This window comes from Balearica regulorum, chromosome 1 (genome assembly GCF_011004875.1).
Source record: "Balearica regulorum gibbericeps isolate bBalReg1 chromosome 1, bBalReg1.pri, whole genome shotgun sequence".
NCBI classification, from domain to species: Eukaryota; Metazoa; Chordata; class Aves; order Gruiformes; family Gruidae; genus Balearica; species Balearica regulorum.
The window spans coordinates 204397726-205460950 of NC_046184.1; the positions used below are offsets into that span (position 1 = coordinate 204397726).

Consider the following 1063225-nt stretch of genomic DNA (forward strand, 5'->3'; position numbering starts at 1 on the left):
GTGAATTATTACACTTTGTTAGTATTTCAGTTGTGCAATGGATCTTGATACTGTCATCTAAATATTTCAAGCTGTTTCACATAAGAGTAATCACAAAAAGGTGCTTGAGCTTCATTGAAAAATCACAGCACAACTGACAGAGTAGAGGATACTTATTAAGCAGGCCAAACCCACTGATATACTAGGTCTTTTGTAGAAGTATCGGGCCTTTCCTGTCCAAAACACTTACCTTTTCCTAAGCTTTGAAAGCTGTCTTAAAAAAAACAGAGGTTACCTAATCCACCATATTACACAATAGCATTTGATGTCTTTTTTTGCTGTAAGATGCTACTTCATGTTAGAATAATAAAAGAAAAAATCATTATGTTTATAAAGCAGGCAAGGAGGGAAATGAAATCTCTCTGAACAGCTGAATGCTGGTGAAAGTCCTTAAATTGGTGCCTGCATCTTTCAGCTTCTTCCAATTCCTTCTTGGTACAAGGAAAACCTTTGAGTCTACTTCTCATCAGCTAAAATGTGCCCCAAATACCACTGTGACTCAGCTTACTCATTTATAAAGAATAAGAGGCCATACATGCTGTCCTGCATACTGTCTCAGTATGCCGTGCTTTCAAGGTACGTTTTCATTGTCAATTCCACCATTCTGTAACTTTATAAATATTGAGGGCCTGCTTGAATGCTGTCAGGAAAGTGGTCTTTCTACTCCTGGAGAGCAAATACTCACATTGTCCTATTATTTTCTGAATCTTCACAAGTTTTCAGACAATATAACTCCACTTCTTAACTGCTTGCCCAACTTCATTATGTTCCCAGGTCTCATGCCAGAGGTCCATTACTCTACTTGCTAATGTGCAATATCAAGGGTTTATTCATTTTGGAATGCTTCCTTGTTTGCACTGTTAGCTGCCTTAGGTCTCCTCATTGTATGTCTCTCAAAAAAATCTGCAGATAAGATCTTCTAGTGTATTTTCTTGCTGTTATGGTCCTGAGTTGAATTAGTTCTACTTTGGTTAGGTCATAGACTCATGTCATTAATTTGGGGGGGGGAAAAAGCTATCATAATTGCATGTTACCCGGGATAAAGTGTCTCTGATAATTCAAGGACGCTGTCTTGTAGCACTGAGATTTCACAAAATATGCAATAACCATGTTGTAAACCATACATGCTAGGGAATACATAGTTCTTGCTGGGAGTGTGTAATATGAACAGAGAGGCATATATATTTTCCTTTATAATATAATAGGGAGAGTTTCAAAGTTTTTATTTTGCCTCTGGTCAGCAGGATTATTTTTTCTGATGATGTAGCTGCTGAGAGTAGCCTGCTTTTGGTCTGCTCAGTGTTTGAACACTGGACAGTCCTCATTTTTGACAAGCACTGGAAAATAGCGATCTAAACAACATGTCCAGTCCTTTTCTCAGTGAAAGCTGTCTGTATACATTGCTGAATGGCCTATCATACCATCATAACAATGGGAGTTTTGCCGTTCAAGGGACCGAATATCCTTAAGTTTGAATTTCACATCTCGATTACAAAACTTGGTTTAAATGCTTAAATCTTTTTGTTTCAAAAGTTATCACAAGAATTTTTCCTCATGTTCTGTCTCAGTGTCAATGTCCTCTTTTGCTCCACCCTATCATACTATTCCCTACACTTCCTTGTCTCCTCAAATGTCCTTCCAGCACATAAACTTTTCCTCATGCCACTGACATTCCTGAGCTTCCTGGGTTATCAAAATGAAGAGAAAAATGAAGGAGCAACTTACCTGTACCCTCTGTACGGAGTGAATGCCATTTAATTTTGTAAAGCTGTCTCTGCAATTACTGACTGGTACCATCAGCTATCCAGGTTATATAGGGTAGCGGTATGCTTCTAAGACAATGAAGATGTGCGCTCTGGGTCCTCTTTCTTCTGCCATCTGTGCCTGAAGTGTTGAGTGGTATTTTGTTGCTGGAAACAGAACAACCTGCAGGGAAGAAACATGCAAATCTACACGTCAAGTTTATATGACAGGAACAGTTTCTAAATGCTTAAGATTTTTTTTTTTTTTTGTCTCCTGTTAGAATTTTTATAGTAGCCCATTGGTCTACCATATACCTCATAAAGACTGTATTTTTATTCTGATGAAAAAATAAGAATTGGCAAACTTATACTAAGAAGTCCTTCCGTGTGGAAGGACTGATAGGTAATATTTGTGGTTTTGACAGAAAGATAGTGAATTCAGTTCTCTTCTAAATAATAATTAAAGAAAACTCCTACAGCCAGTCTGAATAAAGAATGTACTTTTGAGCTTGATGTCTGAGATTTAGAAAACATCCAATATTGTGATACTTGCATTAAAATCACTGTGGCTGCCACGAGATCTTTTGTTCATCTTTAAAAAGTCTGAATAGAAATGCAAACCCTTTGCTTGGCTGCTTGTCCCTACTTGTCACCAGGTCTAATATCATCATTTTCCTGACTAGGTGAAAGACTTGGAAATTTTTGTACCTTGTGTGGTGAGTTGGCCCTAGCTGGACACCAGGTGCCCACCAAGCCACTCTATCACTGCCGTACTTAACAGGATAGGGGGAGAATAAGAGATAGAAAAGCTTATGGGTCAGTATAAAGATAGGGAGATTGCTCACCAATTACATCACAGGCAAAACATGCTCAGTGTGGGGAAAATTAGATTCATTTATTGTCAATTAAAAATAAAGTAGGATAGTGAGAAGCAAAGGCAAAACTAAAACCACCTTCCCCTCACCCTTCTCTTCTTCCCAGCTTCAACTTCACTCCATTTCCGATTCTTCCGCACCCTCCCCCCTGTGTGACACAGGGGGATGGGGAATGGGGGTTGCAGTCAGTTCATAACACTTCATCTCTGGTGCTCCTTCCTTCTCACACTCTTCTCCTGCTCCAGCGTGGGGTCCGTTACATGGAATATAGTTCTTCATGAACTTCTCCAACATGGATCCTTCTCATGGGCTGCAGTTCCTCAAGAACTGCTCCAGCATGGGACCTTTCTATAGGGTGCAGTCCTTCAGGAACAGACTGCTCCAGCGTGGGTCCCCCACAGGCCACAGGTCCTGCCAGAAAACCTGCTCCAGCGTGGGCTTCTCTCCATAGGCTGCAGCTCTTGCCAGGAGCCTGCTGCGGTATGGACTCTCCATGGGCTGCACCTTCCTTCAGGGCACCTACACCTGCCCTGGCATGGGGTCCTTGATGGCCTGCAGGGTGAGTATCTGCTCCTCTATGGCCCTCCATGGGCTGCAGGGGGACAGCCTGCCTCACCATGGTCTTCTCCATGAGCTGCAGGGGAATCTCTACTCCAGTGCCTGGAGCACCTCCTCCCCCTCCTTCTTCACTGACCTTGGGGTCTGCAGCATTGTTCCTCTCACATGTTCTCACTCCTCTCTCTCAGAGCTGCTGCACAGCGTTTTTTACCCTTTCTTAAATATGTTATTACAGAGGTGCCACCAGCATCACTGATGGGCTCAGCTTTGGCCAGTGGTGGGTCCGTCTTTGAGTCTGCTGGAACTGGCTCTGTCTGACATGGGGGCAGCCCCTGGTGTCTTCTAACAGAGGCCACCCCTGCAGCCCCACCCCTGCCACTAAAACCTTGCCATAAATCCAGTACATCTTGTATCTTCTTGAAAGGAAGTGAAATACTGAAATTCCTTCTAAATGTTTATAAAGAGCCGTATCATCATTCTTCTTCAATGTCTGTTATTTTCTAAAGTGCTACTATTTTAGCCTCTAAAGGACTATTTCTAATGAAGATAGTATTTCCTGTTCTCACTGACAGAAGCATATGCATCACATAAATAATGATAAGACTGGGAATGCTTGTTTTTCTAGCTGAAAAGAATTGATTTTACCACTTTGTCTCCGACATTAATTGTGGTAAAATTACTTTTTCATATCTCTTCTCATATATGTATTTTTTCCAAGTCGAGTGAAATTTCTGTTTTCACTTGTGATGGTAAATGTTTTGGAACCTACCATAACTAAGACTCTGGATATCTTGGAGTAGAGGTCAATGATGTATCTGAGTTTTTATTAATAGTTTTTTATGTATTTCTCTCTGTGAATAATGCTTGTTTTGCCATTTAGGTAGAAGGTGTTTAGAAACCATAGAAAATGGAGTACAAAGTCTTTCTCCTGTTACTACATTTCTGGTTTTAATGCACAAAAAATGACTGATAGGTTAATAATGTTTTGGAAGATTTGCTGTTTTTTGCATAGCTGTAAGTCAGCAATATGTGTGGAAATATGGAAAATTAGGAAAATGTACAGCAGACGATGTATGCTGATCTTCATTCTATGAAATATTTCCTCCAATTTATCTACTTTAATGTATGCAAAATAAGAAAATACTCAATGTAGCATGACACCATTTCTCTTAGGGAAGGATATTTTGCAACAGTGATTCCAATAATGAACCTGATGGAAACATGTCCTATATATTACATACCACTGTTCTTTTGTTTCTTAGTTGCTAATGCTTTGCTGAGGGAGCTTAAGCTGAAATGCATGCTGTCATTGTTATACAGTTTATTTAATAGCACAAATAGCTTCTTTGCTTCTGTCACAAGGCAAGAAGCAAAGAATCTGATTTCCGTCACCTCTGACTTTTTAAAATTAATAAGGACTGTCCTTTGTGACAACAAATCTGACATGACTACCTTTATCATAGCACCACATAACTACAGACTGTCGTAGAACACCACCAAGAACAGTCTGGATCTGCCGCCTTTACTCTCCTCCAATCAGTGTTTATGCACACTGATAAGATCCCCCTGAGCCTTCTCTTCTCCAGGCTGAACAGTCCCAGCTCCCTCAGCCTGTCCTCCTATGACAGATGTGCCAAGGCCTTCATCAACTTGGTGGCCCTTTGCTGGACTCACTCCAATATGTCCATGTCTATCTTGTACTGGGAAGCCCAGCACTGTGCACAGCACTCCAGATGTGTCTTTACTGCTCAGCAAAGGAGAAGGATCAGCTCTCTCAACCTGCTGCAATGCTGCAATGCTCTTCCTAATGCAGCCCAGGAAGCTGTTGGTGCCTTTGCCATGAGGGCACAGTGCTGGCTTATGGTTAACTTGGTGTCCAGCAGGACTCCCAGGTCTCTTTCTTCCAAGCTGCTTTCCAGCTGGTCAGCCCTGGTGCCTGAGGTTATTCCTCCCCAGGGCAGGACTTGCCGTTTCCCCATGCTGGATTTCAGTGAGATTCCTTTCAGCACATTTCTACTGCTTTTTGTGGTCCCTCTGAATGGCAGCACATCCATCTGATCTATCAGTCAATCCTCCCAGTTTTTTATCATCTGCAAATGTGCTGAGGCTGCATTCTGTCTCGTCATCCAGGTCACTGATGAAGATGTTAGACAGTATTGGCTGCAGTATTGACCCCTGGGCCACACCAGTAGTGACTGGCCTCCAGCTGGACTTCATCCTGCTGATCACAGCTCTGTGAGCCCAGCAGTTCAGCCAGTTTTCAGTACCCTCACTGTCTACTTCATCAGTTGTCCAATTTATCTTAGATCATGCCAGATGTGGAGTAACAACGTCTAGGAAGTTGGTGTTACTTTCATAGTGTGGTTTCTAAGTTTTCTCAATGATATGGTCATTGGCTGGGGACTCCTTATTTCTGAAATATAACTTAAAGCAGAAGAATCTCATATTGCTTTTCTCTTTTTTGTATTTATTCAAGACTGTTCACAGCCTAAGTTCATCAAATAAATTCTATTTTTGGTAACTTGCATTTTAATAAAGGTGAATAGGGAGCCTGTTCTAGAAGACTGATGTCCTGCAGGAGTAGATGTGCTGTAGGGAATAGCAGGAGATTCTCCCTTCATCCTCATTACCATGATTTTCTGCAGCTTGCCCAGTCCAGGTAAACTGACAGAGGAACTACTCTGTGCTTGTATACCCTTTCTCCCTATTTAGATGACTTTGGGACCTCTTCTGTATTTCACTAACAGATTTTGCTAAAATACTGCCCTGTTGGTATGGCATCAGGAGGTATTTTACTGTGAAGACATGCCTTAGTCTGATGTAAAAAATCCCTGTGATGGCAACAGTCTCTTGTGCAGTACAGGAGAAGTTCCAGCCCATAGCTGTTGTCCTTTTTAACTTGCTTTATGTGGGCTGTCTTTAAGTGAAAGCTGTCGTATTAGTGTCTGCCACATGGACTCGGTTTGTGAATTCGTGACCTTTTTAAAAAAGATCTGTTAATATTTTCAACAACTTTCTTGCATATTTGAACTTTAAAAACCAAGGACTGTAAAGTTAGGAAATCCTCCTTATTTTTTTTAGAAGTAGTGTTTGTCTCTGGAAAGGCAACTCCACTTTTTTTCCTTGAATGGATTTCATCTATTGCTGGCAACTGATTTCTTTTTGAATTATTTTCCTTTTTTTATTATTTTTTTAAATGTAATCTACATACTTTTGCTTTATACATTGGAATCCTGCCTCATCCTTAAGTGGCACATTTAATAGAAGTTTGTGGTAGTGTTTTGTTTTATTTCATCAGAATTAGTTCTCTTCCCTTGGATATACATTCTCCAGTGGAGGTCTAAAAGCAATCGATAGTTCTTCCATTACATCTGTCTTTTGCAAGTTTGGAGAACTAGACATCTAATTTTCAACTTGATTTATAAGCTGTGCAGCTGGTAGTGAATTTATGGACATTGTCTCTTTTAGACAATGTATTCTTGGATTCATCTTGCAAAGTTCTCATTTTCAGAAGTAGTGCTTTTTTTCAAGACTCTTCATGTTGCAAAGAAAGTTAGCACTTTCCTCCCAAAGCAAGATGTTTATGGAGAAATTCATCCTGTCCTTTCAGTGAAAGTACAAGCGATCAATACTTTAATATGTTGGTTTGCCTTTTGTTTGTTTCTGCACTTTTCCTCTGAATTCTTATGCCTTACGTTTGAAAGTTCTCTGACCTTTTTTTGTTTTTTCCCAGTTCTATTATCAGTACTGAGTTTTTCTTCTTCTAAATTAATTTTTTTCTTTTTTCTTTTTTTGGGTGTGATGAAGCCAAGATTTTGTTTGTTTTCTTGATTTATGGCCTCACTTTTATTTATCAACTTGCTGAGAAAAGGCTGAGCTTAATGCTGGCCTAAAGTTCCCTCTACTTCCAGTCTCTTCCTCAGTGTTTTGGCAGATGAGTGTTGATGTTTTCCTCTCTTTGATGCAATAATATCTGTCATAAATCTGTTGGTAAATTGGTAAATTAGTGGATATTTCCCTGTCAGTTAGAGAAGAGCTTTTTTTTTTTTTTTTTTTTTTCAGAAACAACAAGTTATTGCTTCCAAAAACTTCAGAACATAAAATAAATCAGTGAAATAAGATTTTTTTTTTCTATTTAAAAACTTCAGATAAATCCCAGTAGAACTGGAGCAAATGATGGGATTAACTATTAGGGATTAGCTGTTTGCTAATTAGCTGTTAATAAGTTATAAATTTTCTCTGCTAGCATATATATTATCTGCTTTGATAGTTTATGGACCATGCTCGAACAAGTTGTTCAACCTGAATGATGTCATTGCTGAATAGTACTTGTATTGCAGCTAAGCTAGTTGAAGATTTTCAGGTGTAATTTTTTTCTTTTAACAATGTACCTGGGTCTTACAAATATTAAAATTATTAGTCAGAAGTGAAAATTTTGAAATATATTGTAAAAAAAAAAAAGGAAAGTCCAGTAAGAACCTTAAGGCACAAGAATATTTTGGCTTTCCATTTGAAATTATTGTGAATAATATATACAAAGTTGCAATCGATAAAATGTTTTTATTTTCCTGCTAGAAAATGATTTGACCAAACTAAAGTCAGGAAGCTTTTATGGAGAACTATAATTGCTATGATTTTATTATTTTATTTTTTTCTTCTTCTCGTTGAAATACACCTGTTGCATAACATGTTGCATTGATGATCTCTGCAGCTCAGTCTTTGAAATAGTTAAGAATGTATATCAGATCTCTCTCCTGTATAATTGAAAGAACTGGTAGGAAAGTTGCTATTATAGTGATGAAGAATTATGAAAACACACACCAAGAACAAGCTTGCTTCTCAAATTGAAATCGAATTTGTGCATTTCAAACAGATTTGGGAGCATTTTCAATGCACTGAGACTGAAACAGCTTAGACAAAGAATGGATTGGAATCCAGCTGTTAAGCAGTGCTCGGTATTGTGGGAGAGGAGGGATAGAAGTGGAAGTTAGTTGCTTACTCAACCGAAGGTACAGGGCAAATTATCTTTTAAAAGAAGTAAATTGAAAGCTATGGTATGCTTTTATCCACCTCCTCTAAGTATGCAGAATTAATAATTTCAAATAATTTTGCCTAAGTTCAAATGGTAAGTATTGTAGGGACTGTCAATACAGTAGACTGTATCACTTATGGAAGAACTTGAATGAAACTAAGTACCACGGTCTGTTTTTTAAAAGTATGGACCAGTTCAGGGAGAAATGTAAGCACACACACACTGACTTAACTCCTAGTTCACCCATCTTTCTGCAATCTCTGGTTCTTCCTGTACATGAGGAAAGCAAAGAAGGCGGTTTCACCGGTGAACTCTGTGTACACCATGGACATGGTGATGAATGCAGCTAATAATCAGATAGCCGATAAACCTATTTTATCACTACTGACACTAAGTTCCTAGTCCAAGGTTCACATTTTTCCCTTCTCATATGAGTTTTGGCAGAAATTTTTCCATCTAACAGCATATAAGTTTATAAATTGAAAATTCCTCAGTCCTAGCCTGCTGTTTTGCTCTGAGCAACAGGGCACTCAAATAAACAAGCAAAGCACTGGAAAGCTGACAGACATGAGATTCATAAGGGCAAGTTTAAGTGCTCCTCTAAAATCAGTTTGAAAGCATCATTAATCATGCTGGGCGCTGAGCCAGGATAAGCAACTAGTTACAATTGTATTCCTCATTTTAACAGAAAAAGATTAACTTTACTCTGCTTTCCTCGGCATGGTTCTTTGCTCTGAAAGCACACCCAGCCTCAGCTACAAGTCTTCCTTAGTAGATTAGAAAAGGGAGACAGCAGGAGGTTTTAAAATGATAAAATGAACATATTTCAGTTGTTCCACCTTCCCCTTCGTAATCGCTGGCTTACAAGGTATCCTTTCCTTAGAAATATATCCCTTACTTTGATTGTAAAACTAATGGCAAGTCTTTCTTCTGCTAAGGGGTACTCTACACACTATGGAAACAGGCAAAAGAAAAAACAAAGTAGATCTCCAGATTATCCGTTCCTCTACAGCAGATTACTAACAGGACACAGTACCTCTACCAAAATTAAATGTAGAAGAATTTCTGTGCACCACTTACATTGTCCCCTAATGTTAGTTTACAACACCTCAAAGATCTCACCAACGAAAATTACACTGAACACTTTCAAAATAAAATTGCCAATAGACACTTTTTGTGTGGTCTGATTGCTCTTCCCTTGCTCATTGTAAAACTAGGCAGCAATAGTTTTTTCCCCCTATAATTTTCTGCAGTGATCTGGGGACTAATGTATGCTAATCAAGTCCTTTGAAGATGAAAAATGCAATTTCAAATGTAGATTTCAACTTGGTGGATCTAGGTTTAGAGGCCTTCGCTTCTCAAGGACTTGCACATCACAAAATTCAGGAAGAATATGCTTTGTGCTTTACCTAAACACCTGTTTTATGGTATTTTCTTTCAAAGTAAAGATTCATTTTGAAGACTTGTATTTTGAGCATAAATTTAAATAAACTTGGCATTAAACCTGGAATTCTAGGAGGACCACATGTCATCCTTATTTCTATTGGTTCTGAGTCTTGCTATTGCATGCTTCTTTATTTAGTTCTTCAAGTACAGACAAGAAAAAAAGTGATCTTTTAATAAATATGATTCTCCTCAATTTAATGGCATTTTCATTTTGTTTAAGGTGAAATTTCACAATGGACATTTAATTAGATAATGAGGCATCTATATTAATTTTTAACCTTTGAATCAGCAAAATATGTTTCGTGGAAATGAGGAAGTATATCTTCAGATAAATGATGGAAAATGCCTTATTTTGTACCTGGAGGTGCTTGCTCGTGCATTATGATCCCAGTAAGAAAGGCACTTGGGCTCTGTAAGGTATCATTAAAAAAGCTATTTATTAGTGTTAATGCTACAAGAAGAGAATAGTGTAGGTAATCTTGTGTCCCTTTGGATGTTTGAAAACCCAAGTGGTACAGCATCAAACGGACGTCCAACCCCCGTGCAGCACGCCATGCAGACCCCATCCGTAGAAGAGATTCTCCCCTTTTGGTCCTTTGAGCTACTCCTTGTTTTCTTACAAGGAAACAACTCTATTCATCATTTCTACTGTTAAACAGCAGGGATGTCCTCATGAGACCTTCTTGCTGCACTGTTAGATAAAAGTAAGGCCAGTGTCATGGGTCGAAACCAGGACAGCCAGGCAGGTGGTGGAATCGCTGGTACCGAGCAGGAACTGCCTGTTAAAGTCAGCCGGCTGTGTTTGTCCTGCAGCCAAAGCTTGTCCAGCACAGCACCCGTCTGACGTGCATGGTCGTGCCACGTACAATGGTTGAGCAGTCGGAACCACTACACCACTCCGTAATAATATGTTACTAAGTAAGTTACATTTTAAAAATTACTAAGATTGTGTTGATGTCTCTGAACCTTAACTTCAAGAGGCTTTTTTATTTTTCTCCGTTGCAGGGATAATAGGATAAATCAGGTTCCAAATGGGAAACGCCAGAGAAGCTGCTTGAATTCCTTGTTAAGTCCACAAGCAATTTGTTAGGATAATAAACCGTAAGTGTTCTTAAATCATTTATTCAAATTCAAGGTGATTTGTAAAGTTAGACTGCTGATAAATTGGTATCATAGAGCTGGTAAAACACATCATATATGGCTAACTTTGGTATAACTCCCGTGACAGGAATGCAATTACTTTGTTTTACATTTCAAAAACAAAAGAGAAAGAACCAGGCAAAGAAAAAAACTAAAATGAAGTGAACTGATTATTGCATTTTCCTTTTTTCCTGGCTCTTAAAATTGCAGCAATGGGGACTCCTTCTTTGCCCTCCAATAAGAAAACATCAGAAGTAAAATTATAGTAATTCATGAAAAACAGTGCGTATGAACATATAATGGAGAGTTAATGGAATATTTAGGAAATAAAGAGTAGAATGCAAAAGTAGTAGTGCGATGAGCACGTCCCAGTTCAGAAAGAGTGTGGGCTGAATACTGTGAAGATTCACTTTAATTATGCAAAGTACATTCCATTAGTTTTTTCTTCTCTAATAAAAATGCATGCCAGTGTATATATCTATCTGTCTAAAATCACAGTTTATCTTACAAGAACAGACTCTCTCACCAGGCCTTCTAGTACTGTGAGGTTCCCCCTTAATTCTGTTCTGTGAACTCTCATCTAAAATTTGTTTTAAGCACAAGAAGTTGTTCTTTATTGTACAGAAATAATTCATATCATGTTCTCTCTCTCTATCATTTCACTCATGCAGAAGCAAGAGTTGTGTGTGGGGCATTAATGCATTGTTGTTTTCCACACTACTCACTGCAGGTAAATTACATTAACTTGTTATGTATTCTGCATAGATTTCTGTATTGTACTCCATAAACCCAATGATAATAAGACCACCGATAACTAGTTTGAATACTTCTCTTTATGAGCTGGACATAGTGAACATTTCTTTCTTTTCTCTTCCCTTTATTCTGTATATAGCTCATAAGCAAATAATTGTTTTTCCTTTTAATTTCTGTAGTGCTATTAATAATATATTTATGCTCTGGTCAATAGAAGATAATATTCCTAAAAGCTCTATATACTGAAAAGAGGACTGGATAGTTCTTTATTTTTTTCCCATAGCAAATTGCTAAACAGTATTGTAATGAGGCTACACTACAGTGTGAGAAAACATACCAAAATGAAACTGTGCATGCCTTAAAGAGCTTTTTCCTGGGTAGAAGACAGGAATAATAAACCTTTCATGAGTGATACTAGTGATTTTTCTGAATACTTTCTAGCATACGTGAGGCAAAAATGTGGTTGAAAACAGACTAAACACCTACAAAGAACAGAATATATTAGAATAAAGTAGTCTTCTATGCTCATACTTGGCTTTATGGGAAAAGGAATTAATAACATATTCAAGATCAAATACGAAATAAAGGAATGAAAAAAGCATAAGCTCACAATATATTTAGACTTTAAATATGTCCAATCTGAAGTATTTTTTTTCACACTTACATTTAGGAAAAAAATTGTTTGTCTTCAGTTGGACTTGATCCGAATTTCTATATTTGTGTTGAGAGACAGCATCAAAACCCCATTAATCCAGCAAGTTCTAATCATAATATTTAGAAGGCTTCAGTGCTAGCGCTGGAGAGATTCACCTCAGGCAGCTTTAAATATGTGAAAGACGATGTTTAAATCTGAGCTTTTCACCCTAGTTGCCTTTGCAGTCAGTGGAAACCAACGGGCACCTCTAGAGAACGTCTCATCTGGTCTATCAAGACCAGAGAGAGGTGTAATATTATGTTGTGAATCACCTTCTGGAAGTGCCTGTTTCTTTCTGTGGCCATCAGAAGAAGCCTGCAGACTAGTTGAGATGTAAACCTCCAAGTCAGAGTGAATGGATCTCTTTCCACATTACCTATCTAACACTGCAGAAGTATGATGTTGAAGCTTTCTGTGGAGTTCACAAGCTATTTAGAAATCAAAAAGCTATTGACACAATGACAGAGCTTGGGTTTTTAATAGATACAGAAGGAGAAGGAGATAAACAGAGCCTTCTGCCATCTATGTCCACTCTTCCTTCCCAGTTGTACAGTACTGAAGCATATTAGTCACAGAGATTCCCTCCTGAACATATTATCTCCCTTATTTCAGTGGCCAAGGAGGAGATAAAAAGGGAAGTTTTGGTCTTCTGTACCCTGTAAGCTGCTGACAGCCTCAGGAGGCACTTTTTGTCTCCAACATGATATTTTCTAACGTTTGATGTGGGTATTACATACTGCCTACAATATGAAGCAGTGAGAATTTTTTTATATGTATATGTAATATAGATACACATATTACATTAAAAACCTATTTTAAACTTTAACATTAACATCTTGGTATCTGGAATTTTAAATCATTTTATGCAGAACTAGACACGCTGTATTTCTGTCACAAGTATCACAAACAAAACTAGATCTGTGAGAAATTTCATGAGGAAAATCTCCAAATACAGTTTTGCCTGGCTAATTTGGTATTTTGGAATTGTTTGTTAGGTTGTATAATTACTGTGGCAAGTCGTTATTAACACACTTCAAGTGTGTATGTAGGAAATAATAGTTTAACATTTCTGACCTTGTTTACTATTTGTGTGATAAAAACTAGAAGTAGGAATAGTAGTTATTTGATTCCATTTCCAAGGGTAAAATGATTTGGAGTATATTCTGGGTTTAAGATTCAATCTATAAATAACATATAAAACCCCAATATATATATAATGATTGGTTTAATTCATAATACTATGATGTTGGTGAGGCCATCCATTTAATAGTTCCCTTTAAACCTCCAAATATCTTCTCTCAGTGTCATACCTGTCCATAAAATTGTGTTGCCCATGACTAGTAACCCTTCTGAAACATTTTCAAATGGACCTCTATGTACAGCCTCCTTGCTAACAACAGAATACCAGTGTAACAAACTCATGCTAACTAATAAATAAATTGCATCAGATTAAGTTCTGGTTTAGCAAAACTGAAAAGGTTAAAGTCATGGGGAACTTAATGAACTACAAGTAGAAAAATTTGTGTATTCAATCAACTACTTTCAGAACAACACGCAAACAATTCTTCCTAGAATTAAATGGTATGTTATTCATTACTGAGTCAAACTTTCTTTCTTCATAATTTATTGAAAAATATGTTTTTTAAGGGGAGTTTTGTGAGGGATAACAGCCTTGGACTTCAGGAGAGCTAATTTTGGCCTCTTCAAAGACCTGCTTGGGAGAATCCCATGGGTTGGGGCTCTAGAAGGTAAGGGGCTCCAAGACAGCTGGTCAATATTCGAACACCACTTCCTTCTAGCTCAAAATTGATGCATCACAAAGAGTAGGAAATCAAACAAAGGAGGAAGGAGATCTGCATGGATGAGCAAGAAGCTCCTGGAAAAACTCAAAGGGAAGAAGGAAGTTTACTGAATGTGGAAAAAGGGAGTGGCCACTTGAGAGGAATATAGAGATGTAGTCAGAGAATGTAGGGATGCAACAAGGACGGCTAAGGCCCACTTGGAATTAAAACTGGCAAGAGATGTCAAAGACAGGAAGAAAGGTTTTGTCAAGTACATTAGCAGCGAAAGGAAGACAAGGGAAAATGTGGGCCCGCTGCTGAATGAGGTGGGTGCCTTGGTGACAGAGGATACAGAGAAGGCAGAGTTACAGAATGCTGCCTTTGCTTCAGTCTTTGCTGATAAGGCCAGCTATTAGGAAACCCAGACCCTGGAGGTAGGAGAGAAAGTCTGGAGAAAGGAAGACCTTCCCTTGGTTGAGGAGGATCGGGTTAGAGAACATCTAGGCAAACTCAACACCCACAAATCCATGGGCCCTGATGGGATGCACCCACGAGTGCTCAGGGGCCTGACAGATGTTATTGCTAGGCCGCTTTCCATCATCTTTGAAAGGTCATGGAAAACAGAAGAGGTGCCTGAAGACTGGAGGAAAGCCAATGTCACTCCGGTCTTCAAGAAGGGCAAGAAAGAGGACCCAGATAACTACAGACCAGTCAGCCTCACCTCCATCCCTGGAAAGGTGATGGAACAGCTCATTCTGGGGGTTATGAATAAGCATGTGGAGGAAAAGAAGGTTATCAGGAGTGGTCAACATGGATTCACCAAGGGGAAATCATGCCTGACCAATCTGACAGCCTTCTATGATAGCATGACTGGCTGGGTGGATGAAGGGAGAGCAGTGGATGTTGTCTACCTTGACTTCAGCAAGGCTTTTGACGCTGTGTCTCATAACATCCTCGTTAGCAAGCTTAGGAAGTCTGGGTTGGATGAGTGGTCAGTGAGGTGGATTGAGAACTGGCTGAATGGCAGAGCCCAGCAGGTTGCGATAAACGGCACAGAGCCTAGTTGAAGGCCTGTAGCTAGTGGTGTGCCCCGGGGGTCTACACTGGGTCTGGTCTTATTCAATGTATTCATCAATGACCTGGACGAAGGGACAGAGTGTACCCTCAGCAAATTTGCTGATGATACAAAACTGGGAGGAGTGGCCGACGCACCAGAAGGCTGCGCTGCCATTCAGTGAGACCTGGACAGGCTAGAGAGTTGGGCGGAGAGGAACCTAATGAAATTCAGTAAGGGTAAGCATAGGGTCCTGCCCCTCAGGAAGAATAACCAGAAGCACCAGTAAAGATTAGGGGTTGACCTTCTGTGAAGCAGCTCTGCAGAGAAGGACCTGGGAGTCCTGGTGGACAAGAAGTTAAGCATGAGCCAGCAATGTGCTCTTGTGGCCAAGAAGGCCAATGGTATCTTGGGGTGCATTAAAAAGAGCGTGGCCAGCAAGTCAAGGGAGATCTGCCCTGGTGAGGCCACATCTGGAGTACTGTGTCTAGTTCTGGGCTCCCCAGTTGAAGAAAGACAGGGAACTACTGGAGAGAGTCCCGCGGAGGGCTACAAGGATGATGAGGGGACCGGAGCATCTTTGCTATGAGGAAAGGCTGAGAGAGCTGGGTCTGTTTAGCCTGGAGAAGAGAAGACTGGGAGGGGATCTCATCAACACTTATAAATATCTAAAAGGTGGATGTCAAGAGGAAGGGGCCAGACTCTTCTCAATGGTGGCCAGCAACAGGACAAGGGGCAATGGGCACAAACTGAAACCGAAAGTTCCATCTCAATATGAGGAAAAAATTCTTCACTGTGAGGGTGACCGAGCACTGGAAGATGCTGCCTGGAGTGGCTGTGGAGTCTCCTTCTCTGGAGATATTCAAAACCCGCCTGGACACCATCCTGTGCAACCTGCTGTAGGTGATCCTGCTTTAGCAGGGGGGTTGGACTAGATGATCTCCAGATGCCTGTTCCAACCCCTACCGTTCTGTGCTTCTGTGATTCTGTGATATTTATATGTGCAGTGACTATGTTTTCATCAGCAAATATCCTTTGTGTTAGGTTTGCAGTTATGCTGTCACTTTTTATCGTGCTGAGTATTCTAGTGTCATGTTTGTGCAATTCATTTATGATTTTAAGCTTTTCTTGTGATTGTGGTCTTTCCAAGTCTTGTTAAGAGTTCTTCAGTTGCTACTCTCTTTATTCGAAGCAAGCTTTTCAAGCTTTTGGTGAAAAGAGTTTTTGAGCCGTGACTTAAACTTGTTTATTGATGAATCCTTATACCACATTGATTTTAAAGCTTTTTCATTTCCCTATTATTTCTCAAAATTAAGTTAAAAAGAAAAAAAAAAGATGCTTGACAAGTTTCTGTCTTCTCTTATTTATGCAAGTTTTAGATCTTCTTGTTGGGAACACTATTACAATTGTTGTGATCTATGATAATATGGTGCAGAAAATTATCCATATCATGTTAATGGTGATTTCTTTGAACCTAAATGCTGTAGCTCTCTGAATTCTGCTTCAGTTTCTTTGAAAATTGCTTTTGCTTTATATCAGCTTTCTATTATAGTGTAAAATTTATTTTTCTTGAGTTAGATTTTTAATCATATTGCATATAAATTAACATCACCTGCAGATGTTCTAAGGGGCAGATTTAAGTTTTCTTCAAGTGTCTAGAGCATTACTGCTTTTCTTGAGACTCCTGATTATTTTGAGGTGAATGTGTGGGAAGAATGCTGTTCCATCTCTAAGCCTGATGTTTAGCCACAATTTCATTAGTGCTCTACTATTTCGATTTTGAAAAGGTGTGTCCATTTTCCTTCTCTTTACATTTATCAATACTGACAAAAGTTCCTCTTTGCTAGCCTTAATGTTCTTGGGAATTTTGTCAGTCCAAATTTGTAGGCAATTGTAGAATTAACCTTTGATCTCAACTTTGTGTCATCTCTTACTGTATAACATTGTATAATTACTGTTTTCATGTAGTGTGTTTAAAACCTGGCTCAGAGCAATTGCTATTAATTGACGTTTGGTCTATCAGCAGTTTTTTCTGCTTTAGAAGTCATAATTAATGCTACTTGCTTTGAGTGCTAATCCTCTGGCCTCCTTGAATATTTTATGACTGTTTTTCTTCTTAAATTGCTTTTTGTCTGCTCCTGGCCGTTGACATGTGCTTATTGCAGTGATTTAAAAGTACATGCATCCAATTCTTTTAGCAGCAGCATTGTATTGTTGCACTTACGCTTGCTGTTCCAGAAATCTGCTTTCACAGTTTGTTACACCTTAATAAAGAGCTTTTTGGAGCCCTGGCATTGCAATGCTTGCCAAGAAGAGTACGTTGCTTGTTATGCATTATTTTTAAGACGTACCTTGTTATATTTCTATTTTTGTAACTTTTTGTTTTTTAAATATATGGCATGTAGCACAATTCTAATTTGGATGGCCAATGCATTTTAACTTTACCTTAATATCTGTTCAGCTCTATCATGAGATACAACTCCTACAAGCAAAACTTAAATTGTCATTACGATTCCCACCAGAGTACGTGCAGAGAAGAAATACACTATTATATTTTGAATTATTTTTGAAAGATCATGATTTTTTTTTCTTTTCTTATTTTTCTACTCTTTACTGTCTTGTGACTTTATCTATGTTTTGTCTTAAACTCCTAAACTGATCTTCAAAATCAGTGCCCGGTGAAGCTGCATTGCCTTTTCAGCTCCCCAGCACTGCTGCCAGCTAGGTATCTGTTTGTTACCTAGCTCAACTGCTCTACCTTTTGTGCTGTTATCCACTGAGTAGTGAGGTCATGACTTCTTTGCTTCAGACTTGTGCCATACATTTGCAGAATTCCCTATTTCTGGAATTCCTCCTACACTGAGAAAAAAATATGCAAAAATAAGTAATGGTTCTGGTTTTCTACTGTATTACAAAGCAGTTGGGGAGATTGAATGCCAGTCTATAACTGATAGCTGTCATATGTGACTAATTACATGATGAACATTATAAGTCCACTATTTTTTGTAATATAGAAATGTGTCTGACCATGGTCATTGAATCACCTGAACCAACACACCGACTCAGGCATTTCTCTTACCAGTGTCATCTGAGGTGATTATCTCATTTCACAAGGAAAGGCTGGAAAGGCAAGAATTGATAGAAAACTTCAGACATTCTGTACAAGTAAGTACTTTAGATGATAACATATGTCTTGTATTTTCTGGTTTTGGAAAACTAAAATAGCTGTGTTGTTACTTAGTAGTTTGTTTATAGTGAATGTTTTAAAGTTACCTACTATTCCATACTAATTTTCATACTGAAGGCCTGGAAAATTGTTAAACAAATTCTTCCCAAACTGTGCCGCAAAGAGGGTCTATCTTCTGACACAGTTTTATAATAAAATGGATGTTAATAATTCTACAATACTTTTTCACTGTTGACTAAGCTGAATATTTGGATGCTCTTTCTAATTAATATTTCTCAACCAGTGTATTTAAGAAGGATTAAAAGAACAAATAACTTGTCAAATACAGTGAGTTCTAAAGACTTTAACTTCCATTCTGATATAAATTGTGCCTCTTCTGGTCCCTAATGATGTCCATATATGCATTTCTTGAGAAGCTCTGTGAGAAAAAAAAAAAAAGATGGCTATGTTCAAATGAAATGCAGATGAAGGAAGATCAAAAGAAAGGTTTTGAGTAATCAAAAAGAAACAGAATATATAACATTTTGTCCTTTTTGTACAAAGGCAAGAGAGTTTAAACAATGTGATTTTTCTTTCTTTTTTTTTTTTTTTTTGCTTATTTTTCAAGGGAGAATGATGAAGAGATGTTGTCCCACTTTAATGTTCGATTTTACCTGCTGGATCTGTATGCTGAACACAGTAACCTGGGACAGGGCTCTCTTTAACGTACAAGTTATTCAGATTCGTATAATGAGACGCATGTGTCTGCAAGCGCATGTATCTATCATCTGGTCTAGCACAGAGGTAACGATCCTTCCCTTAACAATCCTGCTTCTCTAACACCACACATTGCATTGGGAACCTCAGACAGGTCCTGGATTGAGCTCCAGGAAAAAGGGACCTAAAATGGAAGTTTACATCTTAAATTCATTAATATCATTGGATTTACCACTTTTTTATGTTTGAATGTGAGCAAAGTCATACCCTGACAGTTTGAAAATAACATAAAATGGGAGTTCAAGAAAGGCTTTTTCCTCTTGGCCACCAGCATTTATAGAAACCCTGTTTCTCAAGTATTTTCCATTTTGCTTGTTCATGTCTCAGATTAGACAACCCCAATGGTGAAACAGAAATAAAAATGTCAACTTTTTAAATGCCTGAGTCCTTATGAGATACATAGGTTTATATTTTGTGGTGCTAAAATGTTCAGACCAGCCAGGTAGTTTTATTGCTCTCTTCTTGGGGACAAATAAATCAATAAGGAGAGCACTTATAAAAGCACTTCAAAGTAGGTAAGATCATAAAAAAGTGGATAGCTGGTTTTAGCATTTTATTTATTTTACGATAAACTTTTAATGGTTTCTGTTGGTTTAAGTTATTTTGAAAAATACCCATTTCACTCATGTCCCTGTTTGTTGTTTTTATTTGTTATTTATACTTGTTATTAGTGACCTGATCGTATGAAGAATGGAAATAAGAACTACCAATTTAACAATTTTTAAGAGGAAATATGACTCAAAAAGACTAAGCACGTCGCATTTGCATGTGCACACCAACAAAGAAAAATAGAAGAGAACCTTGTGGGGAAGAGCGTCCTCCATCTATTTTATAGTAAATTATGTCTTTCCTGAAAAACTTTGCAATCTGAAGCAATTAGATGGGTTAATCACTTGTGATCTAGGGGCATCTACTGACATGATTAATGTGACTGTGTTTTAGCAGTCCTAGAAAATGCATCATGAAGAAAGTATATACATTCTGTGTGGTGTTGACTTAGGCTGTTTACCATTTTAATCCATTAGTAGTTGGTTTTCCTAATTATCTTGTGCATAATATTAAATACTCTAATTACTTGCTGAAATAGCTAGCTGAACATTACTCCATAAAATCTAACATATGCAGCGTCTAATGTGTGTAACTATCTTGAAGACTTAATTGTATATATCTACAGAAGTGGGTATTTTATTTAAATATGGAAAGACTAATAATAATCTGTGTGCGTTCCAAACAAATGTTCTTGCTTATGAAAAAGTAGGACAGTTGTGGTATGAGGAACCGAAACTTGATGTGTTGCAAACCTGCTTCTTCTAGGTAGGGTCCTCAAATCTACCCACGCTGTTAGAGTTGTGAAAAGATTATGTGTGCTGTGTCTTGTCCTTCTAATTGTTTTGTGTTGGATGTCAAGATGACAAATCTGATGTTACAGTAGAAATTTTCATGACAAGGCAAACTAAAAAGACAGCTCTCAATGGAGATTCTTGTAGATACCCAAGGTCTTCATCAGTTTACAGGCTTTGAAAGCTTTGTTTAAAAGTAGTGACTGACCTGAATTCTTTTCTTTGTTCAGCAGACTCTGATACCCTCAAAGAAACAAATTTTAACAACTAAATTGTCAAGACATAGGACAGTAGTCTAACAGATTTCTTGCACGGTATTCCAATTGTCATTAACAAAAATATAGATTCAGTTTGCATAATTTTTTTTAAGACTAAAAGAAGATATTCATTGCAGGTGAAACAAGAATAGTTCATACAAAAGACCACAATTAACTAATACTTGTAATTAAAGAACTTTGGTATTCACTGCCAACAAGTGAACAAGCCTGTTTGATCTGCAGAACCTAGGCCTTCAGAAGCTTTTTCCTTTCAAAAATGTGTGGTTTTTCTCAAAGGTAGATAAGCCTCAAGATATCTGTGAGCATAGCCTACAGTTCCTAAAATGTGGCTTGCCATGAACTTAGTGGTTTCTGTATGGTTGAAGAAACAAATAGGTCTCATTTAGCAACAGAATATTCAAAGACAAGACTGAGGACCATCAAGATTCGCTGAGGACTCATTTGGTCCTGGTTAGTGTAAATATCCTGAGATGGAGTAAATCAGCAATTTGAAATTGAAATAATTGTTCAGGATCTGATCTTCCTCCTTTTAGCTTTGCCATTATGCTGTGACCTAACTATTTATGGTTTGTGTGCTAGTGGATAGGATGACTTCATGGTACCTTGCTTCGACATAATGTTAGTCATACAGAAGTCCAGATTCCTCCCAGTTATTTTGATTAAGTTAGCAAAAACTATGAAGAGCAAATCATTGTTCTCAATCTGCAGTCATGTTCCATTAACGGTTAAGGGAATCAGAACACATAGAATGATTACTACCAAGATATTTACTCTCACGATGAAAATACCTGCAGTGCATAGAGCCACAACAAACCAGAAATAAAAGTGACCTTTTTATTAGTGTTGCTGAGGATAACATTTCAAAACACTCACAGCAGGAACCTAAATGATCACATATTGCATTATTGGGGAATTCAAATATTATGGTCCAGCTCCCTACACCATGAAGATAGTCTTTATCGAATGAATCAGTTTCCTGTTTCTTTTTTTAAACTCTCTCTTTCCTTTTGCCTAGCAGCCTGACAAGTTCTGAACACTGAAAATTGCTATATCTTTTGCTGAAAATCTTTTTTCCTGCCTTTCCAATACTAACCAAAATTAATAGCTTACCCTAAGTCAGCCTTAGTTAGTCTTATTTTCCTATGTTTAATTAGATAACAATCACTGTTTCTTTCAATATTACAGTCTTCAAACCTGCTTTAAACTCTGGTTTAGAAATTCCTTCAGGATGAGTTCTGATGGCATAAAAATCAGATTGTCCAAATATCTTTGCCATGTACTTTGATTTGCGTGTCCCAGGAGAATTGTCAATCTGTGCCAGAGCTGTTTGCCAGTATGTATTGCCTTGTCTTTGAACTAAACGTGTTTTTTGACTGGCTTATAAACAACTATTTTCAACAATATGAATATACTCATTATACAAGATTATACAAGGTTTGTATCTATTGTCTTGCTTCTTGCATGTATAGAATGATGATAAAGAAACATGAAGAAACTGTAAAAGTCAATCTGACTGCCTTCTGGATAGGACTGATCTTTTGAACCTCTCTTTCCTCAATTCAACAACAGAGTATGAATAGTTAAGGAAAAACAGTACAGGCAGTGCTCCCAGAAATGTTGCAACTGTTCCCATCTGCTTTACATCCCTCCCTTTTTTTAGACTGAGTCGAATGGGATCACAACTGGTATTTTTTAAAACAAAATTGTGATCAAGGTTTTGATTAACAAAAGAGAAGGTCTGTAGTGACAAGGTAACAAAGAGTTCTGTTTCTGAGGGTTTTTTTCCCTCATAGACCTTTTCTGGAGAACAGATGTGGGGCCTATAGATGTGACCCAGGTAAAAAAAAAAAAAAAAAGGATGTGTGAATAGCTGCCTCAAGATCATGCCTGTGTTGTCTGTAGAGGTGCAAGCCAGCTCTCCTTCTGTCCCTAAATCTGGTCTTCCCAGTTTTGGAAGCCTGTTGCCACATTCTGAGACAGAACTGAAGTTATATTATGGATAAATGGCTCTGGCGAGATTTGTTTGGGCTTGAGAACTGAGATCCCTTGTGAGCAGCAATCAATTGTAAATAGAAGTATGAGTGCATGCCCTTATCATTATCATTCCAGTGATCTTTGTGTTTCCTAGTTATGTAGTTGGGAGTGATTTATTTAAAAATAATTGCTGAAAATGTTGTATAGAATTTGGATAAACACAATCAATCTTGTGCTCTAGCAAAAAAATCCTCCATTCCCTTTCAATTTAGCATTTCAAATAGTTTTTGAAATGTGAGGTTTTGATATATATATAATTCATGTTTCAATAAAATTGTGTTTACCATACTGTAAATATTCTGCTAATTTTTTAAAGATAGCATATAATAAGTCAAATACTTTCTAAATGTCTATTAAGTTCTATAAAACTACATTTATGAACCAACCTTGTAATTGCACCTAAGGATGAAATCCCTTTTGCTTGACAAGTTCTTTCTTCCATAAAATCATGCTGACTGGCATTAGAGATATCTTTGTCCTTCAGCTGGATTCTAAATCCGATCAAGTTGCTAGGCTTGGCAGAATAACTGCTCCTTTGCTACTTAGGCCATCCTGTTCACCTTCTTCTATTAGTAGTTTCTTCATTAACGTTAGAGATTATATTTTTTTTTGGGGGGGGGGGGGTTGGGGGGGTAGTGGGTTTTTTGTGTTGTTTTTTTTTTTCCCCAAGAATTCATTGGTTTAATAAAACAAATTATTTTTGGCAGTTAACACTCACTGTCCAGACATCTCCTTGAACAATTATGAAGGATATTAAGGCAAATAACACAAAACAGCTGATTAAAAAGTAGCTACTCCTAATGTATGTGTTTAACAATCTTCTTGGTTAATATCTGTTGAATCTGAATATTCTTTATATGTTATTATTTATTATTTTATTATCTCCATGGAGAATCATAGAATCATACAATGGTTTGGGTTGGAAGGGACCTTCAAAGATCCTCTAGTCCAACACCCCAGCCATGGGCAGGGACATCTTTCACTGGAACAGGTTGCTTAAATTTCTGTCCAACCTGACCTTTAACATTTCCAACAATGGGACATCCACAACTTCTCTGGGAAACCTGCTCCAGTGTCTCACCACCCTCATTGTAAAAAAAATTCTTCCTTATGCCCAATCCAAATCTATCTTCTTTCAGTTTAAAACTGTTGTTGCTTGTCTTGTCACTACAGGCTTCAGTAAAAAATCTCTTTCCATCTTTTTGATAAGTCCCCTTTATATATTGAAAGGCCACAATAAGATCTGCTTGGAGCCTTCTGTTCTCCAGGTTGAATATCTCCTCCATCATCTTCAAGACCCTCCTCTGGACTCTCTCCAACAGCTCCATGTCTTTCTTGTACTGGGGCCGCCAGAGCTGGACACGGTACTCCAGGTGGGGTCTCATGAGAGCAGAGCAGAGAGGAAGAATCACCTCCCTCAACCTGCTGGTCACACTTCTTTTGATGCAGCCCAGGACATGATTGGCTTTCTGGGCTGCAAGCGTGCATTGCCGGGTCATGTCCAGCTTTTCATCCACCAACACCCCCAAGTCCTTTTCAGCAGGGCTGCTCTCAATTAGTTCATCCCCCAGTTTGTATTGTTATTGGGGATTGCTCTGACCCACGTACAGGACCTTGCACTTGGCCTTCTTGAACTTCATGAGGTTCACCTGGGCCCATTCCTCAAGCCTGTCAAGATCCCTCTGGATGGCATCCCTTCCATCAAGTGTGTCATCACTGCGCCACTCAGCTTGGTGTGATCTGCAGGGGTGGTGAGGGTGCACTCAAATGGATATATTCTACAGTTAGAATTTCTCATTATCAATGTACTTTAAAAATCTTTATTTTCCCTCAAACCTTATCTTTAAATTCCTTTTTTCTATATTTTATTTTTCTGCAATTCATGTTTTCTTATTTGGGCATACTTTGTGAAGTATCTTCAGAAAAACAACAGTTGTCTGAATATTTTTCTCAAAGCATTGTGGACTGTTAATTTAAATCTGTTCAATTTCTTGAGTTTAATCCATTTGTCAAGCATATTACAATAGTCAACATTCTTTCCTTATCAGACTTTTTGCACATCAAGTCCAAAGTATAAAATTGAAGTTGCATGAAACCTTGATTGTATTTCCTATCAATCACTCAAGCTGATTACAGATTCATTATTATATATAAGGCCACTCATTTTCTAGTCTAGAGTAAAAATATGAGTATTTTATATGTAAATTCAAGCTTGAATGAATGGTATTCTTCATTAGAAAGTCAGTAGTGGTGAAGTGTAAACCTTCATTATCTGTTTTGATTTTACATAGCTTGAAAACATGCCACCTCCTCTTCCCCTTAAGACTGAGTAATTTGTGCCGGCATTATGTGATGGCATTATTCAGCAGAGCGAATTTAACACCAAATTGTTAATGAAATACAAAAAACGCCTTAAAATACTAGAATAAAAAGGTAAGTTTTATCTTGGATTGATTTTTGCCTTATCTAAGTGATTTTATTTTACTTTATAATGAGCTTTAATCTCACCTGATGTTTCAAATAAATAGTAGAATAGCATAAAGTAGCTGTTATCATGATAGAAATACAAAGTTGAGAGCGTGATAAGAAATGTGTGATAATTATTATGCTACAGTAACATAAGCTTGAATTTTAGGATTCATTCTTTTTTTAGGTTCTTAGGTGATACAGCAAGTGTTAATGAAATGGCTCCATTGATTTAATAAATATGAAGTAAGGCCTGTACTAAGTAGACATCTTTCATACTTAGCTGACGTTTTGTGTTAGGGAATGAAAGAAGGAACTTTTAAAAATCTCCATAGATAAATGGCAGAGAAAGAGAATGAGAAACTGTAATAATTTCCTTTGCTTCACTCTTAATGTGACAAGTAACACGTTCTGGCAGCTTCCTCAAGGATGTACTTGAAGCAAGAAAAGTTTACGTTGCATCAGGTCCTGTGCATGAAAAAAAGTTGACCAAATTCCTTTTAGCTTTATAGCTATACTTTTTTCCTTGTAAAGAAAACAAACCAATTTTAACTGCGTGCATTAGCGTGTTTCTATTCTTACTATATTTTCTATTTCTAATGGATTGTCATATTTATCACTTCATTAAAAGGTCGAGATCATCACTTAAAATAGAAAGGGAACCTGAATGGTTGATTCAGGCATCCAGCGCTGAACAGGCTGCTGCTAGATAGAGATTTTACAGTGTTTGCTTAAATCTGCTGTGCTGGTTTTGGCTGGGATGGACTTAATTTTCCTCATAGTAGCTGGTATGGGGCTGTGTTTTGGATTTGTGCTGAAAACAGTGTTGATGACACAGGGATGTTTTTGTCATTGCTGAGCAGTGCTTACACAGAGCCAAGGCCTTTTCTGCTTCTCATCCCACTCCACCAGTGAGTAGGCTGGGGGTGCACAAGGAGGTGGGAGAGGACACAGCCAGGACAGCTGACCCCAACTGACCAAAGGGATATTCCATACCATATGATGTTATGCTCAGCTTATAAAGCTGGAGGAAGAAGAAGGAAGAGGGATGGGCGTTTGGAGTGATGGCGTTTGTCTTCTCAAGTCACTGTTATGCGTGATGGAGCCCTGCTTTGCTGGAGATGGCTGAACACCTGCCTGCCCATGGGAAGTGGGGAATGAATTCCTTGCTTTGCTTTGCTTGCGTGTGCAGCTTTTCCTTTACCTTTTAAGCTGTCTTTATCTCATCCCACAAGTTTCTCACTTTTACTCTTCCGATTCTCTCCCCCATCCCACGGGGGGCGGGGGGGGGGGCAGGGCAGGGGAGTGAGCAACTGGCTGTGTGGGGCTTGGTTGCTGGCTGGATTTAAACCATGACATCTGTCTATGGTAGCTGAGATGGAACATGCCCAGTGAACACTGGCTGGCCTTTACCAAATCAGAAGAGAATTAATACATATTCTTCAGTTTTCCTGATACTCTTCCTTTCCTTGGGCATCAGCTGCAGCAGGTATTTATGACGGAAACCCTTTGGAAAGAATGGGATTGCATTTTATAAATTGCAAAGTGAGGATGCAGTGGGGACGTTCTGTATTTTCTCAGAGACTGTGGCTGGTCTTTGGGAGAGACCTTGGATCGATGATATAAGAAGCCCAGTGTCCTGCACAGACCTTAGGCCCGTGGTACAGGCATTCTCTCTGCAGCCCTGTTTGTCATGGACCTTGGACTTGTGTCACAGCCTTGTCTCTAGGTCTCTCTCTGGCCCAGTCTGCTGCTTTTTCTGACTGGACTTTCTGGATGAACCCTGGACCACATTTCGTGCTTGATCATGTCTGAAGTGCACTGCATTGGTGAAGAAACCTCTGATTATCATGGCCCTGGTCAGGTCTTGCGGAACTGTGTCCTGGTCAGTGAGAGCACAGCTCTGACCCTCACCTCCTGTGTCGCTTTCCTTCATGGGGTAGCCCTGCTCTTGCTTCCCCATGCCACCACCATCCACCAAATCCATATCTGGGGGACAGGCAACTGATATCACAGCAACTGCTTAAGCAATATAAAGCATTTTTAACTGAGCTCTGTTAGACTACAGCATTAGTGCACAGAGTAGCATTAGAAGATATGAAAAGAAAATGGATATTCCATGGAAAGGTAGTGTCCTTCATAGTTGAGATTCAAATCAGAAAAGAAAATGAGTGGATATATTTGATATTTGATTATTGATATATTTGATTTCTACAGTTAAGTGTGGTTGTCCATGCCACTGTGTTGACTGGTAACTGTTATGTTCTCTCCCTCCATACAAAAGAAACAGATGTTGGTGTAATTATCATTATTTTCTTATTTCTAGCACAGCAGTCATGTCTAAAATCCCTCACTGGGGTCATGAACATGAAGCTCTGGGCACAGACGCAGAAATGCTCCATGTATCAAAGAGTTTATCATCTGTATGTAGAAGGTACAGAAGTGTCCAATGTGTAAAGAATGAAAGCAACTTCCTCAAGGTCACCTCAGATTAAAGTCAGATGAAAAGTTCTGCTTTATCGACTGGGCCCCATTGCTTTCCTTGGAAATGCATTGGAAGTATAGTACAACAATAGTGTGGGAAACAAGAAAATGAAGTTATTCAGCGGGTGGATACTTTAAAAGCATTTGAAATACATTAGTGACAGAATTGAGTTTAAAAGCATCAGTTTCTGTTTTACCTGCAGCATTTGCACAATCAGTGCTTGTCTTCCTGGATTATTAAAGAAGTGTTAATGGTACCAATTAAGAAGTGAGAATGTGATTTATTGCTCTTTGTTACTTTCCAGGTCAGAGGAGATGCAACAGGAAAATACATATCCAGCAATCTAAAGACACTTTAAACTGAAATAGTTCTTTGCAATTTAGGCATTTAATTAAAAGCTTTAAAGTTTAATTAAAAAGTTAAATCATTTGTCTATTTCTGTGAAAAAACCCACTGCTTTTGTGTTTGGATCAATTATATAACATAAAGCACAGTGAGATAAGTATACTGTTTTCTGGTCTGAAGCTATAGCATTTTTCATGCATAACAGCACAACACATAAAAATGTATTCAGGGTAGTAAAAGCAAATAGATATATTGTTCTATTAAGCGTAATGTGGGAGTAAGTTTTAATCTAAAAGGATATTTTTTCTTTATTTTTGGGATGGTTCAAAGACAAAAAGACTTTTTTTAACATAGTGAAAATAATGAAGAGGAAAAACTAAGTCTTTTCTATTATACTTTAAACTTTGAAAATAACAACCGTTTGCATTTATATAGTGGCAATAATCATTCAGCCAAACATCAGAGAAGACTACTAAAGAATGAGATGTCAGTGGGAATTGTTTAATTAGCAGTGTTTCTGAGATCATATTTTACACAATTTTAAGTAGTAGGATTTAAAGTTCAGAAATATGTGATTTCATCTCATAACTTAGACTTACCCTTTCAAAAGGCCTGGCAAATAGAGTAACAGGCTTGGGAATATCTCAGAAATTCAAAAATGCTCAGAACAAATGCAATTGGGAGTAGAAGTAAATAAACTGCGGCTAGAAGTAAATAAATGACTACTCAACACTGCTCTTTGAAAATAACAGGACCTGCTAGATATTAAAAATAATTCTGTTCTTTAGGCATATAAATAAGGACGAAGTTCTTATAAACTTTGTATTTATCCTATGTCAATGAGGAACTGTTCATTTTGATAAATACCCTCCCTGATGCCACCTGGTCATGGAGATTGGACTCTTAACCTAAGCAGTGTATTTAAAACATCAGACAGAGTGCCTAGTCGTTGAAATAGTGTGTGCTAGGGAACACTCCTGATAGGCAGCATGGACATGACTGATCCAGATTTAGTTCCTTCTACTCTGTGTAATCCTCCAGTACTATCCCATCAGACTCTGTGCTCCTAGACTGTCTTGCTGCCTCCTGCTGTACTCCATCGCCTCACTTCCATCTTATGGAATCATTAATTTGATCAGTTGTCACACAACCTTCACATAGTGTCACACATTTTGAACTGACACCTTCCCATCCACCCCCCACCAACAAAAATTATGTCTTCTGGTCACAGGGATTCCAAAAGGGTTCAGAGGAGACCTAGACTCTAATGTGATGTAGCCAGGCTGTGCCACTGGCAGGGTCAGAGGTCAGTCCCTGACCCTCTTTTGTTTGTGAGGATACACATCATCACTGGTGAGGTTCTGGAATGCTGTCCTAAAGATTTCATCTGATTCCTGCTGTTTCCAGTGTCTTTTATGTATGATATTAGAAGTTGCTTCATCCGCTTCTTTCTGTACTTGAATTCTTTATTTTCTGGCTGCCTAGCTACAGTACTTGAGGACTATTTGAAAAAACTGTCCTACCTGAAAAGAGACAGCTGTTCCTTGAGCATCTTAAACTCAGTCTAATGTGGTTCCCAAAGTAGAGGCTTCTGCATTTGTCTGTTCCCAATTTCTCCATTTATAAAATAGGATAATTTCCTCTTACCCTCTTTAAATGACATTATGAAAATGTAGTTTTACTAATAAAGAACTCTGTGTAGTATCATTAAGAACTGTGTAAGCATTTGACAGTAAATAATTTTTGTTTTCAGAGCAAGGCTTGAATCATCTACAGTAATATGGCAAGGCAGTATATATACACAAATTATTCAAGAACAATTAATTAAGTAATCACTGATAAAGGTTGGGAGAAAAAAAAAGTGCTGTATGGAAGTCTGTGCCAAAATAATGCATGCACATTAATTGATTGAATTAGGACTGCAAACAACATCATTAATTGTGGCATATCCTAATTTTTAAATAAAGGTTGTTAGCTATTATAACATTTCCAAATGTAATTTTGAGAACGTAAAATATATGTCTCCTACTTTTGTTGGAGAGTAGCACAGCTATTTTTCCATGGTATTTTTAATTTTTGTATTGCTCAGGCTCAGTGTAGAAGAAACATCATATAAATTGCATTGAGTGTGCATACCTCAACTTGTAGAATATAATTATTAGGCTGCACTTCAAAAGAATGATAGTCTTATACTAGTGGAAATAAAGGGTAATCAATGCCAATGATGACTTTTATATGCAAAAGAACAGAATCTACTCAGATATTGTTGACTATGAAATACCACGAATAGACTGTAAAATGTATATTGTATGTGCTGTGACAATAGTTCTCTTATCTGAAGGTAGTTGTAAAAATTCGAAACGAGTCTTACTATGTGTAAACTATAAGAACGAGATTGGTTTATATAGCAGTTCAAGAGTGCGTACATTTTATTGATGTTGTAATAGAAACATGTATGAGGTAAAATGAATCACCTGTTTAATTTTATCTACTGTCAACATCAAGATTAAAGTGTTGTTTTAAAATATTCATCTTCCCTGTAAAATCTGTGACTAAATGACTGGATTTATGTTTTATGTATGCCTAATCCTAATTTTTCTGCTTTTTTTCCAAGCAGGTTAATTATATTCATGGACCTTTGTCACATTATTCACTTGGAAGGCCTTGATTATGCATTACACATCAGCATTTCATAACTCAACATCCAAGATAAGCACTGTACTCAAATGTGAGATGACATTATTAAGTCTTAAAGCTCTAAAAATATATGTGAATCATAATATGAATGTTTACTTAGTTAGAAATAACTTATCCAGCATCAAGGTAGACTTTGATTGTGTTCTATTGCATAGTTCAAAAATTGTTTTGCATAAAGAGCTGATAATGAAAACAATACTGGGGATATCAATATACAGATTATTTTCCAAGGAGTTAAATTTAAGAGAACCTTTCTCAGTTTATCACCGAACAATAACCCAAGCTAAATGTGTTTGGACAGAATCATGTAAAGCATTCTGTAGGTTAAACACTTTGTCTGCATGGCATTCCAGAGACTTTGATATAGACAAATTTAGTCCAGGGAAGTCAAGAGTTCCTTTCTGTTAGATAATAGCTAGATAAAAAATAACCGTGCCTGGATCTCTGTGTAGAAAACAGGCTGCCAGTTTTCCCGTTCCATATAACAGTTTACAGACTTCTCAGGCTATATGCTAAGTGCTGGAGGGAAAAAAAGCTGGTATGCAATAAGCAACTCGCTGAACTTCTAGCTACCAGATTGACCACAGTAATTTCTTTACTGTCATCTTCTGTGTGAAATTTTGCTGGTGTTTCATCATCGCTGCTGATCTCATGTCTCTATGTTCAGAAAGTAGTATGGAGATATTTCTCCAGTTTCTCCTTTAAAGAGCAGAAGCCTTGTACTCTGCTGCTGCACTGAAAGAAGTCAGAAATGTGATGTGCGCATATTGGCACTTTAACCTATTTATTCCAGGCTCGGCCCTGGAATAGTTTGCCTTCTATTCAATATTATATTGATTGCTCCACAGTTAAAATGTGCTCATTTAGCTTTAACCATGGAATTCAAGATTAGCTTTGTAATGGGCGTTCCTTTACTGGATGTAAATGGCAAGTAGTTAATATAAGACTGTTGTGCTGTCATATTGTGGGGCTACTTGCTTACTAGCCCAGACTAAAACACTCCAAATCCAAGACATACCTAGTCTGTCTGTTTAGCTTTTTTCTCTTGGTTATTATCTGCTGCCACATCTTTCTCGCTTGCTTTTAAGGGCTGATTGCTTTACTCATATGCTCAGTACCTTCAAATTCCAACATTACCTGTATTTTCAATTAATGTCATATCTTCTGATGAACCTGTAACTCTATATTTCCATGTCTGCAATGCTGCAGGTGTCTTCTGTGGACAGTTCTTTGATGGCAAAAGAAGTCCTGCTCAGTGGCCTGTTGTTTGTCTGCTGATCAAGTTACTCAGGTACATCGTTTCCACTGCACGGTCGCAATAGGCTGCTTTTCTAGCAGGAATGCTACTGTGGTTGTCTTCAGCGAGGACTCAGGCTTTTCACTGATGAAAGCAGTAGATGCTAAACTTGGTCTAGAAGTAGATGCCATATAGTAAGAAACACCAAAGTCAGGCAGACTGGATTACCTCCTACTGGTTTTCAGAAGAATCTTTAGCTTCTGTGCATTATCACTGAAGCTATTTTCAGTAGACTACATTGCCCGCTGGGGGAAAGCTATTAAAAATTTCATTTTAAAAACTACCTAAGTTAGAATGAAAGCCATATAAATGCTCTTTTTCTCACCAAATCCAATATATAAAATCATTATTAGCATATAGTAGAGTAGCATATCTTCCTATTAAAACAGAAATAAGAAATAACTTCCTTTTGGAAAGATAAGCTCCAGGGTTTACGTGCATCTTGTGAATTGCTTTTTGTTGTTGTTGGTATTTGCTTTTTTTCTTGCATTGTGACTCACAGTTAGAATAAATACATGTTTTGCATGCTGTGTTCTTGATTGTGCACTCAGCTTCCTAATAATAGATGGTATACCGGGATAATAATGGTAATGTACCAACACTCTAACACATTCTGTGTAGGTGCAATTAACCATCTACGCAGATGGGCTATCAAATTTCTGTTCTGCATGACTGTTGTATAATCAGATATCTTATAGGCTAACATAGCCTTAGCTCAGGTTAAAAGTGACAAAGCAATCTTCTTAGCCATTGGGTCTCATAACAATGATGGGGCATGTGGAGCACACAGTAAAATGGGTTGTGTTATTAAGGGCTGGAACAGCATGAAAGGAAGAATATAGTGGGTTTCAGGGAATTGTAGAACAAATTATGGGAAGTTCTTTTGTGCATCCAACACTTAGGATGCCTCCAGGAGGTGACAAGATAGACAAAGGATGGTAGGATGGAAAAGAGCAGAGAAGGGAAATATGCTTTTGTCCTTGCTGATATTAGTGTTCCCATTAACTGGCCTATCATCTCCTTTGTATTTCATAGGAGGAAATAGATGATTAAATTGCATAAAATTTCTCCTATCTTGGGTTCAAACAGACAGTCAAATAAAGAAATTGTGCCATTTGTATATGGTTCTTGCCTTTGTGTTGCTGGTTGTGCAAGTTTCTTTGCTATATTTTTGATGGCCTTTTTGAAAGTTGATGCATGTAGTCATGATCAGTCTGTTAAACTGTATTTTGAAATAAATAGAATAAATCATGAAGGGAACAAGTTTGAAAGACCTTTTTTCTTTTTGAATTTTGAATTTACAACTTTTCCCTCATAACATTTTGGCAGCAGGGAAATGAAGGTAAGATTTAAGAATTTATTGGCAAACATAAATAAGAACGGCAAAAAGTCTGCTAACAAACTGAGTAGAGCATTCAGTGCTACGCTTAACTGGTAAATTAGTGGCAGTAGCAGCAGAAAGTCACTGCTCCGTGCCACAATGAACTGAAGAATTAGTTACCCTTCATATGCATACTCCTTCTTAAGTACACCTGGTGTGAACAAAGTAAGTTCTGTAATGGATAGCTCTCTCAAGAGTTCAGTAATTGCTTAATAAAGAAATTTTTTTTACAGATTTTCCTGTGAAATTACCAATACTGTTATGTGCTGAAGTTAGAATACCAGATTAGATGGAGCATTTCTTTAACTCATCATACTAATGCTTCTGCCCTTTGAGAAAGTCTACACATCTTTGTTACATCAGTAAATCAAGAATATGCATGAAGTTTTTATATCAAGTTCAACCTCAAACACTCTATACAGATGTTACATAGTTCAAGCTGAAATGTGTTTTCATATCCCTGAGGGATAAAGTGAAAGAGGCAGAATCTGCAGTTCTCTTTCTTGCCAAGAGAGAACTTACCACCACCACCTTCCTGGACATTGCATCCATGAATAAGGTCAATTGAAGCTGGAATGTTAGCAGAATGCATTTAACAGGAAGTGTCCTGATAGATTTCATCAACTTTTTGTATTCAAAAGTTGTGACTCAGTAAGCTTCTTGTGACTGTGTTTATAGTAGCTATTTTATCTTCAGTTTTTCCTTTTTAATTAATATAATGAAACAGAATTGTAAATTATATTTTAAATAAAAGTTTTAAAATGTATATACATATATATTATAATACTTTACTAATAATTCTAATCAAGAATACATAGGGATTTCAATCCAATGGAAATATGTATCACCCTTCAGTATTACTTCTCTGTTTTCTGTAATACCAGATAAAAAATAACAGCATCCTTTGTTAGACAGGAGAGTATAGGAATGCAGTATTGTATCCTGACCACAAAATAGACCTTAATATTGCTTTAATATTAATGAAAGCAAATAGCATTGTGAATACTTTTGCTTAGGTATTCCTAGAAAACCCCCATAAGGCTTAACGTGTTTTAACCCTAGTAGGCAGTTAACACCCACACAGACACTTGCTCACACTCCCCCAGTGGGACGGGGGAGAGAATCAGAAGAGTGAAAGCAAGAAACTTGTGGGATGAGATAAGGACAGCTTAAAAGGTAAAGGAAAAGCTGCACACGCAAGCAAAGCAAACCAAGGAATTCATTCCCCACTTCCCATGGGCAGGCAGGTGTTCAGCCATCTCCAGCAAAGCAGGGCTCCATCACGTGTAACAGTGACTTGAGAAGACAAATGCCATCACTCTGAATGTCCCCCCCTTCCTTCTTCCCCCAGCTTTATATGCTGAGCATGACATCATATGGTATGGAATATCCCTTTGGTCAGTTGGGGTCAGCTGTCCCGGCTGTGTCCCCTCCCACCTCCTTGTGCACCCCCAGCCTACTCGCTGGTGGGGTGGGGTGAGAAAAAAAGGCTTTGACTCTGTGTGAGCACAGCTCAGAATAACGAAAACATCTCTGTGCTATCAACACTGTTTTCAGCACAAATCCAAAACACAGCCCCATACTAGCTACTATGATGAAAATTGACTCCATCCAAGCCGAATCCAGTACAATTCTGTATATGAAAAATAGCAAAATAACTTTTCCTCATCTCAGGCCATAACTTGCTGTCTGTTTTTCCTGATGCTCTTCTTTGTAACACGCAGATGATGGATGCCTTCTGCTCTAACGCCACTAAAAGGTCAGGTGGCATCTCATGATGTCCTTGAGGGGCCTGATCAGTCTTTGCTAAGAGCAGATAAAATGCTTATGCCTGTAGGATATACTATGCTTTGTACTTTCTGTGTTCTTCTGGGGAGGAAGCTGTGTTCACCCGGAGTGTGTGTACAACTCTCGGAATAAGCAGCCATATTACTGTTAAGTTTCTTAACTACGGTAGAGGTTGTAATCACTACATATAAATTGGCCTCAAAATTTTGCTCTTCCTGAAAAAAACATAGTCTGTGCCCTGTTCTGGAATGACTTCTTCCTTCTCTTTTCTGATTTCCCTGAAAATATTAAGGTTTCCCTTTCAAATTACCTGGAGGGGAAACAAAAAAGAAAAGAGAATTGTCTATTATGACAGGTAACAGCCTAGTTCCCAGGGAAACCTGTGATTGTGTATCGGACAGGGGCTGAGTTTCTCTTTCCATGTTTATAATGCAATGACTGGTGTGGAGAATTGTGTTCTTAATGGTTGATTCACTGTTTATACTTTTTTTACAAAATTCAGCAGTCATTCTAGGAAAGCATCATTGTTAAAAAATTGTTTAAGCGTCTGATTAACATTAAATTATACCTTTGCCTTTTTAAGTTGTTGAAGGAAAAGTTAAAATGTGTCTTGATAGCCTATAAATAAATAGGTGGGGGAAAAAAAAAGGTTTCTGTCAGTGGTAGTCTCCTTAATCTGTAAACCAGAAGTGTAACAAAATCCCACAGCTGGAAGCTAGGTACAGACAAATCCTGACTTGAAATGAGTAAGGATGATTAATGATTGAAACACCTAGGGATGAGGGAGTACTCTGTCACTTGTAATCTTCCGATCAATATCGGATATCTTTCGAAAAGAAAAGCTTGAGTTTAGCTGAAAACTCTGGGCTTGATGCAAGAAATCCAGTAGTCATCGGGCTATTTTGTATTTTCCTTTTTTCCTTAATTTTATGAATTTAAAGGGTGTAATCAAAGCTAAATGGGTGCTTCAGTATCTTTTTGGGGGATATAGAAGGAATTAAGCATAAATGTTTGAGTAGTTCTTCTGAATAAAGTCTTGTCCCTCTGGTATGGATAGATAATTGTCTTTATGCTGTTGTACAACACTCAACAAAACCTTTTGAATCATGTATTGATGCTGACACTACTGTCACCACTACTCTAATGAATTTTCCTTTTGACTTTATTAACTGTGCTGTTTTGCTTCTTAGACATAGGACCTGTAGCTGTAGCTAGTTTTATTACAAAAGAACCAAGCTCAGGCATGATTTCAGTAAAGCTTAGCAGCATAGTCCTTCCACCTTTTACTAAGTTGTTTACTCCTTTCAATATCTTAGGATTTGTTTTTAAATTATGAAGTGAACACAATTTATAAAGAACTGTCAGGCAGCTAGAAACTCATGCTGGCTACTTCCCATTATTTATTTTTTTTTAAATTTCTCAGTACTCCATACCTTTGAGCAACTGTTTTGTTTTTCTCCTCCTTTCAACACGGGATTTTTCTGTGGATAGCATAACATAATGTGTCCACATTGGAATTCTCTGATATGCTTTGCAAGCTGTTAATAGGATCTGCAAAGTTTGGGTGTTCTTATCTTTTGTGCCAGTGACACTCATTTCAAAGTCAGTAATATTTGCTCTTCATTTATTTCAAACGCAGACTTTTTTTTTATAAGCCAGGTTTGAAGGGGGGAATACAGCTACACTGCGGTGGTCTTATGGTCAAATTGAATGGTGGGGGAGGAAAGAAGTAACTGAAGTTACTAAGAAATAGTCATAGAAAAGAGAGAGACAGGAATCTGGGAAAAGAAATGAGACACTGACAGCAAAACTGGATGGTAAACGAGACACCTGGAAATGGAAAAGACCTGTCAATACCATAACATTTAATTGCTCTTCAATACAATTTGAAACATAAAATTAATCTTCCATCTTTTACTGAAGATATTTGTACATTATGCCCTAAACATATGAGTCATTTTTGCCATCTAATGACCTTCATGATGTTTATAAAACATTTCGTAACAGGATTAATGTTAGGAGGAGCGTTTCTTGCTTGCCTTTTCTCTGGGCAACCTGTTCCCAAAGGCAAAATGAAACGCTATCTGTGAAAGCCGGTCTAAACTGGGTACGGTCCGGTAAGCTACTTGTTTGGAATTGAATTCTACTTTTGTATATGTCTGCCTGTTCCTCCTCTGTAAAATGAGGTAACAGTATTGTCCAAGCTCATAAAGTGAACATTGATACATGAAAGACTGTTACATGCTCAGATATAGCAATAAAGAGAGCCAGATAAACGGGCAGGCTCTGATTGTATGAGCGTGTGCGCTTGGATAGAGTCAGAGGATGTTAGGGACTTTAATGGGATGCGCCTGAGTGCACGGCTGCCTTTGGCCATCAGTTCTGAACCCATCACAGTGACGGTTCAATGACAGGAGTCAGGCACTGGAATACTCCAAGGAAGAAACAAGCTGCTTTGGATGATCTCTGTAGGTAGTCAGCTTTTGCAGGGCTTTTTCCTTTTTTAGCTATTTGCATTTACAGTGAAAGTTACTGAATATATTAAAAATTTGAATTTGAGAGTTTTAAAAAATTATAACTTCTCTATCCTTCTAATATCAGTTTGTTGCAAACTTGAATTATGAATTCATTAACAATTTAATTTTATATAAGCTTCTAAACATCTGAGTGTTGATGCTTGAGATATGGCCCTTTGTGATATCCATAAAGTTGCAGTCCTCCTGCAGAAAGTCACACTTTTACTGCTAAACAATGTTAAAGTATAATTTTAAAGGACATTTTAGAAATACAGAGGAAAAAATTAAACAAAAAAATTGCTTACAGAGTGAATTGTTCTAACTCTACTTGAAAGAAAGTTCTTTGTGGGGAAAGAAAAGCCGGTACTTTGATCATACTGATGATTTAATGTTTACTGTCTCCTATCCTACTTTTCTAGTCCTAAAACTGATGAGAAGATAGCTTTAGTTTAACTTATAGCAGCCAGTTCCATTCTAAGAGTATTTGTGTGTTGCTACCCTGAACATCACTATATGAAGGACAGAACAGACTTTCCCTTGACGTAAAAAGCGATTTCCTTTTGCTGAAAGGCATGTTTGAGTAGTCCTACATCACATTCCAACACTGCTTGTAACATTATGTATTATTCTATAATAAGTTTGGTGGAAGATTCATGGCAAACATTCACAAGTCACTTAAAATTATTTGAGAATCTGAAGTTTTGTTATTTTGATTTACCTATGAGCAGTGAAAAGCATTTCTTGAAACTGGTAATACTCAAGTTCAGTGTTAGGAATTCATCTATCATACATGACCCAAGGAACCAGCCTAATTTTAAGGGAGTGAGCATGGCTCATTTATTTCAGCTGTAGTAACTCTTAAACTAAGGGCAAAGATCTACTAACATGGATTAGCTTCCATTAGGAAGCTACACTATACATTACTGATGCTCTGATTTTATCTGAATGTCAAACGTCAGATCTGCACCTCCTTTTCACCTTTAACAACTTCTTTTGCTATTTAATCACAAATCAGTCATTCATTTCCTTGAAGAGGAAATCTATTATCTTTCACTTGAGTTATAATTTTAGCAAATGGTTAGTGAAGTCTGAAACCAAGGTACTGTTTTTGGAGGAAGAGTTACAGGGTGGGGTTCATATCACTAAGCCCAACACAACCATGTAGACATCTAAAGTCTAAACATCTGTATCTGACTTAGTTGTCCAGGCACTCTTCATATTCAAAAGAAAGAAATAAGCACCTTTAAAGAAACCTGGCTAATTGTATTTATCTACTGTAGCAGGAGATCATATCCTCCTTTATTTTTTCTCCATTGACTATAAAGGAAGTCTAGAAAATGATCTCTATAGCTTTCAGTGTCTACAATATGGAAATACAAAGTTTGGTGTGTCTGAGAAATGCAACTTTCAGATGCATAAACTTTTTTACAGAAAGGGTATTAAAATTACATCTTTATAGATGATAATATTTTTGATACTGTTTTGCAACCAAAGAAAACTATGAATATTATTCAATTGCTTGCTATGCTATTAAAGAAATATTGTTGTATTTTGGGTTAAATAGCATCTCCTTAGCTAAATATTGTTCTAGCTTTTAGTTATGCCTTTGCCAATTTTTCTAAGTAATGAGAATTGAGAGCTTAGGAGGGCAAAGTAGGAAAATGCATAAACCTTATTTTGAAGAATAAACAGAAAGAAGAGGGCATAGTATCTCAGCAGGCAGTTTACTAAGCCAGTGAAAGTGATTTAACTATTTGCTAAACACTTCTATATGGATTCAGGATTTTAAGCTGAGGCACAGGAAATGTTCGCTTACACTGTTCAGCTAAGATGCTTATTTAAGAAAGCAGCAAAACACTGCATGGTGGTATGAAGGGTGCGAAAAAATGAGAGAGAAGCATCCGTGCAGACACCCAGGTCAGTGCAGGAGGGCAGGAGGTGCTCCAGGCACCGGAGCAGAGATTCCCTTGCAGCCCGTGGAGAAGACCATGGTGAGGCAGGTCAAGAGTGCAGGGGGGGACGGGGAGTCAGGAGTGGAGTGAAGTTGAGCCTGCGAAAAAGGGGTGGGAGAAGGTATTGTTTTAATTTCATCTTTGTTTCTCACTATCCAAATCTCTATTAATTGGCAATAAATTACATTATTTTTCCCTAAGTTGAGTTTGTTTTTCTCTGGTAAGCAATCTCCCTGGCTTTATCTTGACCTCTGAGCTTTTTCATCCCATTTTGTTCCCCCGTCCTTTGAGGAGGAGGAGTGAGCAGCTGGGTGGGCATTTGGCTCTTAGTCAAGCGTAACCCAACAGAGGGAAGATATGACTATCTCTTTGAATATGATATAAAAATTAAACAGGACATTTTTGTCAATAAACCAAAGGAAGCAATCTGTTTGATGCAAGGCAGGGTTAAGGTTCATGTTTTATTCTGGATGTTGGAGGCACAGTACCTGTGTTAAGGTTTGAATGTGTTCAAAATTCTGCAAGAGGAAAGAATATTGATTGTGACAAAACAGAAGATTACTTCTATTGTTGTGTCAGGGATGTGATACTGGATAGGAAGATGTTGCTGAGAAAAAAGGAAGAAAAGATAAACCCAAAGTATAAAATTGCACTGGATTTAACAGAAAAGAACAGACTGATGAAAATAATGTCATGCTGTAAATGAGATTGTTTGCATAAACCAGGTGAAACAACTTATTTGTATTATGGGATTTGTGGAGCACGAGCTGCAGTTCTGACCAGTCCTGGCTGTCTTCTAAACTATTGATACTACCTTATTTTTGTCAGTCTGTCACAGAAGGTTCATTTCAGATTGTTTCCCCATCTTTCACAATGTCTTTTTCCTCCATTGATTTAAGATCAATTTGGCACTTGGTCTGCTGATTCCTACAAGGCCAAATCTATGGCAAAAAACACTTTAATTATCTCTTTCTAATCAGTGAACTGGCAGGAGGTTGTTCAACTTGTCTTCTCATTTCTGTTAGTCATCCATCTTTACTTTCCAAAGGACTGGTGTAAGTCTCTTGAGACACCTAGTCTCAAATCAGTCAATATGCTGCATCATTGCTTTCTTAAATCTACCGTACACCCTGTACCTTTCAACAAGATTGATAGGGCGTGAGCATGGTGGGTTTGGACTTTGGCTGTTCTTGAGGGCTATAAATCAAGGAAACAACAACCTATTACATTCACCTCTTCTGTGTGTAAATACAAAGAAGCCGAAAAAGACAAATGTCCACAATGCATATGCATATATTTCTGTGGGTGGGTGGAAAGCTGACTATGCAGCTGACTTAATTTGTGAGACCTAGAGATTTACCTTGTGGGCTGCAGCAGGCTAGATTGTCTTATCATTAAAGATCAGCACTTGAAAACATGGGTTTATTCTTTGCCCTACTGTGAAGTTTCTAGATGACCTTAGTTAAGTCACTTTTGGTCCAAATTCTGGGGTATAGAGAGCTAAATAAAAGGCTGACTTTGAGATGTGTTTGCTGCTCCAAAATTCAGCTACTTAAATGATGCCTGGGTAGGCATATGTGTGTCAGTTTAACATTATTACATCTCTGTGCTTCACTTTTGTTTGCTGAAAAATGACATCATAATAGTACTTATAACACAAAATAAACATGAAGTTTGTTTTCAGTAAGACTTCCAAACTACTTTGAATCACATAGAACAAACATGTAAAAGTAGATAAACAGAAAGCCACATCCTACGAATTGTACCGATCCCTTACCCTGCTACTGGTTACTGCCCTGGTCCTGGTCCCACTCCCCTGGTCCTGGTTACCTCACCTACTTAGTCATGGTTACCTTTTCTAGAACAGCCTGTTGAGCAAAATAATGGAGTAGCACTGGAGTAGGCCTGAACAACTTTACTGCTCTGAAACATAGCTGGCTATCATTCTAAGAGCAATCTTGAATTTTGTAATTCTGGGATATTAATCAGTTCACCTCCATTAAAACTCATAAGAGGACTCTGACCAATGAAATGACCTAAAATGTGTAATATATCCATAAGGTAAATCTGATCATGTATAGAACTGTTCCAGTCACTTAAGTGGAATCGTAATATGCATCCATATGACCTTCTGATGAAAAGCATAATTTAAAGTTTTTATTTAAACAAAATATCCTCTGCAGTTCTTCAGACTAAATGGCAGTATTATTTTTGTAAGCTACTCTCTGGTAACTGGCCTTGTTCACTTAAAAGACAGTTCACAGCCTCATCACTACTTGAATTTTAATGACATTCTTAGTCTATAGGTGATTTCCCAGGAAAAAATAAGTAATTATTTTACTACTCCGTACTATTCCTTCTGCACTATGGTAACAGGCTTCCTCTTTCTCCTTGGTGTATGGACTTGTATGTTCCATATTATGCAGTCCAATAAGTAAGGAGCAATGGAGAGATTTGATTGTGAAAATAAGATCCAGATCTCTCCCCAGGATCATCAAGTTTTCAGATTATCATCTTTACAACTCACTGTGTTCCCATATGTTCCCACACAGTTGCCATTCAACTATGGCAACTCAAGTGTTCCCACTCACGTACTCTTTAAAATGGCCTCTGGTCTTTGCCTCCTTGCTCAACAGTATCTATTCGCTGCTTTGCAGCCTCTTTTGTAGGTCTCCTATCCAGCAGGAATTGTCCATCAGACTTTCCTTCAGATCTCCTATTTCCTTGCAAGTCAGAGCTCTTTTAGCATTCTGCAGCAGGCAGAGTAAGAGGTCGGGCAGACCTCCTCAGAGGTCCAAAGGGTATGTTGTTTCTAATCCTTTACCCTGATCCATGCCCTTCTCTGTTCTCAGGAGGAAAAGAGGTCTGTCAAAAAGTCTTCAGTTCCCAGACTAAGCAGTTGTTTTTTGTTACTGCAATACACCTGTATAAAAGAGAAAACGATGCTTTCTCATGCATCCAATTGATATAAAAACAGAGCTATGAAAGAAAGAGCTGCTGCCTCAATGCAAAAACAGGGAATAACTTATTAAGACGTAGTCTTAAGGCTGAGTAAACTCACAGATATTTCTTGTATGAACATTGTGACAACTGTGTCTCAGAAACATTTTATCAAGGCAGTACTGCAATCTCTGATAATTGATCTTGAACAGATATAGGTGTGGTGATCTAAGATGTTATCGCTACAGTTGTCCATCTTGCTTTTCTGCCAAGAAGACTACACAGCAGGGCAGCAAACTGAATGGATTCAGCTCTTCAGTTCATGGTCTCAGCATCCAAACACGAAACAGCTTCACCTGCAGAAGTCTGCTAGAGCTTGCCAGTCAGAGCATGAGATCCTTGCCTCAAATGCAGTGAGAAAATCAACATCAGTTTGGCTTTGTGGAAAAGTAAAAGTGACACGGTCAGTGACCACGAACCATTAAGACCTAATTTATCTGTGAAGCAGTCCTGTAGGAGTCCTGGCAGGAAGCCATCTCATACACTGACTTCAGTGGAGATGTAGCAGGCATAAATTTGGTACTCCAGGAGGAGTTTTGTGTTTGGGATGCTAAAATATTAACGTTTCCAGTATGAGTACTTAAGGTCTACTAAGCACTGTAATTGAACCATCCCAGTTTGACAATTAGGCTTACAGTAAAACAATTATTTATAGGATAGTGAAAAAACTAATGATATCTTAGATTTCCTGCAGTAATAAAGCTATGCTTACACTGAACTTTAAAAACATTGCAAATAATGAGCTACTACACCCTCTTATTTCTGGGCAATGAAACCCAGATAAATATATTAATTTTCTTTTCCTAGTCTTCAGTGCCTCCAAAATCAAGCATAGACAAATTACCTTTGAATCTCTCTCCAAGTAGATTCTGGATACTCTAATTTTTTTTTTTTTTTTTTTTTTTTTACAGTATGATTGATCCATAACTGTCAATCATTAAAATATAAAATGAACTGGGTTTCTGAAAGAGTTGTCTGACAAGCCAAACTGCAGCAGATTATGGGCTAGCGGATGTGGGCTCATAGGCAGGTCTACATCAAAGTTAGAATATGCTTGCTTCTGTGTCCTTGTTTGAAGCTAGATTCACAGGGAGACAGCTGATGTCATCCCTGATTTTCAGGCTGATTTACTTGGAACAAGAAGATAGTTCAGAAAGATGATTAGCCACATGACAGGAGTCATACAAAAAGCCCTCTTGCTATACAGAGAGATTTCTCTGAACTATCAGAATATGTGATCAAATTGTGAAATTTGCTTGTTTTGATGGTACAGCGGATGTTTGTATGACCTGCGGATCAACTTTCTTCACTGATTTTCTCTCATATATTGAAAAAATCTGTGAAAGCCTGCATTGACCTATTGGCTATATCTCATAGCATCAAACCTGTTGGGTGGGGTTCAGTTCCTTCAACAAGGCTCTGGATTAAGAAAATGAACTTCTGTTGAAAGCACAAAGTTAGCTTCAAAGCCATGCCTAACACAGGAACAGATCTGAGGAGCTGCTGATAGACTTAAGCATGTCATATGTAGTACTACACTGTGATAGACATGATGTAATCCTACTGCCTGAAAGCTATATATTTTTCATAGCTTTCTCACAACATAATTTCTCACACCATGCCATCATTTTTTAATGTAAAGGAAGTGTTATCACATATTTCACATGTACAGCCAGCAAGTTAACAATACAAAAACTTGTCATTCAGCAGCAACATGGGTCTTTGCTAAACCATTATAAGACAAAATTAATTCTGGGGTCTCTTTATCCATATGGTCTGTGCTATATCATACCTGTGATTTTCCAGGTCTCTAATACTCATTTGCTGTGGTTAACTGTCAAATAAGAATTAAGAAGGCTTAATTTTCAGTACATTTGTGAACAAAACAAAAATTCACAAATAGCAACTTCTATGTCTCATTCTTGCATTTATGTGACTTAACATTTCTTTTTAACTCTAGTAGACAAAGAGGAAATAAAAAAAATATTTTGCCATTTATTCTTTATTTCTTGCCATAAAACTTCAGATTTTTATAGTAGAAGAATATTTCTGGATATTGTTAGGTTGTTCAAATTTGAGGTCTATGATTACTTTTTTTATGGAAGTATAGATTGTGTTCCAGGACATGCAATAGTATAAATTAATTTGAGTTTGTATTCAATATGTATTAAAGCTTTCATTCAATATGTCTTAAAGTTTTGACTGCTTTGCTATTGGAAGTCACACGTTTAGCTTACAATCCAATTATTGCTAAGGAATTTCTTCCTTAAGTAACAAGTTTTAATTGCAATAAACTTATGTGGTGATATTTCTATTTTAATAGAAAGCTATTTTGGAAATACCACATTAATATGGTTTTCCTATTCGGGGATGCTTTCTATCATGTGGCAGATGACTCAGTGTGGTTTGTGGAGTCTTACAAGATATACCCAAATATTTAGACTTCAGGAATGCAGTGAACTGACCTAGTAGTAACTGGAATCCTGGTAAACCCAGATGGTTTGCAAATGTTAAACTAATGTGAACCCTGACCACATTTTCATATCATGCTTTCATTTCATCTGGAAAAGCCTGTGAGTGATGTGTTCAGTTTGAAGGTTGTTCTCTGGTATACAAAGATTTTATCATAGTCAGGAAGAGAAAATATTATTACTTTCTCACTTTTTAATTCTAACAGCAGGAGAATTTTGTACAAGAGGTACAGTGTGCGTAGCTGCAAGGCATACTTCATTATTCCTTCTATACTTACATTTCTCCCTCTACCCCTATAAAAAATGCAGGGCCTGCCTTTGTGAGCACCTGTGCCTTTCAGAGCATCACCGAAGAGACTCTGCACTCCCTAGAACTATAACAGAAAACAACTAGCTCTCTGCCGAGAACTACCACCTTGCCTCATCGTTTCAATATATCCTGACGCAACAGGGAAAGAATCAAAATGGTCCTCTTGAGTTTTGACTTTTGCAAAACTAGGTAGCTGGGTAATGCTCACACAGATGGGGATATTTCCTTGCAAGCTGCAGTCTGCGTATCTGTGAGGATATCAGAGTTATGAGAGCTGAGTATTGCTTTTTATTTGGAAATCTGCAGGCTGATTCCCCCTATGTTTGTCAGTGCGGCTCTTCGAAAATAGCTTCTTCTGGAAGACGGTGCTTTTCTGGCAGTGATTTTTCTTCTGCAAAAGTTGTTTTGCAGTTGATTCAAATATATATCAATGTATATCACTGAGACTGAGATGCCTGCCTGGATGTATATCTGGATGCGGCACATGAGAGGTTTTATTTGTACTTGCATATTTTTGTGAAGTGGAGAATATGGATGGAGGTCTCATGGAAAAACCTGTTACAATCTTCACACTCTGTTCAGTGGGGCTGAGAGGATGTTCCTTTTATGTGTCGGGAGGCAGAGGAGCTTGGAGGCACCAGTGCCTGTGGAGAATACCAGAAATCAGTTTTTCCTCTTTTCCAAACAATTTTGAAGAAAAAGCAAGCTTCCCTGAAATGCAATCTCTTCCAGCCCCGGCGGCAATAGAGGTTTGCTGCACCTTCATACAGGTTGCTGTCTAAAAATGATGGTGTTATTTTAAACACGAAGAAGCTGATGTTTGTTTGTTTAGTTTTCAAAACACTGAAACAAATTCACCTTAGTATTAACAGACTAAAGTAGGCAGAGCTCCAAGCGGTTTCGTCAAGGCTGAATTTAGCTTCATGGGAAATTCTCAAAATATGTTCAGAGGAACACAGCGGGTGTGAAGTGCTAATCTCTTGCTGGTTTTCTCTGGTGTTACTCAGAAAGTCTTCTTTCTTGTCTGAAAGTAGCCCTGAGAAATCTTCATACAGTCTGAGTGTGGTGTATTGTGAACGTGGTGTATTTCTTTCTGTTTTCTAAATCCCATCAGCTGTTTTGGGCCATAAAGTGTAACTCTTGTTAGAACTACTTTAAAATGAATGGCAATTATTTTTCATCAAACATGGAAAAAATACTAAGACATACATACCAGTGTGGAGGTAAGACAGAGGAAAGGTTGATTAGTAAAGTATTCTAAGTTGACTAGACATGACCGCGACCTCACAAATGGAAGCGGGTGAGTATTAGCAAAGCTACAATGCTACAAAATGTGGTTGGAATTAGGGCATCAGTCTCACTGACAACTTTCCAGGATTTACATTTCAAAGGACGTCAGCTTTTCAGTTCTCCTTTCAGAGGCATGCAACTATCAGCAGACAGCACTTATTTATAATGTGTAAATGGGCTTTCCATAGAAAATAGGAAAAATGAGGTTTAAAGTCAGGTGCAGAAGAGATGAAGGGAACTACTTTAAATCAGTGTAATAGGTGGGATGGAGCCTAATCTAACCAAACTTAATAAAAAGAAAGCTGAGGGCGAGGGTATGACAACCCCTTCCCTATTCTGGTTTTAAGCACCTCCTGCAGTGCTGTCATCAGTCATTCCCACCTACTGTGGGAAGTGACTCTTACTAGCCACAACGCTAGTAGTCTGGGGGAAAATGATGAAAAATCTGATCTTCATCAGTGAATTTGCTGCACTTAATGGAAAAAAAAATATCCTTTCTACCTCCCTGGCAATATTCTCATCCTGAAGCTGCAGAACTCTGCTCCCCTGTGCGGTTCTGCCCGGGATGTAATGAGTCTTTGCCTCTTCTGCAGAGCTGAGTCACTCCAATAATGCAGATGGGTTCACGGCATCTATGTGTTTAGCCGTATATATTTAACTTTGGAACATAATCTTTCTGTAAAGGCTCCTCTAGAGATTGTTCAGAATAAGAATCTGTTTCTGTGTTCTGATCAAGCACATGTAAGAAAATTGAGCGAAAACACTCAACCTCAGTGATACTAAGGTGCTTTGGAATGTGTGCCTTGTTAGCAGAGTTTTAGAACTTGTAAAACTCTGGAGTCTGTAATCACAGAATGTTTATGTCAAAAACTGAGCTATATCAAACTTTAAATGTTGGACTTTCAATGAAAAACACATATTTTTTTTTTTCACTTGCACCAGTTTTGTACTGGTATAACAGCACTGTGGTGGGATGGTCTTGGCTGGCTGTTAGGTAGGTGCCCATCAAGCCGCCCTATCACTCCCCTTTCTCAACAGGACGGGGGAGAAAATATGATTCAAAAGCTCGGGGTTTGAGATAAAGACAGGGAGATCACTTTCCAATTACAGTCATAGGCAAAACACACTTGACTTTGTGGAAATTATTGTCAATCAAATCAGAGTAGGATAATGAGAAATAAAAGTAAAAGCACCTTTCCCCCACCCTCCTTGTTCTTCCCAGGCTCAACTTCTCTCCTGACTCTTCTACCTCCTCCCCTTGAGCAGCACAGGGGGACGAGGAATTGGGGTTGTGGTCAGTTCATCACATGGTGTCTCTGCTGCTCCTTCCTCCTCACACTCTGCCCCTGCTCCAGCGTTGGGTCCCTCCCATGGGAGACAGTCCTCCACCAACTTCTCCAACACAACTCCTTCCCACGGGCTGCAGTTCTTCACCAACTGCTCCAACGTGGGTCTCTCCCATGGGGTGCAGACCTTCAGGAGCAGACTGCTCCAGGGTGGGTCCCCCATGGGGTCACAAGTCCTGCCAGCAAACCTGCTCCAGCGTGGGCTCCTCTCTCCATGGGGCCACAGGTCCTGCCAGGAGCCTGCTAAAGTGCTGGCTTCCCATGGGGTCACAGCCTCCTTTGGGCATCTACCTGCTCCGGCGTGGGGTCCTTTACAGGCTGCAGGTGGATATCTGCTCCACCATGGACCTCCATGGGCTGCAGGGGGACAGTCTGCTTCACCATGGTCTTCTCCATGGGCTGCAGGGGAATCTCTGCTCCTGCACCTGGAGCACCTCCTGCCCCTCCTTCTGCCCTGACTTTGGTGTCTGCAGAGTTGTTCCTCTCACATTTTCTCACTCCTCTCTTCTGACTATACTTCACATCGTTTTTTACCCTTTCTTAAACATGTTATCGCAGAGGCACCACCACCATCACTGATGGGCTCAGCTTTGGGCAGTGGCAGGTCTGTCTTGGAGCTGGCTGGAACTGGCTCTGTCTGACACGGGGGCAGCCCCTGGTGTCTTCTCACAGAGGCCACCCCTGCAGCCCCACTGCTACCCAAACCTGGCCGCATACACCCCATACACAGCACTTTCATACAATTTCATCAGGTGAGAAACTAAGATACCAAAGATGATAATCAAGTCATAAATATTTTTATGATAAAGCTCCCAATTTTAAACCTCCATTAAACCTTTGACATTTTATTTTGTGAAATTGTTTTATGATTGCTAATGTCTTTAATGGCTATTTGCCATTTTCCTGGAGTCTGACTTGTCCAAATATATTTCTCTGTCCATAACTTTAACTGCTAGTTACTTAGTGCAAACGCTGTGAAATATAGAAGGTGATTTTATAGATCCGCTGTTCAGTTTGTGAAAATGATTGGCTTGGTTCTGAGTGAGAAGTAAGAAATTGCTCTCCTGATGTAAATGTCCATTTACAAGTTGTGGGAATATACATTTTTATTTAATTTTCTAACGATAGTCATGAGTGATCAGGGGAAATCTTGATTCATTTCAGAAGTGCTCAGATGTTAAGTAAGTGGGGGAGAAATATTCAGCAAATGCATTTAAGGTACATATATACATTATTAAAAAAGGATTAAAATTATATTGGGGTGATATCATCACTATACAGTGATACAGAACTGTGACAAGTGGCATTCCCCAGGGGTCAGTAGTGGGACCGGCACTGTTTAACATCTTTGTCGGCAGCATGGACAGTGGGATCGAGTGCACCCTCAGCAAGTTTGCTGATGACACCAAGCTGTGTGGTGTGGTCAACACGCTGGAGGGAAGGGATGCCATCCAGAGGGACCTGGACAGGCTGCAGAGGTAGGCCCATGCAAACGGCATGAAGTCCAACAAGACCAAGTGCAAGGTCGTGCACGTGGGTCGGTGCAATCCCAAGCACAACTATAGGCTGGGCGAGGAATGGATTGAGAGCAGCCCTGAGGAGAAGGACTTGGGGGTATTGATTGATGAGAAGCTCAACATGAGCTGGCAGTGTGTGCTTGCAGCCCAGAAGGCCAACCGTGTCCTGGGCTGCACCAAAAGAGGCGTGACCAGCAGGTCGAGGGAGGTGATCCTGCTCCTCTACTCCGCTCTTGTGAGACCCCACCTGGAGTACTGCGTCCAGCTCTGGGGGCCCCAGTACAAGAGAGACATGGAGCTGTTGGAGCGAGTCCAGAGGAGGCCACGAACATGATCGGAGGGATGGAGCACCTCTGCTATGAGGACAGGCTGAGAGAGTTGGGGTTGTTCAGCCTGGAGAAGAGAAGGCTCCGGGGAGATCTAATTGCGGCTTACCAGTTTCTGAAGGGGCCTACAGGAAAGCTGGTGAGGGACTGTTTATCAGGGAGTGTAGTGACAGGACAAGGGGTAATGGGTTTAAGTTGAAGGAGGGTCGATTTAGATTAGAGGTTAGAAAGAAATTCTTTACTGTTATAAAGTGGTGAGGCACTGGAACAGGTTGCCCAGAGAGGTTCTGGATGTCCCATCCCTGGAAGTGTTCAAGGCCAGGTTGGATGGGGCTTTGGGCAACCTGGTCTAGTGGAGGGTGTCCCTGCCCGCAGCAGGGGAGTTGGAACTAGATGATCTTTAAGGTCCCTTCCAACCCAAACCATTCTATGATTTTATGATTCTATGATTTGTTGCTGGGCTTTACTTAGTGGGTGATTTATTTCTCCTATATTGTAGTTCCTATATGCTTATGGATGGGGAAAACAGGGAAAGAAGAGGTACTCAGATGAATGAGTTAGAGGTACTGTATTCGTCTTCACTGGTGATTGAAATCAATCTGGGAATGCCTATTTGAGATAAATGCTCATGTCACATTATTATGGGCTTTCTAACCTGCCAGGTGTGTGCATTTTGTTCTGGCACTAATAATTAAAATAAACTGCAATCTCTGAAATTCTGGCTACAGAAACAAGCTACTGTAAGATGACCTATTGAGTAGATAGAGCTATTAGATGTTGAGTCCTATTGTGCATGGTTTTATCTCTTAGCACTGTATGACCTATGGTAACATAAGTCCCTTTTATTTATGCACAAGCTATCTGGCAGCTAATATTAGGCAACAGAGCTCATGTGAGTAATTCTCACTCAGTGGCTAATGTTGTGTAAGTTTCCAGCTTAGCTGATGTCATGGTAATGTCCTTATACAACCACAGTAATTTCTTTGTATAACCAAATCAATGTTTCTTCTCCAGTCTCCTTTAGGTTCAATTACCTCTTTCCCTCTTCACAGTGACATTGTCGTGTCCTCCATTTGTGTCTTCCATTTATGTCCCACAGCTATACATGTACATGCCCCCTCTCTCTCTTTCTAAAAAAAAAAAAGAATTTCATTATTGCATCATTAATCGTGTCTGGTAGTAGTTTATATTGTTCTAGGAGGTTGAGCATACAATGCTTTCCAAAGAGAATGCAGAACAATATAATAAGAAACTCAAATCTGAAAGAAGCAGGAAAATAGTTAATCTTAACTAGCTGGTTTTGGGGTTACTCTCCAGTGAACTCCACCCTGCCTGTAACACTCACCCAGGCTGTAGTAGCCATTCATTAGAGAATCTGTCACACTGGGTCCTCATTAAGATTTTTTTTTAAGGATTTTCTCTGGAACAGGGTTGCTAAGTATCGCACTTGCAGTATAGTGTTATGCTTGCTGCCCTTCAGTTTGCCATGATGATATGACCAGAAATCAGGCTTTTGTCTGATGTTAAAAGTAAACAAGTTGATTTTTTTGATCTAAATTACAGAGACAGGGAAAGGATAAAATCCCTGGTAGACTTCTCTGACAGCTTGAGTGTCCAGGGCAGACAGCACATGCTGGGGTTACCGTTAGCAGATGAACCCAAACATAGACTGATGAGTTTACTCATCTTTTCCAGGTGTTTGAAAAAATTAGAAAAAAAAATATTGTGTATGTGATCACCTTATCTGCCACAATTACCGAAGGTCTCCTGAGCAAGAGCAGATTGGAGTTCTATGCTCACACAGCACGGGGAGTTGAGCATAAATGTGATGGGTCTGAAGTTTCTCTGTGTTGCATCTCTTTCCAGACTCCAGCAGGAGCTATGACAATATGCTGCAGTTATGCATAGAATCATATACAAGTGTAAAATCATTTAATCTCTGCTCAAGTCTATATTTTGCCCCTACCAGAGATAACGACAGATAGGAGTTCATGTGTACTTAAATCCTGTGTAGTACAATATGCCATATAAACCAGCATATTTCTTAAATGTTTCCTCATATTTGCTTGTTCTGGGCCTGAGATTTACATGACATTTTGGTTATGGTGTGATTGACTGGTAATTCTTAATTTCTGCTTTAAGCATAATTACACTAGGTACTCCATTAAAAGTGTGAGAGACTTTTATTCTGATTTCCACCTCTCCTATCCTTGCCCTTTTCTTTTTCTTTCCTTCCCCCCCCCCCCCCCCCTCCATGTGTGTGGTGGTGTGTGTTGGAGAATGGGTAATGATTGTGTAAAAGCTGTGCTAAAAAATCTCATGAAAAAACATCACTGCAAATGCCTTTGGCATTTGAACAACAACCGGTTAAATCTATGATGTAGAACTAAGTTAAAGATTCAATTATTTTACCCATGAATAGCTAAAGCATTTATGCGATAGTTATTAATTAGAACTGAAGCTAGACCTTCAGTTCAAAAATGAAAAGTTCAAATATTAGAATAAAAAAATCCAATTTACCTGTAAGATGGTGGTAACCCATGGGATCGCACTTTCAAAGGACACACATCAGGACTTCACAAACATCAACATGTTATAAGGTCATCCTGGCTTTAAATATGAAACAGCAGCTGTTTGCTCTTTTGTGTGTGTGTGTGTGTGTGTGTGAGTCTCTTTTCACTGTCACACATTTATCTTTGTCTGGCTGATCTGTTTCAATTCTTCAGTGTTTGAGCTGTACAAGGCTGTACCCTGTATGCATGTCTACATGGCAGATGCTTTTTTTGATACTTTCTTCCAGACCCTGCTAAGTCAATGTCTTTCATGTCACACTCCTATGTGCTAGCTAGTCCCTCTGGATGCTTCCGTGTGCCCTTTTGACTTTATTTTAGGACTTAGAATTTCAGCTCTTGTTTCATCTTTTTCCGCTCCCCAGAGACGCTTGGTTTCTGTTCTCTCTGTCTCGGTATCTTTGTACTCATCAGTCCCAGTCCCTGTGGCATTTGCTACATCTGATAAGGCGTTATTTCCATGGAGCTATTAGAATGGATTTGGAAATGTATCATCACAAAGCACAATAATGAAGCTGAATGCTTAATAGTCTTTACACTGACAGCAGTTGACTTCATGTTGTTTTCTATGAAATTAAAAAACAAAATATTATCATAGAAAACAGGAAAATACAGCAGAGGTTTATCAGTATAACACAGAACCAGCTGAATTTTACTTCTGTATTCCTGGTTTTGGAAACATTAATTGAAAGTTGATTATAGATAATTGCATATGTTGTTCATATGTGTGGGAATTAGACCTTCTGTCTTTAATTATAAGTACAATAACAGCCCAGTGACATATCTGTTTTCCCTGTTTCCCCTTACATATCAACTGAAAATCTCTTCGAACCAGCAGCTAGTACCTATACAGCATGGACCAACTATTACTCCTACAGCCTTTGCGAACAAAACGTGCTACACTTCATCGTATTTCTGTAATGACTGTTTTCCAGGTCATTGTACTGTGGACCAGCTCTAGTCCTTCCTCTTAAATTGTGAGAACAATGTCTCCCTGAAACCCCCCAAAACCTGAAGAGTTTTCAGGTTGTAGTAGGATACCAATGGACACTGATCATGTTTGCTTGGAAAAGGGAAGGGCTTGGGTTCATCCTGAATAGAGAAGAACCTGACTAATTCAATGGGATGTAGTAAATCAGAGTTCTTTGTGCCTCTTGAACTAGCCCTATAACCAGGAGTGAGCGTCCTGGAAGCCTGATGAAGAAGCAGGCAAAGGGGGAGTTGATTCTGCTGGATGAGCTCACAGGGCAAAGATTAGTCTGTAGAAAATTAGGTTACACATTTTTAATTTTGGACTAGCTCTAGTCTGGCCACATGGCCTGTACACATGTTAGCGGAGGGAGCATATTTGGGTCAGTCCTGGGGTACAAATTCTGATTTAGTTCTATCTGAAGGGAGTTTAATCTGTGAGCTTTGAGACTGCTCCAGGGTGAGAACTGAAGAGCATTAAATTAGCATGATCAAGAGATTAACTTCAGAAGTGGACTCCCAATCCAGATTAAAATGCTAATGTAGATATACCCTTAGGCTCCTAAATATGGTGCTCTGGGTTGTCACGCTGGTGGCTAATTTCCGTGAGTTATAGTGCACATATTATGCATGAGATACGGAGAGTCTGGATCTGAAGATATGTCTTTATCTCTGCTTTGATACTATGAAGCAGAATAAAACTCTAATCCCACAGGAAGCCTCAGAGCAAGTGAAATGTCAATTCTAAATAATAACAGTAAAACTATTTTGATATGAATTATTTAAATTACAGTGTTGTAAATAGAATCCAGAGTGTGAAAAATAGGACTGTAACTGGGTCTAGCCAAGCAGCCATCAAGATGCGATGCTTATTCATCTGCCTGAAGAATTGGAATTGATGGGTTTAGTCTTATTAATAGTGGACAAAAATCCAGCTCTCACAGAACATCAATACAAATGGAGCAAGACGGCAGTCATGACAGAGAGCTTAACACAGAAGTTAATTTGAATAGTAAGGAAATCTTCATGTTCTACATTAACACTGGAAATGATACAAAACTTCAATTTTAATTCTATTTTAATGCCACTCATTTGCTCAGTTCATATTTTTCAAGTAGCAGGGAATTAACTTTACGAATGACATTTTTGAATCATCATTTTGTGTTCGTATGGATGAAAAGAGGAATATTGGGAACCCACATATAAGAGTGGCTCTCAACAGCTTTTCTGTATTGTAAATTGTTGTAAATCATATTTTCATATTTTCAGAATATTTTACATTTTTAAACAGTTCTGTCCTGAAAACTCTGGCTTAAGCAAAACTATATGAATTTGAACAATTTAAATGGAACTAGAAGGCCAATGGATTTATTTGTGCAGTGCAAATATTTATACAAGAACAACACATAATGCAGCAAAGCATGTGGATGCTACTAACTTGTCTTTTTACAGAAGTACTGTCCAGGGACTGCATCTCATTGACATCAGCAACATCAACACTGCAAAATGCAAGTGCATCATGCTTTTTTATGACCATATTTGACATAATAAGTGCTTAGTTCTGGCTTCTATGAGAAAAGGTTAGTCTACATTTGTAATTATTTTTTTTTCTCTCTTCCTAGTTTGTTCTCTCTGTACTACTGCAGGGGACATATTTGTCTTGTACGGGTGATTGAAGATGATTGTCTTCTTGGACAGTAGACCTAATTAATTTCTGACACCAAGGCCATTTACAGTGTATAGAAAAAGTTAAACACAAATAGACCACAGGTTATTGTTGAGGACAACAACAATATATTTCCTGAGCCAGGACTTAATGCTGTGAAACAGAGTTATAGTATATTAGCATTTTCCAATTCTTCCCTTGAATTTTTATTCTACAGACTCACCTTTCTTGCCTGAACTCCCTACAGGCAGCCACAGCTGGGGTGTCCGTTGAGCAAAACATAAGGTTGCAGACTTTTAGTTTGAGTTGAGTAATAACACTGGACTGTAGCTTAAACAGAAATGATAATGTCATGTAGAAGTGGAATCAGACAAAGCAATGGAAAACTCTCAGTTACAATATTACTACAGAATTTTGTCTGATGCATGGTGACACAGAGAACTATTTTATTACAGCTAGCCACAGATAAAGAAACTTTAAGCAAAATGATACCTCACCATTATTTAAAAATATATTACTATCTTCAAGATGGAATCTCCTTAATTTAGCTTTATATAAATTTTAAATTATTTTTCTAGGGCACAGATCACTTGGTCAATAATTGCTTCGTGACATTTCTAACCTTAACTCTAGGGACTTTTTTGTTGCTATCATTTTGTAAGGAAATGGATTTTCTGTGATGAAGGGCGAAATGCATGAATTCAAATACATAGACAGATTTTGTCACTAATCGTTCTTGAATAAACTCTTTGCTAGAAATTTTCACATTTAAAAATAGAAGCAGTAATGCTTCCATAATAGGGACATTTCAATGATTGTTTAAGATTATAAACTATTTAAGATTTTAAATTATCAATAATTAAACATTTCATACCTCTTTTTTAGCATTTCTGCAATATTTTCATATTTTAAAATTATAATTTATATATATATTTGTAGTCTGTGTGTAGAAGCAATATGTCTAATGTCTTATCCTCTGTAAGGAGCATAGACTTGTATTAGGTTTGCATGGCAAGGTTTTGGTAGCGGGGGGGCTACAGTGGTGGCTTCTGTGAGAAGCTGCTAGAAGCTTCTCCCATGTCTGACAGAGCCAATGCCAGCCGGCTCCAAGACAGACCCACCGCTGGCCAAGGCCGAGCCCACCAATGACGGTGGTAGTGCCTCTGGGGTAACAGAGTAAGGAGGGGAAAAAAAACCTGCGCAACTGCAGTCAGAAGAGAGGAGTGTGAGAAGAACAACTCTGCAGAGACCAAGGTCAGGGCAGAAGGAGGGGCAGGAGGTGCTCCAGGTGCCGGAGCAGAGATTCCCCTGCAGCCCATGGAGAAGACCATGGTGAAGCAGGCTGTCCCCCTGCAGCCCATGGAGGTCCATGGTGGAGCAGATACCCACCTGCAGGCTGTGGAGGACCCTACACCGGAGCTGGTGGATGCACCCGAAAGAGGCTGTGACCCCATGGGAAGCCAGCACTTTAGCAGGCTCCTGGCAGGACCTGTGGCCCCATGGAGAGAGGAGCCCACGCTGGAGCAGGTTTGCTGGCAGGACTTGTGACCCCATGGGGGACCCACCCTGGAGCAGTTTGCTCCTGAAGGTCTGCACCCCATGGGAGAGACCCACACTGGAGCAGTTGGTGAAGAACTGCAGCCCGTGGGAAGGAGTTGTGTTGGAGAAGTTGGTGGAGGACTGTCTCCCATGGGAGGGAGCCCAGGCTGGAGCAGGGACAGAGTGTGAGGAGTCCTCCCCCTGAGGAGGAAGGAGCGGCAGAGCCAATGTGTGATGAACTGGCCACAACCCCCATTCCCCGTCCCCCTGTGCCGCTGGGGGGGAGGGAGAGAAATGGGGAGTGAAGCTGGGCCTAGGAAGAAGGGAGGGGTGGGGGGACATGTTTTTACTTTTATTTGGTTTTATTTCTCATTATACTCTGATTTGATTGACAATAAATTAAATTAATTTTTCCTCAAGTTGAGTCTGTTTTGCCCGTGACAGTAACAGGTGAGTGATCTCTCCCTGTCCTTATCTCAACCCAGGAGCCTTTCGTTATATTTTCTCTCCCCTGCCCAGCTGAGGAGGGCAGTGACAGAGCGGCTTTGGGGGCACCTGGCCTCCAGCCTGGGTCACCCCACCACAACACTAGAGGAAGAATTGCATTTTTATGCGTATGTACGAAAAAATATGTCAACAGGTAGCAGTTTAGAGTATGCCGTGTCACTAACAGGGTTCATAGGATTCATTAAAAATGTAATGCCTTGGTAGTGGCTCCTGGTATGTGATTTCAATTCAACTAAAATTAAAGCCTCTGGCATGATATTCTGCAGCTGTTTAACAATATTCAGTAAGACTATAAAGTTTAAGATTGGAAGAAAAAGAGGATGTTATGCCAATAACTGATTTTTATATTTGTTGGCTGAATAAAAAAATATTTTGGGTCCTGTGCAGAATTTATTTTTGATGTCCCTTAATGAAATGAGAGATTCAAGTGCTTTTTTTGATGAAAAATAATTAAATTTAATCTTCCTCCAACTCCATAAATATAAACTTTAAAATTTATTTTCAAAATCTTGTAATGAAAAAGTGAATTATTATATTTAGAAGTACTGAAATTAGTCATCTTCATTCATTGTTGTATATGTCTGTTTTGCTGAATCTGTGAAGTTTTTGTAGGTGTTGTGGTTTAACACCAGCAGACAGCTCAGCCCCACAAACTGCTCACTCACTGTCCCCCAGTGGGATGGGGTAGAGAATCAGAAAGGCAAAAATTAGAAACTCATGGGTTGAGATAAAGTTTAATAGGTAAAGCAAAAGCTGCGCACGCAAGTAAAGCAAACCAAGGAATTCCATCACTACTTCCCCTTGGCATACAGGTGTTCAGCCATGACCAGGAAAGTAGGGCTCCATCATGTGGAATGGTGACTTGGGAAGACAAACGTCATCACGCTGAACATCCCCCCCCCCCCCCCCTCGTCTTCCCCACCTTTATGTGCTGAGCATGATGCCATACGGTATGGACTATCCCTTTGGTCAGTTGGGGTCAGCTGTCCTGGCTCTGTCCCCTCCCAAGATCTTGCCAACCCCCAGCCTACTGGGGTGTGGGGGCAAGTGTTGGAGAGACAGCCTTGATACTGTGCAGCACTGCTCAGCAGCAGCCAAAACACCGGTGTGTTACCAACACCTTGCTGGCTACCGATGCACAGCACTGTGGGGCTGCTGTGGGGGAAATTAACTCCATCCCAGCCAGCACCTAAAATAATTTTGTATCACTGGCTCTGTGGCTCTGCCACTGTGTTCCTAGAAGCTTCAGCAATAGAAGTGACTGATAGAATAGAACAAAATGCAATTCTTTCCCACTGTTGCATTAGAAGGCCTTGGGTTGGCCAGCTTTAACTTAAAGACAATGTGCATGGTGTAATGGGGCAGGTGCCTGTTGGGCAACCCCTCCCAGCTCTCTTCCTGGTGCAGTTCAGGTGTACAGCATCTTCTGTGCCTGTGACGCTCTAGAATTTATCTAGCAAACTGTGTGCTATCGCATTCCTTGTCAGTGATAATAAAACCTGTCTTGCATATAGAGGATTTCCTAATGAAGCATGGAAGGCGATACAAGCAAAGCCTCTGTGCGTTGGTGATCATTCAATAAATCACAATCATAAAAGGCGAGGAGGGAGCTCAATTTAAACACAGAGAATTCAAGACTTTCATTCTGCTGTCACTAATGCAGTAATTCCATGTGCACACAGAGGTCCCATGATGCTTCACATTGTTAATTTAATGCTACCATTTAATGAATAATGTAATAGTATTGTACAAAACAGTGTAAATTGCCACAATGTCAGGTAAATTGCCTCAGGCTGATCTGGTTTACACATGCCAGACTTCATGATTTTTTTTTTTTTTCCTCATCCTTAAACTTGATACATTTATGCATGGATAGATTATTCCTCATATTGTGCTTTTTGTGAATATTTTAGTGAGAGTTTTTTGTGTTGTTTCCTTCACTCCAACCTACTTCATAGAAATATCTCAAAACAAACTGTAAATATGAAGGTACCCGCATAATGCTCCTCCTGACGTCTTATGCATGGAGGCGGAGGTCCTATAATTCCTGGCAGGATTTATAAAATGGAAGCAAACCGGTTTCAATACATCAGCTGAGGACTAGCTACGGCATCCTTATCTTTCAGTGAAATGGGAAGTATTTTCTGATGGAGTATTCTATGCAGTGCAAGTAAAGCACAGCGTAGGGATGCTGCAAACAATCATTTGCCCTTCTCCATAGCTGTTTTTTTTCTTTAGACTTTCATGCCCATTAAAAATGAAGGGGAAGGATTACTAATTGCACTTAAATACAATGGAAAGACTTTAAGAACAGCAATGTCATTTTGTTTTTAAAAGAAAAAAAAATTGAAGTCCCAAATGAGTAGAACAAGATTGGTCCTGACGGGTGATTGTTTCTGGAGAGTACTTCATTCAAGTGCGCTTTGGATCCCAAAACTTCCATCCTTACATTTTTCCAGAAAGGCAAATAATAATGGGGGGTTTTTGTATATGCTGTGTATTTTCCATTGTTACGCAAAGTATTATTCCAGGAAACCTGTACAGGACTCTGATATAGTGTTAGCAGAATGGCGAACTTGCACAGTGTGAGTAAAGATCTCAGGATCTGGCCCATGGTCTGAAGGAACCCTTATGGCTTTGTGTACTTCAGCTGAAGGAAATCTTTCCAAGAACACAGCTTACCTTTGCGCATATCAACACCATTTAGCTATTAGGTTATTTTGGGCCTGCTGCAAAATTGTTCTTTAGAGAGCTTAGGAAAGGATTTAGAGAGCAAATGGTAGTACAGGCTGCTTTCTATCAGCTTCAGTGCATTTTTATATGCCTTACGCTGTGGGAAAAGAGCCATGGACGTCATCTTCACTTGTGACAACTCTTTCCTGAAATAAAATGACTAGAAGACACCAGTGCACTGTGGACACTCACTCTGTCGGGTTTACTTTATCCACATGGTTTGTCCAGGCTCTTGTTCTCCCTGGCAGATGCAGGCAGACTTTCAAGAGTGAAATTCTCCTCTACAGTGATTTCTGTGAGCCATTGGGAACCATACTTTCACCAAGTTTACTCATCAGAACAAGTGTTTATGGGAGCTACTGCGAGGGGTAATCCTCGCTGCCAGCTGGGATGCCTAGTCCCAAGGAAAAGATGTAAAAGATCCAGAGAAAAAGATTTCAATTCTTCTAATTTATTTCAAGACTTCCAGCCTGCTAGGAGCGGAAAGAAAAGGACATTGTCTGAATATTCTTTAAATTCTTTAAAATGTGTTTTCTATCTTGAAGCATAACTTTTCTGCTTAGCAACAGTGGGACATGGAGGAGGTTTGATTCTCTTTCCCACTGATACATGGCTGGCAAGCTCATCCTTCAAAAGCTTAGTTTTCATGTTAGTCTGGGCTGCCTTTTGACTGTGTGCCACATCATCATCACCTGCTGATTCGCAAAACTTGCCTAGTTGAAATGCTTTCCCTAACCAAAAGGAACCTGTATTCCCTAGCAATGGCCTAACATGTGACAGTGTTTGCAGTTGACATTTATAGAAAAGGTTGACAACTCTTTGAGAATATTCTCATCCATTGTCTGTAAGAGACAGATGAGAAAATTTGGTACTTAGACCAAACTCAAGCTGTTTAAACTCATTTGAGCTAACGCCACCTACCCCTCACCCCGAGCTTGTGTATGCTCACACATTCATACAGGTTTTGCTCATTTCTTTAGATCTAATGTTACTTTTTTGCAGACTTATCTCTTGCAGAGCAGTATTCTAGTTCTGATAACACTTGAAATAAATGAAGGCTGTTCCCTTAGCAACTGCCAGCTGAATAACCATAAAATGCCATGGGAATAAATAGAGTAACTAATATTTGTTGAATGTCTGGGGTTTGTGAAATAGTCCTTTTCATAAATCTAGTAAATAGGCTTCTGCTGAATAAAGGGTGGGTTTTAAAATGATGTGTTATTAGTTTGATGTGCAGTGTAATTTGTTTACTTGGATTGGGATGTCCTGCCACTTTGCAGCTGAGTACACTGTGAAAAATTCTGAAAGCCAATTTAATTTTTCCCCCATTTATTTGTGATTTATGTTTGTTTTTCAAACAGCTCCTTATACCTGAAGCCATTCACTTTAGAGATAACTGCTTCTATTACACTTATACGCTAGCTTCATTCTCTTTCCTCACTTTCTATTAATTTATGTGAAAATGGTATTTACATTATCTGGAGGCCACGTGTAGAAGAAAATATCTCTATCTTTTGAAGCATGGTAATTGGGACTGCGAACTCTTACTTGATTTCCAAACTCTTTGGGCGTGTAGCAAATCTTACTCTATTGTTTGCAATAGAGACCTTGCAAAATGAAACCTTGATTTTGGTTGTTCTTTGACACTTGCTTAGTAAAAATAAATAATTATGAAACCGTTTGATTTAGGGGAGAGGTTTCCTCTGATTCCCAGACTGCTGGTCAGCTGGATGTTGCTTGGCTTTCTGCCTCTTGGAAGGGCAACACAAAGTCTTTCTGTTGTTGTGGTCTAGTTAAATGTGGCCAAGGCAACGGTTGGCATGTTTATTCCTCTGTCAAAAAATCCTAGTAAATTCTGACTGGTGGGAAAAAATGATCAAAACATCATGATCCAATACAATAACTGCCATGAATTAATTTTTAATATTAAACAATTTTTACAAAATAGGTGCAAGCTACAAAATGCTTGAAAAACCTTATAGATGGAACTTATTGGGGAATCTTTCTTGGATGACTGAAAGACTGCTGAAAGAACAAGGGCAGTACTACTGTGCTATAAAACTAATGCCAGTAGTTATTATGCATCAGTATGTTGGATTCCCTGAGAACAGAATAAGAGAAAAAATATGATAAAAGCTGATGCTTTAGAGTGATAAAAGTTGATATATACCAAGCTGCTCAGAGTTTACTTTTGTGAAAGCATGTAAGAAATGTGCAATTAGAACAGAGATAATGAGGCTACCTGTGCTCTAGTTCTTATAGAATTTCAATCCTGTTTCAGAAAATTCTCTCAGAGGATGTCTGTCATGAGCAACGAGCTCTGCTTTTATGGTAGAAAGTTTTTTAGGGGGTTGTGGGGTTTTTTTCCTCCTGAGAAATACAGTTTTTCACTACTATTTTTCCACAGAAGTGTTGGATGACTTTTTAAATAAAAATATATACATGTACACAGTGGACCCAGGTGATCAATCACCTTGAAAATAAAGACCAAAAGCACTAAAGAGAACCCGAGATTCTAGGGAAACCTAGTATAGTAGCGTTAGAACAGTTCAGATGTGTTCTCCAAAGGGTTGAGGGTTTCATGCCTATGTGTATTGCTTTGTTGCAGTCTAGGTGGAATATTACACAGCCAGGACATGAATGAGGTAGTGGCTGCCAGCCAGCTTAGAATGGAAATTGCTGTGTGAGAGGCTATGTCCTGGCAAAGAAAGCTGATACTCTGATGGGTCCAGATTTCCTTAAGTGATATTAAATTGGGAGTTTCACAGCGATAAGTACTAGCATTATGTTGCTAGTGGGTCTGAGTTACATGGCACAAATGTAAGCAAAAGCTGGTTTATAGAAACAGACACAAGAGTTCATTTATTGTACTCGGAAAAAGCTTTATCTTAATTAGGCTGCAAAACTCACTCTCAGTTAGAATAATTTTCAGTTATTAAATGAAAAAGCAGAAAACATTCATCTATTTGAATGACAAAATTTAAAAGCAGAGTAATACTCTCTTTAGTAAAGTGTTGCTGCTGAATACCAACAGCTGTACTAACTGTGTCCGTAACAATCATCTGCACTACTGATCATTAACTTCACAATGAGTAACAGTGCTGATTTATTTAATGAATCTGCAGGTAATTGCTGTTTCCTTTACTAATTACATCAGGGAAATGAGACCTGTTAGCACTGAAATGGCTTGAAATGCTTAAATAAACCTTCTGAAGGGTAAAATGCCTGACTGTTTTTTTCTTACTTTCTGCCCCGAGATAAATTTTTTGTTATTCCCCTGCTGTTCTAATTAGTGAAAAACTTCTTTTTCATCCCTTAAATAGTGAACCTTGGACATATCATATGCTTTAGTATTCTGGGAAATTCTCCCACATAATTAGAACATACTGCTTATAAAACCTAGAACACTTCTACTGTGTTTACAAGGTAATGTTGTGTAGGAAAACATTTAAATTCAGTCTTAAATGCTGAAATTGTTGAAGCTGTGTTTTCAGAAGCTCAGCCTAGTCCAGTACAGCTCTGCGGTTCCTGCTGGTGAGGCAGGTCTGTGGTGAGACCTCCTGGGCTTCTGTGACCTGCTTCACCTTCCAGCAGGTGAGACCTGCTGGAATACCATGGCCACTTAATCTTAACTTTCTGAGAACAGATCATAACATCTGATCCAGGATTTCCTGTGCAGAAACCTTAACTTCTGAGTACTTACCTGAGTACGTACCTGAGTACTTACTGGTAGGCTTCTAAGGAAGCTTCTTCTCTCTTGTGGAGAGTCCAAGAGACAGCAGTTGTTCTAGTGTTTATTCTTGCTGTTAGAAATTTATATCCTGCTCATGATCTGATTTTGGTTAACTTCAGTTTCCCACCACTGAATCTTTTTATGTTCTTGCTTGTTTTATCTAACATCACAAATTGCATTTCCTCTCAGGTCCCCTTGTACTTAACCTACTAATACAACCAATTTTTACCTCATCCTTGTTCAGGCATAACTCGCTATGATGACAGGCTCTTCTGTTACAGTGACTATACCAAAAATTCTGTAGGTCAAAGAGTGGTCACCTAATTGCCAGGGAGCAGGAATGACTGTGAGTTGAAATGCTTGGATTATCTGGGGTATCAGTTTCAGTTCCTGCTATTGCAAATACTTGATTTAATTAATTTTTTACTCTTTGCAGGGCCTAACATCAGAACTTTATTCTTCCTGTCTGAGTGATTAGTGTTGAGAGTCATGCAACAATAGCTTGTAAAACACATGTCATGGATAGTACGCTTTATGCAGGGGGGATTTTCCAGCAAAAGCCAGCCTGTTCTGCCTCGATGATCAGAAAGGAAAAAAGTCCTTGCAAAATTAGATCTCCTCATGATACGAATTTGTTAACTTCCCAAAGATAAGGAAGTTCATAAGAAAAGGGTGGAAACACAAGAATTGGAACATGTGTTTGAGGGGAGGGAAAATCAATAGAATAAATTTCCAAAAGGTCTGTAAGTTCAGTTGCCATCCATATCAGGACAAATGGCAGGATACTACTTTCTGGGGAAGCATCTCATGATAAAGTCTATATTCCCTGATATCACTGTGCCATAGCTCCAAAGTCAAACCATAAAAAAAAGTCCAAGCACGTGTTTTACAACTGTGAAATACCTGATAGCAGAGAGGGTAGTAGAAGTCATCTTCCCCAGGCAGAGTTTAATTATGCAGGAAGCTATTCTACCACATAATGAGGGCCACCTCGTGGAAAAAGAGCACTGACCACAAAGGTCTTAGCAATCTGCTACTGGTATTATAATTGAAACAGAGCGAGCTTCTTTACCACGTTAGTGATAACTTTGATGTGAAAGGACAGAATGATCTTAAGGTTCTCTCACAATTTATAAAAAATTTAAGTTGAATGAACAGGTCATCTGTTAATCTTTTCATTTGTCCCCTGTTGTCTTTCCATGCTCTGAAAAAACAATCATTTTAATTGAGTTGTTGGCGCTCTCAGCTCCTTCTGCTAACCCAAGCAAACACTCAGTCACTATTCTCACCTTGCCTAAAACTGCTACATTTTGCCCATGATTTTCTTAAGGATTATAATACATCTTTTCATTTCATTATATCTGGCGGAATGCAATTTAACTTTAAAATAGGATCATTATTTGAATCTCGTTTACTTTGAGCTGTGAACTGACTTCACTGTAAGTTTTACAGAGTTATGTTTTCGAAAAAACCCTTGTCTTTGTACTAAATTGAACTAAAATGTTTTTAACTTGAAAAGTAATTGCAGCAGCAATGAAATAAAAGATCTGAATAAGCATAAAGCTATGGAATTAAAAAATTGAAAAAATGTCTGACTGCACATCTAAATTAAACAGCATGAGATTGGCGTGACTCATTTCAAGGCATCTAAGATCTAATGAGCATCAGGTTCTGAGATGAATATTAACAACTCAGCAATACTTCTGGGAATGAATAAATGTACATTATACTTTTAATCTAAAACTCTCAAACTGCATTACAAATAAATACTTCCTCTTTTGCAAGAAAGATACACAGAAAAGTATGTATATTTTTGAGTAGACCATTATTTAATCAATCAATATTGTCTCTGGGATTCCTAAGAATAGATCATGATCCTGATATCTTAGAGTCTTACAAGATAAAATACCTATCTTTTACACAGAGTATGCTATAATCACATTTAGCCAGTTCCAGGATAAGATGCTATTTTTCCCCCATTTTCACAACAGAATTCTGGAGGAGTGGTTTTACATTCTGCTGTCACTGCCTGGAAATATTTCCTTCCCCCACCCTCTTCCCTTGTGTATGTTTTTGTGGGGAATATTACAGTAACTGTTTTGCCTTCTTATAAGGTAAGCTCATCTGAGTCTCAACATGGAGGTGGTCCCTTCATGCATGTTCTTCCTGTGATACTCGTTTAGAAATAGAGACCTGTACCAACCAAGGACATCCCAGCATGAATTTCTCATAATCTTTCATAAATTTACAATATCTCATTTGCTTTATACAGTAAATATAATTCCTACACTCCATACCTTCTCTGTGTGCCACCAGAATTTGATGTTACAGAAAGCTACATGTTTAAAGGACAGGTGGAAGGGTACAAAAAGGCCAGGAAATACATCCCTGTACATTGAATTTCCAGGCTTATGTCTTAAGCAGAAATTTTTTTTTTTTTTCTCTTCATCACAGGTAACTCCCCTCTCTTAAACCTCCCAGCAATAAAACAAAGCGGTAGAGCTTGAATGATGAGGAAAGAAGAGCAATCTTTTTCTTTCTGTTTTTAAATGCAAATGAACTTTATCCTGATATGTAAAACCAGAAAATTTCCTCTTGAACTGATTTTGTATGTTAGAAACCTCTTTACTGTTACCTGTGCATCAGAACTCTTTGCACCCAATTATAAGATATATACTTAGGATCTTTGCAAGATGTCCTGGTTTTGGCCGGGATAGAGTTAATTTTCTTCCTAGTAGCTGGTGTAGTGCTGTGTTTTGGATTTAGGATGAGAATAATGTTGATAACACACTGATGTTTTAGTTGTTGCTAAGTAATGCTTATACTAAGTCAAGAACTTTTCAGCTTCCCATGCTCTGCCAGTGAGGAGGTGCATAAAAAGCTGGGAGGGAGCACAGCCAGGACAGTTGACCCAAACCGGCCAAAGGGATATTCCATATCATATGACATCATGCTCGGTATATAAACTGGGTGAGTTAGCTGGGGGGTGGTGATTGTTGCTTTGGAATGGGCTGGGCATATCAATCAGTGAGTGGTAAGCAATTGCATTGTGCATCACTTTTGTACATCATCATCATCATCATCATTATTATTATTATTATTACTAATACTACATTTTTTTACCCTTCTTCCTTCGCTGTGCTATTAAACCATTTTTATCTCAAGCCACAAATTTTCCTCTTTTTTGCTGATTCTCTCCCCCATTGCACAGGCGGGGGGAGAGAGTGAGCAAGTGGCTGCATAGTGTTTGGCTGCCTGCCGGGTTAAACCACGACCCAAGGTCAGGATGAAAGATGCTCTAAGTTTAAGACAGATAATTTAAATTTTTCTTCTGTGTGAAAAATCATCTCTGCCTAAAATGGATTCATTGTTACTTAGAATTGGGCCTTACTTGAAAACTTTACAGAGCTCACTGACATTTCCTTTGAAGTAGAACTATTTTTCAAGTTAATAACACAATGCAGTGATACACAAATCACAGCTTATTTTACATATCTTTCTGAATATTTCACTTTTTGCCAGTAGAATTGTCTCTCTATACCTGCATTGCACTTATAATAGGTATTCTTATAAATGATACTGAGTATATTGCCTTATAAATTTTGTCACATGCAGCAAAAGCATTAATATTTTACAAGGATTATACCATTAAAAACATACTTTCATGGAATGAAAAGGTTATGAAAATGAAATGTCACACACTATGATTTTGCCTTAAAGATCCTAGCCGTTTACACAACACTCTAGAACGGTAGTATAAAAGAGAACAGTCTTGCTTTTTGATAGGTTTCATTCAAGAGCCGGAGTTTCACATTTCATGCAGAATGTTATGTATGGAAATCACTTGGAAAAGGTCACCATCTATCCTAGTCACTTCTTGCTTAATTAGGCACTGTAATATCATGCATTAAGCAATGCTGTTTTAAAGAATTCAAGGAGAGATAAGAAACCCTAATGACATTGTCAACTGATATATATTTAGGTACATCAGGCACGTGCACACGCCTGCATGTGTGCTTGACAACGAATGTGAATTGTATATACAACCACTACATCACAGAAAAAGAAGTTTTAAAATCCTGCTTCTTTGCTGCTGTAATATATGGGGGGGGCCTTGGACTGGAATACAGACACTACAAAACTGAATGGAAAACTCCTTTTAGCTAGAATATGTCCAGATCTTAACTGAAAAATACAATGGCAAATATTCCCAGTTTGAACTTGAGTACCAGAGAGAGGCATTAGCCTGAAGGTGTGAGACATGACGACATTGTTACTGAGTATTGGAGCAAAGAAACTATTTCAGCTTAATGTTTCAGTCGATGAGTGCCATAAAAGCTCCAGGTTCATACAAGCTAAGGACAAAAGAGGCCACAAGTATTTTAGACTCTGTTCTGTAACTTCACTTTGGAAATTTTGTTTGACCTGAAACATGCCAAATTATTCTGAAAACTGCATAGAATACTTTTGGAAAGCCTGAAGAGAAGCGGTCTTCTGTTTTTGCGGAGGAAAATTACATTTTTTTGAACTTTGGACATTAAGATTTTTTATTCTTTGTTTTGCTTTTATTCTCTTTTCAATCTATTGGGTTTTATACATATCTGTATGGGCATCAGACTGTCAGCTTTATGTGATGTTGCAATACAGTTTATTTATTTATTTAACATAATTTCAAATGTTTACTGATATGAGAAGGCCACTTTGGAAGACCAATTTATGACTAATTGATTTAATGGTCAGTATGAGTGTTCTGGTATGTAGTGTTTTCATGGCTTTGTCCTTAGTATACTGACTTTTCCCTTTAAGGTAACTATCTCACTGGTGGATTCTATAGGTATGTTAATGATAAAAGGAGGACGAGGGAAAATGTGGGTGCCCTCTGGAATGAAACAGGTGACCTGGTTACCCAGGATATGGAGAAGGCTGAGGTACTCAATGACTTCTTTGCCTCAGTCTTCACTGGCAAATCCTTGAGCCACACTGCCCAGGTCACAGAAGGCAGGGACTGGGAGAATGCAGAACCGCCCACTGTAGGAGAAGATCAGGTTTGAGAATATCTAAGGAACATGAAGGTGCACAAGTCCATGGGACCTGATGAGTTGCATCCACGGGTCTTGAGGGAACTGGCGGATAAAGTGGCCAGGCCACTCGCCATCATATTTGAGAAGTCCTGGCAGTCCGGCAAAGTTCCCGCCAATTGGAAGAGGGGGAACATAACCCCATTTTTAAAAAGGGTAAAAAGGCAGACCCACGGAACTACAGGCCGGTCAGTCTCACCTCTGTGCCAGGCAAGATTATGGAGCAGACCCTCCTGGAGACTATGCTCAGGCACATGGAAAGCAAGGAGGTGATTGGTGACAGCCAACATGGCTTCACTAAGGGCAAATCATGCCTGACAAACTTGGTGGCCTTCTGTGATGGGGTTACAGCATCGGTGGATAAGGGAAGGGCAACTGACGTCATCTACCTGGACTTGTGTGAGGCATTTGACACTGTCCCGCATGACATCCTTGTTTCTAAATTGGAGAGACATGGATTTGATGGATGGACCACGCAGTGGATAAGGAATTGGCTGGATGGTCGCACTCAAAGAGTTGTCGTCAACGTCCAAGTGGAGAACGGTGACGAGTGGTGTTCCCCAGGGGTCAGTACTGGGACCGGCACTGTTTAACATCTTTGTCGGAGACATGGACAGTGGGATTGAGTGCACCCTCAGCAAATTTGCTGACGACACCAAGCTGTATGGTGTGGTCGACACGCTGGAGGGAAGGGATGCCATCCAGAGGGACCTTGACAGGCTGGAGAGGTGGGCCCGTGCAAACGGCATGAAGTCCAACAAGACCAAGTACAAGGTCGTGCACGTGGGTCGGTGCAATCCCAAGCACAACTATAGGCTGGGCGAGGAATGGATTGAGAGCAGCCCCGAGGAGAAGGACTTGGAGGTATTGATTGATGAGAAGCTCAACATGAGCCGGCAGTGTGCGCTTGCAGCCCAGAAGGCCAACTGTGTCCTGGGCTGCATGAAAAAAAGTGTGACCAGCAGGTCGAGGGAGGTGAGTCTGCCCCTCTACTCAGCTCTTGTGAGACCCCACCTGGAGTACTGCATCCAGCTCTGGGGGACCCTGAACATAGGAAGGACATGGAGCTGTTGGAGAGAGTCCAGAGGAGGCCACGAAGCTGATCAGAGGGCTGGAGCACCTCTCCTCTGAGGACAGGCTGAGAGAGTTGGGATTGTTCAGCCTGGAGGAAAGGCGGCTCCGGGGAGATCTAATTGCAGTTTACCAGTTCCTGAAGGGGCCTACAGGAAAGCTGGTGAGGGACTGTTTATCAGGAAGTGCAGTGACAGGACAAGGGGTAATGGGATTAAGCTGAAGGAGGGTCCATTTAGATTAGAGGTTAGAAATTCTTTACTGTTATAAAGTGGTGAGGTACTGGAACAGGTTGCCCAGAGGGTTCAAGGCCAGGTTGGAGGGGTCTTTAGGCAACATGGTCTAGTGGAGGGTGTCCCTGCCCGCAGCAGAGGAGTTGGAACTAGATGATCTTTGAGGTCCCTTCCAACCCTAACCATTCTATGATTCTATGATTCTTTCACTCTCCAAGTATAATTAACTCTTTTACATCTCTGTTTCTGCTGAGGTCCTTAAAAGCATTCAAGTGAAAAAGTATAATTTAGGAAAGTGAGTAAAATTGTAGAATCAATTTTAAACTTAAACCTAGACCAAATTTTTTGTAGTTTCAGAACTTTAAAATATACTAACATCTCAAATGTAATGAATGCCTTTGTGCATATAGAGAGGTTTTTTTTATTCAGTGGTGGCTTTTCACTGTTTTGGACTGAATTGCGTTTGTGTGGCAAGGTTTTCATAGAATCATAGAATTGTTTTGGTTGGAAAAGACCTTTAATATCATCAAGTCCAACTGTTAACTACTGCCAAGTCCACCACTAAACCATGTCCCTAAATGCCACACCCATGCTTCTTTTAAATACCTTCAGGGATGGTGACTCAACCACTTCTGTGGGCAGCCTGTTCCAATGCTTGACAACTCTTTCAGTGAAGAATTTTTTTCCTAATATCCAGTCTAATGTCCCCTGGCACAACGTGAGGCCGTTTCCTCTTTTCCTATTGCTTGTTACTTGGGAGAAGAGACCAACACCCACCTGGCTATGACCTCCTTTCAGGTAGTTGTAGAGAGCAATCAGGTCTCTCCTCAGCCTCCTTTTCTCCAGGCTAAACAACCCCAGTTCCCTCATAACACTTGTTCTCCAGACCCTTCACCAGCTTCGTTGCCCTTCTCTGGACACGCTCCAGCACCTCAATGTCCTTCTTGTAGTGAGGAGCCCACAACTGAACCCAGTACTCGAGGTGCGGCTTCAACAGTGCCGAGCACAGGGGGACAATCACTGCCCTGGTCTTGCTGGCCACACTATTCCTGATCAAGTCAGGATGCTGTTGGCCCCCTTGGCCACTGGGGCACACTCTGGCTCATATTCAGCTGGCTGTCAACCAACACCACCAGGTCCTTTTCTGCGGGGCAGCTTTCCAGACACTCTTCCCCAAGCCTGTAGCATTGTCTGGGGTTGTTGTGACCCAAGTGCAGGACCTGGCCTTGTTGAACCTCGTATAGTTGGCCTTGGACCATCAATGGGGTCCCCTGTCCAGATCTTTCTGTACACCCTCTCTATCCTCAAGCAGATCAACACTCTGGCACAATTTGGTGTCTTCTGCAAAATTACTGAGGTAAGTTTTGGTAGCAGGGGGGCTACAGGAGTGGCTTTAATGAGGAGCTGCTAGAAGCTTCTCCCATGTCTGACAGAGCCGGCTCCAAGACAGACCCACCACTGGTCAAGGCCAAGGCCATCAGTGATGGTGGTAGTGCCTCTGGGGTAACAGAGTTGGGCGCGGGAAGCAATTGCAGCTGGAGAGAAGAGTGAGAATATGTGAGAGGAACAACTCTGCAAACACCAAGGTCAGTGAAGAAGGAGAGGGTGGAGGTGCTCCAGGTGCCAGAGCAGAGATTGCCCTGCAGTCCATGGAGAAGATCATGGTGAGACAGGCTGTCCCCCTGCAGCCCATAGAGGATGATGGTGGAGCAGATATCCACGTGCAGCCTGTAGAGGACCCCATGCTGGAGCAGGTGGAGGCACCTGAAGGAGGCTGTGACCCTGTGGGAAGCCCACGCTGGAGCAGGCTCCTGGCAGCACCTGGGACCCCGTGGGGGACCCACACTGGAGCAGTCTGTTCCTGAAGGAGTGCACCCTGTGGAAGGGACCCACGCTGGAGCAGTTGGTGAAGAACTGCAGCCTGTGGGAAGGACTCATGTTGGAGAAGTTCATGGAGGACTGTCTTCACACTGGAGCAGAGGTAGAGTGTGAGGAGTCCTCCCCCTGAGGAGGAAGGAGCGGCAGAGACATCATGTGATGAACTGACCACAACCCTCATTCACCGTCCCCCTGTGCCACTGAGGGGGGAGGAGGGAGAGAAATGGGGAGTGAAGTTGGGCCTGGGAAGAAGGGAGGGGTGGGGGGGAAGGTGTTTTAAGATTTGGGTTATTTCTCATTGCTCGACTGTGATTTGATTGGTAATAAATTTAATTCAATTTCCCTGAGTCGAGTCTGTTTTGCCCGTGACAGTAACAGGTGAGTGATCTCTCCTTGTCCTTATCTCAACCCAGGAGCCTTTCGTTATATTTTCTCTCCCCTGCCCAGCTGAGGAGGGCAGTGACAGAGCGGCTTTGGGGGCACCTGGCCTCCAGCCTGGGTCAGCCCACCACAGGGCATGGACACATGGCTATTTCTCTCCCTTTTGGTTTTCACTTTTCACTGTGCCTTTCTGAAAGCTGTACCTCCGTCAAATTTATAGGGTAAGTTGAATATTCGAGTTGCTTGTTTTTTCTAATCAGTTAATTCAAGATTTTTCTATTAACTCTCAGAATTTAAATGGAATTTATTTACATCTCAACTCTTTCAGGCTGAAGTGGACCCATACAGATGCAAGATGGAAGAAACCCTTGATGCAGCTCTGTTGATCCAGTCTGAGATGGTGACCTAAGATCCTGCAGTCCAGCAGGAGCTTTGCCCACAGTTCAGTCAGTTCTGTGAAAGGCACAGCAGCCTCCTGCGGAGCCTCCCAGATTTATCTTGTATCTGAAGGAGATTTTGTCAGATATTGAAGAAGCTAATATGTTAAAAATATGGACCAATATATTAAAACACAGTCCTAATTGGAAGTGAAGCTAAGGAACTAAAAAGAATAGCTGAATTTTCCATTTTTCAAAAGTAGATATTCTGTGCTCTGCTAGTAGCATTTTGGATTACCTCAGCTGTATTCAAAATATTATCCATTTTTTTTTTAATCCAGGGGATCATCTGATGTATTTAATTTCTGGATGTTTCTACAACTCAGTTAGTTGAAGTATACAGTGACTCTAAAAAATTCCAGAGTAGAGCACACAGCCTCTGAAGTCATGAGGTTGCTTAACTGTGAGTCAGCAACAGCTTTACTGAGGCTAGTTTAGCTCAGCTATAATTCTTGGAGCATCTGGGACCACTAAAAATAAATTTATTTTTTTTTAATGGAATGAGCCAAACATACGCTTTATGTGAAAACACCCGCAACAGTTTGAAAAATATGATTCATTTTCTTATAAACAGAAATGTAAAAGTTTAAAATGAAAATGTCAGTCATCAGATCTAGAAAGATGTCTTCCTATTTAAATAAGCTGCAAGTCCAATGCAAAGCGCACCAAGACTTGTATCAATCCTTAAAAAGTGCTAGTGAGATCTGAATGCCAAATAGCTTCCCAGGAGGCATGTTATGCTAATCACTATGGCAATCAGTTATTTATCATTCTTGCAGACATGTATTTTCCATTTACGCTAACAGGGTGGTTGATTGGATTTTGTTCATTAAATGGGCAGAGTCAAAACTGGTTTTATAAACTGCTGTTCAAGTTAATTAGTGAGTATGTGTGTACTCAGAAGCAGAAAACTAAGTTTTAAAATTATAACCTACATCAATCAGACATCTTTTCTACTTTATATCAAAATCATTCCACTTAGTATATTCAGCATAAAAGAGAAAGTAAAAATGCTGCATTTTCATTTCCCCCATTCTCTGATGGTCTAGCAGTAAATGTGATGTTGTTACTCATAAAAGAGTAAGAATAGATATTTGCTTTTGCTCTGCTGTCTTACCTAAAACTCTCCCAGGCTCTGTGTCTAGCTGAAGAGACAGTGCAGGCATGGAAAGAGTCTTAGCAGAGTTCATTCTTTTACAATCTTTAGTTGATAAGTTATTAGCAGGTAACAAAGATGGCCTGCAAGCACTACCACAAGGTTAAAACCTAAACAGTAATAATTAAAACAGTGACAGCAAGGATTTAAAGGCAATCAGTGGTGGAAATCCTGGACTTTGATTCCAGACATCCGGTTTGAGCTCCTACATTTTATGTCCATGTGGGAGGGGTGGGGGGTTTCATTATCCTGGGCACATTCACAAGTTTCCCACACATATTTGTGAGTGTGCCTTTGTAAAACAGAGGCAGACGTGTTTTTTCTTTTCTCTACCAGAAATGATTTAAAGATCCAGCTGAGGATTTCACAGATCTCAAATGCCTTTTCTCTCTGACTTGTATCATGTGTCTGGGAGTAGATTTGATTGCTCTGGTCCTGGGAGTAGGCGGTATTATGAAATAGCATCTTTTCAGTATTGGAGCTTTTTGTGTGAATAGTTCAATATTCATTGGACAGAAAAAGTAGGATCTTTAACTTTCACAGACCTTTGAAGCGCTTTGTCCATTGCACATGACAGAACAATGGGAGAGAAAGTTGGGGTGTGATATCCATTGCCCATTTGTCTCCAAACTGAGTAGTCCTGGTCTTTTTAGCCTCTCCCCAGGAGGCAGATGTTCTAGATGGTACCCTTGAACAATTTAGTTGTCTTTCTCTTTAGTATCTCTGTTATGTCCTATGTGGAGACCTCAAGTGCACACAGTACCAAGGACTGTGATAAACCCAAAGTTTCATCTTGCAGAAAAATGTTTTTACATCTTGCTCTCAATAACGTGCCTGATGATTCCCAAATTTTACTGCATTTTAGCAACTTCTATATGGTGAGCCATAAGTTTCTGACTCCCTCTGAGAGAACTCCCAAGCCCCCTTTCCTCAGTTTCACCTCTCAGTTCCACACTCAGCATGAAGTAACCACAGTTTAGATTTTTTTTCACGTCACATTCATTGGATTGAAACATACTTGCTGCCTTTTTCCTCCCTCCCTCGGTTTTGTGCAGGACTTCTGGAGGGCTTCAACATTATCTGCCATTGAGTTACCTGAAAGGTCTTAGTATCATTGTGATTTTGAGAATTAGGTGTCCAAAGAAGATATAAGGTGGCCAGCTCTGTAAAATTGGCAGCATCAACCACAAAGCAGACAGAAAGCTTGTTGCTCCCTTTCCCTGGCTGGAGTTCCTTCTCTATAGCATCTTGCCAAAAGCCTTGTGAAAAGTTGTTGTGGCACTACAGCTCCTACTGTACTGAAATTCAACAAATTAAGGTGGGAGTGCAGAGGGATGGACGTTCCACCTCCCCACATAATCTGGACACAGAAGGTTATGAGTCACATAGTTTCATTTTGGGTTTGGCTTGTTTGCTGGTCTATACAAGAAGCCATACTGGCTTTTGGGGCTTTTTTGTCCTGTATTTTTCTTGCCTTTTTTAGATGTTTACAGTATCTTCACAGCTCTACTCTTTGACTAGAAGTAAGAAAGAGTTCAGCAGCCATTTAAGAATAGAAATTCCTCACCACTTTGCTGTAGTTCATGAAGGTAAATATTTTCTTGGTGGACAGAAGGGTTGTGGGAGTAGCTATGCTTTGAGCAAATGGAGTATGTTTGGCAAGATGCTGTCACGCTAAGGTTTAAGGTGCTGCAGATCTCTTCTGCTGAAGGACTTTCAGTGTCATAGCTCTTAGTAAATCAGAAACTTTCAAAGTAATGTTTGAGTCTAATAGAAAATGATCCAAAAGGACAGACTCTAGCATTCTGCAAACTGAACTTGCAGAGATCCAGCTATATTCAAGCCATTTATGATCTAGAAACCTGATGAAATTGTTGCCACTGCAAGCCTGTTTCTCATGCTGCAATAATGCATTCAGTCAGCCGCATGCCAGCTTTATCTGCTGCGTTTAATGGCCAGAGCTTTTGTGAAGAGCATTAAAACCTGATATTTTCTTTTGTGGGTACTCTGGGTACCCAAATGGTTTTTTTAAGAAAAATTTGTAATGATGAAATTCCTTTCACTTCCCATTCAAAACCTGTGGGATTAGCTTCTATTCCCCTGAGAAAGTCAGAAAGTCTTGACAGATAGTAACCCAACACAGTGGAAACTTAGCTTAGTTTTTTGGATAATCTAATGCAATCATTCTCAGATGGGGAAAAACGCTTTCTCTCCTGCATGTTTGGAGGGGAAGAGGCTTACCCTTTCAGATGGCTTGTTGGAAGGCAAACACTGCTAAGTCAAGATGCTGGGTGAACTCCAGGCCATCCTCCTGGGCAGCTGTGCCCATGGATTTCCTCCTCCTCTTGTCTCTCCTCCCCGCCCCATCCCATACACACACGTACACTTTTGCACTTTGTTGCAGGGCAGGGCAGGGGGAGGAAGAAGAGGCTGCCCAGGGACTTGTAGGGCAGGGTGAAGTGCTGCTTTTCATCTCTGTAGCAAGAGCGGGAAATACACTCAGTGTATCCTGGATTATTTCTTTTTTCCTAAGAGAACTTAAAATAAATGTACTATAACCAGAAAACACCAAAAATTTGCTTTTGAGTTTTCTCCATGTTAGAAAAGAACTAATACCAGGCTTATGCGTTACCTCCACTGATCATCTGATAGCCCATGTATTATAAATTAATGGTCACGGCAAAGTGGGTATTCATTTTTTGCACGTAAAACCCATGTGAAACTTCGTAATTTAAACATACATATAAAATGTTGTCATCACCTAAAATGACTCTCTCCAAAATAATGATAGATTTGGATCCCCTCAAAAATAAGGGATTGAGTTATACAAAACTAAGCAATTGAATTGAGGCTTCTTTTCTAAGTCAGCCAGTCGCTCCACATGCTGAAGGAGTGTTTAAAGGAGTATCAGGACTACCTTGTTTTATTATCCTGCCTTAAGAAATCTCTTTTGTAGAAGATAAGAGGTGATATCATTATGAAATGGAAATGCTTGCTCAACCAGGCATCATAGCAATACAGCTTAGAATAAAATTGTACTTGCTAAAGCTTTGACCCAGATATGTTTCAGATACTTGCAGTATCTTTTTATTCACGTTTTATGTTACTGAAAGGAAATTGATGCATTTTCCCATCTTATTTTCTGTACAAAAATCAAAATATGCTGAATACCTTTATTTGTGATTAACACATATAGTGTCTGCCTTCGCTATTCATCTTGATAACTCTATCTTGCAGGAAGACTGTTATGTTTTTATTCTACGTTTTTTTAGAATTGATGAATTTGAGGTTAAAAATGAAAAAAAACAAAACCAACCCACAACCCAACACCAAATCAATATATCAAAAAGAAGGTATGTTTCTCTAGCCAGACATATCTATTTCATCATAGTAAAAGATGAAGCAAGACACATCACAGATTTCTTTATCAGTTTCTTCTGATGAGTAGGTAGGTTTCTTATGCAAGCTGGGCTGCTTAGTTAATAGTCTGACAGTGGAAAAGGAGCACAGGAAGGAAGAATGGCTGCGCATCTAAACATCTGTGTCAGTTTGCTAAAGCAGCTGACCCCTCTAATGAGTAATGTGAATTTTGAAATAGCTAGTATACAATTTTCCATAGATTTTTCTTGTAGGCTTGTGAGTCTTTATTATATGTACACTATCATTATCTTGTTTAAAGCATTAAAAGAGGTACCACAATAAAGGCAAAGTCAGCGCTCAGGTCTGTCTTTACTGGAATTGAGAGAAAAGTCTTAGAACAAGCTCAGGGACTGTATTTTTGGAAGCAGCCTGTACGTAGGCTTGCTTAGAGAGGCTGTTTGTAATAGCCTAAAGCCAACTAACCTATTGTAATAAAATGCTGTTCATTTTCTCTCATCCCTGACATTGTTTTGCTCAAAAGCATAGTAAGTAATTAAGAAGGAAAATGTCTTTCATCTTCAGAGGACCTGGGATGATGGCCATAAAAGGGCAAGAGTGGGTTGCAGTTTGGTAAAAGTTCTGATAGGATATGGATTTTCAATATGCACAGTTCTCCATGTCAGCAAAACCAGGTCATTACAGTTTTCTGTGACATTCATAACTAATTTAATGGAAGTCCTGATATAATATGCTATTTAAGCCATACCCATTTTGTAATTGAAGTCTCAGTTCAAATGGTGACTGTGGCAATCATTATTTCCAAAATGGGCTTTTTGACTTCGCACTGTGTTGCAAAAAGTCATTTATCCCTATAAATATGCATTTCATAAAGAAGTAATTGTGGATTATTAAAAACTCAAATAAAACTATGAAAAAAAGAAAAATATTTGCTATAATTGGGTCATCCATTATTACATTTTTTCCTCCAAAAGTGTATATATATTTTTGAAAAGCTTTTTTGTTGTGATTTATCACACAAAGTACTTCAAGTATAAGGCAAAACAACTAAACTTTTCAATTGAACATGAAATGGCCATGCTGTTCTTTTGTGCCTGCATGGCCATGGGGTATCGGTGACACCTGAAAGAACATTATGCATGCCCGAGCAGTCCCAGAAACTATGTAATACTTTAGTATATAGAAGATTGCCCTTGGTGGCTCCCTTATAAAGCACTTCTTTTCATGATTCTTTTTTTTTTTTTTAAATGCAGAGAGCTTTTATCTCTGATGCTAATTTGCAGACTTATTTTGCAATTTTTGTTAGATACAGTTTCATTTTGAGGGTTCCAACCTTCTTGCACCTTCCAGTTATTTCATTACAGACATTAGATCTACCCAGGAAACCAACACGTATGAAGTTAGAAAGATGCCAAAAATTATTTGAACTTAATGGCTGCATTGTCCACATTCAGTATTGCAGATTCATTGTTTTCTGCTTGAAAGTCATGTAATTAAAAAGTTGTTGCCGTTGGAATCCAAAATGTTTATGTCACCTTGTCCTCTATGAATACAATTCAGGAGCTGACAGGAGATAAGATAAAAGTCAATAAAAAGAGAATTATTTATTAAAAAGATCTAATGTTACAAGAACAGTACACAGGAACTATTATATTACTGTGTCTTCCACATCGTATATACCATTATATATAGCATATATACAGATTGTATACAATATATCTAACATTTTGATATGGGCCATGACCGTATCTTTTGGTCTGCAAAACAAAGTTTCCTTCTAATTTTTTTTTTTTTTTTTTTTTTCAAACAGGTCTTGTGGCATTATAAAAAATACAGTCTCCTCAGTGACGCTGGACTGCACTGTTACAATCTTTTACATGAAAAAGGAAAGAGCTCTCCATTGCAACTAAAAAACAGTATGTCATGATAAGGAAACATCTTCTACAAAATAACAAATAGGTAATACATAGGTACTTAAACATTTTAAACATGTTCATTAATATATTTAAGATGCAAAATACATATTCTGTTCATGTTGAATATAAAACATACCCCTTTTTGTCCCTGCAATACAACTACATTACCTGATGGTATGTTCAGTATTTCTATCTGTATCTTGACACTAGAGATCGAGATATAACTCTATATCCTTATCAGACTTTCATTCTTCTTGTAAAGCATAGCCATTTATTGTATTCAGAAAGTTGTTTGACCAAAATGCCACCAGCAGTGTCTGTAGCCTTTTTGAATACTCTGAAATAAACTGCATTGGCAAGCAACTGTATAAAAAAATAGAGGAAATGATGCTTAATTAATTTATAAAATAGCCATTTTGCTTTTTAGTTCATCACTTTATTCTTCTTTATTTTAACCTTTTGAAAAACGGTGGTTTGCTAATGCAAGTTCTCTGCACAGTAGCAATGCTGCTGTTTTACAGATGACAGCAGGTAGCTATTTTCTGTGAGTTTGCTCTATCAGCAAGGTACATTCCACCTTCCTTTCTTTGATCTCCAAGGCTTTTCCAGAAGCAGAGATATAGAACGTGTCCTTCTGTTGGTATCTATCCTTGGCCAGCTATCTTGCCTTTGTTTTCCTAGCAACATGGTGACTTAGTAAATTTAAAACCTATTTATTAGAAAATTATTTAAAATATTAGTGGGTAATAAAGATTCTAGTTGAACCATCTCTGAAAACCTTTACTGATAAAATATTCAAAAGAAATAAAAATTTAGTGATCAGTCAGCTTTTTAACTACCAAGCACTTGATCTGTGTTGTGCTTTCTTGGCTACTATTTTAAAGCTGTTAGGAAGGGGCATAGTTAGAGAGTACTAGCTAAATGCCAAGTATTATTTTGCTAGTTAGCTGGCAAAATAATAGCATTTTAGACCCAGAACCCATCAACCAAAATAGATTTGCATCAACACTTTTCGAGGGATGGACATCTAGAAAAACTATGCTATTAGGACTTGTCTGTTAAAGCCTTTTGACTTCATTTTTCCCAATCAAGGGAATGTTCATCCTAAGCGTGATCCCTAGACACATGGTAGTAGAACACCCTCCCTTATAACACCGTGCACAGCATAATTGTACAAACACACACACCATATACACTGAGGATCATTTTGATTCAGGTGCCAATATGCGGAAAGGCCTTCCAATGTAGAAAAATTGTCCAAATTGTCTGTTGAGTCAAAAATTGTTTGGTACAGAAAAAAGCAGGGATTAAAACTGATAGCACACAGGCCCTACAAGAATAATCTCTAGTGAGCTATAGAAATAGAGTCAATTAGCTAAGTAACTGGAATGATGCTCAGTAGCACTTATCCAAGCATTTTTTTTTTTTCAGACACAGCATTTTCCAAAATATATCCTACTGGAGTCTGTATATATGTGAATGATTACATTCCAAAAAATGTTAATATTCTCTCCATAATATGCTTTCATATATACTTCAACTTGATTACCAAATATATAAAGCACAGAATGTTACTAAAAAATGGACTCAGAGGAAAAAAAAATTACAACTGATAAGTGGTTGGAAAAAGTGGGTTTATCTCCTTCCATTGCTCTATTTGTCCACTTAGCAGCCTAATATATATCATGTTTAAGTGCCCACTGGAGTTTTCATTGTCATATGCATTATGAATTGATTTTTTATTTGCTATTGAAAATAAATATTAATTCATTTGACATTAAATCATGTAATATTTAAGGAAAACCAAATTTGTTTCCTTTTAAGTTTGTGTTTAATCATTTCCATTTACCTTGCAATAAAATAAATGGCTTCTTTTCTGCTCCATTTTGCCACTTTTTAGTGTGCTGTTTAGTATTGTGTTGACAATACTTTTTATTAATCAAATACATATTCATACATTTTCAGAACAAATTCTCTATACTTTTGCAGTGGGCTGTGTACTAAACTATAGTTTTCTCTCATATCAGTTAAAACTGCCAGCCATAGTGGATGCAAGAAAAGTATTCAACAAAGCGGTATCAAACTTTGTTTTATATTTAAAAAAAGAATTTTTTTTCCCAACCAAACAGATGTACTGTACTAGACACCACTATTTAAACACCTAATGATACATAACTGGGGTCACCAAAACAGAACATATTAAAAAAGTAAGGTACATTTGACAGAAATTATATTTCCTTACAAAAGTTTATTACATACAATCTGCATATTTTTGGGCCAAGAAGTGTCCTCTCCCCAGAGGACTTTTACAAAAAATGAAGAGAAAAAAACCTGATGAATTATTGACCGTGTCTCCAGCACTCCTCTAAGCGCACCACAGGCATTTCTATGGGTCTTTAAGCATTAGCTTGGGTTTCCAGTTTCTCCATGGACATAAAACTCCATCCCTGGGTGTCATCAAGCTAAAGCAAACAAATAACAACAACAACGAAGTCTGCAGTCTTCACCATGAGGTTGAAGGAACCATCAGTGCCAAAAGCAATGTTACAGAGGACGAGGAAGTGGACAACACATGTAAGGTGGATTGAGCACTTGTTACTTTCCCTCCTGAAATGAAAAGCAAAGTAATCAAGGAACAAATGATGCAGACAGTTCTCAGCACATTTAGGTACTAGATTTTGGCCAAAACCTGCATTCTATTATGCTCAGCAAAAGCCTAACTTTTAGACTATGGATTACCTTGTTAGAACTGCAATTACAAAATATGCTTCCTATGCAGGCATGAAGAAATTGGGGATTTTATAATGATATCTACAGAAACTCACACGCTGAATCCTCACATTCAGTCTGCAAATGAACAGGAAATTCCAAAAGGGTATGTGGTTTTGTGCCTTAATCCTCAGAAAGAATTAGGCTGCAGAAGATGCCCTGAGTCACAATCACAAATGTTGCTCCTGAAACAAGGAATGAAAGCTAGCCCTTGATCTTGATGTTTGTCCAGAAGAAAAAAGTGGTCTTTTGCCCAGTAGCCCAGAGATGTTTTTAGATCCCAGCAGTCCCTTAAAAGGCTGTGCTAGGGGGAAATAAGCTATGGGCTGGCAGCAGCAACAGATGACAGGACAGGAAGGGTTTCTTTGGACCAGACTGAGTTTCTTTGGACCACAGTTGTCCTATGTGGAACTGATCTGTTGTGTATAGTCTAACCAAAAATGCCAGATTAGAGGGAATAAAAGATTTTGTGGCCTAGAGTTATTGCTCAAAAGGTACATGAAACAAATATTCCATGGAGTAGGGGTTGGTGTCTTCTGCATTCTGATGATAGCACTGTAGTTTGTAACTAGATTAGGGCTGAAATTTTAGGTCTGGATTGAAGTTTCAGGCTCACACATTTTGGATAGTACTCTTTAAGGACTAAAAAGCAATGTTTAGTAGAATTTTAAAGTGTTAGCAGAAAGTTAGAATTAACATGCCTCATTGTGTTTAGACAAAAGACAATGTTATTTTTCTGCCACTAATCCTTCTATCCCTTTCTCACCTGTGTAATATTGATACCTTAAATTCTTTCAACTTATTGCAATAACTGAGGAGAAAGATGCTAGATATCATAACTTACTTCATGATAAAACATTAATAGTGTAATACGTTAATAATTTAATAAAGTAATATCTACTCAAGGGAGTCAATGGAACCCAAAGAGAAATTCAGCTTATTCTAAAGTACGCACATACAGAGGATTCAGCTACCTAAATACATGCCATTTTAGCTGGTTAGATAGAACACCTCTGTCTGGTGGTCCATAATGGTGATCGTATCCTTTAAGTCCCGTGTCATATCTGCCGGTTCTGTGCCAATGTTTAGGATACCTTAGGACATCTCAGATGTCCTTATGTGCCTGTGTCTGAAGATTTAAATTCAGATCAGCTGAATTGCTGTCTAGGCTCCACTGTTGGTCTGTATGGATTACATCTCAGCTGACTATAATGTTATTTGAGACATGTAGTGCATGTGTAGATGTAGACATCTACAGCTCAGTTAGGTTTCCAGATGTTATCCTAGAAAGGGAAAGGTTTCCTGTAAATCCTCTGTTTTGTTCACCAGCCCCACATGGATGACTCAGATACTCTTGAGCATCTCAAATGGCACTAGAAACCTTTGTTTCAGCATAGAACTGAAGACTCTGATTAATGATTTTATCTAATATCTAGAGAATTGTGAGAACTATTTTTTTTTTTTTTTTTTTAAGTAGAGAATAACAGAGTTAATGAGGACTGCTATAATTAACACTCTTCCAAACATAAGTGTAACCTTACCTGAAAAAGATGGAACTCTGATCTGGGGACTTGCAGTCCCATCCCCTCCTTCACTGACGGCACAGACCTCAATGATGTAGACACCAACATCAGGAAGAAGTACCACTGCAGACGTTTTCTGTGTTTCTATAACTTGACTGTTGCTCTGGCCTTCTTGCCTAAATAATACCTATGGTCAAGAAAGTAGATAGTGGTCATAGTGGTCATGCAAGTTATTTTGTGTAGATAACGCAGTCACTGAAATGTTAACTGATTCATGCTTTCATTAAGTATTTCTTGATGTTACATTTACAGTCATCTGCTTTTACTTTCCCCTCTCCCCAATGGCTTCAAAACATTAATAGCAAAGTATATTAGCAATTAATGAATGTGAAAGGACATTGATTATGATCCAGAGAGAAAAATACAGCATTTGCCTGCTCCAGTATTAGGTCTTACACAATTTTTTTCTCCAAACTTTCGTCTAAATTAATTTGGGGTTCCACTTGATTCAAATTCTTATCCCCAAATTAATGTAGATATTCACATTTTTGGCTCAAGAACTCAACTTCAAATGTAAAGAAAATGCCCTAAATAATGTCCTTAGTGTGTTAACCTTAGTTGGCTAAATCAACTGAGAATAGTTCAGATCTGTCCCTGCATCTCCCATGAAACTCAGTACAAGCTTATGGCACGTGGGAGGAAAGCAAGTGAGTACATAGCTGTCTTTTTGGTACTTCTGCGTAAGTTTCTCTTCCCAGACAAAATTGAAAAGGTCAGAGAGGTGTAAAAAAGCAAAGCAGTCAGCTGAACTTTTTCATAATCTCAGCTATTCTGATAAAGGTTAGAGAAGTTTCTGGTTTATTTGAAACATTTTACACTTTCTTGGTGATATTTCCTGGTATATCAGAGGGAATATCAGACTGTAGTCTATAGAAATGATCGTATATACACCTCAAAAAACCCAACAACCACACCTCTGTAAAAACATTGAAATAATTCTGTTTTGATTTAAAAGATTGTTTTTTACGACTTGTTATATAAGAGTTAATCTGGATTTTACTCTTTAAAACTTCAGAGCTTTAAATGCCAGATGTTGCCGTCACTGATTGTTGAACATCACCAACATGATCACAAAACAAACCAAAGTGTTTGTATTTCTGCTCCATAAAAATATTAATTTTAATGTCATTTTAAGTTGCCTCATTCTTCTGCATTTCTCTAAATCCTAATGCAAACACAGTTAAATTGAAGTGTTAGTAGGAATTTCATTGCAGGATGGTCTTAATAATAGCCACTTCTGAGTCACATATGATGAACTGATCCCCTCAGATAGAGCTTACTCAGTTTATTATCAGTAGTTCAACACAGAAAAGTTGGAGAGGGACTTTTTACGAGGGCATGTAGTGATATGACAAGGGGTAATGGGTTTAAGCTGAAAGAGGGTAGATTTAGGTTAGATATTAGCAAGAAATTCTTCCCTGTGAGGGTGGTGAGGCACTGGCACAGGTGGCCCAGAGAAGCTGTGGATGCCCCCTCCCTGGAAGGGTTTAAGGCCAGGTTGGATGGGGCTTTGGGCAATGTGGTCTAGTGGAGGGTGTCCCTGCCCATGGCAGGGGGGTTGGAACTAGATGATCTTTGAGGTCCCTTCCAGCCCAAAGCATTCTATGATTCTATGAAAATGTTAGGACATTTTGGTCTTTTCAATTTTATTTATTGCTTTTCATGGTGAAAACTAATTGCAGTCAGTCTGTATAGCATACTTCACTTACACAGGAAAACAAGAAAGGGGAAAAGCCAACAGGAAAGAGGAGTAGTCATTTGGAAGTGAAAGGTGAACAAGGAAGGGTAAGCACTGACCTTGTATCCCATTACATCAGATTCATTAGCTAGAGGTCTGACTGGCTCCCACCCAAGAGACACATGAGAACCGTCCTGTATCCACATAATATTGCTTGGTGCTTGGCTGGGAGCTGAGGAGAAAAAAAACCAACATGTACGTAAATATAGTTTATAGGAAGTTTACTTAAAGTCAAAAGAAAACTTTTTCAATCTTTTATTATCTTTACAAATAGTTGTGTTAGCAGGCTCCCAACTCTAGCTGGAATTCTAAAAGATTTTTTTTTTTTTTTTTTCACTATGGTTGTCATTTAATAGACTGTGGTGTATTTACTCAGCCCACACCATAAAGTCCACAGAGATTATGAACTTAAATTCTTTTCTGTACCTTCTTTGTCCAAAATACCTTGTTTTCTAGGAAGATAACCTTTGTTATGAATGCAAAGTCATATGAATTCGTGTGTCAATATCAAAGCAAAGCCATGAATCAAAACTATACATGATTCCTGATTATTATACACTCTTATTAAAGGAAAACCCAAGATGGCAGAGGTTGCTCCCTGACTTCTCCCTTTGAGACTTACTGCATGGTACTGAGATCACTTACGTGATTTCTTGGTTACTGCACGCACAGCAGTGCTAGGTGGTCCATACCCTGCAGCGTTGTACGCCCTCACTGTTAGGTGATATAATGTATTTCCTTCTAATCCTGTCAGGAGGATGGATGATTCATTTCCCTCAGTTTTGACCTTTTCTGCTGCTTCTTCCTGCTCCATGTCCTTCCAATAACCAACCTGCCAACAAACGACCAAATGAAGGATTAATATAGGCATCTGGGAAGATCATGCTTCCAGATGTTCACACCTGTTATCCTGTGGAGGGCCTTTTTGCCCTTTCTGCCTTTTGTCTGATCATCAAGCCCTTTTAAACACGTGGGATTAGCGGCCTAACCTCGGAGCCAAGCAATGCTCCCTTGTCCAAAATGGCGAGACTCAGAATATCACGGTAATACCTGAAGCATGGTGAATTGCTGTGTACTGGCATGAGAAGATGTACCTACAAGACCGAAGAACAGAGGATGAGCATTGGCAGGAAGTCAAAAGTATTTCAGAGAATTCAAGGAGAGCTCATCCTCTGGTAGGTCACCAGAATATCTACTTTCACCCAGGAAAGCTCTGACTGCATGTTGTGAGCAATAAATATTCCCCTTCTGGCCCTATGCAACTCCGAGCCATGAGATTTCTTATCAGTGTAATGAATAGGAAATGACAGAACACCAAAGGAAGTATTTCATTCATCTGAAAAATCTTATCTGAAGAAAAAGAAGGAAGTGGATTCAGTTTTAGTTCTTGGATATAAACATGTTTCTAGTAAATGCAATTTTGATAGTATGTTTATGCCCTTCCTTGTCAGACATAAACCCCCTAAATGATCTTTGGTGGTTCTTAATCCATATTTCTGGTATTTGCACTGAGTTTATCATAATCTCAAAGAGGTTATAGAGCTAAGCTAGGACCAAATATTTGCAGGGCATAACTAGAAAAAAAAGCAGTACTATCCCTTTTTACTGTATCTAGGTGACATACACAAGTAAGGTAATTCTAATGGCGCCCTATTTTCCCTAACAGGAGATGTCACTAATGTGCCATTCAAAAACTTATATTCAGCTTGCCATTATTCATGTTGAGATCTACTTGCATTTATTCCACATTTTGACCTTTTCAGTGAAGTTGGTTACTTCATAATAAGTTATTCACATTATATCTGGATAACTTTTCCTCTGAGAAAAAGGTCACAGACAATACAATACTCTTGTGCAGATGCCCCAGAAAATGGCGGACCAAAAAACTCAAGAAACTCATAGGAAAATAAGACCAATGAGTACAATGCTGACCTTTTATAATTGCGCTAAGACTGCCATTTAAAAAAAAAAAAAATCTAGAAAGACCTGGCTGCAAAAATGTACATTTGAGGTCATATCTTCACTTGAGTAAAGTGGCTGTGTTAACTTTGATCAAGAGTATATCAGTTTGTGCCAACTCAAAGTCTACTCTTTCAATTGTAGAATTCATGTAAATATCTTTTTTGTGTCCCTGCATTATGTCATGTTAAAATGCTGTTGTTTTAATTCTTAGGTTAATTACAGCTCAGAAAGCAAATCTAGCTGTAGTCACCACTTATTGTTGAAGTAAGTGTGAATCACTGAGGTGTTTTGCTAGCTGAATGCTTGACCAACCCTGTTGCTATCTGAAGTACCTAGTCACATTTTTCTTGGAAAGCAAAAAGAATCAACAACCATTTATTCACACATTAAGATTGAACCTCCAGTGCTTATTATCTATTGGGCAGTCTCATTCCTTTTACTTGCAATGCCTCTTTACAAACTTGACACTACAGTGATGGGAGCCACAAAGCATTAAGCATTGTACGAACAGGTAGTGAGAGGCAGCACATGTCCTGGAGACCCCATCACCCAGTTAGTGAACTCTGCTGAGGATCCAGCCAGGAAATGGTCAGAAAGGAAAAGTAACTTGCCCAAGGTTACACAGGTGGATAGTAGCCAGGGTGGAAATGCAACTCAATTAGTGAAATCCCAGTTCTAGAAAATCAGGACCAAAATTATAAGTAGCTCAATGGGTCTCATTGTGGTAGTGTACTCACAGGGAACACCACATCTCATGTGAATGCAGCGTAGAGTAGATAGCCCCCAGCTTTTGCACCGAAGCTTTTTTTTTATTATAAAGAACTTATGAAAACCTGATTTCCCAAATATTCATGTTAGGACTACATAGATATAAAAACCTGATGAATGTGGAGGAAAGCTAAGAGCATATCTCATCCCTTTTGATATTTTTCATGTGTTTGGAAATGCTCTCCACCACTGGCATTATCAGTTTGGATACTAATTATAAGTTGCCCATGTTAAGTCTACAAAAATAACTATGGCATGTTCCCTACCGGTTCTGCCGCAGCACATGACAAAGGAGTTCTCCCTTGGCAAAGTGGTATTCATGAGGGAATTCATATACTGTATTAAGCAGCAAAAGCATGAAATGCAATTTGGCAGTGCTTCTATTTCAATTTCTCCTGTACTTCAAAGCCCTTAAGTGTTTGGTCTGTGCTTTTAAAATTCCCCTTAAAGTTTTGCCAGGTGAGTTTGGACTTTGATCTCAAAATCTGCTTTGCTCTTTCTTTCTTAATGCAGGCATCCATTTGTTGATGGCCAAATGAACTAAAGGAGAAAGTGGTTATAAAAAAACCCACCCTCCAATGATTGTTGACTGAGGTCAATTTGAACCGAAATGAAGATGCTGCTGATGTTTAAAAGTGCTGGACATATTTCTTAAAACAGAGGCTGTGTTTATTTACACCTCTATGTGGTTCGTTTGTTTTTTCTTAATCTTGCTATTTTCTGTAACCTTAATTTATACTGCTAAGAAGGGATTTACCACACTTAGAGTAGGTTTTCATTAATGATAACTTTGAATAATGATATAGGATGAAGCATAAATCACAAAAGAGTAGCCTATATTTTAAAAATGAATGAAAAAGGAGGAAGGGGGAAGCATTTGGTCTGTTTAATGTATTATTGTCTGTGATATTTTAGATTTTTGCTGGGCTTTCTCGTTGTTTTTTTTCTGATTCCCAGAAACCCATCTCTGAGCTGGAGAGAAAACAATAGCAATATTTAAACAACTGAATAGAGGAGATGCAGGAACATACAAGCTGCTTTGTCCTAACAGTAAGTTAAGCAATTGTTAAAAGTAAACCATCACATTGAAAACATATTTCCATCTAAAATTTTTCTATCTCTAATACTTACAGACTAGTTCCTTGAAGTTTCATGTTAAAAGGTATCTTGAATAATATTACACTTTTTCCCAAATTGGTTTCTAGTGTATGCATAATAGCACTTTGGTATAAATTCATGTGATCTAGTTGTAGAACCTCTTCTCTAAATTCAGTAGAGTCAGAGTTATTGTCTGGATACTCTTTCTGTTGACCATAGAGGATTAAAGCTACAAATTAGGCATTTCAAGTAAAAGCCTAATTTAGGTAGGATGAATCAAAGTGGACAAACATACACTTTCCTGCACTCTCTAATTGAGGCTTTACCAACATCAACAGTACTTACATAACTGAACATGAACTTGAAGAGATATCTGAGTACAGAAAGTGCTAGGGGAGAAAGAGCTGGGAGCTGAAAGAACTGCTGTTAGCCCTAAAAAAAAATAATTCAGATTTCATAAAAAACTATTTTAATTATCATTATCAGAAAACCTATCAGCTCCTTGAACACACTGCAGCCATGCAAATGTTAGTGCTGGCACAACTGCAACAGTAGGACCAAGCACTTAGGAGAAAAGGTACTTTCTGTATCATCTCATGATGTTGGTGTGAGTGTCCTTTGGAACAAGAAGAGAGGTTTCTGCAAAAAGCTCAATCCACGTCAATTCCTTCCCTCCCACCAAAACAACTGCTGACTGAAAAGAAGAAAGAAAACACTGTTCAGGACTCCTAGGTTCTGGGGTGTTCTCTGGAGTAGCTTACATCCTCCTGCTCTTTTCTCAGGTACTCTCTTCTCCCACATAGTACTGCATGCACATGGGCTGAAGACTGGTATTGTACCTCAACCTTGAGGTCATAATTTCTTATGAAAAATCGATAATTATCTAGGTTTCTGATTTTAAGTAATAGAAAGCTAGTAGTCTTGTAACAAACTATTAATGATGTAGACATTGAAAAGGGTATGGTTCTCCTGAGGCCCTCATGAGAGATCTAGAGTGTGATCCATACCTTAAGGACTTGAAAAGCAGTAGTACTGCTGTGCTGTAAAATCCTGCTTATAGTCTTCAGGATTTTAGAGGGGTTTGAATTTGCATATGATGAACTTTGTAGACAGTGCTTTTGGCTGGGATAGAGTTAATTTTCTTCATAGTAGCTAGTATGGGGCTGTGTTTTGGATTTGTGCTGAGGACAGTGTTGAAGACACAGAGAGCTTTTACTTATTGCTGAGCAGTGCTTACACAGAGCCAAGGGCTTTTCTGCTTCTCACCCCACCCCACCAGCGGGATGGCTTGGGGTGCACAAGGAGTTGGGAGGGGACACAGCCGGGACAGCTGACCCCAACTGGCCAAAGGGCTATTCCATACCATATGACATCATGTGCAGCACATAAAGCTGGGGCAAGAAGGAAGGGGGACGACATTTGGAGTGATGGTGTTTGTCTTCCCAAGTCACTGTTACATGTGATGGAGCCCTGCCTTCCTGGAGATGGCTGAACACCTGCCTGCCCATGGGAAGTGGGGAATGAATTCCTTGGTTTGCTTTGCTTGTGTGTGTGCTTTTTTTTTTTTTTTTACTTATTAAACTGTCTTTATCTCAACCCACGAGTTTTCTAACTTTTTACTTTTCTGATTCGCTTCCCTATCCTGCAGGGGGGCAGGGAGTGAGTGGCTGTGTGGGGCTGAGCTGCCGGCTGGGGTTAAACCACTACATAGGCAAAATTGACTCATATACAAAAACTATCCAATTGCTAATTTTGTGTTTGGAAAAATTCATTCATTCCAAAAGTGAAGTCTGCTAAAATTGGTATTCAGGCTGGTGAAACACCAATTCCTCTTTCTTCTGTCTTGGTTTACCATCCTCTGGTATAAACATCCATATATTCTTTTAAATTACTTCAAGGTATACTTCACTAAATTAAAAATCCACATTCCAGTACCTTGTAGACTTAATTTTCTCTTTCACATTAAAAACAGATAAAATACATCCAAGATACAGCAAAAACTCTTGAATATTTCTTTTTGAAAAGATAGAATTTAACATAAACAAGTTATTATGTCAAGTAATCCTCCTTCAAAATGACATTCAAGATTTTCTATTTTTTATACTTCTTTTTTTTTTTGTTGTAAGTTGATCTTTTGATTAGGTTAGTCAAGCTCCTATCCCTTGGGGGAATTCCAATAAAAAAGACGTGAGCTTTGTGATCTGTACTTAAGTATTAGCTTTGGTTTTCTGAAAACGAAATAAGAAAAAGAAAAAAAATTTGTTCTTCCATCAAGTACTTCTTTCCCTTCCCTACCAGTAGTGAGTGACCAAGAAAATACTGCCTCGGGCTGAAATAGATTTTATAACCTTCAGGTTATGTATTCTAAACAATAACTATGTACCACACACTATATTTTTCTACTGTTCTGACAAAGTTTTCAAGCTACTACTACTTTATCAGAGGGTAGCTGACATATATTTAGTAAGGTTGGGTGGACAGCTGACAAATCTGTACTGAAGTCAGGAATAATATGTGCTTTGGAAGATGCAAACGAGTACAGCAAACCTTGCATAAAACTCATGTGACACAACAGTTAACACCGCCTTTCAGGGATGACAATGTGAAATTGGACAAGTTACTTTGCCTTTCATTACTCCTTAGTACGAAGTGCAAACAGGGCCAGAGTGACACTGGGTCACTGCAACCTTCCCATATGTAGTAAATATTCTGTCACTTTTGTTGATTAGAGCCCAAACATAGAAAAAATAGCCAGCCCCCCCCCCCCCCATTTTATCATGCTGTTGCTAAAAGGCCAGGAAGTGTGAAGACCATGTAGGTGGTTGTCACTGCTGCAGTCACCACAGGCAGAATACAAATTGAGACATGAAAACAGAGTGGCTAGTCAGATTATTTTGCATTCAATTTGAATTGAAGACAACATTTTGCTTGTAGTCCACAATAATTCTACATTAGGAAAAAACTGTTAAAAAAGATAAATCATTCATCTTTTTATCAAAATTACTGGATTTCTGTACAATATCTATCTGCTATTTGTGGATTGAGGGAGTACTACAGGCTATGTTCTGCACCATACTATGTATGATAAAACTTTAAAAATCAGTTTTTAAATTAAAATAGTGTTCACAGAAGCTGAAGAAAGTGAATCATATTGAAAGCATAAAGCTGCTCCATACTTTCATTTTTTTTGGGGGGTGTGGATTTTAGCACCGATGTCTTGCTATACAGAATCCTTTCTTTTTGCACTGATGGGATGCTTTAAAGAGAAACTGTCAGTAAGTTAGCAAAATTTGGCTGATAGTGTGGACTTAGTGTTCCTAAGTGAATACTTTAGTGGACTGATCGTATAAGTCATTACCTCCTTTTTGATGAAATCCTTCCCAAAAATGGAACTAAAAAGATCTAGCAATACCGTCCTCGGATTGTGTTTTGTCCTGCTGAATCATGCGGGAGAGCAGCATTTACTCTTCTGTTTATTGAGTAAGGGCTGCTCTGATCATAATTCTTCCTGGGAATGAGGACAGAAGAGAGTAAACTAGTCCCTGAAATTTTCATCTGTTAGAAAGCAGACAGAGAAATTCTGGCTAAATGAACTAAGAGGGAAAAGGGGAGGGGGGGAGAAAAAAAAGCACCCTCCTCTCCCCAGACAAAAGTAGTACCTCAGAAGACTCTTCTAATTCCCCCATGGGATGAGGTAGAAAGGACGAGTGAGGTATTTTTATTTTTATATTTCATTTTTTTTTTCTGTCAACTGCATATCCCTGGACTGAAATATTTACCCTATAATCTTCAAACTAGATTCCTAATCCTACAGCACAGTGAGGAGCCAAATTATTAGTAAGATTCAATGTTAATAACCCCTGCTGTATCAATAACGATTTCCATGAGACAAGTAGAGCAGGTGAGTGTTACATTTGGGGTCAGAGTACGCTGAACTCCAAGTTTCTAAACACTTTCCAAGATGGGAAAACCATCTCTGATAGGAAGAGAACCCACTGTCCTACCTATAACAGCCACCTATCACTGGGACAAATCTGCAGAGCTAAGGGAAGTGTTATGTGACAAGCAGGTAAATGTAAAATGCATTCAAGTTATGAAATAATAAGTTTCTAAAGAAATAATTTTCAGTTTTAGAAAGAAAATCTATTTTTTATTTTAAAAATATGTAAAGCAGCATTAATCGAATATTTTGAGAATCAATGTGATCAATGGAATGAGGATAAGAGTAAAAATAGTAGGTGTAATTTAAAAGATGTCAAGATATCTGACAGGGTGTAACAAAACAGCCACCTTTCTGAAGAGGAAAAGACAGGTTGCAGTGAGTAAGTTATTTCAAAGGATAAAAGACTGGCCTGGAAATTGAAGACAAAGGTTAGTAGCAAGTGGAACACTTCAATGTGGAGAGGCATAGCATTTGCAAGGTGAATATCATCTCTATCAGGTACAGTTTTGTTCTCTTTATATATAGGAGTTCTAAAGGTAAAATGGTCAGGTATCACTTTCGCTGCGTGAAGCAAGCCATGCGCAAAGAGGTAAAAACATGTATAAAGTGAGGAGGAAGTGGGGATAAAATACAAGGGAGTTTGCAGAGTTCAACATGGAGACGTATATGGGAAAGAGGCATGGACGAATGAGAGACCTGAGGGGACACATCATGGTCACAGCCTGCTTGAATTGCACTGGAGAGCAAAATGGGAGTATCTAAATATCAAGAAGCTACAGCAAACTCAGGTAAAAACCCCAACTAACTGTGTGTCTAAGCTGTGGGGTAAACATGCTGTCCTGCTCAATCCCATCCAGCCTGGGCCTGTGCTGGAGAGTGTGGTGGCTCTGGTGCTGCCTGGGCACCTACCTTTCCTTCCTAAGGCCATCAGTGATGGTCATCAGTCCCCATTGTCAGGACATGCTGCCAGGGAGACACTCTTTACTAGTAGGTTGCAAGGTGTCTTTAGACATCCATATCATTAATATCTGTCTCAGATCTACATGTTTACCCCCTTTTCATTGTTACTGTGGAGAAATCAGGAAAGAGTTAGCACTCTCTAAAGGACTAAACCAGTCAAGTAACCTGCACTCCAAAATGAGTAAATTGAGTCTAGTTGAGCTATTTCATGAGGAGCAGATAGCCTGAACCACAAGGTCAGGATGGGTTGTGGTGGCCCCAAAGGATAGGTTTAGTCCCAGATCTGATCTGTTCCTGGAGGTTTGGATTGCAAACTGGATCCAAAGTTACAACTGGATCCAAAAGTATTAGAAGGTCCATTGCCAGGGCCAGTTCTCTTTCCCAAGTCAGGAAGGGCTGTCTCTCCACAGAGCTGTATTTGTGGATGGTGTGGCTGCTGCTTCCCCTCCTGACATCCGACCTTTGATGATCTGCCCAGCAGATGTCCCCCGGCCACTGTGCGATGAGAGCACAGGGATGGCAGAGGCACTTTCCTTTCGCTGTGTTGATTGCTCTCAGTAAATAACAAGTTTGAACTGGTCACTTAGAGCTGGAAACAGTCAATACCTAATCTTCCCCAGCCTGTGAAAGAGGCATGCTGGGTCACTTGCAGTTCTTTCAGCTCTTTTTGAAGTGTCAAAGACATGTTATAAGAACTGGTGTTGAACAGTTTTCAAGCACAAATAAATAAAAGATGTTCTGGTGCTACAGCTGTGACCGTTGTTCTACAGCTAGGCATATGTATGCTAAAGCGAGCATAATTTCTATTGAAGTTTCACTACTGCACATGTTAACAGAATGCAACACTAGCAAAAGCAACAAGACTTCTCATTATGATATTCCGTGTTCATACCTCAAATCCCTGTGGTCTTCCTAGACTTTCTTTAATATGTTTCCATGCAACAAGAATCTCTGATACAGACAAACTCGTAGCTTTGACATCGATGGGAGCAGCAGTGGGTTCTGTATTAAGAAAAATTGAAACAATAAACCTCCACTGTAACAGCTTGTATTTATCAAAAACACTCCATCTGAAACTGTCATTTACTTCCTTTATTCTACCTTAATACTCACAAGAAGGTATGACAATTACGGGGAACATGAAAAACTGAACAAGATGAAGAGATTATTATTGTTGTATTTCTTTATTTGTGTCATGCTACATCAATATCTCATCACTGATGACAGGCGCAGAAAACTGTGACAGACTCTCTTGTCTATGATTTTAAAAAAACCCCAACCTTTAATATTTGTAAATTCCTCCCCCTCCACACACCCTTTTCATAGCCCTTGATCAGCCTAACTTCAGCAGCAAATGGAGCATTCATTCTCTTCCTGACTTTTTAGTGCCATTCTGTCAGCTGCGGATGAGTGATACCTTGCTAGGGTGCTCAGTCAGTCCTGCTCTGGGGTTATATCGACTAAGAAGTGATACCCAGAGCTGTAGTGAAACGCTACATAGAAGAAATTTTTAGGACTATGTTATTATGTCCTTGAGGTCACAGGCACCAGTGTTTGGGGCATGCCATCATCTCTGCTGTGAAGCATTTACTGTTTTAAGCCTGGGATGCACAGTTTTCTAAAGAAGGCATTAAGACCTCGGATTTGTCCCTCTGATTACCTGTGCTGTTACCATTGGTCCCATGTCTGTGTTTCTAGCTCTATGCTATCCATAGGACACTCTGCAGCCCTGACCTCCTGGTTATCTGCAGCAGAGGACTCTCCCTGCCAGAGGAACCGGGGCAGGTGTCCTTCAGTGCTGCTGGGCTATGGGCAGGGTGCACACTGGAGGCTTAGGGCTGCAGGGTGCTTTACAGATCACACCTGCCCAACAGTGTTGCCACAGGCATGTTCTACTTTGCACTTTTGTGTCATTGAACACTTTACAGAGGTCCAACTTGTTTTGGTGATTGGAAAGTAATCTGGGTAAACATACATGGAAATTTGCCATGACAGGCCATTGAGCATACCACCAGTTTGTATCACCAGTTAGTGCACTGGGAGTGAAGAGTGTCCAAAAATTGTCACTTATCAAACTGAGACATGAGTTAAGGAATGTTTTACATCTTTTGGGTTTTTTTACCTAAATATTACTGAAAATTTGCTTAAGACAAGCCGTGGAGACAAGCCTTGAACACAGACAGCAAAGCACACGGCAGTGGCATTTCTCCACCATTCTGGTGAAGTTCACTTGCTCAGCAAAGAGGTGAATTCACATTCCCCTGCAGTCGCAGAATCTGCGATATCTTCCTTGGCCAAATGTTCCTCATTACATTTCTAATGTGTTGATCTGCTCTTGAAGGGCAGGCAGAGGTCCTGGCTTGTATGTTACAGGGAGGTACATCAAAGAGCTTTCGGAAAAATGTTTTTTTTGGGCCCATTTAACAGGGTTACAGAAAAAGAGTTTCCTTATGGAACAGCCTGTGTTAAAATGATGTATTTTTCTCAGTGATCAAACTGCTTTAGTAAGATGCCTAATATCAGTCTTGACTCATTAGCTACCCTCCTTTCTCTGATCATATTGCAAGCATTGTTCTGGCACTGCTGCCCTAAACTTTTTCTCTGCCATGGATTGTATGAATGTTTCATCCTTTTTGATGTCAGATTTTTAATGTTTGCAGCTCTTTTTGATCTTTTTTATTTACTTCTTAAGAAAAGAAGCATTTCTGATGTGATGCAAAATGGTGTTCACCAACAAGTATTACTAATAAGTATAAAATATATATGGAACTTTCCAGTTAACAAAGAAAAAAAAATAATTCTCCAGTAATAAGTCAAATGATCTTCAGAATTCAATACTGAAAGAATTGTGCTATGAAGAAATATATTCCTCATAATATGATTTTCTGTTCAATAGTTACACCCTGCTTTCTATTTTATGTACTACTAACATTTGTGTGGCAGAAGCTATTTTCTAGTTTTTGTATTATTGAAGCAATTACCTTGTTGTCAGAAAAGATTGCAGTGGGATAAATAATTTGAGATGTACACAAAATGTTGGTTGGCAGCCTTTACACTTTCTATACATGTAGAAATCATTTCCTCTTCATAACATTCACTAGGGGTGGTTTATGTATTGCTCAGAATAGAAACACAGAATATTTTCTGATAATTTTAAAAACTGATTTCAACAAATGGAGTAGAAATAGTTTGGAATTTTTTATGTGAAGAAAATGCATTTCTTACATAGCCAGAAAGTATTCACTGCACTTTCACTGATATCAGACACTGAGAATGTAAGTGTTCAGCAAAAGAACAGAAATTATATATTTAGGAATAAGGTATATTATGACTGAAAGTTTATGGAGACTAAATAGCATTTTTTATTGATTCAGATAAGATGAGGACCATATAATTTCTGGTGATATAATACAGTCTGTGGTTCACTCCAATGTCATGCTTTATTCTGTGTGTCTAAAACTAATAATAAGTTTGACAGGTTCATTAGGTTTTTCTATAATGGTCACTTATGTCATAATCATATTCTTTTCTTAATATCTTGCCATTATGCTAAGCCTATTGGTATCTGCCCGAGGTCATACTGATTGAAAAAAAAAAAAAAAAAAGAGGGTCAGCATCTTTAATGGGCCCTTTAATATTCCCTGATTGAATTAAAGATGCAGCATGGGAAGTTGTCCAAAGGCTGTATGCAATGTCCACGAAACATTGTCTTTCCATCTGCTGCAATTACACTTTAAGGAAACATGTTTAATCTGTAGGTGTTTGGGATGGCTATAATAAAGCAGGACAAGGAATTGCACTAACTGCATTGACCTGACCTTCCAAGAGGGAATCCTAAGTTTTGATACTGGCAAGTAAGAGAAAGAAGCACTAGTTACTAGCCCTCATTGTGTTCTCCCTATTTATAACCGTAAAGCGATCTGTTTTTCTGCAATACTAATACTGAAAGACTTCCACATGGTCTAACTTAAAAACCAAAATCAAGGACCTGTTCATATTTATGTTATTTAAGGTGTCCTGTGGAACAGAGCCTCAGTCAGGACTCCTCATCCAATCGCTTGCTATCCATTCACTTCTCATTTTGACTGCAGAAAGGATTTTTACACATTTCCCCAGTTCAAAATCTGAGCTCTCATTTGAAGCTAAAAGAACCTCAGCCTGGACGATTGCATTATGACTCCAGGCAGTTCCACAAAGTTGAGATTTTGGGACTTCAGCCAGAATCCATGACTGTGATACAGTGTAAAAATCAGCAAAAGAGATCTATCAGAAGGAAAATCATGAGGAGCCTTTCCTCTTGTGTCAACCTGTAGGTAAAGACAGTTGTAGCATTTGCTCTCTTGCTGGAAATAGCCACAGGGAGTATTTTCCAAATCAGGGGACCTCTAGCAAACTGTTTCCATTCCTGAGAAAGGCCAAGGGACATTATGCTTGGGTCTACCTCTCAGCCTGTTTGATGTGCATCCCTGGTTTGGGAACTCCACCAGATCTGTGGTGGCATGGCTGCCTGCAGGATAAGACTTTCTCCAGAACCTTGTACTAGAAAGGGAACAGATGTCTGATTTCCAAAACACCAAAAATGAGATGATTGTTTCCTGGACAGGCCTTCAGACTCCAAGAGGAGAACGGTGACGAGTGGTGCTCCTCAGGGATCGGTACTGGGACCGGCACTGTTTAACATCTTTGTTGGCAACATGGACAATGGGATCGAGTGCACCCTCAGCAAGTTTGCTGATGACACCAAGCTGTGTGGTGTGGTCGACGCGCTGGAGGGAAGGGATGCCATCCAGAGGGACCTTGACAGAGAGGTGGGCCCATGCAAACCGCATGAAGTTCAACAAGGCCAAGTACAAGGTCCTGCACAAGGGTTGGCGCAATCCCAAGCATGACTATAGGCTGGGCGAAGAATGGATTGAGAGCAGCCCCAAGGAGAAGGACTTGGAGGTATTGATTGATGAAAAGCTCAGCATGAGCCGGCAGTGTGCACTTGCAGCCCAGAAAGCCAACCGAGTCATGGGGCTGCATCAAAAGAGGCATGACCAGCAGGTCGAGGGAGGTGATCCTGCCCCTCTACTCGGCTCTTGTGAGACCCCACCTGGAGTACTGCGTCCAGCTCTGGGGGCCCCAGTACAGGAGAGACATGGAGCTGCTGGAGCAAGTCCAGAGGAGGCCACGAAGCTGGTCAGAGGGCTGGAGCACCTCTCCTATGAGGACAGGCTGAGAGAGTTGGGGTTGTTCAGCCTGGAGAAAAGAAGGCTCCGGGGAGACCTTATACCAGCCTTCCAGTACCTGAAGGGGCCTACAGGAAAGCTGGTGAGGGACTGTTTATGAGGGAGTGTAGTGACAGGACAAGGGGTAATGGGTTTAAGTTGAAGGAGGGTCGATTTAGATTAGAGGTTAGAAAGAAATTCTCTACTGTGAGGGTGATGAGACAATAGAACAGGTTTCCCAGAGAAGCTGTGGAGGCCCCATCCCTGGAAGTGTTGAAGACCGGGTTGGATGGGGCTTTGGGCAACCTGGTCTAGTGGAGGGTGTCCCTGCCCGCAGCAAGGGGGATGACCTTTAAGGTCCCTTCCAACCCAAACCATTCTATGATTCTAGGATTCTATGATTCTTCAAGTCCGTACTATTTTCAGTTTCTTTCTGACTAGTGTCTTTGCAGAGGACTTTAAAACAGAGACAAATTAGAAAGGTGAGGAAATGAGATATCAGTGAAGCAGTGATCAGGCCTGCAGTACTGACCTCTGCCCTGGACCTCTTTTATTTAGTGGTGAAACACCCTTACTTGTCAGGTATTGCTTCTGAACCCTACTCCTGTAATACTGCTCTGCTGCACACTTGCTCACGAAATACGCCCTGCTGTGGCTCATCCTTCTCCATGGAATAAGTCGGATTTATTGCACAGTGGAGTGTCACATGGGAATATGGACCGGCTTTATTCCTCAAAGGCTTTACCTACATGTTACCTACACACGGCTTGCTCATCTTCGCACGGGAGTAGAAATTGGGCAAGCTGACCGATAAAGTTCAGGCTTTGTTAGATTAAAAGTTAGGAGGAGCGTTGCCATCTTCGTGAATACAAATGGTTCATTTCCACCAAGTGACGTGGCAGACAGAGCTATCCTCAGCACGTGAGGAGGGGATATGCCTATTATATTGATTGCACATCTGACTTCCCATGCGGGCTAATGGCATTAAGCAAAGGAATGCTTAATAAATTCTTACATGTCAGGATTGTGATTTCATTCTTTAAAAAACCAGTGAAGGCAGCTCTAGCAGAACTTTTACAGGATCTAATCCAGATGGATCAGCTGGCAGAAACAAGAAGTAATCCACTGAAGTTTGCAGCTAATATGATGATTTATTAATTTTCAGGTTCACCTAAATGCCAAGGAGCTCAGCTATGAAATGATCACAGGACTTCACTTCTTGAATGCAAGATTTTAATTAAAGACATAGAGGCTGTATTTAAAAATGTATAATTGCATATTCTTTCCTCTAAATGAAAAGGAAAAGGTAATTTATTTGCTTGTTTAAATAAGGGCTCAGGGTGAAAAGGGAGGGGAGATGGGCCTAGACAGAACAATCCTTCACCCTGCAGTGTCTTGTTTAATATCATATCATCTGCTAGCTGTCCTGATGCAAAACTTCTCAAAGTTATGAAGGAACAAAATTGCAAAGGCTGTTATATGCCCCTTTGCCTTTCAGATAACTGAGAGCTTTGGTTCTCCGTTGGCTCAGTGAATTAGTACAAATCCATACAAAGCAAGAACAAAAGCTCTGTGCAGTATGACTACATCTTGTATGTATTACAGAAGTGTGCTTGGGTTCCCTCAGGAGCTTTTAAACAGCAAGACTGAGAGTCTTCAGGTTTTACCTTGTACTGCTCAGGGCTCTCTTTTTCATATCTGGAAGTTTTTAGTAGTATTCACTACACTGTTTATCAAAATTATAGAACTTTCAAGTTTTGTGAAGATAATTTCATCAGGTGCCTGAGGGAGAGGATAGATACTGAATATAACAGAACCAATTCTGTATCTTCCATTGTGGTAATCATTTAAAAAAACCCTCTTTATAAAAGACCTAACTCATCTTGAAACCAGTTGGGTTCCCTCTTTCTCCTAGAAGCTTATTTCTATTTCCTTTTATATTCTCACCTATTTCTATACTATATGCATTCTAATTAGTATTTATTCTTGTGCTATGTCATGGTTTCGGCTAGGATAGAGTTAATTTTCTTCCTAGTAGCTGGTATAGTGCTGTGTTTGGATTTAGGATGAGAATAATGTTGATAACACACTGATGTTTTAGTTGTTGCTAAGTAGCACACTAAGTCAATGACTTTTCAGCTTTTCATGCCCTGCCAGCAAGAAGGCTGGAGGTGCACAAGAAGCTGGGACAGGGCACAGTCAGGACAGCTGACCTAAAATGGCCAAAGGGATATTTCATCCCATGTGACATCATGCTCAGCATATAAACTGGGGGGGGAAGTTGGCTGGGGGATGGTGATAGCTGCTTGGAGACTGGTTGGGCATCAGTTGGCAGGTGGTGAGCAATTGTTTTTTATTTTCATAATTTGTTTTTCTTCTATTTCTCTCTCTTTTTGTTATTTTCCTTTTCATGACAATATTTATTTTATTTTATTTTATTTTATTTTATTTTATTTTATTTTATTTTATTTTATTTTATTATTTTATTTTATTTATTTCCATTATTAAAGTGTTCTTATCTCAACCCATGAGTTTTCTCACTTTTAACCTTCCGATTGTCTCCTCCATCCCACCAGGGGAGGAGTGAGCAAGCAGCTGTGTTGTGCTTAGTCGTTGGCTGGAGTTAAACCATGCCATGCTGATAGGCTGTGTCTAGACTTGTAAACTAAACAGGAAGAGGGAGACAAGACACCAGCCTGAGCATGGATGTACAGTTGTCCATAGCATGAAATATTTAGCATGATCTGTGGCGAAATATTTACTCTGGCAAATTAGTGCTGCGGCAAAATATAACCAGGCAGAAGCTGGTGCCTGGCCAGGGATGGTTCCCAGGAGGTATGTGGATGCAGCCACAGTCTGGAGAGTGACAGTGTTCAAGTGTGCTTATGTGAACTCTTTTTGGCCAGTTGGCTTCAAGGGTAAAGAATGGCTGGCCTGTTTCACTTGGTAAAAAAAAAAAAAAAAAAAAAAAGAGAGAGAGAGAGAAAAAGATTTAGCATCATTGCCCTTTACCTATAAAAGCGTTTCACCATCCCTAACAACTTCCCTGATTTTCAGGCAGCATCTTAACGAAACCCAGCCTGTTTTTACTAGGTAAAAAGAAACAAGCTGTCCTAGTTTCTACTCATTTCCTTATGATCCTGTTAGTCCTTTGAACCTGTACCATCTTGAGTTCTTTGTTGAGCATGAGCAACCAGAACTGTAGATAAGATTTTAGCAAAGCTTTGTGATAATTTTATCAGATTGATGTCCTGATAAAAATTAAAAAAATTGAGTCTTTCTTGTGTGTAGGTTCTAGCTTTTAGATTCCCATTTTGTAAAGGACTGGCTTGTTACAACTCCTTATGGACTTGACCTAGCGCTTGTATGTCATTCATGTTCTTTTTTCTCTAGACCTCTAATTCACATTTTTTCTATGTATTTTTCAGATCCTTCCATGTATTGCCAGTTCATCTTGAAGTTGTTATAACAGCAATATCATAACCAGCTATTCTATTAGTATTATGAATATTAAATATATATAATCTAAGACTGATCTTTAAGAAATTCTGCCAGTAGCCTACCAAGTCTTTCACAAGTCTGGTGGTAAAGGTATTATTTTTTTTTCTTGATAGCTTAACTAAAATTTATTTTTGCCAACTGTTATTTGTTTTCATTATTTTGAGATGGAAAAGATCTTGCCCCAGGGGACTAGCTCTCACCATCCATGGCAGTCATGAGTAGAAAAACAGATTAAATTTAATTTATGGTACATTTGAACAGCAAATTCTGTATTGCTTAAATTGGAATGGGTTGAAATTCTGACCACTTGATAATACTAGAAGTTTACACTACAAATGTAAAAATTTGCAGACTTTCAGATTCTTATTAGCTATCCTGTCTATGTCATCTTATTTATTCAAAATAAATGATAAAGTATTTAATTAATGTTGGTCCATTTCATGATTATCTTTAATACCAATACTTATTTACCTCAGATTTTTTCATGCTTTATATACTTTCTCAACTTTAAAAAAATCTTTTTATTTTCACCTTAGTTTTTGCTAATATTTGTGTTATTCGTATCCCTTTCATTATTTGGATTTTATTATGTATGCTTTTTTCTTATTCTGAATATCTTTTAGTGGGTATATCTTTAGATCCTCAGATGTAATGTACTGCCTTAGAAATGTACCATTTCTTGTAGTATAAACTTTTACACCTTTGGCTCAGAGACATTCCAAACCACTTTAATTTCTAGTCTCAACTGTTAATTCCAGCTTCTTAAATAATTTCCTACTATTTAATGTTTACTGATTCCACTGTTATTTGTTATGATCAGCTTTTCTATATTGTCTTAATTATTCATCAAAACAGGACCATAGTACCTTTATTTCTTCTCTGTTGTTCAGTACTGGATAAAAAAATCTTTTAATTATCACAGCCGGATAATTATCACACAAGGTCATTTACTATCCAAACTACTCTGAGCAGCTAAATTATCTCATAAATAGCAATGTCCTATAATATTTACCTAAAATTAGAAAGGTCTTTCTCATCATCCAAATTTATCAGGGCCATCAGCAACTGACCTCTAGTTTGACTTACAGTTAATTGCCCTTTTCCCCAACTGGCGTGGAACCCAAGGATACTCTGTTTTATCCAAACACTGATTTTGTATTTCCAGATATGTTATAACATCATCGGCGTGTTACGACATCCAACCATTTTTACTTTTGTTTTTCCTATGTAGCTCATAGTTTGTCTAGTCATGATTGTGAAAGCAAGCCTACCTGGCCATTGCTCTTTTCCATCTTCTTGCAATCATACTTTTATTCTTTTATATTTCCTTCTACATTGCTATATTTCTGATTTTCCAAATTTTCCTCTTGCAGTGACTTAACACCACACATAGAGATTGCATATGATTTCCCTGATACTGAAAGCTCATATTAGTACTCTTGGCATTCTTAACCCCTCAGTCTTTGAGTGGAAGGTAGTAATCAAGAGAAATCTCCAAAGAATATATAAACGTTAAAACCCCCAGTGTTTAACACTGCTTTTGTTCATTGTTTTATTTTCAGTATCTTGTGCCTTTACATAGAGTATTGTTATTCTCTATGGATCAAAATCATCTGTGCCTGCACTGAAGTTCAGTGCTTTGTTCCAGTATGTTCTAGCATGAATCTGATACCATTATTTTCCTGCAGACAGTAGCCAGAAGATTTCTCCCTGCTCTGCTCATGCTCCTTTTCAGCCTCAGGCCCGCACATTGTAACTTTCCTCTGGCAGACAGCCTAACTGCTGTGCTCTCCATATGTTCTGGTGTCTCTTTCTCTTATTAAAGGGTTCCTTTATGAAGGCTAGTCTTTCCCTGATGCTGAAACATGTCTATTGTGTCCTTCTGTTCTGGCTTCTTACTGAAGATAGTTGTGCATCTTTTTCTTTTTTATCCTGCATCTTCTGTGTATCATCCTTATTTCCTCTTCAGAACTCGTCCCTGGCTGCCATCATCTCTTTTACTTCATTAAAATATCTGCCCTCCCTTTTTTTTTATTCTCTCCTTGATTGATTGCTTTCTTCCTTTCCTAAGGTCTCCAGGAAAGACCTCCTTCAAACTTTTATACTGCATTAAGCTGTCTTTTCCAGAGGGTCACATTTGCTTTTTTCCTCCTGGGTTATTCAGCTGGCTTTGTACAAGCTTTTTTTCTGCTTCTCCAGTCTGTTTTCTATTCCTCCGTTACATTCATCTGCATCTTTAGCTCCTGGATAGTCTCTCCCATTAGCTGTATCCTGATGATGTTTCCTATGAACTTAAAAGGCCAAAGAAGGAGAAGAAATGTCTTAAAACATCTATAACCAGTCAGGCTTTTCCCCCCTTCAACTTTAGGTTATCAGCATCATTAATCCCTCAGTAACCATTGGTATCATATTATCTTCTAAATATTTGACTTAGAGACAAAAGGAATAGCCCCTCTACTTATGAAAAAGCGCTCAGTGTTTTGTTCATGTTTTCTGAGATTCTTTACTCACTGGAAGGTCATTTTTTAAGCTTTTTGCCTGAGTCGGAGAGACTTTATGTAATCAGAAGGCAGTCAGTTGTGTTCACAGAGGAGAACATCTTAATGCCACCTGCCAAGCTGCCTGCCTAGGCACAACTCAGAGCCACCACAGATGCGCTTTGAGCGTAGATCAGAGAGCATACAGTATGCAGTCACAGTCATACAGAAGAGAGAGATGCATTCATTCTTAATAAATGAGAAATTTCTTCCTTGTCCAGAACCTGGCCTATGCAAACTCTTGTTTTTTTCCTGTGTGCTTAGCAAAGGCAACAGGTTTTAGACTTAGACAAATTGTAGAACCATCTGTACATGTGGGGAACCTTTCAATATGTAACATAAAGTTTCCTTAACTTTTAATACTTTTATCCTAAGCCTTTATTCTAGACATTTGCAGAGCAGTGAATTGAGTGTGTGATGAAAAGCAAGTAAGCTAAGGGTTTGCTGGATCAGCCCTAGGACCATAATATATTGTACTGTCAATCTTTATTTAATATCTCCTCTTCAACAGAAATCCTTGAGAAAATGTGCCTTCAGTTGTTTAGCTCCTTAAGTGGGAAATTCCGTGACTCTTTCAAAACCAGTTCTCCCTTTTTTCACAGCAAGTGAAATGTCTATTGTCCTCAGTCTCCATATTGCCCGGAACATAGCTGTAATAAACTGTTTTGTTGTTCCTCTAATTTTTCAGTATATCACCTGGCGTTATTCTGGAGAAAAGCTTTTTCACTTGTTCTTCTGAACTATTCCTATAATTCATATTGAATATTTAGACGTTAACATAAATACAGAACTTTTATACTAATGAACTAAAAAAGAGAAAAAATAATAGAAAAAATTAATAAAAATAGGAACAAAATTGCATTCTATGCACTTTTAGTATCCATTAACCAGGAAATTAACAATCATAAGTGGATTTATTTAGTCTTGACCTGCTGTCTGATTAAGCCATTAAAAAAAGTATTATGAACCTTAGAAACATTAGAAAATATCAGCCTTTCTTTGCTCATTGTTAGAGCATCCCAGTTTAAAGTTAAGACTACAGATTTTGTATTAGGGATGAACCTTCATTAAAAGAGACTTTTTTTTTGTTTAGGACTGATGTGGCTTGAAGTCTATTCCTATATTCCTAAAATTTGCACTTGCTTTCTGGGTAGCTTTGGCAAGTTAGTTCACCTCCTACCCTGCAAAACGTGTTTAATGTTACTTAGTACTTCTGCAAAGAATTTTGAAATTTAAGATTGAAAAAGCATGGTATAATAGGACACATATGAAAAATAGCTTAATAGAGTTAATAATATGCAAGTTAACTTCTTGTTGAACTGACCTCCTTCAGCTGAGCAGATGACCACAATAGGGCTGAAGGGACCATCTCCTTTGTTGTTGTAAACACCGACTTTCACCTCAAAAGGAGTCAGAGGTGGCACACTTTCATCTCGGTAGATGAACTTTGAGGCATCTGAAGAGGTCACCATTTTTTCCTTCCAGCCACGTGTTCCATTGGGTCTGAAGGCTACAATATAACCAAATCCTTCTCCATTCTGAAACTCTTCTGACACTGGCTAAAAAATGAAGTTCAGGTAACGATCAGAAATGGTTTTACTAATTTAGAAAACAGTCATTCAGTGGCTGACCATTATCTAGCTGCTTGTGTGAGGGTGATCCCTTACAGTTGCATTACAGGATTTTACTTATCATGCCTGGGAACACATAGGGACAATTGCTTCTGAAGAGGAACCTTGTAAGAGACCTTCTTCACCTAATCATCTGTGATCAGCAGGTCGAAGGAGGTGATTCTCCCCCTCGACTCAGCTCTTGTGAGACCCCACCTGGAGTACTGTGTCCAGCTCTGGGGACCCCAACGTAAGAAGGACATGGACCTGTTGGAGCAAGTCTGGAGGAAGGCCATGAAGATGATCAGAGGGCTGGAGCACCTCTTCTACAAGGACAGGCTGAGAGAGTTGGGATTGTTCAGCCTGGAGAAGAGAAGGCTCCAGGGAGACCTTATAGCAGCCTTCCAGTTTCTGAAGGGGCCTACAGGAAAGCTGGTGAGGGACTGTTTATGAGGGAGTGTAGTGACAGGACAAGGGGTAATGGGTTTAAGCTGAAGGAGGGTCGATTTAGATTAGATGTTAGAAATAAACTCTTGACTGTTAGAGTGGTGAGGCACTGGAACAGGTTGCCCAGAGAGGTTGTGGATACCCCCTCCCTGGAAGTGTTCAAGGCCAGGGTGGATGGGGCTTTGGGCAACGTGGTCTAGTGGAGGGTGTCCCTGCCCATGGCAGGGGGCTTGGAACTAGGTGATCTTTAAGGTCCCTTCCAACCCAAACCATTCTATGATTCTGTGATTCTATGAATCTATGATCACCATAGGTAGGTCACTGTCCTAGGACTGAATAAGCTCTTGTGCTCAGAAAGATTTTATCTTCTATATCTCCCACTTGGTGGTTAATAATTTAACCAGTGGTCTATCAGTAGAACAGGCCCTTCCAGTGATCTTACTAAAAATATAGAGCAACATATTGTTAAGGGCTCCTCAAATATGATGTGAGTGACACTGCAGTGGGAGTCTCTTGAGTTTTAGGTGCCAGCCTCATTTCTATATCCAAATGGGGTGTCAAGTCTTAGGCATGTAAGTATAGGGTTCAATTTGAGTCTTAGGATATAATGTAATAAATCTAGTTGTCCTAACTTTCAAACTCAGTCTTGGTGAAAAAAAAATCTCATTTGCTTTTCTCTTCTCACAGGATCTGTGAAATTAGCTACTTAAATTGGGACACATCTGCCATAAGCAGGCAGTCAGCAAAGGGATTTATCTGTTGAGAGGCTGAGCACTGCGAAAGCTAAATCTTACACGTCCAGCTCAAGGAATGGAATTTTTCATGCTAATTTACTGCCTGCATTTCTTATAAAGTCAATGGACTAGTTTAGGAATTAGGTTATGTTTAACAGTTGTCAGTGTATTAGGCCTATAGGAAATGCCAAAAAAGGGATGTCTAAGCTCCCTTCCTTGCAGTGCCCATCCTAGATCTGCAGCTGATGAACATGTGAATCAAAGCAGGGGCACAGGGGACACTGAATCCTCTCCCTTCCACATTGCATGTGAATGTCTCATCACCATGCACCCCTCTTGCAGACATTTTCTACCCATCCTTCTGAAGCTGTGTACTGTGCATTGAAGAAAAAAAAAAAAAAAAGGTCTCCAAAGGCAGACAAGGCAAAAACAAGACAGACTTTGTCATCTAGTGATTTGAGATTTGAGAAAGGAGGAGTCTTGCATTACTTAAAGAGTTGGCAGTAGACAGTTACTATAAAAAAAGCCAGAAGTAGAGAAGAGAAAGAAGTAGCAGAACCCTTGCAAATGTCAAATATACAGTTTGTGAACTAAAGTTGTGTGAATAAAATTTTGTTTGAACCTGCTGAGTATATTTCAGGAGCCTAGGTAGGTTAATCTTTTCCTGAATTCCCAGAGACCCATATACCATGTCAATATCTCTTCAGACTTCACAGAACTTTGTTGAATTCCTATTGCCTGATTCCAATAAGACTTTTTTGGATCATGCCAAAAGCACAAACTGACTATGCTGGAGCTATGCTAACTTACACTATGGTTGTGCCTTATTGCAGTGGCTAGTCCAGACAGCACAGTAGTCTCTAGTGAGTTGTTGGAGTGTTATCCAATGCGCTAGGATTAGTTCTTTAGCAGAAATTTCAGCACTTACTCTTAATTGCATGTTTTTGTGTGGTTTTTTACCATTTCTTGAAGAGACAGTGACTATAATTAGAAATGGTAGCAATATTTCAAACAATTAAGAAATGTAAATATGCCCACTTCACAATTTATATTCGACACAGATGAAATGCCATGATGTTTTTGTAAGCTTAATTTGATTAATGACTTTATGCAGTTTAAGAGTTATGTGAAAAAATAATGTGCTGAAAATATTAACACGAGAAAGAAAAGCACTAGGTATTGATGGAAATAAGGAGTTAACCAGAAACAAGGGGGAAGGATTGACACCTTCTGCCTTATTGGCAGTTTGCACTCCTTAGCTATAAGTGAAGAAGCATCAGCTGGCTTCTGTGGAAAAAAAGCCAATATGTACTCAAAGTTATGTTATGGGAATTGCTAATTCTTAACTGTCGTATCTGTATTGTAGGATGGGACATCCATGGGTGGTTTCTTTTGGAAGAAAAAGAGGTAGACTTGGTAGTGCTAGCTTAATGGTTGGACTTGATTATCTTTAAGGTCTTTTCCAACCAAAATGATTCTATGAATCTATGAAAACTTTAACCCTTGACAGAGAGGGAGATATAACACAGTCCAATAGTCCCCCACTCCAGTCACCTGGGGGACACTATAAACACACTTAATATGAATACTATATACTAATATACCATATTAGGTACTGGGATTAGGCCAGTTTACATCAGATACAGTTCTGGCCACCTGATGTATTTGTTTGGAATTCAGCAAATTCTCTCCCAATAGAAGAGATGCTGCTCTTTATAGTTATAGTCTATAAAGCAAACCGAAATCAGCTCTGTCTCAGCTGTCTCAGGTAGCTGATGTCAGAGAAGGCAGATGTGCCGACAGAAGACAGTCTCTTCAGATGTCCTAAAATCTGCCATTTTAAGCAGTTAGTCAGAATTCTGTGTGTTTCATCATCTGAAGCTCTCCTCAACTTGGCTGGGCTAAAACTTTTTTCATTAAAACCCCATGTCTTTATCTTATGGATTTTTTCTTGGTGTTATATATATATCATACATATATATAACATATACATATGTATGTATGTTTTCTGAATCTGAAACTCTTCATTATGAATCTAGAAGTTTTGAAAACTCCTCAAGAAAAGTCTCTGTTCTACTGAGTTATTTAAGATTAGCAGAGAAAGCAACACCCACTCCTCCAATTGCCCACTGGCATAGTCATACATCTGTGTTGCATCTTGCATCACAAATATCTTCTCAAAATAAAGGTCTATTTCAGGTCTTTAGTTTTATATTTTTATGAAAGACTTAAAAACTTCTTTCTTAATTTAAGTTTTAAAAAAATTACAAGGCTTTCATTCTCTTCCCTTAGCTATTATTTCATCTGGTGTGGCATTTACATAAGATCCAGAAAAGTCTAATCAACCTAAGGAGTAGATCTGGAAGAAAAGACTGATGAATTAGCACAGCTTTGGAGATTCTGCTAGATGGGTTGGATTCACCATAATGCCCTCTACTCAAACCACATGAAAATGCACATTACTTTGAAACTATAGAACATATTTAAAGAACAGTATTTTGTGTTCATGTCTTGCCAAGATTTGCTGTAAGAAAACCACAGTACACTACTCTTTACTTTGCCCTCAAAGAAGCAAACATGAAACAAAACCTTTAATCATAAAAGTCCCTTACCTCCCATGCTATTACTAATTCATGTCGCCTTCCACTTCTGCCACTTACATTAGCTGGAGGTGTCTTTGGAACTGTGAGCAAGAAGGAAGAAAAAAAAAACAAAAACAAAACAAACCAGAATGTCCAAGTTATTGAAGTTTTCCCCATAGTAATAAGTTGCTACAGAAGACACGAGACTGTTAAATCAGAGCAGAAATAACAAACATAGCGCTTTGTGGTAAAGAAAACTTGCTCAAGTTTTATTTCAGAGAATTCCACAGTCAAGCTGGTAAACTCAAACAAAGCATAAGCTGAGAAGAAAAATAATATTGGAATAAAAAGCTGCTTAGGCACTACGTCTTCTCAAATTAGTCAAAATTTCAATGAACAGATCATCTAAGCGATAAAACAGGAATTATCTTGTTAACACTCACATTTTTTGAACAGACAACTCAAATTCAAGTGCCAGGGAACCTGACATATTTTATACTTCAGGTAAAATCTTAGGACATAAATAATATATCTCTACTATTTCCCAGGTCATTAGAGATTTAGAATGTTTTAGTTCTTGTAAATCTATTCTTGTATGCTTTACCAGGGTGCCAATTTTCAGAAATTTTAAAATGATCATCCTTAAACACCCCTTATAATTTCTTGCAAAATGCTGGAAGCAGTACTACCTACAGTTCTTTAAAAATTGAGACCACCATTATGGCTTTAAAATCACATATAAGGAGTTGCTGAAATTTTTAAAAAGAAATAATAATAAATAATAAAGAAATAATACTAAAGTTCAGAGTTACAGAATGCTGCCTTTGCTTCAGTCTTTGCTGATAAGGCCAGCTATTAGGAAACCCAGACCCTGGAGGTAGGAGAGAAAGTCTGGAGAAAGGAAGACCTTCCCTTGGTTGAGGAGGATCGGGTTAGAGAACATCTAGGCAAACTCAACACCCACAAATCCATGGGCCCTGATGGGATGCACCCACGAGTGCTCAGGGGCCTGACAGATGTTATTGCTAGGCCACTTTCCATCATCTTTGAAAGGTCATGGAAAACAGAAGAGGTGCCTGAAGACTGGAGGAAAGCCAATGTCACTCCGGTCTTCAAGAAGGGCAAGAAAGAGGACCCAGAAAACTACAGACCAGTCAGCCTCACCTCCATCCCTGGAAAGGTGATGGAACAGCTCATTCTGGGGGTTATGAGTAAGCATGTGGAGGAAAAGAAGGTTATCAGGAGTGGTCAACATGGATTCACCAAGGGGAAATCATGCCTGACCAATCTGACAGCCTTCTATGATAGCATGACTGGCTGGGTGGATGAAGGGAGAGCAGTGGATGTTGTCTACCTTGACTTCAGCAAGGCTTTTGACGCTGTGTCTCATAACATCCTCGTTAGCAAGCTTAGGAAGTCTGGGTTGGATGAGTGGTCAGTGAGGTGGATTGAGAACTGGCTGAATGGCAGAGCCCAGCAGGTTGCGATAAACGGCACAGAGCCTAGTTGAAGGCCTGTAGCTAGTGGTGTGCCCCGGGGGTCTACACTGGGTCTGGTCTTATTCAATGTATTCATCAATGACCTGGACGAAGGGACAGAGTGTACCCTCAGCAAATTTGCTGATGATACAAAACTGGGAGGAGTGGCCGACGCACCAGAAGGCTGCGCTGCCATTCAGTGAGACCTGGACAGGCTAGAGAGTTGGGCGGAGAGGAACCTAATGAAATTCAGTAAGGGTAAGCATAGGGTCCTGCCCCTCAGGAAGAATAACCAGAAGCACCAGTAAAGATTAGGGGTTGACCTTCTGTGAAGCAGCTCTGCAGAGAAGGACCTGGGAGTCCTGGTGGACAAGAAGTTAAGCATGAGCCAGCAATGTGCTCTTGTGGTCAAGAAGGCCAATGGTATCTTGGGGTGCATTAAAAAAAGCGTGGCCAGCAAGTCAAGGGATGTTATCCTCCCCCTCTGCTCTGCCCTGGTGAGGCCACATCTGGAGTTCTGTGTCCAGTTCTGCGCTCACCAGTTCAAGAGAGTCCAGCGGAGGGCTACAAAGATGATGAGGGGACTGGAGCAGCTCTTGTATGAGGAAAGGCTGAGAGAGCTGGGTCTGTTTAGTCTAGAGAAGAGAAGACTGGGAGGGGATCTCATCAATGCTTATAAATATCTAAAGGTTAGATGTACAGAGGACAGAGACAGACTCTTTTCAGTGGTGTCCAGTGACGGAACAAGGGGCAGTGGTCACAAAGTGGAACACAGCAAGTTGCATCTGAATGTGACGAAAAACTTCTGTACTTCGAGGATGACTGAGCACTGGGACAGGCTGCCCAGAGAGTCTCCTTCTCTGGAGATATTCAAAACCCGCCTGGACACCATCCTGTGCAACCTGCTGTAGGTGATCCTGCTTTAGTAGGGGGGTTGGACTAGATGATCTCTAGAGGTCCTTTCCAACCCCTACCCATCTGTGATTCTGTGAATCTGTGAATCTGTGTAAATTATAACTGTCATCGTTAGTGTGAAATGGGTTATATTTTGTAAAACTTCAGAAATCTTAATTGTTCCATTGGAATTGTATAATTTCTTTTATCGTACTTAGTGCCTCTAATGAAGCTCCTAAAATGACTAATGTCTTGAGTTTATTTACTGTGAGCAGGTAACGCTCGCATTCTTTATTTAATTAAATATGTCCAAAGATATAAACTTTCTTTTTTATTCCTTACAGCAATACATAAGTCATTGGTAGAAATGCACTATGAGGCTTTAACTGTTAAGGTCTTATTGCATGCTGTTTAGCTTATTTATTTGGTAGCACTGTGCCTTTGAACTATACAAAGAAAAATACATTTAAATAAATGTACACGGTCCTATCTGTTTCCCATGTTGATCATTAACAGCTTAAGTTCAATGAAAGTGCAGTTTTTACTAGATCCTGCAAGTTCACATAAAATTTCAGAATTCATTTGTGTTTTGTCTTTTTGAACTCTGAACTCCCCTTTAAAGAACATAAGCCAAATTCTGTTTTTTTCTCATAAATGATGCAGATTGACAAAGCTTATGAATTGCTTGAGTTACACTGTTGCAAATGAGATAAAAGCCCTTTTATCTGTGGTTCTTAGCAGTCTGATAGGGGAGATTTCTAATGTGTCAAACATCTCTCTCCAATAAAACTGGGTTCATCTGGCAAATGATGCCTTCAACTTCCTTCCTTCCTTCCTTCCTTCCTTCCTTCCTTCCTGCCTGCCTGCCTGCCTGCCTGCCTGCCTTCCTCTTCTATATATTGAGATGATCGAATGGCTTTGCAGTTTAACTTTAACTATTGGGAAACCAGGTATCCAGGCTGAGCTTGTAGTCTGGGCTCCTTGTCCAGTGAATGCAGAGCTTTTGGGTGGTTTATCCCATCCAAAGATAACTGTCTAAAAAATGGGACGGGATTGTTTAGACTTTACTGACTGGAAACCTGAACTAGTTTAAACTAAGACCTAATATTTACATAGCAAAAGCCTAATCAAATTTTCCTTTCAGAAACAGAATTATATAATACTGAATGGTGAGTAATTGCTCTCTGGTGTTAAAAAAACAAACAACAAAACCCCCAAAAAATCCAAAAACCAGAGCAATCAGTGTAACACTGGGAGGAATGTTCTACAGCAAAAAGATGCAGATGAAGAATCATCTCCCAGTTAATCACCATGTAAAAATTATAATTCCATCTCTAATGGAGCATATTTAAACCTTGTTTAGCACCCATTTTTCTCTTGCGTTTCTAAAACACTTTTTGGTTAAGTTATAAAGATAAATTAAGTTTTTATGTAGGTGCGAAGTTAGTGATGAGAGAGTATGTTGCACTCCTTTGAAGCATCCAATGTGATGGACTTATTTAACCAGCAGTGTCCTCTTTCTAGATTTTTCTTGTTAACCGCGTTGAAGAATGAAGGCCTATTTAAATGAATAAATGTTAAAAGAATAAAACTGTCAAAACGATGAATTTCTTTTGCACCAAACTAAAATGTACATTCACACAGCAAAACTCTCTCAAATGAATAACCATTAAAAGAATAAATGTGTCAAAGGAATAAATTTCCTTTCCGCTGCACCAAAGCAGAACATACACAGTTAGAGGGGGACATTTTGAAATGAGTAACAGTTAAGTGAAGAAAGCTATTAAGAGAAAACCCTTTTTTGCCAGGCACCAAGGTTATCTATTAGCAACCCTTTCAGCAGCATCACCTATATCAACTTTATATCTGAATTTACTCACTCATAGCCTAAGTTTATTGCCTTGCAATTAGTGACTTCCCAATCTTTAAGTTGTTAATTCTCGGCAGTGACACTCATGGAGATGCACCAAATACACAAGTATGATGGCTAGACTTGGCTCATGGACGCAGGATCTGTGTGCCTGGGGGACAAGGACATTAGGACCTCGGTTCTTTAGTGTTTGTCAAAACTGAGAAATTCAGTATTGTTTCTTCTGAATAAAAACACCCCAACTAGTAGTGAAGAGCTCTTTGTCATGTTAATATGCCTCATTTAATAAGAAGATTAAAGACTGTTCCCTACTGGAAAATGAATCACTCCTTGGCTTAACATTGGTCCTTAGGATCATAAAATGTGACTATGCTTAGCTTGATCATAAGTCTCTAATTTTAATCAAAGCCCTCTCATTAGCCCCTTTGCCAACTACCTGTTCTCACTTCTCTCCCAGTTTATTCTTAGACTATAAGTTCTTTGGGATCAGGTCAACTTTTCTTTTCTTTTGTTTCATCAGCCACTGGTAAGGTTGGGAGTTAAAAGCCAGATCTCTCCATCATTCCAGTAATGCAAACGACAAATAGCACTAAAAAAAGTGTTCTGAAAGACATGGTGACTAGATGTGGGTCACAGTAAATAACGGGTGTATGCTGGCACACATTGATGTTGAAGACTCCACTTAAGGCAAATAAATAGAGATCTTGAAAATACTTTGCCAGGAATTTCATTTGAACAGAAAGAGCAGATTTGTTTCTTATCGTTTTCCATTTTCATGGAAGTACTGTGATACGCTGGAAATGAAAGTGAAATTAAACACTATTAAAACTTATCTCCCCTAAAGCAAACAAAAATAACTTGAACATTTTCTCTAAGAGCAGGGACAAAGAATGTAGCCCTCAGCAGCCCTATGAAGCATTTGAAAATATGCTTAAACTATAAAGAAAAGGTCATATGGAAAGGTAAAGCCTATACATGAAGACACAGCCAATTGTTTAATAATTCGTGTGTATCTTGTCATTACAAGCTAAATATGCATGAAAAGCAGTGGTCATTGTTTAGGAGAGCAGTGTTGTATGGGAGCAGTGATTATAAAGGGCTGAAAAGTGCTAACAATACCACCTATATATTTTAAATCTCTATTTAAATGTAAAGTTTGATGAAGCTTTTGGAAGTGGTAGGTAATATCATAGACATGAAACCATGAACACTTTGGGCAGATGTTAGCTGTCCTTCCGGAGTTCCGCTGTGTCCAACATTTTAAAAACTGCTCTGTACTTTAGGATGCTTAAATAAGGTTTTTGGTTCAGAGTTTAAAAAATTCCTTTCTCTTCACTCTTGTCGTGGTTTAGCCCCAGCTGGCAGCTGAGCACCACGCAGCCGCTCATTCATCCCTCCTTCCCCTGGTGGCATGGGGAGGAGAATCGGAAGAACAAGTTGAAACTCGTGGGTTTGGGATAAGGACAGTTTACTGGGACAGCGAAGGGAGAGGGAAATAACAACAACAGTACTTAGAGTATACAAAGCAGGTGATACACAATGCTATTCGCTCACCCAACTGGACGCCCAGCCAGTCCCAGAGCCGCGTCCCTCCCCGGCCAGCCCCTTTTATATGCTGAACATGATGTCATATGATATGGAATATCTCTTTCGGCAGTTGAGGTCAGCTGTCCTGGCTATGTCCCCTCCCAGCTTCTTGTGAAAATTAACTGTATCTGAGCCAAAACCCAGGACAACTCTTGTCCCTGCCCCCCCCCCCCAAAAAACTCTGGATTCTGGTAGAGTGTAAAGATGAGCCTATTCAGAGATTTTTGGGTACTCACTTTTGGGCAAAATAATGAAAATTGTTAAATATTTCATTTTGACATTATAACAAATAAAATATAGCCATTTGTGTATTAAAAAGAGGTATAATTTGAATTTTACTTCAGTTTTATTTAAAAATAGAAAAATTAAAACTGGAAAGAAAAATGAGAATATTTTGGTTTGAGTTGACCAAGATTTTTAATTTTATCCAAAATTAATATTTTACTTCTGATTTGCTAAAGAAAATTAAAAAAACTGACGTGTTGTTTAAAAATCAGTTTTATTATCCCCATTTTTACTTCAGTGAGTGAACTGAAAAAAAATCTTTTAAACTGCTTTAGCCCTAGATTCCTTTCCTTACAGAAAGGAAAATAAAATGTCACACTTAACCTGGAAAAAACTGAAAGTACTTGAAAAACAGTTCATCTGTTTTTAACATTCCAGTCTTGAAAAGAAATGAAAAAAAAAATATTGAATGAATAATTAATCATTTAAAAGTGTTTCTGTTTTGTCTTTTTTTCCCAAGGAAATGTCGAGTGGCTTTTTTCATTCTGTGTGTTTTGTTTATTACGAAGAGAAATGACAGATTCTTAATTTTGTAGTGTGTCTTAATTTTTGTGCAGAACAAAAGTATTTAGCAGTCAGGATTATAATTGATTATAGTATTTCTGTAGAAACATGTAGCTAGATTTAGTCCCTGTCTAATTTTGCAATCTGAATAGGTGAGAGAGAGGGAAAACAAAGATAAGTAAGAGAGTTAGTAGTCTCTTGTTTTTAGAGTAAGAAATGCCAACATGAGCTGCCCAAATTTACAGAGTTTTCTGATAAGCAATTGAGTCCAGATTTCCCAAGTCCCAATTCTATAGTTTAATTACACGGTCTTTCTTATTCTGCTGGAATCCTGTATTTATGAAGATATTTTCTCCACGGATATTTTTTGTATACATTCTGCAATATCTTGTCAAATAAAGCAAAATGAAACAAAATGTTGCTATTGCTCCACTTTTGGGCAAGATGAATTATTAAACTTGGCTTGAGCGCTTAAGAAAATGTTTGCTCAAGGTACAGTTACAGTTATTTATTTCTTTTACAGCTTTTTATATCTTTTAAGATACAGATGTCATTTGAAACCCAACTCTTCTTAGCTGTGAAAAGGTAAGGGTGGGGGGAAAAGGGCTTGTCGCCAGCTGGACAGAATTTCCTAACATGAGGACCAAACCAACAACATATTCAGTAATTTTTTCTTCTCAGTTGTTTTCCTCTGTCTCCCTCCCTCCCTCCCTCCCTCTCCCCTGCAGTACACATCTGGGGACTGGAGGGATGTTAAGTGAAAACCCTTTCAGTGCGTGAAAGGCCAGCCCTCAAGTTCTCGCCCTCCCAGGAAAACATTTCACATCTCGCCTGTTCAGGAATGAAATGTAAACCGTGCCAGCATCTCAGAAGCGGTTGACACTCTGCATTCAACTATTGGAATAGAAGGATGATCCAACTGCTCTCAGGATCTGCATTTCTGTTGTTCTCATTTCCTCTGTATTTTTAATATTTGTAATTCAGTACGAGGTAGAATTCAGTTCTGTTCACTGATAATAGTGTCGTACGTGGCTGCGGGCGCTCAGTCTGAATAGCCTCCAAATCACCACATATAGGACTGAAATCTCAAATGCTGTGGCGTATATGCCAGAGTACCAATTCCTTAGCTTTCCTGTTATGTCTTTTAGTAACACACACATTTGGGTTCTTTGTCGATATATCCTGCATACTAGTTTGATCCTGCAATATTATGTGTTAGTAGCCTATTTGTTCTAAATATACCCATGCAGTCAATGATTACCGTCTACTTTGTCTTGTCCTTTGGTTTTCCCTTGTGGAAAAGCACATTTTCTACAAAGGCTTAGTAGCCCAGGTAATAGTCTCCAAATGTCACAGATACAGCAAGTTATTCTTTTTTTCCAGAGCAAAAATAGTTATGAAAATGGGAAAAGATGAAACTTCTTTTATACAGGTCACAAACAAATAAAACACCACCACCAACAACAACAACAAAAAGCTACAAAAACAAAGCCAATCTGAAACAGGTAACCTTTTTCCTGGGACAGAGGCATTTCTTGTTATGCTATGAAGAAATTCTAGCTGAGAATAAGGGCAACTTAATGGAAAATGAGGAGTTATTAAAAATAAAGCCTGTGTTCAATCTGCTACTAATAGAGTGCATTACATTGTTACCTCATAAAATCAAGTTTGCATGCATGATTAGCAGGTTAAACTTTGATTCTACTCAATTTCTCTCTCCCCATGTTTCCCCATGAATAGATAATGTAATTGATGCTTTGCCCCCAGGCTTCAAATGCCCGACTGCCTTAGTGGAATGCCAGACATGTTTAAATTCATGTTATTGGCTCTTTTCACCTTGTGGACCTGTAAAATATGTATCAAGGCTGGAACTGACAGAAATGCAGCAGCTGGCTATAAGTTAGATGTGCCAGAAAATTGCGGTATTATCCATTCCGATAAAAGTAGCTATGAAAAGTAATCATGTTAACTAAATATGAACTAAGTAACAAGATTAGGGTTTAATTAGAAAATTAAAGCAAGTGGAAACCTGTTTGTTATTCTGTTGATTTCCTTACACCATCCCAAGTATTGCTTCCATGGGTATTTTTAGATAATGGACTATTATAAAATGTTGTTACTATCTTGGGGAAGAAGTGATAAAATAAGTGAGGTGTGGGGAGAGAAAAAGACTTTAGTCTCCAGTCAAATTAGCTTGTACCATTAAATTACAGATGCCGATTTCCATTTAAGTATAAAATAATGGAAGCAGAATCACACATTTGCTGCCTCTGCGGGTTGTCTACATGGCTATCATTCAGCCTTGTGGACCTCAACTCTCAGCTGAGCATGACCCACGGTCACCTTCTCTGCTGGGAGACTGCTATTTCTGGAGTTTTACCCATTGCAGGGGCAGCCTGCCTGTTGTCACCCGTGGGGCACATCTAATGTCACTGCAGACAGCCAGGTTTCTCTGCCTGGGTCATGAGTAGAGAGGTTGATGCCATGTTCTTTCTGAAATATAATGACCTTTCACATAGATGTCTTTTAAGAATTGAGATCTATGATTTTAGAACGAACCCATGTTAACAGAGATTTTCCCTTGAAGCTTTCAGATAAAAAAATTAGTAATAGAGAGATTCTGAAAAATAATAGATCACTGAGTAATACCCTAAGATAGCTGTTAATGTGCTGATTTGGAAAACCATATATGAAACCCAGTGAAAACTGTTACTAGCTTTCCCATCTCTTTGACTTTGGCATATGAAAACTATACCAAGGGTGATCATTTGCACAACCACTGAAAGAGCTGTGTCAGAGGACAGGGCTAAACAGGCTCTGGGCTTCAGGAATATCTGGAGACCAGGAAAAAGTGGCTGCCTGAGTGAGCCAGATCAGGAAGCCTCTGGTATTTCAGAGAGTGCCACAGAAATTATAAGCAGCATGCTATTTTGCAAAGAACTATATGTGTAACTTTTTTTTTCTTTTTGTTTAAAGCAGAGTCCATTGTGTTATTGTTCTGACTTTACAACTCTTTGCAGGTTCTAAAAAATTGGGAATTTATATCTTATTGTAACTCCTGTCTTCTCACTCCCTCTATAGAATAAAAAAAAAATGAGACCCCCATCTATCTCATTAAAACAACCAACAAACACAAACCCCAAAATCATTCACGACTGAAACAGAAACCAAACCTTTTCTTAAAGAAAAGTCTTTTGAAACTGAGGTGAGGACCATAGACTTCTACTGCACCATGCCGTGTTAAGCAGGCACACCAAATAAATTCAGCTTCAATTTCTCTGAAGGCTGTTAAGTTGTTTTACTGGCACCTGTCTGTATTTCAATGTCACGCTACAAAACATTCCCTTTTAACATGACATTTGTGCAGCTGTAACTCTGGTAGCAAAAAGGGATTCCCAACTGGGAAGCTGAAAGTTAACATCTAGTGTGGCCTTTTTCCTATTTGAACTAATATGTTACTGATTTATTATTCAAGAAGATCTGCATTATTGTCAGCTAGAGCGCTGTTTATCAGGAGGAGCCCCATGTACTGGAGTATAGATTTTCATTTACTGATCATTATTATGATTTATCAATTCATTTTTACAGAGTTAAAGTTGCAATGATTGTCCAAAGGAATACTGAAATGAATGTGCATGAAGAACACTTTCACTAGAGTTGTAGGAATATGTTTTAGGAAATACAGCCTTTGTTTGGTAAATGCTGGGAAAGAAGAAGAAGAAGAAACCAATAAAACATGACAACTAAATGAAATCTAACATTTTAAAACTTCAGATTGTGAGAAAAACATTCCCTCACAGCTTAAATGCATCTGGTTGATTAAAATCCTGAACCATCCTTTCAAAAACAGGGAACATATTCATAAATCTGAAAGAACGTAATCCCAGGGGTGCAACCTATTACAGGATAAACCTTTTTTGAGAATATTTGTGTCCTCTCTGATATGTACCACCTGAATAAATAGAGAACAAACATTTGGATCCAGCAGAATTTTCAGTGCCCGTGAAAAATGGTACAAAATCAAGGAACGAATAATGGTGATGAAATAATTTTATTTTTTTTTAAATCACTTGAGATGAAAATAGCTCATGTTTTTTATTTCATTTTCCTTTCCTCCTTTTCTTAATGGAACAAAGTATGTAGCCCCTGAAACTTCTGCTATAAAGTTGTCGAATTTCACACTGTGGGAAGCTTGCAGAAGTTGAGGGGGAGAGTTGGAAAGGACGCATCCTTCCGCATGCATGAAAGGGAATCAAATCACTTCAGTGCAGTTCTGTGATTGCACAGTGAAATTGAATATCAGCTAGCAACTACATGGTTATTTAAAGCAGAAAAAAAAAAATATGTCTTATTACAACTAAAGATAGGTTTGTTAGACTTCATCTGAAACAGCGCATCCAATTTTGGGTGCCACAATGAGAAAGACATTGATCAACTAGAGCGAGTTCAAGGGAGGCCGCTGGGATCATGGTAACTGGAGCACTTGCCTTGTAAGCAGAGTCTGGGGGAGCTGGGCTTGCTCAGCCTGGAGCAGAGCTGGCTTTGGGGGACCTAACAGCAGCCTCTGGTGCCTGTGGGGACGTCATTGAGGAGACAGAGATGGGCTCTTCATAGTGGTGTAGGGTGGGAGGGCAAGAGACAGTGGTCTTTAGCTGAAACAGGGGAAGTTCTGGCTAGATATATTGAAAGAAATTTCACAATGAGATTAGTTAACCTCTGGCACAGGTTGCCCAGAGAGGATATGCAATGTCCCTCCTTGGAGGTTTTGAGGACTCAATGGGACAAAGCCCTGAGAAACATGCTCTGAAGTCAGTTTACGCAGCTTTGAGCGGGAAGGCTGGACTGCAGATCTCCCAAGATCCCCTTCAGCCCCAATTATTCAGTATTCTGTGGTTCTGTCTAAGAAAATAAACAACATTCTGCTGTGAATGTTTAGGGGTGGCATATACACAGACCAGTGCTGAACTATGGAGCTGAGGCAGAAGATTAACATATCTTAAAAGATAAGAATTTTATTTCAGAATGAGAGAGGAGGACACATTTTGGCATTGCCACTTGCAATTCTTGTAATCTCCTTTAATGAGAAGACAGAGTAAAACACAACTGTTGTATTCATCCAGAATATCTACAACTACAAAATCAGTTATACTTTTAAATTCAAGTGGAATCTTTGAATTTGGTACTCTTCTATTCTGTATGATTAATAAACTACTTACAAATTATTCAGCTGAAGAAACATCAAAACAAAATCAAAACTCTCTAGGCCTCCTAAATAACAAAGAAAAATGAAGAATAATCTGAAAGTGTACTGAGATGCAGTTCTCTTCTGAGGCTTCATTGAAACCCTATCTATCTCTATGTCTTTCTGCCTCTTAAAATGTGTCTCTCTAGCTGCCTAGGGATTTTTTTCAGGTTTCCAATCCTTTATCTCACTTCATTCTGCCCAAGTTACTGTCAATGATTCCAAACTTTGCAAGACTACTGTAATTTTTGACACCCACATAGGATATAAAACATTTCTCCTGGGCTCCCACAGTACCATCCCAGTCAGAAATATAATGAAATGTCTTTAAATGTTAAATATGTTTAAATGTTTAAATTTTAAACAGTTCATGGTGGAATGTGCATGACAAAGAAACACTTAGAGCACAAGGTATTTCAAATTAACAGCTTCCCATGGCTTCCCTATCTTGCTGAAAAAAATTCTGTACACCATCAAGGAAAGAAGTTATGAGGAATAAGGGAGGAGAGGCTGCTTGGAAGCAGTTGTCTGAAGAGACTGAGAAGCAGCCTACAATTAAAGAGTAGTGGAAGCTTGCCAGAGGGCAGGCAGCAATGGCTTAAGTGTAAGATGAAGAGTAAGGCAGCGCGGATGGAGAAAGACAGCAGGGAATGGGTTTATTTGAAATTTCTGTAAATTAAACAATATTCCTGTAATTAAAACATACTGGCTCCTCATTACAAAGAATATCACCCTGAAACAGTGATGACTGAACACACAGATGTGTACCAGGAATAAGACGATAGTTCCATTACTATATTACAATAGTTGTTGTTTCTGGTAGTCTTGGAAAATTAACTTTTTTATCCTCTTCTTACCTGCTTCATTGGTTCTGATCACTCGAGATGGTGCACTTGGGTCTCCGGTCCCAATTTTGTTAGTTGCTACAACTCTGAACTCATATTCTACCCAAGGGTTCAGTTCGACAGCCATAGCAGACTCCATGTCACCACTTATCACATCTGGAACTGCAGACAGTAAAGAAATGTGTAGGTTACTCAGAAATCTGAAGCTCACACGCAGTATCTCAATGGCAAGTGCACTTTGTGATACAATATGGCCATTAGAAATGATAGACATCAAGGATCTAATATGTCAGAAATCACAGATAGGTTTTTGGCACTGCGGTGCTCCCAAAAAGATACAGATTGAAGGATAGAGGGGAGAGCTTTCTGCTTATTCACAGGCAGGTGTCTTTGTGTTGTCCTTTCAGAGCTGTTGCTAAGTAACGTGAAAGGAATGAAAAAAGAAAAAAAAAAATCAGTGCTTTTAATTTAACATTGTTCTCTTAAGAGTATCTGCTCCTGCAGTTGCCAGTGGTTATTACTGTGATGAGCAGGAGTTTTGAACAGTCTACTTGTGCTGTTTGAAAGTTTTTCTCACCTGTTTTTACGGTCTGCCAGCCAAGAGAAAATGGACTGCGTGCTTGCAGGTTGTAGAGGGAGATAGGGCTGTGATTGTCTGCCCCAGGACTCCAGGAGAGTGTTGCTGTGGTGTCTGTAATTTCCTCCACTATTACAACCCCTGGGGGACCAGGAGGACCTAGAAATAAAGTGGAATATTCAAAAAGACCACACCATTATTGTGGATGAGCAGCAATAATACAGGAGATGCATTCTGTAGGGACCAGCTGGAGTTCAATATCCATGAAATACAAGGGTTAAAATGCACACTACTACATCACGGAGATACCTCATTTCCATGATTTCTGCTGGTAAATTGTGATTGTTCCTACTCTTTAAATGATGCGTGGGTGAGTATCAATTAACTTGTCAGAGTGACAACAGAACTAGAAATAGAAACAGATTAAAAAAAAAATTCTCCATTATAATTGTTCTGAACCTAAAATTAAAGGAAAAAGGAGCAATGTTAAGAAGCATCCAGGCTAGACTGAACAGTCACAATCACATCTTATCTTTGTGTGAGACTTGTCAGCAGGAAAGACAAATAGCGATCAAAATGAAGCACAGGTGGATGTGCTTCTTGAAGAACAATAATATTAATACTAACTGAATCAAGAATACAGCATTCATCCTTTTTCTCAAATTCACTCATTCAGGGAAACTGCCTGGATTACCAACCTGCTGGAAGTCCATTAACTCTTTGATTGAAAGCTATTAAAACCAAAACAAAACCCGAACCTAAATATTTTGAAGGCTGGTAATTACTACGGTTCCACTAAAAACAAATAAAAACCCCCACAACAATTTCTCACGTGAGAAACGAAAGAATTATTTATTCCACTTAGCTGCACCAAATGAGAATATGCTAATCACCATTTGTATAGACCATGTGACTGATCCAATCAGTGAGGTCTCTGGTAGCAAACATGACTTTGCAAAGAAAAACGTGGCTATAAGGTCCCACTCCCACCCCAATGCTCTTCTTTAATTTTTCCTGATATTGATATTACTGGTGTTTGAAAACATCGTCCATTTGCACTTGCCAAACTAAATTGGAGGCAAGGTTCTCCTGGTTCAGGATCCTCTTGCACAGTTGTTGTAACCAAATGTTTAGGGGAAAATGTGCATCTCTGTCATGGGTAAATGCAGAATAAACATCTCTCTTGTGGTTTCTTATACTTGAAGGCTTATATAGGTCCTGGAGGACAGGACTTAATACTTCTGTAAAATATTATTAATAGCTATAATTATTTATGACAACTTTCGATTTTCTTGGCATCCAAAACCCCTCTGATTCTTTTCCATCCTCCTGTTGTTGAAGGCTGAAGTTTTGCTTCTGCTCCTACACAGACCGAGGACTGTGAAATCAGAAATGCACTACTGGACACCTTCGCCCAAAATGAAACTGCAGGAAGGGTGATGCTGCTAAACTTGCAGGACCCCAATGCTGTTTGGATGTATCATAAGCTGTAGTGGAGCAGGTCCTTCAGATACCTCCATTCCATGAGCTGTGGTGAGTGGTGCGGTCCCACTTGCTGAACTGTCAGAGCTCAGCACCTGCGGATCAGGGTGGCAAACACTTGGGTCTGGTGCTCCATTTGAAGTGGCAGCTGTAGCCAGGATTTCTGTGTTACTGAGCTCAGCAATATTACTTTTTGGTGCTATTTCATTCAAATAAATCTTTTGCTGGCTAGAATCCTTAGTCCATGAGTAGAAACAAATTTATCTGAATATCAAAGGCTAAAAAACCCCATTTTGAAATATTTTTAGTTTCTGGGATTTCTTCTCACTTGCAGCTGCAAACAGCTTTATATTTCTTCTCATAGGCCTTCAACAAAAGCATGTTTACATGAACTATGACAATAGTATGATCAGAGTTTTGTAATAGTTGGGCTCAATAGTTTCAGAGTGAAAGAGACATTGAATCCTTTAAATGAGAAATTTACACTATTCACTTGCCTGTGTTTACTTGGCAGTGATCTACAACCAACTAATTGACATTAAAATGTTGGAAATATATGGCATCAAGAAATAATAGCAACAAAAAAAGACAAATGGATGTTTGAAATTCAAGGGATTCAATTCTTTCCCTTCCAGGAATGGAAGGAATTCAGTAAAGTTTAGTATTATGGATGCATGATGGAAGAAGACTGTCTCCACAACACACTGCAATCCTCTTCACAGGAGCCCAGGGTACAGCTCTGGGCTGCAGGAAGAACAAGATTTTCCAGCTCCATGGGTGGTGAGCAGCTTCAGCGCTGGGAATGTCTCCTCCTTCCTTGCTCTGCCTGCTCAGCAGGCTTGACTTCGCTGCTGTCAGTGCCTTTCATTGAGGCACAAGCAGTACTGGGATAAGATGGTGCCCCCCTTTAGACACCTTGTGACTCGGCCTTCTGGAGTCCCATCTTCATTTGCAGTTAAATGGCCTTGCTTTTCTTCCTGGGAGAAAGCACAGCAGAAAGATGTGTCTTCTGCACTCCTGCCTTCCTGCCGAGTGTTTGCTGTTCTTTGATGGGAAGCACCAGGTCAGGCCTTCATCTCAGAATAGCAAGTCCTGGGGCTAATTTAATAATAGGGTGATCTTCAATCTCCATCATCTATTGTTTCAGGCTATCTGTTGATGTAGGAAAATACTAGTGAAATTTTTATTTGTAGCCATGAGGGAAAGTTTAAAGGAAAGCTAGGATCTTGATAAAAATCATATGCTTTTACTGGGTTGCAGCCTTAGGCCCAGAATTATATCATGGTCTCAAGCACAAACAAAATTAAAGGGAAATATTTTAGTATTTTTCCTCTATGACAATATTTCTCCCATGCGCACTAAAGGTTGTTAAAGAATTTCTAGCCACTACATTATAGGCAAAAGAACAAGCGTCTTGCTTATATAAAAATATGTAAAATATATTCATGCAGATGTCTCCTTCTAAATTCTCAATATATTTTGTTGTTGGAGTTCTCTCATGTTTTTTAAACCTTTTAAATGCATTCCTAGTCATGAAAATGTGTCATTATGCTTTCTGAGATGTGTGCTCTTACAGAGTCTGCAGGATGACTGCTAAAAAGCATTTCCATTTCCAACAGCAGGCATTCTTGAAAGCGGATTAATAAAGGACAAAAGCCTCAGTGATGACAAATGTATGACAGTTAGCCAGGACCTGAGTGCTATGCAGATGTCACTCATTTTTGTAGAAATCTCATTAAATTTTATGCTTGGATGTAATCATTCATGGTGTCAGCCGAATGGCTAATGCAGAGAAGCTTTTCTCCCAAGGGCTGTGTTATTGTTCAGGATCTCTAAAACAATTTTTTAGTTGAGAATAGCCAATTGAGGAAAAAATGGCTGGTCTGCTCAAAAGCTTCTCTGGAAACTACACAGAAAATGACTGGTCATAAATGCACGACAGTGCAGTCGACCTACATAGAGAAGACATTTGGGGCTGCGATAGGCTCTTATGTGGCTCTAGGAGCACTGGAAACCCAGCGTCAAGGATATTAGTCAGTTATCTTCTTTCAGAGCAATTCCATAGATTGATACTTCATTTCAGGACATGCGTGACTGCATTTTGGCAAACTTGTTTTATGTGTCTTTTTATTGTTGGAATGATCATCCTGAGAGGTCCTTTAGATTACTTGCCATGGCACAATGTTAATGTGAGAGTTCTTGAAAGACTATTACCAATAATAGCTGTAGTCATTCAGTGAGGCAGTGCCCTTTCCCTGTATCCCAGAGTGTGCGCTGATTTACTCCACTGCAGCCTGACCAGGATAATTCTTAGTTTTACCAAACAGCTAAGAAGTCTGATATGTAGCAGTTCATGAACACGGATTTCTTGACCTGAAGATTTTGCTTTCTGAATGACATGGTGTACTGACTTGTCATCAAGAAGATGAGAGGTCAAGAAAGAGGAAAAGAAAGAGGTAGCATCTACAGAATGATGGAAAAGGTGCTTGAGAAAACAGGAGCTTGGCTGTTTCTTGTAGTTTAAGTCCCTTTTACTGTGCCCACCTACAGCAGATGAAGTGTTTGCACATGGTGGGGAACGAGAGGATGGAGAGAAAGCTTGACCTATAGTGAGTGCAATAAGTACCATGGCTTCAGTGGATACATCCATATTGCCATTCCCTCCACGTCTGGTGTACCCAAGTGATTTCTGTAAGGCAGCTACATAAGGGCCTTGGGCAGATAGAGAGGTTATACGCTAACCAGTGGCAGGACAAATAGGGAGGTTAGACTCAGGGACGGAAGGTAAGAAAGAGAAGACATTGATGTTCCAGCCTGAAATAGTCTTAACTCATTCCATTGATGAGGGTCAGGAGAAATCCCTGGTGTCCTGCCTGAGAAGGCCTTTGGTGGTATGTATGTAATTTTGTGCTCCTTTGCCCTGATGACTTCTCTGCTTTCTACAAACCTAAAAATAGGGAATTTGGGCAAGACAGCCTTGAAAGCTACAGAGCTTTGTGAGTTCAGATGCCAGACTGCAGTCCAGAACCTCTGAGCTGGATCTTTGTGCAGTGGCAGTTGTGACTTCACACAAAATATATGGACAGTACAAGGAACATGAACTGAAATATCACCTTAGGAAGAAAAGCACCAGTAGCCTATGAATCACATTGTGAATGTACTAGAAAGTCCCAAATAGAAGAAGAAACTGAGTTTTAGATGTGCCTCTTTCATTGGCTTGTCCTACTGACTGCCTTTAGCACTGCAGGGCATCACTTGCCAGCTGTCCCTATTCTGGTCCACACTGCCTCCTTCACCCTCTGCACAGTGTGGGCACCAGCACTCCCTGAACTGCATGGGTTTCTTTCAGGCACTGAGTCTGTGAACATCACCACATCTGATTAGTATTTTTGTACTTGTTTCTAGCACTTTTTTTGACTGAAGCTATAGATAGGAGCTGAGTTGACATTTGTAAAAGGGTTTCTTATACAGAACAAAGGGCCTTTTTAAACTCTTAAAAAAAGTTTTTAAAGATATGAATCTCTTTCCCTTTCACTGAAGATATTATAACAAAGGTCCTGTTAGAAGATCAGATTGCTGGAAGTGTTTTGGTCTAGAATATGTGGGTTAAAGGGCTGATGCTCCATCTACAGCAGTGTATGATCTAATATTGTAAATGTTTCAGCTACACTGACATACTGAAAAGGGCCAAAGCACAGGTCTGAGCTGTAGGACTGGTCCTATGTGTTATTATGTTGTCAGCCAGTCCCTATCGCAATTTCAGCCCCGTGCAATTATGACTTTCCCAGCCAATGCCTTGGCACAATTAATGGATTGCCATAGGCTGGGGCAGATCCCCACAGGCAGTTTGTCATGTCCATCCTGTTTTAAAATGGGAGAGGGACCAGGAATGTAGCTGTGCGGATGGGAACTCTGCTGTACCCGTTGGCCTCAGGGAGCAGTTTACTATTATGGACATATTCTGCGAGTCCAATTAATGGGGTCTGTGCTTAGGGCATCTTCCTGGCCTTTGCTACAGCTCAAATGTAATTTCAAGGACCAGCAAGAATCTGCCGAGCTTGTTTACGTTCCATTTAATAATGTTGTGTCTGATGGCCTTTAAACCCAAGTGCTTGTCTTTAAGTTTTATTGGCAATATCACAACTGAAAGGAGCAGTGTGGTCAACCTAACCAGCAGTTCCTGTGTTATATTTGCTCCAGGTCAGTGGAGTTCAGAGGAAACATTACTTCTCCAAAAATATATCATAAGGTAGGATTTCTTGCTTAGATGATTGGTAGTTTTGCCAGCCTACAAGATGAATAGCTTTAACCTTTTTTTATTTTTAGACCACAAAATGTGTACTCTTAAACCACAGTTTGTAGTCACAAAAGCTTTCGTCCCTTCACATCACAGGATTGCTCTTTACTCCCTCTCAAGATCTTACAGATTCCAGGTAGCTGTTTGATCTTAAAGCTTATTTTACTTACAGTAGGCATGCACAGTGCATTGGGTTAGCTTTCCGTGCACAGTTTTACAATACATGTTATACATTGTAGAAGAAAGCCGATTTTCATCTTGTTTTTAAGGAATCTTCTGCTGTGAATGTTATACTACTATTTGTATAGTTCAAAGGATTTTAATTAGTTTTGTATATGCTAATAATTTTCCAAGGGTGCACAGCATTGACGCAGAGAATTAAGACTGGACATTATTTTTTTCTTCCTCTAGAAAAGCACAATGTCTACTGACATCCATAACAATAGAAAACACATTTTGAGTAGTAAGAATAAAAAGGATCATAAAAGCAAACAACAGTGAACAAACTATTACTAAAATACCCAGAAATATCTGGCTTCTAAATCTACTAAAATTCTCAAGTATAGACTGACGAGATAGTACTGGAAACAAAGTAATTTGGATTAATGCTTAGAGAGCAAAAGCCTATTCGTAACAGAACTGAGATCTATAACTTATTTATCTTTGAGTTTCTCCTAAAACATATTTTATAACGTATGTGTAATGTATAAAATATTTTTATATAAATAAATAAAATATTTAAAGTACTGGATGTACTGAAACAATCTTTTACATAATCATTGATGAATGCAAGGAAACATGCAGAAATAATTTCTCTGCTTTTTATTTATTATTTGACCTCTTTTTGTTGCAGAAGATGGCACTTTTTGTTAGTTAGCACTTCAAATTAAAAAATTGAGCACACTTGCCTGGCTACTGGATTACTGTAGTTCCCCTGCAAAGAGCTAATGATCTTTTTCTTTGCTGTGGTCTCCCAGACTTAGTTACCTTGTAGTGCCAACTTTGCTACCGGTTACAGTTTACACTGTTTACACTGCACAAAGTCAAACATTGAATAAGTTATTTTGGGACTAGTACCCTTTGTTCCTTTGCAAAAGCAGAGATCAGGCTGCACTGTAGCTAGAACAAATGGAGCAATCTGAAATAAAGTTTTGTAATTTGGAGATGAGCTGGCTGCTCCACAGGCTGTTGTAAGACAGAGTCATAGAATCATAGAATCATAGAACGGTTTGGGTTGGAAGGGACCTTAAAGATCATCTAGTTCCAACCCCCCTGCCACAGGCAGGGACACCCTCCACTAGACCAGGTTGCCCAAAGCCCCATCCAACCTGGTCTTGAACACTTCCAGGGAGGGGGTATCCACAACCTCTCTGGGCAACCTGTTCCAGTGCCTCACCACTTTGTAACAGTAAAGAATTTCTAACATCTAATCTAAATCGACCCTCCTTCAGCTTAAACCCATTACCCCTTGTCCTGTCACTACACTCCCTCATAAACAGTCCCTCACCAGCTTTTCTGTAGGCCCCTTCAGGTACTGGAAGGCCACAATTAGATCTCCCCGGAGCCTTCTTTTCTCCAGGCTGAACAATCCCAACTGTCTCAGCCTGTCCTCATAGGAGAGGTGCTCCAGCCCTCTGATCAGCTTCGTGGCCTCCTCTGGACTCTCTCCAACAGCTCCATGTCTCTCCTGTACTGGGGCCCCCAGAGCTGGATGCAGTACTCCAGGTGGGGTCTCACAAGAGCTGAGTAGAGGGGCAGCATCACCTCCCTCGACCTGCTGGTCACACCTCTTTTGATGCAGCCCAGGACACGGTGTAATGCAGTGTGTAATGCAGCATCTAGCATCTGTCTGAGTAGTTTGCAATCAATGCTACTTACTCTTTTGGGTATAACCAGCTTTGCAAGACCAATTTACAAATAGGACTTAAGTGATGGAATTTATTTGACAACTTAAAGTTACTGAACCCAGTAATTTATTATGATAAAAAGCTTTCATTTATGAAATAAATACTAAAATATTGGAGACTTGGTACCATTGATTAGGCATGGAAGCTTTCACAAATGTAAAAACCCCCTTTAACTTCACAACCTTGTATTCCTGACTCAGTCAATGATGATCTTAAAAGAAATGTGATACCAGAAAGGATAACTGTGAAAAATAACCTACATTGGTGCTTGTGGTGTCACTATCTTCACTAACAATATAGAGGTTTATATAGGAAATATCACTCAGTTCTAAATGTTTGAACCACTGTTCCCATCCACATCAGATAATATCATGGTAAATTTTGCAGCCATCCTCTAGTCTTCGAGAAACTCCCCGGTGTTGTTGGAAACTGTTGCTGCACCAGGGGCATCACTCACCTCACTGCAGGTGAGAGGGATCTCTACTCTTAACAGACAATAGGAAAACTCATGCTGATCTTTGTGAAAGCATGTAAGACTCCTGTGTGATGTTCCCAGCTCTCACTATTTTTCTTTGCTGAGCTGTTCAGATGCTTTTCTAAGCCAGCCCTCCAAACTTGCAGAAGAAAGAGCAAGGAGTATACAGTATCTGGTTTTGGTGGGAGATTTTTTACTCCAGCTTTTCTTTATTGGAGTCTATGGCAAAGCAACACCTTAAATGACTTCTTTAGAAACTGGTTCAAGGCCAAAGGGATACTTTGCCAATAGGGAACCTGAGAAGTAGCCTTCTGCACTTAGCTATAAGTTCTGCTGGTGTTCTTCGAAACCTCTCTGTCTATGAGTAACAGGTTTTGTAGTGATGGATTAAATAAACTCAAAGTGAAAAACACTGTTGTCTTTCTTAAATGTAGTTGATTGGACCAAAGTAAGGTAATAAAGATTAGCCCCTTCACAGTGTCAACCTTTTTTATGACAGAAGTATTTGGTGGTTTAAATGTCTCTACAGTGAAACATGGTGGAAGCACAGGATCATGAAGATATCATTGTAATGAAAATATTAATGCACAGATTGCTTCAAATTTCTACAGCATAATGGGGAAATAAGAATATAATAAGCCCTCTCTGGAACACCAGCTTTAAAAAACAAATTAACTTACCAAGCAGGCATTGTCTTGAGGAAAGCTGACACATAGCTGGCTACAAGATCACCTGAGACATCTGTGAGATGCAAGTCTCCTTGCTGGTACTTGGGTGTTTGGTAACCATGTTTGTGATCATATCATTAGCATCAGAACATGACATGCATATTTATCCTGTATTAGAGCCTTCTGCTTTGGTAATCACTTCTTTGTGAAAAATCAGTATAGACACCTTGACTACTGGAGTGCCAATGATAGATGGAAAACCAGCCAAGCTGAAACATTTTGCTATTCTGCTTCTCTACTACTTAATATTCACTGAAAACTGAAGATCTGAGTGGATAAATAAAGGCTGGTAGCCAGACAAAGCACGTGACATGGGAAAACTATTCTTGGACTGATGTCAAGAATGGGACTGACATTCATAAAAATCATAAATCACTTCTGCTTCTTAAATGGCTGATGACTTCATGTGCTAGGGCAAACATTTGTTGACTGTGTAGTGAATATCTATATTCTCCTGTAAACATCCTTGTTTGCATGGCAAACAGCTGTTCTGCACATATTTTCCTTGGGTGAGCAAACAACAGAAGGCATAAATGAAGTGAAATCAGGCAATGACTTGGGTGTCAGGAATGTAAGTCCATAGCTGTGATTTTTGTTGTATTCATTCACTTCGCTAACACTATTTCTTTGACCATCAGACATACATAACTCCTGTTATGGGATTCCTCTGAAGTAGCTCGTTTGTGCGGGCCTGGTGCCAGAATAGTTACCACCCTATGTGAAAAGCTGTTTTCTCTTCTGGATGTCCTTGAGCTGTACCAGCCTGCCCTACATGTCTTCTGCTGCTGCTACAGGCTCTGATGACTGTCTTCCAGAAGATCTTGCAGCAGTATTTAAGACTTCACCCCTATCTGCCTCATTGCCTTGCTGGAGGGCAAATCCGGTGCAGAAGGCACGTGGCTGTTATTTAGCTTTCCCCTTTCCCAATACACACTTCAGTGTATTGGCTTAAGCTGTTGACAATGGTTCCCCTGAGCACTATGCTAATTTTTTTGGCACTAGTCAACTCAATGAAAGAAGCAAATATTTGGGTTTGCTGGACATACCCTAAAATGTCCCCTATATAGTCAGGCTCTCATTTGTTTATCTCCTGACTTCTGTGCTCTTGGCTACTCTGCCTCAGAAAGGGGGTTGAACACATCTTGATCCCACCTAATCTACCGCCTTTAGTTACAGAATGCTCTTGAGGAGAGACAAGTATGATTTTGAGGCTGGGTCTGAGACAGCTAAAAAGAGATATCCTACCTTGTATATGAGCATTGCAGTTACTGAGCTAAGCTGTAAGTGGTTGGCATTGCCTCTTCTGCTTTAAATCAATCCTGGCTTTTGAGTTGAATCCTCTCTCCATCCTCCCCATATTCAGAGAGTAAAGGATGTCTCTGGGGAGTTCCACAGAGCAAAGGTCTATCTAGAGGGGATGGTGGATCTCAGATAGATGAATAAAAGATCATGACATTTTTTTTTAGGTACCTAATAATAAGAACAACTTGTACTGCTGAATTGCAAAGAATTTTGTAGAACTATATTTTCAAGAGGAAATGATTTTATCCTGTAGTAGCCTACATGAATATGAACGGGTGATGTCAGGTATGTTAGGACAGCAGACCTCTGAAGGTCACTGTTGACTAGGATAAAACTACTGAAATACATGTCATTCACAACCCATTTCAAGATTAATATGCAAGACACTTAAGTTGGAAAGCTAAAGTACTGCTTGACAGGTCCAGCTGCCAACAGAACGTCTCTTCCTGATGAAATCCGCATTACTGGTAACATTAGAAAAATGAAACAGAAAGGAAAAATAATTAACTTGGGCTGGAAAAACAGCATTTAAAGAGCAGAGAAATTACTTGGGATCATTAAAAAGTTGTTTCTTACTTTAATATACATAATTTAATCACATTTTTGAAGCACTTAGAAAAGTAATTAGGTTTTGTTTTGAGTAGTAGGTGCTGATGGGACTTGAATCTTGGTTTTGTCCAAACATGATCTGGAATATCTTTTGATATGTAGTTTTGAAGTGTTCCTGAAAGAGATTCACTACATAAAAATCATTATGGAAATAAAATCAGACGTTATTTCACTGCAACTTAGATAAAATCAAGAACTGTGAGGTAGTGAATTTGAAAATGGCTTGAAAATGGTTTTTAAAAAATCTATATCCCATTGTAGAAACTTGCAGAATAGAAACTTGCTGCTGTCTTAATTTCTTTTGTTGTTCACACACATACACACACATACATACATAAGTATTAAATTCAGAAATCTTCTTGCACCGTTAATTACTTTCTTGTAAGTAATTAGACTGAAAAGAATTGAAATTTACTTGGCACTATTCATTCTCTATTCTTCAGGTTGTCTTTTACTGGTGACATTATTGGAATTTAACTTCTACTGTATAACACAGAGCAAAGAAGAAGAAGAGCAAAAATAGTGACACAGTTAGTTCCCCGGCGTATATTCAAGGAATCTTCTAATAGAGCAGCTAGCAAGAACAGTTTCAGAAGAGAAAAATATGGTTTAAGGATATTCCATGTTTTCTCGAAAATAAATGATACTGAGACATTGCAATTGCTTGAAAATGCAGTGATGAATGTCTGTCTGCTGAAGATCAGCATGTTTGTTATGAGCAATAGGAGTCTGCAACGAGGTTGTTTCTCTTTCCTCCATCTGAAGAGGCTGCAGCAAGGTATAGCTCTCGTCCAAGCCACTTATAATAAAGTTCTAGAAAACTGTCCTTTGACTTAAAAATAATGCACCAGTTGAACACATAATTCAGTATAAATTTAGTCAGTTTGCTAATAGTCAATAATTCTGATATTCATGAATATCTAAAGGAGGGAAAATTAGATTTTCTTAATTTCATTTATTGTGTATGTCCAATTTATTTCCTGTAGAAATGGTGTAAGCAGAACAATTCTTTGAGTAAAAATTAAAATGATATGTTAAAAAACCCAGATGAACCTTACAATATAACTAGTGATTGAAATGCTGTTGTATGCTGGTATGATATTATCAGTATTCAAGACTGGCATTTTCTGCAGAGGCAAAAGGAGAGAGAATAAGGTCAGAACAAGGATGTGCTGGAACTTCGCTTATATCGGTACTTCTAAGAGTTCATAACAAAGCGTCTGCTATCTCAGTTTGGCCATGGGCTGTAACATTTAAAACACAAAGAAATTTTGTAATATGCATAAAATTAAATTATTTTTCCTAGAAACTATAGTGGAAATAAAGAATAATATAACTTTGGATTTCAGACTTTACTGCATAGCGGCGATGGGTTTTCTCCATAAATGACGACTTCCTCTGTCAGATGGAATTCTTCAGAGTTTACTGAAATATTTATTAAACCATCTGCTGCTGGTGGTCTCTTCTCCTAAGCAATGTCCGGTGTCTCCAAAAGCTAAACCTAAAGAAGTTTGAAAGGTGCTGCAATTTGGGATCATCAGACAGCATCAAATTGCAGACCACTGAGTGCAGTCTATAAACTGAGATAGGAGGAGAAAAAAGAATTAGAGAAAATGAAATGAAAATGAAAAGCCTGTAACAGTATAAGGAGAGATAGATTAGATTCTCCTAAATATTTTTGATTTTTGAAATGCTGAAGGCTATAAAGTGTAATCATTAGCAACTTTGCACTGAATGTACTTTAAACATTTTCTGCAATACAAAACAAAAACATCCTACATTTTTTGGTGAAAGTCTCCTGGTTATTGGCTAGGATAGAGTTAATTTTTATAAGAATCTGGGAGGGGACACAGCCAGGATAGCTGACCCAAACTAGCCAAAAGAGTATTCCATACTGTATTCCATATCATATGACATCATGTTCAGCATATAAAAGGGGCTGGCCGGGGACGGATGCAGCTCGGGGACGGGCTGGGCGTCCAGTTGGGTGAGCGAATAGCATTGTGTATCACCTGCTTTGTACACTCTAAGTACTGTTGTTGTTATTTCCCTCTCCCTTCGCTGTCCCAGTAAACTGTCCTTATCCCAAACCCATAAGTTTCACCTTTTTCTTCTGATTCTCCTCCCCATGCCACCAGGGGAAGGAGGGATGAATGAGCGGCAGCGTGGTGCTCAGCTGCTGGCTGGGGCTAAACCACGACAGAAAACAATAATGACACCATGGGATCTTACTATCCTCATTTGCATAAGTTTTACATATATCTTAAGGAAATTAACTACTTCAGCAAACCAACCATATCCTATAATTTCATGAGAACTGAATTTTGCATTGGGACAAAAGCAGTCACACAGTATAAAGCATTTTGTGAAAGCGATGCCAACATTTCTTACTGTATCCTATAATTATCCAATCACAGAAACAAAAAAAGGAGAACATTGTAAGCAAAATATATTTGAATTTAAATTCCATTATAAAGCAGTCATAATTTTAATTTCATCAGCAAGGTGGCATGGTAATGAGACACCCACATACATACGTTATGATACTGCTTACAATGCCCTTTTTTTCATCTCAAACCTCTTCCTCAGAAGCATTTTTCTACATCAAATTCAATAAACTCATTTACATAACTGGTATTCTTAAAAAAATAATTTTGTAGCCAGTCTGATAGGTCCTAGATACTATTAAGCGAAGAGATTTTTGTCACTTAATAAATTGAATGGCATTAAAGTTGAGATTGCCTTGCCTATCTATAGAGCCTCCAGCTCCTCTCCGAGAGAGGTAAAGGTAACACATGAGGTCTTGCGTAACCCACGAGGATGTCTCAGATTTCATAAGGCAGCTAAAATGGCATTATATGTCTGTGTTGAGGCAACTGAAATACCACCATCTCAATAGTGCCATAGCTCACAGAAATCTGATGGTCCTCAAAGTGATTTTATGGAAATATTTAACAGCTACTTTCATCAAAATGTGAAGAGCCCTGCATTCAGCCAGAAACATTCTTTATCATTTAAAGTATATATTCGTCTTAAGAGTGATGGATATGAACATTTCAAATGTAAAGAAGTGGTAGAATGTGGTAGAGTAAGTATTTTTGAAAGATTATAATCTCTAAAGAGCTTTGTGGGTTTTTTTGTTTGTTTGTTTTTGTGGGGCTTTTAAGTGTTGGGTTCTTTTAATCTGGAGTTTTAAAAATACTAATAAAATATCTACCTTGATTTATTCTTTCAAAAATTTTATAATTCACAGTGAGGCTACCCAGCTGTGCTACCTAGCAGGGATCCATCTATTTTGACATAGCAGCACTGACTAATTGTAGTGCCAGTAAGTGTACTCTAAGTCCTCAACTCCCATCAGTCGCTGAACACATGTGTGCGTGCACACACTCAGAAGTAGTGCAGAATGCAGAAATACTCTGCTTCGGGAAATGCACGTATGTTGCTAACCCCCTGCTTCACCGTAAGCTAATTGGTGTCCTAGACGGGATCTGGGATCCTGCAGGACAATGACTCTGCATAATCAGGAACGTGTAATGGCAGGTAAAGCAACTCAACAGGTTACAGGACTGGGCCTAAAGATGCAGTAAAAATTTGGTGATCACAATTCCATGCAAGTATAACAAATCCCTGTCATATTAGCGGGGTTTTGGTTCATTTTCATATCTCCCATTTTACAAAATGCTGCACGGTCCCTCCTCACAGGAAGGGAATGAATATTTCTAAGCCATTACACCTGAGAGAATGGCTTGGCCATAAGATAAAATGTAAAGCATCATATAAAAAAGCACAGAACCCATCATACCTACCATACACAGGCCTGTGAATGCTAATTGTCTACATTTGAACTAATCTGGAACACCTTTTGGGCTATTATCTCTTTTAAGACTGTACGCCCATTAACCAACTGTCTTCATTGCCATGTCTGCAGATCAGTTTATGGTGAAATTGCTTTCAAAGACAAGTAGGTTAATCACAAATGTTTTCAGTAGTATAAAATCTGAAGAATAATGCATAGGCCAGATGTCCCTAAAGCCCACATATTTAAATTCTCTGGTACAATAGTTTCTGGTGATTGTGTTTTCAGGTGGCACCGCCAGCGTACTCACCCCTAACAAGCAGCTCCGTCTCATCTGACACGGTGTCTGCTGCGGTCTGAACCCTGCAGCCATATCTCCCGGCGTGCATCAGGAGGATGTTCCTGATCATTAAATCTGCAGAGGACGCTTGCTGAAACAGGGATGAAGTGCATGTTTAAAATTCAGTAAATCTGTGTTCAAGGTAGTTCATGAGGGTGTTTTGTACAGTGTGAGAAACTCGTGGTTGCAGCTTTCATCTTACAACATATATGTGCCTTAATACCCTCTTTTGGGGATTACCAGAACACTGCCTTTATACAATTATTAGTAGGGATTAAAGAAGAGGATTTCAGGGTTTTAATAGCTTTGACTTTGCTTAAAGCACACTGTGCATATTTGCATGCTCAAAGAAAATGATTCCAAACTAGCACAAAGAAATTCATTAAGGAGATGAATGGAAATATTTTGGATGCAATCCTTGGTATTAAAAAAAGTCCCTTAGAAATGAAGGAATCTTTCTTCCTCTTTCTCTTCCCTACCATGCATGGACATTTGGAGTATGTTTCTCCATTGTAATGAAATTGAGATAACTTAAAAGAGAATGTAGATTGATTTTTATGACATAAGGGAAATTAATACTAAATACGATTGAAGAAGTTGGAACAGGTTCTCATTTTTCACTGTTGAAAACTTTAAATGTTTAAATCTGAAACATGCAATCCCTGGATAAGTGTACACAGAGAATCAGTTCAGATTTTTATTTTTTAGTATTCCAGCCAACAGTACTTACAATGTCCCAAAATTATAATCAGAAAAGAAAAAATCTGAAAAAAAGAACAGCGTTTTGGAGGATAAATGGCTTTTGCTAAGAATCTCTGTATTATTTCATAAATGCAAGCAATAGTATTAGATTTTGCATGTACAAAATCATTCTTGTATCTAAAACTTACTGGAGTCAATAAATGTTTCTCTATCAGATTTAGTCAGCCCAACTCCGTAGATATTGTTGATTTAATACAGTCACTACTCACGGAAAGAACAGGTAAGTGACCACATGGTGTAACATTTGCAGTTTACTTTCTCAATTCTGTTTTCTAAAAATGCTTGCAACTTTTTGATTTAAGCACCAAAATTTTAGCAAATTGCCATAAATATTTTTGTCTCTTTCAAAGTATTTTTTTGTCTTAAGTCAAATGGAAATAATTTTAACATATCATCTCAAGATAGAAAAAACATCCTGCAAATATGTCTAAACATCCTTTTCATTTCTGTTTTGTGCAATATGTGAACCTAGCATGTTACATTTTTTTAACATTAATACAGAGTTTAACATTATATTATAGATTATATATAATTATTATTTTGCATGTAATTTGTGAAATATAATTATTACACATACATAATATATAATCTATAATGCATATTTTTAATAATTACATGAGCATTAATATATAATTTATATTATATACCGCTATTATTCCAGTATTCACTATTACATTATCTGAGTTGATATAATACTATATCTATATAAACTATATTATATCATGTATAGTATATTTTATACAATAATATAATATGATATGAGATAATGTAATAAATACAATATGGTATATAGCATATGATATACTTGTTATATTAAATTATATTTACCATCTATCATATATTATATATTATGTATTGCATATTATTCATAATTGATTGTGATATAGATAACATGATATGATATGATATGATATGTTATACTGTATATTATATGCATCTCCTCGGTGTTTCACTTTAAGAACATTTATTGAGTATAGGCATTTCCTTTCTCAGAGTTTATTTGCATTGCTAACCAAGCAAAGATTTATAGTCTTTCCTTGAATGACGTTTCCTGTGTCAATTTTCCTGTGCAGTAGTTCTGAGTCATTTTGATCCTGAATGACTAGAATTGTACCCTGCATTCAAAATAAAGTCTTACTTGGAGTGTACATGCTGATACTTCTCTAGCTGGGCTGGAAATACGTCACTGACTCTAGATACATATTTGCCTGGTTTTTTTGGCACATGCTTATTCTGTGCTCAGGTAGTTGTACTCAGATCTTTGTCTTTCTCAATCATCTGCAAGTTATGAGCTCCCAGTTTATAACCAGTAGTCTGTATGTGCATGACCTTGTGCTTTGAAGTATTACAGTTCTTGTCTGTTCCCATGTGTTATTTTCATCATCTGCTGTATTGGTAATATGTCCAATTTTGTACCATACAATTGTCATTTGCATACTTCTAGCTCTTATGCCAAGGTCATTAAAGGCAAGATGAAATAGGATTGGTTCCAAGATCCAGTCTTCTATAATTTAGTTTTTACTTTCTAGGCAGAAGAATTCCTTTTCAGCACATCTTGGCACACCTTCTTCAGTCAATCTTCTCTTCATTTGCATTTTTGGAACTGAACTTTTCATAGTATTCCATGTAGCACCAAAGCAAAATGTTTACCAAAGCATATTCACATGCAAAGAAGGAAAAGAGAGGTGGGACATCAAGGTTGCCACTGAGACCAAAGTGAATGTGGGCATGATCTATAGCTTAATAACTCTGTAAATCTAAGAGTGTGAATACAATGGTAGTGTTTTGCCCTTTCAAGTGGCCTTGTTAATGATGTTGCTGGAGAGAAGATACTCAAACCAGTTACACCATTATGCAATTCATATATGCTTGCTCTGGCATATCAGAAATCACAGCAGTGAAAAAGAATATCTGAGTACTCTGCACCTCTAAATGCAAAAGAAGAGCACACTCCTACCAGGAGTCAACTTCAGGATAAATTTTTTTCAGTTGTCTAGCACAGCAGCATTTACTACCACCAAAACATGGGTTGCTCAAGATGATTAGTGATTCTGGTACAAAGCCTTAGCTATTAGAAGGATAAAACCAGAATCAGTCCACATTTGTCCTCTCTTGAGGGCAATTTACATTTAATGTGTATTTTGTTGTTAAGTGGGAGGAAAAGCATAATGGATAGCAACTGTCTGGTTTCATTGCTCAGGAGCAGTTAAAAATCTTGGCTGTCACTCTAACTTCCAGAGGGTTCATGACTGTGTGAATCCTAATATTCTTATCAGGAAAAATATATGTATTTCATCTGCACACCTGTGTAACTGGGCAGACAAGCAGCAATTGGAAGAATCATTGCTCTAAGCGGAGAGCAGTGCAGTACAATAGATCCCCGTGAAACACTTACATTTATTACAGCGTAACAGGATGTGCAGCCAGCATTGCTCAGGATGTGTGAGTGGAAAGAAATTAAACTCACTGTGTTTAATATATATGGATATATACTCAGACATTAGAGTCTTGATCATGGGAAATAATGAGACATTTTAGCTGCCATTTGGTTAAGTAGGAGCTATGTTTGACCGGCACCTCCAAAAAATACCACACTATTTGCTGTTCGGTGGTATTTATAAAGTGGTCTTTATGAATTTTACAGAGTCTTCCAAGTCTTGGCTGACAGATTATTTCATTGATCAGTTTATCCTGTAATGAGAGGTTCAAGGCCACAACAGGGCCTGGGGAGGAGGGGGTGAAACTGATGTGCTGGGCTTCCAAATCTTAAGAAAATTTCCGCACCATGTCATTGCAGCTGCTGTTTAAATTTGAGCGATTACAATCCAGTTTAAAAAAACCGCTAAGCAGGAATGCAGCAGAGACACCATTAAGAAAAGTACCTAAGGTCAGAAGTTGTGTCTTCTGGTTTTAGTCTTCTCTCAGTGGAAAAAGACATAATGCTTCAGCAAAAGCAGAGACATACCCTCCCCGTTGGGGAATCCAAAAATTGGGTGACATGGATGCAACCAGGGGTGGAAAGATTTCTCATCTGGACTAACATGAGTTAGAACAGCCTGGTGTATCAGCAACCACGTGGTCCCAATATTGCTCAAAGCTGAAATTAGTTGTGTTTAAATTTCTTTGTCTACATCTAAATTTCAACTTTATTAAGTGTACATTTTTAAAAGCTGCTTTTTATTCCACTACTTTTATGCTCTTCTTTGACAGGGCATATCTTGCAGTAAGTGCACTATTTCAAAGAAGCATTTTATTAGAAACCTCTATATGCCTTGGTATATCATATATACCCATGTAGCCAAGTAGCAAAAGTATATATATTTGTTCAATATAAACTTCTACTGTGTGGAATATATCTTGTACTTTACCAAAGCTAAAGCTTAAAAAACCCAACCTAAACCAAACCAAATAGGTTTAACAGCCAACTTCTAATGATTTTAAGGAAAGCTAAATGTAACCTTCAAGGCCAATATCATCTGTGGATCTACTGTAACACTAAACACATTTCTGGTCTTCATTAAGCAGCAAACAAATAATAATACAGCTATTAATGCTATCTGTCATGACTAATGGTTCTCTCTAGGACAACAGTTTATTGTATAATTTATAGTACCCCATTCATCAGGTTCTGGGTGGCTCCAGTGCTGAGTACTGTGCCAATTTGCTGTTTTCTCTGCTCCAGTGTGGCATGCTATCTGAGGTCATATTGTGTGTGCAATGTATCTAATTAGCTTTACCTGTAAGGTATTGCTTGAAGTAATTTTTCACAAGAATTGGTGCCACCTATACATAGCATTTGCTTTTGATGTTGAGATACTTCCGTAGACTCAAAAAGGTCCCACGGAGCCTGTAATACGCATGCTTTGCTCCATGAGAATCACCCTGCTGGATTTGTCTTTGGCACCTCTTGTTCTAATGTCGGTGATTTGCAGAGGGAAAAAAAAAAGCCAACTTGCAGAGAACTTATTGTTGGTGAATTAACACTTCTTCAGCCAGGATTTTTTTCCTTTTCCATTTCATAAATCCTAAGAGGTTGTGAGTTGCTTTGCAGTAAAGTAACTTTTACATATGGTTCTTCAAGTGAGGAGAATTACACTTATTCTTCCTGCGAGAGTGAGTTCATTATCTTGAGCCAGTTGCTAGGAAACCTCCCGGTTAATCTGCCCATTCATTTGCTGAATTTTTATCTCTAAACCAAGGTGCTTCATTCAGTATCCAACCTTTTCTTTTGAAGGCTTTGCACAAGTGCAATCTATAATCTGCCTGCATTTGAAATGGAGCTCAGAGTTACTCTGTGGAGCCCTTTTTTTAACATCTAGTAAGTGCATTGTTTACTTCCCCCTAACACTTCTGTGGAAGAATTAAACATCGGTTTGATTATTACAGAGTTCATCACATATATTTAACCTACTGAATCATATGTAGAAAATATATATGAGACTTAGGAACCTTCAATCATTCTCTTGTCATTATATCAGTCCTAGCTTTCGTTTCTAATGCTGCTCGTTTTCCACATCGATCGTCGTACTTCACTTCTACACTCCCAACTGCAGTTCTGTGAATGTAGCTCTGCTTTATCTTGGAAAGAGGGACAAAAAGGCAAGGAAGTTCAAAATACTGGGTAGTCAGTAGAGACGATGTGGCAACTGGCAGCTCTCAGCGTCTGCACTGAAAGGCCTGGGGTCTACAAAGGCTGCCTGTTACTTGTATGGAGGATTTGCGTTGGGAATTCAATCATCTGGACAACATGCAGTGAAAATTGTCTCTCTCCTTGGGAAGAACATGTCTAAAAAAGGTAGTGAGACTATTATAACCGATCATGATTCAACAAAAGCTTAAATCAACGGTAAAAAAGAGTGGGCAAACACTGACTGCCATTGCAGGAAAACTTTTATGATGAAAGCCTAAGGGGTGTTTGAGTCATTTCTTTTATATGACTACAGGGGTTTACCGAGGTTTGCCGGCTGTCATCTAAATCTCTTGACAGTGAGAGGTGAAGATACTTTCCTACAAAGTGGTTCCTATACAGAAGAGGATGATTGGGAGGTACAAAAAGTTTGAAAAGTACCTAAACATTTTATAAGGTCGTATTCTGTATAAACCAAGAACAGTAAAACAACAGTCTGTAATTAAATGGGACTGAGATTTTGTCCTAAACAAGAATGACCTGGGTTATTAATGCTATCTTGTTCAGCTTAAATGATTATTTAAAATATACAGGTCTTTTTACAGATAACACACTGTTAGGTGAATTCCTGTCTCATACATTATTTGATTTAGAAAATTAGCTTTTATTAATGAAATTCAGTCAGATTAAATTGAAAAATTATTTCACAGTTGAATCTTGATTGTTTGGCATATTTGATTTGCAATGGAGTTTATTTTTGGTGAATTTATTTGAAGAAAACTAATGATCGTACAGAATAACCTCATGGCAATAAGGTTGTTTCTACCATCAACAGTAAGTGAAAAATAGCAATACAATATAGTTCTTTTAAATTATGCTGACAATTTATATGTGCAATATGATGGATTGTTGGCTTCAAGCCAACTTATGTTCCTAATACATTTAGAACAATTTAAGTGCCATTTCATGCAAATTCTCAAGTTTGAACACATCAACCACTTGCCTGTTTACTGCTCATGATGTTTACAAATTGCAAGTATTTTATTCTGTTAAAAAGCAGCCAATTTCTCTGTTGATATAGTGATAATAGAAAATTATATTCTGAGTTCTGCCTTTTAATCATATAAGCACATTTAGAACAAAGAAGATGAAATTATTGTTATTGGTTTTGTTGTGATCAATGGTATATGGTAGTATAATAATGGTAGTATAGTAGTATCCAGGGTTGATGCAGGTTGGCTGAAGGATACCTGAAAATACACAAGTTGCTTTTCCCCCATCTATAAGAAGTAAAAAAGATGATTTTCAAGATTTTCAGGTTTGTGGATCCATAAGAATTATCCAGGGGAGGTGTGGACCCTTCCGGTGGCAGTATTTTTGAGGAGTTTGCATAAAGAAAGCAAGAATAATGAAAACTGGTGGTTGGGAGTAGATGCCAGTGAGTGTTGGTGTGCTGGAAGTAGATAGGAAGGATGTTAAAGTGCAGTTTGAATTGTTGCAAATGAGTTTCATTCATTTTACTGAGAAGCAGAGGAAGAGGTGGAGTTAAATGAGTATCAGATGTTGGACAGTATGTCATGTACTGGGGTAGTTTTGTGAAGTCTAGGGACTAAAGAAAACATAGAAAAAGTATTGAAAATGGGAAGGAAAGAAAAAAAAGATGCACCATGAAATAGCAGGCTTCAGGACAGAGACACTCACTACACTCATGTTGCTAAATTAATGTTCTGTATCTCAGTTATTACCAGGAGAAAGAAGGAAGAAACGGTGGAATAATTTGGGGTACCTGTGCTCCCATTTAAAGATACAAAAAGAGGCAAAAAGAGGGCATGGAGCTACACATATGATTTCAGTGAAACGGTGATAATGATGGATGAAGATGACAGAAATGAAAGCAAAAATGAGATGGGACAAGTGTGCCATTTTGAGAAGACACCAAATCAGGAAGCATGAAGAGCAGACACGTAATTGGGATTTCATTGGTGTGCTGCAAAAAGAATGTTGCAACAGCCTTACATGAACAGAGATTTTATTAGCAGGGTCCATAGATGATGGCACATATGAACACTATCAAAGAAATCTACCCCGATGCAAAATAAAAAAGAGAACGAGGAGAGGGAAAGAAGGAAAAAGGAAAATGGAACACTCTTCTTGGTGGGCAGCCACAAAGAGTATTCTCCTCTTGAGGGTCTCTCCAGTGTAGTAGGTGGCAATGAGGAAGATGATGATTATTTTTTGCTTTCTTTTTTCTTCTCTATTGTTGTAACCTTTTCTTTGGGACCTACTCAAACTTCCTAGATTTTAATGTTGATTAAATTATGTTAATTGAGAGCTGTTGTTGCACAGTGATTGATTGTTAAGCTTCTGAGCATGTATATTGTTGGATAATATTTATTAAATATTTAAACGACCATTTTCTCCTTTTGCTGCATGCTGTGGTTTGGTTTAAAAAACAAGAGACAAAGAAAGGAGGTGGGAGGGAAGGGTGAGTTTCAGCCTGGTGGGAGCTGCTTCCCATGAGACCCCACCATAACACCATGATTGGGGTTTGCAGGTGCAAGGCCGTAACAACACAGCCAAAGACGATCATTGGTGTAAGGACTGCAAGGGAGAAATACTGCCAGGGAGTCTCTGGAAAACACTGCCACAACAGCTCAGGAGAAAGGCTGCAGAGCTGCAAGTGAAAAACAGGCAACAGAGCTGCAAATGCGTCAGGAGGGCTGAGGCAGTATCGATCGGGGGTTCCAACACTTGTGCTGTTGTAACCCAGACCAACACCGTGCCAAGCAGTTAAATGATCCATTAGCTCCAAGTAACAAGGGGAAAGAATGGACTGTCATGAAATATCTTTTATTTACCCCAAGTTTTTTCTCTTTAGAATATGTTTCTTGTAAACAAAGGAAGGTACAAAATACCTTAATAGAATAAGCCAGTGTAAAAATTATCAGATTGTGTTTCATGTCTTTTTTATGACAATTTTGTTTTTCTATAGTAATTGGTATTCAGGAATGTTAAGAGACTTGTATTTTCCAAAATGCTCGGTTATGTCCCTCCTCCAAAGTAAAAATCAATAGAGGAGATGTTACTTATCTTCTCTCTCCCTTACTCTCTTTTCATAGCCAAAGGCACAAGCACTCGGCACACCAGTTTATGTACTTATTTGATTCTAGGAACTGTTTGGAGTGTCCCATCCTAACACAGCATGCAGGCTTGTCTACAAATGCAATCAGTTCACTGGGACTGCTTGCATCCTGGAAGCAACACATGACAAAGGGCATTATTAGACCACGGTCTTCATTGTGTTCAGGTTTTGGTTTGTAGTTACCAGTCATAAACCACACATTTCAAAGTGTTTCACCAGCAATCCTTACTGTTTACAAGAAATTTGTGTTACCAAAAGACAAGATATTTTTTTTATTTTGAAACTGCTTCAGATCACTCAAGTATTTAATTGCTGTAGCGTGACAAATGGACAAAACCTGGTAATGAGCACAGGGCTGAAATATCTGGAGGTTTGGGTTGACAGTAGTGTCTGTGTTCAGCCTCTTCCATCGGCAGGAAAGTATTGCAACAAACAGTGAAACAAATTGATAGCAATGAAGTTGATATAGCAGCATTACCCTGAACAGAAATTCTCTGTGCATACAGCATGTATCTTCTACAAGAATTTTGACAACTTTTGCTGTTTTCCTCAGTATGGGGAGGAGGGATGGTGTTAAATAAAACCCCTATTTAATTAGCCTTGTTTGGTTTTATGTCCAATAAAGAGGAAAGACATTATTATTAACAGCCTGCTGTTTTAATTGATTTCATGTAGTGTAGAACTTAGTGCTGCCGATTGAGAAAATGCTTAGGAAATTTTAATCTTAAATTCTAAAATATGATTAAAGTACTACAACAAGCTAAGGAGAGACTTGAAAATGTAAGGAAAGGTATAAAGTTATACTCTCTCACAGGTTCTGAGTTATCAGATTGAAGTATCCAGTGCTAGACCAGTTAATGTTTTGTCCGGTCTGTATCTACTGGCCTTTTCTAAGTGACACAGTAGATTTTAATCCACTTCATGTGAACAAATGACCACTGTAAAATATAACACAACAAGTAGTGCGTATTGCTTCCCATGGTGGCAGTTTCAGTTAAGATCAAAGCCCAAGATGATATTGAGACTAAATCACTTTCCTGAGCCCGAAAGGTACTCATGCAGGTCAAGGTGAGGGACACTAAGAGCAGTGTTGCTGCTTACTGGTCTGTGGATAACCACAATAAATCATTTTGCTTGGCTGTCTTAAAAACAGCATCGCCTTTCAGACACAGAGTTGGAATGATGATAGCTGGATGAAAATCTACACACAAAGTCAGATATCTTTAGCTAGAAAGGGGATACCTCCAGAACAAAACTAAAGTCAGTGGAGATCTTAGAAAAGAAAATTCTGACTTTTGAACAGGACTTCTGGATTTGGCACAAAGGACAGAAATTCAAAGTTACCCTAATAGAAGCAAGCAGATCTATTTTCCGTGCTTAAGTGCTCACCAGTGTTGCTAGAAGGAAATCTTGGAAGCTCAGATTTCCATGCAAAATTGTTTCTATTAATTACACAGGTTACCCCTCACACACCCTAAAATGTTATCGAGTCTTTTGGTAGACCAAGTAAGACTTTTCTAATGGCAACGGATTCTGGGTCTATGTATCCCTTCGCATTATTCTGCTACCAAGTGTACTGGGGAGTTATGCATACACAAGATTTGGGGTGTTTTACCTTTCTAGAGTGCAGCCTGCAGCTGTCACTCCAGTGGAGTTCAGTCTCTTTTCGTTAATATTCCCTTCATGCACAGCTTTGTTCAACTTGACATCCTTACCACACTTTCCCTCTTGCCGGGCAAGTCCCTGAAGTACCTAAATTGCTATAGGTACTAAAGCCTTGATAGCTCAGTAAATAACAGCAAAACCACTTTCTGTTTGTATAAAAATTAGTTCTCAGTATGAAAAATGATAACATTTGTTTGGTACAAAAGCTAAAGATATCATTTAAAAACAAGCAAAGTAATATGTATTATTAAGAGAAGCTTTTCCTTTTCCTTTTAATTGCAATTACTAAGGAGCATGCAATTTTAGCAAGTGAAAATTTATCTACAGCCCAAATAAATGTTACTTTTGTGATAGCTTTTATAACACTGCATTAAGCATCAGAGTGTTTATCATATTTAACACCTGGGTCTGCCGCAATGAAAATATGAGCAACGCAACTGGTGGTGAGAGGTTGACAATGGTTTTGTTATTAACAAACCCCATTCAAATAATGTTCAGTTTGTCAGGCTTTCAAACAAATAAATGAAACCCACACAAACCTGAGCATTTTTTTATCTGACAAAGTATCAGTGTGTGCAGAACAAAATGGGTCTATAATTCTCTAACTTCATGCATACAAAGGATATTATTTTTCTTAAATGTACTGCATTAAAAAGCATTTTGTTCAGGATCAACTCATCCAATTTAAAAAATGTTTCATTCAGAAATGCAAAATAAGGGATATAGATGGAATTCTATCAGATTTCAAGCTTTCTTCAAGTTCCTTTTTCTCCTGCATTCTTAAATATGTGTCTATCACAATGTGTATTACTCCTTTGAATAGGTTAAAGGAGATCATGTGATAGGAAAAACAGAAGAGTTTTATTTTGTCTTGATTTCCCCTAGTACCTGGTCATGCTTTAGGTTTTTACGAAGGAAAGAAATATATTTTCATCCTTGTGATTAATTTCACCTGCTTATGTGGTTAACAGAAATGACAATGAGATACAACTAACAACATTCCACAAAGGAGTAGGTATGGGAAATACTGAGTTTTTCTGTGAAAACACAAAAAATTTGCTGTATTATCACAATCACTACTTTCCAGTTTTGCATCTTTCAACTTCATTTCATCTTCATTTTGGGACAATGTAAAAATCAAGATATGTCTTTTGTTGAATAGAGATCTACATATATTTTAACTACTGCTTTCAGAGAGGGAGAAGGATGTGTCATATTACGTTTCCAACAGCATTCAGAAATTTCAGCGAGGGTTGTCCTAACAGGGTCATGTTTCGGTATCTCTGTTCTGAAAGGAACCTTCTCTCCTCCATCCTGCCTGTAATGTGTTAAAAGGTATTTTCAGCCCTCTTGTGGCTGATCCAAGCCTACCCCTCCATTCTCTCTTTAGAGTGAAAAAACAGAAAATAAATGTCTTGACATTTAAATGAGTTAGGAATGCAAGTAAATGAAGCATGGCCTGACCATCTCTTGTGTGAGCAATCTTGTAAAGGCAAATGAAGCTAGTGCAGTCTAAAAATATCAGGGTCTGATGCTTCATTTTGGTATTTCTTTAGAGTTGCATAGAATTTTACTATTTCAACACTGGTTTAACAGTGACAAGGTAGGATTTAATTTTTTAATATTTTGCACAATATGCAATGCCTTCTTTTCAGCCCGATTTTATTTTCTGATCAGCTGAAGTTTGCTGTTTCTAAAAAAGTATATTTTAGGGGGGAAAAAAAAAAAAAAGAAGCTTGTGTGCCTCTGAAAAGAAAGATGTCAGATTTTTACTTAATAAACCCAATTTTTTTTAATCCACTTAGTCATTTTGACATTGAGTGTTGACTCCATTATGAGTGATTAATATTATTTTCACTTAGCAAAGTAGCAGTGATTCTTTAGTAACACAGTGAAAGTCATGAACTCATACTAAAATAGCTGGTTAAATCTACGAGGTATGTCATCTACCAAGTCCTGACTTTGAATGAGCCTTACTTCTATCAATTTGAGGGCTTTCCGTAGTAGAAATGAAATTAATGAAGAGTTACTGTTGAAAGATCTACAAAATCCTGTTTTCATAAAACAAATGAAATGACATTAAATTAGCTTTACTTTGATAGGAGAAGTGTCTTTGGAAATTTCCTAGCCTGAGGATTTTTCCCAGTGATTAAAAATTCCTTTCAACACAAAGGATGCTGAAGTGCACTGAAGGAATCACATAACACATTTAGATTTCAAATTTTTGGAAATGACTTGAAGTTAAATTGTAATTATAGGATGTTTTCTTGAATCAAAGAATATTTTAACCTTGAAGTTAAAAAAAAAAAAAGAATGATAGTTTTCCTTCCTGTATTGGACTTCCTCAGATAAAGATAAGTATGCTAAGAATCTTCACACTAAAGTATACTTTGCTAATGTTTTTCAATTAAAAACTTATTGAAGTAAAATCAAATTTAAAAAAAATATCCACACCACAAAGTGAATACAGCATGACTTCCATAAAGGCAAGCAGAAGAATAAATTGATTGCAGCTGACAAGATTTTTAATGCAAAGTTAACTTCACTACATTGTACTCAAATTAGATACATTAACTTTTAAAATTTCCTGACCTTTGTGAGCTTCATTTTTCTCTGTTAACATAGCATGGACACTTGATTTACATTTCATTAGTGGGAAGATTGAGTTAAATGACTGTAAATTCTATTTCCAAACTCATTCGTATTAAGAGATTTCTTTCTACTAAGAAAAGCTCGAACCATTTTACATGGGACAGGTTTACAGATTCACAGAATCACAGATTGGTAGGTGTTGGAAGGGACTTCTAGAGATCTAGTCCAACCCTCCTGCTAGAGCAAGATCACCTAGAGCATGTTGCACAGGATTGAGTCCAGGCAGGTTTGAATTACTATATCATACTATTTGATCATATTAAATTGTTTTTGAATCCAGGGGTAATATTTGAAATTGGTATGCTTATTTTTCCATATGATTCTTATTGACTTAAATAATGGTTGCAGAGATAGAACCTACCTCATGCAGGGGAGTTGGAAAATAAAGTATACTCCTTGCTATTTAGATATTAAAATATATCCTTGAGAGGTGAGGACATTGCAACAGCCATGTTATCTGTGAGGAAGACATCAGTGCTTATAGAAGCATCCTTTCTATATTAAAATCAGTAGAAGAATGTAAGGACAGTTTGATTCAAACTGCTTTCTGCTCCCTCACAAAGATCATCAGATGCTTCACTAATATTAATAGGATGTAGTTTATATTTAATATGTTCTTGATTAAAAGTGCTTGAATTAATTCTAATGATGAGCTACAGTTTGCACCTCCTCTAGCTAACATCTCTTCCCAATATTAGTGAAATCAGTTATCTTTCAATTTGGTCAGAATTTGGTAAATGTAAGACATGTAAAAACATGCACATTTTATCAGTTTGCAGCACACATATGACAAATGCAATGGTGACTTACTGCCTTGATGCTTTCAAAATGTCCACCTTCTTTTTCAAAGTCAATTGGCTGCCCATTGAGTGTCCAATAGAAAGTGACATCTAGTGTGCTGTCATGAAGGGCTTTGCAGCTGAGGACAATGCTTTCACCAACCGTTAACTCTATCTTCTTGGGAGTCAGCTCTATTCTTGTAGGTTCTTGAAATACAGAAGGATTAGGAACATTTAGAGGGAATGCCAAAATAATGACTGAGTTCTGCTTAGTTTGCTCAGAACCTGCATTTACTGTTTGCTTCAAATATGTAGTGTCAAATACTGAAATATATTTATAACGCACACAAAGACATAACTAGTGAACAGTGGGTACAGTTGGTTTCATGGAAACAATTAGGCAAGATCCTAAACAATAATCTATAGGACTTCTGGGATAGACTAATTAATAAATTTATTAACCTAAGAAAAAGCTATTAATTTTTTCTAGGGATGCAGCACCTGAAATCTTGTGATTGAGTGAAAATTCTGTCACTTAAAATAAAAGAGGAAGTTTCCAGGCATACTAAATATAGGAAGAAGTTTGAAAAATAAAATCAAAAGGCACCTAAAACCAAAAGCCACCATCAGATAAGAGTGCAGCTGAAAAGTGGCAAAAATGTTGTTTGGAAATTAACTGCAACTCAGTGATTTGATTATTATTACTGTTCTAAGAAACTAAGTTATCTTTCCTTAGAATTTATATTGATAAAATTATTACTTTAATCTAAACTTCATTCCCCTGAAGAAAGGTGTAGGGCTAAGCAAGTTCCCAGAGCTAATATATGTTAAAGGGGATATTGATTTTTAATTTTTCTATATTTCTCCCACTTTCTTTTATTTATAGAATTATTAATGATCTGAGTGATTTAATATATATAATAATTCTTCTGACATACATTTATGATATAAGAGCTGGAGTATGCAACCTGTTGCAGGAACACAATGTTCGACCAGATGACAGTTAGCCTCTGAGCTTGTTGGAAAACCTTTCTTATTCTGCCTGTACAATGCTGTTGTATGCTTGGCTGGGGATTCTAAGCAATAATGAAATATTAGGAATTTGAAATCATTGTTATCATCAAAGTAATTTTCATACCTTTAACAGATACTGATGCAATGATTTCTGCAGATCCAAATACATTTACACCTTGGCATAAATAACGTCCTTCATCAGACTTGGAAGCATTCAGGATTCGCAGGCTCCCATGTGGAAGAATAGTTATCCTGAAAAGGATAAATACATAAATATATAAATACATCTCCAGCTCTAGCAGCTAAATTCCGTGATGATATCTTTTAGAGCTAATAAATAGGATTAAGGACTGCTGCCTCTGTAGCAAGGGATGATGAAGATGATAATGGAATTTTCTTCTGTTTCAAAAGGGTTGTAATAAACCCATTTTACTCCCTCTCCTTCCTTAATGCAAAAAGTCTCAGGGTGGCATCAGTGGATTAGTATCCTTTGACACTTATCAATGGTGAATTTTAATGAACTTTTTGTATAAAGTAAAAAAAAGGTGATTCTTCATAATTTGTCTTTAAAGTTTCACTGCTATATTATTGTCAAATCTCATTTCAATATCAAGCATGGGCTATTCCATTTAGAAAAAAAAATGACCTTAAAAATGAAACCTGAGAAGAATGGGAAGTAAAATGTAAAAGAAGACTAGAAAAACCATAAAATTAATTGTATCTGGTCAAAATATGATTTATGGCATTAATACACAGTGTAGCATAGGGACTTAAATAATCTCTGCTTTGTAGTAGCTCAGCTTTAATTTTTTTCCTTGAGTCTTGTATGATTGCAGCTCCACTACATCCCTAGGTAAGTAACTCCATTGAAGCATACTCATGAGAAATATTGTTCAACCATTTACATATAGGAGTTTCAAATTTTGGCTTTGCTTACACAGTATTAATCATAAAATCCTTGAAGCTACACAGAGGTGAAAAATTAACACATTTTTGCTCTTCTAAAATGACATAGCCTCTGGATTTATTATATGTTAAAGCTGCAGCCCTGGAAGAGCAGTAAATAATCATTTTTCCTTTTCTGACAGAGAAGAACTACAAGCCTAAATGGGACATGGCAACTTTTACATGGCATTTAAGCCAAGCCCTGCTTGCAGATGATGTATATCCTTTCCTGATTTGGGTGGTGGTTAGGGGTCTCTCAAAGGAAAGGGGAGATGTGTGTTGGAAGCCCCCCGGCAGGCATGGACACCAAAAGCAGATAATCCTCAGCAAGTGCTTTCAGCTATCACACTGAAGTGGAGGAGGAGATAGGAGTGGTTTCTCTGTCTGTGTTAGAGAAAGTGTCCAACTAGGTATGTGGGTGGGTGGGTCTTCCACAGCGATGGTTGCATTTTTATATAAACCTCTCTGGAGAGGGCTTTCTAGCTGTTAATGTAGTGACTAGCACACCTTTGGCTGGGAGTCCCCTGTTGAGGCCATGATCAGAAATCATGGAGGGTACAATGTTGTGGCTTGCTCTTGAGAAGTATTTACCAGCAGTAAGATGTTTTGATCATCCTGATTAACGAGTCTGGGTTGGGGTTTTCAGCAGCCAAAAAAGGGAAGGAATTTCCTTTCTAGGCTGGCCATGTTAACATGCAAAGCTGAGTTACCTTTGATGTAAATGTGATTTACTAAAGGCTTAAGATTCAATAATGTCTTCAAACTAAATCACTAATATGAGACTACTTTTTTTTTAATTTTTTTTTTTAATGGAAAAAGAATAATGTCCCCCATTCTCTGACTCATATGTGAAAAATGGTGTTTTATTATCTGAGGTTTATAAACATCGTGGTGGAGAAAACAGAATTTAATTGCAGTGAAAAATGTACTCCCATTCACTTCAGATGTGAAACTACTCACTGCGATCTGCAGAGAGACAGAAGAAAATAGCTTCAAAAGCGAATGGGGCAGATGAAGGACATGTCAACTCCCAAATTCCCCAGTGAAATCTGATGATGTATCTCCCAGATTGCTCTAAACAAATGTATATCAGTATTTAAGGAGGTGATTGGTGACAGCCAACACGGCTTCACTAAGGGCAAATCGTGCCTGACAAACTTGGTGGCCTTCTGTGATGGGGTTACAGTGTTGGTGGACAAGGGAAGAGCAACTGACATCATCTACCTGGACTTGTGCAAGGCATTTGACACTGTCCTGCACGACATCCTTGTCTCTAAATTGGAGAGACATGGATTCGATGGATGGACCATTTGGTGGATAAGGAATTGGCTGGATGGTCAAACTCAGAGAGTTGTGGTCAATGGCTCAATGTCCAGGTGGAGAACAGTGACAAGTGGTGTCCCTCAGGGGTTGGTACTAGGCCCGGCACTGTTTAACATCTTTGTCGGAGACATGGACAATAGGATCGAGTGCACCTTCAGCAAGGTTTCTGATGACACCAAGCTGTGTGGTGTGGTCGACATGCTGGAGGGAAGGGATGCCATCCAGAGGGACCTTAAGAGGCTGGAGAGGTGGGCCCGTGCGAACGGCATGAAGTTCCACATGGCCAAGTGCAAGGTCCTGCACGTGGGTTGGCGCAATCCCAAGCACAGATACAGGCTGGGCAGGGAATGGATTGAGAGCAGCCCTGAGGAGAAAGACTTGAGGGTATTGGTTGATGGGAAGCTCTACATGAGCCAGCAGTGTGTGCTTGCAGGCCAGAAAACCAACTGTGTCCTGGGCTGCATCAAGAGAAGTATGACCAGCAGGTTGAGGGAGGTGATCCTGCCCCTCTACTCGGCTCTTGTGAGACCCCACCTGGAGCACTGCATCCAGCTCTGGGGGCCCCAGTACAGAAGAGACATCGAGCTGTTGGAGCGAGTCCAGAGGAGGACTGGATCACCTCTCCTATGAGGACAGGCTGAGACAGTTGGGATTGTTCAGCCTGGAGAAGAGAAGGCTCTGGGGAGATCTAATTGTGGCCTTCCAGTACCTGAAGGGGCCTACAGAAAAGCTGGTGAGGGACTGTTTATGAGGGAGTGTAGTGACAGGACAAGGGGTAATGGCCTTAAGCTGAAGGAGGGTCGATTTAGACTAGATGTTACAAAGAAATTCTTTACTGTTACAAAGTGGTGAGGCACTGGAACAGGTTGCCCAGAGAGGTTGTGGATACCCCCTCCCTGGAAGTGTTCAAGACCAGGTTGGATGGGGCTTTGGGCAATGTGGTCTAGTGGAGGGTGTCCCTGCCACTGGGGGGCTGGAACTAGATGATCTTTGAGGTCCCTTCCAACCCAAACCATTCCATGATTCTATGATTCTATGATTCTATTTCAGTCCATTATTTGTCTAAAGGTAATTTTATAGTAAATATAATTATATATATAATAAAATATAATAAAATATAATTAAATATAATTATATTAAGTGAATACCACTGTATCGGATTTTTGAGGTTTTGGGGTTTTTCCTAACAAATTAGAAGGCCTGAAATTTTGTTATAATATGTCACACCTTCGAAGAAACAATCTGCTTTAGCAACTGACAGGGATGTAAGCTTCCTTCCTTTCCTCATGGTGTAAGTTTTGTTTTCCTATCAAGATGCTCTATGATCAATGCTCTGAGGACATCACACCATTAGTATGACAATACCCTTTGAAGAACAGTAATAGTTTTCATCATATACTGTCAGCACCAGACAAATGAAAGGACACTCCTACAGTGTTTACAAATTATAAAAGCTTATACGCAGTGTAAGTCCTGATATAAAGCTGTTTTTCATTCTGAGCTCAGAGGAAAGTTAGATGCATATGGAAGATTATCTAATGAATCTTATACATATTATCAGCTACATTTCTATTTAGCTAAAAGCTCTTGCTATCCATGAGGAAAAGAATAATCGCTCAATCAAAGGAATTGCAAACACATTTGCTGGTGAATTATTTGGCTCAGAAATTGATACTTTCCTTAAAATGTCTAGCATTCATCTGTTTTCCCTTGGTTTTTTTTTTTTTTTGTTTGGGAAAAAAGCCAGAGGCTGGTTATGACGGAAACTGAAATGCTTTATTTATTCACATAACACTTGCTGCACACAGCAGGAACATAGACTTCTCCTCCCTCCCTGCCAATATCTCTCAGTCATGGAGAGACCACCTGCATAGTATGTCTATATATTTTAATAGGAAAATACCATAGAAAAACTTTTTTAGCTTCATAAATAAAAGGGCAGTAAAGAGAGAAGAAATGGGGTTGGGTAGAGATAAGGATAATTCAGGAAAAAAAAACCCCAAATTATTAACTTACTTGAAACTGAGGGAATGATTATGATGACAGGTGAATGGATACAGGGAGGACAGATGAGAGATCAAGGTAATAGCTTGGAAATTATTGTATGTAAGTTAAAGAAAACCTCATTGTAATTCCATAAAGGAGATAGATGTTGTCTATTCAGGGACTCTGAAAAAAATGGCACATGATCTTATTGTATATGTAGAAAAGAGTTTTCAGCTGTCTAATAACGTAGAAAAAGAGATGAGCATTGATGTCTTGGAGTCAATAAGTATGTTGGCTTAAAACCAATAGCAACAAAGATTTTTAGCAGGAATTAGTAGGAAAAAATAATCAGGATACAACAGCAAATGGACACGAGGTAAATTTCAACATGATTTAACTCAATGAGACTAAATTGTCATAATATTTAACAAGAAGAAACATTTTCTAGAGAAAATAAATGCAAATTTGATCTTCCACGGGTTTCAAGCATGATTTTCATGCTGAAATTCACATGACTGGTTAAACATGTTTAATACGGAAATTTAAGAAGGTTAAGAATATGGTTGAACAGAAGAGAAAAATTAATATTTTGAAAGACAAATGAGTTTTTGAACTATTATCTCAATTTTCATAATGATCAGGACACAAAAAGATGGATGCTAGAAATGTTATGAAATAAACAGTTCATTGACACAGAGATGAACATATCAAACAGGAGGGCTTTGATGAGTCTGAGCACCAGACTCATAGGAAAGTGCCTCTGAATGTGGCTCTGAACTAACAGTACTGTGCAGCAAAGGCAAATGCAACCCTGGAATATATCAGACACCAGCCTGCAGCCTGTTATAGAAGTATTAATACATAAGGTGCTGAGGAAACGCAACATGGAATATAGGACAATTTTGATCATCAGTATTCAGAAAGATTAATTCTAATCAAGCTGGCACTCAGGAGGATCATCAGAATAACCAGGGAGGAAAGAAAACCTTTCATTCTGGAGGCTGTTTGTAAAATGAATGCTGAGGTATCTGCACATGAAGTGAGTTTCTATTTTACCTGTTAATTCATGTATCTTGTCGGTAGAGTCAGTGGAGCCTGTATTAATAGTGAAAATATTCAGATGTCTAAGTCACATTTGTAGATATCTACACTTGGATACCTCAACCTGGAAATGAATCTCACCCTCAAATCTTGATTTAGTTCCCCAGATGTTAAGTGTCTGTTATGACCTGACATCATTTGAGGGACAAAATCCCAGCTGCTCTTCACATAAAGAACATGACTTGGAAATTAATTTCCCCATTGTCTCCACTTGCTGTGGCTTTGGTTTGTAAAATGAAGCAGTCTGAGCACATGAACTTCAGCTGAAACTAAACTGGGAGGGATACTTGAGGAGTGCGTTGCTTTTCAGCTACGAATACGCATCCAGTCTGTGGAATGGGACTAGAACATTTCCAAAGAGAAACTCAGAATTAGGCAGTGTGGACAGCATTAACTTTTTGCTGCTCCTATCGATCCATACTACTTGCTTATATAGAAATTGCCATAAGGTATCCAAGGCACCTGCACAGGGCTGACAAATGTGACACAAGACCTATGAGAGGACATAACTACTTACAGCACAGACACAGAGGTTTACAGTGTCTGTGTAAGTGTGCTTTTTTGAAGTCTAGCTTTAAGCCAGGATGACTCTCAAAGGGCAGCAGGAGTTTGTGTGGGGGTAGCTTACTCAAGACCATAGCGTAATGTTAGAGACAGTCTAAAGAATTAAGGGATATAAAGTCTGCTAATGATGGTGGTGGTGAGCATCAGGTGTGATGCTGGTCCTTGAACTTGAACACCCGCTCTCTCAGAAATCAATTAATCACAAGCTTCACTGCATACTGTGTGCCCATGAAGCTAAAAAAACCCTAAACCCAAAAATAATAATGAAAAGAGTTAAATTGAAATGGAATGTGCATTTCAAAGTGTATCTGATATTTATGCATATTATATTTTTCCACTATGATTTTATCTGAAATAGTGCAGCTGTTGGATGTCCAGCTTGCAATGCCTGTGGTTTTCTTGTCAAGTTTGGAAATACATATTAGTAGCATTTCTGCAATGTCAATTTTGCTAATGATAGCATAACCCAGTAAGCTAGGTTGAGAATTGTTACAAAACCATAAAAGCACTAATGAGAGTATAAATTTTCTTCTTTAAGGCTTCAGAACTGGACTTAGATTGACATTGGATGGCTGCAAAATACTCAGTAATTATAGTTTTCAGACAATATTTCCAAGTGATTATTTTCACTGTAAAAATATTTGCAATCTATTCAAAGCTATTGTTTAGCAGTAACACTTAAGATTGGAAACATTCTTAGTACATTTGTTTAAACAAATCTCACACACATCAGCCATTTCATCAATTTTGTTCTTCTTTTACCAATAAAGTATATACCAGGGAGAGTACGATCCTTGATAAAGAATGTGATGTTTTATCTGGAAGGATGAAATGTTTGTATATGGGATGTTGACATAAACGGAAAGGTGTTCTCTAAGACTAAGTGTCTGCTGAGAAGCTGATAGACAGAAATTAAGGCTCATGGGAAATGCTGGATCTTCGCGTATAGATGGCGTTTGGAAGTCCTTTATTTGGCAGTCAGAAATGCTTTCTCTTAATCAGTGCTGACTGACAGAGAGGGAAGGGAAAGTGCTGAGGGAGATGAACAGGGTGGAAGGTCCCCACAAATGTGAATGACAAAATTCAAGTTCCTTTAGGCTTCATGTGATTTAGAGGAGTGAGCTGAGTAGAATATGATATTTAAGAGTTGCTTATATGGGGAGTACGGCAGGATTTTAAAGAACTATCCTTTATTTTACCATATTTTAATTAAAAAGTAGCAAGCTTTTTCCTTCCTGCTGTTTAATGCACAGAAAACTTGTCAGAATGACTGTGATCTTTGGCCTTATTTTGAGGGGATGAATAAAGAAGTAGGAAATACAGCATTCAATGTTTTGGTATAAAAAAGGGAGGTCTATTCTGCCTGCCATCTTGCTGTGATTATTTTCCCTTTGACTAATTCTTAAAGATAAATGAAATCTATTAGTAGTCCAGATACTTTTACTGGTCCACTGTCTTGCAGACAAAATATTAATTAATATCTGCTACCACCCACTATGGAAGTTCTCAGATATTATTTACAGCCAGTAGAGGACATACGGGTTTAGACGGTGGAAATCCTCAGCTCTCCTTGTCACCAGGGACAGTTTTACCTTGACCCACCAGGGCCAGGTTGTGCATTTGCTCTTCCTATCACATGTAAAATCAGTGAGCAGAGACTCCCATCAAGACTAAGATAATGAGAAGGGGAAACTAATTTTCATTCTGTTGCATCATTCATAGCAGATTCTTACAAACAGAAGTCTTGATGCTGTGGCTAGAAATTGTTTAAAAATTCTGCAGTGGACCCTGGAGTCTGGATGCTGAAGGAGCTGAGCAGTTGAGGCACAAAAGTTACAATTGTCACACAACCTTCAGGATTTTACTGAGGACTTGTAGCAGAGACAGTGACACAGTGTCTGGATCTTAATAGAGACGAATGCCAGACAACTTACACTTAGAGCTTTATATTCTTTAAATAACAGTTACAGAGTAAGAAAAAATAGAAACCAATTGTGTGGCCATTTTTGGTGGGGAGGAAGAATTAGCAATGAGTAGTTTGATTAGGCTATACACACTTCTCTTTGGTTTTCTTTTCTTTTTTTTTTTTTTTAATTGTATTTTGACTTTATCTTTCATACTAAAGTCAATTTTGATAGGATTTTATAAAAATAATCACAGCAATCAGGGAAGCATTACAGTTAGTTAAAAACTTTGTGAACTTTAACATCTAGTAACTGGGTAAAAGAAAAGTGTAAGTTATTGAAGTGCTTAGAAATTTTTCCCTTATATTTCTCATTGGGGTCTAAAACCAGGAGTATGAAATTGTTTTGTGTGCATGTTGGAAATAAGAACTTTAAAGATGCAAATGGAGAGAAGCTGCACTGACTCATTTAGCCTGTGGCCCCTCACAGTGTTCTGATCTGAGCAATCTGTCATTTCACATTAGCTTGGGTATGGGATCTGTCAGCATCCTTTAATGTAGATTACAAGGAATCAGGACAACTATTTGTAAATAGTTGAAACCTTTATTTCTCCTTGAACAGCTGTGGGTTCTCTCATTTCCCCTTGCTTTCTCTTCCTCCTTCATAATAGATGTACAAGCCTCTAACTATCACAGAAAATGGATATGAGTTATTGCTATAGTAAAACCACTTAACTAAGCAGAATGCCACATACTTTATATACATTTTTTATATTATCACCCTAGATAGAGTATTTTTATTTAAATATTGTTGACCTAATTATAAACAAGACTATGTTTGGCTCAGTCCCTTGGCAAAACACAAAATTATTTGGATTTTCCTCACTTTGGATTTTCAAACATTTATAATGGTGCAATTCCTGTGTGTGATATCTTAGGTCATTGGAATATACTAAGACTTAATGTACTGCAAACTACTTCCAGCTCTATTTAAGCTAATCTATGCAAACTGTCACAGGGCAGTTCTTTTCAAAGGAGCCACAACCGGGCTTCTCATTTTGTCCTTGCTGTTTGCTTCGCAGTAACATTTGTGCATGAAAATACACAGCTCTTACCCATGCAAATGGTGTCCACATATGTAAATATAATTTCAAGCACCTGACACTAAAAGTCAGTTTTTGCTAACAAATGTAGCTTCTGTTCTAAGCACGGGGAATAAGAAAGACTTCTGCAGTGTTGCTGAGCAGTAGTGGCTGGAAACGACTGATATGTCAGAATTAACATGGTTTCTTGGAGTGCTTTTTCCTTTGTACGAATTGCGCTTCATATTAATGACTTTATTCAGACAAGTACTTAAGCACATAGCTTGCTTTAAAGACTCTGTTAATAACAGTAATGTCAATGATGATATAAAGGTCCTAAAATTTAAACATCTACTAAGGTATTAAACTGCATCAGAGCCTAATTATAAATGGAACAGAGGTTCAAATCAGTAATTTATTACCTATAGAAATTAAACAAACAAGAAGACTTTTTAATTATTCTATATTTTCACTGGTACATTCAAAGAAGAGAGAAGAGTTGGTACATTTTGAGAATTTAGCATTACTTTGCTAATTGGCACCTTGCCATTCTGCTCAAATATTTTGTCCCAAAATGTGTTTGGTCTAGTGTAAGGAAGAAAAACTGGAAGAATTCCTCAGAAGCTATCTTGGAGTAAGGTGTCCCAGAGGGTAGGAAAGCCTGTTTAAGGTCTTTTCTGCTCTGCATTGTAGTCCAAAGTTCTTTTAAAAGCTTTTATAAAATATCTTGAATTTAGGAAAATATATCTCTAAACATGCTGAAATTACTCTAAAATGATGAAAATACTGGTTTATATTTTTTACAATCCATATTGTACTCTTGATCCATTTAAAATTGAAATATATTTTAATATTTTAATATGTTAATAATTAAACTTATTTCTGCTATTTACACACTATTTTAATGTTAAAAATATTCTGCTACTTTGAAAAGGTTCCTGTTTTTCAAGGAATATACTTTTATCACAATAATTTTTTTCCATGTTCCTCAGTGACAGCAATGAATTATTAACTAATTTTCTTTTCCTTAGAAGCTTTAGAAATAATAAAGTGCTTGTAGAACTTCATAATTCCCTCAAGAAAAGAAAAAAAAAAAAAAAAAAAACCATGGGAAAACTTTAGTTACTTTAAGATATTTCCATGTTTCACTTGTTACCTAGAAAAGCAACATTAGTACTTGAAGGCAGACTTGGTATGCAAAAGGTAAAATTCAAACAGACCAGGTGCTCAAGGGGGCAGATCCTTAGCTGGTGTAAAATGACATAATTTCATTCAACTATCTATTTTGATTTATACTGGATGAAGACACAGCTCAGAACAGCCAAACTATGCTATGCTTGAAGTGTTAACATTAACTTCAGCAATATAATGTGAACAGCAGAAACTTTAATTTCATTGAAATGAGATTCTTGTAAATTTAAGACTGTTAATTAGATGTTTACATGTGAAGATTTCATATGCTCAGGGCAGCAGTCATCTAGCTAAAGCATTATTATTGTAAGCTCCGTAATAACGTCCAGTCAGATGGAACCTGCTTTCCAACGTTGATTCATGTTCTATGGCAACACTACTAGAATATTAAGTGCAAGTAGTATTTCCATGTAACAAAGCAATGAAATTTAATCTTTCCCACTTCATTGAAAAATTATCTTGTTAGAGATGCTGTTATTGCTTTCATGTGAATAGAAGAGTTGAGTAGATGAGAACAATTGACCACTTTTGCGTTAGACCCCTGCTCTCAGGAAAAAATGAAAAAAAAAAAACAAAACCAAAAACCCCAATGTAGTTTGTAACAAATTAATATGCATTGCTTAAGACCATCCTAACGGAGCTTCTTCTACTTTTAGTGCTCTCTTCCTTGCATACATAGTGAGTTATTTAAGTGTCTCTGGGAGCTGAATGCCATAATTCCAGGCAAGATGGCAAGGTACCAGCAGCCAGCGTGGCTGTTGACTGTTTGAAAGGAAGGCTGACAGTTGAGAATCAAATCAACAACAGGGCTGTGAATCCATCCAAATTAGCCAACATGGAGATCTGAAAATGATTACATACATGCTTTCTACGTCCAATTGATATAACGCATCAAAAAAAACCCCAAAATATGCAACTTCTTGCCTGTCACTTCTAGAAATAGACACTAGAATGAGATGAATCTGCTCACAGTATGTGAGGGCTGAGATCATTTTAATGATCTACTGATACATGCTGTTTGTGTGTCATTCAGCTAATTCCTTACTTAATGCCTTTGAATTTGAATGCATTTTGCAAAATTGTGGTTTCCACCATCTCATATGTGTAATCACAGTGTAGTTCAAAGACAGGACAGATGAAGATGGTAATGGCTGCCACATCCTCAGATCAAACTGACTGTTGTCGACTGGAGAAGCTCTAATTATATTTCTATCATATGGTTGGTACTACTAGATCCTGAAAGAATGAAGATTGATTGCTTTCATCAGTCCTCTGACCCTGGAAGAGTGTGCAAACTTACTGCATATTTGCCCAGGTAGAAACTCTTTGGGGGAGACTCCATTAGCATGATGAACATTTTGCTTGGATCAATAGCTACAAGTTCTGTACTAGTGGTTTAGAAATTTCTTTATAAGAGGCAATGCTCCACAGAACTGCTGGCCTTCTAACCATTTCTGTTGTGGAATGGCCCCTTTTTCCCCCCTTTTAATAACTATAAAGTCTCAGTTGGAGTGCAGCCTAGTTTAACACAGTTTTCCTAAAAGATACAGATCTACAGTGGATAGAGTAAAGCGATAGAGTAAAAGAGTTCTTTAGTACAAAAATGACTTCTGACAATGAGAAAGGAATAATTTGATCATGTTAGGCTTAGACTATTTTAGCTCTTGAAATAAATTTCCTGAGATGTTTGTGGAATTGTCAACATTGAGAAGCTTGGTACACTGTAACAAAAATAGCATAGATTAGTATAGTGATAGAATGATAGAATAGTATAATTGGTCCTGCTTTGTAGGTCCCCTCCAGCTCTCTGGTTATTCGAATCAGAGATCACCATGCTGTGAGCAATAAGCTGCAGTCCTTACTTACTTGCTCAGTTCTGCAATAATTCTGAGTTTACCCTGGGAAATTCCAGCACTTCTTTCTTCTATCGTCTTCTTTGACGGTTAGATCTAGCAGGAAAGATCTAAATAATCTGTCACTAGATCCAGAAAGAAAGCAAAGGAGAGATGCAAAAAGCTGTCTCATGACTCCATTTTCACTCCAGACTACTTCACACCTTGAGCCAGGAGCTTCTAACATTAGCTATAGATTTCCACACCGTTTGCATCCAACACACTTCCTGACCACATCCTCGACGAGTGGTGTGCTGAAAAGTCAGTATCTCTTGTGAACATCCTGTAGTTTATTAAGATATTGGTGCAAGCTGAGGATTCAGAAACCTCCGTTATGAATAGCAGTGCAGACTAAGGGCTGTTCTGTTTCTGCAGCGCGCACAAAAGTATTACAGGAACGTTTGACCTGGAAGATGGGTTTTCTAGAATACCACCTTGTTTCTTATCATTGACAATTCTCTCTAATGATATTTCTCTTTTGATAGTAAACCTATGGGTTAATGACCATACCGACAGGGTCTTGCAATGTTTAAACTTTAATGAGGGGTTGGAAATATATATGTAACTGTATATAAACTGTAAAGCTGACTGAGCTACATTAGCTTTCTTACATTTTTTGAAAGAACCAGCCTGACTGGTGGATGCAGACATCTTACAGAAAGGAGAGACAATCAGTTCAGTGGAGACGCAGTTTAAAAGCATTGGTTTAGCACAAAATACTTCTATACGGTTGGAATTGTAAATAGGATTTTGACCACAATGGACTAGAATCTTATTCACACCAATTTGAGGTCAGTTGAGTTCATTTTGCATTCTGGAAGAGAATCTGGTACTATGGCTGCAAAATTAGGTAAAACAAGATGTATTTTTTTCTAGTGTCACTGGGTGAAATACAGTATTTTAACTGGGAAAATGCAATTAAAAAGACAGGTGTGTTCCCTCCAAAGAACTGTATTGCCACTCATACTAAGGGTGAAAAGGGTACAAAGTTCTTACTGACAAACAATCCATTGATTAGGGTTGTTTGAACCTTAAAAGCTTTACTTTACTTTGGAATACCTTGCACATTAGCTACGACTCAAAAGATTTTGATTACAAGTTGTAATAATAGTCAGTAGGAAATGCTTCTCTTTAAAACTGACATAACTATCTACAGCTATATCACTGTGCATGAAAGAGAACAGATGGAATTACCCTGGTGACATAAGTTATGTGCAACAGAGCATAAGAGACAATAATAATGATACAAGGAAAAAAAAACCTCAGTAACTGTATCTGTGCTACTCTGCCAGGCTGCTCCCAAAAATTGGTTCTTATTTTAAACTGGGGTTCCCCATCATGCACAATGAGATAGTCATAGACATTTTTGGGAAAAACACTCTATGTCAAAAATAGGGTGCCCTCAGGCTCAGCCCATTTTGCTTTATGCACAAACCATCCATGCAAAGCCTCTACCTCCTGTCTCTCAATGTCTGTACTGCTTTTGTAACGGTGGCAAGTTGTGATAGTCACATGCTCTGAAGAGGACTAGGGAGGCAGCGAGAACCAGTGAGAAGCACTTAGGGAGAAGATGCAATTGCTAATGTTGTATTGGGTTTGCATGACAAGGTTTTGGTAGCGGGGGCACTACAGGGGCAGCTTCTGTGAGAAGCTGTTAGAAGCTTCCCGCATGTCTGACAGACCCAATGCCAGCCGGCTCCAAGATGGACCCGCTGCTGGCCAAAGCTGAGCCCATCAGCAATGGTGGTAGTGCCTCTGGGGTAACAGAGTTAAGGAGGGGAAAAAAGCACCACGAGCAATTGCAGCTAGAGGGGAGAGTGAAAATATGTGGGAGGAACAACTCTGCAGACACCAAGGTCAGTGCAGAAGGAGGGGCAGGAGGTGCTCCAGGCGCCGGAGCAGAGATTCCCCTGCACCCCATGGAGAAGACCATGGTGAGGCAGGCTGTCCCCCTGCAGCCCATGGAGGATGATGGTGGAGCAGAGATTCCACTCGCAGCCCATGAAGGATCCCATGCCGGAGCAGGTGGATGCACCCGAAGGAGGCTGTGACCTCTTGGGAAGCCTATGCTGCAGCAAGCTCCTGGCAGAACCTGTGGCCCCGTGGGGGACCCATGCTGGAGCAGTCTGTTCCTGAAGGAGTGCACACCATGGAAGGGACCCCATGCTGGAGCAGAGGAAGCGTATGAGGAGTCCTCTCCCTGAGGAGAAAGGAGCAGCAGAGACAACGTGTGATCAACTGACCACAACCTCCATTCCCCATCTCCCTGTGTTGCTAGGGAGGGAGGAGGTAGACAAATTGGGAGCAGACTTGAGCCCGGGAAGAAGGGAGGGGTGGGGGGAGGTGTTTTTAAGATTTGGATTTATTTCTCATTACTTGACTCTGATTTGATTGGTAATAAATTAAATCAATTTCCCTGAGTCGAGTCTGTTTTGCCCGTGACAGTAACAGGTGAGTGATCTCTCCCTGTCCTTATCTCGACCCAGGAGCCTTTCGTTATATTTTCTCTCCCCTGCCCAGCTGAGGAGGGCAGTGACAGAGCAGCTTTGGGGGGCACCTGTTGTTTAGCCAAGGTCAACTCACCACAGCTGTGATGCTGGATGCCTACATCATTTTAAGGATTGCTTGTGCATTGGTCTTGCTGCTTCCAGCCCCAAGTTCTCTGATGGATGGGATGCAGTGCCCTTGAGCTCATATTTACTTATCACGGTAAGTCTGAGTACGCATCATTACATCCCACGGATGAGACCTCATACTCCCAGATGATACAGATGATCAGTTGCGGATTGCTAATTTCAAGATATAGACTGTCATGTTTGCAGTGCCACATCACCAATTGACAGCAGGCATTGGAGAGCATCCTATATTGGTCTAGAGGCAGCAGTGAATTGTTGTGTGGTATCAGCTATGTCATACCTACAGACTGGTGACACAGCAGCTGTGCAATCATTGTGAGATCTCTGCTGTTGTTATTGTAATGGAGAACTCTAATGCCAAAACCTGGCTTTTGTGTGGTATTTGAGAGAGTCAAAGCAGCATTGGGGCATTCATGTGGCACACAACTTGAAGACTTCCTGGTTTTCTTCAACCAACAGCCTCAATACATATGCATCTCTCACCAGCACTGAAACAAGAACATGATACTTCTTCACTGACATAATCTTCCCTGTTTTCCTAAATTCTATTTGCTTTCTTCAACCTTTTTTTCTCCTCAGTCTTTCTTCCCTGAATCTCTTTTCCTGCACAAAACAGCATGCTATTGCTTTAACTGTTGCCCCACCTCTCCTTTCCTCACACTACCTACAAAGTGCATTATCAATGACATTGGCATGGAACTAGGAACATAGATGATAGAAAATAGGATGAAAAAGTTATTGTGTCACTGGGGATAACCCACTGCCAGACATGCAGTTATGTCATATAATTATAGAGACAGACTAATCAGAAAAAAAGTTTATATAACTGTAGCAAGTTCCTTTCTCAGGATGGCAGAGAGGAGTACTGAATCAACAGAGACGTCTCTGTTTGCTATATAACCACATCTCACTTTTTCACACAGAATTATTTTCTATAGCCATTCAAAAGTACTTTGATCTATTTTAATGACTCTACTCGTATACCCTGAATCTATCAGACCACGTGAGTACCTCCCTGGCACCTGGCAAGGCTAAGCTAAGTATCTAAAGCCAGTAGTGTGAATGTGTCCTTAAAGCAGATAGTGACAGATGGTGTCAGGTTTTTTCTGTCATTTTGTAGTTCACTATGTTGGTATCTCTCTTTCCCGCTTGTCTGGTTTCGGCTGAGAGAGAGTTAATGTTCTTTTTAGTACCTGGTATAGTGCTGTGGTTTGGATTTAGTATGAGAATAATGACAATAACACACTGATGTGTTCAGTTGTTGCTAGGTAGTGTGTACTTTGTCTACAAAAAGTCAAGGAGTCTTCAGCTTCTCACGCCCTGCCAGGTGCACAAGAAGCTGGGAGAGCACAGCCAGGACAGCTGGCCCAGACTGGCCAAAAAATATTCCCCACCATACAACGTCATGCTCTGGATATAACTGGGGAAGTGAGCCAGGAGGCGGGATTGCTGCTTAGAAACAGACTGGGCATCTGATTGTTTGTTGTTTTTTTCCCCCCACATGTGGCAATCAATTGCATTTGTGCATCACTTGTTTTATATATCATCATCATCATCATCACCATCATTATTATCATTATCATTATCTTCCTTTATTATCCTATTAAACTGTCTTTATCTCAACCCAGGAGTTTTTTTCCATTCTCCTCCCCATCCCCTTGAGGGGGGAGTGGGGAACGAGCCGCTGCCTGGTGCTCAGTAACTGGCTGGGGTTAAACCACAGCACAGCTCTTCTAAGGTCTGGGAATGGACACAGTCAGGGACCAGAGGCGATGAAAAGAAAGATATTTTTCCTAGCAATACAGAGAGGACTACATACAGAGTTTCTTGAAACCGGATGAAACGTTGCTGAACTAAGAGCAAACCTGAAGGGAAGGATGAGCCTTCCAAGGACACAGTGGTTGGGGATAATCTGTTTATAACTTCACTTTTCTGTCGCCAAGTTTGCTTCATTTAAAAAATGTTCCTTGATTTTATTTCACTTCTAAGAAAACATAGCTCCTGTGGTTCAAAGATTTTTTGTGCTTTAGGGGTGCTCACTTTGATGAAAAGTTGCAGTCAAATCCTCAAAACTCTGGTTGATTCATGCTCCTGTCACACTTATGTGCATTCCTGCTGAACTGAGATTACACTTGTAACCTCATCCATCATTTTTTCCCTAATTTTTGAGTATTTGAACTTGGAACCTTTGCAGTGCTCTTCACATAGTTGCTTAGATATGATCATAGCATTATTTATGAACTGCACAAAGTTGAAGGATGTAAAGAGCAAATGACCTTTCTTTTAATTCAGGATTTCATAGCTTCTTCCAGGGACAATCAGCAAAAGCAAAGACCTTTTTTATAAGATGATTTTATTTACTGCTTTTATTGAAAGTGGAAACCTAAGCTGCCATTTAGCAGCAGGGCTGTGAAAGGGAACACAGTAAGATGGAGTCTTTGCTACAAAGATCAGGTAAAAATGGCCTTTCAATATTTAAAGAGGGCTCGTAAGAAAGATGAGGACAGACTTTTTGGTAGGGTCTATAGCGATAGGACAAGGGGTATTGGTTTTAAAGTAAAAGAATGTAGATTCAGACTAGATATAAGGAAGAAATATTTACAATGAGGGTGGTGAAACACTGGAACAGGTTGCCCGGAGAGGTGATAGATCCCCCATCCCTGGAAACACTCAAGGTCAGGTTGGACGAGGCTCTGAGCAACCTGATGTAGCTGAAGATAGAATCATAGAATCATTTAGGCTGGATGATGTCTCTGCTCATTGCAGAAGGGTTGGACTAGATGACCTTTAAAGGTCCCTTCCAACCCAAATCATTCTATGATTCTGTAATTCTATGAAAATAGGAAGAGTTAGTGGAAAAGAAGAAAACAGACTTAATGACTATGTAAAGGGCCATGGGTTTTGTCTCATACAACAGGAGATGCAATGAATGCAGAATCAATGCTCAGCAATTTGAGTGTAGCTACTTTTGTAATCCAAGCAGGGAAGACATGTTCTATGCCTGTAGTCTGTAGCAGAACAAATAGACAGCCTGCCTCTTCAGTTGTTCAGCAGTGACACAAGCAGTAGATAAATCAGTTTGTTAATCAGTTGGTCCTACTGCCAAACATGAAATAAGTATGGATTTGCAATAACTATCCTTGCAATGGGGACATTAGTGATCGCTATACCTGTGTGAAGAGATTGGGACCTCTGAGTCATTTATGAATCATGGCCCATTGACTGCTCTTTCACAGACTACTGTTTCTACCTAATTGGGATTTGCATCTAAATGCTTTTCTTGGTCAGGCTGGAATTAGTTGTATTTATAATTTGTCTCTCCACATTTGGTATTTATTTAATCAACAAAGTAATGATTGTCTAAATTACTAAGCATGTCTTACCTCAAGGCTTGATGACTGTTAAACAAAGGAATTCATTAAGAGGGAGATTATTTCCAGCCTTACAAAGATATGCAAATAACAGTGAAGGTACAAGAAAACTTCCTTATTACTTTCTAAGCAGTTTCTTCCAAGGACGAGGCATTTTCATGAGTTTTGCATAGGGAGGACAGCAGATATTAGAAAAGAGTGGGGAAGGACAATTTGGGATGGAGAAGGTGACAGAGGTTCTTTTCCAGCCTGTGCTTCCTCAGGAGTAATTCCAGCTCTTTTCTGAACTACTCTAAAATTTGGACACTGTGATTCAGAAGTCACAATCAGGTTGTAAACTAAGAAGAGTATCAATGGCTAAGTAGTAGATAGTAGAAACTTAAAGAATAAAGTACTACACACTGGAGCCCTTAGGCAATGCTATCATAAGAAATAAGAACCAAAGGGTGAGATGAAAGATTCGTGTTCACTTTGACTATAAAGAAACCTTATAGCTGCAAGCTAATATGACATCTACAATTATTTTCATCTCAAAATGAGAATGTTTATGTTGTTGATATTATACATCATTATAAACTCAAAGCCCAAAGTTCACCAGAAAGCAAGGGGTTTTGAATCAAGACGTAAGTTTAATCCCATTAGACAGTTTTCTGATCTGACAGTTTGAAGATACAGTGAGATCTTGGTCAGGACAGCTATGCTTTAATTCTTACAATTATGTGATCACTTAAATTTTTTATTTTATTGTCTTTTTTAGGTTGGCTTTAATTCAATTATATTTTTTCCCTTTAAAGATGAAATCATGTAACTCTAAGAATACTTACAGAACGTTAGTCTTTCCTGGAACACACATTAATGACAAAAATTTTGCTTCTGTTTTGCTTCTGCTTTGACTATAGAAGTCTAACCAGGCTGTAGGCAGCACCCAAGTCTGACAGACCACTGTGGACATGCATTTCCATGTTCACCTTTTGGGATAGGTACATTATGAAGGAAAGTTTTGGCTGATGCTCTACCTGGATTTCAAACTCAATCAGAATTTGGTAGCCCAGTACTTGCTGGTTCATTTTCACAATAAAAATGTAGACCAACAAGAAATTCTTGGATGTAACACTGGCCTTGCACCATATCCTCAGCTGTGATGGTACAAATGTATGTTTAAAATATAAATTATACTGGTTTTGTTCCCATCGGTTTGACAATTTGCATTACAGAAAAAGAGACAATATTTTAGGATAATATTCTAGTATTAGAGAATTAAGATTTAGATGATATTTATGTATTCTAGAGATAATATTCTGATAGCTAACTCCATAGGATTAGCCATGGTTGTGAAGGTTCAAATTTGCTAAAGACTGTTTTGGGGTTTCTTCCCCCCACCCCCATTTTCCAGAATTCCATGGATTTGAAATAATTTTGAGCATATTTTGAACTGAATAAGTAAAAAAAAATGGTTTTAATATTTAAATTTCTACATCAACAGATATATAAAAATATGAAATATCTATGTTCTGGAACACTCTAAGACCTAAACTACAGTTTGGGCATTCAGTCAAAGTACTCAATATGAGAATGGCATGAATGGAAAACAATAAAGTTTATGATCAAAGATAGTTACTTTAAACATTAATTTGATAGATTTTATCTGACCAAGCTTTGCAGCAAGTCACAGAATCGACTTCCAGATAAATAATGCCAAGCCTTACCTCCTGCCCTTTATAACTTATTTTACAGATCAATATTCCTATGTATGGAAATTTATTTAAATAATTCATAGCTGCTTGACCATAAATGCTGAAGTGCTATTGGAGTATTATTTTCATGTGCAAAAGGTCACCTGTTAGGCAAAACCCACCATCTGCATCATAAAATACAAAATATTACAAATTTAAAAGGATTCCATTTAGATTAAGCCTGTGTTCATTGAGATTTACAGATTGAGTCTTGTTTCATTCAAGGCGATATGCCTCTCTCTAATTACTTTATTATAGAATTACCATTTTCATCTTTGTAAATGCCAAATGAATTAATCACCATGTCTAAACAATGAATATCTTGCTATTAAATAATGACTTGCATTTCACTGTATGTTGTTACACTAGTTCTTAGTCTTCATGTTGGGACACTAGCCATAAGATTTCATTTAATTTGATTTAATTACTAGGAAACTGTAAAAATGAAATTCACAAATGCAGAAATTTAAATTAAAGGTTCATACGCCTGATTGGAGACAGCTAAGACATAGATAACTGCACTTGAAAACAGATCTGCTTAAAACGGAAACAGGGTGGATTGCTAAAAATATCTCACAAAACAGGAGTATTTTTCCTCCAAATTTACTATTTTCAGCTCTGGAACTTATGGAGGAACTGTGTAATTTTTTTTTAACAGATGAAACAACTGTTTCTAATTCCTTGTGTCACTGGATCTTATTCTGTCATTCCACAATCACTCTGGATCATTTTCCCCCATAAATTTGAGCCAGATGAAGAATGGATATTTCCATCCAATAAGCCCAAACTCAATAGTAAGAGTTTATGACAGCCTTATGTTTTTATTGGCTTTCCAATGGCATGGGAGGACAGACTACTTAATTCACACAAAGTTTACTGAGACTAATTTAATTATTTCTTTTAAACAGTTCTGAATCAGCAGATTGCTTTTGTGCTGGCTTCAGTGTTTTCTAACACAACTTCAGCATGTTTTGTCTTAGAACAAGCAATCTAACAGTGGATTTACTTTCTTGTGAGTCACAGCCATAGGAAGAGCTTCTGCAAAGCAACAAAATTTGTGAGTGTAGGAGACAGTGCTTCCATAGGGTAGGCTCTATCACTTTCCTGGGCATTTGACAGACCTTCTAATCTTAACAGAATAGGTTTGAACTCAGTGCATGTAGGGAGTGAAATTACTCATGTATCACAGCACAGGAATTTGGATGTATACATATATTATTTAAAATCAATATGTTAACATAAAAGAAAAAATATTTAATTTTAAAATAATAATAGAACTTTCCCCTAATGTATGCTTTTCAGATTTGATGTAAGATTAAGAGGGGAAATCTTCTCAGTAATACCTGAAATATTTTAATTCATGAATGTAATAACTGCTTCCAATTTTTCTTTTATCTACTGTTCTTTGACACAGACACTCCCTCAGTTTCAAACTGGTAAAACACTGACAGTGAAACCACTGGCATAACATAGCTTTTTCATCATTACAAGTCCAATATTATAGTTCTGTTATAAAAGAGCTTGATATGCAAAACATCTGCAATACGCACAATGAAGACGCAGTCAGCATGAAGCACTGTGGTAACACATTTACCTGAGTGCTATAGACTGCTCTGTGGCTCTCTCTGTAACTGGACAATCACCCATTTTCATGAATATGAAAATCTAGTTCTGGGTTGTTGTCACAGACACTTGATGATTACTTTTGGTATTACAGAAAGCTCTGCTTCCAGCCTCCACAGTATTTCTTTTTTTTTAATTTATATCTAAGAGAATTCCTTAATGCTACTTTTAGGAGAAAATGTAAAATATTTCCCCTTTGACCTTGCCCATTCTGTTGAAAATGGTACTATTACATCTGTAGTTCAGCCAGACCACGTGCATGGCATCCTGCTTCTATTTAGTAGTCTTGATATTAGAGCAGGAGCTCAATGCATATGCCCTGGAAAAACTACTGATGGAAAAACATTATGATCTTCATGTTCTTTACTGTCTTTTTACCAAATACACAGTCTTTCTACTAAATAGAAAATCCTGTGAAGGTAGCTCAAATATTTTTTGTAATCCATCATGTGGTAACTATGGCAGTACTTGGTTCTATTTAATGATGGCTTCTGTAATAACTATGAATCTGAAACAATTCAACAGCTGATCAATGTACAGAGACTCATGAATTTGGAAGACAAAAAAGACAAAACTCTTGCAGTAGCTGGATGTATATTTAGAACATCTGAAGAAAATTATCCCAAATCGTTATTTCAGTTTCAATTGTATTGTCTAACAGAAGACAGCCTTTTTTCCTTTCCCTTGCCATATTTCTATCCTTAGACCTTCATTGTGCAGCAACTCCAGATTGAGAATTCAGTTATGCAATAACTAAGAATATCCCACAACACTTTTATAACTATTTGTTAAAAAGATACTGTTTTTTTTCTTAGTTTTCTTTTAATTAATGTGTTATAGGTAACACACAAAGCCATCCATTTTCTCATTTAAACAAACAAAATCCTATGCACTTTATTGTAAAAAAGAGAAGGAAGATAGAGATGGGGTTTATGTTCATTCCTAGTTTTAAATATTTGTGATTAATGCAGGTATATGGGGTGTGTCATCTAAATAGAAATACATTTCTACATTTATTAAGCATATATTTTATCTCTATAAGGCACTGAATCATTTTGATTCCAAAGAAGCTGTCAAGTTCAAGCTCAAAATAAGAGGAAAAGAAAATGTTATCTGCAGCATTCCAGTGTCTTCAATGCACAGATGAATAAGAGCTGTACTACTGCATACAAAATAAAAAAATGCCCCTGTAAGAAACTGATGAAGTGTATGCTCAAACATGAAAATAGAAGTGTCATCTTCATTTATTATTTTGAATAAAAAAGAAGTAATATACAAAGACTAAGCGACCTAATTCAAATTCCCAACAGTGGTGTATAGATGATTTTGCCAGATCCAGCTTAGTAAACTGAATACATCATCGGGTCTTGAGGCAACTAGCAGATGAGGTGGCCAGGCCACTCGCCATCATATTTGAGAAGTCCTGGCAGTCTGGCGAAGTTCCCACCGACTGGAAGAGGGGAAACATAACCCCATTTTTAAGAGGGGAAAAAAGGAAGACCCAGGGAACTACAGGCCGGTCAGTCTCACCTCCGTGCCTGGTAAGATTATGGAGCAGAGCCTCCTGGACACTATGCTCAGGCACATGGAAAACAAGGAGGTGATTGGTGACAGCCAACAAAGCTTCACTAAGGGCAAATCATGCCTGACAAACTTGGTGGCCTTCTATGATGGGGTTACAGCGTCCGTGGATAAGGGAAGAGTAACTGATGTCATCTACCTGGACTTGTGCAAAGCATTTGACACTGTCCTGCACGATATCCTTGTCTCTAAATTGGAGAGACATGGATTCAATGGATGGACCACTTGGTGGATAAGGAATTGGTTGGATGGTCGCACTCAAATTGTTGAGGTCAACAGCTCAATGTCCAGGTGGAGAACAGTGACGAGTGGCGTTCCTCAGGGGTTGGTACTAGGACCAGCACTGTTTAACATCTTTGTCGGAGACATGGACAATGGGATCGAGTGCACCTTCAGCAAGTTTGCCGACGACACCAAGCTGCATGGTGCAGATAACACACTGGAGGGAAGGGATGCCATCCAGAGGGACCTTGACAAGCTTGAGAGGTGGGCCCGTGCGAACGGCATGAAGTTCCACATGGCCAAGTGCAAGGTCCTGCACGTGGGTTGGCGCAATCCCAAGCACAACTACAGGCTGGGTGAGGAATGGATTGAGAGCAGCCCTGAGGAGAATGACTTGGGGTTATTGATTGATGTAAAACTCAACATGAGCCGGCAGTGTGCGCTTGCAGCCCAGAAAGCCAACCGTGTCCTGGGCTGCATGAAAAAGAGGCATGACCAGCAGGTCGAGTGAGGTGATCCTGCCCCTCTACTCGGCGCTCATGAGACCCCACCTGGAGTACTGCATCCAGCTCTGGGGGCCCCAGTAGAGGAGAGACATGGAGCTGTTGGAGCGAGTCCAGAGGAGGGCCACGAAGCTGATCAGAGGACTGGATCACCTCTCCTATGAGGACAGGCTGAGACAGTTGGGATTGTTCAGTCTGGAGAAGAGAAGGCTCCAGGGAGACCTTATAGCAGCCTTCCAGTACCTGAAGGGGCCTACAGGAAAGCTGGTGAGGGACTGTTTATCAGGGGGTGTAGTGACAGGACAAGGGGTAATGGGTTTAAGCTGAAGGAAGGTCGATTTAGATTAGATGTTAGAAAGAAATTCTTTACTGTTAGAGTGGTGAGGTACTGGAACAGGTTGCCCAGAGAGGTTGTGGATCTCCCATCCCTGGAAGTGTTCAAGGCCAGGTTGGATGGGGCTTTGGGCAACCTGGTTTAGTGGAGGGTGTCCCTGCCCATGGCAGGGGGGGGTTGGAACTAGATGGTCTTTAAGGTCCCTTCCAACCCAAGCCATTCTATGATTCTGTGATTCTATAAAATTACCTCAGTAACAGAGAATTCTGTGGGTACAGAACAGTGTATTTGTAACTGCACAGATAATGGTGACAAATAAATCACCTACTGAAATAAAATAAATCACGAGCAGTAATGAACAAAGGACTAAATCTTATAGCATGTTAAGGAATATATCCAGTAAAGTGGATGAGATGCCATTATGTTAGACATAATTGAACTAAACCCAAACAAATGACCATGAACCCAGAAGGTCGAAGCTAATAACGACAAGCTGTGAAAAGAACAGGTGAAGAAACACCAGGAGAAGGTACTTATCCCTTCTAGATTGGATCTTTACAAAATATTCATTTGCAAATGTAAGTTGTTCTCTTCCTCTTCCTCACTTTCTAAATCTAGGTATGTATTAAGTATCACAGAGCTCTTAAAAATAGAATATCTCTGAAAATTTGGCAGTTAATGAAAATTATATTATCATTCATTATCAATGACCAAGACTTAAAGTTGGGCATGCGATTATTTATTTATGTCTATAAAATACACAAGATCACCTATATTATTGTTTGTTCTGAAGTTGCAGATATTAAAACCTGTATGTTACAAATTTGTGTAGTAACTTAAATTTTTCCTGATATGTAAAGTTAAATCCCACGCTGCTGGAGTTGGTTAGATTTTTTCTAATACCCACATAAAGAAAAAGGGAAAAAAGTTAAAGAAAAAGAAAAAAGAAAAAGAAAAAAAAAAAAAAGAGAGTAATTTTCAAGTGCAGCTTTCCATACATTTATCACTGACAATAGACTGCCCTGGGTGTGGCTAGATTTAGACAAGACTCGGCAATGCCAGTGACAACCTTTCTTTGAGGTCCAAGGCTGCCTTTGGTCCTTTAACAGCTTTCAAGATCAGCTTTCAACAATTTATCTCCTCTTGAAATTTTGGGAACTGAGGTTCCCATCTCTGTAGTGCAGGTTGTCTATACTTTTTCCACACCACACAGGTGGTAAGGACACAGAGAAAGCATAAGAATATTATGCACAACCGCTGACAGCTTGCTTTTCCCTTGATGCCACGTGAATTCAATGGAATGTACCCCTGCCATGTGCTATCATGCAGAAAATCCCTTGAAAAGGCAAGTAATGGTTACTCAGGGAACAGCTAATATCATAATAATCCTATGATACTTCATTGTATTTTTTTTTATGTTAGTTCTATTAGTTTACCTTTTGCATTTTACTTGTCTCCATTAATAAAAAGTGATAGAAGAAATCTAAACCCTGAAGTCCAAGTGTGATTTGTTCTGTACTGAATGGGAGTGACCTATCAAAAGCTTGCACATCAGTGCAAACTAGTGATGATATACCGTTTGAAAACCACTCCCTTAAAACTAACACTAGTATTCTTAAACTTTAATATGAAAAAACAAAGTAAAGTACATTTTAGCCACATTTGAGTGCAGCTTTGTGTTTTGATGTCCTAACACAACAGCAGGACAGCTGGGACAGCAGTGGAGTATATCCTGAAGGTGAAGGAAGGAAGCCTCAGTTAAATTTGTGTTTTTCTCCTGACTGCTTTCTTGTTTGCCTCCTTCTTCCCCTTTTGAAACTTATTTCATGTTTGACTGCCAGGGCTGGGGTGCAACTCTTCCTCTGAATTCATGGGTATGAACGTAAAGAGTAGGTTGCAAAATATTTCAGAAGGGAAAGAAATGGACAGTTTGAAGTTCAGGAAGGAGTGGTGGGCTGAAATGAAGAATTTTGGAGCAAGCCAAAAACTGCTCACAGATAGCCAGACAGACAGATGGGCGGACTGGCATACATAATGTACTATAGGTACCTGTAAATATGAAGAAGGAAAAAAAAAAAAATTGGCGCCTCTATAAAAAGTTTGAGAACAACAGTCCAAACTTGGTATTTATTCATGCAACTAGTGTAACTGCCTCAGTGCTGGCATATCTTGAAACTTTACCTGACTTCTGATACTAAAAATGATAAAGAAAAAACACAGTTATTACGTCCCTGTGATGTTTGTATGAATGTTGCACTATGTAGGTGTGAATTCTCGTCTAAAAAAAAAAAAAAAAATTAAAAAAATTAAAAAAATAATGTGCTGTTCTAAAACCCTGGCTTGGACTTTCTGCCCCTCACCACCCCACAGAAAAGAAGAGATTGCATATAACACTGAATTCAGCTCTTTTTCTTTTCACAGTGTGCTTACACAGCAGTCCATAACTTTGCCAGAGCTATCATTATACAATGTTGCTAGAAACAGCACATGCTGTGCAAAAGCAGACTAGGAAGAACTTATTTTCTGAACTTGAGACTTTGGGAAATACCTTCTTTTGGTGAGTTCCACTGAGTTTATGGAGCCTTTTCCTAATGATAAATCAACAAAACATGAAAAAGAGCATAGCCTCAGGCTGCAGAGAATCATATTGGAGTCTCAGCCTGTAGAATTTTGAAGCTGGTTTTGAGCTGTACGCATAGAATATAACCTAATAACCTAACAGGTAAAAAAAAAAAAAAAAAAAGTTCCAGCCCACCTTGTCTGCAGTATCTTTAAAAAAGTACTATCTGTATTTGGGCTAGGATTAGATGTAGACAATATTTGTTTCAGGTAAGATTTTTGGGGAAAATAAAAGAGTCTTATGAAATAATTAAATGTTCCTCACAGAAAAACCTGAAAATCCATACAGTTTGGCACTATGAATAATAACAATGGGAGCGTGATACCCTTAGTTCTCATATACCTCTCAGTCCAATTGACAAGAGAAAAATTACTTCTAACATGTCTAAATCCTTGATGAACAAGAGATAATATCACAAGAAGTTCAATGCTGTTTGACTGTAAATAGTTCCTTGTTATTCCAGTCAGAAAGGTTGAAGGAGGAGAGCTCGGCACGTACAGGACAATGCTGCTGACTCTGTTGCTTTAAGAAGATAGAAACTGGTAGATGAGACGACAAGCCTGTCCAGAACGATAGTTCATCTCTAATGGTAATGTTTGATAAATGCTTTAGGAGTAAAGCAAAGAAATCGATCACAGTCTATTTCTAAAATCCACATTAGAGATTAAGCCCTAAAGCTCTTTTAAAAGTTAATAAATATAATATGTTCTTACAGTTCGAATTTAATTCCATTAAATGTCTAATCCTTCACTGAATCTTGTTAAAACCTTAGTTTCAGTGATAGTCTATTGTGATAAATTCTACAAAGAGATTATCTGGAATGGAACTACCATGATTTGCCACAGATGACAATGGGCATGGTTATGAACTGCTTTTTCATCACAAAAGATAACTATACCAGATTGCATTCTGAACACAGCTGAACAGCTTGAACTGGAACATTTTGACTCCACTTTTGTACATACGACCAGAATTAGAAAAATAATGTTGACTCTCTAGGAATCTCAAAAATTACATTGCCAGTAAATTAATTTATATCTGTTTTTCTAGAGACATTTGTATGCATGTGTATATTTTTTATAAAACTACCTTTTGAAGGAAAGAGAAATCAAATCATTCAGTGGTTTTGATGACAAATCAAAGACAAGGACATTAGCCAGGTGGTTATGCTTATAGTTCCTTTAATCCTTTCTTGAATTGTAGTTTAGTGCACATTCATTGTTGGTGAGACATTTCGTGCAGACAAAATCTACATCCCAACAGTAGTCAGCCAACTGAACAGCTGAAGTGAAAAATTAAAGACATTGAGCTAAATGTTTAATGACTTTATGAGTACCTACTTATTTAATTCAGCCAAGTAATCTTTGCCCAGCATCTTTTAAGTCAAAGCTATTGCAGAAGTCTGTCTGTGGTTTTAACTCTGCTAAAATATAGGTTTGTCCATGTGAGGAAAGTAAATAGATCATGTAGGATTTTAAGGAAGAAAGGTGAGAGCTAAAGTGCCTAAAGAGTTGCCTCCAATTAGATGCTGCAAATACATGCCCAACTACAATCCTGATTTTTTGAGATGACAGAGTTAGGCAGCTAGGCTTCCCGTACTACCATGTCAACAATATTTTAGCCAATATTTTATGTCAATCTGTTAAGAACCAAATAATACCTCACTTTATATCATAAAGGGTAGGAGAGGAAACGGGGAAAAAAAAAACCCACCACATCTAAACTATTTTACCTTAGTCTCTCAGACTGATGCGTTGGCTGATACAGTAAGAGATCCTACCTTATCAAATCAGTGGAGACAGTTTTGGTCAGCCATTGAAAGAGCCTACAAGAAGTACAGTGAGCCACAGATAGCCAATAAAAAATACTAGTCAGGGAATTTTATTAAAAAGCCTTGGCACCTAACTCAGGTCTATGTTTTCATATTCATCAAAATCCTGGAACTTCTAAAATCATGTGCAAGTTCAAGAGCCAAAGTATTAGGAACTTTTTTCTTTGAGGTTAGGTACGAAACTGGAAAGTGCTTTTTTAACAATTAGGTTCATAAACTCATCCAAAAAGCTAAGTTTTTGGTTCTAATCATGCTTGACCTTAATGGTACTCATATTTCTGACACCTCTAAATCCATGAGACTCTAGGAAAAAAAAAAAAAGAGTTGGTCAGCTCTGCAGTCTTCTGTCAAGAAACAGAAGAAATATCAACACTGTAGCCTCAATTTTGGCATTCTTACCTGGTGAAATTTTTCATATTCTGTACAAAAAGGTTGTTCAGAACTGTTGAATCAATATGTGAACAGCTGATGCGTTTAGTGTCAGATTCAACATTATGTTAAGCGCGGAAAGAGGACCTCTCAGCTTCTCTGAGGGTTCCAGAGCCTCTACTTCATGTTGAAGCTGGATTTCTAGATCTTCAGGGTGCGGCAGTTTAGAAACAGTACCTCCAAGTAAAATCTACCCACACTCAGAGGAGCCTAATGAGATTTCTCTAGCTCACACAATCTAGTCTTTTCGGATTGTTTCCTTGGGCTTGGTTGCTTAAATTCTTATAGTTAACTTATATTCGTATCAGTGAGGCACAAAACTGCCGGTATGATCTTCAGGACTATGGTAACTCAGCTCCACGGTTTTTGAAAGGTCTGGACTGCAGGCATTACACAGCTTCCTCTGTGTGTTATGTAAATGAACCCTTGCTTTTGGTTCTTTTGGCCTTGTGAAACACAGGACATGAATGTTTCAGGTCTTCTGAAACTCTCAGCTTGAGTGTGCTGGCTAGCATCTATTCTTTAGTCCTACACAACTCTTCTCTGGAGAGCCTTCTACTGAGCTTGGTTCCTTTGTAACTGTTTTTCCCCTTTATCACCAATGCTTTATTCTGGGATCATTTTTTATTTGCTTATCTAATTGCTCCCATTTCATTTAACTGTGGTTATGACTTAGGCTTTCAAATATAACCTATGGAATTCTATGAAATAAAACAAAATCTTTTATCATGCATTGTTCATTTTGACCCTACTGTATGCAGTACACTGGTTCATTTTTTAATCTCCAAGATTCTCATTCCTGTTAAGTGATGTAGCAAAAATCAGTGAAGAATACAGTAATTATCTTCATTTGAATGCGTACATTAATGACTGACAATTTATTCTCGTTCAGTAGTAGCAAATGAGTATAGCTGACATTAAAACACTGCATTATTGCATTATATCTGTGCTTTTTCACAGAAACTCATTATATTCCTGTGTATTCCACCTAGAAGGTTTAGATTTATTATTTATGAATTTGATTCCTCCGTCGACATAAAATATTAAGAGTAGTTCTATAAGCCACTGAGGGGAAGAATTAATTTTCATCCAAGATGTATACAATAATAAAAAAAAAAAAAAAAAAAAAAAAAAAAAAAGAAAAGTAAAATAAAACAGTGGCAAAATCTACTTTTTGCTTTGAGAGCTGAAAACATTCCTTATTTCTCAGCAAGAACTTAAAAAAGATACATATTTAGTTTTATCTAGCCACTAAATTATTAAATTGCTAAAATAGACTGACAGCTAAAAGCAGCATTTTTCAAGGTTTCTCTGTTTTCCCACTTCTGTTATCAAGGTCATGGAGTGGATTTTACTGCTGTTTGTCATGCTTCAGAAACACAGCGATTGCCTGATGAATAAAATCAGAAGAATGACAGGTGCATGGAGTCGGACCTTCGGAAAGGCCTATGATGTACTTCATTTAGTAAGGATATCAGCTACTCCCAAGGCCTAGAAGGCTGCAATGGAATTTGTCTTTGATCCAAAGTAAAGAATTGAGAGGACTTAAAAGCAGCATGCTTCAGTGCTGCCTTGCTGTCTGCAACTGTCACTTGCCTTCAGCTCTTCCACATTGTGATGGGTTGACCCTGGCTGGGGGCCAGGTGCCCACCAGAGCCGCTCCTATCACTCACCTCCTCAGCAAGGCAGGGAGGGGAGAAAGGAAGATGGAGAAAAACAACCCCAAACTCGTGGGTCGAGATAAAGGCAGTTTAATGTAGCTAAAGCAAAAAGCCGCGTGCGGAAGCAAAGCAAAAAACAAAGATTATTCTCTACTTCCCATCAGCAGGTGATGTCCGGCCACTTCCTGGGAAGTAGGGCTTCAGTAAGCGTGCCCCTTACTCCGGAAGACAAACATTGTAAAAAAAAAAACCAACGAATGCCCCTGCCCTGTTCCTCCCCCTATTCTCAGTTTCTTACTGCTGAGCATGACGTCATATGGTATGGAATATCCCTTTGGTCAGTTTGGGTCAGCTGTCCTAGCTGTGTCATCTCCCAAGATCTTGCCCACCCCCAGCCTGCTGCTGGGGAAAAAGAAATGTTGGAAAGACAGCCTTGATGTGTGCTGGCACTGCTCAGTAGTAGCCAAAACACTGGTGTGTTAACAGTTTGCTAGCTACCAATACACAGCACAGCACCATGAGGGCTGCTGTGGGGAGAATTAACTCCATCTCAGCCAGACCCAATACACACATTCATGCTAATTGACAAAGATCTTGCAGCATTGGACTAGTGTCTCCCTTCCAGTCTACAAAGAAGAGAATTTAACAGTGCTTTCAGTTAAAAACCTCCTGGTAAAGAGTAAGGCACATTATAGGGAAAGAAACCCTGACTCCTTTACAGCCCGTGCCATGTCTCTGGCAGCTCCATTTTTGCTTTATCAAAAGTAATTCATCTGCTCACAGGGGTACAAAGGGGCAAACTTTGTAAAAGGATTAACATATTCATAGTCAAATGGACTCAATTATACACTTTGGCATTTACAATCAAGTAAGTTCAAGGAAAACAAAAATGAACAGTTAAGACTGGAGAGAGCAGCACTAGGTAGCATCTTCCACTTCTGTCAGTCGGCGTATGTTAGCCTCACTGGCTGCATCAGCTTAGCAGGTAGTGAAGAACCAGTGAATGCTTTGAACCTCCAATTATTTCTTAGATTAATTATTTAACTAGTCTCAGTGCCAAACTGATGCCCATGGTGCCCATGCAGGCAGCCTGAGCTCAGTCGGCCCCGTGACATCGAGCTGTTCCACTATACAGCAAAATCAGTCACATACTGCACTGTCGGTGGGTTCTGCGTCAGTTGCTACAGTTCTGAAAATAAATAGCGCTAGTGCACATGCAAATGCTTTTGAAAGTAATTGTACATCTTTGGCTTTGCATGGAAGGGCTCAAAGTAGCAGAAGCTCAGGAGGCCCTGCCTGAGCTTGCCCTCCTTTTCACATACCTACAGTTCTGTGGATTGATAGGGTGCCACACCGACATCTCCTTATCTGTGCCGTGTCAGAGGGCTATTGATCTAAACAGTACTAGTTATGTCAAAAGTAATTATGCACTTTTGTAATTATGCAAGGAGAGATGCAAGAAAAGTGTTGCAATTAGAGATAGGCTTCTAATAAACTCAATATCTATAATTATAATAGATTTATTAATATATATCAGTATTATTAGTATACATTTTGCCATACAGTATTCAAGACTAACCCTCTCTGGTCACAGAAATCAGTGGCTTAATTACCCTTAATATACTTAGGGCCAGGATTTAACTTTTTATAACATATTTGATTGCTCATTGACTAAAATTTCCTTTCAGAAACACTTAAATAAAGGGTTTATAGGACTATAATTTCAATTATAGTCAAAAGATACTGAGATAAAATAGGCCTGAGAAAATATCTAGTGCCAAAATCTGTTATGAACTCTCTTCAGAAGAATAAATTAATAAGAATTTTTGTTTTCATTGTATGACCTCTCATAATGCATTTCAAAAAGACAGAAACAAGCTGTTCTGTCTAGAGCTCCTCAACTGCCATCAGGTAATTTTGAAAGTGATAAAATATGACATTAATGTGATTAATGCATGCATTTTGTAAACAAAACAATTAAAAATAAAGCTGAGTATTAGTTAAAATTCATGGTAATTGCAAGCCTTCATTAACACTGCACAGCTGAGGACATTAGATAAAAGTCTTAAGAACTGCTTGCTTTTCAATCAAGCTCCTGTTATTGAATGTTTTGTAAATAGTAATTTATTATCAACTCACAGAATAGTTCCTAACGTCCTTAAATCACTTAAAATTTTAATCTAGGCTGTTTTCCTTAGTTTGTTTTTCTGTTAAGTGTAAGAACAGCAAAGGTGTTCTGGCTGTGGAGAAGTGCTATATTTCAATGCGAAAGAGAAATCTGAAATGCTTATTATTCCTGAGAAAACTGATAACATCAAAACAGAAGCAATCTTGTTGCCACACTACTTTAGCATAATGAAAACTGGCAGAGCAGCATCTGTTGTGTTTTAGAGACTGAGTGAAGAGATTTCCCTGCTCCCTTTGACTGATGCCGGAGATCCATCACCCAGTACAGAGGCTGAGCATGGCTAATGTATTTCACTGGCATCTTATTCCATCCTTATGTGACAAGGGGTAAGATAAAACCAGTGACATATGAACACGATACAAAACTCGAATGTATGCTCTGTGGCTTTTAAGAGTTTGTGTTCATTTGTCTGTCTGTTTGTTGTTTGGGGTTTTTTTGTTTTGTTTTGTTTTGTTTTCCCTAAGAGGGTATGATTATTTAAGAAAAACAGAAAAATAAAATAGGACAATTAAATCATTTTGAATGGACAGTTTAGCCCTAATCTGTTAATAACACTCACCAGTGCATGCTGTTCTCTCCTACATCATATGACAAGGTACAGCTTCACATATCCCTCCATTCCCATTTGGACAGCAATCATCTGTGGCGCTATGTTACGACCCTTAAAGAGTAGCTAGGTGTTTGCTAGGGAAGTTGGAAGTACAGCATTTCCCAGTCTTGAGCAAAACAAGTCTGAATTTGGATTGTACTGCTGCTGCAGAATTCAGACCTCCTCCAAAATGATGGTTAATTCTTTACCTCTTTCTGAATTTCAATAACTCTTTTTGGACTAACAGGATATTTAGGTAGAGAAAGAAAAGAGTGGTGATTTTACTTTGACAGGTCACACTTATGAGAATGACACAGGACTACTGCATAAATTTTATGATGCTACATTTATATTGTAAAAAGACAAATTTTTTTTGAAATAATTCAGAAAAAGATATTTAAAGTGAATGAAGAGTTAGAGAATGTATTATATATTGAAAAACTTAGAGTTCTATCTGCTTGGTTATTTTAAAGGACTTATTTCATAAATCTTTTTAGGGCAAGCGAATGCTAGGTCCCAAAGGGCTTTATAACCTAAAAGGGAAAGGAATTAATAGTGCAAATAGCAGGAAGTTACAGACAAAGAAATTAAAATTAGAAGAATACATTTCAAACCGTGAGAGAGATTAGTTGCTGGAAGAAAATCCCAAAAACTACCAAGGGAAGGGCCATTTCTCCATCTTTTTATGTATTTGTACTAAATCAAGGTTCCTTTCTCAAAGAAGACATGCTGTAGTCAAACATGGTATTTGACAGGGAATTAGGAAAATCTGAGGTGTAAAGCAATTTAAATTAGATTATTTAGGTGCCCTTTCCATTTTTAATCTCTATAAAACTAAGAAATATTCAGTTATTGTGTTCTTTTTGGCTCTTCTCACTAGCATGGGTAAAGGAGCATATGTTTGGCTGCTGTTAGATGTTGCACTGCATCCAGCAACAGACTTCATGACAGAAGAAACTTAAGACCATTTACTGTTAAGGAGACATCATTCCGACTATGCAGCTTCTTGTTTGAAATGGATCATCCCCTGGAAGCGAAGTGAAGCATGTGAAAAGACAGGTTGCTTCTTTCACATTTCCATGAATGCAGAAGATCACTCTTATCTGTCTATTGCCACTGGAGTTATGATATAGAACACATCGAGCTATCGTAGAACCTGTCCTGATGTAGCTGAAATTATAATTCCTTGAATCTTATAGTTGCCATCTACATGTATAGAAAATAGCTCCTTTGATATATTACAAAGTAGAGCACAGTAAGATTTTTTTAGACATTTTGAATTACCAGAAGAGCAGATCTGGACTGAGCTGATAAAAGCTCTTTGTTCTACTTCTCTTTGCAGCAAATCACAGAACAATACTGAAACCAGTAACTATATTTTGGTGTCAGCATGTTTTGTCTTCTTTCATAAATGTATAGTATTCTAAAATTTGCTGAATATGCTAATTTGGTCTATCTAATATTTGACTATATAGAAAAAACAAATACATCTCATAAAAAAAAGAAAATTGTATTTGATAACTAACACAGCCATTTCACTACAACAACAAATCACCAACAAATCAGAAGGCTAAACTCAGCCTTACCCTAGTCTGGAGGGAGGTAACTGAAGACATTGGAGCTGTACTTATACCAGGCCTGGACATGGACGTTAATGTCTGATACTCCATGATAAAGCATTTGCAGGTTTTCTGACTGATAGAAGGATAATATAGTCGTACCTACTCCTGTTTCTTACAGACATTGTAGAAGGTTCTTAAATTTAGATGATGAGAACATGTACAACATTTAATAGAAAGACAAGATACATTCAGGTATTCGTGGAACATGTTTCATTCTCGTCTTAGTCGATTCAGTTATTTATCTTCTGATTGAAACAAAAAAGTGTATAGGCAGGAGATGTAGTAATAGAAAGCTATTTAACTGTACGTGGCCTTGTTACATATGTTTTCTTTGTCTTTCAAAGGAACTATAATGGTTTATGAGTAAAATGGATAAAAGACCCTAACCTTGTTGACAATCCAAGCCAACAAGAAGTTAATATATGCTATTGCAAGCTACTGACATTTTGGGAAAAAAAAAAAAAAAAAAAAAGCCTTTAAAAAGTACTGTATTTACTTGGCAAGAAGGATTCTATTGATAAAAAACAGTTGGCAGCATTTCTGTTTTGTTCAACACGGAACCTTAAGCTATTGAGAAACTGATAGTTTTCAGGATATACATGTCCTCTTTTCCAGTTATCTCTATTTATTATACATAGTTTGATCGCATCCATCGTCTGGTACTATCCATCATGTGCTATATATACTTTTTCTAAGAGTATATATCACTACTGTCTTTGGCACAAATCACCACTGACATGAGGAAAAGCAGAAAGTAAAAGCAGGAAAGGAAAGCTGGAATGTATAGCATATAGCGTATTCTAACTTGTTGTCTTGAAAATAACTTCAGAAGATGAGGAAGATACTAGCAACACTAAGAGGAAGAAGACACTAAGAATTTCTGCTGTTTTAAGGCAAAAAACTTATAACCAAAGTTAAACTACATTTGTACACAGAACTTTAGATAAAGTCTGATTTTTTAAGTAAAGTAAAATTAACCTATGTATTAAAATACTATTTTAATTTAATCGTAGTCAACATATAGATAGGAGAAAGTTAGTAGAAGACTGTGATATTATCTGTGTTGAGGTATGACTTCTGTCGGTGACAGCAGTACGACTGGTATTGGTATGACATGATTTTTTTTTGTGTGGAAATGACATAGAAACAATGAAAGTTCCCAACATTTAGGGTAGTTTCCATTTAGCATGCTGTTTATCAGAAAACCAGGTTGAATCACATTTCATCTATAACTGTGTTCAGATATATTTTATTTTGAAGTAGTTTGGGATCAGTGCTCCTTTAAAGCAGTTGGTGTGTAGGGTCACTTCTTTGCAAGCACTGAGAACTATTGAAGAATCTACTGCCTTTATGTGTATTTGCGTCCATGCCACTTGTGACAATGCAAGTACTTACTCACAAATGTAAAATTTTCTCTTGGTCATACATGATGGGCCGTGATGGGTTCAGATGACACTGAGCACTCCATCTACTCTGTCACTGAACTGTGACATTAAGGAGCAAGTGTTTTTCTTGACACTTGAAAGTATTTTCTTTGCAGAGATTATTAAGATATTTGTACACTAAAGAAAGGAAGAGGCAAGGTTCACAGACATATTTGGCTTCTCTCAGTATAAGCTGAAGTGAAGCATCAAATGCATGAAGATTAGTGCAGTTTTCAGTGTTTGTAAGAGTAAGAACTGCCCACAGGCTCGCCACACATGGGAAATGCCCCGTCAGTCAAAGGCACCAGAGGAGATAATGAACCTTGGGAAAACCATCTGGACAAAACTTAAGACTTCACTTGTTCACTTGCCCTGAGAAATATGCTGAAGGGGCACGAGCGTGCCGCCCTGGAACATGCTGTGCAGTGGCCTTTTACAAGTGGGTCAGAGGACAAACAAGAAATTTTGGTCATGTTATTTCCAGGCTAGGAAATACAGGAAAAGATAATCAGGAAAAACCCCCCATCGACTTGTAATCATAACAACATTGTACTTGGAACGCAGCACCAGTGGTTTGCCAACAATATAAGAAACAGAAAATGTAAGGATTATTGCCTCAGGAATGCTGCTACTTTGAATGTCCAATTTTGTTTTCTAGTAAGCTTGTTGCAATAATTCTTAACAGTTCAGGATCCACAAGCTACAGAAGGACATTGTGGCCATTTTTGAAGATAAATGAGTTGACAGATTTTGGGCTAATACAAGTTTATGTACTGCATTTACAGTTCCTTTTATAGCTTTGAACATAGATAAAATCAGGCAGGAACAATCCCAGCATATTAACTTACAAATTATGGCCAATGACACAATCAAGTGAGGTATCAGAACAAAGCCCTCCATTTCATTAGTATTGTACATGATTTCTAGATAGGCATTTTAAAAAATCTGCTCAGATATAATTTTATTTTCTGCAAGAGTTTAAAAAAATCATTAGAAACGAACTTGTCTTATAGTTCAGGAAAATAGGAATTTTCTTCCACATATCCTGGTATAAGGTTGCAATAGAAACACTTGAATCACTTGAAAATACTTTCAAGTTGAAAAGAAATACTTTTAAATCTTTTTTTTTAATTAATGAAAAATATAGTTTCAGTAGTTTTTATCAGGCTCAAAATACACCATAGAGTTTTTGATCATATGATGAAGATGATGATCCCTGCCCAGGGAGGTTGTGGCAGCCTGGATGTGTTCAAGGCCAGGTTGGATGGGGCTTTGGGCAACATGGTCTAGTGGAGGGTGTCCCTGCCCATGGCAGGGGGGTTGGAACTAGATGATCTTTAAAGTCCCTTCCAACCCAAACCATTCTATGATTCTGTGATATTTTGTCCAATAAAAAATAAAACTAATCTGTCCTGTGCTAGGTTGCTGTAAGTTCTTGTTTGCACTGCATATAGAGGCATTAGCAGAATTCTAAACATATGATCTCAAAACTAGTATTTATTTTGATGATGCTCTCTCCCAAACTCAGTTTATTTCACTGTGGCAATATGAAGCCATACTCCCCGCTCCCCCCTCCCCCCCCCCGCCCCAATGATTACTATTAATATTATTATTTATTGAAAAGTAATTTTCAAAAGTACATCAAACCCCTGTGACAGCCTGGTCTGATTCAGTATTTACTCCACTTTGATCACGAGAGAATAGGAATAGTGTGACCTTCCAAGGTCCCTTCCAACCTGAATGCTGCTGATTCTAAAAGTGATTAATCCTGAAAGCCTCTGCAGACTAAATTAGAAATATTATTCCCATTCCACTTGTCAAGATGAGGAGGTCAAAGAGTTAAGTAACTTCGGGCAGCAGCAGTTCTTGTCAAAGTCATCTTTTAGTCCCCAAAGTTTGTCTCTGTTGATTCAGAGAGGCAGCAGCACACACTGAAACTTAAGAATGTTTTATGTAAAAATCAAAGAAATTAAGGCTGTTTCAGATGACTACCCAGAAGTTTTGATCTCTACTGAACTGATACTTTGGAATATGATATGTACCGAACAAGAAGCAATGATAAAAGACTTTTGCAATGCCAAGGTTCCAAAAATAACTGAAAATAGTGAGAGACACATGGAAACACGGTGAGTTGACATCTGTCCTTTGCTGGAGTTCTGTTCCTAAATTTAGGTTGACTTTCTGTGGCAAAATCCCTGAAAGGAGTAGAAAGGAACACACCTGCTCCCCTCCTGTATGAGATTATCAAACAGTCTCAGGGATTCTTGCCACAGGAAGATGTTTTCTAACTGGCATACGGCATTTCAGCAACACCTAATGCAGTGCATACCTGTTCCATTAACCTCTTTTTTTTTTTTTTTTTTTTTTTTTCAGTTTAAGAGCTGTTCTCTATAATCAGTGTAAAATAAACTGTGAAGACAAGTAAAAGGGCATGAGATTGCCTGAAATAGTTAGGTAGTTATTCTATATCTGCTGTCTATTGCTCATTCAACTACACAGAAAGAAAAAAAAAAAAAGAAAAAAGAAATCTTGATGGTATCTACCAAAAATAGCACACGTGTCTCCTCTATTATTGTAGCAGGAAATAAAAGTCCATGATTAGATGCATGTAATAACTTATGTATATATAAAAATTAAAAATGTATAAATTAATATGTATATTTATTATACATAGTTATTATATAAATATGTTACAGTTTGTAAATATGTCGTATAGTGTTTATATATAGTACATATTTACATAATATGTACCCCATAATAAAACCCCCAGTATTTGCCCCAGGAAAACATTCCTGGTGATTAACATACTTTTGTTGCAGTTATTGCACAAGGTAATACACCTAGATCAGGATTTCTTATCTCTTAAGGTTTTTAATGCAAATTACTAGTTTGCTTCCTGTATTCCCGTATACACCATGTAAGAGGAGATTCTCTGTTGTTTAAGGGTTAAACTCCTTAGAAGACAGTTTTGTGGCACCTAACAAGTTCTACATTTTGTGGTCGTTCTCCTGAATGTGGTTGACAGAGGTACCAGATGATTTCTGCTATGTGCTCCTTCAGTAATTGTTGAAGTCAGTGATCTTACAGAGACCTTATCCTCGTTACTCCAAATGAGGGTCACATTACTGTTTTTCTACTGTACAGCTCAACATCCTCAAAATACTTCTATCCTATTCTATTTAGAAAATTGAGAAAATTAAACATATTGAGCCTGAATCTGGTAACATAGGAGGGAACGTGAAGATAACTGGAAGAAAGTAGCAGTGCCACTAGAATATTCTCATGTTAACAAATGCCAATTAAAATGAAAGATATTGTAAATTGAAACATATTTTTACTTTTAAGTCCAGCAGCCTATTATTCTTTGTTGATGAATTTGTCTGAGTACCTAGAAGAAAAGCAATCTCCAAATTAGAATAAAGGTATTCTGAACACTTAAATATACATATTTACACTCCCTTTTGATCAACAGATATTAAATTCCCACTTAACTATGATAATAGTTGTACAAATTTTTAGCACAATTTTATCTTGTCGTTATATGCAGTTCTTAGAATTAACAGAAGGAAGGGAATATAACAAAAAGAAGCTAAACCAAGAACAACAAACTGCATTAATTCCATACTAAGGCATATCCCCATATCCAAAGAGAAGTTGAATACGATTGAAAGCAGTGTAATAGCTGCATTGGAATCAGGAAATTTATATCAGTGCCAAATCAATTACAGGTTGCAGGTGTCCAGAATTAATTAAAATAAATGGCTATAAATCAGGCATTAGCTATCTGCTATGAGTGAGGAAAAGGAGAAAACAAAGTAAAAATAAAAAGTATTTTGGTGATAATGAAATGTGGAAAAGTATTGGACAATAAATGTCAGAAAGAAATTTGTACAATGTGTGGTAGAGTTTTCATTTTAAAATCTGTTTGAAGGTCTCTTCTCAAACTACATGAAAGTGCGATTCATTTTTAGAAAGGGATTTATACCAAATGACTTTGTTGTATCTGATGTTAAACTTTCTGTGTTTATGATTACAGATAATACAGCTACCAGACATTAAAATAACCTGAATTCTGTATTGCACAGCAGAAGCTTCAGGTAAGTGCAGGTAAGTCAAAACTGATTTATACTTGCAAGTCGATTCTATGATTCTATAAGTACATAGAAAAAAAAGATTCCATATGAACAAATATTTAAGGATCCTATATGCTAGAAACTATATATAAAATATTACCATGTAAATAAGTATGAACATTTTTCAGTATTCTTCTTCTTTGTCATTAAAAACTGTTAACGTGTGAAACCATATGAAACAGACAGTTCAAAGGTCAGAAAATTTGCTGTTCTCTAAAAATCCCTACAAAACCATAAAAGTCCAATAACAAAACCAATATGTGATACGTTTTCCTAAATCTTACAAAAAAGATTGGACAAAGTCAGTTTCTACATCCACAACATTCCAAGTTCAATGAAGTTACAACGCACATGACACAAGTCACAGCAATGCTGTTTTCACTGTAATGGGAGGCTTTCCAAAGTAAAAATATTGGTGAAATAAATCAGTTTCCAGGGGTTCAAAGATCTGTCTGAACATCCAATACATCAGAGCCTTGCTTCTTCCTTTTCTCTGAAGCTAAATTAAAACTTAAACTGTAACTAAAAAAAGATAAAAGAAGAGCAAATAAAATTCCAGGAAGACAGAAGAGAGAAAGAGATGAAAAGCAGACAAGTATACACACTCTGCTATAAATACAGCAGGATGAAGAACATCATAGTATTAGGGAGCGAATAAATCTGATTCTATAAGCTTACAGCCATGAAAGTGAAGGTCTATTTGAGTCATTGGGCAGGAAAGTCACTACAATTTGGAATGCTCTTCAAATAGAAATATCTTAGGTCTGTGCCCAAGACTCCATGTGGATTTATTCTCACAGAAAACTGTGTTTGGTGGTGAGGTCTTGAAGATGGGATTTGTCTTATCTCAGCTACTTAGAAGTGCTGGATCTTGTCTAAACTATGTGTCTGGTTCTCTCTCCCTGTAGGGAGCAGACAGAAATAAGCATATCAGGGGACAATTCACATCACTAGTTTTGGATGGGTATATCTGGGCTTAGTGCAGCATTCTGACCAGCTCTTGTTTCACTGCTTACCAAAATGCCAGATGACTGACTTAGAAAAAGAACCTGTCTTCTGGGCTGCTAAAGCCTGGTTTGACTCAAACTCAGTCTCTGCTGAGAAAAAGCTGTTTTGCCCAAAGTGGGGCGTGAGACAATGCAATAGTCAGACTTAGCAGTTCCTGTGCTGACAAAGTCACACCTGCGGGAGTTGTGGTGACCATTAAGCTCAGGAGGTTCCTGCTCAATATAGCTGTTCCTCCACAGACACTCTCCTGCAGTCTGGGCAGAGACTGAGGGGGATGCAATCAAGAAGCTGCTATTGAATACTTGCATAAATCACGTAAAGACACTCAAATCTATATGATAGGGCCACATAATATCTGAATGAAAAGCTGGGTAGACAGTGGATAACAGAATATATCCAACACACTTTCTGGTTTTCACAGAATTTTTGTTCTGATCCTTATTAATATTTAAATCAGGAAATGGAAAAAAAAAAGTATATTCATATATAATGTGCCTGGCATTTTTTATTAAAAGAATTGTTGTGCTGTATTTTAGTCTTGATTGTACATTACTTAGATGGGTATTCTATCACTAAAAGCTATTGGGTTTTTTTACATCCTGTGATATTTGGTGAAATGTGGTTTTTTTTAATTGATAGTGTTTATGAATGGAAAAGGGACATTTGGTCTGAGATAACTGAAATGGAGAAAAACAACAGAAGAATTTAATGGAGAGGAGGGAAATTTGTGTGCACAGGAGCAGAGGGTGAGAGAAAAAGACACTGAGGTATCTTTTGACACCTGAGAATGAGGTGGCACTAGCTACAACACTTCAACGCACACAAAAGCATCTCAAAACACAGTGTGGAAACTTGATGTGTTTCTGAATTGCATGCAGGGATCGTACAGGTCTGTAAACTCACTCTGGCTTTTCCTGTGTTATAGATTACACATGCAGACCCTTCTGCCTGACAGAAGTTCAATAAATTTAGTTACCTATGCTATCCTGAAGAGGAGAAGGGGGAGAAGATAGCATTGCAAAAAGAGAGCTATCAAAAGCTGTAAGTCTAGTCAAGAAGCTATTAGCAATGAACATCTTTAGTTACCTGTGCTACAAATCAAGGTCCCAGCTTTTGAACTGGCTTTTCAAGCAACTCAACTAAAACCACATACACTTGTAAAACAAGGGGATGACAGCTGAGAATGCGGCAAATCTGTAAAAGAGACAAGGAGGGGAAGACTAACAACTCAACGTTATGGAACGCCAGCTAGTAGACAGTCTCACTGAATCGGTTTAGTGGAGACACAAAATACCAGAAACCTCGTAATGGGGGACATGCTTCTGGCCTGTTTGGGGGTTTGTGTACTGTACAACATCTATGAGTTTCATTTGCCTCTAGGTTTCTGGTTTGAAAGAGGAAACGTTACATGACTCCATCGTGGGTACCACACCATCTGAGTTACAGCCTCATTTTTCTGCTAGCTTGTTTCACACAGCTCCCATTCACACACCATCTGTTTCCCAGGGTATAATTTGGCCCCAGATCTTGTCCACCAAATCAAAACTTCTTATTGTTTTTTAGCGGCAACACACAGAGAGGCAGATAGATAATAAACCTACATTGTAGTTACAACCTGCGCCAGAAGATTTTTAATAAAATGTTGCAGACTAAAATGGCTGTTCTCATATATCACAATTAATGTGGTAAATGGCTCCCATGACCCTTTGCCTCTCTATAAATCACAAACTATGAAGATATACCAGGGTGATCAGATCAGTCAGTGGATGTTTAATTAAGTGTGCAGTTTTTCAAGCTGCTATTTATAAACAAGCAGAAGTAATTTTTCTCCTGCAGTAGAAAATTAGAGTCTAGAAGGTCTACAAATTAGATTAAGATACACTTCTTCTGGATTATACATTTAACCAAGAAATGCACTTACTTACATTATCTCACTGAAAAAGCGTATATCAAATCCTACACTTTTTTATGGACAGTGTTTAGCATTTAAAGAGGATCTGACAGGACCTTCAGCATGTGCCAGAGAAAATATTTCTATTTTTTTCATGTGTCATATTGAATATCAATCTCAATAAAACCACTGATAATATTTCAAAGTCTTTTATTATGCTGTGTTTGTGTCTCGTGACGAGCAACGTGTCCTGGGACAAACTGCCAGTGCCCACTTTTCTACATGGAAAACATAAGCTTTTCATCTTGACTTCTGGAATTTAAATAATGAATTGCATTTCTTCCACAAAGAATGAAACCTGCTTACATAAGCATCATTCGTTGTACCAACTTGTGTCTTCATCTGGGAACTGTACGTGCTTGAGCAGTGCCTAGCACAACAGACGCTAAGACAACATTCATATCAAGCTAGTTATTTGCACATTTTTGGTAGCTGAATTGTTATAACAAAAAAAAAAATTCCTGGGAAATAGAACAAATGCTATTTTATTCGTTCCTTTCCTTTCCATTCAATTTTCTGCCTTTGTTTGGATTATGAAATAGCCTTTTATGATATTGTTGATCTCAATACAGATGTTAGTAGACAAAGTTAAAGGGCTATATATAGATCAGTCAGGTATGTTCCGATACCTTTTGGCTAAAAATGAGTGAACCCATGAAGTGACAAGCAAGGTGGCTGTTCAACATTTGCGATCCTCTAATTTTACTTGAATCAAATTTTTCACCTTCTTTGATCATTCTTTCATGACTTTGAATAATTTGCATTCATTGAAATAGAACATTTTTCTTCTATATAGACCTGGGATACAAATCCCCTGGGATGGTTTCAAATGCTAAAAATAATCAGCTTTGATAATATTCAGTCAGAAATTTCAGCTTCTTCCTCATATTTTGGGCTCAGTCTATGAATCTTTTAATGGCAAACTGATATTTCCTACAAAATGAAAAAGGTGCCTGCTTGCAGTGCTTTAACTGTTTCTCGTTTTGGCCTTCTCTGATGGCAGTTCTTTGCTCACGGTCAGTTTACCGCTAAGAATGTGACAAGAGCAGCAGCTTGCAATATGTCAAGACTCCTTGAGACTGCTTTTAGTTGCTTCAGTAAGTTTAATGCCTATCCACAGTTTCCCTTGTGTAACATCCTTCCTATTGATCAAAATCCTCCACTTGCTAAGTGCAAAATCCAACTTAACAGTACATGGGTAATAATGCCACAGAGCAATCTACCACAGAGCTCTGCGGAGTGCTGTTAAGAACCTGGGGCATTGATACTCATTTTTTTCAATCACCCTGCTACGAGAACGATAGCAGCCACGGAGAAATTTCTAAGCTTCCAGAATGTGCATGAAAAGCGTGGCAGGTGTTTCTTTTTTCTTAGCAAGGTTTCACCATTGTAATAAAGAGCATTAAGCCACAATCTAGAATAAGAAGTTCCTGTCCTCAACATTTAAGGAGAAAGGAAACTGGATGCTTCTGAAGCCCAGAATCAAGAGTTTTAAAGCAGCGTACATTTTCCTGCACTTTGTGTTCACTGAAGAACTATTTCTTTTGTTGGATGAGGTATTCTTGATCTATCTCAACATTCTTTTACCTTTTCCTCCATTTTTTGCTTGAAATGTGTATTGTGGAAATGTGAATGCAAACTTTGCTGTTTGCGGTATTACCAGTGAAATGCTTCAGTTGCTTCTGTAATTAAACTGTTAATTTTGTACCACAACGAAGGCTCAGGTAGTTCAACAGATCACAGCAATTTTTTCATCAAATATTTCCTTTTTTAGATGCTTTTAAGGCACCTTTGATGTTTTCCTCTACCTTAGGAAACTAACTGGTTTTCTATTGGCTTCCCCATAAAAGTTAAGCAGACTTTTAACCTAATTATGTCTGTCCAGAGTATCCTTCCCTTCAAATCCTTCTCCAGTCTACCCTCCAGGCGCTCTCCTGCCCAAGCACTTCCCAGAGGGGGCTGACAGGGCAGTATGTCTGTCTGCAGCCTCCTTGCTGTAATAAGGGCTGACTCTTCGTTACTGCCCTCATAACACAGTGCAGACCGGGTACTTCAAGATCTACTGGGAAGCCCTGAACAGAGAGAAGTTTAACTGTCAATGTTACATTCTGATAATCTTTACGTACTGAAAACATTAGTCGTGATATTTAAAAATAATAAACTTCTCAGAGCTCATTTCTTTCCGTTTGATCAATTAAGGAACTCTGTAAGTCTGAAACAGCTGCAGGAAGAATCAAATACGGTTTGGGCAGACATCTTCAAAATATTAGCAAACAAGCAAATGCCTCCTAAAAATCACATCACAGTGGGACACTAAAGTGTGGGTTGAATAATAAATAGTAATAGCAGTTAATACAGTTATTCCTGAACATGATAGACAGTGGATTCTCTTTTCAACAATTTTTTTCACTGTTCTGATCATTCTGTATACAGGACCTGGAAACAAAGGCAGAAGCTCAGTGATTTGATTAGAGATGAAACCTTGGAAAGCTACTTACTGGACAAAGGACCTGAACGTAGAGAAAATTGGGTTTTATTAAGTTACAGGTGCAAAACTTATAAGGAATTTGTATCTCAAGCAAAGGGAAAAACCTACTTGTGGGAAAGGACTTCAGAACTAAACTGGATAAACAAACAGTTTGAAAATTATTACAGAAGTTGGAAAAGAGGCTATGATGGAGGGAATAGGGAATATACTGAAAGATAAACTATGTTCTGCTACACACTGGAAACCAAATGATGTATTGCATAGGGAATTAAAGCAGGGAGGAAGAACAGCTGTTTGGGTCATTTGAAAGGGAGACAAAATTAAGTCTCTAAACTACAGTACTTTCTCACTTAATGTCCTTAAATTCATGTTGAATAGAATGAATCAAAGTATAAACCCGAGTGTTACTCTGCATAAAAGAGCCCTCAGGGTATAGGAGAGAATACCCAAAGTTATACTCTGGCTTTTCTCAGCTGACCTCACATCACTGAGAAGTTAACCACGTGTACTGCTACGGAACGTGCCTGAAGAGAAACATATTGCCCATGGAGAGAAAAGCAACTGAAGACTGGTCCTCTGGAAATGAAATGAGGTGATACATCGAGGCAAACAGAAACATCTTTGTGTATTTACAAAACTAATGAGCTGAAAAGGGGAATAGGAGTTCCTCTCTGCAGTAACCTGGAGAGGAGCTACCAGCAAGGCAGAGCTACCTGTTGCTAGGTCATTTGTGCAATTGGACATTTTGAGACCAAATGGATGACAGGGTGACAATGTGGTGCCACAAGTTCAAGACTTTTGAAGATAGGCAGTATGCTTGTGTATGTGTTCACAAAGCTGTGTGAATGGTAGTACAGTAAATGCCACACAGCTGTCATGAAAAAAGGGCCACAATAACTCCCATGTGTGAGTTTAATATCAATAACTCAGTAGAAGTCTTTTTTTTTTAAAAAAAATATGTCTTATTTCCTAAAATGATACTCCATTCCTGAAAGCAAATTATCTACATTGAAAAAAACCCACAAAAATCAACACACACAAGCAAAAAATAATAGACACATCAGGGTTAAATTAAAATGGCCTAATTACAGAATTATAAGTCTTAAAATTGAGGATATGATATACAAAAGAATGGTGTTTCCAGTTTTATTATCTGACCTATGTGCAGTCAGTTTTATTACACAGCTCTCTACACTCTGGGGTCCTGTTGGAAGTGTCTGCATTACTTCGCTTCAATAGTATGTTTATGCAGTGACAATTTTTTCATTACTATTATAGGGCAAATGACATTCAACAGAACAGGAAACCCCTTGGTAAGGAATAAATGAATTTTAATAAATAAGGATTCATTTACTGCTCTAGTTGCAAGTATTTCTTTTTATAGGAGTTTGTATTAGACACAAGGGATTCTCTTCGATACAAAATCTGGATTATAGTTTCTGGTATATGCTTTTATCTGAGCGTCACATGAAAATGCAGTTGAGCCATAATGCAGAAGTCAAACACTAGGCAGGAATTATGTTTTAAAGGAAAAAGGACATGTGCTTAAATTCAACAGTCTGAATCTCATGAGTCTTTTAAGCTGATGTGAGAGTTTAGAAATCGCTGTGTATTAATGGAATATCAAAGACAATGTACGATATCCCTGAGTGGGTATTCAGTGGATAACACAGAACTATTGCATGAGCCTTGATCCTGAAAAGGGGCATAGAATAAAAACCCCAAACAAAACACAACAACACAACTGCAATAATACTCTGTGCCTTGCATGCGAAAGTGAGGAAGTGTTGAAAAACTGATTCAAGACAAAATGAATCACCACTAAAGGGAATATGGTGATAAAAACTTCAACTGATATACTTTTCTGAATGCAGCAGTTAGCTCTTGATGTACTAGGAATTTTAAGTCCCCACAAATACTACTTTTCATCTGAAGGATATTCAGTGCAGAGAAAAAGTACATGTTGCTATTTGTTGCTAATTTCCATTAAAGCCAAGAACTCACAGTGATAAACAACATCTCTGTTGTCATATAACCCAGATAATGTAAACACAGAGGGTCTTTTGCTTCCCTTGTTTTTACCTAGAAAAAAAATGTGGTAAGTATCATAGTTTCCATTACAAGGTTGTCAGAGCGGAATTAGTGCATGGTGTGCTCCGAGATACGGATTGTTCAGAGCTTACTGACACATGAAATCAGAATGAGGAGAAATGCCAGAATAAGGAGATAGGCTGAGCAAGATTCATCTGAAGCTACAGAGATGCCAGTCATAAAGTCTGACTTTCTCCTGAATCCATTTAAGGTCTAAGGTAAATTAAAGGTACATTAATGTTAATACTTTTTTTAGTTTCATTTATTGGAACGTTTGCCTACAATATAAGCAATTTCAGTTTCTGAGTTGTAAAAGATTCTGTATCTATCTGTGTTAAATAGCATGCTATTTTCAATACATCTGTTAGCAGCTTACAAACGCATGGCCTTGGCATCTTGTTTTTCTTTTCTATGAAAATGTAGGCTGCCTTTCTTTTGTAAAGAAATTTAGAGTTACCCATTACAGATTCTAAAAGAATATTTTTAACATCTAAATTATGTTTATTATTTAGATTATTAGAATGACCATATTAGGGGATTTGCTGCAGAGAAAATGGTCATTCAAAGAAATACCCTGTTTTCTTTAGTTCAATGCCTTTAAAATCCCAAAATGCTATTCATCAAAACATAAAATTTATGGAGAAAGGAAAGTTTTGGAATGGAGAAGAACAACTGGATTCACACCTCAACCACAAGTGAGTCACTGGTTATTAAACCACGTATGAAGAAAGAAATCCAGGGTGATGCATATCACTGTTGTTGCAGTGCAGGGTTTTGAGTCTTCATGTTCTTCAATCTTGTTTGGTTCTTCCCACAGCCTGCTGCAGAGCAGCCACTACTCTGCAAAAAACTCAGTCCAAGTCCATATCCTGCCTAATGCAGATTCAAGCTTCAGGTCAAGCATTTACCAAAGGTGGTACAGCTATCACTCACTTTACTGTAAAGGAATTTATTTCCTCTCTTCCCTGATGAAAGTTGACAGTACATTCCCATCCTAGATGAAAAAAATACAAAAGGACAATAAAAATCAGCTATAGAACTAGCATGGTTCCCAAAGCACAGCAGCAGGAGCTAGCTGTTATTGCTACAATTCCCATCTTCTTTTGAGAGCTCTTTCCAGCAATTTCTGGTGACTTGTCATTGCTGGAGAAGATTGTCTTCTGGAGGCTTTTGCTTCTATCAGCTAACAGGAGGTTTCTGTTGGCTGTTTCCTGGTTAGAGGCAGTCTGTGCCTTCTGGCTGCAGCTGATTGCCGTCAAGAAGAGACCCAAGCACCTCTTCAGCTGGTGCTTGAGGGGCAGCCATGTAAGCGTCAGGCTGGAGTGCAGCTAACAGAGACCTGGCTGTTGTTAGTGCAGCAGTGCATGCAGACTGGGAGACATTAGGGAGGGCGGAGAGGAGATTGACAAGGTCAGTTGACCCTGAAGAGACAAAAACCCAAGCTATGTGAAACAAGAAATGAGGGTCAGCTAGAGACTACACTCAACGGAACAGTAGATGGAAACTCTCACGATGGGGGAGACTGGAAAAACATGACTTCAGGCAACAGCAGTCTTCCTAGGTCTTGACCTGTAGATCTGCACACCTGTAGGTCTGCAAATTCAGAACAGGAATAGTGCCCTGGAAGCAGCTGAGTAGGCGGAAGGCTTATCAGAGAAGGCATCAAAACCAGCTAAGCCTGGATCAAGCATTTCTGTAAAGAGGAAAAGGTGGGGGATCATCACTGGGGGGTGGCTGTGTGTGTGTGTTGCACTGTCAGTTTCAAAAGTAATCAGTGACATAAAATTCATCTGGTAGCTGGCTAGTCACCAACTTAGGGGCTGCAGCTGTTTGCCAGTCTTATAAATGACTTGTACAATGGCAAGGTGTGCACAGATGATACTACATTGAAAGGGTGGTAGATATGCTGTAGAGTGGGGTTGTTATTCAGGTGGACCTCAGCAGATGGAGAATGGGCTGAGACAAACCTCAGGAACTCAGTAAAGTTCTGAATCTTTTAAGAATAGCCCTGTGCACAAATACAGACTCGGCATGACTAGATAAAAGCAGGTCTGCAGTTCTTCCCCTCTGCTTGGGACTTTTTCTTTTGGGATTGTACCTGGAGCACTGAGTTCAAGAAGGACATTGACTTATTGGAGTTAGTCCAGAAGAGAGGCATGGGGATGGTCGTGGGGTGGAAGCACATCACATATGAGTAGAGGCTGAGAAATCTTCTTTTGTTTCAGCCTGGAGAAAAGGTGGCTAAGGGTAGATCTTTTTTTCTGTTTCTATCCACCTATTGGAAAGTATTGGAAAGATGTAGCTGGACTTGGAGATGCATAGAATAAGAGGTAACAGACACAAATTAGAATATCTGACTAAATATAAGGGGAAAAAAATACCATGAAAGAGTACAAATACTGGAACAAGTTGACCAGACAAGTTGTAGGAACTCCATCCACAGAGATGTTCAAGACTGGACTGGACAGGGTCCTGAGAAACATGGTGCAGTTAGTCCTGTTTTGAGAGGAGTGTGGACTAGATGGTTTCTAGAAATCCTATCTAATCTCAGTTATTCTCTTGTAGTCATACTTTCTAGGAGCACTGCAATGTAGCAGAACATTACAAAATAGAAGAAAGAAAAGGAAAATAAAGAAAAGATCAGTGAAAACTGAAAAGTGATATTTTGTTTAGAAGTCTTTACTAACTAGCTCCTCATTGATACACATTTTGCTTTGGACTGATGACTGAGACTTGGATTTGCCATTGTTAATGAGGGTTATATGGATCCATTCATAGTAAAGAGGTACCATAAATGTAGGAAGGGAACTTTAAATAATTGCTAATTAAAAAAAAAAAAAAAAAAAGAGTAGAAAAGCAAAGGTGTTTCAAAGTTGTGTGTTACTACATTAGGAAAATAGAAGTTGTCAATGAGTCAAAGAAATTTGTGGATGTTCATTTCTGTAGATAGAGGGATAAGGAATTATCAAGATAGGCTGAGATTATCTGTAGATTTGTTTGGACTTTTTCTAGTCTGGAACCTCTTTTTGCATTTTTTGGTGAAGGGAGAGCTATATTTTGATTTTACTGGACAAGAAGCTTTGAGGAAAGACTCAGTTTTTGGATTATTTGGATTTTCCAGCCAAGCTACAGAAAACCTTTTCAGTTCTAAACTCAAAAAACATGGAGAGTTAATGTTCTGTGGGTGAAAGGGTTTCTTTAAAAAAACAAATATATTTTGTCACTAAGTATATGTCACTTGTCCTAGCAGTGAGAAATGAACTACACCAGAGGATGTTCTTGGGCTTATGTAGCTGCTGTACATATTAGAACACTAAAGAAAATTTTGAAGAGGAAAGGGAAGATAATATGAAATTGCAAAAATACAATGATAAAAATATAAGATTAATAAACAGTCACTAAACAGTCAAAAGTCTAAAAGAGAGTGCTTTGAATAATGGTAGTTGTTCTTGCCGAAGAACTAATAAGGCATCGATCTGAGGATGGTGAAAGAGATTGTTCCTACAAAAATAACAAAAAGGGGAACTGAAATGTCTTTCTGCTCTATGGTTTGAGAACTTTGTAAAAATGAAAGGCTTATGGAAGCTACATCAAACACTTCACAGCTTCAGAAGGTGCATTTTCTGATTCTTACATAATCATATTTCTACCACACCATATCACCTTATTGTATTGGTACAATACCATATCATCACTTTCCAACAGTATTAGACTATGTAATAAGGGGATTTTATGCATTGTGACCTTAAGTCACACATATGAAAATAACACACTTTTCTCATAGTTATTCCCAAATTTTTAACTAGAAAATGTAAATTTTTAATCCTTTAAGGATGTTTCAGTGGCATTAGCACAGTTAATTTAATGACACTGTGGTAAAATTTAAATCATGTATTTCCCAGCTTTAGGCTGATTATGTCTGCTGTGAACATAGGCAAAGAGATAATAGCCAATGAGCATAATACAAAAAGCATATTAGTGACTGTGTACAGAGATGACAGGCTATGGCAGCAGGGGAAGGAAAAAAGCACAGTATTATATTAGGTCCAGTGAAGTGCTACAGATACTAACGTTGGTGCTAGTTTTACTAAATATTTTTAAATAATCTGATAAAAATGGCACATTAATTAACTTGGAAGCTATTACTTGTTAAAGTTTAAAACCAGAAACTACAGAAATAATTTTTAAAAAGGACTTAGCAAGAGCAAAGCAGAAGGGAAGGTCAAGGTTGAGGAATGCTCATTAAAGGTTTTCAATTGTTTGCTCTTACTAGAATTGTTTTCTCTTTTTGCAAGGCTAGTCTACTAAACAGAATTCTCGGTATATTTTTAACTTTCCTGTGTACGTTACACTCTTATAATTATTTTCCGTCTGACTTTTGTTTCATTTTGCAGTGAGTTGACCCAGGCTGGAGGCCAGGTGCCCCCAAAGCCGCTCTGTCACTGCCCTCCTCAGCTGGGCAGGGGAGAGAAAATATAACGAAAGGCTCCTGGGTCGAGATAAGGACAGGGAGAGATCACTCACCTGTTACTGTCACGGGTAAAACAGACTCGATTTGGGTAAAATTAATTTAATTTATTGTCAGTCAAATCAGAGTAGGATAATCAGAAATAAAACCAAATCTTAAACCACCTCCCCCAACTCCTCCCTTCTTCCCAGGCCCAACTTCACTCCCCGTTTCTCTCCCTCCTCCCCCCTCAGCGGCACAGGGGGACGGGGAATGGGGGTTGTGGTCAGTTCATCACAGGGTGTCTCTGCCGCTCCTTCCTCCTCAGGGGGAGGACTCCTCACACTCTGCCCCTGCTCCAGCGTGGGGTACCTCCCATGGGAGACAGTCCTCCATGGACTTCTCCAACATGAGTCTTTCCCACTGGTACCTCCTCCCCCTCCTTCTTCACTGACCTTGGTGTCTGCAGAGTCCTCTCTGTATGGCCCTCTCACGTATTCTCACTCCTCTCTCTGGCTGCAATTGCTCTTGGTTTTGTTGGTTTTTTTTTTTTTTCTCTCTCTTTTTTCTCCCTCCATAACTCTGTTACCCCAGAGGCACTACCACCATTGCTGATGGGCTTGGCCTTGGCCAGCGGTGGGTCCGTCTTGGAGCCGGCTGGCATTGGCTCTGTTGGACATGGGGGAAGCTTCTAGCAGCCACTGAGTGAAAATGAGAAATATAGGACTCTCTGAGGACCCCAACATAAAAAGGACATGGAGCTGTTGGAGCAAGTCCAGAGGAGGCCATGAAGATGATCAGAGGGCTGGAGCACCTCTCCTATGAAGACAGGCTGAGAGAGTTGGGATTGTTCAGCTTGGAGAAGAGAAGGCTCCAGGGAGACCTTACAGCAGCCTTCCAGTACCTGAAGGGGTCTACAGGAAAGCTGGAGAAGGACTGTTTACAAGGGCAAGTAGTGATAGGGCAAGGGGTAATGGGTTTAAAGGAAAAAGTCCCTTCCAACCCAAACTGTTCTATGATTCTATGTAGATAATCTACTTCCATGGAAGTCATTAACATCAGACTAATCTGTTTTTCACTGATAGTAGTAATTTGCCATGATAAAATTGATGTTATTTAAAAGACCAGATTATATTAGAAATAGTTTCTTTCATAGTGGTAAATGGGTTTACATTTTACAAGCAGTGATGGATCATTCATGTTGTTTTTCATAAATACTTTGAAATGTTTACTTCCTCTCTATCATTTATAAAGGAGAAACATTTCATTTAAAGTTCTTTTAAATTAACCCCTTGCCCAAAGGGGAACATGAGATTGATAGTGTTAAAGACAAGGAATGTAACTAGTAATCAGTAATAGTGTGATACTGATTTGTGATACTAATTACCATAAGGAATACCTTGACTTTCCTTAATAGATAAATTGGTATAAAATTTTAATGAGGAAATATGATGTCAATTATTTTACAGAGAAGCAAATCTGAACCTCGACAACCACCAGGACTGATGTTCTACAGTACTTGAAAATATGCAAAAGTGCAAACGTGACAGATACCCCTTGTTCTGACTAAAGTGTCTTTTTTGCTGGATAACTTGTAGTTTCGTTGCCACATATTGCTTAGAAATATGTCGTTGAGACTACTGATTACATAGTAAGTTTATAGTCATTTATGTATTGAAATCTATTTGTAGACAGTGGCCTCAAAATCATTGATCTTCAGAGAGTTGTTATTTTTTTATCATGACTATGTGGATTAATTGTAGCTTGTTGTTTTATAGACTGGTATCGTTCTTTTTTGTTACTTATCCCATTAGAAAGCCAGTTTCCACCATGCTTTTTTTTCTTGTTTAATCACTTGTTTAAATTTTTGTATACAACTTAATTTTCTGCAAAGCACATCTAACTTTTTTAAAATATGCATAGACTTATTCTTCTTCTCTGGGAGCAATTAGCATATAAATACTGACAGTCCATGGATTTTGAACATTGGCAGACTGGAGAATGTCAGAATATAATGTGAGAGAAGATGCCAAATGCATCAAAAATTCCCTTTAAATTTTGAAATTGATATACTTAACAATATATCTAAAGTCTTAACTTTACAGCAAAGATCACTAAATCGTGATGTAATAGGTGATAATGTGTTGAAAAGCCACCTTAATTTAGGTTTGTGACGGATAAGGAAGAATATTCCGTCAGAAGGTGGCTTTCTAGTGACAAATGAATTTTAGCAGCCCATGTGTACAAGATCTTTGTAGTCTCCACACAGATCATGGATGCTGACTACTAGATGTAACAAAATGTTGAATAGTATGGTGCTATAAATTAAAAGATACATTCAAAGTATATGCTTGTATTTTGGAGTCTGACAAGATTTCTCAATCCAGTCTAGGTTCATTTCATGCATTTCCCACAAAGCCTTGGGAATTTCTTCTTTAACATTCTGTTTCTTCCTAATTTAAAAATAGACTTTGTGCCTACAGACTTTAAACATTTTATTGCTATATGGTAACATGTCACTGAGTGACAGTAATTATTATTTATCTTGTCACTATTTCTGTGTAACTATTTCAGTGATCATGACCTGAGATTTTTGGCTGTGGTAAGACACTCGTGCTGCACAGCTTAAACAGTGGTTATTTCTCTATCAGAAAAATAAATAGGCATACTCTTTCCCTATATTGAACCCAACCATCACTATTTCCAGAACTATTTCCATCCTATTAAATGCTGTTAGCCTTTAAAACAGGGTGGCAGCATGTGGACAGCCCAGTAGGAATGGCTTTTGGCCTGCAGAAACACCTAAGATGCCTAAGGACGACTTGCGGAGAGCTACTTGATGCAGGCTAAATTCAAACCAGGGACTAACCGCTTAATAGCACAGCTGATTGCATCCTGATGCAATCTCAGGCAACATTACAAGGCAGCTTTTAATTTACCTATGTAGGTAAATCATCTGCCCTAACTGGTTTACAATATATTTAGGCAGGAAAATGTGTTGGTACACACTTGCTTTGTGTGCTGTACTGGACACTCCCCTGCTGTGGGCAGGGGTCCATGGTCTTGGTCTATGTCTTTGTCCATGGCCAGTTGCTGCCATCCTTCCTGGGCTGCTCTAGCACATGCATGTCTGCATCTGTGTGACCAGCTGGGGCTATATTTCACCTGAACAGACCTGACTGCACCCATAGGTACAGAAAAGCAAATCTTTTGCCTAAGGGCCATAAAGCAGGAAACCTTTCAGGCATGATGGGTACTGGACTGCTTCTTTAACCATGTTCTCTGTTAGAGCAGATGAGTAAAGAGTAAGACTTGTTTAGGAGCATGACCAATGTGTTGTCAAAACTCACATTGTGTAATAAATATGATCAATTAGTAAAACTGTGTTGCTTTTCAAAAAAGATCCTTTTTTCTGAAGGGATGATCTTGCCATTTGCTTTTGCTATTTAGTCAAGGTTATCATTGTTTCCCTTTTATACTTTATAACCAGATCTCTAATTCCCATTATGAGCCTGCCACAGCTAAATTAGACCATGATTTATGCAAAAATTGAAAAGAAGTGACTCGTAGAACTCTCTCAGAAAGATAAGAGTTTCTGTCATGAAGTTTCTCTTTCTCAATGTCCTCAGCATTTTCTCTCTTCACTACGTTTTGATCATTAAAGTGCCACTTGGGAATCTGGGGATCAGCTGATGGCATGAAGTTAAGTGTTTAAATTCCCAAGAATTTTAGATGAAGTTTCTATTAAGGACAAATTATGTTGAAAGTCATAGTCTGAAGAGCCTTAAGCAAAGAAAATCTTTAGGCAACCGATGTCTTGTCATATTCTGCCCGTGTGGTGCACAAACAGGCAGCCGGTTATAACAACAGCAGAGAAATGAATCATAGTTAGAATCACAATTCATGAGCTGTTTGCTTAACTGATAATTAATTAAGTTATATAAGCAGATATTCAAGGCATATACAAGATATCAAATATCTTGTGGTTATTAGCAACTTACTTAAAAATGTTGAGCTCTTCAGCTTTTTCTTTTAGGTAGGGCTATGGGAGATATATATATATGGGATACTTACATTTCAGTAACCGGGGGAAAAAAAAAATAAAGAAATGCAATTGTATAGAAATACCAAAAAGTAAGGTCATACAGGGTGGGACTCAGCTCCCTAAGTATTAGTGTTTAGTGTGTAGAGATGTGAAGAGGTCCAAAACATCAACGTGCTTGATGGATGCTAGAGTGGTTACGAGACTTGCACTCTCCTGACAAAGCAGCTGGAGGCCAGCAGGCTTGTTGAGGGGAACAGAATATCTGTTTTTACATAACTAAATCCTAGTTAAATTGGAAATTGGTAAGATATGGTGGAACACTTCTTCAAACATCAACCCAACAAGTGAAGAAGAGAATGTTTTTCTAAAATAATGTATACTTCAATGCACTGTTACCTGAACATACACTTCTGTATTAGAATCAAGCATTATTTCCCTAAAAAGAGTCAATGAGTGCCTAAATAGCTGTAATGCAGCTATTAAGGAGACTGTATTAAGGAGAAATAATAGAAAGTATTGTCCTGAATACCATTCCTGGAAGAAAGACTGGAACTTTTCAGTTTAGAGAAGTCATTTAGGATCTTATAGATAACAGTTTCCTTGAATATAACCACAGAATTCATTTGATACCCTGTGGCTATTTGTTAAACTAATTGAAACTCAGGAGTGGCCATTTTCTTTGGATAGTTAACTCAGGACACAAAGTAAAATCTTCAGACTACTTAAGAATCTGCTCCTATAGCTGGATGAATTCTGAAGAGCTTTCTTTATTACCAGGAAAAAAAAAAAAAAAGTGGGGGTTTCACCAAAAAGTGGAAGGGTAATAGCCTGAGCTACTGTGCTGTCTGTGTGGCTGAGCACACAGATGCAGAAAAGCTTGTGCCAGATACAAGTAGAGGCTGGTGCAACTTAGGAACCAATAGAGAAACTGAAAATTACAGTTCAGTGTAATTTTCCATCCATTTTACATCTGTACTTTCTTTTGCCTTCACAGTGCACAGTTTTCAGTTTAAACAAATGTTACATACCATAGTTAGATGGAACTGAAATTCTTTTGGAAAGCTACCACCATGACTATGAAGAAAGCATATAATATATAACTCTGTTACACGCAAATACATATTCCTATTTAAAAACATAACACAACATGTAGTAACCAAAGCACTTTATGAAATTGAATACAAATTTCACCTGCAAATTCAAATACTTCTTGTTTCTGCTCTGAAACACCCTTCTTTTTCTGTTGTCCTTTGATTTTTTTTTCATAGCAATTGAACTATAAAGCCATTAAAATAGGAACTTACAATGGAAACACTGACAGATCCTTAAATATAGTAGAGTGAAGAGTAAAACTGTAATAAGAACCTGTCAAAACTGAAAATGAAGGAGTCTGAGAGACCAGAATAATGTAAAACCATGTCCATTTCTAAGTTTTTGAATGATGATATTTTTAGATTTAAGTGCTCTATGTGTTTCGACTAATTGCATAGCAAAGTGTGACAGATGAAATATCTAGGCATTCAGGACAACTACTTCTGTGGTTCAAAGATTTCAGTATTAACCTGAAGGTAGGTAAAAGGCAATAGTTTCAGGCTTTCCTGTGTCTCTGTCTAGCAACACCATAGCAATCCTATATTAGTATTTGGAATTTAATGTCCCCATATGAGATCTTTCTTCTCTTTCTCTTCTCTAACTTCTTTCACAGCTGCTAAATGTTAGAGAAACATAACTGAAAAAACACAAAATGATGCAAACTTAGGTAAAGGCAAAATTTCAGCAGCCTCAGTTCACTCCCTCGTGTATTATGTTATACACAGCTTGAACACTTTGTCCCTTCCAGTGGATTTGTTCTTCATTTAGTACCTGTAGATGATTCTCAATGGGTACTGGTTAGTGTTTTCCTGTTCTTCATAGGCCAGCATGTGGCTTGAAATTTTATATCCATATGACTATGAAGGCAGAATTTCCTCATTAATATTCCTCCATGTTTTTAATGCCTGATAGCTTCACAAATATTCATGTCACCCTATTATCAGTATCCACTAATTTTATTTCTGATATTTAAAGACTGTCAGAGCACTTGCTGTTAATATCCAGTAATTTGTGGTTCAGTTTGCAGCTTCTGCAGGTTTCTCTATGGCTGCCAATCAGTCCCAATGACCTCAGGTGAAGCACGCAATAAATGAAGAACATGTAAAGCACAGTGGGCAAGTTTTGTATGAGTAAGTGGCATCTCCGTTTTATAAATTTTGCTGGTCAAGCAGGTTTGGGGCAGATCTGAATGGAGAATTTCATGTGTCGTGGAAGAAGCATTGACATTAATTCAGTATATGGCCATATTTATCATAGATCAGAGCCCCCCAGCTGATCAACACACTGATCAGCTGATACACACGCTGATGGGAGGGAGTAAGCAGACAGAGGCAGCCTCTTCTCAGTGGTGGCCAGTGACAGGACAAGAGGCCATGGGCGCAAACTGAAATACAGGCAACTCCATTTAGACATTAATTCCATTTAAACATAAGAATATCTTTTTTACTGCAGGGGTGAATAGCTGGAAGAGGAATATATGTCACAGAAAATCTGCAGTGTCTCCATCCTTCAAGATACTCAAAACCTGACTGGACATGACCTTGAGCAACCTGTTCTAGCTGACCCTGCTGTGATCGGGGGGTTGGAACAGGTGATATCAGAGGTGCCTGCCACTCTCAGCTGTTCTGTGAGTCCTTGGTATCATTCAGAGAAAATGGAATAAAAAGGTTTTACCCTCTTGCAAACAATAAAAATCCCCATGGTGTCTACTGTAGGAATAGGGATGTTGAAGTTTGTGTCCTGGCCAAACCCAGGTCAGGTTATTGCATCAAGCTATCTAAAATTCCCTCTGCTGCTTTATCTGCCAAAAGTTTTCTTCACCTTATCTCCAGAACTCCTGCAAATAGAAGTGGAATGCAGGAAACTAATTGCTCCATAGGAAAAGTGGCTGAATTGAAGTAATATTATAATTTATTTTCCTCACAGAAATGCTTACTATATTTGGGTCCTTAGGCAAAGTTAACCTTGGACCGAGGTGGATGAATATGAGCAATTATACAATTGCCACTGAGAGACTGGTACTGCTGTTCTGCTCATGGTGATCTATTGTGAATCTGACCTTCAGAGGCTGTTGATATTTTTCTGCAAAGCCTGTTCTGTCATGTGAAGGAGAAAAATTAGACTATGTCGTATGGAAAGAGAGGAGTCAATAAATGCAGAACTATATTACCAATGCATACATATAAGTTTAAACATCATTGTGCTTAGATATTTTAAGATTAAATATTAATCTGTGCAGAAATTGAGATACACAAGAAACTGATAAAATAAGCATTATTATTTAAGAAGCTTCAAAAGGAAAAGGAACAAAAGCAAAATACAACAACACAAAATTGGCACTATAAAAATCCTGCTTTCTCGGTTACCTATTTGTTGATTAAATTGCACTTTTTTTTATTTCTTAGTGGTCTGGAGAAGAAAAATTAGAGACTGAATAGAACTCTTTGCACTGCTAGAGTGCTTTTGAGTGATATTATTTTAACTATAATTAATGGACATGTAATGGAAATAATAAGCTAGAGTGAAAATTCAATATCATTTTAATAAGAAGAATATTTTCTTTGTAGGAGAAAGAACAAAAACAGATGAACAAAGACTTACAATGCTTTTTAATACCTATGACTCCTCAAGCATATCTGTTTAAACATCAGCTGTAGTCACTACTACAAGGCAATCTAGACAAGAAAGGTAGGTGACCTTAAGAATGTGATGAAACAGAAATTATAATTCATGGAGTAATGGCTCACGAAAATTTGTGCGGTAGTAAATCATTAGAAAATACCTGCAATTTACAGAAGCATCAACACAGGAACTGAAAGAATTTATAAAAAATGTATGTCCAGAATTTAATCATTGACTTTATTAGTATTACTCATGTTTTATATTGATGTAACTAACAGCAGATTCCAGTGTATTCTACTGTATTTTATAAAGTTTGTTCTCTACATAAAATAATGTTATAAAATACAATTTTTGTTGTCTTCTTTTAGCTTTATACATAAGTTTAAAAAAATGTTTAACTAGAAATGGTCCTGACTGGCTTTCTGATCTAAGAGTATGGGTCTAAGTCTTGTTTAGAAGCTGATGCTAAAATAGTAAATGAGGGTTTGATTACGTATTAGGAAGTATCTGATTGGAATGTTTCAGAAACTTAAAAAAAAAATTTGTTAATCACTGTATTGTTGCACAAGAACCCAATTCTTCCTATTTAGAACCTAAGTCAAAGTTCCAATCAGACTTTTTATTGCAAATCAAACAATAAACTTATTTTTTCAGACTTGGATCCCACATTTCCGTAAAACCAAAGCTATTTATGAACTAAAAGATTGAAAAGTTCTTTACAAAATTCTTATGGACTAAAAAGCTCAGTGTTCAAATCAAAAACCAGAGTACACATTATCACAGACTGCCATAAATGACACACAATCATCTATCAGCCTATGAGACCATAGCAGAGTCCTATGAGACTTGTTCAGAGACAAGTGGTTAGTTAAGATAGTGAACAATTTTAATTATTGTCAGGTGACTAATGAAAATATACAGCTTAAATATGTCTGTCTTCCTACACAACTCCCATTGCTGTTGTGCTCAGGTGTGTTCCAATTTCAAGAGAAGTGTAACAATAGCTTTTTTCCCCATCCTCTTAAATTTTAGATGAAAATGCTGATGAACTCATGTTTGAATGTATTAATAACTCACTGAGATAATGATATATGATATACATATTGGATTTTGTATGTAGTTGCTTTCAAATGCTGATGTGATACGTCCTATATCAGTAAGCTTCACAGACTATGCTTTGTTCTTTGGAAATTTTCATTTCTGCATAATAGATCCCCAATACCATATATTTTATTTCATTAAAATGTGGCTTTTGCAGCAGGTCTTGATCTTTACATCTGGTTAATAGAATGGTTTGTGAATACTTTGGATTCTTTGTTAAATAAGTGTGTTTCTATAGGAGTAATTTTATCAAGTTTAAAACATTTATGAGATTGTAAATCAGAATGATACTTTTTGTCAGTAAATAGTTGTGAATATCCTACTTTTTTTTGCTCAATCTTATAGACTGGCCACTCATCCATAACCCAATTCAAAAGAGCTGTTGTAATATAATATAATGGCTTTCCAAGTGGCATGAAATGATCTGAATGCTCAAAATAATGATTGCTCACCAAGGAGAGCAAACCTAGCATAGATAGACTGTGAATATGAAGACCTTGAGTTGGATAATTTGTTCAAAGGTAAAAACAGACCAAGAGATGGAGCTCATGAAAATCGTTTCCACAGTTATGTTGCCAAAGGCTTTAGTCTTTTGGATGAATGTGAAAACACCTGAGGCTTTCAGACTGCATTAAATTCCAGGAGCTAGAGTCAAGATCTGACTGCAGTGAGAACTGTACCCAGCCACAAGTCCCGCAGAAATACGCTCAGTCTTCTGCTCAGTTACAAACTGAAATGCCACTTGAGGTATTTCTGTCAACCATCTTTTGGCTGTATGGAGGAACACCTAAGGAGGCAACACAGCTAGGAAGAGGTGAACTAGATGATAGCAGACCCACTAGTCAAGTGGAATTTCTTCTTCATTGAGGGGAAGGTCTCTTTTGTATTCAGACTTTTTTAACAGATGTGGCTAAATGGAACGAATTCCTTTTCTGGGATGGCAGACTTGGTAAAAATGAAACACAACATGCACTTGGTACAAGCACTCTGTAGAAGAGAAATAAGCTGTGGCAGAAAAGAAAAAAATATATTCTGCTGTTTTATCCTTGCCCTTCCTTATTATTTAATCAGAGTGATTTTATGTTGTTTTTTTTTTTTTAAATCTTTGATAGTTTAACATTCTATACAAGCTCATCATATGACAGTTCCTAAGTGTTTTGGCTGGGATTTTTATCAGCAATCTATGAAGAAAGCCCATTTTTAAAGTATATAGATGTGCTCATCAAAGTATGTCAGATTATTCCTTTTTTAAAATGGTTTACACAGTTCCCTTCCAATGTTTCCTTCTCAGAGTGCCCAAAACATGGAAACACACTTACTACCTCCATTGATTTACACTTCCTTTCCCAAAATCATGATATCCTTCCTCATATCCCCTTCAAACAGACTCTATTATTGTTGTTTAAAGCATACTGCATATAGAGGCAGAACTGAGTTCCCTTGAAACCAATATTCCCCTCACCCCCACACACCTATAAAGAGCAGATGCAGGGGAACTGCTCTGAATGACACAAAATGTTCCGTGAACAGCTGACTGAAAATTAAGTTAAACACAACCCAAGTCCTTCAAAGATTTGAAATAGTTCAACCAGCTTTTTATCCTCCATGTTTCATCATTTCCTGTTTTAGCCTCTGTCAAAATAAGCAAGTATCAAAAGCTGCAAATACCAAAAATGTAGCTCCAGATCTTATTTTTATGAGATTTTAACCTCAAAGTTAGACTATGTTTGGACAGACATCAAGTAATTACCAAAATGCTTTACTGGTCTTGGATTAAAATGTGATTTACATGTGGTGATCACAGAAATCATAGTGAGTTTTGTGGAAATGAGAGGAAAAGGTCATGTAGTGAAAACAGTTGTGATTTAACTTGGCCAGCAGCTAAACACCACACAGTTGTTCGCTCATCCTCCCCTCTCAGTAGGATGGGGGAGAGAATTGGAAAAAAAAAGTAAAATTCATGGGTTGAGATAAAGACAGTTTAGTAGAAAAGAAGAGGAAGGGGAAAAAAAAAATCATCATCGTCTTCATCATGATAAAAGAATATACAAAAGAAGTGATGCACAATGCAATTGCTTGCCATCCGCCAACCGATGCCCAGCCAGCTCCTGAGCAGCGGCCCCCCCAGATGACTACCTCCTAGTTTATATACTGGGCATGACATCACGTGGTATGGAATATCCCTTTGGCCAGTTTGGGTCAGCTGTCCCAGCTGTGTCCCCTCCTGGCTTCTTGTGCACCCCCAGCCTTCTTGCTGGCAGTATGAGAATCATGGGATCATAGGATACCCTGAGTTGAAAGGGACCCATAAGGATCATCGAGTCCAACTCCTGGCTCCACACAGGACCAGCCGAATCAGAGCATATGACTGAGAGCGTTATCCAGACGCTTCTTGAACTCAGTCAAGCTCGGTGCTGTGACCACTTCCCTGGGGAGCCTGTTCCAGTGCCCGACCACCCTCTCAGTGAAGAGCCTTTTCCTAATATCCAACCTAAACCTCCCCTGTCGCAGCTTCATTCCGTTCCCTCGGGTTCTGTCACTGGTCACCAGAGGGAGGAGATCAGCGCCTGCCCCTTCGCTCCCCCTCGTGAGGAAGCTGTAGGCCGCGATGAGGTCTCCCCTCAGTCTCCTCTTCTCTAGGCTGAACAAACCAAGGGACTTCAGCCTCTCCTCATACGTCTTCCTCTCTAGACCCTTCACCATCTTTGTTGCCCTCCTTTGGACACTCTCCAATAGTTGTATGTCCTTTTTGCCCAAAACTGCATGCAGTACTCGAGGTGAGGCCACACCAGTGCGGTGTAGAGAGGGACAATCACTTCCCTAGACTGCTTAGCAATGCTGTGCTTGATGCACCCCGGGATACAGTTGGCAGCTGAAAAGTTGGAAGCTAAAAGCAGCTACGGTTGGAAGCTAAAAAATCCTTGACTTAGTGTAAGCACCGCTTAGCAACAACTAAAACGTCAGTGTGTTATCAACGTTATTCTCATCCTAAATCCAAAACACAGCACTATACCAGCTAGTAGGAAGAAAATTAACTTTATCCCAGATGAAACCAGAACAACAGCTAGAGGCATCAGTCTCAGAATATTTGATATTATCAGCATCTTTGTAATATTGTTCTGTCATATCTTGTCAGTATGTACTATACAACTCATACCGTTAGTAAAATGTGTATTCTTCACTCTGCCGCCCAAAAAGCCAATATGGCATGAAAAGTTACCCATTGTTCCTTCTCAGAACAAAACAAATGGCATGAGATGAAAATAAACCACACCTGAATGAAATGGCTTTTGCAGCTAACAAGGTGACATGCGCTCTACTGCTTTCATCAGTATTGCATAAATGAACACAAAGGTCTTGCTTTTTTCTTTTTTGACTAATGCCATACAAGCCCATTTAAGTGGTTCATTCACATACATTACCAGAAAGAAGATAAAATTGCTCTGTGTACTTAAAGACCATGTGCAGGGTGGCAAAACTATTCTAATGTACAGACACACAATCTTGTAAAGTGCAATTACAGCTGGTATTTAACCTGCAGTGCTTAAACTATGTTTAACATACAGAGCTGGACGGAACTTATTTAATCAAATGTATTCTGTTAAACAGATGTGCTGCTGAGTACAGAAATTACTTGTATAATTAAATCTTATAATGGAATTGTATTTTTCTTCTCTGAATCATTTTAAAACTATTCTTAGACAGACTTCCGTTGTGATCAAGCTGCAAATCTGCCTTATTAAAAATATTTCAAATGAATAAGCACATTTGATATTTTATGTGGTCCTGACTACTCCATCCTCAATGTTTTTAATGTCCTCATACACTAAATTTATAGTATGTCTACAGTGTAACTGAAACATTTTTGAAATGAGTAAAAGAAAATAGAGAAAAAACCCCAAAATAATAACTTCTTTTCATCTGCCTGCATCTCCAAAACATTTAAAGATTTTTCATTTCAATATTGTGGAAACAAAATAAAGTCACTACTGTCAGACAAATCAGCTTGACAAAATAATTATGCCATAACCATGCTAACATATACATGTTCTTGTCACTTGCTATATTTTCATATCATATCAGAGAATCAAACATGCAAACACAATATTTAGTTTACTAAACAGGTTTCTGACCTCTTACTCTCCCTTAATGCTTTGTCTCCTTTTTTCCAAGTGATAGTTGGCTTTGGAGAGGCTTGTGGCTTGCATTCAATGACAACTTCTTGGCCCTTGGTAACAATTATTGTTTTCCTCAGCTGATTTAGTGGGAAAGTAGGAGCTGAAGCTGTTAAAAAGAAGTACGTTAACTCTACAGAGAACATTCACAGTTTCCCATTTCATTACACTCTAATAGAGGATTAGAATAATAGATTTGGTTTTGGGGATAGAATCTCCATTTTTGGCTTCAAAATTATACATCAGATTAGATGGAATTTGACAAAATATTTGAAATCAGCAGCCAATACTAGATGGCAGGTCTATAACTTAATCCAGTTATGAATTAGTGAGTTGTCCTTCATGTCAACATACGAAGCTAAGATTGCTTGTGAAATCCAACAACTTTAGAAATTAAATACTACAGTTGATTTAGCTACACCATTTCAAAAATTTTCAGATTTCATAGATAACTTGTTAGAACCAGTTCAAAATGAAAAGACTTTTAAATTCCACAACTATCCAAAATGCATTATCTAGAGTTAATTCTTACAAAAACTATTACTGTTAGAGAAATTTAATTGCTTTCCCTTTTTATATTTTTGTGAATACTGGGAATTGAAAAGTAAGAACTTAACATAAGATATTTAACCATGTCTTGTGCTTACTATTTCATTTTTCAAGAAGTCCCATGGATTAAAATACATCAGCTAAGGTAATAAATGTATCACAAAATGACACTAATTGCTGTAATTTCACACCGAGAAAGGACAGTTGTTCTCAAGTAATCTCATTTGTTTGTGTTTTTCTTAAACTCGCTTTGCAAAAGCAAAGACACCCCACCCCCCCAACAGTCTCAGCTACACATATAGAAACATATTACACTCCATTGCCTCAAATACGGAGGAATTTCCTACCATTATTTTGGGTAATTTTCATACCAGAGATACTTATATGGACAATTTATTCTGTTCTTTTCCCTTTAATAATCCAGAAAATTAAACACAACTGCTTCTTTAATGCAACATTATGGTTAAAATTTAACAGGGGTACAATTTCACAAATGACAAAATGTAAGGCTGATTTTACTGTAGCAACATATAATGGCCATTTCCAATATTAGAGAACATCAAAGAAACTGTACAACTACCTGATATAGTACATATACCTATTTTATAATAGATAGAAAAAACAGAGCAAGAGAACATTTTCGCCAACAGGGACCTCTTTGCTGACTGAATCACAAATGACAAAGGAAAGTGATGGACAGAGAGTAACCACTGACTGTGGGTTTTAATTTATGGCTGGACAGAAACATTTTGAAGAGTTATCAGTGAAATTCTAATGTTGGACAGCTAGGAAATAGTAGAAATGTACTAGATAGGTTATTCTTCAGAAGAACCAAATCTTAGCTCAAATATACTATATCATTTCAGTAACTTTGGCTTTTCCCATTTCACTGGGAGTTTACAAAAATGATTCCCAGGTGCAGGTTTTGAAATTTGCAAGGCTTGAGCAGCGCAGAGACCTCTGATCTCTGATATGGCCATTACCTTGACAGACACCTGTCTTCCAGCTATACCATACTCTAACAAAGATCATAAGACTTTTTCAAGTCTGTCTCACTTAAGCCCATGGAGGTCCTCTTATTGCTATTGTCCCATTGTGTGGTACCACAGTTTACTTTAAGGAAAAGTAGACTATTGGAAAGACGTGCTTCAAGTTTTTCTTCATTAGCTCCCCACTTTTTAACTTTTGGATAATGACGTTTTTATTATATTTCCATGTACCACTATGTAGTGTATTTGCTTTACTACGGGATGATAGTAGTTCAGGTATGTAATTTCCAGTATTCAATCAGTTCTGGTGACTTCACAGGAAATTTTTACACCTTTAAAACTAAGATCATGCTTAATTAGCTTTGACTAATGGCCTTGGTAGAAATAATAATTTAATTTTAACAGAGACCAAAATATATTTACTTTCTCTAAGTTTCTTCTCCTGCATGTATTTGTAAAGGAGTAACAAGTATTTTTCCATGTATTTGAACTGAAATAGCCTTATATGAGAAATGTCACAAAATGTAACTGAGTCAGTAATTTATGAAAAAAAATATTCAGTTAACAGAAGGACCCATGCTCTATCGGGCAACAAAGGACCTACTTGCACATCAATAACAAGAAGAAAAAAGGAACCCACTTTTATCTACTCTGCTAAGTTTGGACTGGTAGAAGCTGTTCCTTATCATAACAGTCCAAGAACAAATGTAATTATCAAAGGGAAAAAAAGGAACAGTCTGTTCTTTTCTGATAATACTCACCTAAAATCTTCAGCTCAGCACTGGCATAAATGGTGCCATACTTATTTTCTGCTAAGCACTGATACATTCCAGCATCTGAGAGATTCACACTGTGGATCGTCAGAACACCATTAACCATCTCAATCCTGCTCTGTAATGGAATAATAAAAAAAAAATAAATCTATAAAAGGAAACAGGCATTGGAAATTTGCTGTATTATTTGCTTAAGGCAAAGGGACAAAAGACTTTATTAAGCTAAAATAAAACTGAGCAATAAATTTCCTTGGGCTTACATTTTTCTTATATAAGGAATGACGAGAGTAAAGGAGATGGGGGAGGGCAGAAAAAACTCCAAAAATATTTAAAGGTAAATATTTTTCAGTGCAAGTTCACTATCTCCAAGGCTTGCTTTTGTCTGTTTGCTTGTTTTTCTACTGTTACCCTTACATAATTTTAAAAAGTAGTTCATCCTGGGAACTTTAATGAGGCAAGAAGTCAGTTTTGGGTGTAACATATCTGATGATTTTTACATCTCTAGCAAATGTTTGGTTTCAGTCATGGTACTATTTTCATAAAAGTAGATATAAAAGATTGCTTGCATGAGTAAGAGTGAAAGGTCTAATCACCTTCATCATTAGTGCAAATTTCTTATTTGAAAGGTCCACTAGTAGAAAACAATTACCACAGCTGGAAGAGAAGGGGCATTAGTAGCTGTTTATGGAAATATGTACTTCATGGAGCTGTACAATGAACAATTTGAACTGCTATAAAACATCTCTAAGTTTCATTATTACAATTGTTGTTAGTTTAATTAAAAAAATTGATAAAGAACAGAACGTTTGGGAATGCAAAGGAGACTGTGAAAAAAGTTCTCTCTGTTGTAAGCCCCCAGTTTAAACTGAAGTTTAATTTGAAATTTCAGAGCCTGGTGCAACTAATGGTTTGGAAAATCAGAAAACAAAAAAGTGCAGATATTTAAATTGCTTCAATTTCAGGACTAATAGCTCCATCTAAAAAGGCAGAAATGGATAAAGTAAAGGCATATAACCTTATTTTCAATGCCTCACAGCTTCAAAAGTAAACTGTGTTTGTGTTTCCTTTCTCATAGTTTGCATAATTGGATGATGTTCATAGATAGAAGCGACATTCACTGAAAAGAAAGACATTACATCTTTTATATTCATAAAGCCATTCTGTGAATTCATTTATAAATGGAGACATTTTCTCCCTGAATTGAACAGCTTTATTTTAATCTGGAAAAGTGCATGAAATAAATTTACAAAACTTTTTTTTGCCCTAAATAATTTGAGACTATAAAAATTGAAAGATGCTAGGCAAACCCCACATGATGTGGGCTGACATGTTGATGATTCAGTGAGAGAAACAGAACAAAGCGAAATAAAAGGCAGGCCATGCCACAGGTGGTCTTTTAAACAGAAGAGAATTTTATCTAAATCTAATTCTAAAATATATTAGGCGATTGTAGTTAAGGACTTTACATTCAAGGAGTCTTACATGGAGCATTTTAATGGTCTTGATGGTGAGTTCTGTTACTTGCAGAGAATTAATGGAGTTGAAAACTGATGAAAATATAATTGTCATTGTGCCTCTTACATTAGTCTGCTAGTATTTGGAAGATTACGTACAAACAAAATGTGGTAAATAATGTAATAAATATGTAAATAACATAACATTGGGGGAATATGAAGGAATCTGATTCAGCAAATGCAGCACGTCTCTGAGTTGCTACCATATTTTTACAGAGAAAAAAAATAGATTCAAATGTCATAATACCACTATCTAAAAAAAAAAGAAAAATAAATTAAACATCCTGGAGAAAGCTTAGATGCATCACAGTACAATGGCAGATGCTGTTGCAGACACAGTTCAGAAGGTCCCATCTCCTAAATATTTTTGAACTACAGAGAATTACTGATGAATGTAATTTTATGTTGCTTGAGATGGTTCAGAGGGGACATGCATAGAAAACCTGTCTATATACTAACGCTTAACAAACTAATCCAGAAAACATTAATTTCTGAAGTTCTTTTCAGTACTTTCTTTGACTTTATCTGAACAAAAGGAGAAACATGCAACATACTGGTGACTCCTTGTCTAATGTACCTGTGCCCAGAGAGGAACTCCGTTTTTCAGCCAACGATATGTGGGCCTTGGCTTTCCAGTAGCTTTACATTCCCATCGGAGCTGATCTCCACTGTCTAACTGAGTATCATTAAGTTTCTCCACCCAATGTGGGTAGGCTGCAAGAAAAAAATATCATGTTATACACATGCTATATACAAAGCGTACAACTTGGTAAGTCTCTAGCTGATAGGCAAAGACCTAATCAATTAAAGAGCTTAAATTATGGCCTTTACAAAGCTTAGCTTACTCTCAGAAAGAAGCACATTCAAACAAACAACCAAAACAAAAAAAGAAAGTAATAAAATGAACAAAACCCCCATAACTTTAAAGGAAGTGCTGTAATGGCACCAGGCATTGAGCAGTATTGTGACCAGGAATAGAAAGTCTGCCTGATTTAAGAAAGTCCAATGGATTAAATTACAGTATTACATACTAATGCATTGATTATTACTGGATATAAGAGCATTTTCTTGGTAGTCACAATACAATATTTAGTAACTTTTCAACACCTAAGATAAGATATTTAAATTTTGTTAAGGAAGTCAATTGTCATAGACTCTGTTTCATGTAGTTTTCTCAGTTTACTTGGAAATCATGAGTTATTCAGCTAGGAATGACTGGGCATTTTGCAAGGTATTTGCACATATTTTTATTAAATTGTCTTGGGTTTAATTCATGTTTCAAGGGAGAAAATGCTTTTGATGTTTTTAAGTACAGAACCCAAGAGATTTCCAGCATTCATCAGGAAAATAAATTACACAGTAATTCGATGTTAAAACAATTTTTTTTTTAAAGGTAGACAGTTGTTACGCATATATGTGAACATTAGTACCTAAAATTCATGTAGTAATCTGTTTAAAAGTAGAGAATATTTTTTTGTAGAGAAGCAGATCTTTAATGCAGCAGTCAATCACATAGCTATATATAGGATCTTATAATTTGGAAAACTTTTTGTGACTCAGTGAGGAACTGAGAATTCATATGCAGAAATAAAAATGTATGTTTAAAAGCCAAATTTTGGATTTTCATACTGTAACCATACCAATTTGTATAGCAAAGAGGACGATAGATGAAATTAATTAACTTAATGATATTAAATGTTTGAGGGTCGTTTTTTTGGGGGTGGGTTTTTTTTTCTTTCTTCCCCCCCCCCCCCAAAAAAAAAAGTAGAGAATAAGTGGCTAAAAGGCCTTCATTGCTAAAGGAATGTAAAATTCTTCTGCTTGGTATGAATAGAAGTCCAGATCTGTCACAACAAAGTCTCCGCTTCAAATGTTGGATAATTGATAATGTACTTAAACATGGGGAACCGAGTTTAAAAATAAATCTTTGAATCTAGCTTGCATTTGACAGGTCACCAATCAAAGACGTGAGAAGATATGAAAAGGCATGGCAGGTGACTAACTGCTTCTAGCTTACATCTCGTGCATGGATGATAAAGTGAATGAGGCGTCTATCATTCCCAAGCAGAGAATAGTCTGGTTCAGAGCCCCTGACCAGACAGTTGTCAGGAGCTGGAAACATATCAGAAAAAGAATCACTTATTTCCCTTTTAGTAGAGGAAAACAGAGATAAGATTGACCCAACCTCACTCCCAAACCCAAGATGAAAACCATCTGCTCCCTTCTTCTTCTTACAGTCAAGGCAATGCATGACATGCTCCATATGTGCTTCTCTGCGCTGAATCACTTGTTATATCAAAGGATCCCTTGAAATCCTCAGAAGCGGTTTGCTGGTGTCCCTGCTCACTTGTTGTCTACTAATTGTCCTAAAAATATAATTCGATTGCATGAAATAGTTGGTGCTGTTGTTTTCTTCTTGAGTGTTTCGGTATGCACAAAGAAAGCCTGCTGAGAAGCAATTGTTTCCTTCGCAAGAAAATGAGTATGATAATACGATTTTGGAACATGTGACAGGTAAATATGTAACAAAATTCACAGAAGTTAGCCAGTGGTGTCATAAAATGATATAGTTTTAAAGAGGTGCTAAACTGCTCCTATTTATATTTCATTCTTTACCTTCTCTGAAAATTCTACTATATGACCCAAAGTGTATCTAATCTCCTTTTTCTATGTTGAATTTGATCTCATCATGAACCAGAGCGTTCAGAATTAGAGTGTGCACCTCTTTACACTGAAATGAAACTGTGTGCCCAAGCCTGGCTGCAGAGGTGTTCTCCTCAGCACACAGCTGCCATTCCCTACCCTCTGTGGCTGTCTTGATAGCCTAATCATGGCGTGGGTTTTCCTCTGTAACCACAAACTTGCAAATCACAGTAGTATGATTGATTTGTATTAACAAGCTTTTTTATTAGTTGGGGTATTTCTACCTTAAATTTTCTCCTCATAGCTTAAATGGCCTTTGGATTCATAATTTTCAAGCTGTTGAACTTGCCGTCAGCCAAGGCAATGACTCAGATTCCCACCCCTTTGACAACAAGGTAGCAAAGCAATAGGTGGATGTAGCAGGAATAGAGCTAAATGCATAACTGAGAGAAATATTTTCATCACTTTTTGGCTTCCTTTCCTCTCTCTAGGTACTCCTTCCTTTGCCACAGAGAGTTCCCTGTCTGCTCATTAGCAAGGGTCACTCTCCATAATAACAGAACACTTGTTCTTAAACCCAGTCAATAATTTAAAAAGTGAAACTTTTAACTGGATGTACATCTTCTGACTCAATATATTATTTTTTCCTTTTTTTTTTTTTTAATGAAAATGTGTTAACATCGTTCTGATATACATGTGGGCAAAGAAAACTTCATTCCATAATTGAGCTTAATTTTAATTAGAAAATACAAATTCTAAAAAGCATTTAAACAAATTTCAAAAGTAACAGGTTCTTTTTTCTTTTTATATATGCAACATTCATCTTGGGGAAAAATGGGTGTTTGCTTGTTTTTTATCTGCCCAGCGAAGAGGTTTTGGGTGATTGTAAGAATAGAAGGATGTGTTTTATTATTCAGTAGTCTTTATGACTATTGTGCCATAGCTTTATACAGTTCTCCTGAGATTTTAAAATCACTGTCCAATCCCTTTGCATTTCTGCACGTGTTTATTCAAGGATGTCAAAATGTTTTACAAACACAAATTGGCAATAAATCTGCAAGCTTACAGGCCAGTTTTTATGTCCTCTGTGCAAAATGAAATTCAGATGCAGAAAACTCAGCCTACTTTCTCAAATTATTAAGTAACTTTTTCACTGAAAGAAAATTAAGGAAAAAAATTGCATAGACAAATGATTTCAGATAGTGTCCTAAAATGTGAATGAGTACAGAGTTTGGGGTGAAAAAAATAATTTTCTGGACACAAGGCCAATTGGGAAGTATACAGTATGAGAAGAATAGGTAGCTATGATAGTGAGAAAGATAAGATAGCAAATTTCAGCCGAAGGTGCAATTCTGATGACAAAAATCTCTTCCTTGCTAGCCAGTTTCAATGCATGGGGCTATACTGTAGTGGCCCCAATGGATTTTCTTCCATATAGTTTTTATAAGGAAATTATTAAAATCATTTTTAAAATCAAGGTGATCCATTACACTGCATTACAGAATATTCCTGCCCTCCTGCTTGTGCCACTCTAGTGTTATGGCAAACGTCCCCTCCTGCTGTGGCAGCAGTGCTGCTCATGGGCACTGCTGCGAGCAGCGTCAGGGAACTGATCCAACCAAAAGAAAAATGGCCAAGAAAGTGTTTCTGTGGTCTGCTTCACATCACCACCCTCTGCTGAACAGACACTACTGAGTAGGTAACACAGAAGCAAACCCAAGGTTCAGAGTGAGACTAGGGCAGGAATTGCACAAACCAGCACTTATCATTGGGAAAATGCTGCTAGTCAGGATTTGTGGAGGAAGTGTTATTACAAAAGGTTAATGTCTGATTTCTCCACCCAAATTTTACTTTTTGTGCTCTCTTCTGTTAATTAATTTGAATACAATTTCATGGAAACTACAGGATGCGCAGATCACTTGGGGAAAAATCACACCTCTCAAAATAGGTTGCAGTGCATATGAGGATGTTTTGCATTATCAAAATTATGGTTTTAAAGCCTTTGTCACTTCCACAGCTGAATTTCCACTAAGTGTTGAAACTACATCAATCCGAAATTGTCAGTATTTGAAATACCACTTTCTGAACAACATCCGAAGTGTCAGTCGCATCAGGCAGTCATGGTATATCTGGATTGCAGCATCAGGTAAGAAATGAAAAATCACTAGTTTATGATTAAATGTGACTAGACAGGCAGACTGGGCATCCTGGGCTTTCTTCAGAATACTCTATGGTGACCCAGATCAGATGCAACTGACGAAATGAAGAAGATTCAACCAGACAGCGAGTCCATTCCTACAGAGATATGCAAATTGTGAGACCGCAGTATGACACATCTGGTCCTACAGCCTGCTCTGAAATTTTACAAGAAACCCCTGGTAAGGAATGATGGCCTACATCTGAATTTCTGAGCCAAAATAATCACTGTCTCCTGGAGGAATAAGATGTCAGTGAAAACAAAATGAGCTTAAAGGTAAATAATTCATGTTGACTGTTGTTATGAATAAGAGGTACAGCGGGAAATGCTGTTTCAGGTAATGCCCCCAAATCCTGCCATATCAACTGTCAGCAAAGAAAGCTAACAGTTTTGTAAAGTAACATTTGGCTAAATTTTGCTAAAAACCTTCTTACCCAAACCCCCTTATACCCCTGGAAAGGGTTGTCAAGTTTTGTAGGCCAATGAGACACTGATGATGGTGTCGTCAGGAGCACTGAAGGCTACGAGAGGCTCGCTGGGGAGTATTTCATCTCGAGGCCAAGAAAAGGCACTTGTAGGGGCTATTAACAGTTTGTGCTTCTTGTTCTGCTCTTCTGGAGGTTGCTGATGGTCTTCTCCACCTGGAAGACTTCTGTTACCTGCTCTGATCTCACTCCCTGCTAATGCAGATAGGAGAAACTCTGACTCAGATCTGGTTTTGAATTACCTGTGAGATAGTCTAAAATATAATAATAGATTTAACAGAAACATAATAATATCCTAGTTTCATGTAGCTATTAATCAGAGGAATGAGGCAATCTGTACTGGACCCTCTTTCTAGAACATTAAAGCAAATCGTTTTAATATTATTGCAAAAAAATGTTAATTAGCACAAACTGTGCTATGCATAAAGGCAGTGACTGTAAAAAATACAATTTTGACAATCGTACAATGGTGGAGAACTAAAAATTCTTATTTTGATCTGTACAGACTAGAACAAAACTGACACAGAAATTTTTTTCCATGGACTCCTATATTTTAGTACCATCTTTATTTCTGTTCCAAACAAAACCATGTCCTGGCTAATGAGAGAGGCAGAGCTGTGTAGAACACTACAGCATGTTTGCTGTGATTTGAGTTCTGTTTATTGCCCTACCACAGGCCTGCAGGGTGCTCTTGAGCAAGTAATTTCATTTTTCATCATCTTAGTTTCTCTCTTGCAGACCATCCTTTATATACCTTTAAAAGAGGGAGGTAGAGATAATTGTAACTCCTTTATAGGGGGCTTTGGCATCTAGTAGTTTCACAGCTCTAGAAAACAGCTAGTAAGTGTATGAGCTGGGGTACACCTTATAATTCAAATTATTCTTTTTTTTTTTTTTTTTTTTTTGGTGATTTCAGACATTTTAAGAAATGTTGTCAATATATACTATGCATGCTCCTAATGTCTCTGGCCCCCAGGTCCCTAGCAGGAGCCGTCATACTTTCGTGGAAGTAGCTGACAGTAAGAATTTGTAGTACTGGAGAAATATCACTGGGATATTGGGATAGTAGAAGGCGTGAAGTAGTTTCTGGGCTCTGACTGCTGTTTTCAGTAAAAGTCTTATAAAACTTTTTCTGCAAGCACAGTATGGGTCGCATGTCGAAAATGAAGGTACAAACTACCACCTTTGCCATCACATATATTTTTCCAGCACATACCAAAAAAATTTGAAGACAAAAACCTGCCCTTGGCTCTAGAAGGATGAGAATAAAAACCAAGGAGAGAGGCATCATCCAGCGATATGCTGATACTCACTAAAAACAAGGGAGCTAAGATAAAGACATTGGAAAGCAGGAGGAGACAGGAAAATTGATTACGGACCTGGAAATATTGACATATGTGGAAAATAAACTAAATATATGATGCCAGTCTACGGTTATTTGATGAAAGTGTGTAACAGAGAACTGTGTATGGTTCGTAATGGGGAGAAAGCACTTGGAGCCACGGGCTGATATCAAGAAAAGAAAAATAAGATCGATTAATAGGAGAGAATCCTTCTTAAAGGTACCTATTAGCCTGAGGACCTGTCTAAACTGCAGCAGTTGGAATTCCACTGCATGTGATGATATTTGAAGACAAAAATAAATTCAGAGTCTGAAAGATTTGTTACGATAGACCTTTCCTGCTAAGTTTGTAGGATTCATGGAATCATAGGAAGTGATGTAAGAAGTAGGCAGAACTGAAGCATACTTTCGATGCAAGGAAAAATTGACTTTTAAATGTTCAGTAAGTAGGATATGTCTTATATAAGCTTTAGTTTCTAGCCTCTAGGATGCAGCAACAATATTATATAAAATTAATGATTTTTACTAAATATTCTTAATTTCAGGTTGTGGGTTTTTTCTTTTCAATGTTATGCATGATTCACTGTTTTTGATGCTTGCTCAAAAAACTTTTAGAAAGACCAATCCTAGGTACTTTCCCAGCACTTTCTGAAAATCAGTACCTTCAGAAATTGCATGTCTGTATTGGGATTGAGATTTTTTTACAAAAAAACCCAGCACTTCTCCAGCTCTGATTCCTGTACAATGAATTTGACAAAACTCAGCACTCAGGCATGGCAGGAATGAAACATTTATAAAACTGTGATAAAAATCCTAAAATATTTATAATATTATTTTCGGACAGATATATCATGCTTAAGTTGCACATCATTGTTATATATCATATCAGGAGAAAACCCCCAGACTATTAAAATTATAGCGATACCCTTTAAAACTCCCCCCAAAACCCAGAAACGTAAAACATGAAATTGTGTTTATGCCAGTTCTTTGAGTGAGTCAACTTTATTTATGTTTCAGACTTTAATGCGTTACTAAGGAATAAAAATATATAGCTTATTTGAATACTAATTGTATTTCAGAAGAAAGATATTTTGTTTCTACTGGACCTTAGCATCCTTCATATGTAGTTAAAGCCTTAAGGGTGGACAAAGCATTGCTGGATAATACTGTGTGCAGTTACACTTACTGTACACTTGTAGTTGTCCTCTGAAGACATTTCTTCCACGAGAGTTTTCAGCTTTGCATTCGTACATCCCTGCATCCTCTAGCTGCACATTAGGTATTTCAAGCACAGCTTGGGATTTTCTCAGGCGGGCTTTACTTGGATTATGACCATTAACTTTCCTCCAAGAGATTGTTGGAACAGGGCTGAAATATTTAATAAAATTACTGTTAGCACTCTTCCACTATTGAGAATATAGATTCTGTTATCTGGTAGTTTAAACACTTAATAATCTAAGTAGCAATAAAATATAACTACAATTAAGGTTCATATAATGCTTGATATACCTCACTTCCTGTGGGGAATCCTTAATAAATGGTTTATTACATGGAATGTGTCTCTTTCATCCACAAGGGAGGCCAAGTTTTTATTGAGATCAAGTAAATCACTTGAAATACTCTCTCTAGAGCTTCTTTAGCACTCTGTGTTTTACTCCTGAACACTTTCACTCAATAGGTAAAAGAAAATAACGACTTCAAACCCTGGATGAATAAGACAATAACGACTTCAAACCCTGGATGAATAACAAGATAACCACTTCAAAACTTGGATGAATTTAGCAAATTCCAACACTTCCTGATTTTCCTGCAATGAAACTGCAGTTCAGGAGATCAGTAAGTGATACGTCCACCTCGGTGGAGGATTTCAGTACCACTGTATCTTGGGTAAATTAAGTTGACCAAAGTTTTGGAGATCTTTTCTGTTGCAATATTCTTTAAGTTGCAAAACTGGTTGTGTAAGAGGTATGTATTAATGGCACCACTGTTTCTGACTCACAGCATTACGTGCCTGCTCGGGGGGTAGAAGGACTTTTCACTGTATCTTGCTGTTTTGCACAGGTCTATGTGGAAACTGTGTCATTTGCATTCATTCTGAGGGAAGAAATGGATTAGATACTGTTTGCACTCATTCAATTTTCTTTTTAGCCCAAACACTCCTCAGTCATTGTGCACCTACTGGGCTTTTTGGTACGGACATACATTTGTCTGAATATGGCAGCGGATACTTATGGGGGAAGAAAAGGAAAAAAGAAAAAAAAAAGAATTGTTGTTATAAAATGTTTGATCGGGAGCTGAACACTAGACTGCTTCAGGTATTCAAAAAGAATCTTGGAGGACATCATAAAAGAAAATGTAACCGTTACGTACTGATAGTTTTTCAAAAAATATTTTGTATTTATTTAAACTGCTTTCAAGTCTAAGTTTATATCTAAACACAGTTGGATCTTGTGGGGGGAATGTACTTCACAGCATACATTCAAATTCAAAGCTTCTATTAATTTCTTCCGTCATTTGCTAACTTCCACTTGCTGTAACTATATGAAGTTGCATTAAAAAACCACCTTACCCTCAGTATTTCAGGGTGTCCAATTTGAGACACAACAAATACAGAGATGGCAACCACCCATGTGTAAAACTCTAGCCACTCTTCAGCCAATTAAAATCAGGCTGTGACTTACTGCAGTTGTACTCAAACTTCCAGACAAGATGCTCCAAATTCTAGTACTTTACAGAGATTCAGAAAATTCCCAGACTTGTAGTTGGAGGTCAGAAGTTTTCTCTAATCTTATCTCCTGAATATCACAAATCACTGAATTTCATTGAGCTTATTAACATAATTACCTTCACAGAGCCAACCTATAATCCCATATGGAATGGTATCCACTACTTATTTGAATATATCAGACAGAGGCAATCATTGTTTTCCTTATCAGTTTGCTGCACTGATTACTTAACCTGACAAAAGACACTTTATTTTCAGTGTGTGGACTCATCTCTGAAGAAAAGTCCATACAATACCTCTCTATTGTTGCAAAAAGGTCCTCTAACACTGTCCCCCATGGAAGAAATACATGTACGGAAATCAAATTGCCTTTTTTTCCCCTTGGTAAACATAACAGACTGATCTCTTTCTTCAGCACTCCAATCATTTATATATTTTATTTTTTTTTTTATATAGATGGTTGTGGATCATATGAGCTCTTTTTTTTTTTTTTCCCCTACTGTATCACCGTAGAAGCTTGATAGCTTGCTCATTATTAATCTTAAATTACTTTCTTGCTGACTGATTTGAAATTTTGATATCCTGTAAGTTTGGTTTGAGGACCCTTCTGTGCAGATTGTATGGGTCTAATTTATAATGTTTGCTTCCTGTTAGAAGTTATTTTACATACTTTTCAGTTAGAATATTAAAAGAACTTCCAATTCTTATCTGACACAAGTAATTCAACCTGTTAATTTCTAAATATGAAGAATAAATCGGGTATTTCTGTCTCTGATGCCCTAACACAACTTACTCTTTAGCCCTATGACTTATGATACTCCTTTCACACCCATAGGTACATATTTTGATTTGCTATACTTTGATACCTATTTGTATATATTAGAAGTAGTAAAAATAACAATATGAGTTTCTTTTTCCCCCATTTATTAGCTCGCTCTCTCTCTCTCTTTTTTTTTTTTTTTTTAATTTTTAATTGCACAATTTGATATTCAAATTTATGCTCTTTCTTGAGTGACTTTCTGGACATTTTGTAACTCTCTGGTTGTTTTGGGTTCAGCTTTAAGTCTAAACTCTTTATCTGCTTGTCCTCTTTCTACATGGAATATAATTATGCCATGATAGCTGGCTGAAAAACAGTTATCATGGCCAGGCAAGTGTTTCATTAATCATTATTGATCACAACACAGGTCCACAGTACCAATACTTTATGCTGCTACAGTGCAATACTGCTCAGGAACTGCTGCTTTAGGAGTGAGATAGGTGTGCAGGTACACTTTATTTGGCACCATAAGGGTGCCAAGCCTGTTGCCCATTATTGCTTATTTGCCCTTCAGCCTTACTTCCAGCAAAATCAAAAATTGTTTTGCTCTGTTGTCATGGAAGAAAACTGGTTCTGCTGAATAGAACTAAGTGGATTTTTTTTTTTTTTTATAGTATATACTTCTGAGAAAGAATAAAGACATTATAAACTGTGAAAGTTGTTTCATTTAGCTGCTATGAGATTATTCTGAAATTCATGTATTTAGAAAATTTCCTTTAAATTGCATTTAACTAATTTTTTTGAAATTTCCTTTTGTGTATTCTACAGAAAGTAAATGTGTATAGCATGGCAAATACAGAGGAAACTTGTTCTCTGGGTCATTAGCAAGCATATTTTATAAAAACTCACTTTTTTCTTCATCATTATGAGGTAGTAAGTGGAGTTTTTGAAGGAGATAAAATTACTTTAGCTGTGTAGATGTAATGATTTCAAAGGAAAGTACTCCCAAACTGCAAATCCCTATTTGCAGACAACTTGTAGTTCTGTATAATGAAGCTTCTTATTTTCCTTGCATAACTTACAAGCGAGATATGAATTTTACATCTTAAATAAAAATATATCTATACCTATTTCTCCTCTGTTACTTGTGTGAGAATGAAATGAAAGAATGAAATATATCTGATTAAGGATGTGAAAGAATAAAATTGTGTGATTGTTCTAGAAAACTCATAAAATCCACCATAAAAGCTAACTTATGCATATATTGTTCATCTTTTCAAATGATTCACAGCTTTTTAAAAAATAGATCAACAGCAGAAGTATCTCTAACATTAATATGAGTTTAATGTAATATGCATAATTGTTAAATCTTATAATCATTATAATTCATTTTTATTTTGGTCTCAGCAGACATCTATGGGAATACAGTTTCCTTGTTTATTATAATCCTGTTCACATTCAACTCCTATGAGTAATTTTATTCAAGTTTCAATTGAGTTAAAAAATAAGATTTCTCCTCTTTTTTTGAAATAATCTGTTGAATACTCCTGGTAAATCTTAGCACCACTGAGAAAAAAATCCTACTTGATTTCAGAAATACCATCATTAAACTTGTCATTCATCTGAGCTGAAATAAAAGTTCTAAGAGGTCAATGGGGACTGTGATAGTCATTACTGTGGGTTTGTTAACTTTGAATTTGAAGGAAATATGAGTTATAGTTTTACATTTACATCTAGAAGAGATTATAAGAGGCAATATTCAGCAGTATATTGTTTAGGACAAATACCATTGAATTTGTTGGGAATTCTTCACAAGTTTTCATTTTTAAAAAATATAATTTTTTAAAAAACTATTTGAAGCAATTTTATACTTTTTTTTTTTCAATTTAATCTGAAAAAGAATTTAATTAGATCTATAAAGCATATGCTTACTTCAGAAAAATGGGTGAGGTGGAAATAAGAGTAATGTCTGAATTTAAAAATATCTTTTCCATGGATCTGAGCTCCTAGTTTTTCAGCAATATCTTAATTAACAATGCATAGGTTACTTTTTGTATTTTTCATTGATACAAATTGATGTGCTATTCTGAAATTTTTTACCTTCTACTGTAATTTCAATTCCTCTCCACATTATTTCTCTTTACCATGCATCACTGTTCTGAGCTGTGCCTTCAAACCAACAGTTTCACATCATAACACATCTTGAAAACCTCTGCATGCCTGTGTATTCGAGACTAGAAAAGGACTTTCTCCTAATGGCCTCCTGCCTTGCAAGTGTGTTAAATATCTACTAATTATTACAGGATAATTATGTAGGATAAAAATGTCAAGGAGTATCATGAAATTTCTTCCATCAGATACTTTCCAGAAACACCCGTCAACCATTCACATGATTCTACATTTAGAACATCCCATATAAATTTGTTCTAGTCAGATGCAGAGATTTAGGAAGACAAGATAATAACTTTTCTTTTCTTTTGGTTATTAAAAGATAGTTAGTACTCGTGAAATATAACAACTGTGAATACTGGTGATTTAAGAACAGAAATAGAACAGAAGGGAATGGTGATGGGTTTGAAGCTTCTGTGCAGGAACAAGTCCAGGTCTGCAAGTCACGTCAACATACATGCACGACTGTATTAAAAAGGTCAGACGCATGTATCAGTGTCATGTACTAATGTGGATGTGCTTTCCCAGCACTGCTGTCTTGTTCTTTATGGCACAGAGCAAGGACAGCGTGCCTGCTTGGCTGCATGTCCAGCTCCATGTCATTTTCTTCACACTTTAAATTCTAACATGTTAAAGCATCTCTAACATCTAAAATAGTGCTATGTATAATGATTATTCATAGTGAATTATATGCCAGAGGCTTTTCTCTACCGATTGATCAGAGCCTAAACTGTTAGCTCAAACTTGATCCTTAACTGTTTGATAGCTAAAGTTAGATAGCATAACTGAAACGTCTAATGATTTCAAATATTTTTCCAAATTCTTAAACTCAGGTCAATCATGAACTCGAGTCATCCGATTAAGGTGTAATCAAATGAGAGAACAGAAGTTCCACAACTAGTGAGTAAAGGGGAAAAGCTATTCTGCAACCTTTTGTCTCTCCATTTAAAGTCAGATAATGGTATTTACTCTTAATGAAATCACAAAGCACTGCTAGATGATGGAAAATTTAATAGAAAAGAGCTGAACATCTCTTCCTGTGGATTCAGTGTTGGTTATATTGCAAAATTCCGTATTATAGCAAATGCTGTATTGTGGGATGGAGGAGGTGTTGAGCTACTGTAGCTGTTAAATAAGGACAGAAGTAAGCTGTGGGTTTTTCCATAGCCATCCATTGACCCTTTTTTTCTAGTCTATGTATCACACCCTACTTCAATTTGCTGACTGGGGGCACTCTGAAGTAAGTGGACATTCTTCTAAAAAGTATTAAAGACATAAGAACAGGTAAACTGTCACCAGCCTGTGACTAGATCAAAGCTGTGGAGAAGAGAATCTGAAGCAACTTGAAAAGCAAAAGACATATATGACATCTGCGGTGTTAGTATGGGGGACAATACATGAAGACCCCACAAATTTAAGTTAGAGGAGACAAATGCTTTGAAGCAGAAAATTTGCCTCAAAAGGTAACTTTTTTTGGCAGGTGTTCATCTGGATTCTCAGGGCCACCGTACTACAGTAACACTATGTTAACGTGCCCTGTGTAAAGCTATTTTATAACTGGACTTTCTCTCATGTAATTTTTCTGTTCCAAACTTTTTCCAGGCAGAATTTCTGCAGTTGGCACATTGATCTAGGGTTTCCTAACTCTTCTTTACAGAGATGGCCAGTGTATGCGTACAGATCGGTTCCAGAGGACTAGTTACAACGAACCCAGGACTTCCAGAAACAACAGGTCTACTGCCAGTCACGATGCAAATGAGCACCACATGTAAATCCAGCGTGTCTGGGGTGCGCAGGATGGCTTGGAACCTGCTGATCAGCCACAGAGTTTGAAGACAGTGAGCATGACGATTTTGGGAGTGCTGGATTTAAGGCTCTTGTACCACGCAGTATTACACGCATTTATTTCTTCATGGGAAATTCTGAAGAGACATACCACAGTGCTAACTCTGGGGACTTACTATTGACAATTGCCAGAATATGTTTCCTTCTAATCCTACCAACCTCTGATACAGAGAGAAAGCCTACATATGTGCTTCTGGATAGTAAGTTCGGAATGCAAAAAGAAATGCTCCTCCATCTTTAAACCTAAAGCAAAGCTGTGTAAATTACTGAACAAAGTTTTCAGTAGCATTTACAAGTTTTCTTTGATGGTTGTGAGAAAGAAAGGGACAGGATTGGTAATATTGCTTCTTCAAGAATGATGTTCTACTGACAGAGATTTGCAGTTTGGTGTTCCCCCCCCGCTCCCACTTTCTGTATGCCATACAGTAAAAGCAATTAACTCTAAATTTTTAGATGTAAGTATGACATATTTAGTCAGAGGGAGGCAGAATGAGCCCTGGGAGTGCTACTTGAGATTTACCAAAGAATCTTTATTGCATTACTATGAATGATCTCAATATTTGTAACAGCATTAAAAAGTCTATGCAAGAACAAGTCTACTTAAAGTCAGGCAGAAATCAATCCACCCTGAAAAATAGGAACAAAATCCAATCCTGGTCTAGCACCTTATGACATAAATTCTTATTCAGTATGAGCAAAAAATGAACTTTAGATTGATGAAAGTCTTAGAAAGATTTATTTGACATAAACAGTATGTGCTATCAAAGGGAAAAAAAATTCTGGATCTATTCCTGCCTTATATAAACAAACTCAGCTCGAAGATGCCATGTTCATGTTTAAAAACGTTCCTTCCTCTCATGACAAGTTTATCTCCAGGGGAAAGGACATCCCTACTTATAACGCTGACAAATGCTGTTCTACTGAGGGTGGTCATTTCCCTCTTGGGATTGTTTTGTTATCAGTAAGCTATAAGGGTAGCTTCCAGACCTTCCGGGTTTGGTATGTGATAGAATTAACAAAATCTCACCCAAGTGAGAAGTGGTGCAAAGGAGCATGGAGGAATGCGATGTTTTTGTCCTATGTGACTTAGAAATATATATTTCTATACCATTTTTTTGTCTCTATCCTGCAGTTTGATTTTGGGCAAATAATTTTATTTCAATACCCTATGCCATAGTTTCCCTGTTTTAAAAAGAGAAAACAGCCTTTTTATATCTCTGTGAGCTGTAGATGAAAAATAGACTATAATCATAATAATTGTTTTTGAGGGTGAAGTCAAATTATGCCTGTGGACATCTACACTGTGAATTTCTTAATACTCGACAATGCTAAGATGTTAGCATTCCTTGTTCCCCTAAATTCTCCTATATCTAGGAAAAACACTGAATATTTGAATCCCTAGTTCCAGCAAGGAATTCAATGTATAACATCTAGAATGTTTTGCTCCATTTAATGCAAGCCAGAAATCTTGGCATGTCATTAAATTGTGAGTACCATAATACATTTAAAAGACAAGTCAAAATTAGCTTCCTTTTTGCCTGCAAATTTTATATTAAAACTGGTTAGAATTCCTCAAACCTCCAACCTTCATTTACCAATGCAGTGATTTATCATGTCCTTTCATACTTTGTTTTGACCAGCAGTTCCCGTGTAGGGGATAACAATGTATGTGCTACTGTCACAGGGTTCAGTGGAAATGAAGGCTGTTAATGTGCTTTGAATGCCCTTAGTATACAGAATCAGGTTATCTGTAATATCCAAGGCTTTTCTGTGCGTCACCATTATTGTGGGAAGAGGCAAGAACTGTTCTTTATTCATGGAAAAGCAGAAGGAGGCTTAATCATTTCTGAAAGACAATACCTGAAAGGAGCAGCTGCTGGGGCTGAATGGCCATTCCATGAGCTATGTCGCTTGACTGCCACCACACTGTAAAGATCTTCTGACATAACCCAAAGAAATGGCTAAATGAACTGTCATACTTGGCCCTAAAGGGAGGGAAGCCTGTTATTTTTCACAGATGTAAGTATGATTTTATATTTGTGTTATATTCCCATTTTATACCCAATAATACTCAGCTGCTGCCTGCCACCTTGACCCCTCACTCATCTTTCTGCCTTCGGGATGCAGTGTAGTGCAGTTATCAGAGGTTAATTTTAAGTTTGTTTAAACTGTGGTCAGTGCAATAGGTCTGGAACTCTTTAGCACAATACCAGAGCTGGAGAGAGAGGTGGATTCATGGTTTTTAAGAAGGGAAAAAAGGAAGACCCAGGGAACTACAGGCTGGTCAGTCTCACCTCTGTGCCTGGCAAGATTATGGAGCAGACCCTCCCGGAGACTATGCTCAGGCACATGATAAATAAGGAGGTGATTGGTGACAGCCAACACGGCTTCACTAAGGGCAAATCGTGCCTGACAAACTTGGTGGCCTTCTGTGATGGGGTTACAGCATCAATGCATAAGGGAAAGGCAACTGACATCATCTACCTGGACTTGTGCAAGGCATTTGACACTGTCCCGCATGACATCCTTGTCTCTAAATTGGAGAGACATGGATATGATGGATGGACGACTCGGTGGATAAGGAATTGGCTGGATGGTCGCACTCAAAGAGTTGTGGTCAACAGCTCAATGTCCAAGTGGAGAATGGTGATGAGTGGTGTTCCTCAGGGGTCAGTACTGGGACTGGCACTGTTCAACATCTTTGTCAGCGACATGGATAATGGGATCGAGTGTACCCTCAGCAAGTTTGCTGACGACACCAAGCTGTATGGTGCGGTTGACACGCTGGAGGGAAGGGATGCCATCCAGAGGGACCTTAAGAGGCTGGAGAGGTGGGCCCGTGCGAACCGCATGAAGTTCCACATGGCCAAGTGCAAGGTCCTGCACGTGGATCGGTGCAATTCCAAGTACGACTATAGACTGGGCGAGGAATGGATTGAGAGCAGCCCTGAGGAGAAGGACTTGGGGGGATGGATTGATGAGAAGCTCAACGTGAGCCAGCAGTGTGCGCTTGCAGCCCAGAAAGCCAACCGTGTCCTGGGCTGCATCAAAAGAGGTGTGACCAGCAGGTGGAGAGAGGTGATCCTGCCCCTCTACTCGGCTCTTGTGAGACCCCACCTGGAGTACTGCGTCCAACTTTGGGGACCCCAGTACAGGAGAGACATGGAGCTGTTGGAGAGAGTCCAGAGGAGGGCCACGAACATGATCGGAGAGATGGAGCACCTCTCCTCTGAGGACAGGCTGAGACAGTTGGGATTGTTCAGCCTGGAGAAGAGAGGGCTCCAGGGAGACCTTGTAGCAGCATCGCAGTACCTGAAGGGACCTACAGGTAAGCTGGAGAAGGACTGTTTATCAGGGAGTGTAGTGACAGGACAAGGGGTAATGGGTTTAAGCTGAAGGAGGGTCAATTTAGATTAGAGGTTAGGAAGAAATTCTTCCCTATGAGGGTGGTGAGGCACTGGAACAGGTTGCCCAGAGAGGTTGTGGATGCCCCATCCCTGGAAGTGTTGAAGGCCAGGTTGGATGGGGCTTTGTGCAACCTGGTCTAGTGGAGCGTGTCCCTGCCCATGGCAGGGGGGTTGGAACTAGATGGTCTTTGAGGTCCCTTCCAACCCAAACCATTCTATGATTCCATGATTTGTATTAAGCAGATTTATGTCAGAAAAGAATTTGATCTCAGAGTAGAAATCCTCATGAGACTTTTTTTGACACTGAATTAGTAGGAAGGGGTCAAGTTATGGGAAGGTCTTGTTTGCTTATCTTGTTGCCAGTTTATAGGAGATGCTTCCTGCCAGGTCTGAAGCCAGGAAGAATCTTGCTGTCTATAGCCAACACACGAATATCAGTTCTGAAACATTCTGGACCAGTATAAAATAGGTAATACTGGATTTGCCAAGAGCAGCCAATAAAAGGATGAAAGGCAGGAAGAAAGATATGGAAGACCTGTGGCATATTTTTAACTGGTAGACTGAAAGGAAAAGCTGTATTTTACAAATTTGACGAGGAGAGAGGGTTAAGTTTTGTCCTTTGCAGTGAAGAAAAAATATGGTGGAATGCTGTAAACTTCTATTCACCTGTGCTGAGGGACCAGATGGATAACTGCATGCGTTAGAGAAGTGTGCAACCTGGATCTGTGACTCATTATAGGGTTATTGTTTGTGAATTTTGGGTTCCTGGCAAAAATCACGTGTAGCTAAAGCTCAGAGGAAGGTACCAGGTACTTTGACTAAAGATGCACTTCTTGGGTGCCTTTAACCTCCCTTCTTTTCTGAAATTACTCTCTCCCTCATTACATCATTTGCCAAACACTGACTAGACCTCACAGAAACTTTCTTTTAACATATATGCGGACTTGCAGTCTATTACACCTGCAAAAAGATTTGCAATATCTAGAAGCTTTCTTTATAGCCATTGTCCTATGCCATTGTCTTAATGAACGACACCAGCAAAAATAAATTCTTCAGATACTTCATGCAGTTCTCCATAGTTACAGTCAAATGCCCTTCACCAGATCATAAAAGTTTTTGTATCACCACCCTGATCTTTGCTTAGATATCATATTCACTTATACAAACACTTTTTGGTTTTATTTCTGCATATTGAAAAATCTTCAGTAAGCTCTCTCTACATGTACATAGTCTGCAATGAAAATAGTGATAGAGATATAAAATAAATAACAACATTTTTAATAAAAGCTTGTCTAATGAAAGAAGGGAGTGATAGAGCGGCTCTGGTGGTCACCTGGCCCTCAGCCAGGGTCAACCCACCACAAGAACAATTAGAAAAATCTGTTAAGAGGAAATCAGGTGAAGGAAATAAAATAAAATCCTATATTCCATGCATTTAAAACTTTAAGATATTTTTTAGTCAGAATTGATTCAGAGTTCATTGTTTCACGAGAGTATTTTAGAACATTTCCTAGATTACAAGTCACTACATTTCATTCACTTGTGTGACTTAATTATATGTAACTTCACCTTATTTTATTTCATTTAGAAAGCAAGATTTAAAAGGGGACCATCAGCTGAGTTCTTGCAAGCCATATTACAAATGGGATGAATGTTTCTGACTGATCTATAAATCTCTTCAAAACAAAATTTACAATAGAATTATTAAAGCAACATTAAATATAACAGCATGAACAATGCTTCTATCATAACATCCTCATCATAATTCAGTAATAAAAGGAAATCAATATCTCTATTTTATTTTTATCTTTAACTAGGAATATTTCACAATAAAAACATAGTCTTGACATTACTAAAGTGAAGTAAGCTAGCATTTAGAAAGAATATTGATATACTGTGTAGATGTTGCTATCATACAGAAATAGCACAAGCATAAAACAGTCTCTCAAAAATATAGAAAAACAAGCATATGTGTTGTAAGAAAAATTGTCAGCACTGTTCTCTATTGATTAAACTCTCTATGTGTTGATCTATATGGTTAAAAAATAACCATAGTGAAAAAAAGGATGCATAAACCTTAATTTTTTTTTAACCTTTTTTCTTAGCAAAACAATCCTTTTGGTAGTCTACATGGCCCAGGGATCCTATTTTAAAAGCAAAGATTGAAAACTTTGGTAACCTACAAGTACAGCAATAGCCCACATCCTCTAATTTGTTCTAATGAGAAATAAAATATGATTATTCACTCAAAATTGGCTGTTGGCACTACATAATACAAACTGTTTATTTTTATTTTTTTTTTTTCTGGCTGGAGCCAGAAAACCAATGAAGTCTGAGGTTTATATGGAGAACAAAATAGAAGCTGCTGTACGGTGTGATGCACAACCATAAATGCAGTGAGGAAAAGGCTGAAGTGTGAGGGTCAGGTAGGGTGTATGCATTATACACAATTTAACATTAAAAAAATCTGTGTGAAGGAGTGGGTGTAGAAGAATTATTTGAAAGAGAAAAAAGAAGTCAACCTAGAGCTATATGTCAGGAGAAGAAAAAAAAGAAAACCAAAAAAAAAAAAAAGAGCAATATATTTTTGGCACTTCCTTTTTCTTGCTTTCCTCTGAGGTGAAGGGTCTGTGCTCATTGAGGAGGGTTGTAACTTACAGCTTTTGATGCGAGCTTGGGCAAACCAGTCCTATATCATTGTTCAAACTATGAAAACTTGTTCATTTTGAGGCTTTTAAAAAACTCATATATTTCTATCTACACCTGCTTTTAAGTCCCATGTTAAAATAATAGCATTAAAATCATTTATGAGATAACTATACTCCAAATTCAGGAAGTGTTAAAGAACGCTGGGATGGCAGTCACTGACGTGCTTCATTGATGAATACGTCATGGGATGGGGACAGAACTGAAAGTCCTTTTACCTATCAGCACCATTACTTTCATATCTTTTCAATGGGGAGCCAAATGAAGACATCAGAATTCTTCCTTCTAAAAAAAATTACATGAAAAAAAGAAATGAAAGAATTAACCAGTTGCCTTCAGATGTTCTTGGAAGCAAAGTCAGTAATATTTGAGAGAAAATGCAAGCGGCAACCTGCTGTGACAGAAGGCAGTGCCCAAGAAATTGCATTTCTGGAGCAGGAAAAGCCAGGAATGCTGTGATCTGTGCAAGAGTGTCAGCTGGGAAAATGATGGCTTCTTCACCAGAACCTACCCAAAGAACAAGGTCATGATCTGTCTTCTTGATTTACATAATGAACTTAAGTTCTGAAATTGAAATGATGGACTTGTTAGAAAACCAGGATTATCTGGACTACAACCAACCCCCACCTCATTACCAATAAGTTCATTTATTTGTTTTACCAAAAAATTAGCTGGTCTTGTTAAATAACAGAAGACCCATTTGGTGAAAAATGTGTTACTCAAAAGTAAATATTAACATACTACTGGTTAGATTTATTTGTTAAATGTAGATATTTTGAATTCTTCCATTTGGTAAGTTTTAAAGGAGATTTTTTCTTTTTAAAATTATTATTTTATTATTTTAACAATGGTTAATGTAAATCTTAATCAAGATTTAACAATTATGTAAATTAAAAAAGATGTAGTTCTGTTCTTATGAAAAGTTCAGAAAAAAGATGTTAATACTTTGTATTGCCAGTGGATTTTTAAGTTGTTTTATTTTTTTTTTTTCTTAAATATGATTCTCTGTCTTGCTAGGAAAGAAACAAAAACTCAAGTGTTCCTAATAAAAAATGACATAATTAAATGGGTGGCAGAAAACATATCTGTATAAATGTCTGTATATATGAAACATAGATGTAATCAGAGTTCCTGTGCAGATGTGACAGTGACTATGGCTGTAAAAACTACCTTTCAACAAAAGTGGACCAGCAAAAATATCCAGCACAAATCACAGTACATCACTAATTGCAAAATGCACATTCTGGTATATGATACAGTAAATTTTATTTGACTCCTCTGTCTGTCATGTCTGCTGTTATACCTCAGCAGTAAATCACGGATATATGCAGTGATTTCTTAGCCAATGACTGATGCTCCTTAGAAGCAGCATTATCTAATACAAATAACATCATTTTGAGATATTTCACTCCTGTATTACTTTGAATTCAGTAGCAACAACAATGTCTATTATAAGTGGCATCAGTAACATAATATTTTCACTTGTAACTGGATCGGCTACCTATTGCTTGGGTCAGAATAAAATCCTTCTCAGAGAATTTCTGTCTATCAAGCAATTAAGACATTTGATTTTAGTTTGGAGACAATGGCTGCACAGCTCCAATTTATTTAATTCTTACAGCCATAGTGACTGGCAGTTCTAAATAAACACTATTAATAAATCATTAATCTGTAACTAAAGACTAGGGTCTTTCTGGAATATTTGCCAAATGCCTTCTTCAGGAAATCTCGCTGGAATGTCTGTCATTCTCACAATTACAGCAGAGAGAGGAGTGAGTGTTTCAGACAGCTAAATTAAAGCATGAGAAAAACAGCAGCACATTGTTTTTGAGACTGGAATAACTTCTGTGTTATTTACAATAAGAATTCAAAATGCCAAATCTCAAAATGCTAAATAAAGGAGGAACAAATTACTTGCTGATTCAGTTTGATAATGGGGACCCATGCCAGCGTAACAAGAAAAGATCCGTACAAGCCATCAGGAATAAGAGATGAGGACAAAAAAAAAAAGAATATCATGAAAATGAATAGGAAATCTGATGCATTTCTACCTCCCACCTCAGCCTCCAGGTTTCAAACAAGGCCTGAAATGTCATTCATGTAATTATTACCATATCAGGTTGAAAGCAATTTCAATTCAGCTGATTTGATTGTGCATTAATGGCTGTGAACAGAAGATAAGGAATGTGCCTGGTAAAAATAGCTGCCCATTACAATAGTAGCAAATGGGGTCAACTTATTAGACAACCTTAAATTGCTTGATGGTTCAGGTGGTTTTGGTTTTTTTGTTTATTAAAGGTTAATGCCAAATATGAATGTGGAAATAAGCTAATTGAAGCCTTTCCTGCCAACCTTCACCTTCCTCATGTGGCTGTTTGAATAGTGACTGACTCTTTGTGAGTTTACTAAATCTCAAGGGGCTGAAGATGGAAGGTATCGGTAGCTGCGTTTCTTGCCTGTCAGTGATGATTGCGAAGGACAACATGTGGCATACCTCCTGTTCACTGGAAAGGAATAGTTGACTTGTAATCTGTTGGCAGCTGCCACTTAATTCCAGTAAAATGAGGAGAACAGAAACTCACGTCAGTTACTGCTTCAACCATAGCCAAGAGTCTAAAAGGGCCTTGTTGCCAACTATTGACGCAGCAGGAAAGTGGTTAGTGTTGCTGAGCGGAGAGAGCCGGGAGTCACCAGCCTCTACGGAACAGCTCTTTTCCTCATATATTTCAGCATGTCAGAGAACCTCTCCATTTATTGCTTTTCTGTCCTCTCCGATGTACCTCTTTCTTTACCTTTACTATATAAAGCATAAGGCTTGTGTTTTAACCTACAGAAGTTCTCTCCTCACATTTGTTTTCTAAACTACTGCTTACATTTAGGTGGGGAATGAATTTGCCGAAGCTGCTGTCGCTGTCTAATGGTCCCTGTATGTGGGCTATGGTCGCCCACATTTTGTTTGGACTAGTTTGGCTGTGTCCTGCCTCTCCTTCAACTGCACTGGGCCTAAATAGATACAATTAAAATATATTGCCAGAATTCCTCTCTAAGTATTTATTAATACTTTCAGTTGACCTGCTTAATGATAGTATCTGGATGTTGATCAAACAGGAAAAACAAGCAAGTTTAAGACATTACCTCATCCAGCCAGTAAATAGGAACTGTTAAGACAAAAATCTGAAATCCAATGACCAGTGACACATGAAGGTCAAAATGACTATAAAAACATTTTAAAAGCGACAGGCTTTGAAAGGTTACTTTGGAAAAACCACACCTGCCAAGCAATCTGGAGTGGTGATCCTCAGGAAAAAAGACTATTGTCTTGAAACTCCTTTCCTCTTATGTTTTGTTCCTACTTAAGTAAATAAGTAAGAAGAATGGCATGGAAGACATGGTATTACGAGTGTGGTGAGACACTGGAACAGGTTGCCCAGAGAAGTTGTGGAGGCCCCATCCCTGGAAGTGTTGAACTTCCAGTTCAACAAGTGTTGGCCAGGTTGGATGGGGCTTTGGGCAACCTGGTCTAGTGGAAGATGTCCCTGCCCATGGCAGGGGGGTTGGAACTAGATGGTCTTTGAGGTCCCTTCCAACCCAAACCATTCTATGATTCTACGATTCTGTTCCTCAGACTAACTGATTTGTGAAGTTCCTCCGCAGGAGTTACAAAGACAAATCCTTCTACTATTTCTTAATCAAAGCCAGGCTGTAAGGAACCTGTATGTGCCTTGATAAGCTATGAACTAGAAAACGAAGCAGGATATATGATATTGACAAGCATGACCTGGTATGGGTGGAGGGGAAATATCTAAAAGGAACACCACTATCAAAAGGAACTGGAAAGAATTCAATACAGTGAGATTTATTTCAACACACATACCCCACATATTTTGATGGGGTATTTTCGAAAATCATCTACCCTTTATATTTGTTTATGTCTCCAGTGAATCATCACTGATGGAACACCTGTTTTTAGCTACGTACATGTTCAGAAGAAAGAATAATTTCTTTGAATCACTGGAATTACTTCTTAGTTCTGTCTGATTGTATACTACCCTTGCCACCCTTATTCTTGTCAACAATAATAATAGTAACTGCCACAACAAAATTGAAATGTTATCAATTTCATCCTATATTTTCTAATGTGAAGAGTGTATAGAAGTAATTTCACTTCTTATTTAATTTGTATGAAATAGCAAAGAGGTATTTCTAAAACCTGTATCTCCCTAAACTCATTTATCAATATATATAAAATATAAAAACACCCCTTGACATGAATACTAAACACCTGTTCTCTAATAGTGCTATTAGGTCAGGTAGAAACTCGAGAATTGGCACTGCCACAAAGTGTGTTAGGACATGTTTAAAACATTGTACTCTTAGCTTCATATATAAATACTATGCATTTTTGGGGAAAAAAGCTACGAATCTTTTTTATTCTCCAACTATGATATTTTGGCAGAAAAACCCTCTAATTTATTGATTTATAGTATCCCAGTGAATACATGGGTGAGTCTCATAAAATTTTCAATAAAAAAACTTTCCTCTTTTTGTTTACAAGAACGTTCTTTTTCATTTTGACAGTCTTTTAACTTGAATGAATTACTGTCCACAGAAATGGCTGGGCAGGGAATTCATAATTGGCTACTTAGTCAATTGGTTACTTTGAGTGTGCAGTAAGGACTATCTGTGAGAATGAAATCCAGCAAAATAATGAAACCACAAATTAGGCATGTCACATCTTAATAAACAATGATAGCTAATTATGAAAGAATCTCTACTTACTTGCCAAGTGCAAAACACTCCATCTTAACAGTAGTTCCCCTTGCAGCTGTAACAGTGTAAGGAAAATGGACTTCAATTTTTGGTTCATATTCCCCCATCACACCTGGAAAATAAGGAATGTTTAAAATATGAAACATCATCAGTTTTCCATTTACTGAGATTATCACAGAAAAACCCAGCAGCTTGCTTTTTGAACCTGCCCAGCAGTAAAGCTAGTAATTGATGGAGATAGCCTCATTCGATCTGATATGCTCTGCTCAGGTCCAGTACATATTGTAAAACGCTCTTCAGGTTTACCAGCAGCACAACAGTGAGCTTAAGAAAAAGGATTTATTTTCTCAAATAGGGGTTAATATTTACATTCTGAAAGATTAAAGCAGGCAATCAATTTTAGAAGGTTGAAAATTTTCATAGACCAAAGCTTTGTTTACCAGTGCAGTTGCAACTATGACAAATAAATCAACATATCACGCTGTGTTTGACTGAGGACCTCTGAGAAAAACTCAAATGATGTAAGAGCATTTGTGTTCACTGATACAGAGATATGCAGACACATAGAGTTTTCAGTTATTTCATTTTCAGTGACCCTTTTAATTTGGGAGATGAATAACTTTATCAGGACAACATGCTTAATACTGTAAGATACAACTAAAAAAAAAAAATCAGAAATTTGAAAACTATAAACATTGAAATCAATAGAGTTATCTGGAATTTGCTGTGGAGTGACTGACAGCTTTGGAGAATCACAAGAGTTTAGGAAATGAGAAATGAGCAGGAAAGGGAGACAGGTTTTATAAGGCGAGGTGAGAGGTTTGTATTTGATGAGACTTGGAGGAAATGCCATAATCGGAATGGTGGGAGAAGAATATGACTCTAACAGCTGTGTTCGGTTAGACGGAAGATGGGCTACTGGGGTAAGCGATACTTGGGAACTAAAAGCTATATTAAACTAAGTAAGAATTGTTCAGATTTTTAGATGAGGAAAACTGAATAAAAGTGGATTTGTGGACACAGTAGGAACAACACAAGTCTAGTCTAAATCTATAAAAAACATTTAAGTCTCCAGAGAATTCTAGAGGAAGAAAATAGGAACAAGAGATGAAAAGAAAAGAGAGAAAAGAGGTATCTTATGCAAGAAAGAGAAAAGAAAGGAGCATAGGGAGGATCATGGAAGTAGGGGAATATGAGATTTGCAACCGAGAGAAGACCAGTTGGCAGAGATAGACGGAAAAACAACCCACACCTATTAGAGCAAAAAATCCCCATTAGGCTGAAATGGTAAAACATATACTCTTGGCCCTTCAAATATTCCCCATGGGACTCAGGAGTTTCCAGTGAGGTGGTGCTCTCTTCCTCCTGTTGTCCCACAGGCTCCTGCAGCTTGGTTTTGGGAGGAAGTCTGATCATACATGCATTTCAACATGTCTTTGGGTGCTTAAGTTTAGTTAGAAAATCTAAATGCGTCTGATATGTGAATCAAGTAACAGAAGTAGAAAGCATAAAATGCTTTAATTCAAACAATGTAATTCCGTAAATAATGTGGCTTTATAAGTAGCAGTAGATTTCTTTTTAAAAAATATAATCATGCAAGTATGACATGTACTAGCAATAGTGACCCATTTTTCCTCAGAAACGTGACTAAATCAATGTTTTGACATTGCTTTATGAACTTGTGGAGAAATACTGCCCCTTGTACGAAAAGGCAAATTCTGAACCAGTTCTGTCATTAAAGATTAAAAGGTATTTTTTTGTAGAAAAAAGGAAATTAAACTTTGTGTCCTGGGTATTAAAATAAAATTAGGGCATCAACAAAATTGTAGTCAATTAAAATTTTCCCTAACCTAGACTGAAATCAATCTGTCATAAAAATACGTATTCCCACTGGTTCGTACTATGTCAATAAATTTCATAATCTAATTACACTCCTTGTGATTTCTTTTACTGTTTTCTGTTTTTGTTTTTTTTTTTTATTATGAACATCAGTTTCTGATTCATCTTCTCAGCTTAGTCATTCATGATTTTATAAGAAAGATATCTGTCATATCCTCTTTTAGCTGTGTCTTTTACAGGCTGAAAAATCCCAGACTATTAATCCTTGCTTACAGTGAATCTTTAATAAACTTGCAATCATTCCTAGTGCCTATGTTGCACTGTTTCAAATTCCATTATATCATTTTGAGGTGGGAAGAAAAAAAAACCAGCACAGCAATATTGAAGCTATAGATCTTTCTATCTTTTTTGTCTGATTGATTGTTTTTTGTTTGTTCCTTATTGCTTTCTTTATGATTCAGTTCCATTTGCCTTTTTGCACTTGAGCTGATGTTCAACCACAATGGCATCCTAATCTCTTTCCTGATAATGTCTAATAAAGGTATGATATTTTTAGGTTTAGGGATTATATAAATTTGTACTGGGTGACATTATTTAATCACCTATCCACTCTATTATCATGATATCCTTTTGCATCTCTTCACAGTCAGGTTTAATTTTAACTATCCTTAATAATTTTATATCAACAAGCTTTTCTACCTCCATGTTAATTTCCTTTCAAGATGGTTTATGTGTTGAATGGTGAAGTCCCAGAATAGTATTCTGTGGCTTCACCGACAATCTTCCAGTTCTCCAAACTGATCAGATACAAGGGGATTTTTTTTAATCGGTTGTTAATTCAAAATGGGGCTGTCCTTCAACCCCTCTGAGAATTTAATTTCTGAGAGCCTTTGATGAGTGATCCTGCCAAGAGCTTTTTCAAATGAAAGTACACAGTGTTACCTTGACCATTTCTATTCGTATTCTCTCAGACTCTTCAGGAAAGTTGTATATGGATCGAAGCACGACTTCCCTCTTTAAAAGCTGTGTTCATGGTATATGACTGTATGGTAAGATTACTGTATGGTAATGTGATAAATACAACCCTACTAAGCATAATTTTCTATGTATTTTCTATCAAAACACTTGACACAGAAGTCAAACTTACTGGTCTGTAGTTCCTCAGATGTTTCTAAGAGTCCCTTTTCTTTTTAAAAAAAAGCACCTTTTCTACCTACATTCCTTCTAGGCCTGAGGCCCAGCGAAGGAAAATGGTACATCCTGCTTCCTTCTGTATATGAGTTTGACCCTGAGGATTTGTCTTATTTGTAAAGTCAATATTTCTTCTCAAATTTCTTCTATTGAAACTTCAATTATAAGAACTTCAGTCTTGATAGGGTATCCTCCCTAAGTTTCCTTGTAGTGCACACTACTGAAAATAGTTCATTTAGGCTTTATGATGCAGCCTTGGACTCTTGAGGTGTTCCTTTTAAATCTCTGGCATCTGTTAACTGCGCATACCATCTGACAGGTTTTGTGATTCAATGAATTTTAAAGGTTTTTTTTGCTTTTGTGTAAGACTTTGATCCTGAAAATCATTGTGTTGAATTGTCATATACTATTAAACATTTGCCTTTTATAGCCCTGAAAAAAATGCAATTTAAAATAGGATTACATTATTCTTGCCTTTAAAATAATGCAGAACTTATGAACACATCTGAGGGACAATATTATCTTTCAGATCTTGTGTTTTTAACTACATTAACTCCCTTGAGTAGGTGCAATCTGTACAAGTATTGAATGCTCTTTGTGAGTCATGCCATCATTTCATATTCCCAATGAAATGTTGATCTACTAATGCTTTGTACTATGTCCTGTGCTTCTGGGTTATTGTTACACTAGCAACCAACATGCCTGCAGCAACTGGCAGAAAAACGTAGAAAAATTGCTGAGCGATTGCTTGGTGTCCCTATGAAAATTAGGAAACAAAAGTCTATTATTGCAAGGGATATTTTTTATTCTTATTATTTATGATCTTTGAGACCAAGGAGGCCATTACAGTTGCATCGACATCAAGGGAAATACCAAGGCCTTACATTCACACGTTACATTAATTGCTTTGCTATGGCTGTTGTACTTCCAGGCTCTTTATCTTTCCCAGTTTCTGTTTTGGTCACTATGAGTCAGTAATGGTAAAACAACCACCACCTGCATTTTCATCAAGATTTTTGTTCATTTGTATCAGGTGCTAAGAGGAATCTGAACTTTTAAAAAATATTGAGGCCTTGAGTTATGTGCATTAGAATCAATCTCTCCGAGACTTATATACATGACTCTCTCTCAGCGGTTTGGTTAAGGCCATAAAAATTCTCTTCATCATTTTTTATTTCCAGTTATCAAACATGAAATATAACAAAAAATAAAATTGATCAGCACAGAATAAGAACATAATATATGATTTTCAAGTGGCTAACAAATCACAGAGCGCACATGGTCTAAGCACTCTAGAGGAATGGTGAGCTGCTCTCAGCACTCCCATGTTCTGCCTTCCCATGAAAATACCTCCTTTTGGACAATCTTTTACCATCTCAGAGATGACCCTCATGACTCAGTCTTCCTTAGTTTAATTAGTTTCCTACACCACCTACTTCACACGTTGTTCCTTTCAGCTGAGTTCAAATCTGGGTATGAAAGTGCTGAATTTGTGATTGGTATGAAACACACCACTTCAAAATAAATCTAATTTACCAGATCTTTAAATTTAGTCTGGGATTAAGGGGTTCAAAGCCAAACTTTCCTGTTTGTTTAAGTAAATCTTACCCCTGGGCTTTATTCTGAAACAGGTCATCCCACCTTATATTTCCCAGTCTTTGGGTCTCTGCCCTTTCGGTGCATATGAGAAGAACAGCTCTCCACATTGCTGTCCAGCCAGTGTCTTCCCTGGTTGGGTGAAGTTGAACTGAGATGAAACCCTGGTAAACCTTCTGTTATACCTCTGATTACCAAAAAAATGTCGTGATTCAAATGACTGAACATATCCTAGGACTCAGCACAGCTTGACCTTGTTAGAATTAATTACTTGTTAGTCACATCATAGGCAGAAATGGAGCTCAATATTTATAGAAGAGATGGTTTCCCTATTCCCTCCTTCAGATATTTTTTTACAACAATGCAATTATTACAGAGCAATTATTACATATTCTCCAACTCAGACAAGGAAAAATCTTCATAAAATCAGGTCTAATTTTAATAAGTGGTTTAATTTAACAAGTTGTTCCTTTGACTTCGCTGCAAATCTGTGACTTGAGTTCAAATCTCCACTAACCGAAGTATCCTACGAACCCTTAGCTATACTGTTGTCTTCATTTAGGTTTCCATCAAAAAATAGAGATGACACAATTCACTAAATTACAGTAATGTGATAAACACTGATTGTGAGGTGCTAATATACCATAGGAATAGATTTAATAGAAGTTCAAACATTTACAGATATTACTACAGCTAAAACTGCTTACTTTGTTCCCTGTGGGCCATTTAATGGAAATGGAGAATGGAATAAAGTAGCCAGATCAGTTTCTGACTGTCAGTCCTTTCAGCTAAGCACAATTGAAAGGGCTACAGACACAATATCAATCTTTATCATTTTGAAGAGGACTGCTCTACCTCTTCATTTAGGCTGCCAGTCCATGACTTTTACAACCTCAAATGAAGTGTGTAGAAAAATTATGAGTCTATGGCTGTATCCACACAAGAAGACTTTTTGTCTTCATGGGGGGAAAAAAAAAATAATAAATCAGACTGCTGAGAAATCATGACACATTGTCTAACTCCAGCTGTGTAGAGGCTAATGCTTCTGTTCCATTAGTCTTCCAGGTATTATCTACCTTCTTGTATCTCCCAGAACATAAGTTTCCATGATGGGTCCTTATACCCTTTCAGCTAAAATGATTTGGGTTTGTTTCAAACTGTTTAAATAACATCTCTTTAACTTCAGAAACTAATTTTTAATGGAACAGGTTACAGGGAATACTTGAATAAGTGGCTGATAAGCTTTTAAGACAGTAGCTAGAAAATAATATAACATTCCTGGCCAAACATCATCAGAATGTTAGGGAGAAAATGAAAGCCAAAGATTTCCTATACTCAGGAGAAAGATTAGGCACAGATTTATACTTGCCATTACTTTGTTAGCAAAAGAGACAACCCCCATATTTCAGTGATTAAGAATGTTTGCCTGAGAGCTTTGGGTGAAGTCCCTGATCTTAATCAGATGATGTAGGAATGTTAATCTGGTTCTCTTACAGCCTGGATAGTGCTCTAATCACAAAATTATTGGGGATTCTTATTGGTTTGGATGTTCCTCTCAATTTCTGGGAAGCCTCCTGAGGACTGATGAACTTGTTGTGTTAGAAGAATTTTCTAATAATTTTACAGATCAGAAATTGAGTTTCCTACCACATTGTAATTATGATGTGTTGTGTGAATATGTATCCAAGCTCAACAAAATTTTGACTAAGAAAGTATGGCACAAATGTTCATGCATATTTCTTCTCCTGTCAATAGTCTGTGATGAATATTTAGCATTTTCTCTGCAGACCTACACAATTAAATGTCCCCAAATATTTATTTGGAAGAGAAAGCCCTGAATATACACATTTACAATGACAGTAAATTCACAGCACAAACCAAATTAATTGAAATATAATGATGATACCCACCATTACATCCTGACTGCAGCAGAAATTTTCAATGCATTGAGAAGAATTTATTGACTCACCTGCTATTAATCTTATTCTAAATGGAAGGACCAACACCTGCTGTAAGTCTCTAAAAATTTACTGTGAGAATAGTTGCTTTATAACTGTCCACAAAATTCCTTCCACTTAGAGATCTCTTAGCCCAGTTTTGAGCTATAAATTTATCCTTTGAGAAGCCCTAAAAATGCTCATGTGAAATTGCGTTCTGCAATGCACTGAACACTAAAATACCAACAATGTTCTCATATGTTAGAGAGCAAATTCTATCATTGGATGGAAAGGAGTCTACTAGAATCTATCCTAATATCAAAGAAAATTTTGTAATTAATTTTCTGGGAAAAAAATATTAATGAATACAGCACAAGAAGGGAATAAATTCTTTAGTTAACAACTAGGGGATAAGATGCTAATGTATTTCTAAATACGGAGGTATAAATGTAGAAGAAGTTCACATTTAACCAATACAAAATGTTTAACTAAAGCTTAAACAAAACTTTCTTCTTCCCACTCTAAAATGCCTCTTTATATTATACTTCATTTCACTAGTCCAGCAGATACTCTCTGAACTTTGTCTAGAAAGCCCTTTGTAGAAATTCCTATCCTGAAATATTTTAAAAATTAGGGATTTATAACTAATAAATGTTGTGTATATATCTCATATATACACGAGAGATTTCTGCCTCTCCTAAACAGTGAATACAACTAAAAGCACTTCATTTTCAACTGTAAGTGGGTGTGTTATTACTGAGGTAAAGGGAACTGGGACCAAACCCTAGGGACACAACAGCGATGAGTTAAGCTCAGAATAAGCAATGAGGGGACCAGTGGTATTTTCTCTAGTTCTTAAAGAAGAGGCCAAAATTTCTAGTCTGCAGTTTGGACTGCAGAGATCTCTGTCCACCTGTATTTGAAAACATGAAGCCATAACTATTAGCAAGATTTCTGTCTCTCTCTACATAGAAAAGTCTTTACTGAGTTATAATCTAGACTTCAATCCATCAAATTTCTCACATATATGTAATTTAGCATCTAAGCTCTTTTGCTAAACCCAGCACATCTGGCATTGGATGACACCAAACTTCACCCTTTGGACATTCAGAGATGAGTGAGGGCATCTGAATGGCTTGTATACAACATTTCAGTACAAAGATTTGTGCATATATAGTTTTATGGAAAACATGATAACCTGAACATTTTCACTGACTATGTGTCAGATAATTTTTCTGAGCAGCCATACACATCAAGAAAAATCAGGACTTTACTATGCAACATGCCGTCTTGCTTGAGAGGCCTAAGAATACGAGTCAACAAAAAGCCAAAAGAACTCTCATTGCTTTTTTTGTTCCCTTTTGTTTTTACAGGGGAGGAGATTGTGCTGAACTTGGCACAAGAAATCTGCAGCAGATTTCTTTTAGGCATTGCTGGCCAATGTTTATTGTTCCTCCTTTCCAATTGCCTGCTGTTCATCCAGGTCAGGCTCACAAAAGCTATTCAGAAACCTGGAAAATATTTTTAATCTAAATAATTAGGAGGAGGATCTAATTTTCATGGGGTTTCTAATTATCTTCCTGATGGCATGTTCATAGTTCTCAAAGAACCTAATTTATCCTATAGTAAATGACATAATTGTTTGTACTTCAAATATGACCTTAAGCTCCATTGTTCTTGCAACCTGCACTGTTCTTTTACAGGATGAAAACAAAATAACCCCTTTCCTGTTAGGTATCAAAAATGTCAAAATGGTTGTAGTGTCCAGAAAGGAATTTTTCATTTGGTTCTGATCAATTAAGACACAAAGTAGTGTTGCTTTAATAGTCATTGTTAGCTAATTAACTGGAAAGAGCTTTCTAAATAGGAAATGTTTTTTCAGTTGAGAACCCTCATATAATGGTGCAAATACAAGTACCTCAATTTCCTCAATAAGAAAGATCAAACTAACACTAACATTTCTTCTCCATTAGCAACAGCTATTAAAATACCCATTGTTTTAGACCCAACAGCAACAAATCATCCTTGTTATAAACTTACTGCAGTCCTAACCTCAAGCAAAATTTTTGCTGTTCCACAATGTTTTACTATGTTGATAAGAATACCAAACTGACAAGTCATTCTTATTTGAACATTATGCCACACCCCATGATTGCAAAGCAAGAAGTCACTTGTGAATTTGTATCTAAGATCCTGAGACAGTAAGATATATAATATTAGGTATGACCATGCTTAATAATCTGATATCATTCACAACTATAAAGGTTATTTTTGTTATCAATTTGTACAAATTTTAATTTAGTCACCGTTAATTAAAATATTACCAGCACACTTCTGTCTGAAATCTTAATAGCCACAGTTTGATGCAACATCATTCCTAATCCTAAGTTGAATTTAGAGGAACATTTTTTCTCCAGTTCGTTTATTTTATCCTTTGTACTCTGTATATGGATCAGTTAACTCTTTCCTTTGTGTAAGAGTTTCATAAATAATCAGGAGACGCAAAATGATTAAACATGAGTGCAGAAGTGCAAGATGATACATGTCTAGAATCTTAAATTACTTTAGCTAATTAAAAAAAGTAACAACTTCATTTCCAGAAGATAATGTTTCTATAAACTAGTGGGAAAACTTAGCAATTAAAACTCCTTGAAAGAGGTTATCTTAACAGAGCTCAAAGTAGACTAAACTCAAAGCAAACTGTTTCACAGTGTAAGAGATCTTGTTCTACACTGAAGGCTGGAACCTATTCTTTTCCAGACCTTTCCCAGTTTTTGTCCTGAAATACTCCCCTGGGTTTAGCCCTTTTATCTTGTCAAAAGAACATCCCAGGATGTTTTCTCTATACTTTTTTTAGGCTAAATGTTTTGAACTTTTGTGTAGTGTTTGATAGTGCCCTTGAGCCATGCTACAAGCCCTATAAAACACTCTCTACAGGGTTATTGTATAGAAGCCCTCCATAAAACTTCCCGCCTACCTGTAGATTTTTGCTGAGAATTTTAGGGAGAAGGCAAGCAAATGATACTTGAGGAGGTCCTTGCTACTGCATAGCTGGCAGTGGGTCATTATGAAATTGAAAATAAAAGACTTCCCACAATCTTTGCTTTTCTCTAATAAAAATACATTCTTCATGCGTAAAAATATCTCACTACAACTTCAGGGGAGAAACATGTTTACTACAGGAGTAATGGCTGTCCAGGGACATTGCCGTTTTATTAGCCTTTCCCTGGAGCAGACCTTGCATACTTTGATGTCTCTGTCAGTGCTATCAGTCTCGGTGTACTGCTAGAGGTCAAACTTGATTTTGCCCAGACAGTTTGGCTCTGCTTGAAGAAAGTCTTATTTCAGGTTTGAGTTCTGTCCTGGAGCATTAGGAGGAGTTCCCACAGTTTCCACTCAGTCTTGCATAGTATTTATGGACTTGCACAATTCAAATATCACTCTCGAATGCTTAAAAATGTAAGTTAATGATCTTGCAATATAATCCACATGAAAGAGGCAGCCTACAAGGTTGGAAACTCCAGAAAACCTGGCAGGATTAGGTCACAGCTGGGTAAGTATTTTCAACTCCCATTACAATCCAACTATGCTTTGTGTCTTCTAGAATTCAGCTCTATATGAATAAACAAACACGTTAGAAGACAAAACTAGTAATGCAAGTAGGGAAAAAAAATCTGTGTTTTTCTGTAAGGGGAAAACTGACAGATCATAAACATTAGGGTTAATCTTTAAGCAAATCTTTGTAATGCTAATTATCAGTTAATTAACTATCAGCATTCTTCAGGGATGGAAATATTCTATATCTGTGAAAGTGCTGATTTTGTTCTATATTTTTATGTATTATTTATTACTTTACTATCTTCTATTGCACCTTTTATTGCTTAATTTCCACCATTGGGGAAATTATTATGACTTCTTCCAAACTTTTTTTAATGATGGGAAAGAGATCTTTAGATAACCCAGCAACGTTCAAACAACATATCCCAGAGTCTGAGCTGAATAAGCACATGCAGAACACATTCCATCATGGAAATGTAGAAATTAACATCCTTTGTACCTTGATAACTATACTTTCTATCATTATGTGAGGCTATTAATCACTTAGAATTAATCAATAGAATTAGGACAGACAAGATTCAGTTCACATAACTATGATGACATGGAAAAACAAATTGAAGGTCAAGGCCTGCATTCAGTTCCATGCCAATATGTCTGCTCAGATACACTGACCTCTGCTGAGGTATAAACTAATTTGCTCTAATGGAATACAGTAGAAAGTATCCTCTGATGTCTGAAATTGTAGAGGTTCTCTATTTTGTCGGGAAATTTCACCATAGCAAAGCCACTAGACAGAATGTACACAGAGACAAAATTCAGAATTACAGTAATAATGTTAAAGTTAACATCTTTTCAAGAAAAATAAAAAAGATAAAAAAAAGGAAGAAAAACTGGAGTGAAAATGTGTGAACTTGAAATAACTGCCTTATGTTATCAAGCATCAAATGCTTTACACTCCCTAGGTTTCTGTTTCCTAGATTTGAAGAGGCTTTCTGTTGTGTTTATTAGTCAAGATAATTTACTGCTCCCAATCAGCATCCAAGCCTGCAAAGATCCATTTTAACAGCCCTGTTTATTTGTAAACAGTTATTAAATAATTCCTCAAAGTTTCTAATGCATTGTAAAAGCAGTTAATGAAATGATGCATATTTTTTTTTCTGCTAAAACTTTTTATCTCCTCAGATGATAGAATTTTAGAGTGTTTTTATAACCCAGCTTGAAGTGAAATTGAATTGTATGAAATGACTGATTGTCAAGGACATCTGAACAAATGAGGTATTCATTTTATTCAGAATCCATTGAAGGATTTCTTGATGTTTTTATTTAATTTGCTTCATATCAAGGAGCTAAGTTCCCCTTTGAGACACATCATGAAAGAAATAAAAGATTAATAAAAGCCCAGGAAGTTCCTACATTCTTGCAGAGTTTGACAGAAAGCCTTAATATTATTCTGTTTCTCCTTCAGTGATAAATAGAGACCAATGTTGTCATAGGAGTGGTTTTCATCACAAGCTGTCCAGTCCCCTGGTTATAGGTACTGTTTATACATCGAAATCCAAGAATGATGATAAATATATCAAGTAGACTGTTTTTGAGTTAATTATACATATGTCCAGAGAATACAGGCTATATAATTTGTTTAGGTTTTTCTATGTAGTGCCATTTGTAAAAGCTGTTTAAAACCACAAGCTGTTCCTGTAGTTTCTGACAAATGTGCTGACTGAGTAGGATAATGTCAGTTGTGATGTCAACCATTAGAATTCAGAAAGCTGTATGATTTTTAAACTTAAGGGAATATTTGAAAAGTTGGAAGTGATTCAATTCATTTTATAATCAAAAAGCTGAAAAAGCCATATTCAAAATCATATAACAGAACTCAGCAAGTGTCAAGTAAATTTTCAAGTACTTGGATGTTTGTTTTAATACCATTTCTAATTTCTCACTTCCTTAATCCTCAGCTGTTTCTTTCTCCACAAATGACTCTAATTTTCTTTAACTCTAATGAGCATCTCTTTTCAGAAGCTATATTATCCCATATTTTTTACTATAATGTGTATATATATTTTAAATTCTTTCATTGCCCTTTAATGTTTGTCAGTGGACAAGTCAATATATAAACTAAAGAAATTTCTATCAGAAAGTACAGTACCAGTAACGGAATACTTTAACTGTGATCCCAGATAGTTTTTAAAGGCCCATATTACTGCATTCTGTGGAGGAGGTAGAACAAGGCAGATGTCCTTAATAAATATGATTTAGAATTTTCCTGAATATTTTTTCAAGGTAGGTTTATGGAGACTGCAAGGTTAGGTAGAAAGTCTGGCTCTCTTCACTGAGGAACTTGGTCAGTCATACAGAAAAGCAAGCAATTTACTAAGAAATACTAAAGAAAGAACTCCATTACAATAAAGGGGCTTTTCAGAAATCCCAACAGATAGAAATTAAGGCATGGAAACCTGGTAGAAATTCATGCGTGTGAAAAAATTAATTGGGAAATTGTTGAGGAGCAGTTCATCTGTGTGCAAATGCCTGCCCGATACTCCAGCACAGTTCAGAAGGTTGGATTATGACAGTTGTATGACAGCCAGCCGTGAAACACAGATTTGCTTGAGGCTGGTATATACTACCCACTTGACATTTAAGAAAATCTGCGCAGTTTTCCTTCACAGATTTTGTTTCATAGCTCAGTGATGTAGACTGCTGCATTTATCCTTATTTACTCTCTCCATTTCTTGTACTGTATTGTGTGCCTATGTACTGTTAGTACGATATGGATAATTAATCTGTTGGATTTCTGCACAAAACTGGAACCCAATAAAAGCATGAAGAAATGTCATAAAGAAACAATAGAGAAAAATATGAATAATAAACATGACAATAAAAATCTATCTTTTTTGTCAGAGTTCAAACTGATTAAAAAGACAGTCAGTGTTTGGGGGTTTTATATTTCAAAGGCTGATATTGAAAAGATCAGGTCTGATATGTTAATTCCGGAAAACTAAGCACCTGAAACTCAATAATTAGCATAGGTACTAAACCAGCAAAAGAAAATAGGAATGGATACAATAAAACATGCAGCTTTTTGCTGCAGAGGCTGCTTGCTGTGCAGACATAAATTTCAACTTGTTACTATGAATAAACTAACAATTCCATTCTAATCTGTGAATACATTTTTTAACTTACTCTGTTAAACTAAGTCATTTGTGTTTAATTCCAGCTTTTGTAATGCTTCTACAGCACAGGACTAGTCTTAGTTCTGGAAAAAGCTATAAGCAAGACAAAAGCCTCAGAGTCTCTTTCTCTCTCTCTCTTTCTATCTCTCTGATTTATGTAAGTATGGATTCACATATGCTGAATTGCTGAAACGTATTTCTGAAGAACTAGAAAGCATCATTAAATATGGAAGATCTTGGAAAATATAGGCACTTATGGAATCATTACTTATTATCCTCAAAATAACATTATTTTGACAGAAAACAAAACCAAAACCCAATTATAATGTAATAAATATTAATCTTTTTGCTGCAAAAGAGCAAATAACACAGTTGCCTCTTTCGGCAAATATTCCAACAGAATCAGAGTTACATAACATTTATATTGAAATGTCATACTGCTCCATGAGAAATATTATTGTAAGGTGTTTTCTTTTGATTTTTGGGGAAAAGTCCTAAGCCACTTTTTGTTAATAAGATTTAGGTACTTATTTACAGAAAACATACTGCAGTCATATGCCTTGACAAAATTAAAAAATACCTGGTTTACTATTACTGTGATCAAAGCTATTGTAGTGCTCTTGGTGGTACTGAATCAGTGCATTGAACTGGAACCTGGAAGTGTAACAGTAGTACAGCAACAGGTAAAGTTTTAAGCAATACGATGTCTGTTGGGTTGTCTAGCCATGTGTGCCTTGTGTCACCGGAGCTGCAGGGATGTATCTCTCCTGGCACCCTGCCGCTGGTCTGTATGCCCTATGTGATATTTGCCCGTCCCCCGTGAACGTCTCCGATGCCTGAGGGTATCTCAGTGTGGCAGTGGCCACTTGCGTTGAGGCAACTGAACTGAGCCCTGAAGAAACAGACATTACCGAGATAGGAGATTTGCTTCTTTGTTGACAGAGCACCAGAATAGCAAGAAGGAGTAACTGTTCTAAACGAAATACATCAGGAGGTGTCAGATTGCACCTCAGCCTTCGGAGGTCTAAATATTCTCACAACTGTTAGATGTTTTAAAAGAAACTGTCTCCTTGAGCACCTTTCCTTTGCTGATTGCTGCAGTAAATGCATGCACGTATTGAAAAACAATAAAATCGTGGTTCTTAAATTAACTGGAGTATTTTTGGCTTAGTATTTTTGCTTCCATGTGGTACCCAGAAATAATGCATTTCTTACCATCGTTTCTCAGTGTCAGAGGTGTAGGAGGACTCAAAACTCTGGCATTTGTCACTGTGTTTTTTACCAGGCATATATAGCTGCCAACATCAGATGTTTGCACCTTGGATATGTAGAGATTGCCTGTCTCCTGAGAGATGAAGCGTCTGCTGTCTTCTGCCACAAATGATGGGAACTCATTAAATACCCAGCTATAGATGATCTCTGAAAAAAAAAAACAAAAACAAAAACAAAACAAAACAACCAAAAACTCAGAAAAAATAAGGGAAAGCAATTATGGAAACAATACTGTGTAATCTCAATGGTTACACTCAATAAATATTCATTACATTTATTTAAATAATCGATAAAAAGCTGAAGGCTTTTAAACTTTTTGTTCGTTTGTTTTAGAACTGAAGAGAATACATTTTTTTCTCTCCTTGAAATTTTGGGAACAACATAAGCAATGAGTCAAGAAAATTAAGTAAATTATTCAACAGATTCAGAAATCACCCATAAATATTAGATACTTCCCTTTTCTAATCTTTCAGGTCAAGTCAGAATTAATATATAAAGCATTCTTTTCTCTAGATCTTCAAAATTTCAGTGAACTATAGCAAGATTTGGTGTCCTTCTATGATGGGGTTACAGTGTTGATGGATAAAGGAAGAGCAACTGACGTCGTCTACATGGACTTACGTAAAGCATTTGACTCTGTCCCGCATGACATCCTTGTCTCCTTGTCATCCTTGGAGAGACATGGATTTGATGGATGGACCACTTGGTGGATAAGGAATTGGCTGGATGGTCGCACTCAAAGAGTTGTGGTCAACGGCTTGATTGTGGAGACCAGTGATGAGTGGCATTCATCAGGGGTCAGTACTGGGACTGGCGATGTTTAACATCTTTGTTGGTGACATGGACAGTGGGATCGAGTGCACCCTCAGCAAGTTTGCCCACGACACCAAGCTGCATGGTGCAGATGACACACTGGAGGGAAGGGATGCCATACAGAGGGACCTTAACAGGCTGGAGAGGTGGGCCCATGCGAACGGCATGAAGTTCAACAAGGCCAAGTGCAAGGTCCTGCACATGGGTCAGCACAATCCCAAGTACAACTATAGGCTGGGTGGAGAATGGATTGAGAGAAGCCCTGAGGAGAAGGACTTGGGGGTGTTGGTGGACGAGAAGCTCAACATGAGCCAGCAAAGTGCACTTGCAACTGTGTCCTGGGCTGCATCAAAAGAGGTGTGACCAGCAGGTGGAGAGAGGTGATCCTGCCCCTCTACTCAGCTCTTGTGAGACCACACCTGGAGTACTGCGTCCAGCTCTGGGGGCCCCAGTACAGAAGAGACATGGAGCTGTTGGAGTGAGTCCAGAGGAGGGTCACGAACATGATCAGAGGGATGGAGCACCTCTGCTATGAAGACAGGGTGAGAAAGCTGGGGTTGTTCAGCCTGGAGAAGAGAAGGCTCCGGGGAGACCTTATACCAGCCTTCCAGTACCTGAAGGGGCCTACAGGAAAGCTGGAGAGGGACTATTTATGAGGGAGTGTAGTGACAGGACAAGGAGTAATGGGTTTAAGCTGAAGGAGGGTAGATTTAGATTAGATGTTAAGAAGAAATTCTTTACTGTGAGGGTGACGAGGCACTGCAACAGGTTGCCCAGAGAGGCTGTGGATGCCCCATCCCTGGAAATGTTCAAGGCCAGGTTGGATGAGGCTTTGGGCAACGTGGTCTAGTGGAGGGTGTCCCTGCCCATGGCAGGGGGGTTGGAACTAGATGATCATTGGGGTGCCTTCCAACCCAAACCATTCTATGATTCTAAGATGCACCCTATAGAGCTACGGATGACTTTTTCCATGTGTGTGTATAAACAATTTTTAATTCTGAACATCTGTTTTTAAAATCAGCAGATTCTAATAACTCTTCAACCTACCCTGCAGGTAGTATTACCACACTACACTTCTATCTTATCTGCTTCACTGAAGAATCTCAGAAATCTTCCTATAGGCAGCTTAAATCCTTATGATCAATGAATAATTCCTTAAACCAAAGCAACTGCTTTTCCTCATAATCTGATGGATCAAAGACTAATCAAAGTGATTTTTTAAAAATTAAAGCCATTGCCTTGATTCTCATTTTTATCCTGCAAATCATTCTGTTCACCTGAAAAGTATATACTTTTCCCTTTAAAGTCATAATAATTGTTTGAGAATAAAGATTATTTCCTATTATTCTGTATGAGATTATATTGTGATTTATTAAAAACCTAGATGTATTAATGTCTCTGCATTAGAAGTATCAGTAAAGTTAATGAGATTCTCATTTAGCAGGGATTTTCTCGCAGGGAATTATTCGTGTAGAATTCCACCAAATGAGACTTTAAAGCCTTAATCTTATGTGTACTTTTTTATATGTTGTTCTCCTTTCAATCTTACCTTCCACTGTTTCATTTTGTCTTCACACTTTAAAAAATATATTCTTCACTACTTAAACTGGCACATTAGCTGTAAGGCAATTTCTTCTGTAATCTTCCCCCCACCCCATGATAGCCTTTAAAGAACTGACTCCAAAATCAGAAAAGCCAAACCTAGTTCAGGTATATAAAATCCTTGCTATTGCTCCAATATGCAGACTGCTCCGTTGGTATAGCAAGTTCCAAGTTTTTACACTCAAATTTCTTAGGTGACTACTCTCAGCTTCCACAGCGATATGAAGAGAGTAATCGCATGCATGTCAGTCTGGTTCTCTCATACTTTTATCCCCACTACAGTCAAAGTGTTTGCTTGATATCAAGTTAGTTGGAAAAGGAAAGGGTCAATGGGGTGAGAGGAAACACCTCAAAATTAAAATTTTTCTGTGTGCTTTTCTGCTAATGATAGGAGAGGAACTGGTATAGCTGTTCATAGTACAAGAAGTATGAAATACATTAACATCCTAGCTAAATATATGCCATAGCCAGGTGTGCAGTTTGATTTTATCAGTATAGAAAGCATTGGAAATTCCAACTGATCTGTCCTTTCTATCCCTGTGTTATACCATTCCCTGACACAGTGGCCAGAAAGGAATAGAAAAGAACAATAACTAGTTTTTTAACCAGGACAAGCCAACAGTGCAAGCAGTGATGTAGAGATGCAGGTTGTTCTGGATTAATTTTGAAGAAATTCAGTCCAGTTTTGAAGTCAGATGAAAATTTTCTCATGAAAAACTGACGGTATTAGTACAAAAGTGCTATATTAATGGACTAAACATATTTACCTGACAGTAGGGGAAGACTTCTCCAGAATGGGGAATTAAGCTGCACACATTGGCTTTTTGCTTAAAACCTTCTTCAGATCTAATTGTAATTCTGAGGGGTTACACAGGACCCTGAGGAATTCAGGGCTCACAGAGAACTCTCCGAGTGTTTAAAATTTCGTTCCTCTTCTGTTATGTTTCAGGCAAAATACTAATTAGCCCAAAATATTTCTCTCTGAAAATTTCATTGCCACATCATTTTGCCATGATGACTTATCTGGCAGAAATGATTCATGACAGCATAAAATTCTACAAGGTGATGATGAACATACAAGTTCAAGGAAAATGCATAGGCTTTAATTGAAGACACCTGTTACCAATTCAAATGGAAAGCAATCAGTCTCACTAATTGCTATGGCTTTAAAGTAGTTCAAACCAAATGTAAAGTAGTCATCATTGTGGGTTCATTGGTAGTTCATGTAGAATAGAATTTCCATTTGTAGCTTAAAAACACACTCAGTTAATTATTCATTTATTAATTAGAACTACTCCTAAGGAATGGATTTCAGGCAATAAATTTATGTGCCTCTAAGGAAACAGAATACTTAGTCTACTGCTGAATTGGGGGGGGGGGGGGGGGGGGGCGATACTCTCATTTTGCCACCTTCTAAATTATTTTTAGAAATAAAGAGAAAAAAGTAACAGAACTTCTGCCAAATCTAAACCTCAAATAATTTATGCTGTTAAGCTATGGTTAATGCTTCTATTTGTGCATATCTACAGCATCTGTATTCCAGCCAGGAGCCCAAACTCCAACGTAGAGATGAAAGTGCTAACAGTTTACTTCTTGATCATTGTCAACCCACTGACATTGCAGGAATTACTCCTATTTTTCATTTCTAAAAAGCAAAACCCTGGGAATACACTTTCAAATACCTGAAGTCTTTGCAGATCTGAATGCTCAGATCTGAAATTGATCTGGAATTCCAAACCTTCTTTGCAGGTGAAAAGCCCCTTACACACTTTGTGAAGTTTCTCTCCTATTTGACCTGGTTAATGACTTCAGCAGATTCTTAAATATAATTTTGAGGGTTATGACCACACAGTATGTATAGGCTTCAGTTGAAATATCTCAGGGAAACACTGCGATTTCCAATGCATGCTATGCAGAACAGTCAGAAAAAACCACAGCTGGCTTGGGATCTACGGACAGAATTAATTGGATGATCTTGCAGAAGTGATTTTACAAAAGAGTGTTAAAAGAATGTCTGCAATTATGGGAAAATGGGTGTACCTTGACATTGATCCATTGTACAAATGTCTCGCACTTCTAAATTTGCAGCCATGGTAGAGGATGAAACATGCATTGGTGTTCATATTCTGGGGCTCTGAATGTCCCAATTCATATGCCAGCAAAATTAAAATTTAGGGTTCTTAAATCACAGAATTGTTAATGAAGGCTGTTCAAGTACAAAACCTGGGGTTTTGTTTTATCATTTTTGTTTTTTTTCTTCTGAGAGTATCATGCATAAGAGAATACCCAGATGATTGCAGTGACATATAAAAAAAACTAATAAAGAGAGAATGATGGAGAATCAACATTTAAAACATTGCTGTCTATCTATAGACAAGTTTGTCATCCATAGTACATGCACAGTAAAATATTCTAAACCAATGGTGAATATAGTTACATGCCACAAGTCCCTCAGCAGTTTAGCACAGGAGCACACTACAAGAAGAGGAGCTTTCTTTTAAATATTATCTGAAATCCCACTTTTACAAAATGGTAAACTGCTGCTTGAACTTTTTGAATTTCAGAACAAGAAGCCTAAGACCAAACAGATGACACTATGCCTATGTGTACACAGCTCACTGCAGCTGTTTTAGTGAACTTCAAGCCTATATTTTCCTATAAAAGTTTAGGTTAAAAGATTTTCGAATCAGTGTCATCTGGCTAAGCACAAAACACAAGTGTCATCATTGTACTAACTTCTTCTAACTCCAGAGATGCATCTCAAGTCTGACAGGTAAATAATGATGAGCTTCAAGAGATTTCGAAGCTGAAAGTCAGTGCTACTAAAATCTAAATAACCTAAACTAGAATTGTAAAATGAGGAAGTAAATATCCTAGATATGAACCTGCTGAAGTCATCTCCTTTTGAGAAAAGACTGAGTAAATGTTTTGTCCATGTTCAATAGCGAGAAAAAGTGTGAGCGAAAATAGGAAACTGTGAATACTGCACTATAGAGAAGTTCAGAGTATTTTTACAGAATATATGTTGAGTTTATTTTTTATTTTTTATGCCCATCTTTTTTATTTTTAATGTGACACCTATGCCAAACCCACAAAGATGATGCAAAGCCCTTCCTGGAAATTACAGTTGACTGCCAACACAGAAGTAACTTTTATGCAGATACTATTCATCAATGCAAACAGAAACATAGAGTAAAAAGAGAGAAATTATGAATTATAGAGATAGTTGTAAATCGGTATTCTCCTGTGGCTTGGGCTGGAGGACTCTGCTGTTGGTAAATTCTGTTATATGCAAAGTCTTAGTCTGAAAATGCTTTAAGTTTTTTTGGTAACTGCAAAACTGGTATTTCATTTTATGACTGACCAGCCTTGTTTACCAAAAAAACTCTCCAAGTAGGTTTGTATCTCTTTCTGAAGGTCACTTGGAAAGCCTTTTAAATGTCCAATTTGTTTCTGTGTTTTATTAAGTACTTTTTAGTGGGCTATGTAGGTGAAAATCTGGTCACTGGGTGATAAAGAAGTGAGAAGAGAGCATCTATCTCCTGCCAAAAGGAATTTATGGTGTGAAATTTTGTTCACTATAATTTCTTAAATGATTTTTGTAGATCTATTTTCTCCATTTCACAACACTAATTCCTAAAATGTCATGATCTGTCGTACTTCCCATAATGGATGAAGCTGGAATACTGACATATCAGCATTTATGTTAGTGCTGTATTGTGCTTTTGGAGATATCATTCTGATGCAGAAAATATCAGTAGTATGGTAATGCAAAAGTCTTTCTGTCATTGTGGGTCAGTAAGAAATAACCCCTGAAGTATTGTAACGAGAGCTGTGCTGGAAGCATTCAGATAGCACCAAATATTCACTGCTGTGTTTGTTAGTGCCTGAATGTTTCCCAGATTTGCTTCAAGGCTTTTCTCCTGAGATATTGCTTCTTTCATCCTTTTAACATGAGTTTTCTGGACAGGCTTTTCATCAGTCCTACGAGCAAAGTGGTATTTTGGGTGGCAAGTGAAGATGTAACAAGAAAGTCGCCATGCTAACTCATGTAAGGCCACCTAAAACTTAAATGTACAGCCCATACAATGGTTAAATATTGCATCTTCACAGGCAAAACATGCAAATACACATCCCATAACTGCAATTCTGTGGAGTTATGGTGTTTATACAAGAAATAAGTCTAGGTTTTGTCTTCTTTTTATGATGCAGAGGGAGATATAGTATTCTGTCTACTCCAGTATCCTGTTGGGAAAATATATTTCTCTGTTTAGGATTTCCTCTGATTACTCCAGTTCCACAAGATGGCAGTACTTGATGAATAAATGGTACTGATGCCTGATGACAGCCAAAATCTGAGATAATCTGGGAGTTTTAGCAACTCTGAAGAAGTTGCCTTTTTTTTTTTTCTATTGATAAGAAAAGCAGCAAAAGTGCACTCCATATTACAGGTTGAATTTACTATACATAGCTATAAATCATGAAATTTGCATGATGGCTTTGCTTTACCATTCAGAAATATTCTGTTTAAACAAAATAAAGTATCAGGAAAAATATATGCCTGATTCTCCCCTGCCGAAAATACAAAACCTTATTTAATCTCAAGCCCAGTTTTCAACTTTATCATCACATTTTCTGTGTACCAGCAACAGAATAAGGGTGCAATATGTGGCACACTCTAATGATGGAGAACACTTCACATTCAGAGGGGAGGAAGGCTTCTTTTTAGCTAAGATGAATGATAACAATAGGTTGTTCCTCCAGCCTCCCACCACAACCAGATAAATAATTTTGGTGCATTTATTTGTGCTGCTGTGGCTTATTATCAGTGCTCATTAATCCTCCAAGAAAATATTTAATGAAGGTAATTTATTTGTTGCATTGTAATTCACCCACATAGAGCAAATAGATATTGTCGATTTATCAGCTAGCAATGAAATTGCTTCTTTTCTGCTCTGGGGGCTCTGTATCTACTGCTCACTTACCTGAAACACAATTCTACCAATCACATATTTGTCTTTGTTCAGATTTAATTACAGTGATAAATCTTCAAATATTTTCTTTCTTATAACCAGTCACACGGCCAATAACTAAAAATATGGTAGAAAAGGTAAGTGTACTGTCAGAACTGATCTTGTACTGGAGGATACAAATATTGTATTGTTATTACCAGTGTGCACAGCCTGGTATAATCTCATTTGTACATTTGACATATATGAAATTTAGCCAGTCATTGAAACATGTAACGACCAATGAAATCTTTTACTCATATATATATGCTTTTTAAAGAGACCACATAACATACAACAAAAATATGGCTTCTTGGAAAGGATGCTAGATCATTATGTGTATTTGATTGTCACTGGTATGATTTTCATATTTAAAAAAAAAAAAAAATCTGTTCCAGAAAGAATAAAAATATTGTGATCAAAAGGAACTCAAACCCAGATGTTCTTCAGGCCCTTTTTTTGCCCTCAGGCAAGATCAGACGTTCTCAGCCCAGTCTTTAAAAATATCCAGTGAGTTATACTCCTAAATTTAGATCTTCAGAATAACCTATTTCATGGCTCAGTTAATAATTAGACACTTTCCCTTAATATTTGTGTGTAATTCCTTTTTTTTTTATATCGTTTATTACTTATTCAACTTACCATATTGAAAGTATTGAAAACACTGTATTGATGACCTATACTTTTACAGTTACAAAGGAAGACCATAATCCTTGTGTGTATCAGGCTTCTGTTTCTTAGGCTAGATCAAACAAATCTCTTCAACTTTTTCTTAGAAGTCATGTTTTTGAATTCTCTACTTAGTTTTATTGTTGTCATCTCTACTGCTTTTCTACATCCTATAATGTAGGACCCAAAGCTGGACATGGCATTCTATTTGAGACATTAACCCTACTGATAACCGGAATAATAGTCTCATGTACTCTATAGGTAGCAATCGTCTTAGTATGTCCCAGAACTCAAGTATGTAATTTTCCATTCTACTAAGTATTCCATTTTCTGTAATAGCAGTACTTTTCTAAGGAAGAATGCTGTTTAATCACTTATTTTCCTTTATTCTATCTGTAAATTTGATCTTTGGTAAGGATAATCTGCATTCTGCTGAATTTTGTGTTACTTGTTGCAAGCAATTTCTCCAATGTACTGATCCTTCTGGATTCTCATTCTGTGCTCTGCAGTGATTGTAACCTCGTGCAGCTAGGAGTCATTCAGAAATGCTAAATATGCCTTTCTTTCCACTAGGCCACTCAAGCTTTCAAAGAAAAAAATTTAAATTTGATACGATTTATTCTTGATAAATCTGTATTGGCTGTTTCTTAACACCTCATTATCATCTTATTGCCTACAAATTCACTGTTTAATATTGTGTCACAGTAACTTTGTGGAACTCAAACTCAGCCTGACTATGGGCCCTCCTTTCTTTAAATAAATAAATAAATCGTAATTAAAAAATCTTGACATATTTTGAAATAATTTTTGAGATACCGTATTCTCAGTAATGTTTTCATGTAAAGGAATGTTTAGACATATTATATTTCAGAATTTAAGGCCATTTTATCACTATGCATTGTTGTCTTATGTAAGTAAAGAAAATATGAAAATGATGTAAATTTATGGAAAAAAAAAGCTGATGGTGGAAACAAATTTGTGGTTAGGACTGAAAAAAGATTTTCAAGGAAGAAAAACACTGGGAAGAGAAAACTCTGATTGCAAGTGAGGCAAACTACTTACAGGAAATTTTAAAAATCTTTTGAAAGTAAATAAAAAAATTCTAACAACAGCTTTTTTAATCGATATTCCTCTGTTATTAGGTAGGAATAGAAATCAATACTTATTTAGAAAAATCCTGAATGCTCCATATAAATTGATGTTCCATATTTTATAACATACTAGGTAATGCAGATGTCACTGTATAATGCTATTTTCTATGAAAAGCAGAAAAAAAGTGCATGGTAAAAGCAATTAATTTAAACAGTCTAAATAAGTAATATCAGAGAACTTAACTCAGAATTTAACCATTAGCATTGCACCTCTTTTAATCAATACCACTGACTTTGTAGAACTACTGAAACATCTATGGCCAGCAGGACTAGGGAAGTGCTTGTCCCCCTGTACTCAGCACTGGTGAGATCACACGAGTACTCTGTTCACTTTTGGGCTCCTCACTACAAGAGACCGAGGTGCTGGAGCATGTCCAAAGAAGGGCAACAAAGCTGGTGAAGTGTTTGGAGAACAAATGTTATGAGGAGGAGCTGAGGGAACTGGGGTCGTTTAGCCTGGAGAACAGGAGGCTGAGGGGAGACCTTATCGCTCTCTACAACTACCTGAAAGGAGGTTGTAGCCAGGTGGGTGTTGGCCTCTTCTCCCAAGTAACAAGCGATAGGACAAGAGGAAATGGCTTCAAGTTGTGCCAGGGAAGGTTTAGATTGAAAATTAGGAAAACTTTCTTCACTGAAAGGGTTGTCAATCATTGGATCAGGCTGCCCAGGGAAGTGGTTGAGTCACCATCCCTGGAGGTATTTAAAAGATGTGTAGATGTGGCGCTTAGGGACATGGTTTAGTGGTTTGACTTGGCAGTGCTAGGTTAATGGTTGGACTCGAAGATCTTAAGAGTTTTCCAACCTAAATGAGTCCATGATTCTATGATAGTAATTTCCAAAGACAAGAATTAGAGATAATTTTGTTCCAGCATTAGAAAGGGTAATCAGGAAGATTCACAGCATTATAAGTTCATCAGCTTCAATCTTAGATGAAATAATTCAATGACTGATATGAGACTTGATTAATATCCAATTTAAAAAGTGAAATATAATTAAAAATATTGGAAGAAAATAAATCTAGTCAAACTAACTCAGTATATTTTTATTGTTCTTTTTATTGACAAAGTTTCTGTAATGTACCTAGAATTCATGTTTTTTTAAAGAACATGCTGATTAAAAAGAATTTGAATAACCTCAAAACTAACTTATTGTGCATTGAAAGGATTAAAAACTGGCTGCAAAGTATGATCAAAAAGATCAGTTCTGGAATTCTTTGTCCTCTACTGCTGAGTAGTGTAACAGTTAAAAGCAAAACTATGCAGTTGTAATCACTGATGTACAGGAGATATAAAACTTGGCAATGACAAATGTGCAGGACGGGTCACTGGTAAACTCTGATTTGGATAGATGAGGATGATTATTGTTATTATAACCTTTTTATGATGGAAATGTGATGAACATACAGTAACACAAGTTGATTATTTCTTAATAATTTGAATGAACAAGAATTCTTTCATAATGACTGTCAAACTATTGCACTCATATGAAAAGTGTGGTATTAGAAAATAATGAGGATATTGTTTAATGCTCAGGAAAACACATCACTGTATAGAACATTCATATGTGGAAATTATTTTCTCTGGCAAAACATTCAACAGAATTTAAAGTAATTTTTTTTCTCCTTTTTTCTCTTTCACAGTTTATATCTCTTTTGTTCTCTGATCATGTTATGATACTTGTTTTTCTCTACATTTTAATGGCACTGGTGTGATAGTTACTCCAGCATGGTCTACTTCTCACCTAAATCTGCTGCAGGCATCAGCACAATGAAAGGTCATACTCCAGCATACTGTTACCTGCACTGAACCTTAGAATCCTGCACCCAAGTGGGCTGCTGCGTTACATGGAATTTTCATTTTATGACTATTGCAATGATACTAATAGTTTAATGCATTTCAAAGGTGTAACTAGGACATTAATCAAAACAAAAAACCCCAAACTAATGATAGGATGATGATCATCCAAATTTGTGCAATATCGCTCTGTCAAGTGCACGACTGACATTATCTCTTTTTCAGCTGAGATGCAAAATCTCTACGTCCCTAGCTTTCCTCTACTCATCATTTAGTAACAGAAGCTCTGTTAAGCAAATTCTCTAATTTGGCTGAAAATACTCACTAGATCTCCACTTACCAGAGAATCAGTCTCTCAAGAAGTACATATGTATGTTTCAGTTTGGCTTTTTGTACTTCCGAGAAAGAGAGCAACTTACATTTGTCACTTTATCCCTCATTCACCTTGATTCCTAATGCCAGGAAGGATTAATAGTAGAAGAAAGATTTATTCAACAAGATTTAATTTCAGGCTTCTGGGTGTAGAAATGAAAATAAAAGGCTACTGCAGTTCTAGTTAATGCTTCAGAACACAATCTTTTTTAACAGCCTTCACCACTCTTTACAAGTAGTTGTCATCATAGGAATTGTATTTGCAAAAAACTGAGTACTCAGAGTCCATAGAGTCACTTTTGTATGGCTGAACATATTGAACTTAAGATACACCCCACTGCCTCTCTGCTTTATATTCTCTTGGTGCTAGGTGTTTTAATATATATTTAAAGGCTTTTGCTGGGTCTATCTGCAGGTCAGTGTTTGGTGAATTCCACCGTGGCCACGGCACAATATGATTGATGGACCTTCCTTGGGCCTGATCCTTTGCTTCTGAAGTATTTATTATCCTAAGATCTCAAATCAAGGGCAGTACCATTATCATCACCCTTATATGGAAAATCCAAACAAGATGGAAGGAAATATCTTCCCAGCAGTCATGAAGCAGGCCATAGTCAAAGTGAAATCTCCACTAATACATATTTTTTTAAATTTCTAATATCCTTTCCTCTCCTCACCAGCTCTTTGTACATCTAGAAGAAATGCCAATGCACACACACAAAAAAGTTATAGTCAACAAATCCTTAGAAGCTGTGTAGATGAACATCGGAGATGGATTGCTATCCCCTCATCCTCTCTCTGAATTTGATTTTAAAAAAACAAAACAACTTAGTAGTAAAGACCACATAATCTCCCCAGATGCTCAAGGTCTACTGCTCAGCTCCTTCTTGTTATATTTTCTAGGCTTAAATGTACCAAGGAATGGATCCTCCATTTACATCTTTCTGAACACAATGGAACATGTGAACATAAGCTAAAGAGAATAACATAAAACCAAATTTATAGTCCCCAAAAGACAATTTTTAAGTATTAAGAATGACAATGACAGATTATTTTTTTCACCTTAATTAAAAAATAACTCAAAGTGAAGATGAAGATACGTCACATTAGGCAAACTGCCCTGAATGCTGATAATGTTGTTCAACCATGTTGTACAAATAAATCACTACAAATAACCTCAGCAACAATCAATCATTTAAAATTTAACAATGTAGAAACTGTAACTCTTACCTGTTTCTACATACAGACAATACACTGTTGAGTCCCTATGCACATTGTTCTGCACTATTGGAAACCCAGTGAACTGCTTCCATCCATCTTCTACTTGTCACATAATTGTTATTTAGAGATGATACATAGCCTTCTGTTTTCTTACTTTCAGCCTAGGGCAGCGTCCCATGATTATAACCTCTCCTCCTCAACCCCTTAGCAATAGCAGCCAAAGTGACACCTGATGTGTCACATCATATATACATATCACATGGAAAAAGAAGTTATTTGTCCAACTCTCCCTGATTATTTTTTTTTCCTAAAAGAATATCATTATTAAAGTAACACAAACAGGCAATTCTACTCCCTCCTGTGCTGAGTACATGCATAGTTTTCAGAAGACTGATTATGTTTTTCAAACACTTCTTTTAGGCATGAAGTATGATGTAAAGTCACAAGATCTGGACTGTAAATCAGTGCAATTTTAGTCTTTTATTGAAATTTTCTTTGTACAACATCCTCTGTTATCCTCTGTAAAATGGGTAGTGCTCCTTCCTTCTATCTTACATTTGGCAGAGCTGAAAATAGATTCTTCAGGATTGAAACTACATGGTAGTTTGCTAAACTCCTAAAGGACCTTGTGGTTCTGCAGGAAAAGCCAAACTGAGACAAATCCTTCATTAGTACCAGCCATACCCTTCTTTCATTTCCCACTTCCTCCTCCTGAATTTTTATCCCTGCAGTCTCCAATGGAAAACTTTCTTAATTATTAAAAGATGAAAATACCATGAAAATTAACGCTTCAATAAACCAATAAATGAAGTGAAATTTTCCGGTTACCGATTATCTGCTCTAGGGTAATAGCATCAACGCAACAGGAATTGTATTATCTGGCTAATGAAGTCATCAGCAATGATTTTAACAATATTGGAACTTAGCATGAGAACACAGGAGATAGAAGTGGGCAGTCAAATTATCAGAATTAAGTGTGGTATTAATTATTACATTGTTAAAAAGATGGCATTGTGATCAAAAAGAAGTCACTTTTCCACTGTTATTGCTCTGGAGAACATATTTTGTTGTCAGAAGATAAAGGATGCACATGGGCTGCTGCACAGGGGTTTGTCTTTGGCTGTAATAATTCAGATTTTTTTCCTGAACTCTATGATACTATGCTTATATCTATTCAGTCATTTTCTCTTTGAAAAATCCAAGCAACTGCCTTTAAAGTATTAATTGTAAAGTTATAACTACCTTCATAACAGTTACAATTGCATTGGGTAGGAAAAAAGAACATAAATATACCCCGATATGTATTTCTAAACAATTTCTAGTTTCCCCTTTGAAAAAGAAAAATGAAAACTAGATATAGCAACTAGAATTGTTTTCATAATGCTTCATTTATTTGGAACAATTTTGCTGAACTGATTAAATAAAGCTATATAGAAATCTATGTCTCATTAAGCATTGTATCACCTCAAATGGTTGTAAATTCCCTTTCATATTGTACTTACAAAATAAGGAACAACTGACTTCATTATATAGAGAAACTGTTAATGGCATCATATGGAACTCAGATCAGTTCAGTCCAAAGCTTTGTATTCTGAACCAAAACTTACCTCCTAACATTTTCAGTAGTCACCTCTACCAGAATTAATGTTGAATTCAGTTAATCATGCCAAGTCTGGGAAGAGTTGCATTTTTGGGAAACTCCAGTTTTCATCCTTTAAGATTTCCCCAGATGGAGTGAAAAAGCTAGACTCCAGACCTTTAGAAATTAATAATTTCTCATCTCTTCCTCCTTCTTATGTTTCCTCTTGATTCAGCTGTCTGATCAGCATTGCATTTCTGGCTGCTTCTCCTTAGTTACATTGATTAACATGTGCACTCTCACTCTATTCTTTTCTGTGGTATGAAGTGGAGAGGTAATTGGGATTAATTGGGAATTTTCTATCTTAAATAAAATGGGCTTTCTGACATTTAACTAACTAACAACTGACACGTTTGTTAAAATGGTATAGTTCTAGCCACCACCTTAGTAAAACATCAGAACTAAACAGCAAATGGATTCCAATAGGAAGGTTATTATGAGAGGGTCAATTTTGCTAGAGCCCTGTACCTCTGAGACTGTAACTGCTGTATGCTGCTCCAAACTTAAATCTATTAATGTTGGGTTCCTGCTATTGTAGAAGTTATGTAGCCTGTGCCACAGAAAAAGTTTTTGCAACACCATTTGCTACTTTAATTGGTACCTTTACAATACTAGTTGCAGAAATGTGGTTGTGATACCATGAATGTACATTTCTGTTAAACCCGGCAGGACAATGCTGTCTTGTTTAATCACTAGACCGAGGGGTTCCTGATAGTTATGTCTAATTTGTTAGGACATCTCAGTAACAGGCTAGTAACTTGTCTCTAGGGAAGAGGAGCTTACTCACTACGGAAACTTTTCATCATTATTGTCCCATTTGTCAAGCTGTAGACAAATAGCCACATATGGCTGGCGCCCTGAAAAAGCAATAGAGCATGAGCCTGAGGGCCAACATACTCAATGCATTTTTTAAAATAATTAATCTCCTGTGCTTCCTCCCTCTTCTCTTGGTATCTCCTTTCACTTTGATTCTCCTGAACTGGCAGCTGGGGTAATATTTGTTGACAATACTGTGGCTGTGAGACTAGAGCACATGTCTCTTAAGCAGAGCCCTGTCAGGGCTGCCCCTTCATCCAACGTTGTAGGCTGCCTTAATTGGCCAAGGTCAACCAGCTTTCTCTCAGTACATTTCCATAGTCTCTGAGGGGAAGCACAGCTCTAGTGAGTGATCCAGTGAGTCTACGGACATTAAACTTTCAGTTTCTACTGTAGCTTAGTGTATTTTCTAGAAAGAATTGTTAGCATTTTTAAGGGGGTGGGGATGACTTATCAACAGTGATAACACTTGGAAAAGTTTTTTTAAAAAAATACCAAATTACAAGTTCTTTGGGATAATTTACTACAGTTGGACCAGTAATGCATTTCTGTTCATTTATTACTTTTGAAATTATTTTAAAAAAATAAAAATAACAGAAAGTTTAAATAATTAACAATTATTTATCCATGTGCCTACTATACAGACATTGCCTAGAATTTGGGGCACATGCAGATCATTAAAATGTAATTAAAATCTAATAACAACACATTGCCAACAGACTGGGAGTAACTCCTCATTGGCAAACATAGCTTGTTACAATGCTACCCTACAGAAAATTCTGTCATTCCAAAACTCTCAAATTTCATATCCTCAGATGCATGCCTTCAACAAGATTGAGGAAGGAAACCCTGTAAAGTGCTCCAGGGAAGTCAGAAGCAAAATTACTGGTCATGTATTGAGTAATGAAAAGACCATAGAACTAAAAAAGAAAAAAAGGAGAAGTTAATTGTGTTTGTTCATTCCATAATGAAAACTACAGGCATAGCCATCAATCAGTTGCACAGATAAGAATACAGATGCCATATTGAGTCATGTCAGGGGCCATGGACATCCACTTTAATGATAATACACATGGGAATTAGCATTACTAGACAAGAAAGTTTCAAAAGCAGTCTAGTAAAAGTGATAAAGTAGGGGATGAAAGAGGGAAACATCTGTATGATTCTTCTGGGGAAAAATGTGGGTGATGAGACGTGATGACCCTATGGAATTAACTCAGAATTAAGACAGGAATATAGAGTTTAAAGGACTGTGAACTTGTCTTCTAACACTTTTTTTTTCCCTCTCATTATTGAAGAACAAAGTTCAAGCTTTGTTAGCATTCAGTTAAAGTCAAATGAACACAAAAATATAGCAAAGCATGAGAGGGAAGTGCAGGAACCCTTCAACTCGTAATAGCTAACTCATTCGGTTTATAGGTATGGCTCTCAAAACAGTGTTTTAAAAACATTTTATACGTACATTATGATCATTTATATGTTTCGGACATGTAAAGAAGTGATAGAGAAGTTGTGCCATCTTGTCTTCTATATATGAAACATTCAGGGTTTATTAAAGAAACTCCTCTGTCCTGTACAGTTAGCAATCATTTTCTAATACCCTTACTTAAGTGGCCTGTTTCTGTTACTCAGCATGATGCTCCCACAATGAATTAAAATGAGTGAAGAACAAACTATGGCACGCAATTGCTAGAGAAACAAAACAGAGTTGAGTTTCCTGTATATAGATCCCCTTACTACAGGTTACCTGTTTGTTAAGTCTAGGACATATATTTGGCTTCCATTTTAACATTAATATAAGTCTTAAGGAAAACAAAAAACCCGAAAACTTCAGTGGTCCCCTAAATCTCACTTTTGCTAGTAGAAGGAGAAGCCTCAGGGTATTGGACAGTCCTACCTTCCCAGCAAGCCTAGCAGTTTGCAGGAGATGATAGTTATGTCCCCAGAATGTGAAATGTTCTATTTGCCATCAGCAGTTTCATGCATATTCACCTCTACAAACTACTAATAGAAGGTACTGACTGATGAATAAGTTCTGCTTAGGTTAAGGGAGAGTCGTGGTTGGAGGCATGACCTGCCCAGCTGTTGTTTTGGGAATACTGAGAGTGGCCAGTGCTTTGACAGGAACCAGCAAAACAGTCCACCTTGTTCTCAAGATGAGAGGAGAAATGTGACTTTCACCTACACATTGGTCTTTCCTGGGAGCACATTATATAGCTTTCTATGCTAAAGTTGATTTCAAAAGTCAGATTTGAAAAAATATATCAGAAAAAACTGGATGTTACCTTACTGTTTAATACATACAGAACTATATCGATATCACAAATCATGGTCAGGAAGAAATCTCACCTGTTAGTGACAAGATAACATGATGAAGTAGCATTCAGTCATGTCTAGAGAGAGATGGACGTTCAGCGATCAAAGTTCATGCAGGCTTCCTACGATTTTGAAGAAACTGGTAATCCACATAAATAGGGAAGTTCTCCAATGTTGTGCACCAAAATGCCACTGTTAGGTGCCTGGATCCTGGGACTGAATCCACAGCCTTAAGATAACCTTGTGGCCTTTATATACATCTGTGAATTCCATTCACAAAAGCTAGCTTAGTAAATGGAGAGACAGAGGGTGTATGGATGCCTTCAAACCAGAATTTGCAGAGTCCTGCATGTAGATACCTGAGCCAATTGCCTGTAAACAAGCTAATGAGCATACTGAAGGCAGTCCAGCCCAAATATAACAATCTTGTTATCATAACTAATTTGCCTGGAGAAGTCTACTCCTAACAATTCTGTACCTGAATGAGATCATTTAGAGCCTGCCTTATTAGTTCTGTGTGTAATTTGTGCAGTATGGGCCTAACCAGGGGAGTTCTAACTAGAGAGCTACTGCACTTCAGTTGGACTTGGCTTCCGACTTTTAGTGGAGCTGCAGTTCAAAGCTGCAGTTTTAATGCAAATACACCTTTCAGATTCCTTTTGCAGACCCTGAGCAGTGAAAAGTGATGGGTTTTCGTTTACTTCCAAAGTGGTTTTCTGTATATATCCAAAGTACACACAAACGGGAGCTCAATTTAAAAAACCCCATTTGACACGACCTTCTCCATTTAATATGAGGACTAGGACAGCTGTGTAGGAAATAGAAGAACAGGACAAAACCTCCTGGACCTTGGTAGAAAGAGTTTTATTTCAGCAGCTTGCCAGTTTAGCAACACACTATGCAGACATCCAGAAGATGCATTGGAAGGACCGTGATCCCCATAGCACTGGCATTAACCATCTTTGGTGAAACATTTCTCATGAAAACTACAGTTTTATAACACTAAAGGGGAGGCATAAAGCATGCAGCTTGTAACACAGTTTCCAAACTGGGTAAGATCAGATTTGTCCTTTAGGAAGAGATAAATAATAATAAAAAAGTTATAGTTTAACATCTGTACAGATGTTAGATGCTGTGGAACGATTAAGTAGCAGTGTTCCCTCCAGACAGCAAGCATCCCTTTGAGGTGGGAGGGAGCAAGCATCTGCCTTCCCCTGCGCACATCAGCACTGTTCTCATTCTAACAATGGGAATCGTCATTCTCCATTAAGCTCATACTGAAAGCTCTGATAAAAGCCTTAAAAAGCTCAGCTGAAAGTATTAATTCTGAGGAAAACATGTAAATCTGGATGAAATCTTCCATTCATGTTTAATCTCGCTATGGTAAACCTTGTAATTAAGATGATTAAATGACTGAATAAAACCCTATATTTACATCCTTTAGAATACCACAATGAAAAGCCATAATCCTGTTTATGGAAAAAAGCAGTAAAGGCCTTTTAAAATGGAGACATCAAGCAAAGCTTGTTATTTAAGTCGTTGGCAATTAATAAACCTCTCACTTAGCAAGGGTACATAAGACTTAACTGTCTAGCAGATCCATCTTGGAGAAAAAAATAATGGGGGCTGAGGAAGAATCAAGTGTTATGTTTATAGAAGAAAAAAAAAAGATAAAATGTTATTTTTATGGATGATCAAGTTATCCCCAATTAATATATTTCACAAGGGACAGCTTAAGTATTTGCAACAAAAAAAGTATTAGTGGAAAATCTTCTAGAGTAGACACATTAAAATGATACAGGACTCCCAATGATGTCAGAGGCAGCATTGCCTAGGAGTGATGTTCCAGGAAAAGCAGGAGGTAGAATCTGCAGGTAGCTGTTTGTCGTAAGGAGTCTGCACAAAATCCTTTTCATTGAACGTATTTTCCTTCACCATTCTGAAAGAGGGGATAGTGTCTCTTCCAAAAAGTGTTCCTGCTCAGCTGTTTCTCAGCAAAGATGATAATAACCTAACAAGCTCATTTATTAAAACCAAGAAATAATTCTCCCATCTGAATCTGCACTGCAAATATTTTTCATATAATTCAGATGCACTTTTTGCTTTCTTGTTTCTCTGTAAAATATTTGGACAACAATCTAATGAAAACCTACATGAATTATCTGTATATATCACAAGTTTGTGTTTGTTTGTTCATTTATTGCATTACCTCTTGATAATATATCACAGCATTAATAAACAGAAATCAAGTCTGCATACATATGAAACTTGTTTTCTGATTAAATTCTTGTAAAAAAAAATGAGTGCAGTATTTTTTCAGTCAGTGGTGCTTTGTAAAGTCTCAGATTTTTCTAGAATTTTGTTCTGTAAGAATGGAACGTAGGTATTAATCAAAAGTATTTATTTTATCTTCTATTTGAAAAGATATTAATAAACCTCTCTCTTTTAATAGTATTCTTTCACTAAGTCATCTTTCTTTTCGCACAATGATATTGCCATTTTCTAAAAGCGCTCAATCCTAAAATTCTTAAGCAAGTTTATAAGTAGTTATTGACTTTAGGGATTGAGGAATGGTGTTCTGCTGAAGGAGGAATTGCTTACGAGGTTGTGGAGAATGATTAGGTTTGATATTGTATCATGGATTTATCTCCTGCGATAAGTAAGTGAAAATTATTTCTAAAGGTGCTGATCAATGTGAATAAATCAATATAGCGGAGCTTGTGGTGTTCATCCAGACAAAATCTCTATCATCAAAAACATCTCCATAACTCATGGTCTTGTTAATGTTAGATGTTCACACATTTCAAACATGCTTTAAATAGTCTTTAGCTTAGATATATCCACTACAATAGTTTAGTATTCACTTGAAAGTTTGTCTCCCAGGTGATTTTAAGGACTATTTAGAAGAAAATACCATCTTTGCAAATCAGACACAAAAGCTAAAATGGAGTATCCAGAAAATGAATGCTTTTAAAAAATAAATAAATAAAGTATTTTAGATGTCCATACACACAAATCCTTGAAGTTCCTCTGCTCTGCAAAAGAGTTCTGCAGCTGGAAGAGAAGTTTCATATTCACTGCTTAATTTCAGAATTGAATTCCCACCCTTACCCCTTAAAGTTCTGGTTTTGTCCAAAATTATTTTTCACAAATTGACTCTGTTCTGGCAGTCATCTTTTGTAATGTCTTGTACCTTATTGCCAGAGCTTTGTGGAATGAGTTATTATTGAAACATCACCAGCTGTGGATTTTTTGGAAAGCCATGGAGGTAGCTCTCCCCTTCCCAGGAGAGTCCAGCCACTGTACTAATGTCATTTGCAGTCCCAGTGCAGAACCACAAGGACCTACGGCCCCTCAGTATTTTGCAAGTAGGGAGCTGGAGGGAAATTGCATGTGATTCTGCATTACATGATGTATAAAAGAAAGGGAGGCCGAGTCCCCTTCCCATTCACATGGGGTTGTGTTTACATCTGCATATGAATGCAATTTTTCAGCTTTCAGTGATTATTCCTCTACACTGCAGACCTTTCTTGGCATAGCTATGGTGACAAAATTATGCCAACAGGGGCTCAAAATATTTTTCTAGAAGTAATTTTCCTGCTGGCATAGCGTACCAGTGCTCAAACAATATAAACTAAACGAACTGAATGCTGTCTGTGAGCACAGTAGTTTCCACAGCAGGGGTTTTGCTGGCCCACTGATGAAAATGAAAGATACCAGTTTTTCACCATCAAAGGCAGTGTGCATATTACAGTAGAACATTGCATTGGAGTCTGTCTAAATATAAGTTTAAAAGTATAGTTTTAGGGAAAAACTTATAAACAGTTTGATGACATATAAGGTGCATTTTGTGGAATGACAGCTGTTACAAGGCGTATGACTATTTCACTCTTGATGCCCATCTATCCTTACACTCTCAGTTTGTTTGGGGAAATCAAATTCAGCTGTGGTGTTGAAACCTTCCCTCACTTTTTCTGCCTACGTCTTCTCCCTCTCAGTTTACTTATCATAATCAAGCCTTAGCATCATGCACTCAATTCCATCACACAGAGACTGTAGTGTCAAACTCTGATTATAAAGGCAACCATAATAAGAGAATGTACTCAGAAGAGAGAAAAGCAGAGACATGGCCAGAAGATAACCAGTGTTGATTACACTGATAATTGTAATACAGTAATAACAAACATTCCAGAATAAATAGAAACTGAACACATTTCTCTAGCAGAAATTCAGAGGAGATTATTTCTCTAGCAGAAATTCAGAGGAGATTTTCTTTTCTGCAGCTCTTCCATCTGCAATGTGACTTTTTTCCACGGCTCAAATTTGGAAGAAGAAAAAATCCCCTCATTTCGCTAAGAGGAAAAGGATAGGCTATACTGCATCTATTGAAAAACAAGATATTCTGTCTAGCATCGTGTCTCCAGGTGCTATATGATATGCAAATATAAAGTCATACTTAGCTATCTGCAGACATTGCAGGAGTGCCAATTTGAAAATCAAAAAATGTAAGCTCTCTGGAATATCTACACTTTCATTTAGGAATCCACAGGCATTTAATGGGATTTATGATATTTCTGACTTCTAGCAATAATGCAGTTGTACTAGAAACTAAGCTATACAGCAAGAGGAAGCAAAAAAATCACAGCTGTACTAAAAACAAAAGAAAATTTGTATTCAACAACAGTATCTTGACACTGACATTTGGAACAATTTCTGAAGGCTTCTAAACTCTAAATCTTCTGTGACCTCAAGGCAGCATATTCACCACTGGTGGCACGGAGACTATTGTTATTACATTCAAGTTTAATACTGGGAATAAGACAACCTTGTCATAGAAATTCTGCTGCTATTCAGTGGCATTTGCAGTACATGAGCTTTAATTACTCCTTTGATACTCCAAAAACTGTCAGCAGAACAGTGGATATTTAATTTTGGAAGTTCTGTAATCAAATACACGTTGTATCTAAAATAGTGAGCATCCAATGATGAGCAAACTGTAAAGGACCAGCATGCACACGAGCTGCAGCCTACTGTACCTGGTGAATGAAGTGGAGGGGAGCACATCAGAACAACTCCTTGACCTTCACGTACAGAGACAGCACTTCTTGTTCGACCACTAAAATTCCCCAGATCTATCAAAAGAACAGACTATTTTAGTTACATAGCAAAGATTTTAAATTTTGTGGCTATTGTGACTTACATTTTATTTCCTCTTGTAAAACTAAAAGTTCCTTTTTTCATATCTTAATCTATAATAGGAGGGCCTTTAAAAATAAATCTATTTCCATTAAAAAAATTCCATGTTGCATCAGCACTTTATTATTCTTTTTAGTGCACTTGGATATATTATCAAAGGAAAAGCAGCAGACAATATATTTACAAAAGCATTTAATAGTGCATTTATTTCTTTTTGCCACATCCTGTTTCGTTTTTTCCACCTGTAAAAGTGATTCATGCACAGTGAAGAAAAGAAATAAAAGTGGAAAGAACACCTTGGCTAACATCCAGACTGATGATGTTGTTAACGTCATCGGGACAGTGCATGGCACATCGTGAAGAAGTGAAAATCAGCTGCATTGGTTCTAAAACCAAATCTGGTCTATAGTACATTTACTCCTTCCTTCTGATTTCTCTGGTGTTATAAACACAATTCAGGTGTGAGTAAATACATTTTCCCTCCAAAAGTTTCCCTCCAGCAGGGGAATAAGGAACATTTCTGTTTTCGTACAAAAATTTTTGAATGAGTCTGTAGGGCGCTGCTATGAACAGTTCATTGTGTTTATTTAAAGCCTCTCAACCGGAAGATCCTATTACTCCATTTACCACAGGATACTCTGGACCTGGATTCACATTTGAGGTGGATAGCTATGCTTTAGCATGCGTATCTGTAGCAGAACAGATGTGACGGCTCAGTTCTGACATCAAACTAGTGCCTTCATCCATTCCTCAGTGCCAGCGATACCATCTAAAACCTCTGTTCACTCAGGGTTTTCCTAGAGATATTTCTCTCTGATGTGGATCAAGAGGAAGAGAGCAGCAGTAAGGGTACCCAAAGATATGTTTGAAAAGGACACTGGAGCTCCAGCAGGCACTAAATGAAGATCTGAAATACGAACAGATGGGGCCAGTGGGAGCATCTCTCATTGACATTCAATGACTCATCGCCATATCTCTTCATTTCTGCACACAGACCAAAGCGCTGGTATGGGCCAGACAACACCAAACAGTTTGGATAGGTTGAGCAAAATTATTACTTTCTTAACTGCACTCAGTTGACAGTTCTCTGTCAGATGCTGAAACTCCACGTCTTGCTCCATGCCTAGTAGTGCATAAAACTGAAGTTCAATCATTTGCAAAAGTAATATGAGCTGGTCTTTAATGGATTTCATAATGGGCATTAGGTGCACTTTTTAAGTGGAAATAGACTTATCATTCCAAATGCTTTTTCACATTTCTAAAAGATGTCTTAGGCATATGCAGAAGCCTAAAATTTAAATGTATCTAAACTTGTGCTGGTTTTGGCCAAAATAAGTCAGTGTTCTGATTTGAACAATAGATAACATGTCTGAGTAGAGAAAAGGTGGATGGGCTTCAGTAGAATTTTAACAAATAATAGGGCAACATTCCCAAATTATGCAAATTTTTGCAAGGCAATAGTTAATGAAACATTATATTGAATTTTAAAATAAGTGGTCTATGGGTTATAATACAAGCTGGTGTGATTTCACTTAAAAGTGTCACCTTATTAATTTTACCTGATAGTATATTCTGCAGAAATGTAATCATTATTATTTTATGTCTAGAAAGTAGTGGGCTAGTATATCCCTGTATAAACAGTTATTTTGGATGGGATAACTACTTACAATGAAAATTTTTCTTGGTTAAGAATGACTGAATTTCACTTGCATGTGACTTGGGGTCAACAACTTTATGTATATTTGTGTTAAGTCCTGTATTTTTCTAAAAGGAAGCTGGTATATCAACCAAAATTGTCTGCAGCTTACTAAGAAACCAATGTTTAGCTTTCATTTTAATGCACAATTTAGGAACACAATCATCTTTATTAATGCATTACTGCTGAGTCCTTGTAAAAACAGTGTGTGTCCTTAAAGATTTTCTTCAAGGTCAATTTTTCAGGCAACAATGACAGTAAATTACCATAAAATTTTTCTTGTAGCCTTCCTTCTCAGGAAAATATGATGAATTTTCTCTGTATGGGAGTCCTAAAGCATGTAGTTTGATTTACTCCTCAAATGCCTTCAAAGCTCCAGACTGTGTGCACAAACAACCCTCAGTAAATTTAAACTGCAGACAGAACTTGAACTGATGTGCCATGGCTTCAACATGTTTTGAGAAGATGTTCTGAAACCAGAATAGCTACTCTGTGAGAAATACAAAGGCCATTGCTCTGTGTTTTGGAAAAGATATTATCATAGAAATATTTCCTTCCCCAGCATTTGGAGGGAAAAAATAATCTATGTTGTAGACATCAGAAAAAGAGCTTTAATCCTACTGACTACCTGAAACCCATACTGCAAGCCTGCTACATGCACTATAAAAGGATAATTGTATTTAAAAAACCCCAAACAAACAAACCCACATTTGGATCATGGAATCAAACAGCTGAATAAATGAAAATATTGCGAGTTCAATAGCAAAAGTTCATACCAGTGTAAGGAGATTCTCTGCAATTTAGAGAGAGAGAGGGACAAGGAAGCAATTTTTTACTACCTGTGATGGCACAACCTGGAAGCCTGTCAACACAAAAGAAGGGAAATTTGTGACATCTAAATTGTAACCTCTATAGGCAGAGGTAAAAGTTTTATAGTTTTTGCTATTTTTTTCCTCAGATGAATAAATGCTATTTTCAAATTAGCTATAGTAACCTCAGGATTTTTTTTCCCATTTCCTGTTTTGTATATGCACTGTGATAGACAAATATATTTTTTTTTCTCCAAATGAAAAACAAAGATCTTTTTTTATTTAAAAATAAAAGGACTATGTGTGACTCAAGTTTCTGTTTGTTTAAATCAATTAATTTCAAACTAAAGAAGGAAGGTAACAAAGAGCTTTGAATTTCAGCTCTTTTTGGCTGTTGGTTCTATATTGGATTTCTTTTTAGCATACAGTGAAAAAAAAAGGATTAACAGGTACAAAAGCAGGGATTTAGCTGTAAAACAAATAAATGTAAGAAATCTTAAAAGGAAGGAAAGGTGAAGGACCATGCTTGCAGTTCCCCCACATTAAAATAAGTCCATTATGGAAGAATAAAATGAAAGGGAAATCTAATTCATTCCCTGTAAATCTCATGCATTTCATATCTACCCATAGTGCAAAACGAAGAAAGACAGCTAATAAAAAAATATTCAAAACCCTATCATTTTACTTTAAAATCTCTAAAAATATATATATATATATATATATATATATAAAAGAAAGAGTGGACAGAATACAGCTTTAGAGTTGGGAACTGTAACCTCTCACACAGCAGTGCCGGCAATTGGATCAGTATTCTTGCTGCAGTATAAACCCATGTGTGACACGTCAGACAGCCCCAGCCAGAATGAGTCTATCCTTCATATTATTATGATGTATATGGTTGGTTGATAAGAAATTGCCGTTTTGTGCTCCATAGGTGTTCATCTTATGCTCCGAAAGATTAGATTTATTTACCCTTATCTCAGTGCTAGCAGCGAAGATGGTAACACCTATTGTACTATTTTCAAAGCAGTTCCTGGGGTTTTACCTCCATGACTTCCATAGTCTTTAACATGAGGCCCAGCCTTGACCACTTTGAAAATATATAGGTAAGTACCAGTCACCATTTCTAATGTAAAGATAGTATTAGCAATATATATGCAAAACACACAGAGAACATTTAGGATGTAATGTGTGTGGCAGGAGTAGCACAATTGTCTCTATTACTAAAAAAATATTCAATTCAACAAGTATTATATGGTGTCACTAGAGAACAACCTGTGACACAGCAGTGGTCTCCACTGCGAAAGGGAAACAGTAAATAAATTCCAGGCTAGTGAAGATGCAAGACATGAAGCCTAACGCGTTTGGTGCAATGCTTTCTGGATGTCCTACTTATACTTATGCAGAATTAGTTGAGTTTACTACTTGACCTTTGACAGAAGTTATAAGCCTGGGAAAAGTATTCAAATCTCTAATCCAAAGCAACTGCCAGGTAGCATGGCTGTCTCTGCAGTGGCTATCCTCATCCTTCTGCAACGAGATAAGTATGGGTGTCTTTCAGCAAACATATGTACGTACTGTTGTGTATTTTGGAAGAATGACACTCACCACCACAAGAGTACCAGTTTAAATAACACCCAACAGAAAACAAAACACTTGTGCAGAAAGAGGAAGGAGAAATGGAAAATAAATGAGAAAAATCTCAAGGCTGTCAAAGAACAGAAAAGCTTTGCAGAACTAGCAACAAAATAAAAAACTAAATAAAGGGGGAAATAGTCTGTCATTGACAGAAGGACTTGTACAAAAGTTGGAGCAATTTTTACCACTTAATAGCCTTCCAATTTGCCCTCACTGTAGTTTGCCTTTTAGGTATGCCTAGGAGGGATCGTTCATTCTCTATGTTCATCAGCTGGCTGCAGTTGATGGGGGCAACAGTGAATGAGCAGATTTTTGTGACCCTGACAACAGTCCACTGATGATTGCTATAAAATTAGTATCAAATTAAAAAATGATAAACAGATCTTGTTTTTATTTTAGGCAATTACTGCTTGGTAACCTAACACGGAAGCTGTGGAAAGCTCTGCAGTTCATTATCAGTGACTTAAACAGGTCAATTCACCTTTAAAATAGAAATTAGACTGGTGCAGATCAACATCTTCTGCCAGCTCCATTCTGTGAATTTAAACTATTTTATGTTTATTATGTTATTATGTTTATTATGTTCTTATGAAGTTTAAAATGGACATCATATGATATGTATTAATATGTTTAAAGACATATGCTGAAGATATCTAAAGATAAGTATAAAGCAGGTGATAGTCTTTCTAATAAGGTAAAAATAGCTCTACACAAGGTAAAACTCTTCTGTCAGGCCAAGGACAAACTTATTCATTGCATTGTCACTACAGAGAGGGTAGCCTTCCTCTCCTTGTATTTGAAAGACAGGACTAAGAAATAGACCTTGAGCTGGAATTGTAGCTCTTTAAAACAGGTAAGATTTACAGGGAAAAGAATTCTGTTAAAAATATGTTTTTCAAAATTCCATTATATTCTAAATCAAAAACATGGTTTGACTGTACACTCTAAACAATGGGAAATATAAATGTTGTGTTTAATAGCCCATAAACACAGGCTATAGAAGAATGAAAGGTAGGTAGAAAAAAGAAATGACATGTATGATTGTACAGGGAACTTGTAAATTGGATGAATTAAATACAATACTCACAGGATATCAAGAAGTCCAAAGAAATGAATAGATCATTGTCTATTGACATACATTTATTTTCTAGGAATGCCAGATTAAATAGGTGGAGCCATATTATTAGAGTCACTCATTGGACCTAAGAGTAACTTGTAGTACTGAAGACGTTAAACATTTCTGCCATGGCAGAAACATCATCTCACCATGGTTAATGGGAAAAGCATACATCTCGAACTTTTAAAAATCACATTACCGCAGGACTTTTAGGTGACAAAATAAGGGCAAGATTCAAGAACTTGAGAATGTATCATGTTTATTATCATTGCTGCTGTTATTATTTATTACCAGAAAGCTTTGAATCCTTCATGGATCATCAGTCTGACATGACCTGAAAAAGGTCATCATTTTTCTCAAAGACGTTACTGTGCAATTATATAATGAGACACAAGAGAAAGAGAGTACAGAGAAGCAACGATGCATTTTAAGCCTGTACGCTAGCCGCCCTGTGTCTCTGTACTTCTGCAGAGCCATTGAAAAGGTTTAAGGAAAGAAGGCAGTTATACAGATGTTTTCAAGGAGCGCTGCCAAAAGATGAGAGGGAGCACAGGAGAAAGCTTAAAGACTCCTGTCTGAAAATGTAAAAGATGAAGAAAGGAGGATGTAAGATACTGTATTTTCTTATATTTAGATCAACATCTTCCAGAATCTTTCTCAGATACTACAACAAAGGGTTTTTTCCTTAGAAAGAGAAAGAAGTCATTAAGGGATCTTTGAACAATGGTGGTCCTTGAGCATGTTTTTGTAAAACGAAAATAATTTTCTTTCTACCATGCTGTCAGCATGAACTACAATGTACACTATTGATTCGTTAGCCCTGAACTAAATTTTCACTAGGACTGCAGAGGAGTAGTTAACTAAAGGAACATTATTTTTTCTGTCTTTAATGACATATTTTTATATATATACATATATATAATTTTTATGTATTCTAACAATTCAAAAATACCTGGTCTACTGCAGTCAGCAGTATTACCCTGTTTATTGTATAGCTGTCTATGTCTAGCTATTTTATCTTGCAAGTAGACAACATCTTTTTGTACTTTCTACATGTCCTATCACAGAGAAGTCATGAATCCATAAATGTGGTTAATACATGTTATTATAACAGAATTTACTACAGTAATAATTAACTATTCTGGTCAAGATAAGAAATATATAGAACTATTTCCTAAAATGATTTATTGATTCTTGTATGAAAGATAGTATAATATTTTTTCCTTCTTAATTTCCTTCACAAATTAGATTATTTTTATAATTAATTCTATTTTATTAATTAGAATTTTTTATAAAAGGCAAAAAAATAGAATTTACCTTTATTTACTATGCTGTACTTATTAAAAGGGAATATTACTTTTCAATTAAAATTTGCACTATCTGTAATCCTACATAGGTTTTATATAAAATATAAATTGATATGCTTCTTCCACAGTTTTCACTTGACCAGCTGCTCATTTTTTATATAATCTAATTTTTCATGGAAGGATACTCCAGGAGTCTTATGCATATTAGGAGCTTTGAAGAATTTTTTATTTTGTTACATCTAGTTTCAATAGTATCACTGAATACCATCAGTATCATCAATAAAGCTTCATTCTTCCCAGACCCTTGAAGAAGAAAGGGAATTTGTAGTTACCAAAATCTCCATGAACTTCAATAGGATTTCTGTACTCATAAATCCTGAAGTACTGGATCAAAATGAATTAGAAGAAGAAATATTTACATGCAGAATAAAATAACAAGATTATGTTGAAAATTATAGAGCTGCTATATGATTCAACTTGCCATGTTAATTGCACGATATCTGCGATGTTTGTGGTTACAGCTGTTGATGGTTATGATTAATTAACTACAATCATTCTGTGTCTGTCAGGTTTCTTCTATTCTCACAAGAATTGTTTCAGCACACTTCTCAGCTGTCTTTCATATCTGCATACTGCAGTATCAAGACAAAACACAGAACCAAGTGGAAATATTACGGTGAAGACTTTTTCATCGTTTTGTTCCATTCATGATCTATCATTTAGAAGCAACAGCTAAAACCAACCAATGAACCTTAAGCAACAAATAAAAGGAAAGATTTTAAAACACAGTTGCCAAAATTTAATCACCAAAATAAAGTGGGTGGTATTATTTCCAGATCTTCTGAGCAAATAGGTTTTCCCAATATGCAATATATTTTTTTGTAAACAAATTTTTTTACATAATGTTTTCTGCATCTTGAGAAAGACACATTTCTATTTGCGTCCTTTTTAACACGCCTTCCTGGCACTGCATGGTATACTAACCTGTATACACTCTGTATATACGATATTGAAAATTCTACGTTCTTACTTGTTTCCTTTGTATTTATGAGCACTTCTTCCATTTTTCTTGTTTGTTCTTTTAGTCACTTTTTTCAATTAAATTAATTCTGAATATCCAAGGATAAATTGCAAACACCATTTCATTTGTTGTAACTTCCTTCAACTAGATGTGACATTTCCTTCCTTTAATTACTGACTAAAGATAGCAATGCAAGTTAGAATTTTGCATGATTAAAGATGGAATGACTAGCACAGCACAGTTTCATATCATATGATGTCATATAGTAGAATTGACAGACATAATCTCCTCCTTATAGTTTATTGGAAAATCACTATATATGAGTTGTGGCTCATAGGAGGCTGATCTGTATCAGTGTTAGTAATACAGAGAAAAAACCTTTTCTGACCACTCCATGTGAACAAGCCATTAAGGATAAGATATTCTGTATCTCATTGAGCCAATTCAAATTAGAGAGTAAAACATTGCTTATATATATTTAATACTTTTAGTTCATGAGTTCTGGTCCCAAAAATAACATAATGGCTTCACTTCCATACATACAGGACAATGCTGCAAACTTTTAGCCTCAAGGATCCTTTCCCTTACCTCTCTTAAGTTCCAAATCTGACTTTGCCAACGCTGCAATTTATCAGAAGACAGCATATAAACCAGTTAAGAAATGAAATGATTCTCATCAGAGAAAGGTGGCAAAGGAAGTAAGCTTTCCCAGGGTCAGAATGGCACTGAGCTCACCTAAATTAAAATCTTTACAACTTCCACAGCTTCTGCATTCAAGGCTATCTTGCTTCTTTTATACCACACTGACAGAATACCACTGTATTTCCATGACTCGTTTCATCTGACCTAGTTTAGATCTCTAATTTAAGAAGAGATTAATCCTACCCAAGAATCGATTATTTCTCTTTACTGACTACAAAGGGGACCTAGATTTACAAAGACTCTGCAGAACATAAAAGAAAAGTCAGGGTCTCTGTTATGAATATAACAATGTAGAGATGTTTGATAATGTCTTGGTTGTTATTCTTTTTTCGCTGACTAAATTACATTTTACTTAAATGGAGGTTTTGTTTCAGAATTGCAAGTTATATGTGTGTAAACTAGAACAAATATAATAACTAAGAATTGCTGTTCAGATCTAAGACTTGGAGAATGGAATGACTATCCAGTAACAGCTGGAGGCTTGCAGACACCATTTCCATGAGGTATGACATATCCAATTCTGACTCCACTCTAGACAAGTTATTTCACAGTCCTGACTTTTCACTAGACTAATGTGTATAAATGCCTCCATACTTCACTTCTGGTCTGTCATAAAGAAAAGAAGGAGGTCATAATCTCCCAGAAATTATTTATTTGCTCTTCTCTAAGAGTTGTGGTGCCCAATATGACCTACAAGTCAATTGTGACAAGATAACTAAGTGCTTGGACACATCCAATGAGTAAATCTGGAAGACCTTGGTCTTAGCTGAATAGCTCAGCTCGAAATAAAGGCCTTACAAACAGTGTTTCCTAGGTAGCAGCTGGTTGTTACATATGAAGCCAGGTAATATTTTTGATGAGGCAGTCTGTATTGAAGCATGTTACTCTGCTTAATATCAAGGTGATAGGAGTCACTGCAAATCACAATTTAGGATATGAGCATGTAATTGAACATGTAAGAGTCATCAAAGATAAATAAATTGTCACCAGTGAGCTGAGCTACTATAAATTACTGTCTACATTCTTTAACCTTTTCAATCTGTAAATTACAACACATAAATTAAAAGCCCTGTGAAGGTGGTTTGACTGTTCATTTAATGATCTAATGTGCAGCCAATGAATTGCCAATGAAAGCACACTATTTATTTATTTGTCATGCCAGTAAAGTCAAATCTTTGTAGAAGGTTTCATAATTTCATGAGATTTTGGCTAAAGCTGTTTCATATGCTTGCTAAAGGGCATTTACTTCTCCAACTTCTCTCTTTGTATTCTAATGTTTTTCTTCTATGCCACTTTTTTTTTAATTCTGCCATGTGCTACTGTCAGAAATCTTGTTTAGCATGCAGTATCTCCTCTCCTCTCCTCTCCTCTCCTCTCCTCTCCTCTCCTCTCCTCTCCTCTCCTCTCCTCTCCTCTCCTCTCCTCTCCTCTCCTCTCCTCTCCTCTCCTCTCCTCTCCTCTCCTCTCCTCTCCTCTCCTCTCCTCTCCTTGAGACTGTTATACTTCTTATCAAAGTGATATCCTACCTAAGATATCTATATAAGAAACTGAATGAAGACACAGATGCATCAGTAGTACTACACAGGCTGCTATGTAGTGACAAGGTTGCACAAAGAAGTAAACACAGTCTTTACTTTAGGAATGTACATCAGGCAGCAATCCCTCAGTAGTTCATCTGATCATTTAAACTCCTTTATCATTTGTCACAATTATATATTATTGCCTGTTGATCAATAGAAATACAAGTAAAATATGTTTCCTGAACTAAGTCAGTTAGATGCTCCACAATATGGATTGATTTCTTTAAGCAATCTAATAATTGCTTCTCTTTTTAACTGACCTTCCTAGGGCAAAGCAAATTACCACCAAGCATGTCCCAGATGGAACAGTGGCACAGACTTCTGATACTGAAACTATGCACAATCAAAGCTGTGAAAGCTTTTGGTTTGGAAATTATGGGTAATTGGGTAGTATTACCAACGCAGTGGGGAATAGCAGGACAGCTTCTCTTCTCATATGGACTGCTGACCATATAACATATGAGAGAGAATCAAATGTTAGACCACACTATCTAAGCTTGCAGCCATACCTAACCATAGTAATATCCAATTCTTTAAAAAAAAATAAAAATCCTGAAAGGCAGATATTTCCATCTAAGTCAACTGAACTTGGTCACAGGACAGGTGACCTACCAAAGAACCATGCTTCCTCCTATGTTACTGCTAGTGAATTACACACTACTTGTAACCCTTTAAGCTTACAATCACAGGCTTACATTTAGACAAAGATTTTCCACAAGAAAACACTGGACTCTGTGATACAGATATTAAGTAGTGTGGGCAAAATCAATCCCTGAGAGGTTAAAAAAAAAAAATCAGTCTGGAGAAGAGTTGAGCAATTTTGAAAAATGTTTAAAAATGTTAAAAAAAAGTCTAGCCATTTTAAACATATGGTGTACATTTGGTAGAGTAGACTAAATACATACTATGTTTTTACCAGCAAGGGGAGAATCCAGGCTTCTGTAGTGAATATGCTGTATGAAAGAATTGAAAATTCACTTCAAAAAAAAAAAAAAAAAGGTCAATGTGTTGAAAATAATGCCTGGATTTCATACTGAAGTGGACTAAATAATTAGAGACTGTGAAATGAAGACTATGAAAATGGCTGGTCAGATTTTAATATTATGAAATGATGTAAAGAATGATTTGGATATTAAGGAATATCAAAGGGAAAGTCAGAAAAAAAATTCCACAGATGAAGTACTTACAGAACATGGAATCATAGAATAGAATCATAGAATAGCATAGAACAACAGGTTCTGCAGCAATATTGCCAGATGATCACTTAATGGCTTAGAACGAGCAGATAGTAACCTCAGAGATGCTGAAAGGATTGTTCCTGAATATAAGGTATTAATTTACAAAGGACCTGACACAGCCAAAGAACCTTATTAACAAAAAATGTCAGAAATTCTGCATATGTGAGTCTGCAATATTTCAGGAGGAATATCTTATTCATACCTGTTGGGTTCTAGATGGCTAACATATGTTAGAAAACTCGTTTGTTTTCCCCCACTCCAATGTTTTTACCAAAAAGGTCTGAGTTTTTGTTGTCTGAAAAGCAGGTCCTTTGAAAATTTCTCTGTCACATAAATATGATATGTTGTTCTGATGCCACACTTGTAAAAAGAGGTTGACAAATCCAAAAGGCTTTAGAGAACAGTTACGAGATTAATTTGCATTACAGAAAACATCTTACAGTGATAAATGCCTAAACCTAAGAAAAAAATATTCTGATGAAGTTAAAGGTGAGAAAAGGAAAAAGACTTTTCCATCATTTCCCTTTCTTAAAAGAAAATATCTGAGTTTCTGAATCAATCTCCTAGTGAGTCTAGCTGATCCTACAAATAAGCATTATGTGATTGTTTAAGTTCACTCTTAGAACTGATCCCCTTCAACTTAGTGAGTATACTCAACTGATTTAATATGTGCATAAATGTTTGTATACATCGGAATATAATTTTTAACATAGATTTCATGTATAAATTGTTTACACAAAAAATAATAGCAAATGAAGAGATAATCCTAGAAAAGATAGAAGAAAAACATAGTGAAGGCTTTTCAGTGATGTGTGGGAAAGAATAGGAAAATGATATTAGTGCACAGTTATCACTTTAATAATGGTTGAAGAAATCTCATTTGAAGGACTGATGTTTAAGGAGATGGTACCTAAATACCTGAGGATAATTGCATCCATGCTATCAATGTAATTTAATATAAACTATTTTGTTTAATCATTGTAACCCATTTTACATGTTTCACACTCCAAGGAGATGAAATGGGATTTTTATTAGCTAACTGCAAATTATTGACAAGAACAACTACAGTGGTAGCATACATTCATTTTATGCAAGTCAATTACTACTAAATATTACATGTTTCCAATTAACAATAGAAGCATGGATTGTAGGCTAAAATTAATTGTGATTAACCTCATTCCAAGTAAAAACTCATGTTAGAATATTTACACTTACTGATTCAGATAAAGTCGTATCATAAATGTCTATGGCCTACCAAATATGCATCAAATATAAGCAAACCTAAAATGAATGGTACTGTGACTAAGTAATGGTAACTAGTCATTGAGAAAATTCATGTGTGATTATACTTTTTATGTAACAGTATAATGTTAATGCTAAGAAAGCCTTTTTTTAATTGATTTTTATGCAAATGATTTTGAATGAAATAAATAGAACATTTTAAATTGTTATCCCTATTATTTGGGAATTTTTTTTTTGCTTGTAATACAGATGAGTTCTTTCCTTCTAACACATCTCCACAAAAGCAATATTTGTGTGTGCTAAATTTTATTCTCAGTGTGAGGTTCAGTTGTCTGATAGCTACATCTGAGCCAGGCATCCTAATCTTCCTTTAAAGACAATGAAAAGAAATAGACACTTCAAAGGCCTGATTCATTTGACCTATTTTAGATGTCAACTTGACATGAATGAATTGCATCCTAGTAGTGCAATAGATTAAGTAGGGAATATAAACAATTAGATCAGTTGCAGCTGCCAATAGTGTAGATATCTGACATTGAAGGAAAATGAATAAAGTGCATTTAGAGACACTTTACTATTTCCTTGGTGTTCATATTATAGAATCATAGAATGGTTTGAGTTGGAAGGGACCTTAAAGATCATCTAGTTCCAACCCCCCTGCCATGGGCAGGGACACCCTCCACTAGACCAGATTGCCCAAAGCCCCATCCAACCTGAGCTTAGTTTGATATTACTTTTGTTTATGCCACCCTTGATTTAGGTCCATTGTTTTCTAGTTAACTTAATGGTTGTGTTCTTGGTCATTGGGATCACTGGGAAAATAAATGAATTTATTTTCTATACATTTTTTCTTAAGTGTCATTTTGTCTTATATTACTGCAGTGAAATTCTCCAGAAGACATGTGAACCTTTCCTGAAGCATTTTGTAGGCAAAGACAATGACTGGTCAGTCTTGTTAGATCTTATAGACAGTGCCTTTCAGTAGAGCTGGCATAGGTGCTCATGGCACAGTGTCTGTAGAGAAGGCATTTCCAATACATCAGCTGTGAAGGGGATGCAAATTCTGTTTGCCTCCAGCAGACTGCTCAATAACTGTAAAATAGCTGTTGTCCTGCCTTTTTCTTATATAATGTGAAATGTAATCTCCAGAATCATTAACTTCATGTTATCTTTGGGGAATAAGAGAAAAAAAAGAGAAAAAAAAAAAAAAAGAAGAAATTGTTTAAATGTTTAAATAGATTTCGGTTAAAGGCAAGTGTCTATTGCTCAGCTAGCCTCACCCTAAGTATCCACCTTAATGCGTCTCAGGTTTGAAAAGTCTCAGTGAAGGTTCACAGATCTAACCATGTCCTTTTTTATCTTCATGTGTAAATAAGAAAAAGCAAAAAAGTGATGTGTTTGAGGATATACATACATATGTGTTTGAGAATATATTCCAAGATTGCTTTGCTCTGAGAGTCTATGCTAGTCAATTATATCAACAAAGAGAAAATGTGTACAATTTTTGCAAGCATTCTAAGAAGAGCTTGCAGTGCATAAGTGGTCAGCACACATCTTTTTACTACGGAATGATGGCCTGTCATTCAGAAAGTATAGAACCAAACAACCTTTCAGGAGTTGTCATTCAGACCGACTCTGAAACTGGATTCTTTCTCATTTCGTTATGCAATATGAGCATTTTCATATGGCAGCTGATTCCAGCAAGCTTTCACAAGCTTCACTTAAAAATGTAAATTTTCTGCAGATGAATTCTAGCCCATATATGGCCTCAAATTGTTCAGCCAGATGCGGAAGGTCAAGCTTACTATGTCTTCAGATCTGAGAGAAAGGTTTCAAGTCTGACTCACAGCAGCAAAAACTGGTGGAACAATGTAGGACATTCGTCTTCTCTCCAGAAGGAAGAGCTCACAACCTTATGGTTAACATACAAATGCAAATTTGAAATGCAGTTTAACTACAAATGGACTAAAATTATTTCCATTTTCTCCATACTCTATCTTACAGTAAAGAAAGTAAAGATCTTATGATCCCAATGATATGTAGCAATGATGGTCAGGTGCTAAGCACAGGAGAACATGCTTCCCCTAGATGACAGACGTCAAGGTTTAGAGAGGCAAAATCAGGAAGAATCTGACTGCTTCATCACCTGCTTAGGTGTCCTTCAATATCTCCACTGGTAAGCAGAGCGTTTGTGCCAGATCCATGGACGGACTGGTGGAGCTGCTTTCATCTTTTGTCCCCCTACAAGGAATTGTGGCTGATGGAGCCAGAGTTTTGATTGCAATTTGACCTTCAAATGCCACAGTGCCACACAACCAGATGACGCAAGTCCCAGTTTGTAGCTGTTTCTTTCCTCTTGCATCATATCAGCTTATAAATCTGTCTTTCATTTTTTCGGGGCACATGTAAAACCACTATTTTAAAACTAAAGCTGATATTTCTTGAGGATACTTTATGTCTTCTACCCGTTAACTACACATTCAGCTAAATTCTGTGAACGTGAAGAGACAGCTTGTCATTTAGATACTCTGTCATATCAACAAACTCACAGTACTAGAGGAAAAATCCCTTATTGTTCTCATGTTTTATTTTGACTTTTCCCCCTAAACAAATATCAGTTGCTGAAATTCCTAAACTAACAGTAAAAGCCCCCTAAGTAATAAGTTCAAAAATCTAAAGCTAGATGTTTAACGTTCTATTTTATGTTCTTCCTATAGTGAAGGACTCAAGTCATCTTGAAATGAATTTTCTATATTTAAATCAATACAAAGAGGTATTTTTTTCTGCCAGTTTCTCAATATAATCAAATTGGTGTCAAAGGGCTTTCTGTCAGTCCCGTCTCTCAGAACATGGAAATACATGTCTTTGCTTGCCTTCTGTATAAATTGAAAATACTGCAATTCGCAGCCCTGCCTGCAGTAAATTTCACTTAAGTGCACCAATTTAGACATGTGGAGTTTATTGCAATACCAAACTCAAAGTTATTTAACAGATGGAAGGACATAGCTGGAAGTCAGATGATAGGAACAGAGGATAATTGAGAGTGGAGGGGACCTGCTACCTGTTTAAGCAAGGTCATCCAGAGGGTTAGACCAGGTTGCTTGGAGCTTCATCTAGTTGGGTCTTGAAAACCTCCGAGTATGGACACTGCACAACCTCTCTGGGGAACCTGTGCTACTGCCTAGCTGTCCTCATGGATAAAATGTTTCTCCTTATAACTCTTACTCCAGTTTGTGCCTGTTTTCTCTTTTATTCCTGGCAATCACTGCTTTGAAAAGTCTGGATCTATCTCCCTGTTAACCCCCCTATAGGCACTGGGGAGCTGCTGTTAGATCCCATGAAGCTGTCTCTGCTCTGAGACGAACAAACCTAGCTCTCCCAGCCTCTCCTCACAGGGCAAGTGCTTCAGCCCCCACCGCCTTGGTGAATCGCCCCTGAACTCTCTCTAGTTTGTCATTCTTTTTTCTCTACTGGTGGGTTGAAAGTAGACACAGTACCAATTAGTCATCTCATGGAATAAATGGATCTCATCAGCAGGGATTGTTTTCTGCTAAGAGTCTGAGCCCTTAATTTTCATTTCTTAAACATTAGGCTATTAAGTCTGTAATTACTTAAAGGAACTTTTACAATAATTTGAAATGATTATTAAAATAATTGAAATAGAAGTACTTCCTTGCCTCAGTATTTATAAAGAGGCTGCAATTTAGGTCCCGTGACAGTCAGTCAGAATCTCTTAGTGCTAAAAGCATGAGCCTCTACAACTTGAGTAAATGGGCACCCTTTAATGTTGACAAATATAAGGATCTCAGGGGACAGCTGTGACATTTAACACACTCTGGCAACAAGTTTCATTTCTATCAGACAAATTATCTAATATAGTCACTGTGTGGTCCCTGTTAGAGGCAGGAAGACACTATTTATCTTTGTAAGTTTAGATTTTTCTCTCATTTACATCAGTGAGGATTTTATCAGTATTATCTCCTCAGAAATCATGCTTTGAGTAGTCCATTTATTTTATTGTCATGTTTTTTGTCTAAATCCTTTCTGGGCATTCAACTCTTTCTACTGAATTAGTACCAAGAAATTAAAAATACCCAGGTACAGTAATATCAGAACGACATAGGCCCTCCACATGGACTTCCTTTCTGAAAAGGTTCTGACAGTTCAATAGGTAATTACATTAAGTCCTTTATGTACCAGGTCTCTATGAGCTGATTCTCTCGTTTACTTTGTGTCACTGAAATAAATGGTGTTATGTAAATATAACCCCACATGCAGATCAGTTTCCTTGTGCCTTTGCTATCTAAATAGACAAAGCCCAGAGGCACAGAAGGTTGACATGGGATATTTTCCAATAGCCTAATGCTGTGTAAAGCACAGTATATAAGAAGACAGACAAAAATGTGTTTAATCAAGAGTGCGGGTGATAAAGAAAATAAACTACAATTATTAATCTGTTGAAACTGTAGATGAAAGGGGTCAAATTAATCCCTTATATCGTTCCATTAACTTCACAGAGTATCACAAAGGGTAAATTTAACAATTGTATATTCAGCTGAGAATTAAATGATATCTTATTTATAATTTTGTGACTCTACTTTCATGTCAGAATCAGTATTAGTGAAGAGCAGCAAGAGAGTATAAAACACCCATTTGAGAATTATGCATATATATGCAATGTTTATAAAGGGAAAAGTATTTTCAGAGAATAATAATTCACAAAAAAATACTTTCTGGGCTTCAGATTCAAGTGCCAGCCAGACAAATTATTGTTAAGGGACGTAGCTGACCACCAGTATCTGAAGTTTGTCCAGAGACAGCCATTGTTCTTAAACCCACGTAAAGTGAACCTTGCTTTTTGCAGTATGCAATGTATGGAAACAAGTAGGCCTACAACATCCACAGGTTTTGTGCAGGGGGCTTAAAAGAGTTTCTATGAGCATCCTGGCTGAAGAGCAGTTCTGCATTTCCATTGGGTAGAAGTACACTGACAAGATGATCATTAGTCATTCTGTGAAATAGAGAGTGTATTCACTCTCTCACTAAAAACAGTGCTTAAAATATGTGGGTATGTAAAGGCGTGCAATCATCATCAGCGCCACAGAGGAAAACAGCTCAGGAGCTGTTGTTCTGCACAGTATGCACCTGTGAGATACAGCAGCTCCAGGTTTTGACCACGCTTGGAAGCTGGAAATACAGAAGAGCTTTACTTTGTACAAAGGCATGGCTCCAGCTTCTCTCTGCACATGGCAACACCTTTTGTATCTGCATACTCACAAAAATAACACACCACCAGCCAGTATCTTCCATCTACCTTGGAAAGAAGAATTATACCCACATTCTTCCCTGGCTTTGACCACTGTATGTGTATGTACAACTATCAGAGGGAGCTCAAGTAATTTCCATCTTTTATTGTTTCGTCCTCATAGAAGAGAAAAATGACAGCTTATGCTGCAGCCAGATCTTTTGCATTGTTTTTCTGTTTGGAGTACAGTAGGTGTGGACGGCCAACTTTGAGTCACAGGTATCCAGCCTACTGCTCACAGCAAATTAATTTGAATTCAGACATGGAACTGGAGTCTGACTTTGGCCAAGAAACTTTTCCTTTTTCCTCCATAAAACTGTCATAGAATAATTTAGGTTGGAAGGGACCTCTGGAGACCATTTACAACCCTCTATTAAAGGCAGGACTGGCTTTGATCATGCTGCCCTGTCTGATCAAGCTTTTAATCTCTCCAAGGAACCTTTCTGCCAGAAGAGTAGAGTTAGCAAACTGCCTCTCGAGGCCAGACAATTTAGGACTAAAATATAGGGAAAATAAAAATATATTACTAATAATTTTGGTTATATTAATGGCCACTTAATTCATGTCTACATGACTGAATTTGTTTTATATGGTTAGACTTGGCAAGGTTAGTACAATGATTGTCACATAGAAAAATCAGGTATATCTCATATATAGTTGACTTGAGAAGAGAAAATGTGCGAAAGTAAATTTCAGAGATCCCGTGAGTAAAAAGATGGGATGTCAAAGTCAAGCAGCTAATCAGACTACACACCCTAAGGTATACCAATAAATCAAGTTGTCATGAATGCTCCTAATGAAGGACCATTTGTGAAAGTTTTACCTTTACTGTCTTCAGTAGTATTCAGCAAGTGAATAATGGCTATGTTGCTCTGAAAATGCAAAATAGTCAAAAATATAGAATGCAATAGGTATATTAAGAAGTGATAAATACAGAAATGACCATTGCAATCATCTACTGTAACTCCTGTGTAACATGAACTATAGGATTTCTCTAAATTAACTGGCATTTAAAATAGACATCTCTTCCAGGTAAAAATAAATAAATAAATAAATAAATAAATAAATAAGGTGCACTACTTTCCTAGCCAAGTTCTTCCAGTGACTATTTTTTCTCCTTGTGAAGTTGCAATTTATTCCCCATTAAAAAACCCCAAACCTTTAAGTTTCAAATGCTGAATTTTGTTACTGCTTCACCTGTTACATTGCATTTTTATTGTCTATGTATCAGTGCATCAGTAACCTTCCTTTGTAGAACTAAAAAAAACAAATTTCATTTTTTCAAAACAAATTCTGGTCTTTATACTCAGTCCTCCAAATCCCCTTCCATTCATCAACACAGTTTTTAACTTCTAGGCCCCAGAAGTCACAGGGTAGAGAGGAAGATCATGAATCTTCATGCTGTCAGTATGGAAAGAATAACTTTGATTTTTGTTTAAGAGATCCAATAAAATGGAAGCTGGAATAACTCAAAACAGTAATTCCCTTAGATAAGAAGTTCCATGGCCAAGGAAAGACAGACTGGCACCAAGGGCTGATCCATAGGGTAATGTGAGCCAAGAAGGAGCAACAAAGATTATCACCACAGGAAACATTGTACCATATCCTAAAGCTAATGAGTGCCGATAATATAAGATCCCTTTCATCCTATTAGAAAAAGAGGCTCAAAAATCCTGACCCTGCTAAGTCTCAGATGGGAAATCTACAGCAAAACAGAGAAAAGAAAATAAACTGCTGATGAAAACTTAGAAATTTTTTTTTTTTTTTTTTTGTGCAAAATAAAATTATTTAAAAAAAAAATCTAAAGGAGCTCTATATGAGCAACTGAACTCCATGGGAAGATCTGTGTTCTGGTCACAGAGTATCTGTTGACTTCATGCAAGGTAGCAGAAGCTATGTGTCAGTCCAGATCCTTGGGAATTTTTATAATTTTCAAGTAGATTGAAGAAAAGCAGTTGTGATGACAGGCACAGAGTAAGCAGATTGCTGTAGCAGGAATAGGTGGATTATTCTTGATATTGCTTTCATAGAATCATAGAATGGCTTGGGTTGGAAGGGACCTCAAAGATCATCTAGTTCCAACTCCCCTGCCACAGGCAGGGACACCCTCCACTAGACCATGTTGCCCAAAGCCCCATCCAGCCTGGCCTTGAACACTTCCAGGGATGGGACACCCATAGCTTCTCTGGGCAACCTGTTCCAGTGCCTCACCACTTTAAAACAGTAAAGAATTTCTTTCTAACATCTAATCTAAATCGACCCTCCTTCAGCTTAAACCCATTACCCCTTGTCCTGTCACTACACTCCCTCACAAACAGTCCCTCACCAGCTTTCCTGTAGGCCCCTTCGGGTACTGGAAGGCTGCAATTAGATCTCCCTGGAGCTTTCTTTTCTTGAGGCTGAACAATCCCAACTGTCTCAGCCTGTCCTCATAGCAGAGGTGCTCCAGCCCTCTGATCAGCTTCGTGGCCTCCTCTGGACTCTCTCCAACAGCTCCATGTCTCTCCTGTACTGGGGCCCCCAGAGCTGGACGCAGTACTCCAGGTGGGGTCTCACAAGGGCAGGATCATCTCCCTCGACCTGCTGGTCACAAATAGGAATAGGAATTTCACAGGAATAGAAAGAAGACCTTGCATCCACTAACTCTTGGGACATTTTTAATATTATTCTAATGGAAATCTTTATAAGAATTGCAGCTTTTTAACTGATCTAGCAGGAGACAATCTATTAAACTCAACATTTTACACCTGTTCTTAAGTCTAGATTCTAAAATGATCAAGGATTCATTTTCTAGCAGTAAAGAAGTTTGTGGTCAAATTTCTGTAGTATAAACCAGTCCCCTGAAAAGTAAACTCAAGATTGAATGATAAACAATTTCCTCTGTGTTTCACCTGTGAATTTCTTGAGGGGAACAAAACATCTAAGAATTAAGTTCACAAAAGCAAATTTGGAGGCTAACAGTAGGCAGCAACTATTACAAGACTTTGCACATTCTGTGGGTCAAATCTCTGTCACATTACACGTTCTTCTACCAAAGGATCTTGATGTGCTTCTCAGCCTTGGAATCTGCCCCTATTATCTGGCTCAGCTGCTGTTTTGCAAAACCTTGGGCAAACATGGTCCAATGGACAGAGCAGAAGCAGCCAATAGCATAAAGAGATAGCAAATAAACCAGTCCCATATAAAGCAGCATTGAGTACAAAAGTCTGGGAATAATGATTGACTCAGAAGCTTAAAATCCATACATATATGTAGATATACATATGTGTGTGTGTATACATATTCATATTTATCAGCTAGATAAATATAAAGCATATGATTGTATTTTAAATACACATGTATGCATATATATGACTTTTGTGACATGTAATTAATTGACTAATAACAATTTTAACAGGCAGACTATTCACACTAGTCTGAGCTCACACTTTGAGATCCAGACCTATGTGCATAGAATATGATGAAGAAAGAAAGGCAGTAAACTGCCAATTTTGGGCTATCTGAAAAAGTGGTGTTACACCATTGCACACATATCTGTTACAGGTAGGCTGAAAAATGTCAGTTCAGACTCTGAGGAGCTGCTGGGAAGAGAATAAAATGATACATGTGCTGTGGTTACTACAGAGAGGTGAATTACCAGCTGCTCGCATTTTTTTAAGGAAGAATTTGTGAGATACGGAGCTCAAGATCAGGGGAAAAAAAATCCACTGTTATAAAACCAAGAAACATTAAGTTGTGCAAATGCACATTCATGCAAATGGAATGAGGGTTCACACTCCTTATTACTACCAGAGCTTGCTTTCTCATGATGGTTATGACAACACCACATAGCAGATAAGGATGAAAGGAAAACTATTGCAAAATGCATTACGAGACTGCCTAGTGTTACTTTAATGTTCCCAATACTACTATATTTATTTAATACTTGGGGAAGAGCATAGTATGAACTGCTTGAAAGAATGAACAGCTGTCAAGTATATGAGAATAGTGCTTTTATTGTTAATTGGGGTTATTAGAAACATTTTTGCTTCAAGCTTCCTTTAATATTTTCTGGTGCTTCTGAATATGAATGGAAAGAGTGATAGTAGAGGTGGGAAAGAATTATAATGTGGTGAAGAAATGATGCAACTTTTTTTTCTCTGGTGATATTGGTAAGGATGTGTGGAAGGAGAGTGTCTGCTCCTTTAAGGGTATCTGGTCAAAGACCTTTTCCAGTGCAAAAAACGATAATAGAAAAGGAGTAAGCCATAAACGAAACATACAAGGCACTGATAAGAACCAAACCTGGCCAGTTACAGTAACTGATGAGGGCAAGTGAGATTGTGAGAACAGTTATTCCAGCAAGGTTATCTGATGGGGGCCGGTCAACTGCGAAACTAAAGGAAAAGGGGGAAACCAGAAACAACATATACAGAGACACAGACCTGACCAAACAAATGTGGAGACAATGACAGGAAACAAACCTCACCAGTCACACTAATTGATGGGCTATCAAGAAAACACAGGCATCACCTCCGGGAAGATCAAACCGGACTTTGCAACTGATGAGACTGTAAACCACGGGGAGGGGACCGGAATGGATAAAGCTGTACAAACCCACGGGGAGCTTGCAGGGGAATGGGGAGCAGGGCAGAACAAAGGAGGGGGTAGACAGAAAAGGGTATAAAAGGGGTTGGTCACATAGCAAAGGGGCTGGTCAATACAATTGTCTGGCTGAGCTCTGTGCCTGATCACTGCAGTCTCTCCTCTCATAGCTTCTTGTTCTTTTTCTTAACTATCTCTCCACACAATATCACTCTATCTCATGTGTATGTGTGCTGCAAGGACTAAGTGCCAGCTACTGGTGAGACCTCTGTGTGTGTGAGTGAAAACTGGTGCCAGCTGCTGGAGCCAGTCCAGTCTTTAACCTCCAGCCACTGGGGCTGAAACGGTGTATGTTCCCAAAACCAGCTACTGGGGGGAACGGGGTTAGTGAGGTGAATGAGGGGCTCTGTGCCAGTGGCTGGAGTGGGACCGCAGGTGACGGTCCATGTCCCTGGTGCTGGCAAACACACCAAACCCGGTGAGCATGGGAGTTCATGTGTATTCACTAGAAAATTCAAGCTGGAATAGTCAGGTCTGGACCAGGGAATTAGGCGGGCGAGGATGAGTGAGTGCTGCATGTTTGCCAGCAAGCATCAAGCTGGACCAGCCAGGGAGTAGGGGACGCATGAAGTGGGTAAGGAGGCTTGGGATCCAGGCAGGAGTGGTGGGCAGTCAGAGGGGCCATGCTGGTGTTTAAGGGATCTGAAAATGTGCGTGTGCTTGTGAACCTGGAGAATGTTGTGTGTGTGCCTGCACTAGTGAACTTCTATCCACCAGTTGAAGAGGAGGAGGAGACTTGCCTGTGTTCATTTTATGCGTAGGTGCTGTTGAAGGCAGTAAATCTGTGTGACCAGCCGTGTCAGTGTCCCATGTGTGTCTGGGCACCAGGCTGGGCTCCAGTGGCCGGGCAGGAAAGTCCTGGGTGGAGTGGCTGAAGGAGGCGGCCACATTCTTAGCATTCCTTAAAAATATTTTTTTCTCTATTCCCACTTTTGATGCCAATAATAGGAATAGGATTGCACTTTTGCATAAAAATAAGATGTAAGCTTTTAACTCCTGGGAATGTGAGGTTAGGTAATAATTTGAATAAAAGTTATGTAGATTAAATGTTGGGACAGCACTAATAAGATCACAATACTCTTTTAAATGTGCCTTAGCTTTGCAAATAAAACTCGACCACTTAGAGTTCTCCTTGTGATAATTTTCAAAACCATTAGATGATTATCCAGTCCTGATGTAAAAAGATCCAGTTTTTTTTAGCAGTGAGTAGAATATCTCATGATAATAAGGAAGATATCGGTTTTTATAAGAAGCCAGAGTAATCAAGGAATAAATCACTTCTCTTACTCATGTTTGCTATGGCTACAAAGCAGAATGCTGGTATCATATCACTGTCAGGCTAGTTCAAACAGCTCAGAGTTCACACACATTGCAAATCATGTTCAAGACGATGGATAAATATTGGCCAGTACTCTCCACTGAGCTATTTGTTCCCTCAATACCATATCTACAGCATAGAAACACTTTGGATGTGGGATGCTGTGCACATACTCTGTGTATGTATGTTGAGGAATGTAACCACCTATTTAGAAGTCTCTGCTGACTGTGCAGATCTTGGCTGCTTGCTAGGTCAGCTCAATCATTTCTCTATGTTCTCTCATCCAATCTTTAAGCATCAGAAAAGCCCACAAAAATTCCACTCCCCATTACATTGCTCATCTTCACATTTTGGCTTAACGTCCATCTCTGTCGAGGTTCTGTAGAGTAATGCAGCACACAAGTATAAATTAGGAGAGGAGTGGCTGGAGACCAGCCCTGCAGAAAGGGATCTGGTGGTGCTGGTTGACAAAAGGCTCAGGATTAGTCAGCAGTGTGCTCTGCCAGCCAAGAGGGCAAACCAGTTCCTGGGGTGCATCAAACACAGTGTAACCAGTTGGCCAAAAGAGGTGATTATCCTGCTGTATTCAGTGTTGGTGTGACACTACCTTGAGTACTGTGTGCGGTTCTGGGCCCCACAATTTAAGAAGGATGTTCAGGTCGTTGAATACCTCCAGAGGAAGGCAGCAAATCTGGTGAAAGGGCTGGAAGGCATGTCTTGTGAGGAGTGGCTAAGGACTTTGGGTTTGTCTAGTTTGGAGAAAGAGAAGGCTGCAGGATGACCTTATTGCTCTCTACTGTTTCCTGAAGGAGGGGAAGTGGAGAGGGAGGTGCTGATCTCTTCTCCATGGTGACAGGATGTGTGGGAATGATTCAAAGCTGCACCAGGGAAGGTTTAGACCTTAGAACATTAGGAAGCATTTCTTTACCAAGAGGGTGCTCAAATACTGGAACAGGCTTCCTGGAGAGGTGGTCAATGCTCCAAGCCTGTCAGTGTTTAAGAGGCATTTGGACAATGCCCTTAATAATATGCTCTAACTTTTAGTCAGCCCTGAAGTGATCAGACAGTTGGACTAGATGATTGTGGTAGGTCCCTCCCAATTGAACTATCCTATCCTATCGTACCCTATCATACCACATCGTATCGTATCGTATCATATTGTATCGCATCGTATCATATTGTATCGTATCGTATCCTATCCTATCCTATCCTATCCTATCCTATCCTATCCTATCCACCTCTCCTGTGATGGGTGTGACTTCACTCCTCCAGTTCCTGCCTTGAGATTCAGGGACTCAACAAATGTGGGAAGAGCAACTGCCAGTGTAAAACCAAGGCAAAAAAGTTGTTGAGTACCTCAGCTTTCTCCATGTCGGTTGTCACCAGATCCCCTGTCTCATTTATCACGTTTATACAGTATCTCACACAATTAGCCCTCAGTTTGTTGTGTTTGGCCTCTTCATTATAACAGAAAAAGCAGTAGTATAAAATAATATTGTCCCCTCTCCTCCAAATCTAGAACATGCTAGAATTTGGGATCACTTGCATAAGTGGTAATCAGTTTTCCACTTATACTTCAGTTATAAATGCTACAGAACTTCGGTATCTAACTCAAAGTTCTCATAGGTAACAATCACTGGAAATCTAGATTACAGCTAAGAAGCTGTCCTAGGTAGTATGTTAGCACTATTTTGTATATAGACAAGATAGAAAAATCACTTAGCAAGAAGTTCAGTGTGAATATCCTTGAAGTGCCAGATCAGACTCAACACAGTTTCAAGGAGGAACTTTTTTTTTTTTGCCAGTCTGACATTCCTCCAGGCAACTAGCTTCTGCAGTTCATTGTAAAATGTTTCCACTAGTTTTCTTTAAATAAAATATATTGCAGTGCAATCTACTTATTGACTTTGAGATTACCACAGTTCTTCAATACCTTCAACCCCTTTTTGTCTTAATGTGCATTCTTGAGATGAGAACGATGAGGTAACATCCACAAGCGTTTCCATGAAAAAGGAAAGAAAAATATAATTTATGTAAACTAAGAGTGTTCTACTTTTACCAAGTAAACTATGCAAAGAACCTGCATAAAAGTAAATAGCAGTTTTATAAATCAAACCTTAAGTGCCTAAATGCATTCACATTTCAAGTAGTAATTTAAAGAGTTGAAGCTGAAACACCGTCTTTGCAGCCATTATAATTCAAACACTGAAACTTGTAAACTTTTTATTATAGCCCTTTTTCAAAATGCCTGTGCTTAATGTAAGAAAGGTATTTCTACTTCTGGCAATTTGTGCTGTCAGAGCGGTACAAACAGTGAATGTAAAGTTACTCCCTGTAGGTACTTTATTTGTAGGCTAAGTCTATAAAATATAGAAAAAATACCATTTTTGTAATTACTTACACTTAATTTCAGGTACGTTATCACATAAATCTTTCCCAGCCTGAGTGTTGATTCACAGACTGATGTGCACCTCAGATAACTTACATGAAGTCAGTGAATGAGACCCTTCTAAATGGCAAAACAACCCATGTATACAATTCCAGATTGCATGTCCCACAGATGTGATAACGCAGATCACATTGAGATATGATATGCTCACTAATGATTTAGTTTGTGAACCAAGTCTCAAAATGTTGCCTGTTGGTTCCATCTTGAAAATCAACGTCACTGGTTTCAGCTCTCTCCTTTGCACAGAGACAATAATTATTAACACTGAAGAGAGTGAAGCATCTTTAATATACAAATTACCTGTGTTTAAATCTCTGGCTCTTTATTTATTTTTACCAGAGGATTCCCAAGAATTTGTGTCAGAAAATTACTTAAATGAAAAAAAAAAAAAAATCCAATTAAGAGAATATGGATATACAGGTAACCATAGTGAGAAGATATTTGGAAAAGCTTTTTAAAAAGCCAATTTACTGATGGGGGGGGGGGGGGAAGTGATATCTTTTTTTCTCCTTTTTGAGTTCTACAGATTTTTTTTTATTTTTTTTTTTTTAGCTCAGGGTGAAAGTCTGGTACTACTATTTTACCCTCACTGATTTATGCGAATGTGCTTTCCAACTGCTTTGCAACATGGTTATAGCATTGGTCCATGTGTGTCAATATCATGGTGCTCACAATGAGCAGTATACCAAAATCTCACACAAGTTTGCAGCTCACAAACTGTTAGTTCCCCAAAAGGTGGCCCAATTTGTCAAACAAAATGACCGCCTGATTGAAATAACTCCAGTATAAATATTTCATCTTAGTATTAAGGTCGATTTAAGCAAAACCAGAAGCAGAATCCTCTGGAATCTAAAACATTTACAAAATGAAGACTTATATTCCAGCATATTGCAGCACTGACCCAGTTTGCGTGCATTTTCACAGCAACTACAGTCATATCATTAGTCTTGGCTTAAAAGATATCAATCATAATTACAATCTGGAAATAGTATCTGCTAAAGTGGGTGAAAGCATTTTAAGACCATTAATAGTGAAAGCATGGAGCTATGTCACAGACATCATTTACAGATTTTTTCAGCTGCTAAATCACAAACAGTATTTCTTGCTTTTAGAAAGGGTTGGGTTTGGGTTTTTTACATCAGCGATTGATTCACTTGCCTTGACTGATATTCATTAAGAGACATAAGAATAAACAAGAACATACACGCAATGTACTAGAAACCCCATCATATTTCAGGATACTCAGTAACATTAAAATAAAAAAAAAAAAAAAAAGAAATAAAACTTGGCAGCCCTGACTAACCAAAGTAGACTGCTGAACACTGCCTTCATTACAATACACTGTCACAGAGTGCTAGGCTCTAAATTAATAAAGTCTGAAGACAAGAATTCTTTGTAACTGATCTGGAAAGCTTGGCTATTTAAAAATAGAAAACATTATGTATTTTACTGATCTGCAAACATTTTTGTAGAAAGTGAAAGACTGCAATGCAAACTTATTAGATAGGGTTACGAACAATTTATTGGATGTGCAAAACAACTGATGTGAGGATTCGTTATTATTTTCAAGTAGAATGTCTCCTAAAAAAGATGAGACGAGCAATTTGAGGCACTGGTATGTCTCTAAATGTATCACCTAGAAAAACACAAGTACTCTCCAAAAAATAATCTGTCTGATAGGAATCTCTCCATCTTTCTCTGTATACCATGTAATTTCTTTACACAAACTCTATGTTACTTTAGAAGATAATATATGATTGCTTTGAAAATGAATGATAGGAGGCCTACAGGAAAGATGAGGAAGGATTCTTTATCAGGCAGTATAGTGATAGGATGAGGGGTAATGGCTTTAAACTGAAAGAGAGTAGATTTAGATTAGCTATTAGGAAGAATTTTTTTCTGTGACAGTGGTGAGACACTGGAACAGGTTGCCCAGAGAAGCTGTGGATGCCCCCTCCCTGGAAGTGTTCAAGGCCAGGTTGGATGGGGCTTTGGGCAACGTGGTCTAGTGGAGGGTGTCCCTGGCCATGGCAGGGGGGTTTGAACTAGATGAGCTTTAAGGTCCCTTTGAATCCAAACCATTCTATGATTCTATGATTTTTATGCATAAGACTGTTCTTACAAAATATTTCTGTACTGATAAATTTCCAAATTACAAAACACTTACAATACCATATTTCCTGTAGGCCCCCTTCAGGTACTGGAAGGCTACAATTAGATCTTTTTGTAGTCAATAGTCATTTAGGCTTTGTTTTGGCAAAACTGAGTCAAGTTTTACCACGCTTAAGTACATATTACATATATATATATATGAATTACATGTAGTATTTTTAGTATAATACAAAGCCAGACTTGAAGTACTTACAACGATGTGGTAAAAATGATTTTACTTCAATATAATAGGATTTTCTGAACAAAGGTACACAAAACTACTTGACATTGTTAAAACATCATATTTCATTGACTCAAAAATATATTGCTTTGGAATTTTGTTGTAAAAGAGATAATAAAATAGACCAAATTTATATTTAAAAAAAAAAAGCGAAGTGCTTAAATCTTCTGTGGAACTAGTATCCCAGTTTTTAACATCCTTTGTTCACATAGTACACAAGCCTGTACATTTCAGAGAACTTTGACCAAAATATGCAGCAAAGATCTTTATCCTGAATGCAATCCCGCTGACTTGGAGTGAACTGCTGGTGATTGTGTTTTGCAGGATAAAGTACTTAAAGGATTGGCTCCCCTGTTGAGATTACCAGAAGGCAATGTTCAATTGAGAATACTTAGCATCTTTTGTTCAGGTAGCTATGATTTTCTTACCAATATTCCAGTCCAACTTTTACATTCACTGACACATTTTGTCTATGATGCTTCCACTTTTTTTAACAGATCTGATTTTAATGAGATAACAACATTAAATAAAAATTAGGAGCTACATTAGTATACATTACCAGAGCTTTTATAACAAGCAATGAAACAAAGAAAGAAAACTTTTAAGAGTTCTTATCCATATTTCCAGTTTGTCATGGCTAGTGATGAACATAAATTAAGATTTTCTATATTTCTGATTCTCCAGTTTAGATCGAGCAGAAACCTTTCATTTGTAAACTGTAAAGGAACACAGTAAGCAAGGACAGGAAACAGAAAAGTCAGTAGTACAGTGAAATGGCAGTGGAATTCGAGGATATGGCTGAATAGAGGCTGTATTAAAATCTCAAGATCTTGCAGTCACCAACCAAAATACAGGTCACAGTTAATTGCTGTTATATTAATGAGGAGTGAGGGAGATGGTTGAGACCTCATAGTAAAGAAAGTGTTGCTAAATGGCAAGTATATAAGTAGAAATCCCTTTCCGGGAAGAAATTTATCCAAGGAACACTTGTTTCATTATAGTGTGTTCTGTAATAATAATTAAAATAATAATTTAAAAGAGAAAGTACCAGCTACTGAATGATCAGTACAACTTCCTACTCAACTTACTGTAGCAGTTTGCCATTCAAAGCCTTGACCCACTTTGCTTATGAGAGTTAATGGAGTATCAATTCAAGTTATTTAGCCTGAATATAGATATAATATTTCTAACAAAAAAAAAAAAAAATCCATTCTTCCAATGGATATTTGTCAAGAAATTCATCCAATATTACAAGGAGCAACGCGCAGCAACTACTGTGATTAAGGTGGCCAAACTTTCCATTAGAATATCCTGTTTCAGCTATTCTCAGTTTTAGTTAAAAAATAACTAAATATTCATTTACCCTCTTAAGGATGCAGAAGGTTATGGATGGAAAAAGCATGCTATAGAAGGTATCGAATAAGGACAGAGAAGGAAACTGAGATTAGGAGTCTGGAACTGGGAAATGTGAGATAGAAGAACTGCAGACAATAACAGAGCACACAGAGACTAAAAGAGAGCTAGAAAGATGTTACGATCCATTTTAGTCAGATGATAGATAGATGCTTTCGGTAAGTAAGAAATCCACAAATGTGGTCAGAGGCTGTATTGGGTTTGTGTAGTGGGGGGCTACAGGGGTGACTTCTGTGAGAAGCTGCTAGAAGCTTCCCCTGTGTCCGACAGAGCCAATGCCAGCCAGGTCCAAGATAAACCCACCGCTGGCCAAGGCCAAGGCCATCAGCAACAGTGGTAGTGCCTCTGGGGTAACAGAGTTAAGGAGGGGAAAAAACTGCTGTGCAACACAAAGAGCAATTACAGCTGGAGAGAAAGTAGTGAGAATATATGAGAGGAACAACTCTGCAGACACCAAGGTCAATGCAGAAGGAGGGGCAGGAGGTGCTCCAGGTGCTGGAGCAGAATTTCCCCTGCAGCCCATGGAGACCATGGTGAGGCAGGCTGTCCTCCTGCAGCCCATGGAGGTCCATGGTGGAGCAGATATCCACCTGTAGGCCATGGAGGACCCCACGCTGGAGCAGGTGGAGGCACCTGAAGGAGGCTGTGACCCCGTGGGAAGGCCACGTTGGAGCAGGCTCCCTGGCAGGACCAGTGGCCCCATGGAGAGAGGAGCCCACGCTGGAGCAGGTTTGCTGGCAGGACTTGTGACCCCATGGGGGACCCACGCTGGAGCAGTTTGCTCCTGAAGGTCTGCACCCCATGGGAGAGACCCACGTTGGAGCAGTTGGTGAAGAACTGCAGCCCGTGGGAAGGACTCATGTTGGAGAAGTTGGTGGAGGACTGTCTCCCATGGGAGGGAGCCCATGCTGGAGCAGGGGCAGAGTGTGAGGAGTCCTCCCCCTGAGGAGGAAGGAGCGGCAGAGACACCCTGTGATGAACTGACCACAACCCCCATTCCCCGTCCCCCTGTGCCGCTGGGAGGGAGGAGGGAGAGAAATGGGGAGTGAAGTTGGGCCTGGGAAGAAGGGAGGGGTAGGGGGAATGTCTTTTAAGATTTTGTTTTAGTTCTTATTACTCAACTCTGATTTGATTGGTAATAAATTAAATCAATTTCCCTGAGTCGAGTCTGTTTTGCCCGTGACAGTAACAGGTGAGTGATCTCTCCCTGTCCTTATCTCAACCCAGGAGCCTTTCGTTATATTTTCTCTCCTGTGCCCAGCTGAGGAGGGCAGTGACAGAGCAGCTTTGGGGGCACCTGGCCTCCAGCCTGGGTCAACTCACCACCACAGAGGCCTAATCGATAGCAGGAGAGAGATCAGAAACCAAGCTGAGAAAAATATTAGAAGTGATGAATAGGGAAATGATCCATTCTGGCTCTGCTAAGCACTTGGGAAAAGCAGCTCCTCATGAGCTCATGTACAGCTCCCCAAATTACTGGATATTTTACATTAATCACTCCTGTCATAGTTTTCCATTTATAAAAAAGAGATAGTAATAACTACTCACTTCACAGGGACATTGTAAAAATAAATGTATTAATGTTCATGAAGCACTTGGATGCTGTAATGATGAGCACCATAAAAAGCTTATGAGGAAATTAATTTTGTCTTCAGAGTAGGTTTTGAATAGCCTGAATTAATGAAGGTGGGGGGCTGTGCTCCAAACAATAGAAAATAGAAGTCTGTTCACTAAGTGAGCAGTAATTTTTTTGTGACCTGAAATTCTAGGGGGTCTACTGTAAAAAAAAAAAAAAAAGAAAGCAATCGTGTGACGAATCTATATTGTAGGACTCTTGCATACAAGGTGAAATTCAGATTGCATACACAATGATAAATCCCTCATGCTATAGCTTGGATGTTTGACCTTGCAACTCTAATAAAATTCAGTGTAATATATAATGTGTAGTTAGACACACAGTATATAAGTTTCTGACTTAATGCATTGTCTTTTAATTAGTGTGGTGTATGCAGTGGGTAGATGGGTGGGCTCAGGATTTACATATTTATAGAATCCTGAGGGCATTTTTATATATTTCCATGCTTGATGAGATATAAGGCTGAAACCTAAAGGGTTTGTTTTGGGTTTTTTATTGTTTAGCGCTGTGTGTATCTTTGTACATGAAGACAGGCTACAATATGTTTTATAGAGAGGATTTGCTCTTCTTTATATATGCACCATGTTCTATGAAGCCAGCTTCTTATGTAACGCATCTACCCAATCTCAGTGAATTTAAGAATATCACGTTTGAGGACTTGGCTATTATCATCACATGGTAGTCTTTTTATTACTTGACATTATCATCACATGGTGGTCACCAGGGGATGCTTTTGATGTCATCATTGTCACTGGTGAGAAATTATTCTTGGAGCTTGTTTTGATTTTGTAAAATTCCTTTATCAAAAAATGCTATACAAAATGACAGTGTGATATTACTGTGTTCATTACTCTGAGAGCAAAACATTACAAATAAAATGTATAATTATTACAGATGAGAATACAACTTCTGTGTTGACAATACTTCCCATTTTTGTGGCATTAGATAATTAAACTAATTTTATTGTGCTATGAACACAGCAAGAAGAACACATTAAGAAGAACAAAGGACAAACTGGCCCTAGAACTGCACACGGTTCTGAAGTTATATCACTGAAGTGCTAAACTTTATTAATAGAATTCATGGATGTTGTAGGAAGCTCAGTTTTTATCAACAAATATGTTTTAATTGTGGGTTTACTTTTACCATTCTTGTCTTCTCCCATCCCCAAATTGAATGCAGCATATCTTTCTGTTCCTGGTATCTCATGCTTTATATGGAATCAGCTGTGTAAGCTATTCTGTCCTTATGGAAAATCACACAAAGACAACCATTGAATTTGGGGTCATATGTAGATTAATTTTAATTCTATCCCATCATATATCATTCTATTCTTATTAATTTTTATTAACCTAGCTAAAACACTTATCTGTATTTCTTTTAATTTCCTTTGTCAGTATAACTCAGCTTGACTTCTGCTAATTTTCACTTTATCATATGTTTTCACAACCTTCCAGATGTTGTTTCTTTGATGATCAACCTCCTTCATTTCTTAAACTTAATACCTCCTCTGCAGTGTTGTTAAATCAGCTAGAACTCAACCCTTTCCTAGATTTCCCCCCTGAGTCCAAAAGTATTATCAAAGGTGACTCTGCTGCCTTTATATTCAGTGCTGGTCTGAGTAGGTCAGCTTAAATGCCCGGTCCACTTCTCTCAATCTTCCCTCCCAGCCTTGTGCTGCTCTCTCCCCTTGTGCTATCACAAGTACTTGTGCACCTGCTTTTGTGAACAGAAGAGTAACCTGTCAGACAAGTTTATTTCTCAACCAGATCAGGAGCCTGATCTGCTTCTCAGGAAAGCCACAATACAGCTGTGTCAGGATAATGGAGGGAGCATAGTGGGGGCAGAAATGTCATAGTAGCACTACAAATACCATCCGAGAAATTTCAAGTGCAACTGTGCCTTTAATGTGAAAGAAGGTAGAGTACTGATCACCGCAATCTGCAACACCTGGAAGGCTGTAAGTAGAGAGATGACATGATAATTGCCAAAAGTCAATCTGAGTTAAAACTTGCAAAGAAAATTCAGAAAGTGTTGTCTGGTCTTGGCACAGAATTTTCCTTCAGCCTTTAAAATTTTCTCCTATTTGGTAACGCTACTCTTAATTATTGTCATCTGTATTTAAATGCCAAGACTAATGGTTCATTAACATGATAGATTAGATTGTGAAAGATAGGTAAGTAGGTTATAGGCAGGTTAAATACCAGCCTTCCAGTCCTTCAGAGAAATGCACAATGCTGAAATGAGAAGTCAGTAGATGTACTATACATCTTTAAATGATTGCTGTAATTACCTTTCAAACTGTGTCTCCCTACATGACTGATTTCTATTAATGTTTCCACAGAACACAAAATATAAAATGTATTGTTTAAAGTACCTTTTCAGACTTAAAAGCTGAGCAGAACTTCAACCTCAGAATACTTTTTTTTGGCATCAAAACTTATGTAGCAATAAATGAACTTGAGAAGATTAATAAATCTCATTTCCATTTGAATACTTTGAAATAATAATAACTTTTTTGGTGTTTGATGGATACCAGGATCAATGAGGTTGAAGTTATGCCTATGTGCAATTCAAATGGAATGAGATAATAAATGTTGCTCAATGGAGTACATCCAGAATTGATACTCTTTTCTGAAGCTAGTAACCTATTATAATGAGAATCAAATTTGTACTGTATTGATGTATAATCCCTAATTAGCAATATGACCTCAACTTTTCAAGCTGCCTTCATTCTAATACTTTGAAAAATGCCCCTCTCAGGCTGAGGTAACGTGTGATTTCACCACACAAAAGTCAACTGGATGAAGTGAAGGAATGAGTTAGTTGTTTGTAAGGACACACGCAGAGTAACCAGCTTCTTTCAGGAGAACAAAGAATCATAGAACCATAGAATTATAGAATGGTTGAAGTTGGAAGGGACCTCAAAGATCATCTAGTTCCAATCCCCCTGCCATGGGCAGGGACACCCTCCACTAGACCACGTTGCCCAAAGCTTCATATTTTTGCCTTAGAGAATATTTCTGGAACACACTGCTGGTTAGTATGGTCTTCTCGTGTTCCTGAGTGTCACCCTACAGAAAGACTTCATGTGTAGCTGGCATTCTTCAGACTTAATCTCCTATCTTAAGATGTTTGTCCCAAGTATTTTATAAGTGAAACAACAAGATACAGACTAAGAATTAAGGAAGGATGGACACAGACTAGACCAAAATTTGAGTAGACTTGTTTAGTACATTTTTAGCATTCAAATTTTTCATATTTTTCTTCACATATTAAAAGTAATAAAATTGAATTATTTCATACAACTATGGCATGGCTGCTTCTTATTTTAAAGATGCAGTGTATACTTTTCCCCTCGTATGTTGAAGACTCTTGATTCAAGATACTCAGACTTTGTCTATAGTAGTATAGTGAAAAGTATCAAGAAATAGTCCCCTGCTCTGGACTTTCATCACGGACACTGTCATAGTGTTAGAACTGTCCATAGGATTCTTTGGTGGGAGCACAGGCAATTCTTGTCACATTTTGCGTGTTAGCAGGAGTGACTGTGGGCCATTCCCATAAGACACTTTAGAAGTACTCTGTGTCTTGAAATATGAAATCGTTTAGAAGTATGGATGTCGACTTTTTGATATGATTTGTTTTCAGTCTTAGGGCATGTTCAATTTACTAGCATGGACATGGAACCACTTTTGGAACTGACAAGATACTGATTCAAGGCAGCAGAGAGAAAATAAGAGAAATTTTCCCACTGTCCTCTTGTCTTCAAGGAAAGAAAGCATTTGCTTTTGTAGATGGGAAAGAATTGGTTTTCCTCTGCTCTTTAAAGTGATCTCATGCAGGGACAAGTCAGTTGGTTTTTTAATGCTGGCATAGCAATAGAAAAAATGGAAACTTACTGCAATCCTCAGACAGTTTCAAAAGCAGAATTAAAGGAACAGAAATACACATAGCAAGTCTACCAGAGTTCTTAGCTGGTCTTATGCTCTTATAGCCAAGTCACTGTAGATAGGAGACCATTTCTGAAGACATGCTGCGTGCTTTGTGTGGAAGAGGGGTTCCAGGAGGCAAGGTGTGTATTTTTTTTCTGAAGCTTTCAGTGGATATCACTCTTGAATACAGTTGAACTCCCATCAAGTTTACTGTCTGGCAATACTCATTAATGCTGTTGGGAAATTTGAGCAATGGATAAATATTAATTCATTTTGCTGTTCTTGTCAGAAAGACTGTATGCTGTTTTCACAGTTTTAGGTGACCTCTCAAGTGCTGATTTCATTTCTCTCTCCAGTCTTGCTTTCAGGCTTGAATGAAAGAAAGATTCACCTATGTAAAGCAAGGTCAAAGGCAGTTTTTCATCAAAGATTCACCATAGCCACAGTGATGAACCCAGATCTATCTTTCCCAACAGGACAGCTTCTATGAGAACTGCTGGATAAAAGGCGTTGTAATGAGTTCTGCTATTTTTAAGGCATGAAGTTCATTATTCTATGCTAGTTATTCACTTTAACAAAGAAAGGATCAAGAAATGAGTGGCAGAATGCTTAATTAAACCTATTATGTATCTGTCATGATGACACTACATGTTACTGATGGTAACAAATCCATAGGGACTGTTTCAACTCTTGCTTTAGAAATCCTTATCTTTAACAATAACAAAGAGTTTAAGCATTTGCTTAATTTTAAGCACATACATCTTCCCATCAACTTCAAAAAGATTATGCAAATACTTTAAGATGAAATACTTTTTTAGACTGGGGCCAAATTCCTTAGCATCTGGCACCATTGAACTTAGATGTATAAGCTGAATGTTTTATAAACAACAAAGTAAATATCCCTACAGCCAAAATTCAAATAACTTGTTTTTCCAAAGTTCAAATGAAACAAAAAGTTCTAAACTGACTCAAAGGTTCATTTTTTCACCATTCTGATATGAAAAAACCTACATATCTTTCACTTTAAATTTCCTTATGATTCTCTGAACAAAAGAAAGGGCTAGATTTGCAGAATTGTAAAGTAGGTATGTGCAAGTGGTTTGAACATTTCTGCGGAAAACTGTGGCCCAGGGCGTTGATCCGAGACCTACGGTCACTAAAGACCTTAGTCTTGAAATCCCATTTTGTACGAAAGATCTCACCACCTTTCCTTGTGAAATTGCCCTATCTTGCACAAATAAATAGTGGAAGAGATAGGAAACAGAGTCTCCACATCTGAACCAGAAGTCAGATCCGTTCCTTCGGTAAGATAACAACACAACATCCTCAGTCTTGATGAACCTGAAACCCTTTGTTGAGTGTGACACAAACTCATATTAATCTCAGGTTCATAGAATGATATTCTTCAATTAATAAACTATTGATAAATACAATGCAACCTGTCCTATCTACCATGAAATTTTCTGGTGTGTACACCTGGTTTGGAGGTGCATCTAAAGCATGTATTTCCTAAAAACAGCACTTGAAATTATGCAGAAAAAAATCCGAAGTTTTATAGTGCAAATCATTATTGTAGCTATAGCTGTTCTTAACCAACATAGTAACATTCTTCACATTGCTGTGATGCTTTCAGAGCAAAGCAATGCCCAACGTAGGCTGTATTACAGAATAGTCAGGGAGATTTTTAAAAATGAAAGTATGACTAGTTACATTCTGATTTCATTTCCTATTATTTCAACTTGTTCTCATCTTTCTTTCACAGTATTCAATACTGTTTAGCTTTTCATGGATTAGAAGAAAATGTTGATATTGTAATGTGATCAAACATTTTGTTGCATTGTATCTTCTCGAATTAACATGAGGTTTTTCTCCTGTATAGAGGGTTGTAATTAAATAAACTCTTTACAAATTAATATCAGGAAATTATGGAGTAAACGTAACAAGATGTCCGGGGAGCATGATGGCAAGAAAGAAAACATGGATCATTAAGCTCATTTCTTAGGAGGTGAACTCACTAACAGGCTGTGAGAAGTTTGCTGTGATGGAATGGGCTGTCTTCCCAGAAAACTATTGATTTATACGTCTGCATCATGGCTGACTTCTTATTCTGTACATCACTGGACAGTCATGCTAGCTCATCAATTGGAAAAGGACATTTAAATTGTCTCTAATCAATACAATTGTCTGTAGATTAAATGAGAAAATAGATTTAATAAAAAAAAAGGAAAATTATATAAAGAAGCTAATGACAATCAAATTAATAAAATTGCAGTGAGGAATTTCATAAATCATAGAATCATAGAATGGTTTGGAAGGGACCTTAAAGATCATCTAGTTCCAACTCCCCTGCCATGGGCAGGGACACCCTCCACTAGACCACGTTGCCCAAAGCCCCACCCAACTTGGCCTTCAACACTTCCAGGGATGGGGCCTCCACAACCTCTCTGGGCAACCTGTTCCAGTGCCTCACCACTTTATAACAGTAAAGAATTTCTTTCTAACATCTAATCTAAATCGACCCTCCTTCAGCTTAAACCCATTACCCCTTGTCCTGTCACTACACTCCCTCACAAACAGTCCCTCACCATCCTTCCTGTAGGCCCCTGTCAGATACTGGTAAGCCGCAATTAGATCTCCCCAGAGCCGCCTTTTCTCCAGGCTGAACAATCCCAACTGTCTCAGCCTGTCCTCATAGGAGAGGTGCTCCAGCCCTCCAATCAGCTTCATGGCCTCCTCTGGACGCACTCCAACAGCTCCATGTCTCTCCTGTGCTGGGACCCCCCAGAGCTGGATGCAGTACTCCAGGTGGGGTCTCACAAGAGCGGAGTAGAGGGGCAGAATCACCTCCCTCGACCTGCTGGTCATGCATCTTTTGATGCAGCCCAGGACACGGTTGGCTTTCTGGGCTGCAAGCACACACTGCCGGCTCATGTTGAGCTTCTCATCAATCAATACCCCCAAGTCCTTCTCCTTGGGGCTGCTCTCAATCCATTCTCCACCCAGCCTGTAGTTGTGCTTGGGATTGTGCCGACCCACCTGCAGGACCTTGCACTTGGCCTTGTTGAACTTCATGCGGTTCACACGGGCCCACCTCTCCAGCCTGTCAAGGTCCCTCTGGATGGCATCCCTTCCCTCCAGCGTGTCAACCACACCACACAGCTTGGTGTCGTCAGCAAACTTGCTGAGGGTACACTCGATCCCACTGTCCATGTCATAAATGACAGATGAGAAGTTATTTATTTCCCCCTACCAGTTTATTTTTTTTAGCCCAGTCTGTAAGTACCACAGAGATGGTAGGTATGTGAAAGGTTGCATAATCCACAGATAGAGAAAACTATTTTGGTTTGTGACCTAATGGAATACAGAGATTATATACATGGCAAAGGTAAGTACAAAATACATCCACTGTTGTAGCCAAAGTTGTAGCACACTGTTCCAAAGAAAGGCTGTGAAACCCAGCACAAAAATGTGCAGCTGTTCGCAGTAAGGCAGGTGGATTTAGTCAATTTGGAATCTCTGGATTTTTTTCAATTTCCCACCAGGTTCAAGTCACTTACTCTTTTTAGCTCATGTACAGATGCTGAAAGTAGCTAGCATTGAGAAATTAACATTAAAGTTTAATTTTTAAATCTTCCCTTTAGGTTACACAAATTTCTAACAACAGAAATGAGAGGAGATAAGAGACAAAACTATGTATATGTGCTTAGTGTGTAAGTTACTTCATAAAACTTTGACACTTTGTTATTAAGTCTCATATCCTCAAAACACTTTTGATGTTATGCATTTCTTTAAAATTACTAGGTGTTCAGCAAAGTTGGGTTTCTGCTTGCAGCAACTATAAGTTTGCTACGGTTGCTCTATTTGGCTGATGCTCTTGCCTTCATATATACACATTTTTTCTTAAAAAAAAGTAAAAACTTAAGCTAGAATAACTGTATTTCCCTTTTCTATTTCCATTGACTGCAGAATCTTTAAAGGTTTGAATAACTCTTCCATAGAGCTAGCCACACCCAGAACTACAAAATGCATTAACATTAAGATGGGCTAAAGGAATTCTGTAATTATCCTCTAATGCTTTTACATTTTAATGAGCTGATTAGAACCTTGTTAAGAAAACAATGAACTATTTCTTATGATTGTGAAGTATAAATGACATTTGAAGCTGTAGCAAACTGATATAGCTTTTTATGTTTTTAACAACCTGCTAAGAGCAAACTTCTGAAATGTGACTTTAAACATACAATTTTTGTGATCAAGAATTCTGATTTGCTTGACATTTTGTCAGTGTTGTCTTTGGGCTTTTTTCCCCTAATTTTTCTGCATAAAATTCTATTGAAGACAAAAGAATATATGGCAAAGATTTGCTTTTATTGAAAAATACATTTCTCCTTAATTTCTATTACAGTGTGGTTTTTTTCTCTTTTTTTTTCTCCTTACTTTCTAAAAATAGCATAAACCAGTATGACCTTGGGAGTAAGAGATCATAGGAAATGCAAAGAAGAGAAGAGAACTTTTTTCTGTTGAAATCTTCATAAATATTTGCTATGATATAGTTTAAAATTTCAAGCAGATATTTAACTGCTCATGACTAGTCTTTCCACTTTGCTTCATCAAAATAATCAGTGATACAGGAGGCTGTTTCAAATGTTATATCTCTAAAGATATATAAAATAATGTTCATTTTATATCTGTATCTCTTTCAAATCCAAAGACATCGTATAAGTATTTCAAAGTCCCATTTTAATTATGCACACATATGCAAATGATATAGTACATAAACATTTCTATTTGTAATGCATCACTAATGCTAAACTAAATGATAATAACCATAGCAACTGGGCTTCTGGCCATGCAATTGTGAGAAAAGTAAGAGCCAATGCAACACACATGCTCTCCTTTTTCAAGTTTTGTGATATTTTGCATAGGCACATTACAGCACATGCTTTTGCCTACAAAACAGTGTCAAAGGCCTTGTTTAATGGTCCCTGTTGTTTCCTTTTGAGCTGTATGCCATTTCTTTCTTTAATTAGAACAGCTCTTAAAACTGCAAAGACATAACTATTTTCCACAGCAGTACAAACCATGAATTCAAGCAAGTACATGAACTTAATTTTTTAATTTTTTTCTGTGAAAGTGGTAAGTTGCTAAGCTTCTGGAATCCACGGCTTTCAGTGAATGCCATTATGCGTAGCTCTGTATCTCATAATCAGAAATGCCTTGATTTATCCTTGGGATTATAAACTACCCTTCAAGCCACTAAAGCCAGTAAAATTGCAGGGCACCAATTACTTTAATTACTTTAAGGTTAGGACCTTTCCTTACAAAAGTCTCTATCAATGCTTTCTGTCTTACTGAAAATAACTGGAGACATGCAAGCCTGCTGTTAACAAGCGATACTATAAAATATCCTACTTCAACGACAATGAAATTTTATCTTACAGTATTTCCTCACAAGCATGACATTTTTAAAATTCTTATGTTTATTTCAGGGCTATGTAAGCTAATCTTTGTCTAGTCCATCTCTACCTACCTATATAATGCTTTAGAGCTCAATGTTAATCACTGAATGAACATATTCTAATCTAAAGACTATTTAATTGTATACTACTTCACCCAAGGTGGTTTTCAGGTAATTAATGAATTTAAATGCAAGAAAAAGAGTTATTAATAAATGAGATGTTATATATTACTTGGTTAAAATTTCTTGATGTGGAAAATTTCCTAATTTATTTCAGAAAGATTGCAATTACACTACAGAAGATTTTCTAGATATGAAGTAAGAGGTCTCCAAAATATTATTTTTTAGATCATAAAACCATCCTTCCTGATACAAAGTAAGATCTTCCTCTTAAGCATCTGAAAAGCACATTTCAGTTTCCTAAAGGAAATAAAGAGCATTGGCCCTTGGGAACCAGTGTAACCTTTTTATCACCCAAGACACCAGGATGAAAGTATTCCATTCTTTGCTTCAAGAAAAATTATCTGAACTTTCTGGTCAAATTCAAGACAGTTTCTTAGATATTTTAAAGCTGAAATCATAATGAAAATCTTTATTTTAAATTTCCTTTGGATCTGACTTAATAAAACATTTCTGTGATACAAGCTTCTGATAGTTTGCTGTAAGTTTACAGCATGGTAACACCAATTTATACTGTGAACTGCTGCATGATGTAAATATTGTTTCAATAGGAACACATCAGCCTTTTAAGATCAGGGATTTGAAGAAGCATTACATCAAGAGTGGAAGGGAGAGTATCATGCTACAAAGAAGTTGAACTACAAATACATATTGAACTTGAAATTGCTCTTGTGAAGGGGTTGCTCATGAACTTCTAAAAGAAATTCAACCAGTTATGACTCTCTATCCTTTTGAAAAAAATTCTGTGTTTTTATAACAGCCTCTTCTCTCTCACAAGTTTTGCAGCAGTGTTTGCTACACCTCAGCTCTTCCAGCCAGCATCCCTCCATTAACCTTACTTGAGAAACTTTCATTACAATTCCCAAATAAATACTTTAATGAACAGAAATCACATTCAGGCCATTGTAGTATAACAACCTTGATACCTGCAAAATCAGGTGTGCAAACTAATAATAATTTTAAAATCCAATAAAAATAAACTCACTAAACCCAACCTCTTCATTCTTATTCTTTTTTTTTTTTTTTTTCTTTTTCCAACCTTATATAAATTTGTTTTATTGGAGGAGGTAACTCGAAGTACATGGGGTCCTGAATGAACTGTGGATGTAGCTACTGAAACTCACAGGCCTTTTGTTCTTTGAGCTCCAGTTCTCACTTTCTCTGTAATTTTTTTTTTTTTTTTTTCAGCTGGAGATCAAATGGCCACCTGTTAGCTGTGCTCCTGAAATGGGAAGAGAAATCTGAGCTTCAGAGCCCTGGAACTATCTATATTTACCAGTTGTCAGATCCTCTAACCAAGTGATTTGTTTTATGACACTTTTCTTGTCTAGAGGATAAAATGTAGCAGAATTTTCCCAGAGCTATGTTTAAGACTGATGTCCAATAATACTGTAATAAGACCACTGTTGTGATGTTCAGAGTTTTAAACATACTGCCCTGGGATGAGGAAACTTTGACAAATGTCAGTATTGCTCCCAGCTCAGAAGGACATGGATCATGCCATGATCTTGCTAACAAATACCTTGACAAGATCTACAGCAGATAAGACTAAAACAAGAGATTTGAGAGGTCTGACTTTACCAGGGAGGGGTGGATTAAGGGAGAATCTCAGACCCCACACTACCTCTGCTGAGTTCTCCACACCACAGGATGCGTTAGTAGACATGCAGGTTGGCAACTTGTCCTTAACCCCACTGATTTCCAGTTGTGGCTATATGAAGATCTGCCTCATGTTTCATGGTAATGTCCTATTTTCAGCTGGATCTGAGAAATTAGGACGGAGGTGTTGACTGCCTTCCTGTAAACGTGCTGAAGGGAAGTCAGGATTGGAGGTAGAATATCCGCAATTGTATGCCTGTTTTTCCTGATAGTATGTTTGATAAAGAGCATGGTATAGATAGACTATAGCATTTACTCAGAATCATGGATTGCTGATAGCTGCTGGAAAGTAGATTGTAGTGAATTATATCAAAAGCTGTGACATTTTCAGTTTCCATTAACAACTACAAAATACCCCCTCAGTCTCATAATGTATGAATGTATGTATAATATATGTATGCATAAACATGGCCATAATCAACGTATATTTATATACATATATACACACAAAATTATGCTCACACACATAGTTATAGGTGCAGACTACCCTACAGATATAGATGCAGTTTATCCCATTCTGTTCCTTAGTTTACAGTTCTTTCTCTCCTGCTCAGATAGCGTGATAAAATCATATGTTTCAGGAAACTAGCAATGAGTGAAATATATCTTTGCGGAGTATTCAAGTACATCATTAAAGGATAGCATTTAGGATCATGTACTAGAGTTATTTTCCCTGATAGTTGGTTCTATTTTAAAAGTAAAAAGTCCATAGAAACCCACTCTTTCCCACTAGGCATTGTATTTCTAATTTTGAGATCCTAGCCCAACAAAGTCAGTGGACAGTGGAACTTGTATAACATACTCAAATTATAATTTAGAGCCTTATCAAGCAATGCAAAGATCTCATTTATCCATGTTAAAAAAAAAATAAAAAACTGTTACTCACATGCAAATTGAAGAACAGCCTCTCTGCTTAAAATACTGCCAAACATGTTGGTGGTTAAACACTGATACTGTCCAGAATCCTTCATTTCACTGGGATTGTTGATGATCAAACTTCCTTCTATTAAACTGAAGCGATAATCACTTTCGATGTCGATTTCAGTTCCATTTCGAAGCCATCTTAGGAAAAAAGAAAGAAACTACTTGAGCATTTTATGGCCAAAGGCATCAAGCTTAGTATATAGAACCTGAAGGCCCCAGTTTTTATAAGGAGGACTGCTACTCAAAGATAGCCTGTGCAGGAATCCATTACTTTGGCAAATCTTTGGATGGAGATGTTCCATAACACTTGCCCAGCAAAAGCTGTTTTTCTGAAAAACACAAGTAAAAACAGATCATCTTCAGCCTCTGAAGAGAAAGCATATTCTTTGTTTTGGATTCTTCTGAATCAAATTAGTAACCTCTTTTTTTATTTCTTCCCCCCGCCCCTGCCAAAGTATCGTTTACAGACTTCAGACTTGAAGCCTATATAGCCAATGCATCCTATATGTCAAAAACAGGACTTTTACCATGCTTATAATAATCAGTTTCAAATCATTAAAGTCTTAGACCCAGATGAGCTTCGAGTTAGCAGACCTGCGTCTGCACTGCACGAGAGCAAGGAACCTTTCTTTTCCATTCTTTCAGCACTTGATCTTCTAGGCCCAAGAAATAGAGAAGCCTGATTGAAACACAGAAAGCAGAAGAGCAAGGCCTGTGAAGAGCAGGGAGGTAGACTGATGTATGTACGCTGTTATGAAATAAAGGATGTTGGCAATGGACAAAGGCAAAATAATATTGGCTGGATCACTATACACAAAATTCAGAGAAGACTGGGACAGGAGAGACTGGAATAAGCTGGTGACTGGACAAGGGTAATGCCTGGCAGCTACCAGGTAAATGGAAGCTCAGATCAAACGAGGAATTGGCAGAGGGAATACTAAGTTTGGCAGCTGCTTGGGATTGAAATGAGAAGCTTGAACTGTAAAGACAGGGATAGGAGTCAAGATAAGGTGGGAAAAGCCAGGCTGTAGGAAGCATTAGAAAGTATCACACCTGAACCAAAGCATTGAATAATTCCCAAATGAACACTTATTTTTCTGAGGTTTCAGAAGTAACCTAAAAGTCTCATAAGTTTTCTGCAGTGTGAGTGGGTTTTGGGGTTGGTTTTTTTTCCCCCTGGATATTGTCTGTCAAAAAGCCTCACCCTTCTCATTCATCTCCAAAGACTGAAACAAAAAACCCTGAAATAGTCCACTGGCTGCAAGAGAAAAGATTTTGTGTGGTAGATTAATAGACTCTAGCACTCTGGAATAACCACTGGGGGCATGGTACAATATCTCAATTAAAGAATAATAATCCACATTAGAAGACTTTTTAGACTTGCTTTCGTGTCAAACTGTATAGAACATGAAATTGTTAAAAGAATGCAAAGAAGAGATAATCAGTGTCAACAGGTATGGCACAGCTATTATGATGCACAGATATTTCCTTCATTGCTAGTTTGCATTCCGCAGTTTCAGAGTTGCCTCAGGAAACTGCCAGGCACTTCCAGGCTTTGCCAGAGTACAGCAAAGACCTGAAGAACTTGGCAACATCTAGACTCCAGAGGCAACTTTAATGAAGCAAAATGATTATCAGTTCGCCCTGTCTTGTTAACATTCATGGTGAATGAGGTACAGACAGCAGAATTCAGCTGAAGCAGTTCTGATTTTTTAATCCAAAGGTCAGAATTGCATGAATTAAGATGAACTTATTTGCCCCTTTTTTTCATGATTGGAATTTTGATCGCAGAGGATCCTTGCTTCATTTAATGTAAGAAATGAAACCCTGTTGACAATATCTTTAAATTGCAAAGGAGATTAGGGATATGTCTGTAGGATTCACTACATTTTTAAAGAGATTAATATATAGCAGAGCTAAAAAGAAGAGGAAATTTTCATCTTGAACAATTTATTAATGATTTAAGATTTTGAATGAAATCATAATTAAAGTTAACTTTTACATATATATATTCACATAGATATATATGACATAAAAATGCAAAATCAATTGATCCAGAAATGATGGGAGATTTAGAGAAGGAAAAAGTCAAAATTACATGTTTTGGCATTTCCAAATGGGAACTGAAATAAAATTCAGTTTGCTTTAATTAGCTTTCTTCACTTAGTTTCATTTTCAGTTAAATTCAATGCCAAACTATGTTTTTTGTAGTGCTACCGCAAAACTTTGGATATTGGATTAAGGAGAAAGAAAGTAATTTTAATTCTTTTTTTGAACTGCCTTTTCTATCAGGAAATGATACTGATAAAAAAAATTCTAACCAACTTATATGTGTCCTAAGTCAAATAGAAAACACAATGTTTCATAAGCAGTGAAAGCAGTATAGTGAAGCTGCGTCTCAGGGAATTCTGCACCTGCCTTTAACTCAGTAACACTGGTGACCTGTGAGATCCCACAGGAAGCTTGTGAATGTCTGTATTCCTCATTGAAGGTGTCTCAGTTGTGTTCTTCAGTGTACGGGTCCTGACTTGTGATACCAAAGTATGATTTGCAGAAATGCTGAGGAAATGGAATCAATTTATCTCAGGGAGTTATTCCCTAAATCAATGCATCTAGATATCTTAATGAATGGAACTCAAGAAATTTAAAATTGTTATTTCAGGGTAGGGCTTGAACTAGGGGGAAAAAGCCCTTTGCAAGGAAGAAGAAAATCTGAATTGATGTGAGCATTCTCCAGTCGGTTAAAATGAAGTAATGTCCTAGCAAAAAAAGAAGAATTTGTAAACAGGTTATGAACATTGTCTCATAAGTTATACAGACTAAGGAAATGAATTAAACTGGCAGAGACAACTTAATTTTGGAACTTTTTAAGTGCTTTAAAGGTTCTTTTAATGTAGCTTTAAAAAAAAAAAAAGTTGTACTGTGGGGTATTTTTGGCTGAAAATAATTCATAGCAGCATGGGCCTCATAGATAATAAAGATCTCTATGGTCTGGTGCTTGTAGATAATAGGACAGGGTTTTTGGTGATATGGCAATATCCATTCTCCTCATTATTTCATATGCCAAAGTTTGGGCAGTGAAATACAACAAACATTTGCCTATCTATCTGTAGCTTTTTTTGAGACTATATTCCCTCTGCACCTGCCCTGGAAACAATATACCCCTCACAAAGTAATTTATATCTCTTTCCCCTTCCCCTGAATGGTAGTGTGTATTGCATATGCTGTTACAGACAAGTGGCAGGAACAAAAGGAGGGGAAGTTAAACTGTGCTGTTAGAACTAGGCTTTTTGGGTCAAAGCTTTCCTTGCATGGATAGCACTTAGGAAAGTTTGTTTATGAGGCTGCTGACACCAATTAATCTCTGGAGAACTGAAGGAATGGATATCACAGAATCATAAACCAGCCCAGGTTGGCAGGCACCTTGAAAGATCATATGGCCCAACCTTTCACGGGAGAAGGAGCCTAGATGAGATTATCTAGTTCCTTGCTCAACTGCATCTTGAAAACCTTTAGTCATGGGGACCGCCACATCCTTGAGGAGGTTGTTCCAGTGAATGATTGTTCTCATAGCAAAAAATTTCTTTCTTATATTGAGATGAAACTTCTTTCATATGAAACCTCTCTGTATCTGTTGCTCCTTGCCTTCTCCATGTGACTCCTTGTAAAGAGAGAGTCTCTGCCCTCTTTGTAGCCACTCTTTAAGATATGCTGAAAGTTTGTATTTGTTGATTGCATTCCACTGGGAAAATGCAAAAAAAAAGGTTGGACTGAGAAAGAAAGGAGATGACATATGTTCTCCAAAGAGAAAATCTCCACAAGAATAATGAGGTTGTCTGGGAGGCCTGAATATAGGGTTCCCCTCTTTTGGTGGGAATTTGTGCCTTTTCCACAAGGTCACATGCTATGTTTAATAGCACTTTAACAGTGTGTGGAACTAATATACATATATTTTTATCAACAAAGCAACAAATATGTAATAGAAATTACAAAAGGAATGTCAATAAGGAAGAACGTAAGATAGCTTTTGTCCCACACGATGAGGAGTTCATGCAATTCTAGTTCGAAGAATTTCTGGCCACTCATTCCTAATCCCGTGTTACATGTTTTAGTCATGCCTGTGTTGTTTAGGGAGGTTGTGCCATGCATTAGATCCATTCAATGGCTCACATCTGTTGCAAAGAGGCAGATTCAGTGCTTCTGTGATAGGTATATCTAAAGATAGTACTGCCTCTGAATTTCTTCTAGCCATAGAAATGCAGGTTTTGTGATTCAAATCTATCTAAGGAGAATTCATCCAGAATGCCAAAGAGTCCATAAATTAAATAGGTGTAATAGGTAAAAAATAAAATGTAGAATTTATGATTGTCACCTATGACAAAACACAGTGCAAAGAGTCCTTATGTTCCCTTTGTAAGTGAAGAATGACTCTATGAGAAAAGATAAAGGGTGGAGGGACAAAATAATCAACCATATGTTCCCTCAGTCCTCCGACATCACTTGTAATTTGTATAAAATATGAGCAGAGTCAGATACAGCAAATGGATAAGGTGGCTGCAACATATTGTTCCCACCTGTAAGTGGGAACCACTAATAAGCTGAAGTCTCAGACTCACAGGTGTGTCATAACAGATCTGTATAGTAGGTAACTGTGGCATAATAGCCTGTATGGGAAAACAGGCAACAGACAATGGTTGCAAAGGAATAAAATGGTGGACTTGTGAGCGAAAAGACACCAGATTTGGCTCAGACATGGTATCCTGTATTACATAGTCATGTATGTCATTTAATAAACCTGTTCTTTACTGCTTTCCCTATAAAATGGGATAGTATTTTGTAGCTTTATAGATGTTTAGGAAAAAAAAATCATTTAAAGTTTTTGATCTTATCAGCTATTACAGTCACAAGTCAAAAAACTGGACAAAAGGAATCCCTCCACATGGATAGATATGATGTGCAGAGAACATAATTTGAAACTTTGCATATCACTGCCTTTAGTCACGACCACTTATCCTTCTTATTCAGAATCAGAAAAAAAATTCAGTCAGGAAGGCCATTTGTGTCACAGAACTATTTCTGTTATGTTGTTCTCCAAAGCACACTGACTCTCAGAGTGGGATTGCAGTGGCTAATATTCTGAAAAGTAAAAAAATATTTCTGAAACAGGTACCTGTATGTGGGAGTAGGATTTCCATGAGCTTGACAATTCAGAGATACTTTCTTCTCCTCAGAATCAGTTGGAAAAATCACATCATCTGGCTCTTGTACAAACACCGGCCCATAATCAACACTTTCTGTGGAAATAGAAGTGCTATGGTTTAGGAAGTCTGAATAAATGTAAATGTATTACAGCTTTTACAAAGTGAGATTAAAGTAACGTAACGTTATGTTTATTTTTCAGAGGTTCATATCACATTACTTCAGATGCTATATTAAAAAGCAAGAGTTAAAAGAAAAAAAATATAAGGAAGAAATATTAATAAGTTAACAGTAAAATATATAGTATGATTTAAGTGTTCATCATTCCTTAATTATTTTTTTAATCAGATATATTTTGGCCTGCAGTCTAATGAGCAACTCCAGAGAATTACGCCAGTAATAGGAGTTAACTCTGCTTACAGAGAGAAAGGTAAACAAAAATTTTCTTGCTGCTTCGAGAAGCTTATCTCACAAACAACTGAGACACAGTTTTCCCCTTTATGTCAAGGAGCTGCTAAGAAAAAATCACTTATAAAATTAATGGCAGCAACTGATGGCTACTATTAAATAATATATAGCAAAATCTGACATTCCATTTTCCACCACTGTCTTCTCTAATTTTGGTATGTATCTATATCTTCATATGAATGTACATTTCTGAACAAGAAAAGCTGGATAGACCCCTAGAATACATCTAAGACTACAATTCGTTCCTATTGTGAAGTATAACCTTCAAAAAAGTAAAAGGTTTCTGACCATGTAGGAAAAAAACCCAACAACATTATGCTATTCAACCTTCCTTTTTAGTGACTATTCAGTTATTACACACTAGTTTCTTGTCTTTTTCACTACTATTCAAATGCAGATTTTGAAAATAACTTTATTTTCATGTATGTATGCTTCCACTGAAACAGATTCAAATTGTCAATTTGTACAGACAACAAATCAAAGCCGCAGCAATTAGTAATTTCTGTTTTCATCATTTTCAAGTTTATTAGTCCTTTTCTAGACTATGTAAAGGAATGTGGATTGCTGTTCTGCAAATTTACAATTACTTTCATGTTTAGATGCATTACTTCAGTTGGGTATATTGGCAGAAATATATTTTCTGGGACAGAATATTATTAAAAAAAAAACCCCCACAAATAAATGATTTCTGATAAATACTTATATATTGAAGTTTAAAATAGCTCCAGCACATAAGTTTTGCACACTACAGCTGAGACTGCCACAAGGGCAGTGGAATCAGCTGGCAAAACTTCTTTTAAGAAAGGAAATGTGGATACAAAAACGTTGTATGGATTGTTTCTTATAAATTGATTACCTACTTCTTACACTGCACAAGAAAATATACTAATGAATGTAGGCATAAAATAATCACAGCTCTCATCAACTAGAGTCTAACAAAACCAAGAAGTAATTAATGAATGCAAAACTAAATCATGGGTTTAGATTTAGGTATTATTCCATGCGGATTAGTATGTGTATGGATAGGAGTATATTCATGAAGATTAAAGATTTTATCTTTCCCTAGGACTTACTCTGTAGAATAAACTATAATGGTTACAGTCTAGGATTGCTGGAAAGAAAAGAAAAAGGTGCATAATGCTAAGTAGGTGCTGCTGTCACTAGTAGTACAGGTGATCTTTCTACCTGTAATATTTGCAATGGTAATACTGAAATACTGTGTATGCACTTTCCTTTTGTATAAATAACCTAAACACCTTAGGTGGGGCCTCGCATTCTTAATGGTAGTGGCCAAATGGATATTTGTGCTGTGTGGAATCAGAATAGGTTTTACTTCCACCTGCAGTGAAGAAAAAGGTAACAGAGAAAGTTCAGTGCATGCAAGTCATGCATTCCTGAAAGATGAAAAGATGTACTTAGCTGCTTATCTGCATTTCAGATGGAGTGTGGGAGTACTGGCAGAGATTATTTGGAGACTCAGAAGCAACATATAATGAATGAGAATGTTCATCACTTTGTGTAGCTAAATTGATCTAAATGAATGTTTAGATCATCTGGACTGCAACAGAATAATTGAAGAAAAAGGTCTATTCTGAAGAGAAGGACGTGCGATGTTGGTGGATGCAAAGCTCAACATGACCTGGCAATGCACGCTTGCAGCCCAGAAAACCAACCGTGTCCTGGGCTGCATCAAGAGAAGTGTGACCAGCAGGTCGAGGGAGGTGATCCTGCCCCTCTACTCCACTCTTGTGAAACCCCCCTGCAGTATTGTGTCCAGCTCTGGGGTCCCCAGGACAAGAGAGACACAGACCTATTGGAGTGAGTCCAGAGGAGGCCACAAAGATGATCAGAGGGCTGGGGCACCTCTCCGATGAAGACAGGCTTGAGGAAAGGTTGGGGTTGTTCAGCCTGGAGAAGAGAAGACTCTGGGGAGACCTTAGAGCAGCCTTCCAGTACCTGAAAGGCAGCTTACAGGAAATCTGGAGAGGGACTGTTTACAAGGGCATGTAGTGATAGGACAAGGGGTAATGGCTTTAAACTGAAGAATTTAGATTAGATACAAGGAAGACATTCTTTACTGTGAGGGTGGATACTATGACAGGTTGCCCAGAGAGGTTGTGGATTGCCCTGTTCCTGAAAGTGTTCAAGGCCAGGTTGGATGGGCTTTGGGCAACGTGGTCTAGTGGAGGAGTGTCCTGCCCATGACAGGGGGGTGGAACTAGATGATCTTTGAGGTCCCTTCGAACCCAAACCATTCTATGATTCTATTATGGTTCTATGATATTAAAAAAAAAAAAAAATTAAAACTGTTTTTTCAAATTAAAACACAGACTGGCTTATAATTAAAGAGAAAATTTTTTTCTTGTATATAATGCTAATAAAAGATCAGATAAAATGAAGCTTGTGAAGGCTTCAGTAGTTGTATCAATGATGGGCACATAGTTTGAGCTAGCACTTAACATCCTGTTAGAGGTAATGTAATTGGTCCTGTACTCTTCCAAAATTTGCCTGCATCACCACTGGAGACTTACTGCATTCTCTTTTCTATGTAGTGAGTTGAAAAAAATATCTGTGGGAATTGAGAACATCTCCCAGAAGCCAGGACACGCTCTGCTAATAGAGCTGTTTCATGTGGGATGACTCTCAGGGATGCAGACCTCATTTCCCTTCCCCTAATACAGATAATGGAGGTAAAAGCCAGGTTGCAAGGCATGCAGAGTCATAGTGTGAGGCTGCAGCTCTGCAAGACTAGTCAGTCATGGAGCCCAGGACTGAGGAGTGAATCGGAACTGAATGGTGACTCCACAGCCTGAAATCTCCGAAACTGAGCAATGTGCACAGTCACACTAAATTAATTAATCAATTTTCCTAGAACAATTAAAAAAAAAAAAGTGTATGTGCATGGCACTCATAATACAGAGATTTCTGACAATTGCAGGATAAAAGCCTGCACTTTCAGGAAAATGTTTAATAGAATTTTGGGATGTCTCTTACCAACTTCTCAGCTATTATTTCAAGTAACAATTACTTATTAGCAATTCTCAACATTTTCATATCAAAGAAGACACTTAAGGAACCATAATCTTAATTTATAATTGTCCTGGTTTCAGCTGAGATAGCATTAATTTCTTTCTAGTAGCCAGTATAGTGCTGTGTTTGGATTTAGTATGAGAATAATGTTAACAACACACTGATGAATTAGTTGTTGCTAGATAGTTGTAATGTCTACGCTCAGTCAAGGACTTCCCAGCTTCTCACACCCAGCCAGGTGCACAAGAAGCTGGGAGAGCACAGCCAGGACAGCTGGCCCAGACTGGCCAAGGGGATATTCCCCACCATATAATGTCATGCTCAGCATATAACTGAGGGAAGCTACCCAGAAGGTGGGATCGCTGCTCGGAAGCAGACTGGGCATCAGGTTTTGTTTTTTTCTGCATGTGGTGAGCAATTACATTTGTGCATCACTTGGTGTTATTGTTATTGTTGTTGGTTTTATTATTATTGTTATTCTCTTCATTTGTTATCCTATTAAACTGTTTTTATCTCAACCCACGAGTTTGTTCTCATTCTTCTCCACACCCCCTTGAGGAGGGAGCAAGCAGCTGCCTGGTGCTCAGTTACTGGCTGGGGTTAAACCATGACAATAATTAAAAACATTCAGTTCTGGGGTAAATGAATTGCTGATATTCAGCATTCAGATAAATGGCTTCAAATTTCTCCTGGAAATTCTGTAACCACAATACTGCTTCACAATTTTTAATTTATCAAAACTGTTTAAATTTGATTCATGAATAACAACATGTCTTCTTCACCCTTTATACTACCTGTATTGTTTCTTGGGCAGACATGCCCCTGAGACAATAACCTGCAGATTAAACCTGAAGTGCTTGGAGAAAACATGTATCTAATGATCAGTATGGGATTTAATCAGCCTTCTCAGGAATAGGTGAATCTCATGTATCACCATTTTTTAGGGACTGGATATTTTAAGTAGGTGGCAATGAAGTTCAACAGTTGAAAAGTAGATATGGGTTAAAAGTTCACTTTTCAATAACTTTGATGTTATTGCCAATCTTGGTGCATTATTTGATTCAGGATTTCCAACCTGTATCTACATTAGCAGCAGTGAATGCTTAGGAGGGCTTGACATCATTCTGCTTGAGGATTCCCAGTCTGAAGTGGGTGACCACGTGAATTTCACCTGATTACAACTGGGAATTTCTTAATTTCTCTTTTAGCAGTATTACATCACTTATTAAACATGTATTTAGTCAACATCAAGAACCTAGATACAATTTCTTCAGCATACAGCATAACTGCACAATGATTAATATTTATGGAGATTGTTCATGCATCCTTTTACGAACTAGACTGGAGGACTGCTCAATTATGCTCAAAAAAGCCAACATCAGGATTAATAAACTCTGGTTATTAGTCCTAAGTCTAATCCACTGCATCAGTGTGCTGTTTCTGATAAGAGTCTTCCTTGAAAAATTAATCTCTGGGTCTTACCACTGTTTGATCACTAGCAGTTACAGCAGTATGTTCTTTGATACCTTATGCTAGTTTCACAAGTAACCAAGGTGAGGGTTAGATTTTTACAGAAGACAGGATGATTGCCAAGGAAAAAGAAAAAAAGTGCCTTATTATAAAATCCACCCAACCAGCTTTACACATATGAACTATTCTATGTAAGAAAACAGGTTTATATATGTGTTCAAATTTTTACAGGATTAGAAACACTAACCATTTGAGAACCATACAGCAGAAGAATTCTTAAGCTAAAATGACCAGCATTGACCCCCATATCTACAGTACAAACACTCCAAACTGTGTTACTGCACAACATTACATACTGGGGCAGGTTAACCTTGGCCAGCTGCCAGGTGCCTGCCTGCTGCTCACTCACTCCCCCAGGGGAGAAAACAGGATGAAAAAGCTCCTGGGTTGAGATAAAGACAGGGAGATCCCTTACAAGTTACTGTCATGGGCAAAACGGGCTCAACTTGGGAAAACTTATTTCCAGTTAAAATAGACTTGGGTAGTGAGAAACAAAGGCAAAAAGGAAAGCAATGCGTGTCCAGTTCCTAACTGGTAACTACCCAGTGCCATTTGGGAGGTTGTGGGGTGTCTGAGACCCCCCAGGCAGAGCAGACCAGCAGGGTGCCACATTCACACCAGCCCTGCCCTGCCCTGCTGTAGCGGCTACAGACCATTGAGGTTCCTCACAGCACCTGAGTGACACTGTGGAGCCTGTTTCCAGACACCTGAACCTTGGGCAGCCAGGTGTGAGGTAACTGTCTGTGCACGGAGACAGCGGACTGCTAGGTGTTACAGTTGGGATTAAAATAAGCATTTAGTGCATTTTTCCCAGGTCTCATGTCCTATCTACCTAATATCCACAGGCTATTAGGCTGTAAGACAGCCCAAGTGGCACTAGGTCAGTATGTTAAACACCTGAATTGCTCCCCAGTGTTTAGACATGTTGTAGTTTAACCCCAGCTGGCAGCTCAGCACCACGCAGCTGCTTGCTCACTCCTCCCCAGTGTGATGAGGGAGAGAATGGGAAGGGTAAAAGTGAGAAAACTCGTGGGGTTGAGATAAAGACTGTTTAACAGGTTAAAGCAAAAGCCATGCACACAAGCAAAGCAAACCAAGGAATTCATTCCCCCACTTCCCAGGGGCAGGTAGGTGTTCAGCCATCTCCAGGAAGGCAGGGCTCCATCACACGTAATGGTGACTTGGGAAGACAAATGCCATCATTCCAAATGTCCCCTTCTTCCTCTTCTTCCTCCAGTTTCTTGCGCTCAGCATGATGTCATATGGTATGGAATATCCTTTGGTCAGTTGGGGTCAGCTGTCCCGGCTGTGTCCCCCTCCCAACCCCTTGTGCACCCCCAGCCTACTTGCTGGTGGGGTGGGGTGAGAAGCAGAAAAGGCCCTTGGCTCTGTGTAAACACTGCTCAGCAATAAGTAAGAGCTCTCTGTGTTATCAACACTATTCTCAGCACAAATCCAAAAACACAGCCCCATACTAGCTACTGTGAAGAAAACTAACTCTATCCCAGCCAAACCAGCATAGGACACCATATTTATTTTTCTGCACCACCATGCTGAGCTCCACCTCACTCTGCCCCAGCCCTGACAGCAAAGAGGAAACCCAGGGGAGGTGGGGCAGGGCCAGGACAGTGAGGGGCCATGAGGTGACCGCAGCCCTGGACAAAAGACTGTCCCCACACAAACAGGAGTGACAGTGGCTCTCCATGTTGGCTGTTTTCCCTAAGGGCCTGAGGTGTGGGCTTTGTCCATCCCACTGTGTTTAACGAGGCAGAAGAGCGACGGCCCTTTTTTTCCTGGGCAGCCAAGAGCTCGGCCTTCCACCAGCTCTGGAACACCCTGTGATGTGGCAGCCGTGTCACAGCGGGTGGAACGCTGGTGGTGGCCTTCTCACAGGGGCTGGGAACACGGCTGCCCAGAATGGCTGTGGAAAGGGCTGTGTGGTGAGCCAGCCCAGACTGGAGGCGAGCAGGTGGGCGAGCGAGGGCTGAGGCGAGTGGGCAGGGAGGAGGGCAGGGAGGGGAGGGCAGGGCTGCTGGGCCTGGGCAGGGGCTGCCCGTGGTGCGGCAGATGGCCGCTGCTCCTCCTTTGTCTTCCAGAGCTGGCGGCTCGCACAAGGACGGGACCAGACCATGGCACGCTCCTGTCCTCAGCCACACAGCCAGAGAGATTCGCTGTCTTCTTTAGGACACTCACACTAAGTTAAGGCATCAAGAGTCTGGGCAGAGCCCCTGGGCAGGGTTGCCCATGGTGAGCCAGGGTGGCTGCTCCCTTTGTTTTGTTATCTTGCCTTTTGCAGCCTCAGGACCAGACAGGGACAGGACCAGACCACGGTGCACTCCTGCGCAGCTTTCCACAAAGCCATTGTCCTAAGGACAAGGAAGCACGCACGGTCCCAGTCTGCACCGCGCCATGGTCCCACAGCCAGCCGGAGGCTCCCCACTGCCCTGGACAAGGGCAGCTCCGTTCCACCCACCCTCTCTGTCTGAAACTGACCTTGAAAGAAACTTTTCTGATCCATGAACCATTGGCTGGGTCTTCTGCTTGTGTGGTCTTTCGGGGCAAACCTCCTGGGCCATTTCCTTATTGTCCTTATCATATTTAATTTATATATCTTTGTATATGTGCATATATATGCTCTATATATATATACACAAACACACACACATTTTTATACACATGTATGTTTTCTAATCCTCAGATCCCTTCAGGGATCCGAAAGCATCAGGTTTTTTTTGCAGTAACAGTGACCCATGCTTTTAAAAAGGACAGTCCTGTGTGAGTATGCATTGGCGGATTTTAACTCCACACTTTATTTTTTCTTTCTAACTTAAGCAAGAGCATAAAAAGAGATGAATATTTAACATACATATTAAGCATGTGTATATTTCAATTTACTATTTTAATTTCTCAAGGGAAATATTTCTGTTCCTCAAACAGACTTTTATTAAAACAACCAGTTTTCCATATCTTATTGAAGTGCTATGAGACCAGTGATTTACTATAGATATGCACATATGTCTTGGGATTACAGGTATGCATTGCAACCAAGCAATGTAACAGCTAGTTTGTGGTTCCTTTACAAATTTTAAGTTGCCATTTTCAATCTAGGCAATTAAAAGCATTAAGCACTCTCATTAGGATTTACTATTTAAACTGGTATTCCCCAGAAAGGCAAGGATATAGAAAACATTTAAAATATTAGTAAAATTCCTCTTTTAAAATTCTTGAGTATTCTTGAGAACAGTACTCGAATATCCTTTTCTATTCCAAGATTGTCCTTGCAGCACATTTGCACTTAGAAAATACCGGAGTATGTGACTTTTTAGTAACAAGTATTTAAATCCTTGTGGGAATGGAAATCGGAATCTGTGTATCTTGTGCCTCAAACAGTACCCTAAATGTGTTTTCCCTCTTTTACATACAGAGACACTTTCATTCTCTCTTTCAATTACTGATGAAAAAAAATCAGATGTTCTTTAGTTCTTCTTGCTGAGCAATGCAAATACCATGAGAGCAAACCACATATGAGAATAAAGTTTCCTGTACTTTCAATTCTGTAGTAACTGAAATAGCGTCATTCCTCAACACTCAGCTTTCTTGCAGCCATCCTTGATATAATTCCAGGTCAATAAATACACCGTGAAAAAGAATGAATTCCTGGAACCCTGGGAACACAGAGGTGGGCAGGGAGGAAATATGACCCTGTTCAAAGACCTGCATTGAAGCTGCATTGGCAAGATTATTTTTAGCCTGTCATATTGCTGTATGCTGCACTTTTGAAGAGTAAAAGAAATAATATTTTAAATATTTTCTTAAATAATATTTTTAAAATATAATTGTCTGCAGAAGGTGTAGTGAATTATCTGGAGAAGGTGTAGTGAATTCTACATCGCACTGGTCACTTGCATCAAATATCATTAGTGTAGTTTGACCGCTGTTGGCAATGTTACAGTACCATTCAAGCTATATGACTGGCATAAATAATCTTCTTGGTGCCATCTTCTCAGTCTGAGGTACTGGCGGGAGGAAACACAGCTCTTTTCACTCTGCTGTTTTTCCCTCGCAGGCAAAGTATCTGAGGGGGTATGCTCCGGCAGCATGGGAATATGGGGGAAGGAGGTATTCCTTCAGGTCTTCTCCTCTTCATCTGCTCATGTCCTTTTAGGAGCACTTTTTTACTGCAGGTAATACTGGTGGATGGCTTCGCTAATCCCTCTGAAGGCGGACTAGAGACATCTTATGACAAACCAATTTTTTCCAGCTTTTTTTCTAACACAATGACAAAATTTGTCCAAATGACAGTTGGAAAAAGGGTGATGGCAGTTCTCCTTTGAAAGCAGAGTAACTCAGCGAAAATTAAAAACCACAAGTTTTTACAGGACTGGGAAAACAATATTTTCCTTTTTTTGCCCATTTTTCAAAGGCCTATTGAACTCATATGGTGATAGAAGAATTTTTTAAAGTATAGCTACAAGATACTTTAAAATGATAGTACTTCTAAAGCAGCCGAAAAGGAGGGGTCACTAACAGATCTTCCATCCAAAATTATGTATTGGACTCTGTACACAGACTTTACCCAGAAAAAAACCTACTTGATATATCATGGACCAAACCATATCCCAGTGACCAGTCAGTCCTGGGTATTAATATGTTTAGGGTACATTGAGAAAGTTGCAGGAGTTGCTGATAAGGCTATATATGTTGCTGAAATGTGTGTATCATCAGACTTTATTAAAATAAAACAAAACAGAGATGTTTCATTTAAAATTGGTCCTACAAAGTAAAAGATACTTTTTAGTAAGGGTGGATCAGGTTTTAGTGCTACTCATTGTCACGCTCTTTTTTTTAATTTCTTCCTTTCCTGGCTTGTTTTCAGTTTATGCTTGTTGTATGCACTTTAGGTGATGACTTTAAATGATCTTCTTAACCTTTGTCACCATGGGAAAAAACAGTTTAACCTGTTCAGTATATTCAGAAAATATTTTAGATGTATAAATAACAACAACCCTGTTTTCAAAGAAAACATTGCTTTTTTCAACTAAAACCTAGAAACCCTCTTTTTTTCAGCTTAAACACTGAAAAAATGTATTAACTTCAGTACTAATACTGATTTTACAAGTAGGTTCTATAATACCACCTGTCACTTAACACCTAAGAAATAAACCATGATTATCCATTTAAATATCCCTATAATCTGTCAAAATATAAAATTTCCTTTAATACAATGAAAAAGAAAAAGCCCACTAAAGCAAAAATATATTCCAATGAATAAATCTGTGTGTAACAGATTTTAACATCCTTACCAAAGGTGGCTGCAATTTACTATAATTATTTTGCATATACAAAAGCACATGCATATATATATGTATACATATATATGTGTGTGTATTTATACACACATGTATTTATAAAAGACATTTAATCTTAAAACTATATTTGAGTTAACTTAAAAGTCAAGAGACTTCGAGAAGGCTTTCCTTTTGACACATGCCCCAAGTTAGGTACATTGATTGTAGTGTGCTGCATGCTGGAACAGCGTACAGTACATGCATGACTGAGTTTACTGCAAAGGAGATAAAATTATTTTCTCCTATTTTCAGATTTATCTTTTCTGAAGTAGATATGTTTATTTGCTTATTAGGTAAGATATAGGACAGGTTTTTCCTGTTGCTGGGGAATTCTTTCTCTGTTCTGTGACCTGAAACAAACATATCTGTTCTAAAATTAAATAGTTTGTGCTGTCCAAACTGCATGCCACATTAATCAATATTGCTCAATATTTTTTAGTAATGAAAAAAAATGTCAGTAGTTTTTGACTTTAATTCATACTGGTAAATGCTGAATCTAGCTGATGGTGTGGAATCAGGAATTCTCATTCAACAAAAATTAGGTTCAGATCTTGCACATCTGGAGGTTCATTGTTTCAAACACTCACTTGTAAACTGGACCCTGCTCTTTATTTTCTTCTAAAAGATATCAAACCAAACATGCAAAGATAAAAAGAGTCTTTATTCAAGGTTTGGTTCAATTATCTTTACTGCAGCATTTCCAAAAGTTTTTGGAACAGTAAGAAAGTATATGAGTTTGCAGTTTTATGATTCTTCAAGAGTATTTCATGAATAATTCACACTTTATAGGCACATTCTTTAGTCGTGACTTTACACATTGATACATAGCTTGAAGAGAAGGACTGTATTGCCTTAACTGCATGTTTACGCTAAGTAATTCCATATACTTTAAATTCAGAAGTGAGCTGCAGCATAGTTCTTTTAATTTGGGATATCAGGAAACATATGCTAAATTGAGAGTGCAAATTAAATGGCATAAAGTCAGTATAAAAAGACCTTTATTAGAAGTAATGTCAGGCCTCTGAGCCAGTCTGCTGGGAAATCAGTTGAGAAGTCGCTTGAGAACCTGTATACTTAGGTGGCTAATAAAAGTATTTTGGTTTTTTTCTGATGAAAAACCAGGTTCCTGAGTGTACGCCATATATTAGATTTTTGAATTATGCAAGTTCTCAATTGAAATAGCATAACATATGTGTCCCCCCCTCTTATTAATGTCTTTCACTTCTATTTTTCTTTAAATATCCTCTAAACAACTTCCTCCCTCCCTCTCCTTCCTTCCTCCTTTTCTTTGTCTTTTTTTCCTTCTTTGAATGTAATTCAGATAAATATTATCGCTAAAGAAATAGTATCAGAAATGTGACTTCTTTAAATGTAATCAAATATGAGAAATAACATATTGTTACTATGAGTTATTGCATTTAAAGGTAAATACACACCATATCACGCTGGTATGTCTATCCATGCATGCATGTGTGCATGTAGAGTTGACTCTACAGAGTAGGTAATTTAGAGAAAAAGTAGTTTTATAAGATGTACTATTAATGTTTTATTTACATTACTATCATTCATGATTAAATTAGAAAAAATGCAAAGAGAAAAAATATATATAAAAGAGGGAGTGACATTTTATGACTTTGATTTTTGAATATACAGACATCAGCTGAGTAGGTGAAATTGTGCTGTAATGGAATTTCAAACCACTAGCTTGTACTTTCATGTAGCAAAAACTGTATTAAACTATTCTGCACAGGAATCTTTAAGAAATAATGTTTTAACTGGTGACTTTAAGGCTAATCTGAAGAATCTAAAGGAAAACACGCCCATTTCTACATTGTGACGCTTAAATAATTCAAAATTATGTCTGAGGCATACTGAAGTAAATGGATAAAAATCTGATGCTTTTGAAAAATGTTTCAAAGATTCAGAGAAGGAAACTAGACTTACCATCATGTTTGAAGGCCTCTGAAAAGTGGTAGAGGTTTGTTGGGGAGTGGTAATTTTGTGCAGCTCCTCTCCAGCCTGGTGAAGATACACTTCCTAATGACTGAGTGCTTAATCGTGGTCTGTTCCTTGAATTAAATGGGGCTAAAGATGAACTACCAGATTTGATTCTCAGGATAGCAGCATATGAAGTGGGGAGACCAGGCACAGCTTCTGAATATTCTGGAAAAAAACCAAGAAGTGAACACCGAATAAAGATAAAAACTATCACTTTTCAAAAGAATATTTAGTTATTCAGTAGAAAAGTAAAAAAGTTTTATCTATAAAAGGAGTGTCAGAGATGCCCCAGACTCATGAGACAAGGGACTCAGCTTCTAGACAGAACTGGGTAGCAGCATAGAGCCCTAAGACAGAAAATTCCCTTGCAGTTTCAACACAATATAAAAATCATGTGGTTATTAAATTTCTTACTTATGGTAATACGAATTTTCAATATTTTTAATTCTATTTCTATGACCCTAAGTCACAGTAGAAGTGTCTGCCAAGACACCTTCTTTCCTTCACAGCCTTTGCAGTGCAGAAACTAAATAGCTTGGTTGAAGCTAAATAAGCTCCTTAACACTATTCTGCAAATCAGGTGAGCTAGCTAAAAAGCCGAAGAGCCCATATATGCACAAACATCTCTCCCAACACCATGCACGTGCCAAAGACACCTCCTTTCCTGTCTCTGTGACTTCCCTTTTTACCTTTTCTGCCTGTACTTAAAATTTCAATGTCTACAAATAAAGAATAGTGCCCAAGTGTTTGGACTCTGTATAATACCAAAAGAAAAAGCAATTAAAAAGTATATTATTCTAATAGATTAAAAATATCACTCAGGAGCTTCAGGAACAAAGCAAGCACAACTATTGAAATCAATAGTCCTTAACATGCAGCAGTCTTAAGGAGGTGAGAAGAACATTTTAAAATACATTGATATAGATGAGCAAAGGGAATCTGACTGCATATCAAGTGCCTATGAAGGAAGTGATTTTTTTGGGGGACAGTGGAAGTGACAGAAAAAAAGATCACTGTTCTGTTATCTCCATTGACAATAAATATTTATAAATTGAACATTCTTCAGGTTAGCATAACATGAACAATGGAAAACTATGAGTGTTCAAAAGCTTTGAATAGCAGCACATTCAATTGAAATAAAATTTCTTTAAAACATTAGGTCATGGCCTTGCTGGAAAGCTTTTGGAAAATTATTCTAAGCATAAATATAGTTTGGACTATTTTATATTTCAATAGGTTTAAAATTAGATAAATATGCATTTTACTTTATGAAGATTGTGACAGTGAACGATTAGAGTCTTTCAGGTTTAGGAAAAGGTCATTTCATTAAACTGTTTATTGTCTCTGACCAGATGTTAAAAATCCCCCTCTTCTACCTTTTAGAAGAAACTGGAATTTGGAAAAAGCAGATGACCAGTATTTTAAAATTATAATTTTTATCTATGCAAAATCTAAACATAGAGATGATTTGATGATGCTGTATCTCATTTAAAATTTGGATTTAAATACAACTTTTGGCAACTAGATGGGAAAGGCACAAATAAGGAGAACTCTAAGTTTTTTTTCATCCTGATCTCACAAACCATCTACTTTATTATGTGCATCATGCTGCTTTGTATATCATGTTGTGGTGAGTTGACCCAGGCTGGAGGCCAGGTGCCCCCAAAGCCGCTCTGTCACTGCCCTCCTCAGCAGGGCAGGGGAGAGAAAATATAATGAAAGGCTCCTGGGTTGAGATAAGGACAGGGAGAGATCACTCACCTGTTACTGTCACGGGCAAAACAGACTCGACTCAGGAAAATTAATTAATTTATTGTCAATAAAATCACAGCAGGATAATGAGAAATAAAACCCAAATCTTAAAACACTTTCCCCCCACCCCTCCCTTCTTCCCAGGCCCAACTTCACTCCCCGTTTCTCTCCCTCCTCCCCCCTCAGTGGCACAGGGGGACGGGGAATGGGGGTTGTGGTCAGTTCATCACACGGTGTCTGTGCTGCTCCTTCCTCCTCAGGGGGAGGACTCCTCACACTCTACTCCTGCTCCAGCGTGGGGTCCCTCTCACAGGAGACAGTCCTCCATGAACTTCTCCAACGTGAGTCCTGCCCACAGGCTGCAGTTCTTCATGAACTGCTCTGGCAGGGGTTCCTCCACAGGCTTGCAGGTGGATATCTGCTCCACCATTAACCTCCATGGGCTGCAGGGGGACAGCCTGTCTCACCACGGTCTTCTCCATGGGGTGCACGGGAATCTCTGCTCCAGCGCCTGGAGCACCTTCTGCCTCTACTTCTGCACTGACCTTGGTGTCTGCAGAGCTGTTCCTCTCATGTATTCTCACTCCTCTCTCCAGCTGCAATTGCTCCTGATGTGGCTCTGTTTTGTGGGGGTTTTTCCCCTCCTTAACTCTGTTACCCCAGAGGCACTACCACCATTGCTGATGGGCTCAGCTTTGGCCAGCAGCGGGTCCACCTTGGAGCCGGCTGGCATTGGCTCTGTCGGACATGGGGGAAGCTTCTAGCAGCTTCTCACAGAAGCCACCTCTGTAGCCTCCCTGCTACCAAAACCTTGCCACGCAAACCTAATACACATAAACATAATATCATCTTTCCTGACCCACAAAGAGAGGGGAAATAGAACTTAATAATGGTAAATTAAAATGTTGTATGAAAAGGTATCTTATAGGACCTCTTGAAACATTGTCATTGGAATATAAGTGTGATTTCACAAAAAATACCTTTGACTGTATTTCAATACATTCCTTCAACATATTGCAATATAGATATATTTTAGTTCTTTTAAAGTAAAAATTTTTCATAGGCTAAAATAAAATCTTTCAATTTCCAGGGGAATATTGAAAAAATCTTTAAAATTTCATATTACAATCTATCTCCATTAAAATAATGTATTTTCATTCTGATTTCCCTGAGGTCAGAATCTCAAGATCATTGAGGTTCCTTGAAAATTTTTTGTATATTTTACTTATTTTGGTCTCACCAAATGCTAATTTATCTTATGAACAAAAATATTTTTGACCTTACAAATATAAATGATTTCAGATAAATGAGCTGCAGTAGAAATGTCCATATTTAAACTTATCACATTGAATGTTTCGTGCAGAATGGACATCTTTCTCGTGAGAAGAGAAGGAAGATGTTTCCTGGAGAAAAGGACAGAACACAGTGTACACAGAGGATGGAAACTGTGGTGAACGTAGCAGTTCTGCTGGCAGGATAGCTAATTAGTTGTACTCTACGTGGTCATTGGACACTGTGGAGCTCCTCAGATCCTCACAGCTCAGATCTTCTGATATCCCCAGGATTGCTGATAACCTCCCTGGAACTGCTGCAGGAAATCTGGAAATGGGCAGATTGGGATTCAGTCCTGTTTTTCTCACATGGATCTGGGATGTGGTCAGCTTGTAGCTGGTAACAAGGATGCACGGCACCATGCAAAGGACTCTTGCTTTGAAAAGACAGCACATCTCTTTCTCTCTTTTAAATGCACATCTATCCTTCTAACCCAAGGTGAACAAATGATCAGTAATCTATGTGAGATGGACAAGGAAGCAGAAAGAAAAATGCTAAATTAAAAAAGTATGATATCACAGAACTATTCCTGTGTATATCATAGAATCATAGAATCATAAAATCATAGAATGGTTTGGGTTGGAAGGGACCTCAAAGCTCATCTAGTTCCAACCCCCCTGCCATGGCCAGGGACACCCTCCACTAGACCAGGTTGCCCAAGAGCCCCATCCAACCTGGCCTTGAACACTTCCAGGGAGGGGGCATCCACAGCTTCGCTGGGCAACATATTCCAGTGTCTCACCACCTTCATCATAAAAAAATTATTACTTATATCTAATCTAAATCTACCTTCCTTCATTTTAAAACCATTGTCCCTCGTCCTGTCACTACATGGCCTTGTAAAATGTCCCTCTCCAGCTTTCTCTATATTTTTATACATAAGTAAAATATTACATAATTCTAAAAGTGATACATATTTGGTTTACAAGATCCATTTCTATAGCTTAAAAAAAAAAAAAAAAGTGGAACCAGTGGTGATTGCTGTTGGGAAGACTTTCCTCCAGTGTGCACATAGACATAGAAGAAATAATACACACTGGAAGAAATTCTACTTTATAATAAAAAAAATGCAGACATGCCTTTGGTCCAAACTTTACAACACAGCATAATAAGCCTTGATAAGATTTCCAAAGGAAACATGATTACAACCACATCGATAATGAATGTACTGTTCCTTGAGTATTTTCTGCAGATACAATCACTTTTCTATTTTCAGCATGGTATTTTAGCTCTGTGCTATTTGCCCTGTGGCAAAGGACATGGATTTGGGAAAATTTTATGTCAGTACTTTTTCAGCAAATGATACATACTTTATGTGACTGAAGTATGGTATTATTAGGCTGTTAAATGTGCTGTTTGCCATACATATATCAGGAGTAAAACTCTAATGTCTGAAGACCTTTTAAACAATGTAGTCCCTTTGTTGACCACAGAAGATAATTCCTTAGATGATGTTCCCAAGTATATCAGCTATTCCAGATTGAGAATATTCAAATAATTATTGTTATGTCATTTAATCGGGAAAATTATGAAACAGTCTTCCTTGATGTGTAGACAAAAGGGCTTCCTGTGCAAGCTAGAGTCTGGGCTGTATATTTCTTCTTTTGCAAAGGAATGGACATTAGCAATCAGAAATTAAATACTAACATTAATAATCTTGATTCTTAGGTAGACCATTTAATATAGCTTCTATGTTCCTATTGCCCTGTATTGTCAGCTTGGATAGTGGGTCAAGCAAGAGCACAACTCCGCATGTTTCTACATACACATACTATTTTGTTATTCTTCCTTTTGTTTTCAACAGTAAATTTTTCAGTTCAATGACATACTGAGAACAAAAGGCAGTCAGGCTCCTGCTCCTCTAAGCAAGCCTGCCACTTAGCTCTCCTCCTTGCTGTGTCTCTCATTCTCTGCCATCTCCACCTGCTTCCATAAAACTCTCTCAGATGACCTTGCTCACAGCAGAGGAACATCCTTCTACCAGGTTCTGCTATCACCCAGCAAAAAACTTAAGGCAAATAAGCAGCTTTCCTCCCTGCTGCCCGGGCACCCAAGAGAAGCAAAAAGCAGTATGCATGTATAAAGTTATAAACAAACACATCACAATTGTATCCTCCATTACACTTAATTCATTTACCACCAGGCCAAATTGCAGATTATACACACAAGGGAGACAAAAATAACCATTAATCCTTTCAAAATTATAGTATGAAATACTTTTTATTCTTTTTAATTTAAGAGCACGCTAACTTACTAGATGACGCATACTACAGGTCATAGTAAGTTTGAGCTAACGAGTACTCCTGACCTAATTAACTTGGGATCAGACTTTACATCATTAGGGTGAGTGCCTGGAACAGCTTCCAGGCAGAGGTATGCATCTGGAGGGGAAGGAGGTTTGAGGAGGTGCAGGAGCCACAAAAATGTGGAGGGCTAAGCAATAAGTGGGACTGGGAAAAGGAGAAAGTACAATAGCGAGACTCATTCCAGGCTGCCTAAATTTTGCCGACGCATCACATTGCTAGGGAAAAGTAAATAGAAGCCATACTGAAATCTCCGGTGGTATGCAGCCTCTCTTTCTGCACTTGAATCAAAGTGCAGTTTTTGCTAATGTAATATTTCTCCCTTTTAGGCTATAACTGTCCTGTTTCCTTGCATACATAACCCAAAAGCTACTCCAGTAAATAGGATTCAACAACCCTGAAATAGCTTTGACAACTTTTTTTTTCTGAAATACTACGTGTAGGCAGCTTGGGGAAATGAACTTGTTCTGTGCTGCTTCATCAAGTCAAGACGACTGTAATTCTTTTCCCACTTAAAAAGAAAAACCCCATATTTTAAGATTCTTTATTATCTAGTTGAATAGGGAACACTTGTTCACAGTGGTAAATCCAGGATTTGAAAGAACAAAAGAATCCACATGATCTCAGATGGCATGAATGTAAAGTACCATGGGAAGAAAGAGAAGGAAAGGATACAAAAGTCACTCTATGTGCTGAAAAGGTCCTGCAGTAACGGCAGTATTACACAAGCTGGTTTCTGACCTTTCATGGTGTAATTGCTTTATTTGGCTGGGATTAGGGATCAGTGTGAAACTTCACTCTGACTCTGGTTGCTTTGTCATGCTCCTGGGAATGCTGTATCTGAGTAAAGCTTCTTTCGTACGATGTAACTGGAAGTGGTTAATAAATTATACATAAGCAAATATTTCTTGTTTTGTTTACTGAAAGCCTGTAGCCTGTGATCATTACTGACAACTAGAGCAGAACTCACGCTTACCTGAAAACAAACCCCACTTCCTAATCCGAACATTTGCCTCCAGAGATTTAGACTTCTGAACTGCCTAGTTGCAGTGGCTTAATTAGAATATATTTTTATTGGAGTACTATTTACAATAAAATTATTCCTTTAATTTTGTTTGGATTAGACTTCTGAGACTTGGAAGAATAAATTTATTTTCCATTATTTAAGTACACAGTTAAACTGCTGGAGAGTAGTTGTTACTCTCTAATGTGTTTTTTAGCTTTACCAGTCTACCCTTAAAATCCTTGAGAAATTCCATCAAAGACCTATGGGTAGCTCTCAAAACTCTGATGCACATTTCACAATGAAATTATATTTTCTCTAACATCGTTCTTAGAATTAACTTAATTTGGGATGAAACATCCAAAGGTTTTTCAGCTGCAAGCAGACACAGATAAGGAATATATAGGCCCAAATACAAAAGATATTAAGCAACTAGAGACCAGACACAATAAAATCAGCAGCTTGGATTAGCCTTCATAGTTCTTTGCACTAGAACTACCAGATTTATAGTCATCTTAACAGCAGCATGACAGTTTTAAGATAGAATATATTGGTTTATTCCACGTGCATATTTTCTTAAATGTGATTTCCAACAGCAAACCCATGTTTTGAACTAGTTTTGGTAACTTTTTAATGAATCTGTGTCAACTCATTAAATTATTCCTGCATCTTTTATTATTTCCAGCACATGCTGCTGTTCAGCCTTTCTTTGGTCAGATTCAACACAACGAGGAAAACCAGCACCACGGGTAGTAGAGAAACTGTCTTCTACTGATTACTGAGGTGTTTTTTTCTTTTAGAAAAAGCAAAGATACGAATTTCAAGATCATTTGAAAGAAATTTAGTCCTATAATAGCTCTATCAGGTTCAATTTGACTTCATTTCATGTGTGCTGTGGGAGAACTAAGCTGACTCGGAGACAAAGGGGATCTTTTCCCACAGGATGCCATATGCTGATACACGTTCCTTAGGTACACTCCATGGGTACAAATATAAACCACAAATATTATCCTGTTATATTTTATCTGACAGGTTTATTTCAAAAGGCAAAACCTATGTCGACATAACAACAGTACTATGTAATTTGACCAAAATACATTCTTTCTTCGAATAGGGGGAGATGATAAGGCAAACTCACTGAATCCATCCCCAAAACTTTTCTGAAAACTGTCTTTGTAGGGTTTGAAATCTATGGAGAGTAAAGGATTCTGATTCTTGGGGTGATGTTTTGGTTTTCCTTCATTCCTTTTTTTTTCTTAAGTGACTCCTGGTCAGTTACTAACTCATTGACATTTCTCCACTATCTAATTAAAACATAGTCTATCAGCCTATCTTATAATACTTGCAAATGTGACCTTCATTTGTATATTTTTGCTAGCTAGCACGTTTAATCAAATGTCACTAAGAATGCTAACCCATTTTTTTCATTGCAACTTTTAATTACATTGTTTCAGTGGAAGCGTTCAGTCTTCTAAGCTTATGAATATATCTGCCTTCATTCTGCAAACTGGATTGTAGAATAGTCGCTCCTCAATTTTTTTAAACAGAAATATGTTTTCTGTCTTGTTTTCTGCATGCACATTGGTTTCCTTGTGAACCGCTGAATGGCATAGTTTGGCAATAACCTGAGAGAGAGATGCAAGAATAGTAGGAAACTCTGTTGATAAGGTGTCCATCCAGGGCATCTCCTTATGAGAAGTTGGATTACTACTAAAACACAGCAAAATGTCAATAAATTATGTTTTCCTGATGAAATGAGGTAACTGTAACAAAAAACCCCAAAACCAAACCAAAACCAAAACCAAAACCACCAAACAAAACATCCAGAACATAATAAAGGAAAAAGTGGAAGCCAGCAGATTTTCTTGAGAGCTGGTTAATGGATCTGATCCTCCTCTGCATACTCAGCACTGTGTGTGGTTTAGTTTATATGTCAGAGATTTCATTTTAAAGATGCCATTATATCCTAATGATTACTCAAAACAACAGACAATGCAATAACATATGCAGACAGTCATCAAAACCAAACCAAAACAATCAAAAAGACTGAAACCTTCACTGAAACCTCATTTTAAACATATGGAATCTGGACGTCTACATGTGAGCTAGTGAGGCTGGGCTCACTTCACAGGTAGTGAGGAGGAAGAGGAACATGGCATGTGATGTGACGAATACGCTCAGTAAATAGCTACTTTTTCTCATCATAGACTTTAAAAGGACAGTGAGTAGCTGAGAAGTCAACATTTCAACTTGTTCAGATGTCCGTTGTCTTAGTCCTCTCATCATAAATCAGTCAAGCTTTATTTGTGTCTTTTCTACTCAAAATTTCCCATTGTTCTGGGGAGAAGTGAAGATCAAGAGATTTGAATCGTTTTCAAAGCAGCAGTGGGGGATATTTTAGAAGCTGGAAGTTCTCAAGGAAAATATAGTGGTGGTCCTCATCAACCTTTTTCACCACAGATTTGGTAGTATGGGAAAGGGAGAAAATTAATCTCTTTAAGATGGTCTTTCATTGGGGAAAAGAAATATTTTTGCCAAGACTTTGGCCAAAATAAGTAAACCTTCAATCCAAAAATTGTTCTGTTGAACTTTTCAGTAGTCCAGTGTTCAAGGAAGATACAAAATAATTTAATCTGAAAATCCAAAATACACTTTATAGGAATTGCTTTTTTTCTTAGAAATCTGCTAGTACAAGGTAGTAAATTTGAGAACATAGAATACTATGGACAGATATAGAAAAAAATAAAAATAACTAGGGATATATTTTGTTTTCCTTTGAAGTAAAGTGAAAGTGCTTTGAAGACTTAAAGCACTGACTGAAAGTTAGTAAAGAATATTTCCAGTGACTATTAGCAAACGAATCAGCAAGTTTGGAATATTATACTGTTAGAGCTAATTTAAATGCGATGAATTTTTATGAGGAATTATTTTGAATAATATAAAGATGCTTTTGTAGAGTTAGTCATTGTTTCCCTTCGTACTGAAAAAACAATCTATTTTCCATCTTCCACTTCATACTCATAATGCAGCAAATAGATGACTCAATATACGCCCAGTTATTCCCACTTTGCATCCAAAATATAACATCCGCCAGATCAAACAAAAGATACTTTAAAATATAACACTTTCAGCTGCAGAAAGCTTACAACTGCAATAACAAAAATAATAAATGTAATAATATATTCCAGTTATGGAAGAATATTCGTCCAAAGTAAGGTAATTTTAATCTGAGAAAAGTGCTTTGAGATTATTGTCATATTTTTTTCTATCAAAATACGTAATATTTTCTATTTCGAAACCTGCTAATATAATATACAGATTATGACTAGTTAGGGTATGTTTCTGCCATAGCATAGACTTCAAACACGGTGATTATGTTCAGTAAGTGTTTTGCACCTTTTTCAAATTCACTGAAGTCATGTAATGAAAAGTGCTTTTCAGATGTAAAAAATATAAAACTCTTCTTTGAAAACTCTTCTCATGAACTTACTGAAGAAAAATTTAACTCCAAATAATAATAATAATAATAAAGCTATACAATTTATCATATTCCATCTAGCTCAGTATTTATTACTTCTATTTTTTGCACTCTTTAAGATGACAGATGTATCTGGCACTTCACCAATGCATGGAATTTTTCTGCCTGTTTGTCTAATAAAAGGCATTTTAGGCCAGTTTAGTATGAAAAATAACACTTAGAGCAAACAGTATAGATAGCTGAGGGCATCACTATTCTCCTGTCACCCAAGAAAGAGAATGTAGATATTAGCTTCTTCTGTATATCTTGTGATCTTTGGCCTGAAGGAGTAGTGTTACTTACTAGGTGTAATTTGTAGGTATACATGAAGAAGTGCCCCAAGACTCGTGTTTCTTTGCTTGTCAATTTTTTAGATGTACTTCATTGTCCTACTTTTCAGGTACTTTTCATACAATATTTTTCAGCTCAAACGTGACATGTATTCTCTAGCAGGAAAGTATGGAGCATTACTAATGTGAGATCCATAGATTAGCCTAGACTGCATGCTTTTAATTGAAATCTTAACTTATTTTCCCCATGGCTGATGATCATCAGAGTGAGCTGTCAATTCTGAATGTGAAGGGAGAACCAAGCACCAAAGGTCAACTATTTCAGTACAAATCAATTAAAGTAATTAGATGGATAGAAATCCTTATTTATAGCCCTTCCTTCCTACAGCAATATGCATATCAATGTTAGGTGGACAATAATAGATCAATCTACAGCAAAGGAGAAATTTGTAATTGACATCATTGTTAATATAAAACGCTTGATTAAATTATTAATACCATCATGAAAAATGAAGCAGTGAAAATCTTAATAATCAGTGTATGAAGAAAGCTACCTGCTGATTTTCTTGGCAATGGAAATGTTTACACTTGTAAAACAATGGGTTTTTTTAAGCGATCACAGAGCTACTTGGCCAGAAAAACATAATCTAGGATGTTTCTCATTTTTCAGAAAGGTTGTGAAACACATCCTGAACTAACTTGAAAATACCAGTTTGTCTGCTGTTGCTCAAACACAAACTCTGGTACTGCCTTCAAACTACCAGATGTTGCTTTCAAAAACCACATTTGTCTTTTCTCCTATGATGTCCTTTAAACAAGGAATTAGCTTCTCATAAACATCTTTACTGCTATCGTATTCCATTTCTCCAAAACTACACCAGAAAACTTGCTTTTTTGGTGATGCCAGTGCATCCAGGCCAGCTGGATAGCTGGTGTGAGAGTTGTTATCGCTTCATATTTTCTTGTGTGCAAAGACTTCTACTTTGGTCTGCTTTACACAGTAACCTTGGTAGCAAGGACTATGTCTCTTTGCTTGCAGTTTCACCTGTCAGTAAAACAGGATCCCCTGCAACCATGGATCAAATGCCAGCAGAGGCAGAGCTGACTCCAGACTGGTGTCAGTCTGGTGTCCCTGGCGCAGTGACTGGGCTAAAAAGGGGCCCTGGGACATGGGCAGGGTGGGGGGAAGCCCTAGAGAGGCTGAGAAGGATCGCTGAAGCCTAGCAGCTCCCTTCCCAGCAAGGTGTACCTCACACCTTGCAGAGACCTGGGCTCAGCAGGGACCTGTCATGGAGTGGTTTAGTTCCTGTGGGACAGCATAAGGCTATTTTAAGGGACGTAGAGCCAGGGCAGGGACAGGGACTGATACAGGGACATGACATGGGAGGGTGGGTCTGGGGGGGGCATTCAGGCTGCCTGTGAGGGAGACATGGCAGGCTGAGGGGGGGAGGATGGGAGAGCTGCGTTCAAGCCTGACCAATGACTCTTGTTTATGTGTTATAACCAGAACCACAATTCAGCCTATGATCTTAGAATCATAGAATCATTTAGGGTGGAAAAGGCTCTTAAGATCATCAAGTCCAACTGTTAAGGCAGCACTGCCAACTCCACCACTAAACCATGTCCCTAAGGACCACATCGATACCCCTTTTAAATACCTCCAGGGATGGTGACTCAACCACTTCCCTGGGCAGCCTGATCCAATGCTTGACAACCTTTTCGGTGAAGAAATTTTTCCTAATATCCAATCTAAACATCCCCTGGCACAACATGAGGCCATTTCCTCTTGTCCTATTGCTTGTTACTTGGGAGAAGAGACCAACACCCACCTCACTACAACCCCCCTTGCTGCAGAGAGTCATAAGGTCTTCCCTCAGCCTCCAGGCTAAACCAGTCCAGTTCCCTCAGCTGCTCCTCAAAAGACTTGTGTTCAGACCCTTCACCAGCTTTGTTGCCCTTCTTTGGACATGCTCCAGCACCTCAGTGTCCTTCTCGTAGTGAGGAGCCCACAACTGAAACTGGTACTTGAGGTGCGGCCTCACCAGTGCCAAGTACAGGAGGACAATCACTTTCCTAGACCTGCTGGCCGCACTAGTTCTGATACAAGCCAGAATGACATTGGCCTCCTTGGCCACATTCAGCCAACTATTGACCAGCACCCCCAGGTCCTTTTCTGCCGTGTAGCTTTCCAGCCACTCTTCTCCAAGCCTGTAGCCATTGCATGGGGTTGTTGTGACAAGATCTTTACCATTGAAATGCAGATTTACTAACAAAATACTGAAAACAAAAAAAGGTATTATAGTATATGAATGTGAATGAAGAATGTTTATTTGAAAAGAAAGAAGGCTACTGCTTCATCTCCCATCCCCAGGCAGAGCTTTCACCAAGGCATAAGCACACTTCACTATTCAAACAGCTTCCCTGTCTTCAAACTTATGTGGATGGAAGAAATTGAAAGTTAAGAGAATTTAGCCACCTATTTAAGAGAAACTACTGGAAATTATTTTTAAAACATATTATTACTTTTTATACATCATAATAAGTGTAGACATCTTTTCATGTTTGGATGAAAGAATCTGTGACATTTTTCATAAAAGTATGGAAGTACCATGAACAATAAAATCATAAGGGTTTCCTGAAGTAATGAAAGATTAATATAGCTTTCTGAGAAAAGATCATGTATTAATAAGACAGAAAAACTAGAATTTGACAGGTTTATGTAATCTACAAGTTAAGATTAGTTTGGAGAGGCAACAGCTGTACAGTATATGACTTGTTTAAAGAATTATGCAAAATTTTCTTTTATTATAAGGGAAAGTCCACAGTTTGGAAGCTGTGCAAGTAAACAGAGATCATATTAACATTCAATGCAATGAGTACAAGAGCAAGAAATTCTAACAGTGCTTAATTAAAATAATAAAATAATCCACTAAAAGTTTGCCAATTAACATTTAGTTTTTAAGAAGGATCAACTTTACTTTGACATAGAAATTTGTGGATAAGCTTTTGATTAGCAGAGACATTTATGATTCACAGCTAAAGTAAAGCTTTCTTTAAATTGCTAAGTTAATTAAAGGTTACCTAGGATAATGTAAGTTTTTCTGTTTCCTGTGATACACATTCTTACATATTATCCCAGTTCTGTGTGTTTATGTGTCCAGTGGAAGCAGAGAGTCTTTCATCCCCTTTAAAATATCTATCTCCTGGTTCAAAGCTTTTTTTTGTTTTTTGAGGCAGCTAATGTATTCTTCCCTCCCCTTGGGTCCTTCTCTAGTTCTCTGTGGTTTGCTTTAGTGTTCACTAAATATTTTACAGTGCACTCTCCACCTTGGCTTGCATCTTTGAGACTTTTATGTGGCTTTGTTTTCCCTTAGGAATCCTATGAATTAATCACTGGATGTGTTGTCAGTGTAAACAGCTATCGCCAGCGATTAAACAATCCTTACACACACAGAGTGAAATTCATTCTTGTGCTCTGGACAAATACACTGGCAAAGCACTTCTTAGGCATTTCTGAATATTTAAAGTAGCACATAAGTCTAGACTGTTAAGGGGGTAAGAATTTATGCTGCTTCTGAAGTGTTTTCAAAAATAATAAAGCAAATTAACCCCCCACACACCTTGTTATGATGGATGTTATTCCACTGTCCTGCATGGAAACAACAGTTCCATGAAAAGGTACATGCCGAAACTCGTCTCTTGTTTGATATGTACTGATAGAAGTGAATACACAAACCTTTCAAGACATGCAAAATTCTTCCGGTCTTTGCAATGAAATGAATTAGAGTGCACTGTGCAGGGATTTGTATTTGCATAGGGTAAAACCATAATGCAAACACATCTGCATGCTATTTTCCAAAATTGGAAATAACTTTGTTGTACTAAACCCTTAATACTCCATAATCGCTTTAGGTGATTCTTAGTTCTCCTCTGTGTTCATAGTGGTTGTTTTTAAGCACAGGACCCAGTGCCCACTTGTGTGCATTTCCAACTATAAGCCTATTCTGGTGGTAAGGCTGGCACCCTCAATGAAGCATTGCAAATTCAAAGGAAAGCCATCAAAAGACAGATTAGCAGCTCTTTGAAGGACACAGACTTGACTGGTCATACAGTTCTTTCTAATGGAAAAAAGAGAGACTGTACAGCTGATCTCTAAAAAGTGCAAATTATTTAAAAATAATAATAGGAGTACTAAAATAATTTCCTAAAAACACAACTGTTTTGTTATACAGACAAAGCAAAAAGTGCAGTTTAATAAGGAGCTACCTAGTGGTTTTCTAAACTTTAGAAATATGATAATTTTAATTTTCAAGTTCAGCAATAGATTTTATGGATTTGGGAAAAAAAAATAAATCAAATTATCAAAGTTTATCTCACTCAGAACTTTAGCAAAATAGTCCTAAATAGTGCTTCCATCAAATGTTTGTAGAACCAACAGTCTGAAAAGACCTAACTTTGGCAAAATAATGCCATATAAAGGTGAAAAAAAGGACCTTGTTATGACAACATGAAATATTAAGGCAATATTTATGGTTCTGTTTGCATGCAGAGAGATAACTTTCAAAGTCTGATTAATTACTACAGGTAAAAGTAGAAAATTGACTATAATCTCAAAACAATAAAGTATTTGATAATATTTTTAAAGGAATATAGATGTCCAGGTTTTAGTCTCATTTTCAAAGAATTATTTAAGCATACAGAGTCTCATCTGCAGTGCTGCTGTATGTTGTCGGTTTGGGGCCCAGGAGATTTCTCTGTCCCAGTCCCCTGGAGCCAGGCTGGTGTGATCCTGTGACACCGGGTCCAGGCACTAGCAAGACTGAGAATTTATCCCTAGTGCAGACAAACACACACAAGCAAACTACACAGTCAACGCTGGACACGAGTGGATGAACACAAACAGGGCAGTGCCTTTATGGGCAGCACCTACACACCAGCAGAACAGATGTTACCCTCACCTAGGAAAACAGGTCAGAATAGGGTTTAATAGGAAAGCAATGCAGAATGAGACGAGCAGGGGCAGGGCACGGCCAGATGAGTGTACTGACCAGCAGCTTGTCTGTACCCAGCTGCCCCTTTTATCACAGAATCACAGAATGGATGAGGTTGGAAGGGACCTCTGGAGGTCCAATCCCTCTGCTAAAGAAAGGCCAACTAGAGCTGGATGCTCAGGACCATGTCCAGATGGCTTGTCAGTGTCTCCACAGAGAGAGACTCCAGGGACTCTGTCTTTGGTCACCCTCACAGTGAAGAAGGGTGTTCCTGATGTTCAGAGGGAACCTCCTGTGTTTCAGTTTGTGCCCATTGCCTCTGGTCCTGGCACTGGGCACCACTGAAGACAGCCTGGCTCCATCGTCTTTTTACCTTCCTTTCAGGTATTTACAGACCTTACCTTCTCCAGGCTGAACAGTCCCAGCTCTCTCAGCCTTTACTCATAAGAGAGATACTCTAGTCCTTCATCATCTTCATGGCCCTTGGTTGGACTCTCTCCAACATGTCCATGTCTCTCTTATACCGGGGAGCCCAGAACTGGACACAGTCCTTCAGCTGTGGCCTCACCAGGGCTGAGCAGAGGGGAAGGATCACCTCCCTCCACCTGCTGGCAAGGCTTTGGCTAGTGCAGCCCAGGAGAGCATTGGCCTTCTTTGTGGTAAGGGCCCATTGCTGGCTCATGTTCAACTTGGTGTCCACCAGGACCCTCAGGTCCTTTTCCGCAAGGCTGCTTTCCAGTGGGCTGCCCCCCACCTTATGGGGTAATGGTACCTTCATTGAAAGTCAACGTTTCTCCAATCCTCTGAGAATTCAGTAAGAATGTTCAGATAGATATTAAAAGCCAATCCCAGAATAAACACATGTATACAGAATACTTTGCTCTCAAAGATCAAAAGCATCAGTGTTTTGTGTAATGGGATTTAACATAGGGCAGAAAGGAGTTTTTCACCATGGTAGTAATACTAATTACTATTAGAAGCTTAATTCGCTGCTCAATTAATATCAGATACTTTCCAGCTGAGTGGTCCCCAACATATACTGGTGCCTGGGATTGTTCCTGCCCAAGCGCAGAATTTTGCACTTCCCCTTGTTGAGGTTACTGCCAGCCCATTTCTCCAGCCTGTTGAGGTCCCTCGGGATGGCAGCAGGACCCTTTGGCATTATCAGCCACTCCTCCTAGTTTTGTGTTATCTGGAGATTTGCTGAGGGTACACTCTTCCCCACCATCCAGATCATTAAAGAAGATGTAAAACAGGACTGGAAGCAGTTTGACCCCTGGAGTACTCTGCTAATTACTGGCCTCCAACTAGACTTTGTACTGCTGATCACCCCTCGCTGGGCTCAGCCATTCAGCCAGTTATCAACCCATCCACTAACTGCTCATCCAGCCCATACATCAACAGCTTCCCTAGGAGGATCTTATGGGACACAAAGGCTTCCTGAAGTCCAGGTAGACAATAACCACTGCTGTCTCCTCTTCCACCAGCCATGATCCCCAGAATTATGTCCTGTCCTCTCTGTTACTGCAGGTTCGTTCCTCCCTAACCTACCTCAATCCCTTCCTTTCTCTGCATTTGGACCTTCTCAGAAACCTCTTGCAACAACTGTATCTCCAGTCCCCCTCAAACATCCCATAGGTTTGCTCATTCCCATGAGACCCATGATGATCTTGTTTTGCTCATCAGTTACAGTGTTCTGGCTGGGCCTCTCCATGGGTACATCTGAGAAGTTCTTTCAGTGGCTCATCAATCAGTGATTTGAGACCTTGGGTCTTCGACATTGTTATCTCCTCTTCATTCAGGTTTGTGTGTCTAGGTGTTTAATTTTATACTTTTCCTGCCTCTTGTCCTAGTGTTTTAAGGATAGACCAGATGATAGCCTTACATTCCACGTATTGTTACAGCTCATGTAAGTAAGTAAGTAAGTAAGTGCAGCGCATTTCCATGGAAAGCCTGTGAGAGTCCAACTAATGCTTTTCTGATTTCTTTTTTTGGACGGGTTTCTCTTCTTCATTCACTGTAGTGGGGCCCAGGAAGAATAGGTTTCCTAAATGTAGCCTTTGGGAATATTACTTTTATTCTCAGTGAAAGTCAATGACACCTATGTACCTCAATCAGATTTAGAAGCTGGACTTAGATCAGCCTCAGGCTATTTATAATCATTTAGCTTTCCAATTACTTTTGGAAAACTGAAGGATCCATTTTATAGCTGTCATAAATGTCAATAGCATATTGGTGCCATATATACTCATGGTAATTTGTCATTATTATTGTTATTAAATATATATATATTGACAGTATAAAGAGGTTAGCCTCTTTGAGCAAACTGGACAAGCTATTGTATGGATTTCCAGAGACTGAGAATAGTAGTTAACAGATGAGAAGGCAAATATTATCTAAGAAGTTACACAAAAAAAATGGCAGATTATAACTAAAATATCTCAGAGTTACAAATAGACCTCATGATTTGGTCCTGTAGGGTGTTTGGAGGAGGATGGAGGTCTGAAGTCTCAAATAAAGACAAAATGATTTGACAATATCATAATGCAGCCCACCAGAATGCCCTGTAACATCATCCCATCCAATAGTGGGCAGTAACACACCTCTTTGTAGACTAGTCAATGACTTATTACAGCCCCAGAGAAATTATCCTGAGTGCTTTCCTTAATCTTTTCATAAAGTAATCAGGAAGAATTCCTATTAGGAACTAACAAGAAGAAATACATGATATGATCATTATAAAACTAGAACCAAAGCATGTTTTTTTATTACTAACAGCAACAAAGAGAAAATTATACCAGCAAGCAATGCTATTATAAATTTGCACGCAGGATTCTAATAAAATGTATAAATGCATTAGAGCCATCTATGTGGGAAACAAATCATCTGCAAGCATTGGCACTGTAACAGATGTAATGGGATTACAGTTGGAACCAGCACTGAAACACCATGACAGACAAACTTAGTCCCCATATGTACATAGAGTGAATAAGCAATGAAAATGTAAAATACAGCAGAGAAAAATCAGCACAATTGATTTTAGAAGTCACCACAAAGGACTTTTCTAAGGCAATCAGAAACATCTATTACATTTCAAAGTAGCATTAGTTTGCCAGGCACTTAGGGGAGAGTACACATGGGCAACAATAAGAAAAGACTTGTCATGTGTTGAATTATTTTGGCTTTATTGCTGATTTCCATTTCAAAAAGTAGTTGCCATTTTATAGACATGGAGTACAGCAGGAGTTTTTAAGATTTTGGAATCAATCAAGGCTGTCTAAAATGTAGATACCTTTCCAGAAGAATTTATAATAGTTCTTTTTTGCTACAGTGTAATTTAGTGCTGTCATATAAGTAAATTTTTACGTATGAATAGCACAGAAGAGAAAGATTTATTCTAAGTCATCTAGTTGGTATATAGAACTTTACTGTAAATACAGTTAGCGTCACTCTCTTGAAGCCTGAGGTTATAGCTTTCATTTCAAAAACCTCTCTATAAAGAAAAGATAATGAATCAATAAGCCTTGTCATTTCATGGGAATTTGCATTCTGTGAGTTTTATGTTCCCATCTATGGTTTTGCATTACTAAATGACAATGAATGTCAATCATGATAGTAGAGAAATTATCTTTGCTTACCTGAAATTTCCCTTAATTTGAAATAATAAAGTCCATAGAACTGTTATTCTGGGAGGTTTCAGCCAGTGTTGCAGAGAGTCAGACAAGACCTATCAGTCACCAGTAGGAAGGTCGTGTTTTGGGATACACTTCCAGGCACATGGCTTCCAGAGAAAAAATATTTCTATGCAGTTTTCATGGAAAATAGCTTGAGGGGAAAAGGCTACAATGTCTACTAATGAAGCATATGGGAAATGCAACTTTGCAATAACATACAAACATCTTTTTATGACAGCGTCCATCTCTGACTCCAGAACAGGTTGGATTTGTGGACCTCATTAGTCAAAAAAGTCAGCTTCATGTAATTATATTTTATTTGCTTTCGGACTAGAGTCCATAGATCTGTGACGACAGAGCCTCCACCGTACTGCACACACTGGTCACCTAGGGTGCCATTCTGACACTTTGGCCTCCTAATTTCAGCAAGAAACAGTTATGTTTCTATTACATACTTTTGCATGTGTGTAATTTAGAATTGACATTGTCAAACAGACAGAGATTTCTGTTTTGAGACCTTTGAACATTTACACAGCCCTTTGATAAATTTCGAATTGTCACCATCACTCTGTGTGTTCAGATTTCTAAATTTTGCAAACTCTGCTAGAGCAAGGTTTTCACTCAAAGGTCAACCAATGTTTTAAATTTCTATGTTGGCTTGTGTCAGGCATACAGAGACTTCCTAGGCACAGTTTCAAAATTTTACTCTTCTCTGAAGGAATTTTACATTTTTGACAGTTACTATTTCAATATTTGATTCTTAACCTCTATTTGAGCTGTTGGTCCTCCTGTCCCATAGGGAAATAGCATAAAGGCACATCTGGAAGGATTAGAGCATATTATTGGCCTAGTTTCTTTTGTATTAATTTCACATCCCTTCTGTATAAATGAGCAAGGCTAGGTCCTGAGGATTATCTCCCTACAGCCTTCCATGAGGATTCCATGAGGAATTTCATTTTTCAATGAAATTGAAATTTTATTATTCATTTGCTTACATTTTTATAATCTCCTCCAGAGGGAGCGAACTTGAGCAGAGAAATGGCTCAAAATATTTTAGAGCATGCAGCCCTCCCATTGGTCCCAAGGCTGAAGTTTTTCATCTCACTTCTTCCAATTAACACCAACAGGCTCTCTCAAAAGAGGAAGGGCCTTCCCAAAAGCTCTGATCCTTATTGCTGTATGGGATCTGTGTGGATCCGATATTTCTATGCTTCTGCTTTTAGCTGCCAGTATGGAATACAAATTGAGTTTCTGAATTCTATAACAAGTGACAGCAGGGAAAGGCTGTTTCTTTCAAAAGTCTTTTGAGAATGACTGATGTTGAATTTCTCCATTCTCCATTCTTTGTTTTCTGGCAGTGAGCTTCTGGAACGTTAGTGAGAATAAACTTTGTGGGCTGATGTGGGCAGCAGAATCAAGGAGGCTCATCCATTTCATGTGCTTTTTAATGAGATTCACATTTACCCAAATTTCACAGTCTCCGTTACTTCTTCAAAGGAAAAAGCAAGAAGGCGCTCTGAAATTGAAATTTGAAAATTGTTCTTGACTTTTTAAAATGGAAGAGTTTCTTTCATTTATGCTCAGTATTAGCCAGTAGAAACAACTCTGAAGGCAAATCCTCTGCAGAAAGTGTGGAATTTTAAACTCCAGTATTACTTTCATTTTTTTTATGCACATACATTCCCCATAGATGACTGACACTGAACAGCATTGGAACCAGGAAAAGAAAGAGAATAAATAAACACAGGAGAGAAACTGTCAAATTTCAGGTTATGGAAGAAATATACGCTTAAGAAGAAAATTAAAGTGACTCAGTTGTGTCTCTTCCCTCTGCTCTTCATGATCACTTTATTCCTGCCAATGGGGTAGAGCAGAAGACAATATTGAAGGTGCAAAGAGAATCAGAAAGTCTGATATAGTGGAACCAGAGAAGTTAAAAGAATCACAGTATATTACTGATAGTAACAGTAAGGATTTAAATCTGTCTGGTTCAATTTGTAATTTTGCTATCATGGATAACAACAGAAACAGGAAAAAAAAATACAGTCACCAGCACAATATTCCCAGAGCTAGTAAAGGGTAATATGGACAAGATTGCACACACACAAAAAAGAGAGGTGAGATGAAGAATTCTAAAAAGGATCAAAATTCTGTACCAGCAGGTACAGTGCATGGTACTTGGCCAAAACACCTGTGTTTTGTAGAATCAGAACTGCCCATTATGTTATTGATGAGCCGTTACTAACGCAGCAAAACCAAATATCAGCTGCTGCTGCTACTTTAACCTCTAAAAAGAGATGGTTCAGACTGAAAAAATAGCAACAACTCTCTTGTGCTTAGTCATTTAAAACATTGCTTGACCTTTGAGTGAAAACCTTGCTCTAGGAGAGTTTGCAAAATTTTGAAATCTGAATACACAGAGCGATGGTGACAATTCTGAAATTTACCTATGGGCTGTGTAAATGTTCAAAGGTCTCAAAACAGAAATCTCTGTTTAGAAGACAGCACCAATTCTTCTGTATAGAGATTGCAGATGAAAAGAAAGCTCTCTTACTTATGTACTCTGCTATGTTTGTAGTAGGATTTTCCATCACTTTCTTAGGCAATTCTCTTTGCAAAGATTTCTGCACCAGGTTATTTATACAGTTACACTGAGATAGCTGTGATTATGGCTACCATGTGGCTTTTCAGTTGACTGAGAGCACAAGGGACCAATGATGACCTTTACTATCTCTGGGAACTTACTTCTGTAGAGCCTACAGAATAAAACTCTGTTCATCTCTTCCCTTCTTGCCCAGCTTTCTCATTTTTCCACACCTAATTACTATCTGCAAAACCTCATGGCACGAGGGTTGGAAGTAGATGATGTTTAAAGATCCTTCCCAACCCAATCCATTCTGTGATTCTAGAAGCAGAAGATGGTGAAGAAGGTTCAAGGATTTCTGATCAGATGAGCAGATCCCAAAGAAGAATCACACACGACACTGTGTTGGTTTTGCGTGGCAAGGTTTTGGTAGCGGGGGGGGCTACAGGGGTGGCTTCTGTGAGAAGCTGCTAGAAGCTTCCCCTGTGTCTGATAGAGCCAATGCCAGCCGGCTCCAAGACGGACCCACCGCTGGCCAAGGCCGAGCCCATCAGTGCCTCTGTGATAACATATTTAAGAAAGAGAAAAAAACAGTTAGAGAGCGCTTTTGCAACCGGAGAGAGGAGTGAGAAGATGTAAGAACATCGGCAGACACCAAGGTCAGTGCAGAAGGAGGGGCAGGAGGTGCTCCAGGCGCCGGAGCAGAGATTCCCCTGCAGCCTGTGGTGAAGACCATGGGGAAGCAGGCTGTCCCCCTGCAGCCCATGGAGGGAGGATGAGGGGGTGTAGAGATTCCACCTGCAGCCCGTGGAGGACCCCACACTGGAGCAGGTGGAGACACCTGAAGGAGGCTATGACCCCGTGGGAAGGCCACGCTGGAGCAAGCTCCTGGCAGGACCTGTGGATCCATGGAGAGAGGAGCCCACGCCAGAGCAGGTTTGCTGACAGGACTTGTGACCCCGTGGGGGACCCACGCTGGAGCAGTTTGCTCCTGAAGGTCTGCACCCCGTGGAGGAGACTCACGTTGGAGAAGGTCGTGAAGGACTGTCTCCCATGAGAGGGACCCCACGCTGGAGCAGGGGAACGATGAGAGGAGTCCTCCCCCTGAGGATGAAGGAGCGGCAGAAACACCGCGTGATGAACTGACCGTAACCCCCACTCCCCGTCCCCCTGTGCTGCTGGGGGGGGCGGAGGTTGAAGCCAGGAGTGAAGTTGAGCCCAGGAAGATGGGAGGGGTGGGGGGAGGTGTTTTAAGATTTGATTTTATTTCTCATTCCTCTACTCTGTTTTGCTTAGTAATAAATAAGATGAATTCCCTCTCTAAGTTCGGTCTGTTTTGCTCGTGATGATAATTAGAGAATGACCTCTCCCTGTCCTTATCTCGACCCATAAGTTTTTTTTTTTTAGTTATACCTTTTCTCCCCTGTCTAGAGAAGGAGGGGAGTGAGTGAGCGGCTCTGGTGGGCACCTGGCCCCCAGCCAGGGTCGACCCACTACAGACACTACTGCCAGTCTCAAACTTCCATAAGAACCAATAATCAATGCTAATTTTGATGGAGATTTTGGCATATATAGTAGTGTCTTCTAGAGACTACACTGATCCCAGTCAAAAACTGAGAGCTAGGATGACATGGAGGGAGTCTACAGAAATCCACCCAATATTTAACAGAAGTTATTTGAAGGCATCATTAATTGCTCTGAAATAACAAGCTTTTGAGTTCATTAATACCAATTGATAGCCCTTCAAGCTTGCATCGGGCATAGGAAAAACTTTCTACTAAAAGGACAGCATAACTAAAATCTTTACACTGCAGTTTATTCTAGCTTCATTTTCCATAGCTATTGGAAAAGAGATTTTTTTTATTATTATTATTGTTCGAATGCAATAAGAGATTCTCTTCTACAATTATGTTGTAGGTCTTCAGTTCTATGTGAAGTAATTCAGACTGCTCATGGTTTAGTAAGTTACGTGTTTGTCCATAGTACCAATGCTCATGAAGAGTAACAGCCTTATAGATCACAGGAAAGGGTTTTTCATTTCCTCTGGACTGTTCCTGCAAGTCAGGTTTTAGATGCTGTCAAGAGAATGTTAAGAACATGCTGTGGCAATAAAGGTTCAAGCTTGAAAAGATAAAATAAAAAAATATAGTTTGAAGTAAATAAAACTTTCCCTTTCAGGGTATGAATTGTAGCAGGCAGGACTGTTATCATGTAAGGAACTCTTCAAAAAAACCTGAGGTCAACTTTTTTGTAGAAAATGTTTGTAAGAAAGGATATAACAGATTCCATCTAAAAGAAAAAGATTTCCTTTTGTATCATACTGCTCAGATTTCCACTAAAAATTCATGTTTTTACTTTTTTATTTTCTTTAAAAATATTGTTCTATCAGAGACTATCTATTTATCAAAGTGAAAAAAAAATGCAAGAACATATCAATTTGGACAGATATTTCACTGAAATAACTTCTTAAATACTGATATAATCAGAGAGTGAAAATGATCCTAGAATACCTGGAAGCTTAGCTATATCTGGCATTCACATAAGATGTGGGAGATACATATTCATGCCCTGTTCTTTTCAATTTACAGATAAATATTTACTAAGCAAAAAAGAAAGACTGATTCTAGAAGTCAACAGTGAGAGCATTAACTTGCGTGTAAAAGTCACTGGTTAAAGGCCCTGCTCCAATTTGTATTTTGCTGTTTACAGAGGTGGAAGAGGTAATGGGAACATCAAGACTATTGAGAGTCCACTTACAAACTCATCTGTGTTTGGGAAGATCGAGGATGAGACTTTGGAAAAGCATAAACTGAATCTGAGTGACACATCCTCGATGTACACTTTAAACACTAAGTTACCAAATATTACTGTGGCGGACTTCCTGCTTGGTTTTGTTCTTAGATTGCTTTTCATAGACACAGTCAGGCAGTGCATGTCCTCATCTTAATATTACAATTTCTAAGAAATGCTTAATTCTATTCTTTTGAAAATTCTATTCTTTCTAAACCTCTGAAAGTGTTTATTCCACTCAGACACCTACTTTAAGATGAAAATAATCATATCTCAAATAACTACTCTACTTGCTAACACAGAAATCCTGTGGTGCAGGACTTTGTAGAGGGTAGTAGAGGATATTGAACCCACACCCAGTGAGTACCAACATAATGTGTACCCAAACTGTACTTTCCTTTTGGAGAAGAGACTTCCACCTTGTGGGGCTGATGCCTACATGCTGTGAACCTCTGAACCTCTTGAGAGCTTTCTGAATAAAGTAATTTTGTCATGCCTGCAGCTCATGTAATAGGCTGCAGGGTTATGGCACTGCGCTGGAAGGGGCTGATTCACATCAGGGTGTTTCTGACTCTCATGGGTTGATAAGGTTCTCTGCAGGGTAAAGAGGAATCTCCAGCCATCAAGGACCAAAAGCAGCCACCAAGGACCAGAAAAGATAAGCTGAAGGCATTTGAAACATGCTATCTTAAATGAATATTTTGAAAACTCTACTTAGGTATTAAAGATATTTTATTTAAGCTGCATAGATAAATGAAAATATAATGTAAATAAGCAAATATTAATCTCACATAAAGAATACTACTCACTATATCTTTCTGAATTTTGATCTTATACACATATGTAAATACATTAAATATTTGGTTTTATGAGATAATGACAACGTAAGAGCATGATACAACAGGGATAATAGCATCTAACTGCTAAACAAATAAAACCACCAAACCCTCCTTTTCCACTCCTCTAGTAACTGCAAATATCTATAGTTTATCTTTTTTTTTTTGCACTTTTTCTTGTTCAGTCCACTATATAAACCTGTCTTAAATGTCTCAGATAATGCTTATTTCCCAATTAAACACATCTTAGTTTAACATATGCCTACATAATATCATTTTCACATCACAGTTGCATTTCAGTCTCTAATGATTTTGAATGGGTTTGAAAATAACCAACAGTTACAACCAACTTCAAAACAACAGCAACAAAAAGGAAAATAAAGAGCACGTTTCTGTATTTTTGAGCACAAGATTTTTACAGCCCTTGGAAAAAACCAAAAGGAAGTAATTTACTTTTCTTAGCTGCCAAAATCAGAACCAGAGGCACCTTATGACTCATTCACTTCTGCAGTATAAAGTCAAACAAATAGTACTGAAGTCATTGCAGGCTATTTTAACCATCATAAGTGGACAAACTACACAGAAAGGACTTGCTGAGAGATTTATAGCAGGCCTGTTTCAGCAGTGCAATTATGAGAGCTTGATGTCACACACGGAATTAATAGAAGCTGTTTTTCTTTTTCTGGATGCGTAATAGTTTGTAGGTTTTAATGTGTCATTTGTTTGATAAAATATTAGATGCCATGATACTATTGAAACAATGAAATGCATCCACCTTTTCCAAATGGGGTTTGTTGCAGTAGGACAGAAACTGAGCTTTCCGTAGCCAGCAGTAATCCACACCTGTAAACTGAAAATAAGCTTTATAATTAGAAGGCCAAGTAATAGTGTTTGCTGATGTAAATGCAAATGCAAATCCTTTTTAAAGTCAGTGAAACAAAGCCTGGTTGTCCCTGAACCATCCCTGCTACAGCTCTTTGGGGCGAGCCTACCTTTGTTATGCAAGGGGACAGCAGTCTTCACTCAGCTTAGTGCCTTACGATCCTACAGCATCTTTGTGTCTGTTGCAGAGATCTTGCAGCCACAGGGTCCTTTTCTGCCTTCCGAGGGATCCTCCTACACTGAAACAGTCCTTCCAACATCAGCTGAATTAGCATTATAACAAATTTCTCCTCCTAACTCTAATCGTGTACTAGGCACTCCAGAGCCGATCCAGAATAAAATTTGGTAATATGCTTCATTTTAAAGAAACACCCAGATTTAAAGTTAAGTTCAACAGAAAAGAATATCCTAGACCAAGGCTGGAGGGCACATTATTTTATAGATACACATCATAAGGCACTACATTAAATAATAAATGGATGATGGGGTGAATTTTTTTTAACAATATAGACAGTAGTCCACTGTACTCAACAGCATTTATTTACATCAAGGGAAAACATATTTCTTCTAGCTTTTGTGACTTTCAATTATTTCATTTAGTAAACTTTTCCTGTGTTTTAGCAGTACTGTTAGTAATTTACATTAGAAAGACCTAAAATCTAAGTTTAGCTCCAGCCTAGACCATACACTCCAGTCTGTCTATATAAATACTCAATGAGGAAAATTCACTGAAACACCAGGTAAAAACCATGAATTACTTTTTTCCCTCCTTACAGAAGATCAGTAAAACTACTTGGAAATTAGTAGATGTCTATTTATAGACATCTAGACACATTGATGTCTATTTATAAGAAGTAGACATAAAGGAAAATATATGAAAGAGTGAATAGAAAATTGAGCTGACTGTTCAAACTCCAGTGTTTTATTTGTAAATGTTTTCTTCTGTGGGTACCACAGCACAAAGTACAATACAAATAGCCAGAGACAGAAGATGGATCCCGTATCTAGATTGACCCAGAAACTAGACCTGAGATAATAGCCCTTGTGGAAGTACAGTGGTTCTATGTATAATAATGTGTTCTTAAATATAATTAATTCTACTGGTAACTTTTACACTGCACATTTTGTGTTTGCAGCTGGACAGGCTGCTGAAGACCACACCTGTACTGCCTCCTGGTGAGTGCCTTATGAAAGATATTTGTGGCTGATTCCATATTCAAAATTTTGAAACTAATAACCAGGACTGAAGCTGTCAAAGAGATTTTTAAATGCTTGTAGGACATGGCATGCTACTGCTGTTTTTACACTTGCAGACCCCTCCCATCCCATACATCATCAAAATATCTGTGTATGATTTGGTATAGCACACATTTCATAAACGTTAAGACCAAGACAAATCTTGATCACTCTTTGGCCTGACTTCCAATATAATTTCCACCAAATGTCTCCATTGAACAAGTCCTACTTGAGTTCCTGAGCATCATACAAAACAAATCCAAAACATACTCAAAAGTTTTCATTGTTTTCATCTCAATGTTCAACTTTTACATATTTCTATATTTTCAGCTCCTAAGAAGTAATTCCCATTATGGATATATCTAGTAAACTAAAGTGACCATCCACTGCTGGAAAATGTTCCAATGCACCTGTATACACATAATATTTAAGCATTTTTTATCCTTTAGAACAAAGATTTTGTTTGGTTGTTGGTGGGGTTTTTTGTTTGTTTGTTTGTTTTTAAATTTATTATTCTCAAGAATGCTATGCAGACAAGAGATTTTTATAAACATTTCATTTGATAACACAAACTTCCTTTAAAGATTTTCTTCATGTTCACATTTCAAAAGCATTTTTAATTGAAAAAATATTGGAAGAATGCATAGTGTACTAAATTAAAGCTACTACATAGGTATATATAATTGTGAAAAAGCAGGACAGATCTTCAATGTCTCCCAATTTGGACTTTGCTATGAGTTTGTGATTGTGCCCAATGCAGAAAGACCCCCACACTAATTTATTTACTGTCAAAGAGCCCAAACCAGTCTTTTGTTGCACTTTTGCAATAACTGGTGAAATTAGAATTGCTGGAAGTGGATGTTTATTTGAGAATATACACTCCATGAATGCGGGGTCCTGAAGGGAGTGCTTCAGGCTAACTGAGAGGAGGTGTAGAGTTGCAGAGCTAGGTGCAAAAACTAAGCTGGAAAACCTTTGGAAGAAATATGGTGCAGCTGCTGCCTTAGTGAAGTAGCAGATGATAATAATGGTCTGAACAAGATTTTGAAGTAGAAAGATTGTTTGGATTGTTTTGTTGGGTGCTTTGTGTTTTTTTTTTAATATGTGTTCTTTGACTCAGTGAGGATATCAGAGTGTATTTACCGTGTTAACATAAGCGCAAGTCATTCCTATGTATGTTTTTTGTATAGAAGACAGTGCAGAATTAACTGAACACAATACTAGAGGCAAGAATCTGAAGGACTGGCTAATGTGGGGGTTTTTTTGTTGTTTAAGCACTAAGAGGTACTGCATCTGTGTTTTGTTTTGCTCTATGTAGAGAGACAACACTCAACAGCAGGGAATGGCATCCCCAGAGAGAATGATGAGAGGCAAACTAGAACAAGAAAAACATGCATTTCCCTTGCCTCCACCTTCCTCTTAGTTCCTTTCTGCACCTGTCATGACCAACTGGCCTAACGGTCATTCACAATCACTGGTGCAGGTAACAGGCTGCAGGCTCCCCAAACTCTCCAGAAATGCCTGAACTCTGATGATTTACACAGGCAAAGTTTTTATTAATTGTAATTTATTATTATTACTACTACTACTATTCCTATTATTGTTATTAATATTAATATTATGTTTTCATGTCGACTTACTCATTAAGCTAGGAACTTCATGACTCTTATGGATGTCAAATTTTTACATCAATGAATCAACAGAAAAAGGTAATCACAGAGTAAACCACTTTTAAAACATAGAAGCCTCATGTTTTGCCACTTTTTTTTCCCCGTCAGGTGACGGATCTCACACACGCAAACACACACCCCTCCTCTATATACTTCTCCCACACAGAGACTAACAGGCCACCATGAAAAAAAACCCTTCTTTCTGCAGGCTGGAAAGTCTATTATTGTTCTTTTTAATCTTGGCTATTTTGTAAGTGTCCACATAATGTGCATACAAAAGTTTCTGAAAGAACCTAGCATGCTTCAAAACCCTGATCTAATACAATCTAATATACCAGTATGGGTTGTCTGTTACTCATTCTGTTTCTGTGTCTCAGAAGTTGTGGTTTTTTCTGGACACAAAATAATACACTGCCCTCAGCCTGCACAGCCTAACGTCTCTGAGGAGGCAGTAGGATACTTCCAGCAATAATGGCTCTCATGTTGATTCACTGTCGTGATACCAACTTAGGGAAAGCCAAATGCAGTGAACCAGGCTGAATGCTAGTTCACCTGAATCAGCTCTTCTCTCCACACTGAAATGTGAATTTCTGTGTTATAATCCTCCCTGAAGGAGGGAGACAAGGAGGGAAGAGAACTCCTGTCTCTGTGTGGCAGCTCACAATATGGAGCAGTTATCTATAAGTGAGTTTATGTCATGCTTGGTTATCAGGTTGTGATTCAGGTGGTCTGTCTCCATGTTACAAATAATTTCTTTTTTATAACAGTATTCTTCATATTAGAAGTTCCTATAACATTTCTGACAAATGCAATGGAAAACCTTGTTTCAGGAATGCTGAATAGAGGTTGTCTCTGAAGTGGAATGTGAAGACAGCCGAGCAGCATAAACCAGGGCCAATGTCAAAATGTTAGGGCAGGAAGAAACAGATGTATTGGTTCTTTGCCTAAGCATAGTCTTCTGTATTGAAAACGCTGCACAGAGATGGGCAACCTTCCAGTGACTGGCTTTTCATCCCCAAAAGAAAATTCCTCATGTAAATTTGACAAAAGATTGGCATTACAGAGAAGAATCTTCCAATAAAAAAAATATCTTTTATAACTATTTTCAGAGCACTTGATTATGCCAAAAAGAATATTTTGTCTAGACAGGGAAGTAAAGAGATATGTAAGTTTAAAATATGGTGATTTTAAAATTATTACAGCTGTTCTTCAGGTGATAGTCAGTTTGCTCACTGACAGTTTAGAATTGATCAGTGATTATTTTAAAAAGAAAAATAAATCTCCTTGGAATCTGTCAAGAAAACATTTTCAGTGCCTGCATTTTGCTTACAAGTCTGTTTTATGTGAAAAATTTTTCATAAATTTTACAGGGAATAAAATGCAAAACTAGATAAATTCAGATATAGTGACTACTTGAAACCTACTCTCAAGTCTAACACTGATCTCTTTTTGTGACACTGGGTAAGTCCCTCTACGTATTTCTACCTCAATCTACAAAACACACAATGATTCTTACGATCTTTGCCTATGTGCTTACACTGAAAGTATAAAACCAGCTTTAGTCAGAAGAATAAGTAAATAATTCTTACTAATTTCCAAGGGCAACTGGCAATGACATGTCTCTGGACACCAATAAACACCCTCAATACTACTTCTGTTTAATAATGGCATACAAGCAGACTGGATGTTCAACACAGCAGAGCATTGTTTCCCTTTCAAGGCAAATTCTGATATTTTATGTTGACAAAGGTCCAAAAATATAATTTCCTTCAAAGAAAGATGTGTTATTCTTTAATAACTTCTGTAGACTAGTGTCGTCTTATTCTGTGGCTAGCTTGTGTTCAAACTCTTACTGTACTTTTTGACTTAGAATCTGTGAAATAAATATTCCATAAGCTTTAAATATTGCATATATTTGTGGGTTCTTCATGGGTCACTACTGCTGCACTAGGCTTACAAGATTTTCCGGCAGGTAAAACAGAGAAAGTTATATTGGTCTTCCTGAAATCTGTTTGCACTTGATGTCATATTTAACATCTAATATTATAGGTAGGTATAGAAATTTATCCTAGGTCATTACTAAACTTAATTTAGTGAAATCAGAGAATTTCCACTTGAAGATCAGATAACAGATATAGGACTTTACCAGCAGAAGAAACAAAATTTGAACCATTCAGGTCAATCCTAAAAGGCATGGGCTAAAGCAAAAAAGGTTTGAGATTTTTTTTTTGCCTGAACTCTGATGTGCTCTAAAGGGCATTAACAATCTGCCATACTGTATGCATTAAAAGCAGAAACTATGTTTTCATTCTTCAATTTTTTTATTATTTTATCTTCTGTTAGAATATATTTTTTTAAAACAAATTTTATAAACTTTTAAATCTTTTTCATACAAAGTTGCACTGAGGTCATTATGATAAGTATTTTACAATCAGACTTCACTGAAAACAATAGACCTGTTGGAAATTCCTGGTTATTAAAGGAAGAAGTGGCATACTGAACATCATCTGTAATTAGTGCTCAGCAAATAGTTTACTTGAACAACTCAACTTCTTTTTTGGGTTGGAAAACCTCTTCAAACAAATGTTGATTTCCTTATGTTTATTTTTCAGGTTTTGTATGCTATAGAAATGACTAAGAGAAGGCTATTTTTTACATTTGATCTTGGGGTTTGGAAAGTTCAGTGAGATACTTCAGCTGGGCCTGATCAGATGAGTCATGCATACATGTTTCTTTTCTCTGGCTAGATTCAGAAATATTGACAGTGCTGTATGCAGCTAGAACTCTGCTTTCTGGACTATTCCACATGTAGCATTCTGAATTTTCCTAGGGGCAAATTTCTAGGTTAGTAACAGTCAGACACTCAACTATTCACCAGATGGGCACAGCAAAAGACAATGTTACTGCAGCTTCTCCACCTTTTGGAAATTACACTGTTAGGTTTTCATCACACAAACTTCGTTTTCTCATTAAAACTATATTTAATAATAAGCCAATGGACAAACAGAAATTTATACAATTCCTTCTCATATACTAATTGTATTATCTGCCAAAAGTTATGACAAAAGCACAGAGGAGAAAATAAGTAGCTTTATGAGAAGAACTAATTACTTCTCATGTCTTATAGATTTGTATCTTATATTTGATTGGTTCTGATACATAAACTCTGAGTGCCTGTTTGTGCAGGAGCGTCCTCTACTCTCTCATAAGTATGACCTCAGATACCAACTCTTTTTTCCTGTCCATACATTTTTGCAGCCCTTCTTGAACTTCTGCCTGGACATCTACTGTCAGAGAACTAAGTGGTCTTTGAGACTTCTCTTTCTCTGTCCAACCAATCAGTTAATTTGTGAATGTGCTATTATGGAAAGAGATAAAATAATGATAAACTAAATCACCAAATAATAAAAAAATGAAATTGTGACCAAATGATTTCTTTGTTTTGTTCTTTAGGGAGCCATGCCCTAAATCTACACACCATTTTACTTCCAGCAGGAGCACACTGGATTTTCACAACACTTGACTCTAGAAGAGGTAACTATACTTTTGAAAAAGAAGGAAAATCTATGATTATAAACTTGCTAAAGCTGATGGCTTAGGATTTTTTTTTTTTTTAAATCTGCTTTTAAATTTGCCTAAAAGGGATTCTTTCTCCTGCTTACATCACCTACAGTTTTTTTTACTACTTTGTCATGACATGTATGAGGCGAGTGCAAAGCCTAGCATTAAGCAGTCTGAATAATCCAAGTACAAAACAATTTGCATAAATTGAACAATTTCAAAATTGACAGCAAGCAAATAAAATGAGAAATGATATATTCTTGTGAAGGTCATATGCTCAGTAATAACACACAGAAATTTAGGCATCTTTATTAAATTGCCTACTATAAATAATAGAAAGAAGACAGAATAAAGGTCAAAGAGAGGCCTCAAGAGACCTTATCATCCGATCATATGCTTGATATGTTTGCATTACCTACCACTTATGTAACACATGAGCTACAGTATAATATTGTTTTAAGGTAAAATAAGCAATTTGGAAGAAAAACCTTAACCTTACGGCTATTTAAATAAAACTATACAAACATAACATCTGTCTTGCTTTTCCACTCTCTTTATATAACAAGAGCTCCACTCTAAAATTATGCCAGAAATACAGCAAATTTTCAATGTAAATTTCTATAGTTCTCTAGTAGTCCTCCTGAAGAAGAGATGCCCCATGTATGTAACAAAGTGACATCCATTTCATCACACTGATATGCTAGTTCTTTTTTTCTTTTTTTTTTTTTTCAATTGGAAAGTTAATTAATTACATGTATTAAAGCATGATCCTTGTCTTGAAGGAACTTGTAATACAACGAAAGGTTCATACCTCAACATGGGATAATCTACGGAAATAAGTACAGAGTGGTGGAAAGGATTTCTGTGATGTTCTAGTGCTTGGACTTCAGAAAATTAAGATTACTGATACATCAGCAGGGGTAAAGATAGCTTCTAATATAACCCATGAGACCCCATAGAAATGAGTAAAAATGAGTACATTTCCCTTTAAGAAGGAGCAAATGTCCCTTGTGTGGGATATCTGAATGAAGACATCTTGTGGAAGACAAGAGAATTTCAAGGGAAGAGAAAGAAGACATCAATAGGACAGATGTCTCACCTGTGAAAACATGAAAATTGTCCCTACTAGTATTCACAAGCTCCTTGAACCTCCTTTGTTTGGGAAAATTTTCTCATGGACTTCAGTTTCAGGAGCAAAGGTGCAACGAATCTACTTTCCTTCAGTGATGGCAGTGTTAGATTGTGGTGGGCAGAAGAAAGGAGGAGGGCATTGTCATCTTCACTGCTCAAATGCAGACCTCAAGACTATATGAGTGTTTAAGCTGCACATTTTATACAGTGAAGAAGTAATAGTTTCAAGTTGAATAAATATTCTTTCCTGTGTGTTGAAATGAAAAGTGCAAGAAGAATGAGTTTTTCAAGACTACTTAAAGCAGAGTGTTCAAGGAATCCAGGATGACACTTCAAAATTTCATTTAGATAATAAGTTAAGGTTTTGCTAAGTTAAAGTATTACACATTGATTCTTGTCACATTTTAAAAAACAAAAGGGTTTTTTGAAGTAACCACAGAAGTCATTATCATTATATTTGCACTCAAAAGTTTGAGTAGTTCTTGTATTATGCATTATGCAAGCTAGGTACCCTGGGGCTGTGCAGATGCATTTATAAAATAGCAATTGTTTCATATTATTTTATTATGATTGGAACCTAGAGATCCATGATGGTTCTCAGGAATTCAGTGTTTTATAAGAAGCGCACTGCTTACTTTTACTTGTGAGTTATGTAATATTTAGGCAAAACCAGTCTCTGAAAGTCTAGAACATCTCATTAAATCTCTGACTGTGTAGAATAAGAATGTTTGCTGCTCTGAGGTGTGATTTGGTGATGAATAGTGTAGAAATTTCTGGAGGAATGCAGTTCAGAAAGTGCATCCCCCCCCGACTCTCGTGATCTTCAAAAGTTCTCTTTGTGAGTAACCAGCCTATCTGGTTTTTTAGTGCTAATAAAAGAAACTGGATAAGGGAAGTGAGAATGTCATTAAACTTGAGCTCATACAGTGTGTGAGATCCAACTTGATTACTTCATGCATTTTTTCAACTACTGCCAACTGCAAAACAAAAGCAGCAATTTTGTACTTTAAAGGGTAACAGCAGCAACTACATTTTCAAGTCATGTAATTTTTTTCAAGGTTTTTTGTTTGAAATCCATTTATTTTTTCAAAAGTAGATTTGCCATGAGAAAGCCTTTTTTTATCAGGCTAATGTCATCCTAATTATTTAAAATGTTACACTGACTACAACTATGATTAAATACTTATTCAGATGCCTATTACCAATATTTATGGGCATCAATAACCTACCATCTAAAATTTTATTCAGTCAACAAATATCCTTCTATATTTAAAGCTAGTAATTTTAAGTATGTGTGTATAGAAGGTGTTGATTCTTTGAAATTACCCTTATAGCTGGCCTTCAATTTTTCAATATCATTTTTTATTGAATAATGAAGTATTTTATTGAATAATTTAAGTATCTATGTCACATTAAATTAGCATCACTATGTGCTGCAGTCTCTTAACGTTATGCATGAAATAACATTTCTGATTTACAAAGACACAGTAACCTGGACTGGTTAATAAAAAAGAAAAGAGGCTTAACTCCAAACATACCGCTTTCTTACCAAATCATGCACCCCTTTTTCCTCAAATCCTAGACATTTGGCAAGATGGATAAACTTTACTGGACTAATTTTGGAGATGAAGCAGAATAAATGGTCTTCAAAATATTAATGCACTTCATATTCAATGATTTGAATATCCAGAGACCTCAAGGAGATCAGAGGCCACTGCTAGTGCCAAATATCCATACTTTTAGTGGCTATTGAGTGAAAAGCTTGAGAAAGGAGCAAAAACAATACCAATCCAACAAAAAAGCAAGAAATATCACAGATCTCCAGTAAGAAACAAAACTTGTTTCAAAGTTTCTAAGATTAGTCACAGTCCATTAAAGTCTTTCTTCTTTAGCTTTTCTTTTCTTGGTGGGAAAGATGCTACCTGAATATTACTAAACTATCAAGAAACAGCATAAAAGACTGTCACCTCACTTACTGGAGGAACTAAAAAGAAGAAAGTGCAGTAAGCTTCAGAGTGGTATTGCAGTTTTTCTTAAGAATTACCCACTGCTTCTATAAAAATATTGTTCTTTGTGTCCTAGCTTTGCCTTGTAGAAATTTTCATGGTTATTTTCCAATTTTCAGCACCAACAGTTTCTGAAGAAAAAAAGCATCTGTTTAAATGCAGTCTCTGATCAGCACTGAATACTGAAATAATGGCTAGGTTTTATGGCTAATTCTAGAGACAGGAAAATCCATTAGTCCTCTGCTTCAGCTTCATCATTTGTAATATTGGGATAATCTTCAAATTTTTCACAGGAAAATGTGTTAACCTCCATTAGCCTCCAAGGAAAAACAAATAAAATATGTCTTCCACATTGAGAGTAAATGTATGCTTAATCCTCGTACCAAATCTCACAAACAGACCACTGTCTAGCTTCGTCTGGTTTAAACTGAGACCAGTTTAAACACTGAGTGAAATACAGTCTTTTGATTTCAACCATAAACACAGCAGTTCTTAATATCTGTTTCTCCATTTTTAGCTTCACAAATCTTTATGGTAAACAGACAGACCGCACTAAATGAGGTGCTAAGGGTGTCATCTGTATCACAGGTGAGCTTTTTTTAATGTTGTTTTTGATATCAAAGTTACAGTGGGCTTTGTTGTGGAAATATGCTTACTTTCATTGCATCAGCTTTAAACACCTGATCAGTAAAATTATTACAAGCATTAGAATAACTTATGGCTATGGGAGGAGTCTGGCCTCATCCACAGTGGGATGTTTTCCTCTCACAAAGAAACTATAGAACTCTGCTCCAGTAAACTGTAGTCATGCACAACCATCTGTCCCTGTGGTGCTGAGTTTGGGGTCCAAATAGGAAAATTAAAATTAAAATCTTGGGAGTTCGGGGGATAATGATTCACACCCTTAGACCTCCTGAAGCAGGTGTGCAGCCTGCTGTTGAAGTTAATTACCAACCATTATCAGTGAAGCTGGCATATAGCCACTTTTCTAAAAGTAATTTTTTCTTCTGGTGTAGGCTGAAAGTATTCTTCCTTTTCATTTTAGTCTTCCTCCAAATTATGTAAGTATGTCCCAGATTTCGCCTTCAAATTAATCACTTTCAAATAACAATAAACTCTAGATAATTACCAGTTCAGAAAGCATTTAGAAACACCAAATGGGGCCAAAACCCCCAGTACCCTACAGCTTAGTTCATTTACTTTCACTAGTACTATAATGAACTGAATGGGTAACTAAAATATTCAGTTCAGGTATTGTTATTTGTAAAGTGTGCTGTTTTGCATACATATGTATAAATGAAAGGATAGCAATAATATTCAGAAATCAAAATATAGACTTATTTAGGTTTTTGTTCCAGGCTCTGTAACTGTGACAGTGTAACTAGCTGGCACACCACAGTTTGAACAGAAATATGATGTTTCTGTTTCAGAAATGTGTTATCATACAATGCACGGTGAGCAGATTTGGGTTTTCCTATGGCATTGTGGCAGATCTGGTACTGGTAAATCTTGTCCCACCCGTACAAATACTAGAGAAAGTTTTAAAATTCTTAAATTTCACCTTGAAAAGATTCCAAGGAGGAAGAAAAAAAAAAAATCAAAAAGTCACTGAAACATGGTTATGCCATATTTCTTACAGTCATGGTCAGAAACTAGATAGCTAAAATTAGCTGATCAACTGAAAAATCTAATAGATAATTGGCTATTTTAATTTTAAACCCATTAAAGAACTCTAAAAAGGGAAGTGACAAGCTGTTCTACATTACCATTTCTTTTGATCAAAATTTTACCCTCAAAAACATCTTCATATCTCTGTTTACTTTTGAGGGAACTGTAAATGCTACCTGCAATGTGGGAATTATAGATAAGTGTGGAATTCAGAAAACTGCATTTCATGATAAACAGTGCATCCCCTGTAATATTAAAAACACTTGAACTGACAACACATCACTCCTATAGTAAAAAAGTAATAGGATGGGATTCACACAACCAAATGCAGGTGCCTACATTATGCAAGTCATTCAAAGGCATTTTACAGTGAGTGAAGAAAAGTAAATATATCTCAGGTGAAGGGCATAATTAATCTCCCACCAAAGTGGACGAATTCTATTCTTAAAGTGCCTTTCTTTCCCAAGATTATGAGCAGAACTGAAGGTGACTAGCCCAGAAGGGGAAACCTAAAGAAGGGTAAAATAAATCCTGCATAATATATCTAGTTCTTAAATCAGAAGCAAAACATGAGTTGTGTCCTTTTTAAAAAAAAGAATTATGCTTAGAAATGGTATCTAAGCTAAGATTGTGTTGATCATATGATTTTAAAAAATATTTGGAGTACTTCATTCTTTATAAACTAGCATTAGATTATGTTTAATTCAATAAAGAGATTCTTGCCAATGACAGGTTTATGGAGTTCTGATTATACGCTTTTAGCCATGATAATAAAAGGAAACCAGTTCTGAAGTTGCCTCTCCATCAGATTCAAAAATGCATTAGTAGTATCCATCAGACCAGACCATTTTAGGGAAAAATATGTTCTCATTTTTTTTGATGTTTCCAGAGAATATAGCATTAGGATGGTAATATAAACCAGTAAGAACTGATATAATGCATATAACAATAGAGAAATTTAAAAATAGCATTGGAATAACTTGCTAAAATACTCTTCGTAAACTTTGTGTTCCTTTTAAAAACAAAAGGAGAGAATAGTGTGTAATGCGAATTTTATTAAAGCCAATGGAACAGCAAGACTAATATAATACTGCATCATTTTGACAGGTCCTGAAAGACCAAGAAAAATCTAAATAGAAAAATATTTAAAGATGGTCTTTGGGGGTTCAGAAATGTCTATAGTATAACACTTTCAAAATGTACTTCCTTGAAGTAATAAGAGCAGATCTTATTTCTTCATCAGTACTAAATATATAAGCCACGTTTCTTCATACTCTCTGATCAATGTATATGTAATATACATAAAACCAAATAATGTATTTAATGTTCACAGCAAAATACAGAATGTAAGGGTACACGAAAGTTGAGAACATCTGCTTCATTAAGGTCATCCAATCAAGGACCTTTGCAATGCAGAAGGGGATAATATGTAAATGAAGCAATGAACAAGAGTGGTTGGAGACAGCAACCTGATAGACACAGAACAACAGAGATGCCAAAGACCAAAGTTTCCACTTGGTAAATGATGATTAAGAAGCTCCAGGCACAGCTTTGGAGAGGGTCACCTAAACTTCATATCTGATAAGAAGGACTAAACAAGAGGAACGTGAGGACTTGTTTGCTAGCAAGCCCCAAGCTGGACTAGCAGGTGAGGAGGAGACTGACCCAGTGTGGCAGGTAAGAGGGCTCAGGGTACGGGAAGAGGTATTGGACAGACAAATGGGCCATGCCAGTACTTGGGGATCTGCAAATGTGTGTGTGCTTGTGAATCTACAGTGTCATGTGTGTGCTTTCACCAGCAAACTTCAATTCTGACCAGATGGTGAAAGGAGGAAAGGAAGGAGGAGGAGGAAAAAAGAGAAGGAAGGGTGCTTGTCGTCTTGTGCTTAGACCTCCCGTGTGTCCTGGTACTGTTGCACGAGGGTGCAGTTCAAGGCAGTGCCTTCTGCATGGCAGCCTGCGTGTCAGCACCCTCTGTGTGTCCTCTGTGAGGGTGTGCGCGTCTCTGTGATACACATTCAGCCTTGCTACTGGTGGGACCCACAAAGGGGGAAGCAGTAGCTGTACCCATTGGCCAGGGATGGAGACCCCCAGGTCCCCGGGTGCACCAGGCTGGGCTCCAGCAACCAGGCAGAGGAATGCCCTCAGGCTCTAGAGATGCCAGAGACCGCGACTACATGTAACATCCCTTAACATGGAGGATAACAGCACTGTATGATCAAAATTTTAGGAATCTCTCTGGAAAAAAAAAAAAGTACCTTAAAAAAATATGTCAGAAAAATAAGAGAATCTATTTTTAAAAAAATATAATGCTGTCAGTGAAGACAACAGCTCTCCTTTAGTTAAGTGAAACTGCAATCCCTCCTAAGTATAGCCTTTGACAAAACAGCTATTGTGCACTTAGACACAGAAGGTTTTAGCATCCTGAGAGGTTCTACTGAATCACAGGTCACTTGTATCCTATTGCTGCACATTTCTGGAGGGGCATATTTTTCAAATGTACAAAATTCAAAGACCAATTTAGAGAACAATATTATTCTGAGTGCTAATGGTAACACACAGAGAGAAAAGATGCTGACTTTGTTTCACTTAGCAGGAACGATAGAAGCCTGTGAAGCTGGAGTGCAGCAAGGATGACATAGGCTGGCATGGAAATGGATGACATCTCTGTGCATATAGTTCTATTAAAGCTTGCTGAATTTAATTTATTATTCCTGCATATCTGTCTAACACATTTAGGTCATATTGGGCTAAATACGCACATACTTTTACGTGCCTTAACAATCATGTATTAAATTGAGTCATGTAATTCTGTGTCTGCAGGCTCTCTTGTTCTGTTAGTGTGCATAATTGCAAGACTAACATTTAAGTTTAACAGTGCTAGAAGAATGATTTAAAGCTGCTTCGGAAACAGCAAGATCATGTATTTCTTTTATCACAATTGTTACAAAAAAGGATTGCATTTTTTTGCCTTTTTTATTAGGACTGTCCTATTAGTCTATCATTTGAACTTGTTTACCTTTACTTCTCCATAGTGAATACAAAAAATAGTCAGGTTTTGGGTTGGTGGTTTGTTTTTTTTTTTAATTCTCCACTGATATACTTTGGTTACTGTCATGGTTTAAGCCCAGCCGGCAGCTCAGCCCCACGCAGCCGCTCACTCACTGCCCCCACTGGGATGGGGGGAGAGAATGGGAAGAGTGAAAGTGAGAAAACTTGTGGATTGAGACAAAGACAGTTTAATAGGTAAAGCAAAAGCCATGCACACAAGCAAAGCAAACCAGGGAATTCATTCCCCACTTCCCATGGGCAGGTAGGTGTTCAGCCATCTCCAGGAAAGCAGGGCTCCATCACGCATAACAGTGACTTGGGAAGACAAACGCCATAGCCCCAAACTTGCCCCCCTTCCTTCTTCTTCCCCCAGCTTTATCTACTGAGTGTCATATGGTATGGAATATCCCTTTGGCCAGTTGGGGTCAGCTGTCCTGGCTCTGTCCCCTCCCAACCCCTTGTGCACCCCCAGCCTACTTGCTGGTGGGGTGGGGTGAGAAGCAGAAAAGCCCTTGGCTCTGTGTAAGCACTGCTCAGCAATAAGTAAAAGCTCTCTGTGTCTTCAACACTGTTCTCAGCATAAATCCAAAACACAGCCCCATACTAGCTACTCTGAAGAAAATTAACTCTATCCCAGCCCAAACCAGCACAGGTACAGAGGCTGCTGCTGCAGACCTACAGATTGGGGAGCAGCTCTGCAGTAAAAGCCCTTGGGTAACTATGAGCCCATACTGTGCCCTGGCAGTAAAGAGGCCAAAAGCACCATGGGCTGTAGGAAAAGGGGCAGGGCCAGGAGACCCAACGAAGTCGTTTTCCCCCTCTCCCTGTCACTTGTAAGAACTCATAGAATCATAGAATATCCTGAGTTGGAAGGGACCCATAAGGATCATCGAGTCCAACTCCTGGCTCCACACAGGACCAGCCGAATCAGACCATATGACTGAGAGCGTTGTCCAGATGCTTCTTGAACTCAGTCAAGCTCTGTGCTGTGACCACTTCCTTGGGGAGCCTGTTCCAGTGCCTGACCACCCTCTCAGTGAAGAACCTTTTCCTAATATCCAACCTCAACCTCTCCTGTCACAGCTTCATTCCGTTCCCTCGGGTTCTGTCACTGGTCACCAGAGGGAGGAGATCAGCGCCTGCCCCTTCGCTCCCCCTCGTGAGGAAGCTGCAGGCCGCGATGAGGTCTCCCCTCAGTCTCCTCTTCTCTAGGCTGAACAAATGAAGGGGCTTCAGCCTCTCCTCATACGTCTTCCCCTCTAGACCCTTCACTATCTTTGTTGCCCTCCTTTGGACACTCTCCAATAGTTTTATGTCCTTTTTGTACTGTGGCACCCAAAACTGCACGCGGTACTCGAGGTGAGGCTGCACCAGCGCAGTGTAGAGTGGGACAATCACTTCCCTAGACTGCCTAGCAATGCCGTGCTTGATGCACCCCGGGATACAGTTCTCATCTAGACACCATGTCCAATTTTGGACCCTTCACTACAGGAAAGACAGCAACCAACTGAAGGGATATCAGGGTAGGCTGCTGTGATGGTTTGCAGCATCAGTCATGCTTTTAACCAGATAAATATCTACCTGCTTACTATTCACATTCATTTACAGCCACTGATGAAATGACACATGGACATTCCTTAAGCAGTTATTCCAATCTATTATTTTTTTTTTTCCCAAATCATGTTGCTTAAGGCTGTTGGAGAAAATAATTATTCTAAATTGTATGGGGATTTTTGGGGGGTTGGTTTTGCTTTTTCCAAATAATTTTTATATTTTTAAAAAATATAGTCTGTTATTTCTGCTGACATGTCCAAAGTTGACCCTCACTGAGATCAGTAAGTTACCCTTTCATGGGCTGAAAGAGTAGGATCAAGTATAAAATTTTTTATGATACAACAATAACTTGTAAAAACAGCTGTCTGGATTCACTGCCTTCAAATATTCATTTTTTTCTCCTCAACTAAAGCATAACATTTAAAGCTGCAGGTAGCAGACAGCCCTTTCACTAATGGTGGCCACACGGGTTTTGCTACTGCAGTAAGAAAAGACAGCAGAGTACTGGAACAAGCAGGCGGAGTGAACAGAAACACAGGTGCATTCTTTGTCACCTCAGCTTTTATCAAAATAACGTAGCATTGGATCTTTTAATCCCAGGACGGGAGAACAACTGGTACAGCAGAACAACAGCAGGAATGATGCAGGTGTGTGTTCTGTGGACTCAGCTGTTTGAACAGCGGTAGTGGTTAGCAGGCTGACACGAAAAGGACAACAGATAACATGATTACAGAAAAGACTGCATTACCTTTTATTTTGCGGTGACGTAAAGAAAAGCACAGAGCTGGTGGCATGCTTTAATAAAAATTTTTAGGCAGGCAATATTTTGGGGTTGAAGAGAAGCCAAAGGTACCTATGAATATGATGAATAGTTTCAAATTTCCTGGCTTTCTCGTTCAGACTCAAGTCTGGAAATTGATCCTCCGATTTGGCGAGACAGCCTAAACATGAGGCCCATATTGTTCTTGGGACTGGTTCCCTCAGGTTTTCTGGTCAACTCTTCTCTAGCTAATTAATAGGGAATTCTTCAGGCAGAGGAGAGGATACAAGAGACCTTCATGATAATGACATTAATGTGGAAATGCAGGAGTTCAGATTCTTTTCAGTATGGTTAAATACAAAGATTTTTGCCGTGTAGATCAGTTTCTCATTTATTCAGGGAATTCTGAAATTATTTGTGTTTTCTCACATTCACATAATGTTCTTCATAGACATTAACAATTTAAGAGCAAAATTTAGCACTCCTTTATTTTCTCTGCAAGCTCCCTGATGATGGACTACAGGCTGTTTTTCTGTGCAGATCTGAGCGGTAGTTTCTGAGCGTGTTGTAGGTGGTTTGGGGGTCTAAACCTACAATTCTTTCTGCTTGCTTCTTGCAAACCTTCAGGATCCTTTAGTACACCAATCCACTTTTCTCTATCTTCAGCTAAAGCCAGATCATCTGTATTTTGAAAGTCCAAGGTAAAACCGTTACCTGAAAGTGGTTTATGAGGCATTAGGAAGATACTGTGGGTAAAAACATTTTTCTGCTGGAGAAACAGCCTTTGACTTGACCCCTTTCTTTCCAAAGATTTTGCACAAGCAATAGTATACCCTCTTATGTGTGACTCTGCTTGCTTGACAATTAAATAGTATATATTTAGAATTATAATTATAATTGTTCTGCAGATTGCTTAGTTTGGTTAAGCTTCCTTATATGTAATTTGAAGTAAATGAATGCAATAAATTGAAGCAAGTGCTAGAAGTCTTCACATTTTTCATGCAAATTAAGGCAGTCAATGTATGAAAAATTCTTAAATAATTAAAACTCTTCAAATTTAAAACTTTAAAACACTTTTTTTTCCCTGTTTCCAACAGTGGTTAACACTGATTTGATTCTAATACCATAATTTATCATGCTCTGCAGGTAGAGTGATGTCAAACCAGAGGAAGGATTTCCATGGTCTCAGCAACCAAACAACCAAAAGATATTATAGAAGAAAACAAAATCACCTTTATGTGCTATCAAACACTGTCATTAAAGACCATTACACTTAAGATTAAGAATGTGTTTAGTCATAATATCAGCCTAGCTCTTTATGCAAGTATCACCACATGCACCTAACTAGTGGGGGGTGCCCAGATACTTTGCTGTGATCTATTCAGTCTGAAATATAACACAGATCAGTGACCTCACAGCTTTTAACATCGCCATGGATTATTTCAGTTTTTAAAGACCCAAAAGTAATAAAATAATAATTTGATGGATATAATATGGATAAATGGAGAGAGCTGGCTAGCTGGCTGGCAGGGACATAAAATCTATATTTCACAGTATTTTGTATAAAAATTATAAAGTTGTGGTTTCACTTACCTATGACCAGATCTGAAGACCCTGTGTAATTATCATTATTATATTAGGCAGTTGGTCTGCTCTTCTGCTGAGTATGTTTTTTGGGGTGATAAATTCCTTTCAGGAGTTATTTATTCAGAATTTGTAAAATGCCCAGCACAGCAGGCTCCCAGGCACTGCTATAGTATTGACAAACAAACACGACATTATATCCCTCCTGGTATTTTATGACAGTGAATGCATAGGGTTGGATGGCTTTTGACGGTTTTTGTTTTCCTTATTTCTATTGCCTAAGAGAAATTAAACTCTCAAAGCAGCACTTCTCTAGGGGATTAATGTACTTCTTAGGTAAAGCATTTGACCTCAGGACTTACAGCATATTTCTTATTCTCGTTTGTGTGTCTCTGGAGGGTGTTCAACAGTTACCCAGCTGTATGGTGTCTGATTCATCTTGATGCATTTTGCCTCTTTCTGTGATATACTTTGAAACATTAGCAGCAATTTGTGACTGATAATGGGATATATTTCATATGAAGGTTTGCAAAAGACAGGTAACAATAAATCCAAATAACTCCCTCAGATTGTGATGGACTTGTAATGTGAAAGTAAAATAGCGTTTAGGAAAATTTAAAAATGGACCACTACTGTTATACAGAATTCAGAGTACCAGGGAGCACACATTATGAAATACAACTTGAAAATTGTATCATCAGTCACATTAGCAATATATGGCACAATCAGCTGCTTTTCTTGACTAGGGCATAAGTAATACATAAGCAAGTGTCATTTCCCAATAACTTTTTCTTTACGTCCATCATTTCTGTATATTTGAACTGTACCCTTGAAATTATGCTGCTGAATATATACAAAACCATCAACTGGCACTAAATTTTTAAACATGCATTTATTTTTCTGCTCTCTTGCCATAATCTCATTCTTAGCCCTATAATTCTAAATCCCTAAACCAAATTTATTTTAACTTAATTATTGAGTAACTGATAGACCTGAAGGACAATTGGAAGCTCTGAAAGCAGGAGCATTCTGACTACATTTTCTGTCAGTCTGCATATACATTTGAATGAGAGAAAGATTTTTAAAAGAAAGTAGTGCATAAATATGATGATTTGAAGAGGCTGTTTATGCAACCTATATTTTTTATGTTGTTAGGAATTCACTGTATGGTCCTTAACAAAAGTCTGGATTATGCTTGGAGCATCCAGTTCCTCTCCTTCCCCACTGCCTCCCCACCTCCTCTGAGCAGCAAAATTCCAAGAACCACATTGGCTTAAAGGTCAATGGAGATGCCACCGAAATGTAGCTGCTCTAAACCACAGTTTTTGTTCGTTAGAAAAGATTGAGCAATCCGGCTGCAAATCACTAGAAGAGCAGTTTCATCTGCCACTAATCTGTGCGCACGGGACAGGGGCTTTTCAGGCGTTCACCTGGCAGAAAGCCTGGGAAGCTGTGAAAGGGCAGGGACTGTGCCCATCAGTGCCACCACTCAGCCGGAGCTGCCTCTGCCAGACGGCTGGGAGACAAATGCTGCTTGTCTGAATGCACATCGACCTTGATGCACTCCCATGGGAATGGGGAGTTAGATTAAGGAGCAGTGCATTAGGAAAATAATAAACATGTTAATCTCTTGTACTTCCTTTAAGTAAAGCATCATCACATTTAGCAATTCTGTGCAAAGTCTATTTGCTTGCAGCTGTACACTTTAACTCTTCTGATGGTCTGTTAAACCAAAGACATCTTTTAAGTGAGGTTCTGAGGAAAAAAGTCTGCTTGGTCTTTGCTGCAAATCCCAGGCATTACTGCAGCAATTGTATTGAGGGCTGCAGGGAGTTAAACAGAAATTCTGCCTTTTAAAAGTATGGGGCATGAAGTGTAGCATCAGTTGCCTTTACAGACTCAAGAGACTTGAAACTCTGAGATTCAGTGTCTGGATCTTCTGCTAATAGTCTGCTGAAAGTGTTTTATCCTAGGATGTAATTAGCAAAATGGCAATGTTAAGGAAATTTCTAGGCCAACTGAGCTTACTGGAGTTACTCCAGATTTAAAAAGTTTCACTGTAAAATGGAATTTAGCCCTCTATGTATGACTAATGGTATGAACCTAAATTAATTCAGGTTTTCTCACTTAAGCTTTTACTTGAAATGATAAAAAATGAATAAAGTTAATATAATCATATTCGTCTCTCAGCCCTTTCAGAATATATCATTTACTGAGTTCTGTCTCCATTACATTGTGTGCTCTATAGATTTTCAGGTATATCAGAACAAACAAAAGGACTCAAGAAAAAAAATCACTTGCCCTTAAAAAAGAAATGTAAACTAGTTTTGAATGCACATCATGCTTTTTCATCTTTGACAGCAGCAGTATTTCAGAAGATACCAGATATGAGGTATTTATGGCAGGTGCATTACTACTTAGAAACTAATCTCACACACATGGCTGTTAACGTGAAATATGGATTTTAATAATCCAGCTTGGTGAGATATGTGAGCCTGCCTGGTGGGGATGTGATTAGCCACAGTCTGCAAGATTAATTGAGATACACAGAGCAAGATTACATTTAGTGAACTCCAAGCCAGTCTGATTATGCAAGAGACCACTTAGTTAAGGCTATATCTTTATGGATATAAAACCAGATAAATCACAAACTCTACTGTGACAGGAGAGTCAGAAAGGAGACTGTTTAAGTCAGTGAGCCCAGTGAACAGATCATCAAAGTAAAATATCCAGATATTTTGTAAGCAGGAAAAATAAACCACCAAGAACAAAAAAAAATATCCTATGTAGTTCAAACAGAGCAAAAAAGGAATGAGATTTAAAATGTCAGCCATCATCATTATTTTAAATTGGTGGTATGAAATTTACTTTTTGTTTAAACATGGTGATATTCATTCAGAAGAGTACTGTTTTTAAATGGTAATTTTCTTTCTATTTTTCAGCAGAGTTTGAAATTGCATCAAGATCAGCACTACATGAGATACCAGCCTGAAGGATTAGATAACTTCAGAATGGCACTATCAGGAAAACTTTAAGTAGTTTTAATCCAGTACCACTATTTGTCCATAATGAGTGTACCTTCCAACCCAGCACATTGCTGAAAACACCAATTTGTAATACAGAAGCAAAAACTACAGGGCAGTACTTGCAGAAACCAGTTCACCCTGGGCTCAATGCCTTTCCCTACAGGCTATCAGAACTTTGGATAATTTACCTACTCACTCCTTGCCTCAGTTTTGTTGTCTGTGAACTCATTAGTAGCTGACAGAGATACTGAAGGGTATTCCGATACTATTGTTTTACTTTTAAAGCCTTATGAATACCAAATGTGGAGAGTGCTTTCAGAGAAAATCCATTGTTACATCTGGTAATAACTTCAGTTATTAAATATCCGTGTAGTAGAATCAGAATAGAAATGTTAATGTTACTACCATGGTGAAAAACTCCTTTCTGCCCTATGTTAAATCCCATTACACAAAACACTGATGCTTTTGATCTTTGAGAGCAAAGTATTCTGTATACATGTGTTTATTCTGGGATTGCCTTTTAATATCTATCTGAACATTCTTACTGAATTCTCAGAGGATCGGAGAAACGTTGACTTTCAATGAAGGTACCATTACCCCATAAGGTGGGGGGCAGCCCACTGGAAAGCAGCCTTGCGGAAAAGGACCTGAGGGTCCTGGTGGACACCAAGTTGAACATGAGCCAGCAATGGGCCCTTACCACAAAGAAGGCCAATGCTCTCCTGGGCTGCACTAGCCAAAGCCTTGCCAGCAGGTGGAGGGAGGTGATCCTTCCCCTCTGCTCAGCCCTGGTGAGGCCACAGCTGAAGGACTGTGTCCAGTTCTGGGCTCCCCGGTACAAGAGAGACATGGACATGTTGGAGAGAGTCCAACCAAGGGCCATGAAGATGATGAAGGACTAGAGTATCTCTCTTATGAGTAAAGGCTGAGAGAGCTGGGACTGTTCAGCCTGGAGAAGGTAAGGTCTGTAAATACCTGAAAGGAAGGTACAAAGACAATGGAGCCAGGCTGTCTTCAGTGGTGCCCAGTGCCAGGACCAGAGGCAATGGGCACAAACTGAAACACAGGAGGTTCCCTCTGAACATCAGGAAACACTTTTTCACTGTGAGAGTAACTGAGCACTGGCACAGGTTGCCCAGGGACATTGTGGAGTCTCCATCCCTGGAGATATTCAAAAGCCTCCTTGTCATGGTCCTGGGCAACGAGCTCTAGATGGCCCTGCTGTAGCAGAGGGGTTGGACCAGATGACCTCCAGAGGTCCCTTCCAACCTCAACTCTTCTGTGATTCTGAAGATCTTAATATTAGTTGAAGAAAGTGACAGTATGAGTATGAATCCTTTAATCGAAGTAATAGCTACTGTACTGGTGAGGTAGATTCTAAAATTGCATGCAAGTGTTTGTTCTTGGCTTCTATTAAAAAGGTCAGACAAAGTAATTTTGTCAAATACATCTTTGCTTTACATTAAAGGATTCTCAGAAACATCTTATTAACTTAGGAGTAAAATTTTCATGGACAGATAAATAATACTTTTTTTTTTTTCTTTTCATAGATCATCATAATTCTTTAATGGTAGATGTTTAAAATTAAAACCAAGTAGTTCACTCATCATCAAATCATATACAGACAGTTAAAATGCCTTTTAATTTCAGCGAAATTTTGCTGACTACTTTGAAAAATCAATCAAGTTTGAAAATTTTATGTGAGATATAAGAAAAATGTAGAGTGTAGTATTACTGTGCCATAAAACTTCAATCAATTAAAGACATCCTTAAAGTTCACAAGCAGTCCATTCACATTACTACATTTAAACAAAGAAAAATAATTTCATTTGTATTTCATCCCTTAAAAGTATTACTGAAATATCTGAACAATGTTAATATAGGCTTTAGCTTTGCAAGACTAAATAACTTAGTCTTCACTTCCATTTATATTTCCTGACTTATTTCTAGAAAGTCTGTAGAACATCATTATGTAATACTCAGTGGTTTATACTTTGAGTCAAACCGAATTGAAATTGTGCCTGGGTTTTGCTGTTATTTGTTGTAGAAGAAAGAGGTTATATCAGAAATTAATGTATGTATATAGGAAGGTGTAATTAAAAAATAAATTACATGTTCTGGATATCCTAGCTTAGAATCTTATTTTCCATTAATACAGACACTGATCTAAAGAAATATTAGAAACTCCTCAGCAGTACCTAGGTAGTTCTTCAGTGCTTAGTATGTGAGAAATTATGCCAGGCATCTTCCATAATAAGAGATAAACTTCTTAACAGTAAATAATAAAATACTTTTCCCTTAATAATGCTTTTTTTTTTTTTTTGAGATTTCTTCTTTCCATGCAGATAAAACAGATGCAGATATCTGCATAAGTTTTCAAAGGAAATTCAGAAATATTCTGAAGTATGACAGCTTTCCCATGAGTCTTTTGCTTATTTGTATTTTTCCATGGATATCAAATCTAAATCTTATGCTCTTAGTGATGCCTATAACAAAACCACTATCTTTGAAACTATCTGAATGTAGAACCGGTTTACAAAGTAAAAATAAACCTATGCAAGTATAACCACTATGTGATTTGAATAATGAAGGTGCTGTGTTGCCCATGAAGTAACATCCTTGGGAGTATGGTGGGGGTGCCTTCCTAGTTATGGCTTTTGATATTGCTGACATAAGAATTTTGCATAAAATAATGCAAAAATAATGATGAAACAGTGGAAAAGTGTCTGGTTTATTTATCTCTCATGTCTAAATCAAATCTGTTCTCCCACCCATTTCTTTTAAAGTGGTATAAGAGTATAAGTTCTAGTCTCTCTTTTCTTTAGGATAAAAATGATATTTAATAACAGGGAAAAAAAATCCTTTCAACTATATAATATACAAAAGTGTATGTTCACAAGGACATATATGTTAACACACGGATTTATTTTAAATTTTAGAGAAGGCATGCTGGAAATAATAAAGACAATTATTTAAAATAAAGATGATATTTCAGGTTTTAATATGCTTTGAAAAAACAATGCTACATTTATTGAATGCTTTGAGATATCTTTATTTTGATATCCTAAGCACTCTTTACAGGACATTGACAGTAACTCTGAACAAGGTACATAGAGTTCATAATGCAATTGCACCTAAGTTATGCTTCCTCTTATATGTAATTACAATTTAATTCATAGAGCCAAATGCTTAATTACATGACAAAGATGAATTACAATATACATTAAATATAATAGGCCTGGTTTCTTAATAATAAACTGTGAAATTATAAAAGGAAGTTATTCATTCTATTAATAATGAAAGGGAAAGAATAAGTAAGACTTGCTCTTTAACTTTGCTTTGTTTTATTGCTAGAATGGGTTTGTTTTGACTTCATCTTGTATGGAGAAGTTTTCTGTTTCTGCTTGACCATTTGATTTTTATGGTATGCTTAAAAATACCACTAAAGTAGAATATAATTACTTTCTCTTTCTTTTAGCAAAGGTGAAAATCACATCCATTTGAGCCACCCCTTTAGTTCTGATTTGAATTTTGGACTTGAGAATTAACTAATTTGGTGTTTGAGAAATCATGCAATTCTGTTTTCTTCTGTAGCAGTTCATTGGGGGGGGGCAGTGTTTTTTCCTCAGAAGACATACAAGGTAGTGCCCTAACTGCATTGTTAATAACAGAACAACATTTCTACTAAGCACTTTTTAATGCCATCTCTAATGTCTATGTACAAATTCTAGCAAAACAACAAATCCATATCAAATAATATTAATCTACACCACATTTGGAGCGGAATCTTTCTTACAGATTTTTCAGAACAGCCCTGTACCTTGCACCTTTTACTAGCAATAGGTACACTGACACTATAAAATAGTTACGACTCTTCAGATGTTGTTTAAACAGCTACGTAAAGAGTTAATGCACAACTGATCAGGGCTAGATTTCTGTGAGTGATGGCATGTATAAAAACAGTAATAGATTGTATCATAACTTCATTTGATCTAAGCAGTTGCTTGTATTTTTCTTGACAGAGAATTACATAAAATGAACTGATACTATCTGTATATAATTTCTGTAGTAAAGGTTTGTCAGCATGCATATGCTGTACTTTATGCTATACCGGTACTACAATTTTGGTAGAGCCCTCTTTATATTGTCAACAACATATGGAGTTACATAAAAGGAAGATGGTTAAAAACTCAACCAAACAAAAAAGGCTAGAAGGGACTTCTATGATCCATTTAGGCTAGATCCCCCCACGCCTACAGCAAGTTCAACTGCTTCTAACCATTCCATAGGTGTTTGGCACCAATACATATTCCACAATGTCCCACAGCAATTTTTCCAATGTTTAAGTATCCGTATAAAATTAAAAAAAAATCCTTAATGTCTGTCCTAAATCTCTTCTGTGGCAATTTATTCCTCCTATTTCTTATGTTGTTCTCAGTGGACATTTTATTTGATTTCTTCTTTGCAATTACCTTTTATTTACCTACAAAGAAAAACCAGACAAATCCAACTGCTCTATCCTTCCTTCTTAAAGTTTTATCTATCTGCTTTAGAATAAGCAATCCAAATAAGCAATCTTTCTACCGTTCTCCATATGCTTGCTTGCTTCTTTGTTTCTGCTAATGTAGTTTTCTGATCCTTTTCCAGCTGAGCATGTCACAATACTCCAGGCTGAGCCCTGACGCTGGAAGCAAAGGTTTAGTTCTCACCTAGCGAACAATGTAAGTGTAAGGTCTATCTGCTTCCGTATGTATGACAGCAGTTAACTCTGGCTTTTGATCCTTCTAGTTCTTTCTGAAGGAATACTGCACCTACACGTGCATCTACTTTACTAGAGGAATGGCCACACTGGGACAGGACGAAGGTCCATTTAACCCACTAACTCCAACAGTGGCCATAAATGGATGCCTAGGGACGAGTAAAATTGAGGTAGGCTGCTTCCCACTCCAACTCTTCCCACTCCCAACCTCATTGTTTTCAGATTGTGTTAGTTACTTGCCATCTCCTGTTTGATTTGAATAAAAAAAAGATACTAAATATTTAAGATTTTACAGGGGAATTTGTTGTTGCTTTTCCTGTCTGCTGAATTGGAGACAACCATTTTCTTTGTCCCTTATCTTAATGGAATGGAATTACTTCTTTTTACACTTGCTATTCCTTGCTAGTTGCTTCTGATTTTATGCCGTATTCTTACTGATTCTGCCCACGTATACATTTTTATACTTATTCTAATGCACTATGCCCATTTCCACATTCTGCACACTTTCTTTTTCTGTTAGAGATCAATAAAGAAAAGCTCATGGACCAGCAAGTTTTTTTTTTACTGCACATCCTATTATTTCTCTGCATAAGAATATTTTGGCTTTTGTGGCTTTGCTTCACTACTTTAGTCCTTCAGACTTCTGATAAGACCTGGACTCTGGATTTATTGAAGGCTGCCATAATGAAGTTCAGTGTCATTACTTTGTTGCTCTTCCCCCTTTTTTTCCATAATAATAATGAACTTAACCAATTCCTGATCACCTTACCCAAGCTGCCTTCTACCCTCACACTCTCCACAAATTCCTCTCTGTGATTACAGTAAAGTCTAGAAGCACTTTCCCTCTGCTTTCTTCGCAACAAAATTCTGGAAGTTGCTGTAAAGATTTCACAGGTTTAAAATAATTTCATTTCTATAACACAGGTTTCTCATCAGATGTTCCCCATTGCCACTAAATCTCTTGCCTCTAGCAGCCTTGCTAACTAGTCACAACCCCCCCTCATTAAGCTTCCTGGTAGGTATCTCTAATAAAAGTTCCATCATGACTAAATGTTTGCTTATATCTGTTTTATTATTGATAGAGTATCTCAACAGATGTATTTTCCTGTGCACTTTACAAACCTGAGAACATCAACATGCATCTTTCACATGTAGCGCAACGCTTCCTGTCTTTTCTCTCTGTCTCAACTGAAAATAAATAAATAATAATCTGTATCAATATTACTGCCGTGAGAATTATCACAAGTCTCTGTCATACCAATCAATTCACAAGTTAAACTTGGAACATTAGTATATTCTCCATAATTACAGAAGTGCATACGCACGTATGTGCACACAGACAGCTGCTTGCAGAACTGCTGCTGCCCTGTCACGCACGTCTGTCCACTGGCTGAAATTTCCTAGAAATGATGGGAATTTTGGAACTTTCTGGATCAGGTTGAAAGAGGGGAAAAGATTTGAATTAAAAGTAACAAGCTATAGAAAATTATGACACTGCAGGTATTTCATTTGAAATATGCCTGGCTCCTGAGGATTCAATGAATTTATAATGCTTGCTTCAGGTGCTTCTTATAGCACAAAATAATAAGGGAGGAAAGGGAGTGTGGTCTTACATACCAGTGAAAATTTAAAGATTAATAAAAAACCCTACATAGATTCAATATAGGTTTGGATGAAAAACAGACAGAGTAATAGATTAATAAGGGTGTTCTGCACACAATTGGAACAGACAAGACTTAGAAATGAAATAGATTTAACTCATGTGCCTATGTTAAGCTTGTGAAACAAATCTACAAAAGGCAAAAATCAAAGTTACTGCACATACAGTCCTTGGTCTCTGGCTAATGCAACTTTAATAAGGAAGCAAAATTAAATTTGAAAGACAAAGAAAACTATACAGGTCACTTCACTAGAATTTTATTTCCTACTGGCTACTTACATAGGTTACAATTTCAGTAATCAAAGCACCTGTCACTGTACTCTGTCAGAACCACCACAACTCTTTATGAAAAAGCATATATTTATTTCTTAGCAACAGAACATGGGGGGGGGGGGGGGGGGGGGAGATGAGAGGAACTTTTGCTTTAGATGTCCCAGGTGTGCTGCAGTCCTGCACCATCAGTTCAGTCAGCTGTGGTCCAGCGCAGCAGCAATGCCTGCTAAGTACAGCAGTACCCACTCAGTGCTGACTCCTGCTAAAGGGAGAGGCACATACTGCTGCGATGGTACTTTCATTCTGCTGGGTATTGCTCATCTAGACTTGCGGATTAATGACCTGATGGACTGTCATGCAACAGAAAGGACAGAGAGACTTTGCACATGCTGGGCTAAATGGTGTTCTCGGAGACGTGCACTACAGAGAGCCATGAGTGCCTTTACGTTCAGCAGACTTCAGTTCAGCCTCGCAGAGAAATTGATAGATCTGGCTGGAACCAAAGAAGAACAGGACAACTGACTTTCCCTCAATTTTTGGGACTCCACCAATGATGAACTTTGAGATGCCATAGAGGAGCTATAAGAGAGGAAAGCTGCAAGCCACCGTTCAGGGGACAGATTGGGGGATTTCTATGGATATGTTTCTACTTCCTCAAAGAGAGGAACTTCATAGAGAACTAAAGTGTTAAAGGGATTGATCTGTGTTATAATACCAAGTCAACTTTATATGATTTTAAATAGGCTACATTAACTCCATTTAAAGAAAGACTAATGCACAGTTAAGAGGTATCCTGCTTACTATAAATGAGATAATTTGGGAGATATAATTATTTGCCTGGGCTGCTTGACAGCAACCTGTTGAAATGGTTTCATGATGCTAGTACTTTTCATTAAATATGTCTGTTTCTTATGGATAACTTTCATACTAAAAAAGAAAAGAAGTATTTGTTCTGGGGTTTTTTTTGGTTGGTTGGTTGGTTGGTTTGGTTTTGGGGTTTTTGGGGGGTTTTTTGGTTTTTTTTTTTTGTTTTTTTTTTTTTTTTGGTAAAGAGAGAAACAAAAAAGGGAAAGAACAAGGTTCAACCAAAAAATAATTTTCATTATTCACTGAATAAATGAGTTTCTGAAAAGTATGCATGTTCATGGACAAAGCAAGGTGATTTTCTTGTGATCTAATTATAAATAAGGTTTATAAGTAACTGCAGTACCTTTTGTTGATATTTGGGCATGTGCATGTACACTACTATTATCTGTAATACAACCATTTTTTTCATTCTGTGAATATATCAGGATATTGGAAATTCATGTGTTGCAAAAAATCTGTTACAGATGTAGGTCGTGACATGAGAAACTACACAGGTAAAAGTCACAAGGGCTAAAGCACACTGCTTCAGTTGGAAAATACAGACATCTAAATTAAAGGGGGGGAAGCAGCCTTGAACCTTGAGGAACAAAATTGGTAAAAGTGCCTGAATGTCCAGGGCAACAAATCATCAGCAATATGGAAGAGTGGCACAGGTAGGACAAGGGGTAATGGTTTTAAACTAAAAGAGACTAGATTCAGAATAGGTATAAGGAATAAATTTTTTATGACTAGGATGGTGAGGCACTGGAACAGATTGCCCAGAGAGGTTGTGGAGGCCCCATCCCTGGAAGTGTTCAAGGCCAGGTTGGATGGGGCTTTGGGCAACGTGGTCTAGTGGAGGGTGTCCCTGCCTGTGGCAGGGGGGTTGGAACTAGATGATCTTTGAGGTCGCTTCCAATCCAAGCCATTCTATGACTCTACATTGTCAGAGAAATTCTCAAAATATTTACATGTGTGAAAACACATATTTAGAAGACTTTCAGTAATGTCACTGTTACATGGCTCTAGTAATGACATACCTTATTAGCTGATTGAAATTACCACTAGGCAGGTTTGAAAACCTGTCTTATTGCTACGTTTTAAATCATTCACCAAGTATTTGATAACTCAGTGCTTCATTTTAGAAAATAAAACAAGTATTTAGCTATTTCTTACATTGATGAAAGAGATTTAGTCACATGGATCACAACAACTTGTAAGGTTAAATTTTCTGTTTATCCAATTTCTTAGATAATTTCAGTATGCACACAGATAAAGAGAGACAGTGTGCACCTGTGTGCATATACCATGAACAATCATTTACTTCATGGCCCCGAATCCAAATGGGAGATCAGACCTGTCCTAACATAAATTTCTGTAGCGTCAAAGGCTAATATGAAACTATTTTTATAATTTAAACAAATAGAATTCATTGCCAGTCTGTATAATATCATTTATGATCTTTTTTCTTTTGGTACAGAAACCGTAAGTCCATTTTATTTCTTCTTTACTTTGATAAAGGAGGAAAAAAAAAAAAAGCTGTATCTGAAGGATGTGACAGACGTGAAATACAGTTTTAAATAAAAATGCAACATGAAGAAATTTGTGAAGATTATGTGATGAATGTATAACACAGTTGTCATAATTTGCAAGGCCTGTGAACTTGTCAGGTTTTGTCTGAACTTGTCCTGGCCTGGCTAAAGCTTTGTTTTTGTTGACTGAGCTGCAACAGATAAAGGAAGGAGGAATTTTAAATTAATTTGTTTTGCTTATCTTTAATTAAGTATGTGAGAAACCCATATTTTTAATATAGACAGCAAAAAGCAGTTGTCCTGTGTAGAATGATAATTTATGACCCTGGCATAATGGTGTAGTATGGAGGAGTAGAGACACCATATGGTAGCAGAGGCCTCAAAAGTGAGGACAGAGCATGCAATGCTGGCGTGCGGTGAAAAAGGGGCACAGGATGACATTGGAGACCACAGAGCTGTAAATGATTGATCTGTGCTCAGTTAAAGAAATGAAGAACAGCAAAGAGCAAGTATCCAGTGTCGCGAGACATTCCATATTTAAAAATGTGGATGTAACCTGCAGTTGTAGATCAACAAAGAGCAAGATCTAAAAGCAGGATAGAAAAGATAAGTAAGATTAGTCTCAGGGGGACCTAGAGCTGGAGAAACAGACTATCTGCATCACGTTCCTTTTGGGCAAGACACTGGTGACTGGCAGTAACGTGCTGCTCAGACTGGCACCGTGTCCTGTGGGACCCAGCGGGACCAGGCAAGGGCGAGCACAGCAGCAGAGTAGGAACTGCTGTGTGACCATTTCCACTGTGTCACTACTGAGACCTTTTCTGCAACAACATTATTTACTGTACTTTTTGTTTCTCTCCTTGTCCACAACCATGAGATCTGGACTAATTTTTTGGTGGCTTTTTTGTGTGGGGGGAGATTGTTGGGGTTTTTGTTAGCCTGTTCAAATTTCAGTTATATTAACAATAAATCCTTGATTTTACATATAAGGTGTGTTTCCTTTTGCCTTAAAGATTTTGAGTGCCACACTAAATTTTAATAGATGTAACGCTGTAGGAGGATATTAGTACGGTGCTTAGAGTAATGTGATTAGCACATGACAGGGTGTCCTGGCTAAAAATTTCTGTATGCTGTAGTAACAGATGCATTGTTTATGATAACTTGTATTTAAGAATTTCCAGTAGCTACTCAGCTGGGCGATATTTCTGAGCAGTGTGAACATGAACAACCCACACTGCTTTAAGCAATTCTTTCTTGGTGGTGTACAATATGTTTAAAATAATCTCTGCTTTCATAAAATTATAATCTTTTTAAATGAACAATGTAATAATACCAAAAAGAAACACATATTCAGAATCATTGTATGACATTTTACAGAGGCTTTTGTAATGCAATTGTACATCACACAGCTACACTGATGGTGGAGGAACAGAAGGAAGTTCTGTCACGGAGATGTGCAATTCTTCTTAGGCAAACGCTAGAGTCTGAATATAGCTAGAGAATGTAACTGCATCCATACTATTAATTTTCCATATGTGTACAAATTCACCCACTTTATCTAGTATCTAATCTTGCCTAGTGTCTTCATGCTTTTTTTCATACTGTTATTTTCAACTTTATTTCCCTTGCATATCAACATTCTCCATACAGGCAGTATTCTTGTCTGTTATATCAGTATATTGGACCATCGCATTAGTTTTTACCTGGCCTACTTCAACCTTGAAAATTAGAAGAGAATGCTTGTCTTAAATTGCAAATTTTGAGTTCTTTTGGACAAAGTTCGGGAAAACATTTAGTACTGTAAATTACAGGGAAATCAAGCTTAAGAGTGGAAAAGGTGGGGGGAAGGTGCATCCTTCATTAATCAAACATTGTTTTGGTCTGAAAATATAATGAAAATATTAATAATACTTAGTAATAGAGGGACAATAATTTACAGAACCAAAACTTATATATATATATCTCATATATGTATATGAGCAGAGATTTCTTGATATAGAGGACTGGCTAGGCAAATAAGGTATACATGCAAATATTAATTAATGAGTTATATGTCCCTAGTGAACACTTTCTGCAAAACAACTGAAAACTTAGTGCTGTCAATTAATTCTAGTTTAGATTGATGAGAAAGTTAAGTGTTAAATGCTCATTCAATAGTACATATGAAAGAGAATCTAAAAAGCATTTAATAGTCCTAATGACACATGATTTGGGAGTTTGTTTTTATTACCATTTTAAGTTAATTTCTTACAGCAATTACCGTCTACAGCTTTGTTACAGAAACGTGGACATGCTTAACCACTTTCATTTCAGGTCTATTTTTTTCCATATCAACAAAACATTCTTTTTGACATTAGGCATACTGTATTTAGCTAGATTTTTCAAAAGTGATAGAAATAGCACCACCTAAAGAATAAGAAGAATATGTACCATAATTACATACTGTAATTATATATCTAGAAATAGCTTTAAGAAGTAATAGGTGCACCCAGACTGAGTTCATTGTCAAGTGACATATCTTTTCAGTAGCCTGCCATGAGCACGAATCCGTTGCATTCTCACTCTCCACTTTTTACAAGCTTTATACTGAAATGGATTTCCCAGTGAGATTCATATCTATCTGAGTGCTATTCATACTGTTATTCACTGTAAATATCTCCAGCAGCCCTATTAACTTTAATGCATTAGCTCTTCTTCTATTTATTGCAACTTAATGAATGCATAATAATTTTAGTTTAGGACACCATTAGCAGGATAGGTTTTCCAAGCTCCTGTAGCTCAGCAGATGTACTATCATAAATTACCACAAAGCTACATGCTTTTTTATGATGGTCATAAGACAAAATTATTGGAAAACCGTTTTTCTGTTCTCCTGCATACTTGGCATTCAGAAAGGCTACAGGTTTAGTAAAAGCATCATGTCTGTGTGGTATAATCAGCATATGATCCACAAGGAACCAGAATTTAAGCAGAAATGAGGACATAAAACCAGGTCCTACAGCATTCTTTGAGGTAGCGCACAAAGACAAGAATCCAGAGGATATCAAATCAAACACCAGAGAGCTGCTTGGGTCTGAAAACTGGGATTATTAATTTACATTCTATTCATAACAGGAGTTCTTTCCTTTCCCTGTTATTTGGAAAAAACGTTCAATAAAAATGAATCATGTTTTGAGGACTTGTGAGGGCTTGCATGAGCAAATAAAATATATTTGTGTCATTCACTTCACATTTATAAAGGTAGAGGGGGTGTTGGTTGACAGCCAGCAGAGTATGAGCCAGAAGTGTGCCCAGGTGGCCAAGGCAGCCAACAGCATCCTGGCTTGTATCAGAAATAGTGTGGCCAGTAGGACCAGGGAAGTCATTGCTCCCCTGCACTCAGCACTAGTGAGGCTGCACGTCGAGTACTGGGTTCAGTTTTGGGCCCCTCACTACAAGAAAAACATTGAGGTGCTGGAGCGTGTCGAGAGAAGAGCAATGAAGCTGGTGAAGGGTTTAGAGAGCAAGTCTTATGAAGAGCAGCTGAGGAAATTGGGGTTATTTAGCCTGGAGAAAAGGAGGCTGAGGGGAGACGTTATCGCTCTCTACAACTACCTTGAGGGAGTTTGTAGCAAGGGAGGTGTTGGTCTCTTCATAGAATCATAGAATGGTTTGAGTTAGAAGCGACCTCAAAGATCATCTAGTTCCAACCCCCCTGCCATGGGCAGGGACACCCTCCGCTAGACCACGTTGCCCAAAGCCCCATCCAACCTGGCCTTGAACACTTCCAGGGATGGGGCCTCCACAGCCTCTCTGGGCAACCTGTTCCAGTGCCTCACCACCCTCACAGTCAAGAATTTCTTTCTAACATCTAATCTAAATCGACCCTCCTTCAGCTTAAACCCATTACCCCTTGTCCTGTCACTACACTCCCTCATAAACAGTCCCTCACCATGTTTCCTGTAGGCCCCTTCAGGTACTGGTAAGCTGCAATTAGATCTCCCCGGAGCCGCCTTTTCTCCAGGCTGAACAATCCCAACTGTCTCAGCCTGTCCTCACAGGAGAGGTGCTCCAGCCCTCTGATCAGCTTTGTGGCCCTCCTCTGGACTCACTCCAACAGCTCGGTGTCTCTCTTGTACTGGGTCCCCCAGAGCTGGACGCAGTACTCCAGGTGGGGTCTCACAAGAGCCGAGTAGAGGGGCAGGATCATCTCCCTCCACCTGCTGGTCACACCTCTTTTGATGCAGCCCAGGACACGGTTGGCTTTCTGGGCTGCAAGCGCACACTGCTGGCTCATGTTGAGCTTCTCATCAATCAATACCCTCAAGTCCTTCTCCTCAGGTGGGTGTTGGTCTCTTCTCCAAGTGATAGGACAAGAGGAAACGGACTCAAATTGCACCAGGGGAGGTTTAGTTTGGATATTAGGAAAACTTTCTTCACTGAAAGAGTTGTCAAGCATTGGACCAGACTGCCCACGGCAGTGTTTGAGTCACCATCCCTGGAGTTATGTAAAAGATGCATAGATGTGGCACTTAGGGACATAGTTTAGTGGTGGACTTGGCAGTGCTTGGTTAACGGTTGGACTTGATGATCTTAAAGATCTTTTCCAACTAAAATGATTCTATGATTCTATGATAAAGTAATGAAACAGAGATGGCTGAGTGGATTTCAGGGAAATTTTGATGTATAAAATGTTTTCCTAATCCCTCCCACGCTCGAAAGCAATGCTTGAACCCCTGGAGAGCAGTTTAAGCAGCTGTAATGTGCGGTTGGCTAATTCATGGAAAGCCTGCATATAAAGTGTTAGTATGAAAAACAAATCAGCTTGCTTTGATCTAATTTTAGACTATTAAAAATACTAACCCATCTGCAACATACAGATTATAAATACTACAGACATCAAAATAAGTTAAAACAAATGGAGATGATACCAAAGAAACACCATCATTTCCTAGTGCAAAACGTATGGTGAGCATTGGATGACTATTTATGGCTTAACAACTTGTGCTATATTTGGAAGTACAAATAGAAATTAAATGAAAAAATACCATTAGTTTTACATATACATCAAAGTAAAAATAGGTATGTAGAGCTGAAGCTCGGTTACACCCAGGAAAGGTTTCTGAAGTTGCATACTGATCCGCTGAAGAAGATAAGCATCCTTATAGACCAGAGAGAAAAATGCAACATTTTCCACAGCAAAGTTGAATTCTGTCAGTAAAATGACCAATCATATTTAATCTTTCAGAGTGTTTTGGCTCTTTCATTGACCTGTTTGAAATACACTGCAAGATAGAGCCAAATCTGAAGTCTTCAAGTGTTCACATTTTTCAGTGCTTCCTTTTTCTCTGTGGGGTCAATAATAAATATTTCTTAGAATTCCCTGTTATAGCTCAATGTGTCTGCATAACATTTGTGATCTGGAATGCTTGCCTTAGGCATGGTTCTTGATAAATGCGTATAAAACCTTGCAATGTCTAAAATAAGCTCAATTAATTAAAGATTTTGGTAGCTGTCATTATATCAAAATATCCTGAAAATGTTCATTTGTAGCCCTTTTTTCTAAACTGCTGGTGCAGGACTGAAATACACAAACTTCTCTGGAAGTCCTGGGACACATCATCTTGATGTGCTACAGGTGACAGAGCAGACAGCCTGCCCGCCATCAAACAGATGGCAATTGCAATAAACTGTGATTGATAGAACAAGCATGCAACGGTGAGGAGTCTCGCATTTACTTAAGAATATTATATTTTGTCATGGGATAAACGTATACATTTAATATAATATAATCTTACACTCTGCTCCAAAAAGTATCCTTCATAAGCAAAGCAAAGTTTATCTTCTTTCCTATTAGCTGGATGAAGCTTTCCTGGATCAGGAACTCCTGACCTCCGAGGGACCATGAACTAACAGTTCAATACTACATGTATTTCTCTAGAAATTACAGGGAGAGACACAAGGACATATCAGGCCTTCTATTCTCAAACAGAAATCAGAAATCCTATGGAAATCATTACATTCAGTTCTGACTCAAAGTTCACATGTGTAAGCAGTTAGTTTAAGTCTCTTACACCTGCGTTTCACATTGAACACAGAGTGTTAGCAGCTGGAAACTCTTGCACGTGGCTCATAGAAATGAGACATACATATTCTATGTTACTTTTAGTGAGATTTGCCAAGCTGCATGGAATAAATTTCCAAGAACCATCATTCAGAGCAGATACCTTTTCACTGCATGTCATCAGGTTTTCTTTGTAAAGCATTCAGTGATGGTAATGACATCATCACAGGTATGCTAAATCAGGGGTGAGGCACCTTGAAAGTGTTGTGGTTTTTTTTTTAAATAGCATTTTCTGGAGCGACCAGTACCTTCCAAACATGCCAAACCAGAGTTAAACTGTATTCTACTATTTAAACTGTAAAGCTAAGCATTGCAGCATTTATAATTCTTTATAATTCACTGGCCAAGTACTTTCCCTTGGTTTAATTTGTCTAGTTTTTTCTATGTCGAGATATATATGAGATATATATACATGCACTCTCATGTCCATATGTGTGTTGCATGGAATGTGTGGAAACTCAGCAATTATACTATCTAATCAACCTCTTTCTGGTAACTAGGGAAAGATTAGAGAAACCTTTAATGCTGTTTATTTACTTAATTCCACTGGATTTGAAAACATAATGGGATAACTTTTCAATTTAGTTCTGTATGCTTTATGCATAAGTAATAAACATTAAATCAATTTATTCTTGTTTACACCTTAAAAATAATATTCTGAGTGAACTAAAAACATAAGGATTCATTACTTTTGAATATGCCTTCTTCTGCAAGAAATTTCTCTCTTTAAATAAGTTGTAAGCTTTCTTTTAAACAGGAATTTCTAGAATTACATGAGACCTTACTGTATTATGCATTTCATATTATACATTATGCAGACATTTTGCTATGTATATTAGCACTATTGTATCTACCTGAATAACAGTTACACACAAGTTAAATCATCAGTCCTGAATTCATATACCCCTAATTAAGTTAATGTTAAAAAGTTTATTCCAAATTTAGAATTGCTTCAGTTTTCCTGGTGTTAATGTTTGTGTGTAAGTCGGTATGCAACCCTAGCTAGACATACACACACTCTGGATCTGGAAGGATCACTAGCACAACTAGTGCGGAGTCATTGCTGAATCCATAGGAATGACCTGGAACATTTGCAGAGAGTCCAGGTCTCAAAATGGTAAGCTGACATCCTGTGCTTCCCAGCAACACACCATAACTGAGAAGATCGGAGGCGAAGCAAGAATGGAAAGAGGATGGATATTCCTCAGCCAGCACTGAACAATAAGATGAGTGAGATTTCATGTAAAAGTATGATGGCCAAGGTCTTGTTTGGAAAAGCAAAACTAAGTGTGGGAAAGGGCTAAGGGAGAAGATATCTGTAACTGTAATTCGCATGAATACAATATTTTTTGCATCACAGAAAACATAATTTCTGAAGCTGATCAAATAATAATAGTAATAATAGTAATAATAGTAATAATAATAATACCCCACAACCCAACAGACAGAGAGAGACTTTACTCCTTTCCTGTCCGTTCCTCTGTCATCTTTTTTTTTATTCAACAAATGCTGAAAAGATAAGTTGTCATATAATCAGTTATGCTTTTTTAAGCAGGAACGATCAGTATCAATAACAAGAGAAAGTATGCAAAGATAGAATTAGTGGATTAGTGTTTTCTTGATAGGAAATTAAGGAATACACATAAATGCTTTCTTTTCTACAAAGACTGGGATTAGTATGGCAGAGCTAATAAGGGTGATTTTATGGGTCAACACTTGACTTAGACTCAAAACATCTGGATGGGTTCCCAGGTGTTATTCATAATACTATCACAGACGTAATTCTAGATTTAGCATGTCTTCTTTCATTACTCTTGGCTTCCTTTGTGGACAATAGAGGCAGGCATCTTTCTGTTGGCATCCTAATTCTATGTAGTATTTCCTCTGAAGTCTCCTTTAGGACTGTAGCTGTGTTGACTACAAAGATTCACCAGAATTCACTGTCCCTGTACACTGAATACATATTATCCTGCACAAGTGAAGCACTAGGCTATGACTGCATGTAGGAGAACATCAGAGTTTGCAAATGAACTTAAGTCCCCAAGATAAGTCCATTTCATGAAAAAGCCTCTGTTATTGAATAAACACTCATTTCTCTAAAGCTGTTTAGGACTGCTGTCTGACTTGATGGTGACCTAGCAAACTGCACGACTGCTTCCCTCCAGGGAAAGTGTTCAGCTGGAAGAGGCAGAACAACGCAGGCAGCAGAAGTGCAGAGGCAAGTGAAGAACAAAGTGCTTACAATCAAATGCTGCTTTGGGGCCCAAAGTAGCCTGACATAAGCCTTGACTAATGATTTAATTCAGCCCTTCAGCATGCAGGTGTATCTGTTCTATCATCCAGAGGACATGCAAATCACTAACACATGCAAAGAAGGAGCTGATGTTACAAGATAATGGTAATGTGCACCTGTGATTTAGAAGGCAAATCAAGGTCTTAGAACACTAGGCTACATAAATTATTATAAACCCCATTTGACTCTAGAAATCAGGAGGCTTGCTGCATATAACACAGTAGTTTGCTGTTTATATTTTGATATCATACCAAAGATTTAATTCTAACTACAAAAAATCCCCACTCTAAGGTTTATAAACAATCCCAGATAGTCATAATTTATGACTGGTTTATACACAATTGTCAAGGTAATTTTGCTGGAGCAGAGAAATGGGGTGATGTCAACAGTGGCTGACTACTTGCCTTCTCTTTCTTTGAGTTAGCATTTCAGATCTGGAAATGTCTAACCTACTTACAGCAAAGTAAATTACTGATAGCACTTTTTGTTTTCATCCTTTCATTCTAAGATTAATTACTTTGCAGCCACTTTACAGAATTTTGGTTTGCCTCTCTTTTATGAGAGTGTATTCATATATAAAGAGGAATGAGGGATTGAGACAAGGAAATTGCTTTCATTTTCCTCCTACCGCTAAATAACCTGTCTTCTCAATATCAGGCTAAAAGGTCAATATCTAATTTAGGATCCTGTTACTATAATCCTTGAGATGAGTAACTCTTGACTTCGGGCAAGATGGCCTTGGGATTTAATGCTTTTTTAATGTGAGAAAAAGCTAAGGAATTTGGCCCATGCTTAAAAGCAGTCATTGAACAATGCACAGTGCAGATTTTTTTATTATTATTATTTTGGGGGAGTTTTGTCTTTTTTTTTTTTCCCCCTTTTTTTTCTGAACATCTATTTGCTGCAAATTCCTGCAAAACACTTGGGGCAGTTTCCACAGCTTTGAGAAAGCTCTCTGAGCTAGTGCTTTTCAAGTGGCTGTGTTTGGGTACATCAGTAGTCCAAAAAAGGGGGATAAAAGAATGCATTTGATTATTCTGGATTATCCACACTGCTTAACTGCCCAAAGTTTCAATGTTTTGGGTACACAACTTTTAACTTCATACCGAACTTTTGTTTTGGGTAACCCACCTCTCTCAACAAATCTGTTGGTAGAAGAGCTAGACCTAACCATTTTTCCCTTTGGCCAAATGACCATTTGCTGCCATCACTGTCTATGATACACTCCTATTTAATGTTTCAGACATCGCTTTTGAGCCCACTTCTCTGGAATAGGATCTGCATCCTATTAAGTCTCAGATTTTTCTTTGCCTGAATAGGTTCCTTTAGACGTCTCAGAAAAGCTATAATCTCTCTGTCCTTGAGTCCTTTCACAGGTGTGAGACCTACCAGGTTCCCACAGTTTCAATGCTGTGGGCACACAAGTTTTAAGTTCAGTCATGTAAAATGTCCATTTAGCCTTGTACAACAGAGAAAATAATTTATTCCTTCTTTAGCAAAAGATGGGCATCCAAAGAGAACAATAAATCCAGCTGTATATATCTATATTTTCCCCTCAATTTCTTCTTACAATCTTGAGAATTTCGGAGGGAGTGGGGTAGGTCAGTCCATTCCTTGGAATTTCAGAGCATTCTGTTTACACATGGCTTTTCTTTCAAATCAAGATATACTCATCTCACTCCTGTGATCAAGTTTGGTCTTTTTTCTTAAGTGGCAATTCTGTTAAAATGAACCTCCATGTAACAAACAGGACCCTTCCATTGCTTTTCTTTGCTATTTTTTCCCCATCTCAGCAAATACTGGTGAAATTATATATATGTGTGTGTGTGTGAAATTTTATCTATATATGTGTGTGTGTGCACGCGCACCTGCGTGTGCATATATTATATAGGTGTAACTGTATAACTAAGAACGAGCAACTTGCAAACCATGCTTTTTCTGAGGGATTTTCCACCCCAGACCTCTCTCTTTCTTCACCCCAAAATTTTTTCCCAGTTCATGTTGCCTTCTTAGCTTTACTGTTGTTTGGCCACAGTCCAGACAGTCAGGTTAATGGCTGATGCTGTTTGTTCTGCAGCTTCATCTAGAGAAGCAGATTGATTTCTGTTAGAGAATTTGTCAGCTTGGGATGGATTTACTTAATACTCCTTGAGGCATTCAGTAATATAGTGATTTTAGGAGTCAACTAGCATTCTTCAGTGATACATGGATGCCCCAAATTGTTCCAGTAGCTGTATTAGAATATAAATTTCCCTGATTGTAGGAATGGGATGTGAAGCATTTACTACAGTATCATACATGCCTGATACTTAAAATACTCTCTTTTACTGTCACATGCATTTTAAGTTCACAAATTCCCCTTTAGAGTCTTCCTTTTTTCAGCCTTATGGTTAATAAGCTACACATTCACAACACTACAAATAGGTACTGAACAAATATTTAAAGAATTTCAAACTGCCCTACAAAAGGCTAATTTATTATACCTAATATACAGCAAGTTACTATTTCTCTTTTAATATAAAAAACCAGAGAAAAAAGGAGGATGAAAACTATGGCAAGAGACTGCTCAGTGCCATTTTAATGGCTGCAGGCATGCAGCAATCTGAACTGCTGCAGAAATGTGGTGTTTGTTGGGCACTCCTTTGCCATTGGCCTTTAGGAAAGAAGGATGTCTTTTGATCTCTTTTTAGCTCTGTCTCTGACTTCGTGTGACCTTTGGCAAGTCACATTAGTTGAGTGTGCAGCATCCATAAAAATTAGTAAACTATTGCTTTACTTGTTCTCTTGAGGTTTGTGAGGCTTAATTAGTGAATTTTATAAATCTTTTCTAGACTCACAAATGCAAAGTTCTATAAGGACAAAGTTTTATTGTCACTATTCCTTTGGGAAATGAGTTTCTTAGAGCTGTGGGAGATAATTAGTCACATTTTGCAGGCTGTGCTGCAGCTAAAATCACCATTAAAGTAATCTCTTATATAATATGAGCAATACTTGTTCTCACAAGTTTGGCAAAATCAGATGTGCGTTCTGGGTTTGTGACTTGGCCTTTTCCTGCCCTTCCATAATTTGAACGCTATTAGGATGTTAGGATTTGTTCCGTTTCCTTTTGGTTTTAAATGGTGATAAGTTTTCACTTAATTTCTAGAAAATTGCTCATATTGAATATTTAAGAAATATGTTTTACCTAGAAGTTCTGCTTTATTAAGGATCACATTCCTCAGTTCCTTGCAATTGTTCACAATTGTAGCCATAGAAACTATAAACATCCTTTTCAAAATACTTGGAATAACCACAAACTATTTTTTGCTAAGAAATCATGTAATTTAAAAATAATTGGCTGTGGCTTTTCTTGTACAGGCTGTGACCGATGGCATTAAGCCTACTACAAGCTGTCTCTCAGCTGGCCATTTGCAAATGGACTGATCCTGGTTTTAAGCAGCCAATGTCACCTTTCTTCATTATTTGGAGGAAAAGCACATCGACTGTCTGAGAGTCAGACTTGTTTAGTGGAATTACAGTAGTCTGACTCCCTTTGTGACATTAGTAAAGATATTAAGGCACTTCTGAAAAGTTTATCTTACAGGCCAAATTCTTTAAAGTAGATGTATGAAGGTTCACATATGCCTCTCTCATATTTTTATTCTCCTGATGTCTCCATCTCCTTTGTTAAACTTTGTGAATTTTCTTTCTTAATGTTTATCTAAGTTGCATGACAATTTCATTTTTTTCAGACAAATCCACTTAGTCCAAGAAAACCATCAGGTTATACGCAAAACTATATATACCTTCCCACCCCTTATTTTGTCCTTTAACTGTTTTTTAAAAATATATGACCAACATATTCCAAAACTTATTTGTCAATCTGGATTCTACTGTGTTTTTTTTCTGAATGGTTGGGCAGGTAATTTAAACCTTTCACTGCATCTAAGATCTGTGCTTTGGGGAACTCCACAAAAAATCATTATCCATGTGATCATTCTCATTTAGCAGTGACCTCTGTCACAGTACCCGTGTTCTCCCATTTTATTATCATGCACAGACTTTCAGCAGGTATAATTTCTTAGGTAACTAGAAGTGCTTACATCACTTATAAGCTGTACTATAGCTCCTTTTTTCACTAGCCAATCCTAGGCAAGGAATGCTATTTATGTTGCTGTTCCAGTCATATGACCTTACCAAATTTGTTATGCCAACTAAGTGGTATACGTGATCATAATCATAATGTAAGATGCTGCTGTTTACATTTTTTTATTAATAAACATGCATTGAAGGTGTTAATCAATTTGATTTACTACTCACTTTCTTCTCTCACCTTTCTTTATGATATAAGTAATCCTCTCACCTTTGGTTCACAGACCCTCTGCGAGATTGATTAAAAAGGTAATAATCATGCCATGACCTAATTTAAAGCTCTCAGTTAGCAAGTCAATATGGAAAGGCTAACTGTTTTTATTCTTCTTCATGAGACAGCTATCACTCGGCAAGCTCACGGAACTTCATCCTGTGGTGTAGGAAGCCACTATCTGGAGGCCTTAACCTCAAGGATACCCCAGTCCCTTCCAGAGCCTTGACTCTCAGCCAGGAAAACTGCCAATAATGCTATCTATGTCTTCAGGATCCAACTCTAGCAGTATCTGTAGTACTTCTGTAAATGAGAATGATGGAGTGTGCCTATATGAAAGACAGGCCACAGCATACTTTCAGTAACAGCTTGAATTTGGTCTCCCTATACTTGCTGTGCCTCAGAGAATAGCAACCAGAGCAACCTGGTATCCCTGAAGTTCACTACTATTGGTCATCAAAAGATCTGGGCATCCTGAAGAGTCAGGCCAAGAGTCTATATCTAGGGCTGTACTGATTTGGGAAAGCGTGCTGTGGACTTAGGAAAGTGTATCCTGACAAAAGAAAGCACGACAGCAAGAAATTCCTCTCACCTTCTTTCAGTAGTCCAAACTGTAATCAAGAGACATATCAGATTTTTTATTAAATTTTTAACACTACTAAGTATATTCATAAAAAAGAAGGGCAAGTGCAAGACCATCTAAATGTTGCTAGTATGGTAAAGCCCAAAACAAGCCAGACTTATGCTGGCAGCATGAAGCATTTCATATATTGAAAAGAGTTTGCTTTGCCCTGGACATTTATAGAGCATTACGCATGAAACCTCCAGAGCCTGCAAGGGGCCAAGAGGGCTCAGTCCTCTCTGTAGTCCATTCAACATTTACCTGTAGTCACATACCAAATATTCAGGAGGTGTCCTCTCAAGTGAAGCAACAGATAAAAGCGAACATTTATACTCACTATATGTAATCACAATATCAGTACTATGACTGTAGAATGTGGGAAATAATTTTGACTTGTAGAGAACATTCACTACAGAGATTCATGTATTGCAACATTTTCTCTCCTAAAAAGAAATATGCTTCATATTTTTATAATAATAATAAATGGCCACTTGTGCAGTGGGTGAAAACAATATTCTAATCAGTCAGTGGAAAACGAAGTATAACATGTGTTATGCTTCATCCCTGCAGTCTTACGAGATCATTCCCAGCAAGAAACCCTACAGTGAGTCATAGCTATAGATTACATAAAATCTTTTTTCTTCCAGTAACATGATTGTTTGAATATTAAAGGGTTTAAAATCTTTCACGTGAGGTTAGCAAAAAGCTTGCCAAAAATTAATATCAAAAATCCTTTTGAAGACAGAACAAAAATAATGAACTATGCAATCTAATTTCTATATAGACTGTATATTTTTCAAAGTAGAATAGTGTTTATTGAATGTAGCTGGTTTACTTATGTAACCACAGGAAGAATGGTCTCAACCCACTGCACAGAACAAAGGGACTATTATAGAGAGAAATACTGTGGACCTATGTGAAAAAATGTGTTCCTATCATTTTGCTTTCCTCTTCTACTAAATATTCATTCATGCATCTCATCCTGGTGAGAGAAAACAAGAGGGAAGCAATTTGAAATACACTCATCCATCTCCTGCATAATCTTCTTTTCCTCGTTCTCTGCACACAAACAATATTAAATTCCACCTGAACAAGGATCCACAGAGAAACGACTTAAGATATAGAGATAACATAGTGCTCACCTGTGTTTGGAAATGCCTCAGTCAAAAAGTGGCAGCACAGCTTTTTGCATATTTTGTGCCGATAGATGATATGTTACTTACATCCTGGAGAGTGGCATTTTGATAAGCACACCCAGGCTGAACTAGGCAGCTCTTTATGTGGATAACCTTCTAAAAGGGAAGCAGCGTAGTACGTCCTTCCTCCCCATTTGCTTTATAATTGCCATCAGCTTCTGACAATTCCAGTTTACCTTTCAGCATTGTAAACCAAAATTTAATTCTATAATTTCCTTGTTTGTTTGTTGTTTTTTCCCCAAATCTAATCTTTTTTTCAGCACAACATTGGAATGAAATGATACTCCAATGCAATAAGACAGTAAGTTTAAGAGGTGGGCAAATTTTATTGTTTTCTTCTTCTTTGTCATGATGTTTCTCTTAACTTGATAATGTTAAATGTCAGCAGCACGTGTTTGAATCAGTGCTGGACAGTTTGACTAATGCTTTGCAATTTAGACGTGGCTTTTGAAAATATTACTGAATACCAGTCGCCTGCCTAAACTAATAAGTGTTATGGTTATTTGCTATCATCGTCAATACAGATAATGTTAAGAATTAACACAGACAGTTTATAGGATTCCAATTACTTTTCTTCAGGGGGGAAAACTCCAGTCACAATAGTGCTGAAAACACTGTGGCAAGCCTGGTACACAACACCTCTCAGTGTTGCCCTCACTGTTGTAACTGGTGGGTAACATTTATTCCCAAAGAATTCTTAATATACTCAAAAGCTTGTAGCTGTAAGAGACTCTATGTTGGCCCCATGCACCGGCTATTGATAGTCATTGATAGTCATCATGACTTTCATTAGTTAGGCTTTCATTGCAGCAGTTGGCTAAAACCATCAACAAATCCAAACTGAAATGTTGCATAGTAACTTAACAATTTTGAAAAACATACTGCTGGGAAGGTCTTTCAAATCCATTTTTTTCTTTTTTTCCTTTTTTTTTTTTTTCTTTTCACTCTAACAGGGACAGACATGGCCATCGCCACACGCGGGGTACGTAGATAGGACAGACCTGGTTTCAGTTCTCCATTTTATCCAAAGAAAGATTGTGAACAAAAGTACCTCATCTTCAAGGAAGCATCACAGCTGCTGAACTATAGGATAAATATCTTAGGGTTGATATCCCACAGCTTCTTGTGATTAAGGTTTTATATTTTGGCTAAACCCTATCAGACTGGGGCACAAGATGGAGATATTCCAGAATGAATACTACTGAGTAGATTACTTGCCAAGTTTTGTGAAACTTGAAATCAAACATATTAAATTTGTCTCCCATAGTTCATTTCAATGCTTTAACAGTTTCACTTACTATTTTGTTATTCTCTGGCTTGTACATTTTAAATTTAATTTTCAATCATCTGATCTATATTTTTCATCGCAAAACCTTGTAATTGTTTATGAACTGAAATTGTCATTTCCTCTCCCAATGAACTTGGTTGCTAAGAAGGAAGCTTTAATCTCTTTGGAATAGATACTTTTGTGCTGTCAAGCATAATAGAATAATAAAATACAGTTCTAATAATTTATTTAGATTAAATGGCACTAATGATTTTCCAGAAATTTTTGTACAAACTGCAAGGAAACTAGCTTTTAAGCTGATGGTCTGAACATTTTTATGAACAGAATGGAGAGATACTTGTCTAAACTAAGGAGCTATAAAAGCCAGCTGACAGAGCGTAAAACCCTTTAACATAAGAAATAAGAAATTCCAGAGAGGAATGGACCCTTATTCTCAGTTTAAGAGATTCACTCGTGCATCTAGATATAGGTATCTGGCTCTGGCTCAGGATGGAGCCATAAACTGTCCTCTGCAGAGCAGCGCTGAATCAGCTCTCTCTTGTGAAATGAGACAATGAGCAAGAAATAGATTCCTTTCTTTTATTCTTTTATTAGGAAAGATTCAAACTGCTTTTTTGTACTTTCAGGGCACAAGAACGCCTATCTGTCACCTCTGACAGGGTTGCCTTAAACAGCATGGCAAAAAACATTCAGGATGAAGCTATCTCAATCTCTGGTGCTAAAGACGCTCCAACTTCCATGAGATATTCCATTGTCCCTGGAAGGATAAGGAAAGACTTCCTTGCTTAGTCACTGGGGATCACTCTTGGAGCGAGGAGACCAGGGAATAATTCAGTTCTAGTCTATCTTGTAACAATTTTAGCTACTACAGCTTTAATTTTCCTGCTTTGTGTCAGGCTGGCGTTGTATCTGTCTGGTAGGCAAGTCCTGAGCTCTTCCAGCTGAGGCTCCACGGGCAAGGGAATACCTCCCTGGGGAGTCCTGGTGGGGCTGTGATGTGAGCGAGTTATTTCGCTGCTCCATTTTGCAATGTGGATCGTTGAGTGCACGTCTACTGGCACAAACTTGGGCGCTAGGGGAACACCTAATAGAAAGTATATGCACTCAGAGTCTAAGTATTCAGAAGTTTAGGCAAAGACTGGCCTGGGATTTCAAGTTTTATTTTTTTATGTATGGTATCTACAAACTATGATGAAATTAACCGTGTAGTACTTCACATTCCTTCCTCTGTTTTGAAAACCTTCACAAATTTTAATTGTATGAAGATATGCACTGTCCACACTGGAATAAACAAACAAACAAAAAACCCCAAAGCAACTGCTTTTAGCTGAAAAAATTCCAGCTCCTTGCAATGATCAAAAATCAATACCAAAAAATGGACTCAGCAAAAATAAATTAACTGTGCAAGTGACTTGGACTTGCTCTGCAAATTTTTCTTCTGCTTTTTTTAACTCTTTAAAATATCAGATGACAGCTATATAAAGGAAGAGGTGCAGTTTTATGATTTGTTTGTTTATGATGTTTTAGCACAATTTGTTAGCGCAGCTTTCAAGGTGAATCTCAACATGAAGTTTTCCAGGTACATTCTGATTGCTATGATAAAAGATGCTTTCTATTCAAAGATGGATTAAAGAAGATATGGCACTTGTAGGACTTGTTTCAAATATCAACAAAGGAAAATCACATTTGATCACTCAGGCACGACTCTATATTCCTTACTGGTATATAGCTATGAAATTTACATTTTTGGTGTATTTTATCTACTCTTTCTTATTTTTTTATTTTTTTTTTTTTTTTTTCTTTTTTATTTTTTTATTTTTTTTTTTTTTTGTTTTTTTTTCCCCCCCCCCCCCCCCCCCAAGTACTTAAGATGCTTTTGTTCTGCATTTTACTAAATGATGGCTGCGTTCCAAACAGATTTAGGAAAGTGATCAAACTAATATATCATAATACAATTTTCTAAGACGGATTGATTCAAATAGGCTGCTGACTAAGACTGCCAGAAAACAATGAACGTTCAAGATTACTCAGAATGTTAATGTGAATTTTGCCTTCTGTCCCCTTAGTGTTAATTAAAATTAGAAGAGACTCTTTCATCCTCTTTATCCTTACAGCTTAAACAGCTTCTGACTGACATCTCAGCTGACTTATTTTCCTTCCTAACTTTTACACATATGCCAGCCTGGACACAAATCTAGATGGTAATTTTTCTTCACATTATTTGCAAGTCTAAACAGTGTTGATGTATAGAAGGAACTGAGAATTCCCTCTACTTTCAAGGAGAACTTTTTCCTTCATTTTCTTATGCATTGGAGAATTTAGACCTTTGTGAAAAGTAGAGAGCAGACATATATATTACCTAAATGGTTATAGAAGTAATGGCAACTGAGGATAAGAATAAAAGTACTAGTTTTGATGTTTGAAATGTACAGCAAATTGATAATACCATTAATTAGGTAGCATTAAATGCTCTCTGTTACTTCAAGATATATTTAGAAGTATACAAATATTATATTCTATAATGTATTTCCTTTCCAAAATCTGCTTCTCAGCAGAATCATGTCATGTACCTGTTACCGCTTCTATGATGGAATTCAGCCAATATGGAACATGCTAGAAGGATTCCATACACCATTAAATTCGCAGTTAATGAGTAGAAATACAGCCAAGAGGGAAGTTACCCATCAGGCACTTGCCTTTGATTTCGAGGACCTTTCTAGACCAGTCCCAGTGCAGACTGCAACTTCCAGCACTTCTTTAGTAAATGCTGTTGAACTATACCCTTTGCAGTGATTCCAGTCATGAACTGCCATAGTGCAATACACTATGAAAACATGCCATCAAATTCCAAATACTGTGTTGGTATCTTCTTTAAGAGAGAACAGGGCAAGAGTTATAAGAATATGTCCTTAGTTCTTATGTTCCCTCTCTCTCTTCTGTCTCCTCTCTCATACCATCTCCCCAAATGTCAGGACAACTCTTAAAGTGAAACCAGTAAATTGCTTGGGTTTTGGTACAGCTTTAAAACAAAAACTAAGGCCTTAATACTTTTGGAAACATAGTAAAAGCTGTACTTAGGACAAGCCATTCATTCATTTTACACTGGCCACTGGAAAATGAAAAGTCACATTCACTGATTAGATGGGCCGGGAACAAAGCAGTGCTCACAATGGGAATTACTAAATGCTGAAGTATACGGCTCCAGAAAAGCTCATTTGAATCACAGGAATAACAGCAAGATCTTCATAGATCTTCCTCTCTTTCTTTTGTGCTGTGGGATAATTAATGGATTAGGTGTGTTGGTGTGTGTGTGTTCTCCCATGTCTGGGATTCCCAACATAGACAAATGCCTCCCTGTGTCAGTATCACCATATTTATTCATTTTCTAAAATTAGAAACAAGTAGAAAGAGCAAGAATAATTTTTAATTGGAATTCTTCATCCTTTCTAAGTATATTTCTCCCTTTTCACATTCTCTAGTAAAACAAAAGTTATTTTTGTAAAATACAACAAAGCAGAAAGAAAAGAGAAAAATTGTTCTGGGTTTTCATTGGAGATGTTTTTTCATCTGTAGCTTTTGTACTTCTAAAGCCTCAGTACAAGTGACTGCAGTTGAGTGAAATCTTCAAGCCCCTAATAACAGCTTGAGATAAACAGCAAAACTAGCATTCACAGAAGTTATGCACATATTCCTTCAATTAGCAGTGAGATACTTACCCTTATCAGGGGCATTGTAATTTGTAGAGCTTCCCTGCCTCCTCATCTGTTTTCACAGCTACACTGAATACATTTGAAACTGAAGAATGATCAAAATCTAACCAGCTGTCAGTTTGCAGTCTCCAGCCTCTGCGTATGTGCTGCCACTCTGCCAAGGCCGTGCCTAAAAGCCAGTTCTAACAAGGAGGACATGCATGTTGTGTTATATTAGTTGCTACTAATTTTCCTAATTATTGTGGCTAGCACTATTGATTCTTCCATCAAAATGAACAAATTGGTCAGGACAAAACACTGGAAAAATCTCTGTCTAATTATAAACACCCTCTAAACAACACCTCCATCAGGAATAATCAGGCTCTTATCATCATTGCTACATATTCAAAATCCCAACTGAGGAAAAAGCTCACTATCTTTTCCTTACAATTAATACCTTATTGTCTACTTGCTCACATCAATTTTAAGCCCTACAAAATCTGGTATGCTTTTTTGTCTCTCATTGTTCAGAACTTGAGTTTGAAATTGGCAGTCCTTATACGTACAAATCCCTGCCATAAATTTTCAAGAACAAGAAGAGCCAGGGCCCAAAATCACAGGAAAAAAAAATATCCAGAAAATACATATTTATGTTATTCATATGACTGTGGGAGCCAGTATACACCTAAGAGATGTCTTCTCAATCAAGTAGTGTACTACTCCTAGACTGTAAGGTATTTCTGTAACATTCCACTCCTTTGCGTACCTACCTCCATCATTGCAACTTGCAGCTCAGGCATGGCAGCTGCATCTAATGCTTCCCATTACTCTTTCTTGATAATATTTGTCTTTCCCTCCCCAGCCGCTGTAGACATTCTCATTGTGTGCCAATGATAGCATTTTAATAACAGTGTGATGTTTAGAAATGAATGCAACAGGAGTGAAGGATGTAAAGCTAAAAGAAAGGAACAACAGATCCAGAGATAGAACAAATAGAGCAGGATGTACATATGTTGTAATTATGTGAAAAAAACCCCACCAACCCACTGAGGAAAAGAAAACGGTGAAAATTCAGTTGAAAACCATGTAGTCCTCAGGTCTCTTTTTGTATTATACAATGATTCCTGATTTTTGAAGTGAAAAGCCATGGTAATCATCACATAGATGAGAATTAAAAAACCCTGACTATATGAATACATTAAAAAGGGAAATTGGGCATCTGGAGCAACGAGGACGGTTGGAGGGATATATTTTACTGGCTTGTACTTCTATCACCAAGCGCTGAAAAGATGAAACTCATGACAGCTCTTAATTCTTGAAGAGACAAAGATAAACATAGAGACTTCCTTTCAAGTACTTTATTGCATGTATAAATCTATGTTTCCAGTAGTTTTAATTAAATGTAATCCCTCTGTCTACATCACTGTCAGAACTGAGGCTGAGGAGAGAAGTATTGTAACTTTTCATACAAATATAGACAATATCATTAGTTTCCTGAAACAAAACAAAACAAAACAACAACAACAAAAAAAATGGCCTGTGTGTATTTACTTTCTGCCTTAATCCCTCAGAAGCAGTTTCAAGTTGTGATATTCAATGCTATACTGTCGCTGCTGGTATTTGTCCATTCTGGTCACTCCATGTGGACTACCGGACTTTAGCCAGCCTTCTGGTGGAGGCTGTTATCAATTGACGTCTATGGAAATTGCTGCCTGAAGAATAAGAGAAACCTGACCAGGCAGGATTTGACTCCATACTCTTCTCTTTTTATATTTTTTTTGTCAGAAAACAACTTTTCAAATAATTTAACCAGCAAGGCTAAAGTAGCTTGGTAAATGAGCTAAAACTAGGATGTTAAGTAGAATTCATCACTTTGTATAATATAGTTTCATAAATCTTGTGGAAGATGCTGTAATCGGAAGATAGGGGCATTAGAAATACTTAGATGAATACTGAAATTTGATGTACATGTGAACAGCTGCTACATTTCAGCAGTGAATTTTTAGCTCTGAGTACTTTTCATACAGGCATGCTTAGTGTTTAAGCACGTTTAGGACCCTCCATCATGAAATGACCTATACAAATATAAATTTATACTAGTATCTAGACAGTATCAAAGTTATTCCACAAACTGCAAAGTAAAATGTGAAGTAGAGTAAGAAATTAATCATTGTGTATCACAAAGTCACTTGCACGCAGGTAGTTTATGACAAATATTTTACAAAATGTACTTCATCCGAGAAAGAAAAAGTTAATTTGTATACGTAAACACAGACACATATTTGCACATACTGCAAACACTGAAACTGAAACACAGGTAGATTGGAAATAACTAACCGATGAAGTAAACTGTCTACCAGACCCATTTCATTTGTAAATTAATTTAATACTAGGTAAGGAGCACAGTACTGTGGAATAATGAAGTCTTATTTTGTAAGTCTCCATCTGTTTTTCAAGCAGTTAATTTTGAGGGTGGTAAAGGGAAGCAAAATCAACAGAAAAACTGTTTGTTTTATTTGTGCATGCAGAGAGAATTTTTCAAATGGGCCTTCTGGAACCAGCCTTGCTTTGCTCTCAAGTCTGGTCCTACCATCCAGATTCACCCCACCTGACTTCAACTACTTGACATACTTTAGAAATATAGTAACTACGGTTTCTTTTTCAAGTCGGGGCAAGAAGAAAACACTCTAGAGAGCTGCATTACTCGCTGAGGCCTAATTCAAGACAACCAAACCTGATCCTTCATATAGAAATCCACATATGGCCTAGACTCACAGGGTTTGTACTGCATTTTTCAGGAGGAAGCAGGAAAGGGAAGTGATGCCCAGTTGTAAAAGTATGATGACATCTCACCACTCTGTTTCAGCAAGGAATTGGACTGGGCATGTGAAGACATGACCCATGACATGAGTCAAGAGCTTTCTCAGCTGGTTTCCTCCCACATCTGTGGATTTAGCCTAGACAAAAGCCCTTCTCCTCTGTGGCACAAGTCCCATGTGGTAGACGAAGCAGAGGACATAAATTTGTACTGCCCATTAGCCAACAGTCAGTTTTGTCCAGCTGTGACCTGGCTTTCAGAGAGACAAGTAAGTCTGTAAATGCTAAACAACCTAACAAATTGTAATAGTTCACCTCATCTTTTATCTATAGGCATTAAAAAAAGGCAACTGCCGTATTAAAATGTCAAGATGTTTGTTTTTATTAACAAGGCCAAAAATAGATCTTTTAAGAATGTGAAAAATGAGGGCAGCAGAATTTAATAGGATCTCTGATGACCTGAAAAAAAGACCATTTACAGTTCTTTTACTGGGTAGAGAACAAGCCAAAATAAAGCTAATTTATCTCCAAAACAGCAAATTGTGCTTTAGTAAATGGCCCACGAGGGGGCAATAAAAACATTAAAGAATCCTTGACATGGTAAATAATTAAAAGACTGGTCAAAATCTTGATAGAAAGTCCCCATTGCCTGCAAATTACAAGAACTGAAGGGTACCGCTGCAGGAAAGGAAATGTACAGCAACACAGGAAATGACTCAAGTAGCAAGTCCAACATGATAGCATTACATATTAAGTAACAGTAAGCCCGAAAGGAAGGCAACTTTACATCATGATCTAATTTATGCCCTGTATCATGGGGACTTATACATGTTAATGGTTCAAATGATGAATTCAAATAAAAAACCAACAGCCTAATAATCTAAAAAAGGAAGTACATTAATAGGTCATGTATATGGTAATAACCTCCTAAATTGACCAATTAAGTCATAAAAGACAAAATTAGGTACCATAATTAAGTATTCTATAAGACATTGTCTAACAAATACTCAACATTTTCCCTTCATTTGATGAAATTTTAAAGACAGTAGACCCATACTAAAATATTTTTATTTCACTGAGCTACAGTAACTCCTGAGCGAGAGCAATTTAGATTCCCAAAGCACTATCATGATTTTCACCAAAACCACCTTTGCTTTTAATAATCCAAGACCTGTGCTGCTCTAACTCGGTCAAATAATATCTCCCTCCCAACTGCAACAGCAAAGTCAAGTACCCAGCCTTCCATATAAAACACCAATATTGTTCCCCTGAGCTCCACTTATTTTTACTGGGGATTAGCTAGATTCAAAATTAATCATAAACACAAAATCAATGAAAATCATGTCATAAAACCCAATTTAACATACATTGGACAAGTACAGAAACAGATTTTCAGAATGTCAGTTGCTCTATATTGTAAATGCAAAATAATATTTTGAGTTATCCTAAAAAGCAAATAAATATCAGTATAAGCAGCTCTATTAGGTTAGACTGTATCAAAATAGAATCTCAAGATAATCTTACTGCTGCACCCATTCCAGCTAATGATCTTTTTCCTTTCTTTCTTATTTCCATAAGCATTGCTCTCTTGTTACAGTTTGCATGCCTACAAAGAGCTTAATGCAGGTTATGAATAAAGCAATTAATTAAGAGACCTTACACTAACTATCTTGAGACAGCACAATGTATTTACACCTACACAGGGCACATGAGGGCTGAAAAGTGTTTATACATATATATCTGTTGATACATTGCAGCACTGCTGATATTTAAGGTTTGAACAGCCGCTAAAAGTCCACTTTATATCAACGTGCATGGTGATCTTCTTGTGTGAACAAGTATTGCTCTGTGACTAACTTAAAGCTGGAGACTGACCACTCGTAAGCCACATGTGAACATTGGTCACAAATTGTGAGAAACTATTATTTTCAACAGGCCTTGGCTTATTAAAGAGGTAGGGATGAGCATATTTGTGTGCTGTTCTAATTCTTTTCAGACGGTGGCAGTGTGCTTGGCACTGTACAAAACTTAGAGCTGAAAAAGTCCCTGTTAACAGGCATATAAAATCAGGCATGTGCTGTCTAATCTTATCACAAATTCAGGGTGATGTTTGATGAACAAACATTAGGATTTGAGGGGAATAGCAAGGTGCTATATTAGAGAAATCAATAATATGACAATTCCCCTTTGGCAAATTGGAATTGATGGACTTGACAGCAACATTTAGCAGGAGCACTTTGAAATAGGAACCAAAGCATCAGAACAGGAAAATAATTTGAAGCACAGGAAAAATTATGATGAGTATAAAAATAGAATGAGGAGAAAGCAGTAATATAGACTGTTAAGCACATTGCTTAAAGAAAGTAAACCAGGAGCTTCATTTTTCCTAAGCAGGTCCAGAAACATCAAAATGACCTGAAAACCTAAATCACATTTTCAAACTAACTTAGGCCAATAACCTCATATGACTTTCAGAGAAAAAAAGGACTTACGAGCAAGTGCAAGAATATCCCTCTGACCCTCAAAATCTCTCCCCGCTGTTGCAGGACTTTCTAATTAAAACATTATGGAGTGCTCACAGAGCAACATCATGTACAGACTGGAAACAAATTTGAATCTAATTGTGCAAGGGTGATGAGATTTGTCTGTATGTGTTCGCACATCTGTACGTGGCATGCAGAGGGTTCTAAATTACCTCTGTCATGTAGTCTTGCATCTGGTATGGAATAATGCCAGGCACCAGGACACGCTGCGGTCAACTGATCGGAAAGCAACTTGGCAGAAAAGGACCTTGAAGTCCTGGTGGGTGACAAATTGACCAAGAGCTAGCAATGTGCCCTCGTGGCAAAGGTGGCCAGACAGCCTCCTGGGCTTCATTAGGCAGAGCATTGCCAGCACGTTGAGGGAGGTGATCCTTCCCCTCTGCTCAGCACTGGTGAGACACGCCTGGAGAACTGTGTCAAGTTCTGGGCTTCCCAGTACAAGAGAGACACAAACAGACAGAGATGACTTCAGAGAACAGTCACAGAAGTGATTAAGGGCTTGGAGCATCTTTTTGATAAGGAATGGCTAAGAGAGCTGGGACTGCTCAGCTTGGAGAAGAGAAGCTGAAAAGGAAATCTTATTGCTATCCACAACCACGTGATCAGAGAAGATGAAGCCAGACTTGTCAAGGGTGCATAGACAGACACAAGTTGAAACATAAGAAATTTGTACTGGATATAAAGAAAAAAAAAAAAAAAAGCCATAATGGTGGTCAAATACTTGAACGTGTTTCCCAGGGAGGATGTGGAAGCACTTTTGGAAGCATTCAAGACTGTAATGGACATATCCCTGACTGAGCATCTTGATATAATTACCCCTTCTTTGAGCAGATGGGGGAATAGATGACCTCCAGATGTCTCTTCATAGAATCAGAACAGTTTGGGTTGGAAGGGACCTTTAAAAGTCATCTAGTCCAACCCCCCTGCATTGAGCAGGAACATCTTCCACTAGATCAGGTTGTTCAGAGCCCCGTCCAACTTGACCTTGAATGTTTCCAGGGAGGGGACATCTACAACCTCTCTGGGCAATATGTTCCAGTGTTTCTCCACCCTCATCATAAAAAAATTATTCGTATATCTAGCCTGAATCTACCGTCCTTTAGTTTCAAATCATTACTCCTTGTCCTATTGCAACAAGCTCTACTAAAAAGTTTGTCCCCATCTTTCTTTCAAGCTCCCTTTAAGTACTGGAAGGCTGCTATAAGGTCTCCTCAGAGCCTTCTCTTCTCCAGGCTGAAGAAGCCCAACTGTCTCAGCCTTTCCTCATTGGAGAGGTGTTCCATCCTTCTGATTATTTTTGTGGCTCTCCTCTGGACTCACTGCAACAGGTCCACGTCTTGTACTGGACACAGCAGTTCAGGTGGGGTCTCAAGAGAGCAGCCTGCTGGTCACACTTCTTTTTATGCAGCCCAGGATATGGTTGGCCTTCTGGGCTGCCAGCGGACGTTGCCAGCTCGTATCCAGCTTTTCATCCACCAGTACCCTGAAGTCCTACTTGGCAGGGCTGCTCTCAATCCCTTCATCCCCCAGCCTGCATGGATGCCGGGGGTTACCCAGACCCATGTGCAGGACCTTGCACTTGGCCTTGTTGAACCTCATGAGGTTCCCATGGTCCCACTTCTCAAGTTTGTTGAGGTTCCTTGGGATGGCAATCTCAATTGCTCTGTAAGTCTACTGTTTTGTTCTGTCTCTGCATTTTCACCAGCAAGCCTTTTTAAAAATTCAAAAGAAACCAACCAACTAGAAAACAACATACGTGGCAATATGAAAAAATAATTTATGGCAAAACCCCTAAACATCTTTGGCACATTTGATGTTGCTACTTGGGCTAATGGTGTCTGGGTTCAAATAATTAAACCATAGAAAAATGTATAGCGCATGGGGGCCATACTTTGAAAAGAGCCCTTCTTTGTGCTGGTGGTTTTCCAAGTGGTCACAGCTCTTTGTATACAGACATGTGTTTAGCAGCCACACATCACAATCACCTAATGAGGGGCACTCATTTCTGTAAAACTGTGTTTTGGACATGATAAAAAACTGAAGAGGAAACCTGGTTAGAACAGATCTGAATTTTGACACCATAGGCCTCTTTCTACATTTTTCTCAGAAACCGTGCAATTTCAGGGAGATAATAAAGACTTTTTTCAGTTGGTGTCATTTATAATTGACCAGCATTTGGTAACACTTCTATGCACTGTCTGATTACATCCAGTGGGTTTAGACTCAGACTTAAACAATCATATCTTCTCATCCTGGGGAAATTCCTTTGGAAATAGATCTAGAAAATGGCAAGGTCTGTAAGATGAAACTTTACATGGTCTTCTGCTACTGTGTCAAAATATGGGAAAACTTTGAATATTTATTATGAGTCAGTACAGCACTGATATAAAAAGTTATGATAGTGCTTTATGTCGTTTTTAGTATACTCTAAGAGAAAAGAACACACAACAGAAATGAAACTCAAAGCAAACTTATTATTTATTTATCTAGATTCCTGAGAAAAAAATATTTGCACTATCAAGCACATTCATTTTAGCAGAATTTTTATAGTCTACTGAGGGCATTACAGTCCATCATCTGACTACAGTCCAGAATATATTATTCTTTTTGTATAAGCACTGTCAAAGAAAGCTTTTAAACCTACTGTTGTGGGATTTTTTTAAAGGACAGTCAGGAATTATCAAGTAGAGAGGAGCTGAATTAAAAATCCAAGCTGTCCTTAGGACTAGGAATAATATATCAATTAAAGGCCAAACCATCTGTATTTCTTCTGCAGCAAGAGATTATTATGTCAAGGTGTGATGACACTGTATAACAATGTCACAATATTGATACTTTCATCTCTTTTTGATGGGTGATCATGTCATTATAAAGGATGTGAAACACAACATCACACTCAATCAGCCACATAAATCTATGTAATTCCTGATTACTTTGTGGCACTGTTTGTGCTGCTAAAGCTGTCTTGCTAAAGATACAGTGTGTCCATTACCAGGAAGACAGTTTAATTCTTATTTTCATGTATTTGAAATTCTTGCACGTCTGTGAAAAATGGAGATAAAAGACTTTATTTGAAACTTACCAAAATTAGAAAACATACACAAATTATACCACAACACTCCAAGGAAAAACAAACTAAATCATATGCATAAAAATACACATACATATACACATAAAAATTCTAGCTATAAATGATTAATGAAAAGTATACCTAAAAGATACAGGGGAAATGGAAATGCACGTTGGTTTTTTTCTTATAAAATAGGTTGCAGAAAAATAATTGGCTAAATTATAAATATTTGTATTCTATGATTAATATTGTTAATCTATAGATAGAGAATTTATTTTCCTTCCTGTTCCTCTTGCTAAAAAAGGTCCAAAGCATCAACATGCATTTTACCATCTCTTCAGGAAAAGTCCAAGAACAACATAGATACCTGTGTAAATTGAATTTTTTTCGTCTTTCTGAACTCTGCTGAACAAGTAGAAAATAAATGTAAATGAGGAAGGAAAGCAGCCAGGGTTCCTCTGGGTTCCACTGGGAATGTAAAGAACATGCTGTTGGTGATATTTCTGCTGTTGTATTTAGTGCCAACAAATCTCCAAAGAATTTTTGTTTCACAACAGCAAACTGTTGCAAACCTCAATTAATGCACCCCACATAATAGTACTTCTAAATTCATACAAGGTTCCTTTCCACTTTCTCAAACTAAGCACCTAGAGACCCCAAAGCAAGACAGGCAAAAATAACCACTGCATACATTAGAAAATACATAACTACAAAGCCTTAGTCTGTAGAATTACTGAGCTTTTCAGTATCCAACTTTACTGTCAGTACAAGGTATTTCATAAGCATTGAAGCCAACAAGTCAAATGGGTAGACTAATGCAATGGTTAATACAGCACTATTAAGAAGCAGATTTTTTGTAATAATGAGATGGTAAGAAGATGTATAAAAAAAACCAAACAAACCAGACAGGAGAGAAAGAGTGAGAAAGAGAGAAGAAAATGGTAAAAAGTTGCTACATCTAATCTATCACATATGTAAAGGTCAACTAACAAAAAGAAAAGTTTTCTCCCTTTGCTTAGCATAATGCCTCTCTAACTAGCAAACTTAATGCCCAACATCTGCTGACTTCTCTGAGAGCAGAGAAAGAAACTAATATCCACAGAAGACATGAAACACATGAAGATTAAAATATAGGAAAACAGGTCTATTGCATGCATCCTTCTGTAAAGGAACACAACTTTGGCATATAATTGCTGCTTCGTGGCAAATCCACTGGTGTCTACACTGTTTTTTTGAACCCTTTGACTGTCTTAATCTGCTTCAGTACTGATTAACTAATTCACAGAATGGCTGAGTAGGAAGGGACCTCCAGAGATGATCTAGTTTGAATCCTCAAACTACAGCAGGGTCACCTAGAGCTGGTTGCCCAGTACCATGTCCACACAGCTTGTGAATATCTCCAAGGATGGAGACTCCACACCTCACTGGGCAACCTGTGCCAGTGCTCAGTCACCCTCACAGTGAAAAAGTGTTTCCTGATGTTCAGAGGGAACCTCCTGCGTTTCAGTTTGTGCCCATTGCCTCTGGTCCTGTCACTGGGCACCACTGAAAAGAGCCTGGATCTGTTCTCTGCACCCTCCTTCCAGGTATTTAGAGACATTGAAAAGAGCCCCCTGAGCCTTCTCTTCTCCAGGCTAAACAGTTCCAAGTCTCTCAGCTGTTCCTCACAGGACAGATACTCCACTTAATGGTTTGTCATTGGACTTTCTTCAGTATGTCCATGTCTCTTGTACTGGAGAGCACAGAACTGGACACAGCACTCCTGGTGTTGTCTCACCAGTGTTAAGTAGATGAAAGGATCATCTGCCTCCACCTGCTGACAATGCTTTGCCTAGTGCAGTCCTGAATACCATTGGCCTTCTTTGCAGCAAGGCCCCATTGCTGGCTTATGTTCAACCTCGTATGCCCCAGCACGCCCAGGTCCATTTCTGCCAAGTTGGTTTCCAGGTGGGTGGCCCCTGGCATCTGTTGGTGCCTGGGGTTGTTCCTCCCTTGTTGTAGGTATTTGCATTTCTGCTTGTTGAACTTCACAAGGGTCCTGTCAGCCCATTTCTCCAGACTGTCAAGGTCCCTCTAGATGGGAGCATGAAGGACCATCAGCAAACTTGCTAAGGGTACACTCTATCCCATCATCATAGTGAAGATGGAAAACAGGACTGGACCCAGTCTTGACCCCTTGGGTACACTCATAATTACTGGCCTCCAACTAGACATTGCATTGCTGATCACCACCCTCTGGGCCTGGTCATTTAGCCAGTTTTCAGTCCATCTCACTGTCTCCTCCTCCAGCCCATACATCAACAGCTTGCCTATAAGGACTCACTGAAGTCAAGGTAAACATTATCCACTGCTTTCCCCTTGTGTACCAAGCCAGTAGAAGTTTCCTAAGATTTCACCATTGAAGGTTATCAAGTTGTTCAAGTATGACTTCCCCTTAGTGAATCCATGCTGATTACTTCCGACCACCTTCATGTCTTTCATGTGCCTGGAAATGGTTTCCAGGATTAGTTGTTCTACCCCCTACCCAGGGATTGAGGTGAGACTGACTGGCCTGTAGTGCCCTGGGTCCTTCTTGCCCTTTTTGAAGATGGGAGTGACATTTGCTTTCCTCCAGACCCCAGGCACCTCTCCCAGTTACCATGATTATTCAAACATAATCAAAAGTGGCCTCAAAATGACATCAGCTAGCTTTCTTGGTACTTGTGAGTGCATCCTATCAGGTTCCATGGACTTATGTATGTCTAGACTGCTCAATTATTTTCTCACCTAAATTAAGCAGTTTGCTAAAGTATTCTCTAACCTGATCTCATTCCATTAAGAGTACATCTTCCTTCCTCCAGACTTTCCCTCTCATGTCTGGATCCTTGAATTTCTGAAGGCCAGTCTTACTAGTGAAGACTGAGATGAAGAAGGCATTCCGTTTCTGGTTTTGAGGAATTCTGTGTTTGAGGAATTAGACTTCTAAGATTATATTTATATATATATAAAATCCATTAGTAATAATCTTAGTCTGGATCCTATACTTCTTCATCTGCTAGTAGTCGCTTGTGCATTAGAAATAACCCTATAGGTTAATGCCTGGAATAAGCCCATCTCACTTTATTTTTCTAATTCATGTTTCTTATTTGCATGGCTAAACATTATACACACTCTTGACAGTGAGAAAAGAAAGACAGATCACCACAGAATAATTTTGGCATCGTAATTCAGGTTGAAGAACCTTCTTGAGGCGCCTTCTTTTCTTTTTTTGATAATACAGGGGGTCAAGGAAGATTATGCTTTTGCTTTTAAGCTCTGCAGTTAATTCCTAAAATCTGGTTGAAGCATTCCACTCCTATAGATATAACTCCTTTAACAGCTTTCGCTTAGTCTGTCATTGTCACATAGTTATGCTCCTCACTTTGAGAGTTCACACAGAGATGATGTGAAAAGGAATGCTAAAATTAACTGAATAACAGGAAGAGATAAACCTGGGAAACAAGGTGAAACACTGATTGGAAACTAAATATCTACTAACATTCCATACTTCTGCTTTGCCTAAATATTCTCAACAACTGTGAAGTAACAGTGGGAGCGGCAGTGTCAGTTATAATACACTGGTAGGTGATTTGATTTGATGACTTATCAAAGAATAGTGAATTGCATGCTTGATCTATCCAAACAGCCCCGTGAAACTGGTATGCAGAAATCTGTGATGATGTAATTGCCTTATCTATCTCCTGAAATACTGTAATGCTGTCATTATTCTTGAATAAGGCAAGGTGTTTACAATAGCTGGGGAAAGAAAAAAAAAAGTAACAAGAGGAAAAATGGAGAAATATTGTTTAGCAGGTGTCTATCTGACATGTTAATACTAATTATACTTTTGTTAACCATTATCTAAATTCTGTCTGACAGAGATATGCTGAAATAATTCTATTCTGATTTCTTTTTTTAAAATTCCAAATGAAACAAACGAAATATTCCGTTGTTTTGTCTGGAAAATAAATGACAGCTGAGGAGAATACTATTTATCTAAGCCATGACAATGAAATGAAATAAAATAGAAGTATCAGCACACTAAATATACATTGCTAGGCACTTGCAGGTACAAGCAGTTGTGCTAATATAAGTATTATGAAACTCTCATATTGGAATAGGTGGGAAAACCTAGAAAAGATCTCTTGGGGTTTTAACACTTCTATCACATGACAGTTTATATTTCATAACTAAGAATTTTATGATTTTGACTCTTTCTGAATGTCTCATTTTATGTAGAATAAGACATAAAAAGGAGAGGTATATAGAAATGTATACAGTGCAAAAGAGCATTACACTGTAAGAACACTTGTAAGAAAGATTACTAAGATTTTGAGGCAAGGAACCGTATAAAAGTGCACACACTAAATGAAATCATAGAATCAGGAAGTAGATCATCCTCTATGATTTAATTTAAACCGAAGTCAAAGTAAGAAATACTTATAGCCAGCTTGGCAGTTGCTAGTTCTACCTACTAGGTATGGATAATAAAAAAAAAAAAAAAAAAAAAAGAGTGAGTTTTGGTGTGCTCATATCCCCTAAACAGCTTTGGTAAGGCTGTTTTCACAATACGCAAGTGGTTGGAACATAGGAAATTTAGTATTCTATATATGAGATCAAATTATGGTTACCTTGTAGATTAGTGACACAGCTTGGAAACAATCAATTGGTCAAAATAGGCACCAATTAGGCTTTTAGCCTGGATCCTAAAATAATCTCTCAGGAGAGTTATTTTTGTTTTTGTTGATGATACACAGAGGATAGACTCCTGATTTAATGTGCCAGAATTGCATGCCTAGAATACCTAGTAAAAATAGGACCACTTATTTCCGAAACTCTTAAATAGATGGATGATATGCAAAGTAAATATATGTGTACCAGTTTTATGAAGCAACAAATATTTTAGCAGATCTACATCTTTTTTTTAGATAAAATAATGCTTTTTAAAATTAAATCTCAAAAATCTAATTGTTCTTCATCTTAATTAGAAAGCAAATAAAACCAAATCCTACAGACCTCAGAATCATTTCTCAATAGGACTTCTGTTTGGAAGATAGTTTGATTTTGTTTGGTAGTCTATAGTTAAAAGTAGCAGAGGTACATTTTTTACAAGGTATCTGCAAAACATGTTTTAGAAATGAAATCTCTATATCTCCACAGATGAGATAATTAGAATTTTGTATTTGGATGATTAACTGAGAATTTACTATCATAAATCTTTCCTTGGTGTTTTGAAAAATCTACATTTCCACATGATCTATTTGGATTTTTACACTCGTATCTATTATGAATTCAGGCAAGTACCAAAGGACTTTCTCTCCAGTCATACTCTATGGCTTTAATTTCATTAAAGCAAATTCATTGCAAGCTAGTTTACTGTTAAGACAGCAGGGTGTTGTAAATTTTATTTTAACTGTTTGAAATGTATGATCCAACAAAATCAATAGAAAAAAAAAACCCTCCTGCTGTTGTGAATATACTGCTATTAAGTTTACTTGCTGAATCTCACTTGCCAGTGGTGGAAAAAAAAAAGTCAATTAGTCAGTTTTAAAAAAGCTCAGGAAAAGGCCACAGAAATTAGATTTGAGCAGTGATTGGTCACAAATCTATCATGAGGATGAATGATCTTACAGAAATCTGCACTAATTCATTTGTATAAAATAGATGGATTTGATTTAATCTTGCAAAAAAGAACACTGTGTAACTGACATGCCTGACTTACGAGACTCAACTCAGTCACCAATAGAAAAGGGGCAAGCCATTTTCACAAGGCTACTCAGCTCATCCAAGTGTGATGCAGACTCCATCGAAGGAGCAGTATCTATTTCACAATTGTTTGGCTATTTTTTCTTTTTTCTTTTCTTTCTTTTTAAGGGGCAAGAAGAGTACTTGAAATTCATATTCCTGCAAAAGGAAGATCAAAGAACAGTTGGTAGCAGGATGTTCTTGCTTCTATACCATCTAAAAGAGGAAAATATCACTGGCTGGCCCCACTTGTGAATTACAGGAATGCTTTTTGGGCCTGGTTGAGGGAATACAGAGATTAGAACATTTGATTCAGTTAACACTTTTTGCAGTTGCAGGAGCTACAGGTCAAAATTGTCTAGCTTGTTTTAAAAGTCCAGATAAAACTATGTCTGATTATTTGATCTCACATTTATTAATCTGTGAGGTTTCACAGAATCCTAGAATGGCCTGGGTTGGAAGGGACCTCGAAGATCATCTAGTTCCAACCCCCCTGCCATGGGCAGGGACACCCTCCACTAGACCACGTTGCCCAAAGCCCCATCCAACCTGGCCTTCAACACTTCCAGGGAGGGGACATCCACAACTTCTCTGGGCAACCTGTTCCAGTGCCTCACCACCCTCACAGTAGAGAATTTCTTTCTAACATCTCAACTAAATCTACACTCTTTCAGTTTAAAACCATTACGCCTTGTCTCATCACTCCATGCCCTTGTAAACAGTCCCTCTCCAGCTTTCTTGTAGGCCCCTTCAGGTAGTGGAAGGCTGCTCTAAGGTGTCACTGGAGCCTTCCCTTCTCCAGGCTGAACAAGCCCAACTCTCCCAGCCTGTCTTTACAGGAGAGGTGCTCCAGCCCTTTCATCATCTTTGTGACCTTCCTCTGGACTTGTTTCAACAGCTCCATGTCTTTCTTATGTTGGGGACCCCAGAGCTGAACATAGTACTCCAGGCAGGGTTTCATAAGAGTGGAGTAGAGGGGGAGAATCACCTCCCTCGACCTGCTGGTCACACTTCTTTTGATGCAGCCCAGGTCATGGTTGGCTTTCTGGGCTGTTAGCGCACACTGCCAGCTCACGTTGAGCTTCTCATCCACCAACACCCCCAAGTCCTTCTCCTCAGGGTTGCTCTCGATCCCTTCATCCCCTGGCTTGTAGTTGTGCTTGGGATTGCCCCGACCCATGCGTAGGGCCTTGCACTTGGCCTTGTTGAGCTTCATGCGGTTTGCACAAGCCCACCTCTCCAGCCTGTCAAGGTCCCTCTGGATGGCAGCCCTTCTCTGAAGCATTTAAATGTTTCCCAGGAAGCTCATGGAGATATCTTGAAATAAGTTACATCAACATCTCCATGTACCCTGATGTCTCATTTTCTGACTCTTCTCAGTACACAATACTTCAACATAGTCCCTGAAATGTATCGTTTCTAACTTCAGTTTGAAGCAAGAATGAAGACCATATAGACTTGCTGCTAGGAGAATGGGGTGTAGCATGTGAGGAACATGCAGGAACAGCTCTACTGGCAAATCCTGAAAGCTGCATGATAGAGAAATTTTTTAAACAACAAATTATTTCCTCATCTGACAAGGCGGTTCCTGCATTTTCTTTATGAACTAAAATATAAGGCAATTGTGTAGGTTAAGCACAAAACTGATTAAATAGCATATGCACATAAATCAATAAATCCCATTAAAACCAATCCCTATTTGCATTATGGCCTGTTTGACACCATTAAGATGAAGCTACTAATCTATTAATTCCATCAATACCTAATACTCTGAGATTAGAAATAAGAGGGACTAATTGTGAACTAATTAACAGAAATCTTTGCCTACTGGCATAATAATATGTTGTTAATCTAAAATTTGACTTACAATCTTGCTATATTATTACATCAAGAACATAGGGGCTTGTTTATTTTAGCTAGCGTATGGCCTTGAGTATTAATCATCTCTAAGTGTGTGATTCTTGGAATTCATAATAAAAGCTCACAGGCAAAGTTAGCTATTTAGCCATTTGCAATTTAAATATAGGATGGAGGAAATCTGCTACTAGTATCACTGCCAGCTGTGGTCATCTCTCACCTGACACAGGGACAAAACTTCCACACTAACAAAAACATCTCTGCAAGGAATAAAACATATTCTCTGGGTTCAACTGCAAGAACTTTTAAAAATTATGTTCAACTCTATACTCAAGGCAATGCAAACCCGACCAGTTCCTAGAATACTGACTCTCAAGGTCATGGCAATCCTTCCACAGCACTGTAATAGCCTAGGCAGACAACGTAACGCTCTGCAGATGGGGTTTCACAAGCAGAGCGAAAAGAAGTTTCAAGGCTCCCAACCTGAAACGAACTCACCAATTGCTACTTTTGGAGCTAATTTTTTGTGTGTTTGTTACTCTTAGATAAATTAAGCCAAATGCTAGACAAATTTACTTCAAATTGAATTATGAGAATATTGTGATCAGAACCCTGCAAAACGGTTTTGATGAATTTCTCTGCAGATACATTAAAAATCTTTGTGGATTTAGAAACAAGACATAGATCTAATTTTAATCCTTTACTTTTATTTCATGCCACAAAATCTTCATTACCAGCATGCTGGGACTAGAAACAGCTTTTTTATTTTACAATTTCTCATTTTTTTAACATCAAGAAAATATCAAAACCACTGTGATTAATTCTGTCTTTAGTAAGACTTAGCTCCCTTGAGCCAGTCTGATAAATTACTTACATCTTTATATATTTTACAGAGATGAATAATATCTCTATTTGATACCTCCAAATATTGTAGGAATTAGGAGTTTTCAGAGTATTCTGCAGCACTGCCTACACGGCTGGATGAAAAAATGTGGGGCTTCCCCTAGCCAGCTGTTGTAGAAGGAAAACTGGTAGATGTGTGTAAGTAAAAGAGGGAAAGAAGAAATTTATTTAACAGTTCACAAGAACAGTTATAATAAAAATGTTCCAGGAAGATTCAGGTCAGAAATTAGAAGTTTTTGTAGCAAGGCATATGCTTTCACTGTACTTGGAAGATTAATTAGTATTTAAAAAAGAACTTTTTCACTGACATGAGTAATGTGAAAATGAGGATAATTGAGAAAAGTTCATTACAGAACTCTATAATTTATGGCAAAATATACTTTATCAAAGTGGAAACTATTTTTTGGAACTCAATAATTTCCTTTTTAAAGTATTGCCAAGAATTACAAATATTTTCAATCATAACTTTCTTAAGTGAGAAAATATTTCATTTAATCATTGTTAAAGTATTTTGCATGTTATAAAAATTCTTATCACAGGTATTTTAAAAACTTAGCAGCAAATATAAGAATAGATGACTAGAAGAAATCTAAAAGTAAAAAAGACCTTTTGGGCTACTTGGAAAGGCCATTGAACTGAATGAACATTTTCTTCATGTCACACACAGGTAGAAAGCTAAACATTTGCTTTAGATATCCTACTTAATTTTTCTTAGATTTTTTTTTTTGTATTATTATTTTAAAGGAATTTATCCTCCGTTATCGCTATAGAAGATATTTTAAAAATCCAAGAAGTTGTATTAGTACAACAATAGAAGTTATAACAACAACACTGTTACTAGTTCAAATTATTATATCCCATGTTAAGCTCTGTGGATTCTTTCACTGTCTGGAGAACTGAAATTGTGACAGGTATAGCAAACCTCCACAAACCTTAAAAATGCTGCTAAGAAAAGGTAGTCTGGCACGTACACTGTACTGTCAGATAGCACGACAGTACACAGCAACCCTCTTTGCAAGCTGGGAGGCATGCAAATTTACAGCCTTAACTACTACAGTATAAATTACAGCCATTATTTAAGACTGATGAACAGAAGACAGAAGACAGAGAGAGTTTTAGAGGAAATTTATTTTCTTTTTTTCATTGGTTCACACCTTTTTTTTCAGTCCTAAATCTACACTAACAGAGGAAATTCCGAAATGCAGTGGAGCACACCTAGGATATCTTGCCAAACCAAGTATTTGTAATTTCTTTTGACATCCTTAAAGATGCAGTTGAACATTTCTTAAATCTTTAATGATGACACAACCTTAAAACTAAAGAATGCAATAGAATGCTAGAGGTCCAAACTGGTCAGCTTTTAGATCTATTTTTTGACTTTCAGTCTTTCCTGTTAGGCAAGCTAAACTATATCAGAAATTAGACAAACTAAGTCAGATATTAGGTTAACTAAATCTAGCACTAAGGCCCATTTCAGCCAATGAGGTAAGAAATATGCAAATCAATGATGACAGTTACTTAAGGAAAGATCTGCCACAATTTCTTGTTCATTTGTCTATAGGCATTCCTCTCTGCCCTTATTTTTTCATTATTTGAATCCATTACTACTTGTTGATAAAATTTACATATTCACAGATTGTATCGTGCACACTCTAACATATTATTGTAACTCAATTATTTTTTTCTTTTTCCCTTGAAAATCACGTTTATTACCATTCTTCCTTAGTTTCTCCAGTTGGTCCACATACATATTGCTATGTGTGGTGATCAGATCAAGTCCATATTCCAGATTATACTGTGTCAGTGGTCAGTAGGATGGAAGAATTAATTCACATATACACATTTGGAATGTGCACAAGGGAATATTATAACATTTAGAACAATGTATATCTAAATATCTGAGCTCACACGTAATAGAAGTGAATTTGTCTTTCAGGTTATCAGTATCCAACATCTACGGACAAAGCTTAAAAGTTCACTTCTGCAAGTGAAGTTTTGAAATACAAAGAGCAAAAGGAACTAATTAAAAAAATGTATTGGTACCATTAATGGCCAAGACAGTTCTAGGTCACTTATGTCACATGAAATAAAAAATATCTAATAGATAAGTAAAAGTACTTGGTTAACTTTTGGTATTTCTGCACATCCAGGTTTTCTTCTATAGTTCTAAGGCACTAAGATACCACAAAACACATTTTTCATGTATGAGTCACATGATCTTCACCATTCTCTTTGGTGAAGCTTTACTGGATTACGAATTTACAACTGAGTTCACTGGTCAAGTGTGTGTTTGCGTGGCAAGGTTTTGGTAATGGTGGGAAGGCTACGGGGTGGCTTCTGTGAGAAGCTGCTAGAAGGTTCCCCCACGTCCGACAGAGCCAATGCCAGCCAGCTCCAAGACGGACCTACCACTGGCCAAGGCCAAGCCCATCAGTGATGGTGGTAGTGCCTCTGGGGTAACAGAGTTAAGGAGGGGAAAAAACTGTTGCACAACAGCAGACGGAAAAGAGGAATGAGAAGATGTGAGAGGAACAACTCTGCAGACACCAAGGTCAGTGAAGGAGGGGCAGGAGGTGCTCCAGGCACCGGAGCAGAGATTCCCCTGCAGCCTGTGGTGAAGACCGTGGTGAGGCAGGCTGTCCCCCTGCAGCCCATGGAGGAAGGATGAGGGGGTGTAGAGATTCCACCTGCAGCCTGTGGAGGACCCCACGCCAGAGCAGGTGGATGCCTGAAGGAGGCTGTGACCCTGTGGGAAGCCTGTGCTGGAGCACGACCTGTGAACCCATGGAGAGAGGAGCCCACGCTGGAGCAGGTTTCCTGGCAGGACTTGTGACCCTGTGGGATGAACTGACCACAACCCCCATTCCCCGTCCCCCTGTGCCGCTGGCGGGGGAGGAGGGAGAGAAATGGGGAGTGAAGTTGGGCCTGGGAAGAAGGGAGGGGTGGGGGGAGGTGTTTTAAGATTTGGGTTTTATTTCTCATTGCTCTATTCTGATTTGATTGAAAATAAATTAAATTAATTTTATCCAAGTTGAGTCTGTTTTGCCCATGACAGTAACAGGTGAGTGATCTCTCCCTGTCCTTATCTCGACCCAGGAGCCTTTCGTTATATTTTCTCTCCCCTGCCCAGCTGAGGAGGGCAGTGACAGAGCGGCTTTGGGGGCACCTGGCGTCCAGCCTGGGCCTGCCCACCACATCAAGTTTTTTCCATTCTTGATATGTTAAAATGGAGATGTTGATATACTCTATTGACAATGGTTTGTGTGATGTTTCTGCAAGTCACAAATTAGAATGAAATCAATATTTTCTAAAATGCTGCAACATGCCAATATTTTATTGAATAACAACACTGTTAATTGAAAAGTGTCTTCTGGATTACGTAAAATAATCAGAATTATTGATTTGTAAATGCCATAGATCTCTACTACAGAGATAAAAGGAAAATTTATGAAAATCTAATTTTTTATTCCCTATACCCCTTTTCATAATTTTCCAAGATTTCACTTAAGTGAATGAATTTGGTGAATCACCATTAAAATGATGGTTTCTACTGTTTTCACTTTAGCTTAATTCTCACACTCACATACTTAACTGCCATTTATTTAACCTCTATAATTAGAATTAAATGTGTTACAGTGATAAATCCAACACAACCAATTAGCTCTTCAGAAGTGTTAAGAACTGTCCGGCAAATGAAAACCACAAATTCTATCTAATTTGATCACCAAACAACTTCATTCAGTGAAGAAGAAATACACTATAAACAGCAAAATATGCTACATTGAACAATAATTATTTTAGATAAAATTTAATTATTCTGCTATATTATAGAAAGCAAACTAAAGGCACAAATGTAAACCCTACAGAAATTTGATGTTTCCTGTAGTCCTAGGTGAGTAAGGTCACCAAATCAGAGCACAGGTACACACCATCCGGGTGAGTTTGTGTACCTGCAGATGTAATAATGCCCATCTTTGACATAAGCAGATTTAGAATGGTTCATCACAAACCTCACTTTATAATAGCACAAATTAGCTATGAGGCAAAAGGTATTCATTTCCATACTCTACCATTTCAGCATATCTTCATTCTACTTTTTATTGTTGTATATCTTGGATTCTAAAATCCTTTGTGAGAGGTTTTTCCCTTTTTGAACAGTTTAGTGTTTCAATGGCAAGTGAACAACAGTTGGAGTGTTAGAGGAGAATATTCACACCACTTGCTTTAGTCATGTAGATCAAGCACCTCATTTAAGAATAGTTTCCACAGGCCATAGAGAAAAGCATCTCCAGAGATTCAGAACTGCTAAGTTACACTGGTGCTTATGTCAGGAGATATTTATGAATATACTAATCTTTTTCTTCTGAAATCTGCTGACTCTGTGATCCATTGTTCTTTTTTTAATCACTTTAAAAATCAATGCTAAATGTCAATGATGCCGCATCCTTTTGCAGATGATGAGACTATATTCTTTCCTTACCTGACGCGCTTAAATCACAGGCTCAGTCAGAACGCCTCCCTTCACATTTCTTCCTGGACGTGATGAGAACGCTATCATTCACAGTGTTATGGGGAGTTTAAATACTATCACTCGCAATTCTGTGCTGAGCAAGGATGCTACTGTTAATGGCTGTGTGGTGAGCCATAGCAAACCACCTACAGTTTTGTACTGAGCTAAATTGACACTACCTATAGTGCTGTGACTAAAACACTCCTTTTCACAGTTGCACACCGTATTAAGGGCAAACACTAGAAGCACAGGCCATGGTGCACTCACCACGGGGCTCATACCCCAATGGACATCAATGGTACATGAACTGCTTAACCACTGAGTTCATGAGCTGCATTAGTTGTAGTGGCGCTAAGTTTAAAAAAAAAAAAAAAAATCTACAGAACCCCCTCACTCCCCAAACACAGAATCACACAAAAATACCAACCAAAGTCAACTCTGGTGGAGTATTTAACAAAATACTAGATAAAGCCTTTCTACTTGAATAGCCAACATTAAGGTCAATAAATCCAATGAAGTAAACGAAAACCACTACTGAAAGTGGCCTCAGTACATAGCACAGTAGCCATGCTGAATAAAAGCCAAAATCACAGGATATATTCTTCAGTATTATCAGCATTTTCACACTACTGCACTTAATAGGGAGAAACCTATCTATCAAAACAGTCCACTGAGCAAAGCAGTTACCAGTCCTGGTGCTGTATGGAGCTCACTAAACTCTGCGTCCTACGGTCTTAGCACTGAACCATACATGCAAATTTCATACATTTTGACAGAAGAGATATTTACTTTTCACATTTTATTTTCATTCAGTTTAGGATAGAGATTTAGTTACGCTGCAGTTAAGAAATTGCTCTCACTAAACTGCTAGCAGCAATTTGAACAAAGACAGCTATAGAGTTGACAAGTGCATTTATTAAGTTTGGAACAGCAAGAAATTCACTCATAGCTACCTATGTTCATGTGCTCACATACATATGAAGTGTATTCATTTTTTGATAAGATATGCGACCTCCTCACACCAGCTAGCTTGCCTCTGATGCGGAGAAACTGACATATTTTTTTCTTAAATAATTTATTATTTTTTGCAAATATTAATCAGGTTTTCAACACGGGGGTTAATGCCTACTTTTTCAGGGTGACTCCAAAAAGAAGCAATTTTTTCAAATGGTAGTAAACCCATTTGCTCAAAATATGATTGACTGATAAACAAACAGAAAAACAAAACCACACTAGCTTTTTTAGTACATGAAGACTTCTCCAGCTAGGATACAGGCAACAAACATTAACTTCACATCGGGTAAGATTGCTCTACTGCCACTACTCAGATGGGCAAGCCTGAAAGAAAAAGGTAGCTGACACCGAGGGAGTAGAGGAGAATAGTTGTAAGGAGACAGGTTATCTCATCACTACCTCTAACACAGGTAATTATCATATATGGAGAAGCTATGGACTTAAGCTGTGGGAGGAAAATCGTATCATTGCAGAAAGTCTATAACCTTAACAAATACATGACTTTTCATTCCAGCACAGCAATGAGTTTAGCTCCCTGGATAATTTCTGAAGGTGTTTTATACACGTTCTGGTTTTGTGGGGGTTTTTTGTGGGTTTTTCCCCCCAAAATTTAAATGAACACTTCCATCTTCTATTATTAAATTTATTCAGTCCATGCTTGCAATTTGATTTCTCCCAAATAGTTTTTGTGCTGTTATTTGCTATAACAATCTTTTGCATTTGAATGAGCAGGGAGGTTTCATTTACCCCAAATGTGGTCTGTGGTTTGTCGGTTCAATCTCTTGTTGCCAAGTATATTTGATCATACTAAGTTAAAACTGAAGAGATCTCCATGCACACTTGGCAGTATACCACCTGAAGAGTCCTGACTGGAAAGTTTAAGCAAAGAAAAGTAAAGTATGGAAGTCTCAAGGACGTAGGGAACTTTTCCAGTAATATGCTTGCTACCTAATTTTGGAATTCAGCAAAGAGAAATACATAAAAAAACCCCTTACAGTTGTTTTTTCCCTAAGATCTTGATGTACAGTGTGGTATTTTTCACAGCCATTTAAGACAAAAATTGTCAGCAATTAGAAGAAAGAAGGTTTTTCATATTGCTATATAGTATTTCTATAGGTAGGAGGCAACCTGTAAACTAGATTTTACAAGGAAGTTTGAGCTTGGCATTTCTCAGGGTTAAAAAGCACTAGGTGCTATTGCCTGAAATAGAAGTGGACATGAACGAACAATCTGGTTGTTCTTCTGTCTTGCTCATCTGGTTATATGACAAAAAAGCCAGAAAGATTCATGAACACATCTAGCTTGATAATTTGATATCACACTGAGAAACTTCCGACCAGCCCTATGGAAGAGAGCAATAGAGAGCTTGCTATGCTCTCCATGAACCCCCAAGGGGAAAAAAAAAACCCAAACAAAACCAAACTCAAAACCATAGGGATTAATGCAATCCAGAATTTTTTAGACAGCAACCCAGCATTATTCTGTTCCAACACAGGCATACACACACATTCACTCACATCCTCCATAGAATTTCTATTAGAAACTTGATAAAACATTTAATTTTAAAAGATATTTAATTTTGCTTTCTGACTTGAAGCATTGTCATATCCGCCAGCTCTCCTAGTAGAGCTGTTCCAATATTGTTTTAACCTCATTACTAGAAAACTGTATCTAATTTCAAAGCTGAATTTGTCATCATTTCAAAGGTTTCACTGCCTTTTTATTGCATTCCTATTAGGAAAGGCCAGGCCAATTCTTAAGAAACATTGTTCTAGCCTCTAATGACTTTTTGAAATGAAGTTAATGACTTATTTTATTATGTATTTGTTATACTGTTAGAGCTGCATTGAAACTGGAAATTATTCTGCATTATGAGCTAACTATTCTTTGTACATGTCTGGCACTAGAAGAAAGGGAAAACAGGCTCAGTTGCTTGTTGAGATCCAGTGTTATTGTTTCCATTACTTCTGACCATGAGAAGTGGTCATCTAGAAGCACATTTTAGGAAAATGATGGTCACTTTATAGAATGGGTATTCCTACAAAAACCTTATCACTCTTGCAATGATGTGCTGCACAACTGCTGAATTTCCAGTAGTACGGATGAAAGCAGCAGAGGTTCCTGGGGATGAGGACTTCTGGTGAAGGGTCACACACCAGAGTAGTTAGAAAAGTAAGACATGCAATACCTGGGGAAAGAACTGAGAACTACTTTGACCATCTTGGGGGCAGGCAGTAGGAACCAGGCTTTATGAATTAAACCAGTGGGTCCTGGGTGCTGCCCTTAGTTGGCAGGTGCCATCTTCTCCTGTGCTGGATAGAGCTGAAGGGCAGTCCTCCATGGTCCTGGTCAGCTGAACTTTTGGCTGAAGGTAAGCATTTTCCACGGTAACTGAAAGACTGGTTTGGTGGTTTGTTCCGGTGATTACATTGTCAGTCTACACAGACCCTGTGACTTTATTTACAGTGGCTACAAATTTTAACATTACTTTCGGGTGAAAAAAAGCAACATTTATCAAATAGAACAGATTGTCTGTCCTAGTAACCAAAGTGCTCTATTAAATATTAACAGGGTGAGCCTTTTTTAGTGACAGGAAAGAGATGTATTGCCTTGCCCGCACATCGTACTTAACAGGAGGTGCAGGGTGTAAGGACAAAGTTCCTGAATATGCTCAGGACCAAATAACGCAGTTGAGTACTTACTGTTATTCCCAAAGACACTCAAGGTCAGGAAGCTGCATGGGGTTCAGGGATCTTTTCCTAACACCCCACGGCAGGAGCATTTCCCTAACATGTGGCTGACTGTGCTAAGCCATGCCACAGCCAGGATGAGGAGACGACCTGACGAAGCTGAATTCATAGTCTGCCCAATAGTCTGGGCACTTCTCACTGACCCAACACTCAAAACTCTTCATTTCTCCTCACTCAAAGCTTTCATTGCTATTTTGGGTTAGTTTTGTGGGTTACAATGTATACACTACCTTAGCACAAAAGATTATTTTTTTTCCATATCTGCCATTGTTACAAATATTTAATATCTGTTCAGAGATACGCTTTCTCTCTAGGTTCTTTAATCCCCCCAAAACTTGAAAGAGGTCTAACTTCATATCCTTAATGCTAGAAATTAATTTGGTTTAGTGCCAAATTCCAGAAAGTCATTCAGATTCAGCCGCGTTCAGCTACCTTTTATAAGTGGTTGTCTCTACTATGTAGGGAAGGAGAGCAACTATTCCCTAACTCAGGCATTTCAGTTTAAACGTTCAAGTTAAATGAGATCAATTTTGGCTTGCATGGTTGCTGTTCTGTCCGGGTCTTTGTGACAGCTTCTTAACAACAGGCCTCTCCCCACTAGCAAGACTTTAAAAAGATGCTTTTATAGCTTTATTACCATTATTATCCTACTACCCCATTATCTTTCTATTAGCTCATAAAAGTAAACAAGCAGTCTGAAATCTCTAAGAAATAAAAAAATAAAAAATCAGGTAAAATATCAAGCAAACAGAATGACTCATTCCTTATTGTACTCTCCTATAAATGCTAGGTTTTATGCGTGCTATAGATATTGGGCACCCTTAGATTCAAATGATGGAGTTTTGAAGTTAAGAGAGATTTAGCCTTTAATATTTTAACCACAAAGATGGAGAGGGATGAACAAAGATTTTAATCAAAACCACTAGAAACTGGTAATGGTGCATGACATTTTGACTCCAGGTCAAGTTAAGTACATCAGGACTGAATCCCAACAGCATGTCATCTCCAAAATCATTCAAAAAATATGAAGTAACAGAGCCATTACCCTATTGTGTAATCTTAAATCAATAGATACTTCTGTGTAAACTGCCAGACAGAAAGGTAAAAACATTATCTTAACACAAAAACATTACTTCATTATATTTTTGTATAAACCTATCAGTAAAAAACATGTGATTTACTATCATATCCAATGCAATAGAAAATATTTTAAAAGCATCAGATTGCAATAGACTGACTCTAAACAGTCTGTCACATTAAGACTTTTCCACCAAATAAGAGGAAACACAAAAATAAGGATATATGTGCAGGTTAAAGTTTCTCCAGATTGATGGTAACAGTAGCATGACTGGAAGCTATTTTTCAGTTGGTACCACAACATTTTTCTGAAGAAAGATGATTTGTCATCACAGTTCCAAACTGGTGTGAATCTAAGTACCAGTTAGCTAGACAATCATTTGTATGATTGATAAGAGCTTGTTAGGAGGTAGGAATTTTTTAATGAACAAACCTGAGTTTACTAAACTGAAAAAGTATAGTTAGATAGGTAATTAAAATATGTTCTAGTATGCTAATGATATTAATGGATGCATTACTACTGTTAGGTCATAAAATATCGATCATTAGTTTAATTCTTGTACACATTACAAAGTTTTTGTTCTGTTTCTAATTATTGCTCATATTTACTATGGTCTCGGCTCTGAAAAGCCTAGCACGTCAATTACTTCCATGCTAAAGGCAAGGCATCTCATGGTTGCCTAACATTTGGTACCCTGCAAGTGGAAGCATCACGTATCAACATATAAGCATATCATTACAGAGCTCCAACCAGGTATAAAAGCCTGAATAGTTTATCTGTGCATACAAGCAGAAGGGTTTCTCATAAAAATATTTCCTTATGTGCATAATCAAATTAATTCTTTTCATGACCACAACTTTTCCACTCCTGATTGCTTGACATTAAACATACTTTGAGATTCTGGCAGCAATAAATAATTTTTACTTTTCCATTCTCTTTTGAAATAAGAATTATACAAACTGCAACATTCAGCAGATAAGTGCTTTCCTCCCCAATTCAATTAAACACTGAATCCAGGAGTGAGAATGTGGGCAGCAGGCTACCTTGGATTTCAGCACTGCAAAAAATTGTTCTTCTCTTGCTTTGCACTGTCTGCAAATGCAGTACTTCATGATGGGCAGCTGAAAGGTTAAGTTTGTTCGGAGTTTTCCATTTTACGTGGAAGGCTGAGAACGTGAAGCCCCAGGCACTAGTACTTATCTAGAGCTCTGTCTTTTATACTCAGCTACAAAAGGTGAAGAAGTTTCATGGTATTATTTGCTATACTGTCATAAAAGCAGGGCCGGGGGGCGGGGGGAAAGGCAGGTAATTGTATGTGCTTATCAATGATAAACACTGCTCATTCATGTGTTTGTCATTCATTTGGCAGAGAAGCATCTTTTCACATACTGTCCGCTCTGATGTAGGAAGGACATTGTCTAAAAGGAGGAGGAATAAAACTGTGAAATAGTCCTGGCACTCAGACTAGTATGCATATTTTATGTGGTTTGGTTAATGAGTTTATGAACCTTAGGCTATGAATTTTAATCCTGGCAGTGGCTGCTGGAATTCTGCAAGTCACATATTGAGCAGGTTTGAGATGCATTTTGGAAGCTGATAAGTGCAGATGACAGAGACAATTCCTAGAAGCCTCCAAGTAGCCAGATGGAGAGGCATGGACATAATGAAAGACAGGAAGAACCTCAGATCACTGCCAGCTGTAGGTCAAAACTAGACAGGACACGTGTGTTAGTTCCACATATGCTGTCTTAAGACCGTTTTTTGTAAGAGTCCCTTCATATCATATTCTAGCGAGCGACTGTTCAGAAAAACTCATGCTGTTTTTAATTTTGAGCACCATACTGAGGGATATAGAGAAAAAATCACTATTTAGGGAATCTTCGCTTGGTAGTGAGAATGTTTTATGTAAAAAGAAATGAACGGTACATAGAGATGAGGTTTAAGGACAAATGTTTACCACTTGGCGCGATGCGCAGTGACCACTGGGTCTCAGAGGTACTGCCTCTATCATGCAAAGCCTTGCTACTTTCATTATACCCATACTTTTATTGATGCCACGAATTATAATGTCTTGCAGAGAAAATGAGTCTCTCTTTGACCCAATTAACATGGAGCAGGTAATAACATAGAAGAAGTAGATAAATGGGCAGGGGAACAAAAGGGCCTAAGGGATATATGTTAGATTAAAACAGAATCAGAACTCTGTAAATGCCATTCACTCTATTATGTAATCTTTAGCATATATTTAAACTTTGAAACATCTTGTCACAGGCAGCAATAATTATTAAAAAGAGTGACAGGAGCCCTACTCTCAAGCTGGCTTTTGTCAAGTGTCTTACATCTGCAAATAAAAACCAGAGTCTTACTTTTTCTATTAACCATGAGCTGATAATCTGATGTGATCTTGTTCTCTTTTAAAAATACTTTTCCTCTTCCTGAAACACAAAAAGCCATACCTGTTTGTCTCATTCCAAGTTTAGAGTGTGCTGTTTTAAAACAATGTCTTTCAGCAATATTCAATTCCAGCTTCTCTGAGAAATCAGTGCAAGAAAACCTTAGCAATTCTAGACAAATAAAAGGTTCTCTGCTTAGCTGATACCAGTGTGAACCAAAAATAAATAGCCTTTACTATACGCATAAAAGCAGATTGCAAAGTGATTACGGGGTACCAGGACCCTAAAACCCCAGGAACATACCCCTAGTCCCATTGTATGTAGGACAGTGCAGTGCAAATCATAAAGTCATGATTACACATGAGGAACACAGAGGTGACCAAATCATCCAGAAGACAAAATTGCTGATGCCATACCCTGTATCATTCCATGATTTTCCACTGAAAAAAATCACAATTACACCTATTAAAATGCCCATAACATAAAATTTGTAACTAAATATATATAAAAGCTATCAAGAAAGTTAAATGTTATCACAGATTAAATTCTGACTAACTTGGTTTAAATTTAAGCTGGCCACCTCTGAACTCACTTCAGGTATTACTGCAATTGAATGACATAAGAAAAGCTCCTCTGAATTTCAGATTAATGGTTCCTCCCTGGTAACCTGTTCCCTTACAGCTTGAGGTCTTTCCCTACAGGAAAGCCTTATAGAAAGAAGAAGAAAAAACAAACAAACAAAAAATAAATATTTTTTCCAACTGTCAGTTCAGGAGTGAGGCAGACTCTAGGTCTAAAATGACAGCTTAATTCCTCAACTCCAGTTTGGCTTGAAGGGCAATAATACACCATAAGAAAAGAAGCAACGTATTATCAATCTTGAGACCTTCTCTGCATCTGTTAATTATCAATATTTCATAAATGTAAAGTTTCTGAAAAAGTAAGTGTATAACTGTGATCTGTAGTCCCAGACTACCTTTTGAATACACTAAAATAAACTGGGGTAAGAGATATAATTCAGTCCTCAGTCTTGTATTCAGAAAATACATTTTTCTCCACGCAAAAATCATTTTCCACATAGCTTAAGCACACTTGCATACATTCATGAATGCATAAGCAAAACACAAAATACCAGGGTCAGCTTTAAGATAAAAATAATATAAAAATAGAGTCGACACAAACTAGAGATGTCATCTACTCCCTTCTTGGATGATTTCCTTCACCACTGCAAAATCAATACAACGTAGTACTCGCTTCCAAATACTGGCTGCTGCTAAAAGTCATCCCGTGATCTGATGATTTAATGGATAAGTATTGAATCTTAACACAGCCCAAAACAACAGGAATTGAATGAACTTTATCTTGCTGAAGCAGCATCAATATCTATTGCTCTATCGTTGAGAACAGTGCATCCAGGCATCTAACTTACTAGGCTACCCATCAGCTGTAGGAACTATTGGCAGTTGTAAACATGTTCTAGTGAGTGCTGTAACATAAAAGCAGCTCCAAATGCAGAACGATGTCATCAACTGTGAAAGGTATGGAGACAGTAAATTACTAGTTACACTGACAATCTAATTAAAATAACTTTGAACCCAATTTTGTTATCTTTGATTAATTACAGGTCTTAAAGTATTACATTTTCTAATGAATACTATTAATGAAATTTATCTTTCTGTAGGAGAAGAATATATGTGTTATCACATTATATTCAACAGCATGTGAAAACAAGTACTGAAGTGGTTTCTTACAGGAGTTTAAATCTACTCCAGGAATATGGAATAAACCTTGAATTATCCTTAAGAATCACAAATCAAAATGAAGTTTAAAAAAAGGAATTCTTTAGAAACCATCAAATATGAGTAACAAATTAAAAGATGAGAGAAACAGTCAATTTTAATCATGGTGCTGAATAACTTGCAAGAGTTTTCAAGCCATTATATTATTTAAATAAAATACTTCTGTAAAGACTGACTTTAAGTTCAAATTCCAAAGTAGTTACATATTTTCCTGCTATATTAGAATCAGTCACTGCTAATGCTCTAAAGCCTCTGCAAGATGTTTGTTTAATGTACGTACCTAAACAATGGTTGTTACAAACAGCTGAAACTCATCCCTGTATATTCAATTTTAGTACGCAGAACTGACAGCATATGAAATGTGTCTCAGAAATTTTGCATCATGTTATTGTGTTGTACAGACTTAGATCATTCTATTTGGAGCAAATTCTGCTACTTACAGGTGTTCTGTTTAACAGCAGTTGAGACTGAGGAGATTTTATCTATGTGAAACCAAATGTAGGCTCAGGTACACTAATTTCACTGTATAATATCTTCTGCCAGATGTTGACTTTTAACTCTTAAAGCTTGCAAGGTTAAAGATATAATTCTGGAGAAAAAAATCCAGATCTGAATTTCTGAAATGCCTTTGAATTTTGCATCAAAGTTCTTAAAATTGTAAGAATAAAATATAATTTTTGACTTAAAAAATTAGAATTACAATAATAGGTGGTGGTTTTAAGACAGTACTACCAGAATCATCAAAATACAAATGCTACCAAAATTGATAACGTTCCTGACAATACAACACAAAAAAGAAAAACATTCCTTGTCCAAAAGTAATGGACTTAGATAATGTAAGATAATGAAGCTACATGAGGAAAACCAGATTAGATTAGACTGTTTCATGTATGCATCCAATGCATGTATGCTGATAATCCACAGGTACTTTCCTTTATTCCTGTCTCCAATATCACAGTATTATAACAAATTAAAATATTTTAATTTCACCGACTTTTACTAAATTTCATCTTGTGATAACACAAACCAGGAAGTGTTGGAAGAATTTGAGAACAGAGTAACTCAGTAGCTGTTGAAAGGCAGTATAAGAGGCAGCGTTAAGAAAATGGGGCAGCCAAAAAAGATCGATTAGAGACAATATGCTGTCAAATTACAAAAATTTTCATGTGAGAAGCCTAAATGATTATTGATTACCTCATTTTATTACTTGCAAAGGTAAAGACAACTAAGCTAATGCCAAAAGAAAAACCTTCAAAATGCATACACTTACTATGTGGATAAAAATCACAATGATCAAGAAAACATACACGGAATTCAGGAAAAAACAAAACAACCTAATAACTAGTTTCCAAAACCAGAACACAATCCCAATGTGACATGTTCTGCAGCTGTTAGTCTTTAGAAAAGCACTGTGTGAATTAATAATTTTCCATTTTTTTCTTTTTTTTAATAATAAAGTTGTCATTGTCTTTTCAAATGAGATACATAGCTGTCCTCTCTTTTAAACGCTATTCAGATTTATGTACCAATTAAACGCAGATGGACAAGACTTGTAAATGTCTTAATAGAAATTTTTACAATTTCACCACTTAGGCAAACAGTTTTAATAATGACGTTGATCTTCTCTGGCATGCTTTTACATCTTCCTATTTCTGTTTGCAGTTAAGAGCCTTGAAACAATAAGCAGAGTTTTCTTGGTTTTGTTTTGATTTACCTGAAAGACAGCCAGTGAGTGACAGAAACAGAAACAGTTTCCATGACAACCACATCATTGGTCGCAAAGGTCTTCAGTCCCTCTTTGTGCAGTTGTTAGCAACGTTGACGTTTCTTCATTAAAGCTTAGCCTAGTGAGACAAAGACAAATCTCTGTTAGGAAAATTAAAAATATCTTGCAATAATATGATAGACAATTCAAAAGACAAGGCTGGTCATGATGCAATTAAAAGTCTCGTTCCGAAGAACTCTGTATGCACAGGGGCAGGTAGCCTGACAGATGCTCAGAGCGATCTTGTTCCAGTAGTTGCCTGTGTTAACAGCTGAGATGTCTGTGGCAGTGCTCTGGCTAGACCTATGGATATCACCCCAAAAAGCTGGATGTGGATTCAAGCTTTGAACTTCCAGAACAGCCAAACTTAGACAGGAGATAGTACCCATATCTTTCACAGCAAACATATTCAAAGCATATAGCTTGACATGTGTTCTTCTTTTCCTGAAAGCAATATGTTGATATTTGGTATTAAGCGTTTTAAAAAGCTCAAAACAAAATAATAGATTCCAGTTTCTTCCAATGTACTCATTGTGTAAAAAATCTACCAATACACTTGAAACAACAATTTATACACAACAGGTTTTTCATACTTACTTCCCTCTGCCACTCCTCAGATTTTTATTTCCTATCTGTTCCATGACACATGCATACATCTTGGCACACTACATCTTTCATCACTCTGTTCTTAGCTATCACTCTGATAATATCAGTAATATCAACAATCAAAGCTTAGAGATTTTTGTGATCAAATGACTGAAAACTAAGTCCAAAGAATGAGAAGTTTCAGCTGGTTATGTATGGACAAAAGTGTACTTCTGGTCTTTGACTTGAAAAAGATTAAGTTACAAAGATAAAGTTCATTTCCTACACTCAATTAATCATATCTGTTTAGGAAGCCTTTGAGATCTTGTTCTTGGAGCCCAAGGAATCTTCGGCCTCTGTAGGGTGTGATTCACAGCTACAAGAGCAATGCCACAGGGCAGAACAATGTGACAAAGGAGAATTTGGCTTTGTTCCCCTATCAAACCCCTTTTGGGGACCATATGAATCCTTTTAATTATAATCAGCTTAATCACATGCCACAGTTCCTGTTTTGGGGGACCTATCCTGCATGTTAGAACATTCACAGTGGGCGAGTAGAGGCAAAGTTCAACACAGTTGCCAAAAAAATAATTTCATGATGTAAGAGTAGGTTCCTGCTGGATTATTCCGTTTCAACTGCTCTCTGAGCATCTCTAGTTGCAACCTACTTTGACAGTCTTTCCCTCTTATATAGGGACAAACATGTATGCATACACATATAGAGAACACGCACAGACAGCATCTGTTTAGGTGCTGGTAGTTATTCCTGCAACAATCTAAAGGTGTAACTTGTCAGCTTTCATTTAGACAGCACAGCAGATCCAGCTTTCAACACAGATAAAAACTCCCAATTAGGATTGTACTTCCTTCCAGGTAACTCAGACCAGGCAAACTTGATACCGGGTGTACACATTAATATAAGCATCTCTGAAAGAGAACATAACTACACATAGTGCCTGTAGCTCATCTAAACCTCCACAGGAAACCTCCACAATTAATTATTAATGTCAGCTGCCTTTGTTTTTCACTTCAGTGATAATCTGCTTTTCAGTCACTGTGTTCCTTTGGTTAGTGAATTATCTCGTTCAGCATTCTTTGCTGGCCAAGCCTTTGGGAAATAAGTATTTTCATTAATATTTAATTTTTTCCCTTATGGCCATATCTGTCAAAGAGGGTAGAACACAGCTTCCCCCCTCCTTCAACTTTATCACTTTTTCTTCTTTCTCTGTTCCTCTCTTCTCTTCAGCTGCTTTTATAATGGTGCAACACAGAAATTATGTTAACTTGGTGATTTCTCTCTTGCATAAACAGGGAAAAAAATACCAAAGTTTCCAGCATTAAAGTATGAGATTGCTGCTGTTGTTGTTATTATCATAATAAGGTATTATTGTGCTTATTAGATCAGACTAAAAAATAATATTAAAGATTGTGGTTGGTAGAGCAGAAACAGAATGAGGAATAACTGGAGCCAAACAATGGGAACATCATAATACAAGATGAACTTATTTCTCTTTGCAATCTATAAACACAATGGTTTTAAGCTCTCTGGGAAAAGGATATATTTTTAATGAAAGTTTCATTAAAGACAACACAGTTATGATAACTTCTGCCAGATAAGGAGCCTATAGCTAAATAGGTGTAACAACGTTTAAGTGACAGCTTTTAACTGTGACCTACATAACCTGACCCTATCAATGTGAAACAAACTTCAGTCCTGTTACCTAGGCATATTAAAATGTAAAAGCAGAGCGCAATGACAGGGAGATGTTCTGAATTAAGTCATGAATGTTGGACATTGACCTTCCTATTAGGATACTTGTTGTATAAATATGTTGGTTTATCTCAATAGAATTGTTAGCAAAACAAGCAAGGGGAAAATATGTCACCGCATACCTTTTAAAAATCTACCTAGAAATCTTGATTGTTATCATAACGTAATGATCTTGCTTTTTTCCTTTTTTCCCCCCCTATATTTCTTGTTTCTTCAGGGATACCTGGCAAACACTTTACTGGCCACACGGACAAATGGAACGCATAGCAACATGGCAGAGATATCGTACATTGAGGAGTACAGTTCTTACAGTCTGACAAAGACATCAATATTGCATGTGTGGGGCTACCACATGGCATGTGGGATAATCACAAAGGTGCTTTCTATGAAATAATACAGACAAACGCATGAAAATGCTATATTTAATAAATACAGGCATATAGTCTAATTTTTGCTCTAGATGTAATGAAGGGGTATACTGCCAGCTTTACTATCAATGGCTGTCATCTGATCTGTTGGATGACTACGCTCACTTTTAGAGTCTTGAGTGATTGAAGAATTCATTTATGTTTATAACAAAAAGACCAAAGTTGCACTAAATCCATTAAGAAGAGCATCTTCTTTCTTAACACACACACGCACAGACACACACACAAGTGTTATTGCTTTAAAAACAGTTGATGAATATTCTCTTAAATCTTGTAAGAAAGTTCTTGTTCTTGAAACTGGCTCATCAAGTAGCTTAAGGGCATATATACAAGCAGTATTCAGTTGTTCTTGCTTTGAAAATTTTGTTAATTTTCTGAATTTTTTTCCCACCCCTGACTATCTTCATCTCAGAATAGGGAATCTTTTAAAACAAGCATTTACATTTTAATCAGAAGAATATAGAACAGAATGCAGTCACTTACAATTGCAAAAGCATATAGCTGAAGATGCCGCTCAAAAAGACTTTAAAATAATTTCAGCTGAACAGTAGCTTCTCCCCCCCCCCCCCCCCCCCCAATATAATTTTTTTCTCACAAAAATCCAACTGATTTGTTTGGAACAGTTTGTTAGCTTCATTGGTAATTCAGTGCAAGAAAAGAAAAAGAAAGTTGTCCAAAGTGTACTATGTTCTATAGATTTCTTTTGCATAATAACATGATTTGACAAAGCTCTACAGTATAGTTTTTAGAAGTAAGAATGGAATGTCTACCATTTGTTGAGGTTTTTTCCTGTCCTGTTCTTATTGTGGTTTCTTCAAAAAATATGCAGATTCAGTGAGGTGGGTTTTTTTTATTTTTATACGGAGGATATGAATTTTCCCTGATGGTAATTTGCAAAAATTTGATCTAAATTGAAGTTGATGTATATAATGTGCAGCAAGTAATTTATCTAACAAATTTAGCTTCTTGTTCTGCACAAAGAATTAGCAGATGCAGTTTTCAATTTCTGCATGGTACTGTCCATACTACTTTCTTTTCCCCAGAATTTCTGCCAAATTGCTTTGTAATTTGTTTTAATTCTGTATGCTGATTGTAGACAATTTATTAAAACATTCACTATTCAATGTTTTAATAAATTTTTTTAGCTAGTAGTGACAGGGTGGATATTGTCTCACGGTTCTGACTCCCAAAAGAATTTGTGAATACTTGGAGCATGAGTACTTATGCAATGTTGTCAACATTAATGTGCAAGAGTCTTGAACTAGATTCAGTAAAACTGTGATATTTTTAGTAATAATAGCACCTACTATCACTAATGCTTTGTTTCCAGGCAGTTAGGATAAATTTATATGCAACTGCAAAGATTTGGGGGTTTTTTTTAATTAAAATAGTTAAGAAGTGAAGCTTTTAGCATAGATACTTTGATACTGATATCAAAGTGCTTTCTTCCATTATCACTACCTCATTTCCCTTTTCCATCATATGCATATTTATCAGTTTATCTGTACCAACATGAAAGGGATGATTACTTAAATCCACATCCTCTCTCAAAGCAGTGTAACACAAGTCTTTGTCTCTACAAGTGACTATACTGCTCAGAGGAAAGGATGTGACTTGTCACAAAAAACAGTTTTCTGTGTAATATTTTTTTTTCCTATATTAATATATATTAGAGGAAAGCTCAAGTCACTGGCCAGTCAAATTATTTCATTTCCCTTTCCTTAAGAAAATGGTACAGGCTCACAGTTAATGAAGAAATAACATCAGTGATAAGCAATTCTAATATTTTACATGGACTTGGAAGAGCAGGAACTGAAGAGAGTAAGAAATTAAGCTATTGTCACCCACATGTCTGAAAAAAAAAAAAAAAAAGTATATCCTACAAAGAACGGATATACTTACATGTTTTTAGATAGTATTTTTAGGAAATATATTTCTTCACATTTAGTAAGTGGAGGATGTTGCCCTAAGGTGCAACTAGGCTGCTAATAAGATTCCCCAAGGTGGTAAACCTATGAAACCAATAAATGCAATGAGCTAAGTATCTGTATTGGGTCTGGCTGGGATGGAGTTAATTTTCCCCACAGCGCTGTGCTGTGCATCGGTAGCCAGCAAGGTGTTGGTAACACACCGGTGTTTTGGCTGCTGCTGAGCAGTGCTGCACAGCATCAAGGCTGTCTCTCCAACTTTTCTTCCCCCTCTCAGCATCAGGCTGTGTGAGACACAGCCAGGACAGCTGACCCCAACTGACCAAAGGGATATTCCATACCATATGATGACTGGTCAGCAATAAGAAGCTGAGAGAGAGGGGGAGGAAGGGAGGGAGGGCATTCGTTATTTATGATGTTTGTCTTCCGGAGCAACAGCTATGTGTACTGAAGCCCTGCTTCCCAGGAAGTGGCCGGACATCGCCTGCTGATGGGAAGTAGAGAATAATCTTTTGCTTTTTGCTTTGCTTCACTTCCACGTGCAGCCTTTTGCTTTTGCTACATTAAACTGCCTTTATCTTGACCCACGAGTTTGAGGTTGTTTTTTCCATCTTAGTTTTCTCCCCTCCCTGCCTTGCTGAGGAGGGGAGTGATAGAGCGGCTTGGTGGACACCTGGCATCCAGCCAAGGTTAAACCACCACAGTATCACTGACTAGGCTTTCTATAAAAGGCTCATTATAATCTTGGAAAAAGACGGAGGTCTAACTGAAGTTCCACAATTTAAAGCACTGAAATAAAGCCTTCTAATCAGCCCTGAAGTCTCTGTCCCTCCCTGCATAACCTTTACTTCAATCAGGGCTTGGAAGACATGAATCGAATTGCCACAGTCAGCAGCTCAGCCCGTATTCCTCTCTCCCATGAGTATCAGGCCTGGTAACGCTCAGTCCACAGAGAATTAGAGGCTTTAGAAAAGCAAAGGCTCAGAAGTTACGAAGTTCATCGTGAACAGAGAAGATAGCTTGGCTGGAAATTTTTAAAAAGAGCTTTCCTGTTGAGAGTTCCCTGATGATATATTTACATATAAAGTTAACTAAGACCATGATTATGACAGACACTGGTTATATAGAATATAAATAACCTCTATTGAGTTCATGTTCCTGCTTGCTTTCAATAGAGAATTAATTTACTCAGTCCAAAATCTTTTTGACAATACTATTTACAAAATGGTTTAAATTTAATAAAAACATATGAAGTTAATATTTGATAAAAGTCATACCATAGACACTTTTACAATGAAATGTCAGTGGAATTTGTTATAGGACAAATGAAAGTGAAATGATATTAAGCCAATGTAAACAGCAAGGCGTCTTGTAGGATTGATTATCACCCCAAGGGAAGATCGTTTATTTTCAAGGTTTAATAATAGTTCAACCAATTGTAAAGAACATTTAATAAAGCACAAGTTTTAGCAGTTTCATAAAACAATTTCTGAATTGGTTTATGAACATTTAATTTACTGCTAACAATATTAAAAGTTTATTCTGCAGTGGAACCTTTCCTTGTCAGGTTCCTCCTGGCAAGCAACTAGGACTTTCAATATCTAAATTAATATTTTATAAGTATTTTATTCATGATGTTAATATAGCTTTCAAAGATACCGATCCAGTTCTAGGAAGAAGCATAGAATGCTACTGTACGAAAGAAGCAAACTGGCTATTTTTGAAATGTGGATCAATCACAATTTCTATATTGGTGAATGAACATCTGAACTACTGCTTTGAAAAAAAATTAAATTTGATTGCAAATGCTGAATAAGAATCTCAAAATGTCTATGAGTCCAAGAGGTTCTGAATTATTCAGATGAACTAAACCTGTTTTGAAAACTCTCCACAGTACCCATAAAATAAGAAATTAATATTGAATTAAACATTGATAATTGTATAGTATATGAATGTATTTAGACATACGTATTTTAAAAAGTTTTTGAATGTGAGATACAGAATATATCTCCCTTTCCAACATATGCATATCAAGCTGGTGATGAAAGCAAGCAAATGATAACATTTCAGCGAATTGACTACATTTTCACTGTGTTCAATATTACTTTTTTACCAAATGAACCATTAAGTATAGTGGAGATTAACAAAGATTTGACCAAGAAGCCTGGATTAATGCCGAATTATTTGAGAGATCATTCAATGTTAGTTGCTAGAGGAGCTAGATCCTCTTTGGGATTCTCACTGCAAATCAGACATAAAATGTCATCAGTGTGCACAGAGGAAGGAGAAGATTCAACAAGGCTCAGTTCTGGGTCCTGCACTGGGGTCACAACAACCCCAGGCAACGCTAGAGCTAGGGGAAGAGTGGCTGGGAAGCTGCCTGGTGGACAAGGACCTGGGGGTGTTGGTCGACAGCCAGCTGAATATGAGCCAGCAGTGTGCCCAGGTGGCCAAGAAGGCCAATGTCGTTCTGGGTTGTATCAGAAATAGTGTGGCCAGCAGGATTAGGGAAGTGATCGTCCCCCTGTCCTCAGCACTGGTGAGGCCACACCTCGAGTAATGTGTTCAGGTTTGGGCTCCTCACTAAAAGAAGGACATTGAGGTGCTGGAGCGTGTCCAAAGAAGGGCAACAAAGCTGGTGAAGGGTCTGAACAAAAGTCTTATGAGGAGCAGCTGAGGGAACTGGTGTTGTTTAGCCTGGAGAAAAGGAAGCTGAGGGGAGACCTTATGACTCTCTACAGCAAGGGAGGTTGTAGCGAGGTGGGTGTTGGTCTCTTTTCCCAAGTAACAGCAATAGGACAAGAGGAAATGGCCTCATGTTGTGCTAGGGGAGGTTTAGATTGGATATTAGGAAAAATTTCTTCACCGAAAAGGTTGTCAAGCATAGGAACAAGCTGCCCAGGGAAGTGGTTGAGTCACCATCCCTGGAGGTATTTAAAAGGGGTATGGATGTGGTCCTTAGGGACATGGTTTAGTGGTGGACTTGGTAGTGCTAGGTTTATGGTTGGACTTGATGATCTTAAAGGTCTTTTCTAACCAAAACAATTCCATGATTCTATGATTATAAGACGGCAGAAATAGTTCTCAGCTTCTCTAAACTACCAATAGTGAGGTTCTGCTATTTAGCTACATTCACCTGAATACAGCATGAACAAATTAGAGTACTGCTCAGGCAAGTCAAGTGACTCAGGTTATACCTTTAGGTACTGGCTGCTTAGAAGGGGTACAACCATGGACTCCTGTGCCCCTCTTAGGCACCGAGGCAGCTCCAACATGCTGCTCCCACTATAAGGCATGGAGGTGTTCTCTGGTGAGTAAATACCTATTGGATGAGGCCTCCCAAGAAAGCAAGCAGTAGAATTAATTTTGTTGTTTTTTTTTTTTCCCTAGTCCATTTGTCAAACAAAATGACATTTTCTGAATTCAGCTCACATTTCAGAGAACAAACAGCTGCTGGAGATGAAGCAGTTTAAAAAGCCTTGCTCCTCTTGCAACACAGAGCAACCTCATCAGCATGATTTTTCAGTTTCTTAGACCCTGGACTGGAAATAACATAGATCTGCTCACAGCTACCACAGTTAAGCTCTCTGCTTTCTTGTATGAACTTTAAGAACAGTTGTTTCTTAAAGTCCCACAAGACCTTATGACACTCTCCTCATATTTTTTTTTTTTTGAAGTTGTATCAATATTAATCACATGTAAGTAGTAGGAAATAAAGAATAAAGAGGAAAATTATGTATATTTTCGCAGTTTGGAAATTAGGTATATAAGCTCTCTTGTTAGAAAATGAAGAGAAATAGACAACTAGAAGGAAAAATCATTCAAACCGTTTTTGACGGCTATTTTGGAGTGAGATGAACAACCTTATTCTTTTTGCTAACTGTGATGGAAACCTGATTGCAGCAGAAGCCTAGACAGCTACCCTAAATTATTCAATTAACTTTTACATGGCTAAAACTGAGTGATAGCAGCCTTTGTTCAAGCCTGTATGAAAGTTTCCATAATGACCTGAAAAATTGAACTGGTCATTTATCTCCTATCCCAGTGGTTTTGCAATAAAATCACTCTTATTCTATGATGGACATTCCTCAGTATTTTGCTTTAATTATTCAGAAAATATATTCAAGCCCTTTTAATAAGTCCTGGAGATGCCCTCAGACAACTTGAGAAGTTCAGGGAGGAACAGCTATAGAATTGTGGGTCATGTTAATGATCTGCCCTCAACCTGCACTGTTTGTATACAACTTGATTTATTTTCATCCAACAATTGCAGGGAAAAAGGTATATTCTTATGCTACTCTTTTCAGGCTCACTTATTTATTTCCAAATTCCTCTGGGAAATCTTAAGATGTGCCAGAGTAATCACATCTGGAAATTGTCTTTGCCAAGCAGGGGGATTAAGGACAACGATGGGACCAGCATCTGCTGTTGTTTTGTGTCTCAGCTGTACTCGATAGATCTGCCTCTAACGTGTAAGAGGAGCAGCTCATCTTGGCCTCTCTTCTGCAGCAGCCAGCTAGTGCCAAGAGCGAAGATGACTGCAGTTAAATAAATATCCTTGACTGCCACTTGCATCTGGTATGATATCAGCCAGTATAAATAAGCATAGCTTAAGCCTTCCACTTAATACAACTGCCAGACTAACAATATTATGCATTTTAATAACACAAAACAGCATCACCACTCAGCTCTCTACAAGGATATAAACCCCTGAAGATTGTGTGTATATCATGAAGTAGTGGCCACAATCCCTCTGTGGACCTGTAAATTCAATTAATTTCTGTGCTCGCTTCCAGACAAATCAGCTCTGGCATAACTGAGTGTATTGCGCACCATGGTGTTCAATACTACATGTGAAAAGGATCAATAAATTTTCTGTGCCTAAGACACGAGATCCTATTCAGTTTATAAAACAGGTGCAGGGCTGGCTCCCAAAAGTGTGTTAGGGAAAAGTAAGATCGTTCAATACCCTTATGCTTACCTTATGCATATGGGCCTTACATGACGCTGTCAGCCTGACGGAAGGACGTTCATACAAAGGGTGTAGGCTACAAGCAGTGAGTGGAGGAGGCTGTTTCATGCATAGAGCAGACCGAAGATACAAAGAGAGGTTTGTGTGTAAAAAGATTGCATGTGAATGATCTGCCAGTGCATATATGCTACAAGTCTGCCTCAATGTCAACCCACAAATTAGAAAAATGAAAGTGCTATACAAAAAACTTGTCTTGACATCTCATTCGTGAGGTGCAGGTCAATACCTGTGTTAGTCACCTTGGCAGATTTCACATTAGTTTAGCCCTCAGGTTTAGGTAACAAGAAAAATTTTTGTCAATTATTTTAATATAATATATAATCAAATAAATAAAACTTTTCAGCTAAAAAGATCCATCTAATCGTAGAATCATAGAATCATTTAGGTTGGAAAAGGCCTTTAAGATGACCAAGTCCAACCTTTAAGCTAGCACTGCCAAGTCCACCACTAAACCATGTCCCTAAGCACCACACCTACACATGTTTTAAATACGTCAGGGATGGTGACTCAACCACTTCCCTGGGCAGGCTGTTCTAAGCAAAACACTATTCTGCTTTTCAAATACACGGTGTCTTTCTGTAATTTTTATACTATTATTTGAGAAAGAATAAGGCACATCTTCTCCAAGTTGAGGTGATCTACGTATACAGACACCATGACAATGGTACATCTCCACTTTACAAGGATTTTGCATAAGCACAAAGGTTTTATTGCTTATGTATTCAGATGAGAGGATTCTCCATGAAAATGAAACAGGTCAAAAGGATTATACCTTCAATTCAAGATAGGATGAAAGTTTCCTAACCTTAAGAGACACAAGTTGCTTTAGACACTTTTGGAAACAAGTCTTAACACTGAGTGTTTTTTAAAAATATGTATCTAATTCTATCTCAAACTATTCAGTTGAATAGGAAAAAAAGGAATGCAATATTACAGGTTTTATTTAAATGGTTGGACTAGACTATTTCATTACAATTAACAGTTGTCACATCTCAGGATAGCAAAGAATTTATTTAATATATGGTAAAAAGACATTATCTTTGGAACTTAGCTGTTAGAGCTATAGATAAAGATGTAGAATTTGAAAATGCATCTGTAAAAACAAAATTAGTTCGGAGAAGAGACTTAAAACACTCAGTTGTTCTGAAACAGTTATGGTGGTTTAAATGTTAATAATTTTGTTCTTAGCTATTTTCCACTTGAAACACTGCAATACATTTTTAAACTGCCATACTGAAGAATATTAATGATGCAACAAATTGACTGGTGCTACAGAGATGTATCTGGGTTTTTTTATGAGCATATTTAATTGCACATGTTTCTTAAGTTTCTAATTACAACCAATACTAAAAGTGTCTAGATGCTTAAGGATGCATTTTTATATTTAAACATACCTCATTATTATTACTTATATGGCAGATAGTTCACTAAGATATAATGGTAGGATATTAAACTGGATTAGAAATCTCATTATTAAAACACAAGCTTGTCTGAATAGAAAGGAAAAAAATAAAGTACTCTAAATGGAATAAGCACCTCTTCATTTTCTTTCACAAATCTCATTTTATTATGAGCTAAATGTCAGAGACATAAAGATGTAACTGGTGGCATGATCCCATCAGGGAGGTTTGTATCTGTTATCACACTGTATTTAACATTATTTTCCCAAAGATTTTAAATAAAGCCAGTGAACTTTACTAACGCCTCAAATTTAAACCAAATGTGGTTTAGCCTGTCTGGGGGTGGATTGTTTATTTTTAAATAGTAATATATGACTGCAGTCAAATAACATCTCCTCCTGTATTTTAACTCAGTATTAGGGCAGACACCAATTATGAAATTGTGCTGTCAGGTTACCCCTCTAAGGGCAGTCACACACTTCATGTTTTCAGTGGCAAATTGAATTTGACATTTAATTTGAAGCCCAGGATATCATAATGTAAAACCTTCTGCAGTATTAGTGATAAAGCAGGAGGGCAGACATCCTGGCTGCCTCTTTTAAATAGTCCTCTCCATATTACCACTGCCTTCATTATTTTCTATGGGGATTTTTTTTCCTGATCTTTAAAGAAAAATTGAAGTAAATGTTTAGAATCACAGTAGCTCACAACTAGAGCATTTCAGGTTCCTTTATAGATTGAAATAAATCATCTACTATAAATTTTATCCATACGTGCTATCCAGACACCTTGTCATTTCTGAGTTTAGATCAATCTTTACATAGCATAACTCTTAGTAGCTGGTGGTGCTGACACTTTCTCGTTTGTTTATTCTTTAGAAGATAATTTAATTTTATGTTGCACATGAAAGTGTGCTAAAGGTGGTTGCAAGCCTTTTATTGATTGAATATTCATTTCTTGCAGAGATTTCTGTGTAAATTGGCAGCCTTTCTTTAAATGCACTTCAGAGTAAAGTATTAGACTGTAGTATTGTCAAGATGCAGCTTTAAACTCCTCCTTGTTGACAGAATTAGTGTCCGAAATTAAGAATGTAATAACCTGAAAGTGCAGAGGCTGGTGTGGTGCACATAAAAATGGGATTTAGCCAGGTTACTGGGTTAACCATCACCTTGGAGGTTAACATTGCATGCCAAAAAAAAAGAAAAAAAAAAAAAAAAGGCAGGGGGGAAATACAGCAGCCATGAATTAAGCTGTGAAGTGTATACTAGCTCAGAATCAGGCCCAGACACTCCAGTTGTATTACATTAACTAACAAGGGATCTCTGTGCTATTTGATATTCGTACACAAATATAATCAAGACCAAATAGGAGCATATTTCTGTGGAATTATCCAGCCCACACAACACATTTATGTCTAATTCAGCATAACGTTAGTTTTGCATAAACTGGCACTATCTGATTTGCGCAAAAGTCTGCAAAGACCAAGTTATTCCCTATTTTTTTTCTACCACTTCTGCATTCTGTGTCAAGCGGCTGAAGTGTTTTCAGTATAATTTTTGTCTTGTTGTCATCCTAAAATGGAGTTTACTGCCATGAAAATCAACAGCTTTAGCACTCCCTACAGAGTACCCACATTTCCCTAATTATACCAAGAAGATGTCACAGTTCTGTCAGGAGAACTGGAAGGATATCTCCTGATTTTTCCCTCATTCATTGTTTTTTGTTTCTGAAATAGTTTCTGAAATAATTTCTTAATTTTTTTTTGTGTCTGGGGAGAGGACATCCTGCGTAACTAAAAGTTATGAGCCTCTTGCTGGTTTCCAGAGAACAATGTCATTGATTGCATTGACAGTGTTTATTTCCACTGATCTCCCCCAGTTCTTTTGATGTCTGTCAGAATTTGTCTTGCAAAAATTGCACTTTTCTTTAGCTTGTGAGTTCCAACTGGTTTTGGGTTGTGTTCAATGACAATTGCTTTTTAATTCTTTTCTCTATTGGCATTCATGAAGGCAGAGAATTCAGAATTTAGAAGCCAGAACACACACTATACACAGCATAAAGTTTTCAGCATGGCATTTTCTTTGCTATATAAGATGCTTCAGTTTGGCAAATTCCTGTTGTCTATAAAATAGAAACTAAGAACAACAATTCAGCAAAATGTAACGAAACATAATGAAGGAACTATGTACCTGTTGCTACTGGTGTGCTGAAATTCTGCTGGTGCATCAGGCAAAAATCAGCCAGTTAACTACAAGCCTGGGGCTACTGGGTGTCGTGGTATGTGCTGGACGAGTGTTGGCACCTCCTATTAATTACCCAGAGAAGGCTCTATCAGGACAGAGTTTTCAGTCACTTGTTTGACAGGGAGTGAATCATCAGGCCCATCGCTACACCTACTTAAGATGGTTTTTTTGTGTTTTTGGAAGATATGTGGAACGATGCCTGCTTTTATTAAAAGTTTAGCTTTTCCCTTCCAAGAGACAGAAACCCCTCAGCACAGTCCTGATTAGTGGTTATAAGGGAACCAGGGTGGAATTGAGGTAGGAATTTAATGCGCTTCTCTTCCCTTCCTGATAATTAGTTGGAATCATAAGTGTTTTACAATTCAATTTCTAACCTCTGCTGCCAAACAAGAATAGCAGGATGGCTAATAGAGAGAGTGACACTTATCTCTGAAAATGAATGCTGTCTCAGGACGACTTGTCACCTTCCTGCTCTTCACCAGAGGTTTCATGCAAAGCAGCGGAGGGAGAGAAGATGCCAAGAGGACACAGCGTTATGTAAAATAAGCTGTTAAAAACAGTCTGGTGATGTCTTTTGTTAAATGTGATGTTATGCTTTCTATTCTTCTTATCTTAGGTGTTCCCTTAGATTCTAGTTATATTAGTTTATCCATAAAAATTAACATGATCTATCTGTACAACTTACCATTGTGATAGGTCCCACAATAAAAATATCTGAACAATCAGAAAGAGAAAATAATCCCTGGCATATTCACTTCTTTTCTTTCTATTTTCTACGTTATGTTGGAATGTTTAAAAATTATTAAAAATAAAAGAACGAAGATGTCATTAAGTATGATTATGTAGATTCTACTGAAAATGGAGAGGCAGGTATTGTCTGTGCTTTGAACATTGTTTCGAAGTGTCAGTAGTGTATTGCTTGCAGTCTTTGTATTTATGGGACTCCTTGGACCTATAAGGTTATCTATTAAAGGGCCAAACCTTTGTATGAATGAAAGTAATACATAAATTAATTAAATAAATAAAATAATTAATCTGATTTAAAAATTAAACTGATTTTATAAATTGAACCACACTTAAACAAGGACAAAGGGACATTAGAAATATGATAATCCTTCATAGTTTAATTATACAGGAAAGCAGTCATGTGTTAGCTTGGCCTAATTCCAGTAAATTGAAAGAGAAAGTATCTCATTTTAGATCCTGCACTTCAGCACTGAAAGTGTATAATAAAAGATAATCTCCCAGGTAAGAAAAATCCAAAGCTAAAAGCACCTGAGAGAGTTCAAATCAAATGGGTGGGAAACATCTTATTATATCACTATTTAAAATTTTCAGTAAAGAAAACTTCATAATACATCCAGGAGGAAAAAAAAAAAAAAGCCACTAGTTTTACCACAGCTCCATGTACATCTTGTTAGTTTTGTTAGCTCATGGAGGTACAATTAAAAAGAATTTCATTTTCAACTTCACACTTAGATGTGTGGATCTCTCCTGTCAATTTATTCACTAAGGAAGCAGACATTAAGAAACCAAGCAAGGCTACTCTCAACCAAAGTGTTTATTACAGTTATGCAGACATAAAAAAAGAAAAATAGTTAATACAAATGTTACAACAGGAAATGGAGATCATCATGTGTTTTGAGCTTATTTTCATAAGCTACAGGGTGGAGAATTTTTCTAGAGTCACAGAAAACTCATGACCTTCAAAAAAGACATAGTGCACTGATATTGTGAAGAATTAAATTATGACATAATTAATCCATTTAATAAAATAATTAATTTCCTCACTATATTCTTTGCTCCCAAACAAATTGGGGTGTAGGGGAAGTTTGGTAACAGCTTATATAGTAAGAAGAGGCAGCAGCTGATGAGAAATGTAGAGCCTGGTTTCTCAGCTTCCCTGAGAAGGTGGAAGATAGACATTCCTTCACATCCATCCACTTTGTGTCAGCAAAATTCAGTTTGATTACTCTGTTACACTGGGGACAGAGGGAAGGAATCTCACCCTCCTCCTGGGTGTCTGAGGACTCACTAAACAAAGCAAAGGCGCGATGGGAGGATAATCCAGTATTTTCAGTGTTACAGAAGAGGCGAGGAATAAGGAAAACAAACCAACTCTGATCTAAAGTCAGTGGCAGGGAGACATTATGCAGTACAAGTAATCTAAAGACCAGAGGAGAATCCATGTGTTACCTCTTGTTATTTCTAAACTTCAGATTTGAATTAGCTGTTTTACTTTCTTTTTTATTTTAATTTACCAATTTTCCTCAGCTGTTCTTTTACAATGTAAATTGTATGTCACCATCGATGACCGAGGTGAACAATTAAAGACAGATCATGGCATTCTGCCCCCAAATAACTTCTGTTTTCATAGCACAAGCAGATTAAATATTACAGGATAGCTACAAATCCAAAAATAAAACTGCTGTGTCTCCCATTCCTATATACACTGCTGTAGCACATCTTACCCCCAGTTGTCCTTCTTTGTTGGCCTCTACAAGCCAATCTTTGCCCTTGCCTATTTGCATATAATATACTAGAAAGTTAATGCAGTACGAGTTGCCTCATTGTTTAGTATCTCTGTTTTTTTCCCTTCCACAAAGAAAACAAAAAATTCAGAGAAATTCTTTTCTCCCTTGTGAACATTAGTTTTTTGTCATTCCGCATCACCTTCAAGAGTCTTCAGGAAGAAATACAATCGAAGAAGACAGAAAGAAATGAAAAAAAGAAAAATAGAACAGTCACAACTCCTTTCTATGGGTATTTTCATCAGTGCTTCTCTCAGATGATCAAGGACAGGACTGAAAATTGTCTCCAGCACATCATTTCCTGCTGTTGCTTCAGCCAATTTCCCTTGGCTACTGCCCACTAGCAGCAACTCCAAACAGCCATTGGCAACAACAGCTTCCAAGCTGAATAAATCAATTTTCATTCTGAACAATATTTATAAAAGCAATAGTGACCTTTTTAACCTTTGTCTATCAAATAAAAGGAGATGTTTTAATTGTTCATACAATTATAAGGTGTCATTCTTTTGACAATGCAACAGGAAACATAGACGACAATGTAGTGTCACAATAATTGCAAATTCCTGATGTGCCATTTTTTACATCTTGGTTGATTCAGTAGTGTAAACTCAAGTGAGAATAAATTACGAAAATCTGCAGACCACTAGAGAATTTTAGCACCGGGCTCTCTCTCCTACAGGCATTGCAATGTCCATTACATTCCCCTGCATGTCCCTTCTCCTCATGAAGATAAACCACCATGGTTCTTCCACCCTTCACCATCATTTATCCCTTCAGCTTTCCAATGCAATAGTCATTAGGCACAGGTTTCTGGCCAAGACACGTGTCACTATGTCCAGTCACAATAGTACCAGCTGGCAGCTTCTGAGCCAGTGGGAAGACTAAATAAAATGCTTCAGAGCCTCTCTAGCTACAGAAGTGAACATTTGTACACATACAGATGTATATATATTGAACCTACATGTATGTAGGTACATACGTATATTAATTAAAACCTTAATTATTGTCTTACACACTGACAAATTTAACTTGGCAAGACTTCTATCAAATCTAAACATTTCCATTTAATGTCCAGATGTCCTCCTAATATGATCTTTATACAAATATTTTGTTCTATAGGCTTAAAAAAGCATTTTTATTTGTTTGGGTTTTACTTTTACTATTTTTACTTAGCAGTAAAGATAGCAAAACTGGGGGGGTGGTTGGTGGGGTTTGTTTTTGTTTGGGTTTTTTGGGTTTTTTTTGTGGTTTTTTTTAAAATTATTAGAAGGCTTTTGTGGAAAATAAAGCTACTGATGTTATTTTTTGTGTGGTATACCAAGAACAGTTTTAAGACTCACACCAAGAATAATTTTGAGACTTAAATTTAATTTTTAAAATTAAATGCATTACTTTTAATTTCTAAAAATTCTATGATACAAAGACTTTCTGGAAATTGTTACATGGTCTCTTTGAAAAAGAATTAATGTACTAAATAGCAGTATTGGTATTTAAGGTAACATATTCTACCTACTAATTTGAGGAAAAGATCCAGAACAGTAAAAATAGTTAGCTTGTTTATTAAAGAACAGGCAGTATTATGTGCAAATAAAAATATTTCTTTTTCTATGCATCAAGTTACTCATACATTTTACTTTTTTTGCAGACAAACCTGTTGCATAGGTATGTAAACTTAAAATATTGGAAAGATTAAGACAAGCTTAGAGATAAATGATACGTTTGAGTACTTAGCTGTACATCGGTGCTTTGACATAGTAAACAGTAGGTAATTCAGGAAAGCTTTAGTATGAAAACACAACCAGAAGAAGCAAGAAAACAAGAAATATGTCCTTATAGAAGAAGGCGCTTACAACACAATTACTACACTTTGAATGTTATGTACCTTTAAAAGAGGTCCAACTGGGCAGTCATGACCTTCAGCTTAGTAAATTCCTGTCTACCTGTTTAGGCTTTTTAAAAATGAGTGAGACAAAATGAGTTAAAGAGAGTATATCATTCATCTTTCTCCTTCAGGAGCAATTCTGGTTACAAACCAGTCCATAGAAAGTCACTGGACATGTTTATCACTCTGTGGGTATACCCCATGACAGCTGTAAACCTGTTATCGTTAAGATTCAAACACTATTGTTATTTTCCACCTTGTTTGCAAGGTAGAGATCTTTCTATGAAATACATCAATATTGCTGGTCTTATTTTTCAATTTCAACTATAAAACAAAGATTTTCTCTGAGCTCAAAATGTTTTGTTGTTGCAGTTACTGGAAATATAGGTGGACTATAAAAAGATCCATTTAAAACTAAATTAAGTGACATACAGATAGAGAAATTGAACTTACACAAACAAAAATAATCTTAAAATATTTTTCTCTTCAGCTGGCAAATATGTATTTCTTTCCTTTAAAATAAAATGTTAGTTTAGCTTGGTAACTTGCTAAGAGAAATTAATCCCACATAATTCAAGTTAAAGTTGCCTAATTAAGAGCATCCACAAAGCAGTATAAAGTAGTTCAAAATGACTAGTTTAAAAATCAATTTAATTAACTCAGTGAAATGTACAAAGCAGCTCTAGTAATTAGTGAAATCAAAGACATATATAATTTAAATTTAATTGGTGACTATGTGGCTACTTGACCACATCATGGTCAGGTTTCATGATCAGTGTGATGATCATCAGAGTTTTCAGTGCTAGCACTCAAACTCACACAATTAACATTTAATGTGTCATGGCGTTTAGTCTTGCCAGAAGCTGAACTGTGCTTGTTCTTCCTATCATAAAACATGAAGAGACTTATACTACTTAGTGAACTTCTAATTATTTATTTCTCTGTTAGCCTTTATAGATTCATCCTTCTAAAGACTGACAAAATTATTGAAGCTGTTATAAAGAAGGGTTAAAATAAAACATTATCACGGAATCACAGAATCACAGAATCACAGAATGGTAGGGGTTGGAAGGGACCTCTGGAGATCATCTAGTCCAACCCATCCCGTTAAAGCAGAATCACCTATAGCAGGTTGCACAGGATTGTGTCCAGGTGAGTTCTGAATATCTCCAGAGAAGGAGATTCCACAACCTCTCTGGGCAGCCTGTTCCACTGCTCGGTCACCCTCAAAGTGAGGAAGTTTTTCCTCAAGTTCGGATGGAACTTCCTGTGTTCCGGTTTGTGCCTGTTGCCCCTTGTCCTGTCACTGGGCACCACTGAGAAGAGTCTGGCCCCATCCTCTTGACATCCACTCTTTAGATATTTATAAGCCTTGATCAGATCTCCTCCCAGTCTTCTCTTCTCCAGACTAAACAGACCCAGCTCTCTCAGCCTTTCCTCATACGAGAGATGCTCCAGTCCCCTCATTTTCCTCATAGCCCTCCACTGGACTCTCTCCGGTATTTCCCTGTCTTTCTTGAACTGGGGTGCCCAGAACTGGACACAGAACACCAGATGTGGCCTCACTAGGGTAGAGCAGAAGGGGAGGATAACCTTCCTCAACTTGCTGGCCATGCTCTTTTTAATGCACTTCAGGATACCATTGGCCTTCTTGGCCATGAGGGCACACTGCTGGCTCATGGAGAGCTTGTTGTCCACCAGGACTCCCAGGTCCTTCTCCTCAGCACTACCTCCCAGCAGGTCAACCCCTAACCCACTGGTGTCTGGGGTTATTCCTCCCCATGTGCAGGTCCCTACACTTGCCCTTGTTGAATTTCATTTGGTTCCTCTCTGCCCAACTCTCCAGCCCTTCCAGGTCTCACTGAATGGCAGCACAGCCTTCTGGGTGTGTCGGCCACTCCTCCCAGTTGTGTATCATCAGTGAATTTCCTGAGGGTACACTCTGTCCCCTCGTCCAGGTCATTGATGAATATGTTGAATAAGACTGGACCCAGTACTGACCCCTGGGGCACACCACTAGCTACAGGCCTCCAACTAGACTCTGTGCCGGTTATCACAATCCTCTGGGCTCTGCCATTCAGCCAGTTCTCTACCCACCTCACAAATTATGACCTAAATAGCTTCACTAAACAATCCAAGTTAGTTCCAGCAAAATCATACAAAGACTCCTGTGTGGTAGAGGAAAGAAAAAAAAAAAAAACAAACAATCAAAAAACAAATGACAGGAGAGATGAAATATTTTACTAGGTCCAAGCTCCAAAACTTCTCCTTCTTTGTTGCATGTCAGATAATCTAGTTATTCATGAATTAACTGTCATAATAATCTTGAAGAACATATTGTATTGATTATCTTCATTATCACACAATGGTGCAAAACTGCCATTAAAACACATTTAAAATTATATGAGAGACAGGAACTAATTTTTTGTTAACTATCTTAACTACCCACTCACACTACCATGTCTGAACAACATCTTTTCTATTACAAATATCAAGACCATTCTTTGTATTGGCTCAAAACAAACTCTTGCTTAAAAATATTTGTCTTTTTTTTAATTATTATTTTTACTTTCTAGAATATTTTATTCCTTAGGTGGGATCCTAACTTTCCCACTTCTTTCCTACAAACATTAAGTTTTCCACCATTTTATCAAATACTCTAGTTTTGCTCTCAATAGGGAGTGTTATAGACAAGCAATAACCCTTACTGTTCTGGCTGCTCTGGCCAGATCTCCTCATTCTTAACCAGAAGCAAGTCTGATCTGAGCACCTCCTCTTCTCCACTATGTATAACAAGCTTTTTCTTAATTCTTAGAAAAACTGATACCTGGTAGTAATCTCAGTATCACAAGCTCCTACTTTGAAAAGCATTTTATAAACCATGTACCTTAACACGAACATCCAAAGAGAAACAAGAATAAATGAGCCATTAAAGTGAAATCATAATGTTGTCCTGTCTTCTGTTCTTATTAGTACATTAACATTATTTTTTTTTTCCTAATTGAGAGCAGCTATGGAGTGTTAGAGACAGATTTTGTAATCCATGCCACTGTTGTCTTGGATTTTTTCCCTCTGCTAATCTTTCAGCAATAATTTATTAGAACTACAGAGAGTTGAAAATCACATTAAATCAGAAAAGCATGAGAAACTGAAGAGAATCTGAAAAGGCTGTATTAAAAGAAAATAAAGAACCTTTAAATGTTATTTTTGCCTACAGTTTTACATGGGCTGTTGTCACTAAAAAGCAGAAGGAGACCAGTTGCAACCATAGCTTCTGCAAGGAAACAGAACCAAACTACTGACTCTTGAGCTATTCTGTCCACCACTGCTGAGCCACAGACAGCAAGAGTTTTCATTACTGCTGTACACAGACAATACTGTCTGTGAACAGATACTTCTACACACCTTCCACTGCAGGATTTCAAATACTGGACTAACAGCAGCCGGCAGGAGTTGTGCGTGTGCTTTGGGAAACCTTCTGACGCTGCCACATTAACTGCCTTTAGCAGAACTGCAGATAACTCTGGTTTTGGTTCACACAGTCCCAGTGGAGGGCTGATTTTTAACCCGAGAAAATCCTCTATGTGTGGGGCTCTACCTCAAATGGACATCATATTGTATTTTATATTAGAGGAACAAGAAAAATATTTTATTTACTGCACTATGGCATCATAATTCTGGATGTAACAACCCAGTTGTAAAGTACACTCAGTGACATTTTATAGGATTATACTTTAACTGAATATCTCTAGTACATCTTCACTCATTAGACACATACTTTTCTCTTTGAAGAATCAAAAATAGCTGTATTGATTTTTCTCAAGCTATACATACATTTCTCGGATAACAAGTTTGAGAAGCTGCAGTCCAACATCAATTTATGGGGAAGTTAAAAACTACTGAAAATCATGACATGAAATGAAAAATATTTCTCAGCAGGCCTAGAGAGGGAACAGTAGCAAAAACTAGAGAGAATTGCATCTTTAGTCTAGCAGGAGATATAAGCATAGATCTGGAATCTAAGCATACTATTTAATCCTTAATTGATGTATCCATCCATAGGAATTAAATTTTGCTCTGAAATCAGGTTACCAGATGAGAATGATTTACAAATGCCAAAACATCTACTGCAACTAGAAAAGCTAGCTGACTGTTATCAGAACTAGCTATCTACTATTATCATGACTTGATACAGATAACACATTGGAAAATATTCCTTGGAAAGCTGTCTTAAATGGAGAACTTTCCAAATGGAAAATGAAATTACTTATTTTAGCAGTTATGAGTGTGTTAATGCATGTGACACTAATTTTGTGAGGTTTTTTAATCCAAGATTACATACATAAATACAGATCTCATTATATTACTTAACCAACCATCTATTCAAAAGGCCTGTTAAATAAATAAGAAGATGTATGAAAAATTATAACTACCTCCAATTTGCAGTAGACCCCTGCCACTGGTTGATACTTGATCTGCAAATGAACAGTAGAGGATGTGGGAAACCAGACCAGTCAACATCTCAATCTGAGAAAAATAAGCTGTTATACTATGGCTTTCCAAAGGAATTTAATTGCCTTTATTCTGCTGAATATGAAGAGAAAGAACTAGACAGCCATCTTTATAACATTACAGAAATAAAGTAATTCTTCAAGGAAGTAAGAACAGATGGATTAACTTTTCATACACTAATATCTGTCTGCAGAGAGATGCAAGAAACCTGAGACGAATTTCTCCTCCCTCCCTAAGAAAGTTTAAAAAAATGTATCAGCGCTTTATAGGAGACAGTCTTTTATTTTCATGATCAATTTGAATACTATATTCTAAACAAGCGAAGTTACAGGCATGAAAGTGTCATTCAGAAATAATGATGATTGATAACAAATAAAGGTGTAAAAAGTTCACACTACATTTTAATGAACTTTTTGATCAATCAAGGAAGATTTAATCTATCTAATAACTATTGTTATTGTTGTATACAGATTTGAATGGCAGCATTCACATACATTAAGCTTCTGGTACCTTAAAATGGAGAGACTTCCTTTTTCAAAGTAAAATGTATTAAAAGAGTTAAAAACAATTTTTGAAGAAATAAGTGCACATAGTAAAGCTCTAGTAAAAATGAATGTACAGGACAACACCCTACACACAGGAGAATCGATGCACCCAGTAAACAAAAAGAGGTACAAGATAGTATATGCTCTAACCAACACTTTTTCTACTGAGTGGATTATGTTGTCAAAGAACAAGACAAACTCTGTTTCAGACTTAGAAAGCAAAGCCAGCCATGGAGTAGTCAGTTTTGATAAAGAATACATCTTTTCATTTAAAGATAATTTAATTAATATCAGGAGATTCTTTAAATATTAAAAATATATGACAAATTACAAAAGCAAAATATATGAATTATAGGATTTCTAAACAAAAATTCTAAGCTCCCTTGGAGGGCACTGTAGCATTTTCATTACTAAGTAAAGAGATAAAGAGTTTATTTGAATGACAGTGCAAATAGGATTTTTCTAGTAGAGTTATTTCTGAGACAGTGAGGATTCAAGCAACACACCAATGAAATTTCTATCAATCAGCAACAGGAAATACCCAGTGGAATTGGGAAGAAGAATGGTGGAAGAATAGGAAGAATGGTGGAAGAAGAAGAGCTGCAATACTTGGAGCAGTAAAGTTTTCTTCAATTGCAGAAAATGTATTGCCAGAACTGCCTTTTTACAATAACATATGAGGGATTTATAAATACAACTTTTATAAAAACAAGTTTTTCATGGATACAGCTGACATACATACATATATTACTGACAACTAGCAAAACAAGAGAGTGATCCTAAATGTTTGCAAATCTGAAAAATAAAACAAAATAATGTTTCTTATAAAAGCTTGTACAGTACAAACAGTCAAAAACCACTGAAGTTTAAAGCAAGAGACATTGAATAGTCTGCTACAGGTAAGTGTCACAAGGAGAGGAATTAATATTTTTACATTTAGGTCAATGGTGTTTTCATATTACTTTTCCTTAAAGAAAATTATTTCTCAGTTACTGAAAGTTTGAAAAAACTTTAAACAATAAAAACATTTCAGAATGTCAATGTTGTAGGTTACTGAAACTAATTAAATTGTTATTATAAAAGTTTGGGACTTTATTAATTCTGCCAATTGATGTATTATTACATTTTACTACATTCACAATAAAGTACCTGTATGTCTAACATGCAAGAATCAGCAGTTGTGTTGTTTGTATTGTTGAGATGTCAACTGCCAAGATTAAAAATGTGTCTAAAAAGTGTCATAATCTATTTTGTCCAATTTCTAAATATTGTAAAACAAACCCATGTTAGAATAATATGTTTCCTAGAAAGGCAAGATGAGATAGTAGAAGCAACAGAACAGATTATGAACTGGAGTTTCTGACAAGCATGAAGATATGTGTTTGACAATAACCAAACTTTCCTCATTTATTAGTTTATTCTTTTTTTCTTGTCCACAGTACCTGTTCAGTTCTCCAATTTCTGTAACCTATGCATGGGTTCCCACGGAACCCAAGGTCCATGGGGTTTTTTATCAATATTATTTGAGATGTGGAAATCCTCAGCGAGAGTGCTAAATAGTTATTTTGTTGTTGCTGAGAGTTAAATGATAAGAGAAAGACATATTTCCTTCATATTACTAATATAAATACTCCTTGCCAACAATTGTCAGCAGCAAATGTTAAAAATGAAGGCTGCCAAAGGAGAGCTTGACAGTGCAGAACTTCCTTTTGGATTGATTGTCAGCTAAAAAGATCAGTTGCACAGAAAACTAAAGTTAGCCTTTTGAATTTATTTGCAAACTAATAATAATTACAAAGAAAAAAAGTTTGGAGTCAAATGAAATGTTTTGCTGCTGTATTCTAAAACAGATTTTTTTTTTTTTTTTTAAGTGGTTACCAAAATTATATTAACTTTTTGATATAAAGCTAATTACATGAAGACATTTTATTTATGTTCCTTCACACTGTTACGGTTTTTATGTTGCACAAAAGTCATATTGTTCCCTAAGAAAGGATTGAATTTAAAATTTCAGCTAGCCTGATATCAAACACATTTCAAGCAATAAAATGAATTGTCTGAATCATAAGTTTTATGTCATTCAAGATTATCTCAACTGTAGGCAGAGGCGATGCTTCACAGCCCTGGAAACATGAAATTTAAGTACTGCAGCCATGCAAACAATTGGAATCACAGACCGCTGTAGGTGCCATTAACAAGCACTTTATATTAGGACAATGAGCAAAATACCTGGTAGTATATCAAAAGACTGACCAACGTCTACAGAAATCCTGTGTCATACGCATGTGAAGCAGCAATTTTTCAAACATGGCATTGCAGGGTACATAACATGCACTAAACGGATTGCACTCCATGAGTAGGACGTGCATGTGCATTTAGTGAAAGAATTAACAGGATTACCTAATTTGTAATGCACGGTAAGAGGTGCCACGTAGAAAGAGAACATAGGACATATGCCGATAAGCACTATAGGATGCAAAGAGTATAAAGATGAATCGTAATTTGAGGTCACAGACTTAAACTGCTACAAGGTGAGATCCCACTGTGTGCTACATATCACCTGAGTAGAGAATTTAATTTGCTGCTCTATTGTATCACTGAATAAAAGGAACTGTGAACTCACCCTCTGAGTCTAAAACAGTTTGAGTGAATTCAGCCTTTGATAGAAATGGAATTTGAAAGGCTCTGGATGAATTAGGTGCCCAGTAGCTGTGTCTCTAAATGCCAGTGCTGGGCACTCAAGGTGGCAGCCCCAGCTGCAGTTTAACCGTGCACTTGTCCTTCCACAGAATTGTCACCAGCGTTATTTGATGTTGTAAATTGTCAGTCTCTATATAATTGACGTGTGTCTATAATAAAAAAGTCACCAGCTATTGTCTCTGGAATTTCTAAGTTTCTAAATATCACCTTGTATTAATATATATTTGGTTGGTTGGTTGTTGTTATGTTATGGAGTTTTTAAGATAGAGACAAAAGTATTTGGGGAAGGTCTGTGACACTGGCTGAGATTTTACACACGTTCTGCTCCAGACCTTAAAATTCTTCTGAACCTTCATTTCTGAACCTTGAGGAAAGGCTGAAATGAAATATAATTACCATCTTCACCCTTTTTCTTTTTTCTTGCCAAGGATGATGTATCAGGTTTTCAAGTGGAAGATGCATTCTGATACATAGCAGCATTAAACTTGTATTTTTCAGACGACATCTACAGAATGATTGTGATAGCAGAAAAAACAGCTCTGCAGAGTAATGGAAATACAATGATACAGAACTATTTGAATCCTGGGAAGTTATGGGTGGAAAAAGTATACTACTACTTTTCAACACATCATTGATTATGTTTCCATTGGAAACTCTCCAATGGGTGATCTCCACAGAGAATCCCTTTCGACAGGCATTCAGATTAAACTATAACGTGGTTTGACTCTGAGAGGAATAAAAAGGGACAATATTGAAAGACATCACTGAAAGTTTAGTACTGCTTTTAGAGTACTGAATTTAATTTGAAGAGACATCTTGGTCTCATTATTTAACTCTTATGACCAGCCAGACAGGCTGCAAAGAAATGGCAATTTTTTTCTTTATTTTGTCCTATAGATGGTCTCAGAGTTCCAGTATAATCTCCTGATTTCTCAGTTTAATATGTGGATAGTAATACTGTCTAAATAGCTAGCTGATGCTTCTTTAATTTGTATTTATTTTCTAGAACTCTAGATGTCTGAACTTGAAAACCAGGTAGGTCTTGTCTTTCCATATATAGTCACCAGGTCCTCTCCTCTCTTTAACTATTCAGAAAAAGAAAAATGGGCATTCACTTTAAATAGAGTGAGGTATTTGCCCATTTCTAGAACTACATGTTCTACTTTAAGGAAGTGAAAACCATGAACTAATACATCTCTAGGCATACGTATTTTCCATTTCAGTTTTCAAAAAGAAGAGGAGATTTGAAATTATAAAGAATCCAGGAAAAAATTGTTGTTCTTGACATTTCCTATATATACAGAAAGTTCAGACAAATGTATAATGAAAAAATAAAGAAGCTGGCCAGTCAAAAGTCAAAATATAAAAGACCTAAATGTCATAGAGTCTGATTTTCAGGTCTTTTGTCTAATGCAACTTTAAAAGCTTAAAGCAATAGTGCTTTCAAATTTAAAAAATATCTTTTTATAAAGAAATATTTCTATAGTGCTTTCTAAAGGACCTAGGAAAAAGTGACAATGAATTAATGAAGAAACTAGTTATATTAAAAGAAATTATTACTTTTGTCTTGATATTTTAAACCTTGAATGACTTCTCTCATGGATGGTTGTATAGCCTCCCAACAATTTTGTATTTGCACTGTGATCCAGTGATACAGACCAGCAAACTCAAACACTGGTAGTAGCATAATGTTACAACAAGAACTTCATAACGAGGTTTGATCTTGAATAAATACCCCTAGGTCAAAGCAGCCATCCAGGCTGAGCTCTGTGGTGGTGGTGCTAACTCTTTTTTCCTTACTACTATTTTAGGGCTTGTATGAGAATGTCTAGCTGTAAACATACCTTTAAATTGCTATAATCATTTCTAACATGTCAAACAATTACCTTCTTTGAACTGTTCCTCTTTGGTTACAGTAGTCATTTTTTTGCTATAAGGTTTCCTTTTTTCTACCTTTCCATTTTTCTGCATGTATCAGAGAAGTACACAGATCTTTATGTGGTGTTCAAAATACTCCCCTTCTGTCTAGAGTGTAAGACTTTCACAGATACAATTGATCCATTTTCAAAATGAGACCCAGCATTGTACTAACTTTCCTCAAACTGTATGAAATTGCATTCTTTACTTGTAATTTACTGTCCAAAGTGAGACTTCCCAATAAAATTGCTTAGATCAGACAGAAGTCAAAACTGATAGACTTCTTCCTATAGTTTTTGGTTCCCTCTACAATTTACGGAGTTATGAATTCTCAGCTGCCCAGAGAAGGCTGGAGGTGAGATAGGGCAGAAGAATGGATGTGAGCATTAATGTCATGTTGTGCAGAGACACCCTCCTCTTCTGAAGGACTGCTAGTGGGTAAGACTGAAAGCTGTTATAGCGAAAAGGCATGGAAATAGCTGACTCGAGGAAATAGTGAAGATTTCCTCATGCTTCTTTTTTTCAGGCTCTTACACAGTAAAATCCAAACAGCAACACATGGAGTGATCCAGCTCTGTTCATTGCTTTCCCTTGAAACTGTCCATTGGCACAGATTTGAAATTTCCGTATCTAAGCAGTAAAGATCAGATTCGGTCTTTATTATTCACCCATCAGACTGTGATGGAAAGCAAATGACTTTGGGCCCTCTGGAAGCTTTTTGAGTTTTAGAAGTAGTAACATTGTAGGTCTTCTTTAAAAACAAATGGTAGTTGTCTCAGGAAAGGGCTTTGGAGATGCCACGAGGAATGCTTTCACCCTCATCACCGAGACATGGAAAGTCATTTGGAAAGTTCTGTAAGTGACTCACATGGCTTATTGCCTACAGCATGTGCAAAAGCATTGATAAGAACAATGCCTAAATTAAACTGGCACTGCTGTATCCAAGAGGTTTTTCTGAGTTGCACATGGGTAACAAGCAGCCTTAAAAAGTGGGAGCACAAATGCCTTTCTTTTGCATGGCAGGGGACAGAGAACAACATTCCTTCTGACTGGCATCGGTCCAAATATTATTAATGACTTACAAAGAATAACTTTATGCTTGTGATAGTTACAATGTGCAAAATCTATCTTGCAGTTTATGATTTTGGGAGGGAGAAGGGTACCGGGGTAAAAGTTGGTTAAACAACACCTACAGAAACTCATATTTGCTTTCTCTCCTGTTTCAGCAGCTGTGAATCTCTCCATAAGCACATATGCAATGAAATCCCCCAATTTCTATTGATATCCAGTCCCCAAGTCTTGTCACTTTATCATGTACATGGAAAAAAATCTTAGATAGTTATACTACACTGTCAATTTTAACACTACCTTTTTTGTCTCTTAAGAGGAATTGAGGGTATAATCGTATATGACACTTGATATTTCTTCCTGAGTCAGTATTGAATAATCTATCAAACATGAAGTGAAACTTGCTACCACAGGAAATCACTAAAACCAACATTTTATGGTCAAAACTGAAAATGTAGTTTTTACAGACACACACACAGAGGCACACAATCTGAGCTGGTTGATGCTTTTAAGTTAGAGTCCATAAACCCCCCAAACTTTTCACCTCATAATATACTGTTTATATAGCTACTAAAGTAGTCTTACTGAGCCATCTTCAGTTACTCATTGCCTGACCGCTCCATTTCTTTATCCATGTTGGGTAGGAATTTTCCCAATGGCCTTAAGGAGTAAGACACATGTCTGGAATCAACACTTCAAAAGGATGAGTGGGTGTGGTGGTTTACCCTCGGCTGGATGCCAGGTGTCCACCAAGCCGCTCTATCACTCCCCTCCTCAGCAAGGCAGGGAGAGGAGAAAATAAGATGGAAAAACAACCCCAAACTCGTGGGTCAAGATAAAGGCAGTTTAATGTAGCAAAAGCAAAAAGTCACGCGTGGAAGCAAAGCAAAAAGCAAAAGATTATTCTCTATTTCCCATCAGCAGGCGATGTCTGGCCACTTCCTGGGAAGTAGGGATGCATAATCCTTACTCCGGAAGACAAACATTGTAAAAAAAATGAATGCCCCGGCTCTGTTCCTTCCCCTATCTCTCAGTTTCTTATTGCTGAGCAGACGCCATATGGTATGGACTATCTCTTTGGTCAGTTGGGGTCAGCTGTCCTGGCTCTGTCTGCTCCCAAGATCTTGCCCACCCCCAGCCTGCTGCTGAGGGGGAATGTTGGAGAGACAGCCTTGGTGTGTGCCAGCACTGCTCAGCAGCAGCCAAAACACCGGTGTGTTACCAACACCTTGCTGGCTACTGATGCACAGCACAGTGCTGTGGGGCTGTCCCAGCCAGACCCAATACAGTGGGTAACATCTGAGATTGCTCTGTCAATCATGTACTTGGGTGACTGCCTGTTAGATGCAAAATCGTGGACAGAAAAATTAGATTACCCTTTTCAAAAGCTACTGCATAGTGATAACAGTAAAAGTTGCCTGAGGAGTCATTTTAAATGTTAGACTTCCACATCAGAAACCTATGAATGGTTTGATTCTCAACTTTTTATAGTCTTGAGTACCTAGATTTTCTATGCCTTGAAGATCTCCAAATCCTTGAATTTGTCATGGACAAGTACATAAAACATACCCCCCACCCCCCAAAAAAAAAACAAACCCAAAACCAACAACCAAACATCTTTTTTCAAGTTTTTTTTTTTTGTCACCAAGCAAAAGCAATACTATTTTTGACCAATACAACTGTGTAAAACAGCTCACTACAACTTCTGCACATCCATAAATTTCTGTTTCAAGCACTAAACTAACAGCCTCTTCTGAAACCCACTGCTTCTCTAAGTGACTTCATGGTATTAGATCCTAGGACTCAAGATACGAAGAATGGTAGTTTATATTGAAGCAATTTCTTCTTTCAATTAAGCAAAAAGGTAAACAGTCAAAATTTACACTGTCATGACTAGATGCTTTATGCAAATGAACATGCTTAAGAACTAAAACTACTTAATCTTCAGTTGCCCTTTACAATCTGCTGCAACAGAAATGCAAAAAGGGAAGGAAATTCCTTTACTTGCTTAGGTTTAGAAGTTTACTGCCTCTTCCACTAAGTCAGTTGTAGTTACTGACCTCATGGAATTGACTGCCATGGAAAATGACTTAATAACATATATATCAGCTCCTTATAATAGTAAAGCTAAAGAGTAAATCATTGAAACATTTCCAAGAACAGAGAATAATTAGCCAAACTTTAGAAGAGTTAATACTGTGCTGTTATTGCTTTCATCTCTAAAGATAAAAGAACTGTTTCTTTTTCACATCTGTCTCCTGCAGACTTCAGTTTTCCTTTTACAAGCTGAAATGAAAGTTGACAGTGCTAAATTTACAAGTACACTAATGTATGCATTTCACTGCTGTTCTAAGCGTGACTTTGGCTCTTAAATATCTTTACATTTTCCAAGAAGTTAACAGTGTTTTGAAAATTTTCCTACTAATCAAAAATTATTTCTGGAAGGAATCCAATGTGTATTTTAGTGATGAACGAACAGAATTCAACTGCGATAAGGGAGAACTTTCTGGTTTTTTTCCAAAGCAGCTTCTTGAAAATTGAAGTGATTTCCTTTCATAAAAGATTAGCTCATAGTCAACCTCATCAAAACATTTGATTACTAATACAGAACAATCACCCACGGCAATTTTCATAATAAGCACCTGAAAGAAAATCAAGATTAACATTTTCAGTTACCTGAAAGAAGCATTAGACTGTATCTATTTAATAACTGTCTGAATGAAATAAAGTACAAAACAAAATGCATCTTATATGCATTGCTTTAGGATTTGTATTTTTTGTTTGTGGGGATGGGAAATTACTCTTAGGACTATAAAGAGGACATCAAACTTGACAGCTTCTGGAATCAAGTACCTGTCAAAAAACAACTGGCTACCTACCTGCCAGCTGCTTATTTAAATATACAAAATTAATCCCCTTGCCTTATTACTGCAAAACATTGCTTCAGAGAACACATCTTTCCTTAAACATAAATGACAACTTTAGGAAGTAAGGTGTACATTCTCCTTAAAGAAGATTCAGGATTTCTTTGTGTCACAAACCGAGGAGATCAGCACTATAAGAGAGAACACAAGGAAATACGTATGTCCTTTCACAACCACAATAACATACCCTTTTCAAGTAGTCACCTGAGAAAGAATGTTAGAACTAAGAATCACAAAACTGTTAATTAAGAAATTTGGGTCTATTACTACAGGATTTTTAGGGTCGAAGTGCATACTAAGGGAAAGTTTAGTTCATGGAACACAAAAGTTTTGTGCTGTGCATATGAATAAAATCTTCAAATTGTGTGGCAGGCATTCTCCAAACAAGAATAAACCAAGGCATTGTTCAGTATTACAAATGAAGCAATACTGAAGGTGAGTAATTTCTGTCTGTTAGACCATGAATACCTCAGAAAGATGTATTTTACAGGATCAGATATGATAACTTTGTAATAAACATTTTAAAATACAGTTAAAATTGAAAGTTGAAAATGTATCACCTGGCTAGAGCTACTAATGTGTGGTAAATTGTCATCTTTCAGTAGCACAGGTTTTCCTTTAAAACATAATCTCAGATGCCTCTCAGATATTAAATCCCTGCAAGAATGGGAAAAAACCATCACCTTGCTTTTAGATAAATACAAATACAAATATTATTAGAATAAAAGAAAAAAAGATTATAGCACTTGATAACAAAGACATGTTCTGTAGTGCTTTGTAGTGAAATTGCTTTTTTCTCAACGTAGTTGAAAATGTGATTATTATTATTAAACCTAACACATCTAAGATATTATTATCATGGTAAACTAAAAGCGTCCATTTTCTAAGAACTTCCCGGAGATCTGTGCTAGAAACTTAAACTAAAGAATTCTGTCTTGCGTAAGACACCTGTCAAACAAGAGTCTGGAAACACAGCATCGCTTCTACCTGAAAAATGACTACACAGGCAGGTGATGATGAATAGGAATTTAGTCTATGTATGCCCAGCAGAAAAATAGCATGAACTTATGGCTTCTAGGCTCGAGTCAGTTCATGAGTTTGCGTTTATCTAAATGTACCCATAGGTACATTACAAGTGGGATTACAGGTGACACCTACAAGTTAATATTAGAGTAGGTATTTCTGTTTTACTGGTAGTACAGCTAGCCCAGTAAAACAGTGTAGCTTGCTCTGGGGAGTTTATAATATTACATAGGAAATCTATGACTGAGCTCACAGCTCTGTGGTTTATTGCATTGGTACGTATTCATTGCGCTGTAGTGGTCTAGTTTTATTGTATTTAAGGTTTTCATTCCGCAAGTTGTTATCTTACTACATATGTGGAAGAAACATGTACAAAACTCTGCAATATCTTTACGAAACACATCACAGCTAGGAAAAATAGTTCTGGAAATTGTCATCTTAGTTCCCCGAGTCACTATCTCCAGATCCTAAACACAGAAGTGTAAAAATGAAAACTGTTAAAAATTTTCTCTTCTACTGTATCTGACAGACATATTATATAATGTCTGTCAAATAATCCTCAAGTCCCCCCTCAGATAGACCATGCCACATAACTGCCTCCATATCCAGATGTTAAAGCTTGCCACTCTCCTCAATAACTGTTTTTTGTATTGCATACCATATTATGCAATCAATATAAACATGTGTCACAAAGAAAAGTTTATTTGTGGAGGCAGAGCCTCGGAAGAGGAGGAAACATAAGACAAAATCAATACCAAAACAAAATCAATAAAATAAATTAGATCTACAGTATTGTTCATCCTATTCCTGTATATATTTTATTTACCAAGCCGTCAGCATTTTTTCACTGTAAATTAAGTTTTTGCAATTGCTCCAGTGTACTACATGCAGCGTTACAGAAACCAGATCTAACTGTAAAACTCAGAGGGTATACAAGTCTTGCTTCTTCATTTAGGGGAAAAAAAAAAAAAGAATATGAAAGTAAATATATATTAAATAGTTACAGCAGATAATCTGAAAGTAATTAAAAATCTGTAACTTGTGGGAATATGTTTATCCTAGCAAGGATTTACCAAAGGGTGTGTCAAAAGGGAGATATTCTGATCTCTTGCTGACATGAACCACTGTTGCATATATGCTTCCATGAAGGTGGTGACTTAGCGCAAGTCTTTCTGTAGTCTCATGAGTGCAACAGATTAGGACTAAATATCTTCGAATTTAGCTTATATGAACTTGGAGACTGCTGCTTAAAATAATGGTCAAGCAATGCACTGCAGTTCCTGAAGTGGTAGCCACATGGGCAAGACAGCAATATTCAAAGTGATGGTTACCCACATTTAGAATGCTATCTGTATTGGGTTTACATGACAAAGTTTTTGTACAGGGGTGGCTTCTGTGAGAAGATGCCAGATGTTGTCTCCATGTTGAACAGAGCCACCTCCGGACAGCTCTAAGACGGACCTGCCACCTGGCCAAAGCTGAGCCCGTGAGCAGCACTGGTAGCACCTCTAGAATAACATAGTTAAGTAATGGTAAAAAGCACTGTGCAACACCATCTGGGAGAGAGGAGTGAGAATACATGAGAGGAACAGCTCTGCAGACACCAAGGCCAGTGCAGAAGGAGGGGCAGGAGGTGCTCCAGGTGCCAGAGCAGAGATTCCCCTGCAGCCCATGGAGAAGACCATGGTGAGGCAGGCTGTGTCCCTGCAGCCCATGGAGGTCCATGGTGGAGCAGATATCCACCTGTAGCCCGTGGAGGACCCCACGCTGGAGCAGGTGGAGGCACCTGAAGGAGGCTGTGACCCCCTGGGAAGTCAACACTGGAGCAGGCTCCCTGGAAGAACCTGTGACCCCGTGGGGGACTCACGCTGGAGCAGTCTGTTCCTGAAGGAGTGCACCCCGTGGGAGAGACCCATGTTGGAGCAATTGGTGAAGAACTGCAGCCCGTGGGAAGGACTCACGTTGGAGCAGTCCATGGAGGACTGTCTCCTGTGAGAGGGACCCCACACTGGAGCAGGGGCAGAGTGTGAGGAGTCCTCCCCTTGAGGAGGAAGGAGCGGCAGAGACACCATGTGGTGAACTAACCACAACCCCCATTCCCCGTCCCCCTGTGCCGCTGAGGGGGGAGGAGGGAGAGAAATGGGGAGTGAAGTTGGGCCTGGGAAGAAGGGAGGGGTGGGGGGAAAGTGTTTGTAAGATTTGTTTTTATTTCTCATTATCCTACTCTCTTATTAATTGGCAATAAATTGAATTAGTTTTCCCCAAGTCAAGTCCATCTTGCCCATGATGGTAATTAGTAAGTGATCTCCCTGTCCTTATCTCGACTCACAAGCTTTTCATTTTATTTTCTCTCAGTATTTTTGAGGAAGCAGAGTGATAGAGTGTCTTGGTGGGCCAGCAAAGGTCAACCCACCACACTAGCAAATGAAGTGTATATGAAATAAGGATGAATCCTAAGAAGAAAAAAAAATGCTCCTCCCTTAAGGTTACAATAGGGCTTTTCCTATGAATGATTGCTTTAATTAAAAAACAAAACAAAACAACCCCCAAACCAAAATACTAACTAAATAAATCCAAGTGTGGATGAATAATGAAGAAAAAAACGGCAGAAACTCATGGAAAAGAAGAAACTAAAATGCATCTACTTTTGTATCACCCAAAAGTTTTCCTCAATTTCTCATCTCAAAGAGTAATCAACAGCAGAAGCTAAAGGATTGCTTAAGAGCAGGGCATGGAAGGAGCGGCCTGAAACCTCATGTGAACAACTAAGGTAATGCTGGTCTTTTTGAAGGAACAAACAGTACTAATGTTTCTAAGCACCAAGCTAGATGACTATGGACAATCTCTAAAATGCATTTATTTTGAACATGACACGGGTGAAAAACAGAATGAAGAACAAAATGTGTCAAAAGTAGGAGGATATTCAAACTTAAAGAAAATTAATTAGTCACCTCTTCTGATCTCTGGAGTAAGTGCTCCTAACAGCATGTTCCTGTAGCATTAGTTGATCCTTTCTGGGTGTACTTTTCTAGCTACACTTTATGCTGTGGACACCCCTAATATCAATGGCAACTCCTATATTTTAATTTCAAAATATATATAAGACTTCACTACCACAAAATCCACTTGTTTTAATATGCAAGAAACATAGCTGTGTAGAACAAAAGAATTTTGTGCTTGTCTTCTGATGTACCAAAATAAAATGAGAGAAAAGAAAGGATTAGTTCACAAACATGAATCACCAGTATTTCTGGCATGTTATTTCAGGCTAAAGTTAATTCTATCAAAAAACCAACCAAACAAAAAATGCAAATCACCCAAACTCCCCAACATCTCAGGTCTGTGTTTGAAATAGGCATCTAGAGACAGCTCAGCTTATATTTTCAGGCTAATCCCTCCCAAAAGTGATATGGAGTTTTAGCTCACTTTTCACAGTCAGCTTTAGCTTGGGAACACGCTTGTTAATGTAGCTGAAAAAGCCTTCACATGTAGGAGGCATGTGCTTTAAAATAACAATGCATGTGTGAAGCTTGAAAAGTGTTACAGTATAGTGGCTACATGGAGGAGAAAATAAACTTGTTAGCTGTCACACTAAAGTAATCATTCCCTACTTCAAGTGATGTGCTTGAGGCCACAATGAGCCAAATTTAACCTCAAGAGAGCAATGAGTATTTACTTCACTACAATAAATCAATCCCAAAAGCCAACGAAATATACTGGTATGAATTTGTCACACTATCTGCTTGGTCTGCTTACTATCTGCAAAATTTTCAGCAGCTTTAGCACTAGATTACCAGGACCAGATTTTCAGACAGAAGTCAGATCTGATTTCTCTTCTCTGTTTGTACATTTACTCGAAGGTAGCTATTGCACTAAAATTCTACAAAGTTGTCATCTGCTCTTAGAAACCTTCCTTGACAGTTAACATCTTTTTTTACTTGAGCATGCACCTCAATATTGTGTGCATACATGTGTACATGTCCCAAATGGATTATACAGGCAGTTTGGAAATCATGCTTAAGATGATTTTTTCATCAAATTCTATCTGAATTAGGTATCAAAACTCTTCGAGATCCATTCACATTCACCACTTTATTTTACTATCTCTGTTACTCTTTCTTCAGAGTGCTCTCATTCACATCTCAAAGGCTCAGAAGCTCTACAGCTATATCAAATGTTACCAGAGTTTTCTCCAGACTTAGCAATATGGTCAGCTTCAGTCCCACATCCATTTGCAATCTTAATTTGTCATCCGAATGCACTGGAACTGCATAACTATCAGCAGAGAGATGACATCTCTCCGTCTGCCCTTAAAAGGAAAACTATCCTTGAGGTCAACTCATTGCAAGCTTTATACATCTCATATTTTGAAGTTATCATCCAGTTCATTTGTACTAGATCTGTCCATTAACTGCTAGTTCCCCCACTGGTTGTGCCTGTATCCATGCCTAACTATATCACTAAACTTTGCTTCCCTGTTCTATAGAAAATGTGTTCTCTGAACTGAGATATGATAAAGTATCTTCCTTTAGGAAAAAAAAAAAAGTTCTTTCTGCTCTTACCACTAGGCTTCTTAATCCATATTTGTTTTCTTCTAAAGCAAGAATTCTGAACACAATTAATTTTCTTCTGTCTCTACTGTTTTTGGAAAGTATGCCTACTGCCACCTCCATAATATTGCCAAACTCAGTTCTTACTTTCACCATGACTTTGTTGGCATTCTTATTCTTTCCTACTCTAGTGCTGCAGCCACTGCATTATTTATGATTTCCATGTACCCCTACTTCAGGGAACAACAAAGTGATACAGCCCAATTATCATTCTACTCCAAGGCAGTAACAACCTCTTGAAAGAAATGAGGCAAAAGTAAAGGAAATAAATACCTATGGAACAGGTAAATGACAACCATATACATTAAATAACAAAAATTTAAAAGTTGTAGATAAAAGTCTTGAGTTAATAACCTGTTTATTATTATTGTTGACAGAGTATAATATGCAAGCTAAATAGCATGAAAACGAGATTTCAGAATGTCATCTGACTCCATTGCTTTTTAAAAGCTATTTGAAAATTACAGCTTTATGCATTTAGGTATAAAACACTCACTTCATTTATCTTCTTATGTTTATATTCATGAGTATATGAGGCAAACCAGTTTAGAGAAGATTTGAGTAAAATAGGTTTCAACAAAATATTTAAGAGCCCTGAATCGAGTCATTGTTTTAGGATTGTATTTATGAAGCCGGAGAGGTTGTCCTTAAGCATGTTTAAAGATCATCCAAGTAGCAAAGAAATATTTCAGTCCAGTTTGAAGGAGGTATGTAATTTTTCCATTAGCATCAAAATATACATATATTATATATATATTTAAGGGATAGACTTATTCCATTGACTCTCTGGATTAACTATAGTCCAGCAAAGAGCAACTGCTACTCAAAATGCCTACTTCAGATATCTTGTTGAGATAGGGTCCTCCTGCATGTCAAGGGTTTCATAGAAGGTCAGGATCCTGCAGAAGGACTGTTCAAAGCACAGTCACCCAGAGATAACCAGAAGGAAGTATCAAGCAGAGAGGTACCTCTGTATTCTCATTTTGTTCTGATATTTAAGCATGACACTCAAGATTATGCCACTGTCCATACAAATTTAGGATGTTGACTACTTTCCTGATGAAAGAAACCTATGTAGAAATCCCTTAACACCTCATTCTGTTTAGGAGCATCAAAGTGTGGAAGTGTCTGGGGTTTACATTTATTGTTAAAACACCAGCAAAGGAAATGGGTTATTCTTTCCTATCTCTGTTCAACTTTGAAAACTCATTGCCATTTTCCTAGTTTCCAGTTCCTAAAATGCCAAACACAAAATAGCACGCATGATTCTCATTCCTCATTCTGAAGTCAGTTTTGAAATACAAATGTATCAGACTGAACAGAAAGAAAAAATAAGAGAATTTGATTTCTTCCATCATTGGCAAACCTGTGTTCCAGTTCCTGGTCTATGAATTGTTTCTGGGTTGAACTTAATAGATCTTTAATACAAAAATGTTCTAGTGACCTACAGTGCAGAAATGGGGAATGAAGTCTCCTCACTGCCAAAAAGTATGATTGGTTGATGAGAACTTCAGCTGGCAATGTGCACTTACAGCCCAGAAAGCCAACCACATCCTGGGCTGCATCAAAAGAAGCATAGCCAGCAGATCAAGGGAGGTGATTGTCCCCATCTACTCCACTCTCATGAGACTCCACCTTGAGTACTGTGTTCAGCTCTGGGATCTTCAGTACAAGAAAGACATGGTGCTGTTGGGGCAAGTCCAGAGGAGGCCACGAAGCTGATCAGAGGGCTGGAGCACCTCTCCTATGAAGACAGGCTGAGAGAGTTGGGATTGTTCAGCCTGGAGAAGAGAAGGCTCCAGGGAGACCTTATAGCAGCCTTCCAGCACCTGAAGGGGCCTACAGGAAAGATGGAGAGGGACTGTTTACAAGGGTGTGTAGTGATAAAATGAGGGTCAATGGTTTTAAACTGAAAGAGTGTAGACTTAGATTAGATGTTAGAAAGAAATTCTTTACTGTTATAAAGTGGTGAGGCACTGGAACAGGTTGCCCAGAGAAGTTCTGGATGCCCCATCCCTGGAAGTGTTCAAGGCCAGGGTAGATGGGGCTTTGGGCAACGTGGTCTAGTGGAGGGTGTCCCTGCCCATGGCAGGGGGGATTGGAACTAGATGATCTTTAAGGTCCCTTCCAACGCAAACCATTCTATGATTCTGTGATATAATAGGAGAAGATCTTCAGCTGTGTGTTTAATGGCAGAAGGGAATCATACCAAGATGATATTAGTGTAATGACCAGTTCTGAGTTGTGATGAAAGGTAGTTGTCTGAGGAAAAAGGAGAAGAGCTGCAGCTTAAAAAGAAATAAATTCCATATATTTAGCAGATGTCACTGTGGTCTCAAAGGCTGTTTTGAACTGGATTGTGGCCATGAGCTTTGGAACATCTGGTGCATACATAGCAACCAGGTCTTCACAGTTTTTTAGGTTATAACAACCACTTAGATCCTGTCCTTTAGAAACTGAAAGGTAAATGCTAAAGGAGCATCAAAGTCCAATACGTGATGCCTTTTAATTTCAAATAAGCTTTGTGACCTGCTCTTGAATTTAAGCACCTAAATTGTTGTTTAAATACTACAAGCCCCACATAGGCACTACAGCAGGCAGTCTGTTCTTACACTACAGCTCATTCTGCTTTTTCTCTGCATGATATAGCTAAAATAGACCTTTCTAAGGATAAACTTGTTTTTGTGAATTTGCTGAGAACAATCCAAATATTTCTCTTTTTTTTCTTTATATATATATATATATATACCTTCACAACTTTTCACAAAAGCAATGATGCAATGGGTACTTTTCTCTAGCATTCCTTACAGATAACAGTTATATGCATTTTATCTAATATTTGATGTAGTAGAATATGAATTTCACATTGTACTACCATGAAAATGCAAACTATTTCAGAGCTACTATCTTAAGAGTGTATTTCTAAATAGTCATTTAAAGCCAATTTAATTATTTTAGAACTTTCCTTTTGGAAATAAAACTATAGGTAGCTACTCTTTGTGAAAATTCAGCGAGATATTTTTCTAGTACCTTTTATAAAAACTAAAGCATGTCTGGTTTCATTCAAATTTAGTCCAACTGACAAATTTTTTGTGTTTTGAATAATTGGATATTGGAATATCTTTGCATAGGGAGAGGGGTTTTTTTCTTTATTTTATTTTGGTTTTGTGAAGAAATGCAATTACTTTTACTCTATACTATATAGTAAATGGCTTGGAGCTCAAAAAGGTTTCATGTTATCTAAATAAACCAAGTTTTAGATAGGATAACATTTTTAGCTCATTAATTTTCTTATAAAAGCAGAGATATTTTAACAGGATTGGTACAGATTTGCTCCCTAGTCTCATTTACTGCTTTGAATTTCTGCCCCCAAGTCTTGTTATTCCTACTTGCTTCAGACTCATGCAAGGCTCAGTCATTCTCAAAGAATCTATCCTGTGACCCACTGATCTCAGTTTTCCCTTTTGCTCTGGCTCCCTGGAAATGAATCACTATGTTCTCCCTTTGTAGAGACAGAAGGCAGTGTGGCCCACACTAAGAAATCAGCAGAAGAGAAAGTTGAGCCTAGTGTATAAAGAGGATTCTCACTCCTTCTGTAGGATTTTGTAGTTGCTAACATGCTTCCTTCTGTCCTCAGAGCTTTGCTGAGCTTTTGTTAGCTCACAAAGGTGACAAACCTCTTTACTCTGGAAATGTGTCCTTCAACAGTCATTGCTCAAAACCTATGGCTCTTCTCCATTCCAGAATGCTACCTTACAAGGCATCCTTTCTCATGGTAAAGTTAAACTCTGGAAACAAGAATAAATTTGTACGCTGGATGATGTAGCAAGAGCCAAGTGCTGTAGTTGCACAGTCACACAGGAAGGAATGCTCTGCAGGGGAGCCAAATCCAGCCAAGAGCCTCATCACTCCATCTCCATCTGCAAGTGTGTAAAATCCTGGTGAAGGAATGAAGGCTCAACTTGGCCATTGGAGAGCAGAAGCTGGACAGCTACATGGTGCCAGGACCCAGTGAAATAAAATTTATCACCATAGTTCAAAGCAGTACCTCCCATGCACCAATATTCTGCTTTTCCCAGTCTCTGTCTATTGTTCCTTCAACCTTCTCTGTTATTTCCAGTTCCCATTTCTTTCTAGTCTTTTTCCTCTACCCTTCAGTCTTTCCCAGCTCTTTTCCCCTAACTCTTGCCTCAGGGTATCATCTGTTATCCTAAAATACCATCTATTATCCTATTACCAAAAGAGGCTTCAGCTTTGCTATGCTGTGTTTATAGTCAGCTGATATTCAGACACATCAAACCTATAAACATTTCCTGTACTATTTTTCAAAGTCAGTCTCCAAATGGCACTAATTAATACACCATACTCCTCATTATAATGAAAAATGTTTTCTTTCTTAGATGTATTGGAGTTATATATTCTGGAAAATATACCTACTTCCACTTACACAGACATCCACTGGCATTTGTTTACTCATCAAGTTGCCAAAACTGACTGTGGATGTCTTGCTAGAAGGTTCATAACGTACTTTTGCATATCCAAAGTCAATATTGTCACTGACAGTATTTCATTAGCAAGTTCTTCTAAGATGATAATTTGATTTGATTCATTATGAAGGCTGAGAATTTTAGGAACCCCCCCCCGGTGTGCAGTAGCAGTCAACGGGAATCACGGTGACTGCCAATGAGGGAAGTAGACCTCCCAGGAGACAATGCTTGTTATCAAGTCTGTTGGTAATAAACACTGCTAGTAATGTTAAAATAAATAGTTTCTGAATAATTTCAATTCTTTTCATCTCTTCTCAGTATTAGTAATGAGTTTCCAGTTTATGTCTTGTTGGAATAAAGAGGTGTTTACTTTTCCATTAGGTTTCACTCAGACTGGTCTGGCAAATCCCAGCAATCCTGGAGGACTGAAGAAAAAGACTATGTCACTCTTGGAGTTTCATGTACTTTACCCAGGCTGTCAGGATAAACAAGGAGACCCTCCATCAGGGTGAAGCCACAAAGATGAGAGTGTTGATTCAGAGTACTTCTTCTGTTTTGTAAAATATTACTAAGACAGACACCCATCAAACTTTGATGAATAAAATTGCTTGGTCAGAGATCTGAATGCTAGTAAAAGACATTAAAATGTCATCCACATATATATATTCAGAAAAAAAATTATCTCATTAACCTTCTTCAAAAATCAAATATCTTGCCCTTGATGCAATTATAAAATAACTAGAAGGAGTATTAATAAAAAAGGAAACTTTCCACTGAAGTGAAGATGTACCCTGTAGTCATTCTGAGGACAGCACACAGCAGGGGTGAGTCCTTTTCTTTCAAAGGATGATAGAGGCTTCAGATGATATCAAAGGAAGAGTCTCGCTATTAAAATAGCTTGACTGCCATGTCCAGTGATATTCTTTTCCTAATCCTTCCATTTGTATGAATCTATTAACTAACATAAAGCTTGCAGTATGCACTGAATGCAAGTCTAGCTATTCTCAGTTAAAAGCAAGATGTCAACAAGAGAATCTCTCTTAAAATTGGAAGGAATTATTTATGTAAAAAAAACCTCAAGAAATTGTCCTAAATGGCATAATTCCCCTCAGGTTCACCTTTAAAATCTGATTTGGATTTATACTGACTAGGTTATGGCTTTAGAGTCTCCAGTACAAAAATGTGGTGGGGCATGGCACAACATACCGAAAGCAGCCCACCCTTTCAAACAGTAATGGGCTTTATGATACTCATCTTAAAGTTTCACAGAAAGGTCACAAGTTCTCCACTTGGTTTTCTGTGTTCAGTGTTACCAGTAGGCTAGAATGCTTAATAATAAGCAGAATATCTAGACCTATGTCAGCTGCTGTTTGTGTATTGATTTAAAACAGAGTTTTAGAGAGAACCTATTTCCATAATCTAATTTTGAGGTGACAAAAGCAGATGAGATTCAGCGATTAAAACTGAAAGATAATGCCTGTGTTAAAGGTACAACTTCACTTACTCATACAGAATGCTAATTCCTAAATGAACGATTAAAGAAACAGACCTGAATATCATTTGGCAAACTTGAGAAAAACACCTGCGTTTTGTGTAGGAAGTGACCCAAAATGTACCTGAACCTTATTTTCTGGAAATGACTAGGTATTACTATCCCTATACTATTTATTATTTTTTTGGAAAGGATTAGGTATTATTATTGCAATTAAATTTCCTTTTCAAGCTTGAGGTTATTTTTTTTTCTTTATGTGTCTCCCTCTGGTTTATTACAGAAGACCAATGACTGTCATTCCATGCATTGTGTCTCAATACTAAAAAAATATCCACTCCTGACCCACAGTACAATCTGTTGCACACAATCTTAACAAGCAGACAGTAATGTTTGTTGCCTTATTTTGCATTGTATCCTCATACTTAGGACAAATGTCTGGCAGACAGACTCTGTATCTTTTTTTCAGAATTCTCCTCAAACTTCCAAAACAATGATTAATACTGAAAACATGACAACAGTTAGGTTGCCATGGGGCGAAAAGAACGCATCCATTTCTCCTACTAGGAATGTCTGTCTGCCTCCACCGATCTGCACATCTTGTCTTATGCTCCACTTTCTGCCCCAGAATGAAGTTATCTTATTATTCTGACTTCTTACACTATTCTGTATCTTTAGGACTTTAAAGTGCTAGCAATATGAATAAAGACATTTACTCCCCTCAAAAAATTAATCAAATAAATTCAAGTTTTCCAATAGCTAGCTTTGTACCAAATGATTGTTTTGCAGTAGTAACTTTTACAAGAGTGATGGATAGAAATTAACTTCACTAAACTCTGATTTTCCTCTGTCCCCCTTGGTATATTAAGACTAGTTGTCTACAACTTCAGGTATTTCAGTTATTAGAGAGTCTTGCTTGCTGACTCCTGTCTTTCCTAATGAACTGTCAAGTCATCTGTTCTGCCCATGGTCATGATTTACTAACCATAACTGATGGTGATATTTTATGACATGCATTTGCCTAATTTGGATGCCATTTCCATGTAGCAATTATACCAGTGTGAACCTTATGTTATTGTAGACCAAGGATTTTGTAGTTTTAAATCGATTTTTTAAATCAATTCAAAAAATCTGCTTTTCATTTAAAAAAAAAAAAAACAACAACAACAACCAAACAAGTCTCTCCTGTAAGCATACACAAGAATTCAAGGCTGATTTTTTCCACTACAAAATCTATGCTGCCACATTCCTTAAACTCCCTGATAGGAAAATCAGTATCAAGGAAGCAGTCATCTATGGGAACTGAGAATGTAGTTGAAGCCTCCTAACTCTTGAACACTAATCTTAGTTGTAAACAAGAGCACGCAAGCTCTCACACTGCACTAGAGATTTTTAATATTGTTATTTTTTCTATACAAGAGCAGTCCATAAATCATAAACAGTATGATGTGATAATAAAGTGTGTTCTTAAATTCTTTTGAATAACTTAAAATTATTTGTTTCTCTCTTGACATGTGTAAGATTTGACAAAATTTACTTTATAGTCTTATTATAATTGCAGGCCTACTTCTCTACCTTTAACTTATATTCTGTACGTTTTTAGCCAATATTCTGTACGTTTTTAGCCTTTTAACTTATATTCTGTACGTTTTTAGCCAATACTAGTTAAATGCATGAAAGAGAGACATAACTCTTTCTGATGAGTCAAGCACTGTGTATGAAACAGAGACTGTCACTATTAAAGCTATAAATGTGTGTGTGTGTGTGTGTGTGAGAGAGAGAGAGAGAGAGAGAGAGAATGATTCTTTCATTTTATGAAAAGTAAAAGTATTATCTAGGAATCATGGCCAGCTTTAACCTTGCATTCTAAGCTTGCACTACTTACACAAAGTATAGATCAATGCATTGTGAGCGTATTATTTCACAGATGTCTTAGTTTAAAACTTTTAAACCAAGTTTGGTGACAATTAAAAGCTATCTTAGCTTTATTCTTATTTGGGGGGTTTATATTAAGTGCTTTTACTAGTACTTAATGATGACAAGCATGAATTATTAAATGGTATTGTCAACAAAAAATAAAAGTGTTATTTGGATATGACTTATTCTATCTTTCTAATGTGTGGAGTTCATCAAAAAGAGATTGACTCCCAAATGTTATGCTAATAGTATTTTTTTTCTAACTTTGAATATATTTCACTTAAAAATCTATAAACTAAAAAAAATAAATATATATTTACTATGTATCCTGACGTTGATGACATAGCAAAAAGCTATTAATTACTTCTGCCAGCAGAAGGTTTTCTCTTGTAGTGAAATCTACAATGATCAGACATGTAGAAATGTTAACACTTTCCAATCTCAGTACCCTGATCAACATGAAGATCATCTCACCGTGCTTCCATAGTGTTATAAACGTCTGAAAATGACCAGCAACTGTAACAAAATAATTTATACAAAATAAATATAAATGGCTTCTGCTGCTCAGAATACTTTAACCTTATAGCAGGAATTTGAAAGGCATATTCTAAGCAAAAATGCTGCTGAGTTAGCATTTTCTTAGAGGCTTGTGGGAAGTTAGAAGTCTATCAATGACATGCATCATCACTTCAAATGAACTGTGGAATCCAATAAAATAAGTGTGCAGATTCCACACACTTGGAAGTGGGCACAAGATTTTTGTAATTTCTCATGATTTCATGCAATGGCTTTTTCATTATTATGTCATTTTTGGCACTTCTGAAATTGAAAATCTAATAAGCAAATAGACTAAAGCTTAAAATAGCTTAGGAGGGGAAAATGACTTAGGAGGGCTAAGGATTAGGCCTGATGTATTACTTGGACCATAAAGTTCTATTTCAGTGGTAGAAGTACTGTCACGGCCTGTCACGCTTAGCCAAGATGCAGAACCTGTGCAAATGCATATGGAAGGATATAGGGCAAAATCAAAGAGGTCTGCCTAAAGACCTCTCGTAGGGGTGGTTTAGCATATTCCTGCCCCAATGTAAATATCCTACCTAATGCCAAAAACTTTCAGCCTTGTAAAGAGAGAACTGCATGTCCTAGTCTAGCAAAACCACACAAACCCCATCTTTTCATTAGCAGTTTAAATTAATGTACAGAATGCGAACTGAAGACACTAGAACATGTTTTCTTTTCATCATGTCCTCCACAGGGGCAGTAAACTTTGCTAGGGAAAAGGCAGGATTGCTGGAGATAGATGTGTCACATCAGCCTAGCAAGATTCACTGGAGGACGTGTATCAAAACCCAAAGCATTCTGTATTAAAGGGGTGGCCAGCACTGATAGGGAGAAGGAAGGGAAATAATTTTTAAATCTGCTTAGCAAAGATGGCAAAGGAGGTACACCGTTTTCTGGATGACCAAGATACAGACCAATGTGTTAGTACATCTGAAAAAACAAAACAAAAATCCCTTTAGAGGCTGAGAATGTATTACCTGCTACTTTCCTAAAAGATATTTCCCACAGACAACATTGCGTGCATATAAGTACTGTCTATTTTGGCACCACTCCTGAAATGCAAAACAGATCACTGCATACATCTTAATCCACAATGTTATCAACAATTTAAGACTGATGATAACCTTTTCCATGATTCATCAATTTAGGCATTCCTCATGTAATTTTCCCTTATATTGATGTGATTCTGAGGCTACAGAATTAAAACCATTTCCATGTATTCCATAAGCATTTGGTTCTTTTCTATTAACTTGGTCATAATGCAAGTTAGGTATAATTTCTAGATTTTTCTTTCCTCATAAAATGAAAAGCATAATTCATTTCTTCTTTTATCATCTTTGCACAGAAATATGTAGACTGCACAATTTTTCCTAAAGAAATCTTAGAATAGAAGCTTCAGATGAAATCCTGGCTGTATTGAAGTCCAATGCAAAAGCCAGATTTGGTCCTTAACTTTTGGTACATATGTTTTTCATCTGAGGTTACCAGATAATCAAATACCTTATAAATCTTTCTCTTCAAAACCATAAGCCTTCACTGAATTTTTCTGCTTTGATACGAAACAAGACTAACACATTTTGTCAAAATTATTACAACCAGAAGAATAGTTATTGATAATACTAGAACATAATAATTTTATGGTATTATCTTGAAACTACCCTTCTACAAAAGATTGAGAGGATATTATTAACATTAACATGAAAGACCTCTGGAATAAACAGCCTATAGAAATAAACGAGAGTGATTAAAGCACATGGTACACTACACATAGAGAAGAGATGAAGAATAAACAGAGATTAAAACCAGAAGTAATTAATTTATTATTTATAAGGAATTATTATAATGTATTATTTCAGACATCAGAATTGAAACACTTGCCTTGGAAAAATGAAAAAATCCTGAACCAATCAGTACCATTAACTAATGACAAGAACCTACTTTTTGCCTGGGATGGCATTTATGGTTGTTATTCTCCAAAGCCTCTAATGATAAGCATATCTTTTGTTCTAATAGAGACTGTTTGTTTCCCTAGCTTTGGAATACTATGTGGTTTTTAGATTCATTTCATAAGTTGAATGAAAGCCACATATTTGTTTCAAAAATCTCAAAAAATTGTTGCTTGGTTAATCTCTAGTAACTGAAATTATACACGTTTTGGATCAGAAAGGATTGACTAGATGTAAACGAAGAGAAGATGTTGGCAGGGGAATAATTAAATTTGATTTTTTTTCTTATTTGTCTGGAAATTTTGTATTTAGCACTAGAGTCAAAATCCTGCTTGAGGCTTCATCTCTCAGGGGATCAGAAGTCTGTTCAACATAGTCCGTATAGTTCATAGATCAGTATAAACATTCTGATCTGAGGAATTTGTTCCCTTCCTCAACAGCTAGAATATAGGTTACAGATTGCAGAAATTCTCTTTTTCAAGTTAGGATACAGAAAATTTAGGAAAATAATGACAGTTCACTGTTTAGAATAGCAAATAATTTCACTGTTAGAGTATTTGTTGGAATAAAGAAACAGAAATCGAAGACATTGCATTGTCACACCTTAGACCAAGAACTTGATTTATGGCTCACCACATACAGGTATTCTAGTAGATTGTTTCAGTAATCTCAATTGTCTCTTTGTCTGACCAAAAGCAGACATCTTTCTCAAACTCTAACTGTAGATAAGGGCTAATGCGAAAGTAAGAATATCTTGTGAAAACAACAAAAACCCAAAGAAACAAAACCTTTTTCATCAAAACATTTAAATGATGTTTCTTGGTCTTCCAATTTTCCCTGTATTCCTCCATTGAAAATCATACAAGGGCAGGATTATAAGCAGAGGTGGCAGGTTGGGCAACCTGGTCCAGTGGAGGGTGTCCCTGCCCATGACAGGGGGTTGGAACTAGATGATCTTTAAGGTCCCTTCCAACCCAAACCATTCTGTGATTCTATATGGTCAGTTTTAAGGATAGCAACTGGCTGCATTTTTGAGAGACAATCTTTATCACAATGTTGAATTAAATCTGTCATTCAAAGTCTCTTGAAACCCAAGCTTAGAAACATGACAGAAAAGGTTTCAGATAGATAGAATAAATTCCAACAATTCTGTACATTAGGGAGTAATTTGTTAATATAATAATTTTCTTTTCTCTTTAGACTTAACCCCCAAAGATAATTGTAATATTTAAAATACATTTTTACTATTGACATTTAAGATTAAATACAAACATTTTGTATTTTAAACATATATTTAATATACCAAATACAGTGGTTCAAAAGTCACAAGGTTATGTGTATTTGTGCTTTCTGAATTTATTTTGTCTGTATCAGGTTATCTAATGCCTTTAGCAGATACCTTTTCTAAGAAGATTTTTCTTCTTGTTAGAGCTGCTTTATTACCTAGCTGTGCTTTAAATAGTTTTTAAGAAAGCCATTTCAATTTAATTTCCATTTTCACTGAATTAATTATACCTTCTGTGTAGAAAGCATGATGCGTGAGAGTGAAAAGTAATTCCAGTCAAGTCCCCCAGTATTAGAGAGAAGTACATTGTGGTATCACTTTCCTGCACTTGACAGGCCCAGTTCTCAGATATGATCTTTTGCTCACACTGTTCTTATTGAAAAGACTTGCCATTCCTTAATGGCTAAGGACCATTGCATTTCTTGTGTTATTTTACAGGATGTATCTTCTTTTCTTTTCTTTTCTTTTTTTTTTTTTTTTTTTGAGACACTGTTAAGTATTTCTTCTTCTGGTAAGTGCTCTTTGTTCCTACTCCTTTCCTGAACATAAACATTCATTCATACCTAGTAATCCACACAAAGTTTCAAGAGTATCTGACAACACTGCAGTAACTTTTCATCACTGCTACTGAAAATATCTTGCTTAATTCATCAAATCATACTGGTCTCTTTCTCAGCCATATCAGACCGTCAGCCTGCAGCCAGTCACTGTGCTACTAACACACAGAGATCATTTCCTCTTTGGTTTCCAGGAGCCCAGTTCCAAATTTATAAGATCTTTCTATTATTTTTACTAATTCCCTTGAATGTTCTCTCTTTCCTGAAATTAGATAATATTAGGTACTTGACAGTCTACATGATTTAGTCAAACAAACACACTTGTCCCTGATATTCAAAGCACAATTGGACTTTTGACTATCATTCACAAAAGCTAGAGCATAAATAGTTCTTGAGCTTCTACCATGTGTAAAATGAGTTGCAGATCCATCTGACTTTACCAGCCAATACTGCAAAGATTGCTTTTCAGTTCAACTTATAGCAGTTTGTGGTTTTTAAACCAGCACAGATCCTATTTCAAACATCAAAGCATTTAAACAAGTGCAACTTTTGCCCTTCTTAGACTAAAAAAATCCAAACCAAACACCTTCATCTCTGACTCAGCTCAGTCTATGATTAATCGATATTAAGATTTTTCTATTACTTAACCCAAATTTCTAACTACCTCCTTCAGAAGACTGAGGCTTCAGGACAGATGTTAACAAAACCAAAGAATATTGGCATGAGAGACTTTAAACAGATTAAAGGTCATGGTGAACAATTCTGTGATCATCTCAGGAACAAGACATTAGGTAAATAAATTGTATTACTGAAAGTCATTCTTTACAGAATCTTCTCACTGTGAAATTATAAGATAAGGCCAGTACAAGTCCTCATTAAATAATGGATTTACAATGTTGTGTACTCTTTAGATTTACTCTGCTCAAGGCATTGGCTGGCTCAGAAGACCATCAGTAATTTTTTTTCAATTTGCAGTGAACAGATTAGTACAGAATGCTCACTTCTGACTTTAAAATAAGACAGACATATGGATGTTAACTGACATACCTCCTCATCTGTTGCAAATCAGACTTTGCCAGAAACAAGATCTAAACCAATATAGTTTCTTAGAAAGTTGTAAAAGTATTCCTCAGTTTAAATATAAATCACAGAAATATTATTTTTCAGTAGATGTTTGACTCAAAGTGCTGCAATGACTGAAATAAAGATAAAAGCATAAATAAGCAAAAAGCTGTTCCACATAAAATCACTGATAACACGTAGTTTCTAGTTAGCAACTGCAAACATAAGAGTTCTAAGTGGTAATTGAACAATATATTTCAAAAAAAATTAAGTAATTAAATTTCAAACTTTTCACCCCATTTGTTATTTTAATTATGATATACCTTTAAATTAAAAATAGCAATCAAAGAAAATAGTTCTAAAACATTAACAATGAAACATTTAGGAATACTTGTAGGAGCCTGTCAGTCTTAGTATAAACAATCTATTTCTAAAAAAATAAAGACTAAAAATAATAAAAGTCCCAAAATATTAAAAATTCTCCAAAGCTTTAGATTAATATGCTGTATAGGTAAAAATGCCATTTTTAATAAAAAGAATGCAAATCAAATTGCTTCAGGAAATCTGTTGAAATCCAGATAAAGTGTACTGATACTCTAAAGTTCAATTTAAAGATTAAAAAATTATGTAAGTGCAGGAAAAAAATAAAGCCAGTAGTGTATGATTCATCAAGAGCAAGTTTTACATTAGTAAAATAAGGGATTAAGCCCTAAAAACCAAACCAAACCAAACCAATTTCAATTATTTATATGCAGAAAGAAATGCTTTTCATATAAAATAAGACTTCAGTAACTCTTATCTCTTTAGAAAGCATATTAAACTGAAAGCTCTAGTGTTACATGAATAAAAACAAACAAAAAAAGCATTGTTAATAAACAATACTAATATTTCAGAAAAATCAAAGTTTCCTCCTATTCAAAGCCAAGAAAATACATATTCTGCAATATCACTTAAAACATAATTATCAACATAAACTCCAGCATATATATTGGCTACTCCTTACTGGTCCAGGAAAAATTAAACTTTGCCAATGCCATTTTAGAGGCATCTAACGGTAAAGACAAGGAGACTTTTTTTTTTAATGAAAAAAACTTTTGGTTAATTTTTACACTAGTAGTACACAACTTAAAATCAGAGGGCAACGAGAAGGATAACTCACAGAAATTAATATACTTCTGAGGAAGAGCAATTAAAAAACACACTCCACAATTTTCCATGGGGAACATCAAAATTTTAAAGAATACTTCCACTGTATTTTTAGAATTTGGCACTTTTTAGACTTGACAAGCACTTGATACATTTATTTAATGCAGTATGCTTGCAGTGTGGGAGGAAGTTTATACATTGAAAACAAGTTATACATTATGTTCTAAGTTGAGGCTTATGGCTAATAATGATAGGTAAATTCACAAAATCTTTGTGAATGCCTTTGTACTAAGAAGACTACTCAGCAGTTTTAGTTGCAATATTAATATCTAATTGTTTTTCCACATATTTTTGTTGTGGTTTTGGCTGGGAAAAATGAAGCTTGTGTTCCTCAGGTGTTAGTTTATTTTTGAGGAAGGTATCCCAGGCCTATGCAACAGGGTAAAAACAGTCCCTTGTCATGAAGAACAAGCATCCTGAACCAACAACTTTTCAACTGTTAATCAAATAAAGATATTTAAAGCTAAAATGAATAAAACAAATAGTATAAAAAAACCCAACAGCACAAGCCCCCTCAAAAAAACCCCAAACAAACCATAGGACAGGGAAAATTCCTGCTCTAATAGGAAAGACTGAAAGAATAATCAATGTATTTGTCTGCCACACCTGTAATGTCTATCATTCTAAAGAAGAAAAGATTGTCTTGGGGAGTGAAAGGTCTCCGCATCATCAGAAAACTCATCAAGATAGTTAAAATGGTTGAAAGGAGACTTCATGTTAATTCAACAGAGGCACTGTTTAGCTAATTCAGTTCCATATTGCAAAAAGTCTCTGTACAGAACAACGCCTTAGACCTGGCATGATTCCTGAAGCAGTCTGGTTTTCTGCACTATTCCAGGACCATTCCTATTGCAGCCATTCTGTATCGATTGCCATAGATCATTTCTCATCCTTAAGTAGGTTCATTTTCATTCCTGGTACATTAGGTACTGTTTCAACCTCAGTCTGAATTGCTGTTTAATAAGATAAATAATCATAAGAAGTAATTACCCAACATTTAAGCTGATTTGTAGCTGTAGCTGTGAGGCTGCATGATTATCAGGAATATAAGGTACGTATTTCTGTTCCTTTGTCTTCTATCTGAGAGAAAAAAATGGTTTTAAGTTGTCTAAACTTGGACTAAGAGACAGGGAATTGCAAAATTTCTCACATAGTTTTAAATTTAAGTATTTCATTTATCCTCCAGAAAGCTATTCAGTATTTCTTGTTCAGTTGTCTCATCTATTAATATCTATTTACATTGTGTTAAGACCTAAAGATTCTGATCAAAGTATCAAAAAGCTAGGTGAATCCTGGTTACACTGCCTTGATACAGCATCAATTGCACCTACTTAATTTTTGACAAGCATTTGCCTAATCTGTGGTTAATCTCTGGTTTTAGTAATAGACACCTTGCAACTGCCTCATGTCATTTGCTCAATCATCTGCAATTAGAAACTGTTCCTTAATGGACTATTTACATCTTTATCTCTGCAACCTGAGCTGCAACTTCTTGTCCCATCCACTTTGCATATGGAGAAAATGATGTTTACTTGTCTGTGCCATAGCTTTTTTTGGAAGGTTTTTATGTCCTATATGAGTTTTTTCTTCTTCAAAGTAAACAGCCATAAGTAGGTTAATCTATTTTCATAGATAAGTTTGCTAGGCCTCTGATCATTCTCATTGCTTTTCTCTGGACTTTCCAATAGCTGTACATATTTCTTAACCTGTCACACATTAAACTTCAGGTTTTCTTTCAGCTAAGACCTACTATAGTAGAATTTAGCAGAAAGATTATTTTAAATGCTTTTCTATATGCCAGCCCTGTCCTAAGCCTTCTGGTTGTACATCCCAGGATAGTGCTGTTTTGACAGTAACGTGACTTTTATGTTTCATTTTCACCTTGTGATCTCTTGCGCTCTCTCTAGGCAGCCCCTACCAAAGCAGTTGCTCCCAAACCTGCAAATTCATTGTTCTTATGTGAAATAGTAGTTTGAGTTCATACATGTTGATTTATATATTTTTCTTCCCTAAGTGATTGCTCCAGTTTGTCAGGGTAATTTCAAATTCTGCATCTTCCAATATGCCACAGTCCCGGAGAGGTAGACATGATCTGCAATTTAATATGGAGCTCTCTGTTCCATCATTAGGTCCTTAATCAAAACAGCAACTAGAAGTAGGCCTAGAATAAGCATTTTGAGGTTCAATAAAATAGACTTAGTGCACTCTTCCTACCTAATTAGTGACTACTGGCAGCTATTCTTTGAGTGTAGCTCATTTGAGCCCAGCTAATTTTGCATTCACCACCTAGTCTTATGCAGATTTGTTTTTAGATTCCTTTGAGAAAGCAAACGTAAGAAGAAAATCAAAATCTGTCCTATCTACTCTGTCTCTATCCAAGGGAACATCTAACCATGTTGTATAAAGATTATAAAATCTACAGTTAGATTTGTATGAGAAAATTTGTTCTTCATTGATCCCACTGGCAGCCATTCATCTCTTCTTACATGTCAAGGGCTTAAAAAAATGTCATTATGTATTCCAGAGTATTTTTTTGTCATGAAGATTTACTTTTTCTAATTCCCTTCTCCATAAAACGTTGCCTTTATCCCAAAGATTTTGCAACCTACGTAAAATGTCTATGCATTTCTTTACTTTAAATATATTGGCAAATAAAGTATCACTTAACCTTCAGTCTATTGGGCTACATGTAAATTGAAGCTATTCAAAATCTAAACTGTGATAGGATTAGACAAAAAGTTCTTTTTTGGACTGAAATCTCATTAAAGGGTATGAAGGTAAAGATTAATGATCAATTCTCAGTGTGGAAGAGTCAGCAGTGGCATCCCCCAGAGTTGAAAATGCCCAGCAGGTTCAAATAGCAATTATAAAAATTCATGGACAACATCTCCAGGAACAGATGTTAAAAGGCGTGTTTACAGATGTATGCTTTCATGCCTCTGAAGCAATGACTATGGATGCTGGAGCAGAGAAAAGGAAATGGACAGGTTCCTGTGCTCTTCCTGGACAGCATCTTCTGTTGCTACCAACAGAGATGGGATGAACCATTGGTCTGAATCAGCAAATTATTCCCATATTTTTAGGACAAAATCATTCCATAAATAATTACAAAAAGGTGTACAGGAAGAAAATAAATCCTAACAACATAAGATGATGGCCATATCTCACTCGGGAGCAAGATTTTGGAGCTAAGATAATTCACTGAAGATATTTGCTCCATACTCTGAAGTCTAAAGAGAAAACAAACATTGGCTAACAGAAACAGTGTAAACAACAGAACCAAGAACATCATAAAGCTGTTGTAGAAACCCATGATTTTCCCACACCTAAGATTCATCCTGGAACTGTAGTCCCTTAGATCAAAAAGAATATAGTATATTTGGAAATGGTCCAAAGAAAACAAGCAAGGATGATATGGGAAAACTTCTCTATGAGCAATGATTAGGTAAGCTAGGACTATTCAGTTTGGAAAAGAGATGGCTTAGGGAAGATATGCTGTATAAAATCATGAAAGCCATGAAGAGGCATTCTAGATCTCTTTCAAAATATAAGCCAGAAGTTATGAACTGTAACCAGCAGGAGCCAGGTCAAAAAGCAAATAAAGGATAGTATTTTTTCCAGGCAGTGTGCATATGTTTGCCAGTGGATGTTGCTGATGTTAGAATTTTATATGGGACAAGGGAAAGACTGGAGTAGTGCAGGGAACTGATATCTACAGAGTTGCTAAATATATAAGAATTTCCTGAAAAAAATATAATTTCTAAGCTGAAAGTGATTGGTCACTAAAAGATTAGAGGAAAAAATATCTATCTGGCCTGTGCCAACCCTTCTTTAGGCATGTCCAATGGTTAATGTTAGCGACAAGGTATAGAGGAATATTTTCATGACTGGACATGCTTGGTCTTTTGCTCACTCCAGTAACATCCTGAACCACTGCTCTAAAGTGAAGCTAAAGAAGTATTTACTGTTGAAGAACTGTGAAATCACTTATTGGATTATTAAATTTTGTCCAATATTTAGGATTTAGGATTATTTTTTAATTTACTAAAGAAAAAAATGTTCTTTACAGGTATTGACTCAATGAATAAAAAGACTTCTATTACATGCAAATGACAGTCTGTGACAAAAAAAATCCAACTAACTTAAAGTTCTAGCAATTAGGTTTTTTTCCCCAACAGCCTTTGGTACTACTGATAGTTATATAACATGCCATAACACTGTCACAGTAGTTGAAAAATTGTCCAAGGCTAAAGATCAGTGATAGTAAGAAATAATGTTACTGTTCCACCATGGAGGTCTTGAATACCACTATGCTCTGTGTTCATGAAATACTGCTGGAGGAAAGAGCCTCCTGGAGCAACAACCTGACAATAAGTTTGGTTTTTAAGTGTGCATCTGTTTTTCAGCAGAGCTACACAATGTTGTTTCCCTGATTTCTAAATTTCTAGCAAGGCTTCAGACTTGCCTGAAAGACAGTTGGCATCTGTGCAAGCTAGACAAAGTAGGAGGTAATAGAGATTGACAGAGGGAATTGTCTAAGGTTTTGGATAAGTCTGTAAGAGCTGTCTCAAGTGAATTTGTCAGCTGCTTAACAAAAGGGTTCGCTACTGGAGGCCCTAAGTAGATCAAATACTGCTACTGGCTTTTCAGATTGTACGATGGAAAGAAGCATTTTTCATCTGATGCTGATCATTGGATTATGGTCTACCATGCTAGAGGAAAATCCCCACACATGAATACTCTGGTTTACTGAGTACTCAGAAGTTACATTAGTGCAGGAGGCATTAAAATGAAACAGACTCTTGATCATTTTGTACCCCCAAAAAACTTTGGCTGGATGTTGAACTTCATCTCAACACCTAGTTTTGTACAATCTCAGATGGCACATCCTCCCTTCAGGCTCTGGGTCAGCTCTGCTTCAGCTATGTGTGAGGTAATGCACATCACCTACTTGGAGATCTGTATCTCAATGGGAAGCTGATTTAGAGTCCTGAAGAATTCACAGTTTCTAAAAATACCTCACAAACCAAGCTAGATTAAACAACAATTTTAACGAAGTAAAAATTGTCTCCTCTGGAGTTCAAAGGTTTAGACATTGAACTGGGATCAGTGAGAGCTAGTTCAAGTTTGTTTTCACAAATCTTATTCTAGGAAATGTAGTAGATTTCTTTCTCTCACAATTTTAAAACTCCGTGGTTTTATGACTCTGGTTCTATCATTACATGTCTGGTAAAAGACAGAAGTGAACTCTAACAAAGAATGGAAGTTCAATAATGTATTTATTTTATTTCTTTACCGGCAGCCATTTTTGGTGAAAAAATCCTGACCTGAATTTGATGCTGATATGAAATATACTTCCTAACACCATTATGTATCATGAGCAGTAGAGTCTCCAAATTTTGGCCTATACTGCAGAATTTAGCTTAATAAGCTGCACTGTACTCTACATGAGGATGTGTTCAGGCACATGCAAAGTTGTCAGTTGTTCCCAACTTAGACTTACGTGCACAGAACATCTCTGGCCATGCTGGACTCTGTGGAGGTAAAAGTAGAACCCCTCTGTCAGATCAGCATTTCTTCATTGAATCATAGAATCATTTTGGTTGGAAAAGACCTTTAAGATCATCAAGTCCCACCATTAACCTAGCACTGCCAAGTCCACCACTAAACCATCTCCTTAAGCACCACATCTACATGTTTTAAATACCTCCATTTGCTCCAAGTACCCTTCTCATCCCACCTCCATCTTCCCAGTCTCAGAGGCAGCAGCACACAAGCCATGGGCTTCTTTCAGCATCTTATCCTTGGGATAAGAGAAGTTACTAATGAGAAATCTTAACCAGTTCTGTCCCAATATAATTCTTAACAGAAAAATTCAATGAGATAATTTATTCAGTTTAATAGAACTAGACTGGTCTTTAAAAATATCATTCCCTGATTCTTTTTACGTTCAATTAAAAAATATTTCAAAGTTTTTTCCAGTATGCACTATTTTATGCAAACATATAATGAATCTTTTTATGCTTCTCATTAACTGATTTATTTGCAGCATGCCTATGTTCTCTGTTGTTCATATCCAATTTCACCACATACTCCAAATGAGAACAAAAAGAACATATTTCAGGCTTTTACTGAAGCTAAATATTTGCACAAAAGAAGGTGGAAAGTATTTAAAAGTTCAATGATTCTATCAAGATAACAGTAAGTGCCATGATTATGTGGTATTTCAAACAAAACCAGGAAATACTGACTTACAAACAAGTACATTGAATGTATCCTGCATACAAAATTTCTGACCCTAAACCCATAGTAGTTTGCATCTACCATGCTCATTCTCTATTTTAGCTGTCTGACCCTTAGAACACAGAGTCTAAAGACAACACCAAATTTGTATTTGACCTAGATTTATTAAATATTTATAAGTTCATAAAGCTCAGCACTTTGAAAATAAGAATTCTCTTTCATTTACATTTCTTTTCATATTTCTGAGATTTTATTGCTGCTAGTGATGGCTAACCATCTTGTATTAGGAAGCAGTCAGGACTTAGAATAAGATGTCCAGTGTTAACCTTTTTACCTAATAAAACGTCCGTACAGCTCAATTGCTCGTGGCATTGTCCTCAGTCATTTAATTCACTTTCTACCTGCACTCAGGAGAAAGGATAGTAACACTTTCTGCCACACTGACTATCAAGTAATTCACCTCAGCCTGTGAGGGATTAAGACGTAAGGCAGTTTCATGTATTAAGTTTTCAATCTCTTTCTATGAATAAGTGCTGACAACACAGTTTTCACATATTCATTTTCATCTCGTGATCAAAGCTGTATTTCTATTGGTTGAGAAAAATGCATCTCTATGTGCATCATTTCAAGCCTAAGTTCTCAATAATCAAAAAGAAAAAGAAAAAATAGGAATACAATTTACCAATATACTAAGGCCCTTAAGTCAAAGTCTTTTCAAAAAGTGTACAGTCTCTGATTAATATTCCAACAGAAGTCCCACAGAAACATCACCCTGGATGTGCTGGGCACTGTTCAGGCACATGCATTCCTGTTCCAAAGAGCTCACAGTTTAATTTCAAGCAAGAAAATTGAACAGCAGCAAGAGAGACTGATGGAGACCGATAAATCAAGCTCAAGCAGCTATTGAAGACAAGGTAAAAAAACGGAATGAGACATGAAGTAATTTCTTACTTAGGAGCCTAATGAAGAAAATTTGCTTCTGTCCCAGAGAAGTGCCTATCAATACACATTTCTCCTTCTATTTTTCTAAAATCTTTATGTTTTCCACTTGTAAATGACAGAGCCATCTACACACTACGATGATCTCATAACAGTGGTTCATCTACTTGAATGAAAAGTGACTAACACTAACTACCTTGAAGGAGCAGCAAGAAACCTCATAGCAGCCAACTGTGCATCCTGTGCATTCAGCCACAGTGTTTACCAGCAACAATTTCCTTTCAGTTACATGCAGAGCTTTGGTGAGCCTACCTCATTTCCACACCATTAACTTCCAAGCATTTTTTTCTTCCCACTGTCACTCACCATGATGTCTTATGTGTTTTTCTGTCAAATCCAATAGTTTCACCAGCAGTATCACTCTGTCTATCTCAGAACAAACCCAGACCTTGCTTCTTCTAAAAAGCTTTTCTCTCATTTGTATATGTCTGAGTAGTTTGGGCAGTACCTTGGAAATTGGTCATCATCATTATTCTATGTTTACCCTGAAAGTATGAAGCATCCCATGATCCCTGGTGTGGTAGGCAGAGCCAATTTAACAGGGTTACTTAAAGGAGCAAGACACAATGCTTCAGTTGCCCAGGCAGTGGTTTTATTGTGCCAAACACCAAGCAGTTCATGGTTGGCAGTGCTCTGAAGCATGGGGCTTTATCTCCTGTAAATAGGATTAGTAAAAGAAAATATGTATTCTAGTTTCATACAGCAGGATTATCAGCAAACCAATGCATTTCTGTCATGTTCCTTTTAGCTCTGTTTTCAGATGAGTACGAAAACAGCTTTTGTTAACCTCTTCTGTGAAAAAATGCACATATTCTAACATTTTTAACATGTTAGATTGTAGATTTAGACTAAAAATTTTCATTCATCTCTTTAGTAAGAATAGTAGAAATGTCTCAGTCATAAAGTTTCCTATTAGAAGGGAAAAAGTCTTGTTGTAGAATCACTATAAATAACAGAGCAATTTAATGCATCAAATACATAATCACTCGTTGCACCATGTGAAATAGTCTGTGCTTCCCATTTTAAGGTATCCATTTTATATAAGCACATTTTTAAAAACAAAAGGAAATACTGCTGCACAACTTTTTCTTCATAACTCTCCCGAAAGTTGACACACCTAAGGGATGGGATGCCATCCAGAGGAACCTGGACAAGCTCGGGAAGTGGGCCAGTGTGAACCTCATGAGGTTCGACAAGGCCAAGTGCAAGGTCCTGCACATGGGTCAGAGCAATCCCAAGCACAACTACAGGCTGGGCAGGGAATGGATTGAGAGCAGCCCCGAGGAGAAGGACTTGGGGGTATTGATTGATGAGAAGCTCAACATGAGCCGGCAGTGTGCGCTTGCAGCCCAGAAAGCCAACCGTGTCCTGGGCTGCATCAAAAGAGGTGTGACCAGCAGGTCGAGGGAGGTGATCCTGCCGCTCTACTCGGCTCTTGTGAGACCCCACCTGGAGTACTGCGTCCAGCTCTGGGGGCCCCAGTACAGGAGAGACATGGAGCTGTTGGAGAGAGTCCAGAGGAGGGCCACAAAAATGATCAGAGGGCTGGAGCACCTCTCCTATGAGGACAGGCTGAGAGCAGGGGTGGTTCAGCCTGGAGAAGAGAAGGCTCCCAGGAGATCTTATAGCAGCCTCCCAGTAGCTGAAGGGGACCTATAAGAAAGATGGGGACAAACTTTTTGGCAGAGCCTGTAACGATAGGACAAGGGGTAATGATTTTAAACTAAAAGAGGGTAGATTCAGAATAGGTATAAGGAAGAAAGTTTCTACAATGAGGGTGGTGAAACACTGGAACAGGTTGCCCAGAGAGATCGAAGATACCCCTTCCCTGGAAGTGTTCAAGGCCAGGTTGGATGGGGCTCTGAGCAACCTGATCTAGTGGAAGATGTCCCTGCTCATTGCAGGGGGTTTGGACTAGATGATCTTTAAAGGTCACAAAGTATTCTATGATTCTATTTCATGATTTACTTAGAAACTAATACAAAGGCTATCTTTTAAAACGCATACATTTTATATACCACATAATGCAAGAGTTTCTTCTCCATAACCAATTAATATGAATCATCCTGCTGATTTTTCTCCATTGACAAAATTTAGTACATATGGCTAGCAAAATAACTTCTTGTTATGTGCAGAAATCATAAGTATTTGTACCCATGATGAAAAATATCAAAATATTTTAAAGTAACAGGGTGCTTCCGTGCCTGCTACAATATTGTTATAAAAGAAAGAAAAAATATTGCATATAAGTATCTTCTGATCTTTCCTCCTAATTTGTAAAACAAAAGCAAAACATTTCAGTACAACTGAGGGATACAACGCTGAAACTCTCAGCTAACAGGCTAGACAATTGTTGCCTTCATTGCAAACAATGTCAGATTGACAGAACAACTAGAATGTTGTATACTAGAATAATAAATGGCATTCTAAGCTGTATCGCTGTCCAGTCATTAACCAGGTGAAAGCAATTTTCAGTACTGACCAAAACTAGCATCTAAAGAACCAGGGCAAATATCCAAGCTACTAGATTCATTGGTTTAAACAATTAACAGACACAGGGGAAGAAAAAGAAATAAAAAATGAAATAGAGCTCCAAACTGATGCAGACATTCACAAAGGGTAACTATTTTCCAAGCTTGCAATTAGAAAATTCTTTGTTCAAGGACTGACACAATAACACCCTTCTTTTGGAAGAGAAAATAATAAATAGACATGGGCTTTAGCATATTTAACAGCCATCTAATTTCACATAATCACATCATTTGAAATATCACTACAAACAAAGAAGCAGTAAAATACATGCAAATTCTCTTTATTAATTCTCCCTTCTAAACTATCTGTTCTGGTCTCTACCCTCCTCCCCCTTCTATCTTCACCCTAGCAATGATTTCTGCCTCTCACAGACTTGATTGCTCTGATGACCTCAATCAAAAGGCAATTATCCAGCAAGGATGAAAGGTAATTATTCCCATCAAGGAGAGATTGAATGCACCTGAATAGACAGCTGCAGTTCTTCCAGGGATTACATTATTACTATAGAAATTGCCTCCATTAATTTGTGATGCATGTCAAATTTATGATAAAAAGTTGATTTGTTTGCAGGACAACTAGTTTTCCCATTTCACCCAATATTCACTTTAAGACAGAGCAACAGTCAATTGTACGTTACTTTAGTATGTGAGTGACAACTGTGAGCATGCAACCATCTGCTCAGGAGTAAAGATGACATAAAACCAGGAAAAGGAATTGAAACTCCAGATAGACGTGCATTATATAATTCACAGGCAAAGCCAAAAGCATGGCTACTTCAGCCCAAGCTTGCCAAAATCTTGCTGAAGGGACAAAAGTATAGGGACAATAAATACTAGTAAAAGAAAAATGGTGAGGCTCAGCAAGAAAATAAGTTTACTCAACCTATTTACCTTCAAACCTAGATAGGAAAAATTTTAATTGTGGAAGAGAAAGAATATAAAATCTATAAATTATTCTGAAAGATTTATACTTCAATATTTACAAGAATGTCCTATTTTTAAAAGAGGCTGACAACCTACCTGCTCTCAGACTGATGAGGACTTATAAGTCCTCAGGTACCTCTTAAATGCTGAGTCTTTTCTGGAAATTCTGGGTAGGGACTCTAATCCCTGTAATCACTCCACATGCTGAAATTCTGTCTTCCTTAGGCAGTTATATGATTGAGAAATGGGATTTCTAACACAAAAATTCAAACTTCAGTAGATTTGGATATAACTCTATAAGTAATCTAGAAGTGATCAGATGTTTCAGAATGGCAGTGGGTAAAACTGGTCCCCCTTAGGGCTGCTGTTTGCCCTGAATGAAAATGGACCATTTCCCTTAGCAATGCGTACCTCCTAAAGGGCGTAAAGCACAGAAGGCTGAATGGGAATGCACTCTACTCACTTACTGCTGAACTATAAGGAATTTTAATGGACAATCAGCCAATAAACATGTTGTTACGTTTTATTAGAGGTTATTTTTCTGCATAGGCTACATCTGTAAATCTTGCATTTTAATGCAGGCAAAATATGTAAAACTTACCATTCTAATGCTAATAAATTGTCATAAAGCTCAGCAGTAAGGTCATACAATGTAGTGTTAATTAGGTATGTACATGGCATATTTAATTTAGAAATAGGGAATTTTCTATTGTAATCTTACATCCCTTCATTCTTGGAAGTATACGATCTAGTCTCATTGATTTACTAATCTTAAATTTATCATTTTTTCCAATAAACTTCTTTTGGGACACTAAAGTCTCCAAAACCGTTTGCATTCTTATTATCTCAAAAGTGTATCACACAACACTATCTCTTTTATTTTGTAGTCCAAAAAAAAATATGGTTTTCTCAGCATCTTCAACTTTTCACCATAATCTCCATCTTCTCTCTGTAGTTGACTGAAATAGGAGAGGAGAAGGGAGCAAAGTGTGAAAAAAGAAAGAAAAAAAGAAAAAAAAAGCTGAGAACAGAAGGGGCCACGTATTTGTCCTGCCTATTTCAAAATTCTTTTTTTACTTCCAAAGTAAAAGACACAGCTGAATTTCCAGCCTCCAAATGATAGCTGTTCAGCTCAACTAGCTTTGCTCTTGCAACACATGGTTTTCTGCTTTCTTTTTTGGTTCTTTGTATGTTACAGAAAGTTTAAAGTACACTCAAAGTTCACTTTCTTTAAGCCTATTTTACCAATGACTTGTCACTACTTTGAGGTGTGTGGTGGTCTCTATCTTGAAATTCTCAATGACCAGTGTCAATTCATACAAAAAATAACTTTTTTTTTTTTTTTTCCATGAAGAGAATAGCAGAAATGTACTGTAGAATTTGGAATCTCTACTGACTAGTGCTTTATTAAGTTTACATGCATCAGACACAGATAAAAGACAACACAAAACTGTATTTTCCTTCCCAGAGAACTTTTGACACATGTATGGCTTCTATTCAAATTTTCTTTAGATTCATAATTACTGTGGTTAAACCTAGCTTTTGCAAGTTACTAAATAACCTTCAGCCCATACATTTTTAAAAGACTGTCAGTTTCTGATTTAATTATGGTCAAACTGCTTCTAGATATTGTGATAAACTATATAAAAATGCTAAGAATTCAGGCATGTTTTCCTGTATCTGAACTAGGCCAGACAGCCTCCTGGAAGACACTTTTCTATTTAGTCTTGATCCGTGTAACACAAGCTCCTCACCAGCATCATGAAATTTTTGTGTTCAAAGCCTCTCCAGTCCCTTTTGGGTATTTCAGAGAACATGGGGGAACTGGGCACTTAAGGTTTCTGGTTTTGCCTTACTCTTCAGTGAGGAACATGTTATTGGTGGGTTATCTTAAGATCATTCTTATCTCAGGCTAGGTTAAAGAAAAATGCAAATAAAAGAAGTTATTAAGAACATCTAAAATAGCTGACAGTTACAAAAACATATGAGGAAATTGGTGTTTAATCTACTTGCACTATGATTAAATAAAAAATCCTTTTATATAGCAGGTGCGATGTGGACTTCTCTGGCATCTGTGGATTTTATTCTTCTCCATGCATTGTACCCCGGGTTTTATCCCTGAAAGAAAATCTTGTCTTGATAAGACAGCCTTTGTTTAAAAATTAATTTCCATTTTGGAGTCTTTTAGTGGGGCTAAAGAGATTTAATCTGTTTTTCTAAAATTAGTTTACTTCTCTGTCATTCCAGTGATACTCTGATCGTCCATTTGAATCAAACTAAGTTTTCTTTCACTTCCTTAGAAACACAAACTTCTTCTTTGACCAGGTCAGTTCTTATACCTGACAGACAAATTACCCATTCCTTGGCTTAGTGAAGGTATGAACTCCCCCTATGTCTTTCTCTTTGGGTGACTCAGGGTGACTTTTTACATTACACAAATTGGAGCAGAACTCAGGCCCTTGGCTGACAGCAGCAGTACAACAGTTTCTTCCCTCTCCCTGACATCATATCTAAGTGAGACCTAAGGTGACCTGAAGAGAAGCTTTTATTTTGGGTTGGGTAGAGGGGTCCTTTTCCAAACAATCTGCTGGTTGAACTTACTCGCCTGTGGATAAATTATTATTAAATCTGATGGAAAGGAGACAACAGTGTCTGTCTGGGAGGGTGTGAAAAAGGGGTGGAACAATTCTTCTTGGCAGTAGTCTTCTATTAGTTGGACTATGGACACCAGCTACACCCAACTACAGCAGAAATGCTGACGTGTGAGGCCCCTTCTCCGTGGAATCTTGCATGTCTACAGTGATGAATATAGCAGAAACAAATACCTAAATGGCATATATGGTTCATTACTGGTTCTTCATAAAGACACTGACATGAATGCAATTAGCCTTCCTGACATGACAACAGGCCTGGGACTATGAAAACCCAGCCCCAACATCCCTCCTAGGAGGGTGTTATAACACGTGGCATTTTATTCAAATCCCTACTAAGATCTTGCAGTTTGCCAGTGAGGATCTTCTCTTTCCTTATCACTCTTAAGCACTGAGGCAAGCTAGTTTGCAATCAGAAGAGTAATAGGAATAGCTGCTACAGCAAATAACCCCTTTGAGAAATGGTGCAGTAAGAGGTTATCAATTTGGAGCAAACAGACAAATTGTGCCCTGGGCCTCCGGATATATCTGCTACTTCATTGATTCACAGAGTTGAATATTCAGTGTGTTGCTACAGAACAGTAATCGAGGTGTCTTGGGTAATCTAAACAACTGAATTAGTCATGGTCATCCTCTACTAATTATGGTTATGGATGAACTGCTTTTGATTCACCAATATGTTTATTAATAAGTCCAGAGTATAACACCCTCCAAGCAGAGACTAGCTTAAGGGTAAATCAGAATAAGGTGACTTACAGGAAAGAGTACATTACCTGGTAGCACCAAACACATCAATTTTATATTGCCAAGAACTGCTGATAAGAAAATTTTATGGCATGCTGTGATATACAGCTTTAAATTATGGAGTTACCACTCAGACTATATATGCCTTACAAGAGATTTATCTGCATCTTTAAAGGTTTATACAATTAAATATTCCTTTAAAGATCTACACAGAACGTATAATACTTTAAAAGATATACATCTAGAAATCATAAAAGCTCATGAATCATTTAAAATGAGGACATTTTAATATAAAAAGAAGCAAAAATTAATAATAAATCACACTATCAGCAGACAAAGCCCAAATTACCATTATAAGAGTCCTGGATTCATTTCTGATCACTACTAACTAAGCAGAGATAAATGGAAAGAAAATTAAAAAAGAAGAGGAAAACATGACAGCAGGTCAGGTCTGTTGAATTTATAGACGTTAATAAGAGAAACGTGAACTTTTTACCATGTTTTGTCTATTAACACGTATGTTCTTTTGGGAATGTGGTGCGAGACTGTTAAAATACATGATGCTGCTCCATATTCATTGCTTTTCTAATAATAAACAGTGATGAATGACTACAAATATCTATTGCAGAAGTGGATGAGAGATGGATATAATGAACACACCAAGGGGGTATATTTTAAAGCCAGTATGCGATTGTAGTATGCACAAAACCAATTATATAAGTAATGCCCACATCATTCATGCTCTGTTTTGCAGATCAGCACACATTTTAAAGTTCCCAGTAATGAGAACTTTGCTGATTGTTACCCAGGGAGGGGATTTCAAGCTGCCCTTTTTGAAAAAACAAAAGACCAACCGACATATTTTTATAGCTTTATTTTCTGCACTAGAAACTGATAGCCTTTATGAAATTACGGAGAACTACAGTACAAAAAGCACACTTCTTAGAAATATACTAATTCCTTGCTAGGGAGACCATTTGCAGCAGAATAATCTTCAAATTTAGTCTCTCTCAGCTTAACTCTGGAGAGGCTAATACAGACAGTGAGTGCTAAATGGAAGGAGGGAGTCAGAGTCTGACTACCAGACATAATTAACTGGTTTATAGCAATCATGGTTTATACTAATCTGTTTCCCTTTGCTCTGAAGCCAGCTAGGAAAGCTAGTGAAGCCTGGCTTTAGCTGCAGAGCAGCCCGCAGCCCGCCTGACCATGGCCTGGCAAGCTTCTCTCTCGCCTCATCTTCCTCGTCTACATGGTCCTCTGCCTGTCTCAAAATACCGGCTTTTTTGTCCCAGTATACAAAGTAAAAATTTTACCACACACTATTAAAAAAAATGATGTAACTAACTGCAGAGTTGTGTGGTAATTATAAAAAAAAAAAAAAGCATATTCCATGCACATATTATGTATTCAGAATGACTTACACAGTTTTTACTCTCTCCAGTTGCATTAATTCTGTCACTGATGTGACTCTTCCCAACCTCATTCCTTGTGCTAACCTCGGAGAAGACTCACCTGAAAGTGAGCAGTTTTCTGCAGGTTAGTGTGTTAAAATGCCTCAGGAAAAAGGCTGAGGGGTTGCAAGGGAGGTGGCAGGACTGCATGCAAGCAGGGAAGGAGGAGGGATGGCAGGTAGCCTGAAGCTGAGCTTTAGGCTGCAGGGCAGCCCCAGGCTCCAGTGCCACATTTCTGCAGAGGAAAGGACACAGGTACAACAAAAAGCATTTTGCTTTTCTATGGCTGCATTGAAAATTAACTCAAGACGTAGACAGCTAAAGAGACTTAGATGGCTAACGAACTGATACATCTCATAGCTGCTAATATTCTCTAGGGTTCCTCCCCTCCCCACCAACACCCAAATGGACTTTCCAGTATCCACCTGTTGGATCTTGCCTCTAGCAACTAGAACTGATAAATAAGCAGTGATCCCAAAACTACCCCCTGCCACATAACCTTAGTGTAACAACAGAAGTCACGAAAAGTATGGATACAGGGTATGCTAGATGTCAGCGGCAGAGACAGCTGGGTTACTACATGAGAAAACTCAGCATGCCCTGAGCACAGGGTGACCCACACGGAGGGACATCCAGCCTCAGAAAATGCAGCATCAGGGCACGGTAATTCTCACATTTTAAAGTAAGTTAAAGAAAATATGTATGTAATGCCTCTAAGACAGATGTATGGATGTCACCTCCCATCACAAAGGTTTTATCCACATCTTTTATTTTGAATTTATTCATGGAGAAGTCAGTAAAATCAGCGATAAGTACATACCAAAAATTCTGATCCATCATTGTGTACATTTCACAGTCCTGAAGTAGACTTTCTCCTAAATCATTAATTGATTTCAGATACCAGTATTTAGCGAAAGTGGAAGTTCTACAAAGACTGTGATGATGTTACTTTTTTTCTTCTGGCAAACATTTTTAAAATGAACAAAAAATCCACATCATATTTGAATCTGTATACATAGAAACAGTATTCAGAATCAAGATCGTATCTTCTCTCTCTAACTACCTGCTTACTAGACATGGTAAAGGAATTAAATATTCCACCAGACACCATTAAAAAAAGACTGATATAACTGCAGAATGGTGTGCAAACTCAAAAAATACTTATTTCACACCCATGTCATGTATACCAAATGGTTTAAAGAATGTCAGCTGTAGCCATAACAACACAGAAAAAATGCACAAATATTCTCTGGATTGAATGTAATTATGAAATAAATAATTAAATAGCACTATCCAAAAGACTACTTAGGAACAACACATTTCAATATTCTGGGAAAACAAAACAAAACAAAATAAAACAAAACAAAACCAACAAAAACCCCAAACAAAAACCCCAGAAAATTAAATCTCTAAAAAATATTTATTTTTTCTTTTACAGAAAGAAAATTGAATAAAGGTTATTTATCTACAGCTCTTTTTCCTCAAAATCATTCATCCAGAAATATAGTATCATCAGCTTCTTGCAGCATCCCTACCATATCAGTGCAGGTTAAGCGAAAGCGTATTCTGTGCTCAGTCTATCACTGTATGTAGCAGTTTACTCACCAGATGTATTGAACAGAATGTAGAAAATCCACATTCTACCTAAATTTCTCCCATTTGGCGAGTTTTGTTGGTTTTTTTCTTTGCTTAGATTTTTCACTAAATTTTGATGAACTTCAACATTGAATATTTTTGCAAATTTCTCTGGAGCTGCCTAATGAGTTTTGCTGATACTGGGATGGAAGAGAAAGAATGTCCTCATAGACGAATGACACAATTGCATAAACCTTATCTCCTGTTGAAGCTCTCTAAAGAACGCTATCAAGACTCAACATTCATTTTGTTTTTCTACATATTATCATATGTATTCTTCATTACTGTCACACCTTTCCACATTATAATGAAGTTTATTTGTGGTTCCCACCCTTCAATTACGTTTGGGAAGAGAGACATGAGACTGCTTTTCTTCCCACTGGAGAGAAAACAAAGAGGAGAAAACAAAGAGAAGAAAACAAACACCTTCTATCTGCACTAAGCCTGCTTATCATAAACAGGAGTGCATTTGGATAACAGAGAAAAGAAATTACTGTGTTAAGTGAATCATTTAAGTGATATATATTCAGAGAAGCCAAGTGTGGAGGACTTCAAGACCCAAAGGATTTCTCCTGACTTGGTCAGACAGAGGAAGGACCAGCAGTATGTTTACACTGAACTGGCCACTTTTACCCCGCCCCTCTATTTTCCCAAACCTGTTCCTCCCCATCCACTTTGATCGCCACCTTTAGCCCTTCGCCTAGACATCATATAGGTTTCATTATTTCCACAATCTCCTTAAAGCTTCCCATAACAAGATCATAACAATCCTACAAACCTCTCAAATGTCCCACAGTAAGTTTGCTCTTACCCATGAGACCCACAACTATCTTGTTTCCTCCTTTTATCAGTTATGAAGCCCTGGCTGAAGCTCTTCAAGGTGATGCTCTGCTGGTCCTTTCAGTGTCCTGCAAGCTCTTGGCCTTTGCTATTGTTTCCATCCTAATCACTTAAGTTTCTGTATCTAGATGTTTAACTTACTACTCCTCCTGATTCTTATTACTGTTTTTTAAGTTGAACTGCCAATAACAAAATATCATCACAGTCCAAATGTCCTTACATTTCAGGTGTCCACATACCTTTTACCATCCACATATCCTTATAACAATCTTTTCAAAGAGAAACACCTTAATTAAGAGATTATGACAATTGTCATTTAGTAGCTTAAAACCAACAAGAGTCTGACTATGCAGGATTGTAATCTTACTTTCTGGATTATTTTCAAATTTACAATGAGCTACCCTTCAAAATCACTGTGTATATTGAAACATGGGAGAAATAGACTCTGGTTTAGACTTTTCTTGTCAATGACAACGTTTTGTTACTGATACATGGAGTCCTTTGTTCATCGCACCAATGAACATTATCAATCTTTCCTTGCTTTCACCCCTCTATTATTGCATTGGTTTATTAAATGTAAAGAAGAACAACAACTTTATTTTCTTTTTTTCCTTCTGCTGTGAAGCATATGTTATAGTGTAGTCATAGTCCATGACTGATACTGCTACTGCCTCACCAATAGAAATAACAAAAAATCCAGTATTAAAGAACATGCCTATAGAGAATAGTTGAACTTCCCTCTGCAGCCTTGGCCTTTGGCTGCTGATGCCTCTCTCTGGTAATCCGCTAATTCATTGCATTGCTTCAATTTCCTGTATTAAGGCCTCTCAAGGTAGAGAGCTTATCTTTCTCTATCTATCTGGTGCAGGAAGGTTAATCTCCACTAGGCCACTATAAAGCAAATAATAAAACCTAACAATTATGAAAATGTCACTTTCCTTTTTCTGGCAGAACCATATGTCACATCGTAGAAAAATGTCAGGGTTTCCACAGGCACAGTGTTGTTATTGATGCTGTTTGTATTACCCAGTAAAGCACATAGATTCAGAGTTTAATGATTTTACAATGTTTTCCAGCAGAATGCAAAAAATATTATCCCTAATGGTGATGTAAAAAACCCCCAACCCCAAACCCCCTGAGTTTTCAACATCACTGAGAATTCTGATTTTCTATGTAAAGATAATATTTCATCATCAATACAAAAAGTTCATAGTATAATAAAAAATCCCAGCAGAACCAGAATACTTGATTCCAAGTTCTATAAGGCAAACTCCTTACTTCTCTTACTTACATGAAAGTTGAGTTATTGTGAACAACAAGCGAAGCCTGAGGAGTATGGATGTCTCCAGCTCTTTTAGTGACATGCCCTGAAGGAGTTGTGCCTCATCATTCCTCGCTAGACAAAATCTTTGAGGGTTTTCAAGGACAACTCTGAAGAGAGCTTGTTGCAATATTCTAGCCCAAAGGCAAAGAGCACTATGGGCAGGTTTGTGTCCATTATCATCTTTGAATATTTCAGAAATTAAAATGGCTATATAAATGTGATCTTGGAACCATTTCACTATGAGGCATTACTAGTCTACACTTTGATGTTATTGAATTTTACCAGAGACGTCATCTCTAAATGAAACAAGGGGAAAATTGTCTGTATTCTTAAATAGAATTTGATGCAGAGAGAATATCTTAAGTTTCTGTAGAAATTTCCTAGGTGGAAAAGAGGAAAGGCAATAAAAATCAAGAGGAAAAATGGGAAGAATAATAGACAAACCTATCTGATGCTGTTACAAGGCATACATAATTCTGAACAGGAAACCTATTCAGAAGGTGCTCTAATCTGTAGGATGATCTTTCTGAAGTTGTTTTGGGGTTGTTATTTATTCCATGGCATTAGATTACAAATTCAGTGAAAGGAGTTTACAGAAAGTTATGTATTATCAATTATTTATACAGTCAGATGTATCTTCATTGGTTAATTGCAATACAAAGTTTTTATTTCTTCTGAATTTTCTTTAAGTTTCTTTAAATAATTTAGATCTTTGGGTGTTCATAGATGGGGGATATTCATTCTGGGGAATGTGATGCCTGACAGCTAAATCCACTTAAAAATATTTTTCTTTATGAGATTTTTCAGGAAAATAATTTTAAGTTTTTTTCTGGTAGACCTTTATTGATACAAATCCTTTCTGATAAAGTAAAGATAATTCTGAATGTTCCACTTAGACATTATGCTACATAGATAAATAATTATGCAATTGAAATTATTAATCTAAAAAGTATTATTTCAGTGGTTCTCTTTTTCAGCATAGCAGCCTGCTCAGAGGGAAGTGATGCAAGCACTTGTTTACATTATCTAATTATCATCAGATTGTTTTCAAATGTTATACCTATGAAATCTCTCAGAGAAACACTTGTTAACGTGAATTTTGACATGCCCAGCTTAAGAAACAGGTTTAGGAAAAGAATATGAAGTAGATATAAACAAAAAAAGACAAACAACCAAAACCATCCATGGCAGATTTCAGAAACATGCTGAAAGGAGTGAGAGAGAAAATTATTTCTGGCTACCTTACTGCAAGGAATATGTAACTCAGAAACAGTTATAAGAGAACTTCTTTTCCCATTTCTTTATTTTATAGTGCATTGAGAATTAAAACTGATTTAGCATATGATTGTGAATATGTTCAGCCATTTATACTACATATGAAAACTTCTGTCTTCCATTACACATTGTAAAGCAGCAATTACAAGTAAAGAAGGCATACAGGAGAATAACCAAATTAGCTTTTTTGAGGACTCTCAGGATTTTATTTTTTTTCTCCCTGAATAGTTTGCAAACTCAGAGAATGTTGAGATACTGTGAAAAATCAGTGTAACACAGTCTCTTTTTGTGAACTGTCTATCCGTTACTAGAAAAAAACAGCTCTCATAAGATACTGATTGCAAAAGATTCACTGGGTAATACTACAGTTTTGAGCGGCTTGGTTAACCATCAAATACTTAACCAAATGCAACTCTGAACCTAAATAAAATCCACCTTTCTGAGATTTCTGCAGTGTTCAAAATCTACCCCAACACAAATTAAATGTAGCATTGTATTGAAATGTTTTATTAATGGATATTAGCTCTGGCCAAGACTTAAGATTGGGTTTACAGTTTTTGTAAGTATTATGACATATTTACAATTATAAGGATTCTTATTTTGTAAAAATAATTGTCACAAAGTGACAAACCTGCTACTTGGCTTTTCTCAAGATTTTCATATTTCCCTGCCATAACCGGCTGCAGATTTTTCCTCACCTGCTAATTTATCGAGTGACAGCTTTGCTCAGAGCCCTTTTGAAATGAAAAATAATCAACTGAACTTGACTCACCAGGGGTTAAACAGCATTGCAACAACTATTTTTGAAATTAAACTGTAGTTTGATTTCAAAAGTAATCAGACTTTTGGGCTGGAATAAGGAATGGCACTGTTTTTATAAATGTGATTTTATTAATTAAGAAATCATTAAGGAAATGTTAAATGAAACCCTGCATCATGAGTGGCAAAAAGTCATTTCAGCTTCTAATCATAATCTGTTCAAACTCCTAGGGGCAAAAAGTAGTTTGTGATTTTTTTTTTTTTTTTCATTTCAACATTGTTGAGGAACATTCCATTTCTACAAACTTCATTTTAGATCGGTATCATTCAGATTTTTCCAGGGGAAAATTAATTTAGTTGAATGAAGGATGGCCATGCTTAATGATTATTATTACTAAATTGATCCTTCTGAAGTACTTTAGAATTCATGAGGGCTTATTTAAAGGACAAGAGAAAGTTGCTACTGAATTTGACACATAATTCAACAAGTTTTTATCACTACAGCCAGAAAATAAGTACTAAAGGTTAAGGAAATTCCAGAGTAGGTCTGCCAAACTTACCCAGGTTCTTATAGGGTGATTATCCAGTGGTATCTGACTATTTAAAAGTATGTCAAGATCTGCACTGTGTCTTTGGAAATATTATTTAATCTATATCAACAATAGAGCTAGCCAAAATGCTAAAATACTTAGCAAAATGTTCAAGCAAAAATATCTTTTTTTTTTTTTTTGAGACTCTCTTTTAGCTAAAATGGTATTTTTCATTAAAGACATAATCAATTACAAATATTTTGACAACATATGGATCTTTTTCACAAGTGATTATACTATGTTCTTCCATGACTGCCACAGAGATATTTTTCTGTAGATGTTTGCAAGTGCTCCACAGAAACAGTTAAAGTTGCTTCCTATAAAAGGGAAGAGAATCTAGAATTTAAACAAAGAAGCAGTCATGGATGTGCACAGATATTTTTTTCATTCTTGTTGAGGAATACCATCACAACAGGCAACTGAAAAAATATATAGCCATAAACTACAAGTTAACAAAGACTGGCAAGGAGAAAAATCAATAATTAAAACTTAAGACTGGCAAGATCTTGAAACACTGCTTTTCTCAGCTTACTTCCTTGGACATTCTCACCAATGCATAGCTGGCAAATTCCTGCTGACGTTGCCTCCACCACTCAGGCAACAAACCCAAAAATTAAAGTGAAATGTTTCCATAAGTATCATAGATCAAGTTTGTTGAGATCACTCTCATCACTTTCGCTGAGGTGCAACCTATAACTTAGTCTCTACACATAGTCAGTTTTATCTAGTAGATTTTCTGCTACCACATGAAAGATGCTCTTTATCTGCCCTATTCTTTATATAGTTTTATAAAGTATTTGGTTCATTACTATCGATGAATAAATTAATCATTAATCATTCTGTAGACCTTCTGAACTAAACTTCCAGTCTGCTGACTGGAATTTGCAGTGATCTTGTTATCATTTTCAGTCTTACATTTCTGTGATTTAAGTCTTCCTGGTTTAAAATCAACTACTATCTTCATAGTTAAAGGTGAAGTAGGACAGGCTGGCCTAAACTCATGAGAACAAAAATAGGAAAAGTGATAGATAATGTTGAAGTGTAAAGAGAATGTTGTTGATGAAATCATATTAAAATAATAGCATTTAGTGATGGTATTTCAGTTTATGTCTTGCTAACATCAAACACATCACAAGTTTGAAGCTACAAAATCAGCAAAATGGTCTTTACCTTCCTCCTGTTTCCCAGCCATTCTGTAAGCACAGGCAGTGCACAAACACTTATCACCGTGCCTTTCAATCCTCACAACTTCTTCCGCTAATATCATTCAATTTATGTCCGAATGATAGAATAATCCAATATTCTGCAGAAAAAAGACAAATCAAAGCATAATAACCCCCCCAACACACACCCTTATGGGACACTTTTCTCTCTTTTTCCACTTAAATACAGGGTTATGACACTGAAGTGCTTCATAAGCCTTTCATCTCTGCATAAACGGATGCCTAAATATCTGTTCATGTTTAACCTTAAATACACACCCCTAACTTCAGGAATCCTTTTGATGTTTGGCAATCCAAGTGTTGTCTACATTCAAGGAGCTAAACTCAGCTTCTGTTTCCTGGATTTCCTGTGAACATCGAGGTCCAGGTGGTCTCAACAATGAAAAGATTTGAAGCAGCATCCTCAGTACTGCGAGACTACTGATGCAGTCTTCCTTACTCACACTTGGTAAAACTCTTTATTTCATTATCATCTCTGCTGAAAAATTTGAACACACTAAAAATATTTGCCTACTAAGAAAGATGCACAGCAATCAGATCATTAACCCTTTGCTACTCTCTCTTTAATTCTCCTCAAAACGCTGCAGAAGTATAAGCTTCCGGAGCACATTATAATTCAAACTAAATTTGGTATTGAGAGGCAGAAGGACATGTTTCCCCACATCCTGGCTCTAAACTTGGCCAGAGTAAACTCAGCCCTCAGATCACCCACGTACAGCACTGTGCAGCGAAGGGTTTCAGCCTCAGCGTGAACAATCTCCACCCTAATTTTGTCAGCTTTAAGGATACAAGTTATAAAAGCAATCCTGTCATGAACTGTAAAACAGGGTTTGATGTGTAGGCCTGTATTTTAACAACGCTTTGCAAGAAGTTCTGGGCAAGTGCTCAGCAGAGGACTTGTTTTCTGGCTATCACTTTTGAAACCATTGCACCAATTCTTACTTGCTTTACATCTGAAATTTACTCTGGTAGGATTGCTTACAATGTAGCAATATCTCCAGGTGCATTTGGGGTTTTCCAAGAAATAAGTAGGATGCTTGCATTTGATTATTACCCATTCACCTCAAAGATACAGTACCTATCCTGAAATAGAGATTTTAATCAATCTTACAATGTCAGGAAAAAACCTTCACCCTTTTGAGAATAAGGCGGCCAGACGGTCTCAGTTCAATATATGTATAATTTCTTCAGCCATGTGAACTGAAAGAATGACTAGAAAATCCTATTATCTAGCAATATCCCTTAAAGTTGGTAGAATAAAGCCAAATTCTCCCTTGTTCTTTTAATACTGTTTCCTGAAGAATGAATTTAAGGATTTGTGTAAGGAATTAACTTATATGATAAAGGCTCAGGGCCAGCACCTGGGAACTGTGGTATTTATGCAGGTCTCAGGGGTCTCCAGAATCATACTTCTCACTCCTGGAGATACAACCTTGATGCCAAGAAATCCTCTGAAAAAGCCTGCCTGAGTAAAATTAGTGTTTTTAAACAACCTGAATTAAATATTTGAGTAGGTACAGAGAATTAAAATAGTATTTGAAGAAATCACTGTTTCACAAGTGTACAACATTAAAGACAGTGCTCTTGAAGTACTTTCTTTTTTTTTTTTTTTTTTAAGAAAGCCTCTCATTCAGTGATTACCCAGTTTGGGAAACTGTAATTTCCTATCATTATTTCATTGCCATTGGTGCACTGGCTGTCACTTCGGCATTAGCATTGTTACATGCTCTTTTAAAGGGTCACCATTACCAATTCCAGTCCAAGCTGGATAGACTGACATGACAATCACAGGATGCAAAGGTTACTGCTTAAACATATTAGCCATGACACGCAGCACTCTCTAACTCTGATGAAATTTGACAGGTTTTCGTCTGCAATTCCTTCAGTTTTAAAAATGGACTAATGATCTTATTAATTCATGCTGTTGAGAAACCATAGTTTCAAGAATGAGCAATTTTTAATGGTTTTATATCCTAACACTTTCATAATTATTTTACGAAACACCATAAGAAAAAAAATTTAAGAAATCAGTGCATTTTAAACCTATTGGACTGAACTGGTGACCTGTGTGCACAGTAGTTTAGGTGTGCTTCCATATGAACTGCTTGCCTTTTGGAAAATGTCCCATTGAATGCTTTCTACTGGCTCTGGAAATGATCTGTCAAAAGGTGCGACTGCAGATGTTTCCATTTGAGAGGAACTCGGGAAAGAAGTAGCGGGAGAGGCACATCTCCTCCCAAACTGCCTGCAGTCTTGTTCAAGAGCAGATCCAGAAACTAAAATTTATCCCCTTTGGCAGCAGAGGATGAAACATTTAAAAAGAAGGTTTTCCATGAAAAAAATATTCCATAAAGTGTCGTGGCACTCATGACAGAATAAAGATACACCCACTCAGAAAGCTTCATGTAAAATTTTTACTGTTCAGATTCTGTTTTCACAGGCGGAGGACAGAAATACGTTACAATTTTTTGAGCAGGACCTTTCTAGAGTCTTGTTTATGTAGCACTCAGCAGTAAGCAGAGTGGGAGCGTTGTCATTACTTTGCAGATTATTAATTTGATTTCTGCAGATTCTCCTGTGACTTTCCACAGTCATCTACACCTATGAAGTCATGTATGATGACATTATGCTGAGTTCTGTTATTTTCAGAATCTTATAAATGGATTATTTTTTCTGAATTGGGAACCTGAGTACAGAGTACTATTTATATCAATAAAAATAAGAGGTAAGGGCAATATGTAGACAACCCCAGGCTGGCAAAAATAATACAAAAATTCAACTGACAGGAATCAAGAAAAAAAAATCCACCTAATATGAAGGAAATTTTTACCTGTACATTTTGCAGTATATTTTCCAACATTTACATCTTGATCAAGGTTAAATATCATGTTAGTTACAAAGCTACCAGAGAATAATTTTACTCTTGGCTAGAGGAAAAGGCAGAAGTACCTGTCCAGTTACAACTGGCATAACATTAAGAGAAAATCCTAGGAGGGAGCCATGAAAAGGCATTTTGAACAGTAAAAGTTATCTATGGAGAGACTCTGTATAGTTTGTTCAGGCATAGAAATGTCACTAAAATAATTGTGATATCAGAGAGATAAGAAACATCTGAAAGATTTAAAATAATTGAACTTGGTTCCCAGAAGCCAGATGAAAAATTCACCTTTCTTAGATTATGAAGAAATATTTGCCAAAGCAATTATAAAGTAAGGAGACTGATAAACAAAAGTAATCGTGATGCTCAGTTTTAAAACAGCAGTTTTAAAACAGTTAGCCAAGGAGCTAACTAACTGGTCTGCTCACGTCCTGTTTCATGCCTTGAAACACTAGGCCGTCCAGGGCCATGGAATAAGGTTCATGCTGTGGCAACAAAAAGAAAAAGTTTCATCTGGATTAACCCAGTAATTACCAGTCTATCAACCACATGCCAATCTGTTGAAAAATAACAGGTAGGACTCAATTAATAAAGAAGGACAAGGCCATATTAACTGCCATGAATTATAGAAAAGTGTTGATGGTGTACTTAATAATTAAAGGAAGGCAATTAATCCAAATCAGCATGCATTTACAGAAAGTAGATCTTAACTTAGATCTTTGATATCTTGAAAGGATCTTTCTTTTTTTATTTGGCTGATAAAAACAATAGTGTTGATACAGTATGCTTAGATTTTGATAAGGCATTTCTTTTGATACCACAAAAATTCAAATTAAAGTGTTCTCATTGCTTATTCAAAATGTAAAGTATCCTGAACACTGAAATCAATGAAACACTGATTAGTTGATAATATGAGTAAAAGGAAGAATTGTCTATTACTAGGATGGTTGTCTACTGGGGTCCCAGATATCTAGTCATGCCTAATAACTATTTCACGTAATCTAAAAATTACGTTAAAAACCCCTCTATTCCTAACAAATAAGATTTGTAAATGACACAACAATCAGACCACTAATCCTGGAATACCTGATGAGTCAGAAAAAAAAGAACAACAATACCCCCCAGTTTGTTTTTCAGTGTCACTAACGGCAAATTAGTGTTGCTAAGCACCAAGGACATGGGCCATATTTCTAGGATGAAAGACTCTGAATAACTTCAAAATCGAATCACTACAAGCCAATGTCACAGGCAATACAATAATAATGATGATAATTAAAAAAAGCTCTGTTGGGTGAAATAAATATTATGTATATATGTCAGTTCTCCTACACAACTCGTACTGGAATACTGTGTTTATAATTCACAGAGGATATCAAGGAGCTGGAGAGGGTTCAGAGAAGTGCTATTATTGATTTAAAAGTGTGGAAATTATGCCTTCTAATGAAAAATTGAAGTTCTTAATGGAAACGTTAAAGGTGGCCTGTCCAGAAGTAAACTACTTTTAGAATACAGAGTAGCCAATGGAGCATTTTATATATTAACAGCATGATGTCACAAAATCAAAGGCTCCAAATTAAAGATGAAAATTCTTAGGCTGAAATAAGTACACATTTAATACTCTAAGTACTGCATCAACTTTACAAAGTTTTGCAGTGCCTTTGTCAACAAATGTATTTTGTTTTAAAACTTCATTTTTTTTATCCTCAAATATTTACTATAGTTGTAGAGATTTCATAAAGTCTTTCGCCTGATTTAAAGAGATCAGACTTGGTAATTGCAATAGTTCCTGTAGTGTTACTTAAGAATACTAGCTCACTCTATTACTTACATGTAGTTCTCACTGATCATTTCTCTGAAACAGTAAAAGGTGCGCACCTTATAAGAATAGAATAGTCTCCCTGATAATATTCTACAATGTGGAAACAGACATTTAGGGGGTAAACAGAACAGTTTATAAGCAGTTACCATTAACATTGTTTTCAGTTTACTTTCTTATCAAAATTACATCTGTTCTTACAGCCTTGTTCATTGCACTGAAAGAAAAAAACTCTTACAAATTCTGCTTAACTGTAATAAATTGTCCACAACTGACTGGCTTGAGGTTTTGCTAAGGCTGCTGGTCAATAGGCATCAGGAAGAAGTGCAAGTTTAAGAAATTCCATGCATCACTTATGAGCTGCTTTTCAACTTCCCCTTTTTACAGATCCAAGTTCAAAAAACTGAAGAGTACACACATAGGCTGGAATGTATTCTGTATTTTTTTGAAAATATTATGGATTCTTGAAAGCATCACTATTGAGAAAATACAGAGATCCAAAAAATTTACATGTTTGGAAACATGTTGTATATAGCCAGTGTCTTCCATTCATTCAATGTACAGGCAACATTAAGCTTTGTTTGAAACCCTGCTGTACCAGGAAGACAGTTACTTGAATCAGACATATGTTTAAGGATCTGGTCCATGATATGTGTCTGTCATCACCAAGAATCTCTAACACGGAAACAAAACCCTTCAGGCTCCTGCTTGCAGTGTTTGAATTGTCACTTTCTTAAAGGAGACATTAAATTGGCACTTAAACTAATAAATTATTATTATAATTGTATGGAACAGTTCAAGATTGGTTTTGAGTATGTCTTAAGAGAAAGCTACAGAAACCTTCTCAGCAGGTTGAAACTTGTTGACCTGATTTCTACTTTCATAACACTTTAAGGGCCAATATATTTTGCTGATACCATCCCCTGAGCCACACTCATTAAAATTCTTTGTATCCATTCATATCTGCACTGCAGGATCATCTCTGGAAATCTGTATTTTCATCTTCACAAAATAGGTAAAATTATTCATAAAGCTGTAAAGTAATTACATTGCAATTACCCATATTTATATTACATTTTCACTTAGCCAATTGAGATCATTGGCCCAGTGACATGAATGCACATATTTCTGCATGAAAAAGAGAAGCAACATGCTAATAAAATGTGGTGGAATATAGTGCTTCACGTTAGATGAGAAGAATTCAAGGCCAGTGACACAGTTTTGGAATTATAGATGTGGATACTTTAGATTGGAGAAAAAAAAAAAAAAAAAAGAGATGTTCTTTTATATCACATTTGAAAACTCTGAGGTACACTGAATGAATCATAAGTATTTTCACATTTATTGTACTCTAATTATTATTAACTACAAAGTTATTTAAAATCTGAACGGTTTTATATGTTTGCCTTTGGAACTAAACCCTAAAGATCTAATTCAGGAAAAAATATTTCTATGACTTTTTTTCTCCCTTAAAACCAGAGTTATTCATGAGATAAATCAGAAAAGTATTAATATTTATAATTTAATCTGTGAAAAATCCAAAATAAACAATTTTTTTTTTCTTTTTCTTTGAAGATAAATGTTACCAAATACTAAGGAGTAGCATGATGGTTGGGTAATGTTGTACCTTTGTTTTGTTCTATCTCTGGAACATATAAGAGGACAAAAATATTTTACCCTAGCTAGATACTGGCTTCCATATAGGATTATCCAAGTGAAATCTAGATGAAGTCTAGAGAACCTAATGATCTCTCCTGGCCCTTAATCCAGCCAAACTCTGCAAATGGCTTCCTTGGTATTTTTTGAATCAGGAGAAAATAACATGTTTTGAATTCATATCTGCAAAGGTGAATCAGTACTTGCTGAAATACACTGAACTCCTCTGTTAATGATGTAGCAAATACTCCTTCTCTTCCCAATATTTCCTTGGCAATGTATGTAGATCTCTTCAAGGCTATATAACGTCCAGCCACACTTTCACTTCCAAGTGGTCAAGCCACCATCATCTTAGCACCAATGTTGCTCATTCTGTAATGCATTACAATTTAAATGAAGTTTAATATCAATGCCAATTTAGTTTATACAAAACATTTGACTTCTATTGTCTTATAGTAGTAATGGTAATCCAAGGCAATCTATATAGGGCTCTTTGGCTCTGTATCCCAGGAAATAAACCTCAAATATGTATTTCTCCAAAGTGCACAAAATATCCTTTATAACTGAGATGACCACCAATTTCTCAACTATTTCAGGCCAATCCTAATGAAGTATCAGTGGAATCCCTCTCTTTCTGAATTCATCAAAATAAAAAATAATAAAAACAAGAATGATGTAGGGGGTTTACATCATGTCTTTGAAGTATAACTGCTTTTCTGTTTATTTGATATCGTGGAATAACCTTCACCTTCACCAGCTCTCTCACTTTTGTTGACTGAATTCCGCTAACCTCAGGTGGCACACGAACAATGATGTAAATTAAATTTGACATCTCTATTGACCGAGTCATTGAAAGACAAAAAGAAAGCACCACTGATTTCCTAAATGATATTTTTGTATGGAAAAAAAATCCACCCTTATTTTTCTAACAAATAAAACTATATTCAGAGAAATGATTTCCTCTTCTGATAACTGGAGTTACAGTATAGGTGGCTCATGTGTTGCTTACTATCAAAATGGCTGATTACTTCGAATAAACACTCCTTCGTTGCAGTTGCTCATAGTGTTTGACCATTCAGGCCACAATTTTACATGTTTGTGATGTTGCTATGTCCTTTTGTTGGTTTTCTGAAGTGTTCCTTAAGTAATTTATGATGCATTATTACTGAAATTAAAAGAAGAGACTGTTGTGCTTGTGCTAAACCCCAAGCTGTTACAGTCATAAACCCCAGAAATACTAGCACATCTGTCTCATGTATCTGAGACTTCAGGTTTAAGAAGTGTTTTGTCAAGATGCCATAGGTGCTCTTTGGTCATTCTTCGGAAAACTTCTATAAACTTTACCTTTTATAAATCTCTGCATTGTCAGTCCACGCATGGTCAGATCTGTTAGGTCTCAGCAGCTGAATGTTCTGGGGACTCACCACATTTCACTTAATGCAGCCTATATCCATTACTCATATTGAATCTTGTCTTTGTGGAGAAAGCAAGATTTTTTTTTCTCCAAACACTTCTTCCAGGGCTAAAGACCATAATGGAACTCAGCACAAAACAAGTAAGGAAGACCACTGTATTTTTCTATAGTCAATAAGACAGGAAAGAAACAACTTTCTGAGATATGGAAAGAACAGGAAAAAGAATAAAAAACAGAGGGACCAAAGGGGCAAACACAAGTGGCAGAGAGAGGAAAAAGAAAGCATTTCTTGTGGCTTGTCAAAACCTCCTGAAAATCGGAGTGAACCACAAAACTTCCCTAGAGGTAAGCAAATGACTGCTTTCCAGTGCCTATCACTTACATACATCCTTTGGTAAAGAGCATTTAAAAAACCCAGTCTGAAGATGAACAGGAAATTAACAGATAACAGGAAATTTCTGTAAAAAAAAAATAAAAAAAAATCTCCAACTAATTGAAAACAACACCTCTGCCATCCTCCAGCCCCTGCCCTCCACCAGTCAAACAAAAATGCATCACAAGTATGGCAGGCTGTAAAGAAAAAAATGAAAAGGTAGAATGTGCCAGACTATATGTAACCCGAAATCACCCTGGCATATGTAGCCATTCTGATATAGTTTTTAGTTACGTGATCACGTAGTATTTCCCACAGGATCCCTACCATCTTTAGGTACTGTGTACTGGAAATAGACAGGATTATATGTTTCAGACAGCTGAAGTTCAATTTTCAGGGATCCTAAGCCCTGACAGACAAAAACTGAAATCAGTGGGAGCTCTGCTCTGAATTAAAGTTCTGTGAAAGTGCTAAGAAAACTGGGAAAAAAAGCCTCTTAGCTTCTTGGGCAAGGCATAAAACTGGTCAGCAAATTTGGACATGCTGTCTATCATTTGTGACCAAATTCCCTAGTGAAGTGGTGATAATATAATGTCACCTCAGAAAACACTGTAAGGATAAATTTACTGACAGCCTGGAAGACTGAAAATATTCTAAATGAGGACTCCAGAGTCAAGCTCCTATGGAAACTAATAATACTTTGCTAAAGATTTGTTTGGTATAGAACAGACAGGACTAGACAGGACTTGTAGAGAACAGATAGGACTAGATAAGACTCCAATATTAATGAAAATAAATAATAATAATATTTTTTTAAGAAAAACCCTTAGTGCCTATGTATCTTCATTACACAGAAATGACTGCAGTCAACCATTCTGGATACAGACATAAGCAATTTCATTAGCTGCTACCTGTATATATGACACATGGTCACTACCCTTTTAAAGCTAAGCGTATGTCCATCACAGTAGTATTTTTCTCCATATATATGGAGATAGAGATATAATGTTGACTGTTCAGGTACTAGAGGACAATATCACAGAATCATACAATGGTTTGTGTTGGAAGGGACCTTTAAAGATCATCCAGTCCAATACCCCTGCCATGGGCCGGGATGTCCTCCACTAGACCAGGTTGCCCAAAGCCTCATCCAGCCTGGCCTTGAACACTTCCAGGGACGGGGCATCTACACTTTCTCTGGGCAACCTGTTCCAGTGACTCACCATAATAAAGAATTTCTTCCTTATATCAAATCTAAATCTACTCTCTTTCCATTTAAAACTCTTGCTCCTTGTCCTGTTACTACAGACTCTGCTAAAAAGTCTCTGTCTTTCTAAGTCCCCTTTAGGTACTGGAAGGCTGCTCTAAGGTCTCCCCAGAGCCACCTTTTCTGCAGGCTGAACAACCCCAACTCTCTCAGCCTGTCTTCATAGGAGAGGTGCTCCAGCCGTCTTCATGGCCCTCCTCTGGACCTGCTCGTTCTTGTACTGGGAACTCCAGAACAGGATACAACACTACTGGTGGGGACTCACAAGGGCAAATTAGAAGGGGAGAATGACCTCCCTCGACCTGCTGGCCACACTTATGCAGCCCAGGACACAATTGGCTTTCTGGGCTGCAAGCGCATGCTGCTGTCTCATGTCCAATCTTACATCTACCAATATTCCCAAGTCCTTCTCCACAGAGCTGCTCTCAAATCATTCATAACCCAGTCTGTATTGATACTGGGGATTGCTTTGGTCTAGGTATAGGATCTTGCACGTGGCCTTGCTGAACTCCATAAGGTTCACATGGAACCACTCTTCAAGCCTGTCAAGGTCCCTCTGGATGGCACCCCTTCCCTGAAGCATATCAACTGCACCATTCAGCTTGGTGTCATCCACAAACTTGCTGAGGGTGCAATTAATCCCACAGTCTATGTCATTAATAAAGATATTAAATAGTATCAGTCCCAGTATGTATCCCTATGGGACACCACTTGTTACTGATCTCCACTTGGACATTGAGCCATTAACTGTACCTCTTTAGACGTGGCCATAATTCCTTATCCATCGCATAGTCCATCCATCAAACCCACATCTCTGCCAAGATAGATGGCATCAGTTGCCCTTCCCTTATCAACCAATGCAGTCCCTCCATCATAGAAGGCCATTAGGTTAGTCAGGCATGATTTACCCTTTGTGAAGCAATATTGGCTGTCTCTAATCACCTCCCTGTCATCCATTTGTATGGACATGTCTTCCAGGAGGAACTGTTCCATGATCTTCCCAGGCACAGAGGGGAGGCTGACACTTCAGTAGTTCCCAGGGTCCTCCTTTTTACCCTTTTTTAAAATGGACACGATGTTTCCCTTTTCCAGTCACTGAGGACTTCACCTGGCCACCATGACTTTTCAAATATGATAGAAAGTGGCTTGGCAACTGTATCAACCAATTTCCTCAGGACCCTGGGGTGTATCTCATTGAGTCTCATGGACTCGTGTATGTTCAGATTCCTCAGATGTTCTAGGACTTGATCTTCTCCTATGATGGGTGGAACTTCATTCCCCCATCCCCTGCCTTGAGATTCAGGGACTCAAGAGAGGTGGGAAGAAAAATTTCTGAGGGAAAAAAAAAAAAAAGTGAAGTATCTCAGCCTTCTCCATATCGGTTGTCACCAGACTATCTTATTTGTCGGGGCGGTCTGTGCGTGTATAGTTTATTTTGTCTTCTTTTTCTGACTAACGTAAATGTAGCTGCCCTTCTTACTATTACTCACTTCCTTCAATTTAGCTCCAGCTGTGCCTTAGCTTTCCTGATCCCATCACTACACTTCTGGGCAGTATCCCTATGTTCTTCCAGAATGCATATCCCTGCTTCCACTGCGTATGCGTTTCCTTCTTGTGTTTCAGTTTGAACAAGAGGTTCTTTCTTGGCCATGCTGGTGTCCTGCCTTGTAGTCAACCTACAGGAACGTGTATTGTTCAGAAAAGTGTAGCATTATCTATTCCTTTGGGAGTAAACCCTGAAGTTATAATTAGGGGGGGGGAATTTTAAAAATCACTATACCAAACTGCCCTGTCAGCATCGAGTAGTAGCTCAGATACAGAGATAAAAGTATTGAAACACAAAACTTCTATTTACTATCAAACAAACACAGTCATTCACTGACACTCATATGAAATGGAAATGTCTATGTTTTGTTTCTGGGGAAATGAGCATTGTTTTCAACATACATGTGCTCTCAGTATAAAATAAATCATCCAATTTTACAACAAAACCAGCAAGAATTCTAGAGAAGCTAAAAGTACAGTAGAGGGAGAAGGAGGATGGGGTAGTGACAGTGACCTTTGTAAAGTTTGTGGCAAGCATTATAACGAAGAAGGAAGGTGAGTGTACAGAGCCGGTATCTTTCCTCCCTCTCCAACTGGTAACTGAGGCAGAGACACTCCATGCTATGAAGTGGCTTCCCCTTCATTTTCACATGATTTCCTCTCTCTTTTTGCACACCCTTCTGTATCTGTAATTTGGTCATTTCCACCACCTGTTAAAGTGAGCAGAATAGTGGTAACAGCTCATCAACAACTTCCCTGTGGCTTCCAGGAAGATATTGTTTGCAAATGTTTTTTTCAAGAAATAACAATTAATTGTGCTTGCTGTTCGTTTCAACTGAATACTTAACACAATATACAGTTTTTAAAACAATTTATGGGATTTTTAAATGATGATTCAGATTTTAACACTATGGATCATAACTATGTACTCCATTTTTGTATCAAGGTAACAAAATCTTTGAAAAGCATATTAGAATTCTAAACACTGCATTAATGTATTGATGCTTTATAAACATATATTAAAGACTTTATTCAAATCCATCAGTGAAAGAGAATTATCAAATACATGAGAATTAAATTGTGTCTCTTCAGCAAAGTTATATACAGAAGATACCCTAATTTCTAACTACATTTATATAATCTGTATATTGATGTAGTTCCATTAACTTCCATGTATTTCTCTGAAATTTTTTGCCTTTTCAGAGAAAAGGCAAAGGAAGCTTGGAGTCTAGCCAAAAAAACCAAGTATGTGACAATCATCTGGAAAAAGGTTCCAGAGACTGCAACTGCACACTTTTTCATTCAAGACAACATCAAAAGTCCTACTGGTCCTCCAACGTCAAAAGTCCTCCTTCTTAGCACACTAAAGAAATATCAAGGGGGAGGGAGAAACTAACCATTTCTTCCTGCCTCAATAGCTCTAGTAAATTATATGTTTATTTGCACACATACACAGTCTTGCTTGGTAACCTGAAAAAATATTTGCAAGCACCTCTTGGCTTGCTTTGTGCGTACCTTTCTGCATAGGATTTTTGCTTTTTGAAGAGTCAATTTGAGAATTAAACTTGGAAATTTCTCAGTACAAGGAAAGCTTAATTTAATTGCACAGACATTATACCTTGAACTTGAATTTGTTATCATTTTTGGGGGATTTGTGAAGAATTGAGGCAGAGAGGACAGGACTAGCAAAGGAATCTACTGTCTGTGCATTCATCTAATTACAAATTTTGAGTAAATGGCAAAAGAAATAAACTACAAACCTGAAAGCTATATGTTATCTAATTTTCAACAGATATATTTTCTATGAAGAGTGAAAGTGTTCTCTAAGCTTTGGCAAACTGATCAAGTTGTCTTGCAAATCTACAGGACTTAATAAAAATTTAAGACATTCATTGTCTATCAAATTTAAGTTTACTTTCCTACATGCTGTAATTTCAGATTATGCCATTCTGGAAGATATGTACTTCTCTGAAAACCATTCTTATGCCATTCTGCAGTGTTTCTATAGTGCTTCAAAGATTGTATTTAATTTAAAATAACACAAACACAGTCATTTGTTTAAATACTAATTTTAATATAAGCTGTAAGTCTTTTAATATAACTGTAAGTCCATTTACTAGGCCAATTATTAAACATTCTAAATTCAGATTTCATTTGATATCACTTCTACTGACTGACCAGGTAGGTGTTCTGCTATTTAAAAAAACAAGAAAACATAATTCAGGTCATTTATCTTCCTAAAGTGGCTATGTATCATATGATTAAAGCCTTAAAACACATTTCTGAACTAAATGATTTACTTTTTTCAAGTAATTTTAAAATGCTTCCTACTAAGGCCTGAAAAAATTTAATACCCTTGATTTTCTTTATTTTTTTTTTCAAATAGTGACTATATTAAGTTTTCCTTTAAATGGTATCTGTCAATATCACAATATGATAGCATTCAAACATTTGTTATCTCAAATGCAGAATGTCTGTTATTTTGTCACTTAGCAACACTGTGCAATAATTTTGCCCTCCCCTCCTCCCCTCTATTATTATGCAAAATGTGTTCAGGACAAGAAATGCTTAGAGAAAAATTGTTCCTGCAGTGAGATATTTTGACACAAAAATCTTTTTTCATCAACGATGAAAAGCACCTTGTCACTCACCTCTAATTACAGACTCCATTCTGTCAGTACAGAAAGATGCCAACTCCCCGTGGTGATGTCATACATTGACATTTACAAAACTATGTTGGACTTTGTCTGTTCTTGGTGTTTTCCAAGATCAGTCAGTGTCAGCACTGATACACACTGATAAAGGGAATTTATAATTATGAGTGTTAATTGCGTTTAAAGTCATAAAAGGGCATTATGCTTTCAGATATCAATAGTTACTGAATCATCTTCTAAAACAATGGAAAAAGCTTAATTTCATATTCCTATTCTGAGATGCTAAGATGTTAAACTGCAATGACAACAGAGATTTCACACTCCAAGAATCAATTTGAAAAGATGTAAACTTATTAAAGATTAAAATGAACTATTTAGTGTTCTGCAATTAGTGTTAACATCCAGGCTAAAACAACAGTGGGGAAATAGCTGAACGGAAGTGGTAACCATGTGAGAATGCAAAGCCTTTGAGAAATCCTAATCCTGGCCAAACCAGCATTAGACAGTCTAATTCAAACTACAGACACATTCATATTAGCATAAATCAGGAGAAGAGATAAATAAATCCCCCTCATTATTTCTACTTATCAGAGTGCCTCTTATTAATTTTCTGAAAGTAATAGAAAATACTTGTAATCGTATGAGTATAAGCTAGAAGTTTATTTTACATCTTATTAGGAATTATTTACAGCTGTCAGGATAACCACAATAGCAAGAATTTTGGAGGTCTTAACTTAATTGTCCAATAGGCATTCCTGGTAATTTCAACATGTCATGATTTAGAAGACCTGTTATGAAATTACTATAGGGACTCCAAGTTATTAATGAACTCAGCACATGTATTAAACATTCCTGAGTTACCTACGGTCCATAATATTTTCATAGAACCATAGAGTACCAGGTTGGAAGGGACCTCAAAGATCGTCTGGTCCAACCTTTCTTGGCAAAAGCAAGGTCTGGACAAGATGGCCCAGCACGCTGTCCAGCTGAATCTTAAAAGTCTCCAATGTTGGGGAATCCACCTCTTCTTGGGGAGATTATTCCAGTGGCTGATTGTTCTCACTTTGAAAATTTTCCTCTAGAGTCCAATCGGAATGTCCCCAGGAGATTTTGCCTTCTTTAATGTCAAGGAAGAAACTTTTCTCAAGGAGAGCATTGTATACTATATTGCTACTAATACCTTGCTCTGAACTAAGAATTGGATTTTCTTCTTCTTGAGCTAAGACTATTCTTAGTCTCTTTTTAGCCATGTTTGCTCCTTCTTATAGAATATCTCCCTTGGGAAAACCTGTCCCAAAAGGTTATGAAAGTACAACCTTGAAAGAAAAATAAAAGTGGGGCAAGATCAAATGTCTATTGAAGGATTACATTTTTAAGAGACAGTCCCCATGAATCATTATTCTACTTTCTATCTAAATATTCTTGCTCCAAATAAGAAAATCAAACTAAAATGCACAAAATATATTGAATCTTTTACATGGGTGATGATCTCTATGGGAATGGCACTGATATAGTCCCACCTGAATATAGAGATATATAAAAGTAATATCTGTTGTTTTTAATATATAAATATATATATATGTGGAAAATACTCTGTAGTGTCTGACTTATCATATATACTTCACTTACAAGATGGATATCAGACTCTACAATACGCTTATAATACAATATGTAATCACCATGGAACAACAGATTGCTTACTACTGTTTACTTGTATGTGGGGGACAATTGCATTTAATCCCAGAGTCTTTTTCTTTTTTTTTTTTCTTTTTTTTTCTTTTTTTTTTTTTTTCCCCATTAGTATTCTGCAGTTTTATTACATTAGTTTCACAAACGATTGTCTGGCAAGTATTCAAGGTGAATCCACCCTCCCAGTGCACATGTGAATCTGCAGTGCAGGAGGGTGTCCTTGTCGAACAGTCACCTCTAGGGCGGTAGAGAGTGGGTTGAGATACGGGTTATCAATAGACTCCTGCTGTGAATCTCTTCTTTTGAAATTCGCTGCAGTGCTTTCATGCCTACTGTTGGTATTCTGGTGCTTTGAAGCTGTCCAGTTGGCAGTTTCAGTAAAGCAAGTATTGTTGATAGCTGCAGGGGCCCCAATGTAGACATCTATTTATCAATAATTAAAATACATGCAGCAGAATATTTGCTACTCTAGTCATCTTACGTTGTATCCTTATTATAGATAAATGCTACAAAATCAGTGCTGATGTCCAATAAAGAATCAAAGGCATTTTTGTAGAGTGGAATTGTCCAAGCAGCCTGTGTAAGTTTAGTGTCTGGCCTTAGTTGGATTTTCAGAAGAGTTTAACAGAAACAGAGAAAAAATACAACTCTGATCTTCAGAAAAAATACAAATACCTAGTACTCAAAAAGCTCAAGCCAGATATTCCAAATGAACTAGAATCAATCACAATAAACTTTATTTCTCAAAGATTTTCATAATTTTTAGCAGTGACAAAATGACCATACATGCCAGTAGGAAGCACTATGAATTTCACTCCCTGATGTTTATGCAGAGCAAGATATCTCTAGATCTAAATAAAATCAGGAATATTCATAAGGCACATGCAGTATGTAAATTAGATTTCATTCTTCACATAGCCATTGAAAATAAAAGGCTGCTTTGTGTCACCCTCTGGAGATACCTCTGGAGATTCTCTGAAACTTCTGTTTGTAATCCTGGCTTTGAAATGAGGGTATGGCACAAGATGAAGAAAACCTTGAATTTCATATATTAACTTAATAAATAAAGAAATAATAAAAAACAAACTTGAGGAAGGTGGGAAGAAGAAGGAAGTTTCTACAAACACAGATGAGTCTACCCATGTCACATGTACTGGAATCACATATAAAGGGAAACTTTTTCTGAGATTCACACAAACTGTAGCAGTTATGAACAACACCTCAGGCACCATGAATGCATTCTCTTCATGCAAATAGCAGTGAAAATACCATGAGAGTGAAAATAAAGTTTTATTACCTCACAACACCGATTCTAGTTTGTGAGTGTAAATGCAGCATATTGATTTTTCTAATCTTTGCAAACGTGAAACTCAACTGAGTTACAGGATATTTCATTTAAAAATAAACGTAATTATCACCTTAATTAAAATCTTACACTATCTGAAGCACTTCTATTCTGCTGATGCTAACCAATTGGAAAGCTACATTAAATAGACTTCTTTCATTCTTAAACTTCTAACAAATGCCCATAAGTCACTAAATAATAGAACTTCTTAAATAAAAGTATCATGATTTTTTAATTAGTTTTGTTTAAAAGACTCCTCCCAGAAGAGGTGCATATTGCACGTCTACCTCAGCTGTGGAAACAAATGCCAAGAAACACATATCAATTTTACTTCTCACCCAAAATAATCAATAATGGCCATGAATTCCAGGGCTCGCAGTCTCTTGTTGCAGGGGTTACAAAGCTGGTCAACACTGATTGTATTACAGGAAATGGAAACCTATCAACAAGAACAAATGTGGGACAGTGAATTCCCTTTTCTACCTTCATAATTTGATACCTGGTAAATTCCACCTTTGAAACTCTTCTAAGATGAATGATAAATCAAGGTACAGATTATTCTGGGAAGTGAAATAAGGGTGTGGATTCCTCTAGGAAGCAAAAGAGACTGGAGGAACAATTCCTGAGAACAGTTTCTAGTCAAAAGCAGACTCTTTAAAAGTTACTTTAACTAACACAATTGATAAAGAGAACTTTGCTCTTCATCTAGTAGACAGGACATTCACATAACCTGTGGAAATGTCAAATTTTCCTCCTAGTGTTAGGGCCCTGAAGGAGGCACCATTGCATTCCATCAGGTCAGTCTTATTATTGATTCAGGTTTGTCTTCTGAATTGGACAACACCCAGATCCTGAGTGGTTTTTGAGGTGTGGAGCAGTGGAGAGGCAAAATAGCAGTGATGTGTTTGTCTAAAATTAGAATGCTACAGGAAAAAAGGAAATGTTAACTAAAAACCCTAAGTGAAATTAACTCCGTGATTAAGTGGAAGTTCAGCAGGAAGGTGAACTGAGCCCACTTTCCTCACCTTTGCTTGTGTCATACTTTAGGTGCCTGAACTCTTATGGGCTTCATACATAAAATTCTGCTCTGTTAAATATGACATAGTTAATTCCATAAAAATTCTGAAGACAATGATATTTCCATTTGGCAAGATCTTTGCAAAGCTTCACTGAGAGATTGACATTACAAGGAATCCTCATAGCTTCTAAGAACAGAATAATAAGTCTTATTTTTGAATGTATTCCATAGTGAGAATTAGCTCATTGTTTTTAATAAAATTCAAGTCTTACTTTTTTCAGAGAAATCCTCAAAGAAAATTTATTGACAATTTCTTTACAGATCAGGGGTTAGTGTATGAAATCATGCAAAAAATCTTTCAGAAACCAAGAGAAAGGAAGTGTGGAATGCAAGTTCTTACTCTTTTCCTCACCATGATTTGATCTTCTGCTGTAATTTAACTGATATCAACTCAAAATCCTTTTTTTTTTTTTTTTTTTTTTTTTTTTTACAGAGGTTACTTGGCAATTATTTCCAGAAAATTGCCATTGTTTTACTCTGATGTATATAAAACAGAATTTAGGCCACAGCAAGATGAAGTGACAATACTTTCCACAAATCCAAGTAGACACTAAAGTTTCTAAAGGGAAAAGACTGTTAAAACTGAAAAAAGGTTATAAGCATTTGCTTTTCCAAATGATGTTAGATTAAAAGCTTTTACGTAACTCTGCTAATATAGAAAACTATGGACACATTACTTGCTCTTCAGTGCTCTCAGTGACATTAACCTGTTACTATTTTAGTTTATAGTTCAAACAAGAATTGTTTTAGATGAACCTTAATTAATGTTTTATTCATTTTTAAAAGGCAATTTTAGACATAAGGAGGTTGACATTAATCACATGCAGTTATTGTAAAGTCAGCTGCAGTGTTTTAAAGGTGATGTAAGTCTGTAACTGCTAAAAAACATTGTTTTTTTAAAAATAAAATACAAAATAAAAACAAACACAAACTGAAAGATGTGTAAACATACAAAAATTCTGTTTAAATTTAGTAAAGCTAGTAGAGTTGACCATCTATGTATTATCTTTTTTAAAAAAATAAAATTAAATCTCCCCTTTGAAAACACAAGGATTTAAATTTTGAAATGTACGTAGGTAGCTGTATAATCAACTGTATTTGATTTCTTGTTGGGTCTAAATATCAAAATCCCTTGTCAAACACACTATCCACACTTACTAAAGAAAGAGTGTACTAAATAAATTCAGGATTTTTTTTTATTATTATTATTCAAAAGAAAACATTGGCTAAATATTTATTATTCTATTCTTGAGCTACATTCAATTACTTCTACAATGTATGGCATGTTTCACTATTTGACAGAAAAATAAATTGCCAACAAAGAAATAAAAAATAAATAAAATGCTCTCTCACATCTCAAAGCACAAATGCCATTAAATAAGAATTGTATTCCAGAGTAAATACATTTGATGATTAGCACAATGACTTAAAGGAATGATTTGTTGCACAAGATGCAGTAAATCTGCCATTTATTCAAATGTTGGTAATCACTCTAGCTGAATTGCATAAAGAACATGGAAATTAGAGGAAAGATAAACAAATGCAAATTGGTTATCACAAGGTAAATACTCTATAATGAATCCTCTATCCTATGTAAGCATCATCATCCCCAGCAGCCTACTTTGTTCCTAAACCAGTGAATATACATAGACTTAAGACTGACTGTAAGTCAAAACATTTACAGAACAGACTTCTAAGCTTCTCCTGCGTGGCTGTAAGAGATCCTGTAGCACCCAAATCAAGATGCACTGCTTCCTATTCCTTCACTATGGTGTTAGGACTTCCCCCACACTCTTTCAGCAGGTTCAGAGCCCTCCAAAAAACCCACCTGCACCCCGCAGCCCAGTGACTTCTTTAAGTTCTTCTCTCCCTTGCAGGGTAGAAACAGAAGTCTGGCACAGAAGCAGCAGAAGACAATAACAGGTAAGTGGGATTGCTCCCATGCGGGGTGCCCACCTGCTCCCCTTGCCATAGATAGTAGCTGGGAGAGCAGCAGCGGGACTGCATGCCATGGGAATGGATTACCCAGCACGGTCCGAGAGCCTCTTTGCCCAAATGCTGACAGCCCTGGAGAGGAAGATGCCAGTGACTGCTAGGTTAAATAGTAAACAGGGGTTACCAAGAGATTTTTGGAAACAAGGAAGTGAGTTTGAACAGAAGTACAAAAAGTCCACGGTGGTTTCAGAATGCCAGAGTCGCCCTGCTGTCACTGCGGTCTCTGCCTAGGGCTGGCAGAGCATCCTCACCGTCGGGGGCCACGGGGAGCCGCCTGCAGCCAGGGCACCAGCGGTGCAGGTTGCAGTGCAGGACCCACACCTCGGGTGTGCACCCATGGGGGGCTGTCTCACCCACAGGTGGGCTGGTAGGGTGCAGGCAAAGCCAGAGCACACAGGCAGCTGTGCAAGTGTGTGCAATTCACGTTTCTGGGGATTAGTTATAAAAGTCTGTTTAGAAATTTAAAGGGGTTTCTTACAATTTTATATATGTCTAGCATTGTGGTTTATCTTTTGTAATGTTGATATTGACCCTGAATATACGGTTCATTCATTGCTGGTTAATTATGTGTCATCAATAAATCAATAAATCATTTGGAACCAGATTTGATTTAAACCATCATGAGTTGAGCAGTTTTTCCGTCCAACATTATTATACCTTGACTTCATGCTCAAAGAACATGTCTTCGAACAAGCTCTAAACAGATGGCAGAGAAGGAACATCCAGGACCTAGAAAAGCGAACACATTTCACACCCAAATGTTAAGCAGAAGCTTTCAATGGTGGACTGAATTGTGGTAAGTGAATGAAGGGCATTGAAATCAGAATATTGCAGCAGAAGTGGCAAATATAACTATGTGTTAGTAGATATGGGTCAGAAGTTGACTACAGTCTTGACCACCTATGTATAGTCCCGTAAAGTTAATGAAGGCTCTAACAGTTAAATAAGACTCAAATTAGGCCAGTTGATTGAGGGACATCTGTTGGGAGTAACTGCTCTTGAAGAAAAGTCAAATGATGACAAAAGGCTTTTATAATAAGAATTGTGAAGTTCTGTTTTGCTAACCGTAAGGATGTAATTTCCTCAGCACTTCATAATAAAAGAGTTCTATGATAAGGGCTGAATGCATAATACAAACAGCACATACTCTGAATAAAACTATTTCACACTAAACACAGTTTATATTTATTAAGGTTTACAGAGTGTCAACATAAAATCCTGTAATACATTCTCTGCATACCCCATTTTGCAAAAAGTTAACAAGATGAGTTCTGTAACACGACATTGTAGAGTGTTGCCAAATGAAGTTTAACATGTAATACTGGGCCAATTCACTCCGACGAGGCATCCCAGGTTCCTTTTATTGACAGACACCCTGAGGATGATTTAGATGTTGGTTGAACTGAATTATGTTCTGTTATTTCTTTCCACTGATTACAAACAGAGACTCAGCAACAAGGCTCAAAGCCAACGTGCCTTAGGCCTGCAAGTAAAATGTATGGAAGAAGAGTGCCTCCTTTTTTCAATTTATCTTTTTAAAAATTAGTATCTTGGACTGGCGGTCTCACAAATGGCAAGTTTTGTATAAGCACAGTTAAATAGAAATAAAGAAATCAAGCTCTCTAATTCATGCATGCATTTCTAACCTTATACATCTTGAATTGAAAAATGCACACTCATTTGTAATAAGTGTATTTTAACTACATACAATGTACAATGTATATGTTACCGGCTAAATAGACACTACTGCATATGCATCTGTTAACTTAGTTGCTAAGATCAGTACAGTTGCATTTATTTTAATGTGCAAGTTCCAGATTCTCATTTAACTGAACATTCATTTGTCTGGAAGACTGAATTTATGCGGGCACTAATTTGTTATGGAAAATGAATGTACTATGCAAGAAAAACACACATTTCTTCTTCATCAGCCAAATTATTTTTAAATTTAGCAACATGACTGATTACTTATGTATGACAATTACCACATTTTCAAATAGGGCCATTTCATAGTTACTTATACTGAGGTCTAAAGAATTAGTAAGATTTTATTTGTTTTTACTGTGAAAAAATACTGATAGATTTCATACAAGCATAAAAATATTAAAGAAAAGCATTTGGGTTTAAAATAGACTCATTCTTCATCCCCAGTTGAATTATTGCTCTCTTGCTATGTTCACAAATAAGCCTCTTGTACAAATTATGATCTACATATTGGCGTTTTAATAATGCTGATGCTGATGACTTCATAGAAACTCAGTAGGATAATGGTATACGTTCATTTTCCTTTCTACAAAAGGGAAAATAAAAATAAGTAATAAAACCAATGTTTAAAAATCTCCTATTCTTCTGCTGCTCAATCATATAGTCCATAAGAAAAGCAAAGGCAGAAGTGGAAATTCCGTCCTCCTACCTAATAATCCAATCTAATTCTCACACAATCCCTTATGCTTCCTGTATGACCTAGATGGTTATTTAGTCAGCAGCTACACTACCATCACCTATGCTATGGATTTTACTTAACCATTAAAAACAGAGAAGCAGACAATGGTGGCCCCTTGAACTTGTTCAGCCACATTTATCTCACTAGGCTTTTTCTTTTTCTTTTCTTTTTCTTTTTCTTTTTCTTTTTCTTTTTCTTTTTCTTTTTCTTTTTCTTTTTCTTTTTCTTTTTCTTTTTCTTTTTCTTTTTCTTTTTCTTTTTCTTTTTCTTTTTCTTTTTCTTTTTTCTTTTTCTTCTTTTTCTTTTCTTTTTTCTCTTTTCTTTTCTTTTCTTTTTTTCTCTTTTCTTTTCTTTTCTTTTCTTTTCTTTTCTTTTCTTTTCTTTTCTTTTCTTTTCTTTTCTTTTCTTTTCTTTTCTTTTCTTTTCTTTTCTTTTCTTTTCTTTTCTTTTCTTTTCTTTTCTTTTCTTTTCTTTTCTTTTCTTTTCTTTTCTTTTCTTTTCTTTTCTTTTCTTTGATGCAATTTTATGCAATTAATATTTTTGGTTGTCCTGTTGTTTTTTTGTGCTCTGGTACCCACACCATTCTAGTGAGTTAAAAGGTTGCAATGTGTGGCATACCTTCTATTTACTAAATGGTTTGGGAGATTGTCTGGCACAGCTGTCCATCTTTTTCACTGTATCTTCACACAATGTTTATACTGGGCCATTTGTTTCCCTATTGACATGATGTGATCAGTCATTCCATGAACTCAGTTGGGTTTTCCTCAGAGAATGAATTGTTCATTTATAAACTGATATTGCTTTAATCAGATTCTCTTCTAAGGGCTTTCTGCCACCCTCCCTTTCCTACTCCACTCCCAAATCCTAAAATGTGTTTTAGCTATGAAGGGGAAATTCTTATTGTAACTGCTTAGCAGTTATTTGTGACTGAGGAATGATCTGGCACAGAGGGCAAGAAGGCCCAGCTACAAGAAGGCCTTAAATTGGCTGGAAGCAGGAATGGCAGAGACAGAAGGACTCCTTGCAAGGGAGTGAGGTTTCCCTTGGTGATGAGATAAGAAACAGCCTCAGATTTGTCTTGCGGCCACGGGAGCTCTGGGGCCCAAGCTCAGGGGACACCCTTGGGCAGCAGAGCTGGGCTGGGGGATGGACCCATGGTGGGCTGAGGTGCTCCATGCAACCACTCTTGGAATTGGCGATGGCACAAAGGTGTATAAGGGATCTGCTGGTGATGCATCTTTGCAGACTTCATGTAGAACTGTGTATTGCGGTAGGACTCTGCCCAGTGCATTGTTCATTAATTTTATTTATATTTTATTTAAGCTCAAATGTGTGTTTAATTCACCTTGAGAGATACCATAAAAATTCCCTTATGGCTACCAAACTGATTAGTCACTGCAGAGTTTTAATGAGGTTGGCTGGTTTGTTTGTTGATTGGTTTTTTCTTCTTTTTTTTTTTTTTTTTTTTTTTTTGTCTATTTGATACAGAAACACAAGAAGGGATACACTGCACCTTCAAGATCTAGTTCCATGCTACTTTACATTTTCTGGCTTTCCATGAATCCATATCGCCACTCAGTTCTTCAACTATTAAGTCTGAATTAACACATGCTTTTTTAGTGAAAATTAATATGCTCACTCCAAATTCCCTGTAATGTCAGTAGAGATTTTATCTTTTAAAATAATGCATATATAGAATTTTTATAGGATTCTACTTTTCAGACAGACTGTATGCTTTTCTTTAAATTTCTATAAATTTCATGGACTTATGCAACCCTTGCTATTAACTACAGTGGAATTTGAACTAGGTTTTTAGTTGATTGTTTTATAGACTTTCTACTTTCAAGATCTTTTATAGTATGAAATCTAGTGATTCAGATTTTTCTGCTATATTTTCTGTTGTTCTGCCTTTCTTTTTATTCCAACAGTTGGGATCAATGATTCTGTTTATACAAATAATTATATAATTAGCCTGTAAAATACTTGAGATTCTTCATAAGCATTTTATCAGATAGGTCATTGAACTGGGATAGTTAATGTCAGTTGATTTATGAAATCAAAGAGAAAGAGAGAAGGTGAAAGATTGTGGTTTGTAACTACTCTGTAATGAGAAAAGCATAGTGCTACTTTACTATATTACTTACAACCTTTTGAGTTCCTTCTCAGCAATAGCTCTGGATTTCCAGTGAACAGTATTATTCATAGGATATAATAAACGAATTTTGATATAAGCGCATATGCTAGCTGGAACTTTCACCTGCAGAAGCCAGTGGAGACATATTTCTGACTCCCTGAATGACATGGAATAGCTTTTGTATTTCCAGTTTCTGTATAGAGATTATTTTCTTGATCAAGAGACTAAGTTCCTTTCCTATGTCTTCCCAAAGTTAGCGAAATTTCATTTGTGTATGACTTACAGAGTAAAAGAGATCTTTAATGAAAAAAAAAAATCAATTTTATTTTTACTTTATGACATGTTGCATTTATCTTAATAAATACTATGAATTACTTTTCACCAAGTCTGTGAACTAAGCAGTTCCTGCCTAGGGTAAAAATATAATATTCAGGGCCAGGCAAATTGAACCAGATAATTAATGCTGAATGTTCTCTACCCCAAATATCAACCTAGCTTTCATTTTTAAACTCAAGAAGGCAATGAAGTCATACCTTTTTCCTAATCTATGGATAGTAGGACAGGAATCTCTTTGAAAATTTGCATTACAAAAATAGTTAACTAAGATCTATGGATCAAGAGATATTGAAAACTGAATAACTCTCCTTAAATACATGTTAATTATCAAAACTAGATTTGATATTAAAAAAGCACAATTACTGATTTTATAAATGAACTTGGGTAGAAACACTTGTATAAATTCTTGAGGGGTGGGACTCTCATGGATACATCAAAGTATTGCAGATACAAATGAAATACTCAGAGGGTAGCCTTGAAACTGAGCTGAGAGACTATTTACTGAAATTTGTGTAGCTAATTTTATCTTTACTGAATGCTCCAGAATAACTATCAGCAAAAATGAAAATTTGCCTGAAGAAGAATGAGTTATATGCACCACATTTATATCTTTAGCAACCTCTTCAGAACAGCATGTTATCTCTACAGGGAAGTGGGTAAGGAAATCTGCAGGATAAGAATGTATTTTCCCACACTGCAGAATCCAGTCAATCATGCTACTGAAGATACATTTGGTTTATATGCAGAAATTGAGATGTCCCTTCATCTTTCTTTTCCTAATTTTGAAAATAAAAAGAAGATTTCTTTCACTTTGAACAAATGAAACATTCATCTCACGTTCACTACAGAAACCTAAGCAAGTTTTCTCTCAGTTTGAAGTGAGTTTTGCCAAGGAACTGCAGACACGTGCGGTGCCATTGTGTTCCCCTTCTACTTACAGTTAAGTGTCTTGAAACTTTATACGTTTGCACAAATCAAGGTTTAAACAAGGGTTTCAGTTTAAACTAACTAACTTAGGGTGAAGGATTTTCAGTATCTAATTCTGGAAATTGAATTTTGCTGCATAAAACATCTTAAGTGCTAACTAGTATTACTGTTAGGACATTTAGATGATGTGTTTTCCTTGCTAGAAATAGTCGTTTACCTAAATTTATTTCTATATTGCCTAGTGCTTATAAACAATTTAAGTATATGTTGTATAAAAGACTCCTTGCACTTTATATCTGGTAACCTATCATCACTTTTATTCAGTTACTGTATTAAAAAAAATTATGCTGATTTTTTTTTTTTTCACCTTTTCAATTCATGAAAGAGCTTTCTTGAAGGACAGTGGCTTGGACAGTTTGGTAAAAATGGGGATAAAATCTCTATCAAACCCCTGGTTTTACAGCATTCAATACCTCTTTCTCTACTGCACGCAGCCACACATGAATTTTCTTGAAATCCAGAACATATTCAGCCCACCGAATAACATTTCTATCAAGACTGGTCTTCAATATATATGTTCCCTTCCACATTTTTTATTTAGTAGAGAAATCAGTTACTTCTTTTATCAGTCATATTGAAACCTTGTGGTCGCTATGATTTCATTCATCTATCTGAGATAATATTTTAAAAAAAATATTCAATTACAATATGTTTGAGGCAACAGGTTTAAAATTAAATTTTACTTTTTGTGTTTCAATTACTTAAATCCCAGAATTCATAGTAATATTTTAGGAAAGCTGCAACCTTCTTTTAAATTAAGAATTTATTGAAAAGATTTTGTAAAAGAAGAGAAACACTGAAAAAGCTACGTTTCTCCTCTATTCTGCTACAATAAATGGTGATCTACAGCTTTCAGCTATTAAATCACAGAGAATACACACTATTTTTTAACAATAAATAGACAGTCCAATGCTTTTAATGTTTCATAAAAAGTAATTTAAAAAACAACCACCCAGAAAGAGAGTGTCAAAAAAGTGCAGTCATTTATTCACAGGATCCATTCGCTGTAACTCTTGCGTCTCATATAGATCATTGTGGTTCTTACCTTCTGATATTTCTGAATTCAGGAATTTTTAAGAGAAGTTACATATGAACCTCTTTTGAAAGAAATTTAACATCCCTTGGGATGCGTGTGTCTGAAGGCCAAATTCTGCTTTTGGTACATCAGTAAGAGTCTGATTCGTGCTACTGTAAATTAAAGTTGGTCTCAAATCAGAAAAAAAGTGCCAATTCAGTCATGTTTCTGAATCTTGTCTTATGAAGATAAAGAATGTCCTATTTTCCATTTTTCTGAGAATTTCCAGATCTAGAATACTGCATCCAGTTTTGGGCCACTCAGTACATGACAGACAGTGATCAACTGGATTTGGTCCCCCCAAGTGGAGGGAGTCCAGGGGAGGCCACCAAGATGGTGAGGGCTGGAGCACTTGCTCCATGAGGAGAGTCTGGGGGAGCGGGGCTTGTTCAGCCTGGAACAGAGACGGCTTTGGGGGGGCCTACCAGCAGCCCCCAGTGCCTGTGGGGAGGTCATTGAGGAGACAGAGCCTGGCTCTTCAGAGCAGTGAAAGCTGGGAAGATGAGAGACAACAGGTATAAATTGAAACGAGAGAGGTTCAGCCTGAATGTAAGGAGAAGCTTTTTCACCATAAGGACAGTCAGGCAGTGGCACAAGATGAGAGAGGTTGTACAGTCTCCATCCCTGGACGATTTCAAGACTGCCCAGTGTCCTTCTTCTATCTGAACACTATGATTTTATGAACTTTGCTTTTTATACGGAGCTACTTTACCAGATTTGGAAGTTATCTAGTTTATTTCTTGTGACAGAAAATCCAGGCACACATCAATTACAAGAAGTGATTTTACAGTTGCACAATCAATAAATCTGAAATCTATACTCTCAAAAAGCCCCCACGCAATCCCATAAAAAGACATGAAAATCAAGGTAAGAGCCAATTACGTGTGACTGCCAAATTCATTAACATTCACTAACAAGACTGTTGACTTCTAAAATTGCTTGTGTCAGGTGGCAATGACAAACTTGATAAGACAGTACTTGTAAAATGTCATTAAGTATTTTGCAGCTCATTTCTACCAGTACCAAATATTAGATTAAGACAATAACAATGTTCACATGAATTTGAAAGAATTAATTATAAAACTTCTTTAGAAACCCCACTGCATATGTTATTAAAAGGATGAAAATAGATTTCATTCTGAGGACTTTAGGTAGGAAAAATACCCCTGCTATAACAGATAAATACCAATAATGAGTATAATGACAACAAATAATACTGAGCTTTGGTCCTTCTCATCCTGTCAAAGCAGAAGTAATATTTTTTTCCCAAAAAACTGATGATAAGGCAGTTATGCTGCATATTAGGTATGTTCAATGCTTATTTCAGAGTCTCCATTATACTATGTAGTGTTTCAAGTTTGGTGTGACGCTATGGATTTTATACTATTTTCTTAAAAGCTTTGGAAACATCAGAAATATATCCCATTCACCAAGACCTCTTCTCTAGTTTACAGTCTAGAGAATTAAACTTTTAAAGAAGTGTTATATTTTGCTATTTGTAGCCTAGAAGCCTTCTAAAAAAATCTGCATGCTATGCAAACAAAACTAATTTTAAATCATGTAGATATTTCCAAGACTTGAGTTATGAACGTGGATTCAGGTTTGAAAACCTGAGACAAAATCAGTGTGTTGACAGCCCCTTTATCTCTCTGTCTAGTCATGTAAAAGGCAGCATGGTAAAAGTATTTTTATGGCATTTTAGCATTTTTTTTTCAAGTCTAGGGAGATAAACCAAACCAAAACAACAATTACAAACCTATGTTGTACAATTACTTCTGAAAACTTGAAATATATATGAATGTAACACAAAGCCAGATACACACATGTTTGTATGTAGTTATTCTGAAATGTTGTGCCTGTATAAACTGGATAATGAAAAACCTACATGAGACTTAAACTCTCTCAATGGATTTTTATTATCAGTTTCAGTCCATCAGTTTTTTATACTTAAAAAAAATCATGAAAAATATGTGCATCTTCCAAAACTACCTCTAGCTCAGGGATTTCTACAGCTGACTATCACCTAAATATCTGTATTCCATATAAAATGGTAAGAGTTATACAATATCTGAAAAGACACGGTCAAGATTCAGATGCTTGTCACTTTGAACATTTGCATTCACTACTCACAAAGTGCATATGGCTAACAATACAAGACTTTCTCCCGCTCGTTTCTTAGGAAAGGATGTGTGGATGTGCACTATCTTCACATCCATCTTCCAAGATCCATCTGCCTGCATCTATCCCCGTCGTGAACGAGTGGCTGCCCCATTGCTGATCTCAGCCTGGCTGCAGTGGTGCAAGGGGCACAGCTGGACATGCCACGGCCAGGTGAGAGACTGGGTTTTCATGTTCACTGTGGGAAAGTAGGCATATTTGGTCTTTATGAAAGTTTTAGAGCGGCTTCTAACAAACACTGGAGACTGTTTGGACCTTAATGGCTTGACGGGCTTGACCCATTGCTGCTTTCCTGAAGAACGTGGTGCCTCCCCAAAATCAGACAAGTAGGAGTGAGGCCCTACCCCACTTAGTTTTGCAAAAGTAGGTAATCACTCACCAGTGACACGTGGCACCCGCAGTCGAGTGGCTCTGCACGCAGTTCGGTTCTGTTCACATTGGGATTTCTGATGCTATATCAGTGCAGGGATCTTCCCCGCTTTGAAAATCAAGGCTGCTTTGTGGCTTAGTGTGATAGCAAAGCCAATCTGATAGCAAGCTGCCACAGAAAGTGGAACTCTTGCTACCTTGAAATTTCCCTCACATCTAGTATTCTGGTTTAGCCACAAACCAAAATGAAACGAAAGAAAACAAAACAAAAAAAGTTTTCCCCAATTATGCATTGGCTATATAATCTCTAGATCTGCTACAGGGAAGGGAGGGTAGCAAGGAAAGAACTTGTTTTGCAGTGCTTTTTCATTGGTTAGGCTTTGTTGTAATGTCAGACTGAGCCTAAGTAACTATCTTAGGATAAAATCTTCTTTAGATCACGTTGAGATGTATAAAAAAATGGCCTCTTTTAGGGAGAAAGATTTATAGCAGATCTGAAACATGATTAATTACTTAATGATTACTTAAAATAGTATTTCTATTTTCCCCATTCTGCTATAACAGAAGGCAGTGAAACACTATTAATATGTTACACATTAGATTCTCATTAGTCTGTAGCGAACTGTAAACATATATATCACCATTTAATCCATCAAGTTATGTACTCAGTATTAATGAAAATGATACTAATATTGAATATTTCAGGACTACAGTCTAACAGGACTTCAGACATTAATCTGAAGACTCTAAAATTTTTTATGTTAACATCAAGTCTTAATTTTATAGCAATTAAACCTTTGCAAACCTATGCAGCTGCCAAATATAAGAGTTCATCACAAAATTAAAATTAAGCAATTTAGTATAACATAAAATTTAAGTCTACAAGTAAATGGGTTCAAAGTCTAAACGCTCTGATATTCTAGTTATTTCTATTGCAAACACATGGGTAGGAAAGAACAGAATCACTATAGCCATTTCAGGCCTTGAAAACGTGAATCCTTAGAGAATACAAGCATGCCCATTGGCAACGAGATGTCAAACATACAGGTCCAAAACCTTTTAAACCTTCCTTTTAAAATTAGTGTGATGCAATCAACCTTACTACTTGTAATATCTCTTATGATTCCCCAGCATAAGAGATTCTTATGCTCTCCCCACCCTGAGAAGGAAGTTGTTACTCCTGTGAGATGATTCAGCTGCGAGCAAAGCAGCTGCTGAACTGCCACACGCTACATCCAGCAGGCAAAACTCTTTATATATTATTGACATTTGAGCCTTTCATGTATGGCACAGACTCCCAAAGAAACCTTTTCTGATTACAGAATTGACTTCTAAAATAGATTTGATGGCATTTCCCCCCTCTAGTATTTCAAGTTCTATAATCTATAATCAAGGGAGAGCTATGTGGGTGACTTACATGCTCAACACAAGCTTGAACATGAGTCCTAAGATAGAAAACAAAGACTTATACATGCAAAGCCTAACTGAATCATTGGTGTATAGTAACCAACCTTTGGTAATACTCTTAACCTGAATTTTGCATTGATATGGAACAAGTATGACATATCTTGCATTTCTATAGGAACTTAAATGCAGTTTAAACAAAAAAAATCAAATCTTTTTCAAACACCTAAGATTAGGAATCAGTTTGAATAAACAGTAAATATTTAGAAATTTAGATCCCTATTGCTCTTCAAAATCAGGTAGAAGTAACACACAACAGCAAGGTATCTGAAAAGCAGAACTCCCAGGAAGAATCTCTTTTACAAAATTATTTTGTTCTGATTGGAATGGAGAAAGACTGAATATTCAAGGAGCCAATGGACAGATTTCTATTTGTTTATTTAATCAAACTCACTAATTAAATGCAGGCTCATCTTTTCATGGCAAAAATCACATGGTGTATCTCATTTCAAGCTTCTTGGTTCTGGGAAAATTGTGTTAAAGCTAGAGATACAAACAATTAGGGTAAAATCTAAAATGATCAATGTCTGAGACTGAATGCCTTTATATGCACAGGTGGTGAGACTTTCTCCTTTGCACTTTTCTAAGCTCAAGCACCCCAAAAGCAATCACAAGTCCCAGGAAAAAGCTACATTCATCACCTTCAGAGCCACAGCTATTTCTCTTTTAGCAAGGATAGAGTTAGTGTGGATCGCTTTAGCTGGCTATATGCTGAAAAAACAACCTTGTTAGATTGGGGGAACTATCCCCATGGAACTTGAACTGGCAGAAGGCCAGAGTCTGCAAGGAAAATTCAAAACCAGCTGCAGCAGAGCAGCAACCCAGATCTAAAGTATCAATTTTCAAAATAATCAAATCATTACTTAACACATGAAGTACTCAATAATACAATATATTATTTTATTTTTCTTGAATACATTATAGAAACCATTAGAAATGAATTCAGTAAACACTTCTTTCCCCCCTTAGTTTTGAATGAGTAGAATTTTTGGCAGCTACCCAAACAGGTCACCACGAACAGAATAATGTGGCAATCTGTTATCATTAGCTCTGTTGGAAAGGTTCTGAAGACACTAGAGAGAATTAAATGACCTGGAAAACTCAGTCTATGGAAAAGTCTATTGTACTCATCTCCGTTATTTCCACCTCTACGCATCACTGGAACAGTGGAACAACGTGATTTGCAGTGGTGACAAAGATAAAGGTCATTTTTCTGTTTTTCTTTTATCCAGAATGAGCCATTTAAGGACTGTTAAATTCCACACATACAAAAATGACTAATTCGTGTCAAGTCCTTCCGCTCTCTCAGTATGTTAATCTATCGAAATCTTCACATTTGGAAGACAATGAAGAGTTGTATTTTTGAAAATCACTGCTACTTTTGTTCCTGTCCATCACCATTACAACTGTCAGAATTTCCAATCGTCTAAAATCACAACACAGAAAACCCCTATATAGCCCATTTTAGCAATTGTTTTTTCCTAACTAACTAGTGCATTTTTTCCCCAGCAAAATCTGAAAGAAAGAGCAGTTCTAAAAAGATCTATTAAATGTAATCATTATGCCAAGGTCCACATGGTACAGATAAGTATTATAAAAAGACTGACATAGCCTATTCAAAAATATTTCTTTTGTTTATGTAAGCTTTGCCACTGTTCTACGTTTATCTGAGTGATTACCTTAAAATGAAAAATCAGACTTTGACATGTACCAGCTCTTCTGATTGAACAGTTGTATATGTAAGCTTTATTCCTGGGAAATCCAACAAAAGATATGTCCACAGAAATAAAAGAACAGTAACAGGGGAATTAGCAGAATCTTAGGAAAAAAAAAATGGAGATCTTGTGCATTTTGGGAAAGAAGAGATGAAAGTACTCCTGGACCTCAGCTGAGAAAAAAAACTCAAGTCAGGGGAGCTGAGTGTTTTTCCAGAATCTGTTTTATTTCACATTGTGTACTTACTGAGAGGTTGAGAGCATGGAGTACCAAAGATACTGTTTTGAGGGCATATTCTTCATCAGTAAATAAGCAGCTCCTGCTTTAGCATAAAATTGTGCCAGATCATCTTCCTTCTTTATAGAAGCGGAACAAAACACAGCATGATTTGCGTTTCACTGGCAATTTATGTTGTTGGGTTTTTGGGTTTTTTGTGTGTGTGTGTGGTTTGGTTTTGGTTTGGGGTTTTTTGATATCTTTTTTTTTTTTTTTTTTTTACATAGGAATTTCTGTAAGTGAACACTTTAACATTTATTAGGAATAAACCACAGGGACTTAAGGCTCAGTTCTGCCCTATTGCAACAGAGGATGAAGTTAACATGCACAAAGGCTGGCAGGCCAGAAGTTAGTTCTGTCACCTGATATTATAGATTGATGTAGAAAGAATATCTTCATAAATGATCCTGGCATATTTGTCAAAACTGGACTATCAAAAGCCTAAAAGCTTTTGAGGCCTAAAGACTCACTGAATTCTGACACACTATACACCATTATTCAGCCTATAATAGTTATTATTTTGAGACACAGAAATCTGTAGGAACTTACATTTTCAAATGAAATTGTGGCTTAAATTTATCTTTGCTGTTCTTTGGCAAGAAAGAGGAGGGTGATTTTTCATTTATAGCTTGGGAAAAATCTCTTCCCTCTTCTCTCCTCATACCACCTCTTGCTCCTCAAGGACATTAAAGAGAGATTTTAGGTGCCAGAATGCCCATTTTGCATGCACTCAGAGCCAAAATGCTTCTTTGTATAAAGAATATCCTTCAATAAATCTGCTACTCTAATAAGGCTTGTACAGAGAAAACAAGTTAAAATTCACCTGACAATCTTTCCTATGCTTTTAGTGGTCGCAATACATTGTCAAGATCTGGAAAATGAGTTAAACTGTGTTATATTTAAAATGACACTGTGAATCTACTCATATCAAGTTCATCAGTTCTAATTCAGCTATGTCTGTTTGGAGGTCACTGTCTGTCTCATTCATTACAATGTCTTTCTAGTTTTCTGATATGATTCTCAATTAGTTGGGTAGGCAGGTAAAACATCTGACATCCAGCAATGAACTGTGTGCTTCCAAATATGTTTGCGCAGCCACACATTACACTTTAGCAAGCTCTTTATGTTGACCTATTAATAAACCATAGTTTGAGGTTGAGAATAAAGACTCAACTCAAAAATTAATTAGAGGTGTTCTGAACTACATGATCATAAGTCATTCAGCTATTAAATGATGAAGCACACCAGTTAACAGATAACTGCAGACGTTTACTCCATCTTATTTCCATCTGTGGCTGTGTTCATGATAAATTTAAAGTGAATATCCATCATTCATCCAGATAATGAATATCAGATTCAAATGATGCATACCTACAGCTGCTATATTACACTGGTTTGTATCACAATAGGCTCTTAATGTGCACACCACTTTTGACAATCACCTGTTTCATTAATACAGATTTGTATTTATTTGAATATTCTAATAAAGCATGCACTGAGTTACACAAACCACTTAATATTAGTGGGGAACAAACTCTGACTGCATAACAGCATGCATCATCCTTGACCTTTAGAGTTACCTTCATGAGAACTTCCCTGTGATTTCAGATTCCTGTAACAAACCCATCCTATTCTAGAACTAGACCAAGCCACACTGAAATACGTGGGAGGTTAGAAGTGCAATGCAGACTTTGTCTCTAAATCTTGTCTACAGAGTTTTCCAGAACCAATAGGATGCTATTAAACATGAGACAAAAATTAATTTTAAAAAGTTATTCAGTGCACCCAGGTTAAGAGTATATAGCAGTGATTATTTTAGAACATTTACAAGGAGAGATAAACAAACACTTTCAAGACACATCCTTCTACAAACTCATGGTAAGAAAAATAACAATATTATCCAGAAAAGTGGATTTCTTTTTTTAATCTATGTTCCATTTGTAAGCTTATTCAGGTTAAATTGATGGTGAGAGTTTCTGTCTTTGATTTTAATTTTATAAACTAATAAATACAATCAATAAAGCTCATAAACATATTCCAAAAGCAGTTTAGTTTAAATATCCACTACCTCAACTCTCCTATTGGCTGTACAGAGGTTGTCCTTCAAAACAGAAATGATCTCCACAGAATGGTTCTTGTATGAATGAAAACTGATGATGCTCAGAGGCTGAACTAAATCAAAATGTATTAAGACTCCTTTTTGGTAATCTGTGGGGGGAGAAAAAAAGTTATATGTATGTGTAGAGCTGTATTTGAAGCTGCAGATCACTCAAACCTTCTTGTATATGGAGATCTGTTCATTCGACTCTCGTGTTTCATTCCTTGCATGTTGCATGACATGGCAATGTCAGTTGGCTGTATGAATGAAATTTGAGATATATTTCTTGTTTCAGAATGCATACAGGATTGAAAAGCACTTTGTTTTATCCTGTTAGGGGGAAAATGATTTTTTTTACAATCACAAAAAAAAAGAAACAGGAATGAAGAGTTCTTTTTTATCTGCTACCTTATAAAGAAAAAAATAGTACTGAGAAGAATGGAAAAGTTACAAATTTACATTACTATGTATGTGTGTTTATGTATATTCATCTATAATGGAATGAATATAAAATAATTTCTGTTATCTGAATTTAAACCACCTCATGAGCATTTTTCTAAAGATGCTTTCATTTTCATATTATTATTATTTTTTAAAGTGACTTTTTCCATATAACATGTGATTACAACTTCATTGATTACTTCATTTTCAGATTACTCATTTGAAATTATGCTAGAGGCATGCATCACCATTTGGCTTATCAGCCTAAAAAATAGTATTGTCCTAAGTCCTAAGACTTCCATAAAATAGTTATTGTTTGAACCAGAGTCTTCTACCTAGATATGCAACCATGAAGTTAAATTGGCAACAACAGAGAAATCACAACATTTTCAGTAAATTTGAACAATTGTTAGCATTCTCATTTAGAAAACAAACAAAAAAACCCCCAAACAAACCAACTAAAACCACCACTGTTGCGATGGTTAGGTGAGTTTTTGGATTAATCAACTTTCACATGAAGGCTGAAAAACAGTCTTTTGCCTGCAGAAGTCTTTATTAACTAAACAGTAAGCACAGGTATATCATCTTAAAACTTTCCTTTTTCACAGTTTTTCTTGTACCAACAAGAAAAATGTTCTCAGATGCTTCTTCCCTTGACTTTTGCAATACTATATTCTGATTAAAGGAGTCGCAAGAATGTCTTCCTGTTCCAAGTAATTATCTACTTAAGATATTTTCCTGGGAATCAGTCAGCAGCTGGGAACTACATCTATAAATAATTTTGGGCCTAGTCAAATATAAACAAAAAAATAAATAAAAAGCCAATTAACTGTCCTAGTCAAACCTGCCTATATTATTACCAAGAAACATGTCAGATATCTAAAGTTCTACCAAAGGCACTTTGGTAGAACTACCAATTTCATAGATAATGTACTTGAGAATTATGAACAATATTTCCTCACTGTGTTGGCTTTGAAGTTTGAATTGAAAAATTTACCAGGACCTTGCCTTTGGAAAGGCACACAATTCAGGGACTGGAGAATATTTTTCACTTACATTGCGTATTTAAAAAAAAAAAAAAAAAAAATCTGCACAAGGGAGAAATTCTGATGCTATTCTCTTAACTGTTTGTACCTACTGGATAAGAATTTACATAAACGATATTATAACTCAATCCTGTACTGCTTGAATGATTCAAAGCTGCATCAGCAGTTCAGCAACCATCTAGATTCGTGAGGTAGAAGGCGGCAAACTGCTCACCTTTCTGTTAGAACTGTCTCACCTTGTAGAAAACAGTGAAATTTTATAAAGATTATGAAGAGAAAGATTACAGGAAACCAGTAATGAAGCCATCATATTGGAAGAGAGATTGTATGCTTTTAATCATTGATGATAATTATCATGGAATTATAGACTCATAGAATGGCCTGGGTCGGAAGAGACCTTAAAGATCATCTAGTTCCAACCCCATGCATGGGCTGGGACACCCTCCACTAGACCAGGTTGCCCAAAGCCTCATCCAACCTGGCCTTGAACACTTCCAGGGATGGGGCATCAACAACTTATTTTGATGCAGTCCAGGATACAGTTGGCTTTCTGGGCTGCAAGCGCACATTGCTTGCTCATGTTGACCTTGGGCTGCATCAAAAAAAGCGTGACCAGCAGATCAAGGGAGATGATTCTGCCCCTCTACTCCACTCTTGTGAGACCCCACCTGGGGTACTGTGTCCAGCTCTGGGGGATCCTCAACATAAGAAGCATATGGAGCTGTTGGAGCGAGTCCAGAGGAGGCCACAGAGATGATCAGAGGGCTGGAGCACCTCTCCTATAAGGACAGGCTGAGACAGTTGGGCTTGTTCAGCCTGGAGAAGAGAAGACTCCAAGGAGACCTTATTGTAGCTTTCCAGTACCCGAAGCGGGGGCTACGAGAAATCTGGAAAGGGACAGTTTACAAGGGCATGTAGTGATAGGACAAAGAGTAATGGCTTTAAACTAAAAGAGTGTAGATTTAGATTAGTTCTCAGGAAAAAATTCTTCAGTGTGAGGGTGGAACAGGTTGCCCAGAGAGGTTGTAGATGCCTCCTCCCTGGAAGTGTTCAAGGCCAGGTTGGATGGGGCTTTGGGAAACCAACCAACACCTCAAGTCCTTCTCCTCAGGGCTGCTCACAATCCATTCTCCATCCAGCCTGTAGTCGTGCTTGGGATTGTGTCAACCCACATGTAGGACCTTGCACTTGGCCTTGTTGAACTTCAAGAGGTTCACATGGGCTCATCTCTCAAGCCAGTGAAGGTCCCTCTGGATGGCATCCCTTCCTTCCAGTGTGTCAAGTGCACAACACAACTTGGTGTCATCGGCAAACTTGCTGAGGGTGCACTCGATCCCACTGTCCATGTCTCTGACAACAATAGTAAACAGCACTGGTCCCATTACTGACCCCTGAGGAATGCCACTTGTCACTGTTCTCCACTTGAACATTGAGCCGTTGACCGCGACTCTTTGAGTGCAACCATCCAGCCAATTTCTTATCCACCAAGTCATCAATCTGTCAAGTGCATGTCTCTCCAATTTAGAGACATGGATGTCATGTGGGTCAGTGTCAAATGCTTTACACAAGTCCAGGCAGATAGCATCAGTTGCTCTTCCTTTATCCACCAATGCTGTAACCCCATCATTTGTCAGGCATCTATGTAAGTATCTATGTAAGTAAGCTTACAAATACACTCTTCTCCTGCGGGGTCTAGTTGTTACCCAGATCACTGAGTGTCAAAAATTCATGATCTAATAAGCCTTCAAAATTGTATTTCATGGCACACATTTGGCACCTTTAGTAAGGAATGTCAGCCCTCCCTCCTGTCTTTTAAGCACCTGTTTGATATCAAGTATTAGAGACACACCCTGAAAGGGGTGAACCATTACTTATCTTTGAGAGGAACAGCTTCAGCTCCCACCTCTGACAGAAGCACTTCCACACAAACACTATTTATTTCCTTTGACTAAAATATGAGATTCTCCAATGAACACCTGAATATTGCAGACCTCAGCCATGAAGCATCTCATTAACAAAAAAAGTTAGAAAAGGCACTAGATACTTCTCTGAATAGAATGGATCCTGTAGCCCAGTGAATAAGATATTGCCACTGCTATTAACAGGCCACGGGCTTTGGACTAACTTTGCAAGCCCTAAAGACTGGGGCTTGTCAGGTTTACTTTGTTTGAACTTGTTTTACCTTGCTAAACTTTGCTGTAGCTTGTAGAGCTGTAACAGCAATTTTCAAAATGACCAGGCAACTAGGTCCATTTCATTTTGCTTTTGCTTACCCTTCTATGGTACAATTTTCATATAGGTAGTAGTAGCAAGTAGTTATTCTGTGTATAATCTAATATTTATGACTCTGACATAATGACATTGCATAGAGGAATATAGCCGTTGTATGACAAAAGAGACCTTGAAAGGGGGACGCAGGATGCAGTGTGGAGAGCGGCAGGCACACAATGACAAGAGGACGTACAGAGGATGATGACGGAGACCCAGTGGCTACAAACAACCCACTAATGGTCAGCTAAGGAGGTGCAGACCTGGCAAAATCATTTTCTCAGGCAACAAATAGAACAAAGAACATGTATCTAACATATCTAAAGTGCACCACAAATAGTAAACCCAGATGAAGCATGTATTTGAAAACCAGTGAACAAATAGCAAGTTGTGAGCATGTTGGCAAACATATACAAATGTCCCTATGTGAGTTTTAGAGGAGGAGGAATAAATCACCCATATGACTTCCAGTGATGGACTCAGGACTGACAACTAGCTGTATCCTCTCCCCAGACTGATCTTTGGATCCAGAAGGTGTTGGAAAACAAATAAAAATCATAAAAGTGGTAAAGTATGTGTATGGAAATTTCAATTTCTTCTGCAATAGTATTGTTTTCTTTATTTTCCATTTCTTTCTTTTTTCTGTAATAATAAGAACTGAACTAATAAGAATTCTTCAAGTAGACATCTAGGATTTGAATTATACTAACAATAAATTATTGAATTTACATATTAGGTGCGTTTCTTTTCTGGCCATAAAAATATCTTGAGCATAAAAATTCTACTTCCTCACATAATCTTTTGGAACTAATTCCTAGATGTTATTAAGCTGATCAATCATTTGCCTGTACGTTTCCAGCCACACCTGGGAAAGAAGACAGTGTCCTTAAGACCCATGTCATCCTGTGGTGTTTCACATATATATATATATATACACACACACACATATGTGTGTGTGTTGGGGCTTTTTTTTTAGTAGTGGAAATTAGAAACAAAGGTAGAAATTCTCTGTTGAGAATTCTCTATTTCATGAAGTTTCTTTCTCTTGCGTAAGTTAGAGTTATATAACCACGATCTGTTTGTGTATGTACAATATAAGCCATTACTGTGTGCTCCTACATATCCGTATGCCTATGTAGTAATATTTTGTATGTTAAACTGAAAATATAATAATTAAATATTATAATTAAAATATATTAATATTTTAAAATTTTGACTGATTTAACATGAAGTAACAGGAATAATTCATCTGGGTTCTTTACTACTAATGGTCACAGATTTTCATTTTTAAAAACACGCTTTGTTTTAAAAATAAGAATAAATCTGTATTATTTTCAGCTTTGAACTGAATGTCAGAAAAAGAATTGTGCAAAAAGAGTTGCACAATAACGTGGAAGTATGATGCATCAAAAGGAAAAGAACCACAGTTTATTCAAACTTCTTACTACACCGAAACATCTGCAGATCACTGAATTCCACAGAAGGTGGGCTAGCCATTAGGCTTCAGTAACTGGAAGAAACAATAAATCACAGCTTTTACTTTTACAGCCCATTACACCCAAAGGTCTAAAACCTTTCTGTGGTTATTTGCAAGCCTCAGAGTATTCCAGCTGCAGACTCATATACTTTCCAACTTTCTGTGACTAATAGATGCTATACTATAGAGTGAACAGGAAATTAGAGTAGAAGAGAGGTATAAAATCAGTATCCACAGAAAGGCTATGCAGGAAGGCTGTGAAGAATAGCTCACTGCAGGGCTATGCAGTCTCCCAGTGAACCTCAGACAAGACATTACATTCTCATTAATGACCATTTAGGAATCAGTGAATTTTTATATGTTAGAAAGGGGACGCAGTGATAAAGTTATTAGAAACTGTGGAAGGGCAAGGTAGGAGAGGGAAATAGAGAGGTATTAGGTTTGGGGAGATGTTTGATTGAGACCTGCTGTAGTTAGCTAGAAAAAATAGCTTGAGCAATGTATAGATCTTTCTCCCTCTTTTGACCTCTCAGAAGAAAATTATGCCCTTTTAAAGCTTTATTCTGTGAAGAAGTGTGATATCCTTCATGTTTCCTTAAAATATCCTGGAAATTGACTTCCCTTTCTGCATTGATTAATGTACTGCTTCTGATGCAGCACGTTTCAGAAAAATTGTTACCTTTTGCTCACCTCTTATTCAGTAATTCCACTTTTCTTCTTGAAGTGGCTAAATCAGATCTTCCTCCCACTTCATTTAGCCTCTTTCCTACTATGTCAAATGGGCCCACAGTTCCTAGCTAATTCGAAAATGTGTCAGGGCAACATCAGCTGTATGGAAGAAAAAAGCTTCTCTAAGAAATGTAATGCCTCCCACGTGGAACTAGAGGAAACTCCAGGCATCTTCAGACATTTGAAGTGGGTCTTGCTATCTGTGTCTATACTACAGGCAAGAGGTTCCTGCTGTGCAACCAGGCTGCCTGGTGACTGCAAGGCAGACTGCACTATCCTCAGCAAACATAGTTTCCATTAAAATCAAAGACAATTGTGTTCCTAAATGTCCTCTGGGAGGCCTTGTACTGTAGGTTGCACTGAAGAATATGCTTGCTATAAAAAACCCCAAGTACTTCCACTGTGCATGTTTGTTTCAAGCCCGCTTTTGAATTCTTAGTGCAATGCTTTCCATTTAGCATCTTTTTCTTCTGCTTCTCTGCTTCAATCTATTTCTGGTACTGTACAGTCTTCACAGGTAAAGATTAAAAGGGAATGCGAAAAGGGACGCAGAGGGTAGGTATACCAGGAAACCTTAAAGGCAAGAAATTGCTCCTCAGGCTTGTTCTGAAGCGTACCAGTTATTACAGAGGTTGTCACATTTCAGCCCAAGCCTTTTAAAAGACAAAATAATTTAAAATAGAGCTTAAACACAACTACTCCATGAGTTAGTAATTTCTCCCATCTCCCATTATCCCTTTAATTTCTGCTTTGAGTTTATCCATATAGGAATCAAAAATATAACTCATACCTTAATGGAACATAAGCAAGAATTTCTACTGATTTATCTGGAAATGTGAAAGCACTTCTGTACTTGTGTGATGGGCAATAGCTTGGTCAGCTCAAGGGAAGCTGAGTCTAATTCCAAACTTAAATGAAAAAGAAAATTATTCCACTTAGAAACTAAAAGCCAAATCCTGCAGTGCTGAAAAGTTGCTATTTACAGGCACAAGGCAAGCAGGCACAAGGGAATGTTATATATCACATAGTGAGTGGCAGGTTATGATCCTCAGAGTGACTTTTGGCCTATTCACTGTAGTTAATAGACTTGACCTATGGGAAATTTTTTACAAAGTCTGTGAGTCTAAGAATTTCTTGCAAATGTATGAATACTTTCTGGAGCTCAATAATTTAAAAAAAACCCATAAATTCTTAATACATTTTTAGTGTGGCAGACAGAGGTAGAGAGTGTTAGGCAAGTCTTTAAAATATATAGCAACAAGTCCATCTTTAAATTTAAAGGATGTCTCGATATTCACAAGTATATTTGTACTGACTACTGACATACACCTTCCTTCCACAAGCTTCAGAAACAGTAGGCATGGTACCAGAATAGTCCTTCGTCCCCCTCTCTGCATTATAATAACAATAATAATGACGACTGTAATATTTGTAACACCTAGCACTGATATTGTCTGCAGTGTATCATGATTTTTTCACAATAGAAGTAAATGTCCATTTTCCAGAAGGAAAAACAGGGACAGATGAACTGGCAAGTGAAAGGTCAGCAGTGGCCAATGCCAATACAGATGAAGATTATAATAAGCATTTCCAGTAAACTGTAGAGTTCAGTAATGGAAGAACCCAATTGCTTTTTGACAGAGCAAAATTCTTCAGCAGGAGATAATTCCTAGCCTTATACATGAAACTTTGAGGACACACACTGAGCTCCAAAAGAAGATCATTCTCCCAGTGAGCAAACGTTTGTAGGTGGTGTAATATTTGGCTTCTGTTTCCTGTTTCTCTTAGCATCAGCAGAGAAGCCTGTAAAAGCTGAATAACACAGTGCTGTGTGCTTTAGTTTGGGATTTTACTCAAAATCATAACTAATACTATAACGTTGTGATGTAAGCAGCCAAAAATGTAGCCTGGTTAGAAAGGGGGAAATTGCTAACAAAAGAAAATATCTCCCAGTCTGGGATTTGTGAGCCTGGGAAATAGGGCAGCTGGCCTCTTGGAGGTATGGTGGGGAACCTAGAAACAGGTGACATACTCAGATACCATCAATGAGTGCAAAACCAAGAAACTATAAAGGCAACTTACTGTCTGAAAAAGTGGAAGCAGTCTGGGAAAATAAAATTGGGCTGAAAGAACAGAAATATCATCACCTACTGGCTGTTCCAGGTGAAGAATAGACATTAACAGCATCTATTGGCTGCTCAAAGTGGTGGTGTCCTGTGCCCTCTTATGTCTCTACAATATAAAAAGGACTTAGTTTTTATCCAAAATGGAGCCTCTCTCTCTGAGAACTTCCCATGTTGTACATGCTTTTACTTTCCTAAACAAGTTGAATCGCGCCCAAACTGTCTATGAGATCCTGGACTCTCACTGGGAATGCTTGGCTGACTCCAGACTCTGTGACGTGGATCATTTTTGAAGTGGGACTCTGTCTGTTACCTTACTGTCTGTCTGTCCCCCCACTTTGGGACCACTTTTGGGGTTGGTTCAGTTTGTCCTCCCACCTCTGGGATGGTTGGGTCCCTCTTGGTGGTTGGTTTGTCCTCCTGTTTGGAATGGCTTGGCCCTTTCTGAAATCTGTCTAATTCACTTGATACTGATATTATATGTCCACGTAAGTATTGATCTGCTGGTGATAAGTTGCTTCACTAATGATAAATTGATAGTAACCTGTAACAGTTATCGTTTGTTATTATATTCATTGTTGCTATGAAATGGATTGCTGCCAGCATTGATGCTGCAATACTATCGATTGATACTATATTATTGATTGCTGACATTAATTTGTAATAGCTGGAGATCTATATATATTCACCTTATTAATCATAGTTACACACGCTAGTGGTGATTTTTGTGGTAGCATTCTTGTGATTTGTATGGCATTTGTGATTATCTGTAACAAAGTAGAGAAATTTAGAGGATAAAAGCCTTCACCTCCTTGTGTATTACAGAATTCTGCAAACCCACAGTAGCGACCTCTCTACACCCACAGACTGGGTAACCCTTTAGGTCATGACACTTTGCTACTTTAGTCTCGCATTTTTTTGATGCATATTGTCTTGTCATAGTGTAATCTCCGCTAAGTGCCCTGTCATTCAACTAGGCTTGCTCCAATGCAGTAAAACAGGTATGTTGATGGGAGAAGGAAACTGAGATCATTGGCCAAAGCTGGTATCAAACTCCACTTCGACTGGTTCTTCGTGTTCACAGACAGGGACGTGTTGCTGCACCTTTCTACCAGAGATGATGTTTCTGCTGGCACTGCTGCTGCTGTCACTGTCGGTAAAATAATACCTTTTGGAAACCAGCACACTGTCAGTGCTGGTTGCCAATGCAAGTAATCATCTCATGATGAACTCCTCTGAGTTCAACTTCTGTTACATCTGTTTGCTAGGATTCTTTTTAATTGTGGCAAAGTACTTATTTTTGACTCTAATTAACGGGATGCTTCCTTTCACCTTTGTAACCACAGATGATTTTTCACAGATGTATGTCACTTTCTAGGAGGAAAGACAGGATTACGACTAATTCATTTTTTGTTTTGACTCATAAGGTACCCAATAATGTGGATCAGTGTGCAATGAAGACTGACTGAATCTTGTTTATCAGAAGTCCTGGCGGATAGCCACAGTCTAGCAAACTGAGTCTAAGTTTCAGCTGAGTTATTTCCATCTGGTCTTATTTGTAATGCTTCCAGTATGTGTAACTTAATAAAACTAACATGACTGAGTAAATGTCTCATTCTATAACACAAAGAACCCTAAAAAGTTTTATAAACATTTCCAATTAACAGACCTTGTGACTGCTATTATTTTCTATTTGCAGACAGGGAAATCAAGGAACAGTATTTTTCAATGCAACATTAAAAAATTGCTTGAAATCTCCTGGGGTTTTAAGATGTTGACTTTGAAATACTTTAATACTATCCTGATTTTTGAATATGCCTTTAACTGCTGTTGTCTGTGTTGAATGCCTCTCAGAACAAAACTCTGTGGTAGGTAACAAAATGAAGACACCCAAACTTTACATAGATGCTTGTAAATTTGGACCTCCGAAGTAATTTGCACAAAGTCAAACAGTGAGTCACTGTCTAAACAGCAAAAGAAATTAAGTCTCCTGCCTGTTGCTGTACTTTACTTTGGAAACATACTGCTGCTTAGATAGGAGAGTTTCTTCAATTAGAGAAGAGTGGTCTGTTAAGGCTGCAAGGAAAATAGCATTACTTAATAAGTCACTGCAAGAGAATAGGTAATGTGGGAGTAAAGAGCAGACAAGACACAGTGCCTGTAACTAAAAAACAGTAAAGACCAAAAAGGTAACAAAACTGTTCTCTAATCCAGACAAAGGTACTGAGGTGTGGCACCATGATAACTGCACAGTAAAGAGGACTCAGCTGTTAAATAGTGACCACTGTAGCTTTGCAATGTCATTCAGATCATTTTCTACTCAAGCCATGGTAAGAGTAAGTTACACTGGGAACTGACACATAGATGACATGGTTCTGTGCAAATTAAATATCGGTGGAGTAGAGAAGATAAAAATCAGAGATACATTTTAGGGCCAGTCATATAAGAATTTAAGGAAGATCAGCAGGGTACATTTCTTTGTTTATGAAGTGGATGTTCAGGGGGCAGATATGTGCTTTGAATGCTTTAAACATAGTAAAATCCCTTCCTAAAAATATCAGTTTAGTTAAAGCCATGTTGAAATTGTGGTAGACAAAGTGTGCTGGTTTGGACCGGATCCCAGGTTTAGAACTATTAAAGGATGAATACCTAAGACATTCATTTGTACTAAAAATGTTATTGCAACACATATGAATGTTTGCACACAGACATTGCTTTCATTGCCTCCTTAGTGGGAGCCCAGCTGACGGGGCTGACTGAAGCCCCCTCCACCACCTTGAGACCATTAAGTGCCCACAATTGTCCTCTTGCTCCCACATCGCCCTGTGCTTCAAATCCCAGTTAGGTTGCAGCTAGTGCAACTGTCTGTCCCAGAGATCCCATTAGATATCTCTTTCTCCTCATTCCTGGTATTCTGAATATCTCCCTTTCTGCTCTCCTTCCCTTTTCCTCTTCCCTTGCTTCTCTCCATCAACCTTCGAAGTTCACCTCTGATAGAGTTTAAAGTAAAATGGCAGGGGAGGAAATACTGCTACATCTGGAAAGAATTTATACATTCAGATGAAGGTGTCTGGCTCAACTAAGCTGATGCCAGCATCTCTGTGTGCTTTTCATGTTTTATACTTTTTTTTTTTTTAAAATCTCTCAGTGATTTCCAAACCAATAATGCTCCTCCTATTAGTGGTGGATCACTCTTGAATAATCAGACTTGCTTTGGCATGTTATTGAAAAAGTCATCATGTTACTGGTGCATGAAGAAATATTATAGAGTAAAAAGATGTCTCCAGCTCATCGTGTGAGACAAGTCATAACAATATTCATAATATTAATCTGCTAACAACATACAAACCACTCAGGAAACTACAGGCCAGTCAGCCTCAGCTTGATGTCTGGGAAGGTAGAGGAACAGCTAATCCTGGAAACCATTTCTGGGCACATGAAGGACAAGAAAATCATCAGGAATAGTCAGCATAGCTTCACCAAAGGGAGTTCATGCTTGACCAGCTTGATAAACTTCTACAATGAAATGACTGGCCTGGTAGAGGTGGGGAGAGCAGTGGATATTTTCTACCTGGACTTCAGTAACACCTTTGACACAGTCTGCCCTAAGATCCTCATAGGCAAGCTATTGATGTATGGGCTGGTTGTGCAGACATTGAGGTGGATTGAAAACTGGCTGAATGGCTGGGCCCAGAGGGTGGTGATCAGTGGTGCAACATCTAGCTGAAGACCAGAAACTGGCAGTGTACCCCAGGGGTCTACACTGGGTCTAGTCCATTTTAATACCTTCATTAATGATTTGTGTGATGGGGCAGAGCTTACTCTCAGCAAGTTTGCAGATGACACACCACCAGGAGGAGTGGCTGATACACCAGAGGGTCATGCTGCCATCCAGAGGAATCTTGACAGGCTGGAGAAATGGGCTGACAGGAACCTCATAACGCTCAACAATGGGAAGTGCAAAGTCCTGCACTTGGGGAAGAACAACCCCAGGCACCAACATATGATGGTGACTGCCCAGCTAGAATGCAGCTTAGCAGAACAGGACCTGGGGGTGCTGGTGGACACCAAGTTGAACGTGAGCCAACAATGGGCCTTTACAACAAAGAAGGCTAATGGTATCCATGGCTGCATTAGGCAAACTCTTGGTGGTGGAGGGAGATGATCCTTCCCTTCTGCTCAGCACTGGTGAGGCCACAGCTGAAGGACTGTGCCCAGTTCTGGGCTCCCCAGTATAAGAGACATGAACCTACTGGAGAGAGTCCAGAAAAATGCCATGAACATGATGAAGGGACATTTCTTCTGTGAGGAAAGGCTCAGAGAGCTGGGATTATTTAGCCTGGAGAAGGAGGGATCTTATTAATGTAAACAAATACCTGGAAGAAAGGATGCAAAGAGTATGGGGTCAGACTTTTTTCAGTGGTGCCCAGTGCCAGGACCAGAGGCAATGGGCACAAACTGAAACACGGGAGGTTGCCTCTGAACATCAGGAAACACTTTTTTACTGTGAGGATGACTGAGCACTGGAACAGGTGTCCCAAGGAGGTTGTGGAGTTTTCCACCTTGCAGTAATTCAAAAGCCATCTGTACACAGTCCTGGATCTGGAGGTCCCCTTCAACCTCAACCATCCTGTGAGTCTTTGATTCTGTGATTATTTACCTAGAAGTAGTCCATGCTTCATTATTTTCTCCAACTCTATACATTCACAAAATCAAAACTGATAGCAAAGTCTTTCTTTCAGTTTTGAACCAATACCTGTGTTACCAGGCAGAAAAAAAGTGAGATTAAACTGCTGACTTTTGCACTGTAGTTTAAAATGGGCTATCCATACCACCTATCCTTAAGACATCAGTGTCGTGGTTTAACTCCAGCTGGCAACTAAGCCCCACACAACCACTCTCTCACTGCCCCCCGGTGGGACAGGGGAGAGAATTGGAAGAGCAAAATTGAGAAAACTCATGGGTTGAGAAAAAAGTTTGATAGGTAAAGCAAAAGCCACACATGCAAGCAAAGCAATACAAGGAATTCATTCACCACTTCCCATGGGCAGGCAGGTGCTCAGCCATCTTCAGGAAAGCAGGGCTCCATTACACGTAATGGTTTTTTGGGAAGATAAATGTCATAGCTCTGATCACCTCCCCCTTCCCCCAGCCCCTTATATGCTGAGCATGACGTCATGTGGTATGGAATATCCCTTTGGTCAGTTGGGGTCACCTGTCCCGGCTGTGTCCCCTCCCAACCCCTTGTGCACCCCCAGCCTACTCGCTGGTGGGGTGGGGTGGGGTGAGAAGCAGAAAAGGCCTTGGCTCTGTATAAGCACTGCTCAGCAGGAACGGAAACATGCCTGTGTTATCAACACTGTTTTCATCACAAATCCAAACATGGCACTATACCAGCTAGTATGGAGAAAATTAACTCTATCCCAACCCAAAACCAGTACAATCAATTAGCCTAATATGTTTTTTTAAGCTTCTCTATGGTTAACAAAAGCAAAGCAGGGAGCAATTTCCATTAGGAACTAGTTCAGCACAGTAGGACGAGATCAGTATATCAAAGAGTTAGTTGAGTTCCCTACATGAATGAGTAACTACATATGTCCTGTGGGGTGTAGTATGGGGCGGGCTAGTCTACTGAACATCCCTACCACACATGTGCTTTGAAGCTCTCCAAAGGACCAGCTGTTTGTCGTTGTGTCCCCATTAGGGGCTGGAGAGCCTTTGCAGCACTCCTGGAGTGGAATTTCCCATTTTATGTCCTTAAAAAGAAATCTAGTTTGCATATATCAAAATGGCACTGTAAACCAAATATAGACACAGAGAAGAAGAATGGTCAGGGTATCTACATCAAAACTGCACTAGTGCTTTGAATCAAAATGCTGATATGTTCCCTTTTCCCTCCCTTCCTCTTCCCTGTTTTTCCACTTCCCCTCCCATTTTACCCTTCCCCTCTCCTCTCCTCAACAGGGGACCTCTCATGATTGATTGACATTTCCCAAGAAAGAGAATTATCTCCTGAGTAGCTGAGTTGCTAACATGGAACACTATATCGTGCTTAACAATTATCATCAATATTTATAACACTTTTATGTACAACAAGTTGAGTCACATTAGCAGACAGGAATGAAACCGACATAGATTCATTGTAAGAATTGTGAAGCAGCAGCAGCAGGTCATCTGCTTAAAATTCGAGTTGCATCCCTCTTGAAAGGAAATGCCTCTTTAACCAGTTTCTCCTTTGTGAATGACAGAGTCACTGGCTTATTAAAATGTCATCGTCTTACTCTGGATACGTGAACACAAAACTTTCCAAATTTTGATTTTGACTTTGTTAAGGAAGGACAATGGAGAAATAAGTTAGATTTGGTTTTGAATCTGCTCAAAGGTGGGGTAGGGGAGCTAATATTTAATGTATTTCATTATTGGACATGGGGGATTTTCTAGTTAAGTTTGCTATGAGAACATTGAAGAAAACAATGTAGAAAGAAAAGATGATTTTATAAAAGGATTCTTAAAGATGCAACAATTCATATATTTATGTAAGTAGAATCATAGAATGGTTTGGGTTGGAAGGGACCTTAAAGATCATCTAGTTCCAACCCCCCTGCTGCGGGCAGGGACACCCTCCACTAATATAAATATCTACAGAATATTAATTTCAGCATGTAAAACTGGAATGTACCTGCCCCTAGACTAAATTGCCAGAAGCCACCTTAGCACATTACTGTTGCTCTTATGCAAACTTGTCTTTAACTTTTTAAAAGATATTGATCCCTCATTGTTGCATAGGATAAGCACACATCTCTTTTTCTCCTATATAAGTGAAGAAGAAATTTGTTGTGAAAAAAGAAAATAATTTGTATTCATCTTGATAACACATAATAAGAGTTACAAAGGGAGCAGGTATAGAAGTTCTTTATGTGTGTGCTCACGCAGGTACAAAACTAAAAAAAACCCTATAGTTATTTCTCAACTGAAAATTAGTGATAGTAAATAAAAGGGAAAATATATAATAAAGGATTTTCTGTACGAGTCTTTCTACAAACCCCAGGATAACCATTAATTACCAGAAAAATGAACCTGTTCTTGAGAACACATTTCATCTAAACAAATTGTTCTATCTAGCCATGACATTTTGTATTAATGAGTACTTTTCTAAAATCATTATTATTTAAATAAACATGCTATTTATTGTCACAAACCGAAAATATAGTATTATATGAATTTTCAGTATTGCAACAACCAGTACATAAACCGTCGTACCACACAGGTTATAAGGTAGCTAACAATAGCTGTGGCCTGAGTCAGTGAATGATCCTGTGTTCACAAAAGCATGTCTTTTTTCTTTTCTCGAGAAAACATCTTAGTTATGGATTTTAGCAAATAACAACAATTTAATACGCACATATGAAGTTAAATGGAAGCAGTTAAGAATTTCAAATACATTCTAAAAGGGGAATTGATTTTGCTATTCCTTTAAAAGCAATCTAAATTTTGTACTGCTCTGTTCTATTAACCCTGCCTGAATTAAGATCTTTTCATTAGACTGGAGTTGAAGTAGTATAAAGACTGTCTTTGGATGGAATATAACACAAAGTAGCTGTAATACTTGGATGAAAACATGATTTGCTCAAAATTACCCCCATAAATCTATATTAAGATTAATGTGACCTTTGTAATGTGCGAAGAATTGCTTTTTTTCTCTACTTACTGTACTTGTATAAATAGAACTAAGTGGAATTTCGGTATCATCCATATTCAGCATTGGATAAGTACTGTTGATATAACTGAAAAACTACCAGATTCAAAGAATGTATGTTGTTTTGACCAAGCCAGTTCTAATCTGAAAGCAGGATTGTTTTGCCTTGTCACATATATTGATCATCTTTCATTCTGTCAATTGCCATATGAAATTCTGTGAATTCATAATGCTTCTCATTCCTTAGATTCATTGTGAGGAGAGGTGTTATAATACATACAGTAGCATAAAATTCTTTCTTGTTTTAAATTTGCACCATATATCCATTATCTGTTTGTTGGTTTTTTCTCTTTCAGAATGACCTGAGATTATTTGATTTTTAAGTAATAGTTTTCTTAATTAATGGCAGAATACTAAGAATGTGAGATGAAACTTTATATGGCTGCACATTTTGAATACAAAATTTTTATATTTAGACAGGTAATCTTAACATTACATTCAATTTGTTACTTCTTATGCATTTATTTCTTCAGCTGTTTTTGAAAGTCAAAAGGAGAAAAAAAGAAATTAAAATCTCTCAAATCCTTACCCTTCAATCACAGCCAATCAAGGTAAACACTGAATTTCTCTTTCTGACATGAACTGAGTCAAAGGGTGGTTCGTAATATGTGCTTCATGCTTTTTCACCTCAGTCTCAAAACATTTCAGAAAAAAGGGGTAAGTCTTCAAAAACTAATTTTCAAGTTAGCCAAAACAGACTTGATGATTGTTTTTATGGGAGATTTTAGAAATGAATATACATTTAAAGATGGTGACAGCATTATATCCTGACAGGTTTTATCACCTTTCAGCTCCAGTGAGGAAGCTGGTTGTATGATAATTTTTAGTCCCTAAAGGGAAATGTACTTAATTAGATCAGGCTCAATGTATATATGCTGACACTTATCTGGAATATAAATTTTGAGGTTTAAGTCCATGAAAAACATAAAACTTAAGTAGAAAATAACTTCTGAGTTTCAAAAAAATTATAGCAACATTAAACAAGCTCAGTTTTTCAATTAGGTGAAATCTTAATAACCTGTAATACTTATTTTCTGCAATTTTCCTGAAACTTTGCAAAACTTTGCCTATGGCAGTACATGTGCCAGTTTTTAGGTCAAAGGAATTTGCAAATACAAGGAGAATGCAAGTAAAAGTAGAAAGTAACAGTGTTTAAAACTCACAATTGTGAAAACCTAAATATAGACCCAGTGCATTTCTGTAGTAATGCTAAAACTTCATAGCAAAACAGGTATATTACTTGCACACCATTATATAGAAATCTATCTATTTATTCATACAGCTATTCTCTCTCTTTCTTTCTCTATATGTCTTGTAAGACTTTGAATCAGTATTCATTGCCTAATAAAATAAATGTACTGTAAAAGTTTTTGTGCAGTCAGGTAATGAACTGATTCCTAAGGAATTTTAATCACTTTTAATATTTTCAGAAATAACCTAGAATTCCACTGCAATATGTATTTTCAGACAAAAATGCTATTGATTAAAAGCTTGAGTATATTCTTATAAACTGAATAATGATATTGCAGAAGAATGTAATGAAAATGGGACTTAAGAAATATTTTAAACAAAAGCATTCTACTAAATTCTAAACCAAAGATATTTCAGTGTAATTCCTAAGAAAGTTAAGCCAAGCAAAGCTGAAATTTGAAATGCATATTATAAGTTTTGGAAATCAAAGCCTTTGGGGTAAGAATTACATCTTAAATTTCCTGTTCTGCCCTGTGTGACCTTGGGCAACTCAAGACAGGCCTGACATCTACAGACCTGTCATCTCCAGCTAGAGTACTGAAATAAAAAGTGAAAAACTCACATGTGATGCTGGTATCTAGTCTCTTCAGACTTCAAGACCTATTGTATTAATACCTCGTGATTTCTGTTCATTCCTAAATGGGAGATAAACAGCTTTGAGAGGCTGAAATTAGTCCTTATCAGGACAGTAGATTGGCATGGATTATCTCCCTTCAAACTTAATTTTTCATATGACTGTGTGCTAAACATCCCTGTGGCTCTTCCCATTTGTAAGTGTTTTCTCCCTTACTTTGAGTAGCTAGTCTGCTGAGCCAACAGCTGTCTTTTACTGGGTTTCTTAGAGTATATAATAGAGAAGCCGTAACTGATAACCTAATCCCATAACATACATAATCACAAAATCAGGAGGGTATATCACTGTGATGTTATTAAATGACTTGAAATCAGTTTCTGTCTTTGGAACTTGACTATACATCAGACTTCTGCAAGAAATTAATACAGTTCCTCTAAAAATTATGGTAGCTATGTTAAATTATACCTTAAACTGCAGGTAGCTAAGAGCTTCCTGAAAGTCATCAGAAATCTTTGCCTCCAGCCATTCATACTGTCAGGGAACAAGTGCTGTAGGATTTCAAGATATGTGAGGAAAAATTGTTCTTGAGTTTCAGGTAACTCATTCTTTGGTTCTGTCAGATGTGCATGCTTGTCAACAGCTCTGAACATCATTTGCATGTTTAAATTCATGTTATACCACACTGAAGTGAAAAGGGGTATATTAACAATTACTGGTCCTTGAATGATAAAGCTCAGGGCAGCTGAAATTGGTGTGTTTCTTTAAAAATGTATTCTGATTGGGATTCCCAAAAATTAATTGCAAATGGGGTCAGGGAACGCAACTGAAAAAAATCAATTCGCAAAAATACTTTCCAAAATTTTTAAATTCAGGAAAAATAGAAGGACATCAGCTTCCACATACTGTGAAATGTTAGTGACTCTAATTCGAGTCTGAATGTAGTCTATAAAAAACAGAAATTAAGTTTGATGCACATATCTCTAGTATATCTGTGCACTTCATTTTATTTTTTATGTATATGGAAAGACTCCTTTCGCTTGTAATGAAAAATATGACAGTGTGACATTTTCTTTAATTACAAACTCTGATGTGTTTAATAGCACAAATTTGGCCTCCAACTTGACAGTTCTGTCTCTAAGAATCAATGGTTAGACTCAAGGGCACCAGCTTGGTCATCAAGATCAATATTAGAAAAAATATAGCTTGTCAAGACCTCTTGGCCCCTTATTGATTCAAATAGGGTATTCTGACAGAGAATTTAATAATGATGTTACAGCTGTTGGCCAACAAACAGAAGCTTCTTTCATTGATTTCAGTAGAAGCAGATGAATAACACAAAAACATGATTACCCCAGACACTGTAGTAAGACCTGTTACAGAGCTTCCAAAACGTGCATTTGGGAGATGTGGTGGTTCCATGGAAGAACTTTCAGGCAGACTACATTGGATTCATGTTTGAAAGAATGCAAATTGCTGAAACTGACTCAAGAGAAAGATTTTTACATTGCCTTAAAAAAGTATGCCTCATTTGGCCAACCTAGACAAAACCCTCTAGATTTTCTAAGACTACATGAAGGGTCTTTTGGTGTGAAGGCTGTTCTCTCCCACATTGTTATCTCAATGTAATGTAATTTAAAAAAAAGAAGATACCTTTAAAAAAGATCCCCATTTTTCTCAGTCACCCTGCAAGTCACTCTTGCAGTGCCTCCTTCTCAAATTGAAAATGCCAGGTATCGTTCCAATACTGTGCTTTTAAACAAATAAACTACTATCATTTACTCCTACTTACTGGGACATTTAAACTATTGGGTTTGAAACTTTTGTAAATAATAAAAGGTTTTACAGACCCTAGGAAGGTCTGAGCTCTTCATTTACCCTTAGTTGTTAGAAAAGTGCTTGGAAAGAAATTTCCCTAAGGGTCAGAGAGCACTTCAAAGAAAACAGGAATGCCTCTTAGGATCTATTTTTATTTGGAATTTATTCTTTAGTTTTTTTATGATAATAGTTTAAGAGGAAATAGTTAACACCAGCAGTGAATAGTTAAAGAGGATCCTCTTTAGCTCACTGAGAGAAACAGGAAAAACCCTGCATCTTGGTGTATCACTCCATTATTTTCACAGATAATGTTTTCCTCCAGCTTCATTTCCCTCATATTATGACAAACGGCACTTTTTAAAGGCTTGGAAATACTTTGCTAATATTTTAAAATTATTAATATGTATAGTATTTTAATTTAGCCATTGTAGTAATTGAAAAAAGAAGCATAAACTGTGCTATAAAATAATGGAAAATAATTATATTTGCTGAAGGCCTGCTGTGACACATGAAAAATTCTGCACCAAAAGAAAGACAAGGACAGGAGCAAAAGAAAAAGCCCAGTTTTCCTAGCTTTTTTTTGCAAGAAACAAAATCCCTCCATCTCAGATATTGTGCCACCAAGTTTACTCATTTTAAAGCAACAGCCAGCCAGCCACACATTCATATCAGTGGCCTTATGGATGGAAAAAGTAGTGTTACTAGTTCCCACCTACTGAATCTATTCTCCACCCCTTAGAAAAGCAGAAAACATCTAAGGAGATGCATTTCCCCTCATCTCCAGCAGAGACCAAAATACTGAGAGCAGCAGAAGTTAAGGCCCAGAGGGGCAGAGGAAGACATGTCTGTAGTCCTGTCAATCCCTACATGCAGATCGCAATCAGCAGAAGAAAGTTCCTGCAAGCCCTCCAATGCTCTAATCACTAGAGTGTGGGGTGGGAACAACGCTGGAACATGCTCACAGGGAGCCTTTACTCTCACAGTACTCATGCTCTTGCCAACAGTTTGTGTTTAGAAGCAGCCTCTTTCAACTCCACGCTGGAGTTAGTTTTGTCTTGTCTATTTTTCATTATGCCACTTTTTTATTACGCTGGCAAGGTATGGGAATACAGCTGTATGGCTGATGACTGTTTAGATTATTCTAGCGTTTGCTTTGCTTAATAAGCCATATTCATTTACTGGAACTGAGAGTCCTATGTGTTATAAACAGCAATTCGTGTTTAATTTAGCCACATAGAATTGAGATACCACTGGGATACCTGGTTCAACATAGCTTAATGTTACTGAAAAAAACTCTTTTGCCTAATGAAAGGACAAATTATAAGAATGCATCTTTCACTCTGCTCCTTTCAGTTGCACCTGAAAAAAGCAGCAGCATTTTCCAGCCAGCTACTGAATCTGACACTTAAAGATCCCTGATGAATCAATTATCTTCTGGTAGAATTTACTTCTCATTTTGCTACATGCAACTGTCAATTCAAGGTCTTCACTTACCTCTCTCTACCTTCTATGTCGTTTACTCTTTTAAGACGTATTATTATTGCCTCACATACCTGGAGGGCAAAACCGCAATCAGGCCTTCATTATACGTAGCATTATCCAATCCAGTGAGGACGGTGTTTGATGAAGAACATACTCAATAGCAGTGCTGACCTGAACAGTACTGCACTCCCCTTCATCCTCCCTTGCCGCAGCCCTTGGATGCTCATCCTGGGCTCTGTTTTGATCACTTGGACACTGCCAGTGCAGGTACTGTGCAAACTGTAGATCAAATCTGGCTAAAAAAACCCCAAAGCCTATTGACATTCCTGCCAAGTGTGGAGTGACATTCTGCCACTCCTTGCCACTGACTGTATAAATTCTGGGATAAGGCAAAGAAAACAGGATAAAATGCTACCCTGACCCTCTTTTTCCTCTTTTATGATAGACAATATGCAGATTATGTTCTGATCTTGATTGATAGACCTTTATTTCTGCCTGCATTTTAAAACCAAACTTAACTTCCCTCTTTGTGACTCCCATTATCCCACACATTTTTCAAGGTAAGTGGTAAGGTCTTGCCACTTCGATGCTAGTCACCAGTTGTCTGTTTTCTGGATACCTAACTTCGGGGGTCAGGTGCTTCTCACTTCTCCCATCAGCTCTCACCTTTCTTCTGTAATCCAGTTCTCTCTGTACCCAACAAGTTAGCCTCTCTACCTGTTACCTCATTCTGTTAGTTATGACAAAGAACAAGTTAGATGTGGATTTTCAGTCAGAAATGCAGATGTCATTTCAGCATCAAGAAAGAAGAGACGAAGCAGGAGTTAAATAGAACAAAAAAATATTAAGGACCAAGAAAGAAGTCTAGAGAGAAAACATTTGGAAATACTTGAATCTTCATTTTTCTTTCACAACTTATTGACTGTCATTTATTACTTACAGCATGTGGCAGATTAATGAGAAGTGATGTGATTTAAATACTGTGGCTAAATTAACTAATGTATAGGGCAGAAGTAATAATAATTTAAAAAATACTCAAGGACCATAAATGTTCTGGAGTAATTTGTTTGGTATATTATGGGAGAAACTAAAACTAGGAGGAAGAGATGAAATTAAGAAAAGAAAAATGAACATTGAATATCAGGGAAGATATTTTTCCAAGCATTAAATATTTTCCAGTATGGAATAATCGGTACCTACTGGGAAGTTAAAGATCCTGTTTCTTTGAAGCATTTACATTTTCCTGGGAAGAGGTGTAAAACAATATAGATAAGTATGCTACAGTCACAGGTCAATCAATCAAAAAACCTAAGAAATTAAATATTTATTCTAGTGAACTTGAACATGACATTCTGAATGCTGCAGACATCAGGCAGAAAACTGGAAGATATTTTACAAATATCAGCTAATATGTGCTGATAAACATATTCTAAAACACTGCTTGATATTAAGAGGTGAAGATCAACATCAGAAAATCTCAGAGAAAGCTAATACAGTTTTAATCACTGTTACTTTTGTAATGGGTACTAATTAGTCTTCAAAATGGTCAACTATTTGTTAGCAAAGCCATCCGTATCCCATTAAACACCATTTCATTGCCACCAGTAAAAGCCCAGAGATTTTGTCCTGACCTGGCAGTCGGGAGCTGTCTGTCTTAGGCTGAGCTGATTTTACCTTGTTTTAGCTATGACAACAATTGTCTAGTAGTCTGGTTGCTATTGCCCAATTTCTTTAATTGTGAAGATCACATAACATAAAGCTATATCAAAGCCATTTAGTGAACGAATAACAAACATTAGCCCAGGGGAAAATAATTACATTGATGTTAATCAGTGCTGGGGAAGTCTATCATGTAACTTCAGTAGGTAATGGCTAAAAATAGCCAAAATTAAGATGGAAATGAATGGAGATCAAGCCAAGTCTATGTTGTAAGAGCAGATAAAAAAAAAAAAAAATCGAAGTGGAATCAAGACTATGTGGGAAGTGTCATGCTCCCTTAGACAAAAATTCAGGATGCTGATGAGCTGTTATGTTTCTTTTTGAGGAAGACTGAAGCTGTCAAACTTTGGATGCAGAGAAAAATTGGAAGGGTGAACATTATACCAGAGAAAGAGGATAGGTACTGGGAAGTTTCTGTGTATCAGTCTTAACTGTGCCACTGATTACAAATGTTTATCATTGCAAATGAACAAATAATAATACCTGTTTCTGTATTATGATTAGATCATTAAAACTTTAGATAATCAATAAATTCTTATCTACATATATAAGGAGTGTTCCCTTTTCACCTGTATCAAGATTTTGATTGTAACATATTTGCTAAACATGTAATTTTTCTTGTGAAGACATGGAGCTGATTTCTACCTCAGATCACACCTATATAAAGAACTCTGAATCCAAAGCTCATGGGACCACCACAATCTATCGACATTTAAAAGGACACCAGTTGTCATCTGCGTCAGTACATACTTTTAGCTCCCACAGGTGCTAAGCAAAAAGCATGTCCTTACAAAAACATTATTTTAAAATATAGCCTGATTCCTAGAGCTTTTAAATAAAACTGCTTATCTTAATAGCTTGTCACCTATGAAAAAGTATAGGTAACATATCAACCTCTGTTTTGATTTCCTTACCTCAGAAATAGATATAACCTATTCCATGTTATAGTTGAAGATAGAAAATCAGTACTGAAAATTTTTAAATCTTAACATGCATGATTGTTACATTTTCTGAATAGTTACTGATGGACTACTGGGTTTTGCATGTCTATTTTTATTATTTTTATATTGGAACCTGTGTTACATGTAGGTGATAACACTCATCATCATTTTTCCATCTCTCATGATCCTTTACACGCTCCTTTGCATTCAATAAATATTTTACCATCTTGCCTTTAAAGAGACAGAAAATACTAGCACAGTATTTCAGCTAATGATATAATGGTCTCTCCTTTTACTCGAGCATGGTATTGTAATCTGTCATGGTTTAACCCCAGGAGGCAGCTCAGCCCCACACAGCCACTTGCTCACTTCCCCCCAGTGGGATGGGGGAGAGAATCAGAAGGGTAAAACTAAGAAAACTCGTGGGTTCAGATAATGGCCGTTTAATAGGTAAAAAAAAGCTGCACATGCAAGCAAAGCAAACCAAGGACTTCATTCCCCACTTCCCATGGGCAGGCAGGTGTTCAGCCATCTCCAGGAAAGCAGGATGTCACTATGCATAACAGTTACTTGGGAAGACAAACACCATGACTTTGAACATCCCCCCCTTCCTCTTTCTTCCCCTAGCTATTATTACTGAGCATGACGTCATATGGTATGGAATATCCCTTTGGTCAGTTGGGGTCACCTGTCCCGGCTGTGTCTCCTCCCAACCCCTTGTGCACCCCCAGCCTACTTGCTGGTGGGGTGGGGTGAGAAGCAGAAAAGGCCTTGGCTCTGTGTAAGCACTGCTTAGCGGTAACAAAAACGTCCCTGTGTCATCAACACTGTTTTCAGCACAAATCCAAAACACAGCCCCATACTAGCTACTAAGAAGAAAATTAACTCTATCCCAGCCAAAACCAGCAGATAATCAAATAAAATTCTGGAAGTTGGTTACAGTGAATTTCATGTAAAAATTCAAGGCTCTTGATTTTTTTACCTTTAGTTGCACAAAGGAACAGCTATACAGGATGAGACCAAAGCTCTATCTTGCTCAGTAAATTGTAGGAAAACGAGTCAATAATACAGATTTAGAAATAAGGCAAATCTATTGTGAAATCTTCTCCGCTTCCAGGAATCTTTGATGTAGAGATTTTTCATCATAATTTCTCCTTAAAATTTGCTACATATGAAAGGCCAAAATATACATAAATATTTTTATAATATTATCCATAATAAAGGATGAAAATCTAAAGACAGAGCGGAAATCATTCCTTGCCTAAAAATAGATCTTCTGTGGTATATCTTCAATATTTTGCACCTCAAGACCATATAATAGCATGTGAAGATGTCATTTGAATGATAGCAACTGCCTGAACATTGGCGTTAACATCGAACCGATTTGCACAATCACAGCCCAATTCAGTGCCTATCCATTGCTATTTATCTCTATTCTGTAGTTTCACCTGCCTTTTCCTTAGTATGAATAAATCATTAGAACAGATGGCAAAAGCTTACCAATAAAAGGCAATGTCATTCTCAGCGTAAGCCTACCATACTCAGTCAACGTATATTTGCTGAAGCAAAACAGCACTTCTATGTTTTGGGAACGTATTCGTTAGAATTGCTGATCATATTATTTTAACACTTAACCTAAAAGGGAACTATTCACTCATTCCATAGAATCCTTTCACTACAATCTTTAGTTAATTACAGATGGCTTGTTCTGATTACGTTCATTTCCTTGAAGGCTGTGCACACACAAACCACACATGTACAATTCCATATCCTGTGGTGAGAGAACAGGATTCATTGTAAAGCAGCCAGATCTTGAAGATGAAACATTATTGAAATGCACTGAGACTATTAGTCAAAGCTCTTACTGATGTATGATTGTTTATGAATGTGTTTAGCTGCAGCTCAGACTGGTAATCTTGCAATTGCTAAAACTTCCTGTCAGCATAGCAAAGTCAAGAGTGAACTAAGGTATTTTCTGCAGTCCTTTCTTTCTGTAAGTAATATGACTAGTGTAGCTTCACCATTGATCTAAGTAATACTGATGTAAGTTTTTTCGCTAATTTTTTTTCCTAGCCCTCACACTGTAACCACACATATAGTATAAAAATGTAGATATAAAAAGTTAATAAATCTAAGGACAGCATAAACAAAAATAAAGACTGAAATAGTAGCTTTTGCTTTATCCCTAATACATCTCTGAACTGTTAGATTTCATTTCCTTCCTTTATATCCTTTGTTTATGATTGCTATTTCTCTCAGATTGTGTTAAGAGACAAACCTGGAGAATGTATTTTTTATTTAGAGTCAATTTTCTGTTTACATTTACATCCTCCTATGTCCCATTCAAGTCACCAGCTGACTATAAACCAGAAATCACAGCGTGTTAGTGAAGTGGTAAATACTGACGTTGTTTTATACTGATGTGCACCCTGCACAATAATGCACTGTTCTACAATACTAACAGACAATTTTAAGTCAAAACTATAAGAATAGCCCATGAGTATAAAGGCCAGAGCATGTATCCTTAATCCTACCTTGCCATAGAGAGAAACAAACAAAAAATTTGCACACCTTGCTTTCAGAGCTATTTTAAGATCTGATGTAGTGTGAATTTATGCAGAGGTGAAACATTTGAGGTTTGTGGTTTGCTGATTAATATATTCTACAAAATCTCAGCGCACTCATTGAGGGTTAACCATTCTGGGACCTCACAACCTAGATTGTAATGAAATAGGCATTATTTCATTTTCTCCAAGTGACATATTTCTGAAATCTGTGAACTGCATAAATAAATTTTGACTAGGATTAATGCCATTACTAAAAAAAAAAAAAAAAAAAAAATTAAAAATCTTTCTGATAAGTTAAAAAGGTTTTAAGAGAACTTTTAGAAGGCTTTTGAAGTGAATTTAGTGAAGATCAAAGTGAGAGATTTTACAGTCCTAAAGCTCAAATTAAAAAAAAAAATAAATCCACCACAAAAACTAATTAGCATGTTGCATTAATCACAGACTGAGGCACTGTGTTTCCACAGCCCCCAGTATTACGATTCTACTAACTGAAATGATATTGATACACTTGTAGGAGCCAAAAACATGACAAAGAAGATAAGTATCCCCTCTGCAAAGTGAACACTGATGAGGAAAATACCTAAGCAAAACAAAGTATAAAAATGGAAAGTTCTTTTATTAATACATTAAATGGGTAGTTGTTATTTATTACATCCAAAGACCTCCTGCCACCATATTACTTTGCAATTCAAAACCTTTTAAAGTATCTGAGTGTTACAGAGGGTTTCATCTTAAAACCAATAAGGACAATTAAATTATAAAGCCTGACCTCGTCTATAACGCAGAAACTCTAATTTAATCCAGTTGCTCTTGCAATGAATGCAATAGCTTGCATTGTTATGAATCAAGACTTTCCTTCAAGAGGTGAAGAATCTATCACTCCCAATATCTGATCAATTATTAAAGTGTTATGCCATATTTCTGACTATAATTACTCCGGATTTAAATTCCAGATAACGGCTCTCATTACACCTTTCTTTTAGCTAAATTAAAGAGTCTTTTGGTATTCTTTATTTTCTCTCCATGAAAGCATGACTCTAGGAAATATTGAAAAATGTGCTTGGCTAAATTGCACTAAAACTTTTAATACACTATAAACGTGGTTTAATGATAGCATAATCTTGCACAAAATGCTTATGAGTACTGAACAATTACTTGCAGATATCCGACCAGTTAATTACCCATAATCATTTGGCTCATTTACTTACATAGTAATACTTGTGTTTTAAGTAGAAATATCAGAAGACAACAGATCAAATCTGCTTCTTCTAACCGTTCAAATATCCACCTTTACCTGTGTGGATGATTTTGGGATGGAATTCTATGAACGTAAAAAATGAAGATTTACAAAGCGTAGTATCTGGAATCGGTGGAAAAAAAAAAATCACAAGAAAATTTGGTCACAAATCACAAGGTCTAAGTGAAATCAAAGCAGTGTAATGAATACGCATTGATATCAAAACATCTTTGATATTCATAATTTCTGGAGTTATAGACTACATCTATGCTTAAAAATTAATTAAATTATTTAAAAAATTGATTAAACAATCCAAGCCTAAATACCACATAAAATATTCTGAACTTTCTTTCAAATATACAGATTCACACAGAAGGAAAGAACTACTGCAGAGGATTTTCACTGTAAGTTTCAGCTGACCACAGACTATTTTTCTGATGCCTTATAGCACATCATAAACTAGCTTTGATTGTGAGCATCACATGTCCTGGGGTGAGTCTCTTAGCATGGTTGTTTTTATTAAAAGATATATATGACCACAGTTCATGTGTGTTTCTGTGTGCGGCTTTTTTTTAATTCATATTGATATACCTGTCTCCTCTCCCCTCCATCCCATGGTCAATATCTACCAAACAAAACGGGTAAGTAGAAATCTCGATGTTACTAAGAACTCACAAATTTTTTAAAAATCGGGGTTCCTTAGATGAAAAAAGGAGAGGCTTTGTCAGTGAACCTAATGAGAGACCCTATGGAGGAAATGCATAGTATGAGCTTTTTCTGGGCTTCAAATAACCCAGTGGGTGCAATGACATTACAAAGGTCTCGGCAGCAAGATGAGTTGTCAGCCTCAGATAGTGCCTTGATAGACATGCGTAAGTTTGTCCAGGACTCGAATCTGAGGGAAAATAGGCTTCATTGATTCTGCTGCTCAAAGAATAGCTACTTGTTCTTTGGAATTTCTTTTCACAGCTGGTCTGAGTTTATATTCCTAGGGATTGATTATGTGGAACTGGTTATGCCAGCATCAGGTTTACTAGTTGAACTCCTTTACACTTTAGCAACTACATTCTCGACCTAGAGTGGCATTTTCAGCATTTCTTTTCTTTCCAAGGCATCAAAAACTAAGATAGCAAAGAGATTATGCATTGTACAGTATCTGGGGACTACAGCTGTTGAGCTAGGAATCTCCTTTCAGTCCTGTTGTCCCTAGTGCTCATACAAGCAGTTACACTGTGCAACACAGCATTTTAGTCCAGACTTGTGTTGCAAAGATGTGGCTTCTGGTTCCTGATTCACTCTGACATAAGCACATGTGGGATAAGGGCTATATCTCATACCTGCTGCACTTACAAGAGTTTGAATTAAACTCTCATCTTCACCTTGGAGAAAAATATGGTAAAGTATTGTTGTATTGCAGAGTAAAGAATTATTGATTACTGAATTTAGATGGATAAGGATGCTTTCATTACAGTTTTCTTAAATGTTTCTTCTTGTTGTTGCTGCTGGCTTTTAACCTAACTTTGCACATATTGAAATCCATCATCTCCTTAAGTAGCTTGAGAGCTTGAGCCCAGGTAAGAGTTTCCAGAAAAAAATAATAAAAATGCTACTCATCTCTACAAATGACTCCTGACAATTAGGAATTACAAAATCTATTGTCTAAATAATGTGCAGGCTAAACCTCCGTGCACTGAATTATTCATAACCAAACAGCATTCTTCAGGATGGTTTCATGTTTACAAAGCAGCCATTTTAGAATTAGCCCAAATCAGCAACCACATTTCCGTGTGCTACGTGTAATGAGGCAAAATTGATGGTAGACTGATTAAGAGACCCCAAGCTGACTGTGAATATTGGACGTGACTTGCCCAGATGACTGGAGGAAGAAAGCCAATAGCTTCAAACGCTTTCATCCAACTAGTCAGAAAATGACAACCAAGATCATGGAAACAAAATGCTGTTGAACTCACTCCTTGGGCCAGGAAAACATGTTCAGCAAAAAATACCTGAAGCAGTGTCACTCACTTTTTTTTTTTTTTTTTATTTTGTGGGTTTTTTTAGACTTGCATTACTTTGCTTCATAGCCTTTGGTAGGAATGTGGGTTTATCATTTGTTTCACTGCAAGGCTCTCGTTGTCAGTTCCAACTGACCAATATTTGTGTTTCTCAAGCAGTCCAAGAGCCATACTCCAAAATCAACCGATCTTATTTATTTTTTTTAAGTCATTATACTTTGAATGGAAACATAGTGTTCACTGAAGTAAATACAAATACTGGAGTGTAATTTCCCATCGGAAGACACTATGCTAAGCCATATTCTGTCATTATTTCTTTGTATGTCCATTCCTGTCTGTCCCTCTCCTGCTTTTCACTTTTACGTTTTAAATTTATGTGTAGATATGATTATATATTACACGTTACCCACAAAAAGCCATATAATTTTCCTATTTTGATTGGTTATATTAATAATCTTTTTCCATATGTGTGAATAGATTGCATAAAAGCTTTTTTCATTTCACTACACAAACATAAATACATGCAAACCCATAATACAGAGCTCAACCTTTTCAATTGGTTTTTCTGTAAATAAAATCATAGAAATTATCCAGCTTTTGAATCCAAATAAAGATGTAGATGTGTCATAGACATAATTCACAACAGTAATATAAGCAACTTATTTAAAAGTGGTCGTGAACAGCTAAAAAGGAGATTAAAAAGTTAAATGAAGTAAGTTTCAGTAGATTTCTCTTTTTGTTATCATCTCTGACTGATGTAGAAATTCACTGACTAAAAATGAGGGCAGAGGGAGAATTTCACACATGATGAAATACATGGTTTGATGAACAGGGTCAAAGAAAGCATTTCATATAACATGAATACATAAGAAACAAAGCAAATAAATAAGTTTATGTGGAAAGAACAGTCCTGACTAATAATGGAGAAAGTAACTCCAGTGTTGGTAGGAGGAATGTAAAAGGAAGCCACAAATCTGCTGGTTTTAACAATCTGGATATAAACCCAATACATTTAAGTATGAAGAAAATCAGTGGTGAACTTCTATGAGTTTTTGTGGGTTTTTTGTTGGATTTTTTTTTTTTTTTTTTTTTTAGCAATGTTGTGGTCATGAATCCTCTCAGGGCATTACCTTTATATGGGTTTGAAATGAAAAATGGAAATTCCTCTTTCTACCAATAAATATCTAGTGTGTTCTTAGGGATAAATTTGTGCAACAACATCAAAAAAATAACTAATAGGAAAAAAACCTTTCAAGCAGTGCTGTGAGTATGTTTCACATTCTCCTTTGTATTTGGAATCTGAGATAAAAGCAGTTTTTCTGTTTTTCATCCAGTACGTTATCAGCAGGATATCCAGACTCTGTGTGGTACCTAGATTTCATGAAAGTACCCACTGCCATGAAAGTACGTGACATCACACATTCAAAAATAAATATATCAAAACACTGGAAGGTTAGCATCCACATTAATGAAATTTATGAGTGAGAAAAATTTTGATAAAAGTCCAAAGATAAAAAGTAAAGATTTCATTAACAGAATACAATTAACTCTGCCCATCCCCACCCCCATTATAAAAGTCATGCTGTAATGGAAACCCATTTCAGAATCACTGTCAAAGGGTTCTCTTCTGTGTCGATTTTTTGTCTTCTCTTACAGATTACCTTCTATTTACACTTTATAGGTGAGAAAGTAATGTTTTGGTCATTTGCTTTCTTACTTTTTCAAATCATAGACTCTGAACTGTGTTACACAATTTTTCATCATTATTTTGCTTGTTTCTGCATCTATTTCAGTACATCTGTGCACTCCATTTCATTAAAAGTGTATTTTTTTAAAGTATATATATTACTGAAAAAAGCAGCCAGTAATCACAGATTTTCTTTTTCTGGTAGGAGTTTATCTCCATTAAGACTTTTGCTTTTCAGTTGCTTATGTTTCTCTCAAGTCCTTCAATCTAGCTTACACCTGCTCTGAGCTTCCAGCCAAGCTGTTATCCATTATTCATTAAGTCATCATTCATATACCAATTTTTTTTTAATTACTCCACATCCCCATGACTTAAATGAGAGTTATATTGATAGCATATTATCCAATGCAAAAACACTGTCCGCGCAAAATAAAATTGGGGGGAGTTTTCCTAGAAGAATGTTAAATTATAAGAGGGGGGTTTATATCTAAGGAATAAAACTTTTCAAAGTTAAGCTTCTAACTCTTAGTAAAATATCAGCAGCAATTAACTGTTCAACATCTCTCCATGAAGGCTTCTGAGAGGACTTTTCATGAGTTTTTTTCAATTACTCTTAAAAAAGGACAGACATTTTTACACCTCAGAAAAGCAGCTGGGGAAGTAATAAAAGTTCGGACTTCTCATGGCTTTTTATCTTAAGGTTACCGCATAATGCAAGGTATTTTTGTAACATTTTGTTACAACATGGATTTCATATACATAAAATGTTAATCTGTGCTTCACTTTTATTTGTGAATGCCATTTGATATGTGTGTTGTTAATTTTATTACTTGATTTACTGTATTAATTAGCTTTGAATAATGATTTTTTTTCACCAAGAACAATGAATAATGTAAACTACAATATTTCAATATACAAAGTATGTCATAATCATTTTCCAAATAGGGATACATAATTTTTATGTGCACTTTCATCCATCAACACCTACAAAAGGGATTTTGTTCAACTCTGTGGAAATACAAGAGAACCATATACTTAACAGTATGAAAAATCACACTGAAATAAACAGCCGACTTGTGTTTAAGCATATTTAAATTAAATTCAGTTCAATTAAACTGAATTGAAATAGGGCAGAACACAATTATGAAACCTCCTAGATATGTCAAGTCCTTTTCTCTCTCTTTTCATTCAATTGTTTGCTTGTACAGATCTTTAAAACTCTTAGGCAGCCACAGACAAAAAGCCCATTCTAGGTAACAAGAAAGAGTAAAGTGTAAAACCAGATATCTTGATTTGATATGTTTAAAATAAAGACTCTTGATAAAATTAAGTTTCCTGAATATATAAAATTGTTTCATTTAATGGTTAGCTTTGATATTAACTGAGATTTTAACTTGCTACTTGTGTGCTTTATAGTGTCACGTCTTTATACTTTGTATTATTAATAAGATGGAAAGATGGAGAATCCTACTTCAGAAGAGTCAATAGATTTGAGGTTAAGATACTGAGACTAATAAGGTGAACATGGATTGCCACCATTTATGGTGTTGGCTGTAAGTCTAGGCAACTACAGGTAATTTTTTTATTGAGTGCAGAAGAAAAATGAATGACAAAAGCTCATCAATTTTCATGAAACTGAAGTTTTGACTTCTAAACAGGAATAGAATGACATATTGTGAATGATAATCACTGATGAGAGATTGAGATGTGCTTCAAAATTAGACCAGAGGCCATATATCATGAACATGCAATTTTTCAGCATTTTTGGCAAGTTCAAGTGGATGAATAAACATAAAAGGTCCTGCTATATACTGGTGTTAATTAGAAAACCACCAATAAGTTTAATAATGTTTTTCTTATTTAACCCATCTGAATACCTAGCCAAAGATTTTGCACATTACAAGCACAGTGAAGTGCCTTGTTATATTTCTTTATTTTATCACAGTTCCTTAAGATTACAGTCACTACAAAGTATTGGGAATTAATTCAATTTCATCTGGAATTGCAATTAGGAGGCATTATTACATGCTAGCCATTCACAAAATCATATCATCAAAGATGTAATTTTAGAATGAAAATGTGAAAATGAAAGAAATGCTCAGTTCTGTTACCACAGGTATGACCACAGCACCTTGAAGCACTGACATATACTTCTGTAAATCCAGAATTAAAGGTTCAGACATTTATTCCATTTATTTGTTAATAAGTAGATATTTTAGACATATATCTTCTGTAATTATTACATACTCAATCTTTTACACACTACTGAACTCTTTTACTATATAATATGTGTAGAGCTACTATATTATATAGAGGTGAAACTTTTATCTACTAAATGGGAAGGAGATATTAAAAAGAGCCAATGTTTCAGTTACTTAATGGAAACTAATTTTTTAATAAGCTTGTTATGTGTATAAGAAGGTATGTTAAATGTAAAGCATTGTAAGGACAGTTTTGGGAGTGGGGTTGATTCAACACCATAGTTGCATACAGAACATTAACTTCAGTGGGAGGATTACCACTCAGACCTGTTCAATTTTAAGAGGCACAATAAACCAATTTGAGAATCAGCTACTACTTTGCATTTGCCGAAGATTTATGTATTGCCACATCACATTTATATATATTTTAATATTTGAATACAGTGAAAATACATATAATGAGAACATGTGCATGTACCGTGGGATGGCATGTAGAGTTAGGAGCAATACCAAAAATTCCAAAATTGCACATTCTAAATTAAGCCCTGTCACAGATTTCCTCAGTGATGCTGGATTAACAATCTAATCTCTTCGCTTTGTTGTCAAACACTGATACATCCACTTTCCTGTCTTAGATATGTCTTCCAGATGAATTAATTTCTATAAGATTTTCAAAATATTAATTTGATGTATGTCTCCCACATATTTATCACCTATTTTATTCAGTTCTGTATTTCACCCTGTAAAAGTAGTATCTTCTCTCAGCATGCCTCAGGTTGGTTCAGTAAAATAGTCAAACCTGAACTTCTGAAATTTTTTTCCAGAACATTCTCTATTTTCAGGTACTGTCATCCTCCTTGCAATTAAAATACAGCCACTGCAAAAATACAAGGCTGGGGGAAACATTACATTTCATCTAGTGTATTATCCTGTCCATAATTTGTCTTTCATTTACTTTCATCTTACTTTAAATATAAAGCATTTATCCACTGCAGTGTTCTAAATCTGCTCTTTAGTCTCGTCCTCTGAAAGCAATGCATTCCTTTCTTGTCCCGAGTCCCTACTTACTTTGACATGGCTGTCTTTACAAAAGATATCTCTTTTTTCCAACTTTGCTTCCTTTTATACTAGCACATAATAATAACACCAGCTTTGATTTGTCTTATATTAGCATATAATAACAGACAATAACAGTACAGATATGAACACATTCAAAACACATGCAAGAAGTTAAGTACTCTAATATCACCAAGGATGGAAGGAACGAAGTGAAGGCAAGATAAGAGCAACCAGTCATATGGATTTTCACATCAATGGAATATGTAAGATACTGCAGCTGTGAAGATAGCATAAGAATGTGGAAGAATAAAACAGACTTTCTAGTTATACTCTACCATTGAGGACCAATTTGTCAACTTTTGTTTAAAACATTTCCATGCTGATTCTGCTACACTGAACTTTCCTTTAAATTGATCTACACTATTGCAGTCTTCCTTTATATCCCTTTTCATTTCTTGTCATAGAAAACCGACAGTTACCATGACTTTAACAGTAGATATGCAGCCTAATCTACCACAGACTGAAGTCTGTTAAAGACTTTTCTTTGACTAAAATGAGCTGGATTATCACAGTATTGGTTTTCAAATAAAAATATTTGTGAAGGATTCAAAGACATCAGGCTGAACACTGGACAGGCCCATATAATTTGTGCAATACATTCCATTATTTGTTATAGTTTCTGTTCTGTTCTCAGTTATTTGCCAGCTTTTGAAATGTTGAGATTAAGAAAGGAAAGTCATCATTTACTGGATTCTATACTGTGACTTCAAGTTGTGTACTCAAAAAGGTACTTCAGCTTTTCAGCCTTGCACAGTTAAAAAGGCTGCACGACTTTGCATTAAACTTTTAAATCAAAAGTCATGTTTCATCTCAGATTTCAATTAGAAAAGTACAATTTCCACCAATCATACTTTTACTAAGGAATTAGAAATTACTTTTGATATATTTTTTAATATCTTTAGAATATTTATGAGGGAAGAATGGTATATACACAATATAACTTTGAAAGCTAGTCACTATGATCAACGTGTTAGCCACCTCCAGAATACGTGCCTTTTCTGGACCTTCTCTGAATCATCCTGTGGAAATTTTTATTTTTGTCTTCTGACTCTAGAAGAGTCAGAACACCTGGCTAATTTATGTTCCTCAAATAGATACTTAATGTTCAAATGTTAACAAGAAAATGAATAGAGGAGCAACAAAGATACTACTAATACCAGAAAAGAAACTGTGCTCCATTAAGTAGAATACAAATTAAATTCCATCAGAAAAAGGATAATGATGAAGGTATGCCATATACTATAACAGGTACTTGAAATATCCCTATGGTAAAAACCCCCAACAATTAAAAGTAACAAATGAAACAAATTTTCAGTTCAATAAGTCAAGAAAATAATAATCCAAGGGCCAATGCCTAGACTAGAAAATGACTGCAGAGTATATACTAATTCTTAAACTGTGTCTAAAATCAAGTAGAAGGGTTTTGGAGGTTTTTTAACACATTTTTTTCTACAATGGCTCCTGTGCATTCACTGAACATTCATTTGCTTATATCAAGAAAAAGAAATAGAGGCTGGTTAAGTACCAATGAAACATTAACAATAGTGAATAATACAAATATGAAAAGAAGAAAAGGACAGAAAAGCAATTATGAGAGAGTACTTCTTGCAGGGTTCAAGGAACTTTCTCTTCAGTCTCTTACTTCTGAGGCTGAGACTGAAGAAAGAGTGCACACACCAATTCCTTGAGTGAAGCAAAACCACTCTCCATAAGAGATGCTACAGATCATTGCTCCAAGTTGTCTCCAAGTGCCTATTTCAATAAAAAGAATTTGAAAAATCATATCAACTAATAACTCAGGCACACTGCCTGTTATCAGACCCCCTTGGTATGGTAATGAGTGCTCTTCTCAAACACTGATCAACTTCTTCCATCTTGACCTGCTCTTAGATCCTGCTCATAAGCAGAGCTTGTGGACCATCATCATTTAGGGCTTATTACCAAATCCACTCGAACCCCTCAAGTTGAAGGATTCTCCTTATTAATTCCTTGTCAAGGAAAATCTTTGACTAATTTTGACCACCAGAAACACTTCTTCAGTGAGGTAGCTATCAGAGCTATACACAATGAGAACTTGTATTAGCCTGTGCCTCATACCAAGATTGACTCCTTGCTGCCTGCAAATATGACGTTATTAAAACTGATCAAGAATTTTCTATGCCTACAGAAGCTTTCCAGAACCTTTTGTTCCTATGGAGTACAGCAAATAAAGATGCAGGGGAAAGAATAAGGAATCAACAAAATAATTCTGTAGACACAAGATGTGGTTTTAGATTATTTTTGCCAGTGCCTTTAGCAGTAGACGGCAATGTCCCCAGTCTTCACAGTGTCCTTTTTCTATGGTCTATGTATTGCAGACTCCATGGTGGGTGGTAGTAGCTATCATGGAGATGATCATGTCTCTCTTTTTCTTCTGGGAAGCAACATATTCATATATTCAAGTTCTACCACATAGACATATGTATGTAAAAAGAAATATGTAAAACTTTACAGTAATATTCTATTGTTTTTGTAGATTTTGAATCAGTTCCATTTGTAAATAGCTACTTGTTCCTAAACTTCAGCTGAGAATAGAATAAAATAAGATGTTACCTCGAGTCTCTCTAAAACTCTGCAGTGCATTGCATTTTTTTTTTTTCCTTCCCAATTAATTGAAAAGCCTATGTATGATTTAAAAGGTTTTCTAGATGGTCCACACAACAGGCTGTAAAACAAAACTATGTCATTTCAGACTGCTGAATCTAGTCAGTGAAGCTTGGCAATGTTTTGCTAAGCTCATCCTGAAGTAATCACAGACAGAAAGAGAAAATTTAATTATTTTTAAGCAAAACCCACTTTCTTCTCTAGCCTGAAATACACTGATCTCTAGCTACCTATCTGTATGACCCATATGTATTTAGTTATTCTATTGTAGAGATCAGATATTCTAAACACATACCTATGATTTAATTAACAAATTAGTGAGCACTGTAAAGCTGACCACCACTTCATATGCAAAGAATTCTCTTTTTGTAATTGCCCTATTTAAACACAGAACATTATGACTCTATGTTATTAATCTGCTGAAGTTATAAAGAACCTGTCAACTCGGGAAGGCCTGGGAAAAACAGAAAAAAAACAACAAGGCCCCTCACTACAATCCTTTGGAAACTCTCAGGGCTTGGTCTCCACTCAGGCCATACTGTGAACACTGGTTGGTTGTCAGTGCTGATGAATCAAAGAGCATCAACGTGTGATACAAGATACAACTTTTTGCCACTGACCACAGAAACCGATTTGCCGTGAATATGTTATCTTGAATTTTTATTGCAATTTTGAGCTCAGATTATTCATTGTTGTCTCAACATCAACAGACACATAAGAGAAAGAAGACAGAGTGCAGAGACAGACTGTAACAGCAGAGCTAGCCAGGTCTCTGTGGCAGAACTGCTGAGATATGAGGCAGAGATCTAGAGGAGACAAACAATAGGTGGAAAATATGGAAATGAAACAGTGATGGACTTTGGGTGATTTCAATTCCTCGACTGAGGTAAGAGTCAAAGAAGCTGCTTCAGCGTAAAGCTGGAGAGCATCAGGTTTCTGAAGATTTTTTGAAAAAAGTAAAATTTTCAGGCAATTGAAATGTAGATGGTAAACATAGTTTACACTCACATCATTAGAAGATCCCTGTTTATGGGAGAGAGATAACTGATATACTCAACCAGTTTATATGGGAAAAATAAACCTGAGTAGGAGCTGAACTAGACACTATGCAAATTACTGATGATTCCAGAGTTAAAAATTTGTATAAGATGAATATAGTTACTCTAAACACTTTCTGTCTCTGAAACTTTGAGGAGAGAGAGGAGGAAAATATCCAGGGGAAGATAGATCCAGTGGTCCTACTTGAAAACAAAAGGGGAAAAAATTGTACCCAAAAATATGTATATCTGAGGGTAAGAATTGAAAGCCCATGCATGTATCACTGTTGTTATTTATTTTTCAAGAACTTAAGAAAAATCTAAGAAAAAATAAATCACTACAGGGGACTATTACCTGTGTTGCACAGATAAAGGTTTGTTTATAACTCTGGGAATTATGGTATGTGAGTATTCATTTCTGGTTTAGAATACCTGCTCTGCTGTAACAGTGGCACCTGCATGATATTGATGGAAATAAACACAAGAGAATGCATCTCCCCTTCCTCTCACACAGGAGGGGTAGGCAAAGCAGAAAAAATCAAGCAAAACATTATTTAGAGACAGTAAGGCAGATGTGTGGGTTTTCAAACTATTTTAGTGTACTGGAATACTACAGTGAAAGGTTGGATTTTCTTATTGTGATCTTTTTCCATTTTTACAAGCAACAGCAACAGAGAGAGGAAAAAAAAATAGAAAAAAGTGATAAATTGGTAGTTTCACCATCCAAGAAAAATAGTCTCATTCAAGAAAGAAAACTTCTCCTATCATGATAAGAGAGCTGACAAGTCTATCCTGGTTTTGGTTCCACTTTCAAGTACTGTATTTCATTGTATATTTTTTTATAGATAAGTTATATGTCATATGCAGACTTAATGCCTTTGTTATCACTAAAAATATGTTGAGAAATTCAAAACTAAACCAACCCATTTTACTAGTTACATTAACAATAAATAAGTAGACAAATCTGCAAATGTCTGTAGTTTAGCTTAAGGAAATTACCCTAGAAGATGCTAGCAAATTTGGATTAGATCTCAGTTTTAAGGGTGCTTACATGTCCTTTTAGTCCCCACCAGGTGTCTAGTGAAGAGATGCAAATCAGAAAGAAAAATTCAGATTGTAGGTGAGATACTGGCCAGCTACTGAAAATTCATGACTTTGTGTAGTGTCTCATAATTGAAAGTTTATGGCAACACTTCATTTTGGAGTACACTGACAGCTTGGGTAAGAACTTCCATTTTTCAGTAGTCCTGTTTATTAAAAAGATGAAAAGTAGAAAGAAATATCTTATTTCTCTTCTTTGTCTGGTCTCCTTAGCTAATATTTGAGCAAGTAATCACTATTGCTATGGATGCATATGATAGCTATTACCAATAGGATGCTGATTTTGGGTAGGATTTGTAATGCATTCTGTTACAGTAGAGAAAAACAAAACTGAAAAGTGACTGAAAACTCATTTAAACCTCATAAATAGATAGATTAGTGTGGTGGGTTGACCCAGGCTGGAGGCCAGGTGCCCCCAAAGCCGCTCTGTCACTGCCCTCCTCAGCTGGGCAGGGGAGAGAAAATATAACGAAAGGCTCCTGGGTCGAGATAAGGACAGGGAGAGATCACTCACCTGTTACTGTCATGGGCAAAACAGACTCGACTCAGGAAAATTAGTTTAATTTATTACAAATCAAATCAGAGTAGGGTAATGAGAAATAAAACTGAATCTTAAAAACATCATCTCCCCACTGCTCCCTTCTTCCCAGGCCCAACTTCACTCCCCATTTTTCTCCCTCCTCCCCCCCAGCGGCACAGGGGGACGGGGAATGGGGGTTGTGGTCAGTTCATCACATGGTGTCTCTGCTGCTCCTTCCTCCTCAGGGGGAGGACTCCTCACACTCTGCCCCTGCTCCAGCATGGGGTTCCTCCCATGGGAGGCAGTCCTCCATGAATTTCTCCAACGTGGGTCCTTCCCACAGGCTGCAGTTCTTCACCAACTGCCCCAGCATGGGTCCCTTCCATGGGGTGCAGACCTTCAGGAACAGACTGCTCCAGCGTGGGTCCTCCATGGAGTAACAAGTCCTGCCAGAAAACCTGTTCCAGCGTGGGCTCCTCTCTCCACGGGGCCACAGGTCCTGCCAGGTGCCTGCTCCAGCACGGGCTTCCCATAGGGTCACAGCCTCCTTCCTGCATCCACTTTCTCTGGCATGGGGTCCTTCAAAGGCTGCAGGTGGATATCTGCTCCTCCATTGTCTTCTGTGGGCTGCAAGGGGACAGCCTGCCTCACCATGGTCTTCTCCACGGGCTGCAGGGGGATCTCTGCTCCGGCGCCTGGAGCACCTCCTGCCCCTCCTTCTGCACTGACCTTGGTGTCTGCAGAGTTGTTCCTCTCACACTCCTCTCTTCTGACTGCAGTTGTGCAGGTTGGGTTTCCCCCCCCCCCCCCGCCCCTTAACTCTGTTACCCCAGAGGCACTACCACCATCACTGATGGGCTTGGCCTTGGCCAGTGGTGGGTCCGTCTTGGAGCCGGCTGGCATTGGCTCTGTCGGACATGGGGGAAGCTTCTAGCAGCTTCTCAGAGAAGCCACCTCTGTAGCCCCCCTGCTACCATAATCTTGCTACACAAACCCAATACAATATGGATGGAGAGATGGATAAAAAGAAAGACAGTTTCAAATACTTTTTGCTTTTAGACAGAATTAGATGATGTTTTGAGTGCAAGGGAAAAGGTGGCTTTTACATTATAACTAATCAGTATTTCCAATAACTGTTTCAATTTAACATAGTCTTAATTTGCTGTATCACATGCTGTATCAACTATTTCCTACTGAACCTGGCAGCATTCTTAGAAAAGGAGAAGTGATATAGGTCAGAGAAATGGGAAGATATAATGCTGTTACATCTCTGTCTTTCAGTTCTACAACCAGCCTCATGAGACAGTACTTCTGACAGCAAATCCTGTCAAAATAAGACTCCTGAATAAATAACATGGTCTGATCTGTGAGATCCTGCCCAGGAAGAAATAAAATTTCCAATTAATTTAATTTATGCTTTGATTTCCTTATATCATCATGATGTCCAGATGACCATGCAGATGGCCACTGCATTGGCAAAAGTTAAAAAGAATAATTGTAAAACTTAATCTCAAACCTCTCTCATAAAGAAAACTGCAGGCAATTGGTTAAGGCCTGTTAAATAAATCAGAAAAAAGTATTCTTAAGGTAAATTGATTAATGGTTGTCAATAACAAAATGCACCATTTCATTTTCCTTCTAGTTTATTACATTCATCATAACTAAAATAATAAGTTATAAAACCAGATCTATTCAGACTTGGGTTTTATACTTCTTACCATAAAATATCTATTTCATGACTCACCTAAAGAGCCACAAAACTTATATAACTTCATAGAAATTAGGCTAATATACATCACACTTTTTTAAGTATTCAATTTCAGAGTGCTGGTGTCAGTTAAGGTTCAAAACCACCACCTGGTGCTGCACCGGGACCCACAAGGGGAACAGGGTTGTCCCAGTGCCCCAGGGCCTGTGTAACCAAACTTGAACCCTCCCAGACAAACGTTTGTCTAACCTCTTGTCCTGTTTTCAGCTGAGATGATAGAGTTATTTTTCTTCAGAGTAGCTAGTATGGGGCTGTGTTTTGGATTTGTGCTGAAAACAGTGTTGATAACACAGAGAGGTTTTATTCATTGCTGAGCAGTGCTTACACAGAGCCAAGGCCTCTTCTGCTTCTCACCCCACCCCACCAGTGAATAGGCTGGGGGTGCAGAAGGAGTTGGGAGGGGACACAGCTGGGACAGCTGACCCCAACTGACCAAAGGGATATTCCATACCATATGTCATCATGCTCAGCTTATAAAGCTAAGGGAATAAGAAGGAAGGGGGGACATTCCAAGTGATGGCATTTGTCTCCCCAAGTCACCGTTACACATGATGGAGCCCTGCCTTCCTGGAGATGGCTGAACACCTACCTGCCCATGGGAAGTGGGGAATGAATTCCTTGTCTTGCTTTGCTTGCACACATGGCTTTTCCCTTACCTATTAAACTGCCTTTATTTCATTAGTTTCTCACTTTCACTCTTATCTCTCCCTCATCCCGCCAGGGGAAAGTGAACGAGTGGCTGCGTGGTGCTGAGCTGCTGGCTGAGGTAAAACTACGACACCTCCATTTGAAGTCTGCTATTCTGCCTTGCTTCAGTCTTGTCCTCTCTAGATTGATCTGAATTTTATCTTCTTTTCAAGTGTGCTCGTGCCAAGGTGCTGGCAGCGGGGACTGCAGGAGTAGTCTCTGTGAGGGGCTGCCCTGTGCTGGACGCAGCTGGTTCCAGTCAGCTCCAGAAGACCCACAACAGCAAACAGCTGAGCCCGTCAGGCAAGATTGGGTGCCTCTGGGAAAATATAATTAAAAAAGGGCAAAATTGCCACATAGCAAGATGGGGAGAGATATGAGAAATGATCCTGTGGACACCAAAGTCAGTGCAGAAGGAGGGGGAGGAGGTGCTCCAGGTGCTGGAGCAGAGATTCCCCTGCAGCCCATGGAGAAGACCATGGTGAGGCAGGCTGTCCTCCTGCAGCCCACAGAGGACAATGGAGGAGCAGATATCCACCTGCAGCCCATGGAGAACCCAACACCAGAGCAAACGGATATTCCCTGAAGGAACTGCAGCCTGTGGAGGAGCAGGGGAAAAGCGTGAGGAGAACTCTTATGGATTGACTGCAACCCCCATTTGTCATTCCCTCACACTGCTCAGGCGGGGAGGTGGAGGGGTCTGAAATTAAGGAGTCACTTTGAGTCTGGGAACGGGGGGTAAGGGTAGGGGGAAGGTGGTGTATTCATTTGTCTTTGATTCTCGCAATCCAAATCTATTTTAACTGGCAATAAATTAAATTTTCTCCAAGTCTAGACTGTTTTTTCCCATGATGGTAATTGATAAGGGATTTCCCTGTCTTAATTTTGACCCACGAGTTTTTCCATCTTATTTTCTCCCCCCTGTCCTGTTGAGGAGGGGGAATGAGAGAGTGGTGGTGGGGTTGAATGTTGTCAGAAATTGAAGTCTATGTAAAAATAAAAAAAAAAAAAAAAAAGCCCTTTGGAGAGGTCTATTCTAGATGCACAGGTTAATTTTTACCTATATTTCCATTTGTGCCAGTGTAGGATTCAGGACTGTTTTTGTCTTAGTTTCTGTAGAAAATTGGTTAAAAAAATTGGTGTTCAAATTTTCTTTGTTTGGGGCTTTTATTTAATTTTATTTTTCAGATCAGTATTTTATTCTAGTCTATTTAGGATTTCACACTGTGCACATCAGTGTAATCATCTGAACGTAGTCCCCAAAGCCAAAAGTGTTTGCAGTCTCCTCAATCATTATCATTAAGGTATAGCTGTGAAACTACCAGAGCTTTGTTTTAATGAGCTATATTTCTTGTTCTAACAAACCTCAGTGATAATTCTCATCTCCATCTTGTGAAAGCAGAAGAAACACAGTGCTGCTGAAGATTTTTGTTTTTCTCTTTTACTGTCTACTCTGTTCCCTATTCCAAGTTTGTAAGGGTGAAATGCATTTTTTTAAGTTTCACTGCATTGCAACATAAGGCCCAGTGACACTTACTCTGCAGTCAGAAGCCAGGGCTGTATGCTCAGTTAAAATGAACTGGTGTAACTGTAGTCGCTTCACTGGACTGGCTTAATTTCATGTCAGATACAAAACCTCAGCAACAGCCACTAAATTAGAAAACACAGTAAAGTCCAGCCAAAGCATCACTGACCTGTTTTGCCTTAAAAAACTGCAGATAGGAAACAAGTATTTTATGTAAAAAAGGGATTATTTTAATATAGCAATTTCCCTGAATGCAACTCATTAGACACGCACAATTTATAATGACATTATCAAAATGTCTTCAATAAAGAAATAGTATAGACCACCACAGTGAATTAACACACTTGAATAAGAAATGCGCTGCTGCCTGCTGCACGGAACAACAGTTGGATTTGGCTGTATGTGTCAGATCAAATCATAGTTACTAAAAGCATTCACTTTTCTGATATGAACAGAGCAGACAAAGAAACCTTCTTGGAGAAGATGTTTACCCCAAGGATAAATGGAGCTAGAGATTAAGACATTGAGGGGCAGGATACCACTGAGCAGATGCTAGGTGATGGCAGGAATTAGGGACGCTCATGGCAGAAATGCCTACTGCCAGCTGCAACCACCCTAATCACTGTGAGACGGGCTGCCAGAAACATGGGAAAATGCAAACAGGGGTGGGTAATCAGGAGTGAGAGAGAGAGAGATGGTTGGCTGTAGTTGGCTATATTGAAATGGGTGTTTAGGAATGACTGTCAGATTTACAGCAGCAAGAAATGACTGAAAGTCACTGAATACTTTCAGAAATACTGTATTTTAAAAGGACAAAGGTCTGGATTCTTGGAACTACTGTGATAGAAGGATTTAGAAAATGATCCTTCATTGAATTATGAAGATCTGTAATAGGACACACCACCAATAACTGTATCATTTCTCAGGCTGTATCTTCCAAATCTCATCTCTAATATAAAGACAAGTCTGATAATACTGGAATTTGTTTTGACAGTTCAACTATTCCTGCTTCAATTTACACATCAATTTAAGGTCAAAATCTTGTTTGATTTATCTGTTATGAATAGTCACGCATAAATCACTCAGTAAAACACTGAAGATGCATCTTTAGATTGTATTGGTTTGCGTGGCAAGGTTTTGGTAGAAGGGGGAGACTACAGGGGTAGATTCTGTGAGAAGCTGCTGGAAGCTTCCCCTATGACCATGATGAGGCAGGCTGTCCCATGGAGGATGATGGTGGAGTGGAGATTCCACCTGCACTCTGTGGAGGACCCCACGCCAGAGCAAGTGGATGCTCAAACGAGACTGTGACCTCGTGGGAATCCTGCACTGGAGCAAGCTCCTGGCAGGACCTGTGGTCCCATGGAGAGAGGACCCCATGCCAGAGCAGGTTTGCTGGAAGGACTTGTGACCCCCGTGGGGGACCCATGCCGGAGCATCCCATCTGCGGGAGTGAAGACACATCCATCAGGAGACTCCCTCATTTGATTCCCCCTGCACAGTTCCATGAAGATACACTTTTTTTTCCATTCATTTACAGTGTAGCACTGGGCTTATTTGTGGGTCTACAGAGGGGTGCCACTGCACTGTGCTGCCACTAGCTAGGTGAATCTCACCGTGAGACAGCACCTACATGCAGTGCTCCTGCCTTAGAGCCTTCAATTCCATAATCAGAAGTGCCTACACCTATTTGAGATTTCCTACAGTGCCTGAAATATCTCCACTGTGCCGACATGTTCCTTTCTGCATCTCTGATGGTGGAATTCAGGTCTAGCTTTAGGTGTCTATATATAGGTATCTGCATGTACAGTAGTTGTCTGGGTCCCTAATACCAGCCAGCATAGCCTTGAGAATGATTTTTCTTCTCCGCAAACAGGTGCCAGCACTGGTCAGCCGTGCGCTTAAGCATCATCCAAGCACTGACTTTGTTGCCTCGGGCATGTTTCTGCTGCTCACTCACCCTTGGGCACCTGTTTTCATCTGAGACTCACCAGTGAATCCGACCAGGCCTCCAGACACCTCTCCAGCCGGCATTTGCGCAACTCCCTGCATCAGATCTGCCAGCCCCACAGATGTCTGCATAGATATCTGGGTAGTGTGGTTGTGTCAAATGACAGCAGCCACATCTGTACGGGCAGTCATGCTCTAGATTTGCGTTATTTATAACACATGGCAAACACATAATGCACAGTTGGAAGTTGCAGTTTAGGTATTGTGATCATTACCAGATCCCAGTCCTGGATCTGGAAACATCAGAAGCCGAGTAAGCCTGAGGACTCATTGCTGTCAATAGGAAAAGAAAATAAAGAATAAAGGGCAGAGATAAATTAAATCTTCAACTAGTCCTTCCTTTGAGGAATCAAATAGCCCAAACTGAGTAGATAGAGCACTTCTAGATATTTTTCAGGAAGTGTCAGCAGGTCTAATTTTAAAAGGGCAGGTCAGACTGTAATGGTACAGCTAAGCTTTTATTTCCTCCATAAGAAGGTTAATACAGTTTTAAAAGGTAAGAAAAGAAAGAACATGCTGTAACCTTTTATCCTTGTCTTTAATCTGACACTAACAAAAACCGAGGAAATGCAGCCTGCCACCTCCTCTCACATCACCACACGCTACCGTGTGCCTGGAGTTCCCAGAAAGCGCTAGCAGTCGCAGACCCATGCAGATGGGTGGACAGATGCTCCCAGGGGACAGGCATACACACCAGTCCCCTCACACTGCACAGGAAATAGGAAATTAACTCTCAGGAGAGCAGTGACATGGAAAGAAAGAAAAAAAGGTCTCTCCCTTGTTGATTTAAATATCCATTGATACTGTCAGTGCTGTTAACGGTCCAGCTGTTTGGACTGAAGTCTTCATTCTGCCCAAAAAATCCTACTTAGGGCAACTGCAGACTTCTGCTGCACTCGTAACCGTATTGCCTGCCTGTATCACCTCATGAAAATTATCCCATCTGCACGGTGACATAGAAGATAAGCACGCTTCTCCTGTGGAGACATCGCTGCTGGGCTGGGGTTGGGGAGAGAAGACCTGGTGTGGAGGAGAAAGAAGCTATTTTCCATTGGCAAAGTGCTTGTTTCTGTAGGCCATTTGGTATATATCGGGACTAGAAGTTCTGGCAGGATGAAGTTAGCAGAGCTATCAGAGACAAAAAGGAAAAGGCTCTTCAAATGGTTAAAGGCTGGGAAAGGCTTGCTATGTTTGAAGGAGCTCCCTTGAAGTCCAACCATACTGCTGATTACGACAGGAGTCCTGGGATGGAGTAGAACGGTTTTATGGAGTTTGAAGGCAGGCATGATTTGCAGGCAAAGCAGCAAGGGGAGATCTAACTCACAGATAATTACTGCTTTTTATCGTTTTTTTTTTTTTTCCCCTGTTGAGTGCTTTTAAAAAAATAGTGCCACAAATTTCAGTGATTATTTTAGACAAATTCTAACCTTACTAAAACCTTAGTTAAATGGCAATTAAAAGACTATACAGAGTAATGCAACCTGCTGACTGGACTCCTGCCCTGCCAACCCACACCTGGAAGAAAAAAGAGCAGACAGAGATACTGCTAGGCACGTGGGGAAGTATTAGCAGACACATTTGTAGGGAAAAACCATGAATCCATCTCCCACCATGCTTATTAACATGTTCTCTGCTTCTTGCCTATCAGAGAACAGTGGCTTTCTATTGCTCTCTACTGCACCTGGGCATATCTGCATTTAAAAAAATAGCTACAGGCTGATAATATTGAGAGAAATAAAAACAAAGCAAAGATTCAGTTAGGAGACTTCAGGAATATTTAGGAAACCTTAATATGTAGTATTTTTTTGGCTTGTTTAACTTTCATTCATTTACATAAATACTAACTAACACATAGAAAACTCATGAATATGTAGAAGGGATTAATAAAATTATTCTAAGAAAAAAATATTTTCATGCAACTACCTTCTTGTGACTTTGTACTTACTCAGCAGGACAGTGGAAAGCAAAAGTCCATCTTACCCAAGCTTTTGGCAATTTCACCTTTTCTGCTGAGAAAGATCCCAGCTGACTGACTGCAGTACAGGATTTGTGAAATATTTGAAATGCTGTAGTTCTGACCAACACAGGGACTAAAAAGAAGAACTTTTAAGCATGGACAAAATTAAGGTTAAGAAGTTTTAATTTTAATTGTATTGTGAAAATCAGAAAGAGCAAATAAAATTGTCACACTCGAGCTTTCATTTTTCTAGAATTCCAAATGGGGATATGAGGTCAATGCCAATCAGGGATGAGGTAACTGCTTAGAGAGAGCAAATAATTTACTACAGCAGCGGAGAAGGTACCCATTTTTAAAAGCCCAGAAGTTTAACACACCAGTGTTAAATGTAAAATGTGGCTGATTCCTTTTATCAAAGCATAATACATATTTTATATACCTGCCAATTGTAACTAGACCATACACAGTAAACTTAAAAATATCAGCCGTGCTTTCTCCCATAGCTTGCAGCGTTATTTTACACAAACCCTATGATTATGCTATTATGTACTAACAATTAAATAGATGACTATAAATAAGATTAGCTACTTTTTTTGTTTCTTAACATCCTAAGATAATATGAAATAAATAAATAAATAAATAAAATGTTAGAACGAGTTTCTACAGGATTGCCAAAGTGATGGTCATGTCTAAAAATTTCATTACACAGAGCTATGGCCATCCCCAGTCACATTTTTGTGATTGCACATACCTGAAGGAGGATAAACATAGACATATGCAAGCAATGCCATGAAAACAGAGGTGTTCACTTCTGGCTTTTTTCCATAACAGAATCTACGTGAAAAAGACACATTTTCTCCAGCAGTCCCTAATACACAGACTGCAGTGTATTTCAGCAGGTAAACAACATCTCACAAATTCTCAACTACAAGAAAGAATTTATTGACATTTCAAAGACATAATAAATACTTTTTATTCCTTATTGTGATATTTTCTCATTGCACTATCTACATGTGATAGTTTTAAAAACTAACTTCCCTTTCAGACATAGAAGCAAATTAAAGGAGAACTCCAGCCTGGCAGAGCTTCCAGTCTCAGGTCTGAAGTTACTGCCAACAAGGCTCAAACTTTACATAGCTTCTGGTATCCTTTCTCTCAGATTTGTTCGTCTTTAGAAGTCCTATTTGTTTCCACATCCAGAAGCAGTCAGTGCCAGGACTAGATGTACTTCAGTGACATTCCTCTCCCTGTGCCACTACCTTGAAGGGCTTTTGCAAATACATGTAGATTTTAGGAAATTACGGGTGTTATTTATTTGTCTGTATTGGGTTTATATGGCAATGTTTTGGTAGTGGGGGGGCGGGGGGTGGTGGTGGTGCAGGGATGGCCTTTGTGAGAAGACACCAGGAGCTGCCCCCATGTCAGACACAACTGGTTCCAGCCAGCTCCAATGGAGCTGCCACTGGCCAAAGCTGAGTCCATCAGCGACGCTGATGTGGTCATCAGTGGTGCCTCTGTGATAACATACTTAAGAAAGGGGAAAGGGCAAAAACCACTATGCAGCAGCTATGAAAGGAGTGAGAAAATGTGAGAGAAACAGCCCTGAAGTCACCAAGGTCAGTGAAGAAGGAGGGGGAGGAGGTGCTCCAGGCATCGGAGTAAAGACTCCCCTGCAGCTTGTGGAGAAGATCATGGGGAAGCAGTCTGAACCCCTGCAGCCCATGGAGGACTGTATCAGAGACAACTAAGAAAATATTGCAGTGGGAAGTATCACTCTACATGTGCTGCGTCTTACATTGCACTTCTGAACATTTATTGGCTACTGCTGGAGACAGCATACAGACTTACATGGACCTTAGGTGTAACACTTTTGATCTTATTCTGCTAGGGAAAGTGAGTTCTCAGAAGCCTTAGAAGTCTTAGGGTTTCAGAAGTCTTACAAAGACATACTAGACCTCAAACAGAAGTAATAAGCTAAAGGTAGAAATTTCCATGCAAGCTTCTTTGGGATACAGTCTGCGGAAGGTTTGGGAAAAAGATTTTTGGCCTTAAGCACTGCTAAAACAGCTATCTGCAAGTAAATTAGGTCTGATTTCTGAAAGATGACATTTAAATAATTTTTAAACTGTTTAGGTAAGTGGTAACTCTGACATGCTCAATACCCTGATATCCACTATGAGAATTAAAAGCACTCAGTACAGGCTCAGATCCAGAAATTTTAAACAGTGTTTTAAACACATTTTAAACAATTTTTACACCAGAATATAGTAAGGACTTTTTATATGACTTTCTAGGTTTTCATAGATGGACATTAGAGACCTTAATGTAGTAGAATGTTATAATAAAACAAGATGGGTACTAATATAAATTCACATTAACTCATTTGCTAATGATCAACATCAGCCATAGGGACAACTGCCAGCGGTTTCATGTCCTTTCATCAAAAGGGAGACAGAGCCTATTTAAATGTTTTAATTGTTGTGAAAGAAATGGATTTGCTTTTATCCAATCAATATAACTTTGACCAAGAATCAATTAAAGTGACAAGGCTTCTCTTACTGAAGTAAGTAGGGCCTTTAATTAAATTCCATTCTGTAGTTTAAGCTAGGCATAGGAAGAGAAGGAGCATGTAAAGGCTTCTTTTTATTTGGTGTGTATTTTGGTAGTATGGTTTTAGGAGCAAATAATAAATTAAACTGCAGCTACATTAACATTATACTTTATATCATACTACACATCAAAATAAAACCACAGATACATACTGGTCCCATCTACTACAATATGTATTTCTATTTTGAATTAGCACAAAAGAGAATGCTCTGCACGATCTTTTATATTACAGTGACACAGTATGTAAAAGGGCATCCTTCTCCTTCCTCAGAAGCCATCATTAGTACTAAACAGACTCTTTTTGCCTTTTTCTTTAGAAGATCACTGCACAGAAATGAGACACTGCAGAATAACAATGGGTTCCATTTAATTGGTGCAACCCTTCCCCCTGCCTATCAGCAGTACAACTCAATATTCACTCTGAGGCAAAGGAGTTATTAAAGCATTTCAAGTGATATTTTCAAAGGGAATTTTCCTTTTTTCTTATTACCTCTTCAAATCTGAATCACTGGGTGAGAAGGGAGGCCAAGGGGATGAAAAAAGAAAAAGCTTAATTCCTAGGAAATTATTGAAAATGATGTCATGAAATCAAACAGTGCTTTAGTAAAAAAATCTTCAGAAGAGAAAATACACTTTAAGCAAAGGACGTAGAATACAAAGCCTTTCTGCAAATGGCAACACCTCAGATCACTTAGCCTGGAGCTTCTATCATTTCAGTCTCCTGATGTGGTGCTATTCCAGTTTATTTTCCTCAGGCTGCTTTGCTCACTAAGGCAAGTAATTAGAGTAGCAAATAATAGAGCCAGAGTCCCAAATTAACTTTCAATATTATCATCTTGTTGCTAGTGGCTAAAACAATGCTAACATTTGTAAATCTATATACCTTCCTGCTAAACAGCTATTAAAATAAATGATTCAGTAAAAATCACCTTCAGCCTCATTGTTCTAAAATATGCCCTTTTTGCACAAATTAAATAGCATACTAAGAGATTAGAAGGTTCCTCTGGTTAAATATTCTTCTTAATTGCTCAGTGGTTCAGTCCACATCTGTTTCACCTACAACATCTCTTATGTCATCAAGTGTCTCCAACTTGTAGCACGGCAGGAAGGTTTCTTTTGACAGTAATAGTTTTCAAAGATGGGCTGGTTATTCTTAATGTGCTGGGTACATTAGCAAAAGATCAGATCCTTTTTGACTTAAAGTGTATTTTCTTTTTTCCTCAAAGTGTCATAGAAAGTACAAGCCTCAAGAACTAGTTCAGTGTTTTCCAGAGCAAGAGTTTTTTCTGCTTCTAAAGGGATTTTTTCAAAATCAAGACATTAATTTGTTGATTGGATTAAAAAAACCCATATGTATAAGTGTATGTTACATTTGATGTTTTATATGATATCACAATGTACAATATAATATTTTGTATATGCAAATGATTTAAACTGAACCAAAAATGTTATGAACATGATTTTTAATTTCTGTTTCATAGCTGAGTTGAAACTTTCACTTTTTATTCTGCTTTACAGCATCTACAAATCTGAAATGCTGAATTTTCCCACAGAGAAATTACATTTACTGAACATCTTTCAGTGATTGCAACAGCTGTGGGTAATTGTTCAAATTATGCTGGTATTTATGGCCAAGGTACAATCTTTCTATACTTTCAAAACAACAAATAATCTTCTGGAAAAATAAAATAAAATAAAAAAAACAAAAAGCAAAAATAGGCTTCATGCTTACCTCAGCTCTGTTCACAAAGTTGTAGCAATGTAACACTGATGAGACTGAGTATAGCATCATGCTGCATAGTAATGCTCAACTTTTGAAATTCCTTTTCAAAATTAGTTCAAAATTTGGGTATTTTTTGCTACGGCTATGAAAATAAGTTTCTTTTGTGCCTGAGCTGTTTTGATACAGATTTTCATGAAATTTGCAAGTACTAAGCTTCCCTATGTCTTTCTATACTGTCTGCATGTGATGTAAGAGTAAAGGTCATGTTATCTGCTTCTTCCAATTCGTGGAGAAGTTCAAACTGCTACTAAATCACAGTGATATAAGGGGCCATAATCCACAAAATGTTCATGAACTCCTGCATAGACCCCACTGAGCCGCTGACTTCCTTAAGAAGAGTTAAATACTTTGTCACTAATCAGAATGGCCATGGCATGGGCTTTAAACCCAGAAGTCATTACATAATGTAGTCTGTAATATATTTGCAGAAGGAATGATCTGTCATGCCCTAAGCAGATTTAGCCAAATTCTGGTCAAAGTGAGTATCTAGTTTTGAATGGATAACTTGCCAGTTGCTTCTGCAAGCAGTGGATAGTATCCACGATGAAGCACTTCTTTCTGCCTACAGCAGCTCTGTGCTGACAGCAACGTAGCAGCTCTTTTTTTCATAAGGTTTTGCTGTACACAGATCATAAGCTGTTTTGGAAAATGTGACATTTTAGGATTTATGCAGAACCAAACTGCTTTTTGGTACCTTTATTAATTTTCCCAGGAGTGCACAAATGGAACAGAATGTCTGTTCTCATAGCAGCCCCAGTGTTCTCCTGTGTCTCTCCTTTTTCTACCCTATTTTCTAGATAATGGACCTAAAGGAAGCATTGATGAGCATGTAGCATATAGCTCATGCTGGAGAAGATATTCTTTTTTAACTGAAATGCTGAATTATTTAATCTTAAATGTTGTATAGAAACAATTCTGTTCCAACAAAACTGCAACAAAGTGCTTAAAATATACTGAAGAAACTGTTTTCCATATTTTTGGATTTTTTTTCCTTTTGAAGGAAATTGTTTTGAACATGTAGTTATCTCTTTAAGAATTAAAAACTGAATGAAGAAGTAAAACTTTTAATTTCATAAAAACCCCTCACTGTTTTGATTATCTTGCCAAATATAGTTTTCGTAATTTTGCTTTATAGGAAAGGTAAAAATTGTTTTTGAGTGTTATCTCAGAACAAAACGTTTCAGAACTGTAGCTATTTTCACATAATTAACAACCCGTATTCCAACATTTCTCTATTCATTTAACATTAGAGCTAATTTCTTCCTTCCTATAGCAGTTTGTACTTATGTTGAATAAGACAACATTTTGGTAGTCTTATGATACTGCATAACAGCTGAATAAGCATTCTCTTTTTCCCTCAAAGATGTCAATAAGATGTCACTAACACACGAAAGGAAATTTCTTTGGTTTCCTGATATAAAAAGTTTGTAAGAGAATCCTCATCTTTTCCTACCTCCCTCTCCAGCAACAACCTGCAATATCTAGTTTACAGTCTTTAGTCTGATGTGTTAACGGGCAGTTTTTTCCTGCGATGGCCATAACACAGTTGTATGGACAGTTCTTGGTTCTGGCTTTCAGAGTAGTTTTCCTCTTTGAAAAGGAGGAAATGAGCAACAAACAATGTCAGCTCCACCAATTGTAGCTATTATTTTTTAAAGGAGTCGGGGTCACTGTCAGGACAGGATCGTTACAGATGAGCAGAGGTAGTTCTTTTCTTCTTGCATCTGTTTAGTAACACCAGTTCTACAAAGAACTTTGCAAGGAAAAAAATAAAAGCCCTGTTTGGCTAGTAAATGCTGTGTGACATTGCATTTAATTAACATCGTGTCACACTTGTTCTAGAGCAGTCATAATTTATTTTAGTAATTAGAGGATCAAGATTTCATGCTTTTATTTGACTGCTACTTCCATTTCAATAACTCACATTTAACTACGTCGTCAGCCGTATTAGAGAGAGCTAGCCAGGGAGATGGTAAACACGCTGTCATATTATGCCATGGATGATATCACAGACTTTACAAGGGTTATATGGGCCAAGGCACTTCTCTCCTCATGCATGAGCGAGATCTCAGAGAACTGGGGAATTGTGAAGGCTGGATTACCTGTCATGCAACCTGGCACTGTCAGGCAGATGCATCTGAATACAGGCCTTTGCAGAAATTCCCTGCCGCATAGGCGCTTTCCCGTCTAACTCAGCCCACTAGAGACTGGTGCACAGTCTTGCCACACGCAGACATTTTTCAAGTATAGACCTCGCAGTGAAGAAGCATTCTTAATCAAAAAGCCTATTCCCACTTGGCGGCAACAGTGTCTAGAGCAGGTCACCTCCCGTTTGTATTTTCTGAGTTCTGTTTCCCAGTTTAGCAATAATTTTGTCATGATTTAATGATTTTTGATAGATGTCTATAAAACTTCTAGAACAATGGGCATATTTAATAGGGCTGAAGAAAACATCTCTGTCTGAAAAGGGAGGGTATAGAATCAACCAAAGTACTTTCAGATTCAAGGTTAGCTAAGACCGCAGAGTGCTGCTTCAGCACAGTTGATGGCTTGAATCTTTCAGACATGGGAAAAAAAATCAGCATTTAAGTGTTACATGAAATTTAGCTGGTGAACCACTTATACCTTTTTTGAGGCTATTTTTTGAGGATTTGGAGACCCCAGTTTTTTGGCTTTCTGTATTAAACCCTTGATGCATTTATCAGTGCTTCCTGATGAGCATAAGTAACTGATACCAGGAAAGAATCTGTATCTGCATTTCTGTAGATACAGTCTTTTTTAACCAGTTTATAGGGTATCATTGCTGGTGTTAGCAAGGTTAGCTATAGATCTTTAGTTATGAAAAGACCACTGCAGCATACCATATTCCAAATAAAATAACAATCTAACACCAAAAAAAAAAAACCCCACTTCTATTTCTTTTTTTCCCTCCAACATCAGCTAGAACATAATCTGCTCACCCCATTGCTCCCCGTTCAAGCACTAATTTCACATAAACTAAATCTTAAGTTTCCCCTTTTCCTCAGATAACATGCGACATATGATTTTCCCCATCATTAACATTGAGTTTGATAGTTTACTAGATTGCATCGTGATGTTCTTTTAATTGGATGATTACGTAAATGCCCCAGGCAAGTTAGTATGCTAACATCTGATGATTTAGCAAACTGATCTGATTTTATTTATTTATTTTACTTCTGTCTGAAGCATTTTCTAGTCTCAATGTTGAAAGCGTAATGCCTTTGTGAAAGCAGCCCTGATTCAGAACTTCTGGGTATCTGTATCAGTGGTAATGAGGGATGCCTTGAGCCACGGGAAAACGATATGTTGTTTGGGGTTTTTTTCAATGTACAGGCTAAATCGTTGTGCTATGTCCCTAACTTTCAAAATCTCAGCTTAAATATTTATGAAATGCCATTGTTAATTTTGAATTGAGTAACAACTGATTAGCTTTCATAGAGAAATCTGCAAGATCTGCAGTTAGTTTTCTATGCTGAGTTGCAGGGTTGCAGATGTTGGTTTGGCTCTCCAGGGCCAAAGGGTTCAAATTACACTGAAGTTTTTCAAATTAAAATTTAATTGAAGTTATAACCAAGCTGTGGGGCATAGTTCAAATTGGGTTAATGCAGTTAGAAAACAGTCATTTAGGATGATGTGTTCAGAGCTTGTAATAGGTAACAATTTTCTGGATTTATTTGGCATTTGCTTGTAAACTATACGGGTCTCCATATCCAGACTGTGCCTGTACAACTTGTATTGAATGTGTCTTTTTACCTTTTGGGTCTCAAGACATAGGGACATAGGATACGCCAAAACAGGTCTACTGCTGGGCTTTCCCCCCAGCCTGCCTCTGGTCCTTTAAGAAAGGGATTTCTGCAATAAAGTCTGCAGGAAATGCAATATGTATAGATGTATAAACAGGCTTAATCACATGCTACAATGAGGAAAGAGTTATTGTGTCCACATTTCAAATTTTGACATGACTATTCTGTAAATGCGTTCTTTGACACGAGCAGAAATTTTCAGTAATATCAGCCAAAAATGAATCTATAGCATTTTGGCTGGAAGAAAAACTGCTCTAACTCAGTACCTGTGAGGATAAAAATTACTGGATTAATAATATTAAGTTTTGTTGGATCTGAATGAATAACTATTTTGCGCCAATACATTACTGCTTACATAGACGTTTCACCTGTGCTCTTTTTATTTCATTTGATTATAATTCTTTCCCCATAGACAAACCTGTCTATGAGGCAAATATGCTTGACTGAATAGTAGCGAATATTTAGATAAGGTACCAATGGCTGGAGGGCAACTGCAATATTCAGCAATTATATGTACAATACACCATGCCCCAGTGGGATTCCTGCTGAGAATGTGCTTTGCATTGTGTGGAAACAATCAAGGACAGAAAAGAGCCACAAATATTCACATTAGGCAGTTTAATGTTGGAGACTATTTCACAGGTTAGGTTTAAAATAATAGATACCAGTGGAGTAAGAACTCTGGGAAGAACCTGAGACAGCTATTTCCTGAAGAACAGAAACCTTTCTGTGCAATTAATGGCATCTGTTACTTTTGCTCTACTAGTTCCATATTGTTTCCTCTCCCTAGACCTGAAGGAGAAAAATAAAGCCTTTCTAGCCAGAATGGAAAAAAAACCCCTCTTTATCTTAAGTCAATAATGGCAGTCCTGTTTATTCCAAGTTCCACCGTGGTTACTTGGCCCTCTAAATAGCATAACAAAACGCTAAGTAGCACATTTTCAAAGAACTACCTTGTGTCTGGGCCATGCAGTGTGAAGCATCAAGAAAATGGCAGAAAGATTTTAGCCACCTGAGTTAGAGGGAAAATTAATCCCTTGAAAAGGGCTTGTCTGGACTCTATTATTGCCGTTATGAAAGGCACATTTAGTGAAAGAAATAAATTGGTTATTACTTGTACATTAGTGATCAGCACAGACTCAATGTAAAACACAGTTGCTAAACAGAAAAGAAAGTCTGCAGAGTGTATTGGGTTGATGACCCCATTACAGCTAATGACCTTGAACACCATTCAGACTTAGTTTAACACTCAAAAACCTGTCGGGCACTGCTCTGTTTTTTATTTAATTAACTCTCAGCATTCTTACATGCCATGGTATAAAAGACAAGAATAAATATCTCAAGGTTGCTTAAATTTAGTCTTCATTTATTTAAATATCTCCTACAGACATTGGATTTAGAAATCTCAGCTAAGATATTTGAAATATCCATACGAAATGGAATATTTAGTTTTATGATGACACATAGAATTCACTTACAGTTCAATAAATATCCCAGCATCTTTGTATGATTAAGGTATGGTTAACTGTGAACAATTCTCCTTGTTTGCTTGTAACTTCTTTTCTGTTTACCATCTATTTGTTCTTTTTAAAATTCTGTCTTCTCTGCAGTTTCAGCTGAAAGTTTTGCTCAAGAGTGCCCTTAATCTGGTTGCTGAACACACCCCAAAATGCTAGCTTGAATTCCACAATAGCTGCAATTTATGTTAGCTTGACTATCATGGGACCTGGGCTGAGTCTTTAGTGCTGCAGTGAAAGGCAGAGGCTGAAATTACAATTCCTGGGGTGCTGAACCTAATCATTTTGTTCTGCTCATTCAGCCAAGTTCTACTCATGCAACCTGACTACCTAGTGGAACTGGCCAAGTAGCAGCCTAGATCTGGCCCGGGGGACAAGTTAACCTACGTCCCTGAAGCAGAACAGCAAAACTTGCAGGTTAGAAGTGGTAGAAGAGATCTGTCAGAACTTCTACGCTGTTGAAATTGCTCCCAAGGAAGAAGAAAAAGAAAGCAAGAGAAGAGGTAGGACGTGGTAGGTGTGTCACAGGGCATGTGGCAGTACAGGGATCTCCACAGGCCACTGGATAATTATAGTGATTAAAAATAGGGGGACAAATTGTAGTGGGGGGGTAAGCAAAGAAAGAAAGTGCCGAGATAGACAATCTACTTAATCAAGGACTAGTGCAAGGTGCTGAAAGCCATTTGCTTCTTGCAGACATTGCAATAAGGATTGCATAAAGGCATACAAAACCTGTAGACGGATGAGTGGACTGAAGTACCAGTGGTCAATACAGTTGACAAGTTCATAGCATCACAAAGCATTGGACTTCATCACTATTGTGTTCATCTCTAAATGGAAAGTTGTGTTGCTTTAAAGCAGTACAATTGCCCCAATCCAATCGTATAGATACTTAGTGAAAAAAGGAGCCTAACAGAAATATACCTACAGGAAGATTATATAATAAACACTCTTCTGTCAAATATATATAAGTGCATGTTATCAGGTAGAGGGCCAAATGGTAGGAGTTGGTCTGGCTGGGACAAGAGTGTGGAGAGCATATATTAATGGGCTTACTTTTTGTGTAGAGATGTTCAGGGAACTTTAGGGAAGATGAGGGCATGGAATGAGGGGCCAAGGACATGAAGAAGTAAAGGAAATGTAATGTGAACATAAGGCACATGAGAGAGTAGAATTGGAGGGGTAGGATGAAGGGATAAGGCACACTGGTAGAATGAACATAGTTACAGAAGCTTTAGTGGAGCTGTATAGCTCATCCTTCACTCAATGACATTCAGTAACTCCAAGTTGTCCGCCATAGCTTTGTCTGGATTACAGTTTAGCTATACTATGGATGAAGAGGAGAGCCGACATCAATCCTTGCAGGGTTTATTAGCTGATGTGAATAATGTGTGATGCCAGACGAACCCAGTCATGCCGATTTCCAAGGCCAAACGTTAATCTACAGAGCATAGGTTTGTATGGAACCAGTCTGGTTTTTTGTTTTGCTGATGCTTGATGGCAATATACTCGCATGCTTGAGTATCTTCTTATACTCGTTATGAATATTTTTCCTTTTATAGGGTATCTCAGACTTCCTTTGCCCAAATAATGGAGCACAGATTATCTAGTATACCCCAGTGTATTTTTCTTACTCCTAAGTATCCAGCTTGGAAAAAAACATCCCTCAAAAATCCTAAAACTGGCCAACACTAATAGACAGCTGTGTTTCACAGTATAGTCAAAGTCTCTTTCAGTTTTAAATATAAGCTGCTAAAATAAGAGAAATTTAGTTGTAATTTATACCCACATCATAACATAGTATTTTAAAATCTTTGTTTTCATCTCCCACCAACACCTTGCATTACTTTGAAATGAGGCTTTTCCAAATTGAAGGAAGAAGTATTAAAAATAAACATTTTGTCAATATAGATAGGTCCCCTCTTGAGACCCCACCAGTAAACATCTCCCTGTGTTACTTGTATACATTTAACATGGCTACAGTACAAGGGACAAAATATTCTTACCTTATTCTTGACAGTAATCCTTTTTAAACTGATATGAGTGAGCGAGACATATTAACTACCTAGGCAGTAAACACAAATGAGTGGAAAGTTCAAGCTTTGTCTTATTCAAAGCAAATTATTAGTTCCACATTTTCTGTGAAATTTTGATGACGACAGTGAAGCACTATGACAGATAAGTATCATCTAGTGATGCTAGTTTGTACTGAGTCAACTTAAAGGAATTCTATCAATTTAGAAGTCTCTCGTGTGTGTGTTTTTTAAAGTCTCCTATTATTAGATGCAACTTCTTATATTGCTAGTACTACATGAGTTTGGAAAGGGAAAAAATCCCTATTCAGCTTTGGTGCAGACTGTACAAACTCCTTTTATTATATAGTTACTGTCAGTGCTGCCTTTTGTCTGTGATTTTCTCTATTGTTTGTGTGTCTTTTTACAAAGACAGAGAAATACATGAAAATGAAACACCAAAAACCATATGAGCTATCTGTCTGCTTATGGTTCCTGACTCTATTAAAGTTTGCATCTGATAGGAGTCAACCCGAGGTCTGGCATCATTTCCATGGACTGTTTGTGCATTTTATATTAGATTATTGGATTAAAAAAGAGCTGATGTGGAGACCAATGTTTTGGTCTGCTGTCTGCTAGCTGGCTGCCTTAACCACTTTTAGCTACAGAGTCGAGTTTCCAGCTGTTTGTTCTCCTTTTGTCCTCCAGGCTCTTCTGTTGCCTCTCATACAGAGGTTGAGATTGATGAAAAGATGAAGTAAGTGCCCAAGCCTAGGAGTAGTAAGAAGCTTGCTAACTTCTTAACCATTCAGGTTAAGAAAAACATGAATTCTCAAGTCTCCTACTTTGTAGTTCAGAGATTTTTATCTTTGGACTATAAGCAAGAAGTAAAGAGTTATCAATGCCTCCTCCTTTTCTGGTACTTTTAAATAAAAATGATGGTAGTACTGTATCAGATAGTGAACTTAATTATGCCAGTATGAGATAGGCATGTAAAACCTATCAAAGACCTTTACAAAAAGGCCTTGTAACAAATACTGCATCTATCAAGGGACTTAAGATCTGAGATATTTGTGAATAAGCATTGAAGGAAATATTTGTAGGATAGTTAAGTTGACAGAGTCTTGGATATCTACAGTAGCAGAACTTTAAGTAACTAAGCAAATGCTATAGCAGAAATGAATAAGCTACAGAGCCTCAGATACTTACACAAAGATTCTGTGGATGTGTCTTGGACTTAATTGGCAAAATCTTAAATAAATATATTTTGGGGTTTTTTTTCTTTTTTTTTTTTTTTTTTTTAATAGGTCCCAGCCTTAAACTCTATGTCTATAGTGAAAACTTCATCCTTGTGAGCTTTTCTATTAGCTTTGGCTGGGTAAGTTTATTCCTGGACTGGGTAGGTGTATTCCTGGACTAAATTTATATCTGCCTATATTACTGTGTTTAGCCTACTTTCACCCATTCTTTGTGGTCAGATGTTCTAGCACTATAGGGAAATATATATCTGCGTAGATGTCACAGGCCATCTAAGCTGCACATTGGTCCTCATGATTTTAAGAATAAATTTGGACTTAATTAAATCTGATTTGATTATCCAAGACTTAATACATAAACTACATGGTGCAATTGTTTCAAGTGAGTAAGACAGAAGAATGGATAAGATCTTTCTGTGAATGTAAAGAAAAAATAATCCTTACTGGATCTAATACCAAGATGGTTCTGCAGTCTTCTCAGAGCCACTAACAGGCTCACATTAAGAGATTTGAGTCCAGGCTATTTACATGGTCAAAGCTCAGAAAAAACGTTTTGGTCAACAGTTGGGGTAGTCCATTGCAGCTGGGAGTTCATCTTAAATGATTAAGACAATCTGCCATGTGCAGCTAGACAAGGATTTTGGAACAGAAACAGAATTTTGATGTTACCTTTGTAGAATCAGGAATTACAGGCAGAGCAACAAGGGACTGTCAGCTTCTGATTCATTAATGGCCAGCTTCTCCCTACAGAATTTTGGTTCATATATTATAGACAATATTTTGAAGCATTTGAATATATGCACACAAGTAAAATCCCTTGTCAGACATGTGGGATGTAAATAAAGGCAACCCATGAGGAGCTGTGCAATGGGAACTTTGGTTGGAAAAAGCGTAAAGGTGAATCTGCCTACACATTACCATTGAACAACAGTGACACAACTGGAGTACAAAGTTCATGAATAAAAAAAATGAGATCTCCAGGGTGACACAGCAATAAAAAAGGTGGGTGAGCAAATCTCCCTACTGTATTCATACAGATGCCTAGGAGAAGTCTTTTTTATTCCTTCCATGCTGAGACCTTAGTGCACATCTGTCCCCTGGTCCTCTCCAGGGCAACCCTGTGGCTGCCTATGCAGTCTCTCTGTACTCGCTCTGCATTTTCACTGTGCTCTTTTCTTCTTCCTGCACATCTCACGTTGCACTTGAGAAGTCCCTCAAGCGATTTATGAATTTCTAAATACTTCCAGGAAAGGAGCAATCCCTGCCTGCTTCAGTTGGATTTCATTTGACCCTGGTAGCAGGCTGCCTTCCTCTCCACAGTCCACCTTCTCTTAACAGAACAAAACAGGGCATACACCTGCACGTACTAGACAGGGAACAAATAAATCACTCCTTGTAAACTGCTACAGCAGCTGGTCTTCACTGCTCAGTGTTTATTCCTCTACTCAAAGAGCAAGAATATGCCCTCTGCAAATAAGGGGCTGGCTGGCAGTAAGGGAACTCCCTTTCTTGCTACCTCAGAAAGACAGTGACAAACTTGGAGACCTTCGAAGGCTGAACTGCTAATCTCTAGTCTTTTAAAAGGGGGATCCTTGTCCCCACAAATCCATCATTTCCCCAGCACACTAGAGGATTGTTGCTTTTAAGAAAGTTTTGTAGTCTGCTGATTTTTTTTGCAAAAAATACATTTTGGGCTAAGTGTCACTAATTTTCCTCCCTCCCCTTTATCTCTAGAATCTCTCTGCTGACCCTTGATATTTACACATCCAAATAATGAATTTTCTTCTTTTTTTCTAAAACTGTGATGATTTTCTTACCTTTCAAATTAGAAAATATATGAACAAATAGTCTCTTCTCTGAATTTTTCTGCCTTCATCCATTTGCAGTACAAGGTTATTTAAGTGTATGTCTTTGACTGTATTACTTAATGCCAGAGACATTATTATTTCCTTCCCTTTCAGCTGATGCACATATTCAGTTAAAAATCAATCATGTGCCACATCCGCAAACATACCCTCAGTCTTATTTCCTCTCCTTTATATTTCCCACTCTTTGCTTGGATAGTTAAACTTCCATTAATACCACTCAGGACATCTCAACGTTTTTTTAAAAGTTTCATCATTTCACAGTCCAATTGCCATCTGTGGCAAGATGACCTCCTACATAATGTTCATAGAGCTATTTATCCTACAAAGCTATAACCGCGGTCTATAATGTCCCTTCACTCTTAATTTCATAAATAGATTTTGATAGCTGTCTCAAGTGCAGCTCCAAGTGCTTTTTCCTTAAAAGTTATTTTAAGAGTTGATAGTTTTTGAATAAATGATAAGCACTAGCAGATTTGGAATCCACATATCTATGCCTATGTTTATTCAAGTACAAAAAGCTGACACTTGTCACAAGGAGTATTAAAATACAATGCTGAATCTAAATGTCATTACAGTTTGGTAAGACTGAGATCTGGGTTTTGTAAGCAGCTATAATTTGTTAAACCAAAGGCAGATATTAACATCTACTCTGTTCCTGGTGATGGAACGGTATTTATTGAATAATAAATAGTAGAACTACAGCTGAATTCCTGCTCCCTGCAGCAGATTTATGTTACGTATGCAGCTACAGTGCAAGGCAAACACATTCAGCTAATTTCTGATGTGCCATAAATGCAAGAGGACAGTTAAAATGAGAGTCTATAAACATTTCTGGTGACAACTGACAAGATTTAAGCCTGCTGTTAGGTCAGGGTTTTTGTTTGTTAAATACTTTTTTCTTGTAGTTCATCTTCAAAAATACGTTTCCTTCTTACCCTTTAATGTGAATATCCCAGGTTTAGTTGTCAAAGCAGATTTAATTTAAGCCCATATTTTTGCATTTTTCTTTCTGTGAATGACTTTTATTTATTTATATAGGAATTTTGCTGAATGTCATATGTTTCTATATAGGCACTTTATTATTTCTGCAGTAGAACTTACCTTAAACAGCTACTCATATATCCCAAATTTAGCTGTGTTATATAGCTCATCTCCATTTCAAGTGTGTACTCTTTATCTCCTCTCCCCAGGAAAGTACTTTACATTTTTATATGCTTACCTTTCTCCTTTTTCTGGTGCAATGACATTCATCTGCTTTCCCCCTTAAATTTAAATTTAAACTTCTCTTTACTTCTTATGTTTGTCTTAATTATCATAATTGACTCATATCTGGTTCTCATGTACCCCGAAGTGCTTTTGTCTTGCCTGGCATGTGGCAATGCAAGCAACTGAGTTTCTCTTTCTAAATCTGGTTTTAAAGGCAATAAACAGAATACACAGAATAATTTTTTTTAGATAGAGCTTCCTGTCACTTTTTTGTTGTTGTTGCATTTTTTTTTTTTTTTCATTTAAGTGTGATCTAACCTTTATTCTCTGTTTTGAGTTCAAAACTGAAAAGGTTCTTGATAAATTAAGTAGCAGCATAATTAATTGCCTTCCTTTCTTTCCTTGCTCTATTGAATCCATATAGGTGGTAGTAATTGTAAATTCTGGTAGGGCGAACATCTTACCAATATTTATATATTTATGTGACGACATCCTTCTAATGTATGTGAATTAATTATTTAGAAATTGTTATTAAAATGTAGATACCAAAGTCTAATTCCGTACACTATCAAAGCCCATTTTCCATCTTTTGCCATGCTTTCTGTTGGTTCCTGCAGTAAATCCCCTGAAGGTGAAAAGCAGTCCTTGGTACAGCTCTGATTTCCATTAAAATAACCTGTTCTTTCTCCAGTGAATAGACCTGCTATGGTCACTGAAAGTACTGCATGAATTTTCTTTGGATACTCTTTCAAAAATATGTATCATTCCTTTTACTTCAGTTGCATCCCTCCAGAGGCAGTTCAGTTAGGGAGGCAGAACTGGAATTCTCTCCTGTTGATGACTGTAAAGTCCAATGGAACTGCACTTTTAACTTAAGGAGCTCTGTCAATAGCTTAAAGCTGAGAGCTGGCCAGGATGAGTCTCAATCCTGTCTCAATGTCTGTCCAAACCCAGACATTGCTCACAAATTCACATAGTGCTCACAGCTCTGCTGGAGAGCAGAAATCTTTGGATGTATTCACATGGAGGAAAGAAATAAGGAATATGAAAACTCAAGCTTTCCTCCCTCCTCCACCCAGTAAATCCGTACGCTCATAACTCATTATTGTCTTTGTTCAGACTAGCCATAAACTATACTGAGAGAAAGGCTGTGAATTTTCAGCTCAAGTGGCTAACAGTAAGCACATCAGAGAAATCTAAGCACTGCGGATCTGGAACTGTGTATTAAGGTGCTTAATACCTGACTAAACTATCAGAAAATGTTTCCAACTATTATTGAGTTTCAAAGACTTCTGCTTTTATTTCACACCTGAAGAAGACCACCTGTGCCTAAAGTTCTATTTAATTGTTTCAAACTAGGCTGGCTGATGTAGTAAAAATATTACCTCCTTCTGCAAACATTGCTCTCTGTATGTGCCGAGACCACCACGGTTATAACAAAGCACTACTGAAGTGCTGCATCAACTTTAATTTGATTTCCTTTGCTTTTTCACCTTCAGCATGTACAAGATCAAGTTAAGAGCAATGGACAAGTTCATATTTGGTATGCCTTTTGACTTTCCTGGTTTTCTTCTGAGAAGCAAGAAACAAGCATTGTATTAGAAATGTGTTAAGTAAAGTGATCATTGATTAATTGATCAGCAAGTATTTATGCCAATATTTCCAAGAAACACTGCCTTTCCTAGTTTTACAGTAACAAAACTTAAATATGAGAAAATATTTTTGGCTATATTAGCCAAAAAATTCAATATTGAGTTCTAAAAGAATAAATTCTGTACAGTGGTATCTGCCTATCCTCCTTTGAATATATCAGGAACACAGTAGTTTATACAGAGGTAAAAGTCTACAATCAATGTATTATTTTATTCAAACGAAAAGAGATCCCCCTCCCCCCCTTAAAATGCATTGTTTATTATTTTTATTATCACTGATGTTGTTATTTTAAAATTCTTTTCTGAAATTTTTTTAAAAAATCAATAATCAAACAAACACTGTGATTTTGCTTAGTGTTAGATATGTTCAGTTTTCACTTAGAACATACAGATATCTTTCAGTTCCTCTAGGAAACAGAAAAGAAGCAGTTTACAGCTGCAGTCAAAGCAAAAATCATCTACAATTTATTATTTCTGTGAGTCACCAAACAAGCACAATAAAAGATTTAATAATTTAACATTCAGCAAAACACTTGTCTCTTTGCCTATGTACTGCTGGGTTCTTTCTGTCTCTCTCACATTCTTAACTTTATGAAGCTCAACCAGTTCCAGGGGCAGCTATTCCTCCGTTACTGTGTTCTGAGCGAGAAGAATCCCGTGCAACCTCAGCAAACGGTGTCTGTTGGCCATTTATATTTCTGGAAATAGCCACAGTTTCTTTGATAGTATGTAAAGCAAAGATTCCTTTAAAAATCACAGGATTCTAGATGCAATCAGTGCATCAGTGGAAATTAGGAAGCCATGTATATTTGGGAAATCAAATTGAAAAACTCCATAAATTGTATTCTTTAAAAAAATTACTTATTTCTTTTACTCCTCTATCCCCAAAGACTCTTCTCTTCTGAAGTCAGAACAACCAGGATACAAGACAAATTTCGTGCTGAAAGGATTGCTGGTGAATGCATCTTTAAGAAATTCCCTTCATTTTAATAATTTTGCAACATTGGTAGTTATTACATAGTCAAATTATGAGTCTGGAAAAAATGCCAACTAAGGCTTCTGTTTTTTCGTTCGTAATAGCTTTTTAATTACTAGAGACTGGAGTTTTCCCAGTAGTCCAGAAAAAAATCAATTAAAACTAAAAAAAAAAAAAGAGAGGAGGAGAGATTGAGCCTGTGTTTGAGGAATAAAGTATCCTTGTAGCTTCCTAAAATTCTGAATTTGAAACAAGATTAGAGGGAGACTCATCAGAGTGACTGCTTTTACATACTGCCAAGGCTGGAACCTTTCCTCACAGTGTGGTTAATGGAGAATTTTATTCTGTTCAAAAATTTAAAAAAAAAAAAAAAAACCTCAAAACTTAAAAAAATTCATTTAGAAAAAATGTTACCAAATGTTGCCAACATATTTTTAAGCATTGAGATGTTCATTAAAAAAATAGAAACGTCTGCCTAAAAAAGCATTTTGCAGGCAGAGAGTAACACTGAATATAGACACTGAGAAAGGAAATGGGGGGATCATTCATTATTACTTTGTAGGAAGAATTTCAGTCCTGTCAGTAAAGAAATCTTATTTTATAACTATTTTTTTCTAAATAGAAAACCTCCTTTTTCATTTTTTTTAAAGTGTTATTACATTAGTTTATTTCTGTAATAGACACCTTACACTAGAAGTACAAAATTACATCATTTTCTTTGGAGAAAAATATTCACTTTTTCAGAAAAATGTATTTATTTGGTTTTGTTCAACAAGCTATTTTCTGCCTACTGATACTTCAGAAGTAAGAAGACAATGCAGAGTACCCCAGACTAAGTATAATATATCACTTAAAAATTTAAAAGGCATAAGGCAATGTTTTTAAACTAAAAGAGGTCAGATTCAAACCAGATACAAGGAAGAAAAGTGTTCTGTTATCTCCTTGAATGAGACCTAAAATAATATGGTCAGACTCACTTGAGCACATGAACAGTTTTCTTTTCTTTGTTGGACATCAGCAATGTAGATGTCTCCATTTGTTACGATGAATCCTACATTATGTTATTAATAAAAAGATTTACTGGACAGTTTATTAACCATGCTATAATTTTGAAATGATGATAGACATAAGTGGTGGAAAAGTTATGTTCAGACAAGCCTATGTGATGGATCTATTTCCACTCTGGTAAACATTTCTTCCCCATTCCATAACACTGCGGGGTAAGCAGAGACTATATACTGCCTGTTAGGGGCAAGAATAACATTTGAAAGAAAGTCCTGGCTATTTCTTCATAGTTGCATGACTCAGTGACTGATAGAAAAAAAGATAGTTTTGATTGCGTCTATCAGCCAAAGTGTCCTCTTCTTTAAATGAAAGGCGAACCTTTCCGTTACCTGGGGTTTCTAACTGAGATATTGTGCCAGGCACTGAAATACACAGTTGGTAAAGAAACAGACAGCGCCCTTCTCATGCGATGCGTTGCAAAACAGATGGTCTAGTGCTTGACACAATACAGTTATTTTGTCATGCCTTACTAGTGGACAGTGCCTACATGAAATACCAGCAAAATAATTTCTGTGCATCTGTCTGACGTCATAAAGCATGTCATAAGCTCCAGTGACACCACACGCCTTGCTGTTAGTGGTGGTGGCACTTCTGAAAGAAAGTGGGTGGATAACATCATGAGGATTTCTTACTAAAGCTCGGTGCCGTGCAAGCCTTGGCTGTAGCCTGGGGACCCCGGAGATGGATGCAGTGCAGAACGGGTCTCTGCTTGCTCTGATGCTGAATATAAAAACCATAGTCTAGAAGACTGGCTCAGGGTGAGTTCAAAGACAACTTTACTCACTGGATACTCACTCAGCACAACATTAAAGTCACAAACTGGGCCGTGGCATATGATGTAACGTACTAAATTTGCCAGTCGTGCAATTTGGATTTACACAGGCCTCTCCCACCCCAATTTTGGAATGGCTAAACTGAGAACTGGAGAAAGCATTGGCTTACAAATTTATGACATAATAATTTTATAATAATCATAGTTACTAAAATGAGTAACAAGCATATATGATGTATTTTTGAGAACAGACAGGATCATAATTCACAGGTTTATCAGCCACGTCACAAATTATTATATTAAAACTTACCTACTATATAGAAGGTTTTGTTCTTTCTTTGCTAATATTTGAATCGGTGGGAAATGATATTATGTGTATGTATAGAACAGAAAGAGCTGAACTTGGTAATGCCAAAACAGAGTGCTGTTCACTGTGTACACCTAAGTGGAAAATACGCAATGCCTGAGCACAAGATTTCACCTTTACTTCCTCTACTCCATCACACTCTGGAATATCTCTATTTTTGTTTGAACCTGTCAGACTGCTGCTGATACCTCTGACAAAAAGTCACATCATTAAATTTCAAACAGGAATATGATTTTGAATCAGAGAGTTTTTAATACAGTTAAATGAATTTCATGACTTCTAAAGCCTGCTGCTAGCTTAGATCAGTGTTGCCTCATCAGAGTTCACAGTACAGATCTAACTATAGCCGTAAAAACAAAAGCAAGAGCTGTTCTCTGTGATTCCACTCGGGACCAGTCCCCAGGGGTGACTGGTGTGGATTAATACAACAAATAGCCATCCCGCATCAGAGGCATTAACACACAACCTTTTGGTCACAAATAATTAACTTTCTGAAGTAAGCTTAAGGTATAGTTCTGTTATCTAGATTGCAACACAACTTTTATGCTTAACCTTGATCATTAAAGCTGGCAGATTTCACTGTATGGAGCTACGGGGTGGCTTTTTTGCAGTACAGATTTGGCAGAAGATGTTAGACCATATCGACTCAGCATATTGAGGGGAACTCACATTTCGTATCTCACAGAGCCAAATTCAGAATTTAAAGGCTCACTTTAGTAAAGACTTCATGGAGAAAAACGCACTAAAAAGCACAAAAAGAAGGTAATTTTCATATTATGATGTATCATTCCTGTAATACCGTGAAACAAGTACATTTTGCTTTTGTAAAAAAAATACAGAGCCACGATACTAGTTCCGTTTATGTAACTCCTCAGTGGATAAAACTTGCTTTAACAACATAGGCATTAAGACTTATTAAAACATCCATGTAACAAAAACACACCAATGTTTAAAGTTCCTAGGTCATAAAAGTTTGTGTAGACACCTTCAGAGCAAACTCCAATTTAGATAATTAAGTGCTGCCAATCTAAAATTCTCTTTGCTATCTTAGACTAAGGTTTTGTGTTTTGAAAACTGTTCCCTACTGCTGCTGTGTGAAATAGCTTATCAGTGAAAACAAAACCAGAAAAAGATAAGTCCCTCTATGCAACTTTTTGTGTTTAATGCAGGCTTCTACTAAATGTAGAGGTGCTGTATAAATGCAATGTATACAACTATGTATAATTTTGTATGTGTATATATATGAATATGTATACATAGCTGCCATTAATGATAAAATTCTTAAAATAAATGTTAATTAATGTTCATTTTGCCAAAGAATAAAAGATTTCTTTTCTATTTTACTTCAAGGAATGAATAACTACGTGTAGTTACAGGTTCAGAACAGCATTACTGTTTTAAATGCTCTTGTATTGTCAGAAACTTGCCAAGGTCTTAAAAATTACTGACAAATTATCCTGGCTCATGTTTTCATTGGTTTTCCTTGAAATCTGAATTGCTGTTATTATTGGGCACTGACTATGTTGTTAAGGTAATGTAAATGTGTTAGTGTATGCAATTGTTACTTGAATTCTTATTCTTATCCAGGACAATCAGAAAAGGAAATTTTGTTCTTCTGTTGCTTTCCTGTAATATAAACTTTAAATAAATAAATAACGGTAAAGAAAAAAAAAAAAACACAAAAATCAGAAGCATTTGCAGCTGCAACTATCTAAATTCCCCAGGTTTCCTGCATTGTTTGTAATGATCTGTGGCACTGGTGGATAATACTACATAACAATGCTCTCTTTTAGTTAAACTAAATCAGAAGCTGGGTTTGCTTCATAAGCAGAATATATGTTGGGCCCATACTGTAGTCTGAAGAATACCAGATATGCTAAAGCATTAGAACCATATTGACTATTCTTATTTGTGAATCACAGAATAACTGTATCTAAGAGACTTCTATGTCTAAAACCATTCATGCCTTAGTTCTGTATGCCACAAAACACCGTGCATCACAACAATTTTGGGGGAAATTTACTGCAACCAAAAAGTTAAGCTGGAAATTGCCTTGCGGTGATGTTTTTATTTTGGAAGTTAGGGTCCTCTGGAGCAAAAGTCATATGTGTATTAAGCCTGTGTTCAGCAAAAAGGAGATCATTAGTGTGTTGCTGTGGTTTTTTCCCAAGGCAATACTAGTATTAATTATAGTTTCTGTTTATGAATTAGAAGATATTTTGTTCAGAAATCAGAAGAATTCATAATTCACTGCACCAGAGGAACACTCATCAACTCTTTAACTTTGAGGTGTCACATTGGGGTTTGGCTCATTTTTCTTCATATACAATCCCTTTAATCAAGTTTTGCCAAAACCAAGACTGCAAAAGCCTTAATAGCGCAGAGTAAAAATACATGTAAAACAACAAATTCAAAAATCATAGGGAAGTCCACGATGATGGGACTGAAACCCTGGGAAATATGAAAATAAATTGCCATCATAAGTATTAAATTACTAATAATTATCTTCTGTCATATATTAAAAACTTCACTTCCATGAACTGTATGATGCAGAGAAGTGTAAGTCTTTGACTTAACTATATACTTGGCCTCGTTTTATTTCAAAGTAAACCAAATGCAATATTGAAATTTTCTGATCAGAAATGAGAACAATTTTTTTGCTATACCAGATAAAATTCTAAACACATAAAGGAAAATTCAGAAAAATATAAAATTTTCTAAATTCTGGAGATTTTGACTGAAACTCAATATTAATTTCAGAATTATTACTGGTCAAGTTAGTAGCAAAACCTCTTGACTGAACAGAGAAGTGGTCCAATATTAAAAATAAATAAATAAATAAAATCCCCTCCATAATGATGTCTATTCCTTTCCTTCCCTTTCCTTCCCTTCCCTTCCCTTTCATTTCCTTTCTTCTTTTCTTTCTTTCCTTCTTTCTCTTTCTTTCGAAGAATATATATATTTATAATCAGCACAATATAGGTAAAGTATAATGATCAATCCAAATGCTTCATGTCTTTGCTTGGATTTATATTTCTTTAGTTTATACACCTCTAGTGATACATTTCATCCTTATTTTAAAGTCTAAAATAAGTCAGATGACTTGCCTCCTGGAAGGTCTACTCTCACTCATTTTTCTCAGCTCTCAAAAAAAAAAAGTCTACATGAACTCAGGTTTCTACACTCTTGATGTCTAAAATTAGGTGAGATAAATAATGCATCTCAAGCATCTGAGAAGAACTTGTCAGTTTAGAGATGTCTAGATGACAGAATATTATATATTATATAATCCTATTTAAAAAATGCGTTCAAGTGGTCAAAATGTTAATGCAATTTCCATCTTTAATTGTGTCAGACAACACCATCACTATCAAAACTGAGTTGGAAAACTCACTAGGAGGCTTTTCATGGCTTCCTGAACATAAGTCTGACTTGACGGAGAGTTCAGAAAGCCTATCAGCCTTTGGAAGCCATTGAGAGGATGAATTCACTCTCCAGTACACTTTTGGTGATTTTCAGGGCTGAGACCAGCAAAAGTCCTGGAAAGCTGCAGATGTTACACATTCTCTGTATTTCCTTCCTGTTTACTCTACCTAGTTTTCCAAGAGTGGTCTTTGAGGTCTTTGGTCAAGTCTGCAGCATCAAGCTGAGTGAGCCAGAAGGGCCAAATAATACCCATGTTGTAACTCCCGCCCCTAGCAAAACACTATCAATCAATCAGACCTGGCAGTGCTGGCTTATCTATCCATTTTCCAGTTAGTGGCTGTATTTATAGTGTATTTATACCTTCACTCCTCGGTACGGCATAGAAGTAGCCTCAAGGACTATATCTATATTAGTGAAACATTAGTGTGAGGCTACATGCTCATATGCTGGTTCCCATGCATTCATACTGTTTCTGAGCATCCTCCTGAGACAATTTTGGCCTGTGACAATTAGTACTCTATAAGATAACGCCAGTCCCAAGGCACATTCTCCATAGGCTACCCCATACCTATGGGAGAGAAGAGAGTTAGGTCAGAGGTGTCAGTGGCAGTGTGCCTTGACCATTATATTTATTAGGCCAGGAACAAACCAGGACACTTTGGCAGTAGAACTAAAATGTTAATTTTAATTAACATTAAACCTGAAATTGTTAAATTCAGCTAAAAGAAGCAAGAAGAGATGGATATTATGATTTGAGGAGGAAGAATAATCCAGTAACTGTGACAAATACTCAGAAAATATTAACAATGGAAAATCCATCAGGTGTAAATATATTATACATGATGCTGCACTATATGTTCAACAGGAGCACCCAAGTATCCATATTCTCTGAACATACAGATTTGCAGAGTGTTGCATGAGTCAAAAAATAAAATTATTCTGAAAAGTTAACCAAAAACTGTATTTTAAATTGAGTAATCTTTTTTTTTTTTTTCAGTTGATGCTTGTTTATTTTCCATTTACTTAGAATTCTCAAATTCACGAAACTGACATTTGGTTCACAGAGTAATATTTTTAGTACTTTATGAGAAATCAATTAAATTATGATTTAGACTTTGCAGGGTGTTAATGGATAGCAATTTAAAGAACTATTGCTGTGCTTCGAGTAACATCAAGTATCTTACTCTCCCTGCATAATTTTTCTGTTCCTACCACTTAAGCAGCTATTAGGAATTGCTCCCGACACTACCTTATGCTGTGTATCTGCAGAATTCCATCCCATTGCTTCTGATCCAGATGTTTTATATTGGTTACTGTAGCATTTAAGAGACAAGATAAGGCCATTACACAGAGGTAGTGTAGCTGTATTTGTTTAGAAAAAAAAAAAAAAAAATCAAACCTAAGACAACAGATTCTAAACTGAAAAGCTATGAAGATCAGGATTAAAAAAAAAAAAATTAAATTTGCTCAGGAAATTTGAGAAGCACATTCAGTCAAACTCAGTCTGGCATAATTGGGTATCTGAAGGTATTCAATATGCTAAAAGCAGCTATGATCTAAACGGATGCGTAAGCTACATGGAAAAAAATGCTTATGATCAGATGCAAGTAGTAAAAGAGTGCGATGAGCAGCACTTCCCGTGCAGCAGGGCAGGGATGCTGAGGTGGTTTAGCCGCAAAGCGCTGCTTTGGTGACTCAAAGCAGCCATAAACCTCACATATGGATTCATCAGCCTGAACATACCAAGGAATCTGACCTCTTTGAATACGCAGTTGTTGCACGTTATAGTCTATTTGCTATTTAAAATTATTTGTGAGAAATTTAAGCATTTAGTGTGATTTGCACTTTTCTTCACTTGATTTGATATTGGCTTTATTTTGATCTACTGCAACAAATGTATAGCAGGAAAAACAGAGGCAGCTGGCTCCCCGTTTGCTAAATATAAATGCAAACCCAACATGAGAAACAAAATACTCCACTTACACCTCAATGCTTTTAAGGGTACAGCATAAAGTAGGTGATTAATTTTTCTCATGAAGAAATTTTTCTCTGTCTCATGAGAGGTAATGTGAACTCTCCAGAGAGACTATGAATGGAGAGACCTTGATCAGATGTCTATTTGGCATTTCTTCCACTGCCATGTGATTACTGTTGTCCACTTTGCAAGTCTATTTATATCAGCACCACATGTGGCCATTATTATTTTTTTTTCATAGAGTTATAGTCAACTGCTCGCTTACTTTCATCTTTCACCTGCAAAAAACTAAATCCTGATATTTAGCTTCTCTAGCTGTAATAAAAATACGTACATTATGTATATGATATTCTGGTTTATAATGCTTTCAAAATTAAATGTGATCTTTAGCACTGCATCTAGCGTATGGGCACGAGCGCTGACTTTGCTTTGTCATGCCTGGGCACAGGTAAGCAGAAAGTGTGAGATCAAAACCGAGTCTGCTGAGTCCTAGTTAATAACGCAAATGGCAATGGGGAATCCACCACCAGCAGCTATCCTTGGTTTGCATCTGACAACACAAACAAGTGCCATCATGATTCGCAGCTCACCCCCTCATTTTCTGGAGTAAAGATAAACATTTACTGCATTGTAAACATGAATTTATCTAAGATGTACCAACAGAAATGCCTTTCAAGAATTGACTGTCTCTAAATGTTTAGATTTGTACTCTGTTGTTGTAACAATTATTTAACTTCTCTGTGAAACAGAGGACCTTTTCCTAATAGGCTTCACACTGCATGCTGACATTTCAGGAGGTTGCTGTATTAGTCTATCATTCAGAGCCATGAATTATTGATTCACCTACACTATTCTTCAAACTACTGAACTACTCACCATTGTACTGATGCAAATAGCTAATAAATAAGCAGAATGTAAAATGACTTTATTCAGCTTTAAAAGAATACCATAAAGTTTTAGTAGAGCCTGTACTATTACTAGTGCTAGCCAGGTAGTAAATTTTGTTTGCAGCTTTCAGGCTTTATGCACCGGTCTGCCATCTCCAAATTAGTTTCAGCTTCATATTTCATGGAGATGATACATTCATTTGTGTGGTAAAAATGCTGCTGTTCTTCCAGCAGTTCGTTATCACTTTTGTATTCTCAAACCTCAATGTGCTGCTCCAGGGCTGAGAGCTGTTCTTCACCTTCCTCTGTTTACTACGGGATGTAATTCTTTCCTGAGCTACATTTGTGTGAATTGGGAAAGTTGTGGCAATATGTGGAGTTGCACCATGGAAAGAAGTATGAGGCACAGTTTATTTTCCAAGAAAGTATTTATTATGAAGATGAATAGCTTATATTGACAAAGTGAGATAATAATAGACATTCTACAGCGCAGCCCCTGACATTAACTTTTAAAGGCGTGTACTGTCTGCTGTAAAGGTTGGGAACATTATACAGAGTATTTCACATATTCCACAAGCGCTGTATAATATTATGTTACATATGTTACAAAATACAGATAACCTGAAAAAATGATTGTAAAGAATCCTGCTACAGTGGGGATTTTTTTATTGTAAATCTCAAAAGAGGTTTTGGTGAGCTCATCCTGTTTGTTTTTGTTTACTGGGGTTAGAAATTTAAAATTTTTCTTTCACTGCAGGAACTATAATAGATTGACTACTGAGATACTGACACAGTGTGTGCAATACAAAGATAATCACAAGAATAGAAGGCAGGATTGGAATATTTCCCTGTTGTCCAACCTGACACAGAAAAACCCAGCAAAAGCAGTGATTAGTTACACCTGGACCATTTTCTCTGAAGGTAGTCATTATGCTCCAGCACAGATTTAAGACTTCTTTTGAAAAGAAAGAATGTTTTTCAGTCTCTTTAGAGCCTCCATATACATTTTTCATTTGAGAAGTTTTGAATTTTCTCTTAGAAAAACTAGAAATTTTACTAAGAATGATCTCTGTAAAATATTTTATTTTCCCTATAAAGACCAAAAAACCCCCCAACCCATACTGTGGTTTTATGGGACATTAGGCTTTATGTAAAAATTAAAAATCCAAAATCATCATTTGCCTATTTTAATTCACGAAAACAATGTTACCGTAGAGACCACGATCAGAACTTTTGTTTCCTGGAAATACTAAGGTTCTTAAACAGAAGCCATCTAGCTGAGTTTCTGACAACCAAATGAGAAACACCTATGAAACATTCAAAATTCCTTTAGTCTAACTTCTGGGAAAGCGTGTGCGTGCCCCGCAGAATTCAGCTCAGTAAAGCTCGGCGGTCTGGGGATGTCAGGTCCAGGAGAGGTGTGAGCACTAAGAGACAGCTCGGCGAGCCCCAAGAGCGGGCAGATTCAGCATCACCCTCTCCTTTGGCATTGTGTCAGGCCATGGCAGTCCTGAAGTGACAGAGCTGACAGTGGGGAAATTTACCTAAAGTGAGTTTTATAGCTTAGGCTGCAGGCTTTGTGGCCTGGGGTGGTGGCTATCGTACCTGAAATAGTCACTTCAGAGCAAGTTCAAGTGTTTCTACAGTATGCTCTAGCCATTTCTGTGACTGTAGTGCTGAAGTCATTTCATTTTTATCCATTGCAACAAGTTTTTATACTTCACTCATAACTGGCAGGGGAAAAAATAAAAAAACAACCCTCATCCATAGTTGTTAGGTGCCCTAATTACTTACTTCAAATGACATGATTCTTCTAGAAAACTTTCAGAATAGCTTTAAAAGCTCTCAACAGCTTACAGCTGAAAACCAAATGTGTAGCTTATAATTCATTTACACTTTGTAAAACTATGTAACTCCTCAGTAGGTGCCACAAATCATTCCAGTATGCTGTGGTCTCACTTAAACCTCATAAGAAAAGCAATCTAAAATCTTTCAAGTAGGGAATTCTGTGGTATTTTTCATTGGCATAATTCCAACCTGGAACTTCTCTTGTTCAAATCTTGATCACTAGCCAGCTTCTCCAGAGAGCACTCCACGTACTCCAAATGTTCCATGTCTAAGGACCACATCTAGCTTCAGTGTTTTATCTGCCTTCATATTGTCTACGTCACAAACTCCTCTGTTCATTCAAACTGCACAGTTCTGTTTTTTTGGGTGTGCTGTAACAGCCAGCCAGCAGTAGGTGTGTGCATATGGAGAGAGATTTAAGTTCCTAATTAGAGAGAGAGGAAATGTATGAAGAATATTTTTGAATGCTATTTTTATCCAAGAGATTTATAGGATCCCTTTCTACTAAGCATTATGGTAGTCATTAAGTATATGATAAAGTGTTATTTTTTGCATATAGGATCCTTTGTGCTCAACTTCCTAACGCCTGGGGCACTGCAGTTTTCAACCTTAATGTAGTTTCAAAGTAATACACAGAAACAAACTTGTATGATACCGACTGATTGAACCAATATTATATGCCATTGTTTTCTCACCTAGTTTCTTTTGGAATATTGTTGATTTTTTAGTGATTTTGTGTGTACCAGTGCAACTATAAAGCTAAGCAAGGCTATATAAAATAGATATTCTTATTGGTTTAACTCTCCACTATATTTTCATCCCTGTCTTCCTTTTCATCCAGGTTTAAAAATGGCCATCCTCTGTGACAATAATTATCATTCTCTTTTTTTATTATTATTATTTTCAAGGAAGGTTACTGCTTTTTTCATAAACTCAAACTGAAAGTTTGTCAGTTAAACAAAAATTAAGTCAGGTAAATATGCATCAGGTGAGGTAACTTTAAAAACAAAGGAAAAAAAAGCAAATTATATTTACAGTAGTGAAAGCAGAAGATCAGTTCCTGTCTCTCCACCACCAGTGTGGCAAATCAGTTTGTTAGTTCTATTTTTCAGTGGGAAGATCTACATATTCACTTATGACCGTGATTACCAAGAAATCTGGACCACTTTATAGAATTTTTATATAAACAGTATGGAATGCACCGAGCTAAAGTAATTTCTGATTAACTGAAGGGTTAGGGAGAAATATGAAGTTTCCTGGTTTGCTCTATTGTCATTAGAGTTTTGCTATTTGCATTTGGACAATTTTCACCTACGTAGCCCAGTAGATTTTGAAAAATGTAGTAAAAGGCATTTGGTTGTAAAACTACTATGTGTTCATGCTTTGTAAATATTGAGCAATACTCGCAAAAAGTGTACATGAGAAAGGAGGGTGCATATTATATAAATTAATTTAGCCCCAAGGTACTGTGTTCATGCTTGTGAACAATTTACATGTGCTGTGTAGAAAATTTACTGCATAATAAAAGTAACACAAGGTTTTTCCTCAACTGTTTAGGTACTGTTACATGGTATTTATCCTACTGCTAAGATACAAAAAATAATTCTGAAGATCTTCTAGTACAATATGTAGATGTTTTTCTCTTTTTTCAAATTGTTCTCAGGAGAAAAGGGAAAAAAGAAAGATAATTCCTCCTTTAATTCTGCACTTTGGAAAAAACCCCACTACATATGTGTAGAGCATTGTGAGCCTCATTAAGTAATTTCCTTTCTATTTTTAATTCTCATAATTCCTGGCTCCATGTCTGGGACAGGCTGTCAGTCCCTGGAGGGGCTGGGCACCGGGTCCTCTGCCAGAAGTGTCAAAGTCAGCATGATTTTAATAAATTAAATAAAAATAATGTTTGTTTGTCATGGGAATAATCAGTTTATATGATGTTTTGCAGCATTAGAACAAAATATCTCTGACCTCAATGATTTCACAATACATCTTAGAACAACTAAAATATTCTGCAAAGAGAGAAAAATGCTCTTAATATCATGTAACATACTGAACTACATATAGACAACATATCCAAATTTTGAAAGTACCCTTTGCTTGTAGAAGGGTGAATATATGCATCTTCAATTTTCAAAGAATGGGAATAACAGCTCAAAATCAGTGCTGGATTTGAGAATATGAGATAAGACAAATTATTCCATACAAATACTGAAATCAAATATACAGACCAACCCTAAAAATAGGGTTACCTTAAATTTAGGCTACCTTAAATTTAGGCCACGATTATCAAAGTACACAATGGGTTTAAAATACAGCTAGATTTTTTTTATGATGAGAAAAGCATTAAGCCAAGATAGGAGAGTGAAATTACATCAGAGTTATTCAAGACCACAAGCCTAAGGCAAATATACATTAGTATGACAAAGTTTTACAACTAACAGATTGCATTTCTTAGACTTCTGAAGTCTGATTCAGTTTAATAGACAATTATTTTTTTAATAACTTCTGTGTGGAAATACACTTGAATTACTTCCTGAATTTACCACATATTCACCCGGATGTGAAACACTTGATACGAGTCAGTTTGTATATGACAGGACTTCAAATAGGTGTTTCAAATCTGCATACAGGCCCTCAGTAAAAATAGTCCTTAGTGGAAATAAAGTAATGTTTACCTTTGTCACTAATGAATGAAGAAAGCTAGCAATATTCCCTCTATTAAGTAATGAGAATGAAAAAAAAAAAAAAAAAAAAAAAAAGAAGGCATATGATTGTGATATTTCCTCTGTAAATTTAGAGGTGGTTGGACTTTTCTATTTTTTTTTCAGTTCATTTACTCATCTGTCACTGAAAACATGTTTTGTATACATTTTAGGACACTGTGTCTCAATGTTGGATCAGAAAAGCCTTCCTAGAACTGTCTGCCGCACAGTTCATGAGATTCTTAGGTGATTTACTCAAGACTTTTTACAAATAATGAGGTCTTAGTGATTTATTAACCATCTTCAGGTAGATTGCCATATGTTCACAGGGAAAACTACTCAAAACCAACAGTCCTTTCTTACTTAAACGTGTCAAAGGAGTTGACCCAATGTCTTCTCATTGACTTACTATGGCTGAAGCCAACCCCTCCTGTAACAATTCACAAAGAAGAAAGGACTTAAGTGAACGAAGGATTATTTTGAAACACTATAATTCTTTGTGGTAGAAGAGATGCTTTTCAGAATGGCAATTTGTTGGTATACAGTTAGTACCAGAATCTGAGTTCTGCTTTTGTTAACATAGCACTGATGAAAAAGAGTATAAAAGCTCAAACAAGCAAGCAAAAAAAACCCCCAGCCCTTGTTTGAGATTGTTAAAGCAGAAGTGTCAGAGGTAAAAAGATGCTGAGTTTGAATCAGTATTTTATTCCTGTTGGACTGGAAGTGTTCCCCCCACCCTCCGCCCCTGGCAACCTGTTGTGTGGAACCATGATTTTAAAGAGCATTTAATAGTAATTTCTAAAATAATAATCAGCACACTCTGTGCTGAAGGTTAATCCTTTGGGTATTAATTTAGCTTTATCACAAAGCAGACAGAGTGTCTGTATTCATCTCACTGCAATTAACATATTACCAAACTTAAGGTCTCCATAGGAAAAAATAGCTTGATTTTAAAACAGTGAAGCTTAGTTGATGCAAAAGTAAGTACAGTGTTTATTGCAACCACTTCAGTACACAGCACAATAATGTGCATTTAGTACTTAAAGAAAGTGAATCATCTGAATCGTTTGAAGAGTACAGCCTCTCCAGATCTGCTGTTTATTTATATATGCCATATATTCTGCAAATTTCTGTTGGCATACGGAAAGTTCTGTTTCATACTAAAATAGCCTCTTATTCTCAGTCTTTTAAAAATTGCAAATACGCTTTTAAAGCATAAATCTTTATACAGCATATTACATTTCAGAAAGCTCTTTACTTAACTAACTAACTAAAAACATTTTCTCAGCTGTAAGTAAGATCATTCCACAACTTTAACAATACCATTCCTATTATTAAAAGAAAATAAAAGAACTAGCCACACTCACTAAAACAAACTTCTTTTTAATCATGAATTTAGCAATGCAGAGCATTGCCCTTGTTTAAATGTGTTTCAACACATGTTCCTCACCACAAAAGTGAGGATTTACATAGCCATATTCTACAATGCTTTGGTACAAGGTGTTAACATATACACAGTGATCAAAGTCCTGTTGTTTTCCTCAGACTCACTGGAAACATTGCCTGAAATCACCATGAAACACTGAATGAAGAGCTAAAAAATGCCAATAAAAACTACTATGTGACAAGCAGGCTCATTTTGTCATTACCTATGATTAAGCATTCACAAGCCTGCGAGGCTTTTCATCAACACATCCACAGCAAGACTGATACGAAACAACAGGCAAATGTACGAGATGCCCTGCCGACAGCGTGGTCAGGTACCTGGGTTAACGTGGTCACTTGGAATACGTCAAATGCAATACCTGGCCCAGGTCCTCCTTAGCAGATAGCATTCCCATTAGCAAACCAGTACGGCAGAAAGACGGTGGCAGCTTAGCTGGGTAAAATTCAGTGTCTATGATAGAATTATTGCGCTACTGATTACTTCAGACTTTGGCGAGTTAATCCTTGGGGTATTAATTTACTGCTTTGTACAAAACAGATCCTAGTGCTTTACCCCTTTGAGGGCTGTCGCTCTAATTATTCCATATGGCACCACCAGTAAGGTTTTCCTGTGCATCTTTCCCAGTAAACAGATTTTAGGGTATTTTTAAGTCAGTCAGCTAACAAAAAAGAACTTTATGCTGCTTTAGAGGACCGCAATTCTCTTTTGAGAAGAATTTCATTATTTCAGTGTCTTGCTGTATTTCAATTATGAAGAATCTTCCTTATTTCAAAAAGTCTTTCTGAAAGAAAGTTCTAAAATATTATTCTCATCAAACAGAATACTGGTTTTATACATACTTATATAGGTACAGGTTTATCAACATATATTATGAAGAAAACGAAAATTTAAAACATTTTATTCAAAAATACGGTACCAGGCTATCTCTACAAGTCTGAATGCTCCAATATTATTTTTTGAAACTAAAATTGTAAAAGAAATAAAATTTAAAAAACAATCCCACTTTGGTAAATAAAGTGTACTGATTCCACCACAGTTTTATATCCTAGTGTCAACGTTTTCCCCAGCAATTAATATCTACTTGAATTTAGTTGCAACTTTAAAAGTAAAAAATACGATCAATCAACAGTAAAAACAATCAACACAAGCAATTCAGTCTCCAAAGCTGGAAACTTCAAGACAATGATGATACCTACTGACTATGTAGTTAACCTTGAATTTGAAATATTTATTCTATTTCCTTCTCTTTTACAATCTTATTTCAGTGCTACGTTTCTTTGTGTGTAAGGGGACAATGAAGAACAAGAAGAAACACTTTCAAGAAGTCTTTGTCAAGATCTTTCCTGGGAGAGTCCTAAATGAGCTAATTAAGCTTGAGAGATAGGGCAGTATTGTCATAGATTAAAAGCTGTCTAGGAACAAAACATCAAAGTCTGCGATTGAGCAACCATTTTTCCCTATGATAAAGGTCAACAGTACGCATCTTTAAGTCTCAGGAAGAGTATATTAATTTATCTTATTTATATTATCTTATAAGAGAGATAAGAAGCAAAATTTTGCCATGAGACAGTATTACTTACATTTTGGGAGGACTAGTAAAGATTTCGCATCTCCACAAAACTGGCATACAGGCAAACTAAGTGCTTCAGACTAAATATTAAATTGAAGAAATTGACCCGAGCATCATTTTTTAAAAGGCAGCTAAGATCTCTTTGCAAATTATAAAAAGTAATAATAAAAGACACTTAAATAAGATGTTTGGAAAATAAATAAGATAATGAGCAATCTGGAGCATATGCTAATGCCTCCATATGAATTAAGGCTTCAGATTCATTTGATTATGTTACCTGAAGTAGCCATAAGGTTCTCCTCTTACAGGAGAAAGAGAGAAGAAGAGAGAAGAGTAATGATGCTGACAGAAAGCATGGAGCTCTTGTACAAGAAGGACCAACGTGATAAGAACTGTGATAATATAGAATGTTTATACTGTAATTTTTTTTTTAAAGTATATAAATATAATTATTATTACATTGGTTGAATTACACAGCTGTGCTTATTACTGTTATTATCACTGAATGGAGTTCATGAAAGTCCCTTTATGATTATACATACATAAGACTGGATGGAATTTCACAGCTTCTTTTCTGGCCACTTTGAAAGATTTGTGCTGCTTTCTTTTCAGGCAGCAAACTAGCTCCTTCAGGTTTACCCACTGCTGACAAGCTTTTGATAATACTGCTCATTTGTTCTTTGTGGCTTATCTGAGTTGTTCCTTGCTTTTACACATCTGAACATTGTTGTGTTGATTAATGCAAGCAGCCCCTTTGATCTGTTGGCATTTTTTAAAGCAGTCAGTAAAAGATTGCATAGCAGCAAATTAATAAGTGTTAACTAGTAATTTCTTTTTTAAAATTTTTTTCTTCTTTAGAAGCAAAGCAATGCTTTACAGAATAACCTCTCCTAATTTTTGTTTTTAATTATGATTTACAGATGTACCTTAACATTGTCATTGTGTGTTTCCAACAGAATTGGACTGTTATTTAAAAAAAGTCAGGAATATACCTGCAAAGTAGTTTGTTCTTGCCATTGTTTGCAGTGTTTCAAAGTGGCATTTTTTTAACCAAACACAGCTATCTACACGTCTGCATCCAAGCCAGTAATTTTTGTATCCCTTTGTAGTCAAGGAAGAGAAAAAGACACTTCTTAGGTGGGAATTATATCATCCCAAAGACGACATCCAAACTCTTATCAAATGCATCCAGCTATCAAAGCAGCTGTTTCTCTGCCTTGACTATAAAGGAATCTGATTAGCAATGTCTGCTTGTCTCAGACATTGATGTCTACACTGCACACGTCTAAGATGAGGTGAGATAAATCCCTAATTTCTGCTTCCCTTTCACCTCAGGGCTCTTTCTTTTGAGTATGGCTTCAATACATTGCCCGTACCTCTGGAAAGATTCGAAAGCCCTGGTGTTCCTCCCTGAATTTCATATTAATGGCATTTCAAGCACTGGTTTAAGAAGGTGCTAAAAAGTAACTTTGGCCTTAAGGAATCAAAAATAATTCCCTCCCAATATTCAGTGAAGAAAATGAATTCCAAATCCAAATTCTGATCTCTTCCATGATAGAAACAATACAGGGCTGCCTGGTCAGCCATGAGTTATCTCTTACAAGACACTGAGGTGGAGCTTTAGTAATCAGAAAAAAACCCATTGGAATGTCTGAGTGACATTACTACATTTACTCTTCAAGTCCTTCAAAAGAAAAAAGAAAGTTCTCAATTCCTTCAAGCTATGATTGGAATCAGAATTTATAATGCTTAGGGCATGGTGAATTTAAGCAAAATTTGATGCACAATTTAAAAGCAAAGTGATAATAAAAATTATTGGATTATTCCACTCAAGGAAATTAATCTAAAATACACTTAAATACACTACTGTATGTCAGTCATCTACTTAGCTGCAAACACAATTGACTGTTGTATCAGTAATTCTCAAACTCTCAGTTTAAAATAAGTGTACTCTTTAGATAAAACAAGCTGAACATTCCTCAAATATCCTAATATGATACATTGCAAATTGAAGCAGGATTTATCTTCTGAAGCAAAATAAGGCCAAACACCTTTGTGCCAGATGCACAAGGTTTGTGTATGCCACCAATGATGTGTCTACAGAAAATGCCACAGGCCATTTGCTTTACTTAAGGGGATTGAAGAGAAGGATACAACCAGAACGGCAATTCATTCCTTTACTGTAGTTTAGAAACTTTACTTCAATCCACTCAATATTTAGGTTCTAATTTTCTCTTTTTGTATGAACAAATTGAAGCCTCAACAGGTATTAATATAATTTTTATTATAGATAGGTGTGGATGCAATCTGTAGCTTAAGTGCATTCAGTAGTACTCAGGAATGCTGTATATTCCAAAGCTTTGTGAGGTTCTCAGATGAGAAAACAGACAAGTGCAAATATTATTATTGGTTTCACAGAAAAGAAAAAAAAAAAAATCTCCATATTCACAATTTGGCAAATTCCAATATCTAATATGTGACATTAGCTGCAGGAAGACTGTGATAGTCTGTTCCTCAGTGGGTATCTTCTTGATCTCTGTTAGGGATTGCCTTAAACCTTGGAATACAAAACTTAATATACTTTGCAAAGTTGCAATAATTATGATAACTCTGTTAGATAGTTTTATATTTATACAATTAGTTCTTTTTTGAATCATCTTCAATTTGTGGTCTCAATGATACTCAATAGCAGTATGTTTCAAAGTCCTATATGTTTCACAAACTACTAAAAACCCCACCATTTTACCGAGCGACCTTCTGTGACTCTGAACACTGTAATTTAATTGAAAATATTGTCACATTCATATGTAATGAGATAGGAAAATAAAGCCTCTCATCCTTCTGTTTTAGTCCATAATACATGGACATCATGTCCACTCTCGTCTTCTAAGGCCAACTGTTTTTGTGAAAGACAGTCTGCTCTTCCTCATTGTCATGTCTGTTCATTCACTACTCTCTATCTATATCTCACTTGTTATTCATATAATGGCTTTGATGATTTTTTGGCTACAGCTTTACCAAGAGCAGATGACTCCTTACCTTAAATTCAGTTCTCTGAATTCAATAAAAGTTTCACTTGCAGATGATGCAAAGCAGATGAGCAAACCTCTTTTGAGGGATCTCATGTGTTCATGTCCAACACAGAACAATAGATAGGACTGAATGATAAAAACAGAGTAGAATTTATTAAATTCCTAAAAGCTAGTTTTCGTTCAGAGCATGCTGTCGTCCTCCATGCCTTTCCCCTTATAACAGTTTCTTCTCATATATTTTTAATTTTGAAACATTCTACAGTGGTAGCCACTTCTTTCAACGAGATTCAACAATATATCTTCTGAGTGACTTATGACTGTATGCATAGAAATCTAGGGAAATGAAAAAAGAAACTGAACTTTACTTCCCTTGACAACATCATTATTATAACCATTTATTGACCTGACTCCAATCATAATAAACACAATTCCATTCTGGGAGAGAACATACACATTTCCAATGTGAACAAAATAGTTATATGTTAAGTATTAAATATTTCTTTCTTTTAAATCCATGGAAGAAATGAATATAAGGCTGATCCTTTGAGAATAGGAATACATTATGCTTACTACAATGCACTAAACTTAGATTGATTCACATAAGACAACACTTTAATAATAAATGAGTCAACTACTATTGTGTCTTGACATGTTCACTGCAATCATTTGGCTCTTAATACTGCAACAAGAGAAATGTATTACACTAGAATGTCTTTATATCAACAAGAAAATTACCTGGCCAGAACTGAACAATTGTGCCTGTTTTAGAAAGTATTTTCAGGACAATTTGAACTACACGCATGTCCTGGAACAGATTATTGCTCTCACTAGGGTGACTGGTTCTTTAACTGATTAAATGGAGGTGTAAGCATGCTTCCTATCAGAATGCCAGCTACAGTCTGTCCAAATGTCCATGAGCTTTCTACAGTGACTGGATTAAAAATAGCAAGGATGGACGAATGGGCAATAAGGAGGGTGGGAAGAATATGAAATACATTTATAAGAATTTCAGCATAATTTACCTATAAGCAAAATCTCAAATACCTCTGAAGATCCAAAGTGTTTTAGGCAATTACTTTTAAGCTAAAAACTAATAATCATTGCACTACAGATTTCAAGCCTGAGGGCAACAGTATCACAGACATACATGCACAGCATTTGAGGAAAATATTGGAACTTTTAGGAAAAAAAAGAAATGCACTTTTATAGATTCTTTGATCCCTACCGTGATTTTAAAAAAAAAAAAAAAAAAGCTCATGACAAATATTTTAGAATTTGTGTTACTTAATTGATAAGCAAAGAAAAAGTGTACAAAATGCTTTTTTTCCTTTTCGATCTTCAATACATATCTTAATGTTCAATGCATGTCCATTCTTCAAATTTACTGGACAGCATGTACAATGCATGCAGTTAGTGCTATGGATGACTGTGAAGTGTGTGCACAGACACTTTCTGTTATACAGTTTTTGTCACTTTTCCCGAGATCACTTTATACAGACTGCTTGTGCCTATCTATTCGTATATCTTTTGCAGGTCACTTTTGCCAATAGAGTGTCAGTCATCTCAATTACTGCCAGGTCACTATTTCTCATCTTATGCAAAAAAATAGTGTGGAAAACTTTGGTTGGATGATTTGCAGCTGCTGATGGTTATAGTGACGAGAAGAACAAAGACAAAAGAAGGTTACTTCAGTGCCCAACCTGGAATGAGTTATAGTATGTCTATAGTAAGGTACCATTGTTCTGCTGGTATCTCCTGCTGGCCATGACCCAGCTCCAATACAGAACCTGCATGACTGTGTTGTGAAACACTCGGTCCCAGATAATATACCCTGAATCTCCTCAGGAACTAACATCTCGGGTCTGGTGACCTAACTAGCATCATCACATAGCATTTTATTAGTTTGAAACATTGGTGAATTACATCCACATTTCTCCTTGACTGATTATATTATTAGTAATTTCTGGTTCCTAATTCTGTGGAAAATACTGGAGTAGCTTGATGAGTAAACTGGGTGATCTCAATCAAAACTAAAGTAAATCAACAAAGAAAAAAAGATCTCTTCTGCAATGTTTCTTTTTCTTTACAGCGCAGTCATGTTTCAGCTCCCTTAGTAACTTCTGTGCTTCCCAGTCCAAGTGTTTCTCCAATCTATAATATAACAGAATTGAGGACACCAGTTCCAATTTTACCAATAGGGCTCCTTTTCAAGGGGCAAAGGGCTGAGAAGGAATTAATTTCCACCCTTCCTTCATCTGTCTTCCACAAGAAAAAGCAAATGAAACACAGTGGTAGAGGTGATTTGTTCATTAGAGTTTAGCAGAACATTTCTGTAGCTTGAAAACAAATTCCTCTCTCCGCTGTTTGATGTGCCTTCCACAAGGCCAGGGAGGTGGGGACAGCTTTTACCTCTAACAGCTTAAATGAGGGCAAAAGGAGCAAACTAGCAGTTGAAAAATTGAAAATTTGCTAGAGAAGAGAAAGGAAAGAGCTTCTTCTTGAATTCCCAGTTACGTCAATGCCCTGCAGGAATTAATCTGAGTGGTTGTGTTGCCTGTGTTTTTGAGACTTTCTCTCCCTCTGCGACATGACTTCTCTTGACACTATTACAACGTGCACATGCATTAAAGTACTGTCAGCATGCTTTATTTTTTGTCTTCCAAAACCATCGAGATTCTGCAATAGCAAAATCTCTAAAAGCTTTGAAGACCAGTTCTTCTCTGAAAAGTAACTCCAGCAGAAAGCATCTCAGTATTCCACCCTTGTCCCTTGATGATACACCCATCAACTCTGCTCCATTTACAAGCAAAATAACCTCTCAAAAAAAAAACCCCAAACAAACCTAACATTCCTTAAAAACTTACTTGATATGAAGCAGTATTTGTACGTGGCTAGATCTCGATAGTACTACAACACTACCTTGCCATCTTTTCAGGCTGTGCTCTCACTCAGAGGTGCTCTGTTTTCTCACTGCCGCTAGGAATTTAGATTTTGCAGTACTGGATCAGATAGAAGAGTCATCAAGCTTAATACCCTTCCTTCAACAGAATGGAGCAGTAAATGCTCTAGAAAATGAAAAAACTTCTGACTTTGATACAGGATTATGTGACATTATAGTTCTCATCCTGAGCTGATACAACTAGAAATCAGCTGAAATCTGGAGGTATGACATTATAAATTGCTCCTGAAACTTATATAGAGAGTTTTGATAACACCAGCTATACTTTTATTCAGTGTCAGTCCCTTTTTGAGACTCATAAAAATTATTTGCCTTCAAAGACTGCTGTTTTCAAAGAATTATTATCCGTGTTTTATTGAGAAAGCATATTAGCTGTCTGTTCTAGGCACTTTTGTAAAGAAAATATTGACTGCAATGATTAAAGTACACTAAAAGCATTCGTAGATTATATGAGCTATAAGAGTTTATAAGAACTCTGTAGGACAGGATAGGATTTCTACATGATTTTGATAAATTGAAGAAATGGCTCAAAAACAAGAAGACAAAATTCAATAAAGAAAAATGCAAAGTACTGCTGCTAGAAAGGAGAAAAAAATGCACAGATACAAAATGAAGAATAACTGGTTAGCAGTGATACGATACAAAAGGATGTGGGAGTTGTGATGGATCATAAATTGAATATGAGTCAGTAATGCCCCACAGTTACGGAAAAAAAAAAAGCAATTCAATCTGGTTTGTCTTAACAGAAATTGCTTATATAATAAGGCAGAGAGAATAATACAAATTCCAGTTGACTCTTGTGCCCCAGATTTAGGACTATTTTAGGTTATGGGAACACCACACTTTTGATAAAGATGTAAAAAATGGGAAAAAGGACAGAGAAAAACAAGCAGGTTAAAACAAGGCTTATAAAATGTGTCTAATAGAAAAGCTTTGATTAAGACAGACAATATACATAAATACACGATAACAAAAACCAGGCAAATTTTAGCAAGCTTGAAATGATTGCATATATTTTTTTATATATCTATATGTAAGATATATACCTATATCTTATTTGCATAAGCTCTGTGGCAGAAAAAGCAAATTGCAAAAAGAACCCCCTCAAAGATGACTAATTCCATTCAGAGCAATCACTACAGTAGCATCAGCTTCTGATAATACGAGCAGTACTTCTCCAGACATATGAAATCTTCAAACTCCTACCTTCCCTGGATTTTGCTGCCAGCAAGGCTTCACTGCCAGGATCTCTAAGGGCATCAAGTGGATTCTGTTAGTCACTATATTTTATTATTTTGTCTTATGCTAATATAAAGAGGTCTTCATCAGTGAGAAATTATTTTCCATGTTCACTAGGACAAGAATAAAGGAGCTTAACAGAGAAGATTAGGATTGATATTAGGAAAATATATATAAATATACAGATAGTTAACAGCTGAAAGCAGTGGCCTAGGGAAGCCATGGAATCTCCTTTCCGCTTGACCAAAGGGAGTAAATGTCAGGCCCTGGATGGTCAAGTTTATGAGGACTGCACGTTTGCTGTATGCCCACAACTTTGTTTCCATGAGTAATCTACAAATCATAGAATCACAGGACCAGAGAAAAATAGGGCTGGCAGGTAGCTGAAAAAATTGTTTATTTCACAGCATACAACTATAGTTGTATACTTTCTATCATTAGTTTACCTAAACTGTTAATAAAAACCTCCAGCAATAGGGATCCTTCAACCTCCTTTAGCAAGCTGTTCTTCTGTTCATGCTCTTAACCTATCACACGTACAAATCCCTGCAGAAATAGACTCTGTGACAATATCCACAGCCAAGCCAAGCAAAACAGAGACAGAGAAAGGGGGAAATATTGCTATCTGCAACTTCTGATGTTATTTTTTGGATGAAATTGGTACTTTGGAAATGTAACTGATCACAGAAATTATTGGCATATTTTCCTCAATCCTTGTTTTACTAAATCACAAATCCCACACAAGGGAATAATTTAATCAGCATGAAACTGTAGAAAGCTAATTTACAGTCTGATCAAACTCATTACTACAGACAGGACGCACAGCGAGTGGGCAGACTGTCCGGGCTGTGAATGTAAGTTTGGTCAGTATCTGGTATCCTGCAAACCAAGCCTTCTAAAAGGAAAACAGAAATGTAACTTCCTGCAAGAATGAACAATTTTTAAAAGCTTACTATATTTTTCCAATTCTGTTGCCACTTGAGACCAATGAACTCACATTAGTGGGAGATGAAAAAAAAAATAACACTAAGAAAAAGATATACCAACAGAAATCCATTTGTTTTTAAAATATGCTAAGTTAGCTAAATATAATTTATGTTACACAAGTGACAAAAATAAGTGTCAGTAGCATATGGATATGGTCATTTGTGTCGGTGTTTGCTTTTTTGTGCTGACGATAAAACTCATACATCTGCTTGAAACAGATGCACTGTAATATTGCCTTTAACTAAATTCTATAGTGTATGTCTGTAGCTGGAAGAACCAATAAGCAAAACTGCCCCTTTTCAGATTTCAGAGCATCAAGGGAATTTTCTTTCCAGCATGTGATTTTTTTGAATACATAGTGTAAAGCACAATGCTGTGACAGACATTGATTTTACAAGTAACTTACTTGATACAAAGTATTGATACTATATGTGCTAATACAAGTGTTAAGAACAGATGTTTTCTTTAAAATTTTTTCAAAGTGAAACTGTATCCTACAAATCTGAATGTTTACTGCATCATACGTAACTGCATTTTAATAAACTCATTTTAATTGACTTTCAGTTCAGTGAACAAAATAAAAAAAAACAACCACAACATCTAACTACTTAGAAGAAGAATCAGTCTTACAGATCCAGTAATTTCTTTTTTCCTTTCTTCCTCAAGCTACAGCCAGACAGATTGAAGTAGGGAAAAGAAACAAAGCCAGGAAATATTTAGACCATGTGATTTCTCAGGTTGTTGTGAAACACTCCCAAATTGCTTTTACACCAATATTCCAGCACAGTCATGAAAACGTTAATTGTATGTAAATGTGTTGCATCTTTCAAAACTATATGGTAAACAGGGACAACATTCTCACTAATGTTTATTAGTCACCAGTACCACTTTCAAGTTCTGGCACTAACTCAATCTAGTAAAAGAGCACTAGGTACTATTAAAAAAACTTTTTTTGATAGATTATTGGCTTATATTAAAAGTGCTTTCCCCCCCCCCCCCCCCCCCCCCACCCCTAACATTTGTTAATGCTGAATCCATTGCTACCATTTTTGGCAGCTCAGGAAATCTCAATAGCAAAGTAACAAAAGTTATTTAATTATTTGAAAGATAAAAGAGAATTATTGTGTGTTTCTACCCTATTTGCTAATATTTTCGTTACATGTAGCTAATAGCTGAAATATTGTTATTTATTACACCAACAAATACAAGAATTATTTATATTTCCTAGAAGCTGTAGACCAAGGTCCCGATATACTAAATCCTGAGCACAAAGCAGAGTATGCTGTTAGCCAGTGCGACTACTAATGCCATCGTATTCACAGAAAGGTTAATGCAACCATCTTTTCTTAGGCTAAGAAGAGAACAGGTGGTGTGAAGCACAAATGTGCCTGCTGAATGGATGCATGGCTGCTCATAGTGTGATCTGGAAGTGTACGTACCATGTTCTCTTTCAGATACAGGGACACAGGACAAGATTTTCAGAGGCTTGGTCTGGCCTCTAGATCTGCACCACTCTTATATGTTGAACCCTGTGAAGTTCACACGCTGGCTTCTCTAATCCATGGATTAATCCTAACCCTACCCTAATGGTTGTTTGGAGAAGGAGACGATCTAATGCCTATAAATTTCCTGGTGCCTAAACTAACCAATGGAACTGACACATACATTAAAAAAAAAAGAAAGAAAGAAACTTTGTCCATTTTGCAAAACTGAGCTTTCTACAAAAGCTTTAACAGTTACAGGTTTCATTTTCAGGTATTGATAACTCAGATTTGCTTTAACAAATACTAGAACCCATTTCAAGTATCTAAAGTTTGATTCTATGCATTCAATTTCGCTCCTTCTCCTCCAAAAGGAGCAATTGATATGGCTTTCCAAGACTTTAAGAACAGAAAGAATTGTTTAAGTTGACCCAGTGTTTACAAGGCCATTACATTTCACACTAATACATTTTTATGAGGTCTAAAGAAATTAAAATGCCTTAGAATAGTAAAACTATTAGATGATAAAAATCTAGGTGAACTTAGTAGACAATTTGTAACCTAAACAGTGTAGACAAAGATAAACTTCTATACTCTGGGCATGTTTAACAAAATACAGCAAACAAGCATCCAAGAGGCATGCTTTTCTGTAAGACTACCAAATACTCATTCATGCCTTTCCATATCCCAAACACAACTACAAGCTGGGAAGAGAAGAATGGATCGAGAGCAGCCCCGAGGAGAAGGACTTCGGGGTATTGATTGATGAGAAGCTCAACATGAGCCGGCAGTGTGTGCTTGCAGCCCAGAAAGCCAACCATGCCCTGGGCTGCATCACAAGAAGTGTGACCAGCAGGTCAAGGGAGGTGATCCTGCCCCTCTACTCCGCTCTTGTGAGACCCCACCTGGAGTACTGCGTCCAGCTCTGGGGGCCCCAGTACAGGAGAGACATGGAGCTGTTGGAGAGAGTCCAGAGGAGGCCACGAAGCTGATGAGAGGGCTGGAGCACCTCTCTTATGAGGACAGGCTGAGAGAGTTGGGGTTGTTCAGCCTGGAGAAGAGAAGGCTCCGGGGAGACCTTATAGCTTATGTAGTACTTAAAGGGGACTTACAAGAAAGATAAGAACAAACATTTAGCAGGGCGTGTAGCGATAGGACAAGGGGTAATGGTTTTAAACTTAAAAGAGGGTAGGTTCAGACTAAATAGAAGAAAGAAAGTTTTTAAAATGAGAGTGGTGAGGCACTGGAACAGGTTGCCCAGAGAAGCTGTGGATGCCCCATCCCTGGAGGTATTCAAGGCCAGGTTGGATGGGGCCTTGAGCAACCTGGTCTATGGAGGGTGTCCCTGCCCATGGCAGGGGGGTTGGAACTAGATGATCTTTGAGGTCCCTTCCAACCCAAACCATTCTATGACTCTGTGATATCCTTAAACTGTAGATGAGAAATTTTTCTATTATTTCATAAGAAAGAGGATATAAGAAATAGAAGACTATATTTTGCATCTGTTAAAAATTAAGTAAGCAAACAATCAGAAAACTCTTTCCTGAAGATTTTAAAGTATTGTTAGGCTATATTAAAATAAAGTTGAAAGAACACAATAATATCATTATAGGCAATCTGTTCTCTCCCTAGCGCCTTGTGCTGATTTGGGCTGCAATAGAGTTAATTTTCTTCATAGTAGCTGGTGTGGGGCTGTGTTTTGTATTTGTGCTGAAAATAGTGTTGATGACACAGGGATGTTTTTGTCATTGCTGAGCAGTGCTTACACAGAGCCAAGGCCTCTTCTGCTTCTCACACCACCCCACCAGCGAGTAGGCTGGGGGTGCACAAGGGGTTGGGAGGGGACACAGCTGGGACAGCTGACCCCAACTGACCAAAGGGATATTCCATACCATATGTCATCATGCTCAGCTTATAAAGCTAGGGGAATAAGAAGGAAGGGGGGACATTCCGAGTGATGGCATTTGTCTCCCCAAGTCACCGTTACACATGATGGAGCCCTGCCTTCCTGGAAATGGCTGAACACCTACCTGCCCATGGGAAGTGGGGAATGAATTCCTTGTCTTGCTTTGCTTGTGTGCATGGCTTTTGCTTTACCTATTAAACTGTCTTCATCTCAACCCACGAGTTTTCTCACTTTTATTAGTCTTCCGATTCTCTCCCTCATCCCATTGGGGTAGAGTGAGCAAGCAGCTGTGTGGTGCTTAGTTGCCAGCTGGGGCAAAACCATGACACCCCTGGAGACAGAGGGTGAAGAGGAAACTCAGGCGATCATATATTTTAAGATGAGAAGGAAAAGCTATGAGCGTCCAAACCAGCATACTGAAAAAATGCAACATGAAATTCATTATAGCCTTTCCTCTTAAATAAATAAATATCCAAAATTCTTCATTAGAGTCTCCACATATTGTAAATGTCAGTTATTCTGGGGTAGATGAAAGTAACTGAAAGGAACTATCTGAAAGGAAAACTATATATTTTAGTTTGCTTTAGATTGCTTTTTATTTATGAGGAGAAGAACCAGCTATCACTTTTTGACATATATAAATAATTATTTAAATGTAAAGCAGTCGGAAAAAAAGAAAGATGTTAGCTAAGGACATTTCCTCAACAATAAGAAAAACTAGCAACCCTACTGAGTGCTGCTTTCATGTTGTCCTGGTTACCTGATCTCACTCAGGGAAGCCTCATCCACAGCTCAGGGAAAGTTAAGCATGTGTAACAATATTGGAAATGATAAAACTTTTATAAATACTTGGGAATGAAGCAGAGAAAAAAACCTTATTCTCTTTTTTCTTTTTTTTTAATGTGGTGTATGAAAAAGCCTTCTTTCTTTCTGTCTGTCTGTCTGTCTGTCTTCTCTGTGAGACAAGCTAAAAGACACTACTGTATTAAAAAAGAATCTCCTTATAGACATAGAATTTCCTTAGAGGCTAACTCTCAGGTGGCAGAAGATCTGCCATGGGTTGGATTGCCCTTTCGAAAAAAAAATGCCATCCAGCATTGTTATCTTAGAATTAATGGGGCATCACATTTCCTTCAAAAATGTGTAATTCAATTATAAAAGCAAAAGTACAAATATACAGGATTTAGGTATTTGTTCTATGCTATGAACTGCCAATATTTGGAGTAAATTAATTCAGTCTGTAGTTTTGTTTTTCCTTAATTAATGAAAAATTCTTGGCGATAGATTACAGAAAGAATAAAGATAGCTAAAACATGAATTTCTGCCCTGAATTGTTAATCTTACAACCACTTTAAGGATAGGTTAATGTCATCAAGGACCTTCATAAATAATTAATGAACAAGATTAATGGTCAAAGTCTTTATGCCACTGCTATGAGAAATTGGGATGGACGCTATATTTTTTAGACTTGATAGTGAACTCATGACATCAAAATATTTAAAGGGAGACTTATTTGAAATATATGTGATTATACTATCTATCTTCTGTGTGTAAAAGATAATTCTGAAAACAAAGCCCATGTTGGGTCAATTACAGAGTGTTTTAGTTCAACTGATATTCAAAGGGATGCACACACTTGGCATATTCAAGGAACTGCAGACAATCATAGAATCATAGAATGGTTTGGGTTAAAGACCACCTAGTTCCAACCCCCCTGCCATGGGCAGGGACACCCTCCACTAGACCAGGTTGCCCAAAGCCCCATCCAACCTGGCCTTGAACACTTCCAGGGAGGGGACATCCACAACCTCTCTGGGCAACCTGTTCCAGTGCCTCACCACTCTAACAGTAAAGAATTTCTTTCTAACATCTAATCTAAATCCACCCTCTTATTAGTTTAAAATGAAATGAATAAATGAATCACAAAATAAACATTGTGATTATAAATGTTTTTGGAATGCAAATCTAAATAAATGGTGATCTATAACCACAACAGCTAATACAATTTTGATCATGTGATAGACTGCATTCATCTGAGGTGTGAACTTTTCCAGCAAATGTGAAATCATGACCGGTAGCTAGAGGGCTACTATCTTTGATCTCAGTTTAAGCACATATCTGATGACAGCATACTAGTTTACTCATGTTACCATTAAAAAGGTGAGATTTTGGGTGAGGAATCCATTTCCAGCAGAAATCACACACAAAAATTTTTGGCTAAAGGGTTCATTAGCATTGATTCTCAGTAACCTCACAAGGTGTAGTTATACTGTAAGTTTTGGGGCACTGGAAACAGTTAAAGAAATTCCTGATCCTGCTTCCCTCTCTGTTCACCTTTTTTTTTTTTTTGGGGGGGGGGGGAGGGGGAGGGGGAAGGGGACCAGGAGAGGAGGGAGCTTATTAAGACTAGATTCATTCAGGGTTAGTGTATATAGAGCATCTCTAATCGGCAACATAACTGCATTGAAATGATTGCTTGTGAGAAGGTAAGTGAGCATACACGTGGTGAGTGTACACCTAATGCCTAAGTTTTCCCACTAAAAAATAAGGCAATGGATAACCACATTCTTCATTTCTAATTTGGCTGGCTTTGAATATCTTACTTTCCTGTTCCAATATATATAATATAATTTTATTATTTAGTCTTTTGGAATGGATTTTTATGTATTTTCCTCTTTTTAATAAGTTGAACAGACCTGAACACTTAAGCCACTGAATTTCACTTAATACCAGGAGTTATGAGTATGGCCCCAAGTTTTTTTGTGTGATTGTTTCATGTTCTGTCTCTGGAAGGTTACCTTTTTCTCATGTTTGTGCTTTCTAGCTATATTCTAGACTACAGTTATTAAAATTAGTTTTCAAGTCAGCTCTTTCAGAAATGTTAGCCTATGATTGATGTAGACTACTGAACATTTTTTTAATTCCGTATTGGTTGCTCCAGGATATTGGTTAACAAGTTACTCCATGAGCTGATTCCAGCATGGCACAACATTTCAACAAATAAAATACCATTTCCAAGACTTATATAGTTTTGAATATGAATTTGTGAACCTCAAATGCCTGAAATTGAATAAGAGAGAACCTACAAGGCTGGCAGATATCAGATAGACAACTTTTCCACTTGCCACATGCCAATCCCTGGTATAGCTGCTTCCACATTTAGAGATTAACTCTCCCTTCTGCTTCCCATTTCTATATTTGCAGTTACTTTTAATATAACAAATGTAATAGTGATGAACAACAGAACTGTTTGAATGAGTACCCACCTATAAATGTCAACACCTGGATGGAAACTAAGTGAAATGAAGGCTACTATCTTGAATGCCCCATTCATCAAAAATAAACAGTGGCATACTGTCCTGTCTTTTATAGAATATATTTCTCCTATTAACTTGAATGTATCTCATGTTATGCTGCGTAGAAATCAGTGATAGCAAGGATTTTGTTAGGTAAAATAAAAAATATGGAATTTTAGTGTTTCCTGGTTATCTTCAATTAATTATGTTTAATAGAGATATTTAAATCAATTGATCTATTAAATTTATGTGCTAATTGGCCTCAAAGGTTGTGTGGTGGGACAGGTCATGCAGCCATCTGCATTTAACTCAGTTTTAAAGTTTGCTTTGACATTTACTTTTATGCTTCAGGTGCTGTGATTAAATAGAAATGATGAATGAGTGCTGTAAATGACTACTCAGTTGTCTGGGGTACAATGTTACCACTTCTCCGGCATGACCTCTAACTAATTTCCTCTATCACTTTCTCTCCTGATTTATTCAGAGTAGTCATTTCTGACCCCCAGATATTTCTAAATCCCCACATTTTTCTCCCTGTTCAGCTATTGCTCCCTCCCCACAGGGTTTCCATTCACTTTTTTAATCAGCACATGTAATGGTGAAAGGTGTTAGAGTTCCTACAAGCGTTAGATACTGAGGTATTGCCTGTTTCAATTGTTGTGGGACAAATTTATATCAGCTTATTCTAGACATAGATGTGTATACCAGAGCTAATCAGCTGGGCTTCCCTTATAGCTGAGAGGGGGAAATAATCACTTTTGGATATAATTTGTCTTATTCTAGACTGAGTTGAATTATGATCTACAAATGCTTATTTCTTAGAAGTGACCATCAGGGGAAGAAAAAATTAACTAGATTTGGTATATGTGTTAAACCTTCAATGAATAGATCTGATGTATACGTTTATGTCTTGTCAGAGAATAAGATAAACTTACTCTTTCCAGATTCTTAGAGATACAAAATACCAGTAATTGTATGCATTGGATGGATTTCAGATGAATTTAGTTCCCCTTAAAAAGGGAAAAGGAAAACAAGACAATAATATCAAAGTGATGAAGATTCTGTTGCTCATTGCCAAAGAAAGGAAACTATCAACAGCCTCATAGGCAGGTAATTACAGAGCTACTGCACAATCTTCCTGGCTTTCTTATTTTCTTTTTGGTAGAACTAAAATTGATTTGATATTAAGTAATTCCACTTATACATTGAAGCCAGACTGTTCATATCATTGCCTGGAAAATGGCACTATTTAGGGATGCTCTGAGTCTAAAGTTGGCCATATTATGGACAAACTGACCATGTTTGGTCTTCTAGACAGGCTGAACTCAGCCTGAACTCTTGCTACCAAACTCACCTGATCTTATGCCTCACATTATCTTAACATTCCAATGAGTAACTTCAGATGCCTTCAAGGTAGGACCTTGCTTTTCTCAGCTCTATGACATCAAAATCACCATAAAGAAAATACATTTGATCCTTGAGAACATTCTATATTCCACCTGAAACTGAGTTTTTCCCTCTGCTAACTGTAGCAGGGCCATCCCAGAAACAGTTCTCATATGTTCCCACATGCAGGCAGCAAAGGTGAGGGCTGCAAACTTGGGGAGGGCTTCCCATTTGGCACTGAAAATGAAGCCAGGCAGTTAGGACTTTTTATGAAGAAAAAAGTGAAGGAGTCTAAAACGCAGTCACTTTGTAAAGAAGTGAGGAAGCCTTCCAGCCTAGAATTGGGAGAGGCACAGGAAAGATTAAAGAAAAGGCTGCAGAGGTGAGCAAAATGAGCAAATCGGATTCAATACAAACATCACTGAAGACATTCTTTATTCTGCCACTCTTTACTTTTCCTCTTTCATAAAATGAGTGATTCTTTCTTCATTTGCAATGGATTTTGTCTTCTGATTTATGGTAATAAAACTAGAGCTCTTGATGGAGTATTTAAAATCCTTGAATAACTCATTATGACATTTCTTTTTACATTTTATTTCCTAAATAATCTTCACAATTGACTGTAATTTGAATCGAAGAATTCATTTTGAGTCATTTTCTTCCATTGTACAGTCAGTAAACACTTTAGATTCTGTTTAAGGTGTGCATACACTCTTAACAATGAATTCTGGAAGACAAACATGGAAAAGACCATTTTAAATAACGCTCTGAATGACTTCATTATTAGCATGTACAGTAAATTTCTAAGGGCTGGTCTTAAAAACTGAGTTGTGAGAAGAAACTATTCAGTATTAAACAATATTTCATTTCCTATGGTATCACCAATTTTTTTCCCTTCTACTATGTTCTGCTGATTCTGTGAAGATCATTATTACCACTACAATTTTAAAATAATTCCAGATAAAAGCGACATTATCAATGCATTAAACAGATTGAAATATTGCTTGGATATTTTCATTTGACAGTGTGACTTATTTATCACATTTGACAGTTGAACTGTTTTTATGAAATCAATATATTATTTTGCATTTCCTGACTACTTGGTACTCAAACCTCTGGTAGAGAAAACTATTCTATATTTCTGTATTCTGGACAGAAGTCTTCTACTCAGCCACCAATTTTGTTTTGAGTCAGGACTGACTTCTATTCTATCTCTCAGTATTCAGAAGAAGCTGGTCTTCCATCAGAAACTTGTGATTAACAAGGAAAAATATCTTTGAGGAATATGACCAATTCCAAATTAATTCAAAACACTTTGGTTACACAGTAGATTATATGGGGCAAAGACAGTTGCCTTTGTCAAGATTATTTTGTCCTGTGAGCAACAACATAGTCGAATCTAACCAGAATTATCATTTCATTCTGAGGTACATACATTGCTTAGAAGAAGTGAATACCACAAACTTTAGAAAACAAGAAAAATTCAGCAAGATTTTAGCTTTTAGCTGCTAATAAACCCGTCATCTAAGCATTGCATTTCCAGACTAGCAAAATCTGGAGCCTACAAAGACCCTGTAATCCAAGCACCAGATACCCAGCATGTGTTTAGGACAGATGGTTAGTAGGGTGGCTACAATAGTTGATTAAATAGGCAACAATATTAAAATCATTCCAAATACAGCTTTCAGGGAAATATCTACACACTGATACTCTGTTTAGATTATTGCATTTATCTACATAATTGTTGGCCAAAGCTGTTGATATGACCCAGTTTTTGCACTTACGTCCTTCCAGCTGGATATTGTGAGTAATACATTCTTAATCCGATTCTTAATCCATGGTAAATGGTTAGAATTAAATTCTCTGATAAATGTAAAGGTCTTATTTGAGTTCCATGAAGCGTGTTTGTCTTCTTACATAAAAAGGTTAATGTGAATAAGAGATCTGTATACTCTGAGGGAAATGGTGCAGAACCATTGTTGGATTTCTATTTGAATAAATCCATACCCAGTTCTCGGTGCTGTAAATGGGCCTTTAGTGCAACGTGCTTGCAGAGTTCTGCCAACCTATCCTAAGTATAGTCTAGGACTTTTGCTACTTCTATCTGTAGAGGATCTGCATAACTTTGATATAAAATCAATGGAAGATTAAGACTGAGATTAAGACGACTGTTCGTTTTTTAAAGTGTTGTGGCTCATTGTTACCTGGACCAGCCTAAATCTCTACTGATACTAATTTTCACACCACTTTCAGTGGTGAAGCATCAGCACTCTGGAGGGAGTAAAACACCAAAAGGGCGGTGTTTGGGGGTCAAACTAGAAAGAAGATTAGAAATCTCTTGTCAGGGCAACATTTTGGATCTGTCTTACTTCTCCCTTCTTCTCTGCCTCAGCAACAGAGTTAAGGGGTCAAAAAAATGGAGAAACAATGTTAAGTATTTCTTTATGTATCATGTATACACTTAATGTTTCCTGTCAGGTAGAAGTGATCAAATGCCATCTTTCTCCCAACTGCTAATGTGTGTCTAGTTGTTACCTGACGCAAAGTATGCATGTTTTTGAGGACCATTAGACCATGAAAACTTTGCAGAAATTTCCTATTCATTTTATCCTTATCTACCTCTTCCTTAAGTTTAAGACACTGATATTTGGCTGGTGCTTTATTTTTACAGGCAATGAGAATCTGGATGACAGTGTTTTCTCTTTCCTGATGCAACAACACATACAGCTGTGCACCACCAGCATATGGCAGGCATTTAAGCCTGTAGCATTTTATCATATTGCTGACTAGTTTAGCACATATATCGAACAGGGAAGAGGAAGAGATCTATCCTTTTGAACCTGCAGGGAAAAAAAGGCTTCTCATTATTGACAGTATCGCCACACCTCAGATTTATCTAAAAGAAAGGAGTATAATCATGGGTGATCCGTTCTTTCAATTCCTACTGAATATTTGAAACAATATTATGGTATGCCCTGGAAGATAGTGTTGCAAACAATGAATAGATATACGAGGAACAGTGTGGATGCCTTTGCTCTGTCTTTGGCTAGGAAGACATAATCATAGAATCACAGATTGTCCTGGGTTGGAAGGGACCTTAAAGATAATTTACTTCCAACCTCTCTTGGGAAGAATGGTTCTATCTCTGTAGGAAAACTTAAATATAAAACCTGATTTTGAATGTGGGAAAGTGGCGTAAGGCAAATGCTGCAGGAGATAGGTAGCAACTACTGTCAAGACACTTAGGCAGGACCAGAGATGAAAGTAGGAGAATACCTGAGCATCAGCTCCAGTGAATGCAGAATGTCTGTGCTGGCACTCAAGAGCATACTAAAATACTTTTTAAGTGCAATGTCTGCTAGTCTATTTCCAGTTTCCTGACAAACTGCAGGCATTCTCAAAAAAAAAAAAAAAAAAAAAAAAAAAAAAAAACAAAAAAAACCAACCCTCTGCCCCCTAACAAAAAGAACAAATCTTCCCGAGTTATGCGTTTGTCATTCGGCAGCTTGAATTTAGTAGTGATGATGTCACAGCCACTTGGCTATCTCTGGAGGACCTTAATGTATATTTTATTGTACGCAAAACATGAATCCCCCAAGGTCAACAGCACAACAAAATGCTAAACTCCTCCTTTTGATATGTGTCAGCTACACTGTTTCATACCTGCAACCAAGTGTTTGTTTTGATCTCCTGTGTAACTTGATGGAATAATAGTGAGATAATGGAGGACTGTGGAGGGTCACTATTGAGCAACTTTACAACTTTTCTGGTATTCTTTCAGCATAACAAAGCAATAATTGTATTCTACATCTAATGGACTTTTTGAACAGCTCACCTGTTTTCTTCCATCTTCAGGAGCCCAGAGAGACAGCCAGAATTAGCTTCGTTACCTTGCTGAGACATTACGCTCCCTCGCCTTGCAGAGATGAGCCTCTCCTGGAGCTCACATGGCTCGTGAGAGCAATGCCTCTCGTTGAGAGGTCCACTCCACAAAGGCGAGGAGTGGCCGTGTGTCTCTCTACAGCTCTTTCTCTGCGACCCTTCGCAAAACAGAAGATCCACGTCAGGCTAACGAAAAGGCCACTGACTTGAATTAGATTCTTTTTACACATTTCATTATACAGTTTCACCACTAGAACTGAAAAGACAAGAGCCTTGCAATATTAAGGAGAAAAACCAGCTACAGTGCTGCCAGTAGCCACAACTACTGGCAGGTGGAAGTGTATGGCCATAACCTGAACATTACTGCTCCCAAAAGACATAAGAGTCAAACTGAAAGGTGTGAAAAAACTAACTAGGAAGTATTCTTAGAAGCTGTAACTGGACATTGTGATTTGTATATTTGTCTGATAATTGCATCTCATACCGAGGTCTAGAAAAATTACGGCAATACAAAGTATGATCTTAAAATCGCAGCTGTACGAGGTATCATTTCAAAGGTGTTTAACATCTGTACATATGCAGCTGTGATCATAAGCCTAAAGTTCTGCCTGAAATAGGTGGCAGGACAGAAATAAATGTGCAATTCACAGTACTGAATTATAATGCAGTTGTAAAAAGAGAAGTGCTAACGCTGCTATGTTCTGTTTCCTTGAAATAACTCTGAAAGTCAATTCATTTGAGGAATACAACTTTTCATGGCTAGCTAGGTAGTCCTGCAGAATTCAAGGTGCTGGAAAAGGCATTCCTCATGCCCAGTTTCTCTTTAACCTTTTAAGCGGAGATGTAATCAGTTTTTTGGTGTGACATCTCAAGGCTCACAAAGAGCAGAAAGCAGCACAGTTACAGAGGGATGAATGCCATAAATTGCTTCCATATCTACAAGGGAATCAGATCCCACCATTTCTCATCTGCTCTTTTTACTTCTGATCACAGTCAGCTAACTGTGGCATTAACCTTTATAATAATTATTATTATTTTTAATTTGGAAACTTGGGGAAGGTAAAAAATAAAAAAAATCATCCATTAGCTAAAAGACACTGAGTTCCATTTTTTATGCTGAGCACAACTAAGATGTAAATGATAATATAAGAAATAGAAAGTGATGCTGGCTTTGCATCCCTCTTTAGCTACTACATATTTATATAAAATATTTTCTGGCATATCAATATATCTTTTTTTTTTTTTTAAAATTCATTCACTTCTAGAACTTCCAAACCATGATGAAGAACAGGACACAAAATTCACATTAATTTTAGAGCAAGTAACAGGGAGAATTTTTAAAACAATTTTGAAGACTGCATCTCGTGCCTCCACCTCTGACAGGCCACGTTATTTACAGATTTGAAATAAAAGTAGATTTCAGGTCAGGAATAAGACTCAATGTACACCATTTATGTCAGATTTTTGTATGATTTTTGAGAATAATAATTGGACCTGTGAGCTCAAAATAAAATACTTGTATTTCAAACAATGACTTAGATGACCTGAAACGGGAGCAGGGACCTGTCGGTGATCGTTCATGTTTATTCAGAGAAGTTGTTGCTTGCACTCTGTCATTTTTTACTTTTGCTTATGTGCATACTGCTTCACAGCTATAGAAACAGAAAAGAAAACTAGTCTGGTAGTTTCAAACCTCTTATTCAGATGTTTTAATCTTCTCTCCCCCACACCCCCAATGTTACTTCTTTCCTCATTTCTCTGGTCTGAATCTTTGAAAGTGGGGAGCAATATTATTTTAGGGAAGAACAAAAAAATTCGATTATGCTTTAAATTTCCAGAATGGCCAAGTCAGATTTCTTCTGGGGAAAATCTGCTTTTTCATCTGAGTCCCTGAGCAAGCACAGTGCCCCACTCACAGCTGACGGAAGGAGAGAGGGGAAGAACAGATGGGGTGTAGGAGATAGGGGGAACCAAAGCCGTGCCACAGTGCAGGATGCCAAGCAGCAATTTGGTCTGCTCCATGAACTGCTAATTAGCAAACAATTAAAACAACAATATACACAGTGGTGTCAGTAATCTCACAGTTATGGGAATTATCCCATGATCTAGTAAGATTAAATGAGAATTTTGCTGTTAACTATTTTATCCTCTTTGAAGAAAATGTTATGTTATTGCCTTGTTCAGTAAATCTTTCAAGATGTTGCTTTTATTGTTTTTGCTTAGATAGAAGTGTAAGTGTACACATCACTTTACAAAACATGCTGAATGACTAATGCCTGTCTCAAAGAATTTGCAATGGAAATAAAAAAGTTATCAAGAACAACTGTTCAGAAAACAGATGAGGTAATGTCAAGGAGAAGAAAAAAAAAAAGAGAGAAAACCATAGGATGGTTAGGCAAAGAAGAGGACTCTAATTAAGTATTTGCTAATGACTTCTTGTAGAGAATCATCAGCACTGTTGTGTAAAGACATTGCTGAGGCAGAAGCAGTCGTATCTGCACGGGGAGCTCTGATGCATTGTAGGGGTGCTGCGACAAGCAGCACATGTGGCTAATGGGGCGGATGGGCGCCTGTGTGTATCGCACACCTTTCCCCTCTGCCCAGTCTCACTAACAAGAAACACTGAAGGAGAACATTTCTGAAATGAAATATGGCCTCCAAACAGCACAGCTGTGCTGTGCCATTGCCACAGGTGTCAATTCCTTAATTACGCTCCACAATCACTGGGGCAAGGCTTTCCAACAGCCCTGCCCCAATAACTATCCCAGAGACAAACCCCTATGGGTCCTGCCAGAAATTGCCCCTACAGATCTGGAAGCTTTAAGATTCATGGTTTCCTTAGAGCACTGGACTTCCTGCTGTGGAGATAAGAACTTGGATGTATTTTGAACCTCTGTTTCCACTGACTTGAACTTTACCTCTACATGACATGAAATGCAACGTACTCTAGAGCTGGCTACTCTGGAGTTGCTACCACAGCAGCTCTAGGACATTCCCACTGACAGACACATTTTCATACTTCAGGTATTTGTAAGGTCTAGGTCGAGGGTTTCAATATTTTGGTCTCACACTTGGTGGGAGGACTTCCTCCAGTTCTGCAGACCCAGAGCATCCAGGCATCCTGGCCCTAGACCTTTTCAAGGAATCCTATCGACTTCTCATCGAACACTTGGCTCGTTTACATTTCTCTAAGCTTACAAAATATTTATCAGGATATCAGAAATACCAAAGTACCATCAGTTCTGCACAAAAGCTGAAAGATACAAGGAAAGTAAGATCTTGTTCAATTCCTGCTGAGTCAGTACAAATACTCTTTTAAACATCTATTAGTTTCTGATTGCTTAGGGACCAGTTAATCACTTTATCAATTAAACAGAAATGTAGATGTTGCTTTCAGTGAAAAAAGAAGTATCTGTTTATGTTATATTTTATACAACAATAGTCGTAGAAATTTAGGTTTTAAAAATGTTTTCTGTGTTCTTAACATGAAAGACCCCAGATGAAAAAGGAACAGACCTTCTGCTTACTTTTTTGTGTGCAATATTTTACTCCAGATGTGGATATTGCTATGTACACATACTACGTTTTGGCTCCACTTTAAACTGTCTGGGAAGTGGGAGAAAGGAATTACATCCCCAGCTCTATTTAATCTTTCTGTATTTAAATATACAAGTGTTGAAATAGGTACTAGTCCAACCCCATTTATTCAATATGAAACACATCTACTTGTGTAAATTAGGCAGCAACTTTGTTTTTTAATTGAATATGCAGAGAAGTCTTCTGGGGCAGCATTACTGCTCTGCAGTACCTGTTTAGCAAAGCAAGACGGCTTGCTCTGAGCATTCTGGAACAAGGTCTCTGTGCTAACCGTAACAGGAAATTATGGGATTTGATTAGAATTAAATGTTAATTACTCAATAATATTGAGGAAAAATAATCTGCAGTGCTTAAGCTTGTTAGTTATGTAAAAGTCATAAAGGAGGTCTACTTATTAAGAGATTTAATTAAGCAAACAGGTCTTCATGCCAAAGTCAGCTTTCCAGTCTTATGGAACAACAGTCCAATGATTCTGCTGGGTGTACTTAGCTTGTTTGTTGTTCAGTTTTAAGTCTCTGTTCCGTTAGGAAGTCAAGAATGAGCCTAAGCAACAAAGAGATTTAATCTAACTCATTAAGACTTAAATTTAGGTGCATACTAAATATCCTGCCAAAGCAAGAACTAAATGGTGTAACCAGTGTGATGTTTAACAGCTGTGTGTACAACTCAGCCTTAATTTTAAGTAGTTGCTTGAATCATATATACTTCAAATTGGACAAAGGACTTGTTATCTAATTAAGAAACATATGGCTTCACCACTGTAGTATCTGAGCACCTCATAATCTCCAATATATCTCTGAAAGAATAGCATTAATGACAATGTAGAACTAAGACACAGCGAGACTGAAGTGAGAGTAAACGCATGTCTTGCCCGTTTGGGAAGAAGTCATATTCCAGCCTTACGTGCCAAATATCCTTGTAGAGGATTTTATAAGAATTAGGAGCTGCAGGAGAGATTCACAAAAAACATCAAACAAGTCAGCACGAGCAGTTAAGGAAAGAATGACATCCACTGATTATATACAGAAACCCAATTTCTGAGAAGACAATGCCACCATTGCCTTGACTTTGTACATAAACCGGACCAAATTCAGCAGCCTTGCGTCACTGTCAGCATACTTGACAGTGGCTGAGGGACTATCATGGGAGACTGGATTCAAATCAGGGAGCTTTGGGTTGAGACGAGGGAATGGATTAGAATTTCATTGAACTCCAGTGAGAATGTAATCATATGGTTAAAGGAATAAGGAAGATATACATATTCCCCTTTCCCTCAGAAACTCACATCTACAAAGCGAGGTCTCATCAGGAATAGGGAAGGACTAATACTTAACTCACAGGAGCTACCTAATTGAGACACAGCTTTTGTGGCTGTGGACATCGGCCACAACAGAGGAACCTGGGGACCTCACTGATAGAGGTGACGCACAGAGAGAAGTTCCCGTCTTGGGCAACTCGGGGATTAGACAACAGCAGAGCCATTTGAGTATAAAAATTGTGTTTTATTAGTCTAGCCTTGAGCGACCTTGTACAGATCTCCTAGTTCTCAGATTGCTAGCCAAATCCCTGGATGCTTTTTTGGGTTTAAACAGAGACATAGGAATTCCCACTCTGACTCAGAGTCAAGCTTAACCTAACTTACTACCAGAATGAATAGAATCTGGCTATTTAGCAAAACCTTGTGCCATTCAACGATCATTCCAGAATTTTTTACTAGCATCATGTAAACCATCTACCGGGTTTAAAACAGTAAACCAAGCTTGAATGATTTATTGAGGAGGGATAGATTTAGATCATGATTAGTATTAAGTATTTGCTTGATAGACTGCCTGCACAAGGAAAAAATAAATACTTAGATGACCGTGAAGATTAGTAAAAAAAGTATTGATCCTCATCAGCCAGATGAAAGAGAAAAATAAGGTATTCTGAACACTGAGTTATCTAAACTCAAAACTATTTCATACTGTAAGTAATGTCATTGGCCAGCCATTTCTTGTTAACACTTGTAACAACACAGTTCAGAGAAAATGTTTCATACAAGCACAGTGAATTGAAGGAGCAAATTAAGTAGATCACGTCCCAGAGTAAATTATTATATCAGGACTGATTTCAATGAAGTCAATCATATTTATGCATATAATTCAATGCTTTGCTGAATCAAGGGTTAAAGCAACACACTGCCAAATAAATAATGGATACAACTAGTTATAATACTACATGAACAGAAGAAAAGTAGATTTATTGAAAATACTCTCATTCAACTAAGAAGTCAAATATTCCAAATCTAAAATACAGCTCTGAATAACTCCCTGAATACCTTGAGACCATTCAGCTTCATGAACACTTTTTAGAGGGAAAAAAAAAAAAAAAAAAAAAAGTTTATCACTGTGTGAGCAGAAGACCTTAGTTTCTACTATATAAATATTCTAAAGTCCAAAAAAATTCCAAAGTCATTTTCTTTGCAAAATACACTTGTTGGGTTTTCCTAACAAAATTTCAATCCTGCATAGCTGTTATAGAAAGCCAGCACTGTGGAGCTACAGGAATTGTTCAGATAATTCTATCTAAAATATCTCAGATAGATTCTGACACAGAATCCTGACACCCGCAACATGAAAATTTGGATTTTCAAATTAACAAAACCTCAAATTAACAAAACAGTGTAAAATTCTGATTATGAGCAAAATGCAAAGCAGCAATGAACACAAAAAACCCACCCCCAAATAAACAAATAACCAGCAAACACCACCTCCCAGCCCCCAATCTTTAGGAAGAAAAAGGCAGTAAGGAAAGTCCACTGTGGAAAGACGTCTCTAAAGATCAGATCAGTAACACCTTCTTTAGCTTCTGTCTGATATTTTTTCTTTATTACAATTTTTCTATAATTCTTTTCTCTTGCAAGGACTTATACCTTTCTAATAATAAATGAGTAGTGCTTATTTGTGTGAAATTGAGGTCTGAAGTATATTAAATATTACCGGTATTGAGAACGAGTTTAGGTAATCTACAGATATTGATCCATTGAAAAGGCTTCAGCTACCAAAATGAGCTGAAAGCTAAATGCAGAGTAATCCAGACTACAATAAAACGTTAGTGTAGGAATTTTAATACCCTCTTGGTTGTCAGGAATGAAAAGAGGAAATGGAAATATTGATTTTTGCTGAGAGTTCTATTAAAAAAGAAGAGTATTACAATTCTAGTTTATAATTCCATACAAGAAAATTGCCACTTGGGGAGACTAAATATGACAAGGCTATTAAATAATAAAACTACAAGACAAGTAAATATTCCTTAGAGAGTTTCACCACACAAAACAATATCAGAAGTTAGATTTGCACATTTCTTTCATCATTAATGCTCTTCTATTTCAGAAATGGAAGCATATTCTATCTGGCTTGTATATAATAGCGGAAAGAGCAAACATTAATAATGCCCATGATTTTGACTCTGAAGTTAAGCCAAACCACATCACATGCTCAGTGTAGACAATGGTACCTGCATAATACAAGATTCTGCATTTGTGGCTTAATCAGAAAAAATAACTTAATGCTGCCCTAATTTATACTCGACAAACCTTTTCAGTCCTACTTCTATTATTTTCAAGATGACAATCCTTATATCTGTTTATTTTTCCTAAATAGTAAAAATATGTTAAGTGAATAAAGATTCTGTCGATTCCTTTATAGTTATAAAAAGTAGATAATAACCACATTTGAAATATTTTTACTTATTTAAAAATACCTCTTTTCATAGTTCTATGATACCAAGAATGTGTTTGCTTCTGGCTTTTAAACAAATGAACATGACATTTCTTACTTCCTTACTCTCACATGTTATTGATGCTGAGGATTTATGTCAGTGTTGCTACTGGCACCCTTACCCCTTTCAGATGGGCAGCTGCTTTCTCTGGTTTCTCTCCAGGACAGCCTCTCACTCACCCACAAACTGACTTCTACAAGACGAGTCTTACTCTAGTCCTGACATTCTGTCTTATTAATGTTCATTTTTCCAGTGAGTTCCTTTTAATTTTCAAAATGTACACTACATGGTTGAGCTACTTGGAAATACGCTCCTGTATCAAGGAAAGAGGTTGCCTAAATCCCTTTATACCCAAGTTGCTCTATCACTTCTGCTTTATTACCTGCAGTCAGAATAGTTGAAACACAATGTTGACATCTGCTTTTTTAATTGATGTTACAGGAATTTTTATGTTTTTTTCTATAAATTTCATAGATTTTTCTTCTTACTTTCACTTGTGACATATACCAGAAAACACTTGAATATTTGAATTAATATTTGCTATGAACTTTGAATTCTTTCTCTTTCAATGATACTTAGTCCTTATTTTTTCACACACATAAAAAAAAAAAAAAAAAGAAACAATTTCAATGCTACAACTACCATGAATACTGACATTGGGGCAGAAAAATGTATGATATCTGGAAATCAGTACCACTGGAACTATTGAGTATGATAATTAAATAATCCTCTTGCAGAAACACTAAATTTAGCAAAAATATAAGATCATGTTTATAAAATTTACATATAAATACATGTGTGTGTGCATTAACTATGATATTTAATAATCTCTCCTGTTCTTTACTTTCACTTATTGAACTAAAAAATGAAAATCTGTATGCAAGGTGAGTTGAACACAGCTTAGTTAAGTGAATCTTTTCAAACTACTATACTGTTTTAGATATTTTTCTTTGGAGATCTCAGTAGCACTTCTCCAAGGTAGGGATTGATATTCACATCTTAAAGGTGGAAGGAATGAAGATCAGAAAGGTTAAAAGCCTGCCTGAGGTAGTAGAGTTGGTCGATAGCAAACCTTGGATTGGAATCTATAACTCATAGTTTCCATCCCTGTACACCATTTTCTACTGGAAGACAGCTTCCTGCTGGAAAAAACCCTCAAATCTCCCCCAAAAACAAAGCCATCAACACCTCCCCCTAAACTCCTACAAATCTCAAGATATTTTTTCACCTCCTAGACTTCATTCATCTTAAGCCTAAACCAATGAACAGATGAAGGAGTTTGTAAAATAAGTACGAGTCTTAGCTCAGAACATGAAATGAACTGATAAAAAAAAGTAACTGACAAATAAACAAACAAACAAATAAATAAATAAATTTTATGTGAGCTTCAATTATGAATATGAAACTGCTGTGAAGCTAGATTTTATAAAAAGGAGGGAAGGAGATGAAATGCAATTAGGAGACCTCTACTCGCACTAAGAGAGAAGACAGGAAAAATTTCTGAAGGAAAGAACTGCATCAGGAAAGGAGTCTGAATAAAATGTTGAGGATGAAAAAAGAAAGTACATAATGAAGCAGTACGAAGAGCAAAAAAACTCAAAAGGTTCTGGTGAATTCCAGTTTCCTTGCAGGACTTAAACGAAATATTTTGAAGTCCCCAAAGGGGACTCCCACAAAGGGGAGTTTTTACAGGAACTCTGTACTGAAGGAGAAGGGCATCCATGGCTGTGGCTAGCGTGGGTACCACAGCCACCTCCAGGACAAATTGTTGGACCTGGAAAATTCTGTGGGCTCGTACTGACCTCTAGTGACTATTAATAGTGTCCTCCAGTGACTGTAGCCCAAAGGGTACGTGTCCCTGTTACATGCTTCACCCTCAAGGACTGACCTTGGTTACTTAGTCATGCTACTGTCATGCTTGTGAAAATTTCCTGTATTACAGATTGGAAATGGATGCTACAGGTATTGTCATTAGAATACTTTATGCTGCATCTTGTAATCTTCTAGATTCTCTTCTCCCACAACTGAAGCGACAGGGTGAAAACTCTAAGACCTTTGCTTGCAGGTGCTGTGGGGAGGGAAGGATCATGGTGCCGCCGAACACTGCCAGGTGCTCTGCAGGCTACAGCATCAGTATTAAAACCTGGAGCTAACCTATACAGCTGTAGGGTTTAACATACAAAGTAAAGAATTCCTTGCGGAAAAGGAGGAAGTGTGGTGGTTGAATACAGAGTGTTAGTGTCAATATTGATGCTCATTCAGTCTTTTCAATTATTATGATGAAAACACTTCTCTAGTTCAGCTTTATTCCAAAAAGATATTTATCTTGTGCTACTCACTTCTACACATTTCTATGCTTCTCTCATTTGCTACATCTGTCAGAATCCTATTCGTATTTCCTGACATTTTCCATCATTATGTAATGAAACCACTTCACTTTTAATGGGGATGTGATGAAAAATTGCACAGGAAATTAATCTAATGTATTAGTTTTAGCACTAGAACCTAAGTCATATTTGAAGGACATGCAGATTCAGGGATATCTGGTTTTGTATCATCATTGAAATATTTTAATAATTTGATAAGCAATTTTAGCATATAATCATATCAAAGAGGAAAAAATATACTGGTACATGGATTATACCATGTCACTTCCAGGAAGTCCTGCAATATAGACGGTGAAGTATAAAGCAGTATCTTTTTAAGGCATGCTAAGAAAATATAGCTATCACTATATAATGTCACTACTTGGAAGTGTACTACAGGTAAAAATAATGTTTTTCTGAACTAATCTGAGATAATAATTGCTGTGGTTATCTGATAAATATATTAGTGTAAACTCTGAATATTCAGATGGATTGCTATGGTCAATTATTTAAAGGACTTATTCAGATTTCACATGTACAGCTTTGTTTTAAAAAAAAACAACATAAAATGAAAATGGGTGAGGTTTTATCAAACTTCTAATTCTTGCTGTTTCTTATTTGTCAGGAAACAATGACAGTACGGCACCTTTTACTTTATTCGACTTTTCAGATATGAAATCAGCAAGAAATATGAAATTCAGCAGCATTCAAAACATTTTCACTATTACCATAAAAATTTTGTATTTCAAAACATACATTTAAATCATACCAAGGTATTGATCCTGTTTAGTCGTCTCTGATGATCCTTTAAGTGGTCTTTCTCTTATCTATTTCTGTATATTCATCTTAGTACTGTACTTTATTCACTATACATGTAAGATGATATATACACACACACACATTCCTTTTCAGGAAGAGAAATACTGAGTTGGAGAAACAGAGCAGGAAAAGCAGAATCTATTTATATTGTGGGATGAAAAATTGAATTATGCTAAGATGTGTTAAGTCTGGATATTTGTAAAATGTTTTTATGTGTTTTAATAATATTTTTATATGCTTTAGTTTTTATAATCTATGTCACTTAAATGTGGATCATAAAAAGTTTATGATGATAAAGCTACCAATTAATATATAGTAGTGCTAAAAATCAACATGGTGATTACCACAGCAGAGAAACCTGTACATAACATAAGGAAAAATAGACTGTAATCAGTGTTTTGAGGAACCATTTATGAGAGCCCTTTACCTGGGTACTTAGACCTAGCAATTGGCACACTTTGTATGTAAATCATTCACTGTTTTGTACCTCTCCTCAAGACACCCATCACCACAAGATGCAACCGGTTTCATCCAGGACCTGTTACCCTCTGCAGGACCAGGAGATACAAATTGCAGCTCAAGTCAACAGGATCTACCCGTGAGCTCAAAATCTTAGAGCTCTATGCTTAATTGTTTACCTGATTGTATCATACATCTAAATGATTAAGTTAGCAATCAGCTTTTTGGAAAAGGAGGGCCCTACAGTAGGAATATTGGATTAGAAATTAAAAGACATGGGTGCTCAGTTTCCCCATCTGGCAGTTTTCTCATATGACCTCAGACAAGATGTGACCTAAGATAACAGTGGATTTCATCTGACCAGATGTAGAAACACTTCCCTTAGCCTTGGACTACAATTAATAGAAGTGAATAGACACTTTTAGTAAGCAATTCATCTTATTCTAATGCAGAATGTTCAATACGGGGGTCTGAATCATCCCTTTCACATATCTACAGTTTCTTTCTATCAAGAATGAAAATAGCCAATAGTAACTACCTCAATACGTATACCTCCATATAGGTATAAAGAGGTAAGGGATTAATTCTATTTTAAGATTTGTTTTGACTTTCTGTGAAATGGGATGGTAAAATTCCCCTCCCGCTTGTCTTTGTCCTGGACGATTTATCCATGCAAAACTGCTATTTGACGTGTGTGGTCACAGCATCCCACGCAAGGTAATACTAACATTGACTGGTATCTCAGAAACTACTGTAAGACAGGTAAATAGTCAGGCTTGCTCAGTGTCTTATATTATATAAAAGTAAAACATAGAAACACAAATTTAAAAATAATTGAAACACTATTTTGTTCACTGTTTATTTTAGCCTGTATTTTCTAAAATGTAAGGGTGATTTCCGTAAGATACAGGTTATGATATAAAGTTATGATCTCATTTTCACACTGAGAAAGACAAATTGTGTAGATTATATTTAACAATATCAAGCTCAGAATTTCATTTACATTGGCATTAATAGTTGGGAAACTATGCCCGTAATATTATTTTATGCATTTATTTTGTATAAATTATATGGCTACAATTAACATAACCTCACTGTTTAAGATACACTTTTACTCTGTCTATAATGCAAAGTCTCATAAAGGTTGCATTTAGCATTAAAATTAAATATTACTATTACTAATGCCAGTGGCCAGAAATCCTCGTTAGGAATGGGAAAAGGGTGAACCAGGAAGACATCTCAACGTCTTTTCATAAAGGGATCTTTAATGGAAGAAGAATAAAGCAGAGACTTTCAAGCCATGGGAAGGCATTCAAACATGGAACTGATATGGCTTCCACTTTGCTCAGGTTCATTTTTAAACAACGACAGCCAGGCACTCCTTTTAACATATTGGGGAAAGGTTCTGCATTATGACTTTATAATATAATTGTAAATAAAAACAGATTTTTGTGAAAAATAGTCATATGATCATACAATAATCAAAAAATCTAAGTGAGATTTGGTCTAGAGATCTAGATACTCTCCAAAAAAAGCCAGCAAGTCATGGCCAAAATTACTCAGGGACTTTAAAGAGATGCCTTATTACTTTGCATTCTCATAAGTATTTATCTTATCTAATTGGAATTTAAGTTCTCCAGGGCAGGGAGTAGTATAAATTCACTGTGAATATTCTGATAGAACAGGATCCTCACCTCCATTAGTACATCTTAGTGCTATGTGACTATACATAACATTGCAGCAAAAAAAAAGACATATGTTATTTGAATACTTTGCATCTATTATGAACTTATGTTAAAAAGAAAAAAAAAAAAAGTCTCAATACACTTCTTTGAGTCAACCCCAAATTTCTCCAATTATCTTCACAGAGAAAGTGGTTCTTTATGACCTTTCACTCAATATTACTAATACCAAAAAAACCCAAGAGTACTTATGATGCAAAACTTACAGAAAGCATCCTACAAAATACAAAGAAATAAATCCTTCTCTTTATTCTCTCTCTTTTTCTGCCTTTTAAGCTTTCTAACTTTAAGAACTTCATCCTTGTCCCAATCAATAAATCGGTCAATCTAAACTTCAGTGCTTCTCCAGGCCTACATAAAAACCAAGATTCAGCCAGTTATTTGAAGCTTTCCTTAGTCATCACTGGTCTCCAAATAGATTATCACCTCAATTCCTGTGATTCAATCTGCTTTACTTCAGTTGCTCTCTTCATTTATCCTTTAACGTAAAATCACTATCTCATCTCTGAATATGAATAACCGCAATTGTTAAGTGCAGATGATATGCCACACATTTAATTCTTAATCAGTATTATTGTGCCCATTACTGTATGTTTAGCAAAACCTCAATAAGAGCCAGCAACCACTGTAAGAGAATCAGAACTGTCTCATAGGTCTCAGTCAAGATCCAGGTACGATTGCACACTTTCATGTTATTAGAACTCTTTGATTTTAATAAACATTATAAACTATCTTTACTGGTTTTCTCAAATTTAGAATTATTGAATAACTAAAAATGAATCTTTTTAAATTAAACAACATACTATAGGTCATAGGACGTGCAATCTTTGCTTATTGTATTTCAGCTATATCTTCAGCTTCCTTATTTCACTAATTCAATAACCTGCTGAGTTAGGATTGTTTTATTCGTCCAGCTTCCTTCCAAACCAGGCTAGGATGATTGTATGTTTTTAGAATTTAAATTTTTGGGATGATTTACTGAGTCTAACAAACCCCCTTCAATTGACCATCAACTCACTTTCTTTTGCTCAGAACTTTTCTTTCTGCCCTTAAAATTGTGTTTCAAAACAACTGAAACAGCAGTTAGGACTTCCCAGGGTCTTGAGTTCCCCACTGTCTGTCCAGCTTTGCTAATGACTTGAGTCAGAATTACCCTGAAGTACATTTCTTTCTTAGATCTGCTTGATGTTTACATCCTTCTCCAAATTAAGGTTTCTTTCTGTGCCTGGAAGGAAAATCTAAGACAGTTTTGCCCTCATGCACATCACCCAAGTTTCCGGTTATTCACAGATCTTACAAGTTCTTCTTACTGCTCTTTAAAAAAGAAATTACAACACAAATTACAACAAAAAAAGCCTCTGCTTTTCTTCCAGCACTTTTTCCCATGACTATCTTATCTCCATTCCGTATCGGAACCAATGTTTCCTTCCTGGGTAATTGGACACATCAGTATTTTGTTTCCTTGCCCTTTCCACAGTTTCCTGCTTCCTTGAACGATAAGCTCAACCAAGCAATGCATTTGCTTTCAAGGGCCTGTTATTTGATGCCTTATCCTATTGTCTTTCATATGGCTTCAGTTTTTGAGGTCCTGAGATAGTTTTATTGTCCTGAGTTTCTGAGCTAGTTATGTTCAATATTAACTCAAATCAATATGAAGCTAGTAGGAGTTATGGATCATTGGTAACTTCTGGTATCCAACTGAACCCAATCTAAGAAAAATGGGTTTGGCAGCACTGAACTGTGCTCTATACTGTAATAATCCTTTTTGCATGTACAAAATGGTAGTTGATAGACAATCGCTGTGCAGATACTGTCGGTTGGTCAGTATGGACGCTCTTAGAAATACTGTCCTTAGCGTATCCCAAGATAATATGAGTGACTTCAGCGTTTGTAATCAATGGGGAGATAAGGAGCTCTTATGCTAAACTAAATGTTGAAGAACAGGAGCTCATCTCTTTCTCACAACCAGATGACTACCCTACATGAGACGCATATGTTTTAGATTACTAATATGTTCAATGAAGCCCAGCTGTAAAGATAAATATATGTGGAAGCAATTCACTATTTCCACCTAGTGTATTTTATCATCTTTTTTAGTACTAACCTGCTGTGTTCTTTTTCTAACTTGATGATTCCACAAGGGAAAACTGGAGGTACTTGTTAGTTGGAAGGTAATTAAGGAAAATAAGAAAAACCTTTTAATCCTTCAGACTTTATATTATTTAAATGCATTATTTGGGGCTCTTTATTCTTCATTGCATGATTAAACATATCTGCATAAAAGATTGTTTTCTTTTTTCCTACAATGACAGATTTATTTTCTTTTCAGTGGAGACCCCGCTTCATGGACTTGCTTCAATTCAATGTACAGGTTCATCTTTAAGAAGGGGAATTCCAGAAAAATTCTGAAGCAAAGGTTTTGAAGACTTATTTAATTCTACTACAAACATTTTAAAACACTCAAATCCGATGTTAAATTAAATCCATAGTTTGTGGGTTTGCTTATTTGCAACAACTAAGTTTGAAGACTTATTTAATTCTACTACAAACATTTTAAAACACTCAAATCTGATGTTAAATTAAATCCATAGTTTGTGGGTTTGCTTATTTGCAACAACTAAGTTTTCATAGAATTTAATTCAGTAATAGTATTTTTTTTATACTATATTTATGTAAAAATATAAAAATTAAGCTTTATTCATTGTATTTTTTCATGAATACTGTGTATTTCAACAAAATGCACACCATGTGATAAAGAGCAGTTTGTGGAAACTGGATACTTAATTCACATTTTACATTTAAGTAAAATACAGGCTAGCAAGATAGAAATGAACACAGGGTTTTGTTGTTGTTTTCTCTCCTGTAAAATTTTTTTAGGGCTCTAATACCAAAGATGATTCTTTAAATGCTCTGAATTTTGTCATTCTGGCTTATGAAAAAAGTTCCAGGCTTAAATTTTAGTCAAAAACCTGGAGGGTTGCATTCTTGCAATGCTGTTGTATCTTGGGCAACTCAAATTACTGCAGTCTTGGTTGGGAGTGTTTTATGTCTACCACTGTCATCTAGCTAATAAGGAACAAAGCCTAAAATGACAGAACTACTAAATTCAATCTTAATCACAACTCAGAGTGAAGGAACACAAGTATGTGCTAAAATGTTATCATGTGAACAATTCCACTCAAGTCAGTGAGACATACATGCTAAAATTTAGGTAAAATATCTTGTTATATGAGGGCTTATATATGGCAGGGGTGGGGGTGTTAGTGTGTTAAAAAGTTTATCAGGTTACCAAATATATAACCTTCCAATGCAATCTTCCTGATTAATAGAGAAGACAAATCTGCAGTCATAGGTTTTGAAATATTCTGTGATGGACCTGCAAGTATTGAAGCAAATTATGTATAGTTTGTCTTTGGAAAGTGCTAGGGTTGACCAAGGGCAATTTAATTTAAAACATACATTAATATACTCTACATCATCCTTGAACTCTAACTGCAATTCTTTTAAGAATGCTTTTAGAGTTTCATTAGCAGTAAACTGACAGGCATAGTTGCAGGAAAGAATTGACTAATTTTGAATACGTGAGGGCTTAGCTTCCATTTGCAACTGACTCTGTAACAGAAAATGGAACTTCACAAAATCCTGATTTTTCCTTTCAGTTTCACACATATCCCTGAGGAATATTCAGTCAATCCAAATATATAAACTAGTTAAATGCTGATGGCTTAAAACGTGACAATGCGAGCAATAAAGTGGGCACAATGATGTCAAAACCAGCTGTGTAATTATGTTTCTACAATGTATTACACTTAATATAAACTCTCAAAGTACTTGAAATCAGCTCATGTTGTTAAAATAGATCTGGGATATAAGGAATGTATACCAAAATAAGTAATTGTATATATTTTCCAGTTTACTTAAATAGTTAATATAAATATCACCATCTACTGGCAGAAAAAAATATGTAGCAGTGTTCACAAGTTTGTAGGATCAATAAAGGTAAAGACACAAAATGGATTCCAGCTTACACAGCTCTTAAAAATCTGCAGAAATACCATTAACTTCTTTGCTGCCTGGCAATGTCCACATATTTTTCCCAAGTTGCTGCATGGAGCTAGAGGTGGCTTGCTGAGCAACTTCACACACCTCAGTAAAATTACCCTGTGTGATCCAAATGCTCGTCCTTATTTAAGAAGAATAATCTTAATTTGATTTTACAGTAAGCTGTTTCATACTCACTATATTCTCTGATCCATATGAAAAGAACCACATTTTATTGTGGTGTTTTATTTTTATAGCGGTAGAGGTTGCAAAGAGGTCCTCACATTAGTGTGAACTTTTATTATTCTGGGTTTTTTTCACAGGTAAGTATGTCTCTAAATTTGATGTGGAAATATTGCTGAGAAAGGAATTCTCCTGTTTTCTCAAATGTGAGGCTAGTTTGCCTGGTAATGGAAATAGGGGTAAAATGTTAAAAGAGGGATAGCCTGGGTTTTTATTTCCCTTTTAGTATCCGAGTCCTTAATAGGCTCCTTTGCGTGTTCAGGCTTTCTGAGTAATCCTGAAGGCTAAGCTTTTAGTAATTTTGATAAAAGCTTACAGTTTCTTGTTCTCAGTTGCCTTGAGGAACTGAAGCTTTAAGTAAAACATTAAATAGCACAAGACTTGTCATGAAATTTGTGAGAGTTTGCGAGACTGAGATTGCAGAAATCAAATCTTGACCTGATTTGAGCTGAGACAGGTGAAATAGTTGTGAATAGAAAGATATCAAGAGAAAAAGTAACAGCAGAATATTATCACAGTTTGGATAACAGGAGATGAGAAAGAAACAAAGGAAAAAACTAAAATTGAGAGCCTAGCAACAAGGGGATGGAAATACTGTATGTGGAAAACAGAGATAGTGGAGTAGGCTTTAGAGGAAAGATCAATAACCTGGGAGACACAAAGACGTCCTCTCCAGAACGAAAGAAGGAAAACCAGGGAGGGCAATGTCATGAAAGTCAGGAAAGAGCAGGGTGTTGAGGTAAAAGTATTGGTGGGCCCAGAAGGACCAGGAAGAGTAAAGGTAAGGGAGAGAATTAGCAATTTGGCCTGAATCTACAGATCGCCGTAGATTTGAGCAAGATTCCTCTAAATAGAGGAAATGGCTGAGAAGATATGTTTGAAATAATGTAGGAGCAAGACAATAATGCAGCTTCTCCATGCATTATTATAGACTGGGGTCTTCCAACTGTTTTAATACCATAAACTAATCACTTCATACTAGAAGACATCCCAGCAAAGAGTAGGAACTGGTGTTGCTGACTATACCTCTTGCCACCATACTGTTGATCACGTAGCAGTACTGGAAGACAGGTGGCTCAGCAAAACCTCTGATTTAGACAGGACTAATTATGAAGGAGATCTGAGGTGGTATCTTCAAGGACAGTAACACAAGCAGTAGTTCTTTGCACTGTGGGTGCAATAAATGGCATGGTGTGTAGATTGTAGATTAGGAGTGAGCTGAAAGTAAAAGCTTTTGGAAAGATATATAAAAAGATGTCAGCAGTTCAGAAGAGCTGAGGGAATGAGAAATAACAAGGCTTTTCTTTTTATGCCATTAATCACCCTTAAATTGCAAGGCTGCTTTTCCACAAATTTGAACCTTGCCTTCAATGCTTTCAAACACAGAGCACGCAGCCTATGTTCAGCGAAGCTAATAAGCAGAGCCAAATGCTTGTGCTTGGAATTTGTCTTAAGGTGATGTCTTAAGGCATTGGTACAGAGTAGATTTCTGCAGCTCTAAGACCTCACTTATTTTTCTATGCTCTTGGATTTACATTGTCCTCTTCTACTTTCCCCTTCCTCTCCTGTATTCTTTTGGTAACCATCTCTATTTTTGCTTCTTTAGCCAGAGGAGCACTTTAGAACAACGTCAGAGCTTGTTAACAGATTCTTCCTGACAACTGCATTAGTACTAAATGGCCCAAGATCAGGATGTCTAATGGGACCGACAAACTCATCACTAGCCTTTTTGGCAAAAAAGGTCAGCAGATGATTTCACAAAACCCAATAAAAAAATATACAAAAATAACTACCCTATCTAGAAAAGAAAAAAAAAAAAACAAAACAAACCAAAACAAAACCCCAAAATCCCCACATTTTGTTCTTTCAAACAAATCCTCTGTTCTATATTACACAAAATTTTGGAGATCATAATCTTTCTATCAATTAGCTACTGATACTGTCAAATTTTATTTACAAAACTGTCTTTGAGAAAATAAAAATGTGAAGAGGCTCGTCACAATCCCAGCTTGATGCCTAAGATAACTGGCAAATAAAATATCATTCTTTACAAAGCAGGGCGGAGGAAAAGAATTCATCATTTCATGCATTAAAAGCCACCTTTTCCCTATTTCAGAGGGCCAGGTACCCACCAGAGCCACTCTATCACTCCCCTCTTTCATTAGACAGGGGAGAAAAGGTACAATGAAAAAAAAAACTTACGGGTCGAGATAAGGACAGGGAGAGATCATTCTCTAATTATCATCACGAGCAAAACAGATGGAACTTAGAGAGGGAATTCATCTTATTTATTACTAAGCAAAACAGAGTAGAGGAATGAGAAATAAAACCAAATCTTAAAAACACCTCCCCCCACCCCTCCCATCTTCCCGGGCTCAACTTCACTCCCGGCTTCAACCTCCGCCCCCCCCAGCGGCACAGGGGGACGGGGAGTGGGGGTTACGGTCAGTCCATCACGCGGTGTTTCTGCTGCTTCTTCATCCTCAGGGGGAGGACTCATCGTTCCCCCCGCTCCAGCATGGGGTCCCTCTCACGGGAGACAGTCCTTCACGGCCTTCTCCAACGTGAGTCTCCTCCACGGGGTGCAGACCTTCGGGAGCAAACTGCTCCAGCGTGGGTCCCCCACGGGGTCATAAGTCCTGCCAGCAAACCTGCTCTGGCGTGGGCTCCTCTCTCCACGGATCCACAGGTCCGGCCAGGAGCTTGCTCCAGCGCGGGCTTCCCACAGGGCCACAGCCTCCTTCAGCTGTCTCCACCTGCTCCAGCGTGGGGTCCTCCATGGGCTGCAGGTGGAATCTCTACACCCCCTCATCCTCCCTCCATGGGCTGCAGGGGGACAGCCTGCTTCACCATGGTCTTCACCACGGGCTGCAGGGGGATCTCTGCTCTGGCGCCTGGAGCACCTCCTCCCCCTCCTTCTGCACTGACCTTGGTGTCTGCAGAGTTTCTTACATCTTCTCCCTCCTCTCTCTGGCTGCAAAAGCACTCTCTAACTGTTTTTCTCTTTCTTAAATATGTTATCACAGAGGTGCTGATTGGCTCGGCCCTGGCCAGCGGCGGGTCCGTCTTGGAGCCGGCTGGCACCGGCTCCATCAGACACAGGGGAAGCTTCTAGCAGCTTCTCACAGAAGGCACCCCCGCAGCCCCCCCACTACCAAAACCTTGCCACGCAAAACCAACACAGGATATTGGACATAGAAGTCAGAAAAATGAATCACTAGAAATCTGAATTCTTACTTTTCCAAAGTATATAGTGAAAACATCATTTAAAAAACCACTGATATGTTCAGGGCACAATTCTACACAATGCCAGCAAAGCCCCAGGGTTTTACTCTGACTCCTCAAGGATAAGCCCTGCTTTCAGTAGCACATGAATCACAACCCCCAGAACATTTCCATACTACCCCTGACAATAGGCAATAAGTTATGATGTCTAGTTCACCGATTAGGACTGAAGCACAGAAGTGATGCATATTATTTTGAATTCACATTGCAAGCCATCAGCCTATATGTGTCTATATCCTGTGTCCTGCCCCATGCTTTCATTGAAATCTGGAATGAATCCACTAATTTTCCAGCCAGAGAAACCCAGGCACAGAGGAAAGAGATTCACACCTGAATTTTGCCTTGGCAGTAGGTTTGGACATAACTTGCTTAAGCTATTTGGCTCTAAGAAATTGATCCAAAGCAAGGTAGTTCAGATATTTAGCTATCTGACTTTATAGGTCAGTAATATAGCCAGGGATATCTCAGACTGTCACCCTAGAATCCTTCTACAGAGAGTGGAGACAAATAGGCATTTTTAGGGTACAATTCATCTGAACTATTAGAGATTTCTAAGTCATGATGAGATGAATTGTGTATCACCAGTGGCTGTTTCTCTTCCCTGACTATAAAAAGTCACCATGCTGCCTAGCTCAGACAAATACATCCATATTAAGGAAGGATGTTTCAAGTTAGGTGAGATTAATTTCACACATGGAGACTAACGATTAGCTTTAAAAGTAGTTTACAATGTAGACAGGCATCATAGGGTGATCTTCCAATATATTTAGAAGCTTGGGCACTTTTGAAAACTTCCCTAGCTGCCTACCAGCAATCTTTTGTACTTATATTCTTCTACCAGGTTTCCTCATGGAAATTTCCCATGAAGATATTCTCACAGAAAAGTCAAATGAAGCTTTAATTTAATTTAATTTAATTTAAAATTCTTAAAACCAAAGCAAATAAAAACAAATCCCAGCAGCACACATACACAGACACAAAGACAAAGTAAGAGTCTTAAGAACTGGGCTTCCAATCCTATCCATACTACAAGATGCTCAGCACCTGTTAGGATCAAGAAGTTGTCCAAAAATCTAAAACCTGTGGGTTTCTTTCTGATTACAATATTCTCCAAGGCAAACTGAGAAATGTGCTCCCTGAGCGAGAAGTTTCCCCACATTTTTTGTGCCCACAATTTCCCAATTCCAAGCATAACCTAAACTAGTCCTACAAAATCTAGGAGAAGTGAGACAAAGACAATATTATGTATTTCATATGATAACATACTTATATTTTCTAATATAGAACAAAAATGTGAATAAACAAAAAGCTTATCTACATCAGTTGAAAAATAGATTGTGTATTCCAAACAATATGTTTCAGGTGATAAAAAAATGGCTTGCAAGCACATATCAATAGCTATTCGAATAGTAGCTTATGAGTGCTATATGATCAGCCACAAACACGTTCTTCTAGCAATTACAATATTTTTTTGTTTGTTTGTTTGGTTGGTTTGTTTCGGTTTGTTTTTAAAGACTGAAACCTCTTGTTGTCTTACCAGGAAAACATCCAACACTACTTAAAATCAGGAAAATATTTCTGCAGTATTCAAGAAAGACATTTTTTTCTTTAGTACATCTAGCAAACAAGTAAATAGATACGTCAAGCAGCTTCACTGCACGTTTTCTAATGATGGATTCTCTGGAAGCTCCTTAGATGCTGTAGACTTTCAGACTCCTTTGCCAATGTTAATTGACTGATATGATGATTGGAAGACACAGTAAAGGGCTATTCTAGATGTCTCTATTGACTATAATACAGTCATAATCATTTCATTCATAGTACAATGCAATTTTAAATATATTTTGTACTACTTAAAGTTCAAAATACACTTGTAAATGTGACATTGTTCTACTCATTCTTCTAACTGCAGTCATAGTAAATTAATCACACGGTGTGTAATGAAAATTAGCTAATGTCCAAACATTGACTGCTTGACATTACTGTCAGCTGTATGTTGTTAATATTCTTAGTAAGTGCTATGAAAGGTTGGTGAATGGGCATTAACGGCCTTTAAAGATGCAGATGAAAAAAAAATGGCTGCTTGTACACAGTTTTTCTAATAGAAAATATATGTTTATACAGCTGAAATTTATCTGCAAGGGAGAGTAAGGGTTATCAAAAGGAACACACCATTCTTACTTTGGGGGGCTATGACATGACATTTTCTATATTTTCTAATGGGAATTACATCTATAAAACTTGTGAAAGGAAGAAATGGCTTTACTGCAATTAGCATATGCATACATGCATGAACACTTGGATCCTGTAAATTCTTAAGATCAGAGTTTCAACATATGACACCATTTTCTGTGAAAGCTTAGCTATTTCTGTCAGATTCTCCCAACACTTGTGGGCTTTGCAGGTTATGACTCTTGCACAATGTTAAAATGCTCCGCTGTTATAAAAAGAATAAAGGTTTTGATGATTAATTACCAGTAGTCACCTGCTGTAATACTATCTGGATGAGAACATTAACATAGCAATCACCACTGCAGTCTTCTGAATAAAATAACCATAAAATGCATGAACTCAGACATGCACAGAGTGAATCACCAGTGGAAATGTATGTCTATTGGCTCTGTGAGGCATATGATCAAAAGGATGATCTAGACAGAGGCACCAACTCAGCAGAGCATGAAAGCTGGAAAAGTGAAAAAGCCAGGTGGGCACAGAGCTAAGCATGACAAAGGACCTAAACCTGCAGAGGCAGAAGACCAAATTATAACATTCTCATAAAGGTGTAACCACCTGTCAATCAGGGGTTTGTCTGCTGAAACTGCTTCAAAGACTCTAAAGAAACAACCAACTAAAAATGGTCAGAATGAGCTAATGTGTTAATTGCTGTGGGGATTGAGGCTAAAGCTACAGCAATTGCAGAGAAAGCTGAGAAACAACCTTTGTAGCAACCTTTGCAGCAATCTTTGTGTTGAGTTCCAAGATGCCTAATAAGTGAATACTGAAACCTGGCCCTTAGGCTACAGAAATGGGTTCTCTTGGTTGATGCATTTCTCTCCAGCAGAGTTGCAAACTTTTTAAACTTTACCTTTTCTTGTGCATCACTACATTTGCAGCCATATTTTGCACATGGGACAAAAGTAGCAGATAATCACAGCCACTCTGTTGAAAAGGGAGATCATATTCTGAGCAAAGTCTTGTGCTGCGGCTGCCGGGAGCTGATAATGTGGGCAGAGCAAGAGGAGGGAGAGCTGAGCCCAAGGATCTTCTGTCTGTAGGACCCGCTCATTAACACTTCTCCTTTTGACTGGAATGGGCAAAGCATTAGGGTTTTTTTGGAGGAAACTTTCACCATTGAGGTGGATGAATAGTGTTTAAAAGGCACAGAAAACATTTATTTTGCTGCTTCACAGAATTAAGACAGTTATCACAGAAAAAACCATTTTTTATGTTGCAAAGGCAAATATTTTAGAATGAACAAAGAATATTTTTGCCTCCGTTCAAAAACATGCTGGTGCAGTTGTTAGGGATTTTTTTCCCCTTTTTCCCCAACACTTTGCTTCATTCAACAGATGGCATGGATAGGATGTAGGGAATGACCAGCTGTTCATTTTTTCTTTATATCCTCTTATGCTTCCCACTCACTGTATGACCTTTACCTTACATAGCATACGTCATCCAAACCATGAATAAATATTTGCTTCCTAAGTCTTATACTACAGCCATGCAATCTCTGACCATCTCAAAAGGCTGGCAAGTTATCTTGTCTATCATTACATCTCCCCTATGAAAAAAACACATTTTTTTGATCATTACTTTATGCTTGGGGAGCCAGAGACAAGGAAGCTTGGCAGGAGTCACAAGAGGAAATAGTGTCAAGGCCAGAATTGCAAAGAAGGAACAGGAAATATTTTTCCTATTTTATGAAATGTCAAAAATGTTTTCATTGCTTTGCTGAATTTTTTATTTGCACTTTCTCACAGTTAATCCCAGGGTGGGTAGAGAGGAGATTTTGAGAGTGAAAGAGAGGGAGACAAAATTATAAATAATCAAAGCTTCATGACTAACCCCACTTTAGATACAGAGGGGCCAAGTTTAACTCCTCACATCTACGAAGCCTACAAATAAGAAATAGTTAAATGTGTTAAAGTGACAATTAAGTATTCATCTATGGTGTGGAAGAACCAAATTAAAGACACTGTGTTCCCATGGTCTGCTATTTCCTTTCATGTATCTTGTAGACATACATTTTGTACCTGAGAAAACTTCTTCTCAAAAGCTGCACTGAAGCCTACTCATTCTCACAAAAAGTTTAATCCTAAGAAAACGATTTCACAAAAGGTTCCCAGCAAACTCTGCTTGTGACAAGACCTCATGGAGCTATTCATGCACTCACACAGCCCTGCCAGAGGTGTCGAGCAGAAGAGCTCAACTGACAACAGAAATACCTTGAACAAAGACACTTTGCACGTGATGATACTACACAAAATATTCAACAGTGATTCATGTGGAATGATTAGACTGTTTCGTGGTTGCATGTGAAGTTGTAATAATTGTGACTGGTGTGAATTGAGGAGGACACAACAGATCCAAATTAGATATGGGCAGTAGCACCATGTGGAGGATGCCCAATATTGCTTCAGCCCACACACCTGAAACCAGAATTGTTCCTTTTTCCCTTTGTCCCAGCTACATGTGGCTTCAGTACCCAGCTCAGGGTTCAGGTAATGTTTTTCTATCTTTGAGAAAAACAGGTGCACTTTGATAACCTTATATATTCCCACTTGCTTAATAGACATTCTGAATCTTACTTTCAGCTTTTATATAGAGGGCACTTACAGTGTTGTTCCTGTTTAATAATAGTTTAAGATTAACAAAAAAGCAACTTTTAGATTTGGTGTGCAGGGTATAAGAAAAAAGTCTCACTGAACAGGGATCTAAATAGCAAGACGTATTCACAGTTTTGACAGCAAATCTATGCTGAACACCGTCTGAAGAAAACAGATTGGGTAGGTCTTGTTCAACTCTTCTTATGTCCAGATCCCCAGTTGCTTACACAGGTTTAAGTTTTCAGCAAAGTTTAATTGACACTTAATTAAATTCTTGGGAGGTTTGCGTCTCATAAGGTTACGGAATTCATCCATGAAGTACTAAGGCACATGCTTAATTTTTAAATCTAGCAGTCTTCAGCAAAACAGTCCACTGATAACTGGATTTGAGCTCATGCTTAAAATTAAGCATATGCTGAAATGACCCATATGAGAATTATACTACAAAGCACTGTCTGAAAGCATGAAAAGCAATTACAAATTAGTGGATAATTCTTGCACAACCATTTTCTTGGTTTCTGAGTCACTTAGGGCAAGGTCCCAGTGTGGTATCATTGAAGAAAGTATTTAGCCAAAATTATTCTTTCACCATGATAATCTAATTTTTTGCAATTTAGACATTTGTCTGCAAACAGATGACTGCATATTGATCCTACAGTCAATCACTTTTTAGCAGAAATCACCAAGTCTGTCAATCCAACATACATACATACATATATACATAATTATATATACATAAATATAATATATATAAACTTCCATTTTAGGACATTAAAACAATATAGCATAAACAGACACTACCCAAGCATCCATCCTCAAGAGCCATCTCACCATGTGTCTGCATCCATAGCGAAGCGTTACTACCCAAAGCCAAGGTATGTCTAAAGCACTGAGAGACGAAAGCTAGATCCTCGCTTCAGCAGAGGCAGAGGACCATCATTCCCTTTCTCAGTGGAGATACCAAAGCAGAAAGCATGCTACTTTAGCCCCATGGAAGTTAATCAAGCTATATATAAACAGAAGCATCTGGGGCAGTTTCCTACATATAAGGTTTACAACAGAACAAGACTCAGACTTGCATTGTCTTTAGCCATTTAGTGACAGAAAATTAAAAAAAAAAAGAGGTTTGGGACGCTGGAGACACACGTGCAGAGATCGATGCAGAGCACATGCTCTTACGACCTATATTCACTTTAAAGGGACAAAGCATTTGTTTTCAGAGAAGACTAAGTTTTGGGTTTATTTTGCTTTGTTCCCTCCTCCCCCCTCCAAGATTTACATTTTTGCCTTGGATACAGGTGGGATGAGCAGAAAGTTTTGTGATTTTCTGAATAAACTTGCTTTACAAGATTTTATTTTTTTTTTCTGGCAAAACTAGCACATTCAAACAACTATCCTCTTAGCCTCTCTGCTGACAGAGCCTGTATCCCTGAAGTCCTATCTATTAATCTTATAGCAGCCTTATCTATCAATATTATAGCAGCCTATAGGCCCTAAAGGGAGCCAAGAAAAAAGCTGGAGAGAGACTGTTTACAAGGGCATATAGTGATAAGGGGTAATGGCTTTAAGCTGAAGGAGAGTAGATTTAGATTAGACATAAGGAAGAAATTCTTTACTGTGAGGGTGGCGAGGCACTGGAACAGGTTGCCCAGAGAAGCTGTGGATGCCCCTGGGTCCCTGGAAGTGTTCAAGGCCAGGTTGGATGGGGCTTTGGGCAACCTGGTCTAGTGGAGGGTGTCCCTGCCCATGGCAGGGGGGTTGGAACTAGATGATCTTTGAGGTCCCTTCCAACCCAAACCATTCCATGATTCTATGAATTTCCCATCAGCATGTCCCATATAGATTATTCTGAATTTTATCTCATTCTTTCGAGATTATTCTATATTATAGAGCAATAACTGTACTGCTTTATGATCAGTTGATTCTGAGTTCCACTCCAACCTCAAAAGCACGTGCAGTTGAAATGTTAAACCAATTGTATAATCAATGGCTGAAATAAGGCATTGTGATATTAGCATAAACCATGAAATTAAGGTGATGGCCAATTAAGAAGTAAATTAGTTTGAGAAGGAGAAACAAAATGGATTAGAAATAAGTCATCAATAAAGAGTTTAAAAAATCAAAAGACTCACTGACATCTCAAAAATTATCCATCAAAGTACCAAATAATGCATAGTCAAACACTGGAATATCATATTAGAAGAATTATAGTATTAGTATAAACTTGCTATTAGCTGTCCTAAACTTCACATTGGTCATAGAACTAAGCTTAAATACTGACTTCCAGACATGGTCGTGTTTGGTTTATGTCAGTCTCTTGAACCCAGTGACTGGACTCTTATCATAATGGCAACTCCATATTCAGATAGTAGTAATTAGAACTGAGAGAGTATGTGGAAAAATATAAGAGTATATTTTAAAATGCATTTTGCTTTTACAGGGTTCATACCCTTTAGACTTTGTGCTCTATAGCTATGCAGGTGTTGAAATTTTATATGGACACATGCTAACAGAAGGACAGTGCTCATCTCCAAAGCTCAAGCAGTGAGTGAGAAAAATTTCAACTTGCATAGTCAGTCATACAGCTGAAAGCTGATACTTTGTTAGCTTCCATACGCCATTGATTTTGCTCTCTTATGGACTGTCTTCTAACTAATTAATATATTTATCTAACTGATTTACAGAGACCTTTGACTGCAAGCACTTATTTATGTGCTTAGATGACAGCACATAAATAGTTCTATCACAATAAATTTGACTTAACACAAACCTAGAATTAAAAATAAAATGTTCACAGAATCAAAACAGAATAATGTTCCTATGACACTTATTTATGAGATAAAATAGCAAAAATTGTAAATTAAGACTATTTTCATAAAAAATACTTGAACCAAAATACATGTTTTTGTCCACAAACAACTCAATAGAGAACTTAAATTGTAATTTTGAATTATTTTGAAGACTTAGCGATCTGTTTGCAGCTACTAGGGTACTAATAAAAGTTCTAATTATAAGGATAAATTATTGTGCTAACTTATTTTTCAGTCTTATCAGAATAAATCATGAAAACTTACACATACAAACATCTAGCCCAAAATGTATTTAGAAATTGCTTTGGAAAGCAATTATGAATACAAATTTTCTTATATGAGCTTTTAATTAAAACACCTTCCTTTCTTCATAAATCTTTTGGGAAAAAAAAAAAAAAACAAAAAAGAAAAAAAAACCACATCAAAAATGTTCATAAACCTTTATAGTCAGGATAAAGCCTTCAGAGCAAGTAAAAAACTCAAAGTTGAATTCTAGTAGTCTACCTTTTTTCTCAACTTGGAAAACTTTTGTGGAGGGAAAATTCTGGAAAAGGTACAAATTTCCAGAACTGAGAAATTATGTGAGCTGATATGAACTGCAGGATTTTTTTGTTTCCCAAATCAAATCCTGCAGGTGTATTATTGATTCATTAGTTTTACAATGGGCAGGGGTTCTTGAATATTTCTATTACAGGATAAAAATGAAGATAGTTAATTTCAATCAAAAAGCTACAGCAGTGAGTGGATATACATTTTTCTAGCACTTCTGACTGTCAGTTTTAGCAAAGGGAAGAAAGGAAGAAGCAAGCTCACGCTCTGCCAAATGCACAACTATAGGAAAGAAAAGAGCACGTACAAGTATATATGTACATATTTGGGTGGATGAGTCTCAGAGCTTTGGCTTTTTCCTAGCCAGCCTGCAGCACTTTAACGGAACATAACTTCCACTTCCTAAAGTTCAAGAGGCTTTAAAGGCTTCTTAAATTAGGCAGCCAAAATCATTAATCTCCTTAGAAAAATCTTGGCAAAACACTGAATTCATATTGACACAAGGACTAGGGAGTAGCAGACTCAATTAATGAAACCATTTCTCTCCTCTGATGGCTTTGCTCTTTCTCTCTGAAATCACCAGGGTAACACTGACTTTATCGCAAGTGTAGAGAAAGAGCTAATGTTTTAGGACGGGAACAAACAGGTATTGATAAAATAAGTACTGACCCAAGCTTGAATCCAAACATGAACTCAGTCTGCTTTCCCGGTTCAGGTAAGCCAAGTCCTGCTCCTGAACCTAACGTTGGTAGTCCGATGCTTATTGCTGGAGAGCCCGGGTTGCAGCACTCGGTGCATCACTGCAGACCCCGACCCAGACCCGGCTGTGGCAGTGGAAGAGGTTAACGTCCTCACCTGCTCACAACCATCCCTTTGCTAAGGTAGGAGTGGTTCACTAAAAGAAGCAAGGTCTTACTCAAGGGAGTGTGATATCAATTAGCTGCGAGGAGACGGTGTGGCACTGCTCTGACTTTCTGTACCTTGAAGACACAGCAGACAGCTTGCTTATTAATGGTACTGTTAATTACCTTATGGAGAAGGAAATTAGTGATTGTAACGTACCTGCTGTTCATCAGATATTACAAAGGCTTGTACTAAAATACCCACAAATAAAATAAGGGATCCTTTTCAACATTTACTTTGTAGCCAATAGGAAACGATGGGACAGGACGAGTACAATTTGGTTTCCACATACACGCTCAGGACATTTTTTCATGCGAAATACAGCTGATTCTCACACCTATTTACTGAGAAACTATGCTCTGCAAATAATCCTAGCAGGACAAGTAATCTCCAATATACTCAGCAGAAACAAGAATGGTCATATTTGACCATTTTCTTTTCTTTTCTTTTCATCACCAGTTTTACTGTCTATAAGCTTCATAGCATTTTGCTTTCACACTATACCTCTTTATTTCAAAGAGAACCTGAACAAATGCTTAAGCCCTGAGATTCAGTAAGGTTTCTATCCTATTTGATACATCACATCATTAAATCAGGCAGATGGTCTGATTTTTAATTTAATGAGAAGAAAAATATTGAAAAATATTGAAAAGATAGTTGAAACCCCCTCCTTGTTGCTAGAAAGGTGTTTCATCTGTATGGGTGTCCTGAGCCACATTTCCCTAGTTATTAGAAAGGTGTTTCATCTGTATGGGTGTCCTGAGCCACATTTCCCTAGTTATTCTTTGTTTATCTGTTGCTTCAGTCTACCAGAGTATCCCCCCAAATGCTGAGAACCAAAAAAAACCATAGGCAATTTAAAAGCTGATTAAAATGTATAGCCAATGAAGACCAGGTTAAGTTTGATTCACTGTCTTTATCCTGGTTTTATCTACATAAACTAGGAGAGCAGAACTCAGTGAGTAGCAACTCTGCCATGTTAAGCTTAAATATGAGCGATTATGTTTTTCAAACTCAAAGGTTTTATAAAGGTTTAGCAATCAGGATGAGGACTGTTCATTATTATTAAGCCAGGCATGGATTTTCTGGGTTGGTATGTGGTTTTCATCTCTCTCCCTAGCCGGTCCTGGAGAGCAGAGAGTGCTGGTGGGCAGCACAGCTATGAACTCCACCTCTTCTCTGCCTTCTGCTGGCAATGTAGTACATTACTGGGTACCTGTACAGATTAGCAGATGTTAAATTAGCTACCAGAGAGTTTCTTTTAATGAAATATGTCATATTTTAATGAACTAAAATAAATAAAAATCAAGATAAAGATGACTGAATCCAAAGATAGGCGGTTCCAAACTCACATTGTAATCTATGTATAATCAAAAAGTCCCTTAACCTACATCTCTAACATACAGAAACTAATACTCACAACTACAATATTTAAATAGAGCTTTAATATTCAGAGTTCTGTTACATTTTCTTGTGCTTTTTTTACACATCTTTTCATGCTTTCAAAAACAAACTTGAATTTCTGAAGTTGCTCAGGTGTAATTTGTCCCTGACTTGTATTTAAGCTTCATCTCCATATTCATTGGATTATGACATAAAAGATTTTAAGCACCTCTGAAAATTAAGCTATACACTTAGGCATGGGTCTAATACCAAACATTAGATAGTAAATTAGGAAAATGTAGGCCTCTTTCTTTATGCATAACTGTATCTATACTGTCATGTATATAATGTATTTGTGAGCATGTGTAGGTATTTCTGTATGTATGTAATCAGCTTCTCCACCTGCAAAGTGGGGATAATAATTCTTTCTTTACAAGTATCATGAGGTTTAGCTTAATAATTTCTGGCAATTGCTGTGAGATACTCTTAATGAATAACTACATATGGTAAGTGGTAAGGTTAATTATTCTACTATGACAGAAATCAATCACTATTAAATCCTTTCTAGCTAGATAATGAGGCAATCTTAAATTTTTTGATTTGGCTAAACTAACTTGACAGAGTCACATTGCTACCATATGTTGGAAACCCAGGAGACTCTCGTGGAGATTACAGTGTAGCTCATAGAAAGTCCCTGTGCAGGCTCCAAAGGACTGAAAGGGACTATAAAATAAACTATGCCAGTTTTTAATTCTTTTTTTGGTATGCTTCCATTTGAATCAGTAGTTTTACTCTAGAAAATTATTTAATACCCTAACCATGGCATAGAGTAAGCCCATGGCTTTCCTCATGAAGTGCAGTTGCAATATTAAAAATAATTATTGAAGTGCTAGCTTGAAATAACAAGAAAAATGTGTGATTTTATAACCCCAACCTTTATACTTTCCATTGGAAAGATTAAGATTCAGAACTTGTGGATTTTTTTAGTCCATTATTCATCACATTTGTCTTTGATATTTAAGTAGGCATGTAAGGAAGGACATTTAAGTTGATATGTGAGGAAAATTAGCAAATGAAGAGTGATTTGTGAGGCCAAAAACCTTATATATACTTCAATGCTTACATCTCCCCTACACAGGCAATATACTAGCACTTATCTTTCATTCAAAATTCAATTTACTGATTCTACCACTCTCTGTTAATGACATGAAACATGCAACGGTATTGAGTGGTGTTCATGGATGGCTGGATAATCAAGCCTCTTCCAAGGGTGGAACATAGACTTTCATAAAATGGGAAGTTCAAGCTTTCACATCATTAGTGGAGTTTTATACCATATGCTGCTAAGCTCAAAGGTAGCCAGGCTGAGCTTTCTGTGTCAAACTCATTATCTCTCAAAACAAATGTAGTCTCATGCCTTCTGCAAACAGGAGATGAAAGTCTTGGCTTTCAGTCAAGGTCTGTTTTTTCATAATTAGGATCTATAACAGTGCAGAACATTGTCTTTTTTTTTAAAAAAAAAAACAAAAACAAAAACAAAAAAAAACCAAACCCCCCCCCCCAAAAAAAACCCCACATCTTTTTTCCCTATTGAATCAAGGATCTTTAAAGTTCCTCTCTTATTCTTGACATTTTATTGCCAGCAGTTACATGTGTACGGCAGTTCTAACAGTGAGGAGAAACCTCACTGGAAGGTGGTTGTTTTTATCTGATTTGCCATTATACAGTGTTTGAATTTCTCCCTGTATGCTCTCAGCATAAAATAGTTACAAATTAATGAAAAATTTAGGTTTGCGCTGTTGCTTGAATGTTTTTATAGGAAAATGTGATGGCCTAGGAAATGGAGAAGGATATCCCACTTCCAAAACTGGGTGTTTCTTCCTCCCCAGCTCTTCTATTGCTTTCTACTCTATCACCTGTTTTTCTTTTATTGCCTCTGATCCTCCCTATCTTTCCTTGTATCTGTTTTCTCTCTTGTTTTATGAATAGCACTATATTAACTTCACTACTAAGGTGAGTTCCATCTCAATAGGCCAGAGACAAACCTAACCCTGCAAACAGCCTCCCCCATAGGAACCAGAAGCAGTTCTCAAGGCTGTGAATGTTTGTGTACACAACTGAACAGCCAAATATTTCTTCCTGAGAAACTGAGAGTTATCTTTTTTCTTAGCATGTTTGTGCTAATTCAGGCTGCCATACTTAGCAGTGTAAGTCATCATTAAACAGCAGAAACAGGAAATTCTTCACACTATGACTAAGTGGACTAGCATAATCTTCTCAGGATTTTATCAGATAATTTTACTGTTTTGATATTTAAGAAGTGATATCTTTAGCCCCCCAAATTGCTAAAGCACTCTAAAATATATATTTAAAATTATTTAACAAGACATAAGCTTCTAAGTATCTGAGCCACCAAAGAAAATAAGTCTTAGGAGCCTAAGTAGTTCAGTACTACAAGACTTTAATGATATATAACTAACTTTATATTCTGGGTCTTACCATTTTTTCACAGGAAGCCTGGGATAGAGAACTGAACTTGACCTTCACAGTCCCAGTCAAGAACCTGATGCCACTTGCTGGACATCTTCTAACTAAACATTTCTTTAATCCAGTCCAAACCATGCCCACTATTTGCCAAGAACCTCAAGTTCATGCATAAGCAAATTCTGTGCTAACTACATATGGGCCAACTCCTTATGCTTAGCAGAGTCTGTGTAATTCAGTGTCACAAGAGGTTATAAAATGTGTTGGCTTTTTTTTTAAAGGGATGTATGTGAATAATTTAATTTGTGAATATAAATGGAGGAGAGTGTTTGTACAGGCTAAGTTTAGCCAAGGCTGGATAATCTCCTCAAGCTCTTACTGTAATCAGTGGAGAGAGAAGCTCCTCCAAGGGATGTCAGAATAGGCACTCTTCTCTGTGCTAACTCCAGAAGGTGCCAGGGAAAATTAGGTTTGCAAGGACAGAATAAATCTCATGAACAATTAAGACTAACTCTATGGTGAACTCTAAAATGCCAAGACAGAGTTCTTGTATGTGTCTATTACTTAACCAGTGCAGTAGCAGAATGCCGAACAGGGCTGGATAGATACAGTTATAGCAATACTTCAAAACAAATTCCAGTGTCTACAGCCAAATTTCAACTTGATGTGAAGCCTTCACAGGATGCCTTCACAGTCTCTCTTGAAGTCAGAGGGTAGTTTCTGCCTAAAAATCATATATACTATATATAATGGTTGGTTTGTTGGGTTTGGGTTTTTTTGAGAATTCAACACCTAAAAAAGTTACTGTTATCTCAGGAAATTACCATTTTCACCACGTTTGTTTCCCACTCCTTGCTAGCCCTAAGCAATCAGACTTCCTGTCAGAAACCCATGCTGAAAAATAAAAGAAACAAAATATTTTGGTTTGGTACTTGCTGGATAATGATTATTTCATTGCAAACACAATATGTAAGGCAAAGTTAACGATATTAGGCTGTTAGTATACTCCTGGTTCACAGTCAGGTTCCTTGGATGGAAACAGCTGGCCTAAGCAGAGGTTGTCCTGGGCCCTAAGAGTCTGGAGTCCAACACTTGGTTGGAAGAGTGAGGAATCAGGTGTGGCTTGTTGGACAAATCAGATAAAAACGGTAAATCCCCTCTAGCTGTGAGAGGACTGGCAGCCTGTCTAGTGAAAGTTGTCTCTGTTAGCCCAGACCTAATAATTTAGATTCATATAATCATTTTGGTTGAAAGAGACATCTGGAGATTACCTGATCCAACCCTTCCACTCAGAGAAGGGCCAGCCTCAATGTCTGAGCAGGTTTCTCAGTGTTAAGATCACTTGAGTGTTGAGCATCTCCAACGGTAGAGATTCTGCAACTTTTCTAAGGAACCTGTTCCAATACTCAACCACCCACAGCGTTTTCCTTTACATCTAATCATAATTTCTCTTGTTGCAATATGCGCACACTGTCACTTGCCCTTTTGCTGTTATCTCTGAGAAGAGCTTCTGTCATGTCCATAGCCACCATTAGGAGGCTGAAGACAGTAACCTCATAACCTCCTCAGCCTTTTCTAAGCTGAAAAAACCCTTATTCTCTCATTTTTTTCATCATATGCAGAATGTTGGCTTTTATGTAGAGTCTTCCTAAACTTCATCTATAATTCGTTCCATATATGGACCAGCTCAAGAACAGATCTGTACACGTTCCCTTTCTTCAAAAGTCTCATTTCAGTCATCCATACTTTGCATACAAGAAGAATATCTGCTTCAAGAACTAGCTTTTCATTCAAGCTATAAAACAAAAAACTCTCTTGCTTCTTAAACAAAAGTAACCCAAGAAGTTGCAAACTATAGTAATTACAACCCTTCCACTACATAGATAAAGATTTCAGAAATTTTCTTTTACATTGTAAAACTATTGTACAAAACCCCACTGTGTGAATAGTAAAACAAAGGTAAAATTAGCAAGGTTTTACGTAACATGTAGTGGTCCTTAATTTATCATTTTCAAAAGTAGTTTTTCTAGCTGTGCTTAGGTGTAGCAGACAGCTTGATATATTGGATTTGGATATTTGTGGAGGACAAATAAGTAGTGAGGAGGTTGACCATTTTGTTAGCATACTTCATTTTATTATTTTTTTTTTACATATTTTACATCAACTTCATAACTTTAGAAGCTGTTCTAATGAAAAGAACGTTAATCAGTTTTCTCCAAAAATCTTAGCCTTCTAGTAAATTGTACAGTGAATGTCTTTAAATATAAGACATTAGGAGAAAGATTGTTCTCTATTATCTGTCACAGTGTCTCTTAAAAGCTTTGATCTAAAAGGCCTTTGCTTTTATGGTTAAGAAAAAAAAAAACAGTTTGCAATGAAATGGTACCATTTGATGATCTCTGACACATAAATGTCGTTTCATAGAGGCTTTGTATAGAAAACAAAAATACTTTAAAATGCCACCTCTAACTGGCTTCTGAAAGAGCACATATTTCAGGTTTGAAGAACAAAATTGTTTTTCCACATATAAACATTCATTTAGGTCCCACTCCCACACAGCACTGACTCCTCCAATAAAGAGTATGACTCACATCATTGCTGGTGAAGGATATTGGCTTTTCTTTCCTGTACTAAACATCAGACAGGCATCAGAACTACAAAGTTATTAACTAAGATATATCACAAACTAGTATCCACTGACCCCAGAATAGCTTCAGTTCAGTAGTTGCTGAGCTCTCCACATCCTTTCTGGGTGCAAGACTAGTTTTTGTTATTATAGTGAACTCACTAATGTCATTTGCTACCTCAAAAGACACATTTTAAGTCACTTATATTGTCTCATCTAAAACTTGTATTTATCAGTTAAATGCAAATCAAGCAAAAAATACCAAATCTGTTATTTCTTAGGTAACTTCCAGAAACTCTCATTTCTCTTCTCTTTCATATTTTCTGAGACAAGAGTCTTTTTAGTGCTAATACTCTTCACTCCCTTAATCACAGATATGTCCCTCCCTTTTCCACACTATTCTACCTACTGGCATTTCAAGCAGACACCTAATCTTTAAGCCTAGCCCCAAAAGACCACAATGCTGAGGCACCTCTTTCTATAGGTTGACTCATATCTTCTGATTTACTCTACCAACACTCCATCACAAACAATTCTGTAATGATCTCACATGTAATCAATAAGGAAACAGTGCCTATCAACGTATTTTTTGTTGGTTTGTAAGGTACCAAAACTGATGAATAAATATTCAGTTGTAAGTTTTCAGGCAATCTTTCGGGGTCAGAAGATATGTAGTTATGTATAGTAGCTTAACCATATTTCCAAGAACAACATTCCTAGAACGATGCATTTGTCCTAGAAGCAAGTGAATTCGTACATGTGTCAGTGCTCCTCCTCTCCCAGGCAGCCAGATCTGATCTGTATTTATAGTGCTAAAAAGGAAAAACATGTACAATCATTTCCAGGCATGTAGAAACCCAGTCACAGGTGCTTTGAGGACTAGGAGTGCCACAGCTGTTTGTTTGTCAGGGGTGAGGTCTGTTAATGAAACTGAATTGCTGGCTTATGGCAAATGAGCATTGCATGTGAATAAACTGACTGTGGTACATCAGTGGCTGAAAACCAACAATATGACAGAAAAAATGTTAGATATAAAACACTGACCTGGGGGACTCAGATGGAGAGTTACGCCTAATTAAAGTAAGTAGAGTCAAACACACAATTCAAACAACAACATCTGTTAGGAAACAAAGCAAGTGAAAAAGCATTTATTATTACACTGAGTTTTAGGAATAATTCACTTCAGGCAGGTTAACTGTGTTTGTCACATAACTCCCAGGCATTTTTCCATGCTTTGATAATAGCAAGGCGTCTATGGGATACTTAAATACAGAATGCCTTGAAACAAAGGCATTTAAGCCCTTCCTGGAGAGCCAGCTGTGGTTATTCCTGTGTTTTTAGCATAGCAGATCAGATTAGAATATGAAAAAGTCCTATTTCCCCTGAATCCTGCTGCCTCTCTTCTTTCACTAAAAGCTGTTTCATCTAAAATGGGAGAAGGACTACAGTCTCATAGTATATCCAACTGAGAGAATGACAAAGTTCAAGTCATGCTTTGACAGTCCCACACTGGGGGTAGAACATTCACTGTTCAGGTTTCCAGTCTCCTTTCTTTCACAATATTTTTTTTCCTTCCTCACAGGTACATTGATGCAAACTCTTGCAAGTCAGACTCATAGCATGTAAGTAGCTGATTCACTGAGGCACAGTGGCTTCTCTCCATTGACTTCAACAAGCTTCCAAACTAGTAAGAAACTTCCTCTTTGTGACAGTTTCCTTCTTTTAGGTATGCAAAAACCAATATATAACAGAGAGGGAAGAGGTAGGGAATGTGTGATGGTTTCCATCTGGAATCTTCTCATTGCATTATTTATATTCATTCTTAAAAAATAAAATGAGTAATGTTCCCCTCCTTTCTTTCTCTATGACTGATGTGCAAGAACATTACAGAAGCATATTTAACAGCATGGAGTTCCTAGATTTGCTCATAAAAACCTGAATGACTGTAAGTGCTTATATCCTATTTAACTCTTCATCCCTGGTTATGTAACTAGGACTACGCTTGCTTTGTTACAGGGAAGCTCAATAAAATTAATGTGGAGTTCATACAGTGAATCATTTATAGATTAGCCTGAATAGAACATCTGCAGGAAAAAAAATAATCTCAAGTAATCTTAATTTATGTTAATAAGACAGTAACATGTTATATACATATAAAGCTGTTTGTGTGATCTGTGTAGCAGTTAATTTCTTTCCAAAGAGCCTAGAACTTTTCTTCTTTCTATTAGTTAGGATACTTTCTTTTTTTCTTTTCCCTGTGTCAGCCATGGAGTTAGTCACATATCTGTTCAATATTATATGTACAAATAATAAAAAGAAGACACTGGAGAAGAAAACCTTAAAAGCAAAATTCATCGCTTACTGAACAAAGGAGAACAAAGGACTGCATTATTTATGAGCTTTCGCTTATGATAGGGTATTTTTTTATTTGTTTTTAATGCAGTTTGAGGAGGTTTTGGTCACATTTCTTTATCCTCTTTTTACAAAAATGCAAAGTCTTTTTGATTGCCCAACAGTAATCTTCTCATCTGACATTATTAAAACATTGTTTCACACTATATTTTTCTCAGCAGTATTTTCTCTCTTCTAGTTTGAAAAGATATCTGGAGAGAAAGTGTGAATATTTTTGTATAATCTACTCTATAAGCATCCTAAGTTTCAGTATCATAGGACCTGGAGGAAATCCAGGCTCTAATGATGTTACTACTTCAGGAATGGTTTTTTGCTTATCATTTCCCTTTTTTGATTTAATGGACAAAAATATATGACGTGTTCTTTAATACTGAATATCCTAAGACAGCTGTTTGAAACCTGACTGAAAACGGTGGCAAAAAGCTAAATTAACTGGTTCATTATTGCAACAATGTATTATCACTAAACGTATATATATACAGGCCTTTTCAACTCTTGTCTCTTAACATTAATGGCTGATTCTCTGAAGTTTAAAAACACGACCTAAGGGTTTGATTCAAAGCCTTGGGTTTTTCATTTATTTCATAGTCTTTGGACTAGAGATAAGTTGTATTAACGAGTGCCACATCTAGTACACACAGATACCATGTTAGCTTAAAGCAAAGCTAGAGAATGAGCTGTGGTCTACATACTCTGGTGAGTCTCCCGGAGATGAGAGGGCGCAGAGGGTACAGGGTGAGGTGGTGTGAGTGCTAGCCAAAATGCTTGACCTCATGCCGTGCACATCAAAACCTCTGCATGACTCGGAGCCACAAGACACAGCCAGCACGCCGCACAAAGTCAAAGGCATGAGCAGCTGTGAGAGGAGGTTCTACATGCCAGAAACATGGATTATGTGGCATTTATGATTCAGTTATCCTGCATTACTTAAATAATTAACTCAATTACCTGAAACATCACCAAAAAATACAAACGAGGAGTTAAGACACTACCTGAATATATCTAGAGCTGGAGAAAATAGGAACCATGTTCCTACACAGCACTTAACCCAAGGCGTGATTTCTTTTAGCTGTGACATATCTCTTCAGCACTGGAAGATCTGGAGAATATTCAAGACAGGAGTTATCTCTGTTGACTTTTCCTCTGAATAAAAAATCACTTGTAAGGGAGCTACAAACTCCTTGTAAGTTCTCCCTTTAGTTATAAGTTATATATGATGAGAGATTTGCAGAGGGTGAAAAAAATCCACTAAGTCAGACTGATGTAGCAAGAATGCAGTGAAATTTAGAGACTACCGAACTCCCTGTAGAATTCTAAAATTTTATTTTATTTTTTTTAATTATAATGCCAAATAAATTTGTTTCAAAAGAAGTAATGCATTTCATTAAGATACCTTTAATTGTATCTTAGCTCTCTGAATTAAAATAAATAAATTGTCCTGCTAGGTTTCATTTAAAATGAGCTCTAACATTAAGCTCCATTTTGAGCACCACACTGCTAAGAGAAATGTCTCTACTGATGTTTCTGATATCCCTACTTTTCATCTTCTCTAATACATCCAGAGTTGCATTTCTGATGAAATGGTACTGAAGTTCTGTTTCTATCAGAAGGAGACCTACAGCATGCTGCTGAGACAGACAATTTCTGCTGCCCATATGGGATAAAAGAAAACAACGGGAAAAAATTCTGAAAACACCCCAAAACTGCAAGTGACTCACAGTTTTTATAAGGCAGAGCACTGACAGGGAGATTCAGTTTTAAAATTTTTGATGTTCCAAAACTAAATACTTTGCATCAATTAAAAAAAAAAAAAAAAAACAAAACAGAAAGAAAGAAATGTTCTTGGGTTTAACTGATCAGCATATGACATTTGGATTTTTCTCAGACTTTTTTCCTCATTAACATTTTGATTTTGAGAAAACTGCAGCTTCCTTTGGGTAAACAAACAAGCCAAAAAAAAAAAAAAAAAAAAAAAAAAGCTGTTTGTGATATTTGATTCCTAGCTAGTTACCTTGGTAGCATTTTACATCTATTTTGTGTTAACTAGCACAGGCTGGCAGAGGAGTATATAACAATCTAGCTCTATTAAAAAGAACATAGATTTTAGTAGGAATGCCAAGGAGCAAGCTTCATTTCTACAACAGGCTATTATATTATGGAAATGTGTTTTCTAGCTGTTGTGCCTGTCTAGACTGCTATCAGCAGCTTGTATTCCTTATGAAAGCCTGCAGCTGGTCCATGCAAACTTTGCCGTTTTGCAGCCCATCTGCTCAGAAGAAGAGATCTGTAACACTGCCCAGTTTGGAGTAATGCTTCCTTATCATTGTAGTTGCAGTTTCTAAATAGAACTCTGAAATAATGATGGTTACTTTCTACTTTTAGATCCCAGTAAATTAACTCCTGTCTGGGCAGATGGCTATCCTGCTGGCAAAACCAGGGACAACTGAGAATCAAGTGCACCGGGCTGGGGAGTAGCGTTCTTTCATTTCTGCGTCTTGCTTGATCCCTATAGTCCCACCGAAACTGTGATGCTGAATGTTCTCAGGAGATGAGAAGGTGGCAATAAAGCTAAGTAAAGTGTGAACAAATGGAGGTGTTAAATGCAGGAGACAAAAATAGAAGCCCGTGCTTTGAACTATGTGCACTGTACACAAGTAATCCGCAATGACATTTCCAGTATTTCTTGAGCAAGACCCAAATTTGATCTTAACTTTAGCCAAAATTTCAGTAAACAATTCCAACACACGTTCTTTAGCAGCAGTCAATAGCTGTGTATTAGTAAAAGTTCAAGAAAACCCACATTTACACTGTCCTTATTTTTTACTCACAGTAGTAGAATTATTTTCCATTATCTACTTGTCATTTAATATTCTGAAGGGAAAAATTTGTCTGCAGCTCATTTATATTAATTCTCTTCTGATATGAAGTTGTTAAGGAGCCACTTTCTGACTGACCAAAATCAGCAAACTGATTTATACTAGTTTAGGTTTAGCTTGTTGTCTTGGGATCCCAACTTACCCTTATTGATATCAATTACTACTGACTTAAAAAGGAACTGGGAAAGATTACTGAATTTATATAACAGATGTCAGTAATGAAAATATTCTCCTTTTGAGGTACAGTGCAGTAACAGGGCTCTGCAGTGGACCACCTGTTCTTATTCAAACTCCTGCTGGCCTGAGATACTACGATGCTGATAGAGCCAGCAGAACTGGTGTAATATTGATCAGGGAGACTGATCAGTGTCCCTTAGCACCATATATGAGTCCTTTGCATGGATTATTCTTGGCTACTTTGTGTGCCACTGTGACTTGTTCCTTTGTTCTGTCTCTTGCCTGCTTAGTTGTTATTTCTCGCACCTGCTATTCCGGTTCTGCCTTCTTGTCAGTGTTATCACTTGGTTTTTTGCTATAAACCTCTCTTGCTTCTGATCACATTATCTACACAGATTCTTAGCCCGGGAGAGCTCTTAAAATCCTGTCTCACGACTTGCGAATCCACGTCTCCACCTCTAGTTCTAGCCTCATTAGAGCCATCAAGAACAATTGTGCAGGTTTCTAGTGTGATGAACCCGATACAACCAGGTTATGGTGTATGAGGATAAATCAGGAGAAGAAACCAGACAAGAGATTTCAAATCCAGAAATATACTATATAATGCTTTAAGCACAAAATTCCTGAAATTTTAAAATGGAAAAAACCTCATGAAATATTACTATATTGTGGTTAATCTAGATCTTAAAGTCAGGTATCATTAGATTCTCTCCTAGATGAATCCAGTTTGCATGGAAAATATGTGTGTTATTCTCTTAAGCATTGTATCACTAGAACAGATGGTCTATCCTACATGGCATAGAACTTGACCTGGGTAAACTCTGCTCCCACATACGGTATTCCTGGGGCCTGTTGATGTGACTGGGGTTTTTTTGTATGTGTATGTTTTCGAAGTGTCTGAGAAACAGCAGAGCCTGAGCTGTGACCCACAAAAACATTGCTTTTATAGCATGATGCTAAATATATGTTTCATGCCCTTGGGCAGGATAGGTTATGCAAAAATATATGAAAATATGAGGGCAGTGAGTAGTGTTGAATCGTGTTGAAAGATAACACACAGAGCATGGCTAAGAGAAGAAATATATGGAATAGTTCCTCAGAAAAGAATAAAGTGGTAGTCAGTAAAATCAGAACAGGGAACACAGCTGGCCGTCTTTCTACCCCTTTGAATAATAGGCATTGTAGGAAATTAGGAAAAAAGCAAACTCTTCTCTCTTCTAATAAAGGAACTTACGTTCTTTCTGGCCTTTGCTGTTCTGTGGAAAAGCAGGAAAGGAAGAGAAGGCATCTCAAAGACTTTCCCATGATTTACATGCTCTAGACAGGCAGGATCTGACCTTTAATTTGGCTAGATGTGCATTACTTAGGACTGAATCTCATTAAGACACAATCTACTGGGGGTGGTGCAAGAGAAAATATAATATTGATTAAAAAATAAAATAATCCTCCTCTCTCTCTCTCCCTCCTGACTGCCTTAGTTCATAATTAGCCTTCCATCTAGCTTTCCTCCTACATGTTATGTAGCTGTCAGTCTGACAGGAAGCAAGATCATAAGAATGCAATTAGAAATTTCAAATTAGCATTCAAGCACAGACAAGGGATGGGGGAACCTGCATCATGCCCAGTATGCGGTTTGACTGAAGCTTGATTGCAGTAATGTGAGTTAAAGATTTTTAATTTGGCATAAAAATATGATTGCTATTATAATTATGCTACAGTTTGGGAATTATGTCACATTTTTCTTATGCAGGATGACCATGAGAACCAGCTGATATACAGCAGCACAAATAGGGTAATTTTTCCCCTAAAATATAAGACTGAAAGGGCTGCTTCTGTCCACTGTGGGAATACTTCACAGAGAAAGCCTTAAAAGGCAAACTTGGGTAACACTGGCTCTCTGTTAGAGCTGTGGAAAGGAATTGAATCAGAAGGGGTAACATTCCCCTCCCTCCCTCTTCGTGATCTTTTAGAAAGGGTGTTCAGTACCATGTTAAAGGATCAGACAGAAATGAGACAATACCAGGATCTTCCCAAGCAATTCTAGGCTTTTTAGAGACTGACTGCAGCACTGACACAGGGTTTAAATCAAAAGGATTTTTTTATTATTTATTTTAACAACAGAGAAGCAGTTCAAAATCTACTTTATCAGGAAGTATTTGAATTTACTTACACAGTGGTATCGGGGGACAAAATACAAGGTGTTAGCAGCTTATATGAGTCTGGGGAAAGACTGGTTCTATGAGTTTGGATTAGCTTTGCTCAAATTTTATTTGAGACTATCAGCACCTGGTTTAGGATTTACAAGATTGTAAAGTTCTAATTTAACAATTATCATCATGTTTATTCTGGCTGTTACTTAATTATAGGTAAATTTCATGGGAAGAGCTCTTCACAGAAAAAAACGGGAAATTTGGTGTACTAGCAAGGTAATTTTCTTTCTGAAAGAAAAATGTATTTGAGCTGACCTATTAAAAACATGACTGATTTAGTGTTCGGGCTCTTCATAATGATCACTCACTGAGTAATGAGCACAGAAAGGCACAGTAAGCATCTTCAGCTGGCCTGTATCACCATAGCACCACGGAGTTCGCTGAAGTGATGCTCTTCTGCTCTCTGCCCAGATCTGGGTCAAGCTGAAAGTTCAACAAGCTTTATTTCTAATGACTATTTAATAGATTGCTGTGTTTCCATGTTTGTAACCCAGGGTTTCAAAGGAGCTGGTCAGTGTTATGTGGTCTTCCTAAAAGACTTAAAGCAAAGCCAACAGCTCACCTTCAGCTCAGTAAAAGAGAGGAAGCAACTTGCCTTTGTCTGAGAGGAAATGGTACTGGAGGAAAACCAGATAGGAGTGAAAATGATGGAGTCTGGGAGAGGAAATAGGAATTTCAGAGCTTCTGCTGGGGCTTACCCATTGCTGCAGACCATGTTTGGCTTTGTGAAAACAGAAGAAAAACTCCCTCCTCACAAAGAGCTTTCAGACACCTAGTTTTTTCTTCCCATCTTGGGAAGCAGAAGACCAGAAGAAAAGCAAAAATAAAAAAAAGTTTAAAAAAAGATTAAAAAAAGAAAAAAACCCTTGAGCAGAAGGAAAAACAATTGATGTAGTGAAGTTAAAAAAAGCTCTTCTTTGCATTTGGTAATGTTGTTTGCCATCTGACCATTTGCCCAAATGGCAATGGACAAAAATCACGCAACAGCAGCTACACAACATGCTGAGTGGGAATAGTGTGTGGGGACTAGGGATGCCACTATAGCTCATCAGCTGAACAAGGGAATCTGCCCCAGAAACCTGAAGTTTGAATGAGTGGGAGCTCTCTCTCATCTGGAGAACATTGCAATGATGTTATGTTTTTGAAATCAAAATATACCTGGACCCAGAGCGAGGCAGTGTAGCCTCTGTTTGCAATCATGCATCAGAGGTCTGAAATCTTCTGAGTCAAACCCCTCATCAGATAAACATTCAGTACTGATATTGTCAATGTTTTTTAGCATGGTAGGGGCACATTTCTGGTGCGAGAAAAGTTATAACCCAAAATAAAAGGAAGGAAAAAAAAAAAAGAAAAAAAAAAAAGAAACTGTGGAAAAGCAAGATCCTACTATTACTTGATTAATAGAATGCTGTGATACTGAAACTGAGGAAAGAGTAGTAAATTTAAAGATCTTTAAAGAAATATGATGAATCTTAGATGCATTGTTTGGAGTTTCATTTTACCTGCTCTGGCCTTAAAAATGTCCTGTTCTACCCGTATCTTACTGAAATTCTGTTCAGATATTTGCAGCTAATACTCTGTTTTAGGCCTGTTTTCAAAACCATTTAAACTGATCTATGCCATTATTTTATTTTAAATCAAAGCTGACACTTCCTCATTTATTTTTTTTGCCATTACTGCAGGCATTCAAGAGTTCTTTTAAAAAATGCTTGTCTTCTGTCTTGCATTTTAAAAGAAGCACCTTCTTCCAAGGGTTTCTACTCCTGTCTTGTATTGTTGACCACTTCTTCAGACCTAGTCATTTAGAAGAGGTAGTAGCTCTGTATCTGAGGATACCACTCCCAGCAGTTTTCTGTTCCTGTAGTCAAAATTGTTGGGTCTTCCTTAAAACCACACTAAGAGACACAATAGCAAGGATCTCCTTTCAGGAGCAGATAATAAAATCCACTGTCAAATTCACATGAAAAATTTCCTAAAGATTATTCTATGCCCCACTTAACAATGTTGTTAGCATGTCATTAGAAGATAATTTTCACCTTTGAGGTTAGTGGATAACTTTCTTTATAGAAATTAGCAAAGAAGAAAAAAAATAATCTTGCCATTTTTTTTCTTCCTACACTCGCTTAGATCTAGAAAAAATGGAACACCAACATCAGCAGGCAGGAACAGAATGTAGTACTCAGCATTGTAACTACTTTCTGGAAAAGCCGAACAGAAAAGTATGCAGCTGTAAGATCTGAGAAAAGAAAAATGTAGGATGTACTGTTACTGCTGAAGATCTAATTAACAAAATAATTATTTGGTTTGTGTACAAACAATGACACAAATCCTGAAAAAGGCATATGGAAAGACAAAAGTCAACTTCTGTATGTCAGAGTTTAGCACTGAGGATGAGAGTTAAAAAAAAGTAGAAGTTCAATTTCTCTTGAGAAGAATAAGCATTCCATTTAGTAAGCAGAAACATTACCCTAAGGAGAGACTGGAAACTTCAAAATGAGTTACAAATCAAACACAAACCAATACCTTGTGTTAGATTTTTTTTAAAAAGCAGAAGCTGAAAAAAGAACCCCAGCATCAAAGAAAGGAGGAAAATGCTGATTTTAACACACATGTTTAGATACTTTTGAATGCTCACATTCACAGTTTGCAGGAGCCATCAAAACACAAAGGTCCTCCCTCTCCCTTTCGTCTTTTTGTTTGTTGGTTGTTTTTTTCTTTTTTGTCTTTGTGTGTGTTTTGTTGGTTTTTTGCTTTTCTTTTTCTTTTTTTTTTTTTTTTTTTTTTTTTACAAGGAGTTTACAAGGTTTACACAGATTTCAGAATTTATTGCATGTAGTAATTTTGGATATTTCCATATTTGGAAATTCTTCTGGCTTGGCACCATGCTCACATTTAACCAAAGAGCTTCAGGGAAAGATGCCCAGTATGAGATTTAGATAGTTAAAGTATTTCAAGCAAGTGTGTATTAGTCAAATAACTTCATCTCTGGTGCAATCTACCGTTATAAATATAGACATATATCTATATCCATAGACATATATGAATGAAAATCAGAATTTGGTATTTCTGGCACTAGCTTAGGTTTACTTAGATCTCCTTAAAGACTTAATTATTGTCTCTAGTGGTTTGTCAGCTTTTCAAACATTTAAATTTAAAGTTGTTTAGGTGCCAGCGTCCTTAGTGGCTGAAGTAGCTCTATCACTGACTGGAATGGCAACAGCAGCAGCTCCTACTTTTGTAGGACTGATGTACTGAAACTCTGTGGTTTCTTGGACACATCCTCTTCTTCTGACCAACAGTATTTCCTGACTGCATTTCATTATTTTCACCTTTGACCGTTCACCCTGCTATCTGGAGCAACAGCAACCAAATAATGTAGTAAACAGGGACAACAAGGTGGGATTAACTGTTGGAGCAGAACAGAAGGTAAAATGCCCAGAGATTACATGGGACAGCCACAGCTGGTGCAATACCGGCAGTGACACACTGGGGCAACTTTGCAGGACCAGTTTGAATGATGGCTCTTGGCACATCCACCAAGTACCCAATGCCTGGTGCAACTCTCTGAGGCTGGGGAAAAGGCAGCCTCACCTTTGGGAGATATGCTCTGGTTGAAACACTGAGTCACCAGCTGAAGGAGCTGTAAGAGGAGGTGAGCAGACTTGCTTGTTTGCTTGCAAGTTTGGTGACAGGAGGAAAGATCAGAGCATCTTAGAAAGGTTTCGGTTGGAAGGGACCTCAAAGATCATGTAGTTCCAACATCCCTGCCATGGGCAGGGACACCCTCCACTAGACCAGGTTGCCCAAAGCCCCATCCAACCTGGCCTTGAACACTTCCAGGGACCCAGGGGCATCCACAGCTTCTCTGGGTAACCTGTTCCAGTGCCTCACCACCCTCATAGTAAAGAGTTTCTTCCTAGTATCTAATCTAAATCGACCCTCCTTCAGCTTAAGGCCATTACCCCTTGTCCTGTCCCTCCATGCCCTTGTAAATAGTCCCTCACCATCTTTCCTGTAGGCCCCTTTAGGTACTGGAAGGCTGCTATAAGATCTCCCTGGAGCCTTCTCTTCTCCAGGCTGAACAACCCCAACTCTCTCAGCTTGTCTTCACAGGAGAGGTGCTCCAGCCCTCTGATTTTTCCCATCTTTGCAGCTGTGCATGTACACAGTAGATTTAAAGTGCTGATGAAAGATGAGGAGGAACAAATTTTCTCACAGCACAGTCGTGAGACATCTGAGCTTTGAGTTGGCTTTGGACCAGATAATCTCCAAAAGTCTCCTCTAACCTAAATTGTTGTATGATTCTATTCAATGATTCTATGATATTAGTATCTTTGAAATTGCAGAACTGCAGTCACAAATCAATATTCAGGATCGTTTGCAGGAAGGCTAGTGTATCCTATGGGCTGGATTCAGCTGACTATGGTAGAGTCAGCATCCCTGGAAGCACTGGGCTAAATGTCTCCATACTACATTGCCCGCTTTTCCTCTGCCATTTATCACATGCCATCATTCTCAGAACTGAATTATCCAATCTCATTCTCTGATGTCGCAGGATATATCTCAGCACTCCAACAACTGTATTACATCCTGCTCCCATTTTCTGATTGAGAAATATAGACTGGCTGAGTTGTGACAATACTGTCAGTTTGGAGCAATCACAATGCTGCTTCTAATTTCCATTTTTAAATGTTTTGTGTACCATCGGTAATACTTTTAAAAAATGCTCTGAATCTCCTTTCATTCTGTGCCTTAGAAGTAGCGAAATTATTGAAATTATCTGTTTATCTTATATAACATAGCCTTAATCTCTGATGTTCATTCAGAATCCATGAGGAACATCTAATAAGGAGGAAACATTTCTACCTTTCATTTCGCAGATGCCTGTGGAATGGGACTATTTTTAGAATATTTTAAAGCAATCTGGGTAGTACATTCAAGAGCAACTATGTTCCCATAATCCAAAATGGGTTTTCTTTATTCCCATACTCCAGATTCCCTGAGAATTCCCTCCTAGGAGGTACAGTATCTCTGGTCTTTTCCCATCTGATGTTAGACATCAGATATCCCCAGAGAACTTCTTTGTATTACCAGAAAATTAGAAGGAAAATAAAGCCATCTCATCTATAGGATTTGGGGTTCACCAGTTTGCTTATGAATTGTTTATTCTGGGAATGGCATTAATCCATCTTGTTTGATGCTCAAAAAATTTATACCTGTTCAAATTCAGTCTTTGGAGAAGTTAGTCCTCATTTAATATGAGAAGAATTCAGAATATATATCAAATCAATCAATATCAACTCTATTTTAAGGAACTGAAACTTCTATTTTGACTTCATTGTTCTTATTTATTCCATTCGTCTAATTGCTATTATATATGTATTCTGTAACTGCTAAAAGATACACTCAGTATATTTTGAATACTTTTTTTTTACACCAGCATAACATGAAATATACATACAAATGAGCCACAAATGAAAATGAACAAGAATGTTGTAATTATTTTTTTCATTTTCAGTTTTCAGTTAAAGTGATATCTTTGCACAAAATGTTTTAATTTCTCATAAACTGTATTTTCCAACAGAAAACTATTTAATTGTAGAATTTCAATCAACTACAGTAATAAAATTTTGAAGATTTAAAAGTTTTTTCTTAACTTTTTACTAAAAACTGAAATATTTGGGGATAATTTTTGCCTGAAATAGACACTTTATATACCTTCACTGAATACATATCCCTGCCATTGAAATCAGACCATTTGTATGATAAGCAACATATTTGCATGGAAATGAACAGATTTTTATTCAAAGCAGCACATTTTTGCTAATTCCAATAGCTTTTATCCAAACCCAATTATTTTTCAAAACCAATGCACTTTAATTTATATCAAGATGCTTTTTATCACATTCTTCGTTTCACAGTCTGATACATTCAACTAAACTAGCAGGTATTATTTGTAGAAACAAATGAATTTGCACTAAAACCACTGAAAGTTAATTTAAATTTATGCAGTTTCTTTTAGCAAATTATGTAAATTAAAAATAAGCTGATTTTTTGTATGTCTTAGAGTAGAGTTACATTAATGTCTTATTCTCAGAAGACATTAGGTCATTTTTAATGACTCCATATTTACTAGTTGTAATAGTCACATTTATAGTGATCACAAACATACACTTAAGGGTTGGGTTGGAAACAACTATACTATTTCATGCAAAAAAAAAGCAAAAGAAACAAACAAACAAAAAAGGATCATTTAGTTCATTGCAGAATTGTAAGGTATCTTGAAATTGCCTATTAAAACGAGCAGGCAATAAGCATGAGTCAGCTAACACTGAGGCAGAGAAGGGACTTTTCCAAGCAATTACTTGGTTACTGGGAGTACTGTGTGAGTGTGTTTTTCCTAAATCATAGACTAATCATATAAGATTATTCAGGTCCAAAGGGTCTTCAGAAGATCTCTAGTCCAACTTCCTGCCTAGTGCAGGCTCTCCCATGAGATCCGACCAGGTCGTTCTGGGGTTTGAAAAAACTGCAAGAACAGAAACTGCACAACCTCTCTGGGCAACCTGTGCCACTGCCCAACTGCCCTCATGGGGAAAAGGTTCTCCTTATAGGTTCAGTATGCACCTCAAATTTCTATTTATGTCCATTACCTCTTGTCCTCCTCTCCTGAACAGGTGAGAAGAGCCCACCTTCATCTCCTTGATGACCAGTGACCTCTGCTTAGTCACTGTCGGGTGCTGTTATGTGTCTCCTGAGGTGTCTGCTCCAGGTTGAACATACCCGGGTCCCTCAGCCTCTCCTTGTAGGGCAAAAGCTCCAGCCCCTGCAATATTGGCTTGATTTTCTGCTCTCACTCTCCTAGCTCAGTCTGCAAGAAGCTCACCCACTTTTCATATTGCACAGCTCCAGATGCAAAGCTGGAACACTGAATAGATGTGGCTTCTACAAGCAACATAGTGTCTGGAGGATTTACAAAAATAAAAGCAATGCTTATACAGACCTCATTCAGCTCATCTATTCAGATTCTCCGACTGACATACAGACTGACATTTGACAACACATGGATAATTCATTGTTCAACATAATTAATTTTTTGATCTCTGTGCCTGTTTTGACACTGCTGAGTATATGCTTGTCTTTCCTCAGCTTTAATATGATCATCTGCTCTTCCTTCCTCTTTCTGACCTCCTCCTTGATCTTGTTCGATGTGTTCCTCTGACCATTTCTCTTTGCACTATGGTACACAGTTCCTGTCCTCCCTCCCTGCAGGCCCATCTCATCTTCTCACCTTTTGCAATTCCTATATCTACTCTGACAGTATCTCCTGATCTTCAGACTTTTGACATTTATGCTCCAGCCAGTCTCACATTACGTTCTCTGCAACACCTCTTTTGCAGTTATATTTCTCACAGCTGGTCTGAACTTCTGCAATTATTTTTGCTAGAGACATATTTAATCTTCATTTATTTTGCTTTACTGCATTTAGCTGAGGACCAGGAAAGTAATACAGAATCAATCTCTACTCCTCTGCACACCTTTTTAAGATTATTACTAGCATTTCTACTGCTAAGTCAAGGAACTGCCATTGTATGACTTCCTCTTTGTATTTCAAATTATACATAAGTGTACTTTGCATCCAAGCATTGTAATTATTCTATGATTTAGATATTTTTTTTTGTCCAAAAATTATCTGTCCTTAGTCCTTATCATTTATAGTTTGCTTATTTTTGGTCCTGTAAACAGTTGGACTAGTTCATTGTAGGTCCCTCCCAGCTGAATTAATCTATTGTATTGTATTGTATTGTATTGTATTGTATTGTATTGTATTGTATTCTACTCTACTCTATTCTATTCTATTCTATTCTATTCTATTCTATTCTATTCTATTCTATTCTATTCTAAACACCTTCTAGCTACCTCTTTCAGACTGTGAAAATGAAAATTTCTTCATATTTCTGACCAGTTAGTTATCTGCTGATCACAACTATCTTTCCAACCTGTTCTGGTATCCTCCTCTTCCACCTCTGTATTTTAAGTTTATATGTCAATAGTATGCTGTCAATATAATTACATTGCTGAAGCTCATTGCATACCTACTTTTTATATGAAAACAGAACTCCTAAAAAGTAATAGAAACATTAAAGTGAAATTTTAAAACATGTTCCACACTTGTGTACATCGGTTTCATAGGTGTATCTCAATTACAGTGGAAGAGATTACAGAATTACTTAATTTCTGCAGATTTAAAAAATATTTTCATAACAGTCTGGTTTTACTAACCAGTTGACCAAATGATAATTCAAATGTAGCTTTCCAGGTTGTTCTGACAATTCCCTGTATGGATATTATAATGGTAGTGATGATGAATAACATTTTAAACATGTATGGCTACAGCGAAGACATGACTCTTTACAATTATCATCTATGTCTTGGTCCTGCAAACACTTCAGCATGGCAGCAGCTTTCCCCATCTGAGCAGTCTGATTGTACATGTGAGCGATGTTTTCAGGTTTCAGAGCCAGAAGCCAATTGTAGCATCACCTGACCTCTTGCTTTAGATAGGCCAAAGAACTTTACCCAAAGATGTTTGTACCAAGCAGATACTTTCTCTATGGGTGAGGATGCTTAGAATGGTAGGTACCAATGCTACTTGGTTACTTTTACTCCATCTATCCCATTTTTCTCTCTATCCCCCAAAACTTGCAAATTAGATCAAATGCTTTGGAGACTACATGAAACTTGGACTACACCTACCTTAGCATCCTAGTTTGGAGCAGAATGCAGTTTTGAAGCAAATCTCTTGACTGTTCCAATCTGATTTGCATTGCATAGTGACCTGAGAGTATATAAACTGGATTTTTTTAAATTAAACTAAATTAGGAGATAAGCTCTAGAAGTGCATCTGAGGCACTGCAGCCACTAGCTGGTACTCAGTTCACAGGACTGCACTACATCTAGTCCAAAGTGAAACTCCCCAGATTGACTATGGTGTAGACACCAGGTCATCAGCACAATCAGTTCATATATGGAAAAAGGCAAAAATTGAGGACAGATTTTTCTGGACTTAAAAGAAATTTTGGTGATTTGCTGTGATATCTTATTCCAGTTCTTGAACATAATCACAAACAGATCCACTTGATATTTTGAGGAAAACAGGGAGGTAACTAATTTAAGATCAAATATTTCAAAGTTGAAGTAATCTGAAAAAGGAAACTAAAATGTAATACAGATTGAGTTCCTTTCAGAATGCTTTTTACCATTAAAGCTCATAGATAAAACTCTTGTCTGCTTTCAGAAATAGCTACATTTCTCCATCAATAAAACTACTTTAATAAACAACTTCAGTTCAAGGAAGATGTCAGTTAATCAGACTTGGGTATTCTGTCAACAGCCACAACAGATTACTTGTCTGTGATAAAATTTACAAAAAATAAGAATTTTAATTCATTGCTTTCGCTAAAAGCATTTTTAATCCGTGGAAGTGTAGGCAGAGCTAAGATTTATTGTTATAAATGTGCCAAATGTATGTAGTTCTGTCTGAATTACATTTTACAGGCACTTATCTGTGGTTGTAAGACATATGTCACAAGGACTGCCATTGTACAATAGTTTCATCTGAACTTCCTTGTTGAAAATTCATAATAAATGTCAGTAGTACTACAGCCTACAGTCACACAGCTTTAATATTCCAAATCATGACCAAGGAGACATACTCATGAGGAAAAAAAAGTAATAAAAAAAAAAAAAATCATGTTTAAAGTTCCTTCAGTAGTACAAGCTAAAATTTTAAGAATAAAAACTTGTCTGCTGGAAAATGTTGTTAAAGAATGTAGATATAGAGTGTAGTAAGGAAAGAGAAAAATATAATAAAGTGAGACTTCACTGGAATGAGCAGGAGCAATTTAATAACTAGGCTTTTACCACACTTACTCAGAGATTTTCTCCCTCTTTTGTTTTCAATTCTATTCATGAAAACTTATAACTGAAAATGTGTAATAAAGGTTAAAGTTGGCATAATCCATGACAGCAACATAATTTTACGTAGTGAAGAGAATTGTGTTCACTGGGGAATGAGAAAAAATAGAACTGTAACACCTGACAAATTTTAACTGGAAACATTTTTGCTAAAGGGCAAGGATTCAAAAAGTACCCGCATTTGGTTAAGAATATCTCCTTTCCTTTGTAATAGATTGCCCTGATCAAAGACAAGTATAATAACCACTGGAGTATCTGTAAATGGTCTCATATAAAGCACACTGGTTTTTTAGAATATATCTTGAATTTTTACCTCATCTTCTACATTTCCTAACTGTCCTGTATTGAAGGTCTAAGAGAAGCTCTTATTAGTAGAGATTTTTAATAAAGAATTCAAGTTGTGTCAAACTGTTTAGCCTCTCCGAAATGCTTTTTTCTTTTTTGAGGTTGTTTTTATTTTGAGAAACTGGAAGAATAACTGGCCAGCTTATTGCAATTCACAGTCAAGTTCTGATTTTTCTCTGATTCCAAATCCAAAGCAAATATTCAAATGCTTTCCTTCTCAGTGCAGCATAAGAAAACACAAATGATAGCATACTCCAAGTCCAAAATGTAGTCAAGTGATGCTGGCTATATATGCTCTTCTTAGGATACATCAGAGGGAGCCAACAGATCGGACTTTTTTATATGTTACTTATATGGAAACTAATGATGATGGTGGTGACGATGATCCTGAAATATACATATATACCTACATGGAGGTTGGAATAGATGACTTCCTGAGGTGTCTTCCAGCCTTATTTATCCTATAATTCAATAATTACTTTTTTTTTTTTTTTTAATATGAGAACATACAGAGATACTGTGCCACATCACCAACATCTGATTTCACCAAATGCTTTTTTTTACTATTTTTTCTTTCCCGGTGCCTTCCACCTCAAAATAATAATAAAATTCCTTGAAAACCCAGCACCTTTTTTTGATGACATTTTTGTCTCATTTATCAAGAAGAGCAACATCTATTTAGGTAAATGTTCTCAGGTCTGTGCAGTGATTTTGTCACAAAATGTCACATTAAACAAGTAGATGAAACCTGAGAAATCCTCTTTATTATAGCAGTCTCTGGAGTTTTCATTAATTGAACTAGGATTCCCTTCAGTTACACTACTAGTTTATTGTTTCACAGTTAATTCTGAAGTCTTACACTTCATAAAAAACCACTAAAGGAGTGAAGAACATTATGGACAGAAGAAGGTCTTATTTTCTTGACAGGATAGGTGGGTTTTTTCCCCTTCCATTCAATGGGAATAGCAAAAATATACAAGTCCATTTATTAATATCATTAAAGCATTAAAAAAGAAAATGTGGGTACCAACGTATTTTTCCATTTGTAATTTGGTCACTGGATATTTATAGTTAAAGGCATAAGACAGAGTTCAGTGCTGTTTTCTGTCTATATACTTTTCTCTTATTCCATCTCTTTCCCTCCAGCACACACGTGCAATATAGTCAGTGTGTTTTCACTCCCACCAGGAGGAAGTGATGGAGAGGAAAGCCAAATCATGTTCTCTTTGTGAACTTTTTTGAATATTCTTAATGTAGCAGTAATAGATACCATGAAATCTGGGTGTGTTGAAGCTTTGTACCACCTCCTCCTCTCCATCAAGCTCAAAGACTGCTCGCCTGAGCTCCAGCTCCAGTAGAAGTTCATTGTCTTGGTCTTCAGTGGCAGGGTTAGACTCCAGACAGCTCTTGGTGTAGGCATTACAATTTTTACTTCTTTGTATGGCAGACAACTCTGTTTAGTAGTAATCTACTTCTGATATTCCAACAACCTGGAAAATCTACTGTGTTGTGATAGTAGTCTAACATAGGGCATATTGGACCTGTTGTTATTGAATCTACAAACACTGACACCATGTGATACCAGAGGTAAGGTGTATCAGAAATGGATTCTCTCCTTTAAACCAAAAAACCGGGAGGTGGTCTATGCAATGAAAATGCACTTTTTGTAGGAGTCAAGATCCTCAGAAAAGGCTATTGTGTAAATTCTGATGATTGCAGGAATTTATGCAGGATGATTGAATCTTACTTCTTCAGACTGGCACCACAAATGGTAGGTTTGGTGGCTTCAGAATCATAGTCTTTTATATAAATAAATAGACACTAACAAAAATATTTGCAGACAAGGCACCAACAGCATATTTTCCTTAACAAGCAAAACACCTTGGCATTAAATGATCAGCATTGCTATCTAGAAGCTTGTACAATTCTGCTTGCAGATGACTGATAAGACCAGTTCCAGTTTCCAATCAAATCAATGACAAGTCTCATGCTAGCTTCAGCGGGATATGGATCACGTCCACAGTGCATCATGTCATGCAGCTTTCTACTATAATTCCGTACCCTTTGTTAAGTTAAAATATGTGACTTCTAAAAATGTAAGCTGAAGCAAAGTCTCCATCTTGGTCTCTCTAAAATTGTTAACATACAGCTTTAGGCACACCACAGATACTCTAAGCTAAGCAAAATCCTGACTCTTGGTTTCACATGATAAAAACTACTGATACTCAAGCTCAGGTCTCCTGAGTGTGAAACAGAAGTAAATTACTAGGAGCTCTGTAACTGCCTAGGCAGCACTCAATTCTTACTTGCAACATCTATTAAAAAAAAAAAAAAAAAAAAAAAGTAAAAAAAAAATACTATTGGATCTGTGGAATAGAGGAAAATAAATAAAAGCGGTAACTTTCTCCTGAGAATGCAGAGAAAATACTACTGCAAAATACACAAAAGATGAAGGTTTATAAAGGTAAAGAACTCTATTAGAGGATAAAAGACTTCCTGAGCTCCTAAAAGGCACAGCTGGTTGCACTGCACCTGGACATGTGGAACAGATCTTTGTTTTCATTTATAAGGTACCTGTGTTACTATCAAGTAGCTGTAATTATGATACTACAGATAAATTTGTCCTTAAAAAATATTATCAGGGATGAGGAAACTCTGCTCTGTTGTGTCTTTTATGTGCTCACCTACTCAGTGGATATCCCTTGCCATTTCATAATAATGCATAAAGTTATTAGTGATGTGTTCTATAACACCAAGGAACAGCTAAGGTAACAAATCCTGTAGGATTTCCATGGTTATGGTATAAATGTAAGTATTGTTTAGAGGTCAATGTACTAATTTAAACTATGGTATAAACCAGTAAAACTTTCTCAATGTTGTTAGTTTTGCTTTCAAATACAGATGGTTGAAAAATTCGCAGTGGAACAGCTTTGTCTTCAAATGTAGTTTTCTTTAAAATGAAATTGAGTAATGTTGATTTTGATAAAATTTTAATCTGAGGAAAAGTTAAAAAGAAACATTTAAGCTTTACTGGTTTGTTCTTAAAATACCGAACAACTTTGGTATGTTGTTACATTTAATTTTTGTTGTTTTGCTGCATTTCAACCTCTACAGTAATGTATTGCTTTTTTGGTGATTGTATCTATACAATATTATACAGATTACATAAATACCAGAATGTGTTCTGATACTAAACCAGAATACTTGACTTTATTAAAACACAAAACTCCCAAAAGTTCCATATTTTAAAGACATTGTGGAAAAGTCTGCCTTTCATTTGGTGAAGAACTTTATCTCATATCCAAATGTCACATTTTTCCATGAAATTAAAATTCCAAACACCACTAATCTTGGTAGAGCTTCCAGAAAACTCATTATGTGACTGAGTTCACAGCATGACTTCTGTGATTCTTTTAAATGCAAAAAAATGTAAAGGATTTGACAAAGTGACACAATGTGTTGTTCTTGAACAAAGTGACATGCTCTTAAGATATTAATAAGTGAGATTACATGCATCCTGGAGGAAAGCATAAGCATATGAGGAAGAATAAGGACCCAAGGAAAACACCATCACCAGTGGTTTAAAATAACAGGCTGAGAGGATGCTTATTTTAAGCAATTCTTGCAGCTTTTTTCCTTCTTAGTAAAGACAAATACATTGGCTTAGAAAATGGAGGAGAACTAGTAGGTAGCAGTAGTGTAACTTACTAGTCATGGTACCTCTTTTGCATTGCCCTCTGCATTACAAATCACAAATCCCCAGTCACTGTTTGAGAGAAATTTTAAAAGCCTCCTACAAATTAGGTTACATACGGGAGAAAATCCATATTCATGAATGCCTACCAGCTGTTACACTGCATTAGGTGTGCTCCTGGAGCACAAGTTTAATTCATCCAAGAGGAATCCGGTTCATGTTCTCCAAGCTTGCTCTGGGGTGTGAACCAAAGCAGAGTTGGGGGGCATGGTAAGGAGATTTAATTCAAAAGCGCACTCTTGATTCGAATGAGAACGCTGCTGCGGACGCATCCTCCAGCTCTGGGTCAGATACAATTCACACAGAGAAAGCTCCGCAACGATTTGCAAAGAAGTTAAAGCTATGGCCATGTTTTATGTCTCTCAGCATATACACAGGAAGAGTGACAGGGCTGCATAGCTTATAGAAAAGGTGAGTTAAGCTTAGACGCTGCCAGAGGAAAAAAAAACATCAGTTTTTCTGCATACTGAGCGTATAAAAATCTCATAAAAATCTTTCTATACTTCTCTCTGCTTGCTGAATCATTTACTGCTGAAATACATGTTTCTCAGAACAAAACAATAGACTTGAGCATGGTGAGATAAGGCACAGCAATGACAGAATAACTATCAGCAATTGACGGAGCACCGAATTGGCTGAATTCCCACAATTCTGGGATTTTAGGAAGAGCCACAATTTCTTGTGGTATCTAAACCAGACAGGTTTGGCATAAGGAAAAGTTTTAGGTCTATATACAGCAGGTATATAAAATATTAACAAGCTTGATTGTGTTAAATAAAAAAATAATTAGTATCCATTTTTCCTCATGGCAGATCCTAATCTATTTTATTGTTGTTATGCTGCCTGATTTATTAAAACTTCAATAGTCCAGATGATAATTCCATATATATTTTCCTTCCAGTTGTATTAACAATTAGTGAAAAGTTGCTGATCATTCACTGAAAATTTGTATCACAGGAGATGGGTAGTTAATCTTGATTTTTTCTAGTCTGCAAAGAATGCATATTAACATTTTTAAACATGCACATTAATTCAAGCATGTTGTACAAATATCCATCTCCAAGGCTGTACCATCTGGTAAAGACAACCAAAACTTTCATTTTTTTTATTATAGATATACATGCATACATGTAAGAAACAAAAATATATAACTATATACATAGACATATTTCAGAGATTGCTCAATTGCCATAAAGAAGGAAGGATTTTCAAGAAAGTTGAGGGGAAACTTAAAACAAATCTCTTCAGTTTATTGCTGTGTTACTGGAGATGCTGTTCGGAATGTGAATTATTCATAACCCAGAACTGTCAGAAGTTAACTTTAAATACCTGAGGGGATATCTAGTCAAAGCAGATAGTTTTGGGGTGTTCGCATTTCAGCATATTACCAAGAATCATATTTTTGAATGGTAAGTTGCCTATGATGCTAAATTTGGTGTAGAGGGATATGGAAGTGTTTTTCATAAAGAAAAAGTTTGACTAGAATGAGAGGGGAAAAGTACTGCTTCTGTCACTTTCACAGATAAAAGATCATGAAGACAGATGTAGAAAGGGAATTTTTGGGTGAGACTTCATAGTGAGACAGGCAGGATGATATATCAAAAGATCATTATGCCACTCTAACATTAATATCGATATACAGTGATATACAAATCCTAGATAATCCTACTATGGTCAACTATTTTATTACTCTTTGAATTGAAAATTTCATTTCATTAATTGTTTCCTGAAAGATATTTATTAAGTATGAAAAAAATTCTGATGAGGCATTAATAAATTGCCTTGAAAAATGAATTTTAAAAATGCTGTCCAAGAAGCATATATTTATGATTTTATTGATACTGTTGTGTTTTCTTGGTTCAGAATTTTTTTTGTTTAAAAACTAATCTTTAGGAAAGCACATTCTAAAAGATTAAGCTATAATATTTTATATTAAAGCTGAATAAAAAATAACATGTATTGAATTTCTGATATTTAATCTATGTTTTATTTTTCTTTATGTCTTTTGTTATGGCTAATCATTTAAGGTTGGCACTCAAATGGTTTCTTTAATCCTCAACATTTTCAGAGGATAAGCATTATTTTTTCCTAGTTCAACACAGGTTTTAATTTTATAGGGACCATCACCTCAAAGGATAAATTACGGTGGAGTGAGATTAATATACAGCAAAGCCCTTCTCCAAGAGGCATTACAATGTAAACTGCTATGGCAGAAGGAGGTAAAAGACAAAGAGAATGGTCTATTTTGCAGATGAAGGCATGGCAAGGGAAGGAAGTTTTAGATACTTTTAAAAAAGAAAGAAGGATGCCTGGGATATTTAATATGCATAGTGTTGCAAGTCTGCCCTCTGAGGATGGCAGTCCATACATCTAACCTTATTCATCTATATCTATGCAGGTCACTCTAGGCTCCCTTTATAGAGGACAGAAAAAAACAGTCACTTTTAGGACACATTAATCTAATGTGGTTTCAATATCTATCCTAAGGTGAGATTGATGATTCTCTAGAAATACATATAAGGGGGGTCTAGGGTGACTAGATTAAGACATCCACATTGTACATGTCTTATTTAATTAGATTTTTTTTCTAGATATGTTACTATATAATAGAAATGTTTGATATTCATAAAGTAAGGACTGTGTTGTGTCCTTGTAAAAAGAAAAAAAATACACAGTTTATCTTTTTTCTTACAAGTGTTAGACAAAACAGAAGTGCTACGGTAAGAAATCAATGCCACTTTGAAACAAAGTAGACCAACCAGTTGTGACTCCATGTGCTTATCACTTGAGCTTTATACTTTAATCTCATGGAATAAAGGGACAGAATTAAATGACCTTTTAATTCAGGATTTGTCTTTCCCTTGGTTTTCTATTGCTTTACCATCACAGGTAGCATTTGCAAATGTAATGCACATGGATTCTGTTGTGCTAAACCTTAGAGTGACTGCTTGTACGGTAGTGAGAAAATAATGTATTTGGTTTTCATATTGCTTACTTATTACGCATAAGTTCAGTCCCAGATTTCAGTGTTTGTGCCAGGTGTAACCAAAATCAACTATTTTTACCTCCAGCTCCCTTTGCTAGAGAAAAATCTATGCTTTCTTCCAGTACCTGTTCCTTAAGCTTGCTTCTGTGAAAAAAAAAAAAAGGAAAATAGCTTTTTCTGCCTAGAGATGGTGTGGAAGTAAACCTACGATCCCGTTTCTGACTGCAATGTGTTGTGTTCTATTATCATTTACAACAGTCTAAAGCCTCAGCTATTTGAGAAGAATGGAGTGAAATTATGTGGCATTCCTGAAAAGAAAAAAAAAAAAAAAAAGAAAGAAAAAAAGATTTAATCTTTCTAAGACACAGATGGAATATCCAGCTAGATCTGTACTGTTTTGGGTAGCTGTGCCTCTGTTTGGGCTCTAGTTCACCAAAGTCATCTGGGTCAGTCACATTCATGCCACAAGCATAAGCTTTAGCATCTTTCCTTTATCAGTTGCATCACACCTTGCTTCAAAGGCAATGAGCACCAATTACCTAGTAGTAATTCTTAATTTACCAAAAGAGCATTTTAACATACATATTATGTGAATACTTTCTTCCATCATCCCACATCTGGAGGAGAAATTTTCTGTCTCCTACCCCCCATGTGAAGTCTGTACTGGCCAAGCATGATGCTTCCTGTTGCTTTTGAGTTTAATGAAGGTCTGTGATTATAAGATCTGATATAGATGCACCAGCAGCAGATGACCAAGCAATTCCTTGGGCTTGGTATAGGGAAGCAAGGACTTTACTTGCTCCTTCAAAAAGACCATGGTGGAAAGAAAGGTAGCCATGACTGTACCCTTCATATTCACCATGGCGTTCCAAAGCAGAAAAGGAGTCTGTAACTAGAAAGGACTAGTACTCTGTCATAATATTGGCCTGAGGGACCATCCGACTTTCTGTGGCCGCTGATGTTTTTCTTGTCTCAAGGAATTACTGAAGCTACAGATGTCATGTGCCCGTCCTGGGTCAATGCTGTAGTGGGATTCATAGAATCATAGAACAGTTTTGGGTTGGAAGGGACCTTTAAATATCATCTAGTTCAAGTCACCCTGCCATGGGGGGGTTGGAACCATCTTACCTAGTTTTACACATCTAAAAGCTTCCAGTCCAACCTTGCTCCTTACACTTCTTCTCTAATTAATGGAAAGGAAGAGGCAACATCCAAAAGCAAACTGTTACACCTGTCAGAACTTGAAGCTTGAGGTAGCCTGGAAGAAACGGTATTGAGATGCTTTAAGACCATTTTCCTTTTTCTTACTGCCTGACTCAACATAACACTGATGGTTTTTGCTCCGGTTTTCCTGCACTGACCATGCCTGTTGGCTTACTTGATACTCGAGCCACAGTGTGAGCCCCCCCAGTGTGGACACGGTGGATGAGGTTTAGCCTGAGTAAATATGAGATTTTAAACCTACTCTTTGGAGTTCTAAGAATCTGTTATTTACCTATTCAAGCCTGAATCAGCCACTGTGTTTTAAGAGATTAATATTATCAGTGAAAAATGTTAGTAACTAGAATACATTCAAATGCAGTAATGGTGGTTTAAACCATCATTCCTGATTCATGTATGACATCAGTTAACTGATTCTGAAATAACCATAGCATTGCATTAATAAGAATCTATGCTATCCAGTTCAAATTATGAATTACCAACTGAATATTAACCAAGGTAGAAGATGTCCCTTTCTACTGTATCCTAAATGCAGTCCATATTGTTGCTCCCAGTGCTATAATTTCTGAAACATTAGACAAAAGTACAGGTAAAATGATGATTTTATTATATCGGTCATTTACAGTTCTGTTAGAAACTCTACTAGCGTCTCCTCCAAGACCTTTCTACCTATTACAGATTAATGATCTTCAAATTACCTGCCTTATAGCTTCTTCTTTCAGTTTAACTCTCATTATTTATGCCCATTGGAACAATTATTTATACTGGTTTTGTGTTGTCCAGCCAAACACAGAATTTCGCTCTTAGTTTGGATTGGTGCTACACAATACTTACAAATATTTCCCCCTGAGATGTGTAACAAAGACTGTCAGACTTTATCATCCATCACTGAATGGATGAATTTACCGGTGTAATTCAAAGAAGTCTACAAAGGCAGCATTTTTAAATTTGTTCAACTTTATTGTAGGAATGAAACTAAATGATAAAAAACATCAAAAGGATCATTTTTCAGAAATATAAGGTAACAGTAAATAATAGATGACAAGAGAGTACGTTGTTGCTATTGACTGGCTTTGATTGTCACCTTTGTATGTTTATGCACCAAGAAAACAATTATTTTGCAGATTTCTTACTGGAGCAATAGTACATTAAAAGCATAATTGAAGTTATACCATCATCTTACTGCTCCACAACATTGAATCTCATCCCATCACAGGGTACCCTTAAGTGTGCAATATCTAAATAACGATAAAATATTAAAGATTGTATTACCCTTGCAGTTCCCAGTATAAAAATTAACAAAAATTACACACCATAAATGGAATCTGACGGGTCAAAATCTGTATGTGTTACTTCCATACAAAGTAATTTAATTTCTCTGCAGCCATATGCATGAGTTTTAGCAGTGGATTTAGCAGTAGTAAGGGACTTTAACAAGACTGAGTTTTTAATTTGTTTTTCTTTTATTCAACTAATTGAATTTTGTGCATATTATATTATGAATTTCTTCAGTAGTGCCTCTACCTAGCTGCTCCTTCTTATTGATTAAATACAGATGTGGATAATCTTGCTGACTAAGTGTCAGTAAAATTTATTTTAACTCTCTTCAGTAGAGCTTTGTTTCATCAAATAAAGACCTGCCCATAAAATGAGACAGTTGCATACAAAGAAGTATTTACCTTGAGCCAGAAACTTAAAATGATTTTTTAAGCAATCATCTGGTGTCCTAACACTGTAAAACCAAATCTGATATTGGGTGCAAACAGCAGTATTTTATATCAGAGTACCTCAGTCCATTGTTATCTCTTCCGTAATAGATAAACAATCTATTAGACAATCCATATTAGATGCTCAAAATTTACTGTAAGTCCAAGACATGATTTCAAAATAGTATTTTTTATTAGCAAGGAATGGATATAAGTCAGTTGAGAGGAGACTGAATTCAAAAGGTTGGATAAAAAGACAGAATAGAGATCATTAGGACAAAACTATCTGAGAAACAGAAAATACCACAAATAAGCACAATGGTCTGAAGTTTCGATGAAAGGTCAAAGCCAGGAGGCATCAGTCACTTAGATACTTTCAAAGAATATAATAAAAGAGTGACCTAGAATAACAGAACCCAGTCTGACATGCCTAAGCCTAAAAAATATCCCAGTGTGGAAAAAAAAATGAATAAAGGCTAAACACATTCAATTTTCAAATCCCAGATCCTAAACAGGACAAAATAAAATTTTCAAATACCCATTATCATTTCAGATGTGCTCCTTTTTCAAACATCTTTTGCAAATTAGCTTACCTATGAAACAATCAACAATATCTTTTCATATTTATCTTTTCATATATCGGACATTATGCTGCTGAATGAACACTAGCTGATCTTCTAAATGGCATTAAGGATTGCTCAAAAGAGAAGTCTTACTATAATTTGGAAGTGACTCATATGACCTTGTTGCACAAGATTTCTCACAGAAGGTATTTTTGGAAAAAATGACTGTTGCATTTTGCTGTGTACTCAATCAGGAAAATCACACCACATGCTTATATATGTCAGCAAACAAACTTATTTATTTTTTAGGAATACTTCAAAGTCGGGTGGATTGTTTGGGTTTTTTTCCCATGGTCTTGCACCATTCACATCTGTTGAAAATGAGGATAAACACAACTATATCTCCTTCACACATTCATGATTAGGAGTCTAAATTCCATTTTCAAGAATAAAAAGAGACTTTTACAGGTTACTGTGAGGTAACAAATAACTGCATCTCATCTACTCAGTGTGACTTTCTGTATGCCTTTCCTTGTCATACAGCATCCCACAGAATACGTGATGTAATGTGACGTAGCTTACCTTAATAAAAGAGAAATGACACTGAGCTTTTAATGGGCAATACCAATCATATTTCCATGGAAACTTACTGTGGAACACAATGTATAATGAGTACTTACTGTCTGGTAACTACTGACTTGTCAAAACTCTTAGGTTCCTAAACGCCAACATCCCATGCCCTTTCTAAAGTACCTACAGTAAAATTTGTAAATGCAAGGCTACATTTACATTTTTTCAAAAAAGATCAGGAATTTAAAAGCCTGGCTCCTCCTTACTTCAATGGAAGTATGACAAAGTGATTGCAACAAAGGGAAATCAAAGCAACAGGCTCCAATTAATCATTAATGCAGCAAGGGGCTGTTGGGAGCGGTCTTAAACCTGTAGGAAACAACCCTTCTGTTATTGTAGGGTAGATGTGAATGTAGTATTAGGTTCAGAGTTTGAGTTGTTGCTTTGTCAAACAGGTGTAGAGGAGGATGGAAAGCAATGCATTATAGAGATGGCTAAGGACACAGTAGAGCTTGTCTCCTGTAGGAACCTACCGCTGGAGTTTAAAAAACCCTTATGTGTTGGCACACACAATATAGATGCATCCATTTTAAATAATAATCAAGACTCATGGTCTGGACCATGCTCTGCATTCTGATTCTCCTGTCCTGGTCCCATGCAGTCCTTCCAGTAACTGAACCTCAGCCTGAAGAAGCAAAGTTATGCAAGAGCTAGTGAATATTTCTACAAATCAGCTTAAGATCCTACTGACATCTTTATTGACTTGGTAAATCTGCCCCGTAGAAACCTTTGTCCCACTGAAACTCATTTAACTCTTTCAGTGCGCTTCTTGTAACTGGGATAGATAGTTACGACATAGAGGGACTGAGTTAAATAGTCTCTGATGATATATACCTGCATTCAAGGGTCTAAATAGCAGGTCTTTGCTGAGGGGAACAGACAAGTATCTTTATGTTTTGAACCTCAAGCATTCAGACGTGTAAATTATTTCTGGAGGAAAACAAACAAAAAATCGTCCTTCTGAAAAGGTTGTATGTGTCCAAATTCACTTTTACACTAGTTTATCTCTGAGATAGTGTTTTGATCTGGCTTAATATCGAGCTTGTGCACCTCTAACAGCAAAAGATTTTAGCACAGTATATCCTTTGTACTCTTTCTGCATGTTGCAAGTGAACATAGCAGATGCAATAGACTGAAGTACCTGTGTTTTGAACATAACAAAATATGCTATAAAGCCCAGTGAAAGGACGAGAGACAATGGGCACAAACTGCAATACAACAAATTCCATCAAAACCTAAAAAACCACCTTTTTTACTGCGATGGTGGTCAAAGACCAAAACAGGTTCCCCACAGGGGCTACGGCGTCTTCATCCTTGGAGATATTCAAAACCCAACTGGACACAGCCTGGGCAACCTGCTGTAGGTGACCCTGCTCTGAGCAGGGGGTTGGACCAGGCGTTCTCCTGAGACACCTTCCCTGCTCAGCAGCTCTGTGATTCGTGGTTCCGTGAAGTAGTCACACATAACCTTACCTTAGCTTCTTCCTGCCTCACTGCAGCATCATATAGTTTGGCCTTGACAGAAGTACAGCACTAAACTTTGAAGGACAAGGAGCCAGTGGAAGAAATGAACTCTTTTTTCTGGAAAATCTCCGGGATAAATCAGTCAAGCACACTGAAAGCAACATATGAGAAGTGAGAGCTGTGTGGAACTGCATGTAAATTACAAAGGCAACATCCCAAACATTTGCACACATGCATCAATGTCTGGCAATTCAGAGGCACCTTTAAATGTATAACTGTCATAGAAAGTTTAGCAATGAAAGCTTGTCTTTTGCAACTGCAGAATCCAGTAAGCACTAGAAGGTAGCATTCCATAAAGAGATGGACAAATCCTAGCAGGTTTGATGTGGCATTCTAAAATGTGTAAAAAAAAAAGCACTTGCATTCGTTCACAAAAGGGAAGGTACACTCTGCATCAATTACAGCTTTCGTGTTGCAAGTGACTTCAAGAAATTTCTAAAAAAATAATCAATGAAGATTCTTAACACGTTGCAACACAGAACGAGCGTAGAAGTGGAAATGATAGCAACAATAAAAAAATCCTGAACAAACCAACTCAGTGAATATTGAGAAATGTAAAAAGGGAGGTGTCATCAGTGAAAGCAATGCAACTGCATCTAATTGTAGCATGACAGAAGAACATATTAAAATGGAAAATGTTTTAAAGCCAGTAGTCTTTAAGCCCTAATACTGAAACTGAAAGGTGAAAATCTGAGGGCAGAAGAGCTCCAACTCTGAAATTGAAACTGAAAAGAGACAACCCAGAGGCAACATTCATTCAAACCCTGATGATCAGTCTGAAAGAACAGAGCTCGAGGGCAAAAACCATTCAGACCCTGGCAGTAAATTTGAAAGGAGAGAGCTTTAGGGCAGGAATTGCTCAGGCCTTAACAATGAGCTGGGATGGACAGATCTTCAGGACGGCACCCACTCAGGACCTGGGACTGGCAAGGTAAGGAGTTAGCAGGGGACTGTGTGCATCCTACAGTCTCTGATAACGAGCCTCATTGAACCTCTGTCATATTCTAGCAGCTATCAAATACTGAATTTAAATGAATGCATTGCACTGCATACTAAAGGGTCTGGAATTAGAATAAAGTAAGGGATGAAAACGGAGAGGCAACACAGCTAGTCCAAGAATGATGCTACAGACCTCAGTGTGCAAATCCAAGCTATGACTTTACATTAACAGAACTGACTGGTCAAAGAGCTTGCCTAATGTGAAATATGTCTAATCAAATGGCATTATCCTTTTTCAGGATATTCAAAATCTGCAGTAAAACCTAACAAAAGTGACTTTCTCTATGCAGTACACAGGCTATATAACTGCGTTTTCTTTGTTTTGTCTTACTACTGTATATTAGGTAGGGACTGATGCTCTTTAATTTTAAGGAAGAAACAGAATAAAATATTTCCCATAAGAGGGAAAAGAGTTTGTAAAGCTGTAGTTTTGCAGAGGGAAAAAATATTTCTTAGTAAATCTTTGCAAGTGCTCTTCCTTTCTAAAAAGTAATGCATGTTGAAACTTATAAATGTAATGCACTTTGAAACCTATAAATGAAGCCTTCAGGATCATACCCAGACTGCCTAAATTAGATATCCTGGTACCTAAAAGAGACATGTTGCTTTTGCATTGTGCAATCCTGTCTTCCTGAATCTAAAATTCAGAGGAAAGGCGGTTGAGTGAGAGAAGCACCCCGGAGGTCTCCAGAGGGCAGCTGAGAGCCCCAGCTGTGGTCAACTGCTCTGGACTCAGCTTAAGAAAGGAGATTTTCAAGTTGTGCTCCCTCGAAATCCTCTGCGTTCAGCCAATTAGCATCTAATATCATAAACACCCACTGATAGCTACTGTTAACCAAAGCAGAAGCTCTAGAATAAACTTAAAGAGCTGCAAAATGGAATATCTCTTCAAATACATAATTACTTTCACTGCATGTATCCTTCTATTACATACTGAATCAGGTTTCATTTTGTTGTTGTGTTTTGTTTTTTTTTCCTTTCTTAAAATATACCTTCAATTAAAAGCACGTCCACTTTTCAGAGGCCAACTGCAACTAGTTCTAAGCTATACAGGGTTTTTAAACAATATTTCAACCATTTCAAATGTATGCTGAGTGTGCTATTTCTTCATAGGAAGTAATAAGCTTTCAAACCTTTATTCTCATCATCCTCAAACTATTTTAGGTTTTAATAAGGTATCAGTTGATGTCTCTTATTGGGAATGTCTGACTGTTCTGCTTCACAGCAATTCTTATATATTCAAGAATTATGGAAGTAATCACGCTCTGAAGGAATATGTCCCACTACAGCTAGTGATATGGTTCTCAGATTTCCAATTTACATGTTTTAAATTAATGACTGTTTACTCTGCTGTATAATAAAAATGGTAGTTATCACTGGAGCTAATTCATCACATAGTACTTTATTGCTGAGATTCACAGTCTTTCCATGTACAGGACACAAAGTAAGCAATTACAATAAGCACGTATCTGTTGAGATATAAGGAAATGTTTAGAGTACCTAAACTAGTCTTTGAAAAGACACTTATCACCATGACATTTAAAAGACTTTAAAAGAATATATTTGTAATCTGAAACTGATTTGGGGGAAAAAAAAAAAAGTAACCCAGGAGAAACTGAGGAAAGAAGTTTTAAGCACCAACAGTCTAATGTTTAATATAATATGGATTTCATTCACTAGTAGTCTCACTTGTAACATTTGTTCAGCACTGCCTTCAGCATTTAAAGGAAGATCAGACTGAATTATGTTGCCTGCTCTCTAACATAGCACTCAATAAATATCCTTGAACATGCATTTCATCACTTTTACTTCTTAGTATATGAAGAATTTGAGTATCTTTATCCTTCAGAAAAGTTAAGATCTGGTGTTTGGTCTTTGGTGTGTTACCAAGTTAGCTGCATGCAGAACAGCCAATGCAAATAATCTACCAAAGGAATAACATCCATTTAGAAAGGGAACTATCATCTGCCTGGTGTTTTTTCCATCTTGCAATGCTGTCTCAGATTTAAGGGAGGTGGATAGCAGCGCCTGTTTAGGAACACTCAGTCAAGCACTTGAAACAGAAAAAAAAATTCCCAGCTGAAGATGGCTATAATTGCCTCGTAGATACACAGATACTTTAAATCACAAAGCTTAAGTATTGGCAAAGAAGAGACTTCCCTCAAATGTTACCTTTGTTTTATTTTTATCATCATTTTTAATGAATAAAAATACATAAATAAAACAGCTAGATTATAGGATGAGATATTAGACCTTTTAAAAGGAAACTACTACTACTGAACAACTGGTAGTATTCATTTATGTGTGTATGGTTGCAACGCTGAACGAGCAGCAGAAGTGGAAAACATTGTCCCCTGGTGAAGAGCTGTGAATTACAAAACTGTCGGTCTTTCTCAAAATAGTTGGTAGAGTTCACCTGTACAGTACTTAGGTCCTTAGTTGAAGTCAGGGGAGTTGGGCTTTGCAGCACTGTTTGCAATGGAAGAACAAGAAGGGGTTTAATATTGTTAGGAGGCTTTTTGCAGAGTGTATATGTATTTTAATATAGATTTCTTTAATTGCTTCTCTTAATTACTATTCTCAATTTAAATTAAGTTAGACTCCAGAAGCCACAGTGTTTTATCAGAGGCAGGGGGAAATAATTAATTAATTTCTAAGCGTACATGGTTTTTGTTCTTACAGTATTTGGTACTGCTGAATTCCCAGAAATATTTATCTATTAAGATAATTTTTGTTAAATATTTCTAACTATGATCATTTTTATATGTTTGGTGTAAGTTCACGATCATCTCTTTTCCTATCCTTAAAAGCAAACAATGAACGTGCCATATAGAGTGAACATTTTGAAAGGCAGATTATACTGCAGTCTTAAAACTCTCAGTAACTAAAAACCCACTGGTACATTATGGAAATATTGAAAATAGCTGATTATTATATAACAAAGGAAAAGATGTTTCTGAGTATGAGCAACTTCATGCTCTTTTAAAAAAGAATTTGATCTAATAAAAGTCTTCAAAGCTTTAGCATTACTGTTTGAGAAATGTTATGCTTACTGCTTCAGTCAACAAAGCAAAATAATGAGAACTTAACTGTGATGCAAAATATTTTCAAGAGACAGTAACTTATTTTTCAGTTCAAAGTCTGAGAAAATATAATTGAAATTGTGATTTATTGAAGTCTTTGAAAAATAAGAGATGTTCTAAAGTTGCACAACTGATGTCCGGTGGCCAATGCTATGCTAGATTAAACATCAATATGAAACTCTGAATCAAGGAATCACATTAGTGGAAGACTTAATCAGGATGTTGTCTCAGACATTGAATTAGGGTTTTGGCCAAATACCAGACTCATAGTCATGATTTTGAAATTCAGCTTGTCTAGCTAAATGTAATTGACTTCAACAGAAATTACGTATGTGGAACTCATCTCAGCATCTGGTCCTTGTAGTTTAGGTCATCTTCCACTCATTCTATGAACCAGTATAAACAGTTTGACAACTTAGAAAGTACAGGCTGTAGCTGGGCATTGACTGTAAAACCCTTTGGGCAAAATGAAAGACTTTAAGAGATTTATTCTGAAAATGACTTTACGTGAATGATTTTATTATGCTTCTAAATTAAAGATATGCCAGGTCATTCCTATGTCATTCATGAGCCTGCCATATATACATATAAATGTATACACACATACACTTATTCAAATCTGTACAGAACTTCTTTCTAAATATACAGTTTTAAAAAATTAAATCTAAAATTTTAAATACAATGATGATTTAGTCCTATTGGATATGACAAGTACATTGGTAACCAAGAGCTGTTATCTGAAGACTAAAGGTGATATTTTCTTTTACTTAACTTTTTTTATTTGCATTTAAGTAATAAATCCCTGGTTATTTAGTAATAAAACATAAAGAAAATATTTTTAAAGTAAAAAAAAAAATATTTTCACTTCATTTAATAAGATGTGAAATCTTTGATTTGTCTTTTCTTTGCTTATGGGGGTACTTTCCCTGCAAACATCTCAGAACACATGAGATTTCAGTTAGGAAGATTTACAGTGTTGAAGTATTCACTTGAAAACGTTAAATACAAAATCAAATACAATACGACAGAAAAAAATGAAAAAGTCATACATTTTTTTTGAACAGGTCATTTTTCAAATAGTGAATTCAACTCTTTAGAGTCAACACAAAAATCCATGTAATAAAATTTCAAAACAAATATAGTACACAACATATTGAAAAAGGTTTACCACCTTTAACAAGAACATTCTCTTCTTTTGTCAAACACTTCTCTGCTGCTTTTGAGAAAATAGATCTGTACACAAAACACTGCAGTGCCTGGACAAACAAAGAACACTCGACATGAATTCATGAACAGAAAGCAGCGTTAGTGCCAACGTTCGCAATGCAGCACACACTAATATTCAGCATTAATATCTTCAATGAAGGCCTAATGAACTCGTTGGGAGTGTTTCCACTGAGTTCAGTGAGCTGCGGATCATGCCCGTGGTGTCCCGCTTAGCGCGCTTCTCACCAGGCTTTGCACCAGGCATGACTGAGAAAGCAGGTGATGTGACTGTACCTGCACTTGGAACATGAGCAGCTCGGGCTCAGTAATGCAAACTGGAGTATGACTTTGCTCTAGCTGTAGTCACTGGAGATTTGAAAGATGGATAACTATCATATCTGTTTCACAGGCAGTGAGGCTAAGGCTCACAGGCTTTCCAAATTCTCACAGCAAGTGCCTTGTAGACTCCATCTCTCCTTGGTCTGCGCAGTGTGCTCCTTCTTCCCCTGCTATAGCCTTTCCACTGCAGGACTGGAAAATTAACAAATTAATCTGAAATTTAAAAAAACCCCTGTTTGAGGATACAAGGAATGGTCACAGAAGTACTGAAAAGTGTTTAATTTTAGTCAACTTAGAGCAAAGCATCTCATGTATTTTTCTTTGTCAGCAAAACCTGCCTGGAAATCAGGATAAAGAGTCTGAAGAAACCTGTGCAATCGCTTTCCACAGATCTGCTATATGATTATAAATTCCACTCTTGATTAATTGTTTAACAATTAAAATAAATTATGAGGTCTTCCTGAAGGTGGGATCAAACATGTGGGCTGATGGAGATGGCTATGAAGTACATACAGATGCTGGGATTTACCATGTATATGAAGTGTTAAAGGGAGGCACCAACAGAAAAAAAGTAGATGCACATGAGACATCTAGGATGGACTACATTCCTTTGCAAATTATTATAGGTGGTGTGGTAAAATATCAAAACTGACATAGTAATTCCCTACGTTTGGTTAAGTAAATATTTCCCAGATCCTTGCCAGCTTAACTGATCCATTAGCTTTCCTTCAGTACCTTCCTGTCTGTTCTTTCAGAAATAAAATTTAGATGAAGGACACATGCTGGGCCACAGCACCTCCTCTCATGCTCTAGGTTGAGTTAAATACTATAATAAAGATGTAATAAATTAAGAAAGATTTTCAGAAATGCATTGGTTTATGCTGTATCAGCTAATCCTATTTAAAACATAGAGCAGAAAGACATTGATCTGCCACTGCAGGAAGACAAAGGGAGCTGCCAGTAGTTTAGCCTTTCTGAAAGCCAGTCCACTTACATTTGGTATCTGAATTTGTCTTTTGGAACCTAGCTACACATTCTCACCAAATATCCTCAGATCTTCCAAATCCTAATGTTCTTTGATAAAGGAATAGCAAGTAAAATCAATTAAAATATACATGCCTCCAATTCCTCCAACAAGTTATATAATTTACCTTAATGTTACCATAAGATTTATAACAAATGGACATTTTGACCTTGTTTGCTGTTCTTTCCTCATCACAATAATTGCAAAAGGTGTGGGGATGTGTCCCATGGACTACCTTGAGACTTGGGTGATGGATCTCACTGCTGAAGCTACAGCTCAGAAACCACCTGCTAACACAAGGGCATATGCAAAGAAGCCTTCTGTCACTCCTCAGGCCTCTTGCCTTTTCCCACAGCTCTCTGACAGCATCTTTATCAAAAGTATCACCACCCACTTTCCTTCCTTGTCCAGGTTTCTCCTTCCCCACCCTGCCCCGACATTTCACTATGCACATGCAGATTTTTGATAGCTAGCATAAAGAAGGCAGCCTTTAGCCCTGATTCAAGGGTAGGACTGTTACAATTTTCCCTCATTCTTCCATGAAATACAATGTCAGCCATTTCTGAAGCAGAAGTCCAAGGGGAACATTCTCACACTGCTGCAAATAAAGACTAGAGGACTATCACTCCATGCCCTTGTAAACTCCAGCTTTTCTGTAGGCCCCTTCAGGTACTGGAAGGCTGCCACAAGATCTCCCCGGAGCCTTCTTTTCTCCAGGCTGAACAATCCCCACTCTCTCAGCCTGTCCTCATAGGAGAGGTGCTCCAGCCCTCTGACCAGCTTCGTGGCCTCCTCTGGACTCTCTCCAACAGCTCCATGTCTCTCCTGTACTGGGGCCCCCAGAGCTGGACGCAGTACTCCAGGTGGGGTCTCACAAGAGCAGAGTAGAGGGGCAGGATCACCTCCCTCGACCTGCTGGTAATGCTTACTGCTACTGTTACCCCTGTTGAGCACCTTTCTTCTTAATCCAAAACTGCAAGTTTTTTTATTTACAGTCCAATTCAGTTACTGTGGAATCAGTGCATAGTGAATGTACCCAGCACCTCATAAAAATAATGTGACATCCAGTAAGATGATGTGTTTTATGTCAGTCCAATTTCTGTCAGTGTTTCCATTGACTTAAAGGATTTTTTTTTTAGCATTCAGCAATGGCAGAGCGAGTGCTAAAGTAGAGTGTTTGCAAATTAAATGGAAAAACCTAAGGAATGCTCATCTTCTCTTGAAACATTCTTTAGTGTGTGGCAATGAAGATTTGCATGCATTCGTATTCAGCAGAAATGACTGGGCAGAAGATAATATCCCTACATGAATTTTAAAGCTTTCAGACACCCACATTTCTAACTGGTTTAGTACAATTGCTCTGTAGATAATGCACTACATTTAACTCTTACTAGAACACCTGCTTCATAATGCTCAATCTTGACATTAGAAAATTAATTAAAATGTATTAAATTCATAGTACTCCATCATTCTGTGTAATGCAACATTTAGTGCTAAAGAGCAGCTATTGAATGACACTTCTGGTGAATGGAGCCAGAATGTCTGGTCATTAGATGATAGCAGCAATATTTTAGGTTGTAAACAGATGTCACATGAATTCATCAATACAAATAAAAATCTGCTTAACAGGATCTAAACCCAATCTTTTAAAGCATCAGTAATTTAATTATGCTTTCCATACACAAAGAACAAACTTACATTTTTTACTTGGAATGACCTTTGTTTTAGATTGCTATAACAACACAGCAAGGAAGGGAGGAAAACAAACATTCAGGAAAAGTCTCCAAAACCAGCACAATTCCTCCTTCCCTTGCGATGGGCTGCAGACCCTTTCCATAGCACACTGGCCACCATCTTCTGGACCAGCAGTACACAGAAAACAATATTGCTATGATGACAGCCATTACAAACATACACAACCCATTCATTTCCCTGTTGATAGTGCTCACAAATGAGAAGATTGGATGGAATGAACTAGTATGTATCTATAACTGAAGAAAAATAATGTAATTAGACTATCTTGTCACTTTTTCCATGTTGTTGCTTTTTTCACTCTCATCATCCCTATTTAAATAATGTCTTTCCAGAAATGGAGGGGAAAAAAAAAAAAAAAAGAAAGCTCATGGGCTTGTATGAAATTGCATAGTACAGTATCAGATGCTTTGCTTTATCTTTGGCACTCGGTAATAATTAGGGAAAATGGAGCCCTGATTTTGGAAGCCCAATTTTCTACAAAGAATACAGAGTCCTGGATTACACATAAAACCTGAATTCAAGAGAATTAAGCACCGTGTAGTCTGAAATACCATATACACTACCCTTGTACTTCTGTTGTAAAAAAATGTCATCTGATCTTTTTGTCTTCTCACAGTGATTTTCCTAACATATTTTCCAATCTGGGTTTTTGACTATGGTGATGCCTTTCCTAAACATGCTTTCAGATGCAGAATCCTACAAAAGGAACACATTTAGCATCTCCATATAAATTAAATCTTCTATAAATGCCAGAAAAGACCTACTCCTCCTAATTTTATCTGGATTATCCTACAGACATTCTTTTCAACACAGTACATATGATTTAATTTTTAGGGCCACACAAAGCTCTGGGGTTCTTTCTTAAACACATTTTTTTCTTCAGTCATCTCCCATCACCCAGTTCTTCACTATTTTCTATGACAAATCATGAGTACTGACTGAACAGTGCTTGTTGGTAGCAAATGGTTCAGAAAAAAAAGGAGTATTTTGCAGGAAAAGTTGTTATTTGATTAATTTATATCTCAAAAATCCCCCAAATTTGAAACTTTTTTCCTTAAAATTTTATTTAAAAAACGTAATTAAAACCCAAACCAGCCTGACTTGAGACATATGAATTTTTAGTTTTAGATCACTAGTGACTATTCAAAGTGTGGCCTTTTATATACATAAAAGGGTAAGAATGCTCAAGGATGAGAATGTAGTTTTGATAGTTCAGAAATGGAGAACGATTTCCCTCTTACCGCTACTAATTATTTTATTTCCTGTTAGGCTTTTCACAGCTACCCAGAGGTGGCAACTTGGGAACCAATAAACCGCTGCATCCCAATGAAAGGGGACCAAATATTACCTCACCACCTTGGCTGGCTAAGTTAAAAAGCTAGTATTCCGGCAGCATGGAGGTCTGGCTATATTTTTCTTCTCCCCATGCTCTTTGAGTTGATTGGTACTTTTTCAGGAAAAATATCTACACTGCGACCAATTTCTATCCTTTCACAGAACCCAGGAGGGCTTTTCCCTTGACCCTCTCAGTACTCTCAATGTGACTAGTCAGAAACTTGCCCAGAGAAAATTATACAGATCTTTTTTTTCCTTTTTTTCCTTTTTTTCCCCTTTTTCCTCTTCTCTCTGGATTCACTTGGTATTCTGTTGCTATATAATAGGCTGACCTATTTCTTTCCATTTAACATACTTTTAATAGTTTCATCATGTATAGTCAAATAAGTCTTGATGTCAAGCCTATCAGTGTTGCTTTTTGTCAATGTAAAATTCTCTTTGGCTCTACTATAATTATACTTTTTCTGCCTTCTTGTCTACAACTCTTCAGACTACTTAAATATCACCTGCATGATCCAGTTTATAATTTATATTTGCTTTAATATTGTTAAGCAAGATAATGTATACTTTATCAATTTGAACCTCCCAGTGTAGTTAGTTTTTGTTGTGTAATTCTGAACAAATTGCCCACTGTGTAAGGAGACAGACTGTCACTGAAAGGGGATGCTTCTAGCTGTAGTTTTCCAGTTATCACAGTGCTACCTACAATCACGTTTTACAGCAGAGTGTAAGCAGGCTGGCTAGGGAAGAAGTCATCTGCAAAAGGCGGTTTTGTTAGAGGACAGAACTGCAGTTTTTCACATCTTTCCTTATTAGTTCTAAAGCGAATGGAGCAGGAATTGCAGATAAACTGAATCAAAAAGGGTGAGAGCATAGAGACTGAAGGTTCAGGCTGGAGTGCCTGGATCCACTGCTGGCTGTTTCATTACTTTCTATTTAGTATATGTGGTCCTGGCAGCAAAACCGAGGACTCCTCCTCGGTGATTCAATTATTAGCAGCAATGAAGCTTCTCCTAGCATGTGCTCTGTCTCCATCCAGCAGCGACACCTAATTCCTTTCTGCACAGTCTGGGAGCACTAACCATGCTGTGCCAATGTACCTGTGAGTCTGCATCCCCGCCGGCTCCTCATGGAACTGAGCCCACGACTCAAATTTGGGGAATGGCTCAAACCACGGAGATAGATAGTCCAGTAATGAAATTCATCCTCTTGCATTTTAAGAGAATGAGTGTTATACTTTAATTTTAAAAACATAACTTCACCAGAAGTGGTTCAGTGATATGCATTGTGAAGGACTGGATCAAGTTCTGGTGGCTCTGGTGGGATATAGGGCTCGTCCCTGTCACCATTGCTTGCCCTTGGCATGCTCTGGACTCCTGCATGCTGAACGTAGAGATTTTAACTGGCTTCTTGCTGGTGCCTAACTTTTCTCCTACTCTACACAGTGAGTCTAAGTGCTAGAAAAGGCTTCTAGATCCTTCTCTGGTAGTTGAAAGTGTTGATGGTGATATATGATACCTTTAATAAACTTTTTAATTAGTCCATTCTTCTGTAGGTTCATGTTCCAGTGTAACTAGGAAAAATAATAAAATAAAAAGAGGCCCAGTGTGCTACTTCATCATACTCATAGCCTAGATTTTCTCTGCAGTAATTACCCTCTGAATTTTCAAATCAATTTTTAGTTTTCAGCTCTACTTTCACTAAAAGCAAATACTTAAAAAGTAGCAACCATGCTATGGTCTCCTATTTTCATTTCTGTTGATTTCTGAACTGACCATGGTGGGAGGATGTGTTAACTAAACCAGCAATCACGTTTCAGTGACTGCGTCTGTGGTCAACATCTGGCACTCTGGTACTGACTGAGGCTTGCATCGCTTTTCATATTCCCAGAAGCCTTTTGAAAATTAAGAGCTGATGTTTTGACACGTTCTCTTCCTCCTGCAGCTGAGTCCAGACTTGCTGATATTTACAAAATGGACAAAGTGCCCGCAGTTTGTTCCACATGCATTGTAATTACTACAGTTACTCTGCGTGGCTCTTGTTGACATGTAGATGTTGGCCTCAACTACCTAGAGTCAGTGGCTTATGCATTACGATTCAAAAAATTTCCTAGTACACATCACCAAAATTCACTGCTGCGCGCAGGAGGGGTGTGGAAGGGTGTGAACGTGGGCACATGTACATAAATAAATCCCTTCCCAGCCCCTGTAGTGATGTAGGGGCCCTGTAGCTGCTGCTGTGAAGCAGGAAATCCAATTATACCTCACTTAGCATGCATAACTAAAAATGTTATTATTGGTCATAAAATTATCCAGCCCTTTGAAAAAATCAAATCTATGAAGTATGTGACCACATTCCTCAGGCTGACTTCACGCTGTGCGAGGAAGTGCTCCCTTTAATTTGTTTTAACTTTGCCTCACTTCAGTGTGAGAGAGGGTTGAGGCAAAGCGGCTCATTTTCATGGTAAAGTGTCTGGGAGTTGGAGCTCAGGCAAACTTCTGCCACTCCCGTGACTGCGCAGAGCTTTCGCACACACTGTATGGCATTTCCCAAGTCAAAGCGCCACAACAGCAGCAACAGATCTGTTTTCCAAATGTGTCCTAAAATGAAATGTCACCACTTTGATGAACTGCTTCTGTAGCAAAACAGCGTGCGTGTGACCAAATGGCAACACATCACTGTTTAAACAAAAAATGAGTGTAATAAAATAAAATGACACTGAACAGCAAAATTCCGTGTTATTAAAAAAAAAAAAAAATCACCATTAGAGCCAATAGCAAACCACATTATCTTTTAAAACCTTGAGCATATACAGATTCATCATTTTGACAAACGAGGTAGATGAGAGTTAACAAAGATCATCACTATTTACTGTGCTGTTAATTCCTCTCATAAAACTTCAGTTCCAAGGGGAAAACTCGCCCACAGCCCCATGGTGGACAGGCTGCAAACCACGGAGGTTTCAATGCCAAGGCATGAGGACTCTGCCCAAAGCTCTGGGGTATCTTCTTCCTCTGGCTGGAGAGATATTTTATGTCCTCTAAATCAATTCTTTCCTCCAAAATTCAGCACCTTGGCATTATGAGCCCTGACATGACTTACTCAAATTTTCCCAGAAATATCCCCCGAACATTAACTTCCATAAATGTATTTCAGGATGCAAGTCCTCGAGGATGCCTGCACAAACTAGTTTATTTGTATTTGGAGAGTGGAAAAAAATGTTATATTTGTGAATATCCCCATGCTGCTAGTAAACTAGACAAGCTTAATGGTGCAGTAAAAAACATATTAATCAAAAGTTCAAGTCAGATTTTTATACACTGGCAGCAGAGGTTACAAATAATGCAAACAAAATCCCAATCGAGATTGAGTGCTTACAAACTGGCTGCTTCCTAGCTATGCAGCCTCCCTTACTGAGGATGGTAAGATATGTATCAGAAATCACAGGTGCCAGTCACAGTTCAAAGTCTTTTGAATTTTACTCTGAATTCAGAAACAAGCATCAGCTTTCCCTGTGCACTCATACATACACACATTTGAAATTACTGTTTGGGATACAAATGCATTGGGTTTGGCCATCTTGGGTATTTAAAGATCATTTTTTCCCCTCCTTGGTTCACACCTCATCTAGTACAGGCTCTGCAAATTGCCCAAATGTTGTGAATTGCTATTCCAAAAGACGGGCACCTTATCTGTTATGAAAAGCTGTTACCTTTTTCTCTTAGTCAGCCACGAACATTAAATATCATACAAGAAATCTGCTTATTCTGAAAGCTCATGGATTTTATTACCTTGGCAACAAAGTGATCTGTTCAAACTGCTTTTTGCTGCCAGTTTTAGAGGCTTCTGTGTCACAGAAAAAGCCATGAAGAGCGGGTGAGTAAGTAACTGACCCCTTCCCGTATGCTTGCATCACTTTCTACAGATGAGAGAATGGACATACTGTGAAAATGAGGTCCCTGGTTGCTCAGAACCAGTGTTAGTTAATATACTAACTGGATTAAAAATAGATTTTCAGGTTTTTGACAATCAGTAATAAAATCACAGTTGGGAATGGAATTTTATTTTCAATATATTAAGAGATATAAAAAACAATGGGAAAAAAGAAAATATTTGAACAAAATAAAATATTTTTTTGCATCAATCTTTGGATTTTCATTAACTAATAAGCATCCAAATGCTGTCATCAAAGCTTGTTATAAATCAAAAAAAAAGATCAAATCACTTCATACGGAAGACCCTGCAACTCTCTATTTTTCTCAGATGATTGTGGTGTTCGGATGATTGTTTCCAAAGGAGGAAAAAAAAAATAGTGATAGTGGCACATACATCGAATGTTCCCGTGCTGCTGCACCGATGTGTATCACCGACAGGTGAACAGCCGCCCACCCCAGCGTGAGGATGAGATGGAGCCGGTTTCCCACACGCCGGAGCCCGTATCCCTGCCCAGACAATGCCTTCCATCACTCAAGAGCACACTGCCAGGAAACTTCCCAAACTCAAATGGCCAGGCACTTGCAGCACGCTTGGTAAAATGTTGAAGACAGCATGCTCTACTGAAAAATATGGCCAAAGCTTGATCTTTCTCTGAAAAACAACCGCACAAATGGCACAGTAGGGATCCGTATTAATCACTGTGCAGTGGCTTTTGTACCAAACAAAACAGGTTAGCAGATATTTCTGTAGGTTTTCTGTCAACCCTGCAAATTCAGTATGAAATATGAAAATTGGGCAAGGCTCTTTCCTATGCATGATCATGATTAATAAAAGAGTTGGAGGGGAGGAGTGCCCTGAGTTACAGCTCCGGAGCCTCATCGTGGGCTGCAGTAACAGCTAATTCATCGAAGTGGGCACAGTGAATGAACCTTGTGGATATTTTTTTGAGTGGTGTCCCAGCCAGAAAATAATATTATTCACCAGCCTCACATGGCACTGGTTTCATCTTCATCTAGTCTCCAGGAAAAAAATATGCATGGGAACATGATTTTCTGAACATTTTATACTGTTGAAAGTGAACTACATTTGACTGAACCAAACAGCTTGTTTAAAATTAGTTTTATGATGTATTTATCAGATATTCAGTATTTTTTTTTCTGATTTTTGAAAATAAGAAAAAATCTGATAGAAAATAAGTATTTGGGTTTACAAGACATAAACCACAAAAGTGAAGACATTTTTAAGGTTAAGGAATATGTTTTTTGAATCCTTCAGATAGAAATACAAAATGGCTGCAATTCCAAAAGTATTATTCCATGCCATGAAGTAAATATTAGGTGTGACCAGCTTTCCTTTCTTAAAGGTACTTGTCCAGGACTTCACCTAAGATTAACTAAATTGCAGTCAAGGTTGTTTAAGTGTATGTTCAGTTTAAGATTGCGCATGAAGTTGCTCAGAACACGCATACGTGGCTCCTGAAGTCGAAAGCGCAATCGCTGCTGGATTTCAGCACGCTCAACACACAAGCTTTGTCTGCTCTGTGGGCAGGGTCTGGGTTTTCTCTTCCCCAGACTATCAATATTTACAAGAAAACGTGAGTAAAAAATTGACTAAGAGGGCTATCTTTTGGTTTTTATTGCCCTGAATATACAAAGGAATAAGTCACCACCTGAGATTTAAATGTGTATGAGACACCTGTCTCCTATAGGACCTCATATGGAGATCTAACTAATCAGGTAGTCATTGAGCTGTATTAATCTGCTTTCTATCAGCTCCCTCTCCTGTCTGGTTTTTTTACCATTTCTTTTCTGACAGCTTCTCCATTTCCATACCCTCCTTTTTAACATTCCTTTTGGGTCGTCTTCCACCTCCTGCAGCCCTTGCCGGCCGGAGGCGGTTACGGGAGCCTACCTCTGCTCACAGTGCAGCTTTCTTGCCCAGATTGCAGCTGTAACCTGGCACCCTGCAAGCATTGATTGGTCACTCAGATCAAAACATTAAATATTTAAAGCGGCACCACACCATTCATAAAGTGAAACTTAAAGTGTTTGTTTACTCTCTGCTAATTATTTTAGTCCAAGCAGGCAGACTCAACTGTCTACATTATTAATTAAACCTCTAAAAATGAGCTAAGGACTGGAAATGTTCTTCTCTGCTGGTAACAGGGCTAAAGAATAAGCTGCAACTCTCGTTAGCCATATGATAACATGAAAACCTTTTTCTCCAAACTGTGCCAAAACAAAACTAAACATATCATATCAGTCCATATTTCCAAATATGGATAGAAGCTTACTAGTTGTGAAACCTCAGGTGTTAATCATCTTTAGGAGGTGTAACTAGTGTTACTAATGTACTGTTGTTTAAGGCTATCTGTGGACTCGAGTGGCAAGGACTCATGGTCTGTAAAATAGCACGCTTGAAAACAAGAGTATTTTGAAGTTTATCTTAAAGCAAAAGGGAAGGTTTCCCCACAGGTCATGCAATAGCAATATATAATAACCCATATACAACTTCTACCAGTGACCTACTTCTTTACAGCTATATTTATATTTGCTATAGGAACAGCATATAAATACTCATCACTTGGCTTTGTGATCAGGAACACTGTACAGCGATGGAAACCAGGACAAAAATTCACACTCATGTTGAAAAGAACTGTGCAAAAAACCTTTCAGAATTCTTTTTTTGTGATCAAAGTTTGATAGTTTCATTGCACAACCTGAAGCAATGCAAGATTCCTGAGCTGGGATTTTCAATGATGACCTGAAACTCTGTTTCATTCTGTCACCAGTTTCACACAGTGGTCGAGTGCCGATTTGCAGTTTAGGACTGGAAACACTCAAAATTCTCATTTTTGTTAGACACAGAGGGACAGATCGAAAGGGAAGGGAAGACACTAGTTATAGCATGCAAAGAGGTGGGATAGATGTAAGAGCGCACATCTGTGAACTGCAACTTTTGAGTGTTGCAGAATACAAAGCCTACCACTCTGCTGTGTGTCTCCACAGGACTCTGGAGCCTAATTATAGAGCTGTATGAAAAAGTTCTGCTTGTCAGCAGAACCGGCGGGGGGGGGGGGGGAAATCTCCACATTTTTGCACATTCACAGAAGAATAAAATATTTAGGCAGAAAATCATCATTGCTGCAGATGGACACTTACAGAACAAAAATGGGTAATTTTTGTGCAGCTCTGCTTGTCGCTAGCATAGCCAGAATACATTTGGTAGCAGATTTAAAATCCAGCCTAGAATTCCTCAGTCACTGTCCCTGGCAAAATACTCTTCATAGGGTAGTAGGGGCTTGAGGGTTGCAGGTCAATTCAAGGTGGGGGAGCCATCCTAAAATGAGCAGGCAGGACTCCACCGAATTTAGCACTTGCTTATGCCAGCACAGAATTTGGCTCTGGGTGGTTTTGAGTCCTTCTGAGTAAGGATTAGCCCCAAAAACTGATCATGGTTACAAGGCAAACTGTGAGGATACGGCCATCTCTGGAGCAATGAGGAAAGAGCACTAGAAGAGGCATAGCAGATAAGCACAAACTGGTAAAGAAAACAACCGTCAGCAGTTGCTAGCAGCAAATGGACTTTTTTTGTTACATTTAAGGACACACTCTTTAAATGCATGCTTTGGGTGAGAAGAAATACACCTGTAAAAGAGCTACTCTATACCCAGAACACATCATAAGGATCACTAAGGTATTTTTAGGAGAAGTATAACTTGACAGGACGGTAGGCACACCACCTCTGATTCCCAATGGCGTTCAGGTCAGAGCCCCTACCCAGTATATCAAAACCCCTCCATAACGCAGATCAGTGCTCTGTGCGCGCGTGTTGCGTGACCCTCCATATTCCCATTAGAGGGACTGCCCATTTGCAGGTGTGGGTTCGTGACACAGAAGAGGAATAATTTATGTGGGCTCTCCTCTTCCTACCCTCACTTAGTATTGAGCAGAGAGAGTGGGATTCATCACCGCGCGGTCCCCACCATTTCTGCGCTCCCCAACCTGTGTTTACAGCCTCTCAGTGCAAAGCCTGGCTCTTAAACTCAAGCTGTAGTGACCTGTGCTTTCAGCTTTGGATAAGTGTTTTTTTCTTAAGCTTGTTACATGCGGTGTGAATTTTATGTGAAAGTGCTTTTTCCTTATTTCTTTTTTCTTTCTTTTCCCTCAGCATCATCCAATTTGGCAGTCCTTGGAGTGCTAGAGAGTCTCTTTAATGTATCTCAAGCCACAAGGACTCTGACTTTACTGCATTAACAAAATACATTTATTTGCCGCCTTTATATGTGGCAATGGGAGTGATGAAGGGTTGTGTTCTCTATACTTCCCTCATCTCCTTCTTCTTTGTCTGACATTGGCAATAAAATCCAAATTACAGAAAAGGCAAATCAAGCATACAAATGAAGAAAACTAATTTCATGCCAGCCAACATTTGGGAAAACTTCAGGTGATGAGGAAAATGGCAATAAAATAGACTGGATTAGAGAGGAAAAAATATAACTAATGTCACAAAATCCAATCGTATTTTTATACAGTAGTAACTAATAAATTCAAAATAAAAATTAGTAGAAAGCAATAAAAATCTCCTGTGATAGGACTTTCTGTCCATAGTTCACCAAAGTTTCTATTGACAGAACTGTTGGACTGTTTTCTTAAACAAGGAAAAAGAATTTCTTCCTATGCCGCCGAGGTGTCTTAAAATCTGTCATACAATACAAAGAAGTAAAATAATTCTCTATCAAGTGTGCTTGATCCTGGAAGTTAGTTTTGTTTGGTTTAATTTTTATTTTCAAGTTAATGGGCAAAGGTTTTCTCAGCCACTTCAAACAACAAGATTAGGCTCAAAAAAGAGTAAACCTTTGTATTTGCTTTGCTCTGCTACCTCATCACAATATTATAATAAAACCAGAAACAATAACAAAAGTCCAAAATCGCTGCCTTGCATATAGCTGTTTACAGTCTGTTTCTTCCACTGACAAAATATTCCAGATCTTATTATACCACCTACAGGTAGTTTTTAGAGAAATACTTGGGATCCCCTAAGCTGCTTAGTTTCACTCCTGTAGGTTGCAAAAAGCAAGCGTGTCCCTTACGGTTTTGGGAGAGGTTTCTCGTAACCCACATTCTTTTGATTTTAAACCAGTCCCCACAAAACAGCCTGCTATCTTTTCTGAAATCTTAGATAGCACATGAAACTAGCACGCAGTTGTTGAAATAAACAGTATTTTTAGTAAATATTAAAATCGTTCAACTCATCATACTGTCTTATATGCCAGCTTTTATTCGATATAGAATGCCACATATGAAGTCGTGTAATCATTTTCTGATGAAACAAAATAGCCAAAAGTATGATCGGTCTCTTTTTCTCTCATACTTGATTCTGGTTTACAGATCCTATAATTCTGTATAATCATGCACACTTTGTTTATTATTTCAACATATTTTTGTAAGCTTTGAAAGAAATCCTTAAAAAAATCCTTTACATTCCTTTACTAATTGCCTTCACAACTAAAGTCACGCTGTTTCAAAAGAACTAATTTGCAAAACTTGACAGAGAAGGAATCATGGTAGTAGCTTATGGATATTTAATGAAAACTTATAACAGAAATTTTGAACAAGTAACTTCTGGTGGTAAATGACCTTTTAAGGGTATAATCTTTAGTACTCCCATACATTTAATGCTTCTCAAGTCACTCAACCTTTCTTACTTATTTTCTATAAAAGGGCTTTGCTTTTTGCAGGGCTTGATCAATCAGTCTAACTGTCTTGCTTTTGCTTTGCAGAACATATGCAAGAATTTAATCCAAATTCCACTGAATTTTGCTACTTTGATGCTGTGTATTTTCACCTGTTGTTATTATGCCCTTGTGCAAACATCCTCATCCCACCTGATGCCTTCAGTAATGTCTCAATTCGTTGCTGGTGACATTCAAATTTCCTCCAGAGATGCCTTGCGAAGTCACAAACAGAGGATTATGCCCATGAGTGAATGACTCAGGCACAAAGTGATTGATAAGTCAAATAAAAACTTAGGTGTTATCAATCTGTCAGTTGTGATACGCAAGGGGGAAAACAAGACTGCAGACATTTCAGCTATATATCATGTTTTCTGAATTATCTCTTTGTGTGCTGATGGTCCTCTTAATAAATTATCCTCCCTCGTTATCTGATCTATGTTTTCAATTATGACTCTTCTTAAAAACATGTAACAGTCAGTCTTTCTCAGCCTGAAGCTATTTCAGTGTCCAACCTGCACCCCCAAAGTCCAGACAGAGGAAATACTACATAACTGGTTTTGAGTTGAGAAGCTGTGCACACACACATCAAAGAGATGTTATGACATCAGAGAAGTCATGGCTTCATTCCCAGATTCCCTGAGCTGAGTTTTATGTAAGCAATAATACATGACACTGCATATGTTAGAGTGGAGTAAGAACATTTTGAGCATCTTGCATAACATGAGACTGAGAAATCAAGAGCTTGTGTCACTTCAGATATGCAGAAGTCAAAACCCAAACAAAGACTAAGGCCATGTCATGGGAGTGAGTAGATTATTTGGTTTAACTCATGATTTTTGGCTTGATAAAAACCAATAAAAAGTTTTAATACGGAGAATTTATCCTCTAATAAAATATTGTGTGAAAGTCCATATACTGGTTTTTTAACATGATTTGATCTGCATGAGATTTTGGAAAGCTGAAGAACAAATTAATTTAGAAAAGAGGTCTAAAAAGCATGCATTTCAGAGGTAATTGTGGACTGCTGGTAGAGTCTCCAGACAAATTTGAAAGGCATTTTATAGTACGTATGTGTGATCATTACACATGTCATAGTGTTGCAGATCATGTCTTGGTTTTGGTTTTATTTCTGGTGTGGGAGGTAATCTGGAAGAAATCTGTACATGATCACGGTAGCATGGCTGTGAAACACAGATGTCTTCCCTTAGATGTAAGATTTTCAAAGATCACAAATAATAGCAAAAAGAGAAGAGCTCTTGAGTTAAGCCATACGTTCTTTGATTGAGGGACCATTTTGTGCTTACAGCTCCTAGTACAATGCAATCTTGATTTATGATTATAGTGCCTAGTTGCTACGATGATGATAATAATGATAAGGTTTATAATGGAGTCAGAGGACCTTGCTAATAAAACAACAAATCTTCCATAGCAATCAGAGTTCTAATACTATTCTAAATACTATTTAGTATGGACTGGTGATGTGAATTAGACAGTTGGGGCAACTGCATTTTAAAGTAGCATCTACATTTTTGTAAATACATGTAAATAGATTTACATACAAGTTATGCCATAATAGAAAAATCTGCAATTTATATATGGAATTGGTGAACTGTACATTAAAGTAACTTAAATAATAGGTACAGAATTATATCTGATTTTTTTTTTTTCAGCTTTGAAAGTATGTATGTGCAACCTTAGATACAAAGTTTAATATCCTTAATTTGGTTGAGAAAGTGGGCTGTATAATATTCCAGGCAGTGAATGCTTGTGGAAAAGAAATCAGAAAGCATAGAAAAACCAAACTGAATGGAATTTTAATTTTTCTCATGTCCAGAACTTCAAATGCTTGTTTAGAATACAACCGCATTTTTGTGTGCTAGGCATACTGAAATTCCTATACAGGAACAAGACAGCTCATGAAATTTTCAGTATTTTCTATTATTTCATCCATTTCAGAATATCTTGTCCTCCATCCAAGCCATCACAGGAATAAGTGACAAAATGTAAAGATAAATGAATAATCCGGATTGCATCACAGTAATATGAACATGACAAAGCTGAATGACTCTGCCAGACCAGCAGTGCTGAACGTCACAAAAGTGTTCCAGCATGTCCAGAATAATTTTTTTTGACTGACTGTAATACTTAACTTTTGGAAAATGTTCTTTGTGAAAGCCATCTCAGAAAAAAGAGGTAAAATATATACTGTGACTTTGTTAACTCATTTTCATGTGGTTTTGTTCATTACACTCGAGGTCTATGTGGAGACCTGCAAATAACTGAGAGTAGATAGCATATGAAAGTCTGTGGAGTAAGCTAATGGGGATAACTGGTCATCTTGCAGAAAAGATAATGCATGTGTACTTAAACAGGTAGCAATTAATCACTTTTTCCAAAAGTAAACTTCTGTTCAGCTGCTTGCCAATTGCTACTGAGCTTTGAGAGCACATTTTGGGGGAGATTACTGCAACAAACACATCTTCTGGATATGTCTTTTTATAGCTAAGCAAGAATTACAACCTTTCAAGCTTAGTGTCTGAATGTCTTCTCAAAATAACATTATGAGGAGGTTATGTTGTTACATCAGCTTCTTCTGATACTATGACCATAAAATCTTTTTCATTTACCTGCCCATCTGTGTAGCTACCACTCTTGGTTGAATGCATTGCTATAGCAGGTTGGTTACAACCCACAGGGCAATGTTCCTCACGTACTTAATGAAGACAATAAAAGCCATAACAATAAAACGGGGTTCATGAATTCTTGCAAAGCGATGTTATTTGGTAAGGGAAGGCACCCAAAAGACTGAGCTTGTACTGTATCTATATCAATTATAAAGCCATACATTTAGTCTTGATCCAAATGACTTGCAGGCTAGGAGTCCCATTGGATATACAGTAAATCTTAAACTTCTGGCTATTAAAAACTGGGCATTTCTCACTCACAAGGTGGCTGGAGCCACACTCCCTGTATGTTGAATGGGAAGTTGTCATCCTTTACCCTGCCCAGTAACTGCAATGAACTACCTTCAATGTTTGTCTGCTTTTAGTTCCAGCAGGAGCAGGTTCTCCAAAGATATCATCGTGGTTTAACACCATTTACAATAAAACCTTTAAAAGCATACTGAAAAAGGAAACTCCCAAAAGAGATTTCTGATGGATGGAAAGAGTTTGATGTATTTTCTATTTCTAGGTATGGGAATGGAGAAGAGTTATCAATTTTTCCCGAGACTGACATGTAAGTTTGGTCCTGAAGGAGATGTAAAGAGGTGAACTATGGTGTTAGTAACTGCTACATGACAGCAAGAATTACTCTGTCATTCTGACATAACCTCATGCCTCTGGAAGCTTAGGAGCTAGTCTGAATGGATGACTACACAGATTAAGTATGGGCATGTGTGATCAAGAACATCAGCTGCAACATGGATGGTAATTCCAACGTTTTACTATATTCACAGCATACAGAACTGACACACTCATTTGTTATACATCCACTTGCAACATCTAAAATTTTATTTGTAGCTTTTATGAAGTACAGTGAGAAATCATCCTGAGCTTCCTTTTAGAAAACAGCATATAAGGAAAGATCACATTTTCTTATGATTCATACACTTCAGGATGTTTTCATAAATCAGCCAAGAAATTAATTATAAAAACAAACAGATTACATTTCCTTCCACTAACCAGAAAATGTATTGTTGCTTCCATTCCGGCTTGCAAAGACACATTACTCTAATATATGGTATATGTGTGTGTAAACACACACAGATATATGCATATATACACACATTATGAGGCTTTGCAATCTGAAATTGAAGTGAAATCAGAATGTATTTGTATTACTAAGTTTTAACAATTTCATAATTTTTTAAAAGGCACCGGCCCCTAGCGTTATTGATCAGAACTGCCCAGAAGATAAAACTCTGTAGGGACTCCATCACTTCTGGACAGAGTATTTTTCCCTTGTAAAGTGCTGAGAAGTTGATAATACAGGGTGTAACAGATACAGGGTGTGACAGACCCTGGAAAAAAGCTCCAGAGAAGCTATGTGCAGAAGGAGGAAAGTAAATTTTGTGAAACACCTAACGATATCATAATAGCAAGCAAATGCCTATTTGACATTTATTCTCAGGAATTAAGAACGCAGCATGAACTGTGGTGGATTTCATTATTTTTTCAGAGTATGAGAAATTGTTCAAATGACTGAGGGGGTTCTGAAACCGAGAGAAAGTGCAACACAGAAGCAGTTAGCAGGAGCATATGGAGGGAGCAGACCAACAGTGGCAAATTATGCAGTGAATTCAGAGGAACCAAAATCTGTGTTGCAGGCTACATGCAGAAAGACAAAATCATTCAGAAGAAACATTTTTTTCAATGCCACTGAACCTCAGCTGGCTCCGTGCCAGCCCCTTGGCGCATGCATATATATATAGATATATTCTTCACGTACGGTTTCCTATGATGCCTTTAGTAAAGACTTGCATTAATTAATAAATGTTACTAACATTAAATATTAATTTACATAATAAAATTTCCTATCATTAACCTAATCAGAAAACTTTCAGTGTGCTGAATCTGTTCAGTGGAACAGATTTTTCTGTATTGCTAGCAAATCAGATTTACTGTTTTTGAACATGCCAGCTTTGTAACAAGCAAGAAGGAAAACTGGATCTCAGACTGTCACTTAAAGCATCACACTTTTAACCTCCTCCTTTCATCCAGAGCTCTTTACCTTTACTGACACCCTCTGGTCCCTATCTCTAAGTCAGGTTTGAATTCATTCCAGCACTCCTTCCAAAATTTACTTTCCAAATCAATATTTTGTGGAGCACAGAAGTGGACATTTTCTGAACCCCCCATAAATCATATCACTGATTCCCCAATAGTTTACCATGTCAGCAACTTATTCAGGGGACTCAAGCAAATTTGCCAGTCATGACCTTCCTGTATTGAATCTGTGCTGACAGTCCTCTAAGTTATGCATTTCTTTAAGTTGCCCTTTATTATTTCCTAACAGCAGAGTTTTTAATCATACCTTTTATCTTAGCTGCTGCGATATTGTTCCTCAAGATCCGTTTTCAAAGCTGTTTTCTTCCAAGTTCTCAGCTATAATTCAGCCAGTCAGTTTTTGTATTTTCTGTTTGCATTCTTAGTACATCTGCCCTCATTATAAAATGAAATTAAGATCTCCTCCCCTGACATTTTAACCTGGAATTCAAAGTATGACCTTCAGCTTCATATTGACCAACAAAACCAAACTCTACACTCCTAGTCTCCAGACCATCCGTAGCTATCATCTTCACACTTTTATGTCACGCTCTGCTAGTTCTGACTTTTTGCACGGGCATTTGCTGTGTAATTGTACAAAACAGAACTGCATGTTGAATAGTCCACTTTTAAAACTATTTAGCTGTTACCACCTTCAAGAATGCTTCACACTTTGTCCTCCTTTCTTTATATATTTGTTGTCTTCCAAGACTATGTCTTCCTAACCACATCTCTTAATCATTCACATAGGTAAAAGTATATTGCCACAGAGGGCCACTGTACATGAAATATTCCTCAGTTACTATAGTTCATGGCTCAGTTTTCTGTCTTCCTTTTAGTATACCTCACACTAGTAAACAAGCTTCTTCCCTCCCAAGAAGACAGACATTGAAAGGGCCGGGGTTTTTGTTTGGTTGGTTTTTTAAACTTGAAACTTTGCAGATAAATGCTATAGTAATTAAAGACAATTTATGAAAGTATATTTTTTACAAATTCTAATAAATATTTTTATAGCACTTTAAAATAATGGCCCAATTATTGCTAATTCTTTTGATAGCCACTGTAATAATTTTAATCACGATGAACTGATTTTGTGTTAATATTGATTGCCATAAAGTACTTCTGAAGGAGTTCTACTATAACTCAGCAATAATTGATTGCACATTTATTAATTGGAAAACGTCATCCAAATTTTCATTATCAGGAATCCCCCTTAGCTTTTGGCTAACAGTGAGCATGCAATTTATTTGTAGTTTCAAACTTTAGGGTTAGAACCAAAGCTCACTGAAGACTAGAGAATGCTGTAACTCCTTAGAAAAATTGGCAGCAGGTCCTTCATTAAAAGCAATTACTGAAAACATGTCATTCACAGAAAGTATTACTTGTTAAATTAAAAAAAATGAACAAACTTTGTAAAAACATTATGTTAAATTTCTGAAATAATGCCACACATAGAAAAGTTTAGTCCTAAGTAGTTACATTACACTATCTTGCATAACTTCTGTTTTACAAAGTTTCTATGTTCAACAGGAATGAAACTAAACATCTGAAGAAGTACAAGTACAGCAATGGATGCCGATTTTTTCTCTGAGATAAAAATCCTAAAAACACAGTTTCAAGCTCTGTGTTACAGAAATAACTCTCAGTTCATCGTCTAGCCAGCTCATAGACATTCCACAGTCTTATCTACCGTCCTCACATCAGAGAGGAAAAATCAGTGCATCTTTATGTAATTCCATCTCCTCTGCCTGTCAGCAAAGGAGAACAGTCCAGGCACCGTACTTTCCTAATTCAGGAGATAATTGTTTATCCCAAAGCCAAGTACCATAACAACTGAACTTCATAACAAGACAACTTTTAGTGCATCACTATAAACTCAATACGCTAGGTTATTTTCTGTTTCACCCTCAAGCATTAGCATGGTAGCTCTCCTAAACATGAAAAATTAGCACATTAAAATAGGCATTCTTTCTCTGGAGTATGTATTTGTTCTAAAAGCCTCACATCTCTCTTCACAACTCATTCACTGCAGTAGTTTGCTAGCTACTTAAATGACAGGAAACATACAGTAGATCACAGTAATTTCTGCTTCAACTTTTCTGCTCAATTATGACAACAATTTCAATGTAAGACTCAAAACAAAAAGCAAAACACATAAATCTGAAGTAGGAACCCAAAACCGGGATGTCTCACCATTGCTGGCTTCACAGCAGACTGCTCACGGAGATGCCGCGATGGATATTACAACAAATAATCTGCACAGACTCCAAAGTCTAACCAGGGAAATCAGTGCCTGGCTGGGGGAATGGCAAAGACACTTACCGCTGCTGTGGCACCGTCTCTCTCTCGCCCTGACTCTCAGTCTCTCTCTCCCATCCTCCTGACAGCCTCAAATATAGCAGTCCCTTATGGTGCTGAGCCTGTGGGGAGCAGAGGATTGCAGAGTTGGGTTTTTTTCCCTTTTTTTTTTTTTTTTTTTTTTTTTTTTTTTTTTAAACCATCCAGCGGTAGTTCTCCAGACCCGACCGCCTCTCCTGCTCGCCCGGCTCACTGATGAACAGCCCCAGGTGAAGGCATCCGCGCCGGCAGCTCCCGCGAGCCCCTCCCGGCCCCGCCGTGCCCCCTCCCGGCGGGGGGACCGAGGCACCTCCCCCGGCTGCTCCCGGGGGGCGGCGGCGGCTCTGCCCGCCCCTGGCTGGACGTGTGTGTGTGTGTGTGGGTATATAGATGTGTATGTGTGGTTATGCGTGTGCCACCTCACGCTGCCGCCCGCGGCTCGCCCCTACCCCTAAGCGCAAAAGGACCCCCCCGCTCTCCTCCTCCTCCTCCTCCTCCTCCTCGCCGCCTTCCTCCCCGATTTTCTCCTCTTCTCCACTCCTCTGCCCCGGAGCGTGAAGGCAAGAGGGCGACTTGGCGAGCGCTCTCCCCTGATCTGCTACTCCTGTCTAACCCAAGCCACCCGCTTTCCCCAGAAACCACTTTCTGCCCCCATCCTCTCCTTCCCACCCCTTTTCCAGGTAGATTATATATACATATATATGGTGGTTTTTTTTTCCTTAAATGTATTTTATTCGCCTGCAGCGGTAATGACCCTCCCTCCCCTCCGCGCCCTGCAGCCGGCGCTGGGAGCCGCGGCTGCTCCCTGCACCGCACCGCTCCGCACCCGCGCGATCTCCGCCTTTATACCAGAGAAAAACACCGGGGGCAGCGAGCCCGGGGCCAGCCGCTGTAGCGCGGGGGCTCCAGCAGCCCCTTCCCTCCCCACTCCCTTCCCCAGCATCCATCCGCTCTTAATTGCGGCCCGCTTCAACGCATCGCCCCGCCTCGCCCCATCTCCGGCGGGGCGCTCCGCGCTGCTGCGCCCTCCTTCCCCCCCCCCGCCCCGCCTCGCCTCCGCGCCAGCACTGCGCGGGCCGCGCAGCCGCGCCCCCCGCCCCCCCCAACACCGCCCCCGCCCCCGCTGCGCGGCTGGCCCCGCGCAGGTGGCGCGGAGCCCGGGGCAGGGCTGGCGGCGGGGCTCATTCCCGATCGCCTTTCTCGGGTTCCTCGGCCGCTTCGTGTTCATCCGTCTGTGCAGTGCGCGCTCCCAGCCCGTGCCTTTAATGGCTACCCTCAGGATCCAGGCTGATCTTCACCCTTCTTTTCTTTTCTTTCCTTTCCTTATTTTTGTTTCCTGTGGCAATGACAAGTTTCTGCTTTAACGTTTAATACTTCTCTGCCCTTCTATACTTTTCTTTGCTTGCTTTTTTTTTTTTTTACCTTCCGCAAGTAATTAGGTCTCTTTTTTTAACTTGTGCATTAACTGAGTAACTGTTGTCTAGTACCTATTCTCCGAGACTTTTCTCTGCTTCAGTGAATCCATTTCAATGGTTTATGCTTTCTGAACCTGTGTGGTGTACAAATATATGTGTGTGCACATTTTTCTTTACTAATTTGTCTTTATTTGTTTGCTTTTGTTTGGTTGTTTTTCTGTGGGGTTTTTTTTTTTTTTTCTCCCTATCCCGGGTATTTTATGATTAATTTTTAGAAATTGTCCTTTATTTGTTTTAGGTTCACAGGGAAGAGGAATTGTTCAATTTTGGAATTTGCTGAGGGTTCTTAATACAACTCTAGTCTTAAATCTTGGCAATACGAATGTGAGTTTTTTCTCTGTGTCTTTTGCTTGTCTTTTATATTGGAGCCTCTAGCAAGATAAGTTATCAGTGATGAGTGACACAGTTTTATACACTTTTGTGGTCTTGTATACTGTATGGAAGTCTGTCAGAGGATTTACAGCTCAACGTCACGTTGAATGAATTCTGTCCATGAATATCTGTGAGGATGAGCTGAAAAAAACCCCCTCGCTTTGAATTCCTTTTTTTCATTATTCTAAGACTAAATTTCTGTTTCTTCATCACCTTCTACCACTGTCTTAACTATCATAGTGAAAGAGTGAGAGTGAACCCTTTGTTAGAAGTGGACTTTGTCTGCATATACTGTCCCATACAAACACAGAAGGAAATTTGTCTCCACAACTGTGCACGGATCTCTAGGCATATTTCTGTTGGGCAAGTAATGTTGCAACATGATGTATCAAAGCTTGTCTTCATTGACTCGATTCACAGAAAATTATCATCTGGTCATTATTTCCAGTGTTACTAGGTTACAAGACAGCATTTAATCAGGAGCCAGGAATAGTGACTGCATTAATTCTGATCTTATGAATAACTTATGAGACTCCATTTCTCAGTATTTCCAAAGTGAATGTTAAAGCCAGAAGCATTTTTGCTAATAAATGTATTTTTTTACATACTGTAGTTATTTATGACAGTAGTGAGGAATTACTTGTGAAGAGGTGACTTTCATTGGTTATTTATTTTTGCAGGTAAAGATGGAATTAAACTTTTTTTTTTTTTAAGTCATAAAGACTGGAGTTTATGGCCTTTATCTTCCCTTGTGAAGTTTATAGATCAGGGTTGTTTTTAAAGTCTACGGTACTACTACATGCCGTACCCATTGGGCTATATTATTTTTGCTTTTAGCTCACTTTTACTTAGAGTTCTTGTTAGGGTACACATTTGTTTTGAATGACAACTTTTTATGTTTCCTTCCTTCTTTTTGACTTCACAACAGCAATATTTCTACAAGGACATATTTTTACTTTTTCCTTTAATATAATCAGGAATGGACTGTATATGTAAAGTTTTATCTTTCTTTGAAAGCAAAGTGGTACGCAGCTTTTAAACAGGTTAAAATTTCATTTGATTTTGTGTATCCTTTGCAAGGCCAGTTCTGGTTTTACTCCATCACTGTAAGAACATGAGCTGGTTTATGGCATATATGTTCAATGTTTAATGCATAGACAGTGAATTCTATTCACCTCTTTGTTACAGTATTATCATTGCTATAGAATTTAAGTCCACCTAGCTGCATTTTGCATGTCTGATCTAGTTGTCTAACCATCTCCATATAAATGCCTTAATCTCTCTATCTCAGTGTCCCCAGTGGGCAAGCAAACAGATGCAGCACATCTGCAGAGTCTGAGTTGTTTCTGAGCTCTTCTCTTATTTTTTGTGCATCTTTCCTTTTCATTCAGTCTCCCTTCTTCTTTTAAGCAGAGCATAATGTATTCTTTTTCTTCACCATATGGAGAGCTATCTGAGCAATACCATTATTATTGAGATATTTCACTGTTCTTTCTTAACCAATTGCAGAATATAAGTAAAAGATAGGGAGTGAATTTTGAAGAAAATAATTGGCAGCACAAATTTCTCCTCCACATCTGTGTCTGCAACAGCACTGGGGGTGTAGCTTGAGAGTAGCATGAGAGCTTCACTCTCTCTTCCCGTCCCCATTTATAACGAGAGTTTCCATCAGGTATCTGGAGGACAGTATTTGACAAATACTAGTTTTTGAAAGGTATGCATTGGCTTTGTTCTAGTACATAACTGTATAATTGTGGAGGCAACCACTATATTTTGTCCTCCCCTAGAACATCTGGATTCAGTTCCTCGTGGCTGCATAATTAGAGTTATAAGAAAATTTTGTAGGGGGATAAGCAGAATTATGTGTAAATATGAACCATAATTCTCCAGGCCTTCGGCAAACAGCAGAAGATTCAGAGCCTACCATGCAAGCTCTGAGTTACAGCAGATAATTAACAAACTGGAGATGTTAGCAATGGGAAGACATTGCTGCATTAAAAAGAAAAAAAAAAAAGACCAACCTCTGGGGACTTGAGCCTCCTAAATTTTCAGAAGTGTAGACAGATGACAGCTGGTCCAACATAAAGACTGGGAGAAAGTTAACCTATTTGAAAAACTTTTGAAGCAGCAAAATGAAGCATGCTCTGTATCACAGCCTTATATCATGCCACGATGTTCATTTTAATTCTGCAACAGAAACTCGTGAACTGAATGTATTGTTTCATTGAACTATGGCCTAAGTAAGAGGATGACAGAGCTGTACTGCAGTTTGTCAAGCACCTTAAGGATGGTGAGGCCATTCTGTTCCTTGGTGGACAATCCCCATGTAAACTTCCACTGCTGCCTGGCTGAAGAGAAAATAGGCTGGGTTACTACGTAGTTTGATATATCCAGGTACAGGCAGTATATTACTACCAAAACAATGGTTATCAAAGAATGAACTAGAAATGCTGGGTATTCAGTTAGTAACAGAAGGGGACAGGCTGGGAGTTCCCTTGTCTCTGCCACTGAGCGCACCATGGGGAAGCGACAGATGTGAATATCTGAGCCTTACACCAAACCTATTTATATATGTATTCTTGACTAAATGTTACTGACTTTGTGACGAACCGGTCCAAAGGAAGCCAGAGGAACAGGTTCTTAACATTCAGTCTCCTGGCTGCTGACGGAAGCAGGATAAACTGACCATCAGAGAGAGTCCCTCTTACTTTTCTGTGTATGCTTTGTGCAATATAGTTTTGTGAAATGTAGTTTTGTAGTTTCAGAGGCATAATAAAGATCAGAAGGGATTTGCAGATTCATATTCTCTCCTGGCTTTCCTAACCTTGTGAGAGACATACCTGGAACATCTGTTATGAGATACAGTGCTTTGCTGTTGATGCTGTGATACAACTGTACTAGTTAGTATGCTGGGAAAAGCAAGACCATAATTTTCCTCATTCCTTCCAGCTTGATCTTCACCATATGCATAGGAAGGATCTAGTGTCCCCTGGAGACTGATTTTACCTTCTACAAGCATGGAGCAAAGCTTCCACTGAACATGGGAGCAAAATGCACAAAGGGGCAAAGAGTGGAGGAAGAACAGATCTGTTTACCACTGCAGCCATCCCATGGTAACATGAGCTGTTCAGCTAGCGAACTAGTTAGGTGATGTGGTGAGTCATAGTCCTCAAAGTAGAGAAAAACAAAAAGGGAAATGAGAGGATCTCTGAACACCACAGAATTTTAGAACAACCCATAATTATACCTGAATGTTCTAGCAGCAAAGAAAATTGGATAGTAACAAAGATAAATCCCAGAATCTTCCTAACCCACACCTCAAAAGAGCTGAGAGCATGAAGGATGATAAAGCTGTGCTCAGTTCAATTACAGAATGGTCAGAGTCCTTGCCTTTTGAATGCAGACAGAGGTACATACTAAATTTAGGTTCTGAAATACATATATATACCGAATAGATATATATAATATACGTGGCCTGATTTTTTTCAATGTTGAAGAATTCCATATTCCTCTGATTTTCGTTGGTACTTCAGAAAAAAAAACAGACTCTTTTGTTTAAGTATCTGACAATGGTACTCAGAATTCTGCCTTTATAGACCAGGGCATTACAATCTACTTTGTGACATATTTGAAGATACCGTTGTGCCTCCCAAAGACGCAGGATGCTGCAAAAGAAAATAATTTCCCTCTGTCTTCCTGTTTATGAAGCAAATGAGGAGCAGAATTCCCATGGCCCTAAGTGTGCAGCGACAAATACTTATCTTTTTCATACCCTCCCCCCCTGCCCCAGAATTCAACAGAAATACACTGAAAGAGGAGGCTTAATGTGGAGAGCATCCTTGTCACTAAAACCCTTCTTAGGATTATAGTACACCTGTAACTACACTAGCAGTAAATTAAGCTTTTTCATTACTTTTAAATAATGAGCCTTCAGTCCTAGGTGATTTTCCTGTGGAGGAATATAACAAAAATCTGGAACTTATGACATAAGCATTTTATGTAACCCATAATATATGCCATTGTCTTTTGTTTCAGAAGATTTGGGAGTCTGTGAAGGAACTACTAGGAAGACAAAGTTCCTGTAGTTTTTGGACCCCCTTTGCCTTCTGGAATAGTCTTTTAAGCATTTCAGGGTCACACAAAGACAAACAGGGATTCTGGAATATAACACAATGTAAAAGACAACACAGTAACTAATGCATAAGTAAAGCTGGATAAAGTTATCCCCAAGAAACCTAAGTGACATTTGGTGAAGTGCATATAACTGAATTTGTGAACTCTCATTTGAAAACAAAAAAGCAAGCAAGCCAAATAACCCATTTCCAAATGCCATTATGAAAACAGAAAAAAGGAGGGAGGAGGGAAGACTATAAATCAGTTCCTTGAGTCTGAGAAAATCCTGATTATTCTGATCGTTCTGTTAATCTCAGAGTCTCCCAGAAGTGTTGACAGTTCTACTTCGCTGGGTTCCTTACCATCATGTTACCCCATAGAAGAAAGTGTTTGACTGAGAATGTCTGAAACTGCGGGAGTTTGTAGTAGCTGCAATTAAAATAGCACAAATCAACATTACGTAGTTTACCTACCTGCCTGCCCAAGGGGTTTGGATTCAACATTTGACTTTTCCCTTTGATGTTTTGTCTTTTCTATGACAGTTTCTTAGGAATGGCAAATTTGGAACACCCTGTGAAAATAATACAAAGGAAAGCTAGAATGCGGTTATTTCTTCAAGTACAACTGGAACAGCCTGCTTGACTCCAATATTAACATGCTGAGTACCTTATAAATCTAGGTATGCAAAAATGGCATTAATTTAATAAAATAAATTGATTTAATCTAATAATACATTTTATTGATGGTGACTTGGCAGGTGAAAGCACAAATGAAGATGACTTTGAAACCTTTAAATGTTTTCTGAAGAAAGTACAATTATCTGATGATCTTTCATCTTAAGAACCAAAAACTAAATAAATTGAACTGAGGTTATAACATATCATTTATAAAATACATACATAGATTTCAGTCTAACCCTCAGAACATTAATTATAGCACTTATTTCACAGCTGTTCTATGAAAGCTCAAATAAAATGTGTCTACAATTAAAACTGAGTATGTACTGATTTCATTAACTTAACAGCTGCACCAATAACCAATACCAAGGAACATACCCTACTTTGTTAATGTCTTGATACCATCTGCAACAATCAAAACTATTCGGTTTTAAAGCGGATGATGTCTTACTAGTATTGTGATCACAGCTACCACAATATGCTTACACATGCTACTAAAGTGAATTGATCTATTTCAAGGGAACTTCAAGGGTTATGTGCTGCGAGGCACTTTCCTAAACACAAGTGCGTTTGCCAACAAGTCAGAAACAGAAATTCCTGGTGGCTTCTTTCCAGTACTCTTGCGCTCAAATATGAATTCCTTATGTGCCCAAACAAACAAAAATTCAACTTTGGAGCAAAAATGTGGGAGGAGACTGAAGTAGCATAGGAAACATTTATGCTAACAGTTACTTCTTAATGTTTTGACATTGCAACTCTGTCATTCTAATCCTTGTTTCAAAGTGTAACTTCCAGCTTTAAAAAGAAAAAAACCCAAACACACAGAGAAAACTTCAGAAATCCCATCATACGGAACCATAAAGACATTCAAGCAAATGTATTAGGTTTTTAAATCTGCTTCACAAACTCTCGTAACACGAAAGCAGTACCAGATACAAAGAGGCATAAAATCATACACCAGCAAGGCATGATTCCATTAAATTTATACAGCGCTGAGTCTTCAGTAGTGGGTTCTCCTCCAGTCCCTGGTTTGGGGTGTGAATTTAATTCCTTCTGTATGAGTTTTGACTGGTAATCTCCTAGTTATTGCAATTTGTGTGTCATTGCAAATGTTTAAGTTATATCCTTACACAATTGGGTCCCCTCTGTCTCTGTAATTCTTCCAAACGTCCAGTACAATTCCTGCTTTTCCATTATTACCTTTCCTGCCTTGTTTCCTCATTTCTGTTCTTCCTCACCCTTCTTGTCTTTTGGTCATGATTTATGACTTGTGTAGCTTTCACAGCTCTAACTCTTGTGTTCCTTATATTCCTCCTCCCAGACTCCATTTCTTTTCTTATTAATTACTGTCTCTTCCCCATCTTCAACCTTCTTGCACTGCCTCTCTCAGGCTCCTTCTCCCAATCTGCTCCTTCCCGCAACAACTCTTGCCACTTTGTCCTTGCCTCAAACATCGTGATGTTTTTTTCGTATTTCCTACACTTCCCTGTCACTTCAGCACCAACAAAGAAATACCTGAAAGCTCTAGGAAAATCATCTGTGAGTTCACAGGTTCACATTCTGTGGCCCGCATTAACTGTCACTGAAATTCAGAAAAAGTCTTCCTTGGTCTTTGTAATTGTGGTCTGGACTGTGCCGAGTCACTCTCCAGGTGTGAAACTTGTGCAGAGAACTCAAAGCTCTGAGGTGGAAGGGAGGAACTGTGAGGAACATATATGTCAAACCTTTAGGACTTTCCAAGCTACTGTGAAGGGATGTTTTTCAGAGGTTTACAGCATGGAATCATAGAATCATAGAATGGTTTGAGTTGGAAGGGACCTCAAAGATCATCTAGTTCCAACCCCCCTGCCATGGCCAGGGACACCCTCCACTAGACCACGTTGCCCAAAGCCTCATCCAGCCTGGCCTTCCAGGGAGGGGACATCCAGAACCTCTCTGGGCAACCTGTTCCAGTGCCTCACCACCCTCACAGGGAAGAATTTCTTCCTAACATCTAATCTAAATCGACCCTCCTTCAGCTTAAACCCATTACCCCTTGTCCTGTCACTACACTCCCTGATAAACAGTCCCTCACCAGCTTTCCTGTAGGCCCCTTCAGGTACTGGAAGGCTGCTATAAGGTCTCCCTGGAGCCTTCTCTTCTCCAAGTTGAACAATCCCAACTGTCTCAGCCTGTCCTCATAGGAGAGGTGCTCCAGCCCTCTGACCAGCTTCATGGCCTCCTCTGGACTCGCTCCAACAGCTCCATGTCTCTCCTGTACTGGGGCCCCCAGAGCTGGACGCAGCACTCCAGGTGGGGTCTCACAAGAGCGGAGTAGAGGGGCAGACTCACCTCCCTCGACCTGCTGGTCACAATTCTTTTGATGCAGCCCAGGACACAGTTGGCTTTCCGGGCTGCAAGCGCACACTGCCGGCTCACGTTGAGCTTCTCATCAATCAACACCCCCAAGTCCTTCTCCTCAGGGCTGGTCTCAATCCATTCCTCGCCCAGCCTATAGTTGTGCTTGGGACTGCGGTGACCCACGTGCAGTTTTATCACGGATGGTGTCAGACACACCTCTGGCTTAAAAACAAATTCTGCTAAAAGGTTAAGATCCTGCTCTAAAGTGTTCTTAAAGTAACTGCTGAATTTGTTATAATTTAGCAGCAGTGAAACATTATTTTTTGATAGCTTTTGTTCAGAAATGGCTGAATCATTTTTGCTGAAACTTTCGTAAAAAAAGTTAAAATAAATCATCTGCCTGACAGAACCCTAGTGGAGAAAATTTCAATCCAAATGTAAAATTTGGCAAAGTTAAAAGGAGCTTCAATCAGAATCTTCTAATGAAAAGTATCAAGCAAGAAAAACTCCAAAGGCTCTACCATCTGCATTTGTAATAAAATCTTTTTGTATTAAATTATCAGCTATATTATTAGTAATGAAAGTGAATGTTAAGCATCTGTCTGTTTTCCTTTCAAAGTATTAACAGAAAGGATGTAAGAGCTTTTAAAAATTTGTCTTTATGGTAGTTTTCTTTGTAAAAGATGTGACAGGCTGCATAACAGTTTAATTTTTTCATGCACAGACGTATGTGTTCCTTTAAGCAGGAATGGCCACCCAGCTGGATAGATAGCTGCTTTGCTGCTTGTGCCTGGAGGCTAGAGGCTGAGTTAGGTGGCATCCTCTGACGAGGAGAATTGCGGGTCTCCCGGGGTGGTCAGACTGCTGGGGGGGGAGAGAAAATTATGGAAACTTTCATTTGGGTGTCCAAGTCAAATGGGGAGGGACGGACAGACAGACAGAGGCAGCTCACATGGAAACTGCAGTGTGGTAAAGGCTTCTTAGAGCAAGCTCACCGCTTTTGTAGCCAGCGTGGGATTGGCTGTTGAAAAGGCAGCGCTCTGCAAGGACGTAAGAGGATATGGAGAGGTTTTTGTTGTTGGTTGTGGGGTTTTTTTAATCTTGTTCTCAGTTTTCATTATTTTAAAAAGGCTATTTTCTAGTTTGTTTCAATAAAAAACAGCTTTGGAGCTTCAGAGTGCATTGGTGCTTTTGGAGATGATTGTCTCTTGCTGTAAGGAACTGTGGAGACAGATCCACCTCAGAGCTCTATCTCAAGGTTGCACCATGGAAGATTTCATTAAAAAAAACCAAAAACCCCAAAAAACAAACCCCACTTTTACTCCGTACTGGACTACTTCTGAATGATTAAAAAATTAAGTATTTAGTAGGATTTCAGTTATTGTTCTGAAACATCAGTCGATTAGTGTAAAACCCCTTTACTGTAGGAAAGATTCGAAATAATATTATAAAATTAACTAAAATCTGTTCTATAGAATTTGTATTAGCATAGGATTAAGGTTTTGACAAATACATTTCTGGTTTTAATTGAACAGCCTGAAAGCAAAACTGTTTATGTGTGAAAGACATTTTGGCAGATGTATAGCCAAGTACCATTTAGTGAAATTTAAAGAGTGATGACAACATGTAAGATTTTTTTTAGCATACTAATAACATAATTTAAAAGCAGAAGCAATTTGTTAAGAATTAAATTGCATACTCTGCATGTGCAGTAAAAATGTTTTGTGCCCCTCAGAAGGTTTTATTTTCATAGGGAGAGTATACATGCTAATTAAATAATAAACTTAGAAATAGCATTTTTCAAAGCATTCTGTTCTGTTGTCTCCATAACAGATTCAAAACACTGCTGGACTAATCCTGCTCATATTAGGTACATAATGCATGTTACATAAATGGCATAATTATGTTTTTACTGTACTTGATAGATTTTAACGTGCACTTTAAATGTCATGAATCTATGAGAAGGAGCTGTAAAAAAATGCCATCTCACTGCTTCATATTTATGTCCCCGTCAGGGACTTCCATAGCAGTTTTGAAAGTCTGAAGGAGTGTTAACTGCAACTATTGCCATCTCAGGATGGTGTGGGAATATCTTTCTACCTGACGCATCCTCCTCCTCCACCAGTGCCAATTATAACGGAGATGGTCTCCAGGGATTACTGACGCTTTCCCTGATGATGTGTGAGAGCTGCCATTGCCTGCTTAGAATGACTCTGCAACACTGACAGTGACTAAAAGGTGTGTGTCTTGGCTGTTAAATGTACTTTATAACAGTATGCCATTTTGTGTCATGTCTTGTGCCTTGAGAAGAGCCATATTTCCTCCATATGCCTGTTCATAACAACTTCCTGAGTGTCAGTGTGACTGAAGGTTTGTGGTTCCAACAGCGGGACCACATTGTCCATTTATAGCCACATATGTGTAACAGGAGCAGTGAAATGTATAGAGTTGCTAATTGTGTTTGCTTTGTGCATGCCAGGAATTAAATAACATTGATCAGGATTACTAAGGTGCCAATAGAAAGCAAACCTGTAGTAGACAGTGAGGAATTAGTTGCAGCTAAAACTTTTAGTTCTTTTTTAAAAAGCAGTGCTGAATCTAGTTTGATTATATTGTGAAATCAATCATCATAAATGCAGTCTGAATATACATAATATCACTAGTGATTCAAATGGGGAGAGGGTTGATTGTAGGCATTTACATTGGGCTTTGCAAAGTGCCTAAAACTTTTATGGATGATTTCCTCCACAATCTGCAGAATATCAATAGGTCTGAAAAGAAGAATATTAATATTTCGGAAATAGTGTAAGGTATCATGGAAATCAGCTGAGTACACAGCCATGGCTGATGCACCTATCAAGGACCTTATTAGATTTTTTTTTAGAGTCAAAGATGACTCATACTCATTTCACTAGCTTTTAAACAAGGCCTCTAATCCTCTTACAAGTCAGTTGTTAAAATTCAGGTATATTGTCAAACATTTATACTTGCTGTATGGGAAAAGGAGTACTTCATTGTGTATTGATATGCTTATGTCAGTATTGGTCATGACAACATGGCCTTAAGAGGATTAAAACAAGTAAGAAGAACTGCAGGCTTCCAGGATAGCTTCAATTCTCCAAATTCCATGAACCACCTCCTCTATTTTCTGTAGTTTTATTCAGGGAGGAAGATGAAATTACACTCTGAAACTGCTGCACATTTCAAGTCTATATAAAATCTCAATGACTGATCAGTCATATCTCTAATGTCTTGTAGTTAAAGCACTGAACCAGTTTTCATGAGATTTGGATTCAATTTCTTGCCCTGCTATAAACCCCTTGGATGGCCCTGGACAAGTGATTTGGGTTTTCGGTTCTTTATATTTACTTTTCCTAACTTCATCAGAATATAGAGTATATTTTCTGACCTGGAAGACTATGTAGTGCTATTTCCTATTAAGTATTCATGGGAGTGTCTAACGTAATGGTCTGATTTTGGGTATTAGTTAGGAATAGGGTCTCTAGATGTCTGTTTCATGTATGGGGTTTTTTTTAACTTTCTTTCATGGTGAGTTGCAGATTTCTTCTTTAATTGATACCTAGTAATAATGCTTTAGCTTTGGAAATGACCATGCAATTAATTTAATAAAATGAACTGATCAGAATATGTTTGTTTTGAATTATATTTCTACACCTGAATGTTAATTAAAATTCATTGCTGCTGATAATAACATTATTAACATGTATACAGTGTACAGTTAACAGAAACAGAAGTAGAGGCAATTAGTGGAATTAGGTGTTTTTTCTACCCAAGAAAGAATATCCCAAATGGTAATTGCTTATATTTGTACATTCTCTGCAGATATTACTAATAGCATAATTAAATCAATATAACAACACTTTAGAAACACTAAATAAATTTAGTGATTGGGGACATGATAGGGACTGCATTTTTTTTTTTTTTAATTGTGTATGAGTGTCAATAGAGTTGGGCATTTTTGAATGTTAGTCCCGACCTGACTTTGTGTTTTGCATCATAGAAAAAAAAATACTGTATGTGGAAGTCTGTTGCCGCCAAGTTATTGCTTCTCAGGTGCTTCTGAAACATTTATTGCCTTATTAAATGATGACTGTGTAAGTATGTATGCTCATGTTCTCACCTGTTTTCTCAGAAATGTAATTTTGGCACCACCTGAATTATTGTGCACGTTTATTTTACCATGTTTGGTATCTTGGCTGGGTGCTGGAAACTCTGGCAAGAATAGGTAAATGGGGGAAGAAACTTCTGTTTCCCAGAAGATGAAGTGAAGACAACAATAAATAAAAGGAATTTTATAGCCCTTCTGTATTGGGGAAGGAGTGAGGGACTTTGGCGGCTGCGAATGTTCCTAAGGTGCCTTGGCTTCACCCTGCGTAACCCGTAGTCCTGTCCATCCAGAGTACAGTGCAATCGCACCAAACCCCCTGGAAATCTCAGTCTTTCTTTTCTCTTTTAGTGATAACCTGACTACAATTTTACAAGGATTAATTCTCCTGACACTTCTGTGAGACAGATATAGTAAATAAGTTTACAGAGGGAAATGCCATGACAGGAGAGTTAAAAGGCTTCCCCAGAGGTGTTACACTCTGTGTGAGACAATTTACAGTTTAGCAAGCCTGACTGCCAAACCCTGCACTCAGCCCACAAGTCCTAAAAACTCCTTGAAATTTAGCTGCTTGTTTTTAATAATGTAAATAGTGTGTTGTTATTTCAATGATGTTGAATTATCTTGGTTATCATATTGTGGGCAGAAAGATATAGGAGATATGTGCTGTATAAACGCTCCTGTGGATAATGTGGAGTAAAAATCAATGCTGGAAAAATTAGGTGTATGTGATTAAGGAAGCTAAACATGGCATTATATCATATGAATGGTCACCTTGCACTGATGGAGTAAGTTGACTGATTAAAGTCAATGTTAGGCAGGGACTATGCTAACACAAAGAGGAAACTAGAATTAATATTGAAATTACTGAAATGTGTATATTATCAATATGCCTTTATATGCCTGAGTGTTGTACTCCTGGAAGGACAATGAAAGAAGCTGACAAGTCTTTCCAATTACATTTAAAAGGTGATACTTACCTGGCCAGTGTGCATTTAGGTTGACGGAGGTTGGAGAGGTGCGGCTTTCAGAAGATGCTGTACTGTGTGTATGCATGCCATAAAAGAGTTCTGTAGGGCATCCAGCTGTCATTAGTAAAATAAGATTAAAAACCAAAACCAAAACATGTAAAGAATGGAAGATAGCATCATCCATGAACAACATGAAGTGAACTGAAATAAGGTTTAAACTGCAGACAGTGAATGTGGTGCCATATGAAAAGATGTGGAAAATTATGGTAAAAAATCTCTAAATTTTATATGCTGCAATGTACAACTTCTCAGCTCTTTCACTTTTTCACCTCTTCAGATGCCATCTCTATCACTTACTGTTCATGGATGCCCTGGAAATTCTGTCAATGCCATTACAAAAATCTGCTAGCGGTGGAAGAACAGCTTAGGCACATAGTTCCTTTCAGGAGCTAATTCCCTTCCCAGAGGTCAGTGCATGACTTAACTGTTCAAAAATCCTCACCTCTGCAGCTAGGAAAGTGAAAACTAACCTGGGGATTCAAACGGGAATGCTCAGCTTCGACTGAGGCACAGGGCTTGGCTGGAGTCTCATAATGCAAAAAGTTTGTAGCAAACCCAATTCCGTGTGGAACAGAGTGTCTGAGAACATGAGAAAACACAACAGAAATGGTCCTTTATACATGACCCAAAGAGAGTATATTGCGTAGAGCATCATGAGGAGCAATAAATGTGCTAACCGGATCTGGAAGATTAAATCTTCCTCTGTGTAGACTACTCTTTCAGGGAATCTGGATATACTTTGCCCAAGGCCTCCTTTCCCCAATTCCTTTGTGAGGACTGAGAGGGTTAGTCATGATAGAGCCTATAATGCTCAGGTTTGTCATAGTGCTACCTGTGTGATACCTGCAGTTGGTGGCCTGCAGACAAACTATGCTGAGGGATACCTACTGTCACTCTCATTCACATTGACCTATAGTTTATTTTATTAGTGCTCCCACAGATTAATAACACAAACCACATGGTGTAGTGGGCATTTCTAGAGGACATTTCAATTAAATCACATTAACTCACTACCGAATATACAAATATTATGAAATCATAAGGCATTATGTACCCTCATTTTTAACCTACAAGAAAGTTTAAACAGTGTATTTAAAGTCACCTTGGAGTTAATTTAAAAATAAAATAAACATACCAGGTTAAAAAAAAAAATCCTCACTAATCTATCACTACTTACTCTATCTTGTGGACAGCAGGGCTGAAAATAATTACTGCCTGTCTAAAATAGCCTTCTACAGAAAGAATACAACATTTAAAATGAATTAACTGTATTCCTCCAAGTGGAACCTGCAGAAAAAATGGAGAGTACTGAAATATTTTTACTACTTTTGAAGGATAATTATGTAATTGTATAATTAATGATACATGTCTAACAGGCAAGATAGTGGTTTTACATGGAAAAGTCTAAAATATGCTACTTTTATGTTCTACATAGCTGTAGCCTGTTCTGATATCTGAAAACATTGTGGTGTGATAAAATGTGACATGTTACAATATCTATCTTTTTTTAAAAAAAAAATTAAAATATTACATACAGGTATAAAACAAATCAAATCATAAATCTCATTTTTTATGTCATAAATCTATGCCTACTTTCTGATTTTAATACATTGTGAATAAAGAAGTAAGAACTCTTTACTTACAATCTTGTACCATCATGTTATGGTATTAATATCTTTAAAGACAATATTTGGATGACAACGCATCTCCGTTCTCGTCAGTCTCATTTCTACCGCCATAGGTCTATCACATAACGGATGACATATGGGCAAACAGCTGAATTGTAACTGGGTGCATCAGACTGCCCCAGGGCTGCCAATTGCAGGATGGGGACGGTGGTTTATATTAGTTCAGTAAGTTGGGAGTGTATATAGTATGCTGGCACTAAGCCTGGTTCCTTGGCAAGTGTGATCCAAGCACCCTGCCATGTATGCAGAGTTCTGGGAATATACTGTCAGTACTGCCATATTTCTCGATCACAGGGAAATATCCATATTCTCCAAAATGCACAACTATGTGTGGAAGTTAACACTTCTGCAAGAATGTATCTGATGCCAATGAATTACTAGATGGCAAGCCATCTATGCATTATTTATGGTACAAGAAGAATGAATGAGTGGGGGGAAAAAAAAAAAAAACAGAGTAAAAACATGGAAGCTGAATACCGGGGAAAGTATACTGATTAAAAATGAAGAATCAATACTCTCCCAGTCCTCCAAAGGCAGACAGTACACAGGCACAGTACTAATCTGTTGTCTACAGGAGTTGGGTGACTAGCTGTCAAAAATGATTTACCATGTAAACAATTAAAATAAAATAAATTATGCTTTGTTTCCAGCATTTTGTGTTTATTTTCTTTGCCACAGTTTAATTCTCTAATCTACTCCTTGCCACTGCTTTGGTTTTCTATATTGTTTCATTTCTCTGCAAAAATAGTCTTCTAAAACTGGCATTCCTTTCATTCCCTGAGAATATGACTCCTTCTTGCATCTACTGTCACATCATGGAACAGTCCTTGTATGCTATGCTGTGATCAAAACTGGATGGGAGTTGGCTTTCCCAGACCAGCCTCTATTCTTGTCCTTTTCTTCTGGGTCTTGGTGCCATCTGCCTGGCACCTGGAGCTCAGCACTGGGGACGGCTCCGGAATCACATCCATGTCCCTGACACTGACTTGTTTTGTGATCGTCAGAGATGACAGAACAATGCAAAAAATTGTTCTTTCAATAAATAATTCAACCATTCAGACTGGAATTCAAGCACTTATTGCTGAAAAATACCACATAGGCTCTTCCACCAAAGATGGGAAAGTGCTGTATTTGATTAAAGTAACAGAGCCAGCTTTTGTATTAGTGTCTTGGTATGTATTGGCAGTCTCAGTTCTCATCCTCCAGCTGCTGTGAGTAGGAAACTGCCTCTATTCCTAGGACAGTCCTTTTAACATATTTGTTTATGCCTAGGTTTTTCCATCTGCAAAATGAATTTACCTATTCTGCAGGGCTATGAAATTTAATTACTATATAAAAATAAAAGATGTAAGTTTTTGTACAAGGAAGAAACATTCTTCATCCTCATCCCCATCCCCATCATTACACTCATCCTCATCCTCATTCATATGATTATTATTCATCTCTTCTTTCTGTTATACTGTGCAAGGATATTACTTTTTCGCTCCTTTGAATTTACATCCTTTTTTTCCCCTAGTCCAGTCCGTTTCTGCACACAGCTTCCTTCCTTTGCTGTCTATGCGAGAGTTGCAATAACCTCTTCTGTAACAAGTTATCTTGTCATTTTATCTCTTGCTATAAAGCGTTTTGAGAGGCTTTGTATGAAAGATGCTGTATGAAAATGAATTGAATGTTACTGTTTTAGCCTGAAGCAGGTGTTGCACTATAAGTTGATTCCCCTCCTCTCTCCCTTCTAGACGTAGCTTGTCATCTTTTTAAACAGATTTTACATCTGTGTTGTTTTTTTAAATGTTATTTATCAATTCGGCACACAAAACAACTTGGATTTAGCAGTTTTCAAACCCATCCTTTTTAGTAAGGTCCTACGCTCATAAAATAAAATAAGAACTAAACCAGACCAGAACTCTGAGAATAATGGACCTGCAGAATCCAGTTGCCTCAACAAAGATGTCACAATGAGCCCACAAATCACAGCACAATTGAAGAGACACACATGAAAAAGGCCACATTAGGGAAAGTCCCTAACACAGGACCATTCTCTTTGGTACGTCTCTACAGTTTGTTTTTTTAAATTTCAGCTCTGACACTTTATGTCAACTGGTGACAAATTCTGTCATGTATTAGATAAATTGGTGATTTGTTTCCGCCTCTAGTTTTATGTTTATGAGGCAGTAATGGTGTCAGAGTCTTCCATGGGGCCACCTGAGTAAGCAAATGACTATGAGTACAGGGACCTCTGCATAAGATTTTGTGACTCTGAAGCTCTTTGCCTAGGCAAAAGGAGTAGGAATGCTTCAGTCAAGTGCCCACAGCACCATCACTGCTCGTTAATGGACAGCCTCTGGATCTTCAAGTCACCGAGCCAAAAAGGCCTGAGAGGACATTGCTCACCCCTCTGTTCACATCTGTAGGTTGGATTCTAACATGTGGAAAGATGAGGTTGGAAGCTCACATGGTGATTACTCAGACTAAACTTGCTGCATGGATGAAAGACTAATCCAAAGACAGGAAGGTATGACTTCACTGAGATCAATATGACTTTTACCACTGACTTCAGTGGAGACCGTATTTCATCCCTGTTTATTAATGCTTTCAGGAGTAAAAGTATTCACAAAATAAAGAGGAATCGTGTACAAACAGCATCCAACAAACAGTTCTGCATGAGCTGATTCTTTCCATCAGAACAAGCCGCCCCCACTTGCAGATCAGTGGAAACAAGGCAAAACTGAAAAAAAGCAGCAGGAATCTCAGTCTTTTAAGGGATTAAGAACAAGACAAACAGGTAAATTCCAGAGAACCATGCAGGGAAAATGAATCAGTGACACTCATGGAAGAAAGCTGCCAATTCTGGTTACACGCTGTCTGCTCTGCTACATGCATCTTCTCCTTTGCCCCTTATCTTTAAAGACTGTGTTTTCTACCTTTAGAAAAATCCCATCTCTTGCCACTTATTTCTCACTTAGAATCATAATGCACTGTAATAATATGATTTTTTTGCCATGTTAAATAATTGTGCAATCACAAATACAGGATTATGGCTTTAGGTAGGGGATGTGATGATTAACACTTATAGTAATCTAATAGACAGTCATGAGGCAACATGTATTGACAGATCTCTGCAAAACCATGCAAGGTATCGGTTGTCAAAGTAAACCATCATGGGGGTTTACTTATCCCTTTGAAATTATTCTGAATGCTTTTTCTTTATTTTTGTACTTCTGTATATTTGGTAAGGTTGCAGTCTCCAGAATGACAGAGACCCTTGAAAATACCCAGTTTACTAGGTAACTACCATATAGATAGGTTTGCCCATCTCTACCCATGATATTTTGGGGCCACTCATTCTCTCGTAGGAAGAATCTGGTGTGGTGGGTGCAACAGTCTGTTTTGCTGTTGGCAAGGGCCTGCTCTTGCTAAAGATTGTCTTCTTTCCTTCAGGAAGCCACTCTGTATAGTCTTTACTGGTCTACTTATTCTAGCTAGTCTTTGATTACTCATCGGGTATATATATGTGTAGAGAGGGATCTATTCCAATAAATTCTCCATATTTGGATGTTTAGTTAGTTCTTACATCATCTTAGGCTCTCTACATGGAGAACGGAGAGTGAGAAATTCCACAAAATGACAAAATGCCCTGGACAATTCTATCTGTCTCTAGCAATTTTATGGAGAGATTATGGACACCATCTGCAAATTCTTTTCTGAGGTGAAAGGACCTTTGTACGAAGTTGATAGAAAGCAAGAATAAAACTATCACCAGTGTGAGGCACTCATAATATCAGACTTCTAGATTTAAACCTCTGAAATGGTGTTCTCATCTCTTCTGAAATCCTGAAAGGAAAGTATCTGTTACTGGTTTGGAAAGGGCTGGGGTAATTTACCTATCCATCTTTTGATTTCAGTTAGTAGGTTGACATAGTAAGAGAAAGCTTCTGGAATGAGTCTTGTCCTTTCTCTCCTCTGTTTCCCACCAATAAGAGAAAATCTTCCATTCCTTCAAGAATAAAAGTGTCTCCTCTGAGGAAAAGTGTTTTTCAGGCTCAACACATCAAAACAGTTTAAATTAGGTCTCTGGATAAGCTGCAATTCTGTGTCTCAGTTGGGACTGATCTTGCGACTTATCTAAAGCCCTTAAATCATTGCAGACCTGTTTAACATGGTTTGTCTGAAAGGCTGCTGATTTCAGCACCTGTGGCTGTTGCCAAGGAGTTTGTCCCACTGTTTACAAGTAAAAGGTTCTGGGAAACCTAGATTTGAACAGTTCTGATTTTTCCCCTGACTTCAGTTGCAAAGAATTTGTATAGCACTTCCAGGAAAGAGCTCTGACTTTCTAAAGGACACAGTATTACTTCAAGTTTAATTCATGCAGAAATAAGGTATCCAGCATTATAGGGGTAAAGAGCAACAGGTCTTACCATTTGCTCAATGATTAAAGGCATGAAAGGGGTTGAGGATCACTGGTATCTCTTTTGGACTTATTAGGGAGGTAAACCATATAGTTATTACTAGGATCATTCTGCATCTTCTCAGATTAAGGCACTCAATGCCGCTTTAAGGGAATTATCTAGAAAACTGAAAGGGTAACAACAACTCCTCTGCTGTTCCAAATAAGAAGGAATTCTGGAAGAGACAATACTTACAGTGAATTATCTGAAATGTAGTGAAAGGAAGTGCTGCTTTAAAATGATATGAGGAAAACAACTGGAGAGACAGAATGCATGGCAGATCTATAGGTACTTGGACGTGTGCCTGATGTCTTTCCAACAGTTGCATGTCCATATGAGAAAACTTGGAGTGTGGATTATAAAAACGAGCTAGGCTCTCACATGTTGGTATCATTCTTCCTCAGGAATAGGCTGTACAAGGGTGTGTACATTTGCAATATTCTGTTTGCTCCAGTTTGGCTTTATTAAATTTTTGGTGAAAAATCATCAATATTCTTCAGGATGGATCTTTGGGAGAAGGATTGTCACCCTCCCAATGAGTATGACAATAACAGAGTACAAAAAACCTAACTAAACAAACAAATAAATAGAGCACTAAGACCACTATGTTAACTCTAATTAGGTAGGTGGAGTGAGTTGTTCGTGGTCCAGTTATTAAGCTGAGCACATAGCACTTCAGTTCAGTTTGTCACTCACCTGCACTCTTTTGTTTGACCCCTGCTTTCAGTGGAAGACAAAGGCAGTCATGGGTACCAAAGCTGGCTCAAAACAGGAATCCTTTAGTCAATACTCTGTTAGAACATTTTGGAGGTTTTTTTCACCGCTTGGTCAAGGAAAATCATTATGTGTTCTCAAATTATGCTGTTGTATTACAAAAATACATGTTTGGCTTTCTGATGATAGACCCTTAGGCACAACATGTATATTTTCCGTTCAGGTTTGTCAGAAGGGCTTCTTTTTAAGAAGTTACTACTATCAGCAAACAAAGTAGAGGAAGAAAATGAGTCTATCATCTCCTGCATTTATTTTAAGAAGCACAACTGCAAAATGAAGATCAGAAGGCCCAGTCCTACAAGATACTGAGTACCTGAAGTATCTGTTTCAGCTAATGGGTGCACACCCAGAAACTATTCTGCATACAGATCTTTGAATCACTGAGGATCTGAAAAAGGTGGTTTTCACTCTGATCAGTAGATGAAGGCAGAATATTTACAGAACCACAAAATCATGGGTTGAGGCTGGAAGGCATCGCTGAAGATCATCTAGTCCAAGCTCCCCAAGCTGTGTTCAGTTGGGTTTTGAAAATGTCCAAGGATGAAGGCTTCACAACATCTCTGGCAACCTGTTCTATTGTTTGAGCACCCTCACACTAAATAGGGTTTGTTTGCTTGTTTGTTTTGCTTACACTTCCCCCCCCCCCCCCTTGTATGAATTGTACTAAATTAAAGACTTGATACTGCAATTTAGTATTAACATTTGGACCTAAGATGAGAGATATGATTCAGGAGCAAAATGGTCTTTTTTTGTGTGCACTCACTGCCTGTAACTATGGCACCAGTTATAAATCTGTGCTAGTTCTTTCCAGGAGTACAGAAAGAGTACATAACAAACTGGGGCTCCAGGAATGCTTTGGAGCTTTCTGCCTTGGCCTGCTATGTCAGTAATTGCCCTCTTCTCCCTTCCTCCCATAATGTGATTTTCATAGAAAGGAAAATTCAGGCATGTAGGTCAGATGGGTGCTGATCATATCTTGTATCTCTACGTTTTGGGGACGAGAAGACATTCCAGTCTACACCTGCAGGTCAGTTTAGAGGCGGACAAAGGGAGCACTGACAGTTCTGGAGGCATTTTATGGGAGCAGAGGACTGCAGGTGCTGGCTCGTCCTTGCGGTGGCGAATGACTTGCTGCTGACTAAGACTCCAGAGGTCACTTATATTTGCCCTCAAATATGAGTTGTTAGAAAATTGTTTCACCTGCAGTCTAAGCCATTTTCAGGAAGATTTATGCTCTAAATCATCTCTGTACAGCATGGCCTTTTTTGTTAGAAAAGCTTAAAACACTAAAAGTACATTTTGGTTCATTTAGTTTTCTCTCTCAGATTTAAAACAAAGAAAAACCTTCTTGCTTTATAATGCAGCCCTTTTTGCCTCAATTTCATTTTGTGTTTGTTTTTGTTGTGTTTGGGTGGTTGGGGTTTTTTTTGGCTGGTTTCAATCTTGACAGATTTCAACGTTAGCACAAAAAACAATAAAACATAACTTACAGACTGGAGAGAAGTGGGAAGAAACAGTTGTTCCAGCATTCTTCTCTTTCATCTCAACCATTCTTTAGAATCCATACCTACATATAAACATCTGCATATACATCTGCATATGCATACGTATAATATATAGGGAAGTCATATTCTGGAATTGGAGAATTTATTGTGGAAGGTTTCATTTTTCATGAAAACTTTATGAAGTCTGTAGATCATCCCACTGTGCACCACTCAAGGTTTCGAAATTTCAGAATCTTCCAGAGGATGAAATATCCCTTACCTACTCCTATTTTACTTGATAGCATAATGTCGTATGTTCTTTAGCACCCCCAGCATTCACAGAACATGTGAAATTTTAACATCTCTATGTGCCAAGTGAATAAGGGCAGATACTTTCTTTAATATATGCTTTAATTTATCTTGTTAAAAAGAAAAAAAAATACACACACATAATATCTCAGAAGATGTATGAATATGAACATAAAGGAGATTGATGCAGATAGGTGGATCAGTCCAAGAGCCAAACCAGGAGTCTATGGGTCTTCTAGTTTGAAGGGACATCAGGTACAAAAGCTTCACAGACAGTCATGGTTGCACAAAACATTAGCCTAAGACTATTCTCGGTGAACTAGCCAAACATAATCTGTAATATTTATTTTTTAATCATCTGAGTTAAAAAGCACCTATCAGATAATGGCAGCTAACTTCCAGTCTCTGGTTAGTTGAGAATTTGGGGTTCTAACATATGATAAAATGGGGACAAAGTTAAAGATATAGGGTAGACACAGAGCCAGATGCATTATGAACAGGAGAATTGCAGACAGTCATGGCATTTTAATTTATCTAAGAGAATGAAACCATGCCCAAAAAAAAAAAAAAAAAAAAGAAAATGAAAACCCCTCACATTTTCTGATGAGACAACCATATTTAAACTATTAAGTGCCTGGGGAAAATGATCAGGATTTCTGTCCTTTCTTCCCTATGCTTCTTCCCCAGACTGATAAAAGCTATAAAGAAGCTCTTGGATAAAGCTGAACTGAGGAGACAAAAAGCAACTAATTTAAATGTTCAGAATCTGGAAGTTTGCTCTCTTTCCTAACTTTACATGGAACCTAGCCTTAGGACACTTTTGGAAAATAGCCCTGCAGCTTTGTCATGGCATTTTTTTCTACAACTGAACATCATTATCAGATAGAAACATCCTTTCCCTATGAGTTCTCGTCAAGGCCATGATGTCACCTGCAGTGAGTGCGGCATTCTTGCAAACATCAATGGAACACGAAATGTGTGGTCTTAAGGATGTGTGCTTGTGAATAAAGGCATAGCGGTTCTGAACATATGCTGTAAATCCAAAGGACATCTGTGATGAATATCTCCCAGGTGATAACTGCATAAAGGACCTTCTGCTCTGGAAGGTACAGCTCCATCACTGAAGCTAAAGAATATAAAATGCTGCTAATGATACTTCATGCTGACATTAGCACCTTTGTTCTGAAGATATCAGGCATTGCACTAATGTCAATGAGCTTCTCTGAGAATCTTTTCCTTGGAAAACTTCATAGTCAAGAAACTAGCAGAAAAAGAGGCTTAGCAAGATTCCTTTAGCTGTCAAGTTGTCCAGCAGGTTTTGCATCCTCTTCCCTTTGCAGAATGGGCATAGGTTTTTATTAACAGATTTTCAAACTACCTCTCTGATTTTGTCTTTCTGAGATCATGCTTCTCAGGTAATAATGCTCATGTCTTCTGCTCTAAAAGACATAAGAATATTTCCCAAGACATGTATATATTGAAAAATGGCAATGGAGCTTTAGACAGATTTTTCACATGCTGCCAGAATAAAGCAATATTGTACCAGGCCTGAGCCTGTGTCCGAGACGTCATGGAAGAGTCTCCATGGGATGTCAGAAAATTATAGTGAGTTTGAAAAGAATGGTGATACACGGACATTGTTGTCCACTTCACTTGCTCACAGGAATGTGTATCAGAGAGAGACATATTTTTACAGTATGACTGAGGTATTCTGTAAATTCAGTGTTATTGGCAGTCATATTATGAATTTTGCCATATGATTTCTTTTTCTAGACACGGTTCATGTAGCTGTATGCTTACTTAAAATTATCAACATTCTTTTAAAAAAGGAAAATCTTGATAATGTGACTCAAATGAGTGTTATAATCTCAGCATTCATGAAGGAAGAGAATAAAAATCCAATTTCTGCTACCTAGTTTTTAACCTCTTTATTGTTCTGGGAGGATGTTGGCTTTAGGTGATGAAAATACATTTCCACAGAGATATTTAGAGATAAAACGAGACCTTTGGAGATATAATCCCTACTCCCTTTCTACAAAGCATTTAGAATCCGTCCCTATCTAACATTGATTGATCCCTGATCTGCTGTAGTAAATGCCATACCCCTGCAGTGTTGGCTGCAGAGAAGACTCCACAAGGGCTCCAGGAAAGACAGAGAAAGAGAAGACTTTCTCTTTTCCTTCCTTCCTTCCTTCCTTCCTTCCTTCCTTCCTTCCTTCCTTCCTTCCTTCCTTCCTCCCACTCTAGCCCCTTCCCCTTCCATTTTCAGACAGTGACTTAAGTTGATTGCTGGGGTGAAAGTTTAGCGAGCTATTTTGGTTTCATTTATTTAACCATCACTACTGCACACTCGGATCTGGCTCTGCCCTATTCCATCCCGCAGCCCGCTCCTGCTCTCCGTACCTCTCTGCTGTTCCCAACCCCTGCAGCTGTGTAACAGCCAGGACAAAAGCTCCATTTTCAACCCAACACAAACCAGTTGGGTCTAAGGGGAACAGTACTACCTAAATTAGTGCTACTGCTATATTCTTTTCAGAGAGCTGTCAGTAGCTGAGATATAGCTTGTCTGTATCTGTGATTTCTACCCATAGTGATTACCTATGAGTAATGAGGCTAAACAGATAAGCTTATTTTTTTCCCTAAACTTGTATGACTTCTTCTTTTCCAACAGCTGCTTGGGGCTTTCAGGAGCTCCTTCATAAACATTCTTGGGAGAGAACTGGCTTTGCTCAATGTTTGAAAAATGCAATGAAAAAAATCCAAACAAACCCATCCCCACTCTCAAAGCCAGCCACCATCCTTTGTAATATCTTCAGACTTGGAGACTTAGAACATAGAGACGCCATAGGCGATTTGAAAAAGACAAGCTTGCTTTACCTTTACAGGCATCTAGGTGCTTGAGCTATTAAGTTAGGATGTGGAAACCCCATGTTCGAGTCCTTCTCTGTTCTGAAACAGGCTCCCATTTGTCTCCCATGTTACAGGCTATGTTTGGATCATAAGGCAGCGTTTGTTCTCCTTCTTCCCTCCTCACTTATCTGCAATACTCTATCCTTCCCCTGCCCTGCACATTACCCTTCTGCACAATGGCCAAATATCTGATGTCCCTAGTGATTTCAGATGTAGGGAAAAACATATCATATCTAGTTCTAATATAGATTTTTTTTTTATACCTTGCTCTTATGGTCCCTGTCAAAATGCCAAAATTTTTGAGAATTTACCAATTTTTTTTTTTTCCATTAGGCAATATTGAAAAAGTTCACAAAGGCTTTCTGTGAATTCATCATCAAAAAGTGTACAGAAGTTTTCCTCTGCTTATTTTTAGAATTGACAGATTTGAACTTAACTGCTCAACAGGATATAATTTTGTGGACCTTTGTCTTATCATCCAGACAGGCTATCCATGATAGATGCTGAAGTTTTGAGGTTTACTATTAGCTGCATTCTTTTTCTCCTTGCAATATTTCAACCTTGGAAGTTCTCAGACAGAGTCTTTCAAGACAGGAAAAAAGCTCATTCAGTGTTTAAAATATAAATAAAGTAACAGACATTTTCTACATAGTCTTTTAAAGAAAACAACTATTAAATTACGTGACTTTCTTCCAAGGCTTCTGTTAAACTGTCAAACTCTTTTTAGGCTTTCTATCATCCTGTTTCAACTCAATGCTTTTTGTGTGTGAAAAGAAGAGACGATCAACATTTTAAGGAAAAAAAAAAAAAAAGCCTTTGAGAGTACAATGCAAACCTATTTGTGTGATAGCAGGATCTCAGATTGTAACCTTGCCAGAGTCCACTATTTGAAAGTCTCTAGTTTTCAGTGTCAAACACCAAGTTCAGCTGTCTCAGAGATTTCTGGGTAACACCTGCATAGAGCTACATCAAGTATTGCTCCACTTGTGAAACTTTTCTATCCTACCTTGTAGAAAGGGATGGCACTGTTTCCACAGTTTATTAAATCTTCTGCACCATCAACTGCATTGATACTGTAGGTTTATTACACAGTTTCAGTAAGAAATTAATTCTTCTGTGGAATCCTTTTATGTCTCCAACTTGTTCTGTTGGAGTTGGATAAAGTTCTCTTCGGGTCAGAGTTCTGCAGAGAGGTAGCTGGAGCTGAAGTCCCATAATTCAGGAGAAAGGGGGAGGAGGGTGTGGATGGGGGCTGGGATCCAGGACTGCAGTGGGAGAGTTGAGCTGAGCTGAGGTGGGTGCCACAACCCTTGTTTTATCAGGATTCAAAACCTTCTTCAGCTGGGAGTCTAGCCTTCACTGTCTTTAAAAAGTAAAAATGGATACTTTTGAAAAGAATATTGAGAAGACCAAAGTACTATGTGGGTAAATATACTTCTATTTTCTTTAAAATATTAATCGTAGAGTATTTCTAATGAAGGTTTATCTTAAAGTATAGAAACACAATAAGGCAGGCTGGAAGAGAAGCAGAAGGAGAATTTCAAGTTGGTTAAGGAAAAATTTTCCATCATGGTAAAAATAAAACAAGAATTTTAGAGTTGAATAAAAAATCCAGTGAAAATCAGTGTTTTGGCAACAACAATAACAACAAAATTTACAAATATGTGTCTGTGTCTGCAGGACTGTTTAAATCAGGGGAAAACAAGATGAAAACTTGTAAAGGTAAAAATGTTGCAAATTTTCAAAGAAACATTACCTGTATTTCAATTTTGTCTTCCATTTTTATATAAACTAAAAAGTATTTGGGAAAAAAAAAAAAAAAGAATACTTTGTTTTGATTTGTCCTGAATTATTTACTTGTTCAAAGCATGTTTTTATGGACCTGTCTGTGCAGAGCACAATGCATTATTCACAACTCGATGCTGTGGATTGTACTTCAAAAACAGGTCTACATTGGGATTTCATAAGATTTGCTCAAAAAATACAGACCAAATTGAGAAGGATTTAAAAAACAAAACCCGACCAACCACACAGCAATAGGCAGGATGACCTTGGGGGATGCACAGTTAATTTTCTGCCAGTAATTCAGATACTCGGGATACCTTGTTCAGGATACCAAGGTATAGCAGAAAATCTGCAAAACCTGCTTAAAGCCTAATGGGGACTTTGGCAGAGTGTGGTACAATAGTAATCTTTGGGTTTTTTCCTTTTTTTTTTTTTTTTTTTCCCCCCAAACAGATCTGAATGTTAATTAAATTTCAGTGCTTTATGGTTCATAAAGTTTTCTCCTGCAAGTGCTGTTCATGTGTTTATTCTCATAGATCTGAATAGGCTGAAGTTGGCATAAAAATGAATTCTCATGTGCCATGTTAAGCCTATAGCTTGTGTTAAGCAATGTTTACAGGATGAGGGTGTTATCAGCTGCACTTGCCGAAGTGACTGACCAGAGTCAATAAGAGTTCACAACTGGGAACTACAAACAGTCCCAACACTGGTACTGGCTTCAGACTAGAAACAGCTAGGGTTTCTCAGTGCTCAGTCTCAGGTTTACCTCAGACATAGTCCTGAGCGTCCTAGAACCAGAAAAATAAGTAGAAAAAGAAACCAGTAAGAAGGCAATCAGAACATTGCTGCCAAATCAACATTAATTTTATTAATAGGTTCATTCCCTTACTACTTCCAAATATTGAATTACAAAAATCAAATCTTAGATGCACTTTTCATCTGATAGTTTGAGAGTTCTGTGCCAATAAGTTCAACATGGAATTAAATTTATCCCTTTTTTACTGATTGTTTTTATAAAAGCTATTTATTTTGATGTCAAAATTACCTTTTAGGTACCTTGCAAAGTTTAAAGGCAGCTATAGTCATATAAAAATTAAACATCATTAACCTTAAACTACCTATAAAGCTGCCCTCATTGAGCTGCCTACTGAATAACAATTTGTCATGCAGCACTATGTGCTGTCCTATTTTCTCTGTTTCTAAGACAAGCCTGGATAATTTCATCTGTCTTTTAACCTATAAAGGAAGCCAACATCTGGCATTTTGGGGGCTACTCCTAATGCACCATGGCTTGCTTTCATAATGAGTCAGACTAAAGTTTTGTCCCACTGAAATTATTTAACAGACCTCAAAACGAAAGCTCAAATGCTGTTGTGAATTCACTGACACTTCAACACATTCATCAAATGCAGGCAGTCTGTCCAGATCACCCACTTTAATCCCATCACATCTAATGACTCCTCATTAAGAAATGAAAAGGGAAAGTCTTTTGTTCTAGACAGAAGGCTCTGAAACATGCTTCAGTATTAAACAGATATGTTTCTATAATATGTATATATTGTATAAATTTGTGTGTATATCTGTATGCTTGTGTGTGTATGTATATATAAACACACATATGGGGAAGTGGAATCAAGGAACTTGCAAGTATGAAGTACATCACATAAATACAACCAAAGTGTATATTTCATTAATGACTGACTTTCAGACTTAGGAAATAAAGTCAGAAATATATAATAGCTGTAAGCTCTTTCTTTCACTTTCTCTGTTTTAAAGGTCTCTGAATGACGGAAAATGGTTACTGTTGTGTTGATTGCTATTCTCCCTTCAGTTGCCCATTTAAATTCAGTAATATTATACCTGCCTGTACTTGCTATTTGAAATAAGAACATCTTTATTCTGCTTTGCCTCTTATTGCTTTCCAATATTCTGGTAGAGCTGAGAATTCTCAGCTGACAAGTCCCATTGTGCTCAGTTCCACATAAGCCTCCAGTAAGACACATATCTCTCCCCCTAAAAGGTCGTAGACTAAATGACAAACTGACAAAAAAATACATTGAATAAAATATCTTCTGTGTTTTATGGACAGGGAGAAAAGTTAGCAGAAGGAAATGTGACGTGCTCCTCAGTACACACAGAGCCAAATGAAGAACTGACTTTAGATCTCCTGTTTTCCTAGTGCCATCACTACAAGACCTTCAATCCTACCTTTGATTTAACTTTCTTTTATACTTTCCCCATGCACCTGCTGTTCAATATCAGGAGTTCAGATTCTACAGAATGACAAGGTGAGCATACAAATGTGCAAGGTTGTAGATGTAACCAAGATAATTAACATGGAGAGGCATGCTCAGCATTTCTTTACTTTTTTTCTTCACAGATAACGACTTCCTTGCCTTTGAATTTAAGAAGAGGTACCATGTAGCATTCCTTCTGCAATTAATTGATGAATACATTCTCCCCCCCAGAGTTTCTTCTTTGCCTAGAAACCTGCCACTATGCAACCTAAATAAGTATATTCAAAATAAGGAAAAGAACAAAGAGACAGAGAGAAGGAAAAAAAAAAAAAAAGAGAGAGGAACTAGCTGATATGTGTCAGTTACAGTATTTGTATTCTGAATTTATTCTTCTAACCTTGCTTGAAATCCTGGAGAAATTGGGAGCTTCAGTTAAAACTGACCTTAGGCAGTTTCAACTCACACGATGATTATTTGCTCAGAAGTTCACTAAAGGTCTATTTGACTGTGGCAGTATTACAGGAGGTCATACTTTTTCAAAGATGAACTGTTCTTGAACAATTTTTACGATTTATCGGGCAGAAATAAGCTCTCCATCAATATAAACCACATCATACTTTTTTTTTTTCTTCACATATTTCTCTTGAATTGTTTTCTGTTGGTTTTTTTAATCACTATTTCTTGAAGGTTTTACAAGAAAATGTCACATTTTTCTCAATGATAGAGTTCTCTGTGCCCTCTGTTACACTACAGAAAAACTGTGATAGATTATAATATTTTATGACATTCTCAGATTTTTAATTTTACAGTGTGAATATCTGGGACCAAGCAGAGCAACAGGTAATTACTATTTTCAAAGTATTGGGAAAATTTAAGTAGGATATAGGCCCATTGTGCTGGAACCTGAACATGTATTTTATAAATTTCTGATTTAGTTGCAGTTTGAAAACGTGAGATAATAATCTAAAGAATTAAACTAAGCAAGAAATTTATTAAAAAAGAAAAATCAGAGATTAATTAGATTCTGTTTTAGAATAATACTGTAGTCCTTTTTTGGCAACAGCTGAGAGATTGTTCTGATCAGACATATTTGATCCCACAAAAAGTACTTCCCTCTTGGTTTTGTTTGTCAAGAATGCAAAATGGTCCAGAGGTATGAAAGCTGTTGCTATATAAGCATTGGTATGTTGAACTGTAAAGACTTTTTAGAGCTAGCCTTCTGAGGCTACTCCATTGAGCCTGAGCAGATACTCTGAGTCGTCTATTGTGACAAAAATAAACATCTTTCACGTAGAATATTCTTTCTTTTTTCTTTTTTTTTTTTTTTTTTTTTTGAGGGTGTAATTCTCATTTTACAATAAAGTCTTTATTTTTCAAAATTCTCTGTGACAAAGTCCCAGATCCAGAAACCCTGGAAACCCAGTGTCTGTATCACAAGCAAAACACTGTTTTTGGTGGGCTGCTGAGGATTTAAGCAGGAAATAAAACCTGAATTCTACTGGTACCTTGCCTGAAGAGAACAGTTACTGTGAAATATTTCAAATTATAAGAACCACTGGCTGGTTAAAAAAATGTTTCATTATAATTTTTCCAACCAGCCCTGCTACTTAGTGATTTTTTATGGGAAACCAAATGAAAACTAAATGAAAGCTTCTTTATTTAAAGGAACTAATGAAACAAAGATATGTCCAGAAATAGTAATATACATTTTTTTAACACTCTGATGCAACACTTTCTCAAAACCTGTACATTTATTATGGGCTCTACTTTTAGCATCATTATAGAAAGTACATTTAAAGAATTATAGGCAAACATGTTTGGAAGAACTTTTTTAGTAATCAACTGCAAGATGCAGGTTTCCATAGGAAAAAATATATTAAACCAGACTTTCAGCTATGATTCAAAAATTCTGCTGCTGGGAGAATTTATTCTTTATTCCAGAAAGTTTAGAGCAAGGGAGACACAAGACCCATAGAGCAAGAGTTTTGGAGATGTTTCCTTTAAAAATGTATTAAGACAAATAAGTGAGAGAAATATGTGAAGTAATACACTGTTAAAGAAATGAAAATTGCCCTATACTGCAGTGCAGAAATGAGGAAACATACAACAAAATAGAAAAATCCAAAATGAAACAAATTATTTTCCTCACTTGAGACATGACCATGTAGCTCATTACTACAGGCTATCAACAGGACAAGAGATTATTGGAATTCAAAAGAAGGTGAGGAATGTACCTGAACTAGAAGAAGAAGAAGAATTATATCAGTAATTAACGTTTTTGAAAGGAGCAGAAACCTCATTCTTCAGGAGTTAAAATTGAACTAGAGTTAGAAAGGAGGCCTTTCCTGGTGGCAGTTAGTGTCTAATTGTCTATTGCAGGGTTTTTATGAAATTGCTCAGTAAGCTAATGGACAACATAAACCCACAGATCTTATCCAGAATGCTGTCTTATTTGGAAGACTCCAATTTTTCCCGATTCTTGCCAGTTATCACTATGTGATTGAAATTGTGATGTGTAAACAATTTATAGACACTAAGATTTTTATTTTTATTGCTACAAAGCTCTTTAGATTGTAGAAATTATTATTCCTAGTAATTATTGGTTGTATTAAGAAAGGAGGAAAAAAAAAGCTGTGCTAAGTACAATGCTTTGTCTTCTTCATCATCTCAAAGAATAAATAGAAACATTTGCACCACTTTTGCTAGCCTAACTTGCAGGTTTTTTATACCTGCATCATGTCCTCTTGTATTTTTTGTCTTCCTTGATTAAGTAGTCCAAGACTCTTCAATCTCTCCCTGCAGAAACTGTAATGCCTCTCTCATATTCCTCTGTTTGTAGTAGAATGGTATAACAGAAAATGCTTGTCCTCATGCATCATTATTTTGTGTAATTGGAATGCAATATTTTTGCTATTATTTCCTATCCCTGTTCCTCACTAATCATAGTGTTTTGTTTGTCTTTCAGCCGCTACTGCAAACTAGGTTTGCAAAATGGCAAAAAGCATAGTCAGAGGGATGAGCTGTGGAAAAGGATGCTGAGTAAGAGCTGGATTTTTAAAAAAAAAAAAAAAAAAAAAAAGATTTTAATAGAACAGATAAAGAATTCTTTGGTACATGCCACCACAAAGGGTTTACACATGTGTTTAAGGTTATATGTGAGCATGTCTGTACCTTCAGTGGTATAAATTAAGGACAAATGCCAGATTCTGCACCTGGGATGGTGTAATCCTGGATGTACATATAGACTGGGGGACAAGAGGCTGGTGTGCAGCCCTGCAGAAAGAGATGTAGGGGGTTTTGTTTGATGGTAAGCTCAATTCGAGTCAACAATGTGCCCTGCTGGCCAAAAGGGCCAGCCATATCCTGGGGTGCATTAAGCACATGTAGCTAACCACTGGAAAGAAGTGATTGTCCCACTATACTCGGCATTGGTGTGGCCTCACTTCAAGTACTGGGTGCAGTTTTGGGCTCCACAATATAGGGATGTAAAAATACTGGGATATGTCCGAAAGAGGGCAAGGAAGATGGTGAAAGGACTGGAGGGCATGACTTGCAAGGAGTGGCAAAGGATACAAGGTTTGTTCTGCTTAGAGAAGAGGAGACTGAGGGGTCACCTCATTGCTGTCTACAACTTTCTCATGTGGTGGGGGTGGAGAGGGAGGTGCTGATCCCTTCTCTCTGGGGTCCGGTGATAGGATGCAAGGGGATGGCTTAAAGCTGTGTCAGGGGAAGTCCAGACTGGATATTGGGAAAAAATGCTTCACTGAGAAGGTGGTCTAGCGCTGGAACAAGTTTCCCAGGGAAGTGGTCCATGGCCCTATGCCTGCTGGTGTTCAAGAAGCATTTGGACAACACTCTTAGATATATGGTTTAACTTTTAGGTTGCCCTGTGTGGGGTCAGGAATTAAACTCAATGAACCTGGTGGGTGCCTTCTGACTCAGGATATTCTGTGGTTCTACAACTCTATGATATGATGAAGTGTTTTCTGAACTAAATTCACTAGGGTGAACGCTGAATGGAAAAAAGATTGGAAAGACTGGAGCCTAAATAGATACCTTATCTGAGTAACATGTTTAAGACATTTATCAAACCCTTTCCATTCACCATAAGGAGGAAGACTTAAAATGTGTATATTGGAACCCCACTGAGAGTAATTAGCATTCTTGTATCAAACTCCACCTCCTGTTCCCTCTTCCAAATAAAACCTGCTATTCATGATGTAAGCTTTATAAAAGTCTTTGCTTTCAGATAGTAGCAGCATAAATTCATCTGTTCTTCTTCAGGCTCCATTTCATGCTTTACTTAATAAGAATAGCACAGCATTTTTTTTTTCCTGAATTCCCATGTAATTCTTTCTTCTGCAGCAAAGATCAATCAATTGGCATTACATTACTCTTGATACTGATACCATATTGTTCTGTAAAAAAAAATCAGCTTTGAACAAGGCCATAAGTCCTCTTGTTCAATTAGTTCCATAGAGATAATGGTTAATAAGATCAGGAAATGCTTGTGCAAAGGAATAGCTCCAGGGAGCTATTCATTTGCATAGAGTAAGGGGCATATCTAGGGCTATTGCATACTCCTTTCAAGGCCACCTCTTCTTTCTTTTTGAAGATGAAAATGTGCTTTGCTTTGAAATCTGTTAAGACAAATGTCTTTCAGAGGCTGTTGACTTGATTAAAAAAGGCAGGAAATCCCTACATATTTTATTTGTATTTTGTTGCATGAATTGCAGTTATTACTGGCCCTGACTGATTTAATTTACAGTATTTTTCCTACAGTTCAGAGTACTCTATACATTGAAATGATATCTGTGTGCTCAGTAGGCTTATAGTATAATTCAGTCTGAAAGGGATCTCAGGAGGCCTCTGATCCAATCTCCGGCTCACAACAGGGTCTGCTGTGGGGGTGGACCAGTTTGAATCCAGTCATGTCTTGAAAACCTCAAAGGATGGAGACTGCTCTATCTCTCTTAGCAGTCTGTGCCATGGCTTGACACTCCTCATGGGGAACAAGCTTCTCCATATAGCCAGTCTGAACCTCTCGTGTTTATACTTGTGTCCATTGTCTTTTATGAAGAGCATGGACCCAACTTCTTGATTACTCATCATAGGTACTGGGGACTGCTGTTAGGTCTCCTGAAGCCATCCTACTCCTGGCCGATCAGGCTCAGCTCCTCCAGCCTCTCCTCACAGGAAAAGTGCTCCAGCCCCAAAATCTCAGTGGTATCCCCTGAACTCCCTCCAGTTTATCAATGTCTTTCCTATGCTGGAAATGAAACAATATGCAGCTGTGGTCTAACACGTGCTGAGTTATGGGCTTATTAGCACATACGAGAAGACAGTAGTGGTTTGATTTCAGTAACAATGCAACAGCATTATTTAGCACCTTACTCAGATACCTGCATATCTGAGGATTAGCTTGGTTTATAGACAGTAATAACTGCATCATCGCATCATGGCCTGCTCTGCTGGCCTGTTTTCCATCCTGATTATACTGGTTCTAGGCCTGCATAGCCTTTAATGCAAGATCTCAAACTTGTGGATTAGGGTTTTCTGGTGTGTGTGTTATTTTGGGAGGGTTGGGGGGGGGGGGTTGTTTGTTTGTTTTGGTTTTTGTTGTGGGGTTTTTTAAGAAAAAAGTAAACTTCAAAATATTTAATTTTTATCTCTGCCATAATCCACCTGATGCTCGTCTAAAGTGCTTTAAAAAATCTGTTCTACATAAATAAGTGGAGACATAGGAATACAGTTATGGCTAGTATTTTCTAGAGAATTTACCATAATTAAGTATCTACTTTCAGCAGGATCAGGGCTCTAAAGTCCTTGTCATATCTTGAAAATTTTCCAACCTATTTCCTTACTGTCTCTCTTCCCTGCCCCCTCTCCTTTTTTTGGCCTATCAAACTCCACATATATGGAAATTATAATTTTCAGAAGGCATATCTATTTGCCACCACCCTTGTTCAAGAAACAGAATTTTAAAGAAATTCTGTTCAAGAAACAGAATTTTAAAGAAAGGGAATATTCTCTTCTTAAGGGAAGAGAATATATAGTATATACATTATGGGCTAAATTTTGCTTTTCTTTGGATCCTTATGTTGCAATTATGTGGATATTGGAAGGTATCATGACTTGAGGGCAGTCATTGTTTCCATAGAATATGGTTTTACCTGTAGAAATGCACAATGGAAAAATATAGTTTTAACTCTCTAGTATTTCCTGAAGTTATCTAGTCCTCATTGTTGAATTTCATGCTTACTCTAAGGTATCCCACAAAACAAATCAGTGAGATGATTGACATAAACCAAACATAAGCTCATGAAAGCTCTTGAATGTCAAGATTCACAACATTTTGTAATTTTTGTTGTTATTGTTCAGAAATAATAATTTTTAATCTATAGTATAAAAATAAAAGTTTAAAAAAATGTTGTTTTTTTTCTTTTTAGCAAACTAGGAGAAATAATTAGCAGGTATAGTGATAAAAGGAAAGATTTTTTTTTTTACCTGCAGGAATGTGTGAAATGTAAACAATTGGCCTGTGGGTTCAATTTCTCTTTGCATCATTTTTACATTACATTAATCTGATGGTTTGCTCTTGATTTAGCATTCAGTATGGATATTGCTACCATGGTCAGAATAACTGTGTGAGGGCATTATTGTGAAAAGGGTAATTTACAGTAAGGGAAACAAGTGGCAGTTATACTCATTTGACAAACAATATGTATACACATTTTTTCTTCTTCAAAACAAATATATTTAATCTATTTTTTGTTTATTAAATAATCTACAGAGAACATTCCACTTTTTTGAAATAAACACTAACAAAGCTGTGTATTTACTGTTTAGTAGCTTCAAAAATAAGCCAACAAATTTGTTTTTTTGAGACAATTAGTTTTGTCCATGTTTCTAAATACTTGCCAAAACTAGGCTTCTCTTTAGGAAAAAAAAAATCCGTATAATCCAAATGGCCAACAAATTAATATTATAGAATAATAGTATCATAGAGTCGTTTAGATTGGAAAAGACCTTTAAGATGACCGAATCCAACCAATAACCTAGCACTGCCAAGTCCACCATGAAACCATGTCCCTAAGCACCACATCTACACATCTTTTAAATACCTCCAGGGATGGTGACTCAACCACTTCCCTGGGCAGCCTGTTCCAATGATTGACAAACCTTTCCATGAAGAAAGTTTTCCTAATATCCAATCTAAACCTCCCCTGGCACAACATGAAGCCATTTCCTCTTGTCCTATCACTTGTTACTTGAGATTTAGTACAGCATTTTAGAATCAGCATTTTTACATGTTGTTTAATACTTTTTTAATATCCACACAGCACCTAAAATCAGTGCTTTGAATCTTTGCCCATAATAAAAGATAATAAAGAGAACCCAAGCCTGCACTTGTTTTGTCATGCTTTGCAGTGTAGTCAAGTCCAACTAATGCAAGACTAATGCAAACATTCATTTTGGCTCTGCTGTGCTCCCTGTCCAGGCAGGCAGAATACAAAGCAGTTGGAAAGTGTTTGAACTGATCTTATCATGACAGATGTTTAGGAGTACAAGATACAGTAGTGATATTAGCTATAATACACACAGAATAATCACAAAAAATATTGCAAAGCATTTACCAAAGACCCACAGCAAATATTAGTCCCTTTAAAACACCCGAAAACGTAAAGCAATACTAGTCTATTAGTTCATAGTCATAAATATAATTCTATGTTTCCAAAATAATTTGTTTCTTATGCTTAATACAGAAAACAGTAGTTCGCAAGTCATTATCAAGAAAGTAGTGTCTTTAAAAACCTTTGACATCCATAAATAAATATTATTATTTTAAAACCCAAGTTGGACATCAGGATACTGACAACTGTTTTTAGAGCCCAGCATGTACGTTTTACGTTCACCTTAATTGGTGAACCTTACAACTCCTGAACTAGCTATGCCATATACTGTTACAACTTTAAAGATGACTAAATATTCTAAGATCTTCCTGGCTTGTTGGTGTTAAAAAATGAACAACAGGAACTTCTCTTAATGAAATCCATGTTGTAATATTGTTTTTGTTAGTTAAGTACTAAAAAAGAAGAATTACATCTAATTTAGATGGCTGCTTATCACAAGGATTTTTCCACTTATATAATGAAAACCTTTAGAAATGTGTGATGGCTTTCCCTTCATTAACAAAAAAGAAAATTCTGAAATACTCCCTACCCATGCAAGTTTATACCTGCTTTCATGACTGATCTGCTAGTCATAACTGTTTTAAAATAGGAACTATTGCAGAGTTTTTTCCCGATTAAATACTTGCAATTAAAGATTTTGCTGTTTCTGTTCAGGAAGACAGCAGATATGGTTTTGATTAGAAGGGTGTTAAAGATAGTTCACTCCTCTGGAATTTGTACAGTGTTGCTAGTATGTTATTCATATGTTATCGGGTCTTCAACTTTGTTTGCATCTCCATGGATTGCCCCAAATAATTATATCGTGTTTAATTTCTATATTGCCATTAAAACCAAACTTTCAGATTTCACAAATTACAATGCATCCTGATGCTATGATAACAGCTACCTTTTTTTTTGTAATTTTTTCTGCTTTTAAACAGTCTCCATACCTCCTGGTTTCCATTGCTAGAATTTGTGTTCAATTGAAAAACAATGCCTTTCAAAATTGCTCAACATATTTCAATGGTGATATTTTTCAGTGAAACACATTTTCTTAAGAGGAACTCCCCACTGTCACCTTTCCAATGTAGTCAATCTTGGTAAGAGATTAAGAAATAACAATCTGATTTTATGTTATTGACTAATGCCCTATTCCTAAATTCTTAGTCCCAAATATTGAAAGAAAAAAGAATGATGAAGGGATGAGTGGAAAGAAAACAGTAGTGCTCCATCATTTCCTGCAAATATTACTCAACAAAACACCTTTGTGACAGCTCAAGTGGATCACATTTTTGGAACTACCAAACTTGTAAAAATTTTATCTTTTTTTTTTGCATGGGAAAGTGCAGATCATCTTGGGCCAAACACTTTGGACAACAGACCAATTGTTTTGGAGACAAAGCTCACTGAAGACCCTCCCAAGTCTCTGCTCAATTTTTCATTAATTGCCTCCCAGAATCCCAGATGGCTGTAGATAGTATGATTCATAGTTTAATTACTTGAGCACCATAAAACAAGAAAGACTTAAGAAATCCAAGAGTTTGTAAAGGAATTATAAAATCATCCATTTTGCTCTGAGGCAGCACAAGAGAACTACAGATTTACACAAAGCAATAAACAACTTTCTGTTATTAAATATCACTCAGAACTGAAGAGGCTGGGAGATTTTCTTTGTCCAGCTTCTCTTAATTTTAAGTAATCTTTGTAAGATAAGCCCCTACATGAAACAGCTATCATAAAAAAAATTATCAGTATAGTTCATCACGAGCTGGAATAATGCTGTTACTGTGCACTGATGGCCTGATCCCACGCTTCCAGTTGGGTCCTAATCATAGAATCATAGAATCATAGAATCATAGAATGGTTTGGGTTGGAAGGGACCTCAAAGATCATCTAGTTCCAACCCCCCTGCCATGGCCAGGGACACCCTCCACTAGACCACGTTGCCCAAAGCCCCATCCAACCTGGCCTTGAACACTTCCAGGGAGGGGACATCCACAACCTCTCTGGGTAACCTGTTCCAGTGCCTCACCACCCTCACAGGGAAGAATTTCTTCCTTTACATCTAATCAAAATCGACCTTCCTTCAGCTTAAACCCATTACCCCTTGTCCTGTCACTACACCCCCTGATAAACAGTCCCTCACCAGCTTTCCTGTAGGCCCCTTCAGAAACTGGTAAGCCGCAGTTAGATCTCCCCAGAGCCTTTTCTTCTCCAGGCTAAAAAACCCCAACTCTCTCAGCCTGTCCTCATAGGAGAGGTGCTCCAGCTCTCTGATCAGCTTTGTGGCCTCCTCTGGACTCGCTCCAACAGCTCCATGTCTCTCCTGTACTGGGGCCCCCAGAGCTGGACGCACTACTCCAGGTGGGGTCTCACAAGAGTGGAGTAGAGGGGCAGGATCACCTCCCTCGACCTGCTGGTCATCTCTCTCTTTACTTGGATGCTCCCATAAAAGCACCACAGCTAACCCAGATAGCTGCTGGCTGTGCTCTGTCTTACCTACACAGAACATTTTCTGCCTTTCTTTACTAAGAGCCTTCGTTTGAGAATTTGGGTTGCAGTCATAGTGAGCTCTCACGCATTACAGTGTTACTTCACAGGTAACTTTCTATACCAGAACAAGCAGTTATTGGTGTGATTTATTTGTGGGAAGTTTTTCCCAGTTGAAAAGCCTGTCTCTTTCTCATTGTGATACATCATAACACAGAAAATACGGCAAGTCAAAATTCTTGAATCACACAGTGCAAAGTATATCCAGATAGTAAATGGGAGTTGTAAGAAATGGAAGCAGTTACAATAAAGATTTTTGTACACAATCAGAATGAAATTCTTGAACTGAGATAAACATATTCCAAAATTATTATAATCTGCTTAGCATCAAGAGCAACTGGTTATCTGAAATCAGTTTGGCTAGATGCTTATATGGTTATATTTCCATGGCTAGACCATCCTTTTATGCTAGAATATTCTGATAGTTATCACTGAATCATGTCTCACCATGTGTAAATTCTGAAATATGCTAAAAATCAAGACTTAATGTAGAATTTCCGAGACTGACCCTGGATGTAGGCGTCTTACCAAAAGTGCTATCATTTATAACAAACAGCCCTTTCTGGGAATGGAAAATATCTGCCCTCTGGATTTAGAAGAGATTCATGTTCTATAAAGGCCTTTAGTAGAAAGTACTATCTTTAGATAATTACTGCATCTCTTTGGATGCTTAAAACTTTTATGATATGAAAACTGATGCATAGAATTACTGCAGAGTAAAAATGGGAATATACTTTGGAACTTTATGTGTCCTAAAACTGAAAGGAAAAGTGTCAAATAAAAAGCAAAACAGCTTATACGAAGCAGACAAACGAGACAGTGCCTGTAATTATTTGAAAAACTTCAGAGGCTTAGTTCACAATTTTACAGGTTCACAAAATACATCTTTATGTGTGAACTGACAGATTGACACACCGAACAAAATCCTGAGATTGAGAAAAGGTGCAAAAATGAAACAGAAATGAAACAATGGAACATCAAAACTTCTTAATACTGTGGAAAATCAAATGCCATGCAGAGGCAGGTGTAGATTTAATGCATAATATTGCCATATATTGACATACAAGGTTATAAATATTGTGTATACACAGAGTTCAGGTATTGCTTTACGAAAAGCCTTCCAGTGTGCCAGTGTGTCTGTTTAACGTGTACAATGTACTATGTTGGAGTGGGAGCATGTGCACATGAATTAGTCTGGAATATATTTCCACAACTGGATAGCCCTAAATTTGAATCCAGTTGTTACAGAAAGTCACTGCCAGTGTCGCTCAGCGATTACCAGGAAAGCTGTGTGTAAAACCTGGCTTACGGTGTTCCTTTATTGCAGTCATTTCAGTATGTAACTTGCTTTGAAGATTCTAGAAATTCACTGGGGCAATCATTACCAACTGGGATCATAAACACTCATGGTGGTGAGGACATAGCGATTTCAGAAAGTGAGAGAGACAGAAAAGGATGCTAATCCAGTAAATCATATCGTAAAGTTAAATAGCAATATGTCTCTTCCCATAGATCTCAGCAATAGACCTACTTGAAAAAATAGTCCACAAAAAATGGTGAAAACCCCCTGTTTTTTCATTTTGATTGCAAAACAACATTTTCTAGTGGGTACAGCAGAAGAAAAATATATAGGACACATAAGGCTTGAAGGTCCTCAGAGAGAAAAAATCATGAAACTGAATTGTAAGCATACCGAGGTTTATGTGATACTTCCAGAGGTGAATAGGTTTGATGAATGAATGTAGGTTTGATGAATGAACGCTCATTGTGCGTTTTCATCTGGTTCTAGAGAGGTGTGTGAAAAGTGGAAAAGATTCAGCAGGGAGAGCAGAGGACTAACCCCAAGTCCATCTGTCTCACATCCCAAATCTCACATCTTCCTTCCTTCTCCTTTCTAAACCAAGCGTTTTAACTCCTAGAATCTCCTGCTAATAAATGTTGGTTTCTCACTAGTGTAACAAAAGGGCTGATAGCTAAGGCATTCAGCTCAGAGTTGGAAGAACGTCACTTCAGGAAGGGAAGGAACATGAAACTGGACTTCAGACCTCCAGGGAGACAATGAAGATGATGTGTTCTGTGGTGTTTTGGAGTGGGTGGAGGTAGAGGAGGAAAACGACATGGTGTGGCCATGATTATTATTAGTGCTTATACACATGAAGGCCAACTGGGCAACAATGTTGAAAATCTGATGAGACAAAGACATGCAGAAGTTGTTCTAAGGATATAGGCAACTATATGCACATCTACTAAGACAAATGTGGATACTGGAAGTTTCGTATGCAGATTCGTTATCTTTTGGTGTCTAAATATGCCTGTCTCAAGAATCTAATCCTTATATTTGATCTGATGAAGCGGGAAGTCTGGACTGAGCACAGAACTGGGATCAGATATATCAAGCTTAGTGCTTTCCCCATCGAATCATTCTTCTTTTTTTTTTCCAGGCATATTCAAGTTTGCAAGTTTTTCTCTACAGCGTCTCTGGGGTATGCTTTGTTTTGCAATTCACAACTCGGCTTGTGAAGTAAATACCAATAAGTCTCACACTGAGCATATAAAACCTTTGCCTGGCAGCACGTACAACAGCTTTGCTGCTCTCCTGCACTGCTCTGTCTACATTTTCTAACCTTCACCCACCACTTCTAGACATGTGAGGCTGGTTTGATCTTCATCTGCATTCAATCTGTTCTCATTCTCAGCAGAGCAGGAATCACCAAGGGATGCCAGCTATTGTGTGCCTTTTGTGAAAGGGACACATGCCTACTGAGGATTAAAACAAACTTGTTTAAAATTATTAAACACTTTTTCATGTGGTCCTGTGACTAAATCTGAGCATGGCACTTTGCATATATACCTCAAAGAGTTTGAACTTTTTTTTTTTTTTTTAACCTGGGAAAAGAGTGAATCTGTTTAACATTTTATAATTACTATAATTTACTTTGAGACTTTCTGTCATTTTACCCTTTGGTCGCTTAATGATTCATTTAAACTTTTAAGTGAAATTATTCCTTTTTTCTGTTTCATATAGAGACCAAAAAGAAAAGTATGAAAAGCTGGCCTCTCTTTATCAAGTTCTTTTTCCTTCATACCTTTATTTTGCTAGTGACTGATCTTTCTTTTGCCATCAGACACTCCTCTGATTAATTGCTTTGGCCTGTCTCTTCCTACTGTGTATAATATTTGCATAAAAAACCTAAAATCACAATTAAGAAAAAAAGAATGTTTCTAAAGCTATCTTGTTTTTCTTGCATATGTAAAAGGTAACATAAAATGATGAGTTGCTTTCTGTTAGTGTTTCATAATAGTATGCAACATTTGTTGTTATTTTTAAACAAATTCTTTAAATAATCACTCGCTTGAGGAAACACATACTAAGAAAAATAATATGTAGATGCTAAGACACTGTAGCACATTAAAGAAGTGAAAAACTTATTGTATAACCTGCCCATTCCATACTCTGCTGTTATTCTCCAGAGAGAATTCTCCCTTACTGTTTTCTATTTTACTGTAATAAGATTATGTGCGGGTTCAAGATACAGACTTCTTCAGTCTCTTTGTTATTTTCCCTCTGGGGTTGTCACTCATGTCAGTATTTTTAAATCATTGCAGACTTGAAATTTGTTTATATTTGGATATGTATGCATGGATATGTGTTTATATGCAGAGAGACAATATCGAGAAGTACAGATATTAGAGACTGAAGAAAACATAAAAGTTAAAATGATACATTCTTCCTGTTTTAACCTCACAAAGACATTCTTAAATGATGAATGGTTAGAATTCTTCCTGAAAGTCATCCTGCTTACAGTTACCTCCTTGCTGACTGCAGGAAGTCACATTCTCAGCAGGCTAAATTGGCATCTCTCCGTCAGTAGCCGTAGAGCTACACCAGAGGACAATCTGTCCCTGTACGAGCATAAATCATGCAAGCACTGATTTCCATTGCCTTGAACCCAGTACAGTACATAGCATGTAAGGGAGCAACGATGAAGAATGAGTGAAACTCTCTTTGAAATCCTAATGGCCAATGTTTGCAGATGGAAATGAGTAGTTCCAGTGCATGATTCTGCACTTTGGTTCAAATTAAATAGAAACAAAGAAGAGTCAAAATTGACAGAATTGTAAAATAAAATCAATAACCAGCCCAACTTCCCCACTCCCCAAAATAACAGGATTTTATCTCCAGGAATTTGTTGCTAGACAATGCTTTGGACAAAATTACCAGGAAAAGTTAGTACCTGCTTGCTTTCCTACCATATATCTAGGGCTCATTTTAGTGCCTGAAAAAAAGCTTTAACCTCACTGGTACGGACTCTGCTGAAAAGCCTTAATGTGTTATGAATAGCATGTGTGAGTTCATGGGGCTACAGAAGTCAGAAATATTTTAAAGAAATGATGGTTTGGTGGTTTTATTATGAATTTCTGTATCTAGCTAGGCTATCTAGCTAGATACAGAACTATCTTTGTTTCCAAAAATGTCTCATCTGAAAGAAGGCTAAGCTCATAAGATTGAGGATTGATTTGAATAGAAACCAGGAGAAGTTTTAGTTTCAAGTGGCTTTTGACTCCACACCAAATGCCAAATGTATATCTTGGTTGAGGTTCATATTGAAGCAAAACAAAACAAAAATCCTCCTCCATGGGAACCAGCAACATAGATGACCAGAAACAAATCTGAATCAGAATGAGTTAAGTTTTGCACAAAGCTGCACACGTAAAGCTTTATTTGAAGCTCTGGGATATAATTATAATTAAGACTTCAAAACATCTTTTTCATTACATTCAGAGCTTAAATTGTGTAACTTATTTGCATTTGAGATAAAAAGAGATGCATATTTTGTATGTTGAAATTAGATTTGTAGAAGCATAAGCTCATTCCCAATGGCAAATATTACTAACTCCAATTCCAGTTATGAAACACTAAATTGTTTTTTAAGTGGGAGCCAGCTCTCTTAATAGGCTTTCAATATTAATCCCCTAATGCTTATTGTTGCCTTACTTTCTAGAGGTTGTGTTAGAACGGATGAACAAGGAAAGTCTGAATTAGATTTAAACTAGGATTTAGGGTTAAGAATTAGAAATACCTGGCATGAGATTTGCAGTTTAGATTTAATAGTGTTAAAATTGTGACTGCAATTTTAGCCACGTTTTCCCCAAAATCCTAGAGATTCCTACAGTTTAGATGAACTTGTAAATCTTAGACTACTATTAATATTAGACTTCTCAATATCAAATTATTTTAGGAAGTTTTCAGTGTGGTAATATTCAGAAGATACCTGAGCTCATACATTCTTGTTGAATTGAACATTGAAAGGATCTTGTTGCACAGAACAAGAACATTTTGCATTTTGAAATCTTACCTTTGACAGGGCAACCAAAATTATAAATAAAACATCACAAACTTAAATTCTGGCCTTGGTTTACACTGCGATGCTGGACACAGGAATGTCTGTGGAGTTCAGTGGCAACTATATAATGTAATGCACCAGTGCCAAGCTGCATGGTGTAAATGGTAAGGAGGCAAGAAAAAAAATGTTTACTCCACCAGTCCTGCAAACCTGTGCTGGTATTAACTAGACACATCTAGAAATGTGAATAACCAATTATAAGAAAATAAACTAAATCTACCATTACACTCAAGAAATAAGAGATCTTAAGGTCTGAATCCACTCAAGTTTCTATCAATAATTAAAATAAGTAAATCACACACATAGATTTGATTGTTTAAGTATTCCTGCAGGTGTATATGGCCCATCAGGGTGTGGACATAGTTCTTTTGGGGGAGATAAATCTCTGAGATCTCTAAGCTTTCTAGTTTCTTCAGAGTACTAGTAAACTTTCTCTGATCCAGCAAAGCTTCTCCTTATACAGCTCTTGACTCACAGAGAGGGTTAAAATTATAGTGGGTAAAATTAAGCATGTATGTAAACGCTTTGCTGCACCAGCCTTCTGTAAGAACAAGCTCTCTGTCTCTGGCATCTCCGTTGATAAGTTGTGCCAACAGTGATGCTAATTAGGACTATGGCTGCTTTATAAGAGGAAGGAGAGTGTATTGAAAGCTTTTAAAATTTAGTACAACAACTTGAACAACTTCATTCACTCAATATTAACAAGTACTTGCCAGTGAAATTATATGAAAAAGGAAAAAGGTCGATAAAAATGCAACTCCCAAATGTATTAATTTCCTTTCTAATACTGAGTATCCTGCCTTTTTAATGGGCCATATAAATTGTGCCTACAGCAAACAAGCCTGCTCCACTCTGGGATACTCCAGCATTTCCAGGGGCACCTCCAGGAACGTGCCTCTGATAAACCTCCATGACCCATGAAGAGTGAGTGTGGAATTACTTTTCTGTGTGTTTCTGCTATGATGGCCATGTATTTACCCTAAAAATTTTCTACCTTTTGCCAAATACTGGTGGGACTTCAATTACCCATTTTTCATAGATCTCCACACACCAGCTCTGTGCAGAGCAAAGCAGTACATACATCCTCTTCACTGACTTCCCTTTCCATATCCCATCATCAAATTTTCCAGTAGTACAGATACATGAGCTAGGCAGTGAACTTTTGCTTTGCCTTTTTCTGCTTCAATGTCTAGTTGTGTGTGACTGTCTGTTATGGATGTTGCTCCACATTTAGAGAACACATGAGAGAATATGGATTGAAACAGGAGCTGGAATCCAGGTTTCACAAACATAGGCTACCACTCAACCCATAATGTCTACAGAAACAGGAAAACTAGAAAACATAATGCTAAAATGCACACTTTCTGATCCTCCATCCTCACCTGACTGTCTTTCCTAGGAAAGAGATAGGTTAGAAGCAGCTTTCCACCTCTAGGAATACTCCTTATTTTCAAGGCTATATTGCATAAATGCCAGTTTCACTACTACTTCACACCTTATTTCTTCTAGACTCTCTGGTAAATATCATCCAGTTCTGTTGGTTTATTGCAGCTGAATTTCCAAATTGCTCTATAATTTGTTCTTTATGGACTTCAATCTCTGTAAAGGCTACACATGAGAAAGGCCGTGGGAAATTGAATTATCCTGCCATCCAGGTTAATAAATACTGATACGAAAAAAAAATTATTCAACTGCACTTGTACCTAAACATCTTGTTTGAAATTTCAATTACGTTGCTGCTTATGTTTACACCTATGAAAAATTAAAACAAGTTAGGATCTCCAATAGTCCTCATTTCTTACTGTTGTAATTTCACCTTTTCATGAGGGCAAAAAGAGAAGCAAGCACACATTCCACATGGTTTTGGCATTCTTGAACCACAAAAATTATAATAAAAATAAAATTATAATTAAAATTAAATCCTCTTTGGTTTTGTTGTAATTTTCACGCCTTCACTTTCAACAGATGCAAACATTAAATACTGAACGTATGACATGATTGAAAACAGAGTAAAGGACAATGAATTCACCAGACAGGTTTACAGGAGCATCTAGACTAGAAAGTCAGATGCAGCCATTTGGAGATTAGAGTGGAGTAATCTGTGTTGCTGGGGGATGCTGGACTTGTCCAGGCTTGTTGGTGCTGAATACAGGGCCATTATGACCCAGCAGAAGGGGCCCTGGGGGAGTCCAGCTTGGGCGAGAGCAGGGATTGAGCAACTTGCTTATCTTGCACTGATAAGCACTGGACCTGAACAGGGGCAGGAGATGAGCAATTTGTTCATCTTAACAAGATGCGGCGCCTGACGGGTCTACTCCTTAATCAACTAAGTGACGCCTGGGGTGAGGGGAAGCCTTCGCAGCTCCACGTTACTTTGGTAAAACTAAACAGACCACCGCACCTCTGTACTGAATGCCTTTGTTCTCTGCCACTTCACCCCCCAGCCCCGATCAACTGCACAACAAGCCTTGTTAAGGGCCAATCGACACACAATACCTGACTTAGTCCCACCTCGCCAAAAGTATAAATCTGGCATTTAGAATCTTCTTTTTTGAGGACGAGAACTCCAACTATCTAGACGGGTCGACGGGCCTGGACCTCTCTCCTCCCCAAGCAGGGATGCCTCTTTGGTAAGACTTGTGCCTCTGATTATGTTGGATGTTACCCCGGGAAAACTATCATTAACAAAAACGCTGAACTACTAACTTGAGCTCAGAATTGTTGCAGTTAGTGCATTTATCAACGGCAATTCTGAACTTTTATATCTGTCGCTTCAATAAATTCCCTATTTTTCTTTTCAACTTTGTGAAACTGTTTCAGTGAAAGTCCTTAGTGGGGCTCTGACAGGCAAACGTTGACTCTGATAAGTGGCTACACACATAACCCTTTAGACATAAACCGTTGACCAAGTCTGGGACTAAGACTGGACCTAGCCGCACCTAGGCTCCTCTCTGAGAAGGAGTTTAGAAAGCAAGGGGGTCCTTTCTGAACCTCGTGACTCAATGGGAGGGCGTCCCTCAGCCACACATCAGACTTGTACCCTTTCACGTGACAGTTGCTTCTTAGAATCATCTGAAACCTGCTTTGATCTGCTGTTGCTTGAGCAGCTCCTTGCTGCCATGACACAAGCTAGCTAGTTGCAAACTGTCCTGAATATATTAAAAAATGCTATATGTATATACCTGCAAATTTTTATACTCAATCACTTTTTTGCACAGTGTCTCCTCCATGGTCCTAGGCCTCTTTCCCCATTTCTAGAGCAGCACAAGATCCATAACTTCTATGGATTCTACATTAAGGGTGTCATGAGTCTGACACATATAATACACAAAGAAGATATAGTAAATACCTCCAAATGTGAGTGGTTAGGCATAGACATACCTAGAAAAGACATCACATTGAACTGGAGATTTAGTAGTAACTCTTTGCTTTGTAACTCTCAGCAAAAGGGATGGTTATTTGAAGTTCGACCATGTCTTTGGAAGGGGAGTCGATAAAAGCATATGTGGAGAGATTAAAGTATATTTGCATTTGTTTAGGAAAAAAGCATCTGATTTGTCTGAAGAACAGGAATCCACCCTATAGGGAAGTCTTTCAGAAGTCTGTGACATTTTTAAGAGTATGATTGCCATAATGAAAAGGCAAAGCCTAGGCTTGCCTCGACTAAGAAAAGTGGGATTTTACTTTAGTTACTAGCTCTGTTTTTCTCTATATACTTCTCATAGCAAAGTTTCTTCTGAGAATATCAATACTTAGTTTGGTGGTGGGCCCAAGATGAGTACTTAGGTATAGCACTATGACAAAGTATCAGTCTTTTGTCTTTTCATTTCTCTTCTTCCTGCCCATCTCCTTCTGTGTTTTCTCTCTGACAGTAATGTGAAGAGCATAACATTTTCTGAGGGAGTGACAGGCCATTTTTCCACCTGTTCCATGCTTTGCCCACATGTTTGGGGGTGACATGCTTCTTGTCTTGTCCCTTTAGTTCTACCCTATGTAGAGACGTATAGAGCTAATAGAGAAGGATGTAGGGAAACATCTGTAACAACAGCATTTGCTCTCCCTGGGGGACCCTAGGCTCACGTTCTGTGGCAAGGTAGGATTTTAAAAGTTTAGATGTTGGGTGATATTGCAGACAGCTCTTTGCACGCATGGGAGAAGGGAGGAAAACAGTCAGAACGGTGGTGGGAAGGTCCTGGAAATCAGCAGAGAAAAGAAAGGAGGGAGAGACTAAAATGTTGGGGAAAGTCTGTCCTAGAAGTTTTAATTATTCTCTTCTCACTCATCTTTTGCTATATTTTTAAAGGAATGATTGTATATATACTTTGGGTAGAAACAGGTATCAACCGGCATGAGATTAGACAAAGACATTCAAAGAATATTTCATGGATTGTCAATTAGAATCAGTGAACACTGAACTAAGTATCAAAGACTGTCTAATTTGTAAATCTGAATGGTACAAAGTGGTCTTAAGGGGAGCGTGTGAAATTCACTTGACAACTCACTTGACATAAAGAAAGTTGAAAAGGCGATAGGACCTTTTTGTATTTCTAACAGATATAATTCACTGATACATAGAAAGCACTCTACATTAAAGTCTGTGGTGGGTTGACCCTGGCTGGAGGCCAGGTGCCCACCAGAGCTGCTCTATCACTCCCCTCATTCACTAGACAGGGAAGAAAGAAGTATAACGAAACGCTTGTGGGTTGAGATAAGGACGGGGAGACATCACTCACTAATTATCGTCACGAGCAAAACAGACTGAACTGAGAGAGGAAATTCATCTAATTTATTACTAAGCAAAACAGAGTAGAGGAGTGAGAAATAAAATCAAACCTTAAAACACCTCCCCCCAATCCTCCCATCTTCCTGGGCTCAACTTCACTCCCGGCTTCAACCTCCTCCCCCCTCAGCGGCACAGGGGGACGGGGAATGGGGGTTACGGTCAGTCCATCACACAGTGTCTCTGCCGCTTCTTCATCCTCAGGGGAGGACTCCTCTCATTGTTCCCCTGCTCCAACATGGAGTCCCTCTCACGGGAGACAGTCCTTCACGAACTTCTCCAACGTGAGTCTCTCCCACAGGCTACAGTCCTTCACCAACTGCTCCCGCGTGGGTCTCTCCCATGGGGTGCAGACCTTCAGGAACAGACTGCTCCAGCGTGAGTCCCCCAACGGGTCACAAGTCCTGCCAGCAAACCTGCTCCAGCGTGGGCTCCTCTCTCCACGGATCCACAGGTCCTGCCAGGAACTTGCTCCAGTGTGGGCTTCCCACGGGGCCACAGCCTCCTTCAGGTGCCTCCACCTGCTCTGGCGTGGGGTCCTCCACAGGCTGCAGGTGGAATCTCTACACCCCCTCATCCTTCCTCCATGGGCTGCAGGTGGACAGCCTGCCTCACCATGGTCTTCACCACAGGCTGCAGGGGGATCTCTGCTCTGGCACCTGGAGCACCTCCTGCCCCTCCTTCTGCACTGGCCTTGGTGTCTGCAGATGTTCTTACATTTTCTCACTCCTCTCTCTGGCTGCAAAAGCGCTCTCTAACTGTTTTTTTTTTTCTCTTTCTTAAATATGTTATCACAGAGGTGCTGATTGGCTTGGCCTTGGCCAGTGGTGGGTCCATCTTGGAGCCGGCTGGCATTGGCTCTGTCAGACACAGGGGAAGCTTCTAGCAGCTTCTCACAGAAGCCAACGCTGTAGCCCCCCCGCTACCAAAACCTTGCCATGCAAATCCAACACATATAACAAATGCTATCAAGAAAAATACTGAAAATATCCTAAACTCAGTATAACTGAGTTGATAAATATTTATTTAATTTCTTGATGGTTAGTACAAGATATAAATAACATTTAATATCTTATTTTTGAAGAAAGCAAGTAATTGAAAGTGATACCTGATTAGGAAAAAAGAAATCTAAGTTCTAGATCCTTCCAAGGATCTAGTTTAAATACCATTCATCTGAGTTTTAGATACATGAAAAACATTTATTATTGCAACAATGGCTGATAAAAAGCTTCCTAGTGGAAAGGATAACAAAGTCAATGCAGAAGACAGATGTGGCTGTTCCACAGATCACCTCAAGCTAATATTTGATGATGTTTAGTATGTTCTGTATGCTCCTTTGTATGACATATGAAGGTTTTCAATGTTAAAATACTGTTTCCAATACCTACCCTTCTTAGCTGGTCTGCGAGCTGCTTGTTATGATATGATGATTCTACACGCATTTACTGCCTTATAGCAAAATCTATTATGATTTTCCCATAATTTAGAAAAACTCTTCTTAGGTGGTAGCTGCTACTGAAGCAGTATGACAAAGTGATATGCAATGAAAAACAGACTCATGTACTAAACAAAAAGTTCTATTATCAACTAATGAAGCCTTGCATGCTATGGATTTGTATCTCATGGATGACTGCCTTTATAAATGAATTAAATTAAAGCTGCCACTGGAATCCACATGTTCTTAGGCATCAGAGAATGGTGGGGCAGTTGGGGAGGCTATGGCTTTATAAATGTCAGCAGTATTGAAGGGTAGGAGTCTGTATCTTCTTTTGACCGCAGAAATTACACATTACAGAAGAACCTGGACTGAGGAATAGATTCTCTCATTTCTAGTAAGGTGTGAGGTCTACCAGAATCTTTCTCTGAAGGTAGGTCATTAGTAATAGAGCTTTCCTGTATTGATTCTCCAATGTCTTATGTATTGTGCTCATTCCAGATCCTTTCTTTCCATGGAGACATTTTTACTTGGGTACCCATTTTCATGAGCGGTGTAGGTACACAATACGTTTGAACATTGACTCAGCTGAACTTGGCAATGGGTTAAAAAATTGCTAAGAACTTACAAATGTACAAATATACATACAGAAACAGCATGATCATATGACCCTTATTCCCATAGGAATCAAAATTACAAAATAATTGTGTTTGTAAATAAAATAACTATCTATGGAAGATACAGGATCATATGTATTAGAAATGAATATGCATGTAGATTGTGGAAGTATCTATTATCTAGTTTTATTAAAATAGAGATTATATGATTCTGCTTTTACTTGGGCCATTCATGCTATTCATGGACTAAATAATACAAGTATTTTGGTAACCACCCTAATACACAGTATATTGCAAAGCAATAAATGTACTTAATTTTACATATCCAACATCTCAGTTGTCATAACAGAAATCTGGAAAATGATATAAAAATATATGACAAGTAAACATATTCTGTGGTGCATTTGCAACAATTCCCTAGGCACTTTTATTTCTTAATTAGGGCTGAATACAGAAAATCCCTTGGTGTAGTGGCATTAAATCGTCTTTTCACTGTAATGCTGATTATTTTTCACGCAGAATTTGAAATCCCCCAATATGATGGAAGATCTAGATTGCCCTGAGTCAGCTATATAACTTCTTCCCTTTGGCCTTTCTCTATTTATAAAAGGCCTCTGGCATATTTTCTGTGCTGAAGAATATAAGAAAGAGAAAATAAATACAATATGGAATAAAGGACAGGCACTTGTTTTGTTCTTTGCAGAACCATTGTATTTCTAAAAGTAAAAGTTATTTTCTTACAAGGTCTTTGCAGTCTCCATTAATCATTTCTTTAGCTAAATCTGCCTGTTAGCGTATTTCTAGCTGCCATTGCATGCTCCTAGCAGTTTCTTTAAGCAGCCCATGCATTTGTTTTTGACAGAGGTTGGCCTTAAGACAAAATCATCTATTCAAATCAATAACCATCATGCAACAATTGTTGACTAAGCCAATGTCTTCTCCTTCAGAACAAAAATCCATTGGGAATACTGTATAATTTAAAATTTACTTTTATATCAGAACTCATCTGTGTAATCCTGCTCTGTCTTTCTCCACCTTGTGGTTGTTTTGTATCGTTGCAGTCAATTATTTCAGGGCTCAAGCTGAACATTATTGTTTTCCTGTGCATAAATCACTTTCTTTGTGACGCTTTGTCTTGAGACCTCGGCTAAGAGCACCTTAAAAACACGATGGATGAACAGAAAGCAGGTTTCAGTGGATTTTCTGTAAATTAAATTGTTTAATATTTAAAAACAGGGAAAAAAATCCAATTCTGCAATCAAATCCAAAAGATTATTCCCTCTCCCCTTTTTCTAAAGTTCAAACTGAGGCAGATCAACAAAAGGCCAGTTCTGATTATTGTCGTGCTTAATTTTAAAGCTAAGTGCCTAGTGACAGCATAGATTTAGATGTTTTGGCTACCTCTGTAGCTCACAGGTAGCTCATACTGTGAGTTAGTCATCTGAAAGCTGGGGAAACCAACAGGTTCATCACCTAGATCACAGCTAGCACTGAAACCAGCAGTATGTCCTTAAACCCACCTGCAAGTGCAAGTGCTACATCTTTGGCTGGAAGCAGAACTTTGTCTTCAGTTGGGATTCATACTTATTTCTGGACACTCTCTTGTGCTTAAATCACAAATACTTTTTTTTTTCCCTAGAAAAGACATAAAAAAAATCAAGATTGCTCATTTTATTCAGTTTACAAGTAATTAGCTGAAAAGACTTGGAAGCCCAGCATCTGTCATTCACGAGACTCTTTTTAATTCTGAGGGATGAAGCAGAAATCATCTCATTCCATGTGGTTAAAATGTTTTCTTGTTTCAACTTATAAACTGGAAATTTGAACCTCACTCTAGAGCTTAGTAGTTAAAGCCTTTGGGAAGGGAAAGGGAGACCTGCAAGCCCTTCATTAATCTCATCAATACTGAATATTAAAGTATTCACATTTTTGTCTCTGAGATGAATACATCAACCATTACAATCACACTCATTCTGTGTTCTGTGCAAAATGAGTGTTCGTTGATCCCATGTAAAGTGCAATGATTTTAGCTTAAGAAAAAAAATGCAAAAGCATTTCCTTTCCCTGGTGTCCACCTCAGTGTGGCGATTAGGGTACCCCCATAGGAAGCATGTATTCCAGAACAGCTAACACAGGTACATGCTTTTTCCATATGCTCCTAGATAAAAGCAGATCAAGGAAAGGATAGGAGATGTTCCCAGCTTTGGTTTTTTGTGGAACCAAACCGTGTGAAGTATGGTCTGAGAAAGCCAGCAGAAACTAGCCCTGTGTGTGTCATAGGCAGAGATTTAGATTATGAACTGAGACATGACTAGATCATGAATTAGGCCTGGAGCTGCTCAGGCTTACCATGATTCAGCTCAGGCGGGTGGCTGGTTCTTAGAGGTAAGCATCCTCTGAGCATCTGCAGTAACAAATAACCAAGTATTTCAACATTTCTTTTGTATGCTATCTATTATGCAAGATACTTACTTAATCAATACTTTTTTCACCCTTGATTAGAATTTCCTGTGCTACTTCTTATGCCTGTAATTTGGGACTGTTTTTCTTCCCAAATAAAAGCTTCACAAAGCTATCAGTCGTGTAGAGTTTCTTAGCAGGTGAGTCATTAATTATTCATCTTGATGAGTGTGACCACTGCTGTGAGACAACCTCAGGAGGATTTCCAAAGGACCATTTGGTAATAAATATTCAACAATTTGTAATGTTTAGTTCTGATTCATGCCCAGTACCTATCAATGGCTGGACCTGTCCATTGTCCATGCATAATGTTTCCTTTCACCATCATTTAATGACATCAAAATCATGCATTGCACCATCTTGAAACAGAAAATTAACAGATTTTTAAAGTCACCTTGTCAACTCTAAGACTACACTTCAGCCTTGTAAGTCCGTAAACTCTCTTTAAATGCTTATTAAAGCTTATAAATGATGCTTCTACTTCAGTGGAGCTGCTCTCATTTACAGTGTAAGATGATTTGGTTCATTATTTGCAAGTGGAAGTGAGGCAGAATGGAAAGATGTGTGGAAAAATGACAGTGGCGGCAGGCAGCATACTCTTAAAAGGATAAGAATGATAGTTGGGAGGTATTTCTAACCCTAACCACCAGTGAGTAATCAAATAAGATGGATTTGTAATCTAGTGACGTGGTTTTTATTTCTTATCAGGTAAATTCATACAATTTTGTCAAGGTGATTTTGCATATTTTTCTAAGTAATAGAAACATGAAAATCATACTTATACCAAATATGTGTGAGAATATGAATCATCAAAACTTTTTAACAAGTGTTTCTATCTGTCATTTGTATGTGTTCAAATCAACCCATGATTCCTGAGAAAGAGTTGAAAACTGAATGAACATTGACAATGCCTTTCTCATTTTAGCCAAGCCCACACAGACAGAGGAATGAAACTTTTGACTGTCAGGTGCTTCTTCAATATATGCCAACACTGATGACATGGTAACACCAAAGTGCCAGGTTGAACCAAGGTTGGCATTAGGTCATGTAGAAGAATATGAAGCTCAATATGAGGTTGTAGTTACTACAGATAAGTAAATCTTGGGAGAAAACAACGAACTTATTTTTTTCCTTCAACCTTCTTTATTTCCCCTTTTTATGATGTGATAGGAAAAAAAAAAAGTTTCTTCAAATGAGTTTGATGAGCAAGAAGAGTGGGAAAGAGTGAGGATAAGGAAATAGGTGTCCAAGTTGACAGTATAAAGAGCAAGAATAAAATTACCTTGGATGTCTCTGATATTGAGATTAAGAATAGTTATGGTCTCATTTACACTTTCAGTATTGCCACTAATATTAATAGCATGATGCACCCAACTGTGAAAAACAACATAAACTGAAGTAAAAGATATTCCTTATTTTAAGCATTATAAATTTGTCAAATTTGAAAAGTAATTATTAGATGTCCAAAATCTGAACTGGATAAAACATTCATATTGATATAGGTTAAATTAATTAGCTTGACTATTTGTAATTTTTTAAACCGAGCCTCTCTGCTACCTAAAATTTCACAATGAATAAAGTAATCCAGTAGATAAAACCCACTGAATTGTTAGTCACAGAGACTGGATTGATTTTACTTTAACCTTCTGAAAGTTAAGCATCTTGTCCAGGCTAGTTGACAAGACTCCATCTATAGCCTATGCAGGGAGAGAGACACCCCAAGAAAGTAATTTATCAACTGCTAAGATTCTGTCTGAGATGAGATAGATAGGACAAGATGTCCTCGGGACGTACCTGTCTTTTTCCCTTGGCAATAGAAAAAGCTTGCACAAATCTCCTAGGTGTGATGCCTAATGTTTGGATGGTTAATGTTAGGTAAGCTGAATCCTGCCCTAAGCTCGCCAGGTTGCTTTGAGTTATAAGGGACTGCAGGGTTTTCATATTGACTCTGAACAGAGAATTATGTTGGATTGAAAGGGTGAATCACTCATTATGGATATGTAAAAAATAATTAGTATAATTTTAGAATGACTAGCTATCTGTAACATGACATGAGAACTTCTAAATATTCCTATATTTATAAGACTCTCATTTCAGGCCCTCTTACACTTCCAGTATATCAAAGGAGTGGTAGAGTTCGAACTCCAGAAATCACAAATTACTATTTTCTTTGTACTGAATCCCCATCAGCTGTAGGTTTTTGACAGAAAAATTATTCTTCATCTAGAAGCAAGCTACTGTATTCTGAAAAGCTTTACTGAGTGGAAGAATACAGTCATGGAATAATAGAATCATTTAGGTAAACACCTTTAAGATCATCAAGTCCAACCGTTAACCTAACACTCCCAAGTCCACCACTAAACCATGTCCCTAAGTGCCATGTCTACATCTCTTTTAAATATTTCCAGGTATGGTGACTCAAAGATGCCTAATGAGATGCCGAAGATGGCTAAGAAGGAATTATAGCTTTCCATGGCACTTCATTGACTCTGTCCAACGTGGGCTGCACCTCAACTCTGTGTCCCAGACAGCATGTGAGCAGGGAGCTGTGTTAAACTCTCCTATACCCATTGTCCCTTCTATACAGGGCTTCACATGGCCCTAAAAATTCTTCATAAATGTTTTTATTACCGCCTAAAATATGCAGCAAATAGAACTAAAAGAATGGAAGTACATTTTGGCATGTGTCAGAGGACAGGGTGCCGCAGAGACACGCATAGAGTCTGTTTAGTTGACTGTGATGGCTGAAGTTGCATTAGACCTGCTCATTAGTGTGCCTTTTCTCTCAGAAACCATATCCTAGTGATAAATAGTATTTCTCACAGCTCTGCTCTGACATGTTGCTATTTCCTTCCATTTATCTAGTAGAGGTACTCAAAATGGACATCTGGTACCTCCTGAAGCAATATGACTCTTAGCGTGTAATAAATAGGAAGGGAACAAAAAGGTGGTCCACATTGAATTCTTCAATGGTATTTTAAAGGCATTAGCTAAACAAGTAGCTGTAGCAGCCTAGAGATTTGTTCAAATAACAGAAGGAAGTCTAAATAAATCAAGAAAATTAGGTAGTTAGGTAGTTTTAATAAAATCACAAGTTGTCTTTTATCAAATATTCCAAATATAGTTTTTGATTTATTTCTGATCTTTAATGTTTAATAATCTCACATTAAAGTTATAACAAGTCTTAATTACTAGAACTACTGATGTCCTTGTAGAAAGAAAGTTGATCACGCAACATCATCACACTCTTCCCCTGCTCCACCGTGGGGTCCCTCCCACGGGAGACAGTCCTCCACCAACTTGAGTCCAAACAACGTGAGTCCTTCCCACAGGCTGCATTTCTTCACTGACTGCTCCAGTGTGGGTCCCTTCCACGGGGTGCAGACCTTCAGGAACAGACTGCTCCAGTGTGGGTCCCCCACAGGGTCACAAGTCCTGCCAGCAAACCTGCTCTGGCGTGGGCTCCTCTCTCCATGGATCCACAGGTCCTGCCAGGAGCCTGCTCCAGTGTGGGCTTCCCATGGGGTCACAGCCTCCTTCAGGTGTCTCCACCTGCTCCAGTGTGGGGTCCTCCACAGGCTGCAGGTGGAATCTCTACACCCCCTCATCCTTCCTCCATGGGCTGCAGGGGGACAGCCTGCCTCACCATGGTCTTCACCACAGGCTGCAGGGGGATCTCTGCTCTGGCACCTGGAGCACCTCCTGCCCCTCCTTCTGCACTGACCTTGGTGTCTGCAGAGTTGTTCCTCTCACATCTTCTCAGTTCTCTCTCCAGATGCAATTGCTGCTGCTTTCTTTCCCCCTTCCCCCTTCTGAACTCTGTTACCCCAGAGGCACTACCACCATCACTGACAGGCTTTGTCTTGGAGCCGGCTGGCATTAGCTCTGTCGGACATGGGGGAAGCTTCTAGCAGCTTCTCAGAGAAGCCACCTCTGTAGCCCCCTGGCTACCAAAACCTTGCCATGCAAACCCAATACACTGATTAAGCCATGCACCTAGTTACTGCAGTCTGTCCGCCTTGTTAAACTGTTCCTGTCTCTCCTCTCTGTGACCTTGCTGTCTATGGTGTGTGATTTGCTAATGAACCTCAAGCCGGACTAGCCCACAAGCAGGATGCTGAATCTGGCCAGACCCAATGTTGGGGCTGTGTCTAGGTGTTTATTCTAGACATGCCCACAGAGCCAGAGCTCAGGGGACCCGCAGATGTGCCTGTGCACACGGGTTGGGAGAGCGAGGGCACCTGTATGTTCGTGAGCGAGCTCTGATCCTGATCACCTGAAAAGGAGACACAGGATCAGCCTCAGTGCTGTTCACAGTGTTCACGCTGCTGGTTTATGGCTGCCAACAAAGCAGCCTCTTTCTCCCTCTGTTGATCTGTATAGCTGGATGCATGTCTGCATGTGTATTATCCAGGTGTTTGTGCATTGTGCGTGCATCTGCATCGTTACAATACGTGCTTAGCCTGGCTGCTGGCAGCGCGTACGCTTGGGAGCAGGAGCAAACAGTCTAGTGAGGAGAAATCCCCTGGGTCTTCAAGTCCTCCAAATTTGACTTCCCTTAACTATTAGAAAACTGAATGTCATCTAAATGCAATGTTCAGAGCATTCAATGATTTGTGAAAGATATTATGTGCTCTGGCTGTTAAAGTTATACAAAAAATTACATATGGATTTTTTAATCTAAACTCAATTTTTTTAAAAATCTTGATTTGGAAATATTAATTATAGACATATATTTAAAGCAGTTAATATTAAGGTAAGATAGATGTATTCATATTATGTACTGAAAGAGGCAGTCAAAATCTAGGAGACATTGGTGATTAAAAAACACATGGAAAATGAGTGAATTCCCTAAAGAATGAGGAAGGACAGACATTGTACCTATTTTTAAAAAAGGGGTAAGAGGGAAACTTAAGTCCATCAGCTTAGCCTCAATGCCAGAAACATTCTGGACCAGCTTGTTAATTAGTTTGGATGCACCCTGCAGATAAGGTGATATGGAACAGCTAACATGGATTTGTCAAGAAAAAAAAAGTCATATCAAATCAATCCAAGTTCTTTCTGTGGCAGGGTAATTGCCTAGTGGACAAGGGAAAAGCTATAGATTTGATATATCTTGACATTAGTAAGCATTTTCACACAGTCCCATTTGGCACTGTCATAAACAAACTAGAGAGGAACACTGTGCAGCAGTAATTGTCACATGGAGGATGCACAATGGTTTGAAAAGCTGAACTCCATCATTACCCAATGGAGACCATCAAATCTTGAGGATTTTCCAGTAAAATTAACCAACATAATTCACAACAATATAATACCAACTACTAAATGAGTGGCAAAAGCCAGTACCAGTATAATTAATTGATTGAATAATTAATTAATTGATAGCAAAAGGAAGGCTTTCTAGGGAGTCTGTTGAATCCTTGTCATTGGAGGCATTTAAAAGTGGGTTAGACTACTGTATGTTGGAGGTGGCTTTTTGTGGGTTGAGTATGACTACACAGATGTTTGATGCTCTCTGTGGTTCTATGGTGTCTTTACTATTTACTTTCTTCTTAGCTGTCACAGCTTCTGACATTACTTTGGGGTGGTTGGCTGCTTGCTTATTACCTCAAGCCTTACTGTGTCTTATAAAGCTCTTAACATCTTTCACCATATCTAAAGTAGAGGCAGTGCTTGGCACAGCTTAGAAAGCTTTTAGAATGAAATCAGTGTATAAGCACAAAGTTTTCTCATTATGTGTCAAATAAGAAGTTATTTGTGCCATAATTTTGTAGTGATAGCTAGAAGTTAAAGAGTTATCAGGCTGCCTATTGTGTGTGTGCATATATAGATGTATTAAACAGAAAGATTGTATATAATTTCCTTTAATTATATCTTTGCCTATTAAAAGCCAACTGAATGTATTTTGTACTACATGATCAATGGTGTTAAATCACTTGCATTTCATTGCTGAAAATTTATTCTTGAGATTCAGTACTTGAGGCTATAATAGATTCCCTAATTGTAAATCTCAAAATTATGTTCTGCCTAAATTACAGTGTAACTTTCAGTGGAACATGCTTTGTATCCAAATATAGGGTTTTGTGTTTTGTGTGAACTGGAAAAGCATTCTGTTAAAGATGGTTTTGCATAAACTTGCATTTGTTTTACTGTATTCAGTGTGTTTATAGAATAATCTATATTTATGTAACATCTTTCTTTCCCACTACATACACACATGAACACACTGAAAGAACTTTGAAGTTGTAAAGTCAAATATTTCAATTCAGGAAACCAGAGTGCTGAAATTCTGTGGGTAGGTTTTTTGGTTTTGTATGGGTTTTTTTGTTTTAGTTTTTTTAAACCATCTGCTAGGTGAACAACATCAGGCAGTGTTTGATTACACAATCTCATAATATTCGTTGTGTTTATAGGCTCAGCTCTTGAGTGTGGTCTTGGAGCTGCTCTTAGCTGACAGATAAATAGGCTTGGCAAACCACATGCGAACTGTAGAGAAAGGCTTGTTTCCTTGTAATGAAAAGGTAAGCAAATTATGTCTGTAGCTAATGACAACCAAAATGCTCTCAAAAAACCTGTTCATTTCCTCCCTTTACCAACAGACAGTAACTTCATGTATGGGTCTGGCTGGGATGGAGTTAATTTCCCCCACAGCAGCCCCACAGTGCTGTGCATCGGTAGCCAGCAAGGTGTTGGTAACACACCGGTGTTTTGGCTGCTGCTGAGCAGTGCTGGCACACACCAAGGCTGTCTCTCCAACATTCCCCCTCAGCAGCAGGCTGGGGGTGGGCAAGATCTTGGGAGGGGACAGAGCCAGGACAGCTGACCCCAACTGACCAGAGAGATAGTCCATACCATATGGTGTGTGCTCAGCAATAAAAGCTGGGAGAAAGGAGGAGGAAGGGGGGGTGTTTGTTATTTACGTTTATCTTGTGGAGCACCCGCTACGTGTACTGAAGCCCTGCTTCCCGGGAAGTGGCCGGACATCACTTGCTGATGGGAAGTAGAGAATAAATCTTTTGGTTTTGCTTTGCTTCTGCACATGGCCTTTTGCTTTGCCTTTATTAAACTGCCTTTATATTGACCCACAAGTTTTTTCCATCTTATTTTCTCCCTTCCCTGCCCAGCCGAGGAGGGCAGTGACAGAGCAGCTTGGTGGGCACCTGGCCTCCAGCCAGGGTCAACCCACCACACCTCAAAAAAGGAAACTGCAGTTTGAGACTCCAGAGGAATCTACTAGGAAGCTTTGAGCATGGCACCTGTTCACACACAGCCCTCATGTTATGTGTCCTGAGATGGCTGCCTCTAAGCAGCTTCCCGCCCAATATGCAGACACCCAGAATCATCGTTCACCTAACATAAGTGGTGAGGATCTCCCTATAGTTAGGCAAGTCTCTCACTATAACCTGTCAAAAAGCTATGGAGAGGCTTTCAGAGGCAACCTGCTGCTTCTGGGCTACATCTGGGCTACATCCCTTGGTTTTGGGTTTTCTTCTGCAGACCAAGGTAAAAGAGGGAAGGGATGTGTGTTAAAAGTATCCTGGATCTTATCCTAGCATTGAGTTAAAAATAAGGCATTTTGCCCGGATGTCTAGCTAGCTCATAAAACAACCCTCAGTAATGAAACTCAGAATGAGTCACTTCTCAAACTTTTCACTAGTGTTAGTTGATGAAAAAAAAAGAAAATATGTTTTTCAAGGAAACAATTTCCAGCCATTTTAAAATGCTGTCATTTATCCCATTTGAACTTCTAGAGGTGCAAAGTAATTTTCAGTTACGTGAAACCAGGCCTCAAAGTGTTCAAATGGCCTTAAAATTAAACTGTTTAGGTAACAAAAGTCTGTAATTAGATGAAAGCAGTTTTATGGGCAGGAGCATAAGCAACACTTGCATCTTTGGACCAAAAGCCATTTTAGCACAATTACTTCATTTCTGAGTCTAATATGTGTAAGCATAGCAAGGGGAATCCAGGTTAATAGAACAACCAGTATAAAATCTGTATTATGTGACAGATATTTGTCCTTCAGATAGCTTTAGTCTTCCCACTCACCTAGAAACTTTGTTCCCTTTTCTTTGAATTTCCTCTCTTGCCTTCCTAATTAACAGGATTCCTATTTGCCCCCAAACAGTATGACCTCTAGTTGGCTGCTTTATCAATCTGTGCCTTGGTTCATACTCTTCATGGAAGAAAGTCTCTGCATGGGTTAACCACTGTTAACACCTGAGCTTCTGGTGTGTGATATGGCCTTTGGTTCAAATCCTGTTTGATTTCCTAAAACAAAGCCAATGCTTATGCACATGTTTCTGTCTTGCACGAAAATCCTGAGGCCTGAAAACCTACATAACTGAAAGTTTGAGACATTCCCATCTATGTTTTCACAGTCTAGGTAGCCAAAGAACTGACCTATATAACAAAAATAACCTTAAGCCCATCATTTTCAGTTCTAATGGATGGACATTCTCTGATAAAAACAAACATACAAACTTTGTTCAAAAAATTCTGTCTAGCTGAAGACTCAGTTTTGCTGAAATACCTATAAAGCCAGTGTCATGGATGATTAAATTGAGCTCGGTGAGGACACAGTGAGGAGGCCATTGGAAAATTCATATCTCAGATAGGCATCATCAATAGATTCAGGATCAGCTATACATAAAACAGAAACCACAGTCGTACTGCTGTTAGTCTTACTTTAAACAATTATTTCCACTCAATTTGTCATCTCTGCTTAAACCCTGATTCATCTCACCTATGTTTATGTACTTAACAGAGGTACTTAAGTTGGAAGCATAGGCATGCTTAACAGTTAAGGAGAGAGAAAGGCACCTCCACAGGATAATTCAAAATTAAGATGGTCTCAATCCCCAGTAGAGATGCTTGTCTCTGTCCTCTGACAACAGCCAGTGCCTACAGCAATCATGCTCCCAAATTAGGTCCTTCAGTTAATTGGGTCAATCAGGATCCATCTGGGGCTTTTTCTTAAATTAGAATAAGCATTGCTGCTCTCTTTCTTTATGCTTTTTTTTTACCGTACCTGAACAATAAAATCTTATACTTGATTAGTTTTTGCTCCATGCTACAATCTAATATAATAACATAGGGTAGGGAAATAGCTAGTTGATATTATGCTGTGATCCTGGAAGACTTTCTAAGCCAATTAGGGTCAATGCAGATCAGTTTTACGCCTACAGGGACTAGTGGTAGCCATACACTAAATGATTCAGAGAAGCAGCAGAGAGTATGGTAGCAGGAACAATAGGACTGCCTTGGGTCTTTATATTAATTTTAAAAATACAGTGGAGGAAAATGGATGAATGAGTTTGTAAGACTTTAGCTTCCTGGCCTGTGTGGAAATGCTGGTTCCAACTTGTAATATCCCTCGTGTCAATAGCTACCCAGAGGGTGTCATCTTATCTGCTGGGCAGCTGTACGTCTGCAAACGCTGACTGTACTTAGTATATTGGCAGAGACTGTGGGGATGGAGGCCAGAATTTACACACGCAGTTGTTAAATTCCTAAGCTGAACCCTCCAGCGAATATTGTAAACATATCTTCAACACAGCAGGAACAATTCTACATGAGCATTATGCTTCTTTTCCAGGAGGAATGTTGACACTAATTCTTATAAAAAAGGAATGAGCACAGGGAGTCTGTTGACTACAGTGTAGCTGAAATGGGTAGACGAATGAGATCCTATTGCTACAGGAAGGAGAAGTCAGACAGTAATGATGTGACAGTAAGCACCAATCACAAGATATCTGGGAAGAAAAAGAACAAGGGTTAAATCACGGATGCGGCAGTTCAGCTTCCTTTCTTATACATTACATATCAGGTGTCATGCTCAAATACCAGAGAGAAGAAAAACTGTACAAGGAGGCATGCAGGTGACCTCTACACACCCAAATGCTGTTATATGTATTTTTAAAGGGTAAACTAAACTTCTGTTACATAGCAGCAAAAAAAAAAAAAGAATTTGTTGAACTCGAACAAATTATCTGTAATGCATTGTCTCCTTAGTCTTTTTTTCCTCATCTGTAAAATAGGAATGATAATTCCTATTTTAGGAAAATCATCTGTAAAATAGGAATGATAATTCCTCACCCTGCTGCCCACTGTCTACGCAGTGAGATTCCCATTCAGAGATTTTAAGGCCAGAGTTTCAAATAGTTCATCATATCTGATATGGATGCATAAAATTTCATTCATTATCCCTCTATTTAGCCTAATGATTGGCATTTGAATAAACAGTAGCCTCTTTTGTAAAAGGTCTGAGCTTCTTTTGAAGACTATAGGACACGGAGTCTATCTTCTGTGATAGCTTTTGATTAAAAATATATGTCTCGTTTCCAGCTTGAATCGATCTAGCTTCAGCCACTGTTTCTTGAGATGTGTTTCTTTCCTAGTCTGTAAATCTCACAGGGGTAGCACAGTGGGCCTTGAACTCAATACCACTAGATATCCATGTAATAAGAGCAAGAACGGTTCTTCATTTTACTCAGCTGCAGCAATAATATTTGATGTGGGGAAATGTGGGGGAAGGGTTTGATCTAACGGCATTTGAGTTACCAGCAGTTCTCCTCAGCCTGCCTTAAATGTATTAATGTTCCCACTTTGAGTTGGTAAAGGGGGAAATAATGATAAGTGTCACATTACAGGGCAATTTGAGCCTGTTCATTATAAGTGTATGGGAGATATTTTCTCAGCAGTGCTAGCACCAGAACACAATGCAAGTCCAAGAGCAACAAATCACTGCAATAACCCAATGGTCAAAGAAATTAATTCAGATAAAGAATAATAAAGCTCAACAGTTTTAATTTCTTTTTAGCCTTTCAGACATAAAAATAACATTTAAAGGCAGAGTCATTACACTGTGCTTTTCACCTGATAAAGAAATAAATCTCTGCTAACTTTTTAAACTCTTCCTTTGTTATAGTTGAATCAGTTTGTGTTCATTCTGCTTCCTGATGGTTTGTTGAGAATCAAATGATAGGGTAGACTTATGGCTCCAGCCCTGTGTATTGGAATATGGGTATGTTGACAAAGGTGGATTAATGTCTGTGTTTGGCACAATACCTCTATGCCATGTGAAGATGCATGCTTTAAAAGCAAAAAAACCCCAAAACAAACCCACTAAAATGGTGCAGCTTTTAAAGCATGCTCTTTGGTCAATTGTGCTAGGCTACTTTGTGAAAGAAGGAACGGGACAGGAATATGGCATTATTTACATGAGTAAATATCCCTGTAAAGGTAGGAAATCCTGAAATTTATTGACGTCCAGCTTGATCTCTTTGGTCCTTTGGTTGGATGGTAACTGCTGAAAGGAAAGGAGAAGAACTTTCGTATTTTCGTACACAGAAGAACAAAGATAAGTGATGTACCTATAAGGCTAGGGCACATCTTCCCTTGCTATGGAATATATTTCATGTTTTGGAGTAGTGACAGATTTGTGTACGGAGTCAGAATAAAAAAAAAACCAAACAAAACCAAAATGCTCTTTAAAGATTTTCCTTTTAGGTTGTCACAAAGAAAAAATACTGTCGATTATCACCACGGTCATACATGGTTGAATTAGGAAGGCTTATCTCCTGCTTCAGTCAATTTATACCGCAAGTTACAGTACGATAGTATTGTATCTGAAAAATACTATATACTGCAGCACACTGCACTATCTTGCTCTATATATTTCTGTCTTGGGTGACAAATGCATCCCTGGTGAGGACTGACTCATGTCACATGGCTGCATGAGCTTTTCCAAGAATTCCAAGAAGTATCTGAGAATTAGAGAATAGTGAGTCATTTTTAGCTACAGTATTATTTTAATTGGCACTTGGTTTGGGAAGCAGGTTATTTATTTATATTGAGTGTTTTGTCTGTCACAATCAAAAAAGCATGCTATTTTACATTTTCTATTTCCCCTTTCAGATGTTTTTAGCATTTCTATGTATTTTCTTTTCTTCTGCTATAGAAATCTTTTCAGAAAAGCTAAAACTCTCAGCGCAGGTATAAGGATGTTTATAGACAACTGAATTTGGAGTAATTGATGTTTTTTAGACAAGCTTGGAATTGTTTTTCTGTATTATTTCAAGCTTTAGTATTTAAAAATCAAGTAATTGCGAGACTGATTAATAATCTTTATTTATTGATCACACTGTTTGAAAATATGGAAAATCAAAGCTAGGGTTTTAGAAAACAAGAGCTCTCAGCAAACTGTATAACAACAGCTCAGCAGCTTGTGCAACGTGCTTGCTGACTGTCTAAAACACCAAGGAACTACTTTTTTATCAAAGTAAAAAAATTCAACAACCTTCTGGAAAAGGGCAGAAATGTCTAAAAAGTAAAAAAAAAATAAATTTAAAATCAAACACCTAGAGGCCTGCTCAACTTAAAATATGACTCTTAATAGTCCAGATATTTTCTTATTGACTAGTAAAACTCAACTGTTTTAATAGCATTTTGTGTTTACTGCCTTGTAACTATAACTGTAACCCTTTTCCTTTTTGCTTGTCATTCTTGCAGGTGTAGTGATGCAGCATTATCTAAGAGTGTGGCTACTCTACTTTCGTGATCATTTGTAGTGGCAGAGTTGTATGCCAGAGAGGTACGAGAGGTACAAGAGTGCAAATGGTTTAGAACTAGTCATTCATTCACACTACACTTTGCAGTAAAGAGTTTCCATCTATTTCATAAATTATGGGTCTATTCCCCATAAGGTCAAGACTGTCCCCTTTGAACTTATCAAAAACCTTCTCTCCTTCTTGAGATTAAATTGCCAAGGATTTATTTTGTGAGCTGCTGGAGTGGAGTACTCTTACACTCTCTCTATGCTGTCTGTCAGTTGTCTGCCTTTAATGAAACCAGGATGATCTCTGTTTATAAAAATGAAGTTACGTTTTATAAAGCCCATTATTTAGAACTGTAGTTAGGGTTTTTAGATCTGTGTTTAACAGTGAAACAGATCTGCAGGATTCACATACCATTAAGACTTTTCCAGGTGTAGGCAATAATGTGATAATAACATCTCACAGAAATAAGAGGCTCTTCCCCATTTGACAGTCCATTAAATGTATCAGTATCATTATTAATAGTATTAAAATTGTGATTTTGATCACAGTCTTTATTGACTGTACTCCTATACTACAGCTAGATTATAAATTAAACTAATATCTATTAGATAATCAGTATCAGTAAGTTAATATCCATCAGTTTAGTAGTGAAACAGAGAATTGCACGTATCATAAACCTGACACATTCACAGACAAAGCTGTGCTAAGTCTCCATAGGATTATTACCCCAAGCTGAAACATTTTCATCATTTTTAAAATTTCCTCTTCTCTGCTCCCCCACCCCATTTTCTTTCCTTAATACACACCCCAAAGTTGCAACATGTTAAACTGCTTGATTTTCAGCAATTAAATCAGGGTGAACCTTTTAAAGGGGAGTGTGACAAACTGTCAAATGCAAGGCTCCCCAAGGAGAAAGAGGCTGGACCATGAATACGGGAGAGGCAAAATTGTTCTTTAACTCCCTCTTCTATGTCATAATTCAATGCTCTGAAAACTCAAGTTTGGAATAAAATAGGATGTTAAGGATCTGACATTGCTCAAAGTGTCAGTGAGAATGTGGCAGATGATTAAGTTACAAAGCAACAGAGGCAAGTGGTCGTGGCTAAAACATGATGCTGCTGAGCTGAATGGAACTTGCACGGCACGTGTATATGCAAAATGTTGTGTTGGGTTTTTTACATGCTTAGAATCTTTGGGGAATTAACAAGTCATCTTTGCAGCACGTCACAGTAAATCTCTGCTGTCATATAAACTGAATCAAGGACCAAAATTGAGATAGGTGTATACAATTAAAATGGTTGTAAAGCTATTTTTTTATCTGTATCAAAATAAGATTGATTTGGCTTTGCGGCTCTACACCTGGAGAATTTCAGGAAGTCATTTCTGTCATTAAAAGATTCACTTGAGAAGCACTAAATTAGGAACTGTGATTACACTAATTGTGCAGTGGTCCTGTAAGGACATAAAACTGGAGTGAACATTTGGAAATTATAAAATCCAGTCCCTTGTTGCCACACATAACCTATATAATATTTTACACTGGTCACAAACTCAGAAATTCTAACTCTCTGACTCTATATTCTACTCTAAGAAAGTAGAATTAGTCTTGAACTCCTCAGTTACAGACTCTCCAACAGAGGAAAATATCCAGAGAAAGGAGAAATACTTATCGCATAACTCCTTCTCCGTAAATCCTGCTAAAAGTGACATGAAGGATATGACATATTAGAAATGACGAGGAAGACAATTCATAAAATAATGGTTCTCATGGTCATTTTATTGTAGAAAGGGCATTTTCATCCAATATACATTAGACTCCAAGGATTGCCTAAAGTCAATAAGACTCAGAGATCTAATTAGTGACTTTGCAAGTAATTGTCTCTCCTTAAACACTGACTCATGTGCATAATAGTGTTCTCATTTTCCCCATTGACAATGTTCCAGTTCTCGATTTTGTATGATAATATAAATGCTTATGGTCGTCTTGGAACTGTTTCAACTATGTTCTACCTATGAGTTAAAAAGAGATTGTGGAGACAGATCTTACAATTTTTCTAGTCTCAGGAAATCTTATGCAACTAGTGATGTCACTCCCATGGAGAAGAAAAGATTATATTTATTTTACTGGCTTCTGAAGCATGTGGGGAAAGGAATCACTGGAATAAAAAACAAAACACATTTTTGGGGATTAATAAATAATGCAAGCTACAAGGAATCTGCAGCTGCTCTTAAAGTGGGTGATTTTTTGCAGTAATTCCCTATGTTCTCTTTTACATACAAAATTGAGATAAAACCCTGAAATTCAGGCATATAGTAAAGATGATGCATTGAAATCTGATTTTGTTTCTATTCATATTATTCCCTATTCATGGTCTTTTCAAAGTTTAATCTCCTTTACATTATTGGACTTTCAATCATCTATGATTCTGCCCCTTAATTTATTTTCTTTTTGTTCTTCAATTTATTTCATCCCATGAGTATTTCCAAGATGTTTTGTCAATTAAAACCGAATAAGAAAGGAAGACCTGCCTAACTTACATAGATTTATATAAACGCCCTATGCCATGGGTTTAGAAATGAGACAAGCTGTTGTCCTGCATTTAAAGTACACTTGCATTTACTGTACTGTTTATCTCATTAAAGGAATCACACAATTGCTGTATAGAATTCTTGATTCTGTACCAACTTCTGATTTATTTTATGTTTCTCCTGGTTTACTTATTGAGTAATAGCAAGTAATTGCTAATTAAATGCAAAGGTGTCTTTCAAGAAACAATGGTACTCAGTTATATGTTGTCTTTGAAAATGTATTACACTTGAATCAAACAGTTCAATACAGGCAACACTGACAAATATTCTACACAAACAATCAGTTGAGGGTTGTTTTTTCTGGATTTTGTTTGTGGGTTTCTTTTTTTTTTTTTTTTTTTTTTTTAAATATTTATTGCAGAGTTCTTAGAGGCTTTGTAACTAGGTGATAGGTGATGGTAATGGGAGGCGAGGAGGCGGTGGGGAGACTCCTGAGGACTGAAAGAAAGCAAATGTCAAGAAGGGCAAGAAAGAAGATCTAGGGAACTACAGACTGGTCAGCTTTACATCACAGGAATGCGGTTGGGAGAAGCCAGCATGGATTTTTGAAGGGGAAAGCATAACCCACCGACTCGGAAGGCTTCTACAATGAGATGACTTGCTCAGTGGAGAGCAGTAGATGTTGTTTATCTTGACTTTTGTAAGGCTTTCATACTGTCTCACATCATAGCCACAGGGAAAAAATGAAGAAGGATGGACTAGATGGTGGACTTAATACTAGCTGAACTGTTGGCTCAAAGGGTTGTGATCAGACACAAAGTCCAGCTGGAGGCCAGTTACTAGTGGTTTGTCCCGAGGGCTGATGTTGTAGCCAGTACTGTTGAACTTCTTCACTGATGACCTGGACAATGGGACAGAGTGAACCCTCAGCATGTTTGCAGATGATAAAACTGGGAGGAGTAGCTGATATACCAGAGGGTTGTGCTGATATTCACATGGACCTTAACATGTGGGAGAAACAGGCAAACAGGAACCTCATGCAGTTCAGCAAAGGGAAATGCCAAGTGAGGAGGAATAAACTCAGGCACCAGGACAGCGTGGGGCCAATCAGCTGAAAAGCAGCTTCGTAAGGAAGGACCTGGGGGGCCTGGTGAACATCAAGTTGGCCATGAGGCAGCAATGTGCTCTTGCAGTAAAAAAAGCCAACAGCCTTGTGGGCTGCTTTAGGCAGTGTTGCCAGCAGGTGAAGGGTGGTAATCCTTCCCCTCTGCTCAGCCCTGGGAGAAACATCTGGAGTGCTATGCTGTGCCTAGTACTGGACTACCCAGTACAAAAGAGACATGGACATACTGGAGAGAGTCCAGCAAAGGGACCTGAAGATGATTAAGAGCTTGGAGCATCTGTCATAGGAGGAGAGGCTGAGAGAGCTGAGACTGTTCAGCTGGAGGATCTTATCAATGTGTTTAAATACTTTATGGGGGGAGTAAAGAAGATGGGCCCAGACTCTTCTCAGTGGTGCACTGTGACAGGACAAGAGGTAATGCGCGCAAACTGACAAAAATAGGAAATTCCATTTAAATATAAGGAAAAGCTTTTTTTCATGTGAGATTAGACTGGAATAGGTTACCCAGAGTGGCTATGGACTCTCCATTCGTGGAAAAAATTAAAACATTATCAGATAGGACCCTGAGCAACCCTCTGGGGGTGGCCCTACTTGAACAGGGTGGTTGGACTATATGATCTCCAGAGGTGCCTGCTAACCTCAGCCATTCTGTGGTTGTGTTAAAAACTTATTAAGGCTGAGAAATGTCCATCAAATCAGTTACTGTTTACTTGGTTTCACAAAAAAAAAAAAATTCCTCTGAAAAACATGATAATCTCTAATGTTGACTCCAATCCAGAAAAAAACATGGTTAAGGCACTATTCTTTGATGTACAAGCTGCATGTTTAGCTTTCCTCCAGAATGTGATTAATATAAAATACCTAAGAGATATTTAGATCTCAGTTGCCTGTTAAGCTTGTTCTTTGAAACCAGTGGCCAATTCAGAATCATAACTGTATCTATATATATAAAAAACCTCTGTGGTTTAACCCAGCAGGCAACTAAAACAACTGCAGCCATTTGCTCACTCCTCCCCCCTATCCAGTGGGATGGGGGAAAGAATTGAAAAAAAGTAAAACTCATGGGTGCAGAGAAAAACAGTTTAATAGGACAGAAAAGGAAGGTGATGATAATAATAATAATAAACAACATCATTTATTATTATTATTATACTAAAAAATAAGTGATGCACAGCACAATTGCTCACCAACTACTGACTGATGCCCAGCTAGTTCCCAAACTGCAGCCCCTCACATCCAACTCCCCCCAGTTTATATACTGAGCACGACATCATATGATATCTTGTGCATCTTCTGTGGAAGGCTCATGCCTCCTTGCTCACAGAGCCTGGGAAGCTGAAAAGTCCTTGACTTAATTGTAAACACTGCTTAGCAACAGTTAAACATCAGTGTGTTATCAATATTATTTTCATTCTAAATCCAAAACACTGCACTATACCAGCTACTAGGAAGAAAATTAAGTCTATCCCAGCTGAAACCAGGACAAAAGACTACCATAACCAGGACAAAAGACTATCCCAGAAAACTTTCTTTAAAATTCCTGATAGGGTGTATCCAGTAGTCCGAGATTTAGTCAAAACCCCCAGATTATATCTTCAGCTTTCTTGCTGGTTATGATTTTGGGAAATCTTCCTCCTCTGTTTTTTTCATTTAAAAATGAATGAATACTTGCTTTATTCACAAGGGTATTGTCAGGCTTAATAACTATGTGTTAAAGGCTTTGTTTGAAAGTGCTATGTAAAACCAGATCTCTTTGTACAAACTATTATTTTATAAGAATACACAGATTTGTATCCTGCGGGAGCATCCTTGGTAGATATCATTATTATGAGCTTCCATTTAGAGTCCTGACACAGTAAAAAAAAAAAATCCCAAACTAAAACATTCTCCCCCTCTCCTCCCTCCAAGAAAAAAACCTTTACCCAATTAGAAAAAAAAGCTACAAGACAGCTTCATTATATGGGTCATGGAATCTTTGTTTATATACCTCAAATATAATGGTAACTTCTTATAAAACTGTTGCTTTTGGTTTGTATTTTCAGTTACCCAAGTGTAAGAATACATGTGTCCACTTACAAGAAGCCAGTTTGTAAACCCCTGCTTTTACTTTGGTTTAATAAAAAATGTTTTAATAAAAATTGCCTTTTCAATTAAAAGGCTAATTTCTCCTTGAGATGAGAAGCTTCAGAAGGGTTACCTACAGAGGCAAAGCAGTTTGCTTTTAAACTGCAACATTATGAGTACCATAGAAGGCTTTGGATTCTTGCTGGGCTTTAAATCTTGTAGTATATCATCATTTATTTAACACTACTTGAAAAGAGCAGGGTTTGTAGAAAGACATATTAATTGTTCCTCCTTTCTTTTAGGTTGTATATTTCAACCAGAACTAAGTTTGACAATAATAATAATAATAATAATAATAAAAAATAAGCACAGTATAATAAACATTTTTTGAGAATGTGAGTTTGAACACTACCAACTAGTGTTAACAGGCAGTGATATGGATTTGTACCCTGTAAGAGAGTTAAAGAAGATTAGCCCTGACTGGCTGTCGTGGTTTAACCCAGGCAGCAGCTAAAACAGCCACACAGCCGTTTGCTCAGTCCCCCCCCACCCCAGTGGGATGGGGGAGAGAATCAAAAATGAAAAAAAAAGTAAAACTTGTGGGTTGAGATAAAGACAGTTTAATAGGACAGAAAAGGAAGATCATCATCATCATCATCACCATAAAAAAAAAGCCAAAACAGCACAATTTATCACCACCTGAAGTCAATGGTCAGCAAGACCCCAAGCTGCCCTGCCTCCAAGCCCACCCCCCAGATATATACAGAGCATGACATCATATGGTATGGAATATCCTGTTGGTCAGTTTGGGTCAGCTGTCCTGGCTGTGTCTCCTCCCAACTTCTTGGGCACCCCCCACCTTCTCATTGGCAGGGCAGTATGAGAAGCTGAAAAGTCCTTGACTGCTTGGCAGCAACTAAAACATCAGTGTGTTAGCAACGTTATTCTCATCCTAAATCCAAAACACAGCACTACACCAGCTGCCAGAGGGAAAATTAACTCTACCCCTGCCAAAACCAGGACAGTGGCACACTCATTCCCCATACCATAAATATAAAGGTATTTTAAAGTATAAGTATAGTAGAAAAACAATTCATATAAAGGTAATATAAAATTGGTTTATTATTAGTATATATATTATTATATAAAATTGGTCATGCAAGGAAAAGCTCATTCTGAATGCAGCTGATTATACATATGAGCTTAGTGTCAGCAACTATATAGGAGAGAAGACTGTACCACATTACCTGAACCATTATACTCATAAACTGCTAAGACAGAGACTGCTGTAAGTAACAGTATTTTCAATGTAACTCCAAAGGCCGGTCAGGGACTCTGTGGTTCTTCAATAAGAAAGTCAGATGTGAAAGTTTTGGGTAGATAGTTTAGCAGAACTTTTTGCTTAATTCCTCTTTAAGAACTATCCCAAAATCATAGACTTCTGATGATTGTTTAACACAGTGCAGCTATTAAAAGGTTTTTTAAAAATATTGTAATGTTAATTGCTTTTCCCTTTCTTAGTTATCTTTTGCTTTCAAATTCCAAGCCTTATCTCCTTTTGTTATATGACAACTCATCTCCAGGATATTTTAAACAAACCTTTGATCTTGCTCTCTTCCCTATAATTCATCTATCCATGTGTCCATTTAATTTAAAAATTTAATAACAGCGGGGTTTTGCTTTTTTCCACCCTACCACAACTTATTTTTCCAGTATGTTCTCTTCTTGTGACCCATCATACATTCATATTTTCTTTGCTTCCTTCACAGTTTCTCCTGGATTATTGGCCTGGATTCTACAAGCCCTTTTCTTATGTTCTTGTCATGGCTGATGGACTTGTGAAAATCATGCTGCAAAACATGCAATCTGTTTGCACTATAGATGTTTCTCCTTGATGTTTTATAACTGGACAAGCAGTAATTTGATAAAGTCTGGCAGATTTGGGGATGATTTTTTTTTTTTTTAAAGGGTTTTGTAGTATATCAGTTCAGCTCAAGGGTAATTCATGAATTTTCAGTAAATACCATTAATTTAGTGATGATCTTCCAGCTCACTTCTGATTACATTCCACATTATTGCACACTCGCACTGCTGCAAATTTGGAAATCTCTAATTAAATTGATGGTGCTATTGCAGCAAAACTGTTGATGGAGAAAAAAACAGTATAGTACTTGAAATTGAGATCTATGTAGTAGAAAGGGCATCCAGAATCTTCAACGTTTCTCCAACCAGATATCATATTGCACATCATGCTGTTTATAGGCTAACATGCCTTAATCAAGACTATGACTCCTGGTTTCGCCCTCTCAGTTCTTGGTTTCATTTTTGCTAAAATGTACCTTTTGGAATCTTACTTTGCTCTGTGTTGCCATTTGGCTGGTTGTTGCATTCAGCAAAACTCCTCTTTTTAATAATTTAAGCATAAATTAGTTATATGCTATTTTTATCTAATTCCTCTACTGTTTTTATTTTGTCTTCTAGGACAAAAAAAAAAAAGAAAAAAAAGAGACATCTCTAAAATTTTTAACTTGAGAAGATAAAATATGTACATATATAACTAAGTGGAATATCTATGATTTCTTTTTCTATTTTTACTGGTAAAAACAAACCCTAATTTTCCTACAGTCTTCAGACACTAAATAAAAGATGGAAAGATGTCATACAAAACATTAGCACTGACTTTCAAGCTGTACATTAATGACACTCATTACACCCTGAAGAGCATGTTGGATTGGCTAAGCTAAAACAATACTAAATTCGTACCTTTTAAAGAAGCTTTGATATAATACTATAAATAAAAGCATGCCAATGAGCCATAGAAAATTAAAATATGGAGCCTTTAGCCCCACCAAGCATTTAACTTCTCTTCATGAGAGGTACTACTAATCTCTGTTAGTAATGAAATAGAGCAGAGCCTTCTATTTATCGGTACAGAACAGCTGTCCCTTTTTTTAAAGATGGGGAAAGAATGGCACAGAGAGAAAAAAGGACAACAATTTTTCATCCCAGAGGTTGAGTAGTTTAAGAGAGCTCAGAATTTGTAGTGTTCAGCTCAGACTGCAAACTACTAGAAATAGATTACACTGGCCATGTTCAGGCACTTGAGTATTTTGATCATTAAGCAGCTGGGCAAGAGCTGTCTTCTTTCACTATCATGTTGAATACATCATCAACCCAGAAGCATACACATTTCAGCAAAACTAATTATCTCTCAGTGACTAAAGTAGCACGACCATTGCTTGTTTATTGAGTAACGTACAAGGCACCCAAACTAGGTGCAACCTGAAAAACACACAGTTTTTAATTCTTTTGATTCCTGTAGACAGTAAAACCTGTATATAGGAAGTGTTGTTTTTTTTTGTTTTGTTTTGTTTTGGGGTTTTTTGTTTGTTTGTTTTGTTTTGTTTTTTGTTTGTTTTTTTTTCCCAAAGTGAAAGGGACTCAATCTTGTCCATATAAATCACCTTGTAAATATTCGTCTCAAACTTCTATGCCAAAATGAATCCAAAATTCAGAGCCAAGCAAGCAAGTTCCACAAAGCATCATTGCTCTCACAGAATGATTAATTCACCACAGCGCGTGTAATTTAGGCAGAGGATAAACTATTTCTCTTTTCCTATAGCACCTTTTCATTCCTGGCAGCATGTTCTTACATCTTGACCTATCATACATTTACATGCTATTTTTTTCTCATCTGCTTCACATCTGCCTTTTCTATATTCATAGCTTTAATCCCAGCAGTTCTTTTCTAGTGCTCCTGTGATTGCCAAAGTGCACGTGTAAATCCTGCTGTAAAACTCCATGTTCCAGTAGGTGCCGGCTGCCCTCCACAGAACGATGGCAGCTATTCACAAACTGAAGGACTAACATTTTTTCTGTCTGAAGTAGAAAGGTACAATCTTTAAAGGCTGGAAGAAACAACGCCAGTTTATTACTCTAGACAGAATGATTTGCGAATGCTGCCAGCCTAGTGATGTTCTGTTGCCTTATGTGCCCTGCATCCTCTTGGCATTGCATTTAAATAAATAATACAACCATTAATGGATCACTTGTTTCAGCCAGGTGAGGATACAAGTCTATTACAAAGAAAAATAGGTGAAAAGAAAACATTGGTGAAGCTAATGAAAAAATGCAAGTGCATAAACCTTTCATTGACTGTTACATTGACTTTACCTGCTTCTGGCTCTGGGAAGATTCTCTAGTCTCTTCAGATACTTTTCTGTGCAAAAAAGTGGAAGAGCTAAGTCCTGGAAAAATACAGAGGCGGTACCTGGAGTGGTATCCTGAAGTGGTTCTCTTTCTGCTGCTGGGGCGTTTTGTAAGTCCTGGGCATTGGAACAAGATGTTCTGTAAGAGGCAGCAATCTGGCTGGACAAATGTGGAGAGAAGAGTAATTTTCTGTACCATTAGGGAGCCCTATGCTCTGGAGTTCAGCCCATCAAATCACAGCAGGAAAATTGCCTGTCAAACCTTCCAAGCCTTGGTTACCTGTGCCTGTACTGACCTTATTGGTATTCAAGCCCTAGTGCTAGAGTACAGAGAGAGAAGTTGGCCTCCTTAATGTCACACAGAACAAAGACCTCTTAGAAAAGGGTCTCTGATTCAATATTCAGCTCCTGCCAGTGCATGAGCCTTGGCTGGTCCATGTTGTAGTTCACTTTTGTGTCTTTATAGCAGTGGTCAGAGCTGCTGAGCGGTCAGGTCCGTTGGATGACAACTGTTTCATTGCAGCATTGCTGTTAATAGTGCAGGAAGAGATGTGTGGACCTTTGCAAAAGAAGGTCTTCCAGTCATTGCTGAAATGTCTAAGGGCACTGCATGCAAAGATGTACATTAAACAGACTTATCTGATGAAACCTGCAGAATTTCTGAAACACAATAATTAACATGGAATCATATTATTTCCTGGATTTGAAATGATAAGCAGTGCTCCAGAACTTCTGCATAAGCTGACATGTCCATATGGGCTTTGTTTCCTTGACTCCAGTGCTTCCAATGTGAGTGGGGAAGCCGGCACTTGTGTGGGAAGGGGTTACGCTTCTTCCCTGGAAACCAGCCACCTCTCGTTGTCACAAGTATGTGCTAATCATTTTGACACTGGAAAATCAACTGTCTGCCTGGCAGTGCTGGAGGACTGTCATGCTCAGCTGAGAACTGCTTGCTTGCCATTTGTGGGCATGAAGAACATGCCAGGAATAGTATTTTTGTCAGGGAAAAGGGAGGGCCAGCAGTTCCTTACAGCTGGGGGCTCCCTTAGGGATGGCAGACCCTGGCAGCCAGGACCTGTCCCACCGCCCCAGCCAGGGAGCTGGGGGCACCAGGGGCAGCCACAGCCCTGGGCATCAGTACCTTCCTGGGGACAGGGTGGGCTGAGGCTGGGCCTGGACATTGGCCTGTGGGTGCACCCAGCTCAGAGGGGCCCATGGCCAGGCAGGGCAGGGCTGTGGGGAGTGGGAGACCGACATCCCACAGTGTGGCCTGGGCAGGGACTGGGCTGAACTGGGGTCCTGGGCCATGGGCAGGGTGGGAGGAGACCCAGGGGAGGACAGGCAGGGCCCTTGGCGCCCTCAGGGTCCTGAATATTTTGTCTTGCAGAGAGCGAGACAAGCTGAGCTGGAGCCTTCACACCTAGACACTCTGAACCATCCTGCCCCTGAAGAAGTAGTTTGTTTATCAATCCTTCATGGTTTGAAAGGGCAGTAGACCTATTTTTTGGATAATGTGAAAAACACTGACGATACATATCATTGCAATGCTAGGAGAAGATCTAGCATGCATATGTTCCACTTGGTCCTTGTTCCTTTCCAAGGTTGTACTGTAATCATTGGTTTTCCACCTTATGTGGAGGAATCCTTCCTCTTTTTGTCTGATATAATTTATAACTATACGGAGGGCCCCAGTGAGAACTATCACCAGCTGCAGAGTGATGGTGGAGTGCTTATTTGGACAGCTGAAGGAAGGACGGAGTTGCATCCAAAATAATTTTCATTATAATAAGACAGGACAAAATATTTGAATGCAACAGTTCAGTGACAATATGCCAGCTTTTTATATCCAATATATATCATTCTAAACATCTTGTTTAGATGTTTAACTCTTGTGTTTCAAGAGCTTTCCCCAAGCCCACGACAGGACAGAACTCAGTCTGAACACTGGATGGCTCTTTCTGGAGCCTGTGCTTCTGGGGACCCTAAAGCCATTTGGGGAAGTTGACATTCATAAGCAGGAGTTCTGGAAATAAAATAAAGACTTGGACAAAAAAATGAATAAAAAATTAAATCCCATATACTAGAAACTTTATTTTTGGTCTGGTCTATATGTAAATAGAATATACATGTCCGTGATCTTTAGTGCTGTATAAAGGTGAAGCATGTGATCCACCAGAGTGAATCTTACACACTCACAGACTTCTTTACCAATTCATATAGCTGGAAAGTATTCCCCCAAATCACGTGAATCAATGGTCAAGGGAGGCCTGGAAAGTAGGAAGTGCTTGAATACCTTACACTATAGTAGTTTCAATGAGTGACTGATTACTCGTGCACACACAGTTTTTGGACTGTGAAAAAACAAGGAATATCTTTCAGTGATATATTATAGGGTGTTAAAGTAGCTTTGCACATGCTTTTTAATATACCTGGGGTAAAGGGACTGCTAATCCACATGGAGTATATTGTGTCCGATTGTTTTTATGGAGTGTGTTGTGTAAGGGTGGATTTATTTGCAGAATAAAATACCAACTTACATGTAAGTCTGTGTGCTTTCTACTTTGGGAACATGCAGTGCCATTTAATTGGCTTGTGTAGATAGCTTGCTGGTTTTTGATACTTTAATAAAACCTTCTGGTATAGCTGTCTCTTCACGTTTCCTTACAATTAAGTGGATGGCAATATGGTCAACAACAAGCGCTTAAGAAGAACAGAACTTCATTAAATTTACATTTATAATGCAAGGGGAAAATTAGGAACAATGAAGTCAAAGTGTTAGATGCTTAAAAGAAGTAAACAAGCCTTTAAACTAAATTTTGAAGTTTAACTTGCAGAAGTGAAGTAAGTGAAAAAAGGAAAAAACAGACAACTTTAATTGTGATATTCATGGCCATCAGCCTCCTTTGTATTTTGTTTTCCCTTTTCACCCTCTCTTAAGCATTTTCTGTCATGAACGGTGCACTCTGGCTTGTCCTGCAAAGCTTGTTTGGTTAATTCCATAAAGGTTCTGTAGCTATCACTTGTACAAGTAAAACGTTTCTTTTGTTTTTCCCCCTTCAGGACCTCACTAACTCTAGGCTGATACAGGAGCGTAAGCAGAAATACACCCAATTAGCCTGGAAATGGCCCTGTTAGAGCACCTTGGTAAGTTTGATTTAATGGCCACACCAGTAGAAGATAAATGTTGACTCTCGAGATCATCATCCAAGGAGTCAGTTTTACTGTTCCACAATATTTAAATATATTTTTACTTAAAAGCAAATCCAGTGTTTACCAAAATACCCTTTTTCAGTATTAGGACTGAGTTACAAAAGGGACAAAACAATGAAATGCCTTATTGAGATTAAGCCCAAAATGACAGCTATTTGTATTTTCTTTGTAGATATTTCAGTCCTAACTTAAAATGAACTCTTATTTTTATATTTTTCTCAGTGGGTGCTTTCTTCTCCTTCTTTCTCCTTCTTCTAGTGCCGCATCTTCTGACTGAGTAAAAGCCATGATCTTTGCTATAGCAGAACATCCCTCCTTTGTTTTTTACTGGGTGTTGTTTCTTTGCAATGGGACATTTGCATAGTCCTCCAGGGGTGTACCATAGTACTTCTGAGGCTTATATCACTCCTTCCTATCCCTTTTTTTCAAGTTCTTTGATTAATTTAGTTCTACTATAAATATTAATTAGCACCTTCCTGGCCTCTTGTTTCCTCTCTTTATTATAGACTTCTGAAGACGTAAGAACATAAGAATGGCTGTAATAGGTCAGATAAAAGGTCCACTTAGCCCAATAGCTGCTTTTCATAATTGGCCAATAACACATTACCCATGTCCTAGAGAAAAGTATGAAAGGATAAGCAAGCAGTGATGCTCCCTTCTTCTTCCTTTTCTCCCCAAACTTCAGGTAATATGCTACTTATGGACTATCTCAACCAGCAATGACATCTTTATTCTTAATTTCCTTTGATGAATGTTGCTTCCTGGAAGCTCATAAAATCTTCAGCATCTTGTTCTGAGATCAGTAAATGCACAGTCTTCATATTAGATGCCTCTCAGTTTTTTCTCCTGGAACATTATGTATAGGCTAACTACTTCAGAAACATAATATGATGTAATATCAGAACAATTAAATTAAGAATGGGTTGGTTAGATTAACAAAAATCCCTTCTCCCTCTCTCACTGTGTTTCATATTTGTGGTTTTATGAGGATACTACAAACCTGTCTAGACCCTATTTTCTCATACAGTAGTAGTCCTCTAACTACATTAGGAGCAGAGTCATTAGTCCTTGTGAGCTTTGTCAAACTGCCCTCAGTCATGACCATTGAGCAGATAAGTTTGACAAGCGCATTGAAAATAATTTCCAGTCAGAACCTGACAAAATATTAAAATAAAGATTATTTCTGAATTCTGTAGTCTTGGTTACTTTTAGGCCATGAAAATGGTATTTTAGAAAAATCTATTGCTCTGTGGGTTCCCTTTTATGCTCCTGTGTGTGTTTTCAGACAGTTTTGAGAGCAAAACACCAGGAATAAAAATGGGAAAGCAACAAAACTTCACTGATTTTTAAGAATGCTTAAATCTACATGAAGGATAGTGCATGGAATCTTCAGCTGAAGATGAAGGCAATCACTCTAGCTCCAGAAGGAAGAAGACAAGGAAGGCTTTTCTATAACCCATTTTCCTAATTTGACTGATAATCTCAAGATTAAAAAAAAAATAAATCATAGTTGTCCAAAATTTGAATCATCAAAACATGTTATTACCCTTTCTGCTTCCAGACTCAAGGTTGCAGGGAGGAGAAGCCAATAAACATATCTCACTTCCATTTCTACACCTTTCTTCAGTTTGTATTCCATGAGATACTAGCTGCAGCCTTTTAGGAAAATGGTTTCTTTATAGTTTTTTCATTCCTGTTGAGAATGTTATAGTAACATCGAGGACATCAATGAGATGACATAAAATACATGCACATTACAGGAAACATTACAGCCCCAGGAGAAAATTGATTTTGTGGGTATTACAGAAAAAATGTTTACATATTTAACTAAAATATTGCTTTAGATATTTTAGTAGGAAAAGTACTTTTGCTCTTTATACTTTAATTTTTGTACTTCCCTTTTAAATTAGAAGAAATTGAATTTTTTTTCCCCCTCCTTGTGATGCAAACATAACTTTTCATTTAAAAGTGCAGAAACTTAGTAAAAGATAATATTTTTTCATTGCTTAAAATGCCTTGTGAGATAGAATTTGTTTTTTTCTTCAGCAGTCATGGGGCCATGCTGTGACAGTAGATTCTACAAATCAAAGGGTTACGGAAGCTATTAAATAAACTTAACTTTTCTCACTTTGCAAGTTCTGTTATCATCTTCCATGCGAAGATTTAATACACACTCTGCACCTCTGAGAAAACACTGCTTGAACGTCTCTCCAAAAGTATGATCTGAGTTCTCTCTGCTCTCCTTCATCCTCCTTTCTGTTTACCACCCTTCTTAGGTTGAAACTAATCTGGAACCTGGTAAGGAAATTACAGCCTATACTATCTGGGTTTTTTTTTTATTTCTACATACAATCTATAATTCAAAATAATACAAGAGTGATGTGAGAAGGGCTACTAAAAATAATCCAAATATCACATTTTCTATACAATCTTATTGTTAAGAATAATACAGCCATGGAGAGTGAACCAAAAGTGACCAAAGATTTGAACTCAAGGTAAAAGGCAATTGAATTTCTGAATGCACTAAAGCTGAAACAATCTTGTTCCTCACGAAAACTCAAACAAATATCAGGAAAATAGACTTCTAAAAGAAAAAGAACAATAAATGCAGGCTAAAGTTCTTACGTAAAACAACTAGGAAAAGGTGCAATATATTCTTAATAACGGGTTGATCAGGAGTGAGATTTAATTACAGAGAAAACATTTAATATAGTTTAAAAAGATTTTCTACTGTACATTGTAGACTACGAAAGGAAACTCACAACAAAGCAAAATTTCATTTTACAGTTTGCCTAAGTCCTTTCAATAATTTTTAATTTTGTCCTAAATTTAAGGCCACACTTTGATAAGTTCCCATCAGAACTGAAGATCAACACTTAAACAAGAAAGTTTAGGGAGGCAAGTCACAGACAGTGTGGTTTCAAAAGCCATCTCCTGACATGCTTATCCAAGCACTCTACCTTTCTTAAAGAGAAAGCAACAAGAACTGCCATTATTTGGAAAGCAACAGTGATAAACTACTCTTTCATGATATTTTTTTTGAAATATGAAAAATGTGGATTGCTTGGGGTTTTTTGCAAAAGCCAAAGCATGCAGTGTGTAGAACTATCAAGGAAAACTAGTTCAATTGCTTTTATTGTAGCTATATTAAATTCTATATTGAATTTGACCTCAAGTTAGCCACCAATCTAGAGAACTTTTATTCATAGTAATATTCACAGCAACCTGAAGGATTATGTGAATGTTAATGTGTTTTGCTGGATCATAAAAATAGTTACATTGAGGATATCAGGAGCTTTTGAAGATAGGTCCCAAAATTCAGCAAATTTGTTTGTTTAAGGGTCAAAGAAATTTAAAACTTCTCAATTCATATTGGCAAAAATAATATTCTAGATTACAATAAACTGTGGCAATAGCACAGCAGTAAACCAGCTCCCCAGTCATTCAACCTGTCAGAAACAAATACCTCATTTACTGAAACATGTTTACATATTTAACTAAAATATTGCTTTAGATATATGTTTTAGTAGGAAAAATACTTTTCTCATTATCCCAAATTTTTCACAGATCCAACACAGATCCATTGGAAAAATATTCATAAGTAGGAGAATGGATCACAAACATTTAATTTCCCAGATGACTGATCTGGCCACTAGAATTGTGATAATCTTTAGTTGGATTACTTGGGATAGCCTTTTCCTCTTTTTCTCCATTGCAAGAATGGTGTCCTACCTACCCAACAAACACTTAGAATAATTTTTTTACTAAATTGCATTCCCCCCTTTAAGATTTATGCAGTTATATTCCTTTCAACAATGTTCATCAATATTTCAATATTTAAGCATATTTTGGGAGGTAAGGTGGATCACTGTCTACAACAATGGAAAAGGAACACCTTTATCAACCTATCTCTACTTCAATAGTCAAGACTCCTGTAAAAATGCTGCTTAACATTCCTTCCAGAAAGGGACTGAATATGTGTCTCAATCCTGATAAAGTGCCTTAATTACAAGAATATATTCTATTTCCTAGCACAGCTCAAACTTTTCTTTTTGATTTTGAAGAATATTTCTTTGACTTAAAATTATTTTTGAATTGTGTTATTTGTGGAGTTCAGCTTCCACAGGAAAAAACTGCAAGCAAATAAAAAAAATCACTCTAGAGTCCTATATAGGGTATTTCTGCTGTTTGTGTGTATGTATGTATGCATGTGCACAAATGTGAAAACAGATGAACAAACACACTTATTTTTTGTCAATAAGATATTTGAATTGTAAAACATTGGATTACTAGGCTGGAGGTAGCTAGAATATTTCAGGCAGCCAATTGGGCTATCAAAGAGAATTACAGAAAAAGAAAGCTAAATAAATTCTAGTTGAATTAAGCATAAAAAGAAAGGAATTTGATTTTGAAATTCTTTGTATCTTGTAGAGAGGCAAATGTGTGTACTTTTGTACCCAAACACATCATTATCAAGTAAATACACATTATGAGGAAAAGACTGTATAACTAAAAAGGAGCTGCATATTCTTCTAAGACATAGAAGTAGGAAAAAGTGTGAAACATTTTATTAGGCTTAAAAGTGTTTTAGTTAATGAAGATATTTTTTAAAGATATAATATTTCTTCACAACATTTCTCTGATAGGGTATTCTCAGTCTGTTTCTCATCTTTGAATAAAACTCCATGGTTTTTTTACTGATAACTTGCTCTGAAGCAGGCAATGTGATAATATCCACTGCTTATAATATCTTCCTGAATTGGGAGAGAGAAAAAATTTCCCTGTCTTATTCTGGTCCCCATGGTTAGAAAATCAAACTGTAACCTCATAATTTTTCTTAAAACTAGAACAATCCATCATCCTAAAACTCAAGATGTTAACCACTTAACACATAAAAACTATGAAATGTGGGATTTTAATACATCCTGAGTGCTCAAATGGAATTTCAGGTTTGTATACAGGCTTTGTCCACAGGGTTGTATGACCAGTATGAACCATCTTCCCACTTTAGCTAAAACATGTTTTGACCTGTACTGTCCTGCCTTCATGCAGTGGCAGTGAAGTAATCTCAAGTAAAGGAGAAATGAAATGAAATCAAGCACATTGGAAGGATTCATTTGATCCCATCAGTATCTCACTTTCTAGTTTGGTCAGTGGTGAGAAAGCAGCACTTCCAGCTCATGATTCATCTCATCCTAAAGTAGACAGCTAAAATAGGTCAGATGAATCATACTCTGGAAAATACTGCTATTTTTCCATTGATTATAAAGGGAGCCTAAAGGGAAAATCATAGATAAGAGTGCTTCTCTGGTAGATTTCTAATGTTACATGAGATGAATCCAGCCCATGATATGTCTCCAACAGGTGGCACTGGCAGCAAGCATGACCACAAAAACATGTCACGTTTTCAAAGGAAGGGACATGGAGAACTGAATTTGAAGGAAAATTACTGATCAGTTAATGATTGTAATCAATATGTAAAGTACTGATGTTTGCCATGGATCAGTTTCAGCATAAGACAAGGATAAAGTTATACCTCTTCAATTGAATTAGTTGGAAATAAAAAGCAGGGTAAGCCAAAATGCTATCTGAGTATTCAGCAGTCCATATGTTTGATTTTGATTCACAAAAAGAGTCCTTCTCTAGCCACTGGGCATCATAACATCCCATGTCAGCTTTAGTGCAGGACCAATTGGCACAAGATCTATCAGTTTGTATGAATAAACACAAGTGCTACTGCTCTCAACTTTAGCACTTTGATTTTCATAGCTAAAAAAGAAGAAAATTAATGTAACTTCAGTAGATTTTAAATAGAACATTATAGAGCTTCAGTAAATCACTTCTATTGAAATTACACACAGAACAGTGTAACAGATGCAAAGTGACTGATACTTGCAAAAGTAAAGCTATTGCTAAACATTATCTGAAATAGTTTCACTAAGTCAATGTAGAGGAACTAGTACATTAAACTCCAATAAACTACTGTAGTGGAGCATTACTAATTTGCTGCTTCTGTGCAAATGAGTTGAACAAGTAGCTATACTTGAAAGATGAATAAGAATCAACAACATCTGCAGCATTAGGATGAAGATATTAGGCCTGAAGTAGTTGAGAGAAATTAGTAATAACAAGAAGCTAGGAAGAATATCAATAAAATTGTTGGAGTCTTGTAGAAGTAAGAGTGACCTCAGCTGTGACCTGTTGCTCAATCAGTCAGTTTGCCAAGCAGGGAGCTTAGCAAGAGAATGAAACAAAATCAGAGCTCCACAGCTGATTTTTGGTTTGGGTTTGGTTTTGGTTGGTTTTTTTTTTTTTTTTCCTAGCTAAGCTATTCCTTGGCACTGATAATTACCATTTCTCTTTTTGTCTTCCATCTTATTTTCTTATGAGCGAGTCATCTATTACAGCAACAGCCTCCAGAGTATAAAAGCTTACACCAGAATTAAGTGAAAAGATAATGGTCCTTCCTTGCCAAGCTGCTTTCCAAGTAGTTGACCCCAGCCTGTCCTGGTGTTTGGAACTGTTCTTCCTCAGATGCATTTACCTTTGTTGAATTTCATGAGATTCCTCTCTGCCCATTTCTCTAGACTGTGGAGGTTCCTGAGAACACCAGCACACTGCTCTGGTACATTAGCCACTCCTCAGAGTTTTGCATCACCTGCAAATGCGCTGAGGGTGCACTCTGTCCCATCATCCAGGTCATCAGTGAAGATGTTAAACAGTACTGGCCACAATATTGACCCTTGGGACAAACCACTAGTGACTGGCCTCCAGCTGGACTTTGTATCTCTGATCACAACCCAACACAAGCAAACAGTTCGGCCAGTTTTCAACCCTTAACTGCCCAAACTACTGTCAATCCTTTACTGTCCAATTAATTACTGTCCATTTGTCTGGTTTGTACTTCATCATTTTGTCTATGAAAATATGGAAGACTAACTAAAGGCATTGCTCTCCACTGAGCTGGTCATTCCAACATAGCAGGCTGTCAGTTTGGTTGAATATCATTTCTGCTTTATAAACCCATGCCAACTATTCCTAATCACCTTGTCCTTAGTATATTTGGAAATTATTTCCAAAACTATTTGCTCTATAACCTTGCCAGTGTAACATTATATAGAGCTTTACATATAGATTTTTTTTAAAAATGATTGTATTGTAAAGATGGTAAATCTTCTTATATGAAACATCTCAATTTTTGTACTGTACCAGTACCAAATATTTGGGTTGTGCACAATTTTTTTTTTTGTTTGTTTTCCAAGAGAGAAACTTAAAGTTAAAACAGTACCTGGATAAACTGAAAAAAGGACCTGCATTCAGCCAAATTGTTTAGGAACAAATCAAAACAAAAGCACACAGGACTTGAAGGTAAATACTAATTAAGTAGCATCCTAATGAAAGCAAAACTGAAGAAACAGATAGGCTTTTTATAAAATCATGAGTGTCATACTACTCCAGGCTTCACAACAAGAAGGCAGAAGGGAGCCAATTGTAGGCCAAATGCCATCCAGTATACAATATTTTTTTTCCTTAGTACATAAACTGGAGGTTAAAAAGAGTAAAATCTGTCTGTCTGACCTCAGGCATAGATACAGAACATGCATTTCTGATAGCAGCAGCTGAAATCAGATGGGGAAAACATCATTATAAATGCTTGAATGTATCCAGAAACAGGCCAGAAACTAGGCAACTGTGCTGTCCAGGCAAATAAGGTCCCTGCTTTTACAGTGCAGAGTACGTGTAAATTTAAAACAATCACTTCGTATTAGTTTTACATGGCAAGGTTTTGGTAGCCAGGGGGCTCTAGGGGTGGCTTCTGTGAGAAGAGACCAGGATCTGCCCTGTGCCAGACACAGCTGCTTTCAGATGACTCTAAACCAGACCCACTGCTGGCCAAAGCTGAGCCCATCAGTGATGCTGATGGGACCTCTGTGATAACATATTTTAAAAAAGGGTAAAAAATGCTGTGCAGCAGCTGAGAAAGGAGTAGGAAAAAGATGTGAGAAACAACACTGCAAATCCCAACATCAGTGAAGAAGGAGGAGGAGGAGGAGGTGCTCCAGGTGCCAGAATAGAGATTCCCCAGCAGTCTGTGGAGACCACAGTGATGAGGTTGTCCTCCTGCAGCTCATGGAGGACCATGTCAGAGTAGATATATGCCCTGCAGCCCATGGAGGACCCCACAACAGAGCAGGTGCATATGCTCTCCATATTCCCAGTAGCCTTAACTAAATGAGTAAATAGAAGTGGAATGCAATAATAGTGGAGAATCACAGTCTCAGTAACACTGAATGTTTGAGGTAGGAAAGGACCTGTGGAGGTCCTTTAGTCCAACCCCCGTCGTCAGGCAGATTCATCTACAGCAAATTGCCCAGGACTATCCAGACACCTTTTGAATACCTTCAAGTATGGAGACTCCACAACCTCTCTGGGCAACCTGTTCCAGTGCTCAGTCATCCTCACATTAAAAAAAAAAAAAAAAAAAAAAAAATCCTGATGAAGGAAGATAAAGACAGCAAAGGATGGAAATTGTGATGTTTGTGAGTCATGCCAAAGTTTTGCACCAGAAAAAAAGCATGTCTTGAACCAGAAATGCTTAGAGAACTTGAACTGTTCTGATTTGTTTCCAGTGTATTCCACTGATTTGTTTCCAATGTATTCCATTGGAAAAAGCCATCTGAGCCAATATGGAAACTGCCTTGCAAATGTTCAAGTGTGGAATCACAATACAGAGGCATAACATGCTTCTTAGGCTGTACCACAAGTATAGAACACTGTTAATTATCTTATCTTGAGGGACAGGATCTGACCTCTTTATTCCCCTTGTAATTTAGATGTGCATAATTTAAAATGGGAATCATTATACTCTGCAGTTGAAAATAGATAATTGTGCCTTCAAAGAAATACGTTCTTAGGGAACTTTCCCAGGTCTACGTATGCAGGGTGAAGAGATGTGTATTTTCTTCAGATATAAAATAGAAGACCGAAGAAACATGTTTGGTTCAGATGCCCTTGTGCTTTTTAACTTGTAGAGTGTCTTCAGTCTGGGGAATCAAAGCACTTAGATTGTACAAGTTGCATCCACATTTAAACTGAAACAGTAATTCCAGTATTCCATAGAAAAAGATTGCTATGACTATTTACTTTTACAGTAAACATCACATTATTTGTTTACTTAAAAATTATAGAATTTTTTTCCTAGAAGCTATTCACTTAAATTTTGAATACATCCCTTGATGGGAAGTTTTGCAGCTTGTTTCTTTTCCAGCATGTGTCCCTGAGAACAGTCCTTAAAATAGAACTGCGATGTCCCTAAGTTCTGTGTTAAGATCCATCATTTCCCTACTCCCATTACAGATAAAAACAGAGTATGTTTAGGATCTCAAAGACAAATGTGTTTGTTGTTGGGGAAGGAGGTTGTTTGTGTTAGTGTGTTCGTTTTTTCTCTGACTATCAGTGCCTTAGGAGCTCTGTTTCAAGGGCTTTAAGAACCAAACAAATAAAAAATGTCTGTCTTCTGCAATATAGAGGAGGACAAAATCTTAATGTCCGTATTTTGCATACTTAATCAGCTGTGTGTATTCTTGCACAAATCATTCCTAGGAATGGTCTAGAGAGGCTGCTAGACCTATCTCCTGTGGTAGATGCCATCCAAACTCAAAATGCACAAAGCCAGCACATAGATTATTTGGTTAGCATAAGCAAAATGTACAGAAAGAAATTTCAAAACAGAATTTAATTCCACAACAGATCCCACAATTTGTGAGTAGGTATAGTTCAATTTGAACAAAATTGTCTCACTACATCACAAATCTCAGCTTTCTGTGCTATCATAAGCACACTCGCTTATGATGGCGCCAAATGGTAATAGCATGGTTTTTCTTTTCTTACATGAATGATCACACTCACTCTTCCCGAGTGTAAAGGTCTTCCCAAGGCTCAAGGCCAACTCTTTGATCAAGAACAGAGTCCAGAATGTAGGCTACAGAGGTTTAATCCAACATGACTATTTTCTGTGCTGAAGAAACACAGACTAAGTATCAAGATTAAGCACAAGAAATTCCTCTTTCTTTGAGTATGTTCAAATTTGAACTTAGACCGAAAGGAAACTTTGAAAAAAGGAAAGTCTCTTGAAAAATATCATCTCTAACTTCCTAGGTTTTGTCACTTAACAGTTGGACAATCATTCAAACTTAGCCTGTTTTCATTGGAGGGAGGCAGGGGAGGGGACAGATGACAAACAAACAAACAAAACCTGAGAAAATGAATTCATTTCCCTGGGGAAAAAAACAACCAACCAAACATTTTTTAATCAAAAAACTTTTCTAGTCCCAATCTCTTAAGAACAAGGTCTCCCCACCACTACTCTCTGTATTCATTATGTAATAATCCTTCGCTGCCTGCTATCATTTTATAGTCCATCTTCAATTAAAACAAGGCATCAAGTGTGACATTAAGTTTCATTACCAAGTTCCTTATAAATAGACTGAGATTTAGCACTAGTTTGCTAGAAAGCCATGACTTTATAGTAAATTCTTAATTATAAAAGGTGAAGTAGAATTTGAAGGTCTTTCTGATGTGTAAGAAGGGAACGTGGAACAAAAAGTATGAAAAATTTGCACTGTTTTTTTTCATCTTCAAAAGTGAAGTTTGCAGCTAATTCCTCAGGTTTGTAATTTGGCATAGCAAAGACTCAAGTACAATTTGGCATAGCAAGATACTTGTTTAATTTATTTAAGCATTCATTAAACAAAAGAGTGAAAAAAAAAAGTTTCTCCCCAAAACCAGATTTTCTTAAATTTCAATTTTCTTAAAATTGAATATCAGCATGAACTTTGAGCTAACTGAAAGCATTGTTTAGATTCCAACATGGTACGTGCTTGACAGTGGTACAAATATACTAAAATAATGACTGGGGGTATAAAAGAATAGTAAAATTCTGAGGAAGTCTGGTAGATGTTTATGGAAAGCTCAATCCAGAGAGCATGGGTCAATCTACAGTGCATCAGGGAGAAAAGAGATCTAGCTTGAAAGAAAAAGCAAACAACAATAAAATTTATGTTTAAGAAACCAAGCTACAGATTTAGATGAGATGTTTTTCTGACAACTGGGAGTGTTTAATACAATTTCTTAAGATCATCACATAGAAAAGGATCAAAGGGAAAAGGGGTACACATTAATAGGTAATGATCAAAGAATTTTTTTTAAACTTGTACACTGCCACACAGGATGAGACTTCATGTATTCAGGCACAGCAGCAGCCAAAAATAAAAGTATCATCTTTCCTTTGTACTGGCTGTCTGGAAGCATTTGTTTAAAAAATTTTTTCAGGAATTTCTACCTGCTTGGATTGTTTGATCCATTGTGTGACATACTGCACAGAACTCTTGATTTACAGATCTTTCAGGACATTTACGTTAAATATTCAGTTACAGGATAAGAAGTAAAACAGGCACAAACTGAAATCCAAGAAATTCCATTTAAACATAAGAAGAAAAAAAAAATACTGTGAGCTTGGCCAGAGTGGTTGTGGAGCCTCCGTCATTGGAGATGCTCAAAACTCTGGGTGACTCTGAGCAGGGAGTTGGACTAGACCCTCTCCAGAGGTGTCTTCAAACCTCAACTATTCTATGACTGTTTGGTTAAGTGATTCTGTGAAATAGCACAGAAGTCTTTGTAAGACTTCTGGTAAAGCCCCAAAGGAGCAAACTTCAATGTTAAAAGGAGGACAGACATGTTTCGACATAATTTGCCCCTTTTCCCAATGACTAAGGCACATATTTGTTTTTAAATCCTAGATCATTTGGAACAAAACAGTTATTTAAATTTGGATCTAAAATCTTCATGAATCCATAGGGGAAAAAAAAGCCCCATAGTTCACAGTATTAAGAATGAAGTCATGAAATCTTGTAGATAGTGCTTGTTTATGTGGTATGTACCATCTTTTTCCAATTTACAGGTTATGTCTACTGTCAAGTCATCCCAGGAAAACAGAAATATATTTGCCTTTCTAAATAATTCAGCCAAAAATATTGCCAAAAGACAAGTTATCATAGAAGTGTGAAAGGCTCAAAAATATGCAGTTTAAAAAACCAAAAAAACTCCACCAAAATCCATCCCCCGCACACACCCGTGATCCACTTCCACAACAGAAAAAAGCAGACAGGTGGATGACATTTGGGAGGGTAATGACAGGACAAGAAGATGAAAATTTTCTCCATATTAATCAGAATTTGGCTTGCTTTTAAGTTTAAAGTTATGCAGCTAAATTTAATCTGATTTTCAGATGTAGTAAGTGCTGCAGCTTCATTAACTTCAATATGGATGCTCAGCCTCCTACGAGAGTAAGGTCACCTTTCGTTAGGTGCTTAAGTATGTGTTTCATGGCCTGACTTATAGAGGTACTACACACACATAACATCCACTGAACTCTGAGGAATTTCAACACCTGTGAAAAATAGGACGTTAATGTCTACTTCTAAGCATGGAACTTTGTGATTGATTCTGATTAAAGAAATTACTAACACAGTTGTGGAAGAACAGAGTTGATTGTATGCATCTAGAAAGTGTGCATTGTATGCACTTCTAGAAAATGTTATATTCTCATTATACTGTGAAAACAAGAAACAATAATGTTTAAGATCATTCTTCATTTCAAGTGACATTAAATTTCTCTGATTAGTCATACTTCTTCCAAGAAACTTTGAGGAGTTTTTATTTTTCTTATATTTTCAACCTAGCATAACATAGTGAAGAAATACTGAAATAAAGTGTTACTCAGTTTGGACATAAAAGAGGATTGTTCATACCTGCACAAGTTACCAAAGTTCATAAGCTGCTCTGAAGAGTTGACAAAGAAGTTTCTATCACTCAGTGAATAATAAACTGATATTACTAGCTTCATAGGTACTAGCGGTGGCTAAATAAAGCATAAATTACCAATTTTGAAGACTATTCTGTTTTGGATAGCTTTCAGCTAAAAACTTCAAACTTTCTCTAATGGGAAGGGTTTTATTTGAACTGAAGGAGTTCTGTCCTAGTAACCCTGAGTGGGAAATAAACCAATAACAGAAGGAGGGGGAGTGATTGTGAACAACTATTTTACCATTTCTGATCATGTGTTGCCAACCTGAGGCTCCAAATATAGTTATTCATTTGGATAGGTTCTATGTATTTCATGTGGACCATTAAAAATATTTGTACCTAAGTTGGTAGAAAAAAATCATAATAAAAAAAGTTGAAAATTTATTCCAGTCTTATTTATAGACTGTTATAGGAATTCACTGAATTTTGAATATGTGATATGAAGAACTTCTCATACTTATAATATTGTAAATTATCACAGAATAGATACTATTAAGGGGAAAAATAGCAGATCAGTTTTAAATTTCATTTTCTCATTGAGATGGGAGTCACTTCTGGACTAAGAAACTTATATATCAGTGTCAACATATATAGGTAGGAGTATAAGTTCCCATTATGTTGGCAGTGGAGATGTAGCTAATTCTGAGCTGGAGCTAGAATGGAACTATGGAGTGATTTGACTCATGCTAAAGGATATGTTTAGGAATCAATCCATTTGTTAACATATATGTCCAGTGCCATTTGAGAGGCTGTAGGTGATTCAAGAACTCTACAAAGGAATGGTAAATATGACGCAAGATATTTGAAACATCTGTGCAATTTCAGACCACAAGCTTAAGGCCAGATAGGATACCCCGCAGAACCTAAAATGACTCTAGATGTCATTTTTAGGCAACTGAATCACAATTTTTTTCCAGGAGAGGATTCAGTTACCTAACCATAAGTGTCTAGCATATAAGGTATGATTTCTGCACCATATCTACTAGTCCTGAGCAGATGTTTCAGATACCATGGGAGGTCTCCCATGGCACCACTCAACCTATTCACAGGTAATGAAATTTTTTTCCCCAGTACATGGTCAGTTAAATAGCCAAGAAGGCACCACCGACTATATTAACTAAATATTTTTTGGCCATAGACAACTAAATTTTATTTTCTTTATCTGAAAATGGGTCATGCCTCCTTTTCTGGAACTTGTTAAAATTCACTGACATAGGTGAAAAACAGCAGAAATTTTAAAGAAGTTAAACAGAGACTAGTCTTTATAAGAATGTGATGTAACGGTATAAGCACACAACTGATCATTATCTGTCTCTTCTTATTGCTTACAAGTAGTATAAATACAATTCCTAATAGAAGTTCTGCCAAGTTCTAATCATTTTACACTAATGCTAAAGACCGTTAGCAGTTCCTGTGATATAAAGATGAACGCTGCCAGTACAGTACATAATACACAATATTACGCTCAATACATTTTTTTTCCCTGAGCGAGACCATTTTTTCACCAAGTGAGCTTAGCTTTGCCATAGAAATTTATTCCCAAGACTGTTCAGCAAGAATCTTGAAAAGGGTAGTTCTTACTACATTGCAATGGTAAGTCAGAAGCTGTACCAGCATTTTGCTCTCAAGCCTGCAATGCTGTCTTACTCAGTTATTGACTAGTCATGCATTTAGCATTTGCCATTGATGCTTACTTTTAAAGAAACAGAATTGTTTTTAGAGAAAAGCTATTCAAGACAATGAAGTTCTGCAGTGATCAATGCCCAAAACACTTAGCTTTCCCAAGCAGAGTAATAAATATATTGTCATAAGCAGAGAGCTTGCTTGCAATAGCATTTATTTCATTAGATATGCAGTACTTATTGCATACACGTTTACAAATACATTTTAGCATTGGCATAATTCTGCAGTAATTTATGTGTGACTCTTAACAAGATTGCTGCTTTATGATAGAGTTTCCAAGAAAATACTCTAATGTTTTCTTGTAATCCCTGAAATGGCTTATGGCTTCCTATTTCAGTAGAGTGTAGAATTGGGAATCTTTATTTAGACAGATTATTTATCTTTCTTTAATGGCCTTTATAGGAAATGAATGCTAGAAAGCAAATAACTTTAGGAAAGCAATATTCTTCTTGGTATATATCATAGTAGATAGACAAAGAACAGAAATCCACCAGAAGTTCTTTCTTAATGCACTCTTTCCCCTAGTTATTGTTCAGATTTCCTTTTTTTTCTTTTTTCTTTTTTTTTCAATTTTTTTCTTTTTTATTTAAATTTTAAAAAATGTACGTAAATTGGTCTAAGGCAGAAATTTAAGAAGAAGAGATTTGAAAAAAAAGTGACTTATCAAAACTTTATAGTTGTCAGGGGGGTCCATATTTTTGTAGTAAAAATAGCTTCTTCGTGTAGGTATACAAACACCATGGTTCTCAGGACCATAGGCAATCAGAGGAAGGTTAAATACTGCCATCTTTTCTAAAAATATGTGACCTTTAACACTTGTAAACAGCTAGAGTAACAGCTTCATTAGATACCAACTGAAAAGATTTTGTATACCAGCTGTCTTCAGAAGGGAACTGAAAATATCCTCATGATGTACAGGGCAATTGTGAACATACACAGAAAACTTTAATTTACATGGTACGAAGCACCACTGAGATTATTCATACCTATCAGCCTCTTGGGCACAAATGAATTCCAGTCTTGAATGATCCATGGTTGCTTCTGTTGCAACCTTACAGGAGACAAGTTCTTATTCTTGCAAACTAACAGGCTATGAATACAAAAGTAAGATGACACAAGGAAATGCAATGAAGTGAATGTGGATGTATGTACGGAGCAGGGAAAATAGCATAAATGGTAACAAAACAAATATTAACACCTTTTCTTCATAAACTGGGAGAAATAGGCACAGTTTATGAAAGGAGGTGAAGTGGACAACTATTTTTTAACAAGCTTGTTTTTATAGTGTTTCTTTACAGCATCTTTCAGGAAGTATCTCCAAAATCCAGTGCGCAGGATAGGAAGAGGTGTTAAAGAACAAGGCTGGACTAATCAGTGGTAGATTCTGCCTCCAAGGCACATGCTGTGTGATAAATGTTGACAAAGCATAGTCTTATAAAGGAAGGCTGTATCTGGTGAATGCTTGGTATTTAGGAATTCCACAGCCAGTGCTGCATAAAAAGTAGGATACATGCCAAAGAAATGCTGTTTGTAGCATCAGTAGTAGGGTTGCTAAATGATGGGCTTTTAATCACCTCATATCCAAATCACCAGAGTTGTTAAGAACCTCAACACTAAACTTCATGTACATCATCTTCATGTCCAAGGTGACTTTTTTTTTTTTTCCCACATTTCCAATTAAAAGGTATATTTTCTAGAGTTAAATTTAGAGGCTGCATGCTGTGGCAGTCTCAAATTTTCCTGTACTACTTCTGGTTTCAGTTAGGAAAAAGACAGGCTAATTTCTTATGTTAATACTACCTATTTGTATTTTTCTTTTATGGAAAGGGGTGAAACACACCTTTCTAGGCTGTGTAGAAATTTCCGTTTCCATTGAAACCACATTCCTTTCTCCATCAAACGATCAGGGGAAAAACCCACAAATATAAGCAGCCTTGATTTTAGTAGAGTGTAATCTAAATCTAAACTTTCGACCTTTGGGTCACCTACAGTCTGCACATTCCCAGATATAGAAGATCTAACTCAGCTTGACTGTAACAGGATTCAGAGAATAAACCCTCTGACTGTTGCTGAAGGTAATCTATGTGAAATGTTAAATCCAAGAGCGAGGCAGGCTACATGCAACACGAGGTTGCACACAACAAAAAACTGATCTGAGTGGGAAGATATTACTGTGGTTTAATTAAAGGGGGAAAGAAAACATAACAAATGAATCTATGAATCACACTCAGATGTGAAATTATTTTTAAGAAGACAAAGTTTATTCACTATGTATCTGTCATATTAGAATCTTTTATCTAATATTTCTGTTGCTTGTGCTATTCTATTAAGAACATAATAATTCAGAATACTCCTTTGATGTTGACAAGACATTGAAAAGTTTTGTGGTTACTTTTAATGATCAATGGGAACATTTAAACGTTTGCCTTATCTACAACACATTATATTTAAAATTTACATCTTATTATATTAGTCAAGTTTACCAGTCTTATAGCCTAGACTTGCTTAGGATAAGAAGTTACTTATCCTGTCCAAAAAGGGAAAAAGCCATAATATTCTTCATTAAAAATGTTGGCATCTGTTCTTCAAGGTAAATGAAATGTCCAAATCTTCTGTTTATTAGAGTGAAGATTGTGTGTCTTAGTGCAACTCCATACAGTTTGTTGTGAAGTAAAGTTTTGAACTTGTGATATATATTTTTAAAAATAATGGATAATTTTCAATAAGTTTAAAAAATATATTAATTATTTTTAAGAAAGTGTGTGTGTGTGTATATAGATAGATAGATATTTTCCAGAAATTCCTGACCTTAAAGAACCCAATTTTTTGTCTGCCTATTTTGGCCAGCAGTTTCATTTCCTTGAATGACAGTTCCAGAAGATGTTTCCGCACAGAAAATTCACTATTTGCCTAAATTTTGGCATCATCAGGTACAATTCAATGGCTTTTTCTGGCTTTTAACTGTTGAAACAAAATTCAAAATCTATTTAGTGCTATATATACATGAATACTAGCAGCAATGAATCTTAGAGGTTTTGATTTTTCCTTCCTTCTTGTTTCTTCATGGCACAAGAAAGAAATCGCTTCTACAATAGGGTCCAAAACATTATTTGAATTCTATGCTTTTTCTAAGTTATATACTGTTAGCAATACCACCTTTCTCTAATGTCGCTGTTCATGTTGACCAAATCTTAGTCTGAATCTTAAGTGGCACCAGCGGCAGAATTCTTTCTATTTAAATGTGTTTAAGAAGACTTCAGAATCCAAGAAAATTACTTAAAAATACTGTAAAGTTAAAGACTGAGATGAAATTCTTACAATTTGCATTATTTTTTTCTTGGTAAGATTTTCATGATTTCATTGTAAGTCAAGAGACATTAGCTCTGACACTGAAAAATGTCTGGATGTCTATAAACAGACATATATTTAATCTCTTCTATGTTTTTTTTTCTCTATGGACTAGTTTCAATGTATAAGAAAATGCAGCAGAACAACAATATCTATATGGAAGAAGCTGTCAGAAATGCTTAAATTATTTCTGGTTTCAGTGAAGTCCCAGGCTCCACTTAGGAGTATTTATGACAGTGCATACCTGAAAGTTTGAAGTTTTGAGGACGGTGAATCTGCAATTGCATTACTCTGACTCTTCCTTTCAGAAAGAGCATTAAATATTCAACAGGAAGTCCCAAAACCGAGTGTGCTGTCTTATGGAGTTGCTCTGTAACTCTCCAAATCTAACTCTTAAATTATAAATATTTGACATTTTTTCATTTTAATGAAAAGATCTTTAAAATATCCCCAAACAAAATACTTTGTGCAGTTCTAGATGAATCAAATATTTGGTTACTGAATTCTAACCTCCCTAAGGAAGCCTTAACAACAATATGAACAGAAAACAAATAGATTTGATTTTTCACACAGTTGTACCATTAGGTGAACACAGAAACAAAGATGAACATAGCTTTTGAGAATGCTGTTGTTGCCTAAGAGAAGAACTTCGTGCACAGAGGAGATGAAAAAAGCAGAGTAATTTATAAATACTGTGACAATGACAGAGAACATGAATGCTTGATGAACTGTTTAAAAATTCAATCAGTACAAAAGGTAAAGATTATTTCTAAGTAGCTTCCTAAATAAATAACCTGGTTGTCAGAAATGTTTATCGTCCAGAAAGTCTCATTTATCTTAATAGTTCCTTTCAAAATCCACGTGGGGGGTGATCTTTTTCAAAAATCACCATGACTATCTGAACTTTTATTTATTGTACATTCTTTTATTTCTCTTTTCATCATTTTCTTAATTTAGCTCCCTGTAAGACTCTGCTTCCATTAAGAATATTTGTATAGTAATTTACAAAAATTCTTTAAGATTTCTCTTTAATGGCTATATTGTAGTGATGTAATTATTTACACTGTTTAAATCTATTTGCAACCTACAAAGCTGTTTGTTCCTTTAAGTCAAGTTGCTAATATATATTTTATTATTATTATTAGTGAAAAGGCAGAATAGCTGATAAAAATCAAGTGAAACAAAAGATTGGCAAAGATAACGTAAGATATTAACTGCAAAGAAGCAGAGTATTGCCATTTTCCCAGGAGACTGGAACTCTCATCAGGGACCTCATGGCGGTGCAAAGTTTCAAGAGGAGAGTATGTGAGATTCATCTCATCTAACTATAGACACTGAAATAAAATAGATCATATCCAGAAAGTGCCTATTTTATTTATTCATTTTAAGGGAATCTAAGATGTATTTCTCAAATACATATGCCTGCATAAATCATACCAATTTTGTAGATATTGTTTTATTTCAGTATTTCTTTCCAGTCGCTAAATTCTAGTAGTGAAATAAACACAGTTCAGAAAAAAAAATAATTAAAAATCATCATAGGTATTGCTTTTTTCACTCTTTGCAGTTTCCAGGAGTTCCAAACACAACTTAAATGGCTGAAGAAACTTCATTTCAAGAAACATAAAATGCTTTCTACAAGTGGAATGGAACATGTGATGCCATTCAAAAATTTGCAAGTGCCAGACATGTTACTTGGAAGGATAGTCACAAAAACACAGACAGAAGCTGAAGGTATCACTAGTCCTGGAACTATGATTTTTTTTTTGAGAATGCCTCTTGTATTTCGTTGCCACCTAGATTGCACCTTTTTCTTCAATAGGAAATATGATTATTGGCTGCCTTCCCAAGTTCCCTCAGTGCCCTTCCTACTCATTTTAATGTTACGAAGTGCTATTCTTAATAATATATTCCCTTTGTTAGGAAGGAATCCACTTAATTTCTGTCCTGATGTCCCTCTGCATATTCCACTGAGGTTAAGCATGAACATGAAAACTCACAAATATGACACCTGACCATGATGTCCTATGATGAAGTCACCGAAATTCCAAAGACTAGTGAACAGTACTATTTCCATGGAGTATTAAATGAAATCTAAGCATGAATCTCTCTGTTTTATCTTTGTCATATTCTGTTATAAATATATTTGCATTTGCAATGCCTACTTTGAAGACACTCATCTGAGGGTGAAACTTTGCCTGATGTAAGTTTTAATGAAGACACGGGTTTACTTTTTTTATTCATCTGGTCTGTGACATCGAAAGGTTCCTTCCTAAGTGTTTACCCAGCTTTAACCACTGAAGTTTTGAAATGCCTTACAATCAGTAGTGTATTTTTATATTTTCATATATGCTTTAAGATAGAAAAAAGATTTTTCTATAATTCACCTTTATTTAGAAGGTTGTCAAAACAGAACATAAATAGGTTACAAAATTTGCATTAGATCTGTAAACTCTCAGTTTGAATTAGGAACTGACTTCCTAAGGTACTGTTCAATTCCTTAAATTTGAACACTGCCATTTGAAATATCTGATGATAGCAGAGTTATCTGCAAAGGCCCAGAAGATACGACAGAATGTCTGCTGGAGACCTGCAACCTTTTGAACTGGCTGCAGAAAGTAAAGGAGACATCCGAATGCACCTGAAAAGGCACTAAGCTCCTCAGGTTTAGGCAAATGAGTGAATTGGGAACCTATTCTTTTTACTCAGGCTTGAAGTTTTTGTGTTTAGACAACTGCATCAGGCAAACAGTACCCTAAGTTAGTAATGAGGTCTGTATTCCTTGGACAATCTTTCCAAGTGGTAAGTAAGTGGTAAGTGGTACAAAGAAGGGAAAAAATATGTTCCAAAATAATGCAGCTCTAGAATTTCTCATACCACACTAAGATGTACAATCAGTGACCTTGAAAAATAAAATCTATTTAATGTAACAAGGGAGACTGGGGAGCCTTTGATGTTAGATACTGCCACAATATAGCTGGAGACAATGAACAAGCTGAGAAAGATTTTTTTTTTTTTTTTTTCCCAAAACTTGAAAATGATCACTAGCTAAGCCCTAGTGCCAAATGAGGATTATAAAGGAACAGTGGCTTTTTGTAATGAGGAAAATTCAAGAAGTGAGTATGTCCATTTGGGCTGTCTTGTGATATGTAAAAATGTCCAGCCTGACAAAGTCACGACACAAATTGTTGAAAACCGAATGTGATTCATTGAACTATTGACACCTTAAATCAACTAAGGTTTCTAAGAATTAGTTGAAGGAAAGATTAATACTGAGATCTCGTAGTTTTTAAGAAGCTTAGCAATGTGACAGATACAAACATAACAGCTGTTTTCTCATCCAGTTTTGGTGTTAGAGGTCCCAGAAAGCTGAAATCAACCCATACTGGAAGCATTTTTCTTCTAATGGAAAATGGTTGACAAGACAAGTTTTATTGGACTAATCCAAACTGAAATTATGGAAGTTTCTATACTTCGTTGTTTTGATGGTTTAAATACTGAAAACCGTATGCAATTGACCTTATTCTGATGCTGAGAAGTGGCCTGCTGGCAATGCTGTATGCTTACTGATCACCTACTGGGAAGAGGATGGCCAAAACTTTTAGGATTTTGTTTCTTCTCTCCAAGTGTTTGAATTTGTGAAGCCAGTTTAGACTAAGATATCGGAAGGATGATAGCAACTGCTTTTAGTCACTGCAGATCATTGGAAAACCCTAAAATTGCATCATGTAGGTACACCTGATTTGTGATGCAGTGTTTTTATGTCCCTGGATTAAAAATGTCTGCAACAGGAGAAAAAGCTTTGGACTGAGGAAAAGATGGTGAGCAAAAATGGTAGTTATCCTTATAGAGATAACAGGCTTATCATTTTTATGGTATAAGCATTGCCCTCACAATTTTTTTTTTTTTTTCCTTTGCAATCCCACATTTAGGAAGCTTGCTAGTTTAGAGAGTATGCCAGACCCCATGACAGAGATGAAAAAAGCAATGAAATATGAGGCTGAGGTTCTCAAAAAAACCCTAAACCCCATCAAATGAAGCAAAGTGACCTAATCCAAGTGACCTTTTGTTTAAGTGTAGACTTTATGAAACCAATCCCCTCCTTTGGAAACTTCAGAGTGTGTTACTGAAATACAATACACATCAACGAACACATCATATTTTTTAGCTGGTGCACAATACAGCTTTTTGCTAGCTTAATAGAATTTAAGGATGAAGTGTAAATTTCACCCATGATCTTGTTACATGGTAGGCTTCCATTTTGTTTTCTGTTGCAAATCCAGGTGCTGGATTTACTATTAAATACTCTGTGTTCTAATATAAGTATTTGTCTGGTTTTATCTTTGTACTTTAACAAAGGAGTTAGCAGAGATGCTAAGACTGCCAGTCCCTAAATTTTCATAAGGAGGTTTTTCTATTTCTTTATGGTCTACATCATGGAGGAATTTAGGTTGAGGTAGTGGCAAAACCAGAACCACTCCACTAAGTGGCATAAATTGTAGATTTTTATTTACTAAACCACATGAGCGTAGCAGGTGGATAACTTTCTGTTTCAAGGTTTCTATACTGTGACACACTCATTCACTCTGTACACAACACTCACACCAATCAAAATTCCTGCCCCTTTGGTCCAGCTGTGATCAGCACCCTAGACTCAGGAATACAAGATACTTTATTTGAACTGCTCAATGTGCCTGAGTCCTGGAAGGCCTACACACGTTGCGGATCCACCTTGGGTTCAGCCTTTTGCATGGTGTTAGATGCCCATGGATTTGTTTCCACAGAGGGTTAATATTTTCACTATTTACTGTTTTCTGATTTAGGTGATGGGCAAAAGCTGACAATATCTCACTGGCCAAATCACCCAGGCCGACTGCTTTGCTTTTCTCCATAACTAAAGCCAGGTAGCTGTTTCCACCCATTTTACTGTCACGGTTTGGTCTCCTGCCCCAAATGTATTTTAAGTTAAAGTTATTTAGAGTTCACCTCTGCTTCTGTCTTTCCCAGCATACACCTAAACAATTAGCAGGGCAGATGCAGACTAAGCATTTGGAAAAACTTCCCTCATAGCAATTATCTGTGCTTAGTTTGTTTTTCTAGCACTGCTAGAGGTAGAGTTGGGCAGATATGGTTAGAGTCTCACTCACCTGAGCAATACTTTCAGTCAGGCTTTACTCCATGGCACGGTAACATGTAGAGGAAAACTTGGTTGAAGCTAGACTTTTCTCTCCACATCATCCAAGAGGCAACTCCATACCAGCTCATCATTTATTAGATCAGAATATCTGAGTGTATTTGGATATCTAACTTCAGATTTTTTAGCTTAAATGTCAAACTTTAGTTTCAGGCACTAAGAGCAAATCACAAGAATCGCATCCCAAATGCAAAACACACCTCCATTTCAATGAGGGGTGATGACTTCCGATTAGACAACCAGAAGCCTTCCAAAAGGAAATAATAACACCTTGAGATTTCAGTATAAAAATTTTGACAGGTGGTCAATATTTTTTGTATTATTTTCACACATCTAACATCCATTCCTAGCGACTGCTCAAAAAACCCAGGCAATCCTGTCAGCATGGCATCACTGGCAGGGTAATCTTTACTTATGGATGAGAAATTTCTCCAGTGTAATATGCAGAACCATCTTTTGCTCTCATTTTTCAGGAGCACCTTTATCTTTGTTCTTTCCACAACAAAGCTCTTAATCATTTGCAAGTGTAAGGGGAATTCTGCATTTTAATTACACCCTGTTTTCCCTGTGCTGTTTTTAGCATTATATAGCTGACTACACTGCTTTCCTATCAGTTGATTATTTCACTGTCTCACTAACACTAGGGAAAATCAGTAACAGAGAGCATGAAAAGAACAGAGCATGAATTAGGAACAGAAAACAGTCACTGAAAAAGAATTGAAATTTGCAGATACTGTGACTATCTTATGGTCTTGTGACCATTGTATTTGTGGAACTATTGAAACTAAAAGCCACAGCATATGTATCAGTATTATTAAAGTTAGTATTGAAACACACCTGAAAATATTTCAGAAAATGTAATAATGACCTAGTGCTTTCTCAAAACCCCTATGTATTCAAAGGCAATCTTTATGTACATAATACATTTCACATGGTCTAGAAACATGGCGATCCTTGTGCAAGCAAAAAGCATAGCTATAAGTAATATACAGGTATATGTGACAAACACTTTTTTTTTCTTGAGGTCATGGATTATGCTTGGTTTTTATGACATTCAGAATTCATAAACAGAAGTTGTACTCAGCCTGATAATTCACTGACGACAGTGGTAGAGTAGCAAATTGTTGAAAAAGGCAGAATTGAAAATGCTTTTAGTTTTGTGAAAAACTATGGAAGTCACACGGTGTGTAATTGTATGATAACTATTAAGATGGAACAACTATTTAATAACAACTGTCCCATCACTTCCATTATTGTTTCTTTGAGTGCTTTTAACGAGCCAGGCTTGATACAGGTATTTTTGAAAATCCACGTTTCTATACTCCTTGGGGAAGGTGAAGAGGCATGTATAAAAGGTGAAGAACTTTCACGTGTCATTTAGTGTAACAGGCCTCTTGTGTTGCTAATAGGGATACAAGATTCCATCCTCTGTTGTTAGGCTCTGAAGATCTTCAGATGAGAAATCCATGGACAAAGTGATGCCTTTCATTTTCTTTTTTTCTTTCTTTTTTTTTTTTTTTTTTTTAAGCAGAGATGTGATTAGGCTTATTAGTGTTCCCTCACTTTCTAAATAAATTTAGATTAACATCCAGTTCATCCAGTTGGTCAATATCTTCTAATCATTTTTTCCATAAAATGTTATTGTAATGTGAGCTTTCTGGATTACCAGCATCATAAACATCATCGGTATTGAGTCATTTCCTTGTTTACACATGTACAAAATATTGCATTGAGCTCTCTTAAGAGCTACTGATTACTGGTATTACATTTGGCAATGATTTGCAATAAAGAAATGATTAGAGGGTGTTCATGTGAGCACCTTGCTAATATGCTGTTCCCTCTTCAGTACTATAAGAGTACCTCTGAAGTACTCCAGGATCAATCAAGTACTCCAGAACAGGCCTTCAAACCTGTTTGTAAACATACTCTTCAAAATATTGCTTTCTGTAAATAAACTGGGAGGAATATGGAGATTTTAGCTTTGCAACAGGAACTTGCATGAGAAGGAAAATAAGATAGAGACCATATACAAAATGACTGACTGACTTTGTGGCATTTCCAGATAATTAATTTAACTAATTGGGTTGAGAGATGGCCTGTTTCTTTTGATTATCATGTTAAAATAAATTTATTTTATTCAAGAGAAGGTGACAATACCCTACATATTAAAAAAAAATAAAAATCTTTGTGGTTGGAAGGGACCAACTGGTAATCTCTAGTCCAGCCTGCCTGCCCAAAATTGTGTCAGGTCAAGCTGTTTACTTAGGGCCACGTCCAGTGAGGTTTTGAGTATCACTAGGGATGGAGACTTCACGTCTCTGGGCAACCAGTTCCAGTATTTGACTACTCTCACAATCAAAAAGTTTTTCTTCTGTTTAAGTGCAATTTCCAATGTTAACATATTATACTATATTACTATATGTATTACCATATATATTTGTTGTATTTAAAAAAATATATGTGGTAATATATATACATATTATTATAACTATGCTGATGTGCACCACTTACCTATGGAAAACAGAAGTGATGAGATTTTATTCTGTCATTTTCAGTGATGAGATTTTAAGCCTGATGAAAGCATAAGATCTACACTGATATGATTGCACATTAGTTAAATAAGATAAAAGTTGTTAATGGTCTCTGTCTGTACACACAATTAGCCCTTAGTTAGAAGACATCTAGAAGGGCTTATTTCAATGCCTGAATCTGGATTCTCAGGGAATAGCATACAGCTGACTCTTCTTTAAAATGAATACTTGAAATGTATAAATCTAAAGATATAGCTTCATGTGCAGTGCAAAGGGTATTGATCACCATGGAATTATGAAAATGTGTTTGAGTTCTGTAGTAAAAAACTCATAACAGAAACCAAAACACACATCAAAATTGTATTTGATTTCCTAATAAGGCTGATTGCGCAGCAAATTCCCTTCCAAACAACTGGACTGAATCGTCCATCTCTTCAGTAGTAGTAGGCACATATTTTATTCTTCCAAAATGTAGCTGAAGTTTAACTTTATGTTTCTATTAAGTAATACTTTACAGATGGTAAATTACAATTGTACGGTGAGAAAATACATGTGACGTCCTTATAAACGTCAAATGAAATCTTTATGATCAGTTCTATTATAATGAATACCAAACAATTCCATTATAATTAGTGCTATTACAATGAATACCAAAGGAATTAATGATAATTAACTGCAGTAGGCTGAATAAGAAATGAGTTCAAAATGAGATTGGAGAAGCCTCTTGAAAAGAAGCTTTAAACTTCCTATGATTTAATTCAATTTTATGGTTATTTAATAGTGAAAAGACAACAACATTGCAAATGCTGTCTTCAAAGCAATAAGGTCTATTTTGCCCAGGCAATCTCAAGAGTTGTGACTTTGCATTGGACAGATTTTTTGTGATTCTTCTGGGAGAGGACATAGACAGATGACAAGAGGGATTCTTCAGATTCTCCATGGCCTCACTATGTCCCACACTATACTCAAGTGGAAAGAGAACTAATATGTATATGTGTTAAAATGTGTTAAAATGTGTTAAAATCTTTATAGCTGCTTGGAGGAATAGGGAACAAGGGAATATTTGTTAGAGTACTCTTTTTAAAGGATGTTGCCTCTAGGTAGTGCGAATCATGAGTCATTTAATTAGACTTGTATAAGAGGGTAACATCTAGCACTCAGAAGTATTAAAGTCAATGTGTTGTCAATCCTATAAAATGCAGCACTATTCCTGCATTTCCTTAAAATCTGGGGTAATGGCTGCCAGTCTGACCAAGTAAATGACGCTTTCATTTGCATACAATTTTCAGTTTTAATTTGGTAATTGTAGGAGCATCTGTCATGTAAAATGCAGTGTCTTAGTGTTTTGGGGTTTTTTTAATGGTAACAGAAATTAATTTCTTTAAGTAAAACCCTCCCATGGTTTGGATAATAATGCATTTTTTTGTAAGGGATAAATGGTGTGTAGGATCACTGACAAGCTTATCAGTGTTTGACAAAGAAACTTAAAAAGATTTCTAAAAGAATTCCCCTCCACAGTGTTCTATCTTTCTATTTGAATGGTGTTTGATGTTCCCCTTTGCTCCCCTGGATTTCATTTTCCTAAAGAGAACTGCTTAGGGACATGGTTTAGTGGTTGGACTTGGCAGTACTAGGTTAACAGTTGGAATAGATGATCTTAAAGGCCTTTTCCAACCAAAATGATTCTATGATTCTAAAACACTTTCCACATCGCCATTAGTTTAGCTACAGCAGAGAAAATAATTGTCTGATTGTTCTGTATAGTTATGACTACTATTCATTAGCTACAGTTGTTATTTTATGAAATGATTGACTTTCATGTTACCTGTGGCTAAAATGGCACATTCTTGTAGATCCTGAAGGTAATGAAATTCCCATACAAACTAGTGCTTGTTCATCCAATGCTTGTTTGTTGCACGTGTTCCTATTACAGTTCTTGAGAGTCTATGCAACTGCTATGCATTGCTACTGTTCAACCAACGGTAATGAAAGTTATAAAAGGAACAAATTTGTGTGTCTTTCATTTTATAAAATGAGAAGAGATTTTAGAAACCAGAATGGAAAATGCAAAGAGAAACAGATTACAATTGGATTGCTTTTTTGAAGAAAACCCATGTATCTGCATTTATATTTGTATCTTCATTATCCTAGCTGGCTTTTCTCAGAATTGGTGTACAAATAAAACTTAGAAAATGTACTCAGAATTTTCCTTCCTCACTCACACTTTTATTTGAAATCTTTCATTCTTAAAGGAATTCAGTTAAATAAAAAACATCACAAAACATGTACAAGGTTACATGAGCCCTATAAATGGCCCCTTGATTAAGATCTTAATTGAGGTAGCAGAACACATCCCTCCTGGCAGTATAAAATGAGGGAAAACATCATGCACGAAGTGAACGGAGCAGGCAAGACCTTTAGATTGACTTTTATCAAACAGAAGGCTTAATCTGCACTGTGACATGTCTTAACAATTCCGATGAGTTTCATCACATGAGTCCAAAGGCCTAATTTTCCCTCTGAAGGAGAATATGTCATCTCTGCCAAAAGAGAAGAACAAAGGACACTGAAGTATCGGTAGGACAAGAAATCCTCTTTGTGTAAAGGTCAGTTACCACAGCCCTTGTACTTTTAGCTTGTGACAGAGCTGCTTCTAACTGGAAGAAACCAAACCAAAACAAGAACCACAAAAACTCTCAACCTAAAAGCCAAACCAAGAACTATGAGGCATTTGACTAACCTGAGATATAGTTACATCATTTTGAGAGGAAATAAAGGACTGATATTAGCTTTTGACAAAATTGGTAATTCTGAAATTGTACCCTAAGATTTTACAGAGTTTTCAAGAAGATCTCAAGATTTCTGGAAGCTAAAATTAAGGTAGAATTAAACACTGCTTGATGATTTCCTCTTTGTAAGGTAACTCATAGGAAAATTTGAAGTCAATGTTGAAGGAAGCTGAAGCAACTTACACATTTTGGTGCACAAGTATGTTGCTGCACAGGGAGGAGAACATATTGCAAACTTAACTAATGGGATAAGAGTAGCTGTATGTGGGAGGTGAAATATTCTAAAATAAAAATGCTTTGAAATGTTCTTATATCTTGGGAAAATTATGATTCTTAAATGTACATAATAACAAAATTGCTAAATGCCAGTAGCTCTGAAGCAAGGGAATGGCTTCAATACTAGACCTGTGCCTCGTGCGTTCTGGTCGACTTCTCTATTTCTGTTGCTCTTGCCAAATTTAAAAATATGGTATATGGCCTTTTTGTTCCTACTATTTTCCTTGATAAGTGAAAAGGGGCTTAGAGGTGCATGATGTTTCCTTCCTCTTTCCTCAGTCACTGGAATTTCTGTATCCAGACAAGTATAAGTATCAAAACATGTATGGTCATCAGTATGGGTCTGGGATCCCAGGAAGGGATTGTTTAATGATTAGTTTATCCCATTCTGCACTTCTTTTACTGAAACTTCCACCATGGGATGACAGATACCTAGAGCAGGCTCAGTCTGAGGAAGAAAGAATCGCCTGCCCTCATAGACTCCCTGAAACTGTACCATAGTTTATGACACTTCTTTAATGATGGTACCATGAATTACTCAAATGATAATGCCCGGACATTGCAATCTTCTCTACCAACCAGTATCTGCCATCCCAGTAGAAATAAGATGGATTTAATTCTCCTAATACTGCTTCAAAAAAACCAAACCAAAACAAAAACCCTCGGAAATTCACACTAACATAACTCTATTGGATCATGAATTAACTGATTCAAACTTTCAATATAAATAACATATTGATAGTGAATAATCCTGATATTGTACTGTTCTATTTCCTAAGCTCTGTGGGGATCACAGACTCTACACTGCATACAATGCCATCTAGCCTTATTTTGAATATATTTTTACATTTTCTAGTAAGTATTTTGATGGTCAAAAAGTCATCTTCTCTTCAGTAGGACATTTATTTTCTGATGAGTATTCCTGTCTGATTATTTTTATTTATTTATTAAATAAACTCCTACAAAAAAAATCTTTATAGTAACTGAAACAATGAAAATGCCTATCAACACTAAAACACAATTAGCTTAACCTTCACTAAAAAGAAATTCCTCCTTCAAATTTTGAAGAATGGCTGAGTTGAGATCAAATGATTTATTTTTCCTCTTGGATCAAATCACATTCATAAAAGTAATGACTTAAGTGCAGATCTCAGAATCTGCACTTTTAAGTGTGTCAAAATCCTGGTACATTCTTCTTTTATCCATGTGTAGACAGCTCATGACAAAAAGACGGGAAAAAATTTACCCAGTAATTACAGGTCTCATTTGCACAAAATCTTCAGTCTGATAGGTATTTTTCCTAGATCCAGTCCAGTGGTTTCATTATCTACTGTTTACTCAAAAAGTCTTTCACTTTGGTGAATAGTTTCAGCTGGGGGGGGGGGGGGGGGGGAAGTTTTCAAAAAAAAGCTTTATTGTTTTCTGTTTCTAAATCAAATTAATTTCAGTTAAATTATTTTTTGTTGAGTAAGTGGAGCTTTGAGAAAAGTTGAATGAAACATTCATCTGGGCAATGCAAGTGTGAGGTTTCTTATTACATGAAGAAAAGCTCAAGAATGTATTATTTCATATATATCTAGACTGTTAGTGATAGGTGTATTTGAATATTTTTAAAGGGCGTTCAACAAAAGAGACGAATAAGAATAAAAACTAAGCCAACAAGGAGGTGGGTCACAATCTGTGTTAATTTGTGTGGGTTTAGTCTGTGAGATCTAAAGTATGCACCAATGAATATGGCTAACTTTGCAGAAGTCTCAGTATAGCAAAACACTCAAAATCAAAATAATACTGTATGCTGGTTTTGGTTGAGATAGAGTTAATTTTCTTCATAGTAGCTAGAATGGGGCTAGGTTTTGGATTTCTGCTGAAAACAGTGTTGATAATATAGAGAGGTTTCTGTGTAAGTAAAATTGCAATTTAAAAAAAAAAAAGTTAGTCCCCCTATCTGTACCATGAGGTACCAATGTTTCCTTGCTTTGCACTGGAGTTTCAGGGTCTTTTTTGTCCGTAGATAAATAGATAATTTAGTTTGATTCTGGGCTCCAAATAAGTTAACTAAGTGACCTCCCGACTACAGCACAGAAAGAAGAATAATTTCATTCAGGTTTGTGCAAACTGAATGGAACTCATCTGGTTTAATATGGAAGTATAGATGAGGTGCAGGTCCCTACAGAGTGCAGGATGCCTCAGGAGTTAAAGGTCTGGAGCAGAGATAGATGTAGGGGAGACACAGCTGTCTGCCCAGTGAGATACACCATTCAAAGTGAGATAACCTGGTTTTCTACAATATGAGAGATGAAGGTTAAAGTCTTATATCTGGACTGCAAGGTAGGAGAGGGAAAGACTTTTTTGGTTTTTTGGTTTGTTTTCGTTTTTTTTTTCTTCTGTCTTGTGTAGACAGGACATAATCATTATTTTGGCAGTATGTGTAATACTTGTAAGCACTCATCAAGACAGATGCATTTCTGCCGATATAAACTTAAATGTGTTTTATTTTTATTGTTTCCTCAGTAGGATAGGTACTATTCTTAGAGTCCATGTATGTATAGCATCGCAGGAATTCTAGCATTGGCTGAGATTCCCACATAATTCTTGGTTGTTCATAGAATGACAGCAATAGCCCCAAGTAAACTAAGAAGGAAAAACACCCTACTATGAATATCATAGGTCTCTTAGCAAAGGACTGAGGATGCTGGTGGCTCTTCATAACCCCAGTCCCTATTCTTCTTGAGGAAAACTCTCCATTGACCTTAGGACCTAGACAATATTAGGAGGAATGTAACACCAGGAGAAGTGTAGATACTAAGACATTTTATGTATAAGTTTTAAGTGCATTTTTAATGAAGCTTTTCTATAATAATTAAATAGTTTTGAATAGGACTGTTAGTATCACTGTAATTGGACCAAAGATAACTAGTTGTTGCATTTTGATTAGAGTGTAAAGACTTTTTCTAAATTAACAATAAATTCTTGCCTTCATAGAATCACAGAATCACAGAAATGTAGAGGGTAGAAAGGACCCCTGGAGATCATGTAGCCCAGCCCCTGTGAACATGAGATTTCTTCCAGTTGTCCGAAGATGTCATCTAATTTCTGATCATATGAGCTGTAGCAGAAACCCATCATGATGCTGCCTTTTTATGCTAATCTTAACCCATAAAATCTGTTTTGGCTCCACATTCATCCCTAGGCAGAACTCCATGCATTCCACGCATGGAAACACCCAATTCTTCCTGATTGTCCCCACTTTCTGTGCGTTCTGCACAGATACTTCATAGGTCCTCAGTCATGCACATTTCCCGGAAAAAAAGTATGAGAGCCAGAACCATCATGCTGTCCTTTTGGCATTTCCATATTTCTGCATACATTTGAGATGGGCTTCCTTCTGCCTTGTTTCACTGATTACCGGATCTCTCCTGTCCACATTATCCAACTTCCTTTCCCATCTCATTTCACCACTTTCTCACTTGATCATGGGTCATAATCTCCTTCCTCCACTGTTCCTAGCTCTGTCAGTTTGGCCTCCTTGTTTACAAAGAGACTTTTGCCCCACTTTATCAGGTGGATCTTGTCTCTACCTAACAATCCTCAGTCCTCAAAGAAGGTCCTGTGGTTGTAAAAACAAAATCCTTGTTTTTGACACCAGCTGCACCACCAGTGTTAGCTCTCAGGATCCATCCACGCTACCTCAAACCCTTTCCCCTCACGACTGAGGAAAAAAACCCTGCCCCCTCAAGCCTTTGACCATCACTCTGGGAGCCATTTAATCACACTTGATATGCTGCAGGTCTCCCCTGACACTGTCTTGGATAAATCTTCACGTGTGTTCTTTTTCTCATATTACAAGGTTTTGAATGTAATGAACAAATAGGAGGGTTTAGATTTAGCTGCTCATGTAGGCACATCAGTCTGCCATAGTCTGAGATTGTTTAGGTGTTCTACCTGGCCTCTGAATGCTACTAAGAAGGACTTGTGTTTCCCATAGATTCGATCACCTGGCACATCTGTCAGGTCTGTATGTCAAATCTGACAGGCTGCTCCAGATATTTCAGACACCCTGGAGTGCCAAAAATAGCATTCCAGTCATGAATGTTTAGGAAATTAATCAGTACTGAATAGCTCTCTTGTCTCCATTGATGGTAGGGACTAGAATCAGTTGCTGAAGTATGGCATCTAGTGACATTGTGGATGCTTCATGCTGACCTCCATCTGCCAGTCGTAAAGGATGCAGGTCCTATATGATGTTAGTAGTCCTATATCTGCTATGTTAGGTGCTATATCTGATGTTAGGTCCTATATCTGCTAGTCCCATTAGGGCATTTGAGATATGTGCAGTCCTCTCAGATGATACTAGACAAAATAGATGTCTAGATCTCCACTGCCTATACTGGGAATTAAGACAGCACATAAACACATTGTAATTTACATTTCTGAACCTGGTACTGAATCCCATCCCCATGGTGTACATGAGGTGGATACGGTGTTCACATCCACAGTGTGAGGAATTGGATATCTTTCACGTCAAAGCGGACACAGTATGAATGCACGTGATCTGTTTGAGGTAGCCTTTGCTTTGAACAGTGTAGATATTGTCCAAGACAGACTCATTGGCTTAGTAAACAGTGCTCAAGTCCTAACACAAAGATAATACAGACATATGTACTAAACTGAGTGGGAAGTGTGCCAGAATTTCACCTCAGTGGAAATGTACTAATCTTCTGAAAATTATGTGCTTTTTCGGATTGCAGCCAAAAGAATAGAACTGAGCTTGTAATGTGTGACAGAGTTTTTATATAGTTACACCTGTCAGAACTGTATGTAATAAATGGATTAGTTTGCTAATATCACAAGGGGAATTTAAGTAGAGCAGAAGAATGCTCTCTCTTTTTTTTTTTTTTTTTTCATCTAGTACTAAACAAATGTCTGTACCTCTGAGTGCTGGGTCTGGCTGGGATGAAGTTAACATATTTCACAGCAGCCCAAATGGTGGTGTGCTTCGGGTTTGTGACTAAAACAGTGTAACAGAGAAATCACCAGTGTTTTGGCTAGTGCTGAATAGTGCTTACGCAGCATAAAGGCGTTTTTTTTTTGTCTCACTCTGCCATGCCTCTCCCTTCACCCATGACAGTAGGCTGGGGGTGGGCAAAAAATTTCAAGGAGACATGGCCAGACAGCTGACCTGCACTGATCAAAGGCATATCCCATACCATATGATTCGGAGCTCAGCAGTAAAAGCTCTGGGAAAGGAAGAGGCATGGGGGGACATTTGTGGTTATGGCATTTGCCTTCCCAAGCAACTGTTACAAGTGCTGAGGCCCTGTTTCCCAGAAAATAGCTGGACATCTGACTGCTGATGGGAAGTTGTAAATTAATTTCATATTTTGCTTTGCTTCTGCACATAGCTTTTGCTTCACCTGTGTGGTGGGTTGACCCTGGCTGAGGGCCAGGTGCCCACCAGAGCCGCTCTATCACTCCCCTCTTTCATTAGACAGGGGAGAAAAGGTACAATGAAAGAAAAGTTACGGGTCGAGATAAGGACAGGGAGAGATCGTTCTCTAATTATCATCACGAGCAAACCAGACCGAACTTAGAGAGGGAATTCATCTTATTTATTACTAAGCAAAACAGAGTAGAGGAATGAGAAATAAAACCAAATCTTAAAAACACCTCCCCCCACCCCTCCCATCTTCCCGGGCTCAACTTCACTCCCGGCTTCAACCTCCACCCCCCCCAGCGGCACAGGGGGACGGGGAGTGGGGGTTACGGTCAGTTCATCACGCGGTGTTTCTGCCGCTTCTTCATCCTCAGGGGGAGGACTCATCGTTCCCCCGCTCCAGCGTGGGGTCCCTCTCACGGGTGACAGTCCTTCACGACCTTCTCCAGCGTGAGTCTCCTCCACGAGGTGCAGACCTTCAGGAGCAAACTGCTCCAGCGTGGGTCCCCCACGGGGTCACAAGTCCTGCCAGCAAACCCGCTCTGGCATGGGCTCCTCTCTCCACGGATCCACAGGTCCTGCCAGGAGCTTGCTCCAGCGTGGGCTTCCCACGGGGTCACAGCCTCCTTCAGGTGCCTCCACCTGCTCTGGCGTGGGGTCCTCCACAGGTCCTCCACCATGGTCTTCACCACGGGCTGCAGGGGGATCTTGCTCCGGTGCCTGGAGCACCTCCTGCCCCTCCTTCTGCACTGACCTTGGTGTCTGCAGATGTTCTTACATCTTCTCCCTCCTCTCTCTGGCTGCAAAAGCTCTCCCTAACTATTTTTCTCTTTCTTAAATATGTTATCACAGAGGCGCTGATGGGCTTGGCCTTGGCCAGTGGCGGGTCCGTCTTGGAGCCGGCTGGCATTGGCTCTGTCAGACACAGGGGAAGCTTCTAGCAGCTTCTCACAGAAGCCACCCCTGTAGCCCCCCCGCTACCAAAACCTTGCCACGCAAAACCAACACAACCTGTTAAACTGCCTTTATCTTGATCCATGAGTTTTCTTGCCTTTGTTCAGTTTTCTCCCTGTCCTTCAGGAGAGGGGAGCAAGCACCTGGTTGTGTGGGTGCTTGGCTGCTCGCTGGGGTCAACCCACTGCAGTCTGAGACTCCGTGCCATAATCCTATCCTTCGTTTGACTTCTACCACGAACAGCAATTTTATTTCAGTTTAGTTTGTTCTCAACAGAAAGTGATTTTACAGAAAAAGCATACACTAACATGACTTTAGCTGAGCAGCTGGCAAGAAATATTTAATACTGTTCTGTATTTTTCTTAGCTTAATTATGATTTCACAGCCAGCTTTTATTGCACCAGTCTTAAAATCAGCAAAGTAACTGTCACCTTCAGAAGAGCAAACACAGTTCTTCCTAGTAGCTATTTCTCTCCATGCAAACATTTCCCCCATGACATCTCTTGGAATTGTGAAACTTACTCACATGGTCTGTCTTTGCACCTCTGTAGTCATAACAGTAGTGATGACACTTTCAGAAATCAGTAACTGAATTAGTTTGAGAAGTGTGGGATCAGCTGCAGAAGCATGTAGGGAAAATAGTCCAATTCTCCTTTCACTGCCTTTAGTCCCTCATCTTCTCAGGATGGATTCCAAATGTGAACACTGAGAGCTGCTGAATTCCTGCCAGCTGGAGCACAGCAGAAGACAATATTTGCAAAGTGTGAAAGGAAACCAGTGAAAGGCAGTCCAGATATCGGTGGGAGTGGGGACAGGGGGATGGGAGGAGAAAAAAAAAATTGTCACTTCAGGCACTGCAAAGTCTTTTTCTGAGCTGAGCTAAATACGCCTTTAAAGATGATGTGTAGCTGTGAAAACAATTCGTAGGTCACAAAGTCTTTCTTGTTGGAACGAGTTTTGAAATGAGCCTAGTTCAATTCATTAGCCTCATGTCACATTTAAGCTGTCACAAATCCTTCCATTAGGTAGGAAATTAGTTTACCCACTGGTGAACCAGGGAGATGAAACATAGGAATTGTATAACTAGAAGTGGGACTCTGCAGAAAAACTGACAGGATTGCTTGATAAAGTAGATGAACTTCTCTGGGGGTTTGTAAATCCTTCGTTCAATCCGTGCCCCTGAGCAGGAGCAGATGCACTGTTCTGACATGAAACAAAATTTCAAAGGTTTAGTGCCTGAATGGGAGATCAGGCCTCAGTGCATTTCAAGTCCAATGAAGCTCCATCACTAATCGTCTCCTCTCTAGAGTACTTTGACGTTGGCAACAACTAGAAAGAAAGATATTCCCCAAAGTCTGATTAGCATTAACAGGCAATTGATGTAGTGGAGGACCACCCAGAAAATAATTAGTAAATTGCCATGATGGAATTTTGAAACATAAATCAGTATATAGTAGAAAGGTAAAAAAAAAAAAAAAAAAAAAAAAAGTTATTTAAATATTGACTTTGCATCATAATTACCACACAGTGATAGGCACTAAAAACATGAACATATTGAAAATACTGGTTTTCAATGGCGATTAGCAATTTCAATTAAAAGCTGTTCAATTGCTAGAGCTAATAATACAGTTAAGGGCCTTAAATATAAACCAGTTGTTGGTGAGTAGAAAGCTGACATACATCTGCTGATCTGCAGTAACATTATGTAGACGCAACTCAGCCCAAAGCAAATACAATGTAGTTCAAGTTAACATAGCTGCTAATGGAAAAGGAATACTCTAAATTCAATTATCTTGTATTTGCCATGAGCTAGGAGCACAAACATGGATATTTATTGCAGATTAGTTAATGTGTGCTCTTATTTAGGATAACTTGTTCATGTTCCCCAGCCTTAAGTTGCATTTGTGGCATTGTATTCAGACCTTATTTATAGGCAAGGTACTTCCTTTTTCCTTTTTCTTTCTGTTTAAAGTAATATAAAAACAAGTCAAAACTGTATGATGTTAATCATACATATTAAAAATATTTAAAGTTTCAAGATAAGGTCAGTATTAAATTTCTGAATTTATCAGAAATGGCTGCTTTTTCTTCTTTCTGTTTATGCAACCATCTTAAAAGATTGTTTTGTTGGTTTTTTTTTTTTTTTTGTGACAATCAGAATAAATATTCAAATTATTTGACATAACTACCAGCATGGTTTTCTGCTGAGAAATATAAAATGGTCAATATTACAAGCAAAACATTTTTAATATGCCCAGCCTAATGTGGTCTAATGTGCTTTATGTGCACAACCATTAGAAATGGTCCCTCCCATAATAAGAGAAGACCAGGTTTGAGACCACCTGAGGAACCTGTACATACATAAGTACATGAGACCAGATGAGATGCATTCCAGGGTCCTGAGTCAATTGGCTGATATTGTTGCCAAGCCACTGTCCATCATATTTCGAAAGCTATGGCAGTCAGGTGAAGTCCCCAGTGAATGGAGAAAAGAGAATATTGCACCCATTTTTAAAAAGGGTAAAAAGGAGGACCCTGGCAACTACCTACCAGTCAGCCTTACCTCAGTGCCTGGTAAGATCATGGAGCAAATCCTCCTGGACGACATGTCAAAACATATGGAAGAGAGGGGAGTGGTTAGAAACAGCCAACATGGCTTCACAAAGGGCAAATCGTGCCTGACTAACCTAGTGGTCTTATACAATGGAGTGACTGCACCAATGGACAAGGGAAAAGCTATGGATGTCATCAACCTAGACTTCTGTAAGGCCTTTGATACAGTCCCTCACAACATGCCTACCTCTAAATTGGAGAGATGTGGGTTTGATGGATGGACTGTTAGATCAGTTAGGAACTGGCTGGATGGCCACGTCCAAAGAGTTACAGTCAATGGCTCCATGTATAAGTGGAAACCAGTAATGAGAGGTATCCCTCAAAGGTCTGTACAGGGACCAATCCTATTTAATATCTTCATCAGTGGCATGACAGTGGGATTGAGTGCACCCTCAGCAGGTTTGCATATGACACCAAACTGAGTGGTGCAGTTGATTCACTAGAGGGAGGGGATGCCATCCAGAGGGACCTTGACAGGCTTGAGTAGTGGACCCATGTGAAACTCATGATGGGACAAAGGGCACTGGTTTAAATTGAGAGAAAGTAGATTTAGGTTGGATGTAAGAAAGAAATTTTTTACAATGAGGGTGGTGAGGCACTGGACAGATTGCCCAGAGATACTTGTGGATATTCCATCATTGGAACTGTTCAAGGTAAGACTGGAGAGGACTTTGAGCAACCTGTTCCAGTGAAAGATGTCCCTGTCCATGTTGGGGTTGGACTAGATGATCTTTAAAGGTATATGATTCTATGAATCTACCATTGCATGGTTCTATCATTCCATGAATTTTTCACAAACAGCTACTTTTTGCTTTCTTATAAAGTTTTGGCAAACTTGAAATATTATAAGAAACATAACTTGCACTGATAAATCTCACCAGTCTACAAGGCTATTTTCAAGATTGGCAGCTCTCTGAAAAAGTCAAGGCAGTATGAAAGGATGTAAAATTTTAAAAACAAGTGAGATGAGGTTTTTGGTGTTTGGTGGTGGTTTAACAGACGGCTGGTGAAAGAATGCAGATACTTAGTAAGAGTGAATATGTTTGTATTTCAGGAGAGAAAAATTAGAGAAATTTGGAGGTGGAAGGGTAGTTCTACAATAAAAATAACACCTACAATAGATGATCTTGAATGGAATGTCCAGGAATTTAGTTTTTTCTAAAAATGTTTATTATTTTTTATGTGAAATACTGAAACAGAACAAGAGACATACATTGGAAATTTAGAAAAGGAAAATAATGTGTGAAATAAAAGATATAAAAGGATATCAAGTGTGGGTTTTTTCAGCTGTCTTGAAATAACAATTTTCTCTTTCTCATTTACACATATCTAAAGGAAACTTTGAGATGGGTGAATGAGTTTGTATAAAGCCAATGTGACTCTTTGTGTAGGTACAAAATGAAACCAAATCACAGAAAATCAGGTAAATTGAATATGATTTCTTGTTGAATGAATCTTTTTGACAGTTAGGTGAAAACCTTTTCAGTTCTTCCAAAGTTTGCCTGCGTACTTCAGTAAAATATATTGTATCTTCCTACAAAAATGTCTTCACTTGTAACTTTAAAGATAACTGTAACCACACTCTATTGCTTGTGTTTAGGAAACTCAAAGTGCCAAAAGAAAAATGCTCCAATACCATGAGAATGACTACGAAAAGAAAAATCCTCAAATATTATGTGAGTGCATATACTATAAAAACCTGTGTTAAACAGGAAGAAGAAAAACTTATTCTATGATGCACAGAAAATATTCACATATAAAAGCCTGCTTTTGCAGAATCAGTGCATATTAAAAGAACAGACATTCAATTGAGCATGCCTTTACAACATAATCTTTGGAGACAAAATAGTCCCCGGTAGGCAGAATGATGAATTTTATCCCCTGAGGTTCAGAGATTTTATTTAACTCTGACATCACCTGCTGAATTATCCTCGTTAAATCTTCTAGAAAGTAATTCTGCTTACTGTTTGTTGTCTGGGTTTTTTTTCATTATTTGTATTTATCCAATGATATAATACATAATAAATACAAATGGCTAACCCTTGTTTAACAGTGTAGTTTACTTATAAGTCCAACACTTGAAAAACAGGGCGAAGTATAAAAATTAAGCAAACTTATAATGCTCTAGTCTGTAAGGGATTGCCATGTCTGGGAATCAAGTATGATAATGTACAGGCTATTGAATGACGTCTGGAGATCATGAGAGAATGAAATTGTTTCTAGAATGAGAAAAACTAAATGATTACACATTGATGGTCAAAGTTTATCTTTACAGTTGGGAAAATATAATGAAGGACAGATTTGGGGTCTAGCCTGTTCTTCAATATACTGTATGGTATCAGACTTCTCTGAGTTAAATACTGTCAGAAGTTCAAAACCTATGGTTAATTTACCTTAAAAAAAAAATTCTTTCTTGATTTAAAAAAAAGGAGAATCACCACAACTCTTGATAAGGTATTTAAATAGTCAATTATCTTAACTTTTTAAAGAAATAGGCATCTTGAAGTTAGCTGCAATTTCTTGCCATTTGACTGTAATGTATCATTAGGTTCTAAATTTAAGAGTTTTTCAGTAGCAAGTGTTGGTTTCTTTCTCTATTAGCAAGTGTAGGCAGTCATAGACCATAACATTCGTAACCATTTCTTTGATAATATAACAGACAGAACTACCTGAGTATTTTATTGTAATGCATATTTTATAATCCTTCGTGTATTTTGGTTCCAGTCTGAGTCTTCAATTTTTCAGTAACCTTTCAAAATGGATGCCAGAACTGGCTACAGACTTCAGGAGTGTCACAGTAGGACCAAATAAAGAAAAATGTCATCTTTAAAGATACTCAGTGTTTACCTCTTTGCATATCCAAATGACATACTAGTCCTGTTGTTCAAAATATACACTTGAAATATCATGCCAACTATTTACTAACTGTGATACTTCAGAGCCCTCCCCATACCTCCTCCATTCCTTAGGCATCTGTTCTTCAAAATCTTATAGCTTTGGCCTACATACTCGTTTATGCATATCTATATTTGTCTGCAATAAAACATGGATCTTTTTGTTTACAAACTGACTGCCACCTTACGAACTGATTGAGACCTGACTTTTCTCTTACTTGCTTTTCCTCCAATCTTGATGCCACCTGAAAACTTCATCAGTGCCTATTTAATGTTGTCTTTTGAGTCATTGATAAAAATAGTAACCCGGAAGGAATCAAGTAGGTGTTCTCTTCAGGGCTTTACTACAGATTACTTATCATTGATTCCCGGTTACATTTTTCATTTCAGAAAGTATCTCTTTTTTAGTGAATAATTTTATTCATATTGTCTTCATTGAAAAAAAAAATTCAGTGTAACCAAGAATTTCCTCAAATTTATAGATACTAAACTCACACACGTAAAAACACATTCTAAAAACTTGTATTTCATGACAACTGAGCTAATTAGTGGCAACCATGAACCACATAAATATCGGTCATTAATTGCACCCACTTTGGTGTATGACACACAGTTCCACAGTAGAATTATTATAGAATCATAGAATAGTTTGAGTTGGAAGGAACCATAAAGATCATCTAGTTCCAACACCCAAATTGTTGCAGGTTCTGGTCTAAAAAAGTATGGCTCTTTGTCATTTGTTCCATTACTTTCATACTGCAGATACATAGTGCAGATTTGTGCAACACATATGTACATTGCAAGTGAACAAAGAAACACAAGGACTATGAAGCATACAGATTGAATGAAATGCGCCCATGAGTTCTGAAAGAAATATCAACAGGAAATATCAACAGTGCTGTGAGATATATATAACATCCTCAACCCATCCTGTTTCTCAATACTGTAAAGTAGTGCGAATCATAGATTACTGATATTTTAGTTATAGAAATGGATCATGAGGCTAAAGTATCCAGCAAGATGATGGAAGGAAAAATAACTACTTCAAGTGTGTCCCATTCTTAGTGCTAAATCAAAATCTTAGGTGAAAAGAAAAGAAAAGAAAAGAAAAGAAAAGAAAAGAAAAGAAAAGAAAAGAAAAGAAAAGAAAAGAAAAGAAAAGAAAAGAAAAGAAAAGAAAAGAAAAAAGAAAAGAAAAGAAAAGAAAAGAAAAGAAAAGAAAAGAAAAGAAAAGAAAAGAAAAGAAAAGAAAAGAAAAGAAAAGAAAAGAAAAGAAAAGAAAAGAAGAAAAGAAAAGAAAAGAAAAGAAAAGAAAAGAAAAGAAAAGAAAAGAAAAGAAAAGAAAAGAAAAGAAAAGAAAAGAAAAGAAAAGAAAAGAAAAGAAAAGAAAAGAAAAGAAAAGAAAAGAAAAGAAAAGAAAAGAAAAGAAAAGAAAAGAGAAAAGAAAAGAAAGGTCTTATTATCTTATTTCAAGGAATTAGGCTTTTTCTAATTACTCAAAATATAGAAATTCTGCACACATTCATTTTGGTCTGTAATTCATTAAATATTTTCCCAGTAGTTTGATGACTATCTGTGGGCAGACACTGAGAACAATTCTGTGACTTATTTGATAAGTTGCTTATATGAAAATCTGTAAATATTTGAAAAGACCATGATCTAATGGCCATAATGATTGTGATTAATCAAGTTGTGGTTGATCAGTTAGGAGATATGTCTTATTTCTAAATAGTTTATGGACTAAATGCAGTATATGTCCTATTGAAGTATCTTGGAATGTTTACACATTGGTGTGTACACAAGCTCCAAGTCACATTGTTAGGGTTGGAAGCCTGTTCCTCATGTTAGATAACTTGTAATTCTATCTACAGGTCTGAAGCTACATATGATGTGAACATTCACTATCATATTTATTCAAGGAATGACATTGGCTTGAAAGGATCAAATTCTCCTCAAGCTTCTCAATGTACAATAGACCCCAACAAATTGCATTAAAAAGATAGCCCAGTGTCTCTGTTTCAATATTATAGTCTCATGGACTATAATATTGAATTTGTCTTCTACTGTTCAAAACAATGCAAAAGTGCAAAGAGGTTTTTTTAGTCCTAGTATCCCAATTAATATAATACAATTAATTTACTGAAACCTGCTCTCTGCTGTCCGGTCTTCACTGAAAAATAAAGTGAGATAACTGAGCTTTGTGGGGCAATTAGCAGGTTTTCAGAATAGTAATGTGAGAATTAGTTGCTACTTTTCACATTCAGCTTGTTTTTCCTATTTCTTGCTGTCTGAGAGACTTGTGAATGGAAAAACAAATGGGTTGAACTGTTTTTGTACTCCTCAGAACTGTGGAAAACAAACAAAATCCAGATGACTTCATGTCCCTTTAGGATAAATTAGTAGCAATGCCAAGGACATTTCTGTATTAGTTTAAAAGGAGAGTAAATGAGAGGTGAATTTACAGGTGAAATTCTACCCTAAGTGACTCAAAGGGAAAGAGAAGGCTGGTTAACTCAGTGGTGCTTGAATTTCTCCTGTAGAATGTAAGACCTTTCAAGACTATCAGTTAGTAGTAACATCATGATATTGAAAGGCAGTTTCTCTTGATATAAAGTTTTACTAGTTCTTGTCTACAACAACTTATGTTTCTATCTTTGAATCACAGATATTTTAACTTGTCATTTTATGAAAAAATGTGAATTCCTGAGGTTTCCAATTAGGAGTTCCAAGAGATCACAGCATCTCACAAAATGGTCCATGTTTCTAAACATGTACAGAAGAAATGTAACAAAAGAAATTCAAGATCACTTAAAAAAGAGAAACCTAAGGAGGTTTTCAATAGAATAACAGGAAAAATCTAGCATGAGGGAACATAATGCAGAATGATTATATTGTTTAGAATTCACTGCATGTGATACAATTCACTACATGTGATGATACGCATTGCAGAGGGGGAGATGCTTTCTAAAATCATGGAATCATAGAATCTTCTAAAATCTTCTAAAAAACTTCCTTGGATTTTTTTTTTTTTTTGTCCTTGGTTTTTTTTGATATGTCCTTAGCCCACAAGTATGAGACTTTGATTCCATTTTGTGATATAGGCCATTGTTGCAACATGTGCAAATAAAGATTTAGTAATAATAGTAATAATTGGAAGGCAAGAGTATGTAGCAACATCATTTCTGCTACCCTTTCAATAACTGTTGTTCTTCAGGCTTCTTCAGAGAGGAATTTTCACTTGATGAGTACAGAAAAAGAAGTAATCAGAGACCAGTGGTTTGCTTTCCAATGTTTAGGAGGTTTTGTGTCTGTATGAGGTGGTATTGCTTTATATCATCCTCTTCCAACTGAGGCTACTGCCTGAAATCAGAAACCTACAATATGGGGATTTTCCACAGAAAGAATATCACTTAAAGGAATATCATGGGAGAAGAACTCTCCCAATCTCTATTGGCTGCAAAAGCAATGTTTTACCTATTCTTTTTGTCCTTATTTTATTTTATTACTAGAAATCCCAGTAAAATAGCAGGGGGTCATTCACAGCTGAGTTAATTAACATGCTGCCAGTGCTGATGAATGAAGTCTGATAGAAAGCACACACAATCCTGGAAGAAGCACTGCAGGAGTCCCTTTTAGCTCATGGCAATTCAATATAAAAACAACAAAAAATGAATTTAAATGGAGGATTTAGTAGAAAATCAAATATCCCAATTAATAATAATTGATAATGGAAAGAATAGTTGATAAAGTATTGGAGCATTGCATATTTGAGATTTATAACCACTAACTAAATTTGTTGTTGCTTCTTTGGTATACTACAAATTGTAAGCAAAAACTATCTGGACGTTGAAACACATGTAGACACAACCAGTCGAAATATATTTCTACCTGGAAAAATAGTTTTGCTAGAGTTCCACAGTGTGAAGACCTGATGTATAAAATACAAATAAAATATGTGACAGTCTAAAAGCATTAATTTTTCTCCAGTATAGGCCTTGACTTAGCAATCAAATTTTTTTTTTTTTTTTTTTTTTTTTTTTTTTTACGTCATCTCCCAATATGTAGGTTCTGCAGGCAAAACATGGTCTTCTGGGAACAACCAGACAACTTTATTGCCTGCTGTTTACACACTGCATGAGACTGGAAACGCAGCTCTGCCAAGGAAGTATACTCCAGATCACTAATCCTAGAAATGCTGACTCTCAGTGCTGCTCTGAAAAAGACAGCAATAAAAGATTCATTTTTCTTGCTCAAGGATACTGAGAACAGAAGGGACCAGCGCTCCCTTTTGAAGGGACCATCTGGCCCTGTGCTCTGACTGTACAGGCTGCAGATTTTTTTCCAGAAACTGGATTATAATATATTTCTTGTAGAGCTATCTAATCTGTTTTTAAAGACTCCAAACAATAGCAAGTCCATGGCTTTTTCTGGCAGGTTGTTCAAACAGTTAATTAGCTTCACCAATGCATCTTACTACATCTTATTTCAAGACTGAATAAGTCTAACTTCAGATCCCAGGCACTGGATCTTCTTAGGCTTTCATCTGCAAGATTAAGACACCCTCTTCTATCAAATATAATTTCTATGGTTAAGTACCTATGCAGCATGATCAAGTAACTTCATTTTCTCTTCAATAAGCTAGTAGACTGAATTCCTTAAGCATCCCACTTCAAGGACTGGTTTCTATTACATGTGGGTCATTTTTGGAGTCCCATGAATTCTCTTCATTTAATTCATATCTTCCATGAAGTCCAGACCTCAAACAGGAAGAAGAATTCTTCAAATTTGTACGAACATTATGTACAGAGGTTATCTGGCTCCCTTCTTGATATTCTTGTATGCATTCAGTGACAACATTGACCAAACATTATACTAGGCTTCCACCCTGACACTGTTCTCTCTAATAGTGAAGTTTTTTTCTCAAGTAGCAGCTTTCCAGGAAGAAATCTCTCATTCTGCTGCCGAAGTGTGCACCACTTCCCATGTGTAACAACTTGCACTGTCAATGCTGCACTGAAACACATTTTGCTGAATTACGACCTTGTACCAGGGAGATATGGAATATTGTGTAACACCACTCTCTTCTCGTTGTTTAGTGCTTCCATTGATCTACACGACATACTAGCAAAGACCTTACATGATCATCTAAATACATGCAATATGATTATTGATTAAAACACTGAGTAATATCAAATCCTGAAGAATTCTCAGTGCTCCCAGCTATCATAAACCTTAGCACTGATTTTTTCCACCTTAAACTCCATTTGCTACCTTTGAATATATCAGATTTTACCCAACTAAAGTATATGACCAATTGATTGTATACATTGCATGCCTTCTCAGAATAAGGTATTACATAATGCCATGTCAAAAACTTTGAGGTATTTGAAGTGTGTAATTCCTTTTATCAAGTTGCTTTATCACCCGATCAAAGAGTATCACAACATTTTCATGCTCTCATTATATTCCTAACAAAACATGGCAATTGTATTTTTGTACTAATTTCTGTTGGCACATTGCATGTGCTCTGGATATAAATATTTAATGAAGAAAAACAGTGAAATTTCCAATATGACGTTAAGGGTTCTAGCTTACAGTTTTTAGGATCCAGATCCTGCTATGCGGGATAGAAGAAGAATATGAGATTGATGAAATTATTCTCCTCTCTTCAGGATGAAATACATGGAGACCTTTAGAGATAAAAAAGTCAGAAGGGATCAGTGATGTAATTATCCTAGCGAACAGCACCATATTTGATGAAACACAGTATTCTCTTTCTGTAATGATTGTATTGATAGTGTATGAATAGCAGCCTATAAACTGTATTTTCTAAAAAATAAATAAATATTTTTTTTTTTTTTCAACATCTGTAAATGATGCTGAGTATTTTCATTGTCTTTTGCTGCGTGGTCTGCATTTTCTCATTCACATGACGTTGGTTCACTGGAGCTTCCATTTTTATCCTCACCCATTGTACTGGTTTTGGCTGGGTTAATTGGCTTCATAGTAGCTAGTATGGGGCTGTGTTTTGGATTTGTGCTGAAAGCAGTGTTAAAAACACAGGAATGTTTTAATTATTGCTGAGCAGTGCTTACACAGAGCCAAGGCCTTTTCTGCTTCTCACCCCACCCCACCAGCGAGTAGGCTGGGGGTGCACAAGGGATTGGGAGGGGACACAGCTGGGACAGCTGACCCCAACTGACCAAAGGGATATTCCATACCATATGACATCATGCTCAGCATATAAATCTAGGAGAAGGACGAGGAAAGGAGGACGTTCAGAGTGATGGCGTTTGTCTTCCCAAGTCACCACTACATGTGACAGAGCCCTGCTTTCCTGGAGATGGCTGAACACCTGCCTGCCCATGGGAAGTGGGGAATGAATTCTTGTTCTGCTTTGCTTGTGCGCACACCATTTACTTAAACTGCCTTTAGCACAGCCCATGAATTTTCTTACTTTTACCCTTCCAATTCTTTCCCCCATCCCACTGTGGAGGAATGAGCAAGCAGCTGGGTAGTGCTTAGCTGTCCATTGGGGTTAAACCATGACACTCACGCCAGAGGATTCTTACAGCAAGTCTGACTTTCTGGCTAAAATAGTGTACTTAAAAATGTTTTTTAGAAAGGTTTTTGATTTCTTGACATTATTTTACCTCTTTTAAAGTTGCAGTTGGTTTTTCTGTGTTCTTGAGAGGCATGTATATCTACTCCTCGGGTGTCTGTAAGTACTGACAAGATGATGACTATGAGCAGCTGAAAATTTCTTTTACATAGTTTGTTCTCAGGTCCTTTGTCATCTTTGCTTTGAAAATTGAACATAACTGAATTGACTGAGGGTTTTTCATTCTATTCTATCATCAGGTTGAAGATCTCTTTCTTGTGCAGTTGCCATTTTTATTCTGTAATGTTTGGACAAAAAGTCAAGTATGTTTATCTCCATCCCTTTCTTGCTATACACATCAAAACTGTAGCAGTGCAAATTCAATGATGGCATTTTGGAACTGTATATAGTATATTTCTAAAAAAACTATCTTCCAAAGCAGCTCTGTGAATTTAGGCATTCTGATAAAACTTTATACATGCAAGCACTATTGCAAACACTTGTTTTCATAGAATCACAGAATTGTTTGGATTGGAAGGGACCTTAGAGATCATCTAGTTCCAACCTCCCTGTCATGGGCAGGCACACCCTCCACTAGACCAGGTTGCCCAAAGCCTCATCCAACCTGGCCTTCAACACTTCCAGGAAGTTGAAGAGCTTCCTGGAAAGAAAGCTCTCTGGGAAACCTGTTCCAGTGCCTCACCACCCTCACAGAGAAGAATTTCTTCCTAATATTAAATCTATAATCTACCCTCCTTCAGATTAAGGCCATTACCCCTTGTCCTATCATTACATGCCCTTGTCAACAGTACCTCTTCAGCTTTCCTATAGGCTCCCTTCAGGTATCGGAAGGCTGCTATAAGTTCTCCCTGGAGCCTTCTCTTCTCCAGGCTGCACAATCCCAACTCTATCAGCACTTATTCATAGGAGAGGTGCTCCAGCCCTTTGATCATCTTCGTCGCCCTCCTCTGGACTCACTCCAACAGCTCCATGTCCTTCCTGTGTTGGGGGTCAACCAGAGCTGGATGCAGTACTCCAGGTGGGGTCTTATGAGAGTGGAGCAGAAGAGGAAAATCAGCTCCCTTGACCTGCTGGTTACACTTCTTCTGAGGCAGCCTAGGATACGTCTGATTTCCCAGCACATTGCTGGGTCACACTGGGAGCTTCTCATCCACCAACACCCACAAGTCCTTCTCCTCAGAGCTGCTCTCAATCCATTCTCCACCCAGACTGTAGTTGTGCTTGGGATTTCCCCAACCCACGTGCAGGACCTTGCACTTGGCCTTGTTGAACTTCATGCAGTTCACACAGGCCCACCTCTCAAGCCTGTCAAGATCCCTCTGGATGGCATCTCTTTCCTTCAGAGTATCAACTGCATCGTACAGCTTGGTGTCGTCAGCGAATTTGCTGAGGGTGCACTCGATCCCACTGTCCACGTCACTGACAAAGATGTTAAACAGTGCAGTCCCATTACTGACCCCTGAGGAACGCCACTCGTCACTGATCTCCACTTGGACATCGAGCCATTGACTGCAACTCTTTGAGTGCAACTGTCCAGCACATTCCTTATCCACCGAGTGGGCCATCTGTCAAATCCATGTCTCTCCAATGTAGAGACAAGGATATCATGTGGGACAGTGTCAAATGCCTTGCACACATCCAGGTAGATAGCATCAGTTGCTCTTCCCTTATCCACCAACCCTGTAATCCCATCATAGAAGGCCACCAAAGCTGTCAGGTACAATTTGCCCTTAGTGAAGCCATGTTGGTTGTCACCAATCATGTCTTTATTTTCCATTTGTCTGAGCATAGTTTCCAGGAGGATCTGCTCCATGATCTCGCCAGCCACAGAGGTGAGACTGTCTGGCCTGTTGTTCCCCAGGTCTTCATTTTTTCCCTTCTTAAAAATGGGGGTTATGTTTCCCCTTTTCCACTCAGTGGGAACTTAACTGGACTGCCAGGACTCATCCCCAGGTAGAGCTCCATGCATAGAATCATTGAATCATAGAATGGTTTGGGTTGGAAGGGACCTCAAAGATCATCTAGTTCCAACCCCCCTGCTGCCACAGGCAGGGACACCCTCCCCTAGACCAGGTTGCCCAAAGCCCCATCCAACCTGGCCTTCAACACATCCAGGGATGGGGCCTTCACAACCTCTCTGGGCAACCTGTTCCAGTGCCTCACCACTCTAACAGTAAAGAATTTCTTTCTAACATCTAATCTAAATCGACCCTCCTTCAGCTTAAATCCATTACCCCTTGTCCTGTCACTACACTCCCTCATAAACAGTCCCTCACCAGCTTTCCTGTAGGCCCCTTCAGAAACTGGAAGGCTGCTGTAAGATCTCCCCAGAGCCTTCTTTTCTCCAGGCTGAACAATCCCAACTCTCTCAGCTTGTCCTCACAGGAGAGGTGCTCCAGCCCTCCGATCAGCTTCATGGCCTCCTCTGGACTTGCTCCAACAGCTCAATGTCTTGTACTGGGGCCCCCAGAGCTGGATGCAGTACTCCAGGTGGGGTCTCACAAGAGCGGAGTAGAGGAGCAGGATCACCTCCCTCAACCTGCAGGTCACACCTCTTTTGATGCAGCCCAGGACGCGGTTGGCTTTCTGGGCTGCAAGCGCACACTGCCGGCTCATGTTGAGCTTCTCATCAATCAATCCCCCCCCAGTCCTTCTCCTCAGGGCTGCTCTCAATCCATTCCTCGCCCAGCCTGTAGTTGTGCTTGGGATAGCGCCGACCCACGTGCAGGGCCTTGCACTTGACCTTGTTGAACGGTTCGCACGGGCCCACCTCTCAAGCTTGTCAAGGTCCCTCTGGATGGCATCCCTTCCCTCCAGTGTGTCGACCACACCACGCAGCTTGGTGTTGTCAGCAAACTTGCTGAGGGTGCACTCGATCCCATTGTCCATGTCACTGACAAAGATGTTAAACAGTGCCAGTCCCAGTACTGACCCCTGAGGAACGCCACTCATCACCATTCTCCACTTGGACATTGAGCCGTTGACCACAACTCTTTGACTGCGACCATCCAGCCTATTCCTTATCCACCGAGTCGTCCATCCATCGAATCCATGTCTCTCCAATTTAGAGACAAGGATGTTGTGCGGGACAGTGTCAAATGCCTTGCACAAGTCCAGGTAGATGATATCAGTTGCCCTTCCCTTATCCACTGATGCTGTAACCCCATCATAGAAGGCCACCAAGTTTGTCAGGCATGATTTGCCCTTAGTGAAGCCGTGTTGGCTGTCACCAATCACCTCCTTGTTTTCCATGTGCCTGAGCATAGTCTCCAGGAGGGTCTGCTCCATGATCTTACCAGGCATGGAGGTGAGACTGACCGGCCTGTAGTTCCCTGGGTCTTCCTTTTTACCCTTCTTAAAAATGGGGGTTATGTTCCCCCTCTTCCAGTCCGCGGGAACTTTGCCGGACTGCAGGACTTCTCAAATATGATGGAGACTGACGTGGCCACTTCATCCGCCAGTTCCCTCAAGATGCACAAGCCTTCTCATTTCCATTATTTTGTATGAATCTTTCTTAATTCGTAACCAACTATTTTAAGGTGACAGGTGATGAAGATAACATGTTGAAGCAATTAAGATAATTTCTGTTTTTTGTCCAAGGCTTTTCACACTTTGGAAATGCACCTTTTTATTCTCTAAAACACGTAGACCTATGCATGGTATATACAGGTTTAAAAAGAGTCAGACTGTAGCTATTGGGTGACCTGCCAGCATACCTTGTATGATTCTGCATCAGTCATCTTTTCATAGAATTTCATCTTTATCTCCTGGCTTTATTTTAGCAGAGAGATGAGTTGTGTTCATGGTCTCCCACAGCATCAACAATGCTGTGTCTGCATCCATACACCAGAATGACATTGAAACCTGCAAACTGTTAGTATGCTTTGCCACTGATTTTTCTGCTGCAGGTTTATTCCCTACTAGCATTTTCAAACTATACCTACCTGCTGGCATGCCAGATGTGGTGAGGTACTTTCTTTGTCTTTTCCCATAGCATGTGCTAATATATATTTTTGCCATCAAACACAATTTCTCTTTTATGAAGTCAGTTAATTTATCTGACAATTTGTTAGTGACTAGTATTTTTTTTCTTATACAGCAGTAGGAGAATTGGCACCATGAACATGAGGAGATTTTCATTCATTTCACTTGCAATCAACCTAATTATTCCATCAATGAATTCAGTGAAATAACCAGCAATGACTTCACTTCTCATTTGATTTCTTGTTATTATTTTTTCTATCAATGCCATAGGAATGCTACGTGAGAGTAATGATTTCAGCACACGAGAGGAACTGTGTACTCTTGTGACTTTGGGAGTTAAGCCCAGAGATTGCTGGATCTCACAGGTAAGATAATTTGCAGAAAAGTGACCATGTAGCATCTTCCAGCTGACTGTTCTGTAACATCCTCCTTGCAACACAAACACAAAAGTAAACATTATTTTTAAAACTTTCAGATAAATTCTGAAAAAATACAAAGGGTAGTTTGATTAAATAGTCACAATTGTGGAAAAGGGACAAGAAATATGGAATGGTTTGAGCACTTAATAACTGAGAACAAGACAATACCTTTAATCATTCTGTTGTGAGAAATATAATAAAAGCTGAAAGTATAGCCAAGCATCTGGTAAAACACTGTCAAAGACAATTTTTGTTTGACTTGATAGAAAACATGCATCCATGCAGAAATATTACTACTCTGGGAGCATTTTAAAAGAGCATTATTGCAGGATACCAAACAATGTGATAATAAATAGAAATGAAAATGCTTTGACCACAAAATAATACTATAAAAACTCCATAGTAAAACTGAGCTGGATAAACAAGAAATCAAAGCTGCTTTGATTAAACTAATTGCCCAACTTGCAACAGATTTGTGAAATAAGTAAGTGCAGCAATCCTGCTCTCCTCACTCTGCTCTCCATCCTTGCTACCTTCACTTTCCGGAGCTGTGATAACTGAGCTGGTTTTCACATGTGTTTCCTCTTCTCCTTTCCCTCATGTTCTTTCCTCTCTTTCTCCCAATCATCAGGCAACCTTTAATTCAGTATTCTCTGCTCTGCTGTAATGACTTCACTTCCACACACAGTCTCATCGTCTTCCTTCCCCAAATTGTATGAGATTAGATGGGCAGGCAGTACTACACTTCAAGTACGCAATTTTCAGCTACATGAACTCTCTGAAGATGCAAATTTCCAAGAAATTTAGAAGACAAACTCAAAACAACAAAGCATGAGATATTGTAATGATGAATTAGTAAACAATGGACAACTAACTTAGACGCTGTACAAAAATGTTTCATTCATACAAAGAACTAAAACAACACAACAAAATGAGAAAATCACATGCCCCATTTTGAAAAAAGGAAACGTAATGGGCATGACAGCGTGATATCTCCTTCCTTATTACAGCCTATCAAATATAATCTTTAATGTATACATATTGGTATTTATGAAGAGAGTAGAGTGAGAGAAAATTAATTTTCTTTAGGAAAAATAGGTCAGTTAATACAGTTATGGTGGAATAAGCCGCATCTATACCTTTAATTTTTTACAGATTTTAAGAAAGCACATGAATAGCCTGCATATGCTACAGGATGTTGGATAGCCTCTATACTATAATGCAAGAATGTGAAGTACATCTTGAAATTGTTATGCTGATGCAATGTTGCATTTGCATTCAGAAAGTCTAACACAAACCCAGGTAAAACTTCTGCTGCTTATGACTTCAGTATAGGCTTAAAGCCAGAAAATTAATTATCTACAGGACTTACTGATGTGACTAAGGAAGAAGAAATATAAACATGAAACACCTTGATATAGTGGTGATTTGACTTATTACTGAAAGAACTGAGCATAGAGTTATAAAGATGGTCAGAGAAATGGAAAAATTAACAGGAAAGATTATACTCAGAACTTGTAATCATAAACCTAGACATATGGCAAACATATTTGGTCAGCAGAAAGATTTAAATGTATTTCTACACTTAGTTTGAATACCTAGAGCAATGTCTCACCAGCTTCAAGGAGGAATTGGAAATGTGAGCAAAGAGAGAACAAACTGATGTTAAGGGTATGGAGAGCGGCCATCTATGTTAGACAGCAGCTTGATGTGTCTAAAAAAAACCCAAATTCACAATGGTGAACAATGGCATACGGTGCAAACTGAGACACTGACCAAAAAAAAAAAAAAAAAAAAGAGAAATGAACTTTCCTGTTATTTTGAAGAAATCAGAAAATTAATATAAAAAAGTTATAATATTTACTTCTGCCTATTGCAAAAACAAGCTCACAGCACATAGAAATGCTGGCTTTTCTTCTGTAGGGATTCCTCAATGAGAAGGCTGAGTTTTAGGACTACATTTCAGATCATTATAGTTGTTATTTTTTATATAGATGTGAGCTCTGGGATCTTATTACTGAAAAGTAGGATAGACAACTAAATACTCTGACAATAAAATACTATGACAGATAATAGGCCCAGGAAAAGGAAAACAAGATCCAATAAGGAATCGTGAGAAGTCTACAAATACCCAAATAAAATAAACACGGTGATATCTCAGCAATATCAGTAGGTAGAACATATGATGATAGTGAAAAGGGTAGTCTAATTATTCATCTTTTGAAGGAAAAAGAATAAAAAAGATAGAAAGATAAAAAGAAAACTAAAAAAATCTCAATGTGAAAATTTAAGAAGAAAAAGAACAATCTTGACAGAATGAGTTGAATAAAACTGTGAGAGTAGCAAAGAGTTAAAACAGGTAGGGGAGTGATAATTGCAGTACTGCATGAGATGGATGTGAATTGCTTATTTATTTACTCATGTAATATGAGGAAAGAATCCATACCTTTAGATATCCAAGGAATCTTAATAACTTTCTCTAGGCTTGCATAAGGAAGAACAACCTGTTCTAGGTATTGGTACTTTGTTTATGTAACTCTTTGAATTATTTGTTCCAGGTCATAGATCCATCATTCCTGCGTTCATTAATTTTAGTTAAAAGTAGAGTTTTCTGAGTTTTCCAAACTTCCTGCTTGCCTGGCCCATGCACTGCTACCTGGAATTTGGCTTGTAAATTACATCGCTCTGGTGGTGTTAAGATGAATCCATCATACTAAGTCACCATTTCTCCTTTTCTTCTGTAAAATCCCAGGGAAGCTTGTTGGCACTTGGATTCCCCTGCAATGTCGATTTGGTGCTCGGTGTCCTGCTTCTGGGCTGCCGTCTAGTCTTTGCATCTGGTAATAGCCTGAGCTACACAAGAATTTTTAGAATTTTTCATTGTATTAAAGTGAAGTATGAAAAATCTTAGCCTCTGAACCACAGTTTGCTGCCTTGCCTTGCCTTGTCTTCCCTTTGTTTCCCTTCCCTTTCTCTTTTTTTCTCAATTGATATCTTTAGCATAGTGCATTTCTTCCCATAATTATTGCATAATAATCTACAAAAATGGTATTATCAGTTGTCACAGTTTTTCTCCTAATATCCATAGGTCTTACTTGATATTTTGTATCAATCATCTGCTTGTGATTTTCCTTTTATTTCTTTTTACCTTCACACACAGTGTTTTGTATATTGAAATGATGCAATCATACATTTAATACAGACTTTTCATACATGGGTCTTCACCTTCTTAATTCTTTTAATTTAGAAACTTGAAAAACTTTTTTGTTTTTTCCCCCAAGAAACATTACAGAAAGTTATGCTTCATTTCTGGATTAATGTTATAGTTTTTGGAACAAAAAGAAAAGGCTTGTGTTGTAGAGCTATTTTAATCCACCAGCAGTGCTAAGGATCGTAGTGCTATTTCCTTCCTTTACCAGAAAGGGAAAACATGAGTTTAAGTCAACTGCTAGAAATCTCTTAAGCAGAGGTTTGCTGGATAATTATGAGAAGAAGAAAAGGAAATGGGAATTTTAAATTTTTCCCATTACTGCAGATTAACTCTTCATCGCTATGTAAGACTATACCAGGGAAAAAGTGGACTCAGAATATCTTTCCTGTAGATCCAGATGTTTTCCTTTATATTCCAAGATTTTCAGGCTTTCACTGACACAGGTGGAGGTTCACTTTGCTTTACAGAATCACAGAACGGCAGGGGTTGGAAGCAACCTCTGGAGATCATCTAGTCCAACCCCCCCTGCTAAAGCAGGATCACCCAGAGCAGGTTGCACAGGATGGTGTCCAGACAGGTTTTGAATATCTCCAGAGGAGACTCCACAACCTCTCTGGGCAGCCTGTTCCAGCGCTCTGTCACCCTCACAGTAAAGAAGTTTTCCTCTTCCTTTCTTTACTTTCACAATCAAGTTGATGACAGCCCAACTGTGACATGATCAATACAAAGTGGCAGCTACAGTTTGATTGTTTGCTTCTTCCCCATAGCTGGTTCTGCACGTGAACAATACACCAGTATTATTTAATCAAATAAAACTCATTAGCAGTTAAACATACTGGTGATTTTTACTGCCACCATCATCTTTACAAGATGATCCATCTTTGTCTTGAACTGAACTCTATCCCCTTAGTAGGATTCCCTTACCTAAAACTCATTTTAGGGACAATGCAGTATTCTACCTAGTCTTTGGCTGCATCTCCAGACTTTCTGGCAATGTGCGTCACATTTGCCAATTCCAACAAAAAGTGCTTTAGGGTACTTCAAATAACACAGTGGGACTAAATATTTGCAACTGAATCCCACCGTGTATGTGTAAATGTTAATTATCTCTTCAGTGCAGAGATCCTCTAGAAAGGAGCTTCTATCACTTTTTCTAGATTAGTAGATACAAGGCCAGAAAGACACACAGATTTCTACACACATGCTTCTATGGAGAAAACTCGGGCAATTTCACATTGTAAAGAGCCTGACATTTATGGTCTTCCTAAAACATACCTTCAAAAAAAAAAGACCCTATCTCATATTGATCTCAAGACCCCAAGATTTTTAATAACATGTCTTTGCAGGGTACTTCACGTATTATACTTAACTAAGTATACATAAAGCACCTGTTCTTGATATTTGGGTTATAGCTTTATTTCTAAGTCTTGGTAATTTTTTAAGTGTTAATGATCACCAAAAGTGAAGGCAGAAAACTGAAGAAGAAGATGTTAAGATTATTCAGCATTGATAAGTATACTTTCAATTAAGATAAACACTGCCCAGCCACAAAAGCTACAGGGCAAATTCTGAGTGTCACATAGAGCTTGGAGGAAGAACACAACTTATTTACATGGAATAGATCAGGGGCTCAGGTTACTTTGATTACATCTTGTTTTATTCTACAGATCTTTTCTTTAAAGTTAATGGTACAAATTCTGGAGACAGCATATACTGGAATTTCTTGTATAAACAGAGTTGAAACTCTGTTTTGTATTAAAGAATCATTCATATTTAAGAAATTCCTATTTAAAATATACATTCTAGATCTGCAAAGCAATCTGCTAAACATTATGTAAACCTTAATTGTTATTCTGATTATTCCTTTTATCACTAAGCATATACATTTCCGTCTATGAACATTCCCTTCCAGCCCTTTGACATGCTATTAACCTATCATTAAAACAACACACACCTGATTTTCCTTCTCATTCTTATAAATAATGTAGCCACTTCTGATTTTATTTTTAGTGATTATATAAAGAATGTTTTGCATGATACAGAATTTTTTTTTGTGTGTGACTTTGCAGCTATAGAGCATTGGCAGATGCCAGGAAGGCTATATGCCCAGTGAAGAGCATTGCTTTTTCCTTCATCTGTTATCATAAGCTTGTATGTTATATTGCTGAAATGTCTCATAACAAGAAATGGGGACAAAACATACCATATGTTTATTCCTTTTTAATTAAAAGAAGGGAATGCTGTCAATTTATACAATATGATCCTCATTAGCCCTGGAAGTCTACATTTATCTGGCCAAGCTTATTACCCTTAAGGGTTTTCTCTCCTAATTGGCAAGATGAGGTCACAAGTTATGTGACTTCTGCTTATTGAACTTTGAAAACTCTCTTTAACTACTGTGGCACTGGGAATAAAACCTGTCATTCAATTCTAAGGACCCGTAATCTTCTGCTCGTAGCCTGCCATCTGGTCCCATGTACAAAGTCAGCCTAACGAGGCTTCCTCTCCGGTGGAGGGTGGGAGCCACTCCGGTTGGCATTTTCTGTATGCATGTCATTTTGAGGCACAGGGATAGTGCAAAGTCGTATATCATTGAAGTTCCTCACTTCTATTAATACCATTTCATTAAAAAAAAAAAAAAGAACATAAGAAAAAGAAGAAAATAAGCTTTAACTGCCACTTAATCACAAGGATCTTAATTAGTTTTCAGTCATGCCCAGTCATTTTCCATTCAATACTTCAAGTAAATTATGGCTGCAGTAACTTCCAGAGGCTCTGTTGAGGAACCAGAGCTGCATTTTACCAGGCAGTAAGAGGACAACTAGGCATGAAGTCAGTTCTTTCAACAGAGTGCTGGGACTCTATAAACATTTTTATGTAGCACAGTGTTGTGCCATGTAAGAAATTCTCAGTTTGCCTTTACACTAGCTGAGACAGATAGCTATGTGGGACACAGCAACATTGGTCTGTGGTTCCTAAAATCCCAGTAGCAATGTTAACACATAGGCATTCAGAGGCTAACTATTGAGCCTCTAAGAGCCACTTAGGCAAGGTGTAGCTCTGCAGAAGGCTGCTTGTTCCAGAGCTGACTTCTCTTGTTCGGTTCCTGTTAGGGTAGCTCCACTTACACCTTAAACAGATCCAAAGTGATGCAGCATTGGCATTTTTTAACAGTGTAAACCTCACTGACAATCGGCTTGGTTATGCATTTTAGGATTTACATATAGTAAGAAATAATAGTAATTTAATAATTTTCAAGAAAAAGTCTTAAAGTTGAAACCAAAAGTGAGTGTGAGAGAGGTTGCCACTTGATGCATTTTTGACATTTTTCTAAACTCAGTTCCAATACATTTTCAAGTGCTCTTTTTGGTGAGAAGTTTGAGAAGAACTTCTTTATCCTTAATCATGAAGCTTACTGTACCATAATGAGGCACAATTTTGTTTTTGAATCCGTATGTGTAGAATTAGAGTGCTTTGTGTTTATCCAAAGAACTGACTGTTCCTGTTAGGTTCATAATTTCAGTAAATGTCTTTGCAGTTTTCTCAAAATAAAAAAAAAAAATTGTGACAGTGGAAAATGCTGTTCCTAAATTTCCCCCCTATGGTTACTAGAAAAAACACTGAATTTGTATTATCTGTAAAATTTATCACATTACTATTTATGTCCTTTTCCAGATCATTTACTGAGGATTCTATAATACCTGTTAAATGACCTACGTCCCAGTGCCTATGGTATCCTATCAGAAGCCTTTGCCTGCTGTGAAAATTGGACATAAACATCCATTCTTTATTTCTGATCTTTTTAGCCACTCACTGACCTACAAACCACCTTTCTTCACAGTCATTCACAGTTGCTTTAGAAGCCTCTGGTGAAGGTCGGAAAGAATAACTTGATAAAAGCTTCTGAAAAATCCAAGTACGTTGTTTTGACTATCTACATGCTCGTGATCTGTTTCAAAAGCTGTTAACGTCAATTCCCTCCAGAAAAAAAAACAACCATCCTATCAATTTTATGTCAACAGTTGTCATGGATGGAGTCATGCAGTTCACTCATAAGAAAGAAGCAACAATATATTTTTATTGACATAAACAGTGAATTAGCAAAGTTCAATGGTAAATGCGACAGTGGTTTAACAAGATTCGATGGCAAGGTACACTTGATTATTGACTGCATAGAGGACAGGGTCAAACAAAACTATCAGGGAGACCCTACCATTGAGTCAGGGCATTCAGAAAGGACCCCTTGCTTTCTAAACTCCTTCTCAGGGAGGAGTCTAGGTATGTCTGAATCCAGTTTTAGTCCCAGACTTGATTAACGGTTTATGGCTAAAGGATTTTATAATTCTATACATCACTTATCTAAGTTTTCAAACTTTAGCGTGCTATTAGTCACTTACCAAGAATCTGTTGCATTAAGGACTCTCTCAACCTTGAGGAGTAACTTTAAGAGGCATCTCTAATCAAGTGGAGATCCTGCAGTGCACCTGCTGCCATGCAGGAGAGCTTAATGGGTCCTGGGCTGTCCACTATTTATAGAGTAGGATGATTAATTTATAGTCATATTTGCATCCCAGCAAGATGTCTGGGTCCTGCTCCAGACAGCCCTTGGCTACTGTGTGGCCATCCCTCTCCCCAAAGTTCAACTTAGACTGGATGCAGCCATCAGGACCCCCATTGGTGGTTATTGTTTGAGCAGGGGGATGGGGGAAGAGCACACCACCACAGAAGTGCTTGCTGTTCTTGTCTATACTAATTTGATGAGAGTATTAGCAAGCTAGTACATGAGTCAAAACAAAGAATGAAGAAGCCAAAATGAATCATCAGCCACAATGACATTTATAAGTTCACTAACCTGCTTATGATAACCTGTTCTCACAGATCTTGTTATGCCTAGTTTATCCATTGTTTCCTTTTGGCTTTTTGTTAAAGGTCTTAATCTTTGAAAGCATGCCTGAGAGGCAGTGAGACCTCTGGGTAGAGAGAAGTGCCATAAAACTACTACAGAGTAAGAAGTGCGTGAAGAAATTGACCTGTGAGCAAAGAATCAATATGGAACATGGATGTAGCAGGAGACAGGGTGGAAGTGAATAAAGGCAATTTGTCAAATTGACTTTCTCCCATACACAGTTTGCCCTTTATGGATAAACACGATCATCCGATATAAGTACCAGGTAAGCTTGATCACAAACAGTGTGTGAGTTAATAGGATTTCTCAATTAGAAGCTCAAATCAAGATTTAAGGAAAACCTTGGGCACAAACCTGTGTAGCATGAAAGAAGGAAAGACATTATTTGATTAGACTAAGAGGCAGCAAAGAATCAGAGTGCAGGAATAGTAACAAATTACTGAAGTATCCATAGTGGGAGAGAATACAGATGAAATGGAAACTTTGGGAGTGGTTGAAAGAACTGGAAAACTGGGTAAGTCCTAGAAAGTTATAGTGAAGATTCCAAAGTGATGGTGGAAACTGGAGGCTCATATGCCTAATCAGAAGGGAACTGCACACCAAGGAGAAGAGGACGACAAAGGAATGGCAGAGAAGAGGAACAAACTTCAGAGAAAATGAAATAAAACATGTGAGAAAGGTGTGAGATCACCTAAGTCCATAGAAAACCTGGGACAGGTTTATATGCTCTTCATTTCCATGTTTATCAGTTAGATCACTATGCAACCACACTTTAACTAGTGTCCACAAAAAAAGTACCTTCCAAACAGTATAGATCTCAAGGTGTAGTTGTTGGGATAGGACCTGTCCTGAGGCTATGTGTAAAATTGGCTGATGTGTTTTCTCTGACACATGCACACCTATAAGTCTTAACTCAGACATTGTAACCTGTCAGGCTACAACCAACACAGGAAACCAAAACCAAACTAAATACCCTCTCTCTAGCTCCGTATTTTCCACCCTTTTCATCAGAAATAAGTCTGTGTCTTAAAATAACAAAAAACCCCAAGCCCCCAAAAAACCAAAAGCAAGCAACTCCTGCAGAAATGGGCAACTTAAATGGATAGTTTATTAGTCTCATTTGGTAGTTAACTATAATGTTCCTCCTTTTACGATCTCCACACTTCTTTTGATTGAGCAGCTTTTTGTTAACTGTGGAATAGATAACATGTCTCATTATTTCTTTGTATTTTAAAAAGAAGTGCGCTCTTCAATATGTGAATAAAATTTGGGATAGGATTTCTTATTAGATAGTATTTGTCCCTCATCTATCATTGGAATCTTTATGGTGACTCTTTAGGTCCATTAAATGCAAAATTAAACTATTAATTGGGAAGTATTCAGAGGAATTAGTAAGCCCACCATTCCTTCAGGGGCATCCTGTATCCTTCAATGTACCATTACAATATGCTTAGTATTGTAGCATTAGTCAGATGACAACATTTCCCAAGACAGCACTGCTATTTCTATACTAGATTTTTGGAGTTTCTGGTTAGTTCTTTATTTCTCCTAAAAATAAAGATTTCTTCTGTATCAGTTTTAGACTGTTGGCAATAACAGCAGGAGAAGAGAGTAAATCTGTAAATGCAGCGATGTGCTTCGTAGTCACCAGAATGACTTTGGCTTCAGACGGGATGCTGAAGTTGAGGGTGTAAAGTCTAAATGTACTGCAAATACAAAACTGAAAAAAAAAAAAAAAAGTTCTTAATTGCTAAAGGACTAGAAAATAATTTTCTATTGACTGAGACATCAGACAATATTAATCTAAACTGTAATTCCACTGAAATAAATAACCACTAACAGCAGAATTAACACCATATTGATATTCTGCTGTTTCAGGAGAGAGAGAAATAGAGACATGAAGAGAGAAAGAGGAGACAAAGGAAGGGAAGAAGGGAGAGAGGATAGGAGGGAGGGAAGGAGGGAAGGAAGGAAGGAAGGAAGGAAGGAAGGAAGGAAGGAAGGAAGGAAGGAAGAAAAAATGAAGGAAAAGAAACCTTCTTGATTTCAGAATTACCCAGAATTAAATAGTTTTCCAAAATGGTAAGTTTTTTTGCTATTATTCTTTTAAGTGAATTTGTTTGGAAATCTTCAGCTGCTTGTAAGGAGAATCTGCCAGCAGGATATACTCAGTTTAAGTGGATATGGAAGTTACATGTAGGCTAACACACAGTTGGGATTTGATGAGCTGTCAGGCTCCATGTGCTCACCACCCTGAAGGCTTTGGCTGGCCAGCAAGCATCTCCTGGAAAGAGCAGTTCACCTACATAGCTTCCTGTACTTGATTCTCAGCCATCTTTCCCAGCCTCCATCAACACTGAAACACCAGCTCAACCCGATGCTTTGACAGCTCCTCATTAGACTCCATGATATTTGTCTTTTAGGATTTTAAACCTTTCCTGTTGATGTTTCCCATCTTGAATCCAGAGCTAGTAGCAATACTTACCTTCTTCTGTCTCTAATTTTGTATTTTATATCTTTCTACAAACTTTATCACATGACTCTGTCTCATGGCTTAGCCACTTTCTCAGCAACGAAGGCCAAGCAATGGGGTTATATCAGAGCTGTCCCTTGGATTTTGGAAACACATGGATCCAAATCCTGAGGTGGCTGAGGGGAAGCTTATGGATGGCTTTCAAGGGAAGAAGGATGCAAAACTCAGGTAGCATTCTCAAGTGTTTCAAATAGATATTTGACCATTAGCTTTACTACAACTACATGAATTTACATCACCTGAGAATCCACCCCGCTGGATTAGTTAGTTGAAAAACTAATTTAGCAATCTTCCATCTTCAATAGTTTGCCATCAGTGTGATAATATCTCCACAAGAAGTTAGTTCAGGTAATAAATCTTTCATCTGCGCATCCATGACAAGGTTTTTTTCAGGAAATTTAAAAAAGCCCTGAAAACCCCAAGCCAAACCAAAGGTTATTTTATAATAAAAATTAATAAATCAAGAGGAATTTATCAATCCTGATAACGCAGAACTCTATACCTGGTTTGCTTTCCTGTGGTCATGAAACTAAGCAACAGTAATGCATCTCTGTATAATTTTCTGCAGTACCTCCGTTTGGTCTGGTCTGTGTTAGAGTAGAATGCTTTAGTTAAGTCTGCTGTGGCTTAGTGACATGAACAAGATAAACCACTAAGGTGCTCAGAAATGTAGCTTCTGTACATTCTGAATTGTCATTTGAATTTCACAACTGCAGAGATGGAAATTAAAGACTCTTAATTTGGGGAGCGACTTTTATGGTGTTCATAGATTTCAATGTAACTCTGTAGATGTAATATAAGTGCAGCAATTTTCAGGACTGGGACATAACTGATTCTTAAATCATAATGCACTCAAACTCAAAGAAATGTTAAGAGCTAATAGTGTCTCTACCTTGTTGCAAATTCTGCCTGTGGTAGATGATGATATAATATAGAACATACAGTAATTGTCTTCTCCAGATGGGAAATCCTATGAAAAATAGTTTTATTTGTATTCATCAGTAATACATCTGCTTCCAGACACATTCATTTCAAAGACTTTAATGTTCACATCATTAATTTCAATCCATGGTGGAATGCCTAAACGAAAATAAAAAGACTCTTGTCAAAATTGTAACTATAAAAATTATTATATACAATTGTATGTCAAAGTTTGGTGGCTTTTATCTTTGGTCTCCAACTTTTCAAGAAAGCAGATGAAATTAGGACATCTGTCTTCCAGAGGAAGCTCTGACAAATAGGTGCGTGACTCTCAATAGCTTTCTGGAGGGAGATTCTCAGGCATTAGATATAAAAAGGAGAAAAAAACCGTTTTGCTTCATTTGTAAAATGAAATAATTGTGTTTTACAAATCCTAGAATACTTGCTAGTATCCCTTGTAAGTAAAAACATTTATTGCTCTTCATGATTATTTTCACAGTTGTAAAAACACTGACATAAAACTTCCCTGTGATCTCACAGATTCCAATCAAATCTGTTGTTATCTTGAACCCTTCAAGCCCCACATTAGGCACCAAGAAGGAGACTGTCGTAGTTTAGCCCCAGCCCGCAACAAAGCCCCACACAGCCGCTTGCTCACTCCCCCCCCTCCGCCGGCGGGATCGGGAAGAGAATTAGAAGAGTTAAAGAGAGAAAACTCGTGGGTTGAGATAAAGACAGTTTAATAGGTAGGGCAAAAGCTACACACACAAGCAAAACAAAACAAGGAATTCATTCCCCACTTCCCATGGGCAGGCAGGTGTTCAGCCATCTCCAGGAAGGCAGGGCTCCATCACGTGTAATGGTGACTTGGGAAGACAAACGCCATCACTCCGAACGCCCGTCCTTCCTTCTTCTATCCACAGATGCAATTGCTCACTACATGGGAAACAAAAATAAAACAATCCGACACCCAGTTTCCAAGAAGCGAATCTGCCTCCTGGCTAGCCTCCCCAGTTATATAGAGAGCATGACGTCATATGGTGTGGAATATCCCTTTGGTCAGTTGGGGTCAGCTGTCCTGGCTGTGTCCCCTCCCAGCCCCTTGTGCACCCCCAGCCTATTTGCTGGTGGAGTGGGGTGAGAAGCAGAAGAGGCCTTGGCTCTGTGTAAGCACTGCTCAGCAATAACAAAACCAACACTGTTTTCAGCACAAATCCAAAACATATCCTTATACTAGCTACTATGAAGAAAATTAACTCTATCTCAGCTGAAGCCAGAACAGTTTCACTCATTCTTTAGGAATATATGGTTTTATGATATTTTCTTGAGAATTCCCCTGTCAAGCTTATGCTCTTTTTTCCAAAAGTTCCAATATTGCTGGCGTAAGAAGCTGTTGGGAAAATACAGTAGTGTTGGCAACACAGGTTCTAGTCTCCCCTCCTGCGCAGATGAGTGTTGCAGCAGTGATTATGAATCCAGATGTTTAACAGATCTATTCTGGAGTGAGTCATATGACATCTTTCATGTAAGATCTAATCAGAAAAAAAAAAAAAAGGAAGTGTACAAGCCTAATATTTTTCCTCAAAATTTATTTTGGTTTTTTGAGGCAGACACTGAAATTGTTACCTTGCACTTGTGAAAATAAGAATAAAGAGAAACAAATGATTGTTTGCAAGGCAATTATACTGCTGGATTTCCTGAACAGCTGTGCAAGGCACTAGATACTTTCAGACCTATACAAATAAATGAATTAATAACAAGTACTGTACTCAGCATGTGAGGACATAGAGTCATGATTTTGATTTGATGCAAAGTCATAATCTGGCAAAAATCTGGCAAAATTTATGTTACAGTGCTGATCAATGGGCCATATGCCATCATTAATGTCTTCCAGATTACTTTGAATATAGGAAGAATAAACTTGTATGTTGTGATGGGACCGAGTCAGCAGCATAGCTCTGAAACAGAAGTTTCTTGACCTTCTCTGTATTCCTCAAGAAGACACAAAGGGTTTTAAATACACCCACCTCAAAATTATACCAAACCAGATTTTATTTGAGCATAAACCACAAATACTTGAAAATACGTAATTGAAAATTCGCTGTGTCATTGAAGGCAAGTTCTTGCTTCTGGCCTTTTTCCGTAATTGACCAAGATTACCAAGTATCAGAAACATCTTCTCAGTTAGCCCTGGTCATCAGGAAGTACTGTCTGTCCCCTTTGTGGTCTGGCTGCCTGCTGTCTCATCTTCAGGCAATCTCTAAGGTCTCCCCTCATGAAGTTCAGGCTCCTGCCTATATCCTGTGTCTTTCTTTTCTTCTTTGTCTGTAATATCCTGTAAGGTCTCAGAAATGCCCTTTCCAATTTCTTCTGGGGCTCACTATGTGAACTATAGTCTCCTTCCCCTCTTTTAGAGTTTCAAGTGATCTGGTTGGTTGTTACAGAAAAATAAGAGGTAACTATCCTGAATAAATAATACAAATATCCTTGCTAAATAAAAATAAGCAAATAAATAAAAAAACTTCCAGGCTTGGTAATTCTTTTTTCCATCTGTATTTATGTGCAGGCTGCAAGTATTTGTTCTGCATGTACTCTGCCCCATCTTTGTTTCAGAAATCTCAACACTGAATGGCTAGAGGGACAACAGGGAAACTGCAGAGAGTCCTTAGCATATGAACCTATGCAACCTTTTGATATTAAGGTACAGGTATACCTCAACTACAAGGAATTCAATAGACATTTTTTTGTTTCCAAATATCAAATCTAATATTTGTTTATAATTATTTTCTTCATGAATTTCTGAAAGGCTGTATTTTCTTAGACTTTTACTTCCAACTTAAGAGACTTAAGATAACTGGTTCTAACCTCATGTGTCTGACATTCTCCGTAGATGAACCATGAGTAGACAAGACCTTTTCTCCTGGTCTCTGACAGAGCCTGAGTGTGGTGGGTTGACGCTGGCTGAAGGCCAGGTGCCCACCAGAGCCGCTCTATCACTCCCCTCTTTCGTTAGACAGGGGAGAAAAGGTACAATGAAAGAAAACTTACGGGTCGAGATAAGGACAGGGAGAGATCATTCTCTAATTATCATCACGAGCAAAACAGACCGAACTTAGAGAGGGAATTCATCTTATTTATTACTAAGCAAAACAGAGTAGAGGAATGAGAAATAAAACCAAATCTTAAAAACACCTCCCCCCACCCCTCCCATCTTCCCGGGCTCAACTTCACTCCCGGCTTCAACCTCCGCCCCCCTCAGCGGCACAGGGGGACGGGGAGTGGGGGTTACGGTCAGTTCCTCACGCGGTGTTTCTGCCGCTTCTTCATCCTCAGGGGGAGGACTCATCGTTCCCCTGCTCCAGCATGGGGTCCCTCTCACGGGAGACAGTCCTTCACGAACTTCTCCAGCGTGAGTCTCCTCCATGGGGTGCAGACCTTCAGGAGCAAACTGCTCCAGCGTGGGTCCCCTATGGGGTCACAAGTCCTGCCAGCAAACCTGCTCTGGCGTGGGCTCCTCTCTCTACGGATCCACAGGTCCTGCCAGGAACTTGCTCCAGTGTGGGCTTCCCACGGGGTCACAGCCTCCTTCAGGTGTCTCCACCTGCTCCGGCGTGGGGTCCTCCATGGGCTGCAGGTGGAATCGCTACACCCCCTCATCCTTCCTCCATGGGCTGCAGGGGGACAGCCTGCTTCCCCATGGTCTTCTCCATGGGCTGCAGGGGAATCTTGCTCCGGCGCCTGGAGCACCTCCTGCCCCTCCTTCTGCACTGACCTTGGTGTCTGCAGAGTTTCTTACATCTTCTCTCTCCTCTCTCTGGCTGCAAAAGCGCTCTCTAACTGTTTTTCTCTTTCTTAAATATGTTATCACAGAGGCGCTGATTGGCTTGGCCTTGGCCAGCGGCGGGTCCGTCTTGGAGCCGGCTGGCATTGGCTCTGTCAGACACAGGGAAAGATTCTAGCAGCTTCTCACAGAAGCCACCCCTGTAGCCCCCCCGCTACCAAAACCTTGCCACGCAAAACCAACACACTGAGCAAGACAGAGACTGCCTTTGGTAACCTTATGACTAATGGTACAAGGCTGAAATCCTGGATTTCTCTGTGGAAACAATAGATGAGTTGTTTGATTAAATGGCTAATTCTCTAACAGAATTGTTCTAGTAAATTTTCTGCAGGCAAAGATAGCTCCCTTATATTAGTGGTAACAGAAGGCAATACATTTAACCACTAATTAGGGCAGACACATTCTTCCTGTTGTGGCTCCACTTCAGGACAGTGACTCTATTTGGTAGAGGTAAAAGGAGGACAGCTAAGGAAAGTAACATTTTCAACTGCCGCACCAAGATTCACTCAAATATGTCTGTCATATTTATGCACAGCGCCATGACATTTGCACCAGCTCACATTGATTATTTGGAGCTTTACATTGGATTTGATTGTTTTGACTGACTAGGTTGCTAGAGGCCAAACAACGTGCTTTATAAAAATGGCAATTTAAGGAGTTTAATTTAGAAACCAAGAGGGAAATTATGCCAGGTTAGGAAAAATATATCTATTAACCAAAATTAATTCTTATGCACTAGAAAGTACTATCTCTAAGTGATTGTACTTGAAAGGAAATGTTAGTGCTGGTGCCTAAGTATTTGCTTTATCTATGTACTGATTTCAGGTGCATTTCTTCCAAAAGTGGAAGTGTCCTCTTCAATGCTTCCTAACAGAATTAGTGTTTGAGATGGGAAAGATATTGAAGGCTCAGTTCTGATATTGAAAACACAGGGGTTTTTTCCCCATAATATTTCAGCATATACCCTTAGCTGTGCAGTACAGAATTTTAAATAATTACATTTGTCAGCAAATGATCTGATTCATATCTTTGAGGGATATACATGAAATTGTTCTATACCAGTATATAGTTATGACCTGTACATGAAGATACATGGAAGACAATTTTCATGACCTTTTGGAAATCCGTGTCTTCTCTACTCAAAATCCGGAACTCAAATACATGTCTTAAATAGAACCAAATGACAGAGTTGTTGGTGTCAGGTCAGCTTGCTTAACTTACTGAACAATGTGTCTGAAAAAAACCAGACACATACCTTTTAATACCTTTGCTGCTACACAAACCAAACCAAACCGAACCAAACCAAACCAAGATCTTGTAGAAATTTCTTTACATTAAAAGTAGCAGTACATGAAGGTTGATATGAAAGCTTATTTTACTTAGTCATTTTTTGACTCATTCCTAGAGTGGAAAGTTAATATCAGTTAAATTTGCATTGTACAGAATTGTTCAAATTAACACAACATATCTGGATATGAACTAAACACTTCTTTGAACTACTTAAGGCTGTAAATAATAGGGATGTGAATCTCATGAGTTCATATATATTTCTGTTTGTCAGGTGCAAAGAAAGAGGTGTGTTATAGTATATAAGCCATAGAGATAGGAATCAGAAAAAGTATTTATAAAATATTCCCTGCTATTGTTCCAGAAACTTTGTGAAGTCTTATGTTGACTCTTTTCATCTGGCTTATTTTCCTTTTAGTGAACACTTCTGCAATCAGAATTCTGCAGAACAAGCTGGGTGAGAGCTCTGTGTTCAGTGTCTTACAAGATCACAACAGTTTAAAAGAGATATCGTGAGATTAAAAATGGCAGGAGATAAACATGGATGTGTCATAAAACATTACTTTTAACAAACACCCATGTTAAAACTCCTCATTTTTGCAAGATAAAAGAAGGCAAATAATCATGTGGAAATGTCAATGAGCACTGCATTAGTGTGGCATGTTTTCAGCTCTAAACATAAAGCATGCTCATTATTTCTGCAGTTCTGCTGGCTTCAGTGAAGATTTTGCTCACCTCAATTGATTTTCATGCATTTTCAGACTAAAGAAATACATGATTTTTACCAAAACACAGTAGTCTGTGGGACTCACTTCTAGATCCTACACTTCTACAAGTCTATATCTCAACTTTGTGCCGAGAGAAGTGCTCTTAAGGGCAAACCCACAGTTTGATTCCCATGGTCAACCTCGTCTCAGGCCAGCAGCTCAGGCAGCAATTGTCATGATAAGTGAATAGAATTTTTCCTATGAACATGATGAAAAAGAAATGGGTCCTATTCTGAGACAGTGTCAACTGAGAAGAATTTTAAAAAATGGCATATTTTTCTATTGTAGCCTTTTACCCTGACAAAACTTCTAAATCATTTGATCCAGGCCTGAGATAAAATACATTCTAATTTCTTTATCACCATTTTTACTCAAACTTTTGCCAGAAAGAATTAGTAAATGTAATCGCGCTAGTTCTTGCTTGGATGTACAACAGGCTCCTTTTTTATTTCTATTCCTTAAATTCTGTCTTCTAAATGATATCCATATCAAATGTCTTCCATTTTAAGATAAAAAAAGTGGGAAGTAATGTATTTTTTAGATGTCTGTGACTAATTCTATAGAGGAGCATTCTTCAACTTCACCATTTCAAAGAAGGTACTATAGGTTTTACATAAAGGCAAGAAACTGAACAGTATAAGGAATGATGAAAGCAAGGGGGTTTTGTCATCTCTGTGCAGGAAAAGGGTTAGTATGCCTGCATTTTTTCATCAGAAATTAAGGCAGTTCATTCAACCTTTTTGCTCAAAGATATCCCATGAGTGTGAATGCTTTCTCCAGTATTTTGTCCTTCCTTCTCACTTTTTTTTTTTTTTTTCTCCCCTTCCCATGTGGATTTGAGTGGCTTATCAATTTCTGTCCTGCCATGGCACATTTACTTCATAGAAGTTCATCAGATTTTGCTGTGGTCATGGAGGTCCAAAGATTTGTTCTTCTCCGCTAACACTCCATTTGTTGTGTAGAATAAAGGGAGGACAATTGCCAGCATGGGGCTTGATCTGATTTACTTTGGGAATTGTGTCTTCTTACTCAACTTACAGTTCTTATTTTGTGTTTCACTTTAAGTCATTTTTTTCTTCCTTCCTGTAAAAAAAAAAAAAAAAAAAAAAAAAAAAAAAAAAAAGCATCTATGTGTGTCTTACCAGCCTCACTTTGGATTCTGGATAGAAAGAAATACCTCTGGTTTAAAAAAAAAAAAATAAAAAAATAAAAAATTTATAATACCTGAGAAAGTATTTAGATGCATTTAATTGTATCTTACTGATATAATCTGGGAGGTGAAAGGGACATAGTGCTGTAAGCATCAAAAATTTAGCAAGTATAAATTTATCTCCTGTTACTGTTATTTGCAATATTGTTGGTGATGGTTGTTAATTTGTGGCATTTTGGCTTTTAGAAGTGGATGATGTAAAAATAAATTATCTCAAGCCAAATCTTAAGCCCCAAGGATCTTCTGTTGGGCAACAGTTTTGCCTTTGGGCTCATTTACTCTTTTCACCATTGCCTACTGCCATTTTTTTTTTTTTTATGTTTCTCTTGTTTCCTTCACCAGACTCCTTTCCATTTGTCAGACTTCTGTGAGAAGAATATGTTCAGTTCAATGATTCTTTTGTCCTATTTCACAGAATCACAGAATCACTATGTTGGAAGGGACCTCTTGAGATTTTTTACACCAGGGTCACCTACAGCAGTTAACCAGGACCAGTCAAGTTTTAAACATTTCATGAATGGAGACTTCACCATCTCCTTGGGCAAGCTGTGCCAGTGTTTGACCACCCTCACATGAAAAAAAAGTGTTTTCTTGTGTTCAGATGGAATTGCCTGGCTTTTAATGTCCACCCATTGCCTCTTGTCCTGTGAGCGGGTGCTGCTGAAAAAGTCTGTCTTCTTTACACACTCCTATCAGGTATTTATACACATAGCTGAGATCCGCCCTGAACCTTCTGTTCTCAAGGCTGAACATTCTCAACTGACTTAGCTTTCTTATCTGTCATCACACAACAGATGCTCCAGTCCCTTAATAATCACGTACTAGACTTGCTCCAATATGTCCATGTCTCTCTTGTACTGGGCAGCCCAGCACTGGATGCTGCACTCCAGATGTGTCTCACCAGGGCTGAGCACAGGGGAAGGATGACCTCTTTAGACCTGCTGACAATGCTCTGCCTTATGCAGCCCAGGATGCTGTTGGTCGTCTTTGCCACAAGAACACATTGCTGGCTTCTGGTCAGCTTGTTGTCCACCAGGACTCCCATTTCCTTCTCTACCAACCTGTTTTCCAGCTGGTAAATACCAGCCTGCCCTGTTGCTTGGAGGCTGGACTAAATCATAGAATCATAGAATGGTTTGGGTTGAAAGGGACCTCAAAGATCACATAGTTCAAACCCCCCTGCCATGGGAAGGGACACCCTCCCCTAGACCAGGTTGCCCAAAGCCCCATCCAACTTGGCCTTCAACACTTCAGGGAGGGGGCATCCACACCTTCTCTGGGCAACCTGTTCCAGTACGTCACCACCCTCACAGGGAAGAATTTCTTCCTAATATCTAATCTAAATCGACCCTCCTTCAGTTTAAAACCATTACCCCTCATCCTATCACTACATGAAGATGACCTTTAAAGGGCCTTCCAACCCAAACTGTTTTATGATTCTATCATTTACTCTCCCAGGGGATGGACTTGGCATTTCCGCTTGCTGAACTTCATGAGATTCCTCTCTGCCCATTTCTCCAGCCTGCCCACTCATGTGGTCTATAAATCAGGCCTCCTGGTTTTGTATCATCTGTGAACTTGCCAAGAGCACACTCCCTCCCATTGTACAGCTCATTAAGGAAACTGTTAAATAGTATTGGCTGCAGTATTGACCTCTAGGGTACACCACCAGTGACTGGCCTCCAGTTGGGCTTCGTGCCACTGGTGCAGGATTTTGTGCCACAGATTTCAGCTGTCTGTCAGTTTTCTCATGTACTTTATAACGTTCGAATAACTATTTCTGTATCGATAGTAAGTATTCTAGTCTGTAATGTCTGTTTAATGAGTTAGCATTTGATCTTTCTACTGTAATGCCTGATGTCTTCTATTAGAATGGTTTTAATTAAAGAATAACAGGGTAGTATTTTCCCAGAGGTTTGCCAAATACCATGCAAATCCCCCATGAAATAAATTACTTGATTCAGGTTGCCTCAACACAGATATGAACCAGTTAGAGAAAATCTTGAGCTTAGCAAAAATATTAAGAGGTTTAGAAGACATGGAATGGTTGAAAAATTTAGGGCCATTTAATCTAGACAGAAGACAGTGAAGAAAGACATAGTTGCAGTCTTCAAATCCATAAAAACATCTGCAAACATGAAAGGAATGAGTTCTTCTTCTTCTTTATCCTTTCTGGTGTGAGTACAATGTGAAGTCATATATTAAAAGAAATTAATACTGGACTTAAGGGAAAAATTTCTAATGTTTATGAAAGGGGACAACTGGAGCAGAGATTGTAGTCTTTAGAATTTAAGGCTTCAGAACAGGTTAGGAAAATATTTTAGGGGAATGGTCTAGATATTTGGGGCCGAGATACTCTCCTGAGGACTGATTTGACTTTAATTCCTATGATTATGACTGTTCCCATTCCATTTGTTGCTCATGGATTATCACCTCTTTTAATTTTTGAGAATCTAAGTGTCAAGGGTAGTCTTAGAAACTGTAAAATGACTGGAAAGTTAGAGCAAAACCCACCCGAGTCATTTTTAGAGTAAATTAGCACTTATGACAGACTTGGCTTAAATCTCCAGCATCAACATTATTCAGATCAATGGCTGAACTTTTGGTATAAACAGGTAGAAATTTATGTCCATCTCCCAAGCAGAACAGAACAAAAAGACTAAAAAGTAGTTCACAAATTTACCTGAGCTGCTGCTTTTTTACTGCTATGCATAATTCTGCCTTAGATAATCACCTTTTAACATTCTAAATGAAACAGGCTGCACAGAGAGCTCAGGTTTTAGTATGTAGTAAAAAAAAGCAGAAATCAGATACATGTTGAAATGGCAATGCAGTGACAGAATGTAGATAGTAGCAGTTAGGAACTGCAATTAAAGCATGTAAGGTCAGAAGAAATGTTCTCCTTATATTAAATAAGACTTGAGTGTTCAAATAATCTTAGATTTTAGAAAAATCAATAGAAAAATTCATTTCCATGACAAATAGATAAATAAGAAAAATGAGCATAATGAAAGCACTGCTAGGACTGCAAGCTATTTACTAATAGCAAACAAATCTGAAAATGAGATAAATAAGTTATCTGTCTACTCTTCATGCTACAGTTTTATTCCTGGAGTGTTTTCTCAGGGAAATCATATTTTTATACATGACAGTTCAGGGAATACATTTCTACTGGGGACAAGTTTGTTTCAGATGTCTTACTTTTCAGGAAAAAAACAAACAAACAAACAAACAAAACCCCAAAAGACTAAGAATTTATTTTAAATAAATATAAAAAACCACATGATACAAAGTTGTGTTGGTTTTGCGTGGCAAGGTTTTGGTAGCGGGGGGGCTACAGGGGTGGCTTCTGTGAGAAGCTGCTAGAAGCTACCCCTGTGTCTGATAGAGCCAATGCCAGCCGGCTCCAAGACGGACCCGCCGCTGGCCAAGGCCAAGCCAATCAGCGCCTCTGTGATAACATATTTAAGAAAGACAAAAACAGTTAGAGAGTGCTTTTGCAGCCAGAGAGAGGAGGGAGAAGATGTAAGAACATCTGCAGACACCAAGGTCAGTGAAGAAGGAGGGGGAGGAGGTGCTCCAGGCGCCGGAGCAAGATTCCCCTGCAGCCCGTGGTGAAGACCATGGTGAAGCAGGCTGTCCCCCTGCAGCCCATGGAGGGAGGATGAGGGGGTGTAGAGATTCCACCTGCAGCCCGTGGAGGACCCCACGCCGGAGCAGGTGGAGACACCTGAAGGAGGCTGTGGCCCCGTGGGAAGCCCGCGCTGGAGCAAGCTCCTGGCAGGACCTGTGGATCCGTGGAGAGAGGAGCCCACGCCAGAGCAGGTTTGCTGACAGGACTTGTGACCCCGTGGGGGACCCACGCTGGAGCAGTTTGCTCCTGAAGGTCTGCACCCCGTGGAGGAGACTCACGTTGGAGAAGGCCGTGAAGGACTGTCTCCCGTGAGAGGGACCCCACGCTGGAGCAGGGGAACAATGAGTCCTCCCCCTGAGGATGAAGAAGCGGCAGAAACACCGCGTGAGGAACTGACCGTAACCCCCACTCCCCGTCCCCCTGTGCCGCTGGGGGGGGCGGAGGTTGAAGCCGGGAGTGAAGTTGAGCCCGGGAAGATGGGAGGGGTGGGGGGAGGTGTTTTAAGATTTTGGTTTTATTTCTCATTCCTCTGCTCTGTTTTGCTTAGTAATAAATAAGATGAATTTCCTCTCTAAGTTCGGTCTGGTTTGCTCGTGATGATAATTAGAGAATGATCTCTCCCTGTCCTTATCTCGACCCGTAAGTTTTACCTTTTCTCCCCTGTCTAATGAAAGAGGGGAGTGATAGAGCGGCTCTGGTGGGCACCTGGCCCTCAGCCAGGGTCAACCCACCACAGTCTTTTTTGGCGCCCAACGTGGGGCACGAGAAAATCGAGATAAGGATAGTAATGGGAAGAGGTAACGGGCAAAACATTGACTGAACGTAACTTGAGAGTGATACAGTGGTGAAGGGATTAGAGGTAGATTTTGTGTGTAGATTGTCCACTCTTGTTTGGTGTTGTGATAGTGTTGTTTTGATGTTGGTTTGGGGAATTCTTTTTTTTTTTTTTTTTTTTTTTTCTTTCTTTTTCTTTGTTGATGTGATTAGTGTTTGTGAAGTTTTGTGTTGAATGTATATTTTAATGGTAATTCTTAAATATGTGATTCACAGAGGCGAGGGGTGGAATGTGTTGGTTTTGCGTGGCAAGGTTTTGGTAGCGGGGGGGCTACAGGGGTGGCTTCTGTGAGAAGCTGCTAGAAGCTACCCCTGTGTCTGATAGAGCCAATGCCAGCCGGCTCCAAGACGGACCCGCCGCTGGCCAAGGCCAAGCCAATCAGCGCCTCTGTGATAACATATTTAAGAAAGACAAAAACAGTTAGAGAGTGCTTTTGCAGCCAGAGAGAGGAGGGAGAAGATGTAAGAACATCTGCAGACACCAAGGTCAGTGAAGAAGGAGGGGGAGGAGGTGCTCCAGGCGCCGGAGCAAGATTCCCCTGCAGCCCGTGGTGAAGACCATGGTGAAGCAGGCTGTCCCCCTGCAGCCCATGGAGGGAGGATGAGGGGGTGTAGAGATTCCACCTGCAGCCCGTGGAGGACCCCACGCCGGAGCAGGTGGAGACACCTGAAGGAGGCTGTGGCCCCGTGGGAAGCCCGCGCTGGAGCAAGCTCCTGGCAGGACCTGTGGATCCGTGGAGAGAGGAGCCCACGCCAGAGCAGGTTTGCTGACAGGACTTGTGACCCCGTGGGGGACCCACGCTGGAGCAGTTTGCTCCTGAAGGTCTGCACCCCGTGGAGGAGACTCACGTTGGAGAAGGCCGTGAAGGACTGTCTCCCGTGAGAGGGACCCCACGCTGGAGCAGGGGAACAATGAGTCCTCCCCCTGAGGATGAAGAAGCGGCAGAAACACCGCGTGAGGAACTGACCGTAACCCCCACTCCCCGTCCCCCTGTGCCGCTGGGGGGGGCGGAGGTTGAAGCCGGGAGTGAAGTTGAGCCCGGGAAGATGGGAGGGGTGGGGGGAGGTGTTTTAAGATTTTGGTTTTATTTCTCATTCCTCTGCTCTGTTTTGCTTAGTAATAAATAAGATGAATTCCCTCTCTAAGTTCGGTCTGGTTTGCTCGTGATGATAATTAGAGAATGATCTCTCCCTGTCCTTATCTCGACCCGTAAGTTTTACCTTTTCTCCCCTGTCTAATGAAAGAGGGGAGTGATAGAGCGGCTCTGGTGGGCACCTGGCCCTCAGCCAGGGTCAACCCACCACAAAAGTTAATAAAACAGATAAATAAAACTTTTTTTTTTTTAATATCAGTCCAGTTGTATCCATCTTTCCCCTTTGTCACTGAGGATGCTCATCTTGTTCTATCTCTGACACCTGTCTTTCACATCAAGTCCAAATTCCAATGTTTGTCTGCACCTTCTTGAACCTGCATATCTTTGCTATATGTATGACATTTCTTTGTGCCTCTAGCTCCTTGACATGTGTTTCTCTTACTGTGTTCTCCATAACTTCCCACCTCACAATTCAGTACCTGAAAGTCTCTGTCTGTATTCAAAGCACACAGTAATTTAAAGGTTCAAACACATCATAGGAAACTTACTGTAAAGTAACAAGTTACCTCTTGGCTGATGAGCTCCTGTGATTCTCCTTTTGTATGCTCTTACTTTTTGCAAATATCAGGTAATTCACTCAGCTTCACCCACAATGGAAAATTGTTAATCTATGGTGAGTGACTTTACGTCTCCTGTGGGTTAAGAATGGATGTATGGTGGGTTACCATGCTTTCGCTGATGGCTGTGAACTTTCTGTTAACACTTAATGGGAATGCGTGTTTAAGTTCCATTCCAAAGAATGTCACTGGGACCAAAATGGATGAATATTTCCCCCCTATTTTTGTGGCAGGAAAATTAAAAGAGGAAAATGAGCTCAGCAATAGTGACCAGGTTCCTAATTCTGAGCTAAGACTTCCATGACAGCCCACAGTGACATCCAAAATATTGCTCATGTTTGGGATTGTACTCTTGACCATTCATGCTAATCAAACATTTCCTTTGTCGAAGTCTATCCTTTAAGTTTATGATCTTTATAATCTGATTATAATCTTATAATCAGTTAAAATCTATGATGGTGTGATAAATATTAGCATTTCTGTTTCCATTCTACACTAATTTATATCATCTAGTTTCATTAAATGTGATGAAAGTTTTGCCAGTTGCCAGTACAGTAGAAGGACCTCCTTTGGGCACCAGATGCTTTTTGAAGATGAATATCTGTAGGAAAGTATGCAGAAGAAATACTGAGTAGGATAGAATTGACAGGTAAGGTTTTTGTACATATTCATATATAAACATGAGTTCAGAATTGCAAAACCTTATAGTTAGGCCCAGAGAATTTTTAACCTGCTTTTTATGAGAAAAACTCTACTCCTTCCTAAGGAGGGCAAAATGGAAACTAGGCCTTCTCTACTTAATAATAAACACTTTGTAACCTTGTTTATAATTTTAGTTAAGTTGCTTCAGGTAAGCATGTTTTCTTTAAGGTACACAACAAGACATTGTTTTTAAAACACATTTTAGGACTGTTAGTGTAGCTCAAGTTGCTGGTCTTAATAAAATGCTACCTGGAAGTCAGTATGTGTGATGGTATACTCCCTTTATTCTTTAATTCTATGAGTGCATGAAATGCTTGAAATTTGCTAGCTTCTAATACCCCACGTCTGCTGTTCTTCCCCACAGCCTCATTATCTTTACTTTGAAATTTTAGTCAAGGGATGACATGATAAATTTGGAAAGCTAATGCAGTGAGTATTCTTAGGTTATTAACTCCATGACCTACTCAGGATTAGTTAACCTTTTTGTTTAACACTTTTCGTTAAATGATGCAGCATTAACTTTCACACCTTTGATTTAAATAAGTGACCAGGATACAGTGGATGTGATTTTGCACTTGTCACAAGGCATAAAACACTACATTCAAATTATAAAGGGGATATAGTCTTTCCTTAGAGCATGGTCTCCAAACTGTGTGGTGTGGTCAACATGCTGGAGGGAAGGGATGCCATCCAGAGGGACCTTGAGAGGATGGAGAGGTGGGCCTCTGCAAACCACGTGAAGTTTAACAAGCCCAAGTGCAAGGTCCTGCACATGGGTCGGCGCAATCCCAAGCACAACTATAGGCTGGGCGAGGAATGGATTGAGAGCAGCTCTGAGGAGGACTTGGGGGGATTGATTGATGACTCATCATGATGACTCATCATTGATGGCTCAACATGAGCTAGCAGTGTGCACTTGCAGCCCAGAAGGCCAACTGTGTCCTGGGCTGCATCAAAAGAGGTGTGACCAGCAGGTCAAGAGAGGTGATCCTGCCCCTCTACTCCGCTCTTGTGAGACCCCACCTGGAGTACTGCGTCCAGGTCTGGGGTCCCCAGTACAGGAGAGGCATTGAGCTGTTGGAGAGAGTCCAGAGGAGGCCATGAAGCTGATCAGAGGGCTGGAACACCTCTCCTGTGAGGACAGGCTGAGAGAGTGGGGATTGTTCAGCCTGGAGAAAAGGTGTCTCTGGAGAGATCTAGTTGCGGCCTTCCAGTTTCTGAAGGAGCCTACAGGAAAGCTGGTGAGGGACTGTTTATGAGGGAGTGTAGTGACAGGACAAGGGGTAATGGGTTTAAGCTGAAGAAGGGTCGATTTAGATTAGAAGTTAGAAAGAAATTCTTTACTGTGAGGGTGGTGAGGCAGTGGAACAGGTTGCCCAGAGAAGCTGTGGAGGCCCCATCCCTGAAGTGTTGAAGGCCAGGTTGGATGGGGCTTTGGGCAACCTGGTCTAGGGGAGGGTGTCCCTGCCTGTGGCAGCAGGGGGCTTGGAACTAGACGATCTTTGAGGTTCCTTCCAACCCAAACCATTCTATGATTCTATGATTCTATGATCCTGTTCATATAACTTCAAATTCTTCCAAAGAATCTGTGTAAAGTTTCCAGGGATTTGGTGCCATTCCCCCAGTTGAAAATTATGTTAGAATCTTCTGAGTTCACAGGCTGTATTTTATTTGATTCAGATGTATGTCTTCTGGATATACATCTTGTATTTGACTCACATCATATTGATCTGAGTCTACAGAAGACAACCTCTGCCTGGCCATCAGTCTTTTCTGTTTATTACTGTGCTATTCATTAACACCAGCAGTTGACAACATAAGTAGCACTTCAGGAAATCCTTTTCTTTCACATAATGTTTTGTGAAGATTTTTGCTCAGAGCAGCCTGCCTTCTCTCCTTCCTGCTTTTGCCATAGCTTGAGCTGTCTTTCCTCCTCACTCCTACTTCAGCCCTGCTATTTTCTTGCGTTCTGGATACCAGGTTGATGCAGAGAGGAGGCCTCCTACTCTTGCTGCGGATACTTTGTTGCAGAAGATCATGAAACCTTTAAAAAAACCAAACAAACAAAAAAAACCACCAAAAAAAAAACCCGTGAGAGAGACAGGAAGTGTGGCCATGGCATAGAGACAGACCAATCACTCTAAGAATGGATTATTACTGAATTAATTTGGTGACATAACTGTGAGGATGTGAACACGTAGAGAGAGCGCTTTCAGAGACCTCAGCCTTCCACAAATTTTTGCAGGTTTCTAGTGGCATTTAAGAAGAAACAAATTCTGTTGCTTGAATTTGAAATAAAGAGATGTATTATTTTGAAAAGGAGAGGAAGTGTTTTTTAACATGAGGTTTTGGGTTGTATTTTATTTTATTTTTCTCTATACTTGATTTCATGAGTGATTTTTTTATCATCTTTGCTACTACTCAAAATAATCGATCCTCCATTGGATTTAACTGTAGCTACAGCCACATGATCCACTTACAATTCAGTAGGAATTCATTAAATGTTTCATTAGACACATTAGATGAAACATGTAAACAGTTTTAGAAGAAGATGTTGAAAATCAGGTCTACATTGCTGCTGCTCTCTTCCCCTCCTCCTTCCTCTTTACACATGCATATCAAGTCAGACTTGTTCCTTCTTACTTTTGACCCTGTGAATCTTTAACACTTTCTACAAAATATTGCAGTTGGAGCAAGAGACATGCATTGTCTCCTTAATTCCACATCTGTTATTACATGTACATCCAGGTTTGGATTGTGGTTGTCTACTTGGCAGATGAGGAGGGAGGTGAGTTAAAGTCCTCACAGAAAGGAGGCAAACCCAGGTGTGGTGGGTTGACCCTGGCTGGGGGCCAGGTGCCCACCAGAGCCGCTCTATCGCTCCCCTCTTTCATTAGACAGGGGAGAAAAGGTATAACGAAAAGCTTGTGGATTGAGATAAGGACAGGGAGAGATCACTCACTAATTATCGTCACGGGCAAAACAGACTGAACTGAGAGAGGAAATTCATCTAATTTATTACTAAGCAAAACACAGTAGAGGAATGAGAAATAAAATCAAATCTTAAAACACCTCCCCCCACCCCTCCCTTCTTCCCAGGCTCAACTTCACTCCCCATTTCTCTCCCTCCTCCCCCCCAGCAGCACAGGGGGACGGGGAATGGTGGTTGTGGTCAGTTCATCACATGGTCTCTCTGCTGCTCCTTCCTTCTCAGGGGGAGGACTCCTCACACTCTGCCCCTGCTCCAGCATGGGGTCCCTCCCACGGGAGACAGTCCTCCACGGACTTCTCCAACATGAGTCCTTCCCACGGGCTGCAGTTCTTCACCAACTGCTCCAGCATGGTCTCTTCCATGGGGTGCAGACCTTCAGGAACAGACTGCTCCAGCGTGGGTCCCCCACGGGGTCACAAGTCCTGCCAGCAAACCTGCTCCAGCGTGGGCTCCTCTCTCCACGGATCCACAGGTCCTGCCAGGAGCTTGCTCCAGTGTGGGCTTCCCACAGGGCCACAGCCTCCTTCAGGTGCCTCCACCTGCTCCAGTGTGGGGTCCTCCACAAGCTGCAGGTGGAATCTCTACACCCCCTCATCCTTCCTCCATGGGCTGCAGGGGGACAGCCTGCCTCACCATGGTCTTCACCACGGGCTGCAGGGGAATCTCTGCTCTGGCGCCTGGAGCACCTCCTGCCCCTCCTTCTGCACTGACCTTGGTGTCTGCAGAGTTGTTCCTCTGACATCTCATGCCTCTTGCTGGCTGCAATGGCTCCTGGTGTTTGGTTCCCCCCCCGCCCCTCCTTAACTCTGTTACCCCAGAGGCACTGCCACCATTTCTGATGGGCTTGGCCTTGGCCAGCGGCGGGTCCATCTTGGAGCCGGCTGGCATTGGCTCTGTCAGACACGGGAAGCTTCTAGCAGCTTCTCACAGAAGCCACCCCTATAGCCCCCCCCCCCCCCCCGCCCCACTACCAAAACCTTGCCACACAAACCCAATACAGGGCAATAGTGTAAAATTAAAAATGTATGGTTGTTTTCCTTCCCTAACCTTGCCAGTGTTTTCAAAGAGAAGCATTATCCTTTTTTCCACTTATGAAGGAAGGATTCAAATATTTAATTAGACAGTGTGTTTCAGATCTGGAAATTCCAAGTAAAGATATCAGCTGACTTTCCAGAGCCTGAAATTTGATTTTAAGCCTCAGAGAAAGCTGGGATCTAATACACAGTTTTGTCACCAGCATTCTTTATTTGTTACTTTGATGATCTATGTTTTCCACTCAGTGCACTGGCTATTATGAAATTTTATTTTTTCCCTTAACATTCCCCTGGCCTCATGTAAAGCACAGGGAGTCTAATCACCTAACTCAGAATTCCATCCCAGGAGCTCAGGAGCCTTTAAGTTAGGCATTGCAATATCCAAATCCTTCAGTGAATCTATCTCTTAGTTAATTGCTCAAGATACCATGGTAAATTTATAGTAAATTAGATAATTAAACTCTGATTCTGAATTCCAGGCTGGCAAACTGGCATGCTTTCTGTCCCTGGCAAATAGTCCAAAGGTGAGTGTTGTAGCAAGCAGGCAAGCAAACAACTTCACCTGACTGCTTTTCCACCCTCTCACCTTATCTTGAACAGTAGGAGATACTTCTTCATCTCTGCCCTGGAGAGAAAAACTCTGATTGCTGGCCAGTTCAGCAGCTATTCACAGCTGCTTCTGACTTACTGCTTAACCATCTGTGGTGCAGTCTACATAGCCAGCTCTATTACTCCCACAGGGCTAGTAGCAGAAACCATTCAGGAGGGATAATCTAATGCAAGCCCAAGATTCTGACCAAGAGGTCAGAATCACTAGAACAGTTAGGGAGACCATTACTTTTACATAGAGAATCTAATGAAGGAAAGAAATAATCACACTTAAAGAGGAAAGCAACCAGAAGCCAAAACTCTGAAACCTAGACTTCCTTTTACACAGCTGTTACTACTCTTAGGCAAAAAGGAAAGGGTAGTCTGGGAGATCAAAAGGAGAAAAGGCAAGATATGATTTCTCTCTACAAAAATGAGGGATTAGTTATTAACAGTGGAACTTTTTTATGTAAATTTACACAGTAATAAATAATTGCCAGATTATATATATATATCATACAGAGACCGAGATATTCTCTATAGCTTTCCTCCAGTCATTCGAAGAAATAGACATAGCTCTGTTATCTAAAATCCTGGTTACATTTTGGTTAGAGATTTAATGATGTTTGGCTAACTCTATATATTCATGATCATGAAAGTGGTACGTAAACACTTTTGGAAATCAGCACCTCAATTTCTCATGTTCTGTCTGAATGTCAGGTTTGTGGATTGAGTAGTAGAGCACTGTTTCCACTTAGTACTGTTGATAATAAGGTGATTTTAGAATGTAAGTAAGTTGGTCACATCCTGGAGTCTCTTGAGGTACTTCTAAAGAGTAATCTTGACCTGAAGTAAACTTCTGAAATGAATGAGGGGATTAATATCCCAAACTTGCTTACTTTTTTTTCTGTTAACTGTAAAGGAAGTTCAGGGTGACCAGGTGGAGACTTCTTCACATCTTCATAAGAATCCCACCCTCAGTGTCTGGGAGTCTTAGTTACTAATATTTTAAGATTTCCAAGCATATATTATTAATCAGATGACATTAATGATCTGTTCACAGTCAGTAATAATATTAAATGCCAAGTAATTGCCTTAGATAATGAGCCTAGAGATAGATGGACACATGCATTATCTGCACAATACAAGTCAAAAAACCAAACAATAATTTCCTCATCGAAGTTAAGATTCATAACTTATCTCTATTAGTTCAAGAAATACAGCATTTACTTTCATAGTCCAAGGAAGTCACCATGTAAAAATGTCAAAGAACCACACAATCACAGAGCAGCTGATGTGGGAAGGCACCTCTGGAGATCTAGTTCAACCCTGTTGCACAAGAAGTGCCAGCTAAAGCATGTCTAACTATGACCATGTCCTGTTCGGTTCTATATATCTCCAAGGATGAAGACTCCACAACGTCTCTGGGTAACCTGTTCCAGTGTTTGACGACCTCACAGTAAAAGTTTTTTTCTTATGTCTAAGTGGAATTTCCGGTATGTACATTGCATCTTCCTGTATACAGTATGCTATTTTTTTTCTGTATTGAAGTTACCTGTAATAATATAAATTTATTCTTCATCAAAGTATTTAAAGACCATTAGCAAGTGAGTTGCATAAACTAAATAAACTAGCCTTTCTGTCTCAGTGCAAAGAGAGTAGACTTTTGTAAGACCTTTGATACAATGCCCCAAAAGATTCTTACCTCAAAATTGCAGAAGTATAGGTTGATGGATAGGCTGTTAGATGGATAAGGAATTAACAGGTTGGTCATATCTGAAGAGTTACAGTCAATGGCTCAGTGTCCAAATGGAAACCAGTAGTGAGTGGTGTCTGTTAAGGGTCAATACTGGGACTGACGTTATTTAGTATCTTCATCAATGACATAGTAGGAATAAGTGCACCTTCAGCAAGTCTGCAGACACCAAGCTGAGTCGTGCAGTTGGTTCACTAGAGGGAAGAGATGCCATCCAGAGGGACCTTGACAGGCTTGAGGAGTGGGTCTGTGTGAATCTCATGAAGTACAAGGCCAAGTGCAAGGTCCTGCACATGGGTTGGGGCAATCTCCAGTATCAGTACAGAATGGGGGATGAGGGGATTAAGACCAGTCCTGTAGAAAAAGACTTGGAGATACTGGTGGATGAAAAGCTGGACATGAGCCAGCAATGTGCACTTGCAGCTCAGAAAGCCAACTGTATCCTGGGCTGCATCAAAAGAAGCGTGGCCAGCAGGGCAGGTCAAGGAAGCTGATTCTCCCCTTCTACTCCACTCTCCTGAGACCCCACCTGATGTGCTGCATTCCCAGTATAAGAAAGACATGGACCTGTTGGAGGGAGTCCGGAAGAAGGCCACAAAAATTATCTGAGGAACACCTCTCCTATGAAGACAAGCTGAGAGATCTGGATCTGTTCAGCCTGGAGAAGAGAAGGCTCTGGGGAGATTTTATTGCAGCCTTTCATTACTGAAAGGGAGCCTAAAAGAAATGGAGAATTGATTGCCCAGAGAAGTTGTGGATGCTGAATCTCAAAGTGTAAGAAAGATGGAGAGAGGCTTTTTGCTAAGGCCTGTAGAGGCAAGACAAAGGACAACGATTTTAAACTGAAAGAGCATATAGATTTGAGCAACCAGATATATAAGTCCCCCGCCCCGTAGGGAGGATTGAACTACATAATCTACTTCTATGAATCTATGAAAATTTTTCAGACCTTAAGTCACTCTTACAGATTTATCCTGATTACTTTCATATTTATCAACACCCTGCTAACTTACATCAGAACTGTATTATCTCCAAGTTTTATTTGCATATTAAATGGTGTCAGTCCAAGGCTTACAGGATAGTCAATAGAAATAGTACCAGTGCATGTTTATTCTGTTTACTTTTGGAAATGTATCAGATAATAAGTTTTATTTTAGCTATTATGCATTACACAGGTTTTACATTTTAAGAAGTAAAAATCAGTATCTTCTGGGACTAAGTCAAAATAGTCGTTACAGAAATAGTGACAACATAGTGAATTTGAAAACTTTATGGTTAAAGACGAAACAGTTCTTCATAAAACTATTGAGAGGCATTGTGGTGGGTTGACCCTGGCTGGGGGCCAGGTGCCCACCAGAGCTGCTCTATCGCTCCCCTCTTTCATTAGACAGGGGAGAAAAAGTACAACGAAAACCTTGTGGGTTGAGATAAGGACAGGGAGAGATCACTCGCTAATTATCATCACGAGCGAAACAGACTGAACTGAGAGAGGAAATTCATCTAATTTATTACTAAGCAAAACACAGTAGAGGAATGAGAAATAAAATCAAATCTTAAAACACCTCCCCCCACCCCTCCCTTCTTCCCAGGCTCAACTTCACTCCCCATTTCTCTCCCTCCTCCCCCCCAGCAGCACAGGGGGACGGGGAATGGTGGTTGTGGTCAGTTCATCACATGGTCTCTCTGCTGCTCCTTCCTTCTCAGGGGGAGGACTCCTCACACTCTGCCCCTGCTCCAGCATGGGGTCCCTCCCACGGGAGACAGTCCTCCACGGACTTCTCCAACATGAGTCCTTCCCACGGGCTGCAGTTCTTCACCAACTGCTCCAGCATGGTCTCTTCCATGGGGTGCAGACCTTCAGGAACAGACTGCTCCAGCGTGGGTCCCCCACGGGGTCACAAGTCCTGCCAGCAAACCTGCTCCAGCGTGGGCTCCTCTCTCCACGGATCCACAGGTCCTGCCAGGAGCTTGCTCCAGTGTGGGCTTCCCACAGGGCCACAGCCTCCTTCAGGTGCCTCCACCTGCTCCAGTGTGGGGTCCTCCACAAGCTGCAGGTGGAATCTCTACACCCCCTCATCCTTCCTCCATGGGCTGCAGGGGGACAGCCTGCCTCACCATGGTCTTCACCACGGGCTGCAGGGGAATCTCTGCTCTGGCGCCTGGAGCACCTCCTGCCCCTCCTTCTGCACTGACCTTGGTGTCTGCAGAGTTTCTTACATCTTCTCACTCCTCTCTCTGGCTGCAGAAGCTCTCCCTAACTGTTTTTTTTCTCTTTCTTAAATATGTTATCACAGAGGTGCTAATGAGCTCAGCCTTGGCTAGTGGTGGGTCTGTTTTGGAGCCGGCTGGCATTGGCTCTATCAGACACAGGGGAAGCTTTGGGCAGCTTCTCACAGAAGCCAATGCTGTAGCCCCACCGGCTACCAAAACCTTGCCACGCAAACCCAACACAACCATGAATAGAAAGTTTATTATTTTATAGGACCTCAACTTGTTTTATTTGCCCATCATACTTTAAGTAGCTGTGATCCATTTTCCTGTTTCTGTTAACTAGACATTTTTCATGGATGGATTATTTACTTTTATATTGTCTATGTTCTCTAGCTGATATATATATATATATTTAAATGAAGTGATTCATTTCCATTCCAAATGTGTGAGTGGGAGACTTTGTTTAACTGCTACTTTCACTTCTCCTCTTGACCCAGATTTTTTATTAAAAGTCGTTTAGGTGACTGAAGAGTTGGGAATTGTAGGCAATTATAAAAAAAAAAATAATAAATCTTTCTTAAACATTTCCTAATCATTCATAGTTTTCATTAATTTTTTTTTCTTCCCACTGAGTTCTGTTCATGACTGTTTTCAGCTTGGAAGATAAATCCTTTTAATGTGCTATGGCCCTGATCCTCAAAGGCTTTTGGATTCTTAGCTCTGACTGAAATAATGGGATTTAGTTGCTTCAGAAGTACAGCTGAAAAAAAACCCCTTGTGTCTATATCTTGCTGGTTAGGATATTCTGCTTGTATGTAGGAAACCAAATTAATCCATGAGTGCTTGCAATCACCTTGTCTTTAACTAACAAAATGAAGTTTATAGGAGAATTGTCCTATGCTGTTTCTACTTTTTTTTTTTTCTTCAAAAAGCACCTATTACAATTATCTGCTTCATTGCTTTTTTTAAAAAAAAATCTGTATTAGTCATTGCTTTTTTAACCTTGCTAATCATTTTTTAATGTTCTCTGAGGTTTCCAATCCATCACGTGGCAGGGATATCACTTTTAGAATGATTCTGTGCAGAGATACAGTGTGTGGTTTAGATTTAACATGCTTCATTAGCATCTTTTGAGGGACAAAGAAAGGCAGCGCTACTCCACTGGCAGCCCTTTGAAGACTTCTGTTCAACACTTCCTTCCTGAGCTCACAGAGAACAGTAAGACTTTTAGTCCTTCAGAAGAGGTGCATAATATACCTGGTGAAGCAGGCTTGTTTTGCAGAAGGTGAATAAGGGAAAAGTGCCTGTTCAAGATGCTTCACTATAGGTTTATAAGCACTAAATCTTGGTAGGCAAGTCTGATTGCTTTTTGATGTTATTACAAAGCTAGCAAATGGTCTTACTCTCAACATTAATTAAAATTACTGGAAAATTACTCTTTCATATTGACGGTATCTAACTACAGGGCTGTAAAATGGAGTAATGGTGAATAACAATGTATCAAGGTATGGTCCTTTGTTTGATTGGGTCCTATTTTAAAATTTTCACTAATAAACTTAGGTGGAGCCTTGGCCTCACTGAAGTGAATGTCAAAATTCTTACTCATTTCAAAGGGTTAGGATATGCAATAAAACGGTACGTAATGAAAGTCCCATCTGATATTACACTCATCTTCAAGTAATGGTGGGTACAGATAATACATCCAAAAAACCCTATTGCAGACAATAAAAACAGAAGGCAGGAAATAAAAATAGTTTAGGTTTGAAAGTATATTGTCTCATTAGTGTGTGAATAGAAAAAAATCCCAAGTGTAAAATTCCCTATTCGAGGTATGGGGGAAAAAAAGAGAGAGAAGAGAAGAGAAGAGAGGAGAAGAGAAAAGAAGAAAAAGATAAGACCCTCCAGAAAAGTCATAAAACTGGCAGAAAGACATTGGGGTAATATTTTAAAATATGTTTGCATTTTATATGTGAAACATCTGAAATCTTGCATAACACAAAGCTGACAATAACATTATTTAGTTAGCAGTTATCTTAATAATTTCCACACGCATATAGATGAACACCTGCCATAGTTTATGAGGTGAAAAAAGAAAAAGTTATTGTTTGTGTTTGGTATTTGTGTTCCTAAACTACAACTGAACAGAAATAAAAGGTACAGTATAGAAAAGCCAAGGCCTTATTCTAGAGTCTGAGAGACATGTTAATCTGTATGATTATAGGAAACCATGGAAAGGGTAGTTAAGAGAAAGACTGACACTAGACATTTTTGTATATCTGAATGAGTCATGAACAAAAAATATTCATATACGTCTCTAGAACACTAGAAATGTTAACAGAGATTTTTCCTTCTTTTAATTTTGAATATGCATATTCTATAAGAAAAACAGCTATCAGCAGCATGTTAATATCAGCAGCATCTGGGCGTAACTAGGGGAGAAATCTGGATTGATAAACAAAAATTGTATTGATTTACCTAATCAATGTTCTTCACTTATTGATAACATTATTAAGTAGATTAAGTATGTGGTGGAAGATATTTGTCTGGTAAATCTATTCACCTTTGCTTGCCCTCACATCCCTCCACTACTTCGTCCTATGTCATGTCATGTCATTATTAAAGCATGAAGGCCACAGTTTTTTTTGTAAGGACTAAAGTCAAAGAAACAGCAAAACCTTGTTTTTCTGAAGAGACAAATTCTACAGACATCTTTCATGGGAACAGTTGTTATAATATCTAACATTTATACCGTGCTTCTTATCCACAGTTATCAGAAATATTTACAAAGAAAAGTGGTAAAAGGAAAAAAAATGCTGAAAAGCTGAAAAGCTCCCCTAGAGAGGTTTTATGAGCAAATAGAATATTTGCAATGGCCAAAGTAGAATAGTTTCAATCCCTTTTTGTATGAATGCGGTGTATTAGAAGTGAATATCCAAAATCCAGTCAAGAGCATGTATTGGTCTGACAAATAGACCTGGCTGAAAATCAGTGTTCTAGCTTGTAGGAAACTGTCTATCCTGTCAAATATTTTGGCTTCTCAGTTAAGACCCAAGCCCTTACCCCTTGACCTTCCACACTTCATGAATGTTTTTTCTCTATACTTTCTTTTGGAGCACTGTCAATCAGTTGCCCATGATGTAAAATACATCTGTTATTAAAAAGAGACTTATCTATGGAGATTGTTTTCAATGGAGAGAGTGGATGAAGGCTGCAGTTTATTCTTCTTTTTTCTGCTCTGTAGCATCCTCCAACATTACCTGGTGAGTTCTGATTCTCAAAAATTAACACAATTTCATGTGCCATGCCTTGGGGCAAACAATACACATCCTAAGTCTCATGCTATAAAAACCTCTCCCTAGTGGGACTAAACACAGATTTCTCATTATTTCAGAGACACACACAGGAAAAAAACCCAATAACTGGGGTGAGGGGCACTGCACATGAAACAGATCCAGGGCCAAGTGTTATGTGGCTGTGGCCCATCTGCCCTGAAGACATCTGGCTCTACGTGGTGTGTGTGTGAACCACTGCCTCTGTTCACTAAGGACCAAAGACCACTGTTGTAGATGTGTTGAGCAATATAGGTATGTATTTTGTTCCTTGGAAAGTTTCATCCAAATCGGACCAAACCCTAAGAGGCTGGAATTTCAAGCAAACCACAGTTAACATGAAAACTGCTTTTGTGCACAGTAGTAGGGGACTCATAAGAACACCAAAGCTAGTGGCAAGATATGCTACTGTCTATGGCATGGTGCCAGATACAGCACCTCTTCTTGCAGTGGATTCATGAAAAGTCCTTTGAAAGCAAGATTTTTCAAATGAATACATAGGACCCAGAGGGTTGAAACCAGTCATGCATACAAGTTCACAAGAAGGATCTAACAGCTGAGATGAAAGGCCTCTAAAGATGTTAAGATTTTAATAACCTGGGACACTAAATAGTTTCTAAGCCCACACACTGATGCTGTAAATTTCTGATATGTGCCATACTCAGTATGCATTGTTGAATCTTATTCTTCCTCCGACTTGGATTGGCATGATATTAGTGAATGAAGTTCCAGTGTAGCTGGAATAGGATACAGGTACAGTCCAAAAGCAAGCATCTTTAGACTTCTGGTGTTGTTTTAATAATAATAATATTAACATTAATAATAATAATACAAATATAAGATGTTTGACAGAACATTACATTTTGCAAGAGATATAAGGGCACAGCATTCATAAGTGTGTATGTCTAAGTGTTAGAATTTACTTTAAAGAACTGATGGGAGCACTAGATTATTTCTATTTCCCCCCACTGTATTTATGGACAGTAAATTTACTGAAAAAAATAAAGAAACACAGCAGGTGGTGGGCTGAAGGAGTCTTTGGTTACTATAGCCTTCATAGTTACTGTAAATACAAATGAAACAGAATCTGAGCTGGGACTACATTACAATCTTATGCTCCAAAATCTCATATATAGTTTTTATCACAATACGGAAAAACCTTGGAACTTGATTCTTAATAAATGAAGTAGTACAAAGCTTTGAGATGTGCATTGCCCCATCTCTCTTTATAAGAAACAGTGATTTTTGATAGACAGGTACAGTTTGGAAAAAAGTACTACTGCCTCTTCCCTCCAGTAAAACCACTGAGAAAGTTTGCTGCTGTTCTCCAGGCCAGTCTCTAACTCAGTAAGCTTATATTTTGTTGCTGCTGCATAAATATTAAGCATTTTCAAAAAAAAAATAAATTGTGTATATTTATATCAAGATTTTGATGAAAATGGAGATAGATGATTTGGTCACAGGATAATTTCTCCTTTTAGAGTTCTCATTTCTGGTTCTCCAGCTCAAGAAAGGGAGCAGGAAAATGCTTTTGCAGCTTTCAGCATTTTGTAGCTCAGAATGGCAATCACATATTCTCCCATTATTCCCTTTTCCCACTAATTCTCTTTTATGAAATTATTATCTTGAAATACCAACCCATTCCTCTATTCAGATTGAGCAGCAATATTCCTCTGTGTGGCAAATGCACCAACCGTTTTTACTTTATGGGCACAAACCACACTGATGCACAGAAGAGATATAACACTGCCACGACTAAAGCAATGTCTGATGCACTTCCTTTCATGAGACCTTGTCACAAAGGAACTTTGCTCTTTCTACAGGAAACCATAGAATCACAGAACCATAGAATGGTTCGGGCTGGAAGGGACCTCAAGGATCATCTAGTTCCAACCCCCCTGCCATGGGCAGGGACACCCTCCTCTAGACCAGGTTGCCCAAAGCCCCATCCAACCTGGCCTTCAACACTTCCAGGGATGGGGCCTCCACACCTTCTCTAGGCAACCATTTCTAGTGCCTCACCACCCTCACAGTAAATAATTTCTTCCTAATATCTAATATAAATCTACCCTCCTTCAGGGTAGATGACCTTCCTTAAGGTCATTACCTCTTGTCCTATCACTACTTGCCCTTGTAAATTCCCTCTCCAGCTTTCCTGTAGGCCCCTTCAGGTACTGGAAGGCTGCTGTAAGGTCTCCCCAAGAGCCTTCTCTTCTCCAGGCTGAACAATCCCAACTCTCTCAGCCTGTCCTCACAGGAGAGGTGTTCCAGCCCTCTGATCATCTTTGTGGCCCTCCTCTGGAATTGCTCCAACAGTTCTGTATCCTTCTTATTTTGGGGGCCACAGAGCTGAAGACAGCACGCCAGGTGGGAGCTTCTACATATAGAAGCTTTTCTTGTTGCCCTTGATGCCCCTGGCCAGATTTAATTCTATCTGGGCTTTAGCTTTCCTAACCAGATCCCTGGATGCTCGGACAGTTTCTCTGTATTCCTCCCTTCCTTCCTCCCTCTGTAGGCTTCCTTTTTGTGTTTGAGATTGTCCAGGAACTCCTTGATCATCCATGCAGGCCTCTGGGTGGTTTTGCCTGACTTCCACTTTGCTGGGATGCATCACTCCTGAGCTTGGAGGAGGTGATCCTTGAATACTCACCAGCTTTCTTGGGTCCCTCTTCCCTCCAGGGCTTTGTCCCATGGTATTCTAACAAGCAGGTGCCTGAAGAGGCCAAAGTCTGCTCTCCTAAAGTCCAGGGTAGTGAGCTTTCTCTGCACCGTGCTCACTGCCCTGAGGATCTTGAACTCCACCATTTCATGGTCACTGCAACCAAGGCTGCCCTTGAGCTTCATATTCCCCACCAGCCCCTCCTTCTCACTGAGAACAAGGTCCAGCATGGCACCTCTCCTCGTTGGCTCCTCTGTCTCTTGGAGGAGGAAGTTATCATCAATGCATTCCAGGAACCTCCTGGATTTCTTATGCCCTGCTGTGTTGTCCCTCGAACAGATATCAGGGTGGTTGAAGTCCCCGATGAGAACCAGGGCTTGTGAAAGTGAGGCTGCTCCTATCTGTCTGTAGAGGGTCTCTTCTGCTCAGTCTTCCTGGTCAGGTGGCCTATAGCAGACCATCACTATAATGTCCCCTCTCCCTGCCCTTCCTTTAATCCTAATCCATAAGATCTCGGCTGACTCCTCATCCATCCCCAGGCAGAGCTCCATGCACTCCAGCTGGTCATTGACATAGGGGGCAACACCCCTCCTCACCTCCCCTGCCCGTCCTTCCTAAAGAGCCTGTATCCTTCTATTCCAACACTCCAGTCATAGGAGCCATCCCACCACATCTCCATGATGCCAGTAAGATCACAGACCTGCAGATGTGCATACATTTCCAACTCCTCTTGTTTATTCCCCATGCTATGTGCATTTGCACAGAAGCATTGACATTGTGCCCCAGTGAAGCTGACTTACTGGCTGGAGTGGCTGGAATACCTTTGTGCTGCATTTCAGGTGCTCTCCTGCTGGCAGCAAACTGATAGGAGTGGGATGTTCACCAGCTTGAGGAAGAGCGCTTTAAACTGAAGTTGCTGGTGGAGGGGAACCTAAATCCATCCCACTTCTACCAGTTTAATGCCAGTGCTAGCAATAGATGCCCAGAGCTGGGAAAAGGATCACAGGTCAGCAGGAGAGCAAAGACTTCATACATCACACTGATAAAAAGCAACACAAAATTGTGGAACATATAGGAAGAGCAGACACTGCACACAGATTTTGTTCTGAGAACACGTCAGCTGTAATACGAGATTTTAAAGGCCAGATGAAGAAATATATAAAATTGGTAGGCTCAACATTGGTCTAACTCTCCTCTTGCTGAAGGAAATGATAAAAGTTTTTTGTAGGCAATGTTAATCCCTTGTAGAGCAGAGCCTTCTAGCCATGGATTTCATCCTGTGGAATAAGTATAGTTTTTTTCAAAGCAGATCTCTGCCAATTTACATTAACTAAGATTCTCTCCCCTGAAATGTTGCAAGATTAAATAAGAATGTTTTCCATTACACAGCTGAGGTCTATTAGGTTTCTCTCAGAAGCCTTAGCTTGTGAGTGCCATGCACAGTGTAAACTCAGAGGTAGCCAACAGTAAAAGGAAGCTAAAATGAATGCTATCCATCCATTTTCCCTTTAGAAGGAAAGAAAATAGAACCCTGCTTTGTTCATGAAAGTCCAGCATTCACAGCTCAGCAATCAGTCTTTGATTTGGAGCTGGTTTGCACCAGGGGTGCCATGACACTGATTTTTTATGGGGGAAGAATGAGGATAACAAGGCACTTAATAAGATTAAATGATTTAGAGATACATCTGCAAACCATAGCTTAAAAAAAATCAGATTTATTCTTTCTCTCTTTCCCTCCCTTTTCATCTCCTATACAAGAACAGAGAAACAGATACCTGAATTCCTGTGATTGTTTTATTTTTTTCTCAAAACCTTATATCTTTATTGAAATAATAACAAAAATCCTTTGTAATTAGTTGACATATTTGTCACTACAATAATAAAAACAAATTAAAAAAGGCATAGAGAGAAACAATTAAATAGTGAACAATTTTGTAATGACAACTGAGATTTACAAACACAGAAAATACTAGTCGTGTTGCTCCTGAGAAAGCTAGAATTAATGGCACCTAATTGTCCACAGAACAGTTTCCAGCACCCTATGACTAATTCTCTCTTTGTGTCCACCCCCACCCTCCTACTCTCAGCTCCCTTCTATGTCTCCATACTCAAAACACTTGTTGCTTTCTCAAATGTCCTGTTTATTTTTCTGTGTCAGAGGCAGCATATGCTCTGACTGATTTAAAGGTTCACGTAAGTGCACTCTTAGACTGGTCAGCTGGCTGCTACCTCCTGGAGCAGGTGAGGGGATAGGTTAGAACTGCTTTTCTCCTTTTATCAGGTAGTAATGACTGAAGAAATGACAATCTCTTACTAATGATATTCATGAAACCTGAAGACATTTTGTCTCTTTTAAGACCTCATCTGTTATTTTCAATGCACTTGAAAGCTGGTTGACAATTTCAGCGGTATTAGAGGAGGACTGAGAGATACAGATAGCATGATCATATAAAACTTGTTGCCTTAGAAAAACATGCCAAAGGATACAAAGATAGCTTATTTCTGGCTTGATATGGCTTAGCTTTGCGTCCAGAAGGATTTAACCTTTAACAATAATTCAACTCCAAGATTCCCACTGTAAGAATATGTTAAAGTCCTTTATCGAAACTGCTCATAGGATGTCCTTGAAATAATTCATTTTAAATTTTCTTTCAGTTCAATTCACAAATAAACTGAGAACATCAAAATAAGAACGTCAACCCCTGAAAAACATTACTTTTTTTTTTTTTTCATTGTGTCGTGTTTTAACTGGACCGGCAGCTAAAACAACCACACAGCCATTTACTCACACACCCACCCCCCACAACGGGATGGGGGAGAGAATAAAAAAATGAAATAAAAAGTAAAATTCATAGGCTGAGATAAAGAAAGTTTAATAAGACAGAAAAGGATTATAATGATGATGATGATAATAATAATAGTATACAAAACAAGTAATGAACAGCACAATTTCTCACCACCCAAAGCCAATGCTCAGCAAGTTCCTGAGCTGCCCTGCCTTCTGGCCAACCCTCCAATTATATACTGAGCATGACATCATATAGGATGGAACATCCCATTGGCCAGCTGGGGTCAGCCATCCTGGCTGTGTCCCCTCCCAGGTTCTTGGGAACCCCCTGCCATCTCCTTGGCAGGGCAGTATGAGAAGCTGAAAAGTCCTTGACTGCTTGGCAACAACTAAACCATCAGTGTGTTATCAACGTTATTCTCATCCTACATCGAAAATACAACACTACACCAGATGCTAGGAAGAAAATTGACTCTATCCCTGTCGAAACCAGGACACATTGCAAATATGAATTAAAATGTAGAAAGTTAAAAGTGGAAACAAGGGGGGAAATGTCTAGGAAACATGGTTCAGAGAAGTTAGATTGTTTCAGACAGATTTTTAGTCCTGAAACAGCAGGCGCTCCTAACATCTGGAATCCCCATACTCCCCTGTGCCAGTAGACAAGTTTGTAGCTTGCTATCTATGATGGAAAGTGCCTAAAACTGGGAAGAAACTGTGCTAATCATTAAGAAAGCTCTGAAATCTACTGGGAAAAAAATATCTGGCGGATGCAGATGTATTAAGCTGATGGTTTCCATTCTGAGGATACTCAGCCAGTCTAACCTGGCTCACAGTCAGAAACCTTGGCATTTTTAAGAGAAGGCAAAAAAAAAAAAAAAAAAAAGGAAGGGTTTTGTCGTTTTTTTACTGCAAAGTGAAATGAAACAGCATTCTAGCTTCAAAGGAATAGAAAATTGCATTTTAATTTTGGTATTTCTTGCAGAAAACTGGTTGAAATAACAGTTCTGAAACACTTGGAATTCAAAATTTGTTCATCTTCCATTTTTCCATAGTCAGAGTCATCAGACCTACACATACAAACTCGCTGAATGACAGAATGGTTGAGGTTGGAAGGGACCTCTGGACTTAATTTGGCCTGACCCCACTGCTACAACAAGACAACATAGAGCCTGTTGCCCAGGACCATGTCCAGACAGCTTTTGAATATCTTCTCCCTGGGCAACCTATGCCAGTGCTCAGTCACCCTCACAGTAGAAAAAAGTTTCCTGATGTTCAGAGGGAACCTCCAGTGTTTCAGTTTGCGTCCATTGCTTCTGGTCCTGGCACTGGGCACCACTGAAAAGACCTCAGCTCCGTCTTCTTTCCACTCTCCCTTTAGGTATTTAAACACATTGATGAGATCACCCCTAAGCCTTCTTTTGTCCTTCGTTGGAACAACCTTCCCAGGGATGTGATTGAGTCCCTATCACTTGAGGTTTTCAAGACGCAATTGGACAGGGTGCTAGATAATCTCATCTAGGCTCCCTTTTCCACAAAATGTTGGACCAGATGACCTTTTATGTCCTTTTTAACCTGGGCTGTTCTATGGTTCTATGATCCTGTCTGTCACTCTCTCACAGGACTGCTGGTTATTCTCTCCGTCCCCCGTTATTCTTATCTCAAAGCTCTCCTAATGAGATCATACATCCTATTGGCAAAAATAGCTTTTCCTTGCGTGGAAAGGTGGATCCCACCTCTCCCAAGCAGATGCTGATCTGCATATAGGATCCCATGATCACAGAACCCAAAACCCTCTTGCCAACACCAGTTCTGCAGTCACACGAGTGCAGTCCAGCCTCACAGTGATATATTTTTAGCAGGGGCAACCTGACTCCAGGCATGGTCTGGGGATGTCTCATAAACCAGATTAAGTCTTTCTCATTGATGTTGGTGAGGTTTCTAAGAATGTCATTTGGTTCATTTGTCTGATTAGAAGATGATTGAGATTGGTTTAGACTATAATAAAGTGGGAAGGATTAAAATCACAAAGCAAAAATTTCAAAACCTGTGTATTCTGCCCTCTGAAAGGGTTAAAAAGATTAGAACTGGCAGGTGATATTTCCAAAGTTGAAATAAATACACAAAATATGCAGATCCAAACCTTAATTCATTTGCTTATCTGCCACATTTGGAACTGTCATTGAATTATGTAACTTTTCTTCAAATTAAAACATTTCTAAAATCTATAAAGCAGCTTGCACTGCTGAGTATATTGTTCTTTATAAACTGTCTTCAAAAAACCCAACCATATGGATCTGGCTCTTTTACAATATCTTTTACTGAGCCAGGCTCTTTTAAAAAGAGAATTAGAACAATAACAACAACAAGAAATGCTGTCAGTTTTTTAATGTTTTGACCCAAAAGCATTTGGCATGGATTTATCTGATGTATTATAAACCAGAAAAGCATTTAATTGATCCTATTGCCTTAGAGTTCTGGTTATATTTTTCAAGCACGTTTTTGACACTTTTGTGATAAGTGTACACCTTCTAGGAGATTGAGAGGAAGAAAAATTGTTGGATTACCTCTAAGTTACTCTTATTTTTTAATTTAAAAAGTTAATTGCTGTCAATAAAATGAAGCCTTTATATCTGTTACTGACTGAGAAACATAACACTTACTTTTAGAAGGTCTGCTTTCATGGCAAAAATAAAGAACAAAACTGCTGATTATTCAATTGACAGTGTTTTTATGTAACTGAAAAGGTGTTAATTGAAAACATGTTAGATTGATTTAGAAACATGGGGCTCGATTACCAAGTAAAATTATGGATAATTAAGGAAGTATTTTATATCCAAGTTGAAATGTAGTTTCTCTGCAGTGAAATAGGAGTTTTGCTAGTGGTTGGAGTGAGGCAGGATTTCATCCTTATGTGTTCGGCTACTGTCAACATGATTTATACATGAAGCGCCAAACCCTGAGTACCTCTGTGATGCCTTTATAGAAATCCACCTTCTAAATATTATTTTTTACAACCTATAGCCTAAAAATAAATAGCAAAATTGCTGTATTACCATACCTATCTAAAAAGTAGGTACCAGCTTAGATATTTTTACCCTCTACTTCTATTAGTTTTCTCTCAACTTGTTTTCTGCTTATGTTTATATCCAAATGTCTAAAGATCTTTTTACTGAACTTGAAATTCAAAGCTACTTCCTTCCTTATATGTCATCTTTGTTAGATGTGTGTGTTGCACAGGACTGCAGTGTGTTTTGTGATCCAGCACAGCGCTGCATCATGCCCAGCAGAAGATGAGACTTGAGAAAACTGAGTTCAGATCCCTGATACTGTTTTGGACAGCTATCACCAAGACAAAGATGAAGGAGAGACAGATATGCCTGCATATTCCTTTTAAATAGAGTCATAGGCCTTACTTTGCAGAACCTGGTACCTAATATTTATCAGCTATATTGGAAATAAATGTGGGTCTGCAATAACTAATGTTTCCTATAAAGAGTTACGGATTGCATAAAAGCTGAGTTATGCGTCTTGAATTTTGTCTGATAACAAACATTGTTTCTATTTCAGTCACAGAGAAAACTGAGCAATGATAAGCCCTCATCTCATCAAAATTCATTTTCTGTCTCTTGCTGTGGAGCCTCCACTGCCATCTGGTATATTTTATTTTCTTCCTCTTCAGATGCGTATGCTTAAGAGCCAGCTGCTATACAGCCCTCAATCTCTCAACGTCTTTCTCCAACAGTTCCACACTTGAGTTACACCAGCTATCTGCTCACTGCTGGAGAGTCTTTAACTTACATTGGCTCACAGAGCCCAGCATCACAGGCTGTGACCTGAGATGAAATTACAAGTTTTTAAGCCTAGTATTATTCAAGATAAACATGAGCCAGGTAAGTGAGCAAAAGTCAAGACTCAGGTATTTATAAAAGAGTTGATTGGACTTCATTCAAGTTTTTCAGAATCCATCTCTTACTAGTTCTGCATAAAAAGTGGAATGATTCTTGCAGATTTTCCAAAAAGGCATTTTGGACCCTACAGTTCCACACTGACTATTAATGGATGTTCAGTCATTGGAAGAATTGATAAGTAGATTGTCAATTACAATATCAAATGAACTTCAACTGATTTACCATGCAAATGGAAAATCAGAAGGCATCTAAAAGTAACTTCTTTGGGGCTTGGTTTAGGCCTGTTGTCTTTCTCCCTGCTCCTCCATACAGATCCATTTTACAGCGGTGATAGCAGCAGAAGCAGTTCCAGCCTGGATACCAGATGTCATCTATATGCTGATGACACTACGTAATAGGCTTGGCCCAGCACCGTATGAAATTGGATCACCTTTGCAAGCTGGCCTTCTGGTATTTCAGAAGTGCTTGATGAGTAATAAATTAGTTCTAATCTTTGAGGAAAAGTTATAAAATTCACCTTTAATTCCAAATTAAGAACATTTGTAGCTCAGTTGCTGTTAGGTAATGCATATATTAATGATTTTTATTTTTTTTTCTTTTAGAGCTATTCAGTTTCTTTAAATATGCTGTTATTTGCCCATCTAAATTACTTTTTGCCTGGTCTGAAGTAAAGAATTTCAACATGGTCCTCTGAAAGTGTATCTGAATACATTATCTCTCAGGAACACCTGTCACTGTCCTTCATGTAATCACTAGAAACTGATTTCCTGAGCAAATTTAAATAAAAATCTCCAGATCTAGAAATCACGTATTAATTCACAGAGACAGTAAGCTTACTGCCTGAAACCTATTATGATGTGTACAAGACCTTTTGAACTAACGCCCACTGCGCATTGAGAATAGTTTTGCCGTCTTATAGATCTGCAACATGGCTGGACCATTTGTATTTACCTTCATATGGTGATGTGTGAAACCCTTACAAGGACCCTCATCTGTGGCACAGGTCTGCAGGATTTCTGTTTAGTCCTGCTTCATTTTCAGTGCAGTACATGCACAGTTTCCCGGCCTCTGCTTTAGAACTTCATAGGTTGGATGAGGGCAGGTTTTTAATGAATATTCATTTTGTGCTAAAATAATTTCAAGTTGTTTTGCTGGACATGTTAGTTAAAACTGGTTTTGTTGACACTGATATATCTCTGCATCTTATAGTACATCCACAATTACAGGCTGGGCAGAAAATGGATTGAGAGCAGCCCTGAGGAGAAGGACTTCGGGGTGTTGATTGATGGGAAACTCAACATGAGCCGGCAGTGTGCACTTGCAGCCCAGAAAGCCAACCATGTCCTGGGCTGCATCACAAAAAGTGTGACCAGCAGGTCGGGGGAGGTGATCCTGCCCCTCTACTCTGCTCTTGTGAGACCCCACCTGGAGTACTGCGTCCAGCTCTGGGGGCCCCAGTACAGGAGAGGCATGGAGCTGTTGGAGCGAGTCCAGAGGAGGTCACGAAGCTGATGAAAGGGCTGGAGCACCTCTCCTGTGAGGACAGGCTGAGACAGTTGGGATTGTTCAGCCTGCAGAAGAGAAGGCTCCGGGGAGACCTTACAGCAGCCTTCCAGTTTCTGAAGGGGCCTACAGGAAAGCTGGTGAGGGACTGTTTATGAGGGAGTGTAGTGACAGGACAAGGGGTAATGGGTTTAAGCTGAAGGAGGGTTGATTTAGATTAGATGTTAGAAAGAAATTCTTTACTGTGAGGGTGGTGAGGCAGTGGAACAGGTTGCCCAGAGAGGTTGTGGAGGCCCCATCCCTGGAAGTGTTGAAGGCCAGGTTGGATGGGGCTTTGGGCAACATGGTCTAGGGGAGGGTGTCCCTGGCCATGGCAGGGGGGTTGGAACTAGATGATCTTTGAAGTCCCTGCCAACGAAACCATTCTATGATTCTATGATTCTATGATTCTAATGGCTTGCATATGTTCAGGTCAAAAGTATTCTTGGTTCTTTTTTTTTTTTTTTTTAAATAAATGAAGTAGTTGTAAAATTCCAGGAAGTTTATTAATGCTTATAAATTTTCTGTAGTGTCACAAAGGATTCTAACCTATAGAATTTTATAAAATATAAACATTAATGTAAAGAAAGCACATAGTTTCATATTCTGTTTTTTTTACTGGTAGGCATTTTCTCTGCCTGCCTGTTGATTTCAATCATATTGCATTCACTAAACATTTTGTTAATGGCATTTGTGTCATTGAAGGTCTCCATACTGAATACTGAATTTGGTGGTTGCAATTACACTACCCAGGCAGGGAATGTTTCCATATTTAATACAAAATTCCATGAGAAAAAGGTTTCATTATTTCTATTGTTATTTTAAAGAAATAATAATTTTCCTACAACAGCATGAACACTATTAGCTTTCGTAATGATGAAAGAAGTATCGGAAAAAGCAGGGAAAAGAAAGGAAGGATGGAAAATATTAAATAAAAGGAGGATGCCAAAGTATCTACTGTGTGAATAGTGGGACAGTGAGATGGCAAGACAAAATCTATGTACTGTTACGAACAATTCTTGTTCAGAGGGATTTACTATTACATTTACAATCTAAATCTTGTCTGCTTGCATGGGAGTTATGGCAGCATAATGAAAACTAAAAGGAATGATGATCAAAAGTAAAACTGATCATTCTGCATATATATCTTTACAGAAAAATGGAAAAAATAATTAAATTGAAATAATAATTACAATAAACCACAAATTTCTTAGTGGAATTACTCCTTAGTCATAGTCCTGCTCTAGAGAATACGTCAATACGGAATATGTCTGCATTAGCGAGTAATGTACTAGGAAAAGATCAGTAGGTTACACAGTTGGTGGAAAGGTCCCATTATATACAGTTAAAGGCATGTAGGTCAGACTAGATTTAGTCTGTTCTCTTGGACCAACCACATCTGCTATGTATTCAGTTCAAAGCTCTCTGAAGGAAAGTTATTTCACAAACTAAATCATCCTCCTGTGACCTTCTTAAGTCTCACCCTGTCCTTTCAAACTTCCCATGCAGAAGAGGATTTTGTATCATGGTCCCTGACAATACTGTCAGACAAGGATGTCACGTAAAAGGTAAAGTCTGGCTTGTGGCTGAGGGAGGCCTCCCATTGAGTCATGAGGTTCAGAAAGGACCCCCTTGCTTTCTAAACTCCTTCTCAGAGAGGAGCCTAGGTGCGGCTAGGTCCAGTCTTAGTCCCAGACTTGGTCAATGGTTCATGTCTAAAGGATTATATATAGCCACATACCGGTGGCTTCTGTGAGAAGCTGCTAGAAGCTTCCCCCATGTCCAACAGAGCCAATGCCAGCCGGCTCCAAGACAGACCCACCACTGGCCAAGGCCAAGCCAATCAGCGCCTCTGTGATAACATTTAAGAAGGAAAAAAACAGCTAGGGAAGCTTTTGCAGCCAGAGAGAGGAGTGAGAAGATGTAAGAACATCTGCAGACACCAAGGTCAGTGCAGAAGGAGGGGCAGGAGGTGCTCCAGGCACCGGAGCAGAGATTCCCCTGCAGCCTGTGGTGAAGACCATGGTGAGGCAGGCTGTCCCCCTGCAGCCCATGGAGGAAGGATGAGGGGGTGTAGAGATTCCACCTGCAGCCCATGGAGGACCCCACGCTGGAGCAGGTGGAGGCACCTGAAGGAGGGTGTGGCCCATGGGAAGCCCACGCTGGAGCAAGCTCCTGGCAGGACCTGTGGATCCGTGGAGAGATGAGCCCACGCCAGAGCAGGTTTGCTGGCAGGACTTGTGACCCCGTGGGCGACCCCACGCTGGAGCAGTTTGCTCCTGAAGGTCTGCACCTCGTGGAGGAGACCCACGTTGGAGCAGTTCGTGAAGGACTGTAGCCCGTGGGAGAGACTCATGCTGGAGCAGTTTGTGAAGGACTTTCTGCTGTGCTGGAGCAGGGGAACGATGAGAGGAGTCCTCCCCCTGAGGAGGAAGAAGCGGCAGAAACACCGTGTGATGGACTGACCACAACCCCCATTCCCCGTCCCCCTGTGCCGCTGAGGGGGGAAGAGGTTGAAGCCGGGAGTGAAGTTGGGCCTGGGAAGATGGGAGGGGTGGGGGGAGGTGTTTTAAGATTTGATTTTATTTCTTATTCCTCTACTCTGTTTTGCCTAGTAATAAATTAGATGAATTCCCTCTCTCAAGTTCAGTCTGTTTTGCTCGTGACGATAATTAGTGAGTGATCTCTCCCTGTCCTTATCTCGACCCACAAGCTTTTTGTTATACTTTTTCTCCCCTGTCTAATGAAAGAGGGGAGCGATAGAGTGGCTCTGGTGGGCACCTGGCCCCTAGCCAGGGTCAACCCACCACATTCGCAAAATTGAAACTAATAGAAAGTTTATTAAAGCAACATATATAAAGAACTCCGAATTGCCATTGATAAATGCACTTACTGCAATAGCACTAGTATGTGATTATAATTATAATGCTAGCAAAATACTATCCCAGGTACTCTTCACCAAAAGGTGGAGGCGCAATGCTTAGCAAGAAGGCATCCCTGTCATGGGTGGAGGAGAAGGAGAAAAGCCTGTCAACTGCCTCTTTGAGGTCTTCAGTTTCTTCCCGCCCCCCGTCCCCTCCGGCCAGGGATAACTTCCTCACTATCCTTTATGCCCCAACCTTAGCTGTTCCCTCCCAGGTGTGATGTTTAACATGATTTGGGTGGAGAGTCGAGTACTATAGTCACCTATGTTTAGCATGTACTCTTTTTAGCTCATTACCATATTTAGATGTGTCAACTTTAATATTAATTTCATGAATAATGAAGCAAAAGGTCTCACTCCAGGCAACGTGACTTTCAAAATTCTGTGTAGAGACCATCTATCTGTTTATTCATCATTCTCTAGCCAAAACAGGGCCATCTTGCCACCGCAAGACTCGCTCCTTCGGCTGCTTCTCATACCAACATTGCGGATCTCCATCCACAATGTTTGCGTAAGAGATAAGTCAACACTGGTGGTTTTAATCTGCTTAGGTACAATTTACACAAAGGACTCCCATATGAAAGCTTTATTTATGTTCCTGCCTCTTTCATTTCTGATCACACTGAAATGTATACTGTCTAACCCATCTCTGTTCTGGGTTTCAGCAATGTTCAGAGGCCTCAATAACCTGGCCCATACATCCAAAACACATGTATAGCAAAGCGATATACTTAAAGAAGAAAACAGAGCAAGACCTCCTGGGATTACTGATGCCCACTGTGACCAGGGTGGACCAAGGAATTGTGGTTGGATGTGCCTCTTTGGAGGATACAGAGAAGGACACCTGGAATGACAGAGGAAGGCACCACCTCTGGCTTCAAACTCTGTAAAAGATGCATATCTGCAGTACGTCTCCACAAATGCAGTTGTCGTCTCTGGTCCTCGAGGACATAATTTTCACCTTCTTGAACAGTCTGCACAATTTTCTACCAATCTTCTTGTATTCAGCAGCAAGTATGTCATTAGCAACCTCCTGATATTTTCACTGGGTTATTCTACTTCCTAAGAAACTTTTGGTGTTCTCGTGCTAAGTGCAGCGTCCTCTTTTTTCCTGGACCCATGTTATACCTTGCTAGATTTTCTCTATGTGACAGATCAGACCTTACTATAAAGAAATACAATGCTAGGAATGCATTATTAAAATACAATAATAGGAATGATAGGGAATATAATAATAGTATTATTATGTCACCTCAGTAAGAGGTGACAGCAATGAAGATATGATAGGTAAAGGAAGGAGAAAACAGAGAAGGAGCTGCAGAGTTGCAATAAGGCTAATAATAAACATCAGACATGAAGGTACATATGTCTCTTCTTTTCTATAGCACAGGACGCACTTTGAGGTGGCACAAGAACTCAGTGGTCCAAGAACTCTCTTTTGGCACAAATACAGTAGGTATGTACAGGCGGAGGTTGAGAATGACATTGAATATTGGACCAACATGTGGTAAGTGGAGAAGTGGGGCAGCCTTTTTATAAGCTGAAGTAGCAGGATATTGGTTCTTCTCCCACAAGGAAATGAAATATCAGCAGGTACCATTGATGCATATTCAAGAAAAAGTAAAACATTTCTTGAAAAGTCAAACATCTGGAATATAGACCTGACTCCAAAAAAGCATGTAAAAGCTGGTGTTTTATTGAAAGTGGGTTTGGAATTCCTTCATACCAGCCTGTGTAAGTCTTCTGCTGGTCAATAATGCAGAAGGAATGATTATAATATTGGTAACATATGCTTTAATTTTTTACCTTTCTTTTTTTCTTTTCTTGACTAAAACTGCTCTGAAATAACTCTGTAGAAAATTATTGGAGGGGCCTGAACCCTAGACCCTTGGGGATCTTCTTTAGACAGTCAATGGACTCAGGACTACTATAAATAGTGACAGCTATAGCCTTACTTCAAAGCTCTTTTTTTTTAGGAATTTTGAAAAGTTGTATACTACAGTTATCAAATACTACTAATTAGGAAGGCATCCACTGTAGGTTTGCTGTTATGGTAAGCACATTAAATGTCTCATCTAGTCAAAATAACATTTGTTTACAGTTTTCTTATGGGAGACAAGGAATTATTCTTTATTTTTAAGAAAAGGTATGAAAAGAATTCACCACCATTTTTGAAGGTTATTCTGTCTGTCTTTCTGGTTTGCTGCCTGTAGAGTGCTGAGGAATAGCGCGGGAGTATTTCTAGGAGGGAATTTGAGGCAATCCTCTAATAGCTGTGACAGAAGATTATCTGGATGCAAGTTCCTAGTCAGAATAGATTTTCTGTCTATCAAATGAGATCCAGACCTGTTCTTTCAAGAATCATTAATTCTCATAGCATTCAGGCTTTTAGAAATAGTTCACCAAGCACTGAATAAAAAGCTTTTTATAAGACTGACCAGGATTTTACCAACTCTGAAGCTTTTATCAGTAATTAAATAGACATATACAGGCGGAAGGTTCCTATGAGTGATTGGGTTATGATTTTCTTCCCCCACTACCAGCTTTTTCTTTTTTTTTTACCTTTTTTTTTTTTTACCTTTTTTTTTTTTTTCCCCCCTTCTCTTTTATGGGTAAATACAATGCCTCAGTATGACAAGTAAATTGCTGGGCATGTCAAATTTTGTTACCTTGACTACTGCAGCCACTTACTTTATAACCTTTTGTTTCTGTTATTGCACCCCTCAACTTCATCCAGCAACTGTCACTAAAATAATTTTCCTTTGTCAGTGCTCAGATCATATCATTCCACTTCTCTGTAGCTCCCTGCATTGCTGTCTTATCTTCTTCTGAATCAAAGCTATATGTTTTATCTCAGCTGACAACGCCTTTTAGAAACCTGCTTACATTTCAATTTTAGATAATAATTAGGTCTCTGATTCAAGTTTACTTTTCTCTGGGTCACCTTTCCTGGACATAGCTATTGAGAAGTTTTCATCTCATGATGAACTCAGTCCCAAATAGTTGGAGATGGAAGCACACAGTGTATCTTTACTATGTGCTCGACCCTTTGCTTTACCGTGTGAAGCAGAAGAAACTCCAAGAGTTGAGGTAAACCATGAGGCAGAGAACCCACATTACAGCTGTGCACTTACATATTTTACCAATTCCCTGGCTAACCAAAATGTTGAAAAGAAAATATATGGGACAAGCCAAACTTATTTTTTTCTTATGTAACAACAACAAGAAAAAGAGACACTTCTTTCTGGTTCAGACAAAATTTTTGATTGAAACTGTATGTTGTTATTTGGTTTTGGGGCTTTTTTTGATTGGAGGAATATTTCTTCAGAAATCCATTTCAAAAGAAATAATCACTATGTTGAAAATAGACATTTTACTTTTTCAGCTTTTCATCTGTCATGGTTTAAACTCAGCCAGCAATTAAGTACCACACAGCCACTCGTTCACTTCCCCCACTCTGGTGGGATGGGGGAGAGAATCAGAAAGAAAGTGAAACTCATGGGTTGAGATAAAGACAGTTTCATAGAACAGAAAAGGAAGAGAATAATAACAATAGCAATTATTATTATTAAAGAATATACAACACAAGTGATGCACAGCACAATTGCTCACCACCTGCTAACTGATGCTCAGCGCTAGTTCCTGAGCCACATGCCCACCCTGGCCAACTCACCCAGTTTATATACTGAGCATGATGTCACATGGTATGGAATACCCCTTTGGCCAGTTCGGATCAGCTGTCCTCACTATGCTCCCTCCCAGCTTCTTGTGCACCTAGTCACTGGCAAAGCATGGGAAGCTGAAAATTCTTTGACTTAGTATAAACATTACTTAGCAACAACCAAAATATCAGTGTGTTATCAACATTATTCTCATCCTAAACCCAAAACACAGCACTACACCAGCTACTAGTAAGAGAATTAACTCTATCCCAGCCGAAACCAGGACACCATCCTTCCTTTTTTTTTTTTCTTTTTCCCTGGCTAAAATATTGCAACACTCAACAGGAATTTGCAAGTAGTCATGTTTTTCATTGAAATAGCTAAAACCAAATCAAATGAATCCATTTGGTAGTCCTGATCTGTATAACATTTTTGCCTGAGGATCTGATTGTGCATGCAAATCTTCCTGCTAGTAATGATACATAAAACCCCTGTGCAGCAAGGAATACTGTTCCAGCTCCTAAGACTAGTGCTATTTAATCTGCACTTAAAATAGACCTGTGTTTTACAGGTCCAAGTGAGCTCAGCAGTTACAAACACTGCGCTTAGAGGTTCATTTACCCCTCTCTCCATTTGGATTTGTCTCTGTACTGAATCAATCTTTTGGGTCTCTTATACTACCCCCCAGTATTTCACGTCCTTTCATGCTGTTTTGTCTTGAAGAATGACTAGAGTTCCTTCAGCTATAAACTGATATTGATTATTTCAGAAAACAACAGACTAACCTACAGGCTTTAAGACACCTTCTGAATTCCTTCTCCAAGGCTGTTTTGAGTACATCTGTCAGGGACCTTTGCTATTTGCCTTCACATGCTCTTTTAAAAGGGAAAGAAAAACCCATATTTTTTTTTCATCTGAGAGATAACAAACCATTTGACAAAATTTGCTCATGTTACAAATAGATAAGCAAAGAATCATTAAAACAATCTTGGGATTAGACATTTTGGAAGCAATATCTAATCTTAGAAAGTAAATTACAAAGGAATCCAAGATGACACAGATGAATTGATTTTCATACAGTGATATCAGCATGGGAATTTAGCCAAGTGATAACATCAGAAGTCAATTTACAACTTTAAAAAAATACTTTTCTTGATAGTAACACACTTGAGGTTTAGGAATTAAGGGAGGTGAACTAGACAGATATAAAAGGGTTTTCTGTTGCTCTTTGGAGGTTTTTTCTTTTTTCGCGTTTTACAGTGTGGAATAATTCCAGAAGAAGGTTCAAAATCAAAATTAATCTGATACTCTTTTCCTACAGAATCTAACATAATAAAACAAATTATGGAAGAACAAGCAGATCCTACCACATAACTAGGAGAAGATTAGGGAAGGGAAAAAACCCCAAACAAACAAACAAACAAAAAAACCCAACCAAACAAAAAAAACCCATCACAAAACAACTTTTCACATTTCCAGATAAAGAAATTGTTAACATATTAACTTCGAATTTTACTAAAGCCAAGGATCGTTCCTTCTGGACCAAGTCATGCCAGTAAGTCACCATTCTAGCTGCTCACCCCCAGTGCCCTGCTGGAAATTATTGCCACCACTGCTGTGTCAGGAGCTTAGTTCATATGTATACCTTGTAATATGCTTCAGGCAAGAGCAGTCAGACAAGCCGGAGCCACCATTATACACTGTTTAGGGAAACCTGGCTGATTTTTGCCTGAAGCAAATGAAAGGCACTTGCTGTTCTCCTGGCGATAATGAAGAACTGGAAGTAATCACTTCCACTGGTACATCTGTGTCAACTGGGAAGGCACTTCTCCAGAGTGCTGGATAGATTCTGCTTCTCTTGCTCTGACCAAGTAATAGCATATTATGGAAATATTGTCATGGATTGAGATAGCACTGTGACTTTAGACATTTTGCTTGATAATGCAGTCATCTTTACATAACTGTTATTCTGCAAATAATCCCGAGGGTGTCAGATATTGGAAAACTACCCCCTTCAGTATTAAACTCAAAATTGTTAATCAGACGCATAACTAAAAATTTAAATCTGGGGAATTTTCAAATATTAGGGAGGTAGTATGTTTCAGAAAACACATTCAAATTCTCATTTTACTAGATTTCCACTTTGGCTGACAGTGTATGTGTTAAAGGTTAAAGAGATTAGTTTGACACTTCCAGACGAATGCAGGAAGCCCTGCGTTCTTCAGTTTATGGCAGGGCAAAGAATGATGTATATTACAGGCCTGTTCAGTGATTTCAACTAAAATTTCTGGAATTTTAAGTAGATCCCTGGCTTTTAAACTAGAAAGGCATAGTCTGGCTTTTCATCAGTGTTATAATTAAACCAAATGAAATTCAGGGGACATGGACATAAGAGATACAATAAAACAGAGTTTTATTTTTTCTGAATTTCCCACTAAATCTTATGGGCCACAAACTGGATGTGTCCAAAATTCAATTTCCTACAGTATTTGGCGGGGACATTAGGACCTCCCAGCTGATAGGTATGGGCTTTGCCCAGGCAATAAGACAATTCATGTTCTCTCATAGCTAAGGAGTGTCTTAACGCCTGAGTCAAATGCAGTATCTTTCCTACATTCTTGTTATTAGTGGCAATTATATTGTATATTTATATTCAGACTTCTCTGTGTTTAACCTGTCTTTCATTCTTGGTCCCAGCAATCATATGTGAGTTTCCAGGTTCCATAGGTTGCAGGGAAAAAAAATAAAATAAAAATAAATCAAGGGCCTGACTGAATAGAAATTTTTAGTATCACATGGTAGTTCTTGTTGGAACAGATCTCAGGAGGTCGCAAGCCCAATTTCCTGCTTGCAGCAGGGTCACCTGAGTGATCAGACCAGGTTGCCCAGGGTTTCATAGAATCATAGAATGGTTTGAGTTGGAAGGGACCTTAAAGATCATCTAGTTCCAACCCCCCTGCCATGGGCAGGGACACCCTCCACTAGACCAGGTTGCCCAAAGCCCCATCCAACCTGGCCTTGAACACTTCCAGGGAGGGGGCATCCACAGCTTCTCTGGGCAACTTCATCCATATCCACAACTTCATCCCATCAGCACTTGAAAATCTCCAAGGATGGAGACTGCACAACCTTTCTGGGCTACCTGTGCCACTGTCTAAGTGTCATTTTTTGGGGAAGAAAAAAAAAAAATCCTTACATCCAATCTGAACCTCTCTTGTTTCAACTTGTGTCTATTGTCTCTCTGGTGCCTTGCACAAGTGTGAAGAGCCTGGCTCCATCTCCTTAGTGACCTTCCCACAGGCACTGGAACTGCTGTTAGGTCCCCCCAAAGCCATCTCTACTCCAGGCTGACTGAGGCCAGCTCCTCCAGCCTCTCCTCACAGGCCAAGTACTCCAGTCCCCACCTTCTCAGTGGCCTCTCCAGCTTATCGACATCTTTCCTGTAGTGGAAGGTTGGAGCTGTGGAGCCAGGATCGCTCTGGCCAGCTCTGTGTGTGTAACTGACGGTCAGTACCTTCAGCTGGAGTGGGGCTGTGGCCCTTGGGTCTTGTATGCCCAGGTGCCATCAACAGGGGTCCAGGGGCAGCCACTGGGCAGACTGGCTGGCTGAGCCCAGCTGCTGGAGGGAACCACGTTGTGCATATGTGTCTATATATCTATAGATATAGATGTACATTCTCACTAGTGAACCTCCATCGTGCTCAACCAGAGAGGGGAGCAGGATGAGGCTTTTGGTGCTGTTTGTGTTTTTGTGTGTGCTCTTGTCTGTTTGTGATCAGTGTGGCTGGCTGGGTATATAAACATATAGGTATACATATATGCACGTATGTATGTACATATATATGGTGTATACCTGCGCTCTGTGTGTGTGGCTACTGGGAATATATGCTCAGTTTCACTGCTGGTTGGATGTGGGGGCACCTCACCTCTTTCAGGTTGTTGGGTCCAGCCTGATTTCCCCTAATATTAAATTGTGAAAAAACTTCTTAGCAGAAGTGATGAACACCATTTGCATTATTGAGAAGATATTGCAGGGAACCGTCTTGCTATACCAGGAAGGTGATTTGATAAAGTAGTCAGCCATTACATAAAGCCCCAATAATTATATTTTTAGCAGTAACATGCATTTATAATTATTTTATTTCCAAATATTTGTTTTTAGAAGAGGGAGAAGATTGACCTGATCAGAGAAAAATTATGCGTCACTTTGTAAGTTGATACAAATCAACAAAGCTCTCTTAAAATATATATATAATAGAAAACATTGTATTTCAGCAGCATTTGTAATAACAAGATCTTTGATCAGACACAGGAGGATGGAGATATGAGGATAAGAAAACGTGCTATGATTTGGTAGGTGGACAATTGGATTGCACTTCTCTCCTGGTTTCTAATTTTAAATAATTGAAAGGGAGCTCAGAGCATTGCAATTAATTATTTTTAGGTATTCTGTCTCCCAAAAAAATAGATCTAAAAATATATACACTAAGAAAAGAATACAAACTTACTAAATACCATGCTCTCTAATTTCTTCATGTTCACTCTGCCATGAAGACAGTGAAAGGGATTCTTTCAACACATGCTTTTAACAGTGGAATGTGTTCTGGCATATGAAGTGCATTTTGGCAACACATGAAACTAAAGCTGCAATAGATTAAATTGAACCCCCAAATCAAATACTACTAACCTAATTAACAAGTTGAATTAAGAACCATCAAGTATTCATCAAGAAGATTTTCCTTTTCATTAATCTCTCTAATCACGTAATCCTCAGAGTACCAACCGAGTTGCTTGGTCACATCAAATATTATGAGGATAATTAAACTAAAGATAGAACTGAAATTCTTTTTAGTATTCACTCATTCCAAAGTGATAAAACCTAGTAGTACCAGTGTTTCACATTAAAAGGGTTTCTGAATTTCCCACTAAATCTTATGGGCCACAAACTGGATGTGTCCAAAATTCAATTTCCTACAGTATTTGGCGGGGACATTAGGACCTCCCAGCTGATAGGTATGGGCTTTGCCCAGGCAATAAGACAATTCATGTTCTCTCATAGCTAAGGAGTGTCTTAACGCCTGAGTCAAATGCAGTATCTTTCCTACATTCTTGTTATTAGTGGCAATTATATTGTATATTTATATTCAGACTTCTCTGTGTTTAACCTGTCTTTCATTCTTGGTCCCAGCAATCATATGTGAGTTTCCAGGTTCCATAGGTTGCAGGAAAATGGTTTCTTTAGTCTCCTAGGAAACAGAAATTTTTTTAAACATATTCATCTGAGCACTCAAGAAAACCAATATACATATAAAATTTATGAGACAAATCAAAAGCTAATGAGATAAAATCAAATCTAACAATAAGCCACTTCTTTCACAGTATCTCGAAGGACCTGGGCATCAGTGAAAACCTACAAGGTTTCCCGCTTTATTGTGTCAGCTTTTTTTTTCCAAATATAAGATCTATTGGCTCATCCATTTAAATGAGGGCATCCCTGCCATATGCCATACTGGTTACATTACATAAAATAAATAGAATTTCAGTCACTTGGACATTTTCATTCAGGCCTTACATCAGATGAACATCTTCTTCAGTGTCACAGCTTCACCATTTTAGATACATATGAATCCATTTGAAGTCAAAATTGTGTGTATTTCATCTTTAATTGCACAGAAGGAGCTTGTCCTGTATGTCTAAATGTAAACATTTCAAGTCAAGACCTCAGTTTGGAAAGTTACTCTGAATAGTCCTTTGAAAGCAATATCATGAGTTTTACTAGTCTAGTCTCTCTAAATCATAGGAGGACAATTTATCAGATAGAGCACTGCATAATTTAAGGCAGTAACACTTCTTGAGGCACTCAGTGAAAGAAATCTGTGCCTCACTTTTGAAGGACTTTCTTCTCATCCTAGATGTACCTAGCAGATGCAGAGCATGTTTTGCATCGTGTTTGTCTCTCAGTAGCTGGCCTTGAGTGGATGATGACTGTGATCTAAATTCAAGATCTTTATAAGTTGTTTTGGAGAGGTGATTTGATATACAACTTACTTACTTTTAGACCTTTATTTTGGTAACACTGGCTTAGAATACACTTCTGAGTACATCAAAACCAAATAATGGTCATTACCAAGATCTCTCCCCATATCTTATCATTCCCGTATCTTTTATTTTTGTTTTTCATCTACTTCTTGAATATTTCCTTTTCTTTTTGCCTTATCTCTCTTGTTTAAAGTGGTGGCAGGCAGAGAATGATAGTGCTCTTCTAACTGCTATGATCAAGGGATTGTTGTATGAGTAATCAACTATATATTAATCTAAATCAAAAGGAACAAAAATGAATTCTCACATTAATGCCTTGTTTTTGCCAGCTGTTCCAGAAGAGTCAGACTCAGACCACGTATTTTCAGGCTTTACTTTGAAAAGTGAATTTAAGGTAGACCAATCTGTGTGAACAGTGAAAAAATATGAAATGTCTCCTAAAATATGTAAGTAAAAAAAAAAAAATCAGATTTATGTTTAAGAGAATAATACTGAAGATTGTCTATTCCTTTATTTAATGGTCTAAAAAATTGACACAGAAGCTGTTTGTCAGTGAGCCATGCTCAAATCAATAATACGTAAGAAATAGGCCTGCATATCTTTGTCTAATATCACTTCCACTTCATAGTAACAACACTGTACTCCATACACAATATTCATACAGCATTAGGAAATCTAACCCTGAGGTCTTCTGTTGAACAACCTCCAAGATCTTCAGCAATGTCTTCTCAAAGTACCTATTAGTACAGTAATATATTAATGTAAGTATAATTTGCATTTTAAATAAATTAAATGAAAGGCATATTTGTATTTTTCACAATTGTGGCTTCATTTTCCATTCTGTATGTCAAGGAATTTCTCTTCTAGTTACCTTGATGTAAATTATGATAAATTTTGTAGTTACATGTCTAAAAATGGGTCCAGTTAGGACATAGGAATAAGCATTATAAGGAATGCTCACATTTATAACACAACTTAAAAATCATTAAAGGTCTAATAAAAGATTTGGGTTAGATATGTTCATGCATATCAGTGTATCTTCCTTTTTTAAATGGAATAAGGTCTATGTGAGCTAGCTAAGACATTGTGCTTAATATTGTCTCTTTCATGTGTACAGTAAGCCTTGAGCTTCCATCCTGGATCATCTAATCATTTCTATATATTACCTTCCCTTGGGCCACTGCAGAGAGTAAAAGTGTTTATCAACTTATCCAGGATGACTGAGAACTTTTAATGTCCTTTGACTCATTTTCTAATCTCACTATATGAACTGACTGTTTTCACCTGTGGCTACAACACAGTTTCCTGTTCATGAATGTTTTGAAGATCTATGTAATATTCCAGCGAAAAAAAAAAAAAAGTTAAATTGTAGATGGAAGTGTGTATGTATATAGTCAAGTGTATGTATGTATATAGTCAAGTGTATATATGTATATACATGCATATGTGTATATATATAAAATTATTTTGTGACCAGAATGTAACTTTGCACCCAAATCAGAAATATTAAGTCATCTGAGTTTGGTTCACCTTTTACTTTTCCCTTGACCATAGATCAAAGGAAATAGACATGGAGAAGATCTATCAGTTCAGGTACTTCAAACCTTGGGGACAAACACAGAATTGTTGCCTATACTATTATCTTGTGTGCTACCTATTCTCATTATAGATGTCTCAAGTGACAGAGTTTGAACATTTTCCTTTGGAATTTGTTACATAATTTGAAATCTATTACTGGCTAGTAGTTTTCTTCAAATATAGTATTTTTCCTGTCTTTAATATCAACTGTTATTCCTGGTAATGACACATTGGACTCTCCAAGATCACTCTTATTATCTCTAACTATTCATATCCTTCAAAAAATGTGGTTTCTACTAAGCAGGCTATGTTATTTCACTTTTAAAATTTCCCTTTTCTACAAATCTTTGCTATTTATTGCCTTTTAATGTAGACTTTGTTCACATAGACATGAGTGAACAATTATACCAATTGAAGAAAATGGAGAAATTATACAATTCAGTGCAACTATAGGTTTGCATATCTTTCTCTTGCAATTCTTGCCCCAAGTTTAACACAAGTCTGTCTATAGTCCAGTGAACAAATAATGTGAATTAGATATTGTAGATACTATAAATCCCACAAAAAAAGTCTTCTATAACTCACTCTTGGTATCAGTCTTGTTACTCTGTTCATTATGTCTCTCTCTGCTGTTGATAACTATTTACAATATGTTATCTTCCTAACTAATGTTTTAATCTCTTCTCAGCATTTAGCTGCCTCTGAAAAAAAATAGGATCATAATTAAAAAATCTCCAGTTGTCACAAATACAATTTTATAGCTTTATCTGTGTAGTTTTGCTAATTTTAGTTAATTCTGACTTGGTTTAGGGAGAAGATTTTTTTATTCTTATGGGTATGTTGCCAAATAATATATTGTTGCTAAGCATATGTTAAATAAATTAATGCTCTATAGCCCTTAAGCCTGGGAAATATGTGGTTATCATGTTAGTGAGAAGTCACAGGTTTTGTATTAATTTTACAATACAAGTCTTAGAAATTCCTGATCCCTGTCTGGACTTGTCTAGTCTTGAGTTTATTCTAGACCATTTTATCTGAAACAACAAATTGTCTCATTGTGAGGTGATCAACTTGTGACTTGTTTTAGTATTAATGTAGCTTTTTGCAATTGTAAAGTTTTACCCTAAAACTTATACAAGCTATGGTAATGATCTAGCAAAGTGTTTATCGGTAACTAACTGTGTGGACCAATAGGGAAAGAATCAGCAACAGGCCATCTGAAACTTTTTAAAAGTGCTAACAGCAGCCAAAGAGAAAGAATCCCTCACCTTCAACATCATACTACTCCCAGTGAAGGACTCAGGATTTTGACAAGCTTTCATAACAATAGATAGAAAGGCTGAGCACAAGAGAAAGGGGCTGATACTCAAAAATTTATACATATCCTTTTAAACTGCATTTTATTAGCAATTAGAAGTAATTGTTGGGCTTTTCTTTCTCTAAATGTTAATATCATAAATGGACTAAGAAGGGCTATTTTTTATGTTTTGATTAGACCATGAAGACATTAGTTAGTCGAATAAATCATAATTCTTGGTTCTGCATATAAGGTGCTCTCTTTTTTTTTCCAGAGCTCTTAAATTCCACCCTACCCCACCCCACCCCCCACCCCCAACTTTTAAATATAACATACTATAAAACAGTTATGACTGTTGAGGTTTCATCATAAGCACAGTTATACTTTGAGCTGAACTTTTCAGAATTGTAATTTGATGTTGGATATCCACCTTGAAACAATCTGGAACCCATTTTTAGACATCTTGACCTTTCCTAAGTCTTTTTTAAAAAAAGTCAGAGAGGCCAAAGACCACTGTTTGAACATCAATATATAAAATCTATGATTTTGGTCTTTGGTGGTCATTTCTGAAAATATGACCAACTGTTTTTCTAGTGTTTGGGGTTTTTTTTGGTGTTTGTTGTTTTGTTTGTTTGTTTTTTAACATTAATTTTATCACTTTACCAGAGCCTGAAGTGACGTAAGGCAAACGTCAGTTTTTCACCATGTTTTGAGGATGAGAGTGTCACAGGGGCCTCCAAACTTCCTAAGAAATGTAGGGGAAAAAAATTATTTTTCATCCTAAACATTGGAGAGAGGTTGGCTAAGATGATAGTAAGCTAAAATGACAGTACCGGAACATCATCATGCTGCTCTTGCTGCTTCTGCCCCTCTCCCTTGCCTGCCACAGTGACAGCTGCATAGACCCAGCCCTTGCTTCATCAGCAGCAGCCTCTGAAACCCTGGTTTTCAAGGCTCTGGCAGAAATAAACTAGGCAGCAGGCTCGTGGCTGTTTTCCTGCCCTTGATTTTATGCTGTTTCCCACACCTGTTTACTCTTCTTGTGCCAATGGAGAGCTCTGGATATTCCTCATACGCTCCTACCTCCCCTCTCCTTCTCCCCTTCACGCCCATCCTGCATCTGTGGCACTTTCTAAATTTTTCCTGACTTTTCTGTAAGGGTTGTCACTTGAAGCACCCTGCAGTGCTTATCAAACTTCCTGAATCCATCCATCGATACTGTGATGGTTTTGCGTGGCAAGGTTTTGGTAGCCGGTGGGGCTACAGGGGTGGCTTCTGTGAGAAGCTGCTAGAAGCTTCCCCTGTGTCCGACAGACCCAATGCCAGCCGGCTCCAAGACGGACCCGCCGCTGGCCAAGGCCAAGCCCATCAGCGCCTCTGTGATAACACGTTTAAGAAAGCGAAAAAAACAGTTAGAGAGAGCTTTTGCAGCCAGAGAGAGGAGTGAGAAGATGTAAGAAACTCTGCAGACACCAAGGTCAGTGCAGAAGGAGGGGCAGGAGGTGCTCCAGGCACCGGAGCAGAGATTCCCCTGCAGCCCGTGGTGAAGACCATGGTGAGGCAGGCTGTCCCCCTGCAGCCCATGGAGGAAGGATGAGGGGGTGTAGAGATTCCACCTGCAGCCCATGGAGGACCCCACGCCGGAGCAGGTGGAGACACCTGAAGGAGGCTGTGACCCCGTGGGAAGCCCACACTGGAGCAAGCTCCTGGCAGGACCTGTGGCCCCGTGGAGAGAGGAGCCCACGCTGGAGCAGGTTTGCTGGCAGGACTTGTGACCCCGTGGGGGACCCACGCTGGAGCAGTCTGTTCCTGAAGGTCTGCACCCTGTGGGAGAGACTCATGTTGGAGAAGGAGTGCTCCCCCTGAGAAGGAAGGAGCAGCAGAAACACCGTGTGATGAACTGACCACAACCCCCATTCCCCGTCTCCCTGTGCCGCTGAGGGGGGCAGAGGTTGAAGCCGGGAGTGAAGTTGAGCCCGGGAAGATGGGAGGGGTGGGGGGAGGTGTTTTAAGATTTGATTTTATTTCTCACTCCTCTACTCTGTTTTGCTTGGTAATAAATTAGATGAATTTCCTCTCTAAGTTCAGTCTGTTTTGCTCGTGACGATAATTAGTGAGTGATCTCTCCCTGTCCTTATCTCGACCCACAAGCTTTTCGTTGTACTTTTTCTCCCCTGTCTAATGAAAGAGGGGAGCGATAGAGTGGCTCTGGTGGGCACCTGGCCCTCAGCCAGGGTCAACCCACCACAAATACTCATCAAGTCTCCAGGTGACCACAGTTCTTTCCCAGTCTCAACTTCCACTCCGTCTCTCTGTCTGTGCACTGTTTTTATTTGTGTTTTTGTCTCTGTGAAATATTCTGCTCCTGTCCCTTCTTTAATAATTTTATAGTCTGATAAATAACTTTAGTAATACTCTCAGGATGAAACCATACCAGGCTATGCAATCAACACACGCTTCCAAATAAACAGGCAGAGATTCTTTCTTGTTACCATATTACTACAGGTGGGTGGTCCCTTTGTATGAGCTGAGACCATAGTTGTATTCTACTATTTTTTCCTCCTTTGTAATCATCTCTTTGTAACGTTGTACTCTGAACTGTCAAGTCACAATTCTGAGAGAAGAATTAAACAAGTGATTGTGGAACACAGATGAAAAGGGTTTATAATTTAAAATAAAGAAAACCTGACTTTCCCACAGCTCTTGAATGTCGCCTTCTTTTAAGATTTCTCTGGTTACATGGAAAACATGTGGCTCTAGAGTGCTCCCCAGCTCCTGAATGTGGTTGTCCATCTTGGCCACGTATTAGGATGAGATCTACATGCAGATAATTTCTCTCCTAGTTCCGCCCTGCCCCCATTTCTGTCTTCTAAAAGGAAAAAAATGGAAATGAGAGTGGGAAGGTCAGGGGCTACAGTGCATTTCAGGAAAATCCCCAGTTTGAGCTATTAGAAGAATATCGTAAAAAACACATACCAAACTGTGGCCTCTCAAAACCTCTTGGACTGCAACCTGAGGCACATGGTATTGGCTTATACTGTGCTCATTCATCCATGTGTTACTGTTGCATTGAAAGTAAATGTTTGGGCACATTTTTGTTTACTATTACTATTTATCCTTACTTTTATTAAGATAAAACAACCTAAAAAGAAATACTAGTTGAGAAGCAGAGGGTTTGGACCATCAGAACCTGTGAAAGTGCACCGTTGTTTCATCTAATTCAGCACTTTCGGCCAAGTAGTGTGAGGGGTTTGGTTGTTTGGTTTGGTTTGTTTTTTTGGTTTTTGGTGTGGGGTTTTGCGGGGTTTTCTTTGGTTTGTTTTTTTTTTTTTTGGTGGGTGTGTTGTGGGGTTTGGTTGGGTTTTTTTTTTTGGGGGGGGGGGGGGAATAGGAAATGTGTATCAAGACTTGGTAGAGAGGCTGTTATTTGTAAGTACAAAGACGGCTTATGCATTCTTTGCTCCAGAAGTATTATGAAAGGAGGTAAAGCCAGACTGATACACCTTGCTCTGCACATGGAGCAGAGCTGCTTTACTAGTCACTTGCATCTCCCAAATAAATAAAGGAAGGACACATCTGAGAAGAGCCGAGTCTTCTTACACTCTGCTTCAAAAAAAGTTACAGACCTGAAGCATGCTCATCCTTTGAAGTACTTCAGAAAATACTCACTATATTAGAATTCTGTAATAGAAAGCTTAAAAAAAAAAAAATAAATTAAAATCTGATTTCCCTCTCCTAGGGCAAATAGGAAAAGCAAACTTCCCGAAGTTTGGCTATTTAATTTGTTCTCTTTCTGTTAACAGTTAAGTTTTAAATATTTTTTGGTTACTGAACTAAGGCTGCTAATGGCCATTCACTGCTGGCAAATTTAAATTACTATTGCTTGTGGTCATAAATAAAGCCAAATGATCGTATTTCATTGTCATCTCCTGTTGTGATTCTGTTATCCTTGTGAAAAGTAATGATTAGCACAATAAGTCTGTGCAATCTAATTCATGAATGACCGATGGCATAGAGTCATAGAATTTAAAGATGTCAAAGCTTATTTCTCCATCAGGATTGTTTCTGATTGCACATGATTTCAGGAGATTATTTTTAATTTTGAATTTGATAAAAATAAAAGAACATTCACTGTACTCTCTCAGAAATATTCTACATAGCAGGGTATATTTTATGCTCAGGAACATTAACATTTATGTAATCTATATTTTTCATTTATTCATGTAAAGAACAGAGAATGTACAGGAAACATTTGTTCTCACTTACTGTACACAATATTCTTCTTTTGGAAATATTCGATGAGATGTCCTGGGAAAGGAGTACTATGATGAAACAATAAAGCAGATGGATACTTTTCAAAAAGAGGGAGAGGTTATTCTACTTTTCAGTAAAAGTTGATATTAAACTTACTGCCTAAAGAGCTAAATAGTTAAATTTGAACAAAAGTGTTATTTTTCTTTTGTTGTTAAAAAGTTCTATTTTCTTCCTTAATTTGAAAATCTGAAGAGATTGGGAGAATTTTAGTAGAACTGGCCATTGGTTTATAGTTTTTAATAAAAAAGCAGTTTTAATTATCAGAATGTTAATTCCTAAATATAGTAGCACCATTATAATGAAATATTTCCAATATTTTCTTTTTTTTTCCCTTGTCAAGTAGTTGAAGAGAGGGGGAAAACTAAAAATTTAAAAAAAAAATGCTTTTTTTTAATATAGAAAAAGTTTCTTTGAATAAACAGTTTCCAGTGGTTCTACCTTGAATGTTCCTAAAATTCTAAATTAAAAAAAAAAAAAAAAGCTAATTATTCTGAAGACAAATATGTATACAATTAGGATTAAAACTTGGCATTTTCAAATTCTTTTACATCTTTAGTTTTATTTTTGTATTCCAGTGCTATTGGAATCACATATATTATTAATTCAGCAATTAAAAGAAGAAAACATTCACTTCTATACTGAATCCTTAAAAATCTACACAACTTTTTAGTGTTGGACAAAATGGGAAATATCTACTTTAATAATAATCATACAAATCAACTGTTGCAATCAGAATATTTAGAAAGAGCTGCAGCACCATGAAAATTGTTCAGATTGCTTGATAATATTTAAATTTCCATAAGATTTTAGCCTGCTGTTGTCTTTGCTTTTACTAGTTTGAATACATCCATTTTCAGCTGGTTTAAATTGGATACTTAAATTAATGCATTGTCAATTTGCTCTTATGGCAGAATAAAATTAAACTAGGAAACATAGATGCGGTGTAACGATAATATAGTTTTAAAGATGCTCCTATATACCAAAAATACACATTGTCACTAGCCAAATAAACTTAATGACACTCACAAAATAGTATTGGTGAAGACTATTAACAAGATGTTCTCTTTGGAAGTTAAATTGTTGTTCAAAAAGAAATTATATTATTGAATTTAACTGGCTGAATGCACACCTATTACTTTTGCAAGTACTTTAGATAAGGCAAATACAAGAACAAAACATAATAGTACCAATTAGTATTGCCACATGCTCAAGCACTTGTTTCCTTGATATTTAAGTTTAATGTTCTTGGGATAAAAATTGCAAAATACTAGAACACCAACATAGTGTTTAAATATTAATTTAATTTAACTGGAAGGAAATCAGTAGGCAAATAGCAAGAAGTCCAAAATTTAAAGTGTCACATTTTTATCTCCAGGAAGCAATACAGCATTTTATAATAACCTATCTGATGACCTCTTGCACATGCCAAATAGCTCTGTGCACAGCCACTGGTAGCCATGCTGCGATATCAGCATATCAGATATCAGTGCTTGTCTGGTCTGAACTCTTGCTCTTCACTACTGAATTGCTGCCTCACAATGAACCATTGTAGTTCTACAGTAGGGAGGGGTTTGGGGTTTTTTCAAGATGCCCCTTCCTTTTAAAATCTCAGTGGGCTATTGACAGCACATAGTAAGATCTATCTGGATTTTATACTTGTTTTTAAATTTGGATTTTCCAAATTTTCTCTTTAGCATTACGGAGCTATGCATGTATCTGACAACTAAGATTTTAGGTTGCTGTTCCACTTCTCAACTACAGGGTTGCTATTCACCTTTTTTTGAGTTACAGACCATTTATAGTAGAAAACTTTATGTGCCTATTCCTTCATGTTTGAGAGCATAAGCACCTTCCTACGTCTATTGTACGTGTCACATTGTGCCTGTTTGTGTCAACAGAGAAAATACTGGCTACCTAGCTGAATTCAGCGACAGCAGGGCTGTTAACAGGGTGGTGCCAAAGCCCTGGGGTAGGAGGGACAAAACCAGCTGAGGTCTTGGCGCTTCCTCTGGTTTGGTTGTGCCCCAATGCACATGTTTGGCAAGTGCTGAAGGTGTCCTTTTGCATACATCTTGGGGGCAGGCAACCTGGCATCACCTTTTCAAAACCGGTCTCGATTATTTCTGCAAAAGTAGAAAAGAATTTAAAAAACTAACCCAAAGAGTTTGAACTTATATTTTAAAATACAGCTCTGAATTGCTCCATTTCTGGAGTTTCTTGCTTCAGAACTGCTAAAAGGCTTTAGGGTTTCAGGGACAGGTTGAGTGACTGCTTTGCATTTTTTGAGAACATACTCTGGAGTCGCAGTTTTGTCAACAGCAGTGCAATAAAGATCTTGTGTTGTCTTGGATCAATAAGTGTGGACAAAACAAAACCCTGGAAGCATTCTTTCACATAGTAGCTCGATACCCACCTATCCTTATTAACAGAGAGTGAAACATACTGTCTAACTGCTGTGACATATTTTTGCTTTGTAACTCAGCTACACATCTTGTTATTTTTCTTTCCCTGTTTAGGGGTTAGAGCTGACAATGTACTGTCTCTGTAGTTTGAAAGCCATTCATGTTTGAATGCCACAGTGTACTATGCACTCTTTTTCAAATTCAAATTTACTTGAGTTAATTCATTTAACTACAGAGAATCATCTTCCTCCGGAGATTAGTGGAAGAGGTCACTTCTTTCACGTTAGATATTTTAATCATTGTGATCGAGATTGTCTCCAGTGCTTGCTGCTGAGAAAGTGTCATTTTCCTGTCTTTAAGTCTTTGTTACTTTATGAGGATTATATTGCCACTGTCTTTTTATATTTGGGGGGGGGGGGGGGGGGGTGTTGGGTTTTGTCTGTTTGTTTTGGTTTTGGTTTTGTTTTACATCTTAGAGAAAAATCACTGGTTTGGGCAGGGGGGTTAGAGGGTGTTGGATCTTCAGACAGTTATACACAAGCAGTTACTTCCATACATTGGAACAGAGAAGTTATACTACAATACCAAATATGAAAAGATATATGTTTCTAAATGTAGTGAAGTTGGAGTAATTTTCTTGTAATTTTGAAACTGTAGACAAATCAGTCTAAACCTTTTCTACCAACTAAGACAGAAAAAACCATAAATTTTGAATGAACTACTGATGTGATATGAATAACAACAGTCTGTGATGCTGCTGGAAGACATATTTCTTACTACAGATATTGAAAGTCTTAATGCAAAGTTGAAAACTGATAATGCTCTTCAAGTTGTGGGGGGGGGTTATTTCTTATTTTCCCATGAGAAAAATACTTTTAACATTAAGTATACTTACAGTCCTAGATCAATATTGCATATGAACATGAAATCAAATCTTTAATCATGTATGATGCCCAAACCACATATAAAACTTTTCATTGTATTTGTTCAACGTGGATACATTCACAGCAGAACAAGCTTAAGGTGGACTACAAAGATGAGTAAGACAAGTGAGGCCCTATTTTATGGAAAAATTAAAGCGGGTCTATTTGAAGCACTGTGCTAGAGTGCTGTAATAGCATGAGCTGGCATTTCTAAATGACACAACCTATGTGGTTTCCAGTAGCATTGTAGTAATTTTAGTCAAATCTGGAAGAAGCAGAATAATTACCATGGGTATTGTTCTGTACCATGTGCCTTCTGGCTCCAGAGCTAGTTGGTTTGATGGAAGTCCAGGGATCTGCACTGTACTGCAATTTGTGATGTGGGCAGGCCCCAGAAGGATCTGGCTTATTTGTTCTAGCAAAACAGAGGTCAAGATGGATATGATTGCTTGCTATTAATATATGAGGGACATAAATGCCAAAGAAAGAAAAAAAAACCTCAGAACTGTTTAAGATAAAGGACAACATTGGCACAAGAGCAAACTTGTTTAAACATCCCTGAATGAATTTAGACTCAAAATCAGAACAGGGTTTCCAGCCAGAAGTAAGGTCTGGAATAGCTTTCTGACAGCTATAAGCAGGCATAGAGAATATTAACTAATGTTAAAATGGAGTACAATCCATTTGTGAAAGAGGTTGTTTTGTGCAGTTACCTGAAACAACAGGAAGGGGATAAGCTCTAGAGGATTTCTCCAGCTTTCATATCACCTCCTCTGCCCCTTCCCTCCCAAATGATAGGTTGGGACATCAAACCACATTCACCAAATCTAACTTCCGGCATCTAACAGAATTTGGTCCATGTAGCTCATTGCACTGTCAGTGGAGACAAGTTGTGACGTGCAACTGTCCCTGTCTAAAAATCTGAATTGTCTTGAATAAGTGCTATCTCTCTTTGCTTTTCATCTGTAAAGCATAGCCAGATTGTATGCTTAAATTAAGTACCTAAAATCAGTGGGAATAAGGTTGGCTGTTACCATCTCCTATCACATGGACCATTATTATCACATTTCCCCTTGTTTTCTCCAGCTCTTGGTTATTTCTTGATATTGCTTTAGGCTACACAGTCTTCTTAAGAATTTGTCATGGCTTCAAGCCTTATTGCAATAAAAAAGACTTTTTAATAACTAAATAATAATAACACACAGAATGAATTTTTAATCATTAAGGAAAGTGCTTTTTAACTATTAAATACTGGGGATTTGTGGGGGGGGGGGTTGTTGGTTTTGGTTTTGTTTGATTTTTTGTTTGGTAGGTTGGTTTTGTTTGTTTTAGCTCAGTACCTTTTTTGTCACATGATGCCCTGTGGAATGAGTTAAAACCAATATTGAAGATGATGTCAGTATAAGCCTATTTCAATAATAAACACGTAAGACAACTTTGATGAAGCCCAAGTAAGCCTTAGAGTATGACACACAGTACTGGAAGCATGACAAACATATTACCATAGTCTTTAGAACCAAAGAATGTGATGTAGCAGCAATTACCTTTGCAAGACTGTAGCTGATTCTGCCCAAATTCAAACCAAGACTTTACAACTTGGGTCAGATATACAGGAAATAAATAATGATAGAAGAACTGTTGCAAAAGGAAACATTTCCAACTCTGAACATTTAGTCTTCAATTAAACTTTTAAGAGGAAAAATTTAAGCCAACATAGCATTACATTTAATAAAAAATAAACATCAGCTCAAAAATTGGCACTGTGGCTACTTCATCTGGAAACTGATAATAAGAAGACTACTAATCATAAGCAAATGCCAAATTATAGGTGGAGGTGTTTCTATGTTTCTCTATATACTTTAATGATGAAAGAAGATACAATTTTCCCAAGCTTGTTTACTGTTGAAGCAACTATTTATCACAGTGAGTCAGCAATGAATTGGCATTTACCAGACTCATGCACAGTTGCATTACCTGGTGTCCCTCTGCAGCCTGTGTTCCTCTCTAGAAATACAACTTTACAAGGCTCCAACTTCCCTGGACAGTGGGTCCTGAGGAGAGTCACAAAATCTTCCCCACTAAAACTCTGCGCAGCAGTAAAGCCACTTCTCAGCTTTGCTGCATTTCAGTTCTTTCTGCGAGGAATTTACAAGCACTGCAGGATTTGGCTGTAGTGTTTGCCTTTGCTGTGCAGTACTCTCACTGAAGCCACTCTGAATTTGTCCTGCAACAGCATGAAGATTGTTTCCTAATTCAAAACACAGAGTTACGTTTGATTTTGAGTTACCATGCTACTCATCCTAGCCCGTCAAGGACCCTGTGATATCACTGTGAAAAGGCCACGCTGGGAGTACAGTGGCACTGCTGAAGTGTTTACAGCAGGCGAGGAGCTGGGATGTATGCAGATCTGTATTTCTGTGGATCTGGATTGTGATCAGATGTGTTCAGATAGCACATCTTAGACTTTTTTATCTGCTCTAAGAGGAATGCAAATGCTAGTCTAACCCTGCCCAGAATCAAGCCTGTGGGGATATGTCTCAAGTGGGAAAATATGTTAGATCTTCACATCACACACTCTGAGTTTCTTACTAATCTCTTTAACCATAATAATACAGTATTGTCTGGCTATGCTCCAGTAACATTGGTAATAGCTATAGGTGAAGATTTCCCTAGCCTCCCCGAAGACAGAGACTCATTTCCTTATTGCTGCAGAATGAAAACTTTGTAAAACCTCTGGGAGAAAAAAAAAAAAAAAAGTCTTATTTTATCCAAATGAATCTTCCATCTGAATGAACATACGGTGCGCTTTTAAAACAATAATTAGCCTACCATCAAGCAGGAAGAGAAGAATAGGCTCAGAGTATCAGTGCTTTAAGAAACAGAAACAACACATCTTGGAACTGACTTTTCAGGTCTTCAAAATATGAAATGTAATTAGCCGGTGAGAATTTGAGCTTAATATATTATTAAACCTTGAAGCTGGAAATTAATTATTGCTATCAAGATTAATTTGAATCTAGGGGAAAAAGAAGGTGAGCTATAATCTAATGAATTCAAATAAATGTGCTCTTTTTCATATACTTTGGCAAATCACTGTGAAGGCTTCCTTGCCTTCATTACGTGTGCTGACCAAATACATTGGTAACTATTCAAACTATATTTCAGAAAAAAAACCTGTATTGATATGTGTGATATGATCTCAATATAAAGAGAACACGTTGTAGAGTCACAGGATGGTAAACTGAGGCACTAAAATGTTCATTGAATTTCCTGCTCTTACAATTCAAATCCAAGGTGGCAGAAGAATCTAGGTATCTTTCATCATTATAAATCTGTTTTCAAGACAGTTGAGCCTAGAGGTCGTGCTTTGCCTTCTACCGCTGGAAGGCAGAAGACCAAATTCTTCCACGACTCATTTTTAACTGTGGTTGCTAGCTTTGGTATACAATTTACAAGCTTTGCCCTATATTCCTTTTCCATTTGTCTCCTCTGTCACCTATTAACATGGATTTACTAATCTACTTTTCCTTTCAAATTCTTTTTGAAGATATACATAGCATATTTAGAGCAGTATAAAGACTCACACATCTTCATATAAATTTGTAGCCTTTGTCTCCTGTTTTTTAATCTGCACATATCAGCTAGGAAAGTATAGAGGAATATTTTTAGCTTGATTATATAAAAAATAATACTGAATCAAAGTTATATGTTCATAGGCATATGGCCCATTTTTTGTAGGGAAACCAGGGTGCCTCATTCTTCCTCAACTGCTCCATTCACCACTCTGTCTCAAAGGAACAGCAGCCCATGTTAGATTTTTTTTTTTAACTCTTTTTTCAAAAATGTCCACTCAAATTATTTTCATTTTATGGCACTTAAGTTCTTCCTAATTTTTACAGTCCCTCCACAGGAAAGACATAAGATTTAAATTAGGCATCTTCTCTCATTCTTCTTACTTTCATCTTCCATGTTACCTTTGGGGTAGGAAAATACAATCAGTTTCCATGAGTGATCCCTTTAGCTTTTGGAATATTTAAGATGGCATTTGCTAAAGGTAGCTGGGAGACAAGATCTTGGGAATAAAAAGCCAACCCTTTATGTCCAGGCATTGATTATGAGCTGCACTCAAAGCCACTTCTGTAATTACAGCAGTATTTTAATATTTGAGTTTAAGTTGAACACAATCTTTAGATATCTTAAGGTATGTACATGAGACAAAAAGACCAGAAAGTCTACACATTTTACCTTTTATACTGGATAAGTCCTTACTGATCCCTCTTAAAAGAAGAGGAAAAAACAAAGTTCTTAATTTAGCATGGAAAATGAAATGGTCTGGGGCATGGACTGTTTGTTATTCATCAAATCTTCAAGATCTTGTCTAGACTACACTGTTCATTACAGATTACTGGACCACTGAGCATACTGGTAAATGTTCCATGAAAAAAAATCTAAGTTATTTCTAGGTTAACATTATGTTTCATTAATTCATGGAGGGAATAGAGCACCAAACATCATGACAATGAGAAGTTCAATTTAGTAAAATGATCAAATGATGGATAGGCTGTGTCAGCAAAAGATTTTCGTACACTCCCACCCAAACACATACACACAATTAATGGAGACATGCCCCAATTAGCACTCCAGTAAGTTCGTACAGTCAAGCCAAGGGGACTACCTCCAGGTTTGGACTCCCTCCAACCAGTGTCCATGTCGGGCTCTTGGGTGACGAGAGCACACCACCTCCCAACATCTTTCTGTGGGCAACAGCTACAAGGTATCCACTGAGAAAGATTAAGAGAAGATATCTCTGCATTATTTCACAGCTGAGAGTTATCAAAGACTGTAATGATCCTGCAGATCCCTTGCAGAGCACTGCTCCCAGGTAGCCCATTGACATCAGTCTTCCAGCACTGCTGCCTTGCTTCTCCCTACACTTGGGGGCATGGATGTTGGCCTTCCTTACAGGGGAACCGTTACCGGTCACGTAGCATAACCTTATCAGGGGAACCACACCTGAATTTCTTGAGAGCTTCAGAGACCTTAGGTTGAACATTCACTTTTCTTTCTCTTTATTGCCATTGTAGAAGGCAATAAAGAAAATCAAGTAGTGGACAAGCAAAAAGACAGCAGATACTAACCATCTGGTTGTTGGTCCTTCAGTAATCTGACCCCTATGAATCTATTAGTCTTCCTCCACCACTATACTTGCTGGAATTTCTCATAGGGATGCAAAGAGCATGGGAAAGAAAGTCTCAGTCAAATCCATTCTCTCTACTCCTTCAGAGAATCTTTGATCTCATTTGCACCCAATTCTGGTTTAGCATGGACCCAGAATTTTAATGATTAATTAATTACTTTTTTCTGAACATTTATTCACTTTAACAGGCTTGTACTGTGTGAACTGCAGACTTTTATGGTGCAAGTTATTCTCATATCTGCAGGATGCTGAAAGGGAGATCCCACATTGCTACTATGAATTTGTTGGCAAGGCAGAAATAGACAACTCGCATGAGAGGCACAATAAATTTTAGTTCCCTGATGCACTGCAGTACAAGGTGAAGGGTGGACAATTCTGTCTTCTCTGTAAGGGTGGTACATCCAGGTGGGGAAATGGAAGTCAAAATCAAGCTTACAGCTGCACAGCACAAACCAAAGTAACTGCTGCAGAATCTCTCTCTTGAGCATTGATTTCATCACGAAAAAAATTAAGCATGTAACAAGGTGCCTAAATTAGGAATGCAGTCCTATAAGGCTACGATATGGTAAAAGAAAGATCCTGCTGGAGGCATGTATATATATGGATACGTTTTAACTGCTCTGATTTAGCAGCAGAGGAAGCGTAAAGCGACTACACTCTTCATTTAGGTGTTTCATTTAAGAACATAAATGTGGGTGGGATGAATCTGGGACTGGGTTTACAGAGTATCTGGGTAGAAGTTTCAGTTGTTAAAGGTTCTTTATGTTTTGTTTTCTTTTTCTTACCAGCCTAGGAAAAGATTTCTTTTCTATGAAGCTGTGTTTTCAATATGATGGAATATTTTGACTTTCACTATTTAAATTGTTATCATTTTGAATGGAAAACAATAGTAATGTTAAAAAATATACCCCTACTACAGTTGTGTCAGCTTGCTCATAATACTTAATTCTAAGACACACCAATTTATCCAATATCTTTTTGCTGTGGGACCATCCCTGGCAGAAGGCTTAATTAAGAAGAGGAAATCTTACTGCAAACTCAGTCTTACACTTCTGTAAGATCCGTATTTACAGGCTGGTAAAACATCAGAACCACAATCTGAGTCAGTGTAAAAATGAACTTTGTCTTCTGTTCAGTGTTTTCCCTACTTTGAAATCCAATAGCTGATTGATGGCTTTTTTTCTTTCGGGGTTTGTTTTTTTGTTGTTGTTGGTTTTGGTTTTCTTTTTTTTTTTTTAAATAGCACAAATTAATTCTAATTGACCACATACAAAAATGAAAAACACAAGACTAAAATGGTATTATTCTAAGTCAACTGGCGACGGTTGTAAGTGTAAATAGGTTGAAAGACCATTACTTTAGCTTCCTGCAGCCCTTTCAGAATCCTTGGTAATTTTTTTTATAGACTGCTGTAACATCTGAATCATATACCACTTTAAAATTATTATGCTTAAGCTGTACTGGTGTCCCTGTTTTTTTAACATCAAGCATCAAATTTTCAACTGCCAAAGGTGGATTGGCAGGATAATTATGGAAGATACAAAATTCTATGTACAAATAGTAAATAAAAAGAGTGCTCATTTACTTGGCACATTTCCATAATGCCAGAGAAAATTTCCATTTGAACTGTTTGAAACTTCAGATCATGAAATGACTAACACTGAAAATACTCATGACAAATGCATATTGACAGTACCTTTCCAAACTCTGAAATACATTCAAACATATATTTGTGAAAAAAATTGAAGTGCATTTAAGAAAATGTATCAGAAATTTCTTCAGTAGTCTGTATACCATCTTTCACGCTTAGTAAGACCATCTCCTGCTTTTACCATTACTGCACAGATGGTTTTGATGAGCTAGAGAGGTACTTTCCTCTGCTGTTTGCACACAGGAGTCTCATGGAAGTAACATGTGCGTGTAGTAGCTTCTGACCATTACGCATGTTTCTGGGAATATGGTGTCTCTGCTGTCAACCTGTTCATTTAATAGTGAGGAGGTGGGTAGCGGTGAAGCTAATTGTTTGTAAATGAGCTGTGCGGTTTTCTCCAGATTTTGACTTCAAAATGGAGGTGTAAATGTTAGGCATATTTGTTTTAAAAGTTTGGCGCTGTCTTGCTCATTCCCGTACACGTATGTATCTGTAGTTTGGGCAAGTACCATGAGCATATGGAGCAGTGAACAGTCACAGCGTCCCAAGGGACCATAGGGTATATTTCACCTCACAGTCTTATACAGACTTCTGCTTTTGACTGCATGACAGCGACTGAAGAAAAAATATTTTCTGACACTTCCATAAAAGTTTCAGTGTATTGCTCTCAGAGACAATTATCTCTGCTTCTAGTAACTGAGAGAGGGTCTCTACCTTCAGCTCTTCTTTCAGGATCTCACTTTCCTTTCTCAAATTGTTCTATGTGTTCAAAAGCAGCTCAACAGCAGCATTAATGTTTCCAAGAACTGGCATTTTTAATAGGGATAGCTCGGATTTTAAGCATGCAAAGAAAGAAGGCTTCCCCCCCACCCCCCCCCCACCCCGCTTCATTCCTCACTACTGTGCAGTGGAATAATACAGAAATACAAAATCATGCTAAGAAAGCAGAAAGACCAGTGAACTATTCTGAACAGAAAGATGTGCAGTTAAACTGAGTCACAAAATATGTTCCTCCCAAGGGAAAAACATAGAGTTATTGGAGAAAAAGTTTAATATCTAGATTCTCAAATACTGTTGTAGGGCCTTGGATTTTCAGAAGAACAGATGCTTCCTTATCTTTTTCCCTCTCTAGACCAGGCTTGAAAATCACTCTGTACTGTCCATTGCGAGTGGTGTTCTCCCCTTTGGAAAGGTGAAGCAGTGCATCCGGAGATTGCATAGCTGCAGTGTATCGATGCGGAGGGAGTCTAATAAGAGAATGTCAGATGTAGAAGCATGGGAGAGCAATGCACAGCAGTTATAAAATGCTTCAGGACTATAATTTGTTTGTTTGTTAGAGATGTTTTTAAAAGTTCCGAATGGGATTGATTTTATCAAAAGCATATATAAGCAGTGTAATTCTACATTTAGGCCAGCCATATGCTGCCTTTAAATGAATAATGGAGAAAAACAGGTATTTCTTGGGTGCAGTTCATCTCTTTCTACAGTAGATGTCTAAAATTTATTAAAAGGGAAACCAAAGGTAATTAGCTTCGGTGAACATGTCTATGCTACAAACTTCTAAAGCTAAGTAAGATGAATCCCACCCTACATTTTTGGAAACTTTGTTGTCCTAAGTTTTTCAAGGAAAAAGAGAGTTTTCAAAAATATATTTTGGTTTAGACACATGAAATCTATACTAAAAATTGTTTTATATACATTTGTGGGTTTTGATTCTACGATTCTTGGAATAGAAACAAACTCACTTTAAAATGTACTGACTCAGAGCCAATCCAATTAAGTGGTAGTAAGAACTTATTTTGGTCAATGAAGTCAGCAGATAAGACAGAGAACAAACGTTTTGAGCTAACCTGTGGCACAAGAATTTGGTATTTTTATAGTCATAGACAGGAAGAGAGTTGTGCTTTGTAATTGATCAAAGTCCACTAAGGACAGGAGACTTTCTGTCTCATATGTGGCTTTGGGATGGTATGTATAAGGTACTTGTATATAGTATGTATACAGTACTTTTAATTTATAAGCCACTGTGCACACATCAAATATTTTAACTTCATCTATGTACCTCTTACACATAACAGGGGTACTTCCATAATGCAAAAAGTAATATTATTAATACTGGAAAATTATAGCTAATATACTACATTTCTTTAGATCATTTTGAATACCAGAAACACGACAATAATTACAACTATAACTTCATTGTGTTGGCCAAAGTTTGACTTATTACATAGAAATGTTCCATTTAAAATAGTTTGGGTTTTTGTTTGGTTGGGTTTTTTTTGTTTGATTGTTTGTTTTGGTTGGGTTTTTTTCTTGAATTGATAGATAGAAAAATGCCATTTCATACAGCCTGACTTACCTTTGTAAAAGGTTAGTGCACATAGAGGGACAATTGGCCTGTTTCTGTTGATCATAGTTTACAAGATATAAGAACCAGCAATAATCTCATTACCCCAGGTTACCAGAAGGGTTTTAAAAACTATTTTTATAAGTATTGCTTTTCCACAACAGGAAAATACTTAAACACCACTCTGCTTTAGGGCTGAAAAACAGATTCCTGTCATTAAGAGAGTTATTCCAGTTTGGTGCACTTCATTGCTCCAGCATTCATTATCAATCCATATTTACTGTCAGGACATTAGCCAATATCATCATCTTACAATTGGATGTGTTCTTCAATTTTAAATTGAGAGTAGACTTTTGATAGCTTCTTCCAAGTTATCTGTAGGACTGAAAAAATAATAATAGGCAGGATTAAAATAACATAGTATATTGCATAATATTAAAGGGGAATAGTACTTTATTTTGATTCAGGTTTTTGACAATGATTCAAAGAGCAAAAGGAAGTGCAATTAAGCAAACTAAAGTTGAGGTTGCACATCAGAAAAGTGAGGTCCAGCAGATAGAAAGATTTCAAACCATAATGCTGAAATGCCATGTTAACTACTGAACTGAGTAAAGAGAGCACCAGGAAACATAGCTATAATGCTGAACTGCTAAATGTAAAAATCACATATTTTAAACAGAACATTTTTACATTAAAACTCCATGGATCCATTGTTTTGGGGGACATTTTGGTTGTTGATTGATATCTTCTGAGATAAGATATCCTATATGGAGTCATTCCATATGCAGCATAGTGCTATCTGGTATAAACACTAAGCTAACTAGATGGCATTTGTGTCCGTTCTCTGCCCCTGGACAGATCAAACTGCAAATGTTCCAGTTCCCTATTCACAAAGGACAGTCTTTCTGCAAAGTTGTAGTGGTTGTCTGTGGTCCTTTTCTGTTTTGCTGTGTAGATTTTGTACAAATCCCCTTGAACACTAAAAATAGTTTACCACACTTTTTTAAAAAATGGCGCTAAATTAAGTGGTGTGTAGTTTCCCACTGTGCTCATGGTTTTTTTCTCTCTAGATAATGGTAGTACACTGGCTATTTGCAGGTATAAGGGCCATTTCTGCCACTCAATGAGCTTTTAAAACTGTCACCTACTGTCAGAGATTCTGCAATTTTAGTTCTTACCACATGCCGTTGCTATTCAGTCCTGTTCTGCAAAGATTATAAAAATGTATAACCTTAACATCTTTGTTATAATCTTCAGAATATACATATGTTTGCATTTATAAAACAGTTTTGCTATTTGCCATTTTGGTGAAACTTTTCCTATTGATTTAAAATAAGACTCCAATTTATTTCCCATTAAAGTAAATGTCAAAAAAATTATTGATTTTAACAATGCAGAAATGGGACCCTAAATACCTCTTTTTTTCTTAAGCTGCAGGAAGGCTGCCTTTGTAGACTGGACTAGAAACTTGCACTTCAACTAATCTCTTTTTCAATGTCTACTTCTACCTTAAATTATCTTAATTTCCTTTATAGTCAGTAGAGAGATATAGGCATTCATAGCTCACAGCAAGGACCCAATTTAGACACTGCTTCAGAAGAATGAATTTCATTTGAGAAGTGTCAGGCTCTTGGTTCACTACCTGTTCACTAGGGCATTCTATGAGATTAGGTGAGATACAGGTATCAGTGCCATAGACCCTCACAGTCAATTTAATTGTCTAAATAGGTATCTAGTGTCAAATAGGATGTCCCAAGGTATCCACCTGGTCTCCAGCTACCAGTCCAGAATGGTGGAAATCTCCTTCACTTTGTCATATGTCAGCACCTTACAAATGGCTCAACTATTCTTTGGTGCCTCAAGGGCCCTACATGGCTGTGTTAGGTAACCGAATCACACTCCTACTCTCACCTCTCTCAGATGAGATAAGTATCTCCTACAAGGTGGGCTTCAGCTCCATGTTAAGATATCTAGGTGTCTACATGTAGATATCTATATGTAAAGTGGTCTAAACTGCAGCCAACAGCTGGGATCAAGTTGATATAATACTACAAAAGCAGGAGGTGGGGGTTCAGCTCACCTTGAAGCAGACATTTGGGCTCAAATCAATTGCTTCAGCATACGCATCTAGTGCAAGTTGAGATTCCTTAGGGAATCTTGCCTTGACCTTCAGAAGCTGGTCCAGAAATGCCTGGTCTCTTTCAGGTCCTGTGCCCCACCTGCCACCCTTGTGCAGGTCTAAAGGGTAGTCTGTCAAGTCCACACTGTCCTCACTGGAAGACAATGTAGTGAAGCTGCTCTTCTGTGAATTCTTTTCCTGGAAGAAAATATCTGAATTCCACTCTAGTTTGTGCACTCAGAATTAATTCTGATATTTTTTTTTTTGTTGTTTCTGATGCCTAAGTCTATGCTCTGTCATTTAATGGCCTGCCCATTTACTCTATCTTTTCTTCCTTTTCATATGCTTTTGTCTTTTTTTATATTACTCTGCTCAGTGCAGTCAGATTAATACAGGATTTTTAATGTTTTAATTATTTTTTTTTTTTTTAGCTGAGCTAGATTTCATTCTCCCAGTGTATATTTTGTTACCCTTAGATGTGAGGTCTCAAACAGCAGATAATGCCAGATTTTTGTCCATGTTACACACGAGGACCATATTTATCTAGCAGCCTCTAATTTACTGCAACTTGCTGTTCTTCTTCAAAATAAAGTATCAGCCCTAGCAACAATGTTGTTTTTTCTTCTGGGGCATCTTTCCTAATCATGTTATGAGCATGAGGTGTGTGTGCAGATTGCGAGCATGGACTAAATGGACTCAATGGATATTTTAGAGGGATGGCCCATAGACTAAGGGAATGATGTCTGTGTGTACATATGAAAAGATAGCAAAAAGTTATGGTGATTAATTGGAATGCATTGGATAGTGTGGTACCTAAGCATGATGTAGATGGTATGGAGTAAGGGGTGGATAATGTGCTGCTTTGGGCTGGGATAGAGTTAATTTTCTTCACAGTTGCTAGTATGGGGCTGTGTTTTGGATTTGTGCTGAGAACAGTGTTGATGACACAGAGAGGTTTTATTCATTGCTGAGCAGTGTTTACACAGAGCCAAGGCCTCTTCTGCTTCTCACCCCACCCCACCAGCGAGTAGGCTGGGGGTGCACAAGGGGTTGGGAGGGGACACAGCCGGGACAGCTGACCCCAACTGACCAAAGGGATATTCCGTACCATATGACATCATGCTCAGCATATAAAGCTGGGGCAAGAAGGACGGAGGAACGTTCAGAGTGATGGCATTTGTCTTCCCAAGTCACCATTATGTGTGATGGAGCCCTGCCTTCCTGGAGATGGCTGAACACCTGCCTGCCCATGGGAAGTGGGGAATGAATTCCTTGCTTTGCTTTGCTTGTGTGCATGGCTTTTGCTTTGCCTATTAAGCTGTCTTTATCTCAACCCACGAGCTGTCTCACTTTTACCCTTCCTGTTGTCTTCCCCATCCACCTGGGGTGTGAGTGAACGGCTGTGTAGGGCTTGGTTGCTGGCTGGGGTTAAACCATGACAAGTGACTGAGGTGTAGTCACCTTGTTCAGTAGCACCACAATCACAGCCTAAATTTTGTCAGTGGGTATGTCCCTGTCACCTGCAGTTTTACATCATTGTAGTGTTTTTGTTAGAACTAAAGTATAAACTACATGAAAGGAAGATATAGACTTATCAAGATGAAAATATATATATATATATATATACCTGTACAGAAAGATTCCTGCTCTGATTCTTTTCTCACACTATTGCAAAACAGGTTTCACATCAGTATCACCTCATTGTAAAGTTAGAATCAAGCCTTATAATTCCTTTTTCAAAAATGACTGATCACGTATGACCTTACCTGGTACCAGGTCATTGCCTCACAGCTTGGCAGTAGGCAGACATTTGCTGTCAAGCAGAGCTATTCTCATCTGACTCCGAATCAACATATTGCCTCTATCATACTAAATTGCTTGCAAATCTCAAAACAGACTTGTAGGGGGAAAAAAATTTCTAAAGCTTGTTGAAAATCAACTAGGACAACTAGCACTAAATAGAAAGCTTTGGATTGATGCACAGTTTGTTTTCTGACTGAAGTTTCTCCAGAACAGTGTGTTCCCCACTGTGCAAATTTATTACTCGCAGCCTTTGGGATTTGTTTGTTTCCCTTGCAGTTTATGCTGCTGGCTCTACTTCGGCTATGCCATCTGTTGTTCTTCTTTCCTCTTTCTTAGTGTTTCTTTTTCTCTACGTCCTCCATTGCAAGCTACATTAACTGCTGTGTGTCTCAAAGGGTATTTGGGATCTTTTAGCTGTACTGCCCAACACTGTCAACTGCCAGTGCTGGAGAACCCTGAGTTACTTCTCACGTCCTCCAAAAATGTATGAAACTGCTTTAAAATATAAATTATCTTTAGCCTTCTGGATGATTTCTTCAACTACACTAGGTGCTTGCACCTCTATTGAAACATGTGTGCATGTTTCTTCTTTCTCCCCCATGGTCAAATTTTCCTATCTAAATATTGATAACTCTTGCAAAAGAAGGAGTCTTGTCATAGTTTGCATTTTTTAATATTTTTTTTTAGTCCTTAGTCCCTGAAATTATCTAAATGTAAGAGAATTCTCAGCTTTTATTTTAAAATATATTTCTGGATCTTTGGTTTGAAGAGATACCATGAAAATCCTGCCACAAATACACCCAGAATGAACATGGAGTAGAATACTGGAACACTGAGTCAACAACTGACACACAACTGTTTCTCAGCTCTCACAATTTTTAAAGAAATCATGTAACTGAATAATTTTAAAAATATGATAGAGGTTTTTCATTGTGCATTCCCCTGCCTCTGTGCTTTAAGGAAAAGAAAAATATTTCTTAGATAAGTGTTTTTAGGTGTAAACGTTAAAGGAAATTTGGAGTAGGTCTGATTGATGTCGATCTTTTGAGTCTGAATTGGCATCACAATATGCGTATTCTATATTTAGTCTGAAATAGCTTGCTTTTTAAAGCACACCACAGTCATTTTAAACATTTGTGAGTGCATGGAGTGCTGGAACACTGTGTTAGCTCAAGCACGTGGTTATCTGCATTTACACTCTATTGTTTGGATTCTTGTGTGTGCTTTGTAGCTTATATCCCCTGTGCACAGCTTTATTTACCTCTATGCAGTAGCTAGGGTGACTTCATGAATCATGGTTTAAGTAAGAGGCAGAACACACAGAGCTCCTTTAATAAGGAGACAGTGAATGGAGGAGTACTTATTTTGTACATAGCTACATAATAATAAATTTATGTCACAACTAACTACTCTGTAATTTCACAGAGTATCACATTTGGTTGTTTTCTTGCTCATAAACTATAATTTTATATTGAAACCCCAGTATTCAGTGAGAGAACTCTTAACACAAAAAGCCTGGCCCATTCATTCTTCTACTTCATACGGTGGTACAAATAGCAACTGATAAATTGCAAAAGATTTGCCATGTGGGCAGCAATAGAAGTGATATGAAAGGATATAACATGGACTTTGTGTTATTTCCAGTGTCTTGTACTGTCATGTGGGTTGGTTTTAATGATTGTTTGATTGGTTTTTATTGTAGAGAAGGAGACTGGTGCCCTTGAAATAGCATTTTTCAGATGTTACAAAACATATACGTTGAAATGAGTTCCCTCAGCAGAAAAGGAGGGCAAGCGCATTAATGCAAGTATTAAAAAACATGATCAGCTTACCAAGTCAAACTAGTTGCACTGACTGTATAATGTAATCTGTGCTACCCTGTAAATTATTATCTTCTACCTTTCAAAAATGGCAAGCAGTTTATAAAGCTCTCTGAGGAATTTGCCATCCCTCTGCCTATCCATCTGTCCTACCATCTCTGGCTTTTGGAGAAACAGCTGTCTTTAAACATTATACAGTAATTCTATGCCAAAGAATGCATGCATTACTGAAACTAGTATTGTCTTGTGCATCCTAAAGGTGATTAATTTTTTAACAGGTTTTAAGAGATGCATTCATTTATTCAATAGGCTGAACAATAAGCATGAACTGTGGAATGTAGATTACTTCCTATTGTTTCAGTTGTTAAGTAGCTGATACATCCCACTGGAAACCCAAAATATTTATCCCACAGTTTGTGTTAGTGTCACACAAAATTATATACAAGATTCATAATGAAGAGATAATAGTAATGTTACACTGTTTTGAGCAAACGCAAACAGTGAAAAAACTTCAAGACTCAACAGTTTATTCCAATGAGAAAATTACATTTTTTGCAAAGTGAAACAACAATCCTGTTACTATGCTATACCACATGTGTACTATTTACATACTACTATTATTGAATCAGTGTTTTTTAGCTGTGTGGTTTAACAAGTAACAGGACCTATGAAATACTGAAGAGAGAAGAGTAGAGAATTACTCAGAATATGATACATTCATACACATAGATGGGATTCATCCCATTTAAGGGTGCAAGTTGGCTGCCTAACTGTAATCAGTTTGGGCTTTTATACAAAGTCAAGGGTACTTCCCACTACAGCCTCCATCCACCACCAGAGAATAACATGAATTTCCCATAGACCTTGTATCATATTTGTGAGCCTCATGTAGATGTCTTAGATACCCTAGGGCACCTTAAATGTTAAAACAGAGCTATCTTCAGGCTTATGAATGTTGATCTAGATGACTACAGTGTAGATGGCTGCGCTTGGGCTAGTCATCCTATTTTACTATTTTTTTTATTTCATTAAAAAAAATATTCATTTTTATGGAAAAAATATTTTTTATTTCAGAAAAAAAAAGACAAAAAACAATTAGGATGTGATTTGTATTACTACGCTCTGTGTGTGGTGAACTGCCTGCTAAAATGCTTATTGCTCTTTGCTGTACAAGGAGCTTAGTGCTCAGCTCAGATAGAGACTTACATGTGGTCAGATGAATCCCAGGCTTTTTTACTAATAAATGAAAAGGGCCTGTTGAAAATATTAAGGTATGGGCAATCTGGATCCTCTTCTTGATTAAAAAGGTAACTCAGAGAAACTCTAATTTCAGAAAGCATTAACTTCCTTGTAACTGTTAAGCAGAAGCAGATCAATCCAATTACTAGATTAGGATGAAAAGGTGTGATAACGTCCACTTATATTATTTACCAGGGCCTCACTTCATCCAAGTGGTTAGTGCACTTGGATCCCTGAAGTGTGCTGCTATTCCTTTTGAAAGAAAATTAGTGGGCAGCAGACAAGAGAGTAGTAAATTACCCTAATCTCCTTTTAATTACAAATGTGCGGTTCCTGGAGACAGGCTTTGAACTGGGTGGATTTTAATAGTAGAGCAGCACAATCCTGGCTTGCACATTAGAAATTAAAAGTTAAAATTCCTTTTGCTTGTGCAAGCCATGCTGGGTTTTTCTCCAGCAAAAAGTCAGATTTTGGTACAGCTTTTCCTTCTTATGTCTTTGTTCAGTGGTACCCTTTCTTGGCAACTGACAATATAATACTGGACGTTTAAATGATATTTTACTTTTGAAGTACTTACTGACTGTACTGGTTTTGACTGAGATGGAGTTAAATTTATTCGTAGTAGGTAACATGAGGCTAGGTTTGGGATTTGTGCTGAAAATAGTGGTGATAACACAGGGATGTTTTTGTTATTGCTGAGCAGTGCTTACACAGAGCCAAGGCCTTTTCTGTTTCTTACATCGTCCCACCAGTGAATAGGCTGGGGATGTACAATGAGTTGGGAGGGGACACAGCTGGGACAGCTGACCCCAACTGACCAAAGGGATGTCCCATACCTTATGACATCATGCTCAGCAATAAAACTGGAGAGGTGAGGATGGTGGGGGCTCCCGTTGTTTGGGAACTGGCTGGGCATCAGTCCATTGGTGGTGAGCAATTGTTTCCTTTTGCATCACTTGTTTTTCTTGTTTGTGCTTTGTGGTTTTTTTCCTCTCTCTCTTTATTGTCTTTTTTTTTTCATTCTATTTTTTAAAAAATATTAACTGTCTTTATTTTAACCTTTAAGTTTTCTCATTGTTACCCTTCCAGTTCTCCGCTCCATCCTGCTGGGAGGCTGTGTCTGGGTTAGGTGCCTATTGGGGTAAGTCATGACACTGACCTTAGGTTTTTCGTTGTTTTAAAATAGACATATTCACAGCAGTCACTCCAATAAAGTGTCTGATCTGGAACAGAGTGTTGGATTTGTTTGCTATGTTAGTCTGTTCAGATAGTCTATTGGAGCAAGTCCAGAGGAGGTCACGAAGCTGATCAGAGGGCTGGAGTACCTCTCCTGTGAGGACAGGCTGAGACAGTTGGGATTGTTCAGCCTGGAGAAGAGAAGGCTCCGGGGAGACCTTACAGCAGCCTTCCAGTACCTGAAGGGGGCCTACAGGAAAGATGAAGAAGGACTGTTTATCAGGGAGTGTAGTGACAGGACAAGGGGTAATGGGTTTAAGCTGAAGGAGGGTCGATTTAGATTAGATGTTAGAAAGAAATTCTTTACCGTTAGAGTGGTGAGGCACTGGAACAGGTTGCCCAGAGAAGTTGTGGATGCCCCATCCCTGGAAGTGTTCAAGGCCAGGTTGGATGGGGCTTTGGGCAACGTGGTCTAGTGGAGGGTGTCCCTGCCCATGGCAGGGGGGTTGGAACTAGATGATCTTTAAGGTCCCTTCCAACCAAAACCATTCTATGATTCTACGATTCTTTCTATGATTCTATGATTCTATGATTATGAGCAACTTTGCAGTAGAACCATGTTTTATGCGGTACTGGACACATATAAAACCAATTAATAACAGCGCTGTAATGTGTTCATATTTGTCCCTCGACTATCAGATTTACCAGCATAACTAGTTAACAACTGCCTTTTGATGATTATTTACTATGCTGGCCAGAAAGTTTCTTTACTTTCAGTGAGATTAGACCAATTTCCTAGGGTGTGGGTGGGTGTGGGTGAGGAAGTAATAATATTTAAAAAAATATCTGAAGAATGAAGAACCAGGGAGATTTCTGCAAGATTTCTATTGAAATTCTAGGTAGATTCCTGACAATGCCTAGTCTGATTTTCTGCTGCATGTTATCAGCTGCCTCAACGTAAGAGCTTTAAGAGGCTTTGGGATAATATATCTGGTAGCTGCTTTAGCTTAACGTATGCTATTACATGACTACTCAGGATGTCAGCTGGATGCTTTCCAGTTTGGTTGTGTCCTAATATACCACTTCAGCATTTCATCCAAACTATCCCTTTATTGAAGAGGGCATCAGTAAAATTTTGTTAATTTAGCCATTTTTTTTCTCAAAAGCTACACTGAAGTAAAAGTGATAAAATAATTAGATGTAAATTAATGTCCATATTTATATGTAGTTAATCAGAATACCTCCTAGTTTGATACTGACACTATGCCCTTTTAAAGGCTTGTCTTTAAAAATGCTGGAAACCTATTCAAACCCTTAATTATAATCTATCAGATCTTTGTTGCATTTAATCGTATCTTGGTTGTTAGACTGCTTTTCCATTTTACTTATCTTTGATGTCCATTCCATTTCAATATATACGTATTGCTTAGCAGAGATGTTTGCAAAACAGAATGCAGGGAGTTTGGAAAAGCCCTGTAAAAGTTGCAGTTTGTGACTAGATATTAATTAAATAACAAGATTCATTTTGTGCATAAGACAAGAAAGATCTCTGGGAAACTAAATCCAAACAACTGAAAATGCATGCCATCTCTGTCATTTTTATTGAGAGTCTACTCCTTTTTTTTCTGGAATTTTTAGGTTACCAGTAGCCTGATCAGGCTGCTGGACACTCACAAATCAAATGGCTGCCTGGCATATGCAGATCTATTTTACACTGTATGACCGAGAGAGGGGTGAGACCTAGCCATAGTCTGTGCGGTTGATTTATGCATGTACCAGAAGTCTAACATGATTTTAACTCACGGATCCAAACAATCCCACAGAGAAATATAGGGCACTGCACCACAGAAGTAATTTTCTGCTTTTTGATTTTTAAATGTTAGCAGGTATGGAAATGTTTTACCAATAAGTCAAGGGAAGGATAGGCTGTCCCTTTTGTCCCCAAGAATCAAGAAGTCATTCAGTCCAGTCTCAGTAATCTAGAAAAGGAATAATGAGCTCAAAGAAATATTTCTATTTTTTCTATGCAAATATTTTAGGCATTTATATCATTGTTATTAATTATATTTTACACAATAAAAGCAATGTTCCTACATGTTTTCAAAAAATATGAAAGGTTATGTTCTTTATATGTTCCTTATAATGCCAAATGAATGAATGATTGGGTGGATAAATGAACAAAATATAAAAAAGACAAAAATGTAAATAATATATAGTGATGTCTTTATGAAGCCACTACATTTTAGGATGTACAAAAACTGGTCATCTCATTTATTCATAACATCACAATATCTGTAGTATCAAAAGAGTGCAAAGAAGGCTCAGGTTTGTGAGAATAAGGTTTGCCTATTTAACTTAGCTAATATTAATAAAAGGCTCCATTAGCTACTAACTAGGGTGTTGGGGTTTTTTTCTTTTTTAAACTGTGTACCTGGTCTGACAATATTCAAAGGGGGTAAATGGGATGATTAAGCCAGTTGTTTTGACAGTGATGGCACTGTGACAAGGGATTCTGTCTGTGAAGATTAAAATGGCAATCAACACGGTTTTATGGAAAATGTACCCTGTCAAACAAATGTGATGTCTTTTTACGTAGTAAGTTTAGTTGATAACTGCAATTGATAACTGCATTGACATCATACAGTTAAACTACTGTAAAGCAGTTGTCCCTGTCTTTCTTTAAATTCTGATGAAAATATTGCTATGCAAAATCAGCAAAGCTCATATATCAGCTATGAAAAATGTTTCAGAAAGTAATTACAAATGAAGTATCATTGTACGACAGGATGCATAAACCAGATGCCTCTGAAAAGTTAGTTCTTGCTTTTCAACCTATTCATCAATTATATGGTCAAATTTGCCAATAATGGATAATTAATGAGTGATAAGTAATGGAGAAAGAGCAACTCTACTAAATTATATTGCTTAAGAAAATTACTTTTATCTGGACATCATATTTTTAAGAGCCAAAATAAAGGGCATACATCAAGGAACAAAATATGTAGGTCACACACAGGCTGGGAAATGGTGTCCTGGTGTTCAGTGACATTGAAGGACATACATAGAGGAAATAGTAGCTAATTAAGTGAACATCAGCTCCCTGGGCAACACTATAGCTAAGTAGGTGACCATGTTTTTGAGATGCATAAGTAGGAAAATATTAAATAGAAGTGAGTAGGCTGTGTTTGTGTACAGCACTTGAGAGACTTTTACTAGCATACCTACCTGCATTTTTTTGGTTATTGAGATATGAAAAATAGTACAGAAAAAATTACAAGGTGTATTGGGTCTGGCTGAGATGGAGTTAATTCTCCCCACAGCAGCCCTCATGGTGCTGTGCTGTGTATTGGTAGCTAGCAAACTGTTGATAACACACCAGTGTTTTGGCTACTGCTGAGCAGTGCCAGCACACATCAAGGCTGTGTTTCCAACATTTCCTTTTCCCCAGCAGCAGGCTGGGGGTGGGCAAGATCTTGGGAGGGGACACAGCTAGGACAGCTGACCCAAACTGACCAAAGGGATATTCCATACCATATGACGTCATGCTCAGCAGTAAGAAACTGAGAATAGGGGGAGGAACAGGGCGGGGGCATTTGTTGGGTTTTTTTTACAATGCTTGTCTTCCGGAGTAAGGGGCATGCATACTGAAGCCCTACTTCCCAGGAAGCGACCGGACATCGCCTGCTGATGGGAAGTAGAGAATAACCTTTGCTTTTTGCTTTGCTTCCGAGCGTGGCTTTTTGCTTTAGCTACATTAAACTGCCTTTATCTCAACCCACGAGTTTGGGGTTGTTTTTCCATCTTCCTTTCTCCCCTCCCTGCCTTACTGAAGAGGGGAGTGATAGTGTGGCTCTGGTGGGCACCTGGCCCCCAGCCAGCATCAACCCACCACACAAGGGTAACTCAGGATTTGGGAAACTAGCAAAGTGTACCCAAGATAAGATTATGAAGTGTCATTGTCTACAAGATCATACATGGAAAAAAACCAATTCTGATAGGAGACGGATCTCTAACACACTTGAGTAGCCAGTGATTGGAAAATACACTAACTCAGACTACAGACAAAAAGCAGATCTTAAAATAATAGATTCATATAATTATTTAGGTTGGAAGGGACCTCTGGAGGTCATCTAGTCTAATCTCCTGCTCAAAGCAGTGCTAACCTTAAAGTTAGACTACTTTGAACAAGGCTTTGTCCACTCAAATCTGAAAGTCCCTAAGGAGGGGGATTTCACAGCCTTGTTAAGCAGCCTGTTCCAGTGCTTACCCACTCATTCTGATTTTCTTCTTATATTCAGCTGACATTTACTGCAGGTTATAGCCATTGCTTCTCATCTTTCGACTGTGTACCTCTGAGTGGAGTCTGGCTCTGTCTTCTTTTTTGTTTCCTTTAGATATTAAAACCAGTTTTTACATAGATACTTAATAGTACCATTACTAAAAATTAAATGTGGTTTGGTGATAAGAAAATCCCTCTATTTTGTCAATGATTTAGGTGGAGTTTCCAAGAGATGTAGGGTTCACACAAATTGTGGGCCTGATGTAGGAATTGCTGGATGAAATTCTCTGATTCCTACAACTTAGTTTAGCTAAATTAAGTTTTAATTTACTGTAAAAGTTCCTGTTAGACATTAAATTCATGATGCTATGAAGTCAATGAACTGCAAAAATACTGTGGTATAGTAATTAATAGCACTAAACTGTTTCTGGATATCAAGCCTGTCACGGTTCAAGAAGCTTTTTGACAACACCCTCTCAGATATATGATTTAACTTTTAGGTTGCCCTGTGTGGAATGAGAAGTTGAACTTGATAACCCTCGTGAGTCCCTTCCAACTCAGGATATTCTATGATCCTGTGAATTCTTTCTTTCATGATCCCAGTGTTGGGATATATTCACGTTTGGATAGATTCACGTGTCAGCTGCTAGTTATATTTCATGGCTCATGGTGACATTTTGAATATAGAATCTGCTAGTACATGTGGAGAAAAATCATAGTTCTTCAGGTTTGTGATCGTACTTTTTATATGCATGCTGGTAATTATCACTTGAATATTTCAGAATCCATCTAAAAATAGAATCAACACTTTCATCTACTTGATACATTTTCTCAAATATTGATTTAGTTTTACTAGGGTTTAGTGGAAGATCAACTTTTACTTCAAATGCCTACCTTAAGTATCAATGCCGTAGAACTTGCATGTTTCTGAGATTAAAGCTGAAGTCTTCATTGGTCACTTGAGATCTAAAGGAGGTAGTGGATTTTGGTTTTGTTCGTTGTTTTTGATTAATAATTGTTGAGGATTTTCTTGTTAAAAAGTGCCTGCCACATAAATAATTTGTTTCATGGACCTACAAACTAATATTTACATTTACAGTCTGCAATTAAATTACTCTTTTCCAATAACTTGTATGAGTTACAGATCAATAACTTACCGATGTCTCTCTTTGACAGCATGAAGGAAAATAATAGTGTTAAAGAAAGATAGGATTTATACAGTTATAGTTCAATCAACATAAAAACTCATGGAAGTAATAAACACATTTTTATGTTTAAGGAATTATTTTAGTTGACTATTTTGGTGATTTCCAAGGAATATCCTTTAAAACTAATACAGCTATGGATTATGTATTATATATATAACTATCTGTGAGCATTCCTCAAAATCTAGTAAGTGCATTTAATAACCTGAAATTATAATAGACAACAGCATAAAACAATGATTTTTAATAAATATTTAGACCTTTGTGTAACTAAACTTTCACTGTTTTCATTGTGCAATGTATAAGTATATACTTATACTGTATACAGGTAGTATACAGATGTAATAGCAACATTGCTAGGATTCATCTCAAATATATGAGAACAAATATTAAAAGCCTGACTTTAACCCTCAAAATTTATAAAGCTTACAATTAAACAACTGATCTTCTCTTCTCTGGACATTTTTAATGCACCTTTTCTTTAGCTTTCTAGTTTCTTAGAAGCAGTAAGGTAAAATTGATGCTGCTAACTGAATTAAAGAAAGTATTACTACTAAGTTTTAACTCTTGCCTTGAGTTCCAACAGAAGACAATCAGAAATTAGCAATTATTTCTGCAGAAAGTACCCTACTGCAATTTCAAACTGCATTCCTGTTTCCAACATATGGCAACTGGTTCTTGTTTTCTGTCTCCCTTTTCTTGTACAGCCTCCCTGTGTACTTCCATATCCTCTGATTCTGGTGCGTCCTGTCATGGTATCCACTACATGTTCTCTCTTCTCTCATTCTTTCCCCTGAACTTTTAGACAGAGAATGTGGCTTTGCTAACTGAGATTTGAGAGGGATCACGTGCCTCTCCAGGCAGAATAATCAAAACATTTGTGTATGTTTGATAACTCAGAGCTTGTGTCTAAATATCAACAGTGTGCAGAGTTCTGCCATGCTATCTCACCACCTACCCACTGGACTGTGTCTACAGATAGTAGGTATAGTTTCGGGACTTTTGCATGCTATGTAATCGAGTCCTGGGTAGCCCATGGAAAGAATCTTTTGTAACTGTGGTTAATTATATTTCTGTTGCGGTTACTGCAGCTTATGCTTGTTATACATACTTATAAATTATATACTTGAGGTATAGCTCAAATATTGAATTCGCATCTTTTTACTGATGAACAAAGCAGATGACCAAAATGTCTGTCTGGTATTATTCACATAAATCTATCACTGGGCATTTAAATACACACCCTATCTTCAAAATTTTTATCTCTTCCTAAGCTCCATCTGATTTTATGTAGAATTTGGTGTTAAAACAAGCAGAAGTGTACTTAAAGATTAACTTCCTTCTGCAAGTATGTTAGTACACACACATATATATATTTATTTTTTTTTTAAACTTTCATGGGTAACTTCACAATTAAACATCTTTAGTGAATACTATTAGACAGACCAGAATGGTCACCAGTCAGCCCTGCATAACATCTTGCATGCTGTATAGTCATGAATGTTTGTAACATTGCCAATTAATTTGTGGTGATAATATTTAACAAAGGATGATTTTGCCAGCTGGAAGCAAAGTTATTCCCTATTCCCTATCCTCCCTATCACCAACACTTCCCTCCAGCCTGTATCATGAGGTCTTTATCATCTCAAAGTGATGTTAGAAATAAGCAGATGGGACATCATTTTAATATCTTATCTGAAGGATAACATCTCCCGGTAGTGCAACTGCCCTCTTAATATTGGACCTCGGCATTAACAAACTGCAGAAACCCACTCCCAATTCGAGATTCTTGCTTTATGCCCTCATTAGAAGTCTTTTGGTTGCTACCTTCTTTATGCAGTTTCATCACGACAACTAAAACTGACATTTCAAAAGCTAAGAGGATTTTACATAACAGGGTCCCTCTTGTCACTCTTCATTTCCTTGAAGTCAGCTTTCATTCTCATTTGCTGCATTTTCATTATATAGTAGATCATGCAGCACATCAGTGCAGAAGCTCTCTTACTTCCTGCCAGCAAAGTACAACCAGAGTAACACTAATGGCCACAGAGTTATTCTTGCACAGGATACAGAAATGTCTTTTATTAATTGGGGCTAACCAAGCCTGTACCAAACAACTAGTTTAACATGGGCAGAGGAAGCTAAACAAAAGATTATGAATGTTCTCATATGAAATATTCTACACCATTGAAACAACGATGTAGAGAAGGTGCAAAACAAAGGCAACTGACTAAATCAGTTTAACAAAAAAGACCTACAACTATCAACAGAAGATTCTATTGGGGGTCACATCTGGTTAAAAAAAATAAGATCAGAACTCTATAGACAAAAAGTGATCTGCTGAAACTCAGGTATAGTTAATGGAAAATATAGTAATGGAGTAGATTGCTCCAACCATCACCTCTGTAAAGGGTTGTTAAAAGGGCAGTTAGATGTTGGTAGAACACAGAGAAAATTTTGGAAAAATACTTCTGAGAAGAGGAGGGTTGTTAGGTTTCTGCTTTTCTCCACAGATTCTGACTTTATGTCTCTCATTGAAAGACCACCATGACCACCAGTTTGGTGCTCTAGCAGGACTAAAACTAGGCAGCACATGGTCGTGCGGCACTAATTGAAGCTCTATTGAGAGTCCTTCGCGATCCACTCTGCCCATGCTCCACTTGTGAATTCTTTTCTGTTCTTCTCGTCCTTCCTCAGTAAAAACAGACAAACAAACAAACAAAAAACCAAAAAGCCCCCACCAAAAACAACAAACCAAAATCTGATTATTTAACCAGCAGCACAGGATTAGAGGATTAGGTAGATTCTGTCTCACTACAGAAAGAAACAAGATCTGGCAAGCCCAAGCAGAGTATCTGAGACTGAGGAAAATGGACGAGCAACCAAAGTCCCAAAGCAAAATCTGTTGCCAGCCTCTTGTCAGACCCTGATACTCTGAGGATATAAACAAAAAACTATATGTCCTTTTATGTCCTCTGTATTTCCTATTGCTTCTCGTTTTCTCTTTGAATTTGTCTTTGATTGTCTTGTCAAAATAGGAAAAGTGACTCAAAATGAAACAGCAGAACCATCACTTTCTTACCTGCTACAAGGGACTGCTTGACAGAATAAGAAAGTGTGACCAAAATCCACAACCTGAAAAGGGATTTTTGATAGTTTTTGATTGATTGCTCTTCACAGTTATCTGATCTCAACATATTCAGTGCTGCCTTCTGATTATTTTCTTCTTTTTTTTTTCAGATCTACCTAACACATGTTCATTTACAGTGTAATTTTCCAAACTTTTTCATAAATTTACAAGTGTGCTTGCCATGTCAACCATGGTTTATGATCTTCTCAGAAACATGAACCTTGTCTTTTTGATGCTGCACTAAAACATCATATTTTGGCAGTGTGTCTACTTATTTCTGTGATAATCAGATTACTACAAACAGAATTCCGCAACAGAAGTCTGTAATCAAAAAGAATTTATGCCTATTTTCCTTTATGAAACCAACATACTGACCAGAGTATTAGAAGACAGAGTTAAGGATGAGTTTTCTCCCTACCTAGGACCATTTGTCAGTAAGATTTGTCTTTCCACTTTACATTCCTGTGAAAGAAACTGTGTGTTAGAAAGCAGCTCCCTTCAGGAATGACCTAACGCTTCCAAAGCATGTTTCTTTGTATTGATACAGATACTGGGATTTTTCCAGGTTATTTAAAAAATGCTCAGGCAAATATAATCAGTCCCTGAAAGACTCTGCCAGACATCTTCTTGTTTAACAATTTCTGGTTAAAAAAATTAATTTTAATGTATGATAAGTATGACACCATTTAACCAAATTGTTTTGCAGTCCCAAACCAAATGTCCTGCAGTTCCCACTATGGCATGTAAACACTATTACCTTTTCCAGGCAATCTCTAGTCTCTTCCAAAAAACAAGCAGAAGAAAGTTGTAGATAAATCTAGTTTGACACAATCCATTTTACATATGTTGATTTCCATTAATTATTCTATTTTTCTTTAATTCTTTAGTAGTCAAGTCCAGGTCAGCTATTGACCTCAGGATTGATGCTGGGCTAACGAAACTGTAATTATCCACATAACACATCTTTGTTTTCCTCTAATTTAATAGAACGTACTCAGTGTTCCCACTTTTCATCCAGAGATTCACAATGGCAATGTTTTTTTCTATTTAAAGTTCAAGTGCTGGGACATACATAATTAGTGGACATGACTGGATTTTATTTAAAGAAAAGGTTTCAGGTCTTTCAATGGACCAATACTCAACTATGGATTTTCAAATGCATTTCAAAATGTCAAAAAGGCAAATGAGCAGCAAAGAAACTTAGTAGGTATTTATGTATAAAAATATAACATATATTATAAATATTATATATATAAAAATATATGTGCATATATATTTTTAAAGACTTGCCATTTACAAAAAAATAAATATCAGTCATGCCATGTAGTACAATGAAATAAAAATCAAGATGTTATATGCCGTGTCCTCCCTTTACCTTCTGTTTTTGTAAATCATGCATTTTTTATTTGCTGCTACTCATCCATGTGTTCCTTCGATTGCTTTCTTCACTGATTGCCTGAACAGAGACTGTGGAAGATAATCTGGATTTTTTTTATCTCTGTCTCACTCTACACAGGTCTTTTAGCAGTTCTGATTTACCATCATTTACATGAAAAGCGGATAAGGTTTAGAAACAGTTATTTGAAAGAACAGTGCCATTATATATACCCATGCACAACTCTGCTTTTGCCTCTGTACTGTTTGCCTCAAATGGCTCTTCTTTCCCTCAGACTGTTCTTCCTCAGCTTAGATTCCTCCTTAGATTCTGTCTGAACATAATTTCATTTTTTTCCTCAACATTTTTCTGTTACGTGCTGCTTTTCCACTCTGAAGTTTTTTTTAACTAAGTCAATTTGGCAGCAATCTGCTTTACCCTTCAATAACTTCTACATTTATAAATACTGAACTTCCAAGTCAGCATGAGGAGAAGAACTTCTCCCTGATTTACTAATTATGCTGCTTTCAATGGTATTTTATTTCTCCAACTGTGACATCATGTTGAAATGCAGGAGTGGTGGAAGCTTAAAGGAGCTGTGTTTTTTGGAGAGATTCCATTTTATACATGCATTTCCAAGGCTGAAAACCTCAGGTGGATTTACAATTCATTCAAATTTCTTTTTCCACCATCCTTAGTTGGTAATATATTCTTCAAAGCAATTTATATGCAAATATTTATTTGAGGAAAGGAGAAAGTGAGTGAGGTAAACAGGCAAGCTACATCACATGCATTACAGTATATTTTCTTCAAAGTAAAAGTTCTCCTTTCAGCTACAACAGTGCAAAGATGGAGCAGCAGGAATGACTTCGGTGTAGGACCTGTTGCTCTGTTTCCACATTGTTGCTTTAGAGAACAAACCAGAGGTCATGTAACGCTTTTGGCCAGGTGAACTGTGGAACATTTGTATTTTTGTACAGGTTCTCAAGCCAGCTTTGGTCAGTTAAAGTCCACGTGGCAGCTGTGGTGACCTGCATGGGCCACATAGTCCCTACAGACTGCATAGTGCCTTATGTAGTAAGGTTTGGGGTTAACCCACGTAACCTGTGCGTAGTGCCTGAGGTAGTTTTGATCTAGCTTCCCATTGCTGCAATCACACTTCTGACTGCAGTAAGCTTATGGCTATGCATTGCCATGGTAAAAGGTAAAATGCTGAACAGATTTCTTAAAGCAGTGGGATAAAGGGGAAGAAACACTGCTAAGGTTTGAGAGTCAGGAGCAATACAGGAAAGAGATGAGGCCCAGGCTTTGAAATAGACAAATACACACACATATTATCTATCTGTCTATCTATCCATCTATCTATCTATCTGTATCATATGTGTGCACATACGATCAAAATATGCATTTCTGTATACTTAAATGAGCTGTGATTCACGAATGAAGCAGAAGCAGCACTGACCAAGGTTTTCATGAAAAAAACAAAACTAATCAAAAATCAGAGTCCAAATTATGGTCAACTTTGAGAACTACATAAATACACTATGTACGCAGCTTTGCATGTACTATTGCTGAATCAGCAAAGAAAACAGTGATGACTCCTTTCCTCATTCTCACTGGGAACAGTTAACAAAAGCAAGCAGTCATTTTAGACTGGCTTTAATTTGCAGTTTCAAGAGGCTCTTTTCCATCTGAGAATTGCTAAGTCTGGACTTTTTTGTTGTTTTTCTACTTACATGCCAAAACATACCACGTGCCACATGATGTGATGTTGAAAAGGAAAACATAATTTCTGAGTCCAAAATGTTACACTTCAGAAGAATAATAAAAGAAAATAGTGTCAGTCACCAGTCATCTTCCTGGACTGAAGTCTTTTGGGCCGATGTTTTTTACTTGTACATCCATAAATAAAAACCTGAGCCTGATCCTTACTTTTGAACTATAGATATAAATGGTGAACAAATTAATAACTGTTCTGAAGTCTCTGTTATATGATCATTGAGCCTTCTGTTCTAAGATTTCCACCTGATACCATTCTCTCTAGTCCCTTGAAAACATAGCTGAGATCTTATCTCTTATCCTCAGAAAATCCTTACATTGCATTTTTATTTTTGTGGTATTTCTTTGAAACATTTTTTTTTTTTTTTTTTTTTTTGTGAATGATTGTACATCTGAAGCAACTTTCCTTTTGCAGCTTAAAAAATCATCATTGCTTTCATCGTCATGGTTTTGTGTGATTATTTGAATTATTGTACATTGGAGGGTGAATAATTGGTTTTGAGAGACTTACTCTTTAAAGATTTTCAAAGGCAGCAAGAACCCTGCAAATTTAATACACTGTTTCAAAACACAAAAACCATCTGAGCACTGAGTAAATATTAAAAAAATCTGAAAGGATGTTTTAGGACTATTTTGGCTTTAATTTTAACTTCAGCGCCAGATTTCACTGTTGACAAGATAGAGATCTAATGTGGGAATACAAATAAGCCGGTGATATTGTAGGCCTGTTCTCGTTGGTTGTCAGAGAGTTTTACTTTTTGTCTGCATAGAAGTAGGATTGAACAGAATTGGTTCTGAAGGTAAGAAACGTAAGTCGATGCAATTGAGATGACTGAATTTTTGAACAGGATATTCAGAGAAAAGGTAAAATTTATTTTATTAGCTACAATTCATTATTTTATGAATTATTTTATGAACACCTTATGTTTAGGCTTCCATATGGAAATACATCTTTTCATAGTCCATGTATTACATTTTATTTTACAATTTTAAGGCTAAATGCCAGAACTGAACTTGGTGGAAGTTCAGGGCACCAAATTCATGCCAAAAGTCACTTGTTTCACTGGCTTTTTTTTGTAAAATGACAACTTTTAAACATTCATTGTGCCTTTAAATGTGTAGAAGAAGGGTGAACTTTGAAAATCCTAGATGAACAAAGTGATTTGAGTTAGACAGCTAGAGATAAGCTTACTTGCCCAAACTACCTAGCCTGCCTGATCTTCAGCTGCCAGCCTGGAAAGCTTAACCCAGGTGTCCCCACTTTCCTGGGTCATATCTGCTACCTCTGTGTAGATGTCCCAGATATCTCAGGGTTTCTGAAATACTGCCTGCTGCCTGTCTTTGGGCACATGAATTAAGTCCATACACTTTGCAAGCTGAATCAAGGTCTACTGCATGTCTTTATTAACTTTAACAGGAGACTGCACACATGCACATGTAGTCAACTACTGCTTCAAGAAGCAGAGCTGTGATCCATATTGTAGACTTGTTTGTTAACCCCTGGCTGTTGAAGCAATCTCTGCTCCCCGGAGCAACTTCTGTCTCCTGAGAGTCCTACCATCTTCGATCATTTCTGTAGGTGGTTCCTCCTCTTCCATCTGTCCTGCTGGCACTAACGGTTTGCTGAAGAAAGTTTTACTCCAAATCCTTGTCTCTGTAACAGCTCAGGAAAAAAACAACAACAAAACAACAAAACAAACAAACAAAAACCCAGGTCAATTTTGTCAGATACCTGACATTTTGTTACTCATCTATATGATAAAAGTTTTGATCACATCCAGCAGTTCAGCATATGTGGGCACATTTCTGCTGTTATTGAGTAGACTCAGTTCCAGTCAAGCTTAAGCAGAAGAAAGCAGCGGGCATGCAACTCCTGCTCTGTTCGTCAGTTAAATATGCAAAGTCTGCATCTCAATTTCTGTGTAATTAATACCCACTAAAATGAATCACATAAAGTTAGTGGAACAGATTTTTTATTTTTAAATAATTATGTCTTTAAACATATGTTTTACCCTTATCTTCTCCTTTCTAAGAAAAAAAAACATTTTAGGCAAAAAAAAAATTATGAAAAACTAAGAGAATCTTTCAACCAAATGACTGAAGTAGCAGAACAAAACCCATATATCTAAAAGCATGTTTAATTGCAAATGTAAACATCAGAATTGCTGCTTGCAAATGGAAATATCCCAATGTAAATGTTAAAAGGTTTGCCAGACAAATTCTTTTAAATGCACCAATAAGCTCATTAGGTGAATCAGAAACTTTCACTTTGCCATCAGTCTTTATTAGTTGCAGTTGAATTCTGGTATTGAATCACGGTAGATGAATTCAGCTCACGTCACAGGTATTTACATGCCTGAGCACTTTGTTATGTAGATAGATTAATGTACTTGTGAAAATTTAAAGCACGCCTATAGGAGAGGTTAAAAAATAAAAACCTTTTTACATCACACATTGTAAACACAAATAAATCCCTTTATAACCTAATGCAGACTTCAGGCTATTGTAATATTTTCTAGCCTTCCTTTTCTAATAAATATATATGTATGAGACAGCTAATTACAAGAAATGTAATCAGCAACTCTTTCCAAAATCATACTTCTTTAGGACAGAAAAAAAAAAAAAAAAGTACACAACATTTGTTAAAGCTATCTAAGTTACTGTGGTGTATTGGCTGATCCAGAGTTTTACATATTTATTTCCTGAAGTCATTGTTTCTGTTCAGTAAATATTCCAAGTACATGAAAACAAATATCACCTTCACTGGTCACGAAAACAAATATCACCTTCATTGGTCTTTCTTCAGGTTACAGTGTTCTTAGTGTTGAACAGGCTGCTTCTGCTCTGATTTAAGGTTAATGAGATCTCCACATAACAGTCTTGCATTAGAACCTCCACAATGCTGCGAAGTAGTAGAGGAGACTGATCACTACCAATTAAATATTAAAGGTGGATTTTCTTCATTGACTTCATATAAAATTAGTTTTCAATACATTATTCATTCAGTATGAAAGTTGAGATGACGATATATTACTTTCACTTTTAGCAGTCAACCCAGGGCACACAAAAGGCCTGTTGCTATTTTAAGTTAGCTTTATTGGCACATGAATATCACATCTAAAGAAACGATGACTTATACAATTTTGTGGATAGTATTAAGCTATTAGCTATTTCTTTTTAATGAGGTGCACAGCTACAACTTACATTAGATCTCACCAGTGAAATAGTTGGCTAGTGCATGAATGGAAGCCCTCCAAGTAAAGGGAACAATAGCTGAAATCCTGGTCCGGAAGAGGAACAGGAGATCTGCATGATACTTCAGTGAGGCTAAGATTTCATCTGGCCAGCTTTCTCCAAAGCTACCGACGTCTTTTTAATGAGATGGAAAACAAGTTCTTAAAAAGGTGTATTAATAACAGCCAGTGACAGTTTTAGCAAAAGCTGACAAATGTTAACAACTTCTGATCAAATTCCTTCCTGAGCAATTGTCTACAACTGTCTTACAGTATTGTCATGCATAGAGTTATGTCTTCTATTCGCATCCTGAGTGCAATGACTCTTCCTGCCTCTCAGCTGTCTGTCCATTGCCCTTCACATCTGTGCAAGGAAGGTGCAGTTTCCCATCAGCTGATGTTGTAAGAAGGTAAACGTAGCCAATTGTTTACTTCCAACAGCAATCAAATAATACAAGCTCAGGAAACAAGAATATATAGGAGGAATCTCCTGTCTATAAATATCCTTCTTTGAGCAAACAAATAATTTCTGATAGTGCATTTTATCAAACATGAATATCACCTGCAACCAGTCTGAAACCTTATTTGGAGCAGAGCAGCAACCAGATGATCAACTGAATAAATGTGCAGGTGATGCAGCTCTTTCTAGTATGTATCTTTTCAATCTGTTAATAAAATGCAGCATTTTACAAGAGACCTTAGTGCTTTCAAAGGTGTGAGAAAACTGAACAACTGTTTCAGCCTCTGATGTCATCAATGAGGTCAGTGAGATTCAGGCTAGCAGTCCACTGAAGACAGTGACTAAGTTTACAACAGAACAATGATAAAGTTTGTACGCAAAAAGTCAGAAAGTCAGAGAAAAATGAAGGATATCTATAGGAAGTGAAATGTAAATATAGGTGGATTAATGATACATATAAACAAAACCACCTGAGCTCCATTCAAAATAGTAATATTGAAATTCACTATTGAAGATGTTCTCCAGAAAACTGGAGTTTTCTTATAGCTGTTTGGTCTTGACTTCTACTCTGATATGCATAATGCTTCATGAGGATTGCTTGAATGTGTTTGTGTAAAAAGCTGCCTTCTTGTGATTCTGACCAGTGCACTGAAAGTCTGTTTTAGCAATTCTTCCCACCTGCAACTGTTCCCTGCACTACCAGGCTTTAAAATGTGTTGAAAATTAGTTTGGCACAATCTTCTAAGCCGTCAGGTATCCTTGGTGAAGAAAACACTCACAGACACATTTCAATTCTTTCTCAAACCATACTGGGAGAACCAAAAATCCCAGAAATTTGTTATTCAAAGTAGACGATAGTATGTTCTGTGCTTTTTGCTTTGTTTTTTTTTTTTTCTCTACTGTTTTGGGTTGTTGGGTTTTGGTTTGTTGTCATGTTTTAAACTGTTCTACAGCATGGACTGGGGAAAGGCAGCCTGGATGTAATAACTATAAGGCATAACTAAAGAAGGACATACATGGCACCTTTTCTGTTACTGATGTACCTGCCCCTAAATACTGCTGTTTTTAATGCTTCCTAGAGATAGAAACTCAATCAAATGTTCATCTTCCGGGGCGGGGGAAGTATTATCAGGTATTTTGCTCAAAGCAAAATAGAATTTTCAAAATAATATTAGTTGCTGTTTTATTTCCTAGCAGACCTAAAATTGATCGCATTAGTGATAATCAGTGGAAACCTCACAAGCATTTGGTGATAATATCTCACCTAGCTCCAGTACAGCTACATTAACACAGGCCAATGCTCAGATGGATGAGCTGCAAACCAGGAATGATTAGGCAGACAGAGCGTTCCAGCCTTCTGGCTCTGCAGCTTCCAGGATGTGTGCTGTAGCTCTGCATACCACATACATGTACTGGAAAAACAACAAAACAACTTTTCTGTTGAAGCCAGTTGATATTTGTCCATTGGTTGCAATTGACTAAATGAGAAGTGAATGAGAGGAATCTGCAAAGATCAAGTGAAACAGGTGCTAGGTGAATATAACTATATCTCTATATTTCATTGGAATGCTTCATCAAATTTTACTCCACCAAGCAAACACACTAAGATATTTTTTTCTTAATCATATATAGAGTAATATCTCTATCAATTGGATTTTTTAATATTAATTCAATTTCTTTTCAAAAAGAAAAGTTGTATAAATTTGTGGTGGAAAAGAATTATTGTAATTCCTATGCAGTGACCTTCCACATAGGGATCTTACCATGTACTAAGTATTTATTTAACCTCAGAATAATTCTGTCAAGTTCTAAGCAGAAAGACAAGTGACTTGTTCAAGTTCATACAGAAATAGAAAGCCAAGAATAGAAATCCAGGAATAGAATTCATGGGGCAGACTCACAGCTCTAATTGAGGTAGAAACTTGGCCTTTACTCTTTAAAACAGGTCTGCCTCTGTGGTTGACAGGACGAATTACTGATTTCACCTATTTACTTCTTGCTAGTAATGAAAAAATGTCAGATATTAACCCCCTTCTCTACTCAAATTGATGGAATAATAAAATGAAGAGGTAAGTGTAACCATAAATTGGTTTTACACGGCAAGATTTTGGTAGCTGGGAGGGGGCTTCAGGGGTGGCTTCTGTGAGGACATCAGTAGCTGCCCCCATGCTGGATAGAGCCAATTCCAGATGGCTCCAAGTCAGACTTACTGCTGCCCAAAACTGAACCCATCAATGATGTGTGCTGGTTTTGGCTGGAATAGTGTTAATTGTCTTCACAGTAGCTAGTATGGGGCTGTGTTTTGGATTTGTGCTGAAAACAGTGTTGATAACACAGAGAGCTCTTACTTATTGCTGAGCAGTGCTTACACAGAGCCAAGGCCTCTTCTGCTTCTTACACCACCCCACCAGAGAGTAGGCTGGGGGTGCACAAGGGGTTGGGAGGGGACACAGCTGGGACAGCTGACCCCAACTGACCAAAGGGATATTCCATACCATATGACATCATGTGCAGCACATAAAGCTGGGGGAAGAAGAAGGAAGAGGGGGGGACATTCAACGTGATAGCATGTCTTCCCAAGTCAACGTTACTCATGATGGAGCCCTGCTTTCCTGGAGATGGCTGACCACCTGCCTGCTGATGGGAAGCAATGAATAAATTCATTATGTTCTTTGCTTGCACATGTGGTGTTTGCTTTACTTATTAAACTGTCTTTATTGCAACCCATGAGTTTTCTCACTTTTACTCTTCTGATTCTCTCCCCCATCCCACCAGGGAAGAGTGAGCAAGCAGCTGTGCGGTACTTAGCTGCTGGCTGCGGTTAAACCATGACAGACGTTGATAGTGCCTCTACGATAACATATTTAAGAAAGGGTAAAAAAACACTGAGCAACAGCTGTGAGAGAGACAGAAGTAAGAAAAATATGAGAAAGACAACCCTGCAGACACTAAGGTCAGAGAAAATGGAAGGCAGGAGGTACTCCAGGTGCTGTACCAGAGATTCCTCAGCAGCCCATGGTAAATCATAGAGTAGAATCATAGTATTCTTTAAATTGAAAGACAAAATCATCAAGTCCAACTGTTAACCTAACAGTCCTAACAAGTCCACCACCATGTCCCTAAGCAACACATTACATGTCTTTTAAATACCTCCAGGGATGGTGACTCAACCACTTCCCTGGGCAGCCTGTTCCAGTGCTTGACAACTCTTTCGGTGAAGAAATTTTTCCTAATATCCAATCTAAACCTCCCCTGGCACAACTTTATGCCATTTCCTCTTGTCCTATCACTTGTTACTTGGGAGAAGAGACCAACACCCACCTGGCTACAACCTCCTTTCAGGTAGCTGCAGAGAGCAACAAGGTCTCCCCTCAGCCTCCTTTTCTCCAGACTAAACAACCTCAGTTCCCTCAGCTGCTCCTCATAGGACTTGTTCCATAGACTTGTCGCCAGCTTTATTGCCCTTCTTTGGACTTACTACAGCACCATGAAGATCATGGTGAAGCAGATTGTCCCCCTATAGCGCATGGAAGACCACAGTGGCACAGATATCCACCCTGCAGCCCATGGAGGACTCCAGAGCAGAGCAGGTGGACATGCCTCAAAGGAAGCTGTGGCCCATGAAGACAGCACAAAGGAGCAGGCTCCTGGCTGGAGCTTGTGACCTGTGGAGGGAAGCCCACGCAAGAGCAGATTTTCTGGCAGGAGCTGTGGCCTGTGGGGTACCCATGCTGGAGCAGTCTATTCCTGAAGTACTTCACCCCATGGAAAGGACCCACATTGGAGCAGTTCATGAGGAACTCTACCCCATGGAGAGGATCTACTCTGGAGCAGTTTGTGAAGAACTGTATACTATGAGTGGGACCCCGTGTTGGAGCAGGGGAAGAGTGTGAGGAGGAAGAAGCAGCAGAGACAAAATGTTATGAAATTACTTCGACCCACATTCCCTGTCCCCCTGCACCATTCAGGGAGGAGCAGGGAAGTAGAAGAGTTATAAGTGAAGTTCAGCCTGGGAAGAAAAAGTGGTAAATTAATTTCCCCAAAGTTGAGTCTGTTTTGCCTGTGATAATAACTGGTGAGTAATCTCTCTGTCCTTATGAGATTTTTCATCTTACTTTCTCCTCCACTGAGGCGGGGAAGTGATAGAGTGGCTTGGTGGGCACCTGGTGTCCAGTCAGGGTCAGCCCACCACACTGTTATGTCTGCTCCTATATAAAAGCCTTCAAACAGATAGAAAGTTCCTCTCTGGATCTTGCAGACTTTGACTGAGATAAGGCATATTCCTTTCTGAATTTCATTCCCTTAGGATAGAGTGACTCATAAGTGAAATTACATGATAACACAATGATAGAAGATGAAAAAAAAAAAAAAAATTTCTTCCCCAGCTGTAAACACTGGGGAAGCTCAGCTGTTTCTTCATTACACATTAATGTGAGCATTCTTGACTATCACTTTGACAGGTAAATTGTGGTATTATCTGTGATTTCAAGTGAGGTGTGTGATCTTGAAATGATCAGCTAACAGTGTTTTTATCAATGCTCCTTTTTGGATTTTTCTTGTCTCTGAGCTTTGGTCAAGTACCAGTGTAGGAATTTGACTGATATAAGCTAGAACCACATAGCTGTTGACACTTTATGAAGATCAGAGCTCTGCAGTCATAGCAAATTACACAGATATTTTTTTAATTCAGCCCAGAACTGGAAATAAAAGATCAGTTGCATGTCAGTGTTGAAATAACTGGCAGAGACTTGAGCTGGAATAATTTTCTATTTCTTCTCAGAGTAGAAAGAAACCTACTGTACAAACAGTCAGATCTTGGATATAGATGCACCATAAAAAGAGTGCACAAAGAATTGCTGAAGAGCTGCAGTGAGCAAAGCAAACTCACTCTGTCTTTTTCTGGTAAAACTTTCTCTAAGAAAATTAAAGTTATGATAGGCCACAATGAAGTTATGATGACAAAAATCATAGAATCATAGAATGGTTTGGGTTGGAAAGGACCTCACAGATCATCTAGTTCCAACCCCCCTGCCATGGGCAGGGACACCCTCCACTAGACCACGTTGCCCAAAGCTCCATCCAACCTGGCCTTGAACACTGCCAGGGAGGAGGAAACTTCTCTGGGCAACCTGTTCCTGTGCCTCACAACCCTTATAGTAAATAATTTCTTCCTAATATCTAAACTATATCTACCTTCTTTCAGTTTAAGGACATTATCCTTTGTCTTATCACTGCATGCATTCTTTTAGGCCCCCTTCAGGTACTGAAAGGCTACTATATCGTCCTCCCAGAGCCTTCTCTTCTCTGCGCTGGACAACCCCAACTCTCTTGGTCTGTCTTCATAGAAGAGGTGCTCCAGCCCTCTGATCATCTTTGTGACCCTCCTCTGGACTCTCTCCAACAACTCCATGTCCTTCTTGTACTGGGAGCCCCAAATCCGGGCACAGTGCTCCAGGTGGGGTGTCATGAGAGCAGAGTAGAAGACCGAAATCACCTCCCTCCATCTGCTGGTCGTGCTGCTTTTGATGCGGCCCAGGACACGGTTGGCTTTCTGGGCTGCAAGCACACATTACCTGCTCATACTGAGCTTCTCATCCACCAACACCCACAAGTCATTCTCCTCAGGGCTGCTTTCAATCCATTCCTCACCCAGACTGTAGTTGTGCTTGGGGTTGCCTCGACTCATGTGCAGGACCTTGCACTTGGCCTTGTTGAACTTCATGCGGTTCACACAGGCCCACCTCTCAAGCCTGTCAAGATCCCTCTGGATGGCATCCCTTCCCTCCCTCCAGCGTGTCAACCACACCACACAGCTTGGTGTCATCAGCAAACTTGCTGAGGGTGCACTTGATCCCATTTTCCATGTCGCTGACAAAGATGTTAAACAGTGCCGGTCCCAGTACCGACCCCTGAGGAACGCCACTCGTCACTGATCTCCACTTGGACATTGAGCCATTGACTGCAACTCTTTTGAGTGTGACCATCCAGCCAATTCCTTATCCACCGTGTGGGTCCATCCATTGAATCCACCTCCAATGTAGAGACAAGGATGTCATGCGGGACAGTGTCAAATGCCTTGCACAAGTCCAGGTAGATGATGTCAGTTGCTCTTCCCTTATCCACCAACGCTGTAACCACATTGTAGAGGGGCACCAAATTTGTCAGGCACAATTTGCCTTTAGTGAAGCCGTGTTGGCTGTCACCAATGAGCTCCTTATTTTCCATGTGCCTGAGCACAGTGGCCAGGAAGATCTGCTCCATGATCTTGCTAGGCACAGAGGTGAGATTGACTGGCCTGTAGTTCCTCAGGTCTTCTTTTTTTGTTGGTTTGGTGTTTTTTTTTTTGTTTGGTTGGTTGGGGTTTTTTTTGTTTAAATGGGGGTTATGTTTCCCCTTTTCCAGTCAGCAGGATCTTCACCAGACTGCCATGACTTCTTAAATATGATGGAGAGTGGCTTGGCCACTTCACCAACCAATTCCCTCAGGACCCGCAGATGCATCTAAACAGGTCCCATGGACTTGTGCACCTTCAAGTGCCTTAGATGATCTCTAACCTGATGTTCTCCTACAGTGGACAATTCTTCATTCTCCCAGTCCCTGCCTTTGCTTTCTGTGACTTGGACGGTGTGACTAGAGCACTTGACAGTGAAGACTGAGGCAAAAATACCATTGAGTACCTCAGCCATATCACGCATAACCAGGTCTCCTGTTTCCTTCTGGATAGGGCCCACATTTTTCCTAGCCTTCCTTTTGTCGCTGATGTATACACATAGAAGCTTTTCTTGTTGCCCTTGATATCCCTGGCCAGATTTTATTCTATCAGGACTTTAGCTTTCCTTACCTGATACCTAGCTGCTCTAACAATTTCTCTGTATTCCTCCCAGGCTACCTGTCCTTGCTTCCACCCTCTGTAGGCTTCCTTTTTGTGTTTGACTTCGTCCAGGAGATTCTTGTTCATCCAAGCACCCTGAAAACCAATAAAGAGGTGTAGCAAGTATTTTCCTCTTGTCTTACAGTGACTTCTGAATGGTTTCTGGAACATTGCTCATCACACCATCCTCCAGCTTGTGCATAAAGTTAGAATCCAGCCTATACTGATAGTCTTAAAGACAGATGTGCAAATATTTCTCATTTACTCTGCTTGGAATGAAAATGAGAAAAAAATTAACATGGTTTAGAAATGGATCATTGATGCAGTAGCACTGAGCCCAGTGGAAACTTCAAATTATCATATAATATACTGAATGCCAGATTAGAGGTAGCATAAAATTAATATAAGTTAGACCAACTCTTACTTTCACTTATGCTGCCTTAAATTTGTTTACATTTACTTCTGTGTTAACGAGATCAGACTGATGAAAGCTAAGAGGAACCTGGAAAGTGAAAGTAAGAAATTGATGTTTAATTAGATATGCTATTCATCTGCGGGGGGAAAAAAGCACAAGAATGCAATGGTACATGACAAGAAGCAATTTTGTCAGTGAGCTGGTTTCATCAGATAACTGACAATCCTGAGGATAGGTGACTTATCCAGCCATTCTTGAGATCATTAACTCTTCCCTGAATGTCATATGCACCACTGCTTCTATGAAGATGCATTTTAAAAGTCATTATTATTATTACTACTATGTAAAATGTAAGAATAATTTCTACTTTTCAATAGCATCTCATGCTAGGAACTTCACAGAAATGGAACAGAGTCAGTCTCTGCCCTGAGGACCTACAAAATACATGTAACTGCTGATGCTCAAACAACGAGACGAGTAGCTTGTATGATGCAGTAGAGACATGAGATCCAGTGGATGATAATATAGACAAGGTAATAGTCTAGGAAAATTAGCTGTGAAGGGGTCCTCTTTATGAATAGAAGAAAGAAAAGCTACAACAGACAGGACCAAAGTATGATGGTAACATCCAGAAAGATGATAACAAACTCGAAATGTTAAGCCCTTTATGCAGCTATTTTTTTATAAACACATAGCCAGGCTAGAAATACAAACAAGGGGTTAAAGGTGATGTTAAAGACACAGTTTGGATAGTGATATTCTCCACAGTGGTTGAGAAAAGGTATTACTCACAAGAGCTTGCCTAAGCAGGACTGTCATTTCACTACCTTGTTTCATCAGACAGCAGATTTCTAGGCATTATAATCTAAGTTTTAAAAAGGGAAAGAGAGATCATTGTGAGTCATCACTCATGTCTCCACTCAATGTATTTGCATGCAGAAGAGCAACTATCAATTTATTTAGGGTTTATCTGATCCCATTTCTGTGTTTCTCTGAGAAGAACATTTGCAATTGTCTGTGGAAGGATTTTAGGGTGGTTTAGGGGATTTGGATGGTTTTAGTGCTGTTGTTGGTAAGAATTGCATGCAATTCTACCTACAATGTAGATCAGAACTTTTTTAACTATGCCTGTGAATTAAAAAAGAGTGAGTAAATGTCATGGTTTAGCCCCAGCCAGCAGCTAAGCACCACATGGCCTCTCGCTCACTCCTCCCCTCTCTAAGCCCTGGTATGACATCATATGGTATGGAATACTCCTTTGGCTAGTTTGGGTCTCTTGTCCTGGCTGTCCTCCCACCACCAGCTTCTTGTGAAAATTAACTCTATCCTATCTGAAAACCAGGACATTAAATCACAAATCATTTTGGTTTATATCCTGCAGAAACTTCGCAGTTTTCTGCAAAGGTCTTTTCAGATAACAGAAAAACTTTTATTGTTCCCTAGGATTCAGCAAGTTCTTCGATCAACTCACGAAGAAAGTAGAACAGTGTACTGTTTGCTTCAGTTAACCGTGGTTTCTTATTTAAATTCAAGTACTAAACAGAAAGAAATGTTCTTGTGTGAAGGATCATGTGAATAAAAATCCAAAGTTTGGTGCATGTACTTTAAAAAAAAAAAGTATGTGAAATAATTACAATGGCAATCCTCTTCAAAACCATGCCAAGGTAACAGATTCTTACTTGCTGTACACAGCAAGTAAGTTTATATCAATATCATTGGAAGAGTTACAATTCAAATAACAATAAGAAAGAAATCAGGAATAAATGAAAAGAGGAAATCTCATTGAAATGGTCCTTGCAAGTTATAAGATGAGCTATCTCTCTAAGGAAATTCTCATCTTTGCTTAGGTTCATTACCAGCAAAGCCATTTCCTCACATTTATTTTGATGAAATGTCAATAATGAGATCAGACTTTGTTGCCACAGTCAATGGCATGAAATAGATCCTGACCTAGGACAATGGGTTCTTTGTCTAGGCTAAAGTATCCAAATACCATGAAATTACAACTAGTAGTTATTGAATGTACAGTATCTATTGATAACAATAAGTAAAAAGAAGGAACAGTCTCTGTTGGTAGCAATGTTGAGAGAACAGTAAAATGCAAGATCTGTTTTTAAACTGTCAGATCCCTAATGAAAATGGATATTGAGCTGAGTGATTCTGTGCAAAGTGTTAGAAGAAGGGACATATCAAGGCCACTTTCTACAGATAAATGCTGGATGTGATGTAAGACAAATATACAGAAGAAAACAGAGTATTTTAATTATGTCCTTTAAATTAGTACATGTAAGGATTATTAGAATTTAATTACTTTTATTTTATTCTTTTCCACTTTTCTTGGAATTTATTTTATAAGGGTAAAACTTACACATTTTGGGGTGCTGAAAGACTTGTCAGATTGACTTAAAGAAAAATTACATACCACTTCCTTCTTTGGCCATTAAAAATAAAAAAAAAAAAAAATTAAAAAAATTGTTGCTACGTAGATAAATAAAACAGAAAATGTATCCACTAGATGAGTTATCTCTCCAAACACTATCAGTGTGCCATAAAGAGCTGTGCAGCACCACTGACTAGTCTCCATTATCAGTTTTTACGCTTTTATGAGGCTGTAGAAAGGTATTTGCAAGTATATAATCTGCAACATCTGTGACACAGTGAAAGCAAATCTCTCTAGTACTCAGCAACCATAATGATATTACTAAGACAATAGGGCAAAATACGTTTCTGGAGTAATAGGCTCGAGTTTAAGTAGAAACATGTAAGTATCTGTATGTGAACTTAGTGCATAGTCCATGGAAATCAAGTTAATGCTGACAGTGGAGTCTAGAAAGTGATTTCCAGTCTCTAAAATAGAAAGATAACTTGTGCTCAGTTCATGAGTTCCTAAGCATAAGTGTTCAGTGCTGATTTGGTTGCACTATGATATTCAAGACATCTTGTTTGTGAATTTGATTTAGGAGCTATGAGAGGCTTCAGCTTGCCACTAAAGACAAAACACATCAGTGCATCCTATTAGTTGCTGAGCTCGATCATTTTCTAAACTCTAATAAGCATGTTGATTAGGGGCCAGAATTCAAGTGCTTATTCAGATACACAAAGAAATTTGATCTCCATGTAAGGTTCCAGAAGGCATACGTCTTCCACAGGTCCAGATATCTCGGATATCTTAGGAAAACTAAATACCTACTTATGCCTTTGAACTCTGCCTTTGATGTCCATTGGCTATGATGGCAGCTTATGTACATTAGTCACAATCAAACACTTTTTAATGAACAATAAATCTAAGTGTCTTAATCTTTTATGGAATACCAGTCCAATTTCAATCTAGTGATCTCAGGCTAAATCCCACCTGGTATTTCCTAGCACTGAAGTCACACGACCAATATGTAAAGTGGAAACATCTATTACAATTTCGTTGTGTTATCAGCTGGTATATATATTGGCCTGGTCCTTATTATCTCAATAAGATGACCTTTCTCAGCTAGAAAACTCCAGAGAAGGATATTTATTCTAATCGTGTTAGTTCACTCTATCTGGTTTTGCTTCCTGAACAGTCGCTCTGCATTTCTTTTTTTTTTTTTTCTTTTGTTTTGTAAGACTTCTCAGTCTTTCTGGATGGTAAATGCCTCTCTGCTTTCCAAATGCAACTCCCAAAGCTGTTTCCTCAGCCTGACTGCTCTCTGGTTTGCTCTTCACCTTTACCGTTACTGCTTCACATCTACCCCCCAAAATAATGTGGTACAGACTTCACTGATGTTTTTCTTTGGACTTTCACTATCTGTTCTTTCAGATACCTGCTGTTCCATAGTAATTACTCCTTTTGCAGTCATTTGAGAAGTAATAATATCTATGATTTATATATCTATGTATTGATAAATATAAAGTTGTCCTAGAGACTCTGACACAGCTTTGTAACAGAACAAATAGGAAGATCAGACAATAAAGATCTGATCTCAAAAATGATTGCTGAAATAATGTTGGAGGCTTATTCTTAGAGACTTGGTTCCAAAGAACCTAATTCAACCTTTATCAAGCTGAGTAAATGTGAGCAACAAGCCTTTCTATAGTGACAGCAGAAATAAGGCCAGGAGAATGGATCTGAGTGCTGTGGGAAGGTAGCCATTATCCTGCACATTTGCAGTCAAGTCGTTTCATTAAAATTTGCTCCTTACTCCTGGTGTTCTAACTCAACAGGGAAATAGTTTGCACTTTATTAGACTCCTGTTTCTCCTGAGAGACATAGGATATCACAGGGCTTGTCTGTTTAATGCAGTATCAACATTTTCTCTTGGGAGAAGATACCATTTTCACTCCCTCAAGTGAGCAGCATTTGAAATCAGTTCTGATTAGTGCTCTCCCTATTTCATCCAGGTTCAATTAGTGGAGGATATTGAAGCTGTGAATTACCTGTCATCCAAAGCTTCCTGGTATGTTTACAAAAGCAAATGGACTATATTATAACAGTATTGTATATGAAAATGGAACTATTTATTAATATTTTTTTACAACACCCTAGTGCAAACATTAGCTAGGAAATAAACCCTATGGTTATTTCTCCTTGCAGTATATGCTTTGATTTCCATCCCATCAACTCTACCGCCCGTTAAAAAAGTTTAAAATGCTACAAGAATACAGAATATTTTCACTGCAGGTTCTGGAATATTTCACTGCAGAAAAAATACTTTGAGCTTATGGAGGAAGAGGAATTTTAAGATGCCTAGTGGATTTCTTAACAGACGGTCTGTTTTACTATCTGACTCTTCACGTAGTATCTAACTCTCCATGGAAGAAAGGAAATTACATCATGTTTTCAAAGATGTCTGAAATGCTGTGAATAGATGACAATTTAAGGCTAGATTTTTGCCTACAGGCAAGAAGCAAGGGAATAAGGCTACCTTTAAAACCTCATTTGCCTGGCTGCACGAGGTTACATTTGAATGCTGTGTAGCCAATATTTGTGATCAGACAAGGCAGGAAAAAAAAGTGATAAATGGGTGGAGTAATTTGAGCAGGAAGAAGCTGAGCATTTAGGAGAAGGTATGTGCTTTGATTTTTCTGTCTACCTTTCTATCTCAATAGAGTAAATAGGACTATTTTTTATTTCTTGTAGCTATTAATGGGATATGACTGTCCTTCATTTAAGTTACATTTAATGTCTGAAACTGCTCCTTGCATATCTGAAACTGATGGCTGTATTTGTTAACATACTGTCCTGGGTTTGGGTGAGATAGAGTTAATTTTCTTCCTAGCAGCTGGTATAGTGCTGTGTTTTGGGTTTAAGATGGGAATAATGTTGATAACGCACTAATAGTTTAGCTGTTGCCAAGCAGTCAAGGACTTTTCAGCCTCTCATACTGCCCTGCCAACGAGAAGGCAGGGGGCACACAAGAAGCTGGGAGGGGGCACAGACGAGACAGCTGACCCAAACTGACCAATGGGATATTCTATACCATATGATGTCATGCTCAGTATATAACTAGGGGAGGTGACTGGGAGATGGGTGGCTCAGGAACTTTCTGAGCATTGGCTTTGGATGGTGAGCAATTGTGCTGTTCATCACTTGTTTTGTATATTATTATTATTATTATTATTATTATTATTATATCATCATCATCATCATCATATTTCGGTCCTTAAACTGTCTTTATCTCAACCCACGAGTTGTACCTTTTCTGTTCCATTCTGTCCCTCATCCCTCTGAGTGGGGACGAGTGAGTGCCCGGCTGTGCGGTTGTTTTAGCTACCTGCTGGGTTGAACCATGATGCATACTTTATAATCGATGTCCGTATTAAAATAAAAACCATTAGAATAAATTGTTACCCACTGCAATTTAACATCTATTCATGTGCATGCAGAATATAGAGTGATTCATATTTGCGTCTGTAGCAAAAGACATAAGATACTTCATTTTTGACTGTGGAGTGAAAAATCACGCGTCTGTATTTGCAACAGTATAGCTGCAACACCATGTATGCCCATTTTCATGAATTTTATAATAACTTTTTTTGTGGACCTATGGTCATAATGTTATGCTGCTCTTCTCTGCTTCAGGAGGGAATGATAAAAAAGCAGATTTTTTTAAAACATTTAGATACCTAAAGATGCAAATTAGTACCTACTGATATTTCAAAACCATGGAGAATCTTAAATGTCATTGATTCTTGAGGAGAATTGATACTTAGATTCCTCAAAACTGTAGTAGGATTCTATCAGCATCTTTAAGCACCTAAATGCCTTTGAAAGTCTGACTTAAGATCTCTAAAATTAGACTGCATTATTGGCTGATGCTCTGTAGTGGTGTGAATAATCCAGATGCATACCATTTTTTGATGACATGGATTTATTTTCTTTGCACCCATACATCACTAATAATACTGAAGGATAAAGACGTGCAACACAATATCTTCAGCGGGAAAAATACATTCTCCTAGAGTATTCTGTATGCTAATTACATCTACAATGTTTTATTAGTTGCAGTACATTTAAGATTAATTAATCTTTACTAATGTAACTTTCTAAATGAAATCATTTGATTACTGTTTATGTGATTTTTTTTTAGCTCAAATTTTCAAGTAAAGGAAGACAGATACTGTAACAATCTAGTAGTTAACTATAGTAATGACTGATCTTCAGAATGTTATTGCTATTGTGAAGCATATCCTGTGATTTATAGCAGCAATAATGTATTTTTTTTAAGTTGGAAGATGGAGGAGAGTTGCATATCTACATTGGAAAATCAATTACTCCCTAGTGATGAATGAAAATCGCTACCAATCAGAGCACAGAACTCAGTCTGGAAGGTAATAATAATTGGAGTTTGCTAGCTCATCCAGTGCCTCTAAGCCTGCAGACAATGTGGAAGTTTGGCTTCTTCTTGTCCTTTTTTTTTTTTTTTTCTTTATTAGATCTAAAAGAAGATTAAGACCTAAGCATTAGCTCCAGATAATTCCTGATTAACTCTTTCTTGATTCATCTGATATTTGAACACATAATAAGCTGTTGAAAAATTCTGTCCTAACATTCTACAAGAATACGTAGAACATATTTGATTACTTTGCGACATCTGATTTGAGACTTTCCTAGAAACAGACACGAGACTTGCAAACTAGTCTTCTGTACTTGAATGGTAATTCATAATTTTAGTTAAAAACTTACTGGGGGGAGGCAGAAGGCAGACATTAAAAATTGCTTTACAACAAATTTGGAAAGCAATACATAACTTTCAAAGAAGTATCATCCTAAGATGATAGTATTCAAGCTGTATGTACTCTTTAAAATTACAGTAAGCTTAATAAGGTGGATTTTTTAATATTTTACCTTTTTCTCCATAAGAACTCATATTTTTATGTGCTTATGTAGTATCTGTAGTGATTAAGTAGATGCTTAAAGTTAACCAAGGAATATTATTCATAATATTTTCATTATTTAATGACATTAAATTCACTGACCTGCTCTCTGTTTAGGGTAAAGATGTAGTCTTATGTTCCTTACCTATCAGAAAGGCAGAGAGGAGGTTCAACTTTTGTTGCACACGTGAATCCTTCTGGTTGCTTAAATTGATTTTTGCACTGTTGCAATGCGACATGGAAATGTTATGTAAGTAATATGAATACTTGTGTATGACATTATGGGTTGTCATTATGAATATTATTTTCATATTGTCTGCATAAATATGAGTTGCAATGTTCATCAAGATTCCTGCAGTGCACTAAAGTTAGCTGACTTTTTGTAAAAAATCTTAAATCTGCTGTGTTTTGCTATAAATTAAAAGAAACTGAAAAAAACAGACATTTTAATGTCTAGCATTCTTACTAACAAAAAATATTTTTCCATAAAATGAATAGGCATGACACAAAAAATTGAATACAAGTTTTGAGAAACAAGACAAAAAAAGAAACAAGATGTTTAAAACTGCAATGAATTGCAAAGGAAAGACTTTGTAAAAATAATCTCTACTTTGAGTTTTGAAGCAACAAATTATTCTGCAGGTACATCTCCCTTTCTCATGAATCTTCACTTATTTTTAAAATAACTTTTATTTTTCTGGCATGCAAGTTCCATATTTGAGAAGGCTACTGCAAGGCACCATTTTTACTTTTTTTTTCTGTTACATGTTTCATCATGCATAGCAAATCATCTTCTGGATTTCTTGAAGTTCAAATGCAAAGTAAACCATTTGGCTGTTCAACTGTCCCATTGTGAACTATTCACATGGTCTTGACTATAGAATCACATCAGGGAAAGGATATTTGAAGTGGTTTACTTTTTCTTTTTGCTCTTAAAGACTTCCAGGCTTTCTAATAAGTTATTCTATATACAGCATCAATGGTTGGTAATAGGGGACTGTGTGCAGCAGCTGTTCTTGTTGCCTGTGCTATTACAATGTCATTGTATTTTGTGTTTGAATGAGAACTCATCTTCTTTTCCTGAAATTCTTTGATTTGGAGGCATAGCTTCTATCATGCTATTTTAATAGTACTAGAGATATTTGCCAGTGCATAAAAAATGCTGTTATATATGATTTACTTGACATGAAGCAACTGATGTCTCTTGGTTTGAGGCAAACTGATTATTAATCTGTCCACATGTCTACATATAAGACTTGCAGTTACACACTTCTTCATTCTGACGCATTAGCATTTCCAGCTGTGGTCTTCATATGCGGTATACATTACTCAGGTTAATAGGATCTTTAGTAATCAAAGATGATTGTAAAATGCAATCGCTGTTGATAACAAGGAAGTGCACAATGAGGAAAGATCATACATGTGGAAAAGAGTTTCAGCTTAAGGTTAAAGCTGTTTTGTTGAATATGTGTAAAAGAGCACACGAGTTTTCACGAGTGTGTGATTACCCTAAGTGCTAGCATAGTCATGTAGGTTAGCAGCAGTATTCTTCTTATCCACTTCTGTGGGTCAAAGGTGTCTGCCACTCCTAGCTGTGTGTCAGCTACCTTTTCTAAGTCAAAGGAGCAGGACAATTTCAGTGACCTCAGGCCATTCATTCAGGAAATGCAAGCAAATCCTCTTAAAACAATAACTACTTGTATGCTTACCATTAATTGATGTGAATCCTGTATCACACGTTACAGCATAAAGTGTGATTATAAGACGATATCTTACTATACAATAGTAATAATGACATAGACCACATTTTATTTCCCCAAATCCATGTGAAACCATATGTTGTTCTGTTGAAACGTAACATTATTTAAAAATTGTTCCCAGTGCCACCTACATCCTAGCTTCTCTTCCAGTTCACTCTAGTCACCCTCAGTTACTGATCCAGTGTATTTAGCTGTTTAGTATTTAATTCACTTTTTTACTTCTAAATTTTCCCACCGCATACATTTGTGTTTTGACATTACTAATTAAATTGCAGCAATGTAAGTAATCTTTTCAAGAATAACTGAGAAAAGAAGTGGAAGAAAGAAACCCACTAGAGTTACTGTGTATTCAGTATATGACAGAACACTTCATGGTTAAAAAAAAAAAAAATATCAATATTCCTCAGCAGAAAGAAGAAAGAAAGACTGTTTTCAGAGCTAAGCTTCTTTTTGGGTTCACACATTTATAAAATGTAAATCACATTTGTAGTGAAACTGAAAATCTCTCTGAGAAAAGATATCTTAACATTTAATTTTCCTTTCTTTCAGCTTAGACCAACAGAGCTGCCTTTGGACCTGTACCTCGAAGAGTCAATCTGTTCTCTATAAGCTTAAAAAGAAATAGTGGAGGTTTTGGTGAAGGTAGGTAGCTATTATTTTAATTTAATTAATATTTCCAGCCTTAATATGGATAAGTCCTTCTGACGGCATGTAAAAATGTCCGGAACCATCTGGTTTTCTTTCACCGCTTTAATCTAGCAAGAAGCTGTTGAAGGTTATGATAGTATGTAACTTCAGAATGTACAAGTTAATTGTGAGTAAGATCTGGCTTAAAGACCCTAAGACATTATTGGAGCTTTACTCTTCTTCAAATTCTGAAATTCTGAAATCCATTCTAGTGACATTTTTTACATCCTCTATTTTTTGTTGTTAAAAAAAGCTGTTGGCTCAGTATGAGAGTTCAGATGGTAAAACTCATAACAGATTAATGAAATATATGAAATATAAACCAGGTAAAAAAGTAAAATGTCACACTGTGATTTGGAGAAATAAGTAAATAATGACTACTGTTTATTTTCAAAGTAACCAAGGAGAGGAGCCAAATTTTCTTGTACATGATGCAAAAAGAATTATGGAAATTTTCCTTACGGTCATCTTGTACCGCAGGATGAGCTTTGGCAACAGGTTCTGCTAGAAAAATGCCAGAACAACACTGTTGCAAAGTAAAAAAGTATGACTTTCCGAAGCTGTGAAAATCAGGATGTAATCCAAAATGATAACTGTTGTCAGGGTCTGTAGCATGGACCTTTCCACCTTTGCTTGGGAGCTGCATTAGGCTCAGGCGTTGCCCTTGTGTCTCGCTGGAGCTGCCTATGTGCGTATGTGTTAAAGGACCCATGACAGAGCGGGCACGGTACTGGGACTGGATTATGTTCTGCAGATACATCAGTTGCAAAGCTCAGACCTTCCTGGGTCCTAATTCAAAATTCAGTGGCAATGCTACACTCTCTCTAGTCTGTTCCTGTGTTATTTTTGTCTCTTTTATTCCTCCATCTTTCATTACCTGCTTCACACTGAGAGTTCAAAGTAATTAACCCTTTCAGCACTCCAGAAAGTTAAGGATATTGAACTGTGCAGAGAATCATACAGTATGGCTTGTCTTTGACAGAACGGATTAATTTATTCTTGCTTTAAAAGAAACTGACAGTGAACCTTTTAATCCCAGTTTACTTCTATATCTTCAACAATTACAGCAGAAGTTGACAATAAACTGAATTTCACTGAGCTGCAACCGATTTATTTAAAAGAGCAGACCATATGAATAAATCTAATTTTTCTCATGATAATAATCCAGTATGTCTCTCTGCAACATATTACATTGTTCAAATTCATGAGTCCTATTTCACAAAGAAGTTGCATAGTCTCTTTGCACCTAAGCCCAGCTGGAATCTGACTAGGAAAAGCACCTAATATGATCACCTATAACGGCCAATTTTAGGTTAAATAGATATTTAAATTTCAGTAGATATTTGTAGTGTCGCTTAACTTTCTTCTAAATTACTGCATTGAATTCCTAGGCTACTAAAGATAAGCAGATACAGTTATTTAAATTATCTAGGACTCTGAAAAATTTAAGAACAGACAACTGTAATTTCTGAACTACCATTTTGGCTTTTATTTTTATTGTTATTAAGTTCTAAAGTAAACAGATGCAAATTATAGCACTTTCATGTTGGTCCATTCTGACTGACTCAAATAATAGATCTTATCTATAGGAAAAAAAAACAAACCTTACCTTTATGAACTACACTCCTGTTCACAGGAAAGAATAGTAATTTCACCAAAAACTATGAATACACTAATTTTGTCCGTTGTGAAAAATGTAAATAATAATATTTTTTAAAAAATACAAAAATTCCCACGTAAATTAGGTGCTCTATGTCTCAGACTTCTTTGCATCTCTCTTTTAAAAAACAGTAATGATGTCTTGATATAGCATGGAAAAGAGTTATAAGTTATATTTACCTACTTTTACAAATCCAAGATAAATCTTTTAAAGATTCAGAATAAATGTGTAGATGTGTAGCTTAATCAAACATTTGATCAAAATACACAATTCCATTTTGTCAGGAAAATGATACATTTAGATAAATAAGTGGTTCAAACTTTCCTCTTTGCTATTAAATAACATTAAAAAATAAAAAATTTAAAAATTTACATTTTTAAAAGGAAATGGAAAGATAAGCTTAAAAGAGAAAGTATGAAAATAGTTTGTGTAAAACTTGCATATGTCATTCCAGGGAAAAAACATGTTGAATATTCAGAGGGAATTGTAAATTTAAAGCTTGCAATAAACTGGAACTCTTTATGGGTACTAAGAAAATTATGCCTGATGGTATGAGAAAACATTTTTAAAAGAAGTATTGTGTTACACTGGAGAACAGTAACATTTGCCAGAAAAAGCTGACACAAAATTGGTTTAAAGAACACACCGATTCCCCTATTATTATATCTTTCAAGGTTATATACTCATAAGAAACAATTATCATATTACCCTGGTACTATAAAACTAATTTTCTATTTCAACACTGATGTGAACATACGTAGTTGATTGATTGAAAGGGATGGAGGAAATCCATGCATAATTTTAATTAATGGGTTGATTCTAGGGAGAGTCTACCTTTCATAAAAAGTAATAAAGGCTGAAATGAAGGCACGCAGAAGGCGTAAAGTTTTCAGTGCTGATCCATGTTGTGAATAAAACCATACGACCATCTTGAAGAGATCAGTCATAGTTTATTTTAAAAGTTTTCTCATATTTCAAATATTTAATTGTAAGTACATAAAAAAGGAGATTTGTTTCTGTTGTATGCTATTTAATACTGTTCTGCTTCCACCCACCCCCCCACCCCCCGCCCCAATGCATTTACTTGCAAACACCAACTCTTTTACTTGTTGGGTTTTTGGTTTTTTTTAGTAGAGAAAAGATTCAGAAAAAGGTGGTTTGAGGGGAACCCTTTATGAGCATCTATTACAGTAGGAATTATATAGACTTTAGCCATTTTGAGGAAATCACAATTAAATGGGATGAATGCATAAAAGAACTGTGAACTTTTGGAGAGTGGAACTCAGAGGAGGAACATTATCATGGTCAGCAGCACAGCTCACAGCTGCTTGGTGCCTGCCTGCCTGGATGAATCCACAGCACCGAGCGACACACCGATGTTCCTTTTAGGGTGAGTGCGAAGAGTTAGGTACTTCAGAGAGAGATTTAAAAAAATATCATGTTAAGCAAGAATCAAGAGAAAAGACTGACAAGCGTTTCTTATGTCCCACCAAAAGAGAAAGATCTGTGCTTCCATGCTTTTTGCTAAGAAATGTTAATGTATTTTCTGTAGTAACTGCTTCCCCTACTCAGATGCAGTCATTAGATCAGCCAGTTAATCCCAGATTCTTCCATCTAAGTGAAAGTGCTGATTACTGAACTAAAGTCAAAATGTCTTTGGTACCTCTCTTTAACCTAATCAGTCTTTAGGAATCCCATGATCATTGGTTAGTTTCCATAGGAGGGTTCAGTGTGTCCAAAATAGTCTTTAGGTGTAGCCCTGTGAGTAAGATACTCTCCAGAGGTAAAAGAATGATTTGGTCACTTAAACAAAAGAATCTTACATCAAACTAGAAACTAGTGTAGAAAGAAGAAACAACTTTAAGGAAAATGGAAGGTGTTGCACAAGACGAACACCTACCTTACTGACCACATCAAAGGATTCAGCATGAAATGGGTTTTGTGTTGCTCTTCCATTACTAAAGCTGTCAATGTCAGGCTAACAAAATATCGAATATCTGTGGGACTTCATTGCAAGACAAAATACAACAAGACAGAACACAAACTTAGGTATGTATTTTATCATACAGTAACTGAATAGGATTTTGAAGACAAATATTTTACTCAGTCACTGAAGTAATTTTGGAGAACTGGCCCCATAACAATTCATCCAAAGTTGCATGGAATATTTTTGAAAGCACAGGGAACAGAACTTCTGTAGCTAAGCCCTCTATGAGCACATTACACCCCTTTCCTCTGCTCACTGTTGGCCTAGCAATGAGGTGAGCTAGAAGCCCTGCTCAGGAGCAACTTGATGCCTGCTCTGGTCTCTCTCATATACCTCCTCACTCCTGTGGGTTTGCATAAACCACTACAGAGCCCAGTGAATAATTACTATTCAGCTATTTGTTTAAAGTTAACTCAAACAAATAAAATGGCATATTTTTTTCAGTTTTTTTTTTTAAAAAAATGAATGTAGATTGATAAGATTTTCCTCCCCCACCCCAGTTTGGAAATGTAATTCAGGAACATTTCAAAAGCGAACTATCAGAACACAATACTGCAAAAATTGCTCATTATGTAAATTTATTTGGAATTTTTCAAATTAATAATTTTGGAATTTTTAAATAGTCTCCTTTTTTAGACTAATTTAAGTAATTTTGGTTGACCTGTCACTGTATTGTTCAGCAAATAATCTACTCTCCAGAAACATCTTGCTCAGCTCTCTGCCAGCTGCACCCTCTTGAAGTTTCAAGCAGCTCCCTGTTTTCTGTCATTGTGAAGTGAAGAAGGGGGAAATGAAAGGAAAAGAGATGACAGATTTATCATAATTTCTTGTGTATAATTGATCATTGTCAAAAATAACCTCTTGCCTAAAAATCAATGAGGTTAATCAGGTGCCTGCTGAAATCTCTGCTGTTCCTTTACACTGACTCCTTTGCTCACTCACTGATGCCATTGCTGCTGCCCTCACCACCACCTGTAGTGCAGAAGTGACAGTCACACCAGAGGCCGTGGCAAAAGCATTGGCATGGAATGAGGTAGCAACAGGAGAAATTGCAGTGTCGAGAAGCAACAATGAAAGGTGACAACAAAAATAGCACTTGTATGCAGCCCATACAATATGGTTAAGTCCTAAATGATTCCTCTGCAATTATATTTCACTTATCTTTTCATTAGCATCATTTAGTGATGTTTTGAGATTTAAAAAAAAAAAAAATAGCAATTGCCAATATAAAAACTTTGTCTAATGGAAACCTTTGGTGGGAAAATACTGGACTTCACTCTTCATGGCGTAGTCTAACCCACGTATCTTCTGAATGTTTTCATTCCAAACAGCTGGAAACAAAACAGTATTTAATCTGACAAATGAAACATTTCAGACAGTTTCTCAGCTGTTGTAATTAAAAACAGGAAACAGCAAGGTAAATAAAGTAATCAGGGGATCAATAAAGCATTATTATTTTAATGATGATCTCAAAAGCCCAGATCATAAAGTGCTAGGTTTCAAAGTGCAGGAAATCTTAGAGAGCACACAGTGGGCTCTGATGGAGCTCTTGAGCAAAGAACTGAACAAAAACGAAGTGTCTTGCTAAAATTCAGCTCTTTGTCTCAGAAAATAACAAAACAGATTTCTGGGGAATTGCCATAAATGAAGATGCTGCAGTAAGGTGGGATGGGTGGAAGATCAGACAAGAATCATGACTGAAAGAGAAGACAGGGGACAAAACCTGCTATTAATGTAGGGAGCGTTGGCTCCAGTGACAGAAGACATCAAATACCAAATGTGTGTGGAGTTAATGCTTTAGAGGGGAAATAGAAAGCTGAAGACACCTTCAGTCACACTGTACTCTCCTTCAAAAACAAGGAGCCTACCAGATCAGGAGAGACTCCCCTAGTGTTAGATGCAACAAATTAATATCTCAGTGAAATTATGGGCCGTGATAGAGATCAAGACCAGGACACAGAACATACCACACAATAAGTGCAGTATTATGGCTGAGGCAGTGTTTCTTTTCAGTGCTTTCTCTTTCATGAATCTTGTGGGGCATCCTCCAACATCCACAGTTTTGTCTCCAGTCACTACCTCTTTGTGCATTTTCCTGCACTGTACCCTTCCTATCTTGGCCGGATGAACTGAAAGTGTTAGTGATGCTCTGTGTCAGAACTCGCCTGTTAAACAATATGACGAATAGTGTGAATATTTTGTGTATTTCTTAAGATAGGTTTCTACTTTTCTGTCATTCATTAATGTTCTGGTAGCAACTGTATTATTGTGTCAGCTCTTCTATGTTCTTTGGGCATAATTTTTAAAGTGTTTAAATCTTAAATCTCTGATTTTTATAAGAGCTACATATTTGGCAATCTTTAGAGGTTGTGACTTGAAACTGCTGAAGCCTTTACCTCATGAGGGTCAATAGTTTCACTGTGTGTTGCAGAAGTACCTTGGCAACTTAGAGATTTATAAGAACTGGAAACATTTGCTTTACTGATACTGATGACCTTTAGATGAACTAACAGCAGGCTCATATTTTTTACAAAAGAATGTGTAACAGTAAATGCATTCTGCAGTATGTGGTAAATGTTGAATATTTTTCTCAGGGATTAGTATTTCCTTTTAATTTCTTTAAGAACAGGCAAATGAGGTCAGATTCTTTAAAAACTGTTACTAACTCCAGTAGGATTTTTGTGAGAACTTTAAGCATTGTGAGGGAAGTGCATCTTAAAAAAAGCCAGCAGAAATACCATTGTAATCAATACATGTCTGGAGTTAACTTATATGTTCTCAGTTTGTGGGTTTAAAATACAAATGTGCTTAATGTTTAAAATAACTTTTACAAAGCAGGAAGATCAAAAGCCATCCAATGCCTTTGTGGTTGTGCTAGTGAACAGAGAGCAGTTCAGAAGGGAGAACAGAGCAGAGGCTTGGCAATATACTTTGTGGAAAAAAAAAAAAATATGCTGTGATAATAGACTGAAGCTAAAAGATAGGGGTGAAAGTAGACTGGTGCAAGAAACACCAGGGAATAAACAGATATTTTAAGAGGAAGCACCAGTCTGCAGAAATGGTAAGCTTGAAAGGGAGAGATGGGGTACATGAGGAGGTCTGAAGCACGAATCATGAAGAATACACAGAGTAAAGCTGGCTGAGGAGGAGATGCTGATTATCAGTGGGTTGTGCAGATGTTCCCAAATCAGATTCTTTAGATGAAAGAGAACTTCCTAAGAAACTTGCTTTCTGGCAAGACTTTGTAAAATCAAAAGGGAAAAGCTCAAGAATACTCCCAGTGAAGTGTCAGAGCAGGGGTTCATAAAAATAATTGCTCATTCATTCTCTGCATTGTTCCTACTTGTTTTCATTTCATGAAACTGACAACTTGGAATCACTCCTTTGAACCAAGAGGTGTCATACATTAGAGGTTCTGATCCACTCTAACTGTGTAAGGTTTGCTCTTACACAGTTTCAGTGAAAAAGGATACTGCTTTTGCTGTTCTGACAATATCTTAAATTCTTTCAGCTTCATCATTCACAGAAACTGTTTTCTTGCACTTCCTGTTGGAAGGTGCCGTATAAATTTTGTTGAGTCATGTCAAATGTCTGTTGCTGTCCTGCTAGATGTGGCAGTAATGCTTGCAAGAAAAGGTCTCTGAAGAACTTCTATTTCCCTGAGTGTGTTGTGAGATTTATAAAGCTATTTATCAGATGTGATTACTGAGTGAAAGCTCTATTGCAGCCCTATTGAAATACTTGAAACAGTATTCTTGCACATTTTTAAGTGAATTCCATAAATGTAATGAAATAATATCCTAACCATTGTCAATTTTTTGTAAGAAAAAATTACAGAATTTTTAGCAGTACAAAAATTATGTATACATTTAGTCCAAATTCTTCCCTCTATTACATGGCTGCAGACCCAATGACTGTCGTTGTATTATTAAAGTAGAGCAGGCCATTTGTATTTGTCAAAAATGTTCTTTAATGAGTAAGAATTTCACAGGTAATGGGAAATGCCAAAAAAATGAGCTATATACCTTCTTTAGAGGATTTTGCCACTAATGCATCATCTGTGGCAGTATGCTGAGATTCTTCTACTTTGTAAACCTGTAATTCATAGTACTCCATGAGTGGTATAACACTCATAAGTATGTATGTTTCTCCTTTTGATCATATCATATATGTCTCTACCATATATGTTTCTACCATATATCTCTCTCTCTCACATATATCGTCAGATTTTTTTTGTTCTTGGTATCTTTTTTTTTTTTCCCCTGAGAGTCCTCTATCAGTGTTTAGATATATTTAATTATTTTTATATGTTTATATGTTTAAACAATTAATTACATAGGCAGAAAGGTACAGAACTGCAGAATAGAAACAGGTAAACTTTCCTAAAAGGAGAAACATTGATCTTATTGTTGATATGGAGAAAAATAGTAACACATATTGAGACAGTAAGAATATATGAAACTCAATTATATCACCAGAACAGATCAGTGATCTTTCTAATATGGCAGTTTGTCTCTGACAATAGCCTATAGATGATGCTTAAAAAGAACATTCTAAATCCTCTGTAGAGCACCTAATTGAGCAGTGCCATGTTATAAAGAAAAAAGTCTTCTGGCCTCTAAGTGCTGACACATGGGAATTGACAGACTTCACTGTTATTTCCTGTACATTGTATACATCTGTATTAGAGTCAAACTGAGTTGGGATTCATCAAAAGTGGAAGTACATTCAAATGTTGGTGACACCTCAAAGTCAAATCAGAATTATTATATTCATTTTTTTTCCCAAAAAAATTCAGTACATAAAGGTCTAAACATTTCATATTTTGCAATGTATTTTACTGATTGAAAATGAGTTACTAAAAAAATTCAGAGTAATTGTAAACAGTGTATTGAGTTAGCCACTGCACATGGGCATTTGAATTCTGTGTTGAATTGGAACTAAAAACGAAAATGCCCCACACCTGTGCTGTGGACTTAGCTCTCGTGTGGCCTTGTTGCCATCAGCACTCTGCTCAATTCCTTGTTGTTATCCATGCCTGGCTGCTCTCAGTCTCTTGACGGGCTGCACGTTCACCACTTGTTTAAACCTTGCTGTGACATTTCTTCTGGTGTTTTCATACAAACGCTCTCTCATTCATACTCCATACAAACTTGTGTATTGACCATACTGTCTATTTCCATTACAAATCTCTACATAAAAGCTTCACCTTGGAGAATGGAAGGTAAGGAACTAAAACAAACCACATTTTAGCAGTTCAGCAGCTGTTCTTGTATTATTTATGCTTAATGTTGAGGCCACAGGTTAATGGGAAGAAGTTAATCAATGCCTTTAAAGATGCTAGAAGAGCCATTCCTGTGAAGTATCACTTCTAGTTTCGTATTGCAACTGCCAGACTGAAACCCAGGGACTGCAACTTTCTTCTTTATTACAGTGTATTTCATCTCTTTGCCACTAAGAAGGTGGAAGGACTTTTAAAAAAAAAAAAGAATTTGCAAAGTTTGTCTTCTCAGAGCACAAGAGGATGTCAGGTCAAAATGTCCAAGGGAAGAGGAATAAGTTAATGACCAGGGATCTATTTCTAAGGTATTAGATGACTTAACTCAGACTTTATCTTTGTATACCAAAAACTGTAAATACATCTAATACAAGAGTACATAATATGTTAGACAGTCTCTGAGTGTTTTTAATCAGATTTGTTGCTCATATTAAACCAAGACATGGCCTTGTCTTCATCAGGATGCTGCTAATTCAAGCTAACTCCATAGCCTTTTCTGTGGGGAAGCCCTTAGCTAACAAAATTTACTTGCACCCTAAGCAGAAAACAGATGCTTCCTTGCTTTATTCTATGTACCTGAGCTTAATAAATTCAAGTAGGAGGAAATCCTCCAGTTGATGCTTAGAATATCTTTTTCCTTTGTATTGTATGAGCAGCAGATCACATTCTGGTTTGATATCTATTGCGCAGCCATTTCTGATGTAAACAAAGCACAAATTTTAGGCCACAGAAATTTAAAAAATATAAACTGCAATATAAGCAATGGAAAATATATATTAAAACAGTAATTGTGGAGGTCTCTATTTGCCTTTGGACTTCTGAAACTTTCAAATTTCATGGAAAACTTACCATATTCCATAGTATTTATAGGGAACTCACCCAAGAATACTGACATCCATTTTGAAATTTAAATGTATGTTTTCACAAAATGTTTTAATTGAAAACACTCTCTTGTGAATGCCAGATATCTCTAATGGGAATGTAATCACCTTAAAGAATATAGATAAAACCCCCCTAGACTTGATTTTTAGTTGTTAAAATGTTTGAATTACATGAGAGGAAAAAAAAAAAAAAACATGATGAAGCATCATTTATGCTTCCCCAAAGCTCTTGTAGAGATCTACATGAAAATGAAATATTTTTCCTAGTGTCTGAAAGCATAAATTTCTCTTCAGCAAAGTATATCATGGCAGATGCTTTCATCTACTTAAACAGAGCTATGCCTGAAATGTTTTTGTTGGACTATAATGCCTTGTAATGCAAAATTTTACACACCTCATTAATTTCACAGTGCATATAACCCAAGAAAGAAATAAAGATTGCATGCCTTTGTTGGAGATCTCAATAGTTTTGAACATTTTTGACCAGTGAATTAGTGTTACAATTCTGGATTGACAGATGTTCAGCTTCTGAAATACTATCAAACAGAGTCTGAAAAGACTCTAAAACTATGTAATTTTCTCACTGTCACAAGTTTAAACTTCCTTTTCCTTTAATATTAAGGAAAACCCAGAATCTATTCCAAGGAAAAGTGTTAGTTGTTCACACAGGAAATTTGGGAATTTCTCATTTTAGTTGCTGCATAGTACAGAAAATGGGATTTTATTTTTCTCATGCTGTGGCTGGCCTTTCTCTAACACCCTACTTTTGTTTGTAGGAAATAATGCTATGTGAAATACAGGCAATAGTACAAAAATCATTAACGTTATTATTTGTATTTTCCAAAAAAAGTTGTTAAAATGACCATACTTATGCAAATAAGGCCTAATTACTGCCAGTAAAAGATCCAAGTTCTAATATACAGTATCTTGGAGTAATGTCAGGATGCGTAATTCCAAATATTTCAGCACTCTAGCAACAAACATTAAATCCTTAGTGTCTCTTTCAAAACCCACTACCTGCAATTAAGCCAAGTTTCAGGAACAAGAAGCAATATATCTGGAATATGCAAACTAGGTAAAATAGTCTATCTGATAAACAGAGAACTCAGCTTTGCTTTAGCAAAGGAAGCCTGAGCTGTGGGTTGGGTCATGATACCATATTATTAAGGGAGAAATGAGTTAGTTGAGTGTAGGAAAACAATGACCCAGAAGAGAAGCTGAACAACAACGAAGTTATTTCTTTTTATTTATGTGATTATGTGATTAATCCTTTGCTGTAGTTTTATGTAGAAAACTTCTTTCTTGGGGGTAATTCTTCTTTAAAAATGAAGTGGGCAGAATTCTGAGCTCCTGCAGAATACAGCATACACTATCATTTCTGACATACTTCAAGTCATGAAAGAATTGTCAATTAAATTTTAAGAAGTTCAGGGAAACTTACAAAAAGAATTAAACAATATTTACATCAAGAGCTGCTTTGCAAATTGAGAGCAGCTAAGATTAGTTGCAACAATATTCTGTAAATACTATATTCCATGTTTTATGAATGTAATAGTTTATAAAAGTCAAGGTGAAGAAATAAAATTACTTTCCAAAAACTAAGGAGAACTCAGTGTTTTAAGTAATGAAGGCAGCAAAGACTTTAAGATTGTCTTCTTCCTAAACATGTTGACTGTTATTGCAGATATCTCTGAAGAGTTGAATTTTACTGTTCTATTGCTAGTTTTTTTATTAAATAACTTTAAAAGCACCATTTGTCTGAGAAGAATGCAGACACAAAAGCAGATCATACAGATAACCAGAACATATCAGAACTTCTCATTGGCAAAAGCACAATGCAAACAAAATATGGCCTTGAAATCCTTCACTGAGGATGTCTGACAAATACTTTACAAGAGACAACATGTGGATGAAACAGTCAGGCTTTGTTTATTCACTGGCTTGTACCATCTATTCCAAATTCACTGAGACATTCCTGGAGGGGAGGTGCTCTGATGTTCTGAAGAGGTTGGTCATCTTCTCTTACTCATTCCCAGCACCACTGCAGGGGACAGGACATAAGAACTCTGCTCCTACCTCTTCAGTTTGATCTTACTAATGTGAAGGCCTGAAGTATCTGAAGAAAAATGATAACTTTACCTAGACATTCTTTCCAGCCACCAGCCAGTTCTCAAAAACTTTTTGATAGAGGGGAAAGCAGGATAGAAAGAAGACTTTCTGATGAGTACAGTACAAAAAAAGTAGACAATCATCAAAGGTTGTTCTCATCTGTTTAAAATGCTGGCGTGACCAAGACTTTAATTCGTAACTAAATTTATTTGAAAGAATAGTGTGAACAGCTTGTATCCAACTCAGCCATCAAAATTTTCTTGGCCTGTAATGAGCAGGGTCATTCTTTATAGACTTTTTAATGCAGGCTAATAAACTATCCAATACTACTATTAGTTAAAGTATTTTGTTTCCAGCCAACTTGATTTTAACTGAATATCCAATTAACTGAAGAATAATGAATCAAATGCATTCAAATAATAAAGTAATACCTGTCAATTCATTGTAGAAGCATTAATTTAAGAGATGGTGGGAGGTCAGAGTCCTTCAGTTTATGTGCTCTGAATAACCTTTTGTAGCTACTAAGAGTTAGACAGTATTCTTCTTATGGAACTATTTTTCTTTAACCTGTCTCCTTTCCTGCTTCTCAGTGAAAAAATGAAAGGTGGTTGACTAGGATGCGTCTTGTCTGCAGTAAGTGTCCGACTATAATCACCTTACTGAAACTGAGTGGGTATACTCCATTCTGAGGTCTGTCAGGATGTTATCCTTTCTTATAAATCACAGGGAATAAAAGAGTGTTCTAATCCAACATTTACACTCTATACATTTAATGTGGACTTTTTACATTAATTAGAAGGGAAGGAGAGTACTGAGATAAGAACTGACTTCACGGTGGATTGTGCTTGCCTACAGTGAACTCAGTGAGCACAGTCATCCTTGAGATCAAAAGAGAGCCAAAAGGTGAATTTTTTAAAAGGGCTATATAAATTTAAACCATCAGATTTAAAACCGAAGAATATTCTGTTCCTCAGTTAGTTTAGATCAAATCTTTCCAAATGTCATCTGCACTTAATAATATTTTAAGTTTTGCTTCAGAAGAGAATTTAGTGGTTCTATTTTTGAAGTTTTAAGGAATATAGAGGGAGAGTCTAGAGCTGGTGAGAGGGTGTTATCCTTTTTGTGGTCTAGACCTGCTTCACAATCAGCCTTATCTCCTGCATATGAATCACTTTATCGCTTTGCTCAGTCCATTTCATAGGTATCATCTAATCCATTCCTTCTCAATAGTATGTTCTGCTTCCAGATTTGATGACCGCACTCTTTTGTCCAGTTTTTGTGGAAGCTGTAGAAACATCTTATTTCTGGTTCGTTTATTGTTCACTGATCACAAGTAGGACAGTGACAGTTCATGAGACCCTATTGCCGTTTGGATCCATAAACTGATTTAGAGCTCCACAGTCCTTATATGACTTTCTAGAATAGCATATTTAGTTTATTATATCCCTGTTAAACTTGTGATTATTATAATAGATTTTCTTATAGTCATAGTTGATATACCAGCATTTTGTACATGACTATACATGCTTGGCTGCTGTAGTCTCAATAAATGCTCTTTTTGGAGGGTGAAGCTAATATCTCTGTCCATGAGACACAAATAAATCAGTATCAGCTTTGGGCCATGTTCCACAGTTCTCTTGAAAATGCCATATGGGCAAATCTCACACCAGCCTTTGTTGTATATTTCCTCTGTCTTTTCAGAATATTCTTTCCCATTATCTTCTTCACAGCATTTGGCTTATGCAACTAATTGATTAAGATAAAAATCTTCTAATTGGTATTACATCTTAGAATCAGTATCTTTCAAATATAGTTACCTTGGCATTTATGGAAGAATCATATTCTTCAAAGTTTTAATTTTTAATGCCACTCATATTAAACCAGACTTTTGATAGTATAAACCCCACAGGATGAGTTCTAGGCAGGAAGTTCTCTTGGGATCAGTATGATTACTCAGAAATACAAGTCAATAGTTTGGGAAGAAGTATTGTTCATGGGCCATTTGGTGCTCCAGCAAAACCCCAGTGCTGGATGTACACCACTGGTCGTAATATAACACAGTAAAAGGAAGCCAAGTCCTATCACAGAGTATTCATTAGAAAAATGGATTTGTTCACTGTTAAGTAAAACATTTTGGGTTTTTTTGTTTGTTTGCTCATCTGTTTGTTTCCAAATGAAAAGATAGAGTAGATACTGCAAATACTAGAGTGTCATCGTAAAAGAAAGCATAGTAACAGCTCAGTCTAATAAGTAGAGGTGAAATGACAAAACAAGTCCTGAGTGAATTTATGCTGTTTCACTAGCTTCCAAAGTGCTAGCTAAGGAGATCTGATTAGGATGGTATCAGTTAGTATAGTCAAAACATTGCTGAGACACATTTTTGAAGTCAAATGCAACTTAGTTTGGAGATTTATCCAGAATGAGAATGGAAGCAATAACAATTTTTCAGCATTATTGTCCATCTAGGCTCCCATATATATCAGATCACTTTACAGTCACACAAGGAAATGAAACATGTTTGTAACTGTGACTATGCCACCTTTGTCACATTATTGCTCTTGGAGGTTTATTATATTAAGTATTTCTAATATAACCATCATCATAATTTTTTTACTCGTCTCTCTCAGAAATCTAACAATAGTTGGACAGACAGAAAAGGCAGAAAGTTTCTGAAAGTCAATTTCCCTGAAAATCAGGTATAGTGTACTGAAAAAAACAATCTCTGTCTTATTCATTCTGTTGTGCTGCCGTCAAGAAAGTCATTCACCGTCTCACCTGTTTCTCCAGCTCTTCAACTTTTCCTGAAGATAAGAAAGGACAAAGAGCTTTCCATAAACATAGGTAGCAGAAAAAAATGTACCACTTTAAACATTATTTTTAAATCACTGTATCCCTGCAGCATCATAATTTCTTTATTTCCTTAAATTTTGCATGCAGCTCATTCCACACATCTGCCTCAAAGTGAGAGCAGCTGAGGTAGATTTTTCTGTGAAGTGGCAATTCTCTTCCCTTTGCAATCACATGGAGCTGCATGAATTTAATAGATGTTGAACAGGGACCTGCTGAATGGATCAGATTTAAGTCACATATTCCCAAACATGGGCAGCCTGCCAGACTGCTCTACTGGTATTTCCCTTATTAACAACAAAGCAAAACCTGCACCTCTGCTATAGGTTTGACTAGAGATGTGCTATTTTGCACATGAACCATAAAAGAGATTACAAATTTAAAGTTTTAAATATAATTTTAACTTAATGTTTTCAGGTTTATTACATCTCTGGCTTTTTTTCCCATGAAAGGAAAAAAAAAAAAAAAATCTGTGGTTTATTTTCCAGTCTGGTGTACCATATTTTTGATCTGACACATTCAGTTGTACCAGTAATATTATGTTCTGCTATGTCAATAGACTAATGAAACATGACTGCAGTAACCAGACACAGCAATGAAATAGGCCACAAAATGTAACAAGTTGGAGTTTTCTGAACAAAAAGAGAAAAAAACCCCTCTATATTTTTGTAGTTATAATACAGTTTCTTACTTGAGCATCAGTTAAAATAAATGAAAATATTTTTTCATTTTAAAAATGTTATATACTGGAGATATGGGAATTTTCTGTTCTTCACCTGGACTTGTAATTGCTATGTTTATCTTACTTCATGCTGAAGGCACTTTTAATTCGACAATTTATATTTCAGAATCTTATTGTACTTTACAAATATTAAACAATAAAATACTGCTCTGAGTAAATGCATACACATATGTGCATGTGTGTATGTTTGTATACACGTACAAATGCACACACACACACACACACAAAAAAAACCAGCAAGGTATGGAGGGTAGCTCTAAGGCCAAGCCTACACTACTCCTCATGACTAGCACAGTTAATTCAGCAGAAATTTCTAGAGGAATTTATGCTGGTGAAGGGTATTTTCATACATGTAGCTCATTCTGAATCTAAGGAGTCATTTTATCTTACCAACAAATAGTGTAATTTTGCCATGTGTACTCTGAAACACTGCAGTAATTTTCCATATGAGGAGGTGTTGCCAATTCTAATTAGAACTTCTAAGCTCAAAGGCATGGCTTGTTTAGAAAATGACGCATCAAGATGGAAACCTGGGTAAACACCATGTTTTAACAAATCTTGACTGTATAAATCATACATATATATATATATAACATTGAGAAAAATAAAAATACTCTGCCCTCAAATTGAGATCCTCATAATCCCTGTGACAGCATTAGCCAATATTTATTAGCTCAGACTTGGCATTCTGCTGCTTTTTCTTTAGCATAAACTAAAGGCACTGGATGCTTATTTATTCTTAGAATATGAATACAGTATGAACTATTGTCTTCCCACATCCCATACTGTAAAGTTTTTAATGAAAGGATAATTATTCCACTTAGTTGAATATATTGACTAGTTCTGAGTCTTTGCATCTTGTCACAAAAAGACATAGAAAATACTTAAACATATATCTCCCAAAACTACCGGCAGAGAGTAGGGAGTAATTTCTTATCTACTAGTAGGATGGTGAATAATACTGAGAATAGCTGTATTTGACATAGCAGGGGCAAATTAGAGACCAGATGAAGAATTTCTCTGCACGTATTCAATGACAGATTTGATATAAAGTAATAGGTTTTACAGGCCCTGCCTCTATTTTCATCTTCAAGCAGCACCAGAGCCTCGTCTGTTTGTCCTGATCACATATGTGGGGTACAGTAATATTCAGGTTTGGAAAAGAAATGAGAAGTAATTCTCAAGGGCTGATACTGAGACTGATATTCTTTAATGTCTTTACTGCTGGGCTGCACAATGGGATGAAGTGCACCTTCAGCAAGCGTGTAGACAGTATCAGGCTGGGGGAAGCTGGCAGAAACCTTATGAAGTAGAACACAGCTGAATGTGACATCCTGCACAGGCTGGGTACATGCTGGAAAGCAAGCAGCTTTAGTGGATTTAAGTGTCCCAGTGGACAAGCTGAACATTATTCAGCAGTAGTATCCTTGCAGAAATGAAGAATAACTGCATGTTGGGCTAGATGAAGAAGAGTGTAGCCGGCAGGCTAAAGTGCCATCCTTTGGCACTTAGGATGCAGCATCCAAAGTCATGCCCAGTTTTGGAATCTCCAGTACTCAAAAAACATTAACATAGAGTAGTTAGTGTTTAGGGGTGTTTAGGGGGTTGGAGCACAAGATGTACAAGGAAAGACTAATGGAACTGTCAATATGGAAAAGAGAAGATGAAAGGGAGCTGTTTTCTACTACTCAGTACAAGAGTGTAGAGAAGACAGAGACAGATTCTTCTTGGAGGTGCACAGTGAGGGCATTTGAGGCCATGAACATGAGCTGCAAGAAGGGAAATTCTGAACAGATATTAGGAAAAAAAAGTTCACAATGTGAGTGATCAAAGTCTGCAACAAATTGCCCAGAGAGGCTGGAGATATTCAATGTTTTACTGTGATGTGAAGTTGAAACTAAATACAGCTTGGAGGTTGACCATGCTCTGAGTGGGAGGTTGGATCAGATTACCTTCAGAAATGCCAGATGACATTCAGAAATCCCTTGCAAGATAACCTATAAACAAAATGCATGATTCCCAGAAGTTATATTAGCAGGGTCCATCAAAGGTTTTGCCTTATTTTAGATGTCCTGTTCCAAAGAAAATCTTGATTTTTAATATAATTTTTCTGCTATTGCAGGACTTAAAACATCGAACTCATGATAAAGTTCTCTTTGCACCTTTAACGTTTTGCACAACGGGAATTAATGAAACAAGCAAATCCTGTCTTCCTATGTTGACCTGTCTTTGTGGATATTCTGCTCTCAGTTACAACTCTCTGAGCCCTGGCTACAATTATCCACTAAAATGAGCAGGAAACATTATTAAAGTTTCTTCTGGAAACACTTTTCTTTTATCTTCTTCTTTATATTTTCACGTCAGGATAAAAGAATGAAGAGAGATACAGTATCACTGTCTCATCCCCATTTTGAACAGTAATTTTCCAGGGGTCCTTTACTTTTATGGTAGAACACCTTCATACATCACAGGATCAAAACACAATTGCATTGAACAAATCATCCCCATGTCTTTTCTCTAATGTCTGAATTTTTATATGTCAGTGAAAAACTCTATGGAAGTGAAAAATCCACAAGTAAATTTTATTCTCTAATGTAGATTTTATCTCATGTAAAAAAAGTTAAGGGCTCCATTTCACTAAATGAATTTAAGTGGTAAAGATTTTTTATTTTTTTTTTTAATTTGTCAACAGGCTAGAAAATGGTTCAGTGCACTGAACTGAGAGAAAGTCACATCCAAAAGAAGAATCATCCTCAATAAGTTGTTTATTAGATATTCATTTGCATTTGGAGATTATTTCCATATAATCTATTTTCAAAAGACAACCATTTGCCTATAACAGCTTGAAAAATAAATCTAGAATCTTAAAAGTTATGACGTGATTATTGGGTAGACTTGTGTTATTTTTTTTATTTTGGAGGGGGGATGATGGTTGTTTTTTCTTGGGTTTTCTGTTTGTTTTTCATTTTGTTTTGTTTGTTCATTCATTTCTCCTCAGGACTCACAATATCTTCCACCATATTTTCTATATGCATTGTATGTAGGAAATTGCTTGCTTTAAATCCTACCATTTCTGAAATTTCATGCAGCACACAGGGATGGTACTGACACATATCAAGAGTTTTTGCTTAAGAATATGGTGAGGAACATACCACTACCCTGTGTTCTGAGAAAAAGAGAAGTGCATGCTGTGGACTTAACTGGCGTGTCATGACCCAAGTGAAAACACAGTGTAGTGGCCTTTAATATGCTCTGAGCTGAATACTATTGGTCATAGGCTGTTGTTATGATCCACAGCCAGTACAAAGATTGGCCAGCTGCAAGTTCCTCTTTAATCATGGTGTTCTGGATGTTCTGTGATCTGTTTGTGTGCCAACAGCAATCAATGGACTGACCACAGTCTGGCAATCAATGTCGCCTTTTCTGTCTCTCCTGCTAGGATATTCTCTCTTCCTACTTGACAAAACTGTCAATTTCTGCAACTGGGAAAAAAGCAGCAGGATGCTAATTACCCTTCCTGTCTATTAACCAAAAATGGGGAAGAATATTATTCACTTTCATAACTCACACAACTTTTGAAGGCCTTTTCAGACTTTAAGCAGGGCTATACAATAAAGTTCCTTCCTCCTGTAAAATTCCCACATGGATCATTACTTTCTGCCTACCCAAATTTCCAATTCACTTTCAAATGTATGAGTCACTGTTGAGCTGAATATGTATTTTATTTTGAGCCCTAGTATTCCATCAAAATGATATCAACAGAACTGCATCCTTCACTTTCTGCCTTACATTTTCTGTGCACTGTTGTGCCCTGATGAGTAATGTATAGTAAGGTACAGTATGGAGCATAGCTTGGACTCTGTTGAACAGGACTTGTGTTTCACTCCAGAGATGTAAGTCTGTGATCAGTGAAAACAAGAAAGTCTGTAACATGAAAACATCTAAAAATAGCTGATTGTTTTAGAGGGACAGGAACATATCATTTAAATTGGATATACCTCAAAAAGCATAGCAGTACTTTGTGCAGAATAATATAAAAGGAGTTTGTATGGTGGTTTTGTCACTGAACTTTCATTAAAAATTGTTCTGGTGACTCATATGAAAGTGCTTATGACACTGATTTGAGTATCATGTGTTATGATTCAGTCACAGGCTTAGAAGATGTAAAGCCTACAGACATTTTGTAACTAAGTTCTTCATCTTTACAGGTATTGTGAGTTCCAAAATATGCTTTTTAAAAAATGATTAGTACTATTTTATTTTGTTGCAATTCTTAGCAACAGAAAAGTAAAAAATGTTGCTTGGTTCCTATAAACCCAGTCCTGGACTCCTTATATGACTCAGAATATTGGTATGAAAAGAAAAACTAAAACGTGATTATCAAAATATTTTTTAATTTTTAAATAAAAAACTGATTCTGATCTTTACGGATATTTTTTATAATTTTTTTCATCTTTCATGATAGGCACTTAACTGCATAAAAAACAAACAAAGAAACAAAGAAAAACATTACCTACTTTAAAGTTTAGGAGTTTTTGAGCTGCATACGGAGATTCCTTTTTGAGCCTTCATATCAACATTTTAATAAGCCACAAAGACAAAGAGAATTGAATGCCTACATATTCCTAAGCTCCTATCATTTACAGCAGTGAATCCTACATTTCATTCTCTTGATGTGTCATGGACACTAATGCAGTCATCTATCATGTATGATGCATCAAATACCATGTTCCAGAAATGAAGTATGGAGATATTGGCACTGTGCGGCAGCCGGAGTATACCATCCAGTGAGTTCCCTTTGAGACTCTGATCATGTGACATGAGAGCCCAGTTGCCTGACCTACCAAACCATTAATGATTGACAGACCATGAGTTGGGAAACTCTGACTCATGTGTCCCTGCTTATCATTCTTACGGGTACTGCCAATTACTGTGAAGCTCGTGGGTTGCAGTGCACATGTGAAAGGGAGCAAGGAAACATGAAAGCACACTGCGGTTCAGCTCCGCAGAGGTGGAGATGTGACAGGCAGTCAGGCTGTACTCCTAGGAGTACTTAGGATAGCTAGCTATTATTTCGTTTTCCTTGCTGTGATATTATTTCCTATATAATCAACCAATTTTTGTTAGGAGGTGTAGCATACTACCTAGTTGTGGCACCATGTACAGAGATTTGGTACATTGTCTTTGAAATTATTATCAACTGCTGTTAATATGCAGGCTGCATTTAGTCTTTTGCCATTTAATAATAAGATGTTCTTTGAGGAAGCTATATTATTTGGAATTCTTTTTTTGGGTTTTTTTAGATAATTTTGTCTTCTAGAAAAGACTAGAGACTTTTTTCTTTTTTTTTTTAAATAACATACATTTTTAAGCTATCAGCAGGTATTACTAGACCAAAGGTCTACTGATGAAATAAAATTTTAAAGTCTGTTGAATGATTACCTGTTTAAAATATCCTTCATGCTAGGGAGCAAGTTTAAAAATCACATTTAAAAAAATAAAAAACCCCCCAAATCAACCAAGATTTCAGTAATTGGATATCTAAAGATTTCATTACTTCTGGTTTTGTTTTTGTTTTTTCTTTTCTTTCCCAGATGACAACAGATAAACAACCAAGTTTTCCGTATATATTTTTTGTTCTGTAGAGATTTATGAAAAGAACAGAAGAGGATACATTACTTTTTTACTCAAGGACTTGACTGTGATGGTATCTATGGTTGTGACCAAGTGCACTTCTTGACCAAGTGATCTTAACACACTTGAATGCTTTTGTCCAGAATGATCCATACTGAATAAGAGGGTTAGTGGGTGATGTGTGATATATTCAGATTCAGTAGATTTTTTTTTTATCTGTTTTAAAGGAGATGTGCAAACTGCACTACTGTCTTGGAAACCTTGCGGGAGGGGGGAGGTTGTGGGCTTTGGTTTGAGTTTCCCCCCCCTATTAAAAATACAGAACAAGTCATTCAAGCGGAAAATATGGATTTGTCCTTTTGTGTCTGATGAAGAATGCAGAAGATAATTTGGATGGGCACTAAAGTAAAATTTACTTTCAGGATTCTGTTTATTTATTTATTAAGAAATCTGTTCTAAATAGCTTTGGAACTAATTTATCTGTTATTTCCTTTTTTTTTTTTCTCACGAAATAGGTAATATAGAGAACTGTTTCATGCACTCTTCCTCCCTTCCACCCTACCATTTTTGTATGTTATTGAGCTTTTATACACAAGATAATGAAAAAAACAAGTAGTCAGGCGCTGGTGTTGATGGATGACAGTGATTTAAGACCTGGTTCCACCTCTTTACACATTTTAACACAGCATTTATTCACATAAGCAATGACTTTGAGATCAGGAAGAAGGCAAACTCTGTCACAGTCATCATAGCTCTCAAAACAATAAGTTCACTCTTTCTCAAAAGCAAAACATTACCAGTCAACTTAATTAAGAATGGAAAAACATAGTTCATTTAAATTATTCATTTGGATAAAAACTGAAATGATAGAGGATCAGAAAGGCTTGTCTCATATTTATGGTGATGGCATTAATGTTAGAATTCCTCTTGCTTGGGAGTGTTTCTGCTTAACACTCCTTGTGAGCAATGTATATGACCTCCCCTGATGATCTCCTACATCTAGCAGAAAAATACAAATACCCAAATTGATATAATGGCCATGGAAAGAAAAGGGTAACATTAACCAGAGTAGGTCACGTGCAAGATAATTCATTTTTTTAAAATGATCTACCCTTTGTTTTAGGATGTTGACAAGTACTTGCCTTCTATTATCCTCATGTGTCATGAAGAGGGACATCTAGGAGTAAAATAATATGGAGGTGATGAGCTGTGATGGCCTATATAAGAAAGTGCACAATTTCAATTACCTCCATGTGTCACAGTGTGTCAAATTCAGCAGCCACAGCCTCTGATTGACATTAGCTGTGTAGCAAGGGGGCTGGAACCAGAGAACCTGCTCCAGCAGAGATCCTCCTTCCTTTGTAAGCAGCCACAGACAGTCCAATGAACCTGAAATATCTGGTACCATGCTGAGGTTCTAGGTACATCCCGAGTTCATCAGTGCTCAAATGTGCAGCTTGATCTAAATCAAAAACTCTGTAGAGTAGCTCCAAAGATTCTTTTCTCTTTTTCACTTCACCCCCTCCCCCTCCCCAAATTTCATCAGTGTATATTGAAAAGATTGGATGCTTAAGTTATTTTAAAATAGCACATAGATGTTACTAACAAACCCATTCATTCAGATAGTGGCACAGGATCATTATTTTCCCACTAGAATAAAAAAATGATGGCAATTTTAAGTGCCTCACTCACCTACCTGAATTAAGAGTCAGTCACGTCATACAATCAATGTTGAGAAATGGAGACATCTGATGGGATGAAATCACATTTTGGACATGACTCTATCTTCCTTAGCTATATAGGAGAATGCCCATAACCTAGGTACCCTTACTCAGGTGTATATAGTTAAATAAAACTTTCAATTCATTGTAGATTATACAGGGAGCATAGGCATAGGTTACTTAACATTACCTGTTGAGCCCAGCATCTTCCCCTACGTTTCCTTTTGCTGTCCCCAGATTAAATATTCACTGTTAATAAAAGGGATGGCTTATCCAGCACAACGGTATTCAGACCTTTCATTCAAAATACGCCTGTCATTTATTTTTCTGATTTGGCCATGGAGTGTTATTTGTGTGGGTCTAGTCTCCTATAAAAGCTGTTGAAATTTCTTTCAGTTTTTTTGTTGGCTGTTTTTCTCAGTTTCATGTTGTTTTCCTTCTTGCAGCATCCTTCCTTTCTTTTCCCTGGGCACCCTTCCATTCCCTCCTCCAGGGTTACCATAGAAATACGCAGTCACAAATTTCAGCAGAGAAACTCAGGCTGAAGCAATAAAATGAAATGTCAGGAAGAACTACTTTGCATAAGTCACAAAACAAATTGTACATTTGGATAATTATTAATTATGTGATATTTTTGTAGAATTTGGGCATAGCTGTAGGAGCTTCTTTTTAATATTATGCTTTTAGTTTGTACTCCACTATTTGCATTGATAGCATTGGCAATAAATATACTGATTTGAAGCGTATCAGCTTGGCAAGCCCTTTTATCTTCTGCCTACAGTATTCATTTTAAATGGCTACAAAAATAAAACTTGGCACTTTCCAAAATGAGACTACAAACAAAGCTAAATATACTATGCACAGTATATATCTAAGTGTGACACAAGCACTTCATTTGCTACATACTGGTAATTGTGAATAAGCAAGGCAGAAGAGTTGCCCTCATACAAGACATCTTGGCCTTGGTCTAGATATTAGGATATAAAACTTACTGGGGTGGAGGGAAACGCTTTTTAAAAAAAATAAAAATAAAAATGAAAATGAAAATAAAAATAAAAATGCTGTTTGCTGTTAGATGTGAGGACATTATGAATATATTTTGTCACTAGATATATAACTAATTAAACCATTCATTGCAAAGACATTTATAAGTCTGGCCTGATTCTTCCTACAACGTATAGTGAACTGACCTCAGTTTATGTAAAATGTATTTGATGTGCAACAGTACTACAGTAACAGTTTGAAGTGGCAATTTTCAGCCCTGTAGTTATTGACTGATTGTTCAATTTGAGAGTTCGTTCTTCACTTCTTATGGTGGTTCATTGGTCACCTATTGTTTTTGCTTCTAGCTTAGCTGTTTGAAAATATTAAAATAATACAATGATTAATATGACCCTATAAATAGCACTGAGTAATATATCACTACTTTTTATTATTAAGAGAGAGAGAGAGAGAGATACTAATTCTATGCGGAAAAAAAAATCTGAGGCATTTTTTTCTGTTTTAACATTTACTATTCTAGTTAATGGAAAAAAGTCATGTAATTATTTATTCAAGAAAGAAAATATCATCCTAAAAAAACCCCAAAACATCTTATCCAGATATTAATTTTGAATATCTTTAGTGCCAATTTCTGTAGCTTAAAAAGTTTACTGGATAAGGTTAGATACATTGGAAGACAACATATGAAGCTATCTTTTGTCTATTTTGGAGTTCAATAGCAGTATAAACTTATTGTTACTCAGAGTGCAGTTGGTAAAAGCCTTTGGGTTAGAATTATTCATATTTAAACGTAAAGAATCTTGGGAGGAGAAGGTGTAATTGTTCACAACTGAAATTAAAATGAAAGTTAGGCTAATTTAACCCTTCCAAGGTGACAACAAAACAACCACATATGGAATAGGGATAAAAAGAGTGAACTTGTAAAAATTTTAAATATAAAGAAATGATTGTCAGTTACTTCTGTATCATTTGTTTCCCTTCTTAACATTAATCTCTCTAATTTTTTTTCTCAAAATTTAAAACAAAATATTGCTTTCACACAAAGATTTCAAAAATGGCCAATAAAATAATAACTCTAAATTAGATGTCAAAGTGCTGTTGAATTCCATATTGTATAAGAAGACTTTCCTTTGTTTGTTTGTTTGGGGTTTTTTTGTTTTTTTACAAGAAAAATGTAGCAGGAATGGAAAACCTGAATTGAATATTCATGGATATTCATTATTCATGTTTTTCTTCATGGAGGTAAAGGGTACCTGTACCTTCAAAGGGTAAGATAGAGGTCCTCAAGTTTTAAAGCTGATTTACAAAAAAACCTACCAGAATTAGGGAAAGAGTCTTTGACCTTAATGAAACAGACAAGTCATACTGGTTTTTGTCTGCTGGTCACTAAGTGTTGTAGACCTCTTTGATAGCTTAGATGATATATGATATTTTGTCAAAATGAAATAATTTGTTCACAGAATCACAGGAAGCAGAAGGGGAAGGGAGTCTGTGTGTTCACTGAAACAAACCCTCTCTTCCCCTGCCTGTCTCACACATGGGATCAGACTCCTGACTGATGTTTACCTAAGCTGCTTATTACAGACACTTTAAGATGTACTTTCTGCAAATATCTTTGGCAAGTTAGTTATTCCAAAGTTTGACTGTACTTACTGCTAAGAACTCTTACCTTACTGGTTAAACTAAGGACTGTGGTAGGGTTGCCTTGGCAGACAAAATCAGACAGATGAAGCTGTTAAAGGTCTGAAGTGTTTGTCTCTTTCCCTGGCCATTAGAGCAGGGATGCCTGATACCACAAGTGATCAACCTCTGACTTATCACAGCCTTCAGTCCAGTATATTAAGGTAAATGAAAACTAGATGTCTGATTTTAATCTTCTGCCACAAGCCTGTCAGAGTCCTAAATATCTTCTGCTGCAATATAAGACTATTGCTTCTTATCCTACCTTCAGTGAGCATGGGGAGTGATTTATTTATTTCTGTTATGCCACTGCTTCTTATGTATTTGAAGACTAGGAAGGATGCAGAGTTTTAAAGTGTAGATTTGTCTGACTGCCCACAAAGAATTTTGTGTCAATACATCAAGAAAAAGCTGCAAAGAAGAAAATGTGGGATTAAGGCAAAGTGTAGGGCCACTGAGCCCTCCGGGAAGGTCAAGTATGGCATGTTCTGCCTGTGAAGGGGCAGTTTCCTCTCTCATGTCGTTTGTGGAGTGCACTGTGAGGCAGATAAAACAGACAGCTGGCCTTTTTTGTGAAAATCTGTCTTTAGGTTAGACAATCTCAGCATAGCTAGTGGAGTTTTCTTCACACGATTATGAGCCCCTTTAATACAGTGCCAGATTGCATGACTTGACTTAGGGATACAGCACTCCTTGAATAAGTCATCCTGGTGCCAGGTGTTTGAATGCTCTGGAGATTCAGAGATATCATTACTGAGTGCTTATATTGTGTCTAACTAGGATACAAGAGGGGCTGGAATATTTATCTAAGACAGAGAAGAGTGCACTGAGAAAAGCTAGAAAGACACTAGTGACAAGTGGCATTTCTCAGGGATCAGTATTGGGACCAATGCTGTTTAACATCTTTGTTGGTGACATGGACAGTGGGATCGAGTGCACCCTCAGCAAGTTTGCTAACAACAGCAAGCTGTGTGGTGCAGATGACACACTGGAGGGAAGGGATGCCATCCAGAGGGATCTTGACAGGCTTGAGAGGTGGGCCCATGTGAATCTCATGAAGTTCAACAAGGCCGAGTGCAAGCTCCTGCACATGGGTCAGTGCAATCCCAAGCACAACTACAGGCTGGGCAGAGAATGGATTGAAAGCAGCCCCGAGGAGAAGGACTCGGGGGTGTTGGTGGATGAAAAGCTCAACATGACCCAGCAATGTGCACTTGCAGCCCTGAAAGCCCACTACATCCTGGGCTGCATAGAAAGAAGAGTTGACCAGCAGGCCAAGGGAGGTGATTCTGCCCCTCTGCTCTCATGAGACCTCACCTGGAGTACTGCGTCCAGCTATGGGGGCCCCAGTACAAGAAATATGTGGACCTGTTGGAGTGAGGGCCTGAGGAGGGCCACAAAGATGACCAGAGGGCTGGAGCACTTCTCTTGTGAGGACAGGCTGAGACAGTTGGGATTGTTCAGCCTGGAGAAGAGAAGGCTCCGGGGAGACCTTATAGCAGCCTTCCAGTACCTGAGGGAGACCTATAGAAAAGCTGGAGAGGGACTGTTTACAAGGGTGTGTAGTGATAGAATGAGAGGTAATGGGTTTAAGCTGAAAGAGGGTAGATTTAGATTAGATATTAGGAAGAAATTCTTAACTGTGAGGGTGGTGAGGCACTGGAACAGGTTGCCCAGAGAAGCTGTGGATGCCCCATCCCTGGAAGTGTTGAAGGCCAGGTTGGATGGGGCTTTGAGGAACCTGGTCTAGTGGAGGGTGTCCCTGCCCATGGCAGGGGGGGTTGGAACTAGATGATCTTTGAGGTCCCTTCCAACCCAAACCATTCAATGATTCTATGAAGGAGACAAGCCTGAAAATAAAGGATGCAGCAATGTTTGTTTAGTCACCATTCCTTAAAAATAGAACTACTGAGAAAGAAAGAAGAAAGAATATATCAGAAATACACAGGTAAATTAGTAAAGGAAATCAGTATGAATAGCCATGCCATTGACCTGCCACACAGCTTCTGGCCAGCACTGCTGCAGTATAAGGTCATACCAGAGATCTGGGAGGATCTGTTTCACCATTAAATATAGCTTTTGCCACCACATAATTTTAATTTCTCTGCACAGACTTTGTCTCACTGTTAATCAGAATGTACTGTTCACTCAGCTATCTCAATTTTCTAGAGTGTTAAGGAAAAGTTTGTTTCAAGTTTGTTTCAAGAGCATACAAGTTATTGAAAGGTGTTCACCTTGGAATATCAGCCTCAGCGCTAAGTGTTGTTTAACTATATGTTACAGGAGGCCTGTGCAAGCAGAAGGAATGAGTGGGCAGTGTCTGGGGATTTATAAATTCAGAAGAGTATATCCTTTTTTGGTAACTGCACTGATAGCAGTCGTAAAAAATTTTTAGTCATTGCTGTAAAGTAGGGGTGGAACTAAACCAATTGTATTTTACAAATGGTTTTGGTTTCATCGCTGTGCAACCAAATAGAATGATCTGCAATGTTACAAAGGATCATCATAACATGTGGAAGACATTGCAGTCTTTCTGGCTAGATGTGTGTCACTACAGGGAATAGCAGAAATGCAGAGCCTCAGTCACAAGGACACAAATGGCAGATGTGGGCGTCCAACCTTCAAGAGAAATGAAGATTACAAACCCATCACAAATGACTGCCAGAGAAGTCAAGAACTGATAAGATCATTGAAATAAAAAATTGTCTTACAATTACTTCCTTAAACTAAGGAGGTGATGAGATGGCTTCCCATCATCAACCTGTTTGCAATGATATATGCTTAACTTGGGGGCTGCAGTGGAAGAAAGGATCTTCAGGATTTCAGGAAGCTACCATCACAGCTCATTTCAACTACATGCCTTCTTCAAGCAGTGGAAAACGGACTAAACCAGGACATCCCACATTGGTCACTGTGAACATGTTGTTAAGGCTGCAAGTGAACTCTCAGGCTACTAAGGAGGCCTTGGCTCAGGGTAAGTGATTGAGCCGGAGGTGGAAATCTGCTGGACTGGACACCAGAAGTTGCTGAACATAACAAGTACCAGCGTGGGAAGCCAGCAAAAGTTAGAATGATGGCTGAATCTCACAGGTGGTTAAGTGGGAGGTATGTGAGAAACTGCCAAACTCCACAGATAATTGGAGAAGAGTGTTGGGAACCTTTGGGGGAGTACAATCTTGTAAGGCCAACAGCACCCAGGTAACCATCAGTAATATCATATAATAAGAAGATTGCCTAGGTAACAGTGTCAGAAATAAAATATTTGGGTATGGGTGAAGCAGAACTAGGAGCAGTTGTGAAAGAAGTTATGGGTTGAGTTGTGCACCTGGGCGGAAACTGGAAGGAGAACGGGAGATACTAGACTGGTGAAAAGGAAGGCCAAGAAAGGGGAAAGGGATGCTGAGGTATGGAAATGCTGTGAGACCAGTGCATGGGGGTGCTTGTAGGGAGCCTGCACTTGCTCGCAGCAGCTGTAGTAGAACAGGGAACCAAACTCTCTGGTCTGACTCTGAAGAAAGGGTTGGGCCTGCAGCCATGGTCAGTGTGTCTGGGGTGGGCATGGGACAGGTGCTTTTCTCTCCAGTAAGGGAGACATGATCCATTGACGGATGGATCGAGTATCCCAGTATCACTGTGTCAGTGTCTGTTCCAGGCATCATAGCATCAGCAGTCAGTCACCTTTTCATAAAGAAAGTGGGTTTTTTTCTTACTTGACTTCAAAACCTATCACCCTTTGATTTCAAGGCATCAGCAGTGCATAGACTTCTCATTTGCAAGCACCTGCTATTTGATCTCTGTTTTCTCTTTGATCTGTGTCTTTCACCAGCCTATCATCTCATTCATTGGGATGGCAATGGGATGCTGTGGGAATCCTTTCTAAGTGACATATTTTGTCCCCAAAGTTGAGTGAAGCTTTTCAGTTCACCCTCATGCTCTGTATCCCCAAGCCACTTGCATGGTACCAGCTTATCAGCTGTGCCTCTGCTCTTGGCATGAACCAGACTCTTTCATCTCTTGGAGTTGCAGTTTCAGGAGTCTGCAAAAAGTCTGTGAAAGAGAACAATCTATTGAAACAAGTTATTTTAAAAAACAAACAAAACCAATCACAAAACAAAAAAAAACACCCAACAAAAACCCAAAAACCCAAAAACCTCAATCAAAATAAACCACAACCCCCCCCCCAAAACAAAACAAAACAAAACAAAACAAAAAACAAACAAACAAAACAAAGAGAGAAAGAAAGGGTAAAAAACACAGAACAGCATACATGTTATTATCCCATGTGGGCTTCAGGCTTTGCCTGTAGGTTTATTCAGAAACACTAGATCCTGAATCTTGTATTTACAGGAGAGAGGGTGGAAAAGCAACTACACACTCAAGCTATGTCTGAATTTGTCTCATTGTACTCATGACTGAAAATTCCCTGCTGAAGTTCACAAACTGTTATTTTGTCACCTTCAGAGGCACCCTGCCCCGCCCCCCCAAGCTCTAAATTGGTCACCCTTCCCATTTTTTCAGCAAATGAATTGGCAGCAGCCTTTCAACAGGGTTTTTACCATATTGTCCACTAATATTCAGTAGCAGAATTACAGTCACTACCTGATTTCTGCACAGGTAAGTCACGGTCCAGAACAATTAAAACTGTAATATTTCATACAAAAAAACACACCACAATCTTCAAGCTAACATATTTTTATACACTATTCGTAAAAAATAATATGTCCTTGGTAGACTCCACACTGAAATTCAGGCAAAGAAATCCAATCCTATTTCCTCAGAAAAAGCTCACTTCAGATTGGATGGATTTTATCTATAAAGATTATATCTATAAAAGTTTCAAACAACAAAGGAAATTATGCTAAGGAGGGGGGGAATGAGTCAAATTAAACAATTCTCCATTTAGACACTAAAAGAGACCTTGCAGAACTATTGTAGTTATAGCACAACCCTGTTAGACCACCCTTCTGCTCAGCTGGACGCTCCTTGGCTGCTCTACACACTTGTTCCTGTACTTCCTTTGGTGTGGGAGGTTCCCTGGCATATTCACAGCACATATGATTTTGTTATCTCAGCACAGAAATATGATTATGTGGACCAGGTGATATCATCCCACAGAATGGGTGCTGATGCCTACTTCACCTTTCCACCTTTTAACTATGTTGAATTTTGTGGGTATTCCAGGCTTATTGGGGATGAAAAGCAAATAAGTAAAGAGGTCTGTCAAGGATTTTTAGGTACCTTTTTCTTTTTTTCACTTCAGTTAATGAACGAGACTCACAGATCTATATAATATCCTATGTGTAGCCCAAGATACACGTGCACACAGCATGTAACTGTTGCAAACACTATCACCTGAACCTTCTTAGAAGGTCTTTTCTCCTGCAAGTAGTTTCTGGACCTCTAGTTTCTATCTTTCTCAATCACGTATTGCTGTTTTCTCATTTCCTCAGCAATGGTCACGCAGACCTGTAGATACCAAATATGCATTTTTCCCCCCCGCCCTCCCGCCAAGACCTTTGTGCTTTCTCTAGAGGCCTGTGTTTTTAAGTTTAGCAGTAACAGTCCAAGAAATTGCTTTGATCTGCCGTTTTGAGAATGTTTCATTCACCTGCTCTAGTCCTCTATGAAGAATTTACAAATCAAAGAAATCAAGTTGATATGCAGCCTCCCTCCACTTCCATCACCCCACAAGTGTATCCCAAGTCTGACTGTTCCAGATTTATTCAGTAGTTAATAGCCCTTCTGAAATACTTTTACTAATATAGTTTTATAGATACCTTTCCTTTGTTTCCTGGTATATAAGGCATGCAGCAGGTAATAAAATACAGTCAAAAGAGGTTCTAAATTATCAAAGACTTCATGGGGCAAAGAGATATGGCACAAAACCTAGGGAAGACCAGTGCCCTTCCAAAGTGGCAGTTGCAGCCAAGCAAGTCTGTCTTAAGCGGCAATAAATGTTTATGTGAAGACAACCAAATTTATTTTCTGGCTTGTACTGCCAATGGATTCTAGAGGGTAGTCCAGGCCACCTTAAATGAGGTACTGAGGATGGGACTAATATGCCTAAATGTACATATCTAGTGCCATTTGAAATGGATAACCAGCAGCCTCCAGCTGCTTTGCCTTAGGGTTCAGGTCTCTCATAGATCACACCTTCTAGTCCCAAACACTTATCTTTGATATCTTTGCATGCTTCAGACGGTACTAGGCAACTCTGAACCAGATGATTCCCACACTTAGTGCCTGGTAAACTCATTTGCCAACTAGGCTCTTCTACCTGTAATGGCTAATCATCACTGACTACATTGAGAGCTTAGAAAAGCAGCTCACATGTGGCATCTATAAATAGACTGCTAAAACATGTTGACTTAGCTTTGAACTGAATCCCAAAGAAAAATCAGATTGGTCCAAAACTGGAATTCATAGCTTGTATATAGACAAATTTCTTCATTTTGTCTCAGGAACCAAAACAATCTTCTCCTTTAACACAGACAAAATAGCAGAAAAGTTCAGAAACCGGTATGATTTTTGGTTTGGAACTCACTAATTGCTCTCCAGGCTTGTTCTTTCTCACGTCATCTATCCGAAATTCTCATTAAATGATGAAGGGTGGAAGACTAAAAAGAAATGGTGAGCATCTACTATGAGCATAAAAAAATCAGCCCAGTTGAAAATCTGACTATGAAACAGAAAATAGAATGGCACACTTTAGGCTGAATTTTTCTTTCCAATGTAGGTTTTTATTGTGCTTTACTAAACATAATATAGACAAAGCTAAGAGAATTACAGCAATCATATGATTTTTCTGCTGTCCCGCTCCCCTAGAGTCCATTAACTTACCTCTCAGGCAAGCATAGAAGGACACTTATTTTTTGGTCAGTGCTTGCCTTTAATATTACTTTATTTGATTAATTTTGTATCTGATAAGCTACAGAGTCCATAAATTCATTTTTAAGAAGGCATTTTTAAATGGAAACAAAAATTGCACACTTGTTTTGTGTTAGTATATGCCCAATGACACTTTCAGACAGCTCAGTATTAAGTCAGAGTTAAAAAAAAGATGGAAAAAAACAAATCAGTGTTTGGAGAGGATGAGGAAGAAAGAAACATGTTTCACTGAAGATTTCAGCATACTGTATTCCAGCTTTAACAGCTTTTTTTTTTATTATCATTGCAGTGTAACAAATTTCAGACCTTTCAAAACATCACTCAAATGGCTAATTTCTGCACAAAGTGTGATCTGAAATGGAGTGAATGCCTGTTATGTTTATTGGGGAATTTCAAAAGGAGAAATAATTTTTTTTTTCTTAATAATTAATACATAAAAATGCAGTTTATATTAAATTTGCTTGATAAATTCACATGATAATATTTAACAAAGGCCTGTTTCTTCTTATAACTACGGAAACCTATTGATTTTAATGCTCAGGCAGCAATAGATTCATTTATTTAGGTTCTTCTTCCCCAGAGGAATAACAGATGTGTGGAGACATTAAAAAAATAGACTATTTTTCTGCTAAAGGGAAAAGTTTAACTCTTTATTCACAAATACACACATATGCATCCATGTGAAAGATAAAAGGAATATCATGCTCCCAGGAATCTGAGATTTATCACAAGCTATCAATGTCAAGATATGAGAGTTTAAATTTTATCAGAAAGTCTCATGTAGTAGTTTTGGGCTTTTTCCTTTCATTAAAAAAAATCATTTACATCTTTTGCAACACCAGAACGGTTAACAAAATCATTTCCTCATGTCTAAACCAGTGAGCTTCTATTCTGACTGGCAGGGTTCAGCTCCAGGGATGGGGAAATCATTTGCTCTCTGGAGTCTCACTTAGCAGGTGCTAACAAGGGCAGCTACAAAAAACCCAACCAAACCAAACCAAACCAAACCAAACCAAAACCTTGTGATGTTTGTTTGTTTGTTTGTTTTTCTTGACTGCTCATGTTCACACCTGCCCACCAGAACTCTTTTTTTTTTTTTTTTTTTTTCCCTATTTAAGTCATCTGGCTCACTGTATCTCAATGGGAAGAAATTAATAATGCTGTATTTTATGCAAATGTAAATTGATCTTAATTGACATGTGCAACACAACATTTTAACCTTGTATTTCTAGGTGCAGTTAAATAAGACTTGTGTTCAAAAGGCCTTCAAACAGATTAGATGCCATATATTTTAAAGAATTTATATATTGAAACCTGTCTGTAGAATTGCATTGTACCCTAACAAGAGAAACCCAAACAAAGGTGAATGTTCCTGATTTTTTTCCCTTGTACTATCCCAATGTAAGGGTTAATTTTCATATGGAAGGGCCAGCAGTTCAACGTGAGGAAAGAAAATGTTAGGTAGGGAAACCCTCTTGAGACATGGAAGCATTCGGGAAGCAGGAGGTTAAACAGGAGCAGTCTGGTTTAGGCAGCTGCCTCTTCATCTCATTCCTTACGGTGCAGCGGGTTGGAGGAAGTGTAGATATGGATTCTAATAATGCTGGGAAAAAGGGAATTTTATCTAACACAGAGCCAGAAAGTTTTACAGCATACTAAACCAGCCCTGCTGCAGCTTGAGCTGTAGATTGAATGCAGCTAGCAACGGTGTGCTGGGAAGGCTTCTTCATTTGCCTAACCAGATGTGATATGTCATTCATAAAGTAGTGTGCCTACCTTTATCTTAAGGCTACCTATTGACAAATGTTCAGCCAACGATAACTCAGAGTCTGATAGTCTTGATAGATGTTCTGTATAGATAGCAGAACATGTTAAATGGATTTGGTATTTACCAAATGCATGGGCAGTCACATTGTAGAGCATTCTTGAATTCTAATAACAGTGCAGGTTCTCACAATCCCACGCATTAATATAATAACTGATCTTAACCACATTCATCTCTTTGCTTAGGATTGCTAGCAGTATATGCCAGGTTTTTACTGAAATATATGTACGGGATGTAGGTTAGCTATTCAATGCCACTTCCATTGGCATTAGTAGGAGCATTTTTTTAAAGTCTCAGATGTGCTTATTATTTTTATTTTTATAGCACAATTAATTCACATTATCAATTCTTTATAACTTTGGGAATTGCACATACACACATTGACACAGAATGCATGAAGAAAGACAACGAATAAGGGAGAATAAGGTGTTTTCTGACTCTCTACCAGTCAGGCTTCCAGATGAGGAATAAGTAAATGTTTGCTCTGGCACTAACTAGCCTTTAGTTCTGTGACTCAGGCTGTCAGAGCCGCAGGTCCAGTCAGCAACATGTCCTGTAGCCTGTCATACAAGATCACTAGCCATAGGTTTGCAGGTGTTAAGTGCAATGCAGTTGGCCATAACCATAAAGACAACAGTTATCATGTCAATATTCATGTTCTTAAGCTATTTGCTTTCAGCCTTCCATGTGCACAGCTCATCATTAGATGCCTCCTCAAAAAGTTTTTTCAGCACAAAAATGTTGTGCACTAAACCTGAGGCAGTGTGTATAAATCATTTCGCAAATATTGGTAACAACTTCCTTTGGTGATTTTACAGCATACGTCAATTGGATATTGTTGCCACTGCTTGCTGGGCAATATATTGGACTATATGCTGGTGACCTGGTGTATCATGAAGAAGTCTTGGAGCTACTACAAGTTTCATGTGGTGTGTTCTCATTACTGTGCCAAATATTGAATGATATGAATATTTTTTGTATACATGAAAAATATAATCACTGATAGGGATTCAATTGGAATTGCAACATTCATCCTGCTTGTTCAAATTCCAGTTTTGAATTAACCTCTTTTTCAGAAACAACTTCCTCCTGCATTGCATACTTTTCTGAACTTCTATCCAAAGTCATGGCTATTCTACCAATTATTTCAAATAGGTTATTAATTTCAGGACCAACTCATAGGCTTGAACTCCTAGTAAGAAAAGTACAAGTGAAAGAAGTGTAAACATGAAATACTAGGAGAAAAGTAAATGGTGATGGGCTTAAATATTTTGATTTAGGCTAGATAGATGACTGATAGATGTAACTTGTCGGAATTTTAGCCTGAGTTACAGACTTCTGAGTTGCAAGCTCTATATTTGATAATTATATTGCAGCTACTTGTGACCAGACTATTTTTAAGTAGATGATAAATTGAAACTTTGTAATATCATATATGTGTCAATTGCTTATTCCCAAGCTCTGATAATGTTAAGTTTGATAAATTACCTATGGAGGCATTGTAAAGGGCTTCAATAAACAGCTAGGAAGAAGAGACCTTGTTCAGTAAAAAGGATGTTAGCAGTAATGAACAATGATGTAAAGTGTTCATAAGGGAACATAGTGTCCACATTTCAAATAAGTCTCTGGAAGAGGTCACAGCTATGTGATTTCTATGCTTTGCAGGTCATAAATTCAAAGATGTAAACTTACAGGTCATCTTGCATGAGAAAAATATGTCCATTTTATGCTATCTTGCTAAAACACAAATAAACTCATATTGAGAAAAAAAAGTTGAATATGAACAGTAAACACTTTACTGTTAAAACACATGAAACTGAACACGGTCAATTTGCTATGCCATATAACCGAAATATAAATATTGTATGGAATCAGGAAGCTATGCGTACACAAGTTATATAAAGAACTAATGGGGGAACTTGTACTTTCATTTTGTCTAGAAATGAAAATCAGGTATACACAAGAGACGGGAGGAAAAATATTTCCTTTATTGAACCTATATGATATAACTATTCACTTTGACATTTTTACATGCCATCCATTGTGTCCCTTACGCCCAGCATTTCCTCACAGCATTTATTCACAGCTAGAAGAAAAAAGGTCTTTTATGTCATTAATTAATATCACCCTAGAATATGTCATGTTCTTTTACCCAATTGTATAGTACTTTAGCATCTTTAAGTACTATTTTTTGGCATTAAAGAGTTCTTAAAGGTGTGAGCTGAGATCAGTAACTCCCTGTAAGAGGAAGTGCTGTACAGAAAGATCAGGGCAGTGCAGGCATCTGTCCTGCACGGGGAAGCGGGATACTTAGACTGGTAAGACCCAGTGGTGAAGCCCATAGCCCTTTTGGACTTAACATGCAAGGATTCACATAAATTTAAATGTGACAGTCTGTCTGTCATCAATCTCTCTGATTTCAGATTGCCTGGTTTGAAGTTATGTAATTAGTTTTCACCCTTTACCCACCCTAAAAAGCCAAGTGACTTCAATAGACAATACAAACCGGTATGGGAGAGGGAAGAGGGTGGCAGATGTCATCTCAGGCTCCTACATCAAGTAACTGACAGGGTGACGGTACACCCCAGGCCTCCTGTCTGCCCGGTCAATGCCCTTTCCTTTATAATATGATGTTTTGTCTGTAGACAGGAAAAATTGGCAGGTATTTCTGAAAAAAAACTCTTTCAGAAATGACAGCATTTTCCTGTTGCATTCTCATGTTTAAAATGGTCTGAGATATAAGGAGAGTCACTGGGTTATGTGAAGTTTAACATGGAATGGCTTTAGAAAGATGAGCTGTGGCCTTTTCTTTCACACTAACGTAAGACTAGGTTTTTGTACCAACAACTACAATCTTTACTTATATTTGTATTGGGCAAGATTTCTGCTGAACTCAGTATACAATAGATTTTTAATAATGGTCAAAGAATTGTGACTTTGTACATATAGATTTTTGTAAAAAAATGGATCACTCTATACCTCCATGATACAAATTTTCTATGTAAACAGAAGTCCCTAATTTCAATTTAAGTTGTCAACAAGGAGTGCAACAACATGATAAAGGAAAACCCTTAAAATCCTTCTTTAAGAAAAAATTCTAGTGAAAAATGTATAAAATGTAAAGCAATAATGCAGTCAGTTAAAATTTTGCTGAAATAAATGAGAAAATATCTTTAGACTGGGTCTGATAATATTGTATGAGTAAATATCTTGAAAGTAAACTGGATGAGCAAGAAAATTTGAAGATGACATTTCTTGTAAAAAAAATATACTGAAACCTCACTCAAAAGATGCAGTGGCAACAAAAAATTCAGTTTATTTTAATGGGTCACAAAACATGTAGAAATCTATTAGCTCATCTCAGCATATAACATATAATATGATTTATTAAGGTTCATCTGTGCAGTTACATTTTTCACTTTTACTAAACCTGTAACTGCATTCCAAGATTTTATGGGGAATCCTATGTCAACACAGTATTGACAAAATGGTTTTTTACTCTGTTGCATCTGAGAACAATAAAATAGACGCATGAAAATGTTTTGCTCTTTCTTCATAATTTCTTTGCTTGACCCCGTCACTGATTCTGTATGTTTTGTAAAGAAAACTGGAATAATTGCTAGCATTATGGTGTTTATAAGTTATGGTGTATGTTTAATTGAAACTGAGCATTTAAAATTCTTGTATTTCTTAATTAATAATAATTCCAAGCTGACATTGCTTACATTAGATATATTAGTTGAAAACATTAACTTATGGTATTCACAAAAAATATTTTTTTTATATGAAAGGTGTCATTTGGCTGACCTGGAGATTATATATACTTCTTTGTTTACCTACCAATCAAGAGCAGCAGGAAAATTGAGTGTGTAAGATTCCCACCACAGCCCTGCCCAGATGGCTAAGTTTTGCTCTGTGTTTTCCGTGGCAAACATTGTGGTTATTTCCTAAGGACACTTTGAATTCTCAGCCTCTCCACTGAGGCAGTTTGTGGGTGCAAGCATCAACTTCAATTGCTCCAGAGAGACCACTATAATGTACGATCCTTTTGCAGTCAAAAAAATTTCTGTGTTGACCTCATCAGAGTACAGAAAATACTATCAGAAAATTCACATTAGATTTACACTCTACAGCAATGTATTAACAGGTATTCTTGTTCATTAAATAGAAAGTGAATGTTTCCATGCTTGATGTTTTAAATATTGTTTCTTTCTAATACTAGTTGTGTAGGTTCCAGATCTACTACTCTCTCTATGATGTAAGGTGTACCAACCCAAGTCCTAGTGGGACAGTACGAAGCAGTGTTTCTTAACCTCTTACTGTCTGTACCACTTGACTGAAATTTCTGACTTGAATTTCTGATGAAATTGACTTTTCCTCAATATAAAAAAAAAAAAAAAAAAAAAACAAAAAAAACCCCCAAAAAACCCCAAAAACCAGAAAACAAATTTTTAATGTTAAAAGAAGTTCTGGATTGCAAAGATGAACTAGGTGATTGTTAGGGTCCTTTTCAACCCAAACCATTCTATCATTCTATGATTTAACAGTCACATTAATCTAGTTTAATGTAGAAGATGCGGAGGAAGTCTTCAAAGGCATTACAAGGTTATATGAGTTAGAGAGGATTGATACTGGTCGTGAAGAAAAACACAACTAACAAAAATTTCACAGTAGCAGATTAAAAGCAAAGACTAAATCTGAAAATAACTCTATGAATGAGTTCAATTAGCTACCTTTGAGTCAAGCAATTTTAAGAAGATTTGAAATGTCCCTTAATGACTACATTTGTTTTAGCTCTATTAAAATTATTCAGTGATGAATAGGGTTTTGATTACAACCATATAGGCCATAGTTTTGATTAAAAATTGATTGTGCTGGATCTGCCGTACATAATGTGTCATCTATTAACTATTCCATTTGAGATTTTCTTACACAGTCCAGGTGAATCAAATTGTCCATCATACTTTCATGCATATTTGCACGCTATGTTCTGTCACAGATTTTTATTATTTTCTAGAGCTTTCCTTGGTTCATTGGCAAAATTAACCGTGCATCTAACAATGTGTGCTCCTATGTTACCAGTAAACTAAAACCTATTTACATGTATAAACATACACAAGTCTTATTAGCACATATGATCAGACAAACTCATAGCTGCTAGAAGTGAATGAAAATTCACCATAGCTAGCAAATAAAAGAGAGGTCATTAATATCATGCCAGGTTTTAATTCTGCAAAACAGAGAAAAATAACACAATTCAAGTGAAAGAACAAAATTAACTAACCAGGAAACACAAGAAATATTTGTTGTCAACTGGTTAATGTTTGACATCATGGTGGTATACACTACAAGAGCAGAATGAACTTTAGAGTTTCAAATGAATTATTAGTACCAAAATACCCTGTAAGGCTTTGGTTTATCTCTTTAGGAAACGTACTCAGTAGTAAGGTATACATGCATTTTCTACATGTTCAGTACTATGTACAGAAGATCACAATAGCTGTGGATTAATTAGTATGGAAATGAGTGGAATTAAGTTAGCCTCATCTGATGTCTTGGCTAATTTACCCCTTACAAGTATGCAACTTGGTCATCCGTAACCTCTGTTATGCTGTGACATGAAGTCTTAACATCTTTTCTGAACTATCTGCTACTAAAAACTGCACTGTAATTAACAAAAACTAGCAAGCAATTAGTCACAAAGCCTGTACTGGCTAAATACTGTTGATATTGATTGAAGTCACTATGCAATGAATATTCTGGAGAAAACCGCATTCTTATTGACAGTTTACGAGGATCAAAATTCATTTTAGTTTAAGTAAGTAGCTTAGGATACTGCACTACTTAGTGTAGTATCCAAGCAACTTCTAGTCAAGCATTCTGTGGCATGACTAATATTTATGTGATGAATAGAAACTTCTTTTTTTTCAAGATCAAATAGTTAAATACAATAGGGATACACAAGTTTGGAAAAGTGGATACATTAAAGATGAACTTCAAAGGGGAAATATTCCTTTGCTTGAGCCCTTTACTGATTCTGTATGTTTTGTAAAGAAGGCCCAGTGGCTTATTTATTTATGTATTCTTTATATAAGATGGTGTTGATTCTCTGTTGTTTAATCTTAGCTATGTGAGAACTGTAAGTCCCAGGCTTTTTTTTTTTTTTTTATTTTTTTTCTTAACAAGAAAAGAACCATAGTGACATATTTTTGACCTACAGTGTGAATCTTAGACAAAGATAATGTTTTCCTTTGCGGTTGTCAGTACTTTGGGATTCAATGGCATTTAGCAAAACAGCAAGAAAATTCCTTCTTTTTTTTACATACATATATTAATTTGATAAATTAAACATTTCCCTTTTTTACTATTTACTAATTTCAGACTTCTGTAAGACTATATTCTCAGTGGCTCTCATCTAAATTCCTAAGAACAAGAGGCAGGTCTAGTACCTGTGTATTAAAAGAACACAGAACATCCATCCACCTTGCCCTTTTTCGCCTTCATATAAAACATCAAAATTTTTCAGATTACCTAAACCAAACAGAGAAATTACATCTGGAACCCTCACAGTCAGTCCTCACAGTGGACTTAATTATGCAAGACTCAAAACACTGACCCATCACTGGGGATTTGAGTTCTTCTATGAAAGCAGAGTTTGCTAATTAATTCTTTCCAGGGAAAAAAAAAAAAAAGAGAGAGAGAGAAAAAAAATGTAGGAGAAAAACATAGACTAATGCACTCTTTTCACTTTTAGGAAGCTTTTACGCTGTGTTCACTAGTCTGTGATTCATGGGCAATCACTTTGGTGCTGCTTGTAGATATTAAAGAGCAGACTAACAGAGAGAACAAATTGTGGTGGTGTTTGCAGTGTGTTATTTTTTCAGATGCTCTTGAATAAAGTTTGGGGATAAAAGTCTACTGGTATGTTATTTCTGGTTTGTCTTGGCTTTTGCAAGTAATTTCTAAGTAAAGAAGTGCCTTTGTAAAAATTTCTGTCTTCAGTCTAGCTAGGACTGAGCTGAATGATAAAGAGTTTACATGATACTTTTAAACAGGTTATGATATTGTTTTCACGTAGGTTATGACATTTTTTTCAAATATGGCTTTCCACTTCTTCAAGCAACTGATCCACCTGTCATATGAAGTCATAAAACAGAGTGGCTGGGTTGTTCTATCAGTTAACAATCTGATACTTGATGATGTTGCAGAAGGACAAAAATATCCTTTAATATAATCTCCTCATGTTCTCTCTCAGATACTTACTGAGCACATTTTGAAACCTCTTTCTAATAGTCTCAACTTAATTAGCCTCCTATTGGCTTAATTTTTCTTTGCCCATTTAAATACTGTATTATAAGCACATTTGTAAATCACATTGTTCTTAGGCCAAAACATTTCATTTGATGAATGATTGCTTATATACCGCAAGAATTACTCCGGCAAATTAATGTCTTTGAATAAGGATGGCACTTACTGATGCTTTAGTTCTTTAAAATCCTGCATTTACGCTCCAGTTAAACAGGATCTGTCACTGCATTGTACTAATAACAAATTAACTCCTACGCTATGGAGAAATAACAACCTATCAATGTTATTCTTCCCCTATAAATTAGCTCCAAAACAAATGATCATCTTGGATAGCTTGTCAGTATGAGAGTTATTTTGTTAAGATTTTGGGGAAGAAAAAAAGTGTAAAGAAAAGGGAAATGATAACACAGATCCTAACTCTAAGGCACTGCCACTCCCGGAGGCAAAGATGCATAAGGTCAGAGCTGCATTTTGCTTTAGAGTCCTCAAAACCTGCATTTCATTCACGCTTGCACAACTACTTCAGAAGTGAATTATGTGAAGAACTCTATTTGGCCAAAACAGGATTACCAGGATGAGTGTATAACTTTCTATAAGTCTGATTTATCTTAGGGAACTTTATGTTTTCCATAAGGGCGGTCATGGGGACGATGTCATCATAGTAAATCCTTTAAGAATTACAATTGATAATGTCCTCGGCTTCAGGGCAGATGGCAGGGCAAGCTTTTGAGAAACACGGCACACATCAGTGAAAAGTGGCTAAAAAAGAAATATATGCCTCTCCATTCTTTGAACTCTTAAAAAGGAGAGAAATTTGGACAAATAATTCAGCATTTTTAATTAGCACAGCTGGACCATTAGGATCCAAACATAGTCTGAAATCTGCATTTTTCCAAATTCCAAAGGTAATCAGACCACAGGGTTTGGTTGAAGGTGCATGTCTATTAATTTAGATGCATATTAAACTTTGCAAACCCCCAGAATCTCAATGATACAGAGTGCAACTTTTTTATTAGATACTTCTTTTTCACTATAGAGTGTTGTCATTAGGCTGGCTTAAGATTTCTATGATTCTGATTGATTGGTTCTATTATTTGCTTTTTTACATGGATGTGATTTCTGTATAGAGAAGTTGCGTGCTAACACTCGGGCTCCTTAACACTTTATGTATCTGACACAAAATATTGAAGATACTAGACATCATTCTGAAAAGAATTAAAGTAAAAGGAAGAATGGAAATCATCTTTGCAAAAATCAGTCTTAATGGGTGCTCCTGTCACATTCTACAAGTTGCTTATAATAGCTGTTAATAAGGTAAGAGCTATTAAAAGAGGGAATGGGAGATAGAATACTAAGGATGACCCCACACAAAAATAAAGGGTACTTTGTGGAAGCATTTGTCTAACTTATGGCAGCAGCTTCTGAAAATAAAAGCACCTTCGGCTCAGGACTGAGCAAAGCAGAGCAGAGGCACCAAAGACGGACACAATATTATTAATTAGTGTGCTTAATTCATCACCATTTCAAAGGATATAAGGCATCACAGAATTTGTCCTTCTGTTCTATAGTAGATCACAGGTATCCTCTTGCTTAAAATGCTGAGAGTGCCATGATACAGTTTGCATATTAACAGTTCAGAAGTGTACATTAGTGGGCTGAATACCCAAGTTGCCATACTTGTCTATTGTGCTTATAAATTTAAAGTTATAAAATTCGGATTACATAATCTTTATTTTTGCAGCTCACTAACAGGTTTGCTTTCAAGTGATGTTCATGCTACAATGTGTCTTTACACCTAAAATAGTAAAAAACATCTTAGTAAAATTTCTTCTCTAGGACAACCATGAAAAAACACTTTAATTATAACCCTTAGTCTCACCAATCAAATTTTAAACTAACTTTTGCATCCCTATTCTTAGTTTATGATGTGGTGCAAATTAAAGCATCTCTTAAAAGATTTCTGTTTATTCACTGCGTTTATCCATTTGTGTTGTTTGTATGCTTGTGTAACTTGTGCTCTGTAATAGCCCATGTCATTTAATCTCAAAAGTGCAAGCAAATTAAGCAAAAAGACCAAGGAGAGTAAACAGACTAACTTGCTAGAAAAGTTCATGGTAAAGACATAGTAATGAAATTAAATTGAAAAAAACCCAAACCAACCAACCCACCAACCAAAAAAAAAACCAAACCCCCCCAAAACCCCTCAAAATCAAAAACCCAACCCACAAGTATGTACATCAAAAATTGAAATAAAGCAGGTACATTTATAGATAACATTAAGTAGTTTTTATCCACTTAGTCCAATCCTAGTGAAAGCATACTGCAAATTCAATCTTCTACTGCTGCAAGTGAATTAGATCGATCTGTGGTAGTTGAGTTTCTGACACTGGAGTTTTAGAGCTGATGAGAGGCTGAGCAGCATTCAGAGCATGGGTCTTCACCCATCTTAAGGCACAGCTTATGGGAAGGTTCTCAGTGCCATCTTGACACAAGGGACACAGCAATCTAGCTTTGTTGCAAACATTAAAACAAAACTATGTGATTACAGTTGGTGTCAAATGATGTTCAAACCATTAAATATCTTAACAACCAAGAAAAAACTAATAAACTGAATTATACACCTACTCTCCTTGACAGTCCTGAAACTCTGTTGTAGGGTTTTGAGTTTTGGTATCATGACTGTAAATCCAGCTGTGTTACCCAAAGTTAACTTTGCTTGTCTTTAATGCATGAAAAAAATACTCTATTGAGCCATTTAATGATTGTTTAAAAAAACAGTAATAACAGTACAACAGCTTTAATGATTGGTTCAATATAGCAGTCAGTATAGATAGCAATACAGCCTTATTTCTCTTTTCCCAGGTAACAAAGGGTTTTAAGGAAAGGATGTATTAACAGGTGTTAAACTCATTTATTTACTGTCCTGCTCTTAGATGTCTCATAATCAGATTATAACCTTCTATTTATTCACATCTCCATTCATTTAAATTTTCATACCATAGTACAAAAGATAAAAGAGGTAGAAAGTAACAAGAGGTTTCACTGTTTATAAAAAAAATTATACTTGCATTACCCATGAAGAGTATGATTTCCTAAATTCCATGGTTATTATCCTAGCAACTTTTGTTTCTACATTTTAATTTAAATATTGATTTATTTTAAGAAGTCAAAAACTACGTTTGGCTCTGGTAAGAGATAATTTTGGAAGTATTAAACTCTGCACACTTTTTCACACAATCTGTCAGCACAGGCTAAGCCTGTGCTTTGACATGTGTATACAAAAGTAGGTATAATACCCTGATGTTATTGGATGATCAAGGATAGTCTTAGATTTCCAAGGTTAATAAAAGGATGCACAGTCTGAGCTCACTGTGGGCTGAATTCTACAACTGAATTATAGTGGGTATAAACCACAAGCATTGCCAAGTTACGTGTAATCTAACGGATGTAATTGATGGATGTAGTTCCTTGCAGAGGTAATTACTGGATCAGAATCTAGAAGTACAGGAAAGAGCTGCTTTTCTATATGATACTGGGGAGTTGAATTCTGCTCCAGTGTTCTCATTCTACTGACAGCTGTGGCAAAGAAGCAACACTGTAGCAATTGGCCATGATTGATATTAAGCTGCTGCTTATTACTGTTAACATCATTTATTAACATATGCAAAACACATAGTGTCAGAAGTAGTATCTTGTATGGCCAGAAGCACTTTATGAGAAGTCGCTAAAGGAAATTTTATGTTTTTGTTAACCTATTGATCACTTAAAGAACAAGGTAATGCAATTGTTCTTCTGAGCGGCGCAAACACCATCAATAACTGGCAAACCAACAGTTTCTACTATTGAAATATTAAACACCCTGTTGTTATAAATTTGGCAAGGTCCAATTCTCTAACCACCTGATTTTAAGTGTCTCTTGTATTATTGACAACCTCTTGACATTTTTGTTGCTGCTTCTTCATCTGTGCATGAAATTAGTAGTATTACAGATTAAGTATTTAAAAATTTAGAAGAAAGCTACTGGTCTCTAGGAAGAGCTTGTGGGGAATCCAGTGGTCCTATGACGTGTTCAAGAAATCAAGCTCAGGTAGTAAAGGAATAGTGTTCTGACTGAGGGATTCAGAAAATGAATTGCTCAGACTGGGATATTAAGTATTCTTGGCTTATTTATATTTAATGGGCCTTCATTTGTAGATTTGTGTATGAAGAGATTATGATTCAGGGATAATTCATGCTCCTACTATGTTCCAAAACATTCCCAGTTTAGGTATAGTACCTTATATCGATATTGTCTAGAAACAGTTATGGCCGCAATCTTCTTGAAATCTTGGCTTTTCATAGTTTCATGTCTTGCTCACTACTTATGAAAGTTAGTCTTGGGCTAAGAACTTATACTCTGAAAAAGCAGGAACTAAAAAAAAAAAAAAATTCCATGATAAGGTGTGACTCTGCATTTAGCTGCATTTTGTTACTATTGAATACAATGAATACTGAACATGTTCAGAAGCTTTTCAGGCTTTACATGCCTCACGTTGCACTTTTTTATAGCCTTAGAGTCTGGGTTTTCTTATCAGTACTTGCTTTGCACTTAGATTTCTTTCATGTTAAAAAGTAGACTGGGTTACACAGATGAATCATGTATAAATTTTTTTATGTCACATGCATTCAACTTCCTTATCCTTTCTACTGTTCTGCTCGTAACTAATGGAGGAAAAAAAAACCCACAAACCCAGATGCTTAATATTTCAGCTATATTTTTAATTCTAGGCAAAAGGAGAAGTCAACAGTAAGATTTTAGAACTCTGCTGTAAGAGATCAAAAACTCTTTAAAGAGTATCACCTAAGAGAGAGTTTACTCTGAAGGCAAGATAGTACTCTAAATTTCATGAGGGCTTGGCTAGAGTGTCAATCAGACATGGCAATACCTTAGAAATGAGTTATTCTCTAAAGGGGAAACTAGTTAAAAATCCAAAGATATAGAAAGGTTTTAGAAAAAAAAAATCTGTCTTGAGAGACAGTGAGAGTGTCAGCAGTAACAGGGAAAGTAGAGAAGTCATATAGGCTCTTCAGCTGTCCAGAAGCAGAGAAGCAGGACTTCCCCATGAGTGAGAGTGAGCCAGGAGCCAGGAATGACCTCGGCATGGGCAGCAGACTCACTGATGGGGCACAGTCCCACAGCAGCAAAGAAAGGCTGGGATGGTAACACATTGTGTTGGCTATCTACCAAGGAGATTTCATGAATTGGGCCAGGATCTACCCCGGAAGTCCACTCAGTGCAGCAAGAGACAGGACCAGATACAAGGATAACTAAAGCATGGTTCAAGACAGGTCTGCCAAGGCCTATACTGAAATGGGGCTCCTGGGCCCATGGGCAGGAAGTCAGCAAGGGACCCAAGTGAGGACAGCCAGGTCCATTAAGGCCAATTATTGCCCTCAGTGTCCTTACAGCAACAGTAGCAGAATTTCCTGTGCAGGGGCAGATATTCAGAGGATTTTATATTTTTTACATCTTTTTCTATAGTTTTTTTTGTGGGATTCCCTTTCTTTTTACAAATAAGAGCATTTTAATGCATTGAGAAGAATTAGGAAGAGCATATATTATGAAATTCCCAGAAACTCTTCACAGAAGCCAAAATACTTTAATTTCAGCTTCTAGCTCTGCCTTGTCTAGGGTTGCAGCAGAAGTGTTATTACCATGGCACTCAAACCATATCACAGAATCAAAGAATCACAGAATGGTTGAAGTTGGAAGACACCTCTGGAGGTTGCCTTGTCCGACACCCATGCTCAAGTAAAAGCACCTAGAGCCAGTCGTACAGGACTTTTGAATATCTCCAAGGAGGGAGACTCCACCACCTCTGTGGACAACCTGTGCCCTCACAGTATAAAATTGTTTCCTGATATTCAAAGTCAACCTCCTGTCTTTCAGTTTGTGACTATTGCTTCTGTTTCTGGCACTGGGCATCACTGAAAAAGGAGCCTGGCTCCATCTTATTTGTACCCTCCCTTCAGATTTTTAGAGACATCGATAAGATCGCCTATGAGCCTTCTCTTCTCTAGGCTAAAAAGTCTCAGCTCTCTCAGCATTTTCTCATAGGACAGATGCTTCAGTCCACCACCTTGGTGGCATTCTTCTGGACTCTCTCCAGTACATCGATGTCTCTTTTGTACTGGGGAGCCCAAAACTGGATGCAGTATTTCAGGTGTGGCATCACTAGGGCTGAGCAGAGGTAAAGGATCATCTCCCTTGACCTACTGACAATACAGTAATGCAGCCCAGGATACCATTAACCTTTTTTTTGACAAAGGCACTTTGCTGGCTTATGTTCAGCCTCAGGAAGGTCCAAGTTCATATGGGTTGGGGCAACCCCTGGTATCAATACAAGCTGGGGAATGAAGGGATTGAGAACAGCCCTGCAGAGAAGGACCTGGGGGGTACTGGTAGATGAAAAGCCAGACATGACCTGTCAATGTGCGCTTGCAGCCCAGAAGGCCAACAGTATTCTGGGCTACATCAAAAGAGGCGTGACCAGCAGGTCAAGGGAGGTGATTCTGTCCCTCTACTCCGCTCTGGTGAGACCCCACCTGGAGTACTGCATCCAGCTCTAGTGGCCCCACTATAGGAGAGACATGGAGCTGTTGGAGCGAGTCCGGAGGAGGGCCATGAGGATGATCAGAGGGCTGGAGCACCTCTCCTATGAAGACAGGTTGAGACAGTCGGGCTTGTTCAGCCTGGAGAAGACAAGGCTCTGGGGACATCTTATTGTGGCCTTTCAATACTTAAAGGGAGCTTATAAAAAAAAATGGGAATGGACTTTTTATTAGGGCCTGAAGCAATAGGACAAGGGATAATGCTTTTAAAGGGAAATGGTCTTTCTAAAGGAGGGTAGATTCAGGATAGACTTAAGGAATAATTTTTTTACGATGAGAGTAATGAGACATTGCAACAGGTTGCCCAGAGAGGTTGTAGATGCCCCATCCCTGGAAAGATCAGGTTGGACAGGGTTTTAAACAATCTGATCTAGTTGAAGTTGTCCCTTCATTGCAGGGGGAGTTGGACTAGATGACCTTTAAAGGTCCCTTCCAACCCAAACTATTCTATGATTGTATGATCCTGTTGAGGTCCTTCTGGATGGCAGCATGACCCTCTACTGTATCAGCCACTCCTTCTGGTTTTGTGTTGTCTGCAAATTTGCTGAGGGTAAACTCTACCCCATTATACAAATCATTAATGAAAGTGTTAAACAGGACTATAGTCAGTATTGACCCCTGGGGTACAGTGCTAGTTATTGGCCACCAGATAGACTTCGGGCCACTCACCACCACTCTCTGGGCCCAGCCATCCAGTCAATTTTCAGTCCACCCCACTGTCTTCTTGTCCAGTCCATATATCAACAGCTTGTCTGTGATGATCTAATGGAACACAGTGTCAAAGAGCTTCCTGAAGTCTGGGTAGGTAATGTCACTGCTTTCCCCGCATCCACTAGGCCAGTCATTTCATTGTAGAAGTTTTTCATAGAAGTTTAGGAGTGATATTTGGTTTCCTCCAGTCTTTTGGCACTTGTCCCAATCAAAATGATCAATGAAAATTTGTCGACAGTGTTCTCACAATAACACCTGCCAGCCCCCTCAGCACTTGTGGATGTATTGCATCATGACCCATGGACTTATGCATGCCCAGTTTGCTTAAGTATTCTATATCTTGATCCTGTTGCACCAGGGGTAAGTCTTCCTTGCTTCAGACTTTTCCCCTGGTCTCTGGGTTCTTAGATTTCTGGAAGTTGGTCTAACAAGTAAAGACTGAGGTGAAAAAGGCACCTCAGTCTTTTCCATATCCTTTGAAAGTGGGAGCCCTGCCCCATTCAGCAGGGACCCGTATTTTCCCTAGTCTTACACTGTTACTTAAGTCCTTATAGAAGCCCTTGTTGCCTTTAACATCTTGTGTGAGATTCAACTCTGGATGGGTTCTGGCTTTCCTAAGCATGTCTTGGCATACTCAATGTCTCTATACTTCTCCTGGATTACTCATACCTGCATCCACCTTCTAGTCCAATTTTTGCCAGAAACTCCTTGTTCATCCATGCAGGTCTGGGTTTTTTGCCTGACTTCTTGCTTGCTGGGATGGACTGCTCTTGAGCTTGCAGGAGGTGATCTTTGAATATCAAACAGTTTTCTTGGACCCCTCTTCCCTCCAAAGCCTTATGACAAAAGCTCTTTCAAGCAGGTCTCTGAAGGGGCCAAAGTCAGTTCTCCTGAAGTCCAGCACTGAGATTTTGCTTCTTGCCCTTCTCCCTCCTCTTGGGATTCTTAACCTCACCATCTCATGGTCACTGCAACAAAAGAAACCAAGGCATATGATCACAGTAAGGTTTGAGAGACCAGGGGAAGTATTTCATTTAACCAAAGTATATGGCTGGAAAAAAGCAGACAAGTTTTGGGGTATATATACTGAAGAAGTCCTTTATGGGGCTGAATAATTTAAAACTAATTCACACATTTGGCCTATAATTAACAGGGGAAGAAACTCATTATGTACTAATCATAGTTCAGCCCCATGATGTGTCTTCTTACATGCAAAAGTTTGGGTTTGTTTTTTTTTTTTTTTTCTGGCATTTTTTGAGTTTGATTTTTTGGGGTTTAGGTTTCTTGGGTGCTTTTTTCGTGGGAAATTTTTTTTTTTTTTTTTTTACACAAAGGTATTTCAAGGATGAACTCAGCAACATTTCTAAAGTTCTTTGATCATCTGTGATCAAAGATCCTCTTTAAGTGCAAAGTATCAATTATTGAAAAGAAATTTAGGAACTGATAAGTACTGAAGTATCTCTTCTGTGTTTTAAGGCAGCTGTAATGTAGGGAACGTTCTGATTCTTAAGAGTATCTTTTCTTCTCAAAATTCATTCAGAGGTTAAAGAACACATAAGGGCTGCTTGTTCCAGATGGAAACTGTAACAGACCTTTAACTTTATGTTACATCCTGTTA

The 1063225-nt window shown here is 37.6% G+C and overlaps 1 protein-coding gene across 2 annotated transcripts; it reads right to left on the minus strand.

The window, feature by feature from the left end:
• Nucleotides 1-81034: 81034 nt before the first annotated feature.
• Nucleotides 81035-759514, minus strand: CNTN5 (contactin 5). 2 transcript variants are annotated; one of them, XM_075742340.1, is made up of 24 exons: nucleotides 759282-759514; nucleotides 454241-454370; nucleotides 346172-346390; nucleotides 333823-333946; nucleotides 328615-328790; nucleotides 284830-284925; nucleotides 262336-262539; nucleotides 247836-247938; nucleotides 230631-230812; nucleotides 223355-223491; nucleotides 221252-221381; nucleotides 218911-219061; nucleotides 153570-153697; nucleotides 152463-152638; nucleotides 138775-138895; nucleotides 123866-124024; nucleotides 123301-123450; nucleotides 110614-110684; nucleotides 106535-106769; nucleotides 94855-94964; nucleotides 85877-86063; nucleotides 85291-85403; nucleotides 83452-83620; nucleotides 81035-81748 (listed from the first exon to the last, which is right to left on the minus strand). In XM_075742340.1, exons 2-24 carry the CDS (start codon nucleotides 454296-454298, stop codon nucleotides 81645-81647), a joined length of 3303 nt encoding a protein of 1100 aa, XP_075598455.1. In that variant the 5' UTR covers nucleotides 454299-454370; nucleotides 759282-759514; the 3' UTR covers nucleotides 81035-81644. The 2 variants fall into 2 exon arrangements, with proteins under 2 accessions (XP_075598455.1, XP_075598456.1); XM_075742341.1 differs by lacking the exon at nucleotides 123866-124024 and having other exon boundaries at nucleotides 759282-759407.
• Between the last annotated feature and the right edge of the window lie 303711 nt (nucleotides 759515-1063225).

Excerpts from the sequence above, each read along its gene's own strand:
- CNTN5 (XM_075742340.1), bottom strand. The coding sequence starts at position 454,298 with ATGATGTGGTTGTCATGGAAACTGTTTCTGTTTCTGTCACTCACTGGC. Across the intron at positions 346,391-454,240 it reads ACTCACTGGCTGTCTTTCAG|AATATTCAGAAGCTGTGCCT; the intron begins GTAAATCAAAAC and ends GTTTTTTTCCAG. Across the intron at positions 230,813-247,835 it reads GAGTGTTTTGCACTTGGCAA|CCCTGTTCCAACAATCTCTT; the intron begins GTAAGTAGAGAT and ends TAAATATTTCAG.